The 921,675-nt window shown below is 38.5% G+C and overlaps 21 protein-coding genes, 2 long non-coding RNA genes and 1 other non-coding gene across 64 annotated transcripts; 14 read left to right on the forward strand and 10 right to left on the reverse strand.

Annotated features, from left to right (window-relative positions):
- Positions 1-294: 294 nt before the first annotated feature.
- Positions 295-9,286, forward strand: LOC110831103 (uncharacterized). The gene is made up of 3 exons (XM_022066715.2): positions 295-510; positions 5,181-5,411; positions 6,356-9,286. The coding sequence occupies exons 1-3, from the start codon at positions 447-449 to the stop codon at positions 6,592-6,594; spliced, it is 534 nt and encodes a 177-aa protein (XP_021922407.1). The 5' UTR covers positions 295-446; the 3' UTR covers positions 6,595-9,286.
- A 148-nt stretch (positions 9,287-9,434) lies between these two features.
- LOC147872126 (uncharacterized) lies at positions 9,435-13,153 on the forward strand. The gene is made up of 3 exons (XM_087359120.1): positions 9,435-11,287; positions 12,231-12,449; positions 12,705-13,153. The coding sequence occupies exons 1-3, from the start codon at positions 11,236-11,238 to the stop codon at positions 12,917-12,919; spliced, it is 486 nt and encodes a 161-aa protein (XP_087215246.1). The 5' UTR covers positions 9,435-11,235; the 3' UTR covers positions 12,920-13,153.
- Positions 13,154-15,024: 1,871 nt separating this feature from the next.
- On the forward strand, positions 15,025-23,120 carry LOC110831084 (UPAR/Ly6 domain-containing protein crok). The gene is made up of 3 exons (XM_022066689.2): positions 15,025-15,182; positions 19,320-19,481; positions 21,222-23,120. The coding sequence occupies exons 1-3, from the start codon at positions 15,128-15,130 to the stop codon at positions 21,425-21,427; spliced, it is 423 nt and encodes a 140-aa protein (XP_021922381.1). The 5' UTR covers positions 15,025-15,127; the 3' UTR covers positions 21,428-23,120.
- A 938-nt stretch (positions 23,121-24,058) lies between these two features.
- Positions 24,059-28,850, forward strand: LOC110831083 (UPAR/Ly6 domain-containing protein crok). Its single transcript, XM_022066687.2, has 3 exons — positions 24,059-24,228; positions 25,021-25,182; positions 25,702-28,850. The coding sequence occupies exons 1-3, from the start codon at positions 24,162-24,164 to the stop codon at positions 25,938-25,940; spliced, it is 468 nt and encodes a 155-aa protein (XP_021922379.1). The 5' UTR covers positions 24,059-24,161; the 3' UTR covers positions 25,941-28,850.
- A 1,460-nt stretch (positions 28,851-30,310) lies between these two features.
- Positions 30,311-34,535, forward strand: LOC110831089 (UPAR/Ly6 domain-containing protein crok). Its single transcript, XM_022066698.2, has 3 exons — positions 30,311-30,483; positions 30,722-30,904; positions 31,098-34,535. The coding sequence occupies exons 1-3, from the start codon at positions 30,414-30,416 to the stop codon at positions 31,316-31,318; spliced, it is 474 nt and encodes a 157-aa protein (XP_021922390.1). The 5' UTR covers positions 30,311-30,413; the 3' UTR covers positions 31,319-34,535.
- Positions 34,536-35,881: 1,346 nt separating this feature from the next.
- Positions 35,882-82,587, forward strand: LOC110831063 (uncharacterized). Its single transcript, XR_002543466.2, has 3 exons — positions 35,882-35,981; positions 80,703-80,752; positions 82,304-82,587. It is a non-coding gene; the product is annotated as an uncharacterized LOC110831063 (long non-coding RNA).
- LOC110831061 (uncharacterized) lies at positions 37,569-42,904 on the reverse strand. Its single transcript, XM_022066626.2, has 3 exons — positions 42,070-42,904; positions 38,585-40,307; positions 37,569-37,732 (listed from the first exon to the last, which is right to left on the reverse strand). Exons 2-3 carry the CDS (start codon positions 40,305-40,307, stop codon positions 37,656-37,658), a joined length of 1,800 nt encoding a protein of 599 aa, XP_021922318.2. The 5' UTR covers positions 42,070-42,904; the 3' UTR covers positions 37,569-37,655.
- LOC110831059 (uncharacterized) lies at positions 45,217-51,540 on the reverse strand. 2 transcript variants are annotated; one of them, XM_022066624.2, is made up of 6 exons: positions 51,402-51,540; positions 49,280-50,130; positions 48,603-48,778; positions 47,919-48,162; positions 47,342-47,462; positions 45,217-46,581 (listed from the first exon to the last, which is right to left on the reverse strand). In XM_022066624.2, exons 2-6 carry the CDS (start codon positions 50,128-50,130, stop codon positions 46,096-46,098), a joined length of 1,878 nt encoding a protein of 625 aa, XP_021922316.1. In that variant the 5' UTR covers positions 51,402-51,540; the 3' UTR covers positions 45,217-46,095. The 2 variants fall into 2 exon arrangements, with proteins under 2 accessions (XP_021922316.1, XP_021922314.1); XM_022066622.2 differs by having other exon boundaries at positions 51,354-51,486.
- On the reverse strand, positions 53,249-109,228 carry LOC110831062 (protein spaetzle 3). Its single transcript, XM_022066627.2, has 5 exons — positions 108,050-109,228; positions 65,603-65,727; positions 57,514-57,855; positions 56,719-56,844; positions 53,249-56,358 (listed from the first exon to the last, which is right to left on the reverse strand). The coding sequence occupies exons 1-5, from the start codon at positions 108,719-108,721 to the stop codon at positions 56,184-56,186; spliced, it is 1,440 nt and encodes a 479-aa protein (XP_021922319.1). The 5' UTR covers positions 108,722-109,228; the 3' UTR covers positions 53,249-56,183.
- Positions 109,229-154,311: 45,083 nt separating this feature from the next.
- Positions 154,312-165,724, reverse strand: LOC110831060 (kelch protein). The gene is made up of 13 exons (XM_087358934.1): positions 165,509-165,724; positions 165,059-165,205; positions 164,721-164,946; positions 164,253-164,428; positions 163,972-164,068; positions 163,470-163,626; positions 163,275-163,384; positions 162,986-163,098; positions 162,351-162,528; positions 162,118-162,258; positions 161,173-161,287; positions 160,721-160,861; positions 154,312-159,980 (listed from the first exon to the last, which is right to left on the reverse strand). The coding sequence occupies exons 1-13, from the start codon at positions 165,592-165,594 to the stop codon at positions 159,637-159,639; spliced, it is 2,031 nt and encodes a 676-aa protein (XP_087215060.1). The 5' UTR covers positions 165,595-165,724; the 3' UTR covers positions 154,312-159,636.
- A 2,975-nt stretch (positions 165,725-168,699) lies between these two features.
- On the forward strand, positions 168,700-358,178 carry Pde11 (Phosphodiesterase 11). 6 transcript variants are annotated; one of them, XM_022066694.2, is made up of 21 exons: positions 168,700-168,933; positions 256,681-256,779; positions 339,252-339,429; positions 340,578-341,025; positions 341,497-341,931; positions 345,322-345,429; positions 346,264-346,512; positions 346,940-347,037; positions 348,789-348,852; positions 351,166-351,300; positions 351,406-351,506; positions 352,221-352,320; positions 352,821-352,907; positions 353,147-353,314; positions 353,616-353,725; positions 354,514-354,601; positions 354,815-354,915; positions 355,183-355,324; positions 355,816-355,890; positions 356,328-356,411; positions 357,353-358,178. In XM_022066694.2, exons 3-21 carry the CDS (start codon positions 339,284-339,286, stop codon positions 357,479-357,481), a joined length of 2,868 nt encoding a protein of 955 aa, XP_021922386.1. In that variant the 5' UTR covers positions 168,700-168,933; positions 256,681-256,779; positions 339,252-339,283; the 3' UTR covers positions 357,482-358,178. The 6 variants fall into 6 exon arrangements, with proteins under 6 accessions (XP_021922386.1, XP_021922383.1, XP_021922385.1 ...); XM_022066691.2 differs by lacking the exon at positions 168,700-168,933 and adding an exon at positions 216,797-217,036; XM_022066693.2 differs by lacking the exon at positions 168,700-168,933 and adding an exon at positions 217,317-218,238.
- Positions 358,179-365,073: 6,895 nt separating this feature from the next.
- On the forward strand, positions 365,074-548,970 carry LOC110839044 (putative G protein-coupled receptor CG31760). 3 transcript variants are annotated; one of them, XM_087358794.1, is made up of 15 exons: positions 365,075-365,585; positions 427,251-427,417; positions 462,277-462,390; positions 468,199-468,382; positions 469,969-470,383; positions 472,693-472,831; positions 474,040-474,151; positions 477,246-477,378; positions 479,467-479,620; positions 480,007-480,116; positions 480,564-480,778; positions 482,647-482,785; positions 530,827-530,932; positions 533,899-534,042; positions 539,401-548,970. In XM_087358794.1, exons 3-15 carry the CDS (start codon positions 462,295-462,297, stop codon positions 539,635-539,637), a joined length of 2,184 nt encoding a protein of 727 aa, XP_087214920.1. In that variant the 5' UTR covers positions 365,075-365,585; positions 427,251-427,417; positions 462,277-462,294; the 3' UTR covers positions 539,638-548,970. The 3 variants fall into 3 exon arrangements, with proteins under 3 accessions (XP_087214921.1, XP_087214920.1, XP_087214922.1); XM_087358796.1 differs by lacking the exon at positions 539,401-548,970 and adding an exon at positions 538,894-539,212; XM_087358795.1 differs by lacking the exon at positions 533,899-534,042 and having other exon boundaries at positions 365,074-365,585.
- Positions 457,382-460,433, forward strand: LOC147872127 (uncharacterized). Its single transcript, XR_015537902.1, has 2 exons — positions 457,382-457,600; positions 460,096-460,433. It is a non-coding gene; the product is annotated as an uncharacterized LOC147872127 (long non-coding RNA).
- Positions 527,492-553,180, reverse strand: LOC147872128 (uncharacterized). 10 transcript variants are annotated; one of them, XM_087358799.1, is made up of 4 exons: positions 552,046-553,173; positions 550,276-550,479; positions 549,295-549,391; positions 527,492-528,626 (listed from the first exon to the last, which is right to left on the reverse strand). In XM_087358799.1, exons 3-4 carry the CDS (start codon positions 549,300-549,302, stop codon positions 528,167-528,169), a joined length of 468 nt encoding a protein of 155 aa, XP_087214925.1. In that variant the 5' UTR covers positions 549,303-549,391; positions 550,276-550,479; positions 552,046-553,173; the 3' UTR covers positions 527,492-528,166. The 10 variants fall into 10 exon arrangements, 8 of the variants coding, with proteins under 8 accessions (XP_087214925.1, XP_087214927.1, XP_087214924.1 ...); XM_087358801.1 differs by lacking the exon at positions 550,276-550,479 and having other exon boundaries at positions 552,046-553,180; XM_087358798.1 differs by lacking the exon at positions 552,046-553,173 and having other exon boundaries at positions 550,276-551,196.
- Positions 551,287-557,801, forward strand: LOC110838046 (glutathione peroxidase). Of its 2 annotated transcripts, XM_087358797.1 has the most exons (5): positions 551,287-551,423; positions 553,958-554,174; positions 554,742-554,867; positions 555,943-556,086; positions 557,039-557,801. In XM_087358797.1, exons 2-5 carry the CDS (start codon positions 553,992-553,994, stop codon positions 557,261-557,263), a joined length of 678 nt encoding a protein of 225 aa, XP_087214923.1. In that variant the 5' UTR covers positions 551,287-551,423; positions 553,958-553,991; the 3' UTR covers positions 557,264-557,801. The 2 variants fall into 2 exon arrangements, with proteins under 2 accessions (XP_087214923.1, XP_021936525.1); XM_022080833.2 differs by lacking the exon at positions 554,742-554,867.
- On the reverse strand, positions 554,906-657,048 carry LOC110838043 (uncharacterized). Of its 15 annotated transcripts, none has more exons than XM_022080823.2 (39): positions 656,557-657,042; positions 616,959-617,060; positions 615,265-615,397; positions 613,547-613,710; positions 612,511-612,666; positions 611,982-612,110; positions 611,383-611,580; positions 610,347-610,643; positions 609,429-609,626; positions 608,857-609,003; positions 608,222-608,371; positions 607,073-607,213; positions 605,798-605,953; positions 604,437-604,535; positions 603,015-603,212; positions 602,141-602,324; positions 598,477-598,578; positions 595,268-595,402; positions 594,112-594,229; positions 589,988-590,065; positions 587,291-587,308; positions 582,321-582,545; positions 581,909-582,069; positions 580,847-581,058; positions 580,011-580,215; positions 579,495-579,684; positions 578,726-578,861; positions 578,323-578,505; positions 576,246-576,387; positions 575,368-575,574; positions 574,521-574,747; positions 573,669-573,723; positions 572,950-573,195; positions 572,080-572,145; positions 571,388-571,501; positions 568,674-569,432; positions 561,114-561,195; positions 559,966-560,105; positions 554,906-555,566 (listed from the first exon to the last, which is right to left on the reverse strand). In XM_022080823.2, the coding sequence occupies exons 1-38, from the start codon at positions 656,680-656,682 to the stop codon at positions 559,982-559,984; spliced, it is 6,363 nt and encodes a 2,120-aa protein (XP_021936515.2). In that variant the 5' UTR covers positions 656,683-657,042; the 3' UTR covers positions 554,906-555,566; positions 559,966-559,981. The 15 variants fall into 15 exon arrangements, with proteins under 15 accessions (XP_021936515.2, XP_021936514.2, XP_021936513.2 ...); XM_022080822.2 differs by lacking the exon at positions 554,906-555,566 and adding an exon at positions 558,809-559,699; XM_022080821.2 differs by lacking the exon at positions 554,906-555,566 and having other exon boundaries at positions 558,809-560,105; positions 656,557-656,692; positions 656,862-657,041.
- A 4,110-nt stretch (positions 657,049-661,158) lies between these two features.
- On the forward strand, positions 661,159-667,720 carry LOC110838059 (uncharacterized). The gene is made up of 9 exons (XM_022080853.2): positions 661,159-661,318; positions 662,055-662,208; positions 663,295-663,329; positions 663,803-663,905; positions 664,459-664,619; positions 665,274-665,312; positions 665,568-665,763; positions 666,368-666,429; positions 666,918-667,720. The coding sequence occupies exons 1-9, from the start codon at positions 661,253-661,255 to the stop codon at positions 666,939-666,941; spliced, it is 840 nt and encodes a 279-aa protein (XP_021936545.1). The 5' UTR covers positions 661,159-661,252; the 3' UTR covers positions 666,942-667,720.
- Positions 667,721-668,734: 1,014 nt separating this feature from the next.
- On the reverse strand, positions 668,735-673,900 carry RpS24 (ribosomal protein S24). Of its 3 annotated transcripts, none has more exons than XM_022080856.2 (5): positions 673,764-673,900; positions 673,329-673,397; positions 672,985-673,194; positions 671,596-671,712; positions 668,735-668,841 (listed from the first exon to the last, which is right to left on the reverse strand). In XM_022080856.2, exons 1-5 carry the CDS (start codon positions 673,764-673,766, stop codon positions 668,839-668,841), a joined length of 402 nt encoding a protein of 133 aa, XP_021936548.1. In that variant the 5' UTR covers positions 673,767-673,900; the 3' UTR covers positions 668,735-668,838. The 3 variants fall into 3 exon arrangements, with proteins under 3 accessions (XP_021936548.1, XP_021936546.1, XP_021936547.1); XM_022080854.2 differs by lacking the exon at positions 668,735-668,841 and adding an exon at positions 668,908-669,230; XM_022080855.2 differs by lacking the exons at positions 668,735-668,841; positions 673,764-673,900 and adding exons at positions 668,908-669,230; positions 673,604-673,627.
- On the forward strand, positions 673,846-687,908 carry Sirt1 (NAD-dependent protein deacetylase sirtuin-1). Of its 2 annotated transcripts, none has more exons than XM_022080849.2 (11): positions 673,846-673,993; positions 674,500-674,641; positions 676,048-676,163; positions 676,799-677,043; positions 677,349-677,542; positions 678,754-678,860; positions 679,084-679,245; positions 679,550-679,708; positions 680,363-680,480; positions 681,100-682,112; positions 682,681-687,908. In XM_022080849.2, exons 1-11 carry the CDS (start codon positions 673,846-673,848, stop codon positions 682,923-682,925), a joined length of 2,649 nt encoding a protein of 882 aa, XP_021936541.1. In that variant the 3' UTR covers positions 682,926-687,908. The 2 variants fall into 2 exon arrangements, with proteins under 2 accessions (XP_021936541.1, XP_087214945.1); XM_087358819.1 differs by lacking the exon at positions 673,846-673,993 and adding an exon at positions 674,032-674,184.
- An 842-nt stretch (positions 687,909-688,750) lies between these two features.
- LOC110838058 (carboxypeptidase E) lies at positions 688,751-702,857 on the forward strand. Of its 2 annotated transcripts, XM_022080852.2 has the most exons (11): positions 688,751-688,857; positions 689,909-690,011; positions 692,737-692,956; positions 696,323-696,519; positions 696,606-696,761; positions 697,507-697,670; positions 697,820-697,956; positions 698,046-698,185; positions 698,420-698,546; positions 699,014-699,174; positions 700,529-702,857. In XM_022080852.2, the coding sequence occupies exons 2-11, from the start codon at positions 689,946-689,948 to the stop codon at positions 700,667-700,669; spliced, it is 1,509 nt and encodes a 502-aa protein (XP_021936544.1). In that variant the 5' UTR covers positions 688,751-688,857; positions 689,909-689,945; the 3' UTR covers positions 700,670-702,857. The 2 variants fall into 2 exon arrangements, with proteins under 2 accessions (XP_021936544.1, XP_021936543.2); XM_022080851.2 differs by lacking the exon at positions 688,751-688,857 and having other exon boundaries at positions 689,785-690,011.
- Positions 702,858-705,482: 2,625 nt separating this feature from the next.
- LOC110838048 (calcium-activated chloride channel regulator 1) lies at positions 705,483-887,793 on the reverse strand. 5 transcript variants are annotated; one of them, XM_022080837.2, is made up of 14 exons: positions 887,647-887,793; positions 886,285-886,514; positions 819,299-819,411; positions 756,625-756,938; positions 716,213-716,477; positions 715,497-715,650; positions 714,596-714,808; positions 713,687-714,029; positions 712,755-713,087; positions 712,192-712,419; positions 711,436-711,591; positions 710,749-710,869; positions 709,866-710,021; positions 705,483-709,272 (listed from the first exon to the last, which is right to left on the reverse strand). In XM_022080837.2, the coding sequence occupies exons 4-14, from the start codon at positions 756,808-756,810 to the stop codon at positions 707,879-707,881; spliced, it is 3,549 nt and encodes a 1,182-aa protein (XP_021936529.1). In that variant the 5' UTR covers positions 756,811-756,938; positions 819,299-819,411; positions 886,285-886,514; positions 887,647-887,793; the 3' UTR covers positions 705,483-707,878. The 5 variants fall into 5 exon arrangements, with proteins under 5 accessions (XP_021936529.1, XP_021936528.1, XP_087214944.1 ...); XM_022080836.2 differs by having other exon boundaries at positions 886,285-886,755; XM_087358818.1 differs by lacking the exons at positions 819,299-819,411; positions 886,285-886,514; positions 887,647-887,793 and adding an exon at positions 808,003-808,259.
- TRNAL-CAA (transfer RNA leucine (anticodon CAA)) lies at positions 748,406-748,489 on the forward strand. The gene has a single exon. It is a non-coding gene; the product is annotated as a tRNA-Leu (tRNA).
- Positions 887,794-894,184: 6,391 nt separating the features above from the next.
- On the reverse strand, positions 894,185-898,199 carry CHMP2B (Charged multivesicular body protein 2b). Its single transcript, XM_022080842.2, has 5 exons — positions 897,813-898,199; positions 897,605-897,696; positions 897,263-897,379; positions 896,520-896,700; positions 894,185-895,870 (listed from the first exon to the last, which is right to left on the reverse strand). Exons 1-5 carry the CDS (start codon positions 897,847-897,849, stop codon positions 895,656-895,658), a joined length of 642 nt encoding a protein of 213 aa, XP_021936534.1. The 5' UTR covers positions 897,850-898,199; the 3' UTR covers positions 894,185-895,655.
- Positions 898,200-899,443: 1,244 nt separating this feature from the next.
- On the reverse strand, positions 899,444-920,943 carry LOC110838051 (uncharacterized). Its single transcript, XM_022080841.2, has 15 exons — positions 920,781-920,943; positions 920,184-920,254; positions 918,950-919,088; positions 918,341-918,506; positions 915,707-915,829; positions 915,042-915,284; positions 912,826-913,467; positions 908,269-911,784; positions 907,127-907,271; positions 906,326-906,533; positions 905,337-905,520; positions 904,141-904,320; positions 902,535-902,702; positions 901,913-902,005; positions 899,444-901,059 (listed from the first exon to the last, which is right to left on the reverse strand). The coding sequence occupies exons 1-15, from the start codon at positions 920,835-920,837 to the stop codon at positions 900,851-900,853; spliced, it is 6,144 nt and encodes a 2,047-aa protein (XP_021936533.2). The 5' UTR covers positions 920,838-920,943; the 3' UTR covers positions 899,444-900,850.
- Positions 920,944-921,675: the final 732 nt, after the last annotated feature.

Genomic DNA, 921,675 nt, shown 5'->3' on the forward strand with positions numbered 1-921,675 from the left:
ACTTTAAATTTCATAGCGATTTCAACAGGCTATTACATTTGGCTCAATAGAATTAACAATTTTCACTTTGTGAATTACAACAACTGTCACTTTGTTTAAAGGTTATAGTTAGCAATGGCAATGCTGGTGTGTTTTAGGAAATGCAAGAACTAAATTTATTAGTACCAAAGAGAAATTTCTACAGGATTTCAGCTACTCAACATTGGTTCCGTCTTATCATCACTCTGTAGTTTAGTTACTTTTGGTGGCATATGTTGGCTGTCGTGTTACACTGAATTTCTGTAGTGGCTATGCACGTTGGCAGGCAACAGAGAGAGTAGAGAAAAGCATGACAACATTTCGCTAATGCTGGAGCTTCCGAGAGGACGTATACGGAGTTCGGTCTTGCGTAGTTTTGCCAGCATTGTGTTTTTGTGTTTGACAGGAAATATTTCTTCTTGTTGAACATGGAGCTATTGAACATTGCCTTGTTCTTGGAGATCTCTCTTCTGGCTTTCAGCATCCAACCAGGTGACTTTCTATAGACAAACTTATCCTGAACATTGACATTTTATTGCCTTGATCGTGGAATTGAGATTAATTTGGCAATACACAGGATTTTTATTGTTACATTCATGTTGTATGGACGTATTTTTGTGTTGATCTTAGGAGTAAGATATGAAAAGAAGCTTAGTAATGTAAGAGTTTCTTTCGGTTACTTAACACGGATGCAGTAATGTCGATATTTTGCAACTGTTACGATACGATGAATTGAAGAGACTAGTTATGCAAACTATGTTTGTGTAGTGAGTGTACTATGAGCTATCGCTGCTTGAATTGGCGTTCATTGTGGAGATTTTGTTGCTTTGAATTTTTTCTGTATGTCGTAATCTGGAACACTGTTCACGTCTTTGCAAATCCCTTGTGAAGTTTCGTATTTTCACTACAGAAATTAACCGATATATCGGTAATATAATACGAATTCTTTCGTTACGAAACAACTAAGTGCATTAATAATATTTTGAATCTGATGGTTTTATGTTCATGCATTAAACTTATTTTGACATCGTAAATGAATCTTACACCCGTATAATGCGCTTTTATTAACACGTCCATTAAAATGGCCACTAGTTCTGTCAACCTAAAGGTTATGTTATAAATTAGTTTTTTTAAGATTAATTAATTCCAGTCCATCCAAAGAAGTTACTTAACTGAACTTACGCATCTTTCAAAAGTTATTTTAATGTTGTGTTTATCGGGGAATTGGGAATATAAATACAAGAGCCGATTGAATGTGTTTTATATACCTAGAAACAGAAATGCTAGTTGCTTTATAGTGTAAAATTTTTAAACGTACGATCGTATATACAGGAGGAGAGGGTCTCAGTTTCAGATATGTTTTGTAATTTATGGAACGACATGAAAACAAGTATTATTAATAAAATGGCGATAAAGGACAGCCATTTATGTCGGAATCACATGATCAGTTACTTGGTGGGTAAAATGTTTGTCATTACAAACTTCTCAAAATATTAACATTGCCATAAATTTCTGAACACGGCACGTTACTTCTCTATTTACATAGGTTGAAAAGTGTCTGGTTCCACCTACTAGATGAATGAATTTACGTTGTCTTGACGCAAAAGTCTATGAAACGCATATGTGTGAGAGAGAGAGAAAGAGAAAGTGAAAGTGAAAGTAAAAGTAAGTTGACTTGTTACATTTTCCAGTGCTGTGTATAAGTTATGTAGCCTGTAAAATGTACAGTACCGGTATGAATAAGGCTTCAGTTCTGTGAAATCAGAGGTTCTCATGACGATAAGTACGATGACTTTTTCCGGAATATATCACTTCTGTTTGTTTGCTTATTTTTAGTTATTCTTTGTCTCGTGCTTTTTAGATTAAATATACAGAACCGAAGGATTGGGATTAAAATTTTGTCTACAATTACCCGGTATCAGGGCAAGGGGCTATAGGATTTTACGAAATAAAAGTTTCGGAAACTAAAACCATTTTTCGAAAAATTCTCTAAATCATATTTATTTGTTTTAAAGGATTGACCTATGCAAATACGGGCATACAATTTAGACGTGAACATCAATTCTAAGGTACTAATTTTACTAAATTTGCAGGCAAACGGAAATATTATTTTAGTGATAGATTTTGGACCTAAGAATTACCGTAGCATGTATATTAAATCTGCAAATCCGTCATCTAGAAACGCGGTCGGTGCTGTATGTTGTTATTCAGGAATTGAAAGGTGTTCACTAGTTCACTTCAGTGATGACAGTCAAGGCTTAGTTGTAAATATTATACATTATTTTTTGCACAAACCTTATATGATACAAAGCTGCTTCTAACCTAACAAGTTCCTCGAGATATTAGCTGTTAACTCCGTTGGCGGCCTGATTTTTTTTAAGTGGCATTGTGCCAGTGTTTATTCTTCATCAGAATCTATAAATAGAGCAGTGTATGTATGCCTGGGCTTGACTGTAGGAATTGGCCATTTTGAATACAAATTGGATCACGGTGACCATGACATTTTTAGGCCTTGCAGGAAGTATTGAAAGAGGCTATACTGCTTCGGGGCCCCATTAATTTAAGTTCGCCGTATGTGATCACTCTCACTTATCATCTGACACCTAATAATCTCTGTTATGTGATTAAATATCAAGTAACGGAGTGGGACCGGTAAAGTCTCTTTAAACTAACGGGCGATATGCTAAAATGTATTAACCTAAAATGCATGTTGGAGAAATTTTGTTAACTGTTACATTCTTATGGCATTGAAAGAACGTCTGCAAAATGGTTCAGGCCCTATCTTAACGGAAATAAAACAAATGGTCGAAGTAAAATCACCTAAAAACAATCAGAACTTTTTCTGAGACTGAGGAACAATAAAGCATGGATTTCGCAAGGGTCCTTGCTTTTCTTAATGTACCTGCTTAAGTAACCTTCCTCTATCTATAAATACCTTAACAGAACCCATAATATTTTCTGATGACACACATGTCCCTATTTCGAATAAATGTAATAGGTATTGCACTCGGCCGTGTTTAATGAGGGGGTCCGCAGTGGCCGCGCGGTCGCTGGGACCGTGGGTTCGAATCCCACTCAAGCCATGGTTTTTCTGTGTTGTGCTGTCCTGTGTACAGGTAGAGGCCTCGCGACGGGCCGATCCCTCGTCCAAGGAGTCCTACAAAAATATCTATAGATAAGCCAACGAAAAGTTGGGACCCGCACTGCTGAGGCACTTGAAGAACGGATCGTAAGGCAGTATCCCTCTTTAACTCATGTTTGATTCATTGACGAAATTGTCGATGCCATTTGCTTACATCCATGTTTAGAGGCGAATTTCGTAAAATATAGGTTTCCTTTAGCAGAGGAGCGAACGTGTTTGTAAGTCAAACCAAACCAAACCAAACCAAACCCATGTGTCTTTTCGCTGAAATCTGTCAATTAGTTAAAAACTTGTTATGAGTAAGAACACATGCACACATAATGTCAAACATTAAACGTGCCTCATATTTAAGACTTTTAGCTTATCCACAGTTTTAAATTTCCTTCGTATAGAAGCCTCTAGCAGTCTCCAGATAATCAAATAGAACAATGGAGAATGATTAATTAATGCTGTAAGCCTCTTCTGGACGTTTGTATTGATCTTTTCTTATCTTATGAATGTATAATAGAGGGAAATGAAACACATTCATGTCATAATTATTTCAGCCTAGGCCTATCAGTCAGTCCCTGGACTGCAGGATTTTAAGAGCATATTTTCATTTTTCAGTACCAATTAATTAACAGCACTGGACTGGACAGATAATTAACTCGTGTACATTTCCTACTTGGGGGGAGGGGATGACTCTAATGTAATTACGCTTACCACACGCACGCACCCACACGGAGGGAACTAACTGTGCCTATAAATGTACAATTTGGCTGCACGCGACAGAGACGGGAGACGGACACGTCGCAGCTTGTCGCCACACACTTTTGAGGTGACGACCGAGACATGCGGCAAAGTGTTTGTTTTCTTTGTTTTGTTGAGACATACGTGCACATATTCTGTGAAAAATGAGTACAAAAATGCTTCTAAAAAGGTTACTCGAAGAAGATGATGTGTTGCTGTGTTATTTGTTGCGAAAGGAAACCTATGAGTTCAATATTCAAAACCAGACGCGAAGAAGGTTCTTTCTGTCGGTGGTCGGTTTTCTGCTACTAATTCTACCAATTGCTCATCTTGGTCACCAGTAAATTTAATTTCTGCCATTATTTTACTCAACAACACACGTGCTGCCTGAGCCCGTCGCGAGACACTACTGGTCCGAGAGCGGTCTCCTGTGCTTTGTCTCTGTCTTTGTCTCGCGCTCGTAATTGTACTTCATACGATTGTACAGAGAGCAGACAGGAAGCGACCAGTCTCGGTCTCGTAACTCTGTCGCCTGCCTCGGTCACTTGTCTCTGTCGCGTGCAGCCAAATTGTACCTTAAGGCACGAAACAAGCACGTGTGTGACCCAAACAGTAAGAAAATAAAATTAAGTACATTCTGTTTTGCATTCTCATTATTTATTTATCCATCCATCCTTGTGTGCTAAAAGTTTTTAATTATGTCTTTAATTTTGATATTTGCACTTGTACGTTTTATGAAAGTGAGTTCTTGTTAATTTTGTATTTTTTAAAGGTAGTTATATTATGTTACTCATTAGCAGTCATATAAGTGACTGACTTTGTCCTGGACGGAATATTTAATTACCAACTGAGAAACAGACTTTGTGTTTTGCACCATTTGCTCTTTGAAAAGTCGAGCTTGGCCAGGCCTGAACAACTAAATAGTATTTGATTGCCGATACGGGAACATTTTTGCCTTTTCATCAACTCGGGATCACTCAGCTTCCTATGTGGTGGATATCGGTGATTCTTCCATTCCTTAAATTCAAATTGACTAGACACCAAAGTTAGAAACACTTAACCAACATCTAGTATCAAAGTTAAAAATTGTGGAATGTGGCCTTTACTTATTTCCTACCATCAGGAATTTGATTTTGTAATCAGTTTTCTAATCAGTTTATAAATTGTTATCTGTCAAAATGTGCGTTTTGTGTACGACAATCAGTGTTTGATTCCTTGAATGTTGAGGATTTTTAAAAATACCGATGTTATCAAATGTTTATGTGTACATAAATTTGTAAAAATGTTTCAGGTGAGTGCATTAGATGCTATGTTTGCAACTCTGCAATCAATCCTAAATGTGCAGATCCTATAGAACGAAGTGGATTGGAACCAATGGAATGCACTAAAACTGCCTTCCAAGAAGTTTCCTCTACTGTGAGGAAGGGTGTGGAGACTCTAGGAGACCTTTTGGGCTTCCAAGGAATTCCTGAGGGACCTAACATAGATTTGAAGTTTGCGTGTCAGAAAATTGATATGTCGGGTAAGATATTTTTAAGATATATTAACAAGCCGTACCTCTTATAGGATGTACGACTGAAATAGTATGAAAGTGAGAAACCTCGGTTTAATTTTTTTGTATATATATAAGTACAAATACTTGATGTACTCGCATTGCAGTTAATTCATTTTAGAGTGTAAACTGTTTTATTTGCATATTATTGAAAGTACAGTAACGATTAATGGCTACCTCTCTCAATCAGGCATACAGCGGTGGGCAGAGAGTGGACAAATTTTGATTGATTATTACATGGTTACAGTAATGTAATATATCGTTTATGAAATTGTGTAGTTACGCATCAGTTGGTATTGCTTTAATTCTTAACAGATTTAGGTCTAGGTTATTATTAATGGATAGTAAAATAATATGATTCGGAGAGTTACCCACACATCACCAAATTCAAATTTAAAATGTTTCTGCACTTTTTAAAAGGTTTCAGTCAGTTCTTTATGGAATTGAGGTTTCTGGAATGAATTGGAAAAAAAAAATCACTGTCACCACATAAAATGTTCTTCTGTTTACCCCGGTGATTAAGCCATGAGGATGTACGAGGTAGGACCATAATGAAGGAATATACAGAGAACATGTAACAACTTCCTTGTAGACGTAATCAGCAAAGAGAAGAACTCCATTTTTACTGATATCATTTTGTTTCACGACAGTTTGAACAAAATTAATTTATTTTAATAAAATGAATTTTCAATACTTACTTTATAATAACTCTGTACATTAACTGAATGATGACGACAACAATAATTATTATGATGATGTAAAAATAAAAATAGGTTGAGTTCTCTGGTTGTTGTCTGTTATGTTTGTTTACATTTGTCATATTATTGTGATCAGTTTTCATTAGAACCTGTCTTGAGGATATTTGCGCTCCACAAATATCTTCACTGCTTACAGTATATATATTCTTTTTTCAGATCAAACTGGAACGAAACACACATTTCGGAGTTGCTCGATCGCAAAGAGTGAATCTGTCGATCCATGTGCTATGGCGGATGATGTTTCTAAGATTACAAAAGGCCAGGGCAAGGTAGATTTTTGTGAAACCTGCGAAAAGGACTTATGTAATCATTCTGTCCGTCACTCCTTCACCTTGACGTCTGTCATTGTGGTGCCTTGTTTTGCCATTATAATCTCATCTTGGATTGGTGTATGAACCAATTCAGTGGTATCTTTAAGTCATAACAATGTGTCTTGAGAACAATACTGGATTGAGGTTTGCAACTTTTGACCTTGATCTTGTTTATGTCTGAACTATGTCCAACTGAATTGGTGTTACATTCATTATGTCATTCACTGGAAATTTGTGCGTCATTGGTGACACTACTTCAAATGCAGAAAACAGCATGCATATATGATCTGTCTCATCTTACAAGCATACAGACACAAAATTATAGCAGAATCTTGGAAACAGTGTAGTTATGTTCCCTTACATATTCTAGTTTATTTTAAATGTTACATGCTATTAATTTTGGTAACTTTTAGAACCAAAGTAATTATGTGGCCAGATACCTTCAAACTTACTTTGATTTTAATGTAAAGATTAAAATATTAGTGGAGTAAAAATTGGATGCAAGTTTAGTTTTCTTTAATATGGCCTGTTTGAAATGTCGTTAAAACTTATTTTGTTTTGGCTTTGTGTGTCATAAATTGGATCCAATTAACACACATATGTGGACCATCCAGTCACATGCACTGTAACTTAATTTTGCCAGTGTTTGATTTTGGGTGTACATCAAAATAAACATGTTGGTACATAAATATTGTTGTAAAATTAAGATTTGAAATTAGAGGCATTTTATTTTGTCTTTTCAGTGCAGCTGTGCATGGGAATTTTATGCACTGAATTTTCTGTTCATTTTCAGCTTTGACTCTACAGTAATAAAAATGAGTTAAAAGTCAGTGCAATTTTATGTTTTGGTCTGTATACCACTTTTGCTTATATTTTTGTGGTCTGTCACTGGTCATTGTCTGGGACAGATAATCAGTACAGTCTAATTAATAACTGATAAACAACAAATTCAGAATTTGCAGAGTACTACGATGTGTTGATTGCTTTTAAAAATGTGGTGTTGGTGTTGTGAATAAATTACTTATTCCATAAACCATATGTTATCAGTATTTGGAAACAGTATAAATGTAGTTATATATATAACTTTCTGATGGTTTCAATGTCAGTCATGTCAAGATTGAAAGACATCTTAATTTACATATAAATCTGTGTTTATTTTTTTTAAGGGAATCTGAGATGCGATTATTATAGTTGCCTAAGTAATCGGCCTAGTACTGTTGTCGGTTTCAATTTTCCTGGAATATATGGCATATGATTTGCTTGCAAGTTGCTCCACTTCTGAATAAGATCTATACTTTGACATTCCTTGTATAGCTACTGCTTGATCTCCAGCAGTCCATAAGCTTAGATGGCCAAACAAGATTCTAACTAAATATATGATTTGATATATTACATTCAATTTTCTCTCAAATAATTATCTTGCATTGGCATCTAAAATATGAGCAATTTAGTATAGGATGGTATAAACCATTCTTATTCAGATTTTATGCTTTGCATTTATGTCTCTGCAGGCTTTATCCTATCACTGAATATATTTTGGGTATCTCTTGTTTCCTAACTATGTTTATAACATAATCGACCATGTTTCCAAATGGTTACAGTAAGACCTTTTTTCATATGCTGTCTTCTCCATGTTTGCTGTTCTCTACTTTGTGTCTGAAAATTCAGAATAATAATTACAGCACCAATTCAGGATTGCAAAATTCTCAATACATGTTTGTGGTTTTCTCCATTTGAGATGCCTACAGAAAAATTGTGGAGAATATATTTAAATTCAAACGGTGGATGAAATAATTATCAATTGCAAATTAATTAATTTGTGAGAGGGAAGAAAGAAGGAAATCCGTTCTTTTCTCAGGTATTTTAGCCAGAAATTGTATGCTGCATGTATAGGTTATTTTTTATTGTGCATTTTCCTTCCATTGGACTTTTCTTTTTCGTAACTTACACAGTTTATTGTAAAGTTTGTGGATTCCATGAAGGGATCCTGTGTATATCTAAACAAGGTGTGTCACAGGTCGTAACATAGAATAGGCAGAGTGTATTTTGTCTGTTTTCCTGTAGTGACTGCAAAATTCATACTGTAATCATGGAAGCATTATGTATACAATATGTGTTGAGTAATGTGGAGAAAAATGTCGCTTCATTTCTCTACTATAGGCCTACTAACTGTTGTACCTCACAGAAATTCAGAATAATAAGAATGGTAAATTGTTTTAAATTATGTTACTGGCCATGGCTACTTCAACATCAACAACACTTATGTAAGATTTGAGGTTATGGCACCACCACCAACTACAAAAATAACAACTTGGCCTTTGAACATATTTTAACGAATGTTTTAAATAAGAATAAAATTTATGCATTTGTTATTTTATTTGCTTTGTAACTTTTAAGTATAAGATTGATTGCACTTCTGTGCAATTCATTTCATGTGGCTGTTTTGAAAATACTGATTGTATGTGTTTATATGCATTAATTTTGTATGAAGGATTGAAATAGCAGCAGTTGGTGGCTTAAGATGAATAGAAGTGCTGGAATTTGATGAAGCATGTGTATAATCTCTAGAAATGTCTGTTTATAGTGATGATTATATTACTGTAGACTAGATACTCCCATTTACCCATTAATGTATTTCTCAAGACCTTTGTATTTTGCATATGGAAGCTTTGTTACAGCTTCATGTAGCTATTGCATAGATGTGCCTGCGAAGTCTTGAACTACATATTGTAATATTATGTGATTATGCCTTCAAGTAAACATAATTGACTTGCAACACATGTGAACTTATCTTTATACATGGAAGGTATTTTTAATTGTATGAAACTTCTTTTAGATATGGAAGATTAATTTTAGAAGTGATTTCAGAATTGTTTTGTTGTGATAGGAACGTTAAGAAGCAGTATCTTTGGTACATATATTTCTAGTATATTACCAAAGCTCTTAAAAATATTGGAAAAATGCTTTTATAATTAAAATATTTCAAAGACACATTACACTTACTCCATCGTATAACTTGTGATTATTTCACTTTTATTAAAATCTGTTAAATAATTCATCACAGCTGCATAATTTCATTGCATTGTTTTTGTTACAAATCATCATCTTTTTCCGGTTTAACAATGTTTGTACATTTTCCGGTACCCTTTACGGGTCCCCAACTTTTCAGTTGGCTTGATCTATGGACATTCCTTAGGACTCCTTGGACGAGGGATTGGCCCGTCGCAAGGCCTCTACCTGTACACAGGACAACACAACACAGAAAAACATCCATAGCTTAAGTGGAATTCGAACCCACAGTCCTTGTGACCAAGAGGCACAAGACCCACGCCTCAGACCGCGCGGCCACTGCGGACCCCAGTTACAAATCATATTTTAATAATAACTTTGCATTTATAAATTTTAAATAACTTGTATTATTAAGTCTTCTTTGTCTTGATGTTAATATCTGTGTTGCTATTGAGTTGTGTTCTCATTCTTACTCGTGTAATTCTGCTGTGTTACGATGAACAAGAATATTATACCGATGGCATGCAGCAAAATGTTATTGGTATGTCGACTGTAATTGTGTGTCCGGTCTTCTGTTTAAACTGGTAAAAGTATTGGTAATTACACTACGCTATAATATTGTTTTAAAATTTAATATGAACTACTGATTATTTGATTATGAAGAGAGGCAGTCAGAATGTTCATTACTTAATTTTGTCATTCTGGGGGGGACACCCCCGCCCCACCATTACTCACCTCACCTGCTATAAGAGCAAAGGCACCATGAAAAACAATTCTTTTATGTATAAAAATTTCTTAAAATTTTACTCTACTCTGTAATTGTTTTGATGTATGATGCATAATGTGAGTATTGTATAGGCATAACTACACATGAAGATGACAGCCTTCTGGGTCGTTGCACTGTGTAGTCTGGTAGAAGTTTGCTGAAGTTTTAGAGAAACTTACAGCCTCCCTCATCAAGATGATGGTACTCATCACCGTGGTAATACCATTGGCATAATTAAATATTGCTTCCCAATTAATTTGTAAGTAACATGAAAATATTGCAGTTTATTTACTTTGGTCTTCATTTACTGCATTCTAGTGCTGAAATTGTTACAATGTGCATGTCCATTTTGATGGGTATATATAAATTTTGCATTCTGCTGTGGCTAAATATATATGATATCAAGAAATGTTTTAAATGTAAAAGTTTAATGAGCTGTGTGTCATGCAATTCGTTTTTGTATGATACGTTTGCTTTTTAGAATACTAAAGAAGATCGTTTTGAGTTTCATGTAAATTAGAGGTTATGTTGAACTGATATAAACCAAAATTAAGATTTTAAGATACCTTTTGGTGTAGACCACCAAAATAAATTTTAACACAAAACATTCAGTACTTTGTAGGATGAAGCATGTGGTCACACAGACAAGGCTTTTTTATTGCTTGTTATGTGCCTAATACAAAAGCCACCAAAAAGAATGCAAGGACTCGAAAGGTATTAAGGGTATGATAACTTTATTAAAACATCCTGTGGACATTTTACGCACTTATACAGTTGTCACTGTTGTTTACATTTTGTCATGGTTCCTGTGGGAACTTAATTTTGCCTGTTGTGGTTATTGTATTAAAGTGTTTTAAGGGGCTCTGGAGGCCGACTTTTAACAGCAAAGTTTCAGACCGGACGCCCACTTGCAGCCGAAGGCCGCTACGTGGGACAGTAGTATAATAGCAATGGCTAGAGCATTCCTGCAGCTCTTCGTTCTCGAAGCTACCATCCACTCAGGTAAAACATTTTTTTTTCTTATTCAGGTAATTCTCTGGCCCTTTCCGATAAAGAATCAGTAGTGTTACTACATCTCGTTGACATTTAGTAGAGATTGTAGATCCTTGATCAGCCTAGTGCTCCAACTTTGTTTACGTAGAGCGTGATATATTTTTAAATTTCTGTAGTTAATATACTTTTGTATATTTATCGGAGCGCTCCCAAAACCAAACTATAATAATGGTCTTTCGAGTATTTAACGTTATTTATCTGGATGGAGAAAAATACCGAAGTAAGAATATATATGCACAAAACAAGGGTAAAAGAGGGTAGGTTTTTTGTTTGTGCGATATTTTTTTCAAAATAACGCAATCGGAATGACACTGGCTGTTATATCTACAGCCTCTTACTGCCATGCCATCTGAAGAATTTACAATAAACATTTTTGAATTATACAGTCATATATCCTGTTTAACTATTGGCTTTAAATAGTACACGGGGCTCGATCTGTACCGAGGCACTAACATGGGAAGTATTTTAACATTTATGATAGCCGTATTTAAATTAATGGCGGCAGAGGACGTGTCCGAATCAATCCGTAAAACTGAAGTAGAGTAATTTATTCAAAAATTTGAGTTTTCATAACACGATTGACTAGTAAGGGAAAGTTGTTTACGAAACGCGAGTGCGTGTTTGATATAACGCAATAAAAATAAAGCAAAATAACGAAAGTTCTCAGCCGTGTCAGGTGGTTTAAAGGCGAAAAACTTAAGCACCTCGATTATTAGGATAGAGATGGTTCTCGAAACGGTATTTTTTTTTCTCCCGCGTTTTAACCACATGACGGCTGGCAGCCTGAGTGAACTTGATTATATCAAGTTGCCGTGAAAGTTCCAGAACATAATCTTGACTTTATTGAAATTAAGTTAAAGTTACTAGTGAAAGGCTATTGTTTCAATGCCAGGTTTCAGCTTTCTCTGCTTCAGTTGCAACAGCAGGGATGACCCAAAATGTGACGACACTTTTGATCTAGCCAGTAGGAGTTACGTGGATTGTTCAAGTGATTATTTCGAAAAGCTGGTCAGTACGGCTACGAGAAATATGACTGACGTGCAAGATGCATTTCTGGCCTATCAAACTGTTGCACCCAGCAAATCGACCTGTCAGAAGCTTGTCGTTAAAGGTAAGTCTTCACGCGAATCTTATTACAAAGCAGGATGGATGTTCAAACGATATAAGCTATGCGATGGCCTTATTCTTTATTTCTGGAGTTAAAAACTTTGACCTTAATGATTCAGAAAATATTTAAAACGTAAGATTAAATTATTCAACATTCACGAATTTTACTTAAGACATGCAAGAAAAGGTTTTTATTGACATCTGTTCCTCAATTTTATTCCTTCACAGTAAATAATATGGGCTCTAATGTTTATTTTAGATGGCAATGGAAGTGTTATAATCCGCAGCTGCTCTGTATGGAGACTTGATGGTGCCGAAACATGCGACATTCACATGAAAAATTTACGCAGTGAAAATGTTCTATTCTGTGAACAGTGTAATAATAATGTATGTAACACGTCTTATGTTATTTCCACCGATCTACCTGTCCTGTTTATGGCACTTTTTATTGCTGTCATTTTGACGTCTGTTTAAGTTCAAAGATTCATATGAAAGCCACGCATTCATTATAAACTTAGACGCGAGAAACGAGACTGGAGGAAAAGTAAAAATGCCAATAACCAAATCCAGTTGAACTACAGTCTTAGAAAAAAGACTGAGTTATGTTTGTAACAATATCATGTATTGCTGACAAATAATATGTAAGATGCAAAAAAATAAACTAAACGTTATTTTTTTTGCAAGTTAAACTCAAAACTGTCAAAGCAATAGTCTTGTACAAAGATTTGTGTTTTAGGTACCTACCAGGTTCCCGGAAATGTAACGTTACTTTCAGCGATCCTTTTTTATTGAGCCAGTAACATGTCTTACTTTACATATTTCTTCGCAGAGACTTAAACTGTTTATATCTGGTTTATGGTTATTTCCAAACCTGAATATTGAGATGGTACGTTCTCCCGAAATGTCGATAACCACATAAAAACGACAAAGCGTCATTACTAACAAGACCACAATCGATGTTTTCACCTGTGAAAAACCTCAAATTTCAGATAGGCCTCTTCTTTTATGTCAGATATCAATTTTATGATTTTTTTTAAAATAAACATTGCAAATATTAAATCTATAAGTCGTGTACCATCTTTCAGTACGTGCAAAATGACGTTCTTAATTTCCCTAAGCATTATATGACACGTTTTCTTTGAGGTAAGAACTGAATTTTTAAATATTATTTAGTTCACCTTCGTGATTCTTGTATGGGACAATACCATATAATCGATGCCACTGAGTGGACTGTAGCCATCACTCATACTTAACTGAGATTATTCTCTTAATCCCTTGTACAAAGAATAAATAACCTTTTCACTCACTTTGTTGAGTGTACCTCTTTCTGCATTATCCCCGGAGCGCAATTTCAGCGTAACTTAATACCAGCCAGGGCAGTGGGATGATAATTGTTCTTTTCTTTAGTGAAGGGTCGCAAGCGGTTGCTACAGAAATATTGCTCTTGTTTCTTGCAGCTGAAGAGACCACATCGGGGTCAACAAATGTGACCTCTGTGTTAATATAAGTGACCTTAAGATTGAACTCCGTTTTCAGCACAGACCGTCGTTGAAGTCATCGGTAGACCAAGCATTTACCAGGTTTACTTTCATAAACAGAGATCCGAGTCGGTTTCAAAATTCGGGTCTTTGTTTGCCAAACGTCATATGAGCTACTATTACCTTGTGAAGTACGACTCATGATTCATGGAGTTAATTTATTTGAACCAAGAAAATGTAAATATTACTACATAATATCACATTTTGATGTATCTTGTGTTTGGAAGAATTAATTATATTGCAAACAATTTTAGCATCGACCGTATCATGAAGATGTGTTTCCAGTGACATGACATTCAGAATGTCGCTCTGTAACGATGCGTCATGAGCATTAGCAAGCAGAGCTCTGTGTTCATCATCTAGTGCTAATTACCCGTCACATCTCACTAGGAAGGTTCTGAGTCGGTATGCTAAGTGATTTGTCACACCATAATTAGTCGTCTAAAATGTCTACGTGAAACATACACTGCTCTATTACCCTATTTCAAATGATAAGTTTTACTTGTATGTCGGTTTATGTACAACAGCAAACAAATTTCTGTCACATTCTTTGCTGTTGAATTTTTATGGAACGGAAGTAAACGGACAGGCAAGTGACGAGCTAGTCCACGTCCACAAGACGGCGTCTTAATATGAGTTCAATAGGATTACGCTCGCAACGGGGCGAACCACTCAAAGGTACTTGCCCTAATATTCACCAATAGGAAATCAATATGATATTGCTCCCTGGTCAGTGTTTATCCATGGCTGCCACGCAGACATCCTGAACAGATAAAAAAGAAAAGTAACTTTAGAAGAGCGTGAAATTGTTACGCAATTTACCCAGAAGTTTTGTGACGGTCTCCTGGCAAAGTTTAGATCCGAGGGCCTCCGGGACACGGACGAGTTTACCCGGTCTGCAGGTCCTTACGTTGTCCTTTTCGTTTAAATAAACAAAATACGATATTTTCCTGGAGCATCCTGTGCTTATAACAAAATGAGCGTCCTTGCCTGCAGAAGGAGGCACGCACTGGAAGGGGGCGGTAGCGGTAGTGGAGGAGAGGTACGATGTTGCTTTTGACCATCACGTCTGCCACAGAGAGTCAGACGACTTCTTCAGTGCTAAGAATTCATTCAACATTGAAAGGTTCCGCCAGCGTCCACAATGCAGTGCGTTTATATTGCAGTCTTCTGCCTACTGGCCCTGAGTATTCAAACAGGCAAGTTATGAACCAGCACTGCTCGTTCTAAATCAATTTTGAAATCGCGTCTAATTATTGTTTCTGTCAGATATTCTTTATTTGTATTTGCTTGTTACATGTATATATTTATTTATGACATTGACTTATTTACCTGTTTATTATTTTACATTTATTTTATGTTGTTTTATTGGTTTATTGTCCACATTTTCGTATTTTTCTTCAGTTTTCCTTAAATTTATATTCTCTTCTTTAATCTTACATTTTCCTTTCGTGTTTTTTCTCCCCATTCATTCCTCTTCTTCAGCGTTCATCCACCTGTGTTTTTCTTTTCTTTTATTGCTTTCACTGTCTGTTATTACTTGTTTTTCTATGATGTAGCGTGTTTTTGTGCCTTGAGCTATAAAACTGGTATGTAATGAAGAAAACCATTCAGTGCGCATTTTTGATGCTGTTAACTTCATGCTTGTTGATATAAATTATTCAGTTTTAGAGAGAGGTACTTGCTAAACATATGGGTTAAGTTGCTAGCACTTTCAGTTGTATTTTGAAAGTCTCGGGTTTAGTTCTCGTACCGGAGACCGTCATTCTGAGGATTTTCCTAGTTTTACAGAGGACGTCAAAGAAAACGCCTTAATATAGACCACAAACGATGTTTTATTAATTCATCGTTTATAATTATCTTGTAATTTGATTCTTTTGTGATATATGCAAGTACTAATGTAAAACACATCGTCGAATAATCACAAAAATCAGTCATTCAGATAGTTACATGGGCCTAAATACAGGCTTATAACTTGAACATTTCGGAGATACAGTGGTCTAATAACTCGAAATACGTAGACAATGGGATAACCGAATAAACCAAGAGGTATCTTCAGTAGCACAACCGATGAAACATACAAAATTCTTCCGAACTTCCATGTTTAATGTCGAAGGGAATATTACCAACCGATTATTTAAAATAAAGCAAGGTGTGGAAAATGTTGAGAAAATTATTGGTGCATGTAACAGTTTTTGATAACAGAAAAGTTATTTAATAAAAATATCTTGGACAATGGTAATTGGTATTTGATGTATGACATTTCGGGAACTGGATCTACTTCCTTCATCGGGTGTTGGTCATTATACAGACAGTCCATTTGTTTATTCGTTTCTATCTCTATCTCTGCCCAAGACGTAAAATAATAGAGAACCTATGCACTGAGCATTAATAACATAAATATGTATGTTTCTAAAGTATCGATATTTAGCTCCGTATTTCCTTAATTCTAGTGTCGATTTAGATTCGCTGGTGGCGCTCTGCGTTGTGAATTTCAAGCACGGTTACTCGTAAAACTGGTGAAGAATGAACGAAATATTAGCGTACCTTTCTCAAAACTCAGGAAACCGTATTATAAAAGGAATTCATCATGTTTATATTTGCAGAATTACGTATACAACTTCGGATTGTGTCATGTCCGACCTTTCTGGAGGAGTGTGCTACATGCATGGAAAAATACTTTATAACCTACCTAGCCCATAAATGTTATGTACTATGACGTCATCAGTTTCCACACCCACAAAGTCGGACAGACGAGTGAAGCAAGTGTCCTTGGTTTTACAGTGGCCAAGTACTTGTTAATGATTCACTGTCTTACAAACAATGATGAAAAGTTCCATCAGCTGCCGGACGGAATAAACCGTCCCACCTGCTCGTATAAGTACAGTCAGAAACAAAACGTAGGCATCAATCCTCGTTTGATGGTTTTCTAGTTTGTGGGGTATCAGTTGGCCATTTTAGTGATTGCCAAGCGTTTTTTTTTTGCCCATTTCGTCACTGATAGATCCCCATTCCACTCAAACTAAAGCGCTTAAGGCAGGGGATTTGAACTTCGCGAAGACCGAGAATCAAATTCACACTTTATGAAGTCGCGAGCATCTGTGTTAAAAAATGAGGATAATTTTTTGGATTTTTTTTAAAAGTGTTACTTACTAATGCATCAACATGTTCAGAAATCACTTTGTTTTTTTAAGCAAAATCTGTCATTAATGAGATATTTGACTGTTTACTCGAGTAATGTTTCAACACGAGTTTTAGTTTCTGCTGCTAGTGTTTGCGTGCGTCCTTTCGGGCTCTCATCAGTAAAACACGCCCTAATAATGGTTTACGTTTTTATACTTCCTAAAAATTTCATCCGACCTGCCACACCATGGCTATCGTTTTGAATAAGATTTAAATGTGAGAAATAGAGCACTATTATTGAATACTAGTACTTGAACAATAGTACAAGCCACGTTCTCATAATAAACGGATGGTCGCGGACGGAACTCGAAAATATTGCATCCAAAGTACTAAAGTATTTTTTTTAGTGAAGTCATTACTTCGTAAATCTTTCACCAAAATGGTGAACCACCACAGAGCAGTAGAAATTATAACAGCACTGAAGCTGTGATGCTAAATTATCACACACACACATACAGTGTTTGTTCAGGCAGAGTTCGTCAGAGATAATAGAGTTGTATGCATGATGATCACGTAAATTCCATATTAAAACCTTTTATGTTCCGTGTGCCCTGTATGGAAACATTTATGACGCATTTCCTCACATAGTTACGGTTTAAGGACAACCTTCATTTCGGATGGATAAATAACTGGAATGTGTTTCCTGTCACCGAATGACAATGATTATAGTGTGTACGAAATACCTCGATCTAGTAGTTATATTTTTGATAATGTGATATTCGCTCAGATGCATATAAGATACAACTGCCGAGCAACTAGAAAGAGGACTACCTCATGACAAATCTTAAATTGGGATTATAGTGCGGTTTAGTATAATTATAGACGTCGACAAAGAACATACATAAACATTTTAACCGATCACAGCTGAAGTGATATAAGTCAACAGTGGTATAAAAGGAATATTTTGGGTGTATATTTTCAATTTATTCACGCTAAATAACCCTACATATTGAATTTTGTGCTAATGAGAAGTCTAATTTCATACAAATTTAAACGAATTTGACTTCCCCACTCTGACTCTGAGCAATTTATTTGTGTCCTGGGCGCCATTCGAATCCCCTTTGCGTGAGACTGTACGTAATTAAACCTCGCGGATGTTCAGACGAACTTCCGTGACAATACATAAATTATAAGACATTTCCGTGGTAACTTAATTTACGCAATAAAACTGAGATGTGATTTAAAGGTGTCGTCATATCTTAACTGCCGTGAGAACGTCAGATTTCTGACTTCATGGTCTTGTAAGACGTTACAAAGTATAAAACCAGACATTCAAACAATACCTAGACATTCAACAAACGTGTGTATTCAGTGTTCTCCCTGAAACGAGGTCTAACTATGGCCTTGCAGAATGCTGCCAATTAGATTCGCTAGGCATACAACCTTCAGCTCCGTAATTGTTTTTAACTTCAAATCTGCAAATTGCTGGAACTGGAATGAGTTAGTTTATTTCAGCACACTTTTCGATGAATCTGTCTGGTTACCACTAACGTTTTCACCACTGTTGATTTTATAACAGTCGTAGCAGAACCCAAGTGCCAAATACATAGATATCACCATGAATTATGTTATTGTAATATAATATTTTCGTATTTAAACTCGTGATTCAGGTTTGTTACTCTTATTAATTATCTGTTGATGGTGGCAAGTAATTTATTACCGTTTATTGCCATTCCTATTGAAGTAATAATATTCCTGTGAAAATTATACTAAATTGAATATTTTATGAGACCAGTTTTCATAATTAGTCTGGGCCTACTTTTTCTTGCAGTTTTTGGTAAATGTAATTAAATCAAATTCGTTACATTTTGCCGAGTTCCTAAAATAATATCAATGGCGTAAGAAATTACTTTTTTAAATTAATGGTAAAGATTTATTCATAAAATTCATGTGGGTAATATTTATTAATTTTGGTTTATTCGCTATGAAGAAACATTTTTTTATTTTTGAAGGTTATAAATGGGTATTTTATTCATTACTCAGTCATATTTTTTTGCTGAGTAAGAAAGACAATTATCGAAAAATAATATATTTGTCATGACAGCTCGACATAAGTACAAAAGAAATTTGTGAATGGAGAACTGGGAATGCGTTTCTTAAGAGTTTCAATGTAACCTATAAAGATGCTTCATGTTAGGTAATATTCTTTTCAGGTGCCGGGTTAAGGTGTTGGTCGTGTGCTTCGAGCTCAGATCGGCACTGTGGGGATCCATTCAACAAGACCTTCTTCCACTTGAGGGACTGCGACAGCGACCGTTCTCCCCAAACTTATAATCGGCTCACAACCCCCGTGTGCAAAAAATTAAAACAGCTCTGTAAGTACAATTATGTGGTCGACATGGTTCCATTACTCACATGTATAAACACACGAAATTGTACAGGCATTCAGAGTTTGGTATGAAAATAATACGAACAAAAGTGGTATTTTAAGCAAAATATTTGTTCCACTACAAAAACAATAAGTCCGAGTCAAATTATATGCGATAAATTTTAAACCATTCCGTCAAGAATGTTAAGAACTTCTGCATTGATTGAATTAAGGTACTGCCCTGGCATTCGACTGGAGAGACAGCGGAAAACAACGAAAACAGAAAAGACAACTAGTGTCCCGACCGTGATTCGAACCGGGCACTTCAGAAGCGTTAGTGCGTGGGCCATCTTTCTCGGCTGAGGCGACAGAAAGGCCAGAGGCCTCAGAACACGGCCAATCGACGTCTCTTTAGCGGCTACCGCACATATTTGTAATACAGAGTGAACGATTTTCACCAGATGAAGACCTAACAGAAAAGCATCTTTTCGTGTTTTCGAATACGATGTTATAAGATAGTCTTCAACTTACGAAATTGAATTGGATCACATTATAAACAGCCATATTCATACACAATTCGTCAGCCTTACACCTTTTGCATTAATTTGTACGGCTGTACTTCAGAATATGGCTCATGTATGAGTCAAATGTAAAGGTTTACAGAGCCCTACGTCTTGGTTAAGTGTTTACGCCTCCACTCAAGTACGTTCAAGGACATCATGTCACAATGGAGTCCAGGAGGAGTTAGTAGTTCCCCCCCCTTCCTACACCCACACTGCCAACACACATAAACTTACACTGCTCTTACATAACAACAGAAAACGTAATTATTGTTGTACCTTTCATGCATTTGAATTCACACTGTGGAAAATACCACGAGACTTCCTTATGACTTAGATCAGTATCTTCCTTTTGGAAAGATAATGTTTCTTTGCGTAAATTTTGTTAAGGACTTCAGACTAGTTATCAGAGAAGATTTCCGTCTTCTGGGTTGCGCTGTGTAGTCTGGTCGATGCTAACCAACGTTTCAGAGGTCATACTGCCTCCATCATCAGGGTGATAGCATCGACCAGACTACACAGCGCAACAACCCAGAAGACGGAAATCTTCATACTCACCGCTGTGTCGCCCTGATGACGGAGGCAGTTTGACCTCTGAAACGTTGATTAACATCGACCATGCTACACAGCGCAACAACCCAGAAGACGGAAATCTTCATACTCACCGTTGTGAAAACCTCAAATCTTACATAGTTATCAGAGGTTTGATTCCATGCTGGAGTGATGGGAATATTCTCTTCACCGCCATGTCTGAGCATCACCCAGCTTCGTAATGGACCACAGGAAATAAAAGTGGCTGTAATGTGAAACTGACTACTCCCCTTCATGTAGTGTCAGGATTATGGATCTGTGGAGTTTTTCTCTCCATTTCTAAATGCTTCCATGGTGTGCTTAACTTTATTAGGGTTTTATACAGATTAGTACAAACCCCACCAAGTTAAAGATAGAGAAAGGATCCAAATAGATGAAACCTACATATTTTCAACCTCCTGGGTCATTTCCAAGAATATAATAAATTTATTGGAAAAGAGAAAAACACATTAAATGAAATGATTTTAAAGCTTTTAGTAAATTAGGGTGTGTCAGTGATTTTTCAGACTGTGGCTGTCTGATAATTTATTAGTGGACCTGCTGATGATGCAGAAAGAAACTAGCAATGTTTTATTTTATGACATTTCATGTTTCAGCTAATGAACAGGAGGTGATTGAGAGGACATGTGTGTGGAATAAGGAAACAGCATGCGCCCCATCATCTGTCCACACCTCTGTCAAAGATGTGTTCTGTGAGACATGTGCTGAGGATGGCTGCAATAGTGCAGAAAGATTTGCATCAGCCACTTTGATGGTACTCCTACCAACCTTCTTGTGGGCACTTGCTGCTAAATTTCTCTGACTTCCCTTATATTCACATTTTAATTGCAGTAACACATTTGTTGTACACATATTGTAAATTAAAATGTTTGGGTACAATTCTAATACTAATGACCTCTTAATAGTCAGATCAAATGATATATGGTATAATAATAGTACCCACTTCACAGGGGCACAGAATTTAACTAAATTAACTTAGAGTACAATTTTTAATATATATATATGAATTTGTACAAACTCATATGTATTTCTTCTTTTGAAAATTTACAGTTGTGTTTACAGAAGTTTGTTTATTGGTTATTTGTTTAGGTTTCTTTACAAAAAATGTAAATAAGACTGTTACACTATCCATAAGGTTGGAAGGGTTTATGAGTTTAGTGAAACACGTATATAATCTAAAATAAATTATATGAAAGGGCTTTTGGTTAGTTAACATCATAGCATTTTTCTAAAACCAATTAACCATTTCCTAGTACAGTTACTGATGGCAGAGTAAATTTTCACCATGAAAAGACCTCTTCATATGATTATGACTGTATTTTAGATCTCAATTAAATGGATTTAAACTGGATGTAAGAAACAAAATACTGTGGCAGATAGACATGCTTGTAATTATTCCTATTACATTACAGAATAATTATATTTTTGCACTTGACCTAACTAATTTAAAACCTGAAACAAAAATTAAACTAAAATAAAAAGGTACATAGGTAATGGAGGCTTATAGTGTAACATGACATAATTTAAACAGAAGTATCATAGAGTAATCCATGCTAATCCAGAATGTACAACTTCAGATACCAAAAACATACCTTCACTTAATACTATGTGTAAGCTGAAATAAGTCCTCAAATGGACATGATTTGTGTCATAATTTTAAGAGTTTAGATGAGAACTTTATTCTGAAATAATCTTGCTCACATGTTAGGATAATAAAAAATCATATAAAAGACTTCTACATATGTCTTCAGCTGAACAAAAATTTTGAGTGTATATTATCCTAATAATTTAATATTTAAATCAATAAAATAGGTATATTTTACAAGAAAAGTACTGTATATACTATTACCAGGAGTGGCACACCACTGCTTAGGGATGTCTTGTGCCTGCCACTTACATTACTCATGGCAACATGTAACATAAATTTCTCATAAAAATGCACTGTGATCCTACAATCAGAGATCATGAAATAAAGTTAATGCAAGTAGAATCATAATTACAAGACTGAAATCGGGAGTTAATACATATTAGGGACTGACATCTTTACTCAATAAATTACCTTTTAGAAATTTTTAAGAAAAGTGTCAACAATTTTTCACCAAGGAACATTAACCTACTTATCATTTGTATTCTTAATTAAATTATACATTCTATTTTGTTACTTGAAGAAAATGTATACATTTTCATAACTTCTGAGCTGTTTTTAAGGAGAGTAACTTAATAAAAAAAGTTGCTAAGATTACTGTATAAACATCACTGTACATTGAGTTAGAATAATGATCATATGCAACTTGGTGTAAGCCACTGAGTTTTGAAAGAAGTGGTTTCCATGACTTCATTTTTATCATGTGTCCGTCCATTTGTAGGTTAGAAAATGCTTTTTTAAAACTTTTCTCTTAATTTTATCCTACTGGATCTGTAGTAAACTTATGTATTATAGAAGCAGTAATGTAAGGACAATTATGTAATACTGAAATAAAATATTTTAAAATGTTTCTGTGCTCTTCCTTGAATTTATATTATATACTTGTGTGTTTCTAATTTCACAAAAAAATTGGGGTAGACGAGATGTCAATCAAAGAAACATGCAGTCATTGTCCGAATTTCATGCATATAGTTATATACAACATTATATAACTAGGTGCAATTGGTTCTCAGTAAACCAGATGTGGAACTACAAAAAGTGTGGCTTGTAAAATGCATCACCAATTTCAGAACAAACAAACAAAAAAATGTCTATTCCAATTGAAAAAGGCTGCACATATTTCATACATATGTTCATTACACCTTCTTGTAATTCACTGATTTATTTACTGCATATATGATTTGAATGTTGCAAAGTCAATAAAAATTGTAGATATCACACAGCACAGCCACGCTTTCTCCTAACAAATCCAGAGAACAACACGCATGGAAATTGCATAGACATTGTTTATTTTATTTCTATAACTATAAACAGAACACCATACAGAAACGTTTTTTCAAATGAAAGGGTGGGTCTAAAATTTATATCATGTCCAAATGTTTGTATAATTAGTCTTTTTTGTTGAATTTCATAAACATTCAGTCTAAGCTACAGGCGAGGTAAGGAGTTGCATACAGCAAAAAATATAACGTATCTGACGTTTTAGTATACTACATCAAACACCAAATTAATTGTAATTCATTTTGTACTTCAGACAAAACATGCAGACAGACAGGACTCCTCATTATTCATTAAAATTGTACTTCATCCAAATACTGTATAAAATGTGCAGTATGTATGCCCAAGCTAAATCATGTAACATTTCTTAGTAAATTATGTGTAACACAAAATTTTAAAGGGCTTTAATTTCAAGAACAGTTACTTTTATAACGTGACAAGAACATAACCTCTTTCCATCTTTTGAACTCACAAAGCGAGTCTATAACCTTAGGGTGCGGCACAGTACATGGGCGTCGTAGTCACGTGATCGGGTCACGTAATGGAAGAAGCTTTTGAACTGTGAATGTAGAATATTGCCTTTGCAAAACACTTTATTTTTAGTCCATAAATAATGGCAGGAAAGTTGTGCCTTTTGTTACTTACTGTTATAGTTGTATTGTTATTCTCAGTAGAAGAAGGTAAGTAGGGTATTAGTTTGTACATCTAAGGTGTGTTACATAGCATTAAGGAGTGTCGATGTGGAATTAATTGCAGCTAAGATGTAGTAAACACAATTCATGTTTTTTGTTTCATAAACTGCCAGCTTTGTTAATTTACATTCATTGTGGACCGATTTATGCCACTTTTCCACTTTCAGATCACGAAAGTTTTGTCATCGTTTTCTGAGGTTATGATCATGTTAGAGTTTACGTTGCGGAACTCTAATACTTGTGTAATTGATGATACAATATCGGTTGTTAAAGTGGTAGGCATCAACAAGTGATTAGAAAGTCATGGTATATGAGTAATGAGTTTTCTGTATGATATATTCATCATTCCTTTGCATTATCTATGAATTCATCAATGTCCTGGGTTCTTTGTTTTTGTGAAACACGTAAGTAAAGACATTGCATTTAATTAACTACATAATTACTTTCACACATTTTAACTCAAAGCATAAAGTTTAATGGTTTTATTTGTGAAAGACCAAACATGAAATATTGTACATTTTACCTGTCTATAGTCTGATCTTCAAAATTTTTTCATTCATGAAATATCCATGCAATTCCGGAAATAAGATGTGAAAGATATAAAAAATTCTCATCCTCTGAGAGTACATTAATGAGTTCAGATAATTATAAACCAGCTTTTTGGTCTCTTATTTGCCTCTCTCCATCAGTAGCTTAGGTTGGGTATTGCTAGATCACATTACTTCGACATATTTAATAATCTGCAGGTTAACTTCAGTTCTGATAATTTTAATTTGTCAGGTTTTTGTATCAAATGTTGGGTGTGCCGCTCAGACTCTGATCCAAAGTGTGCAGACCCATTTGACAACTCAACAGTCCCTATTAGTGACTGTCGGCAGGAACCAGAATTACCACACCTCCCTGGAGTAAGACCAGAGATGTGCAGAAAAATACGCCAGAAAGGTATGTCTAACAGGGTACCTTTCTTTATTTAGCTTTATGAAAACTCTTAACTATGTCACTTTAGGTCTGCAGTAAGGACTTACGACATTTGCAGATTACGGGAACCATGATTACTATTTACATGCTTCAAATATTTATTAATTGCCTTTCTCTTCACTAAACATAACAAAATAAATGTAGGTGTAATAATGGTAGACATAAAGTGTAAAACGTATCACAAAGAGAGACACCACAAGTTAACCTGAAAATAATGTTGGCTCCTTATATTGCATATTGCTTGGTTAGTCATAATGTGTTGGTTGGAGTAAAGTATAAGACTGGGACTGACTTGTATTGACAGTCTCATGGCATTATTGATGTAAGATTTGAGGTTTTCACAGATGTGAGTGTGAAGATTTCTGTCTTCTGGGTTGTTGCACTGTGTAGTCTGGTCGATGTTTACCAACGTTACAGAGGTCATACAACCCAGAAGACAGAAATCGGTATTATTAATGTTAATATAACATTCATTTATTTCAGTAAATGGAGAGTGGCGATATTTTCGAAGTTGTGCATATGTGGGTGAACCAGGGATAGAAGGAGATGAACGATTCTGCTTAATGCGAACTGGGACTTATAATATATTTATGGAGTACTGCACTTGTAAAGCAAAAGATGGCTGTAATTCAGCTTCAGGTTGGACAGCATCATTGTGCCTTACCTTGTTCCTGAGTACAGTGGCATGGCAGCTACCTAATGTGCTCAAAGTGGTGTCATAAGTTGGGAACCATCCTTCCTGCAATGGTGTAACTGGATAAAACTTGAATATCAGTTCCATTTAATTTACGTATAGTGGCTGAGAAAACGGTATGAAAATCACATTTCTTGGTAATATTGAAACTCCAGTTTGTGTTGGCCCATATTTCTGTCTTGTTTTGTTAAGACCTTGTTTGAAACCCCACAGGACTGTTTCATATTTTTCTAAGTTTGCTGTTTCTATGCTATTCTGCTACCTCGTTTATTTTTTTAACATGTGAATTGAGTCTGAACCTGGTTTCTTGTGGTTAATATGATACATTTGATCAATGTGCCGGTCATTTGTCCATTTCTTTTGTGCAGTAATTCTGCATGTACAGGTATTTCCATAGTTTATGATATTTTACTTTTCTGCTTGTTGATAGTTTGCTGATGTCATATTACTAATCTTTATGTCACAAACTATTCACTTGTAATGTTATCAGTTGATTTAATAGTGCTCTGGTAAGTTTCTGTTGACTGATGTTTCTTTTAATCCCACGTAAGTAATATTTAATAACTTAATAATAAGTAACTGAACTTAAAGTTTGTAAGAGTACAAATCTTTGAAAGCAATTGGCTGAGTTAAGTCATAATATAGATCTGATACAAAATACTTGACCCTTTTGAGTTATCCTGAAAATTTTATGATAAAAAACATTTCTGAAATAATTAAACTGAAGAATCATCTTACGTCATCCTCCCTTCAGACTTCTGAAAGTAGTTGACAGTAATCTAAGCTTGTTATAATTTATATTATGTAAGTTCATTTTTGGTTCATTGAACAATGTTTCCTGTAATGTGTTCAGAATTTATTCAGTTGGAGAACATTAAATTGGGGTTTCATGACACTTTTGTTCAGTATTTTATAAGATGTGTATGTTAATATAGATTATTCTGGTTAGATGTAGATGCATTTAGTATTTATCAGTGAAATTTGTACAGCTGTTCATAAATCGTTTTACATTTTTATAGTTGGAATATTTGTTTGTTGAATGACATAGATTCACTATGAAAAATGCTTGCATACATAAAGGCGTGCTCTATTCTGAGGGCATTGCTAATGAAATATTTGCACCCTAAATAGTGAGAAAACTATCCAGTGAATGATTCACTGTGATAAATTCACCATTGGTGCATTAAAGATATGCCCTTTGTGGGTTGCATTAATATTAAACTTGCTGTGTAAATTCGTCCAAATGGCTTATAATTCAATGTACTTGTGCAGAAAAGCCATTATCCACATTCTACTAGGATCTCATGTTACCAGTAAATCTCACATTTCATCATATTTTCGTATATTTTTATATACCTTTGCACTGATATTCATTATAATTGGATTAAGTATCCCTTTAGGGATATTGTGGATGTCTGTGAGTGTTAAGCTATACAAATAGGCATGTAACTTCAGCGCTGAAAAGTGTTTGTGTTTTTTTATGTATATATATATAATGCCGTGTTTTTAGTTATAGTATGTTTGCCCTAAAAATGATCTATTTTTGTTTGATCATGAACATTGCAATTATGTCTTTGTGCTGATGTAAGAAGCTATAGATATTTTCATCACATATTCATGCTAATTAATAAATTTAGTCTAAAGACTGTACCAGGATATTACATCAAATACATGGGCCTGAAATTTTGTTGAGATTCAGGAAGACTGTGATGGCATGTATAGAAATTCTGTAATAGTCATAGTGACTTATTAACGGACAGTTAGGAATGCATAATAATTTGCTATAGTGTGGTTATGCTAATACTAATTTCTTCTACACTGGAAATAATCCAGGTGTTGCATTACGTTAGCCTTGGAAGCAAATTCCATTGTGATCATGTTTCCCACAATCTGTTTACAAAACTTCACATGTGTGTGATGTATGTTGCATATAGGATGTTTTATATGAATATTTTCTGAACTCATTTTATATTATTTTTTTCAGTATTGTAAACAGTATGTACTCACTTTGTTTTTGATTCTACTATAATATTTTGATTTTCAGTTTGTATTTAGATAAAAATGTATTTCAACTTCAATGTTTATACTTGAGAAGATATGTATTCTGTTGAATCTGGTATTTATTAAGGAAATTGCTATAGTTCATGTAGTTTTATGAATAGGGAGCATATAACTTTGTGAGGTTCACAAAGCACATTTTTGAGAAATGGACAGTCCAGTTCACATAATGACCCAGGACTGTAGCAGCTATCACCAGAATATATGCTTCAAAGCTACAGAAAAATCATACAGCATTACAACATGAACAGCAGAGCCCAGGCAAATGAAGACATCTCAGAATGTGCAGCATAGCAAAGTTAGGAATGCTGTACTGGCGGCTTAAAGCCGTGTGGTGGAGGGTGTAAAAATCGTTTGGTGGCAGGTACAAAAGGTGCAGCAGAACATGAATACATGTATATCTACAGTCATGCATCTATGCATCTTCTTCACTTACATATTAAAGTGGTGATATTCTGTTTGTGAGACAACAATAAGATACTGATGTCTACTACTGCATTTTATTACTTATACTTGGTTGTTTATGTTGTTTGTGCATTTTGTCAGCAGTTGCTATATTTCAGTAATTCTACTATAGAAAATAAGAGGGAGATCTGAAATGTACAAATGCAGTAAATAAACAGAACACGTATACAAAATACATTTATTAGTACTTACAACTAGTATTCCTCATTGCTCTTGCTAGTGCATGTTCTTTGATTGTCAGTACCATATACCAAATGGTGCAAAATGTTATATTTTTTTAAAATTGACGGCACTGTGGAGTGCAGTAAAACTCATATAAGTTGTGTAGAACATACCTAAATATGTATACAAAAAAAATGTATTCAGTTTGGTTGATTCATTACACAAATACATTTTCCATTTTGGATGTTAAAAATGTGTATTTTATTTATAATTCAATCACATTTTCCAAGCATACCTGGGGATTGGGAGCTAGCAGTTCTGGCATACCACCGTGGGGAGCTGACAGTATCAGCCAACCAAGGATGCTGAGAAGACAACTGTTCCATAAGCAGACCTTTTCTGGTAAACACCAGAAGGAAACCTAAAACTAGGAAGAACTGAAATACCAGGGGCTCAATGACAGTGGGGTGGGGGGGCTGTCACTACCTAAGCCTACAAAGGCCCAGACCTGGGTGCCTAATAGGCCTCTTCAAAGATCCAAGGACTTGTCAAGACATGAGATCTGTAGGGAACCATCAAGTATGTCCATTTGGGTAGACATTTTGTTGAACCTTAAGTCATACAAGGCTATGAATTTTGGTTGCAAGTGTATGACTTTGGCTTTAATGTAGCACATCACACTAACAAACATGGTAGTGTTATCTAAGGGTGTGTGTTTGTCTTTTTGGATTAACTTTCTGAATGATGTGGAAGTGACTTCCTTTGTGGTGCACTGCTTATGTTGTATCGACAAACTACCCCAAGAGCTGCAGTTCTGCAGTTTCAAATGCATAATGGGATGTCTGGTCAGATGTGCTTACAACCAATGTAAGAAGCTAATGCCAAATATTATTACGAGTCCAAACATGAAGCCAATGCAGAATCAGACTCCATTTCTGGCAGTGTCATCGTGACATAAACATTATGAAAATATATGATGGCAAAGTCTACACAATTTTGTTTAACAATGAATACGTGTATATCATTAGCTAAGCCAATAGCAACACAAGTTAATAATAATAGTGACTGAGAAGTACCCCACCAAAGGCCTACATGTTTACTAGAATTTATTATATTTGTTAGGAAGATATTTGGACCTAGGAAGGAAGAAATATAAGTGGGACATTTAGAATATTGCATACCATGGATCAGTGTGAATTGTACAGGTCACTTAGCATAGTGAGGGTAGTGAAAAAGAGGGGGCTCTGATGGGCTGGACATGTACGCATTGGGGGGGCAAGGGGCGCATACAGAATTTTGGTGGGAAATCCTGGATAACGACCACTGGGCAGCCCAAGGAGATGGGAGGACAATATCAAGATGGATCTTCGGAAGGTTGGCTGTGAGGATGGAAAATGGATGGAGTTGGCTCAGGATCGTGTCCGGTGGCTGGCGCTGGTGTTGGACTTCTGGGTTCTGCTACCAGGGAGTTAGTCGTGTACTGTGTACAAATTGGTAAAGAAATGTAACCATATCCCGTTCACTATGTGCCCCACCCACTTCATAATACGTGTATGATGAAACCTTGAGTATTTTTATACAAGTAAGAATTAAATTGTACAAATGTTAGAGAGCTGGTTAATGCTTTGAAATTAGGCTTAACACCTGTTCACAACGGTTATTTGTATTAGTGAATCTCAGGCTCACTGGCCAGCCAATATTCGCCATACCTGCCTACAGTGCCGTATGTTGGTACTATTTGTGCTAGTTTTGTTTGAAGGAAGGGAACGGAAGGGTGTAGCTTGGTGAAGGAAAGTACTATGTTAACCTGAATGAAATGGATTATAACGTTAATTTTGGTTCAGTATTCAGTGTAATAGCCCTACTCTTGTGCCTGGTGTCGTTAGGTAAGTCATGTGTTTGATTAATTTAGACATAATGAAGTAGCCCATCGCGAATGTGCAACAAATAACCTATATTCACATTATGTTTTGCATGTAACTTCTATTATTAGGGCACGGACTTTCATGAATATGTTTTTGCGTAGCTCCAAAACAACACTTTAATTCACACAGCTGGGAAAGTGTTTAAATGTCAAAGGTAAGAGTACTCTCAACATGGGAGTTCATTGGACATTTGTTGCAGGTGAAGCTATTCAGTGTTACCAGTGTTCTTCAGGGCAGGATCATAAAGGAGAAGATAGTTGTGGAGCATATAAGAAATTTGATAAAAGTCGTCACATTGCCATTGAATGCAACAGTGATGAGTCATACACTCCTGGATCTTTCTGCATGAAGATAACTCAGCAAGGTCCAAAGGGTTTTATATGTAAGTTTGCTGATAACAAAATGCAGGATTCACAGATTGATATAAATGATGACAGAACATTTTTAGTCTCCTGGATTTCCTTAATCCAACAGAGTTAGCATAATTTCTGCATAGAAATAGAAGTTCCTGAGGGTTCTGCAGCTTGTTTATAATGGGCTGTAAACATTGAACAAACTATATGGTTTAATTTCAGGGGATGGAAGATGGAGACAAGTTATAAGACGTTGTGCATCTGTTGCTGATACAGGAGTAACTGGAGTGTGCAATTGGGGTGTTTATGACAATGGAATATATTGGGAGGAGTGTTATTGTTCAGAAGATGGCTGTAATGGCTCATCTTCAGTACAGACATGCTTGTTTGTTATGATGGGGTCTCTAGGTTTTATAGCATTCTTTCAGAAGTGGCTGTCTTAAATATTTTTTTGAGTAATTTGTATCATGCTGTAGATCTAATATAAGAGTTTATTTCCAGAAGTATATAGAAGATGGGGTGTGGCTGATAGACTTGGACAGGAAAATATTAATACTCAACAGCATTATGTGCTTCTGGATACTGAATTTCAACTTCTGTTTGATCACTATGTGTATAAGATGTAACAAGTCACCTCCCCATAAAGATTGGTTAGAAAAGCCATTATAATAGTTCCCTTCTGCACACTCCTCTTCTAAATGATATTTTCAGTATTATAGACCATGTCAGAAAGTTTGTTTTTAGTGTCTGTTGAATTCAGCGAGTCTTGGGAACCTCGAAAAATGGCCTATTTAAGATTAGGTCAAGAATTGAATTTTCTGTAAATTTATACATGAATCTCCCATTTTCTGCCATGTGTATGTTATCTATTACATGTATTACTACTGAGCCCATTTATAGTAAAATTATACACATATTGTTAACTGTTATCTCAAATTACTGGGAACATTTTATATGCTTGCAATCATCTTTACTAGGTTTAACTGCTTACGTAACTGCAGTTGTAATTTTTATAATGTGTTATATGAAGAGTATGTGGTGCTGAGGATATTTTTACATTTTTATGTTGTAAATTTACCTCCATTACCTTGCTCTTTATGCATGGTGCACTTGAAATTTATATGAAATTTTGTTTTAACAGTAATATTACAGTCTTGATGCTGTAATAAATACACCAAAAACAAAATAATTTCCTTGAAAATGGAACTAAAAATTGCATTGTGTCTGTTTTTCCATCAGGAAGTAACGATGCAAATGAGGTCTTTGCCCCCCCCCCCCCCCCCCCCCCCCAACCATTTTGCATGTTACATGCTGATGTGTCTTATACATGAGGAAATATAGTATAGTATGTTTCAGACTTTACTGTAGGTTGTAGAAATATGAATGGTAAGATTTGTTACATATATTGCTTATTTGGAAAGTATTATTTCAAGAGGCAGCTAAACTGGGAAGAATTCCAATATTATTTTATCATAACTCCAATAATTAACAAAAGTAACTATACTGAGAGATGAAATAATTCTCACATAACTAATTCTGTTCGGCAGGTACAGAAAATTGTATGAGGATATTACTATTTTAATGAAATAATATTTTATAACTTTTATTGATGTTTTATGAATTTAGGAAAGTTTCTTAATTATATATATATATATATATAAAATAACTTTTTGATTAATGGCCATCTTTGTTTCCCTTTATCAGTAGATTGTGTCTGCAAAATGGTCTGTCTCAAAATTATAGCAAACAATTTAAGAACATGATTTTCCAGACAACTCTTTGAGTTTTTAAGCTATGTCTTGTACTGTTTTTCAGTATTAGTTTTGCAGTCATTCACCATTTCCTAAGTCATGTGTAATAACATTAAAATACAATAATTTTTATACATCAGTGAATGAGCGAGAGTCAATACTATGTTTATTGCAGCGGTGACTGAATTCACAAGTCATAAATATTTATAATGGTTGTAATTTTCAAACTTCTACTATGTAAATTTCTTCCTTTTATGTCCCTAATGATGTACAAAAATGAAGCAGCTTAAAGCAAACAGAATATTAACAGCCGCAACTTTAGAAAAAAGTCAAGAAAGGTTGAGGACACGACGTTACCACATAATAAAGTCAACTTAATATAGTGAACCATCCACATAATAAGCACAAAGTATAAAGGACAATCACAGAGCTGAGACAAGTATCTGCGCGCAGAAGGCATTATTCTCCTTATTTTAGTTTGCATTGCTACTTGCATGTGATCCATCTGGCCTTCCATGCATCATGCTGAGTGACATATGTCTTAACAGTTAATGCCATAGTCTGGCTGAAACATGAATGTGCTCCAAGAGACACTTAAGACAGCAGGCAGCTGACATAGATCAAGGTTATGAGAAGATAAAGTTGTCCTCTGCTTAATTATGGAGCATAATTTTAATAAACAATTACTATATAGTGGGAATTAACACAGTAAGAGGACTGGAGAAAGATGTATAGAGAAATTAATTCATATATGAAAATAAACCATAACCATAATGTATGGATGGAAAATAACATCATTGCTGAGGGCAGTTTAGGCGTGAAAGTAAAGTTGAGGTGAAGAAAATGACAAGCCCAAGTGGAGGGTGAGAGAAGAGGAATGACAAAAGAACAAATGCAAGAGAATAGGTTGTACAAAGAGATTTGAATGGAAATTGGTCAATGAAGTGACAACCCACACCTGCGTGAATGAGGAGGATAAGTTAACCAACTGATCTGCTATAAAATTGTCATATACCTTATATTATTTCTTTAATGTGCTGTTTTATTTGCATGACCTGGTGTGTTGTGCTTATCCTGGCTCTGGCCTCATGGAGTTGTCGGTGGCATAGTTATATGCCATTTTCACTTGTTTTGGACAGACTCTGATTTATGGCAAAATACTTCTAAGTTATACTGTCAATTAATAGGCTTTGTAGAACTTCTTTTTCTGTCATAATACCTACTTAAAATTGCATCCAAAAATTGTTTGTGTCTATAGACTTCAAGGGGAAAAGAAGATGTAATTTGGACCATAATAACAAATTGAGGAGCATGTAATGAAATTATTCGACAGCTTTGTATTCCGGGTTGTATTTTGCACTAATGTGTTTGATTTGTGTATTGTGTTCCACGAGGAATACACTCAACTCGAGTATATTTTATGTAGTATTTATACTTACATATGTTAGCAGTGTGTGATATTTTGATGTGTACTTTTGTGTGCCTTATTCCAAGAAGGAAGGGTATTAAAATACATTATGGCCGTCCATTCATTGAATATTATGAGCAGAGTTGTTCGTTGACAGTGTTCTAATTGTGTTTTTAGACATATAGCAATAAATGTGTGCGCACACATAATAGATATGGTAACAGTAATCTGATAATTCAAGAATACTGTATGTCAACCATATTTAATGTGTTGATGTAGAATCTCTGCATACATGTGATGTATAAGCAGGGAATATTCTAAAAATATTGATCTTAATCATTCCACTTGTAGGAAGTATACCTTTTAAGAATGTATATATTTTTGTAACTGAACAAGTATTTTTATTGGGTTTTCACATTTTATTGGTCTTTCAGTTCTTTTGTTGTAAGTCATCTAATTATCAGATTCAGAGTTTTACAAATAAAATAATTTTGTACTCTTGGTAGTGATTGTGATTGATGAGATTAACCCGTTCTCCTAAAACAGCTGGAGAATCACAGATGAGATATCCATCTTTCCATTGTATAACACCCTTTTTTGTGTTGGGTGTTGAGTTTCTACCATGTGGGCTTATGAGATAATGTTTTTGATTCTCTTGTTTGTGATCGCTATTACTGGGTGTCCCATTTAACTCAGAACCCACCTACCAGAATATGATGGCTATGTGGCTGTTATTATTTGGTAGTTCACTCTCTGTTGTTGCAGAATGCTTTAGTGGCAGGTTCCTTGTTAAATGGGATACTCTGTACTGCTATACATACTGTTAATATTCACATTTGTCTTTTAGGTTACACGCTTGTTGACAAGAGCAGTTCTTCCATGTGTGAGGCATTGGTTCCTGATTTCTCCACTTTTCCCAGCCCTCATTTTGACATCCTCTATTTCCTGACCATTACTCTGTAAGTAACCTTAACCCTTTGATGGGAACATTTATGTATGCATGAAGATATTAGCTACTCATTCTGAAACCTGTAAGTACATTTAGAGAAAAAAAATCAGATTTATTGAATGTTGAAGCATGTGGTACATGTAGTCATGTTAAAAGGGTCAAAGGACATGAGCTATCTCTGTTTGTAATTTTGATTATGGACTTGCAGATACTAATGTGCTGTTAAGATGTCCATTTGACATAGAATAGTAAGGGTTTGTGATGGTAAATAATTTTTCGAAATTTCTCTGACAAACTGAGCGTTGTGTAGTCTGGTAGAAGTTTACTAATCTTCCTGATGACGGAGGCAGCAAGCATCTCGGAAACATCGGCAAACTTTTATCAGACGTCCAGAAGACAGCTGTCAGCCATTTTCATACTAGCTACCGCGAGAACGTGCAATCTGACTAAAGGAAACTGATTGAATAACGTGTTGAACTGATTGTTCAATTTGCTAGCGAAAGAGTACAGTATCGTGAATGTTTTTATATAGCGTATTAATTTTGAGAAAATCGATGCTAATAAACATGGATTTAATAATCTCTTTAGCGAATTTCACTGTCAGGTGATTAACATTCTTGTTTCGTATTATAATTTCGGCCCGAATAAAGCTTTCCAGACATTTTTCTGAGTTCCTTGTCTTAGGACATGATAGCAGGAACCCATAAATACGCCATGGTTACTTCATTACACACAAGTTTATGCCAAAGAACAAGCTTGTGCATATGCGAGTCGTTAGCTGTCCACGACCCTTGAATCGGATAGGGTAGTTCAGGTATCCTGCCTGTCGTGTGATGGCGCTATCTGTTGCATCGGTGCTGTAGTAACTTGTGCGATCGCGCAGTGGAATGTCGTGTTTGTGATTTCGTGAAGTCGTCAAAATGGGGAAGGCGCCGGTGATATCATCTTCTGGAAAGTTGATGCTGAGCTGTGATAGAAGCATTTTTATACCATTGATAGTGAGTTAAAATGTAATTTGTATGAAAATTATTACTGTAGTTTATGCACATGTTATTGAAATGAGGTCCCTGTTTTCAAAGGTAATGTAATCAAAATTTGGAAGTGACTTAAAATCTGTCACGAGAATGGTTACCATGTGGGCTACACATGCTTTAAAAATGGCATAATTTTCATGCGGGACTGAAATAAAAATTTATTTAGAGGAAAATTTAAAGTCGTCAAATTGAGGAAGCCGCGTGCCATGCAAAGTTCATCACGATTTACACTACACGTTAGTTCAAAACTAGGCCAAGTTTTCAGATTTAAATCTGGTGTAAATTTATTTAGAGGCAAAGCGAAACGAAAGGAAAATTTCGCTGTTTATAAATGCCAGTAATAATTTTACAAAATTAATAACAATGCTTCAGTTTAAATAACGAGATAGCTAAACCAAGTTCCTTGTATACTAAATTTTCCCAGAAGCGGCGAGTGCCTACAACGTTCCTGATTATTCGTAAATTTGGGGGAACAAGAATATGAAAAGTAGTAATCTCTTTTGCAGTTACTGGGATTTTTTGTTTTTTTTGTACCTATTATAAATATCTTGTACTTGATACTTTTATTAATTAGTTTACTGAATGCAAGCTGAAATTTTAAGGTCTTATTTGTTCAGAATGTTCTCTGGAATGAAAGTATGAAAGCTTTTATTCGAAATATTTCCAGATTACCGACGCTTGCAACAACCATAAACTCGTCTTTTCTGACTTCGTATTCGTTATATTTTAGAATTGAGTTCCTATTCTAAAGCATAATGCATTGGATTTGTATGATAGAGATTTGAAATGATTTTATTCCAAAATATTTAAGTATATATACATTTTCAAGAAGTGAACATTTCCCGAATAGTAATATGCAGGTGATAGCCTATACAAAATATTAAATCACATACTTTTGTCTTCAAATTATAGTGCATCTTGTGTCAGGAATATACAGACATTGGTAACGTAGAGAGATCTCCACATTAATAACAGCGTGGGATTCAAAAGCGTAGCTGTTGTAGTGGAACGAGAAATAAAGAGACATGTGTAGTTTTGCATTCAGGGTCTAAAAGGGCTAAACATCGTCGTCCTGCGTGTGGCGCCTCAGACGAATACCTCGTGGCTTGTGCACGCCTAATTCGTCAGTCAAACAGGAATATCGTAAAATTACAAAACCTGAGAATTTTACTTCATAGAAATGGTCAGTGTCATTCCTTGAGAACAAAATTACGTTAGTAATGTACCGTGTTGAATAAATTACAGGCAGATTATCTCATCACTGAGGCAATTCTTTGGCAAAGCAATTACGTTAAGCTTGTTGCCGAAACATGCATGCCATAAATCACCATTTCATACACTTCATGTTTCGTTCGTATAGTTTCAATGAGAATTATTAGAGTTTTTAAAACGACGAATCTGTTTGGCAGACTATAACAAATATTACGAAAGTTTTTAATATTTCAAAGTTCTTGACGTTTTCCTAACCAGTACATAGATATGAATCAAACTTATTTCTACAGGATTCTTGCCCTATTTACTGTACCTTAATTATGATAATTACTTCTCCACTCACTTTCTTCTTATTTTATTAGAAATAGTATCAATTTATTGAAGGTGAATAATCTGATATGACAGTATTATCGTGTAGTTACAGTCTTATGCAAAATATACAGGCACAATCTCTGAATATTCTCCTTGTATAGGCTTATCCCGTGGGTACGGCACCAACACACCTGTAAATTATAAAAACGTTATTTTTAGAATCTTGGTGAATATAGGCAGCAAAGTGAAACAGAGCAAAATATTAAACCGCCCTGATGATGGAGGCAGCAAGCACCAAATCGATTTGTTTCATACAGCGGTTATGTGACTGTGGGTCGACGTGATACGTTTTGAATTTAATTCCGGACAGACGCGTCATGAAGGGAGAACAGAAACAACGGACATGGAGAGGGGTGTCTCTAATGCGACATGCGAAATACAGGAGAACCTCCATGTTTGCGGGTTTGCTTATTCGCGAAAAAAATTAATATTTGTGCATCGCGGCGTCGGTCCCTCGCTCATTCGCGGTCGTTCTCGCGTAGGCACACGGAAAAATACACAACAGCCCCCATCTGCCCTCCTGTCTCAGTAGCCGCTACGTAGATTTCGTGCCACACCGAATGTATCTGGTCTGTACTTTCGCAGTTCTTAGAACTGATGGTTGACATTGTTCGTTCACACTGACAACTTTCAACTCATAACGCCGTCGTCATCCCAATGAACAGCAACATTGAAGATTTTATGTTTATTAATCATCATGTTTAGTGTGTATTTGGTCCCCCTAACTCCATTTTCCCCATAACTTAACTTCGCGCATCCCGGTTTTACCATTTGCTAGGTTTTCAAGAGCGTAACCCCCACGAATGGCGAGAGTTTATCAGACCGTCTTACAGTGGATCATTGTCTGAAGAGATTTGCCTCACGATGGGCCAACAGCTATGAAAGTTCTGAGACAGACGTAAGATACAACTGTTTAAAAACGGAGACCAGAACGTCTTCATATCTGCAGTAGGTCCATGTAATGGTTGAGGGAACAGGCTTACCTTCATAAACGACTGCATTTTGTACTGGCAGAGCAGAGTTGGGATCAACAAGGGCAGCCTGGTACAAATGAGGAGAGTTTTGATGCTGTGCTACAACAGGTATCCCACGAGTCGCTCCTCCGGCGTCCACAGCCTGCAAAGTAACGACGGCAGGAAAGTGCCGTTGCTGCTGAAGTGCGACGTGTGGAACAAAAATTACAGGTCGCAAGTTGTTCTGCACGTCGTGTTGCTGCTCTGATTGCTGTACGATATTAGCTACAGGAATGTAGTTTTGTGCTGTTGCTGTCTGAGAACTGTGTGCCCTCGCGTTCAAATCTTCAACATTTTCACTCATAAGATCGCCGCTGTAATGGCTGTTGGGAAACATGTGTGATCCAAGATATTGCCTTATTACGTTTCCATTGTGGGTATGGATGCCGTGATCAGGTTGAGCGCTCTCGATGTTTACCGTAGGGGCAACTGGGAGAGTTTGAATGTTGTTGATATTACTATAAATACGAAACTTTTGATGTTTCGGGAAGGCGTTCTGAAGAATAAATTGAGGTTCCACCGGTTGTTCGATTTCATTCTCTGTAACTGGTCTTCTGGTCGTCACTTCTATGGGCTGCAGTGTGTACCTTGAAGGCTGTGCCGTATGAGGTAAATCTGTAACCAAATCGCTCGAAATTTGATTCATTGAAGGTTTTTTTGATATGCTAGAAGTGGGCACGTAACTGTTTTCATCAGTGGGACTATTCGGAGTTTTCTTGCCAAAATCCCAATGTGTGAGCGCTTGTAGTCTTTCCTTTCTGTCTTGTGTTTGCGGGATGTTAGTAGGGATTGATTCTGGAAGATTCTGCTTGTTTTCATTTTCAGTATGCTTTATATTCTTCAGGTTAATACTACTTTGTTTTCCAATTCTGCTACGATAAAGTGCTTTTTGTGATTGAGAAATTTTATTGCTTGTAATACTTGTCTTGTTTGGCCTGTTCTGTTGTGCATTTATGTTTTTAAATGGAAGCATCTTTGGGGGAAATTTTACATTTATTCTAGAAGTGTTGAAGGCAGTGGAACTATTGTGATTAATATAGGTTACATGATGCTTGTTGTCAGAAACGTTTGGGTCACTGAAATAGATGTATTTATGATCCCCAATTTCATTATTACATTTTCGAACAAGTACGTTCCCTAATAATATTCTGCTATTGAAGTCTAAACCTTCGTAAGGCAAATTTTTACGAAATATTCCTTTTGGCGTAGATTTCCAGTCATTTTCTTCGTTTTCGTCGTTTGTTTCAATTGATGTTACTGGAAGAATAGCGCCTTCTTTAATTCTCCTATACTTTGCTCTGCTGTTGTCTTTATGTCTCTCTGCGCTCTGCCTTGAACTTTGTTTTACATTATTCTCATTATCGATATCGGAAAACAATAAATCGTCCGTTACCATAGAAGTAGTTTCGGCATTCAATTCGTTGGAACCGTTCAGTTTCACCTCTACTGATTTGATAATCTCCACTACTGTTACTCCACGGTTGTTGGTTGTCTGGAACGACTCTGGTGAGGTTTCTCGTAGCTGCTGTTTAAATGCACCTGACGGGTTGTCGGCCACGTTGATTAGAAGCGGAACTCTGGTAGCTCTTACTTTGCGGGACAACTGATTCAGATTAAAACGTCCAGCGTCTCCAGTACGAAGAACCAGACACACTGCTGCCACCAATGGCACAAAGATCAAATGAAAATTCATCTGAAAATAAGCAAAGGCAACATGTATAGGCCCATATTCAATGCGCAAGTTTTCATTCGTACTATGATCGTCTCTTTCACTTATGAGACCACTGAACACTAGAGATAATATATTCGTATTAGGACAGTAATATAATACAATGTAACTGTCTCTCTGGATAGGAAAAGATTCCGTCCATACCGGCTTATTTTAGACATGTCAATAGGCGTACGGCCAATTATAAAATTCTACCTTCTCGTATATAATATAGAGCAGAGGTTTGCAATCCGCAGCCCGCCAATGTTTTCTGCGGTCGGTGTATATTTAATGTAATACTGTGTCACTTGTACGATGAAAAACAGTTGCCCAATTCCAGAAAACGCGTGTTATTAATATCATCAGTATTTAGCATTAATTATCTATACATACCTTAACGAAGAATTAAATTTGGCACTGAAAGATTACACGTGCAAAATCAGTGTCACTTATCTCACTAATGATGTATTTTGTTAAAGAAATTTATTGAGAAATATGTGAACCAGTTTGCAACAGTAAGCATAATTTAGTAGCATTTTTAATAAATTGCCATGGCGGTTAAATAAACTGCCCTCTATAATTTTGCTGGCCGAAAATTGATAAGGAAAGGCGAATGTGGCCCCAGAGCTGGAACAGACTAAGAACCGCTGTTCTAAATAATTCCATGATAATTTCACCATCTCTTGTGACGCTGTATAACATCTTCAGTTTAAGAATCAGTCATCATCTTTAAATAAGAAGTCCTACCACGTTCCCAGAAGACTGATTAGCTATATCATAAAACAAGTTTCGAGTCGAAACAGTACTTGTGAGAAATGAAGTCTGATGAGTGTAAAGCACGCAGATTCTGTTTTCTTTGAAAAATCGAGATTTCTCGTTTGTTTCTTATAATTTTATAGAAAGGAAGTGCATGAATAATGTATTCAGGTTTATCCTTGTTCAAGGAATTTCACCGCGAAAAAAAAAAAAAAAAAAAAAGGTGTCGCCTACTCCGGATTTATTCTTATTTCTATAAACGTGGAACACATTTTATTTTCATACTCGTTTGTTTTCTCATTTTTTCTTTTCTTATTCATGCGGAACATTTGATTTCTTACCTCAATACAGAACGATGTGAAAACAATCTCTTTATGAAACATATGAAGGCGTAATATGTAATTTATGACGTGTCACACATTACTGTAAAGAATATCACATTCGCCTTCATTCTGTCATACTATTTCAGGAATATCGTCAATTTCATTTTTATTTCTACCCAGAAGAATTTAAATTAAGGAAATTGGACCTAAATCACATTAAAACTGTTTGTATGTCAACGCAGACTGTATGAAAATTTGGTTTGTTGCCCTGCAAGCCATTTAACCCGTCGGATGATTTGCAAAAGATATTAAAGACTGTTGTTCTGGTTGTATTGAGATATTGGAGGAATTTCCTGAGTTCACTGAGAGAAACATAACAGCAGCCAATATTCCGACTCAGATTGGAATCAGGAATTTTTATTAACAGCCGAGCTAGTATTTTCATTACTAAAAATACGAGTCTTTGAAATTTCCTAAGTATAATTATGTTCTAATTTTCACCTTCGTATGTGAAAACACTGAAAATATAGAAGTATCGTTAAGTTCAGAAGCTGACGAAACGTGTTCAATAATAGTACATCTAAAATTATTTTTAAATCACATATAGAAACAGATTAATTATAGTACATAACAATAAACACAATAGTTTTAATTTAAAATTGACTTACTTTGATAATTTATGGAGGGTCCGTTAACTTCTTTGAAAACCAACGCTCTTATCTCATTTCACGACTGAACACAACTAAAAGAGAAATTAATAATAGTAAGATAATGCACTTTGGAGATATGAACACGGTTTGTATTAATCACCTCCCCACAAGAACTTCTGTACAGTAATAGTCCATAAAGAAATTTCCTTGTCTTAGTGAAAACTGCCACCAAAACGTTACTCGACAAATGGCCTACAGTGCTTTGCAGTCACGTTTGATACGCATTGTGAGCTCAAGGCGATCTAGAAGACGATAGCATGAACATATGCCTTTCTTCTTCTTGTTTCTTCTTTCTTGAAGTAATTTTAATAAGCGGGAGTGAAAGTTAGCTCCTTTTATTCTTCTCAGTCAGTGTACCGAATACCCTGTTTCACCATTACAAAAGCGCATATGTTATGTTTAATATAAAATGTTACGCAGAAACACATTAAAATGTACCATATTGCATATAATTAGAAAATATTTCATATTCTTGTCCTTAGGTTTTCGTGGCTATTGTTTAATGTGTATCTTCGGCTTTCGGGGATGAGACACTTGGAATGTTCAGGGCTTTCTGACATTTCGGCTAACATTGCAGTTGCCATCTGCAGAGTTAATTCACTCTGATGATGAAAAGTGCAGTGCTTGCCGAAACGTTGGAAACCCTTACATATTTCATGAGGTTTTTCCCCGAAAGCCGAAGATATACATTATCGTTCATATGCTAAAATCTTCTTGGTTTTGATGTCGATTTGTAACAGAAAATACCTATGCAGATGGTTGTCTTCTGGGTTGTTATGCCGTGTAGTCTGGTAGAAACGTCGGTAAACTTCTACCAGACTATACGGCACAACAACCCAGAAGACAGCCAACGAATTTATATTACTTTTAAATGGAGAGCTGTAATTAATATATATATATATTTAAAGCAATATTTTGGCCAAAAAGACCGAGATATAAATAAGTTATTAAAGTTTACTTAATGATTTTAAATGTAACGGATTAATTACATGCGACCGTAACGAACTTGTCTATTAAAATTAAGATAATTTATTTACGTCATATTAATGGAGTTTCTTCGTGCAATCCGTAACACAATAAGACTCTGAAATCGAAATGTTTCTTGGTTCTTAGATGTTTTTTTAAGTGATTGAATTTTTATTGACTATCTCGTTTCAAATACAGGCGTTAAATGCGTTGAATGAGACGAGAACATAAGCTAATGACTTAGAAAAATGTGGCCATAGCCTACTTCGAAAATTAATCCCTGGTGAGGCTACGGAAAAGAGAGCTTAGTAGTTTAACCCCCTATCCCGAAACATAGCAGATATTATACTTTCGGTTCTTATAAAACTAATAGGCTTGTGAGATCATCGTCCTGTGTCGCCTCCTTCAATTTCAAAGAAACTGGCCGCTTTCTATGAAATTTTGACTAAACATCTTGCCAGTAGAGGCCATGTCAACCTTAGACTCCATTTCATACGATCGGTAATAACGACGCGCGAACCTGTGAGTTGGGGGCGACACCAACATTGCTGTTTAGTAAAGGCCCTGAAGTTTTGTATGGTAATAATTCCAAAAAATATATACCTACGAAATATTTTTTGTCTGCTTTCTTCTGGTAATTTGAAAAGGTCTATGTAAGAAAAAGCCCAACTGCAGACATACTCCGGATGTATTCGGGTGGGTTACATTCCATCCTTAACTGGAGATTTTAGCGCCTCCCTTTCTTTGGGATAGTACCTTGATATAGGACATGGTCCACTCCTTCCAAATCCATACCTACTCACCGTTAATGATCTGTCCACCTCACACTACATAATATCAGCAGATTAGTCACTGAATAGCCAAATAAACAATCTGATTTAATGCATAACAGGGAATGTTAATGAATTTCCTGCACTTTATTGAACCCAAGGGTTAATTACTGTTTACTAGAGTCAAATGAATCCAATCCACACCTCCAAACCCTATTTCCCTAGAATCCCTTTTAATATCTTCAAACTATGTTTAGGTCTTCCAAGTGGTCGTCTCTCTGCAAGCCTTCCAACCAAAACTTTGTACACATTTCTCTCATCTCCCTTATGTGTGCAACATAGACTTCATTTTATAGTGTTACATAATATTTGAAATATAAACCGTATTCCCCCTGGGATGGAAAATTTGATAAAATGGTAAATTATACCGTTCGATTTCCACTTTATTATGCATATAATCTTTCAAAATATGAAATAGCTGACTGAATTTGAACAAAGGAAGTACAATGCTTTCATATTTTGGAAGCAACAATAGAACATGCTTCCCATGATTTAATCAATAACTGTTCAGAATAATACTGAAATTATCCTTCCATAAAAAACAATTGATGTACATGAGCAATTTTAAGATCATAAAAATTAACTGAAATCACTACATACTAGAGGAAAAAATAGCCAAGTGACTTTTTCAACAGCGCTAAGAAATCTCGTCAACTCTCTCCAATGTCCACTTTTTCACCTCTGGAAGTTTGTTCATCCAAACTATTTTACCTCACTCATTACATTCACACTCCTACTACAAACTACAAGGAAAACTACCCAATCAAATAGCAGCCCCAAACTCTGTACTTGCCTTCTGTAAAGTAATGCCCAGACCAGAACTGGAGACCATCAGCCTCCAATGTAATTGGTAAGAGGGTCTCTTTCTGCAGGGATAAAGCCATAATGGGGAGACAACATTTTGAATTGAAAGATTTGAGGTTTTCACAGCGGTCAGTATGAAGATTTCTGTCTTCTGGGTTGTCGCGCCGTGTAGTCTGGTAGATTCATCGCCCTGATGACGGAGGCAGTATGACCTCTGAAACGTTGGTTAACGTCGACCAGACTACACAGCGCAACAACTCAGAAGACAGAAATCTTCATTTTGAATTGAAGCTACCAAAATTTCATACAGCTTTTAAGATATATAACTGTCATAGTATCATCCATCCAAGTATCCAAGATTTAATTCATGACTTCGGAAGGTGAAAATCTGCAGAATGAATTCACCTTTCAGCAGTGTGGTATAGTTAGAACTGTCCTAAAAATCTGGAGCTTTAAAGATTCTATTTCAAGAAATACAAATACTTTTTATTTGTTAAACCTTCTGTAATTGCCCAGAGTTTGATTCTATAAACTGGATGCATAACAGCAACAGAAAAATGATGTGCTTAATGACAACCTGTTTTATCATAAAACTGTCATGATAAATAATATATTGTAAAATTATCTTTTTTAAGAAAAAAGGGTGGTTTTGGTAATGTTTAATAGAGTTCCTTAGTGGATATTATACTGTACATGCCTTACCTTTTAACAAATTTGCATACTCAACACAGAAAAATACAAATTCCAGAAGACCACAGCCACATGTGCATAATCATCTTCACAAGATAATACTTTATACAATTTGTAACATTTAAAGGCAGACTACTTAACCATGCTATAATCTCTAGACACAAGGTTTTTGGATTCCTGTATTTTTACTTCAACATATAAAAGAAATGTTATATCATTTTTCACTTCATAACCAAAAACCAACTTTTTATCCCCACCCACAATAGGCAGTAATTTTATAAACATTTTCAGCATTTTTTGGCTCTCATGTTGACAAGTACTTGACATTTCCTGCAACCCCTTTAACATAATAACTTTTATTATTAAATACTGATAATCAGTTTAGATAATAAAACAAATGTGAAAGATGCAGTAAACTGTCTATAATATAAACAATGTCTGAAGCATTCTACAAAGGATAGTGATAAACTCAAGTATTAAATTGGTGTAGAATATAAAAGATGATAATGGAACACAAAATATACACCACACAGCACCAAAATGAGAAAGACAATTATTAAACATCCATATTTATAGACTAAAATGCTACATCAGTTGCAGGAACAAATCTGTTGCTGCTTCACAGGATTCTTGACTTAAAGAATGACAAACAGACCAGTCAAGTGCCTGTTAACTGTAACAAACAGCAATGTGGTCATAGAGGGGGACGAAAGTATGGCATCTGGGGAGGCATAGATCGAGGAAACCCAAATGGTGGAGGTGGACGATTTGGATCAAAGGGTGGAACTGAGGGAGAGAAAATAGGGTTGTATGGAGAAAAAGAAGGGGGTTGGATTGGAGGAAAAAATGGTGGTGCAACTGGTGGAGGCAGGGTGAATGTTGGTGGCTGAATGAGTCTAGGTGGAACCGGTGTAAAGGGGGGTGGGGGTGGTCTATTGAGACCATGTTGAAACCTAGGGCTTGGGGGAAAGGGGGCAGTCCACCATGCAGAATTAGGAGGTTGTGGGCATGGACTATTGTTGTTGCTATTATTACTGTTATTGTTATCACGATTTCTAATGGCTACTGCTGCAGGCTTATTAGCAAGCAAAGCAGTCATGCGAAGGTTACGTTCATTCATCCTCTTTTCAAATGAACTGCCGTTCTTCTTCCTTGGCTGTTCAGAACCTTCATCTGTGACCTGAAACAATCCAGTTCTAGCTGATGAAAAAAGTACTTCCTCTAATTCAATATGGTCATTCTCTATATGCGACAAGTATTAAGTGCAAAGTTGCAATGCAAAACTGTATAGTAGAAATATATTTTTATTATGCAGTCCAAAACAGCAGGAATCTCTCAGTTGGCCCTACCCCAGGGAACAAGGATTTAATTTTTTTTATTTACAATAAAAATGTTCATGTACTCACCATCTTGGTGCTCTGACACAAAAAAGTGGCATTCAAAATTTGTAGGTATGTTTATCAAAGCAAGTTGCACTTGTCTAGCTAAAATGGTATGTAAACTATCATATAAAATAACCTCAAAGCTTCATGTCATCATCACATTCATACTTCTCAAGAGACAGAAGATTCACACAAAATATGTAAATACAACATTCTAAATCATCTCAATACAGTGGCTTGATAATTATTATCATAAAATAAATGTTTCATGTACTTATTGTATTTCCAACAGAATATTTTTGGGATCTTAGTCTGTTAAGTGTTCTGCCTTTTTTCTCATGAATATCCTAAAAGAATATGCAACAGAAGTCCATTAGGATTATAACAGTGACCTGTGGCAGGCTCTTGTGAACATTGTAATAATCCTTCAAGGTTCCATAAAAGGCAGGGAATTTCTTAACTATTTGAGTATAATATCAGCATATGAAGAAGGTCTGTGCTCCATAGTTAGTTTAGTTGGTCCATCAGTACTTAAGTATTAACTATATACATTTTTACCTTTCTCTCACCAACTTTGATTGATCTCTTTGCTGTTCTCTCCTCTTCATCATCAGAATAATCAAGGCATTTGGGTGGAGGTTCATTGTTGTCTTCCCAAGAGGCATCTGACCCTTTCATGCTATAGAATAAGCAAATTAATTTACCAAGACCATCTATAAAAAGGTGACTTTTTGCAATAGAAGTACTTATAACTACATCTCTTTGTTTCAATAGGAATTGAAAACACTAGTACATACTGGCAACTGAATATTTCTTGGTGGTGTCTAAGATATTCTTGTAGCTCACTCACTGTTATGAAAGTAACCATTAAGAGGAACATAAAAGTATGCCAAGCCTAAATTATATTCAGATCCAGTAGCTAAAGTATTTGTATGCAAGTCTTAACACACTAAATATACTCTTGTATATAGTATATTTTATAATTCCAAATGCAAAATTATTATGCCCTTAGTAAGTTTATATTTCAAGATTCTATATGCTTATCTACAGTGTCCTTCCTTTACTAGAACGTTTACAACATTATTTTTAAAACAACTCCTTGAATGCACTTTGAAAGTGTCGCAAATAACATTACCTCAACAGATCTTGAAGAAATACATATGATGTGTGTTCATTTGTGGGTGCACAATACACTATCATATCTTTTTTTATTCCTTTTTCTTTAATGTGTTCTGCCGAATTAAACCGAACACAGTATAAGGGTTCTCCAACTGGACCAAATACATCAAAAATATATCCTAAAGTTATTCTGCCATGATCAAGAAACAAAACACTGTCTAAATTAAGGGCAGGAGAATTCTTGATAGATTGAACAACCACTGAAATAAAACAGAATTTTATTTATTAGCATAAATATCAAGGTACTGAACTCTTCAGCTATTACACTTGTTCTCTTTGTAAAATATATAATCTGGAATCAGATTACCAATGACATACAATGCAATTAGACAGGTATGACATAAAGAACCTATGTAAAGCAGATGCAACAGTATCCCACAGAAACCTCCACTGGAAGAAATTGACAAATTGCCTTGTTGTGAAGTTGAACATTAAGTTATAAATGCAAATGACTAGAAATCATTCAATCTAGACATTATTTGGAGAACTGTTACAGCTCTTATACACAAGAATAAAATTTTAAAGACCTCAATTATTTAGCATTACTATGACTCACACTTTTATTCTACAAGCGTAAGTGTTTAAAACCATAATCCTCCAATGGTATGGTATATGAAAATTAACTCTGACTCGCACATACCCATTTGGTCCACAATGCTGAATATTTTGCCCAGTTCCACACATTCCTTTTCAGACACTTCGATTTGCAAATCTTTTATTGGAGGAAGGTCTTCAATGAGAATTTCTCCCCTGGTCTTCATTGGATCTTTCTTTTTAGGTTTGGGAGTTTTATTCTGTTCATTATTAGTAACATTCCTGAAGAATAAAATAACTTAAGGAAATGCTTCATTCAAAGCACAAAGCATTATGGTTAGATGCAAATTAATGTTAATGACATGAATCGAGATTAGCAAATTTACCATGTCAGAAACTCTTGTTTCACAGGCAGTATGTCTAGGGAAGAACATTACTAATTACTCTGAAACTATATAGAACACCATACACACTGGTAAATATGCACAGAAAATATCTTATTTTAAAAATTAACTATTTCCCAGCAATTAAAAAACTCATTTAATTCACCTGTTTTATCACCATTGATTTCTATGAATGACCTACTGTCTACATAGGAACTGAAAGGAACAGATCAAAATAAAATAGAATAGAACAGAACAATATATTGTAAATGTAAAGATTCACTAACAATTCCTTAAATTTAATTTTGGGCCTTACACTATGGAAAGTCCTCATATACATGTCCCACTGTTTAATTCACTTCATTTACCATAAATTTATCTTTCATATATGTACACATACCGCTTCAAAGCAGATGCATTTTCTATTCCTAATGAAGAGCCGCTATTACTGTTGCTGCAACCACTGCTGCTGCTGGAACTAGTTGAACTGTCACTGTCTGATTTCTCATCTGAACTATCAGAACTATCATCAGAGTCCTCAGAAAATAAAACCTGAGCTGTTCTATAATCAATCGAAAATAATTTTTCATTTTCTGAAGGCCTCATAATGATGGCCCCTGGTTTGGAATGTATTTCAATACTGTCATCAATATCAGAATCACTCCCATAGTCACAAATCAGTTTCAAGGAATTATTCATTTTTTCCTGATTATTGCAGTGTGAAGAATCTGTTGCACTGGTGAACAAATCTGAAATATTGCTAGAATTCTGACTGCAAGAGGTGTGCATGAGTTGTACATTTCCAGAATTTAATGGAAATCCTGCTGCTATATTTTCTGAGTTAACAATATCAGTGGCATTGGTAGTAAATGAAATAGAAGATGTACGGATAATTGAGGATTCAACATTTTTTATTTTGTTCATATTACTTTCATCAAGTTGGTTGTGATAATTCACTTTTATGTCTTCACTGGAAGTGCCTGCAACTGTAACATTTGACATATCATCCATAAGCTCTGGTGCAGTTTCCTGCAAATGAGGGCCCAATTTATCTTCAAAACTCCCCTTAATATTCCCATCAGGAATGTCTAAAAGGTTTTTATGATAATGTGTACTGATGTTAGATTGATCAGGTACAAAACTGATTTCTTCATCATTTGGTAACTGATGATCCACTATGAAGTTAGTGTCTTCATTCAGAACAGTGTTTGATCTGTCATCACTATAAACTGTAACTTTAGCTTCTGCCATCTGTGAAAAGGGCAAAACAAATAATAACCAGTCATGTTTACTGTACCATTAGAACTATTGCAAGAGGGCAGTAAACCTCGGAACAAAAGAAATGCTTTGACATTTTGCTGTTAAAAAAATTCATGAAAATGTAAAACAGCTTTAATTAGTTCAAACACATTCACACCTGCACAGCTTGGTGCATACTTCACCTGATCACTGCAGAAACATACCACAATTAGTATTTTTTTAGATCTATCTGGCAGATGTCATTCAAATTTTCAGTGCTCACTTTGCATTGTGTATAGTAGTGAGAGAGCATCTTCAAGCAAAATATTCACCTTTGAAAAGAGTAACCTGTTCTCCTAGTTGCCATTATGCTCAAAAAGGTAAAGCAGCTAATCTATTAAATGCACTCTTTTATAACTATGCCATACATGCATTTTAGTATGCTGTCTGTGTGTTTAAATTTATTTTTTATTCTGTTTTAGATGGAGCACAGCATATGGAAACTGGTGTGGCTTATGTTTGACTGATAATTTGTTTTTATTGCATGTTTTTTTTTGTTTTCTTGTCTTATGTGTAGTCTTGCTCAGAGATGTGTAGCTGTGCTAGATGTTTATACTGACATTGCATACTGTCTAAGGCATCGGACAAGAAGAAAAGGAAGAAACATATATATATATATAAAACCACAATTATCAGTTGAACATAAACCACCAATATCCATCAGAACCGTCAAGCTTTGCACACAATGCTCCAAATGTAACTCACTCATTTCACAACCCATTATGCTTACGAATGTTGTGTACAAAAGATAAAGACCACTGAACATATAATGCAAATGCATTTATAATACTGCAAAAGCCAGCTTCATTTTCACATGTATTTGTTTAATGCAATACCCACTCTTTGTACATTAAACCTACTTATCTCGGAATTACCACAAACGGAAATTCACAAATAATTTTAAAAACATGTCGACACACGAGAAATCGGAATATTTGTAAAAAATATTTTCTCTGAATACTGCAGTTATAAATCTGATTACTTTTATGTGATGAAAGGTACCATATTCATGACATAGTGAGTCACACAATACAAGGAAAGTATTTTAAACATAAACCCATTGCTATCAGTGTTATCTTAACGTAGAACGGTTCGAAATGTCATAAGAACTATTAACGTCGAATGCGTGTTTACATTTAAGCTTACACCACTAAAGCTACTATCCAGTTACTGACCATAAGTATACAGATGATGTAAATGTAATACTTCACAACACTACGTACATTACAACAACCTAGAAGGAATATAACTCTTACAGCAACCTCTTCTCAATAGCCATGTTGGTAGTCCGATAACCATTTTACAGTACTGGCAACCATATGTGTGTGCATTCTACGAATTTCCCGTTAGTTTAATAATATTCTCTATAATCGTATTCCAATAATGATTCTCGTGGAAGCGCCACTGTTGCTTGCCTGATAGATTAAAATTATTGCATGCAGTAAATATTAGCCAGTGACTTCGGAAGAATAATTGGTATATTTCTGGAGGGAGAAGGAGCAGGTTTACACCTAAAGATTCAAGCTACATTGGGACCATGGACATATCGTATCATATGTTTGTTACATACACGTATCTTTATTACTTTCCATGTGTTTAGACAGTGACATTTTAGTCTTTTTCCATTCTTTCAGGGTTCGAAATAAAGGCTTACATGACTTGCTAAGAGGAAACCTGTCCTCTCTGTTTATTGTTAGGATACAGACTATTTCTATCCATTCCAGGGTAATAGGTTGTTGGCCTAGAGCATGATCATTTCCACCTTCCTGATGATTCTGACCATTCCATAAACATAAGTGATCAGACACTATCTCGGTAGGGTTTGAGGTTCTCACAGCAGTGAGTATTAAGATGGCTGTCTTCTGAGTTGTAGCACTCTGTAATCTGGTAGAAGTTTTCCAACATTTCAGAGATCTTTGCTGGCTAATGATGGAGGTAGCAAGGACCTCTGAAATGTTAGTAACCTTCTACCAGATTACATGGTGCTGAAACGCAGAAGACAGCAATACTGAAACACCATATTATAAGATATCAGAATGAACATCACTTACAAATAATATATTGGATAAAACTCCATTTCTTTCTTCTGTCTCAAAAGGAAAATATATTTTTGAACAATCATTCCTGGAAGTCAATGAGATCTGTTAGACCAGACCAGCATAAAACCTAGTCCTCTTAATAATTGGATTTCTTAGGCATATTATTTTTTGTTTAATTCCTGGTTCCATGCTAGTTTCAATTTGCAGATAATCCTTGTTTTCTCCATACAGTGTTTATTGGATAAATAGTGATAGTGGAACCACAGTCCAAAGATTGGTCAGCTCTGAGCCCTTACCATCCAGCAGAGAGGCATAAATATTTGACCATTTAACAAAGAAATAAAGATTATCATAATCAGCATGAAATTTCTCAGCATAGTTACACATTAATGCCTTGAATGCTTATGTACAATATAAAAAATGAATAAACTTTTGTGGTATAATCTTTTTTTAAAACAGTTACTTGAAAGATAAAGAAGGGGATAAAATTTAAAATAGGTTGTGAGAATGTGAGGATTGATCTTCCTGAGGACCATCTCCAATGTTTAGTTTAGTGTACACATGGCCTGTGTTACTGGGTGTATATGGAAGCTTATTTGTCTACTATGCAATCCATTAGTTCCTCTGAATGCACTTGCTGCCAGAACTTTACCATAAGAATGTATGGTAAGAGTAATGAATAGAAAGAATACAGTTTATTGCCCTATCAAAAGTCTGTCTGGAAATACTGAGGGGAATACCAATAAAGTCATGGTCAGGTCAGGACAGGTAATACTGTTTTAAGTTTGAATTGTGTACTTCATGCTTCTGATTTGTGTGACAGTCAAAATATTCAGTGGCCTGCTAATGCAATCCGAATAATTATAACTAACTAAAGGCTCAACCACAGAGTCTGATCAGCAGGTTTATAATTCATTTGCATTATTCTTAGGCTTATGCAGAAAATGATACTCACAAGTAAAGCATGTAATACTTATAAAAGTTTCATTTCATGAATGGGAAGTTATAAACAAAGATAATTATGCACTGTGTCATATTTAATATATTTATTGAAACAACACTAATTCCAGTTATTGTTCAGTTAATCCATTACTGTTCATACAACATTTTCAATGTTTATTGGAATTATATTACTGTATTGTGGCACTGTTCCATCTGAAAATCATGTTGCTTGTCAGGGTGACCACACACCTAAATAAGACTGCCCCAGCAACATAACAAGACCACGCAACAACAAATGAGCATAAGATTACATGTTCACACAGTACAAGAATTTCCATAATTAAATACAGTATGACCACAAAGCAGGAAAACTGACAATTTAGATATACATTTATGAAATATGTTAATAGGTATTAATAATATATTGCATTTTATTTATTCTTTAACTTCAGTGTGGATCCTTCTGTGTACCACTTAAAATACCAGTGGTGCTAACTGACAGAGAGCATTTTAATAAATGCTAAAAGTGCAGAACATCAGAAAACAGTCCAATAAAACAAAAAATTATAATTTTAGTAGCGTCTATACACATTATAAATAGACATGGCAAACAAACTTATTTCTTGTGAAAATTATAAACTTTTCATATAATTATTTCATGTGAGAACATAATGTCTCATTGTATGACCAACATGTTGTTAGCAAGTCCAGCTGGGCTAACAGTTTTCAGATATGTGTATGGTCACCTAGGGCTATAAATGTTAAAGGTAACAAATCAATATGACCCAAATGTGCAAGTGTCCAGGTAAACCTGAGGATGATCATGTTGATTGAAATGTTATTCAACACTAGTGTGGCAGAAAATAATAGAGCGGTATAATTGCAGTAAATGCTGAAAAGTTGTATGAACAGCTACGGTTTAACCAAAAAGTAACTAGTATCAATCACAACAGGATACTGTGATATAAATTTATGAATACTAATTCTATTATTGAAATATTCATAATAAAATATGTATCTTACACCTAACAATATCAAATTCATACTCTCATACTCATATGGAGTTTTACATATTCTTATTTAAAACATATAATATCCTTTGCTTTCATTGTAACCTTAAATAAATTGCACAGAGAGGTTCCAAATGGTTCTAATGCAATTTGACTCCTGTTTGTTTCATGGTAATAGAACATGCCTGTGAGCACACGACTGAAGTGCGACTGTATTATGTCCAGCTTTGCAAATGACACTCTGTGTGTCAGGCCATTTTGAAATAGGCCACTGAACAGGAAAATATAACACGTAGAGTATTTTATACCTAGGACAACAAACAATAAAAAATACAGTGAAACCTTTCTGGTTTGGCATCTGAAGATATTAATTTTAAAAGTTTCTAAAAAAGTCTACAGTGAAGGTGTCTTTACACTGGGATCTGCTGTTCATCAGCTCTGCCTGTGTCAAACAGAACAAAATTTGAAGAAAGTCATTATGTGCAACACAATAAATATGCAGAGTAGTTGTCTGTCTGTCCACGGTTTTCTGTTTCTGAAGCAGTCCACCTAACCAGAAACATATATACATACTATCAGATATTATAATTATAATTGAAGAATTCTTTAATTTAATTATTATTAATAAAATGCATATATATATATCAGACATGGTAAAAACTGTGATTTCTTTGTAATAACTGCAAAATTAAAGAATATATATTGATTCTAAAAGAACATCATCATTATTGAAACATTTTTATAATAAAAAACTTCACACTTCTAATAATAACTTTGAAAACTTCAATTAAGGTAACAATGTTTTTTGAACACCTAAAATGTAGCTTAAGTAGTTTGCAAAATTATTCTTTGTTCTCTCTTGTGGTGAACTATTCACTCAACATCATACACTCAATGATAAAACACAAATATGTCTATCAAACACTTCATTTCAATCGAATCATCTGTTAATATGTTGCTATTTTAAATTCACATTTATTAGCTATTCAAATAATTTAAAATCCAGTCTATGTTAATACAAACCAAGCCGAAGAGGTTAAAATCATTCAAAGCAAACCATTGAAACACGAATGTCATAGAGCAGTTTTTGTGTATTTTTACATTATAATTATATCACTGATCATACATTATACTGTTGACTTCAATTCAGCATTGAATGTCAAGTGATTAGAAGTACTGAAAGGAAGAAAAAAAAATCATATGATTATGAATATGAAGCCTGTATTTGAAACCTTTCAGAACCTCATCCAAATTCAGAAACATGGAAGCTATTGTGTATGGACTGAGTAATGAAAATTTTCAAGAATACTGGCAAATCTTCTTTTTCTTCTTGTAGCATTATAACCCTGTGTGGGTCTTAGCTTGTTCGAAGAGTTTTTTCCATTCTGACCTATCATTTACAATTCTTCTCCATCCCCTCACTCCCATCGTCCTCACATCCTCCTCCACGTCATCTATCCATCATCTCCGTGGTCTCCGTTCCATCACTCACTGGCAAATATTACTCATACAAATTGATACTGAAATATATCTTCGGTTCCATAATTACAGATCTGTAGTATAATTTTCAGAGCTGAACTGTTAAAATGCATAATTTTTACAGTTGGAAATTTTGGTAATTTCTTGGATAGACGTTAGATGGCACACAAATAAAGACATTCCTTTAGTTATTGTATCATTCAAAAACCAGATGTTGATCTGAAGAATCAATGATGCTGCTGATGACATATTTTAAATCATCAGTGCTTTAATATAATGTTTAAAGTTTATCTCAGTCTACTTGAGGACATTTCTCCCATTCCTCACTCTCAAGTACATAAACCATTACAGAAATAAAAATATGCGATACGTAAGTAGTTTATAGAAACATATTAACAGAGTCACTTTCGTTGTGATATTGATAATATATTAGTCGTAAACCGAAAGGCGACATGAATGAGTACCCCACTTATACATACTGCTACTCCTTTCTATTCAGGCTAATTTTGTAATGTGACGGAGCAGTCATTTCTTGTCATTTGTTTCCGAATGCAGGTGCACAGCGACATACACAGCAAGATGGGAAAAGGAACCAGTCCATAAAAATTCCTTTACAATCATTGTCGGGATCATAAGCCAATAAACGATGCCACTTGTATTTCTGTTCGCATCCACAGTCTCCTGAACACCTCTTTGTCTGCAACTTATTTCTAAAACAGAAAACATGAATTTATTTTGTGCTTTAAATCATACATGAATCTGTGTGAAGATTTCTGTCTTCTGGGTTGTTGCGCTGTGTACTCTGGTCGATGCTAACCAACGTTTCAGAGGTCATACTGCCTCCGTCATCAGGGCGATAGCATCGACCAGACTACACAGCGCAACAACCCAGAAGACAGAAATCTTCATACTCACCGCTGTGAAAACCTCAAATCTTACATCTAGAGACCTCTCCAGTGTTTTCTGTATGGATCTGGTCACCTGTTATTGAATAAACAGTAATGTAAATGTGATCAGTTGTTGCACATCTTCCATGCCCATATAGCAGCTAGCTGTCTAAATATACTTACGAACAAACTTCTTGGTGAATGGCCTGTTCAAAATGTTGTGTATTGACAATAGCTCGAATCTTCCCAGCACTGTTTGAAGCCCAATATGGTGTTACTATCTCCACCTTGGATTCACAAGCATCCACACTGTAATATCATAAAATCAAAAAAATATGTAAGATGGGTTTTAATAAACTGTACATTGATCAGTGACTGGCTCTGGGGCCCACCCCCCATCCTGTCCAATGGATATCGGGGGTGCGTGATGCTGACCACTCACCCCCATCTAGTGCCGAGTTTGAGAATGAGTAGGAGCAGTATCGCGTATGTTCCAAATAGAGATGATCATTATTTAGTCTATTTTACGTACTAAAAAAATGAATCTTATGTGGATTTTTAAGTTCAAGGCATGGAAATCATAAAACTGTGAAACAGGCATATTGTATTCTGATCGCAAGGTAGCAAATTCTTACTACTTTAACCCATAACATTGACAATGTTGCACAGTACTGGAAAGTAGATCCTAACTGACGGTTTGTTACAAATATGGAATGCTGTTGTTTTGAGTAGCATATTGACAGACTGAAGTAATATAGTAACATTTATTGGGGATCAATTAAAAGGAAGTGGTTGTTGCCTAGTTTGAAGTACTGTCACGACATTTGCCTGACGGGACTGGTGAAATCAACGAAGCCCTTAACAAGGATATCCGGATCTCAGGCCGAGATTTGAACTCGGGACCTCCAAAATACAAACCAGGAGTAATAACCACTCGGCCATGACTTTCGGTAATTGATATTCTGTTCAGGCACTTACCGCCCACTCTCACTTGATTGGTTATTCCGGAATGATTGTCTTGTATGTCTTAGTTTTGAAAAGTAAGATTCTCCTCCACTGGAGCTGGTTTCGGCTATTGGGTCTGGCCCTGGAAGAGTGTGTATGTCTGGGACTCCAGGAGGCATAGTCTTTTTCTTGCCATCTTGAGCACCACCGCCACCATCCCCCCCTCCACCTGCAGCTTCCCGCTTGACATTCCTTTTAGCCGGTTGATCGTATGTTTCTCTGGAGGGCGGTCCGTATTCCGTGCTCATCGTGAATTCTCCATACATCCTCTTCATCAACGCCTTGTTCTCATCAATAAATCGTTCAATCCTCTCTCTGAAACGAAAGTAGTGTTATCAAATATTCACTGATATACCATCTTATCAATTTGAACCTATTTTGCATTCAGATACTTTCTACGAATTACTCGCCATTGACAATCGGGTATTTGGGTATGTGAACCTTCAGCCCCCTCCCCCTCACCGCCAATGGTCTCGTTGTTGACTTCAGTACTCACACATCAACCACTTATATATTGCACCATCAGTACCTGTCACTAATTCCATGGAGTAGAATCCTTGTTGAGAACCTGATACGCCTCAGGTAGTGGAAGAAATTTGCTGCCTTTTATGAAACTCAAGATTTCAAATACCGTGTTCAAGAGAGCCCACCATTAGTCCCTTTGTGAGCAGAAATGAGTCCAGTGCATATAATCATTATCATGTTGAGTTTATGCTGAATAATTTTTGTTCTTGAAATGTCTTGAATCCCTCTCAGTTCGTAAATAGGAACCTAACAATTTTCTGTGTTGAAAATGTGTGTGTATTTTGCATATTCTCTTTGTGGTGTCAGCTAGGCTTTCAGTTGTGGTTAGGTTGCTGTTATGACAGCTTCGTTGTTACAGACATGAAAAATAATGTTTTTAGGGTATTTGGAAGCGACAAACAGGAATAGAAATCTGAAGTGTTTTCAACGAGCTAAATATAGCAATTCAGATCGTCTGGTGAAAGTTAAGGTTTCGAAAACATCCCTAACTCTCTCGGAGTTGATTCATATGCACACGGATATAAACGTGTTTCTAGGTTAGAACATGTATGGTGACCGTCGTCTTTTGAGTTACGACACCGCCAGTATGGACGCAATAGGTTCATCCGAGACAAATTTAACAGCCTATGGGTGTTCACGGTGCCACAGTCCAGAAGATCACCATCCGTACACCGTAAAGGTGTGTTATGTACAAGTAGAAGTCCGAGCTAATTTAGCCTCTAGAACCTTTTTTAGTAGAAAGTTCAAGATCAACGCCAACGAGCTTGCATGTGTCATCGCGTGTAAGACAGAATGTCTATCTGCCACCTATGACAACTTTTACGCGAATTTTGTTAGCCACCTTACCATCACAGAGACCGCACGAAAGTCTAAGGTGAATGTTTTTCAAAGTCGGGCTTGAAATTGTGCGTGTGACGATAAGGCGATTTTATTGGAAATAATCAATACAACCATGGTTATGGGCGAAATAAATATTTTTTTTTGTACAGGAAGACTTTCTGCGAGTGTTAACAACAGCGGAAGTCATAACGGCCGACTCACAACGGATAAGTAAGTTGTTTCTTGGCTGCGTTCTCCAGAAAAATCACTATAATTCATGAAGCAGACTCCTTAGGCGTGCGAAATTTGATACGATGACAGGTTGTAAACATATAAACAGTTTGTTCGAGGCAGTGCACTTCTGATATCTGTCGCAGGCTGAAAGAAGGGAAACCATTTCGAGTAGCCTGCGTATCCTAAGGCTGTTCCATAGAGGGCCAGGCCGTTTCCACCTCTAAGAGAGCAACAGCCTCCCGTTGTGTCTTCCTCGTCTTATTATATTGGGATAGGCAGACCAAGGCCACGTGTCTGATGGACTGCATGCCTGAGCACTGTCTGTATATTACAGTAATTGCTAGGCGTTGCAAATTGTCAGCCTAGATGTAGTGGTGATGACAAAGACGAAGGCGAAGACTGAAGAATTTAAAGACTTATGACGGATGCAGAGAGGACGCGAGATGTTGGAATTGCGAGATTTTGGCCTGTGAGAGGAAGGATTTTGGTATGTTTTGGGTGCCATACCAGTATTCACGCAGACTGAGAAAAATCACGAAAGCCTTCGTAATGGATACTTTCGTAATACGAAGTCGGAATTAAATACGTTTCACTACAGCATATGATTCAAGAAGAAGAAATCTGAAAGAAGATGGAGGGTGAATAAGAATAGTAAGGGGAGATACAAACCTATGCTGTGATGAAGGAGAATGAGCGATGAGAGGAAGATGAGGAAGAAGACAAGACATGATAAGAAAACTGGTGGAAAGAAAGCGATGTGTTGAACACGTGGGGAGAATACAAGAGGTGGAACCCGACAAGATGAAAAAGGGGAAGGGAGTGAAGAAAACGACATTTGAAAAGGAAGAGGGTGAGAATTTCATGCAAACGTGATAGTAGGAATGTTTATGGCGTGGCTACGTGATTTATGATGACCAGATAAAGGAAAGAAATGCATCACTCTTCGAAACATCGCACTCGAAGCTGTAACCACATGGTCGTCCGTCTGTCCTGAATAAGTTGCGTTCCATCTTCATTCGCACGTTTAACAGGCAACAGTCACGGCCCCAGCACCCACCATCTCCGCAGTGAGATTATTTTAATCGCTTTTCATCTGCAAAATGCTGTAATTATTCCCGCATGAAAACTGACAGGCAAATCAACACGAAGGAGAATTGTTAAAGACGAAAGAGAAACTGTTAACTATATCTTTAATGCAGATTTCATTACATAATATTTGTTTTAAACGATTTAAGGCTTTCTCGGTGGTTCATTGTCAGTGTTAACCCATTTGGGGGTGATGATATCGTGTAGGAAAAGTCGTAGCCTTAACAATGGAAACAGCAAAAATCTCCGAAACGCTGAAAATAAATTCCATGTCTACTACTGCTATTGCCGAAAAAATATTATTAACATGGAATTTCTTCCATACATGTTTCGTTAGTGATAAAATCCTTTAGATTCGTCTTCAACATTAGGGAACGATGATCATTCCCTGATGATGATGATGATTATGGTGGTGGAGACAAGGGACTTTGAAGCGGCTGGTCGCCCGAGAGGTTTTTGTCACAGTCGACGAAAAAGTTTCAAGTCATGTAAGTTGTTTTTTTACGAGTTTCGCCGTATTTTGTTAGCTTCGCATCAATATTTGCTAATTTCACTTTGTTTGAGATATGAGACGGACAAGAAACGATACTGATGCTTGTACTGTTCATGAGTAATATATACTCAAGTGATATGACGTCATAGCAACAAAACTCACACTCTGTCAAATATCGATTCGCACTGGATATTAGAATAAAGCTATCACTTCAGTTTTTTTCTTCTGTTATAGACATAACTAAATAATATTATGAGTTGTTTTATTTTGAGTGTGGTGTGTTGTTTTGTTGTGTCTTATTGTTCTTGTTGTGCCTTATGTTTTTTGTGTCTTATGTCTTTTTGTCTTACTGTTTTTTTGTGTCTTATTGTTTTGTTCTGGCTCATTGTTTTGTTGTGTCTCATTGTTTTGTTGTGTCTCATTGTTTTGTTGTGTCTCATTGTTTTGTTGTGTCTTATTGTTTTTGTTGTTTCTTATTGTTTTTGTTGTCTTATGTTTTTTGTGTCTCATTGTTTTGTTCTGTCTCATTGTTCTGTTGTGTCTTATTGTTTTGTTGTGTCTTATTGTTTTGTGTCTTATTGTAGGACCACTGCCACCGGGTAAAAACCCATTTGCAGTCAAATAAATAATCATAATACCGTAGAAGTGTATAAAATTGAACAACGTTTAGGCACATTTCACAGTAATGAACTTCTGTAACGTAACAACGTAAATGCTGGACTCTAAGGCACACAAAATCACAGTAACATTTCGGTGACTGTACTTCAGAATCTGTTTTACGTAATGAGAGAGAGAGAGAGAGAGAGAGAGAGAGACGCTTTATTACGGACACGCCTCCACCCATGAGGTAGACAACCAGTCGGGCATATTATATGGGCCATTCCTCTCAGTGAGGGAGGACCAACATTAATTGCGAGAACTTGTAAGCCTAGCAAGAGGTAGGGGAGGCTGCACACTGCCTGATGTCCTGTCTACCGTTCGATCCGGTTAGCACAGTGAATAAATGAGTCTGAATCTCATTCGGACGGCATCCTGTTCGGATATCAGATGAGAAACCCCAATCCTGATTGAGGTGTTCTGAGATTTATCTCACTACCTCCAAAAGTAATCAGGGACAGTGTTCTACTTTAAAATAAGCAAAATAATCGGCACAGAAGACCTACTTGCATTTATTTTAATAATAGACGAAAAATGTAATAGGGTGATAAATAAACGGTATGCATATACACCATTGAAATGGCCCAAGAAAATTAAGAGGGACTGACATTGATCGGAACATAGCTTCAGAAAGACTACACCATTGACGTAAATTTGCTGGGCTAAAAGGTAAACATCATTAAGGAAAACACAGAAACGCTATTAGACGTAAATGAGGAGGTTGGCGAAGAGCAAACGCAGATGAAACTACATATTCACGTCTCTTCATCGGAATTTATCGTAAAGCCGCGGTGTAAAGTCAGCTAATAAAGCCTCCGAAAATGTGACACAGCTAAAACATTTGGAAACTGCAGAAACAAATGATCGCCCTGATAACGGAGGCTGTAATCTCCTCTGAAACGTAGTTCAGACTACAGGATGCAACATCCCAGAGGTCAGCTATTTTCATTTTCCCAGCATATTTGCCTTCAAGGGGCATCTGGGCAAATTTCACCAAAAAGCTTGTTTCATTTTAATCAGTCGGATGTTGCCATAGTGACCCATCACAATAAATCCCGAGAAACATTTATACAAGTGTCTTATTTCCGGAAATAATTTGTATTTGCTTATAAGAATTAAGCGGTATTTAATGAATCGTGATATCTGAGGCCTTCGTGTGTATCGACAATTTCAATATTAAAAGCACGTCAGTGTAAGAACGGCTTTTCAGTTGTGTTCTGATGTCAAGGTTTTACAAAGCGACCTCCTCATTCCTTGTAAATAGACTGGAAACGCGTGAGAAGAATAATACCGATCCTACCAGGTGTCATGATCGCATGCCACAAGAACAGCGTGAACAACTTCCAATCATTACACTTGCTGGTTCTCCACGGGCAATAAAACTCACTCCATGGAGCGGAGTCCTTCTTGAGAAGCTCACGAACTCAGCCCGTCAAGAAATTTCCCGCCTGTTGGTTGCTGATAAATGATGACCAACCAACCAATTAGACTGCAGGCAATAATAATACATTAGCATATAAGATTTAGTTACTGACTCTTAAGCACTTATCTTCTGGTTACCAAAACGAACGATCCAATTGTAATCTAATGTATACATTTCCCACAGACTTCACCGAAATACATGAGCGTACGTTTCAAAAAAAATTTATTCCTTGTTGTTTACCGGAAATTGATTACTGACAGAACAGTAGAACATTTACGTTACAATCTGTTCAGGAAATGCGCTGCCTGCGGAATGTGATGGAAAATGACTGCAGCGTTTTCAATTTTGGTTGGTTGGTGTTTCTACTTCAGAATTTCCCATCATTTCTGACGGGCAATTTTTTAGCCGTTATACATTACAGATGCTGCTTATTTTGAGAACCTCTCAAGTTGATGGGTCTTATGTGTGCGATAACGTTTTTCATCTATAGACAATTTCTTGACGTCATATTTTACTTCAGATAATATTCTGCCGTCTTACGGAACTCTGTAACTTCTACTGACGTCAGAAAATTTGAGTGCATTCAGCGAAACATTTTTAGCCCTGTGTCATAATCGTTTTATTCTACAATCCATCAGTTACGTGAATGCCTCAGAAAACTTATATTTCTAAACATTATACAAAATGAAGCGCCACTTTCATGAGATTTTTCTTGTTAATATTTACAGTGTATATAAATGTTGTCCTTACTCAAAACTGTTGGCATTCGCGTTCCTTCTCGACATTTTAGATACTTTCCTCTGTTTACTGTTCGTTCTTTACATAAAATTTGTCCCTTCGCTAGATACGCATCAGCAGCAAATACTGTGATATATTTAATAAACATTTGACTACGCTTAAGCACATCTTAAAGCAGCTTTTTGTGTTAGTAACCTTTTGCACATGATTACCCTGTGACGTAAAATAATGTAATTTTTAATATAATTTGCTTATTATTTTTGTTCTGATTTTTTATATTTTTTATACTGTATCTACAATTTGTTATTTGGCTATTGACGGAACATACTAAAATAAAGGATTGAATTCAGTCGAATTATTATATTGTTATAACAGTCCCTCCACTCAAATGCCGGAAAAATATCTTAAATTCGGCCAGGACTTCTTCCTTCCATTTCATTTCGAATTCGTTATTCACGATTAATCCTTTCATTCTATGCTATATAATTTGAGCTATTCTTAGCGTCGTTAATTATGCCGTAAATAAACACATAAAAAGGAAATAAATACAGACACGTAAACATAAAGGAACGGAAAAAGGGAATAATATTCTTTGTTTCACTAACAGTACATATGCATAAGATGTCTTAAAGAGATGACGACTGTTTCTTTCATTGCTTATGATTCACCATAACCATCCAATCTCCTTTTTCGCTACACAATCTCAGTGCCATTAAAGGATCTGTGAACCGTCAGTATTTTAGCATTTGCTAGATGTGCCGAATTTGCATCTCATTCTTCAAGATCTTGCAAGGATGGGCGAAGGAGTGTGTCCTCACACATGGTCTGTTTATAGAGATGACTGTTCAATCGATTATTTTATGTAAAATCATTTTTATTTCTCGTTTGACTTAAAAGCTAACCATCGTCACCTCAGATTTCGCACTTTTAACACGTGGTATATAGATAACGTAAAATTGTCCATTAACGGAATTTATCACATGGACATAGCCGCCTATGGAAACAAGGATTAGGTTAAGAAACTTTTGCATTGTAGGAGGGACATCGTGAGTGTTGCTTCATCAAATAAACACACGTGTGCGCGTATGAGTGTGGACAGAATCATCAGTCCATCGTGCCCACATAATTTCCTCTTTCATCTTTTTCTCCGCATCACCGCGACTGACTCAACGCTCAGATTCGATTCGAACTAAAGTCAATTTCTGTGTCTTGACTCCAAGTATATTAACTCTGCGCATGTTTAAGTAGTTCTCTATCTCAGACTGCTGAACAGTGTGTGGGATCACTGGTTTACATGAGTGAGTCTATGAAAGCAAGAAAAATTCATTCTATATACATAATAAAATATTAAGATTTAATATAATGTGTAATCCAATATAAAGAGTTGTTTCTGCCCGTTAGTTAAATAAAATTTAAAAAAGAGTGGCTTTTTTATTTAGGTTACTCGAATCGACTTTAACAAAGGGACCTATGGACGAACTTATGAACAATGTAATAAACTTCAGGTTCTAGAAATGACAAAGAATTTCTTGATTACCTGAGAATTCTGTGGATCTTTATCTATCCAGGGAAACACATATTACTTATGGTCACAGTTCTTGCAAGGAACCATTTGTAAACAAAGGGTGTCCTTATCATTCTGATATAACAGACATAAGGAAATGAAATTTACTGAAATCCGTCAAAGGACACCATCAGATTTTAAAATTAACATGCGTAGCGTAGCAATTGTGTCTCGATCGCTTTATTGTTGTCTCTAGAATTTAATTATTGAATGCAAAACTCTTGGTGGTGTTTATAAATAGCTTGAAACAGGTGGGGCGAACTAGCAAGGAACTCCAGTATAAAATTTGATCAACATCAATCCAATGACTTTCGAGTTATATTAACGCGCAGAATTAAGGCCGTTTTATTTAATTGCGTCATTCTGTAAAACAAACGAAAAAGTGATTTAGCATAAAATATGTAGCTAGTTACGGTCCTGACGCGCACAGAAATACACGTAGGCGTGCAAATAAGTGGTGTCCGTAGGTCCTGATGCAAAGTCTCCGCTCCGTGGAGTTAGTTCCAAAGTACCAAGTACTTACATAGGGTAACTGTTACCAGCGGTGGGACAGAATAATTGATGAAAGCGTTTGATGCAAGGAACACCTCGGATGATCTCTCCTCGAATTTCCAAACCCAGTGCTAGGGACAATGCTGTCCATAATATCTGAAACACAAAATTTAAGCAGGTGGTTAGAATTTTATACTGGTATTAAATGTGCGTGTAGCTGGAATAATCTTTAATTTTTCAATATAACAACAATTTTAAATATACTACGAAGACAAATGGCTATAGTGGAAATCACAAATCAGCAGATCTAAGATTAAGCCTAGTAGCAAGATAATGGAAATGCTCGAAGTAACTCTTGAGGCCGGTATAGGCATGGAAATAATAAGGCGATTATTCGTTTATAATTCATCAGTTACTCCTCGCCGTGTAACAGATAATTTATGTGATTAAGATATATTTAATCTATAATAATATTTATGGATTGACAGTTCCAAGTGCCATGTAGGCCTTACTGAGTAATAAATACTTCAGCCCCACTTATATGACATCCTTTTTTTCTACGAAACTATTCCGCATTGGGGTAATTTTACATCTGTATATTTAAAATTTCGTCTGTAGCTAAAAATAATTAGGTCTTAAGGAAGCGACTTGTGTCATATACCACTGAACCTTAGTACTCAACAAGATTCACACTAAAATTTTCATAAGGTACGAGAAGAATCATAGGTCACACGCTGAGGAGGAGATAATTACACCGGCATACGTAAAGATTTGAATTATTTCAACTATACTTATTATTCGCGTCTCACGTGAGATATCGCATCCGGTTTGTCGTGATTCAGAGATGGTGTCCTTCCGCCCATAAAAAACGTTACCGACTTCGGGAAAACCTACAACAGTCACGCGTAATGAAAGTTTATTACTGTTTAAAATGCTAATTATATCTGTACAATAGTTGTTTCAACTCTTGAAACAATGTAGCAACGTGCCTTGGATTTGAAGTACTCCTGTTACGATTTTATCTTGAAAAGAACACAGTGTAAAAAAAAGTCTAAAATACGGAACTGAAATTAAAAATAAGTCTAAGCCTTACCGGTCCAGCACCTTTGACACATTTGCATGTTGCACAGAACATCCTCTGGTGGTTGTATAGAATTTTAGACTTGTATCGTAACCAAGGAAACGTACCTGTTAATCTAAATGTACGCACATGTCAAATACGCTCTTCAACATCGAATTTTAACCCTCAAAGCCTGGAAGTAACTACAAGTGCCACCTGCTTTAACAATCAGTAATTCTGCGTACACTTAGCGTAACAATTCTGGTACGTAGAGCATAATTAGACCTTCGAAATTTGTGAATTACCTGGAATTTCACGTCTGGGAACTAGGTACACGTGGCTTTATCGTGTTCATGAATTTTGATTTCTACATACTATTCTTTTACGTCCCACGGATGGATGGTGTGGTGATGTCTTTTTATTCCGGGACTTTCACTTTTTTACTTTGTCCGGAGATAGGGATTAGCTCTATCTAGTGGGCCCAACTGTGTAGGAACCTGAAGACGGAGATAGAGTCCCATCTCCGAAACGTCGTTTTACGTTTTATATTTACTAGACGATGGATAATATCCAAGAAATTTTTTATTCAATTGACTCTTCACCATCGTCAAGAAGTTTTAGATTTGATATAGGTACACGTAATTCACAGTGGAGATTCACCATGAGGAATTTCCCGACTGGGAACTCACCATCCCAGTAACTCCCGCTCACAGAAATGCATTAGATTTTCATGTAAAGTACACATTACTTTTTTGGTCGATTTCATCCATAGGTGGACGGTATCGACATGTTAGATTCCCTAAAAATTCCCTCAGTTCTCAAGTTATTACATGCGTTCAGACAGAAGACTGCTAAGGCAAAGCTAATATCTTCATTTTCGCCATTCTTGGAAATTAACTCGCCAAAGAAATTCGTGAGCGTACAATTAATCCAAAAATCAATCTTTATTTACTGCTTTCAAGTCTTGTCAAATAACGCCGAACGAAAAACACAAATTTTCCAAATATATATTGTGTATTGTAGAACATTTATTCCCGACCATGAAATGCCAACCTTGCAGGATTTGATGAAATTCACCTGATAATATCTTATTTCTAAGTATGTTCCTTATTTTTTTCCTTGTACTAAGCACGTGTGCGTCGGTATACTACTCAAAGAAAAGATATTCACCTCAAGATTATGGGGGGTCTATTCATTAAAATTTACTCACTGATTCATTCATTCACTCACAAAGTAGAACCCACTATAACAGAACTCAAAAGTTTAACATCGCTAATATCAAGCTGCCACTGGGAAAAAATCATCCAATATGAAAATGACAGAGAATAATTAGGAATATTTTAATCTTTCTTCCGATTCCTATGTTGAACAAAGTACAAATTTATCGTTCGTGATTAAAAACTCGGAACTTCCCGATTTATATTTTATTGAAACAAACGAGTAGCAGAATCTGCTAGTCTGAAAACAATAATTAGATTTAATCATAAACCTCGTTTCTGTTTGTCAGTGTTCCAAAATACATCCTTTCTGTTGCTGTAGGTAGGCAAATTGACATTTCAAAATTTTTAATTCTTTATCGAAATTCCCAAACTAGAAAGAAACTGCGAAAATTATGCATGGTATCTTTTACGCTTAGTTCAAACGATAAATAAATAGTCTTCTTTATAATAAAAGAGTTGCTGGCATAAATTTTTAGATATGTTTGTCGAAATGTTAGTAACAAGCCATTAAAATAGATGTAATTGGTTGTAGAAGGACTGTTGTAGTAGAGTTTTGTCATTACATACCTCAAGTATTTCATGACGTTTGCTACTAATTCTCGTTTTCCGCCATTAGTCGTAATACTACGGAAGTGGACATGCAATACGCTCTCGCGGTGTGTGTTTAAACTTCCGGTGATTTACACTGCGAAAAATGACATCTCTAAAACTTAATTTACGTAACATACTTCGTTTAATTTCACTAATTTTATTGACATTAGGGTACATGTAAATACCTTTAAAATGACATCAAAGAGGATAACTAATTACCTAAGTCCATACAGCGGAGTTCATCCTGAGAAACTAGTAGTCGCTCAGCTAGTTAAGAAACTTCCCGTCTTCTATGTAGCATAAGAGTCAATTATCGTGTTCAAAAAAGTCCACCGACGACCCGTGTCGTGTACCATTAAAACTCAACCCACACATCACATACATCGGATGCCTCGAGTAATCCACTTTCCTAACCTCCCACGTGACACGAGTCAAGATCACCTTCGTTCCTTTGTTGCTAGGCCGCTGCTCACGCATGTGCGAAAATGGTGCTTTCAAGAGCAGAACGTGTTTTCATTCCTGAACATTACTTTGTATCGTAATTGTTTGCTGCCGTTCAGGAAACATTTTCACAATGCGTGTCCTGACAGGGAAATACCGAATAGGACAAGAATACACTGACTGCTAACAAAATTTCAGGACACAGTGAGTGTTTGTCTGTGACGAGTGTCCGGTATATTTGAACCTACTAGGGATAAATTTAACTGGGATATTATCGATATTGGACAACAAGGCAATTCATGATAAACACAGGTAACCTACGTGATATTTCATCCCTAGTATTTTCATTTGGATGGATTTTGAAACTACTGAATTGGGGGCAATCTCAGTGGCATTGAATTACATTTTACGTGTTTTAATGAGGTCATTATGAGGAAATGAACGTTCAAGTATATGAGCAGATAAATAAGTAATATGGAAGCCAATTATTTGTGCCGCGGACATAACTGAATAATCTTGACCACAGAAGTTTATCTATTATTGACTATGAAGATAATTTATAATTTCTTTGTTCTGTTTGTCGCTTTGGTACGTTTGAAACAAATAATATTTATAGAAATTGACTACAAAATATCTGAGAAAAACGTGAATGATAATGGCTGCACGAATATTCCAGAATACTTGACTTACTTGGTCCAACACATGTTTATTTAACCTTTAGTACAAGTGGGCCTGAATAACAGCCTTCAGACGGAAAGAGAAAAGAAGCTAGCACCAGACGAATAGAAAGGTGTCTTTCTTATGCACTGAGTACGACCAAGCAGCTAATGTTTATGACTTTCTATTCTAGAGGTCCCCTGATTGAGTCCCGATAAAGCTATATGCAAAATAATGAAAAAGAAATCATGCAGCTGGGTTTTATTATAGTGAAAGTTATTGTCCTCGGTGCTTAATTAAACACCACGCCATATTGGCCTATGGTGGAATGGAGGGTTACCCTACTCGTCTTTAACCTCTGCATTTATATTTCTGTTGGAGCATTTTGATATTTCCATTCGTATTCCTCGTGATGATCAGGACCTTAATCGTACAACAATTTTATGAATTCTGTAGCCCCATAATAGAATGATTCTAATTTATTAATATTATACTCAACTGTTATTTTATTACATCTGTAATTAGTTTATATTAAAGTGTGTAACATTTAATAGGAATGAATGTTGTACTTTGAGGACGTATCAGACGCACAACACTGTAATTTTACGCAAGATGTTTCTGAACGTGTAATCAGACATTCTTCATGGATAGTTTTCTTGGCAGTAATAATGTCGCCATTGTGCTGATAACTTAGTTGTGTCCGCCTGCGCTGAATTATATTAAAAATGGCGCTACATGTTCTAATTCTTCACCCAGACACGTATGAGTTCTAAGTATTCGTATGTGAGCCTACTAAAACGATTAATCAACTCCCTGATACAGTGTATCTTAATTAATCGACGAGTATGTAATGATTAAAGAAAGGACAAATAATATATTGTTCATACCAAATTTCATGAAAATCTATCCACTGATTCCATTTATTTTTGGAAATTAAATACAGGAATGAACACACTCTATTATTTTTAGACGTGATGATACAATAATATAAAATCCTGTTTCCCCAGTCTGTCCTGACTGGTTGCTAGGAGATGCGTGATGCTTGATGCATTAAACGATCTATTTCGCATTTAACATGCCTAGTTGAACACATTAAATAGATGCGCTTTGTAAGAAATAAGATATGTAAATTGTTTCAGAAAGCGTATTTTAATAAGCACCTGGGCAATGATTGGGAGTTTTGGCCCGCGCTTAGCAAAATACGGAAAGTAGGATGAAAACTGCAGCTTTATAAAATGTTTTCAGCTGTTGAAGTGGCATGACTCGTCAAAATATTATTGATATATTTTGTCCTTACCTGCTACCAACATTCTGGCCCGTGTACGAAAATAGTCGCTGTTTGCTCTACGAACGAAGTGAAATTCGTAAATGCATACCGGATTATTGACCATTAGACCCGGATTCACCCATAATTGCCAGTAGTTCTATAAAGTATGATAGAAACAATGATTCCAATTTTGAACAGTATTTCCGTCTACACAGCCTTTCATTGTATCATATTGCACATGTTTCGACCGTCTTAGGTCATCTTCTGGTGCTTCAAATGGTAACGATAGTTAGGAATTCGCATTAAGCAATTGCTAAGCGACTCTTTGGTTAGCAGTGAGCATTAGTTTGAAGTTCAAGATATTTGAGTTCAAAAACTATTACTGAAATTGCACTAATGAAAAAATCCTCAACTTCATAAAATACGTTACAACCGCGAGATTTCAGGTTCTTACGGTCTTCTGATATGGTGCACGAAGTATGGTAGATATTAATCGATGTTTAAGAGGAGCTTGCTGCCTCCATCATCAAGGTTAATATCTGTCAGACTAAATACTATGACATCCTAAAGGATAGCCATCTTCGCGTTATGGCTGCTCTGGAAATTCCGTGTGGAATGTGAGAACAGTAAGGCAAAGAGTGTGACGAAACACTTCGCCTTTGGAATGTACCCTGAGGGATATTCTTTCCGTTATTCTTTCCAGGACAGTTCAAGAATCGAATGCTATAAAAGATAACTCAATGGAAAATAGTTTTTCTTGAGAAACTTATAGTTGCGCATGTTGTCAAGAAATGTCTCCTTGTCAAATCTAATGGAACATCATTACCGTATTTACCAGATCTCACCACTAGACCCTATCTTAAGCCAGATTAATGAAGTCAACTCCCTCAGACACTATTTAAGATCCGTTTTGATATCATCAAACTTTCTACGTCTAGGTGTCCCAAGTGGCATTTTCCCCTTTAGGTTCAGGTCTGCGTATGTGTCATGCTTCGCTCACTCAGTTCTTCTTGATAAAATCGCCCTAATAATAGTATTTAGTGGACAGTGCTTGTTATGGAGCTCGTAACCAGACGCAGTTTTCTCCAGCTTACACTTGCCTCCTTCCTCTTGGGTTCAAATATAAAATCTTCGATACATGCAAAAGGCTTCATTCTACACACAATGACTGGTTATTCGAACTTATTCACTAGTCCAATCATATTCGACTGATCAGAATGTTCTCACTGATAATTGTTGCAGGAAGGACAGACAGTTGTCTATGAAAAGATTAGTTATTTAATCCGGTAGTTGGAAGCGGCTTTTACAATTCGGCGTGTGTTCAATTGAAAGTAATTACAGAAGAGATCAGAATTTATTGACAAATTAAACAATCTCTTGAAGAATATGTGAAATGACTGAAACGTTTACTACTGAATTGAATAAAGAAGCAGGAGTTTGACCAATGTAACAGTGGAGTCAACGATGTTCAGAATAAATTTAATTCTAATGATTAACGGTCTTTCCCATGTGCAAATTATTTTCTTTACGGTAATTTAGACTTATGACTTTGTTATCGTAAAATAGTGACTAGTAATCTGCCCAAATTTACTGAAAATTGTCGTGTTGAAATGTTTTAAATCTGTTTAGTACATCACGAACAAGCTCTTAATACTAAATAACATTTAGTGGCATCATTTTTTAAGATTCTATAACCACAGTTATATGGACCCGGTAAAAAAACAAATATAGAAAGTTAGCATAACAGAATTTTTGAATTATACTCGGTATGTTCAAGCCACGACATTTCATTCAACTTTTGCATTATTAATTCACTTACAGATTTTTTCCTGTGTATCTTCGTGCCAAAATATAATTTATTTTACATTCTATTCTGTTTGAAAAATAAAATGAACTTACCAGTAATTTAAAATGTAGTTTTAAATTAGACCGTCGTCGTCTTCTTACAAAAATCTTCATTCTAAAAGATTAAAAGATACTTAAATACTCTTATCTTTGATGTAACGAAAGTCTTGGCCACAAATTACTCACTTCACACGTACATTGCAGACGATAAACACAAAACAACATACAGCATCAACATGTACAAACACACGCTTCACGCATTTAGTTGAATACCTTGAAAGAATATACCCCCCTTTCAATAAGTAACAGTAAGTATCAGAACCATCTATAATATTAAGAAATAAAAAAACACTTGTTATTCGTCTTTGAACACGCACAGGCATACAAAAGAAAAGATGACTGTGGTTAAAACGACCACGTGTTATTCCGCTTGTTAAGTACGCTCTCTTTTTCATGTGTTCGCACGAAGAAGACCTGAAAATTACTAGTTGTTCCAACAATAGTTGCCTCCTGCAAGTAACATCTCTCGACAAAGAGGTGTTCTCTTTTTCCCCAATACGTAGTCGTCTTAGTTGCTACAACGATCTCTGTTGTAGCATGTTCACTTGTTAGACTGAGTGTTCTTCACTCCAGCACATCACCCGCTGGACTGAGATGTGTTCTGGAGGTACAATCTCTTCGCCTTTTTACTGAACACAGGTAGAACCACGATGCAGCTCCGTGTCTGTCAGCATGTTCCGTATAAAGCAATTCGTCGTTAAGAAGTTCTCTAAGTTGCTCGGTAGCAACATGTAGGCGCCGGATAATGAAGGTCCATGAATTTGAGTCCCACTTACGTGTGTGTGTGTGTGGGAGGGGGGGGGGCCGAGGGTTCGGTTCGTTCATTCACATTTCCAACCGAGTGACCCAACGCAGAGATACGCCTCCTTCTAAGGACCAGCGCCTGAAGCCCTCATCAAGGCTTCGGCGTTTTTCAGTCCTTGAAGACGAACTTTAATGCGTTTGGAAGGAACGCCATTCGAGTCTCGGGCAAGACTCTGATTATCCTGACGGAAGTTTTTTGTGTTTCTCTCATTTCTTCCAAGGGTACACCGAGACAATGGCCGACCCAGAAAAAAACCACGATGGCATTTCCCCTCAAAGTTTCCAGCCAATTATATCATCTCATTCGAAGTTAAATAATCTCTTCAGTTGGTCCAGTGTCGTTGATTAACTTAACATGTAAATATATAAAATTAATGTTCGTCAGTAACCGTTAGAACACTTCCACTTAAACACTTCTTAGTGTACAATATCCTAACCCCAGTTCTAATTACAACAATGTTGGAAACGTGTACTGATATTCCAAACGAGCTCTTCATGTCTCATCACGTAGGTCGTTGTTGAGTCTTGGGGTCATTCCTGCACTAATGTCATGCCATTATTGCCTAACAATGGTTTCTAATGATAGACCTCCGGTCCCATTGTTGCGAGAAACGAGTCAGATAGGCATGAAAGGGTCCATAATATGTTCTTCGCTCACGCTAGAGCGTGAAGAACACCTGATAACTAAAATTAATAAATTAGTCGATTGTTTTCCAGTTTCGTTAATGGGCACAGAATTCTGAGTTTAGGTTTGTCTTGGCTTGTGACTCATCAGTTGACGTCTCATGTTTTCATGTCTGCCTTTTTCTAGAAGCCAATACTCGATCAGTTAATTCCTGCCTTCTATAGAATCTGAAGTTTAAGTACCATTTTAACAAAAACCCGCCATTTCGATTAACCCAATCCTACACACTTTCGTTTCAACTTGCAGCTCACATGAACGTCAAATGTGATGGAAATATGGTAATGGTGAACATGCAAGGATTTATGAGAAGGTGGTCGTTTCCTGTTTCAAGATGTTATTCTGACATTCGCCAGGAGAGCCTATCGAAACCTCATTTTGAATATCAGGTAACTCGGCCGAGTAAAATCGTGTACATCAAATCGTAAACTTCTTGACGATGGTGAAGAGTCAATTGAATAAAAATTTTCTTGGATATTATCCATCGTCTAGTAAATATAAAACGTAAAACGACGTTTCGGAGATGGAGAGCTAATCCCTATCTCCGGACGTCCGGAGATAGGGAGTAGCTCTATCTAGTGGGCCCAACTGTGTAGGAACCTGAAGACGGAGATAGAGTCCCATCTCCGAAACGTCGTTTTACGTTTTATATTTACTAAACGATGGATAATATCCAAGAAAATTTTTATTCAAAATCGTGTACGTTCTGAACAGGGTAGTGGTGCGCCATGAAGCATGAGTTAGCTCCATTAGATCTGTTGGAGGCCTAAAGGAAACTGCTGGCTTGATCTTCATTTGTGATCATATGAGTTACATATAAATACTTAAGGTTCCCCTGCAATATGAAGCTGGATCATGGTCACTCCAGGTCACTGCAAAGATTGGAATTTTGCCTTCGGCATTTCTCTTCACAGAACGCGCGTTTGTTGTGGTGTGAAGATACAAACACTTTCACGTTTGGTCTTCTTGGTTATGGCATCGTGTAAACGTGATTACCGGCGTTCCGGAGGTACCTAATGCCTTCATTTTGAGGGTATAAGTAAATAATCTGTATTGTGTACATGTAATATAGTGACCATGTCCGCACTGTCAGCTTTTATTAGATTGCATCCCACGTTTATGATTCATTCTCTCTACCAGAATTCCTAGAACTGGCAACTACCTGTTAAGTTTCTTGTGTCATTTGCAGCGTAACGTCATCTAATTTACGAGACAAGTAATTTCATACGAGTTAGGACTTGAATCAGAGGAAATAAAGGACCACAAAGACGACACAAAATTTCTTGCTGTCTTCTTACATAACATGCACAGCTGTTGGAATTAAGAACCAAGTTGAAGTGTTAAACCTTGTATCTCTCACCTCTAAGATATGTTACAGTTTACTGTTTCGTAAAAGAAACTGACGTAATTTACAAACAGGTATTTTAAAGTACGGTACCCAAAACTGATCTACTTCTCAATATTATTATGAGTGATTATTAGACACATAAAGGTAATCAGCGATAAGCCGTATACCAGATATCAGATAACCTGGCCGAAATTGGAACCGCGGAACACTCAAGGGAGATGTGACAAGTATACATAAAACTTTAGTTGGGAAACCTGAAATGAAGAAACTGCTTGGGAGATCTAGGTGTAGATCGGAGGATAATATTAAAATGAATCTCCAATAAATAGGTTATGATTAGGTACAATGTGGACTGGATTTATGTGCCTCAGAATAGGAACTAATGATGTATATAATATTATTTTTGCATAAAAAGTGTTAAGTTTATTGATTAACTGAGTGAGTACTAGCTTTCCGAGGACTCTTTTCAACCAACACCTAATTTCACAATTTACCTGGTGATAGGCGGACACAGCCTCTGTAAACAGATCTTAATAAATATTTTATTTCATTTAACATTTATATTAAAAAATAGAACAGAAAATAAATAGCTTTGTTTTATAAGTTGTTTGGTTACTTTTTCTACTGTTATCTGCAATAGGAAATCCGGAATCGGTGTCCATTAAAACGCAAAGTGCAGTTTTAAGTTCCATATACTACTTCACATCTTGTTTCCTTGAACCAATCACGTGTTCCTTATGGGAACTTCCTTTCGGAATTCTAAGGAGGAGTTAGTTCAGGTCAGTTAGCCAACCGAAAGATTTCAGTCCATCATACCGTCTCATAAACATCTGTTACTTGGATTCCAGAAAACCCTGAACCGAAACACGGAGATTCGATAGGATTGCAGGTTCTTGTAATCTGTGTAAACAACCAAAATTTATTTCGGACTAATAATTTCATATTGTAAATTCAAAGTTGTCATGGTACGTACTTACTAAGCACCACGCAATGAAGACTTACAGGAGTGTGCTGGGATAGCTTCATTCTTTCGTCGCCTCGGCACTAGACAGAGATTCAGAAACTAGCTTAAAATAGGCTACGACCGTTTCCTCTCCAGTACCTGCCAACTGAACCAGTCTCCTTGTTACGAGACTACTTCCATGAGAGCGGAATTTACCTCGCAGAGAAACTTTCCTGATTCTGTTCCCACTTTCGATTTCTGACACTGACCTGGATTCGTGATGCGGAAGACGTGATGAACGATGCTATTGAAAAGCGTTCATAGGTTTTCTCACGTATCAGAATCGTGCTCAGGGTCGACTTGATACCTCTGATTCTCGTAGGCAGCAAAGTATCTCGTTTGCATGTTTCACAGTGTGAAGTCGGAATGTTTATGACCGTTTATAAAAGTTTGGCTCACTACCGGCTTCCATTTCAAGATTATTTTGAGGAATTAGGTACAGTAGCCTGAGTAACTGAAATAATTCGCTAACATCAAGGAGGATAATACTCACTGAGAAGTTTATAGTAGCATATATTGATAATATATTATTTTACGTACCTGCAGGATCATTAATGTGTCCACAGTAATCCAACATTCGATACGCTGATATCCTGATAATGCTGAATTCAGTTCGCAACAACCTTTTTCCCATTTCCTTTAATATAACTTACATTTAAATATTATTCTCCCATCTACTCCCTTGTCTGCAAAGTAATGTTTTTCCATTTGATTTTAAACTAAAATCTAAATTTATCATTTATTCATACGTGCTACATTCGCCTTAATTCGATTGCCCTAATGATATTAAGTGAGGACTAAATGTTATGAAGCTCCATACTTTTCTACATGTTTCTGATTCTTCTTCATGTGGATTATTGTCTTGTAGGCGGTTACCAACGTTTCGCAGGAACGTATCGTCTCCGATCAATAAAATGTTATCGGGCAATCAGCCGCGTTAACTTGTTACCGTAGTAAACCGAAGTTTCGGGAACAAACTCTGTCCCCATCTTCAGGGTTCTGATGTGACTGGATCCTCGCCTGGCGACTTCCGAGGATCCAGTAACATCAGAACCCTGAAGATGGGGACAGAGTTTGTTCCCGAAACGTCGGTTTACTACGGTAACCAGTTAACGCGGCTGATTGCCCGAGAAGATTTTATTGATTGTACTCGTCGCGAAAGTCTCAAATCCCATAATATCGTCTACGTCTTCAAGGTAGAATGTTACTGAAGATGGAAGTCATGTTTATCATAGATATTGTTAAACACCTACAAGAATACACGGCTTCAACCTACAAGACCTCAATCCACACCCACAATTTTTGTTACTGTTAAATACCTCATCTTTACAAATATGCTCGTCGGTGTCGATGATCTTTGCCACATTAATCATAATTTCCATAGTGTTAGCAGAAGGAATAATATCTAGATATTTCCATTCAAATACAGCAACTCTTGACTCAGTATGGGACTCCAGAAAACATGTGTCAACAAAATATTATTAGAAAATTAACAATCAGGATTATACAAGAATCTTTCCAAACATAAATTACTAAAATGTTTTCATGTATTGAGCTTTGCCCATTACCTGAGGTACATTTAAATTAGAAATTTCAAGTAATTGCGGTGCAGTCATTGTAACAATTTGTTAATAATAATATTTTCAGATGATGGACACTTCATGGTTTGGCTTGTAGTCTTTTTCGTTTTATTACGTTAACTTCATCTAAATATTTTACCAATCAACAAAATTATGTTCTACTTTTGCACATTTCATTTCGATTCAAATCCAATTGGCGGCAGAGAATCTAAGGAATACGATGCCATCTAGTAGAGGTACAAACTACCTGCTGAATGAAGTGGCGTCCTCTTCACAACAGCCAACGTAACTACGTACAAGGACAGGTTGATTCGTTATACAGATATTTGAAATCACCCGTCAATAACTACGGTAAATTCTGATAATAGGCCCAGTACTTGAAAGAACGCCAACCAACGAACACATACATTTCGACGCATATCGTCGGCTATGCATTTCATTTACTGAACAGTTTGTAAAGCAAACCCCTCTGAATTCATGTTATTCTCGTGTATTTTAGTGAAACTTGTGAAAAGTATATACATTAGATTTCAGTTTGCTCGTTTCTTTTCGTAATAAAAAAATTAATAAGAAGTATGTAGTAGTGAACAAACAAAATTTACTTTGAAGATATATGCACATGTTTTACATTGCCTGCGGTCTAACAGTGATTTTAAAAAGTGATCACTTGTCTGTTGCATTGATGGATTATGTTGGGCATTGTCCACTGTCTGATGCAAGGTTATCGGTAATTTAATATTAAAATCTGAAATACTGTAACAACCAGGACAGTGAGAAACTAGTTACCGCCTCGTAGCTATGAGGTTGCCAAGGCGGTGTAGTCTGATAGAAATTTACCAATGTTTCAGAGGTCCTTGCTGCGTCCATCATCAAGGCGCGGAGTAAGCTACGCGCCTGGAATCGGTTTAAGACATAGGAAACTGTCAGTCAAAACAGAGCCTTGGCCGGACCAGTGGGAAGTGCAGTCAGGATCAGGCGAGTTCCTGCAAGCCAATAAGAGTGGCTCTTCGATCCTATTGGCTCTGAAACTTTGATAAAATTTTACTAGACTATACGGCGTTACAACCCAGAAGATAGCTATCCTATTTACCACCTGGATTAAATGTTGTTGTTTTTTGCGAATCACTTAGGGTTCAACTTCCGGTAAGGCAAAATTTTAATTTTCCTCGCCAAATCGTACAGACCACTTTTGGTGCCCACCGCCCAGACGCTAATGGGTACCAGGTTCGTTTCTTGTAGTAAAGAGGCTGTGGAATGTTGCTACACCTCCAGTTTTAAAGGATCCATCTATATTTTCAACATACAGACTTATAACTTGTATTGTTTACATTAATTTGCCCGTATTCATCAAATCCCAGTTATTCTGACTGTAAGCTTAACATGCATGCACAATCTTCCATTCCATGGCATATGGTCGGTCACGCCCTTGATTTGAAGTTGTTTTTGCGATCTAATTCTTCGTCCAAGGACAAAGTGAACGAACTATTCAGATTTCTGTTCTACCGTAAGTAACCTCACGTTCAACGTAAACAAAGCCAGTTCAGCCTTTATAACGTATTCAAGCTAAACCTTATCGGCCGTGATACAAACAGATTGAACTTAGGAGGCTGTTAGGAAGTTACATTGTGTTCCATCAGACAGAGCTCAAAAGTATATTTCCAGAATTAAAATGAATGAAACTAGGCTGTGATTTTAACAACGGAACTCCACTTTGATATGCGACATTCTCATATGATACTTAAATGGAACCAAGTTGTTTAGATATCGCCCGTTTACCCGAGCTAACGTCAATTCTTCAGTTGTGTGCTTATGATCCCTACATTAAACTAGGAATATAGAATATGTTGTAATAAGAACGAAATAAAGGTTTTGTGGAAGATACGATATGACTGGCATTGTGCAGAAATGTCAGAGCTAACCAAAAATGCAAGAAATGGCTCAACCACTATGAAAGAATTGTAATATTTACAAAGAACATCACTTGTTGCTTCTCAGAGATATGGTATCAACCTGAAGATGACTGTCTTCGGCGTTGTTACTTCGTGTAGTCTGGTATAAATTTGATTTGAGGTTTTCAAGGCGATGAGTCCGAAGATGGTTGTCGTCTGGGTTATAGTGCCGTGTAGTGTTGTAGAAGTTTACCAACGTTTCAGAGGTTCTTGTTGCCTCTACAATCAGGGCAGTAAGCACCCTTGATACGTCGGTGAACTTCTAGAACACAAGGCGCAACATCCCAAAAGAGACATCTTCACACCTGTAGATACTCGGTCCCTTTCGCTTCTCCAGGTACTAAGGTCACGAATATGAATCCCCGGCATTTGAAACTCACGTGCCAAACAAAGTAGTAATGGAACGTCAGTTAGGATAGCCGGTCACTGGGCCGACATTTGAACCCGGAACCTTTCGAATACGAAGCAGAAGTGCCAACCACACTCTGCCCTTCGATGCACTTTCCATTACATGAACTATACACCGTAAAGCGCGGTATTATTGAAGGTGTACTGAATTCAACATCGTTATTGTAGCAGATGTTAAAGTGTAACTTTATACTGTTATCTGACATTTATTTTCAGGTTCCAAAATCCAGTTTCCGATATGCGTCGTCATAAACCAAGACATGAAGGTAGGTAACTTTGCATTGCTTATGTAACTGTAATTACTGGAAAAGATTTGGTAGATACTTTAAACCAAAAGCTTGTGAATATACGGAAACAATTTTACGCAACTTAAATCGTGTTTGGTGGCTCTGAGTTCGAACAACTGGTTGTTTTTGATTGCTGATATTTACGAGAAAGATACTCAGAAGCCATGAAACTATATCATATTGTTGTGTGTGTTGTAATACGATATAACTGTTTGGTTCTCAGTTACGTAGCGGATGATATTTCTTAACTGCAGTTAACGAAAGGTTTCTGTTTCAGTGACTGTTGTTGGACGGTCTCTGCGATAGGATCGATGCCCCATGGGCAATTCACAGAATTCTTACGCTCTTTCACAGAGACACCCGTGTACATAGTTTGTTCATTTAACCATTCTTAGAGTCACGGAGTCAGTTATGAATATTGTTTTGCCAGAGTACGCGCAACGCAGTTTGAAAGCGACTGTTGTATAATGCATAATGTTAGCCCTTTATATATTCTTCTTTATGTACAATCAACAGGTTTTTCTATTTTTTTCCCGCTATGTAGGCAAGTCATTAGTTACACTAGGCATTCTGAATGGAGACTGTACTCGCTTGTAACCGCAAATGCTCTCCATGATTCGATACAAGTTACAAACGATCGCACACATTCAATGCCGATCTTTTTTTATATATTTTTTTTGCGTATATGCTCAGCAGGTATGCTCTTGACAACTGGCTGGGAATCCCCGAGGTCATCTGTAATGTATAAGAATATTTTAAAATAAGAAAGCAGAGCCTGTTAAAACGTTCTTTTATTCTGTCTAATCGTTGTATGTTTCACTTTTCTGTAAAGTTTATTTTACTTATTAATAACTTCGATATGTTGTGGGCTATCAACTAAAGTAATTATTGCACTTCACAGAATATCATTAGGTTGGTCTATTTAACGTTGCTGGGACATATTCAGAATAAATGTGTCGTTGATATGAAATTATGTGACATAACACGATCATCCAGCAATGTAACTTTTCTGCGAATTAAACAGCCGAAGTTCGATTCAGAGCAGAGGATTTGTAAAAATTGTCTTCGTCACCAAGGTCATAATAATGCTTGGACATAACAAAATTAGTATCCAATAAATCAATTAAATATTTACGTTCTCATTTGGCAACAGTAACTAATTAGCATCTGGAGATAGGTATGTAACATTTTACTGCTGATAGCTTATAAACGCAAATGTAAATTCTGTATAATGTATTTATTATAACAAACGCGGCGACGTATACTGGCGAAAATTATGGACTAAACGTATGATTAAAAGTGAATAATTATTAATTTATATTAGCCTCTTCATACAAATGGAAGCGTTTAAAGAGTCTGGAGGTGGGTTATGTTATTTCACATACTTAATGTTTTATTAATCAGCTTACTGCACAATTAATTTTTATTTTATACATTGACAGCCTTCACTAATATGACTGATTCAGTGACAGTGTAATGTTTCTCGGAGGAACAGGAAAGGCATAAAGTAAAACACTCCCTGTTGCTTAGGGTCGCCAGCCACCAAGAGAAGAACTGGTCTACCCTTCCACTGAAATGCTGAAGAGACTGGGCAATGCAGACACCACCACCAGGAGTGCCCTGCTGCATGTAAAACAGCAGGGGTGAGTAGGATCATATTCACAACATTAAAATTTATTTTAAGTATCATCGACCACAAATGAAATTGTACATCTTCGTTTTAAATTTCCATTTAAATGTTCAAAACAATATTGTTTTTAGTAGGGCTATTAACATAATGAAAGAATTATGTTAATGTAAACCGTCACGCTGGATATAAAACTGTTATAAACCAAAAAAAAAAAAACTTCGTTAGTTGCGATGTCTTTTCGATGCTGTTGTTTGAGGAGCCAAGAGCTGAAAGCACATGCACGTAATTCCACAAAAGCTAAAGAACTGTATCGTTTGCATAATGTACGTAACGGAACGAAACGTGTGACATAGTTCGTTAAAATAATTATAGTGGGTTATATAACAATTTAAATTTATCATTACTAGTTTCAAAAATTTGGTCTTTTTCCATTGACTCTTGAATGTTTGTAAACTGACTTTAAAAATCACTTTTCGAAGGATGGACCTGCCTTCGTCATCAGGTGTAGGAGACACTAACTCTTTGAACAGACAATGAATGAAGTCTAAAAAAAAGACTAATATAATATAATCACCAAAGACAGAGAATGACTAAATTCAACAACTTAAAGCACTAGCTATACGTACATGGCAGAAAAATACTAAAGTATTTTGAAATACGAGGAGCGTCCACAAAGTAAGTTTCCCACTCGTCCCACAGCTAGCAAACCTTATATTGCGCGAAGCGACTGTGCTTACGTGATAGAGCAATGACGTAGCATGGCGCATGCACTAACGGTACTTCCCGCGTTCTCACAGTAGCATCGTTGCAGCTGTTGAAGATGGAGGTTCTTATTCCAGCTCCCGCCGACTGTGAAGTGCGGTCAGTGATAACGCTAGGCCGCACACGGCTCGACGGACAGCAAGTCTCCTGCAGGAGTTCAGCTGGGAGGTGTTTAATCATTCACCCTACAGCCCGGACCTCGCTCCCAGTGATTTCCATCTTTTCCTACACCTCAGGAAATTCCTGTCTGGTCAGCGTCAGCGTTTTGAGAATGACAGAGAGGCGGAGATGGTTGTCACACAGTGGTTCCAATCCCAGGCGGCAGACTTCTACGACACAGTTATTCAAAAGTTGGTCCCACGGTATGACAAATGTCTCAATTCCGGTGGCGAATATGTTGAAAAATAGCTGGACACTTGCTGTATCTGTTGCAATAAATATTTCCATGAAATTGTGTTTTGTTTCTGTGAACGGCCCCAGGGAAACTTACTTTGTGGACGAGCCTCGTATGTTTCAAATGCCATGTTTATATGATAATAATAAACGAATCATTGAAGTAAAATGTCTTCAAGAACTTCAAATTTTGCTGTAATTATTCTAAGGTAAAAATCTATAAAGTACTCTCATGTTTGCAAAGGAGTGCTATCTGGAATGTTGCTCCATCTTTCCATTAAAGTGTGGAGATGAAATTACAGCTTTGGTTAACATAGGGCTTATGCAGTGCAGATACAGAACAGGAATTTGTGAGCGCTGCGATGTTATTTTCCTTTAAATCTTACTTTATTTCATGCACATTGTCCGATAAAAGGAACCTCAGATAAACTAATTTATGTAAAATACTGCACTAGAATTATTTACGAATGAGTTTATAGGAATAAATTATTGTGTGCAGGAGGCAGTATGAAACGAATGAAATGAATTCTGCTTCCTGCAAATGTTTCTTATAAGGCGAAATGAGTAACGATATTTATAAGTTAAACATTCAGCATGTAACTTATCAAGGTAACGGAATGGAGTTTAAACGCCAAGAAATGTCACACGGTGTTGTGAAACGTTTCGCTGGCAACGACTTTTAATATCTATTTGTTCGTCAAAAAATGTATCGTGTTACTTTATGACGTAATCTTATCCTTGCACTTGCGTTCACAAGTTTCTTTAATTGTTTACTCCATTTTCTTCAAAAGACAACACAAGATTTAAAAAATTAATAATGGAGTTATTTACTTAAAACAAAAAGAATTATTGACTAATCAGGAATTTAGTGTGTATATGAATGCATTTAGAAAATGTAAAAATGCTATTGCAGGACATAGACTGATCCTAGGATCGGTATCATTTGACTATTGTTTCAACATTCCAATATTTAATTGACTGTTCAGATATAGGTCTTTCATGCATAGCCCGAGCGAATGTGAAGTATAAAGTGTTTTGTCAACCGGTAATCTATAGGGCAATGAGAATTGCAACTAAATTACTAACAAAAAATGAAGAAAATCATCGTCAATGTGTGATCGAAACAGCTGTATCGATACTCGATTCATATGAGGTGCGATCGGAAAGTTTCAAGACTGTGTCAATAGCGGGCGAACCGGATGTAGTACGAGCTTCTGCCTTTAGGGGGTGCGGCCTACATTCATAGTGAATCAGTGTGCCAGCCGGTATCATCGAATTAGCATTTGTTTCTTAGTTACGGGCGTTTTGGTAGTGCATTACACCGACCCTCCTGCGATTTTGGAATGGCGTGTGCATCAAATTTTGCCAAAGACTCGCCAAAACGGCTACGGAAACCTATGAAATGCTAAAGCAAGCATTTGGGGAGTCCGCAATGGGTCGTGCACAAACTTTTGTGTGGCATTCACGTTTTAAAAATGGCCGAACCTCTGTCGATGATGACGAGCGTTCTTTACGACCATCTTCGAGCACAACGCCCGAAAATGTTACGAAGATTCGGCAGGCCATTCACGAAGATCGACGTCGTACCATCAACGACTTGTGCGACATTGTTGGGATAGGCTATGGGACCTGTCAGCTGATTCTAAAGGAAGAACTCCACATGCGACGCATCATGACAACGCGCCAGCGCACACCGCCCTCAAAGTTCGGCAGTTTTTGGCGTCAAACACCATGGCCGTCATCCCACACCCTCCTTATTCGCCGTGTGACTTCTTCCTCTTCCCAAAGATGAAAATTCAGCTAAAGGGAAGGAGATTTGAGACGATAGAAGAGATTCAGGCAGAATCGCAGATGGTGCTTGACAGGCTGACAAAGAAAGATTTCCAGGGATGCTTCCAGGCTTGGCAGCGGCGCTGGAATCGTTGTGTTCACTCCCAGGGGAACTACTTCGAGGGTGATGGATGAATTTAATACCTGAGATAAGTGTACGGGTTTTTATAGGCGCAGTCTTCGAAACTTTCCGATCGCACCTCGTATAACTTTGCAGTATACTTTATGGCATCAAACCTCTATCATTATATTCAGTAGAGCTAGTAGTTTATAACATGCAGGTCTGACCTATTCATAAGGACCTTGAGTATACTAAACCGAAGAATCATAAAAACAACCAAGCTGGAAAATATGTTTCGTAGAGGCAACAGTCCGAACAAGATATACAGCTAATAGATACCACAGATCGATGAACATGTTCGCAGTGTATAAGGCCACCTGACAAAATACTCGGTTATTTTAGTTTAGATGTTTAATAAGTTGGTAACAACCGAGGGAGACGAGGAAAGCACAGCACCTATTAAAATATTTTATAAAAAAGTGACAGAAAGTGTTACCTAACCTGCCTTTTCTCAGAAAGAAACTTTTTAAATTAAATAACCGCGTCTCTGCTAGAATTAGAAAGGTGGTAACTGATGTATGTCATTTAGAGCCCATAAATACTTGCATTCCACCTTTATTCCTATGTTATTCCACGACGCTTTTTAACTGAACAGTGCACCAATTAAATGAGGTTAGTATCCATCCAGCAACGAGTCTATAATATCGAAACTTGATAACAGATTCCCTGTTTCTGTCTAAGCTGCAATGCAGACTCGTGTCTTAGTTGGAATACTGTCTGACCAAGTAGGACGTTGTATCTGTGGTGTGCCGTGTACTTTGCATGCAAACTTCTGTCTGTACTGGAGTACGAGCAGAAGGACCTGTGATATATTGTCTCCCCCCCCCCCCCCCACCTCATGACGGCACTTGGCGGAGTCTATCAGGCGCCAACAATTGTATGTTCAAGGTTTGGAAAGGAAGATCCCGTTGAATTCTTAAACGCCCAAAATTGTTTCATAAGGTTAAAAAGTTGTACGAAAGAATAAAGTGGGTCATTGTTTACGTCGTAGCCTATCACGTTTTATTATGCACATAAAATTGTCATCGCTGAGGATCCATATTATCTTCAACACGACCATAGTCACAAATAATAATGGCGACCGAAAGGTGGGAAAGTGATTACATACGAGTTAACATTACTTTGAATATTACAGTATGGCCACTGTAATAACAGAATGTGTTACGGACGTTTTATCTTAACAGCAGGGATTCTCAACATTTTCTACACGTGGAGCCAGGTTTATTCCTTCTTATCGATTCGCGGGCGGCAGTGTTATAAATGAGGGCAATTTGTTGAGACGCCATGGCGGCACATTAAGAATGATGCTATATTAGACTTACTATTGCAAACAGGTTCATGTATTACTCAGCAATTTTCTTTAACAAAAGTAGTCGTTAATGAGATATCTGACACTACTTTTGCTTGAGTAATCTTTCAATATCGACTTTAATTTCTGTTGTTATGATTAACACGCGCTCTCTCTCTCTCCCCCCAAGTGTTCGTATATAGGACGCGTCAGAGTTCTTGATCTGACGTTTTTAATTGAGCTGAAATACGCACTACCATTAACAACACGTGTTTCTTGATTCCAGCAAACTCTTTTCATAAAAAAAGCGAGACACAGGTTTACGAGAAATGTATGCGGGCCACGGCTTGATGCCCCTTGTCATACAGTGTTGCATCCAGCACAACTCTTCTAATCTACAGTAAAAATTGTCCATTGTCGTTTGTCCAAACACTTTTACGTTTTCCTCACGAGTAACGAGTTATTTCGAATCGGGGAAAGGTACAGGGACACGATAATTGACCTCTGGGTACCACAAAGGCGGAAAATTTCTTGACTAGACGAGTGGCTGCTAACTTACCAATGACTCCACGGAGTTAGCTAATTACTACATTCAATTTATTCAATGTATTTAGTACTTTTAATATGATTAGTAGAGATTTCCAGATTTGCCACACAACCAACATAACCAAAGCAGAAGAGAATATGCTCAGTGCATTAAGAAGATACTTGGGCTTAGCACTGGGACGGCTAGTAAATAGGCATATTCTTTGCCACACAGTCTGATTTATTAGTGTATATAGAGACAGTTAAAAGTAAACTTACAGTAGCAGAAGGACTTGACTTACATCACCGTGACTTTCCATTTTGACTAAGCGGCTACTGATTTACCTGACTCAGGATTTTTGCTAATTTATACAGTTCTCGCACCTTAAACCAAGTCACTTTGCTCCTTCAACTCACAATTGATGGTGGCTTCTTGGAATCCTTGCAAATTAAATCAGTCCCTTCACTCTATGGTTCTCTTAATACAATTAAATAGATCGGACTGAATTTCACGGTTAGCTGGTTTCTGAAATTGGTAATTTTTTTTTCGTAAAGTAACAGATGCAAACAGTCGTCTTTACATTGCCGCAAGGAACTCATTGGGTATCTACGTAACGCCTTGTCTTTACTCTTGCATTTGTATAAAAACATTATTAAACCTGGAAACCTGGACATACCCTTCATCTGTTGGAATTGAACTCAGGGTTCCCGAACGCGAGTCTGACGTGTCATTGCTGCTGCCATGGGGTGTGGTTGCACTTGCACTGTGGGTATCAGATCGTGTAAAATGGTTGTGGCAAGATATGACGCACATTTACATTCGATTGTAATCTGGATCAGTGCTATAAATCGACTTTCAACAAGAACCTTACAATTACTTTAAGCAGCTCTATTTTATTGCAACTAATGGTACAGTACGTCGCGATCCTTATCTGACTTCCAGTACATCAAACAGGACTGCGCAAGTGTTTTTAATTTGTCATCAGATAATTTTGCCATTGTAAAATTATGCTTTAGCATATTACTTTTAACGCTGAAGTTTCGTTTAAATTGAACTTTGACTGTAGCGTAATGAGCAAAAGTAATTAGAATGTATTCACAGTTAATATGTTACATCTGTAGTGTGGAAAAGAGTTGACGAGAAGATTCATAATAATGCACTGTTCGCCAATTGTCATGAGGGTGATGAAATCAAGGAGGATTAGTTGGGGAGGGTATGCAACACCCATGGGGCAGATGTGAAATGGATGCTGAATTTTAGAGGGGAATATAAAAGGAAGAAACCACTTGGGAAACCGAGGCTTTGATTGAAATTAATAAAAATTGTTTTAAATTATTATTAAAATTAATCTTAATGAATCATTAACTACTGCAATGCAGACGCTATTAAAAAAACTTGATCTGGTTATTTACATCGTCGAATGGTAGGATGATTATGAATGATAAAACTGGAAAGGATGTGAAAGGAAGCGGTCGTTGTATGTTTTAAAAATTTGCGTGGAGAGACAGAATACTGCCTCAGATAGGATAGCAAGTCTCCGGGTCGAAACTCGATGTCGGGACCTTTGGACATTTAATGACAATTTTATGGAAATGCAGTTTAAGAATGTGAAGGGTGTTGAACCTGCACAGGGCCTTATTCTTCGACAATAAATGTCCCAGTTCAGTAGATGCACGGGATATCATGAATAGCTGAATAATTATAAACTTATCAGCAAAAAGTCAATGCCAGTTAGTTCATTAGTAACTTTCTGCTTTTTAAGCATTTTCCTCTTCATTTATTTTATTAATCAGTGATACTCAAATATGCCACAATTTGCATAATAAAAGAGAAATCATCACAGCAAGCTAACTGTTTAAAAGAAACTCGAAATTATTATTCCATCACATTTACCACGACGTCATCATCATCATCATCATTATCGTTGTTGTTATGGAGATGGCAATGATCTGTGATTATTTTCAACTTTCATAGAATATTTTCTTTATAATGCTTAAATTAATACACTCTATACAAGTTGAAAACGGCTGCCTCCTGCGTACCGTGTAGTCTGGTAAACTACCAGACTACACGGCACTGTGCAACTCAGAAGACAGCCATCTTCATACTTGCCGTAGTGAAAACTTCAAATCTGATACAATTTCATCTGTTCAGGCTAAAGTTGGGACAATCCAAAAACAGGTTTAATGATTATGAACTTCAAACTGGTATCCACTGTACGTAACTTGTTCTGCACCACGGTATTCTGCAGTGGAGCGTGAGATGAGGGTGTGTGAGTACTGGCTCATACCGTGAAGCAACTACAAGCAATTAACTGCACTCGGCGCCCTTGAGTCATCATGGGGCACACCCTGCCCGTGGCCCCACTTTTTGAAGTGCGGACGCGTTCCTCAGTGTTACAAATGTTGAGCAGGCAGCGTGACTTGTGAACCGCGCTCTGTTACGCAGACCGATTGTCTGATATGTCGTAGGAAAACTGAAAGTTGTACCCCGCTGTTCAGTGTACACCGTACTACAGCGTAGAAAATACCAGATTAATAACAGTTATTTGTTTTCCTGCTAGAATTCCATCGATTCAACGTTTCCCGACAGTCACGTTTCTGTCATGCGCGTTATCAGATGCATTTATTTTATTTTATACGTTTACGATGTCCCACTGCCGTAGTGTTTCTGACTGTCCATTGCAAGTTCGCGATAACTCTTTTCGACGTTTTGATTTCAAACGAAGAGCTGGCAATAGCGCTGCATTTTCCGTCCGAACTTAGGCTTTCTACGTCACACAGAGACGGGGTCAAGAATCATTTAATACGGACGCCACTTCAGTTTCTGTCTCTTCAATAAAGCTCGTATTTTAATATTTTAGGAGACGACAATCTTTTACCGAAACCAAACGGAGATTAAATGCATCCCCGTTGTGTTATTTACTGTAATATATGATAATTCCTTACAATAAATTACATTTACGAGGTAAGGCAAGAAGCGTGAGTCGGCTCAAATTTTATAAAATATTAAATTATTTTTAAAAACTCATACGCATGAATAAACACCGAAGTAAAATACAAGCAATGAACATAAACTATTTAAGGCCAGAGAGGAGAGAGAAAAAGAATTAAAATATGTCGTTTCGAGAACACGTGCAGGGAGTGTAAGAATGTGTACGGAAAATTTATTTCACTAGTCTTAACTGAAAAGAAATGTCCATGAAACAGTAAGGATGTCGGAACAGAAAGCAGCTCACGCGTTTCTAGTTGATGACAATAACAATTTAGTTGCACAGTGCAGTGCTTTGGTCTGCAGTGTGGGAAATCAGCCTTACCGATAAAATCCAGGCTCGTTAGTAGAAGTGCCTCCGGAAAAAAACTCTCTTAGCGCATAAAATTTCCTTTTTATTTCGAATTCGGTGTTTTTATCATAATCTGAACGTGATCTCGGTGAGTTTTACTCTTACAAAGGCAGCTGGCTACCTGAGAACAACACCGTATAGGCCTATCAGTTAAATATCTTGATGTTGGGCCTATATGTTGTAGACCTACAAGTTATAAAACAGGACTGATGGCCACTGGAGCGTGGCGTGACGTTCTAAAAGGGGACCGAACAACTGCTTTTAATAAATGCGCATTTCTGTCCATCGTAACCTCGGTTTACGAGCAGATACACATCAGAGCAGAGGAGGGGAGATTGCTGCTCTCAATGCCTTTTGACGCAATGATTGCGAAGTGTCAGGTCGTGCAGATTAAGCGACCGTACTTTTCTACTACGGTTTTATAGGCTTCCACAGTCACGACGGTACACTACGGCAGCAATGTTAAAGTAGGCCACGATATAGAAAATTAAACACTTCACACTGTTTATTTTTAAACTGCTTAGTATGGAAGACAACTTTCAACACTGCAATAAACGTCTAGGTTATTAGCAAGGGAATATAAAACACTACGCAGGATTGTCCATTATGTCAGTATTAAGTTGGATTTTGTTTGTCTGAGGTTCTTTGTGTTTCATAGGCACGAAGTTCGGAGAGTTAGTTCATTTCTCGTGTTCAGGAAACTGGTAATTACACTTTAGTTTTCATTGCTAAAAGCAAGTTACTGGGAACATTGGGATCGAACCTGAAACCTCGGAGTACCAGGCTGTTACACTCACTAGATTAATAAAAATCCACCAGTATAATGACAGTCAATCACCTGAAGACTGAAATTTTGTCAGCTTTTGAAACATGTAAACCAAACATGCCTCTGATAAAATGAAATACTCAACATAAAATCGGTTTAATGAATCGACCATTGGTGCAAACGTTTAAAGAATCAAGATTTTTAAGTTTTATGGGAGACATCAGAAGACAGTGTAGGAATTATATATGCATTTTCACTGTAACTGTATTTCCACTCTTGTTCGAAACAACTATCCAGGCGAAATAAGAAATACAAAGAAAATAAAACAGGTCACGTACCTAAACAAGTACAAATTGTACTGCGTATAAAACTCTGTGCACTTCAATAACGTTATTGGTAAACCTTCTTGGGAATCATAAATTATACCAGGTTTTAAAAGTTGAAAAAATACAAGACATAAAAATGAAATTTATTTTCTGGACATCACATGGTCCGCGTTAAACCAACCACCTACCAGTGATTTGTAGAAACTTCAAGTAAAAGCTTCGATTATGAAGATGGCTGTCTTCTGAGATGTACCTTATAGTTTGATAGAAAACGACGGACGTTTCAGATAAGCTTACTGCCTCCATCACTTCGTCACTGGAGTACAGACACCAAGTAAATTGACGTGGACAACACATATTTTCCAGCAGATAAACTGGAAGTTCCGTAAGCTGATTAGTGAAATGAAGCATAACAGTGACTGTTATTCCAGAGGCTGCACCTAGATTCGACGAATATAAATCCCTGACATCTTTAATTATCTGAGGACACGCAAATGACCTCTGACCAACAGGTTGTTAAGGCTATAAATGTCACTGAATCACGAACCTGATCAAATTAATTTGACCCCCACGAGACTGCCCAATTATAAACTTACAGCTCCGAGGTTAAATGTCCGTTTCACTTTCGGAATTACGCTGGACAGACGAGGATATTACCACCAGACACTTTATTTTGCAGTCAAGCCCGTGTTTTGAGTCATTTAGTAATTTTCCTAAACTTTTACATTCATTTAATGGAGTCACCCACCTTTTGATGGTGTATGTAGCTTTACCATGTGGAATGAATTTTAAGGGTACGAATATGTGGATTACTTTCATGTAGATCAACAAATACCCCGTCTTTTGTGGAACCTGACGGTTCATAACCGTGTTTTACGACAGATAGTCACTGGTCCCTGTCCTGAGCCTGATGAGTTGAATTCACACCATGTCGCATTTATTTAATATCGTTGTGATACTTTCATTCTATTCACACGTAGGTCTCCCAAGTGGTTTATTGCTTTCAGGGTTTCCCACTAAAGTTCTGTATGTATTATTATTTCCCTAATGCGTGCTACATACTCTACCTATATCATTCTCCTTAATAATAAATGAAAATAATAATAATAATAATAATAATAATAATAGTCAGAGAACGTAATTCTTCTTTTAAATAAAATATGGCACGCCAACCCCTAAAATGAGCAGAGCCACGAGTATGTGAAAGGCCTACTCTTTTATGTCAGCATCATAAAGTTTCAGACACGTCCCAACAAAACTTCTGCAGAACTAGAGGAATTTCCGTACCAAAGCCAAGGACTTTATCGTAGTTCTTTCATATCAGTTAAACTCAGTATGTCTGCTGACTGGCGACATGCAGTGACTGATAACGCAGAAACACCAAAGATGTTTTATGGCAGACTTCAGATAAAGACGAAACATCACGCAACAGTAATGTGACTGTAATAAACAATATAAGGTGCTGAGTGATCAGCTTCACGCCCTAGCTGCTTTATCCCCGAGGAAAGAATCATTGTACCCACCGGGTAGAAGGCTGCTTAAGTCCAGAGTCGGAAAATCACTACTAATAGCTGAAGATCGTGCCGAAATTCAAATGCAGGTAGCGGATATTATAATAGAGGATTTTGAAAGAGTAAAAATTTGGTATAAATGAGCGACGTTCAGGATTCAAAAACTGTTGTATTTATTTCTATCACGAGACTTGTTTGCATCTAACGTGACTGTTTTATCATCATAACACAGGCGGGAGGCGGTGACGTGATCGGGACCACGTGCAAACTTTCTCCGAGAGCTTACGTCTTTAACCATTACGTTATTTGGAATCTGGTTCTATCAGCTGCTACGGTGCACTTGTTCGGCCCAGATCCCCAACTTGTACTTATTACGCAAAGTTCTCACTTTAAGGTGAAATAATGAAACTGGAACTACGCAAGTTCAACTTTTTTTAAAGTTAGACAACTTCTGGTGGAACACGCAGTGAAAGATAACTTTGCCCAAGGGAACAAGATTTACAACAAAACTAATAAGCAGTTACTGAAAAGTATAAATCCAAGGAAATTAAAATGAAAACAAAGGCAAAGCGTCATTACTAGGCCATTCCTTTCAATTTTGAGACATGTCATTGACTACCATTTTGTTTCAAGAAATTAATAAGAAACTTATAGTACCAGAGTAAATTAATACGCAATTAAGTCTGTCCAGAATTAGCTGTTACATTCAGCTACAATGATGTATATTTATCTCGTAACGAAATGGAGAGGGAGCGTATCGTTGGAAGAATCAGAAGACGTTAGGGAGAGAGCGGCCGTGGGCGTATTGTAAGATTCTGTTCCAGAATACTCTGTGTGAGAATTAGGAACACAGCGAAGGCAATCAATTGGAATAACGAGAATCTGAAGTCGTTACTTCTCGGATAAGAACCAAGGACAGCGGCGGCAATTGCTTTACTGCAGGTCTACAGTGAAGTTGTTGAACCTAACCTCAAATCGACGGCTGAAGTATCCAAAATGGAACTCCTTGTTTACTAAATTACTGCATGCAGTTTGCTTTTCTAGGAGGAACCAGCAGCGCTTTTGGACTAACTGAACCCCCCAATTCTCGAAGCCAACCTATAGTCTGTACTTGTATTATTCAGCTAATACATGGATATTTAGTGATATTTTGCTGTTTGGTAACCCCTGTGTTGTATAATTTATTGTAATGCATTCGTACGGAAAGAGAAAGGATTTTTTTCATGTTGTAAACATTTCAGATAATTCTCTAATTTCTTAAAGTGAGTTTAGTTTCATTATATAGTACCATAGAAATGAGAAGGTGTAAGTGAATAAGGGAATTATTATACGGTATATTCCACAACGTTTACCGCTATTTTAAACTGAGAATGGTCCATTTTATGTCTAAACGGTTACGTTACAAAACGTAATAAAAATTTACTGTCAGATGAGCAACTCTTCATTTGTATAATTTCCTGGCAAGATCTGCGACCCTTAGCTGACGTAATGCTATGTGAAAATGTTATCAAATATGCGTACACATACTCCCCGACCTCCGCTCTTTTGTTTTTCTTCAAGAAAACCAACTATTTTATTTATTTGTTATTATTTATATTACCGTATTTTTATGATTTACAACACACCTGTTATAGAACACAACATTTACATGGATTTGTATAGAACTATAAACTATAAAGTGATAGATCTAAATTTTAAAGCAAGCATAATAATTTTAAAATAATTATGGATACTTTAGTTACCATGGTTACTATGGTTAATTGTCTTTGTTGCCATGTTTACAATAACTGTGAAATTACTGGTGCCATTCGTAAGGCTCAACGCTTACATATTGGCTACTGCATCAAAATTGTTAAACACACTATGCGTACATTTCCTAATTTGTTTCTTTCGTTCGTTATGATTCATTTATTTAGCACTTTTATTAATCCTCATGTACCTACTTGTAATCTGTGGCTGTATGTCTTATCGTATATCCACGTTATAAAACCATTGACTGAATCTTTTGTACAACCCAAATTTTCACTCCGATTGTAATTATAAATTCCATTCATTCCCTTGATTCTATGGAATAATGCATATCACGTATTCGGAGGGCGATTCGCATTGTTCTTTAGAGTTTGTGTACGCATGTCATGGGCAGCACATACGCTTCACGATTAACAATGTGATTTGTGTGACACTGGCAGCATCTGTTGTAACACACTTTGATGGATAAACACATTGTCTCCAGTCTGAACGAGCTGAGAATCCCACAAAGTCTAGCTTATTTTAATATATGGAAGGATGTCTGTGAATGATTAATTTGCAGGTGTAATGGAGGAAGCCTTTAACAATTCTTCTCCTCTCTTAATGTCTGTGGCGGTGATATATTATTGCATTGTTTGACTTGGATTTCATCCATCCTCTGTTCCTTAGTCTCAAAAATCTTTTAAATATTACTACGGCTTAGCATCACAGAAGGTACTCATCTGATAGTTTAAGGTTTTTAAAACTTAAAAAGACAGACGATGCTTAAAACCTAAAACACTGAAACTATATAGCAAACCCATAGATCCGTGAGCAGATTATACAATAAATAATTTATTTTACTCGTAACAATGCTATTATGAAAAACGAGTATCAAATTTTAATTACCACCTGATAATTAGCTTCTAATTTCAGATTAAATCATACGACTCGTAGCAAAGCGATACTCATGCGTATAGAACGTTTAATTAGTAATGCATGGCGTAATTCCGTACCTTTTACTCGGTAATGCCTGAGACACAACACGCAGACTATTGATTTATGGCACCAATTCCATTCCGTCTAAGGATAACGCTATGACGACGTATGAGGGAAATGGTGGTAGAATTCCACGCATTCTTAACCTAGGCATTAGATGTGAGAAACTTAGTTCCCCTGCATTAATTTATTCTGATATGAGAGGACAGTTTATTTCATTTGGTAATTAACACAGTCATTTCCGATAATGATCAATATGATATTTGTTATTGGGAAAAGTGAGAGTCTAAAACGAATAAGTACATATAGTATACGAGGTGCGATCGGAAGGTTTCCAGACTGCGCGTATAAAAACCCGTACACTTATCTCAGGTATTAAATTCATCACCCTCGAAGTAGTTCCCCTGGGAGTGAACACAACGATCCCAGCGCCGCTGCCAAGCCTGGAAGCATCCCTGGAAATCTTTCTTTGTCAGCCTGTCAAGCACCATCTGCGATTCTGCCTGAATCTCTTGCCAAAGACTCGCCAAAACGGCTACAGAAACCTATGAAATGCTAAAGCAAGCATTTGGGGAGTCCGCAATGGGTCGTGCACAAACTTTTGTGTGGCATTCACGTTTTAAAAATGGCCGAACCTCTGTCGATGATGACGAGCGTTCTGGACGACCATCTTCGATCTTCGAGCACAACGCCCGAAAATGTTACGAAGATTCGGTAGGCCATTCACGAAGATCGACGTCGTACCATCAACGACTTGTGCGACATTGTTGGGATAGGCTATGGGACCTGTCAGCTGATTCTAAAGGAAGAACTCCACATGCGACGCATCATGACAACGCGCCAGCGCACACCGCCCTCAAAGTTCGGCAGTTTTTGGCCTCAAACACCATGGCCGTCATCCCGCACCCTCCTTATTCGCCGGATTTAGCTCCGTGTGACTTCTTCCTCTTCCTAAAGATGAAAATTCAGCTAAAGGGAAGGAGATTTGAGACGATAGAAGAGATTCAGGCAGAATCGCAGATGGTGCTTGACAGGCTGACAAAGAAAGGTTTCCAGGGATGCTTCCAGGCTTGGCAGCGGCGCTGGGATCGTTGTGTTCACTCCCAGGGGAACTACTTCGAGGGTGATGGATGAATTTAATACCTGAGATAAGTGTACGGGTTTTTATAGGCTCAGTCTAGAAACTTTCCGATCGCACCTCGTATATCAAATCAAGGAGGATTAATTATATGGGCAGAAGACATGGGACAAGTACAAATTTAAACACAGTTTCAGTCGGAAAACATGAACGGAATAGTTCACTTACGAGATTTAGCCGTAGATGAGGTAATAATGTTAAAAATGGATCTTAAAGATGAAGGAATTGAGGAGTAAATTCCATTCGCGTGTTTCCAGATAGCGACCGGTGGTGGGCTGCCGTGAACATTGAAATGCACATTACGTTTTATACAGTGTTGGGTTATCGTGACTAGCTGAGCAACTTTAAGCTTCTCAAGAAGGTCTCTTTTAGATGAATTACTGACAGATACGTCCAGTAAGAATATTACATTAATTGATACATATAATTTATTATTTCACTCTACAAAACCTGCGTAATTGATAGGAAGTTGTAAAAATAATAGAAACATTAACAACCGCATATTCTGAATGCGTCCAAGTAGTGTATTAAATTACGATAATGGAGTTTGAAATCTAGAGCAGTTCAAATGTTCCTATTTAAAGCCCTGTTCCGTAAATAGATGGGTGTCTTTAAAAACATGTTTTTTTAAATAATCGTTTATGTTTACAAGAAATCCAATGAATATAAACTTTAAACTGGTTAAGAAAGCAGTTTGTTTTTTTAAATGTGACATTTATTTGATGGCTTCTAATAGAATACAGAATATTTAGAAAACATTCAGCTTGTGGACTTCCAGATTAGCCCATTAAAACCTGGTGGCAACTATTAGCACCACCTGTTTCAACAGCCACTAAATTACGTCATTTCCTACATTCTTAAGAAAAACAAAAATCCGGCGTCTCTCTGTTCTTATTAGAAGGACGAGCCCCACGGAAACAAAATGTCCCTCACTTCTCCCACGTATTTTCCCCTTTGCTTCTGCTCTCCCGTTGTACTTTCTAACTCTCTCTCGGCTTAATTGCGTGATAGCCAGGTAGATTATTTTAACTCTAACGCAGCTGATACGACATCTATCCAGTTCAAATGATATGCTGCTGATTTAAGTGTAAAAAAGCAAGCTGGTTAACCTATTACCGTTAATAATAACCACATTCTATGAGAAATTACAAGACTGCCCTTTGGACTGAATATTTCTCATAACTATGTTGTATTATTTGTTCTGCAGGCCTTCGGAGTCTCTTTTATATCCGATGTCATGCCTCCTTTGACACTTTAATACCGTGACGTGGTGACAAAGAAATGTTCTCTTACAGTAACAAACATATTGTGTCTTGGTCGATGTCCCGAATAGTATCTACCGATTTTTCATATTCTGAAGTTGATAGCAAATCAGAAACTGACACCGAAGAAACATTCGTATCTCAAAGGCAAATGTTAAGTTAAAGCTCGTTTTGAACCAGGGACTTCCCGAATTCGAACCAGGATTCGAGGTACGTGCTAACCACAGCACCGTTGTTACCTTGAAATTACGTGCACGTATAAATACGTGATTGTGCCACAGCTGTGACACGTAAGCAAACAAAAATCTCGATCTGAACTTTTTCTCTTTGTTGCATTACATGAAGTTTGAAAGATAATGTTCTTTTCTGTTAATTAGCTAGAATAGTTCTAATTAAATGTTACATACCTACAGAGAGGTGAATTATGAATATCGTTCTCGGTACAAGAAAATTTTTGCAATGAACTTTGCGTGTTTATTTTACCATGTTTCAAGGAATTTGGTGCATTTATAACATGCAACTTTGCTTGGCACGATAATTTCATGTAGGCAACTACCAAATTATTTGGCTGTTTGCTCACCAACGATCACGTAGTGTTTTGCGTTCGAAACTGCTTGGTATTCCAGTTGGTTCATCAAGACAGACAACTCAAAAGAGATCCCATTAATATTAATGCCGCTGTCCACGTCACTGGCCTCAATTAATACTCCTTAGGGTGCGTCTAAATTACTCCGTCTCGTGTGTCTCGGTAAATGTGGACGGTTTCACGAGCCCCGAGACCAAGTAACGAGACAACCAGTCATGGACCAGAAAGTTTGCTACAGTGTCAAGTGGACACACCATACAACGACAGAAGCACATCTCTTTTGAAACACTTATTTTGCGTTTGTGCATGAGCTGCCAAAATGACAATCAGACTGCAAACAAAGGTTCTGAGGTTCTAATAGTTCTCATGAAGTACAGAGTTCTCTGTTAGAATTTATAGTGTAGGTGTGAAATAGTGGAATCGATGCTTATCTCATTGAAGTGTGTCGTTTAATCTAGAAAAGTAACACGTATGTATAATGTGAAATGGCACATTGTACGTGCCAAAGATTGAACCTGGCACAGGTTAGAACCCCACAATTCCTCTGGAGCTAGAAACCACACCTACATACCGATCCGCTGCACATGATTCTATATAAAATAAAAAAGAAAAGAAAAGGTTTTGCCTGCGAGTTCCACATGGACACTCATAACCACAAACAGTAGGTTATAATTACACGTCATTATATTGGTTTGTAAATTCCAAGAGAAAAGTTTTTCATTCGATGTATTTCTCATGCCACTGCAGACAAAAATATTTTGAATGATTATACTTTCACCTTATTATTATTATTATTATTATTATATTTAAGTAGGCAAATCAAGGACATGTTCATTATATCCTGAAGGCATAATTAATTAATCTTCGTATATCACGTAATTCAGACAAAGGGGCTTCTGAATAACTGAAACTCCAGCCACTGTGGTATTCACTTAGTAAAATAATTATTAATTTTACGTGCGTCATGTGTTAAATGTTTTATAATATTAATTTAATAAGATGTATGGAAGATGTGTAATAAATTTCTGTAGTAATGTCATGTTAGGAAGTGTTACACATCCTACAAACGATGGTTCAGGTGTCAACAGCACTGCTTTGATAATTATGCATTTTCGCAGGCACTGTACGTAGTGAAATATCAGTTTTGTAAGCAGGCTTAGCATCCAACTGAGGAAGAACAATTCTGGATCACTACTTTATTTATGGATCGTAAGAAGGAAGCTTTTAGAAAGTCACGCGGAAGTACGTAACCTTACTAACAAAAGTTCCTTTCCTTAAAACGTACAAGTACCTTCGACAATACGTGCCTTGGCGTGAAGTTCATAACATGAACGCAAAACAGGGCTTTCGTATTTATTTGTCTGCCTGTTTCAATGTCTCACAATACTTAACGGATTTAGATTAAATTTGATACTTGTTATTTATATTAAATGAGTTGGGCGGTTCTAGTTGTGTGACTAGTGTTTACCGTCTTCATGATGGGGTACCCAGAACGGGGGTAACTTCGCCTTTCGTCGCCATGTCGAAAACGACTGAGTCAAATCGCAACCAGATGACTTATTATTCATCTTTAAGCCTACATACCTAGACGCTGAGTCATAAGGTTTCTTAAAAAACTACTGATATTACAGCATTTCCATTGCCAATGGAGACATTACTCGCAAAGCAATGTTGTTAACACCTCAGCATACAAATACCGCCATGTGTTGAAAACATGTCTCTTTATTAGTTTGTTTAACGACGCTTCGTAAATTAATACGTAATCCTGTGTAGGCCTGACTATCAACAAATAGGATGTCTATGCTATTTGGGGAATCAATGCACTAAAAAGAGCTTTTTCATCATCCATGGCTGCCTGTGTATACGTACTTATATACAACGCAGCAAAATAGATGTTCGCCTGTTTGCACTTCGCAGCTTTCAGTGTTAGGCAAAGATAAGTAGTGATTTCAATTTTACTTTTCGCTGCTTTCTTACAATTTCGAATAAAATGTTTTTAAAATCATATTTTCCCGGGAAATTTTCTAATAATCTACCAAGTACTGTATGTGAGGCCGATACGAAAACATTTCAATTCCTTTCAAGTTGTGACTGAGTCAAAGACAGGAAATAAGGCGTGTGTGAAAATATGCGAGATCAAAGTACTGGCAATAGAAGTACGCTGATGACTAACAAGTAGGATCGTTTTCTAACGTTTGCCCCACCCTCTTTGACGAGGTACGTGGACTGCATGATCTGTACTGCTTCATTCCATTTTCCCACGCGTTCGGTAAGTGAAATCGTGCATTTTAGTCTCCAGATAATGAATTTTTAAAATATAGTAACGTAGTCCACCTAATTTTAGCATTATGCGTACCAAACCCAAACGTTATTATAACATTGTGCAGGAATTCAAATATTTCGTAACCAAGGCGAATGGCTAAGTGGCGGAAAACGGAACTAGAGGTCTCACCATTCTGTTCATCAGCGCTTTCATTTTGGTGAACACTGGTGTTTGTCGGATTATACTTGGTACGCAATGCAGCATTCCCAGCGCATGTAAGTATATCATAAGACGTCGTTACTGATTATTTTATGTTGAAATATGTAATAACCTTGCATTTGTTAAGATTGGGTTACGAATATGTAAAGATGTGCGACCTAAAATATATTTATTTAATAAAAATATGTATCACAGTGATGGACCCATAATAGTGAATGAACGCTATGAACAGAAATATCAAAGTAATTATAAAAAGTATTAATTTGTACTTCCTTCTGCCCATACAACACACACACACACACACATATATATATATATATATTAAAACATCACAGTTCTTAACTTTACGTTAGGTAATCTGCTAAAGAACGGAAAATGAATCGAAGGTACATTTTTATGTTGGCAAGACTGAGAAAAAATGATAATTTTAACACGATGCATTTCAGTGGACTGTGTTGCATCCTCATGTCACGAGACAACGTCCCTCACTATCTTTGTGTCAATGCCATTCAACAGAAACATTACATTATCTTGTGCTACTAGTGATCCTGACTTCACCCCATAAATGCGTTTAACACATACCACGAATTCTTCCTCGTTAAAACCAAAAGACTCAAATCGTAGGTAAATATCAAGAGTCACATATTTCACGCGAACCAAACAATAGACGAGTGAACAAAAGAATTTTACTTACGTCACATGAGGACAAAATAATTGTATGTTCTGGGTTATTAAATACTACCAAATGACCATATCCGGGATGTATGAAATAATGCTCAAATAAAGAAGGGAGAGTCGCATGAGTCTGTATAGAAGACTTTTATACTAATGTCTGTAATTACAATTGGCCATCCGGTTCATCAACGATCAAAGATGTGTAGGTCATCTTGAATTGCATCGTGCCATCTTTACGTCATTCTGACAGGCAGGGTATTAAAATAGGACTTCCGTCACCAAGAAATAAAAATAACTAAATTCATTGCGGATTTATTGCTTTGCAAATCTATAATCCCAGATGTCTCAAGAGCATTAAATGCCTAATTAAGAGCGTGAATTCTGCGTACTTTACTCGGCCTGCTTACTGTAATATATTTATTTATTAATCAGGTGTTTTTACTGTTGTATGATAAAACATAACACGAAGAAAAATGTTTGTATCCATTTATTTATCCGTCATTATAGAGTGTATCAAATTTCGAGAAACACATCGAACATATTTTCCTTGGTCACAGAAAATGCCTCAGACGGGTCGTCGGCTTATAATGTGACGGTAAGAAGAAGAAGAAGACCAAATTCAGTTTATAAATTTGTTAATAATGCCATATTTATTATTTATTTACTTTCTAAGCAGGACTTGAGGTTCTCATGGCAGTGAGGATGATCGCCCTGGTGATGGAGGCAGTAGGGACCTCTGAAACGTTGGTAAACTTCTACCAGACTACACTACACTACGCTACAACCCAGAAGACAGCCATCTTCGTCATTTAAATTCCACTTCTTGATACTTGGGAGTTCATATTTGTTCATATATCTCCTTCTATAGATATCTATTGCTTTATCCGTATCGTTTATTGACCATTAATATTTATTTTTATTATGAAAACTCATCCATTTGCACCTCGCAACAGATGGTTCTGTAGTTCTACTTGTTGGTTAGTTCTAGCTTGGAATGTTTAATTTATGAATGACCCGAAGTCCTGTGAAGCCAACAACAAAATTTAGAATCTAAATAATGACTTGCCAAAATAAAATAATATATAGAACTACAATAGAAAAAACCGAATAAAAAAGGTGAGACTGAAAGGCGTGTTGTGCAGACAGTGTTCGCGAGAAGATACGACGTTGGGCAACACCGTTTGTCTCGACAGAGCGAACTGCAATCAAACACAGTATCTTCCAGAGAAGCGTCACAAATGTTACAATCCCGTCTCTATCTTTTATCAGCAACAGTTTGGCAGGCCATTTATATAACCTTAAACTTAGGACTATAATTCATTACTCTTAAAATTTCGTATCGCCTTTAAAACTTACTAAGCTACGTAGGATTTGAGGTTCTCGCGGTGATGAGTACAAAGATGGCTGTCTTCGGGATTGTGGTACCGTGTAATCTGGTAGACGTATACCAACGTTTCAGAGACTCACGCTGCCTCCATCATCGGGGCGATGTGTAAATCATACCAAGTGAGGCTAAGCTGATTCATACTATGCTAAGATAGGAAAAAACGGGAATAAGACTTCAAGGTGGTTCCGATATAAAAACGCTACTTTCAATTAATTGACGTTTCTGTTGTGCCGATCTGCATAGCATCGCCTGGACACGCACAACTCCTCCCAGATCTAGAAAACAGCCAAGAAGACTGTGTTCTCTGACGTGTTCTGATGTCTCACTATTTCTGCCGTAATGTATCTCCTTATTCCACTTTAATTATATGTTTCCTGCGTGAACTTTTCTTGTTAATGGGTAGGGATACTCTTGATGTTGCATGACTAGCATAGATATCGTCTTGCCATCTCGCTTTCCTGCGTCTCTTCAGACCCATATATCACAACACCACACCTGAGTGAGACAGCTACTGTGTCTGTGTGGTGCTTCTCAACGCGTAGTTCGCGAACCGCTGTCGGTCCCCTAATTCTACTTCGCTTTCATACACACACACACACACACACACACACACACATTGGACTGTATACACTACTACAGTTGGAAAAAATGCCATTTTACATCTAGCGACGTCCGTCTTTCCTTATATTGACCAAAAAGTTTATTTTGAAGATCACTACTTTTCATTTGAAGAGTTCATTTTTATTTGCGAATGTTTAGTATCGGTTATTTTGGCGTGTGTTAAATTTTCATTTTTATGTTGTAACCTGTTTTAAAATTTTTTTTAAACGCGGTAATAGGCCTGAGGTTTGTCTTTATAGGATTAGTACTAGTTTTGAATCGCATAATTACATAATTTGAAACAAATATGATACCGGACCTCGGAAAAGTCAGTGTTGTAGCACGGTCTGTGGTTATGAAAAGTTTCAGAATCGCTAAATGGCGAGATAAAAAGAAAGCATGATGATTGTCATACTTATATTAGAAACATTTATACTACTTAATAAATCAGTCAATGTCTTCTTCTGAAGTTAATAGTCACGCAGCTGGGGCAATTTTCTGCTTTTAAGGAACTCCTTACTTCATTATACTACTCAGACATTCAGCCATTGGACCCATCTTCCGCGTAATTAAACCCCAATTACAGATATTCAAATCCAATATCCGCCATCAACTCAGGAAGGCTGCGAATACACTGAATAAGCAATCGAGTACTGCCAACAATCGATATATCGCTCTGATGATGGAGACGTCGTTCAATTTCTACAAGATATCACGGCATAGAATTCCAGAAGACAGTGACCTCTACGATGTCTGGAATATAGAAAGCCATGAATCTCTGTTAGTCAAGTTCTTTGAAGTAGGAGCAGGACAATCAGTAAGGAATCGCGAGAATAAGGTTTGTTGGGACAAGGGTGTCACTAAACCAGCAACCGCTTTGATGGGAGAATAATGTCTGAAGGGTGTGGACTGGATTCATCTGGCCCAGGACAGCGACTGGTAGCAGGATCTAATAAATGCAATAATGAACCTTTGGGTTCCATGAAACGTAGGTAACATGTCTGACAAAATGAATGACTACCAGCTTCTGAAGCAGACCTCTTCTCTATGGAGTTTGTACACGACAGGCAGCGCTCGTAGGAAGTTTCCCTCTGCCTTCCAATAGTACAGTAATGACGTGGCCTCAGTAACGCAATATTTACAGTTATTATATGGAGCAACCAACCAGCTGCCTCTGACTCACCCACACAAGTGAGAGTACGACAAACCAGGTTGGAGAGGTTTGATTCTGAAAACTAAATTGATCAACTGCTGACTAGTAAGCGGGTGTGTGACGGATCAATAATTACTTTGTTACCATTCAGGTTCTATTAGTACTTCTTAGTTCCCAGTCCATGTTAAGGACCTCTGAATACTGTAGAAATTATGCTCACCATAAAATTATGGAAGAACATATTCTGTACACTCTTGTTACTCGGTTCTAACACTGTTGTCGTTCAGGGCGCGAGCCCGCCTGGAGCCGCCCCAATATATTATTATATCCTCTTCATAGGGAAGAACACAAATTACAGTTCTTGCCCTCAGGTTTTCACGGGTGGAGTTCGATGTACAACTCGGGCTTTAGGAGTAAGTCGCGTGGAATGTTGAAAAGAATCAAACGTTTCGGAAAACATTGCGGTTGCCATATTCAGGGTGAATATGTAATAGCTAGGCATTTCTGAATGCCTTGTATAAGGCAGGCAGGCATTCCAGGTCCAATGTCACGTTCCTACTGACGGTCACTTAGTGAGTCAGTCATGGTATCGACTCATGAATAAATTTTTTTCAGGGCAGGCAGCAGGTAGAGAATTGGATTTCAGTCCTTTCCCGGTTTAGATGACCACCAAAAATTCTTTCTTCGTCTATTTTACTCAACCACATGCTCATCTCCAATCTGACGGTATTCTGCCCTACCACTCCACCAATCTGCACCATCAAATCCAACAAAAATCCAACTTCATACGATTTAAAAATAACATAACATTATGCGTTTAATTTTTAATATTTTGGAACGAATGTCATTGTTTACGCACTTTTTGTTCTGTTACATGAAAGAAAATTAAGGATACAAAAGCCACTCAGCGATGACCTTGAAATGCAATTAATTTAACACGAGTTGTTCCGAAGGTCAACGTACGTACATATATGGTATGAAGATGATGTAAGATGAGGCACTACTTTTTACATATAGCTATTTACCGTTGCTGTCTAGAGTTCGTTAGCCGGCCAGTTAAAAACAAAAGGTCACGGGTGTCCATTCCGTTCTGACCCTGCTCCCCCTTTTTCTAAGACCCTCTACTCACTGTCAGACGCTCTTTGGCTTCCAAAGCAAAGGGATCGAATTTTCGAACCCCACTCGGGACATTTCCTGTGTTGTCGTGTGACAATGTTGGCCGCGAAATGGTCTGATCCCAATCTAAGATATACTGATTTAATAAAAAAAATACATCTAGGAATACTCAATCGTAAACCCTTCAATATCTTAATCGGTATTTACAAAATTCAACAGCCGACATAAGAAAGAAGACGTTATTTCAAGATACTCATGAAGTTTTTACTCCTTCTGTAAAAAAACAAAAATTCTACAAAGATTGCTGTCTTCCGCGATCGCCCTGATGATGAGGCAGCAAAGAGCTCTGAAACGTCGGTAAACTTCTACCAGACTGCAACCCAGAGAACAGCCATCTTCTGACTCACCGCCGTGAAAACCTCAAATCCCACTAAACATAGTACGTACTGCTTTCTTATATGTGTTTCATTTCTATGTTTAAACTCGTTTCGGGATATTTTATAGAATGTCGTCTTTTAAGTATTTAAAATAAACAGGGTGAGAGGATGTAGACTGGATTCATTAGGGCTCATCATAAGAATAGTGGAAGGCTTTTGTGAGCACGATAATGAAAATTTGATTCCATAAAACGGAAGTTATCAATTAATTATCGTTCGTCCGATGTTTGTTTCTGTATGTGGTTTCTCACCCCAGCATTTCGTTCAACAACATCCACTGGACCTAAATTAGCAAGTCATCATTATCATCAGTTTACTCGCAGTGTCTAGTTATTTTACCACGAAGAATCATTTATTATACGTCGCCACGGACGATACTCACTGGTTGCTCTATCCAAAACGCGTCTGATTATCGCCAAAATAATATGCTCAACTGACACAGATTCACTGAAATTGAATTCGAAAGCTTACAACAGGTACCAAACTGCTTATGAATGTCAATACAGCACTGAAAATGGCAAACACCCTATTAAGCTTAACAAAATTGGAAAACGTGTGTAAAAATTCCGATAAATACAATTTGATCTAAACGACAGTTAGCAAGAACAAGCGTAGAACAAAAGACAGACGTGAGAAGTTTCTGACATCGACCTAATGAAGTCAATTAAATTCTTCGGTTTTCAGGAATTGAGACTTCTGCCTTATTGATATTAATATGTTGTTCTGGAACAATGGCTGATTTTAAATATTTCAGGTTTATTCCTTTGACTAAATTAAGTACAGTATAAATTAAAAACTTCGGACATTCTAAATTAGCCTTATATTTGCGTGGTTTTCTCCTCCTTCTACTTCCCCGAGACATACTCTGTTACAACACTAGAATATTTTCTCTTAGCAGCGGTGGATTCCACAGGGCCCCAGTGGCGGTTTTGGTGGGAAACAAAGGCGCAGTATCCACCCTTTCAGCCTCTTCGAGAGCCTTAAATATTTCCCACATTTATTTATTTTTAGTCGACATATATGGGTCTATTTTTTCGTAAAATAAGATAAAACACAACTGTTGAATACTTTGTGCGTTTCCTTGTTTCAAAATTATGCACACACACACATACTTATTTACTCTAACACGCAGAACATTTAAAGAGCAGGAGTTTCACTAGGTCCTCCAGTGCCAGTAGCCCAATTGCATCATGCACATATTGAGGTTATGTACTCACGGGTATCTGGACGAATGTCCCGTTCTTGAGGACGGGATATGAGTACAGTGGAACGACAGGAACACTTCCATTCTTAATGAAGATCGGTCCTTGTATGGGTGTCACAGCAGGATAACTTCCATGCTGGTAAGACGATGGTACATCTACGTCATCATCATCGTAACTGTAGTCATCAAAATCATCATCATAATCTAGGACAGCATGGAGAGCTGTCTTCGTCCCAGGCTGATTGCTATATTCGTTGTTCTCTATTCTTGTATATCCTGATGGTCTTGTAGGATATTCATCCTTGTTTGTTGACGATGAGGAATACCGTTGTGATGTTCCAGCTGTATTGCTGCTCCTGTAATTATCATCGCTGTAATATCTTGGCGACCTCTGTTGTGACTGCTGGTCTTGTATAGGAGGTTCTTCGTTGCCGTAAGGGTCATTGCTAGGTCTTCTAGGAGCTGTCGTTCTTCTGTTTGGTGCTGAAGGTGGGGGAGGAACGTTGTTTCTGTAAGCTTGTTCTGCCGCTCTTTGCTGGTGGTGTGCAGACTGAGAATACAGTAAGGAATTTACGGCTGCAGAATTAAAACCACTGATGGCACTTGCTGATGCTGCAGCAGCCAAAAACGGACTTGCAGGAGTGGCAGTGGGTGTGTATGACACGCTGAAATTCATCAATGCCATTGTCGGCGTGAGTTTCTACTTTGGTTCTGAGGGTGATTTGTTTTCGTCGGCGATTAGTTTAGGAACTTGATTTGCTGGTGCCGCGTTAATATCTACAGTTGACGTATCTTAATGTCTATACAGTTGCTATAATGTATAGTGTCAGATAACTATAATAATAATAATAATAATAATAATATCTTCAGAGTTCTTACAGGTATCTTCAATATCACTTTGGTTCTTGTTATTAAATATATAAATTTCAGGAAGTCACAAGTTGTCTTCAGAATTGTTTCACTGTTTAAATTGATGGGCGAACTGGTGTGTAAAGTATCACTTGCACATGTATCAGTCAGTAAAGATAGTTCCTCTTGAGACGAACACGCGATGAATGAGGTACACCATGGTATCACATTTCACTGTACGGAGCAACATTAGGGCACATGCCACAGATCCGCTCCAGTACGACTGTCACTCGCTACTACCTTCCAGCTCCTTCCAGCTGCTGGAGAGATATGACGAGATGGATGGCCTCTACCGACAATGCACAACCTCTCCGCTGCTGCCACCATTGCCAGTTACCAGACACAGAATGGACGGACTGACCTATCGAGTTTTAAAAACAACAGTTTCTGTGTGGATTGAGGAAAAAGGTGAAACAATTAGAGACTGCCAAGAAGAATGTTTCGAAAAAAAATACAGATGAATGAAGGAAATTACGTCACAGCGGACTTTACAAAAAATGAAGGAACCTATTTTCAGGCTTTCGTCTTCAGAGACGTTCTGCTCTCGGCCTTCAGTCTTCAGTCTTAGATGAAGTTATTACTTCTGTTTTGTTTTACTATGACGTTGGTCGTCAGAATTCCTCAGCGTATAGACCACCCAAGCTGATTTCTTATTAACAGAAATAATTTCTTCAACTGCAGTTAATTCAAAGGATAAGCATGATGGTGTTAATATCATGTTTTAATAGCCTATTAGCATTATTTCAATTATAAAATAAAACACGTTGCATGAATAGGTAGTCTCATAAACACTGAACGGCACTGGACCATACAGTCCAGAAAACGTAGGGAATTTCTTGGATAGCTGAGCGATTATCGACTTCTCATTTTTCGTGTAGAAATTGTATGAAATGTTTGTAAAGCCGCCACTTGCACCGCGTTGAGAAGGCAATGAAAACTGATGTCAAAAGAAGTGAGTGATTGTGAAAATCAAATAGAACTAATATATTAGGTCAGGTGTGGGCTTCAGTTTCAACTTTCATGAACCATCACAAGAATAATTATTACTGACATCATCATCGTCATTATGAAGGGTGGGAACGATAATTTTTCAATACCTTTGCTCTAAATTTTACAGGAAAGTAAACCAATAACCCAAATGACGTTCTCTTCGTAACTTCCAATATCACAAATGAATGCGGAGAAAGAACGAGTGAACGAGATGAGTCCTCTTGCGAGTGAATCGAATTTATCAATAATGACAATCGTGAACCGATGGACATACAGCTTTGGAGACTAGCTCTGAACCGTAAGGTAAAGTTGTCATGAGCTTAGTGAAGAGCCATGCCGTGAAGACACAGGGACAGTATAGGCACAACTCTATGAATTTGTATCCCCTGTATTAGAAGGTTGGTAGTCAGCTTCACGCTACGGCCGCTTTAGCTCGGTGAAGAGCACTCCGGCACCCATTCGACAGCAGACTGGGTGGGCCTTAGGGCTGGTCTAGACGCTGTGGCGGAAAGAAACTCTTCATCCTTACTGGGAATCGAACCTCCATCGTCCAGTCCAGTACTGAGGATTAAGATGACAGATAACAGGGAAGATCCTATAAATGTTACGGAATGTTTTCGTGAAGAAAGCATTCAGAAGCGAATAATCGAAGCAGCGTTGCATATAATTCGTTGTTTGTCTGGGTACGAGAGTAAGAGGCTATCAGAGAAACCGGTTTACCATATGAATGTTGGTGAATATGTGCACAAGAGTGGGAGAAGTATTGAAAATATATAGTTTATTTAAGCAGTCAGAAGTTTTAAGGAGCAAGACACAGTTACCGTATCTACTTAACGACCAGTAACATTAGCAAATACTTTGTTAGAAGCCAAATTCCCAGTTTCCTCAGTAATTTCCATAACAAGCGCTGTCTTCAAATTTCAACAATTCTGAGAAAGAAAATAGTACAGTCTGTCTCAGAATTACGTTTGCTACAAGTGCGTGAAATCAGGGGCACGTATACTACACTCCATGGCTTCACACTGAATTATTCTGTGAGAAATTTAACGAGACTCGAATTACCTTGCTAGTTACGTTTGCATAGATAAAGCCATATTGTGTATCATAATGGATCATTCAGAAACAAACTAAAATCCAATCGATTTTTGATGCTAGATGCATCATACATTATCTAAATTCATCAAACATTTAGTGAAAGCAAACCTAGGAAATGGACAGGAACGTATGTACTTTATGTTTTCTATGTGTATCAAATTCGTTAGAATGCATAGACGTTATTTATTTACAGCGTCACACAGCTTTTACTTTCAGAAACAAGGCTAAAAGACGGGTGAAGGTCTATCACGTCTATTAGCAGGGAATCATCAGGATTCCTGTGTGGCAGACATCCCAAGCGTGGTAAATCCGGGTCAACTCTACATTCCACGGCTTCACACTAATCCGAGATCACGCCAAAACGAGTTGATATCATTAAACACAAAAAAGAAAAAATTCTCCACCGTTCCTTTCCATTCTGTCTGGCGAGTTTAATAAATAAATTGATCTACGTTCGCTGCTATTTTTTTTACAGAAAAACGTAGAAGGATCAAATATTGCCACGGAAACCAATAATGGACTTAGTCTGTCCCGCCAGGAAAATTTCGGGGTAGTTTCTTAAATTAGGTCATTATTGCTTTCTTTTATATCATTTCAAATTTATTATTCATTAATAATTCTATTATTCTACGCTATAAAATCTGAGCTACTAGCAGCGTCATGAAATAAACCACAAATAAAGTAGTGATATTTTGACATCGCCGAGAACCATATTGAATTTCTCTCGCCGAGCGTTATTTTACGTACCGCCAGTCTTCTGCACGCACGAACGCAGACCTGGATTTAGTTTATTTATTTAGGTATTTATTTCCTCTCCTCGAAACAGATTAATGTTGGAGTAAACAGAAAGGCAGGAGGCACATTTTGAAATCAGTGTTTTCTTTAAGTAATAAATACATAACGAACCAAAACTAGAAATAAGAAAAATCCAAAGCCTATGTCATCACTTGTTGAGACTTTCACTGTAGGATTGCAAAACGTTTCCATTCCAAATAATTATACTCATCTCTTTTAATAGTTCAGTTTCTGACAGCCATTAGTGACTCTGCGCTGAACTACAAAATAAAACAAGTGTTATGTTTACGTGCGTTGAATTTAATGAACTGTTAATGTTAGGCTTGTGAATTTATGTCAGGCATGCAATTGCTAAAATGTGGTAAAAACACTTCTGGATTTGGTAAGAAATTCGCACAGCCTTCTGAATAATTGCCACACAGTGCCCAACAGTGCTGTAGAATTAATTTAAACTAGTACAAGCAATCCTCTTACGACACTGCTCTAATTACTTGTAAGTGGATGTTGAAACCGATGCTGTGCTCAGTAACTGAGTTGAGAACACTGTAGGCTGCACACTCATTTGTTTTCGTAGACCTACCCTCGTATAAGAAATTAAAGTGGTTCGTCATTTCAATTCTAGGCCCAAGCGTACATGAGAGGATATTATTGAAGTTTATCGTAAAGAAACGGGGAGTGAGTATACGAAATGGCTTAGAATAGGGTCCAGTGATGGACTCTTGTAAACATGCCAGTTACCCTTCGTGTTCCATGAAGTACCGAGAATTTATTCATTGTTTGAACTACTGTCAGCTTCGCAATGATTCTACTCTAAATGTGGGAGTCGCTGCTTTAATGGCTATAATCCAATTCCACTCTTCCAGAAGCTCTAGTGGTCTGTCTTGTAGATGCACGGAAGGACTTATAGGAACCACGAAAATATTTAAGAGGATAGCTGGTTCCCAGGTCTCGATTCGAACCCCAGACATGTCTAATACGAATCACGAGAGGTAACCACTCTATCACAGCGTTTGTTGTGTGACAATTTTGTGAACTGCAAGACATTTTCGGGTGTGTTCAGTCGGCTAATGGAACGCTGCCGCGGTTGTAATTGCAGCTGACCTAAAGATCCAGTTACGGTACTTCGCCTAACGGCATCTTCTGCAGAGCACAGCCCTGCTCAGCAGCGTGGGTGGGTCCGCATTTATCATAGCAACATCGTGATGATGGATCCTTTCAACGTCGGTCACCGGTGGCAGGATCCTTGTTGCCGCAAGGCGCTCCCACATTTTTAAGCGAAATATTGCCTTTGCCTAAGCTAGGGGTCGGCAACCTGCAGCCCGTCAGATGGTTTAGGAATTAACCTATGGGGGAAGGGTAAACATGTCCTGCTGCTGAGAAGAACGTTATGTGTATGTAGTCAACATTATCTAAGCAGAAGGGCGACAGCTAAAAATACTTTAACAAATATTTTATAGGTACAGGCCTATAATTTTACAAACTATATACGATTTAATAAAAGAATATTAAAGACTACTATGGTATTAACTGATGTTTTAAAAAATTAACATTGACTATAAGTCAAAACTGTCTGAAAGCTAGCATACATTTTTACAATAAACTCAGTTGTGTAGAGATATACGGCTATTATCCTTTCTAAAGTGAATACCAGGTACATTCCAAGCAAAGAAACAGTTCCTCTTAGCGTCCACGACATTATTAATATTGTTCTTCTGCCCTCCATAAAGATCTGAATCATCAATGTATCTCACGGCAGTGACAAATTTGCTGAACCCTTGCCGAAGTACCACACCACGAAGACGTATAAGGGAAACGAAGGTAAATTTCACCCTGTTTGAAATGTTGGCAAAATGAACGTCTTGGCCGAGAAGTTAGCAGTCCTGCTTCGTATTCGGGAAGTCCCGGTTTCAAATCTCGACCCGAAGACCGGCTATACCGACAGAGGCTCGATTTACTACATGTGTTCATTCTTTACATACCCTGTAATATCATTGAAAAAACAAAATTAATTTTTTCAAACCCTTCAGTTAAGACTGAAATATATGAGAGAGGGCAGATTCGTCACACAAAGGTCGTATTTCAAATGAATGAATGAAATGAGTGGCAAGGAAATTAACGCAGTGTGACCTCGTGCATTCCCTTGAGTGCAAAACGTCAATCGGTGTGCGAACATATGCATACGACGACCTACGTATGCTGGAGAGAAGAAACGGGAATAACCCTGCCTATCAGTCTTACAGCCACTGGCTTTGCACGACGTACCATTCTGCATGCCTAATCACAAGGTGTTACTTCCAGGAATAACGCACGAAATAATACTTCTTGCGATTGAACATTTTCCGTAACACGAAGAAAGTGAAATTTAATAAAACGCCTTTCTATTATCAATAACTAAACGTCGCGGTCCGTATTTAGTTATTTCTTGGGCCGAATCTGGGTCTGGGGACCTTACTTTATACACCCCTGAATGAGAAGTGTCATTAGCCCGGAAGCCCATTTCGGTTGTAGGATAACATCTTCAATGATGCTGACAATGGTCAGATCTAGGTCGTAGTGAGTCATTATACTGAGTAACCACGAGTCAAATTATATAGAATATGCGCTATTTAATTATTATGGTCCTTAAACCTAGTTGTAAATCTCAGTCAGTCTGACCTATGTAAACCTGTTCACAACTCAGTCACTTTTAATCTAGAATTTTTAAATATTTTAGTAAGAGTTCTGATATCAATGAAAACAAGTGAATTTTATCCGTATCTTCGTCTCAACTGTGGAGGTGTCTATACTAATAACAAACGTTATTGAAAATTTCTGTCTTCTGGGTTGTTGCGCTGTGTAGTCTGGTCGATGTTTACCAACGTTTCAGAGGTCATACTGCCTCCTTGTTGACAAAGTTCATATAGCTGAGTTTCTTAACATAAAGAGAAAAACAAATAATTATTAATTAACTTTATCAAAACATGTTAAAAACAGAATCTATTATCTGTACAGAAATCACAAATTTGTATTTTTGTATTTGTGTTTTATTTTCCACTAAAGAACGAGTTTATGCCTGCCTTCTGTAGTTGAAAAATCTATGCCACATAAAGATAATAAGCCTATATATACATCCGACACTAACGCCAGCTTAATGCAATTCGACGTTCTCGTGGACGGTTCCGTATTTAGCGGAACAAGCACGTGATGCAAGAGTGTCATAACAAAACAAACATGGAAGTCAATGCCAACAAGCTATTGAAAATTATTAGGTCTCTAATCACGATCTTATTAAGCTATTAATCTTCTGGCAATAGCCCAACCTTTCTGTAAAGAAAATAATATTTGATGTGCCTTTTATTAAAAGAGAATACTGACAACGCGCATGCGCAAACCAAGCGCGCTACACACGGACTTGCTGAAAGAATAGTCAAAAATGAAAATAAACAAACAAATAAAAATCTTTGTTACAAATATGGACAGAACTGTATTGTTATCATGACGTATCGATGTACAGGTGACTCTCGTTATACACGGGGGTTGATTTTCTTCGAATCACGGCATGTAAAAAATACGTGTAAAATGGGACACGTATAATAATCGTTACTTTGATGTTAAATTGGCGCCATAATTATTTGATTCTAAGCTTATCATCTACACTACATTCCATGATAAACCTGGATAAGGTTGGACCCAGTTAATAATCCGTGCTTAAAGAAATGTTTGTGTTCAAAATAGTTTGGAACCAGAGTCCAGTAACTTTTAACAAAACATAAACGGCGTGTGTGTTTTATGACGAAATCTAATTTAATTTTATTTATTTAGTGTTCTGTCTGACGACAGGTCCATATGAACAGGATCCTTCCATCCTTTTCTCGGACTGGGGCCTGTTCATATACGTTCTTGGCAGATGATCCAGAAGTGGTTTGCCATTGCCTTCTTCTGTGTGTGAATGGAGTAATTGTTGGGATGCCACGGAGAAACCGGGGAAGCCCCCGGAGGAAAACTCCGTGTTGCCTAGACCACGGCCTTGCCCAACACAAGTTATAAATTCGGGCACCGCCGGGAATCGAACCCGAGACCCCAGGATTACAAGGCCAGCGTTCTAAGCGCTAGACCACCGTGGCTATGAAATTTAATTACGAAAGGAAAATCTCCGGATGATTTAGCAATATATATGACAAAACACGGTGATTCTGTAAGTCTGTGTTATATTTGTGACTTCGATCTTCCCAAAGTGAAAACCTATTGGCGACTGGCGACCTGAGATGGTGCAGTATGAACGTATTCCGCTACGCGCACGGCACAGAAGTATTGCGTTACTTGTCATGTAAATGATTTTCCTTATTTACGTTTCAAATTAGTCACGCGTCACGCCTGTTTCCTGAATTCATCTGGCATTTAAGCAGTTTATTATAATCTGGACACAATCACTCTAATGGTGCAGGAAGTTCTTTGTAAAGTCGATTGTATACTCGGCTATAATCTGGAACAATAAAGAAACTATTAAACTTCTGCACAAGTTAACGTTTCCGCCTCGTCAATGGGACTATTTTTAAGCGATTTTTCTTCTGCTTCAGAAATTGTAGAAAATAAGGCAGCTATGGCAACCTTCCGCAGGGTTCGCAAAATTGTAATTAAATTACATCAACTTTACATCGCACTGAAGCGTTTAAAACCGAAAATAGTCTAAATTATATTCAAGAGTTCAGTCCATACCTCAAAGAAAACGCAACTCTTCATTATGAAGATAAGCTGGTTAACGCTGTTTGAGGAAACAGTCCCATGTTTACAATGAGAATGATTGGAAACTGATAAATACAATATGGAAAGGTACTGATTGTTAAAATAAGTGGTACAATTGCTTTAATGGGTCGATGTAATGTGTTTGCATCTAATACAGTCATCATTCCTGAATATAGGTGATTACTTACTAACTAACCAACTTTGTATATATCTGTATAATCTGATTATTGAATTGTTAATTAGCAGATTGAATGACTGATTACTAATTCTCTGACTTAGTAACAAACCCATTCATTATCTAATTGGCTGAACGACTTATGACAGACTGAGAAAGTAATGCGCACAGTTGTGATATATATGGTTCATAAATAACTGCGATCAGTTACGATATTATGTTGGAATTGATGGCAATTCTTGTATGAACAATGAAGCGAATATTCAGCACTGTTGAACGTAATCCTACCGTTGACTGAAACCAGGCCAGAGTGTTTCTGATCATGGCAGTCTGTAACTTGAGCGATTACACTCAAAGTAAATAGTAGAAACGATTAAAATGTGTTCCGTCTTGGTTCTATTATTCTGTACATTTTTTAGAGTTTAAACAATTTGGTCTTGCTGAGTACAATCCACCTTCTCCGATAACCAGCGCTTCGTTCCGACAGACAAACAGGTTCTCTTTTGAAGATTTCTGTCTTCTGGGTTGTTGCGCTGTGTAGTCTGGTCGATGTTAACCAACGTTTCAGAGGTCATACTGCCTCCGTCATCAGGGCGATGGAGTATGAAGATTTCTGTCTTCTGGGTTGTTGCGCTGTGTAGTCTGGTCGATGTTTACCAACGTTTCAGAGGTCATACTGCCTCCGTCATCAGGGCGATTCTTAGTATGAAGATTTCTGTCTTCTGGGTTATTGCGCTGTGTAGTCTGGTCGATGTTTACCATTGTTTCAGAGGTCATACTGCCTCCGTCATCAGGGCGATGGAGTATGAAGATTTCTGTCTTCTGGGTTGTTGCGCTGTGTAGTCTGGTCGATGTTTACCATTGTTTCAGAGGTCATACTGCCTCCGTCATCAGGGCGATGGAGTATGAAGATTTCTGTCTTCTGGGTTGTTGCGCTGTGTAGTCTGGTCGATGTTTACCAACGTTTCAGAGGTCATACTGCCTCCGTCATCAGGGCGATGGAGTATGAAGATTTCTGTCTTCTGGGTTGTTGCGCTGTGTAGTCTGGTCGATGTTTACCAACGTTTCAGAGGTCATACTGCCTCCGTCATCAGGGCGATTCTTAGTATGAAGATTTCTGTCTTCTGGGTTATTGCGCTGTGTAGTCTGGTCGATGTTTACCAACGTTACAGAGGCCATACTGCCTCCATCATTAGGGCGATGGAGGAGTATGACCTCCGAAACGTTGGTAAACATCTACCAGACTACACAGCGCAACAACCCAGAAAACAGAAATCTTCATACTCTGATGATGGAGGCAGTGTGACCTCTGAAACGTTGGTTAACATCGACCAGACTACACAGTGCAACAACCCAAAAGACAGAAATCTTCATACTCACCGCTGTGAAACCTCAAATCTTACAGGTTCTTTTTTATTGAAATTGCCTGCAGGCTGCATGAGCTCCAGGATAAGGAGCTGACCTCAGGAAGGTCACTCTCATTTCAGTTCACTCCCGGACATGGTTCATACACGGTGAACAAACGAACATCGAGTATGTTGCCTTGGAAATCCGGAAGAGAATGGGCACGTATGGATACGTAGGGCTTGAAGTTTACTTGATGATTGGTGTTCATGTACCAATAATTTGGCAAAGCTAACATTAGCGTACGGTCGATTTAATGCGTCAGTCAAATTAAAGAGAAATACCCAGAGACTATGTTTACATATCAAATAGGGAATTAATTATCTAAATGAAGCAGCAAATCCGGTTACTAACAGCAGGATATTAATTAAAGATGCACACTCCAACTGGTTTGGTGATGTGACCTTAACACGGCGGTTAAGTCAGGTCTGTTTTCCAACCCAAGGGCTGCTGTCCCTTCTATCTTCTAGGTTTTCCTCAGTGACCGCGGTGCATTTTATTAACCATGTGCTAAGCCACGAACTTTGATGATCTGTTCTTGTATTACTGCGTTGATCTTCTTTCCAGTAAGAGGGAAACGGTAGATGGAAAGGGAAAGGGGAGGGTAAGACGCCTCATGAGCTATGACACTACTGTCGATACCCGGATGTTAATTGACTCATAAAACGTAAAGTGATTTATACCCATTTCCTCAATGCCAGTCAGTCTGGTACACAGTCCAGCAGCATTTTAAACATGTTTCTTCTGTAAGTACGTAAGATTTTTCAAACAGTTCCTGGCATGCTTCGTATTAACTCATACCTCACATTGAGTTGACAGTAATAAATGCGATTTCCGATTGAACTATTATAAAGTAACGAGACTAATTATTGTGCTGCACTTTTTTCCTTCACGTGCCAGTAACTCACCGCTAGATGTCAGGCGGAACCGTGTAAAAAGAAATGTAGTCGTCTAATAGATTGTTCGTAAATATTTTCAAGTCTGAATATAAATTAATAAGCAGTTTTAGTGGGAGATGCAGGCATGAGATATCTGGGTGTGTAAGATAAGGTTTAGAAGGTCAGTGTCTCTCTAGTTACATCCGCTTCATTCCTTGTTGTTTCTAAGTGGCCGTGATCGATAACGCATGTGGGTGCTGGCGGTCAGGATTGAATTTGAAGAATATTCTATTCTTTAACGCACTAAATTTACATCTCCAATTTGTTCAGTCAATGTGTTGCTGGCCCAGGACAGGGACCTGTGGAGGACTTTGGTTAATTCAGTGACGAACTTTCGCTTTCCCTAAGCCTTATAGTTAGTTAGTTAATTGCTGATTTATTACGATGCATTGTTTCTGAAGAGGGAGTAATCTTACTTAGATGTACCTGAACTGCTATCCGATCTCTGGTTTGCTTTCGGAAAACTCCTGATTGAATCTTCAAATTCTTTCCCCTTACAAGTTTTTTATTTTTCGGCTGAAAACCTGCCTTATGCTTTCTGACAAGTATAGAAAACCGGCTCGAATCTATATGGTGTTTCTTATTCTCAATTTCTCCCCTTGCGGTTTGCTATTTCGTCGCAAATCTAGCGTTCTTTAAGAGACGGCAACACACGCCGAACATTTTATGTCACCAAACATGCACACAGACTGCATTCTTTTTTCAAAACTGAATAATTTTCCAAATAGCTCAAAAACAAATTCTGGAGACAGTATTTAAAAATCAAGGAAGCAAAGTGAAAAATTGTGGACTGGACTGAACCGGCTCAGGATAGGGACCGATGGCAGGGTCCCGTAAAAACGGCAATAAAACTGCAGTTTCCATAAAAATGGGAAGGTTGATTTCTTGGAGAGACTTTCAGTTTCTCAAAAAGGACCCTGTTTCATGCAGGGAGTTATTCAGTATCATTAGCTGCGAGAAAAATTTAAAATCATCAGGTCAGTACCTCTTAAGAAATTGTAGAAACGGTTCTAACGTTCGAAGATGGCTGTCGTCTGGGTTGTAGCGACGTGCAATCTGGTAGAACCTCAGATCCTACCATTTTAATGTTCCGAATTCTAATTATACGTATCCGCATCATTGCTAACGTAACTGATCGAACAGTTTATTTTGTCGCACAAAGGAAAGTGAAAGAGTTAAAAGGAAATAAACAGACTGAGAGTCGTACGAACCAAGAACAGAGAATGTAAAATATAAATGATAAAGGTTAAAAGTAAGCGGAGAATACTGACGTAGAACTGTAGTGTATTTAAATGTGTATCTTTAGCAATCGAGAAGTCGAAGGATATCAAGAACAAAGCGCTGAGTTTTTATCTCTGGTCTCAGGTCTTAACGTTTTTAAAAAAATTCACATTTGTGACATAGAGACATTGATTTCATGTAAATGAAGTGAAAGATGATTCTGTTCCTGTATGTTTCCCATATTCGTTCGATTTAATTCCGAGTCATTATCTCTTAGAGAAATCTGTAAATATTCTGATTTAATTAAGTTAGAACAAAACAATGAGACAAGGGCAAAAATAAGTTTTCGAAAGAACTAAGAAGTAAATGCTGTAGTTATTTTAACGTTTCCATCACGGTATGCAGCTGACACGAATCTGCTCCTTAGATGGATCATGTCTGCGTTTCTATCTACAGACAGAGAAATGCAATGATCTGTTCCCCTTCCCAAGTGGCCCTACGAAATATCTGACAGATTAAATGAAATATAAATTTCTACAGGTTGTCGTAGTTAAGACGTTATAAGACAATTGATTAAGAAATGTTTTTTACAAATATAGACATCAAACCCATCGAGTTCATTGGATAGATAGCAAAGAGAAAGTGCTTAAACTGCTCGTATTTTTATATAAAAAATATATCTTAAAACGTTGCATACCGTGCAATGTATTGATATATAAAATCATGTCTACATAACAAACATAATGAAAACTGAGCTATGAGTTTCGACGAGTCAGACAAAGGTGAACAGCTTGAGGTATCGGAACAAGACGATGAGCCGGCCAGTTCGATCAGGGCCCTGAAGATGTAGGCGGTAAGCTCTGCTTAAAAGTTAGTCATTTTCACAACATTGTGGATTCAATACGGCCAGAATGACCGGGTTTGAATTCCTCTCAGTGCTTGGGGCTTTCTCTTCGTCACCGCTACGGGGCAAGTATCGTGTAGGCACCGATTGATTTTCGTATCTCCCCCTGCAGTAAAGTGCTCGATGCTTAAGCTTATCGTTTCGCCTCCAATTAATGTCAAGGTTAAGAAAGAAGAAATAACACTCTTGCTCAGAAATAATCTCATATTTGAACAGATGACTTGCAAATCGTTGACAAACGTCGAACATACATAATATGTGATCCACAAATCAACAGTCGCATACAAACCACACCCATTTTTATTATTTGTAATGTAAGGTCGTGTGTTCAGATATTTTCAATTGCATTTACTCGTACTAAATTAATAAATATAATTTTAATAATGGAAACCGACTAGTGCCAGTTTCACAGGCGCATTTGTATTTTCAAATAGTGGCAGCTGATAGCCATAACAGCTCACTGGTACAACATTTAAAATTAATAGATTTTACGAAGGCTGTCAGAACAAAATATTCAAGATCATCTCCGTCAGAGGCTACGTAGTAGTACATTCTATTGGCAAAGGATTTTACTGAACTACGTCGTATTAAAATGAAGATAATAGGAAAGTCCTACTAGCGAACAGCAGACTGTAGGAATGAGTACTCGGACACATAGGCAGCATCTGGGAAAAATGGCAGACACTAGAATCGACCCAAACGTCACGATTGAGTGGTTATTTCACTTGGTCGCATTCCATACTACCTACCAGTTCAATCCCCGACCGGGAGACCAACCGACTATCATGACTGACGATTTTCATGGTCTCTTCGATTAATGTAGATAAAGTCTGGTATATACAGGTGTAAACAGCGAAGGAGAAAAATGAGAAATACCTCACAGGCTACGACCACTTCTTTCCTTAACATTCGGAACCTTCTTTGACAGTTTTGATTGTTTCATTATTCGTTTTTTTTTTTTTTTTTGACAGCGGTTATTTAAATGTCCACAACCCTTTCGTTACTAAGAGTTTCCGCATATGAAGACGGAAATAGAGCAAAGTTGAAACGTTGTTTTATAATGGACAGTGTCCAACGTAATATTGGAATAGTGATAACAACTAGATCACCAGGCTGTCCTGCCCATTATTAAAATAATACCGGATTCGATTCCAACTGTGCCACATCCTAAACAAATTTAAAACTCTTACATCAAATCAAAGATAAAACTCCTGAAACGTCACTTATATTAAATATACTTCAGATAACTGACAGTGGTACATGATCGCTACTTTACCGCTGGTGGTGATACGGTGAGGTCTGTATGTAGTTCTTCTTGGGACGAGTTCGGTGGGAATGTCGACTGTCTGAAGTTCAGACTACGTTAAAACAAACATATACAGACTTCCATTGTCTAGCCCCCCATATTCTGCTTATGTCTAAGCAGGTTACTGAAAGGGAAAAACAAAATCAAAAAGAACGAATATGACATCCTTGTGCGTTGTAACAAAATTATGCTCTTATGTAAGACGATTTGCTATGGAATATGTTAACTAAGAATTTGTATGTATCAGGATTAAAATCTTCACATCCTGACTTGGATATAATTTTTTTTTGCAATAGCTTTTATGCTTTTAATAATCTCTAGTCCTTCAAAGAAGAAACCCCTTATAACAAACGAAACTTATTTTTAACGTATCACTGTATAACTGTAATCGACATGCATTTTGCATAGCTATTATAAATTATGGTTATGGTATACCCCAGAGCTCACATATTTTACACCTTGAAACATGAAGTTAATCTACATTACTTTTAAAAGTTACAAAGATCAATTAATTAATGCTGTTTAAGGTAATTCAACCAAATAAATAACAAAATCTCGCCCCCAACCCCCAACCCCACAATAGCATGTTACAAATATTAAGAGCGTTGGTCGTGAACAGATTAGAATTTGGATCTTCGGTTCTCAGGCGGGTTCTTGTCACGCCATTGATCGATTGGATTCCATGAACGACTGGATTTCATCACCAACTGAATGACCATTCTCGATAAGGACTCGGATTCATTGAGTAATTATATAATTACGAAGTTATAACGACTGTAACATATAACGTAGGCCTGAAAGGATATCCTGGTATTGCAGCAATTTATTACATATTAATAGGGGATTTTCCACTCCACATCACCATTCGCTGAAATAAAAGACTGATCCAGTTTAACTTGGCAAACTGTAACATGAACATTATCCTTCGAAGTATATGTTACAAATAGTTGACAGTCATTACGCGTAAGGAATTTTATATTAAAATATTATCTAAGTTGGTGGATCTCTTGACGTAGCCAATGACAGCTGTTTCTGCTGCATACTCCCACATCAACAGTCACCATAGTGATTTATCACTGTGAAATTATTCTGTTTTAGCGCGTTCACGTCGAGCATAATGCCTACTAAAATTTCTCTGTCTGTCTGTCTGTCTATCCGCATGGAGAACCGCTGAACGAATTTTCACAAAATCTGATATAGGGAAGTTTTACTATAATTTGTGAAGACGTAAATTTTTGTTGAAATTTAACAAAAATAACGAGAATAAATATCTACGTGTTTTCTGCGGTAGTGACTCGTCACCGTGATCATGGAAATAGAAAGCACATTCGAAATGTCGTAAACTTCCATCAGATAAAACGGCGCAATAACCCAGAAGAGCGCCATATTCATACTCGTCGCCATGAGGACCTGAAATCACAGAATTTGTTAACATTTCTCATCTCTCTGTACCTCTTTGTTTGTACCACGTGTCTCATCTGTTGAGCATTTGTTTCTCGGACAATCAAAATTTCTTTCTTTCCGCAGGATGAGAGACCAAGACCTATTTATGAAAATTTAACGTGTGAACTGGCAGACAAAGTTTCAAGGTCCAGACAAGGGAAAGCTATTAATAATTTGGCTGTGACCCTGATCAAGATTTGCAGATACGAATCAGGCTACAGATCGGTCTGTTCACAACAGGCAGCAGTGGTGGTGGATTTGCGTAGTTGATTTCCTCATCACATTCTGTCGCATTGCTCACTTATCACTTTAATTGGTTCTTTCAGACCCACGTGTCACTAATTAGTATGCTGTATAAGTGGACTAAAGATCTGCTTAATAAAATACTGATTTGATGCAAAGGCGTACATTCAAATTCTAAGCATTGTAAACTAAACTGTCGAACCCTTTAAAACACAGTGATAACTACATGTACCTCACGCTTTAACATTCAGTAGCCTTGAATTTTGTCCACTGTTTGAATTCATGGGTTTCGTATGATTCTCACAAGACTATTTATTAAACAGAATCAACTAATAATGTTTGTAATGGACAAGCACTGAGATTTCTTTAATGTAGGAACCGTATGTTTAAATACAATTTGTATTATCATCGCGATTTCTTATTGTCTAGCATCAGTTATTATAAAAGCATAATATTTCTCTTTAATGACGTTATCTATGTGTGCATTCCATAAGGCAACTGAAAAAATACATGTAAATAAAATGGTAAAGTACTAATTCTTTTAATTTTGGAACAGTGACTTCGAACAGGCTTCTGACAGACGGGGAAATTAAATGAACTCGGTAATTACAAGATAGAGACTTCCTGGGGTTACGTTTAGAAATAAATACATTGAATTGGCCTTAAAATGTGATATAATTATGATTATTATTTATGAAGCATAGTGGGAAATATTATTAAATTAATAATCTAATTGTTCTTACACGATATGATTATTAAAACATCCTGGTGTTCCATTATAACAGTTGGCATTATAATTCAAGTAAAGTACAGGTCAGTATAATATTGTATTAGGAATCTTATCCAATTCCTGAGATACTGTCTGTATTATATATTGAATACCCCAAGAAGTAAACAAATGATTTTTTATATGTTTACATATAAATGAAAGATGGAGGAACACATGCCACATTAGTGCATTACATTTTTAAATACAGTGTAGCAAGGATAGAGAAGACGTTAGGGTAATCAATTGTGTAAAGTCTTGCTGCAGTAAAAATATGTTACAAGACGTACTTGCATCTTCGAAACTATACATTTTGTTCGTAGCTATACTGCGTTCCAGCGTTCTTGGCCGCTGAACTTTGCGAATTGGAACATCGGAGCGAGTATGCTGGAAGGGATGGCAACAGGCCGCATAAAGTACACTCCAAATAAAATATCACCACGGTATGTAACACAGGAAAGTCGATTTCACTACACAGCACTAGAAAATTAAAAAAGCAGAGAGTATGAGATAATTTTGTCTTCACAACTCTTCGGTCCTCTTACAATTTTTCCATTCATCACAGAACATAGCTTTCCGAAATATCACTCAATTGAACACTGCCGCTGCTGCTGTCCACTCCATTATATTCAATTAAATTTATTATATGTATTAGTGACAAAGCGAGACTAGGCGTGACGTACAAAAGAAACGTGACGAATTGTGGCCACAAGTGTCAAAAGCCACAAAAATTTTCAAACAACACTGCCGTAACAAAATACACTGAACAAACTTAACCTACATTAACCTAACCTAACTTACATTAACCTAACCTAACCTAACACAATCGAACGTAACCCAACCTATCCTAATCTAACATAAGCGAACATATAGCCTAACCGAACATGTCAAACTTATTCTAACACATGGCAAAGTAGCCATAATTAACCGACCTTACGTAACATTACGTTAGCGTGCCGAGGCGTGATTTAGTGACTATGTATGCTCAGGCGTGACAACGCGTGTCCAGGCGAGACCTGCGGCTACCTCGTGACATGGGTTAACCATATTAGTCGAAACGTGACGTAGATTTGCAAAGCGTGACCAAACGTGACCAAGCGTGACTAGGCGTGACCTGCTATAAAGGCGTGACCACAGGACACCATTAGTTCTAAAATACGACGAAAATTTGAAAAATGTGTCAAAGCGTGACCTAGCGTGCTCAAGCGTGACAAAGCGTGACTAGGCGTGATATACTGTAACGGCGTGACGAGATGTCGCTATAAGTGTCGAAACGTGACAAATGTTTACATAGCGTGACCAAGCGTGCCAAAGCGTGACCAAGCGTGACTAGGCGTGCTTACTGTAAAGGCGTGACGATTGTGGCCATAAGTCTCAAAAGGTCACAAAAATTTTCAAAACGTACTGCCGTACCAAAATACACTGAACAAACTTTACCTACATTAACCTAACCTAACCTAACCTAACCTAACCTAACCTAACCTAACCCAAATTAACCTAACCTAACACAACGTAACGTAACCCAACCTATCCTAATCTAACATAAGCGAACATATAGCCTAACCGAACATGTCTAACTTACTCTAACACATGGCAAAGTAGCCATAATTAACCGACCTTACGTAACATTACGTTAGCGTGCCGAGGCGTGATTTAGTGACTATGCGTGCTCAGGCGTGACAACGCGTGCCCAGGCGAGACCTGCGGTTACCTCGTGACATGGGTTCACCATATGAGTCGAAACGTAACGAAGATTTGCAAAGCGTGACCAAACGTGACAAAGCGTGACTATGCGTGACCTGCTATAAAGGCGTGACCAGAGGACACCATTAGTTCTAAAATACGACGAAAATTTGAAAAATGTGTCAAAGCGTGACCTAGCGTGCTCAAGCGTGACAAAGCGTGACTAGGCGTGATATACTGTAACGGCGTGACGAGATGTCACCAGAAGTGTCGAAACTTGACGAATATTTCCAACGCGTGACCAACCGTGACGAAGCGTGACAAAGAGTGACTTGGCGTGAAGTACTGTGACGGCGTGACGATTGTGGCCGTAAGTGTCGAAACATCACAAAATTTTTCAATATGTTACCTAACCTAACAAATTACACTCTTACCAAACCTAACCTAACTTAACCTAACCCAACCTATCTTAACTTGACGTAAGCGAACCGAACATATCTCAACTTACTCTAACGTATGGCAAAGTAGCCAAAATTAACCAAGCCTTCACCATGAATCACAATGTGACGAAGATTTACAAAGCGTGACCAAACGTGACAAAGAGTGTCAAAGCGTGACTAGGCGTAACCTGCTATAAAGGCGTGACCAGAGGACACCATTAATTCTAAAATACGACAAAAATTTGAAAAATGTGTCTAAGCGTGACCTAGCGTGCCCAAGCGTGACAATGCGTGACTAGGCGTGATATACTGTTACGGCATGACGAGATGTCGCTATAAGTGTCGAAACGTGACGAATATTTACATAGCGTGACCAAGCGTGCTAAAGCGTGACCAAACGTGACTAGGCGTGGGGTACTGTAACGGCGTGACGATTGTGGCCATAAGTGTCAAAAGGTCACAGAAATTTTCAAAACGTACTGCCGTAACAAAATACACTGAACAAACTTAACCTACATTAACCTAACCTAACCTAACCTAACCTAACCTGTCGTATCATCATCTAACGTATTGCAAAGTTGCCAAAATTAACCGAGCATTACGTATACTGCGTTCCAGCATTTTTGGCTGCTGAACGTTTGTTAAATGGATCCTTGGAGCGAGTCAGTTACCAGAAGTTTGCTGGTAGGGATGTCAGCAAGCCGCATACAGTACACTCCAAATAAAATTTCACCACGTTATGTAACAGGAAAGTCGATTTCACTACACTACACATCACTAGAAAATTAACAGTGCAGAGAGTATTAGATAATTTTATCTTCTTCACAACTCTTTGGTCCTCTTCCAATTCTTCCACTCCTCACAGACCATCGCTGTCTGACATATCGCTCGATTCATCACTACCGCTGCTGTTGTTCACTCCATTATCTTCAATTATAATACGTTCAATAGCGTCTTCGATCATGCCTTCTTACTCATAATAAGTTTGTTCTAGTTTTTCCACATACTGACATACATTATCCCATTTCTCTTGCCCAATCTCTTCGTATCTCTGGCGACACAGATGCTCGACGTCCTTAATTTTAAATGTCGTGTTCTTGCTTGCAACCCATTGTTTTACATCTGCCCAAATAAGTTCAATGGGGTTTTAATCGGGATTGTACGGCAAAAGTCTCAGCACAGTACGTTTTTGTGTGCTAAAATCTGATCAATCACACAATATTTGTGCTTTGACTTATTTAATTTGATTAAATCGTAAAGTTGAGCTTTCAACACGTTACCACAAAATGGGATTTTTCTTTCCAATAGCCAGGCTTTCATTTCATCCGTCTTTGCTTAAGACTTCGATGGTTTGTCTGTCTGAGTGTTGTGATACGAGGCGTTATCAATGATCAGAAAGGAGATTGCAATGAACATGTGTCATGTTGTTAACACAGCACAGTCACAAGACAACACACTGCTGCACTGACACAGACTGTACTGACCGACGGAAACTCATTCCTTCCTTCTTTGAGTGGTCCGCATATTGGGCTCTCCCTACAAGGTCAGAGGCCACAATCGGTGGATCCAGTTCTAGCTTTCGTACTGCTTTATTGTAATTTAATGTTCGGAGTTTTATGATTCTGCCTGTACACGACCCTGTAAAACATATTTTTAGTCGGACAATACAATTCGTCAGCATTGCTTGATGAATGGTACAGACTGCGCTGGAACTGATCAAATGGTAACGATTTGCACGCAGATAATGTTAAAGAATGTTCAAATATCAATTAATGTAAATGTCCAACTCGCGACGTGAATGTTTCATTAAGGGCGTGACCAGAATGTTTAAAATTCCTTCAGTGAACTTTATATTTGTCATGACCCCTTGAAAGATACATTCTTCGACATGTGAGCCACGACCACAGACACAAAAGATTTTCAAGGTAAACTTGGGTTAACTGACTTTGGAAGGAATTTTTGGTCGGTGGTTCACTTTTGAATAATTCAAATTTTCTTTTTCGTATTTACTTTTCTTCCAAAGTAATATTTCTTTCTGTAGTAGGTGGCAGGATAATCGTGAAATAAAGCCTACAATTGTGTTGGTCAGGGTGATTAACTAGCGGTCCGCAGCACACTCGTATCTTGTGAGACCCGCGAATGAGTATTAGCTCACCCATTCACCTAAGAATGCCTAAATGAATCTAACACAACATAATGCCGTATTAATTGAGGATGTGATGTATAATTCGTCTATTGTAGGTAGAACTCAGTCTTGTACGTCATCGGTTGAAGAACTGCCTGATAGGGATTGCAGGGCTACTTGTATTAATAGTCAGAGCCAGATACATTAAGAACTGGTGTTTCCCCGATCATAAGACGATGAGTGGGTGCTTCTGAGCATCCAAGCTCAAAGTCCTGGCTGAAACGGAAAGCACATAATCTGATTCGAATGAACTGTGTTTACAGAAAATCTAGCGAAATGAATGTCTGTGAGAGAAGCTACGTAAGCCAAAAGTAAATGACACTTCAATTATGGTTAGAACACGAAGCTTTAAAACCACTAAAATAAAAGCCTGCCATTAGAACCTTCCCTGAGCCAGTTTTATCCGTTCGAATTACCAAAAATCATTTCTCTAAAATTATTATAAATATGAAGATACTGTTGTGATTTCTTTGCAAGTGACTGCCTTACGAAATGAATACGCTTTCTTAAACTGCTCAACTTAAATCTCTTGAAAATTGAACGACTTAATTCGGTGCTGACAATGCATGATTTAATTTCAGGATCTATATTTCATGTCCATGTGTGTACTGTGCTCAAATGATAAATGTGCACCTGTCAAAATGAATTCTGGTATTTCAGATTACTCTTATATTGTCAATGTCAAATGCGTCTTGAGCTAGTCACTGTATCTTAATTGCCTTGCAGTTCCGTACATTGATTTCAATCTATTTTTGTTTCGTCAAATGCGCCCCTTAATTGCCAATGTAAGTAAGTACTGATGGACGTCAATTGTTTCTCTATCGCCCGTTTCAATTGGCATGTTGTAGCTATAGGTCAGCAAACGGGTTGGATATCGGTTGGAATCATCTTCATGTCGGACAGTGCTCGTTGCGATAGTATACTTTATACACAGGACGTCCTCAAAGTTGATTCACAACACACTCTCGCCGTTCGCAGGGGTTAAACACTTAAAAAAACGCCCGCGAACAGTAAAATGGCGATGCGCGAAGATAATACACCTCGTGGGAGAAATGGAGTTAGAGGAACCAAAGACACACGAAAGACGACAGTGTTATAATAAATTATTGATAAACGTCATAAAACATTGGTGTTTATTAGGATGACATCGGCGTTCATTTAAAACACTGATAACTGTCGATATTACGAGCTAGCGAGCAGAAACCCAGATTTGTTGTTTATATTGATAGACTTGTTACCCATCTTTTTTTAAATTGATGATAGCGTTGTGTTACATTTCAAACCATTTTCTCGTATATAAATCACAGACACGAAGAGATAAATGAAGAGACTTTTTCACTTTATATGTTATATTACTTTAAATTAATTTATGGATAACATATATTTCTCTCACTGTTGAGATATAAACAATTACAAACCGTAATAATTAGGCTTTGTGGCGGCTATTTTTATTATTTATTTAGTGTTTTGTCTGACGACAGGTCCATATGAACAGGATCCTTCCATCCTTTTCTCGGACTGGGACCTGTTCATATACGTTCTTGGCAGATGATCCAGAAGTGGTTTGCCATTGCCTTCTTCTGTGTGTGAATGGAGTAATTGTTGGGATGCCACGGAGAAACCGGGGAAGCCCCCGGAGGAAAACTCCGTGTTGCCTAGACCACGGCCTTGCCCAACACAAGTTATAAATTCGGGCACCGCCGGGAATCGAACCCGAGACCCCAGGATTACAAGGCCAGCGGGCATTATTTTAGAAGCCTTGATAATAATCACCATCGTTCTGTTTTTATTCAATGAGGCGTAATTTCTAGTGAAAGTAAACAGAGAACAGAACACTGCGTATTGTTCCGAAAAATTCGGTGTAAGCGTATATTTTGTTCACGGTTAACATAGACGCAGATGGAAGACGCTTGGTAAATAAGAGCCAGAATGGGGGGGAAGGGGAGAGACAAGCGTGATTCCTGTAACCTTGGCAACCTGAAAGAAATGAACAATAATCAACGGACAAACCGTAACATTCTCCGTGAGATTCAATAGACAACTGCAGGCTACAGGCATAAAGCCTGTGAATAATAAAAGGGCACACGCAATGAAATGAGGCCAAGTTCGTACACTAGGTAAAACGCTCCAAACAGAGCGGCGGGCATATATCACGCCTTATGGCGCGCGTCTTACTTTCCTTGATTCGATATACTGCTTCAAGTATCAGTGTTGCTTTTTTATGTACGCACAAGCTGGTCTCGGCATCACATTTTATTTCCGTGACAAAAAAATTAAATTTTTAAACTCTGAACCACGTCGAAATTGAGATTTAAGTATTTTTTTTCGAGTCAGGGGTTGAACTATTCTACGACGCTCTAGACGACTTATATTCCAGAAGAAAGACAAATTTCTTCCAAATCTGTATATTCACCATTCACAATCTTAACATCTAATTAAACGCTAGATAACTTGGGAATCAGTCAGGGTTTTGCAACTGTGCAAATTCTCAGATGTACTGCAGTGATAAATGATAAAGTCTACTTTTAGTTTCTTACTTCTCATCGCAAATGAACGCTGTACAATGTTTTAAAGTCCTGAAATAGACGCGCGATAAAAAGGTACATACTTTTCACAAAAACAGCACTTAAGTGGGTGAAATCTGTCAGTAAAGTCAGTATAAGATGTAGTTCTTTTATAACATTTTTTACTTGGAAGTTGGCGTAAAATCATGACAAGAACTATATCTTCTGTTCATGTTTTAGATTGTTTTATTTAATTGAAATGTATTACATAATTTTGGTAAGGTAGTCTACAGTACCAGTAAGTTTGAGAAACATAGATAAATAAAAAACTCTGATTGTGGATGATGATGTTAATAATATAATAACATGTTTTTATGCTCAGTATGAATTAGATCATAACTTGAGGTGGAACGGTATCCATACAGCTTAGAACAACTACAAAGTCGCACATAGCAAGCATAGACCACATTAGTTTTATTTACTGGTAGTGTAGAAGTGTTTTACGTGTTATTACGATATATTTGTGGGCGTACTTTTATGAGCCTCCTTTTTTATCCTACAATCGATATCCCATTGTGATTTCATAGTGAGGGGTGGGGGGAGCTAGGACGAGTATTTGGAAGTGGATTTGAATGATTGGTGGGTTAGTTACTATACGTCATCGTAAATTTTTCGAAGAATAAAAAGAAAATATAGTAAGTGTTCCGACTGGGGAAATACGCTGGTTAGATCGTTAATCCAAAGTTAAAATGTTACTCCATATTACGTCCGGCTTAAATTCCGAACAAGTACAAAAAGAAATTTTATTATCTTGTGTTCTTTTCTTTTATTAACTTTGGGAGAAGAAGGTAAGATGCTGTCTCATCGCATAAACAATCTTTTGGAAGTTGAGGGTGGGGATTTGGAACCACGGGTCCTGAACCGGTCCCAACTACTGTATAAGGTGTCCCACTATGTTGTAACCAGCGTCAAGAATATTATAATATCAAAACGGATCTTGGGGAAATAGAATTGGAGAGGGTTCTTTGGATTTATATGATTCTAGATAGGGGCTGGTGGCTGTTTCGAACGCGGTAATAATCCTTGACTAGATGAGCGTACTATTCGCTTTTAACTAGTTAGTTACGGACATACATTTCGACATTGCCACTCTTACGAAGCCAGATCTTGGCCAATCAGTCTTATCTACACTGCAGTTCGGATATGCAATAATTACGCTATTAACTGGACCCCAGCGGCGAACACTTTTCGGAAATAAATAACACAGCATAACCGATCAGATAAAATGCATCGTTAGCCAGCTCCTGCCAGCCAGGTGTTATTAATTGAGGCTTACCCAAACTTTTTTTTTGCAAAGTGTTAGCCGGGTTAACACGTTTTACATCAATTCTCCATCCCTGCTCAGTTCAAACTCTGCTTCCACAATTTTTGTTTACACAGAGGCCAAACATATTGAAAATGAAGATGTCTTAGTGGCAAGATTCCTGGTTAATATTTTGTTCTCATTTGTTGACTGCTTATTTGACAAGCCACTTATTCCCAAGGTTTCTGTAACAACGATAGGTGACTTGGGGAAACAGTTTGACAATTAATGTCTGCCAGGCTTACCGCTAATATGACAGTGATACGGCGCACCCAGGCGGATGTAAATTACGTCAGTAGGAGCTTGGGCTACTGTTTGAAGACGTGAGCGTTGGATCATACGTCTTATTTCAACTGAATGACATGCTATCCCGCCTCCTGTGAAAAAGCTAAAGACCTAAATATACAAAAATTATAGCCTTGTCTGTTTGTTTCCTTTCCTACGAGTGTGAAATATTCTTTGGTAATGACGGAAAAATAGTCTAGGCATTGGATTCATTGCGAGCGAGGACTCGTATGAAAATGACGAACTGGCCCGAAATCCATTGAGTGCGATTTCAGATTCTCACGACTCTTCTGCCGTGTTGTAACGCGACAGTCATCTTCAGTGCGATAATCACGGATTATGAATTGCGAAGAACACGGAAGAAGATGGTCGATTTCTTTCTGGTAATGAATCGAAACTGTGACCCACAGAATACGAAGAAGGTGTGCCACCATTCGACCGCGACGTTCTGTGTTTCACACAATTGTTATTCAACGGAAAACAAAATACTGGGATCTAAAGAGTGTCGATAAATAATCTTAAATGAATCTATTATTATAATGCTAGCTGTACTGGTGGTATTATAAATTCTGGTTATTTTAATGATATAATTAAGATGGCTGTCTTGTGGGTTGTTGCGCCCTGATGATGGAGGTAGCAGGGACCTCTGAAACGTCGGTAAACTTCTACCAGAATACATGGTGTAACAACCCAGTAGACAGCCATCTTCACACTCACCGCCGTGACTACGACAAAAATTATGGTTGTGGTGCAGATAATAGACAAAAAGACATTTTAAGGTTACTATTTCCTTTGGCTCTGCGTCTCTATGTTGAGTAAATAAAAACCATGAAAACAAACCCAAAATTAATTCCACAGTGTACGTTTCTTTCTTTATTGAGCAAAATATTTGCATGTCACGCCGTAGATTACAGAAGTAAACAATACGACAGAGGTCTATTTGTTGTTTTATTTTCCTCTTGTGAGGTCAGGTTAGAAGCTAGAAGCCACTTAATGGTGGGACAACGTAATAAGTTACCACTTATATCAAAGTTAGTGGTTCGAAGCCAAGTCCTTAAAAACATGTTACTATCACCAAGAATTCCAGTTCTTAACAGTAACCTGAAGTAATAGCTATTTGCATGCCACTGTCTCTCTTTACATGTTTCTCCTTTAAGACACTATTTATTAGTGTCATTGCCAGACAACTGAATCGGAATTGAAATAATTCCTTAGTGTACTTCTCTTTATTAATTGGTTCTGCCGTGATATCTTAATCGGTAATGTCGGCTGCGGACTGCATGGCAGGAACTTGATCCCAGAATTCAAAGTTGCCGTTGGTTTCAACAGTTCTGCCTCAGTACACTGAGAAAATTAAGAGAAATTATGTTACACGTGCGATTCTCGCTGCGCTGTCGGTATTGGCTTTCTGTGTTGTAACACCCCTTGAACGTGGAGGTAGAGAGACCAACATTTCGGAAGAACACAATTGCCATAGACGTAAGAAATTCCAAGTCGCTTACGCTGTAACTAATAAACTAGACGATACATCTGATGATGGCCTTTTATATATCCAAACATGTTAGATGTTTAATAAATGTAACTTGAACCTTCTGTAAGTCGTTTATGAATTAGGCAAATTAATTTTGTATTTAGATTGTTTTCAAAGGAGAAATCAGTCTCTGGTAGCCCGTTGGGGTTGGGGTTGGGGTTGCCGAAGGCTTCAATACGTCTATTGTCGTTGGCAAGCTTTCCGCCTCGTCGCCAATATCCCTATCAAGCTACATCATCTGCAGATGTACGGCTGGTGACTAAATATTTCTATCAATTTCTGTCCAGTATTGAACAACCCTGGGAAATACGAGAAATCACTAACAACAGAGAAGGTTGGGAGGTTGAACAAATGCACTGGGTAGTGTTGTAAAGAGCTGAATCACGAAATGAAATACGTCCCTTTTATGAGATCGGCAATTAAAATAGAAACACTCTTCTTAAATTCTAAGTACCGGTACGTAAGAGCATAATATTAAATCGGAGACTGACAAACAGGATTTGTTCGCATGCAATCCGGTGAGTAAGCTGCTAAAGGAAAGTTATGAGGATTAATGTCACATTAATGTGGAATGAATCATATTTTGCACAATTCATTTTAGTTCCACCTGCGCTTAATTTATACCATATGGTGAAAGAGTAGGGACCACCTATGAGGTAAAATGCACCACAACTTGATTACACGCCGCATTTGATTCATGTAAGTAAGTCAAGTGTCTCAACGGAACGGCTTCATAGCAGGGCCTTAAAATCCCATGACATATTTACACATTCCAAGGAACTTAGTACCTGTAACACCAGGCGCTGGTAAGGCCCCCGTCGCTTGCAAATTTTTATATTAAATTTATTTTTCATTCATGTCTATAGCCTAAAATGCTTAAAATTTATAGAATTATGAGCTAACTAAAAATAAAACTTGTATGCTAGTTATGTACGAAGTTTATGAAATTAACGCATAATGTGAATGTTTTGAAAAACTCCTGTCAGTGTTTTAATTTGTCTCCCCCAGCTCGTGATTTGTTGCATGAATAGAACTAGAAATTAATTTATTATTCATCCATGAAACAGTGTACTTCTCTAAAATCACACTCACATCCACGAGAACCTGAAATTAAAACATGTCAGTCTGCTTTGTGTTTTGCACAACGTAAAGCAAATAATGTCCAAGTTTGGAAATCCACTGCGTCAGAGGATTTTAGTGAAGCCAGAGACAGGTCTGCCTGCCACTGGGCCTCTATACGTTTGCAGAAACCTCGGCCACGAACGATTTAGTTGATCCCTGCTAAGGATTCGCTTATGAGCGCGTGCCTTTCAGTCATGTCACACTGTTGATACATTTGCAACAATACTCCTCCCCTCGTTGTGCACACAGGTTGTGAGTGTGTGTGTTGTTTCAGGGCGAACTGTAGTAAATCCAACAATATACTCTATAATTATGTTTCTTTGCAATGTCACGTGTCCTCAGGCTACGCGGAGAACAAGTCATTCTCTTTTCCTTCCGCTCTGCGAGAGGGCAGGTTGAAATCAAGCTTTTCTGAGCATGCAACTTACAGCGTCACCACAGTCAAACAATCAATCTGTATAACGGGGCCACGTATCAGTTCAACAGCAAGTTACATGGGCTGAGATGAAACTCCATTCGAAAAGAGTACAATGAAAAATAGGCATGTGAAAGAATGACGATGTAGCTCTTGGTTTACAAAGAGGGAAACGCCTGTCGTCTCCCCGACTTTATGCTATCGCTCATTCTTTTATACATTTTTAAGACGGGTTTTTGTGAATTTATTTATGGTGATATTTGTTTTGGCCCTTGCTAAGAAATTTACAATCCAGACTAATATTTTGGGACCGAATCGACAAATCATTCTATTTAAAGTCCTGAACAGTGTTTATACTCTCGTCGAACTGCAAACATGTAGAAATTAAGAATAAACGCTTTGAATTATACGTTCATTGCACTGGTTATTTCTTCTATCCGTCTTGCGTCGCAAGAAATAATAAAAAGGCTTACATTGTCAGAACATCTTCATTTCTTCCCTGATTTGTAAGAACAGTACGCTGTAGGCCTATATTCACTCATCACTAGGAATTAAGTTGTGTTTTGAAAAAAGAATCACCTTTGAATGAATTTTAGTTCGGGACGATAGGCATGTGATTTTCAAAATATGGGACAGTTCAATCAGTGATGTAACTAACTGTGAAATGGATGACCGGAGTTCGATTCCCTGCATGGCCAAGTATTCTGCACCTCTTAGACGTTAGTCAGTTTCTGCCACACATCGCGTTAGACCAGACCGTAAAGCGGTCGGAGCGTCAAACTAGCCACTGAGACTTCGAGTTGCCTTCACTACCCTCTACGTATTCGTTGTGTTGAACTTTTAATACAAATTATACTTGTATGCAAGAATTGCTACATGATAAAACATATTAAGGAGATTATTTGGAAATATGCAAGTAAATTGTATGATTTATGGACCAAACTTGATTTTCTTTTTCGACACCACGCCTGACTGCGATAAAGTCTGATGCTTCCTCACGACAGAATGTGTTTCTTACCTTGCTGGAGACTAATATATAGTCACCGCGTGTAAGGGATTCCCAAGTTCGTGTGGCGGGCAAACCACATGATGAGCAGGTCACGAAAGTGACTTGCCCCTTCACCGAGGTTCTTGGTTCAAATCCAGGTAAAAAGCATAGTTATTTTCTTACTGCCTTTGTAAACAAATTGACAAATGTGTTATTATCTTACTGAAGAATATTACGTTTTTCAGTCATAAAACATTCAGAAAATTTGGCTTAGTAATTAACTCTAATAATATTTATTAACTAGAATTAATACGAGTACCCGGCAGGAATTTTTCTTCCCGCCATTATGGGTTAGCATGGTTTAAGGTTCGTACTTGGAAGGTCAGAGGATTAAGGAAATTGTTTGAGAAAGGGGAGACACTATCCATGTGAAGGAGAAGAGGATTTTCTTACAGATTGTATTAAAATATTTCGTGACGACAGAGAGGGAATTTTTTTATAATAGCAAACAGCTAATTAAAGACAAATCATCTTATAACATAATAATACATTGCATTAACGTTGTAGATTTAAGTTATATGGGAGAATAATTGTGTAAAATTATATGTAAACCTAATAACAAAATTTGTAAGATACAACTAGGAATTTGGAAAGGAAGGGTGAGTTTCTAGTTATGATAATAAATTCTGTATCAAGAGAATGGCGCCATTACAGATAATTAAAAAACAGGTGTTAGCCGGACACAGTTTTTGTGGAAAATTATTAATGTTGCTAGTGCCTGAAATTTACTCCGGAAATACCATTAACATAGCACCCCCTCAGTTTGTCTACGGAACTATAAGTTCGTTCTCTGGCTAAGATACTGAGCTGGATGCCTGTTACATATATAGAGTTAATTACATTCACTGTTAAACATTAAAATCGATTACCAGATTTAACATTCGTTTAAGTATCGATACGATTATATTGGACATGGATGAAAGTTCAATCTTAAGGTAATCAGACTCAGGTGACTGTAATCTGGTCAATATGTACCAAGCTACACAGTGTTACATCCCAAAACAGACAAATTTGTATACTCGTCGCCGTGAGAACCCAAGATCTTGCATATTACACTCTGCATGACTTTTGAACGTACTATAGTTTCCTGGATTTATCAAGCATTAATGTCAGTTCCAATTTGATTTACGATCTCATGTACCCGCCTTCTAATCCAGTCTTCGTACGTGACACTAAAGTTGAAAAATCGGAACACTTACTCACTAATTACATTGCAATGAACAATGGATACCCCGCGGAAAACGGTCGGCGTAACGATCATCAAGTAGTGATAAATGACTGCTAATGTTCACCTATTAGTAAGAACGTACTTTAGAAATATTTCGTATACCACCGCTCTGGTTTATTAAATTAGAAGTACGACTAACGAAATGAGAATTACAGACCTACACTTGGTTTTAAATTTATGCCTCCACTTCTCTGTGCATTATTACTTGTTGAATAATTAAGCACAGAGATAAATTTGCCCTCACGTTTTACAGAAATATGGTGATTGAAACTTCAAGGATTCAACCGAACTTCGTGGTTGAGAGGTTAACTCTCCTGCTTCGAATTCGCGTTCAAATTTCGGCCCGGAAACTGGCTAACCTGATTGGGGGTTTGCGACTTTTTCCTCACGCCCTCCAGGCAAATGCCGGGATAGTACCTTAAATTAGGCCACGACCGCTTCCTTCCACATCCTTTCCAATTCACTGTCATCCTCTCATTCGAAGTTATATTATCTGAGCTACTTAAAAGTGCTATATGTTGTTATTTAATTCATGGCGGATGTTGAAACGGAGTGAAATATTTAATGATGCCAGCTGAATAGATATACAGCTGTTTACTGGATTTGTACCAGTATTGGCGCAGCTGTGCGCAAGGCCAGTTCGTGCCCCACAAGCTTTGTTTTCAACTCGTGATGAAGGCAGCCTTTCGTAATTATGTCAAAAGTTTTACATTGAGTCCATATTATGGCGAGCTCCACCCTTCTTGCGTACGATAAATCACTTATTACTAACTACTATTCCTCCATAGAGTTTGTTTCTTTTGTGGACGGTAACGAAATGTCGTTAAGTGCGTTAATTTGCATGTTTAATTCTAGTTTTCCGTTTCTTCAAGTGCCTTACTTGTCAGAGGCTTATGTCTTTATATGATTGTCTTCTGGGATGTTTCATCGTGATGATGGCGACAATAAGCTCCTCTGAAACGTCGGTCAGTATCTGCCAGCGGGCCACATCCCAGAAGACGGTCATCTTCATACTCGTCGCCATGAGAACCTTAAATCTCGCTGCTTATGCGTTATTTTAAAGACTTTTTGTGACACGTCAGTGGTGAGTTAATGTGGGAATCTGATAAATGCATGAAAATAAAAATGTCATATACTCCCCCATGTACCGTGTACAAATCGTTTAATCCATTTAATAACAAACACGTTATTTAAAATTAATTGTAAACTATTGAATCCTTCAAATAGCCTGTTTAGAATTAGTTTGTAGTGGAATAAGCCTATGAAAAATCTACACATACGTAGGTAAAAGATCCCTGACATCTATGTTCCATAAAGTCTGCAATATGTGACCCCAGTGTTTGAGTGTTCCAAGAAACATACTTGACGTCACTCACTTTTGGTCCATGGGTTTCCGTTGAACCACTGTTGCAATATAGTCTACCAGTCAAGTACATAACTTCGCATAATGAAACATAGCAACTGCTACACGCAGCGTAGTCCTTACAAATGTATTGCCACCTTAATAGCATCAAAGTGAAGTTAATTCCCCCCACAAGGGATAAATATCTCTTTTGTACGGACTGAATCTGAGGTCAACCAGCCCATTAAAGCATGGAGGTAAATGTACTATCGCGTTCAGTAATTACGTGCACATGAGAGGATAATATAATGTATCTTAAACAGGATTGGAGGATGTGGACTGGATTCATTGGTTTCAGTTTCAGGTCTAGTGGCGGGGTCTTGTAAACATGGCGACTAAGCTTCAGGCTTCATAGGTCCATATGACGAGGAATTTCTTTACTAGCCAAGTGTCAGTCAGGTTTTCAAGGAGGTCTCCGCTGTCTGGAGGCCTATCAGAATTGTTTGTGGAAACTGATTATGAAACATCCCCGGATACAGCATCTCAACTAAATATAAATAAAATGTCGAAACGTTTGTACAAGTTCTACTTTACTGATTGACTGCACTGGTTGTCATTTCTTGTTATTGTTACAAATGAGAGCAGTGAAGTTCTGCGAAACGGTTGACATTTGGTGCTATGACAACTGGAATATCACCAAGGACATCTTCAACCACGCGCATGAACGTTATGTTAAATAGGTTCTCTTATTTTATATTTTGTTTTAATTAAATTTTATTCCGGCAATGCTTGTTTAAGAACAAGTAAATATTGACAGTGCTGTACTACTGAACTAAGCGACATAATATGGTCCATACGTGGCACAGAACTTACTTTCCGGAGGTACAGGTTTCAAGCTACGGATGGCACCGGTGATAAATCCTGAAGTGAGCTAGATAATTGTATAAGAGACAGGGAAATATGTTATCCAATGGAATAGAGAAATTTTCCAAAACATGTTCTTTGTAATTATTTATAACTTATTGGTATTAATATCCATCTGTTTAAAATACAAATCTGTTATTGCTGATACAGATCTGTTGTTTCAAAGCTAATCACATGACAGAAATTAAACTGACACGTCAAAATTAATTCTAATTTTCAGATAAAGTCTAACTCAAATGTCACTTCCAGCTCCCGGCTGGAACTGCATGACTCACTGCCAAGCGCTACCCGACTTTTCCCGATATGAATCACGCATTAGTCCACGAATAAATAAAATCTCTTGATATAACAGTACCTGCCGGAAGCCGTGACAGAAGATTTATATAAAAGTGTTAGATCTTAATGCGATCTATATTTTACACATTGTGCCAATTTTAGTCTACTTTCCTTATTTCTAGTCTTGTAGAGACAATGCACAATAACGGCAATAAGACAACTAACAACTCCTGGTTCTTGTGGTGATCACACTGAAGGGCAGATTGAACACGTGCGCAATGTAGTCGCCAACTGCTGCTGAATTATGAACCTTCTTGTACATGCAACACATTCATAAAATCTACTTGTTACACATTCTGGCTGAAGAATATACAATGGCCAGAGTCAGTAAGCTAAATCAATTTGTCATGTATGACTGCTATAATGATTGAAAGGTTGAATCAAAGTGCCCGTTGAAATTCAATGGTAAATCAAAGCGCGCATTATGTTAATGACATTATGCTCAGTCATATTTTTCTAATACATATTTTAGATAACAAGTAAACGTTTAAACACCCTTGGGAAGATATGTCAGACTCTCAAAGTCTACTGTTTAAACAAGAGGGGACCATCAAATGAGTGTATGCAACACGCGAGTAAAATACATACAACACTTCTCTCTGACTTACGGTTTAGATTTTAAATTTCACGCGGGCTTCGTCAAAATATCTGTAACAAATATTAAAAGGCACTGAAAATAATGGTTGTCCTTTACGATTAGCGTAGAACATGACTGGTTATTTTCATTTTAATACGACCTTACAATTGTGCTAAATCTGTACTAAGAGAATTGCAACAGGAAGAAATGATATTGAGGCCAAGGTTAGCGGCTGACACTTTACTTGAAATTGTCTGTTGTTTACGAAAAATGATCTCATACATTTATATGTAGTTCGTGTCGCGGATCTCGTGGGTCGATTGCCATGCCTGTGTGGCAATTACCGTTTTTATACTACTTATTTCACGGTGAACAGCTCGAAAAATCTGCGAGATTGACTAAATTTTATAACCCAGACGTTCTTAAGCTGACAGCATATGCACAAACTTACACGAAGAATAATTTCAATAATCATGTTCAAATAATTGTTCTTTGGCCATGTACACCTCTGAATAACACCTACGTCCCAAATGGAGAAGATTCTACGATTAAAGAACGTGATAGTTGTCTTACAGATTGATGTATGGATGAAATTTATTTGGTTGTAAATCTGTTTGAAGATACATACATAACTTCCAATTTGTAAATAGAACGCGTTCATTAAAACTTTCTCATATTATGAAATGTCATAAATATGATTTTAAGGAATTTATGTATTCTATTTATTTACATTATTACTTTTGGAATATGATAGATTCTTGCCATAATAAATACTGCCGTGCGAAGTCACGTGTAATCCATAACGAAAGCAGATAGCTATTGCTCGTTTCATATTCGGCTGTACTAGAAATTCAGAACGTATAGATGCCACTTGGATCCGCCACTGTCATTGAACCGTCTGACATTTGAGGCCATGCTGTTTCCGTGTGTACTCAAGGCTACGTACAGCACAGATACCGCTGTTGGACGCCATTAACCAAAATCGGAGCGAAATAGTGACGATGTCTTGTTTCGAGAAGCAAGTCCAGGGTCAACCATTATTTTCTGAACAGAGCACAGATTACAACTTGCTTGATCAGCTTGTTTGCCGTGGTTACCATGGCAAGCATTGTTTGTATTGAAGCACAGCAGAAACCGAAATGTTAGTGTACATTAAAATTAATTTTGTTGGGTCAGGTTAGGACAGCTTAGGTTTACGTTGGAAACATTGAAGTTTCGAATTGTAAATTTTGAATTCTGAAAATTTTTAAATCATGAAAAACTGAAAATTATGAAGGTCTGAGAATTTAGTTTGGCCTTGTAATCCTGGGGTCTCGGGTTCGATTCCCGGCGGTGCCCGAATTTATTACTTGTGTTGGGCAAGGCCGTGGTCTAGGCAACACGGAGTTTTTCTCCGTGGCATCCCAACAATTACTCCATTCACACACAGAAGAAGGCAATGGCAAACAACTTCTGGATCATCTGCCAAGAACGTATATGAACAGGTCCCAGTCCGAGAAAAGGATGGAAGGATCCTGTTCATATGGACCCGTCGTCAGACAGAACACTAAATAAATAATAAAAAGAGACAAACTACTGTAGCTAATTTTTTGTGGTTAGAAAATACTGATTTGAAACAATTTATGTGGTGGGGGGAGGGGGAGAAGACAGTTTTAATATTTCCAAATGCGTGTTGCAAAGAACTCATGCGAAAATTCTGTGTATTCCGGTACGTAGCAAATTTTCCTGGCTTGATTCCCTAGGCAACCCGCATGACCAGGATCATAGGTACGCAATTACAACCACGGTTCCATTGCTGGAACACGTTCCTGTGCAACGACGGGAACCTAGGCTATTATCACGTAACAATGACATCGGGACAAACGCAACAAGAACCAAAAGAAGTTGCAGAACAATGCGAATCGAGGTCATTGTTGTGTAATAATGAACTCGCCCGCGGCTATGATCAGGAAACTAGATCCGGCCCGAGGGTTAAAGGTCGCCCATGAATGGTTTACTGTGTGTACCAACCAAGAAGTGCTTTAGTGACACAGATGCTGACAACAGAAAATGGGAGGGGTCTATGGAAGTTTTTAAGAGGTAATACGGAGTTCATGGAAAGAAGGTTCTGACCGATGGTAATCTTTGATTGCGTGTTTTATTAAACCGCTCTCGATGTATCAGTTACTTGTAGTGATTTCTGAGTAAAATGGGTGCCAGCCCTCATTACAAGGTCTTTATACCGCCAACAGGATGGAAATTCCTTCTTGTTGTCAACACGTTTGTACCACTACGCACAGTTCCGACTCACAAACACACGTGTCCACAGTTCATGAGTATCAACTTCCCTGTTAATGACAGGCCATCATAAGATTCTATTTGATACACAGGATCAAAACAACCCACCCACAGCACTGGACCAAGGAACGTGTGTCTAAATCCCTTTATAAACGCTTATTTGTACGTATCCGCTGTTGAAGGCATTTCTGCAACCCAATGGAGCGTCTATTTAACAACTTCAGAATAGATGAACGGATTTCGATTAAATTTAATGTTGTGGAGTTTTTCTAAAATTTGTGGACACGTTCCACGACTTCACTATATTAGTTCATTTAATGTCTGGAACGTACCAAATACAAATGGGAACATGCAGAGCCCTTTCTTTATTTCTGTAGCTTCCTTCTGCATTCTTACTTTAGTTCCTTATTTATTCTCTTTATTTTTCTTGTTTGTATGCGCATTCGCAACTAAAATTTGTGTGTCTGTTCGTTTTTATGTAACAAAACGAGAACTTCTGAACGAATTTTCCGTAACTCTGTTCTGAAACTTGTCAGTCCATTCAAATTTTGGTTAAGGTAAGATAGCGATGTTGGACACTTTGTACGAATAAAGACCTGCTTATGTTTTCTGCGCGTGGGAGCAGCTAGGGTGGGAATTTCCACGTGGGGATTCCCCAGCCATTCGCAAACGTCAAAGACGAACTTCTGGCTAGTACGTCATAATTTTTTCTTCTTTTCTTTTGCTAGACGTGAAAAATGACCTAGAGTTTGAGTAAATCTATCCATAAAGACAACACGAGGCTTGCAGGTGGTGGTGATTCTTATCCAAAAATCACTCTGCAATGTTCGGCCTTTATTATGTTCATGCGAGAATACTAAAGGATTAATTAGCAGTTTTGAAATCTATTCTGGTGATACTAAGTTCAGATCTTGAGCCGGAGAAGTCTAGTTAGATGTTTTCTCTTGGTTTGACTCAGTCACGACAGTCTAAAATAAATAACCCGAGCAACGAACTAGTAAGAACCACACCATGCGGCATGTAGGAAGGCTCGAACCCGAAAGCCGATATTACAGTCCACATTAATCGACATTTTTATATTTTTACTTATTTATTAAAAGCTTGCATTTAAGACGCCATTATTGTGTCATCTGATTCTGAGCATTTTAGTAGGAACACAATGTTAAATCTGTTTGAATATCTAAATATTCATGTTCATTGTTTTCGTAAGTCATTAGCCCAGAAACCATGACATAAAAAGAAATATGAATATTATCTAAGAGTCTTTTGTCAGAGCAAGAATTAACTGGTAGACAAAGCAAATGATACAATAAAATCAATGTCCTGAAACAGACTTTTTATTGCACGCATCGATGTGACTATGGCACACAATGCCATAAGTTCTGCCATCGCTGGAGAAAGTCTTCACAATGAAAACCGTAACACGAGTCCGGACAAATAAGGAGAGCTTCACTGATTTTAGTGTAGGAGAAACATCGCGTAAGTGTTTGACAGGGGTGTGTAATAACCAAGAGACTGCTTCATGTTGCTATCATTCCTGTAATATTTTACAAGAGAAGAACCAGTCAGAAATAAAATGTTTTCACAATGAAATACTGTAACAACACTAATTCTTTTATCTATGATGCGTAGGGAATTTTTTCACCAGCTAAGTAGCTGTTGGCACTACCGGCGTAACAGATAGGCGAACTAGGCTGTCCCCTAGGACAGCAAAATTAAGGGAGATGTGGGGAAAGACTGAATGAATAACAAAGAAGGATAATGACGTAAAATCGAGTATATTTAAGCGAAGGGGAAATACAGTTACCACTAGGGTCTCTGACTCTAATAATTTCCCCTTGTTTCCATTTGAAAACGACCACAACAGTCACCCGACCTCCGAAGGCGCTTCGTTCGGAGTAAAAATGGATGCAGAACACCACGGGGATATGCCGTTCTTCATTGAAGGAACCTCGCATCGCTTGCTTTGACCTTCTGGTTCGTAAATGACTCGGCTCACTGTTTGTTAATAGTGTCTGAAGCTCAAATTTGGTCATCCTTGAAGCTGAGCACTCCAGTGGTGACCATTCCGCCTCCGACTTCCGGTTGGTTCTATATTTCAGTAGTAGACCGTTATCACAGTGGGTCAGATCGCCTGATGCACAGTGGGTTAGCACAGCTGGGCGGGGCAGCTGGGTGTGGCACGTCACCTTGAGCCCATGTGGAGGCCAAGGTAGGCCGCCCGCCAGTCACAATGTCGGCTAGTTTCTTATCCACATAATCATTCAGCCTAAATCAGAACGGCATCAAACGTTCTACGTGCCACGACGCCACGACGCCACGACGCCACGAAGACGTTTGTGTGAATGGGAAAAAATCACGGGTTCTTAACCTCGGTTGGTTGTGTAAGGTCAACTTCACGCTGCGTCCGCTTTACCCTCGGTGAGAAAGTTCTAGATACTCACTGGATGGGCCCCAAAGCCAGTCTTAGGGAACAAGAGAAGAAAAAATTCTGTCCTGGGACTCAAATCCCAATAGTCCACATCACTGATTGAACCCTCTGGGTTTTTAGGTGTTAAGTATGCATCAGATTAAAAAAGGCAGAAATCCTACGACGCGCAGGCTACGTCCAGTCCTTTGAACGAAATTATTTAGTCCATCGTTATGTAATTAATAAATCCCACAGATTTATTACTCACTTGAAACCGGCAGATTTGAATAGAATTGCAAGATTTAGTCTGAGGATTACATCTACATGAGCTGTGTCTCAAGTTGACGAATGCCCCTGTTAATGTGCAGTAAGATTAAGAATAGATCCTATATTGGCAATGCAATTGACAAGATGATTAATAGACGTGTTCCGTGTGGATCATTTGATGATAGACTGACCGTATGAACAGCTCTATTATGGATTATTCTGACGGCCAACAATAAATAAGTGATTGGCTAATTACTTCTATGGTCAATGTTCCATATAGAGTCGCATGATTATCTATATAAGGAAGTAGCAAGATTTTCTTTCGTGTTTCATTTTGTTGTTTGTGTAGTATTTATATTGTTTGTCTGCCAACTAAGGTTAAAAAGACAGCCACATTGGTGATTAAACTTTTCAAGTCTGTTCAGTTGTCGACTCCTGTACATGACAGAGTGAGTGCCCATTATCCTTCTATAAAAACATCGATGATCCCTACAATTATTTTCATTATCGATTGCCTGTGGGCTATAATCGAATGTATTGACTGAATAATAAGTTTATTTATTTTAAAAAAGACTCCAGTTTTGTCACATTAACATTCGGAATTTTAGTCTATTCGTGTCTTGGGAATGACGTATTAGCAACCTCGCCAGCATGTCCCATGGCCCCATAATCGTGGAAACATAACTAATACCGCCAAAAGGAGTTATCTCTCCCCCATTCTGTTCTAGTCTAGTCTCTGATTTTGTATTGTTTTCAAAGAGGGTTGTAAAGTTCGATTTATTTTAGTTTATAGGGAAGGGTAGTTACATCTAGTCTTTTCGCGAAAAGATAAACCAATCTCAGAATAATTATATACATACTTCGCTTCGCAAGTCATCACATTATCACCGTAAATGATTGACTTTACATTGCTCTTTACCCGACAGTGGGATGTTCACGTAAACAAACAAGTGGTGTTCATGGCTTCTTATCAATGACCACGTGTCACAGTAACTGGAGTTGTGCTGGTGAAATCGAAAATTTGCATCTCGCTCTGACAAGGAAGTTTGATGCTTTTAATCGGAAGTCCTGAATGGAATACGCCGGTAGGTTATGATAGAACGCGCCTTAAAAACACATGATATCAGATTCACGTGATTCAGGATGAATTGCCCTGATGACGGAGGCAGTATGACCTCTGAAACGTTTGTAAACATCTACCAGACTACACAGCGCAACAACCCAGAAGACAGAAATCTTCATACTCATCGCCCTGATGACGGAGGCAGTATGACCTCTGAAACGTTTGTAAACATCGACCAGACTACACAGCGCAACAACCCAGAAGACAGAAATCTTCATACTCTGATGACGGAGGCAGTATGACCTCTTAAACGTTGGTAAACATCTACCAGACTACACAGCGCAACAACCCAGAAGACAGAAATCTTCATACTCTGATGATGGAGGCAGTATGACCTCTGAAACGTTGGTTAACATCTACCAGACTACACAGTGCAACAACCCAGAAGACAGAGATCTTCATACTCATCGCCCTGATGACGGAGGCAGTATGACCTCTGAAACGTTGGTAAACATCTACCAGACTACACAGTGCAACAACCCAGAAGACAGAGATCTTCAAGAACAAAAAATGTTTTTTAGTCTCTGAAACTATTCTGTGGATTTCGATAAAATGTTGTATCGAAGGCGTCCACATTAGGAGTTGTCATCGGAATTTAATTGTTTGTTTACCGATCAGTTACAACTCCTGTTCAACATGAAACCTGCATTACATTTTATTTTTGCTTCTTAAAGACGTATCATCATTTACGCGTGACAGTCTGTTTGTAAAGGACAATTTTCATTCGAAATCTGTTTTGTTGTGGTGACCGTTTAAGAACAATTTGTGACTGCGTTATGTTGTCTGCAGTGCGATTAACTTTGCAGCGATACTTCTATGACTGCAATGACTGACATTTGCGGACTATTTTTTTGTGTAAAATAAGGCGTAACCTTGAGGACCTCACGTGGCACTAGATGCGTGTAGATCAGACATACTGCTATAAATTACTATTGTTAGGTGTTTCAGTGTTAGAGGCAATACATTCTGTCAGATGCATATGGGAAGTTGTGTACAATGGCGGTAAGCAGTGACCACTTCGTACTCCAGTTTTCTCGTCACAAGGCCGCAGCGCCCGTGTAGGCTTGTGTTATTATTAACGGAAGGCCAGTCCTTTCCTCTGCCTTTATTCGGTATAAAATTGAATCCGCGTGTTTGAAACCTTTTTAAGAGGATAACTGCTGAATGAATCATGGCGAGCTATTCGTGTGATTTGCGATGGAACAGATCTTCCGGGAACTATAAGGTTTCATGTGTCTTTTGTTAACGTTTCGTTTATTTGTCCACTGTCATCTACATTTCTGATGGTGTCATTAATTAACACAATAATCAGTGGAATTGATCAAGAGATCAATCAAAGGTCAATTTGAGTTGAGACTTCGCGGCTGGTGTAAGTTAACTGAAAACTGAGCTAGTTTATTTTGAATTTTATTATATAACCTGGTGAACCATATCAAGAAATCTCGTATGGCGAAAGAGCATGAAAGCGGAGTACGCTTATTTTATATGAAAACTACGTTTGTGCGTGCTGAAGATCACGGACGTGTCGTAGTCTCAAAGTTTGCCACCCACTTTGCACGTTTTCTGCATGCGAAAATAATACCACGCCCATTTAATTCTGTGTTATAATTCCTTTCAGACAGGTCGATCTTAAATCACACTCCGAGCTGTTAACGCTTCGGTTTAAATAACTTACTCATATTTTATGCATATAATAAACTAAAACACAGAAGTTCATGAGGCCTGTTTTGCCATAATAAACGTAGCAGTCAGTGGATTGAACACGTCCTTTATGATTCAATATGATTGTAAAATTCCTGTACGCGCTTTTTCTGTCCAAACCTGGCGTTTTCTGATGTGGAGGATAACAGTAATCTAATATCCAATGATAAACAGACTCGTGTTGGTAATGATTTATACCCCTGAAAGTTGTAAGCCTACAGGTTGCCTCTAAGTGGTTTCACTGACGGATTTGCGGGAACCCAGAATGGTTTTCAATTGGGTGTAAAATATATTTATTTAAGCCTCATATTGTGGAAATTAGTATATTTATTAAAATTGTTATTCAGAAGATATTAGGAATTTGTTCTGTTTTGTCACCACTCTTAGAAGCATTTAGCATACATAGTTTTTGAAGTGTGTCGCCCAAATCGTGCGGCTACACATTTTTCAGACGAGTGGCACGGGTAGCCTAACGTATCCTATTGTGTTGGGCATTGTCCTTTGTCTGGGGTATAGGGCTGTCGTCATTTTTGGAACTTTTCGATTATTAACATGTTATTCCAACTTCAAGATGAAAATAAAGTTTTGGGGTAGTTGAACATCAAGTTAGCGTTAATGTAGAAGATATTATATATTGCGTATTGTATTTCTTACACCCCTGTAGTTGAATTAAAATAGAACACGTGAACTGAAGGCCTTTCCAAACGTAGTCATGCAAATATGAACCAGATCTCTCAATGATATTAACATATACAGTCCACCATGATGAAGCTCTAAATGACTAATTTGTTACGCAGAATTATATTGGACGCGTACATTACTTCCTTTTTTGTATGTGGGTGTAATTATTATATTGACATGTTTATAATTATTAATGTTTTTTTTGGATTATCAACAGCGTTCGGAATCGAACCGGGGTCCCTATAAACAATAACCTTTACCGTTATTATAAAGGAGATTTTAGAAATAAGCTCTCATAGCAGATTATCAGCATGCAATTAAGTTAGATCTTACTTAGTAAATTCTGTCAATCTCATCCCGTCGGATGGATCATTGACCTCTTTGGGATCAGAGTGATTGCCATGCCTGTCGGCAGTTAAATATATTGGTGCTGTCTTGAGCCTTCTGCTTTGTGGTCTTCCAGTTTCATTTGTTTACATACCATACCTTAATTTCTTATCGCCGTAACTGAGTGGCGTTCATGGAAGGAACAGTGTTGTTATCGTTACATCTGATGTGGAAGAAACAAAAGAATTTTTGTGTCGAATTATTTTTAAGTTTCGTGCTGACAATCGTTCTTATGTTTCAACTCCAAAACTACTGTGTTAATTTAGATTAAGTTTAGTACTGAGGTTCTACTCAAGAAATTGTCAGTCGAATGTAATGTTGAATCGGTGCAATCCGGCAAACACGTATAGTGCAAATGAAAATATTTTTCCCCTTTTAATTTCGACACAATCGGTGGTATATTTTCTGTATCTGGACTATAAATGAACTGAAAATGAAAAGGTGTGTTTACTCACCTGGTCGGAACGGTTCAGAGTCCTGCATAAACAAACTTCCGAGCATAAATGTTCCTTTTGTGGAGCTGTTCGCAGTTTATCGTATCATTTTACACAAAGCTGTTAATTTAATTGTGAGTGTGGTTTTATTATGATGCATGCAAATACAGTTTCAAGCTGTGAATGTGGGTGGAGTCTGGGAAAAATTAATTTATCGTTCGTGGTCATCTGACTTGCGAAGCCTTGTGGCCGTACAGGTGGTTACCGACTTTTGATGAAACGTGTCGCCTCCATTTTCAAGGTGACGTTAACAGCCATGAGAACCTAGAATCTCAGACATTTAATAAATTGGATGTTCGCCTAGTTATTTAAAAAGCAGAGGGCAAGGAAATTCTGTGAGCAAAACCCTGTTCGCTGCATGTGTAACTATGCTAAGAAGAGGTCAGCAGCCAACAGTCGCTCGACTAGTGAAGAAATTCCCCGCATTTATGAAACCTGTCCGGTCCGGAGATATGGATTAGCTTCATCTATTGGGCCCAACAGAGTAGGTACCTGAAGACGGAGATAAAGCCCCATCTCAGAAACGTCGTTTTCTATTTTATTATTTTACTAGACGATGGAAAAATCCAAGGAAATTTTTATTTAAACAACTCACCATCGTCACGAACTTTTATAGTTGATACGCTTACTAGGGCTATGTTGTCATTTCTACTATTTTTAGGTTGGGTTGGATTCAGGATAAATGAAGAGGGTGTTCAGGAACGTTATTTTAATTCTTGCCAGCCATGTTCTATACTCTGCGAAGTTCATGTAAAAATCCCTCCCTTCGTCCGTCCGTCCGTTCCCCTGTCCAGCTGTACACATGTAACAACTCCTGAACAGCGAAACGACTTTTCACGAAATTTGTGGTAGAAGAGTCCTTTTAAGATTGTCGCAAAGAAGAGCGATTCTTTGTAAAAATATACGCTGTTATGGCGATGCCATAAGCAAGCTGTTCCTTATAACAGACTTACAGGGATAAAAGGATAAGAAACCCATTACATAAACATTCTTGGAAGGGGAAAGGATGTAAGACAAAAATGTCTCAAGGAAATGCTTTTCCATTTCACATACAAACGTAGACGATTTAGGAAGCTGGGATCAGTCGTTCTTTTGCATAACAGCATTGCTATTTTAATAGTTAATTTTTAATCCGAACAGGTCAGGGGCTGTAATTTGTTATATCTGCAAAATAATATTGAATAACTCTTGTGCCGCTCACATTTGTAAGGGCCAGTTTTTATCTGACACGACTGTGCGCAAGCAAAGTACAATAGCCTTGCATGTTACAACCAACTACACCCCATGAAACTTTTTCGTTCGAAATGAATGCGATATCGTATATCGCGACATCGCAAGTTGCAGTGAGTGGGCGAGACGAAGAGACCTCTCCACACAATGGGAAGGTGTGAAGCTCTGTTGTCCTCCATATTGACTGCCTAGTAATAAACGTTTCGGTCTTCGGTACACATTGTTGTCGGTGGGATATTTCATGGCTTTCAGATGGAAATGTTATTAACAGAGTATCGCAGTTCAAACCCCCTCTTTGATCATGTAATGCCTGTATATTTAGCGAATTTTAATAACTATAACAACTCAGGTAAACATATATTGCACAAACTTTCTCATATCTGAAGATGGCTATCTTCTTCTGTAGTCTTTTAGAAGTTTACTGACGTTTCAGATGTGCTTGCTGCCTCTATCATCAGGGCAATCGCAGGTACCTCTGAAACGTCGGTAAACTTCTGCCGGACTGCACGGCGCAATGACACAGAAGACAACCATCTTCGGACTCGCCGCCGTGAAAACACAAATTTTCTCATATCTGTTTATAATTTAGAACTCCTTTTTAGAACTTACCTGCAGGTTTACTGTACAATACACAAACTTCGCTTGTGCTGCTCGAAGAAGCCTGGCTGCTGTCGATTTACAATTTGAATATGACGTAATAAATTTATTCACCCAGTACAGACATAAATATTTCAGATTACCCTACAGGATCGTACCATCGTCACACAATCCTGCACTGCAACTTTTAGGGGCGGGGGACAGTTCGGTATACAATACGTTCCTTCGCGCGACAGTACACAGGGAGCAAAGTGGGGGAGATTGTTGTAGTTGCATACATGAATATATTCCCTTTAGAAAGGCATACATTGTTTGTCAGAACCTGCTGCCATTTCATATAAAACAGCAGTTCGAAACAGATGTACTAGAATTTTGATCATCACTCAGTTAAATTAAGAATCGTTTACGTAATGTTACATAATTTTAGTGAGCAGATATCTGTAATTAATAACAGGAATATACAGGAATTTTTTTTAAAATTACTGGATACGTTCCAAACTTTAGGTCAAGTTTTCGGTTCACATTTTCATAAATTGCTTTGCTTGAATCGGAAAGTAATGTTTTAAAAATTCTTGTAGTCGTGAACCACTGGCTTAAATAAATATCTTAACATATCAAGTGATAGTACTTTATAATTTCTGTATAAAGTTACTTTCAGAGTACTTAATTTTACTCACCGTCTTCATAATCGTCATGGAGGTTCCTCTGTTTCTATTCACCATTATTCGTATGTGGATATTTCACTCTGCATTGTTGCATATTAATTAAGTTCATACAAAAGTCACGTTAAACAGCAAACAGCCTTGGGCTGGACTGCACACTAACGCGCGGAATATTATACCAGAATCCCAACACAAGAAGTTACGCTATACGAATCGTCTTAACTGATCCTGAAACTGTATTGTTTACGTAATGCAATATCTGTACTTTTGTAATTATGTTCATGAAAATCAAAGAGATTTCTGCAATGTGTGTGTGTTACACGATTCTGAATTTTAAGTCTTGTTAAATATGCGACTCACAAACAGAAAGACACTGTCCTTAGTAACAAATTTGCACGCCCATCTGTGTCTGTAGGTGACATGCAACTGAGTCTAATGACGGGAAGATTGTTCACAGTTGCAGGTATTTTGAAGCTATATTTGATGATGAGTCAGTGAATTGTGTGGCTTCTTGCGTTTTCTTTTTTTGTGGCAACTTGTACACAAGAACAGGAATTGTAAGGGGGTTTTTATTGACGCATTCAGGGGTTAAATTACAAGTAAAAAGCATTCATTCACAAGACACAAACCCTATTCACAGCTCCGAAAATGTCTATGTGAATTTACACCCCTGTCGGTGCAATTTCATAACATTTTATTTACATCATTGTTCCGAGAATTGTTTTGAAACCGCCGCAAGAAACCAATCAAACCACAGCAGGTTTTGAGGTTCTCACAGTTCTGAGTACGAAGATGCTTGTCTTCTGGGTTGCAGCACCGTTGGTAAACTTCTAACAGACAGCAGAAAACAGCCATCTTCGTACTCACAGCTGTGATAATCTCAAATCCTATAAAGCGTAACAAAACAATATTTGAACATTCAGTCCCTACCATAAACAAATCACAATGTCTCCATTACAAAGATTAATTGGTTATTGCTGTTTAGGGATACAATCACAGTTTACTCTTGGAATAACACGAAACCTGTAAATACACTCTATTTGTAATAAAAAGCAGAGTCACAGAGTGCTAAAGCAGGTGGCACATTTTGTTACCATTAGGCTCTAATGGGATGTATTTCGATGCATCCTCATACATGGCTGACACTATCATAAAACTCGAAAATTCTGGTCACCTATATTTTTCTGTGTTTCAAATAAAGCCAAAGATTTATTCTGACTTAAGGTTGTCTGTCAATTGAATATATCACAATTACATATAATTACAAGTTATGAGTATCCCAAAATCTGAACTATACAAACTTATTAAGATAAAAACAGCCACCGTATAATCTCTTTACACAATCTATGAAGCAGTCTTTGTTTCACCGGTTGTTTCTAGCTGGGTTTCCTAATTTATAAAATATAAACATTTCTGTAAATGTACACACCAACAAATTTACGACTAAACACAAATTGAGTCGCTCAATCTTCAATCATGGTAACAGTCACTTACAATGGTAACTAAGCAAATCCCTAAGAGGCTATGAATTATTCCATAAACTGCAATTAAAATGACAACTAAAGTTAATTAATCCTACCCTACCTTCAACCTTTGTCCGTCGTGCGGTCCAGCCTCACAGTACAGATACAAATCTCCTTTTCTCGTATGACGAAGATTAAAGCACTAAGAGAACGGCTCTAATTTGTTAAAGGCGAGTATTTCGACAAAAGGGCATCTGTATATTTCATACACAATTAGAATCAGACGAATACATTTTACATTATTTATTTTTTTCTTGGATTGGTCCATCATCTGATCGAGGACTGGATCCGTCGTCTTTTAGAATGAGCTAGATTAGCTCATTCTAACGGACCCCACGGGGTAGGTTCCTCCTTCACTAAACTTGAAGACGAGGACAAATCCAGTCCTCATGTTTTTTATAACATGAGATGATGGACAAGGTCCAAACACCCAACAAGTCAAATTGTATTACACGATCATCATCAATCTATTTTTTCCTGTTAACAGATTAATGGTCAGCTTAACTATCACAGCGCAGCATCTTCCTTACGTCATCTGGTATGTAGATGAGCTTCTGAATGCAACTAACCAGTGGCAACTCATTAGCGTCTAGAGCAGTGGTATTCAACCTGGGGTACGCAAAGACATCTTAGGGGGTACGTGAAATTTAAAAAAAATATTATTTTATGATAAACACTGAATAATCAGGGCCAGATTTAGGGTTAGCCAAAGGAGAACCGGACGTAGGGACATTCGATTTGGGAGATTATATACTATGTATAACTTGAATTATACACCAACAACTTTGGGGGTACAAAGTTGAAGAGAAATTATATCTGGGGGTACGAGAACAAAAAAGGTTGAAAACTGCTGCTCTAGAGGGACCAGTGTGAATCCGTGTATAAAAACAGAGAATATTACAAAAGAAAACAGAACATTTCTGTAACTTCTTAGTCTTCAGGCATAATATTTATTTATTTCAGAATTTATCGCACACATTTTGTGTACCGCCAATCCCAACGTCTTGTACTGATGAGATGCCACTGGTGCTTGATATTTAATTTGTTTCAGTTTGCACGATTTGAATCCTTTTCTATAAATTATGTGGTACGCTTACAATCTTACAAATCTAAAAAACTCTTAAAAGTAAGCTGCATTTGGATTTACAGAAACATACACGTGGAATTTTGTTTATACTGTGAATGTCTTTAGCAAGAAGCAAAAATTCCTGCTTCTGTGTTTTAAAAGTAGTACGTGCTGGTAACATCTTATTGTTTCAATATTTTTTTCCTCTCCACGCAAAGAATGTAACTCTGGATTAACAAGCCTTTTGATTCATCGCTCTACCACACAGACCCACTTACACCAGTTAAATGGCAATCCACTGTCTTATTTCATAACATTCCTTCATTCTGACGACTTCATATGGCTGACAGGCTACACTTTCACATTAAACCTTTTTTTGGATTCTTTGTCTGATCATTTTATTCCGTTACTTATTCATTTACCTTTCAACATGATCTTTAAATTCTACTTGTTTCTGCTTCTTATCCTCTCCCTTTTGGTTTTTCTCCTAAACCCCATAAAAATCTACATATACACAATTACAAATAAACATTAATGACAAAGGACATAGAATAAATGACACTATCAACTATCACAGAAACTCTGGTGTTTCAAGCCTTCTTAAAGGATACGATGCACCGTATTTACTCAAAAATAAATTGTCTCTGAATTTGCCATTAAACACGTGCACCGCTTCTAGACTAGTCTTTTTGATGAAAGTTCTCTAGTCACCAAATGGAAATGCCTGAACTATCACCAGCATAATTTTTATTGAAATACAAAATAATTCGCTCAGCTAACCTTAACAAACAAAAAAAAATTTTCTTAAATTTGTTTCCAATATTTTCAGGTGAGAAAAGTCACACATTACAAGGAAGCTCTGCCTCCTATGTCTTTGACATCGCTTGTCATGTTAAATTAGGGGCCAGTTCATATTTAGGCAAATTGGTGACTACAAGAATTCACTGTTCCACGTGAATGAATACTTGGAATGTTAAAGAGCTTCAACACACATCTTGGAGGAAATTAATACCAAAATCTATTATTTTGCTTGATATATATAGTACAGCAATCAGATCTTATCGTGAGTAATGCTTTTAGCCTCGGTTATAAATTTTAACATTTTCAGAGCTACGTGCATATTTGCTTGCAAATATTTTTCTTTCATTGTGTGTCTTTTTCCACACTTGTGATCCTCTCTCATATAACTGGAAATAATTAATACAAAATCAACTACAGGAATGTCAGATGTTCTTGTAACGTAACCTACATGACTCCGAGTACAAGAAATAACACTATTCTGATATCAATTTCATCTGTCGTCACAAAACTATAATGAAATCATATCATTCAAGCACCAGCAAAGAAACATTTCATGTTTATATATAAACTTCAGTACGACTGCTTATGAGCTATACATCCTTTCTGGGGAAAGTATTTTCAAATTTACATAATTACAAATCTTTTAAATCTTTACTTTAAACATGTTTCCTATGCAAAGCATCTGTTCGGAATGCGGTGCTACATTAACAGTTTATGTAATTTAATATTATTCAAAGAACGGACATTCTAACATCCGTGCGCACACATATACATACTACTGTAGTCATATAGTCGAGATTATACTTTGTCCAGGAATCTAATTAATCTTAACAGGTACATTTTAAAAAATACATATCATATAAAACAATTTACACACATTTAGATGGTATATAATTCGTCTCTTGTATGAGATTTCTGTAGGCAATTTAGAATTTACAAAATAATGGCAAAACAGTCTTCTAATATTTTACAACGCAAGGTATAACGGTTTCCTGTCATTATTAAGTAGTGACAGTTGATTGGATTAAGATTCGTGAACTTGCGGACATTCAGTATGTACTATGACAACGTTCGAAGTGCTTTAAAAACTGTGAAGACTAAACTTTAAACAATACAACAGATCAACTGCCTGGTCTTCTGTAGAAAAATGTTTGGCAAATAATATATAACATGTAAGATTTGAGGTTTTCACAGCGGTGAGTATGAAGATTTCTGTCTTCTGGGTTGTTGCGTTGTGTAGTCTGGTCGATGTTTACCAACGTTTCAGAGGTCATACTGTGTTCGTCATCAGGGCGATTCATCGCAGCGCAACAACCCAGAAGACAGAAATCTCCACTCTTCTATCTTCCCACTCTTCTACCTTTCAATTTGCCAGCTCTTTCCTCTATTCTTAATGTCTTCTAGTACATGACTGAATGATCTTGTACTGGGTCATCCCATGGTCTCTTTTCTCTAAATTTTAATTCTAACATCCTCGTCATTTACAGTATCCTTGTTCTTTCCATTCTGTTTACATGGCAAAAATCATTGTAACAATTTATCTTCTATTATGAAAATTTTGAATTCCAACTTCTTCTCTGAACATTTAATTTTTAATTCTATCCCTTCTTGTCCTTCTCTTAATACTTCTAAAACACGTCATATTCACCATTTGGACTTTCTTTTTCTTTTTTACAAAGGTCCATGTTTCACCAATAAATGCTAGAATCTGTTTAAAATACGCTCTACAAGATGTTGTTTTCGGATCCCTCTGTTCCACATTAATTATTTTCAAACAATTTAGAACCGCTCTTTCTCCTTCCCATGAACCATACACAAAGTCAGATATAAAAGCAACTAACACAATATCTAAACATTTAAATGAAAACTGAATTTTGCTCTCGATGATTAAATGCATCAGCCAAGATAAATACATTCATACATATATTCATGAGACATGTAGAGCTCAAATTGAAGTATAGTTTTTATTTAATTTATTCCTTTTATTCTGCTGTTTATATATTATGATATGGGAAGTAAATGCATGTTAAAGTGCAGGAAGAATGCAACAAAATATAGTTTTCAGTTGAAATGATGAACAACTGACTTTCTGTCAGTCATATTCTTTACATATGTATCTTCTCTACTGGCAAGGTTTGACAATGAGGGTTGTATAGTTGAGTGTTTTTTTTTACATCGTTAATTCCCGCATAAACTGCCACAGCACACACACACACACACACACACAAATCTTTTAACCATACTCAACAGAATTTTGTTCATGTCAAAGTAAGACACATATTCAGTTTCACTATCATGGTCATAACTTAGCATGAACAAAAAATTGCCATACGTTTCCCTTTTTAAAAATGATTAATAATTATGCTAACTGTTGTAGAAATGGTCAACATGCTCTACTAAATTTACTATTCCACTGTAACATTTTTCACTTTATATTAATACCCAAAGGGATAAGGGGCAGCACCCCCTGAGTGACTACAAAGCTATTTATAATTCCCAATAAGATGGCAAGAGGTAGCCATGTCTCAAAAGCACATCCAGTATCTGCCTTTCTCTCATGTTTCCAATATTTGCAGACCAAAGTGGAAACAATTTGTTTACTAGGAGCCAATGTAAATAAACCCCACTGGATGCCTCTGTCCCAGGCTGGGCTGATCTTCATATAGGCTTGTCAATGATAGCAACTCCCGCATAACTGCGACCAATACCCATAGAAGATGGCAGCATTGACCAGGAATCAGTTTTGGGATTATAGACTTCCACAGAAGCCAGGTTTGACGTACCATCATCCCCACCAACAACGTACAGCATTCCATTAAGGGCAACAACACCTGTGACAGAACAGTTTGCTCTTCAACTGTGAGCTTTCTTTTCTTAATAGTTTCTACGATAGAAACCAGTACATGACAGTAATCATAAGGCACATTATTATTATTACATAGTTAATCCGTGGCATAACAGCCCTCTGAGAGCCAAAGCCGACTAGCTGGCTGCTGGCCTCATGTTCACATGCCTAAGCAGAGGTGAACGATCATCCAACCAGATATAGAGTGACGTGTAGTCAGCACGATGAACACCCAGCCATTGCTAGTTTTCATGACTGGATTACGCTATCCATTGTAGCTCCCCAATTTCCTCACGATGCTGTGTAGGCACCGGTCCCATACACCAGTCGAAAACCTCGTGAGAAATTTCTTTCCCCGAGACTTGAACCGGCACACATTCTGTATTGCCGGTCCGAAGCAAGATTTCTCAGACCGCGCGGCTACAGCGCGGACATTACAATAATAGTAGCAGTATTATTATTATTATTATGTTGTTGTTGTTGCTAACAGTGACTATAATGATATAACTGATTTTCATTCAAGCAACTTTTATAAAAAAAACAAATTCTTTAAAAGTGCTTGTTCGTACACACAAAAGAAATTTCATTAGAAGTTTAATGAACAATTAATTACAAAAACAGAGATCACAATTACTTCATTCAGGCCTATAAAGTCAGACTGCATACCCACACGTAAAACTTCACATACCTGTTTCATAATAACACTGACAAAGATGGAACACATACCTGCATTCCTCCTGCATAGTGCCATATCTGCAACTGGGGTCCAAGTTTTAGTATCTGGATTATAAGATTCCACACTCTTTCGGACCAAAGGACCATCATGACCTCCTACTGCATATAAAATTCCATCTAAGACACCGACACCTGAAATGCAGGGAAGTAGGACTGAGTAAGGCATAGTGACAAGACAGCGAAATGTGAGTGCGGAAGGAGAAGCAAACTTTCTTACCCATCATTTTAAATTTACAAAATGAAAGGGACAGCCCGGTAACAGTCAACTGATTGATCAGTATAGTTATGTAAATAATTTGCCACTGTTTCTTTTATCTCCAGTTAAGGAGTATTTCATCTTCCTAATCGCTGTATGCTTTGACATGCCTCAAATACACTCAAGTAGTGGAGTAGAGACATGTTGCTGTTACATGCAGTACTGTTCCAGTTCAACGTGTTCTTACCTGCACCACTACGCCGTGCAGACATCTCTATAATAGCAGACCATGTATCTGAATCAGGATTGTAACTCTCCACAGAACTCAGGCACTGCCTTGACGCACCATCATAGCCACCAACCTAGCACAAATTAAAAGTTACTTTCCCTACATATCTGAATAAATATGGTACCCACAGCAGAACAGCATTTCAAATTAGCAAACTAAGCCATCACTGATTTGTTTATAGCACCTCACAATTCAGTTTTAAAAATTTGACAGAAAATAAGGGTATGAACTCTGCATCCCTGGGGAAAAGAGAGAGAGAGCGAGATTAATAGTTAACTCACTGTTCTTGAAATTTCATTCTTCAGAATGATGCAAATGTAAGATAAACAATTCTACATGCAATTTATAACATTCTGAATTCCTAGATCTAACCCCATAAGTATCACTCCTATCAAATAAGTAACAGAGAATACAGGTTCATCTGTCATGGTACAAATAAAATTAAAACATTTTTACATCAAATTTTAACCTCAACATTTATCATACTTTTACTACATAGTTTATGATTAAGAAATGTTATTCTCAATGCACAGTTCATAACTTGAGGCCACAATTTCCCATGTCATCCAACACCTGCTGGAAAGATGCGATAACTTTTGCCTTTAGGTCATTAATATCCATGGACTATTTATTCTTCAGCATTCACAATGTTCCTCACTAACCCACATACAAAGCAATCGCGAGGGGCATCTTATTTGGTGAACTCGGAGGCCAAGCAATGGGTCTACTGCTACAACACCAATTATTGTTCACTATTATGTCCACATAAAAAATTCCCAAGTAAACTGGCCACACACATAGGAGATAAGCAAGATACCACTTAACGCTTCATTTACAGTGTTTTACTTCTGTTCTTAGCCAGATCATCACATATAATCCTGCCATAACAGGACAGAGACTTACAGCATAAAGCAACCCATTTACGACACCAACCCCCACACTACTCCTCCTAGTGGACATAGGAGCAATCATCCTCCATTCATGAGTTCGTGGATCATACATTTCTGCCGAATTCAGACCGGTTGAGCCATCAAATCCACCCACCTGAAAACAATTATGAAATAACTACTTACATAAGAAAATATGAGCATATAAATGTTCTGAGTGAATTCATGTATACTGCATTATGAACTTACTGCATAAATGCAATTTCCCAGAACGGCAACACCGAGGGTTGATCTTCGTGCTTCCATACTGGCACAGGAAGACCACTGATCTAAAGCTGCGTCATACACATCAACAGTCCTCACCCGCAGGGAGCCATTGAAACCACCCACGGCATACACACAGCCACCAATCATTGATAAGCCAGCCCTATATGGTAATAGTAGTCAAAATTAATTTAACAGACTCCCACCCGACAATTTAGAAACATTTTAGACAATAAGCAACATTATATTTAAATAAGATGCCAACATTGTTGTAAAAGGTTCTAAAAATTTGGATGAGGTACATAAACAGGATTCCACGCTGAAAAAAATGGAAATTTTGGTATGATGACCCCAGTTAAGTTAATCCCTGAAATGTCAATGTTTACTATACAATATTGCTAGACTGCAAAAGGTTATAAGTTAGAATTCTTTTCCTAAATATACAGAATGGGCTTCCTTTAAGTATCTTGCATATAGCTCCAATAGTATGTCATTCCCTCGAAGTAGTGCGTCGCAACTACCAAATTTTTGCTGACAATCTGTAAGGCATTTTCTTCATAAAACAATTATGTACATTCATATTACTTTACAGGAAAAGCAACACTGCACTATCATCCCACCTGCAGCGCCTTGTTGGCATCTCTGCTACTTGATACCATCGTTCTTCTTTGAAATCGTAACATTCCACACTCCGGATTGCTTTAGGAGCCTGTCCACCCACCACAAGAAGTACCTAATAATAACACAACAGAACACACAACTTAGTATTTTAATCATTCTACAATTGTATAAAGATTATAAAACCTGCAACTTTAATATGGTCAACTACAGTACGCTACACCTACAACCAACATAATTATAAGGTGTCTTAAATGTTGCAATCCCCACTTAATGGCACACCTTACATACCTTGGGTAATCCTACAGGTTGTCGTGGTTTTGTTCTTGGTGTTTTAAACAAAATCTTCTGTTCACCTTTCAATAAATGATATTTCAGAGCTTCAATAAGGTAATCTTTACCTGCAATGGACAATGAATGCAAACAATTTAAACTTTCTGTAACAATAACATATGTCATGGGAAAGAAAACTGTATTGAAACTAACACTGTAAATTAGCTTTCAGCAGTGGCTCTTCCTCCACCCTCTGTACAAGGTACTCCTGTGACAGTAATGGCAACCGGACATGCTCCATCAATTCTGCCAAGTGCATTTGCCTGTTTTCCAAGTCATGGTGAACCCATGCAATCACACACTCAAATACCTGTAACAGAGTAATTATGACACTTTAACATTTACATTTCTCTTTGCACACATATTTTAATATTCAAAAATTCTCAGTGCACCCACTTTGTAGAATAACTAGTAAGAAGGCGGTATTGTAAAATGTTAACATGTCCATTGATATAACATAAAACAGTATTACATTCCAAATATGTACATTTCATTTAATTCTTTTACAATCAAGAATTTTCTTGCAACCAGCCAACCAACCAAACAACTTGGACAACTTTAAGTACAAAATGGATTGAAATCACAACTGCAGTTATTTTGTAGGAAAATAATGTATACGGTGACAAAATTATAAAGGAAAGCGTAGGCTTCAAACCTTTTCTTCTGATGGAACTGTAAGCCTGTCACTACAAATTAGTTTGGAAACTTGTTGATGAGATAATGTCAGGAACTCTTCACATTCCACAACTTCCCTAAAAATAACAAAACAAATAATATCAAAATTTCATATCATGACTCAACTCAATTAGTTGTAAATAAACCTAGTAGATTCCAATTAAAATTTAGTCTGAACATGAAGTCAGTCAACACCATTCATTTAATGAAAACACTGACAATTTCTTGTTCAAAAACAGATTTATTACATTCAAAACTTACGGAAAATGCTGTTCGATATATGTTTCTGCATGACTCAATAGTTCAAGACAACCATGAAGATCAGCAAAGGCTCTAATTCCAAGACAATTGGTTGGATGCAACTGAGCTTGTAAGAAATCACAACAAGCATCCCTCACATCTGTCAGCTGTAACAAATTTGCTGCTGGAAGCAATACCTGAAAACATTTAAATACATAAGCTATACATGGTTCACGTAAGAATACTCTGGGATAAATAACACCTATCCATCCATTTGCTGAAACCTGCGGGATATGATGGATCTGAGGAGCGAGTGGGCTGCTATTAAATTAGTGATGAGCATATGGTTGAAGGAAACAGGTCATGAAAAGGAACCTCATATGATGTCACCAAAGCTAACATATACTGTCATAGTTTGGGTTATATTTTAAATGTAACAGCCTGTGGAAATAGGTAAAGAAAATTATAGAATTTAAGCCTCTAGCATACCTGGACATTCTCCTCTGTTACATGAACTTCTGATGAGTAGACATACTCTACTAGCAACTGTAATGCTTGAGAATCTACTCCTTGTAATGTGATACGTTCTTGTTTACTTTCTTCGAAACTTGTGAACATGGCATAGAAATACGGACTACATGCTGCCAACACCATCTTATGGGCTGGTACTTCGATGCTGTCAGCAACTAGTGTTACATCACACAATAGGTTTTGCCTGTGTAAAAACATGAAAAAATTATATTATAAAATGTACAGCAAACCCTATATTTCAATTGTTTCTTCTTTTTAATAGTGGGCTTAAAATTGTGTGTAATGTAAATACTTACTTCCTCATTACATTCATTACATCAAATGCCCTGTGAGTGTGATGGTGATTTCGGTATGGTGGTTTCTCTTTACTGCTTGGTCGTGGTACATGTTTCTGAGAACTCTCATCAAGTGAATTCTGACTTGCATAACGAAGCAGCAAGCAACTATAAGAGGAACATTAAGACGTAACTCAGAGAACACAAATTAATTTCTATGTGAATTCAGTGAAGGATGGGTTCTTGTAAGCAGGACTATGAGCCAATTTGCAACACATTTCCCAAACATTTATACAAATCATGTATCACTTATATTACAATTAATGATTTTTGGGGGGCAATGTATGATTCACATAACTGTGAAAACGCTCTTTATTTTTCAATTCATACTCTCTTATTGTAATGTTTTATAAATACCACCGATTGTCTATGACGTATGTCATTTTATTTACATTCTCTAGCCTAACCTACCTTCCTTGTTTTTCAATACCGGCCTCTCCTGAATTAATCTGCACTACTGTATCCATTTCTCTGTGAAGTAGACTATTTAAAACCATGCAATATAGATATGCTGAATACGAATATCTTCACTTTTTATTCGTGAAACTATTATATCAATCGACTTTCCTGCAACAACACAGCGGCCATCTTGTCTGTTGTGAATTTAGCTTCTCACAGCTTTCTATATGTGTATCCAAACTTGAACTTTGAGTGACAAATAGTAATAAATGTCTTGTGGACATCTCAGCTACTTAAAATTGCCAGTCTAACCTGATTATAATTCAATGCAAGTCAAAGACACTCTTGGCTATCCAAGTATAGAATGTAAAATTTATTCCTAGGTATACAAGAACAAAATACTTTACGGTGGACTAAATCACATACACAATTACGCTGTTAACAATTGCTTACCAATTTTGCATCATATTTAAAGATAGCAAAATTTTCGTACAAAATACCTTTATAAGTTCTCTAGTTCAGTCAGTATAGTGACTGGCTACGGACTTGACGACCGTGGTTCGATCCCCGAGGGTGCGTCCAAACCGGCTCTGGGGCCCACACAGCCTCCTGTCAAATGGATACCGGGGTCCTTTCCCGGGGGTTAATCGCGGCCGGGACGTGATGCTGACCACTCAACCCCATCTAGTGCCAAGTTTACCACCTCTCCACCCAAGCGCCTACATGGCGTATATTGGCCAGCTTTTACTTTACTTTTTTATAGATACAATTATTGTTCATCAAGAAAAAGTTGCATTTCTGTTCTGTTATTATTAGCATTACCAAAACTGAGATTTTGGAGGGTGGGGTTCTTGGGACCCGAAACTGAATGACTTTCTTTTATCAATTGATTATCTACAATAAGCTGACGGTATGCATGTAATAACTAGAAAATGGTTGGCCGGATTTCATTAAATTTCGTATAAAACTTATGCCACTGGAGGCTACTCTAACCTCGAACTTTTTAATTTTATGCTATCTGTAATACTAATGTGACAAATGCGTAAACTTAGGAAGTGAGAAAATGTAATGTGGCTTAAAAACGTTTGGGACTTTTTTGTACTCTGAAAATTTAACCTTTCCAGTCTTTTTCAGGATTTATTGCATGTTAGTTGCACATATCATTATGTCCTACTGTTTCAGAAATGTATGGCAGAGTTGCATCAATATCCAATCCAACAAGTGGATTTCAAATTGTTGTACTGTTCTTTGTTTACCGAAGTGTAGTTTCTGAAAATAGCTTTATTGCTAGTGGCAACCCCAACATAACTATTGACAGTTCTGGTATGTCCCTTTTTACCATGCCATCAATATTATGAATTCCTATTAAATGATTAAGCGTCTTTAATAGTGAACCTGCCTAGGAACTTGTATTTATAAATCTCCAATACCACTCCATTTCGTTTGTGGAATTAATTGTGTTACTCTTGTGGATTCACGTTATTCCAGTCGTCCTTCAGGATTCGCGTGTGTGCTATGGGAGAGCGGTCACGATGTAATATTCTAATAGCTTTGGTTAATGTCAGAGTTCTGCCCGAAGTATACCGAAGACTCTCATGCAAGGATTGAATTATATAATATAGATTTGCCGTGTAATGCTCAACATGCAAGAGTTTAAATCCTGGAATATTACTTAGGGAGATATCCTCATTTCCATATCTCACATGTGAAATAATAACATTCAGACAACATGTTTGTGTCTGCAGTAAATGTAAATGAAGACTAATGAGGATTGAAATTTATAAATAACTGCAAATAAATTTGAAAAATGTGTATTCGAATTTGGAGTAGCCCTGTTTGTATTCTCAAGGGGTTGTAAATCACGTTTTCAATGATTATGTCTAGTCACGTTTATTGTATTTTGCGTGTGCACTGTACACAACCGCCAGATAGCGATGGGTGTGTCTATAATTTAAATAAAACTGGCTTCTTACTGTACGAGTATGCTAAGTTGAAACCTCTTTTTTGGTCGTAACAATTATATGAAATTCATATTGCAACTAGCCAGGCGCTCGCAACGAGCGTAAGCCTGTGTCATGTTTGTATCGTAGGTTATATAATATAAATCTATCAATTAAAATTAGCTTAACCTCAGATTTACGTCACATGAAATTCCGGATAAAAGGTAAATAGATTATGAAGACTGAGAGGGCCTGTGTCACAAACATGTTCATGTCTTTGAATTATATATGGATCATGTGCGGAACTGTGATTGGCAGGAGACAATCGAAGAAAACCTTCAAGTTTTTCTTCGAAGAGTGCTTCATAAAATTTAACTGCGAAGACATTCGTGCCACAAATACGAAACAATTAAGGTCGACGACTGTCGGCGGAATATGTGCAGGATAGTTAACTGGTGCACAGGAGAAATCAAAAAAAGGAAGGAGGGGAAATGGAAAATAGAAATTGATAGAAAGAAAACTAAAAATATGTATTACTCAGTAACAGAACTATATGTGGTGTGTTGTAATTTTCAGAACTATCCATATGGTGTGTACGCAGATATATTGAAGTTCCTTACTAATAGGTTTTACCGTAGCAGTTGATTACAGGTGATAAACATATCCGATACAGAGCAGCAAGTACAGTTTTTAAAGGGGTAAAGGAAAAGGCATCAAACAAAATGTAATTCTCATAATCAGATATGAAGTAGACATAAATTTACTAATTAAATATCTGTATAGCCCTATTACGATCAATTTTTAATATGTGTCGAAATACTATAAAAGGAGTTCTGTTATATAAATTGACGCATCTACGTTTAATGCGATTCTGGTTATTGCAGTTATTCACAGGTATGGAAAGGAAATAGTAGTTTATTTTGAAGTAGGCTGCTTGGATTTCATTGTGAGAAATGGTGATTAGGGTTTGAAGTCAACAATAAAATGAAGATGAAAGAATGTTCGACATATATGATTGCATTGCGCCTACACGTTTTGTTAATAGTTCTGCCAATCACTTATTTCTGCATAACATGCGCGATCAATGATTAATTAATCCGAATTTTTATGTGGTCCCTGAAGACCCCCCGCAGAGACAGGAATTTGGATAAGTGCTGCACTGGAGTAAAACTACACACGTGCAGTTACGGCGTTATACTTCCTACGTACTAGTTCTCGAAGCCGCGGCAGCGAGCGCAGTTGTCAGGTCGAATCGTACATGAGGCAGCTAGTCGATTGCCGCCAGTAGACGCTGTTGGGTGGCCGCGATTAGTTCGTGCTTCGTGTGACAACGTGGTACACATTTCTTTGCAAATCTTTAGTCATCGAGATACGCGAGAAGGTAATTAACTAAATAAATATTACACAAAAAACAAAAGAGGAGAAATTGTCGTTGACAGCTCGAGTGAAGGAGTGGAAGAGGAGGTGTTTACTAACCTCCTGACTGTCTGTCAAACGGTGAGTGGAAGAACACTTAATATTTTTCGTTAATACATAGTCATGTCTGATTTAATCAGTGTGACAGCTTGCAGTTCTCTTAACATAAATTAGTATGAAGCCCAAAGAATGTGTGATGTGATGTTATGTTATGTTATTGTATGTTGAGCGTGCTATCGTTTTGTTTTGGTAATGGCGGGGCATTTTTATTGTTTTCATTCGTTATGTACCACGTGGTAACTAACGATCTTAGGTTTCCGCGCAAAGCGTCTATAGTGGCTTGTCATTCATTACCTGTTTCATATTATAACCATTAACACAAAATATGCTTTGCGTTTCTATATAGCAACGTGACAGGTTTGCCGTTTTATGTGTGTGGTACTGAATGCAGAAGTCAGCAGTAACATTTAATTGGAAATAACAAATTTGTTGAAAATTGTGTTAACTCAGAATACTTTTCATATGTCCTTACATCACAGCTAAAGATAAAAGCAGTCGGATATCCCAGTATGTATAAGGACTATATAATTAATTAAATTAATGTGTTATGTAATTTGACCTTGATTTTTTCTCTTCGAGAAATAGAGAGAATGTGCTCATGCCTTTCTGCGGTGAAGTCTGCTGAGATATACGTCCTGATGATGGCGGCAGCAAGCATCTCTGAAACCCCGGTGAACTTCTGTCACATCCCAGAAGTCAGTCGACATACTCGCCGCCCTGAGAACCTGAATTCTCACTATAACATATTTGTTAATTGTATCTAAACGGGCGTATGAAGAAAATTACTCATTTCTAGTTGGAAATTTCAGATTCATAATTACTGTAGCCAAATACTGTGCTTCAGCCGGCGGTACGTGATTTCATTAATGAAAGAGGATTTGCACGTGTAAGGCCTGTAAATGAAGAGATACCGGTTTAAATAATACTGCTCCTGTTTTATGTCACGATAATTTTGCCATAAAATTTTTAATTTAAACGAATACCCGGTCTGTTCAGAGCGAGTTAAATTGGTTCAAGTATTGACAAAATTGTGGTCGAAATTTATAACGGCAAGCAGTGAGTCACGTGCAGGTCGTATAAAATAAGTACAAGTTATGTCGAGTAGGTCGTTTAATGGCGTTAATTTTGTACACTGAGTAACATTTGAAATAACGTGGCAATCGGATGCAGTTTTAGGCCCGTCCGCACCTCTACAGAGCCCCTGTAAAAAATACCTCCATCCTTCCGTCTGCGCGCACATAACTCGAGAACGACTGAATAGATTCTCATGAAATTTGATATTGGGGAGTTTGCCGAAATTTGTGGAAATATGTAAGTTCTTTCGTTGAGACTGGACAATGATAACTGGCACTTTACATGATACCTAGTACATGCGTTTTGGTGTGCGGAAATGACTGGGTGCGTAATCTACGCTTTGGGAGTACACAGAACGGGAATTCCGTGAGGGGAATCCCCAGCCAGTCGCTCAACCAGTTTGGTGGATCCTCCGTGATTGCGCCGAAACTCAGCCGGGTGCCGGACACTCCGCATACAGATACATAGGTAATTGACCCTGCAAAACTCTGACGTCACTGGTAGAATTCACAAAAGCAAAAGGTGGGCGCATGTGGGCCTAAACTGTCGTAAGTTGTGTGAGATTTGAGATTGTCACGGCGGTGAAAATGTCGACTGAGGTAATCTTGGTTTGATGCCATGTAGTGTTGTAGGTGAGTACCACCGTTTTCGGATGATCATACAGTTCTCATCTTCAGGGTCTCTGCGAAATGTTGGTAACCACTTACAAGATTACCCGACATCATAATTCAGAAAATAACGATCGACATCACGTAATAAGTAACTTAAAAATATTCTTTGCTTCCATTTTTAGTTTTTTACACTCTGTCATACTCTATCGGGTAAATTTTGTACGTATTTTTTTCACCTCTTTTAACTGAAGTCTGCCATCTATCAGTGGCCTTCCGAACAACACGTTCTGACATAAATAACTCGAGAGCGGCTGAAGGGATTTTTTTAAGGGTATGACATTGGAGTAGTGCTGTTTAATGCCCTGCAATCGGTATAATACCAACGTGAAGGATAATTAAATTCGTCAGCTGAAAGGATGTTTCTTCGCGATGACTCCATTACCCATGATCCTCTGCGACGACTGACATCATTGCACTTGGTGACGTCATCCCTTGTGATGCCCCGTCTTTATGCGCACAATAACTTGAGAATGTCTGGATGGATTTTCATAAAATTTGGTATGGATATGATGTCATTGTAGGCTAGTTCAAACTCGTAATTTTTCATTTCTGACAATCTATAAATCGAAGGTGACCAACGCCCAATGGGAGGGTGACCCCCGTGATAACGTTATCACACATGATCTTGTGCGACAACTTATGACGTCATCGCACATAAGCATGCAGATCTCGAGCGTATCTTGAGCAATTTTTATGAGAATTGGTACGGATGTTATACCATTGAAGACTATTCCGCACTCGTGCTACAGACAGTAGTACCAACGTAACAGATGCTTAAACTTGTGATCCTTCGCGTTGGCATCATTGTCCATGTTGTCATATATCAGTGATCGTACGAATTAGTGATGCTACAATCTTATAAGTGTCTTGGCTACCTGACGTTATATACCGAAATATTTTATGTTGCCATGGTAACGTCAGAAAGAAGCGTATTCAGTTGTGGGAAATGAAATACTGAACATTCTTAATTATGAAATAGATTTATTTCAATTCTGGATACGTGTACATTAGTTTAAGAACGTATCACCTCTACAAACTAAGTTGATATACTATATATGTGAGTAGGCTTATATTAAAGGAGCAATTATTGGAAATGGAAGGTTGCGTTTATTATTAATTACTTTGGAACACTATGCATTTCACAGAGTGATTTCTTTTTATCTTTACCTTTCGGTGTATGTATGAATGGAGAATGTGGATATATCATGGCACATTTCACAATTATTTTGGCTCAAGTATGGTTTACGGAGCTCTTGTTTCGTGGAATTTCGTTAATTAATTATGACGACAGCTAGAGCCAGTTAGCATAGCTGTGTAACGTGTTAGATTGGTATTCCAGTGTTAAGCCAACTCCATTCTAGTCTTGGCAAGAGAGCGGGACGTTTTTACTAAGGTTTCTGCTGCACATCGCAGCAGAGTTGTTGATGGAGTCAGCAAGGACCGCTGAAACGTCGGTAAACTTCTGCCAGACTATATGGCTTTACAACTCAGAAGACAGCCATCTTAGTCCTGCTTCGTTTTATAGAGGTTTCGTATTCGATTTTCTACCTGAAGGGGTTTTATGGGCTTTTTCAATCCCGTCTAAAAGTAATGGGATATACTATAAAATAATAATAATTTCATGTCATTTAATGTCCTTCCAAATTTATATTCCCACACGAACAAAGTGATAGACAACGACATATGAACTGAAGATGATCTTGAGAAGTATGTGAGTAGCAATTTTAAAACAGGCCAGAACATAAGCCTTTCCAATTCCTTAAGTCTTCTCCGTCCATATCTGCCCTCAGCCTCAGTTTCTGTATTTGATATAATGCCCTTAAAACTTGAGTCAAATTATAGTCTGTAAAGTTTTAAAAATGTGTATATTTATTGACATTATATCGAAGTAAATCCCCTTTTTTTTTTTTTTTTGTTAAAATTTATATTAGGTCTGAATTAAATAACATTGTGCAGAATGTATTTACGCTAGAAAATTAAATAACGGTAAAATATAAAGTAAATGAAAATATTAATTTTAAAAAATGATAACATATATCATAGGCTACACAATGCATATATTGATTAGTTTGTAATTAAAAGTTAGTATCCTCTGAATCTGTGATGTTCTATCAACATACAGTTTCGATAAACAATTCAGCCAGTAGCGTTTAAAGAAAGGAACGTTTAATACGTTTGCTTATGCATATTTTTCCTTTATATTTACAAAAATTAGTACACACTTTACTCATAAGAGATTCAGCCCGGCAAGGTCATTAGCGTGCACATAAAATCCGTGTCTGATTCTGCACACTCTCAGTTACGAAACACAGTATGAGGACACTGCCCTCTACCGGGGTATGTACTTCCCCTTTTACAACTGCTGCATACGGAAATGGTGACGGTATTAAAAAGATAACGAAGTTATTGAGTAATATTGATTATCGGAAGTGCTACACAGGAAGGCGGCGCCTTTCTCTGTGTTTTATTATTTGTATTCACCCCGTTTGTTTATTCATCATCATTCAGATGTTGCCGCCTAGTGTCTGTGCTCGTATTGCGCGTATTTCGTCATTTCGATGGCACTTACGCCCATGTTTGGTTGGCGGATCGCCTGCTCTGTTGTGTACTGTCCACAGATCACGAGAAAAACCCTGCTGGGGGAATGTTACTTATCAGCTGGACTAGAGGGCTGCTATTGGTGGGAAGTGTGATACGTCAGAGTTTTACGCTACTACACAGACTGAAAACATCAAGCAGTTAAGAGTAGCGTGTAGTGAGTGCACCTCTAATGTGTTCTGCGGGTGTTGCGATAATATTCTAGATTAAATCGCTGTGCCCCTGTGAGGTAACCTTAAAGCTGTACCCATTTGAACACGTGAAAGCCTGTCGTCTGTTATTCGTTCAGTGGTTGTGGAACGAATGCTTTTAGGATGGGTCGTCACTCACCGCGAAATCTTGCTCATGCGCGTATATCGAATTTCTAGCAGGGATTTTCTCCTGATCTATGGACTGTACCAGTTCCTTAAACTCCCTATACGTTGTTTACATCAAACCTGCCTTGGGCAGTGGACAGTGCCCAACATTTTGGCGTAATGAATTAACCGTTGACACTCACTTCTAGTTAATTACGAGAGTCTCAACAGATTGTTATTTTATCTGTGGTTTATTTAACGGCGCTTTCAGTAGGTCATAATATATAGCGTCGAATTATGGGTTGTTTATTAAGTAATGAAGTGGAAAGGATATGGAAGGAAGCGGTCGCAGCATAATTTAAAGTGCTATACCGGCATTTGTTTCGAATGACTGAGGAAAACGTGGAACGAACTCGGTCAGGATAGCCGATCTCTAGGCCGAGATTTTAACTCGGGACGTTCCGAATACGAAGCAGGAATGCTAACCGCTTGGCAGCGACTCTAAAGAGTAAAGGTTTCAGTCTGTGAATGCAATGGACGGGGTATGAGGCCATCCTGGCGAAAGATTGTTATAAAGAGGACAATTCTAATAAGTGCTGATTTGAGCAGTATCGATGATTGGTGATAAAATGAATACTGTAGAAGATGGTGAAGGAAACGGGGCATTATGCGCACTACTCCAATCCCCAAATGTACTGGCTAGGTATCTTAATCTCGGTAGACCGCGCTTGGTGTAACAACCAGAGGCCAATTGTCAGCCTCGTACCATGACAGCTCGTCGTACCTTCGACGAAGCAGAATGACTAATTATGCAAAAACTAAACATTAACATGACGTAATTTAAAGTAAACAGAAAGCTCCCTGACAGATTCTTGTCTCTCTAAAACCTAGGTATTGCAGGATGTTAGGCTTCAGTACAGTGTGTGATAGAAGCTTATGAAAATGTTCTAAAAACAGGAGGTGAAATAGTTTTAGTGTTCTTTATAGTTACGAATATGAAGAGTTTAGTTATTTCATTCATATGTCTTTCAACGTTTGACGCTTCAGTAGCACATTGATGGTTTGTTTCTGCTGGGTCTATAATATGCCTTACGATGTGTGTATATAACCTCTAAAGACGGTGTGAATTTTAAGCACGATGGAAGCTGAAAGTTGTCAGAATCGTTACGCTATGCGTTTAAAGTAGTATCCCAACATACAATCAAGGGAACGAGGAAAAAGTATGGAAGACTTTAAAGAGTCCAGTCTTTGTCATGTTTACGTCTTAGGTTCCTCTGAATTCGGGTTGACAGCGTTACCGTGAAGCTAGTCCGCAAGTCGACAAAGGAAATGTTTACCGAATCACGCCGACACTTAAAGAATTTGATAATATCTGCCGAGCATTGCTGCAGTTTGACTTTAAGATAGCAGTTTTCGTGTTTATTTTGTTAAAAACAAATCGTCAGAAAAAATGTTTCCGGTAAATTAATATCTCTTTTATTTGGGAACAGATATTTCTAAAAATGCTTCACGCAGAACAAATCAAAGGAAATGTTTGGGTCTAGCTTATTAAATGTAAACGGTCCGACAATATGTGTCAGATAGAAAGTACAGGCCTTTGCGAGATAAGTATGTAATGTGTGAATATTTTTATACAATGAAGTTCTGATTTCAAACACCGACATGGAGTCTTTAATAAACGTACAGTTTACAATACTTATTTCGGCTCTTGTAACGCGTAGGCGTGTATATATATTTAGGAACAGTCATGGAGGGATTTGTATCCCCGTTGCTATAGAAACTTTGTGAAAAAAGAATCTTAGCCCACTGAAGGACAGCGGTAGTGATAACCGAGGTGTGAACGCCTCTGTTGGTGGTTGAAATGCATCGTTCATACCATTCAGTTTGACTAGGTCTCCAGAATTGCCTTCCCTTCAGAATTTCCGACTGAAATTAAGAATGAAGATGGCTGTCTTCTGGTTTGTTGCGCCATGTAGTCTGATAGAAGTGTGCCCATGTTTCAGAGGTGCCTGCTGCCTCCATCATCAGGACGATGATTACGCCGTAAGCGTGGCAGCCACTTTATCCTCGCCGCTGTCAGAACTTAAAAATCTCACTGAAATTATGCATTTCTCACATTTTCATGCGCGCTGCATGCCACGCCCACATTATTTTTTTTAACTTCATTAGAATACAAATTATGAAGCTGCTTCTTGTTATTGCCTCTGTCTTAGAACCAGCTGTTCCATTTGTATCTTATTGCAAGTCTGCAACACTTGTGCAAATATTCGCCACCACAGCTGTTTCCAAATACTGACTTTGAAAAATGGCACGGGAGTTTTGCTTGATGGTGTTACAGTAAAGTTAACAGCGTTTCCATGTAAATGCACGAATAACGTTGTCATTTAAGTGTAAAAAGCTGAATGTAACACATTACTTAATGTCACCGATATATAATCTCGTAATATGTATAAGAGCATATTTCTGTCTTGGAAACCTCAAAGTGTGATTTTTTATGTGGATCCGCTTGATTTGTTAGTGTTAAAACTTAAGAGTAAGCTTTAAATTCATAATTCATTTCGCTTACAAAGAATTTGAGTGAAAGAGATGGGAGTGCATAGCAAATGTTTGTCGGAGGACGTGAAAGGAAGGGATCTCCTTGGGAGAACTAGGCGTGCATGTGAGGATAATGCTGCAATAGATTTTGAAAGAAACAGGTTGAGATAATATGGAGTGGATTCATCCGGTTAAAGGTGGGATGTATTGACGGGCTGTTATGAAACACCGTATTGAACCTTAACGTTTCATAAAAGACGGGTTATTTCTTAACAATCTGAGCATCTGTTAGGTTGTCAAGAAGGGCTCTGCTGTTTGGAATTTGTTGGCTTAACCTGAGAAGAATAGGGACTGGGGTAAACGCCGACAAGTTCTAGTATTTTTAACAGCTCACAGAATTCCGTGTACATCCAAATATGCGGTTTAATATAGATGTAACGTATCGAGTTTGAATGTTGGACTGGACGTTTTCCTTCGTGTTTGTTTAAAAGAAAAACCACAACGTTTCGGAAACTTTGTGGTTTTTCTTTTAAACAAAGACGATGGAAAAAGTCCAGATATAAAACAATTTTAAGTGTAATTCTTCATCGTCAGAATCCTTTAGAATTGAACTGAATGTTGGAGTTCAGAAATGAAAGTCAATATTGTCTTCTATTAATTTGTTTCTTACGTTAGCTGCGAAGTGTTTCTCTTGTACGAGGCAGCACGTTGCGCTTTATCTGTTGACGCTTGTACGAGTCATTAAGGCTAAGTTATTTTGTTGCTGTGGCTTATGGCGTGTGTGTTAATACCTTGTCTGGATCGTCTGAGAGAGAAGGAAGTTTGGTCGTAAATCTTGGTACACAATGCCCTTAGAACGATCCGACAAGCCAACAATTTTAGTTTGCTTCAGTGACGCCTGTGAGAAAATTTGTACAGTGAAGAAACTTCTTGGGGCGGAGTTTAGATGTAGTTCGGTGGATTTTGTTAAAACATATCTTAAAAATGTAGGATGTGGAATGGATCCATCTGGTTCGGGATAAGCACCTCTGATGGGATCTTGTGAACACTGTAGTAAATCATCGGTTTTCATTTGCCAGGTGAATTATTAAAGTTATTTTTCATTTTAATGCCCAGATTTCGATTCTCCGTTACATGAGTGTGTTTAAAATAAAGACACATCCGTTAATCATGTTCAGTCCTTCCTGTCCTTTCGTCAGTCACTCCCTTTTTGTCCTTATGTGCCCAGCCAGGCATCCTACCTCATATCATAATTGTTGAAGTCAATTTTCTTCAGTTAAATGACGGAGGCTGTGATGGGCCCAGAACGTAGCACGATGTGACCCGGGAAAAACATGAACTGGCGAGGGGAATGGCATGGAAAGACGAAGGGATAATGATAATGAAGGAAGTGGGTTGAGATTCTGTGAACTGAGAGTCGTTCAGAAGCGTTTGCCGAGCGCTTGTGCTCAGGATGACGAACTTCCCATAACGTGGTATTCCTGGAGTTGTGGGTGATTGCCATACACTGTTTACAGTACGTCCTGTGTTATTTATTTGTTCTTTTGTTTAACGCTGTAGAAGATCCTGTACACACAGCGTGGGCAAAGTAATGGCAGTGAAGGGGGATGTATATTATATCTGTTCCAAAAATACGAACTTTACAGTAAATTTTATAGTTGTACACATAAAATTATTAAAACTGAGAGAAACCATCTGATTTCGTGGAATGACAGTGGAGCCTTAGAAAAAAAATATGCACAGTTTTCTGCTTGTTTTCGCAGCGAACTTTGTAGACAATCAACTACATCCGCAAGGTACCTGATACAGCGAAACTACCGGAAGATTATTTATCACATGTTTACCAAAATGGCTTAGCTCATCAACAAGTACGGAAGATTGATCCTGATATTCCTACTGACACGAGTGAAATGATTGATTAGACAGTAATAATCTACAGTTCGTCACTTGTCTTAGTAATCTCTAAATTGATAATCCAGTGAACTGTATTTTACAAGGAGATACAAGCGTGTTTTATCTCCGGCATTGCTGAATGGAGTTCTGTATAAATTTGCAGGCCTGTTATAAATACGAGCAGTCGTTCTGTTTTACTGTTCAAGTGACACGTAGAAACATTTGAAGAAAAATAAAGGTTGGATTTAGAATTTCGTTACTCCCCCCTCTACCTCATAAGTTACGGTATCGGCTCATTTAACATCACTACCCGTTTTTAATGTTTTCACTCGAGGTGTAGCAAGATTGCTCACTAAAACAAGTGAAGATAATTTAATTTTAGTACAAAACCCCTCCTCTTCGTGAAGCTGAAATCATACTATTGACTTTATCCTATTTCTTTCAATTTTACCTGTTCAGATTCATAATTCCGAAACTGAATCGGAAGACGTTTAGTATGACTCCTTGAATGGTTGGTCGGTCCATCAGTAAGTGTCTCATGACAACATAATGTCGAAAAATGTAATTTACATCCGTGCTTCGAGTGGGATTCGAACTCCGCTATCTCAGCGTACCAGCTACCAAATATCATCGTGTATTATATAGCACCATCGTAATCATGAACACATTTTAACATCAAATAATACGTGGTGATCGTTAGACTAACGCTCTAAAACGAAAGGATGTGGCATCGCACATATTTTTCACAGTAATCGCTGTATGCATGAAACCGGTGGTAAGAAACTTGATATTTAGGTCATGCTGAAACGTGCTTCTTGCTTTGTGGTCATTTCTTAATGACAATGCAGAAAATTCGGCGAATCTCTTAAGTTGTTTATCGGGAAATGGTTGGTGTCAGAACAGCACATATTAATAGGGCTTTAACTTTGTGTTAGAAACTGATTAATGAATGACGGGGTATTGTTGGTAATTTCAATACAAATGTGATTTTAAAGTACTTCTTTACATTTTCCCGTCATTATTGACGGGTAATTTTGTAGTTTGTATGATATTCAGTTAAATGCACAACGCAGCTTTGTTTCGATCGGATATCTATTCTGGACTGACGTGCTAATCAAACCCACTTAGTGATCTTTGCGATTCATCAGTCATGTATGAGTCATGTGCTGATAATGTTTCGGACCTTACAAGACGCGTGTTTTCTGTCTTCCTTGAAGAACATGTCTCGCTTTTTCCATGCCTCAGATCTCGTGTTGGCTTGTCTTGCCTCCAGACGAAAGCCTTCGTACCGAAGTTACTGTGTTCTTCACCTAAAAGCCCGCCATTGCTCCGCAAATAATCATTGTGAAGCGAAACGACAGCGCTCGTACAAGCGTGAGGGCGATTTCAATTTCAGTCTCAGGTCAGAAGGACAATAGACTCGCGTACTTTGTTTTCATTATCTTTTTGCACACACGCTTGTTTATGCAGATCATCGGCATGTTGGAGGCCCCAGGGTTGGCTGCCAAACCTCATTCTCCCTCTACTTATTTTATAAAACGTTATGAAGGCGGTTGGTATGGTTGTGGGTTTGTGTGATGAACATGACCTTTCGGAATACGAATCTTTTCTCACGTCCTGTGAGAAGTTGCCATTATGTTAACAGGCTTTCTAGTGTGTATCATGCTCGCATAATATTAAAAAAAAATCCGGGTTCGATTCCAGCCCTTGCCATTATTCTTAGGATAAAGTGATAAAAATGTCACTTTTCGTAATCGGTCACCTAATGACGGGATAAAGCCTACTTCGAAACGTCTTGTATTATCAATACACAACAGACAATAGGCAGTATCCACCTTAATATTGATATACGCCCTCTTAAGGTACCTGGAAAGGTTCATAATACAATGGATTACTCGTGATGTCTGAACTTTGAGCTTAGCAGCGCCAAAGATGAAGAAAATTGGCGAAACGAGTTCGTCTGTAACTGCACGTCCCGTTCACGCATACTGAAATAAAGTGGCAAAAAAGTTATACTCTGCACAGGGAATTCGTGAGGCACTTAACGTGACTTTAAGAATTAAAACTGGTTTCTGTTACTTAGGGGGCATCGGCATGTTACACATCGCACTTTCTAACACACGATGCATCTCATTCGGAAAAGAAGATGACCAGTTTTCGGCGGCAGATTATAACCATTTTGTGTGATACGAAGGAAATTCCTCGGCATAGTTGCAAACAACAAAGACGTGACGACAAAGCAGTTACGTTTGCTTATTGTCAAGGTCAGGAACGAGTTAGGAGCAAAATTATCTTCCCCTGAGCGCCTCCACTGCGCGTAGCGGGACAGCCTTACTGCAATTTTCTGTGTTATCACCACGACACGGATGGACGGACGATACGGCCTTCTAGTGTGGAGGATAACTGTGAATGTGTTGAATATGGTGTCGCGTGCGTCCGAAAAGAGCTGGTCTTCTAAATTCTGGGTTGGGCGGTAGCTAATAATCCCTCACCGTAAAACAATACGCTCATTTACGCAATGTTGCAAAGGGTCTCTGACTTGAGACGGGCGCTTTGGAAGGACCTAATCTATGTAAAATGAACAAGGTATTTGAAAACTCTATGTTTCCAAAGAGTTTTCATTTTATTTCTGTGAAGTTTGTTTTCGAGATTTTTCTTAGACAGTCTTGATTAACCCGATAAAATTCAATATGGATATATTAATATATGAGTTTCCAAACTTTTGCTGGCTGTAAAGAATGAGCCTTTATAGAATTAGGCTGTGAAATGTAATCAGAATTTTCGTTTTCTTTAAAGTTAATGAAAGAAAGTTAAACAAAGCAAATCAGAACGAAAAGGACATAAAGCCGTCACAAATCAGTGTCAAGATCAGCTTGTTCATGCGTTAAGTGCCACTTCCCGGTTGCCCATCATCTATCATTTCTCTTCCGTTAATTCCAGCTCTGTTTTCATGTCAAGCCCCTGGTCTCAATTGAATCGATCCTGGTATTCTTGTGGCCTATTTAAAACCAGATGCCACGATACAAGCTTCAAGAGATTTAACATAACGTTGTGCCTCACCACGTGGTGATCGAAATCGACGAATTTTTTTGACTTTCTAATCGCTACAGTAATGCTACATGCAGGCTGTTCTTATTTGGATCAGCAGCTTCGGACGTTATGGCGAAGAGAACATTCCTGCCCATCCTGGGTATCGAACCCCTGTCGCGCAGCCCGTAATTATTGTCTTCACTGACAGCTGTTTCGGAGCTTGTGGTTTGGGAATGTCCATTGTGGCGCTGAAGCGGTTTTTATATAGGAATGAAAATGTGTATTCTCATGATACATTCATATTAAATAATGCGTAAAGCCACGACACGAACAGCAGAATGACCCTGGTGAAATGTGTGATTTAATACCTGGAAATTTGGTTTTATTCCGTATTGACGCATTTGATTACCCTAGTTTCTAATGGAGACGAAGGATACTTCGCGAAACGTAGGCGTATTATATCGTGCTGACACGACTGATTGATTGAGAGGACTTCGCTGCAGAAATAGGCCAAGGGCGTCTCAGTGTAACAAGAAAAGGGGTTCTGTCTGGGCTGTGTGACGGCTGGTGCTGGTTAGGAGACGTCTGCGTGTTTGTACCGCGGAATTGCTATTTGCTTTCTGGGAATGTAAATTGCCACCATAAACTTTGTCGCCGTTCCTCTGTCGTATTTTCACTGCAAATGAGCGAAAGATATGCTGAAATGGGAATTATTTAATTATAAAATCTTAGCAATAGCCTCTTCTTACAGAAGACAGAGTGATATAACTGTTGGAGTACTTTTTGTTCTGGGCATGTGTCGTTCGTCAATGTAAGGATATAGGTCACGGTCATTCAAGGTTGCCACCTCAGGAACCAACGACAGTAATTCTTCAGAATCTAATTGTGTCTCTGACTAGTCAAGAAATTTCCCTATTTATGGAAACAGAACATTCATGTATTGTATTTACAAGAGACTGTATCTTTTAAGATACATTTTCAGTCATAATTGTACTTGTGTTAAAACTCGAAATGAATATTTGTGTATAGTACGGGGGAAATATGTAGTCCTGTTTACTAAATACGTAGAAATAAAATTTTGTTTATAAAACGGGTGCAAGCCAGGCCAGAGGACTTGGAAACACCGAGAAATTTATAGGGGTTATACGTGTTAAGTGAACTATAAAATGATAAGTAGGAGTTCTAAATCGCTTTCATTTCATGATTGTTTTCTTAGGTGTAAATTAATCCTATTGTTTTAATATCTCAGCAGGCCTATATACATTCCATGAAAATTCGCCCTGATATGTTCTAAGTCATAAATGAACAAACTTGACTTCTACGTTACGCAGTTTATATTTTCGTTTCTCATGAAGTCCAACACTAAAATTCCAAAGCATGAACGAAACAAGCAGAATTTGAGTTTGTCACGGCGTCGAGTATGAAAATGCATGTCTTCTGGGTTGTAGCGCCGTGTAGTCTGGTAGAAGTTTGCAGACGTTTCAGAGGTCCTTGCTGTCTCCATCATTAGAGCGATCCGGCCTTTGTGACACCTCGCATATTCTGAGATCTCCCGTTACGATGAAGAATGTGGCCGGGCTAATAATTTAGGACATGACAGGTCAGCAAGCCATCAGTCGCGTTACACTCGGAAGAAGAAAACGTGGCCCTCCAACTGCACAGATAATGGAAGAAATGCAATACTCTCATCTGAGACAAGGTTTGTGAGTTACTTTCAAATAAAAACTCTTGAGAATGGTCTAGACCCAGAATACCTATTTTTTTAAACTTTCGCGTAAGTTTAAAGAGCATTGCATACAATAAAAAAACTTGACTGGTGTTTGACATTAGGAGAAAAATAAACAGGAAGACTAAGTAGGACATAGTCATTTACGGATTAGATTAAATTGCGTCGAAACTCTCCTGGTGAGCTATTTTTTGTATTCATTCAATTTAATAGAGCCCCCTTCCCTCTCAGAATAGATATTGAGAGTCCCAGATAATGACGAAGAGGAAGGGCAGGAAATTGAATTGCTAAAGATTAAAAAAATCTCAATAGACTGACGTCATCCGTAATACAGCGTGACAGTTAACAGTTAACAGTGATGCTCCTTGTATTTAGCTGCACTTTTCAAATTCGATTTGTTGTTATGGAGACCGAATTGTATGAAATAAATTGTTAATATTTGTAGAATAGTTTTAAATCTCTGTAGGTCAGTGATGTCTATGAATACCATCTGCGTTTACGTTTATAAGCCTGCTTATCACTCCACAGGAAACAATTGAAGTTTCGTCTGAGAATCGTATAAAATCGACAAAAACACCTGTGTGCGAGAAACAGGATTGTCGATTGTTAAAGTAGGTGGTTAATTTAGTTACCACTAGGCTTTAGAGCAGTGGTATTCAACCTTTTCTGTTCTCGTACCCCCAGATATAATTTCTCTTCAACTTTGTACCCCCAAAGTTGTTGGTGTATAATTCAAGTTATACATAGTATATAATCTAAATCTAAAATAAATTACATTACTGATTATTTAGTATTTATCATAAAATATATACATTTTTTTAAATTTCACGTACCCCTTAAGATGTCTTCGCGTACCCCCGGCGGTACGCGTACCCCAGGTTGAATATCACTGCTTTAGAGCGTAAAGCTGTAAAGAACAATTTCATGCAGAAGAAAAACAAAGGAAATGTAGAAGAAAGAAGGAAAGTGATTAGAATGGATGAGAGATAAAGACATCCGAGAAAGTGTAATGGAGGAAGAAGGAAGGAAAAGGAAGAAGAAAACAAAGGTAGAATTGGGAAGGAGGAAGAACTAGGAGGGGAATGTTGGGAATGTTAGCGACTTGGCTGTTGTAATGACTGTGTTAGGACTGTACTTTACGTAATTCAGGAAACGTAGCGTAGGATAGATAGCTTAAGTCTATAAAAGACTGGAAAATTGTCGTCTGAATGATCTAATGTCGATGTTCATTACTGAGAATGCACGAAAAGTGGCATTCCCCTACGTAGATACAGTTAAGTTTGATTGAATGCAAGAGCATGTAACTGATGAATCGGTACAGGACCTGTAATACAGGGTGCATAATGCAATAACCATATTCGTGATGATGTGACTGGTCGGAATGAACAGTCAGTGAGGTTAGTTCTGTTATGATCGTTCTGAATTACAGACATGGCGACAGTCAGAAGCAGTAAGCAAATGTCCAGCCAATAAAAACGGAGGAACGTGTCAGTTTACTGTCGATGAGCAAAGAACAGGCTGGCATTAATTTTACGTAACAAACCGTTAACTGTGTCAAGTGATAACTACTTCATTACGAAGGAAATTAATATGAAAGAAGTGATGTCACATCCGTTCTTTTCAGAGACTTAATTTAATTTAATTGAGTGTTCGTTTCTTTCAGTGCTCTTTTGCGAGTTAAGAGGTTTTGAGTAAAAAGAAGTGTTGTAAGACATTGGTTTCCTCAACCGCTAAAATTAAATTAATTACACTCATTACCGGTTTATGACTTTAACTTTGAGTAGCACTAGGTTACTGTCTATTATAATTGTTAAAACATTTGTTAGATAACTAAGAACAATGATTTTTGGACCGTAATCATAAGCTAAATATTACTAAGAATATTTGTTGTATTAGGCTTCTGAACATAACAGCCTTATCATAGTATTTATGCCTAAGTATTTTCAGCATGAATTCTCCGTTTGTAAGAAATGTTTATATGTAATAGATGTTTGAGACTGGGTGATTGCGTTCATGGGTGAAGTGTTGGTGGCAATTTTACTGTGCTGTTTCAGAGGGAAAATATTTTACTAGAACGTTATTTTGCAATAAGACTGGAGCGCTCTCGAACGCTAGAGAAACCCACCACGCTATATGAACCACTCATTAATTTTTTATATGGCGGAGTTCTTGTACGAATAAACTAATTTGTCATCTGAAATTAAACCGGATACTGGAAACGTACCATTGTAGTCTGAAGACCCGCAGACACGCCAGTAGAATTAAATGTTCCATCCAGAAAGAATTTCTTTGCCGTTGAAGATAGAACTACTGGTAACTGAAAATTAATTACATGGAGCAAAGTATTTTCTGAGAAGTTAATAGTGTCTTAGCTAGACAAGAATTTTTTCAAAAATATTATATAATTTTTTTGGACGTTGTCCATCATAAGTTTTTCCAGAAACGATGTTTTGGAACGGTCTGTTTTCTTCATCAGGAAATATTGGAGGAAACATCGCATTTTGTAAAGAACTTATGACGATGGACAATGTCCACATTAATTATCATTCTTAGGACAACATACCGTCATCAGAAACATTTACAAGATTTTTAGCTTTTAGCTCGTTGCCGTGTTTATATTAGCCCGCCATAAGACATTATCGTGAGCAGGACACCTTATTTTTCGTGTAAAGGTTTTAATATCATGCTTGGGTTTTTCACTGTAGGAGGCCTGTACCTGCAATTTCATCCTGTCTCTAGTTAGCTTTCTTCATCTCTCCTAGGTCAAAGTATTCTTTTCAGCAGCCTGATCTCAGAGACCCTCAGTGAAGAGAGAGTAGTAACAAGCCATTTTTAATTTAAAGTTATTGAGAGTTTCGGCTTAACATGTTAGGCTATCACTCGTGCCTTCACTCGAAAAGACATCAGATATCGGCTATCCGATTGTAGGTATTTTCTGATTTGCTTTCTTGGCAAAGTCTTACAATAGCTTAGGGAAGCGTTGTTATTTATTAATCTATGATGACGTTTTTGATCCATTGTAAACATACTATTTTGGACGTTATGTAATGCATACAAAATTTTGGTCTAACGCCTGAAGGGAGGAGACCATTTTAAATGTAGATGGAGAATAATATTAAAATGCATGAGGAAATACTGTTAGAAGGTGTGGACTAGATGCATGAGGTCCAAAGGGCGACAGGCTCTTGTGAACACCCTAATGAACCTTCAGGTTTCATAAAAACTGTGACATTTCTTGACTTGCTGAAGAACACTTCTCAAGGAGAAATATGCGAACCTCTTGATATTGATTTTAACATTTGAAGACAGACCATCAAGCTTGTGCAGAGTTTATTGCGAAATTTAACATTCAGTTTCCCGATGCACACATACATTTAGAATTCTTCCCACAGAGGCTGTGGTTATGATGCGTGGTTGGACGATGTTTTGAAGCATTCAGTTTAGTGTCTGTAACGGAACGGAAAAGCAGATATTTACATATCAAATAATATTATGCGAGGCGCTGTTCGCTGAGTTGTTTTCTCCATGGTACTGAGTAGAACATGCGTAGAGTGGGTTATACAAACACACACCCCCCTCTCGGCCAACATTTTTGAGATGGCAAGATAAGTGACGCGGGCAATATCAGATATGTCACTAGTGGACAGTTGCAAAAGAATGTACGGTATTCGCATTCGGGGGTGGAGGAAACCTAATTTCTTTTTATAATTACGCGGCAAATGGAAGTCTCGTTAACTGGACTTCGAAGTAAACGAACAAAACAGAAAGACTGTGGTGTGATCAAAGATAATTTATTAACTAGTAGTTTTGCATTTTTCCGTTTCTGGCGTTCGTAATGTGGAGAAAGAACTTCAATTTTTGATCAGTGTAAGTAGAAGTCGTTGGTGGCATATGTCGAATCTGATGGCATAAAATGTTCTCACCATTTGATCTACTTGTTCGCTGAGCAGAATGCTTGGGGTGTTACATATAAAATGAGTCATTGCCACACCTCTCCACGTCTTTCCACTTCACACTTCGTGATAATTGTCATGACACTATCAATAATCACCATAAACCACACAGGCGTTCTTTATGCACATACGAGCGACAATATCCGCATAACTTTTGTTTAGTTAATTTGACTTCTGAGTGCATCCGTTGAAGCAGAAGGACTGCGGACGCATCCGAATATGGTGGCTCAGCTGTCACTTTTGTTCCGGACAGAGCGGTTCAGGTCTTGGGGTCATGCAACCGGTTTGTTGAATGTTTTACTGGCATCTGTAATTTAAAGAAAAACTGGGTTGGTAAATTTAAACGTTACACGACCACATCAGAGTTCTTCCTTTCTTCCATTCATTATCTCCACATCCAGTTGACGCTATTTAGCCTTTGTAGTTGAATCAGGATCGTTAAAAGGTGTAAATATGAAGAATACATTAAACTATGCTTATATTTTGGTCCAGAAGCGACAGTCGCAGAATAGGCAGTACAATTTGAGATTTAAGGAGGTTGCTTATTGTAGTCGTGCGTGGCGAGGAATGCAGCTCTGCTTGTACGGGCTACAGAACTGTTGCTTAATCTAGCGTTAAGTAATTGCACTCTTTATGTCATAGAACACAAGGGATACATATGGTCTGATATCTGATATTACAAGCAAAGCCACTAACGACCTGCTGTTGTGATGAGTTCGTGATCCTTGTAACGAAACCCTGCGGAGTCCGAAGACTGGAGTGTAGCCTATACACGAGGGGCTGTGTAGTATATTGACCGTAGAGAATCCCAATGGACTTGTGTGAAAGGGGAGTCAGTTCACAAATTGTAATGTATTACGTGTAAGGGTTGTAGCATATTGGTAGTTATTAATCAGGGTTAGTATCTGCACACTTGAAGCTATAAGAACGAGTATAGTTCAGTCAGAGTGACAGACCACTGTCTGGAGGACCGGGGTTCGATTCAAAGCAGGATGTTTCGTTCTCCGCCACTTGTGTTCTTTCCTCGGGTGCAAAGCGGTCGGAGCGTGAACCTAACCACTCACTTGCATCTAGTGCAGAGGTAAAGAATGCGTGGAGCTATACCGCCACTTCCCTACACGTGCACACGACGTAGTGTTTACTCTATACGTTTAGCTGAACTATTACGTAAACCTTCGCCTTTGCCTTTACCTTCAATGTCTGAGTGAATGATCGAATCAGATATAGCACGGAAGAAGTACAGACGGGTTCAAAAGTCCCTGTTCACAAGCGCACGTGACTGGTGTGCGTATCACCTCCCACTTCCAACACTTACTTGTTGCAGGTGCACAAGGACTTCTGAATCACTCTATGAACTCACGTAGCTGTTATTTGTTGCAGATAGGCATGCGGGCATTGCGGACAATAGACATATTTATATGATTGGAATGATAATGCTCATTAGTAGGTCGTTAAAATGAAAGCCTTGGCACTAGCTACCACATCGATGTTAACACCTGTGTCACCGACATTTCTACTTCCGTCCTTGTCCCGTCTTCGAGAGGTGTTGGCCTGTAAGAAGAGGCTCTTGAACTTACAGAGAGGTTGTGACATTCTGTGTATGGATTGGGGTTCAGAAAAGGAGACACGTTACTTTCGTCAGTTGAATTGCTGATTCTTTGAGCTCTGAAGTCTGGAATCAGATGAGAGAAAAATATGTGTGGGGAAATGAAAGATTTGGAAAGGGAGTTGCCGTGGCCTACTTAAAAGTATTATTCAGGGAAGACGGAATAAATGTACGCAGCTGAGATTCAAAATATTTTTCTCGCTAATTCCAGGTTCATAATAGCTGGGGCGACATGCTTTGTTTGAACTATGTTTACAATAATTAGACCTCATATTATGCATTGGTGTTTGGTTCGACATGTACGGCTGTGGCCATTGGTGGGTTAGAATCCTTCGTGGGACATGAAAAACGACCCATCCTTCTTTACTAAATAGCCCTGTTACCTAAGAGATCTTTGGACTGGCTGATATGAGTAGGTCGAAAAGATTCAGCTCTGCTTATGTTTATACACCACTTGGCAATGAAATCAGACAAGAACACAATTTTATGAGCGATTAGACTACACACTTTGGTGCAGTAAAAGAAACTGAAGCGTATTGAATTTTTATGCTTTATTTGCGTGAAGTTTGAAACAAACATTCGCGTGGTCTTTTGGGCTAATATCCTCAATATTGATAATCTCTGTTAACTACAGCTTAATATCTGCAGTAAGTGAAAACTGATAAGGACTAGGAGATAGCAAATAAAGTGGAGAAAATATATATAATCCGTACTAAATTACGCGTGTCCACCATTATTACGTCTTCAGTAAGATAAATAGCTTCATGCAGTAGAATTCTCCTTGAGAAGGCAGTAGTTGCTACGATAGTAAAGAAATTATCTGTATTTTTAGCAGCCCACCGTTCGTCCCAGTTCTGAGCTAGATGAATCCAGTCGTCCTCATACTCCTTATTATTATTATTACCTATTTTTTTATATTATCCTCTCATTTACCCTTAGGTTTCCCACGTGGTCAGGATTTCCGACTAAATATTTGTATGGGTTTCTCGTCTCTTCCATGCCATCTTCCGGGACTGTATATGTTTCACGTAGGAGAGCGTGCAAATATTTTACAAGAATTACAAGAGTGTTGCTATTGTAAAGATGAACTTACACTTTATTAATATCCCTGACATTCGATTCTTATTCCGGTTCCTGGAATTAATATTTGAAATTTCAGTGCTTGGTCAAAATCGTGACAAATTGGCACTTTATGGTTTGAAGTTTTAACAGTGTACATATCACTTGTGTCAATATTTGTCATGTTGGTAATAGATAAAATGGTAAACTGATCTTGTTGGCACACGCGATATAATTTCCAGATTAGTACACGAGATAGCTCGGATTTTACGTTTTGAGGGCGCTTTCCGCAATGTTTACACGCCTCGACTCATCTAATCTACGAGACTTGAATTTTCAGTATCGGTATTGGTTTGGAGACTTGAAGCATTGAAGAGGTAGTCCACTGAAAAGTGGATCTGTGTTGTAAACGTCTGTGACTGTGCTCTTGAATGTGGCACAATTTCGGCTGTGAAAGTAAAGTATCGTAAATTGAAATTATAGGTTTTAGGAAACAAAATTAAATTAATCGAATTGGACCAGGTATAACGAACATTTGTTTACCTGTTGTTCGGGACATGAATGTATTGTTTAAATAGATGTTTACATTTTGTAGTTTATTTTTACCGCACAAAATTATTTCTTTCTTAACTTACGCCAATGGATCTACAGTTCTTGGAGAACTTTCGCCGCCTCATGTCTGCGAGGGTTCAAAACTGTGTTCTTTTCAACAGTTGGTAGTATTCCTTGGATGAGCCAAGGAAAACCACGAAAACGTCAGCGGCTAGGATAGTCAGGTGTCCGGGCGTGGAATTCAACCTTCAGTCTCTCAAAAACGATAGTGTGTTAACCTGACTACGTCAGCATTCTGACGTCTTGTCGGAACCACGAACTGAAGGCAAGAAATGCCTTCTAGCTCTTGGCAAAGAACGTTTTATCATTGTGTTGTGATGAACACCAAACGTTTGAAACCTCTTTCAGCGTGGTTTCACGTGTACGATTTCTAAAAACTCGCTTCCAAAAGGAGAAACGAGCCACTGCATTTATGTAAGACGTCGGTTTCAAAAGTCCATAAAATCTTATTCTGAAAGTCAGAAATACATTTTAAGAGTTTGTAACTCGCGACCTTCCTAAACCGGTCCTCTGAGAACAAAGGATTCCGACTACTCAATAAAATTAAAATCATATGTCGAGTATTTCAAGACTGATTCATAACTTAAAGCAAATAAAAGGACTTGTGTGCAATATACAGTGTAATTATCACGACTCGCTGTTACAATTGCACGTTTAGAGCGTTAGGAATCCAAGCATGTCATACGTAACCATTCGGAACGTCTTTCTGAAATAGAATGTCCATTTTTAGGAAGTTTTAATTTTCTTGGTTTATACGGATTCCTTATACCGAAAGGACGCAATTAATTCTGATTTCTGCTTCATCGGCTTCCAGTCGCGAGCCCACATTCTGTTCGTGCTTGAAATTTTTATTTTCTAGAACTGCTTGCTTCTCAAGAAGGACTCTTCTCTGTGGTCAGTATAATTTTTCACTTGATTTCTGTGGATGAACGTCTTTGACTCTGCACGCTGATTGTTTAGAAACTTCCTAGGCGTAGGCGTAGCCGAGCGGCCCAATGTGGTTGGCTATAGACTTGCAGGATGTGGGACGCGCTTTAGAATGCAAAATGTTTTCACCAGTACAAGGGAATCTTTGGTAATGATTCGAATGAAAGCTTCTTACAAAGCAATCTGGATTAAATGGATTTAAATTAGGTGGATCCTATATAAAACTGGAAGCTAATGAAGAAAATGTAGCTTCTTGGAATTTAGTTTCAGCCAAGGTTTTAGATTTTATAACCGTGTTAATGTATATATACTGGTTTTCTGTTTACGCTTAGAACAGAAGTATATTTTCACATAATGTGTGATTTCTGTCCGAGGATATCTCGATGCTGAAGTCACTATATATATTAAACTGTATATAAAGAAACGTTTTTGCCAACTGAGGAAATGTATATATATATATATATATAATACTGTCTAACAAAACTTTCTAGATCATGCAAAGAAAACAAAAATGTGCAATAACATTTCTACAGTTGGTAAAAACGTTTCTTTATATACAGTTTAATTAAAATTTGCGTTATTAATTGAAGTCTTTTAGATGTTAAGAACTTGTTCACGATAGAAGAAAGTTTGCAATAGTAAGGTTTCAGCACCATCTGCTGGCTCAAATGACCCTTCATTCGTTACTTTGATCATAAAAGAAGTCTGAAAATGTTCCAAGAAACGTTACGAATGAAGTACTAATACACTTAAAATCAAATGGGAGTTTAATATTCCTTTATGCAAAGTTATAAGTATGGTAGTTTCTTTGTGAAATGCTCATTTCCGTTCTGCAAGGTCCTACATTCTCTAAAAGGATTTTTGTTTGTCCTTTGTTAGTCTAATGTAAGTTTTGTTCGGATCATGGAGACTAAAAATCTGTATTGACATTGACGGACGTCCTGAAAACAATCTTGTTAAGAACGACTTAATTTTCGTACCGCAAAGTGTGTTACTTTCTTCTTAAGATTGTGTGGGTGGAATTTTAAGTAATTACTTGAATGTGTTGCGGTAATGTTAAAATATGACTGTCTTCTGGGATGTTGCTCTGCGGAATCTGGTAGACCCTCACCGACGTTTCAGATGTGCTAACTGTCTCCATCATCAGTGCGATTATCGCCCTGATGATTCAGAGATACAGTATCAGAGTCATTAGCTTACAGCAGCAGCTAACCCCGATGCGAATGTTATCTCCGGAAATAGTTTGTTCCGGAAGTGGAACCCACATTAAAACCGGTGCATTATATTGTTTTACTTCCCTATGACGTAAATCATTGAGTGCGCTTTAATTGATACTTCACAGCCCCACGAACCACCCCCGCAGTAATGGACGCCTCCTGTTACGTAGACATCTCTTCTTTTCGTTCGTTTTCAATTAAATTAAAAGGCAGTTATTGTAGACCGCACCCTGGAAAGTTTCCGTCATTTCACTGAATTAATTGAAACGTTGTTTCAGTCTGAGAGACAAGACCGATAAATTTATGGATGGTTTTCCGAAACAACGTGGCTAAATTTCCAGTTGACTTTGGAAGACAATGGGCTGTTGAAACTTTGAGTTTATTATCTAAATCTTTGCAGAATTAAGTCTGGCAATATCATAGCTCCGAATCATTTTGAACAAAATAGTCCTACAGACGCTTTTATGCATTCTTTGCAGCAGATGACGAAATGAATGCGTAATTAATGAGATTTTTGTCATTTATGACATTTCCAAATTAGAATTTCACATCGTTCTAGAAATTTGATTTTTCCTGACGGTTTCGGTCTGAAATAATATTTAATTAAATATATATTACGTTTATCTATTCCAAATCAGCATTTTCAACAACAGATTTGCATATTGCTCAACGCTAGGAAATAAATCACACTTCTACAAGAGCATAGCGTTAGCTGGATAAGACGAAATAAGCAAAGAAATATGAACATCTAAAACGGATAGGGATGCAAATTCGCAGAGTTAGCATCCATCGGAGTAACATTTTCATATCAAAATAAAAATACGAATTGTTTGTTCGTAATATTCTGAAGATTTTTATTAAGATTTTTTAAATATAAGATTTCAGTGTAATTAAAAATTGTGAATGTGTGTGTGTGTGTGTGTGTGTGAGAGAGAGAGAGAGAGGGGGGGGGGAGAGAGAGATCCACTTATAAACTTATTTTAAATTACTTAATCGAATTTTTGCAACGATGTTTGTTGCGAAAAGTACTAATTTCTCTTTCTTATTTTAATTTTTAAAAGAGTTTTTACGAACACTCGTCGATAGATTATGAAATTTCTTTGTTCATCTTCCACTGGTTGTACTCATTAAGTAGAAATATGAAATACAACACTTTCATCAAAGCAGTTGGTTATTATACTTGACATAGTGTCTTTGAACAAAATATTTCAAAGTTTAATTTTATAGTTTAGATGCGTCATGTTTGTGTTTTCAATTCATACATATATTTATTCTTCAAGTCTATACACAAACTATATTAATATTGATGTTAAAAATTAAAATTGATATAAATATTTCGCGCTATTCATCGTTCCTCGATGTTACAATTTGCGCTATATATTACAACATGTTTCGATGTCTCAGCATCATCTTCAGGTTTTATTTTTAAAACAATTCTATATTTTTTAATGCACGCTTTTCAGTATTTGTAGATTGTAGGTTGTAGTTGTGCATTAAAAAATATAGAATTGTTTTAAAAATAAAACCTGAAGATGATGCTGAGACATCGAAACATGTTGTAATATATAGCGCAAATTGTAACATCGAGGAAACGATGAATAGCGCGAAATATTTATATCAATTTTAATTTTTAACATCAATATTAATATAGTTTGTGTATAGACTTGAAGAATAAATATATGTATGAACTAAGTTTAATTGTTTCCATACCTCCAGATTTTTAATAAATTCTGTATACCTATTGAAAATTCTCGATTGCGAGATGGCGAACAGCGTGAATATTTTGTATTCGTTTTATTATATTGTTAAAACTCTAATTATAGAACTTACTGAGAATAATATTTCTTATTTCATGGTATGTTTTACTATGAGACCCTTTTGTGTAGTTTCAATAATTGCGCCTTCATTGAACACAGTGGCCAGCACTAAATCATAGCTCATTAAAACGAAAGAAATATAAGTACCAAAGTGCACAGAAAATCACGTAGACACGTTTTATGAACATGTGTACAGTCAAAGAATTGTTTGTAATGTTTCTTCCACGTAATGCCTTCATTTAATTACCCATCAATCAACATGGGCGCCATAGTTGTTAATATCAAACCTTGAAAGGCTTCTGTAAAATACGACAGTCATCAGATCGAAACTGGGACCAATACTTAATGTAAGGAATGTTCATAGCCTGACATGGCTGCCTTACCAAAGACTGCAAATTAGATTCAAAATGTGTTTTAATCTGCAGAATATTCAACGGAACAGACCTATATAAAAATCAAAGTTTGTAGGAAAGGTTTAATTGTGAACGATATATTTTGAAAGCACAGTTAAATACTTTCCTGTGAAATGTGATTAAAATCCGAACACCTATAGAAACTGTGCGTGAAAGGAACGTAATAGCAGCTTCCAGCTGTGTGTTTTGCTAAATAATTTGAATTAATTGTTTTTTGTATTGAGTGAGTTGTGACATTTGAATCAAAATGTTTTTCTTCCCATCCGGTCCTCTCTTGGCAGAGTGGTACATGACTGCACCGCTTAATGTTAGCACATCCTAGTTTACACTTTTTTTCCTATCAGGCATTTTTGCATGCATGGTTGCCCATCTCAGTTCTCGATTACGGAGTGAGTAACTTTCGATGGATGTTTTATCCGCATTCCGATGCTCTGACTTTTTCAGTCGAATTGGCTGCGACCACTTGTGTCAGTTGCTGTACCTGAAAATAAGTGATTTGCTCTTATGTCACAGAGCGCGATTTGTGTGTACAACTGGCGAACAAGGTCGTAGGCGGCATTGAACGAGGCCTGCTGCGAAAAAGAAAGAAGAATAATGTTCAGTGGCTCTTTACAGTGCTTACTGCTGCTATCACGTAAATCACCAAGCTTTCTTAGAACTTATCAGTGTTAACAAATGAATGTGTGGACTGTCGACTCGCGGACCTACGGAGACAAGTAAACACTACAGTCGTGCTTCAATTATTAACATTCCTGCTTCGGGTTTGAATCTCGACCCGGAACACAAATATCTTAACAGATTATTTGGGTTTTCGCCGATGCCAGTCCTGAAGATAGAAGCAGTATGTTCCTTCGAAACGTTTATATCTACCTATAAGGGCTAGCGCGCACGAGCTGTTTTTCTGCCGCAGCGGTAAAACTACCCCAACCACATTTTCTTGTTGCCAGTGAACATGGACGGTGAAATAAACGCATTGTCTGCGTTTTATTTTCAGTTGGGAGCTGGATTTTGTGGAGCCCCAGTACCAGTCTGGATGTGTTAATAGTAATGTGTTGTGATAAACTGAAGACCGCTGAACGGGCGACGAAGCCGGACATGGGAATATAATATTAGAATTTTAGATAAGTCATCCGAAAATGTGAGTGGGATTCATTGTCGTCTGAATATGATCTTGTTTTGTGATTTCGTAATGATCTTTCAGGTTGCCTGAGAACGGGGTTTTAGTTCATTAGCTAAGCAACTCACTCCCGAAAAATACGCTGTAACGTGGATTTAATTACTTACGTATATTTTGTAAAATATTAATCTTTTTTTAAAATTTGAAACTTTTAATTTGAGGTTCAACAAGGGCTGTGTGTCCATTTTAGTTACATCGAGAGAAAGAGGAACGAAAATCCGTGAGAGAGTTGAACTCCTGTGAGGTTAAATGTTTGACTTCCTAGAGAGGCAAAAATGCTTCAACATTTCCCTTCGTTAAATTTCATACTAGAATCTTCGTGTCCTTTTGTAAGTAACCGCAGTCCTTCCTACTTAATCGCACTTCTGTTTCGTGTAAAAATAAAACGTTCCAGTAAATAGCCGGACGTGGGTTGACTAATGAAAGAAGGGATTTCCAGAGGAAGCATTTGAAAAAACTCCAGCAAAAAACATATTTACCGAAATATACAAACTGTAATCCTTATAAACTTAAGTCACCAGGAGAAAATCACTATGTGGGACGGTGGTCATCTGAGTGTTAGGTCGTAGAGTGTAGGCCTAACTGGATTTTCATTATCATCTTCCGTTTATCTTCCTTACGATGCATTTAATGATAAATTATGAATAAATATAGTTAATAGAGTGTGCTTAAATAAACTGCGAGACATTACAGTCTTTGAGTGTTCATGTTAAAGTGAGAACGACCTCTTTCAAAAGTCAGCGTGTCATTCTGCAATGTTTCACTCTGTTTCTGCAACAAGGAGAACCTCGAATTCCGCGTGGCTTTTGTAAGAGCTTCCTCGTTTGTCTCCTTTAACCAGCACTTTTCTTATCGCAGCCTTTCAATAGTCTGCATGAAACTTCACTGAATTTCCTTCAGAGCTACTCTGATTGCTTTCCGAAGGTTTCCTTTTCTGGAGAAGTAATTCTGTTTCTTTTGTAAGAAACGCTACGTGGGCAGAAAACTTTTTCATGACAATCAAAGCTTTATCTTCCGGTTTTATATTCCTCTAGGGTTAAAAGTTGTGCGTGTATTTGCTACTCGATACTTTGTTTTTTACCTAGCTGTAATTTAATTCATCAGAAGAATTTTGTACGTGTAGACGTCATCATGTGTTCGTAGCGATGATTTCAGTATACATTTGTAACAGCGGAATTAATAACTTGCAGTGAAGGTATGTGAAAAAATAGATGTGTAATTTGCAGAGGTAACCAGTTTTATCAGATGAGTTTTTTCACATCGTAACAAATCAAACAGCACTTACAGATAAAATAAACAATTCATTTTCCTCATTTCGACTAATTGCGCGTAGAAGTAAGCTTTGCGCCAATTAAAAACAACACAGCTTCGACCATTCCCATTAGTCCACACAAGCACGTGTACACTTTGGGATGTCAGTGGCTCGTTGAAAGAGGGAGAATTCGATTGATATGTCGAAACACATTCTACTGTTGAAGTTCATTCAACCGCAGGTTAGTGACGCGTTTGTGGAGAAAACTAGAAAGCTCCATCCAACCATATATAGGCCTATAATGGCCAAAAATTCTTCCATACGCTTCGCCCAGTTTTCCCCAACTGTGCATCGTTGAATAATAATAGGTACAATAGTTTCCCCTGGAGATACAGCACGGGGAAAACAGACTTCTTTTGAAGGTTAGGTGAAGGGATGTCGAAAGAAAGATTACAGCTACTCGTTAAAAAAAAATTAAACACAAATATTGTTTGTCTTCAAGGAAAATTATTGATGTTTTTTAAGTTTCGAAAATAAAGCTCACGTGTGCCCAAATAATTTGTACGTCCCCCGAAACAGTGTTTCATATAACAAGTGTATAATAGCTAAATTGGCCCTGTTTGTTCACTGATAATCCTGTATTTCATATAATTGAGCTGAAAATTGTGTACAACACGAATGTGGGATTATGTTATCGTAAACTCTTGGTTTAAGCCGTTTTAGCTTAGTCGATAAAGTTACGGGATTCGATTACAGTAAAGGGTGCTGTGAATTTCCTTGTAACTTTCAAGTGGTTTGTGCCTACATGCAACAGATGAACAGACTCACAAAGAACGGGCTTGGAAAATAAATATGTCTTCTTGTTCAAGGTAAACATTTCCCCTAGAACAAACATTTAATCTGTTGTTTACTACTTTCTTTCGTTGCTGATATTTTCCGCTTTGTGCTGGAGGCTACTTGAAATTGTGTTTTTTTTTAAATCTGTATTACGTAAAACCTGGTTTGTTTACTTTAATGTTTGTTTGCGCCCACAGAGACTAAAATGTTATTAGTTGTAACACTAGGTGGCAAAATGTCCTGTTTACAAGAGTTGCTGCTATTGGACTGTTTTCGTAAGTTCGTCTGTTATCTGAGTTCATAGGTTCTTACGGCATTGATGATGAAAATGGAGACGGTACTAGTAACATTAATATAATAATAAATTTGTAACAATCCACTTAAATAACCAGTAGATGCATAAGAATATTAATTTTAAACTATAGTAAAATAGACATAGTTCACTTTACGCTTTTTGCAATCATAATAGGCGCGTGGGAGGTTATACTGCTTCTAATTAGCAACAAATTCGGGAACAGAGTTGACAATTAATGGCTGGAATAAAAGCGATTGGAAGGATACAGAGAGAAAGGGGAGCAACTTGTAGAGAGAGTCGTAGTCATGGTAACCAGTGAGCCTTGTGACGTAAGCGTTCGCCCTCAAGTCCGAATAATGAAGATCCAGTCGCCCCGAGGGAAGAGGCTAACTAGGACTGTTTCTCGGGTGATACGTCTCGGAGAAGGTAACTGGTTAATGACTCGAGGATTTTCGTTGTTTATGATAAATGAAAGAGTGAGACCGAGGGAGGGATCCTGGGAATGAGAATGACAAGGATTCGTTTCGGGGACTAAAGACTACAAAAGGACATATCGAGCTTTGGCTTGTCTGGAGGGTCCTTAGGGTCACATATCCCATTATTTTGTCTGCTTTTCGTTAATTTAATGACGTTTTATCAACTTCATATATTACATAGCCTCGGTAGTCGTGGGTTATTAAAGGCGACGTACTATAATCTTGTTTTCTAGAAGCTGGTTGCGGGGAGGAGTGTAATTTTTGGCAGAGTACATTGTTAAATGACGGAATCTGCATTGTGTTAATTTATTTATGGCTTGTTTAACGACGTTTACTCTAGTTCAGACGTGGAATGACATGAACGAATATGAATGACGTTTTGGAAAGGACGTGAAGGGGTGCTGTAGCGGTGTGCTGTCACAGCATTTGCGTGCAGGTACCAAGGAAAAGAACGAAAACCTCTAGCCGGTGTCTGGGCCGAGATTTTAATCCAAACTTCTTGAATACAAAACAGGAGTGCCAACCACTTGGCTGCGACATTCGGTCATTACGTGTTGATTGTGCGACCAGATTCATTACTAGTGACAGTGGGTACGAACTACGATCCAGAATAATCGTATGCTGTATGTTGTGTATTAGGTGATTCGGTGGCTCTAACCCTCTGCCTTAATCGCCTCTACACCTCGTTTGCAACCTGAAACTTCCTTTATAAATTAATTTGTGTAGACGAAACTGGTTTTTCGAAAGCAGTTATGCTTAATTAATTGACAGATACATTACAAGTCAAAGCTTGAGTATGCCTCGGTTGTATGGAATAATCTTATACAGACAGATTCCAATAAATTAGAAAATATTCAAAGGAAATTTGCCAGTTTGTGCAATTACCGGTTTTTTCAGTTTAATATTATACGTAAATATGAATTGATTTTCACTACTTTAAATTTCAGAACACTTTATTCCAGACGACGGCATCTTGATGCTTTATTTCTTATTAATGTATTTAAGGGTAAAATAAATTGCAATTCCATCATGGACACTGTTAGTATTCGTGTGCCGTCAAGGCAAATAAGAGAATTTTCTATGTTTTGTGTGTGCAGTGCGCTTAGACATAGCCCTTCAGCCGGGCGTGTCATTGCAGCAAATGACGTATGTAAATTTTTGGACGTATTTGGCATAAACATCGTTTCTTTTGAGGGCACTTTCTCATTAAGAGAAATTATCTAGATAGCGGCCTAGATTCGATCTAGCTTGGTTATTTGTTTAAATTTAATTATTGCTTTTATTTTTTGTATTGTTTTGGTATTTTTTAGTGTTTTACATTTATATTAGTGTTTGGTAGTTATTTATTTTTGTATGTAATTTGTATTTTTTTTAGTGTTTGCCTGTTATAGGCTCTTTGCTGTTGGAAAACACTCTAATAAAGGAATTGAATTACGTACTGACGTGACAGACAGGAGCACTGTAGTATATAAATGGGCTACTTGTATTTCCTTGAGAAATGATAATACCTTGTAAATTGCAGTAAATTTTCCCTAACTTATTGCGGTGTCCTATAAGTCTCGTCTTACTTTGAATCGATTCATTAGTGCTTTTATAGAATGACATTAATTTCTTCCTTTATTCAGTAAGTGAGTTATCTTCTAAGTACGTCTGCATCTTCTTGCGTCGCTCGGCGTCGTATCATGTTCTTGAGGCAGCTGATGAAGCTGACAGCAGATACAAATTGCGTGTTTCAGGCGTATGGAATTATTTATAATGCAGCAACTGAGATATGACGATAATATATTAGGACTTCGTCTCGCAAAACGTCAGCAAGGATGCTCCGTTCTGATAGTTTATGTTGATTACATTCAGTGTTTTATATTCTTCAGATTGTTTGTTGTTAATAATACTTTTGCGAAAAACATAGTTATCAATTGAATACTGATTCTGCCTACGTTGCATTTGTGGAATATGACTTTATAGTTTTGAATATTCAACATATTTGTAGTTTTTGACTTATAAACAACATGGCAATGAATAATTTTATAACTTGTGGGTTGGCTGATGTCATCTGAATCGTTTGTAATTGTAGATCTAATATTTTTAGCTCCTGTTTTTTTAATAAGCCCACGGCCATCCATTGATGTACCATTTCCAAAATTGTCATGTTTATTTAACTTTCATACGAAGGATAGATCAATATGATCGCACTGTTACCTCTTAAGACCGAACGCAATGGTGTGTACGGGTCCTTACGTCTATTGATGTTGATATCGCTATTTGGTATTGTGACTGATAGCATCCCCGAGCGTCTTTCTAGCTTTCAAGCAGAATACTCCCAAGCAAGCTCCATCAGTATTCTGCTCCTAACTCTGCCTTGATTGGATATTCGAGAAGGATATTCATCCATCTTGGCCATCAGACCAAGTATCTCTTCGCCCCATCTTAACCCTCGGATTTAGAATCGATTCCGTTGTGGTCGATAAAAGAATTTTCCCTGCTTCCTTCAAAATTCTTCACACTGACGGTCAATGTTCTGAGGAATGTTTAGAAGTATTTTTGTTTGAGCCCCATCAAGTCACGATTTCGCCATTTTATTGTATACTGAGTCAGCTTAATCCTATATATTCACCATAAAATTTCTCGTATACTCTTTAATATTATCCTGCCATTAACAAACAAACATTGCGGTATAGTGGTTATATTCTGTTCAATATAACTGTGGACTGTGTAGTCTGTAAACACAGAGAAGGAATCCAACGTTTACTGAAAAGTATAACGAGTAACAGATATTTGTAATAAAGGATTATGGACGTCACTTAGCACGATTAACCACTGTGTAAAGTTCCAAGATCTACACTGATAAAACTATGGCTGCATATAACTTATTACTTTACTGATTTTATAAAATCTTGCTCTGTTGTGTAGACAGAAACTTTTCTCGGCTTATTTTCCGGGAAATTATTTGGCTCCATAGTCATCGTGAACGAAGTGTTACGGAGTTCCCCGGATATATTATCGGCCTTCTCCTTGACTGAGGTTTGTTGTGGATTTCCTCAGCCGCACCAAGAAAATTCCCAGATGAAACGAACGTACCAACCCGTTCACAACTTTCCCATTTTGCATTCATAATAATTCTACCTTTTCATACATCATAACCTAAGCAGTCCACACAGCGTCGTTAAATAATAAATCAGGAATAATTCTAACAACTGATCAGCTACTTTAATTTTTCGTTACTCTTCGTCTTTACGATCGTCTCCTTGGACGCCATGTTGTATTTGTAGTTAAGTCAACGAAGAAAAAATAAAATGACAAAATTAAGGCGCTCGTGCCTTCTCTGCAATATTTCAGGCGAGCCATGTAATAAGTGTGGAATGTGGACGTAACTATCATAAAACATATAGCGCTGTTTTTGTCAAAAGCCGTTCTGACGTTCTTCGACGGAAGTTCTGAATTTGTTGAACTAAACCATTCCTTCATTCATGTGGAATTCTTACGGCCTTCTTCGCCTGACTTCCGGCCCGGTTGAACGTAGACATTTTATGTCCTTTTCAGCTTGTCTCCCTGCAAGCTGGGACCTGGTATCTGTTGTCCTGCATGAAGCAGCTTAGTCGTTCAAATGGACTGTTACAGGTCTGGGTTCCGCTTATAAATTACTGACTGAGTTCACCGCTTATCGATTGTCTGATTGTCTACAGCCGTGTACGAAATGGAGGGAACAGAGTGAAACTTAACTATAAAACTGAACCTGGGCTGACCGTAAACCAATTTTATTTTTCTACAACTTTTTCTGAAATCGATACGCAGCGAAAACTAATATAAAATTACTTCTGTTGAAGGGAAGGAAAAAGTATTAGTTTAACAAAAAATAATCTGTTCGTGTCCGTTTTTACGGAATTTATCTGTGATCCAATATCATCGCCCTGATGATGGAGGCAGTATGACCTCTGAAACGTTGGTTAACATCGACCAGACTACACAGCGCAACAACCCAGAAGACAGAAATCTTCATACTCATCGCCCTGATGATGGAGGCAGTATGACCTCTGAAACGTTGGTTAACATCGACCAGACTACACAGCGCAACAACCCAGAAGACAGAAATCTTCATACTCATCGCCCTGATGATGGAGGCAGTATGACCTCTGAAACGTTGGTTAACATCGACCAGACTACACAGCGCAACAACCCAGAAGAGAGAAATCCTCAAATCTTAAATTATTATCTATTCGCCATTGATTTTCCCATCTCATCTGACGCTTTTGTAATTCGGCCAGCGTAATTAAATAACCAAGAATGAAACAAGTGCATATATTTATTTCCGAATTCTGGTGGAAAGCAAATAGAAATAAGCTTTAGAATGCGACGCGGCTCCATTGTTGAACTCGTCGGACTAGGCAAAATACTTTGCCGTCCTCTTTATTAGCGTCGTTTGTCTTCATTCCAGTTATTGCTGGCGCCTGTAGGGTATACAACCCAAACGAATAGAATGTCGCTTGGGTTGTAGGTTCAAGAAGAAGGGAGAAGATGAGTCCATCACCACTGAGCCGCTTGATTGCAAGGCTTGGGTTATTTGAATATTGGTGTGCAAGGGTGCAGTCCTGCAAGGAGCGTGTGAGGTTCAAAGCTGTGTTTACAATGTTGTAATATGGCAAACTACAGTTCATATGATTCACTTTTTCCTCTTTCTTTGTTCGTTTTAATGTTTTCCTTTTTTCGTTGGTCTATCTTTTAAGTTTTCATAAGGGTTTTTCTTCACCTCCACGAGGCAAACTTAACACAAAACTGTAAGCTTTCCTATAACCAGTAATAAAATACGATAAACGCAAGAACTTCTGAGGGCGAAGTGGTATTATCATCATTTAATTTGAGGACTAATAAGGACTATAAAACCATATGCTGTCATTTCTATTGATAGATACGGATAATTGTTATAAAATGTGCGTATTGGTTTATGTAGGCTTCAAACAATTAAAAGTTTATCCATTTCAGAGCCAATGCTGAGAAGAGGGTAGTTACACGTGTCTACAACCTTTGTGTGTTCTTACGTTTATTTATAGACCGTAGTGTACAATATGTGGACCATAAAATGTGTCAAGCCCGAGAAAGGGGGAGCACTTTCATTTGTTTTCCGTGGATGGCCTGACAGGCCTGATAACGAATGAAATATGCTCATGCACTCATTGCGCTAATAAAAACAGGAAGTAAAATTATGAAGGCAAAATAAACTTTCCAAACTGACTAAACTACTTAAAGCTTTGTTGTGCTTTGAATGTGTACGAGGTGCGATCGGAAAGTTTCAAAACTGTGTCAATAGAGGGCGAACCGGATGTAGTACGAGCTTCTGCCGCTAGGGGGTGCGGCCTACATTCATAGTGAATGAGTGTGCCAGCCGGCATCATCGAATTAGCATTTGTTTCTTAGTTACGGGCGTTTTGGTAGTGCATTACACCGACCCTCCTGCGATTTCGGAATGGCGGATTTTCATGAACAAATCACATTTTGCCAAAGACTCGCCAAAACGGCTACGGAAACCTATGAAATGCTAAAGCAAGCATTTGGGGAGTCCGCAATGGGTCGTGCACAAACTTTTGTGTGGCATTCACGTTTTAAAAATGGCCGAACCTCTGTCGATGATGACGAGCGTTCTGGACGACCATCTTCGAGCACAACGCCCGAAAATGTTACGAAGATTCGGCAGGCCATTCACGAAGATCTACGTCGTACCATCAACGACTTGTGCGACATTGTTGGGATAGGCTATGGGACCTGTCAGCTGATTCTAAAGGAAGAACTCCACATGCGACGCATCCTGTCTGAGGACCAGAAGCAGAATCGACTTCTCGTTTGTCAGGAGCTCAAAGATCTTGCAAGAACCGACCCCAACTTCCTTTCTAAGCTCCGTGTGACTTCTTCCTCTTCCCAAAGATGAAAATTCAGCTAAAGGGAAGGAGATTTGAGACGATAGAAGAGATTCAGGCAGAATCGCAGATAGTGCTTGACAGGCTGACAAAGAAAGATTTCCAGGGATGCTTCCAGGCTTGGCAGCGGCGCTGGGATCGTTGTGTTCACTCCCAGGGGAACTACTTCGAGGGTGATGGATGAATTTAATACCTGAGATAAGTGTACGGGTTTTTATACGCGCAGTCTGGAAACTTTTCGATCGCACCTCGTACAGTGATGTTCTTCACACAATCGTTTTTTCTTCTTCTTATTTTCTTTTTGATACTTAAATATTTAAATGGCAGTACAACTCTGATCGCGAGTTCGAATCCTAGTCAGTGCTTATTCGAGCCTGTATGTGTGTGTTCAAGATTTCACTTGTTTTATTGCCCTGTATCGGTATAGATCTTGCGATGGGCCGATTTATTTTCCAAAGAGTTCTATGAAATTTACGAAGTATACTTCAGAATCTCTGCGTATATTACATCGTATAATTGGATGTGTCTAAGGAATTCACAGACATCCAACAAAAATGAATGTTTTGTCTGATCTGTTTAGTTCAAGATACTCTTTTATCAGAAAAGTTTAATAAAGATCTTCTGGAATATTGGGCCTTGTAGCCTGATATAAATTTACCGACGTTTCATATATGTCTTGTTGAGGATAAAGTACGAAATCACTCTCATGAGTATCATTTTGAAAGCATGCCGCCTTCGTTTAGTGCCATGTTCCACCAACAGAATGTGCGTTTTCGCTATCGGGGAAATGTTGCCATCTGGCGCCAGTTGTTGGAACTATGATTACGATTTAACCATGTTATTCTCTCGGTCTGTCCTGTCTCTTTTTCTGGATATTCATGGGCAGCTTATCTATCTGTTCGCTGCTGCCGACGTAGCCATGTACAGTGATAACGGTGTATGGGTTTCCCCCCACCCAGTGCTTCCTCCCCTCTATTGTATCCAGTGGTGCCGCGTATCGCGGAAAGATTCTGACCCTCACAGAAAAGGAAAAGGGATCTAGATTCACCGAACTTCTGTAAACAAATGGTACTATTCGTAAGAATGACATTTCCCGTAAACTATTTAAGCTCTGTGCATAGATGGTAAATGAAACAATTTTCAGACGATAGCTCGATTCTGGTATTTGAGGCATTCAGACCGATCGGGGGAAGGAGTTTAAAATCACCAAAATGAAGTTATGAGATCCATTCATTACAAACGATGGGAAAGTGAGGTTGGTGTGGGACGTAGACGAGGATGAAATTTAACTTTTAAGCGTACTTTTCATGAAATACTCAACCAACAGTTCCGTTGCTATGGAAATATAAGGCCTCCACGATCACACGAGATCTGTTTACTTCTTTACTAGCTGTTTGTGCAAAGTACATAGACCCAACATTTAACGCATGCTGAGGAATTTGTCATTGCATGTCTGCAATCGAAACATGTGAGTGCATGTACATCATTGGAGTGGAGCTTTAAAATTTTGTTAGCGGAAGGCTGCTTCGGGTAGGAACTGATTTTGCACTCTTTTAGACGTGCTATAGGCTTGCCGGAAAATGAATCGATCCTTTGTGAATTGTTTCCCGTAACTTTACTGGTAGAAGAATGTTTCTGGTTGTTTAATCTATAGTGTGTGCTGTATATTCGCTTTGTGGAATTGTGTGCTAGAAGAACTTTGCTGTAGTAAAGTCTGACTCTTGAACTTTGCGGTAGCTGGTTGAGGCCACACATACAACATCGCATGTCATGGTACGTAGTTTATTGATCGCTGTTCTGTAAGAAATTTCAGCTGAATGCGGGACTTGCGACCACCTGCTAAAACACAGCCGAGTCAACAACATTACAGAGGAAATTACAACCATCTCCAATTGTCCGAAGGCAAACATAATGCAAAGAAGGTGGAATATCCGTTTATTCTTCATGGCTAGTAGTCATCTAATCATTCAATGTCGAATGATGAGCGGATGATCATGTACGTTGAGACGTAAGGGATTGGGAAGTAAGTGGTTTGGTCTGAGAATTCTGTCCACTCTGCCGCTACATTATGTTTATTTTGCGTGGGATCACATGATTATGTGAAGGGCCATTGTATGCATCCCGTGTCACTTGGCGTAGAAATGATAAGAATAATCGAACTTTAACGTTCCTTGCTTTGACATGAGTACGTCGCTTGCTATTGGTTTCCATTATCAGCGTAATGTTCACTCCAGTCCAGTTTTGCTACCTATAGTGTGTTCCGACAACTGTTACCAGTTTCATTCGTCTCGTCATGGTGTCGGGGATTTCGGACATCTTATTCATATACTTTTAGCGTCGTAAATGTAGCACAATTAGTAGTGATAATGTGGATGCTAATACTGACGACTGCTTTGTGTACTGAGTATTTTTTACTGACACGATAATTGCACGTTCTATTTCGGATATTTTGGTATGTGTTCCACACGGAATGTGAAACATGTTGAACGAGAAACAACTGTACAGGTTGAACGAGTGTTTGAGTGATTGCAACACATGCATTGAAAAGATTGCCGGCGTCATGATTCGCAACGTCCGGCCTTCGAATCAACGCCACCCTCGTAGGTTAACCATTTGTATACAGTCAAATACGGATGATTAAACGAGGAAAGGAATTCTCTTAATTTTGCCGCAGAATCTTATCACACGTCTCGAAAATGCTATTAACAAATAAGATTTATTTATGTTTTTCTTCAAATCAAGAAAATCCACACGCGGAAAAGTACAAGGCATTTCGAATGATTGAATTTATGACGCCAGCTGTAAGTCTGAGGTTTCGGACTTCAAAAATTATAAGCGCATGAATTTTGTTGTTCAGAATGTACAGTAGTGAGCTGTGTGAAGACGATAAGGAAATTAAATATTTGACGAAAGTAGGAAATGTCTTGAGCACCTGAAAAGAGATCAATTTTTCAAGGAAGCCCTTTAACTTTGGTATTAATTCTATTAAATAATATTCCTGATTTTACACATATCACAACATTATGACGTGTCTACGAAATTATTATGTAGCTGAAATGACACTACGAGTAGGAGCTGAGAAGGGAAAATGTGTGCATATAAATTAACATTAAGTGAAATTAATATCTAGTAAAAACAATTTTTGTGGTAATATATCAAAGTGTCTGCAGACAACGTTAGCAGCTGATGCGTGCGTGGAAGTAGGACAGTTTTTAATTGAAGGGCTGAAATTGAATCAAGGCGATACCTCCTATTGCTAGGGTATGGAGTTTTAATTACTCTAAAGCATTAGCGCAATTGCGATGGACATGGAACAAGAAATAGTAATAATAATAAATTTTACGCTTTGTTACAGTTGTTTAGATCATTTGTTCCTAAGTAGTATATTTAAATAATCTACGCGTCCTGCATAAATAAAGTGAACTGTGCTTCTTGTGTCCACAAATTTAGTACACAACGTTGTGTGGTTGTTTCATCTTATACAGACTCTTTGGCTACTCATCGATTAGCATTGTTCCATGCGTTTGGTAGCTTCTGAGGCTACTACGTCATCTGTAGCTGTGTGTAGACTTGTCGCTGTACACATATGGGCGAGAGGTACCTGATTTCAAACTCGGCTAGATTTTTATCTGTCTTGACTTTGTGATTTTCTTCAAAAGCAATTTTTTAATCGGCAGAATAACCCGTAAGTTGATCAGTTGGGTAAAGAGTAGGCCTCGTAGTAAGTAATGTATTCTTTCGTTTTGCAGACGATTTTTTCTGGACAAGGACCTTGTAGATTTTCACTGAGCTCTGCAGATCATCCAACACCCACGTTGAACGACGTGTTCGATCTTGCTGACGCGATTTCAGTGTCAAGAGAATCAGCTCAGTAATCACACTGACTCCCCCCGCGGTGCTTTCACACCTCGTACTACGTAAACACACAAAAAATAACTAACATGAGTAACGAAATGGATAGACGAAAGATATCTGAACCACTGTATAAATAAGAGTATTGAATTTTCCTGTTAGTTTATATGGGGGGGGGGGGGAGGGGGGGCTTGCCGCTGTAACTTCGCGGTACCTTGGAAGAATCTTTCATAAGAACTGGGTTCGTGGTAACATTGTATTTGACAAGTCTAGGGTTCGACTCTTGACACGAAAGCTAGTTGTTGTGAATGAGGCTATTCTTAAGTTTCCTCAGTCCTTAGTAGCAAGTGTTCACACAGCATCATAAAATAAGCCACGACTCTTCTTTCCACGGTGAAAAAGCAAATTTATTTATAAAATGAAAGATAGTTCTGTTATTAGTCTCGTTAAATTTTCGTTTTGATCTGAGTAAATGATAGATAGTAATAAAGTACCAAGAGAAGATCATTCTGGACTGAGATTTACAGGGCCTGGAGGTTAACGTTCGCTGTTTCGAAAGAAAAACCAGACTAACAAGAAAAACTCATTTATTTTTTAATCACCCGGTAGGCGTGCAGTCAAATGGGGCGGACCTGACCACTGCGAGGAAACTCCCGCTGCTAGTCGAGTATAAAGATTCACCTGGCTGCACTCCAAGACCTTGGTTTGAATCTTAGCTAGGCCACGTAGACAGCCAGAAATAATTCTTGCTGAATGCGTTGGGCGGGTTACTTCAATACGTCTTTCTAAAACATAACTGCAGAAGCACTGAAGAATGCCAGGTGTGCGCTGTGTCTGCATGTGGTTTACGAGCCATAGACGAGATTCCTTTGAGGATGCGACGAGATTATTTTAATGCTGTTCAGTAACACTTCAAGTCTGTCTTTCTCCTTATTGCCTGCATCAAGTACGAATGTGAACACAGTCCGCGGGCCAGATAAGGGTTGATTTGTATTTTACGACGGTGTTTAAATTGTGAGTTTTATATGGCCACTGGAAGATAATTATGAATACTAAAGAGATGAACTTGAGTTACAATATTCTCCCCAGCTTTACAAGTCTCGAACGCCAATAGAATCACATAATTATATGTTATTGGAATAGATGACAGTATACATGGTGGCTTCACAGAAACACTATAAATGTGAATCAAATAGTGATTTTTTATTCGCCAGGCGCATGAAGCCGACCTACGATTTATTACATGCTTACATTTGCCAATCGCGTTTCTTGGTTGTTACACACAGAATGTAGAGTGCCCCTTGACGCTAGGCTTTTGGTAGAGCACAGTTTATTTCCTTCGGGCAATTATTTTATTCTCTTGAAGCATTTCTTGTTTTCGGTGTTGACGACATGACAGGGTCCTCGGTTCCCATCTGGCAGAGGATGGCGTTGTAGTGAGAACAGAAAATTGAGTTCTGCCGAAAGACCTTTTATCCTCCATGATCGTACCATCAAAATTGTTCAACAGCAGTGATACAATAAAAACACGAAATAACTCTTATTTGAGATGCATGGAGAGGGTTCAGTTCTCCGTCTGTTCTGTATGTAGCATGCAGTTTCTTGACGTCAATTATCAGCAAGAAGAGTGTTCTGTATCTGCACACTATCGATACCGTTATGGTTTGTGATCTCGACCAGTGTTAACAGTTGCTATTGCCTTCTACACGTCAGAATTTGCTGTGGACGTCACGTCTTACATAGAGCGTCATATAATACGTCACAATCTATAGAAATGTTAGTGGCTGTAATATTAAGCGGTCATTTTTAATGATAATGACCGTCGCTTATAACGGAGTTCTTGTCATATGTGAATAGCACATAAAACTTATGTACGTCAGCATCGATTTTCTATCCATTACTTTGCTGTCGTATGACGTGTTTCTAGCATGTATGAATTATGGCAGTACATTATGCGATTTAACACAAGTTAGACGAAATTATATCATTATCAGCTGCGAAGCCAGAGATCCGTAATACGCCCTTTTTACGTTTTGAGGATTTTTTTCTCATACATCGCAGGAAAATCTTAAAACCTTGCATACCGTGGAGTATATTGATAAATAAAATTATGCATATAAACAAAAACTGTTTACACTTCGAAAACGCGTTTCGACCTCAAGAGGTCATGATCAGTGGCAAACGAATTAATTCATGATGAACTCTTGAGGTCGAAACGTGTTTGTTACTAAGTGTCTTTTCAAAGTGTAAACAGTTTTTGTTTGTATGCATAATTTTATATATTACAGGAAAATTCCCGCTGAATTGTAACGGGGAATAAATTCTTTCAAATCATTACCTGTAACGATTTTCGTTTTATGCTTTCCTATTCTTATTTCCTTGTATGTTTCTCCCGTATTACTTTTTCATCTTTTTCATGTGCATTTTCTGCGTTCTACGTCACAGGAAAACAACAATCAGAAAACCAGTTATGCCACACATGCACAGTATTGTTCCACACACTGCAATAAGTAGAATTTCAGAGTAAGTGATAATTTGTTCTGTTCCTAACAATGTCAGGCTACGCCGCGCGCATGGTAATGACATTTCCTGGAAGTTCATAAAACCAGCGCTTGCTGGGAACACAATTTGAATGCGAGAACGGTCAAAGGGCGAAGAAGAAAGTTTATTGTTTTATCTGTTAATTGAGTTGCTGTAACATAACCAAACCCATTAGTGTTTATCTGGGTTCGTAATATGTCTGTTTCCCTTATAGGCTTTGTTGCTGTTGAAGGTTATAATGACGTCGGTATCATGCATTACTGCTGACGTATTAATTTGTTCAAATTTGGATATTCTGTTTGCCGGAGTTAAATTAATTTTCGTCCACCGAATTTATAACGTGAAGTATAATAGGTCTAAATGCGAGTGAAATACCGTGTTAGGTTGGTGAGCGAATGCTGTGATATTGGGGGCTTTGCTGATTACGTTGATAACAACAAAACATTCAATTACAGGCAAGCTTTAAAGGACGAAAAGTACAAATAACACCGAACGCACGGATGATAAAAATAGTAATCATAATGGTGATTTTAACAACAGGCGAAAACGCCGTACCCCGTTCCATATCTTTTTGGTAGCTTCTGGATAATATTCAGCATCTCAGTGGAATTCCATATCCCAGAACTGGTTAGGACTCGACAGCTCTAGGCCTACATCTTGTTAAAACCCTTCAGTAGATGACGAAGAGAATTGCAATGTCACGTTACTGTCAGCCGTTTACGAGACTTTCGATAGCGTTTCTCCTTTTTCCATGTAGATGAGGATTTGCCTTGAGGTACTGGAGAGAGAGAGAGAGACGGACAGCAAGATAGGCTTCTCCTCGCGACCTTTGGAAACCTTTGGCGAAGGATAAAAGGTGCATATTCGTAGCTGAGTCGGTTCGTATTGCGCGCCATGTGGTAAAGTTAATTGCATGTTCCTCAGACTTCTGAAGTGGGAGGGATATTGGCGCCGTTTAATTTAGAGCTTTCAAATTTTGTGAGCGTTAGTTCTTAAAAAATATGCTTCTTTTCTACGTGACGTAGGACGCGAAATAAATTACCGCAGCACGAAAATAGATCCTTAATTTGAGAGTGAACCATTGAATCTATTTTCAAAACATTTTATGTAAACTTTTAATAACGGTATTTATTATCTCTTCATTATGGGAGGATAATCTCAGGCGGGATCTATGGGAGATAGGAGTTGAAGGAAACTGGATTTTGTGGGTCCAGGACAGGGTCCGGTGGAGGGCTTTGGTGAATTCGGTGATGAACCTTCGGGTTCGGTAAGCCATCTAGTTAGTTAGTTAGTTATTATTACTTCATTAATTATTTTGTTTTGAAAAATTACAGATGTGGCGACGTAGCAAACCTTAGCAATTAAGTCTTTTAAGTTATTCTTCAAAGGCGTATAACATTGTCTGAACCGTTTCGCCCTAACTATATTCAATATTTTTATTATCTGCTGCGTGTTTCGGGAGTTTGCTGTACTTCCATTTTCAGGTGATTAGTTGCCATTAGAACGAACTTCTGTTAGTGGTACTAGAGAACCCTTTAAGTTACACACACACAACTCATATGCAGGGGAAGCCTCTGTTCATTTATTTGGGCTTTGAGTGGCCAAGGAAGGAACACCCACTTTTCAAAACAGTACGCAATACATTTAATTACCTTATAACAATGCACAACAATAGGGGCCGAACAATGGAGCCTAAAGGACAAAACGTTTCGCACGTGCATACAGGAAATTTTAAGTTCAAAATCCAACAGGAAAGAAAGAAAACAAACAAGATCTTTTTCCTCAAAACTCAAAACTTGAACTGCTACAGAGCCAACCCCCTTTTGTCCCGACCAACAAGACGCTTGGAACAGAATCTACCAATACCAAACTTCACCAAACTCAATTTACTCGAAGTAGGGACTTCCTCCGCAAAAGCACGCACAGCTGGTCCGTTTGAAACTGAACCGAGTCACTCCGCATAAGGGAAGTTCTGATGGGGAGGAGTGAGGGTGGAACGAGATTGAGGAGTTAGGTAAGGACCTGGAAGGACGAGATCAAACAGACGGGTGAGGATAGCGGTGAAAAGTTTGAATCGCGAGCCACACACAGCTCACACTCCCCACGTTGAACGTCTTGCCCAGCCCAGCATTATAATGGCGCTTTGAATGAAAGACGTTAATAGAAATCCTCTTGGCTGACGCGAATGTGACCAAAGATTGGCTCAGCTTCCCACCGTCCACAGCCACACATCTGGACTTTGAGAGTTTGCTTAAAGAAAATACTTTACCAGAAGTTACGAGTAACAAGTTTCAGAAGCTACTGTTCTGAATTTATTCTACACAGAACTCTGCTCTTATGGCATGAATAATGATGAGTGATTTTGACAAGAAGAAGGATGCTTTCAGTACTATCTTTGTTTGCTAGACGGAATTAGTAACACCCAGAATATTTTGGCATTAGCAATTTTTGTCAGAGCTGTTACGTTTTATAAGTTTCGTTCCTCCATATACACTTTGGTATGGTACATTGACGCTTGATTTTTTTTAAAATTGTGTCTCGGAATTGTTAGTTACTCACTAAAAGTGTTATTATTTTAATTTGATGCAAACACTTTAACTGATAAAGATTTCTGTCTTCTGGGTTGTTGCGCTGTATAGTCTGGTCGATGTTTATCAACGTTTCAGAGGTCATACTGCCTCCATCATCAGGGCGATGAGTATGAAGATTTCTGTTTTCTGGGTTGTTGCGCTGTGTAGTCTGGTCGATGTTAACCAACGTTTCAGAGGTCATACTGCCTCCGTCATCAGGGCGATGAATCGACCAGACTACACAGCGCAACAACCCAGAAGACAGAAATCTTCATACTCATCGCCCTGATGACGGAGGCAGTATGACCTCTGAAACGTTGGTGAACATCGACCAGACTACACAGCGCAACAAACCAGAAGACAGAAATCTTCATAATAAAAATCCCCCTGATGATGGAGGCAGTATGACCTCTGAAACGTTGGTAAACATCGACCATACTACACGGCGCAACAACCCAGAAGACAGAAATCTTCATACTCATCGCCCTGATGACGGAGGCAGTATGACCTCTGAAACGTTGGTAAACATCGACCATACTACACGGCGCAACAACCCAGAAGACAGAAATCTTCATACTCATCGCCCTGATGACGGAGGCAGTATGACCTCTAAAACGTTGGTAAACATCGACCATACTACACGGCGCAACAACCCAGAAGACAGAAATCTTCATCGCTCTGATGATGGAGGCAGTACGACCTCTGAAACGTTGGTAAACATCGACCATACTACACGGCGCAACAACCCAGAAGACAGAAATCTTCATACTCATCGCCCTGATGACGGAGGCAGTATGACCTCTGAAACGTTGGTAAACATCGACCATACTACACGGCGCAACAACCCAGAAGACAGAAATCTTCATACTCATCGCCCTGATGACGGAGGCAGTATGACCTCTAAAACGTTGGTAAACATCGACCATACTACACGGCGCAACAACCCAGAAGACAGAAATCTTCATCGCCCTGATGATGGAGGCAGTACGACCTCTGAAACGTTGGTAAACATCGACCATACTACACAGCGCAACAACCCAGAAGACAGAAATCTTCATACTCATCGCCCTGATGACGGAGGCAGTATGACCTCTAAAACGTTGGTAAACATCGACCATACTTCACGGCGCAACAACCCAGAAGACAGAAATCTTCATAATCACCGCTGTGAAAACCTCAAATCTTACAAGTAAATATAAATTACAGCCCCCTATCCAGGACGATCCCTACTTTGTTCATGAGGTCTACAGTGTAAGCAGTGAGTTACTTGCCCGTGTTGATCTCAGTGGAGCGAACAGGCAGGAGGGAATCATTAAAATACTAATTGCAGTGTTCAAATTTAAGTGCTTTATCATCGGAGGAAACTAGTGATAAATGACGAGATTGCTTGGTTCGTTTTCTCTAACCATCGGCTGTGTGTATATGAAAGTTTCCACTTGCCACAAGCTTGTCAGTGGTGGATCAAATTCATAGGCATCATGAACGAAGCAAAACAACTCAACAATAATTAATCCGCTCGTAGCATTTTGTGATCTGTCAAGAGCATGAGCCCAAAACCGTCCAGATGCGTATGAAAGATAAGTTACATGTCTGCACACACCAGGTGGCCACGGCGTAATGCACTTTTGTTTCTGACAATCACCAGACGAGGCCATGAGGGGCGCAGTTCTATTCAGTGGCGGCTCGATTCTTATGACAGTGATTTACAGAAGGATTTAAGGTTCTCAAGACTCTCTTCTGTGTTGTAGCGCCGTGTAGTTTAGTAGACGTTTCAGACGTACTCCCTGCCTCCGTGAAGAGGGAGATCAGATCCGACAAAGGTTCTGCCTTGGTTGATTGGTTCTTATATTTGAAACCCATTCATACTCGAGGCTTGCTCATCGCCCTGACGAAGGAGGCAGCAAGTACATCTCAAACGTCGGTAAACTTGTGCTAGACTACACGGCGCTACAACCTAGAAGACTGCCGTCTTCGTTGATGTTAAAAATAAGCGTGTCTAATTAAAGCTTTGATATTGGCCGACACTTTCTATGTTTCATTTCAAATTCAGTACAGAATCTTTGGGGAACCAGTGTCTTGGTGCCCGAGACCTGTTTACACGTTCTGTTGTGGTGTACTGGTGTCTAGCTTCTTACCGCAATCAAAGTGTTTAATGAGCTCTTGTCAGAGTTACTCTTCCTTCTACCAATATTGTGTTGGACATAGTCAATTGCCTGAGGTAGATTTTCATCTGAAAACAGAACAAGCCATCAGCCCACCAAGTACTGAAGTCAGCTCCATATGGATCCCTGCACTGCAAGATAAGTTAAAAATATAGTAACACAAATAGATTTACACCATCAACTATTCCTGTGGTCTGCTGCTTAGCGCCCGAGTCCAACTTTGCTACTGGCCTTGAAAATGAGAAAAATTGAATCTTGGTTTAAGTAACCAATCACTACAAGACGGTAGTTGAGCGTAATCACGAAACGTCTTGTGTACCTCAGAGTGGGGAGTGTCCAAATGGATCAGACATATTCGCAAACCTACAGAGTAGGAATATAAAACTCGCGGCCCTCCGATAGGTTTTGTGAAAGTAATTTTAAGATATTATACAAAGAGTTAGATTTACTAATTAAATTAAATAGGCCGCGTTTAACTTAAGCTAATACTAAAATGACAAAATAGCATATGTAATAAAGGAGATTATTGATAAATATGTGACTATGTTTGGAAGCATCTTTAATAAATTGTCAGGCTGTTTCAGTAAGTTGTCATTTATAACACTATTGCCCGCGAGTCATTAAGATGGGATGACTGTTAATACTAAGAGCGCTGATTTATTATTTATGATCGGTAAATTTGGTTCCGTGTCCTACATTTATCAACCTCTACAGTAAAGTAATACATGTTGTTGTTTGTGCTATGTAGTGTTCCTCCCTTTTTTTTATTAGAAAGAATGAAATCGATCAACAAACTCAGCTGAACTAGAATATGTCAATACGTGTAGCATTAAAATGCAACTTTTAAGCCCGAAAAATGTCGCTGATGTATCTTAATTAACTGCGTAGAATAACTGTACTACATGTGAATACGCTTTATATTCTTTCATAAATGCCCACAAATAAAACATGGGTGTCAGATCCGGAGAACGTGGTGGTTAGGCTATCGGACCTCGCGCCAAATCCCTGCCCGGAAGGTTGTTAAGCCACTTCCGCACTCGACGTACAAAATTGAGGGGGGGGGGGGACACACCGTCGTGTTGAAACCATACTCTCTCGCTCTGTAATAAAAGCGGTCGTGTTTCTTCAAGCAAATTTGCGTATTCCACTCGATCGAGATGATCTGCGTATATTAAGTTCTGGTTACGTTTTTATCTACAGTTCCGGCCCAAACGTTGATTTGTTGAAACGTTAAAACTAAAATGTTGAATCTGTTCTGGAATGAGGAGTGACTAGTGAAGATTATCCGCTGCCCACGTGTAGGCTGTGTACATCGCTTCGTGTAAATAGTGCGTCATTAGCCCTCGAGTGACGACACAGAAATTTCCAGTGCCCGCAGTCTTGCGGAGCACCCATCGAGGAAAGTTTGTCCTCTGGCTGTAACCCATGTAATGGTTGTACATGAAGAGGATACAACTGATTTCTCTCGTACTGAGTGCGTTATACTGCACACTGAAAAAGTCGTCCTGTTACAGAAGAAATGCGATGCGTGATGAATTGTCGTGTGAGATAATTATCTTGGTGTCTTACCCTACGTGAAGCCCAAACACTGAGGAAGTTGAAGAAGGATGCTGAAGAAAATATTTGGAGGTAAGACGCAACATCCAGTGAGAGATTCTTTGAAAATCCTGAAAGGAAGATGCTGCATTGAAATTTTAGACGTAGGAGAGAGGATAGAGTGGGTCAAAGTAAAATAGGGCGTATGGGTGTTTGATAGATTATTCTGTGCAAGAGATTTATTGGTACAAAATCTGATCGAGGAAATGAATACCACAATTGTTCAAACGTGTACGGAGATACCCATTCAATTGGTATATAGCTGTCTTTCATCAGGCTTGGCCTCACCAAGGTCCTTCAATAGACTTCAATGTTTCATTAGCATTAAACCGTGCAAGGTCGAATGGTGAGAACGTGGAGTTGTTTTCGTCGAAAGTAGGAGGTCGGTATAAAATGCATTTTAGTCATTTGGAAGTTCTAGATCATGCGGGCACCGCGCGGTGGGTCTGTATGCAGTCTGCCGCGTGCTGGCCGTTCTGCAGGCCTGTTTCTTGGCACCAGTCTTTCAGGGGATGTGTGGCCGTTAACAAACTGAAAAGCACGCGACGTCACTGCCGGAATGAAAACCTCATTCACAAATGTGTCACAGATTTTTACGAAAATAGTTCATCATTCACATGTGTGTCTCAGTTTATGCAGTTTGCTACAGCAAGCAGTAGGAAATTGATTTATTACTTCCATAATGCACACCCATTCAACCTCCTTCAAAACAATAGACAGTATACGATTTTTTAGGGTTATGATGGAGATGTGACTGCATTTTTATTCTTTTAAATTAACCATTACTGTGACTGCAGTGAGGAGTCAGTGATGTGGCAGCATTTCGAGTGCAGTTGTCTAATTATGTGTGAATTCAAGGAATGTTTGAGACAATGTGAAGTGAACAACACACATGTATAGAAGTACTTAAGGCTACGATATGTATGTGCAACTCATTTATACACGTGACTCTTATTTATGTTACAGTAAATTGTGATATTATTTTTGGCTTTATTAGAAGACTCAGATACCGATATATGAAATGAAGTGAATGCAGTTACCAAGTAGAATTCGGTCTGTATCAGAATTGTGTATTGTTCTGGACTGATTGACAAGTTTGCATCCTAATCGAGTATATTTCTAAGTGCAGCACAGTGAAGTGCATTTGGTGGGTTATTCATCGCGTTTCGTCAGGGATATCGTCATTTTTCGGTTGAAGAACATAACAGTACTTCTCGGACCCAGGAGACAAACATGTAAGTATGTTTGTACTTTGTTACAGTGTAAGAATTTGCCTTATTCTTGCGTTTACAGTTATTGCCATATAAAATATTTTCTCACGTATTCGTATCAGTGTTTATTTGACAAAAACGAGAAATAATATTTGCCGAATTAATAACATTTATTAAACGAATACATATTCAATGTGAGGTAATATTTAACGTATGAATGAAGAAGAAGAAGAATATGGTTCTGCTTGGTTGTAGCGCCATGTAGTCTGGTGGAAGTTTATAGACGTTTCGTCAAATGTTATTAGGATGATGAGAACAACAACTGTGAAGTGGGTGGGGCATGTAGTGTGCATGAGAGAGAGAATAAATGCCACTAGAATGACCTAGACGTTGGTGGGAATATGATATTAAAACGGATCTGAAAGAAATATTTTGGAAGGGTTTGGACCAGATTCTTTTGGTTCAGGGTAGGAAAATGTTGCGAGCTGTTGTGAACAGTGTAATGAACCCTCGATTGATTAATGTTTTTTGCTAGTTAGGCGACTATCGGGTTCTGAAGAAGGCGTCTGCTCGCTGAAGATAGAAGTCTCTGGGTGACGTAGAATATCTTTGTGTTTTGGTGTGTGAAGGTCTTGGTAGGATCTGGAAAGGCTGGCTGTGTACCCCCACGTATTGTCACGTGTTTTCTTCCGTCTTTTATTTCCTTCTCGTTTCATCTTTCAGCTGTTTAAACTCCAGCTTTGATTCCCTTTATCTTCGTTAATTGAGGTTAGGAACCGTTGTCAGGATATGGAATTGTATACGCCATTAAGTAGCTCTCAGAAGAAATGTCAGTCTTGAATCAAGAGGTCAATTGCTTCAATTTGATGAGCGCTCCACTCTAGTGGTGATTACAATTGTTAACGACGTTTATTAAGAATCTGGAATCATCCATGGGTCAATCCATGCCCTTTCTTCGCATTTTTCATAATTAAATCCTGTGGCAAGAAAAAAGCATGCCCAAACTCTATGCCATAATTTGAGTATTTAAAGGATTTCTCGAGTACCCAGAATGCCCAGTTGTACAAACTAAACATCACCACGCCAAGACCGGTTCTGGGGAGCATAAGGGGTAAATCGGCCGGAGTGTGAAGCTGAGCCCTTTTTCCACCCACATCCTCATACGCCTTAGGCTACGTGTGTGGTGTTTCCATCGGTCGACGCCCGCTTGTTTTGTAATTGGCCTTTGGGTTGTTAAAATCGGGACGTAAAGGATACAAAATTTTAGTCGGGAAACCCCAAAGAAGGAGACCGTTTGATAGGCTCAGACGTAGATGGGATATTTAAGTTTCTTTGAGGGTTTGCAGTGGACTGGTCGCGGGCTTTTGCGTAGGCCTACGTGTCAACGAACTTTTGAGATCCATAAATGGCGGTGAATGTCTTGAACACCTGAGAGAAAAACATCTTTTTATGGAGGACTGAGTTCCATGGTTTTAGTTTCATTGTGATGTTACTGGCTTACGGTAGCTGAACTTCTGGTTTATTGAAGGCGATTGACAACACCCGAATCGGGGTCGAGAGTTAGTAATTACGAACGTTGTGGTATGTAAATTGTTTCTGTAAGTGACCTAGTTGCTTACCAAAACTTTCAAGTACTCGGTCCTGAATAATTTACCTGCCATAAAACAATGCCAGTGTTATTATCTTTGAAGGAAATTGTTAAAATTTGTTTTTCGTAGGCATGTCTATGAAATTCGATGTCACATATGGTCACGTTTCACGTGGGACGTGGGACGTGAACTTCATTACCACCGTCGACATCATTGAGTAATACGATGACCCGTTTGCCTGATTTAATAACAATAAGATGACGTGTCCTTGTGATGTGGGTGCTGAATTCAAACCTCTCGTAAGATCTAAACTTCTAAAATGACTGGTGTGGGTAAAACTCAGCTTTGCATTTTGACTAAATCTAAATTTACCGTCAGGTGCAAGTGCTTCTCCGTTCCAGGGCAACATTTCGATTTAGTATCAATACTTTTACTACTCCCGTGGATTTTATACCAACTATGAAAAAAGTTTTAAAAGAAAAATTTGAAAAACAATTGAGACTATGTAATCAGTTACGTTCTTCTGTAGTCTATGCAGGATGTTTGTGGAGCAAAAGTAAACAGACGAAGAACAGGGAAATGACATGCGTAGTTCAGTCACACGACAGCGACTAGAAGAGCTCTCTGCGGCGGGTCTGCACGAACATGGCGTGAAATAGGCCAAAGGGTACTTCCCTGGCGGCCCTCCGATATGCGAGCTCTCACAGCCAGTGTTTATTGATGTCTGTTCCATACGCATCCTGAATAGTTGTTGAAGAGATCAATTTACTGTTGTATACGTTTATTTGGACTGTAGCTATATGAAGGGAATTTATTTCAGCCATTAAACATGCTAGGTGCGTTGTGCTCTCAAAAACGAGCACATAATTCTGTTCTTTCCAGTTCGTATGAGCTTAGTTTTGTTGTAGGATTACTGGGTCAGTAAGGCAACCTACAATACAGGCGAATGAATATTCCTTGCTCCAAAAGGCCTTGTATTATTAACACTATTAAAACGTGTGGAGGCAATAGTTTATTGGCAAGATTAAGATGTATGTCGTAACAGTTGATATACACACTGAGAATTGTAGTAGTTTGCGTTTTGGTCCATGTAGTCTTGTAGGTTTGTTTCGGAGGGACATATTTTCCTCCGTCTTCAGGGCAAGTTCTTTATATTCTGATTTATTACTGTGGCTTTGAAGTACTTAGGAGGTCCAGTACAGTATCAGTTGTAAAGAAATTCAACACATTCTAACGAACCCGATTGTTCATTAACGTTTCTACAAGAATTCGCCACCGGACCCTGTCCTAAGGCAACAGAATCCAGTGTACAGTCTCATATTTGATAATTTAAAACCAATTCACGTATGTCTCCCTTGAGTTTTCCTTACTACAGTTTTGTATTATTTCTTGTCTCTGACGTAGGCTGCTACATGCCTCGCCCATTTCTTCCAACTTCATGTGATTCCTCTATCGATGATTGGTGGAGACTACAAAGCATCAAGGTTTTGCATAATGTTCACCATACTCCTGCCCCTTACTTTCTTTCAGAACCAAATATTTTCATAAACGCAGCGAACCTTTGTGATTCCCCTGGGGAAGAAGATCAGGTTTCGGATCCCTATAAACGAAAGTCAGAACCATTGTTTTGGGCTATTTTAATCGTTACGCTTTTAGATGGTACAAGGAAAGATAAAAGTTTCTCATCTGAGTTGCAGCAAGCATTCTCTTAATTTAATCGTCTCTAAGCTTCGTTCTGAATACAACTTTGATTTGTCTATTTCAGTTACCTATGATTTCCGCCCTAGGGATCGGTGTTGCGTGGCTTTCTTGTAGTTCATTTATTTATGTGGTTATTTGAGTTACCAGACTACACCGTGTTGATATCGCAATTCGTGTTCTCGTTATCTTAACAACACAAATAAACAAACAGGAAAATGAAACACCAGTAAGAACACTTGCTGATGGAACCTTGCGTAGTTGGCGTTCTTCCCAGCAGTGACGCCATCTTGAAGGAAGCACTAAATCTCCACTCCAATTAATTTAGGAAGGTGACAGCCGTGAATATCACGGGGTCACACAGTGACCCAATAAATAAACAAGCGCTAAAGATTATTATTGTTGGAGATACAGAACATACACAGCTTGTAATTAATTTGTTTTCTACTAACGGATCACACGCAATCCATATGTGCCATCCTGTAATCTAGCCCTGCTCATTGAATTTTGTCCCTGCGTTCTACCTGTCCGGCCAGCCTGTGCTTCCCAAAACAGCACCATCGATTAGATTGTATTTCAAATCTAATGTACAGGTTTCCCATTTGAAACGTAACTCTTAACTACAAAATGTGTATGCTTTGGTGGTATCGTAACAAGACAAAGTAGTTGTTCTTAAGTTTCTATTTGTTAGCAAGAATTTGCAGCAGACGCTGAAAATGTCGACAACATTTTCGAAGATAAGCATACAGCTATTTTAATTTGTTATGAAATGTTTCTGGGTCAAAATTGGCAACCGGCATCAGTGTTGTGTTTCAGTTCCTCCAAGCTTCTTAGGTTATTCAAGTAAACTCTCGGGGATTGAACACACGACCTGCTGGTGCACATGTTCGCGCTGGCAGAGTGTTTGCGCAACTAGCAAGAGCAGCGGCCTAGCAATCAGCGACCTTGACTCCAGTGTCATGGCGGGAGATTGGATGAAATTAGTACATGGTATGGTTTTAAATGGCTATCCTGTACATAGACTCTGTTTTATTGACTTCTGCCTTCCTATAATTGACTCTTCTGAATTTGGTTATATAATTATTTATTAGTTTTCTTCCGAGGTACTTTTATACATGATAACGCCTGCCGCCCGCTCAGTTAAAAATATTTCGAATTTCTCAAAACTCGCTGTTAATAAGACGAAATTTCTACACGCCGCGGAAAAGAAATAGTTATTGGTGTTATAATTCTTAAAACAAGAGTCAAGGAGACTATTAACCAACAAAAGTACAGCAGCGGGAAACATTATATGGACGCTTTATCCCCAAACAATTGTTTTCCCAGTACTGTCCTTTGTCTAATTTTATCTTGACTCAAACTGAAATTTTACTTAGCATGGAAGGCGTCGACGTTTCACTGACACTAGTCAAAGCCTTTACCAGATAGAAATTAAATTTTGTTAGACTTTTGAAGCTCGTAAAATGTCTTTTTGGCACGAAACCACCTTGGATTCCTGAATGCTCCTTTCTGTATTTGTTATGATTTTACTGTAATTCACAGTGTTACCAACAGATAGCGCTTGTTGTTCGATGTTGGTTTCGCCCATTTCCTTACACCAGCAGATAGTGTTGAAAGGTGTTCAAATGCTGTGCACTGCCTTTTCATGGACATCGTGGCCAAAATTATTCTGTTCACAACATTTCAGTGAATGTTTCTGTTAAAAGGGCTCAAGTAACTCAGTGCTTAATTTTGCTGAATTTACCTCGATATCGACTTGCCTAATTTGCATGCGAGTTCTTGAGTGAATATCATTAACTGCATATTGTAAACTGCTAGGACTAGTGCATGAGGTTGGCTATGTAGCACGCATGGAGCTGCTGAGAAACGCGTAGGCCTGCAGAGTTTGAGTAAGGAAACGTTTAGGGATGAGACCACTTGGGAGGCATAGGCGTAGATAAAATGATAACACTAAGATGAATCTGAGACAAACAGAATATCAGGATTGCAGTAGGTGCTGGATTTTGTGAATACCAGCTGAGGTATTCTTAGCTTCTTGATAAGGACTTTGTTATTCTGTAGTTTTAGAAAAATGTAGTACTGCCCATAAAGCAGATTTATTACAGGTGATTATTAGTTCATAGATATCCTAAGAAAGTTAACTTAATGCCTGATTGCTTTGTTCTTTGCGTAGTCAGTGTTTTTAATGCTGGTTGTGTTAAAAGTTTGACAGGACCTTAACATGGGATTCTCTGTCCCTTCATCCTCAACCTCATGTGATTCACGGACCTATAATTGTAATGAGATTTCCAGGGACCAGTGCCCTGTCTCGTCTCCACTACACATAATAGTGTAAAAAATGTGGTTGGTACTAGCACTCGTAAACATTGCTACTTACAATGTGGGACGGACCTAATAATAATGAGAGTTAAAATGTAAGAAATGTTGTAACCCTGAATTCTATTTTACTTTTATTAATACTTGAGCAAGAGAAGGTAATTTATATATATTATATTAAATCTTGTCTGTCTAATCACAATAAATTCTTATTAAATATTAAAATATTACAATAATTAACATTTAAAATATTTAAAATATCAAATGATCTTCTTTATCGAAATATTCGATTTACATTAGACCATAATGTAAATCGACAATCAACACAATCTCACGATGACCTTGTAGAAGTTTTCATCGTCGATTGCTTGAGAATGTGATGGGTTTGTTCTTAGGAACTTCACTCCTCCAGTCTTATTGTTTACAAATGTGCAGGAAATTAATTAATATCTCGTACCAGCTATTCATTTTAACTTTACACTCTCACCATAAACATGTCGAAGATTTTGTTTACTACTAGATCTTATAAATAGCTGAAATGGATTTTCATTAAATTATCCTTGCATCCCAATTTTGAAATGGTACATTTGGTATGATGGGTGTTGCACGCCTACTGACAGTGGGTTGCAGAATGTAATGCTATTCAGACTTTCATCCCAAAAGTTTAAATGCAGACTCCGGAGACCATATTTCGTAGAATATATTTGTAGATGAAGCATGTGGACAGAAATGACTTCCCAGTAACGCGTTTATTTAATCTGTTCCTTGAAACGAATACAAAAAATTCAAATAACTGATTCTGTTTGAAGTTATCGCATTAATATAAAATAAACACACGTTAGATTTACAGGCACATGGAAACAGTGGCACGTGTAAATAATCTCGTCACTTGTAGAGTGAGCCGATGTAATTTCTTTCCATATCTGTTTAGTGGAGCTTGTTAGCTGGTATAAAGAGCTATGTCGAAACTAATAATTACATTTAATTTAAAATAATTACATAACATGAAGAAAACAGCTTATGGCGTCGAGATGTCTGACCCTGAATTGTTTATTCACAGGGGACGAAAGCGTACTTTGAAATATAATAGACACTTTTTCATGAAAGGAGACGAACCACGCCACGCCATATCATGTAACTAAGCAAGAGGGCGTAAAATTCCACGTCCGTGCTTAGTTATTCATCATTACTAATAAGGTCTTATTTATAGTTCGGACATGTAAGTCTTATCATGAGATTCGCGATCGCATTGTTTCAGCCGATTGCATATTTTATGTAAGTCTGATATTAAAAATTTAACATTCTTTAAAGACCTGTTAAGTTTCTCCGCAGTTAACTGTTCACTTAAGTTAGTGTATTTACGTTTATTATAATTATCGTTGTTATTATTATAATTATTATTATTAATTAAGCATAGATAACAACAGTGGTCTAGGCAACGCGGAGTTTTCCTCCGGGGGCTTCCCCGGTTTCTCCGTGGCATCCCAACAATTACTCCATTCACACACAGAAGAAGGCAATGGCAAACCACTTCTGGATCATCTGCCAAGAACGTATATGAACAGGTCCCAGTCCGAGAAGAGGATGGAAGGATCCTGTTCATATGGACCTGTCGTCAGACAGAACACTAAATAAATAAAATAACAATATTACTTGAACTCACTGCATTTTAAAATGCAATTTATAATACGTCCTGTAACAACTTCATTATTTTTGTTGACTATCGTAACAGATATTCTTGCATGAGATCTTCTGTCTTGTGGGTGTTTGTTGCTAGGGAGGCCTGAGGGGAATATTTGTACCTAAGTGGGTGAAACAGAAAGGGCAGCCTGTTTTCCTGCATCCCATGCATAATTCGAGTATTGGTTTTCATCAGCCTGACTTCAGGTCATTTTTCTGCAGATTTTGTATTCCCTCGTGCACCTCGCCGCGGCAAACCCGAAGTGAGAGCTCCTCATTAAGCAGCAGTGCCCGTTTCCCCGTGTATTCACACGTCTTCATCGAGAGACGTGCATTCTTCAGCGCGTTGTTATCATGTAACTCCGGTATTTGTTGTTTGCTTGAAGTTAGTTTTTCACTGCTATCGGTCAAGTACGTCAGGTAACTTTCGGTTTCTCCTATTTTACTGTACGTACAGCTCTGCCGTATCTCATCCGGCATTACATAATCGTCGCACTAGATACGAACAAACAGCAGTCTTATCAGTGTATGTTTTGACATAATGTATCTGCCTGCCTGCCTGCCTGCCTGCATGCTTGTAGTATCTAATTGCGGGTATGCAAGGAATCTCTAGGCTGAAGACGTGTAGTCTGGTACTGACCAACATTTCAGTTGTGATTGATTACCTCTGTAGTGCAAGCATGTCAAACTCAAAGGCTAACACGGGCCAAATAAACAAGGTTTAAGTTTATGTGGTCCGCAAAAAAAACAAAAACTTCAATTTTCAAAGAAACGTAGGTTTATTTCGAAAAGTATAGTATAAAAAAAAAGAACAAGAACAACGATAAAATAAATGTTTTATTCCTGACAATTGGCATCTCTTCTCTGCTACTATCTTTCCTACTTCGGGGGAAATCTTGTTCGCAGTGATTATTTTCAAAACTGACCCAAGGTGAATGTCAGTAATTCTGGATCTGACAGGAGACTTATTTCCTTTCATAATTGTAAATAACTGCTCACACCGATAAGTACTTCCAAACATGGAAATAATTTCATATGCGAATTTTCGAGTATTTTCAAACCTGGCAGGTAAATATTTGTAAAATCCAGGCACGCCAACTTCACTGAATTTTGCCTTCAAATTAAGTTACGAAATTTTTATTAAAACGTTTCTTACATATCGTTATATTGGCTGGGCCGCAAAAATATTCGTTTTGGGCCGCATGCGGCCCGCGAGTTTTACATGCTTGCTGTAGTGGATATATTGTTATTAAGAAATCTGCAAACAATTTTCACGCTGATAATGGCATTGCACCCGCAGTCAGCCCTTCCACAAACATTTCTGATAGTCGAAATATGGCTGTCTGCTGGGTTGTAGCGCCGCGTAGTCTGGTATAGTCTTAATATAGAAGTTTACCAACGTTTAAAAAGTCTCTTGCTGCCTCCATCTTCCGGGTTCTGTAACGTTGATAAACTTATACCAGACTACACAGCGTAACAACCCAGAAGACAGCCATCTTCGTACTCACCGCTGTGAGAACCTCAGATCCTATTTATGATTGTCATGACTATCGCTGCGTTTTATTTAGTGTTTGAGAAAAGGCGGGATATTAGATCATGAAGCTGGGAAAGTTCCCGTGGAAGCACAAATTAACTTTTCACAAATTAAAAAGTTCATTCCGTTGGATCCGTTAGACAAAGCTAGTCTTCATCAAGTGGCCATTCTTCGGTACGTCTTAAACATTTAAATATGTTTTTCGGCATGAACAAACTTTAACTGTGCTTTCAATCATTTCAGTCATACGCCGATGTCAGGATATTTGTTATGGTCGTATAAAATTGCTACCACATTTTACTTTTTTATCGGCTCACCAGGTAATTCGTATAAAATGAAACCGCCGATAGAAGGAATAAGAACAAATTATTCTTGTAGATTATTGAATGGGAAAAGGGATAAAAAACTGCAGTTGCCATAACGACACAGTAAAGATGATCATTTTGTACTTGTTGAAAGTTTTGGGCGTTTCTCTGTCATGTTAAGTAGGAATGGATGATGCTGGCAGTGTGTATAACCTGGTTATGCAAATTTGGATACAAGACAAGTACAAGCGATGAGGTCAGGACCAGTTTCTGTAAGGACGCAATGTGTTACTGATATTAGCTGACAGAATGGAATTAACCGTCACACAGTTAGGACATGATGTCATCAAGCTAAGTGCGTTGTATGGTAACTAGTTCAGCGAAAGCAGCCAGTTACAGAAGACAGTTTAGCGTTAACGCTCCCATATTAAATACATGATTATAATACAGGCCAAATTTTGCAGCTGTTACTTAATAATATGGAATATTCAAACTTGTGTTATTAATTAAAATTTGGTAAACGATGCTACACGTTTAAAAGGTACGGAAATTAGTTTTAAATTGTAAGATTTGAGGTTTTCACTGCAGTGAGTATGAAGATTCCTGTCTTCTGGGTTGTTGCGCTGTGTAGTCTGGTTGATATCGCCCTATGACGGAGGCAGTATGACCTCTGAAACGTTGGTTAACATCGACCACTACACAGCGCAACAACCCAGAAGACAGGAATCTAGTTTAAAATTGTTATGTAGTTGTAAAACGCATGATATAACAATTTTACACTACCTTATGTACAATTAAAATTGGTCAAAATAAACCATCGTGGTGTTTGTGGTGGTGAAATATACTACCTGTGAGATTTAAGGTTCTGATGTCGATTAGTATTAAGTTGGCTGTCTTCAGGGCAATCGGTTTGATGATAAAGACAGTAGGCACTTTTGAAACGTCGGTCGTATCTATCAGACTTCATGGCGCAGCCTCCCAGGAGATAGTCATCTTAAGACGATCACTGCTTTAAAATGTCTGTTTCCGTTTGGGGATAGCAGTAAAAACCATGTATTATAAGAACTCAGAGCAGTAGACTACTGTAGTAAATACAGGTAGAAGATGGAGTTGTCTCTGACGTGAGGGTCGTGAAAGTAAAGTTAGCAGGTACTAGGTATAAGTGAGTCGTCAGTATTACGCTTCGGCCGCTTTAACCCAAGGGGTGAGCCACAGGCATTCATATGATAGGTAGCTGGGTCAGACTCGGTGCGTTTCTAGTTGTGGTGTTGAGAAACTTTGTACCCCACTGGGAATTTTATCTCGGGCAAGGCGTGTGTCCTACAGACTTCAAAATGAATTGAAAGTTACGACGTTGTTGAATATGTGTTCGCCCTGCGTGTGATGGACGTGTGGATCATTTTTGTTTAGCATTAGAAAAAAGCTGCAGTTGAATCTGCATCGTGGGCACTGTAATTTTATTGAATTACAAAATCGCTATCGACAGTATGAAGCTGAATGTTTACTATTACACATTTTTGAAAAATGGAGTTAACTCATTTTAACGAAATTCACAATAAAAACTCTTAGAATTTGCTCTCTGGTAAAAACTATGACGATATGCCGTGTGGAAATATCATTCAAAAAGTTACCAAGAAGTCGGAACAGGCTACAACTTAATACGTGTAATGCTGAGTGAGATAAACGTACAGATATGGATTCGCGTTACAGGTTCAGTGGTTTTTTTCCCCCGTGTTCGAACCCGTTTATGATGTGCAAGAGCGCGTGACCACATCGGTTGTTCTACGAAGTGTATGACTTGGAAGATGAAACATTTTAAGAATGTATGAGCTTCACATAGGGAAGGTCTCTGTATGCGGTAGTATAGAAAACGTCGGTGCATTTCCGCAACTGGAAAATTTGATGTGATCTCTGCGTCACGTAAAGTGGAGAATTCGCTTTCCAGAAATGCAATGTTCTGTTCATAACATTGGAAGTTGCGTGAAACGGAGAACTTTGGAAAAATTGAATGCGTATATTTTAAAAAGAACAAACGAACATTATGGAACTTGAAGATTTCTGTCTTCTGGGTTATTGCGCTGTGTAGTCTGGTAGATGTTGACCAACGTTTCAGAGGTCATACTGCCTCCATCATCAGGGCGATGAGTATGAAGATTTCTGTCTTCTGGGTTGTTGCGCTGTGTAGTCTGGTCGATGTTTACCAACGTTTCAGAGGTCATACTGCCTCCATCATCAGGGCGATGAGTATGAAGATTTCTGTCTTCTGGGTTGTTGCGCTGTGTAGTCTGGTCGATGTTTACCAACGTTTCAGAGGTCATACTGCCTCCGTCATCAGGGCGATGAGTATGAAGATTTCTGTCTTCTGGGTTGTTGCGCTGTATAGTCTGGTCGATGTTAACCAACGTTTCAGAGGTCATACTGCCTCCGTCATCAGGGCGATTCTTAGTATGAAGATTTCTGTCTTCTGGGTTGTTGCGCTGTGTAGTCTGGTCGATGTTAACCAACGTTTCAGAGGTCATACTGCCTCCGTCATCAGGGCGATTCATTTTCTACATTTTAAAAATATTGAGACGCTTGTGGCGAACACTCAAATTGTAAATGCACCTATGCTGGGGAAAGACCATTTAGGACAGCTTCATGAGAAGATTACAGTTGATTTTCTGGTCAAAGTACCGTGTTCAGAAGAGCCTGCCGTCGGTCCCTATCTTGAGCCAGACAAGTCCGGTCCAAATACCCACACACTGTTTCTTGAAGATTTGTTTTAATATTATCCTGGACGTAATTTTGAATTTTATGTATAGGCTGTCCTACGTGGTTCTTCAAATATGAAAACCAAGAAAAATGAGCAAATATGCGAAGTAATTTAATACATTCATTTCACATTTGTGGTGCTTTCAGTTTATATTTCCAATAATCAGTGCTTTATAACACTAATGATTAATGAGCCTGAAGTCTAAATTAATTTTGTGTGTTCCTGGCACAGATATTCATGTTGGGTTTAACCCAATCGCATAGCCTGTGTGTTCGTTGCAGCCATTTAATTGTATAATATCTGCCTGTGGGGCAGTAGGTCACACTAGAGAACAATTACGCACGCATTTGAAGTCCCACATCTCCACAATAAGTTCCCAGTAGTTCAACAGGTCAGTAACTGAAAATCTAAATAAAGTAACCAGTTGTAATGGATTATCAGAAACATTCTTGATCAAGTTTTCGGAGACTCAGTAATTATTCTGGTTCTGGATTGCAAAGCAGTCTGCCTTAATTTCGATTGCTCATTCTTATTAGCATATACATTTTGTAGTACAGCCGGTGCTATAACGATATCTATATAAAACACTAACAGAAACAGCAAATTAAATTTACTGTAATGGGGCGGATATGTGCGTTCTGCTTACGCCGGTTTTTGCAAACCAAAGACATTAACATTAAGATATGAGACAGCGAGCTACAGAGTGTTGCCGCTTTGAAACAACGTTTATGGTATGGACGGTTTATGCATGCCCCCTTTTCTGCCATCCCTCCCACCCTTATTATTATTGCCCTTTATATCTAACGGGTCTCGAGCCCACAGATTCGTCCCGATTACAGTAAATATTATATGTTGGGCCGTATTGAATGTCTCACATATCGATTTGTCTCGTTGCCAATTTCCGCATGGTTGTATAACATTTGAAAAAGACCTGTAATTTAAGAACTGACTATACATTGCTTCAAGTTTAACCCTTTGAAGCACGAAGTTTATATACGTAATATTTAGAAATTCAGCTCTTATATCAAAGGAAAAAAACACGTCTACACTACAAAGTTCAGTTAGTTCATGCTGCCTAGGGAAATGAGGCCTTTTATTCTGAGAATCATGCGAAACCTGTAGGTACACTAAAATGTAGAATGTTAAAGAATGTCCTTCATATAAGTTAGCTCTGAGCTTTAAGTGTTAAAAGTACTTATAGAAAACATTTTAACATACATATATATGGCGCTAGTGTCTGTTTTCTCTGTTGTCATAACTAATTTTATGAATCAAATTCGTTCTTGATAAACTTATAGTCGATTAATTAGTCAAGCAAAAGTCCTTTATGAAATCGGAATGTTCATTATCGTGTACGAGAGTCCATTAGTGTTCCCTGTCATGAATCCAATCGTACGGTCGGCCAGTTAGTCAGGTACATCGCGGAAATCCACAGTAATTTACTTTTCGTGGAAAATCAGTGTGTTTTACTCTTGCTCTGATTTAATTAGAATGTTGAGGTTGATGCGCTTTGTACCTTCTTCCTCGTTAATTCGAAACTCGTGTTGGGGTTTTGTTGCTGGGAAACTGGCACCTTCCCTGTGTTCCGTTAGTACATTCTTATTGATCTTGACGTTATTTGAGAATTCAGTGTATTTCTTGCGCCCAGGTTCCATGTTTGTTTCGAAGTTACTGCCCTCATTCTGTGGCTTCTCGACTGTTCCATAATTCGGAACAGGTGTTGTGTTCGAGAAACGTCACAGTAAATTTCTGACAGAGTGTGATATGATTAGAGATTTTATTGTCTGCGAAAACGACACGAATAATTTCTTTATTATATTTAATTTATTATAATAGGCTGACTTAAGTACTGAAATGTTTATTCTATTCTGGAAATGTCATTACCATGTTCTTCAGTGTTTAAGTGCAATCGCCTGGCCATTTATTCGTAAAGATTTTATTGGATTCATTGGCCGAGTACGAAAAGAAGTGAAATAAGAAGCATTATGTCTAATTCTCCATCAGTTTTTTAAGATTTGATAAGAAGCTAATTCTGAATTTGAGCAGCCAGGTGATCAAAAATGTAAAACCGACTAAGGAGGAGAAGAAAAACAGGAGGACATTCCAGAGTTCTCATTAGCAGAATTAATAAAGAACTTGGGCTGAAATGGCAGATAAAGGACGACTATGGATTTCTTATCTTTCTCACAAATAGACTTCGTTTTCAATTTCCTGACTTGACCGCGTGTCATTTTTCGTCTTTAATAACTTACTCTGTCATTTATATAAGGTAATAAAATGATAACGTTATGAGAAAGTAACGCCAGTCTGTACACTTAACGACTGTCGTAATCAAATGTCTAGTTCTCCTGCTTCGTACTTGAAACGTCAGGGGATCAGTTCTCGTACCGGAGGTCGGATATCCCTTTCTTTATTGATTTACTGAGTCACTATTAGACACCACCAATTACTTCCACATCCTTTCCAATTAGTCATTTACATACAAATCGCATACCATTCTTAATCATGGTGATATAAAGGCCCTTGAAGAATTAAACACTCAGAGGCGTCGATCATGTATTGAAGAACGTGCAACTTTTACACGCTGATAAAGAGGGCAGATGCAGAGAAACGAAGGCCAGTTATCTGATGCCTTTTGGAGAAGACAAGACTTCCGACCCGTTCTAGATATTAAAGCAACCCAGCGATTGTTAACGCGTTAGATAATGTATTCGGTGAACACGCCTAAGCACTTACCTCAAAATGATTAGTTTCTGTTGCGTGTAACACTTCACTGGAGTGTCATACGGTATTGATTGATGCTAATCTGTGGCATGGTGACGTATGGCTACAGATATTTGAAGATACGGCAAGGCATCTGAGGAAAACCAGTAGATATGAAACAGGCTGCGTTGCAGTCTATTAGAGATTCGATACAATAGTGCAGAATTACGGTCACACCCGGTTCGGTGAGTGTAGTGTCAAGATTATCGTGATATTTGTTGTTTCGCCGGAATGGCTCAGTCGTCACATTAATATATCTTTTATATTAAACGTGTGTTGTAGGCAGAAATCAAATCACTGAGAACAGTGTCCAGAACACAATTGTACGTTGCGGCGGGCTCCACTACAAAAAATTAAGTGCTTACAAATACCTCGCCATGTGGTACCCCCCCCCCTCTTCACCCCACATATTCATTTCCGCCTGCAAACGCATGCCAGTCATTGCCAGATTTCTAACAAAATTGGAATGTGTCGGTAGATTTTATTGAAATACACCGGTATCAAATTTCATGGAAATCCGTTCAGCCCTTCTCGGTTTCTTTAGCAACATATGGGGTTGAGAACATGTCGAAAAAGACAAAAAGTTGGCCGACGTCTGATCAGTGGTGATGGAACAAAATATATATAATATTAGAATGGATCTCAGAGAAATGGTTTGAGGGTGACATGGACCGGATTAATCTGGCTCAGGACAATTATTTTTCGAGACCTGATATGTTGAAAGTAGGCCTATGTAAAACAGAATTTTCAGTAACGACGTAAATACAATGTATTCTTATCATATGTGGAACGTGAAACGTACACCGTTCTTCTGAAATATTTTGTGATGGTTCAATTCAGTCATAGACTACATCAGTCCTAATACAAATTGTTTTAATTTTATAAGAGGTACGAATATAGGAAGTCTTAATGTACTCTTTTCACATCGTATGAGCAGATCGGCCGAACGTTTTGAATTGTATCTGATTGGGGATCGTGGTATCGAAAGTTTCGAAAATATGTCTCCGTTGAAGCAGAGTTTGTCTTGCAAAGTTGCTAATCGCCCCCGGACCGGACCGTTTATTATCGTGTTTATAAAAGCAGATTAAAATATGTTACATGTTGTTTGATGTTGTTCATATCATCAATCGGTTTTATTCTCCTTTTTGTTACAGGTGAGTGTGTGATTGTCATCCGCATGTCCACCGTGGTAGCTGTTTCTTCGGTAATGTACACAGCATATAAAGCTAAAATCGAGCTAATTTAAATTACAGTGAACTATATCGACAGGTGCACTTGCCTCGTTCTATTCTGGTTAAGGTACTAGCTTACATGGGTGTTTGTAGGTCAGTTACTGTTAAGTTTGGGTGTGACCTTGAAATTATGCTCATGCAAGGCGGTGTGTTTCTTACAGCGATACAATTCTACCACACTCGGCCCGTTTATCCTTGATGTTAATGCGATCTACTGATTGCTTATTCGTTTGTTTTATTGACGATAAGCTTTTCTCCTTGCCAGATACAAAACTGTCAATATCATGCTCTTGCACCAAGCCAATGTATACTACATACAATCGTTATCGCGTTTTATAACTCGAATAGATTATTGTAATCTAAGATGTAAAGTTCTACTGTTTTGTAGGACTGCCATGACCTTCATTTGTGACAGCAAACGGTGCTACTAGTTACAGATAAATATAATCAGCAGTGGAGACAAAATAAATACATTTTGTCATCTGATCTGCAGGATCTTGGAGTAATTCAAAAGCCTTCCCGGTAACATAAAGTGACAAGAAAATTTAATGCAGATATTTTCTCCTGCTGGGTGGGGTGTGCTGATTGTCCAAAAAGACGCGTTGTGAGATTCTGTAATTATTGCCATGTTTTATATGATGAGTAGGCAGACGATTAATGTAATTAGGATTATACCGAGTGTTCCATGAGTTCCACGCTGCAGAACTCGGTTGTTTGGCAAAATACGGAAGAATATAGAGAAGAAAAAGTTGTTGTAAATCATGTGATTTCAGTCTTGAGCTTTGGAATGTTTTAGCACAGGACGAGCCCTTACAGCGCTACGCTCTTTTCAGTTGCCGCTTTGACATTGCTGTTCATTCTGGGTTTCTTGCAGTAACTGCGTCTCCTCCACTGCGCTGTCACCTACTCTGGAAACGTCCTATTTCGCTCACATAATCAACTGGTCTGCCCAGTACAGTGGAGAGATGACTCACTAATACAGCTAGTTCTCTCGTCATGTGCAAATGTCGAAACAATCGACATGAAACAAAGCGCAGGATTAAACATACCTCGATGAATAAAATCAACCGTCAGATTGTAATCCCTTTTCTACATCCTGACATCCAGACAGACACATCAGTGTCCAGGTCATCACCCACGTCAACTAAAAATTTGCTGTTTGATATATGTCGAGCAATTAAAAGAGAGAGAGAGGAAGATAATGGTGACGAAGAAATTTAAAGATTTCTCTCTCTCATCGCGGATGGGTGGGTCTGACGAGTCCTGACTAATAGCTTCCTCCCTCGCCCAGCGCTTATTGCGTCGGCTAAGTCAACAGTGAGTGCATGGTCTTAAACTATCTCGTAGTCTGTGCCAACCCATTTTGTATTTTTTTTTAAAAAATTAATGTATACGATTAGCGAGATCTGTAGCACGTGTGGGTGATATGATAAATGCACGGGCCGTGCAGAATTTCATGAGGAAGGATAACACTTTAAATGCGTGTTGAATTATTAGAATAATTTATGATGGTGTGGACTGGTCATTTTATTCAGAGTAAGGACCAGTGGCAAACTTGTGGACACGGTAATGAACCATCGGTCTCCATAAAAGCAGATGAATTTAATAACTAACCCATCGGCTATTTGTTTCTGAAGAAGATGACCCAGTGGAATTTGTTAATCATTATTTTTCATACGGCGTTGCTTGACAGAAGGGCAACATCGACATCTCCACCGCCTTGAGGACCTCAGATATCATCAGCCTCTATACTTTCATTGGCATTCAGCGTAATTTTGCGTTCAGTCCGTCAGACGTAGTGGGATCTCTTATGAGGTCCCAGGCCACCGTCTTGCAGTAGCTACTACATCCGGCGCTTGAAACATTCGTGTGCTGCCTACAAACCTAACCAGGTAACCTCAATAGAACTGGCAAAAATCAACAGGTGTGACTGGAACATTGGCTCTTAAATTTTCAAGGACGTGCTGTAGTAACCATTATTTATTGCTTAATCGGTAACTAGTGGTGGAGCAGACGGCCAGAGAAACCCCTTGAAATTCGCAATTAATTATTCCCACGACTTTTCTGATTTCTGTTACCTTGATCACATTAACAGCTGGTGGTCTAGATTTTATTACGATTATAATTAATGTTTTACTGATAGGAACTAATTAGTTCGTTTTAATAAAGGTGCGGACTCATAAAGTATTGTACAATATTTGCAATCTTACCATTATGTCATATTTAATGAAAACTGCAAACAATTCTGTCTGTTCTCAGGTTTGAATGTTTATATTACACAGTAGGTCTCCTCGAATGAAGTGTTTCTGCTTAAATCTGTAGACCGCCTTCTTTCCAAATTTGGTGTTGGACTTGAATTGTTGTCATGCAAATATAGCAGGGGGAGACAAGTGACCTTAACAAAGATCCTATTACGGATAGCATGACCTTCTTACCAAATGATGTAATAGTTGCGTATTGAGGTGTTAGATTTGGGTAGGTGAATGGACATAGAATACACTATCTTATATTAGGTTTTGAAATGAGAAATTGCCTGCTGTGTGTCTTCTTCCATGTAATTTGGCTATGAACAGATAAATGCAGGGACTGAAAGGGTATTAAGGGGTTTCTTATAATTTATACTTCCTGAGCAGGTTCACTTCTTGATTCTACGTGAACTATTTCGCATGCTGTAACGTCTTCTAGGCCATAGTACTCTGTCAGGTTGCCACATTAATCTAAACTGCGGTTAAAAACTACATTCCTTCACCGTTAAGTCTTTCGGGGACTACAATGCGATAGCCCTGCTATAATGACTGAGATTTTATGTGGTTTTCCTCAGTACCATCAAGAAAATGCTGGGGTAGATTAGTCCACGATCGTTTCTTTTTATGTATTTTGGGATTCATTATTTATTAATCATTCGAAGTTATAAGGTCTGCGTTGCTGACAGCGTTGTTAAATAAATAACAAAGAAATGTGATAATACAAGTTGGAAATAAAGTGGCTAAACTACGTACGAAGATCTGCCACAATTGAACGAAGTCTAAGGCTTCTGTTACCGGTATGTTTATTGGCCGAAGTAACTGTAGAATGCTCTTAATCTCCTATATTATCTGTTAATTAGTTATTAATTATAATATGTAAGCTGCCATGAGATAGAATGGTTATATTATCACGAGTCTAACAAATAATCACTGCAACATTCGACCTGTTTTACAGCATCCGATCAAAGAGATATGGGTAATGTAGATGAACTAGATCAGCGACTCTGAACTGGAGGTACACGTGCCCCAAGGGTACTTGACGTAAGAGCATAGAAAATCTTGTAGTTTCCCTTTCTACAATTTATTATGGGTAGTTTGAGATAAAAATTTTGGTCACCATTTAAAAGGGGCACGCGAATCCTCGATCTAAACAAAGGGTACGTATACTCGAAAATATACAGAAACGTTTAATAGATATTCATGTTTCTACTACACAGACAGATTTAGACGAAGTATAAATAGTTCTAGTGCTTCTGCCTTGCACTGGAATGATCCCAAAGAACGTCCCCAGCGGCATCAAACATCGTGAACCACCGAATATCGTCTGTATTTGTCTTAGAAAGTCACTGACAGTAGATATTTGCTTTATAACCAGAAAATTGTTGAATGATAATATTTTATAACATTGAATCTGTTGTCCCGCGCGGTCTGAGGCGTCGTGCTTCGGACCGGCGATACGGAATGCGCGCTGGTTCGAGTCTCGGGGGAGAAGAAATTTTCTCATTTGCTTTCGACCAGTGTATGGGACCGGTGCCAACCCAGCATCGTGAGGAAATTGGGGAGCTACAATAAGTAGTGTAAGCCGGCCATGGAAACTAGCAATGGCTGGGGGTTCGTCGTGCTGACCACACGTCACTCTATATCTGGTTGGATGATCGTTCACCTCTGCTTAGGCATCTGAACGTGAGGCCAGCAGTCAAGCTAGTCGGCTTTGGCTCTCTGCAGCTGTTACGCCACGGATTTAATTTTTAACGTTGATTCTATTTGTATTTTATATAGAGCCAAATTAACAAGTTTATTTACAGTCCCTTGTGCTTGCACGTGTATAAATGTTTACTATAAAGTAGTCGGTAGTTCTACATCCCATGTTTATCAGTCGTTTGTACTGAGTAATAAATTAATGATAATGGTGATTATAAAATAAATGATAATGATGGTGGTGATGATAGAAATTACTATGACGATATCGCGTGTCCATTGCTTTTCCTCTGGCCTTAATGGGTTTCACCCGTCCGCTCGAATCTATGGAAGGTATTTTCTTATTCTTCAACAGTGTTTTCAGTTGGATTTGGCGTTGCATGGCAGACAATTTGTCTGTCAGTTCTGAAAATAGAGTCTGTAGCGTCCCAAGTGAATTTCAATACTTCTGAAGCCAGACTGTCTGTGAGTCTGGTGAAGGTCGTATACAAAACTGTACATTTTCCAACGTCAACATTCTCTCGGCGGGGAGAATTCAACACCAGAAAGAATTTTGTGACCACTACCCCTAGTATAATAATAATAATAATAATAATAATAATAATAATAATATGAGTGATGGTGATGATTTTAACATTGTCGCAGATGACAGTATAATTACTTTGTCCCAATAATTACTAATACGAGTTTAATGAAGGGTTTATTTTTTTTTATTTGTAGTGTTCTGTCTGACGACAGGTCCATATGAACAGGATCCTTCCATCCTTTTCTCGGACTGGGACCTGTTCATATACGTTCTTGCAAGATGATCCAGAAGTGGTTTGCCATTGCCTTCTTCTGTGTGTGAATGGAGTAATTGTTGGGATGCCACGGAGAAACCGGGGAAGTCTCCGGAGGAAAACTCCGTGTTGCCTAGACCACGGCCTTGCCCAACACAAGTTATAAATTCGGGCACCGCCGGGAATCGAACCCGAGACCCAGGGTGCGAATATATAATTACCAAGCTAATCAGTTGTGTTGAGTCGCATTTGGAACGCTCCTAGTTCGAATCTATAAGCCTTGTGACCGGATTGAGGATGTTTGTACATTTTGTCAGTACCTCCACGTATAAACAAACGTCCATATGATCATTCGAAATAGTTTACAAGCAGTTAGTACTCGAAACTTAAACGCCAACCGTAGGTAATTTATTTTTATCGTAATCCCATAAAAAGTGTGGAAAATTCTCTTAATTTGCCACGTGCATACAGAAACTTGGGAAGGATGTTTTGTACGTTGTGGCGAAACTGTATTGATGTAACCACGTTGGTGGAGGACTCTGCTTTTTTGTATTGAACCGGTCAGTTGCCAAATTAATTGCATCATCATCATAAATCAGTATATTTCGTTTGCAAGAGCGTGATAATTTTTTATAATGTACTAATTGTACCTTGGCGTATTAGTTCTGCATCATATTGCAGGTTTGTCTGCCATGTTTGTGTTAGGCAGAACTCTGGATCCATAAGTGTTGCTAACACCTCAAATAAATAGTGTAATTTTTACTTTCGATAAGGGGGGCCTGTCACATGGTGAAATCGAAGAAAGAGAGAGCTGTGATCAGACATCAGTGTCCGTAATTCTCGAAAGGAGCACTGTAAATACTGTACTATATTAATGACCAGATGCCTGAATTGGCGAAAGGAACAATTTCATAAGTTTTACGACGCTCTCTGAGCTGCGTAACGTACGTTATTGAATGTTGGGATGATTGTGAATGATAAATTGTTCGGCAGGATTTGAGGTTCTGACGGCGGCGAGTCCGAAGATGGCTGTCTTCTGAGTTGTAGCTCCGAGTAGTCTGGTAGAAGTTTACCAACGTTTCAGAGGTCGTTGATGCCTCCATAATCAGGGCGAAGGAAGTGGTCATGACCAGTTTAAAGGTTTTATTTATCTCTTGGCATGAGGGGTTAAGGAAATGCACGTAACCTTACCCTAGATAGTCGGTATTAGTGGCGAGAAACAAAGCATGGACCTCACGAATATGAAGCCTTTGCTTTGCGGCTTTCTGTTAAAGGCAGTGTCGGTTTAAAGAGTTATTGTGCACAGATGAGTGATGGATGGCGCGCGTAAACCTGGTTTATATGATTCGCTAAGGCGGCGGAAAATTGTGGAACAGTGCGAAACAAATAAGTGATAAGACGAAGAGGCATGACAAATTACCAATCAGTGGGCTTCAATATTTCACGACCCCCATTCGCTGACAAGTTTTCCATCCTGTTACGTAGTTAATAGAATTCACAATTGAGCGTGCTGCTCTCGACTAACCAGAGCGTGAATTCCGTGCAACCTTAACATAATCAGATGTTCCCTTTTGCTGACGTTTGTTTATAGCACGAATTTACCGCTTACAGCAAGCGGGTCGGATTTTGTTAAATTTAACTGCCGGAAGACTGGCCTGAAAAATGAATTCTGACGCGCTGTTTGAGGTTTTTGTTCCATACAAGATAGTTCACACTAATCTTAAAACCTTGCATACCGTGCAGTGTTGAATATTTATATATCTTAGATAAATATTTGGCACTACTTTTATTTAAATATATTATTACTTACAGGCTTTCTGTATACAGATTGACACAAAACTATAAACTCTTTGTGAAGAGCTCGTGTCTTCTGTGTCTGTCTGAACTTTTCTTTTCTGTTAGTGTTTATTGTGACTGTTTATAATAACAACATAGAGATCAGTTATATAACTTTGTAGTGAATATTTTATGTTATGAAATTTTGTAAGATTTGAGGTTTTCACAGCGGTGAGTATGAAGATTTCTGTCTTCTGGGTTGTTGCGCTGTGTAGTATGGTAGATGACGGACGCAGTATGACCTCTGAAACGTTGGTAAACATCGACCAGACTACACAACGCAACAACCCAGAAGACAGAAATCTTCATACTCCATCGCCCTGATGACCGAGGCAGTATGACCTCTGAAACGTTGATTAACATCGACCAGACTACACAGCGCAACAACTCAGAAGACAGAAATCTTCAAACTCATCGCCCTGATGACGGAGGCAGTATGACCTCTGAAACGTTGGTTAACATCGACCAGAATACACAGTGCAACAACCCAGAAGACAGAAATCTTCATACTCATCGCCCTGAAGACGGAGGCAGTATGACCTCTGAAACGTTGGTAAACATCTACCAGACTACACAGCGCAACAACCCAGAAGACAGAAATCTTCATACTCACCGCTGTGAAAACCTCAAATCTTAATAGAGCATTAACATGCAGAAATCTTTATGGAATTTTGTGTTGCGCTGGCCTGTGTAGATCGTAGTAGTGGGATGGACTAATCCCCTTCCATATGGTCCTACCAAATGTCTGAAAGTAATTTTGTCTTATTTTCAGAAGCTAATTCTGAATCACAACAGGTCAAAGGGCCTAATCCGCGATAGCTGAAGAAGAATAGAATTTATGACGTATCATAATGAGGACGATGATAATTTGAAACTGTGACAGTGATTGCTTTCTTCGTCACTGTTTTTAAAAAGAACAGTGCTGGTCAAAAGTAGCCGAGCGGCGTTGGATGCGCGAGGTTTTTAACTACTGGGTCACTGGGATAACGGGTTGATGGCGCGGGCAGAAACAGCCAGTCCCCGAAACTCATACTTGTTCCAGAATACTTCATTGTATTCTTCCGCTCCGACTACTCTCTAGGCATGAACCTAGAGTGGACAACGCAAAAAGGAAGCATATAGGGTCTGAGCCACACTGATACAAATTCACACTTATTCAGTCTGTGTCTGAAGGTATAAATACTGATGTATTCTACTGAAGCTACGTTCCTTATTCATTGTCTATTCATGTAACATTTTCTTGCCTTCATGAAACGCTCGGTTCATATTCTTCTTTCACGTGGCAGCAGCACGTGATTCTAACTGTAAAAAGTAAAACAACTTCTACAATACATCGGGGATTTTTTCTGATACCGTAGCAACTGATTCATTAGTCCTCTTTCTGAGTTTGAAGCTCAGAAATAAATTATGTAGATACTTCGTATATTATTTGAGGTCTGATATGTAATAGGCCTACTATGTTGAGGTGCATTTGAGAAGCAAATAATCGATGTCCACTGGATCGATTTACTTCGAGATTTCTAAAGAAAGTACGCGTTTTTAACTTACCGTTTTACACATTTTCATAATCTTGTCGCCTTCTTCATTTCATGTCTGTCTTAAATGTAATTTTTTGTGATCCTATACTCAACCAGTTTTTTCTATCTTTTTTCCTTTTACAGTTACATAATTTTAAGACTGCTTCTAAGTTTTTGCAAACATGTCCTGATTTTCAATTTCAGGCTTTGTTCCGAAACGTGACTTTCAATAAAAGTTTCATTAAACTCTGCTGTATGTCTGTTCCAATGATGGATTTTCGTGAGTGCTGCTTCCATTCTCTGTAGATGCTCCTTACTTTCTGCGACATTAAGAACAGTCCGGCACCGTCCTGTAAATAAGTATAAGGACTAAATTAAAAACTCAGTTGGGAGGTTTTAAATTAATTTCAACTCAGCTGCATCTGGCCATGAAAACCCGACGTGCTGGCTTTGCTAAAATGAGTGATGAATTCTGAAGTCTTTAAAATAACAAATAAGACATGTGGGTCTGATGCAAGAAGAAAGTATCGCATCAAGCAAGGTTGCTGGGGAAAAGCGGTCACGCTGATCGACACCGCTACCAGGGCGATCGCTCTGATGATGGAGGCAGCAGGCTCTTCAGAAACGTCGGTAAACCTCTACCAGAAAAAAAACAGCTAAACAACCCTGAAGACAATTATCTTTGTAGTCGCCACTGGGAGAATCTCAAAATTCACGAAATAATTATTAGTTATTTTTTGGAATTGTACAGAATCCGTGAACACGCTGATTGGGCGAAGCAGGTGGTACATCTACAGTTCACAGATCAGGAGAAAATCCCTGCTAGGAATTCGATATACGCGCATGCGCAAGATTTCGCGGTGAGTGACGACCGATCCTAAAAGCATTCGTTCCACAACCACTGAACGAATAACAGACGACAGGCTTTCACGTGTTCAAATGGGTACAGCTTTAAGTTTACCTCACAGGGGCACAGCGATTTAATCTAGAATATTATCGCAACACCCGCAGAACACATTTGAGATGCACTCACTACACGCTACTCTTAACTGCTTGATGTTTTCAGTCTGTGTAGTAGCGTAAAACTCTGACGTATCACACTTCCCACCAATAGCAGCCCTCTAGTCCAGCTGATAAGTAACATTCCCCCAGCAGGGTTTTTCTCGTCATCTGTGGACAGTAGTTGTCACTGGTTTTTAGAGAGTTAATGATTTCTATGCGAGTATGAAGACCCACTCAGTAGTTGTTACTAGTTTTTCAACGCATCTGCTTATGATTGCTGTCTTACCAGGAGGTAGATACGTTTTTGTTCCCAGCACCCACACTGGGAGAGAAAGGATTATGTTAACAGTGTTTTCTAGCTGTAATACGTGGTGTAAACAGGATGACGTCAGCAAGGACTGCGACAGAACATGTCTTGTGCGTAACATTTTATGCAATAGCAGTCATGCGGATAATCAGAACTGTGTGCGTGCGTTTCGTATCTGATCCGTAGAATGCACATGCTTGTTGTGGTTGGGTGACATTCAACACTGACGTCGGCGTGCAGGAAACATGGATTTTAAAAACATTTTGCGCCGCTGAACATCACAAGTTTTAATACTGTGTAATTGTTTACACATTACTGGCGAGATTTTCCGTTCTTACGGTGACGAGCGTGATGATGACTTCTGGGATGTTGCTCCGTGTAGTCTGGTGGAAACTGATCGACGTTTTAGAGGTTCTTACTGCCTACGAAATCAGGGTAATCGCCCTGAGCGGTCATTATGTTTATAGTGTTTTTTTAAAGTTGTAACTTGCGTGTTCTTACTTAGTGTATGTATGATGAAAAAGGAAAATTTGTAGCAGATACTTTGTCCTAAACTGTTATGATTGTATCATGATTGCATCCCTATGGTCCAATAAGAGATTAGTATTTTTATCTCGAGCAAGGGCATTCTTCGAACGATTAACGACGGATTCATGTTATTCTTTCAGTTTCCTTATTTTCTTTGTCATACCGAATTATTTCTCAAGAACTATAAATCATATTATCTTAATCGTAGACGAACATCAAGGCCTAGTCTACTAGTCTTGCCGGATTTGAAACAACGCGCCTAAAATATCGTTTTGTTGTAATGTAATTACCGAACCTCAAGATCTGACACGGCTGTCCTAGACACAAGTATGTGCGTGTAGATTCAACAGATTTCTGCTGGAGTGCACATTCTATTTTTTTCTAACATTTACAGCCACCAGTAAGGGTGCTGCCTGGTGACCTGCAGTCAGAATGTCCTATGTAACTCGGAACGCACCCATTATGTTCTGCGCTGTGACTATTTTCCCGGCATTTCGCTCGCTGCTGCTGCGACATGCTTAAGTGGCGGGTCCCACGCTAAGTTGGACATGTTCGCAGTCTATCTAATCAAAATATCGAAACCATTTTTCTGTTGTTCATTAGTAGTCGCTGTCAATTTGAAATTAAATTAAAACTTCGCACCTCCGCCATGTTGATATTTACATGTAAAAAGTCTGCCTTAACATAATTAGCATATTTTTAAAAGTCCAAACCATACATAAGTTCAGGACTCCATGCTAATGGCGTCAGTGACGCTTTAACCTTAGAAATTTGTTCGTCTGGCTGACAGTTACCGCTGATTGTAGGCAAGTAAAAGTACAAGGTTGGGGTGGGCCTCGACGGTACAACACCCATACCAAATGTCTTAAAAATCAGAAGTTGACGAGGTGACTCACACCTTCGTGGTCTGATTTGCCTGCTGCGTGTCTAGACTGACGGTAAAGTAGGTTTATGTTTGCGCAGATGGCACCTCGTTCACCTAGCGAAACATAGGATGCAAACGCTGCGTAACTAGCTGAACAGTGAGTTTCGCTTCGATCATGTATAAGGAAGTAGTAGTTATTTTTTATGTGAGACAGCACTGAAATACGAATCACGTATTTCCTTCTATTAGTTTTCAAAGAAGTAAAGAATTTCATATGTTCTGTTGAAAATGCATTATTCTCTGGAAGTTCGGGGAATGGAATTTATTTGCAAGGTAGTGTTAATGCTCTTCTAATGGGAAAAGTATTTGACTTTATGTTCAATGTTTGATCATAATTTCTAGTAACAGACGATCGCAGATCCAGGAATAAATTTTGTCCTCGTTTTCATATGCGGTCTCCGCTCTGCTAATATTGATTTTAATTTCAAGCCGCTATTTGAATTCCGTTAGAAAAACGTACGTCATGCGTGCAATGTAATTGGCGTGCAATGTGCCTTTTATACTCGCTTTGAACTTCCAAGTTCAAGGGAACAATGGGGGACTGTCCCTTGAATTCACTTTGTTGATTTTTCGCGGCATGTCTTTGACGTCATACTAAGTAGGTCTGGGTTCGATGCGATTCAAGCGCCCTCATTGATGGAGAGAGTTTTCTCGAAATTTGCTTTGCGTTTTCTAATATAGTGGTTCTTCGCCATGGACACAAAGACTTAATATTATTCTCCGAATTTCCCTTTGCTTCCTGAACCTTAATCCTCAAAGACATGTCAAATTGTAAGAACCTCTGTTAAAGTGGTGGTTGATGAACTCTCCCTGATGACGGAGACAGCATGACCTCTGAAACGTTGGTGGAAATATACCAGACTACACGGCGCAACAACCCAGAAGACAACCATCTTCGTAGTCACAAGAGTTTATCGCTTGCCTCTATATTGACGTTTCGGAGGTACTTGCTGTCTCAACCATCACGTCACTTGATCACGTGTTGACTACCGGAAGTGCACTTGAGTAACTGCGGTTTTTGGTATTGGAGACTAGTTCACAATTTATGAGATAGCACCTTGAGAGATACTCGCCTTGACAAATGATTGACGTTTCATCGATACATTTCTTATCTTTATAATGTAATAAATTATTTTATTGAAGTTTTCTGGTTTAAACGCGTAATTCCCAACTAATTAATACATCAGTCATTGTTTTGTTGTAGAACTGAAGGTCGTTTTAAAATGAATTGAGCTTTCTGTATCAGTATTATCAGTGGCGTAAGGGTCGTTATTTCATATCGTAAAATGGGGAAATAATGAATGCTTCATTTCAGTAGATTAGTAGACCTATCGTAAACTGGAAATGTTTTCTATCTTTTTCCTCTTTTTCTTCTTTTTATTCCCTGTACACAGTTACGAATTGTATCCAGTGATCTCACGTGTTCTTCACGATACCTTTTGTATACATTATTTTACCCAGTGTTATGTCCTGTATCTGATTTTGACTTCGTGCATTGTTTGAAAACGGCACAAAGAAGAATATTTACACTTGACGGCGAAAGTTAGTATTGGGAAGAGAAGTGAATAAAGAAAGAATTTTGATTTAAAACGACCTCCCGATTTTACGATAATAGTGCACGTTAATGTTCTATTAGTTGGGCATAACTTCTGTCGTTAGGTGAAGGATGATACAAGTATGAATCTTGGTTATGGCAGTCCGGCTAATTGTGCAATCGGGCATTCGTCAAACCTTGAACTACGCTGGGAATGCAATACCATAACGCAGACTGAAAGTTGATAGAAAATCAAGAGTGCTCAAAGTATTTTGTAAAGAGCTCGTAGGACTCTTCGATAACTGCCACCGGTCTACACGGCGCGACAGATGACAGTCGTCTTCATACTCGCCGCCATGAGAACAAGAAATCACACCAGGTCCATATTTATTCGTTTAACGATGATGTGTGAGCTGCTAAGTTACGTAGTTGGTGCTAAGAAAACGCCAGGAATCGAGAGGGATGGCAGAAAATGTCGGTTTTGCCTTGTATTATATTGCTTATGCAATATTTGCTTGAAGGAAATAATTAAAACTACGAATACCTTATTCGTGAAGAATTGCCACAGCAGGGATTCCAAACAGTCATAAACTAATACAATTAAGATTCCTTGGTGCTGACGTGACGTTCTCTGGCCAGAGTAGTGGGAGTTATTGAAATTTTGGAGACTCTAAACTCATTAAGGGAGGTATGCAAAGTTTGGATTCAGTAAGAACGGACTTTGAACGAGATAAAGGCACTCGAGTAGTTAGCCACAAGTTCTAAGCTTAAATAATTGTTTTCCACGCCTCCAGTTAATTTAGTCATGTTTTGTGTAGGTCGAGGATCGCTCTTCTAATCATTTTCCTTTACCCCAGAATTATTTATTTTTAGTAGACATTGTGTGCTGCATTTAGATTACATTGCGATTTCTGGGTAATTCGTACGATACTATTTTATTTCTTAAAAATAGGCGATGCCAGAACCTTGGACTATTTTTTGGCGTCATTATGAATTTTAAACGTTGATTTATTTCTTTTTCTTTGTAACTGCATCCTCTCTGTAGGAGTTCGTTCCCGTTTACGTCTTGATCTCCGTAAGAATTACAACCAAAATTCTGTATACTTTTCTTCATGCATTTCTACAATTATATAATTACAATTGTAGACAAGTAGATTTTGACCTCGCCTCAGAGGAAACTTCCTACGTTCGTCAGAATCAGAAAGCTCTTGGTCAATATCTACCAGACTACGTGTGCAGCATCCAGGAGACAGCCGACTTCATACTCGCCGTGAGAACCTCAAATCTCACGCGAGACTAAAACTTCTGAGCTGAAAGATTTGCGTGCATATCTTACTTTCAGTTTCATCATGACTTTCATTTTTATTTCTGCTGTGTGCAGATTCAAGTTCTTTATATTTTCGAAGGACGATCTATGAAGAATGCTTTCCCATTCACCGTTTATCTCAAGTGGACGGTATCTTAAACTTGATATTAACGAAGTGATAAGAAATCCGTTTAGATATTCCGGTTTCTGCGAAGACGCTGGTCCCTTAAACAGGACACTGCCGATGGTGGCTGTCCTCTGGGCTGTAGTGTGGTAGAAGTTTGCCGACGTTTCAGAGGTTCTTGCTGCCGCCATCATCAGGACGATCGTCAGTAAACTTCTACCACACCACACGGCGCCAACCTAGAAGACAGCTGTCTTCATACTCTCCACCGTGAGAACATGAAATCTCACGTTTTAAATATAATTTCCAATTGATTATTAATTAATCATCTTATAATTTGAGTCTGTACAGCCTGAGCACTAACAGCGGCGTTAGGTAAACCATTTATGTCAAAGCAAAACAGTAATAGGCTAGAACTTGCAATAAACATCATTTCTTGATGGCCACGAAACCCCATAACTCACACTGGCATACTCATATTATCTTTTGATGTAATTATCAAGTTCATTATCCGCGTTCATGAGTTTTAAGACTGTTTTCGATTCTCGTCCGGATCGAGTTGATAGGTCGTGTTCTCTTCATCAGAATCGTGTTGGCTTGTCATGCTAATTGCTTCCAGGGCTTGATACTTGTTTCAACATTAACGCAAATTTATTATGCTGTTTAGTGAGTTTTGGTGCCAAACCAATACAGTGGGTTTTTGGAGTCAGAACACCGAGCCAACTTATTATACTTCGCAAACAATGAAAATACAAATACCACGGTGGGTTCAAAACCCGCTCTTCAGCACGGATAGGCATATGGCAGCGTTTGTCTATGTTGTCATGTGTAACCAGAGTCGTAGTGATTGGCTGATTCCCCATTCAAACATCTCTACCACATGGCTAAAACACGTTATTTTATAATTAAAGGGTTTCTAGGAAAAACGATATTAATCTAAAATGGATGTTTTCAGCCTTTGTTTCATAAAGGGGTAATATATTTCATGTCATTCCGGGAAAAATCGAATTAGTCCAGAAAAAATAAGTGGTGAAACATGACAGTTTTTGAAGATTTCTGTCTTCTGGGTTATTGCTCTGTGTAGTCTGGTCGATGTTAACCAACGTTTCAGAGGTCATACTGCCTCCGTCATCAGGGCGATGAATCGCCCTGATGACGGAGGCAGTATGACCTCTGAAACGTTGGTTAACATCGACCAGACTACACAGCGCAATAACCCAGAAGACAGAAATCTTCATATTCACCGCTGTGAGAACCTCAAGTCTTACATGACAGTTTTTCTGCCCATATTGCTACAATTTTCGAATATGTCCATTTCTTTTTGTGTAATTTGTGGAAAGGTAAACTACCTACGTAGCTGACTACACTTCTGTGTTGTAACACGTGTAAATGAACTGATATAAAATAAAAATGTTATATTTTCAACGATTCAGGTACTGAAAAGGTTTTTATTGATTTCGTAAAAAGTTTAATTTAGGAATTATGTCGCTTAACCCAGCAACCCCTCAATCAAGTCTCATTTGGAACACCCCACGTGGCCTAATCCATTTCAACTAAAAAATTTAATACGTTCTCATTCAACTTCCTCTTCGTCAGCGACCGATTCTGAGTTACGATAAGCTTGAAAGAAATGCAGGCTGGCTAAGCCCCTCTGCTATAAGGTGAATATGTGTTTACCGCATTCCATGACAAAGAATGGCATGCAGTCGTTTGTAGTTTTAAACAAGGAAGCAATAACCTATTATCGTTATTATTACTCCCTCTTTTCACATATGTGCATGTTGTATAGTCACTAGCCTCATCACGTATTAACAAAAGAGTCCGTTTCTATGTATAAGGGAGTCAAGGCCAAGCACAGCCGTTAATTTCTGCAATAATAATTACACCTCGTCTTTACGGAGTGCGCCATGTTGAATAAACAATTGAATATAATGTCCATAAGCGTCTTTGCCCAAAAGAAGTTGGATGTCGCCAACTCAAGCAATCTGGTCACTAATTGCTGTAGTTATATGATGCCACTGACACTGCTTGTTGTCTAAACTGCGTATTTATTTTTTTGACAGATGCAAATGCACCACACAAGTGGTTACAATACTTTAATACGTGTTTTATCCGCGCAGATTTGTTTTTGATGCTGTATTGTTTCACGCAGACAAGGTAGGCCTAGAAGGTATGCAGGTATACAGACAGACAGACAGGAAGACAAAGACACAGACATAACTGTAAGACATCTTAGTCTTTTGGTCATTGTACAAGACGAGTCTGAAGTCTCTTTGCGGGCGTGAATACACGTGTCCTTGAAGGCGCACGATGGTGTGTGACGCAAGTCGCGAGCGCCTAGCGCCAGCTAGCGTGGGTTTACCAAGGACTTCAGAATCTCTTTCGAACTGAAACACTTTTATACGTACAGGAGCAAACGAACTTTTTTAACTACTCTGTACGATACCTGGCATTAAATTTGAAATAACGAACCAGCCAGAAGACGTTTCGGGTAAGACCAATTAGTAGACGTTTCAGAGGTATGCACCTATGTAACGTTGGTCAATTTCTAAGAGGTTTCACGGGGCAACGTTTTCATACTTGATACTGCGAGAAACTGAAATCTTAGTCGACCAACCTCCGATATTTTCTACATCTTCGCCTTGGAGATTGTATTGTTGTTTCGCTGTGTTCTTCACACAAGCGACCTCTGAGAAATTAAGAATATCTGCTTTAAGCCACGTTTGTTGAAAATCGCTGTGCTGACCTTCATGCTGTAATGCAACGACTGCAAACTTCACATACATTGTCAGCTTTCCCAGCGGAGTTGGGAAGATCGAGTCTGTGGCCCCACCAGCTCAGTCAAGTCGGTGGAGACACCTGAAGGAGACAAGCAACTTGAAAGACCTGGGCACAGATGATCCGAGCTCATCTTAAAGAAACTAGATGAGACGATATAGGCTCGGCATGGACGAGAGCCGGACTCTTGTGACCATCGTAATGAATCTTCAGGTTCCACAGAAGGTAGAGAATTCCAACATTCTTTGAGGGACCATTAACTTCGAGAAGGAATGTGCTCCATGGACATTGATAGTTTTGAATACGTGGTGCCGAATGACAAGGAAAGGTAATGAATGGCGAGTAGATATGGAATTGGAAGGAGACAGCAATGGCATACTTCATTACATTACTTCTAACTTTCTTCTTAGCTGCTTGACGTAATCACCCATGGATGACAATCACTATGAAAATAGGCTCTAACTGGTGTCGAATGGGAGCTAAATTGTACGATCAAACGTGTGTGTTGAACTACGAAAAGAACAGCGCGTTTTTCAATACACGAAATGACATTGATTTGGGACTACCTTATACAATACACAAAATTATCCTAAGATCCGTATTTTCGAAATTATGTAGCTCCGTGCTAATTCTAATCTCTTAGAAAAGACAACAAATATCAACCCCACGCTCTCCATAAACACGAATTTATCTGTTAGTGATTAACAAATTGAGACCATCTACAAAAGAAATAGAAGCCGTTCATCCGTAAATAAATACTGCTAATATAAGAATCTAAATACATTCCATCAACGTCACTATCTAGATAATGTCATTACCACGTATAAAGTGTGCAGTGCGGTCAGACCTCTGTCTCAAACACACCATTGGTCACGACACTTGTATTCCGATACTGCAGTAGAGGAAATTACCTGTATGTTCCTGCCATCGTGGCAAGTAATTGGAGATGGTCTGCTACGGTTGCCCAGTCAACCAGCAGGTTGATCGTTGCCACACTGCATGTAGTTTACCTAATGCTTGGTCAATATCTGTACACATTTTACGCCATAAAATTTACTTTAAAATTATTTCCTCGCCAGATTCTATTGTATAAATAATTTTTGTGACACTTCAATACTAACAAATCTTAAATTGCCTATGACAATAGATGATACATTACAGTTAAAAAAAGCAGTCCATCTACATCAAGCATGTCAAACTCAAAGGCTAACACGGGCCAAATAAACAAGGTTCAAGTTTATGTGGTCCGCAAAAAAACAAAAACTTCAATTTTCAAAGAAACGTAGGTTTATTTCGAAAAGTATAGTATAAAAAAAGAACAAGAACAACGATAAAATTAATGTTTTCTTCCTGACACTTGGCATCTCTTCTCTGCTACTATCTTTCCTACTTCGGGGGAAATCTTGTTCGCAGTGATTATTTTCAAAACTGACCCAAGGTGAATGTCAGTAATTCTGGATCTGACAGGAGACTTATTTCCTTTCATAATTGTAAATAACTGCTCACACCGATAAGTACTTCCAAACATGGAAATAATTTCATATGCGAATTTTCGAGTATTTTCAAACCTGGCAGGTAAATATTTGTAAAATCCAGGCACGCCAACTTCACTGAATTTTGCCTTCAAATTAAGTTACGAAATTTGTATATTAAAACGTTTCTTACATATCGTTATATTGGCTGGGCCGCAAAAATATTCGTTTTGGGCCGCGAGTTTGACATGCTTGTTCTACATATTTGTCACCTTGACAACAAGGAATCTCCACACACCACAATTATTTAAACTAGTTCACGAGTTTACTTTTCTCTGTTTTTATGAAATTCGACCTCCTCTTCGACAATGTTTTTAGCAAGGATCAGGCTCGAACATTAAACTTGCATCTGACGCCCCGTCCAATTAGATAACTTTGTTTGACACACGTGTAATGTTGAAACGAATCTTTGAATTTCTGCCAGAATAAAGACAGAAATATCAAACTGCTGAACAGTATGATCACTGACAGAACAAAAAAATTACAGCCACCAGCCACAGAACTCTGAGTGTTAAAAAAGTGAAGGCAGTGCCAGTGCTGAATTACAGCTGCAGAAACTAATCGGTCGAAGAAAAGAGAGGTTGGTCTGCATACGTAAATATAGTTTCTTACATCAGTAGCTCGATTTACCCTAACAGATTTCCAAGTGAATACAGAAATGTGGAACTGCTTAAATATTTATAATCCGAAAAAAACTAGAAACCTGGAGGAGAAATGGAAATGAACATATTTTATGAATGGACGAAAATGGACTTCCGAAGATACTGTTAAATTACAAACTGCAATGACAGAGAGAAGCAATAAGACCCAAGACAGTTTGAAAAGATGAATTTAATTGAAAACAAACAGGCCAGAGGGCCCGTGTCCTTAAAGCAGAGTTAAGGACATGCACCATATTACTTCACTTATTCAGAGACTGCAATAGAAGCTATTTCATATTTTTATACTAAAAACAAATTGGTCCCACTGTGCAAGCAACTCAAGACAGCAGCACACCGCTAGACGTAGCGACCACTGGAATCGGCATCTGTTTCAGAGAAGACTGAATTTTTACTCAGGATTATTCTCCAGTACAGACGAATATCCAGGTAATTATGAAGACGGCCTTCTGGGATACTTCTCCGTATAGTCTCTTAGAAGTTGACGGACATTTCAGAGGTGCTTACTGCCTCAATCATCAAGGTTCTGATGAGACTGCACGGCGCAATGTATTCACCCCTGAGAACCTGAAAGTACACATCGTCACTAGTTTTATTTCCCATTTCGCTGCCAGTTGGTAATAGTTATCTGGTTATGTGACAGTAACAGTTTTGTCTGATTTTTAGCCGATTTTTCCTTATTAGAATATTAGTGTTGGACCACCCAAATACCACAATACTCGTACTAGGAGATAAGACTCGTGACTCCATCTAGTGGACTACGTGATGGAATATGTAAGCTACTGATGAATAAGTATTTCGTCTTCTTCATCACGTAAGGTTCTTTATTTTAAGAATTACTTAAGTGGCATACTGAATCTAATGCCTCATTGTTCTGTAGTGACTGGATGCCGCCGTGGTTGCTCGTATTTAATCAAGACTGTCCCATATGGATATATTATGATGGTGTAATCCAACCGTAGGCTGTTTAAACAGTGGAGTTGGCTGTCTTTGGGGGGTGTTGCTTTGTGTAGGTATGGTAGACGTTTACCGACGTTTCAGAAGCAGGCCAATTCGTTCCCTTAAAATTCTATCAGACTGCACAGCGCAATACTCCTTTAGACAGCCATCTTCATACTCGCCGCCGTGAGAACATCAAATCTCACTTGTTTAAACTGTGATTAGAAATGCCTGATATTGTAAAATCCGCGATTTAATAACCTCCGTAACATAAACCATTCATTAAACAAAAATTTCAACCCTTTCCATTTGATTTTATCTCTGCGTGTTTGTATTTTATCCGCATCTCTTATATTCGGTTTCGAGGTTTAATTTCACACTCTTAGCCTATTATAGCCTGCTTTATGATTCCACGTTAACTAAACTTCACTTACCAGAAACAAATTAAAACATTGCTAACACTAAATTCCGTCACTGAATCCAGTCTACGCTCCTAAAATCCATTTTATTGGCCTCTTAGCTTCTCCTGTATTTTAAGGCCGTACAAGTCGTTGGTTTCTAACCGACTTCCCTATTGCAATTACTGTATTGTGCACTAGTGTCCTATATCCGTTTATATGTCCAACCTATTGTATTATCCTTGATTTATATCAGGGGCTGTCAGACATTTCCATCGTGCGGGCACATATCGACTCGCGGTCCGCAAGATTATATTTATGAAAATAATTTATCGAAGCTCGTTGACAATTTATTAAAATTGTTACTAAATTTTATCTACTTTTGCAGAGAGGTTCACGTGTTGCTCGACAGTTTTCTTTAATAAAGATCATTCATTAGTGAATATTTGACACTGCTTTGTTTGAGTAATCTTTTTAATATCCGGTTAATTATGTTGCTGCTATTCGCGTATATATATCGTCAAATTGTTCACGGATGAGAAGCGTCCTAGTTCTTGATTTGACGTTCTTTATTAAGCTGCACAGTTGCTCGCAGCGATAAATACTGACGACGTTAACGAAGTGTTTCTTCTGAAATGAGGTAATTATTTTTCGTCAAACGCGATGACACGGCATTACAAAAGAGTGCACACGGGAAGCATTCGGCCCGCGGGTTTAAATCACGAAATTCCTTCTTATGTATTATTTTCCTTTCTCAGCACAAGTAAATTGTCTTAAGACACAAACAAGCCTTTAAATGGTACAGTCTAATATTATTTTGCCATCCACGCGTATGTGGCAATGAGTCGGGATAGCTCAGTCAGTAAAGTGACTAGCTACGGGCTGGACGGCCGGGGTTCGATCCCCGACGGGGGCAGAGGATTTTTCTTCTAGCCTCTGCATCCAGACCGGCTCTGGGGCCCACCCAGCCTCCTCTACAATGGTTACCGGGGTCCTTTCCCGGGGGTAAAGCCGGCCGGGGCGTGATGCTGACCACTCACCCCCATCTAGTGCCGGGGTCAAGGAAGAGAGGAGCTATACCTCCACTCACCCCAAACGCCTACATGGCGTATAGTGGGACAAACTTTACTTTACTTTACGCATATGTGGCAAGCGGTCTTCTTATTTCAGGGTTTCCGCTGTAAACCGAAAAGCAGCGCAATTATAAACTGAGAAGCAAACAATTTCGGAACAAGTGAGTAGCGAATACCGAACTTCTTTCAGAGAAGAACTTAATTAAAATTTCGTATAATAGTTTGTTGCTGATACAGAATGGACGGAAACTAAAACTATTTTAACATTATTTAAAATGGGGGCCAACTAATTGGTATTTTTTTCCCGTCGTCACTGCCGCATTGTCTTCTGTATTATATGAAGTGTGAATCCATCTGAAACCACGCCCGATTTCCGAATGTTTATAAAGCAGGCTGTATAAGTTTTCGAAGTAAAGTGTCGTTACATCTGCTCACTGACGTCTCAAGTGCCAGATCTTGTTCGCGGACCGCAGATAGCACATTCTTGGTCCTAAGATATTTTAACAGTATCAAGCATTTTAACGGATATTATTCCAGCGTTATCTGAAGGAAGAATAAGGATTCATTATGGCATTCTCAATTGTGCCTTGTCCTTTCGGGATAAAAAGATGTAGATGATTCATGTCCTCATCAAAAGAAGCATTACTAAAGAAAGGTTTCATATCTCCACCCCTGTGGTTTAGCCTTAATTTCCGGTCGATCCTTTCACCAGTTAGTTACTCATTCTTGAAGAAAGAACTTGGCGTTTCTCCATTCAGAATCTCCTAGATTGATTGCTTCTACAGACAGGATTACTATGTAGTTGACTTTGTACTGTGCAGTTTAAGAGATAATCGCCTATGTAGCATCGAGGCTTCGGTAGTGATAATGTAGGATAAATCAAGACTAGGCCTAGACGCCAGACATTTTCTTTTATAAAATGATATTCATGGGAGAGATAAGAAATGCATGCACGATTTTTGTCAGAAACCCGAAAGGGAGTGACCACTTTGGAGATAGAGAGGTAGATAGGAGGCAGGCATTGGGCAGATAATATTAAAAATATATTTTAGAACGAACATGTGAGGGTGTAGATTTGATTCTAGTGGTCCATGACATGTTCCGGTACGGCTGTCTGTGAACACAGCATTTAACATACGGGTTTAATTGAAGGCAGATAATTACTTGGCTAATGTCCGGCTACTAAATTCTCAAATGAGCCGAGGTAGCTCAGTCAGTATAGGGTCTGAGTACGGGGTTTGATCCCCGACAGTGGCAAAGGATTTTTGTTCAGGTCACTGCGGAGAAATGACGCTGCCACTCTCATGGCTTGTGTGGTCATACCAGCTGTATATTGTTTTGAAATTCAGAAGCGTGATAGGTATTTTCCAATTGCAATGTATTAATGTAAGGATGGTTTTGATTTCGTTGTTGCAGGTTCGTGGGTCGAAGTCAAGCTGGCGTCCCCAGCCCATAACCCCTTCTCAACCACAGCGGCCTCGCCTCCGGTGCTTTGGAGCTCGCGCAGGAAACCAGGTAACATTTTTACATTTATCCTATCTTAAGTGGGCTGTGGTGTGAATGGTACTTTCTAAAGAAAGTGCGTGGGATTTTAACCCACGTGTGTTGTAAAATAAATATTATCAAAATGGCCATGTCTACGTTTTGCTCGAACCAAATACTTGGGAAGGAGGCTGTCGCTGAAAATTTGCATCGATTTTGTTCTTTGGAATGTAACAGTTTGTAGACTTGTGGGTGGTGATGTAAAACGCGGGCTTCAAACCCGAGTCCCTGCGAACGTTTTTTCCAGATACGCATTTAAGCTGAAGTGTCTGTCGGCGGTCGAAGGACGTGCGTAAGCAAAGTAATCATTGTCCTTTGTGTTGCGTAATTTGTTTGAAAAACACGTGTTTGGCCTCAGCGCAGAGTTACAGCGGAAACAGACACGCAGTTTCTTTGTGTATCATGTTATTAAATTTTTTTAGGTTATTTGGAAACACCGACCATTATTAGGTTTTATTACAGTTTTTTGATATTAAGCGCATTAAGTGACATCTAGAAACTTGGCGTGGGTGAGAATATCTGAGTACTTGTGTTGCTCATGAACACCCAAAGAGCATTATTCCAAGTTAATTGCGTAATGTAGAAGACGGGTTGTTAGATGATAATATTAAAATAGATCTCAGGGAACTGGGGTTAGAGAATATAAATTGAATTCGTCTGGATCAGAATAGGGACCAGCTGCGGATTCTTGTGAATACGATAATTTCCCTTCGGATTCTGTAAACGACGAGAAATTTTGTATTAGCTCTCAAGGTCTGCTCGATGGAGTTTGATCACGGGTGTTTGCAACTGCCCGAAAGTCATTAGATTCATTAGATTGGGGTCTGTTTAAAAATTATAGTCACGTAATGCAAGCCAGTTCCGCTATTCGTATTTATGTTTTTATCTCTGTACAGAACGATGAAAGTGTTTGACTGGTACTTCACACATTTGTTGATGATCAGTGAATCGTGTTATCAAACACCATTCCTGTTTCGTATTCAACAGGTCTCTGGTTCAATTCTCGGTTCGAATATCCTGACTGAATATTTCCTAGTTTTCTTTGCCAGCTTCTTGTGGAAACAAACACCATTTTGTTACACAGTCCTTTAATTTATTGTCTGCGATATTGTCATTCTGTGCTATTTTAATGACGCAATGGAAGAGTACCGTTAAAACATATCTTTTTCATGAGTCATAGCAATGTGAAACTTACGTTTGACTTAGGTCCTTTTTTCGTGAGCCTGGCATTCGCTAGTTAGACCCATGTTTTTCTTCTGTGTTGGAATAGTGCGGAAGTGACGCAAGTATGGCGTGGAACAATAGTAATTGGTTGAAGGAACTGACGTCTTCTGCGAGCGAAGTGTATGAGTGTAGGAGTTCAGTTGAGGAACAGTGCAACAGTAAGCTATGTATCGGACGCACTTGAATTATTGAACGGCCTTATTTCGTTCGAATAATTGGTACATTGACCTGTATTCGAAGTAGACACCTTCACAATTCAGACACGTGACTTCTGAGTTATTCGTGAGTTCATGACAGGTCCAAATTTTATTCCTTCATATAAGCCTTAATCTCAAATCTAAAAAAATAAATTAAATTCGCTTAAAGACGTTAGTTGTAGCTCTGCAGTTATAAATTCAGTAGAGAGTGGCTGAACTGTGTGAGGAGAAGCATTTAGACAGACGGTAAAACTGATTTTATGCGTAATATACGAAGAAAACATAAAACAGCAAATCTAAAACTTCTTGACGATGGTGAAGAGTCAATTGAATAAAAATTTTCTTGGATATTATCCATCGTCTAGTAAATATAAAACGTAAAACGACGTAGAGTCCCATCTCCGAAACGTCGTTTTTACGTTTTATATTTACTAGACGATGGATAATATCCAAGAAAATTTTTATTCAATAAAACAGCAAGTTAATTTTCATACATTTGAATGCGACCGCCCACATATAGTATGAAAAATGTTGAAAAATATTGACAAACCTTTCAGGTCTTCGGTTGCCGAGAAACGAAATGTACCATTTCGATTAAAATAATTTTAAAAGGAAATCCAGAGCATATATGATGTCGCAGAATATATAAGAATGTTCCTGAAGTAGGAAGCAAATTCATCGCGCTTTGTCTTCAGAGACTCAACTCTTCAGTCCTGGAATTTGGTTCGAGGTCATTTCGTTGATCTCCGTGTTTGATCAATGTCTATTGCTCTGACATGAGCACAAAAGCTTCATTAAACAGACTGTAGCAGAAACCCGCAGGGAGAAGATTGGGTCGTGGAAGAGGATAGATGAGCTTATACATTTCTGTGTCATCACCGACGAATTTTCTGGCAGAGTTTGAAGCCCAACTCTATATAAACACGCGCGCACTTTAATGCCTCTATTGATAGATTTAGAAATTTGTTCTTGACTGTGATATCACTGTCACTTTTACACGAAATTTCCACGGTTTTTCAAGTGTTCGTTTATTACTGAACTATATGTTTCGACAGGAAACGGTCATCATCAGGTTATGAAATTGTACAGAAGCTATTGAACATCTAAGATGTAGAAGTCATTTGCAGTTCCAGGTTCGATTCCAATCGCTGCTTCTGATATCGAAACAATCACTCTATAGGGTTATAATCGCAACTCATCACCATTAAAAATGACGACAGCAGAACCAGAAACTTCGCTTATGATCATTATACGTCGTACAATGGAAAAGAGCCGATATAATTTTGGAATTTGATTAATTAACCAACCTTTGTCACGTCTTTATAAATAAATTAGCAGAAATATTGTACCGTAGTCTACATTTAGCTCCATTCGTACCTTATGAAGAAAACCATTTTATTACTGTATACACAAACCAATTATGCTATATGCCTGTAACACTGTATGTCCGTCTAATCACTTTGTGAATGGCTGTGTCTAAATGGGTGTTGCACATTTTCTCACAAGAATAACACGAGACCTGATATCTGCTTTATTGATTTCTTGTTGATAGGCGGTCGGTGTTATAGGGGCACTTAACAGAAAGGTTACCCGGTTCGAGCCATTACACATGCATTATCTTACATTGCTGTTATTAAATTTACCTTCGATTTAGTACTTTTTAAATGTTTTGGCACCAGATTTTTCCTGGGTTTATCCAATATTACTAAGCGAACGCGCTGCCAGTGTTTCAGACCTTTTTTCACAGTGGGGTGTACTTTCATCTCGCAAGCTACAGGTTGTCTTGTGCACGCCCATAGGCCAAGAAAATGGGCAGTATCTCAAATTTGATTCTGCAGCCAACTTACTAATGAAATAATCGCATGCACTGGGAGAGCTGGACTGAAATTGTGCATGCAGGGACTGAAACGCGTTTCAGATTGATTTTGTCTCCTGTTCTCAAGATTCAGAAGTCCTGTCAATGTAATTGCTTACGTCGCATTAATCGTGAACATCTTAAATGTAAGATTTGTGGTTTTCACAGCGGTGAGTCTGAATATTGATGTCTTCTGGGTTGTTGCGCTGTGTAGTCTGGTAGATGTTTACCGACGTTTCAGAGGTCATACTGCCTCCATCATCAGAGTATTAAGATTTCTGTCTTCTGGGTTGTTGTGCTGTTTAGTCTGGTCGATGTTTACCAACGTTTCAGAGGTCTTACTGCCTCCGTCATCAGAGTATGAAGATTTCTGTCTTCTGGGTTGTTGCGCCGTGTAGTCTGGTAGATATTCACCAACATTTCAGAGGTCATGCTGCCTCCGTCATCAGGGTGAAATCGCAGAGTGATTCATTATTGCCTTTCATAAATCTGAAGATACTTTGTATGGCCATCAAAATAAATAAAAAAAATTCAAGTACCCATTGTTCCGGAAACGTCTCTATTTTGAGATGTACTAACTTCAAGTGTATACGTACTGAGATTGCCTGTTGGAAATTTCTTTACCAGCATGGTACTTGTCTGGTATTCTAATGAGCTGCGGTTAGTTATGATTGCGGGTGCCAGGAGGTTACAAAAACTACGAGGAAGGAAATAAATAAATAAATAAATATGTATGATCTGAGGCGATGTCCAGCTCTGTATGCGTCTTTTCCTTGGCGAAACGCACGAAAATTCAGCTGAGGCAGAAGTGTTGTGTGCTGAAAGGTTCGTCGACCACGGGGAACCTAGTTGTCTTTTGAACACCAGCTGTGAATTGGTAAATTCGTGTTTATCGGCTTATTTCAGAAACAAGTAAATAGTGTTCTTAAACTCCCGATATGTGTATTACGAGTGCTGTTAATACGTCAAAGGACTTCAGTACAATATGCAGTCCTTACACTGTCGCACGACTCAAGCACGGAATTATAATATGTAATATATGTAATAGTAATTATTTCATTACTTAACAACAATCTTACCTGTGTGCGGAAGAAAGTCACGTCAAGGGCGGACATGTTTGCACTGTCTGTACGGTTCAAGAAATTTGCAACGCACATTTTAAAGGGCTGTAAATCAAAATAGAGAAGTTTTCGGACCGATACGTATTTTAATTTTTACTTATTTCTGGCTATAAAACATGTCCTTAATTTAAAGAAAGGAATGTTGAATCATTGTAGATGATTGAGGAGAATTTGAAATATGAAGAGGTTTGATCCATTGCCGGGAAATATTTTGTACTTCCTGTAAGTAACTGGTGCTGGACATAGTCCTATCTTCTGCTAAACCGCATCCCATTATTATCTCCCACAACATCAACTGATGACTGTATCCGACTGCGACAGCCAACCGGCATGTAGGATGCGCTGCTAGGAAGCTCTAGTTTACTTCGACCTATTGACCACCAGGTAAATGTCATGTGCTTAATTGGCCATAGTGTAGACTTCCGTTTCTGTGGGGCGTTGATACCAAGTAATATCGTATACACAGGAAAACTGTTCTTTTTTCGATGTTAAATAATTCTTTCTCAGTTTCACAAACGCGAATTATTACATTGTTTGACCCATAGCGGATTTATAGGATGGAGTATTTTCAGTATTTTTTTTTCGTTTTGTCTTTAATTAAACCATGATTTTCTGTGTAGCAGCTTATTGACGCCATTGAAGGATGATTAATTGATCTGGCTTTTTATATAATTTATAGCTGGCACATACAGGTTTCCTCTAAAAACATTTTGGGATATTGTTATGCCAGAACACTATGTTCGATGGAAGATAAATGAAACATGAGAGGTGCGACATTTAAATTACCGAACTTTTTCTGCAATACGGGGATTCTCAACCAGCAGATTGTGGGCCGAATGCGGCCCGTCGATGAGTTTTGTGCTGACTGCGTTCACATTTCGTAATATTTTATAATTCTTTGTGATGAAAAAGGTTACCTGCTATCAGAAAACAGTTGTGAACTACTGTACAGATAATGACAAACGGTGAATCTTACTGATTAATATTTGGAATTTATGAAAGCGTTGTGTGGGGGCGCGTTGTTGTAGTACAAAATCGAATTGTCCATGCAAAGATTTTGTTTACATCGACTAATGCGCTGCAGTGTACGTTCCAAAAGTTGAAGGTAGGATGTTTGGTTAGAGGAATAAATTATAATTACGAGGCATACAATTCTTCTGCGTTTACTTCTGGACCATAGCTTGGAGCACCTAGAAGCCTCGGCTTACAGAAGTTTTTCCATCTCTAAAGCCCTCTGACGTTTGGCAGGAATGGTACAAAACCTCGACCTACTCAGGACAACACAAGACAGAAAGACACGAACGTACATGCATGCCTCGAGTGGGATTCAAACTCACGATCCAAGAGTTAAAGCTGTGATGAGACACGCTTTAGACCGCCATGATAGTTCGGCATCCTTCCTTTATTTAACGCGTGTTGTACTAGTTAATTACCATCACCACTAGAAGCTAAGTTACTAATTGCTTTGTTTTGTACTTTATGCATAGTTGTCTGTAATGATTAAGTCACATTGTTAATGTTGAGTATTAAAATTGGGGGAGGGGCGGAGGCGGAGGCGGAGGCGGAATGAGGTCAAAATTTATCAAAGTTTCAGTCGGGCAGGGCAAGGCAAGAAGTAGCGCAGGGCAAAGTTTTAATTGAAACAGAAGATAATTAATCTGTGACTACGGAAATGCATTGGAATTACATGGCTGAAGACGTGCTGATTTACGTTGCTTTGTCGGCAGCCCTGTGTCCCTTGTACATGCTTTAGGTTCTATGTTTTGCAGCAAAACGAAGCAGATGTAGATTTATTACGGATATCTGCCGTTTGCAGTGCGTCCTCTCGGAGGATGAGAACAGCTGATGGATATCAGACTTGATGCACAGTTGCTGTGAGGATACATCAGGGTCAAGGTTAAAGCTGCGAGCATTTCCCCCCCCCCCCCCCCCCCCCCCCCCGAAGCAGTGTTTGCAGCTCAGTAACATTCTGTCCGTCTGACACGCGCCAGGTTCAGGAACCCTTTCGAGGCCTGTTGAGAGTCTGCGTTTATTTTAATGAGACACTATCATTACCATCTCGGTCTTTGATACCTTTCGGCCTTGTAAAACTAATTCCCAAGGATTGTTAACGTCAGTTCTCAGCTGCAAAGTTAGTCCAAATGGAGGTATACCCTTTGTGTTATCATGAGGAAACCGCATACATGATTGGCGAATTTAAAATTTGCGACCCAACGAGTCTAAATAAACTGCTTTGACGATTACATCCAATTTCGTATTTATTGCGTCTTTTAATACTAATTTAACGACGATTTAGCAGTTATTGTTATGTCTGACAGAGAGTTCTTGTAGCACAGTCGTTTGAAAATCGTTACGTGTCTTTGTCAAGCGAGGTTTCGTTCTAATTATCCAACCAAGCGGTCAGCTGACTACTTGGAGCAGTCTGTCTTGAAAATGTACATCCCTGTTTATCGTGTGTTCGGGTCCATCCTGTCCACGAGAGAGTTCCGACTCGTTCAGAGAAATGTAACGCCTCCGTATTAATACAACGATCTAATTTTCTGGAATAGTGTTAGCTGAAATGAGCTGTCAGCAACATAGACATCGTGTGGACGAGATTATTGAAAACCTACACCGTATTGAAATTGTCCCTGTGCGCCTCATAATAAAGATGAGTATGGGAGTGTAGGAACAGGCTCCACGCATTCTTAATCTCGACACTTTGGAGGAGGTGAGTGCTCTCAGCTTTTGCTTCGTCTCCTTTATCTCCCATAAAAGAGAACGACGTCTGAACAAAGTGGCAAACGGATAATTTTATACCCTTTTAGGGAATTGAACCTCGGTCGTGCAGCCCAATCCAATGATTCTAACAGCTGTTCCGGTCTTTAGGACGGTATATTCTTATTGAACATATGAGTCGGACGTTCTCTGCGTAACCGTGATGACCACAGTGTCATGGCTAGGAGTTCTCAACCTTTTTGTGGTCTGCGATCGCAAGTTAACCTTTCTTGGTGACTCTCGGATTAAGCCTAAATGAGGCGATTCATTTAAACTTCATTTTTATTTTTAAAAAAAAGTTTCTAAATTTCTGTTGCAGACAGGTTCACATATTACTCAATAATTTTCTTTAATGTATTTGTTTATTTATTACTTTTATTAAATTAAATTCCAGTTCTGGTATTTAATTTAGTATTATAAAATTATATGCTGACTGCACAAAAGATGTCGAAGGTCCTTGAGTTGATGGTCCCTTATGTAGACGTTGCATGTAGGAGAAACATTAATTTACGTGTATTGTTAGTTAAGTGCACTGCAAAGAGTATGAACATGTATTTTATCAGTGAATGTAGCCTGCAAAGGAGCCGAGAATAATTACATGTATTAGAAGGTTTTACTACGTACTTCAATTTGCCATCGGCATTAACGTAACATTCATTGGATCGATCGTGTACTTCTTATGGGATTACTGAAGTAAGAGCAGAGGTTATCTGTCTCACGGAACTTAAATAACTATCGTTAAAATAAGTTTCTGAACGAAACACACGTTTCGGCAAGTGTTGATCTATTACCCAATCATCATGCCTTGGGCAGTGGAAGAACTCAAGATCCATCACTGACATTACTCAGACACGCTGTTGGACCCCTTGTCCTGATACTTAAGTATCCTGCTGATACACGAATTATCTTACAGCACTAATGCACACAAAAACATACCCCGTTGATGTATACAAAACCAACTCTGCTGAAGAAATCGTAACATCCCATCTTGGAAAACATAAAAAAATTCCATGCTGATGTAAACATAAACATACGTTGCTGAAAAACGCAAAACATACAGTGGTAATGCAAATATTAACATATCCTGCTGGGGAAAAAAAAAAAAAAAACACAGCCGACAAACGTACTTTCTGGTGGACAGAAAACAAATGCATTGGTGTGTTGTTAAACATGGCGAGTGTGCGCTTGTGTGTGTGTATATATTACATCAAGATGCCTGGCAATTCCTAGTAATTTTAATGGAGTTTATCGTTATTTCTCTTTGGTTGTTCCCCAAATTCTTACTGTCCAAGTACCAGAGAAGTTTCGGTTGCATTATAGGAACTTCCTTAATCAGCCTTCCTTCCGGCTTTTACACAGGAAGCTCTAATCTCTCCCGCCCTACTGACCCGTCGCCGTTGCAGGTCTGGTCGGCTTCACACAGCGTGAACAAGTTTGCATCTGCATCATCTTTCAAATTAAACTACGTGCAACAGTTAACAGAGAATGCGATGTGGGGGTGCGGACTGCAGTCATCTGCGTCGGGAAAGGGGGCCAACTTGCGGGCCGTTGTGAACACGGTAATGAAGTTGCGATTTCCATAAAGTACAGGGAATTTCTTGTCCATCTGCCCGATTATCGGCTTCATAAGAATGACTCAGTTCCATTTGGTTGTTTAAGTTTCGGTTTTGATGTGATTCTAAATTGTTTGTCACAAAGAAGAAGAATAACATTGAAGTGTCTCTTTATTCGTAATGAAGACGGATGCTGCCTATTATGATTTATGATAGGCCTATAGCACGTCGTTAAAGTGATGGAAGGGCTAGCCATGATGGTGACGTAAGGGCGGGTGGAATCAGCATATCCTGCGATGGGCGGGGATGTATGAATGGGTTGTGCCACAAGCGTGTGTGTGGGATTTTAGGCAGAAGTGGCATCCAGACGGTTTCAATGGGACTGAAAATTATCTGTCGGCATTACATCTCTGTTTAGAAGGATAATATTAAAATTAGACATAAAGAAACATTGTATGTGGATGTGGACTGGATTGATCTGGCTCAGAATTGTGACCAGCGGCGGGGTTTTGTGAACACATTTATGATAATTCCCGTTCCAGAAAAGGCGGGGAATTTTTTATTTGCTAGGCGACATTAAGCGTCAGAAGAATGTAGGATTTGAGGTTATGACGGCGGTGAGTCTGATGATGGCTGGCTACTGGTTGCTTTTATTCACCTCCAAACCCCACAACGTAACGTCGTAGAATCCTTATTAATGTTATCCTCCAATCTGTTCGGTCACCCAAGTGGGCGTTTTCTAAGAAGTTTCCCCACGTAAAATATGTGTACGCTACTTCTTCAGTTTCCACTGCCATGTTTGTTTTTGGCATACAAATACCAAGAATGCCCAAATGGAATGGCAATTTATTTTGCCCTTGAAAATGTTTGTAAGTTATAAAACATCGAAATGTCGAATAATATAACAGTAATAATAATAATAAGAAGCACAAAGTCAAGTCTTTTAATATTAACAGCCATGAAAGCAACAACGACTCGGTAACCAAAAGTACGTTGATTCGGAAAATTAGCTACAGTGTCTAGAACAGACCAGAAATCCTAAAATTCCCCGAAAACATCCCAAAATTCCAATCAGAACGATGCATGTCTTCTCATGTAACTATTTACTGCATATACATTCAATATTTTATAAGAATTCGTACAAAATTAATGTTTTATTTGTTATGAGGAAGTTGTAATGCTTATCCGAAAAAATTGACCCAATGTATTGAATATTAATGGAGAGGAGTGTTTTTCATTTTCCGTATGAACTGAGATGGCGCCATATTTTCTTTCTATCTCGTATTATTAAATGAACGTCTCCACACAACAATATTTGTAAACGTGCGCTCGTTTGCCTCATGTATTGACGTTTATTTTACTGCGAAACATGTAATTAGTCCATCTCAGACCATGTGTATCCTCCTATTATGATGAGATCAAGAGTGTGAAATATTTATAGACAATGAAGACACATAATAGAATTATTCCATTTTGCGCGCTCTTAACTTTCAATAACTCCGCTCATTGACCAGTTGATCCTTGTATTGGAACCACGTTATGTAGTCTTTGGGCAAGAAAGTGAATATTTAGTTGAAATTCTTGCATTGAAAGGTTCATACAAGCTCTTTCTCTGCTGTAGTAACAAAACTGCACGCAGTGCGTGCCAGTTCTTTGTACATAAAGCTTCATTCAGTAAGACGTAAATTAAGAGTCCGTATCCTTCGAGAACGTGAGTAAACTAGTGTGGGCAGACGAGGGTATTAGAGCCATTCATAATGCCCTGACATCCTTGTTGGGAACATTAGACTTATCAAGTTATAATAAGGTCGCGCTCAGTCAAGAGCTGCCGAACACAAAAGACCCCATGCCTTGTTTTCTTTGGTGTTATTAGACACCAACATCGTGCCATCATCGTGAACAATATAATGACCATAAAAAGTACCAGTCGGTGGGAAGCGTGCCCATGTACGTTCAGAGTGTCGTGTCACCTCTGTGACGGCTTCTATAAGTTGGTGGCAGGCCTTGTTTACACAAGTAGTTGCCATCTTACTTAAATGGTGTTGACTACAAGTTATTGTTGATTTTGGTCTAAAGGTTTCACGGCGCTGAACATTAATAAAGTCCTCTCGGGCTATCATTCGTGTCAGTTGCTGAAAAATCACGACGTTGCAGGGACCATCTCTGTCCACATCGTAAAGCTGGGTGTCCGTACTGTCCAACGTATATATCGGCCCAGAGCCCGTGTGTGTACCATCCAGAACAAACTGGCAGCCGCCATTATGCTGATCTCATTCGCCAGATGAATCAAGAAGCGAGAAATTGTTGCTTTGTTTATCATAAACCATCTAAAACGTATTGAAAACATTTATATTGGCAGGAAGAGTCTCATCGTTCAACTTGTGCTGCTTTTATCTAAACTATTTTCAACTAACTAAATATTTAGGAAAGTATCGATACTGGTGTGCTTATATTCTTAGTCTTATGTGCCGTATTTCATGTCATATTAACGTTGCAGGGAAAAAAGGCAATGATGACAAAGTCCACATTTGTTACTATTTCGCTCCTTTTGCGTATCTACCGTATCTTAGTAAAGTTCTGTATTACATTCAGTGTTACATGCATGGTCTGGAAACAAATGTGCTAGGAAAATGTACGTCGCAAGTTGTGAAATTGTCATGAATTTAGATGTAACTGTTTCTTGAAGAAATTGATTCCGTCTTGAAGTATATCTAAAAGTACTTATTTTAGCGTTACTGTAAGCATATAAAGAAGTAGTCGCTTGTTTCACAGTTGGGGCCGAACGTATTTTATCAGTCGACTGTGAACTGTGACTACGAAAACAGGCTTTCCTGCAAGATTATTCGGCGTCTCTAGCAACACCACCACGACCAACATTTTCACCGCTGTGAAAGTCGTAAACTCAAAATCCCATAGGACATTGTATCCATGAAACTAGCTTGCGAAACAGAGCCCTCTTTCTCTGAGGCTGATAGCCGCAGAGATTGTCAGGCAGTTGCCGTGTTCGTAGGGGCCATCACTTGTCTGTCGTTCTGATGAGGCTTCTGAGGTCGATCCAAGGCCGAGACTGTGTATCGTTTCGTAACAAGTTATTGTTTACAGTGACTGATTGTCTCCTACATCTGCAACCTGAAGATGCGTCATGCCTTGGCGCTTATTGATTCATTTGAACAATCGATCTGACACACCACTTTTGTAAAAGTGAAACATTGTGCTTTTTGGGTAAACCGTCTGCATAAATCTCTGTTCTTTGCTGCCGACAGTCTTCTTTTACAATGTGTGACTTTTCACTGTTTACAGCGAAATGAATTGTAAGTGCTCATTATAACAACGTCTGGCGTATTTTACACAGAACTTCCGTAAACATTGTACTTGAAGTGTTTTTGGAACATTCCGTTAAATTCCTTCACGAACGGTGAGCGTTTACTGTCACATCAGATGACGCCGTTATGAACTCCTCCAGAAATTGTACTGTTCCACATTGTACAGTAGCTTACAGAATACTTCATTTTACATTACTTTACCGTAAAAAACTGACTTGATGCGTTTATCAGACATTGATAATTTCTGAACGGTTGCTGACGTTTTACATTTGAAGAGGAAATCTATTTAATGTGTCATCAAAGTCAGGGATTAATTAATATAATTAAAACCATATCAAGTTTCGTTAGTATATGACAGTCTGTTCTGACATTTAGGAGAATGCCAACAGCTTGTAGTCCTCTAGCCTATAGGTCGTAACCGATTCAGAAATCAAGAAATGCAGCTAGTACGAGAATATATTGACAGTTCCTATATTTTACATGTCAGTAAAATTTTTCATGTCTATTAATCCAGGCGGATAAGGTGAGGGTGTTTCCAGTCCAAATCAAAAAGGGGATCTTTTGGGACACTTTTGATTACGAGTACAGGTCTGTCCAATAAACCACTGTAGTGTTATGGCCCACGGTTTCGAGGAAAAGCCTATGGTTGTAGGATTAACTAAGAAAAGCCTATGTCTAGTGGTTGGCGTACCAGCCTGGTATTCAGAAGATCCTGGATTTGAACCTAACAATTACCACTAATATTACAAATGAAGACGTCATAGTAAATCTGGCAGAGTATTGAGTTTCAAATTTGCCTCAGACAGTATTAAGTGTGATATTAGTATAATATAGACACAGACGTACATTTATGTCGCAACACCGCGGAACTTCTAATCTGTAGTATTTTACAACTTGTCAGTATCTACATCACTACCTTGGATATAAAACAATACAGTCGCGTGATACTTCTAACAATGTTAACGTATTTGTAAGAAGAAAGAATCCCTGGAGCTATCTTTCTCTGATGACCCAAATATGTCGTGGTCTAGCGCCCAGACGAGCTGAAAAACAAATCGCCAGGGTTTAGTAAGATGCATTACACATGAAGGAGGTTTTAGAAGACCCATTTACCTTGTCGGGAGAAATTGCTAGGGTATTTCTTGGCAAGTAACAAGCTTCAGTTTGAAAAATTACTGCAGAATTTACACGATTGCCTTGTGTCAGTGGGTCAAAGTCGCCGAAAGGAGTATGAGGATTTAAATTGTCAAGAGGAGAACAAAGAACAGAAGTTCGGATCATCTGTTAAGATCATATTGACAAGAAGCACGATAGTAGGATTTGAGGTTTTCGCGGCGGTGAGTGTGAAGATGGATGTTTTCTGGCTTGTAGCACCGCGTAAGACTTCTGAAAGTTGGTAAACTTCTACCAGACTACTCGGCGCTACAACCCAGAAGACAGCCATCATTGAAGAAACACGACAAGTAAACGATAAGTTTATCAGTTTGTTCAGCCGTGCTACATAATGTCCGGTGTGAAGTGATAGAGGACACGTAAGTTGAGGGGAGACTTGAAAGTAAGAGGGAGGAAGCAACAGGAATAAGGAGAAAGTTACAAAGTGGCGTGCTCCATACTTTGTTTGTATTGTTCATCAAATATTATTAGATTGATCGTATCAACTAGGATGCTGTGAGCTGGACATGAAGCACGTGTAAGAGAGATGACTGTCAGATGCATTCACAGTTTTAATCAGGAAACCTGAACAGAAAAGCCCCAACTGTCCATACTTATGCGACGATGGGAGAGTAGTAACTTATTAAAGAAATAGGATGAAAGGGTGTGAAATGCATTGATGTAACTCGGGATGGGTTCAGCCGCTGGCTCTTAAGCACGGTGACGAACCTCACGGTCAGTAGGAGAGGGGTTGGGAGAATTTCTGAGACGTCCGGACTCTCAAGAGCCTCAGGAATGAATCTGCTTTATGGTGGTAGTTGAAGATCAAAGGTGCACACTTGGAAGCTGTTGTGGACAATATTATATGGTTTTGGCGTGATGGACATACATTTTGTAACGAATAGGACAGTACGTTTTTAAATGAATATAACGAAAATTAGTCGTGATTTTTACTGTATCCTTAATGCACTCTTGAATATAGATTCCAGCGGCGAAAATATCTGAAAGCCGTGTTTCTTCACGAACGTCGACTGTCATAATAAAAACTGGAAGTCAGTGAGATTCATTTCTGGAATGAGAGATTTCCTATCTTCATAAATTATTTGGTTGTATTAAATATACAGTGTTAAGCTTTCTAGTTTTTCGAAGTTAAATTAAGTGGTTTGTGGAGCTCAGTGGATATCGGTAAGAGCAAATTGCTGTGAAGATTATAATTCTGAAAACATCCCACGTGTCGGATTCATATTTTTTTTGTAGCTGGAGGAAAACGTTTACATGGCACAGCCCTTCATTGTTTCTGAGACTTGTACTCTCAAATCAAATGGCTGCAGCATCAGATGATTAACGTCGTGAGCACATACAACAACATATTCTTTTATTTGTGAAGATTATTCTGTGCCTCTGGCTTTGATCTGTCGTGGCTGGAGCGACACGAGCGCCTATTGTGGGCGCCATAAAACGGCTTGAAACTCATTGTACAGTCCTGAGGTTTACTGTCTCGAAGCAGTGCTTTGTAATTAAGTGGGTTTAAACGACAGAGTCACTGAAAATTACTGTAATTAAACTGTCTGTGAAGTCAATTATTTACTCCTTGGCAGTAGAGTTGTATTCTTGCAAATGCTTTTTAATGTTACATTTCGCATTGTTTTAACGAACCAACGTGTAATAAAGATGGCTGTCTTCTGGGTTGTAGCGCTGTGTAGTCTGGTGGAAGTTTACCGACGTTTTAGAGGTCCTTGCTTGTCGCCCTGGTGGTGGAAGCCAGCAGATGCTGATGGGCGAATCCTTGCATTGCCGTCCTGATGCATCAACCGAACATCAATCGAGCCGAATCACTACTGTGGAGTTGCAGACGCAGACTAAACTGACTCCGAAATGCTTCTGTACGCTTACGTCATCCTCGTCTCTTTGCTCTAATACCATAATTTGAATGGGCAAGGTCATTGCTTCTATGGGGCAAAAAGCAAGGACATTTCCTGTTGTGCCATAATCTGCGATGTCGTAAAGATTCAGACAATCGACACTGAATCACAACGCGTTGGGAGGTCCATGCAACGTTCTTACGCCAATCCCAAGCACGTACAAATTCGCAACAGGACGCGGGGTCCTTCAGCGCCAAGTAATGTGTCCAAAAAGTAATTACCGTCCCACAAAGTCGTAACGATCTCTTCTAAATGTCAGGGACGTCGGGAGGTGGAGCAGAGAGAATTGTCGCCTCATCCTCTGCATTTCGCCTACATTTGACCCGATGATGCGCATTCAATTAAAAAGATGCCTACGATTCCACAGAAGGTTCTGAGACCGTTCTTCTAAGATTGTTTTAGTCGCATTTCCTGCAAGGAAATTGACTTGTCACGACTCCAGGTAGAGCTGATGTCGTAGGATTTAATAACTAATTGCGCAGTTTTTGGTTCGTCCAGAAAGTATGCGCCGGAACTCCATCCTGTGAAGAGCCGGATGTTGGTGGTAAATGGATGATCTTATCATCTGTCACCGTTAATCTCATAACTCTGTAACTTGAGCACAATTTCCTGGAAAGCGTCAGTGTCAAGTCTACTCTCATTTTCATCTTGACCGTGAAGTTTTTCTTGTTCTGTAGTTAATAAGTGAGAGTGGCAAGAGACCATGAATATGGCCTGGATGTTCTCAGCTTTTGGCAAACGTGTGGCCATATTGATGAATTCATCGCCCTGATGACGGAGGCAGTATGACCTCTGAAACGTTGGTAAACATCGACCAGACTACACAGCGCAACAACCCAGAAGACAGAAATCTTAATACTCACCGCCGTGAAAAATTCAAATAATACATAAGTTAATTATTTCGTAATATTTATTAGTAACTCGTAATTTATAACTGGACTGCTCAAATGAAATGGGACATAGTTAGCTCTAAACCATGCACTGTTATACGAAAATAGTCATGTCTTGTTCAATATAAAGCCGTTATTATAACTGTGATATGCACACATCGCTACATTAGAAAGATAATGAATAATTGGGCATACAAGACTTTGCTGAATTTATTAGAGAGATATGGTATCAAACCCACGTCTATAAATTGTCTATAATTATATTGTATAGTTATACAACCAACCACTGTTAAATTATCGCTGTTTATAATGTAATGAAAAATATTAAAATACTAAAGCTTAGCGGAAGTTGCTAGAAAGATGTGGTAACAAATCCAAGTTTTATGTTATGTATAATCGTACTGGATATTTACGCAATGAAGCAATGACATACTTTGTAGACCATAAAGTAATAATGATTTCTGTCCGTGGACCCAAACTTAAGCTTTGTAATCTGGTAGAAACTGGCCGACGCTTCGATCTTCAGGACTTGCACAGCGCAATATCCCAGACGACAAGCTGTCTTTATACTCGTCGCCGTGAGAACCTGAAATCCTGCCACGTAGCCATTACCTTATCATCCGTCGGCCAGGAGGTAAAATTACTCATAGCTGCGCTATTTGTGAATTTTGTTTTTTCCATTGTTTACGATGTTAGTCATCAGTAGTTTTTCTAGTTTAAAATTTGAGGTTCTTGCGACGGTAAAGATATCAATTGTGATCCTCAGAGTTGTGATTCCTAAAAAGCCACATGACGTCACAAACCAGAGCACGACAGTCGACAGCCTTTGTGCTGATCTCTGTAACTAAAACGACTAAGTAATCTCAAGTGTCAGAAACCTTCTCTGGGCTATGGACCGATGTTCCATTGTTCGATGAAATACATTAAAATCATCAAGTAAATGATGATTTATGTAACTAGAAGTATCTAAATGGATCGAGGCAGTTTTGTAGTTGTGATTAGTGGAAACTAGATTTGGATTTTTTTATCATGGAAATGGTCCGCCCTGCTGGATGTTATTGACGTATCCGTTTCTTTCTTCTCTCTTTTGTAGGTAAGAATTTATCGCCTCTCAGAAAAGGAAAGGAGGATGTGTTACGACATTAAGGTGAAGTCCATAAAATTATGTTCAGTTACTTAACGTAATATTTACATAAGGGAAGCATTTGATTTTTGATGTTTTGTGAAAGGAATTAACTTCTTCGTGTCTGCGTTCAAGTTAATAAGAGGCATAATTGCCGAAGTTATCAGTTAACTTCCTAGACCTGATTTAATAGTCTGAGTTAACAAAGGTTCTCTTGATCCCATTACTACAACGAAACAGAAATCCTAATTTCAAGGACGCTTATTATTCAAAATAACATAAGATATTATTTCGATTTGCATGAGTTTATTTGTCCAGATTATCAATTTCATTTTATAGAAAAAACTTCATAGGCTTATACGCTTTATAACCTAATCTTAATACTTAAGTTCAATGGACTTTTGTTAAATTGAATGAACGTTTGTGTGCAGAAGGTTGGGTGTATTTGTTTTCAGGAATTTTAATAACGTTTACGGAACTTTCTTCACAAAGGCAAAACAGAATGTGATTGCAGAACTTAAAAGATTGCATATTCAACAAAAGGAATGTCTTGTCCTTCCCCCAGCCTCTGTCTCGAGGGGAAGGCCGAACAAGACAGAGTTGGTGGGGGGGGGGGGGTTACAGTAGAGACATATCTCCCTACTAGAGGGACGGGGTTCAGGTGTTGGAATTTAATCTTCACTGCGTCCGGGATAGCGGAGGAAATAGGGCGGGTTTAAAATGGTCTGCAATCCCACCGCCCGCAAGAAATCGTGTACTGATCACGAGTAGGATGTCTGGAGGGAGATCCATAGCCCGGTTGAACAGTCAAGGACCAAGGGCTCACTAGCCACAAGAATGAGATGCGTAGTGCCATATTAATATATTCTGTAGTTTGAATGTTGCATATTCTGTGTGATGGAAGATCTGGTATTTTTTGCTTTATTATTTCAATATTTATTATGTCCCACACTTTTCCTGAACTTAATCTAAGTAGCATTTGAGGTTTTCGAGGAGGTGAGTCCGAAGATGGCTGTCTCTTGGGTTTTAGCGCCGTGTAATCTGGTAGAAGTCTAACAACCTTTAAGGGCGATCGCCACGTTGATGGAGGCAGCAAGGACCGCTGAAACGTTGGTAAATTTTTATCAGACTACATGGCGCTACAACCCGGGAGAGAGCCATCTTCTTACTTAATCTGGACTAACCTAAATTAAACTGCCCTAACCTCACCTGACCCATAAAACGTTCTCCCTATGCACTTCGTGCAAATAACGCATAATATTTTTTACTTTGCAATCAAATGTTTACGCTGCCTGAAATGTTCAATCCGTGAAAGTTGAATAAGATGATACAATGTAAACTGTTAATGAATTTAAGTGTATAATATGTCGAATTAAACTGACCGAACCACGCGTCTTAGTTCGAATAAAACCTCGCTGTGCTACGATCATTTCCATGGCAAGGAACCACACTCCTCATGACCTACTCTCTGAACAGGAAGACCCTCCATGAAATGAAATCGAAGACATTCGGTTGTGAATGCGTACGAATGCTACGACATCTGGAGGTGTCATGTGTTGAATCGTAATGGGGTTGGCATTTATACAACTCGGCGTTGAAAGGCGTCCATGTCTCATCGCCAGACTGCAGGACACAATCATTGTACTGTGACTTATAAAGAATTCTTCGAAAATATGTCAAGTTTAATTGTGTGGGAACGACGGGAAGACATCAGAATTGCATTCAAAGTGAAATTATGGGCAGAATGAACTTCATAAATACTTACTGTCGTGCAGTTTAGGATCTTTTGAATTTCCGTTTGCTATTTCAGAATGTAAAGATTTAAACAGTTAAAGCTATAAATTTACTTGTTGTTTTGCATGTGTGTGAAACTTGGTTCCTCATATAAAGTGAGCAACATACATTAAGGATATTTGAGACAAGGTTGCCGAGGCGAATGTTTGAACCCAGGAGGGGCGAAGTATCAGGAGGCTGGAGAGAAGCGTATATATAACCAAGGGGTGCATAACTTGTGCTCTTCACCGAAGAATGTTGTCAAGACATCAAATGATGGAGGATAACTGGCACGTATTGGGAAATAAGAAATGCAACAAAATTTTGGTTGAAAGACTTGAACCGAGGAGACCTCTCGGATGGATGACATAATATGGATAATATTTAGGCAGGGTAATATTTAAATAGATCTTTTGGATATCGATGAGGGGGCGTGGGTGGATTTATCTGGCTCAGGATAGGGGCCGATGGCGGGCTTCTGTGAACATGGTAATGAACCTTCTGGGAATTTCGTGACTAGCTGAGCTCGTGAAGGACTGAAAGGAAGAAACGTGGAGTGGAATTTGTGTTTTATCTAGTGCTCTGCGTAAAGACAGTGAAGTTTGCCTACGGACCTAAACGCGTTTTCATGAACGGACTGTACTTGAATTACGTAAGATTATTTTGAGTGACGGTTGTCGTAAAAACTATTTTAGATTTACTCCTGTACCGTACATGAGCAATTACCATTTGAAGATGTATAATTTTTTATTCAAATAGTATAAACGATGTTTCTGTCCATAGACCATGATCAGTTTCCTGGCACAATTCGTAACATTACATTTTTTAAGCAAATTCGTCACACATTTACGTATGAGACCGTTAGCAGCATTCTCTGGGAAACTGTGACTAATTAAGTAACAAGTTTCACTGATAAGACATTAAAAGTGATTAACGTCCTCAAAGCCAATCTAAAATACATGAGTACATGTAAATTGCGAATGTTTTATGACATTAGTTCTTGTTTTTTTAGTCTCAGTGTCGTTGTTACTATGTGCTACTGTCAGTTTGGTACGCTAAGAACTAAACGTAACTCACATTCCACTTTACTTAGTTGGGATCTCCACATTTGTTTTCTCTCCGGATCGATGTGTAGTTTCTGGCGTTGGAATTTGCTGGTTTCTCACTGTCATGACCCTGTCCTGGCCCTTGTAGTAGTGTCAGTATTAATGCATTACCTCAGTTTGGGTTGAAATGTCAGTAACGCGAATCGATGCGTGTAGAATTTCGATGTCGAATAAGCTGCATTTAGAAATTGTTTTTTCTTAAAATTGGCGTACACCGTTCACAGATTCTTTTCACTGCTTTCTTTCTTGCATTCCGACAATCCATGAGACTGCAACGACATCTTTTCCGTGTGCTGACTCAGGACTGTTGTGCTACAGAAGTTGTGTTTCGCCTCGATTGTCAGACGACCGTAACAGCTCTTTTGTATAGCATGCGGACAGTCTAACGTGCAGACAGTACCTCTGAGAGAATTCTCAAATCGATTTCCAAGAAACTCACGTCATGCGTTCCCGAGAGATGTTGAAATTATTGTATGACACACGCGGCAGTGTTTCTGCACGTGAAAACGCATTTAAGAAATTGGATAGGCTCTTGTAACGTTCATGTAGAACAGCGTTCCATTTAAATAATTACAGTAGGCCGCTTGGAGTTATTTTTTTTAAATGGAGTTTTGACGAAGACATAATACCCGTAGAGATTCAGAAATTTAATGAAAAGACGATGGAAAATTAACTCTTTCTTGTCCACATGTGGCTGAGTTGCGTTGAGGATGGAAGATGGCTGTCTTCTGGGTTGCTGCGTCGTGTAATCTGGTAGAAGTTTGCTGACGTTTACCAATGTTTCGGAGGTCCTTGCTGTCTTCATCATCAGGGCGATCGCCCTGCGAAGCAACCCAGAGGACAGCCATGTTTATATTCATCGCCGTGAGAAACTTAAATCTCGTTAAATGAAAATCATTCTAATCAATACTGTTTTATGTATGAAAGAATGTGAAATTACATTAATATTCACACGCGTAAGGTTCCTATGTGAGGTTTAAGCATCTGTACATAACCGATTGGATGATAATGTTTTAAGGCGTTAGGCTTCAGAACGTCTCAAAGCACGTATGGGAGAGTTGAGAAATGAATACCAATTCGTAATCTTCAAATCTCAAGGGAAGAGATCATTTGGAAGCCCTAAATATGGATGTGTGAATAATGTTAAAATTTACCTTTAAAAATTGGATATATTGATATTGGTTCAGAACAGGGACCATGAATAAATCCTCGAGTTACATCAAAGGCAGGTAATATATTGACTGGATGAGCCACTGTTAGTTTCTCATGTAGGACTTCATGGAGGCAGTGAATAAGCTGTTCTGTTAGACTTATATTGTAAGGTTTGTAACAACGTTTTTGGGTGATTGACTATATTTGTACGAAGTTCATAAGGTTGCATTGACTCTTATATCTAATTCACACGCAAGGCTGAGGTTAGTATTATGTAATGCAATGCTGTTTTTCAAATGGAATTCTCAGAATTATGTTCAGTTTATTCTGAAGGACCAACATGTCGTTAGAGAATACAACTATAATTCTGATTACCTAAGTACAAGCCATTCAGAATTTCGTTAGTCTTATAGAGGGTGAATGTTCTGTGCCTTCGGATGTTTTTGTTATGCAATCCCGAAAAACAATTATGCACTTGTACTAAAAATAATCAGTCCTTATTTTGCATTAAAGCAGGTGTTCTTTCTCTCATTTATCCTATGCCTTGTTCCGTACCTCCATTATTGAAAGTGTCTGTACTCCGAAGATTGTTTTAAATCAAATCAGGGACTGGCTCTTAGTTCGTTAATGCACAACATAAGTTGCAGTAGCTCTTATTTCCATATCAAAACGCTTGAAAGAGGATAAGCATAAGAAACTTTTAACAGGTTGCGCGGGACAACGTAACAAAAAAACCAGTAAGCATTCAACATTCGCTTTAACAGGCCATTGGGTCCCTCCAACCTGTAAGTATACGGGGGTGTCCACCTTCAGTTGTGGTCCTTTCGGAATATTTGTCTCGAAACTGAACTTCAGCGTTATGTAAAGAGTGATTCAGAGGCCCCTGTATACCTGTAAGGGCACTTGGTGTTGGATGTAGGAAGTGATTCAGGTGTCTGTGTGTACACACGCGTCCCAGGTAGTGCACGTGTCTTGTGTCACACACTACCGCGTCACTTCCAACATTTGTTGTTCTTGCTAGTGCACAGGAACTTCTGAATCACTTTGTATATCGCAACGAAGGTTACTTTTTGCGTTCAGCAACTTCGTGCAATAGCAGTCTGGGAATCGTTTTAAAATTGCGTATCAGATTCTGCGTATCTGATGAATAGCCTGCCGCAGAGAGATACGGATCTGTATTTTCTGATCGCTCAGACTTTAATGATGTTTATCAGATCTTAAACATAGAAGGTATTGTGTTCCGATATCTGTGCCCAGCCATCAATATGATAACTGAAATCGAGAAAAGGTTCTGTGAACGTATTGTCACCAGATTTAGAGTTTTTATGTGCATTTTAAAAGCCTCAGTTTGAAGTTCGCTTCTTATGATGTTTGTTTTGTTTGCGCTCACCGAGACGTAAACATTATTAGTAATGGCACTATATGGCAAATGTTGTTGTTAGCAAGTGCTGCTACCATTAAGTAGCTTTTAGAATTAGGCCTGTTTGAAATGTGGGTGACGAAAACGTTGAAATAATGTGGTATTTAACAGGCAACAAGAAATTTCATGGAACAGAGTATAATTGTTGAGAAGCTGACAGCCTTTTAAGCTAGTCAGGGATTTTTCTGTCTTTTAACGAATCCATTGCAATGCTTACAATTCGCCGCCACTGGTGCGTTTCATTTTAGTGTCCAGCCTTCTGCACCCTACGTCACTGTGTCGATAATTGTTGGCTTATGCACTAGATTCGTACGAAATTGATACATCCGTGCAAAGGTCCACATGCCCAGCTAGAGATAAGGCTTTATCATCCGCATACGTGCTTGTCTTCGGAGTGGTCTCTTCATTTCAAGTTTCGCTAAAAATTTTGTATGCTTTTTTCATATCTCACATGCGTCCTACATGCCACACCCTTCGTATTCTCCTTGATTTAATTGTCATTGTAACATCTGATGAGAAGAACGGATTATGAAAGCTCTGCATGCAGTTTTCTTAAAATTCCTTAATTTCACCCCTCTTGTGTAAAAATATTATTATCCACAGCGCTATATTCTCAAACACCCTCAATCTGTGATCTTCCCGTTATCCGAGAGACCAAGTTTTACACCCGTACAGAACCATATGTTGATACTACCACGATGCGTGTTCGTCTTCATATTTCACTCACAGCTGCATAACATTTGCATTTGGTGAAATTCTGGTAAATATTAGTAGGAATCAGTTTAGGCCTACTGATAATTCTGCTCTTTCTGACAGTGAGTCTGTAAAATATCGCTGCCTTTTTTACCGTAGGTCTATCAAGCTGTTTCTTCACAATGATATCAGTTTTCCTCGAATCTTGTCGACTTGTTTCTTAACTGATGTGGCTCTGAGTTCTGTTAAATATTACTTGCACACACTGGCACAAAGTCAACACTTTCGTGTTCAAATGATGGAAATTCCCTCCGTATTCGCCATTTTCGATTTGGATAACAGATTAGTGATAGAACCGGCGAATGATAGTATAGTCCATGAATTTCGAAAGCAAAGATAGAGAAGCAATAAGAATCAGGCAATTACACATTTATAAGACGTGATCGTACTCTAAAAACAATATATTGATGAACTGTGTTTAGCGTGAAGCGATCTGCCGAATGTTTCTTAGCACAAAATAAAAAGATGGTTTAAAACCTGCAATTACGTGAGTCGACCTTGGGCAGAAAGTGCGGTAGGCCCAGGTCGGTCTTGTTTACCATATTATTATGTCTAATATCCGTGTAGCCTAGCATATCATTAATATTTATGATATTTGAAATAAATACATGCCGATCACAAACACCGCGCGGTTTAAGGCGTTGGTCTTCACTTCTCGAACTCTTGAGTTCGAATCCCGATGAGGCGTGGGTGTATGTCAGCGTTTTACTGTATTGTGCTGTCCTGAGGCCTCGCGATAGATCGATGCCTCGTCTAAGGAGTCCTGTCGAGTGTCCATAGGCGAATTCGTAATTTCAGAAGTAATTCTGAATTGGAACAGACCGTAATGTTTGTAGTTTGGTTTGAAAAACTTTCTTACCTGCTACCCCCTTCTAACGGACCTGAAACGTCCCTCCAAAGAAAACCGAGGACTTATGTTCTCCCAACTGGATTCGATCCTGTGTTTCTATTTTAGGAGCAGTCTTGAACGTTGTGAGTAAAAGACGGTATTGTAATTGTAATTAGAAATAGATGTGTATGCATACCGATGTATCGGCTTCATGCCGGAACAGAAGCAACGAATATCTCTCTACGTAGACGTCTTCTCTCCCGGAAAGAATTTTTTAAAAAAAATCGCTAGTTATCTCCGGTTGGTTGAGGGTGGAAGTTGTGTGGGTGTCGTGAATCGTTTAATGGCATTGACGTACTCTTATATCTACCCAGCCCCTCGTATTTCTGTACTTCTGGTGAACATTTTTCGAGACTACTAGCTGGATAAGCGTGATCTGCGTGACGGCCAGCGTGGTATAAGCGTTTTCCTCACAGAGACCTTGCACTGTATCTCCTGTGTCTCTGTCTCCTTCCTCTGTCGGCAGTTGCGCCAACTATGGGCTATGTACATACTACGAAGCCATTTCGAGCTCAGTTGCATTGCGACTGCCAGTGAGGTAGTTCCGAGCGAGCGAAGAGGTTGTATTGTTTAACAGCGGTTCGTTCTCAGTATTACGCGAGCAGTGAATAACGTAACTCGGGAGCTCTCGAACTACTTTTAAATCAGTGACAATTATCGTATGGTCCATTTAATCTCACAAGCCGATATAAGAAGAGGAAAATGAACTTGTGAATCTAAATTTGACGGAAAAGTAATGGTAATTTTCCGGTATTGCAGGAAGTCTAGGCTTGAGTTTCTGATAATTGAGAAATGTTTACGTCGTCGTAATTTTTATTAACATTGTTGTTGTTTTGCTTGTTATTTTGTGGCGGCAACTCTAATTACCACATCAACTGTGCGTGTTTGCATCAGACCAGCAGGACAAACATGTGACTACTGAACTGCGTGCTATGTGTATAGTCATCAACAGTTCCTGTTGAAAGCCTCGGATTAATGATTTTTAACTGGTGTTTCGGTAGGTGTTTTAAAACTAATTTTTTAACAAGGCACGTCATGTATTTGTCAGAAAGAAGACAGTTTTCCTAATCACTTTATATTGGCATTAATTCTTATGCAAGTAAGTTAATTAATTTGCTCATTAAACATTATACTCGGTGCATTCTGAACAAGACTTTAGTTATGGTTAATTTTAATGTGAACAACGACGTAGTTAAATACAGTGTTTGCTCATAAGTGTAAATAATAAATAGACGGGATTATGTTTCACTTATTACTGATTTCCTTAGAACAAATAAGCAATTTCGAAAACTGAAAACAATTAATAACATACTTTGACCTCATCTATCATTTGAATGTTGTGAATTAATTAATTATTTGTAACACATTCAGTTGTTAATATAACACATAAAAACTTAGGGAAATTTGTGTGGAATTTGGTTTTTCATGTAACAGTTTGTTTATACCTTGGCGAATGTTTTTAGTGGGCTACGGTGCTATTGACGCCAGGGTGCAAACACAGTTTTGTGTGTGTTAATTATCTAGTTTTAAGATTCTTTCCAATGTGTAAGATGTTAACTAATGAGCCAACCAGAATTTGCCAACAGTTTCCATCAAAATTGACAGTTTAAATATCGGCTATATGCCTAGAGGTCAGTCTTCGAATAGCAGAAAATGCAATTTGATTTTAAATATATTTTTAAAATCCACGGTGTTTTAATTCAAAGCTAACATTCTTAGCGGTTTTATGAACCGTGACTGCTCCAGTATAACTTCTTGACTTTCAACTTGACCGTCTTTAAAATTAGACCGAATATTTTGGTTTCCTTTGCTTTGAAGGTCCCTGGAAGAATCAGCTGTTACTTCTAAGAATAAATATATGAATTTGAATCACCTTGTCTTATCGGAACTCGGTCTGATTCCAGTGAATACAAGGTTCCTCATCGGAGATACCTGAATTTTCCCTAAGGCGGGATTCAACAGATCTGGTTTTGACCAAAGCTAGGCTTTCTTATTGTGACTCCGACACAAAAAAGGCGGTAATGATGATCGAGCACTTGGTATCTTGATGTCTGGCCGAGTCTGTCACATACTTAAAGAGCGGTTATAAATGAGAAGGTTTAATGATGAGATTATGATTTGACGCCGGGAAAACGAAGTATGTGCTCGGAGAAGCACCTTTCTCAGTGCCTCTTTATCCTCTGAGGTTGAAAGCTGAGGCACGGCTGTTAATGTGACCAAAAACGGACATGTATTCTTCTCTCCTGTCAGTCGAATCACGATGTAAATAAAGCACACCGAGAAGTAAATGTACCTGTGTTTAAACGAATGAGTACGGTCCTCTGTGGTGTCCCTTTGTTAAACGACATCATTTTATCTCGTTTTATACCGTTGAGGAATTTAATTGCAATTCCACCTCGTCATTTGAAGCATACTGCCTCACTGATGCATTTCATCCGTGTGAGGAATAATTGATTACGTAGTCGAAACACTTTTCCTTCACCATTCGTAACAAAGTATACCGAGTTGGAAATTGTCTCACGAAATCTAAAACGAGGCCATGAATTTAAAACAGCTTTCATCCGAAGTGTGATCCAAATGCAGTAGAGAAGAATGGAGAGGGGAGAAATAAATATCGCGTAAAATGTTCTACAATATTTTTAATAACGTTTGTGTTTTGTTAGAAATAGCCACGTTCGTGTGATGCGCCACCAGGTAGGCCCAGGAAAGCAAAGGTGCATTGGAATTTGATGGGACACGTCAGATGGTGGTCATGATAAAGAAAAGTGTAGAAGCTCTTATCAGACGCTAGTAAGGAAATTGGTCTGGAAATAAAGGCAGAGAAAATTGCATGGTCCTGTACTGATGCTTCGTCATTATTAGACTGGGAGACAAAATCATCATAGCAAGTAACAGGTCCTATAAAATCCATATTTAAAACATTTGTGAACCGACGATAATAATACAAATTACAATCGTTTAAAAATTATGAGCAGATTAAATTCGCGGGCGGAACGCGTACTATCATGCCGTTCAGAAACTTTGATATTCCCTTTTGCTGTTATGCACTTGATTGAAGTACACGGATTTATAATATTCTTGTTTGTTGTTTTAGACGGGCGTAGAACCCGTGTATCACATTGTAGGAACACAAATTAAGGGTGTAGGATGTTGATCTTATGGGTTGTAACGCTGTGTGGACTTGTCGATAGGTTGAACTGTTTCGGAGAATCATAGTGTCTCCAAACCCTGAAGACCATCTTTAACATCTTGAAAACCTCGAATCCCGTAGATTAAGGGTGTTTGTGAACAGAGTGCTAAGTATAACACGTGTATGTAAGAGGTATGAAGTGACAGGCGATTATAAGAAGGACGAGGACCTTCATAATTTGTACTTGAACGAAGACTTTAATTTTGTCGAGTTCTGACCTTAGTAATGCGATTGCTTGTTGTGTAGGAAATGAGCGCTTGTAGGTTAAGTTGACACGGATTTTGGAAGCACGAAATCTCGTTAATTTTCTCTCGGAATAAGTGACAGTATCAAAGAAGGATTCATTAGATCAATTATTATCCACACATCGAGTAAGTTCTGTGTGTATGCTCCTAATGCTTGCCATTTGCCTCATGCTTCATGTAATTAACAGAGGCTAGAGAAAATTACATAATGAGGAGTTTCATAACGTGTTCTCTTCACTAAATAGCATTAGAGTGATGAAATCAAGGAGGACAAGACAGATGAGACATGCAATTTTCACGGGGGAGACGAGATGTGCGTGCAGAATTTTAGAAAATGGACCGCTTGCGAGATTAATCACATGTACATAATATTTAAGTGGATAGAGTGTAAGGTTCTGGACCCGCCCGATTCATCTGGCCCAGGACAGAGGTAGTTCTCTTGATCGTGTGAGCGCGAGACTGTTTGCTCCTCAGAAATGACTCTCCTACATGAAATTAATTTCTTGCTTCAGATTATGGATCTGAAATGTTTAGTTGTTGCCGCCACAGCTCAGGGACGAGATTAACGAATACGAAACAGGAGTGACAACCACTGGACTACGAAGTTCGGACTAGAAATTTCCTGACACTACAAAGAAATATTATCACGTGCTGCACCAGGTGGCCTTTCTTTCCCTTATTTCTGAGTTTAATTTAGTTTGAATTCTGTAACGTGTGGAATCTTAATTTGTACAGGAAGGCGGGTCGACACAATTCACAATTCTCAGTCCAAATGATGGGAATGTCTCTCTCTCTCTCTCTCTCTCTCTCTCTATCTCTGTCTGTCTGTCTGTCTGGATAAGTGAATCAGTGCACGAAATTTCTTCATTTGGATATTCAGCAAGTACGCGGTTCTGAGGCACCTTAGTGAAATTTGAGTTATTAGTCATACATTGTAACGCCATGACCAATTTTTTTATCGGGAGCTAGACTAATTAATGGTCATGTTGTTTTTGCAGTCTTAATGTCCTTTATTATTAATTATCAGTAATTGTGCCACGTGATTAGTCACTCGGTCAGGTGTTTGTGATGGACAAGGTCATGATGAGAATGATCTCACACCTCCACTCCCTCTTTCTTCAGTATCCTCGTCGTCTCACTCGATGACAACAACAACATTGACATACAGGTCATCACGTTCAAACAGACCACAACCACCTCCTTCCAAATCCTTTCCTGCTTACCATCACCGCTCATGATCGCTTTCTAGTCCCATCCAATCTTCTGAATATCAGTTTTCAGCAAACAATTCACTGTGAACCGAATGAGACATCGCTCTGGTAATTAGATGTCATTGGGATCCTTTGTTTTAATGTTACGTGTCGTTTCTGCGTCTCGTACAGTCCTGTTACTTCATGGATGCCGCTGAATGTTTGCTGCTCAGATTTTTATACCCTGTAAAGTTGAAACGTTGTCGTTAAATAACATGAATTAACACATACGGAAATAATTCCGAGCCTGCGGATTTGCTTGTTTCGGGAAATGGTGGTTTTGCTAAGCTAAAAAGTAGTTGCTAGTGTAGAAATTTGTGATGATCGGCAGAGCGACTTACGAAACCGCTGCTTGGTCCAGGAGAGCCCTACGTGTTTAAAAATGTTGCACTCAACCTCACCTCAGAATGAACTAGAATATCCGCATATGCGTCTATTCATTCTTCCGTTACGCTCCACCTGCCAAAATGAATGGCTTGCACGAGAAAGATATCGATTTTCGAGAGAGATGTGTGGAGCTATAGAAAGAAAGTTTTCTATAGTGAAAGATGTATGTAGATGTAGACTATACAAGGGAGACAGAAACATATCGCCATCTTCCGATGTACGATGAAATTAATAAGTTTACTATTTAACGCAGAGACCTATTTATGAATGATTTATACATCGTGTAGGCTTTGCAACTTGTATATATCGAATCTTAGCCTATAAATATGTCACTTGGAACGAAATTCAAATTGCCTTGTCAACTGGATGATGGTACTTAGTCTCCTTCTTTTATTTCTGTTACGTACTGTGCCTACTTCTGATAAAATGCAGTTCTACCATTTAATGGGGTCCGTTGAATTCTGACTGCGCAAGAATTTATGTCGAGTTAATTCTCTCGATTCCCGAGGTTTGTGTATGTCAGTTTCTGATCGATGCTTACGAGAGAGGATGCTACAGCTCATAGTGCCCGACCATACTGTTTAAATTGCAAGGTCCAGTTGTGTAACAACTTACTCCTGGCAATAACAATAACAAAAAATTTACTGAACCCGTTTCTGTTTGATGGAGGTTTCAGCTGCATACATGCTTTATGCAGTTTCAACTGCTAGAATCGTTATACAAATGACGAATTAGTGGATTTTAAGACACTAGTTATGTTTTACTGAGGAAAATCGCCAAGGACAGCGAGGATAGCTACAAAATATGAAGCAGAAATGCCACTCGTTGTGTACTGCATGTGCTGAGTGAGCTCTAACATAAAATTACGCACAGCCAAACAAGAAAGGTAGAACGTCAGACACAAGTGAACTGCCGATGTAGAGATATTTTGCAAGCAGATTTAGCTTGGCTGTCACTATCTTTTCGTGTGATACTAATGTCTGATCTCATTGTCTTAGTGTTTAGTGTTTCTACGAGTCAGTGGAGGAAGTTGCCATTGTGTAGTTTCTCGTTTCGTCGAACTGGCTTCTGAGTGAAAAGTAACAATAAATGGATTTATTGACAAGTTCCAGTAACTGACCTTCGTACCAACCCCGCATGAAAAAAGGTTTACTCTTATCTTCCCACTGCTTTTGCGCAGACCGAAGGCCACCATAAAGTAAACGGATTGTACCTCTCATGTATTGTTCAGTAATCATACATATGATTACAGTCAAATATACTACTGTTTCGTTAAACATCGTATATTCTGTGAATACAAGATACTGCACGATATTGTTCTTAGAATATTCTGTTGTAAATTTACATTTGGGATAAGCAACTGTAGACAAAGACGAATTCCCTTCTTGTCATTGCTGTAGTAACGCAGAAGAGAGGGTAAATGTGTGCCTGTAGACAGATTGTTCAGAAAGCCCGGATTTACATCCGACATCCATCTCAGGATGTGTTTTGGACGAGTCTGTAATGCAATGTAAACGATTCTGTCACATGTGTTTCAGATTTAAATTGAGTTACATCAACGAACGTCGCGGTTGGGTGGTTCATATTTGGGAGGTCCCGGGTTTAACATAATTGTACGTGCTTGAAACTTGGTTTCTCATTTTGAGGGAAGAATAGAGATTTAGGATGTTTCATAGTATAGTGCTGAAGAAAATATTTAAATCGATGCAAAAGAATGGGGAAAATTTCATAACGAGAAGCTTCTTAATTTGTGATTTAATATTCATATATGGTTAGAGTGTTGAACTCAAGGGCAGGCGGGATATACTAATAGGAATGGTGGAGACGGATATTAGAGGAGGAGACCGTTTTAGATACTTGGGCGGAGACTGAATGATAATATTAAAATGAAGCTTTAAGAAATGTGAACTGGGTTCAGTTGGCTCAGAGGAGGGACCAGTGGAATATATTGATTATCCTCCATAAAACCAATGGAATATCTTGGTCAGCTGGGCGACTCTTAGCGTCTCAAGGATTCTGCTACGATGAGTTACATTGTTTTGAAGTCTCAAGTTTGTAATTTTACAACCTTCCTTAATAATGTTGTTAATCAGCACTTTTCTGTTAGGATCATCTGATCTTGTGCTTTATAGATTAATGGCTTGCAAGGAGTGGAACGTGGATGGACCTGCTTACAAATGCACGTTCTTTGCTGTTCCGAACTGCAGTTGAGACACTTGAAATTATAAAAATTTCGTCCTAATTCTTTGATAGTTAATAAAGGTTAATTAATATCTGTTTCTTCACAAAAACATAACCTATATTCTGTTATATGTTTTTGGGTGCTGGCATCGTGTAGATGTTCATTGTATTTCCGAAGCTTAGGGAATTCTTGTTGAAATTGCACAAAATATTTATTTTGATTTTAGAGGTAATAGATATTCCATTCCATTTAATTTGAAATGTTTTAAACGGTTATAATTGTTAGAAAACACTGCTACTCTTGAAGAGTTACATAATTTTTATTATTTAAATGGTTAATGTACTCCGCTTTGGCGATACTAGTTCCAATAAGAATTGCTTTGCGTGTGTTCCTAGGACGAATAGAAGACGTGGTATGAGGTCTGACTTCTGAGGTTCGAACGATGACTTGTCTAACTCGAAGGCTGATAGTGTAGCTTGCATTACACAGCAGTGACGGATAAGACGTAATATGCCCAATGTTGGGAATATTTACAATTGGGAGGCTAACATGCTTAGGTTTAATAGACTTCTGTAAAAAAAAAATCGACATCGGTATAAATAAAAGGCAAGTTCCAGGAATAATCATCTCACAAAGATCTGCTGATATTTCTGTAAGAAATTTGTCTAACTACTTGGCGCTTAATTCTCATACTGGGATAAAAAGTTGATACTTCGATTCGTTTTTTTTCCATTCAGACAGAAACACTTAAAATAAATGCAGCTGATTACATACAGAGATGTATTTGCTGTTCAATTTGTACAGACTGTGAGTTGGCCGTTTGCATGTTCTTGTCCGCAGTATTGATCTGTCCGGCATGTTGCTTTTATCTTGTTTGATGCTATTCAGAACTTTTTTCGTCATTCAACCCCATATTTTCATACATCTGATGACGTGAAGTATTTAAATGGAGCCCAGCTATTAATTTCAAAAGGAAGCGAAATGTAACCTTGTCCTGAATGTGACTTATTTTGGATTGTTTTGGTTTATAAATCGGTAGTTACTGTTCCCAGCGTGCTGATACAGTAACTTCACAAGCGGAGTGACTAGTCAAGAAATTCGGAATGCAGAATTTCTGTTGATAAGCACTTTTACAAGAACAGCCATTATGAATAAATTATTTTAATGTGTGAGCTGTCTCGCCACTTAGCAAATATTACTGACTTCTGATGAGAATAAATGTAAAGTCGAATTACTGTGAGTGCCTAAGCACCATTAAGTCGCGAGAACGTGCGGAAATTGTGGAAATAAAGGACGAATTTTCAAGTCACAAGATGGGCGGGAGAATTCTGCTTCATGCTTCGGTGACTTTACCCCCGAGGAAGAAGTCCTCTGGGTTCCGGCGACGTTTCGGAGGTGTTCACTGCCTCCATGATCAGGGCGATCGCCTTTGAATTGATAAGGTAAATATTACTGTCACCGTATCTTCAGTATAATTAGAAAATTATCACCGATTTTACAGAGGATCAGCATGTGACATTATGCTGAAGGAGTTGTATACATTACACACCGCTGTACATCATGTATTCAAGATCAATATTATTGATATTATCTTCTTCTCTACGTCTGTCTTTGTCTTCTGTGTGTTCTTCTTTGACGTTTCCCGGCAAAAATTGTGTATGTAGTCATGTTAATGGTTCTAGGCATACCACGTGCCTCGTCCTTCACATCGTATTTAATTACTTTACGCAAACAGTGTTAGGTGAATAAATACCAAGCATGAATATGTTCGTTTCCTGCAGTTAATGCTTACCACATGTATCAGGTTATCCTCCAAAAGGACTTTGTTTTCGGACTCTGGTATGTTCATACCTTAGAGCTGAAGGCCCGAGATTCACACTTTTAATGTAAGTGTCGCAGAATGGAGCACGTGCGAGGGATACGTGAATGAACGTCTTTTAATTTGTTTCTCATGTCGGGCGTGTTTTGTTTGTGCAGTTGTTTCTTATGTGTGTGGGGGTATTTCTGCATCTGTTAATTTTCACTAAGCGATACGAATGTGTGAGGCTGAAAAGAGTTTTGCTTCAAAATATGCTAATATTTGTGATTTAAATTTCCAGAAAATGTAACTGACTACCTTTTATCTGTTTTTACGTTTTTGTTAACAACACTGTTGATAAGATCCTATTCGCCTAAGTTTTTTCTGCGCTAACGAGATTTGCTGTCACAGTATGAAGATTCATAATACCCGGCCTTTGTATAAAATAGCTTGATTATTCTTTTGCTTTCGTCGTATTGGACGACGGTGTCGGTTGTTGAGACTCTGTAGCGTCGAATCCGGCACTTGCCTGAAGAGAGTAAGGAAAACAACGAAACACTCAGGCTTGGGGACTCCCGAATACGAAGCAGGATCCCTGTACACCCGGCCATGACGTTCGGTTCTGCCCTTGTAGAAAATCTAGTTTCCATGACGGGGATTCATTATTCGTGCATTATAACGTATGAAGTATAACGTTATGTTTGGCTCATATCATCAGTCTGATAGTTACGTAGCCTATACGTCGTCGGATACTCCATCTTCCGACTGTACGGAACGTGGTATACACTCGGCACGTTCCTCCCAGATCATCTTTCACCTGCCTCAGCAGGCTGGTACTTGGTCTTTTACCCGGCCTAGTGTGCCTTACTCTCTTAAGGTCATACCTGAAGTCTAATCTTCCGATTTTCCATGGCTGTCGATTTACTTCTTTGTGTTTGGGGTTTCTTGTAAGGTGAAGGGCACTTGTTGTATCTTCTTTGTGTTGTAACCATTGTGTTAGGAGGCTTTCGGTAAATGTTGTATTTCACCGTCCCGATTGTAAGTCGCAGATGACCGTGGCCGGTCAAGTAATGCTCATAAGACAGCCCTACTTTTTGTGTTGAAAGTTGCTTCGCGTTGGCACATATACGTTTAGATACGTAGCGTATATCGTGTGTCCCAGTGAACCGTCCGGCTTCTTTCTTGTCAACACATCTTGAGTTGTTCTTGTCCGCAGTAAAGGTGATAATAATTCGGTTGGGTAGTGTTTACTAATAACAGGAATACCAGAAATATACGCAGTTTTTCCACATGGAATCAAACCACAAGCGTATCTATGGGTCCGCTTATATGGAGGTTTCGTCCCTCCAGAAGTTGGCCACTACTGGGGAAAATGGTGACCGCATGGCGACGCCATCTGTCTGTCAGGGCTTGTCAACACATCTGTTGAGTTGCCATACAACACCAAAATACAGATGTGTTATCACTATGCTAACTGGCTCGTTACCAAAGATTGAAGAATACTACAGTAAGGTAGTCCCGTTAACGCCATGTAGGTCGCTTGGGGTGAGAGGCGATATAGCTCCTACTCATTCTTGGCCTCGGCACCAGATGGGGGTGAGTTGTCAGCATCACGCCCCGGTCGTGTTTTACCCCCGGGAAAGGATCCCGGTACCCATTGTATAGGAGGCTGAGTCTGGACGCAGAGGCTAGAGATAAAATCCTCTGCCCCCGCCTGGGATTACTACAAAGAACAGTAATTAACGAATGCAGCCTCGGCCGAAATTCGACCACAGTATCTCCCGACTCAGAGACAAAACCTGCGTAATACTCTAATGTACGAAGTTTTTTGATAGCCTGTGTTTGTAATCACATTATCTGTAATTTAAATGCGTTATCAGTTTTTCTTTCACTGGAAGAGTGTGCCTTACAGTCTTATCTGTTACGTTATTTCGTTACAATTTGTGTTCTGTTATCACTTGATTTTACTACGTTAAATAACCAAGATTTTCTTTTAAATGTCTATATAGCACTGATTTATCTGTGTTGTGGACATCCTGTCAAACGAACGGATGTAATACCCATTCGAACCTTTCGTGATTTGTTTTAGGGTGGGTTTTTATCACAGCTCGTACAATTTCCCTGAACTCATTACACGTATCTGTTAAATAAATCCCTGATTAAATGGAATCTGAAGTTGTCTGTAACAACAAAAGCTTGAAATTCTTGCCTGTCATGAGTCGGAATAAATCCAGCTCATGTTATAGCTTATTTTACTTAGATCGTCGAAACTTTATCCATCTTTGCCATTGTCTCGTAAATGACCGCTCACCATGAATGTTCTACAGCCGAAGTTTTTAAAACGTCTTACTTCTTTTTGAACCCAAGTTTTTTCGTTTGGACATCCTTTCCAAATGAAGCTAGTAAGCTCTTTTTCTCGGCGTGAGCATTCGGATTTCGCAACAGATATTATTGTTTTAATTGTTATGTTTGCATTTTGATAGAGTGGAACGTGACTATTGGATCTTGGAAAAACACGTGCGAATGCAGTTCTGAAGCCCATTGCTTGTTTCAGGTCGTCATGACCTCTCACGAGGCTTATCTAAACCATATTTAAAAATTCAGTTCCTACCGCTTAATGCTGTTCAGGGAAATAATGACAGTTTATTCTGAGAATCATTCGAAGTGCATAAATACGCTGTGTGGTTAAATGAGGGGTCCGTGATTTTTAACACAGGTGATTGTGCTTCGGTTATTGTAACTGAACGCGCCGTCTCGCACTTTAGGAAGAAGATAACGTAAGTGTTAATGATGAAATGTGACCGAACTTCCTGTAGTTTTATCTGTAATTGCACACTGATAAATGTTTTGTTTTTTTGCTGAGATTAGTGATGAGGTCACTTTTAGCAGTACCTCATGTAGGCCTAAATGAAACCGGGTTCACGTCACAATTTCCTGAATTCTTTCAAGCTGCAGGTCAGGGGTTGGTAAATTACAAATTGCTTCTAGCTAGATTTGTTGTTTGGTTTTGTAATTTGTAGGCTGATCACCCCATAGATAAGTATTTCATTATTTCAAAATCAGCGGAATTGGATAAATGTCCTCTAGGATTTTGTGCCGTTTAGACTGGTATAAGTTTACTGGCGTTTCGGCGACACTTGCTGTCTCCATCATCAGGGCGATGACTGATGCTGAACCAGATTAGAACGCGAAATCTCCCGAAAATTTCATTAAAAATTAAGTAATAGGCATAGTTGTGATATAGGGATGTAATACCAGAACATTGTGAACAGGAATTTGTGACAAATTTGCAAAATAAGGTCAACTAGTGGAAAATTCCCCTCTTCACTCATAATGTAGATAAAATACGTTTTTGCTTGTTTTACTTTGTTCGTGTTTCTATACCTTTGTTAGTATTGATTTCATGTATCGTTAACTGGATTTTATGTAATTTTATTCTGCATTGCGTCGTTGGCACTCATTTGTTTCATACCTGATTGGTGTACTTGTCCCGATAAAATTCTGTAGGTACAAGCGTCAGTTGCTTAATACTGCTTATGAAAATCGCACATGAACTAGTTTGAAAAGATTAATAATGTCCGGTCTCCTTTCTTTCTTTAGATTTCTCCGCACTTCCTTCGCCGTCCTTATTCTCACTTCTTCGCCGCCTTACATAGGCTGTTCAAACATTTATGCCCTTCTTAAGACTTCCATTACCGTATCACACAGGCCCTTTCAACATCTCCGACCACGGTGCATAATTTAGTAAATAATTCTGCCGTCATCTGCTACTCGTTTTCCTACAGCTTGTTTCTATTGTAATTGTGCATAATGAGAAATGACAATCGGTAGGCGTCTTATCCTGTTTGTAAATTACTCTAGGCATGCGCACATTGCAGGACTGCATGGTTTCCTATCACATGTGTTAGATGAATTCAATCACATGTACATAAATTCTTTTAGAGTTTTCATGTGTTCTGTAGCTCGGTTTTTTCAGACCTTGTTAAAATGTTCAGTAAATATGCTTAGTCTAGAATCGTGTTGGCCTTCTTTACAATGCCATTATACTTATAGTTGACTTAAATATGAAGCCGCGTATTATTTAATGTGCATGCATTACGTAATGCTTCCTCGGAAATATTATACCTTTTTAGTGTGTACCTAATACGTTTACAGCCCGTCTCCTATACATACCGTGTACTTTAGAAACGTGAGAAGTGATGGCAACTTTTAATGGGCATCCGTCATATGTGCTATAAATTACGAATTTTTCAGAACTTCTAAGGTAATTGCACCAAATTACATCGAAAGTCTGTAATAACGTTTAGACCTATTATTTGTCTACATAACATGAATACATATTGTTTTGGAACAGACAGATATGCATACATCTGTGCATATTTGCTTGTTTACATACACTAATGAACTTCATGAAACAGAGTCCTTGAGAAGCTGATAACTGCTCAGCTGGTCATTGAATTTCTTGCGTTGAATGGAATTCTGAGATCTGTATACAGGAGCCAGCCGCTGGCATTTACCCTGATCCACTAGAATATATTACACATTCTCATACCCGGTATTAGGCGTAGGCCTCTGATGAAAATCATCGGCACGGAAGAATCAACAGTTTCATTTAAGAGAGGGACTCGGTCGTCGAGTCGGGTCTGTTTGATTTTCTTCTTTGAGCTTCTAATGAACACATAAACAATGATAATAATCCACTTACATAAGTAACGTTTAAATACCAAATCATTTAGGAAGACGTGAGATTTTATTATCCAGTGGATCATAATCTAGACTTCTGCCTTCCGTGTGGCCATCATGCTGCACTGTTAATAATCTATCAGTCGGTACCATATGAAAACAAATATGGACGTAGTCGTCTATGAGTCATAAATTAAGTTTCCATTGAATGTATCACCGACTGGATTTGAAGTTAAAGCTGTTGTAACTTGAGTTTTTCCGTTCTTTTACGTCGCAGTGTTTATTCTAGAATACGGAGTGGTTGGAAGTGTGGGCTAAGTGACGGCATGGCTGATTTTTGAGGTATTAGGAGGCTTTTTCATGACAAATGTGAATGTTATGAGAAACTGACAACACACTATTTATAACAGACTTCGACTGATGTTCATGTGCAAATGACAAAGTAGTTTCGTTTTTCTAGTCAGGGGGCATTCATATTTAATACGTGAATTTCTGTGAAAGGACAGAAGAGAAACTAGAAAATTGTATTGAGAATGATCGGAGTCCCTTAAGGGATTCAATCTTTGGACTCGTTATTTGAAAACTTTCTCCGATGTCTTGTTTCAATTCCTTTGACTTCCGATGCATAACATAGAGCAGGCTTTTCAGTGTGCACGGACGTTGAAGGTTCCAGTGAGTCTAAACAGTCTTTAACACTCCTAACAGGGCAATTTTTGTGTGTCTGAAAAGGGCAGAACCCATGGAAAAAACTGCCATTCCAGAAAATCAATGACTTTTTTTTAACAGTACACTAATTATTTCACGGGTACTGGTTGTACTGACTCGGCATGGTGTCTAGTGCTTGCTGAGTTTCAGATTTAGCTCTTCAGTGTATTTGGGTGATTTAGATACGCTGGGTTTATTAAAGAAACATTTATAAATCCGATGGGCTGGTCACCGTGATTCTTTTGATACCAAGTGCCCATGAAATAGTGACTGTAAGAACTGAGCCACAGGTGTGGGAGAAGTGAGCATTCGCTTTGTCCTGTGGAAACCGTGTTTTAGGGAGTTCGTATGGTAGGTACTGACAGACGTTTCGGAGGCAGAGACCTGAAACGTTGGTAAATATCTACCACATCGCAATGATAACCTGAAAATTTTGTACATGTTTCACAGTCGCGACGTAATGTTCAATGTTGATTCTGTCATTGATGAAGGCAACGTAGAGATTTTTCTTTGATATTGGAGCTCATGAGGATAGTTTATCGACCATATTCTAGGTTTCTGGTAACTAATGTATCTATCTAAATGGATTCAGGCGCCGTGTTTCTAGAACCAGCAGAGTTCCCCGTCATCAAGATTGAACCGACTGTAGTGCGGTTGATCTGGCAGTTTTATTCGTATTGAGATGCCTGAAATAGATGTTATATTTTAATTTTTTACTGCAACTGAAAATGTCTTCTGGCAGTTTTACAAATTGCAGAAATTTGTAATAAGAAATCTCTGTTTGAAGTGGAAGTCATCATAAATATCCAGAAAGAAATACTGTGTGTTCGAAAAGAGACGCAACCCATTGACGAAACGCTTCCTCCTGACTTAATTAAGCCAAATAATTGTGTAGTCTTAAGGAAAGAATGTTGGTCTTTGAAAGTTACATAAAACGAAACACAAGAACTGGTCGAAGTTGCATAATGACCACTATTTTCAATAATTGATCTGGCTTAGTATCAGTTTATTCCGTGTCTAGTGTATTTTTCAACACACACCGTACATTTACTCAAGTAAGAAGCACGTGTAAAGACGTTACCACACTTTTAATTTTTTCCGCCATTGAAAAGCGAACGAAAATCACGTGGGTTTTGTTTACCCTTGCTGCATATTTTAATGAAGTTGTGTATATGCTTCACACACACAGATGTTTGCATGTCTAATTCAGTTTTATAGTGCAGTCAAGGTGACTCGTCTTATGAGACAGAACCTTGCAGCAAAGTACGTGACTATAGGAAAAATGTGCCCTAAAAACTGTGTAAGGGGCGAAACATGAAGCAAATGATCTCATAAATTATTCCTGAAGGCGACTGTCTTCTGTGATATTGCGTGTATTTTTGTACAATGTGACCGACGTTTACTGCCTCCACCATCAGGGAGACGTCGTCGAAATTGACCGACGTTACAGAGGAGATCGCCCTTATGAAGGCACCTCTGAAACGTTGGTCATTTTCTGTGAGACTTCACGGCCCAACATGCCGGAAGACAGTAATTTTCATACTCGCGTCGTGAGAACCTGAAATATCATAAAATTATTTTTGTTCTCAAAATTTCATATGTAGGTGGGGTCATGGCGCAGTGCATCTGAGAGCACAAACTTCGTGCGAAGTAACTTTCTAATCGGGAAGTAGGCAACTGGGTAACTTAAGGTCTTCAGCGATTGCTGTTGGCTACAAGTCAAACGATGGATGAAGTCGTGACTTCCTTGAAGATGCAGAGGCGAGATCTCGGCTCCATTAGTCACTTAAATTTGCAGTGCCTTTACGAGTTGATAGTAACTCGAAGAAATTAATTTCCTGCTTTCAGCCAACCCGAGATTTAATTATAGTGTTCACGAAAGCGTACTGTTTGTCCTTTCATTGGCCGTTTGAATACAATTGTCACCTCGCACGCGATTGCTCGAATATCCATTTGGATATTATCCTCCCATTTACGTTAAGATTTTTATGCGATCTTTTACCTAGAGGTATCTTGTCATACATTTTGTATGCATTTCTTATTTTCCTCATACCTGCTGTGTGTTAATGTCGTCATAATTGATTCCCATAATTCTAGTTGAATTTTTATTACCTTCATGAGCTTATGATTTTTCTTTCGCGATTAACGCAATTCGATTTGAGTTTTTCGACCCCACTTTGGAAGCTACTGGTATAACGGCTACGTTTTTCCCTTTGCGATGACGAAAAAAAAGGATCTTTTCCACAGGAATGACGTGGAAGGATGTATGTACGCAACGTGAAACGGACAATTCAGAATTTTTGAGTGTTGATCGTTGGATGAATGTGACAGCCGAAGTCAAGACACGCGAAAGTGATGTTTGTTTTAAAAAGGCCCACTTTGTACGGACACATACGTTAAGTAGTTGTAGGCAAATGGGAAAAAATGTTAGTGATGGCCTATTTTATTTTCATGAAGAATAAAGTATTTGCAATCTCCTCAGACAGGACTATCGGAACACTTTCCTCCAGTCTCACTCTTGGAGCTGAAGGTATCCCACTGATCTATGTTATACCGCTGTATGAGAGCTAACAGACATGATTTCCTGTTTGTTATTTACTGGGAGGAATGGAGGGAGGATTCCAATTCCTGTACATTGGCGCCTTGTAGTCTTATAGGTGATTACCAGCGTTTTGGAGTAAACGCTGAAGACTTAGGATAAGATTATAGACTCCTCAGAGAATTTGGGAACCAGCTGCAATACTGCAGATATATTGAGTCATGACCCAGAACAACAGAATCCAGATTTTTAGAGCAGCGGAAATATCCAAACTTGTATAATTTACTTTCATCTAACCACACTCATTTAATTTGTACTAGCCTTGATTTTAGCGGAACCAAGCTTAACCGCGCAAATACAGAAAAGAAAAGGTTTGAAGCAACAGCGAACTGGGCGTGTACCCCACACCGTTTAACGCTGGGACCACCGTTTCATGTTCTGCCTGGTACAGATACGTCGCTTTTATCAGCGTCGTTTTGTGAGGTGTTGCAATGTTCTGGGCTCCATCCAAGCGATATTCACAGCTTGGCTTAAAAGTCATTTTAGGTGATTTAACGACATCATTCAGTTGCAAACGTTGCAGAGCTTTGAGCGTCGAATGAGATGAAAAGATGATCGTGAAGCTGGAAAGGATTTGGAGGCGGTTGTGTCATATTTTACTGTACTGCCTTACCATTTGCCTAGAGTCGCTGAGAAATCGTGACCGGGATTAGAACTTGATGCCTTCAAAATGTAAATATGGAACGTTACCTATACACCAATTTGCTCGATCGCTTGTGTTTGCGATTTATTTAATGACGCCGTTAATAGCTCCGACTGAATGCTTTGCTTGTCTTTATATGGATTTTGGGAAACTTACCGGGAAGTAATCGTGATCTTGATCGGCAATCAGTATTTTTCCTGAAAAGCGCTAATATCTTTATGATTACGAGTTTGGTAATGATATTTTGTAAAAAGTAATGATAATGCAGTTAAGAGGACGACGTATCTAAAAATAAATTAAACTTCAGGATTTGGTCATTTTAATAAACATTTTCTTGGATATTATCCATCGTCTAGTAAATAAAATATAAAACGTGAAACGACGTTTCGGAGATGGGGCTCTATCTCCGTCTTCAGGTTCCTACTCAATTGGGCCCATCTCCGAAACGTCGTTTTACGTTTTATATTTTATTTACTAGACGATGGATAATATCCAAGAAAATTTTTATTCAAATGACTCATCACCATCGTCAAGAACTTTTAGATTTCATATTCAGGATTTGGGGTCATTGGTTGATTTTACCTGGTACCTAAGGCAAAATGGGCCATGCACAGTAGGTGTACCTCAACATAATGGTTGCACATGTTTTATTAAATCGTGATCATTAATCCGAGAGCCAAGGAAAATAAATTAAAGTTGTGATTTCAGTTTCATTTGAAATACAGTAAATAAACCAAGAGAGACTCCACAAAGATGAAAGCAGTGTTGGTCCAATCACATGCGTCACTGTTTACGGAAGTGGATCGCCTTCCGGCTCTGTTAGCAGTGGAGAATGTCTGAGTGATTATGCCGTGTCTGGGATCAATCCGCACCGAGTCTGTTCGCCCTCCTGGTTCCACTGCTGAAGAGCTCAGTGACAAGCACTAAGCAGCCAGTGACTGGTTTTGGAAGGCGAACATTTTCCGGAGGTTAACGACTTTCAGAAACTAAATAAAAAGTCGATCTAATGGCAGTGTCCTACCCCTCCTGCTGGCAGCAATTGTAGCAGTCGTTTTATAAGTGACTTTGTAATAAACTGGGTTCAGGAACGTTTCCCCGTGAAGTATAAACTATTTGTTCCTGGAAATATGTGCAAGGACATAAGAATGTCTGGAATTTGTGATCTTCAAGTTGTAATAAAAGAGAACAGCAAGTAATTTTTTAAGAACACTTTAGTTAAAATGTGTGAAGTGGAATTCGTGAATATCCCACTTCTCCTTCAATAGGTATTTTGTGGTTAAGCGTGGCTGAAAAACATGCTCGTTAATTTCATTGTCCGCCTGTTGAAGACAGAACATCGAGGGAAGCTGCACTTGTGTTGGGCAAGTTCGAAGTACAGACCATAACCCAGAAGCCTTGTGTTGCTTTCACAGTTGGCAAAACATTTATACACACAACTTCGCTTTATCTTTCGAGTGCAAACAATAAACTTGTGTTAAAGTAAGCATTGAGCTGAAATAAGTTGGCGAAATTTGCCGTTAGGGGTTTTCATGTGCAGCGGTCGTTAGTTCGGTAACAGACGTCAATCCAGCCTTCGGCAAGACAGTGATGTTAACACAAAGGACGTAAGTTGAACGTCAGTGAAGATTTGTATGACCTGTCCCTTCCGAGGGGCTCTGTTGTATCTCAGGAAGAGGCGGTATGAGAGACTGTCTTCACCTGCCCGCTGGACGGAGGCGGGGGACACGGTGAGCCCCATGGGACAGAAGCAGAGTATGTGCCCCATAAACGGCTGCCTTCATTATAAGAGTAAGTACCCGTTGTTATGGTAGGAAGGTCAAGGCGGCGAGTGTGAAGGTGGCTGCCGTCTGGGTTGTTGTGTAGTCTGGTAGTCAGGTGATTACCTCGAAGATGAAGGCTGCAGGGACCTTTGAAACGTTGGAAAATTTTATGAGGCTACACGACGCAACAACCCAGAAGACAGCCATCTTGAAGTATGTAGTTTATGAAAAAAGGAAGTTATTGTAGTTAACTGGCTTAAGCTACGACAAAACAAATTATTGGTTCCTAGGTTATTTAAAAATGGTGTTTAAACTGTAGGGATTAAAAAATGTTGATGTAGTGTACATGGCGTAACTGTGAAGCTATTATCGAAAATTAAAGTTTTGCTGATACCAAATGAAACAGTTTGTCAGTAACCGACAGGTACAGTAAATATTGTACTAATGTTATATTAAGTTAAATGCCTAATTCTGTTAGTCCCATTGAGGCAGTTTACATGTTGTGTTTCTGAGGTAATTTTTAAATTCCAAATGGTTTCTTTAAATCCAGTTTATTCACAGAAATTAATATGCTCTTCCTTCTTGCATGCATGGTAATTTGTTTCGAACGTGAGCGACGCTGTCGGATCTGTTCGTAGGTGTGAGCTCTGTGATTGTGGTTTGAGGCCTTCATAAAGCCGTGCAACTCGGGGTCGATGAAACATCTGACAATTCTAAGGCCTGGAACCTGATTATGGGCAGCAATCAGACAACAGAATAGCGAATGCATAATTGCTGTTAAGGTTCATCATGGCTCCAGGGTAGGGGCCCTCCATGGTCTCCCTTAACGCATGTTCTCGAAATTTGTCTACATCAGCGATGAACGTCACACGAATTCGATGCAGGATTTTTTTTAATGCAGCCATTCAAACTTCGCTCCCAGGCGACACGATTGTTCGAATGTTATTTTTAATTTTGTTAAATTACTTATATAATAATTTTAGTTTCTCATACTTCCTTTGGTTTTCGATAAGAAAGCTTAAGTGTAATTTGTACATACTTTAGGCTTTCTTATCGAGTACCAAAGATTTATCGGGAGGCTTGGAAAAATTACATAATGAGGAACTTAGCAGTTTGTACCTTTAACAGACATCATTAGGGAGATCAAATCAAGAAAGATGATATGGGTGTGGCATGTAGCACGAATGGGAAAGATGAGATGACGTGAGTATAAAATTTAGTCCAACAATCTTAAGAGGCCATGTAGGAGACCTAGGAATAGATGGGAGGATAATATTTGGGTGGATCATTAGCAAATATTATGTGAGAATACGGATTGTAGTGATTTTGCTCGGCACAGTGATCAGTAGCGGGCTGTGATGAACACGGTGATGAACCTTGAGGTTATTAGACTGACAGTCTTCTGGGCAGAGAACTGAACTCAGTAGTAGAATGAATGAATGAATGATTGTACGAGTGTTGTGTGTATTACACAGTTTATTCATTTACAAATCGTAGTATGAGTCTTCATTTCCCATTCCAGTTAAATGTGTACTTTGTTATCCGCCCTGGGTAAATAATTTTGTTAAACCTCGAATCAATAGGCTTGAATGTATGTGGAGAAATATTTCATAGGCGGTATTAAGCGGATTATATAGGCCTAAACGAGTCTGCACAGCTTCAAAATTTTCAATTCATTAGTCGAGAGTACTCATACATGCATCTGCTATTAAGTGAAGTGAATAGATGTGGGTATGAAATTTAATCTTCACATTGTGGAGTGCAGAATATGTACGGTCCGCATGTACATGAAAGTTTTAATAACTATCTTCGTGGAGTCCTTTAGAAGCTAATAGTTGCTCAGCTAGACAAATTTTTAGTTTTTCTTTGTAGAATCCGAATTTACGTTGTCGCGATATTTCATTTCTGACAACGAAGAGGATGAAGATGGCTGTCTTCAGAATTTGCCCTTGGTTTGTTGGTATGTATGTTTCATGTTTAGCACAAACAGGAGAACATAAAATATAACTTTTCATGCATTGCGAATATTCATGCTGACCTAGAAAATTAATAGACTCGTAGATCTGGATCAGATTTCTTACGGTCTTATGATTAATTAATTATTTCGTAATTTGATGGCGGTTTCGCCACCTGGCCTTTGAGCCTTGATTTATTTGGTAGGCCTACCAGTAGCGCCATTACAAATTTACCGACGTTTCAGAGGTGCCTGCTGCCTCCGTCATGAGCCATCGCCCTAATGATGGAGGCATCAAGCACTTCTGAAACTTCGGTTAAACTCCTAACGGACTACACGGCCCAACAATTCAGAAGACAACTACCTTTATACTCGCCACAGTGAGGACTTCATACCTTAGATATTATATTCTTAAACAGCGTTAACATCAACGTCATGATTTACATGCGGTAGAAGATGAATTAGTTTGTATTATTTAGACGAGCTGTGGTTTCAAGGATTAAACTACACTTTAAAAATCGTGTATGCAATCCACGTGCCTATGTCAAATTTGAATTATTCCTACAAGATAGACATTTGTTTAATATCACGTATTTTTATTTTAGGGGTCCGCAGTGGCCTCTTGGTCGCTTGGCCACTCAAGCCATGGATGTTTGTCCGCGTTTTTCTGTGTTGTGCTGTCCTGTGTACAGGTAGAGGCCTTGCGACGGGCCGATCCCTCGTCCAAGGAGTCCTACCGAATGTCCATAGATCAAGCCAACGAAAAGTTGGGACCCGCAGTGCTCAGGCACTTGAAGAACGGGTCGTTCCCAGTATCCCAGTATTTTTATTTTAACTTGTTAACGTTATGTTCCGTGCATGTTTCAGCAATTATGAGTGGTATTCTCGTTATGTTGTACTATTGAAAGTTAACGGTACTTTGATTATAAAATGTTTTTTTGAATATTGAATTTAAACACACATTAAAGTACACTATTTAAAAGTAAGTTGTAAGTATGTCCGACTTTGGATATCTGCATTGTTATTGGATTTACATATGTCATTTCTTTGACTATTCAAATATTAAAATCCATATGCATTTCTAAGTAAAATTTGCAGATGAATGCAAATAATATTGAACTTCCTTCCTAATGCTAGGAATCTTTTACGGGCAGTATCGATGTTTGTGTTAATTTTTCCCTAATCCTTTCTCCTGCATTTTGACGCATATACTACACCGTCCTTGGCGTATGAGGTAACAAGTTCTGTTCTTATTATCGAACATCGTCATAAGTATTTAGCATCTCTGCTCTGTATTTTGGAGGAACTTAATTCAAATCTCGAGCCGGAGATCGGCTGTCTTGAGTGAGGTTCTTAACGTGGTTTTGAGGGTAGATGTCGTGAGTGTGCCTTAAATCAAACGAATGCCACTGTCTTCTATAGCATATCGAATGGGTTTTCTGGGTTGTAAATGAAAATGCTACTGCGTATCTGCTGTCACGATGTGAAATTTTATGGTTTGATGTGTTGCTGTTATTCAGAGAAGGAACATAAGTTTTGAAGTTGTATTGAGAATAATGGCAGAATGAATAAGGGATACAGGAAAGGACGAGAAAGCTATCCGGATGTTCGTGGGTTGGGTATAATACCAAGGGAAAGAAGATTACGTTTTGGTTGGGCTAAATTTTAATTACTTTTAATTCGGCTATTTAAAATTCTTGTTTGGTGGTTCAGTTCTCGGGAGTCATGCCCAGTGAGCGGAGTATGTTGAGGCGTCTGGTACGAATATGAACTTGCAACATAAATGCAACTGCACTCCTCCGGCAGCCATTTTTGTTGTTGTTGTTGTTGTTTATGTTTGAAGAACGTACGACAGTGCTGTCGCCCGTGACAATTTATTTCCCAAGCTGATTTACATAACGGGTTTATTTTTACCATAAAAGGCTTAGGATGGCGGATTAATACTTAGTCCGGCGGAAACGATTTCATATATTTTTTTAAGGTTCCGAATGAGATGAGATGGTCCTTAGGGGCGTGGACAAATGAAAGTATTTCAAAACCGAGCTTTTGTATTTGTAGGGTTCTTTTAGGAGTAAGACAGTACGCTTAATTTATAAAGAAACCACATTCCTATAATAATATAAATGAAAGAGCTTATGAAATCTGTGAACACGTACAACGCGAATTACCTCGACGTGTCTAATCAACCAGGAAAAATAAAACATCATAGTACGTATTACTTATATACGAATGGTGACGTCATTTACATTGCGTCCTTGGTGGGAGAACAAGGAAGTTCTCTGTAACACGCACATGTTATTTTAAAGGAAAAATAAAATACTATATTGTCCAAATATGAGATATATTATAATATCTCTTTATTTTTCAGCTTGTTAATATTATTATTGCTCCTTGTCAAGTATCGTGGTGTTAGATTTGTGTCTATGGACAGTGTTTTCTTCGTATTATGTAGTCCATTAGGAATTAATTAATATACGGATTATTCCGTGAATCTGGGGCCACACGTGTTCTCGGTTCATTGGCTAAATACGGAAGACCCACATTTGAGAGTTGAAAAATGTAATTTACAATATTTCCCTTCTTACATTCTTCCATGTTTTGCCCAATTGCAGTGCTGCTGTGGCCCTTGACTTATGAGCCTGTATCTCTTGATGTCGAAGACAGTTTTGGGAAAGAAAGTTCTATTAAAATATTACTAAGTGATGGAACAGAATTGTTGCATCGGAAAAGAGTACTTCTGAACTCACATTTTGAGTGGCAATGACAAAAGACTGGGAGATCCGTAATCTGACAGAATATGACTCGAGTCATTTTCGGTCCAGACAGTATTGTGTTCAATTGCCTTACTATCGAAGCACATCTTCAAAAATAAAACGTAATTTTTCATATGGCTATAAAGGAATTAAATAAAATGAGCAAGAAGATTTATAAATATTTCGCACAAACATTAATAGAGCACTAATTTTTGTGATATCATGAGATCTGTCCCTACACGGAATCGAGGGCTGAGACCGACGTTCTAGTTTTTTTTTTTTTTGGGGGGGGGGGGGTAAAGCCATGTTTTTGTTATGCGAGAAATTTGCACGTTGTGCGAATCCCAGCACAACAAAGCGATGCTCAGAGATTATGGTTGATACGGATGTTATGATGTCAAACAAATTCTCCAGGAAAAAGGATACCAAAATCATAACAATCACGAAGGAAAGTACAAGTATCACACAAGGAAGAGGAAGCTGACGCAAAGAAAGTAAAAAGGATCCAAGTCTGTGTGAGAAGAGATAAATATTCCTGTTTTCAGACAGCATGTGGTAGTTTTCTGTATTGTTTTAATTTTCGTATGGGGACAGAAAAATTACGTTACTTTCATTTCAAACGAACTGCACAATCTACGATACTCTCAGACACGATCGTGATCGTGCACTGGCTTCTGTGTCATAAGGACACCGCGGCCGTAGGCTTAAGATCAGCAAATACATGGGAGCATCGCAGTGTTTTGAGGCACGATTTGCAAACGGGTTCGAACGTTCCCACGCAGATGCGGACGTGAGGATGTCAAAAATCTGTTAAAACTGTGGTGATCCTGAAAATATATTAGGATCATTAAATTAAGGAGGATGAGATGGACAGGGAATGTGGCATGTGTGACAGAGATGACAAATGCATGTGACGGGAACGGACATCGTGGAAAACCTCGGCATAGATGCGAAGATAATATTAAATGGATTTAGAATGACAGTATCGATTTCATTCAACTGGGTTGTAGATATGGTAATGAGCCTCATGGTTCCAGAAAGGACGGAGAATTCTCTGTATTGGCTAGCTTTTCTGAGCTGAGCTTTGTATTTGGAAGATGTCGGGTTAGAATATGGACCTACAGACACGCTATCCTAAGAAGTTGCTTATGGTTTTGCTCAGTTTCTTCACCAACAGCTTCCTTCCACATACATCACGGTAACCACTTACCGCTAGCTTGTACGAAGGTAGCTGTTTTATAGGTTGATGTGGTGAACATTTAACGAAATACAAGGGAAATAATATCAGCATTTTATTCAGAGATATTTGATGTCATTAGCATGGAAACAATAGATTTGTGTCAGCAGTAAGTGAGCAATGTCATAATATGTGAAGGTCGCCAAGAACGGGTTTGAGAAGTATGAGTACTCCAAGTCGGAGTACACATTTCTTCTCCTAATTTGTCTTGTGCCATTGCACTGTGTGGGGTTTACTTTTCGTAATCGCGTTTATTCGGAGGTGAGAAAGACCTTGTGTTTAATTAATACGAGGAGAACTTTTGCGTTAATGTGTTGTTGAAACTGCTTAATTTTCCGAGACAGCATTTATCTTTTATAACCTTACCCTTCGTATGTCGTCTTATATAATTGTCACAGAGCCTTGTTTACTGCAGCCAACCCTCACTACTGCTACTGCCGCGCGCTGTTGTAAAGGACGAGACGCTGTTCAGCGATAAATGTAATGTACGTGATGTAACACGCGTATTGTAGGTGGCGTGTCTGTAGCTTTATGGCAGCAAATCAAGAATTGTATGCCGTCTTCTTGATTTCGTCTTTCCTGTTGACATTACGTGCAGCTACGAAATTCGTGTATTAGACAGGCGCCCTCCACATACTTTCATCTGTCTGTCTTTGTTAGGTTGTAGTAATTGGTATGTTTACTTTGATAAATCGTTTTCTGCAATATTATGACGTAATACAGGCTTAGTCTGTGTAAATCTAAAACACTTGCTAGAAGCGTGTACCCAGGCGACTGATTACAGTGTGGAGAAATTGATTTGTCCTTCTAAGGGCATTTGATTTCTTTTTCCTTAAGCCCTTATAGGCTTTGCCTTTTCAATCTCTACAGCATCCAGTGTAAAGAGAATACTGCATATCTTGTGGGCTGTTCTCTCATATAGGGTTACCATAATGAATAGTTATTTATGCTTTGGGAATATGGATGGTAATGTTTTTGATCAGACAGCAGAGTGAAGGAGATTCCATACTGAAGGACCAGTTACTTTATTTGGCTAATTTTTTTAGTATCGAACGAGAGGGACCAATGAGGATACGAGGTGTGTTGTGTAAAGCGCTGTGGTGGCCTGATTTAATGCATCATCTTGAGGGTTGTCTGGACGAGACTCAGGAAATCTGATCAAACCCTCAGTCCGTTTGAGATTCGAACCGATTATCTCCAGAAAAGAAATGTGACGTATTACCGCTGTTCACATCACATCGCTTTCCCGTATTTCACTAGGAAATTATGGCTTATGTCTCGTGTGTGTTTATTTGAGTGGAAGTTATAAATCTTAAACCAAATGGGCGGTTTACATGAAACTTCACTTTCTATTTTACTGTCTTATCAACAGTACGAATATGGCGACCGTGTTAACTGTTGATACAATTCCAGAAATTGGCTGTTTCCGACACTGAATGGGCGTGCTCAGAAAGTGTCCTCGTTTCCACTAAGAGAAGAATATTAATGGGCCTGTCTTTTATTAACATAGCGCATGTAACTGTTTCCCTTCATGGAGCGGAAACCGTACAGAGAAGCTTATAGTCGCTCCGCTGGATAATCACTTGAAGGTGGTTGCAGCGCGTAGCCTGGTAGAAGTTTACCATGTTCACAGGAGTCCGCCACCTGTCCCGATTCTGTTAAGATGAATCCAGTTTATAACGACCCGCCATATTTTTCTAAGATAAGTTTTACTGCTGTTTTCCATCTAAGCTGTGTTTCTCAAAGCATATGAAAGTCGTCTTCAATGACAGGGGCAGATGTTCGATATTCGCTAGTCCTTTTTTTTATTGCAAGGCATATTGTGTTAAGAGAAAGTCTATTTTCCGGAATTATGTGGCATATGCTGTTTTATGAATTTTATACAGTATTAATTGCATTAGGACCTATTAATCACCATCATTATTTGCGTTTGCAGTACAATTATGGTTCCTGCATTTATGTTTCGTTAATTTGTTCCATCTCCGATTTGTTGGCTCCATTTCTTTGTAGTCGATGTAGGTTCTCTGGTGTGTAATATCGTGTGTATTTGTAGGTAGGCGGTTACCCACGTTTCGGAGGAAAGTATTGCCTGCAGTATGCTTCTCCGAAACGTTGGTATTTACTTACAAGTTAACGCAGAAGACTAGCATCGGCATCTTCACCGCCTTGAGATTCTCAAATCTAATCAATTTACGAGCTTGGCTTTCACGTGAATCTATTTTTTGCAAGTGTTCGTGAAATACTGAGATCTTTCCTGGAAATGTTGAGCTCTTTTTATGTTTATTCCTTGACTTGTATTTTATTTTAGCTCTGTAAGAACAAGATTGGTGTGAAGTAGCAGGCACTAACCTGCTCTCAGGGTTATAAATCGTTTCTCACTCAAACTAATGATTAAACCCCAGTACCAAAGTCAACTCTAGCTCCCGGAATTTTACTCCCGTTGATAAGAAGCTCATTATTTTTAAGTGGTTTCAGACATCATCGCTCGCAGACCTGATCAACTCAACTGTCTAAATGTTAATCAAACATTTAGTTGGTTAATGTTGTTTAAGACAGTGATCGCTGCTTACTCAGAATCATACTAAGTCCATTAATGCTTGATGTGGAAAAATTTAGTTACTGTTTGTTAAAGCAGGTGGTACATATATTTACCGCTGGGCTTTAATACCAGTGCCTTTATTTCTGTTCTCCCTGCTATAGGCTAATAGACTGTACAAACAACAGACGTCGAATAAAAATTTCTGTGGTAAACTCTTATTTCCTATCGTTTCTCTTTCTAACTAAAGAACAACTCGTGGGGGTTTCTTAACGAGTTTGTGTTTTATATTTATTCTTTATTCTACAGTGAGTATATATTGAGTGGTGGCCCGCAGGCCTCATCTGGCCCGTGAAATGATTTGTTAATTTCATTGCTAGTTACTGCGGGCTAATTTATTTCGTTTTCCCGAAGAATGTGATCGTAATTCCTATCTGCTGGTTTACATACAAGTGCCACTTATGCTATTGTCTTTAAAACCTTACCGTAAAATGTAACTTTTCCAGGTAAAACTGTATCAGATACAAGTTGTTACAGGAGCAATTTTAAAATAATCTATAGTAATTATTGCACGTTTAAACAACGTTTGTATTTGAGCGTATATTATGGTAATTTGTTATATCTGAGTAAGTATTGCTGATAATAACGAAAATAGGCTAGTTGCTTTGAAAATAGTGGCACTGAGGGTTTCTTGGTCCTTGGGTCCAATAGGAAGGCTATTTATTCTTGGGTCGATTAAAGAAAAAATGGAGAACCTGGTGTAACTAATGGGAAACGTGTTAAACATGTCATGTCAGCATCGAGAATGTCTAATTTAATATTTGTAACTAGCCTGAATGAAATTGACTTGTGCTAATTAATAAGCTGCAGTTGTACTGATTTCATAATGGATTTGAAATTAACGAAGTAATTATGCATGAATTTGATTTAAAGCCAATAACAGCGACCGACTGTAATGAAATTACGAATAAGCTTACGTGAAAGTTTTAAACACGCAGTGATAACTTGTAGAATTGCCAAGTATCAGAGTCATTACGAAAGAGTAAGCCGTGAAGTAAATTCTAAAACTGCCTCTATGATTTATAAGGGGAGACTAAAGATAATGTATAAAATATAATTATTCTGTATGTTTGTGACGATGTTTAATTCATTTGAACCGCAGCTTTGCTGATAATTGCTGTTTCAGTAGGGCTGTACTGAGGTGACTAGTTGTCATGACAACCGAAACGAATTATTTTTCTTCAATAATATGTTAAAAACAGTTCATACCTTCATGCTCACTTGCGCTCTGTTTAAATGGGACGGATCGTAGCAGAAAGCGTTAAAATAACTTTAACACGTATCATGTTTCTTTTTTAAAATTCTTTTGCATCTGCAACGCCTTTTTTTTGAGGGAAGGAGATAACGGTACGAAATAAATAAGGGCAATAGAGAAATTTGGAGAGCGATGACAATGGGACGGACAAATGAAAGGAATGGGAGAGAGATACAGGGGAAAGGAGGAAAGAAGGCTATAGATAAACTCACGAAAGGAATAAAAGAGGAAAGAAACAGGAGGAATGTGAATGTACAAAAAATAGTATTTTCTCGTTGAATTTAAACGAACTGTTTACGTTGGAATCAACATAAATTTGAGGTTAATTGAATATAATGGAGTTTGATGGAACTGCATGGTTAGTTACCAATATTATTTGCCATTGTTGAGATGTTATTAACGCTGTTGTCTGCGTGTACACACCTTGACAGAAGGGCGGGAGAGGATGTTTGTTTATTCTTGTTTGCCGTAGAGGCTTGTCGTATGTATGAAATTTCGAGTAATCGAGCACAGAGACGAGCTCGAGATATTCGTCAAGATACATCAGTCAGGGTAGAGGAACGTACTGTGTTCTGATTTTTGTTAATGCAAGTGAATCATATTTGGAATTTGACCGTAGGAGCGGGGGGGGGGGGGCTGTGGCGAAGGGTGACTTGTTCAAGCGTGTTGGCTAAGTTCTGAACATTTCGGCATTTGAGTAAAAACTTCGTACAAACCGGCTTTGCAAATTTTAGGTAAAATTGAGAAAGCTAAGGAACAAAAGATGAAGGAAATGTAACGACGTCTCGGCAAACATTTTTTGTTACGCTCGACGACATTTTTTAGTGGACACATTCATCAAGAAGTCGCGGAACTATTTTATCAGTCCTAAAGTTTTTATTTTTACCGAGAAAAAATTGCATAACTTATTGTTTCATTGTTTCGCAGTTTTGCTGAGCAAGATACCTACAAAAAATGACTGTTTTAACAATTCTTCCACAAGACAATCATAAAATTAATTTTCCATGATGAACAATCACAACACGGCACAGGCGTGCAGCGATTACGCAATTAAAATAGCGAGAAAAACCAGCACGCATGTTAACCGTCGAAATATTGCTAACATGTTAGCATGGGCCCCGCAACTCTGCACTTTATCTTGTCTCTTCTTAATGCGCCTGTTCGAACAACAGGCCGACGTTAAGCCAGGACTAGATGGCTAACAGCGACTCGCTCGCTGGATCCGCTAAAGATAGTCGGTTATCTGATTGGTTCTCTGTTCCAATGTGTGGAGTGCCGTTGATCCACAAAAGTGAGATTTTTTATTTTTTATTTTTCAAAGTGTTAGCCAGGTTAACACGGCTGACATGAGCGCACCGCCCCTGGTGGCTACAGACTTACGTTACAAGGCAAGCAGGGGACATTTTCCGTAACGAAAGACGGGGTTTTTGATATGCGACTATCAAAGGCTATGAAATAGTACGTGTATCGCAATATGTTCATGGCCTTTGCAGTACGTAGCATTGAATGCTATTTTGCAATAAAGTTTTGTGTATGTTTATAACATCGGCTAACCAGTTTACAGAAGTGTGAATGACGCTTTAGGTATTTGGCGCTGCCTGTTCAGTGCATCAACAAATATTTAGACAGAACTTACAGCCGATTTACTTTGTCACTTCAGATGGTAACTACATTGCATCGGTCTTCGAAATAGTTCTCCGGGCAGCGTATCGGTTTGCTGCTATCGAAAATACATCGGAATGAAACTGCATATATTTATATGAAATCCGAGAGGAAAATGGCGTGTTGGGAAGTCGCATGGGCGCAATTTATTTTTAACAGTTCGACAGTTTGTCGTGCGAACATTTTAGGTTGAAGAAAAGTCAAAAACTTTGATGTGATAAATAATAAATACACAGTCATGAAGAAATTATGTTTGGCAAAGAAACGAATTTTCTATAACAATGATTCTGTTGCCATGACGATGGTCATCCCCCGAAATTGTTGCTTTAAATAGTTGTTACTATCATATTCAGTTTATATGGCAATTGAGGAGAAATTGGAAAAATTTTGAAGTATAATATTCAGCTCAAAGTAGAGACTGAACGACCGTCTTTATGTGTTTATAATTGGTTGCTAATTAAGAGAATGCTCACCAGCACAGTTGCTCATGTCAAACAACTTAGTAGTTAAATTGAAATGTAATGATAACCCTATCAAAATATGCGAAATAAACATAACCTGACGTATAAAGCCGGGTACAGTCCAAAGCGAACAACATTAGAGAACATTTGCCCAGAAAATGTATTGAATATTTTCGCGAACGATGTTTCTGAAAACTTTTAGCAGTATTCTGGCCCAGAAATTCTTTTCAGAAACTATGAATCTGTTTCAGCTGTAATATTTTGTAAAAAGCAAGTGTTACACAGAATTATTTTTAAACTTGGCTCGGTAGTTGTTTATTATTCTTGCAAGACAATGGCGTATACACGCAAACTATCTGGAACTGCTTTGTATAACGTGTATTGTCTTTTTCTAGAATAGTTTGAGCATTTGCAATTAAATTATACTTTCCCCTTCCTAGAACTTTCTATGCAAGTTACAGTTAATGGTAATTTGGTAAAATGAAGCCGATAAAGCGACAGGGTACTTAATTGTATGGTGTACGCCTGGATCCTTGAAGTACGTGATTCTTACCCGTTAATTCAATTTCCACTAACAACCTGCAATAAGGGCATTATTTAACTGTGACTTTTTCGATTCTGGGCTGTGCCTGACACCATAAGGACCCTCAAACTCGCAAGAGGTGTCAATAATTTTCACTGTTGTTAGAATTTCGTTTTAGTTGGTATGTGTGTATTTTCATTCAGAAACTCTCATTACATCTGAACTCAATTATTTAAGTATTTATTTACTAAAATCGATTTTAAGGAAATCAGATTTGGAAGTGTGCATTTGATTCATATGACTCAATATGGACCGGTGATGGGATCTTTTGAATACGTTAATGAACGTTCGGGTTCCATAAAGCCGGGTAATTTGTGGACTAGCTGAGCATTATATTTCATTCTTTGATCCATGGAGTTATTTATTTACTACTTTATAATTACTTAATGTTGACCTGTAGTGTTATTAAACAGATTTTAAGCTTTTACGGCGACCGAATGCCGTGTGAGAATGAAGTTTCAAACCAATGTAGACAGTCTCCGAAACTTTGGACTGTAAGTCCATACTAACTCGACTAATCCCCGAGAAGAATGTATTAACTGTAACAGGATTGTCCAACTTTTTTCTGTCCTCGGACTAAGTTGGCCGTACCGTAAAATTTGTGCTCACTCATTGTTTAGCTGTCGCTCAGGATCTGTAAAGTCTATAACTTTTCAAGCTTTCCTGACTGGGAATTACGAAATTGAAATGGGAACTGTGATTACTTGATTAAATTTTTTTCGCATAATTTTCGTTCTATGGCTACACAGTATTGCCGGAATATTTGTTCAGTCGGGACGACTGAGTAAGACCTGGACGACTAGACGGGAACGTAGACGTTGAAAGTAACGGGGTTGCCATTCGATTTGCAACAACACGGCGGAACATTGACAGTTCTCATTTGACGACATCTCACTTCAGCTATGTAAACAAGACGTGTCATCTTCTGAAGGATTATATAATCAGTCAGATCAGACATGAATTCTTTTGCACCTTCTTCATGAGATTATACCACTGTACTTTGTTTCAACAGTTGTGTCGTTCTGAGCCAAACAGATTAATTTATTTGAATGTTTCATAACATCAAATTTATTTGAATGTTTCGTAACATCAAAGAAGATGATGATGAAAGTAGAGGCGAAGGTCATAAAGACGAAGAGAATTATGACGAAGTTACGACAGAATAGAGTGAGGCTCGAACGGGTTAGCGCCACTCTCGTATTCTTGTATTGTTTGCTTCCCTTCTCGGCGTGTTCTTGTGACATTCTGTCCCAATTAGGATTTGAGGTTTCCACGACGGTGAGTCCGAAGATACCGTCTTCTGGGTTGTGGCGCCGTGTAGTCTGGTAGAAGTTTACCAACGTTTCACAGGTCCTTGTTGCCCCCCTAATCAGGTCGATGAGTATTCAGCGTTGGTAAACTTCTACCAGACTACACGGCGCTACAACCCAGAAGACAGGCATCGTATTCTATCCTGGTTCGCCTTCTCTGCCCTCGAAACAACGCTTTGTGATGTGACAAAGGTGTAGCCACAGGAATACTAGCAGATAGAACGCTAGTTAGCCTGTGTGTGGTCACTTCACGTCACCGGTAAGTATCGCCATAATGGGTCACACGAGGCGTTGCGTTCGTATTTAATTGCAACTTGACAGTGCTTATTGTTTGTCCGGATATGGCAGCATATCTGGTGTATCGTAAACTGCGGGTTATTCCAAGGCAAACAGTAATAATGGAAAAGTATACTGTAAACCCTCGCCCGACGTCTGGGATATACGTTCCTGGAAAATAATGCGTTCGGATTTACCGCGGCTTTGCTCATGTCCCTGAATACGAATACTTAAGTTTTACGTCGCACGCTTGTAACACGGGAAGCTTATGACGCGAATACTGGATCTGTCTGACGACACCCGCGTTATTTCGAGGTTACACTTGTGTGGGATTAAAAGGGATACAGGAAAGAGGCCGTTGGAAGTCAAAGTAAATAAATTTATTTGTGTGGAAACTAATAATTATGATAGGAATATTAAGTATTAAAGTAAAATAACAACGGAAAGTCGGAGTTTAAAATGGGATTCAAGCGGGACGTAAGGCCAACTGCTGGTGCGCTCATTCTACCGTGAAATCTATCTAGAATCCTTGTTTGCTAATCTGGTGTCATAACCTCACAATTTATCTTTTCTTCGTTACCACTTTTACGTTTACGTTTTGATTCCATAATGTTGTCAGAGAGCAATATGATAAACAGTAAAATACGGGAAAACAGCGTAAGCGAGACTGAGGCTAACGGGCGAAAGACGCAGGATGGCAGTTAAACTGAGTATTTACTCTTTTACGTACGCGCTGAATAAAACCACGTTATTTATGCAAGTATATGCGCAAAACCTAACCGTTCTTAGCTTTTAAACAGCAGCAGGATTTTTCATATGCCAGTACAGCGTTTTTGACGTTTAATAAAATGTTTCTTTTTCGGCAAATATTTTTATATTCTCACGCGTATAATCGAATCCGCGGTGGACAAATCCGCTTTGGAAGAGGGTTTACTGTACTCTGGTGCTGGAGTACACAGAGTTTACAAATACGTTGTCAGCTATCGTTCATGTCTCTTGATGTTCAAATGCTGGACTTGAAAACATGTGCTTTTTTGTTAATTTCCAGCTAGATGACGTTTCTGTTTTATATATAATGAATTTTAATTCACACTTCTTAAGCAGTTGCGTAGCAATACAGTTAAAAGTTTACCTAGCATAACAGAAAGAAGATTCAGTTGGCAGTCGATTTGAAAGCGATTCTTATGCCAATTGATGTGGCCCAAAAGGAATAAGGATAGAATAGTTTCCTCTATTATATCAACAGCTAATAGTTTTTCGCGAATATGTAAATGAAGTCTTTCAAAGGTGTGTTATATTTCATTCCCTGGTTAATAGAAGAGGACACAAATATAGCCATACTCTATACAACTAGCAAACAGTAGAAATAACGACACTCAGAAACGTATATTCGACTGTTAATAATAGCTACTGTTAAATTAAAATTCTTGAAAGTTGGTAGACGTGATGCCTTCGCTCATTTGTGATTTTTAAGTGACAAAAAGTTTCATGCTAAATGTAGCTTACTGTGCTGCACGTCATCGCCATATCAAAATTCGCAGACCTGCCATATTGGTTCATCAATCGTTGATTTCAAGAATAAAAGCAAATGCAGATTTTGCTCGACTGCCATGCTATTTATTTTAGATTCTTTGTCAAACGTTTTAGATTCATATTTTTCAACGGACTACACTGATGAACGATTTTAAACCGTACAGTAGATTAAACTAACATTTACCCCAATATAGAAGTTTGCTCTATCGCCATGTTTACTCCTTCTAAAGTAGGCACTTCTTAAAACACTAGTTTCCACCGAGTTCAAGGGAAAATCAGTTCGTTCTGTCATCACATCGCGCATTCATTCAACACACAGATATTACGACGTCATAGACCCGCACTTCCTTGTTCAAATGCGCAAGAACTGTAAAAATAGCGGCACTCCGATCGTGCGGCGTCTCCTCAATGGGAAAACGTTGTGTAGGCGGACCTGTTGAAACAACTGGTACACGTAGCGCCTGAATTTCTTCGCAGTCGCTTTCGGAAACGTAGTGATGACGAAACTGGCATTGCGTTACACAAGTCGATGCTTCGATAACCATTTCCATTACCAGAGCCCTTTTTGAGAAGCGACCAGCACGCAGTCCGAGGATATTTTACCATATTCATAGGATTCCACCGACGGTCCCCATCCTGAGTCACATGAATCCTGTAATGTCCTCTCAACACTGTCGCCCTATTATTGTTCCCTTATCTACGTCTAGGACTTCCGAGTGGTGTGTCTCCTGAGGCTTTGTCACAAAAATGCGGGCTACATGCCCCACCCACTTATCCTCGATTTGGTCACCGTAATAATATTTGCTGAGCAGTTTCTAAAATTACTCCACTGCAATCCGTTTCATTGATCACTATCCATAATTTACTGCTTTGTAATCCTGGGGTCTCGGGTTCGATTCCCGGCGGTGCCCGAATTTATAACTTGTGTTGGGCAAGGCCGTGGTCTAGGCTACACGGGGGCTTCCCCGGTTTCTCCGTGGCATCCCAACAATTACTCCATTCACACACAGAAGAAGGCAATGGAAAACCACTTCTGGATCATCTGCCAAGAACGTATATGAACAGGTCCCAGTCCGAGAAAAGGATGGAAGGATCCTGTTCATATGGACCTGTCGTCAGACAGAACACTACAAATAAAAATAAAATATGAGTGAAAGGAGAAGAAATCGCGCGCAAGAAGTTCTCTTGGTACTTGTGGGTTATCGGGACACGTCGCTTTAAAAATAGGTTAGTTTATTTTAGGTTAGGTTAGTTGTCATTTATTGAAATAAAATATAACTTTCAAGTATATGTCATTTATCCACGCACATTAACCTAACCTAACCTAACCTATTTTTAAAGCGATGTGTCCCGATAACCCATAAGTACCGTTCTATTAAATAGCCGAGGAGTCTGGACGTATCTAATTTTTCCATTATTCCACGTCAGAGTGATTGTGTCAGCGCGTTAACCTTGACGACTTGCCCTTGTTTGCTACGTGAAATGAAATCACTGTGGTCAAAATGGTGGTTGGAAGTTTCAGTTGTTTAGATCATTTTATAACCGTATCTTTAGTTATGTGTCATGTTAAGAAATCAAAATGAAGAACGCTTGTGGTTGTATCAAGTATTGGTGGGATAATGCCTGGATGTTTTCACTTCATCCTGCAGGCGATAGAATCGTCCGGCTATTTCGGCTGGAGAACTATGACGAAGATTTCTGCCATGTCTTTCCACAAAGCCTGTACTAAATACTAAGCAGAAAATGATGATAGAAGAACTTCATACGTTGCTACAAAGATCGATGTAACTATGGCAACTAGCGTCTACTATTTCGACACGTTATTGACGTGGAGAGAGACGGACGGTAAGAAGAAAAACAATGCAGTGTGAAGTCATAACAAGCCCTTGTTTACGTTCATTGATATTAATATTTCAAAAATTCCGGAATTACTTCAAAGCTACAATAAGCGACGTGACAGTTCTGAACTTCGGAATAAATGAAGGATTATAAATAACATTAGTTTCATTGATTAGGCTATATATAATTCACAAACATCCATCCATTCGGTGACTGAAAGACATTCAGAAATGCTGCCGTATCCTCTCAGGGCTTCCCCGTGTCTCTTTCTGTCCAGTCCCTAGTAAACCGAACAAAAAGACGGAAATTTCACCGAATATACGACACTGCGTTTTGTGTTAATCTGCAGTGATTGAATTGCTTTTAGTGGAGATTAACTGTCTCGTGGAATTTTACGTTTCTGTTCATGTAGTTTCTACACATGAAACAATTTTACATGTTCGGGCGTGGATTCTTTATTTTTTTCTTGTTCAGTCATATCGCTTTTATGTGCAGGTTATTCACAATGCTTTAAGCTAAGAATATTATCTAAATTATGCTTACATCCGTGAAATAATCAGTTCTCGTCAATTTTATTCTTAACATTCATATATTATGTCGTGCTACTGAAGGCGTCTTGTGTTTCTGTACCGAATTGCCTTGTAGTTTTAGTGTAATTCATTTGAGAAGCATTTCGAAAATAATTGTAATAAATTGAATAAATATTTCTCATATGATCTGTTTTCATAAATTTTTATTAAATTTCGCTTGTGTGTGGAAATACACTGTGAAAGCAGTGTTTGTGGTCCAGTATAGGATAGATTTGTTTGCTCCACGTACTGGATTCGCCTCACACAGATGATGTTATTGTTTGCTTTATCCGGTTACAGCCCGTATCACTCGCTTCACAAACGACGCAATGCGTTACGCGAAGATTCTCCCGTGCAGCGATCCTCAAAATGTCGGCAGTAAGTAATTTCTGATGCGTAAACAGTAACTGAAAAATAAATCTGTCTTGTTGCACCTCGTCGTATTTGAGTTTTTCAATAGGACTTCTTTATCCTGCTCCGGTGAATTTAAATTTGGCAAGTTTTTCGGATGTCACTTCTTACGTAACATTTACAGAGCTCTGGTTTCAGAACGTTTTCTTTATCCGTCGGCTTGGACGCTCACTGGTCTATGTTCAGCTCTACGTCTTTACGGCGTGGTACGTAACTTTTGATTACTTAAGATGACATGTCTCCCTTTCCAGCCTCTAACTTTCGCTGTTTTAGAATTTGAATATTAATACTCTTCACGTCCGTCTGAATTACTCTGTGTATTATACAATTAGTCTCCCTCGGAAGTCCTTGACAGATGTAAATTAATTTATTGGTCATTTTCGTTCTTACCTTTTGATGTTATTGCTGTCTTTAACAGTAATTTCGTCTGCCGATAAAGCATGTGATTGCAACAACGACGTAACAAAATAAATTACAAACCCGAATTAAAATCAAAATAGAAACATTTACTTGTGACAAATTTCAGTCTGTCTTAATTCCCAAATAGATTGTAATGAACGCAATCGGATGAATTACATTTATTTTGGAATATAGTTTGCTTTTATTTTTTCTGCTTGTTGTTGTATACAAAACGTAAAGTACAGTTGATGCTGTAATTAAAATCCTTCGTTTATGAAATTATTATGAGGGTGTTATGAGGAAATTGTTTCCTTGTTTATTAAAAATAATACATTCAGTATCATAGTATTTGACTTTTACTTGATTTTAACATCCATTTACGTAGCTGAATCAAAGTCTTTGTAGCTGTCGTAGAGAACATTTAGCAGATGCTTATACCACTCGTCTGCTTTGTCTCCCTATAACACAAAGAACAGAATGTAGTGTTACTGGCTATGTCTTCAAGTTCATTCAACCCAACATCGTTAATGTGAACCAACCAGACTTCTGAATGTTTGGTGCTAATGGAAGCTCAATAGCGAATTCATACTTAAAACATCCGAGTAAACTGAGACCGTGCGGTACTACGCCATTTAATGTCGGTTTGTAACCTCGGGTTGCATTCTGCTCGTGGAATTTTGCGCCGTGTAGTCTGGTACAAACTTACCGACATTTTTTAAGTGCTTATTGGCAGTCGCCCTGATGATGGAGGCGACAGACAGATCTGAAACGTCGGTAACTTCTACCTGACTACACGAAGTCGCAACCCAAAAGACAACCATCTTCATACTCTCCGTGGAGAAAACCTGAAATCTCAACTTTAATCGTGTGTGAAAGTAATGTAATTAACTTTAATATTTCGCGTCACCTAATGGAAAGTAAGGTGTTTTTAACGATGCTTTTATATCGGTTTGACCAGTCTTTTACTGAATTCTCATTTACGTAGCTCCAAATATGTTAGGCCATTAATTATATCAGAACTGTGCTGCTAATGACCACATTGAATTATTGCGGGCAATTTCCTTCTCGCGGACCCTATTTTGCAATATTTTGGAAACAAATTTGAAGCTGTAACATTAAATTGGATGGCAGTAAAGTGAAGTACAATTGGTGTTCTCTAGCTGCCGGAGTTGCTGTGGACTTGAAGCCATGACCTGCTAGGGGAAGGGCTCTTTTGCTCTCGTGCATTCGATCTGTTTGTTGGGGTGTGGGATGAGGGGGGGGGGGTGTGGGCGATTATGAAAGCTCGATTTGAACTGAAGGTCAGGACTGGAGGATGGAAAGGTCAGAAGGCAACACTTAATGTATTCTCTTAAAAGTAAATCTCTAACCTCTCTTCTGCCTTACATTTTATTTTCCTTTTAGTGTTACAGTTTCTTACTTCATGCTCCAGTTCTGAAACCTTTCTCTAATGTAATCTTGGATATCTACGAAGCTGTTCTGCCTGAAATGGATTGCTGTTACGTTGATAGTCTTAATAGGATCTGTAAAAGGGCGCTGCTGCGTCTACCAACTGCTAGCGTAGTGGATGTAAACTGAACACATATATTTTAGGGTAAATTACAAAAATCCCATGTTTTGTTTCGTTTATTGTAAAGAAATTGCTGAGAAGCAGCAGAGGACTGCGTCATGTGAGTCTACGTGATCCGAGGCAGTTTCTTAATGTCTCCCACCCTTCCTAAAAAAGGACTCGGAAGTATAAATCCCACAGTCTAGTGAATCATACTTTTCTTCTCGGGCTTCATTTGGTATTCAAAGGATGTGACTTCATCTGACTTTCAGGAGAAGTAGTGAGTCTGTATCAAATAATAAAAGTAGAACACGAATTACTTGTCTGAACAGCATGTTTTTTAGATCATGAGCTGACTGTAAAGTCACAGAAGTTCGGTTCGTGCTCTATTATGTTTTGTGTAGGAATACCAATTCTGTAACGATAAGAAAACGAAAGGTCACTTTAAAAGTATCTACAATTGTAGACTGTAGCCGCCATGACCGTACAGGCTGAATTAGCTGCATCGCTGTAGATTTGCAAGGAGGCGGTCGCTTCGAATCTCTGCTGGTTATCCAGCTGTCGGAACAGAGTTATCCTGAGTTATCTCTGTTCCTACATGCGAAAGCTGGAACAATATACTGAAACAGACAACAACAGAGTTTTCCAGGTGTTTATCTACTCGTAATTTATTTCCCACCTCATTCGACTTTAACGTGGGTAACATGCGACGTTAAAATATCGCTCTTAAGTAACTCAAGAGCCAGTCTTTATCAATGAGCTGCATGGAATCAGTAGGTGGGTTCTGACTTTGTTTCTTAAAGTTTATTGTTATTAACCTGTATAACTAAGATAGCTGTCTTCTGGGTTGTAGCGTCTTGTAATCTGAAAGAAATTTACTAGAGATCCTTGCTGCCTTCATCATCAGGGCGATTGCGATCTTCGAGTACCTGAAAATTTATTTCGATGATTTCAGTAGATCAACATGTCAGTGAAGAATAGTATGGTGTATAGACACGGGTCCAGTTTTAGATTTTTCTTTAAACTGCATTTAATACTTGTTAGGATGATGTACCTTGTCAGTATGTTTCCAACTGTGAGGCAGACACACTTTAGTCTCTTACACAGAAGTCGCCCCGTTCTGACCATCTTAAATGGTAAGATATAGCAGCAAACATAATAAAATTGAATGAAATAGGAGCTTTTTACTACGTCGTTATGTTTACGTTATAGGTGTAGGAATTTTCAAGGTGATTGGGGATATGATAATGTGTAGAAATTTGCTATCAAGCCGCTGCGAGTATTTGTAGCATGGCTCAACTCATTTCCATAAACATACCACGTGAATGCTGTAAGTAGCATACCAAACGAGACTGGTATCTGGCTAACGTATAATTCATTGCAGTTTACAGAAATAAGTCACCGAAGTTAAGAATAAATAATTATACAATGTTGGCTATGGTTCAGTGCCCTCTACTTCTAACTTTGCGATAAAAATAATTTCAGTTTTAGATGAAGTAATAATACCTGTGTTTTATTACAGTTTGCTGTTATAGTTAGCGTTTTAATACATAAATATGCACCGTATGCGTTTGATTGACGATATGGTGTGTACGGCTGAGAAATCGTTCTAATTTTTCTCCCATAAATACATTATTTATTTTAGTTGTTACAGTAAAAGAAGTTCAATTTTTTTATTCGTAAAACCCGATTAACTCCTGCTACCTTAACTAGACTTGAGGAATACACTACACATTTTCTCTAAGAATTAAATTATCAGGTGCAGACATTGGCAAAATTATACGGGTAATTAAGACGTGCATTCGAAATTATGACTGTAAATACAAGATAATTCATGGTGATATTTCAAGTACGTACAGCGGTAGGTATAACGATGGCTCTTGTGGGATGTTGCGCCGTGTAATATGGAAGTTTACCGACGTTTCAGAGTTTACTACAGTAGGAACCTCTGAAATGTTGGTAAACTACGATACTACACGGCACAACGACCCAAAGACAGACATTTTTAATATAATTTATGTTTTCAGATTTATTACGTTATTTAATGGACTTAGTGGTCTTCTCTATCAAATATTAGGTTGTGTAATGCCGAATGTGACACGGTAGAATTGGTATGAATGGCGAATTCTTTAGAAATCTAGCAGGTAGTGGCCACGGGCTATATTAAGATTCTCTTCCGTAAGTAATTTTCTTTTTTAAGTGGAGGGGTTACAAGCTCCAGTCTGGAGAGGTTACTGGCTTCTTGGGCAAGTCTCTTTCACCACGACTTCAGAGCACCATTTGCGCAGCACAATTATTCATCGCCCAGATGATTGAGGCAACAAGCACATCTGAAACGTCGGTAGACTTCTACCAGACTACATGGCTCAACAAATCAGAAGACAGTCATCTTCATATGAGAATTCTCAACAGGGCAGCGGATAGTTCAAACCGATAATTCAAACAAAAGCTAATTTTCTCAGTTATTCAGTCTCAGTTATTCTGATAAATGTAATCTCTAGTGGAGATGAGCAAGATGGTGACAGAGATAAGTGTGACCTTTCACAAGCCTTATTAAGTTAGCCTGAGTGACTTTACGTGTTTAATCTCAACATTAATCGTTTGGGATTTCGTGTTTTATCGGCATGGATTACGTATATTACCGAAGCTGTTTTGGAGATTATCATTTTAATTTGTGCAAGATTTGTTTACTCCATTGTATGTCAGTTACTGATAATGCATTTGTCGTTAAAGAAATGATTTCGATTTGCAGTGAATACATCTTACTGCTTTTAGAGACACTCGTAACAGAAGTCTGTTGGTGTATTCCTGTTTTCGTCAAGATCGGACACCAAATCGGAATTACCGACGGTGTCGCGACATCGTTCGAATGCAAAATATCGAACTTCACATATGAGACTCCAGCAATTGATACGACGTGATTACTGTTTCACACTTTTTCATGGCTTCTTCCGCTGTATCAACTATCAGTATCCATAATAGTACGCAGACTACGTGCTGGACCTTAGGAGTTTGTTCCTCGGCAGGTGAACTGGGACTTTTCTGCATTACGCTTAGACCAACAGTGGGATCCAGTTTGTACCCAAATACCATTTTTCCGACAGTAAATGCCAGCGAATCTCGGAGATACTTACCACCAACTAGAGACCATTAACGTTTAAGCCAATAGCTTTATGATCCGATAGTAATGCTGCAGTTGAAGAGGAGACAGTTCGATACGAACAGCGTTCAGTTATAGTTTGTGATGTTTATGTAAGAGTTGCTGGATTTGCCCTCAGCGCTAGATGATGGAAAGGTAGCTTGTTTGAATACACAAGTGCCACATGACGAGACTTGTGTATAGAAAGGCTGAATAAAATCGGGGAGCTTATGGGTCGTCTTGGTGACGTTCTAGCACATTCAATATGAGGCGACGTCCTGTAGATATGAAGGGAAGTTTCATTTCATGGTCTGAAGTTGAAAGGGCGCTCCCCCGATGCTACTGTGCCATCATAATGTCTTAGAACGTGAAGGTAACAGCCTTTTGGGACGTTGCGCCTTGTAGTCTCGTAGATTTGACCGACGTTTCAGAGGTGTTCACTTGTGTTTATAAGATTTAAAAAAAAAGAACTAGGCAGATTTATTGTGTATATAAATTTGTTTCACAGAAACTTTCGATAACGTTTCATGAATGTATATTCATATAAGATTGTCGTGATAACTACTCAGTTTTATTGTTTCACTGTAGGTTGTTTTAAGAAAAGCTTGAACGAAGAACGGGTGTTTCTGTTGGTGTTATAAAATCACTACAGATGACGGTAGGATGTAGGTTAGTGTTTACTTAAAATTATAACCTCAATTCCTGTGATTTGAAAGGTTCTGGTAATGCATGTAAAAATGACACAGTTCTGTGCTTCCAATAATAAATCCTGACGTAAACTACCGTTCTGAAGGTTGGTTAAACTCTGGTGTTAATAGCCTCTGGAAGACACAATCTGGAAAGAGGGGAATGTTTCTGTGCAACAGATGTACCCGTTATCAGCTTTCAGGTTCAGTAAATTGCGATGGCAGCATTTTTCTTTCTTTCTCGCAAACTGCTGTGCTCTTCTAAGGAGTCGTAGTATGGCATCGGGGAGGTCATCAGTGCCACAGCGTCTTATACGCTATAACGGCGTCTCGATGGAGATAAGGCGCCAGTGGGCGTCGTTTTGTACCTCCCTACTCCCCTCCGTGCCACAGTGACAACATCCATTCACTCAGAGATGCAGTGCAACGTTGTGTCTTAAATAGTTAGCGTTCTGGATCGCGTGCCAGCCGCTTGCCTTCAGAAGGCCAGGGTAGTACCATTACAGTCTGCGACGTTCTGTACTGAAAGACATCGCTTTCTACGTCTTCCATTTGTGTGCTACAAGAAAGTAACTTTCATTCTCAGTCTGAAAATAAATGCATTGAAGTTGGATGTCTTGGGAAACAATTGAGGGATCTCGATATAACACACGTTTAGCTGATCTGACTGTACTCTAACTGTAAAATATGATTATAATCGGATAATAACTTAAATCTTCAATATAACCTCTTCAAGACGTTCCTGATTCAAATTTGTCATCATATTTCTTTTTATCCGGCCATGTATAACTTTGTTAGCTGATAAAAAACATTTTTAATTAGCAAGTTACAGTTTAAATATTATTTCAACTTCTCAGTCCACAAGTGACTCGAGATCAGTGCAAAGCGGAAGTATGAAATTTGAAGAGGTGCAAAGATTAAGTAACGCTACACGAATTTTCTAAACGTCTTGCTTGAGATTTCGCTTTCCTTGCCGATGTTTTATGCACAGTAGTGAATTAAGTGTGAAAGTTGGATTAAAATTCATATATTATATTCCACGAGACAAAGTTTTATGTTTCACGTATTTCACCACAACGAATTATACGCGAGAAAAGAAATGGGGAATTTTTTTTATTATTTGCTGAACGCTGAAAATTCTGAAGATGGCTGTCTTCTGGGTTGTCGCGCCGTGCAGTCTGGTAGAAGTTTACCGACGTTACAGAGCAAGGACCTCTGAGCCGTAGGTAAACTTCTACCAGACTACACGTCGCTGCATCTCAGAAGACAGTCAACTTCAGAGTCACTGCCGTGAAAACCCCAAATCCTACGCTGAAAATTCTATATACGCAAACACGCTGTAGCATCATAAGAAAAATACCGATGCTGTTTAAGAAACTAAAGACGGTTTAGCCTTTGCGTTTGTATCTGTATAACCAACTTGGTTTGTTTTATTCAACATATGTAAATATTCGGCTCAACTGTCATCCCCTGTTCGTCTTTTTAATAAAAAAAAAAAAAAGAACGCCACCTGCGGTCTCAGCCTCGCTTACGCTGTTCCGTATTTCACTGTTTATCAAATTGCTCTTTGTCAGCATTGTGGAATCAAAACGCAAATGTTAAAGTTATAATGAAGCAAAGGAAAGTTAGGTGAGAAAATTCAGATTCAAGGTAACGTTACGCGATGGTATGAGCTCTTCAGGAGTTCACCTAACATTCCATTGATATTTTATTTTAAAGTCTAACTTTCCGTTGATTTTTTATTTTAATTCGTAACTTAACGATGATTATTATATTACCCAATTTTTTTTGTAAATAAATGTCATATCTTTATGTTTATAATTGTTTATTTGCTTTGACATTCCACGGCCTCCTTTCGGTATCCCCATTAATCGCATTAATGATTAACAACTTTCGAGAAACTTGTCCCTCAGGTTAGATGATCTATTTTTTCGGTTTTTTTATATATGAATCCAGCTGTAAATGAAAGGCATTGTATACGAAACTGTGACAGAACTGAACTGAGGTGTTTATCTTTTATCATAACCGACATTCAGTCCATAAATGACAAATATTAACAGTGCTGTTTAGTAAAGTATCCTTGAAATTACAGTTGAAATTTGTTTACGGTTCGTTGACCTTGTGTGAACTGTCAGACAATTACTACTCTGTTTATACATGAATGTTAATTGAGCCTAGTGTTACGTTAGAAAGCTCGTGTTTTAAATTAGAATAATTAATTTATGGAAGCGAATGTAAACTCAAACTCAATTTATTAAAATATGCAGCCCGTACCTTACAAATGTCGGTTATGAAAGAAAACCATCTTTTGTTTACATCTATCATAAGATGTTCAGTTGTTTTTCCTTTCCGTATAGAGGGCCTTTCATTCGGAGTTGATTTCAAATACCAAGGAACTGAAAAAAGGAAGGAAAAAACGAAAAGCAGCAGAGTTCATTGATGATATTCTGTCGAACTCCATGTAGGCATATCTTTACTTGCGCTTGGTGTTTTCTGATTGTCATGTGTTAATGTCAAGGTCAGAGTTGTACACGTGCAGTGTTTCGATCCGATGGGTGTTTGGTAACAGGAACAAATCACTACAATGCCAATCGTGATTTGTCGGTATGTTCCAAAATTTCAAACAAATAATGCTTTAAATTATACAAATTGCATTCGGTATAATGCACATCCACCATATCTGTTGGTGTGACGAAATTGATACGTATGCTCATGGAAGATAAATGGGCGTACAGTCACACCAAAACAAACAAGCGCGTATCACTTTGTTGTAAAATGTCCCTCATTGCTCTTTGAGAAATTTCGTCACGCTCTTGTTAGGCAGAATATTAATTATTTTCAATCTCTTTTATATTCTTGGTCTTTTTCTCCAGTGCATGTCTTTTTACCTAGCTGGGATTCCCTGTCTTCGACCCGCGAGCGAAGTGTTTCGCTGTTTTCCTCAGCTCATCAAAGATAAATTCCGGATGGTACCTTGAATTAATCCACAGCCGCTTCCGTCCACATTTATTTCCAAATCAACATTTATTAATCGTCGTTTTACTTGATGTTGTCAGTTGACAGCAGCGTTAAATGGACTGTAATCAATAAATTATGGTAAGAACGTGCAGTGAATTAGGTGCTTAGTCATAAGTTTTCTACCGCGGAAGTCCGAGTTGAGTGTCAGGGCAGTCGATCTGTGAATCGTGGTGGATATCGATATATGTAATAGGGAAATGTTCTGCTAATTATCATCTCACTATTGCTCCATATTCATGCCGTCTTTCTCATTAATAAGGACTGGAAGAATATCCGCTGTACTGCGGGTCACTTCGACTCGGGTCTCACTCCGTTCCTATCATTACAAGTTTCTCCGAATTTTGAATTATTTGTTCATCCCTGTTTTACTGAATGCACCCGAACTTCATAATCATTTTTTTCACAGATCTGCAATTAAGATGTAAGTGACTGCTGAATGCAACGTAGTTGTGTATGAATGTTTCATGTGCATGGGACCTCCAAGTTATGCAGGATCTTCAAGCACCTCACTGCTGTGACTTGAAGCTATAAATCAAGCTCGTTATTAAGTAAACGTCAGATAACAGAAGTAGATGTTTTGAGTATAGGCCTATGAGTATGGTTTAGTTTCGATTCTTTTTACTGCATGTAAATGGCCACTTGTTTGTATATGTAATTTGTTGAAGTGCACGATATGAACTGCAGTACAAGTGATATATTGCTGGATAAATTGTTGGTTCTTGGTCCGGGGCGATAATGTAGTGAAATATTGACATGACGGTCTGGTTGAGGTCAGAATGGCGGTGAGTCAATGCCACTCGGGGCCATTTTTTTCGTTAGGTGGAGGATGCCAGCGGGTCTGCCCCCCCCCCACCCCATTCTACTTATCTAAGAACGATATATCAGCAAGAAAAGAGATTTTATCTGATCCAACCTTGAAATAAAGCGAATTTGCGGGATGTAGTAGGATGAGGTCGCTACAATACTGAATAACTCGAACGGAAAAACGGAAGATTGTTTTTTTTATTTGGAAGTGATAAAAACCGTGAACGTGAGGCCAGCAGCCAGCTAGTCAGTCGGCTTTGGCTCTCAGAGGGCTCTTAAGCCACGGAAAGAAAGAAAGAAAGAAAGAAAGAAAGAAAGAAAGAAAGAAAGTTATTATGTTGTACACATATGGACCAACTATTGTAGTTAATAAAGTAGCTCCGTATGTGGCCAAGAAGTCAAAATTATTTACGTTTCACTCTTTGACTAAGTATCGGCCTTCTGATCTTATTCCACAAGCCCAATGTATTTGTAAACTTGATCGGTGGAAGACATTTGAGAGAATGTATTCCCTGCACAGTAATGGCTTATTAAAATAGGTTCTAAATTGCAACTATTTGAATAGGTGAAATCCTTAAGTGTTAATATACACTACAAAGATAATAGAGGAAGCCGAAAGATCTGGAAGATTTTATAATTTTCATTTATGAAGCATTTCACAATCTTTGTCGACAGCAGCATGTGATTTAACTTATATTCGTATGTACCGCGTCACTTCCATGTCATCATGTTCTTCATTATTTTAGACAGAAGTTTGTATTGACGTCACTATGGTGTTGTACATACGTTTTCTTTGGCTCAGCTTCAAGTTAGTAAAGATCCGGGTGATTTTTACCTCATTCCAGTTCAGTGCTGAAATTAGTCTTTACTGGAATTCTTCATCGTGACTTGTGCTGAAAAGCTGATTAAAAAAAGGTCCGAGCGATATGCTCCCATCGTGAAGTTATGGTAATTTTTATGCGTTGAAGTGTTCATATTTTAAGAGTTCAGAACAATAAAAGGGAAACAGTAACTTTCTTTTTTCACACGCAATCAAGCTGTGCACAAAATGGCCTTGGTATTTTTCCGTCGTACTGAGTTATTTCTATAACGTAAGGTTGAAAAGTGTGTGACTTTTTTTTCGATTGTCTTACGCGGAAACTGGGTTTCTATCAAAACTTGATAGTTTTTTAATACACACACAAGTTGAAAAAGGAAACAAAAAACCCGAAGCGGTGAGTTAAATTCGGATGGTAGGATAATTCCGAGCAACACGAACATAAGTTCCGGCCCGAGATGGGACTTGCAAGTGTAAGGCGTGACATCTATCGAGCGCCGCAAGCAGTTGGGAGTGAGCGATGGGATTCTGCCTGTGACGTAAGCCCCCCCTTGAACGTTATGAAACCTAAGCAACACATCTGCGAATTTTGATAAAACATTTTAAAATTCTACAATTAACAAACAAATTCAAAATGTATGAAGCACCTTTTTTTAGATGTTCTTTACACTCTCGCGTTGTTCCTGCCCATGACTTTCTGACTTTTGCGTTTTTCAAAGGGGTACACGACTTGCACGACGGGGGGCCATTTCTATTTGCCTTTTTCAGATACAATTTTACAACAAAATTATACACTAATTTATTTTATTCCCAACAGCTTATCTCATCTCAAAGTTTGTCTGTCTCTTCTTTATGCACTCCATTCTGTTATCTTTCTCTTTATCAATACATTTTCATGATCACGTGATTTTTAGATGAGTGCAGCATTTTATGAAGACATCGGATGTAGATTTAACAATAATAATAATTTCCTTAATTTATTATTCTCTTGGTGCGATTTAAAACGAGTACGTTCTTGGATTGTTCGAACATCTGAATTGCGGGTTGTAGTCTTTTCGAGGTGCGGATGTTTGCCCTCGTTTGTTTCTTCTGTAATTTGTGTAGGCTGAGACCGTGAGATAGCCGATCCTAGATCCAACGAGTCCTGCCAAATGTCTAAGGACTCGTAATTGCGGCATTTGGTTATAAACTAGAATGTCCTGGAGAGACACCAGTAGAAGATGAGGAATTCACTTATCTTTATCTTGAACTTCGGTTTTGGTATTTAGGGTTGTTAATACAAACCTTGTTAAATAATCCACGGATCAGTGAATTAATCCGTGGCCTTCCTTCAATGTCCTGACATTATCAGTTGTGTTCAGGCTTCACACTTCACTGATATATGACGACATAAACAAAACCACAGATAACTTTGCTCGTCTTAACTTTAAACTTCAGCAGCGCAGACCACAGAATCAGCGTCAGAATTTTATAAATGTAGAATCCTGAGTATAATTTATAGGCCTATAGTGAGTGTTTGATAATTATAGCTTTCGGTAATTCAATTTCTGGTAGCTGGTAGAGCTGTTTACCATAGTTTTATACGTTTAATGATTTTATCAGTTACCCATTCTGAAGCGTTCGCATCTTTGTGGATCAGAAACGAAATTTTGGCACCTATGTTAATCTGGCTTTTTTATTTGCACGAGACGCCACATGTAAGTGTTTAATTTCGTCTCAGTCGGAACAAATTATTATTATCTTACTTTGTCGTCATCTCGCAGAAACGCAATGCAGAACAAAAGTATGTCTCTTCTCGGAGGAAAGACTATCTGTACGCTGCAGATTTCGGTTGGCTCAGCTCCAAGGAGAAAAAGAGCAGACTTTCTCCTGAAAACTCAACTTTTCCGTGGCTTCCTCTCCAGCTGCAAATCGTTAGATGAATTTTCGGAAGTTGTACTGCGTTATAACGAAGGCCCATCAGGCACGTGTCCCGCGATTTTTTTGGTGCGATCGTCTTCGAAAAAGGAAAATAACACTTTTGCAGCCCACACATTAATACAAACATTTTTAAACGACCTGCTGAAAATTACGAATTTATTTTGACCACATTTTAAGAGTGTAATTTGAGTTTATAAGGTCAGAATATAATTTATAAGTTCACAAATCCCTCTCATATTTGTAATGGTATAATTAAATTAACTATTTTATACTTGAAACAAAATAAAGTAATGTATGAATCATAACATTTTCAATTTTATGGTATGACGTTTGGACTCTGCATGTTATACATGACCATAGAGTTTATACAGAATGCAATTACTAACGTAGTCCACTCTCAAACCATTCTTTCATTCTTATTGTGAATTTGCTCCGGTCGTAATATTTAGTTATAGAATTGGCCTTGAAGTAAAGGGAATTTTACCTAGAAATATATTGTCGTAGTAGCGCTAAATGCAGTTAGGATGACCAAATGAAGATGAGATGGACAGGACATGTAACACGCATTGAGAAGAAAAGAAACGCACACAGAGGCATAGTCTTAAAATCTGAAGGGAAAATATAAGTTGAGAAACTCTTGCGTAGGTGGATAATATTAAAACAGACTTTAAACAATTTGGATATAAGGGTGTGGAGTGGATTCATCTGACCCTCCTAATTATGAGCCACGTGTATAATCACATTATGATGATATTGACAAAATCAAAATCGTCTTGAAAGAGATGATCGAACTTAAATTTCGTGTTTACTAGACACCCTCCCCCCCGTTTCTGATTGAGACCTCTCTGCGACAGTTTCTCATTCATATGCTGGGACTTTGACTAATTCATATTCAGAGTAGGATCTAGATTCACAGAGACCCTTCCCTAATTGGCTTTCACCTATATTTAGAAGGCTATGCCGCAATTTATTAATGAATACTTTAATTATGTTCACTTAATGACCAGCGGTACCACAGCGTCACTTCACCCTCAAAGCATCATCAGCTTTCGGACAACCCTGATGACAGAACGAAAAGGGACGGAATGAACTCAGCTCACAGGACAGCGAAAGGGTAATGTAAATCAGCCGGTGCGAAGGTTTGAAAAGCAATTATTTGCCGCATAATAGCAGTGGAAATTCACGTCATGTCACAAGTGACACACAGACGGAGAGGCATTCAGTGCCGGGCCACTTGCGCGCATACGTAATGCGCTCTGCTCATGTAGGGCGCTGAACAAATTCGCTGAAGAAAATAACTTCACTCTTCCACCACTTGTTCTCCTTCAGATTAAGGAAGTGGCTACTGTTTGGTAATTTTACGGCGTTTCCTACACCACGTATTTGGGCACCATGGAACAATAATGACGACTCGCAATAAATAACGCATATACGTGATGATGATGGTTACAGCAACAACAAAGCACTAGAGATAATAAAAATTAATGTATTAACGTGGTTCAAAACAGATGAATAACCAATCACAGGCAAACACTATGACAATAACAATAACAACAATATATTTAAAACTATAAAGGTGATTGAATTCAAGGGATGGCGAAAAATAAGCACTAATTATCTTGGTAAACATAATTTTAAATGACACTCTTGTAATAAATATTTCTTCTTAAATAATTAGGCAGGTGAGCTTAGCTGCAGAGCACCTTTCGTAACATAACAGTAGTAGCAGATTCGAAACTCGTCGGTTACACCTGGATACCGGCATTGTCATATTCTGTCATAGGTGTATTCCAAAATCTGCCTTGACACTGATCTCAGAACTTATGTAACCTATCCTCACATTTCATAACGTCATATCATCATTTCAAAGGGTTTTTTTTCATGACACGTGTGTCACTTAGTCCCGCTAATGTAACAATCTTGGCTTCGTTCAGATTCGTTAATAATACATACAACTCCGGCTTCTTTCCGGTGGGGATAAAAGCTCTCTTTTTTCTGCTGTAATGGTTGTTGATGTGCACTAATTCCAGCTCAGTTGCACTGGTTTTGATGTCTGTCTGCATGTTTTGCAAAAGGGTTATGTCTGTGTCCTATTTGTAGACCCCCACAGGGAAAATAAACATTTTCGTCTGCCGACAGTCAAACGGCTTTTCTGTACTTCAATATTACGCAGTTAATTTTCCTTCTCTCTCCCGCAAAAGTTGTGTTGCCTAGAGTATAGGACCCCATCTTGTGTTATATATACGATACTCAATTTTGTTCACAGATCACCGCCTCAAGACACAAATTGTTTTATATATTTTGAAGACTCAGAAACGACTCTTAATTGGTTTTTTGGCAGACTCATGTCTTTTACGTATATCTGTCGTAATGTTGTTGATAGATTGGGGTATCATGCATAAGACCAATTGCAGGATTTCGTATCTGTGCCGAAATACAATGTAGGCAAATTAGAAAATTCGTAGGGATTTTAAATATAGTATCCCAGCAGATTTAGCACATTCATTACAGCATTTGTTCGACATGAAATCTCTCCATAAGTAAATCTCCAGTTCATGTAATATCCACTTGTGCGTGAGGAAGTTATGAGTACGCTTACACTTCCCGCGGTACAGTCACAGTAAAACATTTTTGGGGCACCCTATATGACACAGTGCGGATTGAGCGATTAATATATTATCTCTAATTTACGACCGTATACATTCGAGTTTTAATCTGTTAATACTACAGTAAATTTTCACATTAACATATAAATTGTAACTAAAAAAAGATTTATATGCGTGTCTTTCTAATATGGGTGTGATTATGACGTCAGTATTTGTCTGGTTACAATTTTTGTATTAAGTCTTTTTTAACTCCAGCGGTTCAGTTCAGCTTCGTTACTGTGTGCGGACTCCGGCAGAACGCATAGAAGCTTGTAGGGATGAGTTAGATCAGTGGTATTCAACCTGGGGTACTCGTACCCCCGGGGGTACGCGAAGACATCTTAGGGGGTACGTGAAATTTTAAAAAAAATATTATTTTATGATAAACACTGAATAATCAGTAATATAATTTATTTAATTTATTTTAGATGTAGATTATATACTATGTATAACCAACAACTTTGGGGGTACAAAGTTGAAGATAAATTATATCTGGGGGGTACGAGAACAAAAAAGGTTGAATACCACTGAGTTAGATCACTTAGATTACTAGGTTCGCATGTCCCTAAGAAGTAAAGCGTATAAAATAGGGCCTGAGCATTATAAAACTGTTGTGATAATAGAAATGTTAACAGATTTTTTTTTGGAACTATCCAGAAGAGCGCCCCGGCCACGAAGTTACCCAACAAAACATTTCAGATAGGAAAGAAGGTTGGGTTCTGTTGGTACGACCCCTACCTCTTCATTCCTTACTTCTCCTGCAGTAATATTAACTTAATAATAAAACGCTGTTTCCACGAAGTCTTGTTTTTGTCAGCTTTTGTTATCACGTTTCCTTGGTTTGTTTAGAGTAGATGCCATTCAACTGAATAATTACTGAGTATGGGTCCAGGTAAAGAATGATTAAAGCCGATGCGCCATGAGTTTGTGTGTTGAGAAACAAGCACAGAAAGTTTTATGGCTTTCTCGGAAAGGAGAATCACATTAAACTGTTCCAACAGAACAACAAAGAAGGGGAATGTAACACCTTTTGCTCAGTTTCATTATACCGAGAGAGAACTGGCATTAATCCAGGCGAAGTCGACAGTTGATGGAAGTAATTACATGTCACGTTCTGTAACATTCCATTAGAAATGTGAAGTTCATGTAGAAACTTGTGTAAATGGAGGAGTTAGATATAGTTAGTTGCAGCCCTTAGTGTAAAGCAAGTGTGGCCAACTTGCTGAACATAATATTATTTGTTCTTGCTTTCCTGAGCCAGAGGTCAGTCGGTATTTCCAAAGGAAACAACTTCAAAGGTAAAGTTGCCATTATGCTCTTAACCACGACACGACGATGAAGTATGAGGAAATGAGGCATAGATTCGCGTAACCTTAACCTCGGTACTAGATGGAAATGAGTTGTCATTTTCGCGCTCCGCCATCTTTACCCCTGGAAAAATTCCCCAAGCAACCTCCCATTTGATTGGAGGCTGGGTGAGCTGCAGAACTGTTCTAAACTTGGAGTCAAAGAGGAAATTATGTGCAATAGAAATTACAATTTATAGAAGTATTCACAAGTTAAAACAAAAATAATTTTGTCAAAACGTGCCTATCATTTTTAAATAGTTGTGCATTCTTTCGTATTCTGCTTACTACCCTAACATAACCTTTTATTAAGAATGAATGGTCCATGGTTTTAAGAATCAGTTAAGGCATCGCGTGAGATGCGGAATCACAGTGAAGGTTTCACTGAGGCCTTGTGGGCTTGCTTTTATGCAAACATGGTAACATTATCAGGCTACAGGGTGACGAGTCTGCATATGTCTCTGAAATTTCCGCAGAACTTCTATTTGTGTGACTAATCGTCATTAAATACCTTTTAGTGTACCTTTGATCGTCATGGTAGTTAAATTATGTTCTTTTCCGGTAGTGTCTGGCCCCAAGAATTTCTTGCTCGTATGCTGCATGAAATGTCACTTATCCCTGGTTTATTATTTTAAAACAACTGAATATTCGTGTTACATTGTGACACTGAGTCTTTGTGTATTATGGGCGCAGAACGATAGTCACAGAAAGAATAATTGATTTGGCACAGGCTCTAGAGGAGTTTGGGGTAATTACGTAACGAAGTGGGGAAGAGTCAGTATCTTTGATTTTATTTATACAGTCTAGCCTTAGATAATCAGCGTGTCCATGACATCACAGCTGAGAATGTGTTGGAAGGATGCTTCAAATGACATAAACATGGTAATCCTTTTGTGGATACATTTTCATAGTAGAAATTCCTCTTTCTGTATTCTGTTTGCTTACTCATTTTCACATCTGATCGATTATCTATGAATCTGTTCTTGAAGACGTGACGTATTCCTTGTGTTTGTTTACGGAAGCAGGTTGAACATGAATAATAGCAATACGATTTTGAGTCTCAGAGCTTCAGAGTTTCGAAATTTTTCTGATAGTCGTATTATTTATATTTCTTGGTGGGATGTGAGGTTGTCATGGCGGCAGGTATGAAGATGGTTGTCTTCTGGGTTGTTACGACTTGTAGTTTGTTTTTAGTGCCTATATTATCAGGGCGATGATTTACTCATCGCACGCACGCACCATACTATGAACTTGTTTTAGAGTTTACAGTTTAAAATTAAATGTTCCTCACTATACAAGGCTCAATAAAGCTTGAGATGCAACCCCTTTCCTTCATATTTCAGTTTTTCAGAACTTCGCGAAAGATGACAGAGCTTGTTACATTATATTACTCTTGAAACAGCTTCTGTGTGAGCAGTGCTTTGAAATAAGAACAAGAGAACGTGATTTCTGAGCCAGGGGTTAAGTTTGTGAGTTCACAGAATTATCCAGAAATAGCTTTACCTCCGCTCCTTATTCACTTCTCACATTGTTAATATAGTGCATTCTAGGTATAAACCATTTTATTCACAGTTTCTAAAATGAAAATCTCAGGGAGATACACCTTAAGAGCACCGTTTCTACAGAGAACTTAATTTCCCAAACATATTGCGTATACTCTCCTGTGTATAAGGGACTTTCGTTAACATCGAAAGACTATTCACGAAACGTATCTGCAGTTTTTATTATATTTTATTATTTAATTCAGTGTTGGCAGTGTTGATGCTGTTTTGTTGGTATTTTGGATGGATTATGTTCAGTGGCGGGCTTTGGTATAGGAGTTGATGATCTGGGTTTTTAGCGTCGTATAGACTCTGATTGGCCCACTCCGTGAGCCTTGTGTTCCTCTAACCTTGCACAAATCGATTCACTTCCCAGCATCACTACTTCTGCCCTGAAGATGGATGCTTTTCTCTAAAAACTTTGACATCTATGTACGAGTCTATACGGCGCCAAAATTCCAAAATAATATCATCACCAACATCGACATATTCACTGCCGTAAAAACCTCGCATCTCATGATCTCAGTGTATTTATTGTTCCCTGTACAAGTTTCAAGTCGCCTCGACCGTCAGTCACAGTGCGAGGATCGTGCAAACCGGTTGTTCTCAAGTCTTTTTTGCTATAAACTTTTACTCTTGAATGACGAAGTACTTAAATAGAAGCTGAGATGCCTCCACATCATCCATCTTAGCCCCGTCAGAATTCTGAATGTACCGAAGGATTCACTTCCAACCACCTCGCGTTACACAGTCAAGAACGTCATTGGGGGATCTGTTTACCAATGCGGAAAACTTACCACCGATAAGGTTTCAGATACGATTCGAAGGTAATGTAGAGCGATCGAAAGAACGTGTACAGAAAGGTGAAGACTGGGTTGTAATAAAACGAACGTTGCTTCTAGAATACACCTCATGAGTGAAAATTTGAGGGCTTTATACCGCGGGTGACTTGGTGTGTTACCCACCCCACGTAATAGGCTGTTGTTAAGGGGATAAAGCATTTGACTCAGATAGGAAAGGCGAGAAACGTGTACAATATTTCTGTGGTGAACTTTCTAGAAATGAAGATGGCTGTCATCGTACTCGTCGCCGTGAGACACTCATTTGTCACTTTCTCAAAATGTGCTACTTGTAAGATCGAGACAGATTATATTAATTAAAGTAAATCTTATAAATAAAGTAAACTGGATAAAAATGGCTCAAACCTTTCTTTGCCTCGCTTTGGTGTTAGTGGGTAGGACCTTCGGGTTCTAATATCATAGAGAACAAATCAATTTGGTCGTCTGTGTTTTAACGCCGTGTGGACGTTTAGGTAGACACCAGCGTTTCGGAAGAACATATTTACTTCATGTATGATTTGAGGTTTTCACAGCGGTGAGTATGAAGATTTCTGTCTTCTGGGTTGTTGCGCTGTGTAGTCTGGTAGATGTTAACCAACGTTTCAGAGGTCATACTGCCTGATGACGGAGGCAGTATGACCACTGAAACGTTGGTAAACATCTCCAGACTACACAGCGCAACAACCCAGAAGACAGAAATCTTTATATTTCCTTCATCTTCAGGGCTGTTTCTCCGAAATGTTAGTATCTACATGCAAGTCCACAAGGCGTTGCTACCCAGACGATCAACATCGAAATCTTGAGAACTTCCAAGTCTCATATACTCAGGAAATAATAATAGTAAATTAATCATATTTACTTGGTTGTTGTATTTTTCATGTCGTTGTCAGCGTCTTCGTCTTATTTGTGGATTGTTACGTGCTTCAGCTTACCGAACACACGAGTTGCATACATCTCTGGTCAGAGATGTGAGGTTCTTGCAGAAATGAATATGTCGATACCGGTCTTCTGTGTTATGATGCTATGTAGTCGTGATTACCATCGTTTCAGATGGACGTATAGCTTATTGTGATGACGGATGATGATGTACCTTTATCCGGAACATTTGTATGAAATTACGAGATTAAAGAATAATAAGCCAGAAGACTCCAATCAATATATCTCCGGCGTTTCAGGAAGTACACAGGGTCCTCTGAGTCCCCTGGATGCAGAATATGGCCTCTAGTACGTTGTGCCGAAAACAGTTTTCGATACTCGCTGTCACTGCCTATCGAAATCAGTTGCTGACCGACAGGTTGTTGGAAGTGACATTGCCGACCTCGTAGAAGGAATAGCGGTTGTCTGATTCCAGAAACAAAAGTTAACCAGCTAGATCTTATCACACGCTGTCAGCAATACCTAACGTTTATACTCGACAGTCGCGTTTCGATCCTAAACAAATCATCCATCATCAGCGTTCCATGCTAATGCTCATAACTATCAAATGTAGCCACGTGGTGTGCGGAATTGTAGGATGATTACAGAGACGCTCCTGAATCCGAATGCGCCTTAATCATTACTGGCTGCTCGTTTGCGGCCTTGGATGTTGGTACTTGTCTGTAAACATTATTCAGATTTTTGTAAGTAGACCGGCAATGTTATATTGTTCCAGGCCTGCACCTGCGCACTTTCGACGAGCCGAGGATGACGGCGGAGACGGCGCCCAGTAGTACAGTGGCTCCGCCAGGTGGTGAGGCGGGAAGCAAATACCAGTACTACGACCCGGAGTACGCTCGAATGGAGGCCTGGCTGGACGAACACCCTGACTTCGTCCAGGACTACTTTCTGAGGTGCGACAGCTGTGGAAATTATTCACTGCACCCAAGATTTTAAGACTTTGAATTGCATTCTCATCCTCTTTGTCTCTTCAATGTTTTTCTTTATCTGCTTCTACAAACACCGTGCCATATGCAGTTCTCCTTTCTGATACATGGCTGATAATTGACACCTGTTTATGGACGTCTGTAAGCGGGAATTTTATATTTTTTCAACCAGTAGCTATGATATTTCAGTATGGAATCATGGAGTATATATTTACGAGTACCACATTTCATTGTAACGTTATCTCATCCTTCATTTATTTATCCTTGATCGTGGCTTCTATTACGATTCAGAATTTGTAAGATGGATGAATTCCTGATCTCAGCCTGCATCTCTTAATGTTCGGAAATTATAGACATGTCTAAAAACTGAGCGTAGGTCACACCCGATTTTGGTAGATCCCTTGTCGCAAATGTAAAGAATCACTGAAGTTTGAGTAAATATGAAATATATTTACAAAAACAAACAAACGCTAAGGCAACAGTGGAACTGCAGTATCAGTACACGCGTACACGCGTGTTAATGCGTGAGCTTGCATTTTCTGCGTGTTTAAATTAAATATAAGCAAAAGTTGCAGAGCGTATCAGTATTTAAATTCAGTATAACGAGATAACCCCGGGGAGAAGAGCACTCTTCGTGAAGCTGACAGTCGCTTCTTACGTATTTTGTGAAACTCAAATTGTCATTAATGTCTTCTCAGTATCTGGAGCCAAGTTGACTGCAGTCTGCACGCTCATTCTCTGTTTAAGATTCGTCTTGATGTTATCATAGGTAGCGCAAATAGTCTTTTTTATTTTTCACGGTGTCCTGTTAAATGCTTGCATGTCTAGCTCGACTCATCTCCCTGTATCATATATCCACTGCCGTATACGTCTTCATGGCCAGGGGCTTGATTAAGTACCAGTGACAACTTTGAGTTCAATATGAGGTTTCCCTTGACCACTCGGTAAGCGCGTCACATGTTGGGTTCCCGTGGTGTAAGCTATGATTAAAGTCCACAGTCCCGGTCTGAGTGAATGACCTCTGTTACCGTTGTTCGCCTTTTTGTTGTGAGGAGTGTTAACAATCTCTGTCGTTTCCTCTTGTCGTTCGTTAAGTTGCCTCTTCTCCCTGGCAGGAAGGCGACGCGGCAGGTGGTGGACACGTGGTTGGTATCCCATGCAACACCAACATCAGCCAACACCAGCAGCTGCATCGTCCCTCCAGCTGCCGATCTTTCATCTCCCAGTCACCAAGCTAACCCTGCACACAGTTCGGCTTCTTCACTTCCGGCCAGCACAGCTCCATCGTCAAGGGCTGGATCTGGAGCCACGACGCCCGTCCGCAAGATCTCTGCGCACGAATTCGAGCGAGGGGGTCTGCTGAAGCCCATCGTGAACACGATCGACGGGACACCAACCTTTCTGTCTGTCTCTCCGACTGGAGATTGTCCTGCGACCTGCACCAGTACGGGTGGTCCTGTCGGAGCAGGCGGTACCCCCCTTTACCCCGGACCCGGAAGGCCGCAGAGGCGGTCGCGACACGAACTCCGACATCTCGACGAGAAGGAACTCATCTTCGAACTGGTAGGCTTCGGCTTAGTTTTGTGGCCATCTCCAGGAACATGGCATACTGCGATGTTTCGTTCTTTTCCCCGGTCCCTCCAGGAACATGCCGGGTTAGTACCATAAACTAGGACGTGACCGCTTCCTTCAGTATCCTTCCCAATTCAACATTCTTCCTATCATTCGACGAACGTCCAGGTAAAATACTCGTACTAAATATTGTACTCTGTGCGTAGGTTATGGAAGATGTTTCGACACAGCCATTTTAACTTGGTTTTAATTAATTTCGCGCATGTTTTAATTTAATTTTAAGACGTTACTTTTTTAAATGTCCATAGTTGATTTTTACTTTAGTCGTACAGGAATTCTTCCAGGTGGAACAGCTTTTTTGTTCCCTAATCCATCGTAAGTCGAGAATTGTAAGCAACCAGACGCTGTGTTACATTGACTATAATGCAATTACTATTATCCTGAACCGAATTATCTTTGCAGGTGAAGGACATCTGTAATGAACTGGATGTGCGGTCGCTGTGTCACAAGATCCTGCAGAATGTTAGCATGCTTCTCAATGCTGACAGAGGATCCTTGTTCCTTGTTCAGGGGGACAAGGGTTCGTGTGATGACAACTCTAGAGGTACCAGCAACAACCTAAGGTCAAATAACCAAAAGTCATCAAACTCTACGGGTTGTAGACTAAATAATACTATGGTGGGAAATCCAAGGTCTAGAAGAAATTCTTTGTCATCGCCATGCTCTGGGAACTCGACGAGGCCCAGGTACCTGGTTTCCAAATTGTTCGATGTGTGTTCCCGTTCGACGCTGCAGGAGATGGAGAAGAAGGAAGAGATCAAAATTCCCTGGGGTATGGGGATTGTCGGCTACGTGGCAGAGAGCGGGGAGCCTGTCAACATACCTGATGCATACAAGGTCAGTGCCAGGGAACAGCATCCCTAGAATTACCTGGGGGAGGGGTGTTTGCTTTCGAGCCGCCTCTACGTCTCTTTTTTAAGGGGCTCACACACGCCCAGTCTTTCCCTCAGTTTCAACTGCGCGTTTCAAATCAGGATGGAGGGAAACTTTGAGATTTTATCGTGGTAATCGTCTGCCTTATGTACGTAAGCATGTTTTGATGATGAAAATGAACAGCTAATAAACTGGCCTTTATTTTAGGTTTCGTTGCTATCAGTTTGTGTTTTGTTCCTGAAAGCCGGCAGTGTTCCAAATTGTGCAAGTCACTGAAAAATGCTGGCTTTAAGTCGAATAATATACACTTCTTGCCATCTTCCTACTTGTACCTAATCAAAATGTCTCTCTCGCGCTCGCTTGCACATTTGTGCGTAAATTCTTTGAAGATGAAACCGTTTTGATGTGCTGGCCATTAATTCCGTACGAATGATCAAAGTTTATAATTCTGAACAGAGAGTACAGTTGAATATCCCATGTAAGCTATTATTATGCCTGAAATTATGAGTTCATTGCGAGTCAGAATTTAAAATTATCTATCAACAGTTATTTTTATTTGTAGGGCGACTTAAATAGAGTATTTATTACTCCAAGTATGACACTGATAAAACATTGGTGTAGCGTAAAAGCTCACGGAATATCGCAGCTAATCTCATTCTTTTATACCCTGAATTTCGTACTTTTCATATTTAGATTCTTGACGTCACAGGATGGAATTAAATCATTATTATTTATTTTAAGCACCCTCCTTTTAAGCAAGAATGAGAAGGAGAACGTATGTGAAACCCCGAAGACCTAGCGTGACCCATTTAGAATTTAAATTAACACTTTTGCATCTACTTTACAATGTATAAATAGGTTCGTGGTAGGTATAATAAGCCGTCTTTATTTCGTAGATTTAGCGACACACAGAACAGGGAATTAGTGGTTTTTAATATTCTTGATAATTCTCAAGAATGAACACACGTTCTGCTACGCCATGTTTGCAATCATATTTTGCTTATACGTACTTGTTGGACTTCCAACTTTTTACTCTGGCACCGGCAAATTGAAAATACTGCATTATTGCATTAACCTTTAGGACATGATGTTACATTAATCCACAAGGGACTTTAATAACGTCATTGGAAATTATGTTTTATTTAGCGCATTATGTATTACGTCAAGTTCACATGATGGCGGGCGATACTGGGAAGTTTGTATACGCCATTACACAGTAACTGAGTTACTACGAGAATATAATTGATATCGTTGTAATTATTTGACGTAATCAGATACCGGTCGCACGCAACGCAGGCTACAGGCCTAATCCTGCTGATATACTGTTGTAAATCCTCTGTAGATGATTTTGATTGCTTCATTGAATGAATAAAACGCCCTGATATTCGAAACCAGTGACTTTCCAGATGCATCAGACGTGTCATGCTGCATTCGCAAGTTACATTGTAACACGGTGTAAATAATAATGGACATGTCGCCGTTGGTTACGACTAGGAATATCGTGTCAGTAAACGTAATAATTTAATTTGCATTACATCGCGTGACATTACAGATATGGTTCTCGTACTCTGTGCGAATTTGCTAAGACGACAAAATTATTTCGATGACCGTTCACACGACGCTGTCTGGAAGCGAGGGAGGACTAGATGAAAACACAATGTGGTCGGAAAGAATTCATGAAACAAGTGAGGGATTGAATAACTGCTGAGTTCAAATACAGGATTGGAAGGTAAAGTTTTTTTTGTGTATCGCGTCATGGATGGAGTGAAAGACTAGCTGCATGACACTATGAATGTGAATGGTCAGTTTCACGCCACGGCCGCTTTGACTCCTGGGAAGGAGCACCCGATACTCATTGGACAGGTTGCTGGGTACGTCCTAGGGGCAGTATGGAATCAGTGGCAAAGAGAAAAATTCCTACACCTAACGGTAATCGAATTCCGATCTTTAAGCCCGTTTAAAGATGAAACCACGAGGAAAAGAAAGTAAACGCCAGTGCAGCTATAATCTGAACTTTAAAATTTCCGAAAAATACAACCAGGAAGCTGTGATATTTCTTTGTTTGATTTTGAGGGCGCGTTAAACGTAACAAAATACAAGGACGTGTTCCATGTTTCTCGCTTCTGTAGCACTCATAATCGCCAATATACGCGTATTCTTGGACATTTCCCTTCTCTTGTTAATTTAATTTCTTTTAAAAGGACATTTCGGAAGTTGGCTCTACTTTCGTCATCAGGTTAAACCGTACAACCTAATTTAGGTCATTTGGACAGAGCTTAAATTTTAAATTAATAGACGAAGAAAAATGTTGAACAGTACGCAATAGTTTACTGTGCCAATTTGTTTTTCTTTCTTTCTTTGCCACTTGTTGGGCTTATGATTCCCTTCCTATTTTACTGTAATACCTTCTTGTTAGGCAATATATCCGACGTTGAAGTGTGTTGGGTTGCAGACTGTTCAGGATCACCTAAGAGGATAACTTAGTGACGTGTCGTAAGGGAGCAGCGTGTATTAACTTGTTGCGGCTTTTATAAAGTGTTCAAGGAATTACCATAACCCAATTACGTATTACCCAACCTACCAACATCCCACATCAGAATAACGCGATGCAATTTATATTTAACCCTGTTGTTGCCCTGTTTCATACATGACAAACAAAGCTTCTGAAGGGAACATCACTAGGAGGAAAATTCTGTTTTCCCCGTAAATGACGTTTAATTGGAACTGTTATTTGCTTGTGTTTTATTCAGTACTGAATTACAAGTAATGAGTTGTTGGTTCTGAAATAACATTACAATTTTAAAATGGTTTTATATTTCCTTCATTATCAAGAATTTCATTTCTACTTTAACCATGCATTATTTAATGATGCTCATCTGATGTTGTTCATTTTAATATTGATAGCAGTGAGTGAATGGCATAGGTTGACTACGTGCATGATGGAGAACGTTAAAGAATTAGAGTAAAAGCAGCGTTATAAACCTAACCTGTGTTCCGTTAAGACATAGGGCAAGCATGATGCCGAAGGAACATTGTATTTCAAATTCACGCCCTGTCTGTTGGTAGCATGTAAAAAGTATAACAGTACATGAAACTCAGAAGAAAGTTTGTGATGACATTTCTGAGAAGATAAAAATTCTCATTAACCCTTAGAAACCTATCTCACCATTTACCTCAAAGAAAACACAAAACATCATTACAAAGATCAAATTGTTAATGCTGTTTTGGGAAAGAGGTTAGTTTGCGCTACGAGCCACATAGTCAACAGTCGGCGATTAATCGCCATCTAACACGGCTGATAGCCCGAGAAGCTTCACGTCATATATCTCTCGTCTTTCTTTATACTGTTTGCAGGATGACCGATTCAACCATGACATTGATGCGCGAACAGGGTACAAGACACGGACCTTACTTTGTATGCCCATCAAGGACTTCAATGGCGATGTTATTGGAGTAGCTCAGGTATGCTTAATCATGAAACTAGTTTCTTTTCTGATACAAAGAAATCATAGCGTCGAAAGATGTTTCTTTGAGTCGTACATCATTACAAGGAAGGAAAAATGATATTCTACGTGGAAGTAAACATCATGTTTTTTTAGACACATCTAAAAAAAAGGTGTAAATCACTTTAATAGTTCTTCAAATAAACACTCATTGTGGTGGGGGCCATGATAATGGAGTTGATAAAGTGACTAGGAGTATATATTTGTGTTCTAGTATCGAGTGCTTAGTGACACACTGCTAATGCGATTAAGTGTTCAAATATGGCGCTGCAGAATTATTGAATGATTTCTTAACCTTGATTGAGCCGGTTGCATGTTGCAGTAGTGTACTGTTCAAGTGTTAACCCTTGGAGTTAAAAGTCTGGCCGGCACAGGAGTTTAAATTCCTTGTTCATGCGTGATAATTGTTAACTCACAGGTCCCATTTATATTTGTTGCTTCGTCATGTTTTAACAAAACACAGCGAACTTCCTCGCTTCACATCTCAGCCAAGAGACTCTGAACTGGTGACTGAGAACTGTAGTGGTTTTCCTCATTTCCTCCAAGCACTTTAAAGTAGCCTGTGGTCATTTCCTTCTTTATTCCTTCCAAGTTACAGATCAGAATCTTCCTCCCTTTTCTCATTAAAATGTTACTAAAGAAAGAAATAAACATGCATGTTTTTAAAACTTTAACTCAGTGTAGGGATGTTTAGTTCTGCATTATTATTGTGTTTATTGTTTCACTATGGTATTTGTTATGTGTGTGCTTTTTACTTGGCTGATGTGCATAAACTAAGTTATTTCTGTGTCAGGTGATCAACAAGCAGACGGACATGTGTTTCACGAGCAACGACGAGAAAGTGTTTTCCAGCTACCTGCAGTTCTGTGGTATTGGGCTGCGGAATGCTCAGCTCTATGAGAAGAGCCAGCTTGAAGTGAGGAGGAACCAGGTTCTCCTTGATCTGGCACGAATGATCTTTGAAGAACAGAGCACCATCGAACATATGGTGTTCAGAATCCTCACTCACACCCAGTCACTCATACAGTGTCAAAGGGTTCAGGTGCGTGTTTCTAAAATAAGGGTTTCAGGCATTTGAAGTAACCATGGTACGCACAAAATGCATAAAATCAAAGCATAATGGGCTGGTTGCATCTGTCTGCATATTTAATCACAAACTACTCAACAGATTTCAGTTAAATTTGGTGGTGTTGTCAGCATTGAAAGTTGTCAGGTGAATTTAATTTTGGCTTACGTCATTCCAATGTATCACCTGCTTTATGGATTAAACCAAATTTTATCTGTTTCCTGAATGTGGCTAATTGAACAAAAAGTTTGTACATAATACAGCGAGATCTCAACGTAACGCGCACAATTATACTGCGGCGTTGATCGTGTCTCCCGCCTCTCCCCCCAAGCGCGTTCATGGCCAGACAGTTTTTAACTTCTAAGACATTCTACAGGTGTTAATATTTTGCTTTTATCTGCAGGTATTGCTAGTCCATAAAGCTTCCAAGGGCAGTTTCTCACGAGTATTTGACTTCGAAGCAAATGACTTGAATGGGGAAGAGAATGATGCTCGGACCAGGTGAATAGTTTTTGCGCGAATAAGATTCCAGATTAATTCAGATGTCATAGTCGTATGTTGTGGCTGAAACTTACACTTAAATATGTATAAAATTTAATATTGAATGCCATATTACTGTGTTAGATACAGTGTTACTTGAAACCATCTAAATATAACTAAGGGTGTTGGAGATTTATTTACTTGACGTGTTTCATTCCATCAGGCTCTCTTGAGGGATACAAATGTTATTGATGAAAGACTCTCAGGTTACTAGTTGTATCAGGTAGCTGAATGGTGAATAAACCGTGTCTTCTGCCAACATTTCAAGAACAATCTCTCCTCTTATCCTCAGGGCTGCTGCATAACAAATCTGATCCCTTGTAGCGTGCTCGCCAATGGGAACTTCTCTTCCTCTGAGAGCAGAGATTGTTCTTGAAACGTTGGCAGAAGATATGGTTTATGCACCATTCAGCCACTTGACATGGCTTGTAACCTGAGAGTCTTTCATCAACTTCGGTCGCCACAAAAGCTTCACTTTATGCGTACATGTTATTGTGTAAGATCTGAGGTTTTCACAGCGGTGAGAATGAAGATTTCTGTCTTCTGGGTTGTTGCGCTGTGTAGTCTGTTCGAATTGCCCTGATGACGGAGGCAGTATGACCTCTGAAACGTTGGTTAGCATCGACCAGACTACACAGCGCAACAACCCAAAAGACAGAAATCTTCGTACATGTTATTGTTACAAAATATCCTGCTGCATAAACTAAGAAAGACCAAAACGTGCTGGGTAAATGATGTCTGCTGCTCTTAGATACATTCTGATAGTTTTAAAGTAACATAAACATTTAATTTAACAAAGTTGACAAGTTAGTTGGAAACTTCATGATGCTAACATGTTGATTTACAGATGAACTTCATTAATATGCAAACCTACTGATTTCCTAAGTAGATCTTAAGTATTACAGAGTGGCACTTGGACAGGTTTTTCTCCACGTTCTCCCATGTCAATATAATTCTGCTGCTGCTCCATATTTATTAATGTATCATCTGGGGGGCAGATAGTGTGCATCTTCAGCAGCTGTAAGTCCATAGAGACATAGTTTCGTCCCACTACAACAAGGCTTCTGCGTTGCCTACAATAAAATAAAATAGCTTTGTAACAAACCAGCACTGGTACTCACGTTAATAGTACTTTATTTAGAATGTTAGAATGCACTGAGCTAGATGTATTTATTTAACATTCTCAGACCATCTTTCATTAACTTTTTTGATCATATGTTACATTTCACAAGCATTCCAGTTGGTCCCCGTATCAGAGAGTGTACTACTAAACCCATAACCCCAAAGTTAATGGCCAGCAGAATTTAAATCCCTTATTCCATATGTTGGACGTTATTGTTCATTTCCGTATTATTGTACTGTAAATGTCGACGGTCCTCAAGAAGCCTCTTCCCATCAGGTTTTCCGGCTAAAATGTTATATGCACTTTAATTTCTTCCATTTGTGCTACCGCACCCGTCTAAATGAAATTTACTTGAAAATTAAATAGCTCTTAGTAGTATAATATTTATTAAAATAATGTATTATTCTTTCTTGTTCGTAAAATGGAGAAGTTTGAAATATGAAAGAATAATTTGTTCTTTTTCCCTTCGCTCTTCATTGTTCTGTATATTGACTTGCTGTTTATGTTGGTGATAGCTTACTCTATTTTTACGCTTGTCTTCGATTTGTTTATAATATTTAAACATTTCTCGTGTTTGTTCTTGTTGCAGCCCATTCGAGAGTCGATTCCCCATCAACATCGGTATTACGGGTTATGTAGCCACCACAGGTGAGGTATGTAGGGGAGTGGGCTTGACTCCTGCTGCATGTAGTGAGTGGCTTTGTTACTTTGTGCCCTATCAGCATGGAAGAAATAAGGCAGCTTGGTAGTGAATTTCAGTTTATATAAAACAAGACACTCAGAATCTAATTCCTGCAGAGATGCTGCAATTCTTTTTTTCTCCTCCATGTCCAGAATAGCTGTTGAACCCAACCAGAATTCAGCTTTGGTCCTTTTTCTTGGTTTATGGGGATATTGTTGTTGTTATTAATATTATTATTGCATAGGGGGAAACTGTGTCTTTAAGGAACTGTGGCTGCTAATGGGCCCATTGCCCATACCTCAGATGATGTATGAGTGATTGTGGAGCAGCAGTGGAATGATACTGTCAGGTGAAAACCAAAGAACTCAGAGAAAAGCCTGTCCCAGTGTCACTTTGCCCACCACAAATCCTACATGGACTGCCCTAGGCTTGAACCTGGCCCCTCTGCAGTGAGAAGTTGGTGACTCTGCATGAACTATGACATGGCCTTTGTTCATCATAATTTGGATAAACATTGAAAGTAAGTCAAGTGTGAAGCCAGTCGGCATATCACAAATGAAATTCTGAAGACCACCACTGGCTTTTACAAAATCGTATAACCAAAGGAAAACAGATAGGGGAAAGATTGCAAAATGTAATGAAAGGCATATATTATTTTGAAGAAAATGGATGGAGGGAGATCAAATAGAGAGAATGGAGAGGTGGGTTACCGAAATTAGCACTGCGCTATGAATCCAGTGGTAGAAAAAGTAAATGTTGTCGCAGAAAGAGATGGAAAGGCCAATTCGTGATGTATAAGGCTAAAAATACAACTAGTAAAGGAAGAAGAAAAAGAGTCTGAAGAGACAAGACATAAAGTGAAACCGCCATATAAAGATGGTTTATAATAATGTTTTAGAAAGTGTATTCTTATTGATTGTCAGATTGCACTGACGAATGCATTTTGGCCTGTATTAGTAGAAACTACATATCATGAAGGGATATAGGATTATGTTGATATCTTATCATTATAAAGGGCCACAGCATGCTTCCTGTCCTTTTGTCCCCCTGTTACATCCTGCTATCTGCCACTACCAGTGTCGTTAATGTGTTGACCAGTCATGCATGTTTCATGTTAACCAATCTAGCAATTATTATCTATTTCTCTGGTTCACTGAGGTCAGAGTTGAGGCAAGTCCTGTTTAGTTGCAGAGGAATAAGCTTACAAACTGAAGGCTATTTATGTTCAGTTTTAGTTAGTATTACATATGAGCTGGAAAGTTATATTTATTTATGTTGTACACATAATATAATGAATTCTTCTTGGGCTACCAGCCATGTCAGATGGTTTAATGGAGAAAATACCAACGTACCAAGAACCATCTTCATCATCGTCCTCAGGGTACTGAAGTACACATAATACTAAATATTAAGATACCAAAATTACTGCATGTCTTTATTTATATGTCATTAAATGTAGATTAATTAACCCTTTCAGTTGGGAAGTTGTAATATGCTACTTCTGAAAGTTATTTTCAAAGCGTGGAAGGTGACCTTTTATTTTCAGCTAACTTGTGTGTTGTGAACCCTGCTAGACATGTGAAATATTGAAGTCAGTATCAGTGAGCTCTTACCATCTGATGTGATTTTTTCAACTTATTTCTCCTCATACAAATCATAGATTTAATTTATTGCTCTGGGCCCCATAATTTCTTGTGTGCAAAATGGACGCAGGTGCAGAACAATTTCCAAGTACTGTCTGCATTAGGCAGGTAGCGGCCTGTATGTACACAGTAAGCTTGTTTCTTGACTTGGACAACATTTCTCAGTCAGAATTGTTGTGGGACTGCATTAATATCAAAAACTGAATGTTATTTTTGCTAAATAAGATGCAGCTATGGGCTCATATTATGAGGGCCTTTGGAAAAACCATATATTTAGTAGTAATTCTATTATTATAAAGCCCTCAAAACTTGATGCATGTGAGTTTTGTAGTATTGTTTTTGTGACGTGTAATCATTGCAATTTTCCCATTACAGTTTTCATTGTCTTTTGCCATTTTCCATGCATTCACAATATTAAATGTGGATTTGGAAACTAAATTTATGCAACATTTGCTGTACAGCATAATGGAAATAGTATTTTACATTACTTCAATTTTTATGTAAGCTGGTGATTTTGGGTAAATTGGTAAAATTGTATTGAAGCACCTGTGTAAATCCTTTAAATGTGGATTTCATATTCTCATTAAAATCTGGAGTTACAAGGTTGTATAAATGTATATAATGAATGTATTTTGTTTCAGACGGTAAATATTCCAAATGCTTATGAAGATGAGAGGTTTGACCCTTCAGTTGATGAAGGTTCATGCTTCCGCCATAAGACGATCCTGTGCATGGCAATTAAGAACTCCTCAGGGCAAATCATTGGTGTCATACAAGTAAGAGCTTTCATATCACAGTGGTTTAAGTCCGACTTTCAAATAACCTCAGGGTTAGAAGTATTCTGATTGATATTGGTATTAAATATATTGCATTTCTTTCAGCTCATCAACAAATTTGATGACTTACAATTTACAAAAAATGACGAAAACTTTGTTGAGGCATTTGCAATTTTCTGTGGAATGGGAATCCATAACACACATATGTGAGTATTCATCATCTGTGAGTTGACATTTTAAAATGTAATCATTATGTCTTTGGGTCATAGCCTTAAAGTGAGTAATGAGATAAATTGAAATTCAGTAATAAAAAGCAGTCATTTGCACATACAAAATCTTTATTGATTGCACATTATATGTAGTAGATTATAACTGTCTAATAAGAGAACCATTTTGACTTTATCTGGTGAAATTTCACAGCTGTGAAAGCAGTCCAAATTGGTAGACGTACCATAGCTGTCGAGGTCTGTTCACTGGTTTTAAGAAGGATGGTGCACATAACCGTTGCTTTCTTAGTATGGAATTTCATCATCTGGCATTGGACACAAGTCTTGTGGATATTTACTTCCTCTTTAACTCTGTGATATGTAATTTTTTTTGAGTACAAAGTGCCTGGGCTACATAAATAAATTTGAAAATCTGTTTTGAATTTAATTTTTTATGGTATATATCATCCACATGTTCACCCTAAGATTCTATATCTGCATGTGAAAGTTTACTAATAAACTTAGTGCCTTCCTGTAAACAGTAGGTTACTAACAAGAATCAACATTATTTGGCTGCAGAAAAATGAGATTATGATGATCGAACACTGAAACCACTACCCTCAAATGGCATTGTTCTGAACAAGATTTTCTTCACATGTGGGTTACTGTATTCTTTCTAAGCCATAATTCTGGTATATCCTATACCTTTCACAGGTATGAGAAGGCTGTGATAGCAATGGCAAAACAAAGTGTGACGTTAGAGGTCTTAAGTTACCATGCCTCTGCTTCATTGGACGACGCTCAAAGACTGAGGGTAAGTTCTGCTCAGGGTATTGACGCAGTTAAGTTATGGGAATCATAATTGTTAGCTGTGTATGAATCAGGAAATTGAAATCAATGTGTATGTGAAACAATCTTGAGATATGGCATTATTGACATTTCTGGTCTGGTTGATGGCCTTGAAGTACAGAGATGTAAATTTCTTATTCTCCTGCGATGAATGTTAACAATATGATGAAGAATTAAATGTTAAATTTCTCACTATATATTTGAATCAGAAATAACTTAACCTCAGGGCCCATGAGATATATAAAATTACAAAGAACACATTTGGAAATGATTTGAACTTAAAATATTAATACACCCCCTACCACATTTATTTCTCAATGAACATATTTTTCACATTAGAGGGGAGTGGTGATTAGTGAAGTAATTTAATTTGTTTTATAGTTAGTCATAAACAGTGTAAAATCTAACCTCACTTTCTTTGCGTAAAGGTAAGAATCTACTGACTTGCTGTCTTGCCTTTTTCAGAGCCTCAGAGTTTCATCATCTCAGCATTTTCAGCTGTATGATTTCAAGTTTGATGACATCCACATGGATGACGTTGATACTTTGAAGGTAAACAAATTTTTATGATGGCAGGTGATGTGCCAAATTTAAAAAAAAATCAAAATAGTTAAAATATATTTAAAATCTTATGTACATTACATCATATTTAATTATAATATTTTCTGCAGATGATATTTGCAAGTGCATAAATTAATAAAGCATTACTCTTCGGATAGTGTGAATTTAAACGGCACAGAAAATATGTAAGATGCTGAAGCTGCATTGGGTGACACTCGTTTTGATTGCAGGCTTGCATACGAATGTTCCTAGATCTTGATTTCATAGAGAGATTTCATATTGACTATGAAGTCCTGTGCAGGTGGCTTCTGAGTGTGAAGAAGAACTACCGCAATGTAACGTACCACAATTGGAGGCATGCCTTTAATGTGGCCCAGATGATGTTTTCGATCATCACAGTAAGTATAAGGGGGTGACATGTTTATATTTGAAGGTTCATGATGATTGAATCGTATAGTGTTTGGCCTATCAGCTGTGGAGTATGGAGTGAATTTTTAAAGATTTTGAGGCCATATCTGACTCATTTATCAGGGACTAATGTGATGGGTGGCTCAGCTATGCAGTAGTATGCTGCTAAATGTTTAAGCCCCAGAATCTTAAGTCCAGCTGCCACCTTTTCGCATACAATAAAGGTTAATATTGACAGTATTCTACAACAGTAAGTCGGTATAAAGTTTTGATTAATGATTTTTTTTTCAGGCTACTCAGTGGTGGAAAATATTTGGTGAGATCGAATGCTTGGCTTTAGTGATTGCATGCCTTTGTCATGATCTGGATCATCGTGGAACTAACAACTCCTTCCAGATAAAGTGAGTTCTGTATACTAGTTCCCTCCAGTTATGTAAATTGTTAAATGTGGTATAAGGAATTTTGACATAAAAGGGAACAAACTTATACACCGATTGTCCTTCATCTTGTATCTGAATAATGTTTATTTTTGCCTGGTATGCCTAGAAATGAAAACAATATAGAGAATAATATCTAGAGCAATAGTTACCTTCTATAGCCAAAATTATTGAAACACAAATCCAAAAACTTAATAAGAACAACAATTTTGCTTCCTTAAGGAGTGTTTTTTTTTGTTGTTTAAGAGCTTGATAATTGACAGTTCTTTGATGTGGAGGTTGTGACATTAACAATTTTTTTAGCTCCATACAAACAGGGAATTTATTTAATAGCTAAGTAAGTTGCTTAATGAAGACAGTGTACCATGTAGTTGGTTGCTTCCTTCATAAAAATACATTTTCTTAAACAATAGAAAGGATCCATCAGCTGTTACTCTTTTTTTATCTGTACAAGAAAAATTGTTTGTATGAGAAAAAATATTTATTGAGGGTAGACTTCTGATAACCTACTTCAGCAGACTTGCACTACTTTTTTATGAATGTATATGTGTCTACTTGTCAGTAATATTGCAGATTGTGTACCGTTTATAGGAACACTGTGTTGGGCATTGTCCATTGTGGTATGTTTGATATACACAAAGTTTTGGGAGTTGGCTCTATTCTCGTATTCAGGTGACTGGTTGTCATTATACTGAGCTGTGTGGAGAGCACTACAACATAAATTAGCATTCTGTCAATCATGTTACTTTCAGGGCTTCTTCTCCACTTGCTCAGCTCTACTCCACTTCTACAATGGAGCACCACCATTTTGACCAGTGCATCATGATTCTCAACAGTCAGGTACTAAGACAGTGTTTTACTTGAGCTGTGGGTCGGCGGGGTGTCATAACCATAATTGACCTCTGTTATGGCTCATACAGGTCTTTGATATTGAACTAATTAGAAAATAGAAATACTTTGTACTCAGGGAAAGAATAGGTTAAAGGTGATTTTATTTCTTTGCTCTGAAATAAATACTGTTTTTATATGTGTCAAATTGTTAATTATTTTCAGGGCAATCAAATCCTTGCCAATGTCTCACCAGATGAATATTCAAGAATAATAAAAGTATTGGAAGATGCAATCCTCTCAACAGATCTGGCCGTGTACTTTAGGTACAGTATTACATCATACTGATAATAAATGTCAAAAATTGATCGGCTCTCAAACCGTACTTCGTGATACTAATAAGTGTAATTCACATGATTAAAATTATTGAACCTTCGACAACTTATGTAGGACATCAAACTAAAAATTCCTGTAAAAGCCTACACATCCACAGATGTAAATTACTTTTCTGCTGTATCCAACTGGTGAAATTACAATCTATATTTCTGGAGGTGATTTGTTATATTTGATGGTGTTATCTGCTTGTCTCCAAGGAAGCGAGGTGCCTTCTTCAATCTAGTGCGAACTGCCAGCTACAATTGGATGCGTGATGACCACCGTGAGCTCTTGAGAGGAATGACCATGACAGTGTGTGACCTTGCAGCCATTACAAAACCCTGGGAAGTTGAGAAGAGGGTAAGTAAATAACTACGACAGATATGAAGTTTTTTGGATAACCGCAGATGAGGTCAGTTAACTTCTTAGTGCCATCCTTCAAAGATACAATTTATAAAACAAATGTCATTGAATTGTTGATGTTTAAATTTGATTGAAATTCTGCTTCTTATTCTTTATAACTTTTGACTTTATGTGGGTCTTCTTTTGAATTTCTTCATTTTAATTGTTAAGGAATAAAAATAATACATTTCCTGCCGGCACTGACACAGTTTCTTGCTTCCGCCAGTAGGAGGCAGTTGTGTGTAGCTTTACGATGTCTTGGACATTTTGGATCTGAAGGATTGTTCTGATGATAATTTATGCATTGTTTTTGCTGTTAATCTAATTGATCTTGGCTCTGATAGTATAACAAGTAAGTAAATTGTAAAATACTTCCATGGATTCTGAGCACCAACAAGGTGACTAATAAGTTGATATTCATATTGTATCATGTGCGTTTACATTTCTAGGTGGCTGAGCTAGTGTCAAGTGAATTCTTTGAGCAAGGGGACATTGAACGTCAGGAGTTGAAGATTACACCAATTGTAAGTTAAGTTACTATTTGAATTTAAAATAAACCTGTTATAGATCATGACAGTGTGTGAGAACACGTTTCAAGCCTCAAAAGTTGAATAAAGTCTGATATTATTAAAACATTAAGATAATTTTTGTTTAGTGTCTGTTACAAATATTTGCATTCAGATCCTGTACTTATATTATAAAATTTGTTATTTTATTGTGCCTGATGATTAATGTTCATTAAGAAATGTTGTGTGATGTCAGAAAAGTATTGAATTCAGCTCTCTTTATTCTAAACTTGAGGACCAGAAGTACTTCAGCATCACACCATGTATATTAATCAAGCTGGTGTTTCTCCATGAATAGTTCTATTATAGTTTTGTTAGATAGTATGTGCTTTCTGTTTAAAAATAATATAATTATGGTGAAATTAAATTTTTATTAATAATATTTCTTTTTGCAGGACATCATGAACAGAGAAAAAGAAGACCAACTTCCCCTTATGCAAGTTGGATTCATTGACTCAATCTGTCTCCCAATTTATGAGGTACTTATCTTCATTTATATTTCTCGAATAATGAATTGTATGACGTAATTAAAGAACGGGCAATCTAATAAAAGAAAGGACTTGGTATCTTTCTAAATATAATGACCATGCGTACTGTGGTAAGTATTAACTGTCAGTTTATGCAGGATATATATTTCTTAGCAGTCATGGAAAGTGAAGTCTTGGACAATACAAACACTCAGGTCGTGGATGCAATTACTGCTTACGACACACGCGCATGTGTCTATGCTTGCCCTTTGTTATACTGCATACGCTGGGGTTTGAATCTCCAGCCTAAGAGACTTACCCTGTGACAGTAAAGGGTTGTAATGTAGAAAGTTGTTTTATTTTCATTTGTTCTTATGGGACTTGTCATTCAATGTGATTTCAGAGTTGCAGCTCTAATAGGATATTAAGATATGAGAGGACAGAAAGGAGACTTATCAGAGCAATAATCCAGATGCAGTGATGACAGAAAACAGGAAAATCATATTTTGTTCACACGGTGAATTTCCTCAATAATCAGATGTGCATTTGTCAGATTCCAGGTTCTTGTAGTGGCTGGTATGAAGATGTTGGTCTTCTCAGATCTTGTACTATGTAGTCTGGTAGAAGTTCACTGACATTTCAGAGGTTCTTGCTGCTTCCATCATTGGGGTAATCACTCTGGAGATGGATGTAGCAAGCACGCCTAAAATGATGGTAAACTTATACCAGGCTGTGTGGTGCAACATCTCAGAAGACGGTCTATTTGAGATATGCATTTGATCATGATTCTCATTGAAAATATTCATAGTACAGATGAAAAACTTAAAAAAAAAATATTCTGTCTCACCAGAGTGTCTGGATTCTTACGCTGGTAAGTACTCTGTCCTTTCTTTACTATTCGGTTTGTATTTTCTGAGTTTATGCATTTATTATTTATAATCTTTATTCCTCAGTCATTTGCAGTATTGTCGGATAAACTGGAACCCCTCGTGGAGGGGGTGCGTCAGAACAAGCAGCACTGGCTTGAAATCGCTAGTGCGCAGAACCACAACAGTCAGATGGAGGAAGGAGGTGAGCACTGACTCACTACCAGTGCATTTATAAAACATAATAACCACTTGATGAAAGCAAGGAAAAGTTTACTTTTCCACCATCTTGTCTATTGAGGCCAAACACATGATGCGGGGAAAGTTGAAGCTCCGCTGTCTTAAATCTAGTGTTCTTTTGGGGAAATGAATGGTCAACTGCGTGATTTTGTCGGCGTAAACTCACTGGACAGTGTTGAAATATTCTTTATGACTTGTCCATAGCGGCCATTTGGATGACCCGGCTAAGAATAAATGCCACTTGAAGCCCCAAATTCCGACCAAGGACTAACAACATATAAATGGCGCACTTGAAAGTTTTTATTACAGTATGTAATTGAATGGTTGTAAGTTTTGAGCCATGGAAGTAAAGGCCTGCAAGCTTAATATGTCCCTGGACTGACGTATTTAACTGAAGATAACCATTTATCAACAAAGCGATTGCATTGTTTTTGTAAATTAGACTCTGAAACCAAAGTTAATGGCATTGTGAATCATGGATATGATTGTATTATTTGTGTTGGTGTCGTGTCATTCCTCGCCTGTCCCTTATCTGTACTCTTCACCTCCTATCCTAATAATTGTTTTGTAAGTAAGAAGAGAAACTTGTTGTATAAATTGTATAAATTATAAAATCATTATAATATATAATTATGCAGTGCACCTTAAAAGTAAACAATAGTTTTACACAGTGGACGAGCGTTTTCATTATACATCACAAAACCTGCTGTCATTGATTCTTTTCTCTTCATTTATTAGGGTGTACATAATTTTAAGGCTCGCCGCAGTGGTCTAGCGATTAGAACGCTGGCCTTTTTTAATCCTGGGCTCCCGTGTTCGATTCCCGGTGGTGCCCAAGTTTATAACTTGTGTTGAGCAAGGCCGTGGACTAGGCAACACAGAGTTTTCCTCTGGGGCTACCCCAGTTTCTCTGTGGCATCCCAACTCCATGAAGAAGGCAATGGCAAAACACTTCTGTATTACCTGCCAAAAAAACATATGAACAGATCTCAGTCCGAGAAAAGGATGGAAGGATCCTGTTCATAATATGTCGCCATATGTAAAGGAGACGGCGTAATAAAGAAGAAGACATAATTTTAAGTCTTTACTCCATTTCTGTTTTGCAGTAAGCAGGTCAGCTGGTTTGGTTTGTGCTAAGCACTAGCTTCATTTGATACAGCATGCTACAAATCCATATTTAAATCTCCCATTTGTCCTTTATATTCTTATGTTTTTTCAGTCATCCAACTTTTCTATCCCTTCTAAATTCGTGATGCATTAAGAAATTCACAAAACTACAAGTAGATATGTTCAAATAGTAAGAATCTCTGTCATACGAGGTGCGATCGGAAAGTTTCGAAGACTGCGCCTATAAAAACCCGTACACTTATCTCAGGTATTAAATTCATCCATCACCCTCGAAGTAGTTCCCCTGGGAGTGAACACAACGATCCCAGCGCCGCTGCCAAGCCTGGAAGCATCCCTGGAAATCTTTCTTTGTCAGCCTGTCAAGCACCATCTGCGATTCTGCCTGAATCTCTTCTATCGTCTCAAATTTCCTTCCCTTTAGCTGAATTTTCATCTTTGGGAAGAGGAAGAAGTCACACGGAGCTTAGAAAGGAAGTTGGGGTCGGTTCTTGCAAGATCTTTGAGCTCCTGACAAACGAGAAGTCGATTCTGCTTCTGGTCCTCAGACAGGATGCGTCGCATGTGGAGTTCTTCCTTTAGAATCAGCTGACAAGTCCCATAGCCTATCCCAACAATGTCGCACAAGTCGTTGATGGTACGACGTCGATCTTCGTGAATGGCCTGCCGAATCTTCGTAACATTTTCGGGCGTTGTGCTCGAAGATGGTCGTCCAGAACGCTCGTCATCATCGACAGAGGTTCGGCCATTTTTAAAACGTGAATGCCACACAAAAGTTTGCGGACTCCCCAAATGCTTGCTTTAGCATTTCATAGGTTTCCGTAGCCGTTTTGGCGAGTCTTTGGCAAAATTTGATTTGTTCATGGAAATCCGCCATTCCGAAATCGCAGGAGGGTCGGTGTAATGCACTACCAAAACGCCCGTAACTAAGAAACAAATGCTAATTCGATGATGCCGGCTGGCACACTGATTCACTATGAATGTAGGCCGCACCCCCTAGCGGCAGAAGCTCGTACTACATCCGGTTCGCCCTTTATTGACACAGTCTAGAAACTTTCCGATCGCACCTCGTATTGTTTGAAGCTTCCATTCATGTTTTATATTAGGCAGGGAGACATGTTTATGTTTTTTATATTTCCTTTAAAGTCCTAAAAGTTTTAATAAGTTGTTCTTTAAATTGCATTTTGCTGATATTCCAAAAGGATGCCGGTGTATTTCAGGCTATAGTTGAGCGCTATCGACAGAGAGGGGAAGGGGGTCACATTTAGTGTTGGCATGCAACTTTTCGTGTTCAGGGGGAAGTCTGCCCCGGGGTCAGATAATCCCGTGCCCTTTAACAGTTTCTCACTTACATTTTCGAACGACTAATCGTTAAAACGGAAACGGGAAGGCCCAAAGCAACAGAATGATTTGCGAACATGCATTTGCAGTATTTGTGTTCTTCTGTGGGGCGGTTGAGGTTGATATAACAGTGTTATAAAATTGTATCGTCTTCTCTCTTTTTTTTTTACAATTTTTAAAAGGGGTTAGTGGTGTTAAAAATCGTATTTGTTGGTATTATTTTTGGAGAACTGCTATTCTTGGTATTCTAATAATCATATCCAAAACAGTATCGGACTGAATTCGAATTGTAAGTTTGACTAAAATGTTTTAATGCTTATGAGGACATGGACAAATCGACGTCAAAATCTACAGTTACCTTTAATTTTAGTGCAAGTTGTATTCATTCTTCTTGTGTCGGGTGACGCCTTCGAGTGAGTGGATGTCTTTGATGGTAAGCTCGGGGAGATATGACATTAATTCTAATAGGCGATGTCTGGCAGCTTGTCCAATCCTATCATGAGAATATATCGAATTTATAACGGTTAAAATAGTACCAAAGCTTATTCCCGTTGAGTCTACTATAAAAATGTTTGAAAATAATTAAGATTGTTGGTTAGTTGTCCGAAACCTGTTATAAACTAAGATTCGTCATGTATCCGAAGGAAATTATGAAACTTGTCACGATTCGTTGTTTCGGAATTCAATTAAAAAAAATGAGACTGTGAGCCAAAATTTTCTTAGATGTGCTATTTGAAATAACACGAAATTATAGCCGAGTTTCAGGATTTGGCACCCGATAGCCTACTTTTAAATACGAGGTGACTGTGTTATGATGTGAGATGTAAGAGCTAGTTTAGGAATGGGATTTATAGAAAAAGAATTTAGAAGCGAAACGATGTTCCGTGCACGGACACTGGAAAGAGAAAATCGTCTCGAGATGTGCTAGACAGTCATCATAAATCTTATGTACTGCAGCTCGACCCTGTAACAGCACATGTCCGGGCTAGATGTTGCCATAGTAACAGTTGTATCATCCACTGTCTTCGTCTCTTTGATACACAACAAACTAAGCATAATGTAACATAGGACAGGACAGAATGCGTGTTAGTTTCACATGTCTTAAAATACCGAATTGTTCGTCTAGTCACAGTTTTATAAAAATTTCCCTTCATTTTTGTCAAAATGAAATTATGGAATTTTTATAAATTAACCCATTAAAGTCTAGCAGTACATTTTCATACCACCTGCTTCAATAATCAGTAACTCAGAATTTAACTGGAGCATGTGTATATATTTCATATGGTTCTTAAGTAATCAGTGATTATTTTCTTAAACTGCATCGACCAACTAGTCTTTGTAATGGAGGAGTGTTGTGTTTTCTTCTTGAGGTAGACCCGCCATCTGTGTAGGGGCACAGACCTTGAGATGGTCCAACCTCATGTCAAGAAGGTTTTAAAACCACCAGTTTTCAGCATTTCCTACCTTACTATTCTCGAGACATGCTTCAACTGATCATTGTCAAATTCACAAGAGTTATCTCTTAACACTTTTACAAACAAAGACTTAAATATTCTGCCCTGTTTGCGTGACAAACATTAAAAGTAGACGTAATTTGATAGAATCTCCCTAATGCGCACGTTATTAGTTTATTACAAACACCAATTTAAGTTTTCTCCCAATCATGCTTCAGCTTACTGGTTACTATTGCCGCTGCTGAAAATGAGTCTTGTTACGTTATGGTACGTAACGATGTGTACCAGCTCTTTGGAATAGTTGAAGTGCACCTGTAAGGGACGAGTTAACTGATGATGGCGTATCGTAAAAAGTAATACTGCCTTGTAGTATGGATGGTGACATCTCCCTGGTATATTATACGTATTTCTGTTCATTCTCTTCTGGATTGGTGAGATTTGTTAATCAGGGGAAGAAAAACTTGTTCCTCGGTACAACACAAAACACATCTGTAAAACTGTAGCTGTGTGTGATAATTTTAAGTTTGTTAGTTAATGTTAAAATTACCCAACTTACTACAAATGTAAACGCTCTAAAGCACATTCGGTCGGCAATCCCTGCAATAATGTCAGGAGGGCAGATGGACTTATATCCATAAGTGAAGTGGTAGAATTTTACTTTTAATCTCATTTCCCTAACCCTTCCTTGTATCTTATCTTTCGTAGCGTCTTTCTTAAACATTTATTCTTTTGTTCTGTTCTTTTTCGTGTTAAATGTACCGCCATCGCTTACTTCTTCCTACTGCGATATGTCGTCTGCTCTTGCCATTTTGTTGAAGACTGAACCAGGCGAAGGAGTTCGATGCGGTTGGTACACATTCATTTCAATCGTCAGGGGAATGTGTTCAGTGTGCGACGCGCCATTACTCATCTCATGCGACACACAGAAATACGGGCTCAATCCAAGCCGCAAACGTGATCCGGGGATGTACCACGCAGGACTGATTTCAAAGAGAGTTACGACGTTCCACCAGCTATTCCAAAAGTAAATTGTAAAATAACTAAAAGCTTCGATATTGCTCTAGTGACGGATGATTGCGCGAAATATATTTCTCGTTGACAGCGACAAATAATGAACAGTTATAGCTAGACATACAACGTTTGGAAAGATAGTGTAATTGCGTCATATTGTGAATATTCTAACAATTATTTATTTTAATCCGTCTTATCACAATATTTAAAATTTCTTATAATTAAGATAATAAAATATCATTGATGTTCCATATCGATTGATCGATTTACATTTTGGAACATCCTTTACACAACATGTTTCAGTTTTTATAAAACTATTATCAGGTGTAAAATATTTACGAACTTAAAACTCAAATATGATTCCATTTTGGTGATGTTTCATGCCATTTGTTTTTCAATTTTGGGCGAGGTGTTGTCTTTTCTTAAGTTTTATCAGATGTACATATCGGTCATGGATGTAGGAGTGATTGTTCCGATATGTCTAGAAGTACTACTGTCTTCGTATAGGTGTGGGTCAATATTAAATATTGTGATAAGACGGATTAAAATAAATAAACGTTTGGAAAATCAATTTTGAAATGAAATTTTTGCTAATATAATCGAAACTATTGACAAATCACCCTAGCGAATTAACTTTCTTCTTATGAGATGATAAAGTTGCGTCATATTGTGATAAATATATATTTGTTTAAATCTTGTCAGTCTAATCACAATAAAATTCCTATTAAATATTAAAATATTACCATAATTAACATTTAAATATTTAAAATATATTAAATGATGTTCTCTATCGAAATGTTCGATTTACATTAGAACATCACTTTTTACACGACATGTTTCAGTTCTAAAAAAACCATTTTCAGGTGTATAAAATTATATAAACTTAAATATAATTTCTTAAATGCAACTTTTAGTCAGATGTTTATCAGATTTCAAATGATGTTTTCTTCCAGATTTTATTGTATTCTTATGTTTAATTGTGGCGATATCCAACTGATATTAGAAAGAGAAGTTTGGTTAACAGGAAATCTATTGTATTTAAGACCAGTATGTAATGCCCTGTTAGGTAAAAATCATTTAAGAAAATGCATAAGTTTAGTGGAAGAAGAAGAATAAGAATAAGAAGTGGGAGAATAGACTACTCTGGAAACTGATGACGTCAAACCTATGACGCGATAAGACAAGAAGAAATGTTTACTTCTTCATAATTGTGTTTAATATAACTCGTGTATCCGCGGCGTCTGTGTGCTAACATTGCCTTTACATCAAGGTATAACTAATTTGCAGTCTCCTACCGTTTGACAACGTAATTTTCTCTCTCCGGGCGACAGAAATTGTCCCACCTTGTTCGCACAGTAATTCGGTTAGTGCAGAAATGCTGAAGGTTTCTGGAGGAGTTAATGGCGTATAGATTCTCTGTCCTTAAGCTGATGAAGTGATTTTGAAGTTTTCTTTGTATGTAAAGAAGCAATGATCGATTAAAGTGAGATGAAATTTTATTAACACAGGCCTGTAGAGCAGTAAGATGTCTGAAGTCAGGCGTAAAGGAATGCACTGGAACAATTTTTCAACATTGTTTCATACTTAGACGGCTTTCAAGATTTGTAATTAGACCGAAAGACATAAAGTTCTGTTCAAATTTATGTACTCATTTATTTGGATAATATGTTCCTTAGCAGTAAATGTTCGCTCGATAACCCTTCGTTCTTAACTTTGAATGAACGTCATATATTTTACCCCGAACATTTTCATTTGTATTCTTCGTCAGTAGAGGAGAATAACGGTTACCAGACAGACATAAAAGGACGTGACAATCTTAAACAGCTCTCGCGGAGTCCGGGAATGCAGTACTTTGATCCTTTGCCATTTCATTTTCTAACCATCCTCTGTCTTTCCACTACTGCTGTTGCATCCTAGATTCCTTCTATACAACTTCCTCTCAGTCGTATCTTATTCCACCTCCATAGTTATGAATAGAAGGACTGTGGAACGAAGCAATGCTGGCCTAATTTAATGCATTATTCTGTCATTGCCTCGATAGACTGAGGTAAATCACGGAAGCCTCAGTTAAAATAGCCGGTCTCTGAATCGATATTTGAAACCGGAACCGCCGAATACAAAGCAGGAATGGTAACCACGCGAGATTCTGTAAAATGTCATTCCAAAATCTCTAACACAATATTCTTTATTGTTATCTGTCAATATTTTGTTTTATTTTCTTTATAACTCTTCTACCTTACCTATCGTTCGGCCACAGCATGGTGGGAACACAGGTTCTCCTTCTAAACTCATAGATCATAATTATCATATCATATACGCCGGCTCTAACAACGAATACGTCACTAAATAAACCAAGAACAAACTCACGAAGTACGTGCAACGCACAGAAAGTACGTAGAATGCAGAAACTGTAGTTACATCTGTCGTTCCTTATCATCCTTCTAGTACTTTTATATGTTTACGAACTTTGTTGCAAAACTTGCTTTCCTTGTGGTTTGTTTGCTCTTAAGCCAGTAACATTTGCACAGAACATCCTATACTAGTTTCCCGGGATCGGTGCTTTTCGTATGTTTTCGGCAAATTCTCGTACTGCGCGCGCTTCTCATAGTTACATCCGTGCTGAAGGACCCGAAAACAACTGATAGTTCCCAGTACGCGTAGTATGCATGGAGTTGTAACTAGAAAGAGTTGGTTTCTTCCTTGGAAAAACGTTGAATCAAGTATTATAAACAAATCAGAGAGTGCGCTTAAATTAAACAAACGGTTTGAACTACAACTGAAAGATGGCGTTGTGATAGGTCTATTTAGCAGCATTTTTTCGTAAAGTGTGGTATAAAGTATATTGGGAAATGTGACTTTTAGTGAGTAAATATATAAATGTGATTTAAGATGAAAATACGTAGTTTACAAATTGCAACAAACTGAGGTTTCTGGAGTCTCTTCTTGTATGAATTAATTACTCGCGGACAATAAGCTGTAATACCGTTTATATAACTCTAATGTAAACAGTGAGGTTATGTTGTGAAAGCTTGTGAGAAGCAGTAACTGAGACATTTTAGTTTATATACATTTGTGCTTGAATATATTTATAACCTATGAAGAATCCCACAAGTGCTTACATGGGATAGATGGCATCTACTTAAAAGAAGGTAGGAAGTTATTTTCTAACATACTTTCGCTGTATGAATCTTATCGGTATAGCATGATAACACATTATTGTATTGATTTTCTATTAAGTCTTTTATACAAAGCTCTTATCTTAAATCCTATACAAAAATTATTTTTCAAAGTTGGTTAGATAGCAGTGTGAACGACGGACGATGACAGCTGTCTGGCAAAGTTCCCCGGGGTAAATGATATTGAAGTACACTCTCGGCCTAAGTATTAGAATAGTGCTCCAGAATACTGATTATAAAATTTACGTGTTAATATATGAGCCGGGATAGCTCAGTCAGTATAGTGACTAGCTACGGGCTGGACGAAAGGCGTTCGATCCCCGACGGGGGCAGAGGATTTTTCCTCTAGCCTCTGCGTCCAGACCGGCTCTGGGGCCCACCCAGCCTCCTCTACAATGGGTACCGGGGTCCTTTCCCGGGGGTAAAGCCGGCCGGGTCGTGATGCTGACCACTCACCCCCATCTAGTGCCGGGGTCAAGGAAGAGAGGAGCCATACCTCCACTCACCCCAAACGCCTACATGGCGTATAGTGGGACAAACTTACGTGTTAGTGTATGGCTACGTTTCGAGAATAAAATACTATTCTAACTTCTGGAGTTTACCCGGATCTGTACTGCATTATAAAATTTGCATATATTGGCTAATTCAAATAAACGATTCTGATTTAAGAAGTATTCTTCCAAGTAATGATACCACCACGGTCATCAGATGCACTAGCAATAACATTCTATTCTTTAGCAGTACCAGTACCCAAATATGTTTAATTTCAGACCTTTATTCCGACATTAAATTAAGCGTTTTATGGCATAAATTCTTAAAGCGGTTATTAAAACTGTAAGGTCAGGAAAAGAACGAATCCTATGTCGGTGTTAATCTGAATGTCCTAGCTGAGGAAGGTCAAATGGGATATAGGCGGCGACAAGTCTGCGCGCTACGATGCTAGAGAGCAAGGCAACAGGGTTCAAGGAGCAAAGCGGAGTCGTAGACCAGTGACAAAATGAAAACATAATTAAACTTTTGATGTTAAACAAATTGAGAATTAAGGAATCTGAATAATGTAGAACGGTTATGCATATCTTTACAGTGTGATGACTAGTTGTTTTCGGTGAGGCAGATAAGGTTGTGCTAGGACTAGTAACTATAAATAATACGTGAAATTTACAGCTTAAAGCGGTGGTTGAGTAAACGATGTTTATGTTAGGTATGGTCAGTGCAAATAAATTCCAAGTTAAGAGACAATTTTAAATGCAGAACATAGGTTGAGGGTGTTTGAGAAGAAGGTGCTGAGAAAAATATTTTGATGTAAAACAGAGGAAGTAAGAGGAGAGAGAAATTGCATAATTATAATTTTTATAATTTATCTTAGCTAGATATTATTAGTTGACCAAAAGGAGGTTGAAATGGGCAGGGCATGTGGCACGCGTGGTGGAGGGTAAGAATTGCGTAGACGTTGTGACTGGAAATACGAAGGTTATGGCTGTATGGTCAGAAGTCGCGGGGATTTCTTAATTTTCTTGTACCTGTTATTTATTAGATCAGGGGTGCCAGAAATGCAGATCTTAGTCAAAACCACCACATATATATTCTAGGTATCAGACACATTAAACTTTTATTAACCAATAAACTACGACTATCTGTCCGTTCATATTAACAAGACAAAACAAACCAGAAGAACATAAACCATGAGCAACTATTAAAACATAAGAACCACAAAATCCCCAATAATTAACAGTCATAATACCACAAACAACAACGTTCATCATACTTTATTTTCATAGCCACTTTTTTCGTCTATGTAAGCGAACTGTGTATCTTTATTCCAGATTAAATTTTACGTTGCTTTGAGAGTCCTAAATAGAGTTTCACCCTATTTTTCCGACTGGTTTTCAGTCCACTGTCTGTTGTCAGCGTTGAGTCTGCGTGCTGTGAAAAATAACCATGCCACGTTTCCAGTTTCGGGTTGTAAGAAACGAATTTGAACCGTTACATCGACAGGCTTCGCGGTCAAATAACGCCCTATCAGACGTCATGAATTTGTTACCCAGAGCATAGTTGCATCAGTGTATTTATTCTATTGAAACGTTAGACAAGAGTGATGATATGGCACAAGGGAAATGTAGAGAGTAAACAAGTTTTAGTAGATAAGCAGAACGACATAATCTGTGTTATAGTGGTCTATTACAACATACGTAATTAAGTAAGTAAACAGACTTTTATTTCTTTCGAGCTATTGAGCACATCACCGTGTTTTATACCCAGCAATCGAGAGGTATGTGGTTAATAGTGACGGTTTAATCAACGATGTTTTCAGTAGCATAGACTTCTTCGCGTCAGACGATTGGATAATTAGCGAATAATGGTTTGAAAGTTTATGGAAGGAAGCGGTTGTCGTATAATTTAATATTCTATTTCGGGATTCGGCTGGAGGGACTGAGGTGAACTACGAAGAACCTCGGTCAGGATAGCCAGGATTCGAGCCGAGATTTTAATCCGGTGCCCGAATTTATAACTTGTGTTGGGCAAGGCCGTGGTCTAGGCAACACGGAGTTTTTCTCCGGGGGCTTCCCCGGTTTCTCCGTAGCATCCCAACAATTACTCCATTCACACACAGAAGAAGGCAATGGCAAACCACTTCTGGATCATCTGCCAAGAACGTATATGAACAGGTCCCAGTCCGAGAAAAGAATGGAAGGATCCTGTTCATATGGACCTGTCGTCAGACAAAACACTAAATAAATAAATACCTCGTGAATACGTAGCAGGAATGCTAACCACGTGTTTTTTACACAGAACGTAACGTGTTGCAAGCAAACACTGAATATATATCATTTTGTTCCAACAGTTACCCCGGGTCATGCTTGTTGCCTAGTTTCTAGGAAAACCGCGACATGGACGCGCCCATAAGGTATTCTTCACTTAGCTAGAGCGTGAAGAACAGCTATGAATTATTGTTGTTGCCATTCTTATTTTCTCTGCCCGCAGCGTTTATACTTGTGTAAATGTAGCTAACATCACTTTTGTGAGACAGGGGTCCGAGGCAGATACGTAAAGATGCTGTAGATGATAGACGTTGATAGAGCAGTGAGGCGTAGACTGAGTTGGGCCATTCATGTGCACGAAGAATGCGAAGATGGCTCACAGAAAATGTTTCAAGGAAAATGCGTGAGGGATCTACCACAAATATCGATTATGGACGGGTGACTAATACTCGTCTCGACTGTTGGCCTTTTTGTGGTTTGCAGAACTGTTTGCAATTCTTCAAATTTTCTCTTCTTTCATTGGTGGTAAATGTATATTTAGCCATGCCCACAGAGACCATCTCACAAAAGCATGCAGGGGGCTTGACGTAAATGTCCGCATATCCAAGTACTTGGAATTAATGATAGAGGGAGATTATATTTGCGGAGAAACAGTTTGTTACCCGGTGAGATCTGAGGTTCTGATGGCTACGAGTATGAATATGGCTGTGCTAGAATGTCACCATCTTCCATTTCTGTCCGTTGGATTGTAAAGTTAAACGGGCTGCCGAGCTGTTCTGAAGGTGGTGAAGACGATAAAACCCCTTCCATCTCTCGGGAATCGAATCCCGGTCGTTCGTCTCGTAGCAAGTCACGTAACTAAGCTGTCGCTGCTGTAGCAGCCTTCACCAAATTTCCGGGCCATGGAAGGACTTCACCCCTCCCCCATCATCGACCAGTATGTAACCAAATCGATACAGATCGAAGAAGTAGCATGGCTCATAGCACCGAAGTGTTGAAACTGGACTCTTGCCCGAATCGTGATGTTAAATTGCTTCTGCTCAATATATGTTTTTTTAAATTTCAACATTAGTAGTGGAAGACAAACGTTTTAAGTGATGAGAGGTGTTCTCTGCTTTTAAATAGATTATAAAGTTTTAGCGTGCTTTCGTATTTTATCAAGGGAAGTGAGGCATATAGTATCACCATGTTTGTGTGTTTGTACACCTAAAGCGTTTAAATAAGGATTTTCATAAAACTTGGTTTGATAGTCAAGTCATTAGGAACTACGTCACGTTTTGCTTTTAAATATGATGTGTCTCGAATAATACTAAGATGGTGGGTGTGCAAATTTCTGAGATGGATATAGACCCGTTTTCAATGGGGAAATAATGACATTTGAGATGCGTGTAAATCGACACTCTTGATTGCCCGATAATCACGAAATCTTAGCAACGATCTCTACTATGGAATTTGACTAGATACCCGGACTTGAAATATCCACATTTTCGTTATGTGTTTGTGCAAAAAGAAGCATAAAAACATAAGATCATTTCAGTGTGAGTGTCAGTAAGACGTATAATAAAAAAAATATATAGAAACTTGAAGAAGACAGCCATCTTCAGACTCACCGCTGTGAAAACCTCAAATCCTACTTACAGTAACATGTGTAGGCTTTTGTATCTTGTGCGGATAGCTATAAGATACATTTCACTTCAGGTGTTTAAGTCGTTAGTATCTTGAGTGAAGATAGGTGGGATTCTAGGCCTTAAACAATAGAAGGGCCAATCAGAATCTCCTCCCCCCCGAAATCTATTCATCGTCCTTCACTTATCCTCCCAGTAAAGTAGTGTTTAAGGACTCCTACTGTAGATCTTTACTTTTTTTATTTGAAACTTGTGAGTACTTAAATATTCGATTTTGTAATAAATTGATGAAGTTCACGAACAAACTTGGACTATTTGTTGTTAAGATTTATCTTCCAACCTCGGTTTCACAAAGCGATTTGTTTTGGCTTCTGAATGATTGATGAAGACAGACATTTGTGCCTTTGTTTCTGCCAAGATTATCGGTATAGATGGTGCATAGATAACAAAAGAAAGGCGAGGTATCGATTTGTGGTCAGTCGTACTGAACAGCAATGTTTTCTAGGTTGTGTGAAGAAGTACTTCTGACCTTGTGTATTCATCCGACATTTAATTTTTCACCATGCCAGTGCACGTCAAGTAATTTCTGATTGTGAGTAAGATGTGTACCAATACATATTTCTGTTTTTTTAATTTATGAGAAACGAACCAACTACATGTTTCTTTTTCATGAGTAACTTTTTAATATTTTCTCGTAATTTGTATCTCTCATGATTCTAACGCCAAAGAAACTACTTCCTCTACTCCCATAAATGCGTTTAGAAATTGGGCGACGTCAAATTTTAGGAATGAAGAACATAAATACTGAACTCCAACGAAATAAACAGGCATTACTGTTATCGCATTTGACTTTTGTTTAACGTATAAAGAGGCATATTGCTATAGAACTTTGGGGGTTGGTGAACCTGTAATACTGGTGACAGTGTATAATATGAGCACATTGTAAGCTCCATTAGATCTGTAATGCATGATGAGAACAAATCATGTCCAATATGTTGACCTCGCACACGTCTTGATGCGTGGACTGTCTTACGAAATGAGACCTATTAAGGCTGGAGAATGCTGAGACGGCGACAGTCACTCGGGTTGGTATGTGGTTTAGTTATTGTAGCAGCAGTTCGGTGGTCGGAGTTAATTAGACCCAGGAACGATGTACGGTCAGCTAATAGGCGCTGCAAACGGAAGCTGTACCAGAATTTGCCTGTAGAGTCTAAGGAAAATGACGATAAACAGAGGTCAGAATATCTGATATTCTAGAGATTCCCTGTTTTAAAGCTGAGTAGGATACTGATACTGGCTGTCGTGGGTTCGTTTTCCGGAGATTTATTCTCTTGTCAGGAAATTTCTTCCACCATACGAAAAAAGGGAATATTTGAAATGGGTATAAAATAGGAACTCTTTTATAATTAATTTTTCTCCACTGTCATTTCTAGAACAGTTCCAGTTTTTATATGGTTTAAAAAGTCTGTAGGAGATAATTCAAATCAAATTCACTGAGCAAAATTGTCATTAATAACAGACAGATATAATCTACAACAAAACCGCTAGCTTCACTTTCAGTTTAAAAACGTACAGTCGAAAATTTACATAATTTGTTAATTCAACAAGCTTTTAGAATATGAAGAATGTATGTCACATTGTGTACACAAAGTAGGAGTAGCTGTTAAAATCCACCGCTCACAATTTTCGTTTTGCTGTTTTCCGTGGACCGAGAGAAATCGTACCGAGGATTCTCTGCTTTTTCATGTTATCAAGCTTACTGCTTGCTAAAGGCAAATAATGTAATCCTTTCGTAATCAGTTTATTTCTTATAAAGTAGGTTTCAGGGTAATAGTAAAGTGGAGTATATATTATTTATAGATTCATTTGGTTACATATTCATACATGACGTGCTAAAGTGTGAGGCTATAATGCACAAAAATGGTAGAATGGATGTAAACTAGGAGTTCGAAAGGCTGCAAAGGGCGTCATTACACATTAGTTTAGAACCCGAAGGAAATTCAGCGAAGAATGACAGCTTTCTGAAAGGGAGGTTGGAGTCTTTTAACGACGAACTATGATAAGTAGTATTTTACTGTTTCTACATAGTTTCTACAAATTTTAAACAAGTAAATACGTCATGTAGGCCTACCTATGTTCGAAGAATCAGTTTTGACCAAATTCTGATATGTCTACTAGCTGCCATGATGGTGTCCAGTGGGGGATTACTGTGTGTACACTGATGAACCGTCGAATTCCATTTTCTGAGCGATTACTTATTTTCTGGTGTTACTATTAGGCCTGTGCCAGTCACTTTGAATAAGAAAGAACTTGTTATATTGGCAGAAGAAAAATACTAAACTAGGGATTCTTTTAAAATTGGCATTTTTACTTTAAATATTTATATTTTCTTAACTTTTTTGTTTTAAGTTTTTGTATGTTATTCGTAAATTTATTTTGCGAATATTAAATCTAATAAATTTGGATGTTTGATGAGATGTTTATATATACATAGTAGTTTTATGGAAAATGTGATTTAACAATTTTTGGTAAAACATTTTAGTCATTAATAAAATGAAGCTGGTTGTAGCTTTTCCACATAATAAAAACGATTGAAGAGTCCATGTGTTCACTGACATTGCCACTGTGTTAGCATTACGTATTTTGATTACAATTTGACCAGAGCTTTCTGTCCTCTGAACAACACTTCAACTTTACCACTTTCCCCTATGAAGTCCCATTCGTTTGTTCCGAGGTGTATCCTGACAAACATGGAGTTAAATACGTTCGGCAGGGTAGTGAAATGTGAAAAGAACTTGCCCTTCTGTGAATAAATTTCACTTATCTGCTGGCTGGCCGGCCACTTGTACGTCTATTACTATATGTGCCTGCTAGTCTCCTGATGCGTCGACAAACCTTTATTCCATAAAAGGAAGGCACACTGTGTTTTTTGGGAGGAAGGGAAGTGCAGAAGAACAAATGCTCCATTACAACGAACTTCAAGCTAAATCCAGAAGTAAGCTCAGTGGCATTAACATATATTTTATGATGTGGAAAATAATGGGGATATAAATATTAATATTCCACTTAAATGACTTTGCAGAACCCACGACTGAGCATGAAAATGTATAAGTGTCTGTGTGGTCGAACACAATTCTGTTATTATGACGCCTAAAGGGGAACTGAGGGATTGCGCGGTGTATTTTTGATTTTGCGCTACACGAAAGTTCAGGTTCACACTTGGGCCGTTTTACCCCGGTGGTGGCTGGACCGCAGTCCCGGCTCTGACATGGTGCCTCCGTTCGGAATCCATACCCGTATACTGACGTGACTAACTGTGCTTACTCTCCAGAGAAGATTCCTATAAAACAAAGCTACATTATTTTTAGGATGACTGTCTGCTGTGTTGTAGCGCCGTGTAGTCTGGTATAAATTTTCCGACGTTTTCCAGGTATTTTTGCTTCCATCATCAGGGCGATCGCTCTACTGTTCTAGGCAACATGCACCCATGAATCATAAATAAACTTCTACCTAGTGACATGACGCTACAACCCAGAAAACAGCCATCTTCATGTCTGTCTATATTTTCTGTAGTATCATTCATTGTAAGTGCATAGACCCTTATACTTTACTAAAGACTCAGTGTTCTCAACTCTACAGCTAATGATAAACTTTTATTATATGGACCTACGGGCTAGATAAAGACTTTCCGTTGCAGGAATATAAATTTCTTGTTGTCCCGACTGTCCGAAAACCTCTCTTATTTCTCATTTGAAGCAACCACAAATTTAGTTTGTTACCTTGCAAAATGGACGCGTGTCTTTTCCAGCGGTACGGAGACAAACTTCTCTAAATAGAATTTTATGCGCTCACCAAGAAATTGCTTGCTTGCTTTCAGCTGACTCTTCTATTTAATAAAAATTGTGTTTAGAAATTCCAATTTGGAGACTAATCGCGTGTAATTAGGCCTGCTCACAATTGACTTCATGAGAAACAGAAGAATGGCAAACTGCTTTTGGACTTATTGCGTGGGTCAACATCCCTACATGAAAAGCATAGTTTCCTGATATATTTATTTGAATTATCAACTACTGTGTGCTCAATTTAAAGGTTGAAATAAGGCACAACGCATATACAGTTGTCCACAAAGTCCCTTAACAGTCTGTGGGTAAAATGCAGAGTTACTGGTCGTAGGCGTACAAGCTTCGAGTTGGATTTTAATTGGTTAAAGATATCAGTGCTCTTAACTTAAACGTGTAGGAAAAATTGGATGGGATTCGCACTAAAAACTATTAACGATGCTTTATCTTCATGGAGGAAATCCAGGCCATAGCGATTCAGTCTGCTTCAAATGGGACGTGAAAAAAGTTGGATCCCCAAGGACCCGGATTGTGGCATGTGATGAAGCTGAGCAACTAAACTCTGTCGTTTAATTATCTGGAACACCCAGCAGACCAAGCCAAAGCAAAGAAACATTCATTCGGTTCTCCGTCACGTTTAAAATGAGGTCTAAGCACAATTCTGAGCACGCTGCTTAAAAGCGAAGTTCTTGCTTGGGGATCAATGGTATGATATCAGTTTGGGTGAATATGAATGTCAGTAAATGAACACATATTTTGTGTATGTGAGTTCACTGAAAATAAAAATGTTAAAAGGATTCTCTGTTGTTACAGAGCGTGAACATTCGCCACATAAAGCCGTTTTATGGTATTGTTTTGACTCTGACTGTGCATGCTAAACGTTCAACCAATCTGATTTTTTTTAAATCACGCGAACTATACCAAAGGAAAAAGAACAAGTTTTTCGGCTCCTCTCTTTCCCTCTATTTTCCCCAGTTAATTCTCTCAATCAGATATTATTAGTGTTATCAATCAAGGAGGATGCGATGGGCGGTGCATGCAGCATGCATGTGGCAGACTTTTTAAAATCCTGAATAAAGGAGACCTAGGCATAGATGGATGGATATTGTTTAAATTGAATCTGGGCAAATAGGGTTTGAGGGTGTGGATTAGTTTATCTGGCTCAATATACGAACCATTGGCGGACTCTTGTTAACACGGTAATTAATAATCGAGTTTCATAAACACTTTACATATATTCTTAGTTTTATCCATCAGTGCAGAAAACAAACACATTCACAACAACGAAATTTTGACTTTATATATCTCAACTATCATCTCCTTATAATATGTTATACACATGTGCGAGCTTATTTGGTAGGACTGAAACGTCAAAATTTAGGCTGTCCAATAAGATTAAATACGCTCTGTAATCAAATTAATATAAAAATACTCCAATATAATTTTTTTTACCTGACGAAAAATAATGTATATGATCCGCGTACATTTGTTGACTTATTCAGAGATAAAATGAGAATTATCCGAAACAGAGGTAGAACTGTGCTCGATTGATATAATTTGTTGGAATTCAGTGAGGCTCGAAATTGCATTTAAACAGCACAGAGAAATCAACTGTATTGGTATGATTGTATGGTTCCCATTCATTCGTATTGCCCATGTTAAATGCGATAATGACGGTCATCGAAACCTCTGTTGTATGGACATTACAGCTAAGGCTACGAGCCCCCAACAGATCTGCTTTGTATTAATTATTACTTTGCTTCGAGTCTAAACATAGGTTTACAATATCTAGCTGGATGGCTAATCTGTGATATATACAGGTTGATCTAAACAAAATATATACACATTCAAATTAATTTGCGTTGATCGAAACTCAATCTATCCTCCGCCGTTTTGTGGATCTAAATTATGGGAAAAGATATCGCGGTACCATCTTTTAAGCATAAACCACAGTAGTTTCCCTCCGCTACATTTATCGTCCTGATGACGGAGGCAGTATGACCTCTGAAACGTTGGTTAACATCGACCAGACTACACAGCGCAACAACCCAGAAGACAGAAATCTTCATTTAAAAACAAAACTGACAGTTAATTTCGTTTTATTTGTTTATTTACTTTCTTCTTTCTTCTGTTGTGTCCTGTCATTTGAATATTTCTATTCATTCTTTATTTATTCTTTTTTCCTGTCTGTATTTCTGTTATTTACAGTGAAATATGGTAAAGGAATTACTTCCTTCCTTGATGTAAATTAATGTGGAGACGAGACTTTTGTCTGTTTTGGGCAAACGAGTGGGAAGTAGGATGGAATAAACTGATACAATGAAGTCCGAACGTTTTAGGAATATTGGATGTTCGTTTAATAACTGTTACTAGTGCCGAAGTTAATTATTATGTCTGACACGTCAGTTACCTTAATTCAAGTCATTACATAATGAGATTGTTTCAAATTATACACAAAGAAAATCATAATAAATAAACATAATTAAATGCTACGCTGCAAGATGTAATGTAGGTCTATATTTTGAAATGCAGTTGAACCAGTTTACGTAGTTGGCAATTTCCTCGTCTTCCCAAACAGGTCTCTGCCCTGCTCCATTTCGGTGGCTGTGTTCATCGTGAATTCCTCGCACATGCAAGGAAGCTAATCTCATTTCCCGACGTCTTGCAGCCTCGTCTCCCATCTTTTCATCTTACAGGGAAAGGAATAAGTCGCTACCTTTTAACATATGCGGAATACAGAATCAACTTAGACTCTACGGAAGACTTTGAATGCGACGGATTTAATTTATCATTAGAAATGCTTACTTTGTGTGCCGCCATTGCGATGAGTACAACCTACTTACGACAGTTTCCAGGCATCTGTGGCTTGTGTAAGTAGCCGTTCAGAGGAAAAGTTTCAGCTCAAAACAAAAATAACAGTTTTCTTACAGGTGAAGGGACACCCTCTGAGTTTTAAGACCGAGGACAACGCAGCTGTTTAGTAGACAGAATGCGACATTAAATATTTGGTTATTTAAAAACAATATTTTACGTACGTAAATTTATACTGCGTCAAATGAGATCGGAAGTTGTTTATTAGGTACCAGACATGGGCCTGGAAGTAGACCAATATTGTATGAGCAGCTTAACGGCAAAAATTAAGGCAGTCGTCATAATGAGCAGTTGTTTCTATAAAACCAAAAGAAAGACTGTATGATGCAACATGGAAAGAAACACCATATATTACATACATTAGTTATTGATATTAGTTCGTACGTCTTTAATCCAGGAAACTGTCATCGATACGGAGATACTTCATCAAAATAAACAGGACTGAGTAACGAATAACGAGTAAAATAATAAATTTTCATTATTATAATCCCGCGTCATAAATGCGTATTTTTCCTTCACATTATATCTTCGACTACCTGGAGTTTGATGTATTTTTGTAGAGATGAAGTAAGACTTCATCCTACTTGTTGTTTATTTTATCTATAGCAACGGAAAGAATTTTACACTTCTCCGGAAACAAACATGAATCATCCATTGTTCTTTAGAGTTTTCTTATCAGTTATGACGGTTTCTGATGAGATGGTACACATTTTTGTCAAAGTTTACCACATCCTAAACAATCCCTGTTAGATACTGACGGAAACCAGACCACAGCCGGATGTACTGTCCATTTTTGTACGAATTTTTCGTCTAGCCTCTGCGCTCAGACCGGCTCTGGGGCCCACTCAGCTTCCAATGGGTACCGCGGTCCTTTCCCGGGATAAAGCGCGGCCGGGGCTTGATGCTGACCACTCATCCCCATCTAGGGTCTAGCTATACTACTCCTCCCCCACCCCAAGAGCCTACATGGTGATTTGCTATAGGTCTGACAGGGAAAGAACTACTACATACAGACTGTCTTTCTAACCAACTTATCATTTAAGTACTCTGTCCCTGGAATTAAGGCAGCTGAATCTTTAACTTGATGAAACACCTCCGTCTAGGGTCAAGGCTTAAAGTGCGTTGGAATGTACTTCCACTCCAGCTGTACGTTTTCATAGCGTGGTCCTTAAACACAGTAATAATTTTACTTGTGGCTTCATCTTTAAGGTTCTTACAACGACGAAATAGATAGCGGCTTCTCATGGTATCTTGCCAAGGCAGGACATTAAACTTGAGCAATAGAAAATTAACTGAAATATTCTGGTCTGTGTTACTTCGAAATTTCAACCGAGGAACATTATTGCGTGCTATCTGACGGCATGACTACGAATATACTGAAATAAATTGATTTATTGATTCAACATATGATTAATGTAGCCTATAAAATACGGCGTGGTCTGAACACTTGTACATAATGCAAAATAATGCCTTAGGAAAAGTCTCGGGGTTTGGTAAAAGAGAATAATGTGGCTATAGTCACTTTAAATGGCGTTTTAGATTGTCATGTAAAAGTAACCAGATAGAATAGAGTCTTTATTTCAAAACTGACAATGATGCGATCCTTCAACGTTGTCTCACAGTTCTGAGACGACCGAAATCTATGCTTGCGAGACTGCATATATAAATAGAGTAGGTAAGTAAGTGGTATATTTAGTAGCTTATAATAACTTACAGATTAATTATGATTTTAGTTTCTCACAGCGGTGAGTGCTAAGATGGCTGTATTTTGGGTTGTAGCGCCGTGTAGTCTGGTAGAAGTTTACGAAAGTTTCAGAGGTCGTTGCTACCTCCATCATCAGGGCGATGAGTGTCACAGGTGAAATTTATGTATACAGCAGGATTAATAAAAGTAAAGTAAAGTTTGTCCCACTATACGCCATGTAGACATTTGGGGTGAGTGGAGGTATAGCTCCTCTCTTCCTTGACCTCGGCACTAGATGGGGGTGAGTGGTCAGCATCACGCCCCGGCCGGCTTTACCCCCGGGAAAGGACCCCGGTACCCATTGTAGAGGAGGCTGGGTGGGCCCCAGAGCCGGTCTGGACGCAGAGGCTAGAGGAAAAATCCTCTGCCCCCGTCGGGGATCGAACGCCTTTCGTCCAGCCCGTAGCTAGTCACTATACTGACTGAGAAATCCCGGCTCATACAGCAGGATTAATAGGAAAACAAAAATAATAACTTTCTCCCAGAACTTCTTACTATTTGGAATTGAAGTTACCGTAAAAATCACATTTTCTGATACTAGATTGAAGTGTGTCAAGACGACCTATTCCCCAAATAAATTCTAATCCGAAATTTAGCATCTGGTTGTCTTCAAATTTATTATTGCATACATAGAAGACATAAAGTGTGACGTGTTTATATAAAAATAAAACACCAGACGAATAGTACTTCTGTCCCAGGCAGTTATATTAAGAAAGCAATGAACATGTGTGCTGTAATTTCCTGCATGAAATATCCGAACAGATTCCAAGAGGATTACTTTTCCTCGATGATGCTAACGGCTTTTAATCTCGTCAAATATTCAGAAGCGAACATGCAATAGTCCAACGTAATTACGCGTATATGAGAGCAGCGGAAATTCATTCGTATTGGCTTTTCAGTTTAGTGTGCAATAAAATGAACATCGATTATCTTTATCGATTTGTGTTTCACTTTTATTTTAACAGACACTTTAATTATAATTCGCTGTCGGTCTTTAGTCAGGCTTTAATACACGCTTCTCTGCGCACGTGTTAATAATTTTCAATATTTGAGGTGTTCAGTAGGAAGTAGAGTAGGGCGAAGTTAAATTTTAATATAAAAATTATTCATTCATGCCCGAAACCCTAGCTATGAGGTAAATTTTAAAATTATTCTCTTCTCTTCTCTTCAGGCTTTCTAACCAAAGTTTTGTAGACATTTCTCCTTTATTTGATCATCCCAGTAATATTTGGGGAAGAGTACAGATTACGAAGCTCCTTATGCAACCTCTCCAGTTTCCAGTCACTTCATTCCTTTTAGGTCCAAATATTGTTCATTGCACCCTGTTCTCATACACCCATACGCCCTTTACGTGAGAGACGAGGTTTGACATCCATGGAAAACAACAGGTAAAATTATGGTTTTCGATACTTCAATTTTTGTGTTTGTAGATAGTAGAGGGAAAGACAAAAGATTCTGAACTGTACGGTTGTAAGCTTTTCCCGACTGCGGTCTGCTTTTGACTTCCTTAGTTTTGATTTGTCAACGTCGTTCCACGATATTTGAACTGTAGCACACTTCTAAAGGGTTTACTAGGTACATTTATGTGATGATTCTGGCCTCTAATCTGATGACGAGACGTGAACGTGCATTGTGTAATCGGCTATTTTGAACCGGTTAACAAACGAAGACAGCCATCTTTAGACTCACCACCGTGAAAACCTCAAATCCTGCGGTTGATGAACACCTGGAGATAGTCGTATATACTAACCCGCTACACTAATGTGTCAGAGAAGCTGCCGTGTAGGGTCGGCGAGCAAATGTGTAGGCGTCTACAGTCAAGACGTGTTACAACCTTCCTGCACTCAATCGAAAGTGTTATTACATTTAACAGGCTAATATACGAATAGCTGGTTAGCTTTAAGTTCTCGCAGTAGAAAAACACTATATACAGCCTGCTGCCATATGATGCCATAATCACCATCGAGGAAACTAACAGTCACTATGTTGAAGGAATGTTCTTATCTTCATTAATTTATAAATTATGAGTCCCATTTATTCTGTAGTCAAACTGCGGATTTTTCAGATAACACATTTTAATTAATGCTTGCGTGTGAATGTAGTATCCTTAAAATAAAAAATCATTTTTAATATTAAGAGTTTTTTAGTAATGGAAGCTTCGTGTTGCAGCACAGTAGTGACAAAAGAGTTCTCTTTTCTCCAACATGTCACTCTTACGCCATCAATACGGCGATCCGTGATTATGGGGTCAGCAAGCAACTCCGAAACGTCAGTCAGTATCTACTAGACTACACGGTAACATCCGAGAAGACAGTTAACTTTATGATCGTCTCCGCGAGATCCTGAAATATCACCTTCTAATTAAGTCTATTTGTCATAAATTGATTTTATCTTCTCAAACATATCACTCCATCAATGGGTCTCAGAAATATTATTTCATAGAATATCAGAGAATATTAAATTTAGTGTAAATTGGACTGATCCCTCACACCCTATCAAATTGTAGTGCCTAAATTCATTTTTATATAAAACGCCATTTCAATGCAGACTTTGTAAGACAGCTCGTAAGTTTTTTAGACGTCCCATTGATATTTTAACGGTGTTGATTCGTCCTATAGCGGCGCGTGCAATTATTGCCCCATAATATGTTTCGCTGTCAGCGAAATATCTGAAATGTCACGTGTCATCTGCTGAGCTGAATCGCTGTACACATTGTGATTATGAAATAAACTGTCCAGCAGATGTGGGATATAGAATACGATAAGCGTAGAATTGTCGTTCCAGCTTGTTTTGATTACGAACTGTTTTGAAACTTACAATTTGTATACATCACGGACAAATCCCTGTGACAGGGAATTATTTTTCCACTATGTCCACAGCTCCGTGTTCGGTTCAATATACATATCGATACTCCTAGGCAAGGGTTATTGTCCCGTACATAATTAGCATTTTAGATTCTATGAATATTAAAGCACGAACCTTTTGATAATATAATGAACTCTTTCAAAAAATGAACTGCGTAAAATTTAAGAGGCTTGTTGTTGTTTATACAAGCTCTACACTGATAGTTCTATCTGTTGTAATAATGCAAGTGTAGTCACTGTCGGAGCTTACTTGTGGCTGTAATCATCAAGACCTTTAGATGAAAAACGGAATAAGCATTTTTTGAAGTGCCAGTGTTCAGAGTTCAGGCTTAACATCTGGTTAATAGTTGAAACACGTTTGTATTTTTTATCCGATAAAATACGCCCCCGTAACAAGGAAGCAAGTGCATCGGAATCCTGATAGTAGTGTTGTCAAAAAAAATGTTCTGAATGTTCTCACTCAATTACTATAGATGATATAATATAGAAACCTGTCGGTTGGGCTGATAAAATAATGTGACATGTTATTTTTGCAATAAACAGAATTTAACTATTTACATAGGGAAAATTAATATATTGAAGTATCCCTTGATAATAGAAATGCATTATCTTATTTATTAAAATACTTAAAGTTTATATGAGAAGACAATAAGTATACACTGCATAAACTCCGCGTGTCTGGGAAAGTGAGTAGAATTATAGGAAAGCGTAACATGTCAGTTTCATTATTTCAGCTTATTTGTTTGAACTTTAATGAATTACTGATTCAATTAGATTACCTATTCTTGTGTGAAATTTTGTCTTTCAGTGCAAGGGAACAACATATATATATTGTGTTTGTGAACAAATATTTTACGTAAGAAACAGGAATTGCTAGGAAAATGGAGAAATTTTCTTAACGTGTAGTTTAATGAATGAGTTCTTCATCAGATATTGTTAAGTGATTAAATATGTTACGTGCGAAATAATATAAAGGTATTTATAGGGCGTAGGGTGGAATGAGAAACGAGAACATTTTGGTTGTGGGACCTTGTGAAAAGAATACCGCGTGGGATGTAGAGAAATAGGAGGTAGGACTATTAAAATGCACCTAAAGGTACAATTTGGCTGCACGCGACAGAGACAAGCGACCGAGGCAGGCGACAGAGACGGGAGACGGGCACATCGCAGCTTGTCGCAACACACTTTTGAGGTGACGACCGAGACATGCGGCAAAGTGTTTGTTTTCTTTGTTTTGTTGAGACATACGTGCACATATTCTGTGGAAAATGAGTACAAAAATGCTTCTAAAAAGGTTACTCGAAGAATAAGAAGATGATGTGTTGCTGTGTTATTTGTTGCGAAAGAAACAAAGAAAACCTATGAGTTCAATATTCAAAACCAGACGCGAAGAAGGATCTTTCTGTCGGTGGTCAGTGGTCGGTTTTCTGCTACTAATTCTACCAATTGCTCATCTTGGTCACCAGTAAATTTAATTTCTGCCATTATTTTACTCAACAACACACGTGCTGCCTGAGCCCGTCGCGAGACACTACTGGTCCGAGAGCGGTCTCCTGTGCTTTGTCTCTGTCGCCTGTCTTTGTCTCGCGCTCGTAATTGTACTTAATACGATTGTACAGAGAGCAGACCAGTCTCGGTCTCGTAACTCTGTCGCCTGCCTCGGTCGCTTGTCTCTGTCGCGTGCAGCCAAATTGTACCTTTAGAGAAGCGGCATAAGCAGGTGTCGTTTGGATTAAACTGGCTTCATAACGGCCTGTTCTAAATTTCTGGTACCATGAAGTAGGGAATGTTTACATCAGCTGAATAATTATTAGCTTTTGAATGGAGACGCGTACAATGGGATAAATATCTACTAATGACACGGCGCACACTGGAGGCAGTGAAGGTAGAAATTAGTGACCTCGTTACTTTTATGTAGTGCTGTATAATTATGAAATGTAAGCAAGTTTATACTCCGACAATAACATGCAATTTAAGGTGATTGTCTTCTGGTTTGTTGCACCTTGTAGTCTGGTAGAATTTTGACAACGTTTTAGAGGTCCTTGCTGCCTTCATAATAAGGGCGATAAGTGAACCGTGCGAAACTTACACCTCTGAAACGTCGGTATACCAACCCAGAAGACAGCCATCTTTTTGATTGCCGCCGTAAGAGCGTGAAAAATTCACGAAGTGCTTTTCGCTCATTGGTTAGCATTTTGGGCCTCGTGCGTAATTTGGTAGAATCGTAATCTAGCTAGAAGTTGTTATTGTTTGTAGTTGTAAATACCGCGTGCTACATATATTATTATTATTATTAGTAGTAGTAGTAGTAAAAGTAAAGTTTGTCCCACTATACGCCATGTAGGCGTTTGGGGTGAGTGGAGGTATAGCTCCTCTCTTCCTTGACCTCGGCACTAGATGGGGGTGAGTGGTTAGCGTCACGCCCCGGCCGGCTTTACTCCCGGGAAAAGACCCCGGTACCCATTGTAGAGGAGGCTGGGTGGGCCCCAGAGCCGGTCTGGACGCAGAGGCTAGAGGAAAAATCCTCTGCCCCCGTCGGGGATCGAACCCCGGTCGTCCAGCCCGTAGCTAGTCACTATACTGACTGTAGTATAAAATACTGCATTGTACGTTAATCGGATACACGTTTATTTACGCAACTTTCTTAAACAGAGAAACTAAAAATAATATAAATAATTTTCGAATGGGCTTTATGCTTATAAGTCTCTACAGTTTGCTTTAGTATTATTTGAATGAATGAATGAATGCTGGAAGTCTACTTAACTGTTTCGAATGCATGTAGCTCCGGGCGATTTTCTATGTTTCTGAATGCACGAGTTGAATGGTTATAACCTACTTTACAGTGTTCAGAGTAAATCTCAAAGCTGTCAGTTCTCTTTCATACGCATCGCAAGTTCCATAAATCAAATTTAAAGAAACTAAAGTAACATGGAATTATTGCTATTATAGAAATAGTATTAGTACCTTATTTAAAGAGAGCCGAGAGTTATGCTATACATTTTAATATCAATGCTTAGATTCTGCTAATGTTTAACAATCTCGAGGAATTATTTGGAACCACAGACGATGTTGTCGTATAAATTTTCTACATTTGACAGATACTTAACATCAGTCTTATTGAATTTGTCCTGCCTTTCGAAGGGAAAAAAATTACCGTGTAACTTTGACAGCTAGACTTTACATGTCAATATGAAAACGTAACTTCTTTTAAATGCTAACGGTATTAGCACCTGGAATGGCTATTAAGAAAATAGGGAGCGATGATTTCGAATAAATTCGTCTAAGGTCCAGTGGCGGGCGTTTGCGAACATGATAATAACCCTTGTGGTTTTACAAAAGATTTCAAATGTTTGAGATTAGAGTCCGCTCTCCGTCACTACGGAGATGGGCTTGGAGTTCTATAACGAAGGAGATTTCATGATTGCATAAATAACTTTCGGCCAGTAAATGATAAAATGCCTATACCATGAAGTTTGAATGTACATTGAGTAAGTGTAAGTGTACATAATACTATATAACTTGTATCCCTGTTGCATGAGATCGGACGTCGAGGTGGAACAGAGTGCTGACAGGTGTAAGGGTTTAATTTTCCTTGTGATCACAAGCCTATGTGATCCGTATAGCCTACCGCGTGATCAATACCGACGTATCCAGTACAGATTTTGGTACTATCATTAACGCTAGGGTAGGTACCTTCTTGTGACATCGTGCGAGATGTAATTTGCGTTCAAAGAGTTTTTGAAGTTCTGTTCTCTTTGTGAAGCTCCTCGCCTAACGTCACACACACTCAGACTTTGTTGTCACGTAGCGTGGTGGGACAGGGGTCACCTCTCGACACAGGACCTGATGTCAGACTGTAGCAGTGTCTGTTCATTATAAATTAGGCTGTAAAATTTGTAGTCTTTCTGTAATAAAGGCTGACTACAGACCTCTTCCTCCAACTCAGAGGATGATGTATTGTGGTAGTTCACATCCCAACGAAATGCAGGAAGTGAATAAGAGTGTGCAGATTACGGTCAAATTTAACTACAAATAAACCTTTAACTGCCAGTAGGTCTGTTTTAATTATTTTCCAGAATATTCGTTCTGTTTTTATATTTATTTCTTCCTGTTAAAATGTTAGACATTCTGTTTTACTGTAGGACTTCGAATATGGGCATTGCATTACATTTCAGATCAACTGTAATGTAGCCACTAAAGCGGTAGAGATGTTGGAATCCTTACAAAGTAAGGCGATCTACAAGAAGAGGTGGCATAAGAGGATTATTTGATAGAGACCAGAATAAATCATGAATTGTTTTGGGTATTACTGTCTTCTGGATTATTGCGTCGTGTAGTCTGGTCGATGTTAACCAACGTTTCAGAGGTCATACTGCCTCCGTCATCAGGGCGATGACGGAGGTAGTATGATCTCTGAAACGTTGGTGGAAATATACCAGACTACACGGCGCAACAATCCAGAAGACAGCCATCTTCAGACTCACCGCTGTGGAAACCTCAAATCCTATATGAACTGTTTTAATTCTAAGTTTTCACTGAGACCGCCATCAGGACAGCAGTCTGCAAGGTGAACCAGCAGGACAAGTGTTTAATAAAAAGCAGTTTATTCATTCGGAATTTACTAAGGAATAAGTACACATTTTTTTACAGAACATCGCGAAACAATAAAAAAATGATCTAAAGGTCATACGCTAGAGTCTAACAAAGTTACAATTATGGTCGTGATTTTTCTTCTATACTGTACAGCAAACTTTTCCGCTACGACTTGGTATCCAAGGACTTGTTTGTAGATACACTGTGGTCCAATGGAAGATTACTGTAGACGCTTAGGAGACCCGTCTTCCTATCCCATTGTCCTCTTGTAATTTACTCAATTTTATACTAAAATGCGTAATTATGGCTTTCATACAATTATTGCTTTATTGATTCATAGATCATCGAGTAGCGTTACATTGTATACTTTAACAAGGTAGCAATAATGACATTGCAATAAAGAGTGAAAGGCGAAGTGTATGTTACGGAATGACATATTTGTTCTGGAACGAATTTACGACTGAACTTAGAGGTGTGGAGAAAGGAAATAGGTACCACGAAAAAGGGAAAACCTGGGAATCCAGGCCTTAAAATACGAGACATTTCCGTGGTGGAGCCAGGAAATATACACAGTGTTGCCGTGTTTGAACTGAAACAATTTTATGTGCAATACATTAATGTCTACGAATTTCTCGCGGTAATACGTCACATAAACATAACAGCACGATAATGTATCCTATGGATAAGAAAACACATTTCTTTATATGGTTCATTTTAGTGCGGAAGTTGGTGTACAGTCTGAATCGTATACAAAGATTAAAAATATATAGAGCACTTTCTTAAGGTTTGATACATTTTAATAAATATATTATATGACGAAAACGTTGACACCATAGTCGACTTTAGGAATTAATTTGTGGTTGATTTAGATTCTTTACTGAAACGTTTTTGTGCATGCAAAAATATTATCTTTTCACATATTAACATAGTACCTTCCTCCCTCTGAATACGAAAGAAGTAAATTGATATTTTAATACAAGGAAAACAAGATGTATAAATATATAAGACAGTAAATATTTATAGGCTGTCTATATTTCTTTTATCTCAAAGCGGGGGCGTGGATGTACCGTCTGGTTCGAATGCAAAACCGAGCTTTGCTATCTACTGAGTTTTCTCCCCACTTTATCTACGAGTATACGAAGGAACTTCTCAAAGTAAACCAGGACATTTTCATTTCATCTCCCCGTTTTACTGTTGTTCTTTCCGTCTCTCTTGATTGTTGTATCCTGAAGTTTACACTGATACACAGTTTGTAAACCAATGCCTGTTTATGAAACTTTTATCGATTCCGTGATAATAGTGATCGTGACAGATAGAATATATCAACTCATTAGATAATCTTATAAAGTCAGACACATACAAAACGGCTCTAATTATGGTATATAGAAGTTGATAACAAAGGACCGTAGAAAATTACAAACATAAAATTCATAATAAAAAGCATTTATTAGATGTCATTAAGATTCAATGGTAATTATTTTTTAAATTGATAAATCCAATTTTAAAGATTTCTGTAGGTCTGGGGTGGTCTCAAATGTTTTTATTCCTGCTATAAACAGCCAAAATCACTCTACTCTGCTTACGTAATAATGTTTGGAATCTGTTGTCTTCACCGTAATTTCTTTATTCATTCATTAATATGTGTCCATTTAGGTATATAATAACGATTAATGAATTATGGATTTAGATAAAGCTTCTATACGTTATATTTCACTATCTAAACCATCCTTAAAATATGAGAGTCTTGAATGTATGCCAAGTATCTGTCTAATAGGCCTAGATTTTTATGCTAGTCTAACTGGGCGACTGTTAGCTTCTCAGGAAGGACTACTCCATGTAGTTAATTACAATTCAGTGCTTAATTCGCATGTTTCATTCAAGTGTCAATGTTAAAACAACTTGAAAGGATTGGTGTAAAGAATTTTAAATTAGCTGCTGTTTGCAACGTGTTTTGTGCTGTTCTTTTTAATTATACGAGTGAGGAGGAGTACACAACATCGTGATTTGCATTTTCATGTGGTGTTGATGTAGGCCTGCAGTTGAGTTTCTTTCACTCTGTCGCTGATCAAAACAAGTTTAGTTGCCTTTACATTTGAATGGCTCCAGGCGTGTTTTGAATTTTTATGCGTTCTTTTCGCGTAGTGCGTCAAATGATATGTGGTTGCCTTCCCTGTTCTTAACTATGTTTTATCTCCGAATCTTGTCGACTAGTTTAAAAGAAATTTGTTATTTGCTTTCACGCTTACATTTTTTGGTTAATTATAATTTGAACTGAATGGGCCTGATTTTGGCCTAATCTGTAATTATATGAAGTTAAAATTTAAATTTATAGCGAGCGCTTTAAGGTTCTCACTAACTAATTTAAAATGCCAAAATTAATTGGTTTTTCAGAAGCGGGTAACATCATACAAGGAAATTAAAATTAAAATCTACAATATGTAAGTTATTTGAGTTATGTTCAACAAAATTTAAAGTAAAAGTAATACAATGAAATCAACGTTAAACTGAATATATATATGCCATATTTTCAAGTAACCTAAATTATTAATATTATTATAAGAAGAAATATGAAATTTGAATTTATTACTTCTTACATTGCTAAGGCAGCTTTCGTCAAGAAGAGGATACTTCTCACTAGCAAGTTGGGCTTGGAGATGAAGAAGAAACTAGTGAAGTGTTACGTATGGAGTGCCGCGCTGTATGGAGCAGAGACTTGGACACTCAGGAAGAAGGAACAGAAATACCTGGAGAGTTATGAAATGTGGTGTTGGAGAAGAATAGGGAAGTTCAGGTGGACGGATCGAGTGACCAACGAAGAAGTATTGAGGAGAGTCAACGAGCAAAGAAGCATTCTGCAGGCGATTACACGAAGGAAAGCTAACTGGCTGGGGCATATTATGAGAAGGAATGGATTACTGAGTGATATCATCGAAGGCCAGGTTGAAGGAAAGCGAGGACTGGGAAGAAGACTGATACAGCTAACCGACGATCTTAAACAAGGAAGAAAGATGAAGTTTCAGGATTTAAAACGAGAAGCTGAGAATTGGGAAAACTGGAGAGCTCTTTTTGGGCAGAGCAATGGACCTGTCGTAAGACAGAACACTAAATAAATAATAAACATTGCTAATGTTATGGACTGAAGAATTCCCATAAGAACCTTTGTATTGTTTATCACCGTTTCTTTTTTGGGTATTAGTACATGATTCTGGTTTCCTGGTCTTGAATTTACCCAACGACTAACGTTGTAAAGTCTATTATGCTTCGTGGCCGGCTGGTTGCACAGCCCGTAAACCTCTTTATTTCTTTTACGTCTTTATTCTCCTCATACTACAATGACTTCTTAAACTTTACGCGTTTGGGTCTTACGTTTTAGGACTTTCTTTTACACAAAATCACTTGATTAATAGACCCACTTAACTTGCTAGACGACTCCTGATCTCGCCCAATACGCAAACGCACGCACACACACAGACACACATTCAATTCGCTTTCGCGTCGTTCCGTGTGTGAGTGAGATCCAACGTCTTGCTTGAGTTCTGTATCATTGTGTAGATTGATTAATGATACGTTGTTGTATCAATTGTGCCCTCTCAGAGAACAACATCCACTCTAAATAATATTTCAGTCATTCGTCCCGTGCCACACATTACCACCCTGTCAGAAACACCTGTCGGTTTATACAATTTCATTCTACAAATCAACGGAAATATGCAAATTCACTATATGTGCAAACTTTTAGAGTAATAACTTTTCAACAAGCGATACACACAACACTGCGTTGTGTAATTATGAAAGTTGGTTCTTTCATTACTGTTTAATATCTGTATTCCTAAGGTTGTATTCACTTTGCTTGACTAATAAGATAAGAAATTATTGTACCTCAGATTAAATATTTAAAACACAAATGTATTACAAGTTGATAACAGGTTTGGGAATACTCTTTATGAGACTGGACGTTTATATTTGTTTTGTATCTCTGCAAGTATAGATGGTTTCATCATTGATCTGCTGTCTTGTGGAAGGCAGTGGGACCAAGTAAGAAAGGGAGGAATGTATTACGTCTCTGGTACCACACTCCAGTTGGTCTGACCTCATAGAACCGACAGACGTTTGTAGAATTCTTGATATCTTGTCGTATGACGTTATTGTTCTATCTTCCTTATTGCATGGCGTATTCTGTGTACTCTGCTCGAGCCTGAAGCTTATGATAGACTGTCACGGTCTCTGTGCGTGTCTGATTTTATTTTATCTTGAAATGAACGTATTTTGAATTCGAGACCGAATAGTATCAGATATGAATATCGTAGGTCACCAAATTGTAAAAAAAGAGGATTTTAATTAAGCTATTGTAAATTATCCATAACATATATGTAACCCAGGTTTGTGTGCAAAAGATTGGTTGTTGTTCATTTTTATTGTTAATATAATTTTTTTATAATTAAGTCAATTTTTATCGGAATCGTTGTTGAAAAGGATTCCTGTTTTCCTGAATTACTGCTCGTTTCAGTACCTAGAAGTAATGCAACATGGAATTCAAATATGTGGCCTCTCGTTTCAGAGAAACACCCAGAAACTAAAGAAGTCTGTTAAGTTATGGCCGGTTTATGAACGGTAATTCTATAGGCAATGCTCCCTTTTTGTTGCTGACAGTTAATGTGAATTTTTATTTAATAAAGTTTGATTTAGTGCGGTCCTTACTGACTAAACTGAAAAGAGTAATATCCATTTTAAAGTTACATTTTTCGATCACGTAACAAATTACATTTGGTTACTATTAATACTACAAAAACTTTATACACACTGGAACTTGAAAATCTAAGGACTATTCCAGGTAGAATGTGTAAAATGTAAACCTTGCAAGCGTTACTTTCAAACGTATAAAGCAATACACTCTAAAGTTTGCTTTGTAATCCCCTAATATTTGGAATGGTATAGTAAAACATTTCCCAACTTACATCTGGGCTTAATTGTTCGGCTGTACTGTGTCTGTGGTGTTTTCTAATGAAATTAATTTGTGGACTAACTATCGCATGGACATGCCAATTAGTAAACTTTTGCTGTCTATGTATACGGGAAAACTTAATTGAACTATTCAAGTTTTAATTGATAACAACACTCTGAACTTATGTAGTATTGATTTTTGTGGGCCAGAATTTTAATATTCTTTTGAAAGTTTGTATCAAAGCTAATCTGGCTGTTGTGTAAGAATTAGGAATTAGGATGTGACAGAATTTCCATAACTGTCATAAACTGAGTCGGCCCTCCAGAGAACTATCCAGTGCTCTTAGTATAAACTATAGGCCTATGACATTTAACATGTTTCTCGCTTTGACGCTCATATTCAGTCGATTTGCAAAACATGACCACATGTGGATCTGACATTGTTGGGGCGAGAGATTACCAGCTCTGCTTCCTTCCCTCGGGGTAATGGGTTCAAATGATGGCCCGGAGATCTGTCATCGTGACTGAGTTTTGTCGTTGATTTCCTCGGTCTCTCTAAGCAAATTACAGGAAAGTCGATACATACTAAATTAGGTCACGACCACTTGTTTGCATATAATTTTGTACTCGACGATGTACAGACGAAGTTATTAAATAAACGGAGAATAAAATCATGACCCTGTTTAAATAAATACTATTTCAGCTCCTTCTTATTACATTTACACTACTTTTAAACTGGTCACACATCCACGATATATGTTTACTGGTTCTTGAGTCTTGGCACTATAATCAGATTTACTGTGCAAACTAATCGTATAAATGTGTTACGTCTTCAGACTGCCCACCGTAGGCCTATAAACTATTTTCATCCAGGATTAAATTGTGTGCCTTTATTGACTCTTGTCATTAGATAAATAGGGGGTTTAGATAAATGTGATTGGATAGTGTGGGCTGGATTCATCAAACTCGTGATAGAGACTAATGGTGGGCTTTTGTGAATGTGGTAATAAACCTTTGAGTTGCATAAACGATAGGTAACTACTCTTACTTAGTTTCTCAAGAATGATTCTTTACCATGGAGTGGATTAATTAATGTGATATATTATGAAAGTATATTTACCTCTACTATCGCTGATAACAGATCTGTCACTGACAGAAAGACAGACGGTGCATATACAGCAGGAGTTTTTACTTATTGTTTCTTCTGCTGAAAATCAAAAAGGCGTAAATTATTGGAAAAATAAAAGATGCTTAAAATTTATATCAAATGTTAGGTTTCATTAATCCAGTTAACTATTATTGTAAACCTCGGAGAAAATAAGCGGAGCGTTGTGCTATAGAAGTTAGCTTCTTCGCTTTGAAGTTAATGACAAAGTGGGCGAATGCGCACACTAACATCGTTATTGAAATCAGTCTCCTGATATCATACACAGATGATAGCAATAATTAGGAAAAACTGGCTTCATGTATTCATTTGAAGAAAATATGTCTTCCTCAATAAGAATCAACTATATAATAAGCATTAATAAGGTGACCTATTTACACACTTAGCTTTTACAGTCTTTTCAATGACGCAGCATTAATTTACACGGCATTTATTAGAATTGTACCAGGTTGCCGACTGATTATGTGTTTTAATTTGCATAATAAAGACACTATGAAGGATTTTTAGGGCGGGATTTGTTCTTGAACCCCAGAGGAGAGAACATCTCTCTGCAGCTCTCTTCACGCTCAAAATGTAGACTTGGCTACGACACAGAAGTACAGATGGAGAGGAGTGGAGTATTCATTCACTTTTCATGTCAACCTGTTGCTGATTTTATCTCTCTCTCTGTACTGTGGTGTTATTAGGGATGTCTAATTTAATTTTAAAAGAGCCTGAGTGTTGTTTTGTATGGGCGTGGGACTTTGGTCTTTCACCGTGCGGGAAATAACAAAGATTAAGGACGTTTGAAGACACTTCTCTGAGGGGAGTTTTTGAAAGGAACAGCTGAAAGGTTGAAAAAAGTATATAATGAGATGCTTCAAAATTTGTGCTGTTTATTTGAGTTACGATGAATAAATCAAGACGAATAAAGTGGAGCGTTCATGTACAACAGTCTAAGAAGAAACATATACACAGTTTTAGTTCAGGAACCTTACAGAAGGAGACATAACCGAAATTCTGTTTACAGATATGGGGATGACATTGATATATATTTTATAGAGAAGAGTTTTAAAGATATAAATTGGATCGAACATTTTAGAAGAGGGTCCATTAGCAGACCTTCTTGAACGCTGATTAATCGTTGGATTCCATAACAAAAATGAGATTTATTTAACGGTTATTTAACAGTAAAATACATAAAGTAAGAAATTACTGAGTTTAGATGAGATTTAAGGATTTTACGGCGCTAATAATGTGGATTTTGATTGTCTAGTAGGTAGTTACAAGCACCTCATAGAACGTGCCGCCAGGGACCTTCCGAATATGACGCAGCACCACGCAACTGCTGTGTTCGATCTGGATAAGTCATAATTGCTCTACTTGTAATCATTATTTTTTGTTGTTAAATGTATGTTATAACTTCTGTTGCCTTAGGAATTGCAGCTTTATTTCTAGTAGATTGGCTTAGATTAATAAGGTGTTAGGTTGTAAATCTGTTAAGGACTAGTCTTTTTTCTTACTAACACCTTAAACTATTCAGTCTAATATTATCGCATCGAATGCCATTAACGTTGTTATCTAATAGAAATTCAAAATGGATCGTAATTTATTACTCTGTCTCTTTCTAACCGGGTTTTCCGTTCACTATTATTTTCCAGTAACTAAGCCGTTTTCACAAAGAAATTAAAGTGAAACTAACCTACAACTGTTTTATGAAACATAAAGAAACCATTTTCAACTTTACATTGCAGTACCAAACTAGAAGTTAACTTGTAAACAGAACTCTTGGGAGGATATTACATAATCCTTAAAGTTTACTACGGGTGCAGCATTTGTCAGGATGTCAGAAATATTTTGAACATAAGCTACGCGGAAGCATGTTGCTATAATTCAATTGAAAATGTTGAAGTTCGAATCTACTATAACCTGAATTAATTGAATTATAATTCTAAAAGTACCATTCACGCAATTTCTTCGTAAATGTACATCTCATTTTGCAAATTTTAGTGCGTCAAAGAATTCTGTTGCTTCGGAGAGGTTGAGTAAACTACCAGCATGTGAATCTGAACTGGACTTGTTACATAAATGATAATATTTCGGCTAATCTTTCCAACGCCCTTTTTTCATAATTTGCTGGATTTTTCCACGTCTCCTTTATTTATGCTTGTTTTGTCAGAATATTTATTTTTATATTTATGTTCTCAAGTTTCTCTATTTTTAGGCCAATTCCAGGATCCGTTTGTGAGTTTATGTTGCGAAGCGATGAAACACTTTGTTAATATTATATTTCTTGGACCAAAATTCAGTTGAAGTAAATTTGATGTCCGTGTCCTTCCCTTCCAAACAGGAGACGCAGTAATCGAAAAGTATCCATTTGTTTACGTTCATGTTTACAGATAAGTGGCATGCGCACTTCCAGAAAATATAAAGCAGCGTGCATCTGCACTATTTCTGATTGTGCATACAAAGGGTCAATTGAACTACTGAACGATCTCTTCCAATGTCATTGCGTAATTAAACTTAAATTTAGGGCGTACGTAGTTGCCCTGTGCTGTTTGTTCCCTGAACACCTTCGTTTCTTACACGTTCCATTTGTTGTTCCCGAGGACGAGGAGTAATTTCTTTGTTTTGTTTCCCAAGAAAGGAGAATGCAGTCCTTTTATGCCATCTACCGTATTAAAAATTACCGATAATTGCACTTCACTCAGCTGTCGCCCAAACATTCGTATCTTCGAATCCTTTGTCTTTGTATAAAGCAATTTCCATCAAACAATAGACGCGTAGCCATTTTGTTGTTCTGTTACGTCTATTCCATTTTTGGTTTTATTATTTGAATCTGTTGCCAGGGCAAGGAACGGTTTCTTTACTCATGACAAGACCCTCTGCTATTTGCATTTCCACAGTTTTCATTTTCATTTTAATTAGTAATGTCGATATGGCTTTTCAGGTAAACAGAACTTTTGATTAAAATTTAAATACTTTTCGTTGTCCTCATTGCCACGCGAATTAAAATCTAGTTCCGATTTAACAATCTGTTTGTTTGAGAGTTATTGCATCATAGGCCTACAACAGCTAGAACGCAACTGTGGATATTGACATTCAGTTCGTTTGTCTGTTTCTTCAATTTGCATATCTTTTTGTTGTTGTTCATGTGCAGATAAAAATGTCAATTAGTTTAAGTGCAAAACTGTTGGTAGGTTTAGGCCATCTGTTGATGTCACCGCGGAATTAAACGCTAAAAAAAAACGAAAATCAGTTTTCAAATCAGAGGTCTTCTAGAAAGAAATAACCTCTAAACAGATAAAGGTTTCTAACTCATAAACCTGTATTCTTTATTAAGCGACTTGCATGAGGTTGTTCTTAAGGCGAATAATTTACATGGTCTGAGCTACGTACTGTGTTGTAAAATGAACTACCGTCATCGTGAAATAGATCCAGAATCATTCTGTCGTAAGAAGCAATGTACTGTGAGACGTAAAGAAGAGACGACTATGTGTTTATGAGCATTGAACGAAACACATGACTGCAGTTCCATTTCGGTTTCAGAACAGATACACGTTTTAAACGGGGGAATCAAACCAAATTGAAACTCATTGACCATAGAAGCGTTCGTGATGTGAGTAGGCAGGCGTTCCTTCTAGTGGAAAGGAGGGGGGTTGAGTGGGGGATACGATAAGACGTCTTATGTAGCGATGCTAAGAGGGCTTTGACACTTCGTGCACGTTCTAAGGGCAGAAAAGAAAAGTGAAAAGTTGCTATCCCCTGAAATACGTATGCAAATGTGTTGTCTGTCGTTCTGGTGTTCGTATATAATTAAAGCCACAAATGCATGCCTTACATTATATATATCCTTCACCTGCTTATTAGTCTCCACTTGTTTACTTACTGCGTTAATCGCCCACGCCGTGTACGAACCAACGCTCACCCTCTCAGGGAACGACTCATGAGAGATAAGGGTTCCCTGTGGATTGGATTAGAGCGGAGAAGCCTGTAATATGTCCGGAATGTCTTTACTGGCGTCTACCCTCATATCTGATCGCCCGTAAGCTTGTCATATCATCAAAGTTGGTCCGGAATACACGCAAAATTAGCGCAACCAAAATTCCGCCGAAGTTATATGCGTAAACAAGCACCTGGTAATTTTAAAATTCGCAAAGCACGCTAAAATCTAGGCTGGACTGATTTTGGCTCTCAGGAATGCAATATTAACATTTAAATGTTTTGAAGGAAGAGAAAGGTGAGAGATAGCTGACTCCATTGAGCAGAATCCTTCTCGCCTGTTACGAAATCAAAAGGTTGAATACCCTTCGGGGTTTTCTAACCAAATGTTGTATTCACCTCTCATCTTTTCCGTGAACGCTGCTTTCTCCGAACATTTAATTCACCTTGGTATGATTACCCAAATAATATTCTGTGAATATCACAAATTATGCAGCTCATAAATAGAAATTAAGATTCTCACGGCGGTGAGTTCGAAAATGGCTGTCTTCTGAGTCGTAGCGTCGTGTAGTGTGGTAGAACTCCTCATGCAATTTTTTCCAGCCTTCTGTTATTTATTCCCTCTTAGGTCCAAATGTTCTCCAACCACCCTGTTGTTAAACACCCTCAATATTTTTTCATACCTCAATGTGAGAAACCAGGTTTCACACCCATATAACTTTCAAAATGTTTATTTTGTGTATTTAAATTTTTACGTTTTATGTAGCAGTCATGAAGAAAAGAGATTCTAAGCTTTATGTTACCAAACATACCCCGAGTGTAATGTGCTCCTAATTTCCTAGTGAATACAATTTTGATTTATTCCTGTCTTTCCCAAACACATGCTTTGGATTATAAACTAAAAGCTGGTGGCCGTATACAATATCACGATCACGAATGGGATAATTTAATTAGTATGCATTAAATGCGCTGAGTGTTTGAATTAAGGATGTGCGTGTTGGAACCACAGCTCTGAATGTTTAATGTCGATAACCAAGAGCATCTCACAAATACAGGGTCATAGCCTGCGGTGATAGGGTTCGGTCCATATGTGATAAAGAAGGGATCAGACTCATTAAACATTGATCGCTCTAAACATTTCGCATTGCAGTACGGAACACAAGCACAAATACTGCGAATACCATAAACTGTTTCGCGAGGAAAAATTAACTGCTAAACATAATGTAATACTGATTAAACATCTTTCCCTTTTTCCGTTTTTGAGTAGATAATTGATGGTCCAGCCCTGTCTATTATTATGCAAAATACAAATATGTATCCGTTTTTGGAGGCACTTATTATTAATATGGTGGCTGGACGTGAGAAGAACCCATTGTATGGGAGATATGAATTGGTTTACATACCATGATTTGTAATTTAGTCGCATTGTAATTGACTGATATTTTATCACTGTGTACTTAGGATTACCAGATATAGAGCAAGAAACATGCAAAAATAATATTGCCTACTTTTCTATTAATGTACAGATATTTAGTTCCACTAATCATGTGTTGTCAATATAAACATATTTAGGTATTTATTGTTTGTAATCAAACAATAAAATTTAATTTTGCTTATGGGTTAGGACAACTGGTGCGCGCTTATTTGGTCACCCATTTTGATCGAATCAAGTTTAGATCACATGGTTCTGGAACTCATGTAGTAACATTGGTTTTAAATTGCGCATATTTTTAGAAACGTAGATATTTAATATGGAAAATAAAATTACTACAGTATTCAATTCTTTTAGATTATGTGAAGGTAACCGTTAAATTCACGTAAAGCATGCTCTTATAGTTTGGTGTGATCGGAAATTATAAGCATGTACGTTCTGTGTGTCAGTGTTTAAAATTAATATCGTAGAGAAGGCACGAGATCTTTAAGTAAATTGGAAATCTACACCAAAGCTCAGAATTTATCTTTCTGAGAGCCTACGTAAATGTACTTTCATCGTGGTCCTTCAAGTAATCGCTTTTCTAACGAGTTTACGTATAAAGCAAAGGCCGATTTGAATCCTCTTGCCTGACACGCTTTCATAGATATTTTGAATCCCTGTGTGAAAATTACGTTAAAAACAAAAGAATATTATATTCAGATTTCTGTCTTCTGGATTGTTGCGCTGTGTAGTCTGGTCGATGTTTACCAAAGTTGAATAGCCCTGATGACGGACGCAGTATGACCTCTGAAACGTTGGTAAACCTCGACCAGACTACACAGCGCAACAACCCAGAAGACAGAAATCTTCATACTCCCCGCTGTGAAAACCCCAAATCTTACAATATTATATTCATTTATCGTTTCCGTTATGTTACCTCTCCTTCGAATTATGATGTATATCTGTGGTACAGTATCTGAACGCGCATGGTCAGGTCACAAGTATAGCACAGCCGCCATGTTCAAGCTGCTGAATTATCGACACGCGATTCGTGTTTTGAATGTTCTCTAGCTCTCTAATTACTTTCATGTGATTTCGCTGCTCACGCGACACAGAAATTTACCTCCGTTACTTCCAAAAAGAAATCTGACTTCCAAATATTTTTAGCCTTTATTCACACAAATTCATCATGCTACCAGGATTAGGTCACGTTGATATGGCAATCGGAAATTATAATTCGGTCTCAGAAGATGGTTGTCTTCTGGGTTGTTGCGACTTGTAGTCTGGTAGAAGTTTACCAACGTTTCAGAGGTCCTTGCTACTTCCATCAACAGGGCGATCGACCTACAAATGAATGTTTAGTCAAGGTAATTGAAACATAAAGTAATCATGTCGGGCATTTAACATGATAATATTATTGTATCGGGAATGAAAGTAGTGTTTTGCATATTTTCATCCGAATCCGAAGTGTAGATTGTTACAATATTTATATACAAATATGCCAACCTGTCATGAAATTCTATACATTTAATTTGAGTAGCTAGTCGTTTATCAATTACAAGCAGAAAATGAAATTATTGAGAGGAATATTTGTTATTTTCTGTAGGCGGAAATACAATTAATGTGAAAATATAAAAATAGTTAATTTTATCTTACACACATTAGCATTTATAGTAGAACATACATATATACACACCTATTTGTTAACTCTCGTAAAAACCTTCACGAATTTCCCCATCTTACGTTCCTACTTACAACTATAATATGTTATAAATCCAAAACGTAATGCAACGTGTATTTTAAATCCATTTACTTAGAATACAATGCTTTGAAAAGATTTCACTAAAGTCTTCTCATACAATAAGCCCTAATCCCTTCCAAGCACCGTTCTGTTTCGTTGAAGCTGTTTACATCTTTTCAGCTATTACAACAGGCATCTACTTTATCCGTACTAATGATAAAGCCCGGGATTCTTCGGTCCAAGTGTATGAAGACGGTACAGTCCTACTCCTTAACGCTGGTTTGTGGTCAGCACGAGATGGGAAGGGAAATAGGATTTAGGGGTGGGTTTGATTAATGTAACTGAACATAGGGACCGATGACAGCTGGCTCTTGTAAACACCATGGAATTAACTGATTGGTTAGTTAAAAGCACGCATTGAGGAGACTGAAAATCCATACAGCGTTTATGTTGTAAAACCTGAAGAAAGAAATCATTTGGTAGAACTACGCGAACGTGAGAGGAGACTAAAAAGAAATGCCCATATTGGGATTGTATTGAACTGCATCAGGATGGAGACCAGTGGCAAACTTTTGTGAACACGGTAATGAACCTTAGGGATCCTTAAGAGGCGGAGAAATTCTTGACTGATTGATTGACTACAATCTTCTGAAAGATCCAGCTCCGTGAAGATATGTTGTCTGCACCACTTGAACGTAGTGAGCGATGGAGCAGATGTTGGTTTTGAGCGACAAAAGACTGAGGAAATGGAACGTGTCCAAACAGCTTTGTTCCTCCAGAAACTCTGGTTTACAAGTCTGTGCTGGTGTCAGTAAGCGTTTTATGTTACAACAGGGAAATGAGTATTTTTATACAGACTTGTATAAGAAATATCCAAATGGACTGCAATAATTTATTCAGAACGGTATTCAACCAAATATCTCATTATAGAATGTTTTGCTTACCAAGTGTTATGTTGGTAGCAGTTATTGACTTTTCAAAGAAACTCGCTGCGTTCTTCTTCAGGATATACTCTACAGGGTGAAGCATCTGTGATTTTCATCACTTTTACAAGGTGCTGTACCCAGAAGATTCTGAGATTAATTCAAACCTTTACAAAAAAGTCTCTGCGTCTGATAAAATGAACTGTTATTATGAAAGCAGAAACGACGCAGCATTAACCAGAAAGGCAGGTTATTGAAGTTTCGTCACTTCAATCCAGTTCTCTTATTATTTTCACATTTGTGAATAGGTACTGGTCTAACAATTGCTCTATAATAACTTTTTAGTAATTTTAAAGCCAGCAAGGCTAATAGTACAAATTATTAAGCATCTTGACGTATTATTTCTTTACTTCTTGTTTCATACTCTTTGTTGAAAATAATTTTAAACATTTATCATTTGGGGAAAAAATATATTGGAAAAAGGAAACCTTTAAGGATCATTTCAATTACTTTTAACAATGGAGGAAACCTGGAAAAATATCTCTTTATGACACGTACGAATTCTATTTATTAGAAACTGAGTTACATAAAGAAAAGACCCGTATACTTACTATCAAATTATTTTGAAGTTTATTACTTCACGACAAATATACATAGATATAAATAAATAAATATCTGTGTGTGTGTGGGGGTGGGGGGTGGTTTTGGTGCATGTATGTATTGCGATACGTATCTTCTGAGTAGCGATACCGTGGACTTGCAGGTATACACCAACCAACGTTACGGAGGAACAAATTAAAATTCTGTGTTAGTACTAGGAGACTAACATCAAAATCTTCTCCGTCATAAGAACCTCGAATCTTAAGATGAACGTAGAACGTACAAATAGAGCTGTAGATTTAAAATAAGCTTTACATTTCATTTAGTACTTTAACCCTACAGATCTGTGTGGGATAAACAGACATGCCACAATTTTGTAAATTTATCGTCCCGTTTAGGTTTGTTTCTGTATCGAAAATATTTATCGTGATCGGAAATAGTTGTGACGTTTCATGCGGTGTAAAATTTTTACCGATAACAGAAGAAAATATTATACCTACACGTGCTGCACGAAATGTAGCGTGTTACCAGAGGAGAGGGGGGGCAGAGAGGAGGTGATAGAAAAATTATTTATATTGAGAGAACACTAAAATAGACCATGAAAATTGGACGAGTGGAATATAGCAGTATCGGTGTTGCTTACCTTCCTTCGGGTTAGTTTTATGGCAGGGCTGTTCAGTTCAACCACACGCGTACAGCAGACCTATTGGAAGTTCGCATGTCAAAGCCACTCTAGCAGACATGACACCTAGTTTTCTTTGCCAATGTAGTTTCCTACGTCAGAGTAATTATATCGTATTGTAAGTTTACTGATAAACTTGAGTGCAACTGTCACCTCCTGGCATCCGGCTGGAACTGCATGACTCACCGCCAAGCGCTAGAAGGTTTTCCCTACGCCAGTCAAATATCGTTCCACAAAAACAGTAAAATAATTTGTCCTTTTCATAGTAATTCGAACTGAGAGACAGGAAGTGACATTTGCGTTCAACTCCATCAGCGAACGCACTGTATTTTGTATTTTGTCGCGACCGAAAGCAATGAAGTCTTGTTGGGCTGTGTACCGTTTCAGTATGAATGCGTTTAGAACGTTCCGGATTATCTGCTTTCATCACAAATGTCTCACATAATACGTACAACCGAACTATAGCTTTCCCCGCTCCATCAGGTACACATACATATAAAGGAAAGTTGTCTCTGGTGCTTAATTAAGCATGCAGACGTATGGAGGAACAGAGTTACAGCTCCACACATTCTTATCTCCGCAGTGGGCAGCATGTTCACGTCCTTGGCAGTCCGTGTTGTGAAGTCGTTGATGTAATGTTTGTCATTTTTAATAGCATAAAGATGTCGCATTGCACCCTGCGTTTGGGCATTTTTTATGTTAAACAGCGCACTAAAACGTTTAGGTAACCAAGAGGAAACTGACAAGTGACAGGAAAGCTTTTAAGATGTAAAGCGTCTTCACAGTAATGTCAATATTCATTAATTCATAAATTTTCATCTTTTTGAGTTAGACAACTTCCTTATGTGTCTGACATTTTTACATTTTCTCTATCTATTTATTGTTTACCTCGTAGCCTTTTTTCATCTCGTGCCTAAAGCTTAATCACAATGTGGTCCGACAGCTTACGAGATAACTGATTCTCATATGATTAAGAGAGGCGGGCGCCGATAATGTCGGGATCCCGAAAGGGGTACGCCGTAACGTTTTTCGGCTTGGGGCTTGTCGGTAGATATTAATGAAAACAGCAGTCGATAGTCGTATGTGCGTATGTGCAAGAACGAAGCCGATAATTGTAAACAACTTTCTTGGGAACGTAGGATAATTTTTGATTTCTTACACATTATTAGTTTTGCTTTGTACGAAGTACTGGCACATATTTTTTGTCTTCTTCGTCGTTTCCTTTATTTTTTTTTGCATTCTTTAAATTCTAGAACGCTTTTTACCGGAACCTATGGAAGAAGTGAAGATTAAATCGTATAAATCATGATATAAATGTCAAGGGGCAAGTATACAACACGGATTAAGGAAGAGAGAGAACTACTATCTGCTATTTTCTTAAGTTGAACATTATCTTCTCTGAAATATTATCTGAAATAGCCAAGTTATATCCAGATAGATTTAAGGGACATTTAAACCTTTACAGACTTTTTGGGTCAGTATTGTTTATTTTTGACAGATATTTTATAGGATTATTCCAATTTGGCTTTTATATAGAATGACAATGGTTTGTGTAATAAAATTAAATATAAATATTATCATTATGAATAAGCCACTTATTTTGTAGGCTTACCATATTTAAGACTACTTAAGAATATCCGAAAAGTTTTCGTAATTCTCTACAAATTGTTCCTGTTATTTAACACCGAAAACATATCACAAAAGAGGATTTTAATGGGAGAAAAGCGAATAAATATAAAAAGAATTATCTCAGAAGGCCTTTGAACACGTAATTGCAGCTATAATTATAATCGAAAAACAGTTGAAAAAAGTGGCGCGTAACACTTTATAGCATTTTGCCAGGTCCTCTGAATGATATCTGCACTACACTACAATATCTGCGAGATGTTCAACTTAACAATGTGTCTTCTGCTGAATGGCTAACAGGAAGTCAACTAACACGAGGATCTGAATAACGCTGTTTTTTGCTTTGCTACTAGGGTTTATACAAAAACCGGTTTCGAATTCCAATATTTACAAAAAACAGTGACAAGGCGTGACGTACTGTAACGGCGTGAAGAATTGTGGCCAAGTGTCGAAACGTCACAAAAATTTTCAAAATATTATCGAACGTAACAAAATACACAAACCTAACCTAACCTAAGCTAACGTAACCCAACACATGCTAACCTAACCACTAGTTACTTCTTCTAACGTATTGCAATGTTGCCAAAAATAACCGAGCTGTACGTAGCATAAGGTAGACGTGCCGAAACGTGACATGGTGATCACGCGACTGAAGCGTGACATAGCGTGACTATGCGTGACCTGCGCTCGCGTCGTGGCAAGTTATCATTATAAGTGTCGAATTGTGACGAAAATTTACAAAGCGTGAGCAAACGTGACTAAGCGTGACAAAGCGTGATGGAGCGTGAGTAGGCATGATTTACTGAAAAGGCGTGATGAGATGTGGCCAGAAGAGTCGAAAGATGAAGAATTTAAACAAAGCGTGACCATGCGTGACAAAGCGTGACTAGTCGTGACGTGCTGTAATGGCGTTACGTTTTGTGCTCGTAAACGTCGAATCGTTACAAAAAGTTTTAAAACATTACCGAACGTAACAAAATACGCAAACCTAACCTAACCTAACCTAACCTATCCTAAGCTAACCTAACCCAACACATGCTAACCTAACCACTAGTTACTTCTTCTAACGTATTGCAATGTAGCCACAAATAACCGAGCCGTACGTGGCATAAGTTAGACTTGCCGAAGCGTGACGTGATGATCAAGCGTGCTAAAGCATGACCTGCGCTCGCGTCTTGACAAGGGATCACCATAAGTGTCGAATTGTGACGAAGATTTACAAAGCGTGAGCAAACGTGACTAAGCGTGACAAAGCGTGATGAAGCGTGTCTAGGCGTGATTTACTGTAAAAGCGTGACGAGATTTGGCCAGAAGAGTCGAAAGATAAAGAATTTAAACAAAGCGTGACCATGCGTGACAAAGCGTGACAGAGCGTGACTAGTCGTAACGTGCTGTAACGGCGTGACGTATTGTGCCCAGAAACGTCGAATTGTCACAAAAACTTCAAAACATTACCTAACGTAACAAAATACGCGAACATGACCTAACCTAACCTAACCTAACCTAAGCTAACGTAACCCAACACATGCTATCCTAACCACTAGTTACTTCTTTTAACGTATTGAAATGTAGGAAAAAATAACCGAGCCGTACGTAACATAATGTGGATATGCCGAAACGTGACATGGTGATCACACGTGCTTAGGCGTGACATAACGTGACTAAGCTTGACCTGATTTCAGGTCGGTACAAGGGATCACCATAAGTTTCGAATTGTGACGAAGATTTACAAAGCGTGAGCAAACGTGACTAAGCATGACAAAGCGTGACTAGGCGTGATTTAATTTAAAGCCGTGAGTAAATATAGCCAGAAGTGTCGTAAGATGACAGATATATACAAAGCGTGACAATGCGTGACAAAGCGTGACTAGTGGCGTGTTATAACAGCGTGACGAATTGTGGCCATAAGTGTCGAAACGTCACAAAGAGTTTCAAAATATTACCTATCTTAACAAAATACATCACCCGAAGCTAACATAACTTAAAATAACCTAATTTAATCCGACCTAACGTAAGTTAACCGAAGTTAACCTAACCTAACATCACCTTACCCATCCTAACCTAACTTGTTGTTACTTCATCTAACGTATTGGAATTTAGTTAAAATTAACCGTACTTTACTTAACATGACGTAAGCGGGGGTGAAACATGACTGAGTGATCACGTTTGCTCAAGTGTGACCTAGCGTTACTAAGCGTGACCTGCGGTCACATCGTGACTATGGTTTATACAAAAACCGCCTTTTGAAAAAACCGGTTTCTAATTGCAGTATTTCCAAAAACCGGGTAAACCGGTTTTCGAATTTTTACAAAAGAAAAAAAAAATATATAGTTAAAACAGTAAAAATTATTTATACTTATTTTAAGCAAGTTTTGTTATGATTTATTCTAAACTGCTCCTTTTCACGAAATTAAAAATAGAATGCGTTTGTGGATTTGCATGTCAAACATTCGCCTGACTCATGAAAATTAGTTTTACTACAATATGCTTGTGCCCGATGCGATTTGAAGACAAAATATTAACGTTTTTAATTAATTACTTAACTAATTTTTCCATATTAATTCTAGTATCTGAAGAAGTTTTTTTATTTTAAAAACCGGTTTTCAAATTTTAGAAATTTGTCCAAAAAATCGGTTTTTAAACCCGGTTTTTAAAAACCGACAAACCCTATCTCTATCGTTGTGGGTTTGTCTGTTAACGCGTCTACTTCTCCTACACACTTGTATGGCGTGTTACTTGAACACAGCACTACAGGCGTTCGAAACTGCATTATTCGGCAGTAGATGAAATAAAAATGAATACTAGTGGAAGGCTAGATACGACAGGAAGTGTTGAAGGAAACCTAATAACACATATTTTGTATGTATAGTCTTTGTTTGTAGAAGTTAAGTGACAAGTGATACACATTTCCACGCACCAGGTTTGAACCCTTGCGGATCCATGGGTTTTCTGTCGTAATATAGCCTGCGTTTTGCAGAAATTACGGAGGATTTATATGCAACGCTGAAAAATGTCACTTAAGGACAGGGACGCATACGTGATATGCACTCGTCTTATTTGTCACTGAAGTAGGCCAGTGCTTATGGAGTAACTGAGCCCTTTATAATGGCACCTTTATATTCGTAGCATACAAATTAGTAACGTTTATAACCCATCGTTCAAAACTCCAGAAACAAATTACTTTCCACTAAATAATTCCAGAAGCGTAGAGCGAAAGAAGAAGAACTGGCGAGTTGAAACCATCGCTTTATATGACAGACGGGATTTTTCATTTCCTAATAGAAATTTAATTTACAGTATTGGGTAACTCTGTTATGTAGGAATCTTTCCCGATGACATCACTGGCATGTTACGATACTTTATCGTCTTCCGTACAGAAGATGATTTATTGGAAACTAAAAATTGGTTCACTCCGTGTGTTAGTTTTAAAAAATCCGTGTCACGGTCTGAACCTATTATAATAGACTGTAATTGTAAGTTCAGTAGTTTCACTATTTCAGGCGAAATACGTACGTAGAGTAAAAATGTATTTAATTGTCATAGTAAATGTTTATTTCTTAACATGATTAAGAAAAATTTGTAAATTAATAAGGACAAATGAAAATGTCCCGTGAGAACGTATTTTAAGAAATACCTTATTTCTCTCACCCATGAAGCAAAGGGGCCCACATTCTCTGTCTTAAATTTTGAAATCATCTTCTAGAGCTCCGTTAAAGCCAGTAAGCACGTTACAGGGTTTTTTTAATGACGGTGGGATGATGAAAATTTAAATGTTTATTTTTCTTCAACGTATTTAATCGGGTGTCTTGCGGCTCTAAATGTTTATAATTGACCTCCACCTATCTTTAAGACAGTCATCTACATACTGTTTACACTTTGGTTTATATTTTAATATTTATTTTATATATAGTTCGTCTTCCATTCTTCGACTGTGATTATTCCAGCTCTTTTTGAATCTTATATCCACTTACTCAGTCAAAAGCGGTTATTTTTATTCTTAGCTCATATAATCGTTTTGTTGTTGTCTATCACCAACGCATAAACAAACCTTTTTTTTAGCCTTTAACGTGAAAAGTTACAAGAGAAATGCAGGACAGGATTTGCCCTTGCTATTACAGCGTCTGTCTGTCGTATTCCCTCATAACCGCAGGGAAAAAAAAGCGTGGGTGTTGCACGTGCAGGGTTTTAACCCTAGGTTCTACGAAAACCTATTTTGAATACGTAGATTGTGTTTTGAGCATGTTATAGCACAACTGTGTCTACCAACACGGCTAGATTTGACTAAGGATATAGACATTTGTTATTCTGGAATGCCATAACCCATAAATTCACTGTCACTGTAATAACCTTCTGGGATATGATTTTCAGTATAGTTTGGTTCTCCTAGCCTGTGCCTGTGGACATATCTCTTTCAGTTTATTTATGCTTATCCTTTGTAAAGAATTTAAAGGAAGAAGGGAAATAGGGAAGAGAGTTTTTCAGTGTTCCATATTTTTCCTTCTCAAGTTGAATCTTTCTTTCTGAAAATGAGAAATAGAGACAACAGAGAGGAAGAAAGGATACATAAAGTTCAATTTAGATATTTGAGGAAGCAAAATTCCCGTTAGGACTAGACCCGTGTCATCCCAGTTAAAAGAAAGATCTGGCCTGTCAAGAAAAATCCAGTTCCGTACTCCCACACAGACGATTAGTTTATTGACTGATACTTCCCGGTTCATAATAGTAAGACAGAAAATCCAAATGAGCTTAGAAAAGAAACAATTTTTGTCGTATGATTTGAGGTTTTCACAGCGGTGGTTATGAAGATTTCTGTCTTCTGGGTTGTTGCGCTGTGTAGTCTGGTCGATGTTAACCAACGTTTCAGAGGTCATACTGCCTCCGTCATCAGGGCGATAAGTATGAAGATTTCTGTCTTCTGGGTTGTTGCGCTGTGTAGTCTGGTCGATGTTAACCAACGTTTCTGAGGTCATACTGCCTCCGTCATCACAGCGGTGATTATGAAGATTTCTGTCTTCTGGGTTGTTGCGCTGTGTAGTCTGGTCGATGTTTACCAACGTTTCAGAGGTCATACTGCCTCCGTCATCAGGGCGATGAGTATGAAGATTTCTGTCTTCTGGGTTGTTGCGCTGTGTAGTCTGGTCGATGTTTACCAACGTTTCAGTGGTCATACTGCCTCCGTCATCAGGGCGATGAGTATGAAGATTTCTGTCTTCTGGGTTGTTGCGCTGTGTAGTCTGGTCGATGTTTACCAACATTTCAGAGGTCATACTGCCTCCGTCATCAGGGCGATGAGTATGAAGATTTCTGTCTTCTGGGTTGTTGCGCTGTGTAGTCTGGTCGATGTTTACCAACGTTTCAGTGGTCATACTGCCTCCGTCATCAGGGCGATGAGTATGAAGATTTCTGTCTTCTGGGTTGTTGCGCTGTGTAGTCTGGTAGATGTTTACCAACGTTTCAGAGGTCATACTGCCTCCATCATCAGGACGAGATTTGAGGTTTTCACAGCGGTGGTTATGAAGATTTCTGTCTTCTGGGTTGTTGCGCTGTGTAGTCTGGTCGATGTTTACCAACGTTTCAGTGGTCATACTGCCTCCGTCATCAGGGCGATGAGTATGAAGATTTCTGTCTTCTGGGTTGTTGCGCTGTGTAGTCTGGTCGATGTTTACCAACATTTCAGAGGTCATACTGCCTCCGTCATCAGGGCGATGAGTATGAAGATTTCTGTCTTCTGGGTTGTTGCGCTGTGTAGTCTGGTCGATGTTTACCAACGTTTCAGTGGTCATACTGCCTCCGTCATCAGGGCGATGAGTATGAAGATTTCTGTCTTCTGGGTTGTTGCGCTGTGTAGTCTGGTCGATGTTTACCAACATTTCAGAGGTCATACTGCCTCCGTCATCAGGGCGATGAGTATGAAGATTTCTGTCTTCTGGGTTGTTGCGCTGTGTAGTCTGGTCGATGTTTACCAACGTTTCAGTGGTCATACTGCCTCCGTCATCAGGGCGATGAGTATGAAGATTTCTGTCTTCTGGGTTGTTGCGCTGTGTAATCTGGTCGATGTTAACCAACGTTTCAGAGGTCATACTGCCTCCATCATCAGGACGAGATTTGAGGTTTTCACAGCGGTGGTTATGAAGATTTCTGTCTTCTGGGTTGTTGCGCTGTGTAGTCTGGCCGATGTTTACCAACGTTTCAGAGGTCATACTGCCTCCGTCATCAGGGCGATGAGTATGAAGATTTCTGTCTTCTGGGTTGTTGCGCTGTGTAGTCTGGTCGATGTTTACCAACGTTTCAGTGGTCATACTGCCTCCGTCATCAGGGCGATGAGTATGAAGATTTCTGTCTTCTGGGTTGTTGCGCTGTGTAGTCTGGTAGATGTTTACCAACGTTTCAGAGGTCATACTGCCTCCGTCATCAGGGCGATGAGTATGAAGATTTCTGTCTTCTGGGTTGTTGCGCTGTGTAGTCTGGTAGATGTTTACCAACGTTTCAGAGGTCATACTGCCTCCGTCATCAGGGCGATGAGTATGAAGATTTCTGTCTTCTGGGTTGTTGCGCTGTGTAGTCTGGTCGATGTTTACCAACGTTTCAGAGGTCATACTGCCTCCGTCATCAGGGCGATGAGTATGAAGATTTCTGTCTTCTGGGTTGTTGCGCTGTGTAGTCTGGTCGATGTTTACCAACGTTTCAGTGGTCATACTGCCTCCGTCATCAGGGCGATGAGTATGAAGATTTCTGTCTTCTGGGTTGTTGCGCTGTGTAGTCTGGTAGATGTTTACCAACGTTTCAGAGGTCATACTGCCTCCGTCATCAGGGCGATGAGTATGAATATTTCTGTCTTCTGGGTTGTTGCGCTGTGTAATCTGGTCGATGTTAACCAACGTTTCAGAGGTCATACTGCCTCCATCATCAGGACGAGATTTGAGGTTTTCACAGCGGTGGTTATGAAGATTTCTGTCTTCTGGGTTGTTGCGCTGTGTAGTCTGGCCGATGTTTACCAACGTTTCAAAGGTCATACTGCCTCCGTCATCAGGGCGATGAATCTACCATACTACACAGCGCAACAACCCAGAAGACAGAAATATTCATAATTTTTGTCGCCTTCTGCTCTAAACCTACCACCCTCTTCTGCGTTAGGTTTGTGTTCACAAGCATTACGGCGATATCCGATGTGGATGAGTGTTGGCGACAGTGATGGATCGTGAACACACATTTGCGGCAGATATGTTAGCTTGGGAGGCAAGGTGTTTGTGGGCAGTTATAAAGAACCGTATTGAAAGGTTAAAAAGCACTTCGGTTAAAAATGCCTTTAAAGCGTCTTCTTTGACAATCAATATCCGTATATAACAAACTTTAAACTGAATTAAACTGAATAAGTCGGATTTAAGGTTTTCACGGTTCCCTGATGATGGAGGCAGCAACGACCTCTGAAACGTTGTTAAACTTTTACTAGACTACACGGCGCAACATTCTAGAAGACAGCCATCTTTAGACTCACACCCGTGATAATAATCAAATCTTACGAACGTGTTTTCATCTACACAAATTCTGTCGTAGTTTGCAGGTTGACGCATCGACTGAAATTTTAATCATGAAGCCATACAGATATAATATGGCCTGTTAGGCACGAGAAAGTTTAAAATTAAATAACTTCCTCCGCTTTTGACATTATTTGTAGACATATATGATGTATAAAACGAGATAGATAGATCGATTGAAAGAAAGAGCAGCGAACAACAATTCATTCGTTTGAATTAATTGGATTTTCTAATTAATCTAAAACTAGTTGTGGTCAGCAGACTCAACTCATTGCCATTCTGGTATTGCCATTTATTCAACAGAGAATTGAGACATCGGCTTGCTGTAATTGATTTTGGTACGATTCTTTGCACAATGTGCACGAGAACACCCAATCGAAATTAGTTTTAACCCCGCTGTGGAAATTTCGTGTGTTGTGGGTTTTTGCTATTACTGACCATATGGTATTTCATAAACCAGTAGCTGGAGAAATTGATATTGCAGGGTTAATTTGTTGGATATCAGATTTTCAATCTATCTATGCCGGAAATTCCTGATTCATAGTTATATAATCGTTGCCTAAAACGACTATTATCTTGTATTCTACCACGAGTGCACAAATTAATAAATTAAATCGAACTCCATGGCAAAGTAATGAGACGTTAAATTAAATTTTGCCTTGTATTATGAGTGTATTAGCATATAACCAAAACCTACAGGCCTAATTGCCGTAAACAAGCCATTGAACGTAATTAAAATTTATAACCTACGTAAGAGACAATCCATTTTAATATTCATGCCTACTGTTGTTCAACCACTGAAATTTTATTTCCTCCCATGTTTATAGCAGGTCTAGTTTACATCAATTAAAGTCTGAAGTTCAGCTCAACATCTAACATCACAGTTCTTACCTCAGAGAAAGCATAAGGCATTTCCATTAAAATGATAAATTGATTAATATTGTTTAAGGAATAATAGATGCTATTGAGAGAATATATGGAAATCACAGATATACGCAGTTTGTGTAGATACTACTGATTTTTAAATAATGAATAAAACTAATTGTGTTAGAGGAAAAATTCTATGTATCTGTCATAAAACATTCTTATTCCGTGGGAGTATATAATAATTAGATCTATTGTTATACCATAATTCTAGGTCTTTATGTCGTGTATTGTAATTTAGTGTTAAAAACATTTTCAATCTTACTGTGGTGTATATCAGAGTAAGAATTTAACTTTTTAAAATCTTATAATTCCCAGAGACAAAATTAGTTATAAATGTTTCAGAGCGGAGCAGCGAAGAATTGTATTACTTTGATTTATTCTTTAATTTAGCGTGAATATTTCCAGGCATCTAAAGAGCTCGCTTGAATTCTCTCATGTCCTACTTTTGTTTTGCAGATAGCAGGTTAGAAAGTGACAAAGTCTCAACGTAGTGAGCTCTGAATAATATGTAAATATGTATGTCTGTAGCCTTAGTATGCTCTAGAATATATAATCAAACCTGTCCCAGTTAATGGAACGATCCTTTGATCGGATTTAGAGAAATCCCGCACTCTGACCCAGAATCCCGATGGAAACTGCTATGCAGTCTCAGTAGACCGACATAGAATTTACAGTCAGAAGAGGAATACGCAGATTTGCAAGCGTTGCAAACGAAAAGCTAGAGTTCTGAATGCAGTGTCTTGTATTTTATAATTTTAAACGAGAAACTTTGGAAGAAAATCTTTAATATGAATTTCAGCAACATACGATATTATTATTATTTTCCCATCTATTCACCACTTTATATGTACCCGAGACAAACCTTGCCCATGAGGTACATAGTGCAACAGCTATTTCCGAAATACATATGGGATTTATTGACTAGCTGAGCGATTATTGGCTTCTCATAAAGGACTGGACTTGTCACGGAATCGCGTGTTTATATTGGACACGAAAATTCATTGCAGATTTCACAAACGGACAAGACGCAGGCCATGCTATTCGTACTTAAAGGAGACCAGTTGCTTTCAAGAAATGACGATGTTGCATGTATTAATATTTAACTCCGCGTCCCTTGTACGATTCAGAGACGCGGTGCGAAGAAATAGTGATATGTATTTATGTATGCTATACGATTTATGTAATTAAAATATACCTGAGAGAAGATAAACATTGCCAAAACACATTCCACTGCGCTACTAGAACTGTTTTCAAGAACTGAAACCTGAGATAAATGTTCCAGCAAGGCGTGGCCAAGACTTACACCCCAACCGTTACGAGCCGCCCGTAACAGTCGCTCGCCAAGTAGTTCTTCGCCCGTGGATGTACTTGTTTACTTTCGGAAATTGGTTGCTATAGTAACCATGCCACAAAAACACACACGCTTTTCATATTCACGGTAGATGTTCGGTCTTTAAATGGATGAATAAAAATTGACAGTAAAATGTGATGTAATCTTTCTATATGGCCTGTCCTCGTGTGAGACCAGGGCCAAGGACCAGTTGTGTACTACAAATTGCAGCTTTAAGGCTTACTTATTACAGACAACTTCAGTTTTCTTTCGATTGCTCCTTGTGCCCTTCAGTTTTCAGCAACCCATAAACCAGAAGTCGCTGTTCTGTGAAGTGAACTGGACTGAAGTGAACGTAATGTTTCTTTTTTATGTTTTTATTGATCACGAGAGGGAAAGCCGTTTTCTTGTCGGGGAATCGATTTCTATGCAGCTAAATGAAACCGGAGGTAAGTCGGAATTGTGGAGTGTTTCTCCAGTAGCACTGCAACGCTGAAACAAGAACAGACTCCCCGTCAAGCCGATGTGAGTCCAAGTTATATTTATTTACGGATACCGTTTTGGCAGGTTGACATCTCTTGCTTTGGAAGTCCCTATGAACCGATTGCAACTGTTTTTCTTTCTTCTTCAATGCTACCGCGCTGTATGGACCTTTTTTTTTTATTGGATTCGAGTTTTTTGACTCCTGTTCAGACAGGAGAGATCGTATCATCGCAAGGCTTCTCTGTTCTCACAGAACAACTCCCAAAGCCGCAGATAAGCGTACTACTTGTCCTTGGCGGAATTATGAGTGCAGCCTGTCGGGAAAGATGTAGTGATACAAATGCTTCCCTCTTATTTGTTTCAAATGTCATATTGTTTTCATTAATCATTTAAAACCCAGCGGTAACTGATTTAAAAACAACTCTTCATTTTGTTCGTAGAGTGCATTTATGGGTTTCGCATTTCTTTAAAACTGGATTGACAAACTGGTCTTAATTTTGCAATAATTGTAATGGTGAGATGTTGTGTTTTTATTGCGGTATGGACTGGATATTTAAATAACATTTAAACGTGCTTCGGCTTCAAAGTGTTAAAAATTTCTAAGGTGGTATCTGACACAGGAACGTTAAATAATATTACAAATAAAACAGAGTTATCAGTTGAAAACTTTACGTATAGTGTAGAAGTAAGGTTTTGGAGACAGGGATTTCTTGTTTTTACAAAGAGTACACAATTATATCAATTAAATATGCACAAATGTAAAAACGTTTGAATTGAAAGTGACATATCTCAACGAACATGAATCTGTTTTCATGTATATATTATGTATTTGAAGAAATTAGATTTTGTCGTTTACTTGCACATCGTTAATATCAATATTTAGTCGCCTTTGGTAAATGAATGGATGATGGTTATTAATTGAAAAGTAAGACATTTTATTGAGCCCAGGAGGCACGGCCTTTATATCCTTTGACAACTTTCTCCTTTATGATCCGTACTGTTATTGGCTGATATAACTGTCTGTGATCTAATTTGTACAGGCTCATACTCTCTTGGTAGTTGGGGTGTCTACAAACCCAACAGCATCCTAACTACCTTCTTTCCTTCCTTCCTGTTAGCTTTCATTCATGCTACTGATCGTATTTACCCTTTACGAGAGCCTTTTTTTACTCCGGAGTTATCAAATGTTTAATTATAGTCTAAAAAGTGGCTATCTGAGGGTTTATATTCTTTTCAGATAAATGTCACAAAAAATATAAAAATAAACCACGCTTGTTCACTCATAATATTATATATTTTGCCTCTCATTCGAACCAGTGAATATTTAAGTTTGATTCTGTAGCAAAATATCCTACGATTCACCACCTGTCTGTCTGTATGTATGTACAGACAGAAATATGACCAAGATCGGCTGACGAAGGCAGTATGACCTCTGAAACGTTGGTTAACATCGACCAGACTACACAGAGCAACAACCCAGAAGACAGAAATCTTCATACTCATCGCCCTGATGATGGAGGCAGTATGACCTCTGAAACGTTGGTTAACATCGACCAGACTACACAGCACAACAACCCAGAAGACAGGAATCTTCATACTCATCGCCCTGATGACGGAGGCAGTATGACCTCTGAAACGTTGGTCAACATCGACCAGACTACACAGCGCAACAACCCAGAAGACAGAAATCTTCATACTCAACTCCGTGAAAACCTCAAATCATACATGAACTACTAAACTTTTTTACGCCAAAATCATGGCGTAATACTTTATGGAAGGCATGGTACGAATTATTTATCTTTGTTACAGACTGAAAAACACCGTAAGAAAATACAAAGACTGCGTATTCCTTATTAAGAAATCAAGTTTTTGCCTTATCCAGTCTGTTGTCGTTGTGTTATAGACAGGCAAATAATGTACTTTTTATACACTTCAGCGCCAGCGCCGTTAGCAAGTTACGAAGCGACAATTTCGTATTACTGAAATGATACTTCGCCAGCTTTGCTTTGTGGAGTTAATTAAATGGAAATAATTGAGGGAGTACAGGCGGCACTGAAAGCGATGCTCTACTTTTTTCTGTTCCGGGAACAAAAAACGAGATGGCGACGTTCTCTTTACACTTTATTAGGTTTCATATCTCAGTGATTCCATTTAATCCTCTGCTTCATCTGTTTCTAAAGGTCATTACGAAACAAATGCATGGTTTATCATCATATCTATAACAAGTAAACGTGAGGAATAAAGCAGAGGCTGTTAATTTTTTGACGATGATTAATTCACTAGGCAACCATGTTGACAGCTTTCAGGAGTTTAAACTTCCTGCCATCAGAGTGCGTCACGAACACTTGATGTTAGACTATTTCATTGTTGTGAAGTGGATATATAAGAGAGGTTTATATTTGAAATTCCAGTTGCTTGCAAAGGATAATAATTAGTATTAATCTCTGAGAACGAGATGGAGTGAAATAAGAGATTAATTGGTAACGCCAATTGCAAGGAATACTTATCTAATGTATGAAAATATTATGTTCTATAGGAAGAATTGCTGTGACCAGTTACAGTGGAACCGATAACGGTTTGCTGTTACTTTCAATCGTGCATTATTGTAGAGGGGGAAACATCGACAGCTGTCAATAAGTTGTCAGTTTGCGTACAGGCCTAGAGCGACATGACTACATGCAGATATAACGACGTCATTGTAATGCAGGTTTTATAAACAAACTATTCTCTTTAAGGAATTCTTTAATCATGCAGAGCGGAGTTATTCTTGAGAAGCTGATGGGCTGTTTAGGTTGGCAAGTGATTCCTCTCTTTTATGGAATCCGATGGTTCATTGAAGATGGCTGTCTTCTGGGTTGTTGCGCCGTGTAATCTGGTAGATGTTTACCGACTTCCACCAGACTACACGGCGCAACACACCAGAAGATGGTCATTTTCAGACTCACCGCCGTGAAAACCTCAAATCCTACACCGATGGTTCATTACCATGTTCAGAAGAGCCCACCACTGGACACTATCTTGAGTGAGATGAATCTGGTGTAGATTATCATATTTTATTTCTTTTAAGATTAATTTTAATATTATTCCCCCCCCCCATATTTGCCAAGTTTTGTCAATTGTTTTCTGACTAAAATGTAATATTCATTAGGCATAAGAAATGTTAACCACTCATTTGTAAGTGACACATCGTCGTAATGATAAAGACCGATACGAACCGCGTATTGGTCAAACTCTATTTTGGGAACTGACAATTTTGAGATGAAGATATTTTATGTCAAATGTGACAGTTTATAAGAAATTGACACCAACAGAGTTATATATTATTGCATTATAGATAACGTGACTAGAGATATTTAATGCTGCTGTAGATGTATATACTAAATAAGGCTTGGAAAATCGCTATGGTGAGTTACATTCGCAGTGTAAACAAAACAATATATCAAATATGATCAAAGTTTCCTGTGCCTTCATATTGGAATTATTGCACGGTGCGTTAAACGAACCGTTGGTTTATCTGACACGGCAGCATGAAATTTTAGATGTCTTTGAAGTGTGAAGCATCGATTCAATTACAATTTTACTGATGTGCATAAGTTTCACACGCATTACTAGTGATACAGAATGTATACTTCGCTATATGATTCAGACGCGGTTTAGGTACAAACAAATACGAAGAATCAAGGAGATGTAAGCTGGATAAATTTTCATATCGATAATTTTTTCTTTTGTAACGGATAAAATTCACAACTGCTGAAGTGTTTTCTTCTGGATAAAATAGCATCAAACAGACAATTCTGCTTCTGTATGAATTGAAGCTTCCATGGCGACTAACGTTACTAACCATACCAGTTCCTTAAAAAATCGATGTTTCAGGGATCAGCTCCGTCACCATGAAATTATGATGACTTCTGATAGCCCTAAAATATGTTATTAATTCCACTTTTGCCCATGTATTTTCCTACTCCTCATTTATAACTATCCAACTAACTCTCGTTCTTAAGCCTGTAATCTCTATAGTTAATGCAGCATTGTTAAATGAAGTAAGACAATTATTACGTCTATGAGTGCACGATATTTGAAGGAAATGTAATTTCTGAATCCTAAATTAACGTAGTTAGTTAATTCATAATTCATTAGCTATCCAATCATTTGACGCTATTAGTAGCGTAAATAAATAAATATACAAATAATTATACTTCAAATAAAATATCGTCCGCTTGAATTGGTATATTGTTAAAGAGACCTATAATTTTATTCTTACGTTACAATTTTTAAACTCTTCATTAACTACAATTTTGCTTCAGAATAAAATGCTTTACACTTCTGGAATTGAAACCACGCGATGAAACGGTGACCCACTTTACATCAATGTTACTACTGTAATAAATGAAGCTTCTGACTGTGCGTATCGTATGCACGTATACTTATGTCCATATTAATTAGCTATGATAACGAAATTAATAATTACATCGGTGTACTTCCATTCTGTTTTTTCTGATTGTATTTTTGCTCTATTTTGACGTTTAACCCGTACGGAGGAGTCCTTATCTCTGCGCCATGTCATGTCATTTTGCGTCGTGTCCAAGTAGTACTTAACACCGTAACTAGAGTCCTTAATTAACGTGTTCGTCTGGAACAGAAGCGGAGAGAATGCTTCGTCAGCTTCTTGGAATAACCTTTCATTACCCGGAAGTTTATTGCGTGGGTATTCCACTGCGTTGTATATGTTAGCATTCAGGTATGTAATCCATTATTTTCAAAACCATCTAGTTATTTATTTCACGTGTTAACGTTGCAGTTTAAGTGGTATATGATCAAATATGTTCACATAATTGAATTAGGTAATCCATAGAATAGTTAATTGAGAGCAGAGAAAAAGTACCTTGAAGATGGAGTTAGAATGTTTATCCGAAAGATTGGTATCTACACATAAACTTAGAACAACTTGTATATTTTCACCGCCGTGATAACCCCCAATGACACAAAAGCAGCATTTCTTTGAAATCGGAGAACAATACAGGCTGTAGCAACATGCTTTGTGACACACTTTGGTTTCCCTGACTGTAGTTGAATTACAACTAAGCCAAAGCTAAGTTTGATTGTTTTTTCCCCCTTGTATTAGTGGAGGAGGCGATGTTTTATGTGTGGCAAGTGGAAATACAATGCCCATTTAATTTATTCTGTAGCATTGTCATTGTTCCTTGATGCATGCACAAGGTGATAAATGGAATGATAAAATGTGAATTACAAACCAGCCCTGTCTGAGTATAAAACAGTACTACAGCAGATAACAGCTGAAGCTATTTTCTGCGTCATTTAACTTCGCATCTAATAGAAGGAGAGTTAGAGGGATTTACTGTGACACGCTGTGCTCAGTGCCTCGAGTTACTTTGTTGTACCCACAACATGAGCAATGTGAACAGCGTGTGCGTATGTCAATGGAGCGAACACCACCGGGTAGAATGTTTCGACCTCTGTATCTGCCTTGCACAAACCAAGGCAAGTCATTACAGAGAGTGCAGTAAAGTAAACTGGCCAATAACAATAAACTAATTCATAGATCCATTACCCGAAAAGTGTCCCTTAACCCGAGACAGCAATTTTTACTGCAGAAAATAAGAAAAAGTATTATATAACATTTTATGTTCGTGTTATACTGTAAAAGGGACGCTGTACATGATTATTGTCGACGAACTTAGCGGAATTATGGTTACTAGTTCGTCATCGAATTGGGAAGATTAAGGTTTAAAATTTTGGTCCGTAGACTAGATGTCCTGACAGGCTTTCCAACAGTCTCTCCACTAAGTTGTGGGATGATACCTTAAAATAAGGCGTAACTGATTCCTTCCACGTTCTTTCCAGTTCATTTTACGCTATCGTCTTACCATTTCACACCATACAACCAGCACAGTTGAAACGACTTGTTAAATGACCCAAGACTAAATCCGTAAGCCGTGACCTTTAATGCTAAGTTCTCTTATGCACTCACTGGTGTTTGTCACTGAATATGATCAATAACCCATTTCAGGGTCAATGACATTGGTCTCATTTTCATTAAATTCACGCGTTTATAAACGAATAATAATACTAATTATGGGTTGTTTGTATTCGATTCAGTGATTACCATGTGCGCTCACCATGATGCTCGTTACGTTCTGTTTCATAAAATTATTATTCTATGCTGGATGCTTCGTGTTTATACTGTGTCCTGCAGCGTCAATAACATATGCAACATTCACGAATAAAACCGGGCAGTTAACTTCACTTTCAGGGTGAAATTTTGTAAGTGCAGAGATAGAAAATAATTTATTAATTTCCACAATAATCGGAAATATTATTGAATTATGTTTTACCGGATACGCATTATTTAACGTAATTCATTGAAACATTATCGATAATTCGGCAATTATTATTTTGGAAATTCAACCTCCGGTTTAATTATCATTCTAAGTGTATATATATAATTTCAGGTAGTATTAAACACTGGTAATTTCAGAAGGAATAGGTGTTTAAAAAATTGACTGTTTACTGATATGAGTAGGGCTTCATAATTTGTAATTTTAACCTTGTAGGGTGAGCATAATTAAATAATAAAGGTTCATAGCGCCAGAGAGGTAAAGCTTGGAGCAGCAGAACATACCAGGTTTTTTTGTAAGGGAGCACTTTTAAAGAAATAGCAAAAGGAATAAATGAAACGATATTCAGAAAAGTGCTTTTAAGGTTGTGAACTGAATTGATCAAGCTGGGGCAAACCCCTTGGTACTGGAAGTTTAAAACTTTTATTTTTATGGAGCCGAATACATTTTTACTTACACTCACATTCATACGTACAGACTGAACACTCAAGATTTCTCTGTAGGATTCACAACGTGGGTAAATAAAATTAAGAACGGAAATTTAATATTTATTTCTCTCGAAAAGCAAACAATAAATTGCTTTCACAACTTAAAGCGAAAAAGTAAAGGAATTTGCTTACTATGTGAACACTAGCGATCGGACGAAGAGACCGAATCTTTCATTCATTTGACGTGTTCTGCGTCTGTCTTAACCTTAAACGCTACAAGAGTCGAGCTGGAGTTTTCTGCAAACCTTAAACCGTACCTACCAGTAGATGGTAAACTAGAATGCCGTTAAAGTAATGAGTAGTGCAAAATGTACGATTTCCATGCCAGAAGTTTTATTTCCCCCTTCCAGTAGTGTGGGAAGACGAATATCCAGGGGCCAGATTGCCTGTTCGTGTATTTGGTACGATAGAACACAATGACAATTAGGATTCTGAAACATATTTTTATGTGGTTATTTTTAATTTCTATGCGTCGTCTGAAATTTGAGGTTACATGTACCACTTCGATTTTTCTGGCATGGAATCATGGAAATCCGTAGTTGATGTCACATTTTGTACCGCTCTGGAAAAGAAGAAATTCATATCCTCAAACAGGTCCGTAAAGTTAGAATCTGAACTACGTGCTATGACTGCAGACTTAACAGCTCTCAAACGACACCATCCTGCAAACCGAAACCCAGGGTTTTGTTGATAACAGCCCTCTGGAGATCTGAAGCCCAACTACACCGAACTAAAGGCCGATAAAACGGACAATGAATTAAGCTGGGGACGGGAAGATTCTCTCCACAACACATGACTTTGCGCTGTTATACTGAGACACAGTGATGGCAGCGATTAAGCTGAGTTCCGCTGAAAGGAACAGAGTTGTAAGACTAACGATGGGATTTTTCGGGGCCTTCCACATTATCCTCACTGTCATGACTTTAATGGTAAGCCTAGTAGTCCTTAGTCGCGACGCTCTCATGTAAGCCAATGCCACCTTCTAGGATTAAGTAATTAAACGCGCTTGGCTCCTTCGGCTTCGGTTTTCAAAAACAATGTAAAATATCGCTGACACCGAACTACCGCTTCGAACACTGAATTTTATGTTACATTACAGAGTGCTTCTCTTACTAGATTCTATAGACTTTCACAAATAAAACAAATATTTATGCATTGATGGTGATGAAATTATGAAAGTATATACTTCAGTCCTTATGAAACTGCATCATATAGATTCCCTTTGAGAGTATGTTTTCAGGAATTGGAAATCACTATTTGCTGCGTAGACATCCTGTGTGTTTAGTATTTAGTAGAGATTTTAGAAGATATCTTACAGCAGAGTGAAAGGATTTATCTGTCCATAGCTGAAGGTACTGGTAGCAGAGTTCTTTCAGTGATTAGATTACAGCAGAGCAGACCGAAATTGAAGTTTTGAGTTGTGGCTCCGCGTTGCATTCAATTTTGTGATGTGTCGGTATGAGACAGCACATATCGATAATCGAATTGAGTATGCGTTGTTGTTAATGTTGTCGATTTACATGCAGACTTTGTAGCTATATGCTGGGAGAGAATGAGATTCATATCACACGCTTTTAATTGACTAACGGTCTTTCGATTAGACACAATTGAGAATGTAAACACTTTTCGTTATTGTGATTCTTTCATTAGCTCTAACTTCACGATATCTAACCTTTCCTCCCCTCGTTACAACTCATACTTATTTGATATTCTCTTGATTTATCGGGTTCAAACATCACAAACATTGACGCTATATTGTTCCTAGGACACAAAAAATTTCCGATAAAATAATTTTCGCATTTTCTCCAATAAGATCCCCTTTTATATTGTTTATATTCGTTTTTATTATTGTTAATAAGCATTGCTCAGTTTTAATCGCAATGAAATAACATATCTTGGGTTTAAATGAAGAGAAAATTAAAATTACTATCGCCATTAAGAAGCTTCCAAAATATTTATTTTAAATTTTTGTTCTTTGTTAAGCTAAACGGTTGCTACAGTCATAGTTTGTCAAATATGTACGGTATTAATAAATTATATTTTTTGATATCAGGTAACCACTGAGACATTCCTCATCAAGAATGGTCTAAAACAAGGAGATGCTTTGTCTCCAATGCTCTTTAACTTTGCGCTAGAATATTCTATCAGGAAAGTCCAGGATAGGCAGGAGGGTTTGTAATTGAATGGGACACAGCTATTGGCATATGCTGATAATGTTAATTTATTGGGGGACGATATGAATACAATAAAGACGAACGCAGAAGTTTTACTAGAGGCTAGTAGACAGGTGGGGCTAGAAGTAAATTCAGAAAAAACTAAGTACATGTTAGTATCTCGTCATCAGAAGACAGGCGGGCAAAATTACCTAAGGGTAGCTAATAAGTTCTTTGAAAGGGTTACAAAGTTCAAATATCTGGGAACAACAATAACAAATGAAAATGACACTCATGAGGAAGTTAGGAGGAGATTAAATTCTGGAAATGCTTGCTACTTCTCAGTTCAAAATATTTTGTCTTCCCGTCTGATTTCTAAGAACCTGAAAATTAAAGTATACAAAACAATAATTTTGCCTGTTGTTTTGTATGGGTGCGAAACATGGTCTCTCACTCAGAGGGAGGAACGGAGATTGCAGGTGTTTGAGAACAGGGTGTTGAGGAGGATATTTGGGCCTAAGAGGGAAGACGATGGGGCGTGGAGAAAACTGAATAATGATGAGCTTAAAAATCTGTACTGCTCCCCCAGTATTGTCAGGGTGATTAAGTCGAGAAGAATTAGATAGGCTGGGCATGTAGCGCGCATGGATGGGACAAGAGGTGTGCACCAAGTATTGGTTGGGAAACCTGAAGGGAAGAGACCGCGGGGGAGACCTAGACGTAGATGGGAGGATAATCTCAGGCGGGATCTATGGGAGATAGGAGTTGAAGGAAACTGGATTTTGTTGGCCCAGAACAGGGTCTGGTGGAGGGCTTTGGTTAATTCGGTGATGAACCTTCGGGTTCGGTAACCCATCTAGTTAGTTAGTTAGTTAGTTAGATATCAGGTAACCGACTCTTTATCATATAGGCTGCCACATAAAACACGTCTCCTGGTCGCTTCCTAAATAGCATTATGGTAATGGTGAATGATTTTAGAATTTGTTCTTATTTGCTGGTACGCTTCTACGGCCATCTTTGCAACGAGTAACCTGGAATCCTTTCCTACACACCGTACGCCAAAGCCATTAGCCACCGTCATTACGCTCACGGAAACTAGTTTCGACTCCGCAATACTGAATGGATATTAATTCACGGAGCGGAGCACAGACTGTGAAGGAAACAGCGAAACACTGAGCAAGTCGATCTATCGATCATAAGGCAGAGAAGCGGAATAAACTGCTCGGTTACCGGAAAAAGTCACAGGGACCTTTGGTTGGCTGCCACGTGTAATGATACTTGAACTAGATCCACTGATGTGAGTCGAAATTCACTAAAGCGTAGCAAACGAAGACAAAGAAGTTGTAAAAAAAAAATTACATAAAAGACCTAGATAAAATGCAAGGTTGGAAGATATGCAAATTTCTGTAACTTGAAACTTTTCTAGATATTACCTCTTCTTATGGAATGTTAATCACTGCATTTTTATGTGACAGAAAGACGCGTGGAATGTAATTCACTTGTTAAGTTTGTGATTTCTCTTCGATTTTCGTGTTACATATAACGGTAAATAATATTATAAACAACTATATTTAGGCGTATTAGTAAGATACATGTAGACTTTTTCCCTTTCACTCTGAAAATAGAGGTGATTTGTTCCTCCGAGACTTTCTAAACTAGACGGTATCACAATCCAGAAGACATTCTCACCAAGCGAGCTCACATTTACGTAATTAAGTCTATGGACTATCATTATCAATGTTCAATGTGAGACTAATAATAAGAGAACAGCTCGTGAAAATCTCAGCTGCTGAAGATTTCTGTCTGATGGGTTGTGGCCCCTTGTAGTCTGGTATAAGTTTACGGATGATCGCCCTGATGATGGAGGCAGCAACAACCTCTGAAACGGTAAACTTCTATCAGACTACACGGCGCTATAACCCAGAAGACAGAAATTTGCATACTCGCTGCCGTGATAACCTGAAATCCTACTAACCCAACTGCTGTTTTACCAGTTCGTGTATTATAAATGATTGATAATCATTTGGGTAGCAAATGAGAAAAATTCTGATCATATTTAACGTTGGAACCGTAAGCAGATAAAATTTAATTTAACCTCAGGTATGACGACGACTTTTTAACAACGAATTCCGTTGCTGCGTCCATGAACTAAACAACGTAGAACGAGAAACTTATTGATTGTACCTACCATTGATCTTATGTCATATTTTAAGGTCTCTGAGCTAAGGTAAAAGTTCTTAAGAACTTCGGTATGCTTTTATTATTCCTTTAGCTCATGAGAAGTTAGCCTAGGTCAACTGTTGTCTGGACACTTTCTTGATTCTGCCTTCTTACCGAATTCGCCGTTCCATCTGGTCAAACCAATTTCATCCGTTCTACCCAATGCATTAGCTGCTTTAATCCAGACCACTGCCACTCCATTCGTCCCTTATCTGCGGCACTAGAGTGGAAATAAATACGCTACATCTCACTCAAGCCAACCCCAAGATCTGTACTCTCTCTATACGGAACAAATTTATTGTAGATTCGGCTTCTTCTGTATTGTGACACAAGGGCTGTAATAGGAGTGATGTTCAAGTAGATTACAAGATGAAGCCTGCTTTGACTGCCGTTGCAAATCTCGTAAGTTTGGGACTCGCTTCCAGTTTAGGATGAAGAAAGTGGAATGTCATCAAATTGTATGTATGAAATTCTGTTGTCTGGGGAACATGAGTCAGGATTATTGCTCACATCACTAAGCTTGCTGTGTGTACTCCATAGTATGACTTTGGCTATTCTTATTACGGCTTAATTGAACACTATGGCAGCGCATGTATTCACCGATCAAAACAAAGAATCTGCATGGCGGTGTTCTCCCCACTGTTTACGTGAACGCTGTCCACATTGTGCGTTGCAATAAAGAGATATGTCGTGTTCCTTGTCACGTAATTTTCTCTACCATTCTTTTGCTTAAGCCCTCTTTTATCCTTATATTTCCTAGAACCTTCAACTTTTCTCCTGCCTAAATGGTAATCTTTTTACTTCTAACGCCATTTCAACTGAAGAGATTATACTGTGTGTCCCATAACTCCGGGGCCAAGGCAAAATCTATTTGGAAAAATGTGTCACATATAAAATAGATATGTTGTTGAAAGTTATGAGTTTTCAGTCTGAAATACTGGAATTTTCTTACCTAGGACGAGCCGTTGTGGAGTTATAATCTTTACGTTGTCATTAGGAAGGAGTTGACGGCGATGTTGCCACGTTGACATGTCATTTGCTTAGTCGTTGCAGTCTTCCTGGTTTAGTTCGCTTCGTGTTGCCTTTTCCTTTCGCTGTTCTGTCAACAGGCAACAACGCCGTAACTTTTCATTGTTAATAATGTAAAGAGTGTAACTCCATAACGCGTCGTTCGAGGTAAGAAAAAATCAAAACACTTGAGACTGAAAACAAGTGATTTACGATGACTTTTCACCCTTCACATAGTTCAGTATTTTACAACAGAAAACTTATGACACCACCAGTGCAACCTCGAATGAGATGTGAAAATAATCATGAATGGTAAACAGGCAAAATGTTTGGATTGGGGTTCTCGTGGCCCATTTTAATGCACTATCTGAACATTCACGTAGAGAGGTGAACAAACAGTAAATCCTTGAGTAGGATATCCTGTACGCCTGCTTCGTTTTAGATGGAACACCTTCCGTTTTCAGGTCAAGAAGTCATGTTGCTATGGATACGTATGATGTTGGCATGCACTTCTGCAAATGACATTCGTATCACAAACGTGAACTAACCAACTCCAGACTCCGTCATAAAAAGCTAATCTAGTAAATCGTCCATTGCGGGGGATACTTCCCTCGAAAGAGGAGGAGTGTTCGGTGAATCTTCGTTAAACAGACTTAAAATTTTGTAGGATGTTAGTGGATACGAGAACGCTACCTTGGAAAATCAAAATATGTAAACAATGAAATCATAAATATTCAGTAATAAATATTTATAAATAAACTGTGCAATTGGGATTTGAGGTTTTCACGGCTGTGTCCGAAGAAGACAATCATCTTTATAATTTGTTTTATGACTATATATATATATATATATATATATATATATTCAACCCCCCCCGACCAAGCCCCAAGCTCGAGAACCATGCCATGACGCCATGTCGGTTCTCCACGACTTCTTATTCTGCAAATTCGCAGCTAACCTCCATATCGGGAGGCCGCATCCCCTTCTTGACAAATAATGTGACATTTTTTACAAATCAGTAATGAACAATGATCACAGACAGCTAGTATAGATAAAAGAATCATAAATATTTGTGTGATCGTCCTTAATACTTTGCGTACACTCACATTAAGGGCTTTTTGTACTGAGTGAGAAGAACTTAAGTAGACGCAAATTATTTTTGACTTAAGCCCTTGTTACCAAACACCAAACATATTTAACGTGCAAAAGCGAAAGGGCTGTTTGAAGCATTCTGTTGCTTTGCTCGATTATTTTCTTTCTCAGTGTCGATTTTGCAATTCTGCGATTTAATTTGCTTTCTCTCGTCCGTCAAATTTGCATGGATATTATCTTCTAAAAACACAACTGATCAGCGCGTGTCTATATTGCTAACTGATGTTAACAAAGACACGTGCAGGTCAGAGGATAAATGTGTGCTTTGTTAAAACCTTGAGCATAAAGTGGATTAACATATGAGATGAGAGGACCTCAGTATCTGCACTCCATTGTCTCCTATTTCGACTAAAGAATGAACGGAAAGACAGATTTAAGTGGCGAGATGATAAATTTTAAAAGGCTTAGAAGAACTAAGTTGATATACAAACTCCAGTGTCTGGAAACCATGAACCATCTCAGTTAGGGCCGGATTCTAACACGGAACAAGAGGTTCTCATGGCGCTTGTAATATCGATGTTGTGCTGGGTTTTCACCCTGTGTGTATGTTCATCCTCTAGAACCTGTTCATGGGATATCCCGTTCCAAGAAGATGGCTATTTCCAGTTTCCCGTCCCATACCATAGAATTTTGGGCTCAGAATTTCTTTAGCGTAACTGCAGAACTGACCTGTTTCAGGTGCTGCAAGGCGCATGTGATGGAACCCCTTGTTATATAAAGCCTAGGATTGGAGTGAGAATCTCTGGTAACAAGTGAGCGACATGCGGGGGTCCTGTGATTCTTGAACAACGGCGCCAGTGCCCCTGGGAGACCGGCAACCAGCGCGCCACGTGACACTTCACAAGGTTTGTGACAACTTTTCTCCACAAGCGAACCGGATCATATAAGAGTTTTTGTTTAAGTGATCTTCGTAAATTTTAATTTAATTTATGGTTTGTTATATTACATCTTTTTTCAGATTTATAAAATGAATTTGGAAAAAGGTTCAATTCCCCGTTTTTTCTCAAATGAACATGCTTATAAAAAAATTATTTTATGTGAGTAATCCTTGTTGTTTACTTGCAGTAAATTTATTTAAATTACATAAGCGGTCAGATACACAATAATAAAATATCTGAACCACCGTAGCATCTATGTCATTATTCGGAGGAAAATGTAACTTCTGATAGTGAACGGTTTTAGTGCTTTCAATATTCTAAGCCAACGTTCCTGAACCTTTTATAGCCGACGCTTCTCCATGGTTCACAGTAAGATTCGACGGTCTTAATTCTTTCAACTCGTATTTTTGTCGGCGACAGGACATCCATGCGAAAGATTTTCCATTTTAAACAAACTTTCAAATTCATATTTCAAATTGTCAAGGATTTTTAGATCCTTTCGGTTAGAATTTTAAAATATATGAAACGTGCTTTTGAACGATTATGCAAATTCCGTTTTCAAATTGTCAACTTCTTTTGGGTTCTTTCGAACTGAAGTTGACAGAGTCCGATAAATGTAACATATGTGGAATTTCAGCTTCTCACGGCGGCGAGTATGAATATGGCTGTCTTCTAGGAAGTAGCGCCTTGTATCGACGTTTCATAGGCACTTGCTGCTTCCATCATCAGGGCGACGGGTGAATCATCGCCTAAAGCAAATACTCAGATTCCTTCTTTAGGCACACTGTCGTTCAGGCAGGTGTATAATCTGATTGTTATAAACAAGTAAACATCTCGGGTGTAATAACATGGAGTCTATTAAATCTAGATAGACGCTGTTGTCACGTAAACAACAGTATCTTGTAACGGGAATACCCACCATATTCCCGCTGGACTCTTAAAATATTATTCAATTTGCGGAACGGTAATTTTAATCCTAAAAGCAGGCAGCCCCACTTACATGCTTGCTATGCGAATAGAGCATTCTACCTCCTTCCTTCCTTCCTTCCGTGTTTGCTTCTAGGCTGTTTCTCGGCTCATATTTGACTTTGTCTGACACTTCAAACTTGTGGTTTACGATGGAGCTTGAAATGGAATGCCATTCGTATGGTATTTCTAAATATGTGATTTCTTTGCAATACGTCACTGCACGAATGCCTGCATATTGACCTGTGAATATCCTATGTTCTTCTGGCACTTATTAAAACATCCTACTGCTGATAGTGGCTGTTGAAAAAAATAATGAAAATTAAGTAATGATTCAGAGTACTGAAATAAATTACTTCTAACATGATGAAGAATCAATCGGCTGCAGTTCCAGAATAGACTTTTGAGTGTTTTTCATAATCTGGCTTGATATCTCATTAAACCGCACAATTGAATCAGAGACATTCTCCAAAACGTCGGATCGTAACTCCGTACTTACTGGCCGATTATTCGAGAAGACTTCATTGCATTCAGTCGCCATAAAACCTTCAAATCTTAAACTCTCCTTTTTTAAAGCCATCATTCATCTGAGAAATATGAACAGTTAACATATTGCACTCTTTAAATTTCACTGTTGACGAAACGAGTCATTCAATCGCCTGGGATAAACATTTTCTTTCTGGAGTTTATGTTGACAGTAAAAGATTTCGTGTTGTACGCATGTTGATATACGTATTGTAATATGAGTGTGTAAAAGCTACCTATTTCGGGAGGTAACTTTAATGTGGTTATTGATTATTAAGACTGAACCTTGTTTTCCTCAGTCTCTGCCGACGAATGCTGCAGTAGTGTCTTAAAATAGGCTACAACCAGCTTCATTCCAGATCCATTTATATTGTTTATTCATGATCATCTTCTCATCTCATTACACGATATTGCATTCTCCCGTAACTTCTTCGCATTTAGATTTAAATATTGTCTTCAGCACCCTGATCTTGCTCAGTTTCAGTATATGTTGTCCTTAATGTGAGAAAAGCCTTTCGAATCCATTCATGAGCTGTAGGAGCAGACCATTTTGGCCCCAGAAACATCCACAGCGTTTGTTTAGTTTTAAATTGTGTTAACATAAAAATCATCGTAGCTCATTTGTTGCAACTAAATTAAGAAAAATGGATGGAAAAAAAACAGAAAGGACTTACGAAGCCGATACTTCCTTAATGTATAGATCCATTACTTCATGATCTAATTTTCTTCCCATCAAGGTGCTCGTCAATCAGTTTCATACAGACCTGTCTTTTCCTTTTCCATCGGCAGAGTGCGTTGTCATGTACAAGATAATGTTCACTACTATACGCACACTTTCATATCTTGCATTTAGGGTTAAGACTGAACACATCAGAAAGCTCTTCTGAAGTTAAGAAAGTTAACTACAAGAATTTATTAGATTTCGCGATATAGATTATAATGACTGAATTTTTTATCCGTGTGGACTTCATCCTTCTCGAAGGTATCACCACCTTGTCGAAGGCAATCTGCCGGGTGAGGAGGCTTGCGTGCTCAAATGACCCTTAGGGCTATGCCGGCCTGAGCTTCGGCTCATGGTAGGGTCACCCAAGCCGGACAGGTCTAAGGAGATGCGCTAGACTAAGAGTGATACCCTGGTCCTCCAGGTTGGGGGTTGGGTGTAGGGCTAACAACCTTTCACCTTTAAAAAAAATATGTGTTACGAAAAAATCAACCAAGCCTCGGATCAGGACGGACTCTTTGGCACGACCACGGCAATTGAAAAAGGACATGAGATTTGGTACCTGGAACATTAGGAGCCTCTATAGGGCTGGGGCACTGAAATCAGTGTGTAGGGAATTAGGGAATTATAAGTTAGACTTAGTGGCAGTGCAGGAAGTGCGATGGGAGGGGGAGGGCACGATCCCAGTGGACAATTTTACATTTTTCTATGGAAAGGGGAATGACAATCATCAGCTAGGGACGGGTTTTTTTGTTCATAGCAGAATTAGGGCAGCAGTTAAGAGAGTAGAATTTGTTAGTGACAGGTTGTCTTACGTAATTTTGGAAGGACGTTGGTGCGACATCATTGTCCTTAATGTTCATGCCCCAACTGAAGACAAAAGCGATGATATCAAGGATAGCTTTTATGAAGAATTGGAATCAGTATTTGATACATTTGGCAAGTATCACATGAAAATTCTGCTAGGAGATTTCAATGCAAAAATTGGGAGGGAGGATGTCTTCAAACCCACAATAGGCAGCGAGAGTCTCCATGCACTTAGTAATGATAATGGCGTCAGAGCAGTGACCTTCGCTACGTCAAAAGATTTAATTGTAAAAAGTACAAAATTTCCACACCGTGATGTTCATAAATACACTTGGACTTCCCCAGATGGCAGAACACACAATCAAATAGATCATGTTTTAGTAGATAAGAGAAGGCAGACAAATGTAATTGATGTGAGATCATTCAGAGGAGCAGATTGCGACACTGATCATTATCTGGTGGTAGCAAAAGTGAGGGAGCGGCTTTCAGTAAGTAGACGAACTAAACAAAATTTTGACACAGAAAGATTTGATTTGAAAAAATTAAGTGAGGGAGAGGCAAAGGAACAATATCAAGTTGAAATTTCGAATAGGTTTCAAATTTTAGAGACAAATGAGGATAATGAAAGTGTGGACATCAACAGGGAGTGGGAAAATGTCAGAAACTGCATCAAAATTTCAGCAAAAGAGAAACTAGGATACTACAGGAGAAAGCAAAATAAACCGTGGTTTGATGAAGAATGTTCAAAATTAATAGATCGAAGGAAGCAAACAAAATTTCAATGGTTGCAGAACCCAAACAAAACAAATGCGGATAATCTATGTAACGTGAGACGTGAGGCTAGTAGAACCTTTAGGACTAAGAAAAGGGAATACCTGAAGGGCAAAATTGCTGAACTTGAGACAAATAATAAGGAAAAAAACATCAGAGACCTGTACAGAGGCATTAATAACTTTAAGAAAGGATATCAACCCCAGACTAATTTGGTAAAGGATGATAGTGGCAATTTGCTTGCAGATCCAATAAAAATTGTGAATAGGTGGAAAAATTTCTTTAGCGAGCTCTTAAATGTTCATAATACTGGTGATATTAGACAGATTAAAATGCATACAGCTGAACTGTTGGTGCCAGAACCTAGCTTAGATGAAGTGGAACTAGCCATTGGGAAGTTGAAAAGTTATAAATCTCCAGGAATTGATCAGATTCCGGCCGAATTAATTAAAGCAGGTGGCAAAGGGTTGCATATGAGGATCCATAAGCTTATTCAGTTAATTTGGGATAAGGAAGAGATGCCACATCAATGGAAGGAATCCATAATTATTCCTATTTATAAGAAGGGGGACAAGACTGAGTGTGGTAATTACCGAGGAATATCGCTGCTATCAACCTCATACAAAATTCTATCCAACATTCTTTTGGCAAGATTAACCCCATATGCGAATGAAACTATTGGGGATCATCAGTGTGGGTTCAGACGAAACAGATCAACGATTGATCAGATCTTTTGCATTCGTCAGATACTAGAGAAAAAATGGGAGTTCGGTGGGACTGTACATCAGTTATTTATAGATTTCAAAAAAGCCTATGACTCTGTGAAGAGAGAAGTGCTATATAATATTCTTATTGAATTTGGTATACCAAAGAAGCTAGTGGGTCTAATAAAAATGTGCTTAAATGAAACCTGCAGCAAAATTCGAGTAGGTAAATATGTATCTGAGACATTCCTCATCAAGAACGGTCTAAAACAAGGAGATGCTTTGTCTCCCTTGCTCTTTAACTTTGCGCTAGAATACGCCATCAGGAAGGTCCAAGGTAGGCAGGAGGGTTTGCAATTGAACGGGACACATCAGCTATTGGCATATGCTGATGATGTTAATTTATTGGGGGACGATATAAATACAATAAAGAGGAACGCAGAAGTTTTACTAGAGGCTGGTAGACAAGTGGGGCTGGAAGTAAATTCAGAAAAAACTAAGTACATGTTAGTATCTCGTCATCAGAAGACAGGCGGGCAAAATTATCTTAGGGTAGCTAATAAATCCTTTGAAAGGGTTACAAAGTTCAAATATTTGGGAACAACAATAACAAATCAAAATGATACTTGTGAGGAAGTTAGGAGGAGACTAAATTCCGGAAATGCTTGCTACTTCTCAGTCCAAAATATTTTGTCTTCCCGTCTGATTTCTAAGAACCTGAAAATTAAAGTATACAAAACAATAATCTTGCCTGTTGTTTTGTATGGGTGCGAAACATGGTCTCTCACTCAGAGGGAGGAACACAGATTGCAGGTGTTTGAGAATCGGGTGTTGAGGAGGATATTTGGGCCTAAGAGGGAAGACGATGGGGCGTGGAGAAAACTGCACAATGACGAGCTTAAAAATCTGTACTGCTCCCCCAGTATTGTGAGGGTGATTAAGTCGAGAAGAGTGAGATGGGCGGGACATGTAGCGCGCATGGATGGGACAAGAGGTGTGCACCGGGTACTGGTTGGGAAACCTGAAGGGAAGAGACCGCTGGGGAGACCTAGACGTAGATGGGAGGATAATCTCAGGCGGGATCTATGGGAGATAGGAGTTGAAGGAAACTGGATTTTGTTGGCCCAGGACAGGGTCCGGTGGAGGGCTTTGGTTAATTCGGTGATGAACCTTCGGGTTCGGTAAGCCATCTAGTTAGTTAGTTAGTTAGTGGACTTCATCTGTTATCACCTTTTCTTGAAGAAAAAGTGTAGAAGCGATCTTCAACTGTAAACATCTACTGACTGGAGCTTAAAACGCTTACAATTACTGTGATTCTTCAGAATCAGAGATCTGTAGGTAGGAATACCAGAGAGCAATTGAAGACTCCAAATGTGTTACGTGATTTACTGATGCCAAAGTTGGCAATGTTAAACACAGCCTGCATAATTTTAATAACCAACTTCAGAACTAGAACCTTGAAGACATCTTAACAGATGGATTTAATTTGAAATGTGTGAATAACTTAGAATACACTTGAAGGAAAGAACATATTAATAATAGCAAATGAGGATATTTAACATGTATTTTACTTAATAGATAAACAATTTCCTGTTATTCGTCAGTTTTACTTTTTCCATTTGGAAACGCTGTGCAGTATTCCGACGTAATCCGTCGTCTGCTGCTGTTTGGTTTCTTTTTAACGACACTGCCTCAGTCTCTTCTCAGTATCGAGATTTTAATACGAACTCCCATCTTATTCTTGGAATTCCAAGTAGAAATTCTCGGAACGTTTCCGTAACAAAACTCTGGACACATGCTAAATCTATGTTAGTATTATCTGTGTGCTTATCTCATTGTAACCAACTGTACTTCACTTTCCTAATGTTGCTGAGTGAATGAAAATAAGTATAAAAAATTGAACAACATAGTCCATAAAATGGACCAAGCGGATGCAGTCAATTATGGATATTTAATATAGAACGTACTTTCTTATTCCACTAAGTCCGCCATGTTGATGTTTACTGTTATAAAATCTTTATTTAAAGTAATTAATTTTAATTGATGATATATTATTAAATCAAACATAGATTGCAGGTGTTTGAGAATAGGGTGTTGAGGAGGATATTTGGGCCTAGGAGAGAAGACTATGGGGTATGGTGAAAACTGCATAATGATGAGCTTAGAAATTTGTACCCCTCGCCCAATATTGCCAGGGTGATTATTTCAACAAGGATGAGATGGGTGGGACATGTAGCGCGCATGGATGGGGCAAGAGGTGTGCACCGGGTATTTGTCGGGAAGCCTGAGGGTAAGAGACCACTGGACGTAGATGAGAGGATAATCTCAGGCAGGATCTATGGTAGATAGGAGTTGAAGAAGACTAGATTTTCAGTGATGAACCTACGGGTTCCGTAAGATATCTAGTTCCTTAATTAGTTGTATTATTAAACCGGATTTATATAGCAAATATGTCCAATTAGGTAAGTCGTGAACTTGGCAGATAAACCTGTCACAACGTGAATACTTTTTATCGTATACGGATTTTGAACCCAAAGTTTATTAAACTGTCCATGTATAAATTTTATATGTCTAGACGCAACTTCTGTTTCAATAATCGCAAGTAATATTAAATCATGTTATACGATGTGTGCTTATGTTTTTCTTTTTTATAACAGAGAAACCATAAAACATAGGGCTGTTACTTATTAATAGCTTTTATGATACAGATTTATAACTTGTATTACGTTTCACCAATCCTGCCAGTGCCTTAATATTTTGGCTTCTGCGTTCTTTATGTTGCTAAAGTAAAGTTATTACAATTGTTGACGTCAAGTGACCTCGTACATAATGAAAATCGGCCAACTACAGCACATTTATCATGGAGAACATGCATACACACAACAGAAGCTCGTTGTGAAAGTGTTTTTCCTTTTGAAACCAAGTCTGGCATACCTTTAAGAAAGTCTTTACATTTATCTTTCGCTTTTTGTTTTACTGTGTCCTTAATCTGTATGATATTAAGTCCAGTTCGTTGTTTTCTTATTTTTTTACACGATCATTTGCTCTCGTAAAATTTTCATATATGACGCTAGATCGATGACAGAATCTTTTGTTTTGTAAGAACTTCTACCATTAAACAGTTTTTAGATGCATTTATAACGTCAGCGACGAAAATTGTAATAACGTAGTAAGTAGCGCAGCAAATGTATTTGATTATGTTCTTCTGGGTTTTGGCGTCGTCTTGAGTGGTCGGTAGATGATAATGTTTGGGAGAAATGTTGGCATCAACCGGCTAGTCAAATTTCATAATATGATCATTATAGTCACCGCTGGAGAAACCTCAAATCTCACATAAGACATGTCGTTTCGGAGGCCCTTGCTGCCTCCATCATCGCCCTGACAACACAGAATACAGCCATCCCCCTTATCCGCCATAGCACTATAATGAGCTTTCTCCAAATTTACTTCATAATTTTTAGAAAAATAATTTCCTCTTAAAAGAGATAAATTGCATCTCATGTAGTGAAAACAGCTGCACAGTTTTGTACAGGTAACAGACGGACAGACTAAAGACCAAGAATATGTTTCGCCCCAGGAAGCAGTAGTGTGTATAAAGATTCCCGAATGCACAACGAGCTGTAAAAGTGAGACAGATTGGCTCATCTTTTAACTTGATTCATTCCTCCAAGACACACAGAGCGCATAAAGAACATATTTTCTACCACGCTTGGATTTAAATTGATCAGTACGGAGTACAGTCGGACTACAATACCAAATAAATTTCCTTTCCTGCTGTGTTTCTCGGCAGTTTCATCAGTTCTGCAGGCGTACGGGCGGAAAGAAATTGAGCTTAGTAAACCTGTTCAATATTCAAAGGATAATTAAATTAACCAAGAGTGAGTTACTGAAATATTATTCTGAGCCTGATCTGCGCATTTTCTTATTTTTAGGTCGAAATTGTTAATTCAGATTCAACATCTTAGTGACTATATTCCATTATCCATTAAAAAGCAGCTGTTTCAACAGATAATTTTAGTGTGTTTTCCTCCGTCCACTCAGACGTCCTTGAAATAGGCAAGGATATCTTCCATTATCTTCGTTTTCCACTTCAAATTCTTCGTTTAAATAATCTTCGCAGTTCTTTAAAACATTATAACGACTAATAATTCTTCATGAGAAGTTAATAGTCGCTCAACTAGTCAATAAATACATCGCTTGTATGTAATTCGAAGGTTTGTCAGCGTGCTCGTTGCATCCCGGCATTCTTCAGTTTTATGAGCCAGAAATTATTTCTGAGATAAATTGTGTAATTTGTTCAATAACTTTTATTTCTATCATTATTTTGAGTCCGAATTTCTTTACACACATTTTTATGAACTTAATTTTCCTATGGATATTTGAAAATTATATTTCTTGGATTAACAATAACTAAAAATTATTAATGTTTGTCTAATCCAGATAACTCCTCTTTGCCCAAACAAGACATTTTAGGTTAAGGAAGTAATTAATTTAGCCAAAAATAATCCGGAAGTAGGTAAACTATTCTCAAATTGTTTGGAGTTGTCTACGTTGTAAACCGAAACCTGACAGTTCAGGGTTCTTGTAGAATTGTTTCCGATCCGACACTGAATTTATCTCATATCCTCTGCTTCTCGCTTGTTCACGTCATTTATATGCAAATCCGCTGTAACTCGTACACCACGTCACTGGCAGATGTTATTGTTAGTTACCGTGACAGATTTCTTGATTATGGTTTTTGCCTATGCCTGATTAAAATTAATAACTCTCTCTCAGATTTGTCGTTATTTGTATGACAAAGCTCTATCTGATATTAAGCGGTTTAATTTACTACACTTTTGAATTTAATCCTTTCAAATATGTTAAGAATAATTGTGTGCTGTAGCATAGTATCTGTTTAGCTCTATACATTTAATCGTCAATGATGACATAAGTTGCCGTGGAAGATTTGGTGTCCGGTTCCTTATGATTACAGGACTGAAAACGATTAATCTAATACCACGGGAGTAAAACCAGCCTTCATATATTATTTAACTCCGAAGCATGGGCACCATTAATATTTAACCTTTGCAAGAAATTGAAGCAGCAATAATAGTATTGCCGTTGAGTGTCACAAGGTTTTGAAAGCTATTATTAACGACAATTATGCTATTAAACAGGCCGTAAAAATATATAGACCTATGTTAGAATTGACTTGCTGACAATAACTAACACCCTAATATATCAGTGACATTTACGAAATTGTCTTTTAATGTAACAATGGCCTGTTTCCATTTCAGAAATCGAAAGAAGTATATTGATATGATTTAGATACAAAAAAAAATAAAGCTTTGAAAATCAACTTTAAAAATTAAGTACGGACGTCAGCTGTTCTCGACTTACAGATTAGATCACATGTTTGGATTAATTTATTTATGTACGAGTCTTGTTAGGTCTGATGTACACGAAATTTATGCTTAGGTAAATTTAAGTCTATTCGATATTTAAAGCAACATTTTGGCCTCCCAACATGCAATGCACGAAAAGGAAGTGAATTCAGCATGACGTCTCATCCCTGTAATAGCATCTCGTGACTGAAAGCTTCTATAGACAAATGACTTGCGTCACAATGTTGCAGTGTCTCGGTCTCCTTCACCTCTTCTGGAAGACCTTTCCTTTGCTCGTATCTTGGAGGGTTTCATCAGCTTAGACTCAACTTTATTTTATAAATCAAAACCAGGTTATAAAGCGAATATATGGGAAATAATTACAATGGCTTCTTCTTTAGTTGAACTCGCAAGATCTATGAATAAATAACTACAAGACTTAATAATTATTTTCTTTGAGATAAAAAGTCATAGGAATGAGAATAACCTATCTTGATGCAAACCTAGGTTAGCCGCTTGAATTGCGTCGTGTTTGGTTAGTTTACGTTATGTTGGGTTAGGAGAGGCACGGTTAGGTTTGATTATGTTGGTAATGTTAGGTTGTCGTTGCGAAGTAATCAACTCGACGCCCGGCGTCGGTTTTGCAATTTGAATAATATTTCATCGCAAGACTTACTTGCGGAGTATGAGACGCCTACTGAAGTCATCGCAGAATCAGTTGTAGCGACGTTCAGCGTCGCGACGCCTGGCGTCGATTTTGTTACATCGCCACTAACTTTATGATAAGTTCATCAGGGCGCCGTCCCAACGCTCCGGAAATAGAATTGAAGAGCTTCCAACAACAATTTTCGGTTGCCGGAGAATCGACGCCAAGCGTCGCGACGCGCCCGGTGACGCCAAAATTAAGTGAGATAGATCTCCAGATGTTGTTGAATACCAAATTAGACAACTGACGCCGAGCGTCGCGATGCCAATCGTCGCGACGAACTCGGAAGACCTCGGGAATTTGTCTCAAACCCTTCTGATAACATTGAGATCGACTTTAGAAAATCGACGTCAGGCGTCGCGACGCCGATGATCGCGACGCTTTCAATTGACGCCAAATGTACAATATTTAAGCGTCCGGAACACACTGAACACTTAACTAGGAAACCGACGCCGAGCGTCGCGACGCCTACTTCCTTGGCGCCGTAAAATGACGCCAGAAACTGGACTAAGCCTTTGGTATAAGGCTGGAAGTGATGCTAGAAAATCGACGCCAAGCGTAGAGACGCCTTCGACGAAATTTTACCGCACAAGTCTCCGGTTGCCACCGGAACCGATGCAAAATCGACGCCGACATCACAATGTGGTCGTAGGCGCTTTGGTGGCTTTGAAAATAAAGTGGGAAAACCGACGCCGACATCGAAATACAGCTGAAGCCAACAGAAGTGTTTGGAAACCATGTGAGACGACTGTCGAAAAACGAATTCCAAGCTCAAAGTCAAGCACAAGTTCCAGAATATGGTATGAGATGTCTCGGGATTTGTAAAGAAACTCAAGGCAACCTACGCCACCGTACGTAGCGAAAAAAACTGTCATGGTGTCGTCAGAAGGGAAGTGGATACTCACCAATATACACAGCCTAACCCATCATAAACCAACTCAACCTAACCTAACGCAACCTAACCTAACCCAATGCAAGCTTATCCCAACCAAACCTATCCCAAACCCAACCTAACCTAACCTAACGCAACCCAACCCAACCCAACCTAACATAACCTAAGCTATCCCAACCCAACTTAAGCTAACATAACCTAATCTAACCCAACCCAACCTAACCTAACCCAATCCAACCAAACCCAACCTAACCTAATCTAACCTAACGCAACCCAACCCAACCTAACCTAACCTAACCTCACCTATCCGAACCCAACTTAAGCTAAGCTAAGCTAACCTAACCCAACCCAACCTAACCTAACATAACCTAACCTATCCCAACCCAACCTAAGCTAACGTATTCCAACCTAACCTAACCTAACCTAATCTAACCTAACGCAACCCAACCTAACCTAACCTATCCCAACCTAACCTAAGCTAACGTATTCCAACCCAACCTAACCTAATCTAACCTAACCTAACCTAACCTGAGCTATCCCCATATAATCTAACGTGCACTGTCTTAAACTCTCTTTTACACACTTCCTTTACCCTCTCTTCTCTTCTTCCACCCCCTCCTTCAATTTCTCATGTTCTTTCTTCCTCTCTCTTCTCTTCGTGTCTATTCTCTATTCTCCTCTTCTCTCTTCTCTTGTGTTATGTTCTCTTAAGTTCTGTTTTCTTGTAACTCGCCGTCCCGCTTTCGCTCTTCTAAAGGAATTTATTCCAGTTTATACACACCTGTTCTCTTCTCTCCTCTGCTTAGCCGTCTTAACCCCTCTTCCCTTGTCTCTTAACAAGATGTTTATAGTGTATGATGGAAAAGTTACAAGCAAGTTTTATGATTTCGGAACTCAATTTTGAAGCATTGTAGTTTGAAAACTGATAGTGATAAAGATTGAATTAAATGTCTTGGGTAAATACTACTCATCAGCTCTCAATACACAGAGTTATATTTTATTTACAGTTTATTTAACGAAGTTTTTTGCGTTAGCTCAGACTATAATATGATAGGATGGTAGTGAATAATATATTGTTGTCGAAATTATGTGGAAGGATGCGGTTGTGGCTTAATTTAAAGCACTATCCCGGCATTTGCCTGCTGAGGCAGAGGAAAAAGTCAGGAAACCTCAGCAGGACAGCGGGTCTCTAGGCCGACTTTTGCAATCGGGACTTTCACAGTACCAAGCAGAAGTGCTAACAACTCACAGCTATGTTCGTATTTCACAGCAAAAATAATAATGTGTAAGTACGTTATAAGAGGAGAAGTGGGAACGCATTTCCTTTCTTACCGAAATATATTTAATATGTTCAATAAAAATACATGTGAAGATGACTGTGTTCTGGGTTTTATCGCCATGTAATCTAGTAGGTCTAGGCAACATGGAGTTTTCCTCCGGGGGCTTCCCGGGTTTCTCCGTGGCATCCCAACAATTACTCCATTCATACACAGAAGAAGGCAATGGCAAACCACATCTGGATCATCTGCCAAGAACGTATATGAATAGGTCCCAGTCCGAGAAAAGGATGGAAGGATCCTGTTCATATGGACCTGTCGTCAGACAGAACACTAAATAATAAATAATCTAGTAGATGTTTGTCGACGTTCAGCGGTGTTTGCTGCCTCCATGTTCGTTGCCCTGACGATGCATTTCTGAAACGTCGGTTTACTTCTACCAGACCACAAGGAATTATAATCCAGAAGACAGCTGACTTCATTTACTAAGTTCCTCTGGAATAAGAATGTAAATTTTTACGCACTCTATAAGCTAATATGGGCTGTCTAGCTCCAACTCTGTCATCGGAAAACGCTTTTTGGCCGAAACAGTGTCCACGAAATTAATGTTATGTTGACGACTTTCGATGGACTACTCTTTGGCTAAATCAGCGACTGCTTTGAGTGTCTGCAGCCTGCGGTGTTGTATCACTTGGGTGAGTGTAGGCCCAACCGGAGGTGTTGCTGGAACTGGCAACACGTGGGAGTGGGACCCAGGGTGGCGATGGAGCCCAGCTGTAGGACGGACGGGTCGATACGGCGAGCGAGACGTTCCCCAGTCATAGTCTCGGAAGAAGCGAATCTCTTGCTACCAAAGGCTCTAATTAATATTCTGTACGGTCTGGGGCAGCACACAGCCCATCATTACAAGATGAAATACAGTCCTTTCGATTAGAACCCCAGTTTGAAAAGTTGTGAAAACAGTATTACTTTGTACTCGCATGCTCACAATTTCAGTGGGTCACTGCACACACACAATATATATATATATATATATATATATATATATATATGTGTGTGTGTGTGTGTGTGTGTGTGTGTTCACGGCTTGTCGGGAATTGATTTTACTATAAATCTCTTATTTTATAAAGCTGTGTTCCCTATTGAGGTTACGTAGCGCGAGTGAGATGTAGTGTACAGATTATAAATTATAATTATTGGGTGGGTACTATAAGAAGTGATGACGGAAGAGGACTCTTGAAAGACAAAGGCATAAATTAATACACCATTAAAATATGCATTGGAATTAAGGAGGGCTGCAGACTGAGTGATTTTGTGTTCAATTAATAAATTTTTTAATTTAGACTATGGATAAAGTCCAAAAGAGCAATTTAATTCATCATCGTCATAATTCTTCTTTCTGACTGGCTTATTTTGGTTCAGAAAAGGTTCCAGGGCCGCTCTTTTGTTAACACGGTAATTAAAATTCGAGTTTTCTTCAAGGCAAAAGATTTCTTCTGTAATTTAATTTTCCCGGAAGAATTCTGCTGCATGAAATTAGAATTAAGAGTAACAGTAAGAGGTCTAGGGACTACAGTTGGAAAAGATTAAGAACTGTAGTGGTAAAGAGTCTTTAAATGTACGACAGAGATCGAATTTGCCAGTAAACATTTGTTGACCTCGTCCCTCATACCATTGGGCAAGAGTTTAAACGAGCTAAATTGTGGTTGAGTCCCCAGCTGAGGACAAACTTTGGCACAGGCCAGTCGCGTATGTCGTAGGTGGTGATGGATGGGTACAGAACTTTCGGTGGAATAATTATTGTCAGTGTGGAACAGAAGTAGGTTGTTGATAAATTCAATCTAGGTAACGCTGTTATCCACAAATCCCTGGAATAGAATCCGGGTCCCAGCGACGAGAAAAGTTGCAATGTTTCTGTTTTATTCTCGCAGTAGGCATGTTTCGAGCTGTAAATCGATACCCAGAGAACTGAACGTTGAAATTACATAACAACGCAGAAGTTACGACTAAAGGATGAGAGGTCTCGTAAGTTATCTGCCCATTAACTGATCGGATTATTTTGCTTCTACTGAGATGTTTATGCTAAGAAATTAAAAGAGCAAAGTAAACTTTGTACAGAGCACATTTCGCATGTGTTCCGCGATTCGCAAAGATCCGGCAGGAATTCTTTGTAGTAGCCCGACTTCATTAACAAAGCAAACAGCCCCATTCCCCAGTGTCGCTTGCGTATAAATATACAAGTAATAATGGGAGTGGAGGAATATAGAGGAAATTAGATCTTGTATTTGTCCTCGACAACTGTAACTTGATTAAGGTAATATCGAACCCAGGTCCTTCCAATAGGAAGACTTAAGATAATTTTAATTTTAAATACTTGTGAATTTCGATCAGCTGGGCTCCTTTTTATTCCACGAAGAAATCAGCTGATCTAAATTCTCGTCCTTTGTGGAACCAGGAAGTTTATTACTGTTCTGAGTCATGGGAACGCAATGCACACCCTCACACAATACTTTAATATTAATATCCGAGCTAAGTGTATGTTTCCTATCTGGTATCTTCTCTTCATGTTTGCACACTCCAATCTGTAAGCATTTCCCTATGCGTGTTTCATTTCTAGCCCATTTCAGCAGATTTAAAAATTTACTCTTTTCATTAAACCTGAGCTTTATAAAAAATGTACATTAAAGCAGCAATTGGACGACACATGCAGTTAACACATCACCTCTAAATAAATCATGAAACAAATACGTACAACATAGATCGATTATTAAATTTAAAAAGTCATGATGCCCTATTACAACTGCTGTATGGACTGTGCTGTACGCGGTCAATTAATATCAGAAGTTAGGATCGCGATTTCGACTCTGGGTTGTAGCATGTGTACACCCGTTTCTTGTGTTCTGTGTAAGAAAATCTGTTGGTAAGTTTGAAGGAAACATGATAAGTCCCATCCCTATTTTAAGGCGCTAGACTTGAAACATATTCTTAAATAACCTCGATAATTACGATCCACATATAACGAGCATTTCAAGAGCTTGTACTGTTTTCCTTTTATATATATATATATATATATATATATATATATATGATAATATCAAATAAACATGCGCAACAAGGTCACAATATAAAGCCGTTAACAAAACATTGTGAAATATATCTGAATTTATGAACCTTCAAACAATTTTCAGGTTTACATAACTTAAGAAATCACTGGTTGTAACACAGGCTGCAGCCGAGTATTTCGCATGAATTTTTGTTTTACAATCCTAACAGCCTAAGACGAGGACAAATCTCCCTTGTGTTCCGAGACTGATCACTCAACTTCTAAGTTTTCGGTGTACGAGGAATGGAAATCCTGCTCTAGAGTGGGATGGAGTGGGGATAGAAGATCTATCAACTCAGAGAGACCGAGATGGTACTAGAATTCCGTGTCTAGCAGACACCATATGTCAGAAACGTTTCACATACGGAGCCTACGTCATTTCGTCTTGCCTCTCTCTCTCTCTCCCTCTCTCTCTCTCTCTCTCTGCTTCTGCAGAATTTCATTGTGAAAAAAAGAGAATAAAAACGTTATGGTACAATCAGTTTTCTGTTCCATTTACTTTATTTTATTTTGTTGACGTAAACAGCGCTTTTTTTCTGTTTCTTGTGTTATGAAAAGGAACAAAAGAAGTCTCATAAAATCATGGACCGATAACCACTGCTTTATGGTGCTGTGGTAGTGTTTGCCTCGAGGAACTGAAAACAAATACGAAATTCCTCATTAGAACAGATGCGATTCGAAATTTATAGTGCCCAAATATGAAGAGTATTAGTAACTCAATGTTTTGATATCCCAGGTTTTGCGCTATATTCATATTAGTGAAGCAGACTAAGATTACTTTTCGAAGCTCGGCAGTCCTGATTGAAAATTATCGCAGATTCTCGTACATCTTCCAGTCACATATTGGTCGCCTTTAGTAGACCTACTATATTATGGAGCGGTCATAGTTCTGTACAGGCAGATTATGTTATTAGTTAAATGAAGAATGAGTGATGAGAATGGTCTAATAGAACATTCGATTGTGGTAGGAAAAATTTGTTCCATTCCGATTCTTAGACCTTTTACTTGCTTGTACTATTGCATGTGTTGATATGTTAGCAGTGGATAACAGCAGCTAAAGCGGGTTTAACAAAGTAATTCGCTGTAATTAAGGAGATAAACATAGTTAATTACAGTATAATCTACCGATATTTTCTTCACAGTCTGTAGAACACCTGCTCGTGAGACCATGGTGCTGTCGGACAGACCAAGCGGCAACTAGTAAAGGTACAATTTGGCTGCACGCGACAGAGACAAGCGACCGAGGCAGGCGACAGAATTGCGAGACCGAGACTGGTCGCTTCCTGTCTGCTCTCTGTACAATCATATGAAGTACAATTACGAGCGCGAGACAAAGACAGGCGACAGAGACAAAGCATAGGAGACCGCTCTCGGACCAGAAGTGTCTCGCGACGGGCTCAGGCAGCACGTGTGTTGTTGAGTAAAATAATGGCAGAAATTAAATTTACTGGTCACCAAGATGAGCAATTGGTAGAATTAGTAGCAGAAAACCGACCACTGACCACCGACAGCAAGAGCCTTCTTCACGTCTGGTTTTGAATATTGAACTCATAGGTTTTCTTTGTTTCTTTCGCAACAAATAACACAGCAACACATCATCTTCTTCGATTAACCTTTTTAGAAGCATTTTTGTACTCATTTTTCACAGAATATGTGCACGTATGTCTCAACAATACAAAGAAAACAAACACTTTGCCGCATGTCTCGGTCGTCACCTCAGAAGTGTGTGGCGACAAGCTGCGGTGTGTCCGTCTCCCGTCTCTGTCGCCTGCCTCGGTCGCTTGTCTCTGTCGCGTGCAGCCAAATTGTACCTTTAGGCAAGGCTCAAGAAAACTTGCGTGTATAGTAAAAAAGAGGACTTATAAAATAAACTTTTTGGGACCGCTAAAGGGGGGAAAGTATATAGTTTCAGGAAGTTGAACGCATAAGAACCATATTTCTCTCTTCAAAATATCATTGGCCAAAGTCGAAAGGAAGAGGAATTCGGTGTAAAGCCACTTTCTGAAAGTGAAAAGAGGAGAAAATCTTTGCCTGTATGGCCTCTGATCTTTATTATTTTCATCAATATCTTGTTTTGGTTACTATAACATAGGGAATTACATACTCAATCCTGAATAATAAAAGTGAAACCATGAAACGGGGGTACTTTATCCTTGTAAATTTTGGAGCTATCGTTATCATATTTATAGGTAACAGTAAGTTTCAACGTCACCGGTCTACAGAATTGCCAGCAAGGTGAATAACTCTGGCGAATTTTCGTCTCTGAATCTAAAAAGTACAGGTTGTTAATAAATGTATTTATTGTGGCGTTACTGGTAAGGACGTATCTTTCGCATATTCTCATTTGATTTCAAACAATGTTCCCGTCTGTTAAAAAATAAATCGACATCAATTTATTACAGTCCATTAATACTATGTTGAACATTGCTCATATTTAATACGCCCGATGTTTCGGAGTTATTAGCATAACACCACGCCCTTGGAACCAACTCCTGAAACGTCGTGTGTACCAGACTTAATTTAGACACTTGGCATTATCCAACAACACAATATTAGAATGGAGAATCCACCATTGCTATAAAATTTTAGAGAATTATGCCTATATTCATTATTCCATTTTAAATCTCATGTAATACTTTAAAATATAATTATATTTAGAGCACTGGGTTTGAAATAAGTTAAGAAACTATGTGAATTTGTCTTTGGATCGTATATAAAATATTGTTATTTAGAGACACCCAGTTACTCATCGGAAACCTAAATAATTTTTTGTTAATCAAATTAAAAACATTCTTTAAAGAGAATAGTTTCTCTCTGGAGCTGAATACGTTTGTAACGCATTCCCTGAAGAGAATAAAAACACCTTTGAACGTAAAAAAGTTTAGTTTTACATTTATTTACAGAAATTTAATTTAATTAAATTGATTTGCTGAAAGCCTAATTTATTCTTCATATAATATTGGCGAATAAATAGTTTGTGGCAAATCTGGTCTACTTCAGTCCATATTAAAATATCCTGTTATTTACCATTTGTCGCTATTTTCTTACCATTTGCACAGCCACACACTAAACAACACTGGGGTATGCATGTTACTTTTGCATACAGAGACTAGAAATTTATTTTTATTAGGCGTTTAAGAACCAGGTTAATGAGCTTTCAGATGCCTATGTGAAGAATTATGTACGAGAATTTCCATTCTCTTTAGTTTGAGGATTTTGGTATACCATGTTATTGCTTTCTCTTTCAGGTCATTTATCACTGTTTGTTTGTTCCCTTTGTAAACATATCTCTTTACACGACCACAGAAATAAATCTGTCTGACCTGTATTCCAGATAAAGGAGGTTTGACCCCTGCACTCTTATGGATCGAAATCACACAAAGGCCACGTTCTTTCGGGACTCAGGTCGAATGTCATTCTCCGTCACTTTAGATTTTCTGAGAGAAAAGTTCGATTATATTACTGTATCACATTTATAACAACAGTTTTTATTAATACAAGTGGGATTCAAAACAAACCTATAATTTGAGTTTTAACAAATTTCAATCTACTACAGAGTTACAGTCATAACAAAAATACAAGAATACCTCTGCAGTGAAAGTTATGTTCTATTTCGGTGTTGTACAAGTTGTAGTGTCGAAACGTCAGTATTTTAAACCATTTATCATGAATTTTCCCTGTTGCGAAAAGCCGCATTCATACTTTACTAAACTACAGCCAGACGTTGTTAGCCAGTTAGTTGAGGCTTACGCTCGTGGCGAACGTAACAACGCTAACAGCGCCTAGCTGTCTGGAACTCGAAACCAATGCATTTTATCAGATCAATTCTGTTGTGTGCCAGAGTATGGAGTATCACTGTACCACAAAACTAAATCAGGGCTTTTCTTTTTACGTTTTTTAGAGTGTTAGCAGGGCTAACACAGCTAATACGGCTTGAACGCTGCAAAGCTGCCTGTGTCTGTTACATTTACAATCGATAATACATTACTTCCATTATGACCGACTTTGTTAGAGGATGCATGCCATTTGGAGTCCGGTCTAAGTTTTGAGTTCGTTCTGAACGAGGTAATCAGCCAGATAACATATTGGACAAAACCTTTCGGATTTCTTGCTCTAGTTCTGGATATGAATATTGAGTGTGGAGTAAAAGAAGTCAAACTTGTTTAGTACTGGTTTTTATATATTCAAGGTGCCCTGCAGGATTGGTATGGTCCTTGAAAGCGCTATCGAGATAAACGTTGGTACAAGAGGACTTAGCTTTACTGGTGGTTAAATAGTAGGTAAAAATGTCTGATTGTTTTCATTACTGATATTGCATATCGCTGACCGCTCCTCTCCGCCAGCGCTGTATTGCACCACTTTGGTCGTATAATTAGCACAAATACCAGGCTGCATGGTACCTGGACTCCTCATTGGATTTGCCTAAGCGTGGTGAATTATTTGTCAGAGAGATTAAATACGCAAGGGTATTAGGCTAATGGCCACAGATGCTGGTTATAGGCAATGTAGGCAAATTGCTCTGCGGAATGTAGTAAGATTAAACCATGTCTTGAAAGCTGAATAAATTTATTTTTTAAGAGAAACACGTTTCCAGGTTATAATATCAACAGAATTCTTGTCCGTAGGTTTCTGCGGCTGGAGTTCAATGTGTAACTTCGGTTTCCGGTTAGAGCCACGCCGATTGTTTGGTGTTAAGAAACGTTTCGGCAAACATTGCATTTGCCATTTTTAAGGTGGTTGTGAGGTTAACTGTGACGGTAGTTTGCATTTCTAAGGACGTCTAAGTTCCTTTTTCATCATTACCTTTTCTCATGATTGTGGAGTCTAAGAGAATATTATCATAAATTTATCCCACGCCTTCTATAGGGTTGCTTAAAGAAATTGTTCTGTAATTACTCACTTCAGCTACAGACAGCTCAAATTACACTGGCAATTTAAATATTGAGAAGGTAGGCAGTAGCAGTATAGCGTTATGCAAAATAAGTTTGAAACTCAGTTAGATTGGATTTCTTTACATCCCGAAACACGTAACTATTAGTTTTGACTAAGTGTTAAAAAAACAGGGCATGATCTAAACATGCGAAGACATTTCAAGTATGTATTGTTATAATTTCAATTCCTTCTCGTAATTAAGGTATCTGTTTTGCGTTTGTAAATCATATCTTAATCTACAATTTGTATTTACACCTTAATGTTACACTTAAGTTCGTGCGATAATATTTTTATCGTAACAAAATAAAATTTACACATTTCTCCTTAATTAGTTTTGTAAAGAATTATTCGATACGACCTACTGTAGAAATTTTATAACCTAACAACTTAAATAATTGAAATACTGGTTACAAATTTACGGCTGTATGTATTTATGCTGACACAAAATAAAACATTTTTAATTCTTCTGCTGCAAAACTGAGAGAGGAGATAGACCTATGTTCTGGAGGGGTCGTCAAAGATAAAATATCCACTAACAAATAATTATGATCATACAGAAAAATGATGTTCTCTGGACTCGCATCACGTAAACAAATATTTAACGTGGCTTAATAAATCTGTCGTTTATGAGTGTATATGTTGTTAGATATAAATCACATTAAAAATCAAATTTCCGGAACTTTTGAGTAGTATTAGATACCTCTGAGTTTTCAAGATCAATGTAAGCCCGTTTGAAACGTTGTTTTCTGTCATACAGAAGCTTGTTTGCTGTGCACTGTAGGAACCATGGCGTAGATTTGAAGATAATATTAAAAAGGATCTTAGGGAAGTAGGGTTGGAGGGAATGAATTGTATTCATCCAGATCTCAGTAGGAACCAATGGCGAGCTCTTTTGTTTCCGTAAAGAAAACTTTGTGTTCTTTGAAACGCGGGGAGTTTCTTGATTAGGTTAGCGTACTTTCAGATCCTCAAGGACCCATAGCAGTGGAATCTGGTAGTTATTATATCAGAACATAACGTACGTAACGTGTGGACATGCAAAGGGACTGAATATATGAAACGAATTTATGAAACCTTTGAAAGTACAAGCTGAGTAAGACAATAATGAGCCCTTCACGCTATGAGCTACCCTTTAAACAAGTTATCGGAAATCTAGACAACGCATTATGTCCATATTGTGTACAATACCGAAATATGTGTGTACAGTCCGAGACTGTATTGAGACTCGAAAGGAATGCAGGAAGTCCGTAACGTTAAAGGCAGACGCTATCTTTCCTCCTTCCTCCTTCACCACAATTCCTCACCCCGCAAGTCTCAAGATTACAGTAGTGGACGGTAGGTAGTGCGACGTTAGTCTCCATGTTAGATGTTGGATTCGAATCCATGACCTTCAAACCCCTAGGCAGACGAAAACATTTATTTACGACTGTTATAGTCTTCCTTTCATGTACGGAGTTATTGTCATGTGATCTGGCTAGGAATTTTAAATTGTGAAGTCAGTTATTTTAAATACAATCTGCAGTGTCTTTTCATGGCAGACAATTCAAAAATTTCTTTTTCCAGCTTTCTAGCATCTCTTGCTGTGCGAATCTACAGTGGTTAAACTTGTCAGGTAAAACCAGAAATCCCTTTAAGCCAAATATGAATTCCATTCACCAATGTAGCGTTGTATTCATATCCCAAGGTTGACAGGATGAGTAATGTATTACACCTGCTATCAAGTTGGGATTTTGATCAAAGTTATTGTAAAACGTCAAGCCTTTGATCTGTGTAACCACTGAGGTTCCATTAGCTCTCGATTCATTCAAATTGCTTCCATGGAGACTTCGCCATGGTCATGCCCACAGTCGGTGATTACCATAAAAAAAAAGAACAACATTTTGCGGCATAAGCCGCGCAAAACCGGCACAAGAACTATATAAATACAATACGAAATTCGGTATGAATTTTGTGTTTCAATATTTATGGGAAAGCGTACAACAGATTTTCATGTACTTATATAAATTTTCTAAGGCGGAGTGCGTACATTCTTGAAAGCCGTCATCAAATTTAATGGGAAGAAATAAATAGCTGGGCTGTTAAGGACGGATGAGGGTTGTTTGTGACTTCCGGAGAGAAATATATTTGTCTTCTGTCACTGTGTCAAGGACAGTTAGGATCCGGCATGTCTGGAGCGCAACATACTCCTTCTTTTATTTGCATTACATGGAGTTTGATGTCATTTACAAATAATTACAAATTCCTTCCAGTTTATTAAAATATGATGGAATGGGTGTAGCTAGTTGGATCCATTAATGATTCTGTGTCATGAGGTTCCTAACAAACCGTCGATTCAATGTAAAAAAGAAACTAAATTCAACACAAAACAAACAATTTATAATAATCAAGATATCCAATCTCGATGATATTGGTTGGGCAAAAATTAGTTCAGCATTTTACATGTTAGGATAAAAAAAATTAATTAATATTTGTAGGCGCTTTGATTATATATATATTTGATGGAAACAAATTCACAGGCACAGATTTGAAATAACATACAAACTTACGGCTAAAATGACAGTTTTACTAAGTAACAGGTATTACGAACACAGCCTGTAAGTAACAATCGTACGTAGGCTGTTTCTTTTCTTTTTCCAATTTACTGAAAAAAGAATGTGTTTTGTATTTTTAAATAATATTCACATACCTCAGATATCTCTATAATTGATGATTTATGTCTTCTGGATTGTTTGCTTTGTGTATTATGGTAGATGTTTACCAACGTTGAGAGGTCATACTGCCTCTGTCATCAGGGTTGTGAAAACCTCAAATCTTACATCTCTATACTTACTTGTACATGACGTACATCCTGTCATTTGGGTAGCTATTAGCGACGAAATTAATTTCCATCTGTAGACTGCCGTCAGTAAACACAGGCAATTTAGGTCGCACATTGTTTCCTATAGGCTGCCGATCGATTCGCGGACGTAGTTAAAGCAAATTCGTTGGGATTTCATTTTCACGGTGGGTGCACACTGCAGCCATAAGAAACAAGACGAAGTACCCTCTCCGGTAATCACAATTAAAATAACGTCACGTTACGAAATTTTACATCTTGTTTATATGTTATTCACTAGTCCCAAGTTCATTATTTGCAGGCAAACAGGTCCAACTGACATCGAAGACAATTTAATTTGTATGCTTTCAGAAATGTTTACTGAGATTTGTGGTATAACAAGGGCTGTCTTCTGGGTTGTATCGCCATTTAGTCTAGTAGAAGAGTGCCAATGTTTCAGATGCCTTTGCTGCTTCCATCATCAGGGTGATTGTTTCATCGCCCTGATGATGGAAACAGAGCTCAGACCGGGGCAGTGGGCAAAATTTTATATTCTTAACCAAGTATAAGTATTTTGTTAATGGACTGATGGAACTTTGTTTCTCGATTGGCTGACACACCCTCTTACGAACTCTGTTAATCGTAAATGACCTGTGACTGGCCTAAAGGGGACAAGGAGTCTAGGGATTGAAAGCGTTTGCGAGTACATCACACAATTAAGTAATGTGGAATGGAGACGTTTCCTAAGCAATGCTCCAGGGATGTGAGTGAGGAGAGTTAGACCCAGCAGAGTCAATAGACAGTCGCTGAATGTGCCAGATGCACAATGCGGCAGTAAGAGGAGGTCAAAGTAGGCGAGAACCTTATTCATGTTGCAGGACCGCGTGAGACACTTCCCTGGTGATTCAAAATTAACATGCTTCGAAGCATCTTGAAAGATTCGTGGAAACAAAAGCTGACTTTCAGTAGATTCACTCGTTACTATTAAACTCTAGCAGTTTTTAGCTACGTAGCTGATCATATTCACCAGGAAAAGGATAATAGAAATTAATCTTAAATACATAGGATCTCAGATAAAGTTTTTGCCTCAAATCATTAAATGCTATTAAACCCGTAATGTTTTTTACATTATTATTGCTTTATTCCTAATATTAAACATCGGAGTTGGCAAAATTTTCAACTAAAAATATCCGTTTATGAGCATAACCCACACTTGTAACTTTGTTTCGACACAGTTTTGATATAGCAGCATTTTGCAGGGACATAACTCTAGCGTAAATCAAGGTGTACTGGCATTGTAAATTTAAATGCGTTTATTTTAACTAGCATTTGTCTCATGTTAAGAAGTCGATATTGGGGCATGGCTAGTGAAGTCTGAGTAGCTACATGGTGTCTTTCTCTGTGCCTTTAATTATCAAGGTAATTACTCCCCTGCTCTGTATTCTTAACTGTAATTACCTGTTTAATCTTGCTGTGCCGTAATTTCGCTTGGGATTCCGTTGAGAACAGCGCCTCTGCGGCGAGTTAATAGGTGCAAGCAATTTAATTATTAAATTAAGTCAGTATTATACGTAGTGCTGGGGAACAGACAAGAATGGACATTGCATGCGAGGTTCGATAGGATATAAATATGCATTAATAAGATTGCAAATTTTTAATTTCCAGTAAGGACGCACTTAAAATTATATTCAATAAAGTAAGTTGGCTGTGGACTGGGCGGCCATAGATTCCCGGGAGGGGCAAGGATTTTGCCCTTAGCTACCTTTTCCCAAACCGTCCCATGGACGCACTCAGTGGACTGATCGGATGCTGTCTGATGTGGAAACATATTGAATACAAGTAAATGAAATTGTGTGTTAGACGACGTAAGAAATTTCTCAAAAATTCTGTAAGGAAATATGAAGTATATGACTTTTTTTTTTAGTACAACCAGATATTTTGTGATTCAGCTGTGTATTCCTACATGATGAGGTAGAAATTTATCATGGCCGGGAGACCTGCTTTACTAAGGACTTTATATAGGAATATATGTATATAACACCTTAAGTGAGGACGTTACCCCTCAATATCCTTTCCAACTGATTATCCTGTCGTTGACGCTGTATAGTTGAGCTACTGATAGTGTCATTAAATAAGCCATAATTACAAATACAAACAGATACAAATATTTATCTTCTAAGTGACAGTAATTTGGACACTTTATTTGTTGTAGATATTAAGTACCTTTGTTTAAAAGACTCTATTAATATTAGCAGTCTTGGCCGATGAATTTACCTGCCATTTGTGCGTATTTTTGAATGTCTGTGTGTCCTTTCTTTTAACGTTTAAGCCAACTGAACGATGATTTCTGTCTTCTGGGTTGTTGCGCTGTGTAGTCTGGTCGATGTTAACCAACGTTTCAGAGGTCATACTGCCTCCGTCATCAGGGCGATGACGGAGGCAGTATGACCTCTGAAACGTTGGTTAACATCGACCAGACTACACAGCGCAACAACCCAGAAGACAGAAATCTTCATATTCACCGCTGTGAGAACCTCAAGTCTTACAACTGAACGATCATCAGGAATTTTATGATGAACGTTATGCCGTTGAAGATTACCCTGCCTTAGAAGTTTTTAAATTTATTTAAATTAGTAAGAATCGCACGGCGGACGAAGGAACTTGTGAGTTGAGAGAGACATTGGCTTCAGTTAATGAAATAATATGTTGAAGTAAATCTTAAAATAATATGCGACTTGTGTTGAAAATTGTAATTAAGATTAAAATCCTTCCTACACATCAGTATCCTCTTATGTTTGTATTGTAGACTGTTTAAGTTTGCGGCAGTTAGGTGGCTTATATCGTCGTTTAAAATAACGTTGTTCCAAAATCTCTTCTTCTTATGACGACAACTTCGTTCTTTGCTTAGTATATATATATACTGAAGCTGGTTTCTGCTATGCACATACAATAAGTCTCTAGCGAGTCTCAACCCCTCGACCAAAAAAATCCATCCAGACCCCCGGGATGAAGAATCCTGATGAAAAAAGTTGTCAGCAAAGGACTGTAAGTTAAACTCAGCTTCCAGACTTGAGAATATCCTATTTCGTTATTCAGCTCACAGTAATTTTTGTATAAACGACCGGACTAAAGGAAACAAAAATATGTTTATTAAACCCAGCTTTTTAATATAAGTGACAACGAAAAACTTCATAGTTTGTGTATTTTATTAAATACCCTAATAGGGAATCAGATGAAGGAGGGCGAGATAAACGGCCGTGTAGCACGTATGAAAAAAGAATTCCAAAATAATTTTAATCGGAAATTATGGATAAATTATGCTACTCTGAAGTCCTACTAGTAAATATGAGTGCAATATTAAATTAATATTAAGGAAATAAGACAAATTCTTGGGCTCACATTTAAGATTTGCCGCTTTTATATTTATTGAGTTGTTTGATTTTGTTTTGCTTTCTCCATCAGTCTGTTATTTCACCGAGCTGTCTCGGAATAGAGGAAATGAGTCGGACAGAAACAGACACACAAATTCTCTATTATGAGTAATAATATTAATCGATAGGTTGAAATTGTATAACTAATGTGTACTATTCTTTAAATTAATAATTACAGGAAAGTAATAGCAGATTTCGTAACGAAGATGGTCATAATTTGGTTGGCCAGTGCTTGTTTCTTGGCAGTGGTTTACCAGCCTCAAACCCAACTCATGAAGTTTCGAAATTCTGACTGTTAGGTTTCTTATCTGATAGAGATAGCAATAGCAGCGTAGCGCGAAGAATCAGAAAAGTTCGGATCTTACGTCTTAAAAGTTTTCCAGTTAAGTGATACTTTATTCCTTAGGTTTCTTGTGTACGTAAACGCAATACATATTTATCTTTGTGTTCTTAATAATGCCATAAAGCGTTAAAAAAAGGTAGAAAACTTAGTTCTAAAAACGTATGATTACCATATGACAGTCGTCCAGTCAAGTCCCGGTTGGTTGTTTCTTAAATACATTTTGGTCTAGGAACAAATTAAATTTTTTGTATAGATTTGATTTTTCATTTCCTACTTATCACAAGTGTTTCTAAAATAGTGAGCAGTTGATTGAGAAAGTTCCTGATAACTTTTAATGCGGTAACTAGAAGCTGTGAAATGTGACTTAGTGATGACGCGTGCTAAAGCGTGATAAAGCGTGACCACGCGTGACCCGCTTTGATATAGTGACTGAGGATCACCATGTGGGTTGAAATGTGGCCAAGATATACAAAGCGTGACCAAACGTGACAAAGCGTGCCAATGCGTGACAATGCGTGACTTGGCGTGACCTGCTATAAAGGCGTGACAAGAGGTCACCATAAGTGTTTAAATACGACGAAAATTCGAAAGGTTTGTCAAAGCGTGCTCAAGCGTGACACAGCGTGACTAGGCGTGCCAAACCGTAACCGTGTGACGAAATGTGGAAAAAAGTGTCGAAATTTGAGGAATATTTTCAAATCGTGACCAGACGTGACCAAGCGTGCTCAAGCGTGACAAAGCGTGACAAGGAGTGACGTAGTGTAACGGCGTGACGAGATATGGCCATAGGTGTCAAATTCACAAAAATTTTCAAAACGTTCAATAAACCAACAAAACGCAATAAAGAAACTTAACCTAAGCTAAGCTAAGCTAAGCTAAGCTAAGCTAACCCAACCCAACCCAACCTAACCTAACCTAACCTAACCTAACCTAACCTAACCTAACCCAACCCAACCCAACCTAACCTAACCTAACCTAACCTAACCTAACCCAACCCAACCCAACCCAACATAACATAACATTAGATAATATAACATAACATACACTTTTTATGTACATCAATATACATCTCCTTCGGCTTCATTTTTTAGTTCTTGTTCAAAAGTTCCCAAACAATGTCCTTTCTCACCAGATCAAAATCCCATTATTTTGCAGGGCGGGAAATTTTTGTTATCAAGTTGACTAGAATCTTGCACAAATTCTCTTGACAGGAGTTTTAGTATTACCTATTATGTTTTATGGCTTTACAAACTTGCGCTGTATGAACGACTTATTTGAATTCTGGTTTCACTGGTTCAGCTACTTAACCGTTGGTTTTTCTAATAAAATAAAAATTAGCTTTCGAGCAGGAGAATAGATATTCCATTAAGAGAATATCTTGTATAATCACATATGGCCACCGTAAATTAAAACAAATTTAGATTATATGTACAGATGTTGGAATGCATAGAAAGGTGGTGACAAGGTGCTATAAAAATATGAACGAAGAAGGTGCGTTGATAGATCAACAACCGGGGAAGACATGAGGACGGATAACTAACTGATTCTACAGAGCACAATGTATCTTGAGAAGCTGACAGTCTCTTATATAATCAAGAATTTCTCACTTTGTATGTAACCCGAAATTTTATACGGTGTTTATTAAAGGAAAGAACAAAGCAAGTACAAAACATAAGATGATGATGATGATGATAATGACGATGAAGGAATAGGTGAATAGTAATGATCCTATACTTATACAAGTCGCTTGTGTCTGGTTCCAGGAACAAACAATATATTCAGCCACTTAAACGTTACCTTTTAGTCTGCATTAACTGTGCCAGCAAGTGCGTAAAAGTATATTTGTTGTTGGAATCTTGGTCCGTTCTAGTGTACATAGGCCATTTCTTCTCAACTCCTCCCTCCCCTGATTCTTTCTGGAGGCTGTTTCTCAGAGTTTCTTCATCCCTCGGGACTTTAAGATCCCACCAGTGCTTGCCCCACAGGACGCTGGAAACCCATTACATTACTCCAACACCATGTAAATGGCTTGAATATGTTTCACAACGGAGTGAGCTTACATTGCTCAGTAATGGGGCAGGAAACTATAAACTATAAAGTTTGTTTTATGTGGGTTAAAGTTAAAGCAGCGGATATGGACAGGCGTTTGTCCATAGCTACATCGTTACTGAGGAACGCAGAAGTTTATAAATCATTGGAAGAGAACCTTGATACAGACTGGTGAGTTTTCAGGTTTGCAAGGTGGTGAGATGAAAATTACTTTCTTCTTAGTTGTTGCGCAGTGCAGTCTGGTAGACGTTTACCGACGTTTCAGATGTTTGGTACCAACTCCATCATTACTACAATGAATTTTGTTTTGAGATATTTACCAGTTTTCCCGTTGTTTCAGTGGGGAACTAGGAAGAATGCACCTCGTAGAATGTAAAAAGGACAGTCTGTCCACACACGTACTTTATTTCCTGAATCGACCGAGGCCTTCAGAGTTTCAAGAAATCTGTAATGTTTTTAATGGTGGCTAAACTCGGCAGTGCATGCAGTTAATCAGAACAAATTTTGGATAATTTAACAGTCGTAGAACGCGGTCACGATCAGCTTGTAAGGTTGTCGTGTTTCTCAAGGCGGTGTGGTAAGGCGTGGTCGGAAGCGTAGTCAGTCAACAAAGGCGACCTTGAACATGAACTTCCTGCTTCACACTGCTACAAAGCACACGCTGAACCATGGGAAGGCATCAATCAGTTGCTCGCTCTCCGAGCAGAGCAATACACAGACGTCGTTTAACATGATGAAGCTGGTAAGTAGTACGTTCACTGAAACCGATAAAGTGAATGTTGACTATCTTGCTTTTCTGGCATTAAGCAGAGTTTCGGTTTTAACTTACATGAAGTAGCAATTTCTGGTTTTTAAACTTCATCCATCGTCTTGACTTTACGCAATGACAACTCGCCTATTAGCTTTCTCCTTGTCAGTCAAGAATCGCTGAAGGAATTTTTATTGAATTCGATACTGGTGAGTTTATTAAACATCGTTAAAATATTGAAATTTTTGTTAATGAATAACTCGAATTTTTCATGAACATATATATACGTTTTTGGAGGTGTAACTGAATGGGAGAATTCCCGGACAACTGCGCAACTGCTTGGGGAATCCCCTGGCCAGACGCAACGCCTCTCATAGGCGAATAACCCCGTACAATTGTGTCGTCACTGGCGTCATTTGCAGAGGTAATACCACCAGATTTCGGAAGGTATTCATAAATTTCCTTACATATATAGAAACCATGACTCTCCGAAACTGGATTTTCTTCCGTCACTAAGAGTGCCTGAGTGATCCGTTGGAGAAATATTCCATAGCTAACCATCATCTTATGCCAATCAAGTTCGTCTTTTCAGGTAACGGTGCAGATATATCTAATTGAACCCTGTAGACATCCCGTGGGACTAACATGGTCTCTGCAAACACACGTGAAGACAGAAAACGCAGAATGCCTCCGTTCTCAGAGTGAGATTGCAACGCGCGCTGGAATTGTTCGAAGAATCGAATACCTCAAGTATTAATCTACTGACAAACGAGAACAGCTTGAATTAAAGTATTTACACAAGACAGTAAAATGAAGAACGACAAATTCTTACAGTGAAATTAAATAAAATTGCACGTTAAACATGCTAAAATTGTTGGGATTAATGACTCATACAATTAATTAAAACGGAGTGGGTTCCAAGTCCAGTATCAGTTTGAGGATAACACTGCTTTTATAGATGCTACATGTTTGCATTTTTACAGGAAACTTTCTGCAAGAATGAGCAGGTGTAGCTTAGTCGGTATATAGACTGGCTATACCTCCACTCCACCCAAGCACCTACATGGCGAAAAGTGGGACATCATTACTTTTGATTTTTGTGCAAGAATAACTGAAGCACAAGATATTCTTAACAAATAGATAAGGTTATTGCATTAATTTACTTTGTGGAATTATCTTTCAGATTGGCTAATTGCTTCGTCATCTTTGATATAAGAGAGCAGAACACGATCTACAATCTGTATCAATGATTTATTTACTTTAGTTAGAAGAAATTCCGATTTTAATACTAACTAAAATCAAGGTACTCTAAAAGAAGGCAAAACTTTGATACGGTAAGACTTTTCGATACGAGTAAAAAATAAACTCTTGTACTTAAGTACTCATTAAGTTAGTCTTTGTGAATTATCTTGCACAAAGGAGAAACAATTTGTAACATACTACGTACAGAAGAAATGTGCGCACAGTATAATATTAGCAATTTACTTTCATGTGTCTACAAGCGTAATAATTCAATTCGAGTCAATGAATTCATTAAAGTGATCGACAATAAAAAATACTGTAAACGAGAGATGTTGTCTAAATAAGAAAAGGAGAACATTGTCAAGATGTGCACAATATGTAAAGAATCTGCACTTAAGGAAGATTATGCGATAATTAATTAGTCATTAAATATTAAGAATTGTCAGCGACTGGAGTACAATGCTTGTTAAAAGAGAAGTAATATAAGCAATAAATCGAATGTCGTTCGTCATTTCAGTTTATTTAAAAACCGACAAAGAAGGCCAATTACAGTCAAACACAAAAAATAAATAAATAAAACAGCCAAAATAACAAACGATGATGATAATAATAACAATCAAGTGGTAAAAACTGTTAGGGAGGTTCTGGAAAATAGGCCAGACATAATAATTAAAAACGTGGAACATAAAATTTGCTTACTGCTAAATGTAGTAATATCAATATATAGAAGTCTGCAACAGAAGGAGTCTGAAGATAAATAAAAATACAAAAATTACGTATAGAAACTGAGCGAATGTGGAACGTGAAATGTTTTGTCACACCGGTAATCATTTGAGCTACAGAAGTTTTAATTAGAGGACCGAAAAATATTTGGAAACAATACCAGGAAACCATTCAATAGATTCTCTACAAAAAAATCACACATTATAAGGAAAGTGCTACAATCAGAAACTTGAAGCTTGAAAGGTGGGATTCACCATTGGTTCAAGAGGAAACGTGACAGCAAAACCTGTGAAGACAGAAGAAGAAGAATTAATAATAATAATGATAATAAGTAACATGTTTTAAAAATCAAAATTTGTTTCAGAAGTAGCTTCTGGACTATGCAGCTCAGGGGCAAGGTTTGTCTCATTAAAATGTCTCAAAAAGGTAACGATCATTAAGATTGTCATTGTTGCACTGTGTTTCGTGTATTGTTGAGATCGAGTTAATATCACTGGCTTTTTTCGTCTTTGTGGTGCTCACAGCCCAGATACTGTATCCGTCTGCGTATGTCTCAGAGAGTTCTGCAGGCGCATTCACCCTTCGCCGCCAGCTCGTCCCCTAGAGTGCAGACCCATTGCGGTACCGTCCTGGGACTTGGTTACGGCATCTATTGAAGAGCAGCGTTCTCTGCTGTCACTTGTAATTCTTTGAAAATGGCTGCCTTCTATAATGTTACGCTGTGTGGCCTGGTAGTTATTAATCGACGTCTCAGAAGAGCTTACTATCTCCGTCATAAATTATCTTCGCCATGAGAACCTGGAATCTTATTATGTTTCTTGGTTACATTAAAATGAGCAGCAAATGCTTAGTTTTACATAAATTGCTGTATTTTTGTTATACCCCTATTTCAGGTTCCATCACATACCTGTTCTCCTTTGACTTTCATCGTGTTCTTGATGACTTATCTAAAGAAGTTTATGATACGAATTGAAGCGAATTCACTAACGCTATGTCGATGTGGAAGTGTTAGTAAATCTTTAAGAAATTAAATTAAGTTTAGTATGAACTGCCATGGAATATTTGGAAATAAAAATAGAATATTTTGTAAATGAAATAGAAGGCCCTCCTCGTTATGCAGCTTTGAATTTTAATCGTATTTGCACTGACTTTTATTTTAACACTTTAAAACTGCGTCTTTCATTTTGGCAATGATTTGCATTTTACGGGGATACGTTGAAATGCAATTGCAATATTGTACACACTGATCAGATAATGAGTTCGTAAATTTTTCATTATCCCTATAGCTTGATTATTTTTTTTCATTATCACCATTATCCTAGAAAACACTTCGAGGGGAATATAAGCATTTTGATCGTATGAAATATTGAATATCATTTATAAAAATCTGTTTTCTCAGGATAAACTCTTATTTTAGAAGAATAGCCACTCTAATAATAGGCGGGTCTATTTATATTGTTATTCTTTATAATGAATAACTTCTTCTGTGTTTTCGATGCTTAAGACACTTCGTCTAACACGTCTTGTTCATGTTCTTCGTATCGCCATTTTATTACACCTCATTTCATTTTCAGACGAGATTCAGTCATTCCCTGACTGTATATAAATAAAGCCATTCCATGCATTTACATTGAGTCATGAATAATAATTACTGTGCTTTCAAATAAGAAGGGACATTAGCAAAATACTCCTGAGATACTTGCGTTACAACTGAACCTGAAGTACGCTCAGTTGCTTGTGACAGTACACCTTCTATGCCTGATACGTGTGGAAAAGGGAGGAAAACCGAGAAACAATCACTAACCAGAAAACGTAACGATTTTAACGTTGCTTTGTGCTTCAGAAACATTGATAGTACGAAGTAAGTAACAATTGACGGCAGACAAATTAGATGGTTTGAACGCCATACATTAAACAGGAAATTGCACGTGTCTCATTTCAAAGTATGCACGTTAAGTGTGTGTTTCTCTTTGAATCTTTAAGGTTTATAATACGTAAGGAAATTCTGAAGACACAAACTTTGTAAACAAGCATTTAAATCGTGGGATAATTTCCATGCTGCAACTGAGATGCTAACGGAAGACCCAGCTTGTAATCTCCGTAAAAGCGTCGAAACCTACAGGAACTGACTTCAGCAAGAGCATAATTAATTAATAATAATGCGCCTAGTTATGTTTTTAAGCAGTTATTAACATAGTAATATACATAAATAAATATTTGTGTCCACATAATTCACGTTATCACTTAGGCACTTGTTCTCTTCTGTACAGTCTTGATATAATACACAGGTTACCAAGATAATTTTGTAGCTGATACATTATTGTATATTATAATTAAATGTCCGAAAGACGTGCACAGTAATTAAAAGTAGTTATTTATATCCCCACAGTGAAATGGCAGGTCATTAGGACGTGAACCCCAGACCTGTAACGTCAATGGCGAAAATTATGGAATGTTCTTCCACCTGTATTTTATGTACGGAGTAGTACTGCTCCCAATATAAATGGCGTAAAGTTACTAAAATTTATCAGCGCAAGATAATACGGGATTAATATTTGCTTAACAGAGAAATGCAATTACCAGTCTACATCTCACTACAGGCTGTGGAACAGAAGTTCATTGATCTCTGCCCACTAACAACAGTATCATCTGTTGTTCTTTCCCATTACTGGAACTGAAGTTCTGCATGTAATTGATTGTTGCAGGACCAATGAGGACGAGTTATGGACCACCTCTGGTTGGAGAGGTCACTCTTACTAGCCACATTACTAACCTCGCTCACCACCGGAGACGATGGGTACACCGGAAGTATGAGGAGGGTAAGGTATTCGTCCTGCGATAACAGGACCCTTCCGTTCTCCTTACATAAAGAGTTTCAGAGAGTAAGCCGAGCTCGTTGCCTCAATGGTAGAACAGCTGACTTATAAAGGAATTTAACCGCCAACCGCCCCCTACCTTCAGTGAAATTTTCCTCCACGCCATAAGCAGAATTCCACTCCAGGATTTTTTCCAGCGAGGCTCTCTCTCCCCTTAAGGCCCCCAGGATTTGCCTTCGTTGCACTGAAAACTCTGTGCTTCGACCACCACAAGTTAGATCACCTAGGCCTCTGGAGGACTGCAATTGCTCCCGTGGGGCTAGGCCATTTTCGAGAACTACGTCCCATGGAGAACCCCCGTCCGGGCAATTCCCGCACGCCTGCTGCCAGCCTAGCTTTTAACCCCTGGGGCTCGGGCCTTTCACATGCATGCTTGCTGCAATGGGCCTGGCCGTTCACTTTTGCTGCCTCAGGGGCTCTGCCCCCCTGACTCCCTCAACTGTGCCTAGCCCAGCCGGGCTTTCTGAACCCGTCGCTTTGCCTTCTCGTGGATTCCAACTATATGGCTGTTTTTACTTTATCAGATGAGACGAAAACTCGACTTTATTGAAATGTGAATTAAACAAATTTTTAAATCAGTAAATGTGACGGCCCAGGATATTGAATATGTTAACTGAAATATCTAGCAGTTTATATTGCTTACTCCTTGCAAACACAAATGTAGTTTGAAAAAAGTTTCCAAATCTTTACTTACTCACCATTTGGTATTGTACTCTCATCTTATTTCACATCCAATTACCTCTGCTAATATTGCATACTTAAATAATTCAAGAAAAACTAATCGAAATTTTAAGATTTAAATCGAAACAGATCAACTGTGTAAGTAGGCTAAAAATTGTTATTCGGGGTTTAAACTTATCTACTCATACAATTAGTTCCGATGTGACCAGTGATCCGTTTCACGTGCAGTATGATGGAAAGCAATAAATCTCTCACGATTCTCTTAGCAATGCCTTCGCCGACACAGAATTCTGTGGCGATGAAAGAACATAATTAAATTCTTAATGCAGGCGTTCGCTGGTAGATCACAGATGCGTGAAACTAAAGGTCTACGCGTGTGTCTCGTCTGTGACATGAAATCTCCATCCCTTTTAGCTCGAAGTTTAATAACATTAAGATAGCACAACTACTCTTTCGTTCTGCTTGAATAAACTCTCTTGGAGAATTGTTACTTTGTACGAGCGTGTTCGAAAAATAATTTGTTTTTAAAACATAATAAGAGCCAGTCCAGTCTTCCATTGTGGTGGTCATGATACGTTACGGTATAAGACGAAGATGTGACAATTATGATCCAATTAATTATCTGTATCACATCATTATATTTATATAAGTATTGGGTGTAACTGCGTAAATTATGATAATAATAACTAAAAAAAATAAGATACTTCGCGGGGCTATTATTTGAGGCTTCTGCATCTGGAAGTTGCATAAATACGCCTGGTTGCTTATGTTTCCAGAACTTTGTGTGTTGTGGATATTTTGAGTGTGGTGAATAAGAGAAACGAGATGTCGCTCTGTATTCGAATTGCATGGTTTGCGACGTGCATTGTTATGTCCTGTCTTCCACAGGACAAAGTTCGCGCTTGCACGCTCTTACTGTTAATATGACAGGTCGTCCCATTAGCGTGCATGCAAAAATTTCGTTGTCATGGGTATTTCGACAGGGGGATCAAATCAGCGTTTAAGGCGCCAGATAGGGTTCCAAAAAATTCAATCACAGCCAGAAGTGGGGTGGTTTTCAGTGCATGACGCGAGCCTGACAAACGTGTTATCTCATGTCACTTGTCTGTTATAATTATTCGTATGAGCAAGACAGCGCCTAATTCAATTAATAATTGATTGACTGAATATTGTATGAAATTTTCCGCATTGAAATCATGAAGAATTTTTTTTTACAGAACTGAAGGCATTAATGTCGATCGTGTGACTGTCAAAAAAGTCCTGTTATTATATAGATCAAATAAGAAAAGTGTGTTATATTGTGGGAAACTGACAATTAACAAGAAATATACAGATGTTCTGTTATCATCAAAATGTATTAATTTAGCTGTAGACGTCGATTGATCTACTTTTTTAAAAATATAACCTTACTGGCAGTGACTCTAACTTCGAAATCTATCATATTTATTTTTTGTGTAAAGACAGGTTTGGAACATAATAGAACACTTTAGTGGGCATGTCAGTTTCATTCTATTAAATTTATATGAACCGGATTAATTGAAGTACGGACGATCATATTGTAATTATTAGAAAGAAACAAAATTTACAAATATTTTCCTTTGCAGGCACTATATTCTCTAACGAGAGAAGCAGACAGATTTGGTGAATAGATAAAATGTGATTGTGTGCCAGGGATGACGAAATTCGTCTGATTCATCTTGAAACCCTGAATGAAACGTAACGAAATTAAATGTCTTTTTCATTCCCTGTCAATTAATTAAATTAGTTTTAAAAATTGTAGTAACTGTACCTGTAATTCCTATGTCAGAATTAAAAAGTGATAGTTGCCTTGTTTCAGTAGTCCGCTGTCTAGTGTGTTGCCTACCACCATTAAAATAACGGAGAATGAAACGTTTTATTTTATATTTTTTTTCAAAAACACGTTGATGGTCATATAATTCACGTCAGAATGTTTACTGATTAAGCTGTAAGATGACTGTTCAGTGCTTCCATGCACGAAACATTTGCGTCCTGGGTTGTTCAATATTCTATTGTCCTTAATGCTTTCTATGTGCTTCAGACCTGTTAATTGAAAACAGCGGTAACGAATGTAAACAACTTTAAATTTAAAAAAAATTGTGAATTCGGTAAACAACGAACAGACTGGTAAAACAGTACAAATGAAAGAATTTCGAAAAATTATCTAAATAAGTGGTTCTGAAACTGTGGTCCTCGAATGCATAGCCATTGGTCCCGTCGGCTCTTGTGTTCTGTGAAGTTAGCGGGGGCGACCTCGGGACTGGGTGAGGGCCTGCTGAACTAAGAGTGGCCCGATCGATTGTGCCGGCGCGGAATGCGAGGGGGCAGGATTGGAGGGGGATTGCAATGTTTTGCCTGATTCTCGCTTGTACAAGATTCACTGTCTCTCGGACCACCGTTTGGGTAAGGTACTTGGCTGTTTCTGAACTGCCGTGATTTCCCAGACATTTAGCGGCTGAGTACGAGGCTCGCCAGGGGAGGGCAAGTGCCCTATATTTCGCGGAGAAACTGAGGCAAAGTGATTTTTTTTTTGTTTTGAACGAGAGAAATAAAGTGTTTTTTTATTTCATACAAGAAGTTAAGATATCGTTTGAGGCAAATATTGTTGCGTCTTTGTTATTGTGGTTTTAAGCTGAAGGGCTAGCATATAAATTCCATAAGTGTATATTTATGTTCAATTTGTTTTGAAATAAATAGATTTTGTATTTGTATTTCTTTGAGAATAACATTGTTTATTTACATATAATGTACATAAGAGGGGATCGCAAGGGAAATAATGACACTAAGAACTAGAACCTCCCTCTTCTGACTTTTCTGAAGGGGCGATACGGTTCAAAACAAAATAGGATCTATACCATTCTTACTTCCATCTTTCTCTGCACCAAATTTGTAGCATATTAAATAAATAATAATTGCAAGGAAGCCATAATATGACACCAAAGCCATCGTGACTTGAAACAATTACTTATTGCGGTTCCTGGGAGTTTTCAGATCTGACAGAAAGTTTGCGAGGAGAGCGTAAGGTTACACATTGCAGTTTTAAATCCCATTTGTGCATGTGTCAGTATAAATTGTTAGCTATTACTAAGACGTATAACTTGCATACAAATCTGATCTGTTGGATTTAGAGTACTGTGATGGTTAGTGAAAATATCCATTCTTACATCTTCCATTAGCATATACCATCCATAAATTCTATAAAATTCTTTCTTGGATAGATAATTTTAGGAGGCAAATATGCATATTACAAAATATTTTCTCTTTAATTTATTTTACCATGTTTTAAATACGTATTTTTAGTGTTCAATTGAATAAATTCGGATTGTTCCTTTATGCCTTGTTTAAAAGAAGGACTTGTAATAGACTAGTATAATTCGTTTAGAAAATTTAGCAAGCCACTAGTGGTTTCCATTGCCAAATTTTATACTCATTCTAAGGAATGAAACTAAATTGGTTACCGTCTTTTCGTATCTCTTCATCAGAACTGCTATTTCTTTTCAAATACGTATTTTGCTCGCTTTTTCGTAGGCGATGAAAAGGCTGATTTGTAAAATTGCATTCACTCTCAGAGGGAAACTCGTTTTCTTATATAAATAATAAACACGTCGCTCAGTTCGTTACAGTTTCTTTGTATCGTGCACATTATTCTAAACTGGCATGCGGGCAGCGATTGGACGGCTGTGAAGTAAGTGGGTTGAGACGTGAATAGACAGACAGGTGGATACGATCTACCCTTAAGATATTTCAGGCGTTCATGGAAGGCCTAATGATCAGACTGACGTGAAAGAACCGCGAATCAAACCGGAGGTTGGGACACGAAAAACTTTGGTTTGTGCTAGAAAAGTAATTCAGAGTTTGGGCTCGTGTACCTGATGATTAATGACCCAGTAATGATGAAGAACGAAGTTTCTAGAAATATTTTATGACGTGCTACTACTTTCCGTATGATATAACACCTAACATACCATTCAAGGCTTTGTCTCTGATTAAACACAAGTTCCCAATTAACATTTATTTATAATATTCCGTAATTCAGTATCACAGACTAGGAATATGTATGTCCCTGTCTCGCTTTGGCACGTGAAATATACGTGAAATATGTTAATTCTTTTCGGGTAGCTTGTGGACCATTTTTAGAATACGTGTTGTTTATTGTATACAAATATTTAAAATATAATTATTCTGTCATTTCATTAATTTGAATTCAAATCTGTGAAAAGTTGTAAGATTAAAAACATAAATAAGCCAGTGATTGAGATAGAAAATTTGTTGTGACGATCAGAAGTCGTGGGGAAACCCGCTAGCTTGTTCGTATGCTCTTCCTTATTCTGCCTCAGCTATTAGCGACCAGTTCCTCTTGCTTTCTTATTTGCATATTGTAATGATTTTAGCAAAGTTACGTAATTCTGTTACTTTCTTGTGGCGGTAAGTTACCCCTCGCAAACAGGCTGTAGGTGGGAGTATTAGAATGATTGGAACGCTAATGGCCTCCCCAGTCACAAATACAAGGCACCATTCTTCATACACAAGAAACTTCGTCTCCATTCTGTAAAGATTCTCCAGTTTTCGGGTTATCATAAGTGAACGAATTGGTTCTACATGTGGCTCATCAGAAATTCATTTGGTAATCTACATAATTCTGGGTTATTAGCTACCAGGTTAGGTACTGTACGCATTGGGCGTTCACCAGAGGTTGACCTTTTATCTTTTCCAGCTAAGTGACAATGCATTTGTCTGGTCGCTTCTTCTATACTATGTGGAGTTCACTGAACCACGAAAGTAAGACAGAATAAGTCTTACTTTCTTTCGAGGTGTTAACTGACTAATATGGTTAACATGGACGCTTTGTCTCTAAACCCGAAACTGGGCCATGTCCTTAATCGCATGAATCCAATCCACACACTCTCTGGCCGTATTTCTTTGTTGTTTTACTACAAATGTCCATCGACCCTGCGTCTTCCATTCGGATTTTCCGAATAAAATTCGGATACTTAGAAATGGAGTACACCTTTCTAGTCAAATTGCACCCTATAAGTATTTTGTTGTTTTCAGGATAGAGAGAAGGCGCTGCAGGTGATTCATGACGTAGCCACGGAGAACATGGGTTCGCTGTGTGTCACTGAGCCTTACCGCTCGCTAAAGGTGTCCCTTGTCACATCACAGTATGAGGGCGTACAGCAGAAGGCTGACATGGCCGCCATGCTCCTGCAGGACCTGGGTGTCTCCCACCACAGCGGTACGCAACGCAGTACATTCAGACATGTCCTGTATCACAAAAGGAATTCTCGAATGAATGAGAATCATAGGAATTTGGAAGGGAAAAAAACAAAACAAAGTAGGCTACTGTATATTTATTCTGTTAAAGAGCATGTCTTAATGATATGAGACATAAAAGCTTACTTTTGTTGTTAAAGAACTACTTTTGTTATCGAGGAAAGTCTATGACATCGCACAAAAGCGTAGGTCATTTGTTAAATGCGAAGATATGAACCTGTACATCGAAGCTAAATATAAGCGAATGCTGTCCCGGCTTACGAACTGTAGGGGTTCCAAGCATTGTTCTTATACTAGATGGAAGGATATGAACTTTAGCATTTACCAGTAGATATTCCGTTAAATGAGTGTGTCTCATGATATCCGGCACAAAGCATATTTCTTTCTCAAAAATAGTACATGTGCAATTGTTGGAAGATATTTTGTAAATGTGTTGCAATTTCGCGTACGTAATTGACCATACTGTTTAGTTATTGTGAATAAAGAGCATATAATTTGAGTTCTGTGAAAAATTTGCGTTGGAAAAATCACAATAAAATTCAGCCAAAAACTATGAGTGCAAACTGTCAGTCGGTACCACTTGAATATTTCCAGAGAACATCCACGTTAACGAATAAAGAGGTATGGCTGCTCCGTTATGCGTTTATTTCATGAAATTCATACATATAGGAATCTGAATTTCGACTTACAGAAATACAGTTTTGCTGTTAAGCAATTGTTTATGGCATTGCTTATAAACGTAGTCTTCTGTCGAGGGCGAATTAATAACCATGAGTTAAGATACGCGTGACTACATAACGGTATGCGATAGAAGTAAAATTATCGAATGAATTTCACAAATAAGTGTGCGAAAGTTATTAAATATGTACCTACATATTCTACAATAGGTAGGAATACGTTATGATGTTATATGAATAAAATATATCTTCAATAAAATCTTCTCGGGCAATCAGCCGCATCAACTGGTTACCGTGGTAAACCGACGTTTCGGGAACCAACTCTGTCCCCATCATCAGGGTTCTGATGTGATTGGATAAATCGGAAGTCGCCTGTGTAGGCAAGGACTGTATGTGTACAAGGCAACAGATATTTGGACGTGTCTGCCTACTCCAATGACTCTCTTATAGGGGTGTAGCGCCGTGCAGTCTCGTAGAAGTACAATTATAAAAAACAGGATGTTTATTAAGCAGCACAGGAATAAAGTCCTAATGCGTGAATTATAATTTTCTCGACAGTTTTTTTTTATCTAGATTCAAACGAGACAAGAAAAGAAATATGAAGCTAATCTGAATAACATTTTAAAATGTTATTTCTGCTGACGTCGCTCCCCGTTTCGCGCTTTGCCCCCCCCCCCCCCCCCCCCGGAAATAACCCCCAGTACCCAATCGACAGGAAGGTGGGTGGGATCTAGAGGCTGAAGGAAAAATCACCTTCCCGTGCCGGGATCGGACGTCGGTACACCCAGTTACAGAATTCAAAGCACAACTTTCTTATCTGTAGTTGGTAAGTTCGTGTCCGGCAGATAACGTTCACCTTCCTGTGTTGCAGGCTTGCTGGACGCACTCGCCCGCAGCCTCCTGGTGTCCGATCGCCACGTGTTGACGGCTCGAGTGCTCGCCCTCAACGCTTCTTCCAGCACGATAATCAACTCGGTGTCCTGGCAACGCCAGTCTCCGTTGGCACCAACTCTCATGGCCGGGGGACTGGACCACTCACCCCTCTTCGAGCTAGGTGGCCCCCACTACGTGCAGGAGAGTGGGCTCCGCACGGGATTTCGTCCCGACCCCAAGTACCCGTGGTACGAGAATGCCGACACAAGTCCGGGTCTGTGGTCTCCCAAGTTCATGCCGAGCCCCACCAACATGTCGTACCGGGGTTGGTGGACCTTTCCGTACTACTCCTGCACCGTCCGACGTTGGCTACTCTCCTACAGCGTGTCAATTCCGCCACCTACCAAGCACGGGTGAGTAGATCAGATTATGGAAACGTAAAACGATTAAAAAGAAGTTATGCAAGGAAGCGGTCGTGGACGAATTTGAGGCACGATTCTGGCGAGAGACCGAGGCCTGCCAGAAGAAACCTCAGGATCGCCGATCGTCAGATGTTTGAACCCGGTTTTTTGATTGGTTGATTAACGCATATACTCAGATTCGATGTAAGTGCAACGATACCTGATCAAGCGCCATTGGCGATTTTGCCCTATCATATTTATCAGACCCGCCCTTGTAGAAGTTAGTAGTAGTTATAGATTTGACAAATCGGCGAGAAACATGAATTATTTTCCGGTTCAGGGTTGTTAAACGTTTTACTCCCTCTGTTCGAGAACAGTTTTTTCCCTTCGAGCGCTAGGCGTGAAGAACCACCTCTTGGTACTAGTTTCGAAAGCTATAAGCTAATATTCGTTCTCTTTAACAAATTTTAAATGATAAATTACCATGGTAGACACTTAAATATAAATTGTATTATATTATTGCTATAACGTTAACCGAAAATGTATTTAATCCTGCAACAGTTTGTATCTGACACAATTTTTACCTGGAAAACATATTTTACTGTAGGAATTTAAAGCAATTACCTTATGTGGCACTTCTACGTAAAGAAGCAAACGAGATAAGAATCATGATGTTCCTGAAATCCTTCGGAAAAAAAAGAAAAAGTGAGTTTTTCGTGAAGAAATAATTTCGCGGTTCTGGTTACGTATGGTCTCTGGCTGGATGTGACCCATGGGCCGCCAGTTCGATGACGCTGCTGTGGTTAACTATTGTGGAAGCGTTAGGTTAAAATTTCCATCAAGTCATTACCATGAAGACGCTTTGGTATTCATTGCTTTAATTTCAGGTCTAATAAACATCCTATTAATACTGACATTGAAGGAGCTACACATTTTAACTCTCAAATTTTCCGAACTGAGATATTACAAAATACATATTTTTCGACCGGAACTGTTTCATAAATTTTCCTTTATCTCTCATTCAGTGTCTGTGGTAGACACTACCAGAGATGATAGATATATCGATCATGTGAAATATTTAGGTTTCACCAGAGTCTCTTTTTCGCATTCCTTTGATCCCACCAGCTTCGTTAGCCTGATTTAGCTCTCCTTTGACCCAGTAGGTCTGGATCAGTCGGAAAACATAATATCTGCAAAAGTTCATCTTGAAGAATAGATCGTTCTTTGAAGGGAAGTACTTCACATGCACTCTGACAGACTATTTCAGAAAACCAATATTTACGCCTGATGTGTGTAAGTTCTTTTTGCAAGATCTTCCAAGACTTTCAGTTCATCAGATCTCCCTGACGTTGGAGAATAACCACGGAAAATGTAAGGCAACCTATGATTTCAAGTTCTCGCGACGACGAATAAGATGTTCTGGGATGTCGCGTCATGTAGTCCGTGTGAGAACGTAATGGAAATGAGGAATTAGTTTTCTTTACACCGAAGCTAATCAGTTTACTCAGACCTTGGAAAACAATCCCATGGGGCCATAACATTCACGTTCTTCATCATCAGGACGTGACCAGTTACAGGAGACGAACACGATGGAATCATAACTGTGCCACCTGTTGATAGGCGTCTGATGCAGACAGAAATGAAATTCATTTAATAAAGTTTCGTTCTTTTCATTTCCAGTACCACCACATTTAATCGAAATTCAGTTGGAGGTGAAACATGGATTTGTATGAACTTATTACAATTATTAACTTTTAACAGTAATTTTCGGAACTCTTTCCTTGCATATTTAGTCTCTTTTGATCTTCTAAGTTTATCTCACGTTAAGAAACTCTCTACAAGCAGGCAGGAGCCTGTATTTTGCCTGTATGAAGTCGCGTCATAGACGAAAGTAATAGTGGCCTATCCTACTATTGCCTGAGTAAAACGTCGAAGAAGTACTTTTAGGAAGATAGGCTGCCCCTTTGATTGGGTCCGGGCTTCTTCCAATTCGGGAGATTCCTAGTTCAAATCTCGTCACGTATTTATTGTTTTTATAATAATTATTGTTAGTTCAACCAAACAAATACTGGCATATGACCTTAATACAGGTCATGCTGGTTTCCTTCAACATCCTTCTCACCTCATTTGTAATCGATCTATCATTCGATAGTACAAGTAAGCCTGTAGAGCCCAGATTGTCAGTTGTTAAGATAACTCAAGAAAGAAACAAGCGCCTTTCAAGTTGAGTTAGAAGCCTTTCTCCTTAACGAACTGAATTTTAACCTTACTATCAGAAAACGTTTCTTTGAATGTAAAGAAAACAATTTGCTGTTTTTCAGGGTGAAGGGTTTCTTGAGCATGGACATTGACGTTTCTGGCCTGGAGGTGAACCAGTGTGATGTAAGTTCCGGTCCAACTCTCTCCAATCAGATTCATGCACTCAGGGGTACCCACAAGTGCCACAATGACACCACTCAGGTAGGTGAACACTGATTTCTGATTTCCAATGGAATTAATTAAAAAATTAGGTCACTTGCCATAACACACCAGTCATTACTAAATCAGTATAGTAATCAGTTAACTTATAAGGTAAATAATTTAATAATATGAAAAATCGGCCGATCCTGTTGGCTACAGGGTTTTATACGCTCATGGTTTACGGAAGTTAAACGCTCGAACCTCCTGCTCGACTCCCACTTCAAGAACGAATGTTTATGTCCGCCTCTTTTGTGTTCTGAGACGACAGACTTTGCCATGGATCGATTCTTGACCGAGTTCTGCCGCTTGTTTTAATTACGATTTGGAAAACCACGCAGAATAAGACACGAAAGAAACGAACAAGGAAGATGACATACAAAAGGAAGTAGCTATCCAGCGGATAGCAAATATCTATTTCCATAGAGCGGAGATTAGTATTCACTAATAATGTAGGTTATTTTAGACTAAAACATATCACGTTAACATCTACACTTTTAATTTAATTAAGCGCCTGACAGTAGCCAAACAATGGCAATTACAGACAGGAAATAATAATAGTAATGTGGAAAGTGAAATCAAAAGTAATTCCAATAATTACAGGAGGAATTGGAACTGTCTCCGTCACTCAAAAATATTTGGCCAACATCCCGGACCAACACGACATTAGGGAACTTCAGAAAACCGCTGTTCTATGAACATCATACATCATTCGAAAGACGCTGATTTAAAATATATAGTATAGTCATGCCTCACAATAAATATATAATACATGTAGCACGTATTAGAAACAAAATGTATTTCGGAGATAGCTGCTGCATTATTTACCTCAGGGACAAGGTTTGTCTCGGGTACACAGAAGTAAATATCTATTATTCTATAAAGTGGTGAATAGATGGAATAATAATAATAATAATAAAATAGTATAATATCTATTAATTAATTCTGTTAATAATAAGAAAGTGACAATTTTATATAAAGTTCTTTCAACTTTCTTTCACTGCTGGCCCTCATATATTTTTAACTTTATTGTAGATTTTAATTCTATAAGTTAATTTATGAATTACTTTAATTGCCAAGTATTTTAGTTTATTCGGTGTTTTGTGCATAGGCCTAAGCAATTACAAGTTTATATTCAACAAAGCCACGAAATGTGACGGAACCCCAAAGAACGCACTAGGTAGGGTTTTGTTCCGTTCTTGTTCTTGCAGTGTGAATTCCGCCCCGGGCTGGGCTGGGTACAAGGTGGGTACCACTGCGTCTGTCGCCCTGGGTTCTACTCGTTACGTCAGAAGGGTGTTTTTAACGGCACTCTAGTTGAAGGTAAGAGGTAACAAAATTTTCAAGCATTTTAAGCTTTTAGACCTGTTCCTGTTTCATTCAGTTGTAATAATTACTGTGATATTACAAAAAAATTCGGTTCAAAGCATTCGTAATATAAATTTGCTCTTTTCTTTTTCCTTATTAATTCATAATTAACTCGTACAGCAGCCGCTATAATCCTCTTTGATATTTGCTTGTTAAAATTAAGTTTATAAAGTATTACCACGTATTACAAATTTTTAAATTATAGTTGTATTTACATATCTTTGGACCGTATTTTCCTTAATGCCTTTTCGAACACACATTTTACCCTTTTCCCCGTCAAAGGAGTAGTAAGTGGTGCTAACAGATGAGAATTGTATATGGCTTGATTGTTTATTTTACGTCACTTTATTTATAAAACCGTACTTTTCAGACAGGTAGGATGGTTCAGTGTTATGAACTGTAAATAGAAGACTACATCGATTTATTCTGTTGTATCATAAAACACCAGTCAGTTTTTAAGGAGTCTTGTCAAATTTATAACAGAGGGTTTGGAAAGATAGAAATTATGCTGTGGACCAAGCCTCCTGATGGCGTTAAACGCCTAGGATAACGATACTTTCGTAGTTTCTTCTACGACAATATAGAGTTACTTTTACTGGCAGTTTCATTATATTCATTGCGATTGGTTTTGTACAATAGTCTAATTCGGTCTAAATTGGAGTATGTTACTTGGAATTCCATTACTTCCACTGATTCTACCAAACTTTAAAGAATTCAAAGGAAATTTTCAGCTTTATGTTACGCCAGATTTTTGGCCTATGTGACTATAAATATGAAGACGTTTTAGTTAGATTAAATTTTCTTTCACTCCACCTGTGGAGGAGCCATCTTGATACTCTGTTTCTCATTAATATATTTAAAGGCAAAATTTGCTGCCCATCCGTTTTGGATTCAGTTTGTTTGCGCGTTCCCCCCAGATCCATCAGAGACTACTGCACGCTTTTCGTTCATCGCAGTTTTAAGGCCAGTCCCTTGTTTAGGTTTGTTTCTGCTGCCAATGCAGTCTGTCAGCGCATCGACATCTTCAACGAGGAGTATATTTTGCTTACAAATTTCCTCTAGCCCATTTACTTATAATGAACAGTTGAACTGAGGAAATAGTATTTAAATATTTCCCTCTTATCTATATTTTGGGTTTTTCATTTTGTAAGTTTTTCTGGTTTTTTATTGTTTGTTGTTTTTATTTAGTATTAATAAACGAATTGAATTGAATTTTATTTTGTATGTTATCTATGTATTATTTTATAATTGAACTGTTTTGAATTTAATTATAATATTAGTTAAGCATATTATTTAGCTCATTTACTTGTGAATTATTATGCAATAAATGAATTGAATGATTATTATTATTATTATTATTGTTGTTGTTGTTAGTGCTTGGCTGTTATTGGCCTTTTTGGCTTTTGTCAAGCACTTTAATAAATAAATTGAATTGAATTATTATTATTATTTTTAACGTCTATTAGATAACAGTCGATGCATATTTTCTTCTACATTTTGCTGTTTGGCAGTTTCTACAGTTGGTTTTAATTATAGAAGAAGTGGAACAACTGCAGTTCTATTGTGACAACTGTGCAGGCCAAAATAAAAATAATACTATATTCAGATTCCTCATGGCTCTTGTTGAACTAAAAAATTCAAAACTATTAAATTTGTCTACCCAATGCGTGGGCACAGTTTTCTCCCATGCGTTAGAGATTTTGACATAATTAAACGCAAATTGCGGAAGACCGAGAGAGACTATACCATTGACGAATATGTCAATATTATAGAAACCTGCTGCAATAAACCCGACAAATTCAAAGTAAAATGTATTACTCAGCCCGCAGAAGCGATAAATTTTAAAGACTGGTGGTCTAAATTTTATAAAAGAAACTGCTTCAACACTTACTGAAACAAGCTATAAAAGCTCCTCTGCCTCTCGCGCTAACCAAGTTATGGTAAAGGAATTCTTTTTGTTGCCGTAATATCACTATGAAGAATTCGAGAGTAAGGACCCTGCAGTCATTTTGACTAAATAGTTTATTGGGGGTATTACCATTTTAAATTAAGGAATAATAAAAAAAAACCTATGAACATGCTGCAAAATTCAGCTCGAAAAGAGTGAATTCCAATCCAAAAAACTAAACTAGAAGGTATCCGACTTTTGGAATGAAATTGTCTCTTGGCCCACCTGTGAGAAACCCAAAGATGATGATGAATAATATTGAAATTATTATTACTAACAAAATAAATTTAATTTAATTAAAGAAAAATCAATACGAAAACGTCATTTCTTCTACAATTTGTATTTCTATGTTTCGAATTATTCTATGTTTGTATTTCTATTTAAAAAAATTAATTCCCATGATGTATCAGTGAGTTTTCCTTTGTTTTTCGCCCATTTACCCTGTTAAAACAGCGTTAATTGCAGAAAGGGCATAACTCCAACAAATATTGACCCACGTGGAGCTTAAACTATGGGATAAAAAAATCTGAAATTTGGCAAAAAGATGTAAATTTATTGCAGCTCTCTATTCCAAAATTCAAGTCTTTATCTTGAGTTATACTGATCACAGACAGTTTTTTTTTGTTTCCTGAAAAGTTTTGAATTTTGGAGTTATACCCTTTCTGCATTTAGGGATTCGTGTAGATTATTCCTGTTGACGCTGTACTTCAGGAATCCCCACAGCAAATAATTACAAGGATTCAAAACAGGTTACTATGGTGGCCATGTACATCCAAATCCAAGTCGTTCAGGATATCGATTAGAGACGGCTTTATCATGGAGATGTTCGTTCAGGAAATCAAGAACGGCATTTGTTGTTCTATAACATTCAGTACTGTGTATAATCATAAGTAGGGCACTATTTGTACTTAGTAGCTGTTCAAAACCATATTTGACCACATAATATATATTTGTATTTCCTGTAGTTGTTCAGGCAATAATAATGCGTATGATCATGTTCTATAAATTCTTACCTACTATATGGTAAACAGTATATTTTGCATCCCAAATATGATATTGTGTTGCGAACCCTTTAAGACTGACAGGTACCCCTTGTTACAGCCGCGTGGATGGAGCGGGAGCAGAACGTGAGTTCTTTGTACCAGGAAATGTTCCGCTGCCTCAAGTGTGCTCCTGGATGTGAGGCCTGTCACACGAATGCGCCTTGTCTGGCCACATACAACTGGCCCTTCAGGTGAGCCATCACGGAAAGGAAATTATTGGATAATTATGATGATTCTAAATTATATTATCATCAAAAATTCCTGTGAAGTATGACGGAAGAATCTGCAGTAGTACTTTAAAGAAATATTTGTATTGAAAAATGTAACAAAGCAACATATAGCAATTAAAATCAAGTTATGTTGTATGACAACAAAATAAAAACCCTACTTATTTTGCTTAAATAAACAACATAATTTAATTTAATTTAGTGCAATCTCAAATATATGATCTTACATCGAGGTTATAAAAATTATGCTGAGTTATAATAAATGCCCCTTAACTTCAGGAAAACAATTTCTTGCAATTTGTCCAGTGTCTGGTGACCAAAAGAACACAACGTTTCGGAAACTGGACGTTTCCATCCACAGGAGAAATGGGAAAAGGGCACCTACTCAGCTCGGTTCGTTAGAAAGAGATAACCTCAGTCACTGGTTCAGGTCCAGATCACTCGCAGTTCTTGTGGCTAAGTTATCTTTCACAATACGACCCTGGATTCCTTACCTGATAGTATGCGATTTGTGACGCATGCAAAAACTCACAGAGAGAGCAGGGACTTAAATAAAATGCAGTTTCATTAAATAAAGTCTTCCATACCAAGAACCCAATATATATTTTCTGTGAGAGCAGTGGACGGTTATCTGTGGGAAGCTGGTCATTTTAATACACTATACGGTACTCGACAGGAAGTACAGTGGAAACCGTGGACAGCTGATACCAAGAGCAGTCAATACTTCCTGTGCCTCTCGAATATAACCTACGCTCCAGTCTGGTCGTTGTGTGGCAGTTATATAGAAAATTGAAATTGTATTTTATTGTTTCTTAAAAAGCTGGGGATTTGACGATGTTTATGTTTGTTTTTTTGGGGGAGAGGAGGAGCAGAAGTCTGCATTAAGAAATTTATTTGGTGGTTCTCAGAAAAGTCTTGATCATTTATACAATATCTAAATATATAAAAATGTGAAGTAGATATTACCGTAGGTATTAAATTAAATTCACCTGTTGAATTAACGTAAAATGAGACATATACCGGGTCTACAATTTATGAGGCAGCGGTCGTGCTTGCATTGCGTGGTCGGCCGGCGCTCTGTTGATGTGGGCGGGAGATGTGCCCGTTCTTCCGGTGGGTGACCGGCGAATCAGTTTCAGTGCCGCTAGTAACAGCGGACTACGAATATTTCTCGTCACTAATACATGTTATTACATTAATTGTTCTTACCTTAAATCACAAAAGATGTTCAAAGTGACTTACTTGTGCTTGCAAGCAAGCTTCACATCTTGTTAACATATTTCGAAATACTCGACGAAGCTCTTCTTGGGAAATTGCCGAATATTTTCTTTAAGTGCTTCTGCAGTGTGCGGATTGTATGCATAAACTTTGTTCTTCAGCATGCCCCACAGGTAAAAATCACACGGGTTTAAGTCTGGGGAAAGCGGAGGCCACTGATCGATAGCTTGTTCACCAAACACTTCTCTTAATGCTGACATCGACCGATGAGCTCTGCGAGCTGTAGCATTGTCTTGCATGAAGAAACCGTAAGTCTTTTCTGCATCGGTCATTTCTTGGAAAAAGGGTCTAACTATTAAATTTACATAACGTTCACAATTTATCCGCACACTGCAGAAGCACTTTAAGAAAATATTCGGCAATTTCCCAAGAAGAGCTTCGTCGAGTATTTCGAAACATGTTAACGAGATGTGAAGCTTGCTTGCAAGGACAAGGAAGTCACTTTGAACATCTTTTGTGATTTAAGGTAAGAACAATTAATGTAATAACATGTATTAGTGACGAGAAATATTCGTAGTCCGCTGTTACTAGCGGCACTGAAACTGATTCGCCGGTCACCCACCGGAAGAACGGGCACACCTCCCGCCCACATCAACAGAGCCCCGGCCGACCACGCAATGCAAGCACGACCGCAGCCTCATAAATTGGAGACCCTGTATTTCCGACAATTTCATGAACAACATATTCTTTCTGGTAAACTTAGATTTAAGAATTTATTTATATCTGTAAAACTTATGTTTGCAGGTTTCATGTAATGGTGAGGTTATGTTACAGGATCTCGCTTCTAGCTGTATCAGTCTCGTGTGTGGTGTTCACGTTGGGTCTAGTTGGCTATGTTTACCAGCACCGCAAGATCAAGGTGTTCAAGGTGGCCAGCCCTATCTTTCTGGGCATCACACTTCTTGGTTGTGCTATTATGTATCTTGAGGTACAGTTCATACTTAACATTTGCTTCCCAACTGATGGATAAAATCATTTCCAGTCATTGTGTCATATTAAAGGTGATACATCGGAAGTTTAAGAAAAATAATTTTGAATTTAAATTATTGTTCCATTTGCTGATATAATTTTATGAAAGTCACAGATAATGACTAAGTTGATTTAGTGATCCATCAAGCTTCTATTCATGTTTTGTCTGTTAATTTAAAGATACCTGACGATGATAGTTAATATTATTCTTTAATTTATTGTGAGAAGCGTATTGTACGAGTGCTAATTGCTGTGAAAACAATAATAAAATTTAATTGAATAATAAATTGAACATTTCCTTATTTCCCCTTTATTTTGTAATTCACTCAAGTGTTCCCATTGCAGATGGCAGCCATTTTCCCAGTGTTGGATCTCTATTCTTGCATTGCAACTAAGTGGAGCCGACATCTTGGTTTCTGCATAACCTACACAGCTCTTCTCATGAAGACTTGGCGGTGAGCATTAAAATTGGGGCTGATAGGTATCGATGCTTTAGAAAAACATTCTGACTATAGCGAGAGGACATATGTTTCTCCAAAACTTTGGATCTTACATAGATGTGAGCTGTATTGAACTGGCACAGAGTTTAATTGAGTAGTGGTTTTTGTTGTGAAAGGATGGGGGACAGATTTGAATATGAACTTTGTGACCGATGTTTCCCGGTATTTTTCAACCGTCCCTCCAATTGTATGCTACAATAGTACCTTAAAATAGACCGAGATCACTTTTTTCTGTCATTTCAAATTATTAATCAGTTATCTTACCATTTGTACACTTCAGGCAAACTTTTGAGAATTTATCAAGTAGCCACTTAATTGTGCATGGAAGAAACATAGCAACAAATTACTGGGTTGGCTACTTTAAAAACAGAGGAGTTAAATTTAGTTACGTTGTGCTTGCAGGGTGTCACTAACTTATCGAGTAAAATCAGCGCACAAGGTGAAGCTCACAGATAAACAGCTGCTGCAGTGGATGTTCCCCATCCTGCTGGTGATGCTCATCTACCTGGGCACCTGGACCCTGAGTGCACCCCCCACAGCAGAGCAGATCCGTGATCAGGCGGGCCTCCGCTTTAACCAGTGCTCCTACAATTGGTGGGACCACAGCTTGGCCATTGGTGAGCACGGTTAACCGCGGATGCCCTATGACCATCAGTTCAAGGAAAATGGAATAAACATGACATGCAGTACAAATGGGAGAGATGAGAAATGCATAAACCAAAATTTGGATAAATTCTAAAGGGAAGAGACCACTTTGAAGACCAACGTATTGGTAGTAGGAGAATAAAAAAATGTAGATCGGTGAAATAGGCTTGGACGTTGTGGACTCGATTCATATGGTTCAGGATAGGAACCAGTGGACTGATTGGCTCTTGAACCTTCGGATTCTATAAAATTTAGGAAATATTTTGAATAACTAAGCCATTATTAGCTTTTCAATAGTTAATCTGCCCCAAGAAGTTAATTAGGTAGTTAATAACAATTGCAAGATTCATTTTTACATAGAATAATGTAGAAGATTATTTGGTGATGTCACAGATGTTACAGTTGTGCCTAATAAATATTAGAATGAACTAGATTTCTTCTCTAATATTGTTGCATCTGGCTCTCAAAGTTTAGGCTTCCCGTCATATTTCTTGCTAATTTGCTGGAATCAAAGCATAGCTGATTCTTTGTCTGCTCCTCCAATCCACCATTCATAATAATAAAATGAAGTCGGTAGTTCATTAAATCTGAAATCAATACAGCATATGAAAAAACCTTGGGAAACTAACAAAGTCACGTGGCTGTGCAATTTATAAACTAACTCCCTGGTAGCAGAACCCGCAGGTCCAACACCGACAACACCAAAGCCCGCCACCGGCTATGATCCTGAGCCATCTCCATCAATTGGCCATCCTCACAGTGCACCTTCCTAAGATTTATCGTGATGTTGCCCTCTCATATCCTTTTTGGTCTGCCCAGTGGTTGTTTTCCAAGAGGATTCCCTACCAAAATTCTATATGCAAACCTTGCCCCCCCACCCCACTTCCCTCCTAGATTTCACTATCCTCACTATGCTAAGTGACCTACACAATTCATGCAGCTCCTCGTTAGGCAGCATTCTAGATTCCCCACTTATTTCATCCTTCCCAGGTCCAAATATCTTCCTCAGCACTTTGTTTTCGAATACATTCTTCCTTCCAGGTAAGAGATCATGTTTTACAACCATACAAGAAAAGAGGTAAAATTATTGTTTTATATATCCTGATCTTTAGTGTTTTGGATAACAGTTTTTGGATTGAATAAAAGCAAGGTTTCCCCTAATGTACTGTACTTTTAATTTCATAATGGACCTCATATCTATTTGTTATTGTTCTTTCCAGATATTTAAATTTTTGAACTTTTTCAAATGATGTGTTACATATAATTAGGTTATGCTGTTATTGCTGATGTTTGTCCCACATTAGACCCACGTATTTACTTTTGTCTACGTTTACTTCTATGCCTATTGCATTTGCTAGCCTGTAGGGGAGTTTCTGCATTCTTGGTTGTGGTACCCACAAATTGACGTCATTAGCGTAGACAAATACCTAGTCCAGACCATTCAGTTCAAGCCCTTCCATATTCGCTCTGATCTTCCTGATAACTTGTTCTAGAGAAAAATTAAAAAGCATTGGAATAAAGCATCCTCCAGTTTTAGGTCATTGTGCACTGGGAAAAGGATCTAACGGAAGTTTACCTAAATGAACTCTACTAGATACCCCATCAATACACATCATAATTAACGTAAAAAGTTTTTCTGATATTCCAAACTCAATCAAAATGCTATGCAACACCTCTCTTTTAAATGAGTCATTTGCCTTCCTAAAATCCGCAAATTCTTGATGCAATTTTTAATGGCTAAAATAAAGAATGTTTTGATTTGTGATTACATTTAGAAGCTAAATATTAATACAAATATAGGACAGATTGTAGCAAAATATGATATAATGTACTTTTGCAGGGGAGGTACTGTTCCTGTCTTGGGGAATAAAGGTGTGCTACAACGTACGGAATGCAGAATCGCTGTATAACGAGGCGCGGCTCATCAGCTATGCCATTTACAACATTGCTGTTGTCAACACAGCTATGGTTGCCTTCCAGTAAGTAATATTGTAAATATTATTGTCTTCACATTAAGAAAATTGCATTTATGAACAAATTATTTGGTGCTCTCAAATTGTCCATGCCTCTAAAGAAATCGTATAAATTAATATTTATTGGCCAAAAGTAGGGATATTAACAAAATCCTTTAAAGGCATTTAGTGCCATGTGTGGGCAAACTGATCATCTACAGGGCAGATTTAAGCATGGTATTTAAATTTCATTATTTTGTACAGTATGTAAATGTTTTAAGTTTATCTCAGGTTATATGCAAATGTTGCCAGTAATATTTCCAGCACACATATCCGCCATTGAAATTAATAATAGGCATACATATATTTATTTAAATTATGTTTATTATCTAAGATTCACAGATATATAATATTTCAGGAAATTGTCTCTGAATTGTCTAAAAAAGAAGACTATGAGTAATGGATTTATACCAAATTTTAACTTTACCTAAAATAGGTTGGCTTTCTCCTTGGTTGTAGCGCCATATAGTGTGGGAGAAGTTTATCATTGTTTCAGAGGTCCTTGCTGTCTCCATTATCAGAGTGATAAGTCCCAGACTACACGGTACTACAATCCAGAGGACAGCCATCTTCAGGCTCACCACCCTGATAACCTGAAATACTACTTATGTAACCTAAACTAACTTAAAATAATTTCATGTAACCTAACCTCAACTTGTGTAACCTGACGGTGATCTAGGTCTGACATTAACGTGAAATCGCTGTGATGATGTCTTGAAGCTGGCGTGATGAGGGTGGGACACGGTGTCTGCCGTGTCTGGTCTCTCATGAGTCCGGTCTATACCGGACCATGTCTCTGATGTGCCCGGGTTCTGTCCCTACTTCTTTGCCTGTACCAGTCTCTGCGAACACGGTCTCTGCCGGACACGGTGTCTGGCGTTTAGTCTGTGTGGTTGTCGACTGTCGAAATTTTAAAAAAAAAATTGAAAATTTTTGTAATTGTAAAGAAAACGTGTTAAACGAAATATTTTCGAAATTTTTCAAAAAATGTTTGAAGTTGAATTTTTTGAATTGTTTATGTTTTGTGCCCTTTAGGACATATTCCAGCATTTTTTGATTTTTCGACAGTTTAGAATTTTTTCCCAAAATGCTCTCCAACCGATCTCTGCCACACCCGGTCTCTGTCATGTCGCGTCTGTGACGAACCCGTTCTATACCGGGTCATGTTTCTGATTTTCATGGTCTCTGCCTATGCCAGTCTCTGCCGCACCCGGCCTATGCCGGACACGGTGTCGGCCGTGTCCGTTCTCTGAAGAAGCCGGTCTATACCAGACAGTCTCTGATGTGCCCGGAATATGCCTCTCCCAGTCTCTTCTGCATCCGGTCTCTACCGAACACGGTGTCTGGCGTTTCATGTGTGTGGTTGATCGACAATAAAAATTCAAAATTTGATAAACGTCGTAAATGTCATAAAAGACGTATAAAACGAAACATTTTTGATATTTTTGTAAAAAAAAATTGAAATTGTTTTTGTTTTGTGCACTTTTTGGACATTTTCAAGCATTTTTTGATTTTTCGAAAATTTTTAAAAATTTTCCAAACTAATCTCCATCTTATCTCTGCAACACCGGTTTCTGCACTGTCACGTCTCTAATGAGCCCATTATATACCGGACCATGTCTGACGTGCACGGTCTCTGCCTCTCCGTTTCTACATGTGATATTCTCTGCCACAACCGACCTCTGCCGGACAGCGTGTGTGGTGTGTGCTGTCTCTAACAAGGCGAGTTTATAACTGACCGTCTCTGATGTGACTGGACTTTGCCTCCCCAAGCCATTACCCGCCTCAGCCTCTTCCGAACACGGTCTGTGCCGGAGATAGTGTCTGGCGTATCGTGTGAGGTTGATCGACTATGAAAATTAAAAAAAAATTAAAAAATTTCAAAAATGTGAAAAACGTCGTAATTGTCATGAAAAACGTATTAAACAAAAACATTTCGATATTTTTGAAAAAAATTTGAAGTTGAAATTTTTGAATTTTTTTTGTTTTGTAAGGTTTTTGGACAATTTTCAGCATTTTATGAATTTTTGATAATTTGGAAAAATTTCAAAAATTCTCCTCACCCGATCGCTGTCAGCTTAGTGCTCTGCTTCATCCGGTCTTTGACGTAACCTGACTCTGACGGACCCTGTCTCTGTATGACAATTTCTGTAGCTTAACTTAACCTAACTTAACCTAACCTAACCTAACCTAACCTAACTTAACTTAATCTAAACTAACCCAACCTAACCTAACCTAACCTAACCTAACCCAACCTAACCTAACCTCTGAGACATGCGGAGTCTGGCAGAGACCGTGTTAAGCAGAGATCGTATCTAACGGAGACCGGTTAAAAAACAGATCGGGTAAAACAAAGCGTGTTTGGCAGACCGGTTGTTGTATGGATCTAGCAGTGAAAATTTTAAAAAAAATCTTATCTTCAAAATTTTTGGAAAAATAAAAAAATGCTGAAAATTGTCTGAAAATCACACAAAACCAAAAATTTTCGATTTTTTTTTAAAAATTTGAAAGTAAAATTTTCCAAACTTTTTGGTTGAGTGAGCTTTTTGGCCAATTTCCAGCATTTTTTGAATTTTTAAAAAATTAGAAAAATTTCAAAAATTCTCCCCACCCGATCGCTGTCAGCATAGTGCTCTGTATGACAGTGTAGGTCCTAACTTTACCTAACCTAACCTAACATAACCCAACCTAACTTAACCTAACCTAACCTACCTGACCTAACCTAAACTAACCTAAAATAACCTAAAATAACATAACCTAACCAAACCTAACCTAAACTAACCTAAAATAACCTAACCTAACCGAACCTAAACTAACCTAATCAAACCCAAAACAACCTAACTAACTAAAATAACCTGACCCTACCTAACCTAATACAACCTAATCTAAACTAACCTAACCTTAACTAACCTAACCTAACCTAATATAAACTAACCTAACCTAACCTAACTAAATAACCTAACTTACTAACATAACCTTACCTAATCTAATCTAACTGACGTAACCTTACGTAACCTAACCTAATATATCCTAACCTAACCTAACAAAACCTAACCTAACCTATCCTAATCTAACCTTACCTACCCTACACTAAACTACCTAACATAACCTAACTAACCTAACCTAACCTAACCTAAACTAACCTAAGCTAACCTAAACTAACCTAATATAACCTAAGTTAACCTAAGCTGATCTAACCTAACCTAACGTAACCTAACCTAACCTAACTTAACCTAACCTACTTAACCTAACCTACCTAACATAAATAACCTAACCTAACCTAACCTCTGAGACATGCGAAGTCTGGCAGAGACCGTGTGAGGCAGAGATCGTATTTGAGGGAGACCGGTTGAAGCACAGATCGGGTGAGACAGAACGTGCCTGTGTTAGATCGAGTTTTGCAGCGATCGGTACTTGTATGGTTCTAGCAGTGAAAATTTAAAAGAAAGAATCAAATTTATGAAATTTTTTAAAAAAATAAAATATGCTGGAAATTGTCTGAAAAGCGCACAAAACCAAAACATTTAGAAATTTTTGAAAAAAATTTGAAGGTAAAATGTTTCAAATTTTTTTGGTGTTGTGCGCTTTTTGGACAATTTCCATTAGTTTTTGATTTTTCGATTTTTTTGAAAATTTTGAAAAATTTCCAAATTACTCTCCGCCTTGTCTGTCACACGCGCTCTCCGCAGTGTCACGTCTCCGACGGGCCCGTTCTACCCGGGTGTCACATGTATTAAACGAAAAAATTTCGATTTTTTTTTAAAAATTTAAAGTTGGAATTTTTGAATTTTTTTGGTTTTTGCGCTTTTTGGATATTTTCCATCACTTTTTCATTTTTCGAAGATTTTGAAAAACATTCCAAACTACTCTCCATCTTATATCTGCCACACACGGTCTCCGCAGTGTCACGTCTCCAATGAACAAGTTATACCCAGACACGGAGAGACCGTGTGATGCAGAGACCAATTCAAGCAGACCTGGTGAAGCACGGACATTGACAAGCCGATCTCTGCCACACCAGCTCACTCCCGTGTCTAGTCTCTGACGAGCCCGTTGTTCTATACCGGACCATGTCCTGATCGGTACGGTCTCTGCCTCTCCGTCTCTTCCTGTGCAGTCTCCGCCGGACACGATGTCTGCCGTGTCCATCTCTGACGAGACCAGTTTATAACAGACTGCCTGTGATGTGCCCGGTCTATGCCTCTCCCAGTTGGCCTGCCTCCGTCCCTCCCGCATCCGGTGTGTGCCGCAGACGGTGTCTCGGGTATCATGTGTGGTTGTTCAACTATCAAAATTCGAAAAAAAATCAAAATTTTAAAAAATGTGAAAAACGTCGTAAATGCCATGAAAAACGTATTAAACCTAAAATTTTCGAAAAAAATTTTGGAGTTGAAATTTTTTATTTTTTTGTTTTGTGCACATTTGGATATTTTCCATTACTTTTTCAATTTTTGAAAATTTTGAAAAATTTCAAACTACTCTCCATCTTATCCCTGTCACACACGGTCTCCACAGTCACGTCTCCAACAAGCCCGTTCGACCCGAGTGTCACACAGAGACACGGAGAGATCGAGTGATACAAAGACCGAGTCAAGCAGACTTGGTGAGACATGGACCTTGCAAAGCTGTACCTGCCATAGCAGGTCTCTGTTGTAACACATCTCTGACGAGCCCGTTCTATACCGAATCATGTCCTATTGTGCACGGCCTCGGGCTCTCCGTCTTTTCCTTGCCAGTCTCTGCCGAACACGATATCTGCCGTGTCCATGTCCGAAGAGACCAGTTTATAACTAGACTGTCTGTGATGTGCCCGGTCTATGCCTCTCCTAGTCTCTGCCATCCTCAGTCTCTTCCGCATCCGGTGTGTGCCGGAGACGGTGTTTCGCGTATCGTGTGTGGTTGATCAAATATCAAAATTCGAAAAAATTCAAAAATTTAAGAAATGAGGCAAATGTCGTAAATCACATGTAAAACGTATTAAACGCAAAATTTTCGAAATTTTTGGAAAAATTTCGGAGTTGGAATTTATGAACATTTTTTGCACGGACCGGTCTCTGTATGACACGTCTCTGACTTATCGCGAAATAGGACTTCAGAATTTTCCAGTCTTCGGACTTCCGACTTTTCGCGAGATGGAAATTGCGACTTTTCGCGACTTGGGACTTAAAACATTTCTCGACAGGAGACTTGCAACTTTTTTGCGACTTGGGAATTCTCGTGACTTGGGATATGCGACTTCTCAAGACTTGGATCTTGCGAGAATTCGCAACTTCCGTTTGCGACATCTCGGGACTTAGGATAGGGAAATTTTGGCGTCTTGGGACTTGCGACTTTTCGCGACTTCGGACACGCGACTTCTCACGTCTTGGGAAATGAGACTTCAAACGACTTGGGACTTGAGACTTTTCGTGACTTAGAACATGCGAATTTTCGAGTTTTGCGTCAAGTGAATTCTCAAGACTTGGGACAAGTGACTTCTCACAACATGGGACAAGTGACTTCTCAATACTTGGGACAAGTGACTACTCAAGACTTCGGGCAAGTTATTTCTCAAGATTTGGGACAAGTGACTTCTCAATACTTGGAACAGGGGATATCTCAAGACTTGGGACATGCGACTTATTAAGACTTGGGACATATGACTTCTCATGACTTGAGACATGCGACTTCTTAAAACTTGGGACATATTACTTCTCATAAATTGGGACAAGTGACTTCTCAAGACTTGGGACAAGTGATTTCTCAAGACTTGGAACAATTGACTTCTCAATACTTGGGAAACGTGATTCTCAAGACTTCGGACCAGGGACTTCTCAAGACTTGGGACAGGTGAATTCTCAAGACTTGGGACAGGTGACTTTTCAAGACTTGGGACTCGTGACTTCTGAAGACTTTGAACAAGTTACTTCTCAAGATTTGGGACAAGTGACTTCTGAAGACTTGGGACAGGTGATTTCTCAAGACTTGGGAAACGTCACTTCTCAATACTTGGGACACGTGACTTCTCAAGACTTGGGACAGATCACTTCTCAAGACTTGGGATAGGTGAATTCTCTAGACTTGGGAAGGGTGACTTCAAAAGACTTGGAACACGTGACTTCTCAAGACTTGGTACAGGTGAATTCTCAAGACTTGGGACAGGTGACTTCTCAAGACTTCGGGCAAGTAACTTCTCAAGACGTGGGACAAGTGACTTCTCAAGACTTGGGACAAGTGACTTCTCAAGACTAGGGACAAGTGACTTCTCAAGACTTGGGACAGGTGAGTTCTCAAGACTTGGGACAGGTAACTTCTCAAGACTTGGTGCAGGTGAATTCACAAGAGTTGAAACAAGTGTCTTCTGATGTCTTGGGACAAGAAACTTCTCAAAACTTGGGATAGGTGACTTCTCAAGACTTGAGACAGGTGACTTCAAAAGACTTGGGACAGGTGAATTCTCAAGAATTGGGAAAGGTGACTTCTCAATAATTGGGACAGGTGACTTCCAAAATTTTGTACAGGTGACTTCTCAAGACTTGGGAAACGTGAATTTTCAAGACATGGGACATGTGACTTCTCAAGACTTGGGAGGGGTGACTTCTCAAGCCTTGGGACAGCTGACGTCTCAATACTTGGGACAGGTGACTTCTCAAGCCTTGGGACAGGTAAAATCTCAAGACTTGGGACATTTGACGTCTCAAGACTTGGGACAGGTGAATCCTCAAGACTTGGGACAGGTAACTTTTCAAGACTTAGGACAGGTGTCTTCTCAAGACTTGGAACATGTGACTTTTCAAGACTTGGGACATGTGACTTCTCAAGACTTGGGAGAGGTGACTTCTCAAGCCTTGGGACAGGTGACGTCTCAATACATGGGACAGGTGACTTCTCAAGCCTTGCGACAGGTGAAATCTCAAGACATGAGACATGTGACATCTCAAGACTTCGGACAGGTGACTACTCAAGACTTGGGACAGGTAACTTCTCAAGACTTAGGACAGGTAACTTCTCAAGACTTAGGACAGGTGTCTTCTCAAGATTTATTACAGGTGACTTCTCAAGCCTTGAGAAAAGCGACTTCTCAAGACTTGGGACAGGTGACTTCTCAATACTTGGTAAAGGAGACTTCTCAAGACTTGGGACATGGGACTTCTCAAGACTTGGGACAGGTGACTTCTCAAGACATGGGACAGATGACTTATCAGGACTTGGTACAGGTGAATTCTCAAGACTTGGGACAGGTGACTTCTCAAGACTTGGGACAGGTGACTTCTCAAGACTTCGGACAAGTGTCTTGTCAAGACGTGGGACAAGTGACTTCTCAAGACTTGGGACAAGTGACTTCTCAAAACGTGGGAAAAAGTGACTTCTCAAGCCTTGGGAAAAGTGATTTCAAAAGACTTGGTACAGGTGACTTCTCAATACTTTGGTCAGATGACTTCTCAAAACTTGATACAGGTGACCTCTCTAGACTTGGGACACGTCACTTCTCAATACTTGGGATACGTGACCTCTCAAGACTTGGGATAGATTACTTCTCAAGACTTGGGATAGGTGACTTCTCAAGATTTGGGAAAGGTGACTTCAAAAGACATGGGACAGGTGACTTCTCAAGACTTCGGATAGGTCACTTCTAAAGACTTGTGACAGGTGGCTTCTCAAGACATGGGACAGGGGACTTTTTAAGATATTAGTCACGTGACTTCTCAGGTCTTGGGACATGTTACATCTCAAGACTTGGGACAGGTGACCTCAAGACTTGACACAGGTGACTTCTCAATACTTGGTACGGGTGACTTCTCAAGACTTCGGACAAGTGTCTTCTCAAGACTTGGGACAAGTGACTTTTCAAGTCTTGGGACAGGTGACTTCTCAAGACTTCGCACAAGTGACTTCTCAAGACGTGGAACAAGTGGCTTCTCAAGACGTGAGATACGTGACTTCACAAAACTTGGTACGGTGACTTCAAGAGACTTGGGACAGCTGACTTCACAGGACTTGTGACAGGTGACTTCTCAAGACTTGGGACAGGTGACTTCTCAAAACTTGGGACAGGTAACTTCTCAACACTTGGGACAGGTGACTTTTCAAGACTTGGGACACGTGAACTCTCAAGACTTAGGAGAGGTTACTTCTCAAGCCTTGGGACAGGTGACTTCTCAATACGTGGGACAAGTGATTTCTCAAGCCATGGGACAGGTGACTTCTCAAGACTTGGGACAGGTGACTTCTCAAGACTTGGGACAGTTGACATCTCAAGACTTCGGACATGTGACTACTCAAGACGTGGGACAACTGAATTCTCAAGACTTGGGACGAGTGACTTCTCAAAAATTGGGATAATTGACTTCTCAAGACTTGTGACAGATGACTTCTCAAAACTTGGGACAAGTGACTTCTCAAGACTTGGGACTCGTGACTTCTCAAGACGTGGGACAAGTGACTACTCATGGCATGGGACAAGTGACTTCTCAAGATTTGGGACAAGTGACTTCTGAAGACTTGGGACAGATGACTTCTCAAGACGTGGGACACGTCACTTCTCAATACTTGGGACATGTGACTTCTCAAGCCTGTGAAAGATGAAATCTCAAGACTTGGGACATGTGATGTCTCAGGACTTGGGACAGGTTACTTCTCAAGACTTGGTACAGGTAACTTCTCAAGACTTAGGACAGGTGTCTTCTCAAGACTTGGGACAGTTGACTTCTCAAGAATTGGTACAGGGGACTTCTCAAGACTTGTGATACGTGACTTCTTAACAAGGTCTCTGCGTCACTCGTCATGCGCATCACCGGTCTCTGCTTGATGCTGTGTGTGCATCAGCCTGTACATGCTTGACTCGGTGTCTGCCTCACTCGATCTCTGCTTCCCTAAGTCTGTGACTCACCACGTCTTCGCCTCACTCTCTCTGTCTCACATTTCTCTGTGCTGTGCCTCACCCGTATCGGCTGAATTCGAAATTTTTGTCAAACATTTCGAAAATTCTTAGTTTTCTTCGCGTTTCACGCCATTTGCAGCCGTTTTTAATTTTTTTAAAATTTCGAAAATTTTTGAAAATTTTCTTTGAGAAATTTCAATTTTTTCGAAAAATTTCGAAAAATCGAAAAAGTGGCAAATCGTTCAAAAAGCGCACAAAAATAAGAATTTTTGAATTTTTTTCCGAATTTTCCGAAAAGTTTTGGTTTTGTGCGCATTTCAGAAGGATCGCAGCGTTTTTTGATTTTTCGAAAATTTTGAAAATTTTGAAATTTTTTTCTTCTAAATTTGACCTGTCCCATCCCTATCAGGACTAGACTCCCAAGTCTTGAGAAGTCACTTGTCCCAAGTCTTGAGAAGTCCTTGTCCCAAGTCTTGAGAAGTTCTTGTCCCAAGTATTGAGAAGTTCTTGTCCCAAGTCTTGAGAAGTCACTTGTCCCAAGTCTTGAGAAGTCACTCGTCACATGTCTTGAGAAGTTCTTGTCCCAAGCCTTGAGAAGTCACTTGTCCCAAGTCTTGAGAAGTTCTTGTCCCAAGTCTTGAGAAGTTCTTGTCCCAAGTCTTGAGAAGTCACTCGTCCCAAGTCTTGAGAAGTCACTCGTCCCAAGTTTTGAGAAGTTCTTGTCCCAAGTCTTGAGAAGTCACTTGTCCCAAGTCTTGAGAAGTCACTCGTCCCAAGTCTTGAGAAGTCACTCGTCCCAAGTTTTGAGAAGTTCTTGTCCCAAGTCTTGAGAAGTCACTTGTCCCAAGTCTTGAGAAGTTCTTGTCCCAAGTCTTGAGAAGTTCTTGTCCCAAGTCTTGAGAAGTTCTTGTCCCAAGTCTTGAGAAGTTCTTGTCCCAAGTCTTGAGAAGTCACTTGTCCCAAGTCTTGAGAAGTTCTTGTCCCAAGACTTGAGAAGTCACTCGTCCCAAGTCTTGAGAAGTCACTTGTCCCAAGACTTGAGATGTTCTTGTCCCAAGTCAAAAGAAGTTCTTGTCCCAAGTCTTGAGAACTCACTCGTCCCAAGTTTGAGAAGTCACTCGTCCCAAGTTTAGAGAAGTCACTAGTATCAAATCTTGAGAAGTTCTTGTCCCAAGTCTTCTCTGCTTGTTTAAACCTGTGCCTCACCCGCTTTAATGAATTCAAATTTTTGTCGAAAATTTCGAAAATTCTGAGTTTTCTTCGCGTTTCACGCCATTTGCAGCCGATTTTAATTTTTTTAAAATTTCGAAAATTTTTGAAAATTCTCAAATTTGAGAAATTTCAATTTTTTCGAAAAATTTTGAAAAATCGAAAAACGTGGCAAATCGTCCAAAAAGCGCAAAAAACTAAGAATTTTTGAAAATTTTCAAATTTTAATTTGTTTCAGAATTTTCCGAAAATTTTTGGTTATGTGCGCATTTCAGAAGGTTTGCAGCGTTTTTGGATTTTTCGAAAATTTTGAAAATTTTTTCTTCTAAATTTGACCTGTCCCATCCCTATCAGGAATAGACTCCCAAGTCTTGAGAAGTCACTTGTCCCAAGTCATGAGAAGTCCTTGTCCCAAGTCTTGAGAAGTTCTTGTCCCAAGTCTTGAGAAGTCACTTGTCCCAAGTCTTGAGAAGTCACTCGTCCCAAGTCTTGAGAAGTTCTTGTCCCAAGCCTTGAGAAGTCACTTGTCCCAAGTCTTGAGAAGTTCTTGTCCCAAGTCTTGAGAAGTTCTTGTCCCAAGTCTTGAGAAGTCACTCGTCCCAAGTCTTGAGAAGTCACTTGTCCCATAACTTGAGAAGTTCTTGTCCCAAGTCTTGAGAAGTTCTTGTCCCAAGTCTTGAGAAGTCACTCGTCCCAAGTCTTGAGAAGTCACTCGTCCCAAGTCTAGAGAAGTCACTAGTCCCAAGTCTTGAGAAGTTCTTGTCCCAAGTCTTCTCTGCTTGTCTAGGTCTGTGCCTCACCCGCCTTTAATTCAAATTTTTGTCGAAAATTTCGAAAATTCTTAGTTTTCTTCGCGTTTCACGCCATTTGCAGCCGATTTTAATTTTTTTAAAATTTCGAAATTTTTTGAAAATTCTCAAATTTGAGAAATTTCAATTTTTCCGAAAAATTTCGAAAAATCGAAAAACGTGGTCAATCGTCCAAAAAGCGCACAAAACTAACAATTTTTGAAAATTTTCAATTTTTAATGTTTCCGAATTTTCCGAAAATTTGTGGTTTTGTGCGCATTTCAGAAGGTTTGCAGCGTTTTTTGATTTTGCGAAAATTTTGAAATTTTTTTCTTCTAAATTTGATCTGTCCCATCCCTATCAGGACTAGACCCCCAAGTCTTGAGAAGTCACTTGTCCCAAGTCATGAGAAGTACTTGTCCCAAGTCTTGAGAAGTTCTTATCCCAAGTCTTGAGAAGTCACTCGTCCCAAGTCTTGAGAAATTCTTGTCCCAAGTCTTGAGATGCCACTTGTCCCAAGTCTTGAGAAGTCACTTGTCCCAAGTCTTGAGAATTTCTTCTAACTAGTCTTGAGAAGTCACTCGTCCCAAGTCTTCAGAAGTCACTCGTCCCAAGTCTTGAGAAGTTCTTGTCCCAAGTCTTGAGAAGTCACTTGTCCCAAGTCTTCTCTGCTTGTTTAGGGCTGTGCCTCGCCCGTCTTTAATGAATTCAAATTTTTGTCGAAAATTTTGGAAATTCTTAGTTTTCTTCGCGTTTCACGCCATTTGCAGCCGATTTTAATTTTTTTAAAATTTCGAAAATTTTTGAAAATTCTCATATTTGAGAAATTTCAATTTTTTCGAAAAATTTCGAAAAATCGAAAAACGCGGCAAATCGTCCAAAAAGCGCACAATTCTAAGAATTTTTGAAAATTTTCAACTTTTAATTTTTTTCCGAATTATACGAAAATTTTTCGTTTTGTGCGCATTTCAGGTTTGCAGCGTTTTTTGATTTTTCGAAAATTTTGAAATTTTTTTCTTCTAAATTTGACCTGTCCCATCCCTATCAGGACTAGACTCCCAAGTCTTGAGAAGTCACTTGTCCTAAGTCATGAGAAGTCCTTGTCTCAAGTCTTGAGAAGTTCTTGTCCCAAGTCTTGAGAAGTCACTTGTCCCAAGTCTTGAGAAGTCTCTCGTCACATGTCTTGAGAAGTTCTTGTCCCAAGCCTTGAGAAGTCACTTGTCCCAAGTCTTGAGAAGTTCTTGTCCCAAGTCTTGAGAAGTTCTTGTCCCAAGTCTTGAGAAGTCACTCGTCCCAAGTCTTGAGAAGTCACTCGTCCCAAGATTTGAGAAGTTCTTGTCCCAAGTCTTGAGAAGTCACTTGTCTCAAGTCTTGATAAGTTCTTGTCCCAAGTCTTGAGAAGTCACTCGTCCCAAGTCTTGAGAAGTTCTTGTCCCAAGTCTTGAGAAGTCACTCGTCCCAAGTCTTGAGAAGTCACTTGTCCCAAGACTTGAGAATTTCTTGTCCCAAGTCTTGAGAAGTTCTTGTCCCAAGTCTTGAGAAGTCACTCGTCCCAAGTTTGAGAAGTCACTCGTCCCAAGTCTAGAGAAGTCACTAGTCCCAAGTCTTGAGAAGTTCTTGTCCCAAGTCTTCTCTGCTTGTTTAAGGCTGTGCCTCACCCGCCTTTAATGAATTCAATTTTTTTTCGAAAATTTCGAAAATTCTTACTTTTCTTCGCGTTTCACGCCATTTGCAGCCGGTTTTAATTTTTTTAAAATTTCCAAAATTTTTGAAAATTCTCAAATTTGAGAAATTTCAATTTCTTCGAAAAATTTCGAAAAATCGAAAAACGTGGCAAATCGTCCAAAAAGCGCACAAAACTAAGAATTTTTGAAAATTTTCAACTTTAATTTTTTTCCGAATTTTCCGAAAATTTTTGGTTATGTGCGCATTTCAGAAGGTTTGCAGCGTTTTTGGATTTTTCGAAAATTTTGAAAAAATTTTCTTCTAAATTTGACCTGTCCCATCCCTATCAGGAATAGACTCCCAAGTCTTGAGAAGTCACTTGTCCCAAGTCATGAGAAGTCCTTGTCCCAATTCTTGAGAAGTTCTTGTCCCAAGTCTTGAGAAGTCACTTGTCCCAAGTCTTGAGAAGTTCTTGTCCCAAGTCTTGAGAAGTCACTCGTCTCAAGTCTTGAGAAGTTCTTGTCCCAAGTCTTGAGAAGTTCTTGTCCCAAGTCTTGAGAAGTCACTCGTCCCAAGTCTTGAGAAGTCACTTGTCCCAAAACTTGAGAAGTTCTTGTCCCAAGTCTTGAGAAGTTCTTGTCCCAAGTCTTGAGAAGTCACTTGTCCCAAGTCTTGAGAAGTTCTTGTCACAAGTCTTGAGAAGATCTTGTCCCAAGCCTTGAGAAGTTCTTGTCCCAAGGCTTGAGAAGTCACTCGTCCCAAGTCTGGAGAAGTCACTTGTCCCAAAACTTGAGAAGTTCTTGCCCCAAGTCTTGAGATGCCACTTGTCCCAAGTCTTGAGAAGTCACTTGTCCCAAGTCTTGAGAATTTCTTGTAACTAGTCTTGAGAAGTCACTCGTCCCAAGTCTTCAGAAGTCACTCGTCCCAAGTCTTGAGAAGTTCTTGTCCCAAGTCTTGAGAATTCACTTGTCCCAAGTCTTCTCTGCTTGTTTAGGGCTGTGCCTCGCCCGTCTTTAATGAATTCAAATTTTTGTCGAAAATTTTGGAAATTCTTAGTTTTCTTCGCGTTTCACGCCATTTGCAGCCGATTTTAATTTTTTTAAAATTTCGAAATTTTTTGAAAATTCTCATATTTGAGAAATTTTAATTTTTTCGAAAAATTTCGAAAAATCGAAAAACGTGGCAAATCGTCCAAAAAGAGCACAATTCTAAGAATTTTTGAAAATTTTCAACTTTTAATTTTTTTCCGAATTTTACGAAAATTTTTGGTTTTGTGCGCATTTCAGGTTTGCAGCGTTTTTTGATTTTTCGAAAATTTTGAAATTTTTTTCTTCTAAATTTGACCTGTCCCATCCCTATCAGGACTAGACTCCCAAGTCTTGAGAAGTCACTTGTCCGAAGTCATGAGAAGTCCTTGTCCCAAGTCTTGAGAAGTTCTTGTCCCAAGTCTTGAGAAGTCACTTGTCCCAAGTCATGAGAAGTCCTTGTCCCAAGTATTAAGAAGTTCTTGTCCCAAGTCTTGAGAAGTCACTTGTCCCAAGTCTTGAGAAGTCTCTCGTCACATGTCTTGAGAAGTTCTTGTCCCAAGCCTTGAGAAGTCACTTGTCCCAAGTCTTGAGAAGTTCTTGTCCCAAGTCTTGAGAAGTTCTTGTCCCAAGTCTTGAGAAGTCACTCGTCCCAAGTCTTGAGAAGTCACTCGTCCCAAGATTTGAGAAGTTCTTGTCCCAAGTCTTGAGAAGTCACTTGTCCCAAGTCTTGAGAAGTTCTTGTCCCAAGTCTTGAGAAGTCACTCGTCCCAAGTCTTGAGCTGCCACTTGTCCCAAGTCTTGAGAAGTCACTCGTCCCAAGTCTTGAGAAGTCACTTGTCCCAAGACTTGAGAATTTCTTGTCCCAAGTCTTGAGAAGTTCTTGTCCCAAGTCTTGAGAAGTCACTCGTCCCAAGTTTGAGAAGTCACTCGTCCCAAGTCCAGAGAAGTCACTAGTCCCAAGTCTTGAGAAGTTCTTGTCCCAAGTCTTCTCTGCTTGTTTAAGGCTGTGCCTCACCCGCCTTTAATGAATTCAATTTTTTTTCGAAAATTTCGAAAATTCTTAGTTTTCTTCGCGTTTCACGCCATTTGCAGCCGGCTTTAATTTTTTTAAAATTTCCAAAATTTTTGAAAATTCTCAAATTTGAGAAATTTCAATTTCTTCGAAAAATTTCGAAAAATCGAAAAACGTGGCAAATCGTCCAAAAAGCGCACAAAACTAAGAATTTTTGAAAATTTTCAACTTTAAATTTTTTTCCGAATTTTCCGAAAATTTTTGGTTATGTGCGCATTTCAGAAGGTTTGCAGCGTTTTTGGATTTTTCGAAAATTTTGAAAAAAATTTCTTCTAAATTTGACCTGTCCCATCCCTATCAGGAATAGACTCCCAAGTCTTGAGAAGTCACTTGTCCCAAGTCATGAGAAGTCCTTGTCCCAAGTCTTGAGAAGTTCTTGTCCCAAGTCTTGAGAAGTCACTTGTCCCAAGTCTTGAGAAGTCACTCGTCAAAAGTCTTGAGAAGTCACACGTCCCAAGTCTTGAGAAGTTCTTGTCCCAAGCCTTGAGAAGTCACTTGTCCCAAGTCTTCAGAAGTTCTTGTCCCAAGTCTTGAGAAGTCACTCGTCCCAAGTCTTGAGAAGTCACTCGTCCCAAGTTTTGAGAAGTTCTTGTCCCAAGTCTTGAGAAGTCACTTGTCCCAAGTCTTGAGAAGTTCTTGTCACAAGTCTTGAGAAGTTCTTGTCCCAAGCCTAGAGAAGTTCTTGTCCCAAGTCTTGAGAAGTCACTCGTCCCAAGTCTGGAGAAGTCACTTGTCCCAAAACTTGAAAAGTTCTTGTCCCAAGTCTTGAGAAGTTCTTGTCCCAAGTCTTGAGAAGTCACTTGTCCCAAGTCTTGAGAAGTCTCTCGTCACATGACTTGAGATGTTCTTGTCCCAAGCCTTGAGAAGTCACTTGTCCCAAGTCTTGAGAAGTTCTTGTCCCAAGTCTTGAGAAGTTCTTGTCCCAAGTCTTGAGAAGTCACTCGTCCCAAGTCTTGAGAAGTCACTCGTCCCAAGATTTGAGAAGTTCTTGTCCCAAGTCTTGAGAAGTCACTTGTCTCAAGTCTTGATAAGTTCTTGTCCCAAGTCTTGAGAAGTCACTCGTCCCAAGTCTTGAGAAGTTCTTGTCCCAAGTCTTGAGAAGTCACTCGTCCCAAGTCTTGAGAAGTCACTTGTCCCAAGACTTGAGAATTTCTTGTCCCAAGTCTTGAGAAGTTCTTGTCCCAAGTCTTGAGAAGTCACTCGTCCCAAGTTTGAGAAGTCACTCGTCCCAAGTCTAGAGAAGTCACTAGTCCCAAGTCTTGAGAAGTTCTTGTCCCAAGTCTTCTCTGCTTGTTTAAGGCTGTGCCTCACCCGCCTTTAATGAATTCAATTTTTTTTCGAAAATTTCGAAAATTCTTAGTTTTCTTCGCGTTTCACGCCATTTGCAGCCGGTTTTAATTTTTTTAAAATTTCCAAAATTTTTGAAAATTCTCAAATTTGAGAAATTTCAATTTCTTCGAAAAATTTCGAAAAATCGAAAAACGTGGCAAATCGTCCAAAAAGCGCACAAAACTAAGAATTTTTGAAAATTTTCAACTTTAAATTTTTTTCCGAATTTTCCGAAAATTTTTGGTTATGTGCGCATTTCAGAAGGTTTGCAGCGTTTTTGGATTTTTCGAAAATTTTGAAAAAATTTTCTTCTAAATTTGACCTGTCCCATCCCTATCAGGAATAGACTCCCAAGTCTTGAGAAGTCACTTGTCCCAAGTCATGAGAAGTCCTTGTCCCAAGTCTTGAGAAGTTCTTGTCCCAAGTCTTGAGAAGTCACTTGTCCCAAGTCTTGAGAAGTCACTCGTCAAAAGTCTTGAGAAGTCACACGTCCCAAGTCTTGAGAAGTTCTTGTCCCAAGCCTTGAGAAGTCACTTGTCCCAAGTCTTCAGAAGTTCTTGTCCCAAGTCTTGAGAAGTCACTCGTCCCAAGTCTTGAGAAGTCACTCGTCCCAAGTTTTGAGAAGTTCTTGTCCCAAGTCTTGAGAAGTCACTTGTCCCAAGTCTTGAGAAGTTCTTGTCACAAGTCTTGAGAAGTTCTTGTCCCAAGCCTAGAGAAGTTCTTGTCCCAAGTCTTGAGAAGTCACTCGTCCCAAGTCTGGAGAAGTCACTTGTCCCAAAACTTGAGAAGTTCTTGTCCCAAGTCTTGAGAAGTTCTTGTCCCAAGTCTTGAGAAGTCACTTGTCCCAAGTCATGAGAAGTCCTCGTCCCAAGTCTTGAGAAGTTCTTGTCCCAAGTCTTGAGAAGTCACTTGTCCCAGGTCTTGAGAAATCACTCGTCCCAAGTCTTGAGAAGTTCTTGTCCCAAGTCTTGAGCTGCCACTTGTCCCAAGTCTTGAGAAGTTCTTGTCCCAAGTCTTGAGAAGTCACTCGTCCCAAGTCTTGAGAAGTCACTCGTCCCAAGTCTTGAGAAGTTCTTGTCCCAAGTCTTGAGAAGTCACTCGTCCCAAGTCTTGAGAAGTTCTTGTCCCATGTCTTGAGAAGTCACTTGTCCCAAGTCTTGATAAGTTATTATCCCAAGTCTTCTCTGCTTGTTTAGAGCTGTGCCTCGCCCGTCTTTGCTGAATTCAAAATTTAGTCGAAAATTTCGAAAATTCTTAGTTTTCTTTGCGTTTCACGCTATTTGCAGCCGTTTTCAATTTTTTAAAAATTTCGAAAATTTTTGAAAATTCTCAAATTTGAGAAATTTTAATTTTTTCGAAAAATTTCGAAAAATCGTAACACGTGGCAAATCGTCCAAAAAGCGCACAAAACTAACAATTTTTGAAAATTTTCAACTTTTAATTTTTTTCCAAATTTTCCGAAAATTTTTGGTTTTGAGCGCATTTCAGAAGGTTTGCAGCGTTTTTGGATTTTTCTAAAATTTTGAAAATTTTTTCTTCTAAATTTGACCTGTCCCATCCCTATCAGGACTAGACTCCCAAGTCTTGAGAAGTCACTTGTCCTAAGTCATGAGAAGTCCTTGTCCCAAGTCTTGAGAAGTTCTTGTCCCAAGTCTTGAGAAGTCACTTGTCCCAAGTCTTGAGAAGTCACTCGTCCCAAGTCTTGAGAAGGCACTCGTCACATGTCTTGAGAAGTTCTTGTCCCAAGCCTTGAGAAGTCACTTGTCCCAAGTCTTGAGAAGTCACTCGACCCAAGTCTTCAGAAGTCACTCGTCACATGTCTTGAGAAGTTCTTGTCCCAAGTCTTGAGAAGTTCTTTTCCCAAGTCTTGAGAAGTCACTCGTCCCAAGTCTTGAGAAGTCACTCGTCCCAAGTTTTGAGAAGTTCTTGTCCCAAGTCTTGAGAAGTCACTTGTCCCGAGTCTTGAGAAGTTCTTGTCCCAAGTCTTGAGAAGTTCTTGTCCCAAGTCTTGAGAAGTTCTTGTCCCAAGTCTTGAGAAGTCACTCGACCCAAGACTTGAGAAGTCACTTGTCCCAAGTCTTGAGAAGTCACTTGTCCCAAGTCTTGAGAAGTCACTCGTCCCAAGTTTTGAGAAGTTCTTGTCCCAAGTCTTGAGAAGTCACTTGTCCCGAGTCTTGAGAAGTTCTTGTCCCAAGTCTTGAGAAGTTCTTGTCCCAAGTCTTGAGAAGTTCTTGTCCCAAGTCTTGAGAAGTCACTCGTCCCAAGTCTTGAGAAGTCACTCGTCCCAAGTTTTGAGAAGTTCTTGTCCCAAGTCTTGAGAAGGCACTTGTCCCGAGTCTTGAGAAGTTCTTGTCCCAAGTCTTGAGAAGTTCTTGTCAAAAGTCTTGAGAAGTTCTTGTCCCAAGTCTTAAGAAGTGACTCTACCCAAGTCTTGAGAAGTCACTTGTCCCAAGACTTGAGATGTTCTTGTCCCAAGTCTTGAGAAGTTCTTGCCCAAGTCTTGAGAAGTCACTCGTCCCAAGTTTGAGAAGTCACTCGTCCCAAGTTTAGAGAAGTCACTAGTCCCAAATCTTGAGAAGTTCTTGTCCCAAGTCTTCTCTGCTTGTTTAAACCTGTGCCTCACCCGCTTTAATGAATTCAAATTTCTGTCGAAAATTTCGAAAATTCTGAGTTTTCTTGGCGTTTCACGCCATTTGCAGCAGATTTTAATTTTTTTAAAATTTCGAAAATTTTTGAAAATTCTCAAATTTGAGAAATTTCAATTTTTTAGAAAAATTTCGAAAAATCGAAAAACGTTTCAAATCGTCCAAAAAGCGCACAAAACTAAGAATTTTTGAAAATTTTCAACTTTTAATTTTTTTCCGAATTTTCCGAAAATTTTTGGTTATGTGCGAATTTCAGAAAGTTTGCAGCGTTTTTGGATTTTTCGAAAATTTTGAAAATTTTTTCTTCTAAATTTGACCTGTCCCATCCCTATCAGGAATAGACTCCCAAGTCTTGAGAAGTCACTTGTCCCAAGTCATGAGAAGTCCTTGTCCCAAGTCTTGAGAAGTTCTTGTCCCAAGTCTTGAGAAGTCACTTGTCCCAAGTCTTGAGAAGTCACTCGTCCCAAATCTTGAGAAGTTCTTGTCCCAAACCTTGAGAAGTCACTTGTCCCAAGTCTTGAGAAGTTCTTGTCCCAAGTCTTGAGAAGTCACTCGTCCCAAGTCTTGAGAAGTCACTCGTCCCAAGTCTTGAGAAGTCACTCGTCCCAAGTTTTGAGAAGTACTTGTCCCAAGTCTTGAGAAGTCACTTGTCCCAAGTCTTGAGAAGTTCTTGTCCCAAGTCTTGAGAAGTGTCTCTTCCCAAGTCTTGAGAAGTCACTTGTCCCAGGACTTGAGAAGTTCTTGTCCCAAGTCTTGAGATGCCACTTGTCCCAAGTCTTGAGAAGTCACTTGTCCCAAGTCTTGAGAATTTCTTGTCCCTAGTCTTGAGAAGTCACTCGTCCCAAGACTTGAGAAGTCACTCGTCCCAAGTCTTGAGAAGTTCTTGTCCCAAGTCTTGAGAAGTCACTTGTCCCAAGTCTTCTCTGCTTGTTTAGGGCTGTGCCTCGCCCGTCTTTAATGAATTCAAATTTTTGTCAAAAATTTTGAAAATTCTTAGTTTTCTTCGCGTTTCACGCCATTCAGAAGGTTTGCAGCGTTTTTTGATTTTTCGAAAATTAACGAAATTTTGTTCTTCTAAATTTGACTTTTCCCATCCCTATCAGGACTAGACTCCCAAGTCTTGAGAAGTCACTTGTCCCAAGTCATGAGAAGTCCTTGTCCCAAGTCTTGAGAAGTTCTTGTCCCAAGTCTTGAGAAGTCACTTGTCCCAAGTCTTGAGAAGTCACTCGTCCCAAGTCTTGAGAAGTCACTCGTCCCACGTCTTGAGAAGTTCTTGTCCCAAGCCTTGAGAAGTCACTTGTCCCAAGTCTTGAGAAGTTATTGTCCCAAGTCTTAAGAAGTTCTTGTCCCAAGTCTTGAGAAGTCACTTGTCCCAAGTCTTGAGAAGTTCTTGTCCCAAGTCGTGAGAAGTCACTCGTCCCAAGTCTTGAGAAGTCACTTGTCCCAAGACTTGAGATGTTCTTGTTCCAAGTCTTGAGAAGTTCTTGTCCCAAGTCTTGAGAAGTCACTCGTCCCAAGTCTTGAGAAGTTCTTGTCCCAAGTCTTGAGAAGTTTTTGTCCCAAGTCTTGAGAAGTTCTTGACCAAGTCTTGAGAAATCACTCGTCCCAAGTCTTGAGAAGTCACTTGTCCCAAGTCTTCAGAAGTTCTTGTCCCAAGACTTGAGAAGTTCTTGTCCCAAGTCTTGAGAAGTCACTTGTCCCAAGTCTTGAGAAGTCACTCGTCCCAAGTCTTGAGAAGTCACTCGTCACATGTCTTGAGAAGTTCTTGTCCCAAGTCTTGAGAAGTCACTTGTCCAAAGTCTTGAGAAGTCACTAGTCCCAAGTCTTGAGAAGTCACTCGTCACATGTCTTGAGAAGTTCTTGTCCCAAGTCTTGAGAAGTTCTTGTCCCAAGTCTTGAGAAGTCACTCGTCCCAAGTCTTGAGAAGTCACTCGTCCCAAGTTTTGAGAAGTTCTTGTCCCAAGTCTTGAGAAGTCACTTGTCCCAAGTCTTGAGAAGTTCGTGTCCCAAGTTTTGAGAAGTTCTTGTCCCAAGTCTTGAGAAGTTCTTGTCCCAAGTCTTGAGAAGTTCTTGTCCCAAGTCTTGAGAAGTCACTCGTCCCAAGTCTTGAGAAGTCACTTGTCCCAAGTCTTGAGAAGTTCTTGTCCCAAGACTTGAGAAGTCACTCGTCCCAAGTCTTGAGAAGTCACTTGTCCCAAGACTTGAGATGATCTTGTCCCAAGTCAAGAGAAGTTCTTGTCCCAAGTCTTGAGAACTCACTCGTCCCAAGTTTGAGAAGTCACTCGTCCCAAGTTTAGAGAAGTCACTAGTCCCAAATCTTGAGAAGTTCTTGTCCCAAGTCTTCTCTGTTTGTTTAAGGCTGTGCCTCACCCGCTTTAATGAATTCAAATTTTTGTCGAAAATTTCGAAAATTCTGAGTTTTCTTGGCGTTTCACGCCATTTGCAGCCGATTTTAATTTTTTTAAAATTTCGAAAATTTTTGAAAATTCTCAAATTTGAGAAATTTCAATTTTTTCGAAAAATTTTGAAAAATCCAAAAACGTGGCAAATAGTCCAAAAAGCGCAAAAAACTAAGAATTTTTGAAAATTTTCAAATTTAATTTTTTTCCGAATTTTCCGAAAATTTTTGGTTATGTGCGCATTTCAGAAGGTTTGCAGCGTTTTTGGATTTTTCGATAATTTTGAAAATTGTTTCTTCTAAATTTGACCTGTCCCATCCCTATCAGGAATAGACTCCCAAGTCTTGAGAAGTCACTTGTCCCAAGTCATGAGAAGTCCTTGTCCCAAGTCTTGAAAAGTCATTGTCCCAAGTCTTGAGAAGTCACTTGTCCCAAGTCTTGAGAAGTCACTCGTCCCAAGTCTTGAGAAGTTCTTGTCCCAAGCCTTGAGAAGTCACTTGTCCCAAGTCTTGAGAAGTTCTTGTCCCAAGTCTTGAGAAGTTCTTGTCCCAAGTCTTGAGAAGTCACTCGCCCTAAATCTTGAGAAGTCACTTGTCCCAAAACTTGAGAAGTTCATGTCCCAAGTCTTGAGAAGTTCTTGTCCCAAGTCTTGAGAAGTCACTCGTCCCAAGTCTTGAGAAGTCACTCGTCCCAAGTCTAGAAAAGTCACTAGTCCCAAGTCTTGAGAAGTTCTTGTCCCAAGTCTTCTCTGCTTGTTTAGGGCTGTGCCTCACCCGCCTTTAATTAATTCAAATTTTTGTCGAAAATTTCGAAAATTCTTAGTTTTCTTCGCGTTTCACGCCATTTGCAGCCGATTTTAATTTTTTTAAAATTTCGAAATTTTTTGAAAATTCTCAAATTTGAGAAATTTCAATTTTTTCGAAAAATTTCGAAAAATCGAAAAACGTGGTCAATCGTCCAAAAAGCGCACAAAACTAACAATTTTTGAAAATTTTCAACTTTTAATTTGTTTCCGAATTTTCCGAAAGTTTTTGGTTTTGTGCGCATTTCAGAAGGTTTGCAGCGTTTTTTGATTTTGCGAAAATTTTGAAATTTTTTTCTTCTAAATTTGATCTGTCCCATCCCTATCATTACTAGACTCCCAAGTCTTGAGAAGTCACTTGTCCCAAGTCATGAGAAGTACTTGTCCCAAGTCTTGAGAAGTTCTTATCCCAAGTCTTGAGAAGTCACTCGTCCCAAGTCTTGAGAAATTCTTGTCCCAAGTCTTGAGATGCCACTTGTCCCAAGTCTTGAGAAGTCACTTGTCCCAAGTCTTGAGAATATCTTGTAACTAGTCTTGAGAAGTCACTCGTCCCAAGTCTTCAGAAGTCACTCGTCCCAAGTCTTGAGAAGTTCTTGTCCCAACACTTGAGAAGTCACTTGTCCCAAGTCTTCTCTGCTTGTTTAGGGCTGTGCCTCGCCCGTCTTTAATGAATTCAAATTTTTGTCGAAAATTTTGAAAATTCTTAGTTTTCTTCGCGTTTCACGCCATTTGCAGCCGATTTTAATTTTTTTAAAATTTCGAAATTTTTTGAAAATTCTCAAATTTGAGAAATTTCAATTTTTTCGAAAAATTTCGAAAAATCGAAAAACGTGGCAAATCGTCCAAAAAGCGCACAATTCTAAGAATTTTTGAAAATTTTCAACTTTTAATTTTTTTCCGAATTTTACGAAAATTTTTGGTTTTGTGCGCATTTCAGAAGGTTTGCAGCGTTTTTTGATTTTTCGAAAATTAAAGAAATTTTTTTCTTCTAAATTTGACCTCTCCCATCCCTATCAGGACTAGACTCCCAAGTCTTGAGAAGTCACTTGTCCCAAGTCATGAGAAGTCCTTGTCCCAAGTCTTGAGAAGTTCTTGTCCCAAGTCTTGAGAAGTCACTTGTCCCAAGTCTTGAGAAGTCACTCGTCCCAAGTCTTGAGAAGTCACTCGTCCCACGTCTTGAGAAGTTCTTGTCCCAAGCCTTGAGAAGTCACTTGTCCCAAGTCTTGAGAAGTTATTGTCCCAAGTCTTGAGAAGTCACTCGTCACATGTCTTGAGAAAATCTTGTCCCAAGTCTTGAGAAGTCACTCGTCACATGTCTTGAGAAAATCTTGTCCCAAGCCTTGAGAAGTCACTTGTCCCAAGTCTTGAGAAGTTCTTGTCCCAAGTCTTGAGAAGTTCTTGTCCCAAGTCTTGAGAAGTCACTCGTCCCAAGTCTTGAGAAGTCACTCGTCCCAAGTTTTGAGAAGTTCTTGTCCCAAGTCTTGAGAAGTCACTTGTCCCAAGTCTTGAGAAGTTCTTGTCCCAAGTCTTGAGAAGTTCTTGTCCCAAGTCTTGAGAAGTTCTTGTCCCAAGTCTTGAGAAGTTCTTGTCCCAAGTCTAGAGAAGTCACTGTTCCCAAGTCTTGAGAAGTTCTTGTCCCAAGTCTTCTCTGCTTGTTTAAGGCTGTGCCTCACCCGTCTTTAATGAATTCAAATTTTTGTACAAAAATTCGAAAATTCTTAGTTTTCTTCGCGTTTCACGCCATTTGCAGCCGATTTTAATTTTTTTAAAATTTCGAAAATTTTTGAAAATTCTCAAATTTGAGAAATTTCAATTTTTTCGAAAAATTTCGAAAAATCGAAAAACGTGGCAAATCGTCCAAAAAGCGCACAAAACTAAGAATTTTTGAAAATTTTCAACTTTTAATTTTTTTCCGAATTTTCCGAAAATTTTTGGTTATGTGCGCATTTAAGGAGGTTTGCAGCGTTTTTCAATTTTTCGAAAATTTTGAAAAAATTTTCTTCTAAATTTTACCTGTCCCATCCCTGTCAAAAATAGACTCCCAAGTCTTTGAGAAGTCACTTGTCCCAAGTCATGAGAAGTCCTTGTCCCAAGTCTTGAGAAGTTCTTGTCCCAAGTCTTGAGAAGTCACTTGTCCCAAGTCTTGTGAAGTTCTTGTCCCAAGTCTTGAGAAGTCACTCGTCCCAAGTCTTGAGAAGTTCTTGTCCCAAGTCTTGAGAAGTTCTTGTCCCAAGTCTTGAGAAGTCACTCGTCCCAAGTCTTGAGAAGTCACTTGTCCCAAAACTTGAGAAGTTCTTGTCCCAAGTCTTGAGAAGTTCTTGTCCCAAGTCTTGAGAAGTCACTCGTTCCAAGTCTTGAGAAGTCACTCGTCCCAATTCTTGAGAAGTCACTAGTCCCAAGTCTTGAGAAGTTCTTGTCCCAAGTCTTCTCTGCTTGTTTAGGGCTGTGCCTCGCCGTCTTTGCTGAATTCAAAATTTAGTCGAAAATTTCGAAAATTCTTAGTTTTCTTCGCGTTTCACGCTATTTGCAGCCGTTCTCAATTTTTTAAAAATTTCGAAAATTTTTGAAAATTCTCAAATTTTGAGAAATTTCAATTTTTTCGAAAAATTTCGAAAAATCGAAAAACGTGGCAAATCGTCCAAAAATCGCACAAAACTAACAATTTTTGAAAATTTTCAACTTTTAATTTTTTTCCGAATTTTCCGAAAATTTTTGGTTTTGTGCGCACTTCAGAAGGTTTGCAGCGTTTTTGGATTTTTCGAAAATTTTGAAAAAATTTTCTTCTAAATTTGACCTGTCCCATCCCTATCAGGACTAGACACCCAAGTCTTGAGAAGTCACTTTTCCCAAGACTTGAGAAGTTCTTGTCCCAAGTCTTGAGAAGTTCTTGTCCCAAGTCTTGAGAAGTCACTCGTCCGAATTCTTGAGAATTCACTCGTCCCAAATCTTGAGAAGTCACTTGTCCCAAGACTTGAGATGTTCTTGTCCCAAGTCTTGAGAAGTTCTTGTCCCAAGTCTTGAGAAGTTCTTGTCCCAAGTCTTGAGAAGTCACTCGTCCCAAGTCTTGAGAAGTCACTTGTACCAAGACTTGAGATGTTCTTGTCCCAAGTCTTGAGATGTTCTTGTCCCAAGTCTTGAGAAGTCACTTGTTCCAAGTCTTGAGAAGTCACTCGTCCCAAGTCTTGAGAAGTCACTCGTCCCAAGTCTTGAGAAGTCACTTGTCCCAAGTCTTGAAAAGTTATTGTCCCAAGTCTTGAGAAGTTCTTGTCCCAAGTCTTGAGAAGTCACTCGTCCCAAGTCTTGAGAAGTCACTCGTCCCAAGTCTTGAGAAGTTCTTGTCCCAAGTCTTGAGAAGTCACTTGTCCCAAGTCTTGAGAAGTTCTTGTCCCAAGTCTTCTCTGCTTGTTTAGGGCTGTGCCTCGCCCGTCTTTAATGAATTCAAATTTTTGTCGAAAATTTTGAAAATAGTTAGTTTTCTTCGCGTTTCACGCCATTTGCAGCCGATTTTAATTTTTTTAAAATTTCGAAAATTTTTGAAAATTCTCAAATTTGAGAAATTTCAATTTTTTCGAAAAATTTCAAAAAATCGAAAAACGTGGCAAATCGTCCAAAAAACGCACAAAACTAAGAATTTTTGAAAATTTTCAACTTTTAATTTTTTTCCGAATTTTCCGAAAATTTTTGGTTATGTGCGCATTTAAGGAGGTTTGCAGCGTTTTTGGATTTTTCGAAAATTTTGAAAATTTTTTCTTCTAAATTTGACCTGTCCCATCCCTATCAGGAGTAGACTCCCAAGTCTTGAGAAGTCACTTGTCCCAAGTCATGAGAAGTCCTTGTCCCAAGTCTTGAGAAGTTCTTGTCCCAAGTCTTGAGAAGTCACTTGTCCCAAGTCTTGAGAAGTCACTCGTCCCAAGTCTTGAGAAGTCACTCGTCCCAAGTCTTGAGAAGTTCTTGTCCCAAGCCTTGAGAAGTCACTTATCCCAAGTCTTGAGAAGTTCTTGTCCCAAGTCTTGAGAAGTTCTTGTCCCAAGTCTTGAGAAGTCACTCGTCCCAAGTCTTGAGAAGTCACTCGTCCCAAGTTTTGAGAAGTTCTTGTCCCAAGTTTTGAGAAGTCACTTGTCCCAAGTCTTGAGAAGTTCTTGTCCCAAGTCTTGAGAAGTTCTTGTCCCAAGTCTTGAGAAGTTCTTGTCCCAAGTCTTGAGAAGACACTTGTCCCAAAACTTGAGAAGTCACTCGTCCCAAGTCTTGAGAAGTCACTCGTCCGAAGTCTTGAGAAGTCACTAGTCCCAAGTCTTGAGAAGTTCTTGTCCCAAGTCTTCTCTGCTTGTTTAGGGCTGTTCCTCACCCGCCTTTAATGAATTCAAATTTTTGTCGTAAATTTTGAAAATTCTTAGTTTTCTTCGCGTTTCACGCCATTTGCAGCCGATTTTAATTTTTTTAAAATTTCGAAATTTTTTGAAAAATCTCAAATTTGAGAAATTTCAATTTTTTCGAAAAATTTCGAAAAATCGAAAAACGTGGCAAATCGTCCAAAAAGCGCACAAAACTAAGAATTTTTGAAAATTTTCAACTTTTAATTTGTTTCCGAATTTTCCGAAAATTTTTGGTATTGTGCGCATTTCAGAAGGTTTGCAGTGTTTTTTGATTTTTCGAAAATTTTGAAAATTTTTTCTTCTAAATTTGACCTTTCCCATCCTTATCAGGACTAGACTCCCAAGTCTTGAGAAGTCACTTGTCCCAAGTTATGAGAAGTCCTTGTCCCAAGTCTTGAGAAGTTCTTGTCCCAAGTCTTGAGAAGTTCTTGTCCAAGTCGTGAGAAGTCACTCGTCCCAAGTCTTGAGAAGTCACTTGTCCCAAGACTTGAGATGTTCTTGTTCCAAGTCTTGAGAAGTTCTTGTCCCAAGTCTTGAGAAGTCACTCGTCCCAAGTCTTGAGAAGTTCTTGTCCCAAGTCTTGAGAAGTTTTTGTCCCAAGTCTTGAGAAGTTCTTGACCAAGTCTTGAGAAATCACTCGTCCCAAGTCTTGAGAAGTCACTTGTCCCAAGTCTTCAGAAGTTCTTGTCCCAAGTCTTGAGAAGTTCTTGTCCCAAGTCTTGAGAAGTCACTTGTCCCAAGTCTTGAGAAGTCACTCGTCCCAAGTCTTGAGAAGTCCTTCGTCACATGTCTTGAGAAGTTCTTGTCCCAAGTCTTGAGAAGTCACTTGTCCAAAGTCTTGAGAAGTCACTAGTCCCAAGTCTTGAGAAGTCACTCGTCACATGTCTTGAGAAGTTCTTGTCCCAAGTCTTGAGAAGTTCTTGTCCCAAGTCTTGAGAAGTCACTTGTCCCGAGTCTTGAGAAGTTCTTGTCCCAAGTTTTGAGAAGTTCTTGTCCCAAGTCTTGAGAAGTCACTTGTCCCAAGTCTTGAGAAGTTCTTGTCCCAAGTTTTGAGAATTTCTTGTCCCAAGTCTTGAGAAGTTCTTGTCCCAAGTCTTGAGAAGTTCTTGTCCCAAGTCTTGAGAAGTCACTCGTCCCAAGTCTTGAGAAGTCACTTGTCCCAAGTCTTGAGAAGTTCTTGTCCCAAGACTTGAGAAGTCACTCGTCCCAAGTCTTGAGAAGTCACTTGTCCCAAGACTTGAGATGTTCTTGTCCCAAGTCAAGAGAAGTTCTTGTCCCAAGTCTTGAGAACTCACTCGTCCCAAGTTTGAGAAGTCACTCGTCCCAAGTTTAGAGAAGTCACTAGTCCCAAATCTTGAGAAGTTCTTGTCCCAAGTCTTCTCTGCTTGTTTAAGGCTGTGCCTCACCCGCTTTAATGAATTCAAATTTTTGTCGAAAATTTCGAAAATTCTGAGTTTTCTTGGCGTTTCACGCCATTTGCAGCCGATTTTAATTTTTTTTAAATTTCGAAAATTTTTGAAAATTCTCAAATTTGAGAAATTTCAATTTTTTCGAAAAATTTCGAAAAATCGAAAAACGTGGCAAATCGTCCAAAAAGCGCACAAAACTAAGAATTTTTGAAAATTTTCAACTTTTAATTTTTTTCCGAATTTTCCGAAAATTTTTGGTTATTTGGGCATTTAAGGAGGTTTGCAGCGTTTTTGGATTTTTCGAAAATTTTGAAAAATTTTTCTTCTAAATTTTACCTGTCCCATCCCTGTCAAAAATAGACTCCCAAGTCTTGAGAAGTCACTTGTCCCAAGTCATGAGAAGTCCTTGTCCCAAGTCTTGAGAAGTTCTTGTCCCAAGTCTTGAGAAGTCACTTGTCCCAAGTCTTGTGAAGTTCTTGTCCCAAGTCTTGAGAAGTCACTCGTCCCAAGTCTTGAGAAGTTCTTGTCCCAAGTCTTGAGAAGTTCTTGTCCCAAGTCTTGAGAAGTCACTCGTCCCAAGTCTTGAGAAGTCACTTGTCCCAAAACTTGAGAAGTTCTTGTCCCAAGTCTTGAGAAGATCTTGTCCCAAGTCTTGAGATGTCACTCGTTCCAAGTCTTGAGAAGTCACTCGTCCCAATTCTTGAGAAGTCACTAGTCCCAAGTCTTGAGAAGTTCTTGTCCCAAGTCTTCTCTGCTTGTTTAGGGCTGTGCCTCGCCGTCTTTGCTGAATTCAAAATTTAGTCGAAAATTTCGAAAATTCTTAGTTTTCTTCGCGTTTCACGCTATTTGCAGCCGTTCTCAATTTTTTAAAAATTTCGAAAATTTTTGAAAATTCTCAAATTTTGAGAAATTTCAATTTTTTCGAAAAATTTCGAAAAATCGAAAAACGTGGCAAATCGTCCAAAAATCGCACAAAACTAACAATTTTTGAAAATTTTGAACTTTTAATTTTTTTCCGAATTTTCCGAAAATTTTTGGTTTTGTGCGCATTTCAGAAGGTTTGCAGCGTTTTTGGATTTTTCGAAAATTTTGAAAAAATTTTCTTCTAAATTTGACCTGTCCCATCTCTATCAGGACTAGACACCCAAGTCTTGAGAAGTCACTTGTCCCAAGACTTGAGAAGTTCTTGTCCCAAGTCTTGAAAAGTTCTTGTCCCAAGTCTTGAGAAGTCACTCGTCCGAATTCTTGAGAATTCACTCGTCCCAAATCTTGAGAAGTCACTTGTCCCAAGACTTGAGATGTTCTTGTCCCAAGTCTTGAGAAGTTCTTGTCCCAAGTCTTGAGAAGTTCTTGTCCCAAGTCTTGAGAAGTCACTCGTCCCAAGTCTTGAGAAGTCACTTGTACCAAGACTTGAGATGTTCTTGTCCCAAGTCTTGAGATGTTCTTGTCCCAAGTCTTGAGAAGTCACTTGCTCCAAGTCTTGAGAAGTCACTCGTCCCAAGTCTTGAGAAGTCACTCGTCCCAAGTCTTGAGAAGTCACTTGTCCCAAGTCTTGAAAAGTTATTGTCCCAAGTCTTGAGAAGTTCTTGTCCCAAGTCTTGAGAAGTCACTCGTCCCAAGTCTTGAGAAGTCACTCGTCCCAAGTCTTGAGAAGTTCTTGTCCCAAGTCTTGAGAAGTCACTTGTCCCAAGTCTTGAGAAGTTCTTGTCCCAAGTCTTCTCTGCTTGTTTAGGGCTGTGCCTCGCCCGTCTTTAATGAATTCAAATTTTTGTCGAAAATTTTGAAAATTCTTAGTTTTCTTCGCGTTTCACGCCATTTGCAGCCGATTTTAATTTTTTTAAAATTTCGAAAATTTTTGAAAATTCTCAAATTTGAGAAATTTCAATTTTTTCGAAAAATTTCGAAAAATCGAAAAACGTGGCAAATCGTCCAAAAAGCGCACAATTCTAAGAATTTTTGAAAATTTTCAACTTTTAATTTTTTTCCGAATTTTACGAAAATTTTTGGTTTTGTGCGCATTTCAGAAGGTTTGCAGCGTTTTTTGATTTTTCGAAAATTAACGAAATTTTTTTCTTCTAAATTTGACCTGTCCCATCCCAATCAGGACTAGACTCCCAAGTCTTGAGAAGTCACTTGTCCCAAGTCATGAGAAGTCCTTGTCCCAAGTCTTGAGAAGTTCTTGTCCCAAGTCTTGAGAAGTCACTTGTAACAAGTCTTGAGAAGTCACTCGTCCCAAGTCTTGAGAAGTCACTCGTCCCACGTCTTGAGAAGTTTTTGTCCCAAGCCTTGAGAAGTCACTTGTCCCAAGTCTTGAGAAGTTATTGTCCCAAGTCTTGAGAACTTCTTGTCCCAAATCTTGAGAAGTCACTCGTCCCAAGTCTTGAGAAGTCACTCGTCACATGTCTTGAGAAGTTCTTGTCCCAAGCCTTGAGAAGTCACTTGTCCCAAGTCTTGAGAAGTTCTTGTCCCAAGTCTTGAGAAGTTCTTGTCCCAAGTCTTGATAAGTCACTCGTCCCAAGTCTTGAGAAGTCACTCGTCCCAAGTCTTGAGAAGTTCTTGTCCCAAGTCTTGAGAAGTCACTTGTCCCAAGTCTTGAGAAGTTCTTGTCCCAAGTCTTGAGAAGTTCTTGTCCCAAGTCTTGAGAAGTTCTTGTCCCAAGTCTTGAGAAGTCACTTGTCCCAAGACTTGAGAAGTTCTTGTCCCAAGTCTTGAGAAGTTCTTGTCCCAAGTCTAGAGAAGTCACTAGTCCCAAGTCTTGAGAAGTTCTTGTCCCAAGTCTTCTGTGCTTGTTTAAGGCTGTGCCTCACCCGTCTTTAATGAATTCAAATTTTTGTACAAAAATTCGAAAATTCTTAGTTTTCTTCGCGTTTCACGCCATTTGCAGCCGATTTTAATTTTTTTAAAATTTCGAAAATTTTTGAAAATTCTCAAATTTGAGAAATTTCAATTTTTTCGAAAAATTTCGAAAAATCGAAAAACGTGGCAAATCCTCCAAAAAACGCACAAAACTAAGAATTTTTGAAAATTTTCAACTTTTAATTTTTTTCCGAATTTTCCGAAAATTTTTGGTTATGTGCGCATTTAAGGAGGTTTGCAGCGTTTTTGGATTTTTCGAAAATTTTGAAAATTTTTTCTTCTAAATTTGACCTGTCCCATCCCTATCAGGAGTAGACTCCCAAGTCTTGAGAAGTCACTTGTCCCAAGTCATGAGAAGTCCTTGTCCCAAGTCTTGAGAAGTTCTTGTCCCAAGTCTTGAGAAGTCACTTGTCCCAAGTCTTGAGAAGTCACTCGTCCCAAGTCTTGAGAAGTCACTCGTCCCAAGTCTTGAGAAGTTCTTGTCCCAAGCCTTGAGAAGTCACTTATCCCAAGTCTTGAGAAGTTCTTGTCCCAAGTCTTGAGAAGTTCTTGTCCCAAGTCTTGAGAAGTCACTCGTCCCAAGTCTTGAGAAGTCACTCGTCCCAAGTTTTGAGAAGTTCTTGTCCCAAGTCTTGAGAAGTCACTTGTCCCAAGTCTTGAGAAGTTCTTGTCCCAAGTCTTGAGAAGTTCTTGTCCCAAGTCTTGAGAAGTTCTTGTCCCAAGTCTTGAGAAGACACTTGTCCCAAAACTTGAGAAGTCACTCGTCCCAAGTCTTGAGAAGTCACTCGTCCCAAGTCTTGAGAAGTCACTAGTCCCAAGTCTTGAGAAGTTCTTGTCCCAAGTCTTCCCTGCTTGTTTAGGGCTGTTCCTCACCCGCCTTTAATGAATTCAAATTTTTGTCGAAAATTTTGAAAATTCTTAGTTTTCTTCGCGTTTCACGCCATTTGCAGCCGATTTCAATTTTTTTAAAATTTCGAAATTTTTTGAAAAATCTCAAATTTGAGAAATTTCAATTTTTTCGAAAAATTTCGAAAAATCGAAAAACGTGGCAAATCGTCCAAAAAGCGCACAAAACTAAGAATTTTTGAAAATTTTCAACTTTTAATTTGTTTCTGAATTTTCCGAAAATTTTTGGTATTGTGCGCATTTCAGAAGGTTTGCAGTGTTTTTTGATTTTTCGAAAATTTTGAAAATTTTTTCTTCTAAATTTGACCTTTCCCATCCTTATCAGGACTAGACTCCCAAGTCTTGAGAAGTCACTTGTCCCAAGTTATGAGAAGTCCTTGTCCCAAGTCTTGAGAAGTTCTTGTCCCAAGTCTTGAAAAGTCACTTGTCCCAAGTCTTGAGAAGTCACTCGTCCCAAGTCTTGAGAAGTCACTCGTCCCACGTCTTGAGAAGTTCTTGTCCCAAGCCTTGAGAAGTCACTTGTCCCAAGTCTTGAGAAGTTCTTGTCCCAAGTCTTGAGAAGTTCTTGTCCCAAGTCTTGAGGAGTCACTCGTCCCAAGTCTTGAGAAGTCACTCGTCCCAAGTTTTGAGAAGTTCTTGTCCCAAGTCTTGAGAAGCCACTTGTCCCAAGTCTTGAGAAGTTCTTGTCCCAAGTCTTGAGAAGTTCTTGTCCCAAGTCTTGAGAAGTTCTTGTCCCAAGTCTTGAGAAGTTCTTGCCCCAAGTTTGAGAAGTCACTCGTCCCAAGTCTTGAGAAGTTCTTGTCCCAAGTCTTCTCTGCTTGTTTAAGGCTGTGCCTCACCCGCCTTTAATGAATTAAAATTTTTGTCGAAAATTTCGTAAATTCTTAGTTTTCTTTTCGTTTCACGCCATTTGCAGCCGATTTTAATTTTTTTTAAATTTCGAAAATTTTTGAAAATTCTCAAATTTGAGAAATTTCAATTTTTTCGAAAAATTTCGAAAAATCGAAAAACGTGGCAAATCGTCCAAAAAGCGCACAAAACTAAGAATTTTTGAAAATTTTCAACTTTTAATTTTTTTTCGAATTTTCCGAAAATTTTTGGTTTTGTGCGCATTTCAGAAGGTTTGCAGTGTTTTTGGATTTTTCGAAAATTTTGAAAAATTTTTCTTCTAAATTTGACCTGTATCATCCCTATCATTACTAGACTCCCAAGACTTGAGAAGTCACTTGTCCCAAGTCATGAGAAGTCCTTGTCCCAAGTCTTTATAAGTTCTTGTCCCAAGTCTTGAGAAGACACTTGTCCCAAGTCTTGAGAAGTCACTCGTCCCAAGTCTTGAGAAGTCACTCGTCACATGTCTTGAGAAGAATTGTCCCAAGTCTTGAGAAGTTCTTGTCCCAAGTCTTGAGAAGTTCTTGTCCCAAGTCTTGAGAAGTTCTTGTCCCAAGTCTTGAGAAGTTCTTGTCCCAAGTCTTGAGAAGTCACTCGTCCCAAGTCTTGAGATGTCACTCGTCCCAAGTTTTTAGAAGTTCTTGTCCCAAGTATTGAGAAGTCACTTGTCCCAAGTCTTGAGAAGTTCTTGTCCCAAGTCTTGAGAAGTTCTTGTCCCAAGTCTTGAGAAGTCACTCGTCCCAAGTCTTGAGAAGTCACTTGTCCCAAGACTTGAGATGGTCTTGTCCCAAGTCTTGAGAAGTTCTTGTCCCAAGTCTTGAGAAGTCACTCGTTCGAAGTCTTGAGAATTCACTCGTCCCAAGTCTTGAGAAGTCACTTGTCCCAAGACTTGAGATGTTCTTGTCTCAAGTCTTGAGAAGTTCTTGTCCCAAGTCTTGAGAAGTTCTTGTCCCAAGTCTTGAGAAGTCACTCGTCCCAAGTCTTGAGAAGTCACTTGTCCCAAGACTTGAGATGTTCTTGTCCCAAGTCTTGAGATGTTCTTGTCCCAAGTCTTGAGAAGTCACTTATTCCAAGTCTTGAGAAGTCACTCGTCCCAAGTCTTGAGATGTCACTCGTCCCACGTTTTGAGAAGTTCTTGTCCCAAGCCTTGAGAAGTCACTTGTCCCAAGTCTTGAGAAGTTATTGTCCCAAGTCTTGAGAAGTTCTTGTCCCAAGTCTTGAGAAGTCACTCGTCCCAAGTCTTGAGAAGTCACTTGTCCCAAGACTTGAGATGTTCTTGTCCCAAGTCTTGAGAAGTTCTTGTCCCAAGTCTTGAGAAGTTCTTGTCCCAAGTCTTGAGAAGTCACTTGTCCCAAGACTTGAGATGTTCTTGTCCCAAGTCTTGAGAAGTTCTTGTCCCAAGTCTTGAGAAGTTCTTGTCCCAAGTCTTGAGAAGTCACTAGTCCCAAGTCTTGAGAAGTCACTTGTCCCAAGACTTGAGATGTTCTTGTCCCAAGTCTTGAGATGTTCTTGTCCCAAGTCTTGAGAAGTCACTTGTTCCAAGTCTTGAGAAGTCACTCGTCCCAAGTCTTGAGATGTCACTCGTCCCACGTTTTGAGAAGTTCTTGTCCCAAGCCTTGAGAAGTCACTTGTCCCAAGTCTTGAGAAGTTATTGTCCCAAGTCTTGAGAAGTTCTTGTCCCAAGTCTTGAGAAGTCACTCGTCCCAAGTCTTGAGAAGTCACTCGTCCCAAGTCTTGAGAAGTTCTTGTCCCAAGTCTTGAGAAGTCACTTGTCCCAAGTCTTAACAAGTTCTTGTCCCAAGTCTTCTCTGCTTGTTTAGGGCTGTGCCTCGCCCGTCTTTAATGAATTCAAATTTTTGTCGAAAATTTTGAAAATTCTTAGTTTTCTTCGCGTTTCACGCCATTTGCAGCCGATTTTAATTTTTTTAAAATTTCGAAAATTGTTGAAAATTCTCAAATTTGAGAAATTTCAATTTTTTCGAAAAATTTCGAAAAATCGAAAAACGTGGCAAATCGTCCAAAAAGCGCACAATTCTAAGAATTTTTGAAAATTTTCAACTTTTAATTTTTTTCCGAATTTTACGAAAATTTTTGGTTTTGTGCGCATTTCAGAAGGTTTGCAGCGTTTTTTGATTTTTCGAAAATTAACGAAATTTTTTTCTTCTAAATTTGACCTCTCCCATCCCTATCAGGACTAGACTCCCAAGTCTTGAGAAGTCACTTGTCCCAAGTCATGAGAAGTCCTTGTCCCAAGTCTTGAGAAGTTCTTGTCCCAAGTCTTGAGAAGTCACTTGTCCCAAGTCTTGAGAAGTCACTCGTCCCAAGTCTTGAGAAGTCACTCGTCCCACGTCTTGAGAAGTTCTTGTCCCAAGCCTTGAGAAGTCACTTGTCCCAAGTCTTGAGAAGTTATTGTCCCAAGTCTTGAGAAGTTCTTGTCCCAAATCTTGAGAAGTCACTCGTCCCAAGTCTTGAGAAGTCACTCGTCACATGTCTTGAGACGTTCTTGTCCCAAGCCTTGAGAAGTCACTTGTCCCAAGTCTTGAGAAGTTCTTGTCCCAAGTCTTGAGAAGTTCTTGTCCCAAGTCTTGAGAAGTCACTCGTCCCAAGTCTTGAGAAGTCACTCGTCCCAAGTTTTGAGAAGTCACTTGTCCCAAGTCTTGAGAAATTCTTGTCCCAAGTCTTGAGAAGTTCTTGTCCCAAGTCTTGAGAAGTTCTTATCCCAAGTCTTGAGAAGTCACTCGTCCCAAGTTTTGAGAAGTTCTTGTCCCAAGTCTTGAGAAGTCACTTGTCCCAAGTCTTGAGAAGTTCTTGTCCCAAGTCTTGAGAAGTTCTTGTCCCAAATCTTGAGAAGTTCTTGTCCCAAGTCTTGAGAAGTTCTTGTCCCAAGTTTGAGAAGTCACTCGTCCCAAGTCTAGAGAAGTCACTAGTCCCAAGTCTTGAGAAGTTCTTGTCCCAAGTCTTCTCTGCTTGTTTAAGGCTGTGCCTCACCCGCCTTTAATGAATTAAAATATTTGTCGAAATTTTCAAAAATTCTTAGTTTTCTTCGCGTTTCACGCCATTTGCAGCCGATTTTAATTTTTTTAAAATTTCGAAAATTTTTGAAAATTCTCAAATTTGAGAAATTTCAATTTTTTCGAAAAATTTCGAAAAATCGAAAAACGTGGCAAATCGTCCAAAAAGCGCACAAAACTAAGAATTTTTGAAAATTTTCAACTTTCAATTTTTTTCCGAATTTTCCGAAAAATTTTGGTTATGTGCGCATTTAAGAAGGTTTGCAGCGTTTTTGGATTTTTCGAAAATTTTGAAAAAATTTTCTTATAAATTTGACCTGTCCCATCCCTATCAGGAGTAGACTCCCAAGTCTTGAGAAGTCACTTGTCCCAAGTCATGAGAAGTCCTTGTCCCAAGTCTTGAGAAGTTCTTGTCCCAAGTCTTGAGAAGTCACTTGTCCCAAGTCTTGAGAAGTCACTCGTCCCAAGTCTTGAGAAGTCACTCGTCCCACGTCTTGAGAAGTTCTTGTCCCAAGCCTTGAGAAGTCACTTGTCCCAAGTCTTGAGAAGTTATTGTCCCAAGTCTTGAGAAGTTCTTGTCCCAAATCTTGAGAAGTCACTCGTCCCAAGTCTTGAGAAGTCACTCGTCACATGTCTTGAGACGTTCTTGTCCCAAGCCTTGAGAAGTCACTTGTCCCAAGTCTTGAGAAGTTCTTGTCCCAAGTCTTGAGAAGTTCTTGTCCCAAGTCTTGAGAAGTCACTCGTCCCAAGTCTTGAGAAGTCACTCGTCCCAAGTTTTGAGAAGTCACTTGTCCCAAGTCTTGAGAAATTCTTGTCCCAAGTCTTGAGAAGTTCTTGTCCCAAGTCTTGAGAAGTTCTTGTCCCAAGTCTTGAGAAGTCACTCGTCCCAAGTTTTGAGAAGTTCTTGTCCCAAGTCTTGAGAAGTCACTTGTCCCAAGTCTTGAGAAGTTCTTGTCCCAAGTCTTGAGAAGTTCTTGTCCCAAATCTTGAGAAGTTCTTGTCCCAAGTCTTGAGAAGTTCTTGTCCCAAGTTTGAGAAGTCACTCGTCCCAAGTCTAGAGAAGTCACTAGTCCCAAGTCTTGAGAAGTTCTTGTCCCAAGTCTTCTCTGCTTGTTTAAGGCTGTGCCTCACCCGCCTTTAATGAATTAAAATATTTGTCGAAATTTTCAAAAATTCTTAGTTTTCTTCGCGTTTCACGCCATTTGCAGCCGATTTTAATTTTTTTAAAATTTCGAAAATTTTTGAAAATTCTCAAATTTGAGAAATTTCAATTTTTTCGAAAAATTTCGAAAAATCGAAAAACGTGGCAAATCGTCCAAAAAGCGCACAAAACTAAGAATTTTTGAAAATTTTCAACTTTTAATTTTTTTCCGAATTTTCCGAAAAATTTTGGTTATGTGCGCATTTAAGAAGGTTTGCAGCGTTTTTGGATTTTTCGAAAATTTTGAAAAAATTTTCTTCTAAATTTGACCTGTCCCATCCCTATCAGGAGTAGACTCCCAAGTCTTGAGAAGTCACTTGTCCCAAGTCATGATAAGTCCTTGTCCCAAGTCTTGAGAAGTTCTTGTCCCAAGTCTTGAGAAGTCATTTGTCCCAAGTCTTGAGAAGTCACTCGTCCCAAGCCTTGAGAAGTCACTCGTCTCAAGTCTTAAGAAGTTCTTGTCCCAAGCCTTGAGAAGTCACTTGTCCCAAGTCTTGAAAAGTTCTTGTCCCAAGTCTTGAGAAGTTCTTGTCCCAAGTCTTGAGAAGTCACTCGTCCCAAGTCTTGAGAAGTCACTCGTCCCAAGTTTTGAGAAGTTCTTGTCCCAAGTCTTGAGAAGTTACTTGTCCCAAGTCTTGAGAAGTTCTTGTCCCAAGTCTTGAGAAGTTCTTGTCCCAAGTCTTGAGAAGTTCTTGTCCCAAGTCTTGAGAAGTTCTTGTCCCAAGTCTTGAGAAGTCACTCGTCCCAAGTCTTGAGAAGTCACTTGTCCCAAAACTTGAGAAGTTCTTGTCCCAAGTCTTGATAAGTTCTTTTCCCAAGTCTTGAGAAGTCACTCGTCCCAAGTCTTGAGAAGTCACTCGTCCCAAGTCTTGTGAAGTCACTAGTCCCAAGTCTTGAGAAGTTCTTGTCCCAAGTCTTCTCTGCTTGTTTAGGGCTGTGCCTCACCCGCCTTTAATGAATTCAAATTTTTGTCGAAAATATCGAAAATTCTTAGTTTTCTTCGCCTTTCACGCCATTTGCAGCCGATTTTAATTTTTTTAAAATTTCGAAAATTTTTGAAAATTCTCAAATTTGAAAAATTTCAATTTTTTCGAAAAATTTCGAAAAATCGAAAAACGTGTGAAATCGTCCAAAAAGCGCACAAAACTAAGAATTTTTGAAAATTTTCAACTTTTAATTTGTTTCCGAATTTTCCGAAAATTTTTGTTTTTGTGCGCATTTCAGAAGGTTTGCAGCGTTTTTTGATTTTTCGAAAATTTTGAAATTTTTTTCTTCTAAATTTGACCTTTCCCATCCCTATCACGACTAGACTCCCAAGTCTTGAGAAGTCACTTGTCCCAAGTCATGAGAAGTCCTTGTCCCAAGTCTTGAGAAGTTCTTGTCCCAAGTCTTGAGATGCCACTTGTCCCAAGTCTTGAGAAGTCACTGGTCCCAAGTCTTGAGAAGTTCTTGTCCCAAGTCTTGAGAAGTCACTTGTCCCAAATCTTCTCTGCTTGTTTAAGGCTGTGCCTCGCCCGTCTTTGCTGAATTCAAAATTTAGTCGAAAATTTCGAAAATTCTTAGTTTTCTTCGCGTTTCACGCTATTTGCAGCCGTTTTCAATTTTTTTAAAATTTCGAAAACTTTTGAATATTCTCAAATTTGAGAAATTTCAATTTTTTCGAAAAATTTCGAAAAATCGAAAAACTTGGCAAATCGTCCAAAAAGCGCACAAAACTAAGAATTTTTTAAAATTTTCAACTTTTAATTTTTTTCCGAATTTTCCGAAAATTATTGGTTTTGTGCGCATTTCAGAAGGTTTGCAGCGTTTTTGGATTTTTCGAAAAATTTGAAATTTTTTTCTTCTAAATTTGACCTGTCCCATCCCTATCATGCCTAGACTCCGCCGCACTGTCTACTTCACACAGTCTCAGCCGTACTCAGAATGTGAGGCAGCCGGTATCTACTGTAAACGGTGTGTGATTCACCAGGTCTGTGCTTGACTCCGTCTCTTGTTAAGACTTGGGACACGTGACTTCTCAAGACGGGACGGATGACTTCTCAAGACTTGGTACAGGTGACTTCTCAAGACTTGGGACAGGTTACTTCTCAAGACTTGGGACAGGTGACTTCTCAAAGACTTCGGACAAGTGTCTTCTCAAGACGTGGGAAAAGTGACTTCTCAAAACTTGGGTAAAAGTGACTTCTCAAGCCTTGGAACAGGTGACTTCATAAGACTTGGTACAGGTGACTTCTCAAGACTTAGGACAGGTGACTCCTTTATACTTGGGACAGGTGACTTCTCAAAACTTGGTACAGGTGACTTCTCAAGACTTGGGTCACGTCACTTTTCAAGACTTGGGACATGTGACTTCTCAAGACTTGGGACAGGTGACTTCCCAATACTTTGGACAGGTGACTTCTCAAGCCTTGGGACAGGTGACTTCTCAAGACTTCGGACACGTGACGTCTCAAAACATGGTAGAGGTGACTTCTCAAGACTTGGGACAGCTGACTTCTCAAGACTTGGGACAGGTGACTTCTCAAGACTTGGGACACGTGACTTCTCAAGACTTGTGACAGGTGACTTCTCAAGACTTGTGACAGGTGGCTTCTCAAGACTTTGGACAGGTGACTTCTCAAGACATGGGAAATGTGACTTCTCAAGACTTTTGGGGTACGTGAATTTTCAAGACTTGGGACACGTGACTTCTCAAGACTTGTGGTAGGTGACTTCTCCCATACTTGGGTCAGGTGATTTGTCAAGCCATTAGACAGGTAAATTCTCAAGACTTGGGACATGTGAATTCTCAAGACTTGGTACAGATGACATCTCAAGACTTGGGACAGGTGACATCTCAAGACTTGGGACAGGTGACTTCTCAAGACTTCGGACAAGTGGCTCCTCAATACGTGGGACAACTGAATTCTCAAGACTTGGGACAAGTGACTTCTCAAGACTTGGGACAAGTGACTTCTCAAGACTTGGGACAAGTGACTTCTCAAGACTTGGGACAAGTGACTTCACAAGACTTTGGACAAGTGACTTCTCTATACTTGGGACACGTGATTTCTCTAGACTTGGGATACGTGACTTCTCAATACTTGGGACAATTGACGTCTCAAGACTTGGGACAGATTACTTCTCAATACTTGGTATAGGTGACTTCTCAAGACTTGGGAAAGGTGACTTCAAAAGACTAGGGACAGGTGACTTCTCAAGACGTGGGACACGTGACTTCTCAAGACTTAGGACAGATCACTTCTTGAAGACTTGGGTTAGGTGACTTCTCAAGTCTTGGGACAGGTGACTTCTCAAGACTTGGTACACGTGAATTCTCAGGTCTTGGGACACGTGTCTTCTCTTGACTTGGGACAGGTGACTTCTCAATACTTGGGACAGGAGATTTCTCAAGACTTGGGACAAGTTTCTTCTGAAGACTTGGGAAAAGTGACTTCTCAAGACTTGGGACAGGTGAATTCTCAACACTACGGACAAGTGACTTATCAAGACGTGGGAGAAGTGATTTCTCAAAACTTAGGACAAGTGACTTCTGAAGACTTGGGACAGGTGACTTCTCAAGACTTCGGACAAGTGACTTCTCAAGACGTGGGACAAGTGACTTCTCAAGACTTGGGACAAGTGACTTCTCAAAACTTGGGACAGGTGACTTCAAAAGACTTGGGACAGGTGACTTCTCGAGACTTGGCACAGGTGTCTTCTCAAGACTTTTTACAGGTGAATTCACAAGACTTGAGACAAGTGTCTTCTGAAGTCTTGGGAAAAGTGACTTCTCAAAACTTAGGATAGGTGACTCCTGAAGACTTGAGACAGGTTATTTCTGAAGACTTGGGACAGGTGAATTCTCAAGACTTGGGACAGGTGACTTCTCAAGACTTGGCACAGGTGATTTCTCAAGACTTGGTACAGGTGAATTCACAAGACTTGAAACAAGTGTCTTCTGAAGTCTTGTGATAAGTGACTTCTCAAAACTTAGGAAAGGTGACTTCTCAAGACTTGAGTCAGGTTTCTCCGAAAGACTTGGGACAGGTGACTTCTCAAGACTTGGGACAAGTGACTTCTCAAAACTTGGGACGAATGACTTCTCAAGACTTGGGACAAGTGACTTCTCAAAACTTGGGACGAGTGACTTCTCAAGAATTGGGACAAGTGACTTCTCAAGACTTGGGACAAGTGAATTCTCAAGACTTGGGACCTGTGACTTCTCAAGACTTGGGTCAAGCGACTTCTCAAAACTTGGTACGAATGACTTCTCAAGACTTGGGACAAGTGACCTCTCAAGACTTGGAACAAGTGACTTCTCAAAACTTGGGACAAGTGACTTCACAAAACTTGGGACAAGTGACTTCTCAAAACTTGGGACGAGTGACTTCTCAAGACTTTGGACAAGTGACTTCTCAAGACTTGGGACTCGTGACTTCTCAAGACGTGGGACAAGTGATTTCTCAAAACTTGTGACGAATGACTTCTCAAGACTTGGTACAAGTGACTTCTCAAAACTTGGGATGAGTGACTTCTCAAGACTTGGGACAAGTGACTCGGTCTGTGCCTCACAAGGTCCCTGTCGTATCAAGTCGTTGCACAGCCTGCCTGGCAAAGAACCTATCAGAGAGAACGGTACGTGCATCGACGAAGGGACAGAGGGGGTCAGAGACTGGATTCAAGAGAGACAGGGCCATTCAAACACCGGATCTTGCAGTGATAGCGTGTGAAGAAAAACCCCCGTTTCAAATTTTTCTCTTAGTTCTTTTAAAATTTACTGTTATTTTTGATTTTCATGACAATTATAACCATTTATGAAGTTTTTAAAATTTTAGAAATTTTGAAAATTTTTAAAGGGGTGCCATCGACAAAAAATTGAAATTTTTACAAAATTTTCGAAAAGTCGAAAAACGTAGGAAAACGTCCGAAACGCGTATTAAATCAAGAAAATTCGAAAAATTCCGCGTCAAAATTTAGTCCGCATTTTTTCAAACTTTTTTGGTTTTGTGCGTCGTTCAGACGTTTTGCAGCATTTTTTGATTTTTCGTAAATTTTGAAAAATTCCTATATTTGAAAATTTTCGCCACCAGATACCTATCACATCTCTTCCCTATCAGACAAGGTCTCTGCTAAACTATCTCTGCCTTTACCCGTCTGCCGATATCGTCCTGTAACACACGCGCCTCTGCTTGTCACTCAGCTTCACCACATGCCTGCTTCACTCCTTCTATGCCTCACAGGCTCTATGCTTCACTCGGACAGTGCTCCACACCGTCCCGGCGTGTCTCGCTCTTTATCTCACAGGGTCTCTGCTTGAGTGGTACAGTGCTTCACCTGGTGTCTGCTGGAATCGGTCTGTGCCTCACACGGGCCCTGTCGTATTGACTTCTCAAAACTTGGGACGAGTGACTTCTCAAGACTTGGGACAAGTGACTTCTCAAGACTTGGGACAAGTGAGTTCTCAAAACTTGGGACAAGTGACTTCTCAAACTTGGGATAAGTAACTTCTCAAAACTTGGGACGAGTGACTTCTCAAGACTTGAAACAAGTGACTTCTCAAGACTTGGGACAAGTGACTTCTCAAGACTTGAGACAAGTGACTTCTCAAGACTTGGGACAAGTGACTTCTCAAAACTTGGGAAAAGTTACTTCTCAAAACTTGGGACGATTGACTTCTGAAGACTTGGGACAAGTGACTTCTCAAGACTTGGGACAAGTGACTTCTCAAGACTTGGGACCTTTGACTTCTCAAGACTTGGGACAAGTGACTTCTCAAGACTTGGGACGAGTGGCTTCTCAAAACTTGGGACAAGTGACTTCTCAAGACTTGGGACCTGTGACTTCTCAAGACTTGGGACAAGTGACTTCTCAAAACTTGTGACGAATGACTTCTCAAGACTTGGGACAAGTGACTTCTCAAGACTTGGGACTCGTGACTTCTCAAGACGTGGGACAAGTGATTTCTCAAAACTTGTGATGAATGACTTCTCAAGACTTGGGACAAGTGACTTCTCAAAACTTGGGACAAGTGACTTCTCAAGACTTGGGACTCGTGACTTCTCAAGACTTGGGACAGGTGATTTCTCAAGACTTGAAACAGGTGACTTCTCAACATTTGGCACAGGTGACTTCTCAAGACTTGGGACAGGTGAATTCACAAGACTTGGGACAAGTGTCTTCTGAAGTCTTGGGACAAGTGACTTTTCAAGACTTGGGATAGGTGACTTCTCAAGACTTGGGACAGGTGACTTCAAAAAAATTGGGACAGGTGAATTCTCAAGACTTGGGACAGGTGACTTCTCAATACTTGGGACAAGTGACTTCTCAAGACTTGATACAGGTGACTTCTCAAGACTTGGGACACGTGACTTTTCAAGACTTGGGAGAGGTGACTTCTCAAGCTTCGGGACACTTGACGTCTCAATTCTTGGGACAGGTGAATTCTCAAGCCTTGGGACAGGTGACTTCTCAAGACCGTGGACAAGTGACTTCTCAAGACTTGGGACAATTGACTTCTCAAGGCTTGGGACAAGTGACTTTTCAAGACTTGGGACAAGTGACTTCTCTATACTTAGGACACGTGACTTCTGAAGACTTGGGACACGTGACTTCTCAAGACTTGGGACAGGTCGCTTCACCAGACTTGGGATAGTTGACTTCTCAAGACTTGGGACAGGTGACTTCTCAAGACTTGGGACAGGTGACTTCTCAAGACTTGGAACAGATCACTTTTCAATACTTGGGATAGGTGACTTCTCAAGACTTGGGACAAGTGATTTCTCAATACTTGGGACAAGTGACTCCTCAAGACTTGGGACAAATGCCTTCTCAAGACTTGGGACACGTGATTTCTCAAGACTTGAAACATGTGACTTCTGAAGACTTGGAACAATTGAGTTCTCAAGACTTGGTACATGTTACTTCTCAAGACTTGGGACAAGTGTCTTCTCAAGACTTGGGACACGTGATTTCTGAAGACTTGGGAAAACTGACTTTTCAAGACTTGGTACAAATAACTTCTCACGACTTGGGACAAGTGACTTCTCAAGACTTGGGAGAAGTGTCTTCTCAAGACTTAGCACAAGTGATTTCCCAAGACTTGGGACAAGTGTCTTCTCAAGACTTGTGACAATTGACTTCTCAAGACTTGGGAAAAGTGACTTCTCAAGACTTGTTACAAGTAACTTCTCAAGACTTTCGACAAGTAACTTCTGAAGACTTCGGACAAGTTAGTTCTGAAGACCTGGGACATACGACTGCACACGTCTTGGAATATGCGACTTTTCACGTCTGGGGACATGCGACTTCACATGATTTGAGACATGCGACTTTTCGCAACTAGGGACATTCAACTTTACCCGACCTGGTACTTCTCACGAGTTTGGAGATGCGACATCTCACGACTTGGGACATTGCTACTTCTCACGACTTGAGACAAGCTTCTTCTCAAGACTTGGGACATGCGACTTCTCACGACTTGGGACAAGCAACTTCTCTCGTCTTGGGACATGCGACTTCTCACGACTTGGGACATATGACTTCTCACAACTTGGGGCTTGCGACATTTCGAGACTTCGGACATGCGACTTCTCACAACTTGACTCTTGCGACGTTTCGCGACTTGGGACTTGGGAATTCTCACGACTTGGGACATTCGACTTCTCACAACTTGGGACTTTCGACTTTTTGCGACTTCGGTCTGCGACTTCTGACTTTTAGCGACTTGGGCAAGCGACTTCTCACGACTTGGTGCATGCGACTTTTCGAGCCTTGTGTCTTGCGATATTTCGCAACTTGTGATTTGCGACATTTCGCGACTTGGTAATTCCGACTTTTCAGGACTTGGGACTTTGGTCTTTTTCGGGTCTTTGGTCTTGCCTTTTGATGAACACAAAGAGGTAGGCTGCAAACGGGAGGGATAGAAGCCGATTCCGGCAGAGACAGATTGAGGCGTTCATCGTGTTTGACAGGCATCTCTTGGGGAGATTTTAGATAGATTTTCTAAATTTTCGAGAAATCAAAAAAAGATTTAATTTGTCTGAAAAGCGAACAAACCAAAAAATTTGAATGTGAAATTTTTCATAGTTTCTTGGTTTTGTGCTCTTTTTGTACAATTTCCAACATTTTTTGATTTTTTGGAAATTTTGTAATATTTCAAAATTCCCCAATGTCATGAAAAACGTATTAAACGAAAAATTTTCAAAAATTTTGAAATTGGAATTTTTGATTTTTTTTTTGTTTTTGCGCTTTTTGGTTATTTTCAATCATTTTTTCATTTTTCTAAAATTTTGAAAATTTTGAAAAAATTTCAAACTACTCTCCATCTTATCTCTGCCACACACGGCCTCCGCAGTGTCACGTCTCCAACGAGCCCGTTCTACCCTGATGTCACACACCGAGTCACGGAGGGATTGTGTGATGCAGCGACCGAGTTAAGCAGACCTGGTAACGCACGTACCGTGACAAGCCGATCACTGCCACACCAGCTCACTGCCGTGTCTAGTCTCTGACGAGCCCGTTGTTCTATACCGGACCATGTTCTGATGTGCACGGTCACTACCTGTCCGTCTCTTCCTGTGCCAGTCTCTGCCGGACACTGTCTGCCGTGTCCATCTCTGACGAGACCAGTTTATAACACTGTCTGTGATGTGCCCTGTCTATGCCTCTCCCAGTCTCAGCCTGCCTATCTCTTCCGCATCCTGTGTGTGCCGGAGACGGTGTCTCGCATATCGTGTGTGGTTGATCGACTATGAAAATTCGAAAAAAATTCAAAATTTTCAAAACTGTGAAAAACGTCGTAAATGTCATGAAATACGTAATAATCGAAAAAATTTCGAATTTTTTTTAAAAAAATTTAAAGTTGGAATTTTGACATGTTTTTGTTTTGTGCGCTTTTTGGTCATTTTCCATCATTTTTTCATTTCTCTAAAATTTTGAAAAAATTTCCAAACTACTCTCCATCTTATCTCTGCCACACACGACCTCCTCAGTGTCACGTCTCCAACGATCCCGTTCTACCCTGATGTCACACCGAGACACGGAGGGATCGTGTGATGCAGAGACCGAGTCAAGCAGACCTGGTGAAGCACGGACTTCGACAAGTCGATCTCTGCCACACCATGTCTCTGCCGTGTCACGTCTCTGACGAGTACGTTCTATACCGGACCATGTTCTGATGTGCACGGTCTCTGCCTCTCCGTCCCTTCCTGTGCCAGTCTCTGCCGGACACGATGTCTGCCTTGTCCATCTCTGACGAGACCAGTTTATAACAGACTGTCTATGATGTGCCCGGTCTATGCCTCTCCCAGTCTCTGCCTGCCTCAGTCTCTTCCGCATCCGGTGTGTGCTTGAGACGGTGTCTCGGGGATCGTGTGTGGTTGATCGACTATCAAAATTCAAAAAAAATTCAAAATGTCATGAAAAACGTATTAAACGAAAAATGTTCGAAATTTTTAAAAAAATGAAGTTGGAATTTTGAATATTTTGTTTTGTGCGCTTTTTGGACATTTTCCATCATTTATTCATTTTTTGAAAATTTTTAAAAATTTCCAAACTGCTCTCCATCTTATCTCTGCCACACACGGTCTCCGCAGTGTCACGTCTCCAACGAGCACGTTCTATTTGGGTGTCACACACCGACACACGGAGAGACCGTGTGATGCAGAGACAGAGTCAAACAGACCTGGTGACGCACTGACAGTGACATGCCGATCTCTGCCACGCCAGGTCTCTGTCGTTTCGCGTCTCTGACGAGCCCGTTCTATACCGGACCATGTCCTGGTGTGCACGGTCTCTGGCTTTCCGTCTCTTCCTGTGCCAGTCTCTACCGGACACGATGTCTGCCGTGTCCATCTCTGACGATGCCGGTTTATAAATAGACCATCATAATCGTATTAAATGTAAAATTTAAAATACGAGGTGCGATCGGAAAGTTTCAAGACTGTGTCAATAGAGGGCGAACCGGATGTAGTACGAGCTTCTGCCGCTAGGGAGTGCGGCCTACATTCATACTGAATCAGTGTGCCAGCCGGCATCATCGAATTAGCATTTGTTTCTTAGTTACGGTAGTTTTGGTAGTTTTGGTAGTGCATTACACCGACCCTCCTGCGATTTCGGAATGGCGTGTACATCAAATTTTGCCAAAGACTCGCCAAAACGGCTACGGAAACCTATGAAATGCTAAAGCAAGCATTTGGGGAGTCCGCAATGGGTCGTGCACAAACTTTTGTGTGGCATTCACGTTTTAAAAATGGCCGAACCTCTATCGATGATGACGAGCGTTCTGGACGACCATCTTCGAGCACAACGCCCGAAAATGTTACGAAGATTCGGCAGGCCATTCACGAAGATCGACGTCGTACCATCAACGACTTGTGCGACATTGTTGGGATAGGCTATGGAACCTGTCAGCTGATTCTAAAGGAAGAACTCCACATGCGACGCATCCTGTCTGAGGACCAGAAGCAGAATCGACTTCTCGTTTGTCAGGAGCTCAAAGATCTTGCAAGAACCGACCCCAACTTCCTTTCTAATCTCCGTGTGACTTCTTCCTCTTCCCAAAGATGAAAATTCAGCTAAAGGGAAGGATATTTGAGACGATAGAAGAGATTCAGGCAGAATCGCAGATGGTGCTTGACAGGCTGACAAAGAAAGATTTCCAGGGATGCTTCCAGGCTTGGCAGCGGCGCTGTGATCGTTGTGTTCACTCCCAGGGGAACTACTTCGAGGGTGATGGATGAATTTAATACCTGAGATAATTGTACGGGTTTTTATAGGCGCAGTCTGGAAACTTTCCGATCGCACCTCCTATATCTTAATGATTTTTTTAGTTCTTTTTCAAATTGTTTTGGTTTTGTGCGCTTTTTGAACATTTGTCCTAAATTTTTATTTTTTTTCGAAAATTTAGAAAAAATGTAAAAAAATTAGGTAGGCTAGGCTAGAGTATTTTAAGCTAGGTCAGGGATTACAAGGTATGTTAAAGTAGGGTATATTAGACTAAGCTATAATAGGTTAGACTATTTTCCGCTCCACTAGGTAATGCTATTGCAGACTTGGCTGAACAGAAGGTTATTATTGACTAACATAGGTTACTTTAGGGTAGTCTATTCTAAGGTGGATTAGATTAGTATGTTAGTTTATTGTGGGATGTTGTACAGTTGACTAGGCTAGGTTATTCTAATGCAGGCTAGTCTACCCTAGCCTATCCGACCTACCCTAGACTGTCTTATACTAGCCGAGCATACCCTAGACAAGTCTCGCCTAACCTAACCCTGATTGTCTTAGTCTAATCTATCCTACATCAGCTTTGCTTACCATTGCCTAACCTAACCTACATTGCATACCATTTCTTTTTCTAGTCGGACTTAGTCTTTAATAGATTAGCCTATCTTAGCCTAGCCCAGAATAACCCAACCTATCCCAACTTAACCCAGCCTAACCTAACCTAACCTAACCTTACCTAACTTAACCTAGCCAATCCCACCAGGTCAGCCCAGCCTTTTCTTGTTTGTTTTGTATTTCTTTAATAATTGCCTAAAAATGTCATAAATGTTTTCTATAGTATACATTGTTTGTTTTTTGGACAGTCTCTTCATATTTCCACAAGCTGGTCCAGATATCAAGTATCTTCTGGGTTTTATCAGAACACAGCTCAGTACGTCAGTCACTGTAGGTCTTGTTTTTGGGCCCAAAGTAAGTAAATATATTACACATGTATTAACATATATAAGCCGGCATAGCAGATCAACAATTTATCAGATCTGCATCAGTCAGATACTAGAGAAAACATGGGAGTACAGTCGGACCGTACATCAATTGTTTATAGATTTAAAAAAGTCTACGACTGTATTAAGAGAGAATTGTTATACGATATTCCCATTGAATTTGGTATACCAAAGATACTATTGAGTCTAATAAAAATATGCCTATATGAAACCTGTATAAAAATTCATATAGGTAAATATTTATCTGACTCATTTTCCATCAAGAACGGTCTGAAAGGAGATGCTTTGTCTCCATTGCTCTTTAACTTTGCGTTAGAATTCGCCATCAGGAAAGTCCAAGATAGGCAGGAGGGTAGGCAGTTGAATGGGACACTTCAGCTATTGACATATGCTGATGATGTTAATTTATTGGGCGACGATATAAATACAATAAAGAGAAACAGAAGTTTTACTTGAAGCTAGTAGAAAGGTGAGGCTAGAAGTAAATTCTGAAAAAACTTAAGTACATATTATTATCCCGTCAGCAGACAGGCGGACAAAATCATATTAGGGTGGCTAATAAATCCTTTGAAAGTGTGACAAAGCTCAAATTTTTGGGAACAACAATAACAAATCAAAATGATATTCATGAGGAAATTGGGAGGAGAGTAAATTCCAGAAATGGTTGCTACTTCTCAGTTCAAAATATTTTGTCTTCCCATCTGATTTCTAACCTAAATATTAAAATATACAAAACGATAATTTTGCCTGTTGTTTTGTATGGGTGCGAAACATGGTCTCTCACTCTGAGGGAAGAACATAGATTGCAGGTGTTTGAGAATAGGGTGTTGAGGAGGATATTTTGGTCTAGGGGAGAAGAGGATGGGTATGGTGAAAACTGCATAATGATTAGCTTAGAAATTTGTACCCCTCCCCCAATATTGTCAGGGTGATTAAGTCAAGAAGGATGAGATGGGTGGGCATATGGCGCTCATGGATGGGACAAGAGGTGTGCACCGGGTATTGGTCGGAAAATCTGAGGGAAGAGACCGCTGGGGAGACCTAGACGTAGATGGGAGGATAATGTCAATGGGATTTGTGGGAGATAGGAGTTGAAGGAGACTGTGTTTTGTTTGCCCAGGACAGTGTCTGGTGGAGGGCTTTGGTTAATTCAGTGATGAACCTTTTGGTTCTGTAAGCCGTCTAGTTAGTTAGAGCTGGCGTAGCTCAGTCAGTATAGTGACTGGCTATGAACTGGACTACCGGGTTTTGATCCCTGGCGGGGGCAGAGGATTTTTCCTCCAGGCTTTGTGTTCAGACCGGTTCTGGGGCCCACCCAGTCTCCTCTCCAATGGGTACTGGTGTCCTTTCCCGGGGGTAGAGCGCGGCCGGTGCGTGTTGCTGATCACTCACCCCGTCTAGCGCCGAGGTCAAGAATGAGTAAGAGCTATACCCTTCTCTCCCTCCAGGCACCTACATGGCGTATAGTGGGACAGTTTTATTTTACTTTTTTTATTTTAATATAATGTATTTACACCTTTTAACCTAGCAATAAACAATGGGTTATCAAATATAATACAACTTACCAAGTACATTTGTCACTAACCAGCATTTATTTAAATCTATGATACCAGAAGAAATTCAACCCTATGGGGCTACCCTCAGTGGCTCTATGTTTGGCTCAACCTTACATGTGAAAATGTATCGTCCTGTTATACATTAAATCACAATTAAATATTTAGTAAATGAAAGATAAAATGCAATATATGTACATGTTTTAGATTGCACCTATGTCCACCATTGTGCTGCCTCGTGTTTTAAAATATATGTTACAGTTTATTTACCTACACATGTGTTATTTCACTTGCGGCTGAGTTAAAACTTCTGCACTATCTTCCTGTAGTTTTGAAGTGTAGATATTCCACTTATTTTGTAGTTGTTGATATAGTACTGGTACCTTTGTGTCGCTTGCGTTCGACAAACGTTTCTGTCTGTTATGCAGTAGGCAGCTCTTCGCGTTTGTGGTAAATTCCCGTTTTTATTACACTAGTGGTTGTCCAACCAAAAAAACAGGGAAAAAGCAAAGGATGGATTCCTACGCAAGACATTGTCCTTTGCTAGGTTACACCATTGCTGTGTCTGAAATGAATTGCTGGAAATGATAAACAGAGCCTAAAAATTATAGGAGTGTGCATAGGTTAACGGAAATTTGTCGTAGTGAAGGGCTTTGACTTTTCAAACTAGGGGCTATTGCTACTGGTGAGAGGTAAACCCATGAAGCAAATTGTCCTTTATGAAAAGGATTTTGTTTGGATGACTATCTGGGATTTGAATCCAGAAGTGATTGATTGACTTTGGCTGATGGCCTCTATGATTTAGGGGAAACCCACTTCAGCTAAAGGCCTCCATAAATGGGAAAAGTGGGCCATGCCCCTTTTTAATTACTCTGGAATTTACCTTACAATTAAGGAAAATCATGGAAAACTTCAGTCAGGGTAGCTGAGTTACTAAAATTACTAAATTGTAAATAAATGCTAGTTAGTGATAAAAGTGGATGGGAAGTTGTTATGGTTACGTACTGCTACATGGTATAAAGGGTATGACAAATGGATTATTAAGTCTTATCAAAACTTATAGGGTCAGCCTGTAACTTGCAATTTTTGTTTCCAAGGCTCTTCTATGACAAGTAGGGGTGCTAAAAAAGGGTTATAATAACAATAACTATTGTTTACACAAAAACAATATTAAAAAGTTCTGGCATGGTGAGGAAATTTCAAATCTTATTTCAGTTAAATTAATTCTATAATTACAAAGTGCATTTTAATCTCTGTGAAAATAGGTAATCTGATCTTGGACTGAAATAAGTAAAACTATGATTGATTTTAGGGTAGGTATAGAGTATTGATTTGCAGAACAAAATGCAAGATTTATTTTAGATGAGTGGGTTTACTTCAGGTTGTGCGAGTGTTAAGAGGTCAAGGAGACCAGTGGGATAATAGAGCAAGAGCAAGGGGTGTCACAGCTTCCTTCTCTCTGAATGGAATTGGACTGATGCCTGAAGAAACTGCAGACTTATATCAGGAAAATGAGGAGCTCAAGGTACGCTTCTTTCCATACCATCTGCCATCTGTACTTGCTAAAAGAAACATGCATGGTTCTTATCCTGTGCAGAGTAGAGTTCATATTCATACTTTGGTTACCCAAGATGGTGGAGCACCTACTCGTCATGTTCGATGCATGCAAATGGCATCTGCCTTAGTGACAAACTCCTATTCTACTTTATATCTCACTTAAGAGGACAATGTAAAATACTGAAAGCAAGAACCCAATAAATAAAGAGTATTAAATAAAGTGAGAGAGGAAAGAGCACTTCCTTCCATCTCATTACTGGAGACATTCTTACCTTACTAAATTAAATAGTTAACAAGTCTGCACAGGTATTATACAATTAGAAGTAAATTACAATGTACATTTTACTGTAAGCAGTACTATATTATTTATATACAATACGAGGTCTGACACATAAACAAATAGATTTAGTATAAGACATATATTGTAACCTGTGTTAATGAATGTGGTCACCTACAAATAACTTGCCTTCTGAATTTACACACATTCTAACATCTTTATCACGCTTAGAAACATTACTGGAAATCATTTTTGAGAACTGCTTTAACTATTACTGCCACATGAACATGTTTGTGTGATTCAGAATGATAAAATGAGATTCTTTCATAGGGATTTTTAGTTTTGGGAAAGTGAAAAGTCACAAAAGACAAAATCAGTTGCACAAGTATGGTAACTATTCCAGTAGATGTTCTTTTCTTCAGGACAAAAATTACTTTGCCAAGAATGCAGTGTTGGATAGTGCAATATGATGATGTAAATTTCACTATTCCAGCCAAAGATTTTGCCCTTCCTTTCTTGCAAAAGTATTGCCATAAATGTTCCAAACTTTAAATGAAGTATGTTTTATTGACATTTTTTGAGGAACAACATGTAGCCATGTAATTCAGCATGCACAGACTCGCCACTGTTCCAGTTTATATACAGAAACATCAGTCTGGATATTAATTGTCAGACCTCATAATGTAATGTACTTACTTTACTTTAAATCTTTATGCAGTGGAAGTCAGAATCATACTTTTATTCTGTTGAAGTTAAATGTGTGTAGGAAACAAACGTACTGATATACAGAACACTTAAAAGAATATCATTAACACAAACAATTTTAGTACTCACATTATCCTCATAAAGATTAAATTTCAAAGAAGGGAGAAAGGATAAATGTTATGTCACCGACTTAAATTCAAATATTGGTGAATTATGATTAACATCTGTGATTTATGAATAAAGAGCAGAAATTTAATTTGCAAAGCTCATGTGTTCTATTTAAGCACTTAACAGCTGCAAATTGTGGAACAACTTGTAACCAGGAGACTAACATTGATATTTTCACCACTACAAGAACCTCAAATATCACATAACTTTTAAAATATCAAGGCAACATTGCTAATATTAGTTTCATATTTATAACATTTCTTATTTTACAACAATGTACAGTAAAATTCTGTGAACTTCTCAATAACAAACATGCCCCCACAATAAAATAAAGTGTGACTGAGACAAGAAACGCATATGTATTTATTGACTGTGTAACCTCAATTTGAGGAATCAGAATTCTCTGCATTCCACAACATGAAGTATTTTTCTGAATATGAGTTCTCCACTCTGTGCAGTATCTGTAGGAAATAAATATTTGTCACAGTCCCAGAAGCAGTCTGACCAGGAAATAATCCTATTTATTTCTGTAATAGAAGTTGCAGTGTTTAATGCTATGTTCAAGGCAAAAATATAGAGAAACAAATTGTAAGATCTTTCAGATCACTTTCATTGTTACTAATGTTACAGTAATGCTTAATTGTTTATATCACTTCAGGGTGTTGAGCATTGTATTTCAGTATCTAAATGATATAAGTTAACAATTTTCCCACATTTGTAATACAATAAGCCATCTTGTTACAAGAACAGTATATGCATGTACATAGGTTTTCAGTTATTGTAGTATGATGTCTTCCTGGGCAATCAGCTGTGTGACAATGGAGTTAATAACTGTACGCTCACATCGCTTCAGATCTTATATAGTTAAAAGTAGGATCATGGCTGTGTTAACACATTATGCAAACAGCGAACAGGACAATAGTTAAGATTTAATTCCATCATCACACAAATCTGCAATCAAACAAGAAAATACCATTTTTGCTGAAGAAGAGAATTCTTTAAACAATATAAGTTTAGTGTCCATCTGTTTTTGAGCCAACATTACTCTGCAAGAGGATTTTAAAAGCTATCAGAAAAGGTGAAGCAGATTTTCATATACATTGGCACCTTGTTTAACACACAACTATGGAGGTAAACAAGGACAAGACTTTTTTAAACCCTGTAAGAATTAAATTATTATAAATTGAATAAAATGTAAGAAATTTTATATTTGTGTAATATTTTGAACACAATACAATGCTGTAGTCTGAAGACTGCATTTTCTTATATTACTAGGTATAAATAAAATATAATATAATCCAGTGTAACTGTGATTGCATATACTGTACTGAGTGTTACTCATATTCAGTAAATATGTATTTTCAGATAAAACTGTTTATAGCTGAATCTAGTAAAAGTTCTGCTTCTGCTTAAATTTCTTAATGAATACCTACTGCCAGTTCATTAAAATATTGCACTGAATTGAATATTTTTCATTTAACACAAAAGATTCACATAAGTAATAAGTATATCATGTTTTAAAATGGTTAGAATTTAAGTACTGTAGCACACAGCGATTTATTATCCTGAGGGATTAGTTTTATGAGGACAGGAAAACTGCTTTCCTTTGAGATCGAACACATCTTTGGCCTAAAACTTCTTCATGAAAAGGAAGTAATTTAGCATCACTTTCACTATTAATATAAAATGCTATTCATTTTCTTGTACTGATATTGTATGTACATAGACAGGGTTTCAAATATGCTGTTCAAATATTGCTTAATTTTCCCATGTATTATTTAGGCCCATATTATTGTTTTATGGATTATCAATGATGAGTTTGTTGGCCTTCTTTTTGTGCAAATGCATGCTGCGTTTATTTTCAGTACAATTATGATGTTTGGTAATCTTGCAGTTCATTCACAAGCCAGATAGAGTTGGTGCTGCATTTGTTGATATAACATTTCTTTACACCCTCTAATCTGACAAATTATATATATGTGCTTCTTTTTTAGTTCTTATTGCATGTTCAAGGTGGACATCATCTTTTGTGTTCATCATGCTCATCTGTTAATTGCCTCATTCAAATTCAAATCTCTGATTTCCATTAAATTTAACATGAGAAACCTCTGTCAAAACTTCACAGCATTTAGCTGTTTTGTCTTGACATGATGTAGAAATCAAACACTATGGATGAATGGTTGGCACTTCTGCTTCATATTTAGGAACTCCAAAATTCAAATGTTGGCCCAAAGATCAGCTATCCTCACTTAAGTTTTTGTGGTTTTCCTCCAGTCCCTCAAGCAAATCCTGTGATAGTACCTAAAATTAGTCCATGACCATTTCCTTCCACATCCTTTCCAGTTTGTTGTTTATTAATCACCCTATCATTTGAAGCTATGTATTCTGAGATAGTATCAGATTTTCCTGATTACAAATGATCACTTTTCGATGAAGAGTGTTTTCTTTACCTGCTTTCAAAAGTCAACTAACAAGTGTGGAAATTACTTAGGAAAGAGGTATATGAATGATAATTTTCAGGGCTGGTTTTCTGGCAAAACACAATGGTATGCCATAAAACTTAAATACAAAAAAAAGATCTCTTGCTAAATGTGATAGTAGTTTTCACACATAAAATTCAACATTGCCTTATCAATAAAAAAAAACTCTCCCACTACATATCAAGTAGGAGCTTGGAGCATGAGGTGGTACAACTATAACTCCTACTCATTCTTAACCTCGGCATTAGATGGGGGTGAGGGGATATCATCATGCCCTGGCCAAGCTTTGCCTCCAGGAAAGGACCCTGGTACCCACTGGATAGGAGGCTGGGTGGGCCCCAGAGCTGGTCTGGATGCAAAGGCTAGAGGACAAATCCTCTGCCCCTGTCGGGCATCATATCTCGGTCATCCAGTCCATAGTCAGTCAATAAACTGACTGAGCTACACCCTATCAATATTTTAAAGATTTATGTTTTGTGTTAAAAGAAAAACATTTGCCCCCTCTACTTCTTTGGAACATCTGAGTATCAGCGCCTTCCTGTCTAGCAGCCTAGTGTGTGCCTTAACTGATCTATTGCTTATATTTTGGTGAAATTGGCCTCTCTTGTCCTACAGAATAAGCTACCATTGCTTAGCACTGACAGACTGTTAAATGATAAGTCATTCTTCTGCTTTTCCCTGCTGTGTTATGGCTGTGTAATTTTGCATGGCATTCTGTGTATAACAGTGTCTATCTGAATGTTTTAGTTCCACTTTTTCTGTTTGTTGAGATGAAGTCAAAAATTAAAAATGTTTTAACTTTTAACATTGTTTTGATTCTATTAATACCTGACCTTATTCTGACTGTAGTCAATAAAACATCTTGAATAAGACAATACTAGAAGTGAAACGCTATTCTCAAGAAGGAAGTCACTCAGGATAAGGAAATAAATCTCTTGTAGGTTTCCTTTTCTCTTATGATTTGCATGTTTCTAGCATGAATATGTCTCTCTCTTACTTGTATATTTGTGTTTTTGACTTCAAAATATGTGTGTGTCGAACTACTAAAATTTACATAACTGAAACACAAGAATATCCCCAGTTGATCCCTTCCATTCCATAAGATTCTAAATTTTTCAATTTTGTGTTTTATATTAATCTGGTAAATTACATAAGTAAAACTGAAATATTTATTTGGATCTTTTTACAGTTCTGTTGTGCTGTACTTACAGCTACATTTAATAGATTGTTATGAAAATATATACCGCAGAATTACTTCCAAAGCAGACTCAGTCATAGGATAACTTATTCATCGATTTTTCCAACACAGTATAGGAATTCCATTATGCTCTTCTTGTCTGAGGACATCCTTGTTGTTACTTAGTTCTTGTTATTGACTTTAGTCTTGGTTTATTTGTCTGGTCTGTCATTGTGATCAATGTTTACAGTCTCGAAATTTGAACTGATTCAATTCTGCTACAACCAGCATTAACTGGCTTCTTTGAAAAATATCAGACTAATTCTGGAAAGTGTAAAATAACACATTACAAACACATTTCTAAAATGTTAGCACACAGAAAAACAGAGCATGGCATAAAATAATGAATGTGTGGCTTTATCGGGTACCAAGACCAAAGTTTAATAATTCAACAAGTTAGATAAATCTAATGAAATGTTAATGAAACAATGGTTGGAGCATACAATTCATTTGTCACAGGAGGAAATTCAGAAGTTAGCAGCACAGATTGAGTTCATGAAGATAGTTCATATGGAGATAAACAACAGGCACTTGAAGCCAAAGCCTGGTGGTTATTTCAGTACTGCCAACACAGCAGTAACTCTTCAAAGTCCTGTAGGGAAAACAACGTCCAGTTTCCTTATAGGGAAGAATACACCTGGAGCAGAAGAAAGCTGCATAATTTCGCCAGTAGAAGGGGTCAGCGAGCGAGTCTGACTAGTGGTCAATAGTGAAGAGGTGTGGTTGTGACAGGGGACTGGCATGTCTTCAGCGCTATCTTTATTGTTGTCATCCCATGACATGTTAAAGCCCACCCTGCTGTTTGTGGATCTGTCATTGTTCCCACACACAACTTTGCTGCTGTCAGTCCTGAATGTTAATACTTGGGTATAAATAACTTCCGAACATTTGTATTTTGAAAATTTCTACAGATGATATTTGTTTGGAAAGAGTAAATGTTTTGGCTTATAAAGTAATACTGTAGCTCTCCTAAACCAGTAAACTGGCTGAATGTGTATCCATGTGCCTGGAGTAATTTCAAATGCTTCTGTAAAAAGTTCTGATATAAGTGTCAATAATCAGGGCTGCTGTAATCCCATCTCCTTAGCAAGAGATCATGCTACACTCAGTCCAATAGGTGTGACCTAGTGCATGCATTGTCAAAATTGTGCAGTTGCCTGTATGAATAGAAAATGTTTATTGTGTGTAATTTTAAGACAGGGTTGCTTTTCACTTAAGCACAAATATTACCAAAATAGAATAAGAAAGCAGACATTATGCATCTAAAAAACAAAGGATACATAATAATGTAGTGTTTAAACACATCATAGTACTAATGTCGAATTCAAACTTTTATGTAGTAACTTCATTGATTACAGGGTCACATGTTCACATAATCAGAGTCACATTTCTTTGAATTATCATTCTTGCCATGTATTAGTTATTCTCTTCAAGCAATAGAGGTATACCGACTAACAGTTTTCTTAAATATATTGAAAGGAAGAATAAGTTTGCACTTCTATCTTACAGTCTCAACTGTCAGAGAATTATTGGAAATTTATTTCAAATCGTCACTTCAAGTAATGCCCTTTGTTGTCTTCTTAGATGCAACACAATGTGCCCTCTGTCTGGCTAGTGTAATGAACTAATAAATAGATGTAACCTTTCATTAATTAAACTTGAAATATAAATTAAGCCTACTTTTTTAGTACTGAACATAATTTATTGAAAAATATTGTAAGTAGTTAATTTTAATATTTGTATTGTGTTTCATTTATTAAGAACATTTTACTCTGTTTCAATGCAGCCCTGGCTATTGAATACAATCAGTCAAGTTCAAACTAACAGTTACAGTTAGCACAAAGTGTAATGATGGATAGGACGAAAGAAATACAGTAGGCATAAATTCCATGCTCACTCATGGTAAGTGCAGGGGCTGACTGAATAATGCAACCACAACTCTTCACTATTGCTGAACGCAGAAATCTAGAAACCATAAGTTCTTGGTAATTATATTATATGATATATGGGTTTTCTAGTCAGTCATGACAAACTTAATGTTGTGTTGAATTTTATTTTTCTTGCCAGTATTTTCTTTATGAGCACAATTTCAGATTGGTGAAATCATTGTTGTTGTGACAGTTCTTGCTTGAATTATTGAACTGGTATTAAGTATGGAAAAGTTGCTGCCATTATTGCTTATATTAAATATGTTGATATTATAATAGGAAATAAGTTTGGAAGTGTCCAAGTGATTTTTAGGGTAGATTTGGGACCAAAGAAATTGGTTTTATGCCATACATTAGTTTGATATCTATTGTATATAAGACTGTCTTGCATATGCTATTATATCAGCTGCACTACAATTTTATTGACTTCAGTTAATATGATAATTCATTAACACCTCTGATGCTAATATGTAAATCAGAGGCAGTGTTTGCATTTTATTGTAAAATAAAACATTTTATTGTTATGCTTGAGCATTTTCTTTTCTACTTGTAGTTCATTAGTGTTTAATAAAGATTTCAATTTCACGAGTAATAAATACTCAAAAATCTATATGTGAGACAGACTTATAACTTCCTATGGTTTTTGTATTGCATATGAGGAACTTAGTCACTGAAAACTGCTATGCTCTCAGTTGTTATCCATCTTAAAACTAAAATTTGCCATTATATGTGGAACGTCAAGTGAATAGGATGCTGGACAAGACAGGGAATTACTTGTTGTATCTGACATTCCTACTTTATGCTGGAGAATGGAAAAAGAATGCCAGGGAAGCCTTTAGTTTCTAGAGATCATAAATAAGTTTCTACTGAAAGGTAAAGAGACGGTGCTTAAGTCTCTAATAAAGAAATTTTTCATATATTTGTTTCATTACTTATCAATATATGAAATATCTGTAACTTGTGTTTAGTTGTAATTACAGTAATTATGTGTATTACCTTTTATATGGGGAAGATGGAACATTTTTTTGCTGAAATGAAATTATGAACTACTTGTTTAAGATAAACATCAATAATTAAAGAAAACTAATGTGTCAATAATATGGATATAATGTCCAATATATTAATATTGTAGTTATAAATGGTTTCCTTCCTGTGATTACAAAACTGAGGTGGGTATATGCTTTTTGCATATATAGAATTTCAGTAGAATAACTGCTTTCATGGAAGGTCAACAAGCACCAAGTATATTTTAAATAAACAAACTGCATTTATATGCATAGAATTATGATATTTCTTGCAGCTAAGATAAAATGGTCTCACCTCAGTTGTGGAACTCCTGGACCTATAGCTGTTGAACTAGTCAGAAGTAATAATTCAATGTAAGAAGAAATCATTTCTTCATATCTGTCATGTTTTAATCAATCTTTATGAAGTTGGAGGCTACTGCTGTATTGTTATCCTGATTGTAAAGCCCACATACTACAGAATGGCCAGGACATCAAAAGCTTTTGGGGAGGGTGGCTACAAGGAAGGCAGTTATCATTGTCCCTCTCCCCTTCATCTGCTGCATTATGGAGTTGCTCTCTCAGATTTAGAACACTTCCAAAACCTTTGTTAAAAGAAAGAGATTTTGTAGTGTTACTTTGGTATGTAGTAAATAATGAACTATCAATTGTGCTGACCGTTATGCAGCATCTGGGCTTCAATTTTCTGTTTTTGTGTGCATAGTTTAACTACCATTGTGATTACTGTCAATGTCATGTCAATAAGAGAACAAAATGATGCTGTACTTAATATAGTATAGTGGCCTTACACTTCAGAGCTTCTTATTTCATTTTTCATCAAGATGATTGCAAGAAATTACTTACTTTTCTAGTTGTACAGTAATGTTTCATGGAACTAAAGCATAAATAAAACTTTAAAAAAGACATTTTCAAACCAAATAAGTGATAAATAAGTTTAAATTGTTTATATATGTATATTTTAATTCAAGTATTATTAATTATTGTTTTCAATTCTTCCTCTATTGTTCAAAATTCCACAGTCCTTTCTTTGCAGCTACATGTTGTAGTTAATTATATTACTAACATATTTATACTGCAGTTCTACAATATAATTATCATTAATAATTATTATAATCTGTACAACTTCGTTTATTATTAATACATTGAGAAATCTGTTAATTTCCAAAATACTGGAAACAGTAGCAGATCCTTTTCAGTTGCTTTTCCTCACTATGAAATTTTCTCTGTCATGTATATGTTTATTTGTTAGGTACCCAGCTCCATACATTGTTATGTACATGTGTAAGGTGTTGAGAAATAACCCCAGCTTCTAGTATGTCACAGTGTGTGCTACTAGCAAGCAATCTTAATGAGATTAAGATTTACTGTCATTCCAAGTGCATCACCGGTGTGAATGTTTCTTCCTTTTTCTCATCCCTTGTAACTATAAGCAATGTAAAATGAACAGTTGTACCATATTAATGTTTTCATGTCAAGTTAGTACTGTTATTGTCTTGTTAAACAAAGTAATCTGAGTTGCACAATTTATTTTGGAAGAAGTTCAGACACATTTTATTGTATGAAAGAATTATGCAGTAGGCTTGTTAACTGATTGAAATGACAGTCTCAGGGACAGAGTTTTTTTTTAGAAGGTCCTACTGTTCTATGTAGACAGATAATGATTGTATGTATGCAAGATGCAGCAGCAATTCTCACCCACTTCAAATATATATGTAGCATAATTTACTTTTCCCACATATATTTGATGAATTGTTAGAAAGATGATTTCTATGCTTAAATTTTCACATTGATTCATAGTTAGATTATTATATGTGGCATTACAGAATGTGAACTGTATTTGTTTTCTGTTTCCTCCCCAATTAATAATATAAAGTTTGTATTTATTACATGAGAGTAGTGTCTTCTATTGATTCATTAACTACCACTTAGTGTTACTTATTTTAGCTTTATTCCTTACACTGTCTTTCACTGCCTTCAGTCACTGTTGTGTATTGAGGTGATGAACAGAGAATATATTCATGCATACTTTGCCTTCCATACTTTTGGAATAATGAATTGTTTAAATGGTGTTAATGCTCTTTCCTAAAAATATCCTGTGCTAAATACTTGTTTGGTATGTCAGATAGTTTGACTTCATTTAATTTATTTGTAATACATATTTACAAAGTAAATTCCTTTCATTTACCTATACACTTTTAATATTAGATAATTTATAATAAAACTTAGAACAAAATTAACTGTTTTTTAAGTATCAGACAAGAAAATTAAGTGTTTTATAAACATCTAGGTTTAAGTCTGGCTGTTAGTTTTCAGTATGTTTACTTAAGGAGTTGTCCTATAGTTAACATATGTTTTATTTATGCTGTTCCACAAAATTAAAATATTAATTTCCTCTTTTACACAACTGTCTCAAATTGCAAAAGAGACAAGAAGATAATTGGTAAGAATTGCTGATATAACAATATAAAGTTAAACAAACTTATTTAGTAATAAAATTTGATGAACCTGCAATACTTGTTCAGTGATTCTGTCATTCAACCATGCAGTGGCATCTGAACATAATATATTAGTTAATGATTTACCACAGTAAGAGTTTCAATAGCACTTATGTGATATTTTGGTATAGATGAAGTTTTAAGAGGTCCATGTGGTAATTTTATATTTACTTCTTATTATGAAATGTTTTATAATATGTTCACTCTGTATATGTCATAACCACAGGACCCTATTCTGTTAACTTGTCAGTTATGTGTGTTATGGTGATCTGGCTTCTTGAAGACCTATCAGTCAATTGTCAGAATTCTGATTTCTCCATTTCCTGTTAGTTATATTTATAATTGAAGTATTCTCTCTGTTTTGCATATTAAGGAATGTCATTTATTCCTATATATAGAAGACAATCATGACTCCTTTCTAGGCAACAGTGTTTTATAGCTATCACTTAGTATAATATAGATGATATAATTACTATATTGGAGAACTGTAGAACTTTAAAATTATTACTCATTTTGCTCTGTTGTTTAGTGAATTAAAAAAACCTTGATTCTGATTTGGTAATTTATAATTTGAAAGATGTTTTATTCTATGGCTGCAAAATGCAATAAGGACTGAAATATGTTATATTAGAAGTTGATTGTCCAATATTGTCATACAATTCCCCTAGATTTTATGCATCTTCATAGATAAATTAAATACTTAAATACACAGCAGGATTATTTTTATACAAGTATTGTTAAAGAAACTGGATTCTTTTATTATGTGCGTTATCAGTTCAGTGTTCTTTAATCCTTACTAGCCCCTACAAAATAAACAAATAAACACACACATTAAAATAAAAGTAAACAAAGAGGAAAAGAAAGGAAAGAGACAACATACAGTACATTTTTAACATTCCATACAATGAAAACTGTTAGGGAACCACTTATTTTCATTCACATTCACTTCATCCCTATAAATTCATTATACAATTATCTTATTAGACAGTATTCCCCCAAAGCAAAATCTCAGGTTATGTGTTTTCTGTTGTTAAGATCCCAAATATTTGAATTAGTTAAAATAGTCTACTAGTATTCAACCTGTCAGTAAGCTATTTTGCATTGGACTCTGGTTTTGTATATGACTTCACCAAGGTGTAATTCTCAGTGATATTCAATCAGAAAGTGCCAAAAAAATATGAAAGTAACTAGTCAAATGATTTATATTTGGTTCTGCAAATTAAAATTACTATCAGAATTAGAATCCTCTGTATCCATTTGTTTCATCCGCAGAACAGATGGTATATATGTTCTGAACATGTTTTAGACCACAGGCAGCAAAATGCACTAATATTAATAAATATATAGGCCTATGTATATATGTAAATATAATATACCATTTAAAATTAATGTTAATTAAAAGAGACAGATTTTTATAGGCATAGCTCATGCTTCTTTAGCAGTAATTCAGAAATTAAAATTTCTTTTGGTATTGAAGCTGTAAATTGAATTTTACAGTATTATAGAAAATAAAGTTTCCCAACACTGTAATTAAATATTGCAAGATACAGAAACTTTTTATTTCCAAATAAAAACGTGCAAATTGATCAATTTAATGGAATGTATTTCTGATTTCTGCTAACCAGTAATAATAGTATCTTTAAGTACAGTCTTCATCATTAAAATATATAAGGAGAATACACTGTATTCTCTTTCTTTCACATGAATTCTATAATCACATATTATAATAAAAATGTATGGGAGTTACATGAAGGAAGTAGCACTGAGAAGTATGGGAAAACCCAACAACTAATGCTGAGCCCCATTTTGAAACTTAAAGATATGAGTTTCAGTTGCTTTTCCCACTTCTACAGTACTCCATGACATGAGTTTTAGTTTATTGCAAGAATTACAAGGTGTTACATTTAAAATTCAACCCAAACTACTATTTATGAACCCCTTCACACACAAAATGATAAAAGCAGTGACAATATTGAATTCTTAGAGCTGTACACTGTTGTGGCCGATGTGCTGCTTGAAATTGGTATGGCCACAATCACTTCCTGTGTCCTGAAATGTTGTTACCAGTTGGTATATCATCTTGTGAGGTTACACACAACTAAATACTTCACAAACAGCAGCAAATGATTTAAGAATGAACCCACACTCTGCTTGTGAATACACCATGTTTGTACCTGCATGGCATGAGCAGAAGCGTGGCAATGAATGTGACCTTGATTCAAGTGGGTTTATTATATGGGGGTGGATTTCACTCTGGTTTCAATTTTTGTATCATATTACATGATTGTGGTTGGGTTGCAGTTTAAATGGAAAAACCTGTATAGATGATGCCATTTCTGGAGGATTCAGGAGAGGGATAAATAGGTAATTTTAAATAACTTATAATATAATTGTATCAGAATAGCAGTATGATATTCTCAATATAACCTCATGATAACTTAAAATAGCATTCATAATTAAATGGATCTCTGACTCAATTCATTGTGTGAAAGCTGTTATGACATCCTCTAGAGTTAGTTTCTGATGATGTTTCTGTGAAATACAGTTTCTCTCTTATTTTGTTCTCTTTGAGTAAAACTCCTGGCCCATAATATTTTCATACAGCATTACAATATTGTAACTGCATGGCTAATTGATCTTTGTATGCTGAGATATTACATATTCTTTCTATAAAGTAAAGTAAAGTTTGTCCCACTACGTGCCATACAGGCGCTTGGGGTGAGCGGAGGTATAGCTCCTCTCTTTCTTGACCTCAGCACTAGATTGGGGTGAGTGGTCAGCATCACGCCTGGCCGGCTTTACCCCCAGGAAAGGACCCCGGTACCCATTGTAGAGGAGGCTGAGTGGGCCCCAGAGCCGGTCTGGACGCAGAGGCTAGAGGAAAAATTCTCTGTCCCCGTCAGGGATCGAACCCTGTTCGTCCAGCCCGTAGCTAGTCACTATACTGACTGAGCTATCCCGGCTGAGATATTACACATTCTTTCTATCCTTTCATTTAAATGAAACCACATTTATGCAAGTTCCTCTTCTTTTAACCGATACTTTGTGTGTTGTACTGCAATTTACATTGGTTAGCTATAATGCTAAGAAGTATACAAATTAGTGTTATGTCTTTTACAAAGCATGTACTATACAGTAACATCAGTTGTATTTAGGCTACAACAGGTAGCTGTTGTTTGCAAATTTAACATAATGTAAATTAGGTGATATTGACTCTTTCTTCACTTGCTTCATTAAAATGGTCAACATATATTTTGCTGCTTGTGGATTTTTGTGATAAATTCTATTCTAAAAATCTTTTAATCTGGTCAGATAGGTTTTATGTAATACTATAACACATTTGGTAAGGTCATATTGTAAAAGTGTATTTATGAAAACATTTGTTTTTCATTACAAGAGAAGAAAGGAAAAGTATCAGTCAAATTATCTTTCACTCAGAACTGTTACATCACTATGGCAATCAAGTCTTCAGTACCCATTGCATGACATTTCCTCAGACCTCTCTACTTTATTGTGACACTTCATCCCTTCGTCATGAAAAGGTGGTCCTAATGTACAAAAGTGTGATTAATATTAATTTTAAATATTTCTTTATTTCAGTGTCAACAATGAACTTGTAAATATAAAAATAATAATCAATACAGTTGCAAGTGTAATTCAGGATATGTTGAATACATCAAAAATGGAGATTCAAAATTCTGAGCCACTGCATGTGTTGAATGACCATTGTGTACGTAAGGTCCTGAACCTCGCAAGCTGCATACATAAAATATTTTGTTTATTCCCTTATTGCTGTAAAATGTCCCTATTGTCAGCAAAAGAAAAAATGGTCTCTGTGTACCTAGATGAATTATAAAGGTAGAGAAAAAACCATTATAGCAGAATAATCCAAGTTTCTAGATTATTTAAAAAGCACTGATTGGCAAGTTACATTTATCTATAAGTTGGCAAAATGCACTATTGCATCATGAATGAAACATCAAGTATGAGAAGTATGAAGCCATCAGCTGCACTGAACAAATTGGTGAGAATGCTGAATATGTATGAAATCTTCCAAGAAACAAATTGAAAGAAATTATTGTTAATCCTAGAATTTTATGAATTATGTTTTGTTTGGAAACATGAAATGGGAAGTGAATCTGTGGTGGTGTTTGCAGACAATAACAGAACGTTCAACAATTACACTATTGCTAGAATGTTACCATCAGGTGAATGTCTTCTGCCAAGCAGTCTTGAAAATAAAATATTAAGTAGTTGCAGATATATATTTGAAACCATTTTGTTATTTAACCATTATTGTATGAGTAGAGAAACTGTACTGTGGGGATTACCAACCAGAATTCAACTCTGGGATATATGATTTAGTAGAATGTTAGAATGATGCAAGGACAGCTGGATTGTATATTGCATGCCGTGGCACATGGCCAACGAGAGAAAAAGCATCATTATTTGGATAGTTGAGAAAATGTATATATATTTGTTTACTCATGAGGTATTTGAATATGTATATTAGATATTATATGTTTATCATGAAGGTATAATAAAAAAAGGAATAATAAATGCAGATACATTTACTCCTAAGATTGGTTATCAAGGTTATGTTCACATTGGTTATAGATTTTTTGGGAAAACACATCCTTTCTTCCCAAATACAAGGCCCATATGTCACTCTTAGTTTTATTCCTCCTGTTGTCAATACTATTATGTTACACGTACAATACTATAAATTGATGGCTTTAAATTTTCTAAGAAGTACATTGAAAATGTTGTATGAAGGTAATTTAGTTTGTGACACTTCTCTTTGTTTTGTCTATGTCACTGCAGAAACATTTACATCTGTTGATAACTTAGGTTAACTTCATTTCTATTTCTGTACATAACATGTTCCTAAAGTAGTAGTGATACCTTGCCATACGGAGGAAACTTGATGCCCACGTTCGTGGATAGCATGAGGATTATCCCGTGCCCAGAGGTGACTGTTGTGGACTTCGAGAACGATCGTCTGGAAACAGATGTGCGCTCCATAAGTACTGGTACGAATGTAACTTATAGCCATGAAGTACGTCTAGGACACTCACCTGGTACAGTTTTTAGTGTGTGTATTTCATGATGATTCGGTCACAACTGAACCCTGCTATGCACTGTGCCTTGAGTATACCTAACAACGCGCTTTATGTATCGTCGTGAGAAGTGGGTAACCCCATTTGACGGTGGCTTATCTATCTCGAACACTAAGCGTCTTAGGAAGCACATTGTGTAACATTTTTCGACTATTTTTAATAAGGAATCACACTATGGAGAGCTTGTGCGCGAATTTCTTTCATTCTGTATATATTACAACACTAGTTATTTTAACTTATTTCAGAAATTTTCGATTTTTTTAATGAAACAAAGCAAAATGGGGCCGCATTGGCATTGCAGCTAGTTCGAAGATCGAAACGACAAGAAGAAGTGTTTCAAGAGTTTTGTGAATGTTCCCTGTCGGTCTCACAACTTAGGAACTACCAACAAAGCATTGATATACACGTATCAAAATAAATGTCAAATTCAGCAAACATCAATAAAAAAAAACTTCACAGACGTTTCTTTGGTGCCTGCTAGTATTATACAGGCTGGACATTCCCTTAAAACCTGACACATATTCTACAATCACAACTACCTGCATTAAAATACAGCAGCTTATTTTAAACAACCACATTCCTGAGAAAGACATAGCATAACTAATAGCTTACTATTATAAAAGGCAGGATGTGTCAATGGCAAAACATTTTACTTATATTCGTACGACAATTGAAATAAAACAGAATGTCCATCACAACAGAGACTCTTTTGAGCATGTCGTTGTTTTTCAGTTTAAACAGGGAACAACCTCTTTCTTAAACTCACCTTATATAGACATCCTTACTCGCACCGAATGTCTTTATCTCACGATCTTCAGCAACAGAAGACACAGGATCCACATTCACTATTTAACTTAATCACATCTCTTCCTAGATTCAGCGTGGTGGATCAAAATATTCACGGATTGTAAGGCGAAATTAAGTGCATTTTTCATTCGATTATGTCGTATGAAATTATTTTATGGGGAAACTAAACAGGCAGCAAAAAACATTGTCAAAGAATAGCCAATTTTTTTTATGGAACACAAAAACAAAATTTAGCTTCAAGAGAAACTTTAATTCACTCTATATCGTCACTTGTCACTGAAATAAATATAAACTAGCACTTGAAACACCCGAACATCGGCTCACACTACCACTGCATTTCAAATATCGGTCGACGAAACCGGAAATTCGCTTTATATCGATAATATAAAAACTACGTCACCCAAAGATACAACGGAACACAACTCCCTCTATCAGTCGTACTTCCGTAAATTGATTATCGTCTGAATACATCTCTCGTCTTTGAACACAAATAACTTTTGCAACGTTAAATCACGAATTTACCATCCGTGCAATTCACTAATTATGTTGACAAGTTAAAACCTCCACACCTTGTTCTCCTAGCATTCTTACATTGTATACAGTTCGACGGACGAAATTCTCGTCTTTTCCGATGTAGTGCAATTAAAGAATAATTTAATCATTAAGTTACTTAATTAACCCTTTAAAGCTTAGTGGTACATATCTGTTACATGTCTCCATACTGAATACTTTGATTATCCTTCCAGATTCCATTCACGTACTGTAAATAATTAAAGGAACATTGTTTTGTACTAAAAATAGAGTGTGATTTGTCAAATGAAATGGTCACAACAAATTTTTTGGTCACGTTTGGAGATACATCCCTTTTGCACCAAGTTCGCCAATTACTAGCCCACAATCGGTGAATAACAACGGTGGTGATGGGCGAACTGCAGAGAGCAATTGCGTTGTCGTATTAAAAGCTAATGTAACACAACGTGACCTTAAATACACATTTGATGACGCGTAGAGACGTAAGCCTATAAAACGCTCTGGACTTGGCCCGTAACGTCGTAGTCGATCTATCGCGCGACGTGAGAAGTTGACTGCACGAGAAATAATAAAGAGGTAAGTGAAACGTAAGGAATTGTGTCTTCGCATAGCTGTTTGCATCTGCCAAGTTGATATGGGAAACTTCGGGCAATGGAAACCTGGAAGCTAGAAAGTTGGTTTCAGATGTCATTACAACCCTCCTTCAGCAAATATAACTTTTGGTGCGGAAAACACAAATAGTCTATTTCCGAGTATAACAATCAAATATCGCAAACACTTTAAACCGCTGTCGGCTGAACTGGATACAAATTGAAAAATGCCGTTTGCGAGGGACCGCTGTATCGTGCATCTTGCATAGGAACGTTGTGTCATGATGGAATTGTGTAAACTTACAGTTGTGAAGTGAGATCTCCTTGACTGTAGACACTGCAAATTAGCATTGAGCAAGGCCGTGGGGTTGTCTGATGCACGCCAATTACAGGACGCCAGGGCAACAATTAAGTAGTTCAGTGTTCCAGAACTAGGACAGCAAGCTTCTTCGTTTCTTATATGGTTTTGGTTTCTAACCAGGGTTCGAGAAATGTTTAGATCAACCGAACTCTGCACTACATCGGAAAATTTTACACACGTCATGAGAAAAACTAATATTTGTGACAGTAATTCATATAGTATAAGCAGGTACTATTCCACATCTCACCTTCACATATAAAATATTTCTGTATTATTTAATGTTAGCATGGGCTATATAGCCGCGAATGCGTCCGATTGTGAAGGAATTACTTAGCAAAACCAGGAAAACTCTGCCAGGACATTTGCTCCAGTCCTCAGCAGATTTGTAATACCACTGTACAATCTGCTCAGTCCCGTGACGGTGTGCGCTTATTAATATATCTTGTTTACAACTTTCTCCGTGTGAGACCGCACCTGTCTTGAAAACCTTGGAAGGCCCCGAACAGACTTACGAGGTTTCACAATCACAGACCTGAAGGTCTGGCGTCAGGTGCACGCTGCTTTAGAATCCAAACGCGCAGGTATGCACAAGGACAACATCTGTACTCCAGCATCAATATGACTGTCTTCTGGGTTGCTGGGCCGTGCAGTATAGTAGAAATCTATCGACATTTCAGAGTTGATTGCTGCCTCAATAATCAGGGTGTCAGTAAAACTTCAAACAGACGACACGGTTCAACAACCTAGGAAACAACCATCTTCAACTGTACACCAATTCGGAGCACACAGTTTCAAAATGCGTTCTTCGCAATTTTACATATGTGACGTTAATTTTTTACAGAAATTAAGCTAATGTCAAAACTATATCAGTACAGGATGTACACTATAAGCATACGTAATTTTTAAATATGCTTCGTCAGTCAACATAATATGAATTTACACTAAGTACCAGTTACTTGTACAATGAGTATTTTTTAAATTTATGACTAATACTGTTAAATATTATTTTCATGTGGAGTAGGAGTCGTAAATGTATAGCTCCATGCATTAAGCTCAGCACTAGATGGAGTGCCAAGCCCTGGTACCCACTGGACAGGAGATTGTGTATACCCCATGGCCGTTCTGGGTGTTGTGGCAAAGTGAAAGGCACTGCTCTGCCGGGAATCGAATCTCAGTCATCCAGTCCATAGCCCAGCCACAACAGGGTGATTCAAAAGGTTAGGGCCAAACTGAAAGAGGGTATAGAGGGACTCAGAGAGAACAACTTTCGAATAGGAATCCATGTCCTCCGAAGTTATCCTTAGTCAATCGAGGCCATTGAAGGTAGGGAAGTCTGATAACATACCGCTGAAATAATCGTACTTTGCTATTCTCCTACTAGCTTAATTTTGAATCACACGTATCCCGTGACGTGGTCCGTGAGACTCCTGGGGTATTTGAAAGGGTGCGCCAGAGTTTCGTTCGCCGATGCAATGCCTGCATTGAATATGGAGGACGCGACTTTGAAAACCTGTTGTAAATTTGGTTTGTAATGTAATCCTTGTACATTAAAGAAAACGAAATTAAGCTAGTAGGAGAATAGCAAGGTACGATTATTTCAGCGGTATGTTATCAGACTTCCCTACCTTCAATGGCCTCGATTGACTAAGGATAACTTCGGAGGACATGGATTCCTATTCGAAAGTTGTTCCTTCTGAGTCCCTCTATACGCTCCTTCAGTTTGGCCCTAACCTTTTGAATCATCCTGTATATTGAGCTATTCAAGCTCCACAGTAGGAGTTGTAACAGTTTACGCAAACCTTGCATGCAACATATAATAACACTTTATCAAGTAATTTGAGACACACATCATATGGGAGAATATGACCACCTTGTTATGCATTACTTTATGCAGTGACAATAAAAATGTATTTATAACAGCGTTCCTTTTCCTACAATCATGTTCTATTGACACAGATGTTAAAATATGTTACATCTGTGGGAGGGGAAGCAGATCTCCTGCCTCCTGACAAAGATACAGCAGTAATGCACCTGACTTGCATTTCGGAGGTATAATCCCGACAGGATTCATATTAATTTCATATACTCCTGGTGAATGTTATGACAACACCACGAAAGAGATAGCACCTGTTTCCTAATTTGTTGCAAATCCTTTTAAGGGGAAAGAGAGTCTGCACCATATCAGGGGAAACCATGCATCTCAGCAATGTTTTAACATTGCTTCTCCTCACACTGTACGGGTCTCAGAGCAAAGTTCAACGGGTCGCGTCAGTCGAGTGTAATGATGAGGACTCGATTGAAGACAGCATCCATAACTATATCCTGCCAGATTTATGGGGGATCCAGAATGTCAGCCTGTCTGACTACAGAGGCAAGGTGAGAGATCAAGTGACGGACTTCTGTCTACCTGAGGATATACCATATTGTTTATAAGTGTATTACAAAACCTCTCCCACATGACAAAGAGTCATTGTTGTTAAAATCATACCACAAACTAAGCAACAAGGTTGTAGTAAGTAGTGAAAGAGTCAAAAGATGCTCTCCATCTGAGTATACATTCTTCCGGGTATGTTATTTGCTACTTTCATTTACTTCGGACAATAGAAAACTGCACAGTCAAGATCAGAATTTTTTTCTTTGAAGTTCAATGTATAAGAAATTTTTCAAATGAAACATGACAAGTATATTTTGTCGTACGTAAATTTTTTGCATGACAAGCCAGTTCAGTTTGGACTTCATGTAAAGTAGGGGTTATACTGGACTGATAAAAATCAAAATTAAATTTGCCTTACAACTTTCAGCATATATTCCCTCTTTGGTCAAAATCCATGAATTAGTTCATGAGATATAACATGGATCTACACCTCACTTTATGCACTTAATAAGTCTTTAACATCCTTGCAGAGTACATGTCTTTAAATGTAAGTAAATGAACATTTGCAGGTGGTACTGATCGTCAATGTAGCTACCTACTGAACCTTCACGCACCACTACCTGAGTATGAATGCACTTCAATCAAACCACCAGGACTTTGTGGTGCTCGGCTTTCCTTGTAACCAGTTTGGGAAAGTAAGTTAGTCTGATAGTACTGGTGTTCACAACCATGATGTGCACACATTTGGCTTCTCATTCTGATTGAGTGTGTCTGAGAAAATCCACACCTAGCAGAATTGAATAGGGAAATGGGAAGCCTTAAAATTTGTGATTAAATACATAAAACTGGAAAGGTGTACTCTGTGGAGTACACTTATATTCAAAAGGTGTTCTTCACACATTACAGGCAATGACATCATCATGGAAACCATTGGAGTAATAAACGTAAGATAAAAGGCAAGGTCACTGTTGTAATAAATGTGAAGAAATATGTGACTAACAAACACACGTGGGTCATGTTGATCCCAATGCACACGGTTTTATATCAGTATCATGAGCACTGACATCCTTTCTATGCAATCAAGGTAGAAGCTGCTGCGTACTGAGTTTCACAAAGTTTCACCGACTCACTTCACCGTTCTTACTCTAGAGACTACAAGTTTAGGCTTCTCATGATGTATCACTTGGTTAATGGGCATATACCACACACTTCCTGTTTTATGCAATTTTGATACACGTGGCAATTCACAGGAACACAACTCCCACATATAATGCAACAGTGTGAACTGCAATGACAGACACAAACTAGTCCATAAGGTGTTCTTTGCTTATGCTGGGGAGGATTATGAATAAAAACAGGTAAAAAACCTGAAGCGAAGAGACCACCTGGGAAACCTGTATAAAAATGAGAAGGTTGAGATCAATATAAATTTCTGAGAATCAGGCCACTAAGATAGAAACTAAATTAAAATGGCTCTGAATAGGATCCAGTGGGGAGTTTTTTTATGATGGTAATGAACCTTCAGGTTTTGCAATAAGGAATTTGAAAGCTGAAAGAAGACCCAGTTACAATACAGAGTTAATTAAAAGAGGATCACTCCTCTTGAAATTACACAATTCATGACAACACAAAATGATACAGGCATAGAACATGATGGCATAATGTTCTGTTCCTCTTTTGTGATCATGTTACAAACTGTACACAAAATGTACTGTTTGTTCACCAAATACAGCCAAAACACTCTTAATTTCAGCTTATGTCACATTTCAGCAAGAACCAGGAGCCAATGGAACTGAAATCTTCAGTGGAATTCAATATGTTCGACCAGGGAACGGATTTGTTCCCAACTTCATGTTGTTCAAGAAGATAGAAGTCAATGGTGACACAGAGGAGCCTCTGTACACTTTCCTAAAGGTACACGCATTTCCTTCTCTCTTTTATCAACCTAGCAGCTTGCTCATTAAGAACACGGAGAAATTTAATTTTACTGTATGATAAAGGAAATTGTTACACAGCTAAGAGTGAGGATTGGCTAGTATTCTTGAATTAATAAAGTAATTTTCACGAAGGGAGCTGTTTGAAAAATAAAAGTGCTGGGGTCATCTGGCATGCAGGTCCAGGTTGGATGAAATGGACATGAATCTTAACGTGAAGCAATTCTCAATGCTACTTAATGAATGGAACTAGCTTGGGATCATACAACAGGTTTAATGTTAGCAACATTAAGCCTTTAGATTCTGTTACCACAGTTAGTTTAGATTATATGGAGAGCTTTCCGTTATTGTTTAAACTATGGTAACAGAACCTAAAATTTTAATGTTGCTAATACAAAATCCTGCCAAAAGTAATAATCCTGAACCAGTTCATCTCCAATTTGGATCCTCAAAACCATCTATCCTGTCTCCACAGATTAAAAATTTGAATAATACCTGTAATTGCATCAAAATCTCTTTCCACAATCTCCTTTATCTTTCCCTTACCCTTCTCCCAATATATTCATAATTCCATACTCTCTTTCTTTCGCTCATCTATCTACATGATCTTTCTACCTCTTCCTATATGTAGTAATTTCTTAAACTGCATTCTTGACCTCAAGTTTCTCATGTATTTCAATATTCCTGTTTCTGTAATACATGTCCTCTCATCTCCTTAGTCATTCAAGAGATTCCCCACCAGACATTCTCCATGTATTTCTTGTTTTCTTCATAAAAATTTCACCTTCTATTTCAGGCTCCTTTATTTGACTAACAATATTGGCGTGCTGAAATGTCTCATTATGTGATACTGTACACATCCCAGATTTATTTTCCTTAGAACTATGCAGCTATTTCATATGAATTTCCAGCACATGATGTTTGGCTTTCAGAAACATTGTCCCTCTACAAGGGACGGATTTGCAAGCAAAGAGAACCTCTTCTACTCTCCATTCAAAGTGAATGACGTCCGTTGGAACTTCGAGAAGTTTCTTGTGTCTCGGAATGGCAAACCAGTGAAACGTTATGATGCCAGTACGCATCCAAATGACATAGAAGCTGATATAGTGAAGATGCTGATTCAAAGCACTGAACACATCACACAAGAACAACAATAAGATTGGCACATTTTTTTGAATATACACTGCACAAATTTTATACAGACTGGTGTGAAACTGGATTACAATCTGAAAGACTCTATTTAACACATATAAATATGATTTTATCATGTAAGACTTGATACAGCATATGTATACTTTGCAGAGACAGCTTTTAAATATCACATAATTAGTCTGCCTCTTCTATATGTCCACAAGTCAGGCTCTCTATAAGGGCAAAGGACTTTATATCTTTACTTACATATATCTCATACTTCAGCACAACTGAGATGAAAGAGACCTTAGTATTTGGGTGCAGACTAATGCAAACCTTCTTGTTTATGATGGTTCAACTATAAACCAAAATTGTTGGTGGGTTGAACCTGATAAGGCTCATGCCCCAGGAATTCAGTGCATTCATCTTGTGGCATGCAGACTATGAAGGGGCTTGTATTATCTGTAATTAAGTACTGGAGACATATGGCAGAAAGGCATGAGATCTGTTCAGACAACATTATTATCGCTAATGTTAATGCAAATAAAAGCTATCATCAACGAATTATATTTTTCCCAATGTAATCCACCATGTCCTATCCACTTCTGCTTCACTAACTACAGCTAATCAAGATATTACAGGATGATTTAACTTTGGTAGTGTTAGAACTTGTGACTGCACTGGGAGTTGAGGACAGGTTTGTATAATGGTGGACTATATACAGTCAGTGTAAATGTAACAGCATGGTCTATTAAGTGGTGGTAGTGACAGCGGTGGTGGTGGTGGAAGAGAGAGAGTGATCTCTCTACACTAAAGCTACCTTTATTTACACTATTCACTGTTAAAACCATTATGGTACAGGTATCTATCCATATTAAAAGAAATGCTTCAAACTTTCTGTCCTGAAAATACATGGAAGTATAGACACAGTAAGATAAAAGAAGAGACGGTAATTTACCTAAGAAACATGAGAACGTAAGCAACACAGAATGGGAAATTAACATGTATTTTGGGATATGCAAACTCCACAAATTTTGGAACTCATATTCACTGTTTTTGTCAACTAAGACTCACAAATTACAATACTGCTAAAAAAATAGAATCAGACTTGTTTCATATTAGTCACTAGGCGCATCTAGCAAGTTTAATCACAAATCCATCTTAGTTTCACACGCTCAACTCTGTGAACTGTGAAATATGTTTCAGTAATGAAGCCAAAATGAATTAGCAGTGCAAGATTTGAGTTTGGCATTACTTCTACTTGTACAGTTCAGCAGCTTTAAATGAGCTTCCTTTTATTTACATCTGGAGCAATCTCAGATTCAGTATTACCTCCTTTTTTACCTTCCTCTGCATACTGTACAAAAACCACCGTTCTATTTGTTTCTTTATGCTCCTTTTAATTTTTGTTTGTAGTTTCATCAGTATTCTTTATACCAAAAGAAGAGAAAAGTCAAGAACAGGTGCTTTCCGTTAAACCAAACTTGAACTAAAATCAAAAGCACATTGATTTCAAGAACAGTCCAAAATTTGAAGTGTTTGCACACCCACAGTTTTAAGTAAAGGTCCACTGTGGTTGTAGTAAGAGTTTTATTGAAGTTTATAGACAGGAATGCTATCATTATATCTCACCTTCCTTGCACCATATCAATAAGTGTTCATAATACTTGTTTATAGTGATAAAAATTGATGCAAAAATGATAAAACTGTTATGTAATAAAAGTGGAATATGTTGTGCAGTATTTGTGTTAATAGCAAGCACGCTGGATACAACCCTCTATGCCCAACAAACTATTGTTTAAGGTTATGTAGTAAAACCTGTGTATTCTATTTTGATTTACATGCCACTTCTTCATCACTAATTATAAATTTAAATGCAATATTTTATCATTTCAAAAAATACCTTTAGTCTACAAAATATTTAATTTAAAACAAGTTACAGTTTCTCCATTTTTAAATTAAGTTATATGACTTATCTGAAGCTATATATTTATAATATATATAACATTTGTATCTCTGTATTACATATAAATAAGCATTCTCCATGCATTACAGTCATTAGTTTCATTTTTTTCTTCTTAGGTGTTACTATTCACCTGGACAGTACAGAAGTCAAACAACAACAAAAATAGAAATGGCAAACATTTCAGGCACTACAAGTAAGGCTACTTATGGAAATTAGCGAAAACTCAGACTCAGTTCTAGAATATTTATAAACAGGAATGGCCCCTCTAGCTAAGGAATTAAAATTATCATGGCAGTCAACTGTTCCTTAAACCCAGGCATTATTTCACTGAGTGCATGGTGTAATTTTCAGATTATTTTTATTTGTGGATGGCCCCCTTAGTGTTTCAAATAACAAAAATATAGTCTTGTGATAGTAAATGCTACTAGTGTACTGTTCTGCTTCTCTGCAATGATGTCAGCAGCAACTTCCTCTCTCAATTCTTCATTTCAGCTCCCTTCAAAAATGAACTACACTAAAAAAGCTATCTAACACTTTATACATTTACATAAAAATAATTTCAAATTATATTCAGTGAAATGGAAACATAACCAAGTCCCAAGCTCTGAACCACAGACACAAAAGCCCAAAAAATTAAGACATCTGATCTGGATATCTCAGGTATACCCAGAGAACGCCTTGCAGATAGACAGTACAAGCATCCATAGAATCTGTCACAAAGAGGCATCAGGTATCTGGGAGAGAACACAATGAAATACTGACCCAATTTATGCTTAATCTAAGGATGCTGGCGTTCATCTGTCATGAAGCTGTCAACAATCTCCTGCATTGACTGTCGCAAACCATTAGTGTCATCAGTACCAGGTGTTGACATGGTAACAGTTCGTGTTGTGGTAACAACTCTGTTGGAAAAAGAACAATGTGTATCAGTCTCACATGTTCAAGAAGTAATATAACCTGAAAATGTATCTACCTAGCTCACTCACTCTCAACAGGACATGATCCTGAGACAATTCCATCCACCGATTGTCCACAATCGGTCTGCCTAAAACCAGTTTTAATGCTAAGCAGACAGCTGTCTTCTGGGTTGCTGCACCATGTAGTCTGGTAGAAATTCACTGATGTTTCAGAGGTGCTTGCTGCCGCCATCACCACCACCCTGATGATGGACGCAGCAGGCACTGTGCCAACATTGTATGCGAACAGGGCATTACATGTCTGTCTAGCACTGCTGTGCTGATAACTCTGTTTACCCTCATCAAACTTCATTAAGGTCTCGGATTTTGCCATGACTGTGACTGGTACCATCTGGTACATTTCTAATGTTCTGTTTGCATACAACATTTCAATAAAAATAGTACATATCATCAATGAGCTGGAGGCAATTTCACATACAGCCATGAAATGTGTGTACGGCCATTAGTTATGCTCACCAGGAGGTTTGTCTATCAAATACCAGCTTGTAAGAAGGGCCACAACTTAAGAACCAAGGATTTGCAGACAAGTTTTATATGTATATAATTGTTTTGGATGTAGAACTCACCACTACAATTTGTATGTCTAATATCAAATTACAATGTATATGACTTAGGTCATCCAATTCCAGTCTTTTCTTATTCTGTTGTGCTTTCCCAGCCAATATACACATGAACTGACACTTATTACCCCAACACAACACATTTTTAACTTATCAAATCAATCTCTGAAATCTCAGGTGCTGATTTCAACGAGAAGGAACTTATAATTATACAACATTTAAAAAATGCATATAACATTTTGGGTAGAAAACCTCAAGGAAAATAAATAGATTGAAGTGAATTCAATTAGCTCAGAATATCTCTGAAGAATGAATGCCGACTATACCTAATCTATGACAAAAATACATTTTTAGTATGAAATCTGATGCTCACCTCCGCTGAGAGTTTGGGTCATACTCTGTGGATATTGTCTCTGTAAAAATAGGATCCTCATTGCCCTGGAAGTATTCAGCTCCTGAAAGCAGATTTAAAGATCGTGAATACAGCTACAGTCATAACAATATTTCCAGAGTTAGAAAGAACCACATGCTCCCAACTTACCTAATTCCAAAAGGTAGTAAGAATGTTTATGTTAATAATATATGTACACTTTCATGTCTGCAAATTATATATGCTCTGTTTCTGTTTCCAAGCAAGAAATGTGAATGTTAACAAACTACACAGTCATCAGAAGGAGCAAAATCAATTTCACTAAGGAGATATTTAAATAAATTTTAATGCAGAACTCATGCTATGTCTCAAACAATGATACACAGAATGCTCCATAATTATGTAGCAATATTCACATTGTGAATTCATCAATCAGAAGCAAGTAAAACATGTCTGTATGAATTTGGATCCCAAAACCTCTTGCTTCTAAGATAAACACAATTTTTTTTGTAAAAGTAATACAAAATTGGTGCATGGAGAAATGTGTGAACAAAATCTTTAACAGACTTTATTTCAGGGTAAGAGAGCTATTACATCACAACAGCTTCAAATTTATATTAACAAACAAATAAACTCGAGTATTTTCAGTTGGTAATTAGTCATTAATAAATATATAATGCAGACAGATATATCTGTGCATCAAAAAAGTATTTAAGCTGTATTTCAGGAATAACATGCTTAAGAAGTAATGTTTTAAACCTTCTTTTGACTGAATGCATTCATCTGTCAATATAGCTACACAATTACATAACACAGTACATACTTACTAATCCTGTTTAATGTTCTTTTATTAATATGAAATGTGGTTTTCACTTTTTCATAATAAAACTTTAAAATTAAAGCTGGATGCTCTGAGGAAAGATAAGACTGATGAATCAGCATGCTTTCATCCATTCACAGGTTTATTCAAAATAAATCAGAACAAAGATGTAATCTTTACATAACAATATGCAACATGCATAACACTGAAATCAAGCACTTACAAGGTGGAGTCGATTGTTTAGTACAACTAAGTGACTATTCAAGGCTAGACATTCATGCTACCATTACTTGTATTATTTAGATGACAATTTCTGTCATGAGGCTTAAATAAAACAGAGTTGCTAATGTCTGCAAAGGACACTAATTTACACTAAAAGCTTCATACTGAAAAATGTGTGATGCCTGAAATTTGAGATATATAAATTTTTCACTTTCTGCTTAACTCAGTTACCACCGCCCCAGCAGTCTTAAAGTAGTGACAGGCAGAACATGTGAGTAGAACTGAACTTCTGGCAATATACACTATTCTTTCTGTCTGTAATGCTGTAGACCAGGCTAGGATGAATATAAAGCTGTTGCCACCACAACTTTTCAGAATTTTTAGGATTAGAAGTAAAAAATTCTGTAACGTAAAACTTAAAAAAAAGCAGTCAGTTTTTAAAGAAACTGCCTGAATTAGACACTGTAACCTGATAAAATGGACTCTTGGTATTTGTGATAAAAAGGCGCATAACAACGTAAATCAATAACATAAACATACCAAAATTGTAACATTTATTCTGTACAATACTTCTAAATAACGGATATAGATGATCGGGGAGGTGGAGGAGACGAGAAAAATGTACTGAAATATGATGATAGGAACTTCAAGTTCATAACACAGTTCAAAAGCTGCATACAGGAATAGATGAAAAGATCAAAATGGGTACAGAAAGGAAGCCTAGAGTATCATGAAATTACCAACCTGCAGGGCAAGGAGATAACAGGAGGAGGATTTTGAGAACACAGCATCAAGCTGCCAAATCTATAGTAATACAATTAATTGTGTAGGATGTGATTTCCCTTAGATAGATGAAAAATATCTGAATGGAAATAATAGTTTGGCCAAATACAGTACTAGGCACCATAAACCAAATTTTCAAACCATAATTAATACCAACACAAATAAGAAATGAAATTATGAAGATGTTAAAAAACAGTTATATGATGACAGATAGGTTAAAAACTTTCCAACCATACAAGAAAAATAACCTGATCACAAGTTTTAATATTTTTTATATTGAATTAATTACTATATACTACAAGAAGAAACTGAAGAAAACATTGAAAAAAGTAATAAAATATCAATGCAAAATATGATAATATTCTGGATAATCTCAAAACACATTTAAAGACTGAGAAGGATAAGCATGCAATGATGATGATGGTGATGATGTTGGTAACAACAGAGAGTACAATATCAATGATTAAGATAAACTGAGTAGAGAAAGGGTGAAACTGTACCAATGAGTAAGTGTGGAAAAATGTTAAGGACAGAATAAGGAAACAAGAAGTCTGAAATGATGGGGGAGGGGGGGGGGGCATGGAAAAAGGGTATTAAAGGGGGGGAAATACTGGTAAACAGGGCTTAGGGAAAGATGACATCAATAAGAGGTGAACACAGGCTTAAGGAAAGAAATAGTAGATGATGAAGTCAGCACAGGAAAGACAGCACCAGCTACTCCGCAGCTACTAAGTGAGAAATTTCATGGTACTGGTATGCTCTGCTTGCATTCTTTCCATTTCTTTCTTAACTACTTATTCAACTTCATATTCTTTTTACCTTGACAAGCCTTCCTTTGTTATATGAATGTAACAGATTAACTGTATTACTACATTAAATCTTATAGCAGTACATGATTCATTCTGATTTAAGATTTCTGATGTCTTCCTCAGTTCCTCAAGGCACTCTAAACCAAGCAGTAATCACCACTGTCCTAATCTTACCATATACAAACTACAATCACCTCATATCATGATATTCTCCATTATAGAACAAATAAAAATTATTAGGGGTGACCTCTGTTACCCTGACATTTTTCTGCATCTTTCTCAATTCTTACAGAATCTTAGAAACAAGCCATCAAAAGCACTCTTTTCACAATTCCTACTGAAACTTGGGATGATTCAAGAAGGTTTGGAACACATGACTATCCTTAAAAATAACTGCTATAATATGCTCTTCAATGCTTTTATAACTACAACCACAATTTTATCAAGTTTGCACTATGTATTTTGGTTTCTGTGAACTATCATGAGGTATATTTACATGTGACTAATACAGTGTTATCCATGACCAATTCATGACGACATCAAAATGAACAAGTTCAGCACCATTTCAATGTATTCACAAATTAATGATGTACAACATTACACTAATAGAAATAAACGCACGAGATGATGGTTCACAAGAAAGAAAACAAACGACAAACATACATAATATTGTGTTCATAGATTGTATAAAAGCAATACAGTTCACTGTGAAATACTAAAGCACATCAAAGACAAAGAATGCCCCCTGTTAAGATTGGGCTCACTTCTGTGCATCCTAAATGTGATATAAAACATACCAAGAGTCCATTATCTCATCAAGATAAAATCTCCCAGCCTGTATTCTTTTCAGAGGAATTCAGATTATCATTACAGAAGCATCATAGTGTGACAGGGCTGTTCAGCCCATCACTACCAGAACTGAACATCACACAGAGATCTGCTTACTGTTGATCAGGGCCGTTACCATGGTCGGCGGTTGCTGCTACCACAAATTGCAGCAGGGAAAACAAGCAGTGGTGAGAAGTGGAAATGGGGGAGCCATGCAGCATCACTAGTAACAGAGCCAGCAACAGGAAGCAAGCTGCTGGCGCAAGCCAGCCACTACGCCATGACCTATGCTCTGCTGCACACCACAATAACATTATCACAATGTTTGTCGGGCAGCTACCAACAATCTCCTTTCTCAATACTTGTATAAGTCTCACCTACCATCCAAAACAATGCAAGTTAAAATATACAAGACAATTTTAACAATTCCAATTTCTCATTCTGGGGGAAGAACAGAAAATTATGGTATTTCCAAAAAACTGATGAGGAGGATATATGAAACACTGAAAAATTGTGAAACAGGACAATTAAGAAAATTAAGCAATGAGGAAAAGTACAGGTAACAGGATGCATAATATCAACATTACTTAAAGAGGAGTTTAAAAAATTATATGCCTTGCCTAACATTTTTATGGCATCTGCTCCAGAAAGATATGTACAATGCACATTAGAAACAAGAAATGCAAATAAAATGTGGCTGCAATTCTGCAAACAATGACACCACCTGGAAGATGTAGGTGCAGATGGAGAAATGATATTAAAACTGATCTTAAACAAATACATTCTGATGATGTGTGATTGGACTGAAATGGCTCAGGATTCAGTACAATGAAAACTTTGTGACCCTGGTGATAAACTTGTGACTTCAATATTGATCATCCATGCCCTGCAGTTGGTCCTCTAAAAGGACCAGTATTTCCTGTTTTTTCTTTTCCTTTTCCACATGTGCCAGCATTCTTTGAGCCCAACAAAAGGCTCTTTTCATGCTGGCTTGGATAGAGCTACAGCTCTCGTCCCCACCACAAATGACTCCAACTGGTAAATTCCTGACACCTGGCCACAGTATAAACCATGTATGTCCTGACCATCCTTACTTCAGCCTTGATGATAGAGTCAGTATAATCCTCTAAAACATCAGCAACAAGCCAACTTATACTGTGAGTACCTAAAAGCAGGTTCATCATCAACGTATTACTGCTCTTCCCAAGTGCATGGCCCAAATGTACAGGTGTTCCTAATCAGTAATCAACCTCCCTTCATAAAATAAGTACTAACGAAAGTAACACTGAGTAGAACTAAGTGACAAAACTATGTCATCTGGGAACAGTAGTGATTGTACTCACTGCAGTATTGTAAAGGCAAATACAGGAACCTTGAACTATAGTGACAGGTGCAGAATATAAGTACAGCGCCTGGGTGAAAGGTTAAGTAATTCTTGAGTGTGAACACCAGGGACATGAAGGTAAAGTTCTATGGTCAGTTCCACAATCAAACTGATTTACTGCTGGTGATCAAAACCCTCAGTACCCATTGGGCAGGAGAGCCCAGAGCAGTTCTGAATATGGCAGCAGAGGAAACGGAAAATCCCAGCTGTCCTACCATGAATAAAATACTTTCTACCCAGTCTGTAGTCAGACACTTTACTGACCTAGCTATCACAGCTAACTCTCAACAAACTGTTCCCATAGTTATGGAATGCATAATTATAAATTTTAAGATGTTCTGAGACTGCAAAAGCCAAGTTACCAAAGAAATGTTCAGGTCACTGCAGGTGACTCAATCACAACATGCTACTGAAGCTATCAAGACTGAAAATGCTGTTTGATGATGTCACCACACAGTCCTGAGTGATTGAAAACATTTGTTGGTTTGGTAGTCACCCTATTACATACACATCAGTTTCTCAAAATGACTGCTATCTTGGCATGGTGCAACTGGCAGGCGCAGTGCGAACTGCCCTGTTTGGAGTACTGTGCTCCCTCCATATAACTACTATGTACAGAGTTATAAAGCAAGCAAAAACAAATCTATTTATATGTTTGTACAACTCAACCCATTTGTAACACTCATTCAACAACTCTTCTGGCATCATATATCCCTCTAATTCTTCTGCAAAGTTTCAATTCAAATAAGACCCAGGAAGAAATTCCTTGGTGAACATGCAGGGATTATAACCACTTGGATTACTACAAGATACTACACAAGACAACTGGAATTGCAGTTCCTCAATTTTTTTTGGGTATTCATTATATTTTAAATCATCTGCTGTCTCTAAAAAATTATAGTATATTTCAGAAGCTGATTCTGTTTCACTATTCAGGCAGACCTGTAAGATTTTAAGCTTCAGATACCAAATATTCAGTTTTAGTAGGATTTGAGGTTGTCACAGCAGTGAGTATAGAGATGGTTGCCTTTATGGTTGTAGCATTGTGTAGTCTGGAAGATGTTCTGAAGTCCTTGTTGCCTCCATCATCACGCTTTGTCCTGCTTATGGAGACAGACTACATAACACTACAACCCAGAAGACAGTCATGTTCATATCCAGATTTAGTTAGGATGTCAGTTGATTACAATTTTGATATATTTCCTGTAGAGTTGTTTTCACTGAAGGGTGTACACCTTTCAATTATGAGCATTACACATGAGTTGCACCATAAATATGCAATACTAAATTACAATACAAACATGCATAAGAGTGAAAGACAAGAAGAAATAATACTACAGTTCAATTAATTATAGCCTTTTACAGAATCTAGAACTAAAACTGTATATATACAATTTTAAATCTACTTTTTAAACAATGTCACAGCTGAAAGAAGAAAGGACATATATTCTGATCAAAGACTGGAAAGCTAAATGATTTCACAACCTTAAGTATATCACATGAGTAAGGACAGCAGGTGATAATGGAAACCCCAGTATACAATCCCAGTAACAAAGGAACGTTCAGTATTAGTACTACACACAGAATCCCAAACAATCTCTTTATAGAAACACATTCGTAAGTTCATCCTCCACATGTGATACAACAGATCCTTCCTTACACTGACTTCATGTTACGTTGAAAATAAGAGCTATGCTTGTGCAAATATTCAATTCCATCACTACGATTTAAGCTGTATTTGAAAAACCTCAGACATGAAGATTTATATTTTAGCTCACAATGCCCAAACATTTCTTAAACTGTACACAGGAATCTAAAACAACTGTACATAGAGGACTGAAAAAGAACCTGAACACTGATATTGGAAAAGTGTAAACATCACGAATGTATACATTTTTGACAACACCCCACAAACATCTTGGTGTTTACAAAAGAAAACACCAATGACTTGATCTGATGCGACTCCTGAGAAAAGTTTGTGCATGTCTATCAACTGTATCAATTTCCATCAGACTCAAACAAATCATTTCGGAGTTTAAACTGGCAGTACAGAATCACCTTTGTCTGTTGGCAACAATGACAGACTGATTTCAGATGTCACTAATCACTTGCTTTCCAACTTTCAACACAAAATCCACTGAATTACATTCAAGTGTCATTCAGGCAGGAATAAAGCTCAATATTTTTTATAATTCCTAAAAACTGAGCTCAGGACCACTGCTGTATCAGCTGCTTCTCCCTGCATAATTCATAATTTATAGCAATATGTATAACTTTATCATAACAAAACTAAAATTCCTTCCAATACATTAACACAGATTTGCAATACTACATATACTCGTATACACCCATTCTTGTAAATAACCAGTAATTATCTCCAGATATTTCTGTAATCTCATTAACAGAAAACATGAAATACTAATTATTCCCAAAAGTAAAATACTAATTAGCCCAAAAATGCATACATACATAAACATAAAATACTAATATTTGGACAACATAAAACACTACTTTAATTACTGCCACATAATAAGCTACAAAAAACAAACTACTTTTGGTCTGCACTAAAACAGATAAGAAGAAGAGATTTAATGCACGTGTATGTAATGCAATAATCTTTTAGCTTTCCAGAGTTTATCTCTTGATACTAGTATGAGTGAGTAGTACTTTAACCAATAGAACAACAGCAATCAGTGCAAACCTGGATTTGTATATACCTGAGTGTTGCTCATCTTCAGACAGCTCAGCCCCCTCATGGAGAGCTACATCTGAACCACTTGAACTGCCTAGGGTTTTCCTCTTGTTAAGTGAAACTCTGCTTTCAGGTGACATAGGAGTCCCATGACTATCACAATCTGAGTCACTGTGGATTGAACCTTGGTACTGTCTGGTCTCTTCTCCTTCATACACGTCCCCATTCTCTTTGAAGGAGTCATCTCGGTTGTAATCGACAATATCCTTTGTCACTGTCTCAGCATCTTTTATAAGCAGGGGAGGAGCATCAGCTAAGTACTTCCTCTCCCCCTCAAGAAAATCACTGGTGATGTCTCTGCCTCTTACAATTATTTCTGAAGCAAATTCTGAGGAACTATCAAATGGTACTTCATTCTTGTAACTTTTTTCTATCCTGGTAAGGACTTCTGGCAGGACATCCACAGAAATCTTGTCTCTCACTTGAACCACATCTGGGTCTCCAACAACTGATGTCTCTCTGCTATATGGTTCAACAGTCTTTGCATTCACAATGCCTTGATTCTCATCGTCCAATGAAAAGTCCCATTTTGTATTGTCAAACTGAAAGTTTGAAGTCCTTTGGGATGGCCTCAGCACCTTCTGGATGGATTTAATGTGATGCGGCGAAGTGGCAGCAATCCCCTTCTCATGCAGAGCTGCCACATCATCATGCGAACTAACAACTACACTACTACCAGGTGCAGTGTCATTGTGTGCATGCTCTGGACCAGCCTCCGACATACCTTCAAGGGGGAAACAACGCAACAGGCCACAACATAATAAAGCACTAGAAACAACAGAGTGAAGGAGGCGGCTTAATAAATGTGCATACAGACACTGCAGCATTCTGTAATCTGACCAGAAATCTAGACACTATGCGGCATCACCAAATACACTGAATAAAAACAGGAAATAATAATACAATTTGTCCTTATACCATAACATGATTTTTATACTGACACTAATGTGTGGGCAGAACAATTTGCACACACGTGATTGGGTACTGTACACAAAACTCTCTCAATAAAGTATCTTAACCTGAGACCACACTGCAAAGGCAAAACATCTCTGTACCTGATCACATAAAGGTGATGAAAGCATATGGGAACAGATGGTGAGTCTTGTCTTAAAGCACTGATATTACATTGATGAGGATGCACAATGACAGCCACGAGCCAAGTTTTAAATTTGGTACCTACTCAATATGAGCCATGTTTAATCTGCTTGGCACCTTGAAAACAGCAAGTCATGAGAATCAATTCAAAATTCTTCAATGCATAATTTTCTTCTTTCCCCAAGCAGTTCATCTCTGCTAAATTGTATTCTCAGTACTTTGTTTCAGTAATTTTAAATTTCTGTTCTTATCTCAGAGCAATTAAAATTAAGTGGCTTGATAGCATCAGGATACAGTGAATTTGAATATGATACAAGGTATATATTTAGTTTTTTTGGAAACTGGATATGAAGTTAAAAGTTTGGTCAATTAACTACATTAAAACAAATCTGAAATAATAACAGAAGGAACAACTCACAAGACTGCCAGACTGCACAATTCAATTAGAGGACTGGCAAAACCCCAGGGGTAAAACATGACTGACAAACCAACCCAATCATATAGCATGCCATTAAACATGCACCTTCTATTACCCTTCCACACATGTTGCCACATTACTGCAATACAAAACTAGTTTTACTGAGCAAAGTTTCTATTAAGTATTCAAAATACAGCCTAAGTCAACAGAATAAAATCAAACAAATGTCAAATATTTGTTCCCAATAAAGAAAAAATAATTAAAATGTGCAAATATCCAAATTGCAATCCCAGAATGAAGACCACAACTTAAAATTTCATAATGAATAATACTACAATATCACTATACAGCAAGTCCTATTGTGATTGCAAATATATGTGGAAGAATTGGATGTTCCTCTTTGCAACTTTGTTGAATCTGTAATGACAAAGTTTGCTTCACACCTGTGCAGTCCCAAAAACTCACTGTATATATGTAAGATTTGAGGTTTTCACAGCGGTGAGTATGAAGATTTCTGTCTTCTGGGTTGTTGCGCTGTGTAGTCTGGTCAAATCGCTCTGATGACGGAGGCAGTATGACCTCTGAAACGTTGGTTAACATCGACCAGATTACACAGCGCAACCAAGAAGACAGAAATCTTCACTGTATATAATGTGCAATGCCATACTTGTAGTAAACACAGTATAAATAAACATCATATCAAACAGCCTAGCAGTGCTACAACTTCAACTTTCTTTATCTTCATGTATCATCTTAATTGCTTCAAATTTAACAATAAAGGTTCACTAAATCAGCCACATTCTCTTGGATGATCCAACACTTGATCCAGGCCTTTTAATGTAGGCTATATCATTTCATTACAGCAATATGGCAACAAGTGTTAATCACATGCAAAGACTGCAGCCATCCTGAAGTCCTTTGATGTGAATTCCAGATACAAGACACTGCACAAGCTCTTTAACCTTTTGCTGAGTCTCCCGTATGCACATTTACTTGGTTCCTATATCAGTGAATAGATAAAAGCCAAAATACTGTGCTAAAGTAAAAGCAAAGAAGAAAACTCACCATTTGAACTTAGAAGAATCTGCACATAACTGTACACTATCTAAACCTTTTCTTACTGTACACTTGGTATTTCTAAAACACAGGAAAGCTATCACAGTTACCTTGCACAGAAGTTGGCAGTTGCCGATTTGAAATTAAATTAATGTCGAGACCCTCGGGCTGCCAAATTTCTGACTGAGAAATGTGTGTTGCTTCATCATAATATGGCTCCGCTCCTGTAGGAACATCACAAACTGCTAAGATTTGTTACTACACAATCTAAAATCATGCACATTACCTATCATTTACATAAAACTCTCAACCAATTTCTCTTTTCCTGTTAGTAAGATTGAAGGGATAAAGAGCAACATACAGTCTGAACTTCTCACCATATTCTAGAGAAAATTATGCATAGGCATGGTTATGTTAGGATCCATTTCATTTAGCTTCTTGGTTAAGCTGAACTAATTTAGGTTTGGTTTATCTTAACTGATTTTGTTTTATCTTGATTTTGTGTGGTGTGGTATCTAATGGTATTGTGTGGTGTTATCATGGCATGTTCTGATGTCATGTGTTTAGTAGTTTATTTTCACTTACTTTAGGTCAGGTCACCTTAGCGTAGCTATTGTAGTGGTAACCAAACCATATATGCACTTCTAACATTACAAGTTCTTTTGATTCTGTTCCTCAAAATTTCCTGCCTTTGAAATATTATAGATTTCCCAGTTACCAAATATATTCACTCTGAGATACAAGATATTATAGATTTACGTACTGCACCAGATTTCCATAAACATGAAATGATAATCTTTACCTAGTTGATCACGGTACTCTGCGGGACTCGGTGGAGGCGTCTGCAACACCTTAGGTGATGGTACTTCTGAAAAAAAACAGGGTAAAACCAACCATGAGTATGAGCACACAGGTTGAAGCAGTGATGCTACAAAATGACGATGGTACACTTCTTCACCATGCCACAGGCTGATGAACACAGGGGGTGGGCAGCAAATAAACAGGAAAATAAATTAACAAACTCTGACTTATACATGACACTATGTTTTTCAACTTTTTCTTAAAAGTCAGGTGTAGTTTATGTTTACGCTGGCCTTGTAATCCTGGGGTCCCGGGTTCGATTCCCGGTGGAGCCCAAATTTATAACTTGTGTTGGGCAAGGACGTGGTCTAGGCAACACAGAGTTTTCCTCCGGGGCTTCCCCAGTTTCTTTGTGGCATCCCAACAATTACTCCATACACCCAGAAGAAGGCAATGGCAAACCACTTCTGTATCACCTGCCTAAAAAACATATATGAACAGGTCCCAGTCCGAGAAAAGGATGGAAGGATCCTGTTCATAATATGTCGCCAACCTCCTGTAAAGGAGACGGTGTAATAAAGAAGAAGAGTTTACGTTTACATAAATATAGGAGATCCCCAAAACTTAAAAATGGCATTAACACACTGATATATCTTTAGTCTCCACTGTCAGAAAAATCTTAGATACAACTTTAAAATATCAAATAGAAAGAACTGAAGGACTGCCACATTATAAAATGAAAATTGTGCATTTTGTACTGTACAAACATGAGAATGCCTGTACAAGTACAATGTTTTTAAAAATGTATTCATCTATTTTCCTCTTCCAAACACTGAACTCATTTAGCAATTACCATCAGCAACCATGATACCTTGCTTGTGTGTGAGAACAGTGGTGACAACACTTGGTGATGATGTCTCAAGCCTTTCAAGTTGCTCTGTCACATCATGGAGCATCTCCTCCTTTGCACTGGTGGCATCTGGTTGTGCCTGCTGTTGTCTCAGAGGCGTGGAAGTGCTGTGCTCCTTGTGAGTCAGAAAGTCTTCCATCACGTCTCCAAGATCCTTCTCTTCTCCTGCATACTTCTTCTCCTGCACCGCAACCCTTATTCCACTGTCTGTAAAATAAAAACATATATAAAATCATTTTAATACAAAAAATGTTATGTCTGAGAATAAATTTCACTATAGATAATATAAAACACAAATTAATATGTACATCTGCTTTTCTGTGCACCTCCATGCACCATATTTTGTAAAAAGTGCACAGCCTGACTGATAGCAGGACAGAAGTATTGATACACAATTTAACAAACTTACAACTAATTTTTAATTATTATGCATTGTGACTAACTATTTTCCCAGTAGCCACTCGCACCTGCGGCATGCTGTTGTGGCAAGTTCCACATTATGAGGAACATCATGTTGTTGGTAATGATTACAAATTGTGAAGTGACTAGTCCTTGTAGACTTAATTAAAATATTTTACCTTCTGTGCAACTTCATTCTGAAAATTAATACATGCACAGAAAGGAACTGGAAGGGTTGAAGAGTAACACAGCTACAATGGAAGAAGTTCATCATAACTCACCGTTACAGGCTCCGAATGTGCCTGCCTCTCCAAGCTCCTCAACAGACTCTGACCCCTGAGAATGAAGCAAGTAATTATACTTATAAATCTCAGCGTCATAAAAAATCTTTATTTCTGAAACATGATTAATTTTTAATTTCGTGTTTTCATAGTTACTGTTCACAGTTTGACCACTATACAATAATATCCCTGATAATTATTATTTTCATTTATATTATAATTCCCAAGTAAATGTAATAAAATTTCATCAGATCATTAGCTTCATTATCTGACAATTCAAAATACTATTTAATGTTAAGTCTATGTGAGAATGCTTCTTAATGAATGTAAAATTCAGTTAATTTGTAATTTGCATCCTTATAACACTTGAGGTTGATGATGGCGGCCACTCTCCACTTACCCCTCCTCCTTTTATTGCCTGGTCCACCCACCTTTCCAACTCCCTGATCCCGAATCTTCATTGTTGTCCTTCTTCATTCTGCTGTCTACTCTACCTACCAGTCAGCCCTGCCTTGACCAGCATTGCATTCTTGAGATGCTCTTCTCAAAACCTAACCCCATCATTGGCTCTGAATTTCACTTTGCATCTACCCTCTGGCTGGTACCAAAAAGGGCTGATTCCTTCTCTCCCTCATTCTCAACCCAGCCCCCTTCTCTGTCTCCCTGTATGGAGACTTCCTACTGGCCTGACCATCTCCTCCCATTCCTTGACTCCGATAGGCCAATTCCCACCTAGCCTGAAATCTATTTGCAAGTGTCATAAAGATAGGCCACAAGGTAAATATGACACTCATGGTAAAGCACTACACCAAGGCAGACAAACATTCACCACATATCTTAAAGTTATCTTACCTTCATGAAGTCAATGTCACTGGGGCTGAGGCTATTATAACTACGCCTCAGAGTAGCATCACGTGATGGTCCTAGCTCCTCCCGCAAGGCATCAAAACCTGACTGATCTAGCTGCACCTTAGCTACAGCTTTCTCCATGTCATCGGTCACTAGCTCTACATTGAACACACACTGGTTAACTATGTCTTCACGATCTATCTTGCGAAGACCCTTCTCCAAAGTGTTCCCTGCATCACAGAAATAAGGCATTACTCAGAAAGATCCAGCAAAACATGTTGACACATAATTTTTGTTATAAAGGTACTAGAAAGAAAGTTTTATATTTACAAACATTCTCTGTCTTGATTGGCACAGCAAGTCATAGAGTCTGGAAGATAAATGAAGGTGATTATATGTTATGATTGAGAGAATGCCTCCTCTACAAGAAACAACAACTTAGCTAAACAGCATTAACCAATTGATCTTTGTAATGGAAATCAACTGTTTTCTCTCAGAGTTATGAACTAAATTTTTAATGTATCATTTAGATGAGCATCAGTTTCAGAGTTTTAAATTTACTGACTTGTCATTAAAAGCTGAATATAAACCTTCGTTATGATACCCATATCAATGACAATTCTCATTCCTTCAATATAATCAAGTTTATTTTCTTCTTTCACTAAGACTGAAGGAAAGCTTCAGACACAAGAGTCAAGATACAACACTGGAAGACCAAGAATGAGATGAAGTAATCACATGAAGAAGACACAAAGAATAGGAAAAGTGCAGAGCAGAAGCAGCTTAGTGATTTTATAATCAAAAAACACAGAAACTCCAATAGGGAGTGATGATAAAGACAATGCCTTACCTGTAGCTTTGTTGCCAGAAGACTGCAGCCAGAGTCGCAGCATCACCATGGCCTGCTGATTTATACTGTTTGGGTATTCAGTCTTGATAAGATTCACATCTGATGTGGAAATACCAAGCTCGAAGGCAAGAGGTACCCAATCAGCTCCCAGAAGGTTGCTTATATCTGAGAGCCTTATATCTGCTCTATGGATTGAGTCAGGATGACCTAGTGCATTGAGTACATAAGGTTTATTACACAAAATTTAAGTTTACAAATTCATGACACAAGTTACATACTGAATTAAAAAAATTAACCAAACTTTACTCAAATTCAAATTTTATGCTAACTTAATAAGCCATTTGTAATTTAACTGGTCTGGTGCAAAATGGAAGTAGTTCCATTTTTATAAACTTGTGGAAGACAAAAACTGAATAATTTATGCAAATCTGCATTCAAGCTACCCCATTTGCATTTTACTCATTAATTGTCATCCTACCAACATTAATGTTTTGTTTTCAATAACCACCTAAACTGCAAACTTTGTATGTCAACACCATCTGCTGTTGTGTCCATGAGAAATATACAAGGCAGTCCATAACCATATACATTTAAATGTTTTAAAAACATTAAATGGCTGTGTATTATTTCATTCACATAAAAAAAATCACCTCAACTGCAGTTTGAATCAGGTCTCTCTCATTTTCAACACAAGTAAAAGATAAAATCTATTTCATCAGACTAAAGCACATGGAAATCAAACTCAGATTCAACCCTAGCTAAAGTAATAACATTGTTTCTTCTTTAACTTTATCATGTATCGATTTATGCTATTAACATGCTACCAGACATAATATTTTGTCCCATTCAGAACAAGTAAATGAAACATCAACACTCACTGATGCCATCTCGCAGAAAGCTGTACTTCTTCTCTAGCTCAAGCAGGTCAGGTTCAGAGGGGCCAGACTCAGGAATAATGGTCTCTGGCAGCACAATGTTAAGGGTGCAGATAGGCATTTGTGTAGGCTCTCCCTTTGCGACCTGACAAGAGCACAAAGTTTCACACAATTTAAATCAGCTTTTGCAAACCATACTATAGCCAGCTCTGAATTACACTGTGCATTACAGTAGGGCCCCGCTTTTCGGCACTCCGCTTTACGGCGATTCGCTAATACGGCGCTCAACAGCTGAGTCAGAGAAGTGCATCCGGCGCCATTTTCTCGTCGCTGATTCAGTCTGTTTACAGCTTTCTTGCGCTCCGCGTCTCTGTATTTCTGGCAATTTTTCAAAGTTATTGCAAACTGTATATTTATGTAATATTTTTGTGTTACTACAGAGTAATTACAAAGGCGTCTAAGGGTAGTAGCGATAAAAAGAGGAGTCGTAAGCCTCTTACTTTAAATGCCAAGTTAGATATAATTAAACTTCGTGAACAAGGCATGTCTATGGCCGAGATAGGACGTAAGCTAAGCCTAGCTCGCCAAACTGTTAGTGCCATCATGAACGCTAAGGAGAAAGTGTTAAATGAAATTAAAAGTGCCACACGAATGAACTCTAAAGTCATAAGAAAAAGAGATAGCCTTATTGCCGACATGGAAAAACTTTTAGTTGTGTGGATTGAAGATCAAACGAGCCACAATGTTTGTACTACTGATATTCATTTTAATTTCATATCGTTTTCTTAGGCCTAGCGCTATTGTGCACTTACTATATGATAGTGTAAACATCTAATTAGGCTTTGATATGCATTTGCAAGTGAAAGAAGGCAAAGATCCGCTTTACGGCGATTTTCGCTTTACGGCGGGGGTCTGGTCCCTAACCTGCCATATAAGCGGTGCCCTACTGTATAGGTTTCATTCAATTAATCCATTTTACATTATTACAACAAACTTTCATATAAACTGTCACAAAATTGTCCTACCTCAATTCTCACGCACTAACCTCAGAAATTTTGTTCCGATTTCCTAAATGCCCCACTATTATTAATCTGCTCAGAACACCTGATAGCCACTGATTCAAAATTGGCATCATAAGTAGGTAGAGAGACTGAAAGAACATTTATACTGCCAGTGCCTTTTGCTTGCATGTGGATTTCTGTGATTGCATCATGTGACTTATTAAGCTTTTATTTAATAAATACAATTTCCAAAATCACTTTAAAAAACATAATATCTGTTAAAATCAATAATATCAAATGCAAATAGGACTAGAGGTTCCCACATTAAGGTGTACGAAGATGGCCATCTTCTGGACTGGAGAAAGCAAGTACCTGTGAAATGTCGGTAAACTTCTACCAGACTACACAGCGCAACAACCCAGAAGACAGACATCTACAACATGAAACATGCCTAAAAGTTCAATAATAATGCTCAACAATCATTACAAATCACTGTACATTCATAAACAAAGCAACATCTGGAAACTGTGGAATACTTGAAACCTGCACTGTGGAGTCAGAGTTGGAAGCAATTTTAGAGTAAAAATGTACTAAATCCAACCTCAATATAAAATCTTAAGAAAATACTATTTTAAACACTTTAAATATAGATTATAGGTCTAAAAAGTAGCCTGATTATTCACGTGGTGGTGATGAAATCTCTTATGGTACCATTCATCATTTTTTGTAGGTTTACCATTACTAATACACATTGAGTTTTTATGAAGGAGTCAGAGGTTTTAGTACCAACTCCACAGCCCTGCTTGACACTTGCTTATCTACAGACTGCCAAACAACAAACATTCTGAAAGCCAGTAATCACTTCAACCATTATACTCTTTGGATTAGTGAAAGCCAACATAGAAACATAAAACCATGTCTAACAAAAGATGGGGAAATTACTGTATACACTGAAAACAGAGTTAAAGTCCCAAACTAGACATACTGTATGTGTTCCTAATTCTTGAAAGAAAATTAAAAAAAATTGATAGCCATGATCGGTTTACATAATACCACATTCCTCAGTCATAAAAGCATACCTTTGGTTCCCGCATGAAAAGTATTCTTCCAACAGTATCTTCATCCTGATCTTTGACCCGTACAGTGAATGGAAGGCGGTTCTCTCTGAATGCATGAAAACCAAGCTGAAGCTGGTCACCTGACTTCATGACTGGGATGAGGTTACCAGCAAACTCGATGAACTGAGGCTTTCCTTCTAGTACCTTGTAAAGCAGACAGTTCACATCATAACACAATCATAAGGCATCTAAGAATGGCAAAGCAGCAGTACAATAGACTAGTGTCCTTTTAATCAATTCTGTAAATGTCTTTCTAACAACATAAACAGTAAAAACATAAGATCCCATTCATACAGATTAATATTTTAAGAATCAAAAAATTGTGTGGTTTCAAGACACTAAAACATCCACATAATATTCATACCTCCACATCTCTGCTCTTGGCAACTTCTGAGAAGTGTTCCTGATGCTCCAATGTTTTGTCCTCTTTGTCATCTGTCATGCAAAACACCCTCAGCCTTGCCTCCATGACATCCACACGTTTTGCAAACACAACAAACCTGATGATCAATACAAATTATAACAGATGGGGTTAAACTATAAACCAATTCCAAAATATTCTTCTATAGCAAGGCAGTGTTTTGAATAATCTAGCATGTGGTACTTCTGATAGATGAAGTCTTAGGTCACTTCTAAATTTAGTAAGAAAATCCACTTTGTTTCTGCACCATAGGTACAATAGCTGTATTACACTATACATTTAGTTAATATGTTGGATATGGGAAAATTACACACTTTTAAAACCTAGTTATCTAATATGTTATGGAACACAATATGTAAAACACACTAAACCTTTCTTGGTCACAATATAATTATCTGTGCTAAAGTGTGACTCATGTGGTGTCTAGCTGCCTAAGTATCAAAATACTCTCTGTGCTCCTCCTATAACACATACCAGAAGCATAATTCATACATAATTGAACCATCTTCTGCTGTTTTAAAATATTAACACAAACTTTTTACAAGCAGAGAGCACTTATTAAGCACTGTAAAACGATTCCTATGCTTAACTCAGCTTAGATCAACAGAAAGCAACTTTTTTTTGCAAAGTGGCTTCATTAAGAAACTTAAAACCCTGTCCATGCCAGGAGGACATCCAGACATGTTGCAATAATGGAAGTTCTCTCACTCACTTGGCCATGAAGGGAGGATGTGTGGCTTCCCTGTACAGCTCAGTAGCCATTTTGGTTGCTTCAGCAATGTTGCGACAGTCCATCAGCCAGAACCGAGCAGAAACAGTTGTCGTGAATGTTACACAATCTTTTACAAATGTGAGTGGAGTTGAACCTGTGACATCCTCCCACTGTGCACGTGTGGTGCCACCTGAAGGAATAACAGTTGTACTTCATATATTACACAAGTACAATCATACAAAATCAATTTGTTTTGTTGCTGGCACCAGGGTGTTTCAGAAGCAATCTTCTTCTTCTGTCACATTTAGTTCTTTGATACTATTTTTCAAGCAGCAGAATCTCAAGAATGACATGTGCCTTAGGGAAGGAGGGAGGGAGGGAGGGTAGGTGGGTGGGTTGGTTGGTTACGTTCTTGTAATAGCAAAGACCACATGAAAAACTTTTCAAATGAACAAATAAAATTTTGAAGTTTGGTACACTGAACAAGATACGACACTATTAACATGCCCAACTTACCAGTGATACTGCAGAGCAATCTAAGTGTTGGTGCATCTCCTGAGTACTGGTTGATCATGCCCTTGTTGGCTGCTTGTGGCACAGGGATTGTCAGGGTGATGGGCTTGTGAAATTTGCGTCGTCGAGGTTCCACTGTCACTATAGGTGATACAGCCACTCGATTGCCCAACAGTTTAGCCACTAGCTCAGCAGGTATTGGATGTGCCTGTAATGAAACAGCATCATTTCAGGAACATGACATCACTTCCTACATATGTCTGATGAGACAAAGCAAAGCTACTTGAGTAATTCTTTACATGCATGTCTCATTAATTTGTTTTACTTCTGTAATGTGTGAGTTATACTTGTAAACAATATCTAAAATCTGCAAAGAAAAGAGCCAGGTAACAAATCTGGAGATTCTGGAGGCCACATACATCAAGAAATAATACAATCACCAAAGAATTCTAGCAAAATTCTCATTGTTGGATTGTCACATAAATCAGTACAATTCTTCCAGAAAAGACATATATTTATCACATAATCTAAAGACATTTACTTTTCGACAAAAAAACTTTGTAATTTTCTTTCATTCATCATTTTCTGTTTCAGTACATATTATTTATTTTTTATGCATTTTCTCAGGACTTCATGTGCCAAGAAAAAAGTTCTTTTAAATCATGTGTATTGTTACTGTTCGCATTATATTCATTACCGTAATTACAAATCACATAATAATTCATACTTCTTTGAAACTGAAATCATATCACAGAGCAAAGCTAAGTGTTCAGATACAAATGTTCCCAACATCATCTAATCAACTTGACTACAACAAGTAAATATGTGCATAACTGTACCTGGATTCCAACACGAATCTTCTTCGTGAGAGCAGCTGCTGGAAAGACAGCCTGGACCTGGGGCACAACACTTGACGACACCATCCCTCCTTCAGGTCCAATAACATGCACCTCTTGTCTTGTCCGCGATACAACAGCAAAATAGTGAGGGAAGTCTACTGTCAATATCCGTGTGATGCGGTTGGTATGAAGGTCTTCCAATTGGCTCATTTCTGCATACATATCACACCCTTATATTTAATATCATGTAGAAGAGATATTTCCTATGCAACTGACAGTCTTAACCTCTGTTCTTCCTCAGAGTGAGTCAAAGTTTCACACCCATACAAATCAATGGGTAAAAGAGTAGAAGACGGTGTTGTTCCTGTGGCATAAGTAGCACACAACAAAGGCAAGGAAACGAATATTCCTCAGATTCCTAACCTCAATATTGGGAAATGGAGGGAAGTGATTCACTTCATACTCTTACCACTTTCTCATTGTCAAAAAAACTCCAGAACCCAGTGGCTAAGGAGCAGAGTGGACCTCAGAGAAAGTCTCAACATGGGGGTAAGGATAAAAATCATTTAGAATTCATGTTCTCACAGTGGTGAAGATGTCAGATGTCTGTGTTATAACACCATGTGGCCTAGTAGGTAGACACCAACACTTCAGAGAAACATCTTGCTTACATCTTCAGCAATAAAAATGGAAGTATTATGTTCCTCCACAGTGTTGATATCTACCTCTTAGTCCACACGGCAATACAAACCAGAAGATTAATGATGACAGAAAAATCCTTAACATGCTGAGAATCAAATTAAAAATGCACCACTCCCAGCCAGTCGCTTTACTGACTGGACTGTAGTTTTTACATTCTTTAATCTTTTGATATTTAAAAAGCAGATGGGAAGAACATAGATTATGAACCTAACAGTAGCATGCAATTCCCATATTTAATTTTCTCATACCAGTGAATTAATACTGTTGAGTTGAGGTCAAGTTCAGAATATGAATGCTGGAGTTTATTGCCTAACCTATCTTCACTGCAAAGTACGACACAAAAGTGAAGACAAACTTTACCCTCTCCTTCAAAGCTTTCATTGAGAACGTCTTGAACAGCCTCCTCAGTGGCATCAAGCGTGTGTTCCCTCCACGTGTCACCATTGTCTGACCGCAGAATCACTATCTCCCGCTCCTTGCCTCGCAATGATGCAAAGTGTGGTACCTCAATAATGACAGGCCTGCCAATAAATTACAAGTGAATGAAACATATAATTAATTTCACAAATGGAACATGTGAATGATTATTCTCTTCTCACATTATTGCACACATATAAAACTTTGATAATTGTAGAAACAATGGCAGAATTACAAATTTTACAAATAACAGCTTTTCTATAATTGTCTAGAAACAACTGTAATGAACATACCAAAAGAATGAACTCTGATGAGATCATAAAACATTATTTTCTGTTACGCTTTAACAACTTACCCAAGGAATTTTGCACCAACAGGGCCAAGCTCCAGGATCCTGCTGGCAAGTGCTTCTCCCTCCATGAGTGGTGGTGGGTTTGACAGCTTGTCTTTGCGGAGATACCTGCAGGTAACTCTCATGGGCATGGCAGCCTTGCGAGGTGGAACAATCACACGGACCCCAGAGTGCCTGCAACCCCGCATTGCTCCTCCCCTTGCATCGACAAGGAAACTCACCAGGAAACTGATGACAAGTGAAGTGCTCATGTCATACATAATAAATGTACATTCATCCACTGATTTTTCTGTGTAGTAATTACAAAAATTCTATGTCACAATCAAAGTAAAAAGGAAGACTGGTGAAGTCAGTAGAATTTGATTACAATTCATTAATATCTCAAGAGATGGCTCTACCATGCAAAATGTGGTTTTTCAAAACTCCTCTATTATTCAACTTTTATAAACCAGCATGGAAATTCCAACACAATCTGTAGCACTATTCTCGGTAGTAGGGAGTCATATGGTCTAATCCTTTGTTTGTGTGCATTTATCATTACTTCTAATCATCTTACTCATCACCATAATATCATAATTTGTGGTTTTGCCATGGGCTGGCCCTCTAATACACTTACAGGGAACAATCTCTGAAAGTTGAAAAATTCTCTGGAAAGATGTCTTATCCATTGGAAATAGCATCCCACATTATGTACAAGTTTTGGAAGCTAAGCATACTCTTATTAGAGAATCACATTCCTCATGCACCACCTATGATGTGAAACCAACCTCTAGATTTAAGCTGCCAAATACCTGAACAAAGTTCAATAAATAATTTCATTCTGTCCTACATTGTAAGCACATTATTAATTAGCTAATTCAGTTGATTCACACTTCAAAAATAGCAGAGGAAGATTTGGTGTCCAAATAGGAAAATAAATTAATATCCAAGTGAAAAAAAGCAGTTTCCTTTTGTTATGACTCTAGATTTCTAACCTAAAGACTTGTCTAAGCATCAATAATGTCTTGTCTTTCTGTGCTGCCTAAATGGGAAGCGCCTAAAATATCTATTTCTATTTGAAAATTGTAATAAACATAGAAATTCATAAAAAAAAAAAGGCAACACTATTTTGAGATACAAAATATACCAACAGATAATCAGTTCAAAATACTGAAAATTCTATAAAAAAATACAGAGCATGTGCACACAGAACATAAAAGATACATTTAATACATTACTGCGAAAGTTATTACACTGTTGTAATTTTTAGACTCCTGTAAACACTGCCACTATAGTTTGAGTTGCATACAATGTTATTCTATGAACAATGCATAACACAAAGATATTTCCAGATTCAAACACTCAGTATCAAAATGACTACTCACAAGCATGAAATTCACACTCAGGCAGACCTTATTTAACACAGACACACAAATTGCAGACAGGAACACCAAATACCATTGCACATAAGCACAGTTAACAATCTGAAATAATAGATTCTCACAATGGTGAAGATGTCAATTTTGGTCTTTTGAATTGTGACACCACAGTATTGTAGGCAGTTAGAAACATGCAGGATTTGAGGTGGTCACAGCGGTGAGTCTGAATATGGCTGTCTTCTGGGATGTTGCATCATGTAGTCTGGTAGAAGTTTACCTAACTTCTACCAGACTACATGGAGCAACAACCCAGAAGACAGCCATCTTCAGTTAGAAATGTCTCATAGAGGAATACCTCCATATTCTGGGTTGGTGGTAGTGATATGTTCCTCCAGAATGGTGGTAACTACCTTTCTTATCACATAGTGTCACAGCCTGTAAGACCACAATCAACAACATAATTAACCCTACCACAGTCATGATTCATATCCATACCTGAAACAAGGGTATTTATATGACACAGTACAAAATCTGTAGAATTCAACTTAAGTAAGCTTTAATATATAAAAAATGACTTGTTTTATGGTTCATAACCAAAGTGTCATATGAAAGACAACTTGGTATCCCATTTCTACATCATAAAGAGAGTACAGACCTACTTTGAACATAATAATGGGTATAATGGGTAAAGTGTTCCTCTCACAGCCTTGTTCAAATTACAAACATGACAGAACTTTAAAAACTGCTCTTGTAATGCTTTTGTTGCCTTACTCTGCAAAGCAGCAGCTGCTTGCCAATTAGGCCACTTGGGACAATGCCCCACTTGAAACATCAACTCAGATATTATCATAGTTAAGTATGTTTACAGAAAGTACACTAATAAATGTGTTAATACAACACAGATGACATGACAAGTCAATCACAGAACATGTTTCTAATGTTTCCAGTGTCCCAAAATGTAAAGGTGTTTTCAATTGTGGCCTTGTCATTAAGTTGTCCCATCAATGACAAATGCCCTCGTTGAGGAGTTGGCATGAGGAGAGCCTAGGTGAGGAAGGACACTCCAGTGAGAAAGAATTGAGATGGGGCACGCTTTGCAAGGATTGTACATCTCTTAAGAGGAATATGTCTAAATAACAGGAACAAAATACCATCCATTCTGTCATTCAGGTAACTGTGCATTTAGCATATAACTATTTACATCTATTTATAACAAGTGGTTTGTACTCTTAACCTATAAGTAAGAACCATACTAATATTAATAAATACAGTGTGATAAAAATGTTGTGAAAAACACACTTTAGAATCACGTGTCCTTAAAAAGACTAAAAAAATTCTTAATAGCAATAACTGTTTCACTGATGCAGGAACCCTTGCTGTGACAATAATAAAATGTACTTCAGCAATTTTATTTCACATTATGTTGTCAAGGTTCACCCACCAGAAAAATAAGGCATGAGCTGCCCCTGCTATATACAGTGAAACCTCTATCCATCGTTCCCGGAACTATCGTTTTCCCGGATGCATCGTCCGTTTTGTTCGGTCCCGGATACATCCCATATAAAATAATGTTACATTTTCCCGCTTCTATCGTTCCTCGAACTATCGTTTTATCGCATCGATCGTTCAAAAATCTTAGTCCCGGCCCACAATTTTCCCGCAATGATCGTTTCTGAGAATTTAAAATGCTGGGTTTAGAGATAAATTAATACCGAAAGACGCATAATGTTTTTGGAATAAACAGTAGCGGTAACCTGTTATGTCGCCCAACCAGCACAGATTCTTTTGGAATGAGGGGTCAGCGGTGCAGGGGTGATAGTTGGAGTGAATGGCGGTGCCCATTGTCAGAAATTTTACGATTTTAATTTGGGTGCACTCATATTTCGTTCCAGCGATGCCAGATGGCATGTGCAGTGTGAATTTCTTCACAAATGCTTTTATTATAAGTACAAAGGAAAGGCGAGCGAAACTTTTTCATTCTTCTGGTTCATATCGTGTCTTCTACAGCTACGTTTCGTTGAGTTCGGCAGTAATAGTACTTCCATTTTTCCTGTTATAGTCCGCGAAGGTTGAGGGAGCGGTGAGGAAGAGGGAGAAACGACGAATGCGAGCCCGAACTTTGCCGAGGTTTGCCGAAGCACACGCTGCATTGGCAAAAGTGAAGTCGTTCTTTTATGCGCATAATATTAGTGAACGTGACGAAGAAAGCATTTTGAACGTGGAAAGGGCTCTGTGTGGCCTAAAACGTAAAGTTTCGACAAACCAGTTGTCCATTAAAGACTTTTTTGGTAAAAAGAAGTAACTTTGAAACAGAAACATTGTTTGTTTTTTTAAAATTTTTAATGCTTTCCCGCATCTATCGTTTTCCCGCATTCATCGTTTTTATTTCCCACCCCCGCCGAAAACGATGCATCGAGGTTTCACTGTAGATACTTTTCCTTGTCAGAGTTTTATTACATAAATTATGACTGATAAAATAAAGGCATAAGGTTCTGATATCTAAAACAGAATAGAAGCATGGAAACCATTGTAAGCAAGATAAGATGTTTCTTAAGGAAATAAAAGTTGAAACATAGTACAGGTAAATTGCTCTGCATCCTAAAAATAATAAATACAAATTGCAATGATGCTTCCCACAAGGTAACAACAGTGCACAGCACAGTCATTTTTCATGTAGGATGCCACAAGCCACAGACATACTGCATACATAACACATCCTGTCTCGAAATCTTACAGACAAACCTGCCCATGTTCTATGCTACAGTATGTGTAACTGACATATAACAAGCACCATTAAATGTGACATAATTCATTACTAAGAATGTAATATTATGGGACAAGTGGTTTGTATGTGCACAGTGTGTGTCAGGTATGTTACAAATGCACATTATGTCATCGGTGTGAGTGGGTGAATGAAAGAGTGTATATTTAAGAATCAGATCATGTTCAGAGAAATTCAGAGGACTGAAGAGGAGGCAGTCATGGCATATTATTACATGGTACAATCTTTGAATTCCCCTGAAGGGACCGAGTGCTGTTGCCTTTCCAGGCACAACAGCCATCTGCTCCCATAACAAGGGAAAGCTCCCAGTCAGTAAAATAAAATTAGAGACCTGATGTAAGAGAGGAGTAAATATCTAAGAATAGCCTCTTTATAATAAAACTAGGTGCTTCATCAGGTCTGATAAATATGAAATAACAGTTTATACACATGTATATTAATAACAATTTAGTCTGTTTTCAACTGGCTATGTACATCAAGAAACAAACTCATTTATCCTCAATAGAGGCACAGTAACTACTTGTAACAGCACCATTCACAGGATTCTAATAATATGGTAGTGAGTTTCTACTGTAGTACCAAATCAGCAGCATTTTGTATAAGGGAAACACACCTAAGCACACAAGCACTTACACTAGCCTATTTTTCTTAAGCGTATGTGGAAGAAAATACATCAACATCTCAGCAAATAATGCTACTAGACACATGGCATCATTATGTACATGTGCATGTGCATGCAGACATACAACAACACATAGGTAAAACTGACAGAACTAAATATGGTATAACTATGACACAACACACTTTGGGATCAAAACACTTAAAACACTTACTTTTTCCAATGAGAAATGCTGTGAGCGTGCCACCGAAAATGTACATAAAAAATTAGAAACAGGAAAAAAATACAGTTAGTTAAAATAAAAATGTATTACAGAAAAAATAAACCAAAAACAATGTTCCAAGAAACATTTTGTTAGTTTAACAAAAATAAATTTCTGAGTGACTTTTAGATCAACTGTAATTATACATGCAGAGGTCTACAATGTTTGCTCAGCACACAGTGACAGAATATGCTACTTGCAATGAATTTTTGGAAAATATAACAACAGAGCAATATAATTCATTTAAAACCAGGTACATCTGCAAATGAAAAACTTCATATTTAAAAAAACACACTGTCACAATCTCCCAAATAGTATGCATTCAATGGTAACTGTACATTAGTACTGAAGCCCTGAAGTGTATAAGTTTTGAAAAAATGACATCCATACTTCCAGATATCTTGATCATAAATATTTACAGCCTCAGCATTGAATGTGACAAACCAATCTATTTAAGATACCACAAAATGTGTGAGTTCTATAAAAATACAGAACACATTTCATGGAAATATTAAGTTTTAACAGATTTATACAAATGTAAACTTCCATTCCTAGTTCACTAAACCTGACTTTCTGTTTAGTCACAATTTACATGTGCTGCTAACATTATGACATGGGCTCAAAACTGTTGACCTCTGCATGAATGTGTGTTAAAATTGGTGAAATCTAGGACACCATAACAAGAAACTGTGATGTGTGCTTAACATTTACTGTATTTAATTTTGTAATTTTATCCTTTTACATTTGAGATGAAACTGATTATTATTCAATAGTGTGATGGTGATATCAAGACAAACAGGATGGGGTGTACACTACACCACATGAAAAAACAAAAAAACTCATACAATGGTTGGTAAACTTCAAGGGCAAAGCTCACTTCCTTAGAAGGTTTGAGAATAAAAAGGATGTGGAGATATGAACTGGAGTAAAATGGTACAATGCTAGGCTTTTTTTTTTTGTAATAACAATAATCAACCTTCATGTTAAATAACAGGAAATTCTTGATCAGCTGAATAATTATGAATGGTTCATGAAAATCTTCTGCTAGTAACATTATCACCAGACACTGGGATATGAGATTTTAATGAGCTAGACATTTAGCTTGCTTGAGGTAAACAAACAAGCACATGAACTTCTTGGAAAGAGACCACTGGAAAAACTGAAAAAGGGATATCTGTGCCTAGTATCCCAATTCCAAAGGCAATATTCTCAAACTATGTGACAAATTTGCAGCATATTTTCATATACCAGAGGTAAAAGAACTGAAATTACAGAAGCAAATACAGTGCGATAAAAACTACTTTGTAGTAATGTATGACAGATTATACATTGAAACATCTGAGTGAATATGACAGATTCAAAGATGAAGACACAGAATACTATGGTTTCTAGGTTGATTTATGTTAACACAAATTTTCCGAATCTATATCATTATGTAACACAACTTCCAAGCAATGCTTCATTTCTGGGAATAATTTTGCCAAAATTCCTTTATATAATCCCTTTACAAACTACATAGTATCTTTCAGATTGTCCTATGGACAATCCTTGGCTAAACCTGTGCACACCTTGAAGTGTTTATCCCTGCTAAACATTTACTTTGTGAATGTTGGAAACAGCAAGTCCGCTGTATGGTTGAGATCCCATACTGAACTGCAGGGTCAATCCCTGACCACAACTTCATATAGATTTAAGCCTATATGGTGTATAAAGCATGCAGCTGAGAAAGCATAATTAATTGAACAAATTATAAACTCATGTACAGTCAAACCTCATTATACCCTGTAATTATACCAAAATCAAAATATCCTCAAATTGAAAGCACAGGATGCACTACAATACACAAAAAAAAAAAAAAACATAATTCTCTTTCCTTCTCTCATAATTCCTCCCATTCTTTATTTTCCTACAGTTTAGTTTTATCTTTGTCTAAGAAGACATCCAACTTGAACCCCTTCCACTCACCCCCAAATGTACTTTGAGTGACTGGAATTATCCACAGCATAAGACTAAAGAAACAATCAACATATGAAATGGCATCACTCTAACACTACTGTTACATGAACAGTATTAAGCCTTATTATTTACACATAATAAAAAAATTCCCAAATATATCCTTACTATTTGTTCCATAGCTAACAAATCAGAATCAATGAGGAGAAAATTAATCATTAATACCTTGCAGGGTTCCACAAAAATCCATTTGACCTTCCCATGAATAAATAAATTTTTCCAGTACACTAAAACTGGCAATAAACATTCCATTAATCGGTTAACCAATACCTACACATTTAACTAACATGTTCTGCCAAGCCTGGGATATCTCATATAGTAAAAGTTTACAGGAACATCAAAAAACTTGTTGTGTAAAACTTTGCAATTTAAAACTCACTACATTAAACTGTATCACATAAAACTTAGCAGAATTTTGCAAGATGTTATTTGAAAGTAAACAAAAATCACAAGAGAAACAAATCATTCAAAAGATGACAAAAAGAATTTTGAAGAACATTAAAATATAAAATTATATCTAATATTAAAACAACTGACATGGGAAATAGATCACTAAAGCAATTACCAAAAATAATTTTGAAGAACACAAAACATAAAATCCATTTGAAGTAATAAGAAAAAAAATCTGTAAAATACCTTTCCCTCCACATTCCAGGGGTCTTAGAACCAGAGCCGAGCGAAGCCAAAGAATCATCGAGCCTGTTCAAAATAAAGCTGTGTACGATGTCCAACAAGGGAGGAAAAAATAAAATTTTAAAAATTTGTATAAACATTTTAGTGAATGTTATAAGTTAGACAAAACATGCCTCTGATGTTTCATGTTACATGGTGACTGGCAAACAATAGAAATTAGCAAACCTAAATATGCAGTGCAGTTAACATGCCATTCAAAGTCATGCATTCACTGCACAGACATCCATCATCAACATGTAACTCAACCTTGTACTCTGTATGCTTATTTATTAGCTCATGCCTGCATATTAACCACAACCCTTCTAGTGACAAGATGGCAACCTGTGGTTTTATGGGACATGCAATTCCCATGAGCAAATCTATGAAGTATAAACCTACTGATATCACATACTTAGATTCCTATTTAAAAACTATTCTGAAGAACCTGCAACCACACGTAATACATACACATTGATTGTAATATGAGGCAGGCATCAGAACTGCAGAAAACATTTAGTACACAGGTATATACACGTAATACCTGTTAATTTTGGCTATTTGAACTTAACACCCAAAGAAAAGTTGATTCGATTAACAAGGGTAGCATACACTTTAAACCCTAGCCAATGACTAGCTATCAAGACATGGTTTTCATCAATCCCTGCAGGGAAATGTCACGATAGTAACTAAAGGCCATGACTGGTTTTTCTCCTAATTCATCATTCAAATCATGCTACCATAAAGCAAATGATGTTACATTCATCAGCAGTTAACATGGTGTTATTAGTTCTATTCAATTTAAATGTGTCTCAGGTTGATTAACAGTAAAATAAATGCAGCATTTTTAACTACAGAGATGACTAGAAAACAAACTGTAGTAAAATAAATGCTGGAAGCTTTTACCCGTAGTTCATGTAAAGCTCAAATTGAATTTAAAAAATTCCTTCAAAACACTTTGTCATCAGTACAAAAACTCTGGTAGAGCTGAATCACAAAAATATTTACTTTGTCTAGATGTGCAACAGTTATTTAAAACATTTTTGATGCAGTGCATATACAGTAAAGAAAAACAATGCATGCCTCTATATAATTACATGTCCGCAATATTGATTAGTTTTGACAAAACAAGACTTTATTAATCTGCACAGTGCAGTTAAATAGCTGCCAGCAACAGACTTACATACAAAACATACAAGTGTAAAGTCAAATGAAGAACATACAACGTATCTGAAAACTGCGTAATCCATATAGGAAGATGAGAATACTTTCATGAGACAAGTTGCAACCAAAATGGTTACTGAGCTATTTTATGTTTTGGAAGTAAATTGTCTCCTTCATTTAACTCTTTCCTTAAATGTTTTTAATCTTCCTCAATGCAATTACATTTTCTTATAAATCAAACTTTCCTTAACCTTTAAATTTCAAACATATTTTATTCCATACTATTTCCTTAAACAAATTTTGTACTTTACCAAACTTATGAACACATTTCACACACTACACGTCTGCTCTGTATCCCTGAAATTAGTTTATTAGTGGATAAACAATCAATATGTCATTTACTATTTTTTACGTCTTTGTATTTCTGTTCTCATTTTGTTTTCCCATAAATTTATACTCAGTGCCTTGCCCTTATGTAGCCTTATATATTTTTTCTATAGTCCTCTTGTTCAGTGCTGGTTAGCAAACAATATCACACCATAAACCCTACTCCCAAAAACTCAAAACTGTTCCTTTCTAGTCTCTAACTTCCCAAAGTCCATCACCTAGCAGCTAAAGCTTCAAAAAATCTTTCACAAATCATATTATAATATGAAAGAGAGCCAGAAGACATCTCAACTTAATAACAAAAATTCATGTAAACAAATGATTTGCCATAAAACAATACTGAAACACAAAATATACATCATTCTTAAATCCCCAAACACATTTCACAAATGCCCTAGATGTTAGAAAATACAATCTGGGAACCACTAAGTTAACCACAAACCAATGAAGACTAATATATTGCCCTGGTACTATTTCTTTTTTTCTTTTCTTTTTTGTCCCAATCTCATTATGAACCCCTCCTTACCTCTCTAACCCCAGTGGCTTGTTAGCATCCCCCATTTTACTTGCAGTTACTCTAATTTATTTATTTTACTGAATGGTTAGAACACACAAACTATTCACACTATTGTCTTAAAATTCTGTTGACATGCATTGCAAACATTAATCACACAATATGTCTATGAGTCACAGACAAGACAAAAACTCACCCAATTCTCATGATTCATGTGAGGTACATTAATTATCAAAAGCACATTTTATACAGCAGAAAAATATAGGCAGACTATGTGAACATAATTTTTTAACTTGAAAAAATTTCACCAATAACAGAGTTTATACAATACCATATAACTTGAGAGAACAGATTACAAAAGACCCAGCACTATTTTTTTAGTAATTTGGCCCAGGATTCATAATGTGCCCACAACTGCATTTTCTTTACCAGATGACAAAATGAGAACCCAGGTGGTGAAAAATTATGATTTTGTAATTCAGACAATGGAAAAAGTGCAAAAGAACAGTGTTTCACATTATATTTTAGTTGGTATCTTCATCAATATCTCAGTCATCCAAGAGATTCATTATTTATTTAAATTTTAATTTGTATTGATATGTCTCTTGTGCATGTTACATGCCCCACCATCTTAATGTTCATGCTTTATTTACTCTAACAATACTACGCAAAGAGTACATACTATGAGACCCCTCATTACTATTAACCCCCCACCCCACCCTTCTATTAATTCACTCCCTACATATTATCAGCAAAATCTGTTCTTTTCCCCCAGAGGATAATGGATCTCCTTTAACAAACACAAAACTACTGAATGATCACATGAGACAGCAACGCTCTTCCATGAAGTAACAATAAATCTAAGCTTTTAACTACTTTTGACTTGTCACTATTTCCTTTTGATCTATGTCAATGTCAAAATGCAAGACAAATGCATGAATTCTGAACAATGGTCAAACACTCTATTAATCATGCATTTTATGTTTCTGCAAACCCCATCCCCGTCACCACGACACACGTGTGTTGGAGAGAAACTCACAAGTTCAACTCCCAAACAAATTAATTATGCTCTCATATCAATTAAATGGTGAACAAACACACATACACAATGACAATGTGCTTCTATTATTGCAAACAAGGTGCACATAGAATTTACCAAGTCATATTTATGAGTTTGTTAGTACAAACACACAACAAAGATCATAAAATCTAACAAAATCAACACAATTATAAGTTAAGTGTTAAAATTTATTTATTTTAATAATCATTTATTCATGTTCAATGAAGTTTAAATAATTACATACTTATTAATTAAAGTTTTTAAAATTGTTTCACTTATATAAAAACATTGCCAGTGTAATCTGTGTAAGAAATCAGCATTACTTTCTGGAAGTTTACAATAATTTGGAATTTAAAGTGACAAATGTAACCTTCGCCAAATTTGTATCTCCATTACCTTTATGCACAAAATATTTGAGGATGGATGATGGGTGGGTAGGTGGGTGGCAGGCCAGTGAGCAGACAGAAGAATGGGTAGATAGTTGAATATGTAGGTGAGTATAGGAGCAGATGGACAGACACCATGTTCTCACATACGCAATTCATAGTGTTCAAGAAGGACGTAGTGAAACTGGACAGTGACAGAGACTAGCTCTATCTAAGGGACTGAACAGAGTAGGTACCTCTCACCTGAAGACGGAGACAGAACCAGCCTCCGAAACGTTGTGGTTTTAAAGAACAGACGATGGAAAAAGTCCTGACAATGAATAATTTTAAGTGTACAAAAATCCACTTTCATGTAGCAGCATTTGAGACATGCTACAAAGACTTGGCACAATAGCCTGGAAATACACTAAATTACCAGATGCTGAACTTTATGTGACACCACCCACAAACCACATAATTAAACTATCACTCTACATTTTTAAAACATCCATAGGGTGCACATAAAATTATCTCTCTCACAGAAATTACACAAACATGTTACATAAATTTCTTTGATTTTAGCAAAAGACCTGTTACTTACCCCACATGGATAGGCTGTCTGTAGAGGTCTACATTGTCAGATGCATTGTTGCTGGCTAATGTCTGATAATGCTCCTTGGTCTGGCTTAGCATCAGGTCACTCACCCCTAGGGATGGGTCTATAAAAAATGTGTCAGAAAATGTATACATACTCAACTAATTCTGCCATATTTCAAAAGTCTCTCTTACAAGCAGCATATTATGGCAGGCCATCTGTTCCATCAAAACATGGACTTTGACCTTTGCAAATATACCAATGCTCTCAGTTCTTTGGGGTCAATGAACTATGGTGAGGTTGTGATGGCACCTGTCCATCTGGGTTATCATAGGGATTCCCCACACGGTTGTGGGGGTAAGATATCTGGCAGGGAATTGCACCACACGCTTTCACGGTCATTTGTATTCACGATCACACATAGGTCATCATGGAATGTAACCAATATAATTGGCTGATTATGACAAAATCTGCAAAGTGTTGACAAATCAAATTATCATATCAGATTACATGGAAATCTGCTCGGCAGTTCTTGAGCTATGCATGCAATCAGATGCACATACAGACATGGTGATGCTAAAAGACACATTTCTGCAACTTCGTTGCAGACAGGCATAAAAACAAAAGGCTGCACAATTTTGTTGTACATAAGTGGCTCAAATTTGACATAGAATTTTGATCATAGTTTCCCTTATACTGGAAAAATCAATTCAAGCCCCCCCATACTACAGGCTTGCCAGCTGGTCTTCAACTCCTGGTTAACAGTTTAATGGTATGCTAGTGCAACACACATAAAACTGGACTATACATTAAGACACAACGCACATATGATAAAGGTTAAGTGGTCTTCTAAAGTCATTTTCCCCTTTCATACACACATGTGCCCCACTTCATAAAATGACTATGGAAAAATAACATTGATCCACACTGTTGTATACAAGAAATAATAAAACTTCTGGGTGACATTCATAACACCCTTATATGAAACTGATAAAATACAAATGTGGACAGGCTACTTTAATTTTATCAGTGCAGTTAGGAGTTCCAATTTATTGTAATACTGATAGAGTTAATGCAATGTTTTATTTATATGCTCGCTAAATTTCTACAGAGAAGTAAAATATTTGTTCTGACAAATTAGAACACTGAAACTAGTCCTTACCCATGGACACTCTGTTTGATTCAGCCCTCTCATCTCTTGTAACATCAATCTGTAGTGAATCATCACCAAGAGACTTCATATCATCCACAGTCATGTAGCGGTAGTGCTGATGGTCATTCATCAGGGGATCTTCACCTGGAGTGAATCAAACAAATTGAAGAAACCTGTGTTTGTGGACAAGTGTTCTGACCACAGAAGAGTGAAGGTTGCAGAAGAGAAACAACACTTCGCAATGTTATGTGTATTGCACAGTCACTAAGCAATGGTACAGGGACCTCTACTGAGAATTTAGAATAATGCACATCTTACACACAAATAAGCCATCTGCATAAATCAGGTCAAAGAAGGTATGACAGGATGAACGTCCAAATGCATTCTTTGTGACTTTACAGCTCTACACAGTCATGATGTCCGTTTGTTGCAGCAAGACAAAGATAACCAACAGTAGAAATATTATAGTGTACAAAGTATTTTTTTAATACTTAACTGAATATAACAATATCAAAAACTGTTTACAAAAAAATATAATTTTAACACGATACACACTTTATGCTAAATATTTTTGATAATGCACCAATGAGAAATTCAATAAAATTCAATTTTAGCTTCAAGCAATGTGAAGATACTCACCAACAGAGACAACAAATTAAATTCATATAACAGTGTAGAAACCTTCTAGTACCCAAACTTCATCAAAATTTGTGGACTGGTTTCAGGTAATTACAGACATACATGACTTCCTCATTATGCATTTGTTATGCAAAGAATGCATAATAGGACTATAAAGAGAAACTTTATAATTTCCTGTCTGATCTTGTCAGATGTTTTAAAATTAATGGTCTACATTCTTACCACATTATACAAAGCAGCAGTTAACTATTCATTATCCTCCTAATGCAATGAGTACCAAAGGCTATTACCTACATAAATACTTATATATACACAGAATTTGATATAATGATCCAAGCTAACTAGGTTATGAAATGACACAATTTAACAAGAAGGTGTGTCTGATGGAGAGAGAAGTGACTGAAGACAGTTATTATTTGCTATAAACTACACAAATACTACAGTTTGGCCTCCTGAAAACATACAAATAATTTAACATGTTCACACTGGGGCAAACCCATAAGTGGGTCTTCCTGTATACACAGGTGAGAGTTATTCACCATAAATCATAAATTTGGTTGTAAAACAATGCATTATTCATATCTATACTTAGTTACACCCATTTGGAAAGCTATTTCCCAGTTCCCATCCTGTAGACAATCCTGGGGGTAGACTTTTAATTTACTCTATTCCAGAAGAGGCTACTCACTGGTGGTAGATCAGGTGGAAAGAATTCTTGTAGAACACAATGTCTATATAAATATCCAGACCTAGCTTGGACCATATGCATACAAACCTCTATCTAAAAATTCATACTTGTAATGCATTTTGCAGCATTTGTTTCCAAAAATGAGGTTGTGTTAGATTGCATAGTCTTAATATTAAGAGTTGTGCAACTGTGAAGTACAAAGTTAATTTGAAAAATACCTAATAAATAAAATATTTCAAGTGATCAAACTGGAACACTATACACATCTGTCTAAATACAGGCTTTATTCTCAAACATAAATCACATAACTTTCTAAAATGAGGATCTGAAGGCCCCATTAACTGGTTCAACATACTGTAGAACACAAAGCATTATTTTTTACTGCTTTCAATAACATGATTTTAAACACATTTATTTACAAGAGAAAAATAATGGACTAATGAAACAAAAATGTAAATTTAACTTGCAAATATTGAAATATGTTCTTACTTCTTTCATTTTTCACATACCAACTTTTCACTGACATGGTAAAATATATAACTGGTATACACAAACCTGAGAGATTTCCTTAATGATGAAAACAAAATTAAAAATAATAATAATCTACTCCTAGTATAACAGCAGATATATTCTGAAGGGTTCTTGGGTTTTTGGACTTTGTCCATCATCTCACGTTATACAATTACACAACATTTCGAGGACTGGATCTGTCCTCATCTTCAGGTGTGGTGAAGAGGAAGGGCATCTACTCTGTGAGAATTACTGTCACACTTAACTGTATGAGTGCACTGTTCGTGCAATGCAGAAAAATTTAAATTTAGTCCGACAGTGGCAAGTCTGATAGCAAGAACACAATTGCTCATTGTGAAAATGTGAACAGAATCTGTTAGCACTCATTTTCTGTGACAATATTCCAGTTTGATCAACTTGTGCATTGTTATAATGTACACATTACTAATACAAACCCCAACATATGATACATAGTTTCTCTACTTATCTTCTTTACAAACATGCATACAGTTAATTTAAATAAGGGTAAAAAGGAGGTTATAAGGAAAGATAGATGTGAAATTTGTGCTTAAATAGAATGTTGCAACCAGTCTCACATAATAATGTAACTCAATCTGAATTTTGTATTACTGATCTGTTGTAACTATGGTAGCCCTTGGATTTTGAATGCACTGAAAATTTGGGCAAGTCTACCTACAGACATATACCACTCAATAAGTGTATGCAGAATTCCTGCTTCATATTTGGTAGGTGCCAAGCTCAAATTTCAGCCCAGAGACTGGCTATCCTGACTGAGATTTTTAGTGGCATTCCTCAGTCTCTCCAGGCAAATGCCAGGGTACCTTAAATTAGGTAATGACTGCTTCCTTCCACATCCTTTCCAATTCAATATTCACTATCATCCTCTCATTTGACATTAAATAGTCTGAGATACTGAAAAAGCATCCTTAAATTAACTATAAATAAATAAGAAGCAAATGGGTCAGTTTGCTGATAGCTGTGTGAAAAACACATTGAGATTTGAGGTTTTTGTGAAGTGACTTTAGCAAACATAAACCATCAGTTCTTGGTATGCTGCCTATAGAATGTATATAGTAACGCTCAGACAGACATCACAAATTCTCACACATTATTATAAAACTTAAGAAGCATGCATATGGTAGTTGGAAATGGCACAAATATAATCATCAATATCTATCAATGATAATGGTAATATAAATTCTACATGTATTAAAGAATGTCCAAAATTTATTTTTAAACAATCAAAATTTTGGTCATCTGTCCCATGCTAACGGGTACAATTTACTGTGAGACTGATTGACGGACAAGACAAAAAAAACAAATAGGACAAGGCATGGACTGGAAGAGACAGTAAACTTACGCGTGTACTGCATTTGACCTTGGTAGTAAGGCAAGTAGACATGTTGTGCGTGGGTTGGTTTGCCGTAAACATTCATCGCCATATCCAACATTTCATCGCCACCTGCATGTAGCGTACATATGGGTTTGGGATTAAGATGAGTGAGTAAGCAAGCAAGAGATAGAGAGGGGTCAGTTGACTACCCACACACCTAAGAGGATAATTCAACTTCACTACTTGCCTATGCAACATAGCTCACACAAGTGAAACTTCTCTTTTCGTTCAGCATTATATATAGTCTTCTGGGTTATAATGCTAAGTACTCTTGTAGATGGTTACTAGGTTTCTGAGGAACACTGATAACAACCTACAACACTACATGGTGTCAACACAGACGATCATAACCTTCATTTTCACTGATGTGAAACTCTACGTCTTTTAAGTATCTTAATGCACTTCAATCTGTGGTTGTTGTTGTTGGTTTATTTTGGGGGGGGCGATTTGTGCCATTACATATTTCATCCCAGAAGAATATATTTTATAATAACAACTGGGCTATTTGGATTACTAAACTATGAAGAATACCTATTTATGTTTAATTATAAAGGCTCAGAAACATTAACAGCACCTTATTATTTTGGATAACATTGTACTACTTAAGATGTTACTGTGCAAAGTACTGTAAGGGACCTGGATTAAGGAAAAGTTGCAGATAAGAATAGCAAGAAATGTCTGTGAATATACTACAGTAAGATTTTCTATTTTTAATTATAAACGTAATGTGGCTTCTCCCCACCCAGCTCTTTGACAGCTTGTGTGAACTATGTTGAACAGGTAAAAGGGTGCTAACCCATCCTGTATAAACATAACTTTTGTAACTAAGATAAATTATCTTAATGTTCCAATACTACTGCTAAACTTACAGTAATGCCAACATGCAAGATTTACTATAATACCAACACTAGGAACAAACAGCAGTATGAGAATTCAAACTAATTTTCATATTCTTTTCTTTCAAGCTGATGAATTTCTTTCCAAGTCAGATTGTGTTTTCTCACTATTCACAGAGCAATCAAATAGCAAAGTACTGAGTGACATCATTTAGTACTGCACTTAAAGTGAATGAAGACTGCAAAATATTTAAACTCCACACATTTACAAATGATACCATCTTCATGAAATGTGTACATTTGTAGCAACCTTGTAATAATTACACACCTACTTAAAATATGCATTCTTGCAATTGCTTGTGCCAGCAAGAGCGCTGTCTCTTTGTACCTCCCCAAAATTTCTACAGTTTGTTCAGTCTAATGCTGGTGCAACATGCAAAACTTTAATGGACAGAAGTGATGAACCCAAGCAGACTCCAGCAGGTCATATAACACTCAGTTTGTGACTGTTGCATTATGCACACCCTGCAATTATCTTACTGCCATAAGTTTATCATGCAATGTTTATTTCTGGGACCATTTTCCAGTACACCAAACCCCTTAGATGCAATTGTAAAGGTAGCATTCCCACTAGCAATAATTCCACTTTCAGCATAATTTTCTGGTATCCCAACCCAATACATCTTATGTTAATCAAGTCCACAAAACCTCTCCTCCACTTCCTGCAGTAGCCTAAAACGTTAGTATATATGAACAATTCTCACGAGTAACCATTACCTTGTGATTATGTGTTCCTAACACTCCCAAATACTAATTTTGGCATTGCAAAATCCACAGTTAATATTGGCTATGAATTCCACTGTATATAATCATTTTTACAGTGTACAGTGCACAGAGCCCTAACGCTATCAACAGTTGATGTGAATAAAACACTTGGTGTTGGTGTCAATGAGCACAATAATTGCAGCCAAGTACTTTCATCAGCTTTCTAATATCACCACAGAAGATGTAACAGAGAAGTAGAGAAAAAGCCCACAAATAGGGAGCTTGTTACTGACACAGTGGATTCCTGACTTTCAATACACAGTACAAATATTCATAGATAAAGGATGACTCTAGAAAGTTCAAGGTTAAAGAACCAATTCCTTCTTCTTCTTCTTCAAGTATCTGTTTCAAAGTTGCAGTTAGGTAGGATGCTTCGGAACACCAGTACCCAAAAGATCCTGTCTCTATTACGTATCTTTGTAATGTTTTTCCATTCGATCATGATAACACACAATTGTTTTAATTTTATGTAAAAATACTGCTTTCTAATGTCACAGAACAGTAAAAAAATATTTTAAGAAAATACAGCATACACAAAATAAACATAATTATGTATTATGACTATGTTTATAGCTTCCATGCAGATCTCAAATGCAAATCAACTTGCTGCATACGTTGAATCTTAATTTTTGAACATAAAATTGTTGCAAAATATGTAACTTTCATTTAACTTATACTCTCATACCTTCAAGTATGAAAATTTTATGTTACAATTTAAGCACACTTCAAACTACATTTGCCATTTCTGTACCTTACTGCAAGTCATGTTAACCCTATTCAATTTTTCATGAATAAATCTGAATGTGTACGTACTGGTAAGAAGAGAAAAAATAAACATGCAAGAACACAATAGCAAAGTGAAATACACACTCAACAGGTTAATTACATTACATGCTACAAAACTGGGAACCCTACTTTTCATAATGAGGTGAGATAAATTCAAGTACTCACATATTTAGCAGAAATTTACACTGCCGTTAAAACTTATCCACTACAAATCAATTTTCATCCCCTCACCTCACTAAGCACTGCAGTGTAGCAGTGTGTACTTTGTATATGGAAATTCTCAAGTTTGAATCTCGGCCTGGACAGGCCACCCATAATCACCAAGGTTTAATTTTTGTCTCCCAATCTTTCAAGAAAAATGCTGATCTATAAATAAGCCATAACACCTGCACTAATTCATAATAATGTTATCATTTTGTGCTATGCAACTTAAGTACTTCATAAAGAATTGTCAATGAACCAATAAATAAAACAACAAAACTAACTACTCAGCTTGCACACACAATTTAGAATTCAGTTAATCTGATACTAGGAATGAACAAGAACTGTAATACCAGTAAATATGTTATAGGTGAGAGGTAAGATGGCTTCTCTTAATTATACATCTTTTTACAAAACAGCTTGAATTTAGAACATTTATATAAAACCGAGGTTCCTTTGATTTATAAGTACAAAGAAATAAACAGAAAATGATGGGCACTTAAAAAATTAAATTTAGATGGCATAAATAATAATAATTTGAAAACAAACTGCACTTATCCCAGATGATTAAATGCATAAGTATTGTTCAAAATTGAACCAATATAAAAATTATTGTGAAGTAAATAGTGCTCCAGTCAAGTACTCTTACAAAGCCTGGCTTATTCAATCACATCATCAACCACATTCTTAACTGCAATATGACCGGTCTGGCAATAATCAAGGTACAAATGGCACCCACTGATAGTAGATGAAGAACACAGAGGATTTGGAAAGAAAGCTCAATAGTACAAGAATGAATGTTAGAAAATTATATGTCAGAAGATAAAGTAAATTGAAGCCGTTTCAGTGTCTGTTTGTCTGTCAATATACTACTCCCAAAACTCGTGACCTGTGCGTAATACTGTAGCCCCCAAGGAACAATGCGCCACACACTTATTCTTCGCCACATCCAGCACCATGCAATACGGTACATGCAGGCTTACCACCTTCATCCTCTGAGTCAGACATAAATGTCTCTTGCATGGATTCTGGTGCCACCACTTTATACTTTTCCTCGATCGTAGTCGTTGTCGTTGTCGTGATGGTCGTCTCAGTCACCACTTTAAGTGTCTCCACCACACTAATATAGCCAAGCTTCTGGGCAATAGACAGTGCAGTTTGTCCTTGCTGTAACAATATTGTAAGATATTAGACTAGTACTGATAGCAACATATAACAGTCTACACTATTTCACCCTCCATGTTTATCAAACAGAATAATTTTACACAATAAACTGTGCAGTATTCAGCCTTACAAATTTATTACCCAAACATAACTTTTAAGCATTTCTACTACTAGAATATTTACTATTTATTTTTTTTTAATATACTTAACGGCACACTTTCAATAGCTTGTATCATATGGTATTCAGTGTTTGGATGAATGGTGAACAATGAATTAGAAAGGATGTAAAAGGAAGCACTCATGACCTTGGATACTATCCCAGAATTTGCATGGAGGAACTGAGACAACCTTTATAAAGCCTGTCAGTATAGTTGATCTCTGGGTCAATTCAAATCTGTGGCCTTCTAAATACAAAGGAGTGTAAACCACTCAACTGAGAGCTTTCCTATTGCTATTTAAGTGTGAAAGAGTTGGGGTAGCTCTGTCAGTATAGTGACTAACCACAGACTGGATAACCAGGGTTTGATCCCCAATAGGGGCAGGGAATTTTTCCTCTAGCCTGTGCATCCAGACTGGGTCTGGGGCCCACCCAGCCTCCTCTCCAATGTGAACCAGGGTCCTTTCTCAGGGGTAAAGCATGGCCACCACTGTCTCAATCACCTCACTACAAGGAACAGGGTAAAGTAAACTCACATTGGTAACAGCATTTGGTTTTGCCTTGTTTTCAAGCAATAGGCTGATGACAAGTGTGTGTCCCTGTTGGGCTGCTTGGTGCAGTGGTGTGTAGCCAACTGATGTGCTGTTGTCCACATTGGCACCATGTTGAAGCAGGAAGCGCACCATGTTCAGTTGCCCAAAATGACATGCAACGTGCAGAGGTGTATACCCAGCCTGTTGTCAATATAATTCATACAGGAAGACATGAAAAATGACTAGAAAATACGGCCAATCTGCATTTTAGGTCGGAATTTAATATTTAGATAGCTGCACGTCCCAGTACCCTGCAATAAACCTGATGGGTCATCATTTAGGTTTTTGATGTTGCAAAACTATCCTGTAACTGAACTTGTGCCACTTTTCTATTGCAATGAGATACCTCTTAAAATGTAATATCAATGAACAAGTGATAATGTATTCAAATGCACAGTGAACATAAAGCAATTGATCAGCTGTATATCTTACTGATTAACAAAATAATTTGCTGATTAAACAGCAATTTAACAAGGCAGTTAACCAACCATATATTAATAAAGCTCAGACTCAAGACTAACCTAACCTAACCTAACCTAACCTAACCTAACCTAACCTAACCTTGCTAACATATACAACCCAGTCAACTCTTAAAGAACCTACTTCCCAAGAACTGCCTAACCTTCTTCCAGACTTTCAAGTGGTCACTTCTAAGAGGTTATCTGACCAAAATTCTATTACATATTCTTTTGTTTCCTATTTGCACTAAACATCCAGCCAATTGTAACCTCTTTGACTACTCTCACAATACTGTAAACCACAACAGAACATATTGAAAATTTAAATTCAATGAATAGTCTTGTCCGTCATACATCATAACTGTTTACAGACTAATGCACTGACTGAGAAGTAACAACCCTACAGACATTCAAAGCTTGTATGGGTGAATTTCACATGCATGCATACATAGATATACTAGTTTTTATAACTTATCAATAACTTATTTCTCTTTGATTTTGACTTCTACAAAATTTGCTGTGTCTTATCCAAGTGCACACAGAATATAGATAAATTTGGTACAGTACCTGGAAATAAACAGCCTAACCCTTTTACTGGCAGATATTATGTAACAGAGTGGGCAGGAATTATCACACTTTTACAAAAGTTGAACAACACTTACAAAAAAGAAGTCTGTACCCAAGATAAAGACATAGGACATTCTGAAAATCTAACATATTTCCCACAGTTGTGTCACCTCTTAATATGTAAAGTATACATAATAAAAAACACCACCCTCTAAAAATCAAAGATATTGAAATCTGGCAAGCCTGCCTCCTCATTAAGTGGGTAACGGGCTAAAAACAGTTACCAAGAAGGGTGCTTATAATAATAATTTGGCTATATGTAGAAGTGAGCTGGTGGTACCTTTGTGCTTGAATCCACTTCAGCCCCATTCTTGACTAATAATGCTGCAACATTGACATTGTCTTCCTGTGCACACAAATGTAATGGAGTGAGGCCATTCTGTAAATAAAATATTTGCAACATTACATAATGGTACTTCCACTGACATTTGCATTTAAGCATCAGCATACTAATTAGTTCACTTAACACTGCAATGTTATCTGGGCAGTAGGTCAGCACTCTGTTTCAAGAACCACCTAACTCAAAAGTACAGTGACATATGTAAAGAAAAGAAGTACATGCAAACCAAAAGTTATTTAAACAAATACATTTCTGTAGTTCCTGTACTGACATAACATTTATAAAGAACAATTTGTGTCCATTACTAGGACAAAAAAACACAAATTATATTTTTGGCTCACTTCTAAAATTAAATCAAGTTTGTAAATTTCTCTTGTAACTGAAATTTGAAACAAAAAATTACCTCCGACTTTGTCATACACTACAAAATGAGAAATTCACAATGGCTGTGCTTCCGTAAACAGGTGACGATAAGGGTCATCACCACATTCGTACACTGAAGTACACAAACCAAGGAATACTTAAAGTGAATCTGTACTTCTAAAAAGGAATATATGTTAATATAACAGTTACACATAAAAATAATTAAAAATACAGTAATAATAGTGGCAAGGAGACAGAAACACCAAGTGAATGCATTAATAAAAATAGAGTTACACAGCTCTTTCATGGGAAGTGCCCCTTGTTCCAGTTACAGTTGCATTGATAATGAACACTAATGCAGAACTAAAAAGTCCAAACATTGTTTAACAAACTCCATTAAGGACTGTAATGAAAATTAACAACTGACAAGAAACAACGCTCAAATTATGGAGTCATAATACAAAGGAGAATCAGTATGAAAGGTTTCACCCTTCAATGGCAAAATGAGAAAGAATGGAAGGAAAAAGCTCTATACCCTAGAGAAATGAATATCATTTTTTTAACATGGTTATGAAAGATCCAGTAACAAGCAAGATAAAACAGACAAAGAAACACTAACGGTGGCCTTACTGCCCCAATAAAAATAAGGAAAAACAGTTGATATGTCACAAATACAAATACTAGTTGTCTTCATATTATTCCTTTTCATCTTACCAATAAAACATTTTTACGACCATTCTGCACCTTGACGGCTGGATGATTTGGTAAATCATTATAAGCTGAGCGGATAAAGATGTGAGTCAGTAGGCAAGTGGCTAAAATTGTTGGTGGGCGGCATTTAGAACAACTACTGAGCACTCTTCAGGAACTGCAAACACACTATCTTCTGCTGACAAAGCTTAAAGGTTTCACTGCCCACCTATTTTCATCTGTCTCACCTTTGCCTTGTGATTGGGATCTGCCTGGTGCTCAATAAGAAGTGAGGCCATGTCTGTGTGTCCCTCCTGAGAGGACAAATGTAAAGGGGTGAAGCCAGCTTTCGATTCTGCATTTGCCTTAGCTCCATATTCCAGCAGTGTTGTGGCAATGTCCATCTGGAATCACAACATTTATTCAGACCACACACACACACAACACACAGTGGGCCGATCACAGCTATAGCTCAGGTGGTTAGTTACCGGCTTCTCAAAATAAAGACTCAGCTTCAACCTGAGGCCAGACTTTTCTCCAAATACTGATTCTACTGGCATCACTCCAACAAAAATAATTCACACTAATATATCACTGCCCATGAGGAATGTGACACTAGCACATCACAACCCTAGTCCTTAGGGCTTAGGCTGGCACTTTGGACTCAGAATACTGAATATTTTAACTGTCAAAACTTCAACTCTAAGGCCTCCCTATCACACTATGTCGAAACTACAAGAAGTCAGATGCCAGTCCATCTGTAAAGATGAATTCAAGCAAAATAATTTAAATGAAATCTGGTGATATGTTTTCAAAAGGCAGTTCTCTTGTGTGTCAACAAATTATACAATACATAATGGACATGTTCATATCCCTGTACAGTGGCTATTAGAACACACTGTTCATCTGTCCACCTCCATAACAGCCGAGCAGATTTCTATGTCATTTAATATTGGGGGAGGGGGGAAGTGTCAAGCAGTATCAGTTTTCATGTAGATCAGACAAATTATGACCATCTTATGTTAGAACATTTTCATGTTGTAATGTTATTAACCAAATCATTTTTCTAATAGTGAGGTGTGGTGCTTTCTGCAAGGTAGGCTGGTTGCAATGAAATCTAGAAGTAAAAAGGCGAACATCAAAACTGTTACATTACACGCATTTGCAATCTTTTCATTCCATCAAATATTTCATAAATCACTGCACACAGTGATTTCATAAAACCAGTGTGTCAGATAATTTTAAAATGTAAAATTTAAACAATATGAATTAAGACAGTATAGCAGCATGAGCTATAAATAAATGTTTAAAATTGTTTCTTTTGGAAGAGAAGAAAATATCCTGATTCACAGTTCTGTTTATAATTTACAATACTCTAAAATGTGAATAATCAACAAAAAAGTTATTGGAAAATTTGTGCGGTCTTCTGCAAAAATGCTGTGCAGGTACAGCAAGACTCTGTATACTGGTGCATTAACACACACAAGACTCTATATAACACTATCTCATATTGCAAAGTGTACCTGATTCTTTCTAGCTGCTATGTGCAGTGGTGTGTGGCCATTCTTGGCAGTTGCATGTGGTGATGCACCCTTATTCAGCAGCAGCAGTGCAACATTCTGGTGATCATAGTGACTTGCAACATGCAGTGGTGTTACCCCATTCTGAAACAGTTATAAATTTGCTTCCAAGAGGTACGCCAAGGTAGCTAAGTCAGTACACTGTCTGACTAGACTGAATGATCAGGGTTCAATCCTCAGCAGTAGTGTCTGCAGCCAGTTTACCTATGGGGCCCACCCAGCCTCCTATCCAGTGGGTAATGGGGGTCTTTTCACCAGGGGTAAAGCATGGCCAAGGCATGTTGCTGACCACTCACACCCATCTAGTGCTGAGGCCAAAAGGACCCCCATGATGTGCAGTAAGATAGCTTTGCTTGTCATTTAAATATATGGATTATCAGAACAGAGTATGTTTCCTCTTCATACTCACCGCTGTGAAAACCTCAAATCTTACATCCTATTGCATTGTTTGTAGTTGTGTTATCAATGTCAAATTAAAGTTGTATGACCAGTTAGAAATTAGTTTACTCCACTGTTACATGTGCATGGTGCTCATACTGTGTGTACAGTGGAAAAGTGTTATTTTGGATGGAAGTACACAGCATGCACAGAGCACGTTATACTAACCTCTCAGCCGCCTTTCACAAGACACCAAAATAAATTATGTAAACAGCACATTCTGAAATACAGATTTTCTTTTCTTAGAGAGGCAGAGCAGGTGAGTCAATGGTACATTTATGGACCACCAGATATAAAAAGCTTTGGAAGAAAAACTGTAAGTACAGTCTATACATACAGTTACAGAACAGAAGCTATGAATCAATCATTGTAAAAAAGGAGCTGGAAAGTCGCTCTCATTTAATATAACATTTTCCAAGTATTTAGCATTAAGAAACTTATGTTCATTAAAATAAAATCATCATCACAAGCTGCACTTGAAAACAAAGGGTTAGAAAAATACATAACACAGCAACTACTTAAAAATTTTGGAACATGCAATGCCCCAAGCCAGCTGAAATCTTCTTCAACTGAATGATGATAATGCAGCACAAATTCCAAAAGAGAGAACACAAACCTCTCCAAATAATTTACACGATAATACCAACTAAATACCTTGCCCTGTGCATCCACTGGAGCATCCTTCTGCAGCAGTAGTTTGGCTACATTTAAGTTTCCATACTTGGCAGCTAGGTGAAGCGGTGTAAAACCTTTCTTTGTAGTCGCAGTCAACGATGCACCATGCTCCAACAGCACTGATGCCACCTGGACAAATGCATGAAGAAGAAACACTCATATTGAGTTATTCACTTCAGAAATCAAGAGCAAGGATATATTAAAAAGAAAATGTATGGATTCATTCCCCCATAAAATATCTATGACACAGAGAAACTGTGTTTCCACTACCTGAATATATTAACTTTGTAGCCGGTGAGGGTAAGAGTCGAGGGCTGCCAATACCTCAGCTTTCACTATGAGAAAGAGATGTGAAATTCTTACCAGCAGTAGGTACAACCACTGACAAAACATGTCCATATTATTGCAAATAAACTTTCTATACTTTTACAAAGCAATGCACTCTTCAGTATACTTTGAGAAGAATTACTGCAGACTGCCCCACTTGCCTGACCCCAATTATGTAATAATCTTTCCATAAGATGTTTACAATGACGGAATTGAGAGGTAAGTACAGTGTAACCCTAATGAGCTCCACAGATGCTGTACTTCAAAATGTATACACAAGAACTCACCTCCTCCTGCCCTTCCTTAGCTGCAATGTGAAGGGGTGTATACAGATCCTTGGTGGTTGCATCCACCGCTGCTCCATGCTGTAGCAGCAACATCACAATGTCTACATTGCCAAGTCGTGAAGCTACATGCAGAGGGGTTTGTTCCTCCTTCAGAAAAGAAAGACCAATTAATGTAAAGAAAAAGCAGACACATGACTCTCAGGAGTCTGTTCTACAAAAAATAAGAAGCATATTTTAATATCAATGAAAGACTCTCGGGTTACAAGTCACACCAGGTGGCTGAATGGTGAATAAACCATATCTTCTGCCAACGTTTCGAGAACAATCTCTGCTCTCATCCTCAGTTCACATCGGCAAAAGTGATAAAACTTCACATTCTAAAACAGAGTGGGGTCAGTGGGTGACTGAATCTTTGAAGTGTCTTCTAGTTTCTCCAGTAATAATAATAAATACACATATTCAAGTTAAATAGGAACAGATTAATGATCAGATTACATGATATAACAGAACAGTGTAACACCATGTGAGATTTGTTCTACTGAATGTGAAAGAATATTCAAAATTATACTAACCCTGGCCTTAGCATCCACCTGTGCCCCATTGCGCAGAAGGATGCGGATGATATCTGTCTGGTTTGCTCTAGCTGCCAGATGAAGGGGTGTCTCTCCACGAACAGTAGGGACATCTGGATTGGCATTGTGCTGCAGCAGGTAGATGACAATGTTCATGCAGCCCATGAAACTGGCCACATGCAGTGGTGTAAGGCCCGACTGGAAAAGACTCATTCTGTACTACCAACCTTGATTACCAATAAAACTCAAACACTTCCTCAATTCATTCAACAACTTGCTGAAATTTATCATCTTGTGCTATATGAAGCAAATTCAGAATCCTATGTGTGTGCAATTTTCTGTGTATTATGTGTGCATTCAGGCAGTCAGAAATCTGGAGAATGGGAAACTATAATTATGACTGTGGTTTGTAAACTGGCAGAAATTTAATAAAGGAAATATTCAATTGTAATAGTGAGTGGAATAAATCTGTCTTCCAATTTAAAGAACCCACAACATCTTAATCACTGATTTTTTTTTTCCATGGCGTAATAGTCCTCTGAGAGCCAAAGCCGACTAGCTGGCTGCTGGCCTCACGTTCACATGCCTAAGCAGAGGTAAACGATCATCCAACCAGATATGGGTGACGTGTGGTCAGCACGACGAACCCCCAGCCATTGCTAGTTTTCATGACTGAATTACGCTACCTGTTGTAGCTCCCCAATTTCCTCACGATGCTGGGTTGGCAACGGTCCCATACACCGGTCGAAAATCTCATGAGAAATTTCTTTCCCCGAGACTTGAACCAGCGCGCGTTCCGTATCACCAGTCCGAAGCATGATGCCTCAGACCACGCGGCTATGGCGCGGGACTAATCACTGATATACACGACATTTAAAACTACACACACAACTGCTTCATTAAAACTGTTGTACTCACTTCAGTGGTAGCTTCAATGGATGCCCCATACTTGAGCAACAGTTCAACCACCTTGAGTCGATTTTTCTTGCATGCAATGTGAAGTGGTGTGAAGCCATTAAGCGCTCTTGAATTGGGATCTGCTTTGCGATCTAGCAGCAATTTGGCTACACGGACATGACCACAATGTGCTGCCACATGCAGGGCTGTCAGGTAATCGATTGTTACATCATCCACAGGGGCTCGGTGGTATAACAGAATGCGAGCTGCATCCACATGGTCACCCTGCGCTGCCATGTGGAGTGGGGCCAGTCCATTCTGTACAAACACCATACTCTTGTCAACTCACACCAGTATTTCGTAACACTAATTATAAATTCTGTATTAATATATATTTTTCAGTTATTACTTTACACAGAATTAATGTAAGAATTGAATGGCGAAAAGTTTTCTGTAAATTTATGATGGTTTAAAAAGTACATTCAATATACCAGAACTTCAAGTCTGCTATTCACGTAAGTTCATATGTATGGAGATTTAAGGTTTTCCTGGCAGCAAAAATGTAGATTGTGGTCTTCTGGGTTGTAATGCCATATAACTTTGCAGGTGGTTACCAGTATTTCAGAGGAACATATCACCTCTATCTTCGCAGTAGAAGATGGTGATTGATGTATGCATTATGCTCTTCTGAAATGTTGGCAACAACCTACAAGAAAACAGTGCCATAACCAAGAAAAACAAAATGCAAAGATGTCTTTAGTTATCCTTAGGTCCTTCCTGCCTTAATGAAATATAATGGAGAATAAATTACACCTCTTGTATACATCCACATACAACTGTAAAATAACTTCCAAAAAAATCCTAATCTGGCCTACATGTGTAGCAAGTTCAAGAACTTGCCTCCAGATCGTAACTACCATCTCCTGGCACTTGAACATACAGACTGAATTCTACATATTTAACAGAGCAACATATAGTATTTTCTCTGGACAGATTTATTCCTACTCCTGCAGGTATGCAGAAACTGATTAAGAAAGTGACAAACAAAACTACTTGCCTTAGTTTTGGATCGTATGGGGGCCTTGCTTTCCAGCAGCAAGTCCACAACCTGATCGTGCCCCGACCGTGCCGCACAGTGCAGCGGTGTCAGTCCATCTCGCGTCTTGGCTTCTATATCAGCTCCTTTATTGATAAGCAAAGACACCATGTTGATCTTTCCCCACTTGCAGGCCACATGAAGGGGAGTGATATTGTGCTGCAACCAAGGTAAACAACTAATTATCAGGTAATACAACCACATATTCAACACTGAACATTACTAATATCAAAAGCTGGCTTTAAAGTTTACACCCTCACAAATCATTTCCCAAACATCAATTTTAACATTATCCTACCATCTCCTTTCCAGAATTTCATGTGACCGCTTTCTAACATATTTACCAACAAAACTTTTGCATGTTTCCCTCTGTCTATTTTATACAGACCATCACACAACCTACTGTGTGCCTTAAGAACATTTAAATAATCAAATAAATCACACAGGACATCTTTCAAATCAAACTTCTGTCGTGGTAATGTTTGTCAAAATCTATCAATGGTTATGACAGCACAAAAGTTCACTAGTGATGTGTATGAACTTTCACAACGCTTACTAACCTTGGCAGAGAAGTTGATGTCTGCTCCTCGCTGATGAAGCAAATTGGCAATGCCTTCATTTCCATAGTGTGCAGCTATGTGAAGTGGGGTAAATCCACTCTTTGAAGTTACATCTGGGTTGTGGTCATTCTGAATAGAGAGACAGATATGTAATCATAATCAGAAATGAAGTGGACTAATAAATTTGTCCTTATCTATCTCATGATCTCCAAAATAAATCACTTAGCAAGAAAATAAAAATAAACCAATAGAGAGAGACAAACAAGTAGGTAGATGTTAAAACAAAATGCATAAAAGTGAATACATACGTAAGTAAAGATAAGTAGAAATACATATCTATATAACTGGAAATACATTATATAAAACATGGCAATAAAAGAAAGACATCAGTAACTAAATTTTTCCATTACACAACAATTTTACATTACTTTGACAAAATAAACTCCGAGCACAAAAAGGGTGATACACATTCCTAAATCACATATATCACACAAATTCTCTGAGAACAGAAGCCAAATGCCACACTTACTTGCAAGAGCAAAGCAGCAGCCTTGCAGTCATCCTTCTTGGCAGCAATGTGCAAGGCAGGGAGACGAACTTTACCCCTGGTGTCATTCTCCAGAAGCAGAGCAACTATCTTGTCATGTCCCTGCTGCATTGCCACAGCTAAAGGGGTAAACCCATCCTGAAAAAACCCACCACCCAGTACATTTGAACTAGCATCACCTGTTTTACATTCTGCACATAAATGGTAATAGCTTTTTAACTCTTTAAAGCTGAAGCTCATGTAAATAGTGTAATATTATTTAAGAATTCAGTCTGTACCACAAAGAAAACACAGCAATTCACCATCACAAAAATCAATTAGTTTGCGGTGTGTAAGGAAATAACCACTGTTTACAGTGAGAATCATACAAAATCCACAAATAAAAAATGCAGAATTAATTATTGTTACAGAAGTTGATACACATAGTTACCACTTGGTTTTAAAGGGTTAAAGCCCAACATTTAACTCTTGATGTGACTGAGTCTTTGTGCACACTGTTATTATTGAAGTATGAAGACAGAAAATCTGAATTTTACATCTGTACATAAAGCAGTTACACTGAATAATTACAGACTTATAGTACATGGGGATGTTTTCCCCAAGTTGGGAGTAGAAGGGTGATAGTGATGGTGGTGATAGTGATGATGATGATGGTGGTAAAACTGATCCTAGAGAAATAGGTTGTAAGGTTACACAGTAATTTGAAATAATTCAGAATACAGTCATATTACAGACTTTAACAATGGTAGTCAGATGGTAAGGAGTCAAGAGTCTATCGCTGATTTTGTGATGGTGACAAACCTGCACCTACTCAGGGATAATATGATAACATTAAAATGGATCTTAAAAGGAACAAGGTTAGAAGATATGAACTGTTCTAAACTGGCTCAGGACAAGGACCCCAGGTAGACACTTGTGATGACAGTTATGTCCTGCAAATGTCTAATTACAATAAGGAAAGATTTTTACCAGTGTTGCTAATATATATTGAATTGAAACCATCTTCCAATTCTCATACCTCAGTTGACAGACTCTGATTGGCTCCCTTACTGAGCAGGAATTTGACCACATCATCATGATTCTCCTGAGCTGCCATGTAGAGAGGGGTAAAGCCATTCTGTGATTGCATGTTGACAGAAGAACCTTGCTTTACTAGCAGTTTCACAACATCTGTCTGCCCAGCTAAATAACAGAAACTACATATTAAAATCTGAGAGACACGTTTCAATTCCACTGGTCTACATAGCATGGTGGAAATATGAACATTTAGTGATAAAGCAAAAAGCATATCATGGACAGAATAAAACACAAGGCCAAAAATGGGATGGCATGACGTGAGAACAAACTTCAGCTTATAAAATAAAGTTTGTACCACCAGGTTCTAAATCTGCTGCACTGATATGCCAAAATATCTAAGAAAAATTATTTTAAAAGTGGTTCACTCATACTAGGATATTAAAAATTATTAGAGAGAGAAATGCAACTTTTAAGGATGTTTGAATAGATGAATGAAAGAACACAAAGCACTTTCTAATGGAAGTGTTAAAACATTATTATGGGTAAAGCATTAAGTTCCATTATTTTTCAGAATTTCATCAGTCTTTATGTGTGTGTATGTTCAGTACTATAAAACTGCAAAAGAAACAATTACTCATTCTGGCTAGAACCATGAAAGATGAATAATATTTATAACTTCTGAAAAGTATGACATCCTTTCTTTCCTAAGGAAAAAAATTATTTTTTTTAAAAAATTATTTTACATAATCTCACAAAAGCAGTGATATAAAATGATCAAATATACTGTAAATAATAATAATAATTTTACACATATATATATTTATATGTTGCATATTTGTAGTGTTGCTTGAAAAATGAACTTCGAGTTGTTTATTTTAAATATCTGAATAATTGTATACATAGGTATTCTGTGTAGACAAAATCAAATCATATAGCAGTGGGTATAAACATTTTTATTCCTTTAAAACATAAAAAAGTCTCACATAAATTGTGTAATTACTGTGAAAATGTAACAAAATAACCTTACGCCATTTCCAAGGAAGATTTACTTCAAGGTCTCAAAAACACGAAACATACATATTTCATGAAAATCAGCATAAGAGCTGTGGTAGTCTGATTCCAGAAGACTCTGCTTTCCACTTTAAATCTCGTACATCAAAAAAATTAATTTCTACAAATGTCTTGTACACACTGCAATAATTTGGTTTTTGACAGCGATTGAAAGGTTGGAGAAAGAGATAAACTATCAGCTACAAGGTACAAGGCAGGTTGGTACACAGTGAAGAGGTAGCTAAGTAAAGGGAGAGGCATGGTTTGGTGGAAAGATTCCCGTGGTGGGAGGAATACAACGAGCAGACATACTGACCAACATGGAGAAAAAGATAGAACAACAGATGGAAGGAAGGACAGGTGGATGGAAAGAAAAGGGATGGATGTATAACCTTGAGAATCACTGTGATAACTTGAGGTTACTTCAGGTTACAGTGAGGTAAAGTCAAGTAACAGGTGTAAATCAAGGCAGAAAGCAAACTGCTGAGATATTCTAAGTAACATAAAAAGAAGAGCTAATTTTAAGCAACCTGAAGAATGGTAAGTTGAGCAAGTTAAGTTGGTGAATTAGGTTATGTTTGTTACATTAGGTCAGATTTAGTTGTGTTAGGTCAGACATATATATGCAGATCAGTAACCTGGTTAAAAAAAATAGCAGCCTGGGCTTACCAAGAGAAGCGATATGCAATGCAGTGTTGCCCTTCTTTGTTGCTGCATCGACAGTTGCCCCACGCTTGAGAAGATCTGCTACTATTTCCAGGTGACCATCCTTAGCTGCCAGATGAAGAGCATTGAGGCCATTCTGAACACAAATAACAGTAAAATTTGAGGTTTTCACAGCGGCGAGTATGAAGACTTCTGTCTTCTGGGTTGTTGCGCTGTGTAGTCTGGTCGATGTTAACCAACGTTTCAGAGGTGATACTGCCTCCGTCATCAGGTCGATGAATTGCAACACAGCGCAAAAACCCAGAAGACAGAAATCTTCATAAATAACAGTAGTTAGCAGACACATAGCATATCTCATGTCTCATATTCAAATACTTCAAAACAGATAAAACCAATAAACACAAATTTGAAAAAGGGGGTTAGAAGAGGCATGTGTGAAACATTTAGTAGCAATAATCACAACCAATATGACAGATAATACAAATATTATAAGGGCTGTATGAAAGTTGTAAGGAAACAAGGTAACAACAATGTAAACGGAAATAAAATGCAGGAAATAGATGATCATCAATATTTATCTAATATCACAAATCAAAGCATCTGCGTCATTCAAACACTGTAACCGAGAATTCCATCCCTACTCAAGGCATGATATTTCTATATGATACTGTGTTGTCATGAGAAGAAATAGATTGACTCTGAGCCCAAAGATGGCAAGCTTCTCCCTAAATGTGACTGAATATAATTTAAGCATGTTCCAGACCCCAAAAACCAATTTCTGTGTCAGGACGTAAGGCACGTTAGTCTTCTGAGACCTTCTAGGGCAGAAACAAGTAGCAGCACATAACAAATTACATGCTGGATGACTAAGTGTCAACATCTGCATTCATGAAGGCCCAAAATGTGCAGTTATCTGATGTCTCCATGCAACATACAGCAGACAAACACTGCATTTAAAATAAGCAACAAGCTTATGTATTGTTTTACAAAGGGACTACTGCTGGTCTAACATTTTTAAGAACTTAAGCTCATGACATTAACAGATCGGCTTCTCGATCCGGCCGTCTTCCCCCCCACGGGAAGGTATCCAGGCACCCATTGGACAGAAGCCTGAGTGAAACCCAGAGGGTGAATATAGAAACAACAGTTCACTTGCCAGCCCATCTCTTTACTGACTCAATGGCATATCATAAACGTTTTCTTTCAAAGAGAGGAATAAGGCAGTCATAAAATTGCAGCAAAATAATTGGATACACCCAGCAAAAGCAGATCTTTGTTTCTAGAAACATCATGTCATAAATCTGTAGTTTGTACAAGCCTTCGCGCCACGCCCAGAAGCCCACTGATCCGTTTCGGAACGACCCATTTTTCTGTAATGCAAGAAACCCTACTTAAAGGGGGCAGCTCCAAATGAAATGCGAACTACTGGACCCAGCCGTTCGTTCAAAAACCGTCCTGCTGTTGTGGCAACGGAAAACATGAAAGTATAAGCTCACAAGCACTACGAGGGGTTGAGATTATGCTTCTCTGGTAGATCAGAGAGGGTACAGTGGCCAACTTTTGTAAATATAGTAATTAATATTCAGCCATCAGTTTAATAAAACATTTGAGTTCGAGGTATACTTGTCACGCAACCGGATACAGGCTCTGCATGCTGACATTTGAAAAATGTCAGCATGCCGATATCTTCCACTCACGGCGTTTGCTGTATTGATATCCACCCCGGAGTCCAGGTACTCGATCACCTTCTCCTGATGACCCGCGCGCGCTGCTCGGAGGAACGCTGTGTTCGGGTCCGTCTGCAAAGACAAAAACAGGTAATTTACATAAGGTCACATGAGACACAACAGGAAGGGCTTACCGGTTGTTCTTCGGTAGAAGAGCTTTGAACGTGGCAGTGTGGACCCACGCAAAATTCCGATGACAGAAAATCTGGTGCTAAATGTCACACGAACACCATCAAACGATTTCGATGCGAAGTAATGTTCTAAATTAACACACATTCTGTTTGCACAACTTTGGCGCAACTGGAGTGCGCAGCGGCCTAGCAGTAAGAGTAATCTTAACTCGAGTGTCACGGCGGAGGTTGGGAGAGTAGACCTGCTTCTGACTTCGATTTTGTGCCATAGATGTGATTGTTCTTGGAATAAGTTTTAAATAGAACTACCTGTATTTACGAACATAATCTATCGTTTCTCCGTGCATAAAACAAACAAACCTTCTGACCGAATCTCCCCCTTTGCATATAAAATACGATTAGGGGCACTGTCCCACGCTAGGTTTGGGTTAACACCAAAAATTGACGCAAAAATGTGAGTCTTTAAAATCAGACTGTACTGAGAACTAATATAAGAGGACGTTCAGCAGGCTGTAACAGAGAGGGTGGCTTCAGGAAGACGTATGAATGGCCCAGAAGGTATTATTATACTGAATAAAACACTTTTAAAGAGTTCTATTTCAGTCACCGAGATCAAAAGGAAGGATGGTTAGGAGGGGGGTGTTTTAATGGCTGTCTGCAACATCCCTTTATGTCAGCTGCATCCAAATGGAGTGAACTGCATTTTCACTAGCACATTGCAAAGTTGCTTTTGCGACGACGAAGTTATTTCATGAGTTTTTCGACTTCAATGCTTGCATGGAACATACAACACCAGTCGTCTTGGCCGTTTTTTAAGGTTTGCATTGCCATTTACTGTTGTGGCATTTCGCCAGTGTCATTCTGTACCCCCCCCCTCCCCATATATATCATATCAACTTAACGTCCAGGGCTGTGGAGTTGGTACTAAATTCTTCGACGCCGACTCCTTCATTAAAGCTCAATATCTATTAATAATGGTAAACCTACTATAATGGTAAATGGCACCATAAGAGATTTCATTACCACCACGTGAATCATCGGACCACTTTTTAGATTTATAACCTATATTTAAATATACGTATAATGTTAAAACTTTGCATACCGTGTAGTGTATTAGAATATAAAATAAGCAACAAACAAACTATTAACTCTATAAAAAAGACACTAATGCCATACGCGTTTCAATCTCAAGAGGTCATCATCAGTGGCAACAGGGAAATTAATTCATTTAATCAAAATGGTTTAAAAAATGGTTTAGAAAACGAATGACGAAGTAGTGTATTTTACAAAGAATATCAAGCAACACTACACTAGATGCTGGTATTCACAGGAGTTGAACTCTGCACTTAGCTACTGTGAATACCAACATCTAGTGCAGTGTTGACAGAAGGGTTAATAAACTGCAATGTTGTTAGTTTATGGCCCGGTCTGAACACATTCCCGATAAGGCCAAATTGCATATCGTTCTGTTGTAACATCATATTACAACTGCAGCATCACTTTTGGAGGCGCCAAGTGACCCATCTTTAACGGAGCCGTCTGCAGAGATCTCCTCAAACATGAACTGAACCCACTTCCCTGTATATCAGCGCACAGCCTCAAACACTACGTCGCTAGGAGAGAAAGACGCGGGGTAACCAAAACACTAGGGAACTTCTTCGTGGTTTTGGAGCGCCTCCGACTACTTCCAATAATCGATATGGCTTTCGACCCTGGCCTTCCACGCGATATTGCGTAACAATCCAATTGCTTTTAAAAGTCGCAGATAGCGCAAGGCCACATACCAGAGAAACTCAAAACGGGGGAACTGCCAGAAAGTAAAAGAATCGTGTAAAACGTTTCTGAACTACGTATCTTTTCATCCTTCCGCGTTTGTTTCTCTCTATGCTCTTAAAAGAATTAACCTCCTCCGAGCTAAAATCTCATTAATTAATACAAATGCCTCTATAAATCTGTGAAGTGCAAATTCTTTTCAATCTTGCGTAGTTATGACATGAGACCTTACGTCGACATTTTGTTCAATCCCATAATAACCAACGCAGAATTCGAAATGGTTTTTGCAACTGCCATTGGAACTCACAAAACTTTCGGTCTGATGAACTTCTAAGCCCTTGTCTGGAGAGACTGATAAAAAAAACCCTTGACACTCCTCGTAGCAGACGGGTGCAAGACACAGGAAATGTGGAGAGTCCAAGTTTCCCTCTCGAGTTGGCCTCCAGCTGTTTGTCGACGACGATCGAGTTAGACTATCAGCGCTTTGAATTACTGAGTCAACAGAAAAATGGTTTCCTCACAAGAAGTGAAGTTAAAAATAGTAAATATCCAAAGTCACCTCCAAGTGCTTTCCTCGTCACGAACCATGAACGGAAATTCTTCAATATATAAACATGTCTATACACGTGCTTAGCGTCAAGCCATAATGGGGTACAGGGGCGTGGAGGATCACCGTTAGGTACATAGAGGGAAGGATGAGTAAATCGCAACACGCCCATCAAGAATGGTTCAGCCCTGATGGTCAGCTCGAAACTAGTAGCTTAGCAGTACCCAACACGGAAGCTTGTATTCGCATGTCCCCTTTAAGCGTTAAAATGTTATTCCTCCATGAAACACCTGCAGTGAGGAACTTCATCCCAAGCATCTAAATCAGTGGCCTCCAACGTGGTGCCCGCGGGCGCCAAGGCTTTTTTTTTTTGGGTGCTCGGGTTGATACAGAAAGGGGTTATACTGAATAATGAAGGCTGTTCAACCATGAACATCATAAAATCAAAGCACAGATCTCGACTTACTGACGCCCATCTTGACGATTGCTTGCGAGCAGAAACATCATCCTACACTCCCAAATTTGAAAAACTGGCCGATGAAATGCAGCGCCAAACATCAAACTAACCTCCCACTTGAGTAATAATAATTGTACTTATAAAAGTACGTATTTTTGATTGCATCATTAAACGTCGTGTTGTTTTGTGTATTATTTGGTGTCCATATCTTATTTGTCCAGAGAAGAGAAAATTTGGCTTTGTTAATTGGTTGGTGCCTGCCACGATCTCATAAACTCTCAAATGTGCCCGTAGGCACAAAAAGGTTGGGGACCACTGATCTAAATGGTATTTAAACAATTTCCCAAAAGTTGGCATGCCCGGGAGAAAGCGTCTTGCATTTTACAGATAAAGTCTGTATTATGTTGTTATTTAAACCCTTTTCCGCATCGGACGTATTAAATGTCCCCTTCCGATCTCAGAGGCGAAAACATAATGTGTAATGAATGAAATGGGAGTTTGAATCAAATGAAAATAAAGAGAGAGACAGGGACAAAATAAAGAAACAAACGACGAAACAAAAGAAAGGAAAAGTCTGTCTGTAAAAAATGTCAGGACATTGTTATTTTTAAATGGCGTTGTAAAGGGACAACACCTGATGCAACGCATATTTGCAGCGTGAGTGGGCAGCTTCCTATGTCAGGCAACACGCCGATGAAGTCACCACATATAAGGCAATGAATTGCAACGAAACTACACGGTGACTAATAAGTCATACGCCAACAGTTCGAATGCAATAATAAATATTCTTTAGGGATGAACTGGAGTAACCTCGCAGTATTCCCGAGAGACTTCATAACGAAAACTGAAATAAAGACAAGCAGTACAGTACTCAATAAAATGTCAATATCCTGCCAAGATTTACAGGTGCAGAGTCGGCCTACATCTTCACTGCTTACAAAATAGACTATTCAGTCTGTCGAGTTTCCACGTTTTCAAAGACATCCCATAACTCACCTGACAGATTGAAGCAAACTAACAAAGCCTTGTTAGTTTACGAAGGCCGAGATCATAACGCAACATTTCCAGAATGCAAACAGTATTAATCACTAGACAACAAATTGAAAACAATATTATAAAATATTACGATACAATACCGAAAGTAGTGCCTTTGATTAAAATAAACGTTCTGCCTGAAAACAAAAACATAAATAAATCACGCCTTTAACGTTCTAACGGTCAAAAATGTAATTATGGAAAGAAAAGACGTTAAAAACAGACAATGGAAACTTACCCCAAGCCACTTCAATTAAGTTTACATTTTTACATCACATCAGTTCCATTTGAATATCATCTTCCCACCGTCCTTACGCCTAGGTCTCAAGTGTTCTACAAAGCTCCTCATTATATAATGTTGTATATTTTACTGTTGTTCCAATTCGCATTCATAAAGAATTGTATTTGATGGAGCGCTGCTAAAGATCCAACTAACCCACCAAGAAAATCTTCAGAGACAGGAGACTACTAGCAGTCATAATTTACTTGTTCTTTTTAAGGTGAGCACGTGATTCTGCAGACGTCAGCTGCCAAGTTAGGAACATGATATCAAGTGTAGCCTCCAGAATCAAACCAGGATCAACACTTCACAGTAAATGAATAGACACGTAGGACATGAAACTGGGTAGATCCCAGAGGCGATGTGGTCACCGCAGTGGGCGAGATGGAGGTGGGATTCTTCCCTGGGAACAACTGGAATGCTTCGCCGAGATTAGAATCCTCCACTCTCTCCACAGACCACCATCGCCTGGTATTTAGGCGCAGATGTAGATTTTGCATTTATCTGTTTGCAGATTAATATGTTTTGAACACAGACATTAAAGACGGGCGTCAACGTGATACATTTTAAAGTTCCGAAGGATCAGATTTTAGCGGTTTGAACTGCTCGTATTATTAGTATGTTCGTAACAAGCTTCCATACAAATTTCACGTGTCGTAACTACATCATCAGACAATGGTTCTTTAAGTTTTGTGGTGTTGGCTGATTCATTTGGCCCTTCACCAATATTATGTTGGGCATTGGTCACTGTCTGAAGAAAATAATACACACAGCGGATCCAAAATCTGCTCTGTTCTCGTCTTCTGATGACTGTTTAAAATTATTATTATTAAATGAATTGAATTATTATTATTATTATTTCCCCATTTGGCAGGGTGTTTACTTCTACGTACCTCAGACAAACCTTGCCCCTGAGGTACATATTGCAGCAGCTATTTTTGAAATAAATTTTGCTTTTAATACAGATTTCGTCTGAGGCATTATTATATATTTTACATCAGCGTCTTTCTAATGATTTATTATTATTTGCTTTAATCTAAAATCTGTTTTAACTCAGACCCGCTGTTAATATTCATGCTCGTATGTACCCACTTCATAAAACATAATTTGAGGGATACGTGTGTGCTGTGTAAATTCGGAAGCATCTATTCTCAATTTGGGGTCATTCCGAAGGCAGACTTGTAAACCTCAACAAAAACCACACAGACAATGAAGTCGCGAACTTTTCCGGAAATTGAAAGTAAAAACGTTAGGACCTACGATTCGAACGTAGAGACATGAATACGTCCATGACACAGGATATCTTACTGATATGCAACACTGTGTTCGAAACGGAAAATAACAACATGGCGACGGATAAATATTCATATTTGTCTTTTCACTTCATGGCAATAACAGACAAACAACTGAAGGCGGCTGAAATATATGAAGCATTTCTTTCGGTCCCTGAAAATTATCCTACCAAAACGAACAAGACGTGAACTTTGATGTTAATGTTTACAACATCAAGCATTCCTCGATTTCATGTTCTCTTTTTACAGGAAGAAATATCAGAAGCTGAAATAATCACAAAGTGAAGAATTGTGGTAAGGACATGCCGGTAATGCAAGTCAGCCAAGTGTATTTATCAATCTTACACTGAGGTCAACCGAATTACATCACTACCCGACTTAACACGTACCACACACGGCCCACATTGTCATTACGTCAGTGGCTACGTCCAGAACTGCCACTTATTGGCACACACACTTAGCGACCCCCATACCTTAAGCTCCTCTTCAACATGTTTACGGACACAGTTAAGACTGTTCGTGTATAGACCAAACCTGGCCGTTAAAAAAATGCGTGCTTTAAAACTGAAACGATAAAATCAAATGAGTTTGACTTTTTGGTGTATCTGCTGGTGTGTCTGCCGCTGTGGGTTTAGGATTTATAACTGCGTAATGTGCGTGCTCACGAGGGTCACGGGTAAAACTGGCTGACCTACCCATATCCGAAAACCTGGTGAATAAGAACTGCTTTTATACCTAGGAGTCCAACAAATTTCCGAGATTATTTTGCATTCTAATATTTGTGTTTGCTTTATTTAAAATCCTGATATCTGCGCATATTTATCCATAAATCCGTGTTTATTTTGCATCTTCACATATATAAACAAGGTCATGTTTGTTAGCAGCGTAAAAACGCAAAACAGAAAATAAATTCTGACAGTACAATATCCTATACGATAACTCTGAAGGGATTTTCATTCACTTGCGTTCTGTATGGGGGGGGGGGGGAAACCTTGAAAAGCAAATGATATCCTTTACGTAATTACCACGAAAGCAGTCTTCCAACCTTTGACACTTAAAACTCAACATCTGCATTCCTGAACTTGGAAACAAATTGCATAACATGTTTCAAGGCAGGCCTTTCCACATGCGGAATCTTCCAACAAGCAGGTTTAAGTAGCGGTAACTCGCTGGAATTGTACTCGGTGGTACCCGATTCGAAACTCATCTACGAGAATGGCTGACTTGGGCATGGTCTTAATCGTGGCCAGGATCAAGACAAATGATGCAACAATATTTCAAGCATGAAACAACAAATCCTTCCTTCCAAATTCCCACCTCAAAACTATGTAATATCTGCATCTAAAGAAATGTAGTTAAATACGTAAACAATAAATTAATATAAGTTATGTTGCATAAAGTTTTCCTAAGTAGAGTGACTTTTCAAAACTGTTCCATAATTCCAAATAATTTACTATATTCAGATCTTCTATGATCCATTAAGACATAAAATGAAATGTTTCAGTCAGAGTTATTTTTTCAAATTCAAAACATCGATTTACTATAAACGTAAGCCCACATGTATTTTAAGTCACGTCGAAATGAACGCTTCCTTATTACAACACGGGGGCTTGCAGGATTTTTCACCTGTTTGGGCCCCCACTTTAGTGAAAAATTGTTTCTACATGAGATGAGGTTCTCATTCCGAAAAGTCGGTATCTACCTACAAATCCACACGATCTTACAACCTAGAAGACCAACACGTGCCACTAAGTCTAAAAATGTATTACAGCGTTTGACACACTGGGCCTATTAAAATAAAACATTGGGCCTATACTAAAACTCCTTTTGACATACAAAACTCAGCAAGCTCACTTCAAATAATACTTATATAAATCGGTTTTAACAGTATTAACATTGGCTTATCATGCCTATATACGAAAATTCTGCAATTCCTGGAATATAATGTTCCTAAGCGACCAATACTATATAACGTAATCCATAATTAAAGTGAAGTAGAAAGTTATTAATAACGAACGAACCTAAATAAATTCTGAAACTTGTTTATAACATGTCCCGCAGGGAATTCCTCTACTCCCGGAAATATAAAATAAGAACGCCGTTGGATGCAAGTAAATCCAATTAACATCCAGTTTTCACTTTCAAACGCCACCAAAGCGAGAGGAAAGTATGTCAATTGTCCATTAACTCCAATCGTCATCACGCGAGCTTCGAACAATCAAAACTACGACTAAAATGCTTATCCCTATGCATGAATACCAACTGTAATTTCTGCAAATGTAGACTAACAATTCGTTAACTGCAGCTGTCATGGAAACAGAAACACGCTATTTTCAAGAACATTCAATAAGTCAGTCAGTCAGTCAGTCTGCCTGTCTGTCCATCCGACTGAATCCTAGTTACAAATAGCCGCGTGTTAATTAAATAATAATTTCAAATAAATAAAAAATCCAAAGTCGAGCCACACGGAATATAATCACAGTTTAATAAACACATAACTTTCTTTCAAGCACAGCGGTAAATCACCTATTCAACATTTCTGAATTTACCCACGATATATTTTGGGGTTCCTTATGATTCTCAGAATAAATAGCGATTATTTATCTTAAAGCCATTAACCAACTGATCTTTGCAAAGCAGACTTGTTTTCTTTGCGGTGGAACTAAATCTTTAAATAATATTTATAAAGAATTTCAGCTTGGAAAGTTAAATGAATTCAATAACAACCTCAAGCAGGAGAAAATAAACAAACAAACGAATCCGATAATAGCAGCCACAGGGTTCAAATACGGACCCGGCGTATGGATACAGCCCATAACTCGAAAGCCAAACACCTCGGTGTTTTATACCTTCAATCAATGTCTTTCGCTCCTGGTTAACAGAATAAGGGAGGTGGCCTACGTACCTTCAGCCGCAGATGGAAATTGCCCACAAGGCCCTTGTCACGTTCGCAGAACGTATATACGTCTATTCACTAAACTCAGCACAAATTCAGAGCCGACTATAAATAAAGTCATTAGCCTTGCAGATACATAGTTACTTTTCAGGGGGGGGGGGGGGGATGTACTGATTGGTTTTAAGGCACTTCAATTACGACATCATATAGATTTACGTTTGGCTTATTAATTTCCTGTCATCAATAAAATCGGCATCTGACTTATTCAAAGATATGTCGGGGCTTTCCTTAGTAATTCCTGGCAAATGACGGACAGTACATGAAAACAGCCATGGACCACTCCTTTCCATATCTCCCCTATTCATATATAGGCCATTATCTCTCTCGACTCTTCGTAACTCGAGTAATTAATACACCGTCAAGTTGTATATAGAATAATAGCCACTCCGCTTTTACCCTTCATATTCCATCCTCAAAAATTGCTTGTTTTATGGTGTCCACTTTATAAGATTTTTGTTCTGTGACTTTTATCTTCTGAGACGTAATCACTCTAAAATTACAGTGCTGTTAGTCGACGAATATCATTCCACCACTGTTCTACATTCACTCTATAATCATCAGAGGTCCATTTGAGGCCCAATTCCAGACAGACAGTCTCATTCCATTGCAACAACAAAAATATAAATGTGAGTACGCCTACTTTCTGAAAAATAAAGTGGTGTTGCGGCTGTACCGCCTCCTTGTGCAGCTACAAATTTCATTTTTAAAATCTGGTAGCTCTACTCAAAGCCCAACGGAGGACAAGAAAAATTTCAGAGTCGCAGAAACGTTGCGATTGTCGCTTGCAGAGGGAATCCAGAGTTTAAGCTGTGAGATCCAGTATTAGATCACCCGCCAAGAGCACTTGAAATGTTTCTCCCACATGTCGAAAAACGTCGAATATCCTTGGCCTCAAAATATCTGGCAGCAATGACCTCCTCGGTTTACTTTCTAAAACTAGACATCCCGCGATGATCTTGCGGCATAGAGCAATGCTCAGTGTTACATGTATTTTACGTATGTAATCAAAAAATCTCTACTGACTGTCACCTAGCAACGGTCACGCCTCCAAAACAGACAACACAGTAAGAGATTCTGCTCCTCCTCATTGTAACTTGATTCCTCGCTTTTTTCTGTCTGTAACCTAAAAGTGTAGCGCCTCTGATGCATATAATTACTTCAACCTGTAAAAGTATTTTTCACAAAATTTTCACTGCGAGTTTGTTAACATGCAACTGAAACATTTGTCCAGTTTGCGCAAAATGGACTACTAGTATTACTGAACATCAAGGCCTAAGACACAATTAGAAATGAGTTACGTGAATAAATGATGAATAGATAAAATGCCAAAATTTGTGGCCATTATATGTACATGCATTATGAGTCATATTTTTGGTAACCTCCATCATCAAGGCTACCGGATTACACGGCGCTACAACCCAGAAGACAGCCATCTTCGAGTCCGTTCTACTTTACAAAGATATCGTGTGAGTGTAAAAGTGGTTTATAAGCCATTAACAGTTATTATTTATTTAGTGTTTTGTCCGACGACAGGTCCATATGAACAGGATCCTTCCATCCTTTTCTCGGACTGGGACCTGTTCATATACGTTCTTGGCAGATAATCCAGAAGTGGTTTGCCATTGCCTTCTTCTGTGTGTGAATGCCACGGAGAAACCGGGGAAGCCCCCGGAGGAAAACTCCGTGTTGCGTAGACCACGGCATTGCCCAACACAAGTTATAAATTCGGGCACCGCCGGGAATCGAACTCGAGACCCCCAGTAGGAAAGATAAACTCAGAATTCAACAAGTACTCTGTTCGAATCTCATAGTCAGTTTGTCACCAGCCATTCTGAGGCTCTTAAAATAGGCCACTGCCACTTCCTTTCAAGTTCATTCCCATTGCCTTCTATAAACGGAATGGGTGAGGTAAAAACAAGAACTCCTGTCTCTTATTTGGAAATTTCCGGGTTCAAATCTCGGCCCTGAGACAAGCTATTTTGACCCGGGTCTTTCTAATTATCTTCTGTTCTTCCAGGAAAATTCCCGGGATATTACACTAAAATAGGCCACGAACGCTTTCTTTCTGTCCAATTAATTAATCTTTCATTCGGCGCCACATAGTCTCAGCTACTAACAGCGTCGTTAAATAAATCACAGACATTCACCTAGTCGTGACAAACAAATTCAGATTGCTTATTAACAAAATGCCAAGCTAGTTAACATCTCTGGCGAGTTAATTAACAAACGTTCTAAACATCTGCGAATGAAACGTGTTCTCTATCTTAATTTGTTTACAAACATGTGTACTTACACGGACGATCAGTAAGAAACACAGTATGCAAGACTTATTCAGTCCATCAAACAACTAAGACACGTTGAACGAACTGTTACGACCACAAGCAAAACCACAGATACGCCAATTAACCAGGTAATCCGAAGATGACTGTTTTCTGGGTTGTCCCGCAGCTTTCTTCATACTCGCCGCCGTGAGAACCTGAAATTTTACCAAGTAATCTTCCCAGATCATTTTTTTCCTTAATGGTGATAGCATTTTCCGGCCTACAGAGACCTACATTTGTCACGTCCTACCCGCTCAGCCAACCTAGTCCGGAACAATAGATCACAAACGAAAAGGCTGAGGAAGCAGTCTGCAGTGCAGTGAACCATGCGTTTCTGCGCATTATAAATGGAGTTTCAGCGGTTTAGTGCAAAAAGGATGCAACTCCCTCATCATATTTAGGACTTCGGGACAAATTGTGTAAGAACAGCTGATCTGTAAATACACATTGATTACATGAATGTCTGATTCATTAGCTAATTTATTCATTCATTCATTCACACACTGTTGGTTACTATTGGCCTTAATCTACCTCTGTTATACAGCAGCAAATGACTAGTTAACAATGAATGACAAACTAGTAATGACGTGAAATAAAACTAATTATCAACTGTTAGGCGCTTTCCCAGCCGAGATTCGCGGCTATATTCAAGTATATTTTTCTTTCATATTGGATTTAAATTAAAATCGCTAAGAAATTTACTGACGACCTCCAATCATGGGCGGTGGCGACAAAGGTGGGGGGGGGAGGTTTCTAGGTCAATCAACTGCAACAATCAGCCCCACCCCCACACTTTGGAAAAAAAATTAAAAACTGGAAACATGAAACAGCAGGAAATAAAGGCCTACTAATATCAATCCCAAAAATAATATCCTTTATTTTTCTTCTTGCGTAAATACAAAAGCGTTTAACAGCTTAAGGCTTACAAGTTTTCAGCACACTTTGTGACTGGTCTACGCCCCTCCTCTTACCCCCTGTATCGATTTTACACTTCATGACGTAAGTAGTTCATCACTCATAACGCTTGCTGCAAACCTCGTTCGTAGGAAAGATAAAGAGTTTTTATTTTTTACACTAAATGGGAGTGGAGTTCAGAAGACTGACCCTGGTCGAAGATAAATGGGTTACGTCTGCATACAAGAGTGTTATGCAGAGGGCATTTAACAAACTCGTGTGTTACGTTAACTAAATGGCGTACATGCAGGTCGGTTCTTTATAGTTTAGGTTTTGTGCGTTAATATAATGCAATCGTGCCACGGGCCGCAATTCTCGGCCCCAAGCCTTCAATACGAAATGTCATTAAAATACATTTGAGTGACTAGAGATAACGCGTGTGCACATAGAAAGATGAATACTAAACCCGGGCGTGTGCGCAAAGAACACACGAAAGACATTTTCGCACTGAAGGGACAGCCGAATTCTTCAACTGCTTGCCTTCCTTCCACGGTCCCGTTCCAAACACGCCGTTTACGACCTCGCAAAAGATACTGTTGTTTCGGGTCTAAGCGCTTCGGTCCAGCCTGACATTTCAGAAAAGTGAACGCCTCGTGCAATTGGCCCCCAGATGAGTCTCTCATTAAGCAGTTCGATCTGTTCGTCCAAGTGACGTAACGAGCTGAGTTGCTGGTTTCATATGATAGTGTTTAAGTTATCATCTGTCAAGTGAAGTTCTTAGGCGTCGCGATGGCCATAAAGACGCCAGTCTGCCCATTTTGTGATCAATAACAAACATAATAACCTCAAGTATGACGTCAGACAGCACTTGTCCAAAGCCATCCTACGGTCTGAATTAATAAAGTAACAATTTTGAAAAGCTGCTGCTAAGAAGAGAAAGGGAGAAAGGTTGGTATCACAAGAACTGATGCCTGGTCTCTACATTCAGAAAGAGCCATTTATGAACAAAACACATCTTAACAGATCATGACTGCAAGCCCGACTTTAAAGAATCCGCAACATCACCAACTCTTTTACCTCTTTCATGCTGTCATAAAACAGACGTCCTCCTGCTTCATCCTTTCCAGTTCAACCCTAACCTCATTCAACAGTTGACAGAGCGTCCTTAAAAATCACAAACAACCACTACTAACCATATTAGTACCAAGCTTCAATCGTGAAGGAGCTATTTATCCGCGTGCTGAATGTCATTGTCTTCTCGCGTCGGTCTACTTGTTGCAATCGATACTAATTACAGAAGTCATCATTGTAGGTCTGCATATTAGATGATTGTGTTCGTTGCAGTAAAAAACCAGTTTTCCGGGAGGCTCGATGGTTTCCTCTCGCGCACGGCTGGCAGAAACAGTGTGTTTCAAATATCCAGCACTTTGCTGATCAGAATAATTGTAGTAATTCCAATTATTAATCTCTACAGGCCTACTAATTAACAAAATCAGATCTGAAGGTTCAGTTCCGCTAACTCCACATCCCTCCCACAGCACAGATCCAAAGCTCACGCCTTTCCACAGTCACTTCCTCACACCTCCCGTCATCAAAACCAATCTCTAAGACATAGAAAATAATTTGTTATATGGGAAGGAAGGAGGAAAATATGTACTATGAAACCCCGGAATTTACCATCGAATGTTAAAAAAAAGTCAACCAGTGGCAGATGCAAATAAAACGACCGAACTGAGCACACAGGTGTCTCCCCATTAAAAATCCTAAAATTACAAGATGCACTCAGTTAATGCAGAATGCTGAACATTGGGGGCACCTTGTAGTTTCTTGTTAACGGGTATGCGTTCCGCTCCACGCGTCCTGCAACCTCGGTGCCAACTGTACCGAGACAACAGCGGTCAGTCGGCCGGCCCAGGTCGCAGTTTTGAACAAAAAGTGATCTCTGCAGACAGTAAAAAAGGCACACTTTTGGTCAGCTGCTCTACTGATGATAGGGATTTTACAAGCCACCAGTAACTGGATCTCTGGTTACAAATTTCAGAATTTGCATCCATACTGCCCAGCTGGAGGAATTTGTCCAGCTTCACACGCGAGGATAACATCAAAAAGGATCTTGATATTCGAACTGGATTGAAAGAAGTAGCTCTGAATAGGAAGGCTAAGAAGGTTCGGATTCCATAAATCAAGTTATTCCTGCACCAAAGGTGGAAATATCAAAGCAATGTCCTGCGCCATGTAGTCAGATACGGCTCCAAGTTTATCTAGCTTCTCTCCTTGGTTCACAGCGTCTTGGGTTAGCTATCTGACTCTACAGCTGCAACTGGGGAATTAGTTCTTTTCCACCACCAAAGAAAAGGTACAACTACACATTCACAAGCTTCCCTTTACTGAAAAAGCCCAAAACGAATTTCTAATGTCTGATGCAATGTTACGTATAGTGGTAAAATCCCTGAATGCGTTTTCTCATTACTGTAACCACAACGGGTGAGACTCGCCCTGCTATCCTGGTGTTTGGGGGAGGAGGTACCAGGCACATTCTTCCTGAAGTTAAGGGTTCGTGGTCGCCTCTATACACGTTTCACAGCAAGCTTTAAACTTAAAATTAAAAATCTATTGTAAAATCTGTACCCGATTTACAATTTAGCCAGAAACTTTAACATGGACGAGCTGAACCAAATATAATCAAAATCCGTTCATTCTGATTCGACGGATGACAGAAGTAATATCTCCCCCCCCCCCTCCAGGAAACTGGTTAATGGTAAACCTTCTTTCTGCGCTAATTCGCAAGCCATGAAGGCGCATAAAGGCACACAAAGGCGCTGGAGGTGAAACTCCTTGCACTGTCAACTACAACCCTACGTGGCGTAATCATTTCATATTCCGACAGTTTCTAGAGCATTCAACGAGTACGGTTTTAGTGAATATTTCACGACGATGTATCAACTTCGTGCCGAGTAGACAAATTTCAAGACTCAGCTAAATGTCTGGGGCATGATTTCGCATTAGAACAAAAAAAAAACACATGATGTATCTGCATATTCCAGCGCACAGTGCTGCCATCGTCAAATTCATGCAACCAACCGAAATGATATTCCGCATTGCAAGCAGTATGTGTATTCATTATATTAATCACATGACACATCGCTTGGCCAGGTTATATATACAATATGTACACCAACATAAATGCGCAATGCGCCAAGACATTCTACCCGCATACTTATAAAGTCAGCTTCTCCAATTGCAAGAATCAATTGCACTGCCTTAAAAGAGCTCGTGAACGCTTCAAACAACAACCTTCACGTTATTCGAAAGGTCACCCTCTCTCGTTTCATATTTTACGTCTTGTGGTGAAACAGCGTGAGTGAACATATCTCCCTGGCATCCCTCGAGAGCCCTATGCACCCACAGACCACACGTTCAGAACCCAACAATGGCAACGGATGAAAGGAATTGCATTTAAAATAAATGGCGGAAGTACGTCAATGCCTTTGTCAAGAAATTGGGCCATTTAAATACAATAGTCCTGTAGATAACAAAGTAACGTTTCAAAACTCGTTTGGAATTACCTTCCGACGTCGATTATGCACTTAACAAGTACAGTAATCGAGAGTCCGTACAGACAAACACACACTGCGTTGTGAATTCCAGTCAGGTCTAATTCATATTAATTTTTGTACATAAGAAAACCGACACTGTCTAGAACTGGCTAAAATACGTTAAACCACCTTCTAGTAAAAACATTCCATTATGATGGTTCTCCTTAACACAGGCAATTGCCGATTAAGTCTATACTACACTACCTACCTTCATCCTCATTGTCGCGAAAACCTCGTCTCTCACTTCATTAAACACTTCGTTTCCTGATAACAAGGTAATATTTTGGGCGATCAGAAGATGGCTTTAAAGAAGTATAGTATTAAATAAAACAGCAATGCAGTACGATATGAAAATCTCAAAAGAATAAAATCAAAATCCCGGCATTCAATCTTAAAAAAACCGCTGGAGCAAACATTGTTATTGGCGGCAACGTAACATAACAGTTCAAATGTTTTAAACGTTTTGGATTCCAATTAAGATTTATAATATGGACGCTAGAGCTCTGGTTGGCTACTACGGATATCAAATGACATTCGTGGCTCGGTAAGAATCCCAAAAACTAAATCCACTCGCAGAGAACCAGACTGTGCATATGAACACACACACATGTACAATTATGAGAGCAGATTAAAAAAACAGATGAACTCATTGCGTCACGTCACCTAATTATAATAATAAAAGCCGGCGAGTGACGTCACGTGCTGGATTACGTCATATCACCACCGTTTCCCAGCAGACCGTGCGAAAACATAGCGTGTCTTCCGCTTTTGCTCTTGTATTCTGAAACAAAAATCATTCACGTTTGCACGCTTACCCATTCAGGGTTATAACGGCCGGAGCGTGATGCCCATTCATTTTCATCCCGAACAGAGAACCGGAATACGTGAAGCCTTACCTCCACGACCATTTTCACCACTGTGGTGTGTATAAACGGGAAACTATACCTTTCAGAACCTCACACTTTGCAGAAACCGTGGAGCTTCAAGAAGACATGTCACATTTATCTTGCTTTTGGCTTACAGTTTCAAGCATAAATTAGATTAGTTAATAGCGATGCGTTTATCTATTACTTAACCATGCCCTACTTGTCAGCCTTTCATGGAACCGGGTGACCTCACAGCAGCATTCTGACCACTTCCGGGCGTTTAAACGACCACATAACAGACAGACATGTCAGAATGGCAGCGAGTGGAGCGGAGGCTGACATATCAGCTGTCCACATCTCGCCCTACTAACACAATAGCCCCCTCCGTATGTCATTTGCAGATTGGTGAGGGAAGTTCCAGTTTAATTAATGCAAATATGTACACCGCATCCACTCTAGCAATGCCGCATGCTAACGCTATGAATAAAAACCATAACACTGACGAGTGAGATTAACATAATTTCTGCTTCTACGTCGAAACTCTGGCGCATCCTGACACCCTGAAAGTCTCAGGACATCTGCGGTGTAATTCTTTACGCTTCGTCGTACCCCCACAAGAGCTGCTATTGACCAGAAAGTCCTCAGGGTCTTAGTAATGTAATAATAGCTACGTTGAAGTATTTCACAACCGCCCTGATGCACACACATGGTGTCTGCTGGAAGATTTCCGTAACCTTCATATCAAACGGAACTGTCAAATCAACAATTACAACGCCCTGTACAAAGAAACATATCTACCACATTTTTTGCGAAGACCTGAGATTTAACACAAGTCGAGCGAAAGAATCCTTCTCTGACTACAGACATGATCATCAATGTATGTTCTCCATAGACTCCGTCTACCTGTAGTCAGCATCTAACCATCCATCTACCTATGTCTCCATACTTACACATCTAACTCACTTAACAACCTGTAGATAACAAGAACTGTGTATACGAAATTTGTGGTTTTAACGGCGGCGCTAGTTCAGATTTCTGGGCTGTTGCATATCGTGTTGTCTTGTAGACAGACACCAACTGAAAGGCATATTCAGAACTACAATTTTGTAAAACGCGTCGCCCAAGTTGAGAAACGTGGGGGCTTTCATATTTTAAAATACCAGCGCATGTTCTCAATGCAACTGTAACGGGATATATAAAACAATTTAACTGCTATGGGCATGCGTAGTTTGCTATAAGGAAATTTCACTTTCAACATGCTCACTTACGTCATGATGAAGGAGAATTGGCACCTGCCGATGTACACATTCCGGGAAACCTGTTACTTTCCTCGACCCACATAACGACTCCTGAGGCTAACAAAAATCATAAAAGACTGGCAACCGACCACGACAAGAATATCCAAGTTCGGTATAACCATCTCTCATACTTTGAAAGAAAATAATATACTCTCGACGGCGACAGATGCCTGTGGTGAAGCAGATGGCAATGACGTGACACGAACTTCTTATTCAAGAAGCTAAATCTGAACAACAAATTGTCGTAGAACCGACAAAATTAAATGTCATTCTATGGCAGAGCATATCATAGAAACCGTGCGACAAATTATCCAAACGAAATCAAATTAGTTCTTGGGCCACTTCGAGTCATGTCCGTCGTTCTTAATAAAGCGCATTTTGAAATCTTCTGTATGTCTGGATATCCGTCTGAAGCAGCTCCGGCCTGGAGGAATGAACAAATTTGAAGTTATTTCAGTGGCTGGTCTACCACATTGACAGCGAACCTTTTTTATGGCTGTGGATCAATAACAGCAATTACAATTATCGGAGTTAATATACGTAGCCTGCCTCTGTATGCAGAAATTAAGTCATATTAATAAAAAAATTATTTTCCAATAAATCAATTAATTGTGCAGAATGTGTTTAAAGGACAGTACATACACAATTTCTATCAAGTAACATTTTAGGATAATACTGACCTGGTACATTTCGAAGTTCATTACATCATGTTATGCTTTTATTTCAAGTTAACGTTTAAATATTTTTCCTTATAAGTAAATTTAACGGTACATTAGCAGCTATGCAAAATTTACTGCTACATTCTGACGACAAATATTCTTGGTTTGTAATAAGTTACCTTAAGCTGCACCTAAGCTGTACATGTATCTAAGCCACAGTGAATACGTACAGTTGATTTTACAAAGTTCATCGAAGAAAATTGTTCACGTCACGAACATAAGTTGATCCAAACAATGTTACGAAAGCAAATGCAAGTTCCATCAAGGCTGGAAACGAACTCTCAAATGATGAATTGCATGTGGCTAAGGAAGCTGCCTCCTTAAAAAATTCTTCATTATACGATTTACAGCGCTCTGAAACAATTAGATGAATGTAAACTGGCCGCTGTAGCTTTGAAATCAGTGGACTGTTGGTATTTTTTTATCTTGGGAGGAAAATGTTCGTGCCTTTCCTCACCTGCTGCTCTCCAGATAACTTGTATTTGAGATACGACAGTCAAACATCAAAGAAAACTATTCCTGCACTATCTTGCATAACAGTTATTTCATTTCTTCTAACAAGGAATTCCTTTATTTGCTTTCGGGTGCGAAGTGTTTGTTTATATGAAATAGTTTTTATGCCCATCCCACAAACGAAATGTTTGGCTGCATACAATAACACGCGCAGTTAACAGTAACTCCATGGTCTACACTCATCGACTGGAACCACAATGTATAAAGGCCATTTGGTGGTCCAAAATGCTAATGAAAGGACAATATTAAAATGGTGCTTCTTGAAGTCAGTTCTGACTTTGTGAATTGTCCAAAAGCATACAATACACATGACTGGCATAATTAACCTTTTGAAGCCGAAAGTTGTCTAAATATTATTTAATTCAGTCAGTGCCTAAAGAAAACACAACATTTCATCATTACAAAGAGCAATTAGTTAATGATATATGAGGAAATCGATTTTTACAATATGTACAAGATGCAGAGATACTGATGGTTAAAACATGTGGTACATACAGTTACCGCTAGGCTTTAAAAGGTTAGTAACATGGAGTTTAGGCTAATGTCGATTTTGAACACTATAAAAACATGAATAATTCTTAAGTAAATTATATTTGTCGGATTACTTTGGTGAGGACATACATTTTATAATTTTGAAAACAATATTCACGTTTACTGTGTCGTGGTTACATCTGTCCCAATGCTAGATTCTTACATTCTAAGTACAACTAAGATGTAACAGCAAAGTGTTTAGGTGTTTATCAAAGTCGAACTATTCTTTTTCCAGCTAAACTGGAATTTACTCTAACCGCTACGAACTTGTGAATCCACACTTCCACGTTTCGAGAGTTCCAATGATGAGCTGTCACAGCGGTACACTTTTCCGCTCGAGCTGGGGATTGCTCCGTCGCACGCAGAAGGGGTCCAGGGAACTTTAAACGTGACGCTACTCTAGTAAGATTTTCTTATAGCACAGCCGAATCATGCCCGTGGACCATATGTTGAACACGACTGTAAACATATACAGCACACGAAAAATTATTTCATTCCTAAACTGAGTCACATAATCCAAATGCAGGGCGCATATAGTACATGATAGCAAACTCGCTTAGAACGATAACACGGTATTTATAACAATGGGAACTGACGATATGTGCGGGTCACGTACGTGTGACTCAAGTTTTATGACTGGCATTCACTAGGCAGCTAAATAGAATACAAGAGTAGTGAAATAAGTGAATCATGCATGAACCTGATACCCAGCTTATACTCGCTCTATGGCGTAGAGTTCTCCATTGATACTGGATTGTTCGTCTGATGACCTAAAAATTCGACACCGTGATCATTAAATTCCTTCGCTAAAGTCTGTCCTGAACCAGTTCGATACAATTCACACATGCACAATTTCCCTTCCATTTTAATATCATCCTTCCGTTTACAAACAGCCTTCCCTGTTGCCCAAATAACACTTCGTACGCATTTGTTCCTGGAACCGTAAAAAATCCCCAGCTAACCTATTTTTCTCGATTTAATCATCCTAACAGTAACGGTTAAAAAGTACAACCTCGTTCTGACAATAGTCTGTTACATCAGGGTAACGCGGCTTCAGCGTAACACACACCACTCACATACATCTGTTGTTAAGGTTAATACGTGGAGGTATACCTCCACTCTCCCATAAGTCCCATAGCGTAGTGCTTGGTTAAGCACCAGAACAAAGTTTTCTTAACCTTACGATATAATGTTGAATGAGTGCATGATTCATAAACAAATGAACTGAGAAGGTAAATAAGGGAGCATCAGTGGTCTAGATACCAGTCTGCCTCCACAACCAACGGACAGAGCGTCTTGCTTCAAGAAAGTAAATATTTTAAAAGAGTTCAAAAGTTTAAAGCCGGCCTTTTAATTAATCTTCATAATTATATTTAGCAACGTACCCACAGAGACGATGAGTCACTATGGAGACAAACACGATAAACGCATTGCAACTGCTCAAAGTTAAGAAGTCTGTAATTATGCAGGAGTTTCATCTTAGTTCTACGTAGAGGTTTATTTATGCATTCTCCCACATAACAGTTTTCTTCAGAATTTGCCTAATAATTTTTATTCTTATCCTTTAACCTGAATCTGCTACTGGCTGCAACAGTGTTGACAACATTCTAACAAAACGCGGGATGCAATGCACCGTTGTCTCTTCACAACCTATTTCAGTTCCGTCTGGTCACCTCGCTGCACTTTCCAGCTATGAGAAACTTTCGCAGACCTGAAAATGTTAACCTAAGCATAAGAAAAGTAAATTTTACTCCTCAAATTCGTGTAGTAGACGCAACGGTTATAATTCATTACAACTAAGCACATTTTAAAGAGACGGGCAATCCTATTCTTTTCTTCGATGCAGCGACCGCCGTCCTTAGTAACATAAATCCAATCAACGCCTTTATATCACATTTCCTTTAATCCATTCATTTAATATTATCCTTCCATTTACACTCTGGTCTCTCAAAGTCGTACCTTCCTTCCAACGTTCCAACCAACCTTTTGTACGTATTTCATCTCTCCCATGCATTACAAATGGCCCGCCCATATCAATATTCTTTAATCATATCATATTAATAACAAAAATAGCGAGAATCACAAGTTATAAAGCTCCTCATTTCGTGTTTCTCCAGACTCCATTTCCATTCTCTTAGGTTCTTTATTATATTCTACTCAGGCGCAGATTAATACAGTAAAAGTCTATACAAGTAGACGGGGATAATTTTCGCGAATTCTTCACAACGCCGTCGTAAAAGTGACGCTACGTAAACTCTGTGTCTGATAGCAAAGAGCCTCAGGGCGTTTTACTAATGGAGCCTTAGCAGTTCCCGAACCCAGATCATGGCTTCTGGTTTTGAAAAGTGATACCGTAATACGCGTTAGGGAAGGATGCTAAATATAGCAATGCGCCCTTATAAAGAAGCTGTGGAGAGACGCGCTGATTGACATTTCACTTTGCAGAGCCGGATATCCATTAGGTCTTCCAGGGGAGAGAGAGAGACTTCTTCAGTCAGATGCAAGAGACAGACGAGCCAGATAAACAGATACGCCAATATATCAGCGCTACTCGTAATTTTGGTCCCAGACCTCTCGAAAAGCAGTCAATTGTCGAAAGACTGAAAATGTGATGAAAGTCTAATACTAAAACGAATCAACAGTACCACGGCCCCGATGATGTATCAATGAATGAGTCTATTATCTTAATTTTAACCAATGCACATTCGCGAAATGTTCTTGTTGTCCCCTTTAAAACACAACACCAATCGAACCGAAGTGGTTGAACCAGTACTCGCTCTCCTCATCCCAGAAAAGTCATCTTCAACTTGAGTACATTCACGGTTGGAGAACGTCTTAGATTCCGTGATAGAAGGAACGATATCAAGCTAGGTGCTTCTAAAAACACAAAAGCAAATTTTGGCACTTCGAAAGAAGAAACATTTCTGACGGGTTCAGTGTTGTAATCAAGATAAAGTAATAGACCAAAGAGGAGCATTTTGTAGAACGTCTGGGCAAATCGGTCATTGCGCCACCCTCGGTGCAACGAGTCATGAAAAATGAAAATTATAACATCCAAGACGTGGACATTAAATAAACTGGATAACAGACACAGAAATTCCTGGGGTGAAGTTTGTCCATGTTGAACTTCTGGGTCGTAAAGCCGTGTAAACGTAGAGGCAGATTCAACCAATTCGGGAAAAAAATACAGCCTCCATCTTCACTGCTTCGTTCCTCTGGAAAATCTGAAACTGTTTTTGCATCGCAGCCCCCAATCAAAGGATATTCTCCTTGTATTGATCCAACCTCTTCAGTACATCTCTATCTTATCTGACACCATTATGCAAAATCAGCTGTTTCATGGTACTAGAAGGGCTCAGGTCTGAAATGATGAAACACGAATACATTAGGAGGTCTGGTGACCTGATCCCCGACCAATGCCAAAAATAGTGCTAGAACTTCCCTTAACCCTTTGAAGCTGAAGCCCAACTAAATAATATTTAAAAGTAATCAGTTCCTACCGCAAACAAAACAATACTTCTACATTACAAAAATCAACTGGTTAATGCCGTTTAATAAAATAATAATTGTTGGACTGAGATCATACGAAATCCATAAATATGTAGGCAATATCCGGATCATTCAAGAAGGCGATACACATAACAATCATTGAACTTTAAAAGGTTAATCAAAAGACCTCACATGATGCTGCCATTTAGTACGTGTATGTTCATCTGTATTTCACCAATAACACTGAACTATGTGTACAATTTTCAAGAATCTACTCGCAGACATGAATGACGTGTCCAGAAGATAACCTACCTCAATATCACTAATACCACTATGGCGGCCGTTCAAACTATGGACAACCATTGTAAAATACTGACACTGTGTATACTCATGGTAGATAAAATATGACTCTAATGATGTTAATAATAACGAACTTGAAGCAAGACGGAAATAATGACGGGGAGAAGCACGGGACGTCACTTGGAAATGGACCCCGACTGAGTGTCGAACCCGGGTCTGCTACGAATGTAGACACAAGCCGTGGGCCACGTGATGGCACGTGCTTACGACCGGAAGTAGCAGCTTCAGCACCACAGTTAAGGAAAACATTGCAGCAAGGGGGGAGGGGTCCCCGCTTAACTTAGGCTCCAGCACGGTAGCTGGAACGACCAGACGGAACATGGAGAAGATGGCGGAGGGGGGGGGGGGGTTTAGGAAGAAAAATCAGAGACTAGATGAGTAATTAAAAGGGACGAGAGAAAGAAGACGAAATACGGACACACTGTAATGACGGGGCTGAAAGAGGTTTAGAGGTAAGTGGACTGAAATTCTTATAAGTGTCATTTCCAGTGTAGGAAGGTGGAGTAGGAATATTTCATTGAATTATGTACGCCATGCCTCTCCGTTCATCAGTCCTCACATCTCATCTCCAAAACTATCACACGAAATCCCGTTTATTTGACATCGGGGCCCACACTAAGAGTTGTCTGGCAAACTCGATTTTGGTGCGTCCTTATTTCGTAAGCCTGATACGTGCAGGTAGTTCCATAATGCACGCAATCAAACCGATAATTACAGAATTCTCAAACACGTGTGATCGTACAGAACATTAGTAAACAAGACTTCTCATTTACTAACTAACTAGATGGCTTACCGAACCCGAAGGTTCATCACCGAATTAACCAAAGCCCTCCACCGGACCCTGTCCTGGGCCCACAAAATCCAGTCTCCTTCGACTCCTATCTCCCATAGATCCAGCCTGAGATTATCCTCCCATCTACGTATAGGTCTCCCCAGCAGTCTCTTCCCCTCAGGTTTCCCAACCAATACCCGGTGCACACCTCTTGTCCCATCCATACGCGCTACATGCCCAGCCCATCTCATTCTTCTCGACTTAATCACCCTGACAACACTGGGGAAGGAGTACAGATTTTTAAGCTCATCATTATGCAGTTTTCTCCACGCCCCATCGTCTTCTCTCCTAGGCCCAAATATCCTCCTCAACACAAACTAGCCAAATAACAAAACCCACAGACAAGACCTCACGGTTCTGTTTCGGAGGTGCCAGGTTATAAAATCTGGACTTTAGTAACCAGGGTTTTCGTGGGCTATCAGAGTTCCTTTATGAGGCCACGACAGGTCCCTCCCACATTCTTTCTGTCTTTCGCTAGTGCATGTACATAGCCTACATACAGCATAGTTCGCTCTGCGTTGCGTTCATAAAATGCGTAGCGAAATCGACTGATGCGCTGTGCATGCAAGTCACGCAGAGATGTGCAAGGCTGCCAGTGCTGCAAGAATCGCGCAGTGGTTTAAAGCCCTGGGTCGCACCAGGCAAGAGAACCGCAGGAAATGAATGCAATTACACTGTACCGCTGTCATCGCTTCACTTGGTTAATCTTGCGAGGCGCAGGAAGACGCATCTTCCATCTTACGTCCTGCCTACAACACGAACCGGTTCAGACAAGAACACTTTCCGTTTCAATATACCTCGATAAACAGACGAACTGCGACCCAAACGACGTCTATTATGCTTTGTAGCGAATATTGCAGACGAATGGTTATCACTCCGTGTTCGGGACGTTCCGGATTCAAATCTTAGCTACAAAACGGGCTTTCCCGAGGTTGTCCATGGTTTTCCTCAGCCCCTCCAGGAAAATGCTGTTTACTCACGGGAAGCTGAACGCGATACGATGGTAAAGACAACTCCATTGTCACTACTGAGAAATGATCCACGCTTCGTCACATTTCTGACTCAGCCACTACAGCTCATCACAAAAGACAATAAGTCACACATAATTGGGCCATAAACTGGGGGTATTATAATCTCGTTCTGAACGACAGGAAATGATTCCGAGAAACTGGGGGAAAAGGCCTAATTTAAAAGCCGCAGTGCGACATTGGTGAAAGTGCCTGGCAACGCAGAATCCACACGCGGCGGCTAAATAACACGTCCTACCCGCCCTTCCCCTCTTGACATTTAACAGATTCAGTGCTTCAGTCACACTCTATCTTACCGTGTTCTCTTCAAACCCCGAAGATTAAATAAAACATACAACGCTGAAACGTATCTGTTGTTTTATGCGGATGTAAAATTTCTCTCACCGTAAGCGAAGAAAAGTGACAGATTCGAGATTTCCATGGCGATAAAAATTTCTATTACGTCTTAACTCAGATGACCACCACCAGACTGTTACGGGCATTTTCAGTTACGAGTTTCCATACACTGATATTTCAGTACACAGGGACGTGAAAAGTAAACTTTACTTTTATATCATAAACATCTGTACTCCTGGGGATGCTAAATGAAAATAATTAAATTAAACAAATATTCATTCGCCCCAGAGTGACTAGACTATATTACGACCTGCAAATTACGGAGATATACAAGATCTTCGTATGAGACCATGCGACAGATGGGAAGAACCCTGGAGCGTTCCTTCAAGCCCTGACCCTGTGCGTAACTTAGCATTATCGACGTTTATACGCGAATGCGTCACGGCCGGACTGCGACTCGCAGTACGCATGGTTACGACGAAATCGCTGCATACCTCTAGATCAACTGAGACAATCTCCACACAACGCTCAATCCGTTCACTGCTAAATATTAATAAAACGGCAAGCGGCGAACGGTTATCACTCCTGCTTCGTATTCGGGAAATCCCGGTTTCAGGTCTTCTCCCTGAGACCGAGTCCAGACTGGATCTGAGGCCCACCCAGCCTCCTATACAATGGGTACCGGGGTCCTTTCCCGGGGGTAAAGTGCGGCCGGGGCATGACGCTGTCCACTCACCCCCATCTAGTGCCGAGATTACTTATTTTTTACAGCATACAATTCCATAACTGTTACATATCGCAACCCCTCTGATCACCTTGCTTTTTTCTTCTGACGGACGTCGAACGAACATATTTGCTCCAACTACTGTACCCACTGGAGCCGGGATAGCTCAGTCAGTATAGTGACTAGCTACGGGCTGGACGACCGCGGTTCGATCCCCGACGGGGGCAGAGGATTTTTCCTCTAGCCTCTGCGTCCAGACTGGCTCTGGGGCCCACCCAGCCTCCTCTACAATGGGTACCGGGGTCCTTTCCCGGGGGTAAAGCCGGCCGGGGCGTGATGCTGACCACTCACCCCCATCTAGTGCCGGGGTCAAGGAAGAGAGGAGCTATACCTCCACTCACCCCAAACGCCTACATGGCGTATAGTGGGACAAACTTTACTTTACTTTTACTGTACCCACTAGACAGGAAACTCGGTTGAGCGGAAAGCTATTCTGAGCGTGCTGAAGTGGCAGCTTCTGACCCTGCAAGTAATGAAGTCCGGTCGTCCATCCGGTAGCTCGTCAAGCTATCCCATGTAGTTTCCTTAATTTAAGCTATGTGCCCGGCTCATTCATCTGCTAATGTTAGGAAGAAGACAAATGTACAACAAACACGTTACAAACCCTTCGTTACGTAACTCCCTCCGTCTTCAGCTTCGCGTACTTTTCTTGTCCGTAAATAAATGCTTTAGATTACGCAGGACAGAATCGTGGACATCTTCTAAGGTGTAAGTTTAGTACGCCTATTACTCTGGTTGGGAGAAAAGGAAGTGGCTTCTGATGTTTAACCCGGACAAAATGCTACATGCATGCACGATTAGTAACGGTTGTTGGCAGAAACGATTAATGAAGCAGCTCATGGCTTACCTCGTGCATTACGTTCTCCATAGTTGGGACACTGAGTCTGCTTCAACGCGTCATTTTCCGCTACGTTAATCTTTCATTTGAACATAAAAGCTGTTACGGACTGCAAGGCAAAATAATGAATGTCAGGCTATTGTTGGTATGATGCCGGCTGTCTCCATGTTAGAACTGTTTGCAACACACCCTCGCCGTTGGTGGGGGTTACTTCTCTTGAAAACTCCCACAAAGAGTAAAACGGCTGTGCGTGGTGAAGATAAGACCTTACTGGAAAAATGGATTTAGGAGAGAGAAAAATACACACAAAACATGATACTTAGTACGTGTAATTAGTGATCAATAAGCAAGGAAACATTAGAGTTAATGTCTATTGGGACGATATCGGTGCTCCTCGCCGAGAGTTGTCAAGGTGATCGACCAAGGGCGACAAAAAAAGTTCTAAAAATTGCGAAAAGCACATTCGGTGTAGCACGACAGCTAGCTATCTTCTACGGTCTGGTAAATACTAAGAGACGTTTCAGAGGAGCTTAATGCCTCCATCACTCACAATATGGAAGCAGTAAGACCTTCTGAAACGCCGGTATATATCTAACGGACAATACTTCGCTACATCCCAGAAGACAGCCACCTTAGAGTTCCTCATAATAACAATATAACATGAAACAGTGTCGTAAATTTAAATTGTGAAATGTAATGACTTTTATGTCGCGTAAAAATTTTGGTGCAAGAAATACTGGGAAAATAAGTGTACAAAGGCTCTAAGCACAGACAATGCCAATGGATATCATAAGCATCTAACATGTTTGAAAATTGTAAACTGCAAATAAGCTCACTTTATTAACAACTCAATTTACTCTGATCACATAGATTTACGTCCACAATCCCTATACTCCTTCGTGCATAGCTACGAAGTATCTTATCTCATTTTTGTTTCTGTCATTCCCAGGTAAGCGAATTCAAGCGACATCTCAAATGATTCAACAGCAAATTAAATGCATGGAACATTCTGAACTTGACAGCTAGCCAACAGACGATTCTCTCGTCGCATTATCTTCATAGCTATCTGTCGGCTTGTCAGACCTTAATGGCAGCTACAATGACTGGGACAACGCTATTCGTCAAAGAAATTTGGTTTCGTCCTACATCGAACGGATCCAAACTGACTGCAACATACAGCTGTTGGAACGAAGGAATATCACGTCTGTACATCAGGCATCGTTACATTTTGAAAATATGTCTTCTAGGTTGTTGTGTCGTGTAGTATGGTAGTTCACCATCGTTTCAGAAGTTCCTGCTGCCTCCATCATCAGGTTAATGAGTAAGACGCCGCCGTGAGAATCTGAAATATCTCTGCGTTACATTTTAATTATCGATGTCTGTCAAGCAGATCATTAGCGTTTCGACATCTGTTTCTTCAGTTTTATTATTGTGATACAAAATGAACTGCTGATTTTTACTCTCGATAGTTTCACTACATGCGACCATCACACCTGGAAAGCCCGCCAGATGTAGACCTGTACCAGGGTCAGAGCGTCATGTTAGCCGTGTTAGTTCGGTTAACACGAATGTTCCTGCCCTGGCCTACACGCCTAAGACAATACGCAACCAAGAACAATCGTAAAATGCGCCTGAGAAAAGGTGGGAATCACATGTTAAGTACACAAGACACTTCAATGCTGTCACTTGAATAATAAAACACTACCTGTCAGTGGACACAAAAGCAGGAGACAAGCTATACTGAGAATTTAAATGAACTAATATCACATTTTAAGAAATACAAAACAGGAAACGGACAAAAAAAGTTTATGGACGTCCACAGTAGGCAGCAGAGACACTTATATACAGAAAGAAAAACAAACAAATGTCAAGTGTTTATTTCTCCTCAGCTGTTACTACATCCTGCAGTATTATTTGCCAAGCGCACCATTGCAAAGGAGGTGGTAACCAGATAAATGAAGTCCAGTGCCGAGTCACTCACTATAGCGCACTATTAATAGCCGTCTCTCGTCTACGCAAAAATTACTTATATTCCATAGGCTCAGGGATGAGCAGTATGAATCACGGAGCTCAGAGTTCAGACGGCCGACCGCTCTGCTATGTAACCCTTGATATTTCCTCTTACCTGCCTCCAGCTGTAGCAGTATTCGGTCACAGAGGTGCTGTGCGTCACTATGAGCATTTATTCCGCCTTAGGTTAGTTTTTTAAGCTACTTAAAGATAGTCACTGCCGATTTAGCCAGCAGACAAACTAGGTTTATCAAATCTAAAAGTTCTTGACGATGATGAGTCATTTGAATAAAAATCTTCTTGGATATTATCCATCGTCTAGTCAATAAAATATAAAACGACGTTTCGGAGATGGGGCTCTATCTCCGTCTTCAGGTTCCTACTCAGTTGGGCCCACTAGATAGAGCTAATCCCTATCTACGGACAAAGTAAAAAAGTGAAAGTCCCAGAATACAAGAACATCACCACACCATCCATCCGTGGCACGTAAAAAAATAAAATAGAAATAGTAGAAACAGAATTCGTTAAACATGAAAAAGCCAAAATAAAAAACAAAGACACACAAAATGTGGGAATAAATACATATGACCATTAATTTGAAACTCGATGCACAACTTGGACTTCTTCAGAGATGCGTATGAAGAAGATCATCATGTCTGTTGGGATGGAGCCAGGGTGTTTCTAACAGAACCTAATACCGTCTACAGGAAATACAAGGAGGCGGCACACATGGCACTACTTGCCAATCCTATCAGCCAGTCTAGTTTGGATTTATCAGTCTGTAGTCCCTGTCTTCAAGAACAATAATTATTACTTTTTCATACACCACTTCGGTGCGCGCCAGCTAGTTTGGGAACCAATGCAGCATATAGGCTTTAGGCCTTGTATGAAATTTCATGACGTACTTTGCATTCTGATGTTGACCTTTATATAACAAAGTGCTGCATTCAATCCCCTCTCCCTTCCTTGCCTGGCTTGCACACAATAACTCTTCTCGGTCTACTGTAGTATACGGACCGCGAAAATCAGGTCGGGCCTAACTCGGTTAAACTAACCTCTGGGGACGCTGTGTAACAGTCATTCTTTGCACGTGTCTGCTTCAAGATGATGATGTCATATGCCAAAACAGTATGACAAAATGTAGCCAATCAAAGTTGTTGAATTTGAACACTGGACCTGAAGCTGTGTCCCGCAATTGCGACTATTCAAATGAGTTCTGACGACGGTTTATTACAATCTGGATTACTTAGTTTTTGGACTTTGTCCATCGTCTCGTATTATAAAAGACACAACGTTTCGAGAACTTTGTCTGTTTTCGTCTTCAGATGTAGGGAAGACAGACGCTTACTCTGTTGAGTCCGTTTGAAAGAACTAATCTCAAGTCACTGGACGTAGACTGATTTGAGGTTAGCCCTTTCGCCCCTCTGTGCTGTTTGAGAAATAAGTGAATGGCGCATATTTCATTCTTCCGCTCAGCTGAGGCCGGCACTGAACTGGTTTAGGAAGAAGTCCTTGAAGCAGCATGTCCTTATCAGGCACTAAAAAGCCAGAACAACATACACAGGTAAACTCACTTTCCATGCGGCCTGAGGCGCAGCGCCTGTGAACAGACATCCTACGTCACACTCTGCTAAAGCACAGACATTATTCTGAGCATGTAGAGCCCATAACGAGGAACTTCGTGATCTATAGATCTAGCCCAGCATTGTCACAGGCCGGGCATGGAGGGTGGGGAAACAATAAAAGCATAAGGAACATGTAATAAAAAAAAACACTTTGAAGGTCTAGAAAATTGGAGAATAAACATTGAAATTAATTCTGTGAAACTAGGTTGTGATGATGTGCACAGAGTTAACATACGTAGAACTGAAAGGGACCAATGGTGGACGAATGTGATGACGACGACGGACGTCTGGTTTACATGACCAATTAAATATTGCAAGGCGTTCCTAAAGCAGACTTTGGTTACGGAGCGCTCAATCCATAATATGGAATCCAAAATTTACTCATCTCGAAATCTAGCCTGGATTAATTCAATCCAATTATTGTTATTATTAACCGGTAAATATCGGGGTCGAGTGGTCAGCACTCCACCTACGTGAGAAGTACTCATTAGTCCTTCGTGGCTGCTGTCGAGAAAGGGCGGTCCAGGGAGACGTTCCGGTACTTTTTTAGTGCCGGGACACCACCATGACACTTTTTTAAAGGTACTGATTGAAAACATAGGCGGTGTAAACTAGGGGAAAGCGAAGTTTGAGTTTACCCCATTATAAGACACGGAGCACGCCCCTCTAGAAACAGACAATTTTGTAGCACGAGATTCAGACAGAACTCATAAGAAGTTTTCATGGCAGTTCGGATCATGATGATGATGATGATGAAAAGGGTTTTGGCGCCGTGTAAACTCGTCAGTAGATGCTAACGTTTCGGAGAAACATACTGTATCCATCTTCAAGGTTTACGACTTCACGGCGTCCGCACAGCGACAAAACCCAGACGAACATCACAGCTTGCTGTTTAATTTCCAACCTCTGCATTTCAGACAAAAGCGTCTTTTATCGAATTACTTATTGTTTAATTTTGTACTTATGAATTTTAAAGATGTCATTAAATGCCAACAAGAACGGGCTCATATCATGGACTCGTGCACATTTCTTTCAACACGGAAATGCGTGCCAGACCACCCAGATACTCTCACCGTTGAAGCAACACCCCCTGATTCTACAATAGCACCTTAAAATAAGCCACGGCCGATTCTTAGCAGTGTCTTTAGTGTATCCGAGCAGGACACGTGGTTAAGCCATGCCAACCGTGTCGGGTTTGCCGAGTTTTCCTTGACCCAAGCATGATGTCACAGAGGTGAGTGTCTGTTATAGAGGACAAGGATACTCACAGTGAAGTTGCTGAACTGACTAGCTATCTTAATTCATAGCATTCAAAACTTTTGTTTTTTTCATGACGCACAGATACACGCGTCAAGATAAAACCAGTAAATTTTGTACTATTGTAGCCTCTTCACGAAAGGCGGTTGTTTTAGGGTGGTGAGCGGAACGTACTGTAGTTCAAAATCCATCTTTGTAAGAAGAACCCGATTAGTGACAATTATTAATTACTTCTGAATCTGAGACTGTCTAGCATGTGTTTAACGGGTCCCTCGTCAACAAGGCACGGCGCATTCTCAGGTCGCAGATGATCACCCTGATGATGGACGCAGCAAGGACCTCTGAAATGTTAGTAAACGTCTATCAGACTACACGGAGCTACAACCCAGAAGACAATCATCTTCGAACTCGTCGTTGTGAGATCCTCATATCCTACGTGATATTCCCTTTCTTTGGCAGTCGAGAACTGGAGGACGAGAAGTGAATTTCTTCCTGAATGTCAGGACAGTCTGCAAGTGCACACGATCGGAACAACAAAGATTGTCTGTCGTGCCAAACCACGAACCAGAACCAGAAACGTGATCGACAAGCCACAATACGGAGCAGATTACACGTCACGATAACCATGAAGGTCCAAACGTCTGGGGTCGTTAACACAGTGTAAATGTGGTAACCTACATTCAGAAGATGTGGAAGAACTTTCTAAACCTGGATACAGAGAACAATATATTCAGTAAATTTAAAGTACGATACAGATATGCCCCACCCTATGTCTTAACAAGTTTTTTAGCAGCGCTATCTCAACTGTATTAATCACATAAAGCATAAAGAAAGGAATGGTGCGAATGATTTGAGAAATACGTGAAAGTGGACGCAGTCCGTTATATTGCGTTAGAAAAAAGAAACATTTACCTTCGGTGACTGAGGGAAAACCATCAAATCTCGGAATCCTGGTCGAATTCGAAAAAGCCGTGCGAACCGCCCAGAGAAACGACCAGGCTTTATGTCTTACTGATTTGTCAGGCAGTCAGAGACGAAGTACTTCTCGACACTTGCGGTCTTACAATATGACACAATATTCTTCCGCAAGCTTTGTTTATAACCTGTAACTCTTCTTCTGACTCTGGCTTGGGCTTGGGCTATTTATGCTCACACCTTTCGTATTTAACCATCTTAAAAATGAGTGCTTTATCCTCAGCATCATTTCACGTTCCTCGCTCCAAAAACATTTGGTTTCCATACGGTGTGCTCCTGTAAGTCCTCCAAAGCCCTTCTTTTGCCGCGTCTCATACTTTTCACTGTATAACTGTATTTTTCCTTCACTGTAATAAATTAATCTTGTAAAATTCTTTCATGAAAAGCAGGCTGTAATCTCATATTATAAGCTACATAGACCATTTTTGGGTCTCTCTCTAATATTCCCACTCTTCTTTTCGTACTACAAAGGTTCAAATTTTCTGTAAATGTATGTCCAACAACAAATTCCCAATTATTATTAATTCCTTAAATCATTTCCTGCTCGTAACAGATACTCCCATTCTCTTCTCTTTACGTTTCGGCACATGACGGTATAAACAACATTTTCCTTCTTAGCCTCCGCGAATGCCAACTTCAACGTCCATTTATGATTTGAGGTTTTCACAGCGGTGAGTATGAAGATTTCTGTCTTCTGGGTTGTTGCGCTGTGTAGTCTGGTCGATGTTGACCAACGTTTCAGAGGTCATACTGCCTCCGTCATCAGGGCGATGAGTATGAAGATTTCTGTCTTCTGGGTTGTTGCGCTGTGTAGTATGGTCGATGTTTACCAACGTTTCAGAGGTCGTACTGCCTCCATCATCAGGGCGATGAAGATTTCTGTCTTCTGGGTTGTTGCGCCGTGTAGTATGGTCGATGTTTACCAACGTTTTAGAGGTCATACTGCCTCCGTCATCACAGCGGTGATTATGAAGATTTCTGTCTTCTGGGTTGTTGCGCTGTGTAGTCTGGTCGATGTTGACCAACGTTTCAGAGGTCATACTGCCTCCGTCATCAGGGCGATGAGTATGAAGATTTCTGTCTTCTGGGTTGTTGCGCTGTGTAGTATGGTCGATGTTTACCAACGTTTCAGAGGTCGTACTGCCTCCATCATCAGGGCGATGAAGATTTCTGTCTTCTGGGTTGTTGCGCCGTGTAGTATGGTCGATGTTTACCAACGTTTTAGAGGTCATACTGCCTCCGTCATCACAGCGGTGATTATGAAGATTTCTGTCTTCTGGGTTGTTGCGCTGTGTAGTCTGGTCGATGTTGACCAACGTTTCAGAGGTCATACTGCCTCCGTCATCAGGGCGATGAGTATGAAGATTCCTGTCTTCTGGGTTGTTGCGCTGTGTAGTCTGGTCGATGTTAACCAACGTTTCAGAGGTCATACTGCCTCCGTCATCAGAGTATGAAGATTTCTGTCTTCTGGGTTGTTGCGCTGTGTAGTCTGGTCGATGTTAACCAACGTTTCAGAGGTCATACTGCCTCCGTCATCAGGGCGAGATCTGAAACGTTGGTAAACACCTACCAGACAACACAGCGCAACAATCCAGAAGACTGAAATCTTCAACGTCCATTCTTAATACTTACTTCCTTAAAATCTTGCCTAGTTTGCCGCCTGTGTTACTATTCGTAGCGTCTTCTTAAGCGTCAGTAGTCTTCCGCAACATCTGTCCTGCTTTCTCGATTAGGGTTTGTTTTTTGCATGTCGTTTCTTTCCAATGAATAGGGAGCTGGTCTACAGATTCAACCCCCAACCTGGGGGAACAGAAGCTTTGTATCGGTGTTTTCTGCCACTGGAGCAGTGACCTCCACCCGATGGATTGTTCGCTTCACCCTTTTCTGACTAGCCGTCAAGCTTAATTTTCCCAGCATAGCCACCTGGGTCACTAGGGCTACTGGGCCCCTCCACCCCTTCAAGGTGGTAATTGGCAAACGCTGCAAGACACTCATTTCGTTACTACCAACAACTTATAAGTAACTGCCTGTCTGGTGGTTACTTTAAACTGCGTATGTGTATTCATGTAAGAGCTTGTATGTTCATGAACAGAAATACATTTCTGTCTGCACACTCTGACGACTGTAAACATAAAATTAATAAAAGTGTCTTAAGCACAATGGAATTAATTCATTAGTTCCGAACGGTAGGCGGACTAAACACTACCTGACCCTCCGAAATGATCGTGTGCCCGTATGAAATGAGGGCAGTAAGTTGTCAGTGCCAGAAACAATATTATTCTCCGCTGTAGCAACACTTTGGATAACACTACACGAAGCATTAGAAGCCAGTTCTACAAGATAGATCTTAACACAGCACACTCCATTTTAATTACAGCACTGTAACAGTCAGAAAGGAAAATATATCGGCCCTCATCTTTATATATATAATTCGACTGAGCTACTAAATCGCTACTCGGCGAATGAAATGAACATTGCATGCCACGTATTCTACATTTTCATCAACTAAAAACTTCGTTGTTCGTCAGTAGTCATAATAATTACCTGCTGTAATACACTGCACACAAAATTATTCATCTGATGACGCAATAAGTCATAAGCCACTATGAACACCGTTCCATGGCGTTCGGTGATATTGCAGGAAAGTTTCTTTCGACATGCATCGTCTATCACTAAGCGATCATTTCAAAAGCGATATCGCTTGGGGGGGGGGGGGGGGTCCATGCTAACTTTTCACATTGATATGCATGCGATTTCTGTAAGCAACTGCCACGTCTTGCCTGTTGCTTGTTGCTTCGGTGTGAAACCTGACAAACTAAATAATACGGATTTGGTAAACAGAGAAGTGACTGCGTACTGAAAGACACTGTTAATGCAGACAGCCATATGAAACCACTGAATACACTTTGTAGGGTTAGATTCAGAGTTACTGACCGACCATTAGAGGAAGTTGTACATATAGTTACGACTGGCCTTAAAATTCTGAGACTCCACTCAAGAACGAGAACATCCTCTGTCTAGCAAATGTAACATCGCCTCTGCGTAACATACGTACCCACGAGACAGACAAACACGATTCATGCAAATTCAGATGTAAATGACTCACGCATAACACTTCTGTTTAAAGCACAAAGGTCAAATGATGCATCGTAAGCCACACCTGCCTAACATAACTTCCTGACGTATGCTTATTATTATTGATTTGTCATTTTTAACATCGCCATTTCATGTACAGAGGACTCTTCCTTTAACAGGCTCTCCGTCATGACTGCCTTTTCTGGGAATCCCCAAATTCCCAACACTGCGAAACAGTTCTTAAACATTTTACATTTATTACTATCTCAGCCATCAGTAAACGTCAATTTGATGATTTTGTTACAGATATGGTAAACAGGAGGCAGTTCCCATGTATGACACGGCCTTCAATTTGTTGTAAATCTTTTTATGGATGAGGCTATCTGGCCTGTTACAATTCAGAATTAACTAGTGAAACTATGAATCCTTCCAGGCATTTGGTAGCTCGCCTTGGCAAGAAGCAAGGTCTTGGGGTCTTCAATCAGTTACGTATGCTGCAGTTAAAGGAATTGATTATTACGCAACTTTTAAAAGGCTCGCCACCAAGCTGTCTCTTTCGAACGTAATAGTGGAATAGTTCTCGTCTGTAATGTAGTGGCATATGGTCGCAATGATGAAGTGACACCGGGTTCACGCAGTCCCCGAGGGAATCAAGACAAAAATTGGGTGCATTTCCGACAGAATTTCAGGGAAGTTTAATTTCTACGGACGTTTTCAAAAAGTTACTTTCGAATACGTCTTCTTATAAAAGAAAAAGTCGACACTATCAAGAAAAGAGGTCACTCAAGGTTGGATGTCGAATAAATAAACGACTTCATTTTGTCAGCCGAAAGCGGAGATAGAACACTACTTTGGAACAGACCACGACCACTTCCAGTTCATGGAACAAGCCCATACAAAACTAGCCAAGAATTAAAAAATTATAAATGGAGTATTTTCTCGACAGCGCAGTCATCAAATGAACTCGGGTCGAAACGACTTGATAAAAGAAACCTCAAAATCTTCGGCCAGTGTAGGCTCTCGCAAAAGAACCTCGCTGTGCAATTACGTTCAAAAAGCCAGTGTTACGTTTTTATAATATTATAGTTTTGTCGGACTCGAATGCTTATTAATTAATTTCTTCTCGGGTTACATGGTCACTAATTTCAACTGCATAAGTTATTTAACATCAAATGGTAGGTGAACGATAACTGGAAGAATGTAGCAGGAGGTAGCCATAGTCCCTTCAAGGTCATCCCAGAATTTTCCTGGTAGGGCTAAGGAAGACTATAACATTCTGAGTAATCAAGAGAACCTGTTTCGTCCCGAGATTCGAATCTCGGACTACAAAAGTCAGGATTGCTAACCATTGCATGTACGTCCCTAACAATGATGAAACAAAATGGAAAGATTTCAAGTCTTCACGACAGCGACTATGAAAGTGTCTTCTGGGTTGTTGCCCCGTGTAGTCTGGCTGATGTTTACCGATCATCGCCCTAATGATGGAAACAGCAAGTACCTATGAAACGTCAGAAAACATCTGCCAGATTACACGGCGCCAACAACCCAGAGAACAGCCATCTTCAAAGTAGAGGGACTCTGTAGGATCGTATCAACGATACAGCTCTCAAACCTGTGCGACGTAAATTGACCACACACTCCCGAAGTCTGAGGTGGAGCTTCGTCTCGGGGCGACTTCCCACCTCCTGCAATACAGGATTCCCCCCCTTGAATTCTTTTCTATTCAGACTTCTTGTGTACGTGAAACGGCCGTTGGGAAGGCGATAGATATCCTGTTCAACCTCCCAATATCAACTGCCTTCTGCCCGTAGCAAAAATACTTCTCTATAAAATGAATTACAGTCGGCACTGCCCCTGACGTTTTAAAACAACCCTGTGCTACGAACCACAATATATTTACATGTCAAATCGAATGAACAATAATTCCCATTTTTCACAAGACTCATTGGTTAGTATTTTTCTTTGTAACTGTGCTTTGAATCAGTCTGGTTAGCCCCAGCACCCCTGTCGTGAAAGCGAAAGTGATTCCATTTAACGGTTATGTACAAGGGGAGTAACCCCAACTTACAGGGTCGGGGAGGGGGGGGGGCTGTTGGCAAGGGGGGGGGGGGGCGAAGGACTGCAGACTGATATCAACCATTGCCATTTCAGCTGTGGATTCCATTTCTGAGTCCTGCAAAGGGAGAGACAGAACTCTGCAAGATGAGATTTGAAGGCGTTGCATGGGCAGAGTGCAGCTGCAAGATGTCTGACGAAACTTTCATTTAAATGTTCTAATGAAGATGGATGAATTCTGGAATGTAGCAATATGTCGTCTGGTATATACAAGCCAGAAAGCCGATTCTGTACGTAAGGAAAGTCTTCAACACTGAAGTTCTGTTCCAAGCGTGTGGGAAGAAGAATTCTGTGTTTTTTCTGACTGTAAACATCTTTCTTTAGCAAAACAGACTGTGAGCTTGCAGAAAGGGCTTTGGTTTACATTATCTATACAGCAGTCGCTATATGTTCCCCCACTATAAGACATTTCTTGGTTAAATATTTCCACTACTGGTGAGTCTGAAATGGTATGCTAATGCCTGATTTCTAGCTTGAATGCTTCTACCCTGAACTACCGCCTCTATTTAATTTATATCAATTCATTTCTGATGTAATAAGACACAACAATCTCCCACTCCTAGTGGGCTAATTACGGATTCTGCCTCTATGTGTCCACGGGGATCGCAGCAGAGTCCCTACGTAGCCCCAGAAACGAAAATTTAGAGGTTGGCTGACCGCGGCGAGACATTCCATGATTTGGTAATGAAGACGACGAAGATACATTACGTAGTTCGGGACGAGATTGCATTCAGATAGGAAGTGTCCCACATCGAGCGCCGATGACCAAAAACTGTTTTCCCGGGCCACTGTTGCGGATAAATTCGTTTTCCAGTAATGTAACCAGTATAAAAAGTCTTAAGCTTTTAAGCCGCACTTTAATCTGTGATCACGGTACAATCACCTGTTACCTATTGGTTGCTTGAACCTCCGCCTCTAACTTTGTTTGTTTACTTAAGGATCTGTCTATTAATTTATTTGATTCGGCTTATATTTGTCAAGTGCAGTGACAGGTTACGAGGTGGGGGGAGCGGAAGCCGTTCTAGTCAATGTAATAATGTTATTGTTGCAATGGGGTACAAATGTCTCTGTGAAACTGCGGCCTCCATGTCCATCCCCCATTTGATTTGGGAAAAAGCCACTTTGTCCATCCCTCGTCGACTGCCTTGGCTAGAACCCGACTTCCACGGTCAGATGCCGGCAACTAGCAGCTTCAACTACGGTATGGCATTACCCAATACTTGCCTAAGGAAAGTCAGGTAAGCCACGAAAACATTGTCCTAACAGGCTTGTTACCAGACAAGACTCAAACCTGGGACCTCCCAATCACCAAACAGTGCTTGCCACTACACTGCGACGTTTGGGCCCACATTAACAACGAACAAAAACTAGTAGAGATGTGATGACTATCCCTATAACCCTCAACGATCAAAATCTCTAATGAAATCTGAGGATCCTGCAATAAATTCAATGTGGATTTTAGGTTCTCATGGCCTCATAACTGCATAAACATCAGAAGATTCTGCTTAGGATTCGAAGAGTTCACGGAGGTTTCCGAGGTTAAATTAATCTACGCGAAACTTCGCCAACTCGAAAGGAATGCTTGATTACCTCGACAAACGTAATAACAACTATTGAAATAAGCAAACGAAATACCTGTTTGCTGGTTCCTCTCGGTAATGTCTCCACGTTGCTGCCATTGACCACAGGGGCAGTTTTCTCATTTGGAGAGACAGAATGTGTTGAATCTTCCACCGCCGTACCCCCGGCTTCGCCCGGCATTTTTCAAAATCTAGACGCGAAAAGTTCGCAATGACAAAACGAACTTCGCACAATGCCACCTGTCAGACGCACCCACAAGAACAAGAAACAACTGGTACAGTACTAGTATTTACACAGCCCTACATAATTCGAAACCTAAACCAGATATATTAGACTTCCCTGCCAATCTTCGTCCTTACCTTACCAACCATAAATACACAATAACGCTGCGCGAGCTGGTGCGAACATCCAGGCGAAACGGCTCTGACGCCGACTACTCTCTCGTAAAAAACGAGAGAAATTTTATCAGACTGAAAATTGCGAGATTTTACATTTGCGTTCAGTTACAAATGCAACTTAAATTAATATCACACGTTTCTTATAAACAGATGTTCTCATTGCTCTATCACGCTTTACGAATTGTTTTCATCACTCGGGTGTTAATATTCAAAAGCCTCTTCGCTCTTTATAATATTGCTGCAACACGCTCGGTACAGATGCATCAAGAGCAGAATACATCTGCCATCTGTTATCTATACTCTGTACTAACTCCTATCGGTAACCACGACTCTGAAGTTAAATGTGCACTGTAAAACAACTACACTACCGACCAGCGATGACGAGGATGGAAGCTTTAAAAATTTGATTAAATTTGTTCGACCTTTGAAACCCGACATGATCTGAGATCAGACTGGCGTGAGGCAGATTGGTTTCTATCTATTTTACGTTTTTATGATTTAGAATAAAACTCAACGCATTTTACATTTCAGGGCCTTGTTAACTGTGTTCCTTAGGGACTTAATGGTCCACAGAAGAGAAGAAGCTACGCTACTTATTCCACACAGAATAGGACAGTATTCAAGTATTTAAATGAGATCAGAATAAATCAATGTGAATCTTCGGTCACACATAAATAATTTACACATTTCTTTAGAGAACAAGGATTTATTCAAAATCGAAGCCCAGACGACAAATCTTAGGAGAAAAGTAACTACAAATTTTAGAAAATATAAAAATAGGCCCACAGAAATCTAAGTCCACAGACTATATTCAATGTAGCTGTAACAACGTTTGTCTACAAATTGAGAAAATTACCAGAACAAACATCACAAAACATATTACAATCCAGTGTTTATCCCTGAAATGCATATAGATACTAGATATCTAAATGTTTTAAAGGAAAGTGAAGATAATGAAGGTAGCTGTCACTTTTTGCTACGTTATTAGAGGCGTCACTAGGCCAAGTACAGTAGACGCAAAATAACTCCGAGCTTGAGACACGCCACAGTAATACCAGCACTGAAGATGGAAACGTAAGTGGGAGGGAGACAGCAAAAGAGTCCGTCTGAGAATAAACAATTTTTCTCTTTTAATTTCGACAAGATCGATAGCATTTTGATAAAATGAGTTTTTATTCTGATCTGTGAAGGAACTTCCAACACCATCAAAGCAAGCACTCACCGGACGCGCTACTTCTGTAGCCTAAACGTAATAACTTCACATTCGATAGTACAACGAAAAATTCTGTTATCTATATCACTAGTGCTAACGTTTCGAGGTCTTCTCCCCCTTCACACGTGGGTACATGTAACTGGAATTATTTTTGCGTGCACCGTAGGACAAATAGCTCTAAACTACTCTTTAAATGTCTGCGACAGTGGACGAGTCATTGTAGCCTATCAGTATCATGTTGTAAATTGTCTATTGTCTGAGGTATATTTGGGAAAGATTACATTTCGGTAGTTGGTACTACTTCGGGTGACTGCCAATTTTCTGATACAATTATCTCTTACCAGAAATTGAAAGTGTTCTTAGAGCTTACAGCGTCAGAACGTTTAGAAATTCTTCCTTTTTGTACAGATAATAAATTGGCCTGCTCTTAATTTATTTATAACACGCATAGTTTGATAATCTACAAACAGATAAGTTATTCTGTAGTCGTATAGTTTTGGTGTCTAGGCGTGCTTCAAATAAGGCACTTAGTCCTTACACACCAAATTGGATAGCTGTTAGCCATGTGTTCACTTTGTAATGGGGTAGGGGTGTTGCATGGAAGCAATGAGACTCGCCATTTGGTAACATGTCGAGAGTCACAATTGCGTAATGTCTGCATAGCTGGACAGTGCAGAAAGTTCTGTGAAGAATTTGTGACGCCTGATCCAGTTTAAAGTACAACTAACCTTGTGCTTGTCGATCAAGGCACATTTTTACAACAATAAAGGTAGCTCATATCATAACATTCTTCCTTTGTACTGCTTCAAACTATTGCATGAATAAAAATAAGCGATTCTCATATTCCCCGCAACCAGAGATACGTATATAACCACAGTGACAGGGTACTCTATCCTTGGTTGTAAAACGAGCCATTTTAAGTCGGTCTACTGGAAGTAGCTGAAGGACTTGGGTTAGTGACCGTCTTGAAGATGGCTGTCTTCTGGGTTTAAACTTATACCAGATTACACGGCGCAACAACCCAGAAGACAGCCATCTTCAAAGTCACCGCCGTCAAAACTTCAAATCGTACATAGTGACCGTCCCCTAAATCTAATTATAAACCTCTGTGAACAGTCTATCCACAAAGCACAAGGCCAGTCATAAGGACATCCTCTCGAACGAGTTACAAACTGGAAACGCTACCGGTATTTCAAATTATTCGCTGTCATAAAAAGCCTGATTTCCTGAAACAGTTTCATTGTTCGCTATCTTTGGGAAAGCAGCGGAAGTTGAATCCACATCCTCGCACTCAGTGGATCCAAAAACCAGAACGACTATGCAGAGAGGTCATTGACTACCTCTAAGGGCATTCCTCGTATTTCTCCTGAAAATGTCATCGCTCATGACTTAGCCTCTTTTGATAGCTTCCCGACTAGCGATGCGTGTCTTCGGTTGGTCCGTCACTCTGTATAATTATTTTAGATTTTAACTGTTAATTATAACATTAAACCAGAATGGCCTATCTAGATTTTAATGTCGATGGATGAAGTTTCATTAAACTTTATATCCGAGAGTTTTACTAAAAGTAGTTGATAAATGTGAATGTTGGTTAAAAAGTGGCAACGATATCGTTCACTTTACATGAAGACGTACATCTGTCGGAATAGCACCTTCAATTAGGCGATGATCGCTTCCTTACACATCCTTTCCAATTAATTAATCATCCTATCATTCGACGTTCTGAGCTAGTAAAGCGTTGTTAAATAAGCTATAAATAAATAGCAGCAGTTCTTGACAGCGTCGTTGACTGAGTAATAGGAATTTGAAATAGGAAGACAAAATATGTTCTCGTGCCTCTCGACTTTAAAGCAATTGGCATGATGTTAAAGTAACACGTGACAGATACAACACTATTTCTTGCATATGCATAAAGTGGTCGGATTTTTCGCTCCCAAAACCAGTCATCCAGAGCGACAGACGGGTCTATAAAATGCGAGACAAAGGATCTGTAGCTGATTCTGATCAATCGGAAGTTGCTGCTTCTTTGTTACCGGAACTGTCATTCTTCAGTGACCTTCAGGACGAAGCCAAAACGCGAGAAAACAAAAGAGTGACCGTGGGAACGCAGATTGCTTCCATACCGACCACACCCGAGCTGCACAAAGCGAGCTGTGACGGTGTGACGAACCAAAATGGTGTTTAGTGTTACGTTCCAATTGTTGATTTCACAATCTCGGATAATTATCACGCCGCTTCCGATGCACGCAGGGGCACGCGGTCTGTATGCGAACAGCGATATTGGTTCACCTGAGCGGTCGGCAACCTTTTCATTGCCGCTGGCCGCATTGGCAGAAAGAAATGCCGTGGACAGTAAGCGAGACTGTATTTCTTTAGTTTAAACGTAATCAATGTTCACCTCGGTGACAGCAAAGTTTTTCCCTTCTCTCATCGGTTAATTCCCAGATTATGTGACGGGCCATGTACAAATGTTGGCGAGGGTAACAAGCAGCACGCGGGCCGCACAAAAAATTTAAATTCGCTTTGGATATTCGACGGTTAGTCGTTCTGTCGTTCAGCTTTGCACCCATCGGAAAGTTGTAAGTGCGACAAGAACCCAGACGACAGCCAAAAACAGTATAAATCTGAATTTCACTAACCATTATAAGCTTCGTGGTTTCTGTATGTACCACCTGCTTTGTCAATCAATTGTTGCATTGTGCCCAGAGTGATTCTCATAATAAACAGCGATTATTTCCCTAAACATCATTAACCAATCGATCTTTGAAATGAAGACATGTGGTTTCTGTGCGGTATAGAATATATTATTCTTCAGACGATCTTTGGCTTCAAACGGTTAAATGACAATTTGATACAGAAGATGGCAGGAACATTACCCTTGTTACCTCCCACCACTTCCTGCACAGTCATTAAATTTTCTGCGCTGGATTTGCTCCAAATGCCCCCGTCCTACTCGTACTTGGATGCATTTAGTGGCAATTGAATTGACCTGACCACTGTAACAATGGCGTGCAGAAGGTCGTGTAACCCCCACTCCGTTGCCATACCGTTGATGCAGTATATAACAGCAGATGCTGGGAGGAAATTAGACCTGTGTTGCCCTGTGTTATCTAGGAAACGTGTGTGATTTGTTTACAAAATGCGGAACTTAATTGTATTTGCTGCAGTGTTGTTCATGCTTCACTTCGTCTCCTACAGTGCTCTGGTAAGCGCAACAGTTTATAATTAATTACTAAGCTGAGATTTGAAAAATGCAATTCATGAACACAGCCTTCGACCAGTTTTTGCTTCAATCTGCTTTGATAATAAGAAACTGCATTTTATCCACAGTGTATTTATGGGGGTTTGTATGAGTATCGAAATAAATAGCAGTTATTTCCCTGAACAGCATTGTCCAAATGATCTTATTTAAGACGCTGACTGTTATGGAAAGCAGCGCACGGTGTGGCAGCAGTGTGCACAGTTAAGCGACTCTAAAACATCTCAGTTTATTTCAACGTTTGAAGGAAGGAACAACGACATCGAATGCCTAGTTTTTAAGGTGTTACCTCAAACTATTTCTGGGAGGGGCAGCTATTAGAATGCCTAAGAAAATCAAGTTGGTGGGATTTGTTTTCGGAGCCCGACTGTGTCACAAGCATAAGTGCAACCACGAATAACTTTCCGTTTGCGAAAAATACTGGCCCGAGAAAGTCCGAAATGTTATATATAACATTTGACTGCTATCATTTGAACCAGACCCGAATTTTATCTGTGCTACCAGGCCCGACCCATGCAGACCTCTAGGTGACACACGGCCGCCCTGGACACAGGAATGGTGATGATGAGTGACTGACTTGATGCTCCCGCCAATTTTATCTTTATCTGCAGATAAGGAACCCTTCTCAAGAAGTATGCGTTTTTATAATTCGATTTAACCCGTGTTTTCCTTGTTGTGTCAGGCACGGTCAGACCGGATGACTGCGGTGACAACTGAAGATCCAAAGATGTCGGAGCAGTCCGCTGCGTTGACAGTTAACATGACCGACAGTGAAAGCAGTTCTGGTGAAAACGACAGCACAGAGTTGGGCGAAGATGAAATTGAAGACCCAGACAGTGAGTTCATCAGATTCACGAAGCAGTTCATTCTGCAACCAATAGTCCAATTTTCATTTAACACTGACAGCGACTCTAATGCCACCCACATTCTTATCTTATTGTTTCACATGCAACGAAGTGATAATCATATGACTGGTAGAATTTTATAGATTAAAACATGCTTAAATGAAACCTACTGTAGTTAATGTCTGTATAGGTAAACATTAGCCTGATTCATTTCCTATTCAGAATGGTCTGGAATAAGGAGATGCTTTATCACCATTGCTTTTTTTACATTTATTAAGAATATGTCATCAGGAGGTGCAAGAAAATACAGAGGGGCTGGAATTGAATGGGACATATCACATCTGGTCTATTCTGATGATGTTTATGTACATAAATATCATTCAATTATCCACAGAAGGTTCAGGTTCCTGTTTTATCTGATGTCATACATCCACACGATGTCTTCTCAAGGGGCAGCGAAATTGTTTAGCCTAGTTTAAGCAAAAACTTGAATCCATCCCTGTGAAGAAGAGAAATTTTATATAATAGGAACAATTTACGGTTTCGTAAGCAAAATTTAGCGGCCATTTCTCACCCGAGTCTCCCGACTGACTGCTAGATGACTCTGGCAGTCAAATCGGGATTGAGTAGAAATTGTGCTGGCTGGTCACTCACTACTCACAAATGCACACTTCAAAGACTAGGAAACCTCCGAAAGGAGGCAGCGAAGACCCACACCGGGTTGTAGAGCCACTGATGATGATAGGAACAATTTGGGAGAAATGGTGAAGAACAGCAGAGGTGTATGGAGATGAAAGACATAATGGAAGGAAGAAATATATTTATATAAACAGAGTTCTTTTCAGGATTGTCACAGAGTTAAATAAAAAATGCTGAAGTGAGTAACAAACAGTATACAATACCAGCTGTAAAAATATTAATCATATCACTTGTAAAAAAACTCACTTCATGACGGAATGTTAGATTGTATTTTGATTCTCAAAATTCTGGTTGAACAAAACCTCATCTGTTAAAATTTGACACCAGAACAAATGTTACACAGAAAAATGTAATAATCTGTATTTAATCCATTTTCAGGTGGTGAAGAAGACAAAATTACCATAGACTCAAAGGTGAGGCCTATAAAAACATTAACAGTTGAAATAATATTAAATTATATCAACCTTAGCAAAAAAATTGGAAAGGAAAATAACTTTTCAACATGTTTCATAATGGGCAGTTTCCTACATTCCGTATTTACTCACACAGAGGGCAGGCTGATTATAAAATTCAGGGTCTCATTTTATTGTATGTCTGTGTTGGATTTAAAACTTTCATGGCACATGAAGGTTATAAAATAGTCTTGGGTGATCAGCTGCAACAATGTTCAGTCAGATATCAGAGCTAATCTCTGATAAGGCTTATCAACTAAGAGTATTTTATAACAATCGCTAAATATGAACAAATGCTAAATCAGATACAATTCTTGCATCATAATTCTTCTACCTCTGTATAAAGACATATGGACGTCAGAATAAGAGTGATACAACGTGTGGCACTACCAAGTGGATCAGCGTGGACTTAGAGAGATTACTTATCATTCCAGACAGGTTTTGTATGCCCACCGAAACCTACGGAGATCACAGAATTGGAGTCACAGTGCACAGCAGAGTACAAGGCAATGAAGAGAGCAAAGTGCAACATGACAGGTATACTTTCAAAAGAATGATTAATTAAACCTCCACTGAATGTCATTGATGCAGAATATGAAGTTTCAAAGTTAACTTTCCGTTTTATACCTGCGTAAAACTGAAAACAGTAACTGGGTAGTAGAACCTGTCTGCAGTTTTCAAAATTCATCCAACATAAATTTCCACCAGCAAATAAAGAACATGTGGACAGCTACTTAATTGCAGAAATGTTATTTACCTATTTTTTTAAAGTAATTCAAAAGTAATGTTTCATGACTTACCCATATTTCCCATTCCTTAATGTACAGCATAAAAAAATACAGTAGATTCAGGTTAATCGGGCCATCAGTTAATCGGGGCAGCCGTTTATTTGGGACAAATCTTAAAAAACAAATCTTTATAACTCTTTACGTGGAACTTCGCATAATCGTGGCAGCTACTTAATTAGGCCAAAGTGTTCTAGTCCCAATGCATCCCAATTAACCGAAATCCATTGTATATAGTTTTCTATATTTTTCCCCATTGTATGACTGCATTTCTGAGTGAAAATAACAAATGTCATCTTCGTCAGAGGAAGAGAAGATGAGGAAGATGAACAACATGGAATCATTGGAGAATGTTTCTCACGGTTTAGGCAAGAGAGAAGCATTGATGGCAGATGAGACAATGAACTCAACAGAAGCCATAACAAACACTACAAAAACCGCAAACATGCATCATCGTAAGAAATCAGTGAGTATATTTTGCTTCTGACCAGTCAGTGGTAAAACCATATCCTTGTATTATCTTATGTTTTCACAGCGACCAATTATAATAAATTCTTCTCGGGTTAGCAGCCATGTAAGGTGGTTTAATTCAGAACACACCGTTTTGAGAACCATCCTTGTCCTCGTGACATTTTCTTTGGCTGGCTTCATATTCTATTGACTTCTATGTGGACTGAAAGGAGTAACTGTGAGAGAGAATGAAATTAGGATTAAAACAATCTGAGGTTAACACAGAGACAAATGACATTGAGGAATATCAGAAGTGGAGGCCATATTTACCAGATGCTAGATAATAATTACCAAAAATAGTTAACCAACTACAGACTTTGGGAAAAGCAGGAATTAGCAAGACCAACTTACATAAAATTCTATTTGTTTTAAGTAAACAGTTAACACAAATAACAAATTATAGAAAATTATCCAGTAATACGTGAAGCTGTTTATGATAATAAGTTAGTAGCATTTATAATAAATTGCCATACACTTTCAATAATGACCATTTAAAAGGCTTGAAATAAGAAACAGTAAAAAGTGCCCTTAGGTCTTGAAAGGGTTACAAACCCCTAACTTAAGAGTTCCATTTATTTTTTTTTTAAATTTGTTGTTATCTCTGTTGCAGTGCCTCTACTATCAGTGCATTCTGAAGAAAATGGATGTGGTAAGAACTCTTAAAGTGATTCTATTACACTACAATGTTTAAGTTACTGTCAAACACATAAATCAGCATCTAAAATTAAATTTATGCACACCTTATACAGTTTGTCATATAACTTCAAAGCTGGTGTGATGATGTAGACAGATGTGCAGTTTTTGATCTGTTAATGGACTTAAATATTCAGAGAAACATGAACTTCATGTTGACACAACTGGAGAATTAATGTGTTATTTAAAACCAATCTGTAATGTCTGTTAGTTGGATGAGACAATGCTGCCAAATGAGGACATGTTCAAGATGTGGGTAGCCAATAATTTTACTGATGATGGAGAAAAGTCGCAACTACAAGAGAAGGCCATGGAGTGTTTCAATAACCTTCGTGAATCTGGGTTTTACAATGTGGATAGTTCCAAATCAGAAGAAGTTTCAGGAGAAGTTCCTAATGTCAAAAAAGGTTAGGAAATTACATAAATCCTACAAGTCCTTATTCTACAGTATCTATTAATATGTATCTGAAAACTAAACACAAAGATATTGATAATCCATAGTTCATATTAAATTATTTCTTACACTCAAAATGTTCTTACTGAAAAGTTGTATACAACTTTCATGATGGGAAAAGGGATATTATAATAGTTTAAATTCAATCATTTTTCCTGCAGAATGTCCAGAGGCTCTACTAATTATTGTTTTTTAAAGAATTATAATAAAATAATTATTTGTGTAATGGCTACTTAATAAAATAATGATGATGGGCAAGGGTTCTGGTTAGGAATGACAAAAGGAATGAACAAAGTATTGCTACTAATCTTTTCTTGATATTATTGTGACACAGTAAATAAGACAATATGCCAGCTATGTAAGAGTGGGGAAAACAAGTTTATATACAATTTAGATGAGACCTAAAGAAAATCAGTCACTTAGTAGATGCCATTCAAAATGGTCTGGCAAAGGCACCACAACTGTCATGCTAAATATACATTTCCAAACTTGCTTACATACCCTTTCTCCTTCACATGTATAAGCCACATCTTAATGTTAATGTCCTATTCCCACAGGTAAAACAAGTTGTAATGCAGCATTGAAACTACTCAAATGTCTGTCTAAACAGGATACTGAGGTATGTTTGACTTTACTTGTACACAGGTTTAACCCTTTACAGCCTTTTGGTACCTGTACCACCTACTTTAAGTCAATAACTGCATGTCCTCAATGTTGTGTTTTACTTCAGGTAAACTGAATTTATATATTGTTTAGTTGAGCTTCAGTATCAAGAAAATAATGTCAGTATCATTAGATGTAAGCTAAAATATTTTGACTGAAAGGAAATAAGATATAAAATGATGTGGTTTTATTATAAAAAAATGTCAGGTAATCAGCCATTTAATGTTGAATCAAATGCTGTTATGGAGACTAGCAGTCTCCATCTTTATGGCAAGTCTGAGAAATGACCATACATGAAGATGGACAGAGAGCTAGTCTTAGAAACAATGACATTTGATTCAACACTAATACAGTTGATAACCTGAGAACATTTTATAGCATTCATGTGCCATGAAAGTATTATGACTGACAAAGTGGTTACAAGTTGCTTCATTCTTGTTCCAGTGTCCTGTCTTCAAATTCATATGACGCTGCCATCCCAAGGCAACATTATGTAACAAAACTTCAAATACTCATAACACCAAAAATTTACTAAATGTAGAATGATAATTTAGTTTCCAATAAGTATGTATTGTAATATCTTAATTCTTTTGTGATATAACATCTGTACAACACACTTAACATCTAACAGTAATGTTTATGTACAGCGAAAGACACCAATATCCATGTTAATAACATCCCATTCGCTGTGAAGTTACTTCAGTCTCACTGATTGCAGCAGTGTACACTTTATATCATATGTAAATTATAGTGTATTAACCATGTCCTTTAACTGCACTGCAGGCTGTTTTTCCTTACAAAATATGCAATTTTTGTGTTAATCAAGTTAGTAACCTGGCAACAATATTTAACCCTTTACATGCCTGTAAAATTACTTGGTCAATGACTAGGTTCTGCTAGGCCAGGCATGATCCTATCTGGCCAGTTAGTAACAGGCTCATTTTCATATCTTCAAGGATTACACTCATTGACCTGTTCCTTATCCATTAAAATGTTATTCTGCCAATCCATTCTTCTATTAGTTGAATGTTCCTCTTCCCTCCTGGAAAGTAATTTCAAACTCTGGTATGTACCAAGTATAATTTTCTCTCAACCCTTCAAAATGTTCCCACCATTTATCCCTGTTGCCTTTGACCTTAGAATATAATTTCTGCCACTGGTATCCAAAAACGCATTTCTTATTAATATTATGTTGTTCTGATGTCTGAAATGTAAGAAATAAAAGATTTTGCAACTGTTTCACACAATTCCACATTCGTATTCATAAGAGTTGGTGTTTCACTGTCTAGAATAATCATACTATTTTAAAATACTGCATACACAAATATTTAAATATTTAATTTACTGATCTGTTCCACTATTTGTTTCTCATGACACAACAGTCAACTTCTATAGTTATGCAGGGGAAGAAAAGTGAGTGGACAATCACAAACGAATGAGCAGCAAACTTTTTTTAGGTATGTACATGGAAGGAATATTGAAAATCTTGATTCCCTCAGAACAGCCAGTCACTAGCTCAGATGAACTCAGCAGTGACATAAAAACTAGTACTGCAAAAGACTGGAAAAATATTATTGATTACACTGCCAGTTTTCTGATGCCTGGTTGTGGCTACAAATTTACCTGTAGACATTTAACTAATGAAAGAATTATTGCAACACTGGCATCAATCTTCATTTAGAGATGACATGATAAAGAACTGAGCTGTTACTTTAATTACAGCGTGGTTCAGATAACTGCACACAGCTCATTTCTGACCATCAAATGTGTAATGAACACAATCTAGAAACTGCTACCTCAACAGATTGTGCATTCTAATGAAGTGATTTTGCTTTCCTCTACCACTCTTGATTTCACTATTTACAATCAATCCTTCAATGCATGGCACTACTGAGGTTCAGAAACTGAGTCATATTTATGGCATACAGTACTGTGGTGGCTGCAAATTAAAGGGAAAAGGGTGAATGGGAGATACAGATTGATCAGAAAATGACTGTTCAAAACTACTTACAGCACCCAAAGTTACTGAGGCACAAACTCCTTCATTCAAAATTTCTATACAGACCTGAACAGCACAAGTTTGGGCTGTTCCACACATTTCAAACAGTTCCTTCCTGAACATCCCTCTTTATTACGCAGTGTCTCTTGAAAACAAAACTTACAGAAATCAAAGACTGACCAACTTCACTGTCAAGATCTGCCAGTAAGTTTCACTACATTTGTTTCCAAAATACACTGCAAACACAATAAGAAATAAAATGTAAGACATATCGGTTGTTTTTATTACCGTGTACAAATCAAATTATAATACATTTGATGCTGAAGATTTCACAGAGTTTGTAGTCTTCAACTCGAACAGAGGCGATTACTGGAATTAATACAAAACAAAGATCCAATTTCTGCTAATAACAATATAAATATTTTATGTATCTACTTAAGAGGTTATGAAGATATAAACATGACATACAGAAAGTTTACATAACAACTAATGTATGAAGAGCATAGAAAAGCAGTAAATAAATACCAAGCACCAGGAGATGTATAATAAAGACAGGAAATTGAAACACCATTATTTGAACCTTTCAGCTGTCAAACCAATGTCTACAGCCAAACAGCCAAAGAATATTTCCTGGCTTCTTATAGCAACCCAATGAACCAAAGCTGAATCCCACGATGTCAATGTAACGTAAGAAAGTAGCATCTCAATCAGGCACTTTGAACATAAGTTTCAGAGCAAGCATTCTATTTTTTTCCTCCCTGAAAGCAATTGGAGAAAGTATAGACACCAATAAACACTGCTACCACCACCACGGTTTAAATTTTGTTAATGTCAGACCACCTGCATGCACAAGTGCAAATGCATTAAATCTGTGCAAATCCAGTAGAACTTCTTTAATAATTTTGCTTCCCATTCCAGGGCAGCCATATGCACACACTGCGAGTTTAGTTTTACAACATGATATAAGTAGAAGCACATCTTTTAGAGCAAGCCTAAAGGCCACACACTGATATTAGGATGAGTGAATCGATACATTCATTAGCTGTGTTTAACGTAAGATATACTTGCATGTGTGGACAAACTGCTACTAAGGAACACAGTGACCAACAACTTTTTCTTGTCCCTGCATGTACTATGATGTCATCACACACCCAGCCTAAACCTCTATTGTGGATTCACAATGTTACGAGCTAACATGATTATCTTAAATAAAACTGGAATGATCATTAAAACGCCATTTATACATGAAGTCCAACAAGTAATCATCCAAAATGTAGAGTGTACTGCAAAGAAACAATTTTAGAAAGGGGGTTCAGAAATATGCAAAACATGGACAGAAGCACTGAGTTTTGTTTAGAACAACTGGACTTCTGTTCATGTTACACTAACCAAAGACAATATTACTGACTTATCAAACAGTTTAAACCAAAAGGTGGCACCGGCAAAGGGATGCAAATGTAGCATTACATGTTCATACAGAAAAATATGTTGGTGGAAACATGTCGATCATTTACCATTACTTCCACATAAAATTCAGCTGAACCAGTCATTCCTTGATAACAGAATGATACAATATTATACTCTTGAAAATCTTTATGGAGTACTAATCAGAGAAAACCTAGAAATTTCAAAATGTCATCACATGGATTCTCAGACGATACATCAATTTGGATGGTTACATTCTGGACCTGAAGAAAATCCATGACTTACGGCTGTGAGCTAACAGCTCTGACAGCCGCAGCATATTATCAAGTGTTGGAATATTCACTCATGATTATCAACAATACAGCCACGTCTGATGTATATTTCAGTTTAATAAGGTATACATTTGTCCCTTTACTGCAGAAATATGGTACTGAATACAATCTGATTTCAGAAAGATGCCACCACACCTCACAAGAGTTTTCTCATGTCATTTCTGGGGAAAGAGCTCTGCTGAATTGGTAACCTGTGATCTTTGAGGAAGGACTTTTCTTTATGAGAGCTAAACACAATGGACTATTTTATTTGGGTTCATATGAAGAACATTTATTTTTAAATCAGCACACAATCCAGAAACTGATAAATTCCCTTGGTACATCTAATCACAACTTCTAATGACAGGATGCAAGCTCTCAAAATCAATAAAGTGCATATATGAGACCGAGAGAAATGAAATGGGTTTCATGCCCCAGTCAGGAAATAAAACATGCAAAAATCTGAGTAAACTGTTAAAAGCAAACCATGCTTAATTCCATTTAGGCGCACACACAAATGCAAGAAAGTTAATAAATTATCAGCAAGCATATTGTGTAAAGCATAAAAGAGAAATAACATGCAGGTAGTAAGACATTAAAATTATTAAATACCCTTAGTTTCACACAAGGTAACAGAATAAAAATAGCAAATACAGCTAATAATCCAATGGCATAAAATATGTTTAATTTAAAATTAACTTCAATGACAAATCTGTATTCAGTAAACGGAGAATTTGAATCAATCTTTATTTTATTATGATACACTGTTCAAGCTATGCTGTTCCCAACACATACAAGGCATTTTACAAATTCCTCATCATCCACACACTTTGTTACATGAAGTGCACAAATCACAACAAAGTATGTAAGTGTATATGACCAGAGGAATGAATATAATTAATATGAAACCAGTTATGCCAATAAAATCTTTGTGCCAAGTCTGTATTTGCTACTTATACAATATACCAAGCAATGCAGATAAAATATCATACAATGAAAATCTTGTTACATGCCTGGACAAAGCCCAAAGACGTACACAGCTTTTGCAATGGAACATCACATTTTTACATTTCTGGGTGGCAAATTACATGGACCACAATAAGTAATCCCAAAACCAGGGTATGTAAAGAAGCTAAGAGTGGACATTTTGAACATTTATTTTAAATTCAGCAAATGTTTAGTACCAATAAAACTAAAGGACCTTGCACAGGCCCACCACTGTATAAATGGGTCGATAACCTGGCCAATCTAAACAAGAGGTCTTTCTCTTCTCAGAAAATAGAAATCAGAACTGAAAATATGACAGAACCTCAAGTACAGACTGATAGCATTACCACAAAACAACTCTGAAAATTGTTTGGCTTGTTTAAAATCAGTTACCACATACCTTCTTGCCTGATGCTGCCCCTACTTTGGACTTCTTAGTACCACGCACCTTCTTCATCCTGTTCTTACGTTCTTTACGCTGTTTGCGTGTGGCCTTCTGCTTCTCAAAAAGTCCATGCTTCAAGGGCAAAACAAATCATTAAATCTCAGTCACTCCAATGCAAATTCAAGATGTTTGACATTAGTAGTATTAGAAGTAACAACAGTGAAGCAACAGCAACAACAACAAAACAACAACTTGTAAAACTTAATGCTAGATCATGCTAAACTACATTTCATTATTAATAATGTCTAAGAATGACATTAACACATCATTTCTGAAGCTTACATTGAAAGTTTAAGATATACTTTCAACATTGTTTCAAATATACAAATGAAACAGTAACAGATATGCAATTATTGTTAAAAATTTGTGATCGTATTTATTTCATGATCGAAGCCATTCAGAATAGTTAGAAGCTTTCAGGATGTCTAGGTACAAAGAATGCATGTGAAAGCTCTGTGTACTTCTGCATGAACTGAACCTTTCTGGTCTTATTTTTATGTAGTCCAATCCCTTCATAATATGTTAACATTCACTAATGCTACCAGAATCCACAGGAAACTGCCCTCTTGTCTAAAACTAAAACTAAACTAGGAACTTTACAGTGCAATCTTCTGAGAGAACCTTTACAAAAATAAAGTGCTCTATCTCATCACCTTCTGGGAGGCAGACTGCAAACAAGCAACATCTCTATCACCAGCAAATGTTAATAAAAGGCAGTAGCTCTTTGGTCACTCATACAAAACAGAGGCCAAAAACCCCTCAAGAGCAATACCATAACAATGATTAAAATTAGTCACAAACAATTGTCAATCATAAACCAAACCCCTCTTCAGATATTGATTTCATCTCTTCTGCCTCCCTATCTCTTGTCCCAAAATGTACCTTCAATCTCAGGCATCTAATGTACTTGAAATATCAATGTTGTGATTGAACTTTGAATATTTGTGGCCTTCTAGGTTGAGACTGCAGTCCCATAGGCCAAGGAGGAACAGAAAATTTCTGCACTTAAGATGGAAGCTATATGTATGAAACACTGGTAGTTACCTATGAGACTACATGGCATCATAATCCAGAAGACCATAAACCAGATTTTCAATGCTATAAAAACCTCAAAATTCCAGGTAGCATAATTTCTGATAGTGAATATGTGGAAAGGACTTAAGCAGGTGGGCGAGTAGTGAAATACAAAGCAGTGAGAGTAAATTTCCTTGGCCTTCCCTTCCACTCCTGTTATTTTCTTCAGTATATGGTTATTGCCAACAATTTTGAGCAACTACAGATCTTTCAGTAGATATAAGACCAAGTTATAAAAGTAAATTTTAACTGCACGGAGGTTTTACATACCCTGGCTAATCTGTGTTTAGGTTCAAACTTCATTGCATAGTCCATCGTGTCATATATGAGAGCGAAACCAGTGGACTTCCCACCACCAAAGGCAGTACGGAAACCAAAACAAAACACTAAATCTGATGTAATTTTGTACATCTTTGCTAGTTTCTCTCTAATTTCTGTCTTCTTAACTGATGGTTGCCCTGGATGCAAAACATCCACAACCTGGAAAACAGAACAAGAATTAATTCTTTTATGATACGACACAACCTTAAAATTGGTCAAGTTATTTTAAACGTATGCAGATATCAAAACATTCATAAATACTACAATGCGAAACTAAACACAGCAATACGAACCATTTGTTTCCGGCACAAAAGCCGGTTCGTCATGAACTTTCTAGTCCTGATAGTTGCTGTACCTTCACTCTGAAACATGAAATTATAGGTTAGAAGCAAACAACGTATGAATATTTGAATAATCCTGTACTTTGCATTTCTTTTTTCCATTACTTTAAATTTAACAGCAATAGAATTACTCAAATTCCATGTAATGTGAAACGAATAACATGAAGCTAAAATAAATAAATAAATATATACACACACACACACACGAGCTCAACAAATACACATACCATGCTGACGCAGTAACGTTCATTAATGAAACACTTTCAACGTTCTTAAAAATATAATTATTTCAATAAAAAGTTATGTCAATTGCAATTTCATAGAAATGTTTCATTTACACAGTGATTGCTGAAATAACTACAGATTTTAATACAAACAAATGCATACCATTTTCTCGGCTCAGCGACCTACGATGTGAAAGAAGCGCTATCTACTTCCTCTTCCGCGAATTACGTCATAGCTGTTGAAAATGGCGTTGATTTCTGAGGGACATGAATATTCTTCTCCTTCAAAACGAATCAAACTCGACCAAAATCAACATCAATCAAATTCAAATGTGGAACTGGATTTTGGAGCACTTCCTGCACCCCTGAAGAATGTTCACGAAGTCATCGAAGGTGAGTTTGGTAGAAATACGTTCGATGAATTGTCGAACTTTGTTGGACAAAGATGGCGGATTCGAGGCCAGAAGCTCTTTTCTTCTATCGACTCCATTGTGGGGGCGGGGCTGCCATGACAGCGGAAAGGGCGCGGTGTAATGTGTATACAGAGAAAAGCGTTTCGGTGAAGGATTTTCCTTCTATAATCGGTACGACAAATATTAATGTAATGGAAATTTACTAACAAAGATCGTTAACGTTTTTGTAGTTCTTTGCATGTAAATTAGTATGCTATTTGAGAGTTCATTGACAGTTTCTTGTAGCTGTGCCAACAGTATAGCAATACCAAAGAAAATATTGGCGCATGTATAGTAATACAGAATGGAATACGAATATTTATAGCTAACATCCAAATACGTAAAACATCTATTCACATGTAAATTGCCTTGTGAAATACGCAACTTAATGTAAAATTAGTACATTTTGTGTTTGAAACTCACATTTCACCAATAAATATATTGTAGGGGAATACACCGTTAATGCAGAGGTGCTGAATAATGGAGACTCCGGCTTCAGTGAAATGGTGCCTGATGGAAGCACTAGCCAAGCAGAATCATCAGTGGTTGGTGTATCCATACACAGCAGTCAGAAGTCTGATGATGGAGGGTATGTTCAAGAAATGATAATTTATGTTTTGGTGATATTCATCATGAGACCATTGATGCCAATCGTACTGTAGTGGTATCCCTATAAGAGAGAGAAGTGTACACATTCATTAAACTACCCTCTGCAATTAATATAGTAGCAATTTATCTGTTGCTGTTGTCATATGCCATCCTGTTTTGAGATCAGTTATATGTTTTATTAACATAAAACTTTAAGATAATAAAATATGATTCTACAAGTATTTCTGCTCCTCAAACTATCCACCCTGCTAAAGCTATATTGTAAGAAAATAAAACTGCAAAGCAACTATTTGTCATTTTCATTAGTTTTTGGTTACCCTTGCATAACATAGAACAGTATGTTGTGGGCATTTAGTAAAGCATCAACAGCTCTAACAACAGGAGTGAATCATAGAAAATCAGTCAATGTGTAGGTCTGGTCAACCTGTCTGACAAATTCTTAACATTGTCAGAAGCATATTGTGACGTGTTGCCGTGAGAGCAGCACAACAATGTCAATAACCAGTTTAATTGTCTGTTTATTTACATTGTTGTTTGTTTATAGACATTGTTGCATTTGGCATTGTTGTTTGTCAATTTACATTGTTGTTTGTTTATAGATATTGTTGCATTTAGCATTGTTGTATTAGTTTATAATTGTTGTATGTTTATAGCCAATGTTACGTGGGGCGGTATTGCGACCTTGATTGTCAACCCTGATTCATTCATGTCAAATTAAATCAGTTACAGAGGTCTGCACATACAGTCAACTCTATACCACAACAACAGTTGTGCGTTTGTATGTGTATGCCCTTTTACACCATTTCAGGCATGGAGAAACCTGGGGTTAGAAGATTTCATAATAAAATCCTGTACGTGATATTGTGATTGAGTTTTTTCTAGAGGGATGTCTTCAGTATGAATTAAACTTCAGGTGTTTATAGTAATTTTTATTTCATACTGACCAGTGGTATTATCCACCCACTTGGAGATGAACTGTTTGGAAGGTTGGAATACTGCTCCATAATATATGCCATGTTAATTAAATGCAATGTTTAATGGAAGTGGTGGTGACTTTATTGAAGGTAATGTTGAAGATTGCTGTCCATCTGGGTTGTTGCACCGTGTAGTCTGGTAGAAGGTTACCGACATTTCAGAGGTCGGTAAACATCTACCAGACTACACGGTGCAACAACCCAGAAGACAATAATCTTCAGACCCACAGTTGTGAAAACCTCAAATCTGACGACGGTAATATTCCCATCCTTTCTGTCAACTTGTCAAACGGCCAAGAACCTTACATCAAAACTTGTTCACTTGCATTGCCTTCCATATCATGTGTCTGTTGAAAGGTTTCTCCCTCTACAGAGTGCAGTATATACAACAAATGTGTTTGTATAATTTTAGGACTGCAAATAGTACAAGGGATGATGACAGAGATGAAGTTTCATCAACTGTTAGTTACCTTTCGGATATAAGTGGCTTGTCTGAACTGAGTGGACAAGAGTGGAAACCAATGGCAGGTAAGTGTACAGGGTAGTGTTTTTAGTAGTATAATTATAATAATTTGTTTGGCAGTGGTTCATTTTGTTTTATTAATGTAATGTTTAATGTGTTGCCCTCGGTGAACTAGTGGTTAGCGTGTGTGCCACTGTACCCAAGGTTCACGGGTTCAAACCCGACGGATTTTTAAGGGTGATAAAATTCCGTAGTACAACTTCCTTCGGAGGGGAAGTAAAGCCAGCAGTTCCCATGTCGTAGATTTACGGCGTGTAAAAGAACCTTGCAAGCTGTAATATTCATTACTGTCTTGAAATATATTTACTTGGTTTCTGAAGCAAGTGTTCCATCATGCTTAAGCTGTATTTTCAGCATGATTAAGTGTCCGTCTTATTTGAATATGTGTTCAGGGAAGGGTCGACCCATAAAAATAAATGATCAGAAATAATTTAACTGTATGTTTAAAATTTTTATATGAGAATGTGAAGAATTTTGTTTTTGCAAGCCATTATAATTATATATGTGTGTGTAATTATACATGAAGAATGTTTATGGTAAGAGATCATTAATGCCTGATGAAATTTGATCTGGTTGTGTAGTGTTTGTAGTTGAATTGTGGCTACAAGCAATTTCACAGTATTTGTAAATTGGTTTTCAGGACCTATGAGTTGGGTTCAACGACAGATGATAATAGGAGTAAATCCTAGGAGCTTGCTCAATCAACTAGTGACAGACGGAACACAAATTCCTCAGCAAATGGATGACTTAACCCTGTGGAAAATTATTATGAACATGATGAGTGAGCCACCTCGTCGGCAGAAACTCCGTCATATCAACACCCTGGTTGATGTAGTGCGATTGCTTAAAGGGGCAAATAAAATCATTGTCCTTACTGGGGCAGGGGTGAGTGTCATTCTATGATGACTGTTAATGGTATGATATCAAAAAAAAATTTAGAGTCAAGGTTCATATACAGGATTTTGAATGGACGACGACTTAATTTAAATCATATTTGATGATTTCACCAGATTTATACATACAGTGTTTAAAATTTCATATATAAAAATTTGTTGTATGTTAAAGAAAGTTCTTTGTATGGAGTTCATAGCTTTTATAATCATATTATATGGGAATGGAATTTTCTTGTAAAAGTTTAAAAGGTTTTACATACTACATTGTTTTAAGTTGTGCTTTTTTTTACCCATCAGGTTTCAGTGTCATGTGGGATTCCAGACTTTAGAAGTCGTAATGGAATCTACTCGAGACTGGCGATTGACTTTCCTGATCTTCCCGACCCACAAGCCATGTTTGATATACAATATTTTAGCCAGGATCCGAGGCCATTTTTCAAGTTTGCCCGTGAAATCTATCCAGGTCAATTTAAACCTTCACCTTGTCACAGGTATGAAAAATATTGCAGTCTAGATATTGTTCCTTATTTATTTAATGACGTTTTATCAGTTGTATAGTTTATACAGCATCCAGTGACATGATGTTTATGAATGATACATATGGAAGGATGAAAGTGATTGTCGGAAACGTATTATTTCCTGAAGAAAGCGAGAAAAAATGTGACGGGACAGTTCATCGAGGTTTGTACAGCGAAACGAGGAAAAACGAGTGATGTTTCAGCCCTGAAGATGGAGACATTATGTTTCTCTGAAATGTTGGCATTACACTGAAGAAGACGAACATCAGCTTCACCATTGTGAGAACCTCATCTGAGAAATTAGGTTTATGATGCAGTTCTGGGAACAATAAATTATTTTGGAAATTCTTGATACTGTTCAGATCAAAAACAATCCCAACTACATTCCAAAACTTTTGAAGATCAGGATATACAAAATATTGCCAGTTATTTTCCATGTGGATGTGAAACATGGTCTTTTCACATGAGGGAAGAATGTAAATTACAAATGAGGTTTCAGGTTCTCATGCTGGCAAGTACGAAAGCAGCCATCTTCTAGACTTCAAGTGTTTGCACATAATCTGGAAATTAATTGAACTAGTATATAAAAATTTTGTGATTTATACTCCGCAGTAGCTGCGCGGTCTGAGGCGTGGGCCTTGTGCGGCTTGGTCGCTCGGACCGTGGGTTTGAATCCCACTCAAGCCATGGATGTTTGTCCGCGTTTATCTGTGTTTTGCTGTCCCGTGTACAGGTAGAGGCCTTATGACGGGCCGATCCCTCGTCCAAGGAGTCCTACCGAATGTCTGTAGATCAAGCCAACGAAAAGTTGGGACCCGCAGTGCTCAGGCACTTGAAGAATGGGTCATTCCGAGTGATTTATACAAATTGCCTAGTTCTATTAGCATAATGAAATGTGAGAGGCTATGATGGACTGGGCATGTTCCTATGATGGACAAGACAGAAACAATATAGAATATTGTGGTGAACCATCTTTGGAAATGCCTACTTGGAAGACTTATTAGGCAATGGGAGGATAACATTAAGGTGGATGTTATGGAAGGTGGTTGGGAGAATTGGAAATGGATGGAACTGGTGTAGGTTCATGTACAGTGGCAGATTTTGGTATTTGCAGAGCTGAATCTTCAGGTGATGCTACCACAGTGTTAGTTTTAGAATTTATAATCAATATGTTTTGCTTACAGGTTCATAAAAATGTTGGAGAAACATAAAAAACTGCTGCGAAATTACTCGCAAAATATTGATACTCTGGAACAAGTTGCCGGAATTCAAAATGTCATAGAATGTCATGGTAAGAAATCTGCAGATTCTGATTTCTGTACTAAAGATGGATTTCAAATGAGATGTACTTTGCAATTGTAAACAAGAAGGAGCAATTTAATGTAGCATTAAAAAGATACTTAATTACACACTCCTTTTACTTTTTCTACATCCTATTGTCATCTGACTATGTTATGGATCCATGGAATGTAATGAAATATGTATGTATATAATTTCTGTATCGATTATTTCAGGTTCATTTGCTACAGCCTCTTGCACACGATGCAAACATAAAGTTACAGCCGATGAAATTCGGGAAGACATCTTTGCCCAAGGGATCCCCGTATGTCCGTGCTGCCCACAGGTTGTGTTACCCCCAATTCATGATACAGAAAATAAATATGAAAGCTATAAAGGTAAGGGAAGAAGAATATTTCTTCTGTAAAAGTTATATTTTGTGTTTTGTCTGTCATTTGCATTTTAGTAAAATTACAGCTCAGCCAGCGGGCCCAGCAGCTTGAGTTTCTGTCCTTCCCCACTTTTCATCTGAAGATGGAAGAGGATTCAGCTTCCAAAGTGTAATTTTACTGAAGTGTAGATCATGGACAAAGTTCAAAATACCACTTTTGCAGTTTATAATGCAACGTTGTCAGAAACCTTCGGACTTCGTCGTTCATTGGGGGTTCTACTTCTGGCAATACACGTGCTTTCCATTTCCAGATCTTGTCTCTCGAGGAATAATGAAGCCAGATATAGTATTTTTTGGTGAAGGATTACCAGAAGTATTTCATGAATCTATGGCAAAGGACAAGGATGAATGTGATCTTCTGATTGTGATCGGATCATCATTGAAGGTTCGACCAGTTGCACTCATACCAAGTGAGTATACTACATTTGTGACGTGGCCTCATCAATATCAGCCCATCTCCCAGATTCCTCCATGTACGATGCTTTAAAGAAACCGCTTAATGCTGTGAGAGCACCCTTATGATGATACTGTGTTTACTTCAATTGATGGGGTTGTGATGAATATGTCGGGTGGCAGAGGGGTCTACAGGTTAACATTGTATTCTTATGATTCTTTTGTAGAACATTATCCATCATATATTTAATAATTATAAAATTAAAAATCTGAAATTTAGTAGTTATAGAGGCTGGCTCCGTCTCCGTCATTGGGCAATATACACCAACTTAGAGGTAGTCAGAGAATGCCAACATAAAGAGAATTAGAAACCACTTCCTTGTGGGAGGTAGGCGTTGAATTAGTCTGCCACATTTTGGGACAGGTCAGACCAATCACTAAATAGAACAGAGTGGTAGATGGAATAATTTAACAGACAACTAAGACTGAAGCAATATAGGTCATGAATCCAAATGCCATTCAGGTAAATTTGCTGAAGAACAGAATAAAAAAAAGCAAGAGGCGTCAATCAAATTTGATACAGTTGCTCCCATTTCTGTATACAGCATCAAATTTGATTGGCCTCTTGTCTTCCTGTATCTGCTCAGTTAAATGTGATACTTTTATTGCAGGTTCAATACCACCAGATGTTCCGCAGATACTTATCAACAGAGAACCACTACCACATTTCAGCTTTGATGTGGAATTGCTGGGAGATAGTGATGTCATCATCAATCAAATTTGTCACATGTATGTGCTGTCATTCAAACATACTAAAAGCATTACAACCCTATTGAGAAGTGGATAACAAAAATTGTATAATATAATTATATTATTGGCATGCATAATACAATTAGTTGAACACTACTAATTACTACAGTGTTTTCTTTTGAAAACAACTTAAAAGAGACCCCACCAGTTGCTGGTTTGTAATTAACTTCTGTATGTTGCAGCATATTTGCTTTTATATATAGTCTGCCCCCTTCCCCCTAAATGCATTTATTAACCTCGGCTCTTTCAGTTTCTTTGGTATATCTTATGGCCTTATCTTGGATGTACAAATAAATTGATTACTATCAAATGCAAAAAAATTGCAACTGATATTTTCATTGTTTTACAGTGAGGAATGGACTAATGATTGGATACTGTGTATATTTTTGGATTGGGATTTTAAATAGCATGTAGTTCTTGCAACATTGGCTAAGAAGATTGTCAAAAGCTTAGTATACCCTACCTCTTCGGTTCATTCGTAGGGAATTGTTTTGTAAATGTTTTATTATGCTAGTGTTTATTATTTTCTGTTTCTTAATTTTTTTATTCTTTGTCTCCAATTTAAAACGAGATTAAAATTAACTGTATTCTGTATCAGGATGGGCAATAAATGGACCGAGGTATGCTGGCGACCTAATCCGCTGATTGAAGCGAGTCACCTGGTCCCTCACATGGGGCGCCGACGTAACAGTTTGCAAGACTCGTCCTGGGAAGATCGCAACAGTGATCCATGTGCAACAGACTGCAGTAGAGATAGTGTCAGTGTTCAACCATCCCACCAGTTGTCAGCAGATTGTAGCAGCCAGGACAGTGTCGTGAGCGGCAGGCTTGACGACCAGTGCTCGTCTTCTGTCCGCAACTCCGCAGAAAGTCGTAGCCCATTCCAAAGTGGCGAGCAGATGTTAAACATTGAAAGCAATGAAGCAGATTCCCTACAGATGTCCATTGACAGCGGCATGGGGATGTCTGCCGCAGACAGCAGCTGCAGCGCGTTCAAAGAGCGCCACATGTCTGTCGATTCCTCCACTCATGACAGTGGGGTTGGATTCTCTGCCGATAGCCCGACAGATGTTGGTAGTGGCCATCTTCATATGTTGGTAGATTCTACAAAGGACAGTGGGAAAACTGGAATCACTTCCCTATCTACTAGCAATTTCAACAATCCAACTAGCAGTAGCAGCGACATGTTTGTTGATTCGACTAAGGACTGTGATCTAGGTGGATCATGTGTTGACAGTAGTACCACCACCACCACCAGGGAACCTGTTGTGTTGGTAGAATCATCAGGGTTGCCAGCTGATCCAGTTATGGGCTGCAGATCCTCTAACATGGTGGTGGATTCAACAACGGACAGTAAGAACACGGGTGTGTCATCAACGGAGAGCAACTGTAGTTTGGTTGTGCATAGGCACATGTCAGTGGATTCAATGCGAGACAGTGGGATTGGCGATGGTAGCAACAGTGTTGGCAGCAGCAGTGGTGTCATCACCAAGGAACGTCACATGTCCGTGGACTCTAGTGATGACCAGCCTAAATCTGATGGCGATTTGGAGGGCCTCAGAGCGTGCTGGCAGCCGAAGATAAGAGAGAGCCTTGCTGCCAGACTTCCAGGTGAGTAGTGGAAAACAAACGAATTTTTATGTTCTGTAATGTTGCGGCTAAACGGTCGGCACTTCTGCTTTGTGTTTGGGAGTTCCCGGGTTCAAATCTTGGCCCAGAATGTGGCTATTGTGACAGTTTCTTGTGGTTTTCCTCAGTCCATCCAGGCATATTCCAGGATAGTACATTGAACTATGCTACCACTGTCCCAAATGTCTTCCAGTTTGTTATCCATCCTGTCATTCATTATGTTATAATCTGAGCCACTGATAGTGTAAAAAACTGCAAATAATTAAACAAATAACAATACTTAAGCGGCCCATCCACGTACGAGTCTGGTTTGCGAGTCCGGCTCGGCTTGGGTTCCATTGAGCCAGACTCGTTTGTGGGTGGGGTGTCACGAGCTGAGTCTGCCATGCATGTGTGGCGAAATATATCCGAGCCCGGCTCACGAGTCAAGCTCGCCGAGCCAGACTCGTACGTGGATGGGCCGCTTTACTGAACAACTGAATAATTATCAGCTGCCCATAGAGACCCTTTACATATATAATAACTAAATTTGACAAAATTTATATTTCAGAAAACTCCTACTATTTTCTCGCCCCAAACCGCTACATCTTCCCTGGAGCCGAAGTGTACTACGATCCTGATGATAATGAACAATCATCGTATAGCAGTAGTAGTAGCAGTAGCAGCAGTGATGAGGGTGACTCTGCCAACAACTCGTCAGCAGAAGAAAGTGACAATGATGTGGAAGACGGTGAATATTGGGATGACTTGGCTTCTGCAGTTCCTGACAGACCAGTCAATGGCAAATGCCCTTGATGTTAACATTGTACACAATAGCAAACCCAAATTATTGTTAATTAATGACAGCAGATCTGTAAATGGTATTGTTATTCATATGGAGGAAGTTCCAAGTCAGTGAGAGTGTCTCCTTTATAGAGAATGTTTCGATTTGTAGTACACGGCAATCCGGAGATTTTCCTCCGTATTCTTGTACGTGAATATAGTGATCTGGGAGAGCGCATGTAGCTTTTTCTGTCAAATTTTATGTAAGTGCTTCTGATGAATGCTTTGGTTCTTAATTTTATATCACGAAACTGCTACATGTGATGATCTCTCTGCTTACCCGGTAGTATCGATATGATCTGCGCGACAGCTCTGAGATACCTAAGCTTTCACACTACATTTATATGAAAAATTATTGGAGTGTTGGAACAAATTATTCCCTCTCTCTCCTGTTACTGGAGAATGAGTTGAATTAACTGCGGTGTTGAAGTCACGTTTAAAACCAGAGATAGGAGTAAATTGTAAGGTTTGAGGTTTTCACAGCAGTGAGTATGAAGATTTCTGGGTTGTTGCGCCGTGTAGTCTGGTTGATGTTAATCAACGTTTCAGAGGTCACACTGCCTCCGTCATCACGATTAAATGTAGAAGACACAGGATTCGACTCTTCAATGTGGAATCATCACCGCACATTTTTTACGTGATGCATCTAGAACTAATAGTAGAGTCTGAAAACTATATTCCAAGGTTTCCAGTGTGTTCGGAATTTGATTGCTACTTGAATTTATGGCCTGGACTTCGGTCTAAATCACAAGAGCACCGTAAAACTGGGGCAGAAAATGTGTGAGGTGCACCCCCTTCAACTACAGATGAAAATGATTGGAGCATGAATGGTTTATCACCGGTGGGATAATTGGAATCTTTGGTAATAACTATAAAAAGTGCTGAATTGTAATTTACGTTAAAGTTTAGGGTTTGGCACTTTTGCTGCCAGTCTTTTTATTGGAGATTGAAATGTTGTCTGAGTCGGCATTCCTGGAACGTGAACTCTGGCCTAATGTCAAAGCAGTGGCACATGCTGCCTGCCCCGCTATATACCAAGTTTGTTTGCTGATGCATGTCGAGTTTCTTTACGTGAATGGCCACGAGCACAGGAAAATGTACAAAGAGAAATGCAGGGCTTGTTCGTTTTTACGTAGACATAAAGTATAAAATACTTTTTAAAAAGATTTGAAATTTATAGTGTAAAGTATATATATTATGTCGGGTTGTGTGGAAATAATACTTGTCCAGAGATTATTAGCCTATTATTTTTCTCTTCAACTAAGTGTGATTTTTGTGTGAGTGTGCGTGCGCGTGCATATGCGTGAGTGAGAAAATCAGTAGTGACATTAAGTGTATATAATCACTGTATTATGGTAAATAGATGTGTAAAGGGACGGTCATTTCTTTCTGTGTGTTACAATTTTTAGTCGTGAGAAGATTAAATTTGACTTTTTTTCCTCCTTGATGTTTCTTCATTCTAATATGACTATGCCTTTTTATTTTTGATTATGGTCAGTTGAGCGTTGACCCTCTCCAGTTTCTTTGTTGAGATGGATTCGACAACAAATTTTATTCTGCTAGATCCAATGTCGAGTTCAACTCAACACAGTTTTACTGTGATGATTTCTTTGAAGTTTGCTATTGAAGAATTCACGTTCATCATAGGAAAATATTATAATTTCCTAATGGAAATCACCTTGAAACAAAACAACTGCACATCAATATCCATGTTAGTTTTGTGCACTTGCTTGCAAATCTGTTGTGCAGCGGCTGAAAGGTTAGAGAAATGAGATATAAAGTAGTGATGAGTGACTTACATGAAAAGATTTTTTTGTTTCCCACATGTTGATTGCCGGTGCAGTGGTCTGAGGCGTGGTCCTCGTGCGTCCGGTCGCTGCGACCGTGGGTTCGAGTCCCACTCAAGGCATGGATGTTTGTCTGCGTCTCCTCTTCCAGTCTGGTTGGTAAAGACTGGTCACAGAAGGCAAGGCGAAACCACTGCAGTACTTTTGCGAGAAAACCCTGAAAGGGGTCGCGATGGTCAAGCTGACCATAGACGACGAAAAAGCGATTAATTTTCATAAAACAAATGCTGGACTGGAAAGGGTTAATGTCGTCAGCATTGGTGCAAACTTTAATAACTAATATTCCAAATGAAATGATTTAAGTTTTGTACATTTTTTGTGAGTGACATAAATCCCAGTGATTGAAATAAGTTGCATAAATGGACCATTCTTTTTGCCGCTACTATAGCTAGGTTCCTAGAACATTTGCATCTTATGAGGAACTTTGTTAGTTCCTGTTCTATTCCATTAAGGATGTGATTGAACTATTTCTTGTCTTACATTGTAAGTGGGATCGTGTCTAAGAGTAGGAGTCGTATCTTCCTTAGCGATGTCACGCCTTTATGGGTTTTTATTTTATAGTGCTATGGTGACAGAAAGAAGGTACACTAAGTTCTATTAAACAAAGTATTACTATTATAATGTGTCTCAGAATATCTGGCAAAGGCCAGAACCAAAGTCTTGACTTACAGCATAGTTTTTGAACACTAGCAACAGTTTTTTGGCTGTCGGACAAAGGTTCTAGAATAATAACGTAATTGAGTAAATCTGATTTCCAAATAAAAGACCGGAAAAATTGGATGATAAGCGTACGTGACCTGCCATGTTGCCTTGGTTAATTACTATCAAAAGCTTTAATGAATTTGGTTGTGGAATGCATTGAATTAGGTTTTATTCAGTGATTTTATGTCGAACGCAAGACGTCATTGCAAACTCTTTAATATACATTGTTTCTGTAATAGTATCCAAATTTGGCATCTATTGCCGAGTATAATTCATCTGTTACGCAGATGATCTTGATAAGAGCCGAGATAAGGAAAATTAATGAAATTTAGCCCAAAACTTGTGCGTCAAAATTGAAAGTGTCATACAGAATATAGGCCTGTATAACCATTCAAAACACTAACTCAGAAACCAAAGTTATAAATCATTTATTTGCGTGATTTTTACTGTCATTATGTCCCCTCATCTAACTTGAACGAGGTGACAGGTTTTACGTCAGCTGCTATTTTTCATCACGTTGATTTGCTATCGCTGTTCAATTCTGATCCTTTCCTTCTTAACTGTTGCAGACTATAAAATCAGATCCCACATCTTTAATTGCTATTCATAGAAATACATTAATTTTTTTCTTTTTAAATATATTGTTGTTGTGAATTGCGCTAGCGTATGAGGAAATAACCTTTGAAGTTCCATTTGAAATTTCTTAGGCGAGACATGAACACAAGAAAATTTAAGGTTCTGAATAAGAGCGATCATTTATGAAGAGAAAAGTATGGGAAGAATTTATATCTGCTTCGACTGACATAAGAAAAACATATTACAAACCTACGGACTGAGAGAGAAATTAATATTGTGGGAGGAGACAAGATTATTAAACGTTTTAATACCAATATGGAATGGAAAAATTCGGATGTTTAAATTTGTGGCACCCTTTGGAGGCATCTACACTCCTGTTGAAAACCCCTGTCCTAAATTATAAAATTAAAATTTTTGGACTATAATAATTTTATACAAAAAATGCACAATTATCAGAAACCTTTAGCCCTGGCTGATATATATTTCTCTAACATACAGTAGTGCCATCTGCATTATTAAACATAATATTGAAACAGAAGAACTACAATCTGTCATTGTCGGTCTCCTTAACGAACCCCCAGAAACATTTTTCGTGTCTCCAACAGGTTCATGGACCAGCGTCTTCACGTAAATTTCAGAGAGCATTTTTTTACCAGGAACGCAAATTTTAGCTGTGGGAGATTTTCCTGTACTTGTCTACCTTTTTCGCGCTGAAACTATCCATTACGTGTTTTAAGTGTGTATATATATTTTTCCGCTGTTACGTTTCATAATTATACAGAGCTCAAAATAGTTTACAAGTATTATCTGCAAAATATTATGAAATGATTTTATTTAAATGACAACTGAATTCATTGTAAATTTTTTACTACTGTGTGTGTGTGGGTTTTTTTTAAATGGACTGAGTATTTTCTGAAGCAATAAGATAAAAATGTAGTAAAATAGTTTTCTTGTTAATTATTATCTGTCCATTTAGTGTCGTGTTGTCACACACTGTTTACCCTTTCTAGCTTTTTGTTATGAACTCCAATGTTGTTATATGTGATTTGAAGGGTAACATTTTTATATCAAAGTAATATATTATATTAAATATAGTTTTGTGTTTATTTTCCATGTATTTGCTTGTGTAATTTAGGTCTTTCCCTGCTCGTGAGTCAGGTTCTGTGAGGCGTACCACAATCCGATGTGGCCAGTTCTCGGGAGCCGCTTTTCTAGTGTATTTCATATATATATATGCTTTGAGGTGAAGTGTTTTATTTTAAACCCTTTCTGATTCATATCTTGAGCGCAGACATGTGTTGTTTGATTTTTTGAAAGCTCGGAGGCAAGAGGGATAGATCATTTTCTCGAGTCACTGTTGGTTCCTGGTACTAAGTTTCTTTTCTGTGGTGCAGAGAGAGATTAATTAAATAAATATTTCACGGAAATGGATTCTCTTTGAAAGTCTGTCATCCGTAATATGCATGGAACCTGTAAAAACAAGCTTTTACTATTATTTTGTATATCTAAATAATTTTTTAAGTAGAATGTAGCATTTAATTTATCTGATTATACTATGTTTATATATGTAAAGAAATGGAGCAGAGTTTGGTTTTTTTTATAAATGTAAGGACATAATGTTGTTTAACTTATTTGATTTAGTAGTAAAAATGATGTCTTTGCTATCATAGCAAAACTGTTTGTAGTATCTTTCACATTTGATTCAAGTTTTTGGAAGATAATATGTGGAGATAGCAAACCTTTTTTTTTCCCAACAGTTTGTGGTAATATTACTTTATAAAGCTTAGATATTTCAATAAAATGGATGTTATTTTTCTTTTTTCCTGTTAAATCTGTTATTAAATTAATCAAGTCCTTTTAATATACACATTTTATTTTTGAGTATCCAAACCTTTTACTCCCCCTCAGAAGTTAAGCAGAAAAATTGCATCGGAACATTTCGTACATTGTCAGCCATTTCCACCAGAGACAGTCCCTGAATAAATTGAAAGTAAAGGAAGAAATGGCTATTCTGCCTTCCCAAATTGTTATATTACGGACTACTGGAATGGCTCAAGTTGCCCAGTGTCTTCTTTTTGAATAGACCAGTATTTAAACACAAAATTTCTTCCTACAATTTACCAAACATCAAAATAGGTTTCGCGCTGACATGTGATTTTATGTTTTATCTGCCCACACCCAAAAATCCTCGTCATAAATTTATGCAATTAAATTACACGCTTATTTTTTTTAGGAAATTAAATATAAACATTTGACCGTATTACGGTTGGTAGGATAGACGCACACATTGATAGAAGAAGGGATACATTTATTTGTGAAATGCGGGAAATAAAACTGTAGGGCAAACAGGCCTACGTGTATATTTTTAGAGCTTGTAATTTGTCTCCCTAACCTAATGATACGACACAATATGCAATTCCTTACTTTTTCGACAACAGAAACATCTGTTGTAAGAAGATCCACATTGTCCGCAACTGCATGTTGATTCAGTGAGTTTCGACAATAGTATGGAAATATTCCTTAGACATGAATAAAAAATCTAGGAACGTCCCCCTACGTTTAAAATCATTCAATAGTAATGAAATATCATTAAAACTTTAAAATTCGACACAATAACTGTTAGAAATGTGCAACAATGGGCTTTTGGCGTTTGTGGCTGTTTCATTGTTTACGGGTTTCCTCGGTTACGCACGACTGCGCTGAAGCGGACGTAAACAGAGTATGGAATTTGTGTGCAAACTCCATGTTTAACTTACATTGTGCTCCAGAAGTGTAAAAAGGTATTGATTCTATACAAATATTTCCAATTGTATTCTTTAAACGCACGGAAATTGGTGTACTTATCGAATGTAAACTATTTTGGACTTCCGGACGGAGAAACTTGTTATATAGATATTCATATAAGTTTTTATTTTATTGATATTCATTCAGAACAGATCTAATATATTTTAAGATTATGGCATTCATATCAGCTTTTATTTGTCTTAGTATAGTATTGCGCAACTTCTGTACAGTGTGCCGCGAATTTGTATACGATATTGGAAAGTACAGTTCGTATCACTTTTTCATGAGACGAAGCTGTGTGATGTGCCTTCATTTGTCTGACAAACCAAGGTGTGCCGCGGGTGAAACAAGTTTGCGGAACACTGTTTTAGAAGGCCTAATACATCACACGTTAAACTAACCAAATTTTACTTTGGGATCGACAGCCCAGTAATTGTTTTATTTCTTCTAACTAAAAATAAAACTTTGAATAGAAAAGGCAAATTTTAGACATTTCTGAAAATGAGATTTCAGGTTATCACGAAGGTAAGATGTCGGTGTACTTCTTTTGGGTTCTAACGCCGCGTGGACTTGTAAGTACATACCAACGTTTTAGAGGAACACACTGCCTCCATCTACAAGTCTACACAGTATAAAACCCATACAACCCTTTTCAAAGAATCTTATTATTGTTAATCCATCCTCTTGAATGTATTAAATGAATTGGTGTCCTTTAAAATAAATATGTAAAGCTCCTTTTTTAACCATGTCATCTATCAACAAATCTAAAACTCTGAAACAAGCCCAGTTTAGAAATAAAGTTGATTACTACATAACATTTCACATCGACACGAGAACAAGACCTAGGATCATGACTCCCTACTTCTACACCTGCCCGAGAAAATCCATAACCCGTGCCCTAGTGACGCCACAACCGCCACAGTACGCAGTCTCCAACTCAGGCAACCTTGTGTGTCTGTACATATCCCACGTTAGAGAAAATGAGTGTCTGTCTACACAGCGAGGTGCGATAAAAGGAAAGAGATTCATATCATTGTTTGTCGACAGAGGAACTGGAACCCTGGACTCTCAAGAGTGTCGCAAGATGCCGTTTGGATGGCAATACCTCGGACGATGGTCGTTCATAACTGCTCTCGTCGTGGTTTGTGGGGTAAGGAAATGTCTGATTTCGATTTTATGAACAGATTTCAAAGCAAAAAGTAAAACATTACTTTTGTCGTGCTGTAATTTAGTTTTTGCCTACTGTGCGTCATGGGGTCTGGCTGTATATCACCAAATCGAATTCGAAATAGCCCAAAGCTCTCGTAATGAAAATCAGCATGACTGGCAACATACGTTGGGCATCCGTTCTAATTGAAGCTACAAGGCACAAGGTTTTATGTGCTAAGTTAGTTTATCGTTATGCACCTGATCAATAAATACACTTGTTATGAAACCCGAAGACTTATGAACGTATTTATAAGAATCCACAATTGGATCATATACCAAGCCAGTTTAATCTGGATCTACCGTCCATCTGTTATCCTCCTACATGCGTCTGTTATCTTGTATCATAAGCGTTCTCTTTCCTGAAGGATTTTCTGCTTTTTAATAATTTATAAACCGGAGAGTGAAATTAAAACAGAACCTAAAGCACACATACTTATGATACCATTAATCAGTTTTGGCAGAACGGACAGAACTGGCCCTTAAGTTACGGACGTGACATAAGGGACCACAGCCTTCTTAATTACGCCAAGAGACCACGAATTCATCATTTCATTGTCAAGTCTGAATATTATTAAGAGAGGTCGTTTTGTGTCTTACACAGACAAATGTGGAAAGATGTTTACGTAAATTAGGTGGACGCATATTTTTTTAAACTAGAGCAGGGCGCTCCTTTCGGAGCTCCTAGGGGGGGGGTGTCAAGTTTGTAAAACGAAACCAACCTTGGTTAGTCCCGAAGGGGAGTTAGTTTAGTGTCTCATTCAAGTGTTTTAACCCCTGAGTAAGAAACTAAACTAACCACCCCGAATGGGGGGTTTAAACACTTGACCAACCCCCCGAAGAGAGTTGGTTGCGTTTTAAAATCTTGAGTAAGACACTAAACTAACCCCCGTGTATAAACAAATATAAGGTTATATTGTTGATGCCGTCATTTTTTGACGACAACGACTACTAATCCTTTCGGAGCGTTTCCTGTAATCTGATATTTTACTTTTTTACGTCGCTGATCAGAGGCCAACAGTTCTTGGTTAGTCAACTATCTACGTCCAACCCCACCCTTTCAAGTCTTCTTCTTTTTTCTATTCTGTTTTTTGTTGAATTGTTCTGATGTTTTAGTTCTTTACGTCGCTGTTCAGTGGCCATCTGTTCTTGATCAGTCAACTTTCTACGTCCAGCAACACCATTGCTAATCTTCGTCTGTTTTTTCTTTTTTTCTCTTCTGTTCTTGTTGTATACGTTTTTCTATATTTATCAATGTAACTCTCCCTTCGTCTTTCTTTATTTGTTAAATATGTCTCATGGATTAGTTCTTTACGTCGCTTTTCAGAGGCCAACTGTTCTTGGTTAGTCAACTTTCTACGTCCAACAACACCCTAGCAAATCTTCGTCTGTTTTTCTACGTGTGTTGTTAATATGGTCTCGTTTAACAATGTAAGTCTTCTTTCGCTTATCCTTATTTGTTAAATAGATCTGATGTCTTAGTTCTTTACATCGATGTTCAGAGGCCAACTGTTTTTGGTCAGACAACTTTCTACGTCCAACCACACCCTTGCAAGTCTTCGTTTGTTTTCTTCTGCTCTTCTGTTTTTGTTGAATAAGTTTTTCTGCGTTTATCAATGTAAATCTCCCTTCGCTTTTCTTTACTCGTTAAGTAGGTCTGATGTTTTAATTCTTTACGTCGCTGTTCAGAGGCCAATTGTTCTTGGTCACTCAACTTTCTACGCCCAATCCCACCCTTACAAATCTTCGTCTGCTTTTTTTCCCTTCTGTTCTTATTGAATACGTTTTTCTACGTTTATCAATGTAAGTCTTCCTTCGCTTTTCTTTATTTGTTAAAAATGTCTGATGTTTGAGTTTTTACGTCGCTGTTCAGAGGAAAACTGTTCTTCGTCAGACAACTTTCTACGTCCAATTCCACCCTTGCAAATCTTCGTCTGTTTTTCTACGTGTGTCGTTAATATGGTCTCGTTTATCAGTGTAAGTCTTTTTTCGCTTTTCTTTATTTCTTAAATATGTCTGATGTTGTAGTTCTTTACGTCGCTGTTCAGAAGTCAACAGTTCTTGTTCAGTCAACTTTTTACGTCCAGCCCCACCCGTGCAAATCTTCGTCTTAAAATCGATCATAAAGTCAGTTTTCATAATAGTTTTCGTAATCGTAATATATCGAATGCGTATCAGTTTACCTTGTTGAAGTTGTTGGAGTTGGTACTTCAAATACTTGATAACGTCTTCTTTCACTTTTCTGATGTTTTAGGCCAACTGTCAGTCATTATTCAAGAATGCGAAGTGCTCCTTCTGGAGCAGTGATAATGCGACTGGCTTGATATTTTTTGATTTCTTTGTTGTGAAGCGTTATATTTGTTTACTCGACATTGTTGTGTTCCACAACAATGCCGAGTAAACAAATATCTGTTGGCATTGTTGATGACGTCATTTTTTGACGACAAATTGGTTGAAGACAACGACTAATCACAAATTTTTATAGTATAATAAAAAGATGTAGGCCTACATGATTCTGAAAATGTTTCGAATAAAGTTTAGACCTAGAAGTTATGACGTATATTTTATAGCACGTAGGCCTACCAATTTTGATTTACGGAAACAAATCCTCCGCCTTGTATTCATCCGCGCATCTCGCCTTGTGTTAAACGTCAATCATCCTTTCGTAGGCGTTGGTGGTATTTCCCGCTGAAACAAGGGCCAAAACAGTTCCGGCTCGCATAATAGAGTTCAGGCACCACAGTAACGAAGAAATTCCGCGGATCCTTGCTTCGATTCACGAAAGGTGTCCCAACATCACCAGGATCTATACGCTGAGCGAGAGCTCCGTGCGGGGAATCCCTCTGTATGCCATCGAGTTCTCCACCACGCCGGGCTATCACCAACTCTGTGAGTATTTCAGTAAATATGATTTTTTGTATCCGTTTTACGAAAACGTAAAGGTACTAGATAAAACCTCAAGATTTCGTACCAGCTAACCACACGAAGCTGTCGAGAAGCTGATAGTAGTTCAGGTAATCAATAAATTCCCCGCCTTCTATCGAACCCGAAGGCTCACAAGAGCCCGATATTAATCTCCTTTCTGCCACGTGAATCCATTCCACACTCTCCCAACCTTTCTACACGATATATTTTAATATTATCCTCCACACTACATCTCGGTCTTCCGAGTGAGTGATATTTTCTCTTCAGGCCTACCACCAACACAGAGGAGTAGCGGATGTATCCCATTTAATTCCAGTCCGTCCTTGTTTCAAAGAATCTTCCCAAAGGCCCATACTGAAGGAAATTTTTGCTCCATCAGCTTACGTTAAAAATTATTTGCAAGGAGAAATATCTCACAAAAAACTGCAGATAAATGTGAATGTATAGGATTTGAGACTTTCGCGGCGAGTACAATAAATAAAATCTTCTCGGGCAATTGATTGCCCGAGAAGATTTTATTAAATGTGAAGGTGTTTGTGCACCTGTGAAAAAAGACCGTGACGTCACATAGACAACCTGGAGATAAAACACCAATATATATATATATATATATATATATATATATATATCGGCGCCAGATAGAGAAAAGTGGCCAGCTTCAGACTCCGGCCTCTAGCGTACTGAGTGTAGCTCACAGCAGTTGCTTTCTGCCTGCATAGATCAATTCCTCTTGGTCACAAAGTTTCACAGTCAAAAACACCAAACGAAATTTTATATAAAAGTAAAGCAATCCCACAACGCGTCATGTAGGCACTTGGGGGGAGAGAAGGTATCGCTCCTACGCATTCTTAACCTAGCCACTAGGTAGGAGTGAGTCGTCAGCGGTCTATCCCCGGGAAATGACCCCGGTACCCATTGGACAGGATGCTATATACACTTTCTGAATTTTTGTATTTTTGCAGGGAAAAAGATAAAACGAACTTATGAACTGAGTGCTTGAAGATCAATGCATTTCCTGATTTATTTTTTTGTTAATATAATAACGAAAATATAATTTTACGTGTTACTTTCAAATAATTCATACATTTTTAATCTGTAATATATACAATCCTTCAGATTCTTACAATTCTCCACACTAACAGTGAATGATTTTATTAAATTATGGAAACCGTTAAATTGCAGTAAAATTGGTACTGAAATGAAGACGCTACAACGAACTGAACAGCAAGTAGGTCGACAGACAGGCAGACTGACGCTCTAATGCAATTTCGTTTGCATTTCTACACGATTCATGGCGTGTGCTTATTCTTCGGTAGTGCCATAATGTAGATTATACTGTAATGTGAGCTTTGCCTGCAAGATAAGATTTAGTCGAATGAAATCATAACGTTCTGAATTAATGGCGTGGAAACAAACGTGGATAACCCTTGCCTGTCAGTCTGTCCACGATTGTGCCATTTGATCAAATTTACATGCGAGCTAATAGCCTTCAGCTAGCATTGTAAGATGATTAAATCAAAAATGATGAGATTAAAGATTGCAGGGATGTAAATATTTATTAGCCGACGCCACTTGGCCATAGATTTATATTACAACTTTGGAATCCACTTGCATTGCAAAGATGTTCTTCACGCTACATCATGTAGATCGTTGCAGTAATTCGATCCCGGGTCTCATAGTTGTGATACCAACGATTCAAAAGGCCAACATTGACATCCTCACTGCCGCGAGAACCTCAAGTCTCATAAAGAAAGTAAAAATTAAATAAAATATCGGCCTAAGTAGGAATACTTATCGTCAGTTTAAATCTCTCATATCTCAGTAATAATAGAAATGTAGATTTATCTCAGACTGACCTCGGAAACTTTTCGAAAATTTTATGGTTTTACATTAATCGGTATATACTGCTGTCTTACGAGCTTGCTCGCTAGACATATTACTAATTTCCATGTTAGTTACATAAAATTACAAAAGTGAATTGTTCTTCAATTAAATTTTGTCCATTCCAGCTATCACAAAATCAGTCAACAGGTTCAGGTTATTGGTTGGATACAGCACATTGCCAATTTTAAAGGGGAGTTCTTGGTCAAGATATGAGTAATATGGTACTTTCGCCATTTGACGTCATGCTGTGTCTACGACAACAAGCTGAACAGATGCATCTCCGTATGTTGGCGTAATTTCATTCACAGCGTTCGCCGATCAATGCCTGACGTCACGGTGTGGGAATTGGGGGAGGGGGGGGGGGTCAAGTACGGCCCCGATCTGCTGCTACCCTGCACGACTACTAATGCGAACACCACCACAGACATAAAAAAACTATTTTGAACACTGAGAGTTGCTCAGCAAGCCAATAAATTCCAAACTGTCATTGCTCCTGAGTCCACCACTGTCCTTAACCAAATGATTGTAGTTCATACCCCTTCTCGCTGTGTTTTTAAGATTAATTTTAATATTATCCTCGCATCCATGTTTAGGTCTTACAAGTGAGCTCTTCCCTTAACATTTACCGATCAACATTTTGCATTCATTTCTCGTCTATCTAATACATGCTATATGCCCGACCTGTCTCATACTCCTTAATTTGTTTATGATAATATTAAAAGGTAACGACTGCAAAGTCTGGTGCCAAATATTACGCAAGTGTCTGCCTGCTGTCACTGGCACTGAAGCAGGTTTCTTTCGAGCTCTTCGGTTTATCCACCATTTCTCCAAACTGATCCACGTGCGATAACCCTGAGCAGCCATCACCCTCGATCCTAAGTTGAGAACTTCATTCCGATCGGGGACTTGACTGATCTCTGAGTAGAGGTACTTCAGTCCAGTTCAGTTCAAATTCTACTTTCGCTTATATTTTAGGTTTAGTTTATAATTTGTATTTTCTCATCTTAACCTTCTTATCTCAAGCACCGCCAATAATAACGGGTGACTGGAATACAAATTGGTGACGATACGCCCAAGTTTGGGAGAATAAAATCTTTATAATCTGAATTGGGGAGGGGGTAGATCTGTAGTGATAAAAGTGAATATAGCACGGGAACAGCACTTTCAGAGATAAATACACCCGAGGTCAGGCGGACATACTCTGTGTTTAGAGATTTAAATAAATAAATAGAAAGATTCGCCAAAGAATCGTGTAATCTGACAAGCCTGTAATTGTAGATGCCTGTCTTCTGGGTTGTTGTGCCGCGTAGTCTCGTAGAAGTTTACCGACGTTTCAGAGGACCTTGCTGCCTCCATCATGATGGAATACACAACCCAGAAGACAGCCATCTTCGGGCTCACCGCAGTGAAAACCGCAAATCCTACAAGCCTGTAATTGTGTTACAGACCACCCCGAGTTCAAATACATCGCCAACATGCATGGAAACGAGGTGCTTGGCCGAGAATTGCTGCTTCACCTGGCCAACTACCTGTGTGAACAATTCCTTGCTCGCGACCCGGAAATTCAGCAGCTGATCGAACTGACCCGCGTACACCTTTTGCCATCCATGAACCCAGACGGATGGAAAGTGTCCACTGAAACGGTGAGCGCAGGATCTCTCTCGCCTACTCAAAAATTCCACTGTGTCATCCCTAGAAGGTGATTAATGTCTGTCTGGTGTGTTCACAGGGTGGCAAAGACTACCTGATTGGGCGCAACAATAATAACAGCGTGGACCTGAACAGGAACTTCCCGGACCTGAACCGCATCATGTTCAGTAACGAGGAGGCACACGTCAGCCACAACAACCACTTGCTGGAGCAAGTGGACCGCCTCAAGGAGCCGGCAAGTACCCGGTCTAAATTGACGCACCGCAAAACAGCTAACGCTAAATTATATCGCGGTTAACTAAACGGTATTCGCGAAAAGGACTGGATATTTTAATCCTAAAACCGTTGTTCTGCGTAAAGTTATGCAACAGAATTAGCCGTACAGGTACCCGTCCTAGGCTACAGAACACAGAAAGTTTATTGACAGCTGTCAATTGCCAGTCCCTTCGTCAATACCCCATATAAAATTAATGGTATAAAAGTGATTCACAATTAAAAACAACCCAAATTAATCCCTTTCTTTGTTGACGAATTTTTGTCTTGGTGTAACGGTAAATTTCAAATTTGTACTCAGAAAGTATTCGGTTAGAATATTGACCAAGTTAGCAGCTATCCTCTTCGAGTTTTTAAAATATATATTTTCCTTTTAGTTGAACCCCACTGTATACCATAAAACAGACCACTACCTCCTCCTTCATAATCCATACCAACTCTACATTCACATAAATAATATATTTCATCTTTAACGTGTGCGTGTAGGGAGGAGTAAGGTTATGTTAGCTCTTTCTCGGAAAAATTACCATAAATCCTGAAAGTAACACGGGTTATCCAGGTTCCATTAATTAATTAATTAGGGAATTTAAGTGATAAAACTTGGTGGTAATTCAAAAGTATGATTTTAATTTCACACTTTGCTGCAAAGTGTAAAACATTTTGTTACGCACAGACACGCACGAAAATTCTGTATTGTCGTGTTGCAGATTCAGCCTGAGACAAAAGCGGTGATACGGCTGATCATGCAGGTACCTTTCGTTCTGTCTGCTAACCTCCACGGCGGTGACCTGGTAGCCAACTACCCATACGACGCAAGCCGTTCTGGAGCTAGAACGGAGTACACCAAAAGTCCTGACGACCAGACCTTCAGGTATGCGATATACCAAGATATACAAATTCCTTGTAAATACACGACCTAAGTTTGTTAATATTGATAATTATCGTGAATATTTAAGAAACCTTAGACATCAGATAATATCCAAAACACTTGTGATGCAATACGAGTCTCAATTGTCACAGGCATCTGGCACTGGCTTACTCCACGCACCACAAGAACATGGCGAACCCGCGACGACACGGTTGTGGACACGACGGCTACAATTTTGGAAAGCAAGGCGGCATCACGAATGGAGCTGCCTGGTACAGCGTGCAGGGAGGTAGGTGACAGTGTGATTAAATCTTCATAAAAGTGCGTGTCGGATCCCGAGATTAAAAACGCTTTCAAACAAAATAACGTTCATTTTAGGGATGCAAGATTTCAATTATCTGTCATCAAATGACTTCGAGATTACACTGGAGCTCGGATGTGACAAGTATCCAGAAGCCTCGGCTCTCCAAGATGAATGGGACAACAACAAGGATGCCCTCATCCACTTCATGTGGCAGGTATTGAGACACTCGGTATATAATCCGCCACACGATGCATCTCATGAACAAATTGGAAAATGAATCTCCCGATCCTATGAGACTAAGAAAAATATATAGAACTTTAGGAACGGTTTCGCTGTTTAAAGAAAGGGGAAAGAGATAATTATGCGTATTATAACTGAGTAATATCCGACGCAAAATTACCAAAAAAACAGACAGACGTGCTTACTTGGTTCCTTCTACTCTTGTCAGGCCCACATCGGGGTGAAGGGCCACGTCAGAGACGCAGTAACTGGACAGCCACTCCCCCACACGGTGATACACGTCAAGAACATCACTGCGGGACACGACGACGACATACAGCATGACGTCACGTCCGGTGAGTTGATCGGCCTAAACAAACGTAAAACAGGAGAGTCAGTAAGTCAGTCAGTTGATCAGTTAGTTACCAAAAACCTAGAAATAGATTTTCAGCTTCTATCTGTTTGGTTACGACGCCGTCTTGCCAGAAAGGTGGCTATTAACATTCTGGGTAACTCGGTGTCTCCTCTCCCCAGGTTTGCGATAGATAATTGCGTAACATACAAGTCATTAAGTGAGATTTCAGGTCTTTTACGGCGGAAAGTGTAACGTTCGCTGTCTTTTACGTCGTAGCGCTGTGTGCGGCTTACTAAGCACCTCTGAAACGTCCATAAAATGTTACCAGACTTTCGGCGCAACAACCCAGAAGACAGCCATCTTCGCAAATCATTAATGTTCTTCAGGATCTGAATCACGGTTTGTCGAAGTTGTATCAGTAAGAAAATGGAACGTAATTATCCAGTGTGTGATGTTACTGTTCCGCAGTGCATGGTGGGGACTTCTGGCGGCTGCTGACACCCGGTCAATACATAATCTCGGCCTATCGAGACGGCTATCACGCAATGAGTCACCGCGTGAACGTGTATGATCGCCCGCACCACGAGGCGCAGAGAGTCGACTTCCACCTCCGGCCCTTGCAGCCGACAGTAAGTAGAGGCTCAAGCACTGGATCGCCTGAACAGATCTGGTTACCCGAACTGAAGTTTTCTTGAGGCCCTCTGAGTGTAATACCTTGAACCGTGTAACAGTTGTCCCCATTACATATTTTCTCGCTCTTTTGTACGGACAAGCATATTTCGAGGGGCACGTCGATGCCGGCTATTCCAAGTGTCTTTGATTTCTCAGTCATCTCAATGCAAATTACGAAACTGAACCTTAAAACATGCCATAGCTTTGCCAAAGAGAATCAGAATGATTCTTCCCCTCCTTCTTGATCATTCATCATTGAGAAACTGATGGTCGCTCATTAAGAATTACCATCTTATATAGAATCCCAAGATTTATTACCATGTTCGCATAAGTCTGCCACTGGCCCACTCTGCTTCCTTCATGCCTAAGAATTCCAATTCTCTTCAGACTTCCCAACCAAAATTGTGTATGCTTTTCTAATCTACTCTATAGTTACTAATGCCTCACCAATCTCATTAATAAGTGTACAAATTATGAAGCTCTTCTATATGTCAATTCTCCATGCTCCTGTCACCCGTCTTGCCTCCATATATTCTCCTTAGTACACCCATTATCAAACACCCTGAAATCCGAATTTTTCCTTTAATGTTGGAGACCAGCACAAAACAAGCACCCAAAATGCACTCAGTACCTGTAACAACTCCAGGCCACAAAATGGAATTTTTGCTCTTATACACGGCTCAAAATGCACCTGTAGGTTTGGCTAATGTCAAAATCAGGCAAATGGATCCCTCACCTGTTCCACTGACAGTAGCTGAAGCGTCTCCAAGCAAAAAATCAGTTTCTTCATATTTGAGCAAGTCAGAAAACCACAGAACATGACGGAATTCGACCCTCTGGACCTATAAAATTCAAAACAAATGTAAACAATTACATACAACTTTCAATTTAATGATATACTAATGGTGACAGTCATAATAAAAACGATGATAATATTTTCAAAAATAGATTTTACCACACACTGAAGGTAGATTATCATAACATTTCTGAGAGAAAAAATATTACATTATTTTGGGACAAAAATTAAAATTGTTTAATAGTGATTACCTTCTTCAGAGTAAGCATTATTAGTTACATAAACCACTGAATGAACCCTATTCTGAGACAGTTCAGACCAGTCACATCCTTACTGCCAATGTCCATGAGATCCAGCCATACAAATTTGTATCTGTTTAAATATTTTATTAAATATTAAATTTCATATTTATTGATATATAATTGTAACTTAAGTGTAAACTATAACATTTTTTTCTCCAAACGAACTTAGGAAGTTGCCAAATTGGTTATTAGCAATGATGATCTTTTCTCCAGATGCAGTCACCAAATGGCAATAGTATAACTGACACTGAATATGACGAAACAGACGATGAGATGATGAGAAACCATATTGTGAATAATCTGAGGAAGAAATGGCTGTTCCGTGCATATAACAGAGCCATCTCAACCAACTAATCTGAGTACCAGACTGGAGACATCTCCTTGCCCCACCCACACTGCAAGATGCCGAAGTTTATTAAACAGATTCAAGGTAGTTTCTTAAAATCAAATTTCACACTTCGAAATGTCAAACTGTTGTTTTCATTTGTCCACACACAAACTATGGAATGTGATGTTTTATCTCACTTGGTGACCCGTGTACATTTGCATATGGTTATATTATTCAAAATCATTAAGATTTATTTAGACACACGTACGTGTACGGCAAGTACTGGTGAGATATAACTCTAAAAGGTTCTGACAATGATTTCTTTCATTCAATATTATTGTTTTTCGACTAAAATAAAGCCACAGTGTTTCAAGGGCTCTTTTCCCGTCTCCAGGCTATGAAAGAAAAATGTCTCTCGCCACCTGAAGATGTGGACTGAACTGGCCCTTGAAAAACTGAGGCTTTATTTTAATATGCAGAATGATGGCTATAGTCCAGAAGAAACCAATACTGAAAATACTGGTAAAACTATGGAAAGCTAATTGACGTCATTAATGATTCTATGTAGCCAATCTCTTAAAAATGGTGAAATGTTGTCACTGTGATTGGTGAGAACAACAGTAGTCACTCAGTGTAAGATCTTGACATTTTGTATCACGACAGATTTATGACAAAAATGCATGTTTTAATGGGGTAAAACCCTATATGAAAATAAAAAATAACATGGTGACAAATTACAATATAAGATATATTAGTGAATTCCAAAGCCTCGATAACGCACTGAGTGTCCAGCAGGCAAAGTAATGAAAAATCAAGTTTAAAGAATATAAGTAATACACATTTTTGTATAAAGATGATGAATGTACCGTAAAATCAAAATTATAAATTCTGGGGTTGTTGGAATCACTGCTACCTACCAGGCTGCCCATTTTATAGAATACCAAAACCATTACTGAAAATAATATGATCTATAACATTTAGAACATTAATGTTAATCCCAACCAAAACAAAGTTAAAGCAGTTACGTAGGGTCAGAACTCACTCATGCAATTTGCTGTATTTAGATACTTAAATAACCCATCAATGTATTGTAGAGTTGAAATCTGTTCTAACTGGAATCCTGTGAAATAGTTCAGAAGTCATATTCCACACTAACTGTTTTTTATCTACATTGCATCCTGTACATATTTAACCACCATGTCCAACTTTATATTAAAATTCACTTGAGTTTCATTTATACTACAAATTCAGAGTATGTTCCTGGTAAAAAGTGATGAATTGTAGCTTAGTAAGTGCACATTACCACTCTAGGAAGTTTATCTCCATTCAAGTCATTATCAGCTAAGTGATGAAGTGACGTAAATTTCATGATGAATGGAAATGGGGAATGGGGGTTGGTGGAGGCGGCAAAAAATGGGACAAAATTATTTCATTTCAGCTTCATTGCAATGTCAAAATAGTAGTTATTTTCTTAACAGAAAACATATTGGCCTATGTCAGCCTTCCACTTGGTTTCCAACACTAACCATCACTAATCCTCATGGTAACTCCTAAATATTTTAGACAGCACAAGAACTAAGAATTAGAATTTTTTTTACTTTAAAGTATGTAGCATGAGAGTAAAAAAAAAAAATAATAGGCAAAACATGTTTTTTGGTACCAACAACAGATTACATGCTCTGTACAATTTGAGGTTCCTACGACAGTGAGCACAAAGATGGCTGTCTTCTGGGTTGCAGCGCCATGTAGTCTGGTAGACATTTACCAACATCTCAGAGGTCTTTCCTACTTCCATCAACAGGGTGATGAGTCTACCAGACTACACAGTGCTACAATCCAGAAGACAGCCGACTTGATTGTAAAATATGGAAAATCAATTACAGAATTACAAATTTTGCAAAAACAAACATTTTGTACAACATTACAGAAAAACAGGAATGTAAGTTTTGAAAGGATGAGCTGTGATAGGTACCACCCCACTCCACCCCTTAAAAATTAAATATCAACTCAATGTTAGTAGATACTTAGGAAGACATCTAAAAAATGGAAATATTCGGTTTCATAATACCTGTATCAGGTCAAGTACACCTACTACTTGGAAGGACTACCATAATTATAATTATGGTTATTATAAATTATAATTCAAATTCAGTTATTACTGTACTCAAATGAAAATGTGAATAATAAAGATTAATCTCAAATGAATAAATGGAATGGTATGTTGGTCAGTTCTAATTTTACCTGACTTTGGGATGGGAATGTCAGTAACTGACCTATTAGACTGTTATGTCAATCCCGATACATTTTCACCCTAAATTCTGCATACCAGTTAATGGGGAATCTGAAATTACTAACTTCTCAGACCCTTTCTACCCTTTATATGTGTGGATGAAAATAGTTTTAAATTAATCAAATGACATAATAAAAGTTCCACAAATTAGGAACAATGTATCTTAAAATGTAATGTCCAATTCCTATGTCAACCTTATGATGATGATTATTAATAACAATAGTTAAATAAATGTATCATTGTAGAAAGAAGAGATAACTGAATACTTTGTATCTTACTTTATGAACTTAAAATATGAGCATTGATAAAATTTCAAAAAAATATAATAAATAAAACTAAGGAAAACAACTTTGAGTTTGGCCGCATGCCAAGTTTGAAATGAAGCCAAACTGTCATACTATGCTGTTTTATCAACCCTGTCACTTGTCTCATGGGGTAGTGATACATGAGAATTTGTGGAATGATATTTGGGACTGAGTTGACAGGTCCAAATTTGCTCCACTTTTGTGGGCATTTATGATGCACTGCATACAGACCTCTCAATATTTTTTAAGTAGGAATACAGGTTAATCTGACCTTGTGGAGCACACTCATGATGCACACTGCCCAGTTTCAGTAAAATAATGGGGGCATCACCTCAGTTTTGCTGGCACATATACCACGGTTTCTTGAGTTGTAACAGAGGATTTCCACTGTAATGACTACTGCTTAACTTCACTGCCTGTTATGATACATTCAAAAAGTTTTCATCAATCTTTGCTCATTCAAACAAGTCAGAAGTCACAGACAAATTGCTCTCTTTCTGCATTTGTCAGCAATCCTGGAATGAACTTGGCCAAGACATGTTTACTTCCCAAATCATTGGTTAAAATGGCGTGACATGAGCGACAAGAAATTCCTATGTCTTCAATCACTTCACAAATAATGAACCTTCTGTCATGTGCATTAGGTATTGTTTACTTCCATCTCTTGAAGGATACTGCCACTTTCAACAGACGTCATTATAAAATGATGGAACCATTATAAAATCATGCCTGGCTCATTTTTGCACTTCGAAATCCTACTTGCACCACTTGATAAATATGGGTCACCATCTTTCCAATCTTCTTGAAGAATTTAACACACATGCATTAGTCTGTACTTTCAGACGTTAACTTGAGATGTGATAAAAACAACAAAACCTGACCACAAATTACTGAAGCAATGAAATCAGTTGGCCTGACATGTACATTCTGTACAGTAAGATTTACATGAGATACAAGCCAAGTACATGTTTTATCCAACCCTATAAACCCTTATTGTATGGTATTCAAGCACAGGGATGACTTGTTTTGAACAGGTTCCAATCAAATATCTATAAAGACCGTATAATTTATTATCATAATGGTAATTGATTTCTGTACAAAAATGAACACTTATTACACTGAGAAAAACATTTTACAAGATAACACATTCATCACTAACACTAAACACGGCTTAATCCTATAGACATACTGGTAAATATATATCATACAGTGTGATTTGAATGTGGTGGTGGTGGAAACAAAAACTCTCGCCTACTTTTACCAAGACATTATAACACAAGACATTTAGAAACTGACAACTGTCTTTTGAGATCATTCACAATCCAACTTCAATTGTATGTACAGATGGTTCTCTCAAAATATGTTGTTGAGTGGTCGCTGCACTGAAAGATGCCTTCATGATGACAGCAAAGGGTAAATTAATTTCTATAGGTAAGAATTATACCTAATATGTTTCATGTTAACATCATGTTCAAACAAGTGCAATGTTGTCTTTGGTGAATGTAACTGGTAAAGGGTCATAGCTCATATGTACATGAAATGGTACTATATTTTGACTACAGCAGCAAATCTTATGATTAATACTTATGAATAAGATTTATAATAATTTGTACTTACACATTTCATCCTTGTTGAAAACCATGACGATTATGAAGGCAATGCTTAGCTTACCTACATAATTTTCATAGCCATGTTGATACCACTTTGATACCAATTTGAGGAGCAAATAATTGTTTCCATTCATTTAAATATGGAAATACTAAAACTTTAATCCACAGTAAATTTCACTGGAAGAAGTTCATGATAAAATATATTTTGCTTAGAAATAAGAGAAAAACTAGTGTTGTTACTATTCCCCTTTGAAACAACTGTGTGATGTAATCATTATAAATAATAATTTGCATATTTATTCATTACACATGTGGCAGCAAATAAGGCCAATACAAGAGTACCTAATGCCAGTCGCAGTGGCAAAATGGTGGTGGTGGGGGGGGGGGGGGGGGGGGGGGGGGGGGCGATCGCTCAGGCACTGAGATTATGGGCTTCAATCCTGCTCAAGGGATGGATGTTTGTCCTTGGTCTTTTTGTGTTGTGCTGTCTTATGTAGGTACAGGCTTTGTGATGATCTGATCACTCGTCCAAGGAGTCCTGTCAAAAGTCTAACAAGAAAATTTGTATGTGTGAGATGGCCAAGGTACTTCAAGGACTGTAGAGTCACACAGTAAGTACACAAACAGTAACTAATGAATTTTAGTACAATCATTTTAATACATAAATAAAACCATGTATGTCCATTTAAAATTTGCAAAGGTTTTCAGAAGCCTGTATCATGTTAAAAATTAAAACTGCATATAATTTTGTTAACTATATTCCCATATCTTCTGGTGATACCAAAAACTGAACACGTTTTGTCGACTACACATTACTTATCAACAGTTAAGAAATATAAGTTCTACTTTCACTGCCCAGCTTTGAAGTTACATTTCTAGGAGACCTCTACATAGAATCAAGAAATTCAACATAATAATTTGAGAATCAAGGATTTAGTATAAATTGTGACTTGAGAAATAAATATGAACTTTTGAAATCTCAGCTCAGCAGTAATATACAGTATTTTACTTGCAATTCAGAGGTATTTGTTTCTAATCCTCGATGCAGAGCAGTGTAGCTGAAACAGGTCCTGATATCATGATTGGAACCGCCACAAAAGGTATAGCTGGATTTGTTTTTATTTTATTAGAAATTTTCCAAGAAAGCTGCATATATGATTTTGAACATAGCAAGCCTCTCCTTTCAAAGTGTTTGAGAAGCTATAGTCACACGCCATCATAAGTTACTGCTTGTGATGAATGACAAGACTATGATTTGGTATGGTCAGCAGGAACACATTGAAGTTCACACACATTGGAACTACAAATTAGAAACGCCCTCCATTTGACAGCAGGAAGTGATAAAGTGATATGCCACAACCATGGGCAGATTCAATCCTCCTTCCAATGGTGCAAGAAGTGGAGTATGTGTATGTGATCAGTGAGATTCAAACTGTCATGCCATATAAATTCAATGTAAATAGACAAATAGGAATGGATTTTCCTAAAACGTGATCAGATTGATTAGCCTAGCACAACAGGCCAACTAATCAGAATACAAAATTAAAAATTTGTAAGTACTGGAAAGAAACTCATGAAACTATATTTACAGGTGCCAAGAAGCATCACCTCCCCCCAAATTTCTTCAGCATCTGTCATTCAGTTCAAATGACTGCATGTGTAGCGTACATGTTCCTCTTAGAAATTCTCAATCAGCTTGTTAGAATCAGTTTTGACTGACTAAATCTAAAGTACAGACATAAAATAATCTCAGTAGTTATATATATTCTATTAACATGGGCAAACAAATAAAGTATTTCATGTAACAACATTATTCTTACAAACTGATTTGTGTTAAATAAGTAATTAGTATCATTAACTTACTGCATCTGTTGTGTACTCACTGTGCATTAGTTTCATCTACGACTGATCGGTAAGTTGGACCAAGTAAACCTTCAGCACTCATAACCTACTGTTCTTCATTTCCTATCAATCCCATATCACTGCAATGCATGCCCCATAACCCCTGAAGATGGACTTCATACTGCTGATCCTGTACTAGACAAAATCATCTTCACCAAAGGCAGCCAATAAGTAATCATAGATAAGATTTCTGGGATGTTGAACCATGTAGTCTGCCTGTAGGTAGTAGACACACTTCAATAAAAATCTACCAGACTACACAATACAATACTCCAAAAGATAGCCATCTTTATATTTGTTGCTATGAGAACCTGAAATATCGCCAACATTTAACAGGAAACAGCAACTTATTAATCATCGCCAAAGGCAGTCAGCTATAGCTAAAATTGGTGTGACACTAGCTGGGTACTGTACAAATGAGAACCATCACATGATGAAAGGTGGGCACATTTGCTATCTTCCCTACAAGCAAATATCACCTTTAAATATGCGCTAACTTCTTCCTCCCACATCCCTCATAATCACAATTATCTTACCACATCTCAGTCAAAACTGACAGAATCAAAAAATAATCAAATAAAACCAACCAAACCTTTTGCTTAAGCAGATTACCTCAGTGTTGACAAATCTGACTTGCACTCGAGAGTTACCTGGTTTGGAACAAGCAATCTTTACCGAAGTCCTTTATGTTTTCCTTTGTCTCTCCATCCTAATGTCATGACAATATACTGAAACAGGCCACTGCCATTCTCACTTGACGTAACCATCACAAAGTAGCCAAATAAAGCCTTGCACATACAAATGTTGTTCGTCCTTCAACATTATATTGTGGTTGTACGTGAGCAGTCAAAGTCTTGAATCTTACTACACAGATACACCGTTTTCTGAACAAATGTGATGCAGTACATGACTAGTATGTGAAAACACCATTTAGAAAGGATTGCCTCCTCTGAGATGTTTTCCACAATTGCTTAGAACCACATCCAAACAAACATTTTCACAAATGATCTTTCATTCAAAGTTCATAATCAAAACTAAACTTTCTATTTAATGTATATTACTACAAGTATTAAAGCTTCAGCCTCTTAGCTTAAGAACTGGTTCCAGTACCAACGTGAAACCAACTAATTACACCATTGTCACATTTCGCTTCTTTCTGTCACCACTACTGACCGAACTGAGTGATCCCTGAAGACTGGGGTTAAAAGAGACCAAGGATCCATTTCTGTGATAACCACCATTTACCAATGTGCCCGGATGTACACCATAAATAGGTCCAGATGTATACATCCCACTGTGCTGAGGATTGAAAGATGGAAGTGGTGGTACAAGGGGAGGCTGCTGTGTCTGATTTCCACTCCCCATGACTTCTTCTCCAACCCCTCCATACGGACTGTGGCGTCGTTCGTGTTCATGAAGCAGCTGTGATGCTGTCCAAGACTGGTAAGGGCTGAGTGTTCGACCACGTACTAGCGTGTTGGAACCATTTGATATGGTGCTGATACCACTAACGTTAGGGTTTGCTACAATATGTGGTGTCACATGCTGCTGTTGCTGAAGCATCTGTTCATGTTGTTGCTGCAGCATCTGCTCCTCTTGCTGGAGTTGTGCCACGCTGAATCGCTTTTTCTCATCACCAAGACAAGAATCAAACTGTGGCAGTCCATTTGACTCCTGAGTTTGTGATGGAGACAAACTCAAATTGCTGCTACCATTGTTCACTGACATGGGAGATGAAGGAACAATTGTAATGGCAGTGTTTTGTGATGTTACCTGCTGCTTCCCAGTACTGGAATGTTTCCCTTTGCTGTTTTCTTTCTTATCAGAGTTCCCATGGCGACGGCGAAGAACACATAAGTAACAGTACACGGCTATGCAAACCGTTAGAAGAGCAACTCCTCCAACAATGGGCAGTATTAGTTCTAGTCCAAAGTCAGAGTCTTTAGCAATGCGAGGAACAACAGTGTCCTCACCATCCCTTTCATTAGGCCATGATGAAAGGTCAAATGTGGATGTAGGGGGTGTGGAAGGTGGTGGAGGTGGTGGTGGAGGTGAAGGGACAAGAACATAAACCCAGTTTGAAATGGGACCACCAAGAGAATTTTCAGCACTATCCATAAACCCACGAATGGAAAAATATAAGGGAACATCTAACAGTGAGGGATTTCTTGTAAAATCAAGAGTAAATGATGTTTCAGAACCAGGAGATAGTGGGAAAGGGGTGCCATATTCCCAAGTCATGGATGATTCAAAGCGATCAACAATATCAGCTATGGTTCGAGCATACCTGAGCTCATAATGAGCCACAGATAAACCACCAATATCAGGGGCAGTCCACGTGAGGCGAGCTTTCAAGTCAGTGGCAAGTAACTCCACATGTAGGTCACCAATCCGACCCACAATGGGGTGTGACGAAATGTCATCACGTGAAAAAGTGATGGAGATTGGAGGCAAGACTCGCTGGAAGGGGGCAAGCGGTTGTACGGCTGGAGTTGGCACCACGCTGCCACAGCACTGTGCACCTACAACACAGAACAAAATCACGTTCAGAAGCTAACCACTGGTTTACTACTCTGAGGTTTCATGGTGGTGAACATGTGGATTGTGTTCTTTTGAACTGATGCCAAGTCTCACAGGTGGTTTGAGAGGAACACAACGCAATTAAATCTTCCTGTGAGTAAATATAATTAAAATAATATTTCAAAGACTATTTCTGCCTCCAGCATCAGGGATTCAGACACTGTCACATTTTACACAGGAAAATTAAAGCAAAAATGTTCATTAATAATACCTTCAGCATTCTGAACACAGATTTCTGATAAACTCATCTACTCCACATAATCTGGTTCTTGCATCAAATGGAAGATCATAGTTACAGTACAAGCATCTCCATACAACCAAACAGACTAACATACGCACAAGTAAAACACACAGTCTCATTTTATTAACCATCATATGTAAAGTTAATTACCAAATTAAATTAGCACCATGCCTATCTGATCTTTTCATTAATACAAAACAGAATACTAAATAGGGAAATGCAGGTAAGAGAAAATTTCTACATAGACAATACTGGGTTAGATTCTATAATTCAGATACGTGGATTCCAACATACTGGAGTCTGGCGACGGTATGGACAATGTTTCTTGCCAAGAGTATGCAGTGTTGCTGTTGTCTGTAACTGTCACCTCAAACGTGTAGACACCTGGTCCACCATGGCCTACATTGAAGTAACGTGTATATACTCCGTCCCCCTTTGTGATGTCTGGGTCTGAAAACAAAGAAACATTGCTGACTGCAGTACGTTGCAGACATGGGATAGGTTTGCTGTACAGATAACAAACTCATGGTTCAGGCTCTCGAGTGTCAATAGTTATTTATATCATAAAAAAAGTCAAGTTTCCTGCACTACATAACCTGAAGGTCATCACTGTGTCCACAACAGCCAACTACTGTACCATAGCCTGAATTAGTTCAACTTGGCTTATATCTTCAGGACCTGCATCTCTAACATTACTTTAATACTGTCGGCTAAGTAGCCCATTGTTAAAGAACTTTTTCCTCACTTATACATAATTTTATCTTCCCTGATTTAATCACCAAAATACTGTCCTTTGTACTTCAATACCAAAAACCTATGGCCTTCTTCACAACACAGTATCAATATTCACACCAATATAATATTGAACTAAATTACAGTTTCAGTATGACTTGTTCTATGAGCAAGGAACCTAAACATGAAATTAAAATATAAATGACTGAAATGAATGTTAGAGTGTATTTCCAGCAATCTGCTCTGGTTTTCACAGAATGTAACAAATTATATAATGAATATTTATATGCATGATTTTGTGAATGCTTGTGACAATGGTTGATTCATAACAATGAATAGTCACAACAAAGTAAGATGTATACTATTAAGGTTTTAAAACTCCAGTAACGTAATGGAAGACAGAACCTGAAGCGTCAATGAATGGTATTTTAGCAAACACACTTACCCCCACCACCTGTATCAAGCAACTCAAATGTCTCCTTGTGCAGAATGGAGCCATTGCTTGCAGGATGAACAGCCGTCACCTCCACCTTAGCACCAAGAACTGGGTAATCTCCACGCTTCACCTACAATAAATCCACTTCCCTTTACAATCCTTACTTTCATGTGATACAGAACAAACTTGGATCGCCAAGATGATATTGAATGGAAAAAGTTAGAAAAACTCTAATGCTACAAGAAAGATCTTGGATTTTAACACTGAGGACAGTCAATGCATTAATACGCTAACCCCTTAAAACCGCCATTGTAAAACTGCATCCACTTTCGCAGTAGTAGTATTTTAAAATTATCAGCAACTGTTACTGTTGTTATCATAACCATATCATAATGATCCTGTTAGCCTGTTACAGTTTCAACAATGACAGAAGCTAGTGGTGATAACAGTATTGGTGAGAACATTTAATTGTTATCAAAAGATCACCTAAGAAAATAGGTTATGTATTAGTACTGTAGGTAACAAGGTGGTGACCATAAAATATCTGGTATAATTTCCAGCCATCTGCTTTGTCTTTGAAGTGTTACAACTAAATGCACAGAGGAGGGGGAAAAATGATGGAAAATTTACACTCTATAACATTTTTACTCCCCCCCCCCAAAAAAAACAAAACAACTATATCCAATATTGGCTTACCTCAGTATAAAGAACCAGTGGGGAAACTGCATGACTGACCCAGGCACGAGATCTGACAACAGGAGCTGTTGAAGACCTTGGGGTTGCTGTCACCTGTACGAAGTGGGGCTGAGGATTCCCAGTAAAGCGCTCAATGGTGTACGTCCATGTACCAGTCTAGAGAACAAATGTAGTCATCTAATACGGACATGTCTATAATATTCTGACATCTCCATCTGTCTATCAGACAGGGTTGAAATATACAAATATAATTACATGTTGTTATGAACTGTGAAATTTCATCAGCACATCAGTCTGTCCTTAGCCCTTACTTGAATCTAATCCATAATCTTACAAACCATCTGCATCTTATCTCAAACATTATTTCCTTGAATTTTCCAACAAAAATGCTGTATGCATTTTCTGTTTCTGCAATGCATACTTCGTGTCTCACAAATGTCATCCTACTTAATCAAGTCACAGAACAATATCAGGCTTACAGTGTATACTATGGAATTGTTTGTGTATAGTTTTCTATTATCTCCCATTAACTCAATTTCTATGCACAGGATTTACAATTTATGAATGATAACATAAGTGTCTAAAATGTTCATAAACATAGTTGAAAGTGCCCCATATCAAAATCTGCTTTCATTTATTTTCTGCCTTTATTCAGCAGTTCTTCTGGCCTACGGAAAACAGTAAAAATAAGCCAACATGTACAGCAGTATTTATCTCTACAGAAGGATATGTATAACGACTGATGAATGAACGTACCTCGTTGATATTTGCAAATAGTGTGAGTAGTTTGACGGCAACCAGAGAATCTGACTGGGCTGAATAGACAACCTGGGATGGACTGACCAGCGAGATGCCTCGTATTAATGGATTCTCAATGTTGTGGGTGAATACAGTGAACTGGGCAGGTTCGCCAAGTGACTCATCAAGCACAAAGCTGCCAGTCACGCTGCTACGTCCATCATCGGACAGTTCTCGCCTATGAATCTGGAAAGTTGGTCACAGTGATGATAATGGTCTCTTGCTGTTAATGCATGAAAATTATAAAATTAAATGCAAGAACAGAAGTTCCAAGATGAATCACAGACAAAACACAGAATGTCAATATTCAGTCACTGTAGTTGTTAACACTATAAGGAAAATAAGTTTATAATAATTCAGTATAGTATCTTTATTGTCAGAAATTTATAAACAAAAGACTCGTATTGGCAATAAATGAACGCCACACCAACACCTGTGAGAGATGGAATCTGCAAAGAACACATTTGTAAAATATTAATACTACAAACTAGACATAACTTTCAACCACATCACGTTCTTACCTCAAGTGGCATACCAGCCATACTGCCCTGATAAAACTGCGTTGCAATGCTGAACATAACATTGGCCAGTTTGAAGTACGTTGACACATACGAAGCAGCGATGTTGTAGCGCTGCTCCTGCACTGTGTAGTATGGACCACCTGTAGTATGTGCCAGATGATCCAGTGGGAGAGGGCGGAGAATGGCTGGGTAGTTGATGGTAGCGATACGAACACCTTCATCAATGGCTTGACTCAGTAATGGCTCAATCTCAATAGAATGATCCATGCCCGGAGCAATCACCACTATAATGGAACTGGCAGGCCCCCTGATGTGATATCGTTCTTGAAGCATCTGGGAAAATATAAGATTGTGAAATGATGGGCTTCAAAGGAAAATATCCAGTTAGATAAAAAAATATTGTAAAACAGTCTGCCTACAGAACAAGTATCATATCGTAATTTTTAGGTTATGGTTGGTTACTCTTCTTACAATAATGATGTTAAAAATAGCTCAACAAATTTTCAGCCTGAACCAAATTTTATGATAAAATTACACGCAAGAACAGGCAATAAATTGAATTAAACTTTTGAAATGAATTGAAATGAACATTTTGTAATGATACATGGATGATAAGGAAGAGATACTGTAAGACAAGATAGAGTTCGATGAAATAAAATTGAGAAGTCAGCAGTTGATGAAGGGTTTTGAATGATTACTAGAATGAGAAATGACAATGATGCAGGAATTTCATGTACAGAATGAAAACAAATAAACTGTTTAAATGTTTATTTACAAAAATATCCCGTACCAGTAACAGGTTTTTACAATTCAAGAAAAAAAGTTAAACTCGACTTCATATCTTTATTTATGGATGCCCGGTAGTTGCATTCAAACAAGAGACACATCTCTGTGTAATAATACGAGCCCAGCAGAAGAGATGGGGAACTTACATCAAGTGCCTGCCGGATACCGCAGTGGAGACACGCTGCAGAATGCGAGTCTCCTGGAGTGAATGGAATATTTCCTGATATCTGACTCCTGACATGGTTGTTGAGTGGAGACAGTGGCAAAAGGCGATGTCCTGTCGTATCATTGCTGAGTACAAGTCCCACCTCAGTGTTGGCTGGAAGGTCATGACCTGCCCACTTGCGTACAGCCAATCGCAGGAAAGTCCATGATTCTCGTATGAGCATGTCTCTGGTGCCTTCTATCACCAACACATACCTTGTCAAGAGTCGCTTCTTGTAATGAAACACTGGTGTTGTATTTGTTACAAATGATGAATCTTCAATACTGTGAAAGGGAAAAAAAACATTGCATCCAAACTACTGAACAAGATATTCAAGAATCAGGGATATTTTATTGGCATCAATTATTTTTAATTTTGTTTTGGTAAATATACATTATACTGAGACATTTTTTTAAATAATACCTACAGATCATAAGGAGCCATTACATTTGTTAGACATGCCAAATTCAATAATGATCTTTTGAGAAATATGAGAGATTTAGATTTGCAATGGACCAGTACATATCAAGATCAGTTTTGCATGATAACTTTTGGTATAAATCCCTAATATTACATTTCAATTAAAATCCTTACATAGTTTTGGGGGTACAACATAAAGACTGGCAAATCTTAGGTAACCAACCAACTCCACCGTGATTCATTAGCGCTCACAATAGCTTTCCAATGGTCAATTTCCATTGCCATTTTTGGTACAGTTGAGCAACAATGGCCTTCGACAATATCAGTACAAAAATGACCTAAGGATACTGTTAGAACATTTTTAACTACTTCCTGCAGGTAGTGATAACCATGTCATATGACATGTTGCGACTATCACGATCCTACTTACCTGTTGACAAAGTCTGCGTGTTGTAGGATCACTTCTGACGTACTCCTGCGATTACAAATGAGGTTATGTTTTGTTGGAGCATATCTGTTGTGAGTGCTTGCATCGCAGAACCTGTTCAGCTGGGGGGCTTCTGCAGTGAACATGATAGATGAGCTAGCATCTGGGTGCACCAGTTCACTGATGTTGTACCATGAACCTGGGTTCTCACATATCCTAAACATTAAATACATTCGGTTAACAACATTGTTTTAATTATAGTATGGTGTAGCATGAAATATGTGTGAGACAATGGTGACTGGTTATATATACGCTATATAATGGTGCTGAATTAATTGCAGATTATTTAGCATCAAATTGGGTGTAAATGCCTATTGTTAGGTTCGTGATTTGTGTAATGACTTCAGTGGCGCCCTCCACTGTTTGTTTCTGGCGAGAACATTCATCGTATCTCAGAAATGTTCTGTTGAGATACTAGTACAGATTAGAACAAGTAAAATCCAAATTCTGCTAGCAGCATGTTTCTTGTTGTAAGGTGCCATCTCAACAAGACTCACTTTAACCAAGGAAAATAATTAAATACTTCAGTCAGGACAAGCAGTGCCCCTGCTGAGAACTGATCTTGGTACCTAGATATATTATGCTCAGCCATCCCACCTTGTATAATGTCAGGAGGACCGGGTGTGGAAGATATTGTCGGAAGAGCAGGTGTCAACAATGTAAATTCTACAGGCAAGAGCACAGAGACTACCAACTTCATGTGGTGTTAACGACTTGGTAACCTTAATTACCCACATGGATATGTCAGAACAGCCTATGCTTGGCAGGACTGAAAATTCGGCGATTCCAAAATGATCCGTAAAGTGTTCATTTTCAAGTGTCCCTGTTATGGGATTATCCTTACCCCATATCCTGGACTGGAATATCTGAGCAGCCAGTGACTTGTTTCTGGCCACGATCATTCTGGTAGCAGATTGGATAAACTGGATCCGACTGGTAACCAACTTCATCAAATACACCATAGTGATATTTAACCCACTGCTGCACAAGCAAGCGACCTACAAATAAAAACAAATATTTTAGGTTTATAAAATCTTACCATCATTACAGTGTCTGGCTACGGATTGGACGATCGGGGTTCGATCCCCGACGAGGGCAGAGGAATTTTCCTCTAGCTTATGCGTGCAGATCGATTCTGGGGTCCACCCAGCCTCCTATCCAAAGGGTACCAGGGTCCTTTGCTGGGGGTAAAGCGCAACTGAGGCATGATGCTGACCACTTACACCCATCTTGTGCCGAGGTCAAGAATGAGTAGGAGCTATTTCTCCCCTCCCCCCCCCCAAGCGCCTACATGGCGTATAGTGGGACGGCTTTACTTAACTTTACGAGTGGTAAGCCTCCTTGGGTGTTGGGTTGACTTATTATTGTAAAAGAAAACACGAACATTCATCCCCTAAGCTGGATTTGAACCTTTGGCCACTGTTAACTGAATTCGGAGATAAAAGTAATTTAACTCAAAATTCGACGTCCACCTGTAATGTAAGCCAGTTCATTTCATTCCCCGACAAAATCCGTTTTTTTGTTCTTTAGTTGTAAATGGACAATTGTGAAGGTAAGTACCAATATTCTGGAGCCTTCTGTAGCTGAGATGGATCATATCACCGACTTGTCCACATCCTTGCGACTGCTGTGTCCACGGTGCGTTGCCGAACACGGGATGGGGCACCCCAACCGAAATATCCGGCAGCTCACCACTTGAGCCGATGATAGACCGGGCTAAGCAGTTTGAGGGCCATGTGTCAGGTAGCAGCACCGTCACAGACCTCCAGTACGCCCTGCCATCTAGTGACTGGTGTAGAAACTGCGACGCTTCAGTCATGGACATCTGTTGGAACACGTATGTACATTAATTGCAGAATGCGAATGATCCCTGGGGACAGGAGTACATCGTGTTGGTCCCTGCGGAATAAATAAGCTTATCCAGAAGATCGTGCTGTGGGAAATATAGTATTCATGAGTGTGGGAAATGCAGTATTCATGTGCTCACACCAAAGTAACGAGGGAAAATAAATAAATAAATAAATGCAACATTTTGGTTGGAACACCTAAATTGAAGACAAAATGTGTAAAACTTTGGCGTAGTTGGAGTAATCATATACATTAAATGTATATTTGATAAATAGATTGTGACGATACGGACTGGACTAGGACATGATATAGAGTTTCATGATCAATAATGCAATGAATAAGAGCATTAAACAGGCTGCAATCGGCACTTCAACTTCCTTTCGTGGTTTTCAGAATTAATAGCAATTTCTACATTGGCAGAGCTGTATTCCAAAAACTAGCACCAGTTCTGAATGAAGATAACTACACCCAAACTTTTCTATTGAAAAACAGATTAAATTGTAGGTTTCGTAAATTATCTGGTATTAGTAATCTACCGAATCTATCGCATTTTGAAACTGAGCTTTCGTATCACGACCAGCAGACGTCACTAATTGTCTTCGAGATTTACTGTCCTAAAGTAAAAATAGCATCACAGCAAATACGAGCCGACCGTTCTAGTATCAAATGGTCACGTGCAATGTTCTAATTGCGTCATGGCTGTACTTTCGAAAATGAAACGGAGATTTTAGAAACACTTTAAAAGGACCAAGGCCCTTATCGATGACAAAAAGAATTGCAACTTGTCTCTTCCAGGCTCAGATCCAGCTATAGCATGTTCCGTAACAATGTTCTGTGTAGACTAATATGTAAGATTACGGAGATTGTGTTTCTAAGTCTTAATATCGATCGCTGATTATTCACAGCAACCCGCGAGCACTCTACGTAAGATGGCGTGCAAACAATGACAAACAAATGTTTTGTGTTGAAACTTCAACATGTGGCATTCTTGGGCAAGAACATTTAACAAGAATTACACATACATAAACACGATCGCGTAGGAACAAGGAGCCCACAATTTTTCTGACACACAATCGCGTGGCGCCACCGGTATAGAACAATTCTTCAGCATCACCGCGATAACGACCTTTGTTGTAACGTAATGGTCCCAAACTAGGTGTCGTAAAATGTACCAGTTCTCTTACAGCTTAGGGTAATGCCGCATCATACAATGAAGAATGGGTTTTTGCTTATTTGTACACAATTACGGGACACTCGATGTGTATACAGAGTCGGGAATCCGAACGTGTTTAGAGCTGGTTCCGAAGGATTGGTAAGACTGATCACTCCGTTTCCTCCCTGAATGGCTTCTGGATTCTCACGGGACATCAAAGAGACGCTGACTGACGAGAACGTCCCCCTGGGACAAAGACCATGGGAACGTTCCATGCGTCTGTCGTAAATATACAACAGCCAGACGCTACTGGCGAAAGACCCAGTTACTGTGACTCCTCACGGTAAAGTAACAGACCGCCATATTTAACACAGTAACACGCCCATCATTACATGCAGGAGCGAGAAGACATTAGTTCTTATCGCATGTAATCAAGATCAGTGACATAGGCTAATGACATATGCCAGTAATTGGACTGGCTCCAATTCCACATGGAGGAATTTAATATAAGGATTTTTTTGCGAGGAAGGAAAGAATGCCAAGCAGTGCTCGGGATACAGTTTCATGTCTGTGTGACGTTTCGCGAGTTTGGCACACACTGGTCCGAACTTATTTGCATCGGGGGTCATGGCTCCTGGGCTCACTGCGTGAGACATGGACGAGGCTGCTTTATGAGAATCATTTCCTGCACTCCTCAGGAGACCCTCTGTTCTGTTCTCTCTGTGCAGACGGCGCGTCACTGTTACCAATATAATGTGAGCTTTCATAACTTCTGAGAACATTTCCCCGCGACGAGGGTAAGAAACAGATAACAAGTTCAAAAGAACGTAAAATAGCTTCGTTCAAACAAAAAGGGTTTAAGTTATGTTTGTTCTTCGGCAACGGCTCGATAATAAAGTTATACCTATACCCCACGAAGCAAAACTAAAATACAAGTGATTTTCGTTACTGTTATATTATTTTGTTGTACAGCAAACTTTCTTCTAACGCGGATTCGATTATACGCGTGAAAATAAATGCGAAAAATTAATGTGTTTATACGATGAGGTGGAGTATGATACCTGGCTTCGTACTAGCATTTTAATACCCGACATTACATTGACAAAACCCAGCCATCTCCAAATTCACCGCCGTGAAATTCTCAAATCTTACATTACAATGGTATTTTACTTTGCATAACTTCCCATCCATAATTTCCTTTAATACTTAACTTTCATATGATAATTATATTACACAGTTTCTTCATGGTTCTATTGTTTATCTACTTTGGTTTCCACGGCCGTGTTCCTGTATCCCCACTAATCCCATACAATACCGAGTTCGTCCAACGCGGATTCACCCATCGCGCTGCTTTCGAGGAACGAGGGTTTACTGTGCTGAGGTTTATGTTTGGCTTTAAGCTCCGGAGAACAGCCTGACCCTCGCGAAAGGAATTCCAGGGCATATATCGTACAGGGGGGGTCGCGTAAGAACGGTGACAAAGGTGACGAACATAAAAGCTGTATGTGGCATTGGCTTGCACTGACGAAATTACACTTCGAAAGAAACAACGCAGAATGTAATATACTGTTCCATCCCACATCTCGTAAATTTACCGATGTCTTGGTTCGGACTTACAATAGGCCATAAAAATCAACTCCTTTCGCTTAGAAAAGCGAGCGAGGGACACGCCGTCACTCATATGAAGCTTCGTCTTTATGACAAGGGACATTACACGTAGCACAAGTCACATGCTTCGTTTTACATGAAGGCGGTATACAGAATGTGTGTCCAGTGGCAGAAACAAGCAAACATTAACTGATATTTGGAGAATGTTTAAGCCAATACCATCACAGATTAATAAACTTGTAAATATACTTATTTTGCAGTCGCAGTGTTACTTCCCTACTTTCCCCTAAAGCATATACTGTATCACATTAATTAGATAGGTCCACAGAACGTAGCTGAAGAAAACACGTGTGTAAACACATGATAGTTAACAACGCAGTCCAACTCGATTACATTGATCAGATGGGGAAAAAATGGTTGTCAGTGTGTTCAAAGGAAAAGGAATAGAAGCAAATACGATATTTAACAGGTGGTATAAATAGTTACCGTCATATATCAATTGGACGTAACCCGTTTATACACTGGTAAGTCAAGTATGTTTGTGGAAAAGAGCGGAGAAGAAGACGTCAGTAAAAGGCAATGACAAAGAGACATTCATTGAGTTCACAGAAGGACGTGTTTTTTTTCATTCTGGGTGAGACCCAAATGCGAATGAAGTCTCTGTGAACTGCATGGGGGTGGGGCCTCCACTTCCTTCGAATAGGGGACGTTTTAGGGGTTCTTTCCTGTAGAAGCTTCTTCAATCGATATCACAATGCGCAAGGCATTACACACACACACAATTGGGAGGACAGGTATGGAGGACAGTTATCCAAACTTCACGCGTGGGAGGGAGGTTTATGGACGATTCGATCTATGCCCACTCCTAAAATTCAGAGTGGCTTGACAAACTTTTGCGTCTACCATTTCGTTAGGGAGAAACGTTTTATGATAACGCGGTCTATGTTAAATCTGTGTTTAGGCTTTGCAAGCTGGCGATTTAGTGGTGAATTGTTAGGAGGAAGAAACATGCCGTGTTATAAGTAGGTTTTGAGGTTCTCACGGCCGTGAGAACGTGGATGGCTATCTTCTGGGTTGTAGCACCGTGTAGTCTCGTAAACGTTTACCAACGTTAAGAGGTCCTTGTTGCGTCCATCATCAGGGCGGTTATACCGTGTTATGATTCTACGGCCTGTCTCGGCGTGTTTCTGGACGGAATGAGTGAAATCATCACAAACCTCAGAGAGGAGAAGTGTCTCTGTACCGAAATTCGAACTAGATATTCCCAGAATACGAAGAGTTATTACAATGTGGCTACCCGATGGTAGCAGGGTCCTCATTCTCCTCAACAGAGTGGCTACATAGCTCCACATAGTTTGCAGTATTTACTTTCATTTCCATTAAATGCTTACTGTCACAGCGTTACACACAACAGTTACTCGACTCCTACTTAACAATAGTGAAGTTCATATTTTACTTGATATTTCGGAGTTTTGGGGTCAAATTAATGTAATTTAATTTCTTGGGAGAGGGGATAAAGTGAGATTTAACCCGGAAATAACGCTAAAGTTGGGAATTAAGGACCAGACGAGAAAATACATTTCAAAGCGTTGCCAGAAGGCTATTAAAACTTGCCCCTACAAGACTGCAGAGCAGAACCCACGAAGGAGGGAGGGTTTGCAGACAAGCACGTAGCACCAGAACTTGACCTCCAGCAGCCATATGGCTGAACAGGAAGTTTTCCGTAATGATCCACAGACATGGTCTGCTTCGAATTAACGAGATCCGGATAAATCTACTGCTGCGCTCCTGAGATTCCTATGATGTTGCTTGTACAGACTGACTCAAAACAAGAAACCTGCCGCAGTGTTAAAATTAACGAAGACCTCCATCGTCTCTATAAATTACGGCATTAAACAATATTATGTAATCTCCAAGTATGAATATTTATCCTTTTGAGAAAGCAAGAATTCGTGAAAGTTTACTGGGGCGTAAAGTTAATTGGCCAAGTAATTTAAGCAGGCAATATGTGGAGAGTAGTCTGTCCCAACTATCGTTACAGCCACGTTCCCTGTATGTGAGGTCAGGGTTGTTACAGTGGTGTAGAGAAAATAGTGAGGCCTCTGATACTCTGAACAGAAGTCCGGGCGTCCGGGTTGTAGCCACTCAGTTCACTGGCTGGGTTAACAGGGCTACGAACTAAATAAACTGATGTAGAATCCTCACCGATAATTGCAATCTCTAACTACACCCCTCGACTTTCATTCTGTTGAACATGATTATCAAGTCTGGGCATTACCTTTCAGGGTTTCTCAGAGGGATGGCTGGCTGCTGAAACCCCTAAAGTAAGGGAAAGGGAGACTGGGTATGATAATTAGAGGTGGTCGAAAACACGCCAGGCACCAGTACCCAAAGTTCGTAGTGCAACAGCGAGTCTAGTAAAGCGATGGATAAAAAAATCTGTGGTCATATGGCTGTAAATTAGCGTAGCAGGGCTTCAATAACAGGCTTGCCCGTGTGAAAAACATAAATATAACTGACTTAATTTAGTTCATCTTCGTTTTCCGTTTGGCCTTCATCTAAAATCCAGTCTTGCGTAAGTGCGAAGTGCCAACAGGACTGACCAACTGACTTGGTCATAAGAGGTAGTTGTCATCTCCACCATCAAGTAGACGGGTTCGGTCAGTTTCTGTCGTAGTACACAACACACTCATCGCCGTGAAAACCTGAAATCTCGTCAGGTCAATTAGCAGTAATCATTGCTATAGTCTATACGCAGGATACTGTCCTCTGAAGACAGTCGTACTGTTGTTACACTTCTTTGCCTGGGAACAACAGACTTCCTCGGGTAACGTTTTTACAGTTCATGGGCTAACAGTCGATGCCCACGCAACATCACGGTCCACGTGACAGCTTCACCACCTGTCGCGGGGGGCTGTCACTCCCACCCCTTCAGGCCGCCGCCCTGCCAAAGAGATAAATGACTGCTGCTGCGCTGCTAAGGTCTTGCAGACTAGGAAGCTGACAGTGGCCGAACAATGCACTCAGTGAGGGCACGAACCCTTGATCTTAGATCGTCACTTGACTGCTCCGTTTACATACTTATACAAATTAAATATCATTTACCACGGAAAAGAGTAAACACATGTGACTCACTCTGAACTCGTTAAGTATCGGGAAATGTCAGTAGCAGCCACGAATCGAGTGGACAAGGTCTCTGCACAACGCGTGCAGTGGATAACTGTGATACCTCGTCGGGGTTTGTGCTCCAGTTGTGCACAGTTGCCCAGGAAACACGTGGTGCCCCTCGTCTACTGCACCGCGTTGTGCATCCACCGGAGTGAGTTTCTTGATGACAGGCGAGGACAACGTCAACTGCTTATACAGTTATCTCAGTTACTGAGTGCAACTGGAAGTGACACTGATCAGGTTGTCAATCGGGTAACGGTGAAGTTGCCCCTGCGTCTGTGCACCATAGCATGGGCATATAGAGGGCGTTAAGACACAGCTCCTTGCATCATAAACCCCCTCGCCAGTTCCAGGTAATGAAGCTCCGTGGACAGGAAAGCCATGCAGACGGACAAGGAAATTCTCGGTCTGGACACTGGCCGTAGGAAGTCACTGCTTTTCAGAGTCCGGAGGTAGACTGTTTATTTACTTTGCGATGCTAAATCAACTGTTGAAAGTAGTGCCCAAATATATATACGCCCATACAACGTGGAGATTCCTGGTTTGTAGCTTGTCAGTTTGTTACTCGCCTCTAACGTGAGCGAACAAAACCTTACTTCCCGTCGTGTGTGTGTGTCTGTCTGTCACTTTTTTGCGATAATAGGAACCAAAGTCATTGTCGGAGTATATTATTACAACGGACACTAAGCTCATTACTGGCTCACTATTACCTCGGATCACATCACAAGAATGCCATAGTTGCCTGTTATTCATATCTAGTAAGAGTGATCTGAGTCCACAGTTCCTTTGAGTTGTAATCATCAATGCAGCAGCTTTCTGGCGTCATTGTGTTTTGCGGTGTAAAGAACACCTTTTGAAATTCAATGGTTCTTAATGACAGATTAAAATCTGGAAGTGTGATTATGAGTGTTTACAGAAGGGTAGTAACATGCAGCATGCGTTAGAGAGCCAAAATACGAATGTAGTATTTTGCTGCCTGTGTCAGTATTCGTGTAGAGAAACTGGGTAAAACCACGAGGAAACCTGAAGGTCCGTGGTTTATCGAGAGCGTGCTCTGCGGTCAGACCGGTTACCTCGCTGTGCACCTGACGGCCGATTCTCGTGTTACTGCGTTCGCCATCGGCAGGAAGACGCAGAGTTGTCGCTTCCAGCAATAGTGCTCCAAGTGCAGACGAACTAACGAGATTTGGAATTAGATGAACTTCCCAACTCATTCAGGACCTGAGAGTTACTTAGCTGTTCAAAGAATTGGCTTCTTACGTTTCATGTGCAAGCAAATTCTTGTGTATTACTATGTAGATTTTCAGTTAGCACACGCACAAAAGAATAACAGCAGCTATGCAAAATATTTACACATTTCGATTTGATGCAGTCAACATCACGTTTTGTGTTCTTTAATTCTGAGAAATTCGTTTCATAGTTACGGTGCCTTCTTCCTTGACATAGTCTATTATTTCGTATTGACGCTCTGGCGTGAGCGGAAAACACAATTTGGGCTCGAACGAGTTGTGAAAAAATTACACATGATCCAAACACACTTCCGCCCCTCTCGCTCGCAAGGTCCGGTGCGAGTCTGTGCCTTATGGCTGATCAGCGTGTAAGGGAAATGTCACTTCCTGTACGACAGAATCCAGAAACCCAAGAAAGCAGCTCCGTTTTTTGTATTAATTTGCCTGGCACAAAAGAAGCGTGACACGACGGTAGCTCGTTAATTAGACGAGTTTATTTACAGCTTGGGACAAGGAGCGGTCTGATTCCCATGGTTATCGTGACCGAACAAGATATCTGGAGCACAAGAACGCTGCATCGACTAGTTAAGTTAAATAGTGTACATTCCTAGTATTGTTAAACATGAAGGTTACTCATAAAGAAAAGACAAATTGACGGTTCAACACAATACAGGCTTCTCTGCTTTCACAAGTCTGTTACTCACGTAACGAGTATTCTAGGCGTCATTTTATGGAATATTTGGCAGATTCTGTTTTGTTTGAAACGCTTTCTTCTTATTAAATTAAATTAAATTAAATTAAAATACCTGAAGCTATTTCAGTTATATTACTTTCAGGTACAGTCTTACCACTTACATAAGGCGGCTGAGATACGCAGGTAGACCTGTGTGTATACTGCTCTTTTCTACAAGTCTTAGAGTTAAGTACTAAACCCTTTTTTAAGTTCATAAACTTCCTTTATACAAATATTTGCAAGACATTAAAAAAGCGAAACTCCATTTTGAAAGATTCATAACGTTGACCGAAACATGGGGACGCGCTCACCTATGTACACACATCAAAACACAAGGGACTCGGGATATGACCCAAAAATACTCCTCAAAAGAATATTTTTCACCATCACAATACATTGTTTTCAGCTCATTCCACATTTACCCCATTAACGTTTAGATCCAAAGCTAGATAAACCATTTAACCAGGTTGTAATGAAAAGCACGACCACCTAAGGCATGGTAATCGGCTTTGGAATTGAATCCCGGACCTCTGGATTGTGAAGCACTTTACGTCGGTCACATCAAAACCTTCAGTAGAATATGCTTTGGGCAGATCTGGTAATTTTAGAATTAGACGTCAGAGCAGAAAAAAACCACTCAGAGTGATATGTTTAGAACTCGAACCCTATACCTCTCAGTTACATGATAGAGGGAAGCAGAGTGACTTGGGTAGGGGTTACCACAGGCAAAGGGCTGGGGTGTAAAAAGTTTCTCAATTCTCCGAGGGGAGTTGATTTTGTATGTATTCATAAACTGCACCCCGAAAAAGACAGCTGGTGATATTTCTCCGTAGAGGCACATAAAGGCAAAAACGGCTTATGTGTGCATATGCTCAGACATAAAAGTGTTTTGCACAATGAAAGACAAACATTGTTATCAACGTTTCTTCTGCGTACCTTAAGCCAATAGGCGTACACGAACCAAAACCAAGCATCACACTGGCGAGTTTCGCAAAATGACAGGAAATCCAACGTCTCGTTTATGATGAACGACACTTTTATGGATTAAAATTACCACGAACTATGAATCTTCTCACTAGCAGTTTGTATTTCATCATGGAAGCCCTGGATTTCACAGACGGTGACCTGTACTTGTAAATTAAATGCCACATCTACGGGACCTTGGGTCTATTTCCGAAGTCTGAAATTAATGTCCGGTTTAATGTTAGGTAAATTCTGCATACCTTTTCTGCACAAGGTCGTCATAAGGTCTAATTTTTTGTACAAGTATTTGCAATTTGTGTCTGCAAATAATATCAACAAAATGTTTTACATAATTATCTGAGTCACATGTCCAATAACCCGCTTAATCCCTAAATCTTTTAAATCCAAAATACATTGGTAACTAGCCTATAGGCCTATGACCCACCTTGCTTTGACATTTAAGAGTTCTGAATTTGATTTAGAGTGTATATTTATGTTTGGTACGATCTTCAGAATAAGCAGGGATTATTTCCCTCAGCCACATTAAACACTGATCTTTATAGTGACGCTGTTTTCTTTGCGGTAAGAACTAAATTTCAAACGTTGTTCAGATCAATTTCGGCTTCTAAGGCTTGAACTCCTTTAATATGAGCAGTCCAGATATGATTTGTGACTCATGTAATTTACTCGGTAATTCTACCAACGGAATCGTAACTAATGCACTTGTGCCCCTCTTGCATTAAATGAGTCAGCACTGCAAGTGTATCATAGTCAATACACGCGACAGAATTCTTCTGTTCACAAGAGACGCGGTTCAGAACAATCACAGGCCACAAGGGATAACAGATGCGTCGAGAGGGTTGGTTAGCATGTAGCAGGTCTGTGATACAGTTGCCACCACTGAAGGGGACTGGCCCTCTTGATGAGATGTGAAATTGAAAAGGGTTAAAGCCAATCTCACGGGTACAGGTCCTTTTTGGCCCCGGGGTTGAAATACGGCCCGTCCCTGGCAGTTAAGTTAGAGAGCAGCTACTGTGTGAAATGAGCCAACATGGGAAATAATTAAGCCTGAGCGAATTATAAGGAGGTTGCCTAATGTAGTCACGTCTGCTACCCAGAGAAGCGATGTTTTCTCGTTATCGGGGAATAAGGAACTTCGGCAAATTTCTACCACACCACAAAGCGCAACAATCCAGAAACCAAGAAGACTGCCAACTTCACAGTCGCCGCCGTGAGAACCTGAAATACCACACGTGAAATAGCGTGAGGAATAAACTGCCCAACACAAAATGGAAGTTAATTCAGATTTTTATTTTTTTTTTATGTATGTATGTATCTCAGACTATATTATTAGTGGCCTCATTTAATGTAATATTCCGGTGTATACCTCGAGGAGAGATTGAAAAGTTTCTCGGTTTCAATCTGGAACAAATCAACGTAGAAAGAACCAGCACAGAAATTCCGTCGCTAGCAAACTAAAACACACTGAAAAGTTTGATAACAAAAACCCGCAGCTCTGTTACCTGACGTCACGGACATTAACAACCGCCCTCATGGAGTCTGACTTATCATTGTTCTCAAAGACACACGGGCTAACACTCAACTGCCTAATTCGAATAACGAAATGTGCGTTAGGGGTCAAAGTGTAAGAGGAACACTCGGTAAAGTATCTGCTTGTGAAGTTGACGATCGGGGTTCAGTTCCCGTTGGGAGTAATGAAAGAACGACTTGGTATTCGTACATTCCGCTGTTCAATGTGCGTCGCTCAGTGTGTTTAACATCCGACGAGATTTATAAGTAAAGATGGCTGTCTTCTGGGTTGTAGCGTCGTGTAGTCTGGTAGAAGTTCTTGCTGCCTTGAACATCAAGACGATGAGTCACTTCCATAATGACAGAGGCAGGAACGAATAAATATCCCATCTTCAGGGCTGAAGACTGAAATATTACGTTTCTCCGAAATGTTGGTAATTTACCTATGAAAGTACAAGGAGTTATACAGCCCATAAGAACAGCATCATCGCTCAAAATGTTTACAGAGAAACGATCGATTCTGATAAATAACGTGCTAGCGAAAATGCATTTCGAGTCATGGGAGGACGACAAAGCAGAGACCTACTTTTTCAAAGCAGCCCACGTTCATGATACCCCTACACCCATACTTTTTCCATGGTTTATAACAAAACGTCATAAGCAAAAATATATTTCCAGCTGTGATTAGGCAGGCTTGAACGACTATCAGATCCTGCTGCATAATGGTTTCATCGCGTACGCTAATCCACCGTTTAGTTACGGTGTTCCGGGAGGCCTTATTTATTGTATGCATGTAGGAATAACAGCTACACGCAAACGGCCACTGAGTTACGCTAATTTAAAATATAATACAGCAGGAAGGTGAAAAGTCTATGCATCAGCCTTCGGATAATTTCGGTCGCCATAACAGCAAGTAAAACTTTTTATAGATCCATGAACTTTAAAATTTTATTACGAGTAGTTCTTCCAATATGCGAGACTAATTCAGAATTTCTTTACTATAACGAATAATAGTCAGTGTCTGAGTCACTGTTACATCTGAACCAATCACAACACAAGTTTCAAATGACGAAACTGAAGTTCAGTATTTGTCGGTATCAATACCGGACAGTATCAAGCTTTCGTGAAACTTTTATCGATAATTCTTACTAAACAAAGAAGCGAAAAATGATGCTGTAATCATACTGTCCAATCAGAGCTGTCATTTTACTAGAAAGTACAAGTGCATTTTTAACGATATCGTAAAACATTCAGCGGAGCGGAAAATATTTTAGATGGAAGGTCTGGTTGACAACGGGATCAATATTTTAAGACACGTGTCGTTCCTGTAATGGACTGCTTCCTTTAAGAGCAAGACAACGACCACGTAAGTTCCAGTTTCTAGAGCGCTCTCTAGCGACGATAAGTTGTAACGCGCTTAAGTTACGAGGCAAACGTGAATTCCTCAACATGTCCATAAGTATGGAGTCGCATTGACATGTCAGGCCTACCAAAACCTTAAGAGTACTTCTTTTAAAGCAGAGGAAATGTGTTTTATTAATGAACGGCCAAATTTAGGACACGCGGGTAGAAATGTCGGGACGGAAGTTGGTATTTGTACGAGCGTGTTGGGGCTATCTCAATTTCTGGGCTGCAATTGTCAAACACTCTTCCCTACAGCTTACCAATACGTACTATAACCATGCCCTACTGTAGAGAAAAGAAACTTAAAGCCGTTTATGCACTTCAGATGAGATGTAGGCCTTCGAAGTTTGATACGTAATGTGTGGGAAGCCAAAACGATTGGATCATGATCTGGTTCTCCCTTGATCTTGCATCTGCTCACGGAGCGAACACCCCCCCCCCCCAACTACACTAAAACGTGCTGGTCTGCCCCACTCCCACCTTCCAACAAAATGTGCTCCATCTCACGTTTTTGGGTAGAAACCAAATCATCACGAAAAATGCTTTCAAGACTGAGTTCTGCCTTTTATTTGGTAGAAGAATAAAGATGATGCCTTTAGGTGAGGCGTGATCTAACGCCACTAGCAATTCCAAAAACATTGGGTCGTGCGACGCTGTGGCCTTAGTATACTTGGAAACTTCTTACCCGCTTTTGAAGATTACTAGTCTGTAGTTAGGTATTCTAGGAAGCATGAGTTGCGCCTACACAGGCTCCTGACTAGCGAAAACTGTTGTTTTCTGGGACGTTGCGTCGTGTAGTCTGGTAGGATCGCCCAGATTATAGAAGCAGTAAGCACCTCTGAAGCGTCGGTAAACTAGTATCAGACTACACGACGCAACATCTTCATGTTCGTTGCCGTGGGAACATGAAATCTCTCCTAACCGGTGTGTGGATGGCTACAGTGGGCTATTTTCTCAAAGAGCGTGAAACTGTACATTCACTTCCCCGAAGTTTCGATGTTACGAATGGGTGGCACTTTGCGTCAAAACAGGCGTAGTATTTAAGCTTGACAAACATTATTCTTATTGCGCTGTATCTGTAATTGGCCTTCTGGCTGTTGATACAGCATATTAATAATAAAGAACTGAACCGAATTATTTTATAGTTGCTGCTGAAAATATCATCTTTAGTTTCCTTCCATATCACGTACGTAAAAACTGTTCTCACATCTCATTTGACACTAATATCCTCTGCGTCTGGTAAAACGTCGTTTAATAACCTAAGACCCGCCATTCCGTCATCTCCAGTAGCAAAGAACTGAAACGAAGACCTTCAGAAACAACCCAGACGAAGAAAAAAGGACAACCTAATGGAGTACTCTTGGACAACGCGAAGACGGTGTCTGTAGGGAGGTGTTGTGGATGTCGATGGCAAGCAGGACATCCGGTTGTCATTCTGTCAGCCAACCTGACCGGCCACCTTTATGTGGCTCAAGACAACAGAACTGTAGAACTTTGGACACATCTTCACACTCAAGGGACGCTGTATATAAGACAACTTGCACGGAGAAAGCGGTATTTCGCCGAGAGGGATCCCGGTAAAGATGCTGGAGACACTAATCGGGTTTAGCCCTTTTGCAATAAACTAGATTCTCGACAAAATTCCAGATGTAATGCGTGATCTAAACTACTTTGTGGACACCGTACTGATCGTATTTCAATGTTCTTTCCATTACGAGAACCTAATTGGTGCAGTCTTTAACATATTCAATTTTTATGGCTGTTATTTTAGCAAAGATTTACAATGAAACGCCAGGATAAATTTGCTATTACGTTAGTACCACTCTGTTTCATTTACTGGTATCCTTCAGTGTAGATAACGTATTATTTAGGTCTACTTATTTTTGTCATTTGTTCGTATCTTTTAATTCAATGAGCCGTTTATTTGTGTATTTGCCTGTTTCTTACTCGCTTTAACGTCTTACTCTCTCATTAATTGATTCGAATATTCAGTTAACTATCAACTATTTATTGGAGTGTTTATATTTAATAAATTATTCGCTCACATTTACTTATTGTAAATTACCATTTTTATTCGTTCATCTGTTATTTAGTCTGGGTCCTGTCCTCCCGTACTTTTATAACGTGTTTGCATTTACCTTGGTCAGCAATGGCACTTTGGTCAAGCAAGCGTATTACTTCCATTGAGGCATATCCGAACGTCTGTAGTGACCTGACAAAAATCCCATGATTCATGCAACCCCCCCCCCCTTTCACAAAGATTAGAATCTTATCCTGTCAAGAAAAGTGAGAAAGCAAACCGCTGACGTACGAAATGGGCCATTACACTAACAAGAAAGTCTTTTGTAAGGAAACCAAAGGAAAATGTATCATTAGGCTTAAAGATATGCTCCAAGATTGTTATTTTTAAGCTAATTTTAATCCATGGAGCAGATTTTTTCAGGAGGAGACGTTCATTCAGCGAGTCATACCCCACTTTTTATGAAAACTGAAGGTTCATTCCTTGTCAGCCAATGGTCAGTATCCTCAACCAGATGAATCCAATCCAACCCTCACATCATATTTCCTTCAAGATTAATCATAGTATTATCCTTTCATGTGCGCACAAGTGTCCGAAGAAATCTGGTCTCACAAGCCTTACCGACTAAAATTTTGTGCGCGTTTCTAATCTCTTCAATCGCATTCTTCATTGTATGGTCACTTTTATAATTTGAGTACTACGCCATGCAATAACAAAAGACATTTAGCTTTTTACAAGAGTTCTTCACACTCTAGCTTGAAGGACCACCCCCTGTCAGTTGTCTGCGACTGCCTATTCAACATATTCAGGGCTACTTTCGACTCCTGGTGGCAGTTTCCTTCGTTCGAGACCACACAGAATTCAGACCGAAGCAACTAGCAAGTAGCGGCAAGTGATAGATTTCGCTTATGGGAGGAGGATGCATTGCATTGCATTCCGAACAGTTCTTACACGGATAGCGATATCGCTCTTAAAATAATCGCTCAGTGGAAACGATATGTGCGATACATATCGCCTGGCAATTTGAATGCTTTGGTGTGAATGTTCAGCCAATCATTTGTTGCTAGCTGCTTCGGTGCGAATCCTATCTGACTTGCAGCGTCCTGGGGTTGGTGACAAGGGATGCACTCGAGAAGATAATAGTAGTATGTTAAAGAATAAACATGCAAAATTTTCGTATTTGCTGGGCCTACACACGCCTTGTCATGTCCGATGCTCATGTAAACATGAAGACACTATCGACAGAGTACGGGTATTATGTCCGACCTGTGACAGGCCTACACTTCGCGTTGTTTGTTCAATGGGCTATTTAACGAGCTTTTGTTAACTACACGAGTTATACAGAACTCGACAGATTCAATCTTATTATTTGATAATACCATCCAGCAAGTTAGTGATGGACATGGCTTCCTTCTGGGTTTCAGCGTTGTTTAGTCTGGTCTTCGCATTCACCGCTGCGAGAGCCTTAAATCCTAAATTAGTGACAGTTTATTTATTGGAAATTATTTAAGCCGTTTTCGTTAACATAATCGTATGCCTGCGGCAATGCCATGTAAGTGGTCCTATATAGTTTTAATTTATTACGTATCTTACGATACTTAAAGGAGATGTCTATAATAACGATTCCTGTATCTTATCAGTCTGTAATTCCCTTCATGAAAAATTATGTTCCTCCTTCTGTCCCTTTCATCTTTCCAGACACTCTCTTTCGCCATGTGCTTCATACCCTTTTCCTTTTCAAACTGAAAATGAAACAAGAAGTTCATGAACAGTTTTTAAGAAAAAAAAGTCAGTGAATCTTATTTGTGAGGACAACGAAAATTTGTCTTCGTTTTCTGGACCTTGAGACTTTAAAGAGATACCAGAGACTTCGGAACCATTTACGACGCTTTACTGAACATGCGTGATATAACAATTAGCAGGCAATGTCTCGACGATGCCAGCCGCCATCATCCCGTTCACAAAGGCGACGTTGTTCTCTGCAGGAATGCTAGATGCCATTCCCTGTTCATAAGTCACAATTAGTGCGCCATTGTTCCCATGTCGGCTGACTGGTCTTCGGTAATAATCATGTATTATAATACCCTCAGTAGATTCGATGCATGCGGTAGTTCTCTTAAACTGGCAAAGTTTCACAGGTACTTCTTAGATGGCTCTCTTCTGGGTTGTCTGGTAGAAGTTTGCCAACGTTTCAGAGGTCCTTGCTGCCTCCATGAGAGCGATTCGCCTTGAAATTTACATGCATCTTAGGGAATTGGGTAGTGATACGATAAACCTGGATGGAGTCAAATAGCAAGTTTTTTGGTGACAGTAATGAACCTTCGTATTGTCCTAATGTATAGGACGTTAGCTGCAACTTATCACGAATACTAGCCAGTTTAATACAATAATTAAATAAACGATCTCATTACTCTTTCGCTAAAACGCAGTTATTGTTCGTCGAACATTCATTTGACTACAATAACGATATTAAATGAGCTGTGCAGGTCACGAAGATATTCGTTACAGAATTTCCTCCATTTCCTGCTTACTTAAAATTCTGCAGTTAAGCTCTTTCCTAAGCCTTTTATTTCCAAAGACGTACTTTGGCTCGTATGATTTATTTACCCAGCTGAGCACAACAAATTGTTTCAAATATATGATGCCTAAACGAACCGATACATTCTTTTAAATTAACGTCTACCGCTGTCCACGAACCTGTTAAGGGTAACCGACAATTTTGTGAATGCCACTTGTATTATTTCTGATCACAAGTCATAATATCATTTCGTCCTTAGATTCTCTTACCTACGGAAGGCAACCAACGCATTAATGAACAATGACATCACCGAGACATTTAGCTATCGCATCTTCTGCTGCTAAAACGCTTACACAGCCAGTGTTCCAGATACCAACTGGAGCAGGATCCTTGTGTTCAGGGCAAGAATGGCACACGTTCTGGCCACAGGCTCTCTCCTAGAAGTATTCTCGACAAACGAAATAAGAGGCAAGACACGTAACAAAACTTCTGCCTAAATGCTAATTAGACTTTCTGTGGCAGAACATTTTGCAACAAACGAGGCAGTGGAAATCGAGCGGTGACGGTAACTATTATTGTAAAAGGTGTGTAAGGAATGTGTTTCTTGGTTCCACCATTCGAGCAACATGCTTGTCCCATGACAACAAAATTCGTGATATTCGTTAATTTCTAATATACGTAGAACGTACAGTTTCGGCCCAGCTACTATATTCTTTCCCCCACCCTGCGTGGGATTCGCCATCCATCGAACAAATCGAAAAACGTTTCGAGTGTTCACGTTGCCGCTAGCTGAAACCATTTTATTCACGGACAATATGTTTAATTAACGCTTAGCCCAAAAGCTTACCAGGTAAGGGCGCTCCACGGTTCTCTACAGACAAATAGGATTACCTGTTAATAAGTTTGAAACAGGCGCAAGGTGGAGTTGACTTGTTCAGTTCGTCTGTTCGCGTTTCTGACTAATTCGAGTTTAACTGCTCTGTCTGATAGCAGAAATACAAGAATTACCACTGAAATTTCAGCATATTTTGAAACAGAGTATCATACATAACAATAAACACGCTCATTATAATTGTAGATTTCCAAAACAGTGGTATTTTAAAAGGGAAGCGAAAATGTAAAAGAAAGCAGGGGGCAAGTTCGAGAACCTGCAAGGCCCCTTCTAAGTGACAGAGAATTCCAAGAAACTGCAAATATGATTTATCTGTAAAAACACGACATATCCAGAAAATAGTGTCCGATGACTTCTACTTGGTTTCATGTTTTGGGCTTCAAATTAAGGTCAGAGCTACAACTGAATTGCTGCTTTACTGTGGTATTCTACTGGTCTGTTTTCAGGTGGATCAATAAATGAGACCGGCTTCTTCGACATGAGTAGCAGACTTCTACAATGACCCGGTTACATCAACATGCAACTGTCTGCAATGAATACCGATTACTAATAATTCCAGTGTCTGCAGGACAGACATACTAATAGTGAACTTGGCAACACGAGTTGCGTTAGGTTACTTTCTAAATACCTTACACCGAACGTGCGATATCGTTGTTAGAATTCCTATTTCGTGTTCGGATGACCCCGGGTTTGAATCTCTAACCATTCTTACAGAGGTTTTTCGTTATCCTTTCAATCTCTACAGTTAATTAAAACAAGTTACAACCGTTTCCCCTCACAATCTTTCAATTAACCATTTGTGTTTGCATAAATTTGTAGTTCCCAAAACGTTGTTGAAACCTGGAAACGAAATCCATGTCGTTCCTCCTGAATCCACATCAAATGACAAACATTTTTCCCAAGATTTGTTACGAAGAGGGCTCCGTGAGGAGTCGATTTTGCGAGCCGGCCAGCTGAAATTCATAATCATAATATAAAGGACTGGTTAAGAGGTATTAAACGTTATTTTCTGCGAGACTACTCCAACAAAGAAACTACATGTGATAACTAAGAATGATACTTTCAGATTTTATATATATATATATATTAAGTATATATTAAATCTTGTCCGTCTAATTACAATAATTCTTATTAAATATTAAAATATTACAATAATTAACATTTTAAAATATTTAAAATATTAAATGATGTTCTTTATCGAAATATTCGATTTACATTAGACCATCATTTTTCATGTTTCACGACATGTTTCAGTTCCTAAAAAAACCATCCTCAGGTGTATATAATTATATAAAGCTTCAAAACGATAAATAATTCAAATACAATTTTCAAACATTATGCTAGCGTACATTTTTATCAGATTTTTACCAGATGTCAAATGATGTTCTTTTTCAGATTTTTATTCCATTTTTAATAACACACTCGATGTTGTTCTGTATATATACATCATGCTCAATGTGACTTTAGTGTGGGTGAACGTTTTGTTGTTTTTGTATCAGTCTGTAATGTAAATAACATAAAGGTTAAATGAGTATTAGTAAAATAGAAAACAAAGTAATATATATTGACGATAATTTTTGAAACGGAGTTCCATAAGAAACAAAGGTCCCATCAAATTGTTCACAATTTCATAAAATGATGATATCTACATGTCGTCCTATACGACGTCACAACCTAAAAGGGCATCATCAACCTCACGGCCGTGAGAACCTCGAATTTCAAAATATCCATTTGCATTGGTTTTGTGTCTCCCTTTCTAATTTTAATTTCCATACTATTAAATAGTTTATGTCAACATTTTATTCCATAAAATATTTCTAAAGATAAAACTGCTATAAAGTACATCTCTTTTAAGATAATGTGATACCTAAAAATAAATAAAACTCTTACATTTTCATGGTTTTGTGGTTTCGAAAATATTTTTAGCTGTAAGACCCGGCATAACTTTGAAATGCTGGTTATGACTACACTATTATGAAACAAACGTGATATCCATGTGTTGTGCTACTGAATTCTTTTTCGTTAAAAATGTCGAGGCAGCTTGGAATTCAATGCAATGTATAGAGCGGCGCTAATACTATTAAAATGCTAAATACGTATTTTGAAGGCGTCATCCGGGTCAAACCGGTTTAGGATTCGTTCCAGCTCTTTCTTCTGTGAAGACTGTGATTAACTTGCAGGTGTCATAAAGATAGGAAATGCACACAAGGTCTCATTTCGTCTCTACTGTTATAAAACATGAATCAGAGTGTTACTTTGTTAATTACTGCATCGTTATTAATTTTCAAATTCTCATGTTACAATTTTGCAGGTATGTGACCTGTTATGTACTTTCCTCCGCTATATTCCATAGTTTAAAAGACCGGAAAGGAATACAGAGACAATTGCCGAGAAAGGAGACGAATCCGTGGATCTGGACTGTTTATATTGGCTACTTCGCGGATGTAAGTACTCTCATGAGCATCGCGGCAAAGGAGTCGTATTCACAACGATCCGTCTGGCCTGCAATCATCAGTACACCACCTGGAAGACGTCAATCCTTCCGGCCAGCAGCCATCGGTCAGACAGCTTTCCTTTTTTACCACCAGTCGTGGCACATAGTTCGACAGGGCCATTGAACGACGGCTAATCAGTGGGCACAAGGAAAAGACGAAGCAAGAAGCTCCATAATTAACCATTCGAAGTCGAGTCTTGTCTAAACAGAGTCCGTTGGAAATGATCGCTGTTTAGACTGAGAATAATACGAAACACACAAATACAAAATGTATAGTTACTGGCTATTAAAGCAAGTAGTACATATTGTTGGGTTTTAAAGCCCAGTGGGAACTACATGTACAACCTTAATACCACGGTAATCCGGTTCCCAACCCGTAGGCAACCGATTCGAATCCCGGTCAGACACCAATAATTCTTTAACCTTTCAAGTGTACCTTACATAATAATCGTCTGATCTAATTCACCTGATACTACTTAAATCGGTGAAGCAGAGAACTTCTTGAAAAGCCAACAATTTCTTTAAGATATCCCAAAAACTGAAATATCATTAACAATTTTAAAATTATCCTTCCATCTACGCCCATGTTTTCCAAGCGGTGTTTTCCCTTGATGATCTCGGACTAAAAGTATTTATGTATTTTTCATCTCCCAAATGCTTGCTACATATCCCTCTCTATAGCAGATACGACGTCATTAAATCGCCTACAAATTCATCTACCATTATCTTCTGATGATGGGAATTATGATCTTCAAGTAATGGGTTTTGGTAAATTAATAGGATTACCAATGCTCCATATCCGTTCCAATGGAAAACGTTCGTGGCAGAGACCGAGTTTTCGCATTCTTATAACAAGGAGTTAATTAAGTCGTTTTCGAAATGGAAAAAGAAATGGAGTTGTGGTATGAAACACGCTCTATTTCCACAATAAACCGATTATCTGATTAGAACGAAATTGCATGATGAGAGTCGTAGTTGGAAAATATTAGAACTACGTATATAAAAACTTCCATAAGCTACAAAAGGGAGAGATTCTCCCAAACACCTGAATAGTACGATCGATTTTTCGAACAATACGGCTGATCATAGCAGTGTCTGAGTTTCGAACGGAATGCTGCAGACAAGACAATAAACCTAACAATAATAATGGCAATTTCGTCCATAAATTAATTACATGCTTGCGGGGTTTTTTAAGTCAAATCAGCCGCTAAGGTTTTGTCCGTCAAGACATCTCCACCATGAAGCCTCCTGATCACTGGGGCAAATTGTCCCAGTTCAAGAGGCTGAAGAAGGGCCGATACATTCCCCGACCAACAGACCGAACTGAATATAAACCACTTCAAGCTCCAGTAGCCTACTGTCATGTGCTTAATGGTCTGGAGATTCCATTGGATGTGCTACACTAATACTAAAAAGTTACTGCACCTGACACTGGTACATTTTATAACAAAAATAAATGTCTCGTACAAAATTTAGCCTATAGCCATCCAAGAGACCAGCATTTTAAAGGGAAGACGACTGAGGATTAAACCTCACCCTGATAGGAGAAATATTAGCAGTATCTTGGTAACGCAACGTTTTTGAAAACCAAGCGCTTGGAGAGATGAAATGTAGGGTTACGTTCAAATGTACCTTATGTTCTTATACTGTGATTTGGATTGAATCGGTGTATGACTTTCGGGTTTGAGCTCTTTGGCCACCGGGCTCTGTAGTACAGGGACGTTCTGGGGGGGGGGGGGGGGCTTTGGGTGGGGGCAACTCAACGACATTACGATAAAGAAATACTTCGTGCAAGGCGATAAATGTTCAGTTACAAATGTGGCCGGTGTGCATAGTACTTGATGAGCCCTTTATGATATGAGGGCGGGTTGTTCCAATTTGTTATGTCTGACGTGATGTAAGTTAAGTGCAATGAACTAAACCAGTTTTCAATAAGAGTAAAGAGAAATACTCCGACGGAGAGCACAGTACACTTATTTTACAAGTACGCTACCCTCGTAGGCCGCGGTGTCCATGAAACCGTGTTTCAGACCATACCACCAAATTTAGCCCCTACTGCGAACATCATCATAAAGATGAACAGGTGTAATTAAATTCTACAGGTAATACGTCGTCACGTCAAGGCACCCTCGGAAATTTTTACGAAATACAGCTTCAGTTTTTAAGATATACATCCTATTGTGTGTTGGAGGTTACGTTGACAGTCCGTCTACGCGATTCTTGATTATGGTTTCAATGTTTGTTAAGAATCCACTACATGTTTCGACCTTAATTGGTCATCTTCAGTGGTTCACTTTACGTATTCGAAACTAATAAATATGATTTGTGTAAACGTTTTATGTTGCTGACTTAACCATGCAATGGACTATGACTTAAGCAGCAGACAGTCCACTTAACTTTCGAACACTGACAGAGAACCACCTGATGATGACCAATTAAGGTCGAAACATGTAGTGGATTCTTAATAAACATTTATACTATAATCAAAAATCGCACTGTAGATGGACTGTCAGGCTTGTGGTTACGATGCAAACCTTATTTTCATTTCACGGTTTATTGGATAAAACTGATGAGCTATTGGAAACAAGCTCGCCAAATTATGGCGACGGTTTTGAAAATGTTTACACATATCGCAAGATATTAGAAACATTTCAATTTGGTTTTAGCTGGCTGGTTTTGGAAGTTTTCCAACTCCTGGTAACACAGTCGATTCAAAAACAACTAAATCTGTAGAGACACGACAAAATAACGGCTAAATAGTAGCTATGTGCGTCATAATAGGGTTAATCACCCATCACAAACCAACATTTTCACGCTTTATAAATTTAGGACAAAACCGTAAAGGACGTAATTCCAAAAAAAGTTGTTTTACCTTTGGAAAAAAACATAAAATCCAGTATATTTCAGTTCATTCTGAAAGGGGATTAATTGTAATATAAAATGTTTCTTGTTGCACAATTTTGAAAATTACATCAAAGTTTTCCTATTAACAATTTCACGTGTCCCTAACCACTAAAGCCGTGAGGGAAAGTTTAACGTTCAACTAATATCCTAGTGTACAGCATTACGCGAATGTGGCTTTTGATACAACAAAATACAATACTGTTAAATTTTAAAAACTTTCTATTCTGGATTGGAATGGCAGAAATAATGGGACGAATGTACCTGAAAGAATTCAGCGGCAAAATTAGTGAAATCTTACAGAAGAAAGCAGTTTCATGAAACAGGCACAATAATTTATTTTTCTTCTAAGGAATTTTTGAATGTCCAAACAATAATCGGTTAATAATAGTGTGACGTAACAAGCATGATAATAAAAAACGTCAACACGCTAGAAACAATTCGGTAAAAAAAAGCATGTAAATGGACTATTGAAAAATCGAGTGGGTATATAAACACTATTAAGTCAATAAGAAAAACTTTACCCTGTCACTTGAGTTGCATAACATGGCAGAACACGGCAGTCCGCAATTTCAGCGCAGATAAACACCTATTACCAAACACTGGCTGGTTTTTTTCATAATTAACGGACAACGGACGACATTAAAAGAACCTTACACGCCTACCATCTGCGGAATTTTCCGATAAAGTACAAGAACAGTAAACGATCTGGAAAATAAATGCGATACACACTGACACACATTAAAGAATATTATAATTGATGTGTACGAATCAATAACAATTGATTTTTAATTATGAATTATTATGCAATCAAAACATAAAGTAAACAATTCCACAGAGCAGAATATTTATTATACAGCTAATAACTACGCAGCTAGTAGAAAAATGTCACGCCTTAATTAATGACGTGGAGAATATATTGTTTATCCGGCTGGATATCAACTGTAGACCACGAAAGATAAAGCTATGGTTACTAGAAAGCACAATTGTTGCCCAAAAATTCCTTACATCAGTACAGCTACCAACTTCAAATTTTGTGTCAGAAGTTTTATGTCTTACCCCAGCGTCCAAATCTCTTCATACATCAAGATTTTATACATATATTTAAATTGTGAAAGTTGAAATAACGTCATTAGAAGATGCCCTGGATTAATAGATAGACTAGCAGGACAGATAAATCTTGAACATAACTAGTGCAAAGAGACCTCTCAGTTCACGGTGGCCAGTAGTCGAACCTAACATGAAATGTCGTTTTAAAGGATGTGAGGCCCGACGCCTATTGTAAGTAGTACAAAGTTTATTCATATGTGTTACTATGTGAGACAGACTTACAAGCTATTAGATACAGTAGCTAACAACACAAAGCGAAACTTTTTTAAATTCGCCCTTGGGGTTATAGGCACGCGTCAGGTAATGGAGGCTCTTGGAGGGGTCGGAGGGCAAGACACTAAGGCGGACGGACAGACAGGCTTGAAGATACCGTGGGACTGAGGTTGTAAAAAATGATTGGCCGGTACGCGTACTGTGCAGGAATGACAGTGACGTGTGCGGGTACAACTGGGAGGCACGCAAACAGAAATGCCAAATGGACGGTAAGAAGACTAAGCAACCAGCAACATTCTAGACCAAATATTTTAACACTCGTAACAGAATAGAATAAATAATATAATAATTATAATAATGATGACAAAACATAAATACAAACAATTACGGTTGCATGATGGTAAATTTCTCAAACTTTGAAAATATTTGTCACACAGAATAAAGAAAAAGGCAGAAACAAACCAAGTGCCAATTCCTCCAAATCTAACGTCAACTTCTAGACATGCAGAGTCCTTATTGAGTTCTGTGTTGTTGTTTTTTCAAACGTTAGGAAGTGTGCCAACATATTTCTCCTTCCCTACGCAACTTTACTTTATAGGTTTATACTACTTTTCTACAAACTGCGACGTTTGGGAGTCAGAATCTGGCATTTAACAAACCGCAGATTAAGAAAATATAAACACGTTTAACTTTTCAAGCAAGTATTGCAAGCGTGGCTCACCTTTTTCATACTAATCTCTTCGGCTGTGTTTATGGGAGACGAAAAGAAAAAAAAACGAGGAAATAGATACTCCGTTAAGTTCCATTACATCGAGATAGTCCTGCGGTTTTGTTTCAAATTCCAGGAACGACAACCGAATAAAATTCAAATTTTATTTTCCCTCGTCTTCATGCAAAAAAAAAGGAAGACATCTACTCTTGTTGGATTCGGAAGATGGAGCTATTCCCCATCTGAGGTCTACCGGAACCAACGGAGTATGCGACTCCTTTATTTGAAAACGAAGGGAGTTTTGAGTTTTAAGACCTCATAAAAAATTTCAGGCGATGAATAATGTCCAAAACGGAGGAAGTTATATTAACATAAAACAATCGACAGAGACATCAAAATATAATCGTAAGTAGATCGTATTGTTAAAATTCGGGACTGTATTTGCTTTTTTTATAACAGAATGCAGTCAGAGAGTAGTAACATGTTTGTAATTATTCATTCCAGACCACTCCCCTCCTCCAAATTAAAACCCTTGACGTGGTACCATTCATACTGTGGATTTACACTGTGTGTTAAATGTGTCACGCAAACAACTTTTCTTATTTTTTTCTCTCAGTGCAGCACGTGAACCGAAAAACATTCGTCGGTCCAGCACTAAGCCATGCCAAAGATTTCCGGTTGTTTCAAGACCTCTTATATAGCCTGCAAAAGACAGCTTGGAACTGCAACAATCTTGATTAAATTTGGGCAGATACCTACAATATCATCTCTTAAGTTTACTGCACCAGCTCGTAATTAAATTCATTGCTTTTACTACAAAACTCCGAAACAAAGGAAATCATTGCGGGGGAACATTTGTGCCACTCCTGCAGCGCTTACCATGGCTCGTTACCTGAATTAAATGCAGACTCTCATGCGCTGGTTGGCCGAACATGGCGAGGATTTCTCAAGGTAACGCAAACCAAATCTAAATCCAAATCACAGTCCTTCAGTTTTGGGTTCGCGTTTGGAGGCAAATATTGAATGTCTTTGACGACGGTCATATATATGACCACTTTCTTTGGTTTGAATTTCATCCATCGTCTATTTCTTTAAATCTTAAAAATCTGAAATCCTTAAAGAAATAACTACGTGTCTAAGGAAGGAACTTTCTTAGTCTGTATGTGAAATGGGTGGGGAGGGGGAGACACGTGTTCTGTTGGATCCGGTACACCGAAATATTTCTTGTGTCCACAAATCGGGAACACCTCGGTCCACTGAGGGAGGGGGACAGAATAGGTGCTCACTCCCTCTTTCCTGAAGACGAAGGGAGATTCATCCTTCAAAACGTGATGCTCGGTGCTTCTTCAAGATTTTTAAGACTAAAAAAAACACGATACATAACGTCCAGACCATAGGAAGTAATATATTGGGCTGTTTCCGAAAACGCAGCAACATATACGTTTAAATGTATCGACGAGACCGAATTCCAAGCCATCCTAGACGCATCGGCCACTTCCGGCCTCCGTTCTGCAGGAAGCTCGGCAAGACTCAAAGAAGATATGGTAGCTTTAAGTTCCACTTGTCCCTGCCTGGGTTCGAACTAGAACAGTCCAGTAAAGTAATTAAAGTAAAACCGTCCCGCTAAACGCCATGTAGGCGCTTGGGGGGAGAGGCGATATAGCTCCTACTCTTTCTTGATCTCGGCACTAGATGGGGGAGAGTGGTCAGCATCACGCCCCGGCCGCGCTTTACCCCACGGAAAGGACCCCATTGGCTAGGAGGCTGGGTGGGCCCCAGAGGGGGTCTGGACGCAGAGGCTACAGGAAAAATCCTCTGCCCCCGTCGGTGATCAAACCCCAGTCGTCCAGCCCGTAGCTAGTCACTATACTGACTGGGCTATCCCGGCCCATAGAACAGTCCAGTTCGTAGTAAATCCCTATATCGACAGAGCCATAGTGACTCCTATTCAAGGGAAATACCAGTCTTCATTCTGCACTCACAGCCAAGTGCAAGTATTAGTTAGGGTCCCCATACAAAGTTTTAAAACGGATTTGGGGAGCTCATAACAGCGGTACACACAATGTTCACGAGGAACTCAAAGAAGATAGTGGTAATACATACAGAAGCAGACATATATGTACATGGCCAAACCTGTTGCTTCGTCACTGAGTAACAAGACTTGAATGGTGTATCCTTTGCACCACACTGAAGTTCCAAAGCCACAACGCGGCCGGTAATTTCAGCAAGTTGCTTCGTTAATGATCACGGCTCAAAAACCTGTTGACTTATGTCACTCTAACTCGCTACGTTCCGATAATAACCTCGATTCCCTCCATTAAAACAATGTATTCCAGCAATAAACCCGAGCCATGCGGGTTGCCTAGTTCCCAGGAAGAACTGGAAGAGAGACAAATATGGACGGGGTCGTAAGGAGTTCTTCGCCCACGCTAGAGCGTGAAGAACACGAAAAAACTGAATTAAGAATCCGGAACGTCTTGTAGACAAGAAAAACAAAACTCCGTCACCAGATTGCGCAGGTGGCATCACGCGTGTTTTGTCGAAACATGGAATTCGTGATGGGTGCAAAAATTAGTCAAGCGCGAACAGAATCCGGGCGTGTCCCTCCACAGCGGAGGGGCTGTCCGTCAACAATTCATCATCCCAGAAAAACTTAAATCGCCGTCTCCGTCCTTTTTATCGCCCGATGTTCAATTTATATTTGCTTTGCTTCACCACTCCCCGTTTACTTTTTCCAACGATGCTTCTTTGGAGATCGCAGATGAACAAGAAATTCTAGGCATAAATAAGGACATCTCTGTAATTATTTTATTTTGTTGTCTTACATCTGTGAGGAATTTCTGCTAACAACCTATATAATGTTACCACCTCAAAGTTGTCAGATATAACGTGAAAGTTAATGTCGCCATATTTGTAATTTATATTTGTAATCGATTTCCACGCCACATTCCACATTTCCCAGTTACAGTAGCTCATTGGCTATCGATACTAGCACATAGAAGTTTCTGTGGGCGCCGTTCAAAAGTTTTGGAGACCCCAAACAAAAATAGCTCACCTACCCCCGCCGCCCTATACGAATATACCTCCCCTCTATCCATCAAAGTCAATCCCAAACACCAGGAGCGCTCACATACAATATTTAACAATTGCAAAACCTCGCTGGATGATCCTGAAGTCGCCTGCAAAATGGCGTTATACATAAGAATTGTTCAATTATTTCGAAGGTTATCAAGGTGGACACAGAAAACATGCTTTGAACGGAAGCCAGTTTAACCGTGACATTAATAATGCTGCGTCACTCTGGGTTCGTGGACCACACGTCTACTCCAGAGGTAGCCAGTGAACGATTTAATTTTTGAAGTTACCATGGGGACCACCCGGTAGCTGTTATCAGATGGACAACGGCTACCTGTTCTGAAAGTTCCTGATGATGATTGCCTACTTTGCGGATAGAAAACAGCTGAGTCTTTCTCTTGGGAAAAGGATTTATTGGACACGCATGTCCTAGCAGGTAACGTGGAAGAAGGGGCCATGTACACCTTCATTAATATTGGACGCACAGCAGTCACCGATTTGTGGAGGAACTGGTTGTAAAATGTGTCTCTTATGCGAGAAGGACATAAGTTCCAAGTGTTTTAAAACAAACAAGAGTGAGGACATATCTGGAGGGAAAATTGAGTACAGAATGTAGGATTTCAAAGTAATTCAGTTTATACGGGCCACTACATTGTGGTTTTGAGAAAGGGCGCCCAGACTTGATAGGGGAAACAAATATCAAAAATATTTTGAAGAAACTTTGTGTATAGTGGTCACTTTTTACGACAGTTGACAAAGTCGGAAGAAAATATTAAAATAACTCGACGAAATGGATGCTAAGTACGTGAACAGGATTTAACTGCTTCAGGACATTTTTAGTAGTGTTGAATCTTCTGGTTTCTAGTGAAAGACACTTATTTGGCTATTAAAAATTAAACTATGAATATACTAAGTTTTTATAACAATTAATTGACTACTAGAATGGCTGGAGAAAAACTAAAACAATATTCTACAGATTATCATCACTGGTGTTCTTTATGCCGCTATTCCACTAAAGAGGCAGCATGCACGTAAAAGTAGGTTAAAAAGCAGAACATCGCAGTCGTGACCAAATCGTAATTGGGAAGAAGACTGCGCGGGAAAGCAGAATTGCATAAATCGATTTCTTAGTTACCGATGCGATACGAGATGAATTGATGGCAGCCTGAGAAGATTTGACTGTAGAGAAAGGAAAGTTGTTTGCGTATGCCAAAAAGTGAAATGGTGGGATGCACACATATTTCGTCACGAGTATGTGAAGATCGCTTCCATATAAGGGCATAACATGTACAGAGTCATTACGGACTCATGGCTACAGACAATTCAGAGGCATACACCACTCTCACAAATAGCAAATTCACGTTTCAAAACAGGAGGATTACAGGATAAAGAAATACGTAAGAGTTCGTAGTTTTGGAGATTAAGCATACGGACGGACAATTACCTCCACATTATATGTTCATTTTATGCTCTGAGCAAAAGGAACGCATACAAATTGCTTTGCCTAAGTAATTACTGTTAATATTTTGTTGTCACTACCTAGTTTTTCTCCCCATTAGTACTGAAATCCAGATAATGGATGTTGTTAACTGTACATTTCCCTAAACTACTGCGCGTGGTTTCGGGGCTTCGTGTACAATCCCTATGTGGCTTAGACTGAAAACTTTGTCAGCTGGTGTTCATTTGAATCCTAATTCCACTCAGCAGACTTCGATTGCTCTGTCGTGGTTCTGGTGGCATGTTCAGACAAAGTTTAAAAAATTATCAGGTGGAGGATACACATTGACGTCACGACACTATACGTCCACATTCCCTTATATTGCAACCCTTTGAGGGCATAGGCTTATGGTTGAGCTGTAGTTACGTCAGCTTCGTTCTCTTGCAGAAATGCGTTTATTTGCAAAACGCCATGTAGCCCAATGTTTAAATGCGTGGGGAGGAGAAATTCCTGGAAAACTTATATTAGTTGCGCGCCCTTGTATTCAGATCGTTTTACGAAAACTGGATCATCATGGACCAATAGAACGCGGGAATAGTTTTGCGCTGAACCAATAGTCTACATCCTCAGCAAAACAGTAAAAATTAATAAAAATCTAACAATTTGACTACAGTCAAAAGACAGTGAGAGAGAAGTTATTAGTTAGACCTTTGAAAAACGAAAGCCTAATCATTTCGTTTCCAGGGGTACAAAAGAGAAAAACAAAATGAAAATTGTAAGCAAAACAAGTTCTATATGTAATGGAATTGTGATGAAGATCAGAGACAACCCCTAGGCTAGATGAAAGATGGTTAGGCGAAATGAATAAAGCAGAAGTGTGAATTCCAAACCTCATTATACTGCTTCTAATTTGAGTGCTATTTTGTTGACTGGATGCCAAACTTCGAGAAATGGAAACAAATTAATACCAGTCCTGTCAACATTGAACAGGACGTAATGATCTGACAATTCGTCATCAATTTAACAATTCGCCTACAAGCCGCGTGCAAGCATTTCGCCCATCAAAATTTCACTCAGAATGCACAAGTATTCATCAAATGTTACACCATTTTTTCATCAGTTCTGAGCAATTACGAGAACTGTTCGATTCCTCAACTAAGATATGAGAGATATTATATACCAGCTTCATCCTTCAAAGGTTTAATACCTATAATAATATTAAGTTTTGAAAACTTCGAAGACGTCCTTGTACTCAAAGCTAAGCAATGCGTCGCATGACAGTAGCAAATGATACCGTTCAAGGAAGATAGCAGCGAGACGCGGACAGCTTCACCCAATCGTTTACATTCGTTACGGCAGGCTGCTGCAAAATTCGTGAGACTCGGGTCACATGTTTTTGTGACGGATTGTAGCGGAAAGTCACGCTCGCTGATCGCGAGGGGAGGATAGAACACGAGCCAACGAACTTTTTCCGACGCGATGAGCGAGAATGTCGGCCATTTCTAGAGCAAAACAATCAACAATTAACTGTTGAATTTAATTAATACTTGTAATAATTTGTTTTTCTCAATCAGAATTGTCCCATACGAGAACTCTAAGGCGTGTTACCATAGCAGTAGCATTACCGACAGGAATTATCAAACGTCCTTATGAAGAGGTTAAAATGTGTACTGAATAACATATTTCGTCCACAACATGGCCGTGCACTTGTTAGTCTACTCGTACAACATTCCGGAAGTTGTACTGTCCACATCCGTCTGTCTCGTCATTCAGTTCGTCAGTAATTTGTCAGATGTGGACTGCAATTTACTTTACATATAAAAAAACATTTAAGAGTTGGCGGAAGATGCATTTGGTATATAACAAAAAAATAAACTGCGTAATTTTAAGACGAATGAACTTAATTATATAATCAAATACAAAGGCAGTTGAAACATGTTCCGCCAGTCACCCTTCTGATGAAGATGAACAAATCACTTTTTGCAATATTGTTCGTGCAATGACCACTTTTTGACAAATGTGTTATAAACGTACAGTATTACAAAAAATGCACACGTAACTCTTCCTTGATTTACAAATGTTCTCTACAGCGAACAATGCAAATTTATGTTTTACTTTTGCGAATCCTTCTTTCTTTGCAAGGAAGAAGCAACCTTTGCGAAACACCGAGCTTTCGCATTTTAAGTAACGAACGCAGTCTACACATCACATTTAAAATGCGAGGCTCACTCAATTACTTCTTAGTTTAACATTGATTCATTATTATTATTATACGTACAAAGAAAATGACATATTCTTTGTAAGATTTGAGGTTTTCACAGCGGTGAGTATGAAGATTTCCGTCTTCTGGGTTATTGCGCTGTGTAGTTAGTTATCATTTCTTTGCTGTCTTTGCACGAAGTGTATAAAGTAAAAGTGTAACAGAAGTCCAGTCCGCCGAATCTCACAGGCAGCCGGACAGATTTCGATTATATTTGGCACATGCTAAAAAAATTCGTTCTGCTCTGCATTTGGTTATTACCGTCTGTGTTCCCTCTGTACGCCTGCTTTTGTTCACTTTCAGGATGTGACACAACATTGTACAAATGCGATGACTTCCGACCCCTCTCCTTGTCGATATAAACATTCTGGATTCCTAATTTTGCTTGAACTGGTTGAATTGTTGGAATTTTGCGCCAGGAGAAAAATAGTATGGTTTTGAGAAGTTAAAATGTAAACACTTTTTTTTGAGAGACCGATTCAGAATTGTCAGGTTGGCCGAGCGGTCTAAGGCGTCAGACTCAAGATCTGATTCCCGTAAGGGAGCGTGGGTTTGAACCCCACACCTGACAATAATTCTTTTTATATTTAACAGTAATTAACTTTTGTTTTCTATGAATCTTTTAGTTTTAATTTTAAACTGCTCGATGTTGTTACATATTCTTTGTTTAATCTTTCTTCTGGTCTTTGTATTATCACTGCGGTAACCTCTGTATTATGTAAACCTTTGATTTAACGCTTCAGTAATGCCTTACATGTAATAACTACAAAAAAGTTAACACTTCTTGTTTTTAAGATTTACTATTCTGACATACGTGGGGAAAAATATTGGGCGATTTTCCTGGGAGTCGGAAACGAATCAAATTCCTTTCCTTGCTAAAGGACTAGTTAGTTCCGTGCCCCAACAGGATGTCACTTGTCGACAGGGGACGAACTCCTTTATCCTCCGAGTGACGTCACGGCGTCCCGCGTGTCTGTATCGATCGAGACGTGCCAGACACGCAAGTTATTTCAGTAAACTATTGATTGCCCCTCAGGGACAGGTGAATTAGCAAGTGTTAGACGGCGTGAGTGTGTTCATACATACTTTCATCAGAAAACACGCTGAAACACATTCAGTTAACCGTTGAGAGGGCGAGTAGTTAGCCGGATTCCAATCTCGGCCCGGAAAACGGTTATCTAGTAAAGTTTCTAGTTGTTTTCCTAGATCATTCGATTATCCTATCACGATTACTTTCTCCATACCATTTCCAATTCATAACCATTCCATCATTGAACGCAATACGCACTTACAGCGCCTTTAAATAAACCACAACTGCATAGGATTCATAAGAAGACGCTCATCTAATTGACAGACTATTTAAAAATTTCGTTTGGTTATCCAATGATACGAACATCGTTACCTGTATCAGAAAACACTCTGCAAACGCCAACTTTATGCATTACGGACAATTAACTACTGAGAACTAAATACTCATGTTAATTATTGATAATTAAACATTATAAATTATCTACTGTTCTGCTTTATATCTTGAATAGCCAAGCAAGCTAACGTTTCACGTAATGGTATACTTTTTATACTGTCATTTCCTTTTCAATTTAATCATTGTGCGAGACAAGTGCGTCGGAAGTTAGGGGTAAGAGGTCACCTCTTCCCCAAACTATTTTATTACCCACTACATATAACACATTATGGACTCCGGGGTTGGAACATTACAGCGCTGCAGATATGTCCTGCACAAGGTTCGGTTATATTATATGAGAATATTTCCACTCAAATTCCCACTAAATCAGTGTTTCCCAAACTCTGGAAGCCTGGGGTTCTGACAGAAATTTCGATGGCAGTAAAATCAGTCGCTTCTCGCTTTTGTCCTCCTAATATAATGGAATGTCGCAACATGTACTCGTTATGATACTGCAGCATAGTTTATATGATTATAATGTATAATATTCCAGCACATGACAAGCGCAAAGTAACTCCAAAATCTGATCAGTAGTGTTCGATGGTTTTCTACAAGTGCAGCATCACTCCACCATAAAACATCTTCTCATTAGAAGGTAAGAAATACATTGCAGTAACATTTTATTAATTCTGACATTCTACAAACTGGGCCACAAATTGTAAAAACTCTTGAGATGTTCTGTTTCTAACTTGTAGAAACCATAAAATATTTCAACCCTTTTCTCTATGTTTTTATAACCAGATTTATTCACGGTTCATGTTTCATCCGGTGGAATAGGTGATGGGTAATGGTTAAGTGTTCTAGTGGTGATCAGTTTTAAGAACCCAAAGGTTTTCATAGCAAAATTATTTTGGGAAACACAGCTTCACGGGAACACTAAGATTTAATTCATCATTTAAAACCATTTTTTCATATGGATTCAACATTACGTAAAATAAGTATTTCAAACAACGTAGTATAACAACCAATTAACAACACAGCCAGGCAGATTTTACAGAAGACGCGTGACCTACGTCTGTTTTCCGTTCCGGATACTAACCTAACAATCAATCCCGAGACAGGTCTTGCCACACCCGGTACTAGACGTCAAGGCATGTCATACTTTTGTGTTCCCCGTTACGGACCATTGGCCAACGACAGAACATACTCAAACAGAGCGTCACGGCTATTGCCCTCAAAATGTGTCTGAATTTAAAAAAAGAAAGAAATCCTCCTACCCTGAAAGTAATGCAAACGGCCTACATGACAGAGTAATTTACCCTCATCACCAGCCAACAGAGTTTGAACCACAGATTTATATTATATTAAGGTCGTACGGTGCGCAAAAGGAAGAAATTAATACAGAAAATTAGATGGAACGCTTTGTGGGAAGAAACCACGCGGCACGTTTAGAAGTAGATGGAAGGATTGTTTTTATTTTATTTGTTTAAAATATTTTATTGTATATTTTGATTTGACTTTTTATTATATAATAATAAAATATTTGTTTAAATTTGTCAGTCTAATCACAAACGTTCCTATTAAATATTAAAATATTACTATAATTAACATTTAAATATTTAAAATATATTAAATGATGATCTCTATCGAAATGACAAATTTAAACAAATATATATTTATCACAAAATGACGCAACTTTATCATCTAATAATAAAATGTTAAAATTGGTTGCAGAGACGCGAAGAGCACTCAGTTGTCCGAAATCTACTAGCAAATTTTATGATAATGATTATCATTCAGTTCTAATGTAATACCTGAATAAATATCGATTGTCAGAAATCCTGCAGCATGTAGACTACTTGCATATTAATTACGCTAGATGACGAGACAGCGAAGTGAAGTATGGATCCGCTTATAGAATTTATAACTACGAGCGTTAACCAACGTCACACGAAACTACATACAGTAGGCATAACAAATATGAATGAATATTTTGTAAAATTAAATAAAGTGGTGTTCTTCATAGATATAAAGAGAAGCTTTATGTACTGAGCGAAGAATCCTAGTAAAAGTCGTTCTAGTCACTGGTAAACGAATGTTGTAAGCTATAAGCATTTTCTTCACACTGTCGCCTTCGAGATTCCGTCCTTCAGATACTAACACGAACCTGGCAGCAGTGTTTACTCGTGACGCAGTTAATTGTTAATCTAAACAAACAGATGAAACATGCGCAATTTACTGGTATGTCGTGAGTTGCAGATAAATGAGAGTCAACTAGACATCCTTACTCCGAGTACAGCCAAGCTTGTAACCCAATTTTGTTGTTCTGGTACAGGCACTGAATACCGACTGCTTGCATGTTGCGGAACAAATAATATACTGTATGTACCTTTTGCTCGTCAGTAAGTGTAATGACACGGGCAGCTATGGGATCGCCCGATAATTATCACTAGGATGTGCCTCAGAATCACGCAATGAAAGCGTGCACTCTGGAACTTGCGATCGGAGAATCAGCTCAGAGGAAAGAATCTCTAGTATCCGCTGTCAGGGATACTGGAGAATACCATAGTTGTTAAGCGTGAGGTGGTAGTGAAGGGATATTTCATAGCTCACATCTGGAATTAAAACTTAGCCATTCATTTTTCAGTCATTTTATCGTGAGTCACTTGTGACTACCGCGGAGTGTCTGAATAAAACAAGATATTTAATAGTATGGCACTTTGGATTTCATCAACGCTAACATAAAAGTAATTAGTAGGGTTCGGATGTTCATGACATGTCATATTTTTATTGAAGCTTCTATTTTCATTCTAAACTGAAATTAAACACTAAATGGGTTATTCTAATCACAATTGGACTGTATTTATTTGGCATATAAATGCGTATTTAGGTGACTTTTGTGTTTTTGGTCATATTTGTAGTTAAATGCATATTTTGGTTATATTTTGGGTATAAAATTCTTACTTGTAACTACATTTCTCAGGCATTTAAAGTGAATCCTTCAGTTAGGATGCCGAAAGTGTAGTGTTCTGAAAGTGCGAAGTTAAGAGATTTTGGAGAGGAATATTTTAGTTCTGATGGAAAAATTCTGTTCTGTAAACTTTGTGAAGTTAAAGTTACAGCTGGTAAGCGACTTCATTTGCGACAACATTGTGATACGGCAAAACATAAAAATAATTTCAGCCGACAAACCAGTCATCAAAGCAAGCAACGACTTTTGTTAGTTAACAAATTCGCCATCAAACAAAACATCGGAATTTTCAAAGGACCTGTGTGAAATGATGTTGTCTGCCAACTGAACAAAGTGAACAATGAGCAGTTTAAAGCTTTCTTGGAGAAATACACGACTCAGTTAATTCCAGACGAATCAACACTGCGAAAAAACTATGCACGTGCCTGTTATGAAGATGTTCTAAAAATAATTACATTTACTGTGGACGACAATAAGAGTTGTGTTTCGACTGATGAAACAACGGATGTCTGCGGTAGATATGTAGCGAATGTCGTTATTGGCACGCTCTTTGCTGACCGTCCCGGTGACATTCCTTCTTGATACAGTAAACCATTCCTCTATAGCTGTACTTTTCGATAATGCCATGAAAAGTTTGTGATGTCAAAAGGAGCTTCTCAAGTTACAAGAACATATTGAGCGACAATCTAAGAAGATTTGCATTCGAGACCTTGAAAATGCACATCGTTATATATTGTAATGCTGCCAAGAAAGAAAAATGAAGAAATGTACGTAATATTTTTAATTTTGTTTATTTATTTATATGTAATTAATGAGTTTGATATGCAAGAAAGGCTCTTTTAAATTTCTTTTCTTTTATAGGAAGCACGTATTTTCAACATTTGATGCTGATCCAAAACGAGGCATTTACAACTTAAAGCGATTGAGGTTTTTGATTAAAATTGCTATGAAATCAAGCAATGTAATAGTTGTACATGCATATGTAAATAAATAACTTGATTTAAATACAAAATGCTTCTTTTTTTAATTTAGCGAATATTTTTTCATAAAAAATTAGGTCATATTTTGCCTTTTTGGGTCATATTTCCCTATTTGGGGGGGGGGGGATATTTGCTTGCATATTTCTCTTCTTTTTTAGGTCATGAACATCCGAACCCTAGTCATTAGACATCACCTTTAGCTAGATGGATCATATTCGTCTGTCACATCACAGCAAACCACAAAAATGTCAGTTTAATACAAGCTTGAATCATACTTATAAAACTGATCGTGTTCCCTTTTTTCGCGCGATTCAACCCATTATTAGCAAAACTTGGCCTATATTGTCAAAATGATAGCGTTCTAAAAGGTTAACCGATCAAAGACTGTCTGCATTTGTTTTACTAACCCAAGCTGCAAGCTTGGCTTTCATCTTTAATGGGTTAGGGATTCTGAGAGAAGAGCATAATTTATGAAATTCCTCCTCATCTAACTTTCTCCTATCCCCAGTGAGTTACCTTATTTTGGTCTGAAATGCATCCCCCCTCCCTTAGCACTTTACACACTTCTTCCCCCTACGACAACTTTTGCAAAAAGCTATACTATATATGAAAGCAGGAGGAAGTGTCTTCCACTGTGGTCGCTTGTCTACTTGGGAGCTCCGTAGAACCCGGTGACGGAGTTACCACACACACAATAAATAACTACATGCAGGTAAAACTAAAGTTACCTAAAGTCGCGATGTCGCTTGTTGTACTTAGAAGGTTACCTTCTCGGTTGTAACGCCGAGTAATCTATTGGCTACGCCTGTGTTTTCTACCCGAGGGATATCCTGTTCGAACCTTGGGCGAGATGCGGAATATCATGACTGAGGATTTAACAGGCCACGACTGCTGCTTCTTATATACTGTCCTTGGCAGCTCATCATATTCCAATTTCTTATTGGACAGAATATAAACAGTATTTAACAAAACGTCATTACCAACAAGCAAGAACATTAATATTTCAAAAGATGTGCCCTTGTCCATTGAATCGGCGTTTTGTTTCCGAATCTCACTTTTCGCGTTCAGTTTTGAACCTTCCTGTTCTATTACGACAGAACTGGCGAAGTTAGCCGATCAGATCGTTAGTCACTCGGCAAGTGTGTTTTGCCTCATGTTGGCACGCCTATTTTACATTTCGTTACCAACGCGACAACTACAATGTATGGGTTCAGAGACTGATACTAGGTAATAACACAACCACTAGCCTGCACTGTTCACCATTAAGGGTCGATGACTTTGACTTCCTCGTGTTTAACGGTTATCTGTCTCCCCCAGATAAGAGACAAGACGCCTGTCCTTAGCGAGGGAAGCAAAACATTTTTGAAAAAGTCAACCTCGCTCGTCGACAGAAGCAGTGTGAACGTTCATTCAACTTACCGTGTCCATGTGAGTTATCAGCTTGCATATATCGCTCTGATTCCAATTGTTTGTTAACCCAAACTTGTGTTCTCCCTGCACTCATATAAACTGAACAAAGGGAAAGCTGGGGATTTATAAACTGGACAAGTGTCTAGTTGTTATCTATTCGAAGAACTTTCGTATTAACTCGTATTTCCAACCTTTTCTTTCAGGAATCCTGATAGCAACGCACATAGTACAGCCCGTAATTATTATGAAATGCGTAAGATCCCGTCTTACCAAGGAAATTAAATAAATGTCGTCACGGTTGTAAAGATAAGCCGTAATATTCCAACTGCTATAATAAATACTGATAGACTCTACACAAACATGACATACCGTTATACCAGTATCAGAGGGGCAAAGTGCCACTGACAAATATCGAATATTCGTTCTCGATTTTGACAGAATTTCTTTGACTTTGGAAATGTTTTAACGTCAATAGTTTAATATTTTTTATAAAAAATATAGGAAAGTAATATTAAAGAGGTCTTTTATTTTAATTCCTTGGGATGCTTCGAGTTTATATTAAATTATTAATTTCAAATACTCAGCCCTTTCGAGAGACCATTTATTTCCTGACAATGACAGAAAAAGGGGAGAGATTAAAAATTTGAGACCGTAATTGCAGTTGAGAAATTAATTTCGTAACGAAGTCTTTAGGGCCGTCAAGACCAGGATGGATTTCTTCCCTATCTTGTTCGACACAAAGAAACTGCCCCATTCTATCATTTAGACACCCCGAAGGCATCCCTCTGCCTTAGTCACCAAACCCTTCAATTATTAACGCGCACTCACCGTGGAATAGGATTCAAACGAGGGTGGCAAAGCTTCATTCACGATTAAGGTTCCTTTACACCCTCCAGGCAGCAGTATTCTTTATTCCCTCCTACATTAACGAAGGGGATGAAGGGCATTAACGTTACTCAAATACACTTCCACCCCACAAAATACTTCATTGCTCCAAGTTAAAAAAGTTCGGATTTCAGAGAAACTTTCGGGGTGGATTCCACCCAGAGCAGAACCATCCATAAAGATCCTGAGGGAGGACTGAGGAATCAGTGCTCATCCACGAGTATAATTAGTCCTAGTAAAATAAGCTTGGTATCTGTACCTGATTAAATAACTCTGTCATTTACATAACCGTTTCTACTATGAAAGAGTTTTTAATGTAGGACTCCATCTCCTATTACGAAAACTATTACGAAAACTGACTTTATGATCGATTTTAAGACGAAGATTTGCAAGGCTGGGGCTGGACGTAGAAAGTTGACTGACAAATAACAGTTGGTCTCTGAACTGCGACGTAAAGAACTAAAACATCAGACCTATTTAACAGAACAGCAAAAAAAACACTGAAAAACGAACTATTAAAATCAACAGAAACTGATAGACGAAAGGAGCTCCGAAAGGAGCGCTTTGCTCTAGTTTATACAAATGATCTGATGACCAAGTCACGCAATACTCAGTATGCTGAAAAGAAAATACAACGAAGTTTTGAATCAGTTCCAATACATTTACCTAGGTAAATGTAATCTTAATTTTGAACTAATTTTTTTTTATTTGTTGGCCGACATAAATGACTGAAGCAGGACTTAAAGTCTATAAATCCATAAACTGCGAGATTCGAATGGGCATAAACCATGTAATGTTATTACTTTAATTTTAAATGGAACGCTAAACATCAAAACCTAGACAAAAAAACCCCGGATATTTCAGGTTCTCGCAGCGGCGGGTATGAAAATGGCCATCACTTCGCTGAAAATTAAAATGTATATTTCTGACACCGTTCCGTATTTCGTTACAGAAAAGAATATAATTCTGGCATCCAGACTCTGCGATGTGTCAAATGAGTAAATCTTCAAATCTTTTGTTGCTACAAATAAAATAACACTTCGTGGAACGAATCTTACCTCTAATTTCTCGAGGATGTTCTTGCAGTCGTACGCCGGGACATTATCGGCGATGGATACGACCACACCGTCGTACCCGCCGTTGCTGAAGGAGACTGGGCCCGCATGGGATACGCTGTTCTGAAGCTGAATGAATACTAGCAGGACAAGTGTCACGGAGGATGGGACAGTTCCGTATCTCATCATTGTTCTCACCGTTAGCACGCAAATGGAACTTCTTTCGCGTAAAATGCGTTCTCTACAGCAAAGAAGACTTGCAGAGAGTTCAAACTTGTATCAGACTCCAGTTCACACCGAGATGAAACACCCACGCACTGGAAATCACAAGCGACAGTTTTTGTTAACGTTTCTGTGGTAACATAACAGCATCGGTTAAAATGACGCCAATATCCAATCCAGTCACAGAGGAATTACAATTTTATTTAAACTTGTGTATTCAAGAACGATAAGTCGGTTGTAACTAGCGGTAAAATAATGTTAATTACTTTAAATTAAAGTAGGTAAATTCACTCGAGTCCTCTTTCTATACGAAATTACCACTTTCACCGTGTTATACAAGAGACGAACAGCAGGACAGTTGTATTTAATGTCTTATGCTAATCAATGTCACACTGATTTAAATGTCATTATTAAAATTATTTGAACACAATGGCATATTCACTAGACTTCGCATGTATGGAACACAACTCCGGGGGTCGTTATCTTCTTCCTCCTTAAAATATTTGCATGAAGTCGTATTTTTTCGCAGTGCTTGCAATTTCTTTGTAAATCCTAGAAAGACACACGAATTGTCCATCAGTTTAAATACTTCAACTGTGAACAACAACCATAAACAACTGCCCCAATTATGTTTCTTCAGAGACTTGAATGAACAAGTCAAATGCCACTACGTCGCACTGAACGAAACAAGTCAAGGAGCACAGTCGCTACACATCCGACCGTCACGAAACGTGCGCAGAGACTGACAGACAGAGCGGCACAGTATGCGCGCTATGGCTTGTGGGGAGGAAGAACAGGACAGGAAAGTGGCGGCCCTACCATCCACCAGTCCAGCGGTTCGAAGACTTTAACTCAGCGCTTCCCTGATATGATTTGAAGCCCCCCAGCTATAAAATGACTAAAATAGTGATTTAGCGATTTTAAAAAATTACGTTTATCTACAAACTTCGGGAAAGCATTTGAAACAATCAACACTACGATAGATGATTCGAGCTACGGTCGGGGCATTGATTTATATCCATGTATTTCTCTATGTTACATTTCGCATGTAGAGGCCTTGAGATGGATTGGTCCCACAAAATGTGTCATGGTTTAAATAAAATATAATTTCCACGCCGTTGTGTCGCCTATCATCTCTCTGGCTATTACACTGTACATATGTAATTAATGGTAGCAGAGGTTATAAACATGCTTACAAATTTTGTAAGAAACAAATTATTCTGCAGAGTCGTTATCAACTGTGGGGAACCTCTGACGTTGTATTTCAAATTCAAGAAAAGACAGTCGAACTTCTCGTTATTTCATTGCACAGAAACGAAATTAGTAATGTGGAAGGTTGCTTCCAAATCCGGTCAGAACGTAAGTTTTCCTTGGCGCAAAATGTGTGAGCGATTATTGTTATATACCGTTTTTTATTTCGAGATACAGCGTTTTGAATCGAGAGAGGAAAACACGATGCTATCTTCCATATTGCATTTCCCGTTAGTTTCCAGTCGCACAGACATATCTACTCACGCACACGCATACCTGTTCCCGCACAATATGGAAACATTTCCAAAGAGTTTCTCAGAACTGAATTTTATGAGATTAAAATTCATTCAGCACAGACCGCAAATAGCAGCTCATCTGTTCACCGTTACAAGTGAACAGATACAACATGTGGGCACATAACGCAGGCGTATAGAGACGAGGAGGAAAATAAACCAGCGTCCTTTTACTCGGAGCTCGATAAAAGAGTTACTGACATTCATCGGTCTGCAAGCAAGAAATAGTGTTATAAGTTGGTTCTGAGGTTCTCACGGCGGTGAGTAGAAGTTTACCACAATCGGTGGTATGAGTCCGTAAGTCTACCAGACTACACGGCGTAACAACCCAGAAGACAGCCATCTTCGTTCACTATCGTGTTCACAAGAATCCGCCACTGGTTCCTAACAACCGAGACGAATGAAGTCAGTACATTTCACATCCTATACGATTCTTTCCGATAGCCAATTAACCTCCCATGTATGCCTCGTCTCCCAAGTGGCCTTTTTCTTTAAGGTTTTTCCGAATAAAATGAAAGCATTTCTAGTCACTACTACCCGTCGTCCTCGGCTTTTCATTCATGCGCCAACAGAACACTCCGTAAAAGTTTAAGCAAGCAATTGAATAGTCTAACGAAATCATGTTAATGATAAACACCGAGCGCCAATGGACCTCGAAAGATGGCTGCCCCTTTGAAGCGTAAAGACGTCTAAATAATATTTAAAAGTTTACGTCCTGTCTTTGGAAGAACAAACAACAACGAATCTCAAATAAACAAAGCCAATTGTATTAGACTGTTTGAGAAAATAATCGTTGTTTCTTCTGAAAATCAAACAAACTGCAAATTTTCTGAATGTGATACGTTCAATTACCATTACGCTTTAGGCAAATTATCATTTGATTAAAATATACTGCTTCTGAACACCCTGTTCGAAGAGAACCCCTGACGCTTAAGCCAGTAATCCCATCCCATACCCCACCTCAAGTCCGATGGGTCCAAACAAAAGACGTCTGTAGTCAATCGCCAGGTACAACTGTGGAGGCGTTAGAACAAAAAACACGTGTCGGGCTATCTGTATTCAGAAATGCAGGGACTGCCAATAGAACGAATAGTAATGGTCAGTGCTGTAAAGACTGTGGTGGCGATGGTGATTGTGGTGTGTGCGTGCGTGCGTGTGTGTGTGTTTGTGTCCAGTGACTACATGTGGTCCGCTTTTAACCTTTTCTAAATAATACATAGGAATTCAGTCCGTACCGAGAAAACACCACACTTTACTATTACAAAGAACAACTGAAGATTTCTGTCTTCTGGGTTGTTGCGCTGTGTAGTCTGGTCGATGTTTACCAACGTTTCAGAGGTCATACTGCCTCCGTCATCAGGGCGATTGAGTATGAAGATTTCTGTCTTCTGGGTTGTTGCGCTGTGTAGTCTGGTCGATGTTTACCAACGTTTCAGAGGCCATACTGCCTCCATCATCAGGGCGATGAGTATGAAGATTTCTGTCTTCTGGGTTGTTGCGCTGTGTAGTCTGGTCGATGTTTACCAACGTTTCAGAGGTCATACTGCCTCCGTCATCAGGGCGATGAGTATGAAGATTTCTGTCTTCTGGGTTGTTGCGCTGTGTAGTGTGGTCGATGTTTACCAACGTTTCAGAGGCCATACTGCCTCCATCATCAGGGCGATGAGTATGAAGATTTCTGTCTTCTGGGTTGTTGCGCTGTGTAGTCTGGTAGATGTTTACCAACGTTTCAGAGGTCTTGCTGCCTCCATCATCAGGGCGGTGAGTATGAAGATTTCTGTCTTCTGGGTTGTTGCGCTGTGTAGTCTGGTCGATGTTTGCCAACGTTTCAGAGGTCATACTGCCTCCGTCATCAGGCCTCATTTAGCTTTTCTTTATTAGTGTATCTTCATAACTTATGGGACGGAATACGATAGTTAAAAGGTAAAAACACGTCGATTCCCTTGACATACCGAATGGAATCAACAGTATTTGCCCAATGCAGTTTGAAAAAGCGTATTCATATAAACGACATGTCAGGGACTTCTCTGGGGGGGGAGATGAGCAAATAACATTAAAATTAATCTTAGATAAATAGGTTGTGAAGATATGAACAAGTTTAAATTCGCTTAGAAGAAGGTTCGCTGTCGGACATTGACATTAAAACTGAACTTCCAGATTCCATAAGAACAAAATATTTCTTGCATGGATAACCATTTGACTTATCATAGAAAATTCTGTAGGCTGACTACGAAGTTGTCTTGAGCTGCCTATGCCGTTTGTAGAGACAAACGATCGCGTCTAACTTACTTTCTTATTCACTGTTCAACCCCCAACTGCTTTTGCGTATTCATAGCCTGTCAGAAACACTGTACAAAGACTGACAGCAGAACACCCTCATCGGTCATTCTGGGAAGGCAAGAAAGCTTCGCAAATGTGCAAAACCTGCCGTGGAACCACGTTCAATGCACAACTTCAATCCCGAAACTCACAGGGGTTCGTCCCCTAGTAAAAACTAATAGCACCTTCGTGATCAGAACTATGGGGCGGTGGATCAAGGTAAGGCGGGGTTAGCACCCCAAAGCCAAGACTACTCAAGTGTCCTGTTTCCACTCTCGTCATAAAGTCTACCGCGCTTCTGACTAATACGGAATAATGATCCTTATTGAAATGCGCGCTAGTTGCTAGGTTACGGAGGTCATTTCATCCATTGTTACTTTGTCCTCAATAGAGGAAGACTTCCTTCAGGTGTGCTACCCTCCCATTAAAAGAAAAATTACTATGGACAGGCACGTCCGATACATTCCCCTGCTCAGACCGTTACAATGATAAGGCAATTTCATTCTTACCTCGATCATCATCTTGAAGACAATAAATGCACTGACACTTTCTAGTCATTTTTGTCTCGTCAAATGAAAGAAATCGGTATCATTTGAGAAAGGCGTTGTCAGGATTTTAAAATAACAGGCGCATTTATTTTTCGGATTGCAAATAACAGGCCTGCCACATTCACGAACCTTGATCTTCATTCTACGGTCAGGCTGGAGACTACAAACCCTGAAAACCAGTTGACGCCTCTCCTGTCACAATCGTTCAGGGGCTCTCAACCTTTTTAAAAATAGCACAACATTCACCCTCAAAACGACTCTCTTATAGGATGTTGCGCCGTGTAGTCTGGTAGACAGTCATCTTTAATATTCTCCGCCATGAGAACCAGAAATGTCACCAACATTCATCCTATCCTAACGACTCGTGGGTAACCGGGTTTTAAATGGCAACTTATTTAGACATAAAGACAATTTATTAAAAGACACTTGGCCTACTATGATATATTATCGCATTCAGATTTACAAAGTCTATTAATCTCATAATTTTCCAAATTTGATAATTTATTATTATTAATTATTTATTTAATATTAAATATTTAATTTAGACGGTAAATATTCTTTCCACATACAGGGATACAAAAAGCATTTCCGGGCCGCTTACTATACGTGGATTCAGAACCACTACGTTAAAGATGATGGGCTACTACATTTTCTATCGTCAGTGTAGGCAAATGAGAACAGAACTGAACGTTCATGTCAAACAAACATACTTAATACAAGGAGAATCTATAACACAAACGGCTTCGCCTAGCAACCTTCAATTTTAAGAGAAGTAAAATGAAGTCGGTTATTTAGACATAAAGACAATTTATTAAAAGACACTTGGCCTACTATGATATATTATCGCATTCAGATTTACAAAGTCTATTAATCTCATAATTTTCCAAATTTGATAATTTATTATTATTAATTATTTATTTAATATTAAATATTTAATTTAGACGGTAAATATTCTTTCCACATACAGGGATACAAAAAGCATTTCCGGGCCGCTTACTATACGTGGATTCAGAACCACTACGTTAAAGATGATGGGCTACTACATTTTCTATCGTCAGTGTAGGCAAATGAGAACAGAACTGAACGTTCATGTCAAACAAACATACTTAATACAAGGAGAATCTATAACACAAACGGCTTCGCCTAGCAACCTTCAATTTTAAGAGAAGTAAAATGAAGTCGGTTGCAAATAAACAAACATTGGGAAAAGAAGGATTTTGGAGGATGTCATTAAAATGGATATTACAGAAACAGTTTCTTTTGTTGGTTCAGTAAAGAATACAGCTTGGTGTTTTTATATTAGCCGTGCTGAAACTGTAAGTTCTGTTACTAGAAAGTCAATAAGACAGAGAAAGCAAAAATCCCTGTATGCTTATTCGAATAGGCCAACTGTTATTGTTATTATATATCCCACTAAGTTGATAAATGTAAAAATGTAAAAAAAATGAATACGTATATATAGGCTACACATTCGAAGTGGCTAAATTCTCAAGTGTCACGACAACTCGCGTGCACTGAATATTAAAACAATTCATTTCCAGCACGACAGCGTTGTTTCTTTTTCCGTCATTTAAATGGCAAACTTGTGACGTCGTCCAACTGGACGTCTCTTTCTTCCTTTACGCAGCATTTTAAAAGCTGGACAATTTAAACTACTTGGTGCAATGTATTTTGCAAGGCAAGTTAATTCAACTGAATTCGGTGTCTTTTTCAGATTTGCAGCTGTTTTGTAGTCTAGAGCTGTAAATTTTGCTTACATACTAATTTCAGTCTTCAAAAATCAGAAACTAGCTTCTGATATTTGTGGTTATCACAGCGGTAAAGATGTCGATTGTGGTCTTATAGAATGTGATACCGTGTAATCTTCTACGTGGTTCTCAGCGTTTTAGAGGAAGGATAGAGGTGATGTTCTCCCAAGCACTAGCACCCACCTACCTACAAGAATATTCAACGTCCAAATTCCGAAAACCGAAGCTATATTTTAGTGTGCATTTGTAAGAAATAAATTACGACCTGAAAACCGATTGTCCTGACACACATCCCTTGTGGTTTTACTCAGTACCTTGAGGTAAATTCCGAAATAAATTTGGCCACAGCTGCTTCCTCCACATTCTTCATATTTTATGATCCTATTATTTAAAGCAGAAGTCATTATATAAACGAATCAGTTAAAGATTACCGTTTTCTGGGATGCTGTGCCATGTAGTCTGATAGAAACTGACCGAGGTTTCAGAGGTGCTTACAGCCTCCAACAGAGAAGACAGTCATGTTCATAAACGTCGTCGTGAGAACCAGAAATCTTACAAATCAGGAATCAGTTGTTCCTGACACTAACGCGCGAAGCAGCCATAGGGTCTCGTCTGGGTTCAATAAACCCATATAGTTACATCTCCATACGTTTCCTTGTACGTGAAAGGTCGTCCTTAACTTTCGCCAACGTCTCGATGTCTACTGACCCACAAGATTTCTTATACGAGTGTCGAATTGAACGTGGACCAAGATACAGGTAAAAAGCAGTGGGTAGCATGCGCCTATAGCCTATGTCGGCGAGGTGCAGCATCCCGACTAACACTACACCAGTGGTTGTTGTTGTTGCTATTATTATTAGCCACCCAGACATCTAGCTGATGATTAACGGTGGTCTCTTTTCATGTGTGAAAAGCAGCTAAAGCGTAAAGCTGACAACTCACTTCCACAGTCCAGTCTTAATAATGTGGTGATGGCCACAGTAGAAACTTTATTTTTACCATTATTTTGCTTGTTAAAAATTGACATTATTGTACCACATTCCATGAGCCGAAAATGATTTATCAATTTAATTATCAGAAACTAAAACCCGAAATTTCAGAGTACATGATATTTGGGTTTGTGTGTTTTCGTATACCGTGGTCTGACATGTTTAGAAGTGCACTATTTATAAATGGGTTAAACGTATTCACAACCGATAAAGCAGTTTAATAAGAAATACTTTGTTTTTAACATTTCCATACACAAAATTCATATTCATATTGTATCTGCGTCCCAAATATTAACAAATACCAGACGTAAAAAATCCGTTTAACGTTTCAGGCATTAACGAAACGCATAAAAACAAGCATAAAGGCAGACTGACAGGAAATCCAAAAGCCATTTTCTTTTCGGTGTTATGGATAGGTCTTGTACAAAAGTAATGTTTCTTTAAAATCTTCTATGATCATTATTTCATTATTTATATTAGTTAATGTTAAATCTCTCTTGAAAGCTCTTATTGGCGGGGTTCATAAATTTACATATTATTTGTTGTGAAAAGACGGAAAATTTAATGTTTTAGTTACACATGCCTCTCTAATATAACCTTATGCCACATGTATAAAATCCAGCTATCTTCCCACTGGTTCAAACGTAGTGTCCTATTGTGTATCTGCGCAAACAGAAGATAAGATAAAACAAGACGTCGTTGCAAGATGTTGTCTTTTAAATGGTAAATACCGTTATGAAATAAACCCCATATTCTATGCGGTTGAAGGAGTCTCAGTCCCAACCAGAAAACGAAAGAATTTTTTTTTATTTACCGAATTTTCTGTCTTACCGAATTGCGTAGTGATAACGAATTTAACACACGGTTAAGGATATGCAAAAACAGAATTTTAATTCATTAACCTATGCTATAATTAGCCGACTTTTAATTATGTAATGCTTTCACAACTGTGCGTCGAATGAGATAGGAGGATGATAATGAATGTTGTGGAAGGATTTGGAAGAAGACAGTGTGGGTGCATTTAGCTCAGGTGGCAGCTGCAACCTCCCATAAGGCCCTTCTTTCATGCTACGATGCAGCGCCCCGGAACTGAGGCTGCTGCATTCAGGGAAATAGTAGGTAAATATGTCCTTCCTTGTATGACGCAAACACCTGCCACACTGGGGAAGAAAAATGCTGTTTCTCCAGATTACTTCTTGTTTTACCCCCACATCCATTTCGCTTAAAATTATTGATCTAGGAACAGCGACTGTGCGGGAACGCAGCGAATTTAATTAATAAAATCAATTATAAAAGGCTAGGTAAAAACAAAGTTTCGCCATTTCTGTATATTGTGGACTTGATCCATCGTTTAGTATTTTAAAACGAGATCGCCTTCACCTGTTCTGTTAGGTCCCACAGAATGAGCTAATCCAAATTTACTGCCCACAAAGCCGATATGGACGTTGTGACAAAGACAAATCCTGTCCTGCCAGAAATCGAACTTCTGGCGTTAATATTAGAACATGTAAAAATATAATTTCGCCTGTTGTTTTGTATGGGGTTGAAACTATGTCTCTACTTCTACACCATCTTCCTTGCTAGCTTTTGCATTATCTTTATAATATTAATGTAAAACATACCGTAGATTTTATAATTTCATTAATCTTTAGCTTGTTTTTTATTAACGCCTCCCCCCACCCACTTATGGTCTGGAAATAAATCTCTAGGTATACGTACGAACCACATACCCAAAATGTCAATACCGAGCAACCGGTGTAACGCGGGCGGGTGTGGATGTCCCAACAAGTGTCCCAAATTTGTCGCACAGCTGCTCTCCCCTACAGGAAACTGGGACGTGCCTCCGAATAAGAAGAAACCGGAAGTCCAACGCATGTGTTTGTCGCACATCTCACCACTGTATTCAGCGACACGGTCGGACCGGGGGAAGAAAAACAAGTCACTTCACTGCTGGAGCCAACTGCCTTAAAGAGGCTGTTGTTGATCTACGTGCAGCGGGACAACGGGGAACGGGGGTTTATCCTGTCTCTCTCGTCATGTTCACAAGACGAAAGTAACTCCAGGTAGAAACACACACCGTCTTAACTCGTGAGTTATTAGGTCAGTCACTGAAATGCCACGTGGCATTTACTAAATAAATTTGTCGTCAAATCAGACTGAGCCCTAGGCTCTCACTGCTGGAGTTCAGGGTTCAATACCAGGCAGTAAGTTAGCCTAACTGTTTTTTTATTCCATTGCGTCATTCTGCGCTACACAATCTGCGTCTTCAAATGAATCAAGACACTACGACGGCTTCAACTGGCAGTACCGTCGGATTACAGGAAGATGAAGGGCCAGTCTCGGAAGACAGCAATATTTCTGTCGGCGCCTGCGTTCATGTTAGAGATGGGCAGCTGCAGACAAATGTACGGGGGCCGGAAGGACGCGGAGAGCAAGAGCCATGACTCCGGGGAGGACGGACTGTGGCCCTCAACAACACCTGTTCCGAAACAACCTCTCATTTACAGAAGACTATCTGTACGTAACCTTGACTAGAAGTAAAACAATGAACGTTGTTTAAAGACCACCTTATGGAGGAGAGCGTATCCGAATCGTCTAGATGCTCATGGAGTTCCCTCTGGAAGATCCTCGACATACTTTTAAAATAAAAGCACGAGTCTTATCACCTAATCGCGACTATTGCTTTTGTTACCAGGTCTAATTTTTATTCGGTAGATGTCGGTTTGAAATCTCAGCTGAAGCACCGCGTGTCCTGAGGTTTTTCCTGGTTTTCCTCAGGCATTACACAAGAATGCTGGAATAGTACTTTAAAACAAGACACGACAGCCAAGACAGCCTACATCACCACCCCAACACAGACTCACATTCAAGACCATCGTACATAGCAATCCTATCTCATTCGAAGCGAAACAGATTTTGCTGTAGACATCTCGTTTCAATCAGAATGTCCACCAGTTTCTTCTTCCGATGATTTGCTTCCTCTACAGGCAAACTTTAGTAATCTAGAAAGCACTGCATGTACCGTGACGACGGAAAAGAAACAAACGCCTGTGATTCTGTGTTCCTCAGGTGTTTGTGTTGACTTTGTAACCAAGGAGCCAACACAGCAAGCCTGCTGGATCCTCCGCCTGCAACAAACGTCACGTTCTGCTGTTGACTGCAGCGTGCTAAGTGATTTCTGACAACGCCCTCAAATGGAGGCCCTCCTACCAGTTGCATTTCTTTGAGTCCCACCTTACCACAACCAAAATTGTACGTGTCTTCCATTCTTATGTAGCAATTATACATGACTGCCATTACAGAAGGAGTTTTGAATTAGTCAATTCGAATTCAATGCACGAAAAATGCCTTGATCGAGATGAGGATTGTAAACTTCCAAAGATGGGTCTATCTCTGCAAGTGCGGCTAAAGATTCTGCTCTTGGAGGAAAAGTGTTGCTGTTACTGATCATACACGTACAAGCCAGCGTGTCTTATGTCAGTATATAACAAGCAGCCTTGCGACGGGCTGATCTCTCGTCCAAGGAGTCCTACCAATTGTCTAATAGATCAGAGCCAATGAAAGTTGGGACCCGCAAATGCTCAAGGCACTGAAGAACGGGTCGACTGAGTAGCCTAAGTAAGTAAGTAAGTGTATAACAAGCGGAGAAACACGGAACTACTTCTACTAACGTTTGTAAAGTAATGGTGAACCTGTAATTTTGGCTGCAGTGTCTATCGTGGAAACTTGGTGCGATTTGGAACATCACAAAATCACAATGAAGAAACGGCTTGTGGACACAAAGTGACCTATCTCCCAGATGACCTGTTCGTGAATGTAATGAAAGACCGTGGTTAGAGCTCGACGTAAGACCTACAAGCAGAGATTACAGTCTTCCAGTCTCCACGTAACTGATAAAGTTTGGGGTTCCTTTTTCTCGTGTGTGTGGGAAGACGAGGTATAGGAGGCAATGCGCCTCAGACGTTAACAACTGCACTTTACTTGGAGAATTTTGCTAATGCACAGCACATAAAGGACTCGGTGCAAATGTGGTATAACCCTCATCAGCCACTTTAGAGAGACAAAGATGGCTGTCTTCTGAGATGTAGAGCCGTGTAGTCTGGTAGAAGTATACAAGCGTTTCAGAGGTCCTTGTTGCCTCCATCATCAGGGCGCTGCGTCCCAGAAGACAACCATCTTCGGACTCACCGCCGTGGAAACCGAGATCCCTCCCTCTTCAGAGAGATCAGAAGACGCCTGAAGAGTAGCATCAAAACGCAGAGGTATTACATGAGAAGGGAAATTAGTGTGCCCAGTGATATATTTACTTTCATATTTCCTTCTTGCATTATTTACCGACATTTTTCAACTATTCAGTTTATAAATTGTTGAATGGTGATTATTTATGATAAGCGCTTAAGCTGCTGTATGTTTCTGATGGAAATTACGTAGGAAATTCAAAATAAGGAATATATTTCCCATTTACTACGACAGGGAAGACATTCTAGACGTAATTTTTATTCCGTGTATGTCAAATGCTGGGATAACTAAGGCAGAGAGCAAAAGTCCCAATTATCACGTAAATAATTGTACGTTTTGTTGTGTCTTTCTCTCATAATGAAGTTCGCATAACATTTGATGGCTCAAGAACTCTGCAGTTTTGATAGCACAGTTTACTAACAGATGACAGACGGAGAATTGTGTAGGGCTCAGATTCAGTGGCATACAATCTAGACCGAATAAATTCCTCCTCAGAAAGTGTTGGAGGTGGAACTGTCTTGCACTATTCCGCTAAGTGAAGAGTGCCGGACAACGCCCTCGCTCACAGAAATCATGGCTCCATTCCGCCACTCTCTACCTGGAGAAGAGCGAATAAAACAATCTTGCCCCCCGGCCCATAAACCTCACACACTCCTGACTAGGCCTATAGAGCTCAGTTCGTACAGACGAGCCTTGAGATCAGTTAATTTAGAGTGAACTGGACATCTAGTTCGTGCCGGAAGAAACAAAAAAGCAGTAAAATTACTCTAGGGTGGGAAATACCGAAAAGGATGTGGAAGGATAACATTAAGATAGATGAAGATGACTGTCTTCTGGAATGTTACACCGTATAGTCTGGTATGTTCACCGACGTTTCAGAGATATTTACTACCTCCACCATCAGGGCGATAAGCAAACTTCATGTCAGGTTATTAAATAATCTACAAAATAACTATTGTAAATAGGTTCACGAACTACTCAATAATTCTGTTTCAAAAGTTTGTTGATTTCTTCTCTTATTAATTATTTATTTAAATTCCAATATTTAATTCGGGCGGTAACTGTTCTTTCATACAACAGACTGATGCTATATCGTAAACATCCACGCTGCCTCATTTGACTTACTAGTTTAGAACCTCCCATTCAAAGTAAGCAGAAGTCCCGGAACTTCTGGTTTAAATTTATTTCAGTCAGTTTTTTTAACTGAAAACAACCTAAAATTGTCAGCGTCAGGATGGCAAATTGTCACTCCCGCATAGCGAATGTTATTTATGGCATTACAATATTTTTTATTCGACATATCTTCCCCTCAAAAGACTGGCAGTTCCGCTGACATATTTCACCAGTGGACCGAGGCACCTAATACACTTAGACGGACGGACGTACGGCCATCTGTTTTGCATTATATACAGTTGCATAGTGTGACGTACTAGGACGCATTTTTTTGTATCCATTTTAAAACTTCCGGACGCGAAGGGCGGAGTCACACTCAAGCGAACCTCCGGTAACAGACGCCTTAGTGCATTAGTGACTTTACATCCGCACACTACACTACGGAAACCAGGGATAGTTAATTTAATATAATCTCGATTACAACACTTGAAATATCAAGGGACTGTGGCAGCGATGTCTTGACCCACCATCTGATCTAAATTCTTCCAGCAACTTGTTTAACCTGATTCTCAGATTAAACAGCAAAACCTTTTAATCGTTATTACGAGACAGAAAGATATAAGTACAATTCCGTTTGCCTTCTTTCAGGTGGAATTATTAAACATCATTTAGGTGAGATTTGTCTTTGAAACGTTTATTCAAGCAGAAATTTATTTGCTAAGATGTCTTACAAATTTTACTTGCTAGAACAACACTGCCTATATTTTATGTAAAATAAAGACAGCTGAAACCAAATTTGGATTAACCATTTAGTTTTAAGTAATATGTCGGGTTTTGCTTTTGGGGTGATGATCTATCAGATCTTGTTGCTAATATGTAAAAAGTTGAAGATGGCTCTCTTCTGGGGTGTTGTGCCGTATAGTCTGGTAGAAGTTTACTGACGTTTCAGAAGTCTTTGTTGCCTCCATAATTGCCCTGACGTCTGTAAACTTCTACCAGACTACACGGCACAACACCCCAGAAGGACCCATCTTCGTTCTCGCCATTGTGGGAACCTGAAATCTTACCATGTATACGGACAGTTATCATTTAGGCAAATCGAAAATGCCTCTGCACGTAGCCTGGGTCTAGGTCATGAACCGTAATTTGATTTTCCCGATCTTGGAACATGATGAAAGCAGTAAACAGCTTTTGGCTCCAGCCGCTTTAGCCACACAGACAGATCTTCCAAAGTCCACTTGATATGACGCAGGATTGACTAAAAAGTAATTCTTGTCACAGTTTCGGTGAAGAGCGAAATCCTAACTTGCCTGCCACTTTACTGAGACTTCATGGTTAACAACTGCTATGTACGCATTCATGAGCTACGGGAACCACACATATCTATGCGGGAATGCAGGTTCCCGGGTTCGATTTCGCGTCCCTTTATCAGAGGTTTAACGGAATTCCACTGATCACGTGACACAAAGTGGATGACAGACGAATCTGATACAATTAGCAGTACCTTTCGGTATCAATTAAACTACGTCATCCGTCAAAAGCGTTGTCTGATGGCATCAGGACTCTTCATCACCATTAACAACGAGCGTTCATATTCTACTAATGCCGCTGCACTAACAGAATGGCAAACAAACGTGAATTGGACATTTCGTCTCTTCAGAAATTATCCCTGTCATGCTACCGTGAATTAGAAGGGTCGTACAGAATTGTGTTTAATGGGTTACTTGAAGTATCTGCAATGATTTCAAACAGTTCTCTATATAACATTTAGTAAGGAGACGTTTAGTGATAACGGAACCAAAATTTGTGTGAATTACGTATTTGTAAATATCTCTTATAAAATTTAGTTCTCTTTAATTAATTTGGTAAATCAAATCTTGTATGCATTACTGGAGGCAAGGAGGAAGATCTTAGTGATCTCGGTATTTAATGTCAGGATTCCTCGAATACCCAGAAAACTCCCAAGGGTTTTAATGCATTTATTTTATGAACTTAACAGACAATCTGAGACTATCATTTAAGCTTCTGCCGGAATTGTCCTATTTGAATCCTAAAGGTCTAGCGTTCCATGTTGTAGACTTTGATTAGAAATTCCCCAATGTTTTATCGTCGTCGTCTTGGATTCCATCTATCATTTTATTTCGTTTTGTATAGAAATAATCAAGTTCGTTTTTTACTGAATGTATAAAACAGATGTTCGTAATCTGGTTTGAAGTTAGAGGAGCCAACATTGTTCATTAAATTTCTATCGGAAAAATAATCAAAAATTATAAAACGGAGTTTTACACGAGCCTATAGGCATATAAAGCCGGGTACTGTAGCAGCGACTTGATGGTAAAGTCACGAAGCCCCACCTTTCATTTGTGTAAATCCTATATGTAGCCGGAAACAAACATCTCAATAATATACATATAGAACAAACAGGTCTGTTACTGTCAATACTCTGCTCTTGAACAGAGCTAGGTAGACCGTGTTAATATCCGATGATTATGATGGACGTAACTAATCAGTCGAGTGGAAAATTGTGTAATGAATTGAATAAAACTTCAAACTAACTGAATTAAACGCAATTAAATTAGTAAAAAAGCTTTCAGGTTTTTATTACTACATTTCAGGGCATAATATTTTCCCATCTCACTTAATTATCAATATTCAATTTACGCACCTAACAGTTTGAAGTGGTCAGCAAAGTATTTTGTGTAGGGGTGAATAATCTGACGTTATGAACAGCAAAATAATTTAATTACGCGGAGACGGGATTCCCCATATGACTATCCGTTCAATCAGCGCGTTTTCTCAACAAAATCAATCAATATATGCTATAAATTCATCCAATCAGCCATCCATGCATCCATAGCCAGCCGCTGGAATTATTTAGCCATTCAACCATCCAATAACGATGTAATTCAGATCGGGCTATGGTCTGAACATGTAATACCTGTTCACAAAGGTATGAAGGGTTGTAATTTGTAGATCAGTTGCCAGGATGACTTTAGTATTCAATTGATCGAGCGAAAAAGTCGACGACAAAAGGCTGTAACGAAAAGGAAAGAGTGCAGAAAGGAATATTTTAAAGTTACATTTCTGTTAAGTTGGTAAAGAGACTGAGGAAAACTACAACAGGTTATGAGTTAGTCACTACTGGCCAAGATTTGAATCGGGCACTTCGAGAATACGAACAACGTTTTGTGCAGGAAGTACGAGTGGAAACGCGCACTTCACAACATAGGGTCTAATAGGCTAATAGTAGTTTTAGTTTTATTTGTAATTTTATGTGTCACATTATGCTTGATTTATATGTATTACTTCTACAACTATAAAAAAATAAACTTCTTTATTTATAGAAAAGTTTCCTGTTACACTACCCTACTGTACGACTCATAAATTTGACGGAAATAAATCTTCATTGCATTGAATAAGAATACAATCTATTGTATCATGATATTTCCCAGTAGCATTAAAGTACATTTATAAATATTCTTTATGAAGTGGTCTAAATGTGAGAACATCTTCACCAAATGCACCAATACAAATCCGATCGCCTGACTCCACCACAGCCTCGTTTGTATTTCTTTCTATCAGGGTCGTCAGCGTCATAATTTAATTCCATTTTCTTCCGCCTCGCACGAAAGGAACACTTATCGAATTAAGGGTGTCTGGTTGTCTGTTATATTCAGAGTACTTGCGACGATATAATATGAACTGATCGCCTTATCTTTCAATACAACCAACTTCAATTTATTGTCTTTTTCTATTACATCGCTGATATTAATCAATCGATGCATAGTTACGTAGTAGGACACAAGCCACTTACATTACTGAGAAGCTGCGCGTGTTATGAACAAGTGTCTTGTCCATCCAACCGTCACTAATCGCATTACATCCGTCACTTGTTCTTGCGATAAGCGTCAAAATACCAATTAGCAACAACTATAAGCGTGTGATGTTGAACATGTGTACACATAGGATATACAAAAATACACATTTAATGTCACTGCAGAATTCTTTAAAACCTTGACCTTATTACAGCAGAAACCTCTAACCGTTATGAAATTAAAATGTCTCAAATGAGAAATATGTCTTAGATTTATCATTAAAAAACACCAAATTTAATATTATAAACAACGGGAAAAGTACAATTTTATATTCTGGAAGTCGTCGATTCGAATATTGGTACGATAACCGGTTATCCTGGCTGGTTTCTCGGGTCTTCAGTAATCAGTGCGACATTCAGTCCGCCGCCTTCTGTCTGTCCCAGCTATTACATATTCGCCCCAAAATTTAAAACTGCAATGTTTGACAAAACATTAAATAATTTTCAACATTAGATGTGGTTTATTCCCGAAAGCCAAAGTTGTACATCGTTACACATTCTCGCATTCGGAAGGTAGTTAGGTTTAACCTCGATTAAGTTACAGTTTTTACTGACACAATTTTTATATTTGAACTGTTCTTTCAGGCGAATTTCGAATAGTGTCTCGGAATAGGTCACAGCCGACTTCTTCACCCGTTATATTAAATTTATTATCACATTTGACGCTAAATAATGTAGAATATGTCACTTATGAGGGCTATAATAAGCAACAAAATTAGTACCCCACTAATACTCTATTTTAAAAGCTTTAAACTAGCACTTAAGCCGTTTTTGAGTGTAGTTCCAAAAACCCATACGCCACAATCAGTAATAATCTGTGGGCCCTTTAATACGGTGTAAGTACCTTACCTAGATATATGAATAAAACGGAACTAGGGCTATTCGCCGTTGCTATGTTTCCTGTCGGGTAGCAACAGTGAGTAGTTCCTTCCTGGTCGATGCAATTACGTGCAGGGTGCCTCATGTGGTCTGACAAATGCCCTCGCTATTAAGGGTCTTAGCAGCCTCTGGTACCAGACTCGAATGTGCCTCCATCCTGCTCAGTTTGCCGTATTAACAGCGCAACATGGTTACGAAATTCGTTTATTGGCTCTCGCGTTTCGTATCAGTAGAATTCGAAAGTGCTGTACATCGGGTATCAAAATCTGACACAAGACATGATTGTTAAACAGTTTAATCTAGTTAAGATTCTCACAATCTATTTCCATAAGACAGGGAACAATTTTTATATAACCTTCCCTTACTCAGTCTGTTTTTATAATGGGCTGCTTTCAGAAGGATTCTCCGCCAAAATGTTGCACGCGTTTCCTGTTTCTGTAATCAGAGCTGCAAGTCCAGCAAATGGTAACAATTGCAGGTCAGCCGTATAAACTGCATGGTTCTTTGCTATGTAAGACTCCATTCCCCATGTGTGTTAAACCTCACTTTGTTTTAAGATATTTAAATTAATGTTCTTCACACTTTTGGAAGTCTTTTCCAACTCGTTCGCCATAATCATGCAGTTTCAGACAGTAGGCGCATAGCGACTAGGTTACAAGCCGGACAGCCGGGGTTCAGTTCCCTGCAGCGGAAGACATTCTTCTCCTCCGTACTCAGACACACTCTGAGGTCAACCCGTCTCCTATCAACAGGCACCGGAGGTTATTTCGTCGGGGGTAAAGCGGCCGGGGCGTCAAGATTACTAGCAGTCGTTCTAGTTCTCGCAATCTTCAGACGTTTATTTGACAAAATAACACCACTTGGCCGATAACAAATCTTAGTTTCAGAGCCGGTCCCATCTATCGTTCTAAGCCACGTTTTCGGCTCACTTGGCATCGCCTTTTGGATATTTTTGAGCAGGAATTACGACAGTCTATGCGTCCGGCAGAAAGCGAACACACAACGCAAGACGCACAGGTGTGAGTTGAAAGAGACGCTTCACGGAAGACTGACAACCTCTGGTCTCCCTGACGCAAGCGCCAGGGTGTGACGACGATCCCACACCACATCTGCCTTACCGACAGGTGGGCGCCATGTTCGAACATGTGTCATTCAACTACAGGGGTTCTGGAATATTTTTTAACCTTCCCTTTAAAAATGGATCGCAAATGTATGACTGCACGTCAAAAGCAGGTTCCTAAACGTTTTGATCACAATTTACATTCACACTAAAAACAGAAATTTTTTTTTCCCCGTTTCTTTTCAAATTCGGCATCGTATCATAAATCTGCCTATTTTTAAATTTGAAACTTTCAATAGTGCACATAACACCCGAGAATCTCCGTGATATTTTAATTGCAGAAAATCGTTTTCTTTATAGGTCTGCTCATAATAAACAGAAATTACAGAAAATTTCAAACGAATAAAAATGGTCTAGTCTATGTGAAGTTCTGAGGTTCTCACGGCGATGAACATGTCGATGTTGGTCTTCTGGGTTATAACGCTGTGTTGACTGGAAGGCTCAGGTAGATTTCAAAGTTTTAGAGGAACATTCTGAGTTAAAGTGTTCCCTCGAAACTTTCGTACTATCTGCCTTAAGTACACACGGCGTTCAAACACAGAAGTTCAAGAACATCTACAATTCACGCTACATCCTGAAACGATTAATATTCCACACAAAAATCACTGTTCTAGAATAAAGAATTTTACATCAGAACCTGTAAGAGACGCTGAACAAATATCTGTCTACTTGTTACTTCGCCATGCCATTTGGACATCCGTGTGCAGCCGGCATTTACATAACGCCGAGCAGTAATTGCTCTGTATGCAAACAGATGGAGTTTAAACTGAAACAAAGGAATCGCGTTATGAGGAACGCGCAGTGCCATCACCGTAACACCGGTAACCCCACGTTTAGACTCTTGCTGTACCTAAGCTCGATAGTTATTCAGCTTGTAAACGGGCGCACTATGTTATGGAAACGAAACAACTTGTCTCTGTGATTACATAAATCCGCCACTGGTTGCTGTTTTGAACAAATTCACAGCTTAAAAACCCATCTCTCTACAGACCGGCCGGTGGGGGTGGGGAAAGTTGGTAAAGTACGGAATATTAACATCAGAATTTAGACTGCCTGAAAAACATTGTGAACTGTTAATTCCAAGAACAAATTTTAATAAACCCCAATTTGCCCATGAGAAATTCACATGTTATAATCTCCAAGTATAAATTTAAATCCATATAGGATTTGAGGTTTTCACGGCGGTGAGTCTGAAGATTTCTGTCTTCTGGGTTGTTGCGCCATGTAGTCTGGTCGATGTTTACCAACGTTTCAGAGGCCATACTGCCTCTGTCATCAGAGTCTGAAGATTTCTGTCTTCTGGGTTGTTGCGCCATGTAGTCTGGTCGATGTTTACCAACGTTTCAGAGGCCATACTGCCTCTGTCATCAGAGTATGAAGATTTCTGTCTTCTGGGTTGTTGCGCCGTGTAGTCTGGTAGACTACACGGCGCAACAACCCAGAAGACAGCAATCTTCAAATGGAAATCCAGCTGAAATAACGCAAGCAGGCGGAAGAACGCTGTACTCAAGGACGATTAAGCTTGTAGAGGAGTAAATTTGGAACAAGTAAAAGGTAAGGCACTTCCTTTGAGGTTTCGTGCAAATTCTTGTTTCTCTATGCACGTTACTTATCGCGCCTTAAACCTAGTTGACATACAATAACATTATGGATTGTAATATGAGTGTAGCTCATAATTGTTTAATATGATTCTATGAAGCGTAAATTGTGACGGAATTTCAACGACCTCAATTAAATATATACTAGTTCCCATTACCTCATCCGCACACACCATTTGTCCAACTGGATAAACCCAAACTGAATCTAATTTTTAATTACAAGTGTGCAAATGAAATAATGTTAATGCAACTGCAAAATATAAAAGCTACCTCCGGAACTGAGCACCACACCACAAAATTCTGTACGAAGACGTGGAGCTAAATCTCTACATATTCTTGACCTAGACAGTAGATTCAATTGAATGGTAATTTTACGCTTCGGCTCTGACACTGTAGAAGGAAGTAGCCCTTAGTGAGTAGTTCCGGGATCATTATGAATACAGTAGTGGGACACAAATACATTTCCAGTGTCCTTACTGGGAATTGAATATGCACAGTCACGACCAAAACGTCGGCAAAATTTCAGGTTCTCACGACGATGTATAGAGATGGATGTCTCCTGGAATATTGCGGCTTGTAGTCAGGCAGAAATTGACCTACATTTCAGAGGTTCTTACTGCGTCCATTACAACACAAATTCTGTGCCGTACTTAGTCCTTTCTTCTATTCAAACAAGAGAGAAAAGTATGAAAAATTCACACGCCAGACTTTAGAGAGCTGGCACATTAATAACTGCTCGCGTGTTCTGAGAGCAATATGACGGTTGCCGCCACCAGAAATGTTTCGTTATGGTCCGTTCTTTTTTATCGTCATATGCAGACAAGTCGCTGTTCGCTCGCGTGATAAATATAACGTCTAATTTAACCACAATCTGACGTCAGTTTTCATCAGCGTAAAGATATTAATGGAAAACAGTAATGATTTTGAATCCAAGAGATAATTCCAGCTTTCACTGAAAGTTTAATGTAAGAAACATTTTTGGAGGGGGGGGGGGGGGATCTAAGTGGTCTTAAGAGATTGGAATAAGTGGAAGGATGGAGAAACACAGATGTCGAGTGTGTTGAACTCTGAAGTGTTCCTTCAAGGCGGTCTCTGCACAGGAAATTCAAAATACTGAAGATTAATAAAAGGGAACTGTAACTGGTACCTCAGTGATGGTCTAAGCGCTGAAGACCTGGGTTCGAATTCCGACAGAGATACAGAGGCTCTTTCGCCTGGAATAATTAGACTACAGCGTTGAGCTGACGTCGAAGTCGAGTTCTAAGGACTCCTCCTCCGTATTCGTGAGGTCCTGGGTTCTAATCTCAGCGTGGAGACTGATTATCATGCTTTTCCTCAGACCCACCGGACAGTGCCGAAATATTACTTTAAATTAGACTACAGCCGTCTCCTTCCATATCCTTTCCAGTTCATAAACCACTGTATCATTCGACTGTGCATAATCTCTGGAACTAACAGCGTAGTTAAATAAGCCATAAGTAAATACAATTTTTGTCGTAGGAACTTTGCTTATGTCACATCACATTTCGAATCGCCCTGTATGCAAACAAATAAGGAAGAGAAGTGCAAAGTAGTTCCACTTCTCATGCAAAACTTTTTAGAAGTAACGCTATAGCTAATGAATACGTAAAGACAGATACTGTTTCTCTCCTGCCGTAGATAAGTTCCACCTTAGACGTCTTCCGGCATTTAGACGGAAACGCGAAATAGAGATAAAAAGAATTAACACAAAGTGCTCAGCTTAGAACACAAAAGGAACCAACAAAGCCTGCCTTTATTTTCTTAACTTCTTACTTTGTCTTTCTCTGGGCTTTATTGTATTTCCAATTTTTCATTCTCGGGTTATATTATTATCTAAAGCAGAGATATTTTGTAGGGCACGCAGAGAGGTCAGAAAACCGGACGCATATTTTCATATTTAGGGTTATCATATCGGTCCATTATGAAACGAGAGTTTCTTTTCATTTGAAGTTTTTGTGGTCTGCGGGCCGTCTTATCAGTCTTATACAGCGTTCATTGTCGAACAGAGCTCTCTTGTATTATAAACGAATTACAAGGTCACTGGTAGTTTATCTGAACGACTGCTTTTAACGATTGTGGGCCTGACCTTTAGGCCCAAATACTTACTTCCCATGGATCTCATTTCCTGCTTGATTTTTATTATGACCAGAGTCAAAGACACTTATCTCTCACAGAACGGAGGCTGTAATCTTTAGAATATTTTGTGTTTAGACTTACTTAAAGTCGGCAAATTGTATCTAAAAGAGTGGGTTCAAGCCACTCTCTTTCCGAAATGTCTTAAACCACGGAATGATTCTTCCGAAAGGAAAAGGAGCAAAAGAAATATTTTGCAATGCAGGAATCAACGAGAATGAATCTGTACTAAAAACGTTGGGCCGCGTGGTGTGGTAGAAGGCTACCGACATCATAGAGGTGCATGCTGTCTCTATCACTAAAGCGATCGCCATTTTAATTGAAATACAAAAAAAAAAAGTGTATACAAGTGGCTACCTGCCACGTATTTGAAACTGAAGATATTTTAAAGTTGGGACATTGCTTTTATTTGTACTCCAGTGAGTTTTCAGGTTCTCATCAAATGGACTAAAACGCGGTGTGGACTTGTAAGTAAATACTTATGTTTCAGGGAAATACACTGTCTGCATTTTTATTTCTCGTCTTGTTCCCAGTAAAACGTTTTTGTAACACCACCACACAAATTTCACACACCACATTATAACAATCTTTCAACTAAAGCCTTCACACATGATGTACCAAGATCTTTTGTGGCATTACGTGAACAGATTATGCATCCGTAATTACTAAGCGGGTGGAAAAACGCGCGTAGTTAATCGGGCTACAAGAAAGGAACTGTTGTTCCTTCGGAAGCCTCACCATATAGAATGTTGATACCAAAAGTAGGTTTAATAGCTAGTTATGAGTAGGTTTTAACCGTGTATTTGTTTTGATAACAAAACACATGAACACAAGTGAAGTATATCTACGGCTACTAATTAACAGAAACACGTCTTGTTCGAAATGATGATCAGTTCATAAGTTATATTTAAACAGGGAGCTGATGATATTTACTGATATGCGGTGCATGAATGAGACCAATTAAACATAATTACGTCACCCGCAGGCTCCAAGCAGCCGCAGTTTCGTAACAAGATATACCAACCACATCTTACCTCCTTTTTTCAAGAATTTAAATGACTCATATTTTTAAGACAAAAAACAAGTGAACTCGTAGAGCCTTATTCCTGCGTAACATGTTTCACATACGTGACATATCTGACGGGCAAAATCCTGACGTTTACCCCGCATTCTTGTGGAAACAACTCGCCTTACCGGCTGTCAACAAGAATAAAAAAGAAAATATGTGGAACCATTTTGAACTTGCAACGCAACTGGAATACATTCCGCAAATTATAATTGCACCGAGAAATTGCTAAACCTCTACGCTTGGGAAAGATTATTTGTTTAAGGGAAACTGCGGACGTTTTGAAGCTTCGAGTGAGAAACTGAACAGACTGTCTTTGCTTTCCAAAGATTTGCATTTCGAAATTTCGCTCATAAAACATATATAAAGAAATGCACACCCTCCACTTTACTCGTTATCCAAACGCGAATTAGCCCATGTAAAATCACCCGAACAAAACCGAACACATGCTAACGAAAATATAAACAAAGGACGTACAAAATAAGATAAAGTGGAAAAAGTGCAGTCTTTTCAATTATTGTTTACAGAACAATTTATCTTATATTTCTTTTCAATAACACAGGTAATAATCTCTTTTCACTGCTTGTATGTTTTAATTCGGGGAATAAAAGTGTTAATATATAATTATTTGTTACTTTTTCGGTCGTTCGTGAAAGCATCCCCCAATAATAACACTGTTCTTATGGGAATATCGACTCGCTTTACAGACTCTCTTCAGGAACGTAACTATTCGCATTAGCGAGGTGTCTTCATGGCAAATGGTGCATGGGTAAAGGATAGTACACTTCGCCAGGTAGCCAGAATCGATAACAAGCATACATAAAAGATACGATGGATAAATTACTTCTATTCTTGACGAAGGCCTGGCTTAAATCTTTATAAACATACCATAAAAGACGTGACCTTCAACAGGTCTTGTCTTTGACAGTCTGGTCATGTATTTCCATCAAATACCCCGATCATTATCACGTGATTTCTTTAAAATAGGGCTCAGATGTAGCTTAGTTCGTTGGAAAACCTGCATGGAAGCTGAAGAGGGCAGTCATTTTGCCATATCCCCATGGGAAGGGTGAAGGCAGCTGTAATTTGATATGATATAGTGTACTGTGTTTATAATACTTAGCTCATCTGGGGTTTATGTGATTCAGCATTGTGGAACAATTTAAAAGACGTGGTGGGCACATTTGGATCTTGACAGAAGCGAAAGTATTCAAGGGGGGCGAGGAAGCTGAAGTCCAGTCATGTGCCGGATTATCATTCTGATCACCGGATTAATGTTGCTGAATATAATAAGCTGCATGTTTTGAAGCCAGCAAGTAGACAATAGCCAAACAGGCCAGTTACAGCAACAATAAAATAAAACATATAAATGATGTAACAGATCAATAAATAATATTAAAACACAAAATAAAAACAGTCCGTATATATATATAATATAAAATATACAGAGCATGGACAAAGAACAGTGAAAATGAAATTTAATAAAAGTAATGTTAATATCTGAAGCGAAATATAATCTTACGAGATCCCAGGTTCTTAGAGGCGAGCAAAATGATGAATGTCTTTTGTCTTCTTCCTCTGTGCCTCATCGCCCTGATGATTGAGGCAGAAAGTCAATACCGGCAAAGACTTGCTCTAGAATAATTACTTGAGACAAGATTATTGACCACGTAGCCAATCACAACCAATTGCAAGAGCAGTGGGGGTTGGCACTAAAGTTTGGTGAACCAGGACATTTCGTTGCACGAAGAAGGGCAAACCTTTAAACGGGGCCCGAAGAACGTTCGTAATTGAGGCTTGTTTGTGTGTTATTACATGGTTACGTCGGCAGTGACCGTGGAGGAACCGAAGCTCGGACCTTGGTTACGAACAATGCACACGACCATCGACTCGTAGTTCTACATCCGCTAATTTTGGAGAGATTCACAGTGACATACCAGGCGATCCAACATCTCGTTCTGCATTAGGCTCCGATTCGAGCACGAATATCTGGCGCAAAAATCATCTCAGCATAAATATTTGTAAAGTCTATATCTCTCTGTAATTATAATACAAAGTCCGAGACGAAGTTAATACTGAAGTCGACAGAGTGAACTGAGACCTGGATTGTCCAGTGGTACAAACTTGTGGTCCCCAAGTTGAAACCATTGTTTGGTTCCCTCGATGGCTGATTAAAACAACATTAAAACAACTTTAAAACACATCCTCACAGTTGTGAAGAAACTTTCAAAATCCCACCAACAAATCCATGACGTACTCCCCACTTCTCTTCTCGGATAATTCTCTGGTGACTGCCATCATTAATTCTCGAGCGTCGTTGTAACCATACTAATTACAAAGGGACATAACAAGTTGAACATGCACATGTTAGAAAGTACTTCCAGCGTTTTAAAATAATTACTTGATTCCAGACTAAAACTGTTTTGTTGGTCAGCGTAAGTAGCACAGAAAATTGAAGAAACCCCTTCTTTTAGCATTCAATAATCTAGCAGGTTTTAATTATGTAGCATCGCGTGTGACTTTATGTAATACGTCCTTGCCTGTTGATTATTATTTAACGACGCTGTATAGAATTCAAAGGTTAGAGACAAACGTTAATTCCAGTATAATTGAGGTGCCGTGTGCCAAGTTGGATAAAATATGTCAAATTACACAAGAATGTAGGTGTACCGTATCAATTTTAATCAAAATTTGTCCAGTAATTTTAGGGCTGTTAAGTGAGGACGTAGACGGACAAACATTACGAAAATAATAAAACAATTTCAAATTAATTTCGAAACAAACATATAAACAGTTCCATTGATTTTTACGTATTTTAATTAACGTTTCCATGGCAACTGTCAAGTGTTTAACAGAGCGTGCTTACGTTAGTCTGCTAGTACCAACGGTTATTGTGCATGTTCCAGGGGGCGTATTCTCGTATAATTTTACGGCGAGTTGAACGACATGTGGAGAAGAGGTTTTGGTGACTCCCTGTGTCCATCGAGTGACCATTGGCCAGAAAGAGAACATTATGGAATGAATCACAATACACCGGAAGTTGGGGCAGCAAACCATCACGCCTAGCACTGTGTGACCAGCAACAGAGTTCAAACCCCAATACCAAGGGCAAATATCGAAAACAGAAGGCCACAAATTTGCTACTAGGCTTCAGGATGTGGTGCCGGGTGGGATTGTGAATACACGATTAATTAACTACGCAATATAGAATATAAAGAAGGAAATGAAGGCCTGTACTTATTCAGGTAGACAAGAAAATTGTCTCGTACTATATGCTAGAAATTAAAGTTTTGCCAAAATCATTACAAAAGCCCATACTGGACTTACCTTGAGTCAATTAAATATATTCCACATGTTACAAATTAATTTCTTTAACAACCATTATACTGTCAACTTCTGACCTGCCAGTACCTTCAAATCAGATAAGTTACACAAGCCTAATAGGATGTCATCAGGATTTGCCTACCAAGTTTACATTTCTTATGACACCAAACCTAACACTTCTCTATTTAATTACATCAAAGGTTAGAAAGTATGTTTTCGAGAATACGTAAGTAAAATTCAAGAAGCGATTAATGTTATTGCCGAACCTTGTGGTGTAATGGTTATTCCTCGAGATATTCTGACTTCGAATCTCAGCTCTGAGACTGGCTAATCTAATTAAGTTTTACAACAGCTCCAAAAAAAAAATTAATCACATTATGACCGGTTCCTTCACAATCCAACCACTGGAAATAACGCTGTTCTATAATTCTTGTCTGGCGTAAAATTTCGTTAAATAAATGAAAAAAATTTACTCTTGTTCTTAGTCGTGTTTCGAAACACAGCTTTTCAAATTACTTGTTACACCCGGATATTCGATCTGCCTAATGACTCTGCGTTTCTACTCTATTTGTAAACTTAGACATTTACAACCACGAACATAATTCCAGCTGCTTCTAGCGGCACTGAGGCAACAGTCCCTTATGCTAAAACAAGTTCCATCAACGTGGAAGTATAACAATAATGTACCTTGTCTTTCGCCACAAGTTCGTCTACTTCCGTGTGCAGTGGACAGTTGTGTCCGTTGGTGGGTCGGTGACAGAGGTCACTTGGTTCAACAACCGACCCGGGAGGGGGGGGGGACACGCGCCGTTCCGCACTGTCTCCTTTTGCAAAGTATAAATGACAGTTTCCATTCAATGAATAAGCTCTCGAGTTACGAAGAAAAATGAAAATGTCCCTGAAGAATAAACTCGAAGGTATACAGCCAATAAACGAATTATGAGGTTGAAAGGAATATGCAACACAGTAAAACGCACCAAGAAATAAAACACGTTCTGGAAATACCTACTGTCTTTCGTTGATTCTACATAGGCTTCCCCTCGAATATAAAGTGCGTTCCTACAACTCGATGACCTTGGAATTGAACGTACAACTAAGAGTCGTGTTTATTGCGAAATGACAAGACTTGGGGAATAGTATGTTTACAGTCTGTTTACTTTTGGTGTAGGCCAAATTTGATGAAAATCAGATACTTCAGGACATGCATGTGAAGCGTCGCTTAAAAGGGAGATTAAAACCGAGATATTTAGGGCCGTAAATTGTGCACAGATCACGAAATACAGTCGAACCTTATAAGACATCAAACAGGGCCGTTAAGTAGACTGGCCTGTGTGATAGTTGACACAGGCAATTAAAGTCTATTGTAAAGACTAAGAAATAGCTGGAGAAAAATGTTATTGTCTACCCGCTGTAATAAATTAAAAGAAAATCCGCCAACTTCGAGCCCACTAGTGTTTTATATTTTTAAAAATATTTACTGCAAAGACGTTATTTGATGGTTTCAGTTGATACAGAGTAAACAGAACTTCTCTGAAACGTTCATAGACCTATCATTATTATTTTAAAATAATAAAAAACTCGAACTCATTGCTATAGTATAAGGAACTATAAAAAATAAACCCTTTCTGAAGATCATACAATTATCTTCAGCACAAGCGATATGGACTATTCTTCCCTTGATGAAATACGGACTACCTTTGTGTATGATCTTACCCGAAAGATATATTTTGTAATGGTCAAATTCATATTCAGCAGTGATATGAGGGTACGCCTTCTCCCGTATTATGTACAAGCAGAAGTTTCAGAACTTATAAAAGCAGCCGTATGGAGTCTACTGTGTTTGCCGTACCATAAAGCGGGCGCTGGAACAATACGCTGGAAATTACGTACCATTCCGCTCCGACCTGTAATAAGAGCGGGTTTGGGGGTAGGGGGCTCATTACGCAACTCGATTCAAGTGCCTATCGATCTAACTACCACTATAATACCCCTATTTTCTGTGCCTGGTACTGTGTGTCGAGGGAAAAGTAATGACAGTTGATTACTGCTACGAAAACGGCCGATTCCAACCGATTCGAAAAGTCACGGGTCATAATGAAGGAAGCTATGGACAATCGACTAGTTAATCGTTAATTATTTAGTAACCTAATATTTGATTAATATAGTGTTGTTCGACCGGCATATACAATGTGAAGTTACGTTGTGATTTCAAATGCATATAACAATAATTTACAGAGACTTGTTTTGTAATTTCATAGGTAAGCCCTGCTCTTTGTAGCTACTTCCGCGGTATTTTTCCATATTTCTTGTTATATTCTGTGTGTCTACAGAGTAAATATTTCCTTTCTGTTCTTTCCTACACATAGAGAGTTATATAATTTGACAATTATTTATAATAAGTATATTTATATCACAAGTGTTGCATTTCTAAGTTTGGAATCTAGCTCATAGACTAATTATTTTTAGGGAATTTTGCGACCATGAAGATGGCTTTCTTTGCAGAACCTGGCAGATATTGACCATCGTTTCAGAAATGCGATGGGTCCTTATAATGGATACAGTAAGCATTTCTAAAACGTAGATCAATATTTACCAGAATACATAGCTCAGCAACCAACAGCCTTCCTCATTCTCGTCGCCGGGAAAATTTTAAATCTCACTATTTTACAACCACGTTCCTATTTTGTAATCAGTATGAATATTAAAAATGTCTGTGTGAAAAAGAACACTCTTGTATCATCCCTTATTTATTATTCAATCATATAACCGTAAAAATGCTATCAGAATTATAGAAAAAATCTAAACGTTAATTTAACGATACACGGTAATTGTGAATCCTGAAGTAAAAGCTTCAGACGTTAAATAAAGTGACGTGTTGCGATGTGACGCTAATTATTTAAACAAAATAATGCCACATCCTCAAACTTCATAATAAAATCCGCCAGTATGCGGAATTACTGTAAAATTACTTAATGAATTTGAACGAAACAAGGTTTGAGAGGTACGTACTAAACATGTCAGCATAGTCTACGGCCAATTTCGTCTTAGTTTATAATATTCTAACTTCGCACAGGGGCATAAACGTTTTTTATTTCATTAAATACACACCAAGTAGAAAAAGTTTAAAGTAAGAGTTTCAGTCCCTAACAAATTAGGCTTATATATATATTTTTTTTAATATATGGGCCCATTCTTCTACAATGAGCCACCTTTGAGAATTCAGAACTATAGATGTAGGCAGCTACCTACAAGACGACACGGAATTACAACCCGGAATGCCATCATGGACAAAAAAAATATTGTTGCATTTTTCGCTAGAGTCTTAGAGCTGATCAACCATGGCGTCAGAACTGTAGTGAAACGTGCAGGTGACAACTCCAAAAATAAAATTTTGAGGATCTATTGATCTAAAATGCCTTTGGTTTCATATTAAAGCTGATAGAGCTGGGACAAACATACACAACGCAGTTCTTTAATCAGCCGCGATTTCAGATCCGCACTTAAGTAGCAACACAAACGAATTCTGAAACAATTGTTTCATTTCTAATCCATATTCAATTCCTTGGTGACGAAAGCGTTGAGCCATACCTTCACTCCCCTATACATCTTCACGGCGCGGTGCTTAATTAAGCGCTGGAATAACTTTATTTTCAACTCTTTGACGCCGAAATCATCGAAATAATATTTAAAGAGTAGGATTTGAGGTTTTCACAGCGGTGAGTTTGAAGATGAGGCGATGAGGCCTGATGATGGAGGCAGCAAGAACCTCTGAAACATCGATAAACTTCTACAAGACTACACGGCGCAACAACCCAGAAGACAGCCATCTTAAATATTTAAAGAATTTCATCCGTACCGCAAAGAAAAAAAAATCACCATAATAAAGGTTAATTGGTTAATGCTGTTTAAGAAGATAATCGTTGTTTACACTGTGAATCATACAACGCCCATAAGCATAAAACATAGAGTTACTGTTAAAACATATACTAACTATTGGGATTTAGAGGGTTATGTTCCATTTCCCCTGGCAAACCTACGTATGGTACAGATCTGCCGTGATTTCAGTCCCACATAAAGCACACACATGAGCGGGTCCCATCAGAGAGCTGGAACCTCAAAGCAGCCGTGTCGTGATACATCAAGTAAGATAGAAAGATAAACACAGCGTCAGCTGTACACGATGATAACACAGACTTGATGATGATTTATGGAGCGTTGATATATTCAATTTTAACATAACGGAGCACACAAAAGTTTTCCAGCTCGAGTAACCACGAGAAAAGACATAAATCTAAATAAAAGCCAAGTAACAGTACGTGTACGCATTCTGAATTTTGTCATTCGTTGAATTATATGACAAAGCGTAAAATCGTGGGCTGAGGTACATGATTGTTTCTAGGTATGTGTGTCATTTCCCCGAAAAGGGGGGAAATAACAATTATTTTACAGCAATCTCATCAAATCCAGCGCAATTACCAATAAACCTTTCAGTATTTGGCTTCCATGTAGAACTTATGGGGAAAAAAATAACTACACTAAAATTTATGAGATGTTCTCAGAAACTTCTTAACTTGTACATAAAGTCTATTTTAATACAAAGGGAATAAAACAACTCATTATTTGACCAGCAGAAAATAAAAAAAGATTTGGTGTCTTCATCTTCTGTCAGTATTATTATGTAACTTGCATTATAAAAACTATAATTTCGGGGTGAAATTTATAAACCTACCCTGCTATGGCACAGACTCCAGTTTTACCATCACATTAAGTAACGCAAGTTTATAATTCAATAATAAAACACAATTTAATTTCTGGATCAGAGTCTTGGTCTCACGTACAGAGACGCTCATGAAACTGAATTTTTTTTATGCTTACAATAAATATGTTACAAATTACTGTTGTAGATGCATAACAATAATAATAATAACTTACTTTTGGAATTTTCTACGCCAGTGTTATTCTGGGTTGTGACTGAGTGTGGACTCGTAGGTAGATACCAACGTTTCGGAGAAAATATCTCCGTCTTCTGGGCTGCTGAAACGGAAACAATGTTTCTCCAAATCTGTGGTAACTATAGTCGGCGCAGTAGTTTTTGGCCGGTGGAATTTTCAAGGGGAAGGCTAGGAGCGAGTCACTTGTGCGATAGTATAATGCTGACTGCACCGGGGAGCTTATTGGACTGAACGCCCAAACAAAAGAAATACGCTGACCGTGCCACCTCAGGTACACAGAGTAGGCCCGTCCGCCAGCTCCGCTAGCTTCTCCACTGGCCAAAAACTACTGCGCCGACCATACCTACGAGTCCACACGCCGTCACAACACAACCTAGAAGAACAATATCGACAATTTAACAGTAATCGAATGCTCTGTACGAGGGAGGTACTTAATACGTTTCCGATACATAGGTTGTTTCAACATTAGTATTTTGTGGCCGAAGTAAAAAGAGCTTACTTGGTACCCCTGACAAATCGTCTAATAACCTCAGCTATTCATATCGACCTGACGCAGCACACGAAGCGCCCGTTAGAGGAAAAACAATTGAGATGTTGATTAGCTAGTGTTGCTGACGGTTCAGCTGAAATGTTTTGCATTCTGCGAATCCTGAAATATTAACATATTTCAGTGCAGATCTTGATATGCCCTACAATACAGCAATGTAGATGAGTTTTTATTCAGGTATGTAATTTCACATGACAACCGTAGTTTAGATTCTGTATAATACATCCACCAGAACTGAAAAACATTGCAGATAAAAGCTGTACAGCACAGTACGGTAAAACAAAATGTTACTTTGAAATGACAGTTTTAAATTCGACTCGGCTGCTCTTGTCACTGGTGAAAGTCAACATTTCAAAGAACCAATCTCAAACCAAATTCGGACAGCAGCGGAAAAATATGTACGTATTTTCCAAATATTACATTCTTAATCAATCCTGACGCTTAGATGTTCACCAAAGCGCGCTACGATTATGAAGGTAGCAAGGACTTGTGAAATCTTGATAAACTACCAGACTATAAGGCACTACAGTTCAAAAGAGAGACATCGTCGTTTTTAATCAGTACAAAGAAAAACATCCGTGACTAAGAAATGTAGCTTCTTATGTCTAGAGACCTACTAGGCCTATAGTCTAGTGTGTGTAGTTTGATAGTTTATCAAGGTTTCATACAGGACTGCAAGGCATTGCCACCCAGAGAACGGCCATCTTCGTACTCACCGCCGTGAGAACCTCAACTCTCACTACATATCGAAAGTATGCGAGATTTTACGTTCTCAAGGCGTCACGTAAAAAGATATATTTCTTCTGGGTTAATGATCCGTGTAGTCTGGTACAAGTTTACCGTCGTTTTAGAGGTGTTTGCTGCTTCCATCATCAGGACTTTAATGATGGAGGCACCAAGCATTTCTGAACGTCGGAAAACGCCTACCAGACTGCGCGACGCCATAGCCCAAAAAACAGCCATATTCAAATCTGAAAACGATTAATACAGAAGTCTCAGTTTTACAGTCTACGTTTCATGTTATACATACATGTATGTAAACTGTGCCTAGTGCTATCACTTGCGAGCTTTAGCATGAATATAACGCCCCGAAACTACATCACAATAGCTTATCTTGTTTTGTGGATTGATTAATGGTTCCTCGTATCATCAAACATTAAACACAGGCCTTTGGTGGGTCTCTTCTTGACTAGTTCTACCTGAATCAGAACCAAATTCTCACCTGTAGAATTTCTCAAGAGTAGCAAATCTGTCAGTCTCTAGAGCGCCGTGCTAATTAATCTTACCACCTCTCACTATTCCACCGGTCCTCAACCTGAATTATGTATCTGTTTCCGGAGAAAGGAAGAAGATACCCATTAGCTAGAACACTGAATGGATGGGTTTATAATCGTTCTGACACAAAAGGTGAAAGAAAACATCAGGTATCTAACCCCGGTCACCTAACCCATAAGTAGTCACAATAAAGTAGATTTTTGTTGACAAGCTAAATTTTGGATAAAAACCCTCTCTGAAACTTTTAAAATGAAGTACAATATCGGCAAGTCACAGACCCTAATGTATTTCACCGCGTGGCTTCAAAACAATGCAATTCTTTGTAGTACACATTTACAATTTACTTACAGCTGCGTTCTTAAACATAAAATTACGCCATTTTTTAAAAACGAAATGTTAATAAAGTTTTATTAACAATAATTTCAATGATTAGATTACAACGTGAAATAAAAATGTGCCCGGAAAATCAAATTCACTAGCAATTCCTTTTTGCCGCAAGAAACTATTTAATTTCCCAAAACATTTTAAACACCGATGTAGTGCCAACTGTATTTCTTTTGACAACTTATTTATTTACAGCGTGATCTAAATGGCGGCCTGCTGGCGAAATTATTTGTTAATTTGTTTCTAGTTACAAAATCTAATTTATTTTCTTCAATCCGAAAGTTTAAAAAAAATTGTAGTCTTTATCTCATATTTTGCTTTACGTACAAACGCCACACAAGCTACTGACTTTGAAACCTTACCGTAAGCTTTCCGAGCAAAATTTATGTCAGACACAAGCTGTTGCAGGAAGAAATGTCAAAAAATACGCAGCACTGTCGTAAATTGTGCACATTTAAATAAAACTTATATCCGAACACATTATGGAAATTTACCATTTCCGTATAAATGTTGTCAGAGATAATGAAATCTGGATATTCGTTTTCAAAAATATTGTGATGAAAGATTTCTTGGCCCTTCAGTCCATCGGGAAGACTGTTCTTGGCCTGAGGGAAGATGGTTGTACCACCCTGTCCTATATAATTTAAAACACAGCCCTTATACCAGTATTCAAAATGGAATGTACCTAGTGTTGTGTATACAGTTACTTTGACTGGAATATTAAAACCGATGATTCGGAAAATTCGGTGATAAGATTACAATAAACTTTATGACATTTCTGTCAAATTCTGTACGAATCCGACAACTAAATAGAGAACATAGACGAGCGGAAATATGGCAACATTAACCTCTCTTTTCTCATAAAATAAGCAAACTAAGATAAAAGTATGATATCATCAAATTCTGATTAACCGGGAATTTTAATAGAAATCGAAACTGTATAGCTCCTCCATACTTTGCAGTTACAGCGACATTAGCGAACTCAATTGGGAACAAACGCGACAGTGTATGAATTGTTTAGATAGTAGTACTCGGTCAATATTTCTCTCTTCGCATCATGAATAATTTAAATGTTATACAGGCAAACGTTCGATAATTTCCCCTAACGTTCCCATAAGCCGAGGGTTGAGATCCGTGTGGAATTTCCACTGTCAGGGGAGATCTGCATTAGTACAAGGGTTGTGTACATCCTCTTCCTGCAATAGCGGGATATATACATTCATTTTAAGACTATAGGAAGTGACTGAAATTCGCTGTTACATGGTTAGCATTCCTACTTCGTATACGTATTTGAAAATCTCAAAGGCCACAATTCGGCAAATCCTTGAGCTGATATTGTCGTGACCTTGATAGCACATTTGACCTATCTGTGACCTCAACTTAATATGAGTATGGTCATTCAGAGACATAAGGTTTGGCAGAAATAAGCGTGAGAAAAATTACCTTTAAATTACCATGATATTTTTTGAAGTCCTCCATTGGGCAAATCCTTGGGTTGATATTGTCGTGGCCTTGGGACTAACCTTGACCTATCCGTGACCTCAACCTGACATATGTACGGCTTGGTCGCAATATTTTCATATTACTAATCTCCGCATTAAATGGAATTAGTGATCTTCATGCCAGGTTGGCTTTGGCCTCGGACAGAGTCTGCTGTGTCCATGGATAGTCGAAGTAGTGCACACCAAACCCGTTCAGAACGACGCGGCGAACAGAAACATTCAAACTGCCCTGCCGCAAATCGTATCTAATCTGCACAGTTTCAAATCCACTATGTAACTTTAAGTACACTCTAACTGTTGTAGAATCCCTGTATCTAGAAACTGTAAAACACAAACTGCGCTCATTATTCACACAGGAATTGGGCTATTGGCATATTTTTCGCAATTATGCGTACAATTAAAGTGGCTAAAGCGCTCGCAGTTCTGCCAACGTAAAATGTCGTGACGGATTCATTGCGTGACTACATTTGTTTAACTGATTGATGACTATGGCAACTTTGTTTCTGCTGTTTAATGGCTAATTACCCTCTTCGGTCTCGCGGCAATTGATTACGAAGTTATGAGAAAGTTATAATGCATGTTTTATGCTACATCCAGTATAATGACTTTCAACTAATGGTCCGAGGACTGATGCTAATTCGTAATTATTTTGTTGGTGAACTGCAAACAAAAGATTAACTTTACTATGTTCTGGGCATATAGTTCTGATGGGGCAGGCAAGAAATGTGCGTCTATACATGAATTTTGTTGAAATTCTTATGAAGTGAACAAGAATAGTTTTTAGTCTGAGACTAATGGATCTTGGGTAAAGAGCTTCTGAAGCTGAAGACGGGATTGAGCCGGCCAAACAACGAGTTTCAGTGCTGGCGGTATTGAACCTTCGAGCTGTTACCAAGGCGTTATATGATTCAGTTAGCTCAATAAGCATTTTAGAAAATAAGACTACATGAATAAATAAAGATCACAGCCATCCAAATTTTGACTGCAACTATTACACTGATATGTAAGTAGGATAGTACATAATTAAAATTGCCACTTTCTGGGTTGTAGCGCCCTGTAGTCTGGCGGAAGTCTATTAACGTTTCAGAGGTCCTTGCTGTGCTGTAGTTAAGGTGGCTTAATAAAGAAAACACCAAAGTTTCGAGAACTACAATACCCTGAGGACGAGGACAAAGATGGTTCTCGAAACTTTGGTGTTTTCTTCATTAAGCCACATTACACGGCTGGTAGCTCAAGAAGAATTGATTACACTTAGTCGCCGTGAAAGCTTGAGATTATATAAATGGAACAAACAGAAAATTCTCGGAAAATCAGATGGATGGAAGAATAAAATGTAGGGTCATCTATAACTGCACGTTCCTGTGTAGTGGTTAGAGGTAGTGCTTGTATTCGGAAGGACCACTCTTCGAATCTACGTCGAGTGAATATTTATCTTGATTTTCCCCTGTTTTCTTCAGTTTCTCCAGTAAAGTTCCAAAATAGTAGGCATAGGTTATAATATCATACTGTTAGCAAGGATCGTCGAACATATTCCTTCGGGAACTTTCGTTCCTTCGTATGGGTTTGTGCGTGTCCGGCAGAACTTGAAAATGTTCATAATCATTTGCTGAATAGTCACTGATGATCGTAAAGCACGTGGATATTTCCGGTCTATGAACTGAGTCTCTATCCAGAACAGAAGATTTGTAAATTTTCTGATGTCACATTAAGTTAGGGGATCGGGTGTAAAGAAATAATGGTGTTTTCTCTAAGAAAAGTACTTGTTACCTATTTCTTAGCCAGGGTATTGTCAGCTGGAGTGTTACAAAACAGTGCTTTGAAAACTGTCTTGATGTGAGATAATAAGTTACAAATCTCGTAATCTGGTTATTTAAATTCCAATTATTTTGAAACTTTGAATCGTGTCCACTATACGTTTTAAGCTACTAGTTGCCGAAAAACGGTTGGCGGCCACCGCTGTTGCTATCTTATATCGTTATAAAATTACCTGTGTGATTACAGTTAAATTTTCCATTTAACACAATATAACACAAGAGACAGTTACAAACAAAGAGAAAACCGACACACAAGGTTATAGAAACCAATAACTTGTGTCACTCTTGTTCTGAAAGACAGTCATTGCTCACAGATTTTTCAGACTAATGTCGCAGTTCGTCCCCAAAGGGGAGAGAAGAGTCATGAATCCATTAAACAGAAATGGATGAGGATTATTCGAGGAGGACATACGCCATTAATGACGGTTTTAATCAACTGTTCAGGGCTGTGACATAAAGCGCCACTTCAATGTACCTCGGCTGGAATAAGCACGAAAAATTGAATATTTATCACCAAATGTACAGTAAACCTTGACAGTGGGGAAAGCGCTTTTGGACAATGAGACTCTCACGACTGATCGATAAATTGCATTTTTTCAACTTTTAGTAATCTCTGGCTTACTCATTCGGCAATGAACACCGACTGTTGTGTGTTTATGCCACAGGCTACGATTTCATGCGTAGGGGGAGAAAAGACTAAATAGAATTGAACAGAATTGTTTTTATTTAGGGGACGTGTTCGAATGACGATAAACTCGGACGCGAAACGAATGTACAAGGAACGGAAGCAAAGCAAAACTGCAAGAATATAAAAATGCTGCTGTGGCAAGGATATGTAGAAAGAATTGGGAACAAAATGAGAACTTCATAACTTGATACTACCAGAAAAATACGGAAAGAGAACAATAAATAAGTAACGGGTGAAAATAATTCAATGCATTCTGCAAAAACCCATCAAGTTCTATGAACATATGAACATACTTATAACAATATGTACTTTAGGTGTCCTAACGTCTTTACATACTCGATAGTGTTAAGTGTAAAACCAGCAGACTTTTTTGAAAACTGCTTTTTCAGCAGATAGCAGAAAGGTCGAAATATATAGTGCATATAAAATACTGTGACCACATGTATGACACTAATTGTCACTTGAAATGACTTCAACCCTGATGATAGAGGTTATACATTCGTCCAAATCACTGGTAACCGCACACAATCCAGAATACAATAACCGACATCTTTACCCCTGCGAAAGCTCAAATCTCACAATAGAAATAATGCTAATTTAAAAATAAAAATTAACTGATCCTTATGTTATTTAATAATGTTTAAATTTCTGAAGTTGTTTGTGCCATAAAAATTGTTAGTAGAAATGTATGGATGTGTAAAGACACAGTTGTGGGCTATTTGACTGAGATATGTCTCCTCATTCCTTGCTTCTAATTCATTCATTTCCCCCTAGCCTGCCCGTTCGTTGTCGCTGTATAAACTCTCCACTTCCCAGTTGTCACGCCAACCCTGAAGACTGAGACATTTCTCTGAAACGTTGTTATCTACCTACGGGTCCACACGTCGTCACAGATCAGAACAGTGACATCTTCACTGTCACGAGAAGATCAATTATGACATGTCTTGTGTAAATTCAGTTTCTGGTACCTTTCATGAAAAACTTCGCACGAACACTTTTCATAGTCAGCAATTAACTTCCATGAATAATTCTGCAAGTCCTAATGACCTGAAAACAAAGGGTACAAAGTAATTTACGGTATTCCAAGTATCTTCAAGAGTTCATTAAGAACGGTGCTGCCATTTTAACGCTATGTGGAGCTGCCGTGAGGCGTAATAATGGATAATGGGGAGAATAGAATGTTGCAGATGTAATTGTTGGTGCTGGAGAAGTGAAACGCTACTTCTTGGCAAACATATAAAATAGAATTCCTGTCAGAAACTTCTGTGAAATTTGGAAGTAAGAGTAATACTGTCTCTTTACGCTGAGGCACATAAAGTTATCAAGAGAGGTACAGGCGGACGGACGGACGGACGGACACACACACACAGCATCCAGAGCAGATACTGCAAATTTCCATAGGTGTGTTACACAGGAAGAGTCTTCATTAAAGACTAATTGAAGTGGATCGTTTAAGTACAACGGGTAATGGTTTCTTTCGACCCTTATTTGATTTTTAACAATTATCTGTCATCTGAGTCCAATGACCTCTTTCCAAGCAATTTTAGAAATAAAATTCTTTGTGCATTTCTTGTTTCAAGCATATGTATGGGAAATGTTGAACCATTCTGAAGCTCCAGTTGCTGTAAACATATGAACGTATAAATATGGGAAGGACGTGTAGACCTCTTAATACTGCGGAACAAGTATGTGGTAGACTTTAAAACTGGTAACAGAGCATCTCTGGAGAGATCTGTAGCAGTTTCACTCTGATCCCTAGGGACTGAACGAAGACGCTCCCCAGCTGAGCGGAACGAACCTTCTAATCAAGTAAGCGTGGCAGGCCTGCGAATTCCAGCAGACAGGAATGTGAGAGAATAATTACCCGCTCCTGCTAGAAGTAGGGGCTTCCTCCAGTTCTACAAGGACAGTCACTCCAGCCACCTGACTATTTCATTTCGTATGATCTATAAATGTCCAACTCCTTGACACATCGCTAGTGGTATTGTTTGTAAAATATTTAACGATGGTATATCAATTGCACAGATTAGTCAGCGTGAAGACACTTTGCCTCCGTGTATAACAAGGTAGAGTGAATAAATGGGGAGACGGGAAATTGCACTTCTGGCAGGCTACACATCAGGGGCGTTCAGCATTTTCGCTGTTAGATGGCTATTTATTTTACGTTCTGAATGCTGTTAAAATAATAGTCGGAAGCTGCACTCACTACGCGTAGAGACTATCTTTCTGGAAATCAATAATTTACTACATGAATTTGAAAAACAATTATGGCTGTATTTCGTGGTTAGGAAACACGCATACAATAACCGATGTCCGACAGTGACGTTTCTTGCAATACGGAAGAAATTGAAATCAAATTTTGAAGGTTGCGACTATTGTAGAAAGAAATGCGAACGAGGCTATGGCGGCGCTTATGGTGGGGCTTGTGCAAAGCGTGTGTTTGTTGGGAGTCTGTAGTCAGGCGGTCGGTTTTGTGTTGGTGTGTTTGGCTCCGCGAAACTCTTGTCAATTTTAATTTACTTTATACAAAAATTCATAAATATTTTACTTTCAATGCGATTTGCCAATATCGTGCTACAATACAAATTGTATTGTTTTCCAATATAAAAATTATATTCCGGCCAACTTTGACGTATCAAACGCTATATTTATTTATTCTGCATTGTAATCTCGGCGTATTTAATAAGACTAACAACTGGTGTACTTTTTCCTACAGGAAAAACACGTTTCACCATGGCCTACCAGATTCCTTACGCGTTTGCATGACGTCTTCATCTCTCGGTATAGTCGGCGCAGTAGTTTTTGGCCGGTGGAGAAGCTGGCGGACGGGCCTACTCTGTGTACCTGAGGTGGCACGGTCAGTGTATTTCTTTTGTTTGGGCCTTCAGTCCGATAAGCTCCTCTGTGCAGTCAGCATTATACGATCGCACAAGTGACTCGCTCCTAGCCTTCCCCTTGAAAATTCCACCGGCCAAAAACTACTGTACCGACTATACCATAGCAGCCGAGCTTCACTTGATGAAGTTTTACATCGGTTTGCATGAGCAAACTAATTATTGTGTATAAAATTAAATTTTGGGCCATATAAACCAAACGTAACTACCGCTCTACTTCAAAGCTTAAGCGAAGTTTCACTTCATTTTAAATAAGTTATTAACCGGATCGAAAGAAAAGTTTTAGACGTTAAGTTTAGTGATATTTTGTACAGCTCTTTCTTTTTGGAGAAACTTCGACACGCGGTTCTTTAGAAATTTTATGAAATCCAGTGAAGCGTACTCGTAGCATTAAGGAACAGTATTTCCTTTCTCCTCTGTGTGCCTATTGTTAATGTATCGCAGTAACTTTAAAAGTAATTTTTCATGCAGCTTCTTTGCGAAAGTTTATCTGAAAGCCTCAGCAGTTGGCAGTATCTGTAAACATTACCTCGATATACTTTCTAGTACTTTATTACTGGCTCAAGTTGTGAGTTAAGCTAGAACGTGTAAAGTTTAAGAAACACGACCCTTGGTCATAGGTAGTAAATACTTAAAGAAAAGAACCTACTTGCTACATATCCATGAGTAGGAGTAGCAGTAAAGTGATATCCAAATGGCGAAACGCCACCTATCGAAACGTAAACGACATTCAGGTGTTGTACGTGAGTGTTAAGTCCCTGTGACGTATGCGGCACGAGGCGTCACATGTTACACTACTAGCAGATCGAAAATCGTCGTACTTGCGATAAGTAATTCACGAGGATAAGCTAGGCATAGAAATAGTTTGCTGTTTTACAGTTCACCTGTTTTAAATATTTTGCTTCTTGGCCTGGGTATTACCATTTTTACCAGTATCAAGACAATAAGAACTGATAATTTATCGGAAGAACTACACAAGTTTTTCACGGTTATCTCGTTAACATCTGAACAAACAACACAAAATGTACTAAGCAAGCGTGACACGCTATAAACACATCTACTAACAGCTAAAATGTTGCACAGCACGATATCACGATATGAAAAGCGGACGTTCTCTGATGTGAAGATTTTAATAATGTTAGCAGTACCGTCCACTTAATTTTATATCATTCTCTACCTCTACCTCACACCTATCTGTCTGGCTATTTCATGAAGACCACACAAAGTGCGTCCATTGCACACATTTTCGTGCCCTCTGTACCTTTCGATAGCTCGGTGCTTTGGTACGAAACAGCTCTGCATTTGAAGCCTTGTTCAGACGAGTTCACTGACGGCGAGTTAATGGATCCAGATGCCAGCTCGATATTCAAGCATTTTTTGACACGAGTCCAGCAGTTAACACTCGCTGCAGTGACTCGTCCTTACACTAAAGCAATTCAACAAGCCAAATACTCCTTGGAGCCCTGTTACAGCTGTTGGTTCCCTTACAGGGACAGGAATACGTCACGCCAATTAGCAGGCAGATTACCTGTGACACATCTCCAGGGCAGGACGTGCAGCTTGAGGGCGTCGGATAGCCTGTCGAGTTCAGGAAGTCATTGATCAGTACCAGAAGCTGTACTTCTCAGCTTCTCGGTCTATTAAGTTTTTTTGATTCGCTTGGTCCAGCACACAGCTGACCTCTGTGTTCCAGTCCCTATTTCCGCCTTCGATTCACATACCCTGTTATTAGCTAAGGCATGCTGTACCACTGTCTGCCATCCAGAGGTTATTACAGGAACCGAGGCGAAGTGTATAATTACACACACTAATGGCGTTCTCTAATTAAATTTAAATTTTCATCAATTTTATAAAGGAAAGGTCCACATTGAAAAACAAAATGAAAATGAAATACCTATTATCCAGGCATATTCAAATTAAAAAAAAAAATTTTCCAGTTATTTCGAACAACGGTGTGACTAAATTTTATTGTGGCTTTTAAAATTATTCCTTTCGAAAGGAAACTCACTGAAAAATTAAAACACAAAGCCTAGTCTGGGACTATTCATGCTTCTTGTCTCTAACCCTACTTAGGACTTCAAATAAGATTACATCACTCATAAGTCTAAAATATATAACGTAACTCTTCTATCCCAAAATATTACCAGACAAACATACAACCTTCCCATACGTCACATGCATTTAGAATAAAAAATGTTTGTCTTCACCACAGAAACATCTCCGTGACGACCGAACTTTCTGTATAATGATCATCGGATGTTTCTGCCATGGATAAAGACAGCTGTAGCATCGTGATCGTAACACAGACTTCCATCTTTGTTTAGATCTAAAAATGTTTGAAATTTTATCTCCATCACTCTACATAAACCCTATTCTATGATGGGGCGTGCGATACAGCATGCGTAGATACAAACTTGCTACTTTCATGAAGCGGTGATTGGACATACGAGTAACTTCGCTTGAAGTAATTAGTCGTTAGTACCAGTTCAGTAACACAGGTGTAGGTGTATCTCAACGCAGCGAATCGTAACTGTCACACCTCATGTCCTGTCCGTGTAAATACTGTCCCTAACACAGGCTGCTATCCGCTTTATCCGCGGTCGACAACCGTCTGTGCAGTCGTGATCATCAACCAAACGAACACAGAATCGAGAACCGTGGAAAAAGACGCCAACCAATCTTCATGTGGAAGTGACAACCCTTTGGCTTCGTATTCCGGAAGTACACGAATAGATACTAAGCTCGGCGATAGGCTGTTCTGCGGTTCTTAGAGATTTTCCTCAGTAACTACGTGCAGTTTAAATGAAGGACTATCATTTTAAGACAACTTCCTAGTTTTGCTTTTATTCAACACCACAACTACACTGAACCTGCACAATGCAATTATACAATATCATTTGAATAAAACTTTTCTTGGATATTATCCATCGTCTAGTAAATAAAATATAAAACGTAAAACGACTTTTCGGAGATGGGGCTCTCTCTCCGTCTTCAGGTTCCTTATCAGTTGGGCCCATCTCCGAAACGTCGTTTTACGTTTTATATTTTATTTACTAGACGATGGATAATATCCAAGAAAGTTTTTATTCAAATGACTCATCACCATCGTCAAGAAATTTCAGATTTGATATATACAATATCAGTCTATCAGCGAAACACTTCCGTATACATTGTGACAAAAATGTGGTAATTCTACGTTAGGTTCTTGCTATTTTCTTGCGTATATCGGGTACAAATTAGGCTTTTCCTTATACAAAACCAATTACAAGCTTCTGTGATAAATAATTCATAGTACAGATCATTTTAAAAAGTCTAGGCAGAAGCATCGTGTTTTGAGTTGTTGAACGGATAAAATGGCTCACTTTGTGCTGCAGCGTAACCAGCTTTATTACGTGCAGCGGTTTCAGCTAGATAAACAACTCTCTTGGTGACGATAACTTACTTATTTTGAGCGTTTGCATTTTCCATGTGGTGTGGGTGACAGTGTTTTGCGGAAATTGACAGTGGCGCCTCCCAGTCATGGACTTCCGGTACACCCAGCAGTTGTGGGAGGGACCCACCTGGTATGTACTTCCGGTGACGGTATTAAATTGTTTTGTAATCCTCGGACCGGACTTTGTCCCTCGTTTTCCAACAAACAAGCTGCATCATGTGAGGAAGTTTGTTCCAGTTCCCCACACCAATTTCCACAAGTAAGAGGGACAAATACTCTTGTTTCCAATAAAGCATTCCGGAATGCAAGTAATTTTTAAACCTCTTGGAAGGATACAAGTGTGAGATCTGAGGTTCTCACGGTTAACGGGTTTTAAGTGCAAATGACTTCCGTTCAGAAAGTATCTGGGTTGAATTCTGAAGAAAAGAAAACGTCGCGTTTTTACCCATTTCTCATGTTCTAGTATAGCAATAATGTTTTAAAATTTGGTACGACTGTTTCATTCCCAGACTCCCCCACTCTTATCATCTATAATAATCCTCAGCCTTAAAACCTAGAGCACCGTTAAATAACACAAGCCCTGTTGACGAGAGTGAAGCGGCCATTGGTATAAAAACAATACAGCAAAGGATCCAGATATTTGGAATGTTGAAAATCAAAGAAATCATAAGTATCTCTGACTTAATTGACTTTGTAACCTATTCACAACTGTTTAATTTTTAATTACACAACATGAAAATAACTCATTCTTCGAAAATTTCTAAAGTACCTTAACACCACCTGGAACCTGAAAAGTTAATTCCATTTTTAGTGTATTTCCTGATACGGACAGAGATTAATCAGAATTTACAACAGCCACTGTAACTTCGACAGTTGGTGCAGCTTATCTAAACAGCCTAGGAGTCAACGAGCCCGAAATACCGAGTATTTACGGCATCAGAAGACAAAAACAAAGGAAAGGCAGCATCACAACAGCGAACACCTGTGGCACGCGCCGTCCTGGGACCGAACCACGTACGCAGGTACGAGAGCTTTCTGCTCGACTGCGTGGATTCTCCTTCAGTCGCGACCTTTACTGCTGTTTGAGCCAAGAGCGGCGCAAAGGACTGCAGCCACAAGCGTCACTTAGTTAACACACTTCGACGCCATCAGATTTCGCACCTTCGCCACATTGCTACAAAAATATTTCACATCTGTGACATTCAGTATTTTTAAATACCTGTGATATCTTATAAATACATAAACAGTTCCGAGAAAAGGTTACGATGATCGGCATTAGACTACTGTCATATGACGGGGTCCAATGGATCTGTTGTGATGCGTGTAGAGTCGGGTTAAACCACTCTTGCACTATAGTCGTCGTGCTGGAGTAAGCGAAGCGAGAAGCCAGGAGCCAGATGATGATGGCGTATGGGTGCTTGCACACACAGGAACAAGAACACTATAAGCTTTTGTCTGCCAGCACGAGCCTCACGCCTTAGTTTGTGCAGCGACGTCGATTCAGCTATCCATTCTATTGATACAGACGTAATTATGAGCAAAATTTCAGCCAGACTGGAAATCAATCATATTCGCACCTCTACCTTCGTAGGATTAAAGAAACTTATACTCTTCTGCTCTTGGTGATAATTTGACTACGCTGTATCAATATGACGTTACCTAGTTATGAAAGAATTAAAAACTTAATTATGTTAGTGAACTGGAAATGAATGGAAATGAGGTAATCGTGGTTTAGCTTTAAGGCATGATCCCTGTAGAACTGAAGAACACCACGAGAGCCTCTTTCAGCATAGACAAAGCACAAGCCGAGCCTCGAACAAAGACAGTTTGTCCCTATCTGCACCGCTGAATTACTCCGCTCGATCAATACAGCTGTAAGCTCCTGCAACTACAAGGAAGCAGATAAATCCTACTCAGCGGTGGTATACGGGTTCGTGCTTGATAAAACTGAGGAAAACAACGAAAACATTAAACTACAATAGCCTGTGCTCTTGTCGAGATTGGAACTGGGGATTTCTGAAAAGAAAACAGGTGAGATTTGTCTTTCTCAATGCGACAGTTATGAAGATGGCTGTCTTCTAGAATGTTGCATCTTGTAGTATGGTGGATATTGATCGATATTTTAGAAAATCGCCCTGATGATGGAGGCAGTAAGCTCATCTGAAACTTCGGTAAATATCTACCAGACAGAACGGTGCAAAATCCGAGAAGACAAATAACACGTTACCGTTTGTGAAAAATTTCCGTACGTTATGAATCACCGCGTTTGATCTCACAATCTCTCGGTCACCGACGATGACAATGATGACAATAAGGCACTCATAGTAGGGATTCTTAATATCGTGTCCTGTCATTGTGTACTGGAAATCATTTGTGGAACGAGTGACGAAAATAATTTTTCCCAACCAAAAACTCCGTAATTAATAAATTTCCCAGTCTTGTTATAGTAGTCATTACAGGGGCTGCGGTAGGATGGAAATGTAGGCCAAGTTTGGGTGGAGGTATAAGAAATTCGACCAGAATCTGTAGCGAAATTTTAACCATCACTTTGATTACCTACAAGATCGTGGAAGAACAACAATATTGACAAAATTCCTGTTGACGCGAGTTTGACTGAACCAATGAATGAACAGGAACAAAGGTGAGTTTGTACTTAAGCGATATCGACCTTTCTTTTAGGTTTGATAAATAATCGATTAAAATACAAGTAAAATACAAAAAATCACCAAAATAATTAGTTTTCCTTCATTCTGCATTCTGTTAATCGACCATAAACGGTTCCAAGTATGTAATATTTCCATATTGGATCGTAGGTTATTTACCACTGCATCAATTGCAGATGATATTTAGTGGTTTATTCTCCACGGCCCTTTCACAGAGTCGTAAAAGATCTTGGAGCTACAAACGAATGTGCAGTAGACACGCTTGGTAGAGTCTCCACAACACATGTAACCAACTAGCGAATAGCGAAGGTCATGCGATAAACTCAATGGAACTACATAGACCGCTTTTAGTTGGCTTGGAACGCTACAGAAAGATTTATGATCTAGTTTTTGTGGGTGGAAGCAATCATCCGTGTTGAAGAATTATTATCAAACTTTGGACGTGATCTTCTTTCGTTGTGGTTTGCGCATTTCTATGATCGGAGCACCTTGACAATGAGTTAACATGGCAACGCGGGAGTGTGCTGAGTTGTTAGCAACAATGAATCCTTGTAGCCAAATGAAAAAAAGAGTACAAGCAATTGTTGTTATTATTGTGTTGAGGCCATGACGACTGTGGAATCCAACCTCCAATACAAGGGTTATAAGCAGCGTTTTTAAACGAGACATAAAGGCGGCCGGAGCTCGAAGTAGTAACCTATTACGAAAGTCGAGAAAGGGTATAAACTTACCTCCCCATTCCCTTAAGCATTTATTTGCGATTAGAATTCGGAATAATTTTACTTTCACATTTATTCACTTATGTTATATAGTTTAGTTTCATATAACTTGTCTAATGATGACGCAATGTAGTTAAATTTTCCGTGCAGCGGATTACAAGAATGTGTTAAAGCACGTATTAATTTCAAATAAAATTATCTGAAAAATAATAAGCTAATGCGGAGAAAGAAATACTCCAGAAATACGGTAGCGATGCAAAATTAATAGATGCCTAATTTAAATGCAAATATAATCCACAAAGCACAATGGAAAAAACAGAATACGAAGTGTAGCAGAACTGTACATCACTTCCATGATTCTGGCAGCAAAGAGAGTTGGGACGCGTGCTACAGAGAGAGCACCGGGCGTGTACCGGGTGACTAGTCAAGCAGACCACCACAAAACAAAAGGGTGGAACCAGAGTCAAGAAGATGGAAGTGAGCTGGGAAAAATATCTGATAAGCAAGCACCACGACAGTCCCACGGTGAGGCAGAACTGATGTCACACACCAACACGCAAACTACAGAGCACACGTGGTTCTGAGAAGCCGTCCAAAAGAGGCGGCCGCGACAAGGGCAGATCCACCAGCACATGCATTACATCCAAATCACGTATTAACCCTTAAGGCCGAAGATTGTCTAAGAATTCAGTCCGCACCGCAAAGAAAACAATACTTCACCATCACAAAGATCAATTGGTTAATGGTATTCAAGAAAATAACATCTGTTTATGAGGATCACGTGAAACTCGCATACAAAATAGAGAGTTACTGAGAGTTGAAGGAAGTGGAACATATAATTACCACTGGGCTTTAGAGGGTGAATTTCAATCACACGCAACGTACCTCAGCTATTAAGCAAATAATTCTGCATTAAGCAAACACGTAAATAAACACACATTAATCAAATAATTAACTAAGATCCCTACAATTATTTTACAGTGTGCACAAATTATATTAGACTAGAGCAGTGCGCTCCTTTCGGAGCTCCTCGGGGGGTTGGTGAAGTTTTTAAAACGCAACCAACCTTGGTTAGTCCCGAAGGGGAGTTAGTTTAGTGTCTCATTCAAGTGTTTTTACCCTTGAGTAAGAAACTAAACTACCCCCCCCCCCGAATGGGGGGTTTAAACACTTGACCAAAACACCGAAGGGGGTTGGTTGCGTTTTAAAATCTTGAGTAAGACACTAAACTAACCCCGTGTATAAACAAATATAAGGTGATATTGTTGATGACGTCATTTTTTGACAACGATGGCTAATCCTTTCGGAGCGCTTCTTGTAATCTGATATTTTACTTCTTTACGTCGCTGATCAGAGGCCAACAGTTCTTGGTTAGTCAACTTTCTACGTCCAAACCCACCCTTGCAAGTCTTCTTTTTTTCTATTCTGTTTTTTGTTGAATAGTTCTCATGTTTTAGTTCTTTACGTCGCTGTTCAGTGGCCATCTGTTCTTGATCAGTCAACTTTCTACGTCCAGCAACTCCATTGCTAATCTTCGTCTGTTTTTTCTTTTTTTCTCTTCTGTTCTTGTTGTATACGTTTTTCTATGTTTATCAATGTAACTCTCCCTTCGTTTTTCTTTATTTATTAAATAGGTCTGATGGATTAGTTCTTTGCGTCGCTTTTCAGAGACCAACTGTTCTTGGTTAGTCAACTATCTACTTCCAACCCCACCCTTGCAAATCTTCGTCTGTTTTTCTACGTGTGTTATTAATATGGTCTCGTTTAACAATGTAAGTCTTCTTTCGCTTATCCTTATTTGTTAAATACATCTGATGTCTTAGTTCTTTACATCGATGTTCAGAAGCCAACTGTTTTTGGTCAGACAACTTTCTACGTCCAATCCCACCCTTTCAAGTCTTCGTTTGTTTTCTTCTGCTCTTCTGTTCTTGTTGAATAAGTTTTTCTGCGTTTATCAATGCAAATCTCCCTTCGCTTTTCTTTACTTGTTAAGTAGGTCTGATATTTTAATTCTTTACGTCGCTGTTCAGAGGCCCACTGTTCTTGGTCAGTCAACTTTCTACGCTCAATCCCACCCTTGCAAATCTTCGTCTGTTTTTCTACATATGTCGTTAATATGGTCTCGTTTATCGATGTAATTCTTCTTTCGCTTTTCTTTATTTCTTAAATATGTCTGATGTTGTAGTTCTTTACGTCGCTGTTCAGAGGCGAATTGTTCTTGGTCACTCAACTTTCTACGTCCAACCCCACCCTTACAAAGCTTCGTCTGCTTTTTTTCCCTTCTGTTCTTATTGAATACGTTTTTCTACGTTTATCAATGTAAGACTTCCTTCACTTTTCTTTATTTCTTAAATATGTCTGATGTTGTAGTTCTTTACGTCACTGTTCAGAGGCCAACTGTTCTAGGTCAGTCAACTTTCTACATTTATCAATGTAAGTCTTCTTTCGCTTTTCTTTATTTCTTAAATAGGTCTCATGTTGTAGTTCTTTACGTCGCTGTTCAGAGGCCAACTGTTCTTGTTCAGTCAACTTTTTACGTCCAGCCCCACCCTTGCAAATCTTCGTCTCAAAATCGATCATAAAGTCAGTTTTTATAATAGTTTTCATAATCGTAATATATCGAATGAGTATCACTTTACCTTGTTGGAGTTGGTACTTCAAATACTTGATAACTTCTTCTTTCACTTTCCTGATGTTTTAGGACAACTGTTAGTCAATTCTTAAGAATGCGACGTGCTGTTTCTGGAGCAGTGATAATGCGACTGACTTGATATTCTTTGATTTCTTTTGTTGTGAAGCGTTATTTGTTTACTCGGCATTGTTGTGTCGACTTCAACAATGCCAACAGATATTTGTTTACTCGGCATTGTTGTGGAACACAACAATGCCGTGTAAACAAATATCTGTTGGCATTGTTGATGATGTCATTTTTTGACGACAAATTGGTTGAAGACAACGACTAATCACACATTTTTATAGTAAGATAGAGCAGAGCGCTCCTTTCGGAGCTCCTAGGGGGGGTTGGTCAAGTTTGTAAAATGCAACCAACCTTGTGTAAGAAACTAAATTAAGACACTTGACCAACCACCCTCCGGGGTGGTGGTAAATTGTTTAAAACGCAACCAACCCCCCTTCGGAGGGGTTGGTTGCGTTTCAAAATCTTAAGGAAGACACTAAACTATCCCTCCTCATTCAAGTGTTTTAACCCTTGAGTTGGAAACTAAACTAACCCCCCGAATGGGGGTTAAAACACTTGACCAACCCTCCCTTCCGTTGGGTTGGTCAAGTGTTTAAAACGCAAGCAACCCCCCTTCGGGGGGGTTAGTTTCAAGTGTTCTAAAAGTTCGCTGCGTTTTAAAATCTTAAGTAACACACTAAACCAACCCCACCTTTGGGGGGATTAGTTTAGTGTCTCATTCAAGTGTTTTAACCCTTGAGTAAGAAACTAAGCTACCCCCCCAATGGGGGTTAAAACACTTGACCAACCCCCCCTTCTTTTTCAGCGTCTTGTTTTTTTTCTCCTCTGTTCTTACCGAATAAGTTTTTCTACGTGTGTCGTTAATATGGTCTCGTCTATAATTGTAAGTATTCTTTCTTAAATAGGTCTGATGTAGTAGTTCTTTACGTCGCTGTTCAGAGGCCAACTGTTCTTGGTCAGTAAACTTTCTACGTCCAGCCCCACCCTTGCAAATCTTCGTCTTAAAATCGATCATAATAGTTTTCGTAATCGTAATATATAGAGTATATGAGTAGTATTATTAGTATCACTTTACCTTGTTGCAGTTGTTGGATTTGGTACTTCAAATAGTTGATAACTTCTTTTTTCACTTTTCTGATGTTTTAGGCCAACTGTCAGTCAATTTTTAATAATGCAACGTGCTGCTTCTGGAGCAGTGATAATGCGACTGGCTTGGTAGTGAAGCGTTATTTGTTTACTCGGCATTGTTGTGTTGTAATCGGCATTGTTGTGGTCCACAACAATGCCGAGTAAACAAATATCTGTTGACATTGTTGATGACGTAATTTATTGAAGACAACGACTAATCACAAATTTTTATAGTATAAAAATAGTATAATATAAGAAGATTGTTGTTGAAACAAACTCTCTCTCTCTTCTTTTTTTATTTATTTGTAGTTTCATTAATACACAACAGTACACAGAGTTCCTTTCAGGGACACTGGAACAAACAGCATCCGGCACTGGCCGATAACCAGGAGGTCTGAGACCCATCAGTTACCTGCTAAGTGGAGTTCAGAAAGTATGGAGGAGGAACAATATTTAAACAGGCTACTATCACTTCCCTTCCAATCCTTTTTAACTCTGCGTGCGCAGCTATCTGCATTATACTGCATTTGACACAGCGTCGTTAAAAGACGAACTAACCAGTAACACGATGCAGGTTCGCGTCTCACTGTCTGACAACCACTGGTTCATTGGTACGTGCATCGCACCCTTTCCTGTGGTCACGGACTTCTTCTTCATCCTGCAGCACGTTCCTCCGCGTTTGCGGACTACAACCCGGTTTCCGCGACCAGGTGGTCATACAGAACCCGTCCCTGCTCAACTTCACTGAACACCGCAGTTGAGAACTGCAGTTTCGAATAAATATACCGACAAGTGGCTGACGACGGAGATTTAATAGACGCCGGTTCACGACACTACAGACACATGACCAGTACGGTAAAAAACAAATTATTCAATTGATTTAGCACCACTGTCAATACGGAGACAACTACTTCGTAATAAATATAGACCTTCATTAAAAACATTATAGAAGAAAATAATTACTAGATATTAACATACTTTATTTTAAATGGAAAGACAAAACCGCCAGCTTGACGCGGCCCCAGTCGCTTTACCCTCGAGGAGCAAAGGCTTTGAAACCGTAGCCCACGTATGTAACAGTCAACAATTCCGTCCGTACCGCAAAGAAAACACCAATTTGTTAATGCTGTTTGAAGAAAGTTTTCCCTACAGTGAGAATCACACGAAACCCATAAATACAAAATGAAAAGTTACATATAGTCACCATAGGGTTTTAAACGATGAATATATCAAAGATAAGAAATGCGTAGCGCGCTGTAGTTTTCGTTTCCAGAGCGAAGTGGTCACGCTAGAGAGGTCGAGATACGGCTACCTGGAGCTGAGCACGATTCCCACTACAACAAAGACAAGACGCCAACAAAACAACACGAAACGAAAACGACTGAGTCACTAATAATATTTTTGTAAGGCGAAAACATTTCTTTCATCTCCTTTTTCCCTTCCACCGAAAAGTACATGAGAAAATAAGAGATCGCTGAAGTGGAGGCTGTGTTAACAGAAATAACACCTGCACAGAAAATGTTCAGCCATTAAGCGAAACAACCTAGAGACGTACACTGATGACCAAAAGGCGAAGAAATGTTGGAGTTTCAGCAACAGGGGCCTCTAGATAACCTGTTCTCTCTGAACTTCTATAAGAGGGCGGTATATCTGGTCAGATTTCAGGTTCTCACGGCGGCGAGTGTGAAGATAACTGTCTTGTGGTATGTTGCAACTTGTAGTCTGGTATAAAACTTTGCCGACGTTTTAGAGCACGTCGGTTTTTTTTTTGACCAAACCACAAGGCTCAATCCGAAAGAACCTATTCACATGTTGTAGTACCATGCTCCGAAAAGTTCATGGAGAAGATCCACGAATTCTTAACCTCGGCACTAAATAGACTTTTTATAAGAGTTACCTACTACCCAATGGAAATCAAGCTTGGTGAAAACTACAGCTGTTCTCGACGACATAATTCTCTTGTACCCCGACTAGTTCGAATATTTCCACAAGATTTGCAGTTGGATTTTTAATTGTTTGATATTATTATTAATTCAATAATCTGTACAAGACCTACCAATATTTCCATGATTATATTGCTCTACATTCATCACTCTAATTTCAGAACAAATATGCAATATTATATCTCTGGTATAATTAGTTTTAATAACAGTAGAACCGAACATTCTGGCTGTTAAAAACACGCGAAATGAGACACTCTATTTGAACAGCTGGAGCATATTTACCAAGTTACGAACGGCTTAGTCACAATAGGGAAATATAATCGTTCGTGCCTAAGCTAAACTAAATGAGCCAAAATACTAAATAAGAAACTCAGCTGATTTGCATTCTTCTGTTAAATTTTTTTAGTTATTACAACTTAGATTAGAGTGATCTAGCTAGAAATAAAACGCGAATGAAGAAACAGCAAATAGGCACTGAATTTCTGTGGGAAACTAACATGCAGAAATTAAATCTGAGGTTTTAACAGTGGTAAAGGAGTAAATATTGGTCTTATGGTACATAACACCTTGTAGACTTTAGGCAGAATCTCTGAGGATAGCGGCAGTCTGTTTCCCCAAAACGTGGGTTATCTGCCTACTTGTCCACATACGGTGTTACAACCCGAAATATCAATATCTACAGATATTAAAATGCAGGCTATCATGAATCGGGATCACAGGATACTAGAAAATGGATTAAACGAGATAAGTACAGAATTCGTGGGATGGGCTTTTATGATAACAATAATCACACTTCAGGTTTTATAACATTACGAACGTTCTTGTTTAGCTGAAAAATTCAGAAAAATGCGAAGTACCCAACTAACTCCATGGTTTCAACTTCCTATCAAATGAGCTAAATCTGTAACATCAGGGGCCTTTAACTGATTAAGTATCTAATACCAGGGAAACATACATAGGACATGTTGCACCGCGGGTGGGTTATTCGGCTGTTAGATATTGTCTGCTCTGACGAAGCGTGAAGCTCGCTCTTCGATAGTATTCTGAGCGAGGTCAGTACAGTTCTCTCTAGCTAACGGCGCCTGAACTGTCCTGAACTATGTCTTTTGTAAACAATGCTGTCTCCTGGATTATCGCGTCCTGCAGTCTGGTAAATGTTCACCAACGTTCCAAGGGATATCGCCCTGATTATGGTGGCAGCAAGCACCTCTGAAACGTCGGTAAACATCTGCCAGACTACACAGCGCAACAACCCAGAAGACAGAAATCTTCATACTCACCGCTGTGAAAACCTCAAATCATACGTTGTGTGAGACCTTGCCTATTGCTGAAGAATGAGGTGTAATAACGAACCGTTTGAAGGCAATATCTTGACATCAGCCCCAAGGGGTACGTCAGAACTAATGCAATAGTAGCAAGTGAAAAATTGCAGGCTTCAGCCGCCTCAGGGATCGCCGCTAATAGATTGTGACGGCCAACTTTCCTTACTTCACTCTGTAGTCGGAGATTTTCACACCCAACGCACCTGTAAGTCCTCATAGTGACAAAAGAGTGCAGATATTAAATTTTATTAATCTCGTTATGAACTATGCAACACCAGACTCCAGTGAAGTCATACGAACTGTGACGCAGTGCCAGCAGGAAGTAACTCCTGACGAATGGCCGTGCCCAGGCGTAAACGACTAGTCCCACCACGGAGGCCTGGATTCGCTTCCATGTCGGTCCACGTGAGAATTGTGGTGGACAAAGTGGCAATGTAGCACTGGGGCAGATTCCTGTCAACATCATTCTCTGATGTTTCATCTGGGGGATGAACAAGCAGACTAAGGGACACATTCTCACCCTCTCATAAAGAAAACCACTATCGCAGAGGACCCTGGCATCCTGATTGGCCGTAAAAGGTTGAATACTGGGTTCTGTTGTTACTTTCATTATTTAATTCCCTGTGGCTCCATGCCCTGCTTAACTGATACGGCTGAACTGTTAAAGGAAAAATAACAAAAATGTCTTCTTTGATCGTCGCGTTGTGTTTATAAAAGACGCAATCTGCTTGAGCGCAACTGTACAGTAGGTAGTAATTGTGTTTCAGGTCGCACAGCAACGCTTGTCAACGCTTATCCGTTCTCTTTGTTGTAATTAACACGACGGAAACTGGTTTAAACTCTCGTACAGAAGCTGACCTCAGCGGTTTAACGCACGTTAATTTATCGCTGCAATTTATGGCTGAAGTCACAGGCATTGTTTGGAAATACGCGGGACTAATCCGTCTACCGTGGCTTCATCTGAATTATTGGATTATGGGAAATAACTGCCAGAGGTCAAGTCCCTATTCCAGAGCCGCGGGATTGAACTTAGTTTTTAAGGACTTGGGGCGCATGAAAAAGCACGCCACCTCCAACTGTGATTGCTGTTATTTATATTCTTCAAGAAGTTTACCGACGTTTCAGAGGTGCTCGCCGTCGCCGTCCCTGAAACGGCTGTAAACCAAACTGCATTTACATAGAGGGAGGGACCACGAAACCGTAAGTCACTATAGTCGATTTTCGGGAAGAGATTTGAACCCGTGACATCCCAAATACGGAGGCATGCTAACCACTCCACCACGACAATGAAGTGCTCATAATAATATTTGGACCTAACAGATCTAATGAAAAAAATTACAAAGTGGCTGGCTTCATTATTTCTACTCTTCATATACTATTACTACGGCGATTAAACGAAAACTGTGCTGCCGAGAAAAGTAGCATTTATATGGAAACAAGAAATATTTAACGTTTTTGTCATAAAATCTTATGGTAACCGACAAATTTGTATCCGAAATGCTTGTGGGAGAACAGTTCTTACTCTAAACGATTCTTCAAACTCTATTAGGACAGAAAATTTCCTCTGACTCTAAAGCATGTTTTTCTTCCAGCAAGCTCATCGTTAATAAAGCCTCGCGGAAGTCAAAATCCATATGGCACCGCAAGTTTCCACCCATTTGCTGTCCGACATGGCTCACTCGACGTAAGAACAAACCGCCTGACTGCATCCACTTCAATTAGCTCTAACAGCCAGATTCTGTCCAGTCGTCGATCACTTTTATTGCTGTTCTCCGTGTCTACTACTTTACCACGTCTGCACATAAAGAATAGTTAAACATCCAAAGCAATTTTAGGTTTCAAACTGTTGCTACGTAATTAATCCAACGTCGTTTTGCGGTGGTTAGCATTTCCAGGTTAATATACGTGACGTCCCGGTTACATTCTTGGCCTTGACACCGGTTATTATTACTAAATACTCAGTAATCCCTCCACCCCTCCAGTGAATGCTGAAACTGTCTTATGTACAAACTTCACAAATCTTCATTCAAAATAATCGTCCTCTTATATGTCATGTACGTATAAAATGCTTAAAAAGTGTCTTTAAAGAAATTCAGGAGACGACGATGGTCATGCTCATTATGATTATCTGAATTAAAATACTTTAATTTCTCTATGATTTACTTTATAACATTAAAATTTATTTTCTGCAAAAAAAAAACTTCCAGAAAATGACGGAGCAACTAAAACCTGCTCTGTATTAACCTTTTCTTTTCTACTTACTACACAACGCAGCAAGAAGGGCACAAAACATATTTTACGCACAATTTGTACCTCATTGTGCTGCTACAACAGTACTTTATTATTCTGGTTACTGTTTAAATTAACAAGTATGAAACATTTTTTGCTGTGCACAGTGAACCTCTGTTCAACCTGTTTCCCTTTAAACAAAAGACCACTCGACGCTATACAGTACGAGCTACTGATAGAGTGTCGTTAAATAAACCATAAATAAATAACAAAAGACCAAGACTTCTGTGTACTCTTACTGTGCGTATCTGATAAGGTGAACAGTGAATTCCTGATTGTATCATGTGAGAACATGTCACATTGTATTGAACAGAGTAGAGGAGGGAGGAGGTGATAATGATAAATAATGGATAATTCTGAATGGATGATCGATAACGTCTGCAAAATATATAGGATGCGTAGACCAAGCATGGGTAACCTTCATGTAGCTTGGGGTCGAACCTTTTTTTCGCCATATCACGCATCAAGTCACATACTAACAGTAGCTGAAAAAAGTAAGTCCGAAATCGATGCTGGTGTAATGATTACAAATAAATATGCGTCATTCGTATCCAAGCTAATATTTGGATGCCCCAAAACAAATTATAATTATCTTTCTCTGAATATTACAAAAGAAAGTCACAAAAAATTTTAAAAATAAAACCATAGCATTATTAAAACATCTTCATAATAATTATGATAACACAGACATGACAATAAAATCCCAAATCCAAAATACTGTGACTAACATGACTTTTGTGTTTTTCTGCAGAATCTCCGTGTTGAGTGCAACGCTAGATGCTGACAATCTTAAAAAAAGTTAAATCTGTCGATCGTATTCGAGTTTTTGATTTTCAGACCTTTCCTAAAAAAATCAACGCTTCTTCTACAATTTCGTGGTGAAAAATTGGGGGGAGGGAACTATTTGTTGGGAATGGATTATCTGCTGTGTCAAGGTGAACATCGGCTACACTACGCTAAGTTTCGATGGTGATGCTGTTCGAGAACACAGTTTATGTTTCCTGCAAACTGGAAGCTATCCAGTCGTTATTGATAGTCTGGAACGCTAATAAATTCAACAAACAATGACCAGTTGGCTGCCGACTTACTGTAGCGTGACTGTATCAAGACAAAACATAACCTGATGGCCCACAAACCGCTTTCAGTAGCATCTTTTACTGGACGGAAAACAACTGAACGCGGCGGTTCTGAATCAACCGTCGAAGATGAATTGCAATCGTAGAAGAGAAAGTGATGATAGCGAATGAAATGTTAAGCGTATTAGAAACAAGAAATGAGACAGGGAAATAAGATTTCCTCAATTACGGCTGAAGGACAACGTATACGTAATCATTCCAATTTGAAACACCGAGCAGGTCTCAAGCCGTGATACGCGAGATCTCATGATACGTTATACTGACAGCAATTTTTCAGAACTTCTGAAATACTGTACTCTACAAAAGTTGGTTGTTCACTACTAGGTCTACACTTAATTTCGATTCATATGCGTTTAGGCTTTGCTTTCTAATTAAATAATACACGCATTGTATCATCCTGAACATTATTTAGCTTCAAAATTACAACAGAAAAACGTATAAAAAATTTCCATTCGCTTCGGATTTTAGATGGAATGATGATGGAATTAAAATAAACTGACCACATTAACTACCTAGAAATTCCTGCATAGTTGAAGTAACAGTCACTCATCGCCCTAATTATGGAGGCAGCAAGGACCTCTGAAACGTCGATAAACTTCTACCATACTAGACGGCGCAACAAACCAGAAGACAGCCATCTTCAGACTCACCGCCGTGAAAACCTCAAATCCTACATAATATTGCAACTTCTTGCCTTTTATACAAACTATTACCAGTTGCTCGTGTCTTCCAATGAAAAGAATCAGACATTTCTGCGACGTAACCTTTCCTTGGCCTACGATTACCAGTTATTGCCAATGAACAAGCCTTAGTCAATGTGTAGAGTTCCCACTGAAGCAGTCGACCTCAATAAGAGTCCGGAGAAAGGAAGATGATATTCAGTCATGCGCACGCGTGCGCAAAGGAGGCCAAACTTTTACAGAAACTAATACTTCGAGCTAAACTTCCAAGAGGATTGATTTGTGGAAATCTGGTTTTGCTTCATAGCTGATACATGATCAGAATAGCCGTATTCTGGGATGTTGCTCCGTGTAGTGTGGTAGAACTCACTGCCACGATTATGGAGCTGGTAAGCACTTCTGAAACGTCGGTCAATTTCTACCAGACAACACGGCGCAAAATACCAGAAAACAGGGTAATATTTTCTTACTCACCGCCGGGAGAACATAAAATACCTGCTGGCTGTAGTTCGTTTCAAATGGCGAGCTTTTTGGTGTTAATTAAACCACTACTGAGTACGTACGGTTACCACAGTTATTATTCACGGTAGGAAGAATGCGTGACGTTGAATACTGTAACGTTCATCCTAACCTAATACATTCAATAAAAAGATTCGAAAGTTATTGCGGAAGAAAAATGAGCGGACCAACGCGTACAGACTTATTTTTCACGAAACAGCAGACACAACGTTTTTGTAAGACGAAATCCTCCAGTACATTTTTCACTTTCAGACAGATTTATGTTTAACACAAACGGCTTCAGGTGTAAAATATTGTCCAGTAGGGACAAACATACGCAAGAAGCTACCAGTGATCCAAATCATAATTTAAAAATATATGCGCCATACTTTCTCTAAAACTTGTACTGTTTCTTAGAAATAAACATACAATTTCGGTTTTATTTTAACGACTTTCCATTTCATTTTTTCTCTCCTGTCCTTTATTCACTCCTTTTTCTCTCATTTTTCTGTGATAAATTATTCTGCACGCATTTTACGGACATTCTGTCATATATGTGAAGGATTTCTCCCTCTCAGGCAAATCAAGGAAGTATGAAACAATATTGCATGAACAAGAAACAATAAATATTCAAGTAGGTTAATTTTATATTAAATCCTTGTTTATATTTTCCCTTCGCGCAGTAGACAGATTCCGCTTTGAGCGGTAGAACTACATCGATTTTTACTCTTCACTCACAAGTCAAAAATATTTTCAGCTGCAGGAAGGATTTCGTTTAATCTACGTTTCATTACAGCAATTTTTACTGTAAAAGTAGGAACTTATACAGTTTCCTATAGATACGATAAACCATGTAGCCTATGTCAGTTGCATACGACTGAAATGTAAAAAAAAACAGTGTAATGATGTTCGTGTGAACGGCCACGATGTATTGAGAAACGAACAGGTGCATTGCAATTAATGGTCCAGAGAGATCCACACACAAAATGAGGCCAAACAGTAGCAGACAGGTTTACCACACAAACATATCGCGTTTAAATAATTAATTAATTAGCGTGCCTTGTGTGAGAAACAGTAAAGACTCTCGACTGCTCTGAAACACTAACAAATACCGGAATATTTTATGATAACACATTTCAGTGCTGCTAATTTACACAACTGGAATTACATATCGAAAGCGGTACTGGATAATGAGCTAAAGAACGCCAACGAGAGCAAAATCTATCGAGAAGAACCACAAATTGCATGTGGGAAGCCACCTTTTCGAATTTCCGACAGGAAGCCGAGTATCTTAACCGACATTTTGGCTGTCTTAATCAGGATAGTATTTTCAAATTGTTCACAAGCGAATAGAATATTTCTTGTAACTCGGCTTTTGGGTGTCAGTCGCGTTGAATGTTATTATTAACCAACGTTTCGGCAAATATTGCAGTTACAATCTTCAAGGTGACGACAGCAATTAAAATTCCTAATTTATACATTAATCCATACCCCAGTCTCATCCAAAGTAAACAAAAAATGTAGTTGGAACAGAACCTCTAAAAGTAATTTACCATTTGCATATATTCTCTAAGTCATCGTTCCGAAAACTTCTTTCATCGGCGGTACATCTTACGCTCTCAAGAACACATAATGGCAGACGATAAAATTTTGCCCCAAAAACGGTGTACAAAGTTATGCATGGCCATAAAAACGTATATACATATAAATCCTTGTCTTTTAAGAACGCAGGCACCCACAACGCTGACGTCAGTGGAGTCATTTTCAAGTGTTAAAGGTCAACTTCTGGTAAAAGCGCCAGAATAGTTTCGTGTATGATTACATTTCGTAACTTGTTTTATATTAGTGGCTACAGCTGGGTTCTAACCCTGGACCTATAAGACGTTCCGTATCAGTCTGGTGGAAAATAAAGACTTAGCGGCTACAGTGATTTTTCAATTTATTTATTGAAGTCAACTGAAGTAAGAATGTCTGTATAAATAGCCCCTTATTGCAGGCACTTTTAGTCACCCATTACCAAGCAAGTAAAAATATTTTTGCCAATTCACGCTTGCTTGAAGAGATGGAATGGCGCTGAAACTAACTCGCATGACTGCTGCATCCATTATTAACATTTCTTTGTAATGCAGCAGACATTTTCAGTCCATTTTTTATACACACGGCTTAGCTTTACAGGCTTGACTTTGAATTCATGAGAAAGTAATGATTGAAATTTACTAATACATTAGAACTCCAACTTCGAATTAAAATGATTTTAAGAATAAAATTTCATAACAACATAGAAAATAACAAATTTACCTGTCATTTTGAACTGGACACAGTTAATATTGTCGTCCAAGAACAATGAGTGTTACTAGTACAGAAAATAAGAAATTGCTGACCTTATAAATTCGCTTTTGTCAGGTTTTCTGTTCAGCAGAATATCCAGAAATATTCATTGCCACATTTTCGTACAAATGTTATCATTATTCTAAAACCCATTACTACTAATTACGTACATATTACTGACACTCCTTTCCAAAAGCATATAGGCTAAAATAATAAGAACTAACATAACAAATATTTAATTGAACTGAATACTAAATCAAACCATTGGCTCTTGGATCCAACAGATAGTGAAGATAAAAATAAACTTGAATGGGCAGATCAAATGGCTGTGGTGAGTTTCGGGATACATATCAAAAATAAATAAATAAATTGATTAGTACAATAACTCTCGGCTACTCGATGAACTCAGTTATTTATAACGGATCTCCGTATAAACCTTTTTTTCAGAAATTTTTCAATCCTTAAGAAAACGGTAAGGTATACTGCACACCGATGTTCACATATTTAGTAAATAACCCGGAGGTAAGACCTACATGGCTTCTATGTACGATACTCCAATGACCGCAAAGGTTCAGTGTTGGCAAAGAATCCCTTCTTTCTTATTAGAATGCACAGGCTGTTAAAAGGGGTCATTAAACATCCGGTCGAGGATCGCAAAGCGCTGTCTAGTTCCCTCTGATTAAAGGAGACGCCAGGGATCATTTCGGAAACTGAGACCGAACAGAACACGCCACTGTTCGCTGCCAGACAGCCGTTTGTTCATTGTAAATGCTGAGAAAGAAACGACACCTAGCTGATGCAAAACATGTGTGGAGTCCGAAAGCTGGCCTTGTCATATTCCGGTTGCTAGAAAACTGACTGAGTCAGCTTAAAAAATTGCAGCATTACAAAAAAAAATTTCGGAGCACCTAACGAGGTTTAATACGTATATATAGTACAAATACGAAAATAGCAACGAATATAAGGAAAAGATAAAGTTGTCCCTTGTCCTTAACTAAGCACAACATTATGAAGAGGTGTGGAGGTTTAGCTCCACTGATTATTTACCTCGCACTTGCTGCCTTGCCCCGAGGAAAGAACTCCAGCAACCACTGCGAACTCCGGAGCCAGTCTGGACATCGCAGTAAAATACTTCTCTGCTGAGAATCGAAGCCTAGTCACTGTAAACAGCAAAACAGACTTCCAATTTAATATAGCCTGTTACGTTAATTCTTATACGTATTAACAAAGAAAAGTTCACCAGTATTACGGATGTGCAAATGTTTTCCATCATCGTGGAAACTACATGGCGCATCATTCCAGAAGGAAAACAGGTCTGGGAAAGGCAAAAGGACCCCTGTCCTGAGTTACAATATGTACCACCCAAAGAATACAATCCACGACTGTAATCTTGAGACTAACGGGGTGCAAGTATCAAGATTACAGTCGTGGACTGTATCTCTGTTTATCGCAACAATATTAGGCGAAGAGTGGGCATATTGAAGCTCATAACCGTAACGCTTTCTTAATTCCTCTGCTGCTCTGTCTCTTTCAGGTCCATACTTTATCCTCAACGCTTTATTCCCAAACCAAGAGTCTAAAACGCATTTAGGTAAAATAAAAATGACAATCGTAAGTAAAATAAACAAAATTGGCCATTTTCTCTTTTGAGATGGGAGAGAAATATATGTTTGGCGAAATTGTCGGAGGAAATACAATAATTTCCTTGTATATACTAATAATATAACAGGGCCTTGTTGTCGGTGCTAAGGAAGAACTTTCTTAGTTCAATTCCGCTCGTAACGTAAAACTGCAGACTCAAAGGAGGTCACAATCTGCAGCCTGCAAAGACATACGCTTCGGAATGCGTGTTGCTTCTGTTTTCATGTGGCGCTGTGATGACAGGAAGCGTTCCACTTACTACTTCTGTGCTGGTTCGAGTATCGAATTCCGGAAATAGACTATCTTCATCTCAATGACTATAGCAGAAAATAGAAGCACCCATATTGGTTTCGAATTCGAAGACGTTTCCAGTGTCACAACCTTCGGAACCATATGCCGCAAGTCTTTTGTTCGCCAACCTGTTTCAGATTTTAAAGAGATGCTACGACCGCCCTGTCTCAGGTGTTTCTGCCGTTGGGGTGCAAATCTGATGGCACAGGAAGAGGGCGTAACCGCGCTGTTTTATAAAGACTGGGGTTCGTGTTTGTGTCTTTGTGTGGGTCCCAGCTGGAGGGTGTATTGCGCCCACGTGTGTTTTTAGCCTCCTCTGCACCTCTCAACTGTTTCATAAACTATAACATATCTGAAGATAAGTTTTACATTAGTTTGTTTCGGGAACACCATTTTCTGTTCTTCTATTTGTCTGCATTCGTGAAAGGAGGAATAAGCTAAGATAAAGTTTCGCACGTGGGACAGACTTAAGAAAACATAAAACTTGGGTCTTATTTGTGTAATTCATTTACCTTCACAGATAAAGAACTGGTGAAGTAACTAGGAAACCAATGTCACCAGTAATTCACTGACTAACGCTCTGGTAAAAACACTTACCCGAAGACTTCATAGTTATTTAGACAGCCAAGAACCTCCCTGCTATATCGAACCGGAAGTGTTGTCATTGTTTCAACAAAAATTGTTCCACTGGACATTAACATAGCCAGTTCAATCTGGTTCATATCTACACAACTTACTGGAAAGGTGTGTAAAAATCAGGACGTAAATCTTTAGAGCCACTCATTTAATATCAGTCTCACCTGTGCATGTTTTCACAAACAATACTGACCAACGAGTCATTGTTTATTTACTTATTTATTTATTATTTACCTACGCTATCAGCAGCTCAGAATAATAAACTGGAAAAGACACTGTATTATCCCGCCATTTGTCTGAAGAAACTGAGAAGAACCACGAAAAGTCACACTCAGAATAGCCTGTCTTCGGTCCTAAAGTATGAATTAGTGACTGCTAATTATTTTCTATCATGGTGGGTTCAGTACCAAAAACACACAAAATGACAAAACGTTGCAATGACATTTAAGCACATGTGGACTCTGTGTGACGTTGTAAATATACTTTAATGTCTTCGGCAACATGTCTTACTCTGTCCTCTCCACGCTGCCTCTGCCACCCCGTAATCAGTGCAGAAATCTTATAACTAGGCCTATATAAACACCTCTGAGTTTCCCAGCCCCTTACAGCAGTAGATATTCTTGAAAACTTAATTCAGAACTCTAAATCTATGGGCAGCAAAGTAAAGCCAAGGTACTTTTGCCGGGGACCGGATGAGGCTCGCGAGCCGCGAGTTGTACATGCCTGCTGTAGTTAATCTTTGCATAGCTATAATGGAGACTGGCCTTGCAATGTTGAATCTGATCCACTCGTCGAGGAAGGTGAGGGGAGGGGGGGGGAGCTCTGAATGCAACCCCTTCTGTAAGAAAGGCTGAACGACAAATGAAAGCTCAGATTAGAAGAATCAAACTTCTAAAAGAGATTTCTAAAGAAATCGAGCCCCCAAAGGAGAAAGAAATCCTTCTATTGAAGACAAGGTTCATCATAGAATTAGATCTTGGGATTTTCGCGTCCATTTTTATAATGGAACACAAAGAGACGTTCTCTCCCATTCAGAGCTAAGCTAGTGTGGCGGAGTGAATGTAAGTTATTTGGGAAGAAAAGTGCAAAATTCCATACGTGACACTGTTGATGCAAATGCAAACAGCCCGTAACCCGTGGCTCGTAATTTCGATAGTAACAACGTTTGACTTGGTGCACGAGCAAACACGTCACAACGGCGGAGGAACTGACTTGAAACACGGGCCACACTTTCTGAGAATAAAATGTTTAGGCGCACAAGGGCCTTTTGGGAAAAAACGCTCATGCTGAATAGTGGGGTGAGATGTACTAAGACATACTTTCCATGTCAGTTGCAAACATAACGTTAATTATCGGCCCACAATTAGAGCACGCCGTTACAAACCAGAATAACCAATTCACAGCCTTGAGAATCTCAAATCTCATTCTTCAGTAGTCTAGCCGGTTTGCACCAAACGAGGCCTTCTAACTTATATTTCCTCTTTGTCTAAAATGGTGGGCTTTAACATACCAACATGATACAGCCTGAGGAAACCGTCTAGCAGAGAGTGTTTCATGCCTTAAGGACGGAGTACAAGGCCCCAGCGGATGGGAACAGAACAGTACTGCTATTCATTCAGTTCGAATGGACTCAACTGGAGAGACTTTTCTTCTGGACGCTAAATGCAGTTGTAAGGGACTCAACTCGCGTCCCTGCTAACAGTATAACAGTATAAATCGGAGCATAAACCGATTTAAGAAGTTCTTCCAAAAAGAAAATCATCATTATTTGCTATAGTAAGAAAAATTCAACTTTCTCAGTCACAGTGAAACATTAAGTTCCAGTAAGATATTATGGCGCCAGCGTTCCATTAATTCCTTCCTACCATCTACCGAGTGAAGCTAATACAAGGAACATGCCATTACGTATTACATCTGTTTCTTTGCGTAAATTTCGTTAGTAGGTAGGCTGCACATTTTGACTAATTCTGTACTTTGAAGTTCAGATATACCTAGAAATGTCTTAAGAAAATGGTTCCCACACAATCTAAGGTGGCATAACTCATAACCCAACATATAAAATTTTATAAGCCTGGTTACAATGATTTATTAGGAACTGAATAAAATAGTATACATACATGTTTAGAGTTTCCTATTATAATATAATCAAATAAAAGTTGCTTAATCCCAAATAAATTTAAGGGTCCTGCCATAAGTTGTGCTGATTGTATTCCTGACTGTATTTATATGAACAGGGAATTACAATTTAAGAAAGTACAGCTCCCAAGTTTCATCTCAGCTTTAATAAGGTAAGAAATGGTGAATTTGGATAATTTCAGAAAAAAAATACATGCGAAAACTTTAGAAAATCTATCAGAAATTGTAGGCTCAGTGTAAACACTAGTTGAATAACAACAAAGCTCTGAAATAAATAACGAAACACTGTCAGTAACAATCAAATATATATTATATATTATTACTTTTACTTCTGAGTCATGCATGGGATTGCAAAGAAAAATGATAAACACAGAAATAAAAATAAATTACATAAAATACACAGACAGAAAGATATATTAGACGCACGAAAGGAAAACAACACAATACTACGAAAAAATAAGAACAGTTACAACGAAGATAAATAAAGTAAGAGAAAGTTTGCAGTAACTGTTTACATTTCTTACAGTTTCTTCCCGTAAAGCCAACATCATGGACAGACGACGGCACATGACTCCTTTTGCAGAAAACGAGGCCGAGGAGTTTGCAGAAGACTAGCGAGATACGAATGCCTGTTACTCCGAAGCAAAACGTTTCACATTTCTAAGTATCAGCATCACCGCAACATCACTACGCTACGTTCATAACGAAACAGAAGAAGGCTTTATCTCGCAACAAGAGAACAGTAACCAGCGTTTGTTAGCGACTAGATTAAAACCCGTTAATCTCTTACAGAGAGAATCCTTCTGTAGCATTACAACAAAGTATTACTTTATTTTCCGAAAGAAAGGCAAATATTACAACAACAAAAAACTTGCAGAAAATCTTCTTAGAAATCTTTCATCCAGTTGTAACGAGATGTTTGAAGAAACGATTTCTGTTCAAAATGCAATGACTAAGGGACACTTTGTTCAACACGGACTCCTTAATTCTTCTTTGTGCAGACATTTCAAAGGGTTCCTCTCTTGTGGCTTCCAAATAAAAAAACCTGCAGATGGCAAAGTAAATCTGTAACATTTTCAAAACGGGTCTCAAAGGCCTGGCTTGTCGTTGAAATGTGCCAACTGTCGGTAAGCCTACAGTGGTCTGAGCCATATGCTCATTGGGAATCATGCGAAGTGTTGATAAACCGCATTCGGACCGAGTTAAGCGTGTAATGAAACTGCACTACCTTTCGTCCGGACGAGTTCAATTCAAGGCCCTACTTTCAACACTTTCATAAAAGTGCATACCATTTATCAAGAAATATAAAATGTGCAGGGGTTACAGCCCGCACGGAAGAAACAAGATAATCACAAAGAATTTTCAAAAGAAACCTCGCAGGGAAGATACCAACTGAAAAACCAAGGATTTAATGGAAAATAATATAAAAATGGTTCTTAAAGAAATGGGTTGTGAGATTTTGAACTGGATTCAACCGGCTCAGGATAGGATCACGGTTCGAAACTTCAGATGTCACAAAAGCACTGAACTACTCGACCAGCTACGATTATCGAGCACTATTATTTAGGCAGTTACGTCCAACTAATTCCATTCGGATAAATAACAAAAAGTCCTGCTTTCAGCGAAATCGCTTCTACTTAAGATCTGAGAAGTTTAACCAAGCGCGTGCCCCTTTACGATTCATTGCAGTGTTTATTAGGTATCCGGGTCAATCCTCGGTCACAGCACTGGACATCTTGGTCGACATTTTTAGTGGTTTAACTTCGTTGCTCTAGTTGGGATAATGCACTGGAAAAGTCGCTTTGCCATTCTTTACCTGTTCAGTATGCGCTGTCATTCTCTCATCTCATTCGTCGCTATAGTTTACGGTTGATACCAAGAAATAAATGTGCGTGTTTAGATATTTACTGTACTCAGAAAAAGCTACGAGTGTGATAGAGTAACAGTGTTTTTGCTGGGACTGTAAAAAGCCTTTGGAATGCAAAGCCCCTACCTACTTTGTATGTACGATCCAATACTGGGTACGCTACTGCTGTGCCATCACAACGCACTCATTACAGCCCATTGTAACTGCATACCAGAAACAGCGTTTGTGTGGGATCGTATCGCTTGGTTAGATAAGAACAGTCGAAGAGGTGACAAACACTTGTTGAGCTCAACAAATCAGTAATAGTTTGTTTTGACGTTGTCTCACTAGCAATATTACATGAGTAGCCGACACCACGTGCTCTCTGGCATACGTAAATATTGAAAGGCGCCATTTCCCATTGAAGTACCAACACCAAAACTTCCTAAAAATAAACCAATAAACAGTATGCCTGCACCGGTAAGAAATCCCAAAACGCAGAAGAGATCTATGCTTTGCTCTGTTTAAAATAGAATTATTTTGGATTATCTTTAAAAAAAGCCAATTTTCCTGATATTTTTTATGTAAGACTGTGTCTAGTTATGCATACATAAAACAATCTGAATTCTGCCAGTGACTTGGGAAGTGCTTGCTAAATGTAATGTTAAATTCACTTTGTAGGATGTTTCTTAAGAAAGTGATACCTGTTGTCCTTGAGTGGCCCATGGACAATTTTTCAACACTCGAAGCGACTGTGGTATCTATTGGGCTAACAGCAATGTCAAATGGTAAAACTCGCAGACGTTTCAGGGACCACCTCTGTCCCCATCATTAAGGCGTCTGATGTAGCTGTGGACGACCGGTTGTTGGCCCGAGAGGATTTTCTTAGTCATCGAACATTCTTTATCGCCTTAGTTGGGCCTATAAATTGAAATTCACCCCAGATCCTCGTAACTTCCCGGTTTTAACAGATTTCTGACATTTATCTACTTACATACAAAATTACACTTGTTCGCTAATGACACATATTCCTGAGTGTATATTATTTCATGTGACATTAGCGATACGCACGTCTCTCTGATTTGCCGCAATACGAAATTAGTTAAACGGAAGCTAATTGCAATTACATACATCATTTTAATACTATGAGTTTTTTGTTTCCTCCATCCTTGACGCACATTCAGGACGTTATTTTAATGGACCGACTCAGATTAAATCCTTCTGTCTGGAGAATATACTAGATCAATCTCCCATTAAAAATTTACTAAAATCCTGTCAAGCGATTTGTGGACGGACAAACGGACAGATATAACATATTTGGCCCATGTAGTGCAGCATCCCAGTACGTTATGTTGATTCTTGATTTTTCTTTTTGCACGTCACTTTTCACACACTAGTCACTGTCCATTCCCCTAATATGAAAATCGGATTTTGGTTCTCACGGTTTCGAGTATGAGGATGTTGTGGCGTGTAGAAAGTAGCCGGAGTTTCATAGGGCGATGATGGAGCCAGCAACCACCTCCAAAATGTCGATAACGCAACAAGCCAAAAGACAGTTACCTTCCAGAAATAAAAAGTTTTGCTACAGACTGTCCTGCTTAGCTTTAGGCCACTACTGCGCGCAGTGGCGTGAAACAATGGGAGATGCACTGGAAGCAAGAAAGTGGAGGCGTGAAGGCCGGACTGATGCAGGGTCCATATTGTTCCCAACGAGGGGCGAGGTCCCTCGACAGATCCACGTCCCACTTGGTACTGGCTCCGTCTTGATGACGAAACAATGAATTTTTAAATCTGAAAACTGAACAGCATGATTCGTGTTCGTACAGCCTCTTTCATCTCAGGTTGCTGGCCTGAACACAGCCCCTGGTTGCGGTACGAAGTGTTTCATTTTCGTTAACAACGGAATGTAAGAACCCGGGTAAAATATCAACCCGGAAACAGAGCCTGTCGTAGTTACGCCCAGTCTCTAGCCTGTCAAGAAAACTGTTTAGACAAGTCCCTTCTTTATAACTAACTAGATGGCTTACCGAACCCAAAGGTTCATCACCGAATTAACCAAAGCCCTCCACCGGACCCTGTCCTGGGCCAGCAAAATACAGTCTCCTTCAACTCCTATCTCCCATAGATAACGTCTGATATTATCCTCCCATCTACGCCTAGGTCTTCCCAGCGGTCTCTTCCCCTCAGGCTTCCCAACCAGTACCCGGTGCACACCTCTTGTCCCATCCATGCGCGCTACATGCCCCGTCCCTTCTTTGTAAGATCTTTAAAATTCATATGCATCCACTTCCCATTCAAATACAATTGTACCCCAAAATGTTTCCAAACATAATCTATTTTCACTTTTTTGAGCAGTCGATAGTTCATCAGTCGATAAAGAAATCTCTTCCTCTTACTCAACCCATCAGCACAGAAGCCCGTCCTGACACAGCTCAATTCACTTGTCCTTTCCAACTACTTTGTATGTTGGCATAATTCTCGTATCTAGATCAAGATCCCGGTCTTACGTCTTTTGTATCTAGAAAGGTTAAGCAAACTGAAACTGGCACGAAATATCGATACTGTATTTTCAGTTCGCGTCCGCACAAAGCGGTGTGTGTGTGACAAAGTCACACGTTTCGGTTAACGAATATAATTAAGAAACAAGACGCCTACACCGTGAAATTTCAAGACGGCTGCGAGAACAATAACAAAATTTCTTAAAGTTCGTTTCCTAAGGGGACAACGTTCAAGCCATGAGACAATAGACAGCGTAGTTCAGAAACAGGTGATGGGACGGAAGTGTGGCACGACACTTCGGAATGCTAATGGGGCGTGTGGCCAAGAAGGAAAGAAGTGCAAAGAGGCCACACTGTAAATACAATTGGCGGGCGTCGCTGAGGCGCTGTTCGGATGAACATTTTACCAGTATATGACTATGCGAAGCACATATCATTACTCACTTGTGATTCGTAACGAATTATACGTAACTGAAACGGGAAAAACCGCGCCTTCACACTTCCAGAAGGCGGTGGACAGACTGTATGATCGTAGACGTTGAAGCAGTTTTCAACTCCTGTATTTTAAATTCGTTTGGATCACGTCCAGGATACTGGGTCTTCCTTCAGCAGTAGATATGTATTAAAATGATCAAGGGATTCATTTCCTGTCGTTATAAAACCCGTACGTTCAGCACCGTTACCACAAAAGTTTGTCAATTGGGTCCTCTCTTGAGCGAGGTCTAGTTCGCATTTGCACAGCCTATTTCATAAAGTTACAATTTAATATCATCCTACCATCCACGTCTAGGTCTCCAAAATATTCTTCTCTACAGGTTTTATTATTAAGATTTGATTACTATTGTAGATCCTCTCATTCATACAACACGCTTCCCCCATTTCAGACGTTCTGATTATGTACTCGCAACAAGAGGTGAAGAGACACAAATACCCTCGTCTAAATTTATTAATAATTTTTCAAAATTTCGTATGCATCTTCTTAAGTTAACCCAAAGCAATGTGCAGCGTCAGAAAAGCCGACTCACCACATGGCCACGATTTATCGCTGTCCATCCCGGAGCGTGCATCTACGATGCCAAGACACGCCACGGCTCGAGGCAGCAAGAAGCAATAAACGGGTCACGAGTCGAATTATCGTAGGCTGTGCGTGACCGTCCTCCGTCGCCTTGTCTGTCTGTCTAATACTCGGGAGAACACCAGATCACATATTTATTCCAAGGACAGGTCGTTCTCTGTCGTATCAGATAAACCCGTCGGTGGTTCCGTAACACATTGCCACTGAAAATTCCAGTTTCTTTTCCCATCGCCATTTTATCCAATAGAAAAAGTGGGCACCTGCCCAGGTCCCATGATTTTATGGGCCCCCCACTATGTCGATACCATGTTAATAATTAAGCAATAGGTCTATGTTTAGAGAAATAAATTAAACCAACATAATTCCGACATAATATCTTTCTAGCCTTCATTTTCGATATTGTTCACATAAATAAATGTTGTAGGCCTACTCGTATAAAATTACAAAATATTTCTTTAAATATTAAAAAGGCGGGGGTTCAAGAATTTAAGATTGTACACATTTCGTTTTGCCTGCACAGTGAAAAACGGTTCGAACGGAGTTCGGGAAAATCTGTAACAAAATGTTCTCCATGATTTCCATACGTAAACACGAGCTTTTTATTTGTGCCTTTAGCAAAGCACATTTACCAAAATCCGAAAGCATGTGCCAAAACAAATTGTCATTACTGGTTTGGTCAATTAACAATTTGCAGTTTTATTTTATTACGTCATCGCATTCGTTTGTTCAGGTAAGTTAACAGCAGGCGAGGGGAAGGGTGACATGTAGAACTGGGGTTGTAGGTCACATGATAAATTCTGCTGGACGAAGTCCATTGTCTCGGGTGTCGATTGTCACGATAAACAACTGAAACAAAAGAGCAACATCGCCAAGGTAACCGAACTCGCGTGAATTACTTAGAGTGGGCCATGACACGTTGCAGGGAGGCATGGCGTCCGTGCAGGAATGTGAAACTGAATCCGAATCAATAATCAGAGCAGGGCCCGACCTGATTACAGATCTATTTACATATATTTAAATAAAAATATTTTTGTCAGAAAATCCTCTGGTATCAAATGAAACTACTCAACGTAACAATTTGTGTAGATACGTAAATTAATATATCATTGTATGAAATATATATGCGGTGCACGAAATATTTGCTATTAACAAAAGGGTATATCTTTCCTCATATTTAACAACACTTTTTAATATTATGGATTTTAAAAAAGGAAAAATTTCCACAGCGTAAAATATAAGCTTACAGCTAGAATAATCGTCTAGGTAAGAAAAGAATTAGTAAAAGACATTCTGTTCGTCAATGAAGACGCCTTGAGTAGATTTCGAAAACAATTCCACTCAAAATGGCATACATTTCAAAATCGTTTTCTGATCAGTTTCTCTCACCTAATAAACTACCAGTGTCCACTTGGCATTATAAGGATAATTTTAAGCGTTTAAAATGTAATGAAATAATAAGTCCCATTATAAGAAATGAACAAAGGAATATTTTAGTCCGAAAACAAGTCGTTCTCAAACTGCTGTCAACAGGCCACTGGTGATTTGCAATTGGAATATATACCCGCCTCCACACTCCCCGCCTGCTATAAAAAAGCAGGTAAGCCAGCGACATTGTGACGCACTGGACACAAGACCCAAAGAGTTTACACTGAACACAGAAACATCGTATCCTACATGGCTCAAACCACAAGCGTCCAGGTTACGTAGAAAACAGTTCTTTATCTTTGGTTTTCTTGGTTGTCTGGCTGTGTAAAAGCTGTTGCCAACGTTTCGGAGAAACATATCGTCTCCATCTTCAGGATAGAAGGCATTTCAGTATCCTAGCACGGTCTCGCCGGCACGATCTGGTTCGTGCGTGACGCTGCCTGCATTCTGACCTGCAGCTAAACACGACACTGGTCCGACGCACACAACACGGCAGGAATTTTCGTTCAGCCACCCGTCAAGAACAGCCTCCTATCCGGTGGGTACCGGCTTCCTTTCCACGAATCAGGACTTGAACACGAGCGGTTACCTCAGTCTGGTGTCGAGGTTAAGAATACGTGGAGCTTTACAAACACTCACCAAATAACTGTGCTTAATTCGGTACAGGGACATGTCTTAATAATGCGGAGCTTGACCAATATTTCTCCTCTTTTTCACACCTTATTCTTTCTCTGCTACTCGCGTCTCAGTTTTTCTTATTCTTTGCATATACTTAATGGAAGGAACAGTTGAAGGGAAGAATTGTAGGGAGAGACAAAGATTGGAATATGTGACGCAGATTTTTGAGGATGTGGAAATGAAGAGATTGGCGCAAGATAGGCGAAAGACTGATGACAAACAAACAAACACACAAAAATCCTCCTCTTTCTACATTACCACATCCCCTCATTCCTCGTCCCTGATTGGTCCACTGCCTCAGCCTCCCCTCCCACTTCCAAGCATCACTACTTTAGCCCTGAAGATGGAGACAGTGTGTTTGTCATTAAGTGATAATGAAGATCTTTAAGAGAGACAAATTCCAAAGAAAGAATCCACAAGAATGCATCTACTTCAAAGCACTGAACACATTTCACTTTGTTCAATATAAGGAAGGCCTAAAAATGGCAAGTGGTTCATGACTGTGATTGTCGGAGTTTAATGACTAAAATTTCCAACTGACACCAAAGATCAAACCCCAGATCTTCAGCCTAACGCTCTCTCAGATGATGTATATCCATCCGCCATTACGGCAGAGGTCTATTTTAGTGTGCGAGATGCCAGCGCATGCGTGGTGTATGGTACGACAGAGGGAAGCACGAGATCTCGTGATGTAGCTTCACTTTCCCACGCGTACTCTCACTTGCTGCTCATCTCTGGGTTACTGCATGATCACTGTCCTTGATGCGTGCTACATGACCTATCATTTTAACTACTCAGACACAACTGCCCAATTAAACGTTTTCTAGAAACAGTACTCAAAATGTTCCAGACAGCTGACATTCGCAATGATCATGGGCTAATTTAATTTCATCGTACATCTAATATTAGCTTCGCAACTCATTCTTGGTCTTCCCGATGGTTAACTTGCAAGAATAGTTTCCATGTACAGTAAAACCTCTCTAAGTTGGACACTTGTGGTTCCACGAAAATGTGTCCAACTTACAGAGGTGTCCAAGATAGAGGGAAAGAGAAATATCGATTGTGGTCTAATGACAATATAGTCTATTTACTTACATAAACTAACTGCTGTAGGCTTACTTAAATTATGAATTAATGACAATAGTATTAATAATAATCTTTTGAAGCCCACTCCCATGCATTGCACATTACACCCCAGCCTCAATAACATTTTCTAAAGTTAATTCCACTAATTTTCGCTTCCCCATCGCAAAAACAAAAATTCCATTTGTGTTAACACAGTCTGAACTCAAATGCAAGCTCAGTACTGATGGAGTTAAAACTGTGTCTTCTGCGATACTGTAGTCCAGTTAAGGGTTCAGCAAAAGAATGGTTAAACACTTGCAATGCATTCCAATGATGGGTTCAACGTCCATAAGACAATCCTCTAGAGAGGAGGCATTCATCAATCAGAAATTCAAAATAACAAAATATGTAACTGAAAAACTTTCCCTGAAAAGCATCGAAGTTAAGTGCATGAACCTGTCCAACTTACAACAAAAGAGGTGTTCAAGTTCCAGGATAAAGGGGTGTCCAAGATATAGGGTATTGTGGACATGTAAAATTATAGGATATTCGCCGGTTCCAATTAAAAGTGTCCAATATAAAGGGGTGTCCAGGATATAGGGGTGTCCAACTAGAGGGGTTTTACTGTATATTCTGGAAGCATTTCTTGTGAATCCTTTTCCGCACTACACGGTGACCTCCTTGACTTGACTCGGTTAGCCGTAAAAAATGTCTCCCTCGTCCCTCACTTCATCTCACTTATGTTGCTTTCTTTAGCACTTCCTTTATATGCAGAAGAAATGTTTCGAAGACAAATTTACGAAGACAAAAGAAACAATTACCGGACCGGTTAAAAATAAGTTGACACAGTACAGTGCCGTCTATGACATGGATCGCACATTCTCTTCCTCGCTACTTTACTGACGTTTAATAAAAATCTCTGGAAGTTTTATATCGGTGAGCAAACAAGCGAAGAATGTGAAACGCTGGCATTCAGCGTGTTCGTACTGAACCTCTCCGGGATGCTAGTTCATCTCCACCCCACGCAAAGCACGACGGGAAGCCATTACGTTACGAACCCATGCGGACATCACGGCCATATTTTGTTGGTCTGATTACTAGAAACTGAGATCAGAACTGAACTCAGTGTCTTGCGCACGCAAGAGACAACCTGGAAAAAAAAAAACATGCTAATCTACACGAACAGTGGCGGAACGTGACTTTTTAAAATGGTTGGCCAAATCGCGTGGGGAGGGTAACAAAAGGGAAGAGTAAGCCAGATCGAGGTGGCTAACATAAGCTGAACTTGCTTAAAGATGCATTTTATCTGATCGATTGTGCTGTGGTCCGGTGTATGGAGTACCACTGAACCACGAAAGTGATACTTCTTATTTGTTTGTTTTATCAAACTGTTAGCAGGGCTGGCATGGCTAACATGAACAATCCGCCTGTGAGTAAGATATTTATAGCATGCGCATTGAAACTGCTGTTGCTAAACTAGTGCCCGAGGAAGAAGTTGTAAGAGTTGTCATGTTGTCTAAGAAATGGCTGCAGATTTTGTTCTTTGCGGACATTCTACACCAACGTAACAAAACTCGTTTTAATTAGTTCAACTGAAATATTATTGATTAAATACAGACGATGTTTGCTACATTCTTCACTGTGCGATAAAGGTTATGCTGTTTTATCTACCAGATTCTAAAACCGGCCTCTATGATCATTTTTTTGGAAGACAAAATATTTTGCTTTGTCCGTTTCGGAGTAACTTTTGCATAACCGCGAGACATAAAAATCTGTTGAGAAAATAATCTAACACTTCCGTCACAATTTTCGGAATAGTAAGTTGTCACGGGCTTTAAGTTCTGATTAATGTTTAACATTTGGAAGAAGTCCTTCAAGTGAAGTTTTATTTTCGTGTTCATAACTGGTCCGTCTGCATCTTTGATCCAAATGAATCCAGTCTACATCCTCTCATTGTATATCTTTAAAATCAATTATGCATACGTATGACGTCCCAAGTTGTCTTTTTCCTTCACGTTGTCCGGCTTATCCCTCCTAAGCGTGTTTCATGCTCTGCTAATGTTATCCTTCATGAACTGATCACCCTAATAAGTTAGTAAACAATAACTTCAGAACCTTCTAATCATATAGTTTTCTCTTTTACTTCCTAATTCTTAGATCTAAATACTCTCTTAAGCGCCCTTTTATGAACCACCCACAACTTTTCTTCTCTAAGGATAAAAGACCAAGTTTCATACCCATACAAAACATCAGGTAAAATTATAGTTTTGTATATGACTATTTTAATCGTTTTACTAAAAGACGTACAATTCCAGGTACCACTTCAATGCATCAACCAGACGACATCCACCCAGGAATCACCTGCCTTCGTCGAACAAAGTAGCTATGCGAATCATGCCTGACTAGCATTCGGGAGAGACAAGATTCGAATACGAGGTCGGACCGAATATCCTGAGCGGCATTTTCGTGGGGGTCTATCGGTAATTCCTTGCGAATGTTGGAATGTAGCCGTAAGACAGCAGATACCACATTGTCACTCCATCTCGCTGGATGCTGAACATTATTTGGCTAACTGACGTTGCTTGCTATAGAAAATGCATCGAGTCTTGAGCCTTGTTTACACGTACATGGTACTGTTTGACTGTAAACAGATCGTTAACTTTACCGTCACACTTGTTTGTTAACTTGTGCTATTCACAAACAAACCGAGTTGATACTGTGCTGAAAGCCAGACTCCAAGACAAACATTATACAAAGGCGACGTGCACAGCATAGCAGTAGGCCTTATATACGTATAGACATAGAACCGATATGAACAAACGGGAAAAAGTAGTGAAGTGAAGAGATTGTCAGACCGGACAGAGAGAACAAGAAAATGAGAAATATACATAATGAGTAACTTCGTAGCCTATGGTCATTATCTACTTACGTCAATAACACTATTTTATTATACAAATATATTCTCTAATAATTCATTAAATACCTTGCCATATTATTAAACCTATGCAGCCGGGAAAGCGACACCAACTTGAAGACGTAGAAGAGGGAAAGAGGGAAATTGAGAAACTGAAGGGAGAGAAAAAATTGAAGGGGATTTATAGATTCGACTACAGGAATGGGAAGTCGCAAGTTGTGTAGTAAAGAAATGTTCATACACACATTTGGCAGAAACTTCGCTGGATCATACTACGAGCCGCCTGTTCAGTGTCTCCCTGAGAAGCATTTTCATAAGTCTGCCTCGTCTTTGTTCTCGTCTGCCTTATCACTTCTTTTCAACTAGACGCTCTATGACGTAGAGTATATTACGCTTAGATTCCTTCATACGAACTAAATGTCCAGACGTGTCTGAAAGAATGAATCGTGTGCCTGCAATATTACGAGCGTCCTTTTGTTTTACTATTGCTACTTCATGTTCAAAACAAATATTTTTATGCTAAGTTCACTCCAGTATACCTTTCTCCCTTAGACACGGAGATCAAGTCTCCGACATGTACAAAATTACATTACACTTGGAATCTTTATGAACATCAAACTCCAGTTTTCTACACCAGGTGGACAGAAAGAACCTTAAGATGTCTCTTGTTCTTATATTCGTGAGTAATATCACTTGTAAGTGATTCTGTCTGTTTCTGACACTAGTCCTACACACAGGGATGCGTGTAATGATGATGGACCAACTTCAAAATTTATTTCAGAACAGTAAAAGTCAACGATGACACAGGTGGGTTGTGGAAAACGTTTATTTCAAGATACTGTTATGTAATTATTCCTGAAGAGGCGTTAATAGCTACATGAAGAAAGAGAGGCAGAAAGGGGGAGAAAGACAGAGGTTACAAAGAACAAGGAGAGGAGAGGTAGAGTCGAGCCGGTCCTTCCCTGGACCGTACGATCGTCCTGGTTTCCATATTTAATAATTATGCAGTGCAGTGCCTCATTTTGGTAATGTTTAAGTTGACTGTAATGGAGTGTGTGTGTGTGTGCGTGCGTGCGCGTGGCACGGCGGGAATTCTTGCAGTCGCCATGCTGTGCGCATTTCGCCCCGGTGGGTGTCCTGCAGGGCTTCCCAGTCTCTGGTCTTCTGCAGTGGAACTTCGGAGACGTACAGCTGTGGAATCATATCATGTACATACGCTGTATCGCTACAGAGACCTAGTCACCTCAGCAGATTGTTAATTTCCAGACATCAAGGATCTCTGCAAATAAATGTTTACAAGTCTCACTGCTAGCATCCTATCTATATCCACATTAAGAAACTGAGTAAAAACACAACAGCAGTGAAGTTAGATGGACTACAGCAATTTGTCAGTCTGAATGAACTACGAGATGAATTAGAGTAGGAAGACAAAAATTCCTTTAGCAAAACAGTCGAATATAATAAATAATGGACAGAACCGAGTCACACATCCAGGACAGTATTTTGAATGGTTTTGCGGTGTCAACTCTGCACGAGACTACATGTAGAATAGAGTCCACCGCTTTAAACACACATACAATAAATGATTTTGGATATATTTAATAAAATTTAGTTTTTGTTAATTTATTAAAACATAATCTCCCCCGCCCCTAATCCACCCCCACCCCCGCCAACAAAATAAAATCCTACATCCCCTACAGCCTTTAAATTCTGATGGATGAATGAACGTATTGTTACACAGTACCTGTCGTGATAATTGTTAATTCCAAACTAAAGTTGTCCTCTGAAAGCGGAGCTTCCCCTTTAAAGAGAGGTGCCAAATTGTCGGAGGGTCTGTGCTCTTGATAAAGGCATACCTGCGCGACTTCAAGCCATTCTAAAACTGTGAAGCTGTCTATTTAACGACGCTCTGTCAACTGTGAGGTGCGAATGAGAGAAACAGCCTACCATTTCATGCCGTACATCTTTGGCATCTAGATGCATGTTTATGTACTGTGGTCAGAATTCAGTGAATCTCAGTACGAGGTTTAGGATACTGTGGACCACGTCTAATTAAATTCAAACACGAATTCATGTTATGAATAAAGACACGATGAACCAGATGGGAACGACAAAGGCTCCAAGGTTATGTTTCGTGAGAGCTATTTGTTAAACGGACTAGAATAAGAACGAAGCACTCGTTCCATGGTACAGTACCGCAGCCCAAGGCGGGTTCGCAACAACAAAAAATGCTCTGACAGACATTCTTTGTTCTTAGCTGGCGAGCTAAGGCCCTCAGTGGTGAGCTCTGCGCTCCTCCTTGGTGGCTCCCAAAGCAACTTAATTTCTGTATTGATGTCATACATTCCTCCATGTAAGACTTGTAGGTGGTGGTTCAGGAAGAACATCTGAAGACTGTGTGACGTCGCAACTAGAAGACCACAATCGACATCTTTGCCGCTGCGAAAACACCAGATGTCGGAAGAAGAAATATGTCGTCGTCGTCGTCACATCATTCGAAAAGTTTGTTTCAGAAATCTTTCCCAGCCTGTGTCATCTATTGCTTGTTTATTTGTCCATTTCACTGAGTCGGTCTTCATTTCTCCCAGTCGCAGGAATGGAGGATAAAGACGATGGACGGAGACGTGGAACAGGAGGTATAATTTAACTTCACTTTATGTTTCCCACAATTGTAGACCGCACAGAGCACAAGATGTGTTTAGGACTTAAAACCGTAAACTCCCACAAGAGTACACATGGTTCAGATACACCTGCCCCAAAATGGTCCTGCAGGTTAGGATCCGCCCATTCTGAACCTCGAAAACATACAGGCGCACTCAATCACCTGCAAAGTTTCTGGACTTTCAACAGACAAGAGCGAACCGCACTCACAAGTTGTCAGCGGTTTTTCGACAAACAAACATCGGAACTAGCCTCCATCCGCCAAGAGATTTAACTCCGCTCTGGAAGAAGGGATTTTGAAAAAAGTGTTGTTTTTAGAGACTTTTCCAAAGCGTTTTATGAAATATAATTTGTACCCAATATAGGCCTTTGTGTACACATATTTCAGTACGAACTGAATTGGCAATTTTTATACCAAACTTACGCCCATTAATAAGATAAATAATCTACGCTGTGCATGTCGCACATATTTTTAGTAACGGAAGAGATTACATGTATAAATAGTTTGACCTACTGGAAAAGATTAAATCACTTAACTAACCTCATTGTGTCATCCTAGAGAAAGAAGCTAAACGTAACGGACAAATGAATAACCACCGGTAAAAATGGATTTAGCAACAACAAAAATTTCTGTACGTAATTACAGGCGCTTACGTGTTGTCTTGAAGAAAAGAAATACCTTCATTTTTGGCAAGTAAACATAAGGGCAATTTTTATTAACGAACAGCCTGAATTGTCACTGGGAGAAATGGACTGATTAATTACCTAGAAGCATAGACGGATGCCACTATAATCTCCAAACACATTATTATTTCAGTACAGAGCGACGCGAAAGTGAGTTTCATAAACCTAGATCTACACGAGCGACGTATATTACAATTTAATTAAATATAAGAAAATGTAACACAGTAAACTGCATAAACAAATTAATTACGAGGCTGTCACTGCGGTAAAGACACGCCAATAACCATAACTTACGTTCTTCATATAAAGCTTTAAGCCTGAAAATCGAATATAAAAGACGCAACTTTGTGTTTTACAAAGTATTATACTAATCGATAAAACAAAATTTATAACGGTTATGACCAAACAAATATTTATAACCTCTCCTTCGACCGTCTTCACCAAAATGTAAGAAATTCTTTGTCGGTAACAATCGGCATCTTAAGAAGCCAATGAGAATGCTATCGGTTGGCCAATTGTACTTATCAAGATATTTAAAAAATGACATAAATGAGAGCAATAAATCTGTCTTTGAGAAAGACCGATTCTATTTTTACATGCCCAAGTCACAAAACGGAATTCAGGGGAAAAAACTAAAGTGATTCGGAGATTTCTGTTCCTGATTAAACGTCCAAATTGGACAGTGTTTATGAAATCTGGGACCATGTCTCATTTTCTATTCTGTCCAGTCTGTAACTGTCATTTATCAAAAAGTGGATCGTGGCTTCAAGATGACAAGCTATGATGCACCGAGACTTACGCGCCCTACGTGTGCGGAGTTCAGAAATCTTCCCAACAAAAACCTGACACGGTTCCGTTCGGAATGCGCCCCTACGACAGATTTCGTTGTGGGCATACACAACTCTGGCTGTTGGGCCTCAATAACATTTCTATGAGTCCCTTGCACGAAGTGTGTCATGAGCGCATGATTTTTGTCGTTGCATATTCCTTACATTTTACATTAAATTTGGTTTTGTGGGGTCTCTATCCTGCAAAATTCATTTGTTAACCTTATCCTTAGAACATGACCCCTAGTATTTTACATACGCATACTGCAAGTAAGTTAACTATTTAATTAGTGTTGATTATCAGCAATTTGGTTACATGAAATTTGAATTAATTATTTTGAGAGCTAGTTAATTACTTCGATAAGTAGTAGGTGGTGAGCTTCAATTCGGTCTTGCGGCCTACTGGGCACTTTCTGGGAACAGTACAACAATGGAAAGTCCCGTAGATGGCTTCAGTGGTAAGACCCAAGGTGTAATAATAACTGTACAATACTTTGCGGTTCGACGTGACGAGAAATTGCTGGAAACAATAGCTCTGCGGTTACTCTTCTTATTTTATTCCAAGTCAGTGCTATTGTCGACATTTATGCACCCTGTCATTTCTATTGTCCATAAACTACAGACTCTGCATTGTCCTATCGTGGGATTTACAGCGTTTGGTGTCCCTTATTGCCTCTTGATACACTTTTCCTCTTTATAAAGTTCAGGCCATGTAATTATGACATTTATGCGTCCTATCCGGCAAAATAATAAATAGGCCTACTTCAAAACGTATGCCAAATTATTTTTTATTCTGAAATGATGGGTCAGCGTTTTCTTACAGGATGCTCTGTTTAAAATGCAACCCTAACTGCAACACATGGATCTCTTCATGCACAAACCGATGAAACAATATTGATTTCCTGAAATCGGCACGACCGTAATTTCAGCTGTTTTGTCGCTCGACGGACACTCGTCACAGACAAACATTCTCAGTGTCCCGAAATTTTGTTAGCAGTCAGTGTTTTCTTGTCCTATTCGGTACTTCCTTGTCAGGACACGCATTGTGAAAATGTTTCCTGAACAGCAGCAAACAATTACGATACAAAGTAATGTTCAAGACTGAAAACACGTTCTGTTTGTAAACATAGAATGTCTGCAACTGGCGTGAGCGGCGGCCTAGCAAACAACTGTGACCTTTGCTAGATTGTCTCACAGGGGAGGTTGGGAGATTCTATTTCACGTGATGGACCAGTTTCTTGTTGAAAAGTGGTCACAGATTTTGAGGCATAGAACCGAGATCACGAAAGTATTTCTTAGATGGAGTTGACATTTTATTGTTACGCTAACATCTGCGCTCATAGTGGCCGTTGTTGGAGTTACATAATTTCTCTCGCATGCTACATTTTTTATTTCCCCTTCCAATGGCCCAAGTTTAATTTGTGTATGCTGCTTACATTTGTTAAAATTTTAAACCGCTCAGATAAGTTGTGTTCGATGTTAATAACAACGTCAAATAAACTTAGAAATAAGAAGACTCTTATCATTGCTTTAAGCTGGAAAAGAAATAATGATTACTTACACCATGGGGTTATATGCCGGGCCCTTGTGGCACGTTTTATTTATAATTTTCTTAAGTGATTATTATTTTAAAATTCAACTGCTGTTTCTCAATAGAATCAATTCACTGTACTTATTAAAGGTTGATATTTATACGAAAATCTTGCCATAAATTCTGACAGTCTTTCTACCTAGTCAGTATGTCTGTCGCCAGAGAGCTTAAAGAAAGGTTTTACGAGCCAAGTTCAGTTTCCATCCCTGTCAGCGGCAGGATTTAAAGTCTATTTTATGTAGTCTTTTATCGCTCTCGGACATACGGAACCAGTTTTCTCGGAAAGTCCTAAATGTCAGAGGACCCCATACAGAATCTGCGCTCTTTTAATGACTCTTGAATTGCAAAGGTGGATTATTACATCATCTGAGTTTAATTACACTTGCCGTCGCCTAGATGCATCTGAACACTCAGAGAACTGTAGAATATATGGACTTCATCCTGGGAAATCAGATAAATAATGCTGTAAAGAAATAATAACATAGGCATTTTGTACGCGGTGCTTATTTCTGTTAAAAAATAAAATTAAAAATTAAAAACATGTATTTGGTTATTGAAAGACATCAGGCCAAACTGGACTAAGAAGAATGTGTAGCGTTTAGTGGCGTGTGGCAGAATGAAGGATGACAGTGAACGATGAAGAATATGTGACCTAGCACACTTGTTAAACCATCCGAATACTACAAAAATACTAATATTTCTTACTACCCTAATTTAATAACCTTACTTCTAAAATATACATTACACAAGTTACATTTAGGACTTACGAATTAAAACCATACACTGTTCTATACTAATATAGTCAACTGTGACTATTACATAAAAAGGAAAGTTCATACCCTATGATAACAAAAGCAGGAGACTTCAGTCCCCTCACATGCTAGATAACTATTGATCTTTTTTATGATAAACCTATAATAACAGTGTCACCACAACGTACACTTTTAAGACTTGTAGAAAACACAATATACAATTTAAAAATAAGATACATTACTGATATAAACTCCAGGGGTACTTAAAGTAAGGTTACAGCCGCTGATTATAGTCTACAAGGGCTAAAACATGCTTTGCAGAAAACAAAGTTAATGTTTAAATAGTCCTTACAAAGTAGCATCAAGGTGGGCCATCAAGTGTACTATTTTAAAATACAAAGGTATGAACCACAAACTGAGCGGTGGCCTACTTTAAAATAACACCCCCGTAAGGAATAAGGGAAAATATGGACATCTCAGTGAGAATTCGTCCCCAGCCATTTCGCAAATGCGGGCCAGATAAGTCACGTTGTTCCTTCCAATCCACTGGGATTACCGTTTCCACTACAATCGGCGTGGAAGCTCCGTCTGTAAGTTCCCAGAATAATGTAATTTTTATTCTGAACTCGTCATTTATACAGATTTAATAGCGTTTATTACCAAGTAATATTATTTTGTTTATTGAAATATAGTATCTTCCGCAAAATCAAAAAATGGGTCAAATGGAAGTCAGACCTCTCTTTATCTTACGACTGAGATCGTCGTTAAACAATACATAATTAAGCAAACATAATCTTTTTCTATGCTAAGCACAATCGCTTACAAACTGGTCTATCAATTATGGTTATAAATCAATTTATTTCTTGTTATGGACACGTGTTTATTTTGTTTGGGGCAGGGATTAGATTTTTAAAATTATTTAAAATAAATTCTTGTTTCTAAGGTTTATCCAAGCTACATTTGACTATAGTTAATAGCAAGGAATAACCCGACATGGCATAATATTCATACAGATTTTTATGAAAATCCAAGTCCGTAAGTAATAAAGTTATGGATGACAAACATGAGAACAGCACGAACGCCAATTTCGTTATAAAATTCGATAAACAGGTTTCAGACAAAAATGCTACAAATATGGCAACCACCTCAGGAATCCCATCGCTTCGTAGATTCTTACATCGCAGAGGGTAACAGGTGTTCCAGAAAATATGGCGGCATCCTTGACACTTAAAATGCTTGCGTTTAGTTAAGTAAGAAACGGGTCACAGATATTTTCACATTTCTTCCCCTGTTCACAGTAATAGTATCATTATATTAATCCAGAAATACAGATGTAATTTAAATGCTTTAAGCTCCGATAAGTCTTACAAAAACAAAAGGCTTTGAAGCAAAGTAGCTTAAGTCTTCAGAGATAATACTAACAACAACGGAGACGTCATAAAGATAATAATAAATTCATTCTAATTATTTTGTTTGAGTCTGTAAACAGAAAAGAGTCCACGACAGGCAAACAAATGTCAACATTAAATAGAACCAAGTTAATGCAGAACTAAATACGCATAATCAATTCAAAAACTTTCTCGTAACGACCTAGCTGAAGAATTGTCTTAATGCACTGCTCTCGCTGGAAACAAAATTCACTTATTAACCTTGTGGGTACATGAATACCAAAAGTGTCAATGATGGAATGGCAATCCATTTTGGCTCCGGAAACATTAACAAGAAATAAAGCACCAAAATTACGTTGTTTAATAAAGTGTTATAAAACCTAAATTGTTTAAATTAAGCATTAAACGCGTAAAAGCTCAAGCCGAAAAGAAACGACAGAAAATTGCAAGTTATATTTGTATATTTTCTATTTTATTAGTCACTCAATGAAAGATTATACCACAAGACGGTGGCATACTCTAGCTCTGACGTAATTAAGCCAATATACTACAATAAGGGTGACAGAATACAGAAATCTTCATACTCACCGCTGTGAAAGCCTCAAATCTTACAACAATAAGGATGTCCAAAGCAGCAGCAGCAAGAACAACAACAACAACTACTACTACGCCCAGTTTTCAGTGTTGTCCTAATGATCTTAGGCGGCGCTCAAGTTGGAGTCATAGGTTCGATTCCTGCCGATGTTTATCTCTGATGATGTATGTTGTCCGCCCACGGCTGAAGCCGTGGAATGAGCTAGTTACCCCTCCATGGAATCCTACTACGAGTCGGAAAAATTCTGTCTTAGAATTTACTGTAAGTTAAGCTTATTAACGTACCAATTTATTCTGTCATCTTATAGTTTTAAGTTATCTATTTAAGACTGCATTCAGCTTCTAAACACTATATTCTGATACGAAGAGAATGCTATTTTTACTGAAAAACGCGATGAGCCCTGCAGTAAAATTCCTCGGGCCTCAATAAACTGGTTCCCAGAGCAGTTTCATGAGCGGTATTTGTCATTGTCATTTATACATAGTGCTCCATTTAAAATGCAGCCCTATCAGCAACAGTATTTATAAGCTTTGATGAGATTAATATACCTAACAACACACACAAGTTATTTTTCAGATTTTATTTGTCAGGAATGTACTTTCAGAACAACTTTAAAGCAGATGCTGAAAATGTTCACTATCTTCTCATAGACGAACATTAACCCTTTTTTAGTGTTTCCTGAGGCTTCGTGAAGCGTTTCCGAGCCAATTATAGAAAAATCTGAACAATATTGTGTTTCATAAACAGGAGCAAACAATTTGGATGCGAAGTAATTAATGTTTGAGAGTGAATACACGTTCTGCGCATAAACACTACATATTTGCGCCTGCACAGCTTTTGCGCAACTGGCGTGAGCAGAGGCCTAGCAAGACGGTGACGTCGAGTGTCACGAGGGAAGTTGGAAGAGTATTGGACGGGGCGGATCTGGTCCTGATTTTATTTTTGGACTGTAGTACATGATTGCTGTAGGATTACGTTTGAAGTGGCACATTCTGTATACAGTCACGCCACCCCCGATCCCTCCATCGGCATTTTGAAACGGTAGGCAACGTCCGATTACAGACGTCTGTGCTGGAATTCTACTCTGTGCGTTCCAATCCTTGTCAGAACACTGTTCTATCAGGTGAAACGGATTTTAGGAGTTTGCGTCCAAATGGAATGTTCCTATCGACAGAGAAAAATAAATTGAAGGGGTATTCCAGAGACATTCCATGAACTTAAATACTTTCATTGCTGTTTTACGTTCGTCGTTTGGTATTTGTTTATTTTTTATTTATTGCAGATACAAATACATTTTTGCGAAGGTAATACAGCCTACACGACAGACTACACTGCATATAAGCCTAGTTCTATTAGTTTCTTAAATGAAAACCATATTTCTCGAGTGAATTAAATGCGATCAATTATTATACTCGAAAATACTTGAGCTATGAAATGATTCTGGAAAACTTGTAAAGATTGAATTCAGCTTCACGTAACACTAAATTTTCTTTTGAACGATACTGTGCAATATAAATTTGTAGCAGAAATTGTGTGTTGCCGCACACAAAAGAAACCAATTAATCTTTAATTTCACTTTCAGACTAGGAGTTCTAGGAAAAATTATCACACAGACAGGCAGTAAGTCTCATGACATAACAAGCAAATTGGGCGAAATCCGTAGCAAACATTGAAGGTGATAAAAAAATTCCCGTAGAATTTAAAAGAGTCATTTACAATGATATAAGTATATAATGTAAAGAGGGACAAAAAGTTAAAGTAATGTTATCAAATGTTACGCACTTTGATCTGCTCACAGTTTATTCATGCATGCAACTTACGTTCCATATTCCACTGATTGTTGAACCTACACTAAGCCACAAATTATTCGGTTGTACATTAACTCTGCCCTTGATTTGTTCTCCATTTAAGTGGGTGCCGAGTAATTCATGGTCACGTCCCACCGAAATAGCTATCTCACCTATTAGCACCCTGGCATCTTTACTTAATAATACCCTCACAAGGACGAGCGGGCGAAGCCTGGGAACCTTTTAACAAAGTTATGCTCTTACCCCCCCTCACTTCTTCCCATGTTTTTGTACATAGGCTGCTGTTTTACTATTACTTTTTACGATGTTTCCTCGTGCTTCATTACTTCTAACGAATATTTTACCCGACTGAATATTGTGCTCCTGGGATAGGTTGGGCCTACGCAGGTAGCAGGTCAGTGGGTGGAAATAAATTATGAAACTACTGTTTTTTCAGTTAAATGTAATTTTGTTAGCGGTGATAAATGGACAAGTTAATATGTGGGTTTTTAAACTACAGAGCATTTCACAATGGACCATTCAATGAGGACTTTCAGACAAGAATAAACTGAAGAAACGCCTTTTAATATTCTGTTCCAAAATATAATAACCACTTTTACCTTACAAAGCATTAAAGGCAAATAAGTGCAGTGTGTAAGAAATTTGTTCTATTGTGTATGTGAGGGTCTTTTACTCTGAGAGGGACAACTTAAAATGCAAGTTGTCACCTCATACACTTTCCAAACCCTGAAACATTAAGGTGTGTGGAAAGAAGTTCGCTCCCCCCCTCCCACCCAGTCCTGTACACATGTGTGAAACATAAGAAAACAAAGACTGGAGAAAATAATACAACGTAACATCATCCCTAGATATTCTTCGGAAAATTAGACGAAAAAGATTCTGGATGAAGGCCAAAATAAACAATAACAGAATTTTCCCTAGGCACCTTTTTGGAAAACTGTCACTTCAAATAAGATGCGAGGTTGGACTGATTCGAGACAGGGTTTAAACCAAAAGTCGTGATCGAGTGGTTATCACTCCTGCTTCATGTTCCTGAGGTCGGGAGGCTGTTGATTAGATCAGTTAAAAAACGTACGTCTACGTTTACCTGCAGAACTCAAAGAACAATAACACTCACGATATCGCAATGAACGAATATTTTAAATGCTCCAGCTTTAGAGTATATTTCCCTCCTGTTACTAAACTTGAGGAGTACAAATTTTGGGGATAATTGATGGCAGTCGCTGCGCATTCTGTAAGGAGCAATGCTGTTTTCATCCGAAAGCCGCTAATCTCGTGGAAAATAATCTGAATGCTTGAGGCCCACACGATCACCTTTGCACGACAGACAAGGTACTGACTGTAGCGTAATGATTAACGCCACAACTATGAGAAATCTTCATCGTCTCCGGTAGCCTAGCCTACGGGGGCAGCTATTTGTGGTTGGTCGTGCACTGGATTACATGCGAGCTGAATCACTTTGGGCTGTTCTCACATTGTATTCACATGAATGACCCCACGTCCTCGATGGCAGAGCATCTGATTCGCGTATGAACCTGCCGAAGTCGGGTTACAGATGCTCCATGGTACGAGTGATCGCACTGATCTACCTTAAATACTATATGGAGTAATGTGTGCTTTTTCTTTAAAGATCCTGGGAAAAACCGGTACTAGTGTTGAATTAACCGAATGATTTTCAAGTATGCCTTGATGTTAGAGTAAGAGATCAAATTGCACATCTGTGAAAAGCCAGTGCTAAAATGTCGTCTTCGCGTACTGAAGTGTCAATAGAAATGATTAATTTCCTAGTGCACTTTTCAAACATGGAAGAGATACTAACTAACTAACTAACTAGATGGCTTACCGAACCCGAAGGATCATCACCGAATTAACCAAAGCCCTCCACCGGACCCTGTCCTGGGCCAACAAAATCCAGTTTCCTTCAACTCCTATCTCCCATAGATCCCGCCTGAGATTATCCTCCCATCTACGTCTAGGTCTCCCCAGCGGTCTTTTCCCCTCAGGCTATGGAAGAGCTACACTACTTTAAATTCCCGAGAGACACTCGGCACCCTCTCATTCCCTCCCACCTGCCCCGGATCCTTTACGATTGCTGAATTCTAATGTCTTATGAAATGCATGACTAAGTTTTGAGCTCTGCTGCATTCACTGGTGCTTGTACGGAAATTCTGATGATTCATAATACAATCATCATTTCGTGACAAGAATCACGGGACCAAGGACTAGCAAATTTTCATTTGAAAAACCTGGCAGACAACATAAGCGTAGTTCCATTTGAAATAAAAGTCATTAACTAATTCTTAACAAGATGAGGGTGAAGACGACATATTCAAATGGGTCGCCTTAAACACAGGAGTCAAACACTGTTGTGTTTCGATCAAACAACAGAATATATTTCCGGAATACCACCAGATTCCAGGCTTAAGATAAATTTATATTGACAGAGTGGATGGACATACTAAACTAATAAGTTAATACTATAAAGTAATAATTAAAGATATTGAAGGAGTCACGTGATAGGAAGAAAATAACTGACATTTCAACCCTCGGTTCTTCTAGCAGTACGTCCGTCACGATGTTGTGAAATCAGCACCTTCGCGGAGAAGCGACTGTGAAATGAGAAGCAAATTCGTTCCACCTGCTACCTGACTTACTGCTCTCCGTGAAACAGTGGTCTAATTCCACCATCATCCCTATGTAACAGAAGGTAGACATTAAAATGCGGCTTTAAGAATTTCACAAGGAAATTGATGTCATTTTCGAAGTGCGGCATTCTTAATGGAGTTTTTGTGCGCCGGGAGCCCTTGATATGTAGTTCCACAACCCAATGATAAATGCTCAACTTACCGAACCCCATTATCAGGCAATGGGGCTGTCTGTGGGCGCACGATTTTGCACGTGAAGCGGGCATTATACTAAACTGCTCCCTGCCTTCATAACAAGAAACGAAACTATTTTCCTGAGTAACGTCACTACCGGTCAGAAATCATGAGCGATTCCCAGAACAGTTTAAACCAATTGAAACAATCAGAATAACATCCGCGTTGAAAGCATTTGGCTGTCTAATGTTCTGCGATTAAGATGGAAGATTCAAATAAGTTGATGATTCTCAGCTTGCGGTTCTCGGACCACAAAATGCAAGGTATTTTATATTATCAATAAAAACTTTGTAGAAAATGAAAAATCTTATCAGATCAAACCTACATTTTTTCTTGTTCACTTATCATAGACTATGCCACTCTCAATTCAGAATTGATTACGATGAAACAAACGTTTCTTTATGCATTTGGCAGGAATCCTTGAATTAATGTGAACTCTTTGCACGAGTCTGTTTACAAATAATAACACAGCACAGAAAGGCATGGGACACACTAGGCAGTTTAATTCTGAAGAGAAGTTCGTGGTTTCTCTACGTCTCCGTTGGCTAAAAACCCGTCCTAAAAATCATATCCTGAGGAAGAGGTGAGGAATTTGAGCAAACTGCCTCGTGTGAAACTAGACGATTTTTTGATATGCTATGATCTAAACACCGGATCAAATTTGAATTGCTACGTAGGAATGGATCAATGGCGAAGAATGTAAGCCTTCTGTCCTTGGAACACGCAACCTCTCTAATGGACAAAGATGGTCTTAATAGTATAATTATTGATATTAAATTATCAGACCTTTATAGTACGCTATTTTTTAAATTTAATAAACAATAAACTGAAAACAAAATTGTCTTCTTAATAACGCTGCAATCTTGCAAAAGCCTTGCGCTTAACAAAAAAGTTTCATCACTGAAGAATTTCACAAAACGAATGTTAACTCAAAGATATACGAACATTAAAATGTAAGTGCGTGGATTTAAAAGAAAGCATCAGTGTAAGAGAAAAATCACGCTCTCCAAAAAAGGATCAGTAACCACACACAATTTCCACTAGCACTTCTACATAAATGAAATCGTCAAAACAAAATCAAGCATCATTTTCTTCCCAGAAACATTAGGTAGTCAAGAACTTAAATGTTATTTCCATAATCTCAGGTTTTTAATTGAAACGACGCACTCACTATTTTTCACCCAAAGTTGAAATAAAATTTACATTTTCTATGCCATCCGCAAATCTCTCGCAATTCAAGCGAACATCGTCAGAGTCGACACGGAAACGCAGAACTCTGTGTCTTGTAGCAGGTTCTCAAAATAACAATATGGAGGCCAACTTCGGAATATGCAGCAAGTTCATGAATATTTCATACACATCTGTCGACTTTATTTGACCTGGAATTGCCTGTTTTATATGTTAAATGTAACTGGAATTCAATCATTATTCTATACTAGCATCCTCCTCTCTGTATAACTGTGTCATCACAAAAACTTATTTCTTATTGTGTCAGACAACCATCTCCTCAAATGTTAACAGAAAGGGATATCAAACAGTAATTCGCAAGCAAAATAAAATCAGGCCCAATGGAGGAGGGGCGAACGTTTTCCATACTTTCAATTACTTTTAACGATATACAAATAGATCACCAACGAATCAACAATTCCAAACCTGCTTTGTCTTTCTGCTAACAAGGAAACAGGCAAATATAAGCAGTCGTTTGAAATTACGAGTTCATGAAGTTAAAGAAAATTTCTTATGGGATTATTAGCAACATCGCCCTGATGACGAAGCCAGTATGACTTCTGAAACGTCGGTAAACATCTACCAGACTACACAGCGCAACAACCCAGAAGACAGAAATCTTCATACTCATCGCCCTGATGATGGAGGCAGTATGACCTCTTGAAACGTTGGTAAACATCGACCAGACTACACAGCGCAACAACCCAGAAGACAGAAATCTTCATACTCATCGCCCTGATGATGGAGGCAGTATGACCTCTTGAAACGTTGGTAAACATCGACCAGACTACACAGCGCAACAAACCAGAAGACAGAAATCTTCATACTCAACTCTGTGAAAATCCCAAATCATACATAAGTTATAATAGCTTCGAATGATCAGAATGGAAAGAAAATGAAGTTGTTCTCAGATGTCACGCTGTAAATTAAATAAAATGAACAAAATAAGGGACGTAATAAGGAAATACAGAAAGAAAGAGAAATTATCAAAACCGCAACGGCGTTGTGTCACTGAATTTGCTAAACACTTGAGTCGTTGTTTCTCTGAAAGTGACATAAGAACGAGCCGAAGACTAATGGAGCAGAAAACAATGGGCATGAAATAAGAAAAGAGAATTCCATCCATCACATAGATTTGATATACGGAGTGATATAATTTGCCTGGCATTGTTCTGCTTTCCTCGAAGATAATGGTGGGTCTGCCTTGCTTCAAGGTATAAACACTTCAGTTTCATTATTTCCTAAATTCGGGCGAATGAAGGTGGGCAGTCATGTACAATAGATTAGTTCGCAGTATAATTAACGACGCTCTATCAAATGTAGAGGTTATACAAAGCTGAGTGAGTGCTATACCATGACGCTTGACATTTAAGGGAGTTTACTGACCAGAACCACAAACAAGAAACTAAGTAACAAACATATGATTCAAAAGATAAGGTTTGTGATTTTCGTGGAGATGAGGAAGATGATGTCTACCATCTTGGATGCTGCACCGCGTGGTCCGGAAGATAATAACGGACGTTTCAGAGGATCTTAGTTAATCAGGGTGAAAAATGTTGGGACGATATTTTCCAGATTACACGGTGTAACATCACAGAAGGAATCCATCTTAATTGTATTACAAATTTCAATCACTCTATTAAATATCTTGCTTTATCAATGTTAGTTTTACAGCAGTATGCACAATATTTTAATGTCTACATTTTTTATAAGGGAACCGTCAGGTGTACACAATCCTTTAAAGTGAAATATTGGGAGACAGCTGGGGAACTTTTCGCTCTAGAGTTCCAGTCAAGAAACAGCAAGCGTGAATGTTCGTGAAGACGTCACTTCAAGTAAGACGAAACAGATTCGTTTTAAGCCTTCGGCAGTGATTCGAGAAGGGTGGATCAGTGACTGGAGAGTGTGAAATACAGCTGCACTTGGCCTTTCAAGGGCAGAACAGATTAACACAAATTATGACTTCGAGGAGAATTTTCCTTTGAAGCAAAGAAGCATTCCGTTCGCTGGTTAGCACTCCATCTTCGTAATCGGGAAGTTACGGGTTCATATCCCAGTACGAAAACCGGATATCCTGACAGATTTTTCGTGTGTTTCTCAGTTCCTCTACGCAATTTCTCAGATAGGAGGACCATATCTTTTTTCCAAGGTCGTGTCCTTGTATACTTTTTCCAGTTCATTAATAATTTATCATCCTATAATGCGAAGCTTTTCAGTCTGAGCTACTGACAGCGATGTGAATAAAAATGTTTATGTGTTCTAAGCAGTACTATAGGAGGCTGAAGGTAAGCTACAAACATTCAACAATAAGATCATTGAATCAAATTATTGGTGAGCTTCACGCTCCGTCCGCCTAGGAAATGCACCGCCTATAGTCACTGAACAGCCCGCAGTCACACCCTATACTGCGCCATCTTGGCTGATGATGATGACAATATTAAAGTTATGACCTTTGTTTCCTCCTTCACGATGAGTAAGCATTTTCGTGAGCCATCACTTTGCCGACCCCTGATATGGAGCAACCCGCTCATTACGTCTGCATCTTGAGGTCAAGCTGAAGTCACGAGTTGCAGGTAGCTTCGTCATCATCTGCTCTCAGTGACGAACAATACAAAATTCTCTTCTTTCATAGCTGGAGCTATGTTCCAGACCGTTGCAAGGCTTTCTTCAAAACTGAGCCATGTCTCATTCTTCAGTTTGATGCGTCAAGAAATGAAGTTTCTAGCTGCCGTCCTGCTCGTTTCCAGTTACTCAAAACATTGTTGATAATAATAAAACAACTGACATGTAAAAGATACAGCACCCAGACAGCTCGCTGCTTGAAAATGAAAACTAAGTATATTGTTGTAACAGGCAAAAATATATCAAGTAACAGAACTCACATATTTGTCAACAGAGGCACTAAAGAATCACAATGGACTAATGGGTCTATGATAAAAGTTATAAATGCAGTAATGGATGGAACAATACACATAAGGGGAGAGTCCCAATTATATTGTGTGCCTGCCATTCACTAAACTGTATAAAAAAGTAACATACTAAGTTTGCTTCTGCTGCATTAAGTGCTCACTTGCGAGATGCACCTGGGAGCCAAAAAAGTAATATAAAAAAAGATCTAGATTGTACCACCTTATCCCATGCATAAGCAAATGCAGAAACAGCAACATCAGAAGAACATTTGTTCAAATACAATATTGAAATAATATGCAGCCTGGAGCAACCTAAAAAAAATTAAAGCTACCATAATAAAAATTACAATACCCAGCACATTAATTAAAAATATGTCGAATTTTGAAACAACAGTTTAGTCAATCAATGATTCAAATTTCCTGTCATTAACATAACCATTCGTTTCATTATTATTCATCCAGACTAGTATCGCATCTTATCTCAGGAATTAGTCGGATGCTGAATAAAGTACATCCCGGCGGAGGTCTTCTACAGTTATCATTAGCAAGAAATAATATAGCAAAATATTCCGTGAACGTGTGTAAATTCTTACCAAAAGCTACTTTCGCCGTTAAACAATCTCTGAAGTTGATATAGGTTAGGTATATGTTTAAGTCGCACTTGATCAAAAAAGCATTCAGTTCAACAGTCACCAGTCGTTGAACAACCCACACCAGTCTCGGACCAACAAAACACACGTGCTTGCCATAGCTCGGAGGGACACCCACAACAAATTACATGAGCAGTTCCAGAACTCATTTTCACCAGGCAAACCTACACCTATGGGAAAATTGAACTAGTCCACGCCTAACAATGGACGGGGGAATTAGTTTTCTCCCGTTGCTGGAGGGCCAACGGGATGGACCTCACATGGAACTGTCGGCAGAAGGTTTCCCACATTTGGCAAGTGCCGTAACACACAGACAAAGTACCAAACCTTCGCCCAACCTTTAACCCCTCGAAGCCAAACCTAGTCTAAACACGATTAAAAAATTTAGTCTTTGTTAAATCAGACCAAGGATGCTTCGGTTCTATCAAAGATTTGTACGTAGTCTGCGAAAGGGTTACCACCACACCAAGGTTTTATGATTTAACTTACCTTTACTCTGATATCAAGCAAATGCCCGGACAGAGATAGAGTCCTTAACTTAGGACCCAGGGTAAGATACGTGAGTCTTGGCCTGTTCATGGAAGTACAGTTTACATAAACCAGTCCTACAAAAAGGATTACGGAATCTGAATTCGCCACTCAGTCCTGGATATGGATCTCGTCGGCCTCCTGGGTGTCCTAAGCGAGAGCTGGAGAGGTGATTATGAATTACGAAGACAGCTGTTTTGAGCAGTTACGAGACATTATCCCCTCTGTGAACGAGAATTTTTCTGTCAAGATAATCTTGAACCCCATGACAATCCTAATGGACGAAACTTCACCAATGGCACTCCCATCTGGCGGGTGTGCCTAGAATTATAAGCATTGAAAATACGAACACAAAAGGACGTGTGTACCTGAATAAAGGGATTATCGCCAGTACTGTCGTAACCTCAGAGATGCGCGCCCAGCAGTAAGCGTACAAACAAGTTGCTCGCTCCTTATCTAAAATTTGAATTACTGGCTTCTTTCTTTCTTTCTTGGTGTAAATGCCACTTTACTGGTTACATTGGTTACAAACCCTCTAATGCAGTGTAAGAATAAAAAATGAATTTCGAAGTATGTAGAACAAGCGGTAGTGACTTTTTAACATTCTCCCCAACCATATGCTTGGAGGAATTGAGGAATACTGCAAAAACGTAGGAACCATATTCGAAGTCGCCATCGAGCGAATATGAAAAAAACAAGCATTTTTTTTATTAGGTAAGAGCGATAAGAATCCCCTTCATTTTAGCTTCAGGAGGGGGGAGGGGGGAGGAAGACGACAGTACACATAGGCCTACCGCGCATGCTCACACATTGTTTTGTATACTTAAACACTTGAGCAGCATTTAATTAGTAAAATCTGCGATTTTTATGAGTCATTTGCTTGGAGTGTACAAAATTGACGCACAAGGCGGCAGCAATTTCATTTGTCCGTTCGTTTCGTCCCCTAAAGTACTACCAGTACTACTAGATTAGGCCTACTAGACCTACTATATAGAGGCAGGAAGGACCTCTGAAACGTTGGTCAACTTCTATCAGACTACACGGCGCTAAAACCCAGACGACAACCATCCTCACTTTCAAGGTGTGTTTTAATTAAAGGATAAAATTACCCTGTGAACCACAGCCGAGCTAAAACTCTTATGTGCAAGTAACTACTCTCACCTCACAACCTAGTCCTGTATACCCCTGATCCAAAGAAAACCATAAACGACCTTAAATTTGAGATTAGGCCAGCAGAGACACAGGATAGCATATGGTGACAACCTGTGGCTGGAACCAAAGATTAATGGAGCCAAGTTTTAGTATGGGATTAGAGTGTGGAGAAGAATATAACATAATAACCATAGCAACCAATAAAGCAAAAATAAAAGTACGCGGAGTTCAGCTTTATTCTATCTTTATAAGAAACCGATGAGGACAACAAGGAATTAACTCAACAGTCTCACTGTTCTTCAAACAGAGAGCTAAAGCTGTCCCTCCCAACGCACTCTTCGGAAATAGGTATCACCTTCAGAGTCATTCCGCTTTAGAGGTTAGATGGACTTCTGTCACTCTCAGTGAAAACTAAGGGCCCTTTCGGAAATTCGAAGCGAAATCGTATATATATATATATATATATATATATATATATATATATATATATATACATACACACACACACACACACACCACACACGCGTAGTTAAAATATCTGTACTGTGTGACATTTTCATGTAGCACGTAGGTCTAATCTGCTAGCAGCACTGTATATAAATCACTAGGTTTAAATCTTCGGAGCACAGAACGATGTCACGAGGGCTTTCAGCATTCTTCGTTTTCGTTGCCATTACACGTTACGAGGACTATTATACTGGACAGAATTGTCACTAGACATTAGCTTGATCATATAAAATGCCCGTCATGTGTACTGGATTTTCAACAGCTTGCCTCCAGAACTGAAAACACGAGTAATAAGTACAGAATGCTCCATTTAAAACGCAACTCTGACTGTAGCAACATTTGGAAGCTTTAAGTGACATCAACGTAACATGACAAACAATATTTTTTATGAGATGGTAAAGTTGCGTCATATTGTGATATAATAAATATATATTGTTTAAATCTTGTCCGTCTAATCACAATAAATTCTTATTAAATTTTAAGAAATTGTATTTAAGTTATTATTGATTTGAATTTTTATATAATTATATACACCTGAAGATAGTTCTTTTAGGAACTCTAGCGTGAGCGACCAACAACTTAGGGTCAATCCATGCATGTCTGGCATTCTTTATAACAATTAGACTGAATGTCCCATTGTTGTAACTCAGTGTTCTCACTTTTGCGTAACAACTGACACTCGGCCAACATTAGTGAATCGACCTAAGATCATTGTTAGAAGACAGCTCTGCAACAAAAGCCTGAGATCACATTAGTGCAAGAATGACTTGCGTGCCGTGAAATGAAGAATATCTTCGGGATGTCAGTGTCCTTCGGAGAACATCTTTCCAGCCTTGTTATTTATCAGGTAAAACTTGCAGAAGAGCTTCACAGCCGAAGACAAGCATCCACCTTCTTTAGTGTGTTTCGTGCAATTTTCTAAAGTGTTTCTGGATCAACTGGCAACAGCCCGTTGAATATTGTGTTCCAGGAACAGCAGCAAAAGACACCAGGTTTTCATGGCAAGTATGAGTGAGGACGGCTGTCTTCTGGGTTCCTGCGCCACGTAGCCTGATAGAAAGTATCGACGTTTCAGATGTACTTGGAAGGATGTGCCAGGATACAGCCATCTCCATAACGATACGCATTCGAATTAAATAAAATTGTGTACGTCTATGCATCGTTAATTTAACATAAGTGGCATCGGCTTTGTTTTCCCCATCTCTAAAGTAGGCTGCAAAAACTCCTTCCTACACGTCTCACAAATCGAAATTAATAACAGTCTTTTCTTTAAAATTCTACGCTTAACAAATGCGTAGCTGAAGTCAGCATCCAAACACAAAAGGAAAGGAGCCAATTCGTATGACTGACGCTGAGTGGAGTGTTGCCGAACAAATTAGCAGGACAGTTAAACCCAACAGGAGCCTTGCCGTAGAAATCCGTGTTGTCGAAACTCGCTTACGAGTGACCTGGAACAAGACACAAGCCGTTTCTGTGCAAAACGGGTTTTTGACTCAAAGGCCCTACAGTCTTACGATCTAACCGATTTCCGTTTATAGACGCGGGGAAGACAGGACATTAACACATAGTGAAGGGATACACGATTAATTCAGCTACCACCACATCACATCGAACACTTTTCTCACAACTCGTAAAACGCGTGGTATTTAAATTACACTCTTTCGTGCAAGATGTAAGAAAAAAAACGGATTTAACTCACTTTTCCACTGAAATTAAAAGTTTCTGCTGTGGACCAGGAAGGTCTTACCTGCGTCCACACTGTCGTAAGATTTCTGCGAAAAAGATGAGAATCCCGCCCGAAATGCAATCAACATCGTGCGGGCAACGCCCGGCCGCAAACAATAGGAGACCAAGTCTTCTTACCGCCAGAGGGAAAGCAGCAAAGGCGTCATATGACAGGTGAATGACGCAATTTGCATTTTTGTTTAGAACTTTGAATGAGCAACGTAAGAGTAAAAGCAATTCGCAAAGACAATGCAAGTAAATAGAACGGAAATACTGCTTGCACATCCTTCTTCTTAGTTCGGTCATTCTGAAGTTCTAAACACGCTCCGAATTCAGGGAAACAAAACTTTATGTTATTTGACAGGTATGTTATTGTAGAGGCTACAAAAGAATTTTCCATGATACTCTGTTTCGAAACAGTTACGTTCCTTCGTCGTAGGTAAACAGGATCAAGTTATAGACAAAATAGGAGTTCTACAGTTATACAGATTAATTTTCAAGTGTCTTGGAAAATCGCGATAAAATCACAATATAGAAATAGCTAATAAACCATTAGAAAATATGACAGAGTCCAGATGTTTTGGAATGACAGTAACAAAACAAAATTATAGTCACGAAGAAATTAAGAGCAGATGACAATTAGCTAATGCTTACAAGCATTCATTTAAAATTTTATAATTAAAGGATTCAAACCATAACCTTGCCTGTTGTTTTGTATGGGTGTGAATCTTTGTATTGTTTAAAACATTTGCAAATATAAAGTTGGGAATGCAATGGATTGGATTGCGTAAAGCATTTTACTATGAAGAATCTCTTCACTTGTACTGATAAGCAAACTTCACGAAAAAGTTTTCTTTAAATTATTCAGATATTAATATAGCATTAATTTGTCAATCAACTTTTTCAATGCCTCATTAAGCATGTTTGGTCTAATCACTGCACCAATAAGAGATAAAAAAAACTGAAAACTATTACCTAAAGTTTATTGAAGCATGAGTCTCATTTTTTGTCAAATTTTCTGGGACGAATCATGTTACCGCAAACCTTACGACATTTGGTATCGCCATAAATGTGCCTTTGACTTTAAAGGGATCACGGAATTAGTTCGCCTGTTTTATGAAACTTTATATGAACATCACGTCATTCGACAAAAACCCCACCTGCGTACTTTCCAGTTTCCTACGGTGTGAGCTATGACAGCGTAAATCATTTTATGACACTAGAAGATCATCAAGGGATAAATAAAAAAAGGCTATGACCTTATGGTTCTAAAGAAGAGTCTTTGCGTCATTTCCTTATTTCTATCCACCTTCTCTTCTTTCTGCCTTCCTTCATCAAATTTTCTTTCTTTTTCTGACTCAATCTCTCTCACGGTGAGAGACAGGACACTCCTAAATACGGATACGGACGGATTCAGCCCAGTATTTCAGGTCCAATCTAGTGGTAATGCTATAAAACTCATCCATCCTGAATTACGGCACTAGATACTGCCAAGTTCTCTCAGCTGCACCGCATTGCGACATAATGAAACAAGTGTCTATTTACGTAAAGCAAGATGTCTCCTCGTCGCGGTCCGCTGACTTTTCCTTCCGACCTAACCAACAACTTCTCTGCTTGCTCAGCCATTTCCATCCAAACAACTCGCAGACTGCCACCGGGAGAACCACAAACGAGCAACTTTATTATCAGATATGTGACAGCACATCGGCCGAGTTTGTACAACACGAACGTACATGCAAAGGTCGGGTTGTCATTATGCTGATTGCTACTAAATTAACGTGTCTTCTTTATGGTTTATTTAACGACACTGTCAGAGACTATGGTCGTCGAACGATGGGATGTTAAATGAACAATAAATTGGTAATAATGTTGTAATGGCCTAATTGAAGGCACTACGCTCTGCACTTGCCTGGAGGGACTGAAAAAAACGTCGAAATCGACGGTAAGGATATCAGGTATCCGGACTGAGATCTAAACCCGGAAAATCCGGAATACGAAGAAAGTGTGTTAAGCATTTGTCCGCGACAGATAGTAGATTGGTGTGGCTGTCTTACTACAAGAAGAAACGCCCATCTTGAAAAGATAATAGTCGCGTACGTAATTTGCCCTGCCTTTTACATAACCCAAATGCAGTGCTCACAGAAGCTTGCCTTCTGAACCTGCCCTAAGCCAGATGAATTCATTACTAGTAGTATCCTCTCGTACATAGTCTGAGCTACTGACAGCATCGCTAATAAACCAAAAATAAACACAAAATAAATAACGATAACTAAACTTGTTGTCGCCCGTCATAAGTCCAATTTTGAAGCCCTGTCTGTAATGATATGACACTTACTACAGAAAGCTCTCTTTTACTTGTCCGTTTCTATTCTTCCACGTGGCATTTGCCCTGATTAAGACGATGCACGACAAATTCTAACCTCTGATCTAAAGAATTAAACGGACTATAAGCCCAGAACTTTTCAAAACCAAGGAAGCGACTCGGTATTCAGTACCACTGGCATTCTCTTCCATAAATGTATCATGAAATAATAGGACACAAACAGGAATTCATATTTATGCATTTTTCAGCGATACCCTCAAATACAGGGGGGTGGGGGAAATAACCAACGAAGATCTCTTGTAGCCAAGGAGTTCGCAAACCCACAGCGTGGAAATCATTGCAGCAGTGCGCCCCACGTGTCTCACCGGGACCAGCGTGGCTTCGCCTGGCCTCCGTGTGCACCGAAGGTGTTAACAGAACAATAGCTGCAACGCAGAGCACGGGCGCAACCAACATTGTCTCATAAATCTACGACAAGAATTCTGAGTTATAGTTCTCGGAGAATATAATTAATGGGTGTATGGAGTTTCCCACTGGACAGCCACAAGAGTTTCTGTAATTGAAGTTTTGGTGCCCGTCTTTATGGGAGTCAGATAACTGATGGGTGAATCTTCAGATTCCAAATACTGTTTTCAAAACTATAATTACTGCTCTTTACTGATTAGCTGAACGTAAGATCTTACGAACATTAATCTGGATTTGGCTAAGTGCCGAAGCTGCAAATTGCCAACGTTAGGCAGATCAGTTTTTGCTTAACTATATGAGAAGCTCCTATAATCACAATAGCGTGGCTTACGCGGTCACGTTAGCTCCAGCCTTAGAAAAAGTACTACGTTCCGGACCCCACCTTCACAAAGCGCTCTGAGTACAATTTTCGACGTCCTTTTGTCATAATATTTACGAAGAAAAGCAATTATTAGGCGGTGACAATATAAATTCATTGATGTAAACAATCACTAGCCCGTTTTTATAGAGGGAGTTCGTGGCCCGAAAATCTTTGTTGAAGGCAAATATAACGAGAGGGCAGCAAAGTCCATTAAGTTCTATCTTGGTAGTTTGAACTCATGCAAACTAAAGACATTTTTAATCATATCCAAGATCGTCTGCCTTATTTAACGGAGTTAAACACAGACGAACGATTAAAATTTAAATTAAACATATAAGAAGATGAACAAGGAAATTGTTGTACCTACTTCACGAGGCTGTACTTAAATCAGGGTTCTCAATCCGTGGCCCATAGATGTGTTTTGTGCGGCCCGCGTATAACCCATTTGTTGCAATATGCTATTATGTCACCTTACAGAAAATTCGCTTTGTTAATGTGGTCGTGTTTTGCAGTACCAGTCGCTGTGAGCAGCTCTTTAGCTACATGAAGAATCTCACAACAATAAGTGGGACGCATCTCACTGATAACACGGAAAAATTCATGGTCATCGAAACAGAAAACAAACCTGACCTCAAACAAAAGAAATATCAGGCAATAAAGAGTGCTTCATGGATGTAAAGTTGTTCATATATTTCAATTACCTGTTTTATAGCCCTGAGAAGAGAATTTACCTATTCGGAGAAACGGAAAGCGCTCCCTAGTTATTCCACCACATAGCGCGTATATCATTCGTGAAGCACATGACATATTACAGCATTAATAATCTCTATGGCATACCAAATCCTTTACTGCATGTAACGACAGGATCTAATATCCTGCGCTCATATTTCGTTGCAATAAAAACTTGATCTACAAAAGGCTGAACGAGTCTACATCTTAAGTTAAGGTCATTGACGCAATCCGTCCTTGTCCACTATTTAATTCCTCATTCACAGGATGAAAAGGAGCCAAGAGTCGAGTGCATATCCAGTGCACAACCTACGTGACCAGCTCAGATTGAAAAGGAGTGGAAAGGCTACTTGGCTTCATTCTTGGTCCAGGTCTGAGGGAAGCTGAAACAGAAGGTTTTCTGTCATCTTCTCCGTTTCCTACCCGATGCCAAAAGTGCAAACCAGCTTTCAAAATGTAGTGATCTTATGATTTTATGATTCAGATAACTGCTTCTCAAAGTGGGAATTGTGGGACTCCAGGGGGCAGTGAAGCTTCAGTCAGGAAACCTCAATATATTGAAGTGAGATAGTAATCTGCAAGTATCTCTCAAGGCTGCAGTATAAGTTTATTTTAGTTATTTATATGTAATTTTTAATATTTTTACAAATAACAGAAATTTTAATTTATTAAAAATTGTTTATATAATAAATCAATATTTATTGTTAGCTCTTCGAAGTGTTTTGTTATTTAACATGTTTTTAATTTTGGCACTGTTTGCAAGAAAATTAATTTTGCTCTATCAGTATTCAGTATAAAATGTAAATATATCTAATGAAGAGATATTTATTATCTACTCCTAACCAAATTTGTTTGAAATTCGGTATGGGAAGCCTTGAAATTTCATAATCAGATCTGCAGAGTCGCGTGATTAAAAAGTTTGAGAAGCACTGATTTAGAAGACACAAGCTACTAGCTGTCAATCATGCACGAGGAATAGGGAAGCTTCTATTCTCAACAAAGAGAAGCAGGACAACACAAAAAGATAATAAATATAATATATTAAGTTAAATAAAAACTAGCTCATGACACAGAAAATTTTAGACCTAAAAATACGAAGTAACAGGTGGATGCAGCAAAATGCGTAATGAGGAGCTTCGTACTGTTAGGCCTAAGCACTTTGTATTTCATGGGTAATTATTAGATAACGATGATGGAATGGGTGCGGCATGTAGCAGGAACGGGAAAGATGAGAAATTCACACATTTATTCACGGAATATGAAGAAGAGAGAACACTTGTAAGTTGTACACAGATGGGAGAATAGGCCTATGGACTTCAGAGAAACAGACAGTGAATTCAACTCATAACAGAGTGCAATGGTAAGTTTTTATAAACACTGCAACAAACATTCAAGTTCCAAAATCTAATAAAAGACAAAGCGCCGAGAAATTAGTTTGTTGGCTGGATGATTAAATGGTTGGTTGCGATTAGTCAGTCATGACGTTCAGGTATTATAAGAGCTGATAACACACATAGTACATTTTTGCCCAGAAGCAGTGAACACAACTTGGAACTTCGGAAAGTGGAAAGTGAGGGATACGTCACGAGGGATAATCCTATGACTTATGCCGGCCTATCTCTTCGCTTGCCATCATATTCCATTTTTTTAACTTCTCAGCAGTAAAAGGTTTTCTTCTGGCTGTGATACGGAAAATAAGGGCTTGTATGAAAATATGCAGTGGTAAGATATGACTACGTAGCATTCCAGGGACTGCCTGATGCTACCAGGGACAGGGCTGCATACATCCTCCGCAATTTCAGGCTCATAACAAGAAGCCTGATACCTTAACCGACTACGTGCAGCAGTAACTGTTAAGAAGCTGACAGTTGTTCAGATGGTCATAAATTCCTCGTCTTTTAAAAATCGATGGCACTGTTTGTTTCCTGCTAATTCTTTGTGTTTTGTCTTTGGCATTCCTACGTCAACTCCATTTGCTTCGTCAACAATTTAACATAGGACTGTCAATCATTAGCCCTGTCATTGAATGTATATATTTGCATAACAAAAACGTGTATTAAAAATAAACATCAAGACGAATTATGAATTCATAATCACGAATTAAGCGTTTGGAAAGTAATTTTACACCAAACTGGAGCAGCGCATGCGTTGCCACTCGGGAAATCCAAATAAAAATACAGCAAACCGTTCGACAGCGAATGATACTGCATGTGTCCTAAAATGGCATATATTTGTGGTTGTTCGGGAGATTCTAAAGAAGCATGCAGCAAGACACAACTGTCAAATTAAAAGACGAAATGCAGCCTTCAAGACACTTGGAGGGACGCATTCAGTTCGCAGCGCACTGCTCAATCACAAAGTTCACATCGTCCTCCGGAGATCGGGGTCTTAATCTGTTGTCACTGGGTATCAAAACTGCCAGACAATCAATGAATGACATCACCTGCTAAAGATTCATTAGGTAGGAGACACCTATTTCTGATCAACAGGTCAAATCCTCACTAACTCTTCCGTCAAGGCACAAAACACTACGAACAGATGAATTATAATAACACCATTCCCTGTTAAATGTTATTGTAATCTATAAGCTACCGCTATCATACGTTGCGCATCTACAAGTTGTCCCAAAAAGATGTATACTGTTATAATAAGGAACATTATCCTTGAAGATTTCTGGGTTGTTGCACTGTGTATTCTAGTAGATGTTTACCAACGTTTCAGAGGTCATACTGCCTCCATCATCAGGGCGATGAATCGCCCTGATGACGGAGTATGACCTCTGAAACGTTAGTAAACATCGACCAGACTACACAGCGCAACAACCCAGAAGACAGAAATCTTCATACTCACCTCTTTGAAAACCTCAAATCAACATTAACCTTGTCAGTCAGCTGCTCACAGTGTCACGAAGCAAACGGTGGTCATTTTGAACACCTACAGTACATTAGGTAATGTATTAAGTGCTAATGCCGTCGCATGTAATAGTTTAGTTTATTAAAATATCTTTATTTCATTCACTGAATGTATGTATGTATGTATGTATGTATCTTCTTGGAACACGACGAATGTTTTGTATGAGTGGTCGGTTCTCACAAAAACCGCTAAAATTCAGTTTGAAGTGCACGTTAATTACGGATTTCTCACTGCATAAGAACGGGGACTGAAGGCGATGTTCCTCTTGTGGGTTTTGGCGCCGTGTAGAATCGAAAGGAGTTTCATTACAGCAGTTCCGTACTCAGCCTACATTATCCAATGACAACTGTAGTGCAGATGACTAGGCACTGTGTGGCGCGCGCGGTCTGGAACGCACGAGAGCACGCACTCTAATCCAATCCTTTTAGCCACGCTGCACAGACGGACCCTTTCGGCCAGTAAAGCTCTCTTCAGTTTACTGTTTCAAATCGGAAACGACTTCTTAAGCTGACTTTATTTTTACTTCCAGACCCAAAGTACGTGACTAGATACAGCCTACAGCCATGTCCATAAGTTTGCATCAGAGTACGGATTCAGATTTTTACATTTTTCTTGCAGATTCTAATGGTATATGCCAACTAAATAACCAACAAAGTAGTCCTACAACGAAAAATAAAGCAAATACAAGAACACTTAAAATAAATGACAACCTTTGTTGTGACATGTCTGATATGTCTGATACCGTTGGGTAGGGGGAGACGAAACTAAGTAGTATTCTTCCTAGCAAAGTTTAGAGCAAAGTTTTTACGAACAAGAGACCAGCATCTGTGTAAATACTGCCACTGACCTGTGGATTTATATAACATAGTGTGAGTTAATTGATATTCTAAAACAATCTCCACTCCCCCAAATCGATATTAAATTAAAAACCAGCTGCTGCAAATTACAAATTAATATGCCCATATTTAATTTGAGACTGTACGCTTACAGCATCTAATAGATCAGGGATTGCCAACCTATGATCGTGGCACCAAAGTGCTCGCGACTACTTTTACGTAAACAACCCCCGGGGGGGGGGGGGGGGGGGGAAGAGGTTTCAGTAGATTCTTATATTCCGGACAGTCTAAAAATATTATGAAACTTAATACATTAATGACCCATAAATCGTAAAATAAAGTGATTTTAAGCGCACAGTTGCTTTTTAAAATATATGGTGAATTCACACATACATTATGACAAGCTTTGGCATCAAAGGGTTAAAATAACTTGGGTAAGATGGTTGTGACATGTAACACACGTACTACGGAAACAAGAGATGCATACAAAAGAAAATGATAATATTAAAATGAGAAACTAATCTAAATATAACGTTCCCTTGCACGCACGCATCTCTACAAAAATGTGTGAAAGTAAAATTGATGATAGGGATGTATACTGGGTTGTGCTTTCTCGGACTAAACTGCTCAGCTTCGTAGACACTGTGGTGAACGTTCGGATTTCCGTGACTGTAAAGTCATTTAGCTATGTCCAGAAAGGAGGAAAAGTTTTCATCTTTATGCCCTGACTAATGAATGACTCAGCAGGGATACGAGAGGATTTGCCGATACTAATCTAGATTGTAAGAGAAAACACATTAGCATCGTGATTCGTCCACTGAACCTTCAGACAGATATGGTACATGGAGACGATACATTAGTGAACCATACGCCGGAATAATCCCCACTGCCCCTCTAATGGTGGATCCGTGTTTAGAGAGAGGGCTGAAAAGTGGAAGATGGTCTGGCCAGATGACTGGCTGGCTAGTTGGGGCTTTTACAATTCAGATTCAGGACTGCACTGTTTTTCTCAACTCAACAGTGAGAGCGAAAATGACTCACGTACCGCAACGCATATAGGCCCAACAGACTACAAAGTAAATTGTTTGTACACATTTCTAACTAATTTTTTGTAGAAGTAACGCCAGGCATCCGGTTCAATTCCTGTCTGAGGTATTTATGTGTTTTCAGTTTTACATACGAATATTAAGTCAACTCCTCAAAACAGACTAGCTGTACGCTCTGGCCTCCTACATTGCAGACTAGTAGACCTGTTGTCTCATCTAACTCAACGGAGTAAAGTCCTGTTTTAGAAGCTAACAGTCGCTCAGCTAGAGCAGAAACTCCCCGAGTGTCATGGAACCTGGACCTCGGAGAAAACAAATGATATACGAACACATTCTGATTTTGCATGCATCAGGCAACGGTCATTAACAGACCGAGACGCAGAAAGAATCGAGGTATTAACATGGCTTTCTTGATGCTAACAGTACTAAAAATAGCTTATAACAAAATCCGTTAATAACTTTTTATTATGTTTATTTAATCTTACAGTTGAATTACCCAGATACAGAGCAGATCTCATAACGGTTATGAAAGGAGCTGAATATATTAGGTCAGGTTCCGCCTTTAAATCTCGATCAGGGCATCGGATAAACTGGCACGAACTTTCTGTGGAATTCCTCCGTTTCTTCAGGCAAGCGACGCGACCGAGCACTGATATAGACGACAGCCCCCCCCCCCCCCAAGTCTTCTCTTCTGACACGCTGACAGTCTCTCATCTCATTTGACATGATGTTTTCACGAGAATCTCACACAACTGGATGCAACAAAGGTAAAATAATATTCTGTCTCCGAGACGGTCCAATTCCAGTTGTGAAAACTGGCAATGATGAGCCATGGGATTCACCAGTTTTGCATTAGCTCGAAAAGGGAAATGCTGTACCCGTCACTCCGTTATGACAGGAAAAACTAACATCACAGCAACACGTAATTATCTTTCTTTATTTCTTTCAGCCCGAAATAACGTCACAATTCAGAAATTTAATCATCACGTCCATTTCACAAAAAGGACTCTTTTCAGAAGAAATAGTGTAGATTGGGTGTGTTTCACCTGACAAGCAGCATTTGACTTGTAAGACTTGAGGTTCTCACAGCGGTGAGTATGAAGATTTCCGTCTTCTGGGTTGTTGCGCTGTGTAGTCTGGTCGATGTTAACGAACGTTTCAGAGGTCATACTGCCTCCGTCAGTATGACCTCTGAAATAATATCGACCAGACTACACAGCGCAACAACCCAAAAGACGGAAATCTTCATACTCTGATGACGGAGGCAGTATGACCTCTGAAACGTTGGTAAACATCGACCAGACTACACAGCGCAACAACCCAGAAGACAGAAATCTTCATACTAAAAATCGCCCTGATGATGGAGGCAGTATGACCTCTGAAACGTTGGTTAACATCGACCAGACTACACAGCGCAACAACCCAGAAGACGGAAATCTTCAGCATTTGACTTGTGAAATCCTAACGCATTCACCACGATTGGTGAGACAGGGTGAATCATGAGTGACTGTATGGCTCCTGATTAAGTAATCAACGAACTATACAACTAAGAAGCTACTTAACTGATTACTTCACTAAAATTAAACACAAGGATTCGAAATCGCTAACACAAGTCAGCCACAGATCGGATCCTATTCTTATCCGACATGAAACTGATAAATTAGTAACGTTTCGTAGCAACACACTGCCTCAGTGATCAGGGCTAAAGATGAAGTCTCTCGGAAACGGTAGTATATACAATTTCACGCGGAGTTACAACCAAGAAGACAAACGATAAATTCAGTACCGTTAACCTTCGTTGCAAGTTAAAATTTTAGCCACATTTTGCAACCAATATTGACGACACGGGAAGGTAGAAATCGCTTAAAATCGCCGAAAGAATTCCCATCCGTTCTCATCCTACAGAAAAGGATAGGCAGCCACTATTCTGGACGTGCGTGCGTCCGTATGTTTTTTGTTAGCTCTAAATTTGGAACATCTGAACTTTCTGGCTCACGGTCCAGTGGGATCAGTCCCTTCCGGTTCAGATACTTGGGACCAAGGCGGTCCTTGGCAACCTGCAGCCCGCTGCGACAGAGAAGCTAACAAACTACAAGCTTTGCTGTTATTTTCCGAAGATGTTCCGTCTTTTCAGGGGTGTGAGGTGGAGTCGTTAGCAGGACAAAGGCATCATTACATCCCAGCACGTCTAGGATTTACAGAAAATGAAAGGAGGCGGGGTGCATGTTGGGGGTGGGGCACACGACTGGCGCCATGTCAGAATTTCTTGCAGTTATGCCAAGAAGTTATGAAACCACTTTGATTTGTTCGTAACCACCCCACATGTGAATGAAAAAAGAAACGGACATTTTTACATTTAAGAAGGCCAAGGAGATGAGAGGATAATATTAAAACGGATGTTACAAAAAACTGAATATTTTGAAACGATATACAGGGATGTTCATGAAACGCTGATGGCTCTTTCAGTTGCTATATTTAAAAGCAACACTTCAGCTGAATATCAAAATAATTATTGTGTTTCGTTCAATGCACACCAAATAAGTAAAATGTCAAATATAAATAAGGCTGAAGGGTAGTTTGTGCGTTATGAAACATCAGTTACCTTCGTAACAAATCGGTTTCTAATCGATGCATCCGCTAGTATCAAGGAGGCTCTTGATATCGTGCCATCGCACTGTAACCATTACATCTGGTACGGAAGAAACGTCATCTCATAAACCAACTAAGCCAACATAGCCCCTTTTTTCATATTACGTACTATGAGTTACTTCTTACACATTTCATTAAAATATAATTTAAGAGAATACAATTTCTGTGCTATAAGAGAAGATGGTTGCATATTTTTTCTACTTTATGTTAAGCATGACCATTTTTTAGGGGGGAAATCTCTTTGTGATCTTCTACATGTTAAAAAACACCAGAGTTAAAGCTAAGTTGTGCCGAGGGATCTGTGAACGTAGGGCCTCCTTTTTATTCGTTCACATCAAGACAGAAATTAAACCCATTTCCGAAATGTTGCAGTTTTAATACATAATAAATGTCAAACACGTCATGAAATGGAACAATCAGACATATAGCTCATGAGAATAAATCACTCGGAAGACCAACAAATAGATGAGAGGTTAGCATTAAGTAGCTCTAACGTAAACTGTTTGTGAAGGTATAAAGTAGAATCGATTGATCGAAATAGGTTGCTGGGCTTTTGTGATAATGGTGATGAACATTCGGATTTCCTTACACGAAAGAATTCCATGACCGGATCTAATAATTATCAGCTACTGAGGGAGGATCCTAAAATCACGAACTTCGTTAGTAAAATAATAAAAATGTAAATAAGGAAAATACCAGGGAACTGTTCTGGAAGATCGAAGGCTGTAATTAGAGGCGCGTTGTTGAGTTACCTGCAAGCTGAAACCCGGGACAATTTTGACCTTTATGGCTGCCCAAAACAATCTTTGACCTGCATCTTAGCACCAGAGGGCGGGTCTCTGCAACACAAGATTGAAGGGTTGCATATTCTGTGGGAGGATATGGCTGGAATTTCTCGATATAATTACAGAGCTGTAAAATGGCATCCCCTAATGACAACCAACTGCGAGCTGTTTTCAAATCCAGGCTATCCTTCAACACGAGGGTCCAAAACTCAATTTTTATTTTTACTTCAAGAGTGACTTATATACGATGTGACTCCTCGTTTCAAAATCACGAATTTACTTGGTTGCGCAGTTTGTAAATAAACTACTCTGCTTTTAAGAAACAAAAATATTGTAGGCTACTAAATTAAATTTCCTTCACATAATATAGGCCTGAGGATTATGTACGATATTTTGCACCTGACAGTAGCGATGCAATATGCAACTCTCTCAGATTTGAGGTGACGTAGATGCCGCTTATGGTTCTGCGTTGTGACGTCATGCAGTCTTGTAAATAGTTACTGGTATCAGCTAAGTGCGCCAGTGCTGCAATGACATATGTAGATTTTTTGATATTTTTAGCAAAAAATATTGTCTCGTTTGAGGACGCTTTCCCGATGCAACAAATCTAGATTTATAAAATATAGTTAATTTATAGACCCTATATTTATTAGTGTATGTCTACTGCACGCTTTTTGATGGTGGAAAATACTAATAACGGCATTGGACCATTATTATTATTATTTACTGAAAGCTAGGCCGGTATAAATATTTACCACCGCTGTATTCGGAAGAGCTGTTTGCCTCAATTAACGTGTAGCTCTTTCCACTAGGACGAAGCCAAGAGAACAGTGAAGTTGAACAGTTCTGTTCAGAACAGAGGTTGATATGCAGTAACTTCATCTTAATTTTATTTATATGCAGTCGGGGGGGGGGGGGGCGACAATGGATCGTTGCTTCCAGTAATACCTACAGAGAACTTGCAACATTTTAATTATTGGATAAAGAGGGAACCAAAACTTTTTAACATTTTAATTCTTGGATTTAATGTACAAAACACATTAAGAACGTGGCTCAAAGAACTGTCATTTTTGATAAAGTTTTTGAAATGTATTCTGTTGTGTTACTGTATTATACAACGTGCTGTTTCCGGGGAACTTGAGAATAATAAACACGGATTGCCGTAGCTCGTTTACTTCGGCTTTGTATTCGTCTTGTGTCAGTTTCAAATTTCACTCTTCCACAAAGCGAGCTCGACTCTTTCGCTCTCACCCCCGTGAAGCCACAGTTACGAAGCATAACCCATAGGCGTAACTATCTCTGTGAAATATGAAATAGAAAAGTGAGCGACAGCTGGCGGATGCTAATGAACTGTCCATTTTCTTGGACTTCCCTCTAGAATTGTTATGGGAGGCTAAAACTCCACCCCCTGCTGTACCGACCTTCATCCCTTATTGCGGCCTGGAAAGTAAAACTTGCCGTAGAGTTGTGCTTTTTGCCAGATTCACATAACAGGTCTTTCCATTGTCTGAATTATAACGGACGCTCCAGTAACACAGCAACGGAATGCTTTTTTTATGGGAGGCCAGGTTTTCCACAGAGCTATTCTCAATATAAAAGTATTAAAAGAAAAATAGTTCTTCACGCAGATGTAAATGAGTGTACAAGCCTTTGACACAGAAGAGTTCCCGGTACCCAGCACAAACAAGTCTGAATAGGTGTACTCTTCCGAGTACACAACATTCCTGTTAACTGCGGTGTGGTGGTAATAATGATTTCTAATCTCGTCCCGAAGACCACCTATCCTCACAAAGACTTTCCATATGCTGGGCAAATACCTTAAAATTGACCACGACCGCTTCCTACAAATTTTTTCTCAATTAACCATTCATAAAATCCTGTAATTTCCTGCTGGATGAAAAAGGCCCTATAAACCATGTACGTAGGTCGCTAAATAAGATGACTCCTGCCTTCTTGAGCTGCTGAACGTAGGTTACTAAGTTTGCAGTGTGTTTGATGATGTATGGTTAGAAAGTGTAACCAGGTAGCATTTCTAGTCGCTGTCAGAATGTGAAGTGCGTAGAATGTTGAAAAGCGCAACAGGAATGCAGACCTTGCACATCTTGCAAAGAGAAGACCTTGGAGGGCCCGTTACACGTGCATCTCATCTCACTTGTCAAGTGACGCAAGAGGGACGAGTGCGTCGTTCATAACCGACTACTACAGCCAACAAATACGTTCATGACATTCCAACCTAGAGTCACTGGTTAATCTGGGACGAATAAGTGAGATTGGCAGCGAATGGATGTCTATAAGATAGCCGACATAAACACTGCGGGTAGCATAACAGCAGGAATAAAATGCATAACCAGAAACTGATGATTATGATTAAGATGATGATAACGTACGGGTGCATAATATTGGTGGCGAAAAACCTTCGAGAAAGACAATTTTGAAGATCAGGAAGGAAATAGAAGAATAACATTAAAATAAGCCTTGGAGAAGCAGGTTCCGAAAATGTTTAGTAGATTCAAGTAAGTCTAGGTATGATCCATACGGATATTTTTTTCTGTAGCTATATCTTTATTTTACGGTTCAGACAAAAGTTACAAACAACAATATTATAAACTTATTAACATATCCACTCTAATACAAATTTCTAGTTTTTTTTTATGATTAAGCCCAGTGCTGGTTTCAGCCTAGACTTTAGCACGGGCATCTTGATAAAATCACTGGCGGTAGGGCCTATATAAACATGGCAACGGAATAATCTCAAAGGGCACACCAAGAATGATGGAAACTCATCATTTTGTTCAACCGATATTAGGAGAAAGGAATCTAAATACTACGATGTTGCTTTGCCCGGGATTCAACCCAATGCCCTCAAGGACCCGCGTCAGATGCGACACTATCGGTTCGAAGAAGATACACAGTGGATAAGAAAGCACATATTCTAAAATAACACATGAATCAACAATAAAGTATGTTCGACTTGTAAGAAAAGCAAACACATTATACAAAATTAAATTAAGCCACTACAGATAAATTGCCTTCACATTGGAGATCGTAAATAATTCAGAGAGATTGGATCACAGAGATCTAATACTTTTTATATTAGACAAAAAACCACAAACATTTCTCATTTCGTTCCAATTCACAGCACTTAACAGGGGGTCGCGCTGAAAAGAAATGGAGAAACACAAAGAGGAAGATGATAACGAATAATAAAAGACAGAGAAATATAAGCCGTTTAGAAGCATTTGAATCGTAGGAAGATCCCCTGCCAGCAATCAACGTATCATAACCTTGAGATTAAGAACGGCTTATGTGCAAGACAATTTGGAACGTACTGCCACACATAACAAAAAAATTATCATTTTTTCCAAGTATAATGCCAAGAAGGGCACGTGGGAAGTGGCGTACCAGGACGAACAATCTTTTGGCCTACCATCTTTAACTGATTAGTTTAATTACGCAGTCATCTTTACCCCCAACATAAGGCTGCTCGAGATAGCAGCATTAGTTTATGATCATCAGACAAATACCTCGAAAATTCTTGACTCTATTATTTATGTCACTTTTCCACACACTTTTCACTATTTTACAAATGTTCATTAATGTTGAATTTTTGTTTCGACCGAAAACGGTTATCATCAGGTTCACATGAACTGTACCTAAGCTACTGAACATCTTCGACGCAAATTAGGTGTTGTGAGCATTACATATTTAATTTGGTTAGTAATAAAATACAGTACAGAATCCAATAATCTAATCAAATAACGCCTTCTGAGTCATTAAAACCTAAAAGACATTTGTCTTAAGCACCCGCACTGAACATCCGCTTAACAATTAAGCACTGAGGCATAAGAAAACTATAAGTCGTCAGAAATTATCCATCGGAAAAAGACGGAAAAGTAACAGTCGATTTAACATGCGTTTGGTCTCTGACAGGAAACTAAAAACTAACTAGTTTTAAATTAGTAAACTGCCCAAATATGCTTTTAAATTATAGACAATATATCCTCTAACTTTGTAATTTGTGGACCGCCATATTTAAGGCGCGGACTACCAGCGATCCGCGGATAACCGATCGGCAAACGCGACTAGAAAAGTCTCGTGTGTCTGTATTTGAAGTCCCCCGTCAAGTATACAATACATCATATAAATTAGCGCCATTGAGCGCACATGTCGCCGTTATGAAGGGTCCCGTGTTGGAGGGAATAATAAAATGAGGGGAAACTTGTGCTTCAAAACATTGTGACAGTGTCGGTGCTTCTGCACGTGTGATATCACTTACGTCAGGCTGTCTGCCAATTAGGATGGAAAGACGCATAAAAATTACGGAAATATTTTAATGCTATTTCGCGAGATGTATCCCCATGGCTCGTCCGTCAGGCAGCCAGATCGAGGTTTTCAACAAAACATACAAACTCATGAGCTTTGGTTCTGATTTTAATGTATGGCAGTGCATTCTAAAATTTTCTTTTTAAAGAACGCAATCGAGCTGATAATTGTTAAAGTTTCATTTTTGGTACCATCTTTAACAAAAATACAAATAAACAGAGACTTTCTTTGCAGCTATTACAGAACCAATGCGTAAAACAAAGTCCGTCTTATGATGGTGTAGTATCCGCCTATCCATTTGTCTTCTTCAACCTCGTGTAAACCTTCGAAACAACCATACAGATTTATATTACGTTTGATGTAGGAATTTACGCTATGTAATTTACGTTAGTACTCGTTTAAAATGGACTGAACCCACGGTACTTTTAATTCCTGCGACCAAAAAGAATTTAAGAGATACGGCCTTCGTTAAATGTGATTATCTCGACAAATTACGTTCTCATACAAATTAGTATAACAGATAGCTGTTTCCGCTATTACCTGGAAGTCTAATTAAAACATTCTTGTCTAAATACTATTAGTATCACGTGTTTTAAAGCAAATGTTTTTCGTGGAAGGTAAAAGCTGTCCCACTATACGCAATGTAGGCGTTTGGGGGGGGGGGGGGGGGAGAGGCGATATAGCTCCTACTCATTCTTGACCTCGGCACTAGATGAGGGTGAGTGGTCAGCATCACGTTCCGACCGCGCTTTACCCCCGGGAAAGTACCCCGGTAACCAATGGATGGGAGGCAAGGTCTGGACGTAGAGGCTAGAGGAAAAAATCCTTTGCCCCTGTCGGAGATCGAACCCTGGTCAAGGTAGTAGACCATATTTATCGAAAACGGACCGAAGCTCATTTTGATTGATGCTTCCAGGTGCCAATGAAACATTTCATGAATACATATGAAGACAACAGGTATCGTGCAGTGTCTATTGATCGAAATTCCTAATGAAATGGCCACTTTTCGTATATCTCTCCAGTACGTAAGAGCTGGATAAATTCAAACTTGGAATCATAAAACGTATTCCCCGTTCTCGTGGAGGTAAGACGCAGTCATGGAGGGGGGTCTGCCGACCTTATTGTCCTGGAAATGGGCTCATCATCACAATTATGCATGAAGGACGCTCCGGCAACTTTCCCTTTTGTCAGTGCTCTCAACATCACGACAAATTAACCGAGGAGCTCGGTTCAAAAGTGACACAAGTATATTCTTTACGGAAGCTGTAATAAACTGATCAAGTTACGAGATGCAACTATGGATAGCGAATTGGAACATATGTGTGAATAAACAGTCGTCATACACATTAAGAGTATATACCGGCATTTGGTTTGGACAAAATAAGGAAGATAATGGAATAAAATGTAAAGACGAGGTGAAGATTTGAAACAGATTCATTTAGAACACCCAACATGCCGCAAACTTCAATTGTAACTCCACAGCAAGTAACAACGACTAACTTCCGAACTGCTACTTTAATATGCGCCCTAGTTACACTTTGATTTATCGAGCGATATGGAAAGACTGTCTCTGGGAAGAACTCAGCTTCATATTAAATTTGCACTGGGAACTAATTTCCCTCAGATACAGGCGTTTAAAATGTGAAGCTGACCGTCCTTCATGCAACGACTTGGTGTGGTCGCAATTTATCCTCTCTTACACGAATGCTAATAGTATCGTCAATTATGCTCAACTCAAGGATAATGAGGTGGGATCAGTAGATTCCTCTCTTCCTTAACCTTGGTATGTGAATGAGCATCGCTCGATGACGTTCGTTTTTTTTAAGACAAACTGCGGAAGATAGCAGAGCGAGAATTGGTCATGATCTCATGTAAATAACGAAGGGCATTAGTGCAGCCTGTCGCGCAACACGGGATTCAAAATGTAGTAACAGAAATACAGCTCAATTATTAATACATCGCAAATTCAGTAATAATGAATGAACAGTATCGTTGGAACACTGTGATCGCTGGATCAAGATCCATTTGCGATGCATGTGTGTCGTCCTTTTATGCTACAGGCCTCGTGATGGTTAAGATCCTTCTTCCTAGGAGGAGGAGGATGAGGACATGTAGTAACAGCGAGACTTTATGAGGCCGCAGTTGGTCCGGTACTTAATGACTCTATAACAACGGAACTGCATGGTACTGAGTCTTCCTTGAGCAGACAATGGTTGTTCGACTCCCTGCTGTCATGGTACCTGAGGGTTTATATCCTACATTATAGAAGCACGGAACTAGAACCCTATCCTTATCACGTGAAATCCATTGCGCATCTTCATAACCTACTTATCTGAGATGCATCTGAATTAATTTAAATACGAATCTTACACGTGGTCTCTTTTCCTGACGAAATTCAACCAGGGCTGGATTAAGGTTCTTGTAGGCCACAGGCGCCTCTGTTTTGTAGACCCTCTGGTGGATGCAATTTTATGGGAAATAAAGGACTGACTCTGATTGACATTGTACAAGTTTTGTTATATAAATAAACAAAACATGGTCAACATTTTTTCGTAGGCCCTAGGCACAGGGCCCACCGTGCCTAATGGATAATACGGCCCTGGGTCATTTAATGACCTTTTCGCGCTTTTATGGGATGCGTCGATTGGATCCAACTTCATGAAAATCTAATGGGCCTAAAATTACAGTAAGAATAAAAACTACATATACCTTATGACGAAAACAATGATGAATCTAATGATGATAATGAGCAGATACTAACATGCCTGTAAGAACATACTCAACACTTTTTACGCTACGAACAAGATATATCTATACGTAACCCAAATGTCTACCTTGTACCTAAGTAACATATCTGTAAGGAACCGGCCTATCATATCTTGCCACAAATTTTCAAAATCTTGGGAAAAGTCTTTAGGAGTTGCTTAAAAGCAAAAAGTTTCTTCCGATGAAAATGTTTGCATGGAAATGGTTAATAATCAACTATAGAAATGTTGTGGTATTTTTATTTTAAATTAAAATAATCCCATCTTGACAACACTACAAAATCTACCGAGTTAGTACAAGAAATTCAAAGGCTGTGGCGGAAAAAGAGAATATACAGGTACACCCATCCCTTCTCTCTAAAAACGCCATATTGCATGAGAATCCACAGATGCTGCAGTATTCACTCGCAACTACAAAAGTCGGTATGGAAACCATCTAACAAACATTGCACTGAACAGACAAAAACCGGCTAAAGATTGGAAATGTCACACTTAATTAGAATAATTTTATGTCAGTTTAGTTGAACACTGGAAATGCACACATATTTCGACTCAAGCGTAGGCAGATTAAAATATGACAAAATCGGTTCTCATTTGTCCCTCTGCCTAACTCCTAACAATATTATCATAACAACTGCATCAACTTAGAAGCAAGACAATACGTCGTTACAGGATCTTGTTTGACAGAAATGCATATAAATAGGCTGTCATAATAGGGTACAGTGATATTCCTAACTAGTATGCCATAATGTACTGAGAAATGTCTGAATGATGGGCGGAGGTATGAAAAGGTCCTAATGAAGCACAATTTAATCTACAATTCGATGCAGCAGATACAAAAGAGCTTGGTCACGTGAACTTCTTGGTGAAGCCCCGTTCGTAGCGAGAAGTTAATCGAAATGATATTTAACTTTTCATTTTCTATCTCCGAGTACATATCATCTAGCCGTTGCTTTCAAGACCGGTCAGTAAAATATGTTTAAATAACAAGTGCTGGCTACTGTGGGGGGGGGGGGGGGGGGGGGAAAGACAGATTCACACCAAAGCAATCAAAACGTTCATTTGTGAAAATGTCCGGGTTATGAACAAATCGTTGTAAACCGCGTGGCAATACTGCTCCTGCCTTGTACAGATGTCGCCTACGTCCACTTGCATGAAACACAAGAAATGAGCAGAAAGCTCAGACCGACAAGAAATTCTCCGCATTTTATTGAACCAAAAAGCCGTTTGCCGTGTTCACAACAGATCGTCACATGTCCGTATCCTGAGTCAGAATAATAAAGTCAGCATCCTCTAAACCTTTTCCCTTACGACTGAGTAAAAAAAACTCTTGTAGAAACTGGATTTCTTGGATTTGGATTTCCAAATAAATTTCTACGGAAGCCTTCGTAATAAAATTTTAAACAAATTATTGCGCGTATCATACTATGAAACTTAGTTTGACACTAGAACACTTTTAAAGCGTAAGCCTACATAAGGTTCTAAGAAGTACGGTGTTGCACTACCAAGGATACCGTCAAGGGTACAATGCAACGACACGAAGCGTTGCTAAGGTGCATCGTGAGGCATCAAGCGGAAAGCTGTAACCAAACAAACACCTGAGAAAAGGGTCTAATCTATACAGTCTGTACCTGCAAATGGACCTCGCGGGACTGCAGTTAGCTGTGTTGTCGACTTACACGTACCATCATGGCGTTGTCACCTAGGTACTGAGATGCTGGCTGCTCTCAATTAGAATTTGTAATCAGTTTAGGAAGTCCGGCATGATACGGACCGTAGAGAAATAGTACGACGAGCTAGTGTCGGATACCGTACAGTGGCGGTTCTTGTCTTAGTCTCGGATGTTGGAATCGTAGACCTAGTCATCACATTGTAACCTGTTCGTTGCCATAGAAACTATGTGGCTGCTAACGGGTAGGTTTTGAAAATAAAAACTCGATAGTAAAAAATTGAAGAGTTTGTACGACGCAAGAATTTAGATGTCAACGTTCTTTCCTGAGGATTTTGACAAGGGTATTTATTTCTATTCAAAGTCTCCGCACAACGAGTGTCCCCCTTAATTAAATAACCCCACAAATCTTCCATCCCAAGAGCATAAACAGTCGTATTAAAAGGGGGAATTCCCCTAACCTCCTACACCTGCAACCACAACTCCTGTTTGACGTTTAGTCCTATCACTTTCAGCAGAATCATCTGTGAGCAGCTCTTCACTCTACAACAAGACTCTATTACACACATGCAACGATTTTTCTGGTGTGTCACATTTAATGCTAGACCGAGCGGACTGGATAGCATACGGACTGATTAAAACCGAATTGCATCCTCAGAACCCACTTTCCTGCAACTAACTCCACACAGCAGTCTTTCTTTAAAAACTGAGAGTTGCTAAACTAGTCACGAAATGCTTCACGTTTTATGGAACCGGAAGGTTATTACTGAGTTCACAATAGCCCTCCGCCACAGGCCCTTATCAAGGTCAACACAGTCCACACCTTCCCACCTTACCGTCCATTTTAATATTATGTTCCCATTTAAGGCTTAGTTTTCAGAGTGGCCTCTTCTCTTCAGGCTTTCCAACCAAAATTATACACACAACTTATCTTCCCCAACTTTAAAGTTAATTGCAACATCTGATTCTTCCATCTAACTTCTCTCCTGGAGGTCATTCTTTAGTGTTCCTCAGTATTTCTTGTTTCTCCATTGGAGATATATGACCAGTTCATCCTAAACTTCTGTATCTGACGACCCTAACAATATAAAATACACAAAACTGAAAGCTGTGCCAAGTTGTCTGACGATGCACGTTTACAAACACCTATGTATATAAGGTTAAATGTAAAATTAACTTTGTTATTAATTAAAAACCACGCCATGCATAAGCATTGAGAGAATGATGGAAACGCTCCGTGTGCTTTATCAACTGGAAATGAGCCCCAAGTGTGGGCCTAAGAAGGTTCTGACTGCATTCGAACCCCGGTCGTCCAGCACTCAGCTAATCAGTGAGATGCCTAAGCTCCGATATGCATCTTTGGCGCTTTATAAGAAAAGCTCAAGCCAATACAAAATTACATTCGATTTAAGCCACTCTTACCTTGCACTGTACTTGAGCTTGGTTTATATTCTTGTGACTGTTTTCTAGTTAGGGAGAAGAAGACGTTGACCACCGTGCTAAGGGACACTCGTGACATTTTCTAGGGTGTCTGAAGGCTTCCGAGCCGAGGGGAGTTGGGAGTTATAAGTCACAGCTGGAAGGTTTCGAATTTCACGTTCCGTAGAAATTGCGTTTTTGGGGATAAATGAGCACAGTCACAGAGCCAATACGTACTTCAGTGCAAGAACGAAGTAAACACTTTCGTCTTCTTGGCGGAAGCTGCCTTAACAAAAACTTGGATATAGCGCAAGACAGTGAGTGGACACTAATCTGCGTATCACTGTTTTAGGCATATTATTTGAATAACAATGTAAAGAAAATTAGTATTTGACCAAACACATTTTTCGCTGCGGAAGAAAACCGGATCAGACTCTCGGGAATAAATTTCATATCGATCTTCATTTTCTGAATATTATTTTTGAACAACTAACGGATTACCTTGCCTAACATATGGACCCGCAGATATCCTCCTGCTTTTTAAAATCTCCTATGGACTGCTAGGATATACTCCTTATAAGTAACACAAACAGGGCAAACGAATCGTGAAGACGATCGAGAGATTGTGAAAACATCGTGAAATTCGAGACACACAAAGATAAATAACAGCGTTTCTTCTTTAGCACTACACCTCGTTCAAACCATGGTTTCCTATACTACAGTCAGGTCCAAAATCATTAGATGCAGAGATGTTTCTTGGATGAGGGAACAGACAATTACAGGATAACAGATAAGCGCAAACAATCAACCATGCTCCAAGCGAGATTCGAACACTTGATCCCAGTGAACATCAGGATCTTGTTAGTTCAACCACTGTGATCAACAAACAAAGACTACGCGTTGCTGTGGTTACAGCAATGTAAAGAAAAGTACGTTAGACACAGTATTCACTCCGTGGCACAGCATTACAACCAAATTTGGTACGAGTGGACATTGACGTGAGAGACGAAGATGTTGAAGGCCCTGGCTATGCGTGTGACCTGTATCTGAAGGATACCCAGTGCTTGGATCCAGAACATGCAACCGACTACACCAAGCTTCTTCGAGGTTTGCCTCTGTCCATCCAGAAAAAAAAATTGGTAAATTAATTTACATGCTTCATACTCTCTACGTCATTCAAAATCATACTATCATGCATCATTCGATGCAAATATTAAAAGCCGTATTTCGGGAGATTCCGGATTTGAACCTCAACCAGGAGACCTAACATCCCGTCTCCAGCATTTTCGTGAGTTCTTCAGTCCCACAAGATAACGTCGGTATAGTAGTACCTTTCTGAGAAATCATTCTCGATTCACTACTGGCAATCATCTTAGCGCTATCTTACTCAACACTACACAACTTCAACAGTTGATAAAGCGTTTCAAACTAACGGAACGTAAAAGCGCCCGACTCATTCAGGCCCAAATACAAATAAATAGCTGCTAAGGGCATTGACGTTTTCGTCATTCTTCTTGGTCACTCAAAGCAAGTGTCTGCATATCACAACGAAATAAGTCGTCGACACTTCTTACCAGACACCCCAAATTCGTGCTGCACAATCTCCGTGCTTGATACAGCGTCATAAAATATAAATGCGAGTTTTGTACTTCTGTTAGCATTGTATTCTTTGTTCTCTATCCGCCACTGTAGTCGTCAAGGGGGAAGAAAACCATAGCGACTGGTGATAAGGTAAGATGAAAACAGGGTTATGCCATCTAGAGTTCTTGTCTCTCTCTCTCTCCATCCCCATTAAAAGCTGAAACTGTCTCCTAATCTTAAGTTGGTCTCTTTTAATGAAAAGAGTATCAAGTTACTGCTAAGCCAAACAAAGTGTCGGCAGGGGATAGGTTCAACTTTGTCTCATGTACTTGGCTATGCGAACCGAAATTACCCAAGGTTCCCCGATTCGGGTCAGTTATGTCCTCTACAGTCTGATTAATAATGAACGATTCTTAAGCAACAAAGTTGGACAGTTACCTGAAAGTCGACTTTACCAATTAAAGACGTTTATACATCAGGGAAGTTAAATATGGCGACCTGCCGATTACAATACCCTGCCAGACTAGGATGTAAATATTCCCACATAGTAGACAACATTTCGAACTGAAATTATTTACACTAGTTTTCTCAGAGTTGAGTTAAGTCAGAATAATTATTCACCCGGACAAGAAATGAAACCCAAAATTTATCTATCGCGTGTTCACAAAAGACAGCCGCTGGAATGTTCACACATTAACAAGGTAACTAATACTTTTTAATATTATTTTCACATGTATTTTTCCGTTTACCATGTACGCTAATATTTTTATATTAGAGTTCCAAAACTATTTATGTATCCTCTCTTTCGTGTCTCTTACATGTCAAAAGCGTTTGTCATTTAATTGCCCGAAAAATATCAGGTAAAGTACATAAGCTGCGGAATTTCTCAGTAAGTAGGTCTACGTTTCTCTATAACTGAGACTCCATCTCTCTTGCATCCAAATATTTTCAATCCTTTGTTCTCGAACACCGTCAATACTTGCTTTTTCTCACCTTCCGAGACCAACTTTTTGCACCAGCACAAAAGAGGCAAAATTATTCACCCATATAACATGCGTTCTAGAAAACGTGTAAAGAAATATAAGTCATAACGCTAAACGACAACGTACGAATATTTTCGGCATATTCTATTCGGTCTAGTACATCTATTTAGAAGATAGAGGCAGGAAGGACCTCTCCAAAGTCAGTCTGTTTCTACCAGACTACATGGCGTTAACATCCCAGAAGAAAGATACCTACGAAGTAATTACAATTTCCTTTTAAACTGAATAACAATCATAAGAACTCACTAATTTATATTTCTCTTAATTTCATCATTAACCTCACTTAAAACAACAGGAACAGTTAAACCTCAGCTTTGAACGAGAAATCTTCCGATTTAGTCAGAGACGAAAAGCAATGAATCGTGGTCCAAATAGAGGCTGAGATATAGTAAATGTTGACAAGTGATTCGTCTTTAGAAGCACTAAATGCTAATTGTGGAAGTTAACGTGCGTCTTGTGCTTAATGAGACGTAGTGAACCAATGTTTCACAAAGTTTGTTGTTCTTCTGTCCTTTGAAGAAATCATTTACCATTCGTACGTCTAATAGCGCATTTAATGCTAACCTACCAGTCTACTTTCGGCAAACTTGTTAAACATGAAATCTGGCAACATTAATTATGAAAATGCCAATGCTGCATAATAAAGTAATAATGATTAATGCTGCCCTTCTGGGTAGTAACCTAACGCCATGTAGACATGGCAGACACCAAAATTTTAGAATATTCACCTTTAAGTTCACACGGCATTACTACCCAGAAAACGTACATCTTCACTTACGTCCATATGGTGTTCCCATTGCTCCAAGTATTATTTCGGGCATATTTTTATAACTGGCGTTTTAACCTGGCCAAATCGAGATGCCTGAAATATGTTACTTGAATCAACAAGTAACATTCTGAAAAATTCATTCACCATTCTCTTTTACAGGAACTAACAGCCAGGCAGACAAGTTTATTTTCACCCAAACAATGTTTCGTAAATCTGACATATCTTGTATGTAAAATGTCCACTGTTTAAAGTAAAGTGTATTACTGTCTTCTCAGCGAATCGGTGGATTTTGAGTGAGTCTTCTAGAAGAAGTTGCCACAGAAGATAAACTTACAGACCCAAGTTCACTGATTTAATTTCAGGAAAGAAGGACTTATAAGCAGACTTAGGCAGCTTATAGCATTATAAGAAATTGAATACAGGGGTGTAGTAAACTTACGTAGTGTGAAATAAATTCAGATCTTGAGAAGAAGTACTCGTTGTTAGACCCAAAACATTGTACTACGTAACTTTTGCATTAATACATCTTTTCAAAAACATTGCAATTGTGCACATGCACTGCTGGCAGATTATCGTTACCAGCCATGAGACATTCACGACAAGGGCTTTTGAAAAACCGCTTAACCAACTTGCATGACCGTACGTACAGCCTCCTAATTAGTACCACAGCCGGCGAAAGTGAAGTTCTCTCACAGGTAAGCAGATGCCTCTCCAGAAGAAAAACTGAACTACAAGAAAGAAGGACGGTAATAAATTGAGATGGAAGATAAAGAGCTGGGTTTATATCCCCGCAAGCACTTAATGATCCTGAAGTTTATAGCTCACATATAGCCTTAAACATACATTTAATCTAGATCTGGTTTATAGCTAGTGCACCATAAACATTCTGGACTGTTTATGGAACTCTTATACAGTGTTATAATCGCTGTGCATATAAACTCCCGATTAAGCAATGAAATAACAAAGGCTGTAGACTTATTTCCAAATACACGTAGATGGCGTGCTACCTCTGCGTGTCCCCTAACTTAATCACCTCGCTTATTTACATGAAATATAGTGAACAGTTTGTTTCATTAGGTATATTCCTTCTTAAACTCTACTTTTAACTATTCCAAAACGAAGGCTGTGCTATCTGAAACTAAAATTATCGCATTTCAAACTATAATTCGAACAAACACAAGAGTAAGAAACGGTAAATTTGCCTCTGTGCCCACATCCCAAGAAATTAGGTCTTACTTACATGGAGAATGCAGGTAAAGATCACGCATTCTTAAACTAGGCACTAATTGAGGGTGTGAGGTCCGCGGGCAGTTCCAGACAGCGGTGACGAAGAGAAAACTTCAAACGACCCTACTGGTAACAGAACCATTGCCTACAATTCTTGGTTGATCCTACTGTCTCATCTCACATTACTCGATTTCATGTATGAACTTCACTTCCACGCCCTCCTTACACCGCCATAGAGTGATTCTGGGCACATCAACATATTTACTTGACAGTGACTGTGATCTCAAACGGCAGTGTTTCTAGATTCGCAAAAACAAAATACAGAATTACGTCTTAGAGGTTTCTCCATCTTCTTCTTATTTTTGTGCATTCCTTTGCTAAATGTCCGCGATAACAAAGCGTCTGTGTGCAAAATACATTTCACTGTTTAATTAAAATCCTGTTCTATGTGGCAACAACACTTGTTTCGATTTTGAAACGGACGAACACTCAAATTGAGAATTGTTCAAAGCGTCTTAGAAGTGGCAGTCACGGAGGATACTGTTACGGGGGGGGGGGGGGGGGGGGGATGCTGTGCACGAGTATCGCACAAAGAGGAGGATGAAACTACTTTTTAAAACAGAGGGACTCGCCTTCATCCATCTCCAAGCTCATTAAAAACTGAGGTGACGCCCTACACAGAACAATATGGTCGTCCACTGCCCGACTTCTGGCAGCTGTGTTGGAATCACGAGGCGATGGCTGCTGGAAAAACGGCCTAAGTCACATCACCATCATGTTTGTATTTTATTGCATTATGAAGACTCAAATGTTAAATGCAGTCAAGAACATCCAGCCCTAAACCTGAAGCTTCATTACCGTCTTCATAACCACCCACAATAATTGTGAAAAATACGGTGAGATGGTCTTTAAAGTTATTCCATTCAGCCTCTCCTTTGGTTCTGGACAGCCTCTGCAGCGCATACAACACAGTTAAAAAGCTATCAATGATGGTCTTATATTTGTTTTAAATATTGGCCACCATTTTGTCGTTTGACTGTAACACTGTTTTTCTCCCCCCCCCCCAATCTCCACAATATGATCAGTAACCAAGAAAAATTCATTATTTTTATTAAAAAGAAGCGAAATTCATAATATATGACTGGAGAGTGGCTTTTCTCTATGACTTTTGTTGTTTGTTATTAAACGTTTAAAACCGTGGATATTTCTTTAAGAACGCAACTTTCAAAAGTTTCATGTTCCTTACCTAGCAACAGCGTCTGTAAATCGTCCACGAATGACGGCGGCATCAAACCAGAAACAGTCTGACCGTCTGGCACGGAGCAGACGTCTAGAAACGTTGGATGTGTCTTCTAATTACGAGTAGTATTAGTATTACACACAGGAGGAATGGGGTACCACCGACCTGCCACTCAATTGCTTCACCTAATCAATTATAAACATCTCCAACAATCCATTTACACCGATTTCAAGTAAACCTTGCGTATCGCGCTTCTAAACGAGATATGACATTAGTCACATATCCCGCTTTTCTCCGTACAGATGTGAATACTCTTGAAACAACGAAGGTAGATGAGTCTCTGATTTCAGGGATCAAGATGTCTCAACGGTCCTGACGCTGCCCATTACACGCCAGGAGAGTGTGGGAGTGGCTAACACGTACGGGCAGACCGTGGGGCTCCGCACCTCCTGTTTCAAAATCACCAGACGAGACATGCGACGAAATTAGACTTTGTCGTTGAAATGTCAGCTCTCCCATGGCAACCAATCAGTACTTTGCTGTAACGAAGGATTATGGCAACATTTATAATTGTGTCCTTAAGAAAAATTTGTAAGAAATTTAAAGTGAAGTGAAGAAACACAGATCCCTGCGATTGAAACATCTGCAAAGGAATGGAACGAGAACAGTAAAATGAGTCTTCAATATAGACCAAGAGCAAGAACAGATTTTCAGTCCAAGAAAATGATAGCAAGATGAAGCCGGAACACGAATATTTCCTGTTCCCCGATGTGAAGACGGCAATGCAGCTTGATAAATTTCACATCGGCATTCACAGAACCGGTTTTCGTGTAATTTGCATACAACACTCTCCCTTTTCATGGTCCAGATTACCCTATAATACGTCAAAACAAAAAAAGCAAACTCGATCTATTAACAACCTGTGATCTTCCGTTGTGATGTCTTGACAACACTGAAAGTGTCTGGTTGGCAGACATTTAGATCTACCTGAGCATCCAATTCGGGCAAGACTGATGTTGAAGTATTTAATTAACTTTTTCGCAGGTTGCTTAGTTGGCGTAGCTAATGATTGCGATGATCCCACAGAGGCGCTACTCTTTTATTTTTCCTATTGTCAGTTTTAATTTGCTTCGTCACTTTATCGTGCCCTTTCAAACAAGTCAGTTAACTCTGAAAACACATACCAAATATATTAACCGTAAACTATGTTCAGGGTGTTTTGCTATGAGGCCATTAGTCACAATTAAGAAAACAGAAACTTTAAAATAAGTTCTACTTCGCTCACTTCCATTCAATTATGTCACATGGAATTAAATACTGGGGAAATTCAACAGACAGGAAAAAGTATTTATGTCCAAAATAAAATCACTAGAATAATGACAGTCGTTAAACGGACGGTGTCTTGCAGAATATTATTTACAAAGTTCAATATTCTCCCACTACCCAGGGAATTCTTATTTTCGTAATTATTACATTTGTGGACAACATGGAAAATTTTCAAAAAAATTCAGATTTTTACGAAATAAATACAAGGTGCAGGCTTCACCTCAGCAAATTGTAAAAAGAATTTTACTAAAGTGGGATTTAATTATTCAATAATCTTCCTCCTACCATCAAAAGTTTAAATCATGACGTAAAAGTATTTAAGCACAGCACTGAACCGTAAAGCTGTACATCCTGTCGCATAGAAATACATAAAAATAAACCCACATAAATGATTGTTCCATCTTCCAACTCCTACTAGTAAGTAGCTATGTAGGTAGCTATACTAATTCATAGTATGGACATTAAACAGCACTCACCATTCGCTGCCACGTCCCAGGCTTGCAGTCCTGCCTCAGTTGAAAGCTTCCGTACACATTGGAACGCTGATAAAGTCCAATGGGGGCGCATGAATGTACTCCACTTTCAAAGTCACCAACATCACAAACACATAAAATGACACGATCACAATAAGTTTCTTCTTTAAACAGTTTTTATTTCAGTGTAAAAGCACTTCGAAATTCATTGATCATTCAAGAATGCAGTACCACTTTATAAAGTATTAACACATATGTTAAGTAATTAATGCAATTATTGAAACATTTTTTAATTACGTGGCCTGGCAAGTATTTGTTAGCAACGCGTGTAGCCCCATATAAATAACATGTCCACAGTGTTATAATGTCCTATCTTCCTGGCCCAAATATTCTCCTCAGAACCCTGATTCCCCCCAATCTCTATATTTCCTTCCATTCTTCACCAGATAATTAATTTTGAAGCACTTAGATTTCCTGTAAATTTACAACGCAGATGTACAGTTTCGTTTATCTAGAGCTACTTATTACTACCTGCACATATAAATTTAAAATTATAACAAAGCACACTTCTACTTCAAAAACGCAAACCACTATTTCGTACGCGACACGATCACACAGAAAACTAACCCCACAATTAGTGCGTAAAACCAATTTGACTGATTGCCAGTGCCACCATTAAGAAACTACAGTTTCGCACTACAAACACACAAAATACTGTAAGAGAATGTGAAAAGTTCCAATCTCCTCAAAATTATCTTACACTTCTGCATTTCTGATAGAAATACAGGCGACTAACCAGCATTTAGAAACAAATACGGACGAAACTGTACGGCATATAAGACATGTTTTGCACAAGACGTAAGTCTGGTAACCCTGCATGTAAATTTCCTTTCATAATCAGTCTAATCTCGCTTGGAATGATACAAGTCCCGAATAGGCCACAACACAAAGAACACTATGGCATTCGAGGAAACCTGCCCTTGATGTAAACCCCTTAAAATGTGTAACATGTTGTTCAGTTCTCAATTTATAAAACGTGAATTTCTCCGCTTTAGTATCATCACAGATTCAAATACTATAATTCTGGTTTCCTTCAGTGCTTAACTGTTGTTAAGAATTCATGATTAATTCATAACTATCATACTAAAATAAATAAATCATTTAGAACTTGCATGACAGCATTCCATCACCCATTTGTCTCGACAGCAAGCCTACATAACCCAAAACACGGAACATGGCTCCTAAGAAAACGGAAGCTCAAACACTTTGTTCTGCTTTGTACATGTATAATCAATGATGATTCAATTTGCTGGAATATGTGCCTTATTAACGGATAGGATACTTCGAAATCAATATCTGTATTACCTAAAAACACATTTAGAAACAATAAATGTTCAGCACAAACCCTACATATTTACAACTCTTCACGACAAATGTTTCTTACGTGCGAAAGTTAATAACACGTCACGTGACTACCGTCCTTGTCTCTGTCCATGCTACGCATCAAAGAACTCTAGCGTGGAAAGACTACGTTTGTTTAGTTTCCGCACGTTTCGTCTTCCACGGAGCAGTTGAAACAGAAGATCACCTTTCAGAGCGAGTCTACGCTTGTGTGTAGTTTTAAAATGAAGCGAACTCGAATAATGTAGGATCTGGATAATCTACGAACCTGCAAACCCAAAACTGAGTTTCCGAAAAGGAATAAAACTCCGATTTGATGGCTCTGTTATTTATCATTTCGATAATTTTCTCTTCCAACAAATGAGCTGGAGAAAAAGCATGGAACCTCGGAAGAAAAAATGTACCACTTTCATGTACTGTACGCTCTTTCCTGCAGCCACTACAAATTGATAGACGAGGGGAACGCTTTCCTTTTGTGCAAGAGTAATTCAAGTAGTTCGCCTGGTCCTTTAATCCTTTATGCCAGATACTAACACGAATATTATAGACAGGTTCCGCACAAATTATACTTTTTAATTAATTATTTTTCCAGTCATAAACTGGTGTGGCAGATAATGTGAAAGATATTTAAATAACTTACTAACTTGGTGGTACTGAATGTTACATGAATAATCGATTATTCAGCCCACCCAGAGATTCCCTTTTGTGACAAAACACTGGAGTTCATCATAATCATAAAATCCTTAATTACTGTAACCCAGTCACATACTCGCAAACTATTTCCATGATTTATATCTTAATTGCGTCATGTTTGTGTTTTATTGATACAATATTGTATTTCCATGATATCCATTTCATATTATTCTTCCATCTGCTTCTGACTCCTAAAAGTTTTCTTCTGGATTATAAAACAAAAATGTCGAATGCATTTATTATACCCTATTCACTCCAAAATCTTTAATCGTATGATCTTTACTGTAGTATGAAGAACACAATTATAAATATCGACAAATAAATTCTGACTTACCTTATTTGTCCTTTCGTATTTCTTTGTGCTGTTACATGCGAATCTTGTGGATATATAGTTGGAATGAGGGAAACATGAAATGATACAAATAACTTGGACAACTCGGGTATATAAGGCCTCTACCTGTACGCAGGACAGTACAACACAGAAAAACCATGGCTTGAGTGGGATTCGAACCCACGGTCCCAGCTACCAAGCGGCCAATGCGGACCCCTTACTGACTATGGAGCCCATAAGTCTGGAAGTCAGTTTGTTCGTGTGTTATTCCAGTGGTCATTTTCACAACCTCAACCTCCCTTAATGCGTGATGCCAACTAATCTCGTCTCGTGCGATACGCTGGATCGCCATGGGTTCTTGGCCGCCGAAATTGGAAACATTCCCTGTCTGTCGGTACTGACCGCAGTAATCACGACGCATTAATCTCGCTCTAATTTAAATCGTGCTCGTCCGCTCCTAACGTGTCTAAAATTCGGAAGACCTGGCTTCATTTCCTTCCAGTCACGGTACTGTAAAGTCGTTCCGGGTCAAAGTTCTTGAGTATAATGTTTTATTGTTTCATGCTATTATGCGAAGGGAAAATATATCCATATAAGACGATACATATCAGCCACGGTGGTCTAGCGGTTAGAACGCTGGCCTTGTAATACTGGGGTCTCGGGTTCGATTCCCGGCGGTGCCCGAATTTATAACTTGTGTTGGGCAAGGCCGTGGTCTAGGCAACCCGGAGTTTTCCTCCGTGGCATCCCAACAATTACTCCATTCACACACAGAAGAAGGCAATGGCAAACCACTTCTGGATCATCTGCCAAGAACGTATATGAACAGGTCCCAGTCCGAGAAAAGGATGGAAGGATTCTGTTCATATGGACCTGTCGTCAGACAGAACACTAAATAAATAATAATAAATAATAAATAAAATAAGACGATACATATTGAATGTTTTGTCAACTCTTATCTTGAACTAAGTTACCGACATTACTGACACGTAATACGAAAGCCATATTCAAGCTACCATTTACATAGTCTTCGCATTCAACAACAAAACAACACCAGTGCGAACTTATGAGGTGAGATGAATAGTAATGCCATTCATTCAAGGGTCTTGTAGCTGTGTTTTGTTACAACATCTTTAATAATGGATAACAGGCCACTGGTCAACGTACTAATTGGCTGAACAATTAATTTTAACTTTAAATCTGGAATGCATATGGCAACATGTTACAAACACAACTACTAATTATGCACGAAAAATGTGAAATTACAAAATCCTAGAAAAGTGACAAGGGTTCGAGTTAGCATCTGCCATCACTCGGACGGTTCATGTAGAAAATAATTTTTTTAAATTACATGCACCAAGATACGTTTTTACACTTACGTGAAACTCAGTTTATTTATACAGGAACAAAGCCCATCGTTCAGGTCTAATTTTATTTCCAAAAATTCGAACAACGCTGCTAGAACAGGTAGTAATTGTAACATACGTCACTCTTGCAGTGCTTTAAGGCCATTTTATATATAGAAGCCACTATAAAGGCTGTGCTTACGGGTCACGAAAACCTTTCCACCCAAAGTGCGAGCAGACAACTGACGCTGTCCAGATCACTGGCTCACTGAAAGCTTCTCCGAGTACTGGGGCCCAATTTGTTACGTTGGATGAAAGCAACACACACACACACTGTGATGGGAAGGGCCAGATGGCTCCCTGGACCCCAGCCTGAAAAATGGAGTATATAAATGGCCGCAAAGGTGGAAAATTCTTCGCACAGTCAGGAAACCAAATTAGTTGAGAATATTTACTCACACGATAAGATCTGAGGGTACAACCATCACTTTGTAGACTTTTAAACGAATATTTGTTACTCCGACTATTCAAGGGCACTTCCATTAAGACTGTTAAAATCCTCGCATTCGCCGTCCATATGAATAGTTACGTTCCTGGAGAGAGTTCATGAAGCGAACTGCTATTTCCCTTTAGTGGAAAGTTATAGTTGGGGGTTACGTTCCCGAAAAATCAAAAAATGACAGTCTCTACACTGTACGTATATTCAGTATCCCATGCGTGGTACGTTCCCGCCATACTAATAATCACTCGACTTTGCATAATCTGAGCAGTCTATACAACGACGTAAAATAACAGAATAAAAAGGCTACACGCCTATATTTAGCCTTCCCTTTCATTGGTTTCTACAATGTTCTATCGCATGTCCACAGCACTTAATCTTACGTCGGTCTGCAGACCACAAGTTGATAACTATGGACAAGTCTATATTCTACACTTTTGTGTTCTTTTGTGAAGCCACAAACTAAGGGTTTTGAAACCCACCCCCGTAATGATGTACGAGCGGCTATAAAGGAGACGCAGCATCGCACGTGGACCCTGCGAGGAAGAGCGGCTCATCTCAATGTGCGATGCGTATTAGCACGTGTAGGTTCCGCTTCCAGAAGGTTACATTACTTGTTACTTCAACTGATAGTTGATTGGTTCCTTAGCTAACCAACTCGTTAACTGAAAATTCAATTTATCGAGTAACACGTGAAAGAACAGGTGAGCCAGGAAAGTTATGGGCGAAATCTGTCGCTGTCTGTCTCGACACACGCCTTGGGGAGTGCAGAGAAACCCCGTTCAGAATCTCCCTGTTCCAGAAAGACGAGTTACTATAGACGATATCGCCCTGATGATGGAGGCAGTATGACCTCTGAAACGTTGGTAAACATCGACCGGACTACACAGCGCAACAACCCAGAAGTCACAAATCTTCATACTCACCGCTGTGAAAACCTCAAATCTTACAAAAGTCAGTAACATTCCTGAGATGGGGCTTGTGTCACTGTTGCACCGACCGTGACGGTAACCCGACGAGGTGGATCTGCCCTTCATAAGTAGTAACGAAGTTCTGACCCGAACCTTTATTATTTCAAGGTGGCATTGTTCCCTCACGGAGAGGAACGCCCTTAGGAACTAGGATGATATAGTCTGGTCAGGTGGAATCCACACCACAAGATATGGGCCAAAGGACGAAAGCACATCATCTCCATAAAGAAACGAATTAAAATCGCGTTCGGTTTTAATAACAAATATTGCATGACATATGGAAAATAAATTAAAACTTACAAGAGCCGTTCTTCGTTTGTTTAATTGCGCTTTGTCAACTGTGTCGAATGCGAAGAACGCGGGAGGAAATGGTCGTGGCCTGTTTGAAAACGTCTCAGCATATGCCTGGACGAACTCGAGATTCCCGTGAAATTCTTGTCAAAATTTAGGCTACAAATTCTTACAAAATCTAATTTTAAATCACCATCATTGTTCGGTTCAATTTGCAATTTATCGAATGGTATTAAATTCTCAGAGCTGCTGTATGAGAGACAGAAAACAACTTAAAAACCGTAAATGAGCTTTCTCTCGTTGCTGAAATATATTTTTGGAGATAAAAATGCTGTCATCTGATGAATGACGTTTAGAGACCTGAAACATGTGTCTTGCTACATAGTAACTAAATCATTCTACATATGGGATTTAATATTTTCAAAGCCTTTCATTCTCAAAAAAATTAAGAAACAGCACAAACTGTGGTTCTTTAGTTTACATAACTTGTAGAATATTTTTAAGAATTTTTCTAACATGATACGTGACAACATTTAGCCATTGTGTCAAATTTGCGCTAAATATTTGTAATTTCTGTAGATTCAACAATAAGATATCGCATATTATCACAAATTACATACTTCTTTAAAAATATACACATTAATTTAAAAAAGTTACGTACACAAAGCATATTTTGTTGAGAAGTGCATTACTGCTACCATACCAGTATCAACTGTCTACTCTAGAAATTAGTGAATTCACAGAAGTACACCCTGTGGATCTCGGGAAAATAGGGCGTGAGGGCATACACTGGATTTTACTTGCGCAAGTCTAGGCTCTACTGCGAACTTCAGTGTTGGCGGTGTTGAACCTCCGGAGTCCAACCACTAGATCAGTCAGTTACAAAATATGGAAACAACATGGGGTTTGGCTGTTATGAAATTTAAATAATCCTGAAACAATCAATCTGTCACAGTGCCAGAGTGTACATCCCTGCGGTTCTAAGACATTTGGGGCCCCCCCTTGAAGATTCCTACAATTTTCCCGCCCATTAAGCCCCCTGTGGGGCACTTTATGGGCTCCAAGTGTTGCTTCTTCGTGTCTTACATGGGGCGAGCGGTTAATAGGCCAGTTAGTCTTCTTTTTATTGTCTTTTGTAGCTCGGGCAACAATATACACGCGTTGCTAGGATATCATTTCCATGGAAACGGATTTAATTACACTAACAAAAGACATAGGATCCTCTTTGTGAAATTATAAAACCTAACTAATGTTTGTGGTATGACAATTTTCGTTATGGTTTATCGTGTTTCTTTTATCCTCAGAACGTCGTATATTAAAACTAGTGCACTCTCGCCTTTGTATCCTGACAGCACTAACAGACCAGCGTTGGTTGACTACACCGAACTTAAACAGAATCAAAGATTTGAATCGGGGGGAAATTTTTCGAAATATTCATCTTAGTTTGTTGGCGATATTTACAAACAACAGGGTCGCTACAAAAATACGAAATATCTGCCCAAATAAATTAATATTTAAAAGTAGAATTTGAAAACCATTTTAAATGTCACGTAACCAGGGCGTATTAATTAAATATGTTCATATAATGTTTCAGAGCTTATCCACAACAAATGGTGAAATTTTTTAACACGTGCTACTCGGTCCATGGTCCGTGGTTGTAGATCTACTCCTAATATCATATTTAATGTCCGTCACGCTTAACTGTACGAGTGCACCGTTCGTGCGACGTCGAAAATGTTAAAAGAAGTTCTGATGGTAACGACTCTGGGTCTGCGTTTGGCAGGGGTCTAGAGTCGGGTGGTCCGTTTCAGCAGGAATCTGGCTTCAGTCGCCATTTGCTTAAAAAAAGTTTGTTAAACTTTGTACTTTCCAAGTAATTTGCAAACATTATGCTGCAATAAGTTATATTAAACACAAAAATGGTCCATTCCTGTCAACTTTGGCGGGTCATACTGCGCTGGCTCAACTGTACTGAACTAGCAGTCAAGGATCACACTTGTCGGCTGTATTCTTTATTTATTCAGTGTTCTGCCCAAAAAGAGCTCTCCAGTTTTCCCTATTCTCAGATTCTCGTTTTAGTTCCTGGAACTTCATCTTCTTTCCTTGTTTCAGATCGTCGGTTAGCTGTATCAGTCTTCTTCCCAGTCCTCGCACGCGATCAAAATACTTTCACTGTCCGAGAAATTATAAAAACATTAGTTATTAGAAATCACGGGGATACTTGTCATGTAGACCCTACTACGTCATTCAATTTCATTAAGCGAGTCCTTGAGAAGCTATAATAATCGTTTAAAGTCCGAGACTCTGTGTAGAATTTTGAATATTTTGTAACATGCTGCATTTTTTGGTCCCATCCCAACACCAAAACAAATTAAAATTTTGCTGACACGGTTTTATTACAAACATTAGACAAGAAGACATTTTCGGAACCTGCCAACAGAAAGCATTGGCGACGTGACAGAAAATAGTACTTGGACACACACTGGCTCACGATGATACTCATAACAGGCGCTGGAGGCAGCAGTCTGAATATACTCGTGCTGCCATCTCTTCGGTACACGTCAAACTACTATAATTACCAACAAAAACTCTGAATATACTCGTGCTGCCATCTTTTCGGTACACGTCAAACTACTATAATTACTAACAAAAACTCTGAATATACTCGCGCTGCCATCTCTTCGGTACACGTCAAACTACAGTAATTACTAACAAAGTCTGCCAACCTAGGTTACTGTCGACGGAAGTTCTACAAAGCAATATTTATAACAAGTACTCATCTAATAACTGAATCTAAAACAAAAAATAAAGAACTAAAACTGTTGAAACTGCCTGACAAACCCTTCTCATACCATATTTTAAATTTGTATGTCCACAGATTATTTACAACATACATACACAACATATTTTATACATTAGATTTTGAAATATTTGTTCAATTTTTCTTTTAGGATTATTTTATGCCAAATTAAAACAAAACCCAGAAATCAATTAAAATGTACTCAAGGAATAAGCAGGTTTAAAATTTGATTTGTCTTGCTACTTCACATTCTGGAGGAACTGCTGAATCTCTATGATCAAAGATGATATTTTAAAAATGGATAAATTGTTAAATTACTCACAAATATAGCTGATACAGCAACATAAACTTGCAGTAAATTATTAAGCTCTGAAGCCAAAAATCAAAACTAATCTTGTACCTTTTCACAAGATATAAGGCACTATACACAATTTTTATAACCAACATTTCATATAAGTGATAAAATCAAAGAATGTTATGTTTCGGACACTAATATCCACATTTAGAAATTCAGAATATTCTCAGTGTTTATCTCTTCAGTAGTGCTTCACATTATTCATGCCTTATTTATATCATTTAATGGCATACCTGCTACAGTAATTTTGGAAGTTTCTCCACTAGAGACTGACTGAGAAGTGCTGGCACTAGCTTCAGTTGGTTTCTAGCTCTTAGATTGGTTCATCACCACAGTCGAGGCCGTGACCCCCACTACTACTGAACTCCCCTCTCTAAGCTTACACATCGCGCATTTAGGCGCCACCACTACTCGTGTGACCTATACTTCATATGTGTAGACAACGATGCAGCTGAAGAAGCTGTTTCTGTCATGTTGGCAATGTGCTAAATTATAATTCAATAACTTTTATGTTTTATGTGGCGATCAACAAAAATAAATAGCTCTGCATTTGTTTCAGGAAACATATAAGCTTTAAAAAAATCAATTTTATTTGCATGGATAGGGTTAAATATGTGAATATTTGTTATAGCCATTCCCTTGGCTTCAGAGCATAATAACTGTACGTAGAAACAGTTTGTCGCAAAGCTATGATCTGAGCTTTGCAAGCTGAGCTTCTATTTCTTCATCTGTTGGAAGCCGTGATTTGGAGCCCTCTCCAAGCTTTCCATGGCTAATGGCTGGTGCTCTGGCCATTTTACCAGAAATCTCAATGCCAATTTCATCCAGCACTTGTTGCACTACCTTGTCACCCTCCTCTTCATCCCCAGATTCAGTCAACATGTCATCCAGCGTATCATTTACTGGAAAAATTTTTACATATTATTCCAGTTTCTTCCAATTTAGCTACTTCTCTGGTTATTTTGTGACAATGCATAAACTATTAATTTATGGGAATCTGGTACCTTCAAAACACACGTGAAATCTGTCACCACTACGCTAATGTGTTGGGCATCACATTGCATTTTCTCTTTCTATAGCTGCTTCCACTTTATATGGGTCAATGAAGTTTACTCTTAACATAATAGCAAACATCCATCATGCTTCACCCAAGTGCACGGTTTGTGTGATGCAGAAAAATTAAAACTCAGTTATGACAGTAACGACTCTGGTAGCAAAGATTGCAAATGAGGCAATGATGTGGTCTGGCAAAGTCTGTGTTTGGCAAGAGTCCCAAGCCTGGAGTCAAGCAATTAGTGTTGTGTTTGTGCATTTAACAGGAATCTGGCTTCCATCGCCACGAAGAAGTTGTCACATTTACTTCATAAAGAAATTTCCCATTGACTCTGACAAGTCATAAGCTAGGCTAGTTGTAACAAGAAGTATGAAGAAAAGAGTTGTTGTTTAAGCATATGAAATATGAACAATGGATAATGCTCAACATAAGTGCATATTTAATGTATCAACTAATGGTTACTTTGTCCCACACAGTCAAACTGAAATTATACTTACTCATTTCATCAGTCATGTCCATTTTCATGGATGCCTGTCCAAAGGCATGCATGTCAGCTGCAACCTGCTCTGGTTTCATTATTTGATTCATGTTTGCCATTGTTTTGGTAGTGGTGCCCATTGCATTAGCTAATTTTATGTTAGCTCCCATGGCTTTATTGGACACTCCAACACTATGAACCTATAATAATATATAAACACAAACACACACTTCAGTATGTAACCTTCATAAACTTTAGGTGGTATTTAACAAGGTCCAATGGCAGGTTTCAGTCTTATACTTTGTTCATAATGTCTATGGGGTGGATATAAAAACAGACAACACAGCAGGTGACCAGTGGAAACAACACTTCACAACATGCCAATGGTTCTAACAAAGGAACTGCAAAATTCTGAATGACACTTGTAACAACTAATTTGTCGTGTTCTGTCAACAAATGCATGTTGTTACTTTACTGAGTTTCTGACTGCCTGTTGTTCTGCTACAAGAAAAAAACATGTCATGTGTAGTCACTTACAGAAAATTTATAAACTTATACATAAGAAACCACACCACAATGAAAATTTGGTATTCTCACATTCATAACATTTTAACCTCGACAAAATGATGGCAAAGACACGAGTAAAAACCTGCACTGGATCAAGATGCACCCAGACACTGGCACAGGAGGCCAGCACCTCTCCTCTAGATCATCAAAGTCACCAGATATATCAATAACAATGTGACAAAATATCTTTCATACCCTACTGCCTGCAGTATATGTCCTTGTTTTTTGTTTCCTCAACTGTATTAGTTGCTTTGCTAGAATTTTACATCCCTCATGGTTGCCTTCTTTTGCCAGCTTCTTGATTTCCAATTCCTAAAAACGAAGCAACATTAGAATTAATTAAAATCGAAAGTTCATGGTTTCTGTAACCTGTAATAATTTAGTTCCTAGAAGTAGAGCAGTAATAAAAAATGCATGCAAAGAGCTTTGAACATATATACCACTTCTCCCCATACAATTAAAAAAGGAAAAATTACCAATACTCAGCGTTCGGTAGTTTACTACAGATAACAGGCACTACAAATTTTCTAATCTTACTAGTTTCTTTTCTTCTCTTTCCAGTCCTCTCCTGTCACGTTCTATACCACGCTCCACTTTCCTGAGAGATCTGTCAGTTTCACGTTGTTGTTCTGTAATGCAGGGTAACATCACACAAATTAATAAAAATCGGGAGGTATAGGCATGTTTATATGCAATTCCTTCCAATAAACTATTAATACAACACAATATAACCTTAAAAATGTACCTTCCACTGTAGGTTTCTTTCCAAATATGTTAAACATTTTAACTACGTAACTCTAACACAAATTGCATACATATATCACTATAACTCCCTTCTAAGTTTATATGAAAGCTAGATCCTTTTTATTTTAATCCCACTTGGAATTTCAAATACTACGCGTCAAGGTCAAAATGACTCACGTGCTTCCTAATAACGACATAATTACTACTGGCCATTTTGATTTATTTACTTTGTTCATATAATTTAAAGTTCACAGTATATTAATAATTATAAATTCCTATGGATGTGTAACAAAAACGGAATTTCATTCTATGTGACCCTGCTTCATAAATCAATGAATTTCACACATTTATCACACAATGCTGTTATCTTTCGGATTCATGGGATATAAGAGAAAATCATCTCTGGAATTCAAAATATACAGTGGTGAATGTTTCCGCCGCGCGATGACATACGGCGTCCTGCCCTTCCCATTTTACTGAAAAGTGGAGCAGGCTCGCAGGCATTTTGTGTCCAGTATACTCTGGAGCGAACAAGCACGCGAGAATGGAGTTGGTACCCAAATTCTGGAAACTGTCTTTGTCTCCTTCATCAGGGGTTTGTCCGAAAACCAAACCCTGGCAATTCCGCAATGTAACAAGTGAATGGTTAGGATTAAATTCCCAAGTGATCATGAAGATTATTTACCAGAATGACTTCTAGCATTCCATATGGCTTCTTACCCCAATATGCCCAAATAACTCTTCCCAATAATCAAGACAGCAAAGTATCAGCCTTATAGCACTTACAGGAAATCTGACTAGTAGACTTGCTTGATTTTAATCACTCTCAAAAACAATTCATTTACATTAGTTTTCAGGTAATATTCATGTTCACAGTTTTTAATGCACTACAAATATAGACAGTTTTCTATGCATATGGTTTATTAGGTAAAAATAATTAATTACTTTTAACAGTAAATTTCCATGATGTGAACAGATGTAAAAGTAGTTAACATTTTGTCAGCCTGTTGATAGTTTTTCACACTGGAGAATCAACAAAGTAGGTACCAGATTCCAACAGCTGCAATGTAACACTAAACAATACGTGTTAACAAGCTCGGAAAGTGTATTCATCCATTCTTTGCAGTGTGCATTTAGAGGTAATTTAATCAGCCTTGTTTGATAGTTCCCACTTTGGGAACCAGATCACAGCATTGGAATGTGTACTTCATGACTTTCCTCATCCGTCATTTTATCACAACCACTCATAGGATATTCAAAATTAATTTGCGAGGTCATGCAGAATAGCGTAATATCCACATCAAATTTCATCCAGTGGTTCTAAAGTTTGATTGACTGGACTAACGGACAGATGAACAGACATGTCCAGACCCTAATACATTCTCACTATGCATGTTGTGCAAAGAATGAAAAAACTCTGGAACCAAATGCACAATTTTATTCTATGGCCCACACACTTAAGACTTTTTAGTGTAAAAGATGGTTAAAAATGACTGTAAATATGGCACATTATCTCAGACACAGTTTGATAAAAATCATTATTCAGTAGAAATTAAATTATATAAAATTTAAAGCATGGAGAGAAATTTCACAAAATACTCACACAGGAAAGGAATAAAAAAATAAATAAAATCAATTTAGAACCACATTTATTGTATCAGACACAATATTCCACCTGTATTTCAAGTACTTTCTTTTCTCTGTACATTCCAGACCTTCACTTATAAACTACAAAAGATGTGAATTTATTTACAATATACTAGCACTTATGTACAAGGAGGTTCATGAGATCAGAAGATCTCACAGCATACATAATGACACCTGAGCCATTACTAAAAATCTCCAAATATGAAAATCACTGTGTTAACAAACAAAAATTAATTAGCATCTTATTCTAGTACAAAGTAAAGATAACTTTGTACTTTCTCAATCAGCTCATGAATTAGAAAGAGTAACAGTGATCCTGAGATGAAAAATAACAATAAATATACTAATAATACTGATGATGTCCAGGAGTGTTGACACAATGTGTCTGTTACTATTCTGACAACTACAGGGCTTCCTGCCAAATTCTTTTACATACTTTTGGGCAAATCATGGATAAAGTGCCACCAATGTGGATTTGATCGCATCATCAAAATAGAATAAATTAGAGAGAGACTAAGCACACTAATTTAAAATAATTAGTGATGACTTCACTTTCAAATACATTATAACTGGATTCTGAAGCACCAGATAACGGGTTCTATATTGCATTTGCATGCAACATCAACACTTAAAGAAAAATTTCTCAACACATGCTGCTCATGAGGTGTAGCTTTTTAGTATGGGTTGGAAAATGTAACATCTAAGAAACAATTTTTCACAAGACTTACTAAGAATTAGTTTAATCACTTGATGCTTATGAAAGTACAGACAAACAGATAAACAAATGTAATGATTCTACACAATTCTGCAAACATGTCTAAAAATAAAGACATGCTTGACCTTTTTCCATTCTTTCTGTCCTTACATAATTCATTTACAGTACTTCAAAATCAGTGGGACAGACAAATGAAGTCAACCTTTGTCACCCTATGAGTTGGAGTATTTTTGTAACAGATTATTGTTATTCTGTGAAGTGGTGACAGTTTTTCAAAGTTATTTCGTGAGAATCTGACTCCTTTCAATAACATTTTAGTGTTCAATGATACAAGTCTTCTGATTTGTTCAGACTGTGTTCCAGCATAAAGTGGTATAAGTCTAAAGAGGACATAAAAACATCATACAGTAAGAATATGACAAATACCAGCAAATATAATTGCAATTTTAATTTTTCTGACAACATTTATTTAAGTGCCATACTTTTATACTGAGCCAAAATTTATTACAGACGCAAATCCAAAGCCTTACTTCTTGATCCAAGGAAAGTCTGACTTACACTACTTTCATTTTGAGGAGTTCATTTGTTCTTAGCAAACATAAAAATCCAATAATTTATTAAACAAACCACAATATATAACCTAATTTTTGATGATGCAAGACCATTCATGTTCTCTGTTAAAAGCACACCCGTTTCCTCTTCAGGAAGTTGTGCCACCACTTGACATTTCTGGTCTCAAAAAACAAAAGCATTTCCTCCAGAAGAGTGCCCAATACATTGCTCCTGCTTGGTTGCCACTTTGCCAGCACGTCACTGACATAACAGAAGTTATGCCTTGACAGTCGGAGCAGACTGAAGGCTGCTGCTTCTTGCACTTCCATTGAGACTGAAACAGACTTCTATTGTCAGACTAACCAACCCCATAGAACACATTCGAACCTCAGCAGTTTACAGCTATTTAACTGATCAAGAAGTACTGTCTTCATGAAATTCAAAGGTGAAGATGGGGAGGGAAGGGAAAAAAAAAATTACACTCAGCAACTATGATATATCCCAAAATATTAGTGTATCTGTAACTGATAAAAAAATATAAGAGACATATCTGTTAATACCATTAAAAATTAAATCCGTGGCATAACAGCTTCAGAGAGCCAAAGCCGACTAGCTTGACTGCTGGCCTCACGTTCACATGCCTAAGCAGAGGTGAATGATCATCCAACCAGATATAGGGTGACGTGTGGTCAGCACGACGAACCCCCAGCCATTGCTAGTTTTCATGACCGGATTACGCTACTCATTGTAGCTCCCCATTTTCCTCACGAAGCTGGGTTGGCACCGGTCCCATGCACCGGTCGAAAGCTCATGAGAAAATTTCTTCTCCCCCAAGACTCGAACCAGAGCGCATTCTGTATCGCCGGTCCGAAGCATGATGCCTCAGACCGCGCGGGACTCTGTTAATACCATACTTGATTGTAATATATCCAGTTCTACAGAGTGTATGAGAGGTAAATGTACCGGTATTACTTCAATCTCGATACTTGCAGGATTTTCAAGGTATCAAGTATCAGTCACTGACAAAAGGAAGATATGGCAACAATATGGTGATAAAGTGTGGCAATACTGCCAGTATATCACTGAGTTGTAGTTACAAGAATACTCAAAACATTAATTAGTAATAAAATAGTGCATGACTTTGCATATATCATTGACGTTATCAAAAATAATATAATGACACTTACCATTTTGTTCAAGTAATACGCTGCCCAAGAGGTTCAATACTGCTTGCACGCAAGCTTTTGCCTCCATAACTGGGAAGCACCTCGTAATATAACCTGTATGGAAGAACACAAATAGTGTATTTCTATTAGGTGATGGGCAAATATTTTTTGAATGCATATTTTAAAACTCCATCTAGGTTTGTCATCTACTGCAAGAAAATCCTAGTCCTGAAGGCTATGTAGACCAATCAAAGGGTTAAATATTTTTTTTATTTATCCATACTGGCTACATTCTGCAATTATATCATGATAAAATAACAAACATAATGAACAAATAATAAAAAAAACTACAGAAAGGAGTTGGAGAATGAAATTGGGCAGGTTGGGGGAATTAGACAACTGAAAGTCACCAATTAAAATTTAAAGCTTGACAGATAATGTCATTTCATTAGTTAAACAAGACTTCAGAATTCCAGTTAAAATATGGTAAATTGGGACAGGTCACACACTTACACCATAAGCAAGTTAAAAAGTTGTAAGGTACAGAAAGATTTGGGCTATAGTTCTGACAACTGTTGCTAAATTATAATTGTGCTAGCTTTCCAATTCAAGATCCTGAAAACATTATCTTCATGATACATACCCATCACAATGATCACTTCACGAATTGTGAGATCATTCACTGCACCTGCTCTCCACTCATCTATTAGTGGGACGAGGTTACGACACAGCAGTTGTTTGTAACTTCTGTCCCAGCCTATACGTTTAGCCACCAAAATAAGCGATGCTTCCAGCCCTTCTACATGACCACCTGTATAAAGAGAACATTAATTTATAAAACACGTCCTTATTTTACAGGCTTTCAGGTGTTATGTTTAAATTATTTAACCCTTCCTCTGCCAATCTCTGAAGAAAAATATGTTCTTTATTAATAATTTGCAATTACTGAAATAAAATGGTTATTAAAGCTGCTATGAGTTCTGATCATACTATAATTCCTACTTTCCTTCTTCGAAGACTTCCTCCAGACCTCAATGTCTTATAGTGCAAAGCTATATGTACTTTGGTAATAATTAAATTAAATGTAGCTCATACATGCTGGGACCATGTGCAGATAACTACAAGTATTAAATCACACAAGTCAGAATTTTTTATGGCTTCAATTATAAATATGTTACAGACTGCTGTTGTTGTTATTATTATTACTATCCCATATATTCACAACTTTATGGGGTATGTACTTCCATGTACCCGAGACAGACCTTGTCCCTAAGGTACATAGGCAGCAGCTATTTCCGGGATACATATTGTTTTTAGCAAGTGCTACATGTATTATATAATTTTATTTTATGACAGCATCTTTCGAATGATGTATGAAGTTCCCAAAATGGTGGTCTTCTGCAGTTCCCTGATGTTGTGTTCGCCTGGGATATTGGCCAATTATTATTATTAGTAGTATTTTTTGTATTGTTATTCTTAGTGCTTGGCTGTTATTGGCCTTCTTTGACTGTTGCCAAGCACTCTAATAAATGGATCAAATTGAATTATTATTACCGTTTTGTGGAGGTAGTGAAAAAACTTGTTATTTAGGTACAGATTCTGTCTACAATAAATTTGTTGGATATAATCTCAAAGTTTCACACTGTTGCCAAGTTTGAAAAAGTGTTTCATAAAGTATAAGAAAGTTCAGAATTTACCTTCATACAAAATTTCATATTCCTAAATATAACAGTTAACATGTTACTGAGTTGCTGCTGTCAAACTGAAAGTTTACTGAAAAGTTTTGCAGAACCATGTTGATGCTTAACATTCTAACACCCCCCCCCCCCCCCACACACCTAACAAAAATTACCTGAACAAAAGATGCAGCAAAACCCTATTACTAAACAAATGAGGACCCTATTATAAACGCTGCTAGTGTCACTCCCAACTCACAAGTTCATACACTTTCTCCACTCTTATTATAGACCATGGGAAATTAAAGAATATTAGGCTGGGTAAGGTTCCAATGATATACTGCACAAACCAAATTTCTTGGAAACTGATCAGTTGATTTAAATTTTTGGGACACAGGTTTCATGGAGACAAAACATGAAAGAAGAGTGACATTTAATAAAAATTGTTTGAGACAGGCCTGAGAAACAAACAAAAAAAGAAAAAACACTCAAGGATACAAGGACACACACATCTATTAGAAATCTAGACATCAAAATTAAAACTCTTACTTATTCCTTTGATAAGCTACAAACCTGAGCTCCTTAACCGGTCTACAAGCACCTGAAACAGCTGTTCAGTCGTCAGGACCCTCTGACTGTAACCATAGCGTGTCTGTAGAAGTTTTTTGAAAGCTTCGATTCTGTACTCTGTTTGGGTCTTGTCTGTTGATTGCATTAGAATGAGATTGGTCATGGTCATCATCAACATGCTGTCTGCAACAAAGAGAACATCAACACTTGACAACAAAAACCATTACCCAATTTCCTGGTTATTTAATTACACTGTATCAACTGTAATTTATATTTAAGGCCCAATCAGTATTGAATATGTCGGTGTAATTTTTGTGAGTTGTGATGCTGTATGGATTTGTAGATAGACACCAACATTTCAGTGAAGCATACTGTCTCCATCTTCAGGACTTCAGACTCAGAGATGGAGAAAGCATGTTTCTTTGAAATGTTGATGTCTATCTACAAGTACACAGTGTCACTACCCAGAACATCAACATCTTAACCACTACAATAAAATCCTCTTGGGCTATCAGCCGCATAAAGTGGTTAAAACATGAAGAGACCAACGTTTCGAGGTCCATCTCTGTCCTCGTCCTCAGGGTACTGATAATCTCAAATATCACACAGCACTAAATATGATTCGAAAGAACGGCGGGGGGATGTGGAATGCTGTGGTTGTGGTCTGCATCCAGGCACTATTTAACAGACACTGAGTGCAGAAACATGATACTCTACCTGAGACATGAACCAGATAACTTATATATATGTTAGACGTCTCATTCCTCAACTAACCTGCTTGTGTATCAATGCAAACAGAAATGTTGTCATTTGGATTATAACCATTCTTAAGATTCACTTCTGGGGCAATATCAAGAGCGCTTGACTCCGCCCCCTAGCTCCTTGGGCCTGGTCCCAAGCAGGCAGTTACACAGGCGACTTCCGAAGATACAGTCACATCAGAACCCTGAAGATGGGGACAGAGTTTGTTCCTGAAATGTCGGTTTACTACGGTAACCGGCTAACGCAGCTGATTGCCCGAGAAGATTTTATTGATTGTACTCACCGCGAAAGTCTCAAATCCTGTATCAGTGCTGCCAATATTGACAGAATTTGCAATAAACATATCTCTCTCAGTAATCTGATGATATTACATGCTTAAGTTCTCAAGGTGGTGAGTATGAAAACAGCAATCTTCCATCCAACATAACTTTCCTTACCTTTTCCCACACTAGCATGTGGCAGAGCATCTGGATATGTAGTGTATACAGTGAACAGCAGAGGAAATGCTTTGTAGTACAGGCAGTACATCGAATCATAGCAAAATGCCTGTACACGCTGCCTGTCTTGCCGTATGAGACAAAGCGCTGCATGAAACCTGGCCAGAGAACATGATCGTATAACCTAGAGGCAAAGACAGAAATTGGTTTGTATAAAAAAAAGGTTACTAGTACACATCCTTCACCTTGTCTTTTTAACTTATTAACTTGTGTTGGGCAAGGCCGTGGTCTAGGCAACATGGAGTTTTCCTCCAGGGGCTTCCCCGGTTTCTCCGTGGCATCCCAACAATTACTCCATTTACACACAGAAGAAGGCAATGGCAAACCACTTCTGGATCATCTGCCAAGAACGTATATGAACAGGTCCCAGTCCGAGAAAAGGATGGAAGGATCCTGTTCATATGGACCTGTCGTCAGACAGAACAGGGGGAGAAAGAAAGAAAGAAAGAAAGAAAGAAAGAAAGAAAAGAAAGAAAAACAACGACAACCACAGCAACAACAACTGTGCACATTGCATAACATTAAAAGGCAGTCACAGCCTATTTTAAAATATTATGCCACCATTTGCCCAGGAACTGATGAAATCCACAGAAACTTCAATCACAACAGCTGGGAGAAAAAAGAAACGAGAAAACACTCTGTCACAGAAACTGAGTAATTAACTACACATGACACCAGAAGTTCAAATGTTAATGAAGGCAGTGAAGTGTCCATAGCAGCCTTCTGAGTCGAGACAGATTAATACAGCTTCCATTTTTTTCTGACCTGTGATATACAAATAGTCTGACAAATGAATAAATAAGATACCATAATGTAAGGAATTTATATGCCTTTTTTTTAAACTTAACATAGGTCAATACAAACTTGACCAGACTTTCAAAAGCCTTAATTTCTTGCACTGTATTTACAAACCATTATTTGATACTAACATTTGGTACATGTCCAAGCCTAAACAGCCTGTACTCTATGCCCAACAGAATAGTTTCCAACAGATCCTTATACTGTTGGTGCTGTGACTGCAATGTATATACCAGTGTCACCAGGCGCTGCTGCGTTTGGGTCAGTGGAGGGGCGCTGTTGCTCTTGGTGTGATTTGGCTGGGCATTAATGTCATCACTCACAAATTTTACTATGATCCTGAAATAAATGTAAAATATAACATATTTATTTGCATATATGTGTAACTGAGGTGAAGTAATGATAAAAATTTCATGTACAACAATAATATGTAACAGACATGCAAAACAGTGATGTAAATTAGGATACTGGTATAAATGTTTATATGCAAAGTAGTATTTATGAAGTGGGGGAATGATACACAGAAACAAGTTGCCTTGGCTGGCAGGAACAGCATACTGAGGTTTTCTATAAAATTTAAATAGACAATAATAGATTTGGTGTTTGAAGGACTAATACTTATGTCATGAGGACAGATGTTTTCTGAATTTATGAAATGAAATTTTCCTAAGCTGACTTTTTAAAACCTCCTTTCAATTAAATCATAGACAAAGGAAATTGAAGTGGTACTCTACTAGTTTTATGTTACCACCACCACTGCTCTTGTTCACAGTGAAATAACCAAACTAAGCTCCTTTGAATAACCAACAGAAACCATCAGTTCAGCAATTAAAAGCATAGCAATTTTTTTTTTTTTTTGGGGGGGGGGGGGGGGGGCTTGTAACAAGCATGGATATTAAGTTTTTTCTCATTCTTTTCAAATTCTGACTTACTTTGCTAAGACCAGTGGTGTAGTCTCAGAGTTCAAGCCAGCAAATTTCTGCAGAACCTGTTGAAACTTTCCACTACTGAAGTTGGATGAAAACAGTTCCTGTAGCTCCTTTTTAAATATTACCTTCTCTTGTTGCTTCATAACTTCTGAAAGATAAATAATATATCTTATCCACTTTGTATTTATACAAAATCCTCTAAGTATACATGACACACTGTGCAAGAATGCAGATTACGAGAAGAGCAAATTGCATTAACAAGAATGTGTTAGTTTGTGTACAGTGCCACTGCAAACAATTATAAACAAAACAAAAAATGTGGAGTCTCTGAATCCTTCACACAAGTTCTGAATTACGCTGTGATTATTTAGAAACTCCATGTTACAGCACCTTCCTTGGAGAGTTTTTAGATGTACAGCTGATGAAGTAACTCCTGATATCTATCACAAACTCAAGCTCATCACTGCGTCTACAACAGCCCACCAATGGACCCACCTTGACTCAGCACAATTCAGTTCACATCTTCAAAACTGTTTCTCTAAAATTCATTTTAATATTACCAACTTTCAAACACATGCTTATATCTCTCGAGTCCTCCTAAACAAAATTTTGTCAAAAAAAAGTGCCCCTGATGCATTATACATGTCTCACAGGTTCAAATATTCTCAGTATTTTTTTCTCAAATACCTTAAACATATTATATTTACTCCAACTACAAGCTACAATTCTTTAACTCCTGTTCCCATTAAAAAATATGGAGTAATTTTTTATTCATAAAAAAATTAAAATACCAAAAATGAACCTACAATTCAGGAAAGACAGACATCCTGAAAAATACTGCATACCTTTCCAATATACTACCAATGTATTTCCAAAGTAATAACCATTCATGCATTGGTCTTCTTAGTTGTAATGTCATAATTTCAGAGGTTCTTTTTGCCTCCATCATCAGGGCATGGAGGCAGTATGACCTCTGAAACATCGGTAAACATCTACCAGGCTACATGGTGCTACAACCCAGAAGACATACTCTCTGCTGTGAGAACCTCAAATCCTACTAAATCTGATTCTCAATTAAATGTAAGTATATATAATCTGAATTTAAACTAACTTAAATTTTTAAATGCACATCACCAAATACCAACCTTTAGTCTTAAGTTTATCCGTCATGAATTTAGATTTCTTTGGATGTTTCTCTTTGCATTCAACTTCATAATATTTCAAAACCCATCTGAGAACACAGCCTGGAAACACTTTCAAATCTGTGCTTGTGTTTACTGCACATTTCTCCGCAGTTATCTCACTGCCTGTTTTCTGATGCAAGGAACTTCTTGTCAGTCTCTTTGGTGATTTAATGCTTGATCCATTCACTGGCAGTTCAGCAATCTGTTTTTTATCTGAAGCTGTTGCAGATGATTCAACCATCTCTGACTTTAGTTTAAGCTCACCAACAACAGGGTCTTTGATAGGTGAAACTGGACAGAGTACCAATTCCTGACAAATTCTAGGAAATATTTCATTCTTCATCTCATCCATCTTGAAAATTGTGGCAGGTGACTCAAAGTCTGTAAAGTCTGCTACTGCCTCACGAGTCTTATCTGGTGAGCGGACTTTTGTTACATTCTCAGACGTGTAATCTGCGTCAAGGCATGTGTGTGGTAAAGTCACATGCCCCATGCCTTCAGCGGTCTGATTTGCTTCAGGTACACTTTCTTTATGACAGACTGGAACTGCTGGTACTGTAACAGTCTCGAGAATTTTATCCGGTAAACTAGAATCAGAGTGAATTTCAGAAGCATGATCAACTTTAGATAAAGGGCTTGCAGTTTCTGTAATAATATCGCTCTTAGGAATTCTGTCCTGAGAACAGTCTGCAATTTCTGCATGATTACTTTCAGTGTGTATCTCTTCTGTTGAACATGTTTCTTTGACTATATCAGTACTGGAAAATATCTGATCAGTACCTGAGTTACAAGTCAAATGGAGATTAACCGAGTTATTACACGTATTAAGATTAACAAACCCATTTCCCACTGATGAGCTATGATCTTGTGGAATAGATGACAGGTAACTGACATTGGTACGAGACTTTGACACGTTACCTTCTATTCCCACTCCTGATGGACTCCTTACTCCTGGCCTAATGGATTTTGAATGTGCAATACAGGTTTTGGATGCTGGTGTAAGCATCTTTCTGATTCTTAAACATTTTTCTGGTAATTCAGAAGCTATCTTTGATGGCATTTTAGATTTGATGATATTTCGCCTAAACTTTGCCAACTTGCTAAGTTTTCTTACTGGACCAGTACCCCGAGAAGGATCAGTTTTACCAACTCCCTGTCTTGTTTCATGAGCATTTACTCTCACATTCAGCAATGAGTGATTTTCATTTGCTGTAGAACATTTCAATTCTTGATCTGAACTTGCCTGTTCTGTCAATGGTAAGGAAATAGCTGTGGCAGTATCACATGTTCTTGTAATATATTTCTCAGGACTTGATTCTGATACATAATGCAACAAAATGTTGGATGTTGCTTCAGAATCCTTGTCAATCACTGAATCATCACTTACTTTGTTTACAAAATCTGTTCTTGTCCTCTTGGATTTTCGTCTCTCTAAACTTGGGCAATCTTTACATTTGCTTTCAACCTGGCCAGCACAGCCAACTGAGGCCTTTCTCTTGTGCTCATTTAACACACTGCCACGAGCCTTCTTTGGCTGGATAGTCTGTATCTCTGCTGCAGTTCTGTGACTCTGCTGTTCTGCATCAGAATAAATATCTGATAAAGTGCTAAACAATTCTTTGCATGATGATTGCTCAAGTACGTTTTCCTCTGTGACAGCCCTTGTCTTCTGTTGAATGTTACTCTGAAGTACAGTTGATATCTGTGCATTGTAGGATCCAACTCGACAATCTTGCATATCCTGAACTGCTTCAGACTGGTTGCTATGAACTTGACTATGTATTCTCATGACAGGTGTATCACTTTCTTCAACAGGCTCATCCAAATGTCTATTCTTAAGATGTTTCAGCTTTAGTTTTGACCTGTGTTTTTGTTTGGACAATGGGAACTTCTTTGACATATTTTTTCTATATTTCTTGTGATCCACATCATATTTGTTTCTTCTTTCCCTAAGCCTAGAAGAAATACTGCCCTCTTGTTTATTATTTGAGTAACTCCTTGTCTGTAAGTGATCAGTCATGCACATGTTTCTGTTTCTTAACCTTGAAGTCTTGTTTTCCATTTCCTCATCTGTGCTTAATGAAGAGTTCCTGCCGCACATACGAGCAACTTCTCTTCTCTGCCCCATTCGTTTAGTTGTCACTTTCTTTCTTAATCTTGCGCCTATTGAGCTATCCTCTTCGTCTGTACTCCTCCTTGTTGAATCTGTATTCTCACCTTCACTGTCCATCTGTGTAGCGTATGTGGCATTAACTGCACGATTCTTAAGGCACATTTTTCTGGAAGGCATTTTACAATCACCTCCAGAAGAAGAAGAAGAAGAAGAAGAATCTTCAGTGTCTATAATTCTATTCCAGACTCGTCTAGCAGATTTGTTGCCTGAAGTTGACCTGGTAGAAGACATTTGTACTTTGACTTCACTTTCAGTTGATCTACAGTTACTATGACGAGTATTAATGCAGGAACTACAGAGGCAAAAGCAATTCCTCAGTCCATGACATACATGGCCAGCCTGTGGGACACAAGGGTGATTCATATTTGCACAAACACCAATAATACCATGTCTGCAACAGCAGCCCTTTGAAAGCCCAGGCATGGACTGCATTGCCAATGCACAGCTCAGAATGTTTTGGTGGAACAAAAGAGGATCCATACCATGGTGATGGAAGTTAGGCACCAGTGGCATCAAACGATCATGATGATGAACTTCTTTATGATAAGATGATAAATGTGGAGCATCTTCCAGAACAAATAAACCTGAAGAAGCTGCCATGCTTTGCTGTGACAGAGATTTGTCAGCAGGCCTAAAGAACTGGGTTGTAGATGCAGGAGTGGAAGAATCTTCGGATGTAAAAGGGAAAACCTTGCCAGAATTGTCATCACTTTTGTCAGAACACAACTGAGGCGTCACTCTCTCCGACTTCTTTACCTTGCCCTTCAAATATTTCTCTGGTTTCTTGTAATCATAACGAATCATACTGCTTTGTTTCTTTGATTTACTTTCCAGAGAGTTCTGTTTTGAGACTGCGCTTAGGAAATTAATCTTCTCTGTTCCTTTTAATGGTGATTTAAAGCTATCATATATCATGGTGCCATTCTCAGCAACACTCTGTGTTTGAATTCCAATCTCAGCATAAACTTTTCTCGAGAGTTGTGTCTCAAATGTTTGTTTCTTGCCTTCACTGCAGGTTGATTCCTCCTTTGGCAAACTAGAGTTATTAATCTTATCGTCTGGATGGGAGACACTGTCAGCACTGACTGTATCATCTGTTTGTACAGCACAAGTGTTGTTAGAGGTGATGCTAGTCTGACAGGCAATACTGCATCTGATAATGCCACGTGTTTGAATAGCTACATGACATGGAGGCTCCTCAGCAATCTCATCCACTCCAACAGCAGCATCCAACATTTCAACACAAGTTGAAGTGAAAGCATCACGCATCTCTGCTTTCTCAAACCCCGTAGAAGAAGAATGGCCTGAAAAACAATCAACACACTGTAGTAATGGAAATGTGAAATAGTGACATTTTTACACTCAGAGAGTTGCATGCCATATGGAGAATGTTACCGTCACTGTTGGAAATCTCTTTTTCAAGTAAAGTATCAAGTTTCATTACTTATGACACACTTTTCCAATTTTACCTAATAAAGTATAACTATACTACACCTTCTTTTTCCTGCAGCAAGAGATAGTTATATCCCGAACTACAGTCAGTGGGGAACAAGGATCACCACAGGGTTGACGTGGTAATTTTTTTATATATAAACGAACAAATTAGAAACAACAAATTAAAGAAGAACACAGAATATTTTTACTTTTGAAATTTGGATCCTCTCATACAAAACTTCCCATAACAGGTACAAAAGTTTTGTTTACTGGCTGACAGCCCGCTGTCGACTGTCTCCACTCTAGTACTGCCCGTATTCTTGACCTAACTTCCAGAATTCCTTGCTAGCGTGGGAACCTCCACACATGACTTGCTAGCATGGGATCTTTCACACGTGATTGACTGGCCAGTTCAAATTTTAATTCCAACAGTTACAGGGGTTCTGGACTGGTATAAAAGAATAAAATCAGAAACTCCAGTATCTTTCCTAATACAAGTTGATGAAATAAACAACTTGAATATGAAAGAATTACATTAAATCTCTCATATTCAAAATGTTGATTTAATCACAAACACTGAAAAAATAAGGTTTGTTCACACACAAAAAATAAATAAGAGTAAAAAGTTATAATAGTGTAAGACTGCAGTCACTTGAAGTTGTCTTACACTGCAGTGTTAAGAATATAGTGCAACTACTATATTATCAATTACAAATACATACTTCTATTAGTGTGTGTCTACTTCCTATAGACTTTACCTCACTAACAGCAGGCTATATTCAGCAATGGATGATATGTGATCTGGCAAGTGAGAAGTTCGTATGACCGATCTCAACCTCCTCGTCACAAATTTTGTGTGTCAAACAGGCAACAGAAATCATGCAGACACAAATGCAACAACTAATACATACTTTCACCATGGCTCATGAATGCCCCTGGCTCTGGGGTCATTGGTGACAGGAGATTTGGAACATTCTTCATTTCTTCCATAATATTCTCAATATGCAGACTTCTATCAGCAGCAGACTCATCTTCTGCCAGTGCTGATTTGCAGTCTGAATTAATATCAACAGGAACCAAACCACCACCACCCCAATTAGTCTTTGCCTCACTGGCGCCTCCCTCTTCCTTATGCCGAACTCTGACTGAAGTCAATGGAATATCCGGTTCAAACAGTGACGGAAGTCCCACGCCAATCATCTTAGATGGATGTTCTTCCAGACCAGGAGCAGCCATCATGTTCCTGTCACCAGACTCTGCATGATCCACTTCACTCCTGTTCTTGGCTGGAACCTCTGGAGCATCAGTTCTACTTGGAGGAGTTGAGGTGCTCACAGATGCTTTTCTTTTGGCAGGATTTGTTCCTGGCACTGATGCTGATTCAGGAGAGTCATGTACCTGACTTCCATTGCCTCTAATCATGACCTCATTATTTGAACCCAAGACGAGTGGAACCACAGTACCTGATGAATGTTTTTTATTGTTCTTCTGATGTGCTTTCCTTGTGCTGTCTGAGGTCAGAAGTTTGCATGTCACGTCTGCATGAAAAACAGCTGAAATAAAAAAGTATAAGAATAAAAAACACACAAAAAGGAGTAATGACACAGACAATACTCTTTTGCACTAAAATTTACATTTTATGAACATATCTGCAAAGACATCTACATAAAACAGTCAAAAAATTCCCAGATTAAAACTAGACACAGGCACTCTGGGTTCTAATTGACATGAAGTTCAAGGACGTCCCACACCGTCTGAGGCATCATGGCTTCAGACCGGTGATATGGAATGCACGCTGGTTCGAGTCTCGGGGAAAGAAATTTCTCATGAGATTTTCAACCGGTGTATGGGACCAGTGCCAACCCTGCATCGTGAGGAAATTTGGAAGCTACAATGGGTAGCGTAATCCGGTCATGAAAACTAGCAATGGCTGGGGGTTCATCGTGCCGACCACACATCACCCTATATCTGGTTGGATGATCGTTCACCTCTGCTTAGGCATGTGAACGTGAGGCCAGCAGCCAGATAGTCGGCTTTGGCTCTCAGAGGGCTGTTACACCACGGATTATTGTTATTATTATTACCATTAAGCTCAAAGACAGTACTTTGAAACTGACTGTGTCTGGGTGGAGAAAAGAAATGTTTTACTGTATCATAAATGCCTCTGTGATACATTTATTCTTAGATTATTTGACAACACTACCTTCAGTTGCAGAGAATATATGGAGTCAAATGTGATTCTTGAATGAAGTAACACACAAATGGGAAATGGAAGAAATAACAAATGGTGATAATAAAATCAATTAAGTCAATAAATTCAATTATTTCAGATGCAAAGTGTCATATGAATGTGAAAAAGATAGAAAAGCTAAAATTTCTAATTTTTTGAAAGTTACAGGCCTTAGAGGAAGAAGAGGGCCATTTTTTGTACTCACAGTTGTAAGGCAGTATAACTTCAGTAGGGCATATTTCTGGACTTCAAATGGTTTGGAAATTGTGTGAGCTAGGCCTATAACTAAGAAGGATTTAAAGTTGAAAGAGACTACAACAAACAAAATTGGAAAGGAATACTCTTTGGAGTATACCACCATTCCAAAGTCGCTCTTCGCACCATGCCACACAGGTCGTTGATGTATAAATGTGTACTTGGTTTATTAATGCAACCTTAGTCACACTTGCGCTAATGTTATCCTATAACATTTTTGCATTCTTGCACTGTGAACCAAAGAATTGTGCAACAGTATCTCCCAACAATGACCTTAATTGCTTTTCACTTTAATGTGATCAAAGGCCCCATTGTTGCACAATAGGACTCCTTTATCCCAAATGCATAACAATAGGTTTTAACAATAAGACTTGTTGGATCCCATACCAGTGGGATGTTGGATTCCATTGTGGCCCAATAATGGGCTCAAACAATGAAGTGTACTCATGCAGACAGATGGACAGAATGGCCACATCACTTTATTTCTTGTTAAACTGACTTTAACTCTTACGTCATACAAAAATCGTAAGTTATGTTTTGTTTCTTCCACGCAAACCCTCTGACAAACTTCATACACTAATAAGAGCTTAATAAATCACAGTTTGTAAACAACTGCTCTAAATCAACGGCAAAAAGTCTTACCAGTGTGATCCTTGACATTGCTGGTATTCGAATCCAGGCTTATAGAAATAACTGAGTTATGGTCATCATCAGATAACAGCTCTGCAATTGAACCTGGGCCAGTATCTCTAGATGAACAGCTACTAGCTACTTCTGGTGAGAAAATTCCTTCATCTTCTGATAAATCACCTTCTCCATTCACAAGACACCCAAGTTCTGTGCGCCACCGTGCCAGCATTCTCTTGTGTGTGGAGAAAATTCTCCCTTGAAAAAAACAAATACCAGATTTTAAGACGCTGTCTTTCTCCAGATATAACAACATCGAACACAAAATTAGTAGTCAGCAGAACAGACTAATTTATTTACTTTAGCATACAAACTCTAAGCAAACTTCATACATATGAAGGAACACAAGGAAGGAAATTACAAATCTACTCATTATGAAATTTCCCCAAAGCCTCATTACTTCATTTCTCTGAGACCTACACAGTCTCCACAGCACTTTATTTTCAAATGCTTTCAAACTTCATTCAGAGTGAGAAATAATGTTTCAAATTCACATGTTTCTAAGTTAAGTTAACCAAATTTTATACATCAACAAATGACATTTGATTTATTGTTGGCAGAGCATTGTACTTTTCCAGGAGCACCAACCCCAACCCAAAGAACCTGAAAAATCAAATCACCTTCTTTCTGGACAAAATCTGCAAATGAGACAATATTCTGCAGTGTCTTCAGCCTTCTCTTCTCTACAGACACCTTTTCAGCTTTGGCTTCCTTCAATGAATTCGTCAAACACACAGCTGCTTCTGTAACATGAACACAGAAAAATCTTAAAATGTCCCCTTGCACTTAAACATTCCACACATGTGCTGATCATTTTGATTGGTATATTATAACTAACTAACTAACTAACTAGATGGCTTACCGAACCCGAAGGTTCATCACCGAATTAACCAAAGCCCTCCACCGGACCCTGTCCTGGGCCAACAAAATCCAGTTTCCTTCAACTCCTATCTCCCATAGATCCCGCCTGAGATTATCCTCCCATCTACGTCTAGGTCTCCCCAGCGGTCTCTTCCCTTCAGGTTTCCCAACCAGTACCCGGTGCACACCTCTTGTCCCATCCATGCGCGCTACATGTCCCGCCCATCTCACTCTTCTCGACTTAATCACCCTCACAATACTGGGGGAGCAGTACAGATTTTTAAGCTCGTCATTGTGCAGTTTTCTCCACGCCCCATCGTCTTCCCTCTTAGGCCCAAATATCCTCCTCAACACCCGATTCTCAAACACCTGCAATCTGTGTTCCTCCCTCTGAGTGAGAGACCATGTTTCGCACCCATACAAAACAACAGGCAAGATTATTGTTTTGTATACTTTAATTTTCAGGTTCTTAGAAATCAGACGGGAAGACAAAATATTTTGGACTGAGAAGTAGCAAGCATTTCCGGAATTTAGTCTCCTCCTAACTTCCTCACAAGTATCATTTTGATTTGTTATTGTTGTTCCCAAATATTTGAACTTTGTAACCCTTTCAAAGGATTTATTAGCTACCCTAAGATAATTTTGCCCGCCTGTCTTCTGATGACGAGATACTAACATGTACTTAGTTTTTTCTGAATTTACTTCCAGCCCCACTTGTCTACCAGCCTCTAGTAAAACTTCTGCGTTCCTCTTTATTGTATTTATATCGTCCCCCAATAAATTAACATCATCAGCATATGCCAATAGCTGATGTGTCCCGTTCAATTGCAAACCCTCCTGCCTACCTTGGACCTTCCTGATGGCGTATTCTAGCGCAAAGTTAAAGAGCAAGGGAGACAAAGCATCTCCTTGTTTTAGACCGTTCTTGATGAGGAATGTCTCAGATACATATTTACCTACTCGAATTTTGCTGCAGGTTTCATTTAAGCACATTTTTATTAGACCCACTAGCTTCTTTGGTATACCAAATTCAATAAGAATATTATATAGCACTTCTCTCTTCACAGAGTCATAGGCTTTTTTGAAATCTATAAATAACTGATGTACAGTCCCACCGAACTCCCATTTTTTCTCTAGTATCTGACGAATGCAAAAGATCTGATCAATCGTTGATCTGTTTCGTCTGAACCCACACTGATGATCCCCAATAGTTTCATTCGCATATGGGGTTAATCTTGCCAAAAGAATGTTGGATAGAATTTTGTATGAGGTTGATAGCAGCGATATTCCTCGGTAATTACCACACTCAGTCTTGTCCCCCTTCTTATAAATAGGAATAATTATGGATTCCTTCCATTGATGTGGCATCTCTTCCTTATCCCAAATTAACTGAATAAGCTTATGGATCCTCATATGCAACCCTTTGCCACCTGCTTTAATTAATTCGGCCGGAATCTGATCAATTCCTGGAGATTTATAACTTTTCAACTTCCCAATGGCTAGTTCCACTTCATCTAAGCTAGGTTCTGGCACCAACAGTTCAGCTGTATGCATTTTAATCTGTCTAATATCACCAGTATTATGAACATTTAAGAGCTCGCTAAAGAAATTTTTCCACCTATTCACAATTTTTATTGGATCTGCAAGCAAATTGCCACTATCATCCTTTACCAAATTAGTCTGGGGTTGATATCCTTTCTTAAAGTTATTAATGCCTCTGTACAGGTCTCTGATGTTTTTTTCCTTATTATTTGTCTCAAGTTCAGCAATTTTGCCCTTCAGGTATTCCCTTTTCTTAGTCCTAAAGGTTCTACTAGCCTCACGTCTCACGTTACATAGATTATCCGCATTTGTTTTGTTTGGGTTCTGCAACCATTGAAATTTTGTTTGCTTCCTTCGATCTATTAATTTTGAACATTCTTCATCAAACCACGGTTTATTTTGCTTTCTCCTGTAGTATCCTAGTTTCTCTTTTGCTGAAATTTTGATGCAGTTTCTGACATTTTCCCACTCCCTGTTGATGTCCACACTTTCATTATCCTCATTTGTCTCTAAAATTTGAAACCTATTCGAAATTTCAACTTGATATTGTTCCTTTGCCTCTCCCTCACTTAATTTTTTCAAATCAAATCTTTCTGTGTCAAAATTTTGTTTAGTTCGTCTACTTACTGAAAGCCGATTATTCCATACTTAATAAACCTGGAATAGATTAAAATTGAAAAGTACATTTGATGTACTGGCTCTTACCTTTAGCACACCTGTAATTATAAATTTGCATATAAAATAATTTATGATGAAAATAAAATATCTAGACTGCTTCATAATTCAGAATACTTTCATGAGAGTAATGAAAAAAGGGTGAGGCATCAAAAAAATGATCTGGTGCAACTTACCTTTCTCCAGTTCAACTTTTGCTTCAAACTTGATAATATCATCTTTCAGCTGCTGTACAAGATTACTAAGTTGAAGGTTGTGCTTCTCAGTAGCTGCATGATTACTGGCCTCCGATTCAAGCTTCTCCTTTAAAATAGCATTTTCCTTCTTCACCGCTTCCAAATCCTATCAACACACATCTCACATACTGTATTTCCTCAAGTTTAAGTCACCATTTTCATGAGTTACATTTGTCACATTATTATATTATACCAAATTAGGTCATGGTTTCTTTAAAGTATTAGATGATACTGCATCAATATGATGACTTGTTTGCCATAAAATGATACAAAAACTGGTAAAAGTCTGGGGGAATCAAAAAAGATTTGCCAGGACGGATGGCACAATGGCTGAAATTCAAACTGTTTATCTTCCAAACACATATATAACGCATTAATACCTGAATTAATGTTCAGTACAGCTATCATCAATATCTCCAATAGCCATTTATTGTATGACATGCACTATACACTCAATAAACCCAATGTGGAAATACAAACAGAATATACTCGTAATTACAGATTATTGCTCCAAAAATATTACAAACTTGTAGCATACATATTCCTTACCTCTTCCAAAGGTGTTTGCTTATTCACATAGTTCACCAGTTTGCTGTTGTACTCCTTCAACAAAGCATTGGCCTTCTTTTGTTGTTTCCATAGGTTTTCATTCTCCTTACATTTTATATTATATTTTTTTATCAGCTCACTGTAGGAAAACACAGTACACAATAACAAACCAACCACTCTGATGGTACAAGGCTTTCCATGAACAAACGATAGTTATTAATCTGAATAAAAAATTACCTATTGTCTACTATAAATGGAATTCGAAAGTTCAGTGTAATTATTTATTTACTTAGTTATAGTTTATTTAACAATGCTTTTTCAGTAGCTCAGGCTAGGATAGTGAATAATAAATTGAAAATGTTGTGGACGGAAGCAGTCGTGGCTTAATTTAAAGTGCTATCCTGGCATTCACCTGAAAGGATTGAGGACAATCACAAAAACCCCAGGATATCTGGTTTCCTGACCAAGACTTGAATCCAGGATCTCCCAAATACGAAGCAGAAGCATGAACATTAACAACTTGACCACAATGTTTCATTCCAATCTAATAACCTCAAATGTATGCCTACATTGAAAATGTAACAAAAAGCTACCACTACCACAGCTTACAGGTTGTTAAGAGTTGCATTTCACGTGTCACAGAGTAAGCCACCTACTTCTAAACAAAAATACTGGGATTCAGACATACAAGTATAACACAAGTATGCATTTGGGACAAAAAAATCTGGGGCACTAAGTCAGTAACTTAAGTTATTATTATTAATTGCAAATGAACATTCACAACTGGGACTAAGCAGTGTGATGAGAAAGGAATACCGCACACCTTCAGGAACCAAGTGTAATAGTAATATGTATATGTGGCTGTTTTGTGAGATGCTCTTATAGAAGTGAAAGGTTTTAAGACAGCTGTCATATATGAGCAGAGGAAGGTACCATATTTGTTGAAGTTCAAGCTTTACTCATAATGTCTGATTTTAAACAATGCATTACACTGATGTTTTTTTATATATATTTGCAGAAGTATCCTTATGTGATAATGGATGCATACTGTTGACTGTAGTTCTTCAGAGAACACTGATGCCATCGACCAGTCTACACAGTGCAACAACCCAGAAGACAGAAATCTTCATACTCACCGCTGTGAAAACCTCAAATCTTACAAGTTTCTCCACATTTCAATAATATCATTCTGGAAATATCACTTCAAATCATATACACGCCAATAAATACTCACTGTGTAAGAATCAGCTTCTCTTTGTACACCAGAAACCTTTGTTCCAGCTTACTGAGACTATCTTCATATTCCTGAAACAGTAAACAAATCATAAGATTTTAACATAAGGCCTCATGGGATATGAATGTCCATACCAGCCCTGAAGGCAACTCAAAACCCTAGCCAATAGGAATCAGGGGGTTTCTCCTTTCTAGTAAAGTGATCAGAAAAGGAAGTTGATCACTCACCTCCATTAAACGAATAAGCTAAAAATTCGTGAAGTAACATTTTCACTCACTCAAATGTCTTCATGGCATGGTGCTTAATCAAGCATACGGACAACTCAATCTTTGCATACATACATTCCTACTTACATACACGAATGAGTGAAAATAATCAGTAAGCGGTTGTCAGCACGCAACCGGTAACCACGATGTCAAAAGTTAACGTGCGGAATAGAATAAGAATCAGTAAAATACGTACAATATTTACATAAATTGCCAGTGCAAACATATACTGACAATGATTATGATTCCAAAAATTAAATATTTATACATTTTTAAAAACATAACCACTAAGTCACGTGCGATTCACATTCCTAAAAAGTTACGTATGTACCTGTTTCTTTATTACACATTCTATGCATGGCCACTGTTGACAGCTATCACCAACCATTATATATTATGTACATCTAATAACCACACAAGAAGTTAACCAAAAAACCGGCATTAGCACCAAACGTTCTACAACGTTCTTGCAATGTAGTGCAAACTCCACTTCTTTTGTTCAATAACCAGTGTCACAAACATTCGAGACTTGTACCGAGTATTTCCCTTATTTCCTTTATCTTATTTAAACACATTCCCAAACATAATCAACCGAAATAAATGCACGCAATATATTTTAATTCGATATCACTAAATTAACTACTAATACTATGATACAATAATTTAGATTTATCTCAAATACAATGTTATTAATGTCTTTGCAATATTTTCTTCTTCTTCTTTCCGTCAAGGCTGTAAGAGGTAATTTTTACCACGAGCTCATCTGTGTTCTGTCCATGCCTTCCAAAACAGGTAAAAACGGAATTTTGTCAAAGCTCAACAGTTGGTCCTCTGCTATTATCGAAGCTCCACCACCAATTCATGTTACCTAACCTGTAGTTATTTATGCCTTATTACTTTCAGACTTACGTTACGGATAACATAGAGAAGTATCAAACAAATTCTGACATTAACCCAAACAACATAAACACAAGGCATAAACATAACCTCCACGTACCAAATGCTAACCTTCCTAGTTATCAGAAAGCTGTTCAATGTGGAGTTATCAAGTTATTCATTGCTTTTCCAACTAGCATTTAAAGTTTAAGTTATCATACAAACCAGCACCGAAAGTGTATCTTTTATCTCTCTCCCTATAATTTGTAGAAGAATCTGCTTCAATTAAATGTTTGTATTGTTTTTCTTCCTTAAGCCATTTCTGGTCTTATGGGTCAACAAAATGATGT

This window comes from Zootermopsis nevadensis, unplaced genomic scaffold (genome assembly GCF_977971745.1).
Source record: "Zootermopsis nevadensis isolate Lab colony 2312 unplaced genomic scaffold, Znev_1.0 Znev_ptg000030l, whole genome shotgun sequence".
NCBI classification, from domain to species: Eukaryota; Metazoa; Arthropoda; class Insecta; order Blattodea; family Termopsidae; genus Zootermopsis; species Zootermopsis nevadensis.

Excerpts from the sequence above, each read along its gene's own strand:
- LOC110831103 (XM_022066715.2), top strand. The coding sequence starts at position 447 with ATGGAGCTATTGAACATTGCCTTGTTCTTGGAGATCTCTCTTCTGGCT. Across the intron at positions 511-5,180 it reads GGCTTTCAGCATCCAACCAG|GTGAGTGCATTAGATGCTAT; the intron begins GTGACTTTCTAT and ends AAAATGTTTCAG. Across the intron at positions 5,412-6,355 it reads TCAGAAAATTGATATGTCGG|ATCAAACTGGAACGAAACAC; the intron begins GTAAGATATTTT and ends TTCTTTTTTCAG.
- LOC147872126 (XM_087359120.1), top strand. The coding sequence starts at position 11,236 with ATGGCTAGAGCATTCCTGCAGCTCTTCGTTCTCGAAGCTACCATCCAC. Across the intron at positions 11,288-12,230 it reads CGAAGCTACCATCCACTCAG|GTTTCAGCTTTCTCTGCTTC; the intron begins GTAAAACATTTT and ends TTTCAATGCCAG. Across the intron at positions 12,450-12,704 it reads TCAGAAGCTTGTCGTTAAAG|ATGGCAATGGAAGTGTTATA; the intron begins GTAAGTCTTCAC and ends TGTTTATTTTAG.
- LOC110831084 (XM_022066689.2), top strand. The coding sequence starts at position 15,128 with ATGCAGTGCGTTTATATTGCAGTCTTCTGCCTACTGGCCCTGAGTATT. Across the intron at positions 15,183-19,319 it reads GGCCCTGAGTATTCAAACAG|GTGCCGGGTTAAGGTGTTGG; the intron begins GCAAGTTATGAA and ends TATTCTTTTCAG. Across the intron at positions 19,482-21,221 it reads CAAAAAATTAAAACAGCTCT|CTAATGAACAGGAGGTGATT; the intron begins GTAAGTACAATT and ends TTCATGTTTCAG.
- LOC110831083 (XM_022066687.2), top strand. The coding sequence starts at position 24,162 with ATGGCAGGAAAGTTGTGCCTTTTGTTACTTACTGTTATAGTTGTATTG. Across the intron at positions 24,229-25,020 it reads GTTATTCTCAGTAGAAGAAG|GTTTTTGTATCAAATGTTGG; the intron begins GTAAGTAGGGTA and ends TTAATTTGTCAG. Across the intron at positions 25,183-25,701 it reads CAGAAAAATACGCCAGAAAG|TAAATGGAGAGTGGCGATAT; the intron begins GTATGTCTAACA and ends CATTTATTTCAG.
- LOC110831089 (XM_022066698.2), top strand. The coding sequence starts at position 30,414 with ATGGATTATAACGTTAATTTTGGTTCAGTATTCAGTGTAATAGCCCTA. Across the intron at positions 30,484-30,721 it reads CTTGTGCCTGGTGTCGTTAG|GTGAAGCTATTCAGTGTTAC; the intron begins GTAAGTCATGTG and ends CATTTGTTGCAG. Across the intron at positions 30,905-31,097 it reads AGGTCCAAAGGGTTTTATAT|GGGATGGAAGATGGAGACAA; the intron begins GTAAGTTTGCTG and ends GTTTAATTTCAG.
- LOC110831061 (XM_022066626.2), bottom strand. The coding sequence starts at position 40,307 with ATGAATTTTCATTTGATCTTTGTGCCATTGGTGGCAGCAGTGTGTCTG. Across the intron at positions 37,733-38,584 it reads AAATGCAGTCGTTTATGAAG|GTGTGTTGGTGCCGTACCCA; the intron begins GTAAGCCTGTTC and ends TATAATTTACAG.
- LOC110831059 (XM_022066622.2), bottom strand. Across the intron at positions 48,779-49,279 it reads AATGCATCTGCTTTGAAGCG|GAATGTTACTAATAATGAAC; the intron begins GTATGTGTACAT and ends TTTATTCTTCAG. Across the intron at positions 48,163-48,602 it reads CAGCATTGTGGACCAAATGG|TGGTTGTTCAATCTATCAAG; the intron begins GTATGTGCGAGT and ends GTTTTATTTCAG.
- LOC110831062 (XM_022066627.2), bottom strand. The coding sequence starts at position 108,721 with ATGGCATTGATGAATTTCAGCGTGTCATACACACCCACTGCCACTCCT. Across the intron at positions 65,728-108,049 it reads GGACATTCGTCCAGATACCC|ATATTATGGACAGCATTGTC; the intron begins GTGAGTACATAA and ends TTTGTGTTTCAG. Across the intron at positions 56,359-56,718 it reads ATTCACCAAGAAGTTTGTTC|AAATAAGTTGCAGACAAAGA; the intron begins GTAAGTATATTT and ends TTTCTGTTTTAG.
- Pde11 (XM_022066690.2), top strand. The coding sequence starts at position 300,330 with ATGACCTGTCCCTTCCGAGGGGCTCTGTTGTATCTCAGGAAGAGGCGG. Across the intron at positions 339,430-340,577 it reads GTCCAGGACTACTTTCTGAG|GAAGGCGACGCGGCAGGTGG; the intron begins GTGCGACAGCTG and ends TCTCCCTGGCAG. Across the intron at positions 354,602-354,814 it reads TCATGATTCTCAACAGTCAG|GGCAATCAAATCCTTGCCAA; the intron begins GTACTAAGACAG and ends AATTATTTTCAG.
- LOC110839044 (XM_087358794.1), top strand. The coding sequence starts at position 462,295 with ATGGACCACCTCTGGTTGGAGAGGTCACTCTTACTAGCCACATTACTA. Across the intron at positions 479,621-480,006 it reads GTGCTATTATGTATCTTGAG|ATGGCAGCCATTTTCCCAGT; the intron begins GTACAGTTCATA and ends TTCCCATTGCAG. Across the intron at positions 534,043-539,400 it reads AGGAAAATGAGGAGCTCAAG|GAGGAAATTCAGAAGTTAGC; the intron begins GTACGCTTCTTT and ends CATTTGTCACAG.
- LOC110838046 (XM_022080833.2), top strand. The coding sequence starts at position 553,992 with ATGCATCTCAGCAATGTTTTAACATTGCTTCTCCTCACACTGTACGGG. Across the intron at positions 554,175-555,942 it reads TGTCTGACTACAGAGGCAAG|CAAGAACCAGGAGCCAATGG; the intron begins GTGAGAGATCAA and ends GTCACATTTCAG. Across the intron at positions 556,087-557,038 it reads CTCTGTACACTTTCCTAAAG|AAACATTGTCCCTCTACAAG; the intron begins GTACACGCATTT and ends TTTGGCTTTCAG.
- LOC110838043 (XM_022080823.2), bottom strand. The coding sequence starts at position 656,682 with ATGCCGGGCGAAGCCGGGGGTACGGCGGTGGAAGATTCAACACATTCT. Across the intron at positions 607,214-608,221 it reads CAGTGGATGCACAGGGCAAG|AATGGGGTAACACCACTGCA; the intron begins GTATTTAGTTGG and ends TAACTGTTTCAG. Across the intron at positions 578,862-579,494 it reads CATCCTCCCTTCATGGCCAA|GTTTGTTGTGTTTGCAAAAC; the intron begins GTGAGTGAGAGA and ends ATTGATCATCAG.
- LOC110838059 (XM_022080853.2), top strand. The coding sequence starts at position 661,253 with ATGCGGAACTTAATTGTATTTGCTGCAGTGTTGTTCATGCTTCACTTC. Across the intron at positions 662,209-663,294 it reads TGAAATTGAAGACCCAGACA|GTGGTGAAGAAGACAAAATT; the intron begins GTGAGTTCATCA and ends ATCCATTTTCAG. Across the intron at positions 664,620-665,273 it reads TGCATCATCGTAAGAAATCA|TGCCTCTACTATCAGTGCAT; the intron begins GTGAGTATATTT and ends TCTCTGTTGCAG.
- RpS24 (XM_022080854.2), bottom strand. Across the intron at positions 673,195-673,328 it reads TTTTGTGCCGGAAACAAATG|GTTGTGGATGTTTTGCATCC; the intron begins GTTCGTATTGCT and ends TCTGTTTTCCAG. Across the intron at positions 671,713-672,984 it reads CTAAACACAGATTAGCCAGG|CATGGACTTTTTGAGAAGCA; the intron begins GTATGTAAAACC and ends TTGCCCTTGAAG.
- Sirt1 (XM_022080849.2), top strand. The coding sequence starts at position 673,846 with ATGGCGTTGATTTCTGAGGGACATGAATATTCTTCTCCTTCAAAACGA. Across the intron at positions 674,642-676,047 it reads CAGAAGTCTGATGATGGAGG|GACTGCAAATAGTACAAGGG; the intron begins GTATGTTCAAGA and ends GTATAATTTTAG. Across the intron at positions 679,246-679,549 it reads TAAATATGAAAGCTATAAAG|ATCTTGTCTCTCGAGGAATA; the intron begins GTAAGGGAAGAA and ends TTCCATTTCCAG.
- LOC110838058 (XM_022080852.2), top strand. The coding sequence starts at position 689,946 with ATGCCGTTTGGATGGCAATACCTCGGACGATGGTCGTTCATAACTGCT. Across the intron at positions 696,520-696,605 it reads GGAAAGTGTCCACTGAAACG|GGTGGCAAAGACTACCTGAT; the intron begins GTGAGCGCAGGA and ends GTGTGTTCACAG. Across the intron at positions 699,175-700,528 it reads TCCGGCCCTTGCAGCCGACA|ATGCAGTCACCAAATGGCAA; the intron begins GTAAGTAGAGGC and ends TCTTTTCTCCAG.
- LOC110838048 (XM_022080837.2), bottom strand. The coding sequence starts at position 756,810 with ATGATGAGATACGGAACTGTCCCATCCTCCGTGACACTTGTCCTGCTA. Across the intron at positions 713,088-713,686 it reads GTATCCGGCAGGCACTTGAT|ATGCTTCAAGAACGATATCA; the intron begins GTAAGTTCCCCA and ends ATATTTTCCCAG. Across the intron at positions 710,870-711,435 it reads CACTGGTTCTTTATACTGAG|GTGAAGCGTGGAGATTACCC; the intron begins GTAAGCCAATAT and ends GATTTATTGTAG.
- CHMP2B (XM_022080842.2), bottom strand. The coding sequence starts at position 897,849 with ATGTTTAACATATTTGGAAAGAAACCTACAGTGGAAG. Across the intron at positions 897,380-897,604 it reads AAAGAGAAGAAAAGAAACTA|GAATTGGAAATCAAGAAGCT; the intron begins GTAAGATTAGAA and ends CTTCGTTTTTAG. Across the intron at positions 895,871-896,519 it reads GGACATGACTGATGAAATGA|TAAATGATACGCTGGATGAC; the intron begins GTAAGTATAATT and ends AAATTTTTCCAG.
- LOC110838051 (XM_022080841.2), bottom strand. The coding sequence starts at position 920,837 with ATGGTTGGTGATAGCTGTCAACAGTGGCCATGCATAGAATGTGTAATA. Across the intron at positions 906,534-907,126 it reads ACACCACTGGTCTTAGCAAA|GATCATAGTAAAATTTGTGA; the intron begins GTAAGTCAGAAT and ends CATTTATTTCAG. Across the intron at positions 905,521-906,325 it reads GGCTTGGACATGTACCAAAT|GTTATACGATCATGTTCTCT; the intron begins GTTAGTATCAAA and ends CTTTGCCTCTAG.